General features: G+C 47.7%; 250 protein-coding genes, 5 non-coding genes and 1 pseudogene across 256 annotated transcripts; 134 read left to right on the top strand and 122 right to left on the bottom strand.

The window, feature by feature from the left end:
* Positions 1-13,727: 13,727 nt before the first annotated feature.
* Positions 13,728-14,494, bottom strand: GGS25DRAFT_486588 (thioesterase family protein). Its single transcript, XM_049260646.1, has one exon. The coding sequence runs from the start codon at positions 14,274-14,276 to the stop codon at positions 13,794-13,796; it is 483 nt and encodes a 160-aa protein (XP_049117848.1). The 5' UTR covers positions 14,277-14,494; the 3' UTR covers positions 13,728-13,793.
* Positions 14,495-15,006: 512 nt separating this feature from the next.
* Positions 15,007-16,060, top strand: GGS25DRAFT_520680 (uncharacterized protein; the record flags this gene model as incomplete). Its single annotated transcript, XM_049263919.1, has 3 exons — positions 15,007-15,222; positions 15,278-15,477; positions 15,535-16,060. 3 exons carry the CDS (start codon positions 15,007-15,009, stop codon positions 16,058-16,060), a joined length of 942 nt encoding a protein of 313 aa, XP_049117849.1.
* A 1,917-nt stretch (positions 16,061-17,977) lies between these two features.
* On the top strand, positions 17,978-20,037 carry GGS25DRAFT_237521 (FAD binding domain protein). Its single transcript, XM_049257074.1, has 3 exons — positions 17,978-18,867; positions 18,960-19,341; positions 19,438-20,037. The coding sequence occupies exons 1-3, from the start codon at positions 18,375-18,377 to the stop codon at positions 19,796-19,798; spliced, it is 1,236 nt and encodes a 411-aa protein (XP_049117850.1). The 5' UTR covers positions 17,978-18,374; the 3' UTR covers positions 19,799-20,037.
* Positions 20,038-21,747, top strand: GGS25DRAFT_237545 (Mg-dependent DNase). Its single transcript, XM_049257075.1, has 2 exons — positions 20,038-20,357; positions 20,420-21,747. The coding sequence occupies exons 1-2, from the start codon at positions 20,277-20,279 to the stop codon at positions 21,344-21,346; spliced, it is 1,008 nt and encodes a 335-aa protein (XP_049117851.1). The 5' UTR covers positions 20,038-20,276; the 3' UTR covers positions 21,347-21,747.
* Positions 21,718-25,090, top strand: GGS25DRAFT_237569 (uncharacterized protein). Its single transcript, XM_049257076.1, has 5 exons — positions 21,718-21,861; positions 21,973-22,754; positions 22,889-24,419; positions 24,579-24,685; positions 24,762-25,090. The coding sequence occupies exons 2-4, from the start codon at positions 22,149-22,151 to the stop codon at positions 24,671-24,673; spliced, it is 2,232 nt and encodes a 743-aa protein (XP_049117852.1). The 5' UTR covers positions 21,718-21,861; positions 21,973-22,148; the 3' UTR covers positions 24,674-24,685; positions 24,762-25,090.
* A 340-nt stretch (positions 25,091-25,430) lies between these two features.
* GGS25DRAFT_520684 (uncharacterized protein) lies at positions 25,431-26,700 on the bottom strand (the record flags this gene model as incomplete). The annotated part of the gene is made up of 2 exons (XM_049263920.1): positions 25,431-26,524; positions 26,652-26,700. 2 exons carry the CDS (start codon positions 26,698-26,700, stop codon positions 25,431-25,433), a joined length of 1,143 nt encoding a protein of 380 aa, XP_049117853.1.
* Positions 26,701-26,834: 134 nt separating this feature from the next.
* On the bottom strand, positions 26,835-28,348 carry GGS25DRAFT_486605 (UBC-like protein). The gene is made up of 4 exons (XM_049260647.1): positions 27,900-28,348; positions 27,752-27,831; positions 27,486-27,691; positions 26,835-27,413 (listed from the first exon to the last, which is right to left on the bottom strand). Exons 1-4 carry the CDS (start codon positions 27,970-27,972, stop codon positions 27,344-27,346), a joined length of 429 nt encoding a protein of 142 aa, XP_049117854.1. The 5' UTR covers positions 27,973-28,348; the 3' UTR covers positions 26,835-27,343.
* Positions 28,349-28,483: 135 nt separating this feature from the next.
* Positions 28,484-34,468, top strand: GGS25DRAFT_486607 (uncharacterized protein). The gene is made up of 6 exons (XM_049260648.1): positions 28,484-28,856; positions 28,922-29,302; positions 29,354-31,992; positions 32,053-32,266; positions 32,319-34,340; positions 34,421-34,468. Exons 1-5 carry the CDS (start codon positions 28,712-28,714, stop codon positions 34,223-34,225), a joined length of 5,286 nt encoding a protein of 1,761 aa, XP_049117855.1. The 5' UTR covers positions 28,484-28,711; the 3' UTR covers positions 34,226-34,340; positions 34,421-34,468.
* Positions 34,469-34,875: 407 nt separating this feature from the next.
* On the bottom strand, positions 34,876-36,606 carry GGS25DRAFT_237656 (uncharacterized protein). The gene is made up of 2 exons (XM_049257077.1): positions 35,920-36,606; positions 34,876-35,858 (listed from the first exon to the last, which is right to left on the bottom strand). Exons 1-2 carry the CDS (start codon positions 36,384-36,386, stop codon positions 35,084-35,086), a joined length of 1,242 nt encoding a protein of 413 aa, XP_049117856.1. The 5' UTR covers positions 36,387-36,606; the 3' UTR covers positions 34,876-35,083.
* Positions 36,607-37,160: 554 nt separating this feature from the next.
* GGS25DRAFT_237834 (uncharacterized protein) lies at positions 37,161-39,777 on the top strand. The gene is made up of 4 exons (XM_049257080.1): positions 37,161-37,177; positions 37,239-37,317; positions 37,400-37,756; positions 37,816-39,777. The coding sequence occupies exons 3-4, from the start codon at positions 37,423-37,425 to the stop codon at positions 39,618-39,620; spliced, it is 2,139 nt and encodes a 712-aa protein (XP_049117857.1). The 5' UTR covers positions 37,161-37,177; positions 37,239-37,317; positions 37,400-37,422; the 3' UTR covers positions 39,621-39,777.
* Position 39,778: 1 nt separating this feature from the next.
* Positions 39,779-41,751, top strand: GGS25DRAFT_237806 (Bud-site selection protein). The gene is made up of 2 exons (XM_049257079.1): positions 39,779-40,100; positions 40,175-41,751. Exons 1-2 carry the CDS (start codon positions 39,912-39,914, stop codon positions 41,522-41,524), a joined length of 1,539 nt encoding a protein of 512 aa, XP_049117858.1. The 5' UTR covers positions 39,779-39,911; the 3' UTR covers positions 41,525-41,751.
* On the bottom strand, positions 41,752-43,699 carry GGS25DRAFT_237744 (mitochondrial 2-oxodicarboxylate carrier 1). Its single transcript, XM_049257078.1, has 7 exons — positions 43,236-43,699; positions 43,148-43,170; positions 43,068-43,078; positions 42,965-42,994; positions 42,821-42,904; positions 42,084-42,759; positions 41,752-42,008 (listed from the first exon to the last, which is right to left on the bottom strand). Exons 1-7 carry the CDS (start codon positions 43,279-43,281, stop codon positions 41,979-41,981), a joined length of 900 nt encoding a protein of 299 aa, XP_049117859.1. The 5' UTR covers positions 43,282-43,699; the 3' UTR covers positions 41,752-41,978.
* Positions 43,700-44,332: 633 nt separating this feature from the next.
* GGS25DRAFT_486647 (uncharacterized protein) lies at positions 44,333-50,121 on the top strand. Its single transcript, XM_049260649.1, has 4 exons — positions 44,333-45,593; positions 45,644-48,069; positions 48,122-48,239; positions 48,419-50,121. The coding sequence occupies exons 1-4, from the start codon at positions 44,947-44,949 to the stop codon at positions 49,974-49,976; spliced, it is 4,749 nt and encodes a 1,582-aa protein (XP_049117860.1). The 5' UTR covers positions 44,333-44,946; the 3' UTR covers positions 49,977-50,121.
* A 775-nt stretch (positions 50,122-50,896) lies between these two features.
* Positions 50,897-52,238, bottom strand: GGS25DRAFT_486648 (uncharacterized protein). Its single transcript, XM_049260650.1, has 3 exons — positions 51,782-52,238; positions 51,468-51,653; positions 50,897-51,289 (listed from the first exon to the last, which is right to left on the bottom strand). The coding sequence occupies exons 1-3, from the start codon at positions 52,017-52,019 to the stop codon at positions 51,057-51,059; spliced, it is 657 nt and encodes a 218-aa protein (XP_049117861.1). The 5' UTR covers positions 52,020-52,238; the 3' UTR covers positions 50,897-51,056.
* Positions 52,239-52,634: 396 nt separating this feature from the next.
* Positions 52,635-55,649, bottom strand: GGS25DRAFT_520693 (uncharacterized protein; the record flags this gene model as incomplete). Its single annotated transcript, XM_049263921.1, has 5 exons — positions 52,635-53,049; positions 53,087-53,486; positions 53,551-53,593; positions 54,588-54,660; positions 54,943-55,649. 5 exons carry the CDS (start codon positions 55,647-55,649, stop codon positions 52,635-52,637), a joined length of 1,638 nt encoding a protein of 545 aa, XP_049117862.1.
* A 769-nt stretch (positions 55,650-56,418) lies between these two features.
* GGS25DRAFT_530889 (putative cytochrome P450) lies at positions 56,419-58,158 on the bottom strand (the record flags this gene model as incomplete). The annotated part of the gene is made up of 5 exons (XM_049265434.1): positions 56,419-56,837; positions 56,901-57,512; positions 57,569-57,722; positions 57,781-57,906; positions 57,970-58,158. 5 exons carry the CDS (start codon positions 58,156-58,158, stop codon positions 56,419-56,421), a joined length of 1,500 nt encoding a protein of 499 aa, XP_049117863.1.
* Positions 58,159-59,013: 855 nt separating this feature from the next.
* On the top strand, positions 59,014-61,093 carry GGS25DRAFT_520695 (putative cinnamoyl-CoA reductase; the record flags this gene model as incomplete). Its single annotated transcript, XM_049263922.1, has 2 exons — positions 59,014-59,099; positions 60,199-61,093. 2 exons carry the CDS (start codon positions 59,014-59,016, stop codon positions 61,091-61,093), a joined length of 981 nt encoding a protein of 326 aa, XP_049117864.1.
* Positions 61,094-62,243: 1,150 nt separating this feature from the next.
* On the top strand, positions 62,244-63,535 carry GGS25DRAFT_530892 (uncharacterized protein; the record flags this gene model as incomplete). The annotated part of the gene is made up of 1 exon (XM_049265435.1): positions 62,244-63,535. One exon carries the CDS (start codon positions 62,244-62,246, stop codon positions 63,453-63,455), a length of 1,212 nt encoding a protein of 403 aa, XP_049117865.1. The 3' UTR covers positions 63,456-63,535.
* A 218-nt stretch (positions 63,536-63,753) lies between these two features.
* Positions 63,754-65,892, bottom strand: GGS25DRAFT_486655 (putative pentalenene synthase). Its single transcript, XM_049260651.1, has 6 exons — positions 65,117-65,892; positions 64,927-65,053; positions 64,839-64,857; positions 64,320-64,786; positions 64,037-64,263; positions 63,754-63,981 (listed from the first exon to the last, which is right to left on the bottom strand). The coding sequence occupies exons 1-6, from the start codon at positions 65,317-65,319 to the stop codon at positions 63,903-63,905; spliced, it is 1,122 nt and encodes a 373-aa protein (XP_049117866.1). The 5' UTR covers positions 65,320-65,892; the 3' UTR covers positions 63,754-63,902.
* A 1,549-nt stretch (positions 65,893-67,441) lies between these two features.
* Positions 67,442-68,830, top strand: GGS25DRAFT_520698 (uncharacterized protein; the record flags this gene model as incomplete). Its single annotated transcript, XM_049263923.1, has 4 exons — positions 67,442-67,624; positions 67,689-68,064; positions 68,133-68,250; positions 68,311-68,830. The coding sequence occupies 4 exons, from the start codon at positions 67,442-67,444 to the stop codon at positions 68,828-68,830; spliced, it is 1,197 nt and encodes a 398-aa protein (XP_049117867.1).
* A 2,057-nt stretch (positions 68,831-70,887) lies between these two features.
* Positions 70,888-73,997, bottom strand: GGS25DRAFT_486658 (general substrate transporter). Its single transcript, XM_049260652.1, has 10 exons — positions 73,627-73,997; positions 73,465-73,534; positions 73,349-73,396; positions 73,187-73,289; positions 72,861-73,102; positions 72,470-72,790; positions 72,110-72,367; positions 71,722-72,014; positions 71,599-71,648; positions 70,888-71,452 (listed from the first exon to the last, which is right to left on the bottom strand). The coding sequence occupies exons 1-10, from the start codon at positions 73,744-73,746 to the stop codon at positions 71,308-71,310; spliced, it is 1,650 nt and encodes a 549-aa protein (XP_049117868.1). The 5' UTR covers positions 73,747-73,997; the 3' UTR covers positions 70,888-71,307.
* Positions 73,998-75,332: 1,335 nt separating this feature from the next.
* On the bottom strand, positions 75,333-77,715 carry GGS25DRAFT_238108 (Dehydroquinate synthase-like protein). The gene is made up of 4 exons (XM_049257081.1): positions 77,302-77,715; positions 76,820-77,232; positions 76,097-76,734; positions 75,333-76,035 (listed from the first exon to the last, which is right to left on the bottom strand). The coding sequence occupies exons 1-4, from the start codon at positions 77,329-77,331 to the stop codon at positions 75,605-75,607; spliced, it is 1,512 nt and encodes a 503-aa protein (XP_049117869.1). The 5' UTR covers positions 77,332-77,715; the 3' UTR covers positions 75,333-75,604.
* Positions 77,716-79,087: 1,372 nt separating this feature from the next.
* GGS25DRAFT_486674 (DmpA/ArgJ-like protein) lies at positions 79,088-80,481 on the top strand. Its single transcript, XM_049260653.1, has 2 exons — positions 79,088-79,685; positions 79,754-80,481. Exons 1-2 carry the CDS (start codon positions 79,130-79,132, stop codon positions 80,404-80,406), a joined length of 1,209 nt encoding a protein of 402 aa, XP_049117870.1. The 5' UTR covers positions 79,088-79,129; the 3' UTR covers positions 80,407-80,481.
* Positions 80,482-80,725: 244 nt separating this feature from the next.
* Positions 80,726-86,203, top strand: GGS25DRAFT_486676 (exocyst complex component Sec3-domain-containing protein). The gene is made up of 4 exons (XM_049260654.1): positions 80,726-81,252; positions 81,354-83,335; positions 83,390-84,513; positions 84,574-86,203. Exons 1-4 carry the CDS (start codon positions 81,126-81,128, stop codon positions 85,496-85,498), a joined length of 4,158 nt encoding a protein of 1,385 aa, XP_049117871.1. The 5' UTR covers positions 80,726-81,125; the 3' UTR covers positions 85,499-86,203.
* Positions 86,183-87,748, top strand: GGS25DRAFT_486678 (uncharacterized protein). The gene is made up of 2 exons (XM_049260655.1): positions 86,183-86,983; positions 87,088-87,748. Exons 1-2 carry the CDS (start codon positions 86,571-86,573, stop codon positions 87,626-87,628), a joined length of 954 nt encoding a protein of 317 aa, XP_049117872.1. The 5' UTR covers positions 86,183-86,570; the 3' UTR covers positions 87,629-87,748.
* A 305-nt stretch (positions 87,749-88,053) lies between these two features.
* On the top strand, positions 88,054-91,285 carry GGS25DRAFT_513989 (hydantoinase; the record flags this gene model as incomplete). The annotated part of the gene is made up of 4 exons (XM_049262940.1): positions 88,054-88,108; positions 88,183-90,306; positions 90,395-90,981; positions 91,037-91,285. The coding sequence occupies 4 exons, from the start codon at positions 88,054-88,056 to the stop codon at positions 91,283-91,285; spliced, it is 3,015 nt and encodes a 1,004-aa protein (XP_049117873.1).
* Positions 91,286-91,460: 175 nt separating this feature from the next.
* On the top strand, positions 91,461-94,011 carry GGS25DRAFT_486685 (amidohydrolase family-domain-containing protein). Its single transcript, XM_049260656.1, has 2 exons — positions 91,461-93,232; positions 93,287-94,011. Exons 1-2 carry the CDS (start codon positions 92,048-92,050, stop codon positions 93,887-93,889), a joined length of 1,788 nt encoding a protein of 595 aa, XP_049117874.1. The 5' UTR covers positions 91,461-92,047; the 3' UTR covers positions 93,890-94,011.
* Positions 94,012-94,426: 415 nt separating this feature from the next.
* GGS25DRAFT_520706 (DUF1295-domain-containing protein) lies at positions 94,427-95,718 on the top strand (the record flags this gene model as incomplete). Its single annotated transcript, XM_049263924.1, has 3 exons — positions 94,427-94,781; positions 95,004-95,337; positions 95,424-95,718. The coding sequence occupies 3 exons, from the start codon at positions 94,427-94,429 to the stop codon at positions 95,716-95,718; spliced, it is 984 nt and encodes a 327-aa protein (XP_049117875.1).
* On the bottom strand, positions 95,555-97,375 carry GGS25DRAFT_238435 (inositol phosphatase). Its single transcript, XM_049257082.1, has 3 exons — positions 96,982-97,375; positions 96,129-96,910; positions 95,555-96,065 (listed from the first exon to the last, which is right to left on the bottom strand). The coding sequence occupies exons 1-3, from the start codon at positions 97,110-97,112 to the stop codon at positions 95,935-95,937; spliced, it is 1,044 nt and encodes a 347-aa protein (XP_049117876.1). The 5' UTR covers positions 97,113-97,375; the 3' UTR covers positions 95,555-95,934.
* A 3,272-nt stretch (positions 97,376-100,647) lies between these two features.
* On the top strand, positions 100,648-100,848 carry GGS25DRAFT_t41 (annotated as a pseudogene). Its single transcript has one exon. The product of its transcript is annotated as a tRNA-OTHER (tRNA).
* Positions 100,849-102,025: 1,177 nt separating this feature from the next.
* GGS25DRAFT_238579 (uncharacterized protein) lies at positions 102,026-103,063 on the bottom strand. The gene is made up of 2 exons (XM_049257083.1): positions 102,760-103,063; positions 102,026-102,693 (listed from the first exon to the last, which is right to left on the bottom strand). The coding sequence occupies exons 1-2, from the start codon at positions 102,795-102,797 to the stop codon at positions 102,231-102,233; spliced, it is 501 nt and encodes a 166-aa protein (XP_049117877.1). The 5' UTR covers positions 102,798-103,063; the 3' UTR covers positions 102,026-102,230.
* A 372-nt stretch (positions 103,064-103,435) lies between these two features.
* On the bottom strand, positions 103,436-105,659 carry GGS25DRAFT_486719 (glycoside hydrolase family 47 protein). The gene is made up of 3 exons (XM_049260657.1): positions 105,239-105,659; positions 104,999-105,180; positions 103,436-104,938 (listed from the first exon to the last, which is right to left on the bottom strand). Exons 1-3 carry the CDS (start codon positions 105,430-105,432, stop codon positions 103,749-103,751), a joined length of 1,566 nt encoding a protein of 521 aa, XP_049117878.1. The 5' UTR covers positions 105,433-105,659; the 3' UTR covers positions 103,436-103,748.
* Positions 105,660-107,220: 1,561 nt separating this feature from the next.
* Positions 107,221-109,272, bottom strand: GGS25DRAFT_486721 (restriction endonuclease type II-like protein). The gene has a single exon (XM_049260658.1). The coding sequence runs from the start codon at positions 109,095-109,097 to the stop codon at positions 107,862-107,864; it is 1,236 nt and encodes a 411-aa protein (XP_049117879.1). The 5' UTR covers positions 109,098-109,272; the 3' UTR covers positions 107,221-107,861.
* Positions 109,273-109,388: 116 nt separating this feature from the next.
* Positions 109,389-111,741, top strand: GGS25DRAFT_238637 (S-adenosyl-L-methionine-dependent methyltransferase). Its single transcript, XM_049257084.1, has 3 exons — positions 109,389-110,677; positions 110,728-111,031; positions 111,085-111,741. Exons 1-3 carry the CDS (start codon positions 109,629-109,631, stop codon positions 111,490-111,492), a joined length of 1,761 nt encoding a protein of 586 aa, XP_049117880.1. The 5' UTR covers positions 109,389-109,628; the 3' UTR covers positions 111,493-111,741.
* Positions 111,742-115,879: 4,138 nt separating this feature from the next.
* Positions 115,880-117,180, bottom strand: GGS25DRAFT_238672 (uncharacterized protein). Its single transcript, XM_049257085.1, has 4 exons — positions 116,847-117,180; positions 116,563-116,790; positions 116,374-116,490; positions 115,880-116,270 (listed from the first exon to the last, which is right to left on the bottom strand). The coding sequence occupies exons 2-4, from the start codon at positions 116,573-116,575 to the stop codon at positions 116,224-116,226; spliced, it is 177 nt and encodes a 58-aa protein (XP_049117881.1). The 5' UTR covers positions 116,576-116,790; positions 116,847-117,180; the 3' UTR covers positions 115,880-116,223.
* A 390-nt stretch (positions 117,181-117,570) lies between these two features.
* Positions 117,571-119,122, top strand: GGS25DRAFT_530906 (uncharacterized protein; the record flags this gene model as incomplete). The annotated part of the gene is made up of 2 exons (XM_049265436.1): positions 117,571-117,637; positions 117,726-119,122. 2 exons carry the CDS (start codon positions 117,571-117,573, stop codon positions 118,523-118,525), a joined length of 867 nt encoding a protein of 288 aa, XP_049117882.1. The 3' UTR covers positions 118,526-119,122.
* GGS25DRAFT_238690 (uncharacterized protein) lies at positions 119,067-120,355 on the bottom strand. The gene is made up of 3 exons (XM_049257087.1): positions 119,771-120,355; positions 119,655-119,713; positions 119,067-119,505 (listed from the first exon to the last, which is right to left on the bottom strand). Exons 1-3 carry the CDS (start codon positions 120,215-120,217, stop codon positions 119,412-119,414), a joined length of 600 nt encoding a protein of 199 aa, XP_049117883.1. The 5' UTR covers positions 120,218-120,355; the 3' UTR covers positions 119,067-119,411.
* Positions 120,141-121,133, top strand: GGS25DRAFT_238683 (uncharacterized protein). The gene is made up of 2 exons (XM_049257086.1): positions 120,141-120,701; positions 120,760-121,133. The coding sequence occupies exons 1-2, from the start codon at positions 120,494-120,496 to the stop codon at positions 121,041-121,043; spliced, it is 492 nt and encodes a 163-aa protein (XP_049117884.1). The 5' UTR covers positions 120,141-120,493; the 3' UTR covers positions 121,044-121,133.
* An 89-nt stretch (positions 121,134-121,222) lies between these two features.
* Positions 121,223-123,398, bottom strand: GGS25DRAFT_513994 (WD40 repeat-like protein; the record flags this gene model as incomplete). The annotated part of the gene is made up of 4 exons (XM_049262941.1): positions 121,223-122,806; positions 122,876-123,024; positions 123,111-123,256; positions 123,322-123,398. The coding sequence occupies 4 exons, from the start codon at positions 123,396-123,398 to the stop codon at positions 121,223-121,225; spliced, it is 1,956 nt and encodes a 651-aa protein (XP_049117885.1).
* Positions 123,399-123,822: 424 nt separating this feature from the next.
* Positions 123,823-129,129, top strand: GGS25DRAFT_486734 (mediator complex subunit 13 C-terminal-domain-containing protein). Its single transcript, XM_049260659.1, has 2 exons — positions 123,823-124,423; positions 124,507-129,129. Exons 1-2 carry the CDS (start codon positions 124,364-124,366, stop codon positions 128,989-128,991), a joined length of 4,545 nt encoding a protein of 1,514 aa, XP_049117886.1. The 5' UTR covers positions 123,823-124,363; the 3' UTR covers positions 128,992-129,129.
* Positions 129,130-129,775: 646 nt separating this feature from the next.
* Positions 129,776-131,209, top strand: GGS25DRAFT_513996 (FAD/NAD(P)-binding domain-containing protein; the record flags this gene model as incomplete). Its single annotated transcript, XM_049262942.1, has 1 exon — positions 129,776-131,209. One exon carries the CDS (start codon positions 129,776-129,778, stop codon positions 131,207-131,209), a length of 1,434 nt encoding a protein of 477 aa, XP_049117887.1.
* A 394-nt stretch (positions 131,210-131,603) lies between these two features.
* Positions 131,604-133,138, top strand: GGS25DRAFT_238949 (NAD(P)-binding protein). The gene is made up of 4 exons (XM_049257089.1): positions 131,604-131,970; positions 132,096-132,406; positions 132,465-132,646; positions 132,726-133,138. The coding sequence occupies exons 2-4, from the start codon at positions 132,123-132,125 to the stop codon at positions 133,112-133,114; spliced, it is 855 nt and encodes a 284-aa protein (XP_049117888.1). The 5' UTR covers positions 131,604-131,970; positions 132,096-132,122; the 3' UTR covers positions 133,115-133,138.
* Positions 133,139-133,210: 72 nt separating this feature from the next.
* On the bottom strand, positions 133,211-135,355 carry GGS25DRAFT_513997 (putative multicopper oxidase; the record flags this gene model as incomplete). Its single annotated transcript, XM_049262943.1, has 4 exons — positions 133,211-133,233; positions 133,334-133,477; positions 133,531-135,027; positions 135,091-135,355. 4 exons carry the CDS (start codon positions 135,353-135,355, stop codon positions 133,211-133,213), a joined length of 1,929 nt encoding a protein of 642 aa, XP_049117889.1.
* A 1,062-nt stretch (positions 135,356-136,417) lies between these two features.
* On the bottom strand, positions 136,418-137,571 carry GGS25DRAFT_238820 (uncharacterized protein). Its single transcript, XM_049257088.1, has 4 exons — positions 137,327-137,571; positions 137,098-137,266; positions 136,897-137,017; positions 136,418-136,804 (listed from the first exon to the last, which is right to left on the bottom strand). Exons 2-4 carry the CDS (start codon positions 137,221-137,223, stop codon positions 136,533-136,535), a joined length of 519 nt encoding a protein of 172 aa, XP_049117890.1. The 5' UTR covers positions 137,224-137,266; positions 137,327-137,571; the 3' UTR covers positions 136,418-136,532.
* A 471-nt stretch (positions 137,572-138,042) lies between these two features.
* Positions 138,043-139,722, bottom strand: GGS25DRAFT_486772 (uncharacterized protein). The gene is made up of 3 exons (XM_049260660.1): positions 139,192-139,722; positions 138,236-139,113; positions 138,043-138,117 (listed from the first exon to the last, which is right to left on the bottom strand). Exon 2 carries the CDS (start codon positions 139,098-139,100, stop codon positions 138,384-138,386), a length of 717 nt encoding a protein of 238 aa, XP_049117891.1. The 5' UTR covers positions 139,101-139,113; positions 139,192-139,722; the 3' UTR covers positions 138,043-138,117; positions 138,236-138,383.
* A 453-nt stretch (positions 139,723-140,175) lies between these two features.
* Positions 140,176-140,246, top strand: GGS25DRAFT_t42. Its single transcript has one exon. It is a non-coding gene; the product is annotated as a tRNA-Gly (tRNA).
* Positions 140,247-140,320: 74 nt separating this feature from the next.
* Positions 140,321-143,419, bottom strand: GGS25DRAFT_239039 (copper amine oxidase). The gene is made up of 7 exons (XM_049257090.1): positions 142,833-143,419; positions 142,216-142,781; positions 141,847-142,156; positions 141,776-141,787; positions 141,609-141,714; positions 141,123-141,497; positions 140,321-140,955 (listed from the first exon to the last, which is right to left on the bottom strand). The coding sequence occupies exons 1-7, from the start codon at positions 143,139-143,141 to the stop codon at positions 140,549-140,551; spliced, it is 2,085 nt and encodes a 694-aa protein (XP_049117892.1). The 5' UTR covers positions 143,142-143,419; the 3' UTR covers positions 140,321-140,548.
* Positions 143,420-145,435: 2,016 nt separating this feature from the next.
* Positions 145,436-147,632, top strand: GGS25DRAFT_486788 (transcription factor Tfb2). The gene is made up of 2 exons (XM_049260661.1): positions 145,436-145,692; positions 145,767-147,632. The coding sequence occupies exons 1-2, from the start codon at positions 145,569-145,571 to the stop codon at positions 147,086-147,088; spliced, it is 1,446 nt and encodes a 481-aa protein (XP_049117893.1). The 5' UTR covers positions 145,436-145,568; the 3' UTR covers positions 147,089-147,632.
* On the bottom strand, positions 147,633-149,339 carry GGS25DRAFT_486791 (uncharacterized protein; the record flags this gene model as incomplete). Its single annotated transcript, XM_049260662.1, has 2 exons — positions 147,633-147,862; positions 148,511-149,339. 2 exons carry the CDS (start codon positions 149,337-149,339, stop codon positions 147,822-147,824), a joined length of 870 nt encoding a protein of 289 aa, XP_049117894.1. The 3' UTR covers positions 147,633-147,821.
* A 1,732-nt stretch (positions 149,340-151,071) lies between these two features.
* Positions 151,072-152,781, bottom strand: GGS25DRAFT_486792 (DUF833-domain-containing protein). Its single transcript, XM_049260663.1, has one exon. The coding sequence runs from the start codon at positions 152,160-152,162 to the stop codon at positions 151,143-151,145; it is 1,020 nt and encodes a 339-aa protein (XP_049117895.1). The 5' UTR covers positions 152,163-152,781; the 3' UTR covers positions 151,072-151,142.
* Positions 152,782-153,552: 771 nt separating this feature from the next.
* GGS25DRAFT_239203 (uncharacterized protein) lies at positions 153,553-155,370 on the top strand. Its single transcript, XM_049257091.1, has 2 exons — positions 153,553-153,698; positions 153,889-155,370. Exon 2 carries the CDS (start codon positions 153,983-153,985, stop codon positions 154,994-154,996), a length of 1,014 nt encoding a protein of 337 aa, XP_049117896.1. The 5' UTR covers positions 153,553-153,698; positions 153,889-153,982; the 3' UTR covers positions 154,997-155,370.
* GGS25DRAFT_520727 (uncharacterized protein) lies at positions 155,045-156,244 on the top strand (the record flags this gene model as incomplete). Its single annotated transcript, XM_049263925.1, has 2 exons — positions 155,045-156,002; positions 156,234-156,244. The coding sequence occupies 2 exons, from the start codon at positions 155,045-155,047 to the stop codon at positions 156,242-156,244; spliced, it is 969 nt and encodes a 322-aa protein (XP_049117897.1).
* Positions 156,245-156,567: 323 nt separating this feature from the next.
* GGS25DRAFT_520728 (uncharacterized protein) lies at positions 156,568-157,130 on the bottom strand (the record flags this gene model as incomplete). The annotated part of the gene is made up of 2 exons (XM_049263926.1): positions 156,568-156,809; positions 157,010-157,130. The coding sequence occupies 2 exons, from the start codon at positions 157,128-157,130 to the stop codon at positions 156,568-156,570; spliced, it is 363 nt and encodes a 120-aa protein (XP_049117898.1).
* A 360-nt stretch (positions 157,131-157,490) lies between these two features.
* On the top strand, positions 157,491-159,135 carry GGS25DRAFT_239249 (NAD(P)-binding protein). Its single transcript, XM_049257092.1, has 4 exons — positions 157,491-157,539; positions 157,655-157,963; positions 158,066-158,825; positions 158,915-159,135. Exons 2-4 carry the CDS (start codon positions 157,871-157,873, stop codon positions 159,046-159,048), a joined length of 987 nt encoding a protein of 328 aa, XP_049117899.1. The 5' UTR covers positions 157,491-157,539; positions 157,655-157,870; the 3' UTR covers positions 159,049-159,135.
* Positions 159,136-159,853: 718 nt separating this feature from the next.
* On the top strand, positions 159,854-160,499 carry GGS25DRAFT_239325 (uncharacterized protein). Its single transcript, XM_049257094.1, has 2 exons — positions 159,854-160,370; positions 160,427-160,499. Exon 1 carries the CDS (start codon positions 159,883-159,885, stop codon positions 160,201-160,203), a length of 321 nt encoding a protein of 106 aa, XP_049117900.1. The 5' UTR covers positions 159,854-159,882; the 3' UTR covers positions 160,204-160,370; positions 160,427-160,499.
* GGS25DRAFT_239296 (putative 1-aminocyclopropane-1-carboxylate oxidase) lies at positions 160,304-162,374 on the bottom strand. The gene is made up of 6 exons (XM_049257093.1): positions 161,955-162,374; positions 161,765-161,890; positions 161,599-161,700; positions 160,675-161,502; positions 160,482-160,606; positions 160,304-160,385 (listed from the first exon to the last, which is right to left on the bottom strand). Exons 2-5 carry the CDS (start codon positions 161,826-161,828, stop codon positions 160,500-160,502), a joined length of 1,101 nt encoding a protein of 366 aa, XP_049117901.1. The 5' UTR covers positions 161,829-161,890; positions 161,955-162,374; the 3' UTR covers positions 160,304-160,385; positions 160,482-160,499.
* A 952-nt stretch (positions 162,375-163,326) lies between these two features.
* Positions 163,327-164,942, top strand: GGS25DRAFT_486819 (Phosphoenolpyruvate/pyruvate domain-containing protein). The gene has a single exon (XM_049260664.1). It carries the CDS (start codon positions 164,022-164,024, stop codon positions 164,616-164,618), a length of 597 nt encoding a protein of 198 aa, XP_049117902.1. The 5' UTR covers positions 163,327-164,021; the 3' UTR covers positions 164,619-164,942.
* GGS25DRAFT_239520 (ubiquitin-like autophagy protein Apg12) lies at positions 164,558-165,556 on the bottom strand. Its single transcript, XM_049257095.1, has 3 exons — positions 165,357-165,556; positions 164,920-165,305; positions 164,558-164,850 (listed from the first exon to the last, which is right to left on the bottom strand). The coding sequence occupies exons 2-3, from the start codon at positions 165,286-165,288 to the stop codon at positions 164,788-164,790; spliced, it is 432 nt and encodes a 143-aa protein (XP_049117903.1). The 5' UTR covers positions 165,289-165,305; positions 165,357-165,556; the 3' UTR covers positions 164,558-164,787.
* GGS25DRAFT_530916 (putative O-methyltransferase) lies at positions 165,393-167,241 on the bottom strand (the record flags this gene model as incomplete). The annotated part of the gene is made up of 4 exons (XM_049265437.1): positions 165,393-166,174; positions 166,243-166,698; positions 166,749-166,878; positions 166,932-167,241. 4 exons carry the CDS (start codon positions 167,239-167,241, stop codon positions 165,865-165,867), a joined length of 1,206 nt encoding a protein of 401 aa, XP_049117904.1. The 3' UTR covers positions 165,393-165,864.
* Positions 167,242-170,313: 3,072 nt separating this feature from the next.
* Positions 170,314-174,177, top strand: GGS25DRAFT_530919 (uncharacterized protein; the record flags this gene model as incomplete). Its single annotated transcript, XM_049265438.1, has 3 exons — positions 170,314-170,457; positions 170,519-171,404; positions 171,464-174,177. The coding sequence occupies 3 exons, from the start codon at positions 170,314-170,316 to the stop codon at positions 173,908-173,910; spliced, it is 3,477 nt and encodes a 1,158-aa protein (XP_049117905.1). The 3' UTR covers positions 173,911-174,177.
* Positions 174,178-175,108: 931 nt separating this feature from the next.
* On the bottom strand, positions 175,109-177,289 carry GGS25DRAFT_514003 (Dfp1/Him1, central region-domain-containing protein; the record flags this gene model as incomplete). The annotated part of the gene is made up of 3 exons (XM_049262944.1): positions 175,109-175,261; positions 175,330-176,757; positions 176,819-177,289. The coding sequence occupies 3 exons, from the start codon at positions 177,287-177,289 to the stop codon at positions 175,109-175,111; spliced, it is 2,052 nt and encodes a 683-aa protein (XP_049117906.1).
* A 1,059-nt stretch (positions 177,290-178,348) lies between these two features.
* Positions 178,349-180,508, top strand: GGS25DRAFT_486840 (aminopeptidase-like protein). The gene has a single exon (XM_049260665.1). The coding sequence runs from the start codon at positions 178,591-178,593 to the stop codon at positions 180,121-180,123; it is 1,533 nt and encodes a 510-aa protein (XP_049117907.1). The 5' UTR covers positions 178,349-178,590; the 3' UTR covers positions 180,124-180,508.
* Positions 180,509-181,834: 1,326 nt separating this feature from the next.
* Positions 181,835-184,219, bottom strand: GGS25DRAFT_239630 (HLH-domain-containing protein). Its single transcript, XM_049257096.1, has 3 exons — positions 183,509-184,219; positions 182,334-183,407; positions 181,835-182,272 (listed from the first exon to the last, which is right to left on the bottom strand). Exons 1-3 carry the CDS (start codon positions 183,557-183,559, stop codon positions 182,081-182,083), a joined length of 1,317 nt encoding a protein of 438 aa, XP_049117908.1. The 5' UTR covers positions 183,560-184,219; the 3' UTR covers positions 181,835-182,080.
* Positions 184,220-188,902: 4,683 nt separating this feature from the next.
* Positions 188,903-189,988, top strand: GGS25DRAFT_239670 (DOPA-like domain-containing protein). Its single transcript, XM_049257097.1, has 3 exons — positions 188,903-189,314; positions 189,383-189,456; positions 189,529-189,988. The coding sequence occupies exons 1-3, from the start codon at positions 189,133-189,135 to the stop codon at positions 189,810-189,812; spliced, it is 540 nt and encodes a 179-aa protein (XP_049117909.1). The 5' UTR covers positions 188,903-189,132; the 3' UTR covers positions 189,813-189,988.
* Positions 189,989-192,142: 2,154 nt separating this feature from the next.
* GGS25DRAFT_520741 (uncharacterized protein) lies at positions 192,143-192,423 on the top strand (the record flags this gene model as incomplete). Its single annotated transcript, XM_049263927.1, has 2 exons — positions 192,143-192,245; positions 192,314-192,423. 2 exons carry the CDS (start codon positions 192,143-192,145, stop codon positions 192,421-192,423), a joined length of 213 nt encoding a protein of 70 aa, XP_049117910.1.
* Positions 192,424-193,774: 1,351 nt separating this feature from the next.
* GGS25DRAFT_239818 (TrkH-domain-containing protein) lies at positions 193,775-196,566 on the bottom strand. The gene is made up of 3 exons (XM_049257098.1): positions 196,513-196,566; positions 194,862-196,442; positions 193,775-194,785 (listed from the first exon to the last, which is right to left on the bottom strand). Exons 2-3 carry the CDS (start codon positions 196,297-196,299, stop codon positions 193,881-193,883), a joined length of 2,343 nt encoding a protein of 780 aa, XP_049117911.1. The 5' UTR covers positions 196,300-196,442; positions 196,513-196,566; the 3' UTR covers positions 193,775-193,880.
* Positions 196,567-197,864: 1,298 nt separating this feature from the next.
* On the top strand, positions 197,865-198,863 carry GGS25DRAFT_520743 (uncharacterized protein; the record flags this gene model as incomplete). The annotated part of the gene is made up of 1 exon (XM_049263928.1): positions 197,865-198,863. The coding sequence occupies one exon, from the start codon at positions 197,865-197,867 to the stop codon at positions 198,861-198,863; it is 999 nt and encodes a 332-aa protein (XP_049117912.1).
* Positions 198,864-199,118: 255 nt separating this feature from the next.
* Positions 199,119-200,968, bottom strand: GGS25DRAFT_239900 (alpha/beta-hydrolase). The gene is made up of 2 exons (XM_049257099.1): positions 199,771-200,968; positions 199,119-199,617 (listed from the first exon to the last, which is right to left on the bottom strand). The coding sequence occupies exons 1-2, from the start codon at positions 200,772-200,774 to the stop codon at positions 199,605-199,607; spliced, it is 1,017 nt and encodes a 338-aa protein (XP_049117913.1). The 5' UTR covers positions 200,775-200,968; the 3' UTR covers positions 199,119-199,604.
* Positions 200,969-201,190: 222 nt separating this feature from the next.
* GGS25DRAFT_239928 (ABC-2 type transporter-domain-containing protein) lies at positions 201,191-206,367 on the bottom strand. Its single transcript, XM_049257100.1, has 2 exons — positions 201,637-206,367; positions 201,191-201,551 (listed from the first exon to the last, which is right to left on the bottom strand). Exons 1-2 carry the CDS (start codon positions 206,077-206,079, stop codon positions 201,522-201,524), a joined length of 4,473 nt encoding a protein of 1,490 aa, XP_049117914.1. The 5' UTR covers positions 206,080-206,367; the 3' UTR covers positions 201,191-201,521.
* A 4,685-nt stretch (positions 206,368-211,052) lies between these two features.
* Positions 211,053-212,959, bottom strand: GGS25DRAFT_239983 (casein kinase II regulatory subunit-domain-containing protein). The gene is made up of 2 exons (XM_049257101.1): positions 212,221-212,959; positions 211,053-212,115 (listed from the first exon to the last, which is right to left on the bottom strand). The coding sequence occupies exons 1-2, from the start codon at positions 212,377-212,379 to the stop codon at positions 211,279-211,281; spliced, it is 996 nt and encodes a 331-aa protein (XP_049117915.1). The 5' UTR covers positions 212,380-212,959; the 3' UTR covers positions 211,053-211,278.
* A 238-nt stretch (positions 212,960-213,197) lies between these two features.
* GGS25DRAFT_240019 (Clavaminate synthase-like protein) lies at positions 213,198-214,714 on the top strand. Its single transcript, XM_049257102.1, has one exon. It carries the CDS (start codon positions 213,442-213,444, stop codon positions 214,483-214,485), a length of 1,044 nt encoding a protein of 347 aa, XP_049117916.1. The 5' UTR covers positions 213,198-213,441; the 3' UTR covers positions 214,486-214,714.
* Positions 214,715-220,838: 6,124 nt separating this feature from the next.
* Positions 220,839-222,467, bottom strand: GGS25DRAFT_240143 (uncharacterized protein). The gene has a single exon (XM_049257103.1). It carries the CDS (start codon positions 222,007-222,009, stop codon positions 221,005-221,007), a length of 1,005 nt encoding a protein of 334 aa, XP_049117917.1. The 5' UTR covers positions 222,010-222,467; the 3' UTR covers positions 220,839-221,004.
* A 2,534-nt stretch (positions 222,468-225,001) lies between these two features.
* Positions 225,002-226,567, bottom strand: GGS25DRAFT_530925 (lytic polysaccharide monooxygenase; the record flags this gene model as incomplete). Its single annotated transcript, XM_049265439.1, has 2 exons — positions 225,002-226,125; positions 226,253-226,567. The coding sequence occupies 2 exons, from the start codon at positions 226,565-226,567 to the stop codon at positions 225,403-225,405; spliced, it is 1,038 nt and encodes a 345-aa protein (XP_049117918.1). The 3' UTR covers positions 225,002-225,402.
* Positions 226,568-229,600: 3,033 nt separating this feature from the next.
* GGS25DRAFT_520750 (glycoside hydrolase family 7 protein) lies at positions 229,601-231,128 on the top strand (the record flags this gene model as incomplete). The annotated part of the gene is made up of 4 exons (XM_049263929.1): positions 229,601-229,877; positions 229,972-230,283; positions 230,363-230,379; positions 230,472-231,128. 4 exons carry the CDS (start codon positions 229,601-229,603, stop codon positions 231,126-231,128), a joined length of 1,263 nt encoding a protein of 420 aa, XP_049117919.1.
* A 2,517-nt stretch (positions 231,129-233,645) lies between these two features.
* On the top strand, positions 233,646-236,642 carry GGS25DRAFT_240283 (glycoside hydrolase family 94 protein). The gene has a single exon (XM_049257106.1). It carries the CDS (start codon positions 234,075-234,077, stop codon positions 236,430-236,432), a length of 2,358 nt encoding a protein of 785 aa, XP_049117920.1. The 5' UTR covers positions 233,646-234,074; the 3' UTR covers positions 236,433-236,642.
* On the top strand, positions 236,445-238,227 carry GGS25DRAFT_240218 (uncharacterized protein). Its single transcript, XM_049257104.1, has one exon. It carries the CDS (start codon positions 236,852-236,854, stop codon positions 237,581-237,583), a length of 732 nt encoding a protein of 243 aa, XP_049117921.1. The 5' UTR covers positions 236,445-236,851; the 3' UTR covers positions 237,584-238,227.
* Positions 238,228-239,044: 817 nt separating this feature from the next.
* Positions 239,045-240,092, top strand: GGS25DRAFT_520753 (ubiquitin-conjugating enzyme/RWD-like protein; the record flags this gene model as incomplete). Its single annotated transcript, XM_049263930.1, has 8 exons — positions 239,045-239,077; positions 239,154-239,161; positions 239,275-239,302; positions 239,364-239,374; positions 239,431-239,468; positions 239,525-239,639; positions 239,709-239,890; positions 239,956-240,092. The coding sequence occupies 8 exons, from the start codon at positions 239,045-239,047 to the stop codon at positions 240,090-240,092; spliced, it is 552 nt and encodes a 183-aa protein (XP_049117922.1).
* A 496-nt stretch (positions 240,093-240,588) lies between these two features.
* Positions 240,589-242,334, bottom strand: GGS25DRAFT_240722 (DUF455 domain protein). Its single transcript, XM_049257107.1, has one exon. The coding sequence runs from the start codon at positions 242,120-242,122 to the stop codon at positions 240,857-240,859; it is 1,266 nt and encodes a 421-aa protein (XP_049117923.1). The 5' UTR covers positions 242,123-242,334; the 3' UTR covers positions 240,589-240,856.
* A 279-nt stretch (positions 242,335-242,613) lies between these two features.
* Positions 242,614-242,724, bottom strand: GGS25DRAFT_t50. Its single transcript has one exon. It is a non-coding gene; the product is annotated as a tRNA-Ile (tRNA).
* Positions 242,725-243,383: 659 nt separating this feature from the next.
* Positions 243,384-245,398, top strand: GGS25DRAFT_486940 (uncharacterized protein). The gene is made up of 2 exons (XM_049260666.1): positions 243,384-243,605; positions 243,702-245,398. Exon 2 carries the CDS (start codon positions 243,950-243,952, stop codon positions 244,934-244,936), a length of 987 nt encoding a protein of 328 aa, XP_049117924.1. The 5' UTR covers positions 243,384-243,605; positions 243,702-243,949; the 3' UTR covers positions 244,937-245,398.
* A 98-nt stretch (positions 245,399-245,496) lies between these two features.
* Positions 245,497-248,163, bottom strand: GGS25DRAFT_486943 (carbohydrate-binding module family 43 protein). The gene is made up of 2 exons (XM_049260667.1): positions 247,403-248,163; positions 245,497-247,330 (listed from the first exon to the last, which is right to left on the bottom strand). The coding sequence occupies exons 1-2, from the start codon at positions 247,540-247,542 to the stop codon at positions 245,827-245,829; spliced, it is 1,644 nt and encodes a 547-aa protein (XP_049117925.1). The 5' UTR covers positions 247,543-248,163; the 3' UTR covers positions 245,497-245,826.
* Positions 248,164-250,378: 2,215 nt separating this feature from the next.
* Positions 250,379-250,879, bottom strand: GGS25DRAFT_520757 (Mss4-like protein; the record flags this gene model as incomplete). The annotated part of the gene is made up of 2 exons (XM_049263931.1): positions 250,379-250,720; positions 250,802-250,879. 2 exons carry the CDS (start codon positions 250,877-250,879, stop codon positions 250,379-250,381), a joined length of 420 nt encoding a protein of 139 aa, XP_049117926.1.
* Positions 250,880-252,886: 2,007 nt separating this feature from the next.
* GGS25DRAFT_486951 (uncharacterized protein) lies at positions 252,887-254,658 on the top strand. The gene is made up of 3 exons (XM_049260668.1): positions 252,887-253,680; positions 253,762-254,569; positions 254,636-254,658. The coding sequence occupies exons 1-2, from the start codon at positions 253,558-253,560 to the stop codon at positions 254,074-254,076; spliced, it is 438 nt and encodes a 145-aa protein (XP_049117927.1). The 5' UTR covers positions 252,887-253,557; the 3' UTR covers positions 254,077-254,569; positions 254,636-254,658.
* Positions 254,659-254,740: 82 nt separating this feature from the next.
* Positions 254,741-255,950, top strand: GGS25DRAFT_520759 (uncharacterized protein; the record flags this gene model as incomplete). Its single annotated transcript, XM_049263932.1, has 2 exons — positions 254,741-255,232; positions 255,300-255,950. 2 exons carry the CDS (start codon positions 254,741-254,743, stop codon positions 255,948-255,950), a joined length of 1,143 nt encoding a protein of 380 aa, XP_049117928.1.
* A 1,283-nt stretch (positions 255,951-257,233) lies between these two features.
* On the top strand, positions 257,234-258,572 carry GGS25DRAFT_530937 (glycoside hydrolase family 43 protein; the record flags this gene model as incomplete). The annotated part of the gene is made up of 2 exons (XM_049265440.1): positions 257,234-258,362; positions 258,478-258,572. Exons 1-2 carry the CDS (start codon positions 257,357-257,359, stop codon positions 258,570-258,572), a joined length of 1,101 nt encoding a protein of 366 aa, XP_049117929.1. The 5' UTR covers positions 257,234-257,356.
* Positions 258,573-258,838: 266 nt separating this feature from the next.
* On the bottom strand, positions 258,839-260,680 carry GGS25DRAFT_241059 (glycoside hydrolase family 16 protein). Its single transcript, XM_049257109.1, has 2 exons — positions 259,468-260,680; positions 258,839-259,381 (listed from the first exon to the last, which is right to left on the bottom strand). Exons 1-2 carry the CDS (start codon positions 260,236-260,238, stop codon positions 259,298-259,300), a joined length of 855 nt encoding a protein of 284 aa, XP_049117930.1. The 5' UTR covers positions 260,239-260,680; the 3' UTR covers positions 258,839-259,297.
* A 2,386-nt stretch (positions 260,681-263,066) lies between these two features.
* Positions 263,067-265,301, bottom strand: GGS25DRAFT_241043 (TRAUB-domain-containing protein). Its single transcript, XM_049257108.1, has 3 exons — positions 265,114-265,301; positions 264,953-265,052; positions 263,067-264,892 (listed from the first exon to the last, which is right to left on the bottom strand). Exons 1-3 carry the CDS (start codon positions 265,172-265,174, stop codon positions 263,302-263,304), a joined length of 1,752 nt encoding a protein of 583 aa, XP_049117931.1. The 5' UTR covers positions 265,175-265,301; the 3' UTR covers positions 263,067-263,301.
* Positions 265,302-265,437: 136 nt separating this feature from the next.
* GGS25DRAFT_241105 (P-loop containing nucleoside triphosphate hydrolase protein) lies at positions 265,438-267,097 on the top strand. The gene is made up of 5 exons (XM_049257110.1): positions 265,438-265,729; positions 265,789-265,918; positions 266,021-266,140; positions 266,207-266,431; positions 266,489-267,097. Exons 1-5 carry the CDS (start codon positions 265,664-265,666, stop codon positions 266,839-266,841), a joined length of 894 nt encoding a protein of 297 aa, XP_049117932.1. The 5' UTR covers positions 265,438-265,663; the 3' UTR covers positions 266,842-267,097.
* On the bottom strand, positions 267,097-268,568 carry GGS25DRAFT_241111 (uncharacterized protein). Its single transcript, XM_049257111.1, has 3 exons — positions 268,302-268,568; positions 267,493-268,246; positions 267,097-267,438 (listed from the first exon to the last, which is right to left on the bottom strand). The coding sequence occupies exons 1-3, from the start codon at positions 268,350-268,352 to the stop codon at positions 267,353-267,355; spliced, it is 891 nt and encodes a 296-aa protein (XP_049117933.1). The 5' UTR covers positions 268,353-268,568; the 3' UTR covers positions 267,097-267,352.
* A 1,390-nt stretch (positions 268,569-269,958) lies between these two features.
* Positions 269,959-271,611, bottom strand: GGS25DRAFT_241315 (concanavalin A-like lectin/glucanase domain-containing protein). The gene is made up of 3 exons (XM_049257113.1): positions 271,361-271,611; positions 271,126-271,305; positions 269,959-271,080 (listed from the first exon to the last, which is right to left on the bottom strand). Exons 1-3 carry the CDS (start codon positions 271,384-271,386, stop codon positions 270,441-270,443), a joined length of 846 nt encoding a protein of 281 aa, XP_049117934.1. The 5' UTR covers positions 271,387-271,611; the 3' UTR covers positions 269,959-270,440.
* Positions 271,612-272,911: 1,300 nt separating this feature from the next.
* On the bottom strand, positions 272,912-275,270 carry GGS25DRAFT_486979 (general substrate transporter). Its single transcript, XM_049260669.1, has 9 exons — positions 274,938-275,270; positions 274,864-274,868; positions 274,423-274,790; positions 274,064-274,364; positions 273,904-274,002; positions 273,497-273,806; positions 273,376-273,390; positions 273,191-273,324; positions 272,912-273,138 (listed from the first exon to the last, which is right to left on the bottom strand). The coding sequence occupies exons 1-9, from the start codon at positions 275,096-275,098 to the stop codon at positions 273,017-273,019; spliced, it is 1,515 nt and encodes a 504-aa protein (XP_049117935.1). The 5' UTR covers positions 275,099-275,270; the 3' UTR covers positions 272,912-273,016.
* Positions 275,271-275,356: 86 nt separating this feature from the next.
* Positions 275,357-277,618, top strand: GGS25DRAFT_241170 (alkaline phosphatase-like protein). Its single transcript, XM_049257112.1, has 2 exons — positions 275,357-275,918; positions 276,014-277,618. The coding sequence occupies exons 1-2, from the start codon at positions 275,616-275,618 to the stop codon at positions 277,529-277,531; spliced, it is 1,821 nt and encodes a 606-aa protein (XP_049117936.1). The 5' UTR covers positions 275,357-275,615; the 3' UTR covers positions 277,532-277,618.
* A 1,035-nt stretch (positions 277,619-278,653) lies between these two features.
* Positions 278,654-279,775, top strand: GGS25DRAFT_520767 (uncharacterized protein; the record flags this gene model as incomplete). The annotated part of the gene is made up of 1 exon (XM_049263933.1): positions 278,654-279,775. One exon carries the CDS (start codon positions 278,654-278,656, stop codon positions 279,773-279,775), a length of 1,122 nt encoding a protein of 373 aa, XP_049117937.1.
* A 1,291-nt stretch (positions 279,776-281,066) lies between these two features.
* On the top strand, positions 281,067-281,780 carry GGS25DRAFT_520768 (uncharacterized protein; the record flags this gene model as incomplete). The annotated part of the gene is made up of 1 exon (XM_049263934.1): positions 281,067-281,780. The coding sequence occupies one exon, from the start codon at positions 281,067-281,069 to the stop codon at positions 281,778-281,780; it is 714 nt and encodes a 237-aa protein (XP_049117938.1).
* A 376-nt stretch (positions 281,781-282,156) lies between these two features.
* Positions 282,157-282,885, bottom strand: GGS25DRAFT_520769 (uncharacterized protein; the record flags this gene model as incomplete). The annotated part of the gene is made up of 1 exon (XM_049263935.1): positions 282,157-282,885. The coding sequence occupies one exon, from the start codon at positions 282,883-282,885 to the stop codon at positions 282,157-282,159; it is 729 nt and encodes a 242-aa protein (XP_049117939.1).
* A 3,154-nt stretch (positions 282,886-286,039) lies between these two features.
* GGS25DRAFT_520771 (cytochrome P450) lies at positions 286,040-288,064 on the bottom strand (the record flags this gene model as incomplete). The annotated part of the gene is made up of 9 exons (XM_049263936.1): positions 286,040-286,063; positions 286,132-286,452; positions 286,517-287,076; positions 287,134-287,206; positions 287,267-287,520; positions 287,593-287,652; positions 287,706-287,755; positions 287,809-287,921; positions 287,990-288,064. 9 exons carry the CDS (start codon positions 288,062-288,064, stop codon positions 286,040-286,042), a joined length of 1,530 nt encoding a protein of 509 aa, XP_049117940.1.
* Positions 288,065-288,975: 911 nt separating this feature from the next.
* GGS25DRAFT_486990 (uncharacterized protein) lies at positions 288,976-291,139 on the bottom strand. The gene is made up of 5 exons (XM_049260670.1): positions 290,389-291,139; positions 290,256-290,323; positions 289,817-290,196; positions 289,696-289,748; positions 288,976-289,613 (listed from the first exon to the last, which is right to left on the bottom strand). The coding sequence occupies exons 1-5, from the start codon at positions 290,588-290,590 to the stop codon at positions 289,228-289,230; spliced, it is 1,089 nt and encodes a 362-aa protein (XP_049117941.1). The 5' UTR covers positions 290,591-291,139; the 3' UTR covers positions 288,976-289,227.
* Positions 291,140-291,933: 794 nt separating this feature from the next.
* On the top strand, positions 291,934-304,585 carry GGS25DRAFT_241486 (polyketide synthetase). The gene is made up of 8 exons (XM_049257114.1): positions 291,934-292,943; positions 293,034-293,459; positions 293,524-294,366; positions 294,438-298,829; positions 298,892-298,980; positions 299,044-301,048; positions 301,104-301,450; positions 301,509-304,585. The coding sequence occupies exons 1-8, from the start codon at positions 292,093-292,095 to the stop codon at positions 304,493-304,495; spliced, it is 11,940 nt and encodes a 3,979-aa protein (XP_049117942.1). The 5' UTR covers positions 291,934-292,092; the 3' UTR covers positions 304,496-304,585.
* Positions 304,586-305,721: 1,136 nt separating this feature from the next.
* GGS25DRAFT_486998 (transferase family-domain-containing protein) lies at positions 305,722-307,218 on the top strand. The gene has a single exon (XM_049260671.1). It carries the CDS (start codon positions 305,910-305,912, stop codon positions 306,885-306,887), a length of 978 nt encoding a protein of 325 aa, XP_049117943.1. The 5' UTR covers positions 305,722-305,909; the 3' UTR covers positions 306,888-307,218.
* A 734-nt stretch (positions 307,219-307,952) lies between these two features.
* Positions 307,953-309,937, top strand: GGS25DRAFT_241539 (uncharacterized protein). Its single transcript, XM_049257115.1, has 2 exons — positions 307,953-308,381; positions 308,441-309,937. The coding sequence occupies exons 1-2, from the start codon at positions 308,253-308,255 to the stop codon at positions 309,806-309,808; spliced, it is 1,497 nt and encodes a 498-aa protein (XP_049117944.1). The 5' UTR covers positions 307,953-308,252; the 3' UTR covers positions 309,809-309,937.
* A 129-nt stretch (positions 309,938-310,066) lies between these two features.
* GGS25DRAFT_487001 (ankyrin repeat-containing domain protein) lies at positions 310,067-311,637 on the top strand. The gene has a single exon (XM_049260672.1). The coding sequence runs from the start codon at positions 310,276-310,278 to the stop codon at positions 311,329-311,331; it is 1,056 nt and encodes a 351-aa protein (XP_049117945.1). The 5' UTR covers positions 310,067-310,275; the 3' UTR covers positions 311,332-311,637.
* Positions 311,638-311,679: 42 nt separating this feature from the next.
* GGS25DRAFT_520775 (carbohydrate esterase family 16 protein) lies at positions 311,680-312,971 on the bottom strand (the record flags this gene model as incomplete). Its single annotated transcript, XM_049263937.1, has 4 exons — positions 311,680-311,833; positions 311,937-312,651; positions 312,733-312,755; positions 312,817-312,971. The coding sequence occupies 4 exons, from the start codon at positions 312,969-312,971 to the stop codon at positions 311,680-311,682; spliced, it is 1,047 nt and encodes a 348-aa protein (XP_049117946.1).
* Positions 312,972-316,340: 3,369 nt separating this feature from the next.
* Positions 316,341-318,519, top strand: GGS25DRAFT_530940 (cytochrome P450; the record flags this gene model as incomplete). Its single annotated transcript, XM_049265441.1, has 5 exons — positions 316,341-316,599; positions 316,665-317,145; positions 317,228-317,634; positions 317,720-317,981; positions 318,080-318,519. The coding sequence occupies 5 exons, from the start codon at positions 316,341-316,343 to the stop codon at positions 318,249-318,251; spliced, it is 1,581 nt and encodes a 526-aa protein (XP_049117947.1). The 3' UTR covers positions 318,252-318,519.
* Positions 318,520-318,824: 305 nt separating this feature from the next.
* Positions 318,825-319,169, bottom strand: GGS25DRAFT_520777 (uncharacterized protein; the record flags this gene model as incomplete). Its single annotated transcript, XM_049263938.1, has 1 exon — positions 318,825-319,169. The coding sequence occupies one exon, from the start codon at positions 319,167-319,169 to the stop codon at positions 318,825-318,827; it is 345 nt and encodes a 114-aa protein (XP_049117948.1).
* Positions 319,170-319,796: 627 nt separating this feature from the next.
* GGS25DRAFT_487009 (uncharacterized protein) lies at positions 319,797-322,809 on the bottom strand. The gene is made up of 3 exons (XM_049260673.1): positions 321,206-322,809; positions 320,464-321,151; positions 319,797-320,342 (listed from the first exon to the last, which is right to left on the bottom strand). Exons 1-3 carry the CDS (start codon positions 322,139-322,141, stop codon positions 320,296-320,298), a joined length of 1,671 nt encoding a protein of 556 aa, XP_049117949.1. The 5' UTR covers positions 322,142-322,809; the 3' UTR covers positions 319,797-320,295.
* Positions 322,810-325,591: 2,782 nt separating this feature from the next.
* GGS25DRAFT_487017 (major facilitator superfamily domain-containing protein) lies at positions 325,592-328,108 on the top strand. The gene is made up of 6 exons (XM_049260674.1): positions 325,592-326,347; positions 326,420-326,571; positions 326,639-327,004; positions 327,071-327,392; positions 327,440-327,582; positions 327,663-328,108. Exons 1-6 carry the CDS (start codon positions 325,855-325,857, stop codon positions 327,849-327,851), a joined length of 1,665 nt encoding a protein of 554 aa, XP_049117950.1. The 5' UTR covers positions 325,592-325,854; the 3' UTR covers positions 327,852-328,108.
* A 648-nt stretch (positions 328,109-328,756) lies between these two features.
* Positions 328,757-329,722, top strand: GGS25DRAFT_520780 (uncharacterized protein; the record flags this gene model as incomplete). Its single annotated transcript, XM_049263939.1, has 1 exon — positions 328,757-329,722. One exon carries the CDS (start codon positions 328,757-328,759, stop codon positions 329,720-329,722), a length of 966 nt encoding a protein of 321 aa, XP_049117951.1.
* Positions 329,723-329,977: 255 nt separating this feature from the next.
* On the bottom strand, positions 329,978-333,129 carry GGS25DRAFT_487019 (glutathione degradosome). The gene is made up of 2 exons (XM_049260675.1): positions 331,823-333,129; positions 329,978-331,772 (listed from the first exon to the last, which is right to left on the bottom strand). The coding sequence occupies exons 1-2, from the start codon at positions 332,822-332,824 to the stop codon at positions 330,171-330,173; spliced, it is 2,604 nt and encodes an 867-aa protein (XP_049117952.1). The 5' UTR covers positions 332,825-333,129; the 3' UTR covers positions 329,978-330,170.
* A 1,922-nt stretch (positions 333,130-335,051) lies between these two features.
* GGS25DRAFT_487024 (mitochondrial inner membrane translocase subunit) lies at positions 335,052-336,307 on the top strand. Its single transcript, XM_049260676.1, has 5 exons — positions 335,052-335,366; positions 335,438-335,558; positions 335,614-335,694; positions 335,747-335,898; positions 335,960-336,307. The coding sequence occupies exons 1-5, from the start codon at positions 335,298-335,300 to the stop codon at positions 335,999-336,001; spliced, it is 465 nt and encodes a 154-aa protein (XP_049117953.1). The 5' UTR covers positions 335,052-335,297; the 3' UTR covers positions 336,002-336,307.
* A 69-nt stretch (positions 336,308-336,376) lies between these two features.
* On the bottom strand, positions 336,377-337,905 carry GGS25DRAFT_520783 (N-terminal nucleophile aminohydrolase; the record flags this gene model as incomplete). Its single annotated transcript, XM_049263940.1, has 2 exons — positions 336,377-337,693; positions 337,756-337,905. The coding sequence occupies 2 exons, from the start codon at positions 337,903-337,905 to the stop codon at positions 336,377-336,379; spliced, it is 1,467 nt and encodes a 488-aa protein (XP_049117954.1).
* Positions 337,906-338,496: 591 nt separating this feature from the next.
* On the bottom strand, positions 338,497-340,926 carry GGS25DRAFT_241803 (uncharacterized protein). The gene has a single exon (XM_049257117.1). It carries the CDS (start codon positions 340,760-340,762, stop codon positions 338,621-338,623), a length of 2,142 nt encoding a protein of 713 aa, XP_049117955.1. The 5' UTR covers positions 340,763-340,926; the 3' UTR covers positions 338,497-338,620.
* A 978-nt stretch (positions 340,927-341,904) lies between these two features.
* GGS25DRAFT_487031 (uncharacterized protein) lies at positions 341,905-342,490 on the bottom strand. The gene has a single exon (XM_049260677.1). It carries the CDS (start codon positions 342,316-342,318, stop codon positions 342,061-342,063), a length of 258 nt encoding a protein of 85 aa, XP_049117956.1. The 5' UTR covers positions 342,319-342,490; the 3' UTR covers positions 341,905-342,060.
* A 372-nt stretch (positions 342,491-342,862) lies between these two features.
* GGS25DRAFT_520786 (kinase-like domain-containing protein) lies at positions 342,863-344,236 on the bottom strand (the record flags this gene model as incomplete). Its single annotated transcript, XM_049263941.1, has 5 exons — positions 342,863-343,292; positions 343,347-343,437; positions 343,496-343,639; positions 343,692-343,890; positions 343,943-344,236. 5 exons carry the CDS (start codon positions 344,234-344,236, stop codon positions 342,863-342,865), a joined length of 1,158 nt encoding a protein of 385 aa, XP_049117957.1.
* Positions 344,237-346,355: 2,119 nt separating this feature from the next.
* Positions 346,356-347,051, top strand: GGS25DRAFT_487035 (uncharacterized protein). Its single transcript, XM_049260678.1, has one exon. The coding sequence runs from the start codon at positions 346,408-346,410 to the stop codon at positions 347,026-347,028; it is 621 nt and encodes a 206-aa protein (XP_049117958.1). The 5' UTR covers positions 346,356-346,407; the 3' UTR covers positions 347,029-347,051.
* A 461-nt stretch (positions 347,052-347,512) lies between these two features.
* Positions 347,513-348,957, bottom strand: GGS25DRAFT_520788 (uncharacterized protein; the record flags this gene model as incomplete). The annotated part of the gene is made up of 3 exons (XM_049263942.1): positions 347,513-348,189; positions 348,251-348,341; positions 348,709-348,957. 3 exons carry the CDS (start codon positions 348,955-348,957, stop codon positions 347,513-347,515), a joined length of 1,017 nt encoding a protein of 338 aa, XP_049117959.1.
* A 758-nt stretch (positions 348,958-349,715) lies between these two features.
* On the top strand, positions 349,716-350,210 carry GGS25DRAFT_520789 (uncharacterized protein; the record flags this gene model as incomplete). Its single annotated transcript, XM_049263943.1, has 2 exons — positions 349,716-349,782; positions 349,942-350,210. 2 exons carry the CDS (start codon positions 349,716-349,718, stop codon positions 350,208-350,210), a joined length of 336 nt encoding a protein of 111 aa, XP_049117960.1.
* An 889-nt stretch (positions 350,211-351,099) lies between these two features.
* Positions 351,100-352,223, bottom strand: GGS25DRAFT_530956 (putative class II peroxidase; the record flags this gene model as incomplete). Its single annotated transcript, XM_049265442.1, has 2 exons — positions 351,100-351,195; positions 351,267-352,223. The coding sequence occupies 2 exons, from the start codon at positions 352,221-352,223 to the stop codon at positions 351,100-351,102; spliced, it is 1,053 nt and encodes a 350-aa protein (XP_049117961.1).
* Positions 352,224-353,260: 1,037 nt separating this feature from the next.
* GGS25DRAFT_487044 (uncharacterized protein) lies at positions 353,261-358,774 on the bottom strand. Its single transcript, XM_049260679.1, has 2 exons — positions 358,539-358,774; positions 353,261-358,479 (listed from the first exon to the last, which is right to left on the bottom strand). The coding sequence occupies exon 2, from the start codon at positions 358,452-358,454 to the stop codon at positions 353,508-353,510; it is 4,947 nt and encodes a 1,648-aa protein (XP_049117962.1). The 5' UTR covers positions 358,455-358,479; positions 358,539-358,774; the 3' UTR covers positions 353,261-353,507.
* A 404-nt stretch (positions 358,775-359,178) lies between these two features.
* Positions 359,179-361,038, top strand: GGS25DRAFT_241929 (Fumarylacetoacetase). Its single transcript, XM_049257118.1, has 2 exons — positions 359,179-360,444; positions 360,503-361,038. The coding sequence occupies exons 1-2, from the start codon at positions 359,490-359,492 to the stop codon at positions 360,847-360,849; spliced, it is 1,302 nt and encodes a 433-aa protein (XP_049117963.1). The 5' UTR covers positions 359,179-359,489; the 3' UTR covers positions 360,850-361,038.
* A 491-nt stretch (positions 361,039-361,529) lies between these two features.
* Positions 361,530-362,045, top strand: GGS25DRAFT_520793 (uncharacterized protein; the record flags this gene model as incomplete). The annotated part of the gene is made up of 1 exon (XM_049263944.1): positions 361,530-362,045. The coding sequence occupies one exon, from the start codon at positions 361,530-361,532 to the stop codon at positions 362,043-362,045; it is 516 nt and encodes a 171-aa protein (XP_049117964.1).
* Positions 362,046-362,748: 703 nt separating this feature from the next.
* GGS25DRAFT_241938 (uncharacterized protein) lies at positions 362,749-363,312 on the bottom strand. Its single transcript, XM_049257119.1, has 3 exons — positions 363,171-363,312; positions 362,964-363,112; positions 362,749-362,900 (listed from the first exon to the last, which is right to left on the bottom strand). Exons 1-3 carry the CDS (start codon positions 363,188-363,190, stop codon positions 362,761-362,763), a joined length of 309 nt encoding a protein of 102 aa, XP_049117965.1. The 5' UTR covers positions 363,191-363,312; the 3' UTR covers positions 362,749-362,760.
* A 703-nt stretch (positions 363,313-364,015) lies between these two features.
* Positions 364,016-365,306, top strand: GGS25DRAFT_530957 (uncharacterized protein; the record flags this gene model as incomplete). The annotated part of the gene is made up of 2 exons (XM_049265443.1): positions 364,016-364,297; positions 364,371-365,306. 2 exons carry the CDS (start codon positions 364,016-364,018, stop codon positions 365,304-365,306), a joined length of 1,218 nt encoding a protein of 405 aa, XP_049117966.1.
* Positions 365,307-365,447: 141 nt separating this feature from the next.
* Positions 365,448-366,236, top strand: GGS25DRAFT_487050 (uncharacterized protein). The gene has a single exon (XM_049260680.1). The coding sequence runs from the start codon at positions 365,785-365,787 to the stop codon at positions 366,001-366,003; it is 219 nt and encodes a 72-aa protein (XP_049117967.1). The 5' UTR covers positions 365,448-365,784; the 3' UTR covers positions 366,004-366,236.
* Positions 366,070-367,912, top strand: GGS25DRAFT_241958 (uncharacterized protein). The gene has a single exon (XM_049257120.1). The coding sequence runs from the start codon at positions 366,394-366,396 to the stop codon at positions 367,687-367,689; it is 1,296 nt and encodes a 431-aa protein (XP_049117968.1). The 5' UTR covers positions 366,070-366,393; the 3' UTR covers positions 367,690-367,912.
* Positions 367,913-368,191: 279 nt separating this feature from the next.
* GGS25DRAFT_520797 (Gpi16 subunit, GPI transamidase component) lies at positions 368,192-370,150 on the bottom strand (the record flags this gene model as incomplete). The annotated part of the gene is made up of 3 exons (XM_049263945.1): positions 368,192-369,240; positions 369,305-369,705; positions 369,789-370,150. The coding sequence occupies 3 exons, from the start codon at positions 370,148-370,150 to the stop codon at positions 368,192-368,194; spliced, it is 1,812 nt and encodes a 603-aa protein (XP_049117969.1).
* Positions 370,151-370,631: 481 nt separating this feature from the next.
* On the top strand, positions 370,632-374,484 carry GGS25DRAFT_487058 (uncharacterized protein). Its single transcript, XM_049260681.1, has 3 exons — positions 370,632-371,015; positions 371,106-371,799; positions 371,859-374,484. The coding sequence occupies exons 1-3, from the start codon at positions 370,872-370,874 to the stop codon at positions 374,312-374,314; spliced, it is 3,294 nt and encodes a 1,097-aa protein (XP_049117970.1). The 5' UTR covers positions 370,632-370,871; the 3' UTR covers positions 374,315-374,484.
* Positions 374,485-374,674: 190 nt separating this feature from the next.
* GGS25DRAFT_242029 (LUC7 protein) lies at positions 374,675-375,849 on the top strand. The gene is made up of 2 exons (XM_049257122.1): positions 374,675-374,791; positions 374,861-375,849. The coding sequence occupies exons 1-2, from the start codon at positions 374,764-374,766 to the stop codon at positions 375,676-375,678; spliced, it is 846 nt and encodes a 281-aa protein (XP_049117971.1). The 5' UTR covers positions 374,675-374,763; the 3' UTR covers positions 375,679-375,849.
* Positions 375,849-377,436, bottom strand: GGS25DRAFT_242026 (uncharacterized protein). The gene has a single exon (XM_049257121.1). It carries the CDS (start codon positions 377,307-377,309, stop codon positions 376,020-376,022), a length of 1,290 nt encoding a protein of 429 aa, XP_049117972.1. The 5' UTR covers positions 377,310-377,436; the 3' UTR covers positions 375,849-376,019.
* A 1,652-nt stretch (positions 377,437-379,088) lies between these two features.
* GGS25DRAFT_530962 (small oligopeptide transporter) lies at positions 379,089-381,804 on the top strand (the record flags this gene model as incomplete). The annotated part of the gene is made up of 5 exons (XM_049265444.1): positions 379,089-380,158; positions 380,218-380,808; positions 380,982-381,125; positions 381,176-381,682; positions 381,720-381,804. The coding sequence occupies 5 exons, from the start codon at positions 379,089-379,091 to the stop codon at positions 381,802-381,804; spliced, it is 2,397 nt and encodes a 798-aa protein (XP_049117973.1).
* A 577-nt stretch (positions 381,805-382,381) lies between these two features.
* Positions 382,382-383,545, top strand: GGS25DRAFT_487064 (uncharacterized protein). The gene has a single exon (XM_049260682.1). It carries the CDS (start codon positions 382,570-382,572, stop codon positions 383,032-383,034), a length of 465 nt encoding a protein of 154 aa, XP_049117974.1. The 5' UTR covers positions 382,382-382,569; the 3' UTR covers positions 383,035-383,545.
* A 209-nt stretch (positions 383,546-383,754) lies between these two features.
* Positions 383,755-385,403, bottom strand: GGS25DRAFT_530968 (TauD-domain-containing protein; the record flags this gene model as incomplete). The annotated part of the gene is made up of 5 exons (XM_049265445.1): positions 385,168-385,403; positions 384,766-385,104; positions 384,300-384,671; positions 384,044-384,145; positions 383,755-383,958 (listed from the first exon to the last, which is right to left on the bottom strand). The coding sequence occupies exons 1-5, from the start codon at positions 385,264-385,266 to the stop codon at positions 383,755-383,757; spliced, it is 1,116 nt and encodes a 371-aa protein (XP_049117975.1). The 5' UTR covers positions 385,267-385,403.
* Positions 385,404-386,420: 1,017 nt separating this feature from the next.
* GGS25DRAFT_242163 (uncharacterized protein) lies at positions 386,421-387,764 on the top strand. Its single transcript, XM_049257125.1, has one exon. It carries the CDS (start codon positions 386,828-386,830, stop codon positions 387,599-387,601), a length of 774 nt encoding a protein of 257 aa, XP_049117976.1. The 5' UTR covers positions 386,421-386,827; the 3' UTR covers positions 387,602-387,764.
* Positions 387,765-389,134, bottom strand: GGS25DRAFT_242203 (P-loop containing nucleoside triphosphate hydrolase protein). The gene is made up of 4 exons (XM_049257126.1): positions 388,983-389,134; positions 388,299-388,902; positions 388,052-388,228; positions 387,765-387,993 (listed from the first exon to the last, which is right to left on the bottom strand). Exons 2-4 carry the CDS (start codon positions 388,686-388,688, stop codon positions 387,928-387,930), a joined length of 633 nt encoding a protein of 210 aa, XP_049117977.1. The 5' UTR covers positions 388,689-388,902; positions 388,983-389,134; the 3' UTR covers positions 387,765-387,927.
* Positions 389,135-389,358: 224 nt separating this feature from the next.
* Positions 389,359-390,978, bottom strand: GGS25DRAFT_487070 (uncharacterized protein). Its single transcript, XM_049260683.1, has one exon. It carries the CDS (start codon positions 390,782-390,784, stop codon positions 389,501-389,503), a length of 1,284 nt encoding a protein of 427 aa, XP_049117978.1. The 5' UTR covers positions 390,785-390,978; the 3' UTR covers positions 389,359-389,500.
* Positions 390,979-391,161: 183 nt separating this feature from the next.
* GGS25DRAFT_242295 (uncharacterized protein) lies at positions 391,162-393,097 on the top strand. Its single transcript, XM_049257127.1, has 2 exons — positions 391,162-391,474; positions 391,554-393,097. The coding sequence occupies exons 1-2, from the start codon at positions 391,430-391,432 to the stop codon at positions 393,048-393,050; spliced, it is 1,542 nt and encodes a 513-aa protein (XP_049117979.1). The 5' UTR covers positions 391,162-391,429; the 3' UTR covers positions 393,051-393,097.
* A 3,905-nt stretch (positions 393,098-397,002) lies between these two features.
* GGS25DRAFT_520809 (uncharacterized protein) lies at positions 397,003-398,218 on the bottom strand (the record flags this gene model as incomplete). Its single annotated transcript, XM_049263946.1, has 2 exons — positions 397,003-397,507; positions 398,184-398,218. The coding sequence occupies 2 exons, from the start codon at positions 398,216-398,218 to the stop codon at positions 397,003-397,005; spliced, it is 540 nt and encodes a 179-aa protein (XP_049117980.1).
* Positions 398,219-398,293: 75 nt separating this feature from the next.
* GGS25DRAFT_520810 (uncharacterized protein) lies at positions 398,294-400,092 on the bottom strand (the record flags this gene model as incomplete). Its single annotated transcript, XM_049263947.1, has 2 exons — positions 398,294-399,860; positions 399,977-400,092. 2 exons carry the CDS (start codon positions 400,090-400,092, stop codon positions 398,294-398,296), a joined length of 1,683 nt encoding a protein of 560 aa, XP_049117981.1.
* A 431-nt stretch (positions 400,093-400,523) lies between these two features.
* GGS25DRAFT_487078 (uncharacterized protein) lies at positions 400,524-402,820 on the top strand. Its single transcript, XM_049260684.1, has one exon. It carries the CDS (start codon positions 400,963-400,965, stop codon positions 402,625-402,627), a length of 1,665 nt encoding a protein of 554 aa, XP_049117982.1. The 5' UTR covers positions 400,524-400,962; the 3' UTR covers positions 402,628-402,820.
* Positions 402,821-403,682: 862 nt separating this feature from the next.
* On the bottom strand, positions 403,683-405,117 carry GGS25DRAFT_242308 (uncharacterized protein). The gene is made up of 2 exons (XM_049257128.1): positions 404,597-405,117; positions 403,683-404,536 (listed from the first exon to the last, which is right to left on the bottom strand). Exons 1-2 carry the CDS (start codon positions 405,025-405,027, stop codon positions 403,792-403,794), a joined length of 1,176 nt encoding a protein of 391 aa, XP_049117983.1. The 5' UTR covers positions 405,028-405,117; the 3' UTR covers positions 403,683-403,791.
* Positions 404,942-405,634, bottom strand: GGS25DRAFT_242325 (uncharacterized protein). Its single transcript, XM_049257129.1, has one exon. The coding sequence runs from the start codon at positions 405,587-405,589 to the stop codon at positions 405,209-405,211; it is 381 nt and encodes a 126-aa protein (XP_049117984.1). The 5' UTR covers positions 405,590-405,634; the 3' UTR covers positions 404,942-405,208.
* A 4,213-nt stretch (positions 405,635-409,847) lies between these two features.
* Positions 409,848-410,334, top strand: GGS25DRAFT_520813 (uncharacterized protein; the record flags this gene model as incomplete). The annotated part of the gene is made up of 3 exons (XM_049263948.1): positions 409,848-409,911; positions 409,985-410,022; positions 410,086-410,334. The coding sequence occupies 3 exons, from the start codon at positions 409,848-409,850 to the stop codon at positions 410,332-410,334; spliced, it is 351 nt and encodes a 116-aa protein (XP_049117985.1).
* A 1,135-nt stretch (positions 410,335-411,469) lies between these two features.
* On the bottom strand, positions 411,470-418,548 carry GGS25DRAFT_242434 (Not1-domain-containing protein). The gene is made up of 4 exons (XM_049257130.1): positions 418,026-418,548; positions 417,628-417,952; positions 411,611-417,558; positions 411,470-411,555 (listed from the first exon to the last, which is right to left on the bottom strand). The coding sequence occupies exons 1-4, from the start codon at positions 418,290-418,292 to the stop codon at positions 411,511-411,513; spliced, it is 6,585 nt and encodes a 2,194-aa protein (XP_049117986.1). The 5' UTR covers positions 418,293-418,548; the 3' UTR covers positions 411,470-411,510.
* Positions 418,549-419,457: 909 nt separating this feature from the next.
* Positions 419,458-422,271, bottom strand: GGS25DRAFT_487091 (FAD-binding domain-containing protein). The gene is made up of 4 exons (XM_049260685.1): positions 421,177-422,271; positions 420,723-421,114; positions 420,452-420,640; positions 419,458-420,256 (listed from the first exon to the last, which is right to left on the bottom strand). The coding sequence occupies exons 1-4, from the start codon at positions 421,713-421,715 to the stop codon at positions 419,523-419,525; spliced, it is 1,854 nt and encodes a 617-aa protein (XP_049117987.1). The 5' UTR covers positions 421,716-422,271; the 3' UTR covers positions 419,458-419,522.
* GGS25DRAFT_487110 (phosphoglycerate mutase-like protein) lies at positions 422,265-424,445 on the bottom strand. The gene is made up of 5 exons (XM_049260686.1): positions 424,221-424,445; positions 424,106-424,148; positions 423,849-424,045; positions 423,560-423,778; positions 422,265-423,492 (listed from the first exon to the last, which is right to left on the bottom strand). The coding sequence occupies exons 3-5, from the start codon at positions 424,041-424,043 to the stop codon at positions 422,740-422,742; spliced, it is 1,167 nt and encodes a 388-aa protein (XP_049117988.1). The 5' UTR covers positions 424,044-424,045; positions 424,106-424,148; positions 424,221-424,445; the 3' UTR covers positions 422,265-422,739.
* A 5-nt stretch (positions 424,446-424,450) lies between these two features.
* GGS25DRAFT_487112 (uncharacterized protein) lies at positions 424,451-428,785 on the bottom strand. Its single transcript, XM_049260687.1, has 8 exons — positions 427,468-428,785; positions 426,277-427,418; positions 426,051-426,222; positions 425,772-426,000; positions 425,598-425,719; positions 425,284-425,541; positions 424,997-425,220; positions 424,451-424,940 (listed from the first exon to the last, which is right to left on the bottom strand). The coding sequence occupies exons 1-8, from the start codon at positions 428,446-428,448 to the stop codon at positions 424,898-424,900; spliced, it is 3,171 nt and encodes a 1,056-aa protein (XP_049117989.1). The 5' UTR covers positions 428,449-428,785; the 3' UTR covers positions 424,451-424,897.
* Positions 428,786-429,069: 284 nt separating this feature from the next.
* GGS25DRAFT_487115 (nuclear transport factor 2) lies at positions 429,070-430,763 on the top strand. Its single transcript, XM_049260688.1, has 6 exons — positions 429,070-429,344; positions 429,438-429,455; positions 429,560-429,624; positions 429,684-429,755; positions 429,816-429,917; positions 429,987-430,763. The coding sequence occupies exons 1-6, from the start codon at positions 429,335-429,337 to the stop codon at positions 430,104-430,106; spliced, it is 387 nt and encodes a 128-aa protein (XP_049117990.1). The 5' UTR covers positions 429,070-429,334; the 3' UTR covers positions 430,107-430,763.
* Positions 430,764-432,814: 2,051 nt separating this feature from the next.
* GGS25DRAFT_520818 (uncharacterized protein) lies at positions 432,815-433,136 on the top strand (the record flags this gene model as incomplete). Its single annotated transcript, XM_049263949.1, has 2 exons — positions 432,815-433,034; positions 433,105-433,136. The coding sequence occupies 2 exons, from the start codon at positions 432,815-432,817 to the stop codon at positions 433,134-433,136; spliced, it is 252 nt and encodes an 83-aa protein (XP_049117991.1).
* Positions 433,137-433,346: 210 nt separating this feature from the next.
* GGS25DRAFT_487121 (MFS general substrate transporter) lies at positions 433,347-435,733 on the top strand. The gene is made up of 3 exons (XM_049260689.1): positions 433,347-433,683; positions 433,795-435,106; positions 435,179-435,733. Exons 2-3 carry the CDS (start codon positions 433,811-433,813, stop codon positions 435,341-435,343), a joined length of 1,461 nt encoding a protein of 486 aa, XP_049117992.1. The 5' UTR covers positions 433,347-433,683; positions 433,795-433,810; the 3' UTR covers positions 435,344-435,733.
* Positions 435,734-436,194: 461 nt separating this feature from the next.
* On the bottom strand, positions 436,195-440,067 carry GGS25DRAFT_530974 (uncharacterized protein; the record flags this gene model as incomplete). The annotated part of the gene is made up of 4 exons (XM_049265446.1): positions 436,195-438,637; positions 438,692-439,166; positions 439,299-439,507; positions 439,583-440,067. 4 exons carry the CDS (start codon positions 440,065-440,067, stop codon positions 436,279-436,281), a joined length of 3,528 nt encoding a protein of 1,175 aa, XP_049117993.1. The 3' UTR covers positions 436,195-436,278.
* A 10,166-nt stretch (positions 440,068-450,233) lies between these two features.
* Positions 450,234-453,586, top strand: GGS25DRAFT_242875 (polyadenylate binding protein). Its single transcript, XM_049257131.1, has 3 exons — positions 450,234-450,475; positions 450,533-452,839; positions 452,891-453,586. The coding sequence occupies exons 2-3, from the start codon at positions 450,654-450,656 to the stop codon at positions 453,021-453,023; spliced, it is 2,319 nt and encodes a 772-aa protein (XP_049117994.1). The 5' UTR covers positions 450,234-450,475; positions 450,533-450,653; the 3' UTR covers positions 453,024-453,586.
* A 19,890-nt stretch (positions 453,587-473,476) lies between these two features.
* On the top strand, positions 473,477-476,164 carry GGS25DRAFT_242939 (uncharacterized protein). Its single transcript, XM_049257132.1, has 3 exons — positions 473,477-474,809; positions 474,873-475,770; positions 475,829-476,164. Exons 1-3 carry the CDS (start codon positions 473,765-473,767, stop codon positions 475,998-476,000), a joined length of 2,115 nt encoding a protein of 704 aa, XP_049117995.1. The 5' UTR covers positions 473,477-473,764; the 3' UTR covers positions 476,001-476,164.
* Positions 476,165-478,523: 2,359 nt separating this feature from the next.
* Positions 478,524-480,897, top strand: GGS25DRAFT_242974 (uncharacterized protein). The gene is made up of 2 exons (XM_049257133.1): positions 478,524-479,614; positions 479,669-480,897. The coding sequence occupies exons 1-2, from the start codon at positions 479,077-479,079 to the stop codon at positions 480,886-480,888; spliced, it is 1,758 nt and encodes a 585-aa protein (XP_049117996.1). The 5' UTR covers positions 478,524-479,076; the 3' UTR covers positions 480,889-480,897.
* A 1,727-nt stretch (positions 480,898-482,624) lies between these two features.
* On the top strand, positions 482,625-484,023 carry GGS25DRAFT_530976 (NAD(P)-binding protein; the record flags this gene model as incomplete). The annotated part of the gene is made up of 1 exon (XM_049265447.1): positions 482,625-484,023. Exon 1 carries the CDS (start codon positions 482,941-482,943, stop codon positions 484,021-484,023), a length of 1,083 nt encoding a protein of 360 aa, XP_049117997.1. The 5' UTR covers positions 482,625-482,940.
* A 1,479-nt stretch (positions 484,024-485,502) lies between these two features.
* GGS25DRAFT_520827 (uncharacterized protein) lies at positions 485,503-486,822 on the top strand (the record flags this gene model as incomplete). Its single annotated transcript, XM_049263950.1, has 1 exon — positions 485,503-486,822. One exon carries the CDS (start codon positions 485,503-485,505, stop codon positions 486,820-486,822), a length of 1,320 nt encoding a protein of 439 aa, XP_049117998.1.
* Positions 486,823-488,526: 1,704 nt separating this feature from the next.
* Positions 488,527-489,261, top strand: GGS25DRAFT_530978 (uncharacterized protein; the record flags this gene model as incomplete). The annotated part of the gene is made up of 1 exon (XM_049265448.1): positions 488,527-489,261. One exon carries the CDS (start codon positions 488,527-488,529, stop codon positions 489,085-489,087), a length of 561 nt encoding a protein of 186 aa, XP_049117999.1. The 3' UTR covers positions 489,088-489,261.
* A 1,203-nt stretch (positions 489,262-490,464) lies between these two features.
* GGS25DRAFT_520829 (glycoside hydrolase family 17 protein) lies at positions 490,465-491,546 on the top strand (the record flags this gene model as incomplete). The annotated part of the gene is made up of 2 exons (XM_049263951.1): positions 490,465-490,678; positions 490,750-491,546. 2 exons carry the CDS (start codon positions 490,465-490,467, stop codon positions 491,544-491,546), a joined length of 1,011 nt encoding a protein of 336 aa, XP_049118000.1.
* Positions 491,547-492,588: 1,042 nt separating this feature from the next.
* On the bottom strand, positions 492,589-494,322 carry GGS25DRAFT_487144 (glycoside hydrolase family 64 protein). Its single transcript, XM_049260690.1, has one exon. The coding sequence runs from the start codon at positions 494,144-494,146 to the stop codon at positions 493,016-493,018; it is 1,131 nt and encodes a 376-aa protein (XP_049118001.1). The 5' UTR covers positions 494,147-494,322; the 3' UTR covers positions 492,589-493,015.
* A 304-nt stretch (positions 494,323-494,626) lies between these two features.
* Positions 494,627-495,079, bottom strand: GGS25DRAFT_243060 (uncharacterized protein). The gene has a single exon (XM_049257134.1). It carries the CDS (start codon positions 494,937-494,939, stop codon positions 494,709-494,711), a length of 231 nt encoding a protein of 76 aa, XP_049118002.1. The 5' UTR covers positions 494,940-495,079; the 3' UTR covers positions 494,627-494,708.
* Positions 495,080-496,950: 1,871 nt separating this feature from the next.
* On the bottom strand, positions 496,951-499,594 carry GGS25DRAFT_243098 (glycolipid 2-alpha-mannosyltransferase-domain-containing protein). The gene is made up of 3 exons (XM_049257135.1): positions 499,061-499,594; positions 498,337-498,997; positions 496,951-498,214 (listed from the first exon to the last, which is right to left on the bottom strand). Exons 1-3 carry the CDS (start codon positions 499,309-499,311, stop codon positions 497,294-497,296), a joined length of 1,833 nt encoding a protein of 610 aa, XP_049118003.1. The 5' UTR covers positions 499,312-499,594; the 3' UTR covers positions 496,951-497,293.
* Positions 499,595-500,203: 609 nt separating this feature from the next.
* On the bottom strand, positions 500,204-503,989 carry GGS25DRAFT_487149 (Hira-domain-containing protein). The gene is made up of 4 exons (XM_049260691.1): positions 503,794-503,989; positions 503,658-503,732; positions 500,673-503,588; positions 500,204-500,573 (listed from the first exon to the last, which is right to left on the bottom strand). The coding sequence occupies exons 1-4, from the start codon at positions 503,828-503,830 to the stop codon at positions 500,470-500,472; spliced, it is 3,132 nt and encodes a 1,043-aa protein (XP_049118004.1). The 5' UTR covers positions 503,831-503,989; the 3' UTR covers positions 500,204-500,469.
* Positions 503,990-505,242: 1,253 nt separating this feature from the next.
* Positions 505,243-506,370, bottom strand: GGS25DRAFT_520833 (Pkinase-domain-containing protein; the record flags this gene model as incomplete). Its single annotated transcript, XM_049263952.1, has 3 exons — positions 505,243-505,498; positions 505,553-506,228; positions 506,331-506,370. The coding sequence occupies 3 exons, from the start codon at positions 506,368-506,370 to the stop codon at positions 505,243-505,245; spliced, it is 972 nt and encodes a 323-aa protein (XP_049118005.1).
* Positions 506,371-507,342: 972 nt separating this feature from the next.
* On the top strand, positions 507,343-508,875 carry GGS25DRAFT_487152 (uncharacterized protein). Its single transcript, XM_049260692.1, has 2 exons — positions 507,343-507,791; positions 507,844-508,875. The coding sequence occupies exons 1-2, from the start codon at positions 507,515-507,517 to the stop codon at positions 508,620-508,622; spliced, it is 1,056 nt and encodes a 351-aa protein (XP_049118006.1). The 5' UTR covers positions 507,343-507,514; the 3' UTR covers positions 508,623-508,875.
* A 293-nt stretch (positions 508,876-509,168) lies between these two features.
* GGS25DRAFT_487158 (amidase) lies at positions 509,169-511,986 on the bottom strand (the record flags this gene model as incomplete). Its single annotated transcript, XM_049260693.1, has 4 exons — positions 511,400-511,986; positions 510,974-511,285; positions 510,567-510,868; positions 509,169-510,475 (listed from the first exon to the last, which is right to left on the bottom strand). Coding segments are annotated over exons 1-4 (1,532 nt in total), but the record flags the coding sequence as incomplete, so codon positions are not given.
* An 8-nt stretch (positions 511,987-511,994) lies between these two features.
* GGS25DRAFT_487160 (uncharacterized protein) lies at positions 511,995-513,618 on the bottom strand. Its single transcript, XM_049260694.1, has 2 exons — positions 512,982-513,618; positions 511,995-512,915 (listed from the first exon to the last, which is right to left on the bottom strand). The coding sequence occupies exons 1-2, from the start codon at positions 513,264-513,266 to the stop codon at positions 512,646-512,648; spliced, it is 555 nt and encodes a 184-aa protein (XP_049118008.1). The 5' UTR covers positions 513,267-513,618; the 3' UTR covers positions 511,995-512,645.
* Positions 513,619-517,779: 4,161 nt separating this feature from the next.
* Positions 517,780-519,523, top strand: GGS25DRAFT_514036 (putative cytochrome P450; the record flags this gene model as incomplete). The annotated part of the gene is made up of 6 exons (XM_049262945.1): positions 517,780-517,848; positions 517,923-518,391; positions 518,457-518,625; positions 518,690-518,800; positions 518,855-519,280; positions 519,355-519,523. 6 exons carry the CDS (start codon positions 517,780-517,782, stop codon positions 519,521-519,523), a joined length of 1,413 nt encoding a protein of 470 aa, XP_049118009.1.
* A 2,109-nt stretch (positions 519,524-521,632) lies between these two features.
* On the top strand, positions 521,633-522,853 carry GGS25DRAFT_243272 (uncharacterized protein). Its single transcript, XM_049257136.1, has one exon. The coding sequence runs from the start codon at positions 521,764-521,766 to the stop codon at positions 522,808-522,810; it is 1,047 nt and encodes a 348-aa protein (XP_049118010.1). The 5' UTR covers positions 521,633-521,763; the 3' UTR covers positions 522,811-522,853.
* Position 522,854: 1 nt separating this feature from the next.
* On the top strand, positions 522,855-525,042 carry GGS25DRAFT_243273 (GroES-like protein). The gene is made up of 5 exons (XM_049257137.1): positions 522,855-523,079; positions 523,213-523,490; positions 523,548-523,831; positions 523,989-524,541; positions 524,685-525,042. Exons 2-5 carry the CDS (start codon positions 523,479-523,481, stop codon positions 524,916-524,918), a joined length of 1,083 nt encoding a protein of 360 aa, XP_049118011.1. The 5' UTR covers positions 522,855-523,079; positions 523,213-523,478; the 3' UTR covers positions 524,919-525,042.
* Positions 525,043-525,398: 356 nt separating this feature from the next.
* On the top strand, positions 525,399-526,410 carry GGS25DRAFT_520839 (NAD(P)-binding protein; the record flags this gene model as incomplete). The annotated part of the gene is made up of 4 exons (XM_049263953.1): positions 525,399-526,040; positions 526,114-526,132; positions 526,186-526,317; positions 526,370-526,410. 4 exons carry the CDS (start codon positions 525,399-525,401, stop codon positions 526,408-526,410), a joined length of 834 nt encoding a protein of 277 aa, XP_049118012.1.
* A 2,587-nt stretch (positions 526,411-528,997) lies between these two features.
* On the bottom strand, positions 528,998-530,752 carry GGS25DRAFT_487169 (putative O-methyltransferase). Its single transcript, XM_049260695.1, has 4 exons — positions 530,304-530,752; positions 530,116-530,245; positions 529,936-530,059; positions 528,998-529,874 (listed from the first exon to the last, which is right to left on the bottom strand). The coding sequence occupies exons 1-4, from the start codon at positions 530,466-530,468 to the stop codon at positions 529,109-529,111; spliced, it is 1,185 nt and encodes a 394-aa protein (XP_049118013.1). The 5' UTR covers positions 530,469-530,752; the 3' UTR covers positions 528,998-529,108.
* Positions 530,753-532,459: 1,707 nt separating this feature from the next.
* GGS25DRAFT_520842 (uncharacterized protein) lies at positions 532,460-533,826 on the top strand (the record flags this gene model as incomplete). The annotated part of the gene is made up of 4 exons (XM_049263954.1): positions 532,460-532,609; positions 532,670-533,045; positions 533,109-533,325; positions 533,385-533,826. 4 exons carry the CDS (start codon positions 532,460-532,462, stop codon positions 533,824-533,826), a joined length of 1,185 nt encoding a protein of 394 aa, XP_049118014.1.
* A 593-nt stretch (positions 533,827-534,419) lies between these two features.
* On the top strand, positions 534,420-537,403 carry GGS25DRAFT_487178 (cytochrome P450 monooxygenase). Its single transcript, XM_049260696.1, has 6 exons — positions 534,420-535,280; positions 535,340-535,527; positions 535,588-535,712; positions 535,777-536,005; positions 536,070-536,140; positions 536,203-537,403. The coding sequence occupies exons 1-6, from the start codon at positions 535,040-535,042 to the stop codon at positions 536,918-536,920; spliced, it is 1,572 nt and encodes a 523-aa protein (XP_049118015.1). The 5' UTR covers positions 534,420-535,039; the 3' UTR covers positions 536,921-537,403.
* On the bottom strand, positions 537,063-539,753 carry GGS25DRAFT_530993 (uncharacterized protein). The gene is made up of 5 exons (XM_049265449.1): positions 538,666-539,753; positions 538,075-538,587; positions 537,776-538,017; positions 537,662-537,708; positions 537,063-537,592 (listed from the first exon to the last, which is right to left on the bottom strand). Exons 1-5 carry the CDS (start codon positions 539,670-539,672, stop codon positions 537,359-537,361), a joined length of 2,043 nt encoding a protein of 680 aa, XP_049118016.1. The 5' UTR covers positions 539,673-539,753; the 3' UTR covers positions 537,063-537,358.
* Positions 539,754-542,558: 2,805 nt separating this feature from the next.
* On the bottom strand, positions 542,559-544,125 carry GGS25DRAFT_243480 (uncharacterized protein). The gene has a single exon (XM_049257138.1). The coding sequence runs from the start codon at positions 543,724-543,726 to the stop codon at positions 542,986-542,988; it is 741 nt and encodes a 246-aa protein (XP_049118017.1). The 5' UTR covers positions 543,727-544,125; the 3' UTR covers positions 542,559-542,985.
* A 341-nt stretch (positions 544,126-544,466) lies between these two features.
* On the top strand, positions 544,467-546,553 carry GGS25DRAFT_487184 (MFS general substrate transporter). The gene has a single exon (XM_049260697.1). The coding sequence runs from the start codon at positions 545,110-545,112 to the stop codon at positions 546,382-546,384; it is 1,275 nt and encodes a 424-aa protein (XP_049118018.1). The 5' UTR covers positions 544,467-545,109; the 3' UTR covers positions 546,385-546,553.
* Positions 546,554-546,792: 239 nt separating this feature from the next.
* On the top strand, positions 546,793-548,772 carry GGS25DRAFT_487186 (Homogentisate 1,2-dioxygenase). The gene is made up of 2 exons (XM_049260698.1): positions 546,793-547,270; positions 547,341-548,772. Exons 1-2 carry the CDS (start codon positions 547,203-547,205, stop codon positions 548,677-548,679), a joined length of 1,407 nt encoding a protein of 468 aa, XP_049118019.1. The 5' UTR covers positions 546,793-547,202; the 3' UTR covers positions 548,680-548,772.
* GGS25DRAFT_487187 (uncharacterized protein) lies at positions 548,751-550,081 on the bottom strand. Its single transcript, XM_049260699.1, has one exon. It carries the CDS (start codon positions 549,971-549,973, stop codon positions 549,125-549,127), a length of 849 nt encoding a protein of 282 aa, XP_049118020.1. The 5' UTR covers positions 549,974-550,081; the 3' UTR covers positions 548,751-549,124.
* Positions 550,082-552,433: 2,352 nt separating this feature from the next.
* On the bottom strand, positions 552,434-553,927 carry GGS25DRAFT_520849 (FAD dependent oxidoreductase; the record flags this gene model as incomplete). Its single annotated transcript, XM_049263955.1, has 2 exons — positions 552,434-553,581; positions 553,678-553,927. The coding sequence occupies 2 exons, from the start codon at positions 553,925-553,927 to the stop codon at positions 552,434-552,436; spliced, it is 1,398 nt and encodes a 465-aa protein (XP_049118021.1).
* Positions 553,928-555,145: 1,218 nt separating this feature from the next.
* GGS25DRAFT_520850 (Alpha/Beta hydrolase protein) lies at positions 555,146-556,540 on the top strand (the record flags this gene model as incomplete). Its single annotated transcript, XM_049263956.1, has 6 exons — positions 555,146-555,212; positions 555,288-555,417; positions 555,485-555,732; positions 555,789-555,883; positions 555,947-556,327; positions 556,394-556,540. 6 exons carry the CDS (start codon positions 555,146-555,148, stop codon positions 556,538-556,540), a joined length of 1,068 nt encoding a protein of 355 aa, XP_049118022.1.
* Positions 556,541-556,943: 403 nt separating this feature from the next.
* Positions 556,944-558,415, bottom strand: GGS25DRAFT_520851 (uncharacterized protein; the record flags this gene model as incomplete). The annotated part of the gene is made up of 7 exons (XM_049263957.1): positions 556,944-557,356; positions 557,412-557,488; positions 557,538-557,605; positions 557,686-557,994; positions 558,058-558,119; positions 558,168-558,204; positions 558,266-558,415. 7 exons carry the CDS (start codon positions 558,413-558,415, stop codon positions 556,944-556,946), a joined length of 1,116 nt encoding a protein of 371 aa, XP_049118023.1.
* A 2,748-nt stretch (positions 558,416-561,163) lies between these two features.
* On the bottom strand, positions 561,164-562,683 carry GGS25DRAFT_520853 (MFS general substrate transporter; the record flags this gene model as incomplete). Its single annotated transcript, XM_049263958.1, has 2 exons — positions 561,164-561,350; positions 561,443-562,683. The coding sequence occupies 2 exons, from the start codon at positions 562,681-562,683 to the stop codon at positions 561,164-561,166; spliced, it is 1,428 nt and encodes a 475-aa protein (XP_049118024.1).
* Positions 562,684-564,296: 1,613 nt separating this feature from the next.
* GGS25DRAFT_487233 (uncharacterized protein) lies at positions 564,297-566,608 on the bottom strand. Its single transcript, XM_049260700.1, has 2 exons — positions 565,651-566,608; positions 564,297-565,545 (listed from the first exon to the last, which is right to left on the bottom strand). The coding sequence occupies exons 1-2, from the start codon at positions 565,984-565,986 to the stop codon at positions 564,577-564,579; spliced, it is 1,305 nt and encodes a 434-aa protein (XP_049118025.1). The 5' UTR covers positions 565,987-566,608; the 3' UTR covers positions 564,297-564,576.
* A 113-nt stretch (positions 566,609-566,721) lies between these two features.
* On the top strand, positions 566,722-567,502 carry GGS25DRAFT_487235 (uncharacterized protein). Its single transcript, XM_049260701.1, has 2 exons — positions 566,722-567,196; positions 567,251-567,502. Exons 1-2 carry the CDS (start codon positions 567,053-567,055, stop codon positions 567,332-567,334), a joined length of 228 nt encoding a protein of 75 aa, XP_049118026.1. The 5' UTR covers positions 566,722-567,052; the 3' UTR covers positions 567,335-567,502.
* An 89-nt stretch (positions 567,503-567,591) lies between these two features.
* GGS25DRAFT_487237 (uncharacterized protein) lies at positions 567,592-569,205 on the bottom strand. Its single transcript, XM_049260702.1, has 3 exons — positions 568,709-569,205; positions 567,957-568,633; positions 567,592-567,848 (listed from the first exon to the last, which is right to left on the bottom strand). The coding sequence occupies exons 1-3, from the start codon at positions 568,789-568,791 to the stop codon at positions 567,745-567,747; spliced, it is 864 nt and encodes a 287-aa protein (XP_049118027.1). The 5' UTR covers positions 568,792-569,205; the 3' UTR covers positions 567,592-567,744.
* Positions 569,206-570,958: 1,753 nt separating this feature from the next.
* Positions 570,959-572,306, bottom strand: GGS25DRAFT_244086 (uncharacterized protein). Its single transcript, XM_049257140.1, has one exon. The coding sequence runs from the start codon at positions 572,139-572,141 to the stop codon at positions 571,188-571,190; it is 954 nt and encodes a 317-aa protein (XP_049118028.1). The 5' UTR covers positions 572,142-572,306; the 3' UTR covers positions 570,959-571,187.
* Positions 572,307-583,132: 10,826 nt separating this feature from the next.
* On the bottom strand, positions 583,133-584,750 carry GGS25DRAFT_244157 (uncharacterized protein). Its single transcript, XM_049257141.1, has one exon. It carries the CDS (start codon positions 584,391-584,393, stop codon positions 583,170-583,172), a length of 1,224 nt encoding a protein of 407 aa, XP_049118029.1. The 5' UTR covers positions 584,394-584,750; the 3' UTR covers positions 583,133-583,169.
* A 9,690-nt stretch (positions 584,751-594,440) lies between these two features.
* Positions 594,441-596,607, bottom strand: GGS25DRAFT_531013 (Dehydroquinate synthase-like protein). Its single transcript, XM_049265450.1, has one exon. It carries the CDS (start codon positions 596,271-596,273, stop codon positions 595,026-595,028), a length of 1,248 nt encoding a protein of 415 aa, XP_049118030.1. The 5' UTR covers positions 596,274-596,607; the 3' UTR covers positions 594,441-595,025.
* Positions 596,608-597,568: 961 nt separating this feature from the next.
* GGS25DRAFT_487269 (major facilitator superfamily MFS-1) lies at positions 597,569-599,918 on the top strand. The gene is made up of 4 exons (XM_049260704.1): positions 597,569-597,881; positions 597,944-598,809; positions 598,875-599,617; positions 599,683-599,918. The coding sequence occupies exons 1-3, from the start codon at positions 597,617-597,619 to the stop codon at positions 599,409-599,411; spliced, it is 1,668 nt and encodes a 555-aa protein (XP_049118031.1). The 5' UTR covers positions 597,569-597,616; the 3' UTR covers positions 599,412-599,617; positions 599,683-599,918.
* A 287-nt stretch (positions 599,919-600,205) lies between these two features.
* Positions 600,206-601,810, bottom strand: GGS25DRAFT_520863 (nucleotide-diphospho-sugar transferase; the record flags this gene model as incomplete). Its single annotated transcript, XM_049263959.1, has 4 exons — positions 600,206-600,232; positions 600,303-601,472; positions 601,574-601,630; positions 601,745-601,810. 4 exons carry the CDS (start codon positions 601,808-601,810, stop codon positions 600,206-600,208), a joined length of 1,320 nt encoding a protein of 439 aa, XP_049118032.1.
* An 879-nt stretch (positions 601,811-602,689) lies between these two features.
* Positions 602,690-603,651, bottom strand: GGS25DRAFT_520864 (proteasome; the record flags this gene model as incomplete). Its single annotated transcript, XM_049263960.1, has 4 exons — positions 602,690-602,817; positions 602,877-603,295; positions 603,360-603,544; positions 603,628-603,651. The coding sequence occupies 4 exons, from the start codon at positions 603,649-603,651 to the stop codon at positions 602,690-602,692; spliced, it is 756 nt and encodes a 251-aa protein (XP_049118033.1).
* A 1,119-nt stretch (positions 603,652-604,770) lies between these two features.
* On the top strand, positions 604,771-607,623 carry GGS25DRAFT_514042 (uncharacterized protein; the record flags this gene model as incomplete). The annotated part of the gene is made up of 2 exons (XM_049262946.1): positions 604,771-604,777; positions 604,961-607,623. 2 exons carry the CDS (start codon positions 604,771-604,773, stop codon positions 607,621-607,623), a joined length of 2,670 nt encoding a protein of 889 aa, XP_049118034.1.
* Positions 607,624-608,620: 997 nt separating this feature from the next.
* GGS25DRAFT_531025 (uncharacterized protein) lies at positions 608,621-610,953 on the bottom strand. Its single transcript, XM_049265451.1, has one exon. The coding sequence runs from the start codon at positions 610,668-610,670 to the stop codon at positions 608,706-608,708; it is 1,965 nt and encodes a 654-aa protein (XP_049118035.1). The 5' UTR covers positions 610,671-610,953; the 3' UTR covers positions 608,621-608,705.
* A 7,546-nt stretch (positions 610,954-618,499) lies between these two features.
* On the bottom strand, positions 618,500-619,768 carry GGS25DRAFT_244494 (GCN5-like N-acetyltransferase). The gene is made up of 2 exons (XM_049257142.1): positions 619,715-619,768; positions 618,500-619,597 (listed from the first exon to the last, which is right to left on the bottom strand). Exon 2 carries the CDS (start codon positions 619,401-619,403, stop codon positions 618,825-618,827), a length of 579 nt encoding a protein of 192 aa, XP_049118036.1. The 5' UTR covers positions 619,404-619,597; positions 619,715-619,768; the 3' UTR covers positions 618,500-618,824.
* Positions 619,769-620,406: 638 nt separating this feature from the next.
* Positions 620,407-622,217, bottom strand: GGS25DRAFT_520869 (FAD/NAD(P)-binding domain-containing protein; the record flags this gene model as incomplete). Its single annotated transcript, XM_049263961.1, has 2 exons — positions 620,407-622,093; positions 622,147-622,217. The coding sequence occupies 2 exons, from the start codon at positions 622,215-622,217 to the stop codon at positions 620,407-620,409; spliced, it is 1,758 nt and encodes a 585-aa protein (XP_049118037.1).
* A 1,685-nt stretch (positions 622,218-623,902) lies between these two features.
* GGS25DRAFT_487292 (ankyrin repeat-containing domain protein) lies at positions 623,903-626,372 on the top strand. The gene is made up of 2 exons (XM_049260705.1): positions 623,903-624,241; positions 624,301-626,372. Exons 1-2 carry the CDS (start codon positions 624,139-624,141, stop codon positions 625,755-625,757), a joined length of 1,560 nt encoding a protein of 519 aa, XP_049118038.1. The 5' UTR covers positions 623,903-624,138; the 3' UTR covers positions 625,758-626,372.
* Positions 626,354-627,451, bottom strand: GGS25DRAFT_531030 (uncharacterized protein; the record flags this gene model as incomplete). The annotated part of the gene is made up of 1 exon (XM_049265452.1): positions 626,354-627,451. Exon 1 carries the CDS (start codon positions 627,401-627,403, stop codon positions 626,354-626,356), a length of 1,050 nt encoding a protein of 349 aa, XP_049118039.1. The 5' UTR covers positions 627,404-627,451.
* A 2,489-nt stretch (positions 627,452-629,940) lies between these two features.
* On the bottom strand, positions 629,941-631,925 carry GGS25DRAFT_244581 (uncharacterized protein). Its single transcript, XM_049257143.1, has 7 exons — positions 631,531-631,925; positions 631,428-631,464; positions 631,298-631,368; positions 631,122-631,223; positions 630,871-631,071; positions 630,710-630,780; positions 629,941-630,656 (listed from the first exon to the last, which is right to left on the bottom strand). The coding sequence occupies exons 1-7, from the start codon at positions 631,714-631,716 to the stop codon at positions 630,191-630,193; spliced, it is 1,134 nt and encodes a 377-aa protein (XP_049118040.1). The 5' UTR covers positions 631,717-631,925; the 3' UTR covers positions 629,941-630,190.
* Positions 631,926-633,614: 1,689 nt separating this feature from the next.
* Positions 633,615-635,878, top strand: GGS25DRAFT_487301 (GMC oxidoreductase-domain-containing protein). The gene is made up of 3 exons (XM_049260706.1): positions 633,615-634,279; positions 634,360-635,346; positions 635,425-635,878. The coding sequence occupies exons 1-3, from the start codon at positions 634,000-634,002 to the stop codon at positions 635,814-635,816; spliced, it is 1,659 nt and encodes a 552-aa protein (XP_049118041.1). The 5' UTR covers positions 633,615-633,999; the 3' UTR covers positions 635,817-635,878.
* A 1,302-nt stretch (positions 635,879-637,180) lies between these two features.
* GGS25DRAFT_520874 (uncharacterized protein) lies at positions 637,181-638,463 on the top strand (the record flags this gene model as incomplete). Its single annotated transcript, XM_049263962.1, has 5 exons — positions 637,181-637,360; positions 637,426-637,524; positions 637,586-638,030; positions 638,114-638,325; positions 638,425-638,463. 5 exons carry the CDS (start codon positions 637,181-637,183, stop codon positions 638,461-638,463), a joined length of 975 nt encoding a protein of 324 aa, XP_049118042.1.
* A 1,070-nt stretch (positions 638,464-639,533) lies between these two features.
* On the top strand, positions 639,534-640,361 carry GGS25DRAFT_520875 (uncharacterized protein; the record flags this gene model as incomplete). The annotated part of the gene is made up of 1 exon (XM_049263963.1): positions 639,534-640,361. The coding sequence occupies one exon, from the start codon at positions 639,534-639,536 to the stop codon at positions 640,359-640,361; it is 828 nt and encodes a 275-aa protein (XP_049118043.1).
* Positions 640,362-641,642: 1,281 nt separating this feature from the next.
* On the top strand, positions 641,643-643,017 carry GGS25DRAFT_520876 (phosphotransferase enzyme family protein; the record flags this gene model as incomplete). Its single annotated transcript, XM_049263964.1, has 2 exons — positions 641,643-642,081; positions 642,197-643,017. 2 exons carry the CDS (start codon positions 641,643-641,645, stop codon positions 643,015-643,017), a joined length of 1,260 nt encoding a protein of 419 aa, XP_049118044.1.
* A 1,554-nt stretch (positions 643,018-644,571) lies between these two features.
* GGS25DRAFT_520877 (NAD(P)-binding protein) lies at positions 644,572-645,467 on the top strand (the record flags this gene model as incomplete). The annotated part of the gene is made up of 2 exons (XM_049263965.1): positions 644,572-644,789; positions 644,885-645,467. 2 exons carry the CDS (start codon positions 644,572-644,574, stop codon positions 645,465-645,467), a joined length of 801 nt encoding a protein of 266 aa, XP_049118045.1.
* A 595-nt stretch (positions 645,468-646,062) lies between these two features.
* Positions 646,063-647,672, bottom strand: GGS25DRAFT_487306 (NAD(P)-binding protein). The gene is made up of 2 exons (XM_049260707.1): positions 647,023-647,672; positions 646,063-646,899 (listed from the first exon to the last, which is right to left on the bottom strand). Exons 1-2 carry the CDS (start codon positions 647,303-647,305, stop codon positions 646,481-646,483), a joined length of 702 nt encoding a protein of 233 aa, XP_049118046.1. The 5' UTR covers positions 647,306-647,672; the 3' UTR covers positions 646,063-646,480.
* Positions 647,673-648,050: 378 nt separating this feature from the next.
* Positions 648,051-650,091, bottom strand: GGS25DRAFT_244682 (MFS general substrate transporter). The gene is made up of 3 exons (XM_049257144.1): positions 649,802-650,091; positions 649,450-649,723; positions 648,051-649,379 (listed from the first exon to the last, which is right to left on the bottom strand). Exons 1-3 carry the CDS (start codon positions 649,947-649,949, stop codon positions 648,161-648,163), a joined length of 1,641 nt encoding a protein of 546 aa, XP_049118047.1. The 5' UTR covers positions 649,950-650,091; the 3' UTR covers positions 648,051-648,160.
* Positions 650,092-651,510: 1,419 nt separating this feature from the next.
* Positions 651,511-652,989, top strand: GGS25DRAFT_487321 (uncharacterized protein). The gene has a single exon (XM_049260708.1). It carries the CDS (start codon positions 651,551-651,553, stop codon positions 652,841-652,843), a length of 1,293 nt encoding a protein of 430 aa, XP_049118048.1. The 5' UTR covers positions 651,511-651,550; the 3' UTR covers positions 652,844-652,989.
* Positions 652,990-653,188: 199 nt separating this feature from the next.
* Positions 653,189-655,044, bottom strand: GGS25DRAFT_531036 (cytochrome P450; the record flags this gene model as incomplete). The annotated part of the gene is made up of 5 exons (XM_049265453.1): positions 653,189-653,962; positions 654,049-654,533; positions 654,589-654,642; positions 654,691-654,795; positions 654,864-655,044. The coding sequence occupies 5 exons, from the start codon at positions 655,042-655,044 to the stop codon at positions 653,189-653,191; spliced, it is 1,599 nt and encodes a 532-aa protein (XP_049118049.1).
* Positions 655,045-655,415: 371 nt separating this feature from the next.
* On the bottom strand, positions 655,416-656,823 carry GGS25DRAFT_487326 (3,4-dihydroxy-2-butanone 4-phosphate synthase). Its single transcript, XM_049260709.1, has 2 exons — positions 656,466-656,823; positions 655,416-656,356 (listed from the first exon to the last, which is right to left on the bottom strand). The coding sequence occupies exons 1-2, from the start codon at positions 656,530-656,532 to the stop codon at positions 655,722-655,724; spliced, it is 702 nt and encodes a 233-aa protein (XP_049118050.1). The 5' UTR covers positions 656,533-656,823; the 3' UTR covers positions 655,416-655,721.
* A 181-nt stretch (positions 656,824-657,004) lies between these two features.
* Positions 657,005-658,579, top strand: GGS25DRAFT_487328 (ubiquinone biosynthesis O-methyltransferase). The gene is made up of 2 exons (XM_049260710.1): positions 657,005-658,178; positions 658,237-658,579. Exon 1 carries the CDS (start codon positions 657,234-657,236, stop codon positions 658,149-658,151), a length of 918 nt encoding a protein of 305 aa, XP_049118051.1. The 5' UTR covers positions 657,005-657,233; the 3' UTR covers positions 658,152-658,178; positions 658,237-658,579.
* GGS25DRAFT_531043 (amino acid permease/ SLC12A domain-containing protein) lies at positions 658,568-661,117 on the top strand. The gene is made up of 2 exons (XM_049265454.1): positions 658,568-659,243; positions 659,318-661,117. The coding sequence occupies exons 1-2, from the start codon at positions 659,103-659,105 to the stop codon at positions 660,833-660,835; spliced, it is 1,659 nt and encodes a 552-aa protein (XP_049118052.1). The 5' UTR covers positions 658,568-659,102; the 3' UTR covers positions 660,836-661,117.
* On the bottom strand, positions 661,116-661,197 carry GGS25DRAFT_t49. Its single transcript has one exon. It is a non-coding gene; the product is annotated as a tRNA-Ser (tRNA).
* A 172-nt stretch (positions 661,198-661,369) lies between these two features.
* Positions 661,370-662,333, bottom strand: GGS25DRAFT_487334 (trimeric LpxA-like protein). Its single transcript, XM_049260711.1, has 2 exons — positions 661,756-662,333; positions 661,370-661,696 (listed from the first exon to the last, which is right to left on the bottom strand). The coding sequence occupies exons 1-2, from the start codon at positions 662,152-662,154 to the stop codon at positions 661,508-661,510; spliced, it is 588 nt and encodes a 195-aa protein (XP_049118053.1). The 5' UTR covers positions 662,155-662,333; the 3' UTR covers positions 661,370-661,507.
* A 174-nt stretch (positions 662,334-662,507) lies between these two features.
* Positions 662,508-664,625, top strand: GGS25DRAFT_244803 (NADH-ubiquinone oxidoreductase 51 kDa subunit mitochondrial precursor). The gene is made up of 3 exons (XM_049257145.1): positions 662,508-663,121; positions 663,191-664,178; positions 664,235-664,625. Exons 1-3 carry the CDS (start codon positions 662,768-662,770, stop codon positions 664,405-664,407), a joined length of 1,515 nt encoding a protein of 504 aa, XP_049118054.1. The 5' UTR covers positions 662,508-662,767; the 3' UTR covers positions 664,408-664,625.
* A 217-nt stretch (positions 664,626-664,842) lies between these two features.
* On the bottom strand, positions 664,843-666,346 carry GGS25DRAFT_520887 (peroxisomal biogenesis factor 11; the record flags this gene model as incomplete). The annotated part of the gene is made up of 2 exons (XM_049263966.1): positions 664,843-665,744; positions 666,301-666,346. The coding sequence occupies 2 exons, from the start codon at positions 666,344-666,346 to the stop codon at positions 664,843-664,845; spliced, it is 948 nt and encodes a 315-aa protein (XP_049118055.1).
* Positions 666,347-666,598: 252 nt separating this feature from the next.
* GGS25DRAFT_244854 (uncharacterized protein) lies at positions 666,599-668,674 on the bottom strand. The gene is made up of 7 exons (XM_049257146.1): positions 668,270-668,674; positions 668,116-668,203; positions 667,964-668,060; positions 667,771-667,904; positions 667,647-667,715; positions 667,192-667,595; positions 666,599-667,128 (listed from the first exon to the last, which is right to left on the bottom strand). Exons 1-7 carry the CDS (start codon positions 668,520-668,522, stop codon positions 667,088-667,090), a joined length of 1,086 nt encoding a protein of 361 aa, XP_049118056.1. The 5' UTR covers positions 668,523-668,674; the 3' UTR covers positions 666,599-667,087.
* A 2,021-nt stretch (positions 668,675-670,695) lies between these two features.
* GGS25DRAFT_244912 (SRP40, C-terminal domain-containing protein) lies at positions 670,696-672,759 on the top strand. The gene has a single exon (XM_049257147.1). The coding sequence runs from the start codon at positions 670,935-670,937 to the stop codon at positions 672,483-672,485; it is 1,551 nt and encodes a 516-aa protein (XP_049118057.1). The 5' UTR covers positions 670,696-670,934; the 3' UTR covers positions 672,486-672,759.
* Positions 672,760-675,556: 2,797 nt separating this feature from the next.
* On the top strand, positions 675,557-678,090 carry GGS25DRAFT_244979 (Metallo-dependent hydrolase). The gene is made up of 3 exons (XM_049257149.1): positions 675,557-676,677; positions 676,727-677,590; positions 677,647-678,090. Exons 1-3 carry the CDS (start codon positions 675,653-675,655, stop codon positions 677,924-677,926), a joined length of 2,169 nt encoding a protein of 722 aa, XP_049118058.1. The 5' UTR covers positions 675,557-675,652; the 3' UTR covers positions 677,927-678,090.
* A 996-nt stretch (positions 678,091-679,086) lies between these two features.
* Positions 679,087-681,880, top strand: GGS25DRAFT_487377 (uncharacterized protein). The gene is made up of 3 exons (XM_049260712.1): positions 679,087-681,406; positions 681,497-681,530; positions 681,593-681,880. Exon 1 carries the CDS (start codon positions 679,606-679,608, stop codon positions 681,196-681,198), a length of 1,593 nt encoding a protein of 530 aa, XP_049118059.1. The 5' UTR covers positions 679,087-679,605; the 3' UTR covers positions 681,199-681,406; positions 681,497-681,530; positions 681,593-681,880.
* A 536-nt stretch (positions 681,881-682,416) lies between these two features.
* On the top strand, positions 682,417-683,683 carry GGS25DRAFT_245188 (riboflavin kinase). The gene is made up of 2 exons (XM_049257151.1): positions 682,417-682,447; positions 682,755-683,683. Exon 2 carries the CDS (start codon positions 682,823-682,825, stop codon positions 683,585-683,587), a length of 765 nt encoding a protein of 254 aa, XP_049118060.1. The 5' UTR covers positions 682,417-682,447; positions 682,755-682,822; the 3' UTR covers positions 683,588-683,683.
* A 680-nt stretch (positions 683,684-684,363) lies between these two features.
* On the bottom strand, positions 684,364-687,233 carry GGS25DRAFT_245155 (uncharacterized protein). The gene is made up of 4 exons (XM_049257150.1): positions 687,160-687,233; positions 686,615-686,982; positions 684,682-686,450; positions 684,364-684,625 (listed from the first exon to the last, which is right to left on the bottom strand). The coding sequence occupies exons 2-4, from the start codon at positions 686,868-686,870 to the stop codon at positions 684,581-684,583; spliced, it is 2,070 nt and encodes a 689-aa protein (XP_049118061.1). The 5' UTR covers positions 686,871-686,982; positions 687,160-687,233; the 3' UTR covers positions 684,364-684,580.
* GGS25DRAFT_520894 (uncharacterized protein) lies at positions 687,009-687,650 on the top strand (the record flags this gene model as incomplete). The annotated part of the gene is made up of 3 exons (XM_049263967.1): positions 687,009-687,064; positions 687,130-687,264; positions 687,317-687,650. The coding sequence occupies 3 exons, from the start codon at positions 687,009-687,011 to the stop codon at positions 687,648-687,650; spliced, it is 525 nt and encodes a 174-aa protein (XP_049118062.1).
* A 9,009-nt stretch (positions 687,651-696,659) lies between these two features.
* GGS25DRAFT_245286 (glycoside hydrolase family 5 protein) lies at positions 696,660-700,038 on the bottom strand. The gene is made up of 3 exons (XM_049257152.1): positions 699,932-700,038; positions 698,679-699,872; positions 696,660-698,616 (listed from the first exon to the last, which is right to left on the bottom strand). The coding sequence occupies exons 2-3, from the start codon at positions 699,538-699,540 to the stop codon at positions 697,046-697,048; spliced, it is 2,433 nt and encodes an 810-aa protein (XP_049118063.1). The 5' UTR covers positions 699,541-699,872; positions 699,932-700,038; the 3' UTR covers positions 696,660-697,045.
* Positions 700,039-700,071: 33 nt separating this feature from the next.
* GGS25DRAFT_487395 (thiamine diphosphate-binding protein) lies at positions 700,072-701,790 on the top strand. The gene is made up of 2 exons (XM_049260713.1): positions 700,072-701,407; positions 701,471-701,790. The coding sequence occupies exons 1-2, from the start codon at positions 700,225-700,227 to the stop codon at positions 701,506-701,508; spliced, it is 1,221 nt and encodes a 406-aa protein (XP_049118064.1). The 5' UTR covers positions 700,072-700,224; the 3' UTR covers positions 701,509-701,790.
* A 121-nt stretch (positions 701,791-701,911) lies between these two features.
* On the top strand, positions 701,912-703,541 carry GGS25DRAFT_487398 (subunits of heterodimeric actin filament capping protein Capz). Its single transcript, XM_049260714.1, has 4 exons — positions 701,912-702,183; positions 702,310-702,587; positions 702,705-702,842; positions 702,934-703,541. The coding sequence occupies exons 1-4, from the start codon at positions 702,130-702,132 to the stop codon at positions 703,274-703,276; spliced, it is 813 nt and encodes a 270-aa protein (XP_049118065.1). The 5' UTR covers positions 701,912-702,129; the 3' UTR covers positions 703,277-703,541.
* GGS25DRAFT_245338 (uncharacterized protein) lies at positions 703,232-705,033 on the bottom strand. The gene is made up of 4 exons (XM_049257154.1): positions 704,766-705,033; positions 704,687-704,702; positions 704,504-704,611; positions 703,232-704,429 (listed from the first exon to the last, which is right to left on the bottom strand). Exons 1-4 carry the CDS (start codon positions 704,812-704,814, stop codon positions 703,817-703,819), a joined length of 786 nt encoding a protein of 261 aa, XP_049118066.1. The 5' UTR covers positions 704,815-705,033; the 3' UTR covers positions 703,232-703,816.
* Positions 704,836-707,723, top strand: GGS25DRAFT_245314 (heterokaryon incompatibility protein-domain-containing protein). The gene has a single exon (XM_049257153.1). The coding sequence runs from the start codon at positions 705,254-705,256 to the stop codon at positions 707,312-707,314; it is 2,061 nt and encodes a 686-aa protein (XP_049118067.1). The 5' UTR covers positions 704,836-705,253; the 3' UTR covers positions 707,315-707,723.
* An 815-nt stretch (positions 707,724-708,538) lies between these two features.
* GGS25DRAFT_487411 (cytochrome b5) lies at positions 708,539-709,563 on the top strand. Its single transcript, XM_049260715.1, has 3 exons — positions 708,539-708,903; positions 709,026-709,152; positions 709,214-709,563. Exons 1-3 carry the CDS (start codon positions 708,788-708,790, stop codon positions 709,379-709,381), a joined length of 411 nt encoding a protein of 136 aa, XP_049118068.1. The 5' UTR covers positions 708,539-708,787; the 3' UTR covers positions 709,382-709,563.
* Positions 709,564-710,498: 935 nt separating this feature from the next.
* On the top strand, positions 710,499-712,138 carry GGS25DRAFT_487419 (transcription initiation factor IIE, beta subunit). The gene has a single exon (XM_049260716.1). It carries the CDS (start codon positions 710,668-710,670, stop codon positions 711,550-711,552), a length of 885 nt encoding a protein of 294 aa, XP_049118069.1. The 5' UTR covers positions 710,499-710,667; the 3' UTR covers positions 711,553-712,138.
* Positions 712,139-712,826: 688 nt separating this feature from the next.
* Positions 712,827-714,287, bottom strand: GGS25DRAFT_245494 (uncharacterized protein). The gene is made up of 2 exons (XM_049257156.1): positions 713,754-714,287; positions 712,827-713,485 (listed from the first exon to the last, which is right to left on the bottom strand). The coding sequence occupies exons 1-2, from the start codon at positions 714,034-714,036 to the stop codon at positions 712,845-712,847; spliced, it is 924 nt and encodes a 307-aa protein (XP_049118070.1). The 5' UTR covers positions 714,037-714,287; the 3' UTR covers positions 712,827-712,844.
* Positions 714,288-716,079: 1,792 nt separating this feature from the next.
* On the bottom strand, positions 716,080-718,410 carry GGS25DRAFT_245498 (uncharacterized protein). Its single transcript, XM_049257157.1, has 3 exons — positions 717,479-718,410; positions 717,286-717,425; positions 716,080-717,233 (listed from the first exon to the last, which is right to left on the bottom strand). The coding sequence occupies exons 1-3, from the start codon at positions 718,008-718,010 to the stop codon at positions 716,463-716,465; spliced, it is 1,443 nt and encodes a 480-aa protein (XP_049118071.1). The 5' UTR covers positions 718,011-718,410; the 3' UTR covers positions 716,080-716,462.
* A 15,416-nt stretch (positions 718,411-733,826) lies between these two features.
* Positions 733,827-734,519, top strand: GGS25DRAFT_520905 (uncharacterized protein; the record flags this gene model as incomplete). Its single annotated transcript, XM_049263968.1, has 2 exons — positions 733,827-733,848; positions 733,942-734,519. 2 exons carry the CDS (start codon positions 733,827-733,829, stop codon positions 734,517-734,519), a joined length of 600 nt encoding a protein of 199 aa, XP_049118072.1.
* Positions 734,520-734,664: 145 nt separating this feature from the next.
* On the bottom strand, positions 734,665-735,489 carry GGS25DRAFT_245602 (uncharacterized protein). Its single transcript, XM_049257159.1, has one exon. It carries the CDS (start codon positions 735,252-735,254, stop codon positions 734,811-734,813), a length of 444 nt encoding a protein of 147 aa, XP_049118073.1. The 5' UTR covers positions 735,255-735,489; the 3' UTR covers positions 734,665-734,810.
* Positions 735,490-735,816: 327 nt separating this feature from the next.
* Positions 735,817-737,243, bottom strand: GGS25DRAFT_245600 (uncharacterized protein). The gene has a single exon (XM_049257158.1). It carries the CDS (start codon positions 736,579-736,581, stop codon positions 735,826-735,828), a length of 756 nt encoding a protein of 251 aa, XP_049118074.1. The 5' UTR covers positions 736,582-737,243; the 3' UTR covers positions 735,817-735,825.
* Positions 737,244-738,776: 1,533 nt separating this feature from the next.
* Positions 738,777-741,121, top strand: GGS25DRAFT_531045 (MFS general substrate transporter; the record flags this gene model as incomplete). The annotated part of the gene is made up of 4 exons (XM_049265455.1): positions 738,777-739,622; positions 739,713-739,856; positions 739,991-740,039; positions 740,124-741,121. 4 exons carry the CDS (start codon positions 738,777-738,779, stop codon positions 740,903-740,905), a joined length of 1,821 nt encoding a protein of 606 aa, XP_049118075.1. The 3' UTR covers positions 740,906-741,121.
* GGS25DRAFT_531047 (Piwi-domain-containing protein) lies at positions 741,122-744,886 on the bottom strand (the record flags this gene model as incomplete). Its single annotated transcript, XM_049265456.1, has 5 exons — positions 741,122-741,825; positions 741,886-743,032; positions 743,094-743,332; positions 743,381-744,543; positions 744,600-744,886. 5 exons carry the CDS (start codon positions 744,884-744,886, stop codon positions 741,515-741,517), a joined length of 3,147 nt encoding a protein of 1,048 aa, XP_049118076.1. The 3' UTR covers positions 741,122-741,514.
* A 5,599-nt stretch (positions 744,887-750,485) lies between these two features.
* Positions 750,486-750,561, top strand: GGS25DRAFT_t43. The gene has a single exon. It is a non-coding gene; the product is annotated as a tRNA-Lys (tRNA).
* Positions 750,562-751,043: 482 nt separating this feature from the next.
* On the bottom strand, positions 751,044-751,574 carry GGS25DRAFT_520911 (cytidine deaminase-like protein; the record flags this gene model as incomplete). Its single annotated transcript, XM_049263969.1, has 1 exon — positions 751,044-751,574. One exon carries the CDS (start codon positions 751,572-751,574, stop codon positions 751,044-751,046), a length of 531 nt encoding a protein of 176 aa, XP_049118077.1.
* Positions 751,575-751,777: 203 nt separating this feature from the next.
* GGS25DRAFT_245859 (DnaJ domain-containing protein) lies at positions 751,778-752,904 on the top strand. The gene is made up of 2 exons (XM_049257160.1): positions 751,778-752,029; positions 752,106-752,904. Exons 1-2 carry the CDS (start codon positions 751,894-751,896, stop codon positions 752,846-752,848), a joined length of 879 nt encoding a protein of 292 aa, XP_049118078.1. The 5' UTR covers positions 751,778-751,893; the 3' UTR covers positions 752,849-752,904.
* A 291-nt stretch (positions 752,905-753,195) lies between these two features.
* On the top strand, positions 753,196-754,346 carry GGS25DRAFT_487464 (uncharacterized protein). Its single transcript, XM_049260717.1, has 2 exons — positions 753,196-753,565; positions 753,628-754,346. The coding sequence occupies exons 1-2, from the start codon at positions 753,439-753,441 to the stop codon at positions 754,266-754,268; spliced, it is 768 nt and encodes a 255-aa protein (XP_049118079.1). The 5' UTR covers positions 753,196-753,438; the 3' UTR covers positions 754,269-754,346.
* A 1,410-nt stretch (positions 754,347-755,756) lies between these two features.
* Positions 755,757-758,239, top strand: GGS25DRAFT_514053 (family 81 glycosyl hydrolase; the record flags this gene model as incomplete). The annotated part of the gene is made up of 6 exons (XM_049262947.1): positions 755,757-756,932; positions 756,998-757,142; positions 757,190-757,491; positions 757,545-757,633; positions 757,689-758,113; positions 758,193-758,239. The coding sequence occupies 6 exons, from the start codon at positions 755,757-755,759 to the stop codon at positions 758,237-758,239; spliced, it is 2,184 nt and encodes a 727-aa protein (XP_049118080.1).
* A 1,859-nt stretch (positions 758,240-760,098) lies between these two features.
* GGS25DRAFT_487475 (Calcium/proton exchanger) lies at positions 760,099-763,003 on the top strand. The gene is made up of 8 exons (XM_049260718.1): positions 760,099-760,314; positions 760,606-760,937; positions 761,052-761,263; positions 761,348-761,581; positions 761,641-762,132; positions 762,185-762,296; positions 762,360-762,445; positions 762,503-763,003. Exons 2-8 carry the CDS (start codon positions 760,649-760,651, stop codon positions 762,611-762,613), a joined length of 1,536 nt encoding a protein of 511 aa, XP_049118081.1. The 5' UTR covers positions 760,099-760,314; positions 760,606-760,648; the 3' UTR covers positions 762,614-763,003.
* A 327-nt stretch (positions 763,004-763,330) lies between these two features.
* Positions 763,331-765,465, top strand: GGS25DRAFT_487481 (Glyoxalase/Bleomycin resistance protein/Dihydroxybiphenyl dioxygenase). The gene is made up of 6 exons (XM_049260719.1): positions 763,331-763,664; positions 763,734-763,803; positions 763,887-763,915; positions 764,063-764,514; positions 764,651-764,915; positions 765,007-765,465. The coding sequence occupies exons 1-6, from the start codon at positions 763,550-763,552 to the stop codon at positions 765,180-765,182; spliced, it is 1,107 nt and encodes a 368-aa protein (XP_049118082.1). The 5' UTR covers positions 763,331-763,549; the 3' UTR covers positions 765,183-765,465.
* Positions 765,466-765,467: 2 nt separating this feature from the next.
* Positions 765,468-767,206, bottom strand: GGS25DRAFT_487483 (major facilitator superfamily domain-containing protein). Its single transcript, XM_049260720.1, has 2 exons — positions 766,439-767,206; positions 765,468-766,314 (listed from the first exon to the last, which is right to left on the bottom strand). Exons 1-2 carry the CDS (start codon positions 767,195-767,197, stop codon positions 765,904-765,906), a joined length of 1,170 nt encoding a protein of 389 aa, XP_049118083.1. The 5' UTR covers positions 767,198-767,206; the 3' UTR covers positions 765,468-765,903.
* A 1,203-nt stretch (positions 767,207-768,409) lies between these two features.
* On the bottom strand, positions 768,410-770,319 carry GGS25DRAFT_520917 (major facilitator superfamily protein; the record flags this gene model as incomplete). Its single annotated transcript, XM_049263970.1, has 6 exons — positions 768,410-768,650; positions 768,717-769,324; positions 769,391-769,731; positions 769,799-769,896; positions 769,968-770,008; positions 770,086-770,319. The coding sequence occupies 6 exons, from the start codon at positions 770,317-770,319 to the stop codon at positions 768,410-768,412; spliced, it is 1,563 nt and encodes a 520-aa protein (XP_049118084.1).
* Positions 770,320-770,727: 408 nt separating this feature from the next.
* GGS25DRAFT_246218 (amidase) lies at positions 770,728-772,967 on the top strand. Its single transcript, XM_049257163.1, has 3 exons — positions 770,728-772,453; positions 772,560-772,665; positions 772,734-772,967. Exons 1-3 carry the CDS (start codon positions 771,029-771,031, stop codon positions 772,853-772,855), a joined length of 1,653 nt encoding a protein of 550 aa, XP_049118085.1. The 5' UTR covers positions 770,728-771,028; the 3' UTR covers positions 772,856-772,967.
* Positions 772,968-773,117: 150 nt separating this feature from the next.
* GGS25DRAFT_t44 lies at positions 773,118-773,206 on the top strand. The gene has a single exon. It is a non-coding gene; the product is annotated as a tRNA-Tyr (tRNA).
* A 523-nt stretch (positions 773,207-773,729) lies between these two features.
* Positions 773,730-774,932, top strand: GGS25DRAFT_487488 (uncharacterized protein). The gene has a single exon (XM_049260721.1). It carries the CDS (start codon positions 774,030-774,032, stop codon positions 774,648-774,650), a length of 621 nt encoding a protein of 206 aa, XP_049118086.1. The 5' UTR covers positions 773,730-774,029; the 3' UTR covers positions 774,651-774,932.
* Positions 774,933-775,069: 137 nt separating this feature from the next.
* Positions 775,070-779,106, top strand: GGS25DRAFT_487492 (P-loop containing nucleoside triphosphate hydrolase protein). The gene has a single exon (XM_049260722.1). It carries the CDS (start codon positions 775,093-775,095, stop codon positions 778,933-778,935), a length of 3,843 nt encoding a protein of 1,280 aa, XP_049118087.1. The 5' UTR covers positions 775,070-775,092; the 3' UTR covers positions 778,936-779,106.
* A 2,918-nt stretch (positions 779,107-782,024) lies between these two features.
* GGS25DRAFT_246346 (cytochrome P450) lies at positions 782,025-784,344 on the top strand. The gene is made up of 4 exons (XM_049257164.1): positions 782,025-782,418; positions 782,482-782,844; positions 782,897-783,745; positions 783,843-784,344. The coding sequence occupies exons 1-4, from the start codon at positions 782,107-782,109 to the stop codon at positions 783,981-783,983; spliced, it is 1,665 nt and encodes a 554-aa protein (XP_049118088.1). The 5' UTR covers positions 782,025-782,106; the 3' UTR covers positions 783,984-784,344.
* Positions 784,345-785,595: 1,251 nt separating this feature from the next.
* On the bottom strand, positions 785,596-789,108 carry GGS25DRAFT_514056 (uncharacterized protein; the record flags this gene model as incomplete). The annotated part of the gene is made up of 2 exons (XM_049262948.1): positions 785,596-785,814; positions 785,890-789,108. 2 exons carry the CDS (start codon positions 789,106-789,108, stop codon positions 785,596-785,598), a joined length of 3,438 nt encoding a protein of 1,145 aa, XP_049118089.1.
* Positions 789,109-791,377: 2,269 nt separating this feature from the next.
* On the bottom strand, positions 791,378-794,401 carry GGS25DRAFT_487507 (uncharacterized protein). The gene has a single exon (XM_049260723.1). It carries the CDS (start codon positions 794,172-794,174, stop codon positions 791,850-791,852), a length of 2,325 nt encoding a protein of 774 aa, XP_049118090.1. The 5' UTR covers positions 794,175-794,401; the 3' UTR covers positions 791,378-791,849.
* A 176-nt stretch (positions 794,402-794,577) lies between these two features.
* On the top strand, positions 794,578-796,793 carry GGS25DRAFT_246565 (Phosphotyrosyl phosphatase activator). The gene is made up of 2 exons (XM_049257165.1): positions 794,578-795,904; positions 795,963-796,793. Exons 1-2 carry the CDS (start codon positions 794,882-794,884, stop codon positions 796,314-796,316), a joined length of 1,377 nt encoding a protein of 458 aa, XP_049118091.1. The 5' UTR covers positions 794,578-794,881; the 3' UTR covers positions 796,317-796,793.
* Positions 796,794-797,942: 1,149 nt separating this feature from the next.
* Positions 797,943-798,744, bottom strand: GGS25DRAFT_520925 (uncharacterized protein; the record flags this gene model as incomplete). Its single annotated transcript, XM_049263971.1, has 4 exons — positions 797,943-798,073; positions 798,215-798,280; positions 798,336-798,488; positions 798,732-798,744. The coding sequence occupies 4 exons, from the start codon at positions 798,742-798,744 to the stop codon at positions 797,943-797,945; spliced, it is 363 nt and encodes a 120-aa protein (XP_049118092.1).
* Positions 798,745-800,569: 1,825 nt separating this feature from the next.
* GGS25DRAFT_246616 (phosphoglycerate mutase-like protein) lies at positions 800,570-801,828 on the top strand. Its single transcript, XM_049257166.1, has 2 exons — positions 800,570-801,240; positions 801,344-801,828. Exons 1-2 carry the CDS (start codon positions 800,694-800,696, stop codon positions 801,562-801,564), a joined length of 768 nt encoding a protein of 255 aa, XP_049118093.1. The 5' UTR covers positions 800,570-800,693; the 3' UTR covers positions 801,565-801,828.
* An 889-nt stretch (positions 801,829-802,717) lies between these two features.
* Positions 802,718-804,296, top strand: GGS25DRAFT_531055 (uncharacterized protein; the record flags this gene model as incomplete). The annotated part of the gene is made up of 2 exons (XM_049265457.1): positions 802,718-803,369; positions 803,422-804,296. The coding sequence occupies exons 1-2, from the start codon at positions 802,880-802,882 to the stop codon at positions 804,294-804,296; spliced, it is 1,365 nt and encodes a 454-aa protein (XP_049118094.1). The 5' UTR covers positions 802,718-802,879.
* Positions 804,297-804,527: 231 nt separating this feature from the next.
* GGS25DRAFT_246685 (uncharacterized protein) lies at positions 804,528-807,378 on the top strand. The gene has a single exon (XM_049257168.1). It carries the CDS (start codon positions 804,858-804,860, stop codon positions 806,931-806,933), a length of 2,076 nt encoding a protein of 691 aa, XP_049118095.1. The 5' UTR covers positions 804,528-804,857; the 3' UTR covers positions 806,934-807,378.
* Positions 807,379-815,179: 7,801 nt separating this feature from the next.
* GGS25DRAFT_487533 (uncharacterized protein) lies at positions 815,180-816,778 on the top strand. Its single transcript, XM_049260724.1, has one exon. It carries the CDS (start codon positions 815,838-815,840, stop codon positions 816,327-816,329), a length of 492 nt encoding a protein of 163 aa, XP_049118096.1. The 5' UTR covers positions 815,180-815,837; the 3' UTR covers positions 816,330-816,778.
* A 536-nt stretch (positions 816,779-817,314) lies between these two features.
* On the top strand, positions 817,315-817,851 carry GGS25DRAFT_520930 (uncharacterized protein; the record flags this gene model as incomplete). Its single annotated transcript, XM_049263972.1, has 1 exon — positions 817,315-817,851. The coding sequence occupies one exon, from the start codon at positions 817,315-817,317 to the stop codon at positions 817,849-817,851; it is 537 nt and encodes a 178-aa protein (XP_049118097.1).
* Positions 817,852-841,286: the final 23,435 nt, after the last annotated feature.

Below are 841,286 nucleotides of genomic sequence, written 5' to 3' on the forward strand. Positions count from 1 at the left end.
GTGGAGAAAGAGTCACTACAGTATACCCCTACTGCCTACCCACGGGAAGGTATGAGCTAGGCAATATGTATGCTCTATGTACTGATGGCACAGTAGATATTCAAGGCATGCCTAAGGCAAACGATAGTGGTGTGATCCGGCCAATAACTGCAAAGGGCTCCAGAGAGAAATGCTAACATCAAGCACTCTGATTGTACGGGGAATGACGACGGTGGGTCAAGGTCTGTAGGGATCAACCGGTAAGTACTCGACCCTCGAGGGTACACCTTGAGAGGATGGATACCTACGTTTGGGGGATGTACTATGTATACGAAGGTCGACCGTTTTGTACTATGCGTTCATGATTGGCATGGTGAACGCCTGGCTCCGCCTTGGCCGTTGGTACGCCATACTAAAAAGGCTATCCATGCTGACGAAACCATGCTCAAATATGTGGAAGTATACATACCTCCCCGGGCAGGGATTAGCTGCAGGAGGATATACCTTGCCGCGAGGTACAGCAACGAGCTTGCATGGGGCGTTGTCAACGTTGTCAACGATCCGAGTAGAGAATGACAGGGGGGACACCCCTTCAAGCTTTTGCATCCGCCAGACACTTAAGCAGACACTTAAGGGTATTTTCTTCTAGTGTATGTACATATATATGATGTATATGCAGAGATGGACTTCAAGTTCGCCTGTCCGTGCGGTAGAGCAGACAGCAACACCTACACTACCTAGTACCTACATAACTACCTACATACAACATCTAAGTATAAGCCTACCTAGTACACAGGTAATAAACTGACTGCCATATTAGCGCTCCCGCACCGTATTCCGCATCCTCAAGCGCGGCAGGTGATTTAAAAGTAGACTTGCTGGTGCCGACAGTAAAAGATTCAATATGATACTATGTAAGTATACCTAGTAGAAGTAGGTAAGTAGAGATACAATGTTCCTGAATACTGGGCTGGGTTGTGGGTGAAGTCTCCAGCTCATCCACCCCAAGTATTGCTACCTCCCTTGTACGTAGATTGGAAGTCGGCAAGAAACAGAGAAATGACACAGTGTGTGGTCCGTCCACTGAACCCCGGTTTCTACAGATGAGTTCTTAGAAGGGGGGGCTGCCACACGCGCGCATACCAAGATTATGTACCCAAATACATACATACTACTGTAGGTATATATATGTACAACTTGTAGTACATTGAATACTACATATGTATCATACATAGAACTACTACATATGTATGTATCTCTATATGTAAATAGGTACCTACCTACACACATAGTTTGGGCGGCTAGGAAGGCAAAGCAGGCAAGTATGTATGTGTGTATGTATGTAGATAGGTAGGTAGATATGTATGTAGGTATTGAGCAATGAGACCAGCAGGCAGCAAAGGTACTGGCTCCCTCGAAGAGACCAAAAGCCGAACAGTAAGTGCAGATATGCGCGAAAGAACTACGCCCCCCTTCGAGGCAAAGTGGAGGACGTACACTAGACGGTGAAGGTGAAATGCTCCACTATCTATCAAATGTGTAATCCGCGAGTAGTGCCAAGTGTGGTACATCAATTGCATCGTCCCTCTTTAAAGTAGCTTTGAGGAGGGCCGATGCCACATAGCAATTAATGGTGTCGAAGTATAGGTACGGCCTCCTGGACTCCGTAGACCGAAAAGATCTACCATAGCAATTCTCTTGGAGCCATGAACTGAGTGGGTTGCCGGTAGAAGCTTTCTCGTTAAATTAACCCAACAATTTTTTTCTCTATCTCTCCTTTGATAATCCTGGAAGGCTTTGCTGAACCTGACAGGCTCATACGGGTTGTCGTTTATTAGGTGTGGGCAAATATTCAATACTGTACACATTGCGTTAGGTACTTTTAGCTGTTCCCGTCGCATTTACGAGGTCATGGAAGATCAGAATTCGCCGAATCAGCTTTAGTAGCCGGGGAGTAGATGAAGAAATGATTAAAAGAAGAACGCAGATACCAACTGTAGGTCCCTATTGCTGAACAGGCCTGCCATGCCAAAGTAGTAGATAGATACTACTACCACTACTACTACTACTACTAGGTAGGTAAGTAGTAGGTAGTGTAGCTATTACATACATGTATATTATTATTATTACATACTAGATACTAGTATTGTTAATACAATGCTAACTACCGTTATTACTACTAATACCACTAGGTACGAGACCTAGGTATTTGCCTAGGTAGGTAGTTGGCTATTAGTTATCTACCTAGTCTATCTAAGCTACCTAATTCATCTTATTTCCTTTTTTTTTTTTCTCTTTCCCATCAGATCGGAACGGAATCCCCAGCCGGGACTGGGCCGGCCGGGTTTCAGAAGCTTCTATAGCCCATGTCAAGAATGTGCATCGAAAGAAAGTGTTCAAACGCTAAAATAAGCAAAGCAGGGCGACCCGTCTTCACGACCTCCAGGTTCAGGTTGGCTACGCTGCCGCGGTATACCTCCCCCCTAACTTTAATGCTGACAGCTGCTGTAGCACGTCAAAGCCGTTAGGTTGGTCGATGTCGTGCTGCAAGACCCCAAAAGAGATTCGACATGGTTCAGGGTTCAAATCCAGTATGTACACTAATAATAAAAGGGGTAGCGTTTAATGTGGCGAAGTGGTTCGGGTTCCTGAATCCTCTAAGCTTCTTAGTGGCATTCGTTGACAGGCCAGGGAGTCGCTGTTAATGGGGTTTGCAGCTACACTATACTATATGTATGTAGGTACTATAAATCAAAGGGGAAAAGATGAAAAAGATTAAAAAGATGAAAAAGAAAAAAGAAAAAAGAAGATATGTACTGTAGGTACTTACCTACCTATGTAGGTATTGTAGGAATCATAAAAGACGCGAGGATGGATGGATGGATGGATGGATGGATGCACGTGTTGGGCTGGCACGCCTACAGGAGCAGCCGAGGAGCTATACTGTAGTAATATGAGGATTTTTTTGGCCCGGGTCATACATTAAAGATTTATATTAGCTGCCTCCCTACTACTTAACTCCCAAGCTTACCTACCTAGTGTAGTAGTACTATATGTATAGGAGTAGTAGTAGACTACTAGTAGTATTGTATTGTACCTTGTAGAATTCTTTACCGTAATGAAAATTGGTACGCCACTTTTATCCCGAATTTTCCAGCCCAGCCTAACTTTCGGAGAGTGAGGTTGTCCACCATGACAGCTTGGCTACTGCAGCTACCATGTATGTATCTACATTGTCTGATTGTGTACTCGAAAGAATGTCGCATACCATATAGGGCGGGCTGCTGACGATAGAAAATCATGCAATGGTACATAAGGCACGCCTTGATTAATGGAACTGGAACGGGCCCACGTGAGAATCAAATGCTTTACTACGGTAGGGCGGGCGGTATTATGTATGTATTGTTATTAACCTTAGGTAGGTAACCTAGGGCTGGCGATGAGAAAAGAGAAAGCTTCAATATCCATTCCTACCTACCTAGTACCTAGTAAGGTACCTACATAGTATCGTACCTATCCATACATGCATTAGGTAGATGCAGACCTACCTATCTAGATGTCTAGGGTGTGTGGTCGACCGATACAAAGAAAGGCAAGATAAATCAGGAAACGACAGTCATCATTAAGCTCAAAACGGACCAAACGACTCCAGATATCCAACGAAGGAAGATAGCGGTACCTACTTAAGCAGCTAAGATAGATCTTTGGTCGGCGATTTTTTTTAGGCCCTGTAAATGTGCCACAGACGTCTGCGCAAACCATGGATATCGGACGAACGGTGACAAGATGGCATCTTGCTCGTCTCTAGACTTCTACTGGATTTGGATTAAAGCTTCCACGGCTCCCACGGCAGCGCCTAGGTAGGTTAGAGAGGTTCGGTGCGATGCGAACCGGCATTGTTGTTTCGGGTAGTGGCAGATTTTGTCTTAGTACCAAGGGCGAGAAGCGCGCGCGTTTGCGATGTATGTATGTATGTATGTATGTATGTACAATACAATACAATATTTACTTACCTACCTACCTACCTAGCCTACATGTATCTACATTACATTAGTTAAAATGTTCAGCTCTTACCTACATACATACATACCTACATACATGTAGAGGTTCGTCGTGGCCGCCAAGGCACTGACCTGCACAATGCATAGAGATGCATCTGCGTAGCCTTTCGAGGGCCAGCTGTCAAAGCAGCATCGGGCATCTCCAACTTGTCACGTTCTTGACCCTGCATTACACTTACCGCTGCGTCCGTACCATAGGTAGTCACATACCGTATGTGTGTATCTAGTAGGTGAGTATTGTATGTACATACATACCGCTGGTCTATCATGACCTATTATGGTCACACTGATCTTGTCGGAAAGGCGGAGATCAGGCCGGACTTTGAAGCTCCAGACAAAAGGAATCTCAGAACCTAGGTACCTAACGAACGTGACCTCATTCGTCGCTCATACGTCTGCAAATAATCATCATGATTTTGAGGAAGATGACGACGACGACGAACATGATGCGATACATACTTTACCTACACAGTCAGTCTTAATAATAGAAAAATAAATAATAACACCACATGCGAGCGCGCACACACACGCGCACGCACACACACACACACACACGCACACACACACCACTTACAACATGTACATACAACAGTGCGCTCCGAAAGCTAACCCACTTAACTAACTACCTACATAGACCTACCTACATATCATACGAATACAATACATGCAGTATCTAGGTAAGTAGATAGGTAGGTATGTAAGTAGGCAAGTATGTATACATAGATATAACCTACATATATGTACATACCTACCTACAGTACTTTGCGCAATGGAACACACCACACCTACCAACATAGCAGCATAATAATGTGCTCGATAGGGCTTTTGACACTTGTCTCGCTTATGCTGTTCGTTCTAGCTCATGCAGCGCAGCCATTGGCATGCATGTGCATGTTGCAAGGATTTCGTCGGAGCATTGCAGATAAAGTGCCTGCCAGTGGGGTGTATTCCGGCTTGGTGTGGATGACAGTCAAACTGCATCAACTGTGCTTGATTGGTCTGTTGGAAGATGTTCCTGTACCTAGTAGCTAGTACGTGAATGTAGTACTTACATGTAATACTTACATGTAGTTAGTACGAAAGTACATGTGTAGTTGAAAGAACGCTCATTAAAATCGACAAAGTTGTAAGTACATAGGTATATACCTTACATGTCGGTATATGTTGATATTGTTGTTGTTCAATGTTGTTGAGGAAGGCTGGTATAAAATGTGAGGCAGGATATAACTAAGGGTCCAAGCCGGTTAAGCTCGTTCAAATCTCGGACGAAGCTTACCCTATACCGACCTCCCTAGTACTTATCTATTCTCACTAGAGTCACTACTTACCTCCAGATTGTAGGTAGTTACAATAATTACAGATCGAACCTAATTAGTTATAATATAATAATAATACTACTAACCTACAGGTATTGTGCCCTACATAATATTTCAAGTGTCTAACCTAGGATCGACTTCAAGTGGCTTAAAGTGGGGGATCTACCTTACTGAGGCTTGACGGGGTCAATGTAAGCCACCACGAAATTCCTGGGACTTGGCTGTCAGGTACAGACACGAGGGAGACTCACAGTGTATCAAGACTGTGTGATCATTGGTCTCGGTTGAAAATCATATATTGATAGGTTCAATACGATAATACATATGCCACACCCATTTACCTACATGATGTTGTAATATGTTGCACGCCTATACCTACTTAGCTAGCTATATAGGTAGGTAGGTACTTCCTTACATGCCTAGCTGCTTACCTACTTGCCTAAATATATACATACCCTGCCGTCATCCTTCGTCTTGACGCTATTCTATCTCGAGCTTAGAGAATTAAGACCTCGCCAATACTGATATACCTACCTATAAATCTACCTACCTGATGCGTCCCTTGGCAACCTATAGTCGGCAACCAGATCATCAAGTCTCACGGTTCGGCTTAGATCCCCATCCGCTTTCCAGATTGACACCCGCGATCTGGGGTTGGGCAAGTTGAGGTGAGACGTCAGCCAAAGTTGAAGGGGGAATGGTCATGTAAGGCTGTCTACAATATGCCATCTAAGCTTACCACACATACGTTAGGACGGGATGGTACATACTCGCCGTTATATACCTACACGTGAATCCACGCAGTCCTTAACCATGGTTCACCAGGAGCTTACAAGCCAGCCGCATAGCAGCATCGACGCTGACATGCGAGCTCCAAGCTTCAGCGCATGTATACCGAGCTCCGGGTTAGTGCCTGGTTTCGGGTGTAGTGTACAATACGGCGTTCAAACGGCCCCCCCCCCCTCCACCATCAATATACTAGTACTCCCGAGTCCTTTTCTAGTTGCGTAACCAACTGTTATTCTATTCATCACTGAGCTTCCCAATGGACAATGATCTAGCTATCAACACCTATCTTATTTCGGAAGTCTTCTTAACCCTTGCTTCTTAGTAGACACCACATCTCTCCGAAAACAAACCGGCATCAGCAAATTATTGAATGACACCCTTCAAACCAAAACTGTAGCAAGATATCAAGATTTATAGGAAAGATTCAGACGTCCAATGGCGATCATATCGTATTGGTGGTAGTCGTTCAGGGACGAGGTCCTGTTTACCCCTCATTCCTGCCCTCTCTAGACAGGCCGAGACGTAAATGCATTAACAGACTGCTCGATAACTACCTATTGCATGCCTAGCAGTAATATGCCCCATTAGAAAAACATCGCAGCCGTACTATGCGACAGATATGGAAGAAGCAGCCGCCACGTAGCCCCCCGCGTCTTTTCTATAGTTGGCTATTATTGCTTCACACGTGAAGCACTTCATAGTTCGAGTCTTTAATGCGATGAACAACTGTCTATGGTCAAGGAGTGTTAGGTGGTATGCGTCTTTTCTAAAGAGTTTATGCTATAGTCTATAGGTGCATTAAGAGTCTATAGCTTCATGACAAAAAAAAATCAAAAAGTAACGGCAATGTGACGTCGTCACGACCATTATCAGCATTATCAGCATTATCATCATCACCATGGAACGTAACCTGTCCCGATGCAAACGCACAGGCCGATTGTCGCATCCCGAATGTTCTAATTCCCAGCCACTTGGGCCGGACCCCAGATTCGCAAACGGGCTAATTTTGGCCAGAACTGACTTACAAACTTTTAGCGGCTATTTTCCTCCGAATGTGTGTGACGAAGCGGCGTTTCTCATTGTTCATTTCTGGTAATTAATTATTTTTCGACAAGGGAAAGCTGTACGATTCCGAATCTAACAACTCTAGAAGCCGTGTGGCTGGCCTGCATCTCCTAACTAGTGGCCTACCCACCCCTAGAAATGTCTCTGATATCGATTGTCATGGTTAACAACTTCTTTTCAAGGCTTGCCTTACTTCGAACGGGAAAACTCTTTCTGGACACATAAAAAATTGCAAAAAATAAAATAAAAAGTACCGGACTGCTATATTTGCGCCATGATCCGGGCACAGTAACTTATTCAAAGCAACCTGGGAATTATTATAAATTCATATGATATTGTCATATATCTGACGGGTCAGGGATGTCATTTGTATCAGATGCTCGTCATTCCCATCTCTCCCACCCCCCCAGTCGCTCACCATGCCATGTAGTATTATGGCCATCTGGAGTAAGGGTACATCCCAATCCCGTTGGCCTATAATTTGCGCATTCTTGTATATAATAAAACCATAATATCTGCTGAGTATTATAAGAAGCAAACAGCGTGGGATGAAATATCGGCACTTCGTCAAAGCTTTTTCTGCTCAGTCCCCGGAACCCACGTGCGCTGTAACGGTCTGTCACCACCCGGGCCCGCGCCAACATCCTAGCTGGTGGAAAGCGGCGTTCTTTTCCGACTTTGTAGGAGGTATGTAGGTACCTAGATTAGGTACTTAATGTACATACCTACATACATACCTACATACATACAACAACACCTCCAAAGCTACAATACCTACCTGCATACGTACATACAGCAGACCCATGATGGTCCTGCGGCAGCGATGCAGTCGCTACTGCAAGTGCCATGTGTTGAGTTGTCCCACCTTCACGCTACAGTACTATACAACCATACGTACATACATACATATCCTTCCTACATATATGCCTACCTAACCTACAGAATGGACGGACGATCGAGTACAGTGGCTTTTGCTAGCCGTTGTGGGGACCCGGGTGGGCCGTCCTTATTCTCCTTTGGGAGGCCGATTACTCGAAAGAGAGCTAGGAATCCTGCTTCTCATTCCGGATGCAGTAACTGGCCTGATGCTCCCTGGTAAGATCAACTTGATATATTATAACTTCATCAATGTCAGAAATACCCCAGGTACTTACGTAGGCTACTAACCTAGGTACTCACTTGCCACAATACGTTGCTTGTCTTATGTAGGTAAAGAGTTTAAATGTTTTTATTTTATTTTAGTTTTCCCTTTTCTTTATATTTACTCCTTTGTGAAAGTGCATAAATCGAGTTATGGCTGTTATTGATATTAAATCAATTCTTACAAAAGATATTTGAACTTCATGGATGTTGCTTGGGGGAGAGGTTGGAGAGGTTGAAGAGCAATAGTAAGATTCAGGCGCACGAGGCGGCCAAACGGAATAAGGGGCAATGTCCACCTGAGACGTAAGTTTAGTTATAATATGCTGTCATATAGCACGATCCCAGGCGTCTTTTGCACGGATTCCTATATCTCATAAGGAGAACTCGTGACGGCTGCATACATACATACACATACATACATACATACTTGCCTGCCAGGTAGGTAGGAAATGTTTCACATCCTAAAAGTGCATGCGAAAGCTGGTTATTTGATTGATTGATCCGTCTCGACAAATCAGCATATCTGCCCTGCCACAGAACTGCGCGCTCCTTCATTGACACACCTGCGTCCGTCGATACTACCTGCCTGCCTGCCTGCTTGCCTGCCTATAGCACATCTTCTGCAGGCTGCACTACTAGGCTAGGCTGTACAATATCAAACCTTGCGGCACATGCTATCTCTTGTAGGAACCATCCGCGACTTCTTTCGATCTCAGGCTGATGACTGCTGATGCTCTCGTGGCATATTCCTCCTCTCCTACCTACTACCCTAATGTACATACATTCATACATACATACATACACCGTTCTTTTTTGCATCTGATTTTATGTTTCTATTTTGAGCCTTGCATGCCCAGCTGAGGGAGATCGTCCGGTTGGTCTTGTTTAGGAGGCATATTAAGGACAGCCTACGGACTCGAGCTTACAAGCTCGAGTCGAAAAGGTAAGCAGGCTACGATACACATGACTCGCCGATCAGGAACCAAATGTGTGACAATTTCATGCTATTGCTGAATCCTCTTTCCATACTTACCGCCATAATCTTTTTACTGATGTAGACTTGCGACGTTTCTGTTGCCTTTGAGTTGCCTAGTAGGGTATATCTACCAACCTCTTTCTAGGTAGGTACCTAGTCCGTAGGCATGTGTAATTTTGTAAGGATATATTGTCAACTTTTGGTCGCCGAGCTGTAGATATCCCTCCACACCTACGATTCGCCAGAATCAATGAGTAGTCAAGGTAGGATCGAAGGTTATGATTGGATTAGAATCATACATCTTTTTTATCTTTTTTCGACATCGCGAGACACAACAACCCACCTCACCGCTGGAAACACCTATCGTGAGCCAGGGTATCTTAACCCAGCTTATCTACATATGTATGTCACAGGCAAGTACTTCCTACGACATAGCTGTCACGGTTGTCTTTTTGTCGAGATACAGATATAGAGAAGAAAGAAAAACTTATCTGTGTCTATTCATGGAACGAGCACGACAGACTAACTTCCCTATTCATTGGCTGTTGAATCCAAACCTGGCTACCCCCCCTGGTCAACTACGCATCCTTGAAGATCCCGTTAACTCCATTGTTTGCCTCGCCGAGGAGATCCAGGATAGTGCATCTTCTATTGCCGTTGCCGCTGTTATGCTTTCTCTGTGCCGTCCTAAATCGTGCGTTCTAGAAAGCGTCCTCCGTGAAAGTATGGCACAATACACTAGAGGTAGAGCTTTTTGTATTATACAGTATTGAAAACTGTGTGGATTGTGTTTACCTTACCGGTTTAAAGATCTGGAATAGAAGAGGAGAGTGAGTGACAGAAGGACAAGCAAAAAAAAAAAAAGAAAGAAAAAAAGGACACGCGCACACGCATGCGTTTCTAACTGCAGAGATACGAGGGCAGTTCAGCCAAGTCAGGGGAGGCATCTTCGTGGAAGTGGGACTTTTCGCAATGCACCAGGCCTTACCTGGTCATTTAGGTACTCCCAATAGAGCCCAAATCTTGGGAAAACAAGCCCGCTTAGCTACGTGTAAGTCTCGTCTGGGGAAAAAAAAAAGGCCTTTCCCCTTACCACCGATTCCCCCATCGGGGATCTCTTGGGAAAATACCCTCTCTCACGCCATCCGCGAAGGGGCAGAAAGAGAAAAAAAAATGAATGGAAAATGCAATGCCGCTAATCACCAGGGTCATCACATCGTTCCCGCTCATGCGTTGTTCCTCCCCCGGACATATGCGCCGGTGGTTCCGGTCAAGCTTCAATGCATAGAGTCTTTTTCTGTTCGATGAAACCGACAGCCGAGGAGCAAATCTAGCAAATCTACAAAGCAGGTAAGGCGCTGGTATTGGGTAAGTAGGTAAGGTAATCGAGCCCCACGGAGCCCGATCCGATGGTGCTGCTTTCGGTTATACGGGTTCCTAAGTTTTAGTAGCAGGTAAGGTAGATGCCAAACATTGCTGAGTACCTAGCCTACCTGTAGTAAGTAATGCGTCTCGTCAACGGCCACGTCTCCATTCTCACGCGCTTGGAGAGGATTGTCGTCGTTTCGAGTGTGAGGGTGTGGATGCCGTCATGCGCTCGAAGGTTCGATGCTGCAAGCATTATCGGCGTGTAGCTCGGCGTCAACAATACCTACCTACCTAAGTATCAACGCCTTTTTTTTTCAAGAAATTGGCATCGAGAAGTAAAAGCCTTGGAAAGTCTTTCTAGTAACTAACACCACCACCATCACCACCAATACTCGCACCCGCACTGGGTAGATATCTCATGCACATCACCATTACATCAGAAATGGCCTGATCGATGGCTTCAGTTAGACGATCGCGCGGCGTGAAAAAAGGTAGTGTGAGGGTCCAGAAAAAACGCGCACAAAAGTAGCCAAGCTGGTTCTATCTCTATCCCGTATGGACGGCTTTCTAAGTTTTAAGATCTTCCAGCGTTCGGATTCGTCACAACCAACCTGCCTAAGCATGGCGGGAGGGGGGGGGGGAGGCAAAATCCTTTACGGCCATCACTTGCCTCCTTACCTACCTCCTTACTCGACAGGACACTGCAAACAAAAAAAAAGCTCCTCCATATTCCTGCAATGCCTTCCCGATACGTGAAAGACTTCTCCCCGAACCCACTTCCTACATACCCTTCTGCAGCTAAAGCTACCCCATACGGGCAGGCCCCCTCCTCCCACATCCCACTCTCTCCGTGACTTCTAATACGCTTATGGCGGTTGGCTGAATAGTTCACTACTTGTAAGTCCGGGCGATATCGCTGCTAACGGGCTCCTTTGCCCCACCCATCTTTATCCACAACTCCGCCTCGCTAGCTTTCCTCCGCCCGGGCTTCGGGACCGAGGTGGTATATTTGTCCGGGGCTCGTCAGAGATATGTAGCTAGCTGCGATGTATATGGATGTGGTGGAGCTAGGTTAGGTAAGTATGTACTTTTATCATGGCTCTTGGCAAATGATCTATCTTGGGCTCGAAGTCTAGGCCATCTTAGAATGATGCAGCATGCTTGATCTAGAGTGCTTCTCAAGCTAGTCATGAGCTGAGCAGAACAATCCACTGGTTAGACCACTGAGAAGCTTCAACGATCTGTCGATGCCTACCTAGCGTACGCCTTGCTATACTGATAGAAGATGATCATATAGATGCTTCCGCCGGCCTTCATGCGCCTCGAAACAAGATCCCCCTTTATATGGTTCCTACACCACTTCGTTGATACACGAAAGCAGAGGTGGGCCTCTTAGATTCGGTTTGGTTCAAGGCCTGATGCACTAGAACATGCCACTAAGGACGATTTCGATGAACATTCTTCTATGAGGAAGTCTTCCTCGTGATCGAGGTGCTTCATACCGTCTCGGGATACGGAGCCTCAGAAAACCCATTACCCAGTTGAGGTTATGCACATAGGCAGTTAGTTAGTAGGCGATGTTGCTCTCGTATCTTTGGAGCCCATCCAACAGTCCTGCCTAGTATAGAATGAGGTATATTTAGGGCATAACATACAAGGTGCCTCGAAGCTTCCATAAACCATTCACTACCTAAGGTACCGACATGCCTAGACACACACGTAGTACTAAAAATGGGTCTAAGACATGATGCTACCCCTTTCGATATTCACCACCCTCCGCCTCCGCGGCGGGAAAAATCATCTTTCAGGGTCACATATGTCGGAGTTGGATGTACCCAACCCCGGGAGGCGGACTATAACGTACACCTATAGTGCCATCCAGCACTGAGACCTCACATCTGATCCAGGCCTATTTCCCACTACATAGAATGCCATAACCGGCCTATATCTCGGTCTATAGGACTGTTAGATGGGTTATGAAGGCGGCACCAAATACTACCTATATGTACTGGACTAGATGTACCAACACTCCTATAAACCACTCACTACTAGGTACGCGTTAGCCATATGTACGCCATGATGCTCCGCCTTGGCATATTCATGCCCTTCCCCTCTCTCCGCGGTGGAAAACAACCTATGTCCCTTCTTTAGACGGGAAGCATCATATCTCAGAGTCACATGTGGCATGAGAGGATGTGCCTGACCTCGGGAGACTCTAAACCGACCTACCCAGGTACCTAAAGTAGCCCCTAGAACTTAAGACTTTAAACTACCTAGGTAAGAAGTGAATATATACCCAGCAAGCTTAGTATTTGAGAATTCACTAGGTTGGTAGGTGTAAGTCGCCCTCAGCGGAGGCTACTAGATAGTTAGGTAGGCATTCTTGGTAGTTTAGCAACATCGTCTATATTCAACACTCCACATTTAACACTCCTCAAGCTGTATACCCTCCCGCTCTTAGATCACTCCTGAATGGGAACACTGTCATAGCCGTGGAATAATCGGTGGAATATGGTGCTGTTTGGAAGTGTGGAGTTTGGAGTGTGGGGTATGACTTCAAGAGGTAGGAAGAAGGGAAGGGGAACGGAATGCCGTTTGAGCACTGGCATGTCCAAGGAATTAACGTTATCCGGGGAGTACTTAGGTCGTTGGCGATGCTGGTACCCGTCACTAGGATCTCGCAAAGAGGTGTCTCACATGTAGGTAGGTATCCGTCGGCTTTACATCCGTGATACAGATCGATCTATATCTAGTGCCCCCACTCTGCAGACAAAGACTTCCCGTCTATCTTCTAGAACCTCGACTGGCCCCTTGACCAAACCCGTCTATAGACCTAAGTACCCACAACAACACATGGCATTCCGTGAAAACGCTTTTCTTCCCGCGGCTCCCGATATGCTACCATGCTCCATCTATCTAGAAGGTCTAACCACATACTCTGGGTAACAAACCCGGTCTAGCGTCGAAACGATACCAACCTTCTCCCCCCCCCCCTCTTGATTCAACCCTGAACAAAAAAAAAAGGGGGGGGGGGGGGGGGGGGGGGGGGGGAAGAAGCTTGAAAACAGAGCTCCACAACTGCAAGACCATCCCCCATCACTGGCGCTGCCTAACAAACTTCGTATGCGAGCCATTCGCAACCACCGGCCCCGCGACCCCATCGACCACCTTCGCAATGACGATCCTCGTGAACGCCAGCGACCCGCCCACCTTATCCGCGCAAGCCGTCACCTCGATCTCGTCGCCCTCCGCCGCCGACGACAGATACGAGACGTGGATGTCGGCGGAAACCCCCGTGCGGCGCCGCAGGTCCCAGGTGGCGATCGCCATGCCGCCGGCCCAGTCGACGAGCGCCGCGGACACGGCGCCGTGGATGCCGCCGCCCGAGTTCATGTGGTTGCGCGTCAGCGCGAGGCGCGCCGTCACGGAGCCCTTGGTCGCGGACACGATCCGCACGTCAGAGAGCAGGAAGTTGTAGATGGCCGAGTTGGGGAGCTGTGTGGCGACGAGGTCCTCGATGTGCGATTTGAGCAGTAAGTTCGAGTCCTCGTGGGGCGGGGCGGCGGCGTTGGACCCCATAATTGTTACCGAGTAGACGAATGGTAATAATTTGGAAGGTAGTGTGTTTTGGTGGAGGTTTTTTTTTTTCTGTTTTTAAGGAGAAGATGTATTATGAACACAGTCTAATGGGTCTATATATACTATGAAAAAAGAAATAGAGAAGAAAAGTACGAGATGAGATGAGGTATAAATCAACGGGGACGGCATTCTACGATACTAGAAATTGTTGAGAGTTGTTGAATTTGACTTGGTTGTACTACTTAGTAAGTAAGTCTCGGAATGACTAATTAGACAGCTGTGAGACAGGTGTATTGCCTCTGCTGCCACTTGACTATTAGGCACCCTAACCTAGGCAGGCATCTGGGGAGGGATAGATGGTGTCGGTGAACACAGGTATACTTGCTTAACTAAACACCACGTTTACCAAAATATCAAAAATATGTCCACAACGGACAACTGTGTCCTTACACAACCTTACAGCTAGCACCATCAGCGCATGCCGAAAAAGTCTATGTCCAGCCTTACCCTAAGTGGAGGCTGGCCGAAGCCACGAGCTCCGGTCTCAACCCTCTAGCAGCGGAAGCTCAAGACGCCAAGGTCCGGAAACGCCTGACGCGAGATGCCGCCAACAAGATGATCCATTACATTTCCAGGCCCGTTGGTCCTGCCCCATGACAGCTTGGCCCAGTGCGAGTATTCGCGGCAATCCTTCCGATATTGGCGTACTGATACATTGCGTGCCGACAACATGGACGGCAACACCACGGAGGAGCGCAAAGTCATATACGTTGCCGACCCGCCCCGGATACGCCATCCCATGCGCTTCATGGACAATTGGGCCCAGGCAAATCTTCCTCCTGACCAGGTGCCGAGCTGCGGGCCGCTGCGTGCACCGTCGGCAGACGATCTTATCAAATACATGAGCGTCTTCTACCACGGCTTCACGGTTTCCCGCTCCCCTACAGTACGTGCCATACATGGATTCGGACAGCGATAAAGTTCGAGCCGCTCTCCCCTAGGGGAAGTACTGCACCCCCCTCTGCGACCAGCCATCGCCTGATGGCATCTTCCGGCGGGCAGCTCCACCTCCTGGATCTTATCGGAGCCGGAGACGATATGATGCCGCCCGGCGCCTACGCGCTCGTGCTGCTTATCCACCACGATATGTTCCAACGCGGCGACGAGAAAAGTCTTCCACGAGAGCGGGAGTTGGGGCCGTGTTCGCAGTGATATATCGACCGATAGATTACACCCCTATCTAGACCAGACTGCGCAGATCGACCGACCGCACGCACGCGTGGCCTGCGTCCCATTGTAAATCCTACGTCGACAGTATTTGCGCAGCCGACGGCCTTCCGCCCGGAGTAGCATCGAATAGCGAGGAAGCGGTCGTTCGCGGGCCGTTGTGGGCTGCCGTGGAAGCGGCACGTAGCCTCCATCAAGCCCCCGATACCGCGGAACGCCTGTCCGATGTGTGGTTCTCCAGAGTAGCAAGGGCGGCGGTGCGCAAGCTGGGCACTTGTTTCTGGCTCAGCCGTTGTACCTACTATGCGTGCGTCATGCAGAGCACCGCGGGGTTGGCGGAAGGCGCTCGGCACCCGCCGTGCCTGTGTCCCGTCTGCTTGGCCAAGGTCTCGCACTTGGTTGTTTGCAAAGTGCAGAAAGGGGATGAGGCGGGCAAGGAGGCGTATGTGAGGGAGAAGTATCGAGCGATCGCGGATTGCTGCGAGGCGTGGGCGGAGGCCGACTTGTTTGCGGGATACCAGGCGTGGATTCTTGAGAGGCTTAAGGAACTTGAATGATGAAAAGGTCGCATTATGAAAAAAAAAAAAAAAGGTAAGTATTATGAATGGGAAAAGGGTGTTACGATTTATTTATCTTTCCTGGGAGAAATAACCGAGCTTTTCAATGGCTCCTTGTTGTGTTTACTACCTAGTACCTATCACGCCTTGTTTTACTCCTACCAACCGTATGGTCAGCGCGCGCCGAGGCTCTTTGGGACATGAGAAAGAATAATTCGATCAATTGGTAGCTGGGCGATATCTGACGGGTTGTTAGTATCGCACTGAAGAGAGTTGACCGGAACCGAAGAAGCTTACCCGACGTTTTTAAGATTCACCCCCTTTTCGCGGTTCGATGAGGATCACGGCATGCTCTTCAGTCTCACCCCTCTAAGACCAGCCGGCGGAGCTCTCGATTTCCTCCATAGATTCACAGAGCCCATTTAAGCTCAGTCAAATCCTGCCGTGTATCGGTTTTCGGAAATTTCCCTTGGCTGAGGTGTGGATTGAGCGCATTCGTAAACCCTCTAGATTAGATTTGTCTTCCAGCGTCGCCGGGGCTTCCACTTCTTCTTGAGTATCCTGACTGAGACAACGCCAACTACCAGGACGTAGAAGACGCAAAAGCCCATAGAAATATAATCGGCCCAGTTCATTGTGAGTTGATTGCTGGGAACTGGTTTTGGTTGAATTTGTTGTCGCAATGGGTATTTGGTTGCGTTGTACGCGTTGAGGAAGGGTTGCAGAGTTTGAAGTTGAACGCCGTGGAGATGCTGCCTACACAGACCAAGTCAGAAGGTGCAGAGCTTATATATATATTCGGCTTGAGCTAGCGTTGCTAGGCAGTCAGATCTGTAGGAAATTTAATCGTTGTTGTTTCTAAGAGTGAATCACCGCGACAAAAAATGAGACGAAAATTGAAAGGGTGATTCTTTAGACCTTTCTAACCTTAGGTTCTGTCAAATGCGTTAGTTTCTAGATTTAGCGATTATGTGATATAATGAATAGCACCCTAGAACCTGAGGCATCAAACATAAAAGCAGGTATCACATTGCGAAAGTATTGGATCAAATCATTGTTGTCATTTTTTGGGGGTTTTTTTCTATGCTGAACCCCTGAGTTCTAAGGTTCCCAAGTTGAAATGTTAATAGGGGTAGCTCAACACGATTTTCTGACCTCTACAAAAACCCAAAAAACGCCATAAGCACTATATGGTAATAAATAACGTATAAACTCATTTTTCGACAATAAGCGAATGCGATTATCACCACAGTAACATTCGAATCAAAATATCGATTATTCGCAACCCAACTCAGCACCAACGGTGAGTAGATCGGAGATGCGAACTCGGAGACGGTCTCGGCCCGGAGCTCGTATCGCCGACGTTGCTGAGTTTCCGATGATAACTATAGAATGACGATCTGTAAGTATGGACTCCTTTGCTTTCTCCATTTTTAACGCTTAGCAAAGGATAAGTAAGAATGCTATTGCCGCTCTCGTAATATGTGTAGCGACGGGACATTGCATCATAGTGCGGCCCGGCTTTCTGCCCGAGACTTGGTAGATTCGACGAAACGCCATTATTGTCCTATATACATACACCTACCAGGTACCTATTAGGTAGTCCGCTAGGTATTCCGTATATTCAACTCGCCTCTCTGTGTTATCAACACCTATAGTCAAGGCAACCTCATTTGAGAATTACCAAGCGGGACGTAGCGTAGGACTGAGGCACCCATACAACCTGGACATTACCTAAACATTTGATCCCATGAAAAGGAGGCTGATATTCGTCTATCTCGAGAACTACTCGCGTGGATGGAGCATAGCATGGGTTTCGTTTCAAATTACATGGCCTGTATAGATGGCTAGTTCAAATGATGGCACTACCAAGACGCCAAAAGCAATGATAATAGTATGCCTACTATGATATTATCATGTGTAGCTAAGGTAGTAGGTACCTGAGTATACTACGTGCATGCGTGCATATAGGCTTGAATAGTGCTGATAGCTCTACCATTTTGTTTGGCTCAGACTGTGAGCTCGGAGATTCGAGATGCTCGGTCTTTCTTGACAGCACCTAACCAACAACCAAGTAGCGTCACCCCCCCCCCTGATGCGCCTAGTCACAGCATGGCAACTATATCAAGATTTGAGATGAACATCGGGAAAGAAATGGCGTTGTTGTATATAAAGATAGATAGGTAGCCATCGCTCTACTGCCTACCAAGCAAGTTTCTTTCCACCGTGAAAAGGTAAAATTATTTACCTGCTACCCCTTGTTAAAAGACTCTTTAAGATAGCCTCGACTATCACTCCCCACAAGCTCTTCACCATGGGCGGCGAAACCCAACCCCTCAACATCATCATAATCGGCTCCGGCCTCGCCGGCCTCGCCGCCGCCCGAGTCCTACGAGAAAAACACCGCGTGACCGTGTACGAGCGTCACGAGCCCTCGACCGCGACCGGCGGGCAAGGTATCGCGAACTTTCCCAACGCCATCAAGATCATGCGGCAGCTCGGGTTCGACGCCGCACGAACGGGGTCGGTCCCGATCCAGGGGTTCCGCACGCTGGACAAGCGCGCGAACCTCGTGTACGACAGCGAGTTCCCGTTCGAGGAGCGCTTCGGTGCCCCGGCGCTGTCGCACATGCGCGTGGACTTTCGGACGGAGCTGCTGCGGCTGGCGACGGCGCCGTCGGGGGAGCTGGGGATTGGGGGCGAGCCGGCGAGGGTGGTTTTTAGGAATGGCGGGAGGGATGTTGATGCGGAGGCGGGGGAGGTCGTGCTGGATGATGGGACGAGGGATAGGGCGGATGTGGTGATCGGTAAGTGACCCCCTTTGATGTGGCACTACGTATTCAACACTACCTGGATAAGGAATCTTAGGAGATTCGGTTCGCTAACCAGGAGGCCCAAGTGGCGGACGGCATCCACTCGCGCCTGCGCCCCAGCATCGCCGGCCCCGACTGTCCTACGCCCAAAAAGAGCGGTCTGACATGCTGCCGCGTCGCCGTCTCCGCCCAGCAAGCCATCTCCGCCCTAGGCCATCTGCCCACATGGTGGGAAGAGCAGAAACAAAGCGGCGAGCAGCGGATCCTGGTGTTCGAGGCACAAGACGGGTCTGACCGCATCATGGTCGTGTACGGGCTGCGCGACCTCAGCTACATGAACATGTCGTGCATCTTTGCCACGAAGGAGGAGAGGGAGAGCACGACGAACTCCTGGTTTGCGGAGGGCGATCGCCAGGAGATGTTGGATATCTTTGCGGACTTCGACACTAGTTTAGTGTCGCTCCTTGGGTAAGTCTTTTGCGGCAGTACTTTTTCTTGTTCATAAATGTGTGTGTGTGTGTGTGTGAGGATTCGAGATCATACCAACTAACGGCCCCCAAAAAGCGTGGCAACCGAAGTAAAGCTCTGGGAGCTCCAAGACCTCGAGCCCCTAGACACCTGGGTAGCCGGGCGCGCCATCCTCATCGGCGACGCGGCTCACGCGTTGACGCCGATGCAGGGCCAGGGTGCCAATCTGGGGATCGAGGATGCTGAAGCGTTTCGGCTCTTGATGGAGCCCGGCGTGACCCGCGATGATGTGCCCGCGATCCTCAAGCGGATAGAGGCCGTCAGAATGCCCCGTGCCACGGCTGTCCTCCACAACACGAGAGCGATGAGCCGTGGTATTAAAGGAGAGGAGAGATATCGGTGTATGGATGAAAATTGCACATATGATGGAATCTCTGAGGCTATCAAGGGCCGTTGAATGTCTGCTGGGAAGAAATATTTCTCATAGTCCCCTGTTCAGGGGTTGAAGATTTATGTCGCATGTACTACCTTGGTAGGTACCTAGTACCGAGTAGGAGCCACGAAGAGAAGATTCTGTCGATTTTGTGTTGCTATGTGGTGACAGTGTTAATATATACTGCAAAAGAAGATCGTTGATACCTATCCCGTCGTTATTTAGCAGAATGATACGAAACTACCCTGATGGTGTTGGCGCACTTTTCTTGGCGACCTTTATCGCATTAAAGCACCTATAGAAAGGCGGGGGGAGCTGGAGCAGTTCAGTTGCCATTTTAGGGCTCAAGGAAAAAGTGAAGAGCGATGTTGCATACTGTTATCAAACTGGACTTCAAATGACACATATCTCAACTGAACGACACCTACCTTGTATATGAAAAATTCTGATACTACTGTTTACCTGCATTTGGGTACATTATCATTATCATCGCTGGGTTGACATGGCGTGTGGAAAGTTAGATATGACTGGCTTGCCTCAAAAGGCCCCTCCTAAGCCCTCCAAACCACTACAGTATGCTGATGTAGGTGTACTTACAGTACCATACTGACTCTACCTCGGTTCTGCGCTCAAACATCTGAATAGGTTGCTGTTACCGCTACGGCCAATGAGTTTGACGGCTGCTATCGAAACAAGAAATATCACCCAGCTGATTTCTCAAACACACTCGATCGCGCCCTAGCAGCGGGCGTAGGGAAGGTGATGCTAACAGGCATGTCCCTATCCGACGTGCCTGTAAATCTTGCCATAGCGCAATCCCGGCCAAATCAATGCTTTATCACGATAGGAGTTCATCCATATCACGCTGCAGAGCTCGGTGCCGAAGACCAGTCACACTTGCAAAAGCTAGCAGATAGCCTGGGAGCAGCTCTCGCTCTGACACCTTGCCCTGTAGCGGCTTTTGGTGAACTGGGACTCGATTATGACCGGCTCAATCATGCATCAAAGGACGTCCAGATTCGCGCATTCAAGGCACAGTTGGATCTGTTCGTAGCAAACGAATGGGACCTACCCTTGTTCCTACACTGTCGCGCAGCATTTGACGACTTCGTCGACATCATTAGACCTTATCTCGGGCGACTGCCAAGAAGCGGCCTAGTGCATAGCTTTGTCGGCTCTACAGGCCAGATGGAAGCACTTGTTGGGATGGGCTTGGATGTTAGCGTCAACGGGTTCAGCTTCCAGGACCGGGAGAGTCTAGGGATGGTAGCCGCGATCCCGCTGAAGCGATTGCAGATCGAGACCGATGCTCCGTGGGGAGAAATAAAAAGTAGTAGCGAAGTCGCGAAACTATACCTTGCCAACGCCGCACCGTTGCCGGCTAGCAAGAAGCGAGATAAATGGGATGCAACGTGCATGGTCAAGGAGAGAAATGAGAGCTGTGCCATCGAGAGGGTGGCTTACGTGGTGGCTGGTCTGAAAGGGATAACTGTTGATGAAGTTGCCGAAGCTGCATGGAGGAATAGCGTTGCGATGTTCGGCTTTGGTCTATTGCCTACTACTAGTACCTAGGGGTAATAGGGTAATAGGCGATGAAGATTTATGAAGAGCTTCTTCTACTCGCCACTTAGGATGCTTAACTGCGAAGCTGCCAAGTAATACTATCTAGGGTAGTTCAAGCTGATCAACTATTTCTAGACTAGTATATGAATAGCTCCTATTCTCGAGCTGCTTGGCATTCCTACTTGGCATACATATCTATGCATTTGGGTCTGGGACTGGGCACCGGCCTGAGGTTTGATCCGATCCGTCATTACACTGAAGAGAAGCTTATACTACTAGTAGTAACAGCACGTGAAATATGCCGTGTACCATGAGACTGTCGAATCAGAGGAACGGAATCATGAACGCGGAATGATCGCGAGACTCACCGTCTGAACCGCAAAAATGTTCACTAATCATCAAATAAATTCCCGACTTTTTGGTTCCCATTGATCTGTGCACACTGCACATTACCCAAAACCTATCCAATTCGATAATCTGGTACTAAAATACTTACGGAGAAGCACCGGAGGAATTTACTCAGTGTAAGAGCTAAGAGCTAAGCAGAGCAAGCCGGTTTTAGTTGGTCCCAAAAGATCAAGTCCCTACGCTCGCCGCTCGGTACTAATACTTGGGGATTTTTTGGAGGCATCCAGTGTGGAAAGAAAAAGCAAGCTTAGATATCAGGGCTTGATTGATCCAAGTCAATCACGTCAGCTCTTTTAGGGGGTTGTGAAGGGGAAGAGAGCAAGAAGGGAGGCGTCTTCGAGTTTTTCTGCGTTTATGCGCGACATGGACACAGGACACTTATTAATTCTTCCTCATCTCTTCAATGTCCCAGCCAAACACCGACAATCAGACGCAATATTATGGGGGCAACCTGCACGACCTGCATGGCCATCGGGAATATTCTAATCAGCCCTACCCCGGATATAATAATGACTTGCTGTCGCAACCCCTCCGGGCCACGCCAATACCGCCTTTGGCGTCCAATGCCTATCTTCATCCTTCTTCTGGTTCATCACAACTTCACAACAGCTTGAATGAAACTTCGGATTCATCCGTTGATATACCGTTAGTGCAGCACACTTCTTGGGATAGCGGAGCACAATCTGTTTCCCAGACACGGAGCACCAATTTTCAACAAACTGCTGGTGGGACATCCGCATCAGTACCGAAAGCATCGTCAATGCGGCACCATCCTTCTGATTTACCTGTACTTGGCGTTGAGCAATATGGTAGCGGGCGCTCTGCGAAAAGACCTGCTGCCAAGGCAAATATAAAGACCAAGACCACAGCTATTCCTAGTGACACTACTCGCATTTCGAAGAAGCGAGGGAGACGACGAACAGAGGCGGAGCAAACAGATTCAGCAGAGGAGCCGAAAAGGACAAGAGGTCGCCCACGACTTGAAACCAAAGACCAGACGCCAACCGAGGTTAGTGGACCGCTTTATTTATGTCTGCCATCTATGTTTGTTCTTGTGGGACTATCTAAGACACACGGGTTCGCAAAGTTATATGCTGAATGATGTATATCTTATTCATACCCTTATACTTACGTCTAACCTAGCGTCGACGGACTCAAATTCGACTTGCGCAGAGGGCGTACCGTAATCGGAAGGAAAATGCCATCACTGACCTACAGGCGAAAATCAACGATCTCAAGGATGTGAATTCCGAAATTAATAACGCATACCGGAATTTATTTGACTTCGCATCTCAAAGTGGGCTCTTGTCTCAGGCGCCTGAATTTGGACAGCAACTACAAAGGCTCCAAACGCTCGTCGACCGAACGCAGAAGGAAAGTCCCAAGACCAGTGACCTGGGCAGTCCAGAAGAGAACGCGGACGATGACCTGCAGGAAGTTGACGAGGTTGAAGAATTACCCCAGTTCAATGACGACCCGGTATCTTCTTCGCAGGGGGAAAGCCAGACGTCGCAGCAGCAGCAGCAGCTATGGGGTGGACTAATGGTATCTCACGAGCCGCAAATCCAACAGGGACCATCAGGTAGTGCATCGAATTTTCAGCATCAAGCACACGAGTATGAGGTTATCACCGCCCCGACCCTTGAAAATGCGAGTTTTCCGCCAAACCTGGCCATTGACATGAACTTCATGAACCCCGCGGATTCCTCCTGGGCGCAGCACCCGTGGAACCGTCTCACCGGGCCCCGGACCATGTCTTTTAACGAGTGGACATTTGCCCGGAGGCTGCACCGCCACGCATCCGAACGCGCGGGGGCTCTCATCAACATGCCCAATCCGCCGCCGGCGAAGTTCTCGCGGGTGTTTGGCTTCGTCATGTTGTTTGAGACAATCGAGGAGATTCGAACGCGGACCGCAGCGACGATAAGACGCATCCACGACGAGCCCCTGAGCTACTGGGAACACCCTTTCCACAGACTCGGCGGCTCCGGCACGCACTACGCCGGCCAGCCGTCGAGTCTCTCGGGATCATCGAGTTACGAAAGCTCCGGGTACGCCATGGGCCCCTTTAACGAGCGGACAACCAGGGTGCGCGATACGCTGCTAGGCGCCTCCCAGTACATCAACATGACGGGCTGGGAAGGGACGTGGTACGACTCGGGCGAGGTCGAGACGTACCTCGCGCAGAACGGGATAATGATCCACTCGGCAGCGGATATCGAAACTGTCGAGGTGCAGCCCGGCGCATTTTCCGACCAGGACGCCCAGCCGCAGATCCAGCTGATGCAGACGATCCCGCCGCATGCCGTCCCCACGCACCACGGAACCCCGTCCTTCGACCACGGACTGTCGTCCCACATGCCGCCACAGCAAGCGGGCGGCTCGGCCTACCAAACTAGATCCGACATGAGTAGTAGCAGCGCCATCAACAACAATAACGTCCCCACGACGCACGACGGCTCGTGGCACCCCATCTCCGTCACCTCGAGTCTGTACGGGGAAGCCCAGACCGTGCAGGGCGGTATGCCGGCGTACACAGGCCTCGACAACATGGCGGCCAACGTCTTCCCGAACTCCACGTCGTATCTCTTCCCACACCACGAATCTGGTGCTGCGACGATGCCGCCCGCGGTCCCGCGGAGGGTTATGCTGGATGTCAATTCTTTTATCGACAGTGAGTCCCCCTTTTCCCTATCCGCTTCTCCTAACCCTATCCACCCTTCCCAGAACACAAAAGGGGAGGGGGGAGAAGAAAGGAAAGGAAAGGAAAGGAAAGGAAAGGCTCCAAAACAGGTGTACAAGAACCTATGACTAACCGTGTACTCCCTTATAGAACTATTATCCCACGCGACTTGTCTCGGGCGCGCCCCCGCTTTCCGACCGCGAGATATCGTGAAGGCGTTTTGGGAGGCCGTGATTGCGGATTGATTGATTAACTAGGTAATATCCATGGATCATAGCGATAGCATTAGCTGGTGCTTTTTATTCGCGTTGGGGTACTCATCGTCAACTACAGACATACATACCTAGGTTATATACATACCTACCTAACCTAGGTACTTCCCTATGTTCACGTATACATAGCAAGCCAGGCAGGCAGGCAGGCAGGCAGGCAGACAGGACAAAACACTCCTTTACTCATCGGCGTTATATTACTAGGAACCTTGGAATAGAACAAAGAAACACGGGGCGGGTTCGCAGTGATTTTCCATCTCTACCTATCTTACACCTTATCACATGCAGTACCTAGGGGGTGGTATCGCTGTCTGCGTACATACCTACCTAGGTACCTATACATAATAAGAGCAGAACAACGGTAGATTGGGGATGGTTCTGGGGAATTGGTTGACGGACGTGATATAGATAGACATATCTACCTAGATCTAGATAAAAATAAATGCATATCATATGGATAGATGGATGGCTATACGAAGAGCACGGAGGGGTATATATTCTTGACGCCTACCTAGTACCTACCTCCTTACAAATCTCTCCCTACCACCCTTATCATAACTGGAGGTCTCTAGTCAACAAATAGCCAGCCATAATAACCTACTGGGCATAATACATAACAGTTATCATCAGCCGTCTTCATATGTTCATTCGTTTTTAACGTATTCCCTTTTCAAGCCCAAGCCCAAGCCCAGAGTCCCAATCATTCCCTGCCTACCACCTACCTACCCATCTACCTAGCCTTCTCCAAAATCTTCTTCGTCCACTCGTCCCCCTCCACCTCTTTCATCTTCTCCTCCCACCTCCTCCTCTTCTCCCGCGCCCTCTGCTCCCTCTCCTCAACCAACAACCTCTTCTCCTCCTCGATCAGCCTCCTCATCGCGTCCGCGCGCGCGACCAAGTCATCGCGCTCGGCGTTGAGCTGGTTCTGGACGTAGATGTTGCCATGCTCGAACACCGTCTGCCGGAATGTGTTGCCCGCCCTGAAGTCCTCCTCGATGATCCGCGCCTCGCGGCGCGCCGTCGCGTCGTCGATGAAGGGGGGGTCGCTGTTGCGGTCGTACTCGCCAAGCGCATTATTCCGTCTCTCGCGCGCCTGCTCGATATACATCCCCTGCACGATCCGCTCCCACTCGTCCTCCTGCTCCGCCTCGGGCATCATCTCCTCGAAGACCTCCCTCAGCGTGTCCGTGCGCTGGAGGCGCGTCTTGATCTTCTGGTTCAGCACCCGGCTCAGCACCGCGGGCTGTGGCTTCTTGATCCGCAAGAACGGGTAGTCGGACGCCATGTCGATGTGTGGGATCTTGCGGCGGCCAGACCCGCCGAGCTCGGAGAGGGGCCGCGGGCGCGAAGGGGTCGCGTACACGGGTTTAGGGTGCGGGTTCATTGGCGTGGGGGCGGGCGTGACGTTAACGAAGAGGGGGACGGTGTCGGGGCGCGGGGCGGAGGAGGGTTTGGGGGGGTTGCGCGAGTTGGGGGGGTGGAGTTCCTTCGCGGCGAGGGAGCGGTTGCGCTCCTCGAGGCGCGTGCGCAGGTACTCTATCACGGAGTCATACTCGGGGTTGCCGGTGGGCTTTGGCTTCGCGTTCGCCCTGGGACGTTTGGTGGGAGGGGTGTAGGTGGAGGCGGCGTGGAGGAGAGCTAGGATGCGGTAGCCCGCTTTGAGGGCTGGGTACACAAGCCGTGGGCTGGTGTCTGAGCTGTTACGGCGGAAGGTTCGTCGGACTAGGTGCTTGATTGGATTTCTTGGTCCCCATGCTGTGGCTAGGTCTTCGGGGAGATGAATGCGCGTGGCTTGTTGTAGAAGGTTGCGATAGAGTGCAAAGCCTGGTGGGGGAACATGGTGTCAGTTTAATTATCTAATGCACTTGAATGAAAATATAGATAGATGCATGTTTATATATTGTTATAGAAACGATCCATTATATGTGATATTAAGAATGGGCATACATACATGCTATCCGATGCCGCGAGTTGCGGGCTGGAATCAAGAATAATGGCATGTTGGTATTTAAAGCTCCAGAGCTGTTGCATCATTTTTATTTTAACGGCGATAACTAAACCAATCTGCCAACCCGCCAAGGTACGCTAACAGACGTTCCGATATTGTGGCGGAACCGTTTCCGCGCTAAGCTTTGCTCCACGCGCGATCACGTGCATCTTTCAATATGCTTAAATAGATACCTAGGTACTTCGTAGGTACCTAGTAGATGGATCACTGCATGAGATGGATCATGGATCAATAATTTCATGGTCTACAAGCCATCAGTAGTTCTATGACAGGGAACAGAATATAGAAAATCAACACTTCACAATGTAGAGGGGTAATCGTCGTGTTTCATTTATCGACTATCGGTTAGTGGCCATGGGCTGCCAAAGTTCGATACCGCTTCCCTTAGTCCCTTCCCAAACACTACCTGCTTGCGTGTTGACTTTGGCTGTGCTATGGTATGTATGTAAGAGATAGCCTTCAACGCCGAGGGGTTGGCCTAGCATAGGTGTGCCAAAGGAGAACATATACCATATACTATCATGATCATGTTCACCTTTTTACCAAACACCAGCATGTCGTCATTCAGATCGCGGGTTGTCCACCATCTTTGATTCCTCATGCATCAAGATCGTTCTGTCTTCTGTGCCATTAGTTTAATTGCCAGGATATACCGAGCCCTCAGGTGGCTGGGGCAGCTTCTTGCACTGTCCTGATGCCATGTATCTGAAGTCAAACGAGCATTAGTCATTTGTTGGATTCCACAAATTTGTGCTCAAGAACCTCGACTGTACTAACCTTCGGAGCTCGATTAAGATTGTTTCCATAGTGTTCTCTCGTTTCCAGCTGGCTAGGCAGGGTAATTGGCTTGGGTCCACCACGCCGTTCTTCTGGTTGACACATGGCAGGTTGACTTGGCTGACAAATTTGATGGTGGGCGGCGTATCGGGGTACTGGTCACCGCAGTGCATCTTGACGGAGTAAATTCGGTTCTCGTGTACACTCTACAATATGCGAGGTTAGTACCAAAACTCTACTGGCGAGTGAAGGGGATAGCGACTAACGTGAGGAGGTCCCAAGATCGTGCCATTCCAGTCCGACATCAAGAGATCTTCTGGGTTATCTAACCCGTAAGAGCATGCCTCTATGAAAGATGAATCATCAGTAGGGGTCCAGCAATAAAATATGAGTGTTTATTGGCTCAGAATATACCAGCTCCAAGACCCTTTTCTCCCTTTTCTAGCTCCTCCAGGAGACGGAAGTTTCGAGGGATTTTGGCTCCCATGGTCTCGGTAGTATTGCCGTAGGTATGAGGAAATTTTGTCGCTAAATAGTAAACGCCCCCCGAGCGAGTCAGTTGGCTTGTGAATGTGTTTTGTTGTTGTTGTAGGAAACTGGTCGTTTGAGGTGTAGGAGCGTATGAATTTATGGGAAGGAGATTAAACAGCCTTATGCCTTATGTCGATGGCAACGGCGAACGACTGGTAGTTAGTGGGATGGTGGGGTTTAAGGCCGTTGGGCGCTCGGACGTTGCTACATGTACAGTGCCACTGCCATGTGGTATAGAGGGTACTTAGGTACCTTCCTCGAGTACCTAGCGGCATGCACATCCAATGTGTGGCATTCAATGTTGTGTGCAGCCTGACATCAGTTGAGCTTCCTTGCTGAGGAGCTTTCTTCAATGTTCCTTGCCATCGGGAAGGTACTAGTAATGCAGTCTAAGTAACTAAGGCCCCACAGTTCGTGGCTGAAACACGTGGCTCAACAGCAAAGAGTGACGAATCTGGCAAGAACCTGGAAGCTCTGAACAACTCACTGAAACTCACCAGTGAAATTAACAAATTAACAAATTAAAGAAATTCAACCTTGAATCAACTTTCTGAACTTCTTGAACTTTTTGATTCATTCATCTCTTTGTTTTGATAACCTGCGAAAATAAACATCTTTTAATCCGTTTAATCTGTTCACTTTCTAAACTTAAATAGCTTCTCACAGATGGATTCGGTTCGAGTTAATTGGCCAAGATGACCACCCAGCTTCTTTCTACAGAATTAGCCAATCTCATACAGGAGAGTAAACGGAAACACAATGATCTTAGACAGGCAGCCGAGAAGTCTTTGGAGGAGTTAAGGAGTATCCGTGCTGCTAACGAAGCACAACTTGCCGCCGGTACGATAATCCAACCCCAGATTCGTTAGATTTATTTATATGGGAGTGCTCATAGTATAGCTTAGAACTCTCTCAAAAAGTCAACTTCGTCAACCCTTTTGTGATAGCATGCGGAACCAGGAATACCAAATTTACCGGAATAGCCATCGTCTGCTTGTCACGCCTCATTCTTGTGAGGGCTCTCCCACGGTCCAAGTTGAGCCCCGTCCTAGAAGCATTGCGCGAGGCAACCTCGGCTGGTCTAGATGTTCAGCTTAAGATTTTGCAGGCCTTACCTAGCTTGCTTCAAAATTATTCTAAGGAAGTTCAAGGCGACCTCTTAGTGACCGCCCTGAATATTTGCTTCATCCTTCAGACTACCAAGAATGGGATCGTCAACAACACATCTGCTGCCACTCTTCAGCAGCTGGTCATGACTGTTTTCGAAAAAGTGGTGGCCGAGGATAGTGAGTCTAAACTGAACTAATTTTGAAAATAGGGGAGTTAACTGGACTTAGAATTGGAACCTGACGGAGATTTTGTTGGGTATGCTCCTACTAGCGATGACGAAGTTCAGCTTCGTGAAGCGTCCATGGATGCTTACCGTATCTTCAAAGACATCTGCCTATTGACAGAGAACCAGCGGCCAGAGTATTTACGGTTTACTGGACTTCCTCAGACCTTTGGCTTAGAATTGATAGAGTCTGTCTTGAGCCAACATGCTTCCGTTTTCACCAAACCCCAGCATCCGGAGCAAGCTCATATACTCCGGACAAGAGTGATGCCTTTTATCATCTCAGCATTATCTGGGAGGCCAAATTTTGCGACCTCTGTTCGCCTCGTACGTATCCTTTACACGCTTCTGAGGAAACATCTGGATATACTACCCTCGGAAGGTGGCGAGGCTCTTGATGCCCTAACGCAGTTGCTCGACCAAGATACGGCTGTCTGGAGGAGAGCATTATGCATGGAAGTGTTTCGTGGTATATTTTCCGAACCGCCTCTTCTAAGACGCATTTTTGCCCTCTATGATTCTAAAGAGGGAGAGAAGGACATTCTCAAAAGCTTGATGGCTACGTTTGTTAGAGTAAGCACGGAGAAACCAGTGGTCATTGGTTTAGGCCACCAGTCTACTCTTCCCGTGGCCAATCCATATGCCAATGTTGGAGGTTCTTCGGATCACGCAATGCTAGAAGCTAGTGGAGTCACCGGAATAATCAGCGGCTCTGTTGGCGAGGGCCATAACACTGGCATTAGCACTCAATGGAGCACGGTTAGGGTGGCTTGCATAGACCATCTCGACAAGACCGAACCGCCACCGATTCCGGAGTCGTATATTTATGCATTGACTTTGTCCTGTATTACTTCATTGTCCGAAGGGTTAGCGAAGTTTATCTTGCCGTTAACAGTTCCTCCTGATAATAGAGCTCGCAAGCGCACCGCAAAGCAGTCGGAAATGGGAAGGCAATCGCCGGCTCCTATAGAGGAGGAAAACAATGGGCCAAGATTGGCGATAGAGAGGACCTCCACAATGACCTCAATTGAGAGATCTGGATCATTCAAGAAGAACCCAGTACCTCTCAACCCCTTGGATATCAAAGACCACCCTTTGCATGCCGAGGTATACCTCTGCGCTGGTATCATTGACGAGTGTTGGCCAGCTATTCTTGCAACATGCTCTACCTTCCTATATGCAGCCCTCGACTCAGAGTACTACCATGGCCTCGTCCGAGCATTTCAAAAATTCACGCACGTTGCAGGCCTACTCCGCCTAAAAACCCCAAGAGATGCTTTCCTCACCACCCTTGGAAAAGCAGCTGTACCACCGAATGTATTCTCTGCGTGTCTCAGTACCGGCCCGTCCAAGTCAATGGCTGCTAGCCCTGCTATGGAAACACCAAACAGTATTCTGAGTAACGCTAGAGGCCTCTTGAGTGTTGATAATCTCGTGACTCCAGTCGGCGCCGCCGGGGAAAGGCAGAGACAGGCCTCTGTGGAAGCAAACACCGTGCCACAAACATTGAATACTCGAAACCTTCTATGTCTGCGGGCACTTTTGAATCTAGGTATTGCTCTTGGGCCTACGCTTGGACCATCTTGGTCGATTGTTCTCGAAACGCTTCAGCAAGCAGACTTTGTTCTATTTATGACTGGAAAGGCCCCCGGGAGAACACCAATCGCCGGAAAGGATTCAGATCCACGAGCAGAGAGCGAAGCCGCTTCGCTCCTGGCCAACTTCAATACCGAAGTAAGAGCTGTTGAAACTGCTGCATCTAGACTCTTTGAAAGTTCTGTTGATTTCCCAAATGAGGCTTTTGTGGAGGTTGTTGATGCACTCTGTGGTTTGCTAGACCAGCAAACTGAGTCTGCCTCCGAGCCACCAAGCCGACCTCAATCATCATCTTCTCCGACATCGCCAACAATTGGTCTTCGGTCACCGAGTGGCCAATCTCGGAGACCCCTCAGTGTGATTACTTCCGTGGCTACTGGGTCAAGCCAAGAGGATCAGTTTGCTCTCGCCAAAATTGGCGAAATCGCGAGTATCAATATCGAGAGACTCCTAGGGTTTCCAGCAGATGTTTCGGGCTGGACACGTATCACTTCTGAACTAATTACCACGTTAGGCTCTGTCCCCTTACCAGCGCAAATTCGTACCCGCGCAGCGGATATTCTAGTCCATCTCATGTTAGATGCTGCCAAAGAGGTTGCTAATCTCGACGATGAGACCCGTAGTAAGGTTCAACTTCGTCTATTGGAAGCTCTCCGAGACTCTCTACTCCCATTGCAGATGGAGAATCGAGCGGCCTCCGTAGCCACTCATTCGACAGATGTTGATATCCATAGAATTATTCTTGAAGGCCTTAAAAGTCTACTTGATGATTGTGGTGATGCGCTGCTCAATGGATGGGAGATCACATTTGAGGTCATAGGTAGTATATTCGTTCAACGATTTGATGACAATGGCGTGCGAGACGTTGCTGGACAATCACTAGCCCTCACAACACGTTCTAGCAAACTCATCAGGTCTGCTTTCAGCTCTTTACAATTAATCTGCTCTGACTTCCTCGGGTCATTGCCTAAATCATGCTTTTTAATTCTCGTTGATACCCTGTACAAATTCTGCTCACAAGACGATGATCTAAACATTGCACTAACGGTAAGCACCAGACTCACCAGACTCACACCATTGACCCCTGTGCTAACATTGAATTGCTAGACTGTCACGTTCTTCTGGGTTCTTTCTGATTTCTTATCTGGAAGAAGCAAGTTATTGCCGATTACCGATAGCCTTGTTGACGATCCCAATGGAGTTTCATTGGTAGAGAAGGCATCTAATGATGAGGATGCGTCCTCGGATGCAGCGTTGTGGATGCTTCTTTTACTAAGATTGACCACCGTAACCACCGATGAAAGGCTTGACCTCAGGAACAGTATGCCTCCCTGAAATCCAATATAATGATTTTGCGCTGACGAAATTTTAAGGTGCAATACAAACGTTATTACGAATATTTGATGCGTATGGAGATAGGCTTGGCTCTGAAGCATGGTCTGTCTGCATCAAGTCGGTTATCTTCAAACTTCTTGCTTCCTTAGAGCAGGAACTTGAAGACATCCGTAAACCAGAGCATGACGATAAAGCTCGACAAGACTGGCATGATACAGCCGTCTTGGTGCTCAATGGCATATCTAGTCTTCTTGCAAATTATCTTGATGTGCTTACCGTCCACCCGACCTTTAAATCATACTGGCAACAACTCCTGGTTCATTTTGCTAATCTACTGGACTTCCAAGTCCTTGAGATTAGCACGGCAACTTTTAAGGGGTTGACGCAGATGCTTTCGCAGAGCCAAAACGGCACAAAGCAGAACTTCAACAAAATTACAATCGATCTGGCTTGGGACTTGTGGTCTCGCGGCGTCCCATTTTCGAAGAATGCTACCACCGGTAGGACAACAGATAATCAAATTTGTCTTCTCGCTTATGTTGGGGCCCTCCGCGATGTATATCGTCTTATACAAGTTGATCTCACTGTCGATCGCATTCGCCGAATGCTAACGTTGTTACGAGAAGTCATGCAGGTGGCAACCCCTGGGTCATATATAGCTGACATCGACCACCTCACGCCTTTGCAAGGACAAGTACTTGAAGTGATAAAAATGCTTCGAACAGACATACCTGGGGCACCATCTGCTTTGATATCCCAGGTTTCTGAATTCATATCACTTGCCTTCTTGGAGGAGTACGACATGTCTAAGCAACGGAACACACAAAAACGCACTTATGTTGCTATGTCTAAATCTAGCATGGCAATTTTACAGTCGCTCATAGTCAGTCATGCTGCTGATGCCAAAATTTATGGCGACGGCGCATTCTTGGCTGCTCTCACGGCTTTATCAAGGCCAATTGTGCTCAAGTACCGATTCCCCATTATCACCAAGTCAGAACAACCCTGGAAGCAATCAACGACATGTTCGTTGGTTATTTTGGAAGCCACCCTACCACAACTCCATAAGCTCGAAGTCTCGCGGTCAAGTCTCCAGGATATTTGGGAAGTGATTGTTACCATCGCCAATGGTATCATTAGTGCAGACTGTGATGCACCGCCAGACCAGGTGAACATTCTAGACGACCAAAATTTCGACATTTCTTCCTTTTTGAGACTTCGCGAACTCATCATTCCATCATTAGGCGCGGAAGTCGTAGCAGACAGGACACGAAAGGTATTCGCAGAAAATCTATTTCGGATGTCCATTATCCACATACCCGCCCCGGCAGAATCCTCGCTCATTTATGGCAACGATGGGGGTGATGTGGCTGGGCTGTCTAACCTATACAAGTCGCGAAAAGGCCGTACTATAGACCCGCCCCCCGCTAAACGCGAGAAGATGTGCTATGTCTGCTTAGATGAGCTGTTTGCTTTAGTAGCCAGCCATAACGAGGCATCAACGCCGAAAATCACAGTTCAACCGCCGACGCCAGCTTTTCTACCACCAAGAATGGGGACGACTGGGGCCATTAATATGACACTCGAACCTCCGCACGCTCTCAATGTGCGACTAGCCCGAACGGCAGCGTCATACCTCATCCTACGTGCTGCATTGACAATAAGAGCATATATCGCGGACCAGCCACTCCGTGGCCATATGCCTCAACCGCTCAGCCAACGGCGCGAGCTAGCGCGGATACTAGAGAGTCTTATTGAGCTTAAGAGCGAGCCAGATGCCATTCCCGACACGCCCAACGTCGAGAGTGAAAGCCGTAAGCATCTACTTAGGCTGTATCCACTATTAGTGAGTGCCACGCGGGTGGCGGGAACGAGTGGTGATGAAGGTGTGTTGAGGCAGTTAACGAAGGCATTGGACGTTGTTGGGTCGGAATTGGGGATTTAATGTTAAGAGGGTTCCAACTTTGTAGTAATAGTTTAGACGTAGGAAGCCTAGGTTGCTTTGAATCCAGGAGATGATTACGACATCGTATACACACGCATTCACCGTTCAATCTTCAATACCTAGAGTTAAGAACATTAGACCATTAGGTAGGTACATTTTGATACGTCAATCGAAATATCTTCATTTCGACATTCCATACCTCCTAGCTCTGTATCCATCTACTTAGGTATGGTGAGTATGTGAGTATGTACCTATGTGGGAGAGTGTGTGACCTTGAGTTGCGTAGCGTACGTAGGAGTAGTACCTGTTTCTCACTCCTCGTTAATATTACATGTGATGATGAGTAGGTACGAATATGAGTGTGAGTACCTAACCTAGATAGATACCTAGGTATGCGTATGAGTATGAGTATGAGTGTGATGGTAACGGTAATGGTAACGGTGGTGATAATGCCGACAATGCTCTCTCTCTCTCTTCTGTTTTTAATCGCAGTGCCCGCCGACGCCATGCTCAGCCAATTTTGAGATTCTGTGTGTTTTTTTTTCTTTTTTTCTTTTTTTTTTTGGTCAGCCCCCCTTTACCTACCCTACCCTGAGGTATTTTGCTTCCGCCGCCTGCCGCCTGCCGCCCACCATCCGCCGCATGCCCCCCTTTCCCCTTTGCCCCCGTACCCCTTCTTATAGATTCATTTTCTCGTCCACCCTTTTTCATAGACAGGAGAACAACCGGCTCCTGCCTACGTTGCCTAGGTATTTTTTAGTGTTACAAAGCTCCCCCTTTATAGCTCGTTTTGTCTTGAGGGTTTATCTCCCTCCGTTTTTTGTTTGCGTCATCTCTCTGTTAGGTTTTACTCTCCCTTCACTTCCTCCTCGCCGTATTGTCGAACTCGCGAACCATAGAGTCAACCACGCTCTTCTTGCTCGGCTTCCCATCGGGCCCGACCTCCTCCGCCTCGTCATTCTGCTTCTGCTGCTGCTCAATCAACTGCTTAGCCATGGTGCGGTTCTGGGCCTCGCCGACTTTCCCGAAGACGCTGAGGCCGGTGGCGATCATGCCGCCGATGTCGCCGACGTTGCCGGGGACGACGACGGCGGTGCTCTCGCGGGCGAGCTTGCCGAAGGCGTCGACGTACTTCTCGGCGACGCTGAAGGAGACGGCGCCGTGGGCGGAGGCGCCGCCCTCGCTGATGCTGCGCGCGACGGCGTCGATGCCGGAGGCGGTGGCCTTGGCCTTCATGAAAATAGCCTCGGCTTCGCCGGTCGCGCGGTTGATGTTCTCCTCGCGCAGCGCCTCGGATGCCAGGATCACCGACTGCTTCTTGCCCTCGGCGATGTTGATGGCGCTCTGGCGCTGACCTTCGGACTCGAGGATCTCGGCGCGCTTGGACCGCTCGGCTGTCACCTGTCGGTGCATGGCTTCGACGACGGCGGCGGGCGCGTGGATGTCCCGGATCTCGTAGCGCAGGCAGGTGACGCCCCAGGCTTGCGCGGCCTCGTTGATGGCGGCGGTGATGTTGGTGTTGAGGGCGGCGCGCTCCTTGAGCACGTGGTCGAGGGATAGCTGGCCGATCTCGCTGCGCATGGTGGTTTGTGCGAGCTGCGAGATGGCATACTCGGCATCTTCAACGCCGTAACTGGAAGTGGGGGGATGCTGGTTAGCATGAGTAACAGCAAACTTGGAGGGGTTATAAGTACCTGGCCTTGTATGCGTCAAAGACTCGGGTGTATAGGACGCCGTCTAGCTCCAGCGTCACATTGTCGGCTGTGATGGCGCTCTGGCTAGGTATTTCTATCGCTACTTCCTTGAGGCTCTTGACGTAGGCGATTCGGTCGAGGAAAGGTATGAGGATAGCTAGGCCCGGCTCGAGGATGCGGTGGTACTTGCCCATACGCTCGACAATCCATGCTGTCTGTTGTGGTACGAATCGGATGATGGTGTTGGCGGGCAAGGAGGGGCGCTGGAAGTAGGAGGGTGGGACGGTGCCGAGTCCGCTGATAGTGGGCGGCGACGGGGCGAGGGCTCTCGCAGTATCGTGGAAGGTTCGGAGTGAGGCCAAGGCGAGTGTGGGTGCTAGTAAAGATCGAGAAGTTGTTTTCGGGTTATTGAGTCCTCTTGGTAAGGTGGACGAGAGCACCCTCTCCGCTCTAACCAGCGACGACATGACTGTTGCTGGTTTATTGCCTCTGCAACTTTTCCGCACTTCTCTTGTTGCCTTTTTGCTTGTTGCTCAGTATTTCTACTTTTTTGTTGGAATTAATCTTAGGCTGAGAGGTGCTAGGCAGAGGTGGAGGGCCACGTCGCGAAGGTCCTTTGGTGGAGTTGAGTGGGCTTAGCTTGACGAAGTAGAGTAGAAGCTCAAAAATTCGGTTGATCGATGCTTTTTTTTTTTTTTTTTTTCGTTTCTTTTTTTTGGGAGGTACAACAGTATTACATAATTGAAGCTTCAATTAATTGACTTCTCGGAGACTCGGACTCAATCGGAGATAACCGGACATAATGCGATATAGTTACTTTTAGATAAGCCTCGAAATGTTCATAATTCTCTATAAAAGAAATAGCATATTACGTCACCAGCAGTATGCCATCCAAACCTGATGAGTAACACACTTCCTTTTCTTCTTCTTCATCAATCAACATTTACTCGAGGTCTTTAAGCTGAAATGCTCCGAAGGAGTGCATTTGTCCTCACTGTTATTCCTACGGCTCGGATTCACGAAATAGTTTGTCCCATTAGAAGACGATCATCTCATTTTGTTACTACCTGCAACTCATCTCCCTCATCATCTCCTTCATATGCAGTAGCTCAACAGGTCTAGAAGTAATTGTAGGATGGCAACACCTGCAGCTGCCAATGCATGACATATGGTGCTGGCTATACCTGGTCATTGAACCTTGTTCTTCAATCGAATCCTTCGCCTGCTGTTGCTTGACTAGTGCCGCATTGCTGCAGTAGTGAGCTCAGATCATTGTTGGTGGCAAGACTACCGCTGTGCCTGCAGGCTGACAAGGCCAGGGGATATATCAAAAGGTACCCGATTACATACAACATTGAAGGTGAAGTCAGTGTAGGATGTAGTTTCTACTTACCGTGGGTAGGTATATAAAATACCATCATGTTCGCATTCTTATAATTCCTAGAACATCTAACATCTCAACATCTGCATACATACCTAGGTATTAATTCTCTGTCATGAAAAATGACTATTATAGGAAAATCCCCCTTCTGCTCTTCTTGCCTTCAGATTTTTGACTCCTCCACAGAGCCTTCGAGTCTAACTTCAGTTTTTCACATACGCCCTGATTTTGCGAAGGCCCATCACCATTCTATCGCCTCACTGACGCATGCAGTGGAAGCCAAATGTCCTATATGCGTTGCGGTAGCTGCCGCCTTGCCCCCTGAGCCCATCTCTGTCTTGCCAGATAAAAATGCGACCAGCTTTCATATCACCAAGCACAAAGACGAATTTCAAATCACAATTTTCATCAATGTCAATAATTTGAAAAGACCAGTTTTCTTTAAAGCGGCTCAAGGTCAGCCTATATCAACTTGACTTGATGAAGTTGGTGAGAATTACTAATGATTCGTCTAGTGGAAAGAAGTCGAGGTAATCATGACAATGAGCTCGAAGGGTTGAATCTCTGCCACCACTGGATCATGGACTGTGTACGTTCCGAAAGTCCTGAGTTTCACAGCTCGTGCCGGAACCATCGCACCAGATCGCAAAAAGCCCTGAGACGTCCTTCCCGTCTTATTCAGTTAAGCAAAGAAGGCGACGATGCAGAGCTGTCTTATACGATTCGCGAGTATATTCCAGGCCAACAGCCATCGACGGGCTCGCTCTATGTCACAGTCAGCTGTCCAGACTGGACCGATGACATGGCGGCTAGCGGAGAGCTCAGACTTGAGAACGTGCACTCGTGGACTTCGACTTCGCTACTCCCAGGCTGTCTCCGCCAGGCTGCACAAATTGCATTTGATGCTGGCGTTCAATGCCTTTGGGTTCCTAAGCTCGACCCTAGTTATACCAAAGACCCAATCACTACCGCGCACATATTTGCTGGAGGTGTATTTAATATCGCCTCTATGACTTGTGCAAAGTTGTCTGACCCTCTGCTGTCCTCGAGTAGGGAATTAAGCAGAATGCCTGTTGTTAGACCGCAATGGGCCCCGGAGCAGAAACTTGCAATATATAGGAACGAGGGTTTCCAGGATTCAGTCACTGGTTCTCTCCTGTGGAACTCGGCTCTCTTCTACCAAGCGACTCTCCTCTCCCCTGCCACTCTTTACTGTGGGAAAGACCAGCTCTGGTGGCAATGCTATCACGGACGAGGAGCATTGTGCAGTGAGGCCCTCGCTGTGACTGGTAACCACTGTAGGAGTTCTGATAATCAAGAAGAGATTCTTGGCCAGCTTGCAGTACACAAGCCCTCCATGTGGGGGCACTACAAATCATATGCGAACTTTGATCCACCAGTGTCCGTTTCTGAGGCGGGTTCGTCAAACGATGCCAATTTTCTTGGGTTTGAGTCATTCCAGAAATGCCTGGCTGCAATGTGGACAAAGACCATCGCAGCATATTCCATGACTAGTATACAAACAACGGAAGACAGAGCTGCCGTGATCAATAGTATAGCTGAATGTGTACCGCTACTGGCTGCGCCCGGGGCTGCTGGCCTCTTTGACTCTCTGACATATGCCCACGGCTGTTGGTCTGCAGACCTCGTGGAACAACTTGCTTGGGACGTTGTATGTGATTATGGCGAGGGCAGCCGAGGGCTTCCTTATCGGAACAATACTACGGATCGCTTTCCAACATGGTCGTGGCTAAGCATTCCTGGAAGAGTGAGCTTTGCGTTCCCGATCTCGACGCACCCTAGGATTACTACGAGCAGCATGCTACCCGACGAACCTTTCCTTTCTCCGGTAGCGAAGGCGCGCTTCTCTACTGCTGAAGAATATAGCGCTATTGGAGTTGCTACTTCTGGTAGTGCGCGAGCTTGCGGAAGTCTAATTCCTGCGAGAGTGCAGGCTCTGACTGCAGAGGAATACTTCGCTGCATTGCAGCTAGAAGGTCTGGGGAGAGGGCATGTGAAATGGGACTGCCGCGACGAGCTCGACCGTGCTCTCAAAGGGAGGGGGGAGAATGAGAGCGATGCGTATCGTGCTTGGCCTATATATGCCCACCAATACGAAGATCGTGGGGTACTTGGGGTCAGAGGCCTGCTGCTGCGACGGATTGAAAATGGCCAGTGCCAAGTATTTGTCCGCTGTGGTTGGTTCCAGTACCACGGTCAAGCCGAAGGTGATAAGGATGAGCCTTTGGTGTTGGATAAAACTGTGGTGTTTCAACAAGGCGATGAGGCGGGTTTAGAGGAGGAATTCATAATCGTTTGAAATAATTAAATGCTTATCTCGACTTGTATCCTGCATGAACATCTGTAAAGTGTAAACCCCTCGAAAAAGGGGGGTAGGTTTGTGGATAAGGCCAATGCAGCTTACATGCATATCTCAGACTCTCTTAGTAGCATATTCAAATACCAAGCACTTTGGAAATTTCTCACCTATCAAAAAATAGAGATAACTAACTAACTAAACCTAAACCTCTTGCGCATCTCTCGCAGCTAGAATTCCTAGTTACCTCACTTTCTCAAAAACCCAACCACCACACCCCCCATACCCGCGAAAATGCCGAAACGAAAACGAAGCCACGAGCCCAGCCTCACAGAAAAACTCACACAATGGCACAAGGAACTGGCGCGCGGCATGAAGGCGGCCAAAGGGTTCGAGCGCCAGCGCCTGAGCAAGCGCATCCGCGAAGCGCAAAGCGACCCTCTCAAGGTCACGAGGCTAGAGCGGGAGATTGCCGTGCTGAAGGTATAACCTAACCTCAATCAATCAATCAATCATTGTCAAGTGGAAAAAGGAGCAAACACGGTTAACACGCATAGAGCCTCGACCTGCAACAGGCCGCGCACGCGCACCTGTGCTCGTCGCTGCTGAAAGTGAAGGGCGTGGCCGAGGCGCCCAAGCTGCCGGCCGACATCATACGGGCGATCCCGAAGCCGGAGGGTTTGTCGGAGGAGGAGAAGACGGCGCTGCATAATGTGACGAGCGCGCTGTGCAACCGCAAGCAGATACGGGATGTGGTCGAGGAGGCGGTGATGGGCACGTGCATTGCGCTGAGGGTGCCGATGCCGGATAAGACGAAGAAGGGGGGGAAGAGTAAGGCGAAAGAGATAAAAGAGACGAAAGGTACGAAAGGTGACGAGCGGAGGAAGGGTAAAGATGAGCAAGCTGGTGGAGGAGAGGACGACGAGGTGGCTATTCCTGAGAGAGAGGAGGCGGGTGAAGAAGGGGAGCAGTCGAATCCTGAGGTTGAGCCGGAACCTGTGCTTTTGAAAAGGAAACGGGATAAAGCTACGATTGACGAAGAAGAGCTCGGCAGCGACGAGGACGAGGATAAGGACGAGGTAGATGACCAGCCGTTTGAAGGGTTCTCGGATAGCGACGCGGAGGAGCGAGTGTGGTCGCGGTACGACGATTTTGTGGCAGGCTCCAGCGAGTCAGATGATTCAGACGAGGATGGTTCCGATGCAGAAGACGACTTTGTCGATAGTAGAGCGAGGTCGATCCGAAAACCGACGACGACATCCGACGACATATCTTTATCGTCTGTCGACTCAGAGCCCGAGCCCGAGCCCGACTCGGATCCAGAAGTATCCGGAAGCGACAGCTCCACTGCCTCCGCCTCCCTCCCGAAACCAAAGAAAGCCAAAACCGGCCCCATCTCAACCGGCGGCTCCGCGTTCCTGCCCACGCTGATGGGGGGTTACATATCGGGCTCCGAGTCCGACGCCTCCGACATCGACGTCGGGCCCTCGGCGCGCAAGAACCGGCGCGGCCAGCGCGCGCGCCAGGCCATCTGGGAGAAGAAGTACAAGGAGAAGGCGAAGCACGTGCAGAAGCAGCAAGAGACAAAGGGGCGCGACCAGGGGTGGGACATGCGGCGGGGCGCCGTCGGCGACGACGAGGACGGCGGCGGGAACAAGCCTTGGAAGAAGGGGATCCGGAATCCGTTTGATAACAGGAATATCCACCCGGACCGCCAGCAGCATGTTTCGGGAGGAGGAGAGGATGGTGGTGGTGGTGGTGGTTTCCGAGATATGCCCGAGAAGCCCAAGGTTCCCCCGAGCAGAGACGACACGGGGCCCCTGCACCCGAGTTGGGCGGCCGCTAAGAAGGCTAAGGAGGAAGGGCAGAAGATTGCCTTTCAGGGGCGCAAGGTTGTGTTTGATTAGGTGCTTAGGTGGGATATATACATAAGTTGGTAGATACCATGGTTAGCAAATCACACAGCTGGCGTTAAAAAAACATTTGATAATAGTAGTTGTGGGAAATTTCTTTGATTGTGAATGTACAGTACTCGGCCTAGCTTGGTAGCTAGGCTCTATCTAGATAGATGCCTACGGAACTCATCCGTTCCATGAGGACGATCATGTTAATCTCACATTTGAAAAGCAATATGAACCATTAATGAGGACAGAGAAGCACACAATCGGAACATGGACTAGTATTGAGAACAAAGCGCGTGCGAAATGTGTATGCCTCTATGCCTCTATGGACACCTGCTGTGAGCCAATATGCAAATAGCCAGCCAAACAGAGAGATAGAGAGAGGTATCATATCAATGCCTAGAAATTTCAAACCGTGCAGAACAGGTAGGTTACTTTGATTTGATTTTATGATGGCTTTTTATGGCTTTTGTATGGAACGGAAGAAATCCTGTAGGTGAAAAATTGTTAGTGATTTTGCCCAATACATTTGGCCTGTTGGTAGGTTGGAGATGTTGAGACTTACCATCATGCCCGTGAACACAACTAAGAGGATACCTCCTCCGGGACCAAGTCTAAGGACCTTGGGCAGGAAACCCTTGTAGAGCGCACCAAAGCCTTCCTCTTTCATGACAGTGCCGCAGGCTCCCCAGGCCCAGTTGTACTTGGGGGTCTGGCCGGGAATTCTGGGGCTGTTTTGGATGCGCGACTTCACGACGTCCATGGGTGTGTTGATTATGGTGCCGACCGTGCCGCCGACGGAGCCGGAAAGCAGGCCGTTCAGGATCTCGCCTTTCTTGGTCTCTGCCTTTGGTAAGAGCTCTTTGACCTGGAAGATGCAGCCGAAGTAGCCGGCGTTCCAGAGTATGTGGCGCCACAGGGTGCTCTCCAGGCCGTTGTACATGGCTAGGAGACCCTCGTTCTTGATTGTCTTGGCAACGACATCAATCATGCCAGAGTATTTTCCTGCAGAGGCTTTGTCTTGCAGTCTGATCTTGACTAACTCAAAGGGCACGACGACAAAGGATTCAGTGGCTCCGGCAGATGCGCCTGTCAGGATGGAGAGGGACTGGTTCATCTTCTCGGCTCCAAACACCTTGCGGTAGAACTTTCCCCACTCATCGTTGGCGGCAAACTTGGTAGCACGCTTCGGGGCTTCCATTAGAATGGGCGCGGTGATACCTCGGTATAGTCTCGAGAAACTGGAAGTTCAGATAAGCACATATGTCACAACCTCGTGATTAGGTAGGGGGGGCGCCATACCCTTCATTGCGCACGATCTTCGAGAAGCAGTCCACCATGCCAGTGTAAGCATCCGCACCAGTTGCCTTGCCCGATTGGAGTTGTCTATTGTGTGTTTAGTTTCGAGCAGCCATGACGGTTGAATAGCATCACATTGCTGCTTACACTCTTGTCTTGACAACGTCCAAAGGGTACCTGGTTTGTTATTAGTTACGCGGCATGCTATACACGACCCAGTAGGCATGCGGATGTTGAGGAAGGATAATACATGGTCAGAATCTGTGAGGAGAGTTAGAATATCAGATAAGTATATAGTCATGCCTGGAAAGCATAGAATCCGTCACTTGCCTCCGAAATACCGGCAATGGCACCTAATTCAGAGTGTTAGTTCGTGGCGCGCATGCCTCCCGGCAAAGACTGGAAGTTTGCGACTGACCTGCGCCAAAGGTGTATATGAACGGGAGGGGCTTATCTTGCGACATGATGGGCGATGGTTTTCGAGCTTCTGTAAACTAAACAACTAATGATGAGCAGACTGAACATGAGTGAGCTGAAAAGTGAAACTTGGAGACACGATGAAGGAGAGTATTTGATCAAGACATACCTGCGGCTACCGGCGGGAAGTGGATTTGGTGAAAAAAAATAAGAAGTTCGAATTCGAATTTCCGATTTGCGATGACGGCCGAATTATACAAAGGCACTAAAACCAAAAGGCCAGGGCCAGCCGAGTCGGAGTTCCTAGGAAGGCAGTCCCCACACCATGCGAGCATGTTAATCTAGGGCCTGGAGCATGCGACCCCACCTGAAAACACTTAAAAGACCTGGAGATTCGGCAGGGATTATGTCTACCCTAACCTAGATACCTACTTGAAGTACACGTATGTAAGCTTAGGACTCGAGGCTGAACTAATACCCCAAGTACATATGTCAATGTAGCAGGTTAGTCTTGGAGCTTATGATGTAACTACCTATATAGCAGCTACAAATAGTTACCATGTTGGAAATACCATGTAAGGACCCCGATCGACATCCAAGGTTGTTATGCATACAGCATACCTAATGGTACAGGAAATCCATGTCTCTACCTACATATTACTATGTATCTAGGTGTCGAGGTTGAGCTCTCGGGATATATTCTTATTTGTAGCCCTATAGCTCTGTTGAGGCTCACCAACGAGGTATGATTGTTGAAAGCCTCTTTAATGCTTTGCAGAACACACGACCAATAATTGACAAGGAAGACAGGCATACAATTAGAAGCATTTAAAGCCATAACGCTCTTATCAGTTATTATCTGATCTGTCACAGCAGTATGGCTATATAAGTGGGTACTTAGCTAGGTTATCCTACCTAGTTGTGCCATGCTCTGCCGCAATGAGATATGATTGGTTAAAAAGATGCCCTCAACGACCCGGAATTTATTGTAGTACCTGGAATTTAGCGTCGCGGGGTTTCGAAGGCACACATGATAGAAACCGCGGATACGCACCTTCTTTACCATTTCGAACACATCTAATAATCCACATGCAGGTGACTTATCCTTTTCTATTCCTCCAAATATTATTTGACAAACACGTACTCACCTCACCCACACTGAGTTTCTGATAATTATTGCAATATTTGATCGAGATTGACTTACAAGGTTACTTACGCGACACTTGATAAAATATTCGACTGCTACAGTTATTAGATAACTAATTCGCGACACTACTATAGATCGATCGAGCGTCATCATTTTCGCCTTGTGGGCAACGGTAACTGAACAAACAGCGGCCCATCATTCCAATCCCAAAATCTATCATCTACGTATCCGAAGCGCAATTCAATAAATATATCTTCATTTATCTATATAGCATCTCACTTATCGCTCGATACTTACTCGACGCCGATCACCGCATTCGCCCCTTTATATCTGCCTCCCTAGATACCTAGTCTTCCACATCGACACCACCCCTCCAAGACTTGGCTAGACGCGCCAACTGCCATACCCTAAAGCATTTTGAAGTTCCACCACAGTGGGAAAACTCCCCTGACTTCTTGTCACGTCAAAGCGCTTCTTTATCGCACCTTTAAACAGGCCGTGATCCTTCGAGATTCACAGCGAGGTGCAGTTTGAAGTGCTTTGAACGACGCCCCATCGCATACACATGAGTTATCTACTTTGGAAATATTACTGGGATAATGATGTCGACAAGTTTCGTCGGCTGCTGGCACCGGCCAGTTATTCCCAGAACCCATCCAAGACCCACGTTACCGGAGTAGGGAGCCCCGGCGCATTGGGAACTTCTCCACGCGCTACCACCAAATCGCGCAAGGCATCTGCGTTTGGCCCTGCCAATGTCACGACCAAGAATGGAGGAGGAAATATTGGGAAAAGTGAGATCAATAGCCGTGATCACTCTGGTTTAACCATTCTCCTCCGAGCCGCCTCATCCACCTCCTCGAATGCTGTCTCCTTCGTTGAGGCCCTCCTTGACCATCCCGCCATTGATATATATGTTCAAGACCATGAAAGTGGATGGAACCCATTGCATAGGGCGTTGTATAATGGAAACATCTCGATCGCTCGATTGCTTCTTGAGAAGGAACGTAAAGATCTGACTGATTCGGTCGGTGGTGTTATCATCACCAAGGTGGGACAGCTGATTAAGACGAAGGATCATGAGGGAAATAGTCCGTTTGACGTTTATAATGCTACTATCGCGCTACGAAGTTTGAAGGCCTCCGAAGACCGTTCGAGCTCAGGGGATGATGGATCGGACATGGATGAGGGCCCAGGTGGTGAAGACGTTAGGTTAGCCACATGCCACTTAGATGAAAGTAAGTCACTAATGTGTCATTCAGGCACCATGGCAGATCCTCTGGCCTGGGTGGGGAGGTCTTTACGTTCGGCAGCAATAACAACCTCACTCTTGGGCTTGGTGATGAAGACGATAGACAATACCCCGAACGCATTCACTTGAAGCGGCCCGATAACCTCATCCAATATTTCTGCAACCAATATTTAGAGGAGAGAAATCGGCCTTCAAGTTTAGGAGATTCCACGTCTGGCGATTCGTCAGAAGTCCCCACTTTGGTCCAAAACCGCCCTCTGATGATCCAGGACGTTGTGCTCTCCAAGCTGCATAGCGCCATCCTTACAACTGACCCGATATCTAATTTATATGTTTGCGGAATTGGGCGTGGCGGTCGTCTAGGTCTCGGCGACGAGAACACTCGATTCAACTTCATGCCTGTTCAGGGTGGATTATCTGATAAGAAGGTTATCCAAGTCTCTCTTGGCCAGAATCATTCAATGGCTGTAACTAGTACCGGAGAACTTTGGACGTGGGGTTCAAATATCTACTCGCAGCTTGGGTTCACACTCCCACCTCCAGCTCGACCTGATGAGGAACCAATGAGCACAACACCACGACAAGTATTTGGTCCGTTGAAGAAGGAAATAATATTAGGAGCAGCTGCCTCTGCCATTCATTCCGTGGCACACACAGGGTCTTCCCTGTTCTGCTGGGGGAAGAACGTCGGCCAACTTGCCTTGATGGATGCGGATTCTCGGTCTCTTGAAGTTCAGACGATTCCCCGAAAAGTTGCCGCAACACTACTCTCAAGCCATTCTTCAATTGTTATGGTGTCTGCTATTGAAAAAGCGACTTCATGTCTATTTGAAGACCATGCAGTTTGTGTTTTCACAAGTTACGGTTATAACATGATCAAGTTTCCTACTTATGACCCATTTACTAGCTCACCACTACAACGCTCGGTACAACTCTCAATGTCCTCTCGATACGATGCTGGCCGCCGTGAAATTTACCATATCACGTCCAGTGGAGAAACCATAGCAGCTGTTACGGGCAACGGCGACCTCTTCACGATGGTGGTCAATCACTCCCCCGACGGGAACCAACCTGCCACTTCTACAACTAACCCGTCTAAGATTAAGGATGCTGTAACAGTACCTCAATGCATCTGGAGTTCAAAGAAGGATGGAGTGAAATCTGTGACTGTTGGAGAGAATGGCTCGGTGATGCTTTCAACCCAATCAGGGGCAGTCTGGCGTCGAGTAAAGCGAACAAAGGCTAAAGACACCAAGGCTTTCGCACCGGCGGGCACCAAGCGTAAGGATTTCAAATTTCAACGTGTTTCATATATCACGGACATAGTCGCTGTTAGAAGCTCCGCATCTGGTGCGTACGCTGCGATACGAAAGGATTGCGATGTGACTCGAGAACAAATCGAGATAGATAAACCCGCCCTGTGGCAAGACATGGCTTCTTTATTTCCCCTTTCCGGATTTCAGGCCATGAACTCGAAGACACGAGAAAATAAAGACACGTGGAAATTCCATGATTCTACTGTGCTACAGGGTCGGGTAGATACGTTAGCCTATGAGGTGTTAACATCAACTGATCTCGAGGAGGATCTACAGGCACATCTTCAAAAGTGGCATTTTCAGCACGACAGTCTTGGCATGGTTGTTCGTGCGGCCGCCTACCCGCACCTAGCAATTCCCGTGCACTCTTGGCTTTTGTCTGCTAGAAGTCCACTGCTCCGGACCGGGCTACAGCATTTCAGAGAAACCGGTACTTACGAAATTGAAGACATCTTGAAGATCAGCCAGCATAATGATCTTACCACTGTAGAGCTCGCAGGTAGCGTTGATTTGATCACTCTTATGAATTTTGTCGCCTACCTGTACTGCGACACACTCGTCCCAGCCTGGAACTTTACACGACAATCAAAGCCGCTGGCATTTAGATATCGTCAGATTCGCGCCGAGCTCATGAAATTGGCAGCTAACCTAGGTATGGCTGACCTCGAGGCTGCCGTTAGAATCCAGACTTCACCACCACGCTCCATGAATAAGGACTTTAAGAAAGCAATTGAGGACCCGACTTTTTTTGAGGACGGGGATACTCTTCTAGAATTGGATGGCGACGAGGTTATCATCCATAGTGCTATGGTCTGTCAAAGATGCCCATGGTTCCAAGGCCTCTTCCACGGTCGCTCGCGTGGAATGTGGTTAGAGAGCCGTCGGGCAGCACTAAATGATTCTGATCGCATCAATATTGATATGAAACATATGGACCCAGAATCATTCCATTATGTTCTTCAATACCTATATGCGGACGTTGGTGAAGAACTCTTTGACGATGTTGCCGCCGAGAATATTGACGAGTTTTCCGAGTTGGTCTTAGATGTCATGAGCATCGCTAATGAGCTCATGCTGGATCGTCTATCGCAAGTTTGCCAAAAGGTCATCGGCCGCTTCGGTAAGTCTGCCCAGTCGAGAGATTCTTCTATCCAATAGCTAAGCAGTCAAAGTGACTACTCGAAATATATCGACGCTGCTTAATGTCATAAGCCCCTGTTCCGTGACCGAGTTCAAAGATAAGGGGTTAGAGTATATCTGTCTGCAGATGGAGTTGATGCTCGAAAACCAGTGAGTACATCTGGTTACTTTACTTGAAATAACTTCCTTTTGGTTTCTGCTTTTGCTCGCCACGCGAGTCGAATCGTGTCCGATTCAAATTGGAGGCTTAGCTAGTCGGTTCCTATCATATATACTCTCTGACATTCGACAATATCATTGGAGAGAACATATCGCTAATATTTGGGCAGCCTCCTTGACGATCTTGATGATGACCTCTTGATCGAGCTCGATGAAGTTGTCAGAGATAATCAGCTAGCTAGATGCCCGTTTGCGCGAAGCGGGAGAGCCGACCTACTTCTTCATGAACGTAACCCAGGGTTAGCAGAAGATATTCTTGAGGAAAGGCAGAGACGAGTGAAGGAAATAGCATTTAACCTCAGTCAAAGAGATGATGAGAAAAAATTGTCATCCTCGTTCAAGGCCCGTATTGGGAGCTTGGACGACTCTACTGGTTTCTCACCTATGCCGGATAGAACCAGGGGGAAATCGAAAGCAGCTCATAACGAACCTTTCACACCAGAACTCCGACCAAGGGATTCTCAAGCGGATCTGATCTTTGCTATGGACGAAGATGGATCGCCTGGTGCTGCACGTTCCATTTCACCAAGTCCTCAATTATCGAAGCCTAAAGGGAAGAGCGATTCGTACCAAGTACTAGCATATGGTGCCTCTTGGCGAGAAGGCAAAGGCAAGGCTGTTGAAGACACATCTGCACTAGTTGCTACTCCTCCGACGATGCTGTCATCGTCAGGTCTTAGACCTGGGAAAGCATCTGACATCCCTCTTATCACAGACCAATCGGGATCGGGTGGCAATCCCTGGGGTTCTTCAGCACTCCCAACTGAGCGTTTAGACCTGCGTGAAGTTCTAGAGGAATCGCGACCTGCCCAATCAGCTCTTTCTGCGGGATTGGCGGCCGAGAAAAGGGACACCGCCAACAAATCTCTGCCACAGAAGATATCTCAGAAGGAGAGAAAGAGACAACTCCAACAGCAGCAAGCAGAACAAGCAACTCGACAAGAACCTAGATCTCGACAGTCACAATCGCCGTGGACAAAGGTCGAGGAGAAGAAGGAGTCGCCTTGGCAAAAGGTCCCCCCTGCTTCGAAGGCATCTCCGATAGATGTGTTTGAATCCTCGACCGCATTGTCGGGGGCACCGTCAGGAGCAGTCCCAAAACCAAAACCGCTTCTTGCTGCAGAGGCCTCGTCCGCCAGATCTGTACCGCGACGCACAGCTTCACCAGATACAAGGTTCTCCGGCCAGAGAAACAACAGTGGTCCACAAACTTCTACGAGCGCTGTTCAACCCAAGCAACAACCAGTCGGTCCATATTCAAAGTCCTACATCAAGAGAGCGCCCAAGCCGGAGCAAGAAATAGGTATCGCGCTAGCCGATATAATAGGAGAGCAGCGGCGGGAACAGGAGGTTGTCCGCGAAGCAGTCGCTAAACGTAGTTTGCAGGAAATTCAACAAGAACAAGCATTCCAAGAGTGGTGGGATCAAGAGAGCCGACGTTTACAAGATGAGGAGGCGAGGCGAACCGCCCGTGAAGAAGGAAAAGAAAAGAAGAGAGAGTCAAATGCCAGCGGGCGAAGGGGCAACCGCAACAACAAATCAAAGAGAACCAACATCAATCCCAACAACAGCAACGTAGGTCCTAGTAGCCACAATAATAGCGTAGAATCAGGGCCTAGTACCAGTTCTAGGGGGCGAGGGCGCGGAAACAGAGGAAGGGCTGCATGATACCTAGACAATTGTACATTAGTGTGAGCTACATATAAGCTCAGGATCGCCTCTCCAGTTGACAGATCCCATATACCTACTTGCGTACTGTTTTAAGGCCATTTGCAATATGAAATATTGATAAAGACAATGCAACGTTCGCACACTACAGTTATCACGAATGGTTTTCGTCTAATAAGTGATTCATCAACTATCTACCTAGGTAGATAGGTATTACTGAGTAGACAGCGAACCCCCCTCTCTCTCCCCTTCCCCCCTATTTCCCCCTCCACTTTTTCCTCAACACCTACTAGGTACCTAGGGTCCCTCGCCACTAACCCCCCTTGGCCCACATGGCCCAAGAGCACACCTCCCCGATATCTGCATCCCGCTCGCAAACCTGGGGTGCATGCCCCTTCCCCCAATATGCGACAGCCACCACAACTTAATCCCATCAATCTCATCTAGCTACGCCCCGTTCTTAGTTTGGATTAGCTATCGATCCGGGAATGGCAATAGAGTTCGTTTGAGCTTTCGGAAATTCCTTTTCTGCCCCGGATAGAGACGAAGAGGCCTGGGAGAACGCCGTCGACGCTGGGGTGGCTTGAAGGCGCTGATCGGATGGCATGGATATAGAGATGGGGGAGTGGAGAAACGCCATTGCCTTGCGGAAGCGTTTCATCTCTTCTAGGTATCTTCGATAGGGTACGGTGGTACACATGGGTATCTGGGGATCTTGTAAGTTGGGTAAGAGGAAGATGAAGAGGGATGTGATGAGTTGGTTTAATGTTAGGAGAAGTGTCACTATAGAGGTACTAGGTAGATATATGATATATGTAGGTGGGTATATGTGTAGAGAAGGTAGTTTGTTATTGTTTTCTGTCTGTCTCAATTGACTCATGTTTTCTTATGAATGAGTAATATGTGAATCACGAATAGGTTGATGTTCTTACATTAGCTAGACATGACCCTTTCGGTGTGAAGGCACGATTTGGTCATATCATTCAATATTATCTGCTGACATGGGGCTTAAAGCTTCATACAGCGACGTTTGGTACCTCTCATATAAACTCGCTATTGATTCCTTGTCAAGGGTATCCGTCAGTCTTTCCGTGTCCTCGGCCGCACCATCGACACACCAGCCCGCTTCTCCACCACCGCAGACGTATCCTGGACCACGTACCCATTCGCTTCGTACACCGGCCTTCCCATATCGCTCGCATCTAAGTAGCACTCCACGCCCAACTTGTCTGCCAAATCATTGCCATACTGGACAAGCGCTGTTCCGTATCCCTTTTTCCGGTGCTGCGCCATCGTGCCTAGGGCTTCGAGATCTACACAAAATTCCATTAGTTCAAGTGCCCATGTTCCTGCCCGTCTTGCACATTGCAGCGAAAAATACCTAATAAACCAGCCGCTCTTGATGATTTAAAGTAGCAAACTATTTAGGTACAGATATAGATGCCGAGGCAATTCAAAATAAATAAAATAAAATGAAATGAAAAGACCTACAAACGTGCCCACGACTCCCCAACAGATACGCCTGCGTCTTCTCCATCGGGTCGTAGAACTCCGTCCATACGTCCTCCCGAATATCCGGCAGATCGCCAAGGGCGGGCCACCGCGCGCGCCATGACCGCCGCGCTGCGTCGCTGCCTTCGGGGATGATGCGGTATACGGCTACTGCGGCGGGGAGGCCTTTGAGCCATGGAATGTATGAGTATCATAGAGCATTAAGCATTAAGCACCTACCTAAGGATATACTTCTTCTTTTCCCCTTTCAGGTGCAGACATGGGTAGTAAGGGGGGAGGGGGGGAGTACGCACCAGTATCCGGGTCGCGCACGATAATGACTTCCGTGGCGGGGATGTCGGGATCGGTGCGCGGGGCAAGGTTCTTCGCGAAGGCGCGTTCGAGCCACTGCCTGCCGTCGGGCGTCTGCGGGTAGATGCGCCGGATGAAGTCGTCGTTGAACGAGTCCCACCACACTGCGATCAGGTCCGGGATGTCGGATGCGGATGCCCAGTCTACGATGGGTAGGGTTTTGGCGCTGAGGTTTCCCATGGTGTAGACGTTTGGGGGGGGGGGGGTTGCTGAGCTCCTGAAGTTCGATTTATTGGGCTTGGATATGGGGTGTAATTGGTATGGCTACTAGATACCTAGTACCTACCTAATTGAGTTGATATATATATATACTTACCTACCTAGTATGTCTACTTCTCACCTGGCTTGGTGTTTACGTAAATACTACTTAGGTACCTACACCTCACTTCAACGTTAAAGATGGTATGTAGTGTCTGGTAGCTAACCTACCAAGCAATGTGCAGAAACCAAATACTACCTACCTAGTCCTTCCCCGCCATCTTGTCGAATCGGGAATTACTTGCGTATATAGCTTGATGTGACCTTGCTAGTGTTTTTCGGCATTGCTGCTAATTGCCGAGGTAGGTTGTTGCGGGTTTCTCTTGATAGAATCGAACTAACATAGTGCTTGGAAACTTCTAAATAGTAAATCTCAGTTGGAAATGTGTGATGTTCATTACTACATACATAATTTAGGCACCTGGGCAGGTAACAAGTGGTCGAATTGATTACGACCTTCGTCGCAATGTTCATATGTAGACTTCTCCTCGCATATACAGTACCTAAATACCAGTAGATGTCCTCCTCTCGTCGTAGTTAAGTCCGAGCAGCTGGCTCGCCTCTCTGAGTTCGCATATCAGGACGGGTTCCCTTTATGTGGTATGCGAGAGAAACGTGCTGGGCCTTGACGATGCCAACCGGCTTCGCTTTGACGAAACCGAGTTTTCCTTGTTCCAAATTCGGGGCTAGTCCATCGATAGAGTCGAGTGTGAAGTTTTGCAGGTTTACCGCATCCTCGCCTTGAATCATCCGTCTTCCACGGAGTATATCCAAGATAGCCGATTCTTCCGGTGTGAGATCCTTTTCAATTTCTTCGATGACTTGGACGCTCATCTGGCCAGCTACTTTGTCCTCGATTCCGAGAGCCCTGAGCTTCTTGATTAACAGATTTCTCTTCTCAGGGTCAATGTCGGTATAGGATTGGAAGCAGAATTCGACCGTGTTGGATATTCTGTCTGGGTTAGCTCGCGTTTGGTATCGGCATCGACTCCTTGTAAGTACCGACACCGTAAACACCAGCTCCTTTCCAGTATCCCCAGCTAGCGACATTCTTGTGTCCCTGGTTGAACTTGCGGTTCTTCAAGTACTTGGTACTGATAATTCCCTTACTTCCACTAGCGTCGACTAAGTAGTCAAAGGCGATGATTCCCGAGGTATCATCTTTCGCTTTCCAGGTTGCCGCAACAGGACGTCCGGGGTTGGGTCCGTCGAACTTCGAAGCAGCATCCGTGTCTATGTGGGGTTGGGACTCGATGCCGGTGACTTTAACCTCATCGAAGGTCTTGGCACCACAGGTGCTAGCGTGTTCGAAGAGTAGCATGTCGGCTTCGGAGCGGATCACATTCCATGAGTATCCTTCAGGTCCGCCAGAGGCGATGAAGTCCGTGTCTTGCCAGCAATACTGTTAGTAACATCCGCTAATGAAGGTAAAATGGGTCTTGAAGCAACGTACAGGTATCGGGAAGTGCTGAAACTAGCTTAAAGGCACCGCCATTCTAAAGATGAGATATGAAGTCAGCACATTTTGACGAAAATATTTATTTCCGTACGAGTTAGTCTGTCGTTACCTTGATCTGAAACCCAGCCTTGTTCCACTTGTCATAAGCATCGATAAACGGTGTAGAACCTACCTACACTAACTCTAATACTCTACTGATTGTCAAAATCCCATCTTGGGGATATCGTGAGTATCGGGACTATACATCCGAATTTCAGAGCAACCTTGAAGTTAATGACCCGACCCCTTGGGAGTTCGGTTACAGGGGGTACCGCGACACAGCCAATCAGAAATACCTCGAATTACCCGATTGGGCAGGTTTCCACTGGGCCTTAAGGCTCCATGATCCACCCTACACCTAGGTTAGGTAGTTATCGCTATGTATACCGAAAGGTGAATAAATGGTCTCTCATTGTCTGTCTCTAGTATATCTGGCAGCTTTTATAGTGACCGGGTAGACGTTTCAACAGCAGGCAAGCAATGACTGTTTTTAGTCACCGAGAAACTTGTCATAGTCTAGGAACGGACCGTGAATTCCCTCACAACCAACGGTCTGACTATTACTTAGGTACGGAGTCACAAGTAAACCGTACTATCTATCAAGTATGTACTAGAAATGCACCTTACTCTATCGACCTTGTCCTATTTACCCGGCATCTAGCCAAGCAAGAGAGAGGCTTATGTATTCTTCTTCGGTAGAATCACTTTCACCTACATCTATTATACTCATTTACTTACGAAGATCTACTAGACTCATAACCTTTCATTCACGTAACGTTCCCAACAATAAAACAAGTACCTAGTTCCAAAATGTGGTTGTGCGGGTTCATGCAAGCTCGCCCAATTACCACCTCGCCCATCTCTCAGATCGCAAGACCTAATGTGTTGATGGCAAGTGGGAGATGTTTGAAACCCCTCTAGGTTTTAGCTGTGGCCTCATGGCCACATGGGTTAATGAATTGGTGTTTCTAGATGCCCTGTTGTAAGCTTACGGCGCCAGGAAGGGTGGGTATGGAAGTGAGCATGGCAAGAGAAGAGCGCGTGACGCAGGACGCGCTGGAATGCCTGTTTCATTCATTCGATTCTCTGGAACCTGCACCTGATCTACGCATCACCGGGGATGCGCATGTTCGTGGAGGCGTCACAGCCAACATATAAAGACTCTGAATAGATTAACTATGCATACCTGGCAAGTTCTCGCTATCATCTCAATCGCTGAGCAATTGGAAACAAATGCTCATTTCCTTCGTCTACGAACTCTTCCAACCTATAAGACTAAGACCCCTAGGTCGTAGTCTCAGCGGTACAGGCGATTAAGATGCCGCCCCAAAGTACTTCAAGTCATACCCGCCCCCCTTTTCCAGCGCCCTCTTATATCCATTTCTTGCCTTGCACCGCTCATGCCACGCGACGACCTTCGGGTAAGCATCTGCATCGATGTATTCTCTCTGCGCCGCGAGATCAACGCACCAGCAAACATTGAAATCCGCCGTCCCGAACCTGCCCCCCGCAAACCACGGCTTCTCCTCGCCGAGCGCATCTTCCAGGAGCTGGAACATGGGCGCGAACGTCTGCTTCCACATCGACAGAAGAGTCGGCAGAAACGGGCCCCCCTGCTGTTCCTGTGGCGTCGCCAGCTGGACCAGCTCGATGACGATGGGCACTTGGAGATGCGGGAGCAGGCTCATCATCGCGAAGGACTCGAAGTACGCGTTGCGCTTCATGTCGACTTCATTATCCGGATTCCAGAGCCCGGCGCCGTACTCGTCGCTGAGGAAGCGCAGGATCAGCAGGGCCTCGGTGAGAACACCGGGCTTGATTTGCAGTGTTGGTGGGGGTTCGTCCTCCGCCGTTGTCTCGAGCGTTAGGATGGGCGATCGGCCGAGGGGGAATAGCTCTTGGAGCTCGGGCGGCGCCCGGCCCGTTTGGCGTGGGTAGTTCCTGAGGTGGTATTTGATGCCTCGCTCTTCTTTGAGCTCTTCCAGAGCCCAGAGGCAGCGGAACGCCGCGGAGTGGTCCAGGTTATGGAGTGTCGGGATTAATTTCTGGCCCATTTTCGAAGTAGTATCTTGGTGTGGTTGAACAAGGTTGGTAAACTGAAAGACTCACTACCTGCTCGTTACCCTTCCAACCGGACGGTCAGGACTACTTATATACCACTTCGACGAAGGATCTAGTACGGGTAGACTATGACTTGAAGACCCCTTAATCCTGATATAGTCTAAAAGTGTGGAGATCTACTATATAAGTTCCAAAACTGCGCCGTGCCTTTGCTTAGATCTACTCAAGAATAGAACAGAGCGTGTCTTATGACGCATCGCCGAGTTACATGTAACTTGATGGAGCCTAGTCAATATTTTGCTCACAGAGACTAGCTCTTTCATCTTGGTAGAGGAGTGCCTAGTAGGTATGTCGCCTCTCCTAATCGGAGCGAAACAGTCGTTATACTTATGATCAATCTCAGGTACATTTCTCTGCTCCAATCATTGGGAGGCGTTGGGCTCCGTCCATTACAGCTAGAAACATTCACGAATAGCGACATGTCTACTACCTATATGATCTAGATCTCCCAATGGAAGATCCTACCATTCTTCCGTTGCTGCTGGACTCGTCGCCGAACAGGGACCCTCATGCCGTCACGGCGCATACGTAGCGCATATGTATACGAGCAACATCTACTTGGCACTAATCAGAGTGTGGCAGGATATCATTACTCTGATAGTATATCAATGTGGCTTTTGAAATATGCTAACCATAGGTAAATAGTCTACACCAAAACTTCCCGATAGACAGATTGACTTGATCAACCGACTCCCCATCTCATCACCTCATCCTCTTAAACAGCACCATCTTCGTCGGGTCAGCCGATACATTAACCTCGAACATAATATTCTTCGGCCGACCAACGACCCCATCCTCGAACTTGATATCGTAGTGCGAGAGGATGTAGGCGAGGATGATCTTGATCTGGTTGCTGGCGAAGAAACGGCCCGGACACGCGTCGCGCCCAAACCCAAACTGCATGCTGTCGTAGGTCGGGCTCGCGAACTGGAACCGGTTGATATCCTCGGGTGACCTGTTGCGCAGCTTGTAGAAGCGGAACCCGTCGAAGGCGTGCGGGTCGCCCCAGTCGGGGGGTGATTCGTCGAGGATGTTGGTGTTGCATTGTACGATTGTGCCTGCGGGTATGTGGAAGCCGTTGGAGAGGGTTATGGGGATCATGGCCTTCCGTTGGAAGGTTGCTGTGTGATGCGTCAGCCACATATCCCTATCTTGGATGGAGATTTTGGTAGCAATGGCCTTACCGACTGAAGAAGGGCTATGTCTCTGAGATTCCTTCATGAAGCTATCTAGCATCCTCATCTGGGTAAGGTGTTGTTTCTGTAGGATCCCTTTACTATCCCTGGTTACCTCCATTATCTCGTCTCGCAGTGGCTTTACATACTCCGGCCTTGCCGCAAGATCGTATAAGGTGTGAATGATGGCAAGCCGAGTAGTATGTATTGCTGCCGTCGCTGTAAGCATCTGCAAGTTGGCCAACTCCTTATTGTCGAAAGATTTATCCCCCATCTTCCCTGCGCGGTCTTGCATCCACTGAATCATATCATTATGAGCAGAGGATTTACCATTGCCACAGTCTGCTAGTCTTCTGTCAAGTTCTGGTAACAGCAACTCCAGAGCATGTTGATGGTCTCCGCGAATACGTCTCATTTCGGGAACGAAATACTGAGCAATGGGCCGCAGGTAGGGATGCCACTGCTTTAGTTTCTCTCCTCCGGTCATGACATCAAGTGCAAATTTCGTGCTGCAATCCAGCCATTCCTCATTTCGGCACATGGGATAGCCGACGAAAATGCGAGCTGAGGCTTGAGCTACTACACGCAGAAGTTTGTCGTGGAGGTCAATTGGGGTCCAATCTATAGATATATTAGTATCAGTGGTTGCTTCATCATGAGAACGTGCGTCATCATACTATCGCATGCTGGAAACTGAGTCTCAAAACAGTAAGCAACTTCGTGCTCGACATCTCCCACGAATGTCCCTAGATTTCGACTGAGATCTATCTTGATGGCTCCTAGCATGATGTCACTTTCATGATCAATAGTCGTATAATGCCCAATATGACGCTTGAAATCTCACTGTCAGTTCCGAATATTGAGGTCTAGGGGCTTGTCAGGGGCTCACATCAGACAGAGCCTTCATCCCACTCGCTTCATGGCGGTTGTAGTCTTTCAGGTCATGTGCAAATCTCCGCGGGAGGAAGACTCTGGGACCATCCGGAGTGATGACTTGGAATATTGCATCTTTAAACTAATAAATAAGTTAGATCACTCATTGTCATTAGATCGAATGGATTTCAGTAAATTCGCCAACCTTTTCGTAACCCTCACGAAGAATAACGTCGGCCTCTCTCACATATCGAGCCTTGAGTGTGTTTATGTCTTTTATGTCACCACCTACGATTGGGACCTTGAATGATTTTGGCTTTCGAAGTGACTGAGATATCGCAACAACGATTAAGAGTGTAATTACTACGAGAGTAGTTTCCCATGTAGTCGGCATCTGTAGAGACATCATTCTTTCTCATAAAAGCCTAACTAATCCATGGTCTACTCTACGGATGAGTCTTGGTTTGATTTCTACCTCTTCCCCTTAGGTATTTCCTTTCACATTCAATAGCGCCTCCACTACTATCATCTCCTATCACGCCAATCTTTCACAGGCGATTGGGCTTATGAATCAGCGTCACACAAGTCTGCAGCCAAGTATATCAATATAAGCTGTGATGCTAGCCATGCGCCAGTAAAACCTGCGGATCTGCTATGTAACATCGCACTGCATAAGCAGAGAAGCTCTTGGGTTCCCATCGACGTGACATTTCACCCCGGTCCAGGTGCATGAACGATCACACAGGCAGCAGTGTTCGAATGGCAGAAGGCGAGAGAAACACGCTGCAGCGTTGCAACGAACGCAACCTATACATATGTAATCACTCTGCAGCATAATCGCCGAGAGGTAGTGTATGACAACCTTCATTATAAGCTTTTTTTATATCTTATAGGCGGATGGGGTCTACCGGGTGGATTGGGTCCTACCACATGAAATACTAACTAGTATTTCTGACGCGCGGAACTGTAGAATACTCCGGGGGCGCAAGACTGGGCCGGGCTAGTCCTTGTAGAGTAAGCGAGGAGCTTGCTTACGGACCCGACATCTTCGTATACTAATCGGGGCCGTGGAGTATCATCACAATGTAACCGACGGCATCTGCGAATGTGAACTAGAACTCATTCGTAAATGAGAACATATTGCCATGCTTCCCGCTAGTTAGACCGGCTTGTCTATTGGTAATCTCATATCACCGGTGAAGCCCCACGCCGGCCAGGATCTTTATAAATTCCATGGGTCGAACACAGGATGGCCCTAGCATTCTTGGGCCGGAAGAGACGGCGTGCCGACGCCATCAACGCGAGGCGCGCCACCTACGATGCAAGACTTCTTGAGTAGGTAACAATCTAGTAACCTAGATGACGTTCCCCGCCTCTCTGTGACACGGCTAAATATTTTAGCATCGTGGGCTGTAAGTGAAACTAGTTAGGTGACATTATTTCTTGAAGAATAGGCACCAGGTAGGTTGTACTTACCTTTCTGGACTTTTATCATGTATTGTTCTGTATCGGATTCCTCATCAGTTGGTGGGGCTTTGTATAATGTCTTGGAGACTAAGATGGAGCAACAAAACAACACCTACATGGCATGGAAAACTGTAAGAGGGTTTGGGATCCAAAAATAGCAGTCTCTAGCAGCTCAGGAACGAGTACCAGCATGTGACGGCTCCCTGTTAATCAGAGTGACTTCGTTAAATAAGGGCTTGTCCACGAATCCAACTTATCCAGAGCGTAAAAGCGTTAAGATTTAAAAAAGAAAAAAAATTAATGGAATAGATTTCTGGCAGGTTATAACTAGATATTAATATCATAATTTAATTACTGCATAGGTAGGTATGAGTTGTTACCTCTGTTTAGTTATACTACTAGTAGTAGGTAGCGAAGGAGTGATTGATACCTACATTGTTATGGACCCAGCTGCAAAACGGACACTACCGGAAGTTTACGGTTTTTAAAACGGAGCAATTAAGGGGCTCCGTTAATAGAACAGTTCACTCTACACAGGGGTAAGCCTAAGAAGGCTTTATTTACTCCGTGGAGTATGCCCTAACTATGGCTTTCTTATATAGCCTACGTCAGCTAAACAGGTATAGAGGAAACAGTATGTTAGCGTTTAAGGCAGTCTTTCGTGTAAACTCTCCTTTACAAGCGACGAACTACCATGTCCATATCCGTTTGTTTAGTCACCCAACTACCATGGACTCTCCATTCACGCTCTGGACATGCCAATACAGCATCGTATCTTTGATAGAAGTTAACCACCAGCTTACTTATCATCATCATAGAGATTTTCTTCCCGATACATGTGTGTGTTCCGTCCAAACTACACATGAAGAGTAAGAAGAGTTCAGTTAACATTTAAGGCTGGAAAGCGATCGCTTCAAATTGGAAATTATCGTGTAAGAAAATAGTTAGAACACATACAGAAAATAAGCAGCGACTCATTTCTAACTTCTTCTCGTCGGTTGCTTCTGTCCCCCGTCATCATTCCAGACTTGACTGTTGAGGGCGCTTTTGATACCGCCCAACAAGGGGTTACACACATCATCCACGCTGGCTCACCGGTGCCACTGCCAAACTATGATCCCACAACACAAATCTTCACGCCCACGGTGAAGATATCGTCGGCCCTGCTCTCCTCCGCGCTCAAAACACCCAGCGTGCAGCGTGTCATTATCACCTCGTCAATTGTGGCAAACCTGGGCCTGACGCCACCCCCTACCGCTGTCACCGCTTCCACGCGTCCCCCATTGCCCAATCCTGTCCCATCCACCTTTGGGGATATCTTCGAGGGGTACATACTGGGCAAGGTTGTCGAGCTGCACAACACGGATGATTTCGTGAAGACGCACAATCCCCATTTTACTGTTTCGCACGTGATTCCCGGCTATGTTTTCGGCTGCAACGAGCTGGCGCTCGACGCCGCTACGATGCCGACGCAGAATAGTTCGAACAACTTCCTTATGATGGGCCTGGTTGGCGGAGAGCCGCCTTTCCCGATCCACGGCACCTTTGTCCACGTGGATGACTTGGCAGACTTTCATTTGCGCGTGCTGTTCCTCGAACCCAGGGCAGGGGATCCGATGGATTTTGCTATTGGAACTAAGGTTGATTATGGGACGATATTCGATCCCGTCGAAAAGGCTTTCCCCCAGGCTGTTGCCTCGGGTGCATTGAAGAGGGGTAAGGTGACTACGTTGCCTGTTGAGTATGACACGAAATCCAGTGATGTGGAGAAGTTGCTTGGTAGGAAGCTGAAAAGCTTCGAAAGCGCGGTGGTGGACGTTGCCGCTCAGTACCTTGAGAAGCTGGGTAAAGAGAAGGCCTGATGTTAGTAGGAAGGCACCTGTAATTATAAGCCATTTCAAGATGGAGTAAGACAGCTGGAATGTACCTACTTTCGATGAATCTCGCAGCTGAAGTTTGAAAAGTATCATGATCTCTCAATATCAGATTTATTTGTCACGGTACAATAGCAAATAGCCAAAGAGTTCCATGTAGATAGGAGAGCTACCGCCCCCATTCTCTGACCAGACTCTGTAGACAGAACAATGGAATATTATACACTTATACTGTATATGGGATAGAGGGTGGTCAATACGTACCCTTCCCTATTTCAATATAATGGTTCGTGAATAGCAGGAACATTCGCGTCTTTCTTGCTACCTATGTGTCATGGGGCGGAACCTAGAAGACGCAGAACAGCATCGTTATTGCGGGGGGTTTCTAGCATCTCCCCGGAGCTATGGAGTCTATGGAAGCTACATATATGTGTAAGCTGTCTTTGTTCTATGTAACCCCCCACGTAGTCCCAGGCGTACCCTTGACAATATTCCTAGTCGATGGAGGGGCAACAAGGGCCTTCAGGCGGAACCCATAGGAGGTAAAGTTACTATCACAAATAGTGTACAACCAAAGTATGCAGAACTACACCTCAGCCAGGTTTCCGTTGTCGGCTGGAGTAGATTACATACCTAGTTAGTATCAAAACGCATAGATAAACAAGAACCTTCCAAAATGGTAAGTAGGCAGCAGGTACGAGATGAAGGAGATCATATCTGGATGATTCCAGCAGCCGAGGCAACAAACACGAGGATATGTGATATGGATTTACGCTGCATGCCTCGAAGGAGACCAATAACCAGGCAGTTGCGGAACAAAAAGCAGTTTATGTTACTCCTGGAGCTAATGTCGACTGGATTCAAAAAGAAAAGTACCACATACTATCACATCGGCTTACTCCTTGGCGTGACCGCTAGCGATTGTCGAGGCGGCAGCTAGTCATGGAGGGAATAAGCAGAAACATAAAAGGGGTATGAGCGGATATGATCCAGGGTTGGTTTGAAGCAGCAGCATAAGCAAACGTTCCAGGCTCTCGGCGGTTCCGTTTAAAAGAAACGGTTTGTCCGGTATCACTGCAAAAACGGTTCCTTGGTAGTGTTCGATTTTACACTACTATCAACTTCAGAACCCTTGATAATGGCACCCTCAGCCATAGAAATAACTCATCCACTGGATATTACTTCTTCGGACACCAGCAAAATCGGTGTGCCGCCAGGGCTTAGATTAGCTGCGCCAGAAGCGCTCGACTTACGCTCCGATGACGAGATTGCAGCATGGCTCCAGAAACGCCATGCCATCACGTCGGACAGGAATATTTGGGCATTCTGGCACTCTGGATACAGCCGGATGCCCCCCTGGACCCAGCGGAACATCATCAATTGGGTGCGCAAGCTAGGTCCACGTTGGACCGTTCACCTCCTTGACCGAGTGTCTGGATCTGAAACCAACGTCGGCAACTTCGTCGACAGCTCCTTCTTCCCCGATACGTTCAACAGCAATACGATGGATGGGCCATCGGTTGGTCAGCACTCGGGGGATCTCGTCCGACTGCCTCTGCTGTGGCTTTATGGAGGCATCTGGATCGACGTGGGCACGTTTCTCTTTCGCCACGTCGAGGATATCTGCTGGAAGCTGATCGAAGACCCGGAGTCGCCGTACGAGATGGCTGGCTTTGCGATGGAGATGCGACCAGGGGTCGAGATCATGACCAACGGGTTCATCGCGACTAAGCGTGGGAATACGGCCATCCGGCGCTGGCACGAGATATTCAAGTCCCTCTGGAACGGGGTTACCAATTGCCACGGCTTTCACCAAAACCCGTTGCTCAAGCATTTGCCACTCTTAAGTCCGCCGTTCTCGAGGCTGAATATGGCGGGCCTCAATATCCCGATGGAGATCTTTACCGACTATCTGTCACAGTGCATGTGTTTTGAGAGACTGCGCAGGCTCGTAGATCCATCGGACGGCTTTAACGGTCCGGAGTACTATTCAAACAAGTTACTCCTGTACTCGGGGCTTCAGGAGACGTATTACTTTCAGCAAGCAACCGAATGGTCCGGTACGAAACAGTTCGACCTGCTGACCATGAAACGCACTGGCGAGGGAGTTGTGCGAGATGAAAAGTGGCACGCCGCTGAGATCTTCGTCAATGATGCCCTCGCCAACACGTCGACTATGAAACTATCGCACGGCCCCCCTGGGGCTTTGGACTGTTTTCTTGCGGACATGTGGGACTCGGAGGAGCTCCAGGGCAAGGACTGCGAAGAGGGGACGTTTGGCGAGTACTTAAGGTATGGGAGTGTGCACTTTGATCAGATGAGGCAGATGACTCCGATCAAGATTGGTTGACCTGATGAAGAGGTTCTGTACGCTGGCGTTCTCCAGCCGAAGGACGTGGTAGAGCAGGTATAGCGTAGGGTTGAGAGAGAATTACATAACTTGATCTTGCAGGGTGAACTGCGAGCAAAGGATTGAAGAAAGCTTGGCTTATTTTAGACTACGATGGCGTAGTGCCAATATCTATGGTAGGCCTAGTGGAGCCATGGCACCTAAGGCATACTTACCTGCAACACTCGACTACTACGATACCAGCCTTTATTTACTCGCGGTAAGATTTAAATTTCATGGTATCTGAACATAGTGTAAGCGTAGAAGAAACTTGTATTTCAGCGTAGATTCAAAGACCGTATCTAGTATATATATAAATCGAAGTGGGGTCGCCCTGAATTTCAATCTAACCTATTGCCCCCTAAGTATAATGTCGTAATATCGTCATATTCCCTCAACCTAACATTCTCACTGGTACGAGAGATCCAGAAGAACCTCCCACTTATCATTGAGCTGAGTCTGCTTGAAATATCTCTCACAGGAGTAACTGGGATTGTCCATTAGCTCTCCTATCATTCCTAGGCGGGGTAAGTTGAACCAACCTCCAGTACGCGGTGCCAGTAGCCAGCCTATGGCAACCGTCGACATACTCTCTAATATCCTTGTTCAGTTTCTCGTCATCTTTGCTCCACGGGAGTCTCTCCCCGGCTGCCACGCAGAGCGCATAGTGTTCTCGGATGAGATCGAGGATCTTGGCGATGGCAGCTTCAAGGGTGATGTGGTACTTGTTCATGAATAGGAGAACTAGGTTCTCCAGCTGAGACACACGCTTATGTAAAATTAGTAAACCAGTAAAGTTCTCTGATTTTATGATAGAGAGCTTACAAACTCCTTCTGCAAGGAAAGCAAGTCGTTTAAGAGAATCGTGAGTTTGGTGCATTCCTGCACAATGGCTTCCATAGCCTCATGCCTGCGGACGGACTCAGGCAGCTCAAACTCCATCGCGTACTCATTCTGCGTGATGCTAGGGATGACGCCGACGTCGTCTGCGCGGATCTGAAAGTGATACCAAGGGTCTGGAAGGCGGTCTTCCTCACGGACTCCTTGTTGTCGCCCCACACCATTCACATAATCGTGGAGTTCGACCCGCAGGCGCTCAGTGGAGACTGGGCCAAGGCCGGCTCGAAGATCCCTGAGGATGGGGTAGAACATCTCTATCGTTCCTCGAGTATTTGGAGGCGGGGTGTACTCGGGATTTGGTCCGAGGCAATCATCGATGCATTTATTGGTCTCCTCGCAGCATATGCGTGTACCCTCTTTGTCCTTTGTGAGCTCCCCGCCTGCGTCGATCTCTAAGCCGGGGGTTAGTATCACCATATATTTCTCACATAGTTCTATGTTTACCATCATCCCAAAAGAAAATCTGTTATACTCGTTAGCTATGGTAATGGTCGCCCCTTGTATACCCAGGCGCTAAGATATAGAGACCTACCCAATAGAGAAATTTTGAGAGCGTCAGCATCTTATCCTTGGTACAATGTGGATAGTATACAGCTGCAAGAAGCGTATAGTTCCCTCGAGCTCGATGCTTCGCCTTCTTCTCCCCCGCAATGTTGACTCTGGCTCATGTTGTTAGTACCCCGGCATGGTGTGGCTTGAAAGCAGTTCAACGTGTAGCTTACGTCAAGAGCCATTCATCTATCTCTTTATTGATTTCATCCATATCCGGCTGGACCTCACTGGTCCACGCAGGCATCAAAGACATGATATTAGGGACCAGCACTTTGCGATTGAGGACATTTTGAATGAGACTCTTTCGTTCAGTCACTGGACTAACGTCCACACCAGACTCAGATAGCCAAAGCCGATCAATATCTGGCGCCATGATGACTGGAAGGATTCAATATCTCGTCTCTTAACTCCTATGTATACGAGCTCAACGTCGAGGATGCTTTATACAGAAGCTCGGCAGACAACAGCCAGAGCTGCGTAGGTGGCGCTTTATACCCCATGGGCCTCATCGTGGCATGCATTCATGTAAGATCTGTTGGTAGCTAGGTCCGCGATGTGATGATTGCTACAGATACAGCAGTATAGCGTGTGCTACCAACAAGCCGTGATGTCTACGCCAGCCACCACGGGCGACTGCTTCACGTCACACTCCCGCCAAGCAGGGCACCATGCATTGCGGACCGTGGGGAGGAAGGAAACACGCATCCTTCGGTTCGGTTCAGATGCTACCCACCCACCAAGTAAGCGCAGGTGCAGCAACCCTAAGTTCGCGTTGGGTAAAGTAGATATGTACGAAGCCAAGCTGGTGCGAACTGGTACTTCCGGTAAGCTCCGCATTTTTCAACGCCCTCACGAGAGCTAGCTTTACATCTACACCTAGGAAGATTTCCCGGATCACCCCTCGATTGCTTACAACGACGTTTATGTAAGTCGTCATACATGATTTGAATAAGTTACAGGTTTTGACTGATCGAGGGGTTGAGGTATTTGGGTGGATTGTAACGAAGCTGAGCCACGTGACCTCAGAGGCTGTCACATGGTTCCGTAATTCACGTGATTGCTGGCTTCATGACTAATCAAGAATATGGAGCTATCACATGATTGCTGTGTCAGCTTGGTCACGTGGACACCCTAAGGCAGTACACCTCGGTTCTAATCTTCAAATCTCTACAACCTCTCAGATTCCATAGTTAAAGACGCCTAATTATAATTCCTGCACTTTCCCCGTCATAATAAATACGCAAGTCTTTTCAGAGTTTCAGTAGTTTCTAAGACTGGTAGATATTCAGAAGATGACTTCGTTCACAAAGAAATTTATATATATCCGACCAAATGAACTGAATTCTATGTGGTTTTTAAGAAAGAGGGTTCTTCTACTATCAGAAATTGTGATACTAGTTGCGAATTGCCTAGTTGTTCTTCATCAAGAGGCTCTTTGGGGTCATTCGAGTATGTCCATGACATAACGTGTAGCAAGTTCCTTAGTCCTACCCGGAAACTCAGAAATGTGTTCTAGGTTTCTTGGCAAGGCTGAGTCCTGGACCTCCTAGGATGACCTGAGTGAGCCCACAAGACTCTGGTCCTGGCTAGGTATTCAGCACCTATCAATAGCTTAAGTACTTCCGTAGGTATCTAGTAACGACATTCGTAGCCACCCAGGTACGACCGAGTTTTACCAATCTATCCACGGTAAAAGCGAATACAGATGTTGTACACCGACGTGGTTGAACGCATTCTGTATTGGTAGAAGTGCTAGTCACGGAATAAAAATAAGCTCTATGAGCTTACCGATCCCGTCTGATCATTAAAACTACCTAGTACTCAACCTAGGTAGGCAGGTAGATACATTTTATGTAAGCAGGGCAATAACACGTACGTCCGTACGTATGTATATAGGTAGGTAGGAAAGGTAATTGGCGGAGGGAGGACCCGAGTGGATATTACCCCTATCCGATGTCTCAGGTTGAACGGCTACACCAGCTTGGTCTGGCATATCCAACTAATGTCAATAAACATCAACAGAGCCTATTATGCGCATTCTTGGGCACTTAAAGCATAGGGGGTGAATTATATTGAGTCGTATGATGTTAGCCTTATTTTCCACTTCAAAAAATAATAAAAAGGGGCTGATTTCCTCTGGGTGTCTTCCCGAATCACTGACGGTACGAAGTTTAAGTCGATGCGGATTGTACTACGCTACGCAGCCCCCAGATCTATACGCCACAGTTGACTTTTATCTCGATCTTCACGGTTCACTTCTCTTCTTGGACTTAAAATGCCTGATACAATGCTGCCGTTAGCCGAAGCCCCGAAAAGCTTACAGAGACATGTGTTTCTTCCAAACACCAAAGATGGCAGCCACTGCCGTAAGGCTGACTACAAAACGTGTATTTATTAAGCATGCTAGCTCGATTGAACAACAACAATTTCCCCTCGTGGTTTGATTTTGGTCCCCATTTCTCTATGCATTAGATTCTTCTTCTAAACCGGTTACTATGGCCGCAGTAAATATACAATTTGATCCAAACCTAGTTGACGAAAGCAAGAGCTTAGAAATTCTCGTTCCCGCTACAATTTTAACTATCTTGATTGTATCGTCCACAACCACGCGCCTTTTGACTAAATTGTACCTTCGGAGGAGACTAGGCATTGAAGATTACTTCATTATTGTTGGCCTAGTAAGTTGAAAGCTCTGATCGTAAATACATCCAGCAAATTCCATGCTAAGTCGCGGGCCAATAGGCGTTCAACTTGACTGGCAATATTCTGGAAATGCGATGCGTTCACAACGGTTTTGGCCGTCACCTTCAGTTCCTCACGATGAGACAAAGAAGAGTGGTCAGGAAATTTACTCAGTACGATATCATGTGCGCCGGCGTCTCTATATGGGCCGTGAAAATGTCCATCAGTTTCTTCATACTCACATACCTCGCCAATGTTCACCGACGTTTTAAATGGTTCATTTATGGGTTGATGGTCATGTCAACGCTTGCTAGTTTCGGGCAACTCATTGCCTGGGGTCTCCAAGCAAGGCCACTTGAGAAACTCTGGAATCCCGAGGTACCGGGAACCATCGCCAGTCCTCATCCCCTCTTTGTTGTGCATATCACTACGACAGGTAAGATTTTGAAGATTTCAACTGTCTGGCGCTTGATACCTAACCTAGTAGCTAATATAGACGTCTAGTTATTGGTGGCATAATCGATGTTTTCTATGCTTTATCTCCTATATACATCATTGGAAGATTACAAATGAGGCTCAGGAGGAAAATCACTATCCTCAGCTTAACGGGGTCAGGGATTGTGTAAGTGGCGTAGCCCCTCCCCTTTTCGGGTGACGAGTCTGATAGGGAATGTTAATCTAGGATTTTCATCTTATCCATCACGCGCCTGATATTTGTGAAGACATTCTTTGACCTAGATTACTCCTGGAGCCTGTGCGAGCAGTTCATCTTCTCCATATTCGAGCGAAACCTCGCGGAATTCGTCGCAGATCTTCCCGTCCTTTACCATCTGCTCCGCAGAATATCCGAAAGATTGGAAGGGCTGAAGGCTAGCCTTAAAGGACGCAACAATGAGGCGAAGAACCGATCCGATAGCTCAAAAGAAAACGAATTCTCACTTGTCACTATTGGCGCCGCCGTTACACACCCACCCAGAATAGCCGCCCTTGGAGGCTTCCGCGCTTACGGGAGGAATGCTCAGATTAGCGGGTTTGAAGCAGAAGCCTTCGAGGACGAGCTGCCTTTGAGAGAGGACTCTCCCCATGCTCCTGAAGAGAATGGGGCGATTGTAGTAAAGACAGACGTCGATGTATGGTCAGAGAATGAAAATTCTCAGGCACGTGAGGAAAGGAATAAGTCAATTATTTGGCCTCTAGAATAAGGAGTAATACTAGCTTTCTGTGATAACTAGGAAGACCATGGAGTTTCAGCATTAGGGCTTTCGTTTCGATACCTAAGCTAGGTGTCTTGGATGGATTTGCCCCTTTTCTACAGCCTTTACCGTCTCAGCTTCGACCTCTTGAAGCAGCCGGCCAACATAGATGCACAGACAGGTTATTGAGCTTCCCAGTTTACAGTTGACCACCCCAGCCGTGGCTTTACCTAGCGATACAAGCTTTCACCCTCATGCACTGAGGCTGTCAAGAAGTAAAGATCTACAAACCCCAAAGATATCGGTCAATATCTAGCGTGATGGTGTCAAGATCAATGTGGAGGACCACCCCTGCGCGAACGTCGTTGGGTTCCATGTTCACGAGAGCTGAACTTGCGAAGAAGTGAAGATATCCTCAGCAAGCAGCCCACCAGGTTTGGCTTACAGCATCTAAGCGATGAGCTCCTTGGCACCTGACGAAGCCGGCGTGATGAAACCCCACCAATCGCAACTCTCCAGAACGTGATGGAAAGCGTTCGCAGGAGCCAAATGCCCAGGCGCTGAGCCGTTCTCTGCGGCAATGTGGAATTTGTGCAACATCGAAAGTTCTCAGCTAGGCCTTCTAAGGCGGAACAGCAGGGTCAGCTTATCAAATGCAGAATGGAAATGAACGGCTGCGGGGTTTTTCTTGTCCGTGGCTTGCTGAAACCCGCTGGATTAATGCATTCCTCATGTCATGATTATTCCTGTTCGGGCTGCCGGAGAGTTGCCGCGCCGGTCCAGCAAGGCGTTGGGAGCACTATTCATGATAACTATCCGGTTACACCAAGGCTCCCGTAAGGTCATCGCGCACAAGTCGGAAGTGTTGGTGAGATGGGGGATGAGCCGAATCTCCCATCACTCCCGTGCACTAGACGTCGGCAATCACGTAGGTTACAGGAATCATGTAGCCTTAATAATTCTTGGCTGCTTGGCTAATTGCTACCTGAGTACGTGAGCTATCATAAGTAGACAGGTATCATCAACCCAAGTCCGTACTGGGTAATATGGCACGCTGAAAGATCCCCTTTTTTAACATCTGAAAAAAGACAAGATGTCCAAGATTTAGCACACGGAAAAGGGTAACATAGTCCCAATACGACCCTAATCTCTACCGAAAACGGCGTTCTTCTGGTTCACATAGACGGATGGACCCTCGATACAATTCTTGAACCCCTCCGTAGCATCTCGGCAATTGGCTGCAGGCCGATAATCGCGTGGTCTCGGCTAGTTGGTGCCCCTGTCGAGTTCGCGATATACCTAGGCGACGCGATACTCTGGGTCTGCCGTACATACCTCAGAACAGACTCGCCAATCGCTGAGAAATCAAATACCAAGATGACTCTATAAGCCTGCGTGCGCTATTACTGTCACCGTGCAGTCAGCTACCAACTGTTCAACATACCTACGTGAGCTAAGATGTGTCGAAGAGAACCAACATCTTATTACATGTTGGCGCGAACTCTCAGGCAGAGTCACCAACGAAGTAGTTATATACTAAGTAGAAAAGCATCGAATATGCCTAGCTAGCGCTGCCGATCATGCAAACCTCCCTTGCCGGTGTAGATTTCCACAGACGCGCCCGAAACTAATGCGTGCCTTTTTATCAAAATACAACGCTGCTCCGGCAAGAATGCAAGTCAATGCTCCGTAGTTACTCGAGTAGGTATTTCCAGACTGCTAGCGCTTACTGTGGGATGAAGTGTGAGATGCCCTGATCTGGCGTGCCACGAGGGATAGGTACGTATGTATATGCCGAGAAGAGCGTCGGGTCATCGTAGCATCATAAGACGGGAGCATTTCGCTCTTTTGGGAAACACCTCTTCTCGAACTGCCAACGGAGAGGCATTCTCCCCGATCTAACATGATGAGCTACTGAAGTCTGTCCACAGCTGGTCACAATTACATACTAGGGACCTGTCACGATGAAGAGCGTAGAAGATGCGGGATAACATCGTTGCTGCGCGGGGATCTCCAATATCGCCCCGGAGAGGAGACTATGGAAGATACGTATGCCTACATCTAAGCTATCTTTATTATTTGTAGCCCCCCCAGGTACACCCTTGACAGTGCCTACGCAAATTCGATTGCCACCGTCATATACGACAGTACGTTTGCGATTGCAGGAAAACAGTTTAGATTTGGTGTAGAGCATAGTATAACAGTAGCCGCCTATCAAATAAACCCAGCAGCCTTGAAGCCCCTTTTTATCGTGACGCGACTTACCCCAGCCTGACAACAAGGTAGGTACCTAGTCCATAGCCTCTAGTGATCATAGAATAAGCCTTTGAAAAGCATCGACTCATGCCCATCTCATTGGCAGGCTATGTAGGTATGCATCTCTACAACCACAGCATTCCACGCAGGCATAAAAATCCATTAAATCTCCCATGATACCCTAGTAGGTAGGTACGAAGCACAAAAACCAAAAGACATATCGTAAACTACTACACATGATCCACGACCACCTTCTCCGCCACCTTGCCGTCGGCCTGCACGACCACCTTGTCGACCTTAAGGGATGCCTTGACGGGGTTCGGCTGGTTGTAGACCCATTCGAGCTGTTCGAGGGTGCGGCCTTGGGACTCGACGCTGTGGAGTGGATAGGCGGATTAGTATATATAGAGAAAGGGGGAGATGGAGAGAGGGGGCACAGGGGGCACAGGACGTGTGCATGTGTATGATAAGTACTAGGTAGGTAGACAGGGGGCTGGGGACTGCAGAAGCAAAGAACGTACCCAAAGAAATACCACATAATCGCCTCCACGACATCCCAGCCGACGAAAACCTATATCCGCCCACATTAGTTCACATTCCACTACCCCCCCAAGCGCCACCCCATCACAGTCAGAACCACTTACATAAATATACTTATACCCAATATTGCCCAGCGCAATCGGGCCCGCGAACTGGTTGATGAAGCCCATCGCGTAGACCAGGACGCTGGACGTTGCGAGGCCCTTGGCGCGCGTCGTGTTCTCGAGCGCCTCGGTGGCGACAACGCTCTGCAGCGGCGTGTACGTGAACGAGAAGATGACGTTGAAGAGGAAGTAGGAGGCCAGCGCGCCTTTGGCGTACGACGGCTGGATGTTCGCGCCTTGGTTGTCGAGGGCGGCGGAAAGGCCGGAGTTCGTGGCGAGCGCGGCGGCGCAGGCTGCAGAGATGTGTGTGGTTAGTGGATGGACTATCGTGTTATGTATTTTGGAGTGAGTAGGGCCATGGGGGGAATGAGGGTGGGGTAGTGCGCACCAAGCGTTCCGAGAACCAAGACTTTACGTCGGGGCATAGTGTCAGTCAGGGAGACAGCAGCCAGAGCACCGACGGCGGAAAGAACCGAGTTGAGGAGGTTGTAGGCTAGTTGCTGCTCGACGGAGGTAACGCCGATGATCTCGAAGATGGTGGTGTTGAAGTAGCCCAGTCCGTTGCCGGAGAATTGGCCGAAGATGGATATCATCAGGACTTGAGCTATGCGCCAACGTCCGCTGTGGGTCAGTATAAAGGGGCGATCTATAAATCCTCGTTAGCTATGACCGTTGAGACGAAGTTGAAGCCATCGGAAAGGGAGAAGAAAGGAGGAGGTGGAGAGCTGCAGGGGGGTAGTGAACTTACAATCCCAAGGCCGCTTATCAATGCCATCCTGGCGAATCCCATCCTTCATCTCCTCGATCTGAAGCTGCACGAGCCTAGAGGTAGGGTCGTTATTGCCATGATACTTGACCAGGAACGAGACCGCCTCTTCCTCGCGGCCGTTGGCGATCAGGAACCGTGGCGACTCCGGGATAAACCAGACACCGCCCATTACGACGATACAGGCAAGCCCCTGAACAATCAGGGGGATCCGCCAGGAGTAGTCGTTGTCGATCTGGTTGCAGCCGTAGACGACGGCGGCTGCGGGGATGGATCCGCCGAACCAGCCGCAGTTGTAGAATCCTGTAAGTAGCACCAAGGTCAGTAACATGCATGCTGCGCATGATAAGTATTTCAAGGGGAAATAGCATACCCGTAGCTCTACCTCTCCAGTGGGGCGGCGAGATCTCAACCGTGTAAGCGGGCGCAGCCACCGACATGACCGAGATGCCGAACCCGAGAACGAAGCGGCCCACAACAAACTGCGCGACTGTGAACGAAGTGGAGACGATTATCATGCCGATGATGATAATGACCGCGCCCCAGAACATGGCTTTCCTGCGGCCGAACTTGTCAGAGAGGATGGCGGCGAAGGGGGCGCCGACCATTGCACCGCTGTAGTGAAGAGTCGCTTATTAGTTTTGACCATAGGGAGAATAAGTGGGCACCTAGGTAGGTAGGTATTTGGGGAGCACTAACACGGTGTAGAGAGAGAACATTATGGCGACCAGGGTGCCGGTTTTGCCGCTGTGGAAGGTATTCTGGAAGTGAGGCATGGCAATGACGCCAGTAAGGAGAGATCCTGAACGGGTGAGCTTTCATCAGCGTGTGGGATCGGTAAGGCTGTAGGTAGGTACTCACCATCATATCCATTGGCGCAAGCGCAGCAGAACGCAACAAAAACGGAAACTGTTCTCTTGTCAGTACCCGAAACTAGGGGGGGGGGTAAGACAGGTCCTGTGTAGTCGGTTGCTCACAGTAAAGATGTAACGACTCTCTGCTCTTATAGTTGATTTTCGTTTCGTGGACAGCGGCGTATAGTTCGGCCTGTTATCAGATCAGATATGAGTGCTCCAGCCCCTTAGGCGTGTTGTGCAGGTAAGGAGTCCATTAAAAGAACCCAAAGTCTCAGTGCTTACATTATGCACCACCTTCGCTTTAGCACCAGCGACGTTTCCTCCTGAGCCCGTGCCCTCTTGCACAGCGATGTGGTCATGATGAACCGTCACGCCACCGACGTTGATCTCCTTCTCTTCCATCGTTCGTTCGTTTGACGTAGGTACCTAGCTACTTAGCTCTAGGTAGCTGACTTGACTTTATTTTGCAACAAGCCCAAACTTTTCAAGTATCACCGATCAAAGGGAGAGAGAAGAGGCAGGTATGTAAACGAGAAACAAAAGAGTGCCAAAACACGAACCATGATGTGACCTCGAAAAAAGAAAAAACGTTTGGACATGATGGTTGATTTTATTATATTTTTCTAGTTTTCTATTTTTCTATTTACTATGAATCTTATTTCCCCAAATCGGGTTCTGTCTCCTTACCCCAGCTTTTCCCCAAGTAAAAAGCGGTTTTTCTTCTCCCCTACTCCCCTACCCCCATGTCTAACCCCCCTGCCCAAAACAAGATGGCGGGTCGAATGCTTCCGTTATCTACAAATAGGCATGTCGTAGCACCCAGATAGGCAACGCCTTTTCTAACTAATGGTTTCGCCCGGGGTGGTATATCGTGCAAAAAGATGGTGTTCTAGATCACCAAGGGTTAGTCCGGGGACCGGCTAGCCTCTCTCGGCCAACACAGAAGCAGCGGATATGGATCTGTGATGTTCGTGTACCGTAGATCTCTCGTTCCTGTAAGGAACTTGGAAGTTATGGTCAAGGACTGGCAAGGATGGCATGATCGGCACGTGGATTTTACGATTTTCTATTCTTGATTTCGTATTTTTTTCGCCTTCTACAGACAGAGCCAAAGTTAAACTTTGCACGGAAAGGGAAACGCTGCGAATTCAGGCGGAATCTTCAACGAAATCTTGGCGAGCCAATTCGGGCAAAACCACCCCCCCTCCCTTGCCCGAATTATCGCATTGCGCAGTATTGATGATAGCTGCGAGATATATGCCTTGCTTGGTACTTAGCTCAGTTAGATAGAACGTTTCCAGCGGCTTGGGTCCGGGCCAACTCCCTTGCGACAGAGCCGCGATCAGATCATCATCCTGGCGGGATTATAATTAGGTCCGTCCGCATACTTTACTGCTAACGAGGACACCGCTATAAAATCTACCTAGGCAGGTGCTTAGGCAGGTATCTATCTATCTTTCCATCTATCTCTTTACCGCCTAACGGTTCAGGATGCAGTCAGCAATGAACATGCCTGCGGTAAAACCTGTGCCCACCCCTCTGCCTCTGCCGTATGTCTGTCATCCTACACTCATGTAGGGTACCTATTATCTGTATTAGGTCCGAAGACTTCGGGCCGAACGCATCAGCGCAAAATATAACATCTCATACTCCTTCGGCTCCGGCGCTTTCGGCCTTGGCCTCGACAAGTATATTATCTATCTCTCTCCCTCTTTAAACACTTGCCGAAGGGTCTCCTCGGCTCACGGCGAAACGCACTTGCGGTAGGTAGGTAGGTAGGTAGGGAGTTCGTGCCATCCAATGTTTGATCTTCGGGCAGTTGATATATTATGGTGACACCTACTCTACCTCCCCTACCAAAATAAATGAGACATTTCCGCGATAATTTGAGAAGCGTGTGAGAAGGGTACGGTATGGTTGCATTCGGCACTGCCCGGTGGCTTACCCGCGCATTGTGCTGTGTCTAGGTAACGTTCGAAGGCCCTTCATTATGCAAGTAATTTATAATAAATCAAATTAAGGCGATCGGTATTTGACGCATCATGGCCTTGATAGTAGCTGAATTAATATGTCAGGTGAAGCCTCAGGATAGCCCAAATGCATGCATGTATGTATGATCGCTGAGATTCACTGGTTTAATCTTGCACACTTCATCCTCTAGTGTCATGGCGATATCTGGTTATGCTGTATTCTGTAGGTATCTACATGAAATCATGAAATGCCTTGCTCATTATATATACATCTTCGTCTTAGATATTTGTCATCGGTATTGCATGGACTCTTCGAAGAGTTTCCTCAGTTGATCTCTCTCTTGCTCAAGTTCCTTAGCTAAGCCAGGGGCCAACATCAAAACTCGAGCCTGGGGTATTGTCCCTTCAACAAGGGCTTCGATGTGGCTCGAATTGAATCCCAACTCTTTCAATCCCTTTGGTTGATCGCCAAGTTCGATGAGAAACTTGGTGATGGCATCAGCTAACACTAGGCCCGCGTCCTCACGCTTCACGTTGGTTATATCCACACCAAACGCTTCCGCAGCAGCGAGGTGGCGATCGGGGTTAGACGCTCCTGTGAACCTAAATACGGCTGGTGCAGATACGGCAACGGATACACCATGCGGGATGATGGGCTGGTCAACTTCGTATCCTGCGTGTTTGTAACCAGGATTTTGACCGGAAATGGGATATGACATTCCTAACACATTCGTTAGCTTGGGCTTCCCAATTGCTACTTCACTTGGAGTTATCTCTCGTACCGTGGCAAAGATGAACTCCGGCATTCCCGAAACCAACACCGGCGAGGGTTGCGGCGAGAAGCATTTCGCTTTGGGCTTCATAATCTTCGGGGTCTTTGACGGCCCGTGGAAGATATTTGACGGTGCTGCGAAGTGCCGAGAGAGAAAAGACATCACTAATTGGGTTTGCTCCCTGATAAGCTGGCCTCAAAATGGGATTTGTTGGTCGAGGTACCCTCTCGTTGAATGGGATAGCAGTCCATGACTCGAGCGAGTGGCATAGGACATCTAACCCAGAAGCTGCCTTCACTGCAGAGGGCATTGTTCTCGTGTTTAAGGGGTCGCAAATACCGAGTGTCGGCTTCAAGTTACGGTGAGCAATTCCAGTTTTAGCTCTCTTTTCTACAAGGTCGAAAATAGCTGTTCCAGTCGTTTCACTTCCGGTACCTGCTGTGGTAGGAATGGCGACTAGTGGCTTAAGTTTCCTGTCAATCGGCCGCCCATTTCCTAGTGGCGCGTTGACAAAGTCCAAGAAGTCGGCCTCGGGGTATTCGGTGTAAAGATTCATTAACTTGGCTGTGTCGATGACAGAGCCTCCCCCGACTGCTAGAAAAGCATCGGGGCGATACGGTTTGGCGAAGGCAATGGCCTCCTTGATTCTATGTTTGATTTGAGCTACGACTTAACTTATAATATATCTCATAGTCATGGTTAGACTGTGAGATAGGTGTTGAGTTGACTTACGAGCTGTCTTTTGGTTCGACTCGGACTTTGTCGAATATGACGTGCTCGATTCCCTCCCTTGTTAAGGCTTCCTCTACTTGCTTAACCGCAGTGAGACGTCGAACAGTAGAATCAGTTACCACGCATACGCGTTTGGCGCCCATATTTGTAAAGTCCATGCCGACTTCTTGGGTCACTCCAGGGCCAAATCGGATGGACGAGGCAGCCATTTCAAATGCATATTCCTTTTGTTGTGAAAAGTCCGTAGGGGAGGCGAAGCCACGTCTCCCCATTCGATTCTGAGTACGCTGAGCGTATGCGTCAACTTGATTTCTTGCATGGTGATGGTGATGTCCTGGATTTGAATGACACGGACAATTTGGCGGATGAGCGTACTGGACGGTTCTTAGGAGACTGGCTGCCCGCGAAGCAGCCTGATAAATTTCTCACTTTAGCAACGAGTTTGTAATATTAGCTTGTGGAGTTTGGCTTTGATAACTCACGTTTGGAATCACACGAATGGCTGCAGCCATCTTTGCAGTGTACTAATATCGAATCTTTTGACCTTGACCAGACGTATATTTGAAATTGTTTGACGTATCTGGGAATATGAGATATAGGATTATAGTTGCCTACTGTAGCTGTCTGTGCTATGTGGAATTGACTTATCCAAAAATTAAAATAGAAAAATATCCAAACTGCAAAATATCAAAATAAAAACAACTTGAGCTCACACTCCCTATTATAAAGATGCCCAGGAAAGGTGAGAGGTCCACGGGTGAGATCTTGTTGAGATTTCCCCGATCTAGGGGCAGAGTTGAAAGAGAATGTGGGGTAGCTAGCACTAGCAAATCTACCTAGGTAGGTTAGGTACCTACTAAATAAGAGTTCCACTGTGGGGGAATGGGATGAGGGGAAAGTAACCTTCTGCCGGTTAGTGGCCGGTAAAGCTTAGGTACTACCTAGGTAAGAAGGTTAGGTGTTTGTAATAGCAGTCTCGGTTCAATATAATACAGCGATGCTTCGTTATATGTTACCTACAAGCTGGATGTGAAGTAGAAAAGCTATATCCATGGATTTAGTAATGCCAACAACGATACTACCTAGTAGGTATGCACCAATAGGTACCTAGGTACCCAGTATATATGACTTCCTCCCGTCTATCGAAATTCAAATATTCTACCTCTCTGTTGAAGAAGCCTAGGGTTTATTCTGGATATTGCTTGACAAGAGCTTCTCCGCTGGCCGCGGAGTCAATCTGAAGGATTTATGCACGGCCAATAATCCACCTCGGCCCCTCTTATGCCGACAATACGATTGAGGATTTTCTTATCACCTCATACAATGCTGCATATCATTCCAGAGACGAAGAAATGGAGGATAGTATCCGATCAGATCTTGGACACTGTTGCTGAAGTTGGAAGCTATTCTTTCATACTGCGAATGGCAAGATGGCGTTGATCATGAACAGGGAGGTTGAGTGTCTAGGATAATCATTGGATTTCTAGAGGACTGCATTTCCAGAGATACTCGGGAGATCTGTCCGCACTTCGAAATGTAAAGATGGTTTCTTCAATTGCCAGCATCTGTCCATCTTGTGAGCTAAATTGAAGTGATACAGGGTGACGGTAAGGTTGATATATTGATTCACCCCGATACTGACGACGCCTTTATCGTTGACTTCGTCGGCGGATGGATTGATGGTTGAGTAACTTGGGCGTTGAGCGAGATCCTAGATGAAAGCGGGCGAGGTAGCCATTACTATAGCAGAAGTTTAATAATCAGCTATAGTTATTGGTTAGTTATATTGCTGATGGCTTAATAAACCTCAATCTTCTTAATTTGACCTAGGCGGTGACCTCTTTGTTTAAACTTAGCTGTGCACGACCCCACTTCAAGTTTGGTTAATCGACAAGGCAAGGGGGTTTAAGTACCTACAGTACCTAGCATTCCCCAAGTTCATCAGCTTTGATCTCGATGGCAGAGATGTAACTATGAATATATAAGTAGGCCTACAATGCGCATCACATTCTGTGAAACGTTTATGATACTATTGGCAGTAAAACAAGTTGAAATGCATAACTGTATTGTAACGTACCTCTCAAATGAAGCACAGCAGCTTATCCAATAACTGTATTTGATTCGTCAGGGACCGGCGTGAGTCACATAGAAATCCAAGGGTCAATATGACGTCCTTGTTAATCGTAAAGGTTGGGACATAAAAGGGGGCCTCTCACGAGGGTTCATGTCCAGTTGTGTGATGAAATTGAAACTTGGAATAAAGCCAACCTCATCTCAATTACTAGGTATAATTTCCATCGGCTTCAGATCATGTCATTCACATCAGGCACCGTTTCCAGCAAAGAGTCTCGAGTGCGCCTTCGGGATCTCTTGCCCAAATTGCACCTGGGGTACTGGAAACCCGGCCCCTTAAATTCCCTGACTGATGTCCCCGGGGTTCTCGTTCACACCCAAGAAATTTTCGCCGACAATGGTGCCGTAAACACGGGCGTTACAAGCATCTTGCCTCGGAAAGGATGGTTCAATAACGCCTGTTATGCTGGCATATTCAGTTTCAATGGGTCTGGTGAGATGACTGGGAGTCATTGGATCAACGAGACAGGTCTGTTGCACTCCCCTATAGTTATCACCAATTCGTTTTCAGTTGGTGCTGCATACCAGGGGATCTATGAATACACCATCAAGGCTCAGGGCGTGGAAAAAGGGAACGTCGACTGGTTTCTCTTGCCCGTCGTTGCCGAGACTTTCGACGGATATCTGAACGATCTCACACAATTTGTGGTGAGGCCCGAACATATCATCAATGGACTTGAGAATGCATCGAGTGACCGAGTAAGGGAAGGGAACGTTGGAGGTGGGACCGGAAGTAAGCAAGTTCTATACCTCATAAATCCGTGATAATATTCGATGCATTCTAAACAGATCATATTGTAGTGATTTGCCACTATTTCAAAGGCGGCACTGGCAGTAGCAGTCGAATTGTCGAGGGACTCGATTGTAAAGGAGATCCCAAGAATTATACCGTCGGCGTGCTGGTACAGGCCAACTATGGCAGACCACAGCATTTCCGCATCGCAGGCGTACCGGTGGGGAGAATCCTGGCGCAGGAGGCTGACGAGGCGGCTCAAAGCAACCCAGCTATCAAAATGGCTCGAGAGGCGCTCGATAAAGAGAAGAACCGGAAAGATGGAAGTATTATCGTCATCATCGCTACAGATGCGCCTCTACACCCCACGCAACTCCAGAGGTTGGCCAAACGAGCAACGGTGGGCCTGTCTAGAGTTGGAGGCTACGGTCATAACCCATCAGGTGATATCTTTTTGGCATTTTCGACTGGCAACGAAATTCCAGTGCAGTCGGTATCCATGGAGCGAAGGGCAGTCGATCCGTTTAAGCCTACGCCTCTCACCGTTGAAGTAGTTGATGACACTTCAATCAATGGACTATTCGAGGCAGCAGCAGATGCGACGGAAGAGTCGATATACAACGCGCTATGCATGGCAGAAACTATGGTAGGGAACCGAGACCATAAAATTGAGGCATTGCCACTGGAGAGGGTTCGAGAGATTATGGAGAGATATGCTTGAAGATGAAAGACGACGGATCTTTTCGGGTGCACATTTTGTACGTGTTGAATTTACATATCAATTTACATATCAACAATGATGAAATGGAATTAATGACATTAGCACTGAGCACTGTAACTATTTAACTATGTGCCAAGCATCTTGTAGGCTGGGTAGATATCGATAAAGAATTAAGCGGATCCATCATTTTAACCTTTGAACATGGCTTCGGGGCCGGGTATCTAGGGCTGCTAGGTGTGGCTTTGCATACCACTCTGCCACCTTTTCTACATCAATGATGACAGCCTGTGCCTCATTTATCACCCCCCAACCAGCGACCCAACCCAAAAAAATGACCCATGACGCTTTGGCCTCAGCTCTGCCAACTCCCTGAGACACCAAATTGTTGTACAGTAAACTTGTACATCAACAGCCCTGGACAACCTTCCCTTTATCCAAAGTATCCTCAACCACGTGCAGCTATCGCCCTCTTCGCTCTCTCTAGGCCCTGTCCTAATATTCGAATCTCCGTAAAAATAATCAATCAATTGACTACCCAGATTGACTACCTGGGTAGGCATCCTAAATAAGCCTGGTCGCACCCGTGGACATCTGATTGCGCTGTCGCCTCTTTACTATAGTCGATCTAAAGTCGAAGATGCTCCGTGAACTTCCGCAATTCCTAGTCCACTACCTTCATTCATGAATTCGCAGCACCACACCTACAGGATTCCTTAACAATGGATCATCCGCGCCAAAATGGTGCTTTCGGCCAAGGCCGTGAGGGCAATAGGGCTGAGAGATTCGAGGAGGAGAAGAAGCGCATTGTGGAAAGCTGTTTTAACAAGAGGGATGTCGACGGGTCTAGTAAGATTTATCCGGTCCTCCCGTGTTGCTCATGTTGTTCATGTTTGCCAAAACATGCTCGGACTGTGTTAGGAGCTGACGTACATTGTGCACCCGTGTAGTACTCGAAACCTATATCACCCACATCAAGATCACCGAGTACGCTTCTCATCCCTCTTCACCCCCGCCTCCTGATCAGCGAGCCCAAGCAGAAAAGCCTCGAGTGATTATCGTCGCTGTACGAAAGTCGGGCAGAGTTCGTATGCACAAATCCAAAGAAAATGCCAACGGTTCATTCTCCATTGGAAAGACATGGGATTTGAATGACCTGAGCGCCATCGAATCCTTTACATCCCCAGATACTGATCCCCAGAAACGAGAATGGGCTGGAGATACAGGGTTTATCGTCAGCGTCGGGAAACCGTACTATTGGCAAGCTCAGGCCGACAAGGAAAAGAAGTTCTTTATTGCCAGCTTAGTCAAGATATACGGAAAGTATACTAGCGGGAACGTGCCCGAGTTGAAGGGTTTCGACCCCCGCGAGTTAGATCAAGTGCTAGGATCGCGACGTCCACCACCGAGTCGAAGTGGCCCTTCTGATTCTACTCCCTCTTTACGAGCCGGTCCTGGTCCTACTCCTACGCCTCCTCCGTCAAGATCTGCTGCGACACCCCCGCGGATGGACCCCAAACCTTACAGACCTGATCCTGTACCATCTCAGCACGACACTCTACCTATACAGAGCCCACCTAATCCTCTTGCTCCCGCAGGCGGAATCCAACCATTCCGCCCTAATAAACCTCCTAGTTCACCGGGCCGTAAATTAGCGCCCCCTAATGGAACTTCTGCACCAGCGCCGGCAGCTGGGCTAGATTCTGCTCGTTCCGGGAGCCAACAGGCCGCTTTACGTAGGTTGGCAGGGAACAACAAAAGTCAAGATTCCGTAGCAGCATCAGTCTCCACAATAAGAAGTGAGGATGCAGCGAGCCTGCCTCCACGCTCAAGGGGTGGAATGACCGGTCCCGGGGCATTTGGCAGATTTGCTGAGCCATCTGAGTCGGCTTCTCAAGTTGATTTGCCGGATAGGAAAAGACCTCCAATGGATCCAGCAAGGCCCAAGGAAGTTATGGACAATGATCTCGTGCCAGCACCATTGATGAGCCAGACCCCCAAAAGGGAACCGCCGCCACGAAGCACCGAGCGAGGGTCGCCACGGAACAATTCCATTGGGAAACCTTTTGAACCTACCTCGCCTCCGAGAAGAGTATTGCCAATAGAGCGAATTCCCGATACCCCGGAAACCCCAATAGTCAACAATGGCACAAAAGCATCACCAGCCGCTGAAAGCGCAGCTCCTGGGACACCGCCAACCGAAACATCCGCAGACGACGATAATCGCCCTGGCTTAGGTCCCATGATCAAGGCGAGGAAAGGCCGCGGTGATTTAGCGGGTACTCTCTGGAAGGCTGCATCCGCCGCGACTGCATTCAAGCCGCGTCCCGGTGGTGCTGGAGAGAGGTTACGTGAACTGCAAAGCAAAATCAGTGTTGAAGGTCCAGATGGCATAACTAGTGTTGTTCCGGCACCACGACGTCCAGAACCTAAACCTGAGACACCTAAGCCAATTGAACCTGAGAGGAAATCTCCAGAGAGGCCTTCTTTTGTCCCTGAAGTCAAGGTCACCAAGCCCAACCCTAGCCGTCCAACCAGTTCACATGGCCCTGCTAAAGAATCCAAGCGAAAGAGCCTGGACCAGATCCAACAAGAAGAGGAACCGCGACGCTTAACTGTGACTGGTAATGATACAAAATATCTAACAGCCCTTGGCATCGACACATCCGTATTAGCTGATCAGACTCCTGAATTTGCAAGATGGCTAGATCATTTTGGCTGGGTTCCTGGTGAGCAGATGCGAAGTCGCAATTTTGAGGAGATGAAACTTGACATCGACCGCGAACTTAATAAAGTCCAAGCCGGAGGCTGGGTCGTACGGTTTCAGGCAGAGGATGATCGGGTCGAGGCAATAAAAAGAGGCCTCGACGTCGCTATCACAGAATGTGATGAGCTTGACAATCTTCTCACTCTATACAGTGTAGAGTTATCGGTAAGTTTGAATGAATCGGGTTCCGGGTCCCGCGGCCGCTAACAATAGTCTTAGACTTTGTCCGATGATATTGCATACATAGAAGCCCAAGGGCAAGGTCTACAAGTGCAAGCAGCAAATCAAAAGCTTCTCAGGAAGGAGCTGGAGTCGCTACTTGATACATGTGCCATCACCGCCGAAGACTTGCGAGCTCTCTCTGTGGCACCCCTTGAGACGACTTCAGGTCTAGAGGAAATCGAAACGGCCCTTGTTACACTGTATAAAGCCATGTCGAAGATTGACTCCTCCGCTGCTGGATCCGAGCTTCGAAAGAGTGAAGATATTAGTCCTGGGGGGCAGCCATCCACTCTCAATACCGATTATGGTAAAATGCGAATTGTCCAAGAGAAAAAGGAGATGTATCGCTCGGAGAGCGTTGCGTTTCTAGAGAGATTTAGCGTTTTTATAGCCCGACAGTTTGACAAGGCATCCTCAGAAATTAAATCAGCTGTTGAGGGGGCTCTGTCGAAAAAGGTCGACCCCGGCCATCACGATGTTGGTCGGGACTTGCTTTGGCGCTACAGTCCACTTATATTGTATGCCAGAGAGGTAGACCTAGAAGGGTGGAATCGCTGTCTCCAAGTGTACCAGGAGAAGAACCTTCCGCTCTACAAGTTCAGGTTGAGGGACATTGTAGACTCTTGGAAACGCAATGCCAGAAGACTTACTGGCGACGAAGGGGAGCTCCTTTTCACTACTGAAGTGGAGAGACAACAAGAAGGCACAATGGCTACTGCCCGAAAACTTACTGTGAAAAGAAGCCAGAATTTTGCGAGAACTCTACGGGGTCCTCTCGGCGAGGGCAGTAAGACAAGCCTGGACAAGATCTCAGACGGCCGCAGCTTCCCCTACGAAGCATTCTCTGGCATGATGGATGATATAGTTCCTCTGATTGAGATTGAGCAAAACTTTATCGTCGACTTCTTCCATGCTACAACCCTAGAAACTGCCGATTTCACGGACCTTGTAGTGGCAGCGAGGCCACGCGATCGACGAGGTGGTGATTTAAAACGACATCGGCTTATGGAGCCTGACCGTGAATTAGCAAGAAGGGTCACGCGAGCTATGGAGGCCATATTCTCGTTTTTGGAACAAGACTTGCAAAGCACTGTCGACTGGGTTCTGTCTCAAGATCCACTGTAAGTGAAATTCCATCTGCGTAAACCCAATTCGGCTAGTTTTAGCTAACACATCAATAGACAAGGAGTTGGCGTTCTCGCAATACTCGAGCGGAAGCAGGTCGAGATAACACAGTCTAACCAAGACTTCCTAAACAATATCTTACAGAAGCTTCAGGGTAGTCTTGAGACCCGATTCGCCAAGTTTGTCGAAGGGCAAATACGCGCAATCGAAGAAACGAAGGTCAAAATCAAGAAACGCAAAGGAGTTATCTCTTTTATGCGAGTGTTCCCGCTGTTTTCTAATGCGGTAGAAAACATGCTCATGTCAGTCGATACGAATTCTCCGGTCAGACGCAGCGTGGATCGGGAGTATGATCGCATCATTAAGACTATGTTCGATTCACTGAAGGTCATCGCTCGAGAAAACCCCGCTACGCTCACCAATAGCGGCGCCGATCCGGAAGACAAGGAAGCTCTCAACTACCATATCCTACTGATTGAGAACATGAACCACTTCCTTGAGGACCTCGACACACATGGCTTAGAGATCCTCGAGGATTGGAAGGAGGCAGCTGCCAGTGAGATGAGCGAACATGTGAATCTATACCTTAATGCCGTCATGCGCCGACCTTTGGGAAAACTTCTCGAATACCTGGAGAATATCGAAACACAACTAGCCTCGGGAAAGAGCGCTGCCATCATAGCCGCACAGCCAAGCAACGCCAAGGGTACGTTCAATAAGATTCTCAGTGGCTACGATGGCCGTGAAGTACGCAAAGGTGTGGAATCACTGCGGAAACGAGTCGAGAAACACTTTGGAGACGCCGACGATCCGTCGCTGAGCCGCAGTCTCGTCAACCGTGTCCTCCGAGAATGCGAAAAGTTTTACGGAGAAATCGAAGTTCGTATTTCGACTATAACCACGACAGTCTATGGCGGCGATGTACTATTTGAATGGCCACGGGCCGACGTGAAGAGCGCGTTCTCCACCACTGGTCGGTAGGTCGGACCCAGTGAGCGGAAACACGCAGCTTCAATCGGGCGGAGATCAACGGGCAGCTCCAGGTCTCGCATCATCGCATCAATAGACGGGTGGCATGAAGGGAGTTCGGGCTTCAGTACATACTCACGATAATTGTATAAGATGGTTGTTTTCTTCCAAGCGAATGTTGTTTTCTGGTCCACCAAGTATCGCGGCTGCCTTCGCGGCTAACTAGTTGTATAAGATAGCCAAACACGTTGTTTAAGCAGGTTAGTGAATTATACCCGTTATTTTTAGGCCCATCTAGTCCAAGGGATGTTATCCCATTACCCTGTTCTTCAACGCAGGAATCTCGAAATACTAGGACTCGGTTTCCTAGAAGGGGCGAGGGTTGAAGACATTGCGGGATTAGCACTACCCCTATTTATTTATAGGTAAATCATGTTGGTGGTCTTGCAAAGTGGCTAGCTACCTAGTAGATGCCTACTGGGACGTAGGTAGTACTCGAGATAATATAATTTGATGGAGTCACGGAGTTCTTTATGATAGTAGGGACCTGGGTAGTCGGAGTCGGGACATCTTAAATCACTTACTTGATGGGTATACTTACATAGTATACTCTCTGATATTACTTTACTATAGCACGATCCTCCCTTAAGACGCAGGGAACGGCAACTTCGTCGTCCCACTTAAGATTTAACCAGAGGCACTTTGCATATCCCCTTGAAACCCTACCTAGGCCCACGATGCTATGTTCTATTAGAGTAGGAAATTGACGATAATCCCGAACTATTGAACGCGACTCGGTATTAAATAAAGCGACACTAGCCAAGATGCAAACTGTTCTTCACCAAAACCAATCAAAACCCATTTGATGAATGCTGAAGGAGGATGTCTCCAACTAATACCCCTCATGCACTCCATTTCAGCCAGCGGTCTCGGTGACAACGAGTACAGCCTGTGGTTTTCGAAGCGGGGTGGGACTGCATATATCGAAGTAGCTCTGGCTATCTTAGGTAGGTAGGTAGGTATCTCTCTCAGCTCTCTTTTTCAAATATCACTTAGTTTAACTCTCACATCAATCTGAACGATCATGAGGCTAATCGGCGGGCAAGTAGCAAGCTTCGTGGGAAGGGAATGCTCTCGGTTATCCAGGTCGAATACACCATCGAATACCTACCGCGTTTCCATCGGCAACCTAGGAAAAAACACTCTGCGGGCTGGATACGCCTCATATTCTCGAGCCAGTAATGATGGAAGGACCGCCATTGTGACGGGCTCCAGTAGGGGTATTGGGAAGGCTATAGCGTTGCGCCTTGCTGCGGATGGATACGATGTCTGTGTTAATGACGTGAGCTCGAACAAGGCTGGATGTGATGAGGTCGTGAAGGAGATCCAAGGGATGGGAAGGAAAGCTTGTACTGCGATTGCAGACGTGTCCAAATTGGACCAAGTGAAGGAGATGGTTAAGACCAGTGTTTCCAATCTAGGCCCCTTAAGCACTATGTGAGTTTTTCGTATGCATCCAAATACCTACCATATACTAGGTGCCTGTCTATAATTTCTCTTTTTGTTCTGTTGGGTACCGAGTATACTAATATTCTTATCAGGATAGCGAATGCCGGAATCACTCAGGTGAAGCCCCTCCTTGAGGTGACACCGGAAGATCTCGAGCGCATGTTTTCCATCAACGTATATGGCGTTCACTACTGCTTCGCCGAAGCGGCCAAACAGATGATAAGCCAAGGGAACTGCCGACCGGACCGACCCGGGAAACTGGTTGCTGCCGCATCGGTCGCCGCGTTCAAGTCGAACATCCTGCTGCCCCATTACAGCAGCAGCAAGTGGGCCGTCCGCGGCCTCTCGCAGGCGTACGCCATGGAGCTTGCGCAGCATCACATCACGGCAAACGCGTACGGGCCGGGGATCGTGGGCACCCCTATGTGGGATCTAATTGACACGGACGCGGCAAAGCGAACGGGTGTGCAGAAGGGAGAGGTGATGAAGCGGTGGGTTCACGAGGGCACGGCGCTGGATAGAGTTAGCGTGCCTGAGGACGTCGCCAAGCTGGTCAGCTTTTTGGCCAGCAGCGATAGCGATTTTATTACGGGACAGACGCAGCTGGTGGATGGCGGCATGTTCTTTACTTAGGTTAGGTAGGTATCCGGCTAGTTGAGGTAATAATTATTTCGTATCCCAAGTCACAAGTCACAAGCCATAAGTGCCTCACCTAGAGAACTTCTGCGAACTACCGATGCACAATACAACTAGCGCTATTCCCTCCGACCCTACTAAATACTACTAATACGGAAGCTACAGTAGGGACCCTACATCGGAGCTAGAGTCTGCTGAATACGAACTCTTACCTAGGTAGGTACCTAAACTCGACTTCTCTTTCCACCTTAGCACGGCGTGGGGGTACGAATGGAGATCAACGCCGCCAAGAGGCCACCACAACTTCGCGGCGAGACCGGAGCAACCACCGTTCATATGTGTAACGTTTAAGCATAAGACAGGCATCCGATCAGATAAGATCTTTCATGTACTGATAATCTGATAAAAGTCGATTCGAGATTATGAGTGTATATAGCGAAACAAGCAAAACCCTGGTGGTTGGCGTGGACGTTGGAGGTATGGACAAACAAAAACCTGGAATAGCTACCTATCTGCCTACTATAGATCTCAAAGTTGACATTTTTTATAAGGCACAAATACAGACAGTGTTCTACTAGATATCTCTAAATCTAGCGGAGATGCCGTTATAGCATCCCACAAAACACCAACGACTTCCAATGTGACCTTGTCTGTGCAGGCCTCCCTGGAGGCTTTGTTGAGTAAGTCGGCTGCGACGCCTACCGACATTACCGCCCTGGCCATCGGTACCACCCACTTCCTCAACGCCATCATCGAAAAGGACTCCTCTCGGGTAGAGCAAGTCGCGGTGCTTCGTCTAGCATCTCACCATTTTTCCGATGGTACGCCACCCTTTGCCGACTGGCCACGGTCTCTTGAGAAGATAGTCCACGGCCATTCGGCCATTATCCCAGGTGGATGTAATATCGATGGAACACTTATTGGCCATGTCGATGAGGCGACCGTGCGAGAGCAGGCTAGCATCATCAAGTCCAAGGGGATCAAGAACGTTGCCGTCGTGGGAATCGGCTGTGCGACAGATGAGAAGTACCACCAGGAGGACACCGTGCACGACTGGCTCCGCGATGCGCTCGGTGACGACGTCAACATTATCCTCTCGCGCAACATCGCCGGGCCCGGTCTCCTTGCCCGCGAGAACGCATCTATCCTAAACGCAGCGATCATGAACTTCGCCAAGCGGACCATCCGCGCCTTCATCGGCGCAATCCGGCGCATCAAGCTCAACTGCCCCTTATACCTCACCTCCAACGTCGGCCATCTCCTGCCCTTCTCGGAGGCCATGCGAACACCTATCCGCGTGTTCTCCTCAGGCGCGACCAACTCCATCCGCGGCGCCGCGTTCCTCGCCAAGTCGTCCTTGTCGCAGGGCGGCTCCATCGTCGTCGACATCGGGGGCACCACCACCGACGTCGGCTATCTCCTCAAGAACGGCTATCCCCGACTCGCCAAGACGTACACCGATCTCGCGGGCGTCAAGGTCAACCTGGAGATGCCGTCGGTGGAGAGCATCGGGCTCGGCGGCGGCTCCATCCTGCACATCGCCGAGAATACCAACCACGTAACGGTGGGCCCGGACAGCGTCGGCCACCACCTCACCGAGAAAGCGCTCTGCTTCGGCGGCGCCGTCGCGACGGCCACGGATGTCGCGGTTGCGGTCTCCGGCGCGGCGGTCGGCACGGCAAAAGTCTCGCTCCCAGAAGAAACCGCCGCGAGGGCAAACGTCCGCATCACGAAGATGCTAGAAGACTGCATCGACCGCGTGAAGCTGAGCCCGGACCCCTGCCCCGTCATCCTCGTCGGCGGCGGCGCGATCCTCTGCCCGAGTTCGCTCGCGGGCGTGAGCGAGGTGGTCGTGCCTGCGCACGCCGGCGTCGCCAATGCCATCGGCGCCGCGATCGCGAAGGTCTACGGCTCCGCGGAGCTGATCGTCCGGGGCGCCGGGGGTGTTGTCGCCGAGGGAGTCGGGGAGGTGCGGCGCCGCGCGGTCGAGAACGCGGTCGCGAAGGGCGGGCACGGCGGCTCGGCCGTCACGCTGCGCGAGGAGGTGGCCGGGGTGCCGTACACGACGGACCAGACGCTGATCAGGATCGAGGTCGCGTGCGAGGCCGACCACGGGCGCGTGCGTGCCGCGATGTCGGAGACGCCGGTGGCTGACGACCTCGTCGACGAGGTGTTGCACGAGGAGACGAAGGCGCACGCGCTGTCTTCCTTCGACGACGACGACGACGACGATGAGCTCGCACGCGTCGATTTCAATACTTACCGCCCGACTGTTACTGCGTCGGGCGAGTGGCTGCTCTCCGAGCCCGACATCCGCTTCCTCGCGATCGGCTGCTACATCCTCGGCTGCGGCGGCGGCGGCTCCCCCTACGAGCCGTACCTGCACCTGCGGCAGCTGCTGCGCGGCGGTGACAGCGTCCGGATCTCACGGCTCGAGGACCTGAGGGATGACGACGTGATGCCGGTGGTTGCGAGCGTGGGCACGCCGGCGGTTAGTATTGAGAGGCCTGGGGGCCATGGCGTGCTACATGCGATGCGGGCGATGGAGGAGGAGGTGGGCGCGAGGTTTGATCGTATTGTGGCGACGGAGATTGGGGGGTCGAATGGTGTGGGCATGTTGGTTTGGGGCAGTGGGAGGTTCTACGGGGTTCCGGTCGTGGATGGCGATATGATGGGTGAGTCCTCCCTCTCTCCTCTCTTTACCCCTTTTCGTTGGCCTTTATCAACTACCTACCAGGCATCTCTTCTAACCTATTGTTGCAGGCCGCGCCTATCCCGCCTTCGAAATGGTATCCCAATACCTGCACGCGCCCTCCGTCAACGCCATGCTCCCCGTGATCCTGTGCAGCGGCGGCGGCCAAAGCGTCACCATCCCGCGACCACAGCCAGACACAGAAACCGCGAGCCTGAAGATCCGCACCGCGTGTGTCGAGATGGGGTCGGCTGCTGGCGCGGCGGGGAATCCGGTCACTGGGAAGGAGATGAGAGATGTAGGCATCCCGAACACGTACTCGCTGGCCTGGAGGCTCGGTCGTGCGGTTGCGGCGGCTCAGCAGAGGGGCGATGTGGCGGGTGTCCCACAGGCGATTATTGAGGCGGCTAATGGTGGGGATGGGGGTAGGAGGAGCGCAAGGGTGCTGTTCCAGGGGAAGATCCGCAGCGTGAAGAGCACGCTGACGACGACGGCGCATAGTCTGGGGGAGGTAACGGTTGAGCGGCTGAGTGAGAGGGAGAGGGAGACGGAAGCGGATGTAGGAGAGGTTGGTGAAGAGGGGCTGGTGGAGGTTGTGGTGCCATTTATGAACGAGAATTTGGTTGCGATTGGGAAGAGGGAGGATGGTTCGGAGGAGGTAAGGGGCACTGCCATCACCTGCGAGAGCCAAAGTGTGCTGACGTCTAATCTAGGTTCTCGCGACTATCCCCGACCTAATATTCCTCCTCGACACATCTACCGGCGAGGCCGTCGGCGTGCAGGAATACCGCTACGGGTTGAAGGTTACGGTTATGATCATGGCGCCCCATCCAATCTGGGCCACGAAACGGGGGCTCGAGGTGGCGGGCCCGAGTGCGTTCCATTTGCCATATGAGTATAAGACGACGCTCGAGTACACGAAGCCGGTTAGTGTAATTGATGAGTTTCGGCCTAAGGTATAGAGAGGTAGATAGACAGCGAAGCATTAGTAGGTATGTTTAGGTATTCTTACCTAGGTAGATACTAGGCATGTAAGCGACTCGTTTTACAAATCAGCTCAGGGGCTGAGTACTTTTCGTCCCTAACTGAGTGTACTCTTTCGTTATATCTAGAAATTTCATCTAAACATCATTTTCCACGATAATTACTCATATTTAATTCTTACCCAAGGTTCTACGATTGAGTTTCCCATAGCCAGAGTCTGCCAAACTAATAGCCCAGCCCCGTGTAAGTTGGAAGGATAATAGGATCCATCTTAGCTGCCATAAGTAAACATTTTATTACCTAGGTACCTAATGTTCCTAATCTGAGGAAATATCAGTCTATTAAAACATCAATTTCATAATGCCTAGGTTAGGTAGGCAGTTAGTGAGATGGGCATGAACTATGTTAGATCTGCCTATTACACATAAGAAAGGTCCACACATCAAAGATATCGTAATACTCTCGGTGTATTGACAGAATTGTTCATGCAAGGCCTACATTCTAGGCCAAACTAGCCCCCGGTTCGGAGCTACCCAAGGTAATGGTGGATCGCACGCGGGGTGGTATCTTGAAGGCGAAGTCCCCTTACAAGGGCGAAGGTGGTATAGTGCGCTCTTTATAACTACCTATTTAGGCAAAGAGATAGGTAGGTATTCATAGGTCTCTCTATTTGCCCATCAAGGTTAACTAGATCGTTATTCTTCCCCCTTATATGATAGGTAGATATTAGACTATTAGGTATGGCACAATCCCCCGGGCATCTCTTTGTCAATGGCAAGGTGTTTCTGCACGCCAAGGATCCAGGACTGGAGACAAAGTCTCAATTTGGAGATGCAATCTACATCCGCGACGGCATTATTGAGCATGTCGGGTTTAAAGACGATGACGCAATATCCCGATATCGCGAAGCTGGCGCCGTTGTCCACGACCTAAAGGGCCGGACCGTATTACCGGGTTTTATAGACGGGCACATTCATTTACTCCGGCTGGGACAATCGCTGAGCAAAGCTGCCTTAGACAACTGCGAGAACTCAGACGATGTGCGGAGAGCGATCAAGGACCATGCTATCGCGAACCCGGATGAGCCGCGGATCCTCTGTAAAGGCTGGATGAGATACATGTCTTCACCTCTGGCCAGCTTGATTGATGACTTGGATCCCCGACCCATCTACGTGGACTCTAAGGATCTTCACACTACCTGGTGCAGCACCTCTGCACTCAAGGAGCTCGATGCAGAAAACCTCAAGGACCCCGAGGGCGGCAAGATCGAGCGCGACGCCAACGGGAAGCCCACCGGAGCGTTCGAGGAAGCCGCCGTGTTCACCATCATCTGGCCTTTCCTCTCGCAGGTAGCGACGGAGAAGAACCGCGAAGACTGGGTCCGAGCCGCCGTGGAGCAATACAACGGGTCGGGCTACACCGGCGCCATCGACATGGCCATGGAAGAGCAAGCATGGGCGACTCTGCTAAAACTCCGCAAGGAGAAGCCATTGCCCTTCCATCTCGCGGCATACTGGCTCATGAAACCCTCGAGTGACGAGGCCGACTGCCTGGCGCAGGTCGACCAGGCGATCGCAGTGCACAAGCAGCTGGGCGCCGAGGAATCCCCCGACCTCCACGTCGTCGGCATCAAGGTCATCTGCGACGGCATCATCGACGCCTGCACGGCGTACCTGTCGGAGCCGTACCTCAAAGGGGCGGACATCGCCAAGGCCTCGACCGGCGACCCGTTCTGGGACGCGAAGATCCTCGGCGCGGTGGTGCGCAAGGCTGATGCGGCGGGCTTGCAGATCGCGCTCCACGCCATAGGCGACGCGGCGATCACGATGGCTGTTGATGCGCTGGCGACTTGCTCGCCGAAGAACCGGCACCGGGTAGAGCATCTCGAGCTCGCGTCGGCGCGGGATGCGAAGCGGCTTGGTGAACTAGGGATGTGAGCTTTTATCAGATTTAAAGGAACGTTTGTGTTTTCTGCTGACTATAACCCAGCACCGCCTCCGTGCAACCCGTCCACGCCGACCCCTGGATCCTGCGCGCCTGGCCCTATCTCCTCGGCCCGCACCGCTGCTCGCGCGCGTTCCCCTACCGCGAGTTCTCCGACGGCGGCGCGCCCCTCGCCCTCGGAAGCGACAGCCCCACGTCGCCCTGGGACGTCATGGGCAACGTGTACGTTGCCACGACTAGAAGATCGTACCGGAACACTAAGTACGCCGAGGTGGTCAACTATAACTACCGGCTGGGCGTGTGCGAGTCCGTCGTGGCGGCGAGCTATGGGCCGGCGAGGAGCGTGTTTTGGGATCAGCGGCTGGGTAGCTTGGAGAAGGGGAAGGTGGCGGATCTTACGGTTTGGGATATGCAGTGGGAGGATGGGGAGGAGGGGAAGGAGGGAGGGAGGTTGCTCGCTGCGAAGGTTAAGGAGACGTGGTTTAAGGGGGAGAAGGTGTGGGGGGCGGGATGGGGTTAAAGCGTTAGTGAATACCGAGAAAGGTAGGTTGTCGGAATGGCTATTACAAAAGCAGTTCTTCGTATCTAAGGGCATTCTAGCAATAAGCCACATGCCATTGTCGGTGGACAAGGTCTGACCAATATGTCACGTATTGCAACAGATACCTAGTACCCTATCTAGTAGGTATTTGAGAAATGAAGCAATTATCTCACCATCTACCTAGCTCCTGTGCTTAAACCAGAATATCCCGTATCTAAAAATTTGACAGGAATTACCTAGGTACTATGTAAAACATCGAGACATAAAAAGGAGTGACCCCTGACTCAACCACAGTTGTTTAGTGTGGCACAGCTCCCCTCCCAATCCCGCCCATCGATCGGGCTAAAGCTCCACCTACGTCACGACTTCGCTGACACAATCGTGCTGCAGCAACGTTTGACTCTGCATTGTATCGCGAGACACCACCATATACATAGGTAGTACCTATCCAGGTACGCAGGTATCATTGATGTATTACACGTAGATCATGTTCCAAGGGGTAAAAAAAAAATAGTATACTCACATTACATTACAACCAACCATCCCACTGCACCTGTACAGAAATAACCATTTTAATAAACTTCCCCCCATTAGAACAAATTACTTCCCCAATAAGAGAGCAAACACCCTCACAATGACCTCCAGCCTCCTCCAAAACCTCCTGCACATAACCAACTTCCGGAACCCCTTCCTGCGCGCCGCAGTCCCGAGCGTCGCCGCCGCCTTCGCCCTGCAGACCGCCGTCGCCGTGCCCTCCATCCTCACGCAGTCGGAGCGCTTCTACGATGCCTCCGGCGCCGCGACTTTCTTGGCCGTGTCCGCGCTAAGCCTGTACCTGCCGAGCCTGCGCGCCCGTGCTGCTGCGACGTTGGTTGGGTTGCCGAAGCCGGCTTTGCCGAGTATTCTTTCGGTGGTCGGTGGTGCGGGCGGGGGGTTTCATTGGCGCCAGATTGCGCTCACGGCTGCGGTGGTGTTTTGGTCGGTTAGATGTGCGTAACCCTTTAATTTTCTCACTTGCTTTCCATGATGCGCCACATGCTCCCTTCAGTGTAGTGCACCATACACCATTAAAACAACATAGATCTCGGGAATTACCGTTCATGCGGACTACTACTACATTAGCTGCCTACCTCCCTTCCCTCCCTCCTTCCCCCACTAACCCAAAATCCCCTTTACCCACCTACCCATACCATCTACTCACCTCCTCACAGTGGGCACCTACCTCTTCCAGCGGGTCCTGCAGCAAGGCCACGACTCACGATTCTCGGAAATCCGCGTCTCCCCCGGCAAGTTCGCAGGCGCCTTCGTCGGGCAAGCGACCTGGGTATCTCTATGTCTGGCCCCCGTGCTCGCGATCAACGCGGCGCCGATCGCATCGCTAGCCGCTGTCCCTTTTGGCGTGACGGATTTGCTGGGGTTGGCGCTGTTCGCGGGGGGCTTCGCGTTCGAGATCACGGCGGACAGGCAGAAGGGCAGGTGGCTGCAGGGACGGAAGGAGAAGCTGCACGATGAGCTTTTCTTGACGGGGGGGCTGTTTGCGAGGAGGTAAGTCCAGTTGCCCAGATGTCTGAGTTGCCGGTGGTGGGGAAATAGACTTGATGAGAGACTAATTCGTGGAAATCGACGTATAGTCAATACCCGAATTACTTCGGCGAGTGCACGCTGTGGACGGGCATCGCGACTGCGGCTGCCGGTGTCTTGGTTACGCGGCCAGTGCAGGCTGGACTCGGGCTATCGGGTGGTCTGCCAGGCAAGATTCTGGCGCTTGCGGTGTCGTATATCAGCCCGGCGTTTGTGAGCCTGCTGTTATTGAAGGTGACGGGGGTGCCTTTGAGTGAGAAGAAGTACGATGCCAAGTATGGTGATCGCAAGGATTATCAGGAGTGGAAGCGGAACACTCCCAAATTCTTTCCCAAACTGTGGTAAGGTATGATTTGATTACTAAAGCAAATAGATAAAGAGGAAAATGCACATCATATATGGATTTTATCAAGAATATCGATATGATTCGATTGGATGCAAAAAGGAATTGGCATTTTGCTAAGATACGCCTCTTACTCCATTGACTTTGCCATTGGGCGCCAAAAAGAAGCAGATCCTAAACCTAGCTACTCATCCCATTGCACTTTGCTTCGATCGGAATCATTTGTAGAAACTCTTGACTTTCTCGACTTCCTCGTAACTGCCCATGTAGATACCCGACCGATCGTGGATGTGTTCCGGCACAACCTCCAACATCCGTCTCATATTGCTGTCGAGGGCTTGACCGCCGGCTACAGAATTGTCAGTTAACATCCCGCCAAATGCATAAAACCAAAAAGGGGGCCTTGGCTTACCGTTCTCAAATACCATGGCCATTGGCGCACATTCGTACAAGATTCGCAGCTTGCCCTTGGGGCTCTTCTTGTCGGCTGGATAAGCAAAGATACCGCCGTACAACAGCGTTCGGTACGCATCAGCAACCATGCTACCAATATACCTCGCACTGTAAGGCTTGCCGTTATCTTGGGGGAATTTGAGGGAGTTGAAGTATTCCTTCGTGTGATCCTCCCAATATAGCGAGTTGCCCTCGTTGACGGAGTAGATGGCCCTCTGCTTCGGAATTCGCATGTTCGGGTGGGTTAGGATGAACTCGCCGAATGAGGTATCTAGGGTGAAGCCATTGACGGTGCCGCCCTTCATGGTAATAACTAATTGTGCTGAGGCGCCGTACATGGTGAATCCTGCAGCGAGCAGCTCGGACCCGGGTTTTAGGATGTCTTCTTTCGTTCCTGACGAGCCGTCGGCTAGCTTGTGGACGCCAAAGATCGTTCCAACCGACACACCGGCATCCAGATTGGAGCTGCCGTCGATGGGATCGCAAGCTACGGCGTACCGCGCTCCGGTCTGATCCTTGAAGTATATGACCTCCTCCTCTTCTTCTGACACTAATAATGCACACTTCCCCGACGACTTCATAGCCGCTATGAAGAGGTCATTTCCAATCACGTCCAGCTTCTTTTGGTCATCTCCGGTCGCGTTGGATTGCCCGGCTAGGCCTGTGAGGTTTACTAGTGTTGCTCGACGGATGTAGTGAGAGATGGCCTTGAAGGAGAATTGAAGGGCGTGACATAATAATCTTTTATTTTTCCCCGCCTAGCATTAGCCATTATGTCTTTCGTGGAATTCTTCAATAAGACAGAAACTTACGTGAAGTCTCCAGTTGCCTCTTTGTGTTTTACTTGTTCTTCTGTGAGGAAGCGAGTCAATGTCACGATATCTGTGTTTATCGCTGCCGACTCGGCCGGAGGAATCTCGTGATCGTTCCCGTTTGTCGCCATGATTATTTGTAGGAATTTACGGAAGTAGGTTGAAGGGAGAGGTTAGATTCAGGAAAGTATGTGAATAAGAGGGCTGTACTACAAGTTATGGCCAAATAGGAATATGCTACTTAGGTATATTGGGAGTAGTAGGGGAAGACAAGACAGCTAGAGATACTAGGCTGGGGTATGTATGGATGTATTAATAGATAATGCTCCGGCAAGTTCTCGTAAAACAATGACTAGACGGGAATTGACGATAGCGACACGGCCTACCCGGGTACCTTATATATAAATATGCCGAGGGGAAACAGGTAACCTAGGAGATTAGGTAGATACGTATAAGAAAAAGGTTGATAGGTAACTACTGTGTGGTAAGTAAACGGTACCGGGCAACGTTCAACATATCCAGACAAATCTCCACATTCTTAACGACTTTTCCTCCAACCGATATTCCCCATTCTCGGTGTTGCGGGTAACCCAGCGGCATCTATGACATACGGCATTCATCCCGTGGAGTCAAATCTAGAATCAGGTGCCAAGTAACCATGGTCGGCCGAGGGGAAATGTGGATAGGAGAATGGCATTGGGGCTTGAAAAGAGGATTTATCGGGTCATGGCAATCATTGAGCTGCTACAGTTTATACCGAGACGGGATATGCCGGCGAGCTCGGGCCAAAGACGTCACTGGACTACATGTAGGTACCTAAATGCTACTAGTAGACTAGTAGTAGCAGCCCTGAAGATAATCACTAATATGCAGTAAGGTTAGGTAATGGTACCACTAGTTAGTATGTAGGTAGTACTACTGCGTAGAAGAATCTGACATTGCTATGATGTAGATGCGGGGCAATAAATACCTAGCCGAAGATCACCCGCTGGAAACAGGGAACATTAAGCTTCCACCTCCGAAACCAGGTACACTGTGGATTCAAGACCCGCCCTTTTTGAAGCTAACGAGCTCCAATAGAAAATATTTTTTTTCTTCCTTCAACAATAAACATTTTCTCTCCTTCACACAACAACCCAACACCCAAACGCGATTTTGATTCAGCATTGTAAGTTCCCAATACTCTCCTACTTCCTTCTTCGTTGATGACAATCATGTAAACCGCAAACTAGAGTCTTTGACCTCTTTTGGAATGAAACTGTTTTACACGTCAGTCTGAGCAGACAAAAAATCAGATCATCAATTTCACCTGCGCAATCTGAAAGCTTCATCGTACTAATTTGAAGTTAGGTGCCTGCTTTTCTCTTGCCTTGTCAAGATGTAAAGTTTGTAGTATTACTATGTATCTCGTGCATGTATTTGCGCAGAATCAACTGGATCAATGCAATTGGTAAGTCATTCAACCGTCTTTTTCTCCTCTATCATCCCTCTTCTTCTTATATGATGAACATTTCTATGCCTCGGCATAGCTGGAAATTACCGTCTGAGGCATCTGCCATTGACGAAAATCCTTTGCTGCTTTCTGATACACCCATATCATCCTTTACGATCTTTTTAGCATTCGAAGAGTATCCTCAATTGCTAATACCAACTACAGATTATCCTTTGTCACCTTGAAAATGGTATGCCAATATTGAATCTTTCCATCGATATTCCTCCACCTCGATATGATGAAGTGGCACTGGGCTCCGAATTACTTTCACATGAGTCGATACGCCATTTTGTGGCAGGCCTAGAAAACCTCGCCCACTGATCACAACACCCTCCATACATATTATCAGCATGGGTAGCGACATTCGCTAATATTGGGGGTTTGATGTAGTGCTGTGTCTTGAATGTCCCTACCTGTCAAACTGGAACTGGTATAAAGATTCAATGTGAAGCCGTTGGCTACCTAAGTATGCTGACGGCCTCGGCTGATCATGGCTCTCCATGGTCCATCCAACAACTAATATTCCAATATTGGATCTTCTAGGCCCAGGTAAGCGGACAATTTCTATTATCAACCCTCTCATTTCTACCTGATGAACATAGATGACGAGTCTGATTCGGACTTTCCGTTGTAGACACCCTTTTTACTACCATTCATGCTTTTTCTGATATTCAACCCAACCTTTTGCTATTCACTTGTAACTAAAATAGCAACATTGCTAACAATAACAAGTGTCAGAAAGACTTTTTATCGCTGGGTCAACCATATCTACTTGGTTAGTTCTATTCTCGAGCTTCGGAAGGTCGAGATGTCGCTGCAGTATGATGATTTGACGTAAACAATTGACAAGCATATGTCAGAGCTTAACAGCGTTGATGAGCAAAGTCATGTCTGACTGCAGCAGAACCAAGACCTTCCAAGTTGTTTTCCTCAAACAGCGGTCACAGCTAACCAGCTGATATAGACCTCTTTTCAGGACGTGAAATCTATTCGTACCTAGCTTCCCTCTAATCCATTAGGTAAGATGATTTTCTTTTACTTTTTGCAATCCCTTCAATGATGATCTTAAATTCACGACGGTCAACATAGCTCGACAGCTTTGATGATATTGCCTTTGACAAGGCGTTTGATCTGATACGACAACTCTCTAGATTTAGCTATTCATGTTTATAGTCATGAACCAAGCTAACTCTTCTCAGTACATCACTCCTAAGCTTCGTTCAATCTCAAGGCAAGACGCCTCGCGGAATCGTCGTATCGCATTTCAGTAAGTGATGGCTAAGTATCTAGACTTTCTTTCTTTGATACATCGGACTTGAACGCATCATGATCCTCACAAAGGTGTTCGGGATTATAACCACGCTGTGTATACTTGGATGAATGAAGCGAGATATCCTCAAGCCAAGCAGCACGTAAACTTTCCTTCCTACCTAGGTACATAGAATAATAATAAATAATATACCTACTTCACCTTAAATATTGACCACATTACACCTACATTGCTAATAACTGAGCAGAGTCCCTTGAACTATACAATTCATGTGAAAGATAGATTGTTCATGTTCATCTACCACATCTACTTAAAGACGGTATGCCGTCATAAAATGTACATGTAAGTAATATGTTAGATTCTTGCGCGTACTTAGAAGTGCTCTACTGTGGGCTATTGGCAGTTTTCTAAGTTAACATACATACTAGGTATATATGTCTGCATATGTACATGTGTATTACTCGGTAATCATTTGGCACTTACATCATAAGTTACATGTACATAATGTATCTACATGTAGGTACTACTAGGTAGGTAGGCAGTCGGTTGTGCCAGCGTTTATAGATCTAAATACACAATACCTATTTATGAAACATGGTACCTAGTACGTTCATCCGTACGTGTTGGTCCTCTCTACCCCTCCTACATACATATATGTATCTTGTCACTTGTCATATTGCCCATCCTTGTAGCACCTGTTGGCTGCCGCTCGAGATTCAAATCTGATTGGCAAACACAGCAACGCCACATGCGGTAACGTGAGGAATGTAGGATAGGGTCGCTTCACGGGGCTCGTAGCGGCAGCAGGAGCAGGAGCAGCAGTAACCGTTCCCCTCTTCTCCTTCTCCTTTACTTCTTCCATATATTGGACAATATCAAGTATATACCAACACGCAGAAAAAAAGCGCTGGTAGCTCAGTGGTTAGAGCGTCGGGCAAATACTTACGCGTATCTCACCTATACGGCCTATATTCCATAACTTAAAATTAGACGTAAAGGTTGCGAGTCGCGTACGTAAGCATTGATCTTCCATAGACAACTATAGTCTATGTTGGCATTATATCTAGAAGTCTGAAGGTTGTGCGTTCGATTCGCACCCAGCGCAATTCTTTTTTCTCTCTTAGCCTTCCCCTCTCCTCTGTGCATGTACAATGTATACATGTATGTAGTATGCAGTGTGCGTGGGACGGAGACTGCATAGTTTCACGCATGCTTACATATACATTGATAAATCCTATGTATCTCGATACGCCGTTGTCAAAGCCTCCTCTCACGTATCTATACGGCCCCCTTTTTTGTTCATCCTTGTACATATTCATATATGATCTGCTCCATCTTGATTTTATAGCTGTGAAGTAAATTATGTCAGTTAAAACCATCAAATTTCACAGGGAATTATGCCTATCTACCAAGTAGGTAGTTAGGCACCTTGAGAACATCACTCACCTAAAGCTTCCTTCCATAATAGTATACATTATAAATTATTCCTCTCTAAGTCACGGTGTCTGTCTGGCATTAAACTGATAGAGAGTGCCGTGGCCACTGTCCTGTCCAAAATATGCAGCTCCGTTGACATCTTACAAGGCTGCCTTTTTGCTGTCTAAATAGGGGGGGCCATATCCACCTTTTGATCTGACCCACATTTCCTTTGACTTCTAGGTTAGGTAAATAGGCGAGATGGTTTCGTAGATGTATGCCGTAGACATAACACCCTTTAAAAAGTTGCCCAGTATTCGTCTTGGCCATAAGGGTTAAGAGACCTTATTTTCAACTCAAACCCATGGAATCTTGGCCTATTGACCTTCCAACATGTTGAGCAGGTATTTTCGGGGAGGTATCTCAGTTGGCATTTAATAATTTCATAGCTGCCTAGGTATATTATGTAAAGGCGCATCAATACGCTGGCTGGCGGGTTGGCAAGCAGCGTTAATCGACCCCTTCGAAACCACCAGTGCCAGGGAGGCTGCCGGGGGTACTCGGCACCGCGGTCATACAAAGCGACCCTTTGTTCAGCTATGTGCGCAACCTCGCTCGGGGGCCCCTTCTCGATTCGACTCCTTGATACCAGTATGCGCATCAAAATACTGAAGACGAGACCTCCGACTTCAAGAGAGTTAGCAGGATTGTTGTATCTAAGCACCGTCTCACCACCGTATGCAATAGTGAGCAGGACTGTTAGCTGATAGATTATCTGTGGTGGGCGATCCCTCCGTAGCTAGAGAAATCATTATTCTCCCAAAAGATAAATGGGATCCAACAGCTGTTGCAAAACATAACCATGATCCCTCGGTAACAGTTGAACCCGACTCTACTATAACTTGTTCCTCATCTAACCTCAAGTGAGCAAGCTTTACTATAATTCCATCGCACGGTACCATGTCGCCCTGTTGAAGTAATACCAAATCACCAACGAGGAGTTCCACTCGTGGAATCTCTCGTAGCTTACCTGATCTTATGGCGCGGACGTAGCCAGAATTATAAGTCTTATCATCCAATGCACTGATAATGCACTTTTTGTAAAGCCCAAGTAAAAGTTTCAAGCAAGATAATGACGGCAACGATAGCGATCATCGTTACACATTCATATCGGCTAGGATAATCTTCGCGGGCGCCCGAAAGGTCGAGGGCAATTGCTATGATGGAGAAGACAAGGACAGAAATGAGGGCAGGGTCCTGAACAATGACACCAACATTCTCGTACCAAGGCTTTCTTCGTTTTGATGGAATATTATTGACACTAAAGGTGTATTTTCGGTCACAGAAAGATGATAATGTAGCGTCGTTGACATTCACTTGAGGAGTTGGTTCGGGCGAGTCAGACTCCAGATCCGCACGCACAGCGTCATCAAAAGACTGTCGCCAAGTTGCCGGTATTTGTGCGGGCGAAGGCGAGCGGGAAGGGGGTGAAAATGCATCGTAGTTGTGAGTTGTATCGATAGTGATGGAAGGACTAACATTGCTGATGTTAATTTTGCCTACAGGCTACAGGTATAAAGTCTCTAGGTTAGGTACTTACACGGCCAACTGGCTTAGCCAAGTTTGAACTTGCCACATACAACTACTACACCATGATATAGTGCTAAGTTAATACAATATCAATATAACAGAATACAGCACAAGGCTTCTCCAGCCAAGTCTGGCAACGAACTCGTGCGCAAACCACAAAACCCTATCCATGGATCCGTTCGTCGTCGTGGACCTCGAACTGCTGTCGCGGGCCGCTCAGCTAGGTACGAGGCTTGTCTCAGATCCAGACACGAGACTCGGAGAAAGCCCCGACGGACAACACATGCATGCCTCGTCTAATATGTATGGCATGTAGGTAACACATATCATATTAGACGAGGCGTACCTACATACATGGGTAGGTATAGTGCATACCAGCAACAAGAACACACGGCTTGTGCTAACATGGAAGGAAATTACACAATTTAAGCTTCTTCTGTTACCCCCGACGACCGTGACGAACCATCGGTTCGTGGGACATTTCTCGGGGTAGGTAACATAGGACGACGTTCAAGCCAACTTGCTAAGAAGTTTCGTATTCCCCTAGGTTACATACCTCGCTACACTAATGCGGCTGTAGTCATAAGAATATACCTAGTACGATAATATATACAAATATATTAATTGATGACAGAAGCGAAGTCGAAACGCCGTCCCAATGCAAAAAAAAAAAAAAAAAAAAAAAAAAAAAAAAAAAAAAAAAAAGTAAAACAAATCCCATCAAGCTTCCTAGCCTTCCGCCTATCGCAAGTGTACCCTTCAACCCAAGTAGTAGTAGTAGGTAGTAGTAATAGTAAATAGTAGTGCGCCTGATACCATCACACACATGCATGCCTGAGTAGGTACCAACCTAGTAGCCACCTCACTAAATCTGACCTCTCTCTATACCTAATAGACGGGCTTCTCTACCTAGTATATACTCATACCTAAATAGATACCTAACCATAAGAATAACCATCCTCATCATCCCCCCCCCTCAAAAAAAAAAAAAAAGGCTCTTTAAATCGGACTCCCCTTAACCAAAAACGGATGCGCCTCCGTATTAAAGACCCAGCGATTATCATGCCCCGCACTAACCTGCCACTCGGCCTCGTCCGCCTGGATCAGGTAACTGTACTTCAGCACCTCCGCGAACCAGAAGCTCTCCTGGAAATCGTCGAACCCTCCCCCGCCAGCCACGTTCACGTTCTGGAGGCCGCTGTACCCGACGCCCGCCGTGCACGTGCTGTTGATGTTCAGGTACGCCTCCCACGCCCAGTCCTGGTACTTCGTGTCGCCCGTCGCCCTGTAGGCGTAGTAGAAGCTCTCGATGACCTCGGGCCGCAGGACGTAGCTCGCGCCGCCGGACGGGATCCAGAACCCGGCCTGGTCGTAGAAGGCGGCGGCGTCGGAGGGCGGGGGCCGGTTGTTGCTCGCGTTGGCGGGCAGCTCGCCGTCCTGCCAGTAGAAGACCTCGGGGCCGATCCCCGTGGCGGTCGCGGTGTAGGTCGCGTGGCAGGCGGCGACGAGGTCGAGGCCGAACTGCACGTAGGCCTCGTCGTCGAGGGTCAGGCCGCCGAGGATGAAGTTGCCGCCGTCGAAGCAGGCGAGGTGCGTGGAGACGAAGTTGAGGTCGTCGCGCCCGTTGTAGGCGGCGAGGAAGGTGAGGTCGGGCCGGCTGGTGGGGTGCGAGGCGAGGTACTGGATGCTCGAGTCGGCGGCGGCGATCCACCGGTCGCGGTACTCGCCGAACCGGTCCTGGTCGTACACGAACATCTTGATCAGGTACTCGTAGAAGGAGTCCGTGCCGCCGTTCCAGCCGCCGCTCGAGTCCGTGAAGGTGCCGTCTGAGATGCGCACGTCCGTCCCGATCAGCCCGGGGTACGGCTCGCCTACGCTGGGGTTCCGCACTTTGAGAAGGTAGTCCTCGGCCTTCTGCGTCACGGCGGCGTACTTGTCGTCGCCCGTGATGTCGCTCAGGTGCGTCCACTCGAGCACCAGAGTCCCGATCGTGGCGATGCCGTTCGTGGTGTCGCTGCCCACTTGATACTCGCCGTTGCTGTAGATCAGCGTGTTGATGGGAACGCCGCTGGGCGTGTCGAAGGCTATGCTGAGGTAGTCGGCGAGACTGATCGCCTGCTTTAGGATGTTGTCCACGGAAGCCTGGTCCTTTGCATATTTGTTCAACGGACCACTCAGGAAATCGTATGCTGCATGATTGTTAGTTAGAAATACTATAGCGATTTTTTTATTTTCTTGGTTGATCCTACCTGATAGGAGACCTCCTAGATAGCGGATAGTGGTCTCAAACAAAGACACGGACTCGGAGCCAGGGGCCGTGGCACCGAAGTCGATAGACTGGATGTGCTCCACGATATCGTTAATAATATCTGCTTCCCCCATAACCAAGGCCGTAGAAATAGCATCAACGGCACTAGCTCCCCAGCCATTTCTAAATATCCAGTTAGTATTCCAATTCCTGAGAGAGCTCCTGAAGGGGGTTTACCCACCGATCGTTTTGGTAAGTCCTCGAGATGGGCTTTAAAGTGTCATTGGGGAACGCATAGTTGTAGTAACCATCCCACGCGCGTTGGAATGTCGCCTTCACGGCATCCGCTCGCTCGGGGTGGGAGACATAGGATGGCTGGGCTAGAGCTTGCCAGGCACAACCTAGGGCAGCGGCTGCCCATCTAGAGTTGACCATGGTTCAATGATGCTGTGAGTAGAACAACGAGTTCTAAGTCACCATGGAGAGAGAGATGCGACAGTACAAAAATTTGTCGATCGAGCCTTGAAATGATGGAAAGGGCTGAGGGGGTAACAAAGGAGATAACAAGAAAAGCGAAGAGGGATAGATCTAAGTCTTATATCCATATTGAGTCCCAAAATTGCCTGACATACCTGACAACAGGGGTGGGTGGGTGTTTAGGGGGGGGGGGGGGGGGGGGGGGGGGGGGTGTCTACAATCTACAATAGGTGGTGGATATTACCTCGCTCGCGTTACCCATAATCAACCCATAATCACTAAACAAGCCGGCCGCGGGAGCGTAAAGCTTGATGGGAAGCCGGTTCATGTTTAAACAGGGTAGCAGGGATACTATGCTACATGGTGACCTAGTCGGTATATCTGTGCCGGTGGCTTGAAAGTGATGAGCGGGCCTAATGTTGGCTTGCAGATTGCCATGGTAGATACCTAGTAAATGATAAAGTCGTCGTTGCGGCTCGCAAGTATATTTGGGATAGTTAGGGGGAACGCGGATCAATTCCAGGCGCGCACAGGTCCCTGGCCTGAAGTTTGAACTGACCAACGAGACATGGGGGTCATCTATCTAAGGGTCGCTGCAATGCGACTCTATGATGATCACGAAATCTACGCACGAGGATATCCCGAGTCTCACTACGTGCGGGCCATGTGCCACGGCTTGCACGTCATGAATATTTTAATAACTCATATGATAGAAATTAGACTTATACCAAGAACCGAGCAAGATGAGAAGCTCGTTCAAGATGGAATACAAACGTTACGAAATAGAATCTAGGACTATGCTGAATAGTCTCGGCTTTCTTCAAGACAGTCCATATTTGGGCGGATACCGATAATAACAATAATAAGGGAATGTATGACCTTCCAGAAGGAGAAGTCTGGCCGCAGATCGAGGCTTTATCTAAAGAAGCAGGATAATGAGGAGAAGCAGGAGGAGCTGCAGAATAGAGGAGGATTGGTTAAGAACGGGCCGTAAATAAGATGAAGAAAGATATTGAGCTTCCAAGTTGAAAGTCTTGTGACCCTTGTGACCAAGACACAAGATGAAGAGAAAGAAATAGAAAAAAGGAGCTGAGGGATTGGAGGGAAATATTGTGACGATGTGTCTTGTCTTGTGTTTAGTGCCCAGGCAGGTGTCTTGGATAATTATTGAACATTAGTTTAAAGGTTTAAAGGTTTAATAAGGATTAAGCGCCAGGGCAGGGCTGCTTTCTTTTGGCTTTGCTTTGTTATTACTGCATATAAGATTAAGGTAAGTAAGGTAAGCTGAGATGCCCCTAGATTTTAGTTAATTGATTGGTTCTAACGTTACCTACCTTACCCCCCCTATTCCCCCTCTATCCCCAACTATCGTCAATAGAGTTCCGGGACCTTACCCCAAAACGAGGATTAGCTTCGGTACCCCATGGTTACATAGTACTAAGTTACTACTAACTACTAGGTGACATGCCAGGTAGGTTAGCACTATCCATATCCAGTGCAAGCAAGGAAGAAATGGTGCGATTTAGCTTCTTGATCTGCCAGATCAAGGCTCCGGTACTTAACAGGGCATGTACCTAAGGTTAGCCTACACTTACGTGCGGGGAACCCATGTGAAGAATAAAAAGCGCCGAAATTGAAAAGGCATCGGATCTTCACTGAAGCGGCACCAATGATAGATAAGGGAGGTTACATACATGTATACTATATGCATGTAGATATTGTGTAGTATATACCTACATACCTATTGCCTACCTATTGCCTACCTGTTGCCTACCTATTGCCTACCAGGTAAATATTTCCGTGCTGCTTCCATCGTGAGGCCCTTAATACCTACCTACCTACTTAAATGCGAAAGTGGATGAAAGAGCACACGACGTATCGTATATGCATCATATCGGTGAGGTAACATGTGTACTATGTAGTGACCTGAGGCCTATTAGTATGATGGGGTAATAGAATTAGCGTATTTCTAGTTCCGACCTGCATCTAAGGTACTCGTGACAGGCTGTTTGCTCATGTGCTATAGTGCGGTGGACATCTCACGACGGCATGCTCTATCTTGGCTGATGGAGTATAAAAACGCTAAAGCCAAACACAAACATGACCAGTAACAGTAGCAGCGGCCAGACCGCTTTCGTCTAAGAATGCTGGAGCCAAATCGGCCAACATCTTCAACTAGCGTCCTTTGGCCCCAGTCTTCAAGGGATTTAGTGCGCTGGTGATATATGACCTTGCGCGATCATATGAGAACATGCAATCACGAACTATTAACTTCTCCTTGCTTCAATGCCTAATAGACACAGAATACTATCCGCAAAGGGACAATCCTCGGGGTACACACCCTGATGGTTATACCTAACTTCACCTAAATTAGGCAGGTATTATATTCATCCCTTGTCCCTGAGTCTAGCTAAAGCTGCCGCTATTCCGTCACTTAACTCCTCATTTTCACGAGCTTTCGACGTGGAGCTGGACGGCTGTTCTTGCGCCATCGCCTTCTTAGACTCCTCGATAGCCGCAGCTAGCATGGCTTCCTCTTCATCCTCGTCAACGGGAGCATCCCGAATCTGGCGGCTCCCCTTCGGAATTGTGGATGGATTTGTTTGAGGCTGAGGTGTTGGACTGTTTTGAGACACACTTGCTGACAGACTCGGCATATCTCGTAGCGGCGCCCGACTCAGCGGGATGGCCTTTTCTAGGATTTTATTACCTCCATTATCGACGGCGCGCCTCTTCGCAGCAGTTTGGACTCGGAACGGCTCCTCTACGACTTCGCACCATCTTTTTATCTTCTTCTCTCCCCACCCGCTAATCACTGCAACCTGCTCAGGTTCGGCGTTGACCGCGTTCTTCAAACTCCCAAATGCGCTGACGAGCGAGATTGCATCGGTTTTGTTGATTCCCCGAGGCACCGTGACGAACTCGATAAGCTTGTGGGGGTAGCTCGTAGCTTGCTGTCCCTTTATGGCACTAAAATTCGCATGCTCGTAGGATTTGTATAGCTCGAGATATCTCGCCGCTTCGGCAGCGGACCAGCAGAGGATTATGGTGACGTTGTTGATCAGCGACGTCTTGGAGAGTTCGCGCAATGAGTCTTCGTGGTTTGGAATGTCGACCATGGTTAAAAGAATGCGTAGGATATATTTCCCTTGTAAATTGCGAATTCGCGTATAAACGTACTCGGGGTGTAGTCGATGGTACTTGAGGCTTAGAAATAGGGCACAGGTTGTTTGGCCTAGGCCGTAGTCGGCCGGGATATCACTATACTCCCATGCTACTGATCGTAGAGATGCTAGCACGGGATTCCCTTTTTGGCGGGGTGACACGAGTATGGACGAGCCGGAAGAACGCTGTGGAAGTGCTTGAGGTGTTGGCTGAACGATCTTCGAACCAGATATGGGCGCAGAAGAGCTGGATGATTGCGGTGGTTTGTCTAAACGCTGTGGTGTCGGCTGCTGTATCCTTTGCGGAGTTGGTTGTTGTATTCTCTGGGGAGTAGGTTGCTGGATACGGTTCGTAGGTTGGGAGGATTTGGTCTGACTGGAATTGCTCACAACGGCAGACGAGGCTAGAGCAGACAAGAACTCTGCATCTGCACCGAAGTCATCGTCGTCATTGTCCATCTTCGCAGGGAGTAAGATAATTCAAGTAGAGTCGTGGAAGTTGACAGCTGCTGAGGTATGGATGTTGAAGCCTAGGAGCTTATTACTAGTAGTAGTATGTACTACAGTACAATACAGTAACTTGGTGGATCCATTATCTCGGGAATGAACGTTAGTCATAACCTTCTAAAGTGGGTCCTAGTGCTTGTGTTTCAGCAGCCACAGGAAACACGCCACAAATTCATTAACACCATACCCCTTAATAAAGAGGTAGGGATTCACTTATCGGGATATCAAACTATAATCTGTTCAGTTCAAAGTTTCAATTATTCAAGTTTAGCCTATTGATATTCACATATTCACTATACATTGTAATAAATTGAAGGAAGTAAATAAATAAAAGAAAAGAAAAGAAATATGAAAGCATCAGCAGCTGGCTGTTGAAAGCTAGTACATTCAATTATATTCTGGCCTACATAGGTGTCTATTTACCTTGTAGGAAGTTAATATCTTTCATCTGACCCTCTCACCTCTTACTCCTTATTTTTCACCATGCCTCCTAAGAAACAAACCCCCAAGAAAGGGTCGTCCCAGTCTGGTCGTCCAAAGAAACCTCCTGAGACAAAGGAAGACTTCGAGGCAGAGCTCAAGCTCCTAGCTGGTCAAGCCAAGGAAGAGACTTGGTCCAATTGGGCCATCCAGCAGAGTATCGTCTATGGCAAGGCATTGGCCCTCGTCACCCTCATGGCCGCCTATTCCAATGTCTCCTTGCTATCATTGTCGCCAGTGTACGGTCAAATCCCTGCCACCAGGCTACACCAAAGAGTCATTTGGTCTGCCCTATTTGTCGGCTGGGGTGCCAACATAGTTCTCAGGCAAACCCTACCTGTCAAGACCATAAAGCTGCTGCCCCTGATAGCCGCGTATATCCCCATGGTCCAGTACTTCCTGTTTCAGTATAGCGAGACCTTCGGCGCGGAGCTGGGACCCGCGATCACAGAGAGTCTCACCTTATTCCCGCTCGTTGTCCTCAGTACAGCGTGCATCGCGGATGTCCTGGAAGATGCCGATCTAAGTGGGTTGCCCAAGTCCATTGCTGGCTCGGCACCCGGTTTGAGCGCTTATACGATATTCAACTTGATTCAAAGTGCTTCCCTACGCCAGTTACTTGCACAGATTGGCACATCCATGATGCAGACTCGCGTTAGTCTTCAACTTGTCTTCACTTCGACGTACAGCATCATGGCTCGGTCGAAACTCTTGGCATGGGCCCTGCCGGCGCTGGTGCATACCGCTTTCTTTAACACGCATTTCATGACCCCAATGGCTACGAGTTCCCTAAACTCTACTCTCAATGCGAGCGGATGGTCGTTGGTAGACCGTTGGGAATCGAACACTGGCTATATCTCAGTTTTGGACAGTTACCAAACTGGGTTTCGGGTTATGAGATGCGACCATAGTCTACTTGGTGGCGAATGGACCAAGTTTCCGCGGAGAATCGTTGGGGAGCCAATTTACAGCGTCTTTACTCAGCTTGAAGCAGTGCGCCTTGTCCAAGTCCCCAACAAAGCCCCTGATAACGAAGCGAAAGCTCTAAACATGTAAGCTTATAAATTTTCCCCATGCAACATTGAAGCTAACAACATACTAGCGGCCTCGGAATTGGGACTACTCCATCAGCATTAATAGCACACGGTATCAATACGACCATTGTTGAAATTGATCCCGTAGTGTATGACTTTGCGCAGAAGTACTTCCATCTACCGTCAAACCACACGGCTGTGATCCAAGATGCCATCTCCTGGAGTCAGTCCAACAAGGATGACCTCCACGAAAACTACGATTACATTGTACATGATGTGTTCACAGGCGGCGCAGAACCAATCCCCCTATTCACCGACGAATTCCTCAGGAACTTAAAGCACATGCTAAAACCCAATGGTGTGATAGCCATAGTAAGTATTATCGCGGTCCTTTTACACTAGAAAGCTTATTTTAACACAACCAGAATTATGCTGGCGACTTCACACTGCCCCCATTAGGCATCGTTATCAACACCATCAAAGAAGTCTTCCCATCCTGCCGCATCTTCCGAGAGAACGAGCCCCCTTCCTCGGAGACCGTCGCAGAAGCCGGGCGCGACTTCGACAACGTCATCGTTTTCTGCACCAAGGCCACCGTCCCGGTCACCTTCCGCCCGGCCATCGAGGCCGACTTCCTCCAGAGCCTCTCCCGCAAGGGCTATCTCTTTCCGAAATACGAGGTCTACCAGTCGAGCTTGTTAGGCTCCGAAGAGGCCGGCATCCTGAGGGTCAACGAGACCGAGAAGCTCGCCGAGTGGCATGATCAGGGCGCTTTGGGACATTGGGCAGTCATGCGGACGGTTCTGCCCGTACATATATGGGAAAGTTGGTAGGCGCAAATGACAATAGGGCATACAGCTCTGGGCTAAGTTGTTCGAACGATATTTCTGGCGATATGGTGGGTATATATGAAAAGCGAAATAAAGAATCCATTTGAGTTTGACCCAGAGTGATTGCGTATACCTGAAATGTGATTTTTTACTCACACCCCTATTAAGGTAGCTGAGGTTAGTACTATGTAGGTACCTAGGTAGCTACTACTAGGTACCCATTCGAGAAAAACTAAAACGATGACAATAATGGGTATAGTACCTTCTCTGTCATATCAAAGCAACATAGGAAGGAACAATAGGTACCTAGGGCAGTACCTAGGCAATGTTCCTTCTGTGTAGACACAGACACACACAAGCCCTAAACCTTTCTTTTGGATATTACAATAATTTTAATCTCCTGGACTGATCCACCAAGTTCTCTTACTTCATCATCTAGAAGCCCCGAACCTTCTAGTACTATTGAACATGTCCAAAGAAGGTGCCTCTCAGGAGGCGTCTGAGTACTTCACTCGTCCAGATATAGAAACCACTGAGGAGATTGCAGCAGGTTTTCAATTTCAAAAGGCACCTCCTCGTGATCTATTACGAGGCTCCAACGGAAAACAACAACTTGTAGCCAATCCATCTTCGCCTGGTAACCAGGAAGCCGCTCAATCCCTTTGTACAACAGCTTCTCGTGATTGTAATGACCAACTACAGTCGCTCCTGTCGACAGATTGTGAAGATGAGCAAAGAGAAGCTACGAATGGTATTCAATTCAATACGTTGACCAAGTCCAAAGGGAATTCGCAGCATGTCTCAAGCAACAATGCTCACGATGATCAACTTCCCGAAGCCGCGGCTTCAGCACATTTTCCCGACGAAGATTCATCCACCTTCCCTCTTCCCTTTCCAGATGACAACGGCCTGCCACGAAGCAATAGGTCGAGGCCCACGTCTTCGTATTCGTCTTTATCTAAGAGCCAGTTACCAAAATCTATCTCAGATATCCGTCAAAAGGCTCTTGTACAGATGCCAACTTACCATCGACAGCCAAAGAAGAATTCTCCAGTATCGCCACAAGCAAGCCCCCAACCTCAACCAGTAAAAGTGTCAAGGATTATAGTAGATGAAGTTTCCCCTGAGAACGAAATACCACCAGTGCTTCATGAGCCCTCTCAGAATGTCAATAAGCCCCATAAGAATTCCCAAGCTACTAGAGGATATCCTTCAAAGAAACATCGGCATGTAGAGCGACAGAAAAGGGAGGGCCTTTTACGACCCATAGATATCAAAGCCCCAGAAAATCAAGCCTTCGCTACGACAAGGCCTTGTTCCCAAGCATCTAATGTTTCGAAGTTGCGCGTCCCCCCAAGAGCCCGCCACCAACGACCCAGTCCCACCCGTAAGGAAAGTATGGCCCACCTATCACGATTCGCAGAATCCTGGAACAACAACTTTGTGTACAATCAGAAGCTTCTAGATCGGTGGGAGGAGAAAATAAACATCATGAAGGATCATATTGCAACCCAGGACTCACACATTGAACAGTACGAGAGGGAAATCGAGTCTCGTGATCAGAATATTGAGAACTTGTCAAAAGAGGTCGAGCAACTTCGTTCTGAAAGTCAAGGGGCTCAAAACGAGGTAATTGTCTTACGTACGAAGATGAAAGAAAAGATTGAATCGTGGAGAGTGCGCTTCAATGATGCTATCCTCGAACAGCAGCAACTATTCACCCAAACCCAAAAAACCCACGAAAATGTGACTGCAAAGCTTAAAGCAGAAAGTCAAGTAAGAGAAAGATCTATAGAAGAAGCAGTCAAGACATTGGAAACTACCAAGGCCGGGATTGAGCGAGAGGTTGCCGCAGTTATCAAGCGAGCAAACAAGCAGGCGAACGAAAGTGAGTGTAGTGATGATCTCGTCAATATCATGATACTAATAAAGTTTCTAGTGAACGAAACTATCGGGGCTCTGAGAATACAACTGGAGGAGCGCGAGGCGAATCTCAAGCGGGAGCAACAGCATTCTAAGACTTTGACCGAACAGCTAGCTGAGATACACAAGCTGAACGAAGAATCACTCCGATCATTGACTATACAAAATGGTGAACTTGTAAAGAAGGTAGAGGATGAGCGCAACCAAGCAGATTTTGCAAAGACATGCATCCAGAAACAAGACGAAAAGTGAGTATCTGGGTAGCCCAAGGTAGCAACCCTTACCTGGTAATACTCACTAACTTCATAGAATCGACATGATCCTAAGCGTTTTAGATGAGGCCAAGTTGAAAATAGTAGACCCAACATACCTAATCACAAGCCTGAAAGAGGTCCACGACAACAGCATGGCAGTGTATGTACCCGTTCGAAAAAACGTCAATAACAAACAGTGACGCTAACCTATTTACAGGACCCTTTCTACTATACAAGGCTATATGAAGTCAACTCAGCATTCTAATCTGGAGAGTAAAGAAGCCTTGGATAATATCCGCATATTGTGCCAGGAGAGCATGACTAGTACCCGCGAAGTCGAAAGGTTACATGAAAGAGAGCACGATAACACCAAGACTATAAATATTCAAGCACGTCAGATTCAAGACCTACAAAATGAGCTTAGCCAGGCACATAACCAGATGAATGATCAAGCAAGAGACCGACAAGAACTGGTGAAAAAGTTGGATAGCCTGGAAGCCGTTGCAATTAACGAAAAAGCCGCAAATGCTAAGATCAATGAACTGGTGGAGCAGACGAAATATCTCCACATGCAACTGGAGGAGAAGGATTTGTCAATAACGAAATCTAGTGAAGATCTCGAAGCCGCCCAGGAGGAGCTAAGGGCACAAGCTCGCCAGCTTGCAGATAGGGGGGAAGAGATCGAGAATGATCGTCTAGTGCACAAGAATATTCTCGAGTTACAAGCCTCTCAACATCAGCAAGAAATCTCCCTTGTTATTACTAAAGAGACGGAAAAGTTCAGGGATGAATACCAAGCCATGGAAGCCCAACTCCAAGAAGCTAATATAGCTCGCGTGAAACTCGAGCAAGAGTTGGAGATATCCCAACAAGAAGTAGAGATCTTGAAAAGAGCAGACATTGAGGAGGGCCTACGCTTGATTCGGGATGAAACCATTACGGCAGTGGATTTGATCAGCCAGCTGACAACAGGCCTAGGGGAATCTGATCAAGCAAGAGACGGTCTGCAAAGACGCCTTCAAGAGTGGTCATGCAGTCGAGACGAGATCAACCAAATGCAGCATACTCTAGGGCAGTTGGCAATGGATCAGCCGCACACGATTGAAATGGGTAACCAATTGAAGGAGCTTCTGGGTATCCAGAAGAAACTTTCAGGTACTCTACAACATCATCGGGGGCAGTTGGCGAGCTTAGAAGTAGCTGTGACCACAAGTCAGGGGCCACAAAATGGGGAGGCCGCCCTCCTGAAACCGGGAAATGATGTTGGTATAGGTGGGAACACAGAAATCGACACGTCTCGGTCGCGTGCGGAGCTACAAAGCAATACAAGAAAAGTTATAGTGAAGTCGCCGGCCGCAGAAGACGATCTCCAAGCCCCCATGTCTGTTGAACAAGAAAGGAGTGCCAGACGACATTTGATGCCTTCACGAGGGATTATGAAGATAATTACTCGCAGTGCGTCTAGAGGATTGGAAACAGGAAAAGATACGCTTGATATCGAGAGCCAATCCATGGCAGTGCCACAACCTTCATTGAAGCGAAAGATAGCAAGACGTGGTTCCAAAACGACGCTCACCACCCATAGTATGTATAATCGACCTGTTGCCGGCACCGTTTTGGAAACGAGCAAGGAGCAAGTTCAAAAAGGTCTAGCCAGTCCACCCGAGCACAGTAATGGCACTGTTGGAGGCCATGTTGCTTCTGATCTAGAGGGTTCGGACAGATTTATCCATTTGGCCTCCGATCCTTTTCAAGACGATGAATACGAGGGGCATTTTCTAAAACGACAGAGAACTTCGGCGTTTGATAAACAGCAAGGACCGGAGCAAAATGCCACACAGAGAACCAGACCATCTCGCTCCATGTCTGAGTTTTTTCCAGCGGAAACCAACTAGGAACCACGATTGAAACCAGATAATGTATTTGCACCTAAAACACCATTGTCACCGACCACTCTACGAAGCAAATCGCTGAGACTAGGTGCTTAATGCACAACAATTGCCAAAGAGAAAAGGCACACAACCCATAGTCTTTAGGGAGCCCATTTATTTCGATAGGTAGAGACCGATATCTGTTAAAGATGAGGTGATCGTCGTCCTGATGATGTAGCTGGGGCTATTTATGTTCAACATTGCTTGAAATTGCCGGCCTAGATGTGGGGGTAGATGATATATAATCTCGATCGGAGGCTAATTTGACGTGGCTGGAAGTGGTGAGTATGCATAGGTATGGACTAATATATAATTTTTATGTTTATTGATATACGTTGCCTGATGCGCCGTGAATTCTTAGCTTCTCATCGTGGTCTAGATTTCGTTGAGTATGATACAGTTGTATATATTTATATACGGCCCTGATAGCATCTACACAGGGTCTTCAGAGCAGCTCCTTCATATAAACTGAGAAAAGCGCTCTGTAGCAAACAACTCGCGGTGGTTCTCTGTGTCCGTTAAGAGGTTGTTTGTTGGCCCCCATCAAACCATAGATAGCCCCAGAACTGGAAGGGGGTTCGAAGACGATAAGTAGGTATGGATGGCTAGGTGCGTACGCGGGCGGACTACTTCCCCTTGCGCTTCTGCTCGAGGAAAAGGACCTTTTTCCGCACTGGAGGGACACGCGATGTTAGTTGGCTAACGAGGGGCGGGGCGTGGGCGTGGACAGAAAGGGCACGGGGAAGAGGGATAACTAGGGGGGAATGAGGACGTACCGACGGGATCGTATTTCAACATGCTCATGGGCCGTGACGTTCGTGGGCGCGAGAAGGTGTAGAAGAAGCCGGTCATGGCCATGGATAGCAGGCGCACGGGGATTAGACGGGACTTGGCTGTAATCGAAGCGGGAGGTATCAGCAAAGAACGGTTCTGTACCTAGGGAGGCGTGGGGATGTGGGACGTACGTTTCTTCGCCATTGTGTGTGGTGTGGGGATGCGCCGGCGTTGCGGGCGGGTGAGGATCTGCTAGTTAACTAATAGGTATTTTTTTTTTTGGACGGGAGGGAGGGTCGTGATCGTTTTGGATGCGATGAATTGAATTGAATGATGGAGGATTGAATTGAAGGTTTTTGGTGGGGCTTGATTGAAGATCTGTGGCTGATGCTATGCTACACTAGTTATCCATGTCGGTGCTTGATGTGGGGTAGTTAGTTAACTACGTAGGCTTAGCCACATGTGGCTGGGTTACCTTGATAACTAACTAGATCGATCTGATTCATCGCCGCGGAAGTTCCAAAACCAAAATCAAAAGGTTCAAGCAAGTTGCATCATTCGGGATTTGATGACTCGTTAGCTTGCGATCTCGCTATTTGGACACGCCCTTTTGTCCAACAACCTTTACTGATGAATACCAATAAATAAATGGTTCTGCTCGGATGGACATTCCAAGTATGGACTTTGGACTTGGGGAGCATAGCTAGTTACCTAGTTTGCTTTTTTCCCCCAAGGTGGTCGGTCTAACTCCACCGATCTTTAACAAGTCGATTGTTACCAATCAGCTCTTTTCCATTTGTCGTTCTAGTTCTATCTCGGAGCTGGCTGCTTGCTACCGCAAGCCGGTGTATCTAATGTAGGTAGGTATCGTTCGTTAGAAAGGGTAGGTAGGTAGGTAGGTAGGTAGGTAACTGAGCATGCGTTCTAGCTCAGATAGGTACTGGGGATTGTGACTCAGGGATAGCCGTCTCCTTTATTTACCATTTTTACATAAAAGGGGGATTCGCTTTTGTAGATGACTGTGTTTATTCACTTAGTATCTGAGGTATATATCTAGGTGATAGCTATGGTACAAAAGCTGTACTCTTTCTTATTCTTAAAAGGTCAATTATATCTCACATCTCTTTGATACAGTTCATTAGGCACATACAAGCACTTATATATCTAAGTAAGCAGGGTAAGTGCCACAACTCGTCAACATGCCGTCAGTCAATCTAGAGTATCCAAAGCTGCCTTATAGCAAGGTGAACCGATATGACTCTCGAGGTATGACCATCCCCGTGTACCTACCTACCTACCTACCTACCTACTTAGGTTATGACGGAAATCATTTTAACCGATAACGTCCCCTTAGCTTCCTACGCACTAGAGACCATCCACCACCTCATCAACACCTGCCCCATCCTCCATGTCTCCTTCCAAGACCCCAGCTCCCCCTTCCCCACCATCCTCCCCATGATCGGGCAGATGGGGTCCTTCAGCCGCCCCAGCGCCGACACGGGGGACGTCCTGGACCTCTATCTCCACGGCTACGTCTCCTCGCGCCTCATGAACATGTCGCGGAAGGCCACCACCGCAGCAGCCACTGGCGGCAACGCAGAAGGAGAAAAAGAAGAAGAAGAAGAAGAAGAAGAAGAAGAACAGGGCCTCCCCGTCAGCGTCTCCGCCGCACACCTCGACGGCCTCGTCCTCGCGCTCACCCCCAACTCGCACACCTACAACTACCGGTCGGCGGTGCTCTTCGGGCGCGCGACGCTCGTCGCCGACGCCGCGGAGAAGCTCTACGCCATGCAGCTCGTCACCGACTCCGTCGTCCCCGGCCGCTACCGCCGCACGCGCGTGCCCCCCTCCCCCGCCGAGATGCAGAGCACCTCCGTCCTGCGCGTCCGCGTCGCCGCCGGCAGCGCCAAGACGCGCGCGGGCGGCCCGAAGGACGACAGGAGCGACTTGGCGGACCAGGAGCTGAGGGCCAGGGTGTGGACGGGCGTTCTGCCGGTGCACTATGTGGTTGAGAGGCCGGTTGCGGGGGAGGGGAACAGGGTCGATAGGGTGCCGGAGTACTTGGAGGAGTTTGTGAGGGAGTTTAATTGCGAGGCGAGGGTTGTTGCGGAGGGCGCGGCTGGGGAGGGGGAGAAGGGGAAGGTTGAGGGGTGAGTTGGGGGGGAAGGGAGGGTAGGGAGGTAGGTAGTTGTAGCGTTGGAAGGTGGGCTGGTATAGCGTCTTTTGGACTAGGGTGGTTTGGCCGTGTGTTATTGTGTAGTTGCTGTTTAATGAAGAACCCCCCCCTCCTTACCTACCTACCTAGGTTAGGTATTTGATGTTGGGCGTAGTGCTTAGTGCTTGTTTATAGCTGAGGTTCAGATCTAACAACTTATGAAGTTAACCTTGGAGCATAACATTTGGACTTGGAGTCTGGATTCCGTACCTACCTACCTAAGGTACATAGCATATACCAAGCAACAACTCCGTGTGCTTTACTCATTTGCCACTTGATACCAGGTACGTTCATGAGAGTAACTACCCAAGAGCGAACATCGTTGCTTCGCTCTGACACAAACACGCGCCGCAGTTTTCAACTTCATGGCAAGAAGGAAACACGACATCGAAGCTCATTGAATCCGACACTCGAACTAGACCAGCACAGCACAGAAACCTGCATTTCCCAAGTCGGCTCTTCTTGCACTCTATGCTATTTTTATACCTCTCCACGTCACCAAGCTTTGATACCGGTACCTACCTAATGACCCGCAAAGCATCAACTCACTCGCAGAAGCCTAATTCACCATACCTATAGCTGGAAACCAACTGGCCGCAGGAGCAACAGCCTGTCGCGCATCCTATATAGCTATAGATAGCACCCGAGCCCGGGATGGCTAACGTCCGGTTGCAATACCGAGACCTCGAGCTTGATATTGGAAGAAGAAACGTCGCCTGCAATCCCAATCGAGTGGTGTTTGGCGTCCGCATGTGAGGCCGGAGCTATAGACAGACTTATGACAGCGGCCGGAAACGTGACCTTTTATGCGATCCGAGATATTAGTTACATACCTACATACCTACCTCCTGACGCACATGGTATTGTACCTAGGTTAGACGACTTCCGCAGCGCCACGAAGACGTTAGGTGCACCCGTCCTAAGCAAGTCTTGGTTATTATCTGGCTGCTCGCTTACGAGATGATGTTACGCGTAGCCATTTAGAAACAACCCAAGTTTAAGTTTAGGTTTACATCGCGGCCATCTATCTATCTGATGCGGGTATGGTATGTGGTGGAATGGGCGTACCTAGGTAGAGTTGTATCGAGACGGGAATGGCTAGTTACATCATGTTCGAATTTGATGGCCTTGGTAGTTAGTTATGTAAAAATGTGGATAATTGCAATTGCTTTCCGTCTACATACCCAGGTAACTAAATAACTAGTCCGTGAACAACTTTTCTTCAACGAATTGCGGGCAGCAACGTCCCAAGCCAAGTGTAGGCGACAAGATGTGACGAGATTGCAATTCCTGTCAGTGTCTTGGCTGATCACGGTTGCTAACCTATACCCACTACCCACCCCACCCCTGTCCCACGGCCGTGATTGGCAGGGCCACAGTTTGAAAGCGCCGGGAGTTAAGCGCTTCGCGGATGGTGACGACCAATGAGACCAATGAGAAGACGCTGCCATCTGAATAAAACACACCTTATGGCTTAAATTCGACGTGGGATCTTTAAGTGGGCCAATAGAATCGCTGAAAAGTGCCGGGATCGTCAGGGTTTCGACTGCCAGAGGTGCATCAGAGCTCTTTGGGAGAGAGAGAGAGAGAGAGAAAGAAAGAAAGAAAGAGAGGATGTATTGCTCTACCATTGCCGCCCCCCTACTACCACTAACCCACTACCTACCAACATCTCCTTCATAAGTCCTACATGTCCCCCCGTGTGGCGTGACGCAAAATCCCGGTTCTTCTCCTTCTCCTTCCCTTCAACATCTATCTATAACCATATGGCTGCATGAGGGTTGCTGGTAATCTTCAAAAAGTCATTCTTAAATCGTCCCACGTCGTCCCACCGGGATCCAAAGTACCGGGCTCCCAACTTAATTAGAAATAAGTTTTCTCTTCTTTGCCTGCTAGTGCCAGTCACGATGGCGACCTCTACTTCTTCCAATTCGTTCCCGCTAGCGACGGACGGGACTTACACCGAAGGCGACAGCGGGCCTGGCTCCATCAGCTCCGGCGGCAACATCGACGATGCCGCTGGCGCATCTGGAAGCAGCCCCGGCGCTATTCAGATCTCTCACGGGGCGATAGTCGCTATAATAGTTGTTGTTGCTGTTGTGTGCGTGCTTGGCAGTAAGTTCCCTTACTCTACATCCCCCATACATAGCCTTGATAGACTAACAGGTCATAGTTTCCACGGCTGTATTATTTTACCTGGCCAAGAAGAGAGAATGGAAAATCAGGGAAAATATTCGACGCTCAGCAAGGAAGGTCGTCACTGCCCTTACGCCTCGTCGCTCTGAATTTCCAAGGTCGGTCAAGGATTCATCTGATAAATCAGGCCGAGGCCGTGTGCGCCTGGACGACGTACCGCCCACACCCAGACTTCGCCCTGAAGATGTCGAGAAAGGTCTTGCCCAGTCAAGTCTTCGACAGAGTCCCGAGGGGAGAAATAAGAAGTGGACGAGGAAGTGAAGGACTAGTAATCTAGGTGTCAATGGAGGATACATATAGGTAGCCGAAGCCAGTTGAGATTAAGTACGAGTTGAAATGAAAATGTCATGAATAGCTTCCTTTCGAAATTGAAGCGTGGAGTTCAGGCAAAGGTTGCCCTTGGAATTTTGTACCAATATCGTTATTATATTGTTTGGGTATCAAAGTCGTCTGAAGACATTAGTGCTAGCGCTTCGTCGCGAGTCCGTTCGTCTATCTTTAGCCCGCTCTTTCGGGGCCTCTTCAGTCTTCTTTCTTCTCGATTCCGGTACAAATGTGACTTGTCGCTCTCCCACTACATCCCCACTTCGGGCTTTGCTAACCCTTCCTGAGTTTTGAGCTCTGGAGCCTAAGGAGGTATCCTTAGACGACCGTCCACTGCCTCGGTTGGACGAACTGACACGCATTTCTACTTCTTTTGGCGTGTCCCTTTTAAATAAGCCATCGTCACCATCATCACTTTGATCCAGGTCGCTTTCGTCCTCCCCGCTGTCGTCTGATGACCGAGCGCGTGCCATGCTAGTCTTCGCGCCCGTTTCTGGATCCACCTTGGTGCTTGGGTTAAGTACTTGGAACTCCCGACTAGTCTCGTCGATCTTGAACTCTTCGTCCTCAAACAAGCGAGTGAAACGGGCATCACCCAGCACACCAGCCTTTGTATCGACGTGTGCTCTCTTTTCTTGACGCTTGAGCAGCTTATCGACCAGTTTCTGGTTGACCTTGACCTTCTTATTTCCGCGAATGCGGCTAGCACGTTCTTTCTCGACCTTCTCCTTAACGCGTTTAGCCCGCTCCTCATCCAAAGCGTATGGGTTGGCGATGAGTCGAGCTTGATCGTAAAGTCTGGAAGCCACGAAGTATCCGTGCATATAAGGACGTAATAAGTTCGTCTTGCCGATTAGATGAGCCATGCTGAGGGATTTGAGTTCTGGTAATGTTAAGAACTTGAAATTGTCGTATTGGTCGGTGGTGACCTCTTCAGCCATCTCTTCAACCATATTATCGAGGAATGAACACCACCGAGGTGCAGGCCCTAATTGTGGTATGAAGAAGCTGTGCAGAGGCTTGCCCTCATTAGCCGTAAGTATCATTCCGGTATTTTTGCACCACGTGACGAAGTTGATATCGACAAGAGGCTCGACTGAGGTCCATGTCTCTCCATCAAGCTCGTCCCATATCTTTACCATCTGTTTGTCAGCAGATAATATCTTTTTCTCTTGTGATGATGTTGTCATGTGAATAAGATTCTTGATGGGGAATCCGGGTCCGTGGTCCTTCTGCAAGAGCGGTTTCGGGCTTCGAAGATCGAAAAGTTTTATGAGACCATTTGATGTGCCGGTGGCTAAAGAAAGGCCAGAAGGACTAAAGTCAAGTGCCGTTATTTCCCCTTCTTGACCACCGAGGATGGCGACTCGGGATTTGGATCGTGAATCCCAAAACTCCACTGAACCAATAGAAGTGCCAAATGCTAACAAGTTGTGACTGTTCTCGGCAATTGCTGCTGTATTGACACTTCCGACGCCAATACTTCCCTGCAAGCCACCTTCAACACCATCATCGGTTCCAACGTCAATCTGATAAGATTTCATGAATCTCCCAACCTCGAGGTTCATTCGGAAAACCTCGCCACTGCCGTCTGAATCCAATCCCACGGAAGGGATTAATGCTTCGGTGGACTGTCGATCATAGACCAGGTCTCTCCCATACCTGGGTAAACGTAATTCATAATGGCATCCGGCGGGCGTCTATTAGAGTGTCAGTAAGCAATAATTTTGAATGAGATCCTTCGTCAGTAACACTCCTGTATTACTTACGTGGAATTCAAGTTTTCTGTCGCTTTGTAGATGTAAAGATTTGGTATAGTCGGTCGAGAGAAGAAGAAATGTCGTGTTGAGAGATTTGGTATGCCTCGCGTATGACAAGGCAAGATGAGGTAGGTAGTGGACGTGGAATTGCGGCTTGTCTGCTGATTATCAATATTTGACTCCGATTGGGAAAACTCAAACTTCAAACTCCATAATCGAGGATCCATCCAGACCTATGACTTACATGTTCCTGTAGACATAATCCAATCATTGTCATCTGAAACTCGGATACACTGGCTGGCTTCCTCAAACTCAAAGTCTTGAAGAAGTTCTATCCTATTTTGGTACTCGGGATCGGTTTTCAAGCTACGTTTCCGGCGACGGGCCAACCTACATAGAGACATTGAGTTAGTTCATCCTCATTGAAGAAACCAAGATCCAAAAGTTGACTTTACCAGTCTGGCAGAGGCCGTGCAGTATTGGCGCCGGCTATCGTGTAGACCGACACATCTCCTTGATTAGTGACCTTCATGGCGACAACTGTTGCCAGGAAAAGTTTCACTATAATAGGAGTGAGATGGGAAAAGAAAGAAAAGAAAATTCCTATAAAATAAAATGGAAAATGAAGAAGGGAGAAAAAGACGATCGCGAAGGCAAGGATGAAGACGCTAGAGGGGCGATAAGTAAAAATTCAGTGGAGACTTTTCTCACTTTCGTTGCTCGATAAGAGACCCTTGTATAGATCCACTTCCTTATTATGTACATAGTACTACGCTAAGCATGTAGGTAGGGCCATTGTAGGCCACAGGGTCCACGGCCCCAGCTAACTGAATGCGCCTAGTACATGATTGGCCCAAGCCACATTTACCAATCCCTGACCACCCCTGCCACCTAGCTTCTATGGTACACTGGTATCCATGCTCCCCGGACCAAGCATTTGAATTATTCAACGCCATTTTTGAGTTGCGCAAGACTCGAACTCTCCTCAGCCCTTTTGATACATATTCCCTCTAACAAGCCAACAAGAAATTATACACTACCTACCTACCTATCTACCTACACCAATGATCATCCCAACCACCCGTTTGGCTATTTCCAATCATTTTTGATACTTATTAATACCTAACTTGCGATCGACTTTGTGACGTCTCCATAATCGGTCTTTCGCAACTCTCCAGAATACTTCCAATCTTCTGGCCAATATTTACCGAGGCCTCTAAGGAACTCTCATGGCTCGATAGTCGTTTGCACGCCTGCTTATTGCCCCCTCCTCCGCCCGTCGAACTCTGCATTGCTTTGCTTTGCTGCTATATTCATTTGTCGGAGTAGGCGCAGCGGAGATGGAGTCCAGCACGTGCTGGAGACCTCAAAGATTGAAACAAACTCATACTCATAGACTCCGTAACGGCCACCACCTACATACAAACTCATCCATCATCCTATTAGCTTAGCTGCGCCTCGCGCTGTCTCTTGTATGGGAACGAATACCCCATCGGAATGATTGATACGATTTACGATATGGACACTGGTGAATACGAAACTAATGCATTGGTAGTTGTTAGTTGAAAAGCCCTTTATTTATCCCTTTGATTTACCTACCTATATCATTTACTAACCCTATGTAATTCTTGATGTCTTAGAATAATATATTATCCGTCAACTTCGCCTTCTACGAAACCGTCCCTTCAGTCTCGACGTCCTTCAGTTCTATCGCACTCGAGGTGGAGACTACACTTCAAAAAGATGGATTCCTGGCCCATTTTGATACCGGCCGACGGGGCGTATGGTGCTTTCGGTTATCACAAAAAGAGAGGCCCCAGGGGAATCAAACGGCCACACCAGCCTTCCCGAAGTCTATTGACGGCGCTGGATTTACCTTTTCTCTAATTGAAGAGGGCGCTTTTGAATCAGCATCGCTCGTCAAAAATCGCGTACATGCCCCAAACACTGCTATTACTCCGGCCAGTTCTTCATCTAGTGGGTCAGCCATTCTTGATCCGACATACAAGAATGCCCAGTCAGCAACTCTTCCACCTGCCCAGTCTTATGCTGGCTCTATTAGCGAGCAAGAATACAAGGCAGCTTCCTCCGTTGATCATAGAGTCAGCTCTTCGATTTCGATGAAAGATGCTTATGACCACTTCATCTCGGCCGCTCTCTCGGCAGTGTCTTCGAGCTTTTGTGCCGCCACAGGCGCCATCCCTCTGAGCTCTCGAACCTTGCTCCTCTCGAGAACATCTCACTATGATTATATCGTCGAACCCGCTATCCTCGCTTCGCTACGTATATATCTCACAACAACGGGTAGTTTAGTTGTGTCTATTGCTCTTTTCCTAGCGGAAGGTATAATTAACATATCTGACAATATTGGATACCCATTGCCGTCTCTTGGTGTTACTGTACTAGCCGCGCCATTGGGAATGTTCGCAACCTGTCATCCTGTCGCCGTGCCTGAAAGCGTCGCTACCGAAGGTGGGTATGGTCAATCGCCAGATACTCAGGCTGTGAGACTGCGATCCGAGAGAGAGGACGGTCCTTGGCGAAATGCTTGTTTCCGATTTCTACAGACTCGAAACATCCATTCTTCCGTTAGTGCTACTCATAATTGGATCAATCTCCAGCGAATGCGCCGGAGGCCAATGGATCAAACTGTGGATGGAAAACGTACACCACTTCCCCTAGTAGGTTCCCCCGGCGTTTCATGGCCAGCGAGCTTATGCTTCTGCAAGATGTTCTCGCGGCTAGCTATCAAAGGAGAAGTGGACGACTCATCGACGTCTCAAGCTGATCAAAATTTTGACGCTTTGAAAGTTGCTAAGCAATGGTTCTTGGGGACAGGGGACCGGGATGAGCTATTGGCAAAGAATAAGAAGGAAAGGGATGCTGCAACAGCCCATGAAATGGCGGTGGCAGATAATCAAATCCAGCATACGACTGGACTGTCTCCTCTCACTATGCGACGATGCAGCACTACCGGGGCCCTACCACCTGGCCTTTATCCGACGCCACCGGATAACCTCCCGAACATGACAGGGGCAACTCCGTCTATGGATGGCACGTCTTCAAGCCCTGGAAATAATGCTGGCAACACGATAATGGTGGACGCTGACGCAACTCGCAACACATCGTCCTCGTATAGTGATAATTGGGGAAATCCAGAGGCAAAACGTGAGCGGATTGGCAATTCATACGAGTCCGAAAACCTCTTCGGAGAGCTAGGCCCTGATATGTTTGGGGACAATGACATCACCGAAGCTGATTTCAATTTCTTTGACGAGCAGCCTGGAGATATGGACCTAGGCTCCCTAGATATCCCGAATATCTCGAACACCAACTCCAGCCTTGACCTCTCAGTCACCCTTTCCACCGCACAAGAATCGCATATCAAATCAGACATTCCAGATATTCACATGCCCGATGTGGCTCCCTTGCCGATGTTTGCAAAGCCTGAGCTTAGACACGCACGGAGTTCGTTAGTAGACGACGCACGTCGCCAAGTTGGTCTAGAACCGGGCAGGTCTCGGTCGGCAGGCGTGAAGAGGCCTGCCAGCCCGTTTAACCCGGACACAGTTTTCAAAAGGATCAAGGCCTCCCTTGATAATTATAAAGTTGTTCAGAAGCACGGAGGTGTAGGTGCTACCACAGGTGGAAGCGTTTTCGACAAAGTTGATTTTGGACCATCTTTATCGGTCGTGAATAGTAAATATGAAGGAAGCGGACGATTTGATTATTCTGCCGAACGGTCGGGAGAACTCAAGACATCCAGCCTTAACGAGCCACCAACTACAGACTATCTACGACGCCATTCAAAGAATCGAAAGGGGTTAAAAGAGCTTCCCACGAAGGTTGGCCAGCTTTTAAGCCGTGCCACCGGAGCGCAAGATCACGCATCGAATCGTGGAAGTCCTTCACACATCGAGGACACTCATTCGGATGCTGACGAGTTAAGTCTTGTATCAGACCAAGATGACTCCAGCTATGATAGTGATGAACCCATGTCACCTGTCAAATCATCGAGCGCCAGGCGACGTCCAATAGATGACGATGGGGAATCGCTTGCCGCCTCATTCAGGGAACTTGAATCTGTGGATGCGAGCTCGCCACATCTGCCCCTTGAGCTGCCCCCGGGCTCTAAGTCCGAGGTAGATCTTCCTCTGACGAAATATTTCGCCGATCCGGAGCCACCCTTGATTCAATATACGTTACCAGATGATCAATTGATCATGGCTGCACAAACTCTTACCGATCAATTCTCTACCAGCACTCTCCTAGCCAACAGTGCACCCCAATCTCTAGAATCGAGAGTTGATCAACGTCGCCGCCTCACGAGTTTAACTCGTAGGTCGATCCAGGATATGAAAGCCAATTTCCCACCATGCCTTACACTGGCTATTCGATACCAACTCCGTCCTTTTCTCGAACTTCAGGACGTACCACTACTTGGACAGCCTACGAGAATGCAACCAAGACCACCAGGTGCCGACCAGATGAGACCAAGCAATTTGTTTCAGATCCCTTCGCCACATTTCGAGTTGCGACGCTACGAATCGAAGCTGTCTGTCTTGCCATCTGCTGTTTCCTTTTGGGAAAGCCTTGGTCTTAGTCCATCTCCAGGCAACAAAGACATCAACGCCATTTGTGTTTTCCCGGACTATGAAGGCCTAGTAGATGATATGCTTGTATTTACAGATAGAATGCGCAGCATATACGAGTCGTTGAAATTAGGGTCGTTTAATCGTTTACCATCCACATCTGGCGTGGAGAACGGCATGTTTCCCTATCATGTCGAACAAGACTCGGCATCATCGAGCAAGTCTGCACCCTTCCTAAGGCCTACACTAGCGAATTGCGCTTCCAAGGTCAGCCAAATGCTAGTATCTTTGAAAGCTAAAGAGGTCAACTTTGTCGTCTTCTTCATCTATTCACCTGATGTAGCCGGGTCAATAGTCGAATGTTGCGCCGTCTTCAACCAGATATTCGAAAGTTACAAAAAACTTCTATCCAGCAAGAAGTTGCCAGTTAACAATGACCTAGCTTTACAGCTCATACCTCAAGACTTTGTAGCGTCTTCACATTCAGTAGCCATGCCATCTCCTCTCGAATTTTCTAGGCTAGCGATGGAGATGTATGACAGATGTACCCAATTCGGTGCTGCAGTGCCATCGCCGCCGGCCATAATGCTGGAACAGCCACCACCGCGCATCATTGATTTCAAGCTAACAACCCATCCATCGGCGTCCTTACTCCACGAAAATACATGTCTGCATATTGCTTATGCTCAAAGTATAGACGGAAGGTGGATTACGGCTGCGTGGACAGACAATAGAGGTAGTCAGCAAATGACTGCATCATATTGCTTAGGAAGGAAGGGAAAGCCGCTATCTACAACGATGGCAGAAGTTGGAACGGAAATATGGGGAGCAACTCGCGATTTTATCTCAGCTTGGAAAGTGCACTGGCGAATCATTATCGCAAAGTGTGGGATGATGGAACAGTCTGAGGTGGAGCTGTGGTCTGCTTTGGCTCAGTCCGAGTCGAAGGCGTCCATTACCTTGACTCTCGTCACAGTTGACACAGATCCATCTATGCAGCTGCTACCACCGCCTGCCAAGGTATCGAGTAACGCCCTGTCGGTATTTTACACCACTCCTGTTTCGACGCCACAAGCGTCAATGGTTTCACCGGAGCAGAGTGGCAATCCATCCACGCCCATGCGTGAAAACGTGGCAGCGGGCGCACCGACACCGGGTGACAATAACCCAGAATCGGACGGTGACGCCACCTTGACGGAAATCACAGATCAAACGTGGGGGGCCGTCCTATCACACAGACTAAATAATTCTTGTTCTCTTACCGAGCTTAATCCTGCTCTTGTTAGCGGGTATCTGGTAAAACGCGGGGGGACGAGAACTGAAGATCCGCCAGTCGTTATGGAAGTCAACATTGTCCATAACGAGGGCAACCCCAGAGCATACGAGTCGCTACTACGCGAGATGCTTACTTACTACCGGGGCCTGGGAACGCTAGCTAGAGCACGCGGTATGGTGGACAAAGATACAGATATTCGCCCATGGCATATCGCTGCGGCCGAGAAAGCTGTTAAAGCATTATATATGTTGATGTGATATATTACAATCCCCTCTAGTATCAAAAGACATTACACGTACCCAGTAGCTAAAGGGGCTTGTTGGGTCATGGGCCGCATAGCATATTATTTTGAGCAGTATAATAAGATATTAATTCCAATGTTTACAGTATCATTGCTTACCTGTCTAGCTACTTCATATATGTAGGTCGGTAGGTACCTAGGTTAGGTAGGTATCATTATGTGACCAAGTATCTTGGTAGGTACTTACTGTTATGCATGATTGTTAGACGTCATTGGTTTACGACCAAGAACATGTGTACAACCAAGTTGATCACGGAATGGCGAACTGCCCCTCGGAGACACCTGATATGGAACGAAATCGGATGGGAGGCGTTTTCTCGAAAGCCAAGCACGACTCGTCTCGTTTATGTCGTCAAAGTGGTAGCCATGCAACCCGTGCTTGCAGATGTTCCATGCGCACATGAATGAATGCATGTCACATATGACAAGGAAGGGTAATGTAATGGACTGGGCCATTACTCCAATCTCTGATTCCGTAGATTTGTTTGCTGTGTACTCGTCTCATGCGGGTGCATATAGCTGGTGCTATCCTATCTGCCAGCCATGAAATGCCACTCTACCCATTTTTTCGGCATGTCTCAGGTACTATCCTCTCAAAACAACACGGCACATGCTTATGGCCGAGGCTCGCTCTATTATCTATCACTTATATAAAGCTGGCCACTTCTCCGATCTCTTCTGTTGAGAAGCACTACAAGTCGACACATCTTCATCATAGTCCACTCTGTGACAGCATCACAATGGCATCACCACCAGAAACTTTTGACTTAATCATAATCGGAGCAGGAGTGTCTGGTATAAACGCCGCTTACCGGGTACAAACCGAACTTCCGCATCTCAACTATGCCATTCTTGAAGGCCGAGATGATATCGGAGGCACCTGGGATCTCTTCAAGTATCCAGGAGTCCGGTCAGACTCGGACCTTTACACCTACAGCTTTAGCTGGAACCCTTGGCCTCACCCCAATCCCATCGCCGAGGGACCTCTAATTAAAGAATATCTCAAGGACTCTATAAAGCAGCACGGTATCGATCACCGCATCCGATACAGACACAAAGTCCAGTCGATGGACTGGTCGTCCAAGTCCCAACAATGGACATTGGCCGTGGACCATGACGGCCTCGCAAGAGAAATCAAGGCCCAGTTCGTCATTCTCGGAACCGGCTACTACGACTACGAGACCCCACGCCCCGCCACGATCCCCGGCCTCGAGACCTTCAAAGGCCGCGTAATCCACCCGCAATTCTGGCCCCAAGACTTCGATCACACGAACCAGCGCATCGTCATCGTCGGCAGCGGCTCCACGGCCATCACCCTCCTCCCCAACCTCGCCAAGACCGCCGCGAAAGTGGTCATGGTCCAGCGCAGCCCCACCTACATCGCGTCGAGCAACAACTCCCAGCCCGTCTCCGCCGCACCCCTGCGCCGCCTCGTCCGCCTCTTCTACCACCTCATGGCCTTCCTCGGCGTCCTCTTCTACCGCACCTTCCCCACCCGCGCCCGCAACCGCCTCCTACGCGCCACGAAGGCCCAGCTGCCGCCGGGAATGGAAGTGGACCCGCACTTCAGCCCGCGCTACCGCGTCTGGGACGAGCGCCTGTGCTTCGCGCCCGACGGCGACTTCTTCGCGGCGCTGCGGCGCGGGAACGCGGACGTCGTCACGGGGGTGATCAGGAGGGTGACCGCCGACGCCGTGGAGATGGAAGGCGGGGAGCGGGTCCCGGCGGACGCGATCGTGACGGCGACGGGGCTGAACATGCGGCTCGGGGGGGACATCGCGATGCGCGTCGACGGGAGGGGCCGGCCCATGGCGGCGCGCGCGGTCTGGCGCGGCGCGATGCTGCAGGACGTGCCGAACCTGTGCTTCCTGCTGGGCTACGTCGACATGTCGTGGACGCCGGGCGTCGACAGCGCCGTGCTCGTGTTCGTGCGCGTCGTGCGCCTCATGCGGCGCTGCGGGCTCGGGGCCGCGGTGCCGAGGCTTCCGGCGGCGGGGATGCCGCTGTCGGAGAAAAGCGTGTGGCCGCTGCGCTCGACGTACGCGGCGGAGGCGCAGGAGAGGCTGCCGAAGTATGGGAGGGCTGGGCCGTGGAGGCCGAGGGGGAATGTGTTGCTTGATTATGTGCACTCGCGGTGGGGGGATGTGGTGGCGGGGTTGCAGTTCTATGCGTGAGGGGGGGGGGGAAGAAGGAGGAGCCGGATGTAGGTATGTAGCTAGGTATGTGAGAGTGGGTGATGATGGGATTGAGAGGAGGTATCGGGTAAGATTGGTGATGATGGAGGGTGGGGTGGGGTGGGTTAGCTACCCAGTACCTACCTAGGTAGTGTTGGAAAGGGGGAGAAGTTTTCATGTGATTTTTTCGTAAAACAGTGAGTAGACTGTTCAGGGGTGCAGTAAGGTAAGTCTGAGGTTGGAGTAGGTAGGTCGGTAAGAACTTTCAAGATTGTATCCTTATTTTCATCCCTCTATTGGCTTATAGTGACCAATCGGCAACTTCATGCTTCGTGTCATTTATCATTTCTCAATTCCGAGATGTTGCATTTTCACTGACACGCTTATGCCTATGATTCCGCATATCATTCCGACTGCTGCAACGTCCCGATGCGGACTTTGGCGGGGTTGAGCGGACTTGAGCACAACTTGAACACTGACATAAGCACCTAGTGTATGGATATCTACCTAACCTAGGTAGCTTTACAAGCTGTGTGGTTTGGTAGCATTGAACATGGCGGCATTCAGCTTCGTCACGTGGGCGGCATTTCAGCAATCTAAGCCGTATACCGTGATGAAGTCCGATCTTTGATTATACAGCCTCAAGTATGATGTGTACGGGATGGAGGCAATGAATGAGTCACCGGGATCTGTCGACGTAAAATTCTCGTTCGGGCTCATAACACGCGAAGAAGATGGATAATACATTGTGAACTGGGTTGGTATATATACCACTCTTTGACTTCGACCACTGGACTGGATTGGAACTCTCCTCTCCTCCAAGATACCTACCGGTACTTTTCAATAAATTATATGTTGAATAACCCACGATTAGGTACCTTCGTAGCTATTAGAAGCTATCTACATCATCAACATGACTCAACTCATCTGGCTCATAACCGGATGCTCCTCTGGCTTTGGCGAGCTACTGACACAACATGTTCTCTCTCGCGGAGACCTCGTGATAGCCACCTCTCGAAACCTGGAGAAGGTCCAACATCTGGATCGTGCTGGGGCAGCCATCCTACAACTCGACGTGACCCACTCTCAGCAGGGCATAGACGACACTGTCGCCAAGGCCGTCTCGATATATGGCAGGATTGACGTGGTGGTCAACAACGCTGCATACATTGTGACTGGCGGATGGGAGGATGTCGAGTAAGTAAAATCTGTAAATGAACCTACACACCTAATACTCTTTCTTACGTGGTATCAGGTACGAACAACTGCTTTCCCAATTCGAGACCAACGTTTTCGGGACCTATAAAGTAACCCGCGCCATCCTACCTCATTTCAGGGAGCGGAGGTCAGGCACCATGGTATTCATCAGCTCCCTGTCGGGCTGGCATGGACATCCCTTTGTCGGGCCTTATGCGGGATCGAAGTTTGCCTTGGAAGGTAGTGTCTACCTCTCTATTTGAAACTTATACCACACCTGGGAACTCGGTAACGAACTTCCTCCACTAACAACCCACAGGTCTCGTCGAGAGCCTAAGCCGCGAGATAGCGCCTCTCGGAATCAAAACCATACTAATCGAGCCGGGCCGCTTCAGGACGAACCTGCTGTCGCCGGGGAACCTGCAGGCCGTGCCGTCGCGGATCTCGGAATACATGGCGGCCTCGCAGGCGCATCTTGATGGGCTGGCAAAAGAAGATAGGACGCAAGCGGGCGACCCGCGGAAAGCCGTTACGATCATTGCGGATCTTGTAAAGGGGGAGGGTTGTGCGCTGGGCAGGGAGGTGCCGTTTAGACTTCCGCTTGGGGCAGATTGTTATGAGGGAGTTAGGGAGAAGTGTGAGGGGACGTTGAAGGTGCTGGAGGATTGGGGGCATGTTATTCATAGCACGGATTACGACGAGATGTAGCTAGGTTAGGCGTTCACTGATATGAGGCAGAAGCAATGAGACTGAGATTATACATTAAGAAACTCGGGATACCCAAGTGCTTTTATTATCACGTTATCACAAACCACCACCAATTTGACCTGCAGTAGGTATATATTCGTTAGCTGAGATACCACACATACCCAGATACCTTTCTCAATCAATGATATGGAAAGGAAGTAGGGAAGAAGCTCAACTCACCAACAACATTATCAGCACCCCAAGCATGCCACCCATCGCAAGTCTGCGCCATAGCATCACTGACATCCATATTATCCAGAAAGTCGTCCGGCCGCTCCAAGATCATCCATCCCATACCGCCGGCTAAGTGCCAGGCAATGTGACCTAACCCCCAAATTAGCATCATCTCCGTCTTCATGCTGGAAACTCAAACTTACAATGCAAAGGCCACACGCCCGGGTTATCCTGGTCCCACTGGATAACAATATAATGGGCCGGCAACAGCATCTGCACATCGCGGCGCTGCGGGTTGCCCGGGTTGACGATGGAGCCGTCCCAGCAGGAGCCGTAGTCACCGGTGGTGGTGGTCGTCGTCGCCGTCCAATTTTTCATCAACGGCACATCCCGCCGCCTTCGCTCCTCCTCCTCCACCTTCTCTCGGTGCGCCTCGTCGTCTACACCTGCCCCAGGATCGACATCCAGTCGAGGGTGATACCCCTGACCGCCCGGACCACCACCACCACCACCACCACCACCACCAAACCGCTCGCTCGCCTCCCCCGGCGAGTACACCCTCGCGAACTCCGCCTGCCCGTGCGGGAAAACCGTCTCGTTGTCCTCGCACGCCCCCGTCTGCAGCACCCAGAAGTTGTGCCCGTGCACGTGCACGGGGTGCGGCTGGACGCCGGGGTTCTGGATCACGAAGCGCAGCGACGCGTTGGCGCCGTAGTCGTGGACGTTCTGGATGCGCGGGAACTCCCGGCGGCCGTCGCGCGCGCCCAGGAGCTGCGGCGAGTCGAAGTCCACGCGGAAGGTCCGGTTCGCCATGTACCAGAGGTTGGACGAGCCGTTGGGGCGCAGCTCGATGGGGAGGTTCTCGGTCACGCTGGGAGGGCCCGGGGAGAGGGGGTGGGCGGGGATGGTGAGGGGGAGGGGGTCGTTGCCGCAGTAGGAGTTGTACGCGCTGGGGCCGGGGGAGGTGGTGGGGGGTTGTGTGCGGTCGGCCGCTTCGTAGAAGATTGCGGCGGTGGCGAGGTACGAGCCGTGCTTGCCCGGGGAGCAGTTGGGCGGTTTGTAGGTTCGCAGCCAGACCGAGTCGGTGGGTTTGCCGGTTGCGTGGACTAGGACGTCGGAGCGCTGGCCGGGGCCGAGGGTTACGACGTCGGTTGAGTAGGGGACGATCGGCACGAAGTCGTTCGCCATGATCGTCATGTTGTACCCGTCAATAGATATCTTTTGCACAGCGAATGCTGACGTGTTGATCAGCCGTAACCGATGGATCTTTCCCGATGTAAAGTTGAAGGACGCCAGAGGAGCATTGTTGCCGTTGTATGAGTTCTTCCCATTGATCAGGTTGTTATCAGACAGGGTGACTTCGACTTTGTTGTTCAGAAATCCTTCGGCGATCACGTCATAGTACTCGTGGAAGTAATCTGAGACAGCAATCGGGCCCAGATCGATGTCATAGTCGACGTGAGTTGGGCCGTGAATTATCATGGGGCCAGCGAAGCCACTCACTGCCTGCGCTTCGTAGTGTGAGTGATACCAACCGGTACCGTATAGATCGGGCTTAAACCGGTAGGTGAATGAGGAGCCGGGCGCTATTGGACATTGAGCGATACCCGGCACACCGTCCATCCAAGGTGTCCCTTGTTGTAGCATGCCATGCCAGTGTATTGCCGTACCCTCATCCGAGATGTTGTTGTGAACTGTAACTGCGACGCTGTTCAGGCTTGTATTCACCAGATACCTTGTTATTATCGGAAACTGATACCTACTTTCAAGCCAATCTCCCCAGTCACACTCCACCACTGGCCCCGGGAATTGCGAGTTCACAAGAAGTAATTTCGTTTCCACGCCATCTGGAGCAGCTGTCTCTCTCGTGATAGTGAAGTCGTAAGTTCTCGTGACGCCTGAGTCCGGACGCGTCGTGTAAGCGTTGGTATCGGCGACATTCATGTCTTCCCAGGAACAGCCATGCGAAGAATCGCTTGCGAGACATCGACTTAATATTGGGGCGTGAGGTGTCCCCAGATTTGACATCGCTGCTATTGTCAGCGTATTCGTCTCATGTAGACGTAGCTGGCATACTTACCATTTCTGTCGGCAAATCCATAGTAGCCAACACCATTGTTGAGAGAGCGGGCGCCGAGGGCTGCTGTTGTCAATTTGCGCACGGAATTCATGGCTATGGAAACTCATGAAGAGCCCTCCTCCTGGTCTGACCTGTTATACACACGCACTTGGGTAACCGTAAAACTGGTGAGCAATAAAGCAAAAACGTGGTAAACCTTTTTAAAGAGAGACAGCGGAAAACTATCACGGGAAACTCATAATGGTACAGAGAGCCTTGCTAAGTAATAGATAGGTTGATACGCACATCTCACAAACGACCATACCGAGGTAGATGGATGGCTATCCATATGTCAGGGTAGGTTTAGCCACACCTTGGCTAGAGTAAGGGCTGATAAGTATCATGCCTTGGATCGAGATACTTGATCGCCCCTTTAAGTGAACAAAACTCTACTCCACCACGGGTCGACTGTTGCCGAGATTTAACGGACACGGCTTTGAGATCTTCCCGTTATCATTACATTGGATTCATTACGAGTGGCAAATCTCTATGTAACTGGTCGGGTTGATCACGAATTCCTGTGTGATTGTCTGTAAGAAGTCAGCTGCGTCGTCAACTGATGCAACAAGAGAGCTTGTTTAAAGGGGGGTTTTGCCACTGCAAGTTCCATTTTGGGCCAATATTACCTAGACAGACATGTGATCGCACTCAGGGGGAACCATACCTATTTCTTACCTTCAAAATGATTCATGTACATTGAAATAGGGTTGCTCATTTTACCTTGTGATTCATCAGAAAGTTTGGTGTTGCCTCGGGAGAACGTAGGTTTGCCGATACGGACACGGGACACGACCCTTATTGCGGCGTGCTCACAGGATGTAATTAGGCTTTCCTTGACCGTATTTGAACCTCGCTGAGTGACAGAAGTTTCCGTAAGTTTCTTTCTCCATTTTCATACATAATTCTTCATGAAATCAGGTGTGTCTAAGATAATCGGTTTGAGGGGATCGTATAACGCTCACCACATCGCCGAACGAAGTGAAGAAAAATTCAACGCTTGACTGGGTATTCCAAGTATGTAGGTAAGTAAGCGCCCTCCCGCCAAAAGCTCTCCAAGTAATGATATTCCTGCTTCGGAGCCCCCTCTTACACAAGCCGCCGCACCTCCCGCATCACCCTAGCATCCGACTTCCACATAAGCGGCAGCCACGCCGGATACTTCAAAAGTCGCGGCACCACGTGCGGCTGGACGATGACATGAAGGTGGAGATGGTGGATGGAGACGATGTCCGGGTAGTAGATCTTGCCTAGTAGCGGCCGCCGGCCCCGGTGGTACCCTGAGATGATGGATGGGCGGGGCGTGGCGGGGGTGGAATGGAGGGCGATTAGATGATGTTTTACGCGGTCCATCTCTTGTACTGATAGTGTCGTTAGTTTAATGCCTCCGAGGTAGCATACATTACCTAGGCACGGGGGAGAGGGACATGAGCGAGCTTCAGCAAAGGCTTACAAAGAGGTAGGTCGTTGCCATCCAGCGCCTCGATATCCCGGATCTTATGGGCCTTGGGCATAATAAGCCAGTGGTACCGACCGGACAGACGTCGGTTTTCGACGGCGATTAGATCATCATCCTTGATTGGCACGGCTATCTATCAGTCTCACGTTTTCTTCCAAGTGATATAATTATAACAAGTGTATTCTAAATACCTACCTCGTAGACGATTTTGACCAGATTTTCCCTATTACAGAAGATGCAAGTATGCTGGACCCGTTCCGTCCACTCTAGATGGGCTAGATAGTGGAATATCCGCTTGATGGTCCTCATTGTAGAATACATGAGTTATTGAACCCACCCTCGCCAAAAAGTCAAAAGTGCGAACCTGTCGTTGCTGGTGAGTGAGTCTGAGACACATCCATCCGTGATTACTTGACCGACTGACATATCCTTATGTACCTACACCTCCAGGGGCTGGTTCAAGTTGGTTGCCTGCTGCGAAATCAATGCTACCCATAAAGCTCAGTGGAGAGCACCAAACTCCTAATTCAAGGAGCACGATGAGAGCCCGTTGGGCGCGGCTGTGCCAATTGGAACTGCCCACGAGCCGCAAGGGAGGCTCTGTCGTAGGGCTAACAATGCTGAGCTTACTTCTGTGTAAGCGCCCGTATAGAACCGGGGTTTTCAGTACGCCTTACAGGTTGTACACATTTCTATCGTAGCTCACTCGTTGCCATTAGTTATCAGCCATATTTACTGGATACTGTGTAGATTGATGCCAGGTGCCTAGCTTACGCTGTTAGCAATGCATATGTGAATACTGGGATGTAAGGTGAGGTATTACAGGCAGGCGAAATGTATCCTCTTATCTTATCAGATCTTGTGGTAGTTATGGTGGCGGCGGTATTTAGTCGAAAAAGCAAACGGCAATAAAAGAAAAGAAAAGAGGTGATACAGTAATAACGCAAAATGCCCAGGTTAGCAGTATGGTGGGCGGCCCCTTATGACCTCGTCGCCAATTGAAAAGTGTGGCTTAGTCGGGCTGAAGTTACTTAGAGGGCTGGGTAGGAGGGCTTCACGTAGGCACTTGTACATAGTATGATTTACCCCTGAATACTTATTGGAGGGCGAATATGTAGTACTAGGTAGGCACTAACCTACTGCATCAAATAAACACGTGGAACAACATCATCAATTTGAAGGAGCACTTTTCCATGAGTATCACTACCTACCTAGGTAAGTATCTCTCATGTGAGAAAATGCCACGTTTTATTTTATTCCTCAAAATTAAAAGGAGTAATTGTCTGAGAGCAATGGTATCGAGTTGTTATTAACAAGGGTTTCAACACAAAAGAAATCGTGATGCTGACTCCGAACGGCAATGCGGATATATCCCTTTTATCCTTTAGATGACGACGAATGAACAAAAGAAAAAACTCCCCATTTAATCATCTCTTCCCCCTCCTCACCCCCTCTCCACACCCTTACTCCCGACCCGGATTTCATAGTGCGATACCATCTTCGTTGGCCGGATTAGCAAGGAAAGATCGAATAGCGTTAGCTAGTCGTGATGGAACCATGAGTTCTCCTTCGGGCGCCGATAATGCTGGCGCAAAGATGGAGTGCAGCTGCATGGCCTGCTCGTGAGTGATTCGCAGCTCTTGGCCTTGCTGGACTGTGTTCAAGATGAAAATTTCACGCAAGAGACTTTCGAGGTTTGGCTGGTTGCCACGAGTCTTTGGCGTGCGCTTGTGCTTGCCCTTGCCCGTGGGCTTTGGGGATCCGACAGCCAGATTAGAGAGAGCCAGCTGAGGCAAGTGACCATCTTGATTGCGACTAAGGTTGGAAGCCGACGACTGTGGGCGACTTTCTGGGTCGCGTTCACTGCTGGCGGGACCCACTCCGTTGCCGGGTTGTGTGGTTGAGGTACTTTTGCGGGGTCGACCGCGTTTGCGAGGAGGTGCCTGGACATCCTCCATAACCACATCATCTTTGGCAGTAACGGCAAGCTTAGTGGCCAATGTGGCGGATAGAGGCGCGTCAACGTCGCTTATGGCTCTCTTGCGAGGTCTGCCAGGCCCCTTTGAGACGCGAGTGGTGGGGGTTCGTGGCGGCATGGCTTGCTCTTGGACTGTGTCAACGCCGATCAAGTCGGACGTAACACGACTGTGATCAATACTATGATCATCGTCAGAGCTTAAATCCAGTGCAGGAGGCATAATGTTGTCTGGTGTTTGGTAAGTTGATGTCGCGAGTAAACGTGAAGAGGGATACGACATCGGAGGTTTGTGTCTTATGTACTTACCTAAGTACCTTGAATGTTTCTAGTATACAGTTAATGTACAATACCCTAACCTAGGTACATAAATAAATGAGCATTGAAGGGGATGAAGCTCAAATGATATTTTTCTTGTAATTTAATTTAATCGGTATTTTGATTAAAGTGAGGGACCTAGCATTAGGTGGATAGTGCTAGGTAGGTAAAGTAAAGTAGGTGGGTAGTAGTTAAGTAGAAGGAGGAAAGAGGAAAAGAGAGAATACCTATGACATACATGTACACTTTACTTGATTGATTGTAGAAGTTTCCAATGCTGGATGTCGGTGCGCGTACCTGCTCAGATAGAAATTGTTACATGTATTGTATCCAATGTACTACCTACCAGTAGTACCTGCTCATGTCGATGTGAAAACCCGAGGAAGGTACATAGGTAGGTATCAACTTGAATAATGTATATGCACCGTGTGTTTAATACATATGTATGTACAAATCACCACTTACTCCGTGTTATCTGCACGTACATGTATCCATGATGTACATACATACAGACATACAAGTAGAACATCTGGTAATATCTGGTATTATCAATGCACGATGACATTGCACACGATCAAATTCTTAGCATTAGATTTTAATCATTTTCCGTAATTACTACCTCCTATGTGATAGGCAAATGCCCCAAGTCAAGCGCCAGTGCTCAGGTAACCGAATATTGCCATCATCTGGTTCCTACATTTACTCCAGTGGCAATCCAATAGAATTCCGGAATAGCGATTAATCAATCAAAGAAGCACTTAATTAACCAACACGGATTCAAGCTTACATATTATAATAAAGTTGACTCTGACGATGCAGAAGATAGATGTCGTCCTAAGAGTGGTCCACATGTTCACTCATTATGCAGATATAGTGCTATGTTATGTAAGCCCGCACAACCAGACCACTGTGGATACCTACTTAAACTCATATAACAGCCAAGATTCTCAACGGATCAGTAATTCCCCGACTCCGAAACAGCATCAGTGGTTTAGTGGTAAAATCCATCGTTGCCATCGATGGGCCCCGCGTTCGATTCGCGGCTGATGCATTTCTTTTTCTACTTTTGTCCACTATGACATGATAACTAATGTTGATCCTCCTCTCTTCCTTTGTTTTTATCACCCCAGATTACAGTCGTGCATAACTTGTGTATAACTACTAGGTGAGTGATGGCTATCGAAATCGAATTGGGTTGATGTCATCATAATAATTGCACGGCGTTAAATATATACAAAACTATCCGCTCCTCACCCCCTATCCCAAGTTATTGTGTAGGTACATACATACAGACAGACAGGCAGATATAACAAACTTCAACTTTGCTTCATTTCTTTTCTTTTCTTCTCCCCTTTAATGCCCATTAACCCCATTCGTCCCATTCTTCGCTGCGCAGCAACCGCCACCAGCACCATTCGTCGCAAAAGCCAACTTACTCATCTTATCCGTCGCATCCGTCACCCCAGCGCCGCTCGCCGCGACCTGGCTCGGCGTGCTGGCGTAGCTGGGGGGCACGTCGAGGACGGGGTTGTTGGCGAAGAAGTTGCGCGGGCGCAGCAGCAGCGTGATGGGCTCGACGGGCATCACGGGGAAGTCCTCGGGCGCCGGGATGTGCGTCACGCCGAACGTGTGCCACAGCACCACGTCCGTATCCTCCACCGACTCCGTCCCGTCGCCGATCCATTCCGGCAGGCCCAGGGAGGGCTCGCCCGAGGTTTGGGGGACGTGGCGGCCGGCGGGCCAGAGCTGGTCGTCGGAGTCTAGATGTTGTTAGCTTGATAACCAGTTCCAAGATGGGATAGGGGGGAAATGGGATGAGGATAGGGGAAGAAAGGAAAATGAGGCGAGGGATAAAAAGATGACGAGAGAGAAAGGAGAAGTAGTAAAGGTAGGTTAGGTGATGTGGTGTAGGATCCCCAGAACTTACACTTCGTAACATGCACCGCATGCCTCGCGAACCCCGCCCTCTTCCACACCAGCGACCCTTCCTTCGGCAGCAAGCCCGCGACCTCCCGGCTGACCAACTTGTAGCTGGCGGGCTTCTTGCTGTACGGGTGCAGCTTGCTGGTGTTGCAGATGTCCCAGGTGCGGCTGGTGGCGCCGTTGTAGTCGGTGCGCGACCTGCCCGTCGTGTCGAGCTTGGTGCGCTTCGCGTAGAAGGCGTTGCCGTAGAAGTTCTCGGGGCTGCCGACGGGCGCGTCCGAGGCGACGGCGTCCGCCATGAAGACGGTGTTGTTCGGCCCGTCGACGTTGGCGTCGACGCGCAGGCAGAAGAGGTGTTGGTGGTTGTGCGCGTTGACACCTTGTGGAAAAAGGCTTCTGTTAGTCTTGGAGCTCTTTTCTTCTTCTTCTCCCGGGGCTGGATATATATATGCCCTAGGCTAAGAAGCTGTGTGTTGCTGGGTCGTCTTACCTGGATACACCTGGGTTCCCCAGCCCTTGGTGTCCTCATCTGGCGCCATGCTGTACGTGTTTAGGATACCCGTGAGCTTGATCTCTGGCTGGATGGTACCATCTTGCTAAAGTGGAAGTCAGCAACTATAATTCGATGTGCGGGTTCTCCCACAAAGGGTTCCTTACATGGAAGATCCACTGTTCGCAGTTATTAGTGTCTGACTGATTCTAACAGCATCTCAAAAGGGGAAACTCACCTGGATGGCATATTCATAGTTGGCAGCAGTGAAAATCTGCTGGATGATGAGTTTCCGCGCACGCGTGACGATGACGGACTCGTCCCTGAAGTCGGTGTGCTTGAATAATATGCCGGCGTCTTCCTCGTGGATGCATATCGCGTTCTTGATGGTGTTGACGGCTCCGGATCTGGTGGGAAAGTGCGCGTCTAGGTAGTGAATGGACCCCTTGCAGTCGCAGCCGAGCGCAAGACTGTTGGTCATGTAGCCGGCACCGTATTCTCCGAGATCAAACGCATGTTTCCGTTGATGGGGGTGCTCGGGATTTCCGCTATAGATTCGTTAACATGTTTTCTTTTTCAACCTTTTAAACGGGGTTGGATGGCTTACTATGGTACTACCATCTCTGCCAGGGACAGCCGGTAGAAGATTGGGCGAGGAGTGCCCTTGTCGTTGTAGGTGATATCGTTTAGAACGATACCCTCACGGTAGTTGAAGCCGATGTGGAACTTCCAGTTCTGCCACTCGATCTCTCGCCCGTTCATCTTGAACGACACGCCTTCGGGCTGAGTGACGTTAATGGGCTTCAGATCATTGCGATACCCGCCCACTTTCTCAACTGCAGCCGGGTGGTAGTTGATTGGCGCGACCTTGCTTAAGGGGCGACGGACTTTGGGGATGTCAATATCAATAACCTCCTGTTTTTCTGCGTCATATATGGGGCAGAAGTCCAGGGGGTACTGATATTGGCAGTCGTCAACGTGAGGCCGGTAGTACATCAGCGCTTGTTGAAGTCGAATCTTGTTGCCGTGTCTCTCGTCGTATCCAATTGTCCATGGGTCACAGTAGACTTTGTGCATATCTTCTTTGGGGATGCCACTGATTTCACATTGCTCGATGACCTTGGGGTCTTTCCGGCAGACATGCTCAACGGTCTTCAGCTCTTCCATAGTAATCTGGGTGATAGTTAGTAAGTCTTGTTATTAATTCGGTTGGTCAACACTTACTATAGGTTGTAGTCCCTCTAATAACTCCCATTTTGTGATCTTGCCAGCCGCGAGGTCTACAAGACCATCGTATACCTTGCCACCCGGCGCGATGACAACGACATCTGCGATCCTTGCTGGCCGCGGGACATTGACGGAATCCGCTAGCCATTTTGTCATCTCCGCCTTGCGCGGCTCGTGGAGGGAGACAACATTAAAGAAGACCTCATCTCCGTGTGCTTTCTTGACAATGCCGATGGCTGACTGGATCTCTTCCAGGACCAGCGGGTCCAGGGGGTGTGGGACAGAGTCGGAAGTTGCGGGAACCATTGTGCTGAGGATTCTCAATATGAAAGATGAAAGTTACGCTGCCCGCTGACTCCGGATAGAAAAGGGGCGTGAGCTTAAGTAGATGTAATATGAGCCCATCGACAGACACACCTCACTTCACTTCTCGATAATCAAGGGTCTAGCGGCTCCAAAGGATGTGAAATGACGCGCCAACACGCAGAGTACTATTGTATCTGGCACCAATTAGCAATAGGATTATCCTAATGCCATCTGATAAGCGTTCCACATCCATCGAGTCACCGTCCAGGAGAGCTCAGTATCGCTTCTCTAGACTCGCTTTTCTCCCTATCTGATAAGTCCACATCGCAAGCCCAAAGCACTTAAACCTAGTAGGCTCGTGATAGGGAAGATCTCGGGGTGCCCCTCTTCATGCAGGAGGAATGCCAATTGCGGGGGACCAGCCGCGTACAGTTCCCGAAACCGGCATAAATCTAAAATCGTTAGTTTACGATAGGCTTGTTAGTAATGGTTCTTGATATATCAAGTGATATAAAGTGATATCATGCCGTTGAGTTACGATAAGTGAGAAGTCTTAGATGCTTTGGTTGTCCGATAACGGGTTTATATGGCCATGGGATCGAGACTTTCATCATCCTTTCACCGAACATGAACACCTAGCAGTTTGTAAAAAGAAGAATAAATAGGCGTCTCCAGACCTTGGCAGCGATGATAGCTATCTCTTACCTCTTCCCGAATCCCACAATGAAGATCCCGATTCCCGAGTATTTACACATATTACACATACGAACTATAGTCTCCATTGCTGTTCGGATCCTAACCGTGTTGTAAGTTCACCTGGTAAGTTGCCCCCTTGCTTTTTTTTTTTTGACAATCAGAACCATACCAATCCTTGCGGCACTAGACGAGTCTAGGCGATCTCTCATGCTGCTTTAGATCTCCTACACGTGCCGACTATCTCCAGCCAATCGCTGTTAAGGCGTAGGATTCTCTATAATACCATTGCTCCGTATTACACAAGGGTCCCATTGATAGGGCGAGAGGACATATTCTTACTAATAAGACACTTGCATAGAATATCTATTGAACTTGGCTTCATATTGCGTTCTTCATCTCACTTCTTCAACCTGATCGTACGTTGATGATCAGTTCTTGCATTATCCATTTGTAGCAGAATAAGCAACGGGCTTGTTATGTGATGGTTCCAAGTTCACTAGCAAACGCTTGTACCTGCCTTAATAGGAGCTCGTCGTGATGTCGATGCCCAAGTATTGGAGATGGAGACATCCAACACATAACAACCTGACTTTGAGATTCAGAAATAGAGTTATTATACAATCCAAGCCACTCATCTACAATAAAACTGCCTCGGCCCCGAGGGGGTCTGAGGGGCGATGCGGCACAGAGCTGAAATCAGGTACACGACTAATAGGCATGTTCCTAGGCAAGTAAACGACAAGAAGGACGACAATGTATAACCCCTAATTCGAATTCAAAGAGGCATGTTTCAATTGCAAAGAAGTACCAAAATTGAGTGTTTCTCTTTGCAGCTCCGGATTGCGCTTGTAAGAGTCCATAACTATCCAAACAGGACTATGTCCCACAAGTCTATGGGAATCATCGACGGCAGGGTATCAATCATCAATGTAAATAGGAGAATTCGACTGTTTCCCTTTCCGTTGTCCTTATTCTGAGCTTTTCCTGTACTATGTTAGAAGATCAACTCATAAGTAGATACGTGGATATAGCAAGACGATGCTTACCGGTGTAAAATTAGCAGGATGAAGCGGTGCTGGAATACTGGCAGTTGCAACAGGCGCTGTTGAAGAAGTCCGGACCCCCAGCAAAAGCTGACAGTCTCTGATCGCGAGTAGTCAGATTGAGCTTTGGGAAAGACCCTCTGACCTTTTTCATGGATCTTCTTGAGTATAACCAATCTCTTCAGTACTTGTATAGTTAATTGCTCAGATCAGCTTAGGTCCATGAACTCTCTTGCTCGAGACTTGATAGGAACAGATCATTTCAGACTCAATAAACTCGTAACTTAACACAGCTTGTCATTGCTTTCATAATGGAGGAGTTGGTAAGTAAGAAGATCCAATATGTGCGATAAGTGATTCGATTTAGAGATTCGATTTAAATATTCGATTTAAATTCTATATTCACTTAACCAATCCAGTAGCAAGGATAAAGACTACATATGTATCTAAGCAGCTTAATGCAACCTTAAATGCGTGCATTAGCCTGAGCGCTATGCAACCTAGTGAGCTTGAAGACTTCAACAAATGCATGGCAGTCACTGAATGTAGTCGAATTACAACTTCTTTCAACTTTCGCCATTTTCCTTATTATCTAACCTCCTTCTTAAACGTTGACCTACGCTCGATTTTTTGGTCTCGTTTCTTATCATGACAACATTTCCTCATTCATACTTGACTATCATCAATCATGTCGGTCGACACAAACTCACTTTCCCAGTACCTGGAGCAGCTGCAGGGGACGACGTTTAGAAAACTGTACCAGCAGCCTTCTACAGCCCTCGCCATCTTCCGGCGCATGCTCCCGCATCTGGGTAAGAGAGCTTCCTTTTACCGTTCTAAAAACACCTTTACCCAAGCCAAAATCACTGCTAACGGCAAGAAACAGCCAAGGTTATTGTGATGGCCATTCTTTACTCTCCGACACCATGGTCTCTTGCCGATCTCGACCTCTGGATAAAACCCAACGCCACCCGCGAAAAGGATAAAGCCATCGCTATCCTACGATCCCTCCATATTGTACAGCCTCAGTCCATAACTCTGACTGTTAACTTCAAGAATAGCCTACGACTTGCGCTGGAGGGTGGAGGCGAGCACAACTCCTTTGGCGTCCCTTCCACCTATGCTATCCCCGTTGAGGTCGACCATGCGTTCCTCGACAAATACGCGAGAAAGAAATGGGACGACATCCTCCACTACGTTGTCTCGGCTACCGGCTTGACCAGCTTCGAGAAGGGATCTGGCGGACCCAAGCAATCGGTGAAGGACCTTCTTATGGCAGGACGGCTAGTCGAGCGCGGGGAGGGGCCTCTCAAGATCACAAATATTGGGTTTTCATTTCTACTACAAGAGGCAAATGCCCAGGTCTGGGCGCTGCTCCTCCTTTGGCTAGAAGCCATCGATGCTGCCAATGCCAACGGGGCCAGGTCGACCATGGACAGCGTAGACATGCTGCAGTTTTTCTTTTTACTAGCTTCCCTAGAATTTGGCCGCGCATACAGCACCGACGCCCTGACGGAGAGTCGCCGAAACATGCTACCTTCCCTCATCGACTTCGGCCTAATATACATACCGCAACACAACACACGCCAGTTCTTCCCTACGCGTCTAGCAACAACCCTGACGAGCAACGAAACCGCACTTCGCAGCGTCAGCGCAGGCTTCTCCTCAGCCACCAACGCGACCAGCGAAGAGCAGGACAAGTGCACCATCATCCTCGAGACCAACTTCCGCATGTACGCGTACGTGCACTCGCCCCTCCAAATCGCCGTGCTCGCCCTCTTCTCGGACCTCAAGTTCCGCTTCAAGGGCCTCGTGTCGGGCCACCTGACCCGCCAGTCCATCAAGAACGCCGTCGCCCACGGCATCACCTCGGACCAGATCGTCGCGTACCTCTCGACCCACGCCGACGAGCAGATGTACCGCCACGCCGCCGCCTCCAACAAGCCCGTCCTGCCCCCCGTCGTCATCGACCAGATCCGCCTCTGGCAGCTCGACACCGAGCGCATCTCCACCCGCGACGGCTACATCTTCAAAGAGTTCGACGAGTACAAGGAGTACAAGGCCGTCGCCGACTTCGCGGACAACATCGGCGTCTGCGCCTGGCGCAACGACAAAAAGGGCATCTTCTTCACCACCAAAGTAGAGCAGATCAAGGACTTCATGAAGGCGAGGAAGAATGCTAAGGCGGCGGCGGCGGCGGGGAAATGACGAGCAACGCTATTTTCCTCATCTCCCCCATCATCGCATTTTGCTTTTAACAAAACAAGTGTGTATTAATGTATTAAACCTTGGGCAAGCAAGTGCCTACCTAGGTAGGTACGTATAGTATTACTACAGTAACTACCTAGACATGATATCACGAGTCAAGTCGAGTTATATTATATCACAAAAACTCTTTCTAGCGTAGGTAGGAGTTCTCGGGGTTTGGGAGTCGGGTTGGATTGCGGTTATATAAATTAAGAAAAAAAACCACCTCTCCAAGGACTTGGAAAGACGGAAGGGATGGATGGAGGTTGATCATGACGGCGTTTAGGTTCAATATTCCCGTTTTGGGGGGAAGAAAAAAGAGAGAATGAAAACAAATAATATTCCAGCATTTTCACGAAGATCGTGGGAATGCGATGGTACTGGTAAAACTCGAGTTTTGATTTCTGATTAATGAGTCGTGCCTAGTTGACTAATTTTCCTATTCCCCCAGACTATCGATACATAATACTCCATCTCCTATTAATTACCTTAATTACCCTGTCATCCATTCCATCACCATGCTAATCCGACTCCGAAACTCCTTGTTGATGCGGAATATCCGTACCTAATTAATGCCTCAAGTATGCTCCTAAACTCCCCCTTATCGTAATATCATAGTCGTTGAGAGAGACTGCCAATCTGGATAGGTATCTGGATAATAACTTCCAGATGCCCATGCTCAGCGCAATCCATTTCATGCCCCTTTCCCTCCCGATGTGCGGAGCTTTTCCATGAGTAAGTTGGCTCATTCGAAAGACTCCTTCTCTTTCCCCTTTCCAGTTTCTCTTACCTTTTCCGTTCCGTGCCCTTCTCGTTGCAATTTTTCTTGCCATTCCTTTTCCTCCCCTTTTCGTTCTGTTTCGTTCTCCTTCTCGTTGCAATTTTGTTCTTTCTTTTTTCCTCTTCCTTTGCATGCAGATGCCATAAAACGCCATTAGTTCGTTCCACTCGACCCCTCTCCGTCCCCTCCCCCTTTTCCTTCACCAGACTGACTACCTTCGTTCCAATTCCTCAATCGTAAAATTACCGGGTATCTCGTAAAGTAAACCGGGCGCCTCGCAAAAATCAAATGCCCGCCTAGGTAGAGTAGGCAAGGTCCAGTCGTAAATCATTAGGGGAACTTTCTTGCCACAAGACGAGGTCTTGCAAAAGAGACAATTAAAGGAGTAATAAAAAGAGGAAAGAAAGAAAAAGAAAGGAAAAGAAAACCCAATGGCCTAGAATCCATCTGCCTTCACCTTCACGTAGTAGCGAAGGCCTCAGACTCGAGTTTAAAACCCCCCCATCTGACACGCGCGTAAACTCCCAAGCACACTTCCACTTCCAATCTTACTCACTTCTTACTCTTGCCACTGCCAAACAATCCACTAAAGTACCTCCTAGGGCCAGCGGGCTTATCATCCATCGTACCGCCCTGTGGGAGCAAGCCCGGCTTCTGGTAAAGGCGCGCGTAGTGCTGCTGGAACGCGCGCAGACTCTCGCGAGCCTCATTAGTCGTGCACTGCGCCTCCAGGTGCAGGAAGATGCGGTGCAGGCGGTTATCGTCGTCCGTGAGGAAGGTCGCTGCCTCCACTTTGGCGGCAGCGGACGCAGCTGCGCCTGAGGATGTGGGCGCCGCCATGCTGGCCATGGTGAACGACGTAGGAAACCCGGCCGTGTTCTTGGATTTCTGCTGTTTCGAGGACTCCGGGACCTGAGAGTGGGTTCGGCTTGCGGCGACGATTGTCGCGAGGTTGTCTGCCGTCAGCTGCTCGTTCTGGAATCGGCTCTGGAGCGCGTGGAAGCGACCGCTCCAATACTTGAGGTCACGCGCGGTGTTGACGAAGCGGTAGTCGTCTAGAGACAAGAGTTGGACTGGTGGTAGCTGAACATCAGATGGCATTGGCGCCGAAATCACGGGGCGGCCACTGGTCGAGGAAGCCTCGCTGTCGCTATGCTTCGAGGCTGTGGCAGAGGCCGCCGATGTCTGGCGTGACTCCCTACGGCCAAAGCTGGATAGAGATGTACGCGATAGTGAGGCTGCGAGATTGGAGAACACGCCCATAGTGTTCGACTTAGGAATGTTACTTGACTTCGTGCTCTTGGCCTTCGAAGGAGGTGCTAAACGTGGAATCTGCGAAATACGGCGTCTGCTCTGTGAGGCCTGTCGCTCCTCGGCAGCGCGTGATGGTGATGGCTGCTTGACAGGAAGCTTGAGGCGGGGTGGCCCCATCGTAGCCTTCTGCTTTCCCTTGTCTTCAGCATTCGGTGGGGTGCGCTTAGGAATACTTTGAGTACTAGCCAGTCGGAGGCTGTCCCTGTGTCTAACGCCGAGGTGGGTGAAAGAACTGCTGGGTGGAATATTCTCTGTCTTGAATTTGGAAGCATCAATGGCCGCTGACGGAGCAGCTGTGGACGGCATCCAAGCTGACGAATGCGTTGGAGAAGGTCGAGGTGTATCCCTTCTAGGCGATACTGGCATAGGTAAGTTGCTGGTTGTTTGTGATTGTTTTAATGGACTAGCTAGATGTCTATTATAGCTCCCACGAGATCCAGATGCGACCATGGAGGAGAATGCGGTAGTAGGGTGGCTAGTAAGTGGACCTGGGTGATCAATCGCAGAACCTCGAAGCGGTGCGTATGTTGTAGTTGAGCGAGTAGATGAACCCGTCTGGCCGCTAAAGGCTCCTTGAGAACCGGCAGATGTGGTTGCCGACAAATATGTGTGATGGCTAGCGGGTGGTTTGATGCTTGCGAAGCCCGTTGAAAGGTTTGTTGGTGATGATTCGATGGGACGAGTTTGGTATGGTTGAGGAACCTGTAGGTACTGAGAAGATGGCAATGCCGCGACTCTACGTTGGCCACCAAGGGGTACAGTGCTCGAGCTTAAGGGGAGGTGACTTGATTCCAGTTGTCTCCCTCCAGAAGGAGTTCCTGCGCCATCCACCCGTCCGGATCCTCTAAACGTGAACACGGGGTCTCCAGATCTGCGAATCGGCGTGGGAGTTTGGGGATTGGGCCAATCACTTCTCGAACGCGCTGGCTGGCGGCTTGCTTTGGGTGTGGGAGAACCCTCGGGCGAGTCGGCCATGGTTGAAGAGCTTTTTTAATCGTGAGGTAGATATAGAGGAGTGTCTTGAGGTTGACGAGGAAAAACAGACGCGTCCAGATACTCAACAGTCCGAAAACTGTATTGGCGTAGAGCGAGCCCAATTTATGGAAACACGAAATGGTTCCGTAGAATAGGCTACGCAGAATATAAATCGACTCACAAAACAGGAAAACAGGGTTACTAGGCGATGTAAAATGGTCCTGTTTCTCTTGGAGTTGGGATGCCATGAGTAAGTAGAATCCTACCTAGTCAAGTAAAAGGGAACAATGTTTGGGATGAGTGTGTTTAGAGGGACAACTCAGAAGAAAATCTGGCTACCTGTGAGATAAGGAGAAAAATGCTCAGCAAGTAGGTACACAGAGTCTTGGTGGTGAAGCAGTTCTGCATATTTGATCCTAATATTTGATGTTTTCGAGACTCGAAACTCGAAACCCGAAATCGAGTCGAGTCGAGTCGAGTCAGGGTCATGATATTCCAACGGGGCCGCAGCTTCTTCCCTCAGATAAATTATTGATAAAACTATAGATAAACTATACTAGATCATCAGCTCTTGCCTGCAGTGCATTGCCTAGGTAACATAAACATCAGTATTGTATTTTGTAGCTCCTTCTTTCCTCAAGTTAATCTTGGAGGCATTTAAACAAACATTGAACATCCATTTGAGTTAATTAGCTCTTGAATTCACACAGTACCTAGGTACAGCCCATGCCATTTTATTGACTGTTTACTTGACGGGGTCTAAGATGACTTTAACTTGGTGAGGACGTGACATGGATATCAAACATGAATGGCAGTCTTAGAGGTAGGTAGTTAGACATTCAGACATTCATAGATGGATCAAGGTAAAGTTGTATTAAAGAAAAGCATGTCAGAACCCTTTATGGCAAGTTCTTTTTATCATTTGCTATCCTAAATTTTATCTTCTTATTCTTCTATCTTAAACTTGAACGTCTCATCCCCTTTGCCTCTTTCAACTGGATTTCCATGGGAGTCCCATAATGCTCGCTCTTTGAAGGTGATGTTGCCTTCCCAGTCTAAAAGGACGATTGTCTGTCTCTGTGTGCCATAAGCTCCTTTCATGAAATAACCGTGGGGATCTCTCTGTGCTTCGTGCTCGCTGTAGTCCTCAATCTCCTCAAACGCGGCCTTTGCTCTGCCTTCATCGGCCGCGTCGGCCATGTCTTTCCAACCCTGATCTTCTGCAAAACTGCGGATAAATATAGACCGCCGAAGCGCATCCATATGTTGCTGGAACGTCATTTTAGGTTCCAAGGGTAGAGTGTCGTCGTCAAGAACGGCGAAGAGCCGATTTATCAGCCCCTCTTCATCCAAATCCTTCTCGACAGCTTCTTGTATTGTATCCTTCAACAACTTCTTTCCATTGATAATCTTCTCCCATTTTGCGTCCTCGGTATAGACGGCGTTGCTAAGCCCGTAGGTTTGACCTCGCTCTCCACCAATCCACGGTACTTCGCCGATGTGATCCCACCGATTGGAGATAATTGCTAACGGCTTGATGCCATTCTCCGTTTTTTGCTTCAGGTCACCGCAGACAAGCGAAAAGCCGCCGACGCCTTTCGCGGCGCGACCCTCTAGCATCGTATTGACGAAGTCGTCTAGGCTGTTCTGCGACGGTGAGCCTAGCCATGCCGACACTACGGTGCCGCGGCTCTTCACTCCGGCGATTGCGTGATCCGGATCCGGGTCATCTTCACTAGATTCCCGGTAGTTGGTCAGCACCGCAATGCGGCCGCTCTTGGTAACTCCTAGCCAAGTTCCGCGTTCGCGCCGATACAGGTCTCGCGCCGATAGAATCTTCTCGCCCGAAGGTTGGTGGGTGTACCAATGCGGCCGGCTGGTGGGTCTCAGTATGTATTCGTCCCGATTGTTAATAGCAATCAGTGCATATTTCGGATGGGCTGTTGTGATAAGAACGATGCACATTGTGTTGGAAGTAAGGGCCCTTCTCTCGGGTTTCGTTTAATGATTCTTATCGTTTTTTTTAGATCTTTTCTTTGGTAATACTCGTAAGAACGGAGTATGTAGAGCACGTATGAGGGTCGGAATAAGAGATGTTGAAGAAGAAAAAAAGAGATAAAATTATTCCGTCCTCGCCACCGTCTGACCAAGGTTTGTGTCAATCCCTAACTTGTTCATAAAAGTCTCCTGATACGCGACTGTTTCTTTTCTTACTTGCGTATGTAGTGTATGTAATGTATAACACAGCTGTGGACTAAAGCTAAGCTGTTCATGGAATAGATGAAAATGATCCCAATAGTGTCAATGGTCCCAATGGTAATGTGACACGTCTCCTACGAATTTCACAGCTGTAGACCGCCTAGACTTGACTCCAGGGCTGCTCGAGAATTTATTAGTTGACACATGCGACTTCGGCTAGGGTTTTTCTTAGGCTTAGACTTGTCAACCTGACAGAAACATAAATGTGAGAAGTAGGTATGTATGTAAATAATAGAAGGATATGTAATAGAAGAATAACAGAAAAGTACAACATTGAAAGTCCAAAGTCCCCAAGTCCCAAGTTCCATGTCATCGGGCATAATGTGTGGGGTGATACTTAATAACCCTGACCTTGTTCTGGGCCCTGGAACCTTGCAGACTTCAATAATTCCTTCAATAATTCAGCGGTCGCTGCCGGGAAATGGCTGTGGCACACTGGCAGGCAGGCGCCTATCTCAGCGTAACAGCGATACCTGGTTGGTACTACTAGTGGTAGCTGCCGGTACCTAGAACTTAATGTGCTCATTGGTGCTGTACCTGACCGGATGTCGCCGGTTTATACCGACACGGACTTTTCCTTCTTTTGGTGTGAAATCTTTCCTCCCGAGATCTTCATTTCACTCTCTCAATCTTCTAACCTACAGTACATATATCATACATATGTAGTCCCGCAATATCATCACTGCCTTGATTCGTCGCCATTCCAATTATAATTCACGCAAATAGACTGCTATGATTTCTCTCCAGGAACATTACTTGCATTGCATGGCTTCCTATTATGAAGCAGGTTAGACTCCAACTCGCTGAACAAAAATTGCAATCCGACCGACGCACATCCGGGCCATTGCATTCAGGGCCTTGGGCAACAATCTACGACTTTTCTTTCTCCGAGTGCATCAAATCATTGGGTTTGGCTAACATGGTTACAGCATGTAGGACCATGAGTGTCGTGACTGCAGCGGATGATATAAAATAAGTACTGTTCTTGTCGCTTAAGCCTACTAACTTGGGATCGAACGGATGTGGTCGCGGCAAAACAGCCATCACGGAGACTTCTTCGTCCGGGATGATACCGTTACCTAGCAGTACTTATGGAGATACCCGGCCGGGCCAATCCGAGTTCCGATGACGGCCTTATGATGTGTATCTCTGTTCCCCCCTTAAAGTCTGCTTAGGTATGGCACCTACCTGGCTAATTAGTAGGTTATGATCTATGTAACCTAGGTTAGTACCTGCATGCAGGTAAGTATGGAAGGCTGCAATGCTGTTAAAGGAAAGACTTGCCCTTCGTCTAGGGGGTAAAGTTCAAGCTCTTACGCGTGACGATAATATAACAGAGCTACGAAACAACAGCAAGATTCGAAAACACATTAACTGCAGCCCCTTTTAATGATCTCCCCTACCTATGTGTCCTCGTCTAACTTGATAAACTGCATTCATATCATCCTATAACCGCAGTCCTTATGGACTCACTCGTAGGCATCGACGCCAAACAGCAATTATTACTGGGTAAACAATAAATCAATATGGCTCATCATCATGCTATCGATCGCAAGTCCGTTGGCAGCTTGGACGACAACTTCTACAGTGCACCATCCAGTCGCGTAGTTAGTCGACATGTGAGCCTTGCAATGGCTCCGCGCGAGCTACAAGAGACAAGCCATGACACAGTGCCGCCACCAGATTCACTTATTTCGGCTTCCCTGCCCGGCCATTCTGCTCCCATCTTTTCAGGAGCTCAAAGTCCGACGTTGAAGAGTGCATCAAAGCAAAGATGGGCCATTCCGTTTACCATCCGCCATCAGCATAACCCTAAACATCATCATTTCTGTCCGAAGCCGATAGGTCGCCGTATACACAGGACCTTTCATCGCACATCTGATACTGTTCCGCTAGTTCAGCCAATCATGGACAAATTAAATGAAGAATTCAGCGGCTTCACTTCTCCCATGATCTCGTCTCCAGCATCTCCACTAGCATTGTACACCAAACCTTCTCATTCAAAAGGGGCATATTCCAACCCCTCGGTCAGCATCGATAAGCAAGGAGCAGATGCCATTGTTTGCAATATTCGGGCTTACTTGTCTAACAAAAGACATGTCGATTGTTCGTCGCAGACAGGAATGTTACGGATGGATGATGAGAATAAGCCGCCCACACTGAAGTTGCAGAAGGGCGAAAACACTCGTCTACAAAGCCATAATATAGCTGGCGAAACAGCAGTTGATAGTTACCTGGTAACTACGAACGACATTGCGGGAATCCTAGATATTGTGATTGCTAGTCTCCGTCACGTTGACGAGGGCAGCCCAGCCGTTGAATGCCTTTCGATGATGTTGCCAAAAGAATCGCAGCCGAGGCCGAAACCCAAGTTAAAAGCGATCATTCCTGGATCAGCAACTATCGCTGATCCAGCCACAACTATCAGCTCCGTTCAGCCTTCATTTAGCTTTGCCGGCTACTCTGGTCGTCATGAACAACATCTCGATAGCCCTAAAACTACGTTCATTTCTCGGCAAAGTATCACCGAAGTTTCCTAGAGGCCAAACTCGGGAAGTGCAGCTCGAGAGGCGACCAGAGAGCCGTTCATGGACGTGTTCGGATCACTAGAAATGTCTCGAAATGTCTCTACGCTTAGTTCGTCACGCGTAGTCTCAGCCCTACCATCTCCAGATAAAGGAATGAGCCCAAGACTTAGTCCTACGCTGGAGGAATCCGGTCTTTCGCCAAAATTAAAGCCCCAAGACCAAAGGCGTTCAGTGTCCGAGCCAGTCAGTCCCAGGGCATCTTTCAGTACCGTCAGATCTTCGATGAGCCATTATCGAGATGGGACGATAACCTGCTTTCCAAGGCTTCTCTCCAGAACGAGTACGAGCGACTGGCTAACCCCACTGGGCCTATTAAGTGACCCTCACACGTCCCAACAAAAAGGAACGGCGTCAGATCTTTATGCACGTGGCATTGATGCACACAGCGGCGTGGATACTCCCAAGCACTTAGATATGTTAGAAGAGTCGCCGAGTGAAACACCAGGACCCATCAAGAGCTTCCCTTCACAAGTCATCCCTCTACAGTGGCCCCGGAAATTAGACGAAGGGCCCCCGGTATCTAGCAACAGAACAGGTAGCGCAATCGGTGTTTCTTCGCATCGCCGAAAAAGTACAATCAAGCCAATGGAGGCGCGGAATTTGGATTCCGGCCACAGTCTTTTAGACCAATTGCGCCGGTACAGCTTCATGCCTTTATCGGATCATACGCCAGAGAGCATTCGTGAAGCATTACCTCCAGCTAGAACACCGGCTGATATACCACTGCTGGAAGAAGGAGGCAGAAAGCGGTCCTCTCAAGAATTACTGCAAGATATCCTGGACAGAAAACTAGCGTCTGATAGGACATCACAGAAGTCATCGCGAAAATCGTCACGAAGAAACTCGCGAGCATATGCACCAGAGCGGCGCAAGAAGACGGGTTCGAAAGCAACACAGCCAGGGGGGAGGAGCGGGCCAGGCCGTATGTCCTGCTCGGAAGACCAGACACCGCACATCTGTATGGATGAGCAGCCGACACCTTTGTCGGGATCCGAAATGGCTTAGGTAGGATGAGGCGGCCTAGACGTAAGATAGGTACGTACTTAAGTAGTGTTTAGATGTACAAAATGGAATTTCCTGCAGTCCTCGTTTTGAGTTTCTAAGAGCATCTCTTAGAACCAGTACTCATCTGGGTGTATGCATCATAAGGATTGAGTTCAGTAGCAGTGGCTACTAACACATCATTTAGGTCCTACATAGGTAGTTACCAAGTCACATTTGAGAATTGTCGACATCATCACTTCGATGCATTGATCTTCACATAAAATTTTCAAGTATACAACTGAATAAAAGTAAATTCCTTTGGAAGCGATTCGCACTCGTCATCATGTCGGTGCGCGCACCATGCCCGTTTATTTTTATGTTGTACAAGTTTTCCATTTTGTCATATCGCATCCGTGGGCGCACACCATAAAAGCACATCCATGCCCGTACCCGTACTCCTAGACTCCAACCCAAGATCCCCTATATGCAGTTGACGCATACATACCTATACACGCCTTCCTATAACAACAACACCCCCCTTATCGCTTCCACTCCCCGGCATTCTCAACGCCCTTGGACACACTCTCGGTGCCGCTCTGGACACCCGTGCCGATGGAGCCGATGGCGTCGCCGACAGGTTTTCCAGCGGACCCCGTGGCACTGGTCAACGTGTCCCCGATCCCGCGTGTGGCAGCGCCCACGACGTTACCGGCGGTGCGGCCGACACCGCCGACAGTGTTGCCAACGGTGCTGGTGACAAACTTGGCGGCGCCGGTTACACCTGTGTCTTGTTTGTTGTTGGTTTCGAGGGGCATGGTGGGTGGTTTCTGGTAGGTACTGATGATTGATGAAGTTGATTTTAGATTTAAATGTCTCTTTGTTTGCTTTTTTTTTTCCGGCTCGTAGATTCAAATAAGATGAGTTGGGATGAATTGCAAGACATATATGTAGTCCCTGGACCATCAAGGGTATTTGTATTACCACCGGTGAAGTGTGACGTCACGGCCTCAGCCGCTCCGTCGTCACCACCACGCAAATTGTCGATCATCAAGATCCATCGTTTAAGCTCGGACAGCCGTGGTTTGAGGTTTGGTGATGTCATTGGGGAGGACAGAGTTTCTGGATTACTTCATCATAGTTATTCCAACGTTGAAGTAGCTGAATCCTCGATAATTACTAGTAGTACTAGTTACTAGTAGTAAACCGTTTGAAGTAGCACCAGGTCTCGGATTTAATGCATAAATCCATTTCTAAATCCATCTATAATCCACCAACAACCTATCTATCTATAAGTGTTTCACTGGCCCTAGAAATACCGAGTTCTAATTCTATTATTGTTTGAATCCATGGCTAAATCAAGCAGATCAAGACATGTTGCCGTACATTTTCAGCGTACTATTCGTTGGTCCACTAATCCATCGCAGCGGTAGCCAATGAGAATACAGGCTTACCGAACCACCCAATGAAAATCAAAAGAAGATATTCGCAAGTCTCGGCCGTGAATACTCGTGGTATAATTCCCAAGGCTCTTAATTCATTGAAATCCAACAAGATAAACGGAGCTTTTATATTCATCGGAGAGTTATTGGAACCCTAAACCCATTTATTAATGATGGACTTAACCAGAAATCCCCTAATGCCTTGGCAGATCGTTTCATATATTATCTGGTTATCTGGGCGTGGATGGTTAGAACCCGAGATGGTAGTGAATGCATCTGTTTAAGCTAACACCTCTCATTAAATCACTACCAACATCTAGTCTCATACCTACCTACCTACCTACCTAACCTAATACATAATTCTTTTTTAAATCTTCGCACTTATCTAGAACCAAGTTACAATATGTGTCTTAGCAGGCTCTATCACCACATATCACAAGCATGGCCTCCGAGGCCAAAGTTCACCGATAAGGATATACCACCACTAGATGGAAAGGCAAGCCCTTCTCCCTATACCTGACCCTTATTCCCAAAAAATGGTTCACTCAATTGCATACCAACCTATTATGGCTCAAAACAACTAATCATACCACATCAGGTCTATGTGATCAGCGGTGCAAACACGGGCATTGGGAAAATACTAGCACAGATCTTGTATTCCAAGAATGCACGCGTCATCATAACCGCTCGCTCCCAGGAGAAGGGGGACAAGACCATCGAAGACATCAAGCGGGAAGTACCAGTCTCCAAAGGCGAGCTGATCTTCGTGCGCATGGACCTCGCAGACCTCAACCAGGTCAAGACCGCGGCCCACGAGATCCTGCAGCGCGAGGACCGGATCAACGTCCTCTTCAACAACGCCGGCGTCATGGTGCTGAAGGGGGAGCCCAAAACGGTGCAAGGTTACGAGGAGCAGCTGGGCGTCAACAACGTGGGCACCCACCTCTTCACGCAGCTGCTGGCGCCAACCCTCGTGCGCGCGGCGCAGAACGAGCCCGCGGGATCCGTGCGCGTCATCTGGGTGTCGTCGTCCGGCTCCGAGATGCAGTCGCCGCCGGGCGGCGTGCCCATGCACAACCTCGACTACCACGAGAAGGCCGACCCGTTCGTCCGCTACGCCATCAGCAAGGCCGGCGTCTACTACCAGGGCGCCGAGTTCGCCCGCCGCTACAAGGGCGCTGGCATCGTCAGCGTGCCCCTGCATCCCGGGATCTTGAACACGGATCTCTTTCGCCAGGCGAATGGGATTCAGAGGCGGCTGTTCACGTTCCTATTCTCGTATCCGCCCATATATGGAGCGTACACGGAGATCTTCGCGGCGTTCGCACCGGAGGTGGCAGCGCGCTCGGGGGAATGGGGTAAGTGATCTCCCCCTCAGTCCCGTCTTCTATTCTTAGATACACGTACCTGGTATAAGATTAAACTGACACATGATTGCCGTTTTTAGTTGTGCCATGGGGACGTTACATGGATGTACGCAAGGACATGAAGGAAGCCACGAAGTCGAAGGAAGAAGGAGGTACGGGGATTGCGAGTGCGTTCTGGGATTGGAATGAGGAGCAGATTCGGCCGTATATGTAGTTTCTTTTCCTTTTCTAGTAGTTCATGTATTTCTAGCAGCATTTGAATCAATATAGATACCTACCTACCTAGTACCTATATACCCACACATACAATGATGCTTACTTTGAATGGTAGGGTATTTCTTTTCTTTTTATGGTTTTTATCCCAATTTCTTTTAGACTTCCAAGGTTACCTACTTTAGAAATCCAACTGTGGTGGTGATGGCTAGTCTCGTCGCGAGAATAAAATAAGATGCGTTACCATTACCTAAAGCAGCTTCATTTTTTCATAGACAACCATGAACCTACCTAGTACCTACTTACCTACTCACAAACGGATTCCAACTCCTCTTCCAGGTTACCTAGCAAGGTACTAACTAAGTAGGCAAGGAAGTACTTATGCTTGAATATCCGTGACGCAAAGGTACCATGCCATGAAAGCGGGGTTTCGATTACGTTCTAAATATATTGAGGCTACCAAGAGGAGATCGGGATCCTTTTATTTTCTACCTAAGGTACCTACCTAACCTAGCCGTGCGAGCTAAAATGTTTATAGGTAAACAGCTCCCCTCTCTCCACCTTGTTGAGATATTTAAACCTAGAAGCTTCCGAGGCTCATTCTGGGAATTCAATAAGTATAAGATCCATTGTACCTCTCTATCACGAATTACGATATTATCAATATTTGAAAAAAAGGGGTCATTTCTCTTACACGCTTACATCTCCAAGCTACCTACACAAGTAAAATTTATCTTGTAGGCCAGCTACATACATCACCACCCAAACCAAAGAAAAAAAGAGACATCTAGAAGGAAACCCAAAAAGAAACCAAAAACAAAAACAAAAACAAAAAATGGCCCCCCCCGGCATCATCTCCGTCGTGTACCCCTCAGCCGCCAAGTTCGACATGGACTACTACCTGCGCGTGCACATGCCGCTGGTGCAGAAGAACTGGGCCAGCTTCGGCCTCGTCGACTGGAAGGTCGCCCACTACACCGCCGACGACGCCGGCTTCGTCTCCGTCCAGGCCTGGCTCCAGTTCGAGGACGTCGCCCAGTGGGCCGTCGCCGCCAGCAGCGTGCCCGGGAAAGAGGTCTTTGATGATGTGAAGAGGTTCACGGATGCGACGCCGAAGGTGCTGGTGGGTACGTTGACCGGGGGGCAGGGGGCGTAGGTAGAGGAGATGAAGGGGGGAGGGAGGGATTGTGTACCTAACTAACATCGGTTTTTTTTTTGGTTTCTTGAGAGGAGAGTTTCCATTACGCGTGGTAACATAGGCTTTTATGAGTTGTGCAACTATAAGCTCTTCAGGGATGGCATTTCTGGGTTATTATAGCATATGTGAGATATCCGAGACTACCTATTCAGCATCAGTCAACGTACTTAGCAATACCTAGATACGCATGACTTTAACGCGTGACTTTAGCCAATGCCCCAATGAGCAAATCCTACCTGTCAATGTTCCCCTATTCAGTCATAATACTTCTGCTCCACACCCGCAATAATCTCCTTCTCCCGCTGCTCCACTAGCCTAGTCCGGAACCGATGATCCTTTGCAATTCGCGCCCTCGCCCACTCTACACTTCTTGTCAGCGCACCCATCCTTCCTCAACACCAACAGCCAGCAAAGAGCACAGGTGCTTACCTTCAGCCGTCACCTCATGCGCAAACCTCTGCCCCGCGCCCTCCCCCTGCAACCCCAGCCTCTTCAACAGCGGGCTCTCCACAGGCCTCAGCACAACCTTGGCCTCCGGCCTCGCAAAGTAAATCAAGCTCAGCCTCGCCCGCCCCGCCTGGTCCTCCGGCGGCCTCACGACGCGGTGCACCGTACTCTTCAGGTATCCGCCGCTCAGGAACTCGAGCGCGTCGGCGACGTTCACGATGATCGCGTCGCGGGGCGACCGGACGCACCGCCACGCGCCGTCCCGCGCCCGCACCTGCAGGCCCGCGACCGGCTGGTGGAACAGGAACGTCAGCGTGTTGTAGTCCGTGTGGCCCCTCGCCCAGACGTTGCCGGCCCCCGCGTCCGCGGCGGGGCTCCGCGGGTGGTACTTCATGTACCGCAGGTACTCGAGGCCCTCGGCCGCGTAGCGGTGGCGCTGCGCCAGGTGCTCCTCGTCGGGGAGCTCGAGGACGTGCGCGAAGAGGCAGAGCAGCGGGAGCAGCAGGCTGTCGTGCACCTTGCGCGAGAAGGCGCGGATCTCGTCCCAGTGGGCGCGGATGAGCGCCGGGTGGGGGCGCGAGGAGTGCTCGGGCGTGAACTTCGGGATGTTGTACCGCTCGTCGTTGTCGCGCGCCGCGAGGACGGCGGAGCCGGTCGACTGCGGCTTGTAGCCCCGGAAGTCGCCGGAGGCGGTGTCGCACTGGTACTTGAGCTTCTCCTCCAGGGGGAGGTCGAAGAAGGCTTCGCATAGGGCGTATTGGCGTCGCACTTCTTCGTCGGAGAAGCCGTGGCCGACTACGTAGAAGAAACCTGTGATGATGTCCCCCCCCTTTGGTTTTAGCTGGGTACTTAAGTAGGTAGGTGCCTATGAGCTGTGTGTAGGTTCTCGGCTCGGCTTTGGCTCACCGTTCTTGTTGATGAAGCTTAATACTTGCTTCGCCAGCGCCTGCTTACCCCCTGGCTCGTTGAGCTTGGATATATCAAGCGCTTCTAGTTCCGCATATTGTACTGTTCCAAGGAAGTCAAATCTACTACTTGTCTGTAAGTATGCGTATGTCGGACGTGCACATACATTTCTCTTTAGTTTCAGCCGGATATTCGTAGGGCGGAAGAGCTTCTACCCTCGATGGAGACATTGCTTTCGCGTTGCAGATGAGTCTAGGTACCTATAGACCCCTTTTCTTTACTCAAGTTCACTGTTTGCTTCCAATTGTTAAGATATGTTTCAAAGAACGACATGCCCTTAGATCGAGGTAACATATCTCCAAATGATAATGCAAGTCTCGCAATCGAGCGGGGAAGCTGTCGTCCTACGCGTCATGAGATTGGGCAATGCATCTACGAAAAAATGATGCCATCGAGAACATCTAAGACGAATGTAACTAGCAACGAGGAGAGCTCCGAGTTGCCCAGATACTCGTTTCTTTTCATAAGACTGACTATAAAATGCCACCTGGTAAATAGTTGATGTTTGCAGCAGCTCCCCCTTTGGATTTTAGGGAGTGCGCAGTGTTTCTGAATATCGATGCCTTGCCTCTTGACCATGGTTACACACGTCAGGCTTGTTCAGGGGTCAGTTAATAGTCTCTAGATTCGTCTATCCGCGAGAGGGTGATATCACCTCCCGGGGACATCAAAGCAGAGGCTGATGAAAAGGGGGTTTTTTAACCTGGTGCGTTAAAATATAGTGCTTAGTGATTAGTGATTTCATGTCCCCAACGTTTTGTACCCCCACGTATTGACCGAGCTTCGGCCTCATCTTGGATCATTGGTCCTTCCAACCTACTTCGGCCCGGATCAGGGTCCTTGCCAATTGAATTCAACCGAATATACAACTTTTGAACATTTAGTATATACCGAAGCAGAAGCATGTATTTTGAACACAACTAGGTACTAGATTAGGTAGTAGGTGCTCAATAAAGAGTCATGGTACCGTAAGCATGAAAGCAGCAAGGCGCACCACCTGGAAGTGTGCAAGACCCCCATTTCTACCAGGCGGGTGGGTAAGTCGAGCAAGCCCCGGGGAATGCTGACTCCGGGATGGTAAGCCACCACAGGCAACGGTGTTCCGGTCACTCATATTACATATACGGTACATAAGTAAGATCCACTTGATGCCTTCACCCGGATGTGGTGCCCCACCGCCATTTCCGGGCAATATACGGCGATGTTGTCGATGGCTTCGGTTGTTACTGTCTGTTGATTGATAATTGACTTTCTTCGTGTTCTGCAGGTGATTGACACCATTTTCCATTTCGGGTACCGGTTCTTCGAATAGATTGGCTTGCGTAGATATGCATACTGCACCGGTTGTTTGATTTTGCTTGTTTGCTGCTTGTGCCGCAATATTTCATAATTCTTGAGAATTCAATAAAGTTAAACCATCCAACGCTTTTACTGAGAAGCGTCGGTGAATATTACATACCTACATAGTTGAGGTAAGCAAACACGTGCGCCTACGCCACATACAAAATATATCAGCCACTACCAACCATGTACCGGGTAGTAGGCCTTGTTAAATGTCAGACCTCGGGCATTACCTTAATTGAAGCCATCGACCTAAGGCAGCCTTACCTAATCATGATGTTCCATAAGTCTCAGTGCTGATCGTGTCTAACAATTAAAAAAAACACCAAAGGAATTCCAGGGGGAGACTCAATTGTACGCAGCAAAAACCATCATGACCAGAGAATAAAACCACGGCCCATTCTGAGATTATGGGTATTACTTAGTGCTTTCTTCCTAAACTCTTTTTAATACTAAAAAAAACTGTAGTTAGATTTTTTTTGATGCATGGAATTCGCTTTCATTTAATTACAAACTACACATTTCAACACAAATGGCGCAGCTCTTGTCACGGTCACGTGCTCTTTTACCATACCGAACTTTAATACCAAATGCTCTCTTCCCTACACCTAGACTTTTACTGCCATGGCAGCAGCATTTAAAAACATATAAGCAAAAACGATGGAGTTCCTATTCGCCCCTAACCCCCACGTCCGATCCTCCGAGGAAGAAGGTGACCCTCACAACTCTTCGATCCATGTATAGAAAAGGGGAGCCCATCGCCATGATGACTGCCCATGATTTCCCCAGCGCGCACGTTGCCGACACCGCCGGCATGGATATCATACTTGTTGGTGACAGTCTAGCTATGGTCGCAATGGGTATGCAGGACACCAGTGAACTAACAGTAGAAGACATGCTACTTCACTGTCGATCGGTCGCACGTGCCACTAAGAGTGCCTTCACAGTAAGACCATATGCAAAGAGATAAGGATTGCTAGAGAGAAAAGAAACTGACGAACAGTAAGATTGGAGACCTTCCTATGGGATCCTATGAGATTTCACCTGAGCAGGCATTAGGAACGGCGATCCAACTCATCAAGTACGGGCGCATACACGGCGTCAAGCTTGAAGGCGGGAAAGAGATGGCCCCGACCATCGCCAAGATAAGCCAGGCTGGCATACCTGTTCTGGCACACATCGGGCTTACGCCTCAACGCCAAAATGCCCTGGGCGGGTTTAGAGTTCAGGGCAAGACATCGAAGGGCGCCATGAAAATTCTCGAAGATGCGATAGCAGTCCAGGAAGCCGGCTGTTTTGCCATGGTGTTAGAAGCTGTCCCGCCCGAGGTCGCCAGCATCATCACAAAGAAGCTAAGCGTGCCCACCATCGGGATTGGTGCCGGGAACGGCTGCTCTGGCCAAGTTCTAGTCCAGGTCGACATGTCTGGAAACTTCCAGCCGGGTCGCTTCGTGCCCAAATTTGTAAAACAGTTTGGGAACGTGTGGGCGGAGAGTTTCCGGGCCATCGAGTCTTATCGGGAAGAGGTCAAGAGTCGGCAGTTCCCAGCACCAGAACATACATATTCTATCCCTAAGGAAGAGCTCGACGCGTTCGTGAAAGATACTGAGGGGCTATGACTCAGCCTTTTCTCGCTTGTGTTAAATCCGCATTATACCAATTCCCGTTGAAAATAAGATGGGTATGCGTGCATTGTAATAGTTTAGATGTATCAAAATTGATAGGCGAATGGGGAAAGCCATAGGTGGGTGGGTGGTGTTGTTTCCAAGACCCAAGACATTGCATAAATCAGCCAAAGGCAGGTGTGATTGAATAAAATACAATCAAATGATCGGATGAATCCTTGAAGCACTGTGGGCGGTTGTTTAGCGATTCATAATTCATAGACAGTTCGAGAAGGAATAATAATACTAGACATACCCTATGCAAGTTGCCGACAATCTCATCCAGAGCGGGGGCAAAGGTGCTGTTCACGTAGAGAAATAGGCCCTGGGTTGGTTCGAGTCGCAGTGCTTTACGCAGGTGAGACACGACAGCTTCGAACTTTTGTGTCGCGCCTATACGTCTCACTGGGCGCTCGATCTGATGAATAGACCCGGCAGCCCTGAACCGAACGAGTATCTTCTCTTGTTCAAACTCACCGGCACTGGCAAGAGCCGCGCTTGCATCCTGAGGCAAGGCCGTGAGAACAGCTGAGGCAGCCATGGTAAGCGGGATTTCAGGCGAAGCTGGTCTATCCGCGATGGGGGTAGCTGGAGGTGATGGAGAGGGAACGTCTGGGTATTCCATATTGCCTAGGCAGGTATCTAAGATAGATGATGGATGTAATGCAAACTGATGTCGTCGGGTATATATACCTCTAAAGAGAGCAAAGGAAAGGGAGACTTTCAGGAAGATTCAGTGTTTCTAACCTAAGGTGTGAGTAATCTCAGCCAATAATTGAGGTTGATATTGGATGACTCGAAGTACTACCTGGGAAGCTTCGAAATTTCAATGTTACTCCTGGCTGAGGTTTAACCTACGGCAGGTACATAAGCGCTGTGGATGATAAGGGATAGTTAAGGGATAATAAGGTTCCAAGTTATTGGGGAGCCAAAGTCGATGGTGGTGCGGGACGGGGCAGATCACAGACCCCGGTACCCCGGTCAGATCATTGCCCGACCCCACGTCTAGTGCATGTATTGTACATAGGTACATAGAGTGCCTCAATAATCATTGATATCATTTTTATCTTCCAAGGTTCTGTCATCTACCGTCCCTCCTCTGTCATCTACCATCCCTCCTCCATCATCCATCATCCCTCATTTATCATCTATCATTTACATAGACAAAGATAAAGCATCGCCAACTACCAAAAACTCCCAATCACGGCAACTCTGCCTCAATAATCCCCTCAAAGTCCCGACTGTCTATCCAAATCTTGACCAGTTTCAATCCAGCGTCCTCTATCAACTTGGTCCATGCTGCTTCCGTTCTCTCACAAGCAGAGAAGAGCCCCAACATGTTCATGTCCATTCCAGTCTGGTAGATTGTAGCCCCTGTACGTGGAATCACGATGTCACTGATAAGAATCTTTGAATACCCCTTCTTCATCGCCGGCTTGATATTCTTCAGAATTTGCACTGCCACTTGGTCCGGCCAGTCGTGAAATACACAGTGGAAGAAGTACGCCCGACTCCCTATCACACATTAGTTCTGGGTTTATACTTCCCCATATTATGGGTCATAAGGCGGGTAGGAAACTTGCCGTGGACGGGCTGGGGTTCAAATAAGCTATGCACCATGGGTTTGATCTTATCTGTGGTAATATTCGCCCCCGCGATGACATCGTCAAGGTCTTGCAGGACCAAGGAACCAGCTGGCACATCCGGATGTTTGTCCAGAAACCTGAATAGGTCAATGCCATGATGGCCACCTAGATCGACCACTAATGGTGCCCCCGAGAAGAGATCAGCGCCCTGGATCAAGGTTTCCGTGTCGTAGTATTGCGGCCATGGCGTCTTATACTTGGACCATTCAGTCATGGAGCTACTGAAACCTTCCTGATACTCCGGGTTCGCCATGCATCTCTCAAAGAACGCCAGTCCTTCCGGGTTTCCATCACTATAAGCAGACACTCTCGGATCTCGAGGCTCTCGATACGATGTCTTCGCCAAAAATGATGGCAAATTCGTACTACACACCTCCCAGTGGTACGGCCTTCGGTATATTAGTGTCTTCGAAAATCATGCATAGGGTATAATTCTTACCTGGCTAGCATGGCTCCCGAGACTCTAATAGAGTCATCGCCCAATGCTTGCGAGAATTGAGTAAGTTTGTATCGATCCTCGCCCGTCTCCTCTATGATGTGCGCGGCTCCCAGTAGGCGGAGTGAGCGACCTTACCACTTGTCAATTGTCAACTGTACAGCAAGAGCACTCAAGGAAACTTACCAAGCAGGTTCAAATCGCACTCCTTTTCTGTCAGCTTGGCCAACTCCTCGAGCGACTTTTCGCCGCCTCCTGCTGCCACCCACCCTTTCCAAAGGCCTAAGTCCAGGCTAATTTTCAGTGTTGCAAATACTATGGGTTCCAAGAAAGAGATGTTATGAAACCTCTCCTCGAGTGTTTCCACGCGACTGATCATCTTCCGCGCACTATTCAGTAGCTGAAGCCTCTCCTTTTCACGGCCCTTGAAGTCGGCCACCATCAACTCTTCGAGTTTGGTCGTCACTGATTCGATACTTCCTTCCATTGGTGACATTGTCGATGGTGTGATTGACCTGATAAACAAAGTACTTAGGTGAGTCATATATGACGGGATATTTGAACTCTCATGAACTAAACACCATCCACACCTGGCGAGATGAATGTCATAAATACTATCACAACTCGCCGCAATCCTGCAATGTCCTTATTCAGCACTTCGGTGTTTATAAAGTATTTCCGTGTTACCGCGGTGCAATATAAGGATAGAAGATGGATATGCCTAGTAGCCATGTGGCGCGTTATGATTGTAGCAGCATTCCTTGACCGGCACCGTTAACCCGTCCGATCGTGTCTCCGAATGAGACCAAAACCACCTGTGTCGGAGATAGGAATGCAATTTTGTCAGTATCCAGATCTTGTGAACGGATCGTCGATGATTGCATCGCGCCCCCGGAGTTCTCGGAGAGGTTCGTGTCACTTCACTCGGCAGTTTTTGAGTAACCATTGATGGCCGGATGTAGTTAATGGTAGTAATTGTGACTGGATGAGCAAGCATTCGATAATCCATCAGTTACTATAACCTCGGTAGCAAGCAAGCGTTCCTCAAAGCACACAGTGAGTGAGGAGATGGTTGCCATGGACGAGCCATGGGAATAAAAAGAGTCGTGTCGTGGCCAAGCACTCACTCACGGATGTCCCGGGAGTGGAAAAACTGGCGAAGGCTACCTACCTACTCCGAGTAGAGAATTATTGACACCAACATTAGATATTGACAACCGACGCGCAAAGGTTTGAAGTGTAGAAAAATGCCGACGTAGCCTTAGAAAGACGAGACGATATCAGTAACGTTGGCTACAACACGGGATCCTACACACACACCTGACGCCTTCGACGTCACATCCATCGCCTAACGGCATCGATGGGTGGGGGGTACACACGCAGATTACGGGAACGGTACTTGCGTTGTGATTTGGTCGCGGAGTAAAGGCCCATGGGGGTGGGAAATGTCGCGGGGACTAACCGCTTCGCCGGTGAGGGTGTTGGTGCCTGGATAAGTCGAAGCCCAGTCCAATCCAGGAAGCGATCACCCCGCTCGCCGACGTTGGGTGTAGGTAGGTAGGTGTTCCATCTCGTGCCAGCCTTGAGTTGGCATTTTTTCTATTTCCCGGACCCCTATTACTAAGCAGGTATCAAAGTACCAGCTATATCGAAATTTCAGGAATCGGGCATGTCGCCATTGCCCCCTTTTCATTACAACCACCTCACAATAAGTCTCCTAAATACAATTTGATGCCCATATACACGCAACATTCATTCTGAGTATTTGACTATTGAAAACGAAAGCGTTGCAACCCCTTTCCAATCATTCTTTCGCTGATCTTAACTTCCTTGACGGTCTTGACCTGAACTTCATCATGATTTCCCTCTCTGGCCCAGAGTGGCCTTATGTATAAGAGGTTCCAGCTGGCAACTGGAGTACACTAACGGACACCTTAAATTCGTTGTTTAAGATAATACTTTTAATGCACGGCAAATGCTAAGCTCCTACATGCACTGGTCTTGATACCTGACTTACTTCCGCATCTGCCGCCTGGTCAATCCGGCGATGCATAGATTCGAGCTGCATCAGTTCATACCTATACATAACCAGTCTGTACCCATTCGACTGGTACGGTGTCTGTGCTACTCGAGATTGAACATTGGCTTCCAAGAGTCCCATATATCAAGCTCAGGGGAACCCACGTGACACCCTTTTCAAAGACCTGTCTCTCCAGCAACCATCTTCGACGTGCTCAATATCTTACAAGCTACGGTAGCTACAAATAGAAAAGCAAGCTTTCGATATAGCCCTAGTTTCAGACTACCTAGGTTTATATGAATATATTTAAGCCATGGATGTAGCGAGACTTTATGACGATTGAAGATGGGAACGGTCGATGCGCTTTAAATATCTCCAGATCTGGTCACCGCTGCTGCCCACTGCCAAGATGGACTTATAAAATAAACTGGTAAAGATAGAAAAGAAGAGAAGTGGTATTTCTTGAACATGATTTTCACATGTTACATTTACCCAATAATGTGTCACGGCTAAAAAAGGGCCCTTCAAGGTGATAGGGGGGTATGTGGGATCCACTATAAAAAAGTACCTACCTGCCTAACTTATAAGGGGCGCAAAGCACCCTCGCGAGAGAGTGAGCTGGGCCATACACGTCCAATATACCTACTCCGAAATTCGCTCTCCGTACGCCATCCACCAAGAACACAAATCTAAGTATATCTCTTACAAGACTCGGTCGCTAAGGCAGAGAAGGTTGAGTAAGAGTCTGGTGGGCTGCATCTATATGTAGCCCCCATAGTCGTTAGGGGGATCTTGGAGGTCCCTGCGCAACAACAATGTTGTTCTGCGTCTTCTAAGTTTTAGTTTGTGACAGGATGAATTCGTTCCCAATCGAGACAAACATCGTATAGAAATCGAAATCGACGCAAAAGACCCTCATAGATTCGGGGCAAGTTACTTGGACACTACAATATATAATAATCGATATGCCTTTGTTACGTCATTATAAATCTGGAATATGATATCCACCGTGAATAATGGCACTGTCGTTAGCTATTTGCCGCACCATGATTTACAACCATAAGATCATGGCAAACGGAGATATCGTCCGTCTCCTCGGATGTTAACAACTAGATTGCCTAAGTCGTGGCATGGAGATCACGGTCAAAGGGTTCCGCGGAGCACTTTTGGATGGAATGCATGCGGCACGGAGACAGTAACACAGAGATCCCTCCCAAGCGATTATGTTTCTGTTCAAAATAGATACGGCACGTATTAGGGGATACCTGAAATATGAAGTAAAAGGGGAAGCAATAAGGAGGCGCGGGGCAAACGAGTGCGTGATTTAGAGCCGCATATAACAGAAGTTCATGCAGAATACCGAGAACTGGAGACGCTTACACGGGATGAGAGAGAGGTATAATGTAAATACTATAGGTACCTCCGATGATAGAAACTATAAAGATATTCTGTATTAAGCTGCTCTAATACCCAGGTAAATAGCACAATTTGATTTTGGTTATTCAAATCGATCATCAAGGTTGCCCGTTGTGTACCTACCTTCAAGCCATGCATTTCCTAGCACTGCTTGGTCTGCTATCCGCCGTATCCATCGGCAGCGGAAGCACCATTTACAAATCCTCGCAAGCAAAAGGGCATGAAGATGAAATCTCCGGCACTGATCCTCTATCCTCCCGTTTCGGTCAAGACCTAGTTAGTAGATACTCCTATCCATGAGCTAGATAGCAAGATGGAATAACTCATGTTCTATTAGCCTAGGCTCTGTGGCTCGCCTGCCACTACGCTGAGAACGATAGCTGATGACAGGAGGCATGTGAGGAAGGATGGTGTTTCCTCAACGACGGCTGGCACGAATATTCCTGATATCAAACCAATCAATACTGTGAAAAAGTCGGCCAACACGACGGCAGTTAAGGAGAAGCCTACCACATTCAATACTACATTAACCAGTTTAACACCCCCCGATTTCAAGCCCATAAATACACTGAGAAGACCTAGTAGCGTGAAGAGCCTGATTTTCCCTTCTATTACCGGCTCTACTACCCACTCTGCCACCCGTTCTGCAACCAACGCTGATGCCAACTCCTCATTAAGGGGTACAACCACCCAAAGTAGTAGGACTACCAATACACTAGAGGAGCCCAGCAACACGAAGAGCATTGAGACATCTCGTGCCAAGAGTTCTACGTCAACCCGCTTAGCACCCCCGGATTTCAAACCTATCAATACATTGGAACGGCCTAGTACCTCAAAGACTATTGATAAGCAGCCCACCAATGCAACACCTACCGGTCATAGCCAACATAGTACACATGCTCCTAACTCAACCTCTGCCGTCTCATCGCCTACCAACTCAAAGCCCACCAACTCAACATCTACCAGCTCAGCACTTACCAATGATAATCAACATAGTACAAGGGTCTCCAGCTTAACGCCTACCACTCATAACGAGCCTGGCACAAATATTCCCATCTTAACACCTACTAGTTCAACGTCTACTAGCTCAACAACTGCAGCACATGTCCTATTTACTTTACCAGCTGAAGCCGTTTTCGTTACGCTTCCAGACTATACAGCCACTACGCCAACGTATATCACTACAACCTCACCGGGAGGGCATGATCCCACTATAGTTCCAGGTAAGCAACCTTGAAAGTCACGGCGAGTATCCCAATTTCTTGCTAACGTGGGATAAAAGTTATTATTCCTTTCAAGGGACCCCCTCAAGTTTGCTTTAATTGCTTCAACGTGTTTCCACCTAATATTCAAATTGATACCCCAAAAATATGCATCCAACTGTTCAAAAGCTTGATTAGAAGCTGTCCACCGGACGAGATAAAAAATAAGGATAGTGAGAATAATAACAAGGACGACAACAAGGACGACAACAAGGATGAGAAGCAAGATGACACCAAGTCAACATCAGCTGAAGAGTCCACCAAGACAAGCTGCACCACCACTCAAACAGCATTTTACAAGAGCATCGGCTGTACTGCCACAGCCACAAACCAGCCAGACCCCTCATGCTCAACGACAACTTACAGTACGGTGACTGGATGCCATCCCACCGCGTCGTCCACAACAGTAACCACATACCATACAGAGACGACTCCTGAGGTATGTTCGCCAAGAACATGCGGCCGCAAGACCTGCCCTCACAGCCCCAAGACCTTGAAAGGGACGACGGGAAAGAAGGCACGCGGATTTGAAGAGTATAAGTACTACCCTCTACTAAAGCGCGGGGACGAAAGCAACGGCGACTGGGTCGATCCCAGCGACTATCCGTCTACCCAACAATTCATGATTGGCGAGGTCAAGAAGATGTCCCAGTCGCCCTCTCCCGAGCACAAAATTGTCAGGTGGACCAGCCCACCCGAGGGCGAAGACGTTGATATGGACTCAGACGACGGTGAACTACCGACCTCCGAAACCCTCGTATTCGGGGACAAGCCCGCTTCCCTGGCCATGACAGATCTCTACGGCTGCACCGGGCTCCTGGTGGTGTCGACGAGGGGCGCGTGGATGATGCACATATGGGAGCCCGTGTTCCCGGCCACGGACGACGCGGACGCAGACGACGACTTTTTCGAAGACCACGTCCTTAGTCCCATCACCCAATCCTGGCCCCTCGACCACATGTGGCACCAGTACCACGCGTACTCCCTCGACGACCTGCGCAGCGCGATACACGAGCCGCCGGAGTACGGCCACATGTTCGGCAAGGACCGCGACGATGTTCCGGATACGCACATATACATCGCCACGCCACGAGTGCCAATATGGTTTACCTTTGTCCGTGACCCAGACAATAACAATAGAATCACCGGCCTGCGTGACCTGCGCGGCCATCCCCTGACCAACGAGCAACTAGCGGACGAGAACGCGAACGCAGGCACCGTGCGGTACGTGTCGCGAATCCGGCAAATGGCGCACTACCTCCTCGACTTTCTGTCCTCAAACGTAGTGGACGCAAAGCTCCAGGTCACCGACTACGCGTACAGGTACCTGTCCATAGAGAAGTACATCGAGATCGACGGCCGCCGGCCTAATCCGGCAGAAGCGTACGACAACTTCGGAGACGAGCACTTCCGCACACATCGCGGGAAGATGCTCGTGCAGTACCAGCCGGGGAAGTGTGACGGCCGAAAGGCGTCGTGGCGCGCGTTTGTCGAGGGGAAAGAAGTGGGATACTTTGAATGGGAGCCGTCGCCGAGCCAGATATTCAAAGAAAGAGTGGGAGCTCGCGCGGAAGACGGCTGGGCTTGTCCGCCGAGGACCAGCAAGACGGAGGAGAGCAAGACTACTGGAACGACGCGTACCACCAAGGAATCTACCACCAATGGATCTACTACGAAGGAGCCGGCTTCTAAGCAGTCTACTGCTAAGGAATCTACCACCAAGGAGTCAACCACTAAGCAGCCTACCACCAATGAGTCTACTACCAAGGAATCTACCACCATGAAGTTCACGACCAGGACAGAGACACCAACAAGCACACTTCAAACAGCTCACCCCACGCCCACAGCCTCACCAACCCCTATCCACGCCACCCCCTGCTCCCAATCCTCCTGCTCCAAGCGCTCCTGCCCCCACGGCGGCAAAGCCAGCTGCCTACCCCTCAACCTCCTCCTCCCCCTCAACGCCGGAGTCCAGCGTATCTGCTCGTGCCCCCAACCCTCTCCCTCTCCCTCTCCCTCTCCCTCTCCCCCTCCCTCCTACTGCACCCTGCACATCTGGGAGCGGTCCTCCGGCCCCCTCGACGGCGTCCTCGCAACCCTGACCCTGCGCAACGCGAGCGCCGGCGCCTCCCCACCACCACTACACGTGCAGTCGACGCCTCACGGCCGCATGGCATGGAACGAGACCGTCTCCCTCCTTGCCAAGGACACGGGGCTGCCCCACACGCTCGAGGTGCAGTTCACGACGACGCTGCCGAAGGGCGTGGCGCCGGCGGAGTGCGTCGGCGCCGACGTGGCGTGTTCGCCGTCGCGGTACCGGGAGTGGATCGTTGCGTTCAGCTATGGGGGTGTCAGGTGGGAGGATGTGCAGACGGGCACGGGGAAGGGGGAGGCGTACTGCGCGAGTGAGGGGTGGAAGTTGAAGCCGTTGCCGAGTCGGGATTTGGAGTGTCGGTTTCCTTGCTGAGATGGAGATGGATGGATGGATGGATGGATGGGTTTGTTGGAAGGGAGGGTTGGGTATGGTTGCTTAGTTGGGGAGTCGTCATTATTGTCTGTAGCGGTCGTTTTCTGGGCCGACACATAGGTACTAGGTAGGCTATTAAGTCTTCACGAAATCCCCAAATAAAGTCCCATTTTGGTATTACGTTTCTGGCATGGCCATTTATTCTCTTATTCATGGAGCGAGATGAAGCTGCGAACGTGTGGGGTTTTCTTTTCTTTTTTTTTTTTGGGGGGGGGGGCTGAAAATAGGGGTAAAACACAGCATGGTGCAAAGGCCTGGGAGTTTTCGTTTCTCGCGATTTATTCTACATTGGCATGCTAGGTATCTCTTCCCAATACAGGCAACTAACTCTTCTAAAAAAAAGCAGAATAATTCTTCAGGTTAGATTAATTTTTCCCAATTTCTATTATTGGACGAAGTTTAGAATGATTCTCGCGAATAGGGGGTTCTCGCTACGGTAAGCTAGGTTAGTATCCAGGTACCTAAGGTAGGTGCTTATTCAGATCACGTCAGTCCAAGTTCTCAAGTTGGATATTTTGAATTCACCCCCTTTCGTAAACTACTACTTATACATACGCAACCTGCCTAGTAATCATCTGATATAGCTAGGTAGGTACCAATTGTCTGCCCTATCGCTTCGTAGGGCCTAGATGTTGTCGCGTTTGAAACTTGCTCCAGTTACTACCTACTATCTAGGTACGTAGGTAGGTAGGCAGTAACAATATTTTCACACACCATCTAACTATTTAACACCCCTACCGAAACCCTGCATACCGAACCTCCTCCGCCGGGCCTACCGTGGAATGTTAGAATATGAGAAGAGGGAAACACCTTCGCCACCCATGCATATTGGGTACAATGACCAACCGATCCAGGTAGAATTTTATGCCCAGACTCCATGCCTAGCGGTTCACCATTTTCCCATTGTACGATAAGATTGGCTGTCGAAAGTCCAATCGCTCTCCGACGAAATCGAAAACAACTCAGAATGCCAGAAGGATTGTAAGAATTGGGTATCATCGCACTGCGAATGCTAGTGAAAGGATAGAGCAAAAATTAAAAATAGGTTATAAAGATGATCGATTCCCGGCGACTAGTGGCACAAGCCACCAAATTCTACGAACGTGAATTGAAGGTACTAATCTGCTGTCAAAGCGTTTTAGGACAACTCGTCACTTTCCTGGAGAGATGGTGTCCTGGACGAGAAGGATTTCGGTTTGGGCGCGCGTTGAAGCTGGTAAAGGAGATTATCTAGCTCGGTCCAGTTCTCGCCGTCGTCAGCAAATTTGCGATGCTTCTTGGATAGAATATGCTAGAAAGATTGTCAGTTAGCCAGGCACCTAAGCACGTAAAGGTCTTCGTTCGAAAGGCTGGACATACCTCATCAAAATCGGCATATTTTTCTGCACAATTTTCGCAATATCCAGGTTTAAGATCGCTCTTCTTGGACTTTGCCGTCTCACGTTTCTCTGCACGCGCAGTGACCTTGACGTTCTGACGCAAATCCTTATCAGTCACATTATCTTCCACCGCCTCTAGCTTTCGACTTGAGGTGCGACTGAGGTTCAATGTCCGTTTGACTGGAACGTCGTCTCGCAAGCTTATTTCAGCATTGCGACGAGAGCTCAAGTCTTGTGAAGTCGCAGTACTATTGCGCTTCAGGACCTGACGTTGAAGATCGTGAACTTCCTTGCTCAAGCCAGTGATAACTCCCGGAGTAGTGGCAGTTGAAGAGACCATCTGAGATCGAATTGCTGATGTTATATTCGAAGGCTGGACACCAGAAGCAACTGGTTCACCGCCAAATAGCCGAGTAGCAGCACGACCAGTGAATGCATTGGACCGAGAGTCCGCCGCTTGGCCGAAGGGGAACCTGGATGAGTTAGACATCTCAAACGAGGTAACGCTAGAGCCTCGAGAGTGGCTATTCTCCATCTCGCCCAATGATCGCTTTCCTGTTATAGGTTTCGGTGGCTCCATCTTTGCGGGATGAAGGACAGGTTTATTTTCAGCAGCAGCAGCAGCAGCAGCAGCAGTCGCAGCAGCAGTAGTAGCCCTAGTCTCTTGGGTTTTCGGTTTAGGTTGAGGCCGGGGCTCCCTGGGTTCATACTCCTCGATGAACGGGCAACGTCCCAGAGCAGCAGTCCGGAACTGTGGCCATTCTCCCCTTGATTTGTCGGCAACCTTCTTATATTCTTTGACCATGATGGGTTTCTGCTTCTCGTCCATATCATATATGTATATATACGGGCCTTTAAACAAATGCAGTTCTTGATCATTAACGGTAGGGTCTCGGTCGGATCGTCCGTTGACACGCTCATTATGAAGAAGGCGTAGCAAGTTACGGTCTTCGGCAGTACGAGGTTCGGCCTCCCTAATCTTTCGAGAACCGTACGCGATTTCCGCACTGACGTATGGATCGGTTTCGAGGAGCAGTGACAGCATGCGTTGCAACTTGTCCAATGACCATATCTTCTTCCCCATCTCTCTGGCGCGAAGAAGCACATCCATATTCCGCTTCGGCTGACTTATGGATTCATCAAGAGTCTGCGAGGGCATTTTTCGGGCCCGGATATCTCTATTAAAGAGATTCTGTCTCACAGAAGCCTCCGACAATCGAGTTAACAAAGAAGGATTAATTGTTTTAACTTCACCATGGTGATGCTCTTGCTCCTGCTCCTGATCATTCTCTTGATGCTTATCGGTACCAGTTTCCTCTTCATCTCGGCGGGTTACGCTCTTTTCGGAAGGGATAGGTCGTGTCGTAACGACGTGTGTGATTTCAATGGAGAAGAAAGCCGCTTCGCGCTGCACGAATATACTGTAAGTCAACCATGTTAATCAAAATCGAGTATCCTAGATTACTTACACCACCTAGGGCCGAAATTTGCTTGGCCAACTTCTTATGAGCATCGTTGGGAACCTTTTCAAGATAGAAGACAAGCTTCGGGAACCTAGCCCGATGATGCTGTTGCCAAACTTGTATATCTTCTATATCCTTTTCGGTGTATCTGGGGGTGCTCGTGGTGGTATGCTGTTGGTGTTGCTGGTGCTGGCCAGATCTCTCCCTGGCCAACTTATTTTCGTAGCTGTTCGCATTACGTCGTGTTTGTATAGGAATTTGGCTCTTAGGTACCCGCTGATTTTGGGAAGGAGACTTCAATGAGCGTTGAGTGCCCCCTTCAATGATCTGTTTCTTAGCTGGAGGTGGTTGGCCATATTGATCCTCTCGCTGGACTTGAGCTGAGGGACGTTTGTTTTTAGCAAAGAGCCCGGGGTTTCGTATGGGGGAGTTGGCAATATTCTGGTTATTTGACAGGGGAACTCGACGACCAGACATGACGGACCGAGGTGCGGGAGTCGGCGATAATGATGTAGCTGCCATATAAATGTTAAATTATTTCATGTACTTTATTTAATAAGCACCAAATAATTTTTTGGAAAGCTTAAACTCTGTTGACCAATGAAATATTTAAGTGATTGTTGGGTGTGGTGATGCTCGAGTAAACCACCTAGGTACAACAAAGTTCAAGGTTTGGTTGAACTTTGAGGGGGGTTAAAAGAAAAAACGGTTGCCGTTGAAATAAGTTAGTAAAAAAAAAAAAAAAAAAAAAAAGTAAAAGTGTAGTGGAAGTGGAACTCTGTTGATTTATGTCCTGTGTCTCTGCGTGTTAACCTGACTCTCGAAATGCTGAATGCTGAATGCTGAATGGTGGTGATGGAGTCAGATAAAGATGGATTTTGGTTTTGCACGCGACTAAAATCGTGACACAAGGAGCCGAGTTTTAAAGGGTACAACACGGGCAGAGCATCCGGCGTCAGGAGAACATTGAGATAAAATTGAAAGAGATTTTCAATCTCAAAATACTCAATGGCTCAAAAGACGCGAGAATGACTTGAAAAGACAAGGATGCAACGGTGCAACGGGGTGTGGGAGTCGAGTCGAAAACCAGAATATGGAAAGCTTGAAGCTGGCAGGTGGGCAAATGATAGAGTAGAATTCAAAGAAGCTGAAGCTTTTTTAGGCGTGACTGGGTCAGTGCGTTCTGGCCACTAACAATTTCCCTCAATCAACAACAAACAGCTGGAAAGCACCTTAACTGTAGTGAAATGGAAGGCGCACGGTCCAATTTGCATCACTAAACGTCCCCACTAGCCATGTGCCACGGCAACCAGAGGGCAACTGCTACTATGTACAATAACAACTACCCCACCTTGTAATGCATTATGTACATAATGAATGTTTTTTATGTAGGTACAGCAGTAGCTATGCATTTAGCCATAAGGTACTGGGTAGTACTGGATACTGTGCTACATACCTAGTAGAATTGCTTACCTAAAGCAACAATCCTATTGATCCAATTGATTGAATTTGATTGATTGATTGATTGCTCTTCTAAGCAAGATGAAGAAATAGAAAAATGATAATGATCGACTTTACACGTCCACATAACAACGTCGAGGTCGGAGATCAAGGGACTGAGTAATTGGCCTGGAAAACATTCATTTGTATCCAAAGTTTTCATTCTCATACAAGAACAATTAAACCTCAAAATACCCTCTCATTACCGAAAGAGGTAATGCTGTGAGTAATCCGGTGACCCAATTGGTTCTTTTTTTTCCCTCGATATCTTCTTAAATATGAACCTTCGACAATTGCCACTACGGCAAATAGAGCGATATCTTCAACGTTACTCGAGTCCATTCACTCCTCAATTGGTACGATCCATATCGACGACACGCTCTTCTCCTCGATTCTCGTCTCGCCCACGCCATACAATTCCAGAATGTAAACCAATTTCAAAATCCGCACGCACATACTCTACGACTGTGCCAGCCTCCGACCTTCTCTTCGGCCAACCCGTTCACGAAACCCACCCGCACCTCCTCAGACCCGGAGAGCTGACGCGCGGTATTACTGCCCAGGAATACCACGAGCGTCGCGCCGCTCTATGTCATTCCCTTCCACCCAATTCCGCCGTCCTTCTTCCCTCAGCAACCCTCAAATACCGTTCAGGCGCCGTGTTTCACAACTTCCGTCAGGAATCCAACTTTCTCTACCTTACTGGCTTTTCAGAGCCTGATTCCTTGGCTATATTGAGGAAAACTGGCAGTGAATTAGGCGATTATACTTTTCACCTGTACTGCAGACCAAAGGACCCTAAAAAAGAGCAATGGAATGGGCCCTGGAGTGGTGTCGATGCAGCAAGGGACGTTTGGAATGCGGATGAGACTGGAGATATTGCCCAAGTTCAGAGCCTACTAATTGATGCGCTCAAGGGCGTCAAGAATCTTTTCACCGATGCGGAATTGGCTCAGAATGGTGCTTCCACAAGAATTGGCGATCTTGTGCGCTCCGCAGCTCCACATGCGGCTACCCCTCCTTTAAAGTCCTATGTCAATAATCTACGCGCCGTCAAGTCCTCCGCTGAAATTGCCAACATGCGACATGCGGGGCGTGAATCCGGCCGGGTCCTGACGGATGCCATGCGCCAATCGTGGAAGTCCGAAAAGCAGCTCGCCGCGTTTCTCGAATATGGATACCAAAAGTCTGGCCTAGATGGCCAAGCCTACATCCCCGTAGTAGCTGGCGGGTCTAAAGCATTGCTGATCCACTATGTCCTCAACAACGGCATGCTGAATGATTCCGAATTCGTCCTCGTTGACGCAGGCGGGGAGTACGGAACGTACATTACAGACATAACAAGGACATGGCCTATCTCTTGCAAGTTCAGTCAGCCACAGAAAGATCTGTACAATGCCGTTTTGCGTGCCCAGCGGTCGTCTGTCTCTCTATGCCGCGCTAGCGCCAATGTCACGCTAGACAAGCTGCACCAAATCACAGAAAATGGACTCCGCGACCAACTGCAGCAACTCGGCTTCGACCTGAGCGGAGACGCCATGAGCATTCTGTTCCCCCACCACGTTGGCCATTACATCGGGCTAGATGTCCACGACGTGCCAGGCTATCCCCGAAACGTGATTCTGAAGGCCGGCCACTGCATTACCATCGAGCCCGGCATCTACGTGCCGGACGACGAGAGATGGCCCAAGGCCTTCCGGGGTCTAGGCATCCGTATCGAGGATAGCGTGTGCGTCGGTGATGACGACCCCCTCATTCTTACTACTGAGGCCGTCAAGGAGGTCGACGACATTGAGGCTTTGAGTTGGTAGAAGATATAACCCCCCAACAAACGAATCCGGAAAATCTTCTCCGTGAAAGCACCCATTATTCAGACGCCCCAAGAAAGACGTGGTTGTAAGAATACAGCATATTGGGTGAAAAATTGGCGGTTCATGCATTTTACATGTGATACCAGGAGTTACGAAAGCATGGTGGTATGCAGGTATCTACCTACCTACTTACATGTAGGTGCATAGGTAACCTAGATGATGATTGATGATGGATGTATTAACGCTGGGTAGGGGAATGGAAGGAAAAAACACTCTACTACATGATATATAAACCTGCCTGCCTTGGTGCTGCAGATAGATGCAGTACCAAGCACATATCAAGACAGAAAAAACAGGAATAAGAAGCCACTCTTGATAAACCAGACCCCTCCATCTATCCCGCCCCCCCTTTTTCTTCACCCCTTATTTGCCAGTTAAGAGGATGTAAGTTCTAGATGCTGGAGATACTGTAGGCATGTAGGCATGTAGGTATCATGTGTAAGTGCGATTCATACCTAAAATACAAGATACGTAAACCATCCATCCATCCAATTCGCCGACGTTCTCTCAACAAATTCATACAGACCTACGACCTATAACTATACCTACCTATATATATTAGGTAAATATGTGACTACACAACTACCTCGGTAGTGTATTTGGGCAACAGTTGTGTCCCACACGATGCCCTACCGCGAAGTAACAGTAATAACCAAAACAGCGAAACTTTACTGTCACATGGATGTTCTAGTTTTATGTGCCCAGTGCCCAGTGCCCAGTGCCCAGTGCCGTACATACCTACCTACCTATGTAGCATTGAAGTAATACTATGTAGGTTCGTACATAGTACATACATACATAATGTAGACGTGCATGGTACATACATACAGGATGTATGTACATTGCAGATGCGTGCGTATGAAGCCTACCCAATTAAACAAATTGCCATTCAAAGCCGTCGCATTGCCCCAAAGCGTAATGCGCGCGCCCCCTTTGCCAAGGGTTCGATCGTACGATGCTTTGGACAGCACAGCTCCGGTTCAGGGGGGGCTAGCTACATACCTATTACCCAGGTAGTTTACACCTGGTAGCTAAATTAACGGGCACAGGGGAAAATTCACTCAAATCTGAGGTAAGATTGGAACAGTTGGATTTGCGCGCAGAAAAAAGTTTCAGCCTGTAGGCTGTGGGCTTCTTTTTTATTAAAAATAATATGTGTTTGAATGCGCGTTCGTCTCTTGGAAGAGATTTGGTAAATATCGATACCTTAGGTATAGTAGTAGAAAGATGTAGGTACGCTAGGTATCAAAACAGGACAGAAAATTCCCGTACATCCCAAAATCCGCTGCCGCTCCGTTTTGAAGCTTCTCGCAAGCGTGCCCTTCTGTCGGGACTTAAACTCATAAAGAAAAATAATAAAAATGTCCCCCATATGCCTTTTTTCTTTTTCATTCCTTCGTCATGAACCGCTCTGAGCAGTCCTACTCGAAACTGATAATCCTCCCAAAAACGCCATAACCATGCCTAAGCGGCAGCGCCCCCATATGAGAAGCTATTCATCTAATCCCGAATGCTTGCTCTGTTTAGTAGTCGAAAAGTCGATTCTCAGGAACCCAGACATGCAACCCGACATGGTATTTACCGAACTCCGAAATGTCATGCAGAAGGTGGTGTGTATATATACGGTTGTGCTAGACGTGATGGTGACGGGTGGGGGAGGTACGGAAGGTAGTTGAATGTGTTTGTATTCGTATGTAGATGTGTCTGAGACTACCAAGCCCAGTTTCATTCGAATGGGAGTGGGTTGCAGATCTTGGGTATCGTGATATTCGTTTAGTATCATCATGGTGTAAAGTAAAAAGTCCTAGATGATGAATATTAAAGATGAGTGGTGATGAGAATTGTCGATATTTGAATGATGATGCGAATTTGGCAAGTGAGTGTGTTAAACCACTGTCTAAGAAAATGCTCGCGGGTTGAAGACGGAAGCGCCATATCCTTGTGGCGCCCAGTTGGGTGCAGGTGCGGCACCAACCAGTTGTTCAAAAGCGTGTAAACGACGGGCGAGCTCTTCGTTCTTCTGAGCCATCGACCGGTTTCTCCGCTCAAGCTGGTGAATATACTCGGTTGCCTTAGTCAAGACAGTGCCCTATCAGAAGTTAGTCATGTATTCAGAAGAATTGCTTCACAAGCTCCACATCCACACATACCTTGCTTACTTTAGGGGCAGTTCTTGATGTACCAGCATTCTCATTGTCATCGCCGTCTTCTGGTATCGCTCGTAGAGATGGAATAGCATCCCTTAACTCAGCGATCTTATCCTTTAAGTTGGTACGATACTTTCGTTCAATATCGTTATGCGCAGCTCGGTCGCTATTTCTTGGCTTGTCCTTAGGCTTGTCCAAGCCTTCCGTTGAATTAGTGCGTACGGGGGCTTGCGGCCTTGTCGCAGTTGGCTTAGTTCGAGGCTCGGGCGTATTGCTTTTGCTGTCACTCATGGTTGTTGGACTTTGGTTGATCTCGAATCGGAAGTCCATTCCAGGTGCTTGTCGTGCGCTGACTGGTTGTTGTGGGGCTTGTCCAGTGCCCATAGCGATAGCTAGTAATCGCTGGCGTTCGGGGTCGTTAAAAGGGGGGTTTACATTGACATAATCCATACGGAAACCGGGCTGCGGTGGCTCCCAGCTAAGGGGGGTTGAGTAGAGTCTCTCCCGTGGTGGGACCTCTGAAGGCACAGGTGCCTCATTCTTGGTAAGTTGGTCAGCTAGAGCCATGGAGAAGAGGTCGTCTTCGTCCGACAGCGCGTGGTCAAGGGCGCTATCGTCGATCAGATCAGCAGTGGACGAGGGCGGATAAGCCACTTTGAAGCTATTGCCGGGTCTCCCGGCAATCCTTGACCTAGGATGAGGGTGAGCTAGGGTGGGTTTGCTATCGCGGTTCTCAAAGATGGGTTCGCTTTCGTTGTCGCTGTCGAAGCGAAGCCAATAGTCAGAACAATCTAGGGTAGAAGGGTCCTCGGCGAATCTGGACCTTCGAATATCAGAGCACTGGCGCTTCTTTGGTAGCTCCTGTCGAGCAAGCTTGTGCTTGTGTGAGATAGAAAGGTTTTGTGATGCGGTTGAAGCTGGCGAATCAGCAGAGGTGCTGGGGGTCTGGTGCGAAGCTGTTGTCGGGGCCGAGTTCACGACACTGGATTCAGCTGACCTGTCTAGTTCGTCCCAAAAGCTGATCGATGATAGTTGTTGTGAGTAGTCTGTAGTTTGGTCGAAGAAAGTCTCGAAAGTCTACCGAGTATTAGGGGTCTTGAGGTCCAGGTTGGGTGGGGGGAAGATATAGTAATAGTAGTAACAGATGCTACCAAGATGGCAGCGATCTAGTAACGTACCTTATCACCAGCAGGATAAACGTCGATGTCCTGCATAACACCTGCGTCCATGACGAATCCCGCAGTATATCAAGGAAGAAGTGCCCCAAGGCGGGATAGAGGTAAAAGTTATAGATGGTGAGGTGATAATGTATGAGCTATCATGCGCAGTCCAGGCTTGGCGAGATAAACGACTATAAGTTGGGAATTAATCGAAATGGGTTCAAGTAAGAGGAGAAGTGGGCGTCAGTTGCCACGTCCGTTGCCGTGCGGTTGCGTCCGTTGCCGTGTGTCGTAGTACAGTTGCGCAAGTAGGTAACTTGAACCGAAAGCGTGTGTAAGTGTAAGTGTAAGTGTCTTGTGTGTGTATGTGTATGTGTGTGTATGTGTGTGTCTGTACTGTAGATGTGAAGCCACTAGGCAGGGCAAAGCCAGCGAGCCGCAAGCCACACACTATAGGCCTTACAAGATCTCGACCTTAGAAGATGGAGAGATATGATATCACAAATGGCACAGCTAATGCCACAATTGTAAAGTTGATCAAACGATGTTGAAGAACGAACGATTGTTGGATGGAAAAAAAAGTAAATAGAACAGGATTGCTATTTTAGTTCGGTAGGTAGTTGGTTAGATTATCTACCTAGTAGGTTGAGATATGTTGATGGTATGTTGCTTAGGATGAAATGAGATATGAGATGATGGGAATTCGAGATTTCGGCCATTAAAGAATAAGAATCAGATCCCACGAAGTAAAGGCTGACAGGGACCTGGCAGGGGCCGTTGAAGTGAACAATGGCCGAGACCGCCCGATGATGCAAGGGTACAAGTTACAATCAAAAGAATAATGGCCTGACGCTGCAAAGCGACGGAGACGCTCAGATAAATTCCAAGCCGGGCCCCAAGGTCGATCCCGATATACTACCCAGAATACTTCCAGGGCTTTTAATACTTCCAGCTCTTTCTCTTTCTTTGCTCTTCTTTTTTCCGGATACTGTGACCACACCCAGTATATTGCCACGAGTACTGTGCTGGTTTTCGTTATATGAATCAATGATAATAAACTCCAGTTGTTCTTTAGAGATCTGAGAAGTCAACTTGATCTATAGAACAATTATGGGGTCTTGTTGTATTAGTGTGACGATCAGAAGGCAATTCTCTGTTAAACAAGAACAAAGGTCATGAACATAGCCAGTAAAAAGTTAAGGAAGGTTAGAAATAAAATGAAAATATCAAATAAAATACCTGACCTGTAAACATCGGAGAATACCTAGAATGAATGACCTACATCGTAGTACAATAGTACATAGTTACCTAATACAGCTGTATTGTATTGTATTGTATTGTATTGTACCTCATAACTACTAACTGTACCTACCCAAATAATACGGGAAAATGAAGGACCTGAAGGAACGAAGAATGCCCCGAATTCGACATGGTGGGCTGATGGCCGCAGCGGTCAACTATGGGAAAGTATGGGATTTGTCCGGGTTACAAATTTCGTCACAGACCCTGATGACAGGCAAAAAAAGGCGAAAAAAAAAGTTGTTTGTACAATTGTACATTGTAAAGGGTTGCCATCGGTGCATTCGGTGCATCGGAACCCCTTCCAAGGTGGCCTGACTTTTTGTCGTTAAAAAGTATCTTTTCAAGGGGCAGGGTCTAGAATCACGCGTCAGGTGGGGTGAATTACTCTAAGATCAGGCCATTCGCAAGGCTGACGTTGAAAATATCGTATGACCTTCGCTTCCCTCTAAAAAGAGCCAGGGGTCCAGGGGTTCTAGACGCTATTGTCCGTAATCATTGGTCGGAATTGAGCGAAATGGAATTATTTAAATCTTCATTGGATAGTAATTTACCTAGTTTAACCTAAAATGTCCCGGCATATGGCAGCCTCGCATATAGATCCACTTTAACCGTTGAGCTCGCTTAGCTAATGCTGCACACATGCCTAGCAGGAAAGAACATGTGGGGTACATAGTTTGCATACATTGTTGGGGCTTGTGGCGGCTGTGGCTTTTATTCGTCTCTTCAACATTCAAAGTTCATGCTGACTCTGGACTGAGTCTCCATTTGTCTCTGGAACATTCAAGTTCGATGTCCAGAGTCACCCGTTTTCTTCCGAATCTTACTAAGTACATACATACCTAGCATTAGTGAGTCGCAGACGGGTTCTCAACACACACCGTGTACGCGGCCGTGATTACGGAACTTTTCCACCGGCTTCAATAACCTGGATCCGAGGTCTTCATCAGATCTCCATCAGCCTTTCATCCTGATTCCGACGCAGTGGAAATTACCTCACGTCCCACGCCTCACAAAGATCTCTTATATTACTATATTACTAGGTATGATCTCTATTTAATACATACCTAGGTAGGTAGGTAGCCTATTATTTACACTTACTTTGCACTTCTACTACCTTTAATCCCAAGGTGCCTACCTAGGTAGGTAGGTACATGTCTTTGTATGCACATACTTAGTATTCTAACCAACTTCAAACAAGAAAAGAAGCAATCTCTCGTATCAAAACCATCATGGGACCTTGAAAAAAAACTTCAGAAGGCCCAGATGAGGACTCGATAAAAAGCCTCGCCTGAAAATTAAGTCAACCAATGGCTTATTCCTCCGCTCCACCTTCGAAAACGGTGACAGCCGGCACAGGTCCGCGTTTGTCAAGTTGTCAAGTAGGGCTCAAATTGGTCTCTGATTGGTCGTCCATCTGTCCTTAGATACTTGGCTAGATCCAGATCGTATGATTGCAGCAACCATATGCAAGTGAATGTACGCAGGGTCCTTGCAATACATGCCTTGGTATGTACAATACAATACAGTTGCGTATCGCTGCATACCCACGGCCGCAGAAAACTTTTACTATACCGATAATACGAATAGTTCTCTGCAAAGAACCTATAGCCTTCGGCTTGGAAACTGATCGATTAGGTAAGTGCTAAGTGCTGGCGCCGATGACCATTTCCGGTACTGCCCGAGTGGCTTTCCAAAGAAAGGGGTCAACCGAACTTGGGCTTCCACGTTGCCATTCTACAGTATCCTCCGAACTATCGACATATGTGTAGGTACCTTTCTACTAGGCTGGTTAGTTACCTAGTTAATATGTCGATAGTGATCGAACCCCCAGCCATTTCTGAGACATCTATCAACGGGGTAGTCATCTGTCGCAACTCCGGCAGCCACGGCTACAGTTGCCAAAGTGTCAATAATGTTTCAGATCGCTGGGGATAATGAGATTTACGAGTACGAGTGTAACAGATCCGGAGTACGGAGTACCTAGGAGATTAGTACATTCATACATACAAATCTACTGGGAAATGTCTATTGGCTAATCGGGTTCAATACCATACAGGCATCACACGATGGTTCGGTAGCTAGGAGTTCGATGCGACTCAGTAGATGATCTATGAATTAGCCCGTGACATCCCCGTACTTCATTCTCTGAGGCTCATCTGATAACAAAGATCACTAGCTTGGATATCCAACCGTTCCTAAGTTCACATGGTACTGACGCAACGGGGTGTGGGAACGAGTGCGTGTCCCCCTACCGTAAATACAACCATCGGCAGTCTCCGGACTAAGTAGCGCGCGCTTAGTTTTACCTAATCGAAGTACTTCTCCTATGCTAATAACAACAAGAAATTACTAGGTATAATGGTTACTTTGGTAGGTAGCGGGTAGGATTGTTTACGTCTTCTGAATTATAATATTATTGCTGCTTTTTTTCGATTAAGCAAAAAAGTGTTAACAAGATAATTAGCAGGTGAATCCTGAATATCCTCCCTCATGTGTATATGCCTCCGGAATTATCTATGTCTAGGTAGGTAGGTAGGTAGGTAGGTAAATACTAACCTAGTATCTACGAATACCATATTGTTTCGAAATATACCTAGGTACCTAACCTCGACACTTTGATATTCAGGGGCACTCTCGTTCTATGGGCAGGGTGCAAACGTACTAGATGAGATGTTCACTTAATTGCCTGCCCAGGTTTTCTTGAGACTAGGGATGGATAGCCTTTCCATCAGTGCAAATGTAACAAACAGACGTCTGTTTCAAATTACACGAATGGGATATACCATGCTGAGGCAGAGATGATATCCAGAACATACCTAGGCCTATTCAAGATACCAAACTTGCCTGGTTAGGTACTATTCACATTCGATGATCAGTCATGTAGTCGTGATAGTTTATGGTAAAGCTTCAAGTATGCCAAGCTACTACTGAACCATATTCTAGCACATATTAAACAGCCAGAGTTCCAAAATACTAAAATGCGTTGCATTCCGTGTGGCTACCCCTTCTGTAGCTACCAGGTAGGTAGCCAAGTATATTGAGTAAAGTGCCATGTTGAACAGATGCGTATTCACCATCCAAAACGACATTGTCCATTAATGTTTGGCATAGACTCGTCTAGACTTTGTCGTCGTGGCAGATTACTACCCAGGGGCAACATTTGTAACCCTCATCGGGGAGGCTCCGTCTTGAAGCTTATTTGCGGACCATACATACAAAATACCAAACCTTGGTAAACCTCTCAATGCGACCCCTATTAGTCGAGGCACATGAAGCTCCATACTATCGTCGTTCTTGTAAACGTAACGGCACGGGGGAAGAGGGGGGACACTGGGTACTCACTCCTCCATATCATCCAACTTGTTCTCCGCTTTCCCGGCCGTGGGCCTAGGCTAGCTACCTATGTAGTACAATCAATAATATAGCCTGTATATCGACATATACCCCCTTGTTATTCGTAGTAAGTAGCACAGAGGGTAGCCAGCCAGGCTTCGTGAGCTCCCGCATGATCCCGCAGATGCCACGAGACGGAGGGGAACTCAATAGACGGGGAGCCGCTTTGCTCGAACGACTCCCTAGCCTCGGGTGCATGCCCAGAAATTGCCGGTGTTATCCTGCAGCACAAATGGGACATGTGAATATCGAGTAGAGTCCAAGTGGCAGGCTGCCACTGGCAGTAGGTCCGAATGAACCTTCATTAAGCCGTAACAGGCCGCAGAGCCTGGAAATCAGACTGCCGGGGAACGAGTTGCTTTCTGGATCATGTTTTCTCCCCAAAAAGAGGCAATTGATCTGATCCAGTGACTTTCGTATATCGTGACTTTATGCCGTGAATTAGCTATGATGACACTCCGAAGATATGATAGAAGGGCTTTTTTTACTATTCAAGCTTACGGTCGAGTACCTAGTAGATACCTAATCAGGTAAAAATCAATCTATGGACTAACGCAAAACCAGATATCCGTATACTTCCAAGGCTAGTAAGACTGGAAGTGACGGACCGGGTCCGTAGGTATATTGGCGAGTGTCACGTGTGCCGGGACAGTCGCACACCCACGTTTGGTGGTTAGCATGGATGTGCGGGATGTGGGGAGGGAAAACGGGGCCGTCGTTTGTCGGGGAGTTGATTTGTAATTATACTCCACCCGGCCTTAGCGGCGAACCACGGCGAATGAGCACATCATGCCCACTTATCTATAGTTAGTTGTAACAGAAGGTGCAACTTCGCAAGTACACATCGCATACGCATAGTTGACAAGTAACGTGATTATCTTGTTATTTCATCAGTTATTTTTTGTCTTTTTTCTTACTTTCTTACTTCTCGGAAAGAATTGAGAACAATGGGTTCCCCGGCGGAAAGATACACTTACCCCTCCCCCTTGGCGGGGTTCGAGAACGCTCCGCCGCTCCCGGATGAGAAAAACGAAGACGGGAAGAGCTTCAAGAACCCGCCTAGAGATATCCTTAGCGAAGCTTATACTACATTTCCCGAACCCCTGGAAAACGGTCGCCGCGGTGCTTTGTAAGTATACACATATTGTCGACTAGTCACGCATTCAAACACTAACAGCAGGGGTCCCGTGGTTTTAGCGACGTGCATATATACTATTTCTCAAGCAACAAAGCGTACGCGAAGGAGCTCTGGGAACGCATTCGACGAGAGTGTACGTCAAATCCATTCAAAACTAAGCACCCCGGAATATAAATGGACTAACTTGCTAACCCTCACCTCGTAGTCCCCGAGTTGCGGATATACCGGTTCTGGGATCATCCAGTGGGCCCCCATCCCGTGGCCATGTTCGAGGTCAACATTTTCACTCCGGCGCAATTCGGCGCCTTCATCCCCTGGCTGGCCATCTACCGCGGCCCGCTCTCGGTGCTGATTCATCCTAACACGGTAGAAGGCGGAGAGGGGGTCTCGCATATGGATGTTGAGCGCCGGAACCATTCCCAAAGAGCTATCTGGATGGGCGAGAGAATACCGCTGGATCTAGACCTGTTCTATGCGATGGGCAGTTAAACGACGTGGGAATGCGGGCTGGTCAGTAGGGAGGCTATGTTTACATGTAGTACATAAACTCCTTTTATTAAGCAGCCTTTGAAAATATAATCCCATCAATCACTTTTCAAAACCCCTTCATTACTCTATTCATCCATAACAAACAAGTTATTACCCATTAATACTTTCCAAAAAATATCTTACTACCCAAAAACCGATCTACCAACAACTGTCTCAAGCAATCAAAAACTGACCGGAAAAAAAGACTTCATCTTATGGATCACTGCTCTAAAGCAGAACGCCACCAACCAATTAATATGGAAATGTATTAATCCAGACATTTATCGACTTCCTCGCTGTCGCGGAGAAGATTATGCCATCCTGGGCTACACCCCAGATCTACGAAGCAATATCCAAAACGAACAGAGGAGAGGAACTGAAGTCGCTCATTGAATATGGGGCCGACTTCTCCTCTATAATGCAGGATCTAGATCGCCGCGGGCAGAAGATAGGTGTCCCCACCTTTGCAACGCTCGCCGGAGCAAATGCCAACAAGCCTAAGGGTCAAAGAAGTAGGCCGCCAAAGCCCCAACACCCCTGCCCCTGCCAAGAAGATGGCAAAACCCACTTTTGGAAACCGTCTGAATGCGCGACAGCGAGGAAGTCGAAGATCGCGATGTCTCCCATTACTTCCGGGATCTTGTAGATTCTCCCGTGGTTGAGTGCTGTCACCCAATTGTTATACCATTCGAACGGATTGGCGCTTGTTGAGTAAGCATTAAGAGCTCTGGTGTGTGTTCCCCTGACTTCGTTTAGGAATGCTGTTTGGCTTGGACAATATTGCTGTTTGATCTGTGAAACCAGTGCCTGAATTCCTTCCTCTCCGTTGATCCTCAACTCCTACTGAGCACGGTTAAGGGTCTCTGGTTTGACGGATTTTTCAGTCTATAGAAAGTAGGAAAATGAAACAAGGCCATGTAAACGGGAAGGGGAAGGGGATGGAGAAGGGGGTAGCTTATTCTATCTAGTATAGATAGTACATAGCGGAAGAGTGCGTACAACACGCCACAAATCATTGAACAGCCACCCCAAAAATATTCTTATACCTAATCTCGTCGAACCCTCGAAGGAGACATCTTGACGCGAGTGAGAAGGCATCAAAGATAGTCGTATATGCCAGCTCTCCCTCCCACCCCCTCGAAAGATGTCGACTATACCTAGGGTAGTATTTAGTACTGAGTGGCAGCCTCCTGAACCGTCTGAACTTAATTTTGATCCAAATAGCGAGATTGTGGGCTGCTTGGGTCCAAAGCCTCCAAGAGGAAACCAAGGTAGCGCAAAGAGACATTATCGTGAGCTACCTCAGAGCCATCCTGCCCCATGACTGGTTGGCTCCAGAAAATAATACACTGGTGCTATGGTATGATGCTATGGAATCCATAACTCGTGGCCAATTATTCTCATTCCCTCGTGATAAAATGTGCCGACTATGTCTGCAAAGAGCTTCCCTGGGGTGGTGACCCTGATGTCTCGGGTCGAGGGGTGAGAATAGCTCCTCCATTCCTGTAACATGTTTGGAAATGCGTAATTAACGTTCTATATAGATGCTGTTTACGTACTATATCGCGGCTGTCTTGGTCACAGTATACCTGGTCGTGATCAGTCTGCCAAATTCCTTCCATCCCGAGCAACAATCCCAGACGGAGTCCATTACTGGTTTGCTGGTTGGTGGATTTAAGGAGTCACTCAACATCTTTCTGGATGTGGCAATGCTTTTCTCACTTTCAATGCTTGTCGCTACGTGTTTCCGGCTCTCTCAAGCTTACTCGCAGGAGGACGGTGCCCAAAACGGCCACTGGATGTACTTCGCAATGATCGGCTCACTTTACATGTCGACATTTTCCATATTTTTTTGCTTCATAATGTAATCCATAGCACACGAATTACGCCGAAACTGGCTTCGTGTAACCATTTGGGTTCTCATAGGCCTCCTCGGTATCGCTAACGAAGTCCTGTTTGAAAATTCCAACCCTTATTTCTCATATGGAGGTTTAGTGTCTCTAGGTATATAAAGACATGATTGACGTAGGTTGGGTGTTTGCATGCTTGCCTCAAGATTTAATCCAATATGGTATCTTACCAACGTCATATCTGGCTGAAGCTTTTTTGCTTGTCAACGGGGTTTGTTACGTTGCCCTTAAGATATACAGATGAATGAGAAACGGTGCCAAGGAAGGGGGCCCTAGACAAAGGTCTTCCAATATATCTGGCGCTTGAATTTGCTGTTCTCTTTTCTGCTCATGTGGATGATGTTAATCCTCTTCGAAGTCTTTCGGGGCGCGGTGGACAAGATGTCCGGAGTCGATAACCAAAATAGCGAATGGACTTTTGGTCAGGTCTTCTCCGCGATTGCCTGGGTTCCGATTCTGGTAGAGATATTTGTTATCGTCAGAAGTAAGTGCTCTACGCTCTTTTGCTAGTAATACGTGTGCCCAGCCAGGTGCTAACGAAAATCGTGCTAGAGGGCCCTATAATAGGTCTGAACAGGAGGCTGTCGAAGGGATACACTGTCGTTTCAACCTCGGCATCCGGCAGCCCTCCCGAGGAAGACAGACAATACTTGAAACTATAGGACCGAGACCAGGCTTGATAGAGAGATATCAACCTCGGATCACCAATAACTACAAGAGGATGGCCTGCCCTGGAAGCAAAGGGAGTAATATAAATCTTGCTTGATTGGTTACGTGGGTAGACTGGATTATTCACATGCGGGTGGGTGGGACAGATGGGGATTTTCCTGAAGTGTACTACTATCACCTTGCGACCTAGTAAATATAGGAAGGTTATCTACTCTTTTCTTGATCTTCCTGGAAATTGCCTACCATGTCCAGCCAACGGCTGTTTCTTTGACGTTTATCATAAGGGATAGAAGGATCACTCAGCTCGATGCATACCAAGCATTTGCTCGCGCTGCCAAGATATTGGAGCTGGGCTAGGCCACTTGGCGCCAGTATATCTTCTTCCTTACCGCACGTCAGCGCAACTTTCCTGACCGTCTCTTGTGAACTCTGCTTGATCAACAGAGGCAATGAATCAGTTCCAGACAATTTTATTCCCACCTGGGCACCCAAACACACATCCGTGGGCAGCGTTACTATGGACAGGCTAAAATAGACAGACAACTCACGTGCCTGACTTGAGAATATATTGAATCGGACGAGGTTGGTGGAATGAATAACTACACTACATGTTGTAGGTCACTGCAACCAAAAGATGGGAAAAGAAGTGGAAGAACGCTTGCTCTATTCCCAGCCTAGCTGGCGATGTGCCGATATAGGGCTGCTATGGGGCTCCCTAGCGGCCCACACAACACCACATGATCAGATCCATGACCGTAGAAAACGACAAAGTGGACCCGAAAAAAAATCAACATCACGTGGAATTCTCTACTCGACGAGCTGGCAAACGAGAATCGACCATTCATCAGAATATCTCCTTCACTCTTAGCGTACGATCAAAAGGGGGCTAGAGCAAGATTCTTTGGCTTGGTAGGAAACCAACAGCCGCAAGCTCAACCATTCTCTCTCTCTATCTCTATATATCGATTACCCTCCCAGAAGTCTCAAACTTCAGGAGCCAGAGAGAATTATATACACGCAACAGACCAGACCAGACCCAGATAAGATGGCCATGAGGAGAAAAAAACCGTCCCGTTTCCAGATCCCGAACACCGAAAAAGGGACATATCATTAACCACCTGACTGCACCCACACGGCGGCATATCTACACCCCAAGTAACAAATACGTGAGAACCATTATTTTTCTTTCCTTCCCAGACCTGACAAAGGGAAGTGAAAAAAAAATTTGAGAAGGACATAAAAAAAGGGGGGTGAAGGGGGTTCGTCTATCTGTAGGCAGGTACTCTAAGTGTGCCTAAAATGCAAATGCAAATGCAGTCTAACTAAAGCAGCGGGCGTAGTAGTCTAGCTACTGGGTATTTCTTTTTATCAAGGAACGTGAGGGAGAACCCCTATAAAATCTAAACGGAACGAGTGAAAGAAGGACGAACGAAAGAACGAAGGAACCATACTACTGTCGCGACGGAAACCCGGTCAAACTCCTAATCTCGGCATCCTCCTCCTCGTCCTCGGTCAGCTTCTTGCCCGGCAGCCGCACCGCGCGGTCCAGCGCGACCGGCAACCCTCTGTGGCGGCCGCGGAGCATGACGAAGATCATGACGATCTTGGAGCCGGTGTACATACCGCCGCTGAAGGAGTAGCTCTGGTCGGGGAGGCCGATGCTGATGCCGATGTTGGTGTAGCCGGAGACGATCTCGAAGAGGATGTTGAAGACGCTGTAGGCGGCCGGGTCCGTCAGCGAGTGCTTCGTCTCGATCAGCGTGATCAGGAACAGCGTCAGCGCGATCCACCACACGTCGTGGCTCAGCTGCCCGCGCACCTGCTGCGACACCAGGCTGGGGGGGCCGTTCTTCGGGATCTGGTCGTGCAGCGAGTGGAACGAGGCGCGCCCGAAGTCGATGGTGGCGGCACGTCGGAGCGGCTTGAAGGGCGTTGGGGCGGGCGCGGCGGGCGCGACGCCGACGCCTTGGAAGGCGGACATCCGGTGCTGGATTTGCCGGCCTACGAAGGCGGTGCCGCGGCGGCCGACTTGGTAGAGCTTCTTGATGGACTTGGTGGATGGCGAGCGTGACATGGTGTCCCAGTTCTTGTTATTCGCGGGCAGTGGAAGTCCCGTTTGTTCCGGGGCATCGGTAACGTCCACTTCGAAGACACTGCTGCTTGCCGAATGGAGCTGTTCCTCTTCCGTTTGGTCGCCTTCGTATATACCCAGGGATCTTTCCTCGTAGACATTGCTGTTTCTCATGGTGATGATGTGGGGATAGGCAGCTGTGTAGTACACGACTAGCCAAAGTACTTGAACATCGAAGTATATGGCTGATGGTGATACAATAGCGTATCCTCCTGAGGGAATCGCTGTGGAAAGAGGTAGTTCATTAGTTCAAAATTTCGAGATAAGTTTTCGAGGGATTATATTGGGGAGGGTACTTACAGAATCCTTGGAAGAGCGCGTCGAAGATTCTCTGGCCAAGGGGAATAGCTTCCATGGTCGGATTTCCGATGCTGAGGACTAGAATCAGGACCCAATCGGCAATCACGAAACCCCCGAAGGTAGCCGCAAACGTCCAGGTGTCCCTGGAGGGGAACAAGCTGGTATATACACGACGAGGAAACTTGAGGATGAAGTCGAACCCCTCCTTCCAAACGCCGTACTCTTTATCCTTGGAAAAAAGGTTCAACAGAGACGACATGCTCCATATGATGAAACGCATGAAGACAGGGAAGGCGGCCGGGCCTGCCAGCGATAGCAGGGTGACGACGGTCAGTAGGAAGTAAGAGCTCTGGAAGGGTATGAAGCCTGCGTCCAACAAGGTAAAGCCGGCATTGTTGTATGCGGAGACGGCGAGGAAGATGCCTGCCCACCATGGGTTCTGTGAATTGACGGCGGCGGCTTCGGTTGCGTGGACCGACATCCAGGCGCCAAGAGCGATGGCACCGAAGAGTTGGCAGAGCACGAAGTAGGCGATGACAAAAACGGAGAGGAATTTGAGGGCACGGTACTCGACACCGCCGAGGTATTCTCGTTGCTCTTCCGACAGGTTGAAAAATTGACCATTCCTTCCGATGCTGCGCTTTTGCTCCTTCAGAAACGTTTGCACATTGAACCCTTCAGTACCCCCCGTCCTGGACCCCGCGGTGTGGGATCTTCGTCTTGTCTGGACACTTTGGTGTGATTGAGTCTGGTAGATTGAATGTCCAGTTGCTGACATCTGCACCTCCAGGGACTTGCCTTCTCGAACGGGCTCAAGGAAGCCAATATGCTGAGGTTGACTTCTCATACCCTCCTGGCCCTCTTCTGGAATCGGCTCCGTGGCGGGCGAAGACATGGGATTCGCGCTTTTGGAAACGTGGGGTTTGCCCGGGGCCCGTCCCTTTCCGAAGGAAGACATTACTTGCAGACCAAACATGGCGCCCGCCAAGCCCACGACGGCACCCGTGTCTGACACCTTCTTCTTTCTCTTCTCTCGCTCCATCTTCACGACATCCTCGAAACGCTTCTCGAAGATATGCTGGCGAAATGCGATAGTGACGTAGGAAATTAGGACCTGACTTCCTATCATCATCAATATCCACAATTCGACCTGCTGGAAGGTGGTTAATTGGCTGAGATTGACTGTGTTGAGACCGGTGGCAGTCAGCGCGGACATGACCATGAACATGCTATCCCACCAGCCGATGCTGTAGGTCGGGACAGACGCGCCCCAAAAGATGAGGGTGCCCACGATAGTGGTACCGATGAAGTAGGCATAGTGCAATGTGATGTAGTTGATCGGCGGCAAATATGGTTTAACAGCGTGCGCCACGGCATTTAATGCATCATATGCTCTAGGATGTTGGGTGCCAAGTTTTTCCCACAACTGAGGCGGCATATTGAGGTATTGACTTCAAGTTCCGATCCAGTCTTGAAGGAGAGAGCAAAAAGGAAGGTAAGTGAAAAGATGTCAAATCCTTTCGTCCAGCCGCACTGTAGGTCACAGATCTGGATGCCTCAGACACCAAGACAGGTAGGTACCTACTATGTAGGTAAGGGACCTTGGTAAGTATAAATACTAGGTACTGTCGCAAAACAAGAAACAATGCACCTTGTCTAGTCTCGTCCGAGAAGACTCTGACTGTTCTCCTTTTCTTTCTCGCTTCCCTCTTTCACAGTTTTTTTTTCTTTCTTTTTTCAGCCCAAAAAAAAGAAGCACGGCCTATGTACTGCCCAAAACGCAGATTGGCCACCCTCGTCACGCTCGACAGGTTTGCAGATCCGATCCGTTTGGTGCTACAGTGCACAAATTAGGAATCCCTTATCACAGGAACCTTGAAGTATTATAGGCTATAGCATACCTGACATTACTGTAATGTAAAGTTGCAATCAGGCGTGTGTGCCACATCACGTCTTACTACCTAGTAGTTATGTGTACTTGATGCATAGTACTAAGTAGTAACAAAAAATGAAGAAAATGTATATAAATAGAAGTGAAGCCCCTTTTATTATTTTAAATGTTCCAATGTTCTTTATTATTTCCAGTTGATTACCTAGTATGTACATATGTATCTACCTGGCGGCCTGGCCGTATATTGCATACTAGGTATCTACACTATGTTTTAAACCCCTAGCCCTGCAGATTTTGCAGGGGTCATTATCAGCGCTATGCACATTTCAGTGGGAACCTTGAAACTTTTACTGGAGGGGGCCGAGGGGCACCAAACCAGCACCGTTAATGCTGTTGTTGCCTGCCTATCAACTTATCAAGCCTATCACCATTTATGTGTATACCGTACTAGTAGCACATACTTTCAATGTGTCATACTACTAGTAGTACAGTACCTACACAACCAATGTGCTTCAACGTTGCCGAAATTCCATCACCGCCCCAAAATTTATTCCTTTAACATGACAAAACAAAACAATACCAACCACTTCCAACGCAACGCAGGTCATATAAACAAAAGTACCTAGGAAGGAGAACTGTCGTAAACGAGGACAATGAACAAAGGGGTTTGCTATCTTGTATACTTCTTAGGTAAGTACAGGCAAGGACAGGTAAGTACAGGTAAGTATATACTCAAATCTCACGATGCTTTGGTATCTCATAGTTGATACTTACAAAAATACGAAATTCAAGAACATTGTTTTGAAACAACGACATAGGTTTCAAACACCCAGCATGATACCCTAACAACGATTCAATATGGGTGTTCTTGAAGTACATATCCATGAGGCGCGTCTCCTATCTGTAAGTCGAAAAAAAAACCACCGAGAAAAAAACCATAAAGCATACACATAAAATCCAAGTAGAACAGCTTGAGAAGAAGAATCCAGGGAGCCCACATCCCTCAAAAATAAGCATAACTACGACTTGAAGCGCGAGCTATACCGTAAAAGACAGCCTAACGGTGAGTACGTACTTAGGTAGTGTTAAGAAGAAGACGGACTCTCTGCATCATGAATCCTCCATATGCTCCACTTCCTCAAGCCCACCCCGGGGACAATTTCCTGCCGAAAAGCAAGACCATCGCGGAACTCAAGGCCAAGATCAACTCGCATGGCTGGTCTGACACCCCCGAGAACCGACACGAGTTCATGCGCAGCTTCGACACCGCCCCGCGGAATGACATGGGGTACTACCACCTGTCGCGGCTCATCGACCTCATCGACATGATCGTCTTCCACCGGCTGTTCAAGGGGCGCTTCGGCATCCTGCTGACGCTGGTGAAGGAGGACTGGGCGCCTCGGGCGGGCGAGCCCTGGGCCGCGACCCGGATCCAGGTGCAGCAGCCGTGGCCGTCGAGCGTGATCTGGATGTGCGGGTCGATCGACCGGGTGACGATGCAGGTGCGCGTGGAGATGACGCGGCGCACGCAGATGACGGTGCTGGTGCACGAGATGGCGCACGCGTACATCTCCACCTTCTGGCGCGAGAACGCCGCCGACCGCGCCAACATCCAGACCAACCACTACCACGGCGAGTGCTTCTGGTACGTCTTCAAGCGCGCCTGCGGCATCCTCGAGCACATCCACCCCGAGCTCTTCGGCATGGCCATAGGCGGCCCCGCCTTCCTCCAGAACCTCGACGCCCCCGGCAACCTCGACGGCCTCGGCATGGGCCCCCCCTTCCCCGACGAGCCGCCTAGCCCGCCTGAACCACCCACCATCATCAACCCGTCCCCAGATGGGTCGCCTAACCCGTCGCCTGACCCGTCGCCTGACCCGTCTCCGCCCCGGTCAGATAGCTCGGGCTCGACGGCTACCACCGCGATACTGGTGGGACCCGTGGCAGGTGGAGCGGGGCCCGTCGCAGCGCCAGAGCCAGAGCCAGCGCCAGAATGGGCCGCCGATCGGGCTCTTCTTTTAGCGAGAATGGAAAGACAACGATACCGGCGTATGACCGGGGCCTTGCTCTTGATTCTCGTCGTGCTCGCCTTCCTCACCCGGGGACAGTAGAGGTCGAGCGCATAATTGATACTGTAAGGTAGGTAGGTAACCTACAGAGTACCTGCTAGTTTACTGAGTAGGTACCTATGGAATGCCCATATAAACGTTAAAAAGGTAGTGAATGTATGAATGGAATAGGTAAGGCGTAGGAAGGATTATTGTAAGGGCATTGTTTAAGGTTATCACCAAAAGCTTAGAGAAGTTGTTTACCTACGGACGCTATTTCGAGCCGTCGTTGTTTACGCTTGTTTATTGTTTCCGACGGTAAGAAAGATAGAAGTCAAGTAAGCTGCTTCATGAAATATAAAATAAATAAGTAATATTAAACTACCCTCTCATTGCTACCAAGTAAATATCTATAAAAAAAATTGCCTCGGAATGCTTGTGAATTGAGGATTTAACCAGTCCCTTCCATCATGAGGACCCTTAGTGGATGTACCAATACGCCTTGGTGATAGCGGTATAGATAGGGGTAGCCTCCCCATGCTCTGGTAGCTCTTGTGTGCACATGTTGTTTTCGTGTGAATAAAGCGATAAAGTGATGATATATCGAAGCTGTTTCTGCAAGTAGTTGTTTTGTTTTTGATGGTTGAGTTTTCAGTGAATTGGGTGTGATAGGGGAGGGGATGAACTTGAACAATCTCTATCTATATGTGAGGTCTTATACACACGATGTAGCTGAAAGAAACTGTATAATAGAGGCACGAGCCTTCTGAAAGAGACAAAGACCAGACAATGGTTTTTTTGTGTTTATTGTACAAGACTAGTTCATGTCAGTAAGGTAACTGACATTGTGACTAGCAGGTATGAGATGGACTCACGAACAAAGCACAATTTTTTCATCCAACAATGCCTAGGTACCTACCTACCTACCTACCTAGTCAGCAAACAGGACTCGACCTGACTCACTACCTACCTCACACAACTATCCACAAACTCTCCCACCACCCTATTGAACCTCTCCGGCTCCTCATAAAACAACCAATGCCCCGCCTCAAAGACCTCCATCCTCGCCAACCCGGGCCTCCTCCTCTCCACCCTCCTGACCGTCTCCTCCATGCCCTCCAGCGGGAAACACCCCGTCTTCCGTCCCGCGAGCACCAGCGTCGGGACCTCGATCATCTCGATCGCCTCGCGGTGGTCGTACCGCGTGTGGTCGGCCAGCAGCCGCGCGAGCCACACGTGGTCGCAGCGCTCGCTGATCTTCGTGAAGAACTCCTCGTCGCGCCGCCGCCTGTCCGCGTCGTCGTCGTCGTCTGGCCCGATGTGCCGGTACCCCAGACACGACCTCACGAGCCCGGCGTGCGCGCCCGCCGGGTCCTCGGTCCATTCGCGCTGCGCGGCGCGCATCGTCGCCTCGTCGTAGCAGCCCAGGTGCGCGCGCGAGGGGCCCCACTCGTCGTCGTCATCGCCATTGCCAGCCAGCGCCGGCGACCGGTCCTGCAGCGGCGCCTGGTCCACGAACACGAACCCGCGTATCCCGTCGTCCGCGCTGCTCCCAAACAGCTCGACATACGTCCACAGGACCGCGGCGCCGATCGAGCAGCCGACCGGCACGATGCTCTCCAGCGCGGGCATCGCCGCCCTCAAGAACGCCAGCAAGTCACGCACGTCCGCCGCCAGCCGCGCGACGTGGTACCCTCCCCTCCCCCGTCCGGAGTTCCCGTGCCCCCGCAGATCGGGCGCGACGACCCAGTGGCGCTCGCTCAGCGCGCGGTAGTTGCGCGCGAAGTACGCGGAGGACCCGCTGAAGCCGTGGAGCAGGAGGATGCAGTGCGCGTACCGATTGGCTTCGTCGGGGGAGGTGGTGGGCTTGGGGATGGGGAGGGAGGACTGGAAGGCGAGGGGGCAGGCGTCGTTGGCGGGGTGGTAGAGGTAGTGCATCCCCGGGTTGGCGGGGGCTGGGTTGGTGGGCTCCATTGTGTGGTGTGGTTTGGTGGTGGTTGGAGTTGGAGTGCTGCCTAAACGGTGTTGCGGCCTGTGATACCTATCAAAGGTGGCTCAGGTATGCATGTATGTGTGTGTGTGTGTATGTACTGCATACGCCTCTTACCTCATCAGTGGTGGAAGGGAAGGAAGTACAACTACACTATACACTACAAATCTCGATCGTCGTTGAAACCTCGTTTAGAAGCAAGTCGATACTAGCAAAGCCCCTATACTACGAAGTGCGGATAACTATATATACCCACCTAGGCATGATAGTCGTTGGGTAATAAATCAAAAATCACATGCGCCAACACCAACAAGTATCTTAACAACCAATCAACCAGAATATATAGGTACCTAAGTATTATGAACGCACTTAGCATCTAATAACCAAACACGAGGCATGTATATGTGTAAGTGTGCAAAAAATTTATATCTCCTTTAAGGAGTAACATGCTTTAGTCCAGGAGCACAACACTCCTCTCTCTGGTGTATATATTTCTAGGTTACAGATGTATTTTCGCTTCCGAAACCGCTTGATAAAAAATTTTTAAAAAAAAGACCCCGACGCTTTTTTATTGTTCTCCTGAAGCTCTAATGAACAGGTAGGCACTTATGTGCGCATCATCATCTCCCAATCATCCATCCACACTCAATCAGCCATGATATATAACCAATCCATAACTACCACATCTGTCTACATCTCTCATATCCACTTTCACTTTCGTACATAACCAATCATCGTCGGTTGAAGTTGAAGAAACGGCTCTGTCAATTAGAATTAGCATTTCTGTAAGCAATAATAAAGGAGAGAGAGAGAGAGAGAGAGAATAAAAAGGGCATGAAAACTTACCGCAAGGAACAAGATAATCAAATTGCTACCAACAAAAGACATGAAAATTCCCAGGTCTCTCCACCGGTTATCAAACTTGAATCCCAGGGGCTCGTAGAACTGGTTGCCCACCTTGTAGGCGCAGTACTGGCACACGCTGGTCGTGTTGTCCACGATATAGCCCGCGCCCGTCTCCAAGAATGTGGCCATGTACTCGCCGCAGTTCTGGCCGTCAGGCGCCGTGAATGTGTTCAGCTCGCCCGCCTGGCAGTTCACCTGCAGGCTGTCGAGTGCAGTGGTGACGGTGCCGCCGATGAGGCGGGTGAAGGGGTCGAGCTGGTAGAGCCAGGCGCGCCAGAAGCCGGGCATCTGCGGGGCGGGGATCGTGACGCCGCAGAAGAGCGCGAAGGTGATGACGATGAAGGGGTCGAATTGGCTGGAGACGAAGGCGGACGGCGAGATGGAGGCGAGCACTTGGCCGAGCGTGACGGCGAAGAACTCCGTCACCAGCACCATGAAGTACTGGTACCCGGCACGGGATGACTCGTACTGGAACCCTGGGATGTAGTAGAGCGGGATGAAGAAGACTACGGAGCAGAGGATTGAGTACGGGATTTCCGCAACAACCATAGCCGTGGTAAAAGTGAATGCGCTATACATCTTGCTCGACTGCTCACGGAAGAAGATCGCTCGCTTGATGATGTACATGAGCTCGACCTGAGGCATGAGCAACGCAGGCAGAACGGTGATCTGGAACATGACAAAGACTTTGTTTTGCAACGAGGACCGCGAGTCATCGAGTTGAAGGTAGGTCAGACCAGTGAGAATGCCAATCACGACGTGATTGAATAAACGCGTAAAGAGGTAGTTTGGCGAGCGCCAGAACGAGATATTAGTGCGGCGGACAACCACGCTTAATTGATGTCGCAGAGGCGATGCGTACTCGCGTTGTAACGAAAGGTCGGTTTGAGCAGCAGCCTCTTTGCGAGATTCCTTGAACTGAGAGATAGTGTCCTTGACGTTAGCAAGTTCCGGACTATCGTTCCAGATGTCGGCCCAGTCTCGATTTCCCACGCGAGGAGTACTTCCGGCACCGACCGCCTCCAGCATGAATTCGGCAATGTTATCAGAGGGGCCTGCTACAGCACCATGGCGAGCTAGATAGTCGCGGAGAACAGTCGCGTCCTTCCCGATATCGCCAAAGTACACGCAGCGGCCTCCCCTCTGCAGCAGAAGAAGTCGGTCGAAATTCTCGAATAGAGCGGCGTTGGGCTGATGGATCGTGCAGAGAATAGCCTGTCCAGCGGCAGCGAGCTTTTTCAAGAAACGCACAATATTGAATGCACTCTGACTGTCGAGACCAGAGGTAGGTTCGTCCAAAAATAGCAAAAGTTGAGGCTTAGCTGCTAGTTCAACGCCAATAGTCACCCGCTTACGTTGCTCGACCGTGAGGCCAGCTTCGGGAGTGCCGATGATGCAGTCTGCAATATATTCCATTTCCAAGAGGGCGATAATTTCTTCGACGTAGGCGTATTTCTCTTCCCGTGGAGTTTCAAAGGGCTGACGTAAATCGGCGGAGAATCGAAGGGCTTCGCGAACGGTCTGCGTAGGATCATGCATGTCGAGTTGTTCCGCGTATGAGGTCGATCGCTGGAACTCCTTGCCAGGTTTAGCACCATCAACAAGGACGTCGCCGCCGATCACACCAATGCTCTTTCTTGACGCCAAAACATCCAGAAGGGTGGTCTTTCCAGCTCCGGAAGCGCCCATTAGAGCAGTGAGCTGGCCAGGTTTGCAGTAACCGTACACGCTATTAAGCAGGCGACGAGTACCGCCGGTGACAGGCACATCGTAGTTAAGGTCTTCCCAGGTCAAGACACTCTCAGACTCAATCTTCAACGAAGATCCTTCACCATCTTGCTTTGACTTTTGGCGTTCCAGTCGTTTGTGGTTGAGAGCGTCGTTTAGCGCTGTGCGCTCAGCACTGGGCTTGGCAAAGACCTTGGCCTGGTTGCCGCCCATACCGTACTTGACGAATTCTCCCAACACAACATTCATGATCAGGAAAAAGATAATAATGCCCATGATGATTCCAAAGTTCCTCCATAGATCTTCCGGGGCGTAGGAAAATCCTTGCGTGATGTAGGCAGAGCCATCTACTTCGAGAGATCCGGGGGTGGAACCAGCTAGCGTGCAGACTTGATGACTGACATTTCCATAGGTAGGTCCGGAGGGGATGAGAGACTCGTCAGAGCATCGCATTTTGCTACCACCAAATTCGTTCGCCATGAGACTAGCAAAAGACAGACCCAACGCATTGATCCAAAAGATCCATCGTAGCCAAACCTGCTGAGACTGATATTGAATGAGATACCCAGATGTCAGGATGAACAGAGTAACTGTCACGACGGCAAACTTGATAGCGTAGTCGAAATCCGGGCTAAGGCAACCAATAATACGGAAGTAAAGGGTCATGGCAACATTTCCGGACAAGATCAACAGATAGAACGTGAAGAAGGCACCTGGGGTCCTTGTCAAGCCAGTCATAAAGTAGACGATAATCGAGAACACCAAGATCTGTACAGCAGAGAAGGTCATGTCGACAAATATCTGGGCTATCCATAAGGCTGAGGGTCGATGAAATGCGTAGGCCTTGTGCTTATTCACGATCGGCCGACCAGTCATAGTCGAGCCCAACTCAGAAAAGGCTTGGAAGGCGTTGAACAGGAGAGAGATGAATAGGAGACCGCCCTTGCTGAATGCGCTGGCGGAGGTGGTTCCCAAGTTCAAATACAGAGTTCCTAGTACGATGGCGATAACGATGCTGCGAGCCCAAGAAAGTGACTGGCCAAGCCTATCCTGAAGCTTCAGGGCAAACTGACGCTTCATCAAGGCCCAGACCTGTAGGTGAAATCCAACGCTGTAAACCGAATGCTTAGCACCACCCCGCTTGCTCTCGTGCACCGCAACGCGGAAGTCGTCATGGCGGGCAATCTCGTGCTCGTGCTCCAACCTAGTCTTGTATTCAACCATATCAGCATTCAGTTTTTCGGCAAGCCGGGACTTTTCGAAAGCATCAGTCAATGTTTCGGGACTATGCGGCGCATTTTCGGGCGAGAACCCAGGCGAGTATTCGCGCTCGAATTCGTCGGTGCAGCCGGTAACATAGTCGGGGGTGGTTTGTCGGGGGCGCGGGAGAAAGCCGAGGCCTTCGAAGTATCCTCTTGCCTCAGAAGTAGGCCCGAAATACACCTGTTTTCCGGCATCGATGACCAAAACTTTATCAAATTGCTTGTATATGTTCTCAGAAGCTTGGTAGAGCGAAACGAATGTGGACGTCTTGTAAAGGTTGGTCTGAATTCGAAGTGACTTGATGAAGTCAAGAGCGGTACTAGCGTCGAGACCCCGAGTACTGTTATCCCATGACAAAATACAGGCATTCGTGATCATCATCTCGGCAATGGAAACGCGCTTTCTCTCACCGCCTGAGACACCACGGACTATCGCATCGCCTACCACAGTCTTTCGTGTGTGTTCGATGTTGAACATCTTAAGAAGCATGGAAATTACATCGTCCTTGAACTTGTTTTTCGTGGTGCCTGCTGGTAGCTTTTTAGAGACTTTTACATCGAGCGCAAACCCAAGTGTTTGCTCGACCGTGAGAGTAGCGTGGTGAGTATCGTCTTCCTGGTTGTAGACTGCCTCGCCACGATACTGGTTGAACTCCTTAGCAGTGAAGGGACCGTAAAGAACATCACCCTCCACAGCGGTATATCCCCACCGCTGGTTTGCAATCGATTTCAGGAAAGTCGTGCATCCAGATCCTGGCTTTCCCAAGACAAGAACCATTTCGCCAGGATTGACAACGCCCTTGAAGTTATCCAACAGGGTGACCTCGGCTCCCTTCTTGTCCAAGCCAAGTATCTTCATCAACGGTGTCCAGTAGTCGAAGAAATCCACAAAGGCATCAGGAAATGTTTTAACGAAGTTGGCAGTGCCGCCTATACCCTTGACCGTCAACCCATCCCAGTACACGCCAATGTGCTTTGGCTTGATTCCTGCGTCTCTTTCCGCGTCCAGACCGCCTCGCAAAGTCGTTTCTAGATCGAAAATAGAGGCCGAGTCTTCGGATGTAGCAGCTTCGAGAGAGGTCTCAACCCCTTTCTCGTCAACCGATACTCGCTTATGGCTCTGACGGCTATGATGACTTGCTCTAGAGAGAGATCTCTGGAGATCAGCGAAATCCGCCTCGGCCTGCTCAACTGAAACGCCGTGGGTGAGTGAGAAGCCATTGGGGTTATTTTGCCTAGCTATTTCGCGTTGTTCCTCGTGGCTTGCCGTGACAGTGGAGTTTGAAGATGGTGGTCTTGTGGTCCTTTCTGAGGTGGTAGACTCATCTCCGGGTTGTTCTGGCGACGGCCCCTGAGCCGCCGAGGGCTGATTTTCCAGGTCTTTGTCGGCCATTGCCAACTAACCTTGTAGGTCGTTGTTACCGTAACCTGGATTTACACGCGATTCCGCCAATTTGACGTCTCTTGATTGGAAGTTATGAAAAACTGGATAGTGTTTCTCCAGAGATCTAAGACATTTGTTGACGAATAACAGCTTGAAAGTCAACCAAATATGGTTTAGATGAACCCGTCTAACAGCAAGGTGTAGAACCCCAAACCAGGCAGAGAAGGGGGCAAACCAAACAGTTTATGATGAATGTGATAACGATAATAGTGTGCAAGGGTTTTTTTCCTTTTCAGTTATTGATGCCAACAGGTATTTCCTAGGACTACTTAGGCACCTCCAAACGTAGGAAGGCCAGTAATAAAAAGAATGAAAAGAATACAAAAAAAGGGAAAATGTTACGGTGAAGAAAGAAGGGGGTTTGTAAAGAGGCAATAGGTACTGTACTTAGTTATAATGAACTTAGCTCTTAATACAAAAGATGAGGCGGGCCGTACTGTAATGCCTTTAGTCCAAAGATTCGGTCGTAGGCTTGGCAGAAGAAAAGGGATTAACAATCAATCACTGAATTAGTCGGCCAGTCAGTCACATCCCCCGTAAATAGAAAATTCCAAGTCTTCCAGTCTTTCTTTTTTTTTTCGATCTAAAGAAAGAGGTGGAGAAAGGTTCTATTATGTACCTGGTCTTTGGCTGTCAACCAAGATGGGTAATCAGCGATATGTATGGGATATCTGCATCTATACTACTGTAGTAGACTCTTTTAAGTACATATCTCACATGTATGCATGGCGCTCCTCGTATGTACCTAATGTATGTACGGTGTAGTAGCATTGGGCAAGTGCTGTCTTCACATACCCTGCCAACCCTGTACCGCTTAGGCTGCATACGAAACGCCGCCTTTCTGTGAGTCCCACTCATCTAATCTTTTTAGGGGCTGGTTTAGCTTGGCCCGGGTTATTTCAACTGACGTCCCACTCCGCTCGGGATCTATATACTAACTGAGTTTAAACTAATCCAACCTTTAATGGTCGTATGTTAATATTCGAAGATCAGGAAAGAGCGACAACTGGGTTTGTGTATCTAAAAGTAGTACACACATACACTATGTATGTATGTATGTAGATAAGCAGCTTTGGAATATAATTATTGGTGGACTATCATATCAATTATGAAGTCGCTAACCTAGGTACCTAAGAGACCTACCCTTAAGTAAACCTCAAGTCTCTATAACAACCTTGGAGCGTATTAACCCGATATTAGCCCGTTGTAATATAATAGTGAGTTGCTGTTGAGATATAACAGAAATTAAACGCGCCGTTGTTGTTACAATATTGTACATATCATGCAGTCATCTACTCCACAGCGTCGGGTCTTTAGAATGTGACTGATGGATGATACATGTAAGATGATAGATGATAGATATGATAGAAGCGATCGGGAGAACTTCGCAATACCCGATTAGTGAAACCGAAGCTTTTCCGATTGGCTATGATGCTAACGACGCACATGCGTCTTGATTACAGCACTGAGCTTAGTATCCACAGCGCCGTATCCCCCCACACCCCTGGATTTAGGCATGGTGCATGCTGCATCTGGAACTTTGGAACCCTCGTGGAAATCTTACCCACCCAGCCACCTTGTATGTACTATGTACATACCTAGCCCTTGAGGAGGATGTACATGAACCCAAGTGCCCCCCTGTTGATCACCTCAAACTCCCCCCATTTTGGGCCGACGACTATACCTCATTCGGACAGGCACTTGGGCTCAACTGCTTTTTTAGGCACTTGGGTTCAACTTTTTATCTCTTAAGGTTTATTTTTTCAAAAACGAAAAATTCATAATTAATTATTAATTAATTATAAACATAACTTTAAAAAATAATTATAATTATTATTAAGTTTAATATTTTATATATTTTAATTTTAAATTAATTAACTATTAATTAATTTTTAATCGATTATTAATCAATTCTTAATCAATTCTTATTTAATTATTAATTAATTAAAAATCAATTGCTATCGGAGGCTTATCCGCACCCTAGTACATAGCGCTGGTCCGGGCTCTCCAGCTAGCCTCTAACATACTATCCTTAATAACTTTTCTTTCAATGGATGCATCTTGATGCAACCGGTATCATTAGAACCGCCTCAATTAGCACTTCCAAATGATATATGTTTCAAAGAAATGCGACGGGTGGTTGCGAAGTTATTCGGGGTTGAATGAAGTAAGCACTTTTAACGCTAGCCGAGGGCCATCACGTGATCAAGGTACCGATTACAGATGTATTTTTTTTCAGGTGCTTCTTAATCTTTAAATTCAAATAACTTCAGATTCAGATATCGCATTAATCTGAAACATATATTGTTTGGAAGCTCTAATTGAGGCGATTCCAATGATATAGGATGCACTAAAGCGGCAGCTTGGGCTGATTGAAGGTTTGAAGCTTGGGCTTTTTGCAGCCCGTTTTCTTTGTACCTGGGTGCAAAGGCAAAACTCAAAAAAATAAGACTCGAAAGTTCAAATAATCAGGTGGGCCCCTGTAAAGCATGTGGCCAATTACAGCCCGCTAAATTCCGGATTTTCGTGTGACCGAGCCCCATTCTGCGTGGGCTTTATAGCGGGACACTAGGCCTAAAATGGGGGGAGTTTGAGGTGATCTACAGGGGGGCACTTGGGTTCATCTACCTCCTGGCCCTTGAGTAGTACAGCAATAGTACAGTTGCCAAGGCGCCGCAAGCGATTCAACGGTAATTATTTAGCAGCTACCGTGCTATGTCAGCCTATGTGGTACTAAATCCTAATTCCGTGTTGAGTCACCCGGCAGCTGTTTATCACCGGCGTACTAAAAAAGGCCCTACTGAAAGCATTGAAGGTATTACACACTACGGACATTTGAACTTGAAGATACCGAGTCGGGCATGTCTACCTAGTACTACTATGTATGTAATCGATGATCAATTCCATCCTATACTAAGCTCAGATGTTCAAATAGTTGCCAATGACGACTACTTCACATGCACCCTATTATACTCAAATTTGAATTAATTTTGCCAACATTTGAACTTTGCTCGCAATGGCGCTGAGTCAGTTTTGATATATATTCGTCCGTGCCGAGTAGCGGCTTATCAATCAGCCTGCTCGACCGACTCCTAGCCCCGAGCATTGAACATAAGAGAGATGATGTGCGAAGAATAGTGGCGACTGATTGGTGGAGCCGGGACACGGCATGCCTAAACCACGGCCATAGGGAAACCCCCGCCAAAGGAAGGACCCTTAATTGTCAGATTCATCGGGATATAGCACTAGGTGGTATAAAAGGTTCTATATGGCATTTAAAGATATCCGATTACTCAGGTATATCAAGATAAAGGAGAAAGCTATACTCCAACTCAACCTCGAACATTGATAGGACGCATCATGATAGTATCACAGAGTCACTCGGTAACACAGACGTCGGGCATGATCGACATATGTCTACATGGCACATATAAAAAGCCCACCTAATAATGGCACATATGCCGTGAAACGCGTAATCCCTGACCTAGCAATGAATGAAAACGGCAAGGTAGCCCTTAGCCATACGGACTTAGGTAACTTATCTACCTACATAGCTCCCTTTTATGTTGTATTCGGGGTTTTGCTTCATACCGTCCGTCGACACTAGTTAAATCCATCATGGAATTTGCTAGTTTGGTATTAATCAGAATGAGCATCATTCACGTGATTTTCCATCTTCGCCATCCTTCCCGCTTTATCACGGATAGTGGATAGATACATGTGCTTTCATGTAAATACTATGTAGCACTAGAAGCCCCTATGTATGCAAGTCTCACTTCATCGAAAACCTCCAACCCCAAAATCTCAAGGCATTGGGAGGTTTGGGCTTCCGTCTCGTCAGGCACCTATGTAGATAGAGACACAGACAAGTCGATCATACATAAGACGGTGTGTGTGTGGGCTCGGTATGTAGGAAAATGCAAGTTTACCTAGTCAAGCAGATTGTTTCCAGCCATAAACCGCCGTTCGGTGTGCTTCATCGTGGCCTCTCTTCCTTGCTCCCCGGAGGTCCCCCGGAGGGAGGGGGTAAGGGGCCGTTTTCTCGAACATCTATGCATCTATCTTACTCCATACCTACACGTGTAGGTGTACATACATACATAGTTAACTACACAGTAAGGGTAATTTACCCACAAGCATTGCAAGTAGTGTACTTAAGTGTAAGATACGGATGGCGAAATAGTACGGTAACCAATAAGAACCCCGACTAGAAATTCTTTTTCTTCCTTCCCAATCATCGCTTGAATTTTTCTCATCTTCCTTCTTACATGTACCTAATCATGGGAGATCTTGCCATAACGAGCAGTAGATAAAATCCTAGGTACTAGTGTAGGAAGAAACATTAAGCGATACGACCCCGGAAGAATATCACCCAAGATCTATGAGATATCTGTACGCGAGAGGCGCGTGTCAGCCAACAGTGTAATTGCAAGTCTAGAGTGAATAAAATTAAACGACCACGTTATTACGTTATTTGTGTAGCCAGTTCGATACACCAATAAGTATCCAGGTAGCACCCGGTATCTACTACTACACTTCCTCTTCTCTCCCCTACAATGGCACATACGATAAGAGATGATGCTTCATGATACTCTGGCAATAGTCTATAGGACCTTTTGACTCCAATTGAAGCGATCGGCACAAGATAAGTATGATATGGTCGAGTTACGGAAGAAACGACTTCGTATGCCCTCATCCGAGTAAGTATGTGTGTGCGTGTGTGTGTTCTCCCATTCCTACCCACCAATGCCCGTTAACCTCCCACAAGAAGCTTGTCTGGAAACTTGGAAGCGTCAAAATATGAACGAGCCAACGCCGGTCATGCAAGGTACTTAGGTAGTGTAGGTGAAGTACGTGATTCATTCATTCCTGGTTTTTTTTCCTACTTGGTATCATGAAGTGAATACTCTAAGCCATCTAACTTCGTGCCGTCAATGAAGAACCAGCATTAAGAAGGGCGGGCTCCTACTAAGTAGAGACATCTCGACGGCAATGCCATCAGCCTAGCAAAAAAAAAAAAAAAAAAAAAATCAATCGGAGGCACGGGGCTTAGGTGAGTTATTCTGCGTGGTTGATATCTGCACTGAATGCAATGGATTCGGCAACCGAAAGGCGAGCACCTCCACTACTATGATCAACATCATTCTCCTAGAGTTCTGATTCTGCACCGTTCGTTTCTACTGCCATGGAGCTTCCTCCTTGGTCATGCCGTCTTCGTGGCCGTAACCTTCGTACAGGTCGTCCATTAAGATTCATGTTTTCATCCTCATCCTCACTGTCCGGGTTCGTCTCTGCATAGAGACGTGCTTCGTCTAATTCTGTGATATCTTCCGGCTTGTCACGTAGCCATTGCATTCGCGGGCCCGATCGTGCAGCCTCGGCAACGCGGAAACCATAGATACGAGGCTCGTAGATCTTGCTCCTTCCTAGTCCAGGTGCAATATTGCACGTGTACATACCATTGAGCATATCCTTATCGTCGTCACTAATACGAGCATTTGCGAGCACATCGGCACCTCGCTTGGTAAGATCGTATTCGGGAAAGGTGAGGAGGAAGAGTGCACCAAAGGTACGACCGAAGAAGGCGCCATCAACAGTCTGAAATCGACTGTTCGGCGGGACGTATACGTCGAGGCAGGAAGGGCAAAATAGCTTCACTGTTTCTTCGCCCGGTATATCGGAGAGACCGACGGGGAGGGTTCTGGATTGTTCGCAATGGCTTCGGGGACAGACACCAAAATGACCTAGCTCATACTTCTCAGACATCTGTTGAATGCCGGCTCGAGAGCATATGAAACGTTGGTGGATGAGGCCATAAAGCATCTCGGCGGAGGATTCGATGACCGAGAGATCACTAGCTATTCTGCTGTGATTGCGTCGTTCGCCATGCCGCGAACGGTCGACACCTTCGATAGATTCATCTTCTTCTTCATCGTCTTCGTCGTCCTCTTCATCGTCATCTTCGGGTTCAACGTCAAGAATCATCTAAGGCATATTGGTTAGCAGGCTATCAGGGTACTGTTTTTTTTGTTTTTTCAAAAAAAGAAAGGAGAAAAGAGAGCAGGGAAAAGTGAAGATAATTCATGTTACCTCTAGGGCCTCTTTATACATTGCGACCTGGGTCTGCAGGCCGGTCAAGTTGAAATCATCCTCGATAAACTCTTCGGATACCTCTGCGAAATATTCGTGGCCGAGGAGAGAGCAGAATGAAGAGATCCAAGACTCAGGTGTTCCAGACGACGAAGACATGCTGCCAAGACTAGGCGCGCCAAGGAAGACGCCTCTTAAGTTAAAGGAAGTCGCAAAAATTTTGAAGTCGTTGCAGACAAACACGAGATAGACAGTAGTGAATAACCCAGCTCGGCGCTTTCGCTACTGCTTCGTTGCTTGCTTTCTCGTGGTTGAAGTGAAAAGGGAAGGGAAGTGTGGAAAAGAGCTATGGCAGCTGCATGACGCGAAAGAAGACACAAGGCAGGATACGAAAAAAGGAAAAGGTAATGGGCGGTAATTCTAGAGAACGTCTCGGTAGATGTAAAGCCGTCATACAATGATGAATTAATATTGCGAAATGGTAAAAACGGGTGGTATCTCCTGGGTAGATACCTAGTAGTATGTTGTGAAGTTGTGAAGTTGTGATGTTGTGATTGATGATAAGTTTCGTGGGTCGTGGGGATTTTGGAGGGGAGAAAAAAAAGAGGCTACCAAATTGAAGTTAGGTGAATATTCAGCCCAGTCTAGAGCCTAGAACCTGGCAGCAACGCACCGCACTCAGCAAGTTCAGCATTCGTTGCACTCACCTAAGTGACCTACTAGGTAACCTAGGTTAGCCCGGTCAGTTGCACCGGAAAAGGATAAAATCCAAAATGAATTGTAGGTACGTACCCGTCTACTAGGCCTATCAGCTATCTGCGATATGGCTCGTGCGTCGATCATGAACTTCAATGTTCCGATAACATCATTCAACCTTGACATGGCTGGGATCACCTAGTGGGCAAGCCACAATCTAGCCACAATTTACAATCCAGAGTTCGGACGATAGGGCTGAGCAATTTGACCCGTCACTTGCCTTCAGGGTTCTTTTTTTTGGTTGATGTCTTTTTATCCTCCACTAAAATTTGGGAATATCAATCGCAACCCAAATACCCATACAAGCTTAACCTAGGTTAGGACACTCATGATATAAAGCCAAGTCAAGCTATTAGCCTCATGTCGCATATTCTAATTATTATCTATCTTATCTATGAAAATCAATTATCTCTATCTAATATGAGAATGTCATGTTAAGAACATCCTGAAAATATCTATTGGCAAATGTTTTCCAGACTCAGACCACTAACCTCATATAGCCACCCCTTACGGCGCTTGATATGCTCAACTCGACTCCAATCAGCATCCTCGATAGGCCCAAGCTTTCATAAAATCTCCGATGAGGCTAATATAAAGACAATTGCGGGTAGAGTTGATTTAGATTTATTTCGTGAAGTCGCATGGGTTCCCCAGAGCCCCTTATTACATCAACGCTTGCACAACTTTCCAGCTGTACAAAAATGGTTCCTGTCTGGCGGAGCAAATGGCCATATCAGCTTCACAGATTATATGAAGGCATATGAGGATACTGTTTTGTCCTACGAATTCACTACCTCACCAGGTTCAGGAACTCAGGCACTGCCAATATTTCAAGCATGGCTTCGCGAGTCGAGGGCGTACGGACAATCCTATCTACCAACCATCATTGATGCTATAATACAATCATCAAATGAAGCACAAGAATCTCCAAATAATGCATCAAATTTCCAACAATTCAGTGCTCCCTTGAGTCTTATCATGAGCGCATGTCAATTTAATAACACGCAAGCTCACCCTTCTCAGCGCGTTACACATCTCTATGTTGCTCAGTCCGACATCAATCATCTGCCTGAACCCCTTTCCCAAGATGTACCTGTACCAGACCTTGTCAGGCATGCTGGAAAGGGGGATATCTACAGTTCAAGCATTTGGCTCGGCTTACAGCCCACCTACACGCCTTTACATCGCGATCCCAACCCCAATCTATTCTGCCAGCTTGTCGGTCGCAAAAAGATACGCCTCATGAAGCCAAGTCAAGGCGATGATACGTACGCTCGCATCCGAAGGGAGCTTAAATCCCACGGGAATTCCCGGTTTAGGGGTACGGAGATGATGGGGGGTCGTGAACGTGAATTGCTCCATTGCGCCGTATGGGAAAACGAAGCTGTGAGCGAAGTGTTTCTGAATCCTGGCGATGCTCTTTTCATCCCTACAGGGTGGTGGCATAGTGTTGCTAGCAGTGGCGACAATGGAGCTCTCAATGCCTCGGTCAACTGGTGGTTTAGATGAGACGCAACTTATCATCGCGAGCTGCCATACACATTTATACGATACTTCGCAACATGTTACGAGGCGGAACCTAGAAAACACAGAACAGCATTGCTGTTACCCGATACACGAGGATCTACATGCAGCCGTTCTTGTTGTAGCTAGGCCCCCGTATAGCCTACTCCGCCTTCGTTGCCTCCAAAGCAGACCCTTGACACAACACACTCGGTCTTCCAAAACAGAAGTTCGCCTAGCTTGAATGAAAAATGTCAAATTACTCGTTTAATTCAATATTGCACTGAATACCATACCAAAGTGCTGTATGGGTGCTTCTCCGCCCAGGAGGCGGGGAAGAAGAGACATGGCGATCTTCTATGGAATAGCTCAACCTTCCAAGCAGCTATTCCGATTTCTACAAATCAAGATCCCATGTTGGTCATGTAATACGCAACGAGATCAAACACCAGGAGACATGTTCCTTATTTAGAAGCCCGACTGCCACCTGGGCTTGTCCTGCTATGGATTTCACGGTTATACCCCCACCCCCAAGACCTTCTACTGCTCTGGAAGATAGAAGACAGTGAAGCTCCGGGATGCGATTTGCAAGTTGCAGTGTCTAGGCGCGGGGCAGCAAATCGATTCGGATTCCCGGTGACGACTGAAACATTAGCCATATATCGACAAGTCCTTCTGGCTTCGATTATGCCAGGCTATTCTGCAATTAGTATCCCCAATCTTGGAATTCCCAACCCATCGATCATCTATGAATTATCGTACACCTTTCCAGCTGTAGTTATAGGAGCTTGGTTTACCTCCAACTTGGCAGTATGCTTGGTGCCTAAGTAAGCTGAAGTAGCTTTTGTAGGCAAGCCTAGATTCGTAACAGTTGTTACCGACCTCACTACGGGCAAAGCTTTACGGATACTCAGACGTCCTTTCCGTGTAGTTATCAATACGAAACTGAATCCGGATGGATCAGAACATGTTCTATCTTACCATTCGTTTACGTATGCCATTTCCGTCTCCCGGCACTGCTTCTTTGAAAAGCTTGATCGTCTTCAAGGTCGGCGTACGTAGATAGTTACCTTCTTATGAATGGCAGATGACCTGACCTTCACGTCCAGTTGGCGTTTAAACTGCAGACAGCCCCATTATAACCCTATTATAAATAGGCTGCCAATCAAGATATGGGGTCAATGTGGGCCAACGGCACCCTATGTCGGGCCGTTGGCTGCTCCTGCATATCTACATATATACGTCCTGCAGCTTCAACTATATAAATAAGTTGGAGTAAGGTCATAGTCCCGATTCAACATAGGCCCAGACAACTCAGACCTAAAATGACTTGACGTTCATGAAAAAGTCACTGCATCCTACAGTAAGCTGCCAACACTTCACGGTATAATGGGGATGCTAAAGTGCAAGTGATATGTGATACTATCACGATGAGGTCACCATGTGTCAGTATGGTTGTAGTCTCCAGGGCTGATGGTAGGGGCCGCTTGACTATTTATATCACCCAGGCACAGAAGGGAGCCACAGAAGGATCTGTACAGCATGTTCTAGAGTCGCTGTCGATCATTCACTAAGAGTTCTGATACATATAGTAAGCACTATCTTTGAACTACAACTGTCTCTTTGATGTAACAGTAGGCTGCAGGATGCCCCTTTACCCACCTACCTATGTGTACGGGGTTTCTAGAACTCTTCTAGATCTAGTCGTTGACGTTGACACTCACTGCCTAATTGCTATTAGTCACGGCAAGCTTCCTGTCAGGTTCATCGACGAGTTTGAATATTAAGTCGATTCTTATTCGCGCCACCTAGGTTACCTTAAGGAGGGTGGGTGCGTGACCCCTTTGTTCCCCTTTTTTGAAGCGTAACTCTTTTTGCAGCAACGGGGATAGATACTGTCACAGTAGGTTAGGTGCCTAGTAATTGCCATGGCTATGATGTGGCTATGACTATATCATTACTTCTACCTATCTAACTGAGAATAGACCATATACGCTACTGGGTAAAGTTAGGTAGGTAACGACAAAATTTTCGACTTCGGTAACACATATTTCCTGACACGCATCGATGAAAGCCCAGCAAATAGTACGGGAATTCGGAATGTTGGTTTTTTTAACAACTCTCACACTACCAGCCTAAGGAACACTAGGACGGTTGGCTTTATATTAGTCGTGAAAGACGGTGACGGCGACGGCGACGGCGACGTCGAAGTGACACTAAATGGGCTATAATCCTGGTAAGCAAGTGGGAGGATGGTGTTCATAGTCTGGCCATCGCGATGAATGTAGTTACCGATTCACCCACCCTCTAGGTTACTAGACGACCTACTATTTAGGATGTGGCGATGCGGAAGCCGTGAATGAATCGACAAAGAAAAATGTGCTGAAAGAGAGAACCCGTGGCCAGAAAGTAGGTTTTAAAAAAGAGTTATACAAGGAGCCATCTGACTGACAAGTATTTGGGTTTCACAGAAGATTCGAAGGGTTGTTGTCGACTGCTCTTTTTCCTTGAGATGGTGTGTTAACTAAAAGTGGCAGATAGGATTTTCTGGAATATTATTTAACATTACCCCCCCAAAATAGTCGAGTCTATTATGATGTTATTCACACAACATCGTGAGTAATTGGATCACCTCCGTACTAGGTTAGGCTAACTCTGATACGTAGTGCCCACCACCCCCCCCCCCCCCCCCCCCCTCCCCTTTTTTGAGTTTCTACTTTCTTTCTAATTTTATCCGCTACGTTACCTACAGCAGTAATTGATTTTCGTCGACGCTTTGTCTGTAACGCGGCGTACCAGGTAACATCTACCCAGTACGACGAATCACGGAGAATACTATCGCCATTTCATCTCGAACGTTGCTAATTGTAGCATACGCCAAGTGAACTCGGGATTTGTGAATAACTTGGCTGCAGTCTTCCAAGCATATGGAACATTTCTAACCGAGATGGGAACGAAATGCTAAAGACTTGGTACCTACTTTTCAAGGTTGGGTTAACTGAGTGTAGTTAATGTGCCTCTTTTTAGAAATAACTACACGTATGCTCTCAGTTATAGGGGGATTCGTGTTAGTTACGGGGATTGCCCACCTGGGTAATCCGCGTAGTGTATTCGTACATAAGTTGCAGTCGCTTAGTTCTATAACTTTTATAATTATATCCATTTAACTGAATCCTGCGACAAGTCTACAATGATATGGGTATAATTCATTACCAGGTATGTGTATTTACCTACTAGGTAAGTGTAGGTAGAATAACTTGTATTTCCCGACCACCAAACCAGGGGTAAGAAGTTTTCCAAGCGTTTCTTGGAATGCTGGGAAGGGGAGGGAGGGGGGGGGTTGTTCAAATCAAGCACGACTTCCACAACACCCATGTAACTATGTGATTAATATAACTACCACATTCCAAATATTAACTACATAACTACCTAGGTAGTTATAATAGTTGATTCAACTTGATTGACTTTTAGGGGTCTGAACGGGATCTTAGTAACAGCCCGAAGGTCCGTAGGGGCCCTCCGTTCATCGGCGGCACACTGACGGCCCGGCCCCCACCCTTGGTTTTTGATTGTGACACGACTTCGTTGACGATGCGGCGTTTGATCGCACGAAATTTGCTTCTGCCTTGCTTCATTTCATCTCTCTGCCATGGTAGAAAGCACGTGTATGTATGTGAGCATTTCGTGCGCACATACATACACACATACTTGACCTGCTGTTGACTGACCGACACTTTGCACGTTGGATCCCCAGAGCGAACAGAGCGAAGGGGTCCGAACTAGGAAGGTTCGAGAACTGCCGCAGACTCAAGGGGGAGGAGGGGCGGGCGCGCTGTTGTCATGTCATCAAAGAGCCCAGGTGTGTTTGTGCTTTGTGTGATGGCCTTGCCCTGAACCACGATGTCGTCTACCTAGGTACCTGGTAGTTAGCAATGCCGAAAGATTGTGGCACACGGCACGGGAGGACGACAAGACGTAGGATGTTTTTACGAGGACGATCTTTTTTTTTTGTCGTCCCAAGACGCTTGTGGGAGGAAACACGTCTCTTACAAGGAGAGATCCTCGTTCAAATTCAATATTCCAAATACTCGGGGGCGGCACGGAAAAGCAGTCGATGTGATTAACCATGAGCTGTCCAAATGTATTAGTCCCTTGCCTGCCCCAAGCAGCTAAGTTAAGTAGGTGCTTGGGCAGATTGTTTAGGCCTAAAACCAACCAGCCGTTGGCTGGCAAAAACCTAAACCGAGCGATGGATAGTTGTGGTTCCGGTGGATCTTTCTCTCTCGAGGAAATCGGGGTGTGCAATGGTATCGGGTACCTAACCTAGTACGCGTATGATGAGTTGCAGGGAGTAGGGAGTTAGGAACGAGAGCCCCGGGTGACCCAAGGAACAGGTAACTAAGTTGGAAAAAAAAAGAAGAAAGAAAAGAGATAAGAGTGGACAATGGATCGTTGGCTCATTTTGTTCTTAGTGTTAATATTGAATGAGCTAATGCGACGACTGGACTCGTTCCAACGTCGTTGTCATCGGCTAATCCCTCTGACACTAGATCTTGAAGAGTTTACCTTTGCTTTTCTAGTCCATAACTATGTAGATCTATTCGCTCGTAGTGAGAAGCTCAAATGAGCCGCATTTTGTTGTTGGTGCAGAGGATGCCTAGATGCATGAGCCTCATATCCAATAGGATGGACTACCGCCCGCTTCCCATGCAAATAAAACATCGTTTACCGATTGGATAGTAGATACGTGATTTGCTGACATGCTGACATGCTGACATACATAGTAGTGTATTATCTTTTGCCGAGTTGCCAGGCCTGGAACCCCAACCGTGCCCAGTTGTCCCCGGCGCCATCGACAGTCTACAGTAGGCAGAAGCAAACAAGAGTGCAGGATCGGTGACGCTTGTTGCAAAAGCTCCAGTTCTATGGCGAGAGGTTGACCCAATATGGAGAAAGTTAAAGTAGATGCCTACGTAGTTACCGGTACTTTGGGTATGTAAGGGGGGGAGGGAGAGCTATGTAGATCTGGGTTTAATATGAGATTGGAACGTTTGTGCTTCTTCTTGCGACCCAATCAAGTACAATATCGAGATTCCGAGCTTCTATGACTTCGTTTCACGAAATAGTCACTACGATGAAATCGTACGGACGTAATTATGGAGAGATGAGTTGCCAAGAGGTGTTGTTTGGTCTAATAGGTCTACTATCATAGTAGTATAGTACTATGTAATATGTGCAATAGCTTTACAGTAGAAAGTCACGGGCCGATCCTTTGTGGGGTATCAAAAAGAAGTATTCAAGTATGTAATTTGTGATACGAATTGCTTTGGAGAGTAGTTATGTTTTATTGCTTTCAGCTTTCAGAAAACTCTTTATGGGTGTCAAAGACGATATAGTTGCCTAGTTAGGAGTTGACTGTTGGGGGAATTGCCTACCTACCTGGGTAAGATCATCCATTGTCGTCGATATTCCTAAGTGTGGATTTTTATAGATACCTGGCCTGGGTTAGGTGTACATCTGTTCTATCAACTTCTATGTGATGAAGATAACTAGATCCCATTTTTTGTAAGCACTTGAAATTATTGATACTATGCCGTATTATCACGGTAACTAACACTAAAGCGACTAAAGTGTCTTTGACTCATTGGTATTCGTGAAGTTCAGCCTAGTACCAGTGTAGTGTAGCGTACTTGTTGGCGTCTTTGCCCGTCCGCCTCAAGTTTTCCAAGACCTAGGCCACCACGGCATCCCGAAAAGGCAGATAGTTGTGGAACAAGGTAGCACTGGCAGTCTTGTGGTTACGGCGGGGAAGCAATCCCGAACAAGGGGCCACCAATTTTCGAAAGCTTCAACTGATTCGGAAATCGTCGATCATCATATGTACATCGGCCACCCTGCACTTATTTTTTTCCCACCATAGTACACCATCACTATGTAAGGATCAACTAGGTCAAGTACCTTTATACTCAATTTCCGAAACATTAACTATACGTAAATAGACTAGGGGGACTTGGTTCGGCTTTGCTGCTTCGCTGCTGATTCCGAAAAACAAGGACTGGCCAGTTCCATTTCATTCCATTCCATTCCCGGACCAAATACCATTTCCCCTCCCCATCAAACCTCCCAAGTTTTTTCGTAGGACCCAGTCCACTCCCGTGGGTCTTCTTGATTATTCTGAAAAAGGAAGAAGACATTTCCCTAAACTTCTTCGGAGTGTTGTATAATATGTAAAGATAAAAAAAAATAAAAAAAATAGTAATAATAATAATGCGTAAATGAAAAAATGTCTTTGAATGATAACGATGCTGAGTGTTAGGTAGATAGTAAGTACCTAGATATCTAGGTAGGAATAGTATGTAGGTATGCGGCACGCCGTCAATAAAAAAATAGGGGTGAATGAGGGGGATGGGTATAGAGGTAATATAGAGGATTGGTCATGAGTTTGCGCCAGCATTGAAAAGATAAGAAAAATTCAAACTAAAACTCCGATTTTTTTTCCCCCAATATGCTGTAGCATTTTTATAATTAAGCCGCTTCTACCGTTTCCTCATGCGTAACAACTGTAACAGTGACTGCCGAATTGATATCTGCAATTTCTTTCCAGTAATTCGGGTCGTCCTGCCGAACCCAGCCTATCTCGATCTCGCCGCAGCATGCAACATATAATCTTGGCTGATTGTCCACGTACGCCATCTCCACCGTCGTCGGGGCGGATAGATTCTTCAGGCAAACGCTGGTTTCTGACTTGCCAGTGGGGGGGTCGATGGTGACCTTCCAGACGTAACCCTCGTTGTAGTTGCAGGTGTAGGCCGTGGTCTGGTCCTCGGTGAGGGCCAGACCGTCGCAATGCGGTACATCGTCCGCGACCACCTGCACCGGTCCCGCCACACGTAATCCCACCGATGGCTCATCGGGGACTCGGTCAATTGGAATGCGACACAGCGTACCAGCACTGGTGTTGGTGAACCACATGAAATCCTCGGTGACGCGTACGCGATTTAGGCCAAAGAAGTCGCCCTCGTTGCCCGCAGACTTCATAGAATCGTCGGCTATCAGCAACGTCAGCTCCCCCTTTTCTATATCCAGACGCCAAATGCAGCCCTTAAACGAGTCTGGGATGACGAATATGCGACTTGTGACGGCGATGATGCCAATGGCGAATCCGGTATCCGAAAGATCAACAGGTATTTGTTTTACTTGGGGCGGGCTGCTGTCGTCTGGGCTGAGCGCTACGCGCCATATCTTGATGTCGTCGAAGTTGACATTCGCGAGGTCGATCACGCTCGAGAGGACCAGGTATTCGTCGGGGCTGTCCGGTATCGGGCACATGTTGCAGAGGCCATTGGCTACATCTTCGAAGTTGTAGATTGGCTGTGGTATCGCATCCTTGTCCTCAGCGTCGAATGTGTATAAATCGGGTTCGTCCAGCCGAGCAGCTAATATCGTGCCATTGGGGCGCTTTGCGAAACCTTCAAACCAAGAATCTGACGGGAACTGGGTCACCAGTATCACGTCCTTGCCTTCGACCATGGCGAATTATTTACAAGTGGTGATGGTGGTGATGGTGATGGTGGTAATGGTGGTTGTGTGGTGGTTAGTGGTAGTAGTTAAAGGGAGTAAGGTTAGAGAGTCTATGCGATGTGGTGAGGTAAGGTGAGGTTGAGGTTGAGTTGAGATGTTGTATAGTGACGTTGTTAGGAAGTCGATATGGTTGGCCGAGATAACTTTTTGCAAACTTGGCTACGAGAATTTTGAAATATGAAATAGGACCTCATAGTGCCCTTTATGAATAATCACGTGCCTCCTTAGGATCCCTTCCCCCTGAACAAGGTTGGCAGGTTGGTATACGAAAAAGTCTTAATACTTGCTTTATGCGGCGTCTCCCGCATGACCCGTTGACGTACTCGGACGGTACAATGCCATTATAAGATGTGGATAAGGTCTAGGTAGGAGATTAAGGCTGTGAACGGAATCCGTCTTATTTTAAGGGCTCTTCTTAAAAAGATACATTGACCCCACACATAAAATTTTATGAATTCAAATGTATCTTCCTTATCCCTTGCAATCAATCTAAACTAAATATGGCTAGCCAGCTTGACACCTGACGACAGCTGGAGATACCTGTCACAGCTGTAATAATTTAAGTAAAATGGAAAAAAACAAAAGAACAGCTGTAATTATTAAAAGGCACTTGTAATAATTGAATGGCAACTGTATTAATATTTGAAAACAGCTAGTTGCGTAGTTGGTTTGCCAGCTGTATAGCTAATCTTCCAGCTGGCAGGGAGCTGTCAGGGCTTGTGCAACGCTGTAAGAGGCTTTTCTGTAAGCAAGACAGGTTGAAATCAACCTGTCTTGCTTACAGGAAAATAAGAGCTCTTTTGTGGGGCGCTAAACCCCTTATAGTTTAGCTTTGGACCCGATTTAAACAGTACATTGCATAAAATAAGAGATAGGTCTTACAGCGTAGTACAAGCTAATGACAGGGGTCTTAGAGATTTGTGCAAAAAAAAAAGGTGCTCTTTTGAGTTAAGTGCTTTTTTTAGCGTGTTTTTGAATATTTTGTGCAAGGGATCCACAAGCTGTAAGGACCCCTTCTTAAAATAAGACGCATTCCGTTCAGGGCCTAAAACGGTATCCTATCCTATCCTATCATCCTATCCCCGTACTGGCTGTGATTCCAGAGTTTCTACATACTACTAACTAATAGTACTACTAAAATAGTACTATGTACAATACATTAATGTAGATACATTTGATACATTCGATACATTTGATACGTTTGATACATTTGAGATCATGATGCCAAGTTCAAGTCAAAGGTCTTTCGGACCCGCTAACAATAACTTGGTAACAATAACAGCACCGAGTAGCATTCCGATTCAGAGGCTAGGTAACTATCCCTTCGTTCCTAGTTTCTGGCGATACTAGGTTAAGGTTAGAGACAACTTCCAACGTTACCTGACTCAGTAAAGACCCAATGCGATCATCGGCCTTAAAAGATGCATATGTATGTGCGTACATGAGTTTAGTTAGTTACTACATAGTACTACTGGTGGTTACCTACCTAGTAGGTAAGTAGTAGGTACAATACCTGGGGCTTACACATGAGTCGATAGGTATCCTGTCATTCGGATTACCTGTGACCTCGGCTACCCTCCTTACTGGCTAGAACAGCTCAGTCCCTCCCCATTTTTGGGCACGGCTTGGCTTACTTCTATCTACCTATAGTGGCATGTACATTACCTGTACCTAGGCTACTAGCTACATAATACTATGATAGTACGGCATAGTAGTGTGGTGCCATGTACTTACCTGGTACTCTCCGCCTTTCGTGCGGGATTGTGATCAATCATTCTCACTAACAGAGTAGAGCATAGGGCAGGGTTCGGATAGTTCCCGGAGCCAGGGCAATGGTACTTGTCCATTAAGATGAAACGGCTAGCCACCACGACGCAAAGTCCGGGTCGGAACGAACTCTTTACAATGGATGCGCAGTTATTACTCAAGCAGTCAAGCAGTCAAGCGGTCCAGTCAAGCACCCAACTTGCCCAACTGCCAAGCAGCTAAGCTTACCCAATGGTCGACCTAGCAACCTAGAAAATCGAGAACATCACCCACCAATGATCAAGTAGTGATATTCTGTTGATCTGGGTCATGTCGGATCACTGCGGGTCTTACGCTAACATCTATTAAGTTCTAGCCCAGTAGCCCCAGTAGCCCAGTTGCTTGTCGGTGGGAGAGTATGGTTAGCAGGTCAGTTGCAAGGTTGTTTGAATATGAATCGAGGGAGTTTACTCCGTAACTAACAAAAAGTCTAAGCACTCTCCCCTCTATCTCCTCCTCCTCCTCCCACTCCTCCCTCCTCTTCTACCATAGTACTCCTCTCCTCCACTAATTACTCCTCCCCTCTTCCCCTGGTAGTTTACCTTCGCTTACACACTTTTCTTACGCTCTAGACCTTATCTAGAGGTTTCGAAGACAATGTGCATCAATACTATGCATAGTATACATAGTATATACATAGTAAGGCATAATATTATATAATACCAGGTAGTTGGCGAGACTTACCGAAACTGAATCCTTCTCCGTTGTATTAATATAGCACATACATAAATGCATTGTTTGTTCGTGATTGCCTACCTACCTACATACCTCCTACGCGTACTTATCCACTGTGGGTATCTTGTCGTTGGTATCGTCGTTACACGTTATCGTCTGTAACAACAAGTAACATGCTACGTAGTAGCATTATAGACTGAAGCAATCACCTATCTTGCCCAGATACATCCATAGTTCATTGTTACTAGTGCTAGCTCCCGCGTCAATTCTTCGTTGATCAAAGTAAGGGAATCTACAATACACGTGTAATCCCTTACATAGAAGCATCTGTATGATACTAGGTAAAACACAGAAACTGTATAGATAGTAATTAGATATTAATTATCTAGATACCTACGTAATGTGTTTGTCGTCGGAGTCAATTCTCCTGTTGCAATATTTGTTAATATTTCTGTTAATTGCGTCCGCCTCGTTTTCATCCCTGAGGTATTTTATTGCTGCTTCTTCAGGACTAGGTATCACTGTCAAGGCAGGTTCCGCTCGTCCTCAGTAAATTAATAGTCCGGAACCATTAACATCAAACTTTTCAATAAGTCTGTTCGTATTACTAACGGATACCAGGTGACGGCCGAAAGAAGAAGAAATATCTCGATTTCATTAGAAAGATCTGGTTATTACTTGTGGACATAGTCCCTACATACATACATACATGGTGCATACAGTACAGTATACCTTCCTTACCCGATCCTGCTAATCGATCAAATCTATCAAAGAAAAAACCCGCACGTTGATCGTAACCCACAGTGTCGGCTTCCAGACTTTCTGGAGCAAATAACTACCTCCCTGGGCTCCCTGGGCTCCCTAAGCTGGGTAGATGTCGAGCCCAACCCCGGAACCAGCCCGGCACTTGTATCCCAAGGCGATGGGCTGGGCCGGTGTCAGTTGTCCACCGGTGCAGGTTGCAAAGTGAGTTTCGTCATCCAGACACGTAAGATGGCCCTCTGTGCACGTTTCAGCGCTCTGCGTGGGGTGCGTCACAGAAGGGGAAGTCGGAGTTGGGCCAATAGACGAACCCAAAACGGACACAGACGTTGGGGCTGGTGGATCATCAGTCGAGTAGTAGCCGATACTGGATGTATCGGTAGTGCTGGTGGTGTTATGATTATTGTCGTCTAGTACGGAAGTAGAGCTCGTTCGAGAAAACGGCGTGCTCGCCACTACACTTGCAGAGGAGGGAGAGCTAGAAGACACTCCACTTTGAAGCTGACCCTGGTTCTTTAGGGCCCGGGGATTGCCATCGCAAGGCTGCTGGAATAAGTTGGCCGTACCTTCGGGATGCTCCACAGAGGGACCTGGGTTGGGGAATGCGATAGCGAGCTGCTTTTGCAACGCTTCATCAGTCGTGCACGATCCCGAGATCGAGCCCATGTTGGCCATGAAGAGCTCTGGAAAGGATATGTCCACCTTTTTAGTGAGAAGTGCACGACGGGCCGAGCCGCCATGACGCTTAGCTTTGGCCGAAGTCACAGTAATAGGGGCGCAATTTTGATAGGCTTCCGGTTGGCCGCCGATGCGGGGGTACCACTATTTCATGCTTGAGTTAGTAGGTAGGTTTCTGTTATAAGTCATGGTGACTCATCTCATTATGAATTATCGCTTGATCAAGACGGGTTTGGGGTTTGGAAATAACGAAAAGACTGAAAATACTTACGGTCCATGAGAAAACGTAATCGCCTGGCTCTATTCCAGGCGGTATCGTGAAGGAGTACTTGTCTTGGTTTAGGCCGTCGAGGTTCCCTCTCTGATTTCGGGCTGGGCAACCCCCTTCAATGGAATGAAAGACCTTCCACTGAGCATCACGGAGAGGGAAGCTTGCCCAATCGCCGTCACTTACGGGTCCGGCTACGGCAAACTGGCACGAGCCACCGCCGTGGACGGCTTGACCTTTGAATGAGGCTGTTTGCTCCTCACCAATCGCCATAGTCGTAGGTTCGCCATCAGGTTGCAACTTCGCACCAGGCGGCATCTTGCATGCAAAGTCTTCACCGGTAGGTGAGATTGGATTAGACGGTCCGTAAGCAACAAACCGGAAGGGTCTAGGGTTTTCTAATATGACGTGGGCCGCCGAAAGCGAACCCAACGATATCATCAACAGAGTTGGTACATTTGAATACATGTTTGGATATGGCAATAGGAGGTTGTATGAGATCAGGATACAGTTGACCTAGGGGTCGTTAATACTTGGCACGGTACTTATAATGTTGAAAAAGACTAGAATAACCCCCACAAACAATCCATTGTCTTCTATAGCTGATAAAGGGGGCTGAGAATAAAGCATCACGGTCAACCTGAATAGCAATATGCCTCTTGAGACAACTGACAGAGACAAAAGAACCTGCTGCCACGGGTAACTACCCAGTACCTTTTGTGACTTAGTCGGCATCTCTGGTAGGCGAGCTAAATGCGCGTGACAGATATCCCGTTGTCACTTCAGCAGATTCTCAAAGAATGCACCCTCCTAACTAAGTGGCTGCTGAGTATTAAAATACACGTGAATACATGAATCTTGTACTATAAATCTGACTCTGAGAAAGGTTACAACCAAAACATAAATCACAATGGAAAAGGCTTGGAATAATCGTTCAAGCCCCCTTTTATGATCATCCGATGCTGGATTTCCAAGGTTACGACTACGAATTCAACACAACACATCACAACACGACTGGTGCCTGGTTGGTATATACTCGGTAGGTATGGATCTATTAAGGTGTTGCAAATAGTTATTTGTTTGTTAGCCGTTGTAGACGAGTTAAACTTACCACTCGTCTTACTTGGTGGCTAACTTACGCGCCTATCATCCCCCCCTACCAAGACCACAAATAGGATACCTACTACCTATAGTATCTATATACAGTTCTAATAAGCCATCAATATTAAAATTATCTAAGATTTCAACACTATCTACCTATAGATAAATAATCGTCGGCATATTTTGAAGTTTTCTGTCACGAGACGGAACCTAGAAGACGCATAACAGCATCGATTTTGCGCAGGAATTTCCAACATCTCCCAGAGACTATGAAAGCTACATAGGTATACACGTAAGTTGTCTTTATTCCATGTGAATTCCATGTGGTCCCCTATGTGGTCCCAGGTAGACCCTTGACAATTTCCAACACTGTGGAAGCTATTCACAAAAGAAACATTGCTTTCGTGTGGTCGAATACTTCCTAGCGTTCCCTATCACTATCAGCATGGCCGCCAGCTACGAAGCCTTCTGAAATGTACCTAAATAGGTACTCAGGTGAAGCGCTTATCTTAGATGTTAGGCTTTATCTTTCTCGACTACAGCTCTTGCACCTCGGAGTGAATATTCATCCCATCGTGAGCTGGCTGCTACCCTTAGAACCAATCGAAATTCGGCACATAAGACTCAGTTGCTGATCATTCAACAGTCATTTAATTCGCCCTTTCAGAGTTCAGGAATGACAATAGAATATAGGAATATGAAGTTCGGGTAACTATACCTATAAGTTCAGAGCTTATCTACTAATTCAATTGGGAGAGGGTTTGCATCCGATATTCTGATATAAACTAACCTAGAGACATAGACATTTAATGAGAGATCAACCATTCACCTTTTGGCGTAGCGGCATGTTCTGACAGTTCGCCAGCACAAGCTGTTCCCTCCCCCCCCTTTTATCTCTTTGTTATCCCATCTTTGCTAAAATACACCCGCGACCCTTCCAAAGTCTTCTTCGAAACGCGTATTACCGCCATATTTCGTTGACGTCGAATGAATAACACGCTAGGGGCAGCATCGAGGGTCACCTGCCCACGCTTATCGGATCGACCTGAATCGGCGATATCTTTTAATCCTCAGTCACATCTTCTGGCACAGGTATAAGACATCGCTATGATCACTTCCTTGGCAATTCCGGTCGTCGCGGTAACATCCGTGAAAGAGAGGTTAAAAAGATTACCTGTGCTTCATAGTCGTAGACAACGACTACATAGACCTTCATGCCTACCCACCTCTATCTAAAAACGCTAAAAATGCTGGCTATCGACTTACTTATACATACTGTTATAGTAAGCATAAGACTGGCCAACTTGATCTATCATTTCCATCGATTTTAGTAGGCACAGAGCAAGTAGGTAGTTACTTAATACAAGTTACAACTGATGTGGCCTGACCAACACCAGGAAAGGCCTGCGACATGAATAGCCCTGGGACCTGACTAACCCACCGGTAGAGTTACCGGGCCACGGTTAGCCTAGAAGCACGGTATTTATTCCGCATCTCCATATCCCCATTGCCCCCCAAATCATGGAGTTGGAGGATAACATGAGGCGTACTAGGTAGTGACCTGGGGTAGGCAATTTACTAGAGACGCAGCTTGAATGCAGGAACACAACAGATAAGCCTTCCAGCCGGTATCTTTCCCATTCAATCCCCCCCCCCCCCCCCCCCCTCAAAGGAGAAAAAAGAAAAAAAAAAGGTGATGAACTGGAGGTCCGGGCTTTTTTTCGTTTGAACATTACTAGGTAAGGAACGCCAATTTTAGCCTCTTACCCCATTAAAGACAAGGCCAAAGATTTGGCCGGCCCTCCAAAATCCCCATACCTCCTCCAGCCTACCCCATACTATAAAAATCGCACCACTAAACAAACACGAATAAACCCGCCGGGTTCCCGGGCCACATTCCCCTAGGCCTCTAAACAAAGGGCCCGGCACTTGATGTTCCATCCGTCAGAATAGGCATCGAATGATCTTGGCATGCGGAAGAAGGGTGTTTTGAAGAGATTGGGGGGGGAGAGGGAGGGTAATGATAACCTCGTATTGCTGGTATCATGGATGTGAGACATACATTATGTGCGGAGAGATTGCTCATGTATATAGAGGTATATAGGCATATATATACCGAAGCGATGAATTACTCCAGGAGCAGAGATTGCGTGCTCAGCCATCTCCATCGCGGCAACTGCATCATCGACGAAATCCCATCAATAACCAATCGCGACCGAATCTAGGTGCAAAAAACACACGTCGAAAGCTATGACATCGAACAAGCTCGCCCTCGGGCTCATGGCCCTGGGCCAGTTGGTCTCAGCGCAGAAGCCCGGCGGGACCCCTGACGTCCACCCTGAGCTGAAGACGTACCGGTGCACGACGGCGGACGGCTGCGCGGAGGCGACCAACTACCTGGTGCTGGACTCGTCGGCGCACTGGGTGCACCAGCTCAACGACAACAGCGCGGGCTGTGGGAGCTGGGGGAGCAAGCCGGACGCGGCGGCGTGCCCGACCAAGGAGGACTGCGCCAAGAACTGCATTAGTATGTGGCACCCATCATAACTACAATGCTTTACTGCTTCATACATCCTTCCCATGTCAATGAATAGCTGGCTGACCCGTACCTACGATTACAGTGGAGGGCCAGTCCGACTACACCAGCATCGGCGTCACGACAGAAGGGGACTCACTAAACATGCAGCTGATCGTCGGCGAGAACGTCGTCTCCCCGCGCATCTACCTGCTAGACGAGGCCAAGGAGAAGTACGAGATGCTGCAGCTGACGGGCAAGGAGTTCGCGTTCGACGTCGAGGTCAGCCACCTGCCCTGCGGCATGAACAGCGCCCTCTACCTCTCCGAGATGCTGGCGGATGGTGGCAAGAGCGATCTGAACACGGGTGGAGCTGCATGGGGCACGGGATACTGCGACGCCCAATGCTATGTTACGCGTGAGTCCCCTGAAACCCTTCCATCAAGCCCTCGGGCCGTCTACTCGAGGATTCGGTTTGCTAATTTTTGTTGTCGCAGCTTTCATCAACGGTGAAGTAAGTGACCCTAACCCTTGACCCACTCAGCCTCCCCCCCCCCTTCTCTACATGCTTAGGTAAGTAACACAGCAGCTAACCCTCACTCCCAGGGCAACGTCGACGGCAAAGGCGCCTGCTGCAACGAGATGGACATCTGGGAAGCCAACTCGCGCGCGAACCAGATCGCACCTCACCCGTGCAACCAAACCGGGCCCTACCTCTGCAGCGGCGACGAGTGCCAAGCGAGCGGCGTGTGCGACAAGAGCGGGTGCGGGTGGAACCCATACCGTCTAAACCAGCAAGGCTACTACGGGCGCGGGTCCAACTTCACCGTCGACACGACCAAGAAGTTCACCGTCGTGACGTCCTTCCCCGCGGACCCCGCCGGCGCGCTGAAGGAGATCCACCGGACGTACATCCAGGACGGCACGGTGATCAGGGCCGAAGTGGTGAAGAAGGAAGGGGTGCCGGAGGTGGCGTGGACGGACGACGAGTACTGCGCGGCGACCGGGGCGACGCAGTTCGTGGACCTGGGGGCGCACGAGACGATGGGCGGGGCGCTGACGCGCGGCATGGTGCTCGCGTTCAGCATCTGGTGGGACGAGGGCAGCAACATGTCGTGGCTGGACGGCGCGACGGACGGCGCGGGCCCCTGCAACGCGACCGAGGGCAACCCGTCGAACATCAAGAAGATCGAGGCCCACCCCGAGGTCACGTTCAGCAACCTCAAGTGGGGGGACATCGGCGCGACGTATAAGGGGGAGTGATTAGAATACCTAGGTACCTACCTCCCAGCGACTACTAGGTATAGAGGCTTAGCATACTTGTTGCCTACTACTGTATTTGATTAGACATGTAATCCAACATCATTGACGTGGCGCAGGTTGGGGAATGACTTACATACCTAACTATCGTGTACCCAACTTAGAGATCGTGTGCAACTCATTTACAGCGGACGTTTGACATCCAGAGTACAGACATACATGCACGTGTATCTCAAAACTCGCATAGCACAGATATCGAAAGTCTTCACGAATGTTCCACGAACATGGGCCGTGTCACCAATTCCACTCACCGAAGGCTTAGCAGTAGGTGACCTTAGGTAAGGCCACGACACAAAGTAGCGGGTGCGCATCTATCTGCGTTAGAGTGAAACGGCGCCACAACACTGCTTGTTGCTTGGTGCTGCTTTGGGTGCCGTACCATTCGGATATATCCGTAGGATCTTAGGTAGACCGCAATTTGTATAGCACCTTCATCGCGGGAGCCAACAGGAACAGGCGGTATAGTAGGGAGGTCGGAGTCATTCTTTTTTCTTCGCTGGGAGCGCAGTCAATTGCTTTGCGAAACCAACCAAGCCCAACCCGCCTACGCAACAACTCTGCTCTCACCGACTCTTGTAAAAAAGTGCAATGCGACATAAGCAACCTGCATGACTGTTGCACCACAGCCAGTTCATTCAGCTTTTCCCACTGCAACCACTCGTAGGCCATGACGACACCCGCGGCTTGGGAAGCTTACCCCTTCTCTCCCCCATTGGCTCAGCTGGCCCCCCAAGAGCTGCCCTGTCAGCATCCGTATCAACCTATTCACGCCGTAGGGCTGGACGGGGGCCCCCAATCTCTCAGACAATGTATGTAAGTAAGAGTCGGACATCGATACGAAAATAGCAAATTGTGACGTGAGGCGTTCAATGATGGTGTGTATATAATCGCGCTGCCTTGTCCTTCCCCCTTATCACAGGACAAAAGAGTAGTAGGTCGTCTACAAATACCCCGAAGATAATTAGGACAGACAGAGCGCTTTCGCCCTTCCCCCTTTGCCTCATCAGTTATCATGCAAGAAGAGTATATTGTCAGCAAACGCTGCACCAGACGATACACGGCTAGCTTTACTATGCGATTTGTCCAGTTCATCACCAGCGGCAAGCAAGAGAACGTTCGCACACGACCGGTCGTCACTCACCAACACTAAATCTGCCTAATCTACCATGGGGTTCGGATTTTTGTTAGTAGCATGCCTACCTCCACGATGCGGCTAGGAGTATGAAGACTGATATCAATCTAACTTTTCTGTTTCTCAGATTTAGCTGGAAAAGGGCTGAAGTGAGCCCGGTGGAAACAACAAGCCAATGGCAGGAACAACGAGACGTGTTCAAATGCACTTCTTACACCCCACGAACTCGATAAGATCTGCGTCGAAACCGTCACATCATTCGTGCGAGTATAGCTCGCCAATCCCCGCTGAATTACATCTTATGATAAAGCAAGAAAATATATGATAAATTGCCATTCATTCGGGTGGGACTCCTCTCGGGAGAAAATAGGGGCGGTGTTGAGGGCATAACTATAACGAGCCGGATCTCCTAACCTACCTAATCAACCGGAAGGTGCCAGGCGACTCTATCAATTATTTGATGTATTTTCGGGTTCGATTTAGCCTTACAAATGCCTACCAGAGCTGTAGACAGTGCTAAATTTAGGGGGTTTGGGAGGAGGACAGGATAGAAGGGATAGATTGGAATGTATGTTAAGGCGTTAGGGGATGTAGGTTGGGCACTGAAAAAGGACTGTAATTAATCTGCGATACCAAATTCCTCCAAACGGAACACTTCTCTTACTGCTATTAATATCCTTCTCTCTGAGGACACTTTGGTGGCTTGTGACTCTGGTTACCTAGGTACCTATGTTAATATAAACCATCGGGACAACCGCCGATTGTTTACCGTCGAACGCATAACCGAGCCCGACGCCGTAATTGACGTTACAGAGCCGTTCAGCGGTATAGAGTCGGTGACGCCATAAAACACTTATTAAAGGTTCCATCCCCCTGAACCCTCCTGATGTTAAAGTCATGGGGCCTAAGTTCTATCCTGAGCAAGTACCGTAACTACCTAGGTTAGGTAGATACCTAGCTGAGCGATTTGGTACATAGCATTTTCAAAATGTATGAGAAATGCATGTCTGATGGTAAATAGGATTCGACGCCGCACCCCATTAGAGAATACGTGTACAAGTTGGTAAGACTGATGCAGAGACAGCCAATCCCCCACCCCCGTGGCCTTTGATTCATGGAACCGAATTCTTATGCCATGGAGCTACCAATCTGCTTTCGGTTAAGGCGTGGGCTCATCGGACCTGGTCTCCATGGTGGAAAATATCCCCCACGATCCCACGAACCTTATGGCTCCGGTCTTATCTCCGCTCTTTAGTAAGTCACAAGGGAAGGACCTCGCGAGTCCAAAAATCTTGTAATTCAGCGGTTGGAGTTCGCATAAAAGCTGTATAACCTATGGGTGCATCGAGGAAATATATCGTCGGCATCATTTCGTGAGAATCCAAACGAGCAGAAATAGATCTGCAGCAATCGCATGATGCTTTCAAAACACCCCCAATCTGAGTCGGGAGTTGTTAGTGGACCGCTGATTATTATACCGAGCAGGGTATTGGCTTATTGCCCACGTCGTAGCGGAAGTGCGTAGCGGGCGTATTTAATTTACCCGCATATTCTTCCGAGAGAGTTTGATGCACGAGGGTCATCCGCCAAGGTCCCCGTGCCGGCGTAGCGGTGTTCCTGGTTCACGGTGCGGTCGTGCCTTTTATAAATCATGGCCCCGACGAATACCTGAGAGACTGTCGTAGATGGAAAACCTAATTTAGATAAAGGGGTAATGCATCTTTGCGGCTGAGCGTTGAAAATCCTTGGAAGACACGATGTTACAACACACAGAAGATGGTGACCGCTACGAGCTGACAAGCCCGACTGCCATGCCGAAGGCCGGTGGCTTTCTCTGGAATCAAAAGATGATGATCCAAATCACTTGTCGGGGATATGCAACCGCACAGTTCATGCAGCCCGAGCCGGCCAAGTATGCGCATGCCCCTAATCTCGAGGCCAAAACTTTTATGCAGCCCGAACAAAACTATTACGCCCATCACCCAGGTCGGTTCGTCTACGTCAAAGATGAGGAGACCGGCCAAATATTCTCGGCACCCTACGAACCCGTTCGTGCCCCGCTGGATCGATTTGTCTTTTCTGTTGGCAAAAGTAATGTTTCCTGGACTGTCGAGAACCTTGGGATCCGCATTGAGATGACCCTAGTGATTCCAACTCATGATGTAGTTGAGCTTTGGACCGTTAAGGTGACTAATTTAACTGCACGACCGCGGAGAGTTAGTGTGTATCCTTATTTCCCATTTGGATACATGTCGTGGATGAACCAAGAGGCAGAATGGCGACCAGATCTTGGCGGCGTGGTGAGCAGCAGTGTCACGCCATATCAGAAGGCGACCGATTGGTTGAAAAACAAATATCTCAAGGACAAGTCATATTTCCTATGTGAATCCGAGCCTACATCATGGGAAGCCATGCAGCAAGCTTTCGAAGGCGAGGGAGGGCTGCATGCGCCATCCTCACTATTACTACCCGAACTTGGACGCAGTGATGCTCGCTATGAAACTCCCGTGGCCGCCGTACAGTATCGCGCGGAGTTGAAGACGGACGACCAGCGCGAGTACCGATTTGCGTTTGGACCCGCGTACGACGATGCCGAAATCCGTAGAGTCCGAGAAAAGTATCTTAGCAAGGAAGCCTTTGAACAGGCGGCGCGCGAGTATGCGGAGTATATTGCTAAAGGGAAGGGGTGCTTAACAATCGAGACGCCTGACAAGCACGTGGATAATTTCGTCAATCACTGGCTGCCGAGGCAATGTTACTACCATGGCGACGTGAACAGGTTGACCACGGACCCACAAACCCGCAACTATCTGCAGGATAACATGGGCATGTCCTATATCAAGCCCGAGGTTGCGCGAAAGGCATTCATTACGGCAGTGGGACAACAGGAGAAGGATGGCGCGATGCCTGACGGTATTTTGATAACAGAAGGCGCGGAGCTCAAATATATCAATCAGATCCCGCATACCGATCACTGTATCTGGTTACCAGTCACGCTTGCGGCGTATCTCTCGGAGACGGGTGACTATGATCTCCTCAAAGAGAAAGTGAAGGATATGCACGGCGATACGTATACAGTGTTCGAACGCTTCAGCCGAGCAATGGACTGGCTACTTTCGGCACGGGACGAGCGTGGCCTAAGCTATATCGCACAAGGTGACTGGTGCGATCCGCTTAACATGGTGGGATATAAGGGCAAGGGCGTATCGGGATGGCAGACAGTAGCGACGGCGTTTGCGTTGAAATTGTGGGCAGACGTGTGTGAGCAGGAGGGCAAAGCCGACCTAGCAAAGAGCTATCGCGAGAGTGCCAAGACGGTCAACGATGCAGCTAACAAACACCTATGGGATGGTGACTGGTTTGCGCGGGGCATTACTGACGACAACGTGATTTTTGGTGTGAAGAAAGATAAAGAAGGGCGTATCTGGCTGAATCCGCAGACATGGTCGATCCTCAGTGGAGCAGCGAGCCCTGAACAGATCGCACGGATGCTTCCCCAAGTAGACTCGCAGTTAGGAACCCCGTATGGCACTGTCATGTTCGGGCCCCAATATAAAGGCATGCGAGAGGATGTAGGGCGCGTAACCCAGAAATATCCTGGCTCCGCAGAAAATGGGTCGGTATACAACCACGCGGCCGCTTTCTACGTACACAGTCTATATTCGATCGGGGAGGCAGACCGGGCGTACGATGTCCTGCGGAAGATGATTCCGGGACCATCGGAGGAGGATTACGTACAACGGGGACAGCTCCCAGTTTATATTCCCAACTACTACCGCGGGGCGTACCAATATTATCCACGTACGGCCGGGCGATCTAGCCAGTTGTTTAATACGGGGACAGTATCTTGGGTTTATCGGTCCTTTATCGAGGAATTATGCGGGCTGCGCGGCGATGCAAAGGGCCTGTGTATCCAGCCGCAGTTACCATCTTTCTGGGATGCGATCAAGGTTACTCGACTGTTCCGTGGCGCCACGTTTGTGGTAGATATGCGTCAGTCAGCCGAAGTGACAAAAGTCGTAGTGAAGTATGAGGGTCAAATCCTCCCGGAGGCGCGGTTTACAAACATACAACCTGGCAAGACGTATGAATTATCTGTCACCATTCCCAAATGATTGGACTCGTTCGCCCGTTGCCATCAGCTGTATATACCTAGGTAGCCTCTGGTATATCGATGTCATGTTGGGCTAGTCGATTGTGATGACGAAAAAAAAAAAGAGAGGAGTTCTGCATCTGTTCCTTGTTAAAACATTGTCAATGGCACTCCCTTCGTTCATATTAGGCACGTAGAATATTCAATCTTGGATTCCCCCAGATGGGAATCTATTAATACCCTGTCCCTACCTAGCCTTTGCAATCTTTGGATCGTGGAAGTATGAAACGCCAAGAGGGTGCATGCTCAGTGACTTGCAGCAGTTCTTGGCAACGTCTCAGACCAAAGGCAACGAGCTGTTTCAACATTAATAAATCTTCGAGACTCGACTTTTCTTTTTGATCTCCGTCATCTCTCTTCCCACAACTAAATATCATCATAATGTGGCTTCATTGGCAGCCAACGATAACCTTCGTTAATATTGGGGTAGCGTGCTTGGTGACGGGTACTCTAGGGCAGAGGGTACGGGTACAAGAACCTAACCGTTCTGTCGTAGTAGACAAAGAGACAGCAGTGGGAGGGGGAGACTACCACCAACAAGAGAATGCAACAGGAGAACAGGCTGTCGTATCGGAGATCCCGCAGGTTTCGGAAGTACCAGAGATATCCGGAATCCCACAAGTAGATATTAATCTACTCAACGGTACTACAACGGCGGGCCAACCGGAGCCTACTGAGCCCGTTATTTCAATAGCCGCACTGCTGTTCTCGGGACCACCCGGTCCTAAAAACTGTCGCGGTACAGTGATAACGAACGTCCAACTACCTAAACCTGGATCGCAGCACTCAACACCAAAGTGTTACAACATGCCGGGAATAGCCCAATGCGGTACCTTCGTGGCTAATCAGGATGATGGTTGTCAAGCACGCTTATTCAACGAACCAAATTGCCTCACATTTGCCAATTTGGCTGTCTTCACTCCGGAACAAAGAGCCGTTGGCGGATTGTTTCGAAGCATTGAAATTACTTGCGGGATCAAAGGCGAAACGCCACCGCCCTTGAACCTCCCCGGGATGAAACTCCCACCTGGCGCCCAACAGGCAGTTGGAAAGGTAAAGCGTAACACTGCATTCTATCGTTTGAAGGATGGCAGGTTGACTAATTCAACTTAGTGAGCATTATTGACTGGTCATACTCGAACGAATGGACGAGAGCGATTGCGATAAGCGAATATCATTTGGATATCTTTTTTTGGTAAAGATCTGGATATAACCTGGAGCTGGGTTGTGAGTCAAGACTCAGGGAGGCCTTAAAGATACCGTTCCGATATATCTACCTACGTATCTGGCCGGAGCTACATGGTGGGTAGCCAATCGTCTGCGGCGTATTAGTGGTAGTGTTGCTATAACATGATGGACGCAACGAGACGAGAAAACGTTGTGCATTAATTCGATGCTGGAGTACGAATGGGGGACCGCGAAACGATGGCCGGATACTGACCGGATGCAAGTAGCACATCCAATAACTGATGATGCCCAAAATGATGGAAAGCAATGGTGTATAGACACCTAGCTACCTAGAATAGCTGCTTACCTACATACCTAAGTAGTATCAGGGTATACTATGTACTAGTTAGTAGTATGTATGTTCAAATGTTTGGTTATAAAGTAGGTAGTTAGGTTAAGTCAGGTACCAACCAGGTACTAAAATGGAGGATGACTCAATGAATGAAGACATTTGAAAAACATTGAAGATGATCATGGATATCATTATCATAAATCATAATCACAATCTAAGTAAAAACCCAGTAAAACCAGCAAAGCCAAGTAAAACCTTGATAGTTACTGGGCATGGATGCATTCAAACGTCCCACATTCTTTTTATCGATAGCATCAAACCCCACTTACCACTGCTCCAATAACGGTTTATCGGGGCTACTATCGGGGCAACCCGCGTCATTGCTCTTGTGTCCTGTGACTTCCCGAGTCAAGGACGTTCAAGTTCAAAAAGGAGCGCAAGGTTCTGGCCAATTTCTTCTTTCTTTCAATTTGTTCAAATTTACCAACAAACATCGACGTTTCCTTACTCAAACACATTTATTCAGTACTCTTTACTCTTTACTCTTTACTTTACAGCACACCTCAAGCTGTTCATGCCAGTGTGTAGGTAGGTTGGTAATCTGCTCGGACAAATAAGCGTCATCAACATACAGTGCTCAGTACTACCTAACACTGATATCGCAACCACCCTCCTACAAACATACTAGGTACAAATTCATAGTACTGTACGCACGTCCATACATACCTACGCACATATCCCAGCAATCCAAGCAGCTGCCTTGTACCTCGACGACCATATTTCTTTCCGAACCCAAATCGTTCCCAAGATTTCCGACCTGACGACGCTTCAGAAATACCCGTCATCATCAACACTACCCACCTACCTAGTATTCACAGACGCAACTTTGGGCATTCTTTTAAAAGCGAATAGTAGGAAACACCATATATTAGTCCAATAAGTCAGGACGACCATACTCGGACACCTGGAAAGTCAACAGATATATCACCAAGAGACGTGATACGGAAAGAAAGAGAAAAAACACACTCAGGCGTGATTTGGCAAGTTGTGCAAAAATGAGCAGCCCAAGACGAAGAATCGAGACAGATGTAAGTGCGCAGCGGCATGGAACAGATCTCGAAGCATAAGCTATCTAGGTAGATACTGACACATCCTTACAACTAGGTCATGAAGTATGCTATACCGAACTATCACCATTTAGCTCCGATCGTTTTACTGACTGCAATATAGGATGTAGGATCGCCTCCTCTAGCTAACTTGTCAAGACCTGGACTAATGACCGTAGGCTTATGTCCGACTATGAGGTCACTCTAGTCAATGACAATAGTACTTGCCCCTTTTTTGACCCGCGTTGTTGACTGTGCCACTGACTAGATTGTCGTAGTGTAAGCTGAGTCGCATCACTGTCCGTTGTTCTACGAATTCTCACGCACCTTTCTAGGCAGGAGTTCTACGTCCGATTTAAGGGCCCAGCTGAGAGTCAGTAAAGAGTCAGAACCCGAAATCCCGTATGATTCGTCTAACCTCGCATACAGCGCCTTTTGAGGGCGGGATTTGGAAAGTCCACGTTGAGCTGCCAGACCAATACCCCTACAAATCACCTAGTATCGGTTTTGTTAATCGCATATTCCACCCGAATATTGATGAGTTGTAAGACTACACTTCTCGACTTAGAATTGGGCTTGCCAGAACCACAGTTAGGCTGATGCAAATAAATAGGTCGGGGTCGGTCTGCTTGGATGTAATTAACCAGACATGGTCGCCTATGTTTGATATGATCAACATATTTGAGGTCTTCCTCCCCCAACTACTTCGGTACCCGAACCCAGCCGACCCTCTCAACGGTGAAGCGGCCGCCTTATTGATGCGCGAGCCGAAGAGCTATGACGCAAAGGTGAAGGGTATGTTCATTCCATATATGCTCCACATCGGTATGATGGATGTATGCAGCTAAAATGCGGAACAGAATACGTACAACGATATGCGAGCAAGGAGGCCGCGGATGACGCCGGCGCCCCTAGCGAGGATGACGACGATATGTCCTCGGTGGCGAGCTTTGGAGACGAGGAGGATGAACCTGCCGGTCAGATGGATGACGTATAGGCGAGTACGGTACTCGACGACCCATCACTTATTCTCCACAGCACGTTTCTCAAGTCGATCAATGAACAAAACGAATCAATAAATGCACTGCGCTCTCTGGATTAAGGAGTTCATACGGGTTTTCTCTGGTAGCTACGGGCGGAATCCGGCATGTCTGTCTACCTACCTAGGTATTTTTGCTTCCTTGCTTGCTTGTCTATCTACGTGGACTTTGCATAGGTCAATCGAGTCGACTCGGGTGCGCTGGAATCCCCGATTTCTCTACTCTTTTGATATTCATGCCAGCGTTAGCGCTCTCTCCTCTTTTAGGGCATTTATTAGAATGCTGTTTCTACCTACCTAGTCTGACCCCTGAAAGGTGTGGCATGCATGCTGAGTGAAATATACATATTAGTAGTTCAGTGGCATAATGCTCCTCGTCAGTTTGAGACTAGTAGAAAAGGTCTTGCTTGCTGATATATTGAAAGTCGGGCGTACTAGTATGTAGTAATACCCTCTGCTCTGTATGCTGTGACCTAAACCCACTGATTTTACTTTCCCACTCCCCCCTCCCTTCTTCCTCGTTTCTCATGCCGTTTCTCGTGATGTGATGATACAGGCTAGGTAAGGTGCCTGTCTAACTTCCTGCACAGTAAGTAGTAGTATTCCACATTCCATTCATTCATCTTGGGTATCGTATCGTAAATCAAATGTATCAACCAAACCAAACCAGTAAAACGCCGTGACCATGCAATGTAATGCAATGCAATGTGGTACCCCTCTCTCTAATCCGAATCGTACTCGACCAGGGCCGTTCCTGCTGCCGCTGCTGCTGACGACGACGATGCTGCTGATGCTGCCACTATTCCAACGCCCGTATCCTTTTCATTCCCATCCCTACTAGCCTCCGTCCCCACCTCCGTTCCACCACCACCACCACCACCACCACCACCCTGCTCTCCCGTTTCCGTTTCCGTTTCCGTTCCCATTTCCACCGCCCTCTTCCTCTTGATACCGAGGATTCTCGGCGGCCCCTTGCCGCCATTCCCACTGCCAGCTTCTCCGCTATTCCGGTCAGCCAAGCTGGCCAAGAACGGATCCTGCGCAGCTCGCGTATTCCCGACGATTTCCGAGACGAGGTTCTCCCGCATCTGCGCGGCGGCAGCTTCGGACTTGAGCCGCTTGGCGGGTTTCGTTTCTTTGCTATGTCCGCGTTTACGACCGTCCCCACTATTATTATTGTTATTATTACTGTTGTTGTTGTTGTTGTTGTTGTTGTTGTTGTTGCTATCGCCACTCGTCGCGAAAAGAGGCTTGGCGAGCGCCTTCTGACCCATCTCATCCTCGGTCGGCATCCCGAAATCCACCAGCGCAGCCCTCCGCCCATCCTCGTCGTTGGCGGGCACGATATCGATCCCGAGACTCATGCGCTCGCGCAGGTCCTCGGTACTCTTCGCATCGCGCTCGCGCTCATGGCGACCGATGCGGAACGCGGCGCGTAACCTGCGATTGCGCTCGTAGGGGTCGTCCCACTTGCGCGCGCTCTCCCGCGCCAGCTCGTCGATGCGCAGCCTCGCGTCGTCGAGCGCCTTGCGGTCCGCGATCGTCTTCTCGAGCTTCGCGAACGCGTTCGTCCGCAGCGCCTCGCGCTCCGCGTCCGTCAATATCGGCTCCATCCCCATCCCCAGCCCAGACTCTTCCCCGGTATCCCGCCTCCGCCCGCCCTCGACGACGAGGTAGGTGGTGTTGGCGGGGTCGGTGCGGATCTCGAGGGCGCCGCCGCAGTCGGCGTGGCGCATGGCGAAGGAGAAGATGGGCGTGCTGTGGTGGGACCCGACCTTGCGCTTCACGGCGTTGAAGCGCACGCCCTGCCCGATCAGCGTCGGCTGAGCGCAGTGCCCGCACCACACGGCGAAGGGCATCTCGAAGCGCACGGTCTGCTGCGCGCCGTCGCGGGAGAACCCGGGGGGTTTCTTCTTGTGCAGCTTGTTGCCTGTCGTCGTGCCCTCGACATCGGGCGGCACGTACCGCCCCATGTTGAAGCCCTGCATCTTGAGGGTGGGTGGGTGGGTGGATAGGTAGGTGGTGTGGTGATTGAATTCGAGATTGATTGGTATTTCGGGGTGTTTTTCTGGATAATGAGAGGTGCGCGATACAGCGATTAATGTGCTGCTTGGGTAGTGTAAGGTATGTTGTCGCACTTCAAAAGAAAAAAAAGGACAACAAAGCAGAGACAGGCTGGAGATAAATAAGTGTGATGTAAGAAGTGAAGATAGCGTATTTAACAGAACTTTAAGCAAGCTGGTTCGGTTCGATCCTTGCAATTAGATTTCAAACTAAAACGTAAAAGCTTAACCAAGATAGCATCCACCCCCTCCCCTCACCCCACCAAATATTTGCAAATTCCAATTTTCACATAGAGCAAGAAGTTGCAAAACACAACATAAAGCATGTGAAAAAAAAGGGGAGAGTAATTAGAGGTAAATAGGATGAAAGCCTTCAAGTACTACAAGTAGCAAAAAGGTCAAAAATTGAGATTTGATGGTCCCAGAGAGGCTCGAACTCTCGGCCTTCGCATAAGCTTGCAAAGTGAACACAGAATATTGGGATCACAATATTAGTACGACGCTCTAACCAACTGAGCTATGGGACCCTCTTGGTTATATCTCGCTACTCTATCTTAGCTTATGTAGCTTAATCTTATCACAAAGAGATTTTTACCCCTGAATTTCTCCAACTCTGCAAATAGCTGTTTCATTCCGAGGGAGGCTTATAATTATCAACTCTGCTCATGTACATACATCCGAGACAAGATAATCGGTAAGTGTCATGTATTTGAATCTTTTTCAAAGGAGCTCTCTTCTGTAGTTTTTTCGGTCCTTCTCCGATATCTTTTATGAATTCCCCTCCTATGCGTACCTAGTAGGTACCAAGGTAGGTACCTAGGTATGTAACTATCATTCTCGTCTCTTCCCTCTCCCCTATGCACCATTCATTTGACAACACAGACATGCAAATTAAGACCAAAGATAGGTAACCATAAAGAAAATGCGGTTATATGGATATTCAACCCGGCGATAGTTGAGCAAAAAACTTCAAGCTACATAATAGTTTCAATGTACCTACAATAGTAGGTAGGTAGCTATGCGTGCTCCAGCATGCATGCTTCAATGTTGGGATGCGTACATATGTAGTGTTACTCCTCTCAAGGTTACATATGTATCCATATACATAGGTACATATTTACTTACATACATATGTAGGTAGGCCGACTTCAATATTGACATCTACATACACCTTTCGGCTAGCTACATTAGGTGCATAGGAAACCAACAGCAATTATATAAGTCAGCTATATATTTCGTTCCAACATGCACATATACATACGCGGCCTACACCCTACGTCTCTATAGGATATATACCTATACGAAGGGAGCCATGAGAGCAGAGCAGCCCAGCCGAGCCGTTGAATGTGGTTTTGTGTTTCTTCAACGGTGTTTTCTGGTGTGTCTGCAAATATCCACTACTACAAATGTATGTGCCTCCCTACCTGCAGTCGTCGTACACATACATACATGTGCAGCTTCGTGCCCATAACATTGAAGGTGTCTGTCTCATCGCACCCCGCAGCCCCCGAATGCGCCTATGATACGGCCATATTCACTCACACCCCATACCATACCCTTCAGCCCGTTAGGTGTCGGTAAGTTGCATGTATGTACCTAGGTAGCCCAACCCCGCTCAACAATTTCCTATATATCACTTTCCACCCACCGTAGTCTTCCCGTTGCACTTTTCACTGCTTCTTGCACCTTTTCTTGACGCATAAAACCACAACAAAGTTGCCTAAGCGATATATATTTATCATTGGAGCGGCCATGGCTTCTTCCCTTTCTGTTCCAAAACCCAGCGGCTTCCATGCCATGCCGCTGGAAATCCGCCAGCAGATATACCGATGGTGCATCCCCCGGAACCTTTTCATAAATGTCTGCGACGATATGTATTGGCAAGAGCGCTATGAAGGATGGAAAAAGCCGCCTTGGCATACCGACCCCTTTTTTAGTGACGAAAGAGGTACATATTACTCCTCCAAGGTTGAGAATTGCGAATGGTGTGACAGACAAGTCGCTATGTTTGCGGACAAGAGCTCTGTCCCAAGACTTTTTTCTCCGGCCTCGACCGATTACTGTTCTTCGTGCAGAAGATATTCACCTAACACTCCTCCGTCTCGACAAAGTGCCTTACCCGGACTCCTTCTTATCTGCCGCCAGATTACCGAGGAGGTGGAGATACTCCTATACGGAGACAATACTTTTGGGTTCGATTTTTGGGATAATGACGTCTCAGATCTAGAGTGGCTCCAACAGTTCAATGCAGAGTGGCTAGGACAGTTCGATCCCGATCGGCGGCACAAAATGCGAAAGATAGAACTGGTTCTAAGACACCTAGGAGGTTACTTTCCCTTGACATCCCACACCGATATACCTTATCCTTATATTCTGAACCATTTTCAGTGGGATGACGTTTTTGAAAATGTTACTACGCTGAGTATCCGATTGCTGGGACCAAAGCCTTACCCTTCATTGGAGGAGCTCCAAAGCAAGCTCGAACATAAGCTCTCAGACGACATGGTTACGGAATATTTGAGAAAAAACGCGAAAGCTATTAAGATGGGAATGGAGAAATCTTCAAAAGAGTTAAGAAAATGGGTGGACTGGATTCTACCCATCCTGGAGTACATCGGGCAGGTAATACCCCAATTTACCCAGATAGTGGTACATAAGGACGAGGAGGAGAAAACGATACAGCTACTGGAAGAAAAATTCCCTGGACGTTGCTTGATTCAAGAATTGGATAGGATATAATGACGAGGATGATGGGCTGAGTAGGCATCTATAATAATGAGCTGGCTGGCTATGATGAGGATTATGAGGATAGCTTCGTCTGCTGATTAGGAGGAAGTCATGAAGAGCTAGGGATTCAATTTTCATCTATCGATCTTTGAGGAAACCCAGTAGCAAAGTAAACGAGATGTACTGGACAGACATGTAACAAGCTTAGCATGCTGTGGGCGTGACCGGATTTCTAAATAAACGAACAAAGATTGCGATCAAAGATTTTGAATACCTAGGGTAGGTAGAGTCACAAGTTGAAGAAGTTAATATTCGACGAATCTATAAACAAGAACTTGGGAACAAAAGGAGTACCTAATGTATGCATCTATAAGGGGTATCATTGAACCTAGTCACATTTTTACCTTTGGGGCTACATATGTATAACAAGGGTAGGCAGCTGCCAGCTGCAATGCTAATGTTACTACACTAACCTAGCTGACTGCAATACTGGCATCATGATGCATCTGACATGATGTTAGTGCCCGGGACTTGTACCTGTACCTGCATATTGCAATTAATCAGATCCACTATTGAGAAAGGATGATTGCGCGTCTCGATTATGGATTTCGGTAAAGCTTTAATGTACAATCTTGAGAATGCTCTCCTTTTCCATAGCAATATTAGGTAGGTCCATATCATTCATGGACCTCACTTGGCCTCACACATGCATGCATACAACTTCATGCACGAATGAGAACACAACACCAATCACATAGTCTTCTTCATAGCAAATTAACTTTCCATCTCGTATTCTCCTTCATTCGTAACTGCGGAGCAGAAAACACAATCTAGTACACATACAAACGGATTGCCATACCCACCGTTAATTATCAAAGTCTTGAAACCACTTCATCATCCATTTACAGTACAAACATGCCAACTCCAGACACTAGAGCCGTAATTACGTAGGCAGCGAAGTATGCTGTGCCGTAGTTGAAGAAGGCGGGTGTGTTCATGAGGCTCATGGCAGCACCCTCAGAAGAATCACTTGCCGCAGCCGTACCCTGCTGGCCTGTTGGGCTAGGAACTGTTCCTCGGCCATCAGTGCCAGCTGCTGAGATTAGAGCCGCGCAGCCTGCCGAGGTTGTTGGGCTTTGTGTCTTGGCCACACCGTTGAAATCGCAGGCGCTCTGCTTGTTGTCACTGGCTTCGTAGTACTGGTTGGCAACCCAAGCAAGTTGCTGCTTGGGTGAACATCCACCAAGGGCACCATAATCACCAGTTGTTGCATTGTGTGCAATTCCGGCACAGAAGTCCTCGTTGGCTCCACAAATGAAATCGAACGCGCTCGCATAGTCATCATCATTATCCGAGGAAACAGTGCATTGCAAGTTGGCGACCTCGCAAGCGCAAAGCTGAGGGTTGACTACAGGGGGCAGAGGTGACGCAACTGCAGCCCACGTGGTACCACCGACAGTGGGGCAAGCCGGTGCACTGTTGGAAGGTTGGTAGCTAGCTGAAACGGTGCTAGACGGTGTTACCTTTGCCAGCTGCGACGAAAGGGATGTGTAATCGGGGAATTTCGAAACAGTGTCGCCGTCAACCTGAACTAGACCGTAGGGGTTCGCCTCGTTGTAGAAATACTCATAGACTATACCGCCAGAGAAAACAGACGTCATGTTGCCGTAAAGAACAGCAACCTCAGTGAAGGGTCTCTCTGTAGCTTCTCCACCAAAATCAATGCAGCCATACTCTGCAAAGAAAACGGGAACAGGATAATCGCTGAAGAATTCCACACGTTCTCCATACGAGGACTCTACATAGTTGCTGTCTCCGCACCAAGAGTAAACGTTGTAACCCCAGAAATCAATGGTCGTGATTGTGCCGTCTTCAGGCTCACAGGCGAAGTAATGGGCCAACTCGTCTCTGCTGGGAACATCGGCAGTCGCGTAACCTACACCTAAAGTGGAGCGGTAGTTCATCTGCTTGATGTATGCCTTGGTATCTCGGACAGCAGCCTTGACGAAAGCAGCGGCAACAGTTTGATTCTGTGCGCTGATGACTTCATTGCCAGCAAAGAAGCCAATCACATTCTTGTATTTGTTCAAAGAATCAACCACAGCAGTGTAACGAGTGTAAAGACCAACATTCCATTCGGGGTTGTTGCTATCGATTGATGTACCAGGCTCACTCAGATCGGCGATAACATAGATATCGTTATCAGCTAACTGCTGCATGCAATCATCGTGGTCCTGAGTAGGGTCAATCGCATAGACTCGAATGACGTTGGTGAAGATCTCCTTCATGACAGGGATGTCTCGAGAACACTTCGAGGCATCGGCCAAGGGATCGGTGTATTTAGCGTTCGCATTTGCGCTACCATTGGCAACGTAGTTCTCTTGGTAAGCGACGCCCTTCAGATAGCTAATAGAAGTGGGTTAGTACACGGATTTGCCAAGACGGGAGCGTTGGGATGTGTCGCGGGGATTGACTTACAATTGAGAGCCATTGTTGGAGTAGAAGAAGTGCTGGCCATAGACTTCGATTTCCGGGATAGTATCGTAACTTTGAGCAAGCGCACCGGACAATGCGGCCGCTGCCAAAGTGATGTACGGCAGAGCCGATGACATCCACATCGTGACGGTCGGTGTATTGCAATCCTAATGCAGACCAGACAAGACAAGACAAGACAAGATTACTCCAGAATGAACTAGTAGTACCTAATAAAAGAATTTTCTTGGCAAACTTCAAGTCACTACCAAATATTAAATAAAAGATGAAAGTGTGCTAGAGAGGGTGGTGCGTAAAGCGAGTGTTGATGATAATTGGTGTTGATACAATGAACAAAAAACCCCAAACGCGAATATTTTTTTGGGGTGAGGTAAAGGTGAAGAAGTTTGAAAAAGCAGAAAAAGCAGAAAAAGCAGTGGCGAACACGCAAGACAAAAGGCAAGCAAACAAGGAATGAAGGGCAGTGGATGTTGGAAGTCAGGCGAGGCAGGACAGGATTGGACTAGTTAATGGGATTCTTCGTCTCGAACAAGTAACCCAATGATTCGAATTGTTTCAAAATTGGAGACTGGACCCCGTAGTACTAGGTACCGTACAGTACTAGCAGTACATATGTACTAAATTACTACTAGGTACTGATAACAGTACATGTAGTCACTAAAGGCCTGAGACAGAAAGAGGCGTCAGACTAGGAACAGGAAATGGTTCAAAGTCCAGTAACGGAATAGTGAACGGGTAATAAGAATAAGCAGAGAAGAAAAAAACCGTTAAACGGATGAACAAAAGGTTTTGATAGGTCAAGTCAGGGCGCATTGAAAATACGAAGCAGGAGTACCTGGTACTCAGGCTGTTAGGTGCATATTTTGAACTACGTACTACCTAGTACTTCAAGTTGACGTATTATGCGGGCTACTGTATGTAGACGAATCCCAATTTGACAGTCTAGTAGGTTGACGCGGACCATCGACGCCTGCTCTTTCCTGTATCAGAAAGAAGCTGATGCGGCAGACAGTGGCTATGCAAAGCTGTGCCCACTACATACATAGTAGTACCTACGCGAAAGGCAAGCACCATGGTGATAAACAAACCTACTAACAGTCAAATATCTCCATAAACACACAAGAATATTACGTCAAACACCACTTTCCTTTTATTCTGCATACCTAATGTAATATTGTGCGACCAAGGTGACGTTGACTTTAGGTACGTAAGGTGCTACTAGTGTACCTAGGGTATGTATTCCGATACGATTAGACTTGGCGATTCCGAGCGATCCGCCCTTTACTTTTTGTAACATGACTGTTTAATATATACCAATCAATCGAAGATAAACATTTGAACATTGCGCTCACAAAAGCTTAGCAACCTTGGCAAGCTCGGCAAGCTCCAGATTTGATACCAGATTTGATATAAATACTGGAGATGATCAGCCAACTTATGGTTCTGGATCTACGTACCGTAAGATACCTAGTAGTAACTATTTATCGATACATTTACTTATCTCGATATATCTATCGATACAAACGATTGAAGATATGGAAATCAATGAGAGTGGTCGGTGTGCCTACCATCTGGACGACATTCGCTACCATTGATACGACAAGGGATATACTTCAAGGGCCGGCCACCGATGCACCAAAATGGAGATAGTACTTGGACATATGCCACTGAAATCATTTTTTTCAAGACGAACCTCGAATGTCCAACGTATCGACGACCACTCACGTACCTAGGTATCCACCGTGTAATTTAGTTCGAATATTGTTACGCCAAATGGTTTGCTGATTTATCAATTTTAACGTCTTATCATCTCCCCAGAGACGGCTTTCAATGCTTGTCATTGACAGTGCACGGAACAAAAGATGCTGTGATAATCAACATCACGCTCTCAAACTAGCATCATCCAGGCGCATAGTCAATCTACCGATAAATTCAAGGACCTCGTGCCCATGATGAGTTGCGAAACGTCGTTAACGTGTTTAATGCGGGTAGAATAATGTAAGAGCTAGCTGAGGCCGGTAAACGAATGAAATTCTCGCGTTAAACCATCAAAGAACTATCTCGGTACCTAAAAGGTTGACGACAAGATATTCCATGCGACTGCGGCAATGCGCAAACCATGATTTAATGCAATTATCCTCGATATAAAAAAAATCATCAACTTATTGTCGCAAAGAGAAGGCAGGACTTGCCATGGAACTTCTGGAGACTCAGTGGAGAGGAGCGAACACTGTTTATGCCGAATTCGAACTTCGTCGCTGCTAGGCATTTACACAGCCGGATTTCTACCGAGTTGCCGAGTCTGTCTATTGTCTGCCGCGTTAGCTTCCCTAGGTATTTCAGAATTTCTCAGATTCTATGAATTTCTATCCCCCTTTGCAAGTCCCATAATCTTCCCCAATCCCGAGGCTTTTTATGTTTATCAAGCAACGCCTTATATAAAAAAAATTTAGTATGTAGTTATACCTATTTTAGCATATGTGCATTTGAAATCTGTCAATAGTTTAGGGAGCAAGGGTTAATATGCGTAGAGCAATAGTGGCACAGCATGCACAAAACCTTGCATAGTATTATCTAATAAATCCGGCAAACTTTTCGTCCTCGATAGGACACCAATTGCACGCGCATGCGCTTCTTCCAAGAGTACTATATATAGGCAAATAGGTACCTAGTTTAGATTGTGATACAAAGGCAAGTATGTAGGCGAGCCCCAACTTTGAGGCCAACATCTGAATTAACTGCTTCATAGCTTAAACCCCTTTCATTAAATACATCGATATGCAAACAAGCACTTCCGGCCAAGATATCAATTGATGTGGACGGAGTTTACATGACTCCGTACGACCATAGACGCGGCCTCAATTTAAGCGAACGAGGACCATCTTCCTGTAGCATCCCCAGCCGAGTATTCCTCCCTCTCATGTAGCCGAACAGTAGCGACTTCATGGCAGGTAGCTACGATCAATGAGTCACCAACTGGGCCGCGCCTGGGGTCTCAGGGATCCAGTTAGCTCGCCGCGGGACAAAGAACTCCAGGCTGGGCTTGGTCTCGTTGATCGCATTTGGATCGTCCAAGGTACCAGCCTTGAGAGCGCATCTGTCGCCAAGTCCGGGTCCGTCGCGCCATAATGTCGTCCCGCAGTCGCCGCAGAAATGTGACGTGATCGGTCTGCCCGTGTCTGCCGTGATGGTGAAGATCTTGGGGGTGCCCGACACAACCTTGAGCGTGGCACTCGGCACAAGAATGTTGGTGCTGTAGGCGGATCCCGATACCTTGCGACAGTCCGTGCAGTGACAGAGAGCCTACCTTTGGGTTAGAGACAGCCAGAGGTTGAATTGCCCAATACCTCCCTTAGGTAGGTAAGGAGGGGGGACGAAACATACCACTGGGGAAGAATCTCCTTCATATTCGATGCGGATTTTACCACAAAGACAGCCGCCTTGCTTACTAGGAGTAGCCATGGTGTAAAGGGTGACTTTCGTCTATTGGATTATACGTGGAATTATTTAATATAACTTTACTATATTACAGTAACGGGTACGTGAATAATTAGAAGTGTGCTGTTTTTTTGCTGAAGAACATGAAAGAGTCCTCCGGGGAAGAGTCTCGGGTCTCTATCATATAAATACTTTTTTTCTCGTTATCATTTCATGCTTTTCTTTTCTTAGCATCCCTAGTCTTCAATTCGCAATTGAACTTGGAAGAACGCTTCGTTGTTCCACCGACGGCACTTAGATAAGCTAGGTGAAGCCTCCAGTACCACGCGGATGCATCAGACCCCAGATGACCACGTTTTCCGGGGGGTGATCTATCTTTCTAGCTGCATACCTAATATATTGGACGGTAAAGCGCTCTGAAAATCTCAATTCCGACAGGCCACAACGCTCAATTGGTACGTCTTGGCCGGCCGATACCACATTCCATCGGCATTGTAGTGGCGATTCCAAGGATAGCTGGGCTTCTGAGGAGGATTTTTTTCATGCCCGGGTCTTTTTTTGGTTATATATCGACGGCACGATAGGCTTTATCGAATAGGAAACGGGGCCTCTTTTCCCTCTCGGGAGTCGAGTACCATGAGTCCATGACGCCCCATTCGAGCTAGCAAGGGTTCGCTTCGTCAGAGGCATGGGCTTGTCCCAATGTGCGGTGTATTAGGTAACCAACCTAGGCTGGGCGCTCTACTAAGTGATGTCGTCTCAATGTCACGAGTTCGTGTAATTACCTATCTGGGTAGGTAGGTAGGGAAACCGGTCTTTAGGTAGACTCGGACGATCCGTTGTCAAACTCCCGATTGGCAACTCTCCTGTAGTTATTCCGATTCGCTCTATATACGCGGTGTTACGGCATTTTCTTACGCTTTCTACATCTATCTCCGTCCTTCTCCTCGGTCGTAAAACAATGATTTATAAACAGCCCGAGGTAACGCAATCCGTCTCTCTCTACCTACGTATACCAACCTACCTTCCTAAGAAGCTAATCGGCTAATTCTGCTGTTGCCGAAAATATTATTCCAAGGTTGTCGAGGATCTACCCGGGCCTTAGCCAAGGTAGCTAGGGGAAGACTTTGTGGGGTTGACTAGAACAAAAAGGGCTACCGGCCTCCATGTGGATATATGTTAGCTTCCGGAAACTCCGGGGAGATGGATATGCTGGAGATCCCATCCCCACGTATTCGCAATGATGTTCTGCGTATTTTAGGTGACGGTAGGTCCCGCCCTTTGACAGTAATTACATAATAGGTATACAACTTCTGAATGTTTTTAAAGATAATGCCGGCAATGGATTGTGAAGGCCTGGGTGTCTACCAAGCAAGTAGGTATCACAGAATAGTTTTGTCTGCTGACGTACTAGGTTCTCATCCATGTAACTGCTAAGTTGATAAGGAAGTAACCGCCACAAGATATGATGCTGTTGTTGGCTACTACCAAGGTTAAGTTGCTATGTATAACTGTTGCAGGTGCCTGAGGCACCATAGGCTCCACTAGGCCATATATATTGGCACTCCGCCAGCGTAGTCAGGAATAAAGCAAGCTTTCTTCCTTTCATCTTCCTTCTTCCTGGTTGCAGTTATACTGCAACAATAACAAGTCTTAGGAACTAGTAAATGTTGCAATACCTTTTTGATACGTATTTGTTCTAGGTATATTAAGCTTCTTCAAGTTTCAACCACTAAATTTTCGACCCTTGATGAATGAAGTGTTCAAAGTCGAAATGGTAGTTCCCAAACCTTCACCTTATACTAGTCCTATATAAACGAAAAATTCTATGCTATAGCTTCGTCACAAGTTAGAGGCATATCAATATTCATGTGGTGGTTGCTCATAAGAATGGCCTTTGCCTAGTGATTACTTGTCCGATATACTAGGTACCCTTGGAATAAGAAAAAGCAATGAAAGATCAATCATTCACCTTTTGGAGTAGAGGCATGACATCAACAAGATGTAGGCGATCGAGGCTATCACAACTATCTGGAAGCCGAGGCCAAGTTTGACAACGTCGGGTATATTCCGACCCCAACTCTATCACTCGCTGTCACTTTCACCTCACCGAAAACCTGACTAGAGCTAGGGAAATGATGCGCCACTTTGTGATAGTTAAGAAGCTATAGATTTTGAACTTCCGATGTAAGGCTATACCAGTGGTGTGAACTCCCCACTTTAGGACAGATCTATGTGTGGTGATTTATAGAAGTGTGCGTTTATATGATTGACACACTCTAGAAGCACTCACTAACACTTACACCAACAATTATGAGCAGACAACTTTTGAACAAACAAGGAAAATTGATAGAAAAGAGCTAGAAGTATTCTAGTAAGTCAGAATTATCGCATGGATTTTGGTATTTGTATTTTGAGTGAAGTTTGGTGGTAAAAACGGTGATTGAACTTGGATAGCTGTTAGGCAGATTCATGGGGTGTGATAGCTTTGGCATATTTGCTGCCTGCCTACTTCACCAGTCGGTACTTTGGCGATTTTGCTTCTTCGGGGACATAACAACCTTGGAACATAGATCCCACTTCTTCTCTGACTTATTAACCACGGAGTCTCCGACCTTGTTCTTCTTCACTGACCTTTCATCTCTCCCTCAACATCATCCTCTGAACTGCACTCAACACCGCTACCACACACAAATCTCATCATGCCTACCACTCCCACCAAAGAAGGGGCAAATGGTGCCAAGCCTAAACTGACTCAGCGTGAGATGGAAATCATATCCAAAGCATGGCTGTGTATCACCGAGATCAAGGACGGGGTACCTCAGGTAAGATCAGTTGGCATTCCATTCACCCCATCCCATCTCCGCTGCCACTCTACTAACTAACTGCTCACAACCCACTGGCAGGTCGACTCCAAGAAGCTTGCCGAAGTAGGCGGTTACCGCACTGGAGACTCCGCAAGACACATCTGGAAGCCGATCCGGATTAAGCTCATGGCCTTGAGCGGGATCGAGCCTACCAGCGTCTCTCCCAAGACCAAGGCCAAGAACGCCGCTCAGAAGCGCAAGGCTGGCGGTGTTGATGAGAATGGGGATATGGAGCCTCCGGCGAGGAGATTCCGCGCGAGGAAGAAGATGACGTTCAAAGAGGAGAGCGACGATGAGCTTTCGGAGCTCAATGATGAGGACTTTAAGGAGAGACTGGCTGAGGATGAGGTTTAGGTGTATGGATAAGGGCAATGTTACTCACTGTGGATGTCTCCGTACTTCTTCTGGCACGTCTTAGGTAGATGGCACTTGGCTTTGTTACGGGGAGGAATCGGATAGGTGGTTTTTGATATGTGCGGTAAAGATGTGACGTGAAAATTGACGGGTCATGCTTAGTGTTAGATTACACCACTACACCAAAAGTTGAATGATTGATCTGCCATTGTTTCTCTTTAGTTTATGTCAACTTAGCGCCATGAGGGCCTATTGCATTGGGTGCTCTTCAAGACCCTGAGAGTAGAGCTTTCGGTATGAACTTTTGACGATAACCTTCGCTTTATTGAGATTTAATAGTGACCGTGAAGCTAAGTTTGACTAATAGTATACCAATTCTTAGCCTCTAGCCTAGTGATTAGTCGATGCTCTCGGCCACCTCGGACAACTCGGTCATGTGCCGGGACCGAGTCGGATACGGCTGATTGGACCCGGAAGCTTCTAGGTAGACATTGTAAGATGACCTTTTCAAAACAGGAATAGATAACTGAAAAATGATAACTTACCTCTAAGTACTTAGGCATAAACCCTGCAAGAGTACTCACTTATAAATACCTAGGTTTTCCACTGTAGTCTGGCAGCAATGTTGAGAAGGGGCTACCAAAGACTTCTACACACCAGCAAGATGACCACCCCGGCAATTGCCATCATCGGCGGCGGGCCGTGTGGCCTCACCCTCGCGCGTCTCCTGGAGTGCAAGGGCATCGACTACACCGTCTTCGAGCGGGACGCGAGCGCGAACTCAAACCGCGCTGGCGGCTCTCTCGACATCCACGCCCACACCGGACAGCACGCGCTTCGCGAAGGCGGGCTGATCGACGAGTTTAAGAAATACGCACGATACGAAGACGCGGTGATGTCGCTCGCAGACAAGCACGGGAAGAAAGTGTTTGAGATGGGCCAGGGCCGCGATGACCCTGAGATCGACCGCGCCGAGCTGCGGCAGATCCTCTTGGATGCGGTCCCCAAGGACAAGATTAAATGGGGCCATGTGCTGCAGAGCGTCGCTGTTGGTGAGGATAAAAGGCCGGTTATTCGGTTTTCTAATGGCACTGAGATCTCTAGCTTCAAGCTTGTCGTCGGTGCCGACGGCGCGTGGAGCAAAGTCCGTTCTGTAGTATGTTCCCATCTGGGGATGATTCTTCAGCGGTCCTGCATCAGCTTGTTATTAACGCGTCTTCCAGATTACTCAAGCAACTCCCAAGTACAGCTCAAAGACATACCTCGAGTCGAGGATCGGACTTGAAAACCCCCTATACCAAACGGTGGCCAGCAACGTCGGAGCGGGATCGTCTCTAGCCATCGGCTCCGGCAAGCTCATTGTCACGCAGCGACAGGGAAACGGCTCTTACAGAATCTACTTTGGATTCGAAATTCCGGAAAACTACTACCGCGACGGCACCGTCAACCTCCAAGACATCGAGGCCACGCGCCGCTGGCTGCTCACGAATTTCTACGCCGACTGGTCGGAGGAATACCAGGATTTCATCCGCCACGCAACCGACTTCCGCGCCTGGCCCCTCTACTCGCTGGCTACCGAGGACATGGGCTGGAAGTCTGTTCCGGGCTTCACCCTCGCGGGCGATGCGGCCCATGTCTCGATCCCTAATGGCGAGGGCGTGAACCTCGCCATGGCGGACTCGTTGACGCTGGCAAACAAGATTGAGGAGCACGGCCTCGAGGACTTGGACAAGGCGGTGCAGGAATACGAGGCAGATATGTTCCCGCGCGGAATCTCTTCGATATGCGATGGCAAGAGGTGGGCGGAGGTCATGTACAGTGACGATCCCCAGGCCTTTGTGAAGCTTATAACTTCGTTGATGCCGGATGAGTAGATGGTTCCTGAGAGAAGAAGAGTCTGTCTCTGTGTAAGATATGTCAAAGAAAATAGAAGTAGTAGAGTTCATACAGTGGAACCTGTTACCTAGTGGTGGGGATTCTGAAAAGGAAAGGAAAGGTCAAAATACACGGCAGACGACCGACGTGGATGGAAAGGTCGCGAGTACATGCGAGCCTGTTCGGCAAGGCATCGAAAAAGGACAAAACAATAGAGCAATAATGAAATCATCCACTCCCTCGTGCCACCGCTTGTCCTGAATATCAACAGGTCTGCTTCGTATTCTTTCCCGATTAGGTACTCCCTACTATCATTTCCTAATCTAGGTAGCCATGATCTAGCATAATGCTACTTCTCATCTAACTTAAGCGGGATTCGGCTCTGATATATACCTAGTAGGGAAGTGATCGGTGTAGAATTTCTGTTTCCATATGTACGTAATCGCGAAGTACCTAATACCTGACAGATCTGCATCCTCAGCTCCTCCAGCTGAAGGAATCTTGGCTCGTAAGACAATAATCTCCCTCCCTGTCCGCGATGCACCGCTCCCCCCCTTTTTGGGCCAATGAAAGACTACCCACGCCGACGGCCGAACCGTCAGCCGTCAGCGTCGATCAGATTCGAGATATCCTTGTCGGTAAGGCTGAGAGAGCTGAGAATATCCATGGATGTGACCGGGGACTAAGACTACAAAAGACCAATATGGACGAAAGAATTGCCAAAAATAGGTAGGTAGCCCCAATAGTTACCTAAGGAATCAACAAAGACTAGTTGATATGAAAGTTTTCTGCGTGTTATATACATATACCTAGTGGAACTACCATATCCACGTTGCCGGTAAAAGAAGACAAAAACATACATATTGCTAATATTGAATCTCTTAAAGAGGAATCACTGTGCCGCATAAGCCACGGATCTACAGCAAACCTTTTTGCACTATAGGCGAACTAAACGAAAGAACAACTGAGTGCTATTTATATCAACGCAATTTTGAATTTTCTTCTCCCTCGTCTGGGCATGTAGGTACAGAATGGGGATTCAGTTACTTCACAGCATGTTTATGTTTGGCAGCCATCTGCCGAGCCGGAGCAGCAGAGCAATGTGACCCTGTTGATGCCACGTCGGGGTCCCCTTTTTCCCTCTCTGGGGAATGGTAGCATCTATGTAAGCATTAGCCCCGTCCTAAGATCATGAAATGCTACCTACCTAGTAGTCGGTAGCTATATAAACCTCCGGCTGCTGCTGAGACATGTCTGGAGACGGAGGAGGCATCACTCTTAAATTCCAATTCGAGGACAAGCCCGGGCGCCTGTTAGTTTCCCGGAGATACCAGCCCTAGGTACATACAACGTTATTAGGCCTGAGTGGTTACAATAATTGCATTCGTCTCGACTACCCACCGCCATGCATCTCTCCCACCAACTCTTCACAGTCGCCATGCTTAAAGCGACCATGGGCCTCGCCCTGTCCATCATCCCCAGCGCCGCGTGCGCGCAAAACGGGTGGCCCTCCCCCGAGCCCCTCCTCGGCACCATCCCCAACAACCCCACCGCACAGACGCTCGACCCAGCCCTAATCCGGCGCTCCGACGGCAAGCTCTTCCTCTACACGACCGCGAAGAACGGCAGCGTCTGGACGGCCTCCTCCCTCCACGGCCCCTGGACGCACGAAGGCGTCGCCGAGCTGCGCGAAAACGGGGGCGCGCCCTCGATCCACCAGGTGGGCGACACGTACTTCCTGTACATCAACAACCACGAGTTCGACTACGGCAGCGTCGGGGAGACGGACCCGGACATCCGGAAGTGGTTCCACAACTCGAGCGTGCTGGCCGCGTCGTCGCGGACGCTCGAGGTCGGCTCCTGGACGCAGCACGGGCGCCTCGAGATCGACTGGGCGAAGCGCTACAACATCCTCGACGCGGCCCTGCTCACCGTGGAGGCGGAGGACGGCGGGACCGGGAAGCGGCAGCATCTGCTGTCGTTCGGGTCGTACCAGCAGGGCATCTTCCAGATACCGCTTGCCGACCCGCCGACGAGGGTCGCGGAGGGCGCGAACGAGGAGATCACGCAGCTCGCGAACAACCGCACCAACAGCCGGCTGTTCAGCACGGGGCCGACGGAGGCGAGCTATGTCTTCCGCTGGAAGGAGTGGTACTACATGTTCTTCTCGTCGGGGCGGTGCTGCAAGCAGCAGGACGGTACGTGGCTTGGCGCTGGGGACGTGTATAAGGTGATGGTGTGCCGGTCCAAGGACCCGCGCGGCGGGTTTGTTGACGATGAGGGTGTTGACTGCGCGAAGGAGAATGGTGGCAAAGAGATCCTCGGTAGCCATGACGATATCTGGGCGCCGGGTGGACAGGGCGTCATGGTTGATGAGGAGGCCGGGGGCCCGATTATTTATTACCATTATGGTGAGTTTTCCTCATTTTGAATGCCCAGGTACCTACCTACCTAGTTACTCAGTTGCCTAAGGCATAACGAAGGGAAGGAAAATAGAAAGGTTGAAGCTAATCGAGATAACAATAGTACCGTACAACGTCAAGACGCAGACGCCGGCTAACGAATTCCGCTTCGGTTGGAACAAGCTGAAATTCTGCGGTGGGTGGCCGTATGTTGCCTGATGGCATGGCACGCAGAGTAGTACATAGTTACTAGTAATTACACGAGAACATGAAATACAATAGATTCAGTTATTAAACGAATTTACGACTTTGATTCTCTTAATGATCCATCCCGAATGCTCGTTCAGACCCAAAGTAACAGGGGCCTGGTCCAGCAAGCCAAAGCACGCAGCTTAGGTAAACTAGGTACTCTTTGACAGGCCCAGGAGTAAACAGTAAGTACCTACCCAGTTTTGCTCACAAAGACCCTCGGTATCTATCACAACGTACACTTGCACCAGCTGTAAACCCTAATGTCAACCACCCAGGCTACTAACGGGTTAACTTCCAAGGTTGGTAGACAGGCACGTGCTATAGAGTGCCTATTAAACAACCACTTGAGGTAATAAATCTGTAAATACCTAGATAATACCTATTGACAGTACCTAGGCGCGTTACCTAGTTAATACCTATATACATATGACATATGTAATGTCTTTGTAACTATATACAAGAAGCGAAAGTGATTGGTGGGTATATGCAGTTCCAAAAAAGGGTGTCTCAAATATGTTCAAGTAGCGAAGGACGAAGAATGCCAAAAGAGAAAATCAAAACCAAGACCTCCAACCCCTTTCCCCCAAAACTCCACCGCATGCTAATCTCTCATCCATACCTGGACTAGGTATATACTCATAAGCTGTTGTTCTCGTAATGAATGTAATAATGCATTATCAGCATCAGGTTGCCTAGTTGGCGAGGTAGTGCGCAACGTACGCGACCTCCATCATGCTGCCGTAGCCGTCCTGGGTAGCCGAGTTTGGCGGGCCAGGCTGGGAGAAAGTGGTTATATTAGCGTTCATAGAACATCAAACAATACGAGTAGGTAGTAGTGAAGAAAAGAAAAATCAGGACTTACCCAGTCGCCCCCAACCGCGACATTCAAAATAAAGTACAGCGGCGCGCCCGCCAGCGTGTTCCAGACGCCCTGGTTATTGATCTGCGCGCCCGAGACCTGGAAGAACTGATTGCCATCCAAGTACCACGTAATCGTCTCACCGGTCCAGGTGCTGGCGCGGCGGTTCCAGACGACGCGCCAGCTGTGCCAGCTCTGGTCGGGGATGCCGACGGGGCCGCCGATGCCGTTGGGCTCGTTGCAGGCACCGCCGGGGTACACGTCGCAGTGCAGCGTGCCATGGCCCGTCAGCTGCCCGTTGACTGTCTCCATGATATCGACCTCGCCGCTCGCCGGCCACGCCGTCCCGTGCCGGATCGAGTCGCCCAGCAGCCAGAACGCGGGCCACAGCCCGGCCTTGTTGGCGATCGCGTTGTCGCCGAACCGTAGCTTTGCCTCCGCCATCGTCACGGTGCCTGCGGTGGGCGTGAACGTGTACTTGGATTCGATGCGAGCTGATGTCCACTTGCCGCTGCTGTCCTTGCGCGGCACGATCTGCACGGTGGCGCCGCCGCTCAGCTGGAGGTTCTGTGACGACGAGGTGTAGTCCTGCACTTCGTTGTTGACGTGGATGCCAGTGATGATGTTCCAGTTGTTACCGTTGGGCTGAGCCCCGGCGGCGCCGTCGAACGTTTCCACCCAAACCGTTCTGTAACCCGAGTAACCGGGGGCGCCCTCGGCCGAGACGGTTGTAACCGTTACCGCCAGTGCGGAGGCGAGAAGCTTGAGAAGCATGGTGGCGGAGATGAGACGATGTCGATCACTGTAAGGATAGGGAATGTGAATATATAGATATGTAAAATATCTGATGTTATAGGAATGTGAGGTATGTACACTTGTAGTAGAGAACCAAAATGGGAAATAAGGAGTGTAAGTCGTAGACCAGCTGTGTAGACTATGACATGGAAAAGGAGATGATCGACCGGTTTTACCAGATAACGGGCAGATTAAGGATATTATATATTAAGTTCACAGTTAGGAAAAACGTCGAGGGGGCCAAGGCAGAAGCATAGAAACTACGCCAACCGGTTTGAAGAATGAGAAAAGCCCAGCGCTGCCAGCCCAGGCTAAGAACTGAAGTTCTCGTGAGCTTGGAAAGGGAAGGTGACCAGGGTCCCAAGCGTCTGGGGTGCCATCAGCAGGCGCACTGATAGGGGCAGAGACCAAGACACGCGTCTGGGCCACGAGTAGAGAGCTCAACTTAGGCTACATTTGGAGTGAGTTATGGTGGTGCGGGAAGCAAGCTTGCAAAGACGCCGGCGCCGGGAAGGGGCATCATAGCTGTCCGGGAGCGGTTAAGTTACATATCCGAGTTACATCTCCGGAGTCTAGGTTCTACTTTGCGACGTAGAAAAAGCAGATGTGGTTATAGTATGTTACGTTTTGAAGCGAAAGGAAGTGAGTTTAAGCTCAAGGCGCGTAGCTATTGGTAGTTCAGCGTGACCCTTAAGAGTGATTAGGGGGGGATGGAACTAAACGGGTACTCGACAAAGTTATGGATACATAACCTTGCTCCAGTAACGCGGATAGCCATGATTGGATTATACTATATTGGGGTGGGTTTGTTCGATGCGGCCGATGAAACAACATTCCAATGAAGGGTAAATCCTCCGATATGAATGGCGGCGCCAGGCCATGGCACCCATTGTCGATGGTGGCGCACCCGATCGGTATTGGTTCCAGATTCCCCCGGACAAATGCCCCGCATGTTTATAATGACAAACAGCAGATGCAGAAATGCGACATATAGCGTGATGGATGACTTGTCATCATCTATTTATTCGACCTCGGATAGAATAGGGGGTATATGGTTGGAGGAGGAATATAGGCAGATGACGGAGTAAAAAAGTGTCCGTTTGATATAAACAACATATATGAAATCCTGTTAATGAAAAATTCCCGGTGGCTTAACACAATACAAAAGATCTTCGCTCTAAAGTCCCCGTGGCTGAATTCACATGCAGTACGATCTAGATATGGGTGGGCCGGCATTCAAATGTCTTGGGTCTCCAACGACGCACCTGATTGAATAATCGCCAACTTGTACCTGCGCCGGTCCACATGGGTCTTTGGCAGGGATCTCAACAGGATCGATACCTTAAATAAAAAGGATCGTTTTAAGATATGATTGGATGATTTAAGACGAAGAGACATGTGCGTAGGAGGCGAAGGCTCTTTTACATTGGAGAAGATCATAGTTTAATCCTGAATGGGAAGCTCAGTCGAGACCGAAGAAGCACCGGTTAGGATTGAATAAATGTCGCCAAATCTCCTCAAGACATGCTTATGAGGAAGCCTGGGAAATGTAGGAGTTGAACTATCCGGAAGAACTGCTGATTCGGGCCACGTTCGAACCCCAACTGAATTTGGGTCGATACCTATGCACCTGCATGCAAGTGACAGCTGCACGTCAACTTCCAGGTATCCTGGCACTCGAAGGACGTAACGTATCCTCTTCACCATCGTAGCCTTATCTGGGCCTCTATCTGGACCTCTACACATCTCCAGGATGCGTTGTCTTCGTGTGGTAATATATCATCTTTTCGCTTATGATGTTTACTCACTGTATATTTGCACTTTTGGTAAAGTTCTGCGAATTGGTAAGAGGTTTGTAACTCTATGTGCATGCAGCTTATGAGTAATAACCCGTTGTCGGGCGACGCGCCTCATGAAGCTGTAAAGACATATGGATGCTTGCAACTTCTGTCTAGTGAAACATCGGCGTCGTCGGGAATATCAATTGCTTTGCCGAGAAGCGACATAAACCACGCGCAGCCAACACTGCCTACATGTGATGGTCACCTCTGGCACTCAAGCAGGATTAACCTCTCAGAAGAGCATTGTTGACCTGGGTAGATGGTTTCTCATCGAAGAGAAAAGAATTGTGCGGTAGTAAGAAATGACCAACAGTGGCAGGTCGGCGTGATCGCGCTTGACCGGGGAATCAAGTACGTTGGTCTTCGGAGACTAGTAACGACGGCAAGTAAGGAGTAGTTGATAAAGACGCAGATGTGACTGACGGTGTAACGATGCATCCTTCCAATTCTAGGAATGCAACGAGTGTTCCCCAAAAGGAGTGCTTTAGTGTGGTTGGCATCCAAATAGTCCACGTTACTATCGAGATAGACATCGATTTATCCATCTCTGAGGTATCAATTCCAGTATTCTCTGGGGTCTTTGAAGGCCGTTACCAGTTGTTACAGTTGTTACAATCAAACAACGAGGATTTGGTCGTGGGTGGCGCAATGGTAACACTCGAACTTCGACACTCGCGCCATGGCCTGCCTGAACGTTCGTGTAAGACAGATCGCTATGATAGGTACTTGTAGACCTCCGCACAGGGCTTTGGCGCTGGTGTGGTATTGCTTTTAAGTGCTGAACCAAGACTATCAAACGGTATTAGTAAGTTTTCATCCTCTTCTCTAGATTCTGTGAGTGAGTTTTTCGATGTATATTATATAAGAATAGATTTTGATATATTTGGAGGATCTGGCTGTGTAAATGGCGGCCATTAATATCGATGGGAGCAGCTGCTATTTAAAGAGAAACAAATCTATCTGAACTAATATAATCTCGTCTGATGGAGAGTAGGTAGATGTTTATTTAAGGGGTTTGATTCGACCGAGCTGCATGTCGATCCTGATCGTCGAGTTGCTTTGGAGGAAGGATACGAGATCGGAATACGAGATCTCGAAAATCATTTCTGTTTCAAAAAAAAAAATCTAGGGATCGTGAGAGATACTTAGTCATTACTTTGCCAATTTTTGAATGAACAGGGCCATTATCGTCGAGCCTAGCTCAGTCTCTAAACAGCCGAATGCCTCCATTCTCGATTGGCGCACCACCCATTTCCTCGTCTGAAGCATCCTTATTATCGTCCTCATCCTCGTTCAAGACCAACTTCTGGCCAAACAGAGTTCCAAAGAACCTGTCAATTGCACTTTGCTCCCAACTGCGGCGGTCTTCTGGCGCCATGAAGTTTTGTAGCTTGTCGTGAACATTGAACCGCATTTTGCGACCTTTGCTGGCCTTGGTATCAACGTGTCGCTTTGCCTTTGCCTCCTTTACGGCCGCAAATCGAACCGTTGCCGCGGGGCCACCCGGACCTCCTGATGTGTCCCCCGTCCGTTGATCAACGAGTTCTTTTAGTAGCAATTGGTAGAAATCAGCATCGTCGTAGATATTCGGGTCTTCGTTGACCTTTCGTGCTACCTGTGCTGGCGCGCACGAACGCGGTGTCCGTGTCCGTCTGATAAGCCGTTCTGGCGCATTCAGCTCTTCGTCCAATCTCGCGGTCAGAGGTTTTTCTGTAGTGTTGGTAAACTTGCGAGATGATCTATCCACCATTCTGATGTTCCGTGCACTATGCGACCATTTCTCGAGAACTGCTCTTCGACGAATAAGTGCCCTCTGTTCGACCACCTCCATGTTGTCCCACATGTCTTGGCTTGGCGTGTCTGTATCAGCGACTCGCTTCCTCTTTTGACCAGTCTTCCCGGAAGAGCTAGATTGGATACTTGTGCGGAAGCCATCAATTGTATTCCATAACTTGAGTGCAGCTGCTTCTGCTGCTTCGTAGGGTGCTGACTGATCTTCTAGGTCCTCAATTGAATCGAGCGAATTGACCGCAACAAGTGACTTTTGGAGTCGGATGCGGATGTTTAGGAGCGCGTCAAAGGCTTTCCGTTGCTGACGAACTGCTTTTCCTTTGGAAATATCCTTTTGCGCAACGGTTGACAGGTTGCTGACAACGTTGCGCCCTCCAGCGCTCATCATCTCTTGTATCGTTGTTCGGTTTGAGTCATCGGCGCGGGGGGATTCGGAGCCATCGCTGTCTTCCTCTTCGCCCGACTCTTCTTCATCGCTGTCTTCATGACTTAGACCACTGACGCCACCCATTTCGTCGTCCTCATCTTCATCTTCTTCGGCTTCATCATCGATAAAACCGTTAAGCTCGTCATTCGAAGACTCCTCTTCATCAAACTCTTCTTCGTCATCAAGCTCTGCCCCACTACTATCGTCCTCATCTTCGTCGGACAGCATAAAGTCGGCAGCAGTTGGTCTTGTCACCTTCTGTCCTTTCTTTGGCAACGTTTGAGAGCTTCCTCTGAAGACATAGCCCTTGAATTTTTCTTCGTCACTTTCGCCAAATGCGTTGTCACTGTCAATCTCTGCGTCATCGGCATCGGCCTGATCGACTTCGAGGTCAGCCGTCTCGGGATCGTCAAAATCTTTCGAACCCTCTTCGTCGTCTTCTTCATCATCCTCTAGGTCCTCTAATCCTTCGCTATCCTCCTCCTCATCGTCTTCAAGGGCTGCGCGGCTCACAGGGGCACCTCGATATTTGGGCCCTAGAGCAACTGGTTCTTTGCGACGAAGCTGGCTCTTCCTGCGAAACGAAGTTTAGTACATAGTAATGCTTGACATGACCTTCTCTGGATTCTCATACCCGACTGAAACATAATGCTCTGTGCCTGCATTCTCATCTACACTTTCCTCATCACTGCTGTCATCGCGCGCGTCTGCGACTTCAGCTTCCGGATCAAAATCTGTCGAGGGCATAAAACATTAGCTTTGACGTTTGATAGGGTATGCGATGTGGACTCGTACCTGTTACTGGTCGCTCTACCAAGTTGGCCAGCTGCCGAGCGCGACTTTTTGCCTTTGCCATTTGCAAAGAATAGAGGAGAAGAAAAGAGTTAAAGTTGAAAGGGCAGCTTGCTCTATACCTATTAAAAACAATATAACGTGAATGTAACTGATTTGAATGTATTTGGGCAAGAAAAAGTCAATAGAGTCGGCCCCACACTAAACTCGAAAAGAAAGTTTAGAAAATTTTGGCGGTGGGGACCGGCAGTAATCATTAGCAGTGCCAGGGTCCCCCGAACACTATCCAGTCCCGGTTCCCGTGGGTCCCCTGTAACGGGTTAACGATGTGAGTACCTAGCAGCCCTGGAGGTATTTACGTTTTATAATAGTGTTCGAACTGAACTCATCATCAACAAGATATTCCCTACGTAAAGTGCTTAATTATATGGGCTATCAAGTCGATTATTTATTTAGCATATTCGTAATGTCGAATCACTCTTATCTAACGAGCTAAAATTTTCATTTTTTTGATCTCAACTTATAAGTTGTACATATATCCGCATCCTACAATATGGCTACAATCCAACGCCGTCTTTTCCACCAGACCCTCCGTGCGCTCAGCCATGAGAACCCTCTCGTAATGTTTTAACCCCAACACCCCATGCTCAACCCAGAGATGCTCATCTCCAATCCCAGGGTCTGCCAAAATCGGGCTCCATCCCGCGAATGCAGCGGGGCCTCCCGGAGCGACGGAAGATCACAGGCGTCGAGAAGATAATCGCCGTGTCATCGGCTAAAGGCGGCGTGGGAAAGAGCACTGTAGCAGGTTGATGTTTCCTTTATTTCCATTCTTCTTATTTTGAAGCATATTCCTTTATTAGGCACACCAGCATCCAAGGGACTTTTACTAAACAGGTATTCCATATAGCCAACCTCTCCCTAGCCTTTGCCCGGATGGGCTACCGCTCCGGCATCCTCGACACGGATATCTTCGGGCCCTCCATACCAACCCTGTTTGACCTGGACGGAGAGCCTCGCTTATCATCACGTGCGTCATACTAATTAATCCCCTGCCACCTGCCAAATCTAAACCTTCCCCTGACCCCTGACGCAGAAAACCAGCTGCTGCCCATGTCGAATTACGGCGTCAAGACGATGTCTATGGGATACCTAGTCGGCGCAGATGCGCCTGTTGTGTGGCGCGGCCTCATGGTTATGAAAGCGCTGCAGCAACTTCTCCATGAGGTCGACTGGGGTGGTCTAGACGTTCTTGTGCTTGACTTGCCACCGGGCACCGGCGACACGCAGCTCAGTATTACGCAGCAAATCATACTCGATGGTGAGTGTGCGGGTTACCCCTGTTTTAACGTGCTCTAGAGATACTAAAAATACTTAGGCTCTATCATTGTGACTACGCCGCATACACTTGCAGTGAAAGATGCCGTAAAGGGGATCAACATGTTCAAGATGGTCAATGTGCCGTTACTCGGCCTCGTCCAGAATATGTCACTCTTCAATTGCCCGCACTGCCATCATGATACAGCAGTATTCGGGTCAAACGACCTCGTCAAAGAAATTTGTAGGCAGCACTCTATCGAATTACTGGGTGATATCCCTTTACATCAGAATGTCGGGGGCGATGGCCAGAAAGGGAAGCCAACTGTGGTTTCAGAGCCCGATAGCGACAGGGCACAGGCTTTCATGGATATTGCTCGCTTAGTGGAGTCGAAGGTAGGGCTTAAGAGATAATATCACAGCTGTAGATTTGTACCTACTACTTAGCAAATTTGTAGAAAATACTATGAATTGCTGAATTGTCAAGGAGTGATCAATGTGATATATATATCATCTCGTGCTTCTCGCCTTCTGACCACTTGCAATACAGCCTAGCTATCCAAGTATGTAGATAAGGCTAATTTCGTAGTTACGGTCACAGACGTCAGAGGACGTAGTGTTCCGTTTCCGGTTCCTGTACATGATGACTTTAGCAATCTAATCCTTGATTGAACCAAAAAGACGTCTAGGTAGCAAGAAGACTCTCCATTCAACGATTGGTATTATTAATACTCAAAAGCTTGGGTGGAATAACCGAAGCACTAAAGAAAGCGTCTAGTTTGAGGGCTATGTTAGCATCCATGGAACCTAAACAGGGACAAAGGGGATCAAAGCCTATAGAACCTCCATTCCCAATCTCAACTCCTCATAAACTAGACGTGTTCTACGTAGCCTTCTACGTAATCATAACCACCTGCAGCTGGTATTAGTCCAGATCATCATTTGTCTGATAGGTATGACGGCTTCTCGTGGGATCTTTCCGCATAGCCTGCCCTGAACCGGTAAAACCGACTGTTCCAAAGTTAGCGTCTTGTAAATTCACAACTCGTGGATGAGGAAACCGACCTCTGCCGTTGACGCCGTCCGGGGTGCGGAACATGCTGTCCTTTTTTGCCTTATGCGCTTTCGCAAACTTGGACTTTGTGTTGAATTCCTGCCATTTGCTCTTGCCAGCCTCGAGCTCCTTTGTTGCCTTGATCTTTTTAGCCTTGGGCTTCGCATCACCAGCGCTTTTTAACGCTTCTTCTCGATTTTTCTGTGCTAGCTCAGGATTGATGCTGGCAGCGGCAGAGATGACGCCAGGGTTGGATGAAGTGGAAGGCGCTGATGGCTGCGAGGGTGCAGAGAATGGGGTGGTGTTGTTGACAGGAGTACCGTCGGCTTTTCTTTTCTGTGCTATGGGACGGAGATCTTTGGCGCGTAGCTGCTCGGTGGTGTCGTAACTCTTGAATTTTACGACGTAGATAGGCGCTGTGGAGGAACCGGTGATGGAGGTAATACGAGCGGGGTAGAAAGACTTGTCTCCCGATACCCATTTCGCCATTACACTATCATTAACTTTGTAGTTTACCAACTCGGTGTCGGGTTCCTTCTCTTCGGTAGGTGTGGGTTTCTTAAAGGCGGGATGGTTCTCTCGAGACCATTTCTCCTGAACGGGTGAGGCTGATGGTGCTTTCTGTTTCGGAGGGGATGCCTTAGTAGGCTTTAGTTCAGCAAGAGTTTCGTTCAATAGCGCGAGCGCATCATCTAACTCAGACTTGAGAGCGAGAAGCTCTGCGTTACCGGGGTCATCCCTCAGACCAGAATTTACGACATCGAGCTGTAATCGTTCTTGTCAGCTTACAGTTAAGTATAGTGGATGACGAATGATGTACCTGCTCTCTGTACTGTTTGATATCCTCCTCGAGGCTGACAATGTCGGCCATTCTGGCGATACGGCTTCAGTACGAATAAAGGAACACGAGAGCGTGGCTGGTTGGAAAAAATATGAAAATAAATAGCGATTAGGATTAACAGATAGAGTGAGTTCCTTATTCCTATTTGATCAATGTATGGTTGACTCTATTTCGTTTCGATAAGGGGGGCGTGGCTGGGGTTGCTGATGTTGAGTTGATGAAGTGGTTGAAATGTTGAAATGATCGATGCGAGTTTACTGTTTAGAGTAATGATTTGATAAGCTAGGAGGCTTAACACAGTTCGGTAAGTGCATAAAGGGCCTATTACTGGCATAACTCGGATGGTACGCTGGATAAATACATAAATTATGGGAAATTCGAGTTTATTGACTAATACCTAAGTTCAAAGGGGATAATATGGGCCGTCCCTGAATATGGGCCGTGGGGCTGGCCCTTACTGCTTTAAGTAAGGCTCTTACTACTTTAAGTAAGAAGCGGTACATTCTGGGAAGCGAAACGAGCTTTTTTAGTTAATGTGATTGGTTGGGATAGCTTCGCAGTGAACCAATGAAATCAAGGAGCTAGCACAACCTAGGTTTAGCTCAGTTCTAATTCTCAATTTGGATCAAAACGTCCTTAAGGTCCGAGCTTTGGCAGACTCTTTGAAGGGCCATGTGTGAAACAGTAATATTAATACTGTGCTAGACTGTATAAGTCAGCCAATTAAATAAGTTCAAAATTACAAGAATTATTATGTAATAAAATGCTCGCATCACGTGACACTCAAGATTTATACAGGTTTCATAATATTGCATAATTACGTACCTAATCTTGGTGCGCTAAGCGCCGCTAGTCCGGAGCCTTTAGTACACACCAATCTTCAACCTGGTGCGATTAATTCAATTCAAGATCAAATCTCTATTCAAAAATACAGATCAATAGCCCTTAATTAGAGATTTTGAATTTGCCAGGTTGCACGACTTCAACATTATTATTGCCGAAGTTATTTGATACTTAAACTGGTAGCGGTACCGCGTACGGGCCATTAGAGCCATATGCATCTAATGTTTTTGTACTCTTAAAGTAATCATCCAATTGAAATTATCCGATAAAAGTCATCTTAGTAAGCCGATAAGAATAAGACCTTTCATTGGCTAAAAGATAAAATGGAAAATATCAAAAAATACATAGAATTTATGTGGCCTTCTTAAATTTTATTGGCCAACTTGGCCCCACGGCCCATATTCAGGGACGGCCCATATTATCCCCTTTGAACTTAGTTGCTACATACCCTAGGTAGTCCTCCGGGTTGGCAGGGATATATGTATTAACGGAATCTCATAACAATAGCGGGGTAAATACATACCCAGGTACTAAATAGCGTGAAAGTGAAGTGGCTGCGCACACCGTTCAACTGATCTCATTCAGTTCAAGGTAAGGTTCTGTAACTCTCCTACATCGGACGACACCATAAGATTGTATAGCAAAACGCTGCCCAGGCCCCAGTGGTCTTGTAGCAGACAAGCTTCACAACTTCCTCCAATAATCAGATCAGGTGACTATAGTCACGTGCTCGAGATCTAATCACCCCGGCTCCTCTTATCGCCTAACCTAGGTTATTCTCGATATCCCCCAATGCCTTTCCGTGGTCAACCTACTTCATTTTCATTGTACCCTTGAATGAAATCCAATCTGTACTTACACCATATAAGATAGACATGGGATTTACTTCTTAACAATGAGATTTGCAGACAGTCAGGATTGTCTTGTCGTCACCGGTGGGCTGGCCGGTTGCTTACTACCCCTAGCAGCCCGTATCCTCGTTCTAGAACGCTAGTCCTAACGCGAATCGCTGTAAAGATGACATCGCCTCCGGTCGAGTGTTTATAAGATCATAGCAGAATGCATGATTTCACGTTATCGCAACGTCGCATACTAAGTATTTATTATAGCCTCAGGTCACCAGGCCCTATGTCGAGCTCTCGCTACAATTTGGCCTTAGTTTCTAAATTGCCCTTGAGGTTGGTATCTCCACTCGGAGAAATACGCAGGCGTTTTTCCTTCATACCCATTGCTTGTGCAGTAAATACCCAAGATGACACCTACAACGCGTGAGTATCAAGCCACAGTGCGATTATCGAACGACTTACCTGAAAATCCCCAACTGACGGGAGCATTCGAGACATCCAAGATAGTCCGGGCTTCTGAAAGCGCATCTGCTGGGCCCGCGGACAGGGAATAGTGCGTCATGTTATGAGCCTTCACCTCCAGTTTTAGCTTTTTACCAGCCCAGCTTTTAGGGATCGGAACTACGATATCATCTGGAACGGGGACGTAGGAGATACCGCGGAACCTTAGGTGAGGTGCGAGCCCCGAAGAGCTTGTGCCGGTGGTTAAAGAGGTACTGTTATTGGCCGGAAGCATAACAACGCCAAGGTCTAGGTGGTGGTTCTGCGTCAAGAATACGGAAACGCCTGCTTCCTCTTCAAGGGACATCGGGGAGAACTCAAGATTGACGCTGTGTGTGAAAAGAGTGTCTTGCTGCCGCCTCCCGACGAACGTCTGGCCCTCGGGACCAGCATAGTTCCCGTTCAACGCTGTCAGGTTCAGCTTGGACGGGGTTAACCTGAGGGTATTCGGGTGGTCTGGTGGCGAGATTATGTAGGACTCTCGAATCGGAAATCTCCAGTGAGTGAAGTGAGCTGGGAGCTCCGACCCGGATTCAAAGTCAATCACATCCCCTTCCGTGATGAACGGGCTACACGGGTTAACGTTAAAATCAACAGTCGAAGAAGCGACTCACCCGGATCCGTCAAGGTCTAAAGTCTCAGGAGGGAATGCCCATCCACTCATCACGCCGTCCACCGAGGACCACACTGGAAACTCACCCTCGGCCCATGCAACAGGCACCATTATGGTTTCTCTTCCCATTGGAAAGTATAACCATTCAGGGCCCGATCGAGTTGAAAGTGCAACGCCCCACCTATAGCTCCTGGTAAGCCTTCTGACTACCCATGTCCGTCACGTCTAGCACTTACCAATTGCCTGTAGCGTCTTGGAACATGTCTGCATGGCCCACAGTTTGAACTGCGAATATCAATATCGGGGTATGATCTGTTCGGATAAAAGTTCAACTTACAATAATTTGTCGTATTAGCATTGGTAAGGACTGGGTTCGCCGGATTTGCTTCATAAGGTCCGTGGATGGTCTTGGCCCTCGCCATCGTAACCATATGTTCTAGTCCTGTGCCCCCTATTGTTCGTGAGCAATGGTCTTGCTTTATACAAAATATAATTCCTCACCTTCGGCGGCAAGTAAGTAACACCAGCCATCTTTGAGGTATATGTGAGGCCCTTCTGGTGCCTAGGTTTATTATTAGCGAAATAATCCTCTCATTTGGCAAGACAACTTACATTTCCACCAGTACCATTCCATATAGACACCCATTCGCCCACCTCTCCTGTCTCTAAGTTTGCCTCAGCTAAGAGAATCCCAGGACTGCCAAAAGATTAGATGGAGGGAATGATTTATATGAAGATCACATTTCACTCACGAGACTTTCCAAGAGTGTCCGCCAACGATATAAGTTTTCCCGTCAGAGTCCCATACTGGGGAAGTGTCATACCCCTCGAAGTCGAAGTGGATAGCCTCGGACCACGCGAGTGGATCATATGGATCATCGGACTTGAAGATGATCTACATCGAACTTTAGCAGACACATCAAACACGAATTCGCCGAACAGGTCGTACATTATCCCATCTTGAAGCATCCTCGGCTGCATGATCATCGTCTACGAGGGTAGTCACTAGCCAGAACGTTCCATCGTTGAACCTCAAGGTAGGCGCCCAGATACCGCTTTCATACCTATGTTAGCGCTGGCTTACAAGCCTCTCCACGAGATGGGCTGCATACCTCGTGGATCTGTTGGTTTCGGCTAGGCGAGGGAGCTGTTCCCATCGATTTAGAACATGGCCTACGATGATTAGTATCAGTATAAGCTAAGGATGCTTAGTAGTTATATAGGTATGCCTTACCGATGAGCTTCCAATTCTGCAGATCCTTGCTTGCATGTAAAGGTATACCAGGAAAGGCGTTGAAACTCGAGGATGCGCAAAAGAACGTGTTGTCCCACTTGGGCACGAAAATGCAACTTGGATCTGGATGGAACCCTGGTAGTATAGGATTGTAATATGTTGAATTGATTGCTTGTGGGCTGGCCCCGAGTGTCAAAGGGGTAAGTATCCCAATGAGAGACACGACGCTAATGAGTAACCTGTTAGCCATTGCACAACCACTTTTAGATATAGGACACCTAAGTCGACATTTAATTCTCCAATCAGATTTAGCTCTTATTCCAACCTGAGAAGTCTTTCTCTTTAATAAAGCTGGGATCGGGTTGATGATGGTGATCTACTACGTACTAGTAGTACTTCGTACCTTAGCACCCCGCATTCTCATCCTAACCGCAAGTCCCGGGTAAAGTGGTTCAATAATAGGGGAAACCTGTACGATGGCAATATTCGGCTAACAATCGGCCGAATCATACGCTTATTTCTGGGATCTAAACAGGATACTGGGCTTTGACTATGATTTTAAGAAAGCATATTAAAATTAAAGCGAGTTTCCTCTTTGTGGTAAGTATTTAAAGAATTGAGAATTGTCTACGCTTCCCGATGTCCCCCATGCGTGTTTTTACCCAAATCCGTGAGAGCTACTAGCCTTGAAACGTTGATGCGCGATGGCCTCAAGTGACAGGCCTCTGGTCTCCTTCAGAAAAGCGAACGCGACGACGGCGATAATAGCATCGAATATACCTACGAGAATTAGCATGTGAAGACTTACAGTTTTAGGACCTGTTCCACTTACCCCATAACAAGAATGTCCCCCAACCCATTGAAGAGATCATGTACGGAGTTGTCAACGAGAATACAAAATTGAACAACCACTGTGAAGCGACACCTACGGCCACACCAGGTTCTCGGATTCTTGCAGGGAAGATTCTTGGAGGATATTAGTTATGCTGACGGTGAATAACGTGAAGATGTACTTACTCTGAAACATAAGGCCTGCGATGAAGAGAATCAGCCGTCGTCTCTTTGATTGAACCTGCAAGGAGCGAAGCCCCCTAAAGCACCTAGGATAGGGGAAAAAGAAACATTAAATACTACGTACCATGGCAAAGGCCCCCAACTAAAGTTGTAAGCAATGACAAACAGATAAATTAAGGCTATAGTAGCTATCCCTGAGGGCGGTACTGTGTGGCCCCCCTCACTCGGTGCAGGGAAATGTTTAACGACGACTGCAGTAGTGATATGGCATACGGCCATAAAGGCAGCGCCGCCAATGAGAACTTCACGACGGGAAAGTCGCTCTGAAAAGAATAGCACAAAGATACCGCAAGCCACCACCTTCACTGCGCCGAAGATGGCGGTTAAGAGGAGGCTTTGCTCGCCACTACCAACAATGAGACTAAAGTACTGCGCTTTAACGACATAAGTTAGTGATTGCACCCCGAGTAAAAGTGTAAAAAGTTGGAAGTTCCTATGCTCCCTCAAATTGAAATAGCAGCTGTTACGTACGTCCAAAGTAAGCAAACGCAGTTGCACCCGTAGCCTGTTGTGCTGTGAATACTGCGAATGCGGCAAATACTCGTTTGAAGTTCTCCCTTTCAAGTAACTCTATGACAGTGCGTTAGCCATCGTCCATCCTCTTAGCGTCAAGACCTAGGTAGGATCTTACCTCGTAGTCTAAAACCCTCAGTGGCCATTTCCTCAGCCACGACTCCAGCTCGAATCTCTTCCATCTCAGTAACCGTTGCGTCGGAGCTGCCAGCTCGAATCCACTGAAGACTTCTCCAAGCTTCTTCGTGCTTGCCCTTTTTGGTGAGCCATCGTGTACTCTCTGGTATTGTGAACATTCCCAAGCCAAGGAATGCTGCAGGGACTAGCTGAAGACCGATCGGAATTTGCCATTGTGCTGGATTCGTGGATGCGATGCCTCTGGCTACGCCATAGTCGACCCAGTACGAAGCAAATATTCCCTAGCAACGTTAGTATACTTCTGTATGATCCTTCATGCGCGTAGGTAATAATTCATACAAACGTGTAGAACCACTGAAAGAACGACCCAACCTGTCCACGCATCTCCTTGGGCATCATCTCGCTGTTGAACATCGGTACGGCGACCGTGGCGGCGCCAAGACCGAGCCCAGCAATCAATCTGGCGACGTAGAAGGCGGGCAGTGAATGAGTATTGATTGTTTGGATTAAGGCTCCAATGCAGAAGACGAAGGAAGAGATCATCAGCGACTTCTTTCGCCCTAGTTTATCAGTCAGGGGCCAGGCGAGGAAACAAGCTAGAAAGCCGCCGAGTTGTTGGAGGCCCACTGCGAGCGAGTTGGTGTACGTTTGGTCAGTGCTTCCATAACGGTAGTCAGATTTAAATGAGGCCATCGTCAAGACGCCGCCTGTTGTATTTGCCAAGAGTCAATATCAAGTACATCAGATAGCACTGCAGAGTAAAATGACTAAGTTACTGACCAACGCTACGACTGAATTAGCACTGGAAGACTTCGACGAAGCTCTCGTGTAATGAATAACATTTAAACACTTACATTCCACTGTCGTATCCAAACAAAAACCCGCCCATACAGACGACGGATCCCAGCCAGTAGGCACGAATCTTACCCAGCGTGGTGCCGTCCATCTTTGCTCCTATTTCTGATAATTGCTCGTCTTCGCCAGAGTGCGGAAGCAAAGATTCGGACTCTTCCATATTACCTACCTAGGCACTCTACCAGGTTACAAGAATCCTTATAAATCCCTAATCACGCTACGTCCAGAACATTCATCAGTTACTTGAGAGTCTGCGCCTTTGTGTCGGGGGCGATGACGTGATTGCGAAATTGATGTAAGCTGCCAATTTAGGGGTTCTCGACAACTAGTCATAGTTAGGTCCGGCCGACTGCCGAGGATCTCCGGAGATCTGCGGGGGAGCTTCAATGCTTGAAGAGACTATAGGGGGATGACCAATGAGATCAATTATCGGCCGACACGCCGAACATATCGGGATATACTTAGTGTCTGGACCACTTGTTGCCGTGTAAGTCACGACATCGGAAGATGTATTGAAATATCAACCTGGGTACATAACTGGAAGTCGTAGTTCTGCTATTACTAAGAACCCCTACCCCCTTTTTTTATTTTCCTTGGTGACTATCAACACAACTCACTCGTCTCACTCTTCAGGATTTAGTAGAAACTAGGATAGGGGCATACACAACATACACACCATGGCACCAGGCAAAAGACCTAACTTCCTCATTGCTCTAGCTGACGACCTCGGCTTCTCTGATGTCGGATCGTTCGGTGGCGAAATCAACACACCCAATGTTGACAAGATCGCTAAGAATGGTGTACGGTTCACAGACTTCCATGCTGCTGCGGCATGTTCGCCCTCCCGGGCCATGATAATGACTGGTACCGATCATCACATTGCTGGCCTGGGAAACTTGGTTGAATGGACTAATATATCCGGTCAGAATGACCCGAATGGAACAATGTCGACGTCCGTCCAGCGTGGCATGCCTGGATATGTAAGTCTGCTTGTAGATAAACTCTTCAGTACTTTTCATTATGGCCTTAATCACTTAAAGAGATACTTTTTTAGTGACTGACATGGCGAACATAGGAAGGGTATTTAAATGAACGGGTTGTAGCTCTTCCCGAGCTACTACGCGACGCAGGCTACCTGACCCTCATGGCCGGAAAGTGGCATCTGGGGTTAACGCCCGAGCGAAGCCCAAAGGCACGCGGGTTCGAGAAGAGCTTTGCGCATCTGCCGGCATGCAGCAACCACTACGGGTACGAGCCGCAGCTCGAGGGCACCGACCAGATCCCCGAGTTCATGACGATGAGCTTTATCGCCCTGCACAGCGAAGACGGCGAGTACGTGAAGAAGCTCCCCGAGGGCTGGTACTCGTCCAACGGGTACGGCGACAAGATGCTGCAGTACCTGAAGGACTGGAAGGAGAGCGAAGACGAGCGCCCCTTCTTCGCCTACTTGCCGTTCACAGCCCCGCATTGGCCGTTGCAGGCGCCGCAGGAATACATCAAGAAGTACCGCGGCGTATATGACGATGGCCCCGATGTCCTACGTGAGAAGCGTCTCCAGCGCCTTAAGGACCTCGGCATGGTGCCGCAGGACGTGGAACCGCATCCCGTCGTGGCCGAGGAGGTGAAAGACTGGAAAGACATGAGCGCGGAAGAGCGAGCGAATTCGTCTCGCGCGATGGAATGCTTTGCGGGCATGGTCGAAGCGATCGACGCCAACGTGGGGAAAGTCGTCGACTATCTCGAGGAAATCGGCGAACTGGACAACACGTTCGTCTGCTTCCTCTCGGACAACGGCGCCGAGGGTGCCGCCTACGAAGCCTACCCCATCGTCCAGAGCACCATGCTCCAGCACCTGACGAAGTACTACAACAACCAGATCGACAACCTTGGGAACGGCGACTCGTTTATATGGTATGGACCGAGATGGGCGCAGGCCGCCACCGCGCCGAGCAGATTGTACAAGGCCTACACGACGGAAGGTGGCGTCCGCGTCCCATACATGATGAAGCCGCCCGCTAGCTTCAGCGGCCAATTCGAGCCTGGCAGCATAACGCACCAATTTGCCACAGTCATGGATCTCGCGCCCACGATCCTCGACATGGCTGGCGTTCAGCACCCCGCACCGACATATCAGGGCCGCGAAGTCGTCTCCATGCGAGGCAAATCCATGGTCCCGTACCTACAAAAGAAATCGGCCACCATCCACGAAAAGGAGTTCATCAACGGGTGGGAGACGTGCGGGCGGGCGGCGTGTCGCAAGGGTGACTGGAAGATCGTGTTCATCCCCAAGCCGAAGGGCCCAGAGAAGTGGCAGCTGTATAACCTTGCGAAAGACCCCGGCGAGGTCCACGACCTGGCGGAGCAGGAGCCGGAGAGGCTGAAGGAGCTGATCAAGCTGTGGGATCAGTACGTCCTGGAGACGGGCGTGATACCGCTCTCGCCCGAGTTGGGGAACTGGATTGCGGCGATGGAGGAGCAGATGCCGGAGAATGCGTGGATCGAGTACGAGTATTGGAAGGATGGGGCGAGGGATGATCCAAAGAAGTTCACGAAGAAGATTCCGAGGTTTCAGAGGCAGGTTAGGGCTATTTGAGTAGTTGTGAGAAATAAATTTCTCGATCTATTGAACACCTACAGTATGTATGTAACGAGATAGGTCAATTACTCCGGTCAGGATTTCGCACATCACCTGGGCAAATTCAATATGAGCTCACCGTGCTGAATAATAAGAGTGATACTGTACTTCAGTGCCTAGGCTTGCTAAGTTTTAGTGGGGTAACTCTCTAGGTCTTAGTAAGTTAATCGCTATAACCCCCCCGATTAGGTAGGTTGCTAGGCACCTAGGCAGCCTAGGATGCGCACAGTGGGCGATAATCCCTGTCTGTAGCCCCCCTTTTCGAACGATCCATTGATTTCAAAGGTTTAGTCCAGGGATGAGTTAGCATTGTATATAGCGGGTAGTCCACTAAAATACAGGCGGCTTCTCACTATATCTTGGGGAGGCTTCACTTAACCCCCTTTGCATCTTTTAGTAAAAGCGTGTACACTTAGGCAATAGAGTTGACCTTTCCCTTTGTTGGTTCAATTCAAGTAACTATAGTTGGGAGAAGTTCGTTATCCTTTCTTCTGTATAAATTCCCGGATATATCTTTTCCGCCCGTGTCGTCGAAGGACTTTTAGGGGGCTTTTTCGGACATTAGTGGATTACGATCTACTTTCTAGAGCGACGCATAACTAAAACCCATATATTCATTCAGACTTGACATAGCATTGAATCTATCGTAGACATCACTGGAGATCCCGGCAGCTTACACTGTATTGGGCATAATGTATTTCTCAAAAATAGAAGAGCTCTCTCTCAACCGTTCAATAGTAAAGACTAGCGAGGAGTAACTCGGTGAACTTGACATATTGTAATAAGATCAGTTTCAGCTTCAAAGGAAATAATAATAGGTTGATGAACGTCTAGATAGTTGTCAAAGAAGCCGTACAATGATACAAAGCGTTCGTTTTGTTTGGCTTCAATGTCATGGATCAAAGACAATGAGCATTGTTCCTTGGACTATTAAATCAGCATGCCCCAGCCCCGTATGTCCTTGACATGCCTTGATAGAACATTAGCATCCAGCACACCAGTTATCAACTCAGCAACAGGCACTTCTTACTTACAGTATTGACTATTAGTGGTAAGGAAGAAAAGCGAGGCTTGTACAAGATGGACGGTAGAAACGGCAGAGACAGTAGAGACGGTCGAAAGGTTCACGAATTCGTGAAGCCGACCATACCACGAAGTAGAGATCAACCGAGTTCCCGGCCGTCAACGGCCAGGTCACAGGCCTCAGAGTCATACCCAGACTCGTGGGTAGCCGACGAAGACCCATGCCATTCGAGCCGGGTTGATCTCTTTAGGAAGCGTAGGAACTCGGTTGCGTCCACCAGAAGCAATGCGTCCACAATCCAGACTAGACCACAGACACCCACAATGCCCGCTGCTATGCGGGAATATCTATCAACAGGTAAATCACACAACGGGAAAAACAAGCATAGAAAGGATCCATATCCAAGATCGAGACCGCGGAGCATTTCTACTGCCAGCTATGCTGGCACCGCTGAGTCGTGTCTAACCCCCATTGAACTTAAAGACAGCTTCCGAAAGGAGCTAGACCGGTACAACGAGGAGAGCGACCTGCTGAGCCAGAACGAGTGGCTAGCCCCGCCCGATCCGCGTGGCTCAACCCGACGGATCAGCCCCAGGGAGTTCAACGAGAAGCGCATACGGGACCTCAAGCGCTGGTCGACCGTCGAGGCGTTCATGTACGGCACCAGCACGTCCACGCTGCGCGACACAGACACCACACACCCCCCTCAAGCGTACCGCCCCGGCACCATCTTCAGCGCCGCGCACCACAACTCCACGACTACCGACTACAAGCACATCCAGTCCGACGACCCGAACCTGACCGCGACGCCGTACGGCACCGTGTACTCGAAGTACCGCAAGATGATCGTCGTCGGCTGCTACGGCGAGCACTGCACGTACCTGCCGATTTACACGCACAACGGGCAGGGGCTCGACAACAAGGAGTTCCTCAACGAGTACGTCAGCATCCGCGACGTCCAGGACCCGCACCCGTTCCCGGACGAGGGCCCGAACAAGGGGCTGCGGGCCGTGAGAGACAAGGACTACCACGGCACGTTCATCGCAGGTAAGGCGTGTGTGAAGCTTACGGAGATACACAGCCATCGGTACGATACCCCGGCGACGATCGAGGGCAGGCTCGATGTGGATAGCGATTCTAGAAGAAGGCTGCTACTAACCGCGAAGTCCTCGATTTGATACCTACCTAGGATAATGGTACGTACGTATTGAACGTGATATGCCGGTCTGGTTGATCTTGGGATTGGTGGGATCTTATCGAAATAGGGATTGGGATATGAAAAGTTTACAATGAAGTCGCCTGCCAGGATACCCTGGGTGTTTATGCGTTTGTTTAGTAAGAATAGCGTAGGTATAGACCAGTCGTAGGTTATAGTACGATGCTGTTTCAATGAATATAAAAGTAGCAAGTTAATAAAGAGCCATGGTAGGTGGTGATTCTTTTGCAAATTGTGTTTTGGCACCTGCAAGTTGACAAGACCATATATCTAGGGTTAGTCTTATATTTGATGCCTTAATTTGAAGATTGTACATCTCGTAAATAAAGTATACCTGCCCTAGTTAGGTATCTAGTAGGTATATAGATGTACCTTAGGCATCTGCGAATAGCTTCGATTATGTAGAGTAATTTCATAAAGGGGTTATAAGTGGTTCCATCAGGTGTCAAGAATAATCCGTCGAGCAATTTCTTAACACATTGTTATTTTTTTAAATCTCCGCCTAGCATGGCTCTTGATAAGTGTGTACAAATGTCCCCGGTTAAATAGATTCGATTACGAGGCGTGAAAGTGAGCAATCTGGTGATTATCGTAGTTACTGCATTATGTGTTAGGGTGACGAGGTGTATATAAAATGCCTATGCTTATTGTATACACATTTAAATTGGCATGAACATGTACTGCGTAGATACTAATCAATTTGCCTAGGTACCTATGTTGAACCGAGATCTTCCAGTCTCCAGCAAGTTTGATGCTGTAAGGTTAGGTAGATACTTGTCGATGTAACTACTTCGTAGACTGGTAGGCACGTAATAGTCTCGTTATTCGTTAAGGCTCCATCTCCGCTGTATCGCTTTTACTTGATGCCGGAGCTGGATATCGTGACGAGCACGTGTAATGGGATGGTATACACATAATGGCGCATCTTTGAGTGTCTTCAATGCTAGTATGTCAACCTAACAACAAGGTTTTCTGAATTTCGGTGATATCAATGTTTAGCAACAGTATGTCTTGGTGGTGAACAAAGCCAGAATTAATGCAATTGTTGTGGAGAGGATCTCTTGTATGGATACAATCACAACAAATCCACGTTTCATGGGGGCATAAATATAGGTGAGCTTCTTTGAAAAGATAATAAAGACACAGTTATTGAAAGGCGCTAGTTTTAGCATACTGTACGAAACAAAGTCCCAAGTTTATCAGACCTTTTTTCTCGAAGACGCAAGTAAGAAATCACGCCCTTGCCACATACAATGGAGAATAAGAAGAGCAAGGAGGTATCTTTTGGTGGTAAGGATATCCAACCCGTCACGAACGTTGATAACCAGGGCTGGTCCACAACAGCTAAGCCTCTGGATATCAAGAAATTCCAAGGCCATCGAGCTCATGCACCAGAGCCCCTGAGCATCAGCGACGAGGAATTGGAAGAAAGCAATTTCCCGCAAAGAGTTACCAAGGTAAGCCTTTCCGACCCAGCTTTCGATTACGGGCTCGGGTGTTTCGGCAACCCTACCAAGCTAGTCGAAACCGGTAAGCAAGAGCTGGGTGATCTATTCTGGACTGATTTCCACGAGCTAAGGACCGCCGAAGAGCTCCGCGAGGAGGAGCGGGTTTGGAAGAGCGAAGAAGACTGGATTCGGTTCCAGCGTCTCGCACAGAAGAACGCGGAACCGAAGACGGAGGAAGAGCTCAGACAATTTTGGGGCAGCCTACGGGGTTTGGAGAAAAAGTCATACGCTGCCCCTATCAGGCCCGGGGCCTTAGAAGCAAAGGACTTTCTCGCGAAGCTAGATGACATGGAAGCAGCGCATTCGGAAGACCGAACTGTGCCATCCACCACCCGTGATCATGAGAATCCTAGATTGAGTCGCCAGAACTTTAGGGACTGGATGGAAGCGGCGGACTTTATTGAGAATAACGCGTCGAGTTCTAGCGGGACGCGGTATTATAAGACCTCGGAAGACTAGCTACGATGGTAGGTAGGTAAGGTACAACGATGATTTAGACAAAGAACAAGTGCCCAAAGTGAACAATAGAAATGAATTATTAGAGACGTAACTGCCTCGTAAGTACCTATGTAGGGGACACGAAAGTCTTCCAATCTCAGTTTGACTTCATCCCCCAAAACACTTTTCTTTTCTCAGCGATCAGTGAAATGACAGTATTACTGTAGTCTCTCCTTCCCACGAATGCTCCAATGCCATCATACCTTATCACATCTCCCAGTAATCACGACGGAAACTTGTCAGTTTTCCATTATGCGTGTCTCTGATCCCCAGTATTCATTCCATTCCCGCTCGCATGTCACCGGCAACTCAATTCTCACGGCTCTCGGTGCTATTCTCAGGCAACTAATGTGTTGGCGATATTAAATGGAGGGTTATTGCCGTTGTTTACCTCCAGGTCAATTCTCATGACGAACGGGTCCTTAGGGAACGAGACGATCATCATTCGGTCGAGAATAAGTCGGAATTGTCCTGCCATCAAATGGCGCGCTGCGTCGGCAGCATACAAAGCCAGCTGATGTCGGATTTTATGTTGCTGTACCAGAGACTCAGACGATTGATTGCCCGCGACGGAGACTTGTGGGAGCTCTGTTGCATCGACCCGATCCGCCATGTATTTGTCGACGAGTTCGACGATATTCTTGTGGAACGCAATAATCTCGTTGGCGTCGGTCAAGTGGAAGATGTCTCTGTATCGAAATTCGAGCACATCCAAAGACCAAGTATGTTCGAAGAGTACCATCTTGGGGGTTGTGGGATCTGGGCAAGAGAGAGCCTTGTCGACATTGATCCAGTCTCGGAGACGTGGCTTCTCGCTGATGTATCGTGCAATCGCATACTGGGCGACTTCGTCGGAGCCGAGTTCGTTGGCGAGGACGCGGTGGATGATCAGCTCGCGAGCTCGGCGGAAGATGGCGAGGTTCCTTGATGATTGGGAAACCATGTGAACAAGGCCAGTTAGTGCCTGATCGCACATGATATGCTCAATTGTATGTTCGGACGAGGCATCGGAGGTTTCAGCATCCTCGATGGGCTCGATTGGGTCATTGACAGTCGTGATCTCCATGGTTTCGAGTTTTTTGCGTGGGTATTGGGAAATTGCAGAATATAATGAAATAAGAAGAGTCAAGAACCGAAGTGATTTGACTACCTACCTAGGTAGATATCAATCAACTTGAGGTGATGGCCGTGTGATATCTGGAGAAGAAGAGGCTGAGATAAGTGTCAACATTCAATGAATGTTGGCAGGTAAGTGGATATGGATATCTCAGATGTAGGGTTTAGTGCATGTTTATTTACCTAGAAGATAAACAGCACTTGCTTCTTCACTCAGTGGTAGAATAATATGCTTGTGGTTTTGAGATAAATACCCTAGGTAGGTAGGTACCTGATATACGAGGACTAAGCTACGGGGCAGTTAAAGACCTTGCAGTGTATTTACATCAAGTAGAGCTATATATCGAGACCAAAGTCGATGCAAATATTATCGAGTCAGTAAACGACTTGAAAGGGGTATCAAGCAAGCACAACAAAAGGTGTTGAGGAGACCTGATAAACATAAGTCACATTTAATTCTCATATCGAGTCACACGTTGTCGTCACTCATGTCAGCAGAGACTTCCCTTAGACCCAAAACGCACATAATAATGATTCTGTATCTACTTAAAGGTTGGATGTATAGGAAGATAGCAGGGTGATTCATATAAAGCGGCAGAATTATAAATCGATGCTCCACCAAGTCCACGAGAAGCACACAAAGTAGCATGTTTGAAGATAGCCGTGGTGATTAAGTCTTTGGTTAACGGCTTCAAGTTCAGCGAATCTTGGAGATAGCCTCATTGCCCACCACCTACAAACCACGTACCTAGCATAATGCGTAGTAATAGTCTGGCAAGTTGGGAGTTCACATCACGAGATGCAAGTATTCATTAAGAAGAAAGGTGACGTTTGATTTGTTGAGCAGAAACTCACTAACCTTGGTAAAGAAAAGAGAAACATCATTTTTGGTTGAGAACAATCTATTATTGTGCCAACAAAGAACAAGATATATACAACAAAACATTGTGTTTTATCGTGTTCCCCTTCGTCATGTACATAGAGGAGGCACGTTCTCTGTACTTACAGTTATTACTATCGATCTCACATCAGAGCTCCTGCGAATCTAACGTAACAAACCTCACTCAGATTACCCGTTGACTGAACCGAATCAGTCTCCACTCGTAGAGAAAGCTTACTTCTCATCCCAAGATATCCATCATCTACCCACCCTTTACTAAAATGGCGCCAGTTTTCAAGGCAAACGTCAACATCCCGAACGCCAACCCGCAACAACAGCCCAACGACATTGAGCCTGCGGAGCAGCAGCCTAAATGTGACGGCAACCAGGCGGCGCCGCCTTGCGCAGGCGCAGCAGATGCAACAGGCCGCGGATGCAAGGGTGGCCGGGGCCCGTTCGCCCTCCGCGGCGGGTCTGCCAAAGTGGAATTCCAGATGAACGTCGGCACCATCGGGCAGGTGAACTACAACTTCTTCTGCGCGTGCGGGAAGTGTGGTGGCGCAGGCACATGTCCAGGCTCGGGCTCAGATTCCTCGGCTCCAAAATGCTCGGGTGCACCATGCGCCCAGCTTATACCATCTCCGAGCTCCGACTCGGGGGATGGTAAGAAGAATGGCGAGGACGCGGAGTCGCCGCAGACGTTCGTCCGTGTGAAGCAGGTCCCGACCCCGGAGCAGGCGCCGGCTGAGCTGGCTTGAGCAAACTATGAGAAGTGGAAGTAAAAGTAAAAGGGGCTCCGTGGCGTTGCCCCTTAACTATACACGACGACGCCATGGTTACTAACCTAGCCATTGTTGATTATCACGGAGAAAAAATGCCCAACGTGATGCGCACGTATCCGGTGGCGCGCATACGTTCTGTTGAATCCCCCCTTTGCTTAGGTACCTATATAATTCCTTTCTCTAGTTTAATCAAGTTTAGGTAATATCACTTCTGCGTCGAATATAGTGCCTAGTATTGTCTCGCAACACGTGACTCTTTGGATGCCGTGGCACTTATCTTGCCGAATAAGTTCATTTACACGTGAATATCTTGTGCCACACCATGAACGTTACTTACCTACCTAGGTAGGCATCTACTATGTATTGTACCTATGTGCAAGTAGGCATGAGTGGGGTTTTCGTCCCATTGGTGGAAGACGAGGTAGAAGGATTCTGATCCCGGTACCTGGGATGATGGCTTTAGGTAAGTAGGCGTAGAATACAACTGTAACCCGATAGATTGGCAGACACACCTTGATTCAAGGTTCATGGAGTCCAAGAAGCCGTGAACCGGAACATGGTGGTGTTTATATTTATGAGGGGAAGACGATCGATGGAGTGGGCGCTTATGGGTTACATCTCTAGACCCCAAAATGGCACGGGCGAAAAGGGCCGACGGATCACGAGATCCTACTCCAGACGGGTTGCAGTGGTATCGTGTGGAACGTTGTCTGTAGAGAGTGCATGTTTCCACGGACGTCTCAGCCCTGGTGAAATTGAAATGTAATAGAATGTAATGGTAGGCGGGCTACTACCGCGTGGCACGGCGTACATACACATGTGTGGATGTTGTATGTCGTCTACCACTGTATGTAGGTACATGCACATGCAACCTTGAATCAGCCTTAAGCCTTGAGTATAGTTACCTATTTGGGTCTTCCAAATAGCGTTCTACGGCCGATATCACATCACCATATTAGTGCCCATTAGTGCGTGCGGAAATGGGTTAATATATTGTAAATCTGGGCTAAATTTCTGCAGTTGACCTCAGCGGCGCCAAAGAAAGCCAAATATAGAAAAGCTAGGTAGGACATAGTAGGGATAATTCGAGTCTAAATTAACATACGTCTGGATAAAAAAGTGGAATGATATCAACTGCGCCGTTGGATAGTAACGGCCCCAAGACAGACCGTCGATTTCACGTAATTGTCATCGCTAAGGTTGCTTTGCTGACAGGGCCAGTTTTTGCTGACCCCCCGCGCCCGGTGCCCCGCGAATACAGCACTGGAGGATGGCAGTTGATGAATTCCACTAGCAACCTTAGGCATGATAGGGGGGGCGAGGTGATGTGACGAAGGTCCCAGGTAAAAATTCAGGTTGATTGAACAATACCTAGCAACCCTCGAAAATACCTATACAATCCTACCTACCTAGTATACAATTTTGTACCATTATACCAATATTTAATTCTCCCATTTTCCCATGTCCTATCCTCCCCGTCACATTCCAAGCCCCGGCGCATAATTACCTACCTAGGCACAGGCTTAAACCTCACCCAAAGATCCGGCTTCTCCAGCATCCCGTACATCCTGAAGTCCCTCTCGTACTCCACGTGCTGGCCCGGCAGCATCTCCACGTCGAAGCTCCAGAGCACCTTCGCAACGATCAGCTTCGTCTCCTGCAGCGACAGCACCATGCCCGGGCACGATCTGACGCCCTGGCTCCACGGGTGGAAGTCGTCCCTTGCGTCCTTGGCGTAGACGGGGTCATAGTAAGGGTGGTCCTGCGGTAACCAGCGCTGTGGGCGGAAGCTGTAGGCGTCGTGGAAGTAGCGCGGGTCCCGCGTGAAGGCGTAGTTGGCGTATTGGATTTCGACCTTTTAATAATGCATTAGTTACCTAGCATTTGGAATTGAAGACGTAAATCGAGTATTGACTCACTCCTTTCGGGATGTAATGCCCATCAACCGTTGCCCCCGGACTGACGCGCGGCTGGCCCGTGGCCCCCACGACCGCCACGCGCAATTGCTCCATAACCGTAGCATGCAGGAACTTGAGCTGCACCACACCCTCCACCGTGATATCCTCATAGTTCTCGAACGCGCCTCTAATCTCGCTGACTAATCGTGTGTAGCTCTCCTCGTGCTGCAGAGAGTACGCAACGATGCAGAGGAACGAGCTAGAAATCGGCTCATACCCCGCTAGGAGCAAGTGAAGACACACCGTCTCCAACGACTGCAGATCCGCCTTGGAAGGCATGGGTGAGCCGGCGGGGAGCAGCTTGTCGAAGTGGTCGGGACGCAGGGTCTTGCCGCGAGCTTCGACGCGCTTCATGAACGCTGCGCGGTTTGCGCCGATGGCTTTGACGTAGCTCCCGATTACTGAGGGTGGCACGGAGAAGTACTGCATCCAGCTGAGTAAGGGGAATTTCTTGGCGTTGGTGTGCATTGTGACGAAGAAGTTGGCGGCCCAGATGGACGCTAGGTAGGGCGAAGGTCTCACTGTGATTGTTGACGTTAGAGCCAACACACTCAATTAGAAGTTGAGTTAAGTCTTACTTTCTTCAAGCTGATGCATCTCGCGGCTATATCCTAGATCGGCCGCTATGTCCATGGCGAGCCAGTCCGCCCACTACATGATAGAGTATAAAGTATCAGCAGGTAGCGAGGAATAGCTCTGCAATAGACTCACCTGTTTAAGCTCGATGCCCTTATCCTGGCCTCCCAACTCCTTCATACTTTTAACAAAGATGTCAGTGTATTTGTGCATGACCCATTCCTTTTCCTTCAGTGATTTGGCACTGAACGCTGGTAAGAGCCATTTGGCCTTCTGATGGTGTCTGACGGGGTCAGTCTCCCAAGTGATACCCTGGTCTGGCCAGCCAAGGCTAATAAAATCCGCCTTTGGGAAATATTCTAGTCCCTTGACTGAGGGGATATAAGTATCTAACTCATCTGTTAGCTTTTGCCGCAACTGACATGCTAAAACTAAATAAAGAAAATTGTGAGGTCTCTTACCGGCAGCCGCCTTGGGCGTGATGAACACAAGTATGTTCGGACCTATACGGACCACATCACCTGAATATTTGTTAGAAAATAACACAGTGAATGTTGCTTTTATATAATTTCACCATATTGTTTTAGGGTCTCTGCTATTACTATCGGGTACCTCCCAGTTATCCTAGCGAAGTTAGCATGGAAATTCATCAATAGTATCACTGAAGAGAAACTCACCATTGGTATGCATACCAGGAATTGGAGACGGCGGCAATCTTTGGCCCTGGGTATTTTGCTAAGGGGTGAAAGTATAGGTTGTAGATGCATCGGAAAAGGGCATAGACGGATACCTGCATAGAACATCTTTGAGCTTGATGCAAGGCCAGAGCAAGTTTAGGATCTGGGTAAATTCACTCACGGTTATCGCTGAGATCACAACCCAATAGGTTGCAGCCGCCTCTTTCAAGGGCTCAATTACGCTGGCGATCCCCATTATCTGTGGAAATAGCTTGAACGTGTTGCGCGTGGACAAGAGCAAAAGTGAGTTCAAGCTGGCCAGTGTTTTAAGTACTACCTAGCTACCTAGATAGGTATGCACCAGAGTGCATCGTTTGGAGTAAATTAAGCAAATGACACCTCGTTTAAAACGGTGATTCCATGGAAGGATTTCTGTAGATATGCAATGCTACCTGGGCCCTAACACGAATACTAGGTAGGTATTGGTGGGGTTATACTACACATGCTGTGTAAGTTGGATCTCAGGGGTTAGGGAGGTATTCAGTAGGATCGTGGGTAAGGTCATCATACGTCTGACAATCGATTTAGATAGCCGTTTGTCAACCTACACTACCTCCTTACTGCACTCCTAAGTGAACACCTACTAGATAGAGATGAATCTGTAACTGAAAGAAACGGGAACAAAGCAATCCGGTCTACTCCAGTCCGTGGCCCCACGTGACTATTGATTGTCTGGTTCCATGCGGGAATCCCTTCAGTTACTAGGTACATACCTGGGCTCTGCGCCTCCCTCTTTAAGCTTACCAACAATAGATCGTGACGATTTCATTGGCTCCTCGATATAGATCTACCTATACCTTGCTTAGTAGGCAAAGTACTTTTGGGGGCTGCCTGGCTAGACTCTAGAGTCGCTAGTTAGAGTCTCTATTTAGTCAAGTTCCCGTTAAAAATGGGAAAGCCCGGCATCAGTTCGATGATGCCATCTCCAGAATTGAGCTTATCTACTACGAGGTAACCGCCCAGGCTAGTATAATGGAGGGCGTTAGATGCACTGGCACGAACTAAAGAGAAATAGGCATTGAAAGATCAATGGTTCACCTTTTAGCGCAGCGGCACAATCTGGCACTAGGAACCTGGGCAACATCACATCCTGGTGAGCTGACAACCTATGTGGAACTCCCGATCGTGGGATTTACTCATGGAGGATTTGAAATAACTACATCATATTCACGTAAATTTATACATACATGTACAGTAAGGACATTATATAACCCTCAACCTAGAGTACTAAGAAACGCCCGCGATCTTATCAACATTGAAGCCCCAATACATACATACAGTCCATGTCCAGATACCAAGTTTAGGTACCTCCTAGTATACGCCAAGGCATTAGGCATGCCGCATCAGTAGTAAACGAAGCTATGACCCCAACGGGCCGACGGTCTGGTGGATCCGCACACTCTTCATCTGCTGCTCGACAAGATGGCTTTCGTCATAAAAGTCCCGGCTCCCAGAGTCTCTGCTGTAAATATCGCGGGGCTTGCCGATGCCGATCTCTGTGCGAACATTGCCCCTCCCGATGCCAGCCCCTCCCAACTCGACGTAGCTGCCGGAGTATACCCCATGGCCCGACTGTGAGGGTGCTAGATTGTGATGAGACTTGCTGCCGTACGTTGGGCTTTTGGTCGCGAGCCGACGAGTGAGGCCTGCCCTGGTGAAGAGCGGTCCGTATGTGATCACGCAGCAGCAAATGATGCTCAGAGACATCTGCAACGTAGCCCACAGTCCCATTTGAATTTGGTTGTCTACGGGTGGGAGATTCCAAGTCAGTCAGGGGCTCTCCCAAGTATATCCATAGGTACCAGAAGAGAGAAAAGTAATACTTACGGACGCTAACTTTGAATGCCAACCCAATCTTGATGAATCCGATAATTCCAGCACTGTCATATGTTAGCCATGTCAATCACCACAAGTGCGCATCGTTAGGTGCTAGGCAGCTATAACTTACAAGCTACCGATGGCAAAGACTATTCCTAGTTTCCACTTGGTCTGCGAACTTATCTGAAGCTGGCGTAGCATGACAACGGCGAGGGCCGCCATGACCAAATCAATTAGCGAGTTGATCGTCTCGTTTGCCGCTAGATATGCGCCTATGTCGATGCACGTTCCGCCCACGTAGGTGATATCCCAGTACTTCTTGACCGGCGTGCACTCGAATGCCTCGACAAGGGGAGTTTCGATGGCCCAAAGAATCTGCACCAATGCCAGACCCTTAATCCATCGCGTGTAAGTGCGGTTGATGCCGAAGATGCGGCGGTAGAGAAACAAGATGCTCAGCTTGGAACATAGCTGGTTCGGCGCGAACATGAGACTCGAGGCCCAAATAACCTGGAGAATATTGTCAGCCACAAGCAAAGACTGGCAATACTCGATTGTGTAGAACGGACTTTAAAAGCATTGGAGATCTCCTCGGGAGTCATTTGCATCACATCACGTCCATTCAGAAAGCCGATTGCTATACATCCGAGTTAGATTGTCTTGACCAAAACCTTGAAGTTATTAAATAGGAGGTTTCTATACCAGTAGAACTACCCGCCACCCAGGCGAGGAGGAAGAATAGCGACCCGAGTGTCAAATAGTCTTCGATGCCTATCTTCCCAAAGGCGATACGGGATGAGGCCAGGCGCAACGCAGATGCCACAATGCAGAGAGGTGTGAAAATGATAAAGATGACTATACAAGAGCCTTGTAGGGAGTCATCAAAGACGTGAAATCCGGCCATCTTTGGTATCAAGTTCTTATTGGCTCCAAGCCGGTTGGAGTTTGTACGTGGTCTTGTGTGGTTTGTTGGTGGTAAGATTCAAAGCTGGGGTTGGGGAAGAAAAGATGTTGGAAAGCGACTGGTTGGCTTACTTGAGATCCCACGTACATAGTATAAGAAGAAGAATGCATGCGGACCAGAGGAGAGGCACGGGGGCACATATACGGCGATAGTATAATGGGTGCCTGCCTACCTAGGTAGGTGGGTAGAGGTAGGTAGGCAAAGTAAGTACCGATGATGAATCTCGTACCTCCCACCATCTTTAGAATATGGCTTAGAGGGGAAGCGGGAACGAAGTAAGCAGTATGAGACGAAGATCCTACGGACGTACTTGTTCACCCTCCGGATTCTATCATCCAACCATCTTGCATCATCACGTGGTGGAGTGGACTTGCATGTAGCATTGTAGGATTCTAGATAAACATTATGCTACCCTTTGGATGGAAGGGTAACTAAGACAAATCGTTGGAGAATTCAGTTGGCCTCGTTGACTGGCCTAGGTGGGCTAGGCGATTCCAATAAAGGAACCGTAACCCCCAAAATGGAACGTATCTATACCTAATGTACGAGCGTAGTATTAACTAACACAATTAGCACGATAAAAAAACTTGATCGACCAGGTTGCTAAATTAAGATCACTCTGTTAAGCAGACATGCGCCGCATGCTTAAACTGCACCTAAGGTAGTACCTAGCAATACCTAATGTAGGTTAAGCATCCGCCCACTTACGATATAGAACTAGATGCATATGGTAGAGAAACATGGTAGATATACATGGGTCTTTGGGCAAAATTGCTAGATTTGTGTGTTTCGCTTCAGATATGAACTATAGACATTCCAAGACATTCCTAGATACATATTCCTTCCGGCAATAACCAACACCTCTCTTGTTCCGGGTTGCTTACTGTGGACCAAGCTCAACGAAACAACACTGAATATCCCATCCTTCTCGGGATACGTAGTCCGGTCAGAGGGGCGTGGCTTGGTCTATATTCCCTTGTTTCCCATATCATGTAAGAAACTCACCCATGCCTAAACCTAAAGATACTCGGCTATGCATGCACCTGCATAACTGCCGAGATCTATAGTCAGAAAATACCCGCCCTATATACCTGTTGGTGTTTTTTGGCCCCATATATGTGTCTAGCTTATTATAGGCACTGAGCCGGCGTGTATGTCTTGGGTAGAAACAATGATGAACAGAGGCTGTGAAACCTCGGAACATGTTTTGTTTCTCACTGCCATTTAGGACTTCAAGTGTTGTGGCTAATCAGATGCCTAGGACTATCAACCTCTTATAACACCGTAACGTAACCTCATATTAGACTGAAGTTTCCGTGTATAATCTGTAGTTCAAGTGCGAGGGGTTGAGCAAAGCAGAATCACACAATACCAGACCGGACCAAATCCAAATATGCAATGAGCTCATCTATGCCAATACATTTTCTTCATAATTACCAAATATGTCTGGTCGAGAACCCATAGCTCTGGTCGGCGTTGGATGTCGGTTCCCGGGCGACGTGAACACGCCATCAGCGCTGTGGGACTTACTTACTAACCCTCGAGACCTCCTCACCCCTATACCAGAAGACAGATTCAGCGCTCGCGGCTTCTACCACAGCAACAGCCAGTACCATGGCCACACCAATGTCCAGCAGTCCTACTTCCTGGGCGGCGACAAGCCGCACCGGCGTTTTGATGCGCAGTTCTTCGGCATCAGCCCCGCCGAAGCGCGTGTCATGGATCCCCAGGTCCGTCTGCTGCTCGAGACCGTCTATGAAGCCCTGGAGGACTCCGGCAGCACGATCGACGGTCTCCAAGGGTCCAGCACCGCCGTGTACTCCGGCGTGATGGTGTACGACTACGAGCACATCATGAACCGCGACGAGAATGCCATGGGCATCTACCACGTCACCGGCACCGCGCGTGCGCTCATCTCAAACCGCATATCGTACTTCTTCGACTGGCATGGGCCGTCGATGACCATCGACACGGCGTGCAGCTCGAGTCTCTACGCGGTGCACCACGCTGTCCAGCAGTTGCGTTCGGGAGGGTCGCGGGTGGCTATTGCGACGGGCTGCAATCTGCTGCTTGATCCGTACGGATATGTCACGGAAAGCAAAATGCAGATGCTGAGCCCAAGTGGCAGATCACGCATGTGGGATGCGAGCGCGGATGGCTATGCGCGGGGAGAGGGAGTTGCGGCGGTTGTCCTGAAGACCCTAAGCGCAGCTGAAGCGGATGGTGACCATATTTACTGCGTTATACGCGAGACCGCTGTGAACCAGGACGGGAGGACAAAGGGCATTACAGTGTGAGTATCGCCTATTGAACTACTCCAAGTAAAAGTAGATGTTAGAGGATACCATCTGTGAGAATATGTCACTAATACCAGATCCATTAGTCCAAGCTCAAAGGCACAGGCAGCCATGATACGGGAGTGTTATGCTCGTGCTGCTTTAAACATCAACAATCCATCCGATAGACCTCAATTCTTCGAAGCCCACGGCACCGGCACGCAGGCTGGTGATCCCATAGAAGCTGAGGCGATCAGCTCTGCATTCTTAAGTAAAAGCTGCACCCCGAGCCCGGACCCCCTTTATGTCGGCAGCATCAAGACTATTATAGGCCACACTGAAGGGACGGCTGGTTTAGCAGGCCTTATCAAAGCCGCGTTGGCTATTCAGAATTCAGCCATCCCATCAAATCTGTTATTTAATCGCCTCAACCCTCGCATACAGCCCTTTTACACGGGCCTGAATATCCCTACTTCCACAATTCCGTGGCCGGCTGTCCCAGCTGGCACCCCGAGACGAGCGAGTGTGAACAGGTTCGTACGCCCCTTTATGGTGGTGGTCATGATTCATGAATGTGCTAACAACGGGTACCTGCAGCTTCGGCTTCGGTGGTGCAAACGCTCACGCGATTCTAGAAAGTCACCCTCAAAGGCCAACCCAATATCCCACCCCTGAAACGCCTGTATTTTCTCCTTTCATCTTTTCAGCGGCGTCCGAGATCTCCCTATCAGAGTCTCTGGCAAAATTCCGCGATTTTCTCGTGAACGATGGCCAGAGCTTGGGTTTAAGAGACTTAGCATTCACATTACATTCCCGGCGGACGCGATTTGCTCAGGCCATTGCATTTTCTGCTTCGACGGTAGATGAACTCGCTTCAAAGATTGATACGAGGATCATGTCTTCCACGTCTGATCCCACAGAACCCTTGGGAACTCGAGCACGACAGAACCCAGGCGGTTCAACGCCTCGCGTTTTAGGAATATTTACGGGACAGGGGGCTCAATGGGCCCGAATGGGGTTCGAGCTGATCACAAGTTCAGCCGCGGCGCGACAGATCATCGACGGGCTGGACGCAGCGCTGGCTAGTCTTCCATTAGAAGATCGTCCGTTGTGGACGATCGCAGAGGAGCTACAAAAAGAAGAGGGCTCTTCTCGGATTGGTGATGCGGTCTTCTCACAGCCTATCTGTACCGCAGTGCAGATAATGTTGGTAGATATACTCAAATCAGCTGGGGTTGAGTTCACAGCTGTCGTGGGACATTCTTCAGGGGAAATTGCAGCTTCCTATGCGGCAGGACGCTTGTCGGCTAACGCTGCAATCCGCGTTGCATATTATCGTGGTTTGAGTATGACGTTGGAACAGGCACAGCCAAAGGCCGGAGCGATGATGGCAGTAAGGACTTCTCAAGAAGACATGGAGGAGCTTCTGCAGGAACCTGAGTACGTATCTCGACCCCTCAAACGACTAACTCACTTTAAAAAGCGTTGACACTAATGTTTCTTGGATACAGGTTCGAAGGCCGAGCTTGGATCGCAGCCATCAACTCATCCGCCAGTATCACCGTTTCCGGAGACATGGATGCCATCGAGGAGCTAGGCGCTGTGTTAAAAGATGAAAAGAAGACGTACAGAATTCTTAAAGTCGACAAGGCTTACCATTCGCCCCACATGCTCCCCTATTCCAAGGCGTATCTTGCCTCCCAGGAGAAACTGGACATCCAAGTAAACCCTCCGTCTCAATGCACTTGGATCTCGACTGTATATGACGATGATAACGCTCGCCTCACCACTGAGCTCAAGGGCCAATATTGGAACAACAACTTACTCAACCCAGTTTTATTCAGCCAAGGCGTGGAAACAGCTTGGGCGGACAAAGGCCCGTTCGACGTCGTTGTTGAGATCGGTCCTCACTCGACCCTCAAAGGGCCAGTGCTGCAGACATTCCAGGACATAGCCGACCAAACAGTCCCGTATACCAGCTTACTCCAGCGAGGGTCCAACGACATCAAGGCGCTTGCTGAAGGGCTCGCATATATATCGCTGCACCTCGGAAAAGGGAGCGTCGATTTCTGTGCATTTGAGACCTTCCTATCTGGAAGCTCCAAGTACGCGCCTGTGCAGGGGCTGCCATCATATGCCTGGAACCACGAGGGCGACTACTGGCACGAATCGCGGTACGCCAAAGCCATTAGCCAGCGGCCCAATGCGGTGCACGAGCTCCTCGGCCACCTGGCTCCTGATTGTTCCAGCGAAAACATGCGATGGCGACATCTGCTTCGGCCCAAGGAAGTCCCGTGGCTCAAGGGCCACCAGCTCCAGGGCCAGATCGTGTTCCCAGCCGCCGCGTTCGTCGCGACGGCTCTGGAAGCTTGTTTAGCCGTATCACGCGGAGATGGTATCACGTTTATAGAGTTGTCTGACGTTGAAATCACCCAAGCCCTCACATTTGACGACGAAGACTCCGGCGTGGAGGTCGTCTTCTCGTTGGCCAACCTTCAAAGACACGATAAGTTTCATGTCACGGCTGAGTTCTACTACAGCGCCGCTACCGGCAAAGGCGAGGGAATGTTGGATTCGCTGGCGCACGGCAGCATGCACATTTTCCTCGGCGAGCCCTCGCCCAATGTCCTACCGAGCAATAGTCTGCGTCCCACGAACATGATCGCGGTTACAACCGACGACTTTTATGATTCCTTAACCAGCATAGGGTATGAATACTCTGGTCCGTTTGTAGCGTTATCGAACCTCAGACGAAAGCTTGGAGCGGTGACAGGGTCCGTTTCGGACGTTGAGGAATCTCAGTTATTGGTACACCCTGCGTTGCTCGACTCAGCTTTCCAGGCTATCATTCTGGCGGCGAGTAGCCCTGGCGATGGGAGGCTTTGGTCGATGCATATTCCGAATAAGATCAAACGAATCAGAGTCAACCCTGCGCTATGCACAGCCCTGCGCGAGTCCGGACGACAGTTAACGGTGGAAGCTTCGCAGCCTAGCAACTTATTATCGCGTAAGGGAGACATTAAGGGGGATGTGAACATTGTTCCTGCCGACTCTAGCTATGCCATGATACAAGTAGAAGGGCTAAAGTGCGTTCCATTTTCGCCCGCCAATGCCGAAGATGACAAGGCCATGTTCTCTTCCACAGTATGGGGTCCTTCGTCTCCGGATGCGTCGAAAGTCGTTTCCGACGGCGTCGTAACACCAAAGCACTATGACCTAGCATATTCGCTCGAGCGAATGGCGTGTTTTTATCTCCGCAAGCTAGATCAAGAGGTCCCTTCTGATCACCCCAGCAGGTCTGAAGGACCGTATCGCTTGCTGTTTGGATATGCGTCGCACATTTCGGGTCTTGCCAAGAAAGGGGCATGGTCCTTTTGGAGGTCGGAGTGGGACGATGATACTAGGGAGACGATAACAGCATTAAGTCTTGCCCACTCAGGGGTCCCCGATGTCAACCTCCTGCGGGCCATAGGACCGAGACTCACGGACATCGTCATGAACCGCACGTCAGCGATTGAGATTGGCATGCAAGACGATCTCCTATCGCAATTCTACCAGAAGGGCCTCGGGATGCCTGAGTATCTATCGTACCTAGCGCGGACTATCCGTCAGATCTTGCATCGATCGCCCCGAATCCAATGCCTCGAAATTGGTGCCGGGACGGGGGCTGCCACCAAGGCAATCCAGCACGAGACAGACATGTCGTTCTCCTCGTACACGTTTACTGATGTTTCATCCGGCTTCTTTGACGCTGCACGGGCTGGCCTTGGGAGTGATGCCGATCGCATGATTTTCAAAGCCCTGGACATAAGTAAAGACCCTATTAGCCAAGGGTTTGCAGAACACTCGTACGACTTGATAGTTGCCTCCATGGTGATACACGCGACCCCTTCGCTAACCCAGACGCTCAAGAACGTTCGTCGTCTCCTCAGGCCCGGTGGCTATCTCGTGGTATTAGAAGTCAATGCCGATTTACCGGCCCGTATGGGAACAATATTCGGTGCTTTCCCTGGATGGTGGCTAGGCGCTGAAGACGGGCGAACACTCTCACCGTGTGTCCACCTCCCACAATGGAACGAGCTCCTTCGCGAGACCGGGTTTTCCGGCTGCGACACAACGACTCCAGATCTAGATCCGCTCGTCCAACCCTTCACCATTTTCGTGTCGCAGGCACTGGATGAAGAGATAGCTTTCCTTCGCGATCCACTCGCCCTTCCTACCATCCCAAGTCCGGCGAAGCTGATGTCAGATTTAGTCGTGGTCGGCGGAGACAGCTCTACACTCGCGGCAGAAGCGGGGGCGTTACTGGAAGCATTCTACGAACAAGTACACTGTATCAGCTCTTTACAAGATTTCGAATCTCTCAGAGTCGGCTCAAACGCAACTGTGCTATGTCTAGCCGACCTTGAAGAGCCCGTCTTTCGGAATCTCACAGAAGCAACCTGGGATTCTCTCAAGCTCATGCTACAGGATGTTGGCTGTGTTCTTTGGGTTACTCAGGGGCGGCGGGCGCGGAACCCGCATTCCAACATGACGATTGGATTATTACGCTCGGCCATTGACGAATTCCCTGGTTTGGACTTCCAATTCCTAGACATTGAGGATGAGGGAAGGCCAAGCGCAGAGTCGATCAGTAAAGCCCTGCTGTGCTTTAAGGCGGCATGTCTGTGGAAGCGAGAGGATCACAGTAGATTTACCAACCTGATCATCGAGCCAGAACTGGTCATAGATAAAGATGGCAATGAAGTCGTGCCTCGCTTGGTGATGAATAAGACCATGAACGATCGCTATAATTCTTCGAGGAGGGAAATATCTATTCAGAGCACATTTGACAACCGAAACAACACCGTGAGCATCGTGGACTCAGGTTCTGGCTACTCACTCCGTCAAATCCCACTCGATCTATTTGCAGCCGATGCGGAGAAAACAGTATCAAGTGTCCGGGTCTCCTGTTCCCTTCTTGCGCCAGTCCGAGTCACCAGGCGTGATTCCTTATTTTTCTCCATTGGACAAGACGAAAACACCCTGACCCCCGTGCTTGCACTGTCGACATCCAATGCATCAGTAGTGCGCCCAGCTATCTATATTCCGCTATCCACCGACAGCCCACTCTCATTCGCAGTGCCCTTCCTTCGGTTGGTCATCATATATCATCTCGTTTCCTCAGTCTTCGAGGATCTCGACGAAGGAGACCGAGTCTGGTTCCACGAGCCTGAAAGTGAATACATCGACATCGTAGAAGCAGAGGCAAAAAGAAGTGGTATTAATGTCATATTCACCACGACGCGCGATGACATGCCCCACGACTGTGTGAAGATCCATCCTAATGCCACACAACGTAGCTTAGAGGCTCTCGAACCTTTGGGTATAGCTGTGTTTCTGAACTTCGCGGCCACGGACGCGGGAAAGCGTGTAGCCAAGGAAATCCAAGCATGTCTCCCTGTTTTCTGCAGATGCGAGACTGTGCAAACAGTCTACAGAGGCCTGGCTAAAGTACCGTCCGCCGCGCGAGTGGGTCAAATTAGAATGCGCCTCCAGGAGGTTATCGCAAAAGCGAATAGTCAGCTAGCAGCTTTTACAGAAACGAGTATAGGGAACAACGACATTGGCCTCGCAGAAGTACCCGGTGTACCCAATGAACTCGCACATCGATACATCGTCGATTGGACGATAGGAAGCGAAGTTCCTACGCAAATCCAGCCCGTTGATGCTGGACCGTTATTCTCGGCCACGAAGACGTACTGGCTTGTTGGTCTAACCGGGACTCTGGGCCTCTCGCTAAGCGAATGGATGATCCGCCACGGCGCGCGGTATATAGTCGTTTCGAGCCGGACCCCTAATATCGATGAACGGTGGGTAGAGGAGATGGCTGCCATAGGGGGTAAGGTTAAGATATCTTCATGGTACGTTTCCCATCGTCATTTTTAAAGGCACAGCTACTGACGATGAGAAATGAAAAATACAGCGATGTAACAAGACTTTCCGAACTAAAAACGACGTACGCCGAAATATGTTCCACAATGCCCCCTATTGCCGGGGTGGCGCAAGGTGCCAGTAAGGACCAACAATTGCCTCCATTTTCCATCTTCTTCCACTTCTAGCTAATACGTACAACAGTGGTCCTCGACGATATCCGCTTCAGCAACACCAGCTTCGACATCCTACAGAAAGTCACACGGCCCAAGGTGGAGGGAAGCATCAACCTCGATGCCCTCCTCCAAGACACCGCCCTAGATTTCTTCGTCTTCTTCTCCTCCACCTCCTCCATCGTCGGCACCCCGGGCCAGTCCGCGTACTCGGCCGCCAACCAATTCATGGTCAGTCTCGCTGAGCAGCGGCGGCAGCGCGGGCTCGCCGCCTCCGTCATCCACATTGGTCCCGTGTACGGCGTCGGCTACGTCGCGCAGAACCGCATCGACGTTTCGGTGATGCGGTTGCTGGGCGTTAAGCCGATCTCGGAGTCAGACTTCCACCAGCTGTTCGCCGAAGCCGTGCTGGCGGGCAATTCGCGGTCCAATCTCTCGGTTGACATCACGACGGGTATTGTGCCGGTGCAGTGGGACGAGGAAGCGCAGCCGAGATGGGCGGCTAACCCGATCATGAGCCACTGGGTCTTGAATGGGAAGGCGGTCGATAATGTAGCGGTCACGAAGTCCAAGGCTTCGCTGAAGGTGAAGTTGCACGCTGCTCGAAGTAGAGACGAGGTTGATAATGTCGTCAAGCAAGCTCTCATTGAGAAGCTTGGTAGTCTGCTGCATCTGAGTATGGAGTCTCTTTCCGACAACACTAACTTCGATATCGCTGGTCTGGACGAACTTGGCGTTGACTCGCTAATGGCGACTGAAATCCGGTCTTGGCTGATGAAGAGCTTGGAAGTTAACGTCCCGGTCCTAAAAATACTAAGTGGCTTGTCCGTCAAGGAACTGGTAATAGGGGTTGTGGACGCCATTGATCCGTCTAAGATTCCTAATGCGCAGTTCATACGATCTGACAATACCACGTCGACAAGCGCGACTACGCCAGAGTCAAGACCGTCTAGTGACGACGATAGCGTATTGGACCAAACCCTCTCAACTGTATCCGAGTTATCTCTCAAAGACGGCTCCGAGGGCGACACGACGATAGATCGAGATCGTCTGGCGCTCCCAACTGTCGACTTATCATTGACTCAAGGGATGTTCTGGATCGCTTCGACATTATTCGACAACAAGTCAAGTCTGAACGTCAGCGGTGTCGCGAGAATCTCGGGACAGTTACGGATATCTGATTTCAGAGATGCGGTACGAGCCCTCGGGCAGAAGCATGAATCGTTCAGAACTTGCTTCTTTGTGTCCGACGGGAAGGTTATGCAATACATCATGGAGAGTAGCCATCTCGATCTCGAGTATCGCGAAATCGACTCTGAAGGGGAGGTAGAGATATATCGGCGAGAGGTAGAGAGTCATGTTTACGACTTGACTAACGGCAAGACCTGCCGTGTCATTCTCTTATCTCTCGCGCCCGATACCCATTTCTTGGTTGTCGGCACAACGCACCTTTGCTTCGATGGATTCTCTATCCAGGTATTTCTACGCGATTTGTTCCGACACTACAGCCATCAGCCAGAGGTAAAGATGGCCTTGCAGTATAAAGACTACGTGCAAATGGAGACTCAAGCGCTTGCATCCGGAAGTTTCAATAAGGAATTGCGCTTCTGGAAAGAACAGTACCCCGACTTTCCCCCTATACTCCCAATTCTCCGGGTCTCTTCTGCCACTTCTCGGCCTAGCTTGACAGCATTCAACCATATCAAGGTGGATGTAAAGATCGAACGAAAGACGAGGTCGGCCATTCAAAACATATGCCGCGAGCACAGAATCACACCATTCCAATTCTTCCTCTCCTGCTTCCGGGTACTCCTTGCGAGATACTCGGACACCGAAGATGTGACAATCGGTGTCAGCGATGCGCATCGGAATAACGAAGGAACAGAGGACTGCATAGGCGTCTTCGTCAACGTGTTGCCCGTCCGCTTCCGCACAAGTCTCGCAAGCAAGTTCAACGAGGTTATTCAGGATACCAAGGCTAACATGTTGAATGCGCTGAGGAATTCAAATGTGCCGTACCAGGCGGTCCTAAATGAGTATGGCATAATCGCACCCCCTTTTCAGATCAAGTCAGCTAACACACTCTTTCAGACTGGACCCACCACGATCATCTACATTTACGCCCATCTTCCAAAGCTTCATCAACTACAGACAGGTGATGAACACGCAAATCTCAGACGAATGCGGAGTTGAATTATTGTCCATCGAGCCATCCAGGACGGGCTACGATCTGAACCTGGACATCCTCGACGACCCCCAAGACTGCCGAGTCACACTGTTTGCGCGCGATGGCCTTTACCAGAGGGCTGAGGCTGATACTCTCGTCAAGAGCTATAAGAAGCTTATCAAGGCCTTTGTGGAAGAGCCTGCCGCACCACTTGCCAAGCCGGTTATGTATGATCATGGCGACGTTCAAGCGGCGTTGAGATTCAGTCAAAGTAAGCCCTGTATTACCTCTTGTTTTTACTTAAGGCATATAATTAACGCTCTCATTAGGCCCGCCTCGTACGTCCATGTGGCCAGCCACCGTAATTCACAGATTCGACGATATCGCGAAGATTAACCCTGACCAGGTTGCCGTTAAGAGCAGGGCAGCAGGAAGCCTTACTTACTCGGAACTGCTTCGCCTATCTGGGTCTATTGCGAACACCCTAACTTTATCTGGAGCCAAACTTGGTTCTCGGATCGCTCTTCTGCAGGAACCGTCGCCCAGGTGGATAGCATCGATCCTCGCTATCTTGCGGATCGGTGGTGTATATCTGCCACTAGACCTCTCTACCCCCTTTTCCCGGTTAGCCACGATCTTTAAAGATTGCCAGCCGCACCTTGTCCTAGTGGACACAGAAAGCGAGCATCATATTAGCAAACTTGAACAACCGGATTTACTAGCCATCAACATATCATTGATAAACGATGAAACACAGACACCCCCAATAAGCGCCACGGCAGAAGGGCAAGCCGTACTTCTATACACCAGCGGCTCCACCGGTGTACCTAAAGGCATCATGCTGAAACACGACGGCATCCTAAACCAAATCGAGCCAACGCAGGAAATATACAGAATAGACGCAGAAGTCGTCTTGCAGCAAAGCGCCTCTAGTTTCGACCTCTCGTACCTACAAATCTTCACCGCGCTCTGTTTCGGGGGTAGTCTTTACCTGCTCCCGAGAGAGCTGCGCGCCGATGCTTCCGCCATCACGGACATTATAGCCAGCGAAGGAATCACTTACACCCTGGCGACGCCGACAGAGTGCTCGAGCTGGCTCCGATACGGCCAAACCGACAGCATCAGTGCGTCTTCGTGGCGGACGGCTGTCTGTGCCGGGGAGGCTGTGTCCGAGGCTTTGCTCACACAGTTGCGGAACTTACAGAAGAGCGAGCTCCATTTCTTCAACGCATACGGGCCAACAGAACTCGGAGTGGCTACTGCCATGGAGGTAGCGTACCAAGACCCCGAAAACGCTCAACAGAATCGCGGCAAAGTCGCAGGTGGCTTTACACTGCCCAACTGCGCCGTGTATGTGGTTGACGAACAACTGAACTTGGTACCGCCGGGGGTGCAGGGAGAGATATACCTGGGCGGAGCATGTGTTGCCGTGGGATACGTGAATAATGCCAGCCTGACGGATGAAAAGTTTGTCCCCAATGTCTTCGCATCGAGCGAGTTCAGAGAAAGGGGGTGGACCAGAATGCACCGAGTGGGCGACCTGGGCCGTTGGAGAGAAGACGGCGCCCTCGTTATTGAGGGCCGTGTCTCGGGGGATACCCATATAAAACTTCGAGGCTTCCGGATCGACCTGCAAGAAATTGAAACCGCCATACTCGAGGCGGCTGATGGCTTCCTGTCCGAGGTCATCGTGTCAGTTCGTCAGACCTCGTCTTCGGCCCCTGAGTTTCTCATCGCACACGTCGTATTCCACCCCACAAGCCCAGAAAGCAGACGTGAAGACCTTCTACATACTCTTTCCTCCTCGATACAATTACCAAGATACATGCATCCCGCAGCTATTATCCCTCTCCAACAGATGCCGATGACCAGCTCCGGCAAGCTCGATCGGCGGGCAATCAGCTCCCTACCCATCCCAAAAATGGCGAAAGACACCAAACAATCACCACCACAACAAGGCGAGTTATCCCCCGTAGAGAAAAAGCTACGCGAGCTCTGGATACAAGTAATCCAGCAGCAAGTGCGGCCGGACGAGGAAATCACCACCTCGACCGACTTCTTCAACGCGGGCGGCACATCCCTCCTCCTGCTCGAGCTGCAGGCGCAGATGAAGGCCGAGTTTGGCGTCAAGCCGCCCGTGACGCGGATGATGGAGTTCAGCACCCTCGGCGGCATGGCGAGCTTGCTCTCGGACAGCCACCCGGCGCCGCGGAAGGCAATGGTGGACTGGGACCAGGAGACGGCGTTGCCGCGCGACATACTCACCCTTATCCAGCAATCTCACGCGCCCACACTCCCACCTACACCCACCTCCGAGCCCATCACCATCGTCCTCACCGGCGCAACCGGCTACCTCGGCACCGCCCTCCTCACCTCCCTCGTCGCCTCGCCACAGATAAAGCACATCCACTGCATCGGGATCCGCAACGCCTCGCACCGCCCCACCCTCTCCTCCCTCCCCAAAGTCTCCCTCTGGGAAGGCGACCTCAAGCTGCCCCGCCTCGGGCTCAGCGCCGCCGCCTCCCGCGAAGTCTTCCGCGCCGCCGACGCGGTAGTCCACAACGGCGCCGAGGTCTCGCACATGCAGTCGTACCACTCGCTGCGCCTGCCGAACACCGCCTCCACGCTCGAGCTGGTCCGCACGGTGGCCCTGGAGGCGGGGCGCCGCGTGCCGGTGCACTTCGTCTCGACGGCGCAGGTCGGCGTGTACTTCGCCGAGAACGCGCGCGTCCTCGCGCTGCCGGAGGTGTCGGTGGCGGCGCACCCGCCGCCGCGCGACGGGTCGGAGGGGTACGCGGCGAGCAAGTGGGCGAGCGAGCGGGTGCTCGAGCGGCTGCACGCGGAGAGCCCCGGGGGGTGGCCGGTGTTCGTGCATCGGCCGTCGCTGGTGCTACGGCCGCTGGAGAGCCCGGCGCTGGACTTGGCGCATAATGTGCGGCGCTACGCGGTGAGGATGCGGGCTGTGCCGAGGGTTACGAGGTTGGTTGGGTACTTGAATACGGTTGGGATCGGGGAGGTGGTGGAGGGGATTGTGGGGGATTTGTTGCGTGGGCTGGATACGGGTGAGACGGGAGTGAGGTATAGACATTACTTTGGGGAGGAGAAGATTCGGCTGGATAGTCCGATGGCGGCGATTTTTGGGCTTGGGGATGAGGAGAGAGAGGCGCTGGGGGAGATTGTGGAGTTGGAGGCGAAGGAGTGGACGAGGAGAGCAATGGAGCTTGGGATGCCGGAGGGAGTGGTGGAGTGGATGGAGGGTGTTGAGGAGCAGCGCGTGCAGTATTTTCCGGAGCTTTTGCACGGTGGTGGTGAATAACGGATAGATCGATTCCTTAACGAGATATCATTGTATTGTAGTATGTATGTAATGAACTTTGATTGATTATTGATTATCTATAACTAAATACCTAACCTAGGTATATAGATGGGTGCCTGTGTATTGATATGCCGTATTGGGGTTCTCCTAACAACAGGGCCGAATACATTTTTACAGTTATCCATTTCCTGGAAATGTAGATATGCATGCTAAAGCTTCGTTACCTACCTGCAGCGGACTTCGTAGATTCGTATTTGGCGTTGTATATTAGGGTTCCATTGCAGTTCTGTTCAATGCAGTCGGAATAGGTAAACCGTAGTAAACCGGGCCGCCGAATTACTCATCCCAAGTCTTTATAAGTCCACATCATGAATCCTGCCGTTTTACTCACAATGAAATCATCTACCCGGTACGTGACCCCTTACTTATGTATCTTGGCAAATAGGTAGTATTGTGCCCACTGATTCTAAACTGGTTGGTCGAAGCCTATAGTGGGTAGTGCAGTGTAGTGCCTCCTTCAAGCAGGCATCCATATTCGATTCTTTAGTGTCCTACCTACCTAGGTAGAGGGCATATAAATAGAGTGAACTATGCCAGGCATCCAAGTTTTGTCGCAAATTCCTAGGTATCGTGAGCTTTGATTGATAGCTTTATAGGTGTTAGAAGGCTTCATCATACACTATACTCTCTGTGGGGATACAAAGACACGGAACAAAGGACAATAGGAAGAAAGGGAGGAATTGTCATCACTGAAAGATCAACTAAGATATTGAACAAAAGATACCTACCTAGGTACCTACTCACGACAACGAAACGGACCACCATGGACAACTCACCTCGTATCCTACGCACCACACGGGTCTTCCCAGCCCACGCCCCTCAAACCCCCACCGTCACCAAACTATCCATCGCCGACGCCACCGTCGCCGTTTTCGCACCATGCAGCGCCATCTGGCTCTACGAACGGACCGAAGCGGTGGACTCGCACGACCCGACCGTATTTTCCCGTTTGGAATCGGCGCTCCGGCTCACCTTGGACGCGTACCCGCACTACGCCGGGCAGCTGGCGTGGGCTTCCCCGGAGCTGGTGGTGTCAGGGGACGCCAACCCGCGGTACATCGGGCGCCCCGTCGTCACGTACGGCTCTACTCAGGACCCCGGGGTGGAGCTAGTCGTAGCGTCGGACAGCCGCACGCTCGGAAGCCTGGTTCCGAGCCGCTCGTCGCGCGCGACGACGACGCAGGTGTGGAACGCTACGGCGTTCCCACAGCACGACTTCATCGCGCAAACGCAGCTCGCTCCTGAGTCTGCGGGCGCGCTTCCGGGAGCGGCGGTCCAGTTGACGGCGTTTGCGTGCGGGGGGTATGCGGTCAGCGTCAAGCTCGCGCACTGCTTGTCCGACGCGCTGTGCCTCATGCAATTCGCACACGCCTGGGCCGCGCACGCACGCTCGTTCTTCGGGGCGAACCCCCCCCACTGTACGCCGCTGTTTGATCCCACGCAGCTGGATCAACACGCCGCGGTAGCTAGCAGCCCAGATCCCGAGAAGGTTGGGAGGGCGAGGGCGTTGCCGATACATCGGTTTGATCGGTGGGACAGCGACGCGCCCGGGTACCCGAGCTGGATCGCACCCTCGGTAGCGTGCACGAAGCCGCCGGCAGAGGAGCTAGGACACTTAGAGTTGAGCCCGTCGACTCGGCCACCGTGGCCGACGTGGGATTTGAGCTTGCCGGTAGAGCATTTGCAGATTCGGTTTGGAGCCGAGGCAATTGCGAAGATGAAGAAGGCCGCTGAAGACAGTCTTCCGGAGTCTTTGAGTGGCCAACAGGTGTCCAGACTAGACTCTGTTCTGGCACACGTATGGATCCTAATGAATCGTGCACGACAACACGAGAACACGCAAGATATAGTATACTTAAACAACACACTCGGGCTCCGAAATCGGGTCGAGCCCCCGCTGCCAGATAGCTATGTCGGGTCTCCTATCCTGTTGGCCTACGTTGAGAAGACAGGCTACGAAGTCAGCACGGCGACGATTGGCTCGATAGCTGGCTCGATAAGACAAGTGATGTCTCAGTTTACCCCTGATGCGGTGTCTGATTATCTCCACGAGGTGGCACATGAGGTCTGCCCACAGCGACTATGGCAAGCCTTCCTTGGCTCCAGGCACACGATTGTTACTTCATGGGTTCGAGCACGTGCTTACGAGGTTGACTTCTGCGCGACCCAGCAACAGGCTCGCTACATGCAGGGCGTGATGCCGCGATTAGATGGGCTAGTTCAAGTTATAGATATCGCAGACACTGGGGCCTTTGACATCAGCGTATGCTTAGAAAAGGAAACACTGCAACGCTTTGCCCAAGATCCTATGTTGAAAGCTTATGGCTTTTGATTATCATTACTCAGTATTGCTTAGCGAATTACTGGTCTGGGTTTACTTGGTTGCACGAACCGTGAGCGGTCAGCGTCATAAAATCAGGGGAGGGGTCACGCCCGCGCGCCATAAAGCTGAATCAAGGGTTCTTTCTACATGTTTCTGCATGTTCTCTCCCACTAACCCGAAAGAATCAGTAAAGTGTCGGTTAATTGCTAGAGAATAGCTGAGAACATGTTCGTCGGTCACGTTCTTGTTAACGGAAAGATCTGGCTATCATAGAGACTCATTTCAGCTAGCATAATGTACGCCTCATTAGCATGTGACGACATTTTTCTGTTCGGTGGCGCTATAAAAGGAAGGACATTAGATATACTGGTGATAGGCAATATATTTGTGTATTGTATGACAAACATCTAAACTCACCTGCTTAATTCCCTCGTACTGGACGAAATATTCTAGCCTTTGTGAATATCAGTATAGCGGTTTTAAGCCATATTAGTATTTAAATAGCACGGCCAGCGCAATTCATTGCAGGAAGTCAGGGAGAACATGTCTGACAATGGGTGTTTAAGACCTGCAGGTCGAGGCTTCAAATATCTGCACGTTGCTTACGCTGCCAGCGAGGTGTCTTGCGGGAATAATAATAAAAATGAAGTTGAGGACATTTCAATTTCGGTATCGTGTACTTGTTGCCCTAGATACCTAGTCATGATTTTCCACGTCCTTCTGCTGAGCTCCAGATACCTACCTAGGCACCTATAGCATACGTTCTCTACCATACTAATCGTCCCTCTAAAACAGAAGTAGCATTCCAAGGATGGCTTTCGATTCCCGCGTTAACCATCCACTAGGTATATGCAGATGTCACCATGGTTATATAACTGGTTAAATACTACACGGCACCAAAACCTACAGATGTCATTAGATGGCATGTACATAATGATGAAAACCCTTGGTGAGTAGGCATGTAGGATTGTGTAGGTAGGTATGGCATATATGCATCGATATCCCAGGGAGCAGAAGTCTGTTCAATAGAGATTATATCAGGGGTCAGCCTGAAGCTGATTCCAAGATAAACTGATCCGGTGGGTGTACACGCTTACCATCATGCACAAGGATCCGCCGGGAAGGGAAACGCGAATCTGACATACAGTACCTATGTCATGATACATCAACCTCAGGACACACGTCGGTATCGCTGTCCTTTTCATATCAGGTGAAGATAGAAGATCTAAAGCCTAGTTGAAGTACTCGAGAGTACCAGGTTGCGAGGGAGAGACTGTGATATTACCCGTAAGTCACTGTACTTGCCCGCATATCATACTTTTCCAGTGATATATTTATACGATCGTTGGACGTTAGGTTGCGTCGACAGCAAATATGTTCGGGACCCTCAAAGTAGGCAAGAGGAATAAATCTGGCAGTATGGTCTTCATAGAAGACAACAGGCCAAATCGGGGAATGTTAGGAAGTCCCCATGTTGCCTGCAAGAATTGCAGAGATAAAAAGGCAGGTCCTGAGCTCGTAATAGAAGAGAATCATTATTCTTACACTCGTTGCAGCTGAAGTGTACGGGCGAGCCGACCGGTTGCAGGCGATGCAGCTCTACCAATCTATGCTGTCAATACCCTTCGCCCACCGTCGATAAGCGAGGTAACAGAAGCCGACGGAGCACACAAGGTTCTATCGGATCACGGAAGTCTTCGATATCCGCGAAACCCATAACTCTTAAGGAAGGGCCGGAATGTGAGAGTCCTGGCACACAGGCCAATGTAGACCTCGATAAAGCGAATGATGATAGCCTTAACATGGGGTTCACTTTCCCCTCTTTCGTCGATTATTCTCTCATCAGCAGCTTCGATGACGATTTTTCCATGATGGACAGCGAAAGCATGACAGAGCCTATCTCACCAAAAGGATCTTTCACTGACAATTTAGGCCTTGTCTCTGAGCAATTCGAAATGAACCCCCCGGAGCCAGGTTTCGCCCTTGATCCCGCTCAGCTTCACAAATATTCTGGCTCGAACAACCTTCACACGGGCTCCTTGCCCTCTTCGATATTTCTGGACACCATAACCACTCCGTTGGACGCGAGGTTGAATAATGGCGTACTGGTTAATGATGCACCGAAGTCCACCGACAGTTCATACCAGAATCCAGATAGCCCTCTATTATGCCAAACTAGCTCGTCAGTCTCTAGTCCATCGTTATCGAACTCGGTAATAGATCGCTTCCAGGAACACGACCAAAGCATGCTGATGCGAAAGCGCGCGTCAGCTGAGGCCCCGTTCAGTTACGATAACGATAGCGACTCCAACGTTTCCACGTGCCAATGTATCGAACATGCACTACAACTTCTTGAAAAGCTTCCCAACCCAGCCAGTGAGTCATCCGCATTTCCAGGGGACAATAGCGACATGCCACTAGAAACAGCAGACTCTCACTTTGACGCCAACGAGGAACCGCCAGCGCATTCGTGTATCGATACGATCGAGACCTCAGGATTTGTAACATCTAGTGCACAATTCCTCAGTAATTTTTCTCGGCACATGACAGTATTCTCGACCGTGTCGAGCTGCCAGTCATGTCTATGTAAATCATCATTCGCCATGATATTGCTTATGCTCGCACAGCGGCTTACCAGCCGCGTAAAGCTTCTACTCTTGCATCATGCTCCGAGCCGAGATGAGGAAATAGTATCGATACCGAGTAGTAGTAGGTATACGTTGACGATTGGCGACCACGTGGTCGAGTACGAAGATCCGTTGCGACTCATTTCGACGTTGCTGGTAGGGAAGATTCATAGGCTTGCTAGTTGCGTTGGCAAGTTAAAAGCGACGTGTGTAAGTGCGCGGTGGAATGCGTACGCTAGGGGGTTCGAAACACTAGAGGCGCCTTTAAAGGAGAGGATAGTTGAGCTTGAGACCATGATGTAATGGAGATGGAGATGTCTCTGGTAGCCCTATGAAGATAAACATTGAAGATGGAGAGTTGAAGTACTAGTACCTAGTTAGTACCTAAGGTTATCGTATAGCTACTACTAACTAGTTAGTGGGAGGGAGAGCGCCGCCGAAGAGGGACATTTGAACCTTAAGATTTGACTTCTAGGTACCTAAATTTGGTACAATACAGGGGCATGCACGGCTATATTCCGGCAAATGCATTGAACAGCATGCACCCCCAACCTCCTTTACCCCTATTCCAAAGGTACATAGCACAATGTACTTCGTGTATGTGCATTTGATGTCTCCAGTGCTGCAGTGCTGTCAAACATCCATTCTCTTATTAGTAGACTTCACCTACAAAAAAAAAATACAAAAATTACCCCAGAATCACAATGCCCCTTTAGTCAAATTTTGATTTTGATCAAATCAGAAGCTCCATTCAGTATGAAATCATACGAATGGCTCCCTTCACCCAGCTTCCGACGGAGCTTGTCGCTTTGATCGTATCATTCTGCGACACTCCCGAGATAGCTGCCCTCGCCGCAGTAGATAAAGAACACCATGCTATCGCCAACCCGATTTTATACGATCTCAGACGCTCCGACGAGGTTGACATCGCGATGTTGTGGGCGTGCATGACTGGGCGTCTCGGCACGCTGAAACGGCTAGTCGAGTACGGGGGCTACGTCGATGACATCTGCACCAACCGCTGCGGCGCCAGCAGTACGCTTTGGGGGTGCGACGACGACCTTCCTCAATGCTTGATAGACCTGCTAGACCTTGCACCCCTAGCTCTTGCCGCCAAGTATGGGCAAGAGGAAGTCGTGAAATGGCTGATTGATCACAACGCCAAAATCGATCGTCCAGCTATGAATTTCTGTTCGTGTCAAGCTTCTCCCGACCGGTATTTCGCGGGACACCGCTCTCGGCGCTCAGTGGCATGGACGCCGCTTCACCTCGCCATTTGCAACAACAATGTTCCCATTGCCAAGTTGCTCATCTCCCGGGGCGCAGATCCTCTCCACATTGCCAACCCACCTCACAGAGCGCAATCCGCCCTCCATACAGCTGCTTATCGGAACATTATTCCCATGATAGACTTCTTGGTGACTCAAAAACTGGTCAGCATTGACCACCAAGATTTTCTGGGCTTGACGCCGTTGCACCTATCTGTTCTAAACTATCATAATATCACTGCGCTTGAGAGATTGGTAGAGTTAGGGGCCAATCTGGAGCTCAGGTGCAAACGGGGTTATGGCAAAACCGCCTTGGGCTTTGCTTGCCTTACAGGGAACTTCCGAGCGGCTCTGTTCCTGTTAGACAAGGGCGCGAATCCTCACATCTGTCTTCGCCATGACATATCCCCTTTAACGGTAGCTGGTTTTACGTTCAATTCTTTAGGAACAGAGCCCGAGCCAGTGGATTGGACGGAGTGGGAGGGCTTGAGGCAAAAGTTTAAACAACGACTTATTGAGCTTGGCGTCAGCGAAGATGCAGAGGAAGTCGAATCCTGACTAAATAGATCCCAAAGAACTGTACTTTTGTCTCTTATGCCATATTCTTATGCCATATCACAACATTCGAAATACCCTTACTATATACCTAGCCACATCCGAGCCCATGTCGAGTACTTTTACTGCCAGACTTCGCCTCATTGCTACCCAGCTAAATCCAATTCCTTTTCACATAGTAATTCGCGTGATAAATCTGCGCCAGAGAAAGAGTAATATCGTCGATCGTAAGATGGCATGTGACCAACAACGCCTCCTCCAAACTTCTTCGTATTTTCTTGTACCACCTACCTAGGTATTTGGTCTTGGATCAACCTGCTGACTGGTTAGGCCCCTAACCTATTTTACGCCTCAGCACACCCCTGGCCCAGCCACCAATGCGTCCACGATCTGCTTGGCCACCACATCGTTGATTGCCGACGTAGGGTGCAGATTGTTCAGCCAGAAGTATTCGTTTGCGGGAATGCCACAGCTAGGTATAAACGTGTCCGGTGTCGGTGTGCCACTATGCAGCCATATTAGTATCGCGTCAATGCATAACTACATCTACTCCAACGCCGCAGTTCACCCCCAGACAGATAGTAGGTATGGACATAACAAAGACTTACTTCTGATAAGCAGCACAAAACGTCGTCGTGTTCTTGAGGCCCGCCGTCTGCTCGTAGACACTCGGATCATCCAGCACCTCTCCAAAACTCTTATTCGCGTCGTAGACCCAGACATTCGCGTCCTCGGTATGGTTCCTCTTCAGCGCCGCCGCCGTGTCCACCACGCGCTGATTCCAGTCCTCAATCGCCGCCTTCTCCACCGCCACCGCCTCCTCGCCCTGGCCCACCGTCAACGGACTCCTGTCCACCGGCGGCACATTCACAAACACGAAATTCCTCGCCCCGCTGCCGTACAGCTGATCCACTAGCCCGGAGTACACGTCGAAGACCTGCGTGTACAGCGGGCCAGACGAGTTGGCGCCGGCGCTGTACGAGTTCCCGACGTCGTTGATGCCGATCCAGAGGGCGAAGACGGAGTCGGCGCCCGTCCAGGGCGGCGGCGACTGCGCGGTCGGCGCGTCGCCGGTGTACCCCGGCAGGAACTCGTCCTCCACCTGCTGCTTGACGGACAGCACGGTCGGCTGGTACGGCTTCACGAGCGCGGAGTCGACGGTCGCGCCGCCGTACGCGAAGTTGTACGTCTGCAGCTGCGAGGCGTTGTACTTGACCGTCAGGTACCCGACCCAGTTCGGCCCGTTCGACGACGTGTACCCCGGATACGCCGGGTTGCCGAAGGGGTTATCTGCCGAGGGCGGCGTGAGCGTGTAGTTGAAACCTAGAGAGAGAATCATTTGTTAGGTTGAGTGCACTTTTCGCCTCGGTTTGGACTTCGTTCGTCGCCCGAGACAATAGGTACCTGTCTGTGTATAGCTGTCGCCGCTAGGTAGTAGTGAATTGTTAGTATGCATGCGCCATGTAGAAGGCGTGCGGGAGCACTAACAAAATGAAGGCGTGTTTGATATTATCCCATCCCGTCCATTGTTCCGTTGCTGTGCATGCTACTCTTTTCGCCGCGCATGTTTCTTTTCCTGCCGTAGGTGTAGCGAGTGTTCCAGCGGCGAGGCATGCCAATGCTACGATGGCTGGGCATGCCATATTCAACTAAACTAGCACTCTTGGCCACGAGGAGAGCAGACTTTCGACCGTGCGCTCGTCACGGACTTGGAGCAGGCGAACAGGCCCAAATGAGAGTTAAAGGGAATAGGTATTGAGTTTTAAGAGGAAACGAACGTCCGACCATCGAGCCATTATATACATAGCTACCTATAGTAACATCCGGGGACCTCGAGTGCTATTTTAGGATTCAGGTAAGATATGTCTGTATTGGGAGTCATGCCCCCAATTGGGGTCCACATCCACCAGGCACAGGCACATATTCCCTCCATATGGCGGTGTTGACCAATCCGTCCATCAATTGGTTTCTCGTGGTTAGGTAGGTAGTTATTGTTCATAGCCACGTCCTCTTCATTGAGATTTACCACCCAGAACGGCACTATTATGCTACCGCGTCATGCTTTCATTTCGTAATCCCTAGCAGACCATCTCAACGGCCAGCCCATAACCCCCAAACCCCCCAAACCTAGACGTGAGAAGATATTGGACAACCCGGGGCATCAAGCGCCGTTCTTTCCAATCAGGTGGTGTATGTCTTTGAGGTCCAGCTCCACCCTCAAAACCAATTGGAGGTCGAGGGGTTGCCATTCAGAGTCGTCGGTTAGGGCTAGGCGGAGGCAGAACTTCCGAGCCAGGTTGGGATGGAGACTTACACCTACATGGAGGCACATTCAAGTTAAGCCGCAACACCGGCTACAAACTTTATCCGAGCTCAGCTCGCCTAGCAAAAACGCAATGTTTTAACTCTTGTACGTCTCGAGTAGATTAAAAGCTGACTCGAAATGAAATCAACGGGTCGCTCAGAAGTCGTCTACCTGTCTACCTAGTATGTATATACCTAGCTCGTTAGCTGGTAGGTATCCCTGAATAAATAATTGACCCCAAGTTTCATTGTTTCTGATATAAATCCAAGTGATCTCTCGTAAGTTTCAGTCATTGGTAGATTTTTCTATTCGTCGCCCATAAAAGGGGTTGAATTTTAGACCGTCAATGCCCGTTCCCCCGCCTTCCCATCCTCAACTATGAACAGTTTACTCCTCTTCCCCTTCCCCTTCAGATATCCACTAGTGCTCTTGTAGGCACATACAGCTCGTTTGGTCCTTCATCCAATCCCCGACCTGCCTATAGTAAGCTTGATCGCGGTGGGAGGTTGGAGTGATGCACACCTGGGCAACAAAGATCGAGACTCTATGCCCTTGTCTGTGTAACCTTGAAGGGATAAATATGAGACAACACGATAGTTGAGGTAAAAATTGCATTGATCAAGAAAGGAGAATGCTATGAACAAACAGAAGAATTCGACAAATGCATGTAAATGCAAACGCACTACCCGTTGGGGTATCACGTGGACCAGATTTCCACATGGTCAACCATAAATCACATGACCTTGTTCTGACAATAAGCATGACCAGATATAATTGTAGGTGCCCATCTATCGTGTCGCAGCCCGCCACTTCATTCGTCTTTGGTTGGAGTATCAGGTATGTTCACTTTGATGACGATGATATGATATCTCGATATAAAGACCGCTAACCAACCTTTGTTGATTAGGCAAGATGCAACTTGGATTAGAGGGTGCCATGCATAACTCTCAAGTCGTCACACCTAACGACATTTTGCACCATTCCCAAGTACCAATCAGCTTTGCGTTGATTCATCTGGATATGAATCCAATACCTTAGGCTTCTGGCTGAATATTCTGGGGTACTCTCTAAGATGCAATGCTTACCCCTTCTGATCGATTATAGACTTCTCCACCCACGATAACGGCAGGCAACACACCTACGCTTCACTGCCTAGCTGTACGTGACCCCATTGATAGCCTCCTCTACTTCATGGCTTACATATTCTAGAATAATTACTACATTGCCACCCCGATTCACTCGGGAAATAGATATTAGGACTGCATTAGTCTTTGTGGCTATTGGAGTATTTGGGCATATAGCACAGCCTAATAATCCATGCACGAGGAAATAAACTGTCCGCGATCGCAAAATTTACACACCCACTCGCAGAGGTATCATATCTGCGGGCGATTATGGACGTGTCATTGCAGAGCACAGTGCGATGGCATTCTGCCCGGCCGAGGCATATGATAACGCAGGATACTCTGAGTGTCCCCTCCCTATATGGCCGGCATCATAAGTGGCAGCAACGAATATTGCGAAGAATAACTGTCGTCTGTCGGCATGCCTGTCTTGGATTAACCTCCTGGTCGTGAAAGTCGCCAGTTCTCCTTTCTTCGTATATCCTTTCATACAAGGTCTTAGGATAGCACTCGACAGCGACATTCTTGAAGTAAGACTTCATAATTGCTCAAGATACTTAGATGGTAAGCTTTGAAGTTAGTTGTACTACACTGACACAGATAATCCGACAAAGCTTGATTTTTTTTATGCTGTGGGACGCGGCTTTTGCAGTCGAGAGCAAGAAAGTTAACACAAGTGACTACCCCAGACTGCCGGAATAGCACGGGATATGCATTTCTCGTGACACATGGAAGAGGGCTTCGGAGACGCAGTGACTAGGTAGGATCTACGTTACTGGAGGATAACATGGTAGGACCACCTACGTCGGAAACGGGGACCGGGAAGAGGCACGTTGACAACGGCCGACTCCCGGACCCGAAAACTCGCCCTGCTCGAGCTGATGATAATAGTACTCTCTTGCACTTATCTACTACAAAAAACGATCGAGATACCCGAGTTATCCCAGAATCAGTAACTACAGCAGGTAATATGCACAAAATCGAGTTTCAGATGTCACTACTATCAATATCGACGATTCAGTGTACATACTTGGCTAGTACCCAAAGTTCTATGCAACACGGACGACTGTTACACAAGCTTGATGGCGAGATTTTACATCCTAGCATTCGCTGATCTCCCCGACGTTATCAAGCTCATGCCACCATGACATCTTTCAACTGCCGGTTAAGGAAGACGGCCCTGTCTAGGAGGCGTATGTGATATATCGCTAACAACGCTTATGTAGGCGGCATCTTGGGAGGGTGTTGTATATTACGAGGCTATTGGATCTATAGGCCATCTATAAAGGCGTTTATATATGTACATAAGGCTGGTAACGTAACACAGCATAAGTACACCCCGTGTCTAGTGAAAGCCCAATCATATATGCTGCTATAGCCACAGGATACCTAATCAGTATGTAGGTTTCTAGGAACTACCTTGTATATCGCAGGTAGGCTTCCTGGGTTCCGGTAGAGCCCAATATATCAAGTACAAATATTAGAGATTTATATCCCTGATATATTCTCATCTGTCAATATGACATGTAACTTACCAGACGTGAACTTACTCTTCCTGCTCGTAGATAGAACCAAAACCAGCTATGGCTATTCTCAGCGCTGAGCAATTTACCTTCCTTACCCTTACCCTCGGCGATGTCCCCGTTCTTCTCTTCTTCCTTGGAGCGAGTTGGGTGGTATGCCAGCTGCTCTTAGTGATATACAACCTATCACCCCTTCACCCGTTGAGCCATATCCCCGGACCACTACTAGCAAGAGCAACATATCTGCCCGAGATATACTACGACATTATAAACTATGGACAATACACCAAGCGGATCAAGCAGATGCATGCTAAATATGGTACCTACCTAATCATAAAGCCAATCTTTAAGTAAATCTAGGACACAACTAACACGCTACGGTAGGCCCCATAATCCGCATCAACCCCAACGAGGTGCACTGCAGCGACGTCAGCTTCATCGACGAGATCTACACAGCCCCCAACCGCAAGAGGGACAAGGGGGAACTAGTGGCCAGTGGCATGCTACCCGTCAGCGGCGGCCTCAGCACCGTCGACCACAACCTGCACCGGGCGCGGCAAACCCCCGTGATGAAGTTTTTCTCCCGCGGGATGATCACGCGTCTGGAGGATGAGGTCCACGAGATGACGCAGGCGTTCTGCAACAAGCTGCTGCGATTCACCGACGAGCCCATCGACCTGAGCGTCCCGTATACGTGCCTCGGGTCCGACATCATCTGCAGCTACTGCTTTGGCGAGACGTTCGGCTTCATCGACCAGGAGGGCTGGGAGCCTAACTTCCACCACGCCGAGCTCTCTACTCTGCGGCCCACTCACCTTTTTCGGCTTTTCCCGTATCTCAAGAAGCTCGCCCCCTTTGGCGACAGGTTTGTTGTCCTACCCCCCTTTCCAATAGTTACATCAATCAAACTCTTGACTGCTATAACCTCGGCCTAACCATATTTAAAGACTCATCAACTACCTGCCCGCCGACATCGCGCTCCTCATCCGGACCTACAACATCGACATCCCGAACCACATCAAGAAGATAAAAGCCGACATGGACGCCGGGACCCTGCGGGACCGCCCCACCATCTTCCGCACCCTGCTGGAGCTGAAGCCCGAGCAGAAGCGCGTCGTCGATCTCCACGACGAGGCCATCACCCTCCTCGGGGCAGGGACAGAGACCGTCAGCTGGGCGCTGGCCGTGATCACCTTCCACATACTCAACAGCAACGAACGCTGCATTCTTGAGAAGCTGACAGCGGAGCTGAACCAGGTCGTGAAGGATCCGCGGAGCCTGCCGAGGTGGAACGAGCTGGAGAAGCTGCCGTATCTGCAGGCCGTGATCAAAGAGGGCCTGCGCCTCTCCTACGGTAAGCATTCACCACCTAGCTATGTATACTATCGTGCACACAAAAAAAAAGGGGGGGCCTTTTGAAAACTAAACACCCAACCCAGGCATCGCCGGCCGCTCCGCCCGCGTCCCAAAACAAGAAAATCTCTTCTACCGCGGCGAGTGGCAGGGGAAGCCCGTCGAGTACGTGATACCGCAGGGGTACGCGATCGGGACCTCAAACGCGCTCACGCACCACGACGAGAGCATATTCCCGGACTCGCACTCGTTTATCCCCGAGAGGTGGATGGACGTCAAGGAGGGGCAGTCGCCGGAGCGCGGGTTCATGGCGTTCTCGAGGGGCAGTAGGGCGTGTGTGGGGAAGAAGTGAGTAGTCCCCCCCCCCCTTTTTTTTTTCTCCCCCTATACTTTGTCTCGGGTAGGTGTGTCGAGATACGTAAGTTACTAACGAGTTGGGTGACAAGCCTCGCCTACTGCGAACTCAACGTCGTTCTGTCGGCGCTTGTTCTGCGCGTCATGCCGCGGATGCGGCTCTTTGAGACAACGGCGGAGGACGTGGCGTATGCGTACGACATGGTTATCCCGATGCCTAGGGCTGATAGTAAAGGGGTTCGTGTGGTAATCTCGCCCACCTAGACGAATGCCGAGTTTCTGTTGTCCAAGGGACTGTCACTACTTATACTGGTTTAGGGGAGACTGTGTGTTGTGGTTGTAATGGAATGTTGTTATAAGTGTGCATAACTAGGTACTCTATACTTCTTCAAGCTGCGGGCTTGAGGATGATGCATAGGTACAAACCTAGGTAGATTGCTCGGATAACGTTGGAGTTGGGAAGTTGGTTTCCATACTCTCTTAATGGCTTGTACCTATATGATAGCACATGAAAGATTTATCCAGCTTTAACAGACCATGCTGCTCTGTTTTATGCGTTTCAATAGATGATTAGGTAATGATCAAGTAACTACCTGCCTATACCTATAGTAGTACCTACTACCTACCTAAGTACTTAGTACGCCAGCAAGTATCGAGATCATACCCCTTCAACTAGGTTAGCAAAATAAAAACAAACGCTCAAAACACCCGATCAATCCCAAATATCCCTCGCATTTCATGCTCACCTGGGCCCCTACCTACCGACGAAAACACACGCATCAACATCAACATCAACATCAACATCAACACCAACACCCTCGCCAGCCACCCGGGCAGTCAAAAAGTCGCCGTCCGCCCCTCCTCCTCAAACCGACACCAATCGAGGACCTCCTCGACATAGTCGCAGCTCATGAACACGTAGCTGCCCTTCGCGACGGCATCCATGTCCAGCCTCTTATCCATCTCCAGCCGCATCGCCTGCGCCCTCCTGCCCTTGTACCCCTTCTTCCCCAGCAACAACACGTCCCACCGTATCGCGGCGGGGCGCATGGTGTCGGGAGGCCGCTCGCCGACGCTGGGGCGGCGGACCAGCTCTGCGTTTCTCCGCTGGAGCGCCTCCTCGCGCTGGGCGCTGCGCACGGCGGCTTTTTCGCCGGCGACGCCGCGGCTGGTGTAGGCCATCGTGGTGGTCGTCGTCGTATTGGTGGATTCTCTTGGTACCAGTACTCAGCTGGCTTTTGCGTGAGGCATTCAGGTGGCCGTCGAAGCCGCCGCACGATCTTCTTCACTTCTTCGCTCTTTCTTACCTAAGTAGGTACCTACCGGGACGTTTGTTTTGTTTTTTTTTCTCTTTTTCGAACTTTGCTATTGCTGTTGTGGTAGTAGATTCGACAAGTTAGATAGTAGATACCTAGGTACTCACTCAGGTATTCCTGCCCTGGCAGAAATCAGGAACCTCTGAACGATCAAGGTCTATCGAAATGCCGGTCTCTGCCTTGATTTTATTGCAAAACCTTCCAGCGAAATAGGTATATAGGTACCAGCAAATCAACCACAAAGCGACATTGTTACGCACAGAGATGCATTGTTAACTTAACAAGGCGTCTTGTTTTCATGGTTTCCATATGTACTTTGGTAGGTACATTTACAAGAGCACAATGAGGCGATGCGTTGAGCCCCTTTTGATTATTAGTTACTCTGCCTCAAGTACTGGAATCAACAAAGCAGCGTTGTATTGTCCTCGCACATGAATTAGGTCCATGCATAAATAATATACCTCGTTCATTCTGAGTCGAGGATATTTGAAACTGGACTATGATAAAGGTCATTGTTCATTAATTGCGGAATAAGGTAATAGTTGTCTAAGAAACAGTTGAGTCATTATATCATCCAAAACCCTTCCTGGTATATAGCATTTCCCTCCATATCGATTATGTAATAATAGCGACCAGCTACACATAATCTGAGGGGTGACAATGATATATCAGATAATCAGACTAAGATCATACCATCATGTACGTTAATAGTGTTAATTTCAAAATAAGCCAGTCTCTGCCAAAATATATTTGGAACAAAGCAGATGCCAAAGATGTACTGAAACGCCATTAACTGAAATATCGTGAAAAATCGTGACTGATGGGGATGCCCAACCTAGGACAATCCCCCAATAGATTCTAAGCCCCTCGGTGAAAATTGGATCAATACCAACGCCTTTATCCAAATCTTCATCTTCTTCGTTTTTTTCTTTATATATTCATCTCAAGTAGTTCAAAAATGTACTAAAGCTCTGAAAAACGTGGTCAAGCGACTACGTGAGAGTAGCAAGCATAGCCCTCACTAAACCAGGCGGCGGACCTGCGAGGAACCATGTTAGCCGAATCTCCACCACGATGAGTTTTCTTCTAAACTCAGAATGAGAACAGGTAGAAGCGCACCTTCACCTATCGATATTTAGGCACGCTAATGGACATCCTACCTTTCTTGTCCTTCTCAAGGCGTACTCCGCGCCGTGGCTCTTCAATCCTTTCCACCTGCTCCTCGTAGAGCACCAGCTCACCCGTTGGCAGGCGCTCAGCAGAGACAAGCTCGCGGTTAGTGCTGCGGCTATGAGATCGGTGACGAGAATGCGAGTGATGGTGGTGGTGGTGTCGGTCGCTTTTCAATAGGTCGCGTTCGGCTTCGAGCCGTGCTATTTCTAATTTGATATCCTTATCGCCCCGTCGTCGATCGCTAACTAATGCTAGGGGCCCAACAGAAATGTCCTCGCTGTATTCGTGATATTCTCGGGGCTCGATGATGACTGGAGTGCGAGACGTGGAGATGGAATGACTCCGGCGGCTGCGAGTGCTACGCGCTGGGGAACCCTCGCGTTGATAGTCTCTATATAGGTCGAAGGCGACAGGGGGAGAAGGGGCTGGTGCGACAGGGGCTGCAGTATGCATAACGGGAGGAGGGGGCCCAGGAGGAGGCCCAAGGGGAGCAGGCACCGCAACGGGTGGCGGTGGAATGGTGTAAAACTCTTCTCTCCTTTCTTCCATTATCCCGCCAGCGCTTGAACGAGCAGCAGCAATCTCTTGTTCGGCCTTTTTGAATTCCTCGCTCAATTTGAGTAGTTCGTCAATGTGGTGTTGGCCAAGCGCGTTTTGCACAACAATGACATTTTCCTAAGATTGTTAGTAATGAAGAAATAGGTTGTAGAGTGTAGAAATGGAACATACCTCCTCAACAAATGGATAACCGAGCTCAATAAGCGCTCTCTTTGAGACGAGTCTAATTGGGATTCTCGTCTTTCCCTTTTTAAGGCCATCGCTCTTGATACTTTTGACACTTTTAACACTCTTGACACTCTTGGAACTTTTACCGCTCTTGACGGTAGTGCCTCCGCTGCTGCTTGTGTCATCTGACGAAAACGAAGTGCGTGAGACGCTCCTGCTGCTCCTGCTGGCCCTGCTGTCAACGCGAAGTTTATCTCTTGATTCACTACTGTTGCGCCGTCTTCTTGACTTAACCATATCCCTTTCCCTGATGATCTCGGGGTATGCGTGGAATTCTTCGTCTCCGTAGTGTTCTGGTTCTGAAATCTTGATTTCGTCGTACTCGCGCTCGGTATACAATCTCGGCGGGGGAAGCGCTCGGGACCTCGGAAGGGGGATGGGCTTGTACGGTTCAGGGTGATAATCGCTGCGACGTACTGGGGGCCCGCGCTCTTCCTTTTCGTAGAACCTTGGGGCGGGTCGTCTGTCAAAGGTATCAAGGGACGATTGACGCCGAAGCAATTGTCCTGGGCGTCGCGGGGGAGATGAGTGGCGAGGTTCTCGTTCACGCTCGCGCTCTCGTTCGAGAACGACCCGTCTCTCTAATTCGGGAGGCGGTGATCGTCGAAGAAAGCGAGGCCCATCATCGTAGTACTTCTTCTCGCGAGGAAAATCATCATCCCACGGTCGGGGTGCTCTTCGTTCAAATCTTTCATCTACCGAGGCCTCACGAACCCGTCCACTCGGGCCACGACTAACAAATCGATCGTGTTCCTCGAAACGTTCCCTCTCTGGGCCTGGGCGAGTGCGGTCGCTCTCGACCGTGAAACGATTTCTGTCCCACCTTCCACCGTACGACTCGCCGTAGGCCAGATCGTCGTCCGACAGTTTATACGGCATAGTAAAGGCGTTATACGTCAAAAATGTCCGATGTAGGTCGAAGGACGCCGGTAGTGAGTAGTTTCGTGGGCAAAATTATATAAATATATGTAAAAATGAAGATAAAATAATGTGAGCTGTGCTTTTTGCAGGTCAATAAATAATGTGGCTGTAGATTTCGGACTGTGATGACAGAAGAGGAGCGTCGGCGGAAACCCCAAGGTACTAATTCGATAGCTGGGGGGATGCGCGGGGCTGCTTTCGTATGTGGCTTGGAGCTTAAGAGAGTCGCAGACAAGCTAAGCAGACGTAGTTGATTGTGTAGGTAGGGAGTCTTTTTTCTTTTCGTTTTCTGTCGTGTCCACAAACACACGCGCTCACACAGTTGTTGCGTGTGACCTCGATACGACGCTCTTAGTAGCGGACTGGCCGATGATGTGCGTAAGTGACTTGGTAGGTAGCACGGGGGGTGTTGTGGTCCCTGTTTTAAGTCAAGTTTCGATATGAATATGCAACTTCGCCTGATTTTGCATATGTGGGTTGGTAGGTGGGTATGTAAGGGAAATATATATAGGTATATATACGGCCAGGTAGGTTATATAATGGAAAGCAAAAGAAAAGAAGCTATAATCAAAGTAGTAGCAAAGTTGGAGAAGATTGAAAAGCGATCAATCTGTGAAGTTCGAAGGTTGTAGAATTAATTGAGTTCAAGACTTGGAGGGGCAAGCGGGTTTCTTAAACTCAATTACATCACTGGAATCTCATGATGCGACTACGCCATCCGGCCATTAGCCATCAACACTAGCAATACAGGGTATATAGAGTGTACGTACCTTTTTAAGGCCACTAGAAGCGCCCAACTTTGAAAAAGACCCACTTGGTCAATGATCCTTGGCCATCTTGAGAGGGAGCCAAGCAAACCAGGTCTTTACTAGCGAATGTTAGCGGAGTATCTTAGCGTACAGTCGGCTCTAGTTATCAGAAATTGCTAAAAAGAATATTGATTTGATAGATCCAACCCTCAAACCAACCCAACACCAACGGTCCATAATTGTCTCATTAAGCGTATCGCTCTAAAAACTAACAGGTGGTTGAAAAGGCCCAACATTTATTATCCATTCTCAATTAACTAATACTAAGCGAATAGTTATATTTGGACTACCTACCTACAGTGGGCAAAATGCTGAACTGGCTCGTTGACATAAAAGATCGAAAACGATTCTTGACTGGTCTCCTTTCACAAGCTTGGGTAGTCTACAATTGGGTCACTTTTGGGTCCTTGGGTAGGTACGTGGTCGTTCAGCTGGATGCAGGATGCAAGATGCAGGGTGAATTTGGACAATTGCCTACTACTGCTACCCATACATGTAGGTAGACCTCGATACGGCGATGGCATTCGTCCAAGTTCTCATTCCTACAATGCGAACCAAAGATGGAGCAGGCCAACAAAGTAAGTGTCCGCCTTATGGGCCCGTGACTAGCATATGAGCCCGCTAATACGACTACTGCTTCTCTTCACAAGTTGCACCGGAATTTGGGTGCCATTCAGGGTGCCATTCAGGGTGCCATTCAGGACAAGATACGACGCTTATACGACTGTCAGTATCCGTTCAAGACAGGTCTAGAAGGTCATTTCTCTTCGACAACAACTCAGGTTTATGGTCCAGGTCGTCTTCCAAGAAAATCCAGCTTGCAAAGGGTAAAAGATAATGCACGATGACGTCCTCGGAGATTTTGGGGTTACTCAAGCTTTTGAGGTACCCCTGTCAGGACTCAGGTTGTCCCCGTCTTGCTAGCCAAAATGGTGCCAAACTGGTGCCAAACTGGTGATTTGAAGAATCCCCCCTAGGTTCAATCTGAGATAAATCGTTAGATTTTCATCAAGGATGTCATAAAATAAATGTCCAATATTCGAGATCATCCTATGGGAGGCATGCCTAGTATGAACTACCTACTCCTATGTACTAACCATTCCATGTCCTATTTGTCGGATATCAATTCTCTGCAGTCGGAATCTGTGCTACAGGTTACCGTCGACTCCATTATAGTATGTACAACATTGAAGTTGTACTATGTATGTACTATGTATGTATGCATTAGAAATGAATACCAGACTGTGTAAGATGTAGGTACTATGTATGTACTATGTATGTACTATGTATGTAAGTAGGCATTACCCTCTACCCTACCTACATGGTAGTACCCTAGGACTCTGTAGTTCATGCCCAACGTGTCAACTAAAGCCGGGCCCTATGCTGCTATGCTGCTTAGCCAGGGGATTAGAGTTTCGAACTACTTGGCCTACCAGACCAGCCTCCAAGCTAGGCATTACTTTACAGAGCCTCGGTTTCTGTTTTGTTCCTCTCAAGGGAATTTCCATGCTATTTACTACTAACCTAGGTGTTACTACTAACCTAGGTATTTAGACTATTTGCTAATTTTGCTTGGACCCTGGAGATTTTAATTGGTTGTCGAATTTTGACATTTCCACCTCATTCACGGCCTGACCGCCTAAACCTCCAAATAATCATCAGTACAACTAAGAAATGGCCGACGCTCCGCCACTCAGCTAGGTGGGCCTATCAACATTGCTGTGATAGAACACATGTATACAGTTGTACATGTATTAAAATAATTCTATTAAGATAATATGCAAATACTTTAGGCCGATATTCCGATCTCGAACGCCAAAGCCTGACTATCGAGGCTATAGCCACCTTGTCTTGTCAGAATAGGGGGCGATGAAGTCATTATAGGTCGGTAAGTAGTAAGATTGAGGAGAAAAAAGGCATCCTGATCACCACTATCGTACATGCCGAATCAGGTCAATTGCCCCTTGCCATTCAGGTCGAGAAAGCTACTACTGAGTAGTTGATAGGCGTATCTCCTTCGACTATCTGATATTCAATTCGCAACGTTGCAGTCGGCACAACCACAGTCCTCTTCGGCCTTGATGTATGCCTCATCAGAAGCGTTGAAGACATCGACCTTATCGATTTGACTAGCGAGGTACATTCCCAGATTCTTGGGGATAGGCGATGTTGAAAGGACCAAAGAATCCGGAAGATGTCATCGCAACTCCTGTCAGATTCTGAGTGGTTTGCTGATGCAATTTTGGTGTTTTCGATTTAGTGTCGCAGGCTATTGGCAGAGATGGGAGGAATGCCGTTACGTCTAGGCACAATTACGTCTTTAGGCTGGATTGCAGTCGGCATCTTTCCATCGGGTTTACAAAGACCCAGCCCGAAATGACAATACCTAACCGCGTGAGATCATGTCAAAGTAAAGGCTGTATTCATGAGAGAAGGTGAATTGCACCGGTCCGCTGTCGGTTCGAAGTGACCATTTGATGAATCACGTGACTTTGTTCTGCTATATGAAGTAGAACGGCTATACTACTAAGGTTGGAAGTAACCTAGGTTAGATAATACCTGTTATACCTGTTATAAATTTACTAGGGCGATGAGCCATAGACCACCAATCAAAGAAGAGATTATCCTAGATAATAGGGGGTTTTGTACTGACAAAATACCTATATTGGAGATAACATCGGAATCATCCACTATCACACCATTTTAGCCTACAAATCACATAACGAGCAAATATGAAAATAGAAAAAATAGATATCAAAAACCAAAACCCCCCTGTAGATAGGCACACCTGGTGATACCCTCAACATAATCTTATTTCTGTGAAAACTCCCATGTAAAATTGAGATATTCACAAAAGCTTCAATGGCATCCAGCATTTCACCTACGAGCCGAGACGGCCCAGGAAGTCTTCCGGACTCAGAAGAGCCCGCGCCATCTCCCATGGGCGACTCAGAACCCAGTGAGCGCGCCCCCCTATTATCCTCCAGCCCGCCCAAGGAAGAAGACTGGGTGGCCCCGCGGCACTTCGCCTGGATCGAGCTGGCGATCATGTCGAACGTCTTCCTGTACGGCTTCGACGGCACCATCACGGCGTCCACCTACGCCGTGATCAGCTCCGAGTTCGACGCCACCAACACCGCCTCGTGGCTCACCACCTCGTATCTCATCACGAGCACGGCTTTCCAGCCGCTGTACGGCCGCGTGTCGGACATCTTCGGCCGCCGCATCTGCTTTTTTATTTCCACTGTCGCGTTTGCGCTTGGCTGTCTGGGGTGCGGGCTCGCGGGGGATATTGTCCTGCTCAATTCTATGCGGGCGCTTGCCGGGTTCGGAGGCGGGGGGCTGATGACTATGGGTTAGTGCCTAGTTTATATCTTCTAGTTGAGAAATTTGTGTGTGCGTGCAACTCTCGCTTACCCGCTTCTAGCTACCATTGTGAACTCGGACATGATTCCGTTCCGCAAACGCGGCATGTACCAAGCCCTGCAAAATGGCATATTTGGCTTCGGCGCGATATGCGGCGCCTCGTTCGGGGGCTCCATATCGGATACTATCGGGTGGCGATGGTGTTTTACTCTTGTGAGCAAGCACTCCCCCCACCTCTGCACCTCCGAGGATCTAAATTTAATCAATTTTCTACCTATAGCAAGTGCCGGTCTCTGTAGTAGCTCTCGTCCTCGGCCACATGGTCATCAAGGACCAGCGCACCGATATCAACGCGGTCTCGAGCTTAAAAGAGACCTGGCGCATCGTCGACTTCTCGGGAGCTCTCCTTTTGGTCGTGGCAATCTCCATCCAGCTAGTTGGGCTCAGTCTGGGAGGAAACGAGTTACCTTGGGGCAGCCCATGGGTGATAGGATCACTGGTGGGAAGTGTCGTGCTACTTGGCCTTTTCCTTCTGGTCGAAGCGAAGACTACGGCGATACCCATCATACCCCTCCGCATGTTAAGGGGCCGGCTGCCTGTATTCACCCAACTGGCAAATGTTTGCGCTGGACTTTCGGCTTATGCAGTGCGTTGCTTTAGTACCTACCTAGGCATTTATACCTCCCTATGCTAGAGACTAATCTTTCGGCAGTACCTTTTCCTCCTCCCTTTATTTTTCCAGATCGTTTTGCTCGATTCCGCCACGGCTGCTGGGGCTCGGCTCGCCATCCCATCATTGGCAACCCCTATTGGGGGGCTCGTGTCGGGCATCGTCATGTCGCGATGGGGCAAGCTCATTACTCTCGTCCGCACCGGTGCCATTCTCATGGCAATTGGAAATGCTCTAGTGACCTCATTACAGTTCGTGGACTCAAATTGGAAATACTACGTTTACATATTCCCAGCAAATCTAGGTCAGGGGATTATATACCCCGGTATCCTATTCACCTCTTTGGCTACCTTCGAACACGCCGGTATGTCCCCTGAGCCATCATTATGGTCTATAACTTAACTTTTTTAGATCATGCTGTCTCGGCATCGACTGTATATCTCATCAGATCTCTCGGAACTGTTTGGGGCGTATCGCTCACCTCGGCGATTGTCCAAACCACACTGAATGCACGGCTTCCAGTCGTTTTACGTGATGTACCAGATAAATGGAGAGTACGACCCTTTCATACCATCAGTTCTCACGGCCCCGTCAAACCTTTAGAGCAATACTGATGATAAAATTAACCTTGTAGATTATCGACGCGATCCGTCACTCAGCAGAAGCAATACGCGACCTTCCTCCCGATGTTCAACTAAAAGCCCGAATGGTTTACTACGAGGGTATCAAATATGCTTTTGCCACATCGACTGCGTTTGCAGTCGTAGCATTCTGTGCGGCGATGTGTGCGAGGGAAAAGGGACTGCGCAAAACAAGTGGTTAGCGAGTTCATATGTCTTCTGACGCCAACACCAATGACTCGTGGCTTTTTGCCTATTACTTTTACCGACTTCAATTTCATCCACAGCTTGATGGAAAGGCCATAAATACAATAGCTTAGGAAGGGGTTGGGATAAGAAAATGGATGGAAAAAACTAGTTCAACCTTCTCTAGGTTCAATGGAATCAGCAGCTAGGTAGCTACATAGTAGGTAAAGTAGATATACACGCAGCTAATACTAATTATGAATCGGTGAATCAGCTTCTTCTTACACACTAATCATGACTTACAACAATTAACCCAACGCGAATAATATGGCGAAAGTTGGTTCCAGTGTTCACGAAAGGGTCTTATTGGAAACCCCATTTGAAGGGACAATTTACGTCTGCCTAGGTACCCAAAGAGGCCATATCATATAATGGGCCATCTAGAATCATTGAACTCTGTAGGTTAGAAGTGTTTAGTCTCCAATAGTAGCCATTTAATACAGAAGAGTCTCACTTCAGGGGTGTGATTTGTTGTTTAGCTGTTACCGACTGATACATGACATACAAAGAGCTGAGCACTCGGTTGACACCAAATGACTTATCTAGAAGATGAGTGAACAAGATTCATACCTATGCTTTTGTTCTGGGGGTTTCTTAACTTAGGATTGGAAGGGGAATATATGCTGAGCTTCCCAATGAAGTTGTAAGAGGCGACATGAAGAGTACTCGCATAAAAAGGTAAAGGTTTGGTATCACTATACTCCTAACTCCTAACACGTAGAAGTATGGATGTTACGTGCAAAACGACGAATGATAATGTCCATTAAACTTGGTTAGGCGAGGTACCTAGGCGGGTAAGGGATTCATCACACCGATATATCCAGCGATTTAGCAAGGAAGAAAACAAGGAAAACGAAGAAAAATGCCCTCTTCATCTCACGAAGCCCACCCCCACCCCTCTCGATCTCGATCCACCAACGAGCCAAAGCGTGGCAAGCGATACTCGCTCAGAATCGAGTTCCTAGACGACGACGACGAAGAAGAAGAACAAAATGAGCGGAATCGCCACGCTGCTACAACTCGCCAACCAAGTATATCGAGCCGAGGCCGAGGCCGTCGTCCCTCGACGACGCAGCTAGATATCGCGACCACGGGACGGGATCGGCCACTAGAGGGGAACCCTCACCCCCAGAAACTCAAAGAACAAACGCCAATAAGCTCATCAACGGAAGCCGTGCTTGGATCCAGAAGGGAGCATCGCAACCGCTCTCCCCTTTCTCATACCGCACCTGCGCCCGTCGATAGACACACCTCACGAGCAAGGGACAAGTCGCGCGATACACGGAGAAAAGAGGACGACCATCACACCATCACCGCCTCCGACCTCTCCCAGGCCATCCGGGTCCCCGCAGCGGCGACGAGCGCCGTAGAGAAGAACAACACACCAGCAGAGCGCCCCCCACCAACGCGGGAGCGACACAACCGGCCTTCCCACCCCCGCTCCACTTCCCACAAGCACCCTGCATCATCATCATCATCCTCCTCCTCATCCCACCCCTCCCAATCCCAATCCCCTCCCCACTCCTCCTCCTCCTCCTCATCAAAGCACAAGAACCCACCGCACTTCCCGCCCGAACCCCAGCCCATCCCCGCCCCTCCACCGTCGCGATCGAGCCACCGCAGCCAGCAAGAATGGGAAGACCTGATCGACGCCGCGTACCAAAGGGGGCTCGCCGAAGGGAAGCGTCAGGCGATGCTGCAGACGCAGATGCGCCAGCCGCCGAGACCCGCGTCGACGCCACCAGGGGCAGGAGGGCAGCGGATGAATCGCGGACAGACTCTGCGGCAGCGGGTTTTGCAGCACTTTGGAGGGGGGTTGCGCGAGTGAGTGAGCGAGCGAGCGAGCGAGTAACTAAGCGAGATCCGGGGACTCCCTACATCATCTGTGCTATGATGCGTTGGATTATGGGCGAGCGGTAGGGGAAGGGGACAATATCAAACCTTGGAATACAATATTAAACGCACGCGAGGAAAAGCAAAGGGGTTAATTTATAAGAGTTTTGTTGTTGTATTTTGGCAGTACTCAGGTAAACATACTTCGTAAGCATTCTATAGAATCACAAGAGAGCGACATAGCTAGTGGTTCGTGAAAAGGGTATCTGTATTTCTATAATCCACTAAACAACGCAAAATCACATGCCTCTATTTCCACTCCGACGCCGAAGTAAATGGTAAGTGATATCACCAATAACATCAATGATATTTTTCTCTAGCCCTCTTCTACGGGAACATATCCACCACATGGTACCTAGGTAAACTAGGTATATGCTATATTTCTACAGCTTCTTAAACACATATGTGAAGATCTCCCGACTCTTGAGTAAGTTCACAACCCTGAGTCTTTCATTGTTCAAATGAGCTGAGTCAGAAGATTGACCACAGGGAAGATGAGCTGCCGGTGCATCAAACTCTTTCTCTAGGAATCGAATGGCAGGGATGGAGCCCCCCTCTCTGATATAGAGTGGCTTGCGGACTTTCGTACCACCCTTGCTGGAAAGTAGAGATGACCAGGCTTCTTTGAGGGCTTCTTCCAGAGTCCGGAATATGTAATTGCTAGGATCGCCAAGCCAAGGTTCAGCCTGGTTATCGATTTGAATACTGAGTTTGTTGTCGGACTCTAGATTGCGGAACTCTTCCTCGAGGAACGAGGTCAAGGAGCTAGTAACTTCTTCTACCTCCTGACCAGGCACGAGCCGAACGCTGATCTTGGCATTTGCGTGACTGCTTATCAAGCTGCCATCGGGACCGGACACCTTTATCTTGTGATGTGTAAGGTTTGGCTCCCGCCAGCGCGCCATGAGATTTGCTTTTAGGGTATCTGCAGATAAGCCTGGTTGACCTTGTTCCATGAGAACAGAGAGAATATCATCATATCGAGCTTCTTCCTCGGCTGTGAGGGGAAATATGCTATCATAGAACCCAGGAAGCATGATGCGATTGTGAGGGCCCTTGAGCTTCGAGAGTAATACCATAAGGTCAGACAACGGCTCGTTAACCATGTACGAACCGTCCACACCAGAGTGTAAGTCGGGAGTCTTTGACTCCACACAGACGGTTGCGTGCATGACACCTCTCAAGCCATAAGTTAAGCATGGCGTATCGTCGTTCAGCCAGTAACTGTTTGCTAATAGAATGTAGTCAATATTGCCAATGCAATTCTTGTATTTCCGTACGATCTCTTTGAAACCACGAGATCCCGACTCTTCCTGCCCCTCGATCAGGAACAACACGTCGGAATCTAGAGATTTGGCTTGCATGAGATCAGCTACAGCATAAAGTGCAGCGATAATGGGGCCTTTGTTGTCGCTAACTCCACGGCCGTATAGATACCCATTGGTCCCGGTTAATTGAAAAGGGTCATTGCTCCATTTTCCATTCTTCGTTTCTGCTGGTACCACATCGTAATGGCCATAGAAAAGTATTCTTTTTCGTTTCTCAGCAGGCTCTTGCTTCCCACTGAACCTGGCTAGCACCACGGGGTGGTGAAGGCTATCGTCATCACTTAACATCTCTACGTCACCGCCGAGCTTCTTAAATAAGGTACGAAGGAAGCTCGCACCTCGGCGACAGTCTTCTGCGTACTCAGGGCGAGAGGATATGGTCTTGAATGATACAAATTCCCTTAGCGAGGTTATCATCATATCCTCGTGTTCTTCCTGAGATGGCTGCTCGACTGATGCTTCGTTTTCCAGCATCCAAATGGCGACATTGTTGTCGTTGGCTCCTGTAATGTACATCGGGTGTCCATTGTAAGTGGTGATGGCCGAAGACAGAATTTTGCCATCGTGTGCCTTCCATTGGGTCAAACATTGATATTTCTGGCTGACGTTCTGGGCCGAGTCGCGCTGATAGCTTCCATAGTGCACGGTATTATGCTTCTGTTGTCTTCGTTAGATGTTATGCTACCGAGAGGACTGCATCCACTTACGCCGGCGGTCCCAGCACGACTTGCGCTCCATAAATAGCCCCATCCCATCTGTAGAGCCATGACATCACCTTTGTGGGCTTTAATCACCCTCAACTTTTGCCTCGTGTCCAGGTCCCATAGCTCAATAACGCCGTCTAACCTCCCACTATATAGGAAAGACCCGTCCACGGTTAAGGACATGACCGACATAGCATCTTGGTCACCAAGAACCAAGATTTCTTCAATGCCATTTTCGTATCCATCTGGACCAATATCCTGTCCACCTAGCTTCCAAACCTTGATGGTGCCATCCCCGCCACCAGATATCAGAACGTCCTCATTTGGTTCTGTGTAGGCGGTGGTACCCTTCGTCATTAGCATGCAATAAACATAGCCATAGTGCGCAAACATTTTATTCGCACGCGGATCTGTTTCAAGCACGACATAGGGTCGGGGTATCAAATCGTATCGCTCATCAGTAGGTCGCGGTGTGCTCGCGCCCCCTACAGCTCGGGAATCGAAAAATCGATGATTCCTCCGGTCTGGGTGATTTGATGAATCGTGGCCAACGCGTTTGGTAGCGTCTTTGAGGCTTACCCACTGGATAGACGTATTTTGCGCGCCATAGTAAACGGTTTCGTGCTGGGACGAGTAGGAAACGGAAAATATGTCGCCGAATGAGTCATTGGTGCTGTATATCTCGTAGAGCCGGTTCATGGAGCGAGGGCACCAAACATTGACGATTGGATCGCTGGCACTGGAAAAAAGGAGGGAGCCATCATCGGATAGGAAAAGGCACATGACACTACGCTTATGGGCTTGTATTTGATGGAGCCTCTGAAAGGTGCCTATTTGCCACACAAGAATCTCTCCATTCTGGGTTCCGGCATAAATGTTATCGTTTCCAACTACAATCGCAAGCACGGAGCTATCATGCTTGAGATTATGATGCAATTGAGGCGTTTTATGAGGAGGAACTTCGAGAATGGGGGTTGGGGCTGACATCGCCAGTGCGGAAGGCATGATTGCTATTTACAAGTCAACTGTTGGTGCCGAAACATTAAGACAGACCAAGTATACTAGGTAGTCTTGGGATTTCAAGTACTGGAAAGGTTGACGATATAGGCAAGGATCGTTTACTGTTGAATTGTTTTGAGAAAAATGACTGGCTGGAGAATGAAGAAAGTTTGATAATGAAATGTGAAATCCGTTGAAATTTAGGGACCTGGGTTACTACTATGTAGGTTTGTAGGTACCTAACCTTAAGGCATTGAAACGAATTGGGGTTGAATTGGAGTTGAATTGGAGGAGGATGGGAGATGACGTGTGGTGCGTTGATTGACAGAAAGACTTCTTTCTGTTCAACTGTGGGGAGCTTTCTTCAGTAGCGCACCTGCCTGCAAGCACTTGCAGCAATGGATGCATCAACTCAGATTCAATGCAGTAATGATAGCGCTTCAGGGGGGCCTTCAGGCACATTCCAGGGACCAGGATCAGTGGGTCGGAGTGGAACCAGTACTCTGGGGTATTAGTTGAGCTTAGAGAAGCTAAGTCATCATCATTGGCTCATCCCCTGAAATTGACTTCAATTTAACGGCATTAACCAGAGCCGTCGTGGGATCATCATCTTTTCTTTTCTTTTTTTTTTTTTTTTTTCGTTTTCAGTTCTTCCTTTTTTTGCCCTTTCTTTTTAACAGATCTCATGTGATGCATTGGACGGCATCAGTAGGTACCCAGTACATGTGTCTCCCTAGGTAGGGCAATGTTGGGTTGGGTTGTGCTGCACCCCAAGATGCAAGATACATACCACCTATGGGGTTTTTTGGTTCCGACTCAAGGTTGAACAACATGTAGGTTCATTACTGAAAAGAAAGGCCAACTTACACCCTATGTTCATGTTTCCGTTACCATATACATGGTGTTTCGTGTGGGCTTCATGGTTACCCTCTTTCTTCTTAATTTCCTCTTCGTCGATTTCTTGGCAACGTCGACACACTGCGACGTTCTGATCGAGCCCAACGGCCATAGCTGTAGACAGTCCTTAGATGATGTGTACCTAGATAGTTATCATTCGAGTGGTTGAGTGATAAATATAGGGGAAATGTGGGAGAATATATTTGAACTCAGCTCCTAAGAGCGGACCCAATCCCCTTTAAATATGCGGAATGGCGCCTGAAACCTGACTTACGGTGAGCGGGATTTTTCTGATTATGGGATTTTCGACAGATCAATTGGTCAGTTGGTAACAAGGCTTTGAGTGGCTACACGGGAAACATAGTCATGTCCAGGCTATGGCGCGATATCTGGCTGTCAATACGCGAGACATGATGGACCAAGCTTCATCTCCCGTTATATTCTCAGAATACATGTAAGCAAGAAATTGGAACTTGGGCTCTCTTATATATAAAGATAGAGTGGGCGAAAGGCTCACATATCAGAAAGTAGTACGAACGCCGTGCTGTCTGTTTTTTCAGATCACAATGTATGTACAGCTTGAAGTTGTGCTACCCAAAGAGAAAAGTCATGTAGTTTAGTGCAACTCCCACATGTCACACCACATATGTACACATACTACCATGTAGGTATGTGTTTACTATGTGTCTAGGTTAGCAGCTTGAAAAGGGTGGTAATAACTTGATCTTGGGAATGGGCAAATGTTCAGACTTGTAGATTCTATAGATTCCATATTGTGTTAAATACAATTTGAGAAAGAATATAGAGCTTGATATAAGGAATCAGATCCTTATCATTCCATGCTGCTGTTATTACTATCACAAATATGCCGTAACTCCCAACTTCAATGTTCTGCGTCGTATCATATCCCCCCGATATCGGCTTGAGGTTATTACTTGGGACTCAAGACTTCTCTTCTCTTCGTATCTAACATGAGATCCTAATGTCAATAGCCTATATACTCCAGTGACAAAGAAATGTTTCTAATTATGAGTCTGACTGTATAACACATAGTCTACTAAACAGCATTCAGAAATATGTCTTGGCGTAAATAGTAAAGTACTCAGGTATCCCTCTGCTCTTAAACTTTTAGCAAAGGTTTATCAACGTTAGTTATCAGATAATATGGATCTGCAAGGGTCAGAATGAAGCTACCAAAGCGAGAAGACGTTTAGTTATCGCTTATCGCTTATCGCTATCGAGTCAGTTGCATGTCCCGCTTGGCCTGTGCACGGGACAGTAACAAATTTCTCCATCGCCTTCCGACTTCCGTCATCAATTAAAAATAAAAATAATTTCTGAATTTCGACAATTTCTTAATTCGATCAATCCAATACCCACGCGCCCGCAAGCCCACGACGAACGCCTACACCGACAACTTGTCACTTCCGCTTCGCACATTTCGAATACCCTCGTTGTGTGTCCTACTGAGGCATTTCCAGATTTTTGCCCTGAGACTTTAGGCGATCTCGATTACTTCAGACGATAACCCATCCAGCATCAACCTCTTCAATTCTTTGATTAATCACCACATAATTTAATCATGGATCACGCACGAGACCCTTGTCCCTGGGTCATTCTGAATGACTTTGGAGGCGCTTTTGCTATGGGTGTACGTAAACGCTCCTTTCCCAGGTCTCTACTCAACTTTTAGAATGTGAACTGACTGGTATGAAATCTCAGGCGATCGGTGGAACTATATGGCACGGCATAAAGGGATTCCGTAATAGTCCAATGGGCGAGCGTAGGATAGGAGCAATCACAGCCATCAAGGCAAGGGCACCAGTATTAGGCGGTAACTTTGGTAGGCTCTGACGACTGAACATCTTGACATAAATCGGAACTTACCTATTATACAGGCGTCTGGGGTGGTTTATTCTCAACATTCGACTGCGCCGTTAAGGGAGTACGAAAGAAGGAGGATCCCTACAACGCAATTAGTACGTTATGTGGCCAAGCAGACCAACTACACTTTACTAACGATGGTTCTAGTTGCTGGCTTCTTTACGGGAGGTGCGCTGGCTGTTCGAGGAGGTTATAAGGCAGCACGAAACGGTGCCATCGGTTGCGCCGTTCTTTTGGCTGTCATTGAGGGCGTCGGAATTGGATTTCAGAGAATGCTAGCTGGCTCTACCAAATTAGAGGTTTGTATCCCAATTGATGGTGTTCATTCCATCGGACAATAAAATGCTAACCAGATCATAGGTACCGCCACCACCACCGAGCGATGAGAAAATGCTAGCTTAGATCCTGTAATAACGAACGCGACGAAATAAAGACACTCCCACTCTACTCCTTTCCGATAACTATTTCTATCGGTTTCATGTACTTCATACGGGTTTTAGGCGATCTTGACATTTACCTGCATAGGGGATCGGGAAAATAAATGTAAAATAGGACGGATTATCCTGCTTCGACAGAGTTTGGTTGACTCATCGTGGTCTTTACCATGTGTGACTATTCAGCGGGCATAATCATGACCAAATACAATACAATACTTAATGTTCACGAGCACGAACATTTGTGGTTCAATATACTACTCGCGATGATACCATGGGATGTATCCGTGGATTTACAATGTCTAATTCTAAATAGTCTCGCAGATTCTACCATCGACTATTATTATTCGAGGTAAACTCTTCCTGTTTTCTCCTCCTGCTCCAAAGCACCTGTGGGATCGCGTCCATCGTCCGGATGGAATATCCGCATCACTGCATTGCCATCATTGTCAATCCAAGCGCGAAACATTCCTCCACAATTATGATCCTGCAGTATTTCCGCCCGGACTCCCACGACCCGACCAGAAGCATCGCGAGAAACCACGCTCTCGATGCCAATCATGCCGCCTTCCCCTTCCCCCGTCTGACCCCAGCGCTCTCCAGCACTCCTCTGCAGCTCTCCGCCACGTCCGGCGACTTGATATAAAGCCTCTTTCGCCGGTAGTTTGCCCCACCGCGCGACGGCACCAACGGTCCTGGCGGCTGTTACGCGGAGGAAGGAGTCGCCGTTTCCGGTGCCTGATAGAGCGATAGAACGCGTTGTTTGTAATTCACGAGTAGCGCAGGGCATCTGTGCAACCGGCGAGTACAGAAAAGGGCTCGGCAAGCAATCCGCCACGAAGCCCCTCAGGCTCTCCGACAACTGCACCAGCGGGCCCGGCACCCCCAACCGCCTCCTCAGCCCACTCTCGCTCTCACCCCCAGCCTCCCCCCACTCCTCGGCCCAAAACCCCGCCCCCACAACCGGTGTGTCGCCAATCCTCCCCGTAAGCTTATTCGTCAACCCCCCCGTGCTCGTCGCCGCGCACAGCACGCCCTCTCCATCCAGCGCCACCGCACCGCACGTCCCCTGCGGCAAATACTCCTCCTTGCTCCACGTCGCGAGCCCGGACCCGTTTTTTTCGCGCCGAAGCGCCCGGATGTGCTCGTCCCACCGGTTCTGCGTGAAGAAGTATCTCGGGTCGACGAGCTCGAGGCCGTACCTTGCGGCGAGGGACTCGGCCGTGGGGCCGTGCAGGAGGGTGTGGCCCTGGGCGGAGGGGACGTCGGGGGAGAATCGCTGCTGCGTCTCTCCCTCCCCCTCCCCCTTCCCTGACTCATCCCGGCCCCCCACCAAATCCTCCCCCCCGTGCTCCAGCATCGCCTTCGCGAGCAGAACCGGGTGCTTTACCCTCCGTAGCCCAGTGACGCCTACCCCGCGCTTCGCGTGGCCGCGCGAGACCATGACGGAGGCCTCGAGCTCGTTGATGCCGTCGCGCGTGAAGACGGCGCCGTGGCCGGAGTTGAAGAGGGGGTTTTTCTCGAGCAGGGTTACGGCGTGGGTTGCGGTGGAGAGGGCGGAGGGGTACTTTGGCGGAGATGGTGAGGGTGAGGGTGAGTATGCATCATTGCCCTTGTGAGGGGGGAAGGGTGTGCGCATGTAGGTGTCTACCGTTGAGACCTGTTGAATCGATTAGTTTTGAGGGGAATGGGAAAAAAAATGGGTAGGGGAATAGTTCTCACAATAGTCAATAGAGCATGCTGGTACTGCCTGTACTTCTCCGGGCCAAGCTTCTCGGGCGTGATGTTTCCCGCGCCGCCGTGGATGATCAGGCGGGGTTTGACGTTCACATGTGGCCCGGCCGGTTGCTTTCTATACTCCATTTTCTCCATTTTCGCAATATTGATGTCTATTTTCTAGATTCTATGAAATATAAAATGATCGGTGCCACGATTGCATTGTTTTGTGAAGATAAGGACCAGCGTTGCACCCTATTATATACCTACCCAGGTAGGTGAATAACCGATATAGGAGTGGGAACCGGTAACTACATGCCGGGCAATTACCACCTACGTTAGATAACTGCAGCCCCACAGCCAATAGGGGCTGCGAATTGGAGCTAGTACCGAAGCAACATTGAATGAGCCCGCAGGACTTACCTAACCTAGGTAGGTTAGTAGGTAACACAGCGCTTCGGGGCCGGTGCCGGGTACCGGTGACCCGCATCTAGCCTTCCGCGTCAGAGAAACGTGACTGCGTTCCGGAAACTGTACTCCGATTACAATCATATATACCTAAGTACGTATATCCGTGGCTGACGTCGTTTGGGGGGTGGGTCGTATAGGTACCTAGATATGTAGTCCAGGATATGGAGTTTAAGCTACTCCTCGCTTATAACTCGGTTTGTAAGAATAGGCCGGATGCTAGAGATAGGGGCACACGCTAAGGATGCTCAGGCCGACGACTGCCATGATGTGGAGTACTATACGGGTTATAGGTAAGTCATATGAATTTTCACATTGGTACACTTGCGTCAGTACTCGGTTATTAGAAAGGTAGACGTATATACTCCGTATGGAGAGTATCTACTACACGGCGCGCTTTCTACTACTTATCGTAAAACCTCCACTCCGACTTAAAGTCTTTCTTAAGCTCCGTGTCCAGTATTAACGCCCTCAGCATCTCGATAGGCATGGTATTAGCCTTCAAGATTATATCGTGGAACTCCTTCTCCCGCAGTCCCCCCTTTCCCTCCTCCAACGCCTCCTTCCTCAACTTCATCATCTGTAAGGCACCTAGCATGTACCCCGCCTGATAGAGCGGGGAATACTCTCCAGCGAGACTGCGCCGTACTTCGCCCTCGGCCGTCGAACGCTCGTGGCCGACTTTCTCGACTAGTAGATCGACGCACTGCTCCGGGCTTAGACGGCCGAGGTGGAACTGCACCGAGAATAGGATGCGCGCGCACCGGTGCATGCGCCAGAAGAGGGTGCCGACCTTGTCCCTGGCCGCCCTGAAGAAGTCACCGCGCTCCCACAGCACCATCTCCCAGTACATCGCCCAGCCCTCGACGTAGAAGGGCGTGTCGAATAAGGGGCGGCGGTAGTGGCGATGACGCTCGCCGATGAAGACCTGCAGGTGGTGCCCTGGAATCATCTCATGTAAGGCCGTCGCCCGGCTGAAGTGCCGGTTGTTAGCCCGCATTGACATCAGCTTAGCGTCGTAAGGCATTTCCCGCGTCGGGTACGCCATCTGCATCGTGGTCCCGCCTAGGAAGAACGGCGACACCTTTTGCTGCTCCGCGCCGATCATCGTCATGCGGATCGCCTCCTCCGCGATGCGCGGCACCGTCACCAGGTCATGTTTCTTGACGTAGGCAGCGCTTTCGTCGATGAGAGACCGTATGAAAGCCGGGTATGTGGATGGTGACTCATACCGGTCTTTGACGTGCTCGAGAGCGCTGCGCCAGTCCTTATGGAAGTCGAGCTCTTCGGACGCCTTGATCATCTCTCTTTCACACCACGTGTACTCTTTCTCTGCGATCTGTAGCAGTTCTTCGGGCGTATAGGGTATCATCTCTGCCTCGAGATCGCTGAGCAGACCGTCCCGGCCGATAGGCTCTCCCACGATGGCATCGCTATCGCCGCCGGGCTTGATGCCTACCAGGACTTCACGCAGGAATTCGACAAGATTGTCCAGGGCCTTGCTGAGATCCTCGTACATCTCCGTTACCCACCAGTCAAACGATGGGTCATATTCGTTGTAGAAGTTGTACGTCTCAGTGAGCTTTGAGCGTAGTGCGGCGATTCTGCGCGCAGCTCGGTGTCCCGTGGCTCTCGAGTATTTGCTGACGTTATGGACTATGTGCTCCCGTGCTAGCTGGACTTGTTTCAATGCTTCGTGGAGGTTGTGAGCCACCGCCTTTGGGTCGACAGACACCGCGCGACGGCGCTCTTCACACCATGCGGTGATGATAGTGGCGTATGTTCCAAGGATGCCTACGAGTTTGGCGTCACGCGCCTCGTCTAGTTCGAGAGTGCGCTGCGCGCGGCGTAAGTAATTCCGGAGCAGCAAGTAGTCAACGCGGTCGTCCTGGGAGGCATATGAAGCAAATGGTTGCCTTTCAAGGTCAGCTAGCTCATCTCTGTAGAACTCCTCAAGCCGCTTGTTCCGGGACACTGAGCCCTCGATGTCGTAGTAGGCTTTTAGGTCGCGTAGGTCGTTTGTCACGCGCACTACACGATCCTGAATTGACTCAGTTGGCGGTGCTTTAGAGTAATGGTCAACAGATGTCCATTCCTCGTCGACATTTTCCGGTTCTGCCACTTCGATTTTCTTGGTCCAGTCTTTTATGGTGGTGCTTGATTCCGGAGGCTCCTTATCGCAATTGTTTTCTTTACCCTCTTGAGTCATCAACTCCCGGATCATATCATACACCTTCTTTGGGTCGGCCTCGGACGGAGAAGTGGCCCATAACGCCGCCCCTCCCCCAGATTTGCGCACCTTTTCCTGCATCGCGGGCGACAGCGAAAGTCTTATAATGTCAATGACGTTGAAGCGGTGAGAAACCCAGCGATTCGCGGCGGTACTACTCTTAGGCTGCAAAACGTTTTTCATAATATACCGTAGCAGATCTTTTTCTCGTAAGCACTCAATCAAGTCTGAGTTCCACCGCTGGTAGTCGGATGGCTCCCGAAGAGCGTGCCCTGTTGACAATGGTGGCTTGACCTTTCTAGTAGGTGGAGCCATCTTCTTATCGCAGCTTTGAGGGAAATGTAGTATTATCTCTCGAGGAAGGCGAATGTGATAAATCAACTAGAAATACACAATTAGCCTAAGCGGGGTTCGATGCAACCTTTCGTTTAGGTTAACAAGGTGTCCTTCTAAATTAACCACGGAAGTTTTAATTCATGCCTCAGGTACCTAGCAGAAACATGCCTGTGGAGGGCAGAGATAAGTGTGGGAAGACCTGTAGTTACCATGGATATTAAAAGAAGAGATGTAAGGATGGAAACACTGACTAACATTAGAGATGCGTGTGTTAAATACAAGGCTACAGTGCGCGCACTTTCCTTTCTAGCGTACCTGCCACTATCTGGCAGGTATATGCCTGAGGCAGGCACGTAATCGATATCAATCAAGAGGTGTGTGTAACAAACACTCAAGTCTTAATGTTTTCTTTTTCGCTTGAGAAAAGGGGGAATGCCTTCCCTGATTTAATGATTTGATGTTGGTAGCACTTTGGGTAGTCATGTGATGGCAGTATAGCCACGTGATACCTCAGGGATGTAGCGCCACTTACATATTATGGAAGATTGACGTTTTGTGTTAGATAATCGTTCGATTATTACTATGTACCTAGGTACCTAAGGTATTGTTTCTCAATCACCACAACTTCTGCATCAAGCATCGTAGATTCTCACACCTAATTATTTGTTACTTACTCTAAGAGGTAGTAATGTAGTGTGATCGGATCAATATTTGACTGATACCACCGCTACTGAGTACATACGCACCATGCAATCAATCCATTGGCAATCTGCCCACAATTCCGATCCCCATCTTTTGATGCACCCCTTTTCTGATATTTTGCTCATCCCATATCAACTTCAGTAACAAAATCAGGGACACCTCCCATGGATGGAGTGCCGAGAGCAAAATTATCCCTGGTCACGTAAAAGTCCTCTGCCTTTGTTGACGGGAACTGGAACTTGAAGTGCTCCACGATGTTGCCAAGCAGTAAGTAGATTTCCGCCCAGGCAAGACTGGAAGTGAGTAAAGATGATACGGAAAGAAAGGGAAAAGCGGGCGCAATGCCCTCCTTACCGTACTACTTATGTGTTAAAGTAGATGCAGGTTATGAGAGTCGTATGTCTTGTTATATTAGAAGAGTAAGTTCTAGTGGAAGCTACTGGAGATGTAGATAGTACATATATGCCACAGGTGTGGGGCGGATGTTACCAGCCACCCTATACTAGCCACCTGAATATTCCAACATTATGCAGTTCTCCTATCTTGAAGGTGTACTGGCCGTTCTGGTAGAGATCTTAGTCGCCTTCGTACCATCGCGTCGCGGCTGCAAGTTTGGGGCCCGGGAATCGGGCCAGGGGATGCAGATACAACCGATACAGCGCGACTGTCGCATAATATAGGACGATGGTAATGGCGATGCTCTGCCCTGAGAGTAACTTGAAGAATCCTTCTATGGCGGCGATGTTAGAATGTTCATCATTTGCGAAATGTGACAGGTGGGAATGAGAGTTGGAAATCGGGGTGGAGGGGCGGAAGACCCTGTGAGTAGTCATACCTAACCACCCACCTTTGTCTTTTTATGTTGGTTCTCTAGAGTAGATTACGAGAGGTTGGTTCGTAACGAATCACCCGCCTTGGTTGTTTTTTGGGTATCCCTTGCTTTAATCTGGATGTGCGCCCGCGACAGAGGCCGGAATGTGAGCAACAGCCAGCGCATAATTGAGCATTATGGCGAGCAGAGTGTGCGTAAGCTAAGGAAAGTGTAAGCTATACGTATGGCACTACAAGTAGTGATAGGTGCTTACCGAGGTACCAAAATCAAAGCTCCCCCCTATTTTGGACAAGCACACTCACCGTTCGTGTTTGATAAGTTCTTACCAACAAAGAATATCCCTGTACGCTAATCGTAAATCTATTATATCACGATGTAAGGCTCTAATCTATATAAAACTACACTTTTAACTATATTTATCCGAACCGTAGGTATGTGCACCTTTAGTGTCGTATAGTTGCTGTTCTTCCTGATAGAATTCGTGATATTTCTTACCTGTGCAGACGTTCCAATATGTGCCCACCTAGATATATAATTCACAGCTTTTAACTCGGGTTAAGAACATGTCTTTGGGCAAACGAGCGAATGTTGTCATCCGACTCGTTTTCACGGAATGGATAACTGGTGTATTTGTCTGCCGTCTTTTCCTGAACATTGCGTTCTACCTCCTGGACCAGGTATGGAAGGCTTGGCCGGTCGTTCACATTCGCGGCTAGACACAATGCTAAAAGGTTTCTGATATCTGGGTCCAGATTGTCCATCTTTCGTTTGTGGCGAGCTATAAGGACAGGAGGTGCTTTGTATGCGGGGTTTAAGCCATCTAAGTCTCTCGCATGCGACCTTATCGTCTTCTCCATCCCCCTTTCATCGGTAACTTTCATATTCCCGGCAATCCTACTGTTTCCTCCTACAATATTTAACAACACTCCGGCGATATTGAACATGTTATTCTTCACGGCCGCCTCGTTTGGTGAGCTACGTATAATCTCATTAGTGTACACCCCTCTTGAATGGCAGGGGACGACTCACTCTGCAGGCATCTCGGAGGAAGCGCCAAAGTCAATGACCTTCAGTATTGGGACAAGCTCATGCCCACCTCCTTGAAAGTCTCCAATCATAACTGACTCAAGAAATTTAGCGGGTTGCTCATTGGGAGGCACGGTATTCAAGTTACTTACCGTTTTGCATATTTAAATCACCATGAACTATCAGGGATTGAGGTAGTCTCTGCCCCCTTACCAGTTCTGGCACGATGCCATCTTGTACTCTCGTGTTCCCGGGATCAGCTGGTGGCCAAGCCATGGACACTAATGCTCGACATACTATCTTAGAGTTAATACAGAGAAAGGAATAAGATGGCCTCTCATAACTTACAGCAGAGGAAGAATCTCCAAATCATCCGGTTTGGTACGGGGCCATCGAAGTCAGCCAGTCTGTTTATCAACGCCGCCACAAGGCCGTTCGGGATCCACTCCGTAACCAACGCCGGGCGATTCAAGTACGAAATACTACCAACCATGGGTTCTCCTCGGACTCCGTATAGTTGCTGAATGTGGGAGGCACCTCGAAGTCGCTACCGAAAGGTTAGATACACCATTATTTTTACACTTGGCTCGTATACGCACTCTGAGGAATCTCATCTCCTGTCTGAGATTCTGATTTCCCTGATCATCCAATGACGCCTTTATCGCGAAATACTTTACCTCTCCTGACAAACCATTCGGGCCGCCACTGGTCATTTTCATCTTCATCGTGACTCCTCGCGCCCCCTGTCCCACAATCCTTTCCATCCTGAACTTGATCTCATTTTTTCGGTCGAAGCTTTCCAGGAGACTCCGCACCACCTTCAATGCTTCCAGAGAAGCGTTATTTTGCCCCGGGAGATTCGGCCCTGCGTGTTGAAACCCAAAGCTAGCCATTTCGTAAATATTTACATCGAATTATTAGCCTAACATAACACAGACCCATAGAGGGATTTGAGTGAGTGCTTATTAGATTCTACGTCATTGTGTAGTACGCCGGAAGCGGAAGTAATGGGACAATGGTCTAGGTATCAATGCCTTTATTTCTCTACGGCAACTAAGGAGCTATAGGGATGCTTCAACAAAGCATTATCCACGCCTTGCCTAACGTCTGATGAGGATATATGTGCCTAGATACGAACTACCATGCTTCTGTTCTCAACCCTTTCTTAAGAGCAACAATGCCACTGTATTTCTGAGAACTCTTTTGTGCAACATTGCACGAGTTACAACCAATTCATAGGGCTGATTATAGTATACCATGTTTCGTCAAGGTGAGGCAGGCTAAGCGTCAGACAAAGACCCTGAGGATTGAAATTGTTGCAGCTTCTGCTGCAACCAAGAAGAAGAGGAAAGGAAGAAAGCTTGCTTGATTCCTTACTACAGTGACGGAGTGCCAACATATGGGCCATATGGGCCATATGGCTCTAGTGGAGCCTATGGTGCCTGAGGTACCTGCAACAGAAATTCATTGTTGTAGCATGAGACTGTTTAAGATCGAGTTGTACACCTTGAATAAATTTGCACTTCTATGCTGAAATGATTGTCTAGGGGCTGATCTCAGGTACTGTACATGTAGTCACCGTGAGTATATGTACGAGGTATATGATCTAGGCATAGCCTCATAGCTCATGAGTCTCTTGCTAAGTCAATCAAGTACACATATAAGCTCATATACCATCTCTCTTCATCATTCTCGACGGACTATGTTCCAAGGCTTATATGGCGGGCATTGAACGGCGGCCTAACAGGTAGATAGGTAAGTAACCGGTAACTCTCGCTGTGCTTACTATACCACCGGTAATAACAAAAGCAACAGCAAGGTTAGAAATAGTATCAACTTATAATTTAAATAAAGGCGTCGACAAGGTTTACAAACCCCATTTTTGGTATACACCAACAATTTTGGTAAATATAAAACATTAAAGGAAGTCGTATATACACTTCACCGGAAGTAATCGTATATTATAACCAACCCAACTACACCAAAAAAAAGTCGGAGGTATAGTTGGATTGATCCAAACCTTACTTTTAACCTTGCCATTGATATATTATAGCCTTAGAGGTCCAAAAGATGCTATTCATATGGAACCACTCGAGGTTCCCCGGGAAGATCAAAATCTTTCGACAGTACGGTATCATCATGTATATGTACCTGTAGAGCAACGGCTTTTTGATCGTATTCTCGAACGTAGGTATCGTTCAAATCGACAGCGTATGAAGCGAAACAACATTATTGTGGCAAGACAAGAGAATGATTTTCTGCCCATAAGATTCCACAATTCCCGTACCGATTTCTTAAGATTTTGAAATGCTGCATATCACAATAACAAAGCTCCAAAATGGATGTATCAGATCTGAATTTGCTTAACCAACATACTCTCACGTTCGGCGTCGAGTTAGAGGTGCTCGTCGCGTGGCTGTGGGAAGATGAAGTCGACCCTAAGCCCGAGACAGCTGGCACGCTACCGCCAATCATCAGAATTCCTCTCAAGGAAAAGCAAGAAATGATTGATGTCTTCGGGGCCAGCCCGACTGAAGACCAAGTGCAAGATTATATCTACGGCCTGATGAGAAAAACTTTTGAAGAAAACGGGCTACGCGCCACACCGGGAGAGTATACCATGTGGAACGTCAAAGGGGACTCCTCCGTGGTCTCAACCACAGATCCAAACGGTGATTACTCGTGGCTTGGCGCTGAGATCGTTTCCCCAATCTTAACGACATCCAGTGAAGGATTCGGCGCTGTCAGGTCGGTTGTAGACCTCCTGACCTCCAAGTATAGAATGACGTTAAACCACACTTGCGGCTTCCACGTACACGTTGGCGACGGCGTGAAGTTCTGGTCCGTAGAACAAACCCGTCGCATCTGTGCATTTCTATGGGCCGCCGACCCCATTCTCGCTACTCTGCATCCGCCTTCCAGACGACTCGTTGAGTATGCACAAAGCATCCGAGAACGGAGCCATCTCGCAAAGGGCTCCAAAGTAGGCGATATGCCAACTTATGACGAACACTATAATGAAGCTTGTGACCTATACCGAAGCGGTAGGATAACCGGAAAGGTGATGACTCCCAGATCCCCGTTAGCGCAGACGATCGAGAAGCAGATCAAAATGGTGTTGGAAATGACTGTTCCCATAAAGTCTCAATACAAGGGCCCCTATGTCCCGTCCACGAGCCGCACTATGGATCGCCTCGCGTACCCAAGTTTTGTCATCGAGCTCGATAAACCTGGAAATCTCGACAGGAAAGCCACGTCTGACCTCGGGGTATTCTGGGGAGTCGCGCAGCTACTCAATGCCCGCACCACGTGCGAGCTGGATTGGTTGCTTGAAGCCGGTGAGCGGGCTAACTATAGCCTCAGGGCCTATTACTGCGGCAACGATCCACCGAACCCCGGCACGATTGAGTTCCGCGAGGCAGCTGGCACTGTTCAGGGACAGTGGGTTGAGACCTGGGCCAGGATCTGTACTGGGCTCATAATCTTTGCCCTTTACTCGCCGGTGGACAGCTACGTCAATGTTCTTCACAATATAGACCGGGCTGCGAGAGGTGGAGTGCCTTACGATGTGGTCGATCTTCTGGATCAGTGTGGCCTCGGCGCTGAAGTACTACGCTTCGTGCAGGCCCGACTCACGACGTATAAAGATCGATGGGGCCTGAAGTTTGTTCCGAAAACCTCCTGAAGGTAGTGACTAGGTAGGTGTCTATCCAATGATCAATCCAGGTACGCATACAGAGAGCCAGTAAATATAGGTAGATGTAATTGAATAAAGTTATCACGTTGTGTAATTTCTATTTTATCCCGTACGTGCTGCTCGATCCTAATATCATTGATTTTATATGTAATGTTTGAAGAGATAGTATTGGGTATTGGGGCTCGGATTACTATGAGCATTTCAAGCTACGCAACCTAACCTCCGTGCCAACTGGACTCCAATCTATAAAAATCATAGAGAAGCATCGACATCAAGTGATGTTGCGTAGTGTTAGATCAACGCAGCTCAAAGCTCCGGCATCCCTTCCCTCACACTTGCCGACGGCACCTTCTGACCCCCTGGCACCAAGTCCTGAAAGACTCGATGTGGATCGTATACCCGTTGGACAGCCTGCAACCGCTGGACATTATCCTCGCCGTATGAAGTAATCATTGGCTGTTTGTCGTTGGCCTCATTCATGAAGGAAGATGTACTCCAAGTTTGCCGAGGAACGCCTTGCCAGATCAGTGATCTTTGCATGGAGTGACTCGATGGCGGCAATCGCAGCGCTGTCATCGTCGGCGTCCCACCAGCCCATGTTTATGCGAACCACGTCTGGTTCACCGGCTGTAGTCCTAGGGCGTTCCCGCCGCGTTCCTGTCCGGCCAGTGCGACATTTTGAGTGATCGGCTGTGCGGTACCAACGAGGGAGCCAGCCTGTAGTTTGGAAATGGCAGCGATTTCTGGGGCAGTCGCAAGTAGGTTGCTGATCTGACCGAAAGAGTTCGCTGTTAGGCTCGAATGCCTCCGAGTACCACGTCCACCTTGGGATGTCTGTCGAAGGAAAAGACCCCATGAGTTCATGCAAGGTCGTGAAACCTGTCCGGTGTAATACGGGAGTCAGACTGTAGAAAGCCTTGTAAGCGTCAGGTCGCTCTACAGCTTTGAGGTATACCAGTGTGAGAATTATGGAGTCGTTATTTGTGGCGAGGTTCAGTACCATGTTGGCGTACAGGTCCTTGTTTGGAGTAGTCTGGTATTCGTAATAAGCCTGGAAGACATCTAATATCTGATCCATGGTGAATACTATAATCCCGCCCCAAATCTGGCCGCTTGTGAAGGCCTTGGACTTGAAGCTGGTGACAATGCCTTGAGAAAGGTGAGGTGGGAATTGGATGCTACACGAGATTTGGAAGGTAGCGGATCATACCAAAGTTGTTGGCACCCCCCTTGAGCGCCCAAAATAATTCAGAATGGTCTTCTTCGGTAGCCTCTACGACACTTCCATCGTCTAGAACCACCTATAAATTCTCGTGTTCTTAATACTGTGATGTGCTCGACAGTCCTCAAGGGAGTGGCATTTACCTCGTAGCTTACTACATTGTCGCAAACTAGACCATACAAATCCGATAAATATGACAGACCACCACCGAGCACAAGACCGCCAACGCCGACATCTAGCACCCTTCCGCCAACGACGGTGACATTATGCCTGTCTAGAGCTGTATACACAGCGCCCCACCTAGCTCCGGGTCCAAGCGATACAAGGGCGGTGGCGGCATCGCAAGCTACTTAGTTAAGCCGATCTGTAGCAATCAAAATCCCGTTATCAATGTTTGCATCGAAGGGATTAGTCGACTAGCCGCCGGAGCGGAGGGCAAAGGGTACTTGCTCGGCGACGAGCACGCGAACCAAGGACTTTACGTCAGAAGAACTAGCTGGGAGGGCAATATATGTGGGACGTTTCCAGGCGGTCTGGGACCAGCTCTCTGCCCTGAGGTTTGAGTATTGGTAATCGGAGGGTAGCACGATAACAGAGTCGAGCTCGGCCCGAAGTTGCTCACAAACGTCAGAGGCCGACAGGCTAGTCTCAGTTGCTACATACCCTGTCATGATGGGGTAATAGAAGCCAGCCATAATTGCCAATAGGCCCAATGGCGATTATGGTGCTTAATGAAATTAGACTGGAAGACCTTTGCTGAGGTGCCATGTTTATGAGTGACGAGGAATGAAAAAAGAAGTAGGCCTTGTGTTTTTCTCTGGCCGATAGCAAGCCTTATGTTATTTTCCCACGCTTTCTAGAAAGCAACGGAAGAATATAAGAATGAAAGAGACTGTAAATGATGTTGAGCAACTCAAAGGATAAAGGATCAATGAAGGGGTGATGAACCTTCGCAACCATTGGTGCTGGCCCCTTGCATAGGTACCGGGTGACGGTAAGTATCAAAGTAGGTAAGCCAACCGAACAGTCGGCACTCCAAAGAGTATAATAAACCGCAACGCACTCTGGATTTCTGTACGGCCTTGTTCCTGAGAATTTCCTCAAAGAGTCATCCCTTCTTAAGCACCACCAAACACAGACCGCGGGGTACAGTTAGGGGGAACAGAAATACAGACCGCGGGGTACAGTTAGGGGGAACAGAAATAAACAATCCCACATGCCGTGCACACAGGCTGAAGTTCGTAGCATTTTAGTTCTTTAATAGTTGAATGGGCTGAGTTCCTCGAACAATATACATGTGCATTCAAGTTAATCCCGTGTAACCTAGGTTGGTACATTGTGCAAAGGGTCCTCTCCAGGTGTTGAAGTAGATGCAGGTTATGAGAGTCGTATATTTGTTATATAAGAAGAGTAAGTTCTAGTGGTAGCTACTGGGGATGTAGATAATACATATATGCCACAGGTGTGGGGCGGATGTTACCAGCCACCCTATACTAGCCACCTGAATATTCCAACACCAGGTATGTAAAGGTGTTGGTGTTGGTGTTGGCATTAGAATGGTAACCTCCAGGGGAAGACTGCCATAGTTACGGGGGCCAACATCGGCATCGGTTTTGCGACTAGCCGCCAGCATCAATAATTGGGTTTAAGCAAGCTCATACTAGCTGTGTGAGATGAAGAGAAGGGCAAGACTGCCGCAGCGAAGCTAGCTTCGGATATCGACCTTAAAGAAGACACAATCGAGGTTTGGAAGCTAAATCTTTCTGTCTATGAGTCTATCGTCTCCTTTGCCGAGCGGGCTAGAGGTCTCCAACGTCTTGATATTGTAATTCTTAAAGTATTTTGGGAATACAGCGCTAGTGGCGGCGCGATGATCACTGATGCTGCGGTGAACCATGGAGAAGAGATACATGGGAAGTTCTTGTCGTTCCAGGAGGTCGAAGGGTAAGTCAAGTGATAATAAAACGGGGTTAACGCTCACAAGATAACATCGACGCTAACATATCGACGAAGCATGGCACTAATCATATACACGCCAGAAGGGGATGGAATCTCGGAGCAATTGTGGAAGGAGACGATGGATGAGTTTAGATTTGAAAATGCCCAAATACATAAGACCCTTTTACGTTGTTTTTCATTCGATATATCGATTCTGTCAAACCATACCGCAACGCCAAGAAGTAATATCATGACCAGATCTGACTTCAATTGACGAAAATATCCAATTTCAAGATAAAATGATTATGGCATGCAATCATCAGGAGTAACATCTCGCTCATACCTACTACCTATTACAGTGACGCTCAACGGCACAGCTGTAGCTCTTGCTACTCTACTTATGATCGCCAACCTAGTTATTGTAGCCTCGTAACAGCGTACTGCTATCAGCTCGCTTATTCTCGGCGAAAATATTCTCTAGTTATGGCAGGGCTTGGCAGAGAAGAGCGGAGCTCCCCCGAGATCACCCAATCCAGTCCAGCTCAGCTGGATTGCCAAGAAAAGGGGTAAAAGGGGTTAAAAGAATCGAGTTGACAACCACATCCACATTTCGATGGAAAATACACACCATAAATATATTAAATATAGTCACCTTGCTCAAGAATATCTACTAAACACCTCCAGAGTGACCATTAGGTAATCTAAAACTGGGATATGAAGGAAACATGCTGATAAAAACACTTGCCCACCGTTCTAACCTAGAATCTGACACACATGTTGTTGCTTGAATACCATTAGCGAAAAAAACGCATTACTGCCATGATGTAGCGCTTCAATATACCCAGGTATTAAGTCGACCCAAACAGTCGTCACACCATACTTACCCCTTTCCAGTACCGTTATCGCGGCAGCGGCAACGCCTGCGTGATCTCCGTAAGATAATTCAGATTGCCGACGCCGAGAAGACTCATCCTGAAGTAAGCCTGCGCATAAGCCTATAAAACCATTAGCCCCCATCATCATCATCATCATCAAAGAAAACCACAGCATAGATTAGAAGACTCACCGGCCCCCAAACCCCCATCCCCCCCGCCCCCGCAAACTCCCCAAACCGTTCCTTCGTAGCCTCATGCCCGCTGATGCTCCAATCACTGTGGAAGATCAGCACGCCCGTCTCGTTGTCGCCCCCCAGCGTCTGCGCATAGAACGCGCTGTCCCACACCGCCGGCGTCGAGTCCTGCGGCGCGTCGTACCGGCCGGGGTCGACGAACCTCTGCCGCGCGACCGTGTGCGCGCCGACCAGCGCCACCAGGCCGTCGGCCGTGAACGTCTTCGCGGCGAAGAGGTCGATGAGCGTCTGCGCGTCTTGCTCGGGCAGCGGCAGCTTCCCCGTCGGCCCCGGGCGGCCGTCGTCTTTCCGGCCGACGAAGTGTCGTATGCGCGGGCCGCCGGGACAGCTGACCGTGGCCGTCACCGCGGCAGTCTGCACGAGGTCCGCCATGCTGATGTTGTACCCCGCGTACCTGCCATGCCAGGCCTTCGTCTGCGCCGCGATGTCCTCGAGCCCGCGGTTCTCGGGGCGCGCCAGCTCGTCGTCGCTGAGTAGGAGCGAGCCGTCGGCGCCGCCGTACGCGGAGTCCCTGTCCCAGGTAGCGGCGTCGTGGAAGCCCTGGCGGATGGCGCCGCGCGCGAGGGCCGTGCAGTCGGTGAAGGCGGTGCTGAGGTCGCCGATGATGTGGGACCAGATGCACAGGGTCGATTGCGTGCATGCGGCGGATGCGAGCGCGGCGGGGGGCGTGTACGTGCTACCGTCCGCGACCGCGCTCGCGCCTTGCAGGATGGCTTTTATTTCTGAGCCGACGGCGGTCAGGGCGTTATTGTCTTGGAGGTCGCCTAGCAGTTCGGTGGATCTGGACTGGAGGGGGGATCCATGACGGGCTTGGAGTTTGGCTATGGTATGGTCTAGGCCGGGGTAGCCCAGTGCCCAAGGGATGAATGGGCTGGTTATTATAAGGGCCTTCATACCAACCAAGCTATTCTTGGTGTTAGGCTTGGTGTGTGTCACTAGATGATTAGATTAACGAATGTAGTATAGGTACGGAAACGAAACTGTGAACGATTCGAGTAGAAACTGAGCATAGAATGAACGAAGCTGTCTTGATTCTGAAAGTCGATATGAGACATCAACACCTAGCTACTATGTTTATATACCTATTATTGAACGAGCACATGCGCTAAATCTTTCAGCTCGACATTCAGACACTATAGATCCGTCTTAACCGAGATGTGTCCAAGGATGCCCTCATCTCCGCCGAGGGCGAAGGATAAGAGCCCCTGGAATAATGATAGGCTACATATAGCTATCGCAGCACGATATGAAACGGTTCAGATGGCGAGAAACGCAACGCCACAGACCTCGAAGTCTACCTGCCTCATAAGTCCCAGGGGCCGACCTCGCAGCAAGCCGCGCGGCAAAATGGGTGGTGGATTCTAGTTCACACAGTTCGGACTGACTGCCGAACGACGAAGTTTCTTCTATCTGTTGAGCCTGCTGCTCGACGAGAAAGGAAGACAATGAACGCATTTCACATTAATAATGGGCCGCTTTGATACTGGCATACATGCTGCAACAAGTGCATATATCCCAAAATGTTGAGCCAGCTATTCTCCACATCTCGGGTGTGATCTAGTCCAATGGAATACAATGTTCGGGACGGGAAGTCTCCGAATGATACACAAGGGAAGATAGGGGTGGGTGTCTGTACAACTGGGTTAAACGGTCAAATATATTGAGATTGGATGCCCAGGTACCTGCCTACCTTAATTAGCAGGAACTGGCAATTCTGGAATGGTTTGTTCTAGCCTACATTACCTATTTAATATTCCAAACTTATAGGATTACTAGGAGCGTTGGTATGCAGTTCTAATTATACTCATTACAAGTGGTATTACAAGGTGACTACGAAGTGGCCTGGTGTTACAACAGCTCACAAGGTATGGTGTTCCGGACATCCGACTTCTCAGCATCAGTCTACGAGCCAACACAACTTGTAGCATCATGTCAATTTCGGGTGTATCGCATTAAGCATGGATTGTATCTAGGTAATGTGTTTTAGGTACTCCTTCATCACCAAGATGACTCAATGTCAAATTATCCGCAAACTTTTATAAACGCCACCCCCTTTTTCATATGCCTCCCGAAGTAGGTATGTAGACCATGACTCAAGACCTTTCTCCTTCAACGATGTCTTCCACGAGAATATAACTAACCATTGCTACCTAGCATTAATGGAAGAGCGTCGCATCTTCAAAAGCCAGCATTGTCACTCCCAGCATACCGACCGTAACCATATGGCTTAGTAGTCCAGTCGTATTGTCCGAACTTTTTGTTGTTTTTGCGAGTCATCAGCAGATAAGAAGCCCAGGATCGAGCAGCCTCAATATGACTATCCCCCCAACTACGAAGTAGCTTTAACGCCTTCGCACTCGATTCCGCATCCATCGGTTCTTCAGCTTCGGCTAAGAGATCCCCCGCCAATTCAACACGGAGATGGTCTGCGAGATTAAGATTTGACTGCCCAATAGCCTCCAGGGAGCCGAACTCCAGAGCCAGTGGAACGAAATCAGTCCTGGGGAATCGCCGCATTGCAATACGCTTCAGGGCCTTCCACTTATGATGGTAAGGGGTCTGATCCACTGAAATATCCTCGATCAACTCTGAGACACTCCTTGCAAACATGCGGTAGTCATTTGCCGACATCGTTTTCCAATGTGGCTTCCAATGGGATCCTTCAAGTATCTTGAGCTTGATGCTGAAACTGTCTGGGAGCTCCGTAGGCTTCCGATTCGGGTCATGCTGCCAAATAGGAGTTCGGAGATGGTCGATGCGTGAGATCAAGTCTTTCAGGATTGGCAGGCAGTTGCGCATGAAAGCCTCGTGAATTTCTGGCGATTTGCCACGTCCAGAAAACCCGACAACGCCGATGAGATCATCAAATTCAGTGGTATTAGACGTAGAGATATAGACCTCAGCCATATCAGTCACGAATTCCTTCAAGGCATCAACGGTAATACTACCAAGCCCGTCACGAGAAGCATTCAAGTCTTCGCTCAGTAGGAGGCTAATAGCCTGAGAAATGCCGAGATCTTGAATATGGTCAGTGCCTCCCCACATCAAAATCCAATGTTCCCCGGCTTGTGACTGAAGGAATCGAGTGTTATTATTGATAACATCGTTGATGACTTTGACACCTTCTGGAGGGTTGATATTAATCATCATCAGCTTCTTAATGGAGTCAAGCGCATATCCGGGCAGGAATCTAGGACTAGCCTTGAGAAGGTCTGGTAGTAGTCTTGGGTGTGGTGGAACACTGGGCAGATCTTCAACGGAGAACGAAAACCCGTTGCGAGACAAGAAAAGCGCCGTCCATCGTCGGTGATCGGCAATCATGAGTTTCAAGGCTGGGTTTATGATCCGATTCATCCAGACTTCTTGTCTTTGAAGACTGACTCCATCGTTGCCCGTAGGTATTGAAGAGACTAGTAGCTTTAAAATTGGTGGTAGGTCTTCCATATCCCTACCTCCACATACCTCGGGGAGACAGCCTTCCGATTCAGCCTGGGTCCATTCCATTTCTGTCAGTGGATGACGTCCATTCAAGGATGCAGCGATTGGCACAATGTGGTTTTCCAAAACACAGATGATGTTCGAGTGCAGCGCAGCGTTGGTCGTCTCGGACAGGATGCTCAATAAGCTCTTTAAAGCTGCCATTCGAATATCGACGTGTGCAGCGGCTATCAAAAGGCTCGCAAGAACATGGCACGTGGTATTCGGGTCAATGAACTTTGCATTTCGTAGCAGTTGAGCTATCATTTTGACTGTCGTGACCTTGACACGTGGTGGCAGCAGAGTCTCCTTTACCTTTTTGCTCAGCTTCACCCCATCGTCTTGTCCATCAAGCTTCGCGAGAATAGCAGAAGATAAGTCCACCATGAATTCTTTCGCCTCGATGGGAGATAAACGGTTCATGAAACCAACGGTCAGGACATGCCTGTTCCATGACCTATCGGCTTCGTGGTTGACCACGAAGTCTTTGATAAATTTGCACGCAGCAAGTGGTTTATTCCCTCGAGATAGGATTTTCAGCATTGTTACGACGGCATGGAGTACATATGTGTCTCTATCCTTATCGGTTCCTAATCGTGCAAACAAAGACTTTATCAACCCCTCCAGAAGCTGCGTAGGAACGATATCGGAAACTCTTTCCAGTAGCCGCAGAATGGTGTCCCTTTTAGTCTTCTCTCCTTTATGCTCCAAGAATTCATCGTCAAGGTAGAGAGCTGGGAAGCGAACGTCACTCGTGGATGGAAAGGGCTTCATCAACAACGAAGAGTTTGATCCATATGTGGCGTTTAAGGAAGCGATGATGGCAACGGCGAGAGCATCCTTTATCCGTGCTGGAATTGAGCTTTTAAGTTCATAAAAGTCGAATACGCTGGGTATAGATTGGCCCTCAACTGTGCTGGACCAAATAGGACGAAATGGTAAATAAGCCGTGTCTTTGGTCTGGTTTTTCCTGTCCGCGCTGGTTTCGAGCATACAATCTAAGCATGAAAGCGGAAGTCTGCGTGGCTCGTACTTGACAGTAAATGCAGACGATTGTGACATAGGACGCAAATCCGGATTCCACTCTAATGGAACCTCTGGGTCATCGCATTCTGGGAGTGCGATGTCTTCAATTCGGAACACCTCTGCTATTTTATCAGGCAACTTGAGTCCGCTAACCGAGTCAAAAACTTTCTTCCAGTACCACAACGATTCGCCTCTGAACATTCGGCTGCCAGTGAGCTCCTTTAGAGCATGAGACCAGGCGTTGAATATTCTGTTGTCACGGTCAATGCCTTTCGGGACTGCTGATATGAAAATCTGCAAGGCAAACTTATAGTCATCAACAAATTGGCCTATGGCTTCTCTTTCTTCCTCATCATCTGGCGGAGGGGCTAGCAGTATTTCTCCTGGGGCAAATATGACTGCCTGAGCTCTAGATTCCAGAAATTCCAGAGATGTCGTAAGAGTTGAGGGCACCCGCGGCAATAGACACTGAATAGGAAGACCTTTTGGCCATGGTTTTCCAAGTGTTGCAACTGCAGGATGGATTTTCATCCGGTATCCTTCCCAGAACACATCCCGTGCCTTTGCGAGGTTGTCAAGAAACTTTAATGCATGGCCATTCGGATTCTTCGGGACATCACTTTCCCATAGTAGGCCCCGTGGTCTGCTGAACTTGACCTCTAGGTACTCCTCCTTAAGCCACAAGGTTTCAAGCTCCAGCATCATCCGAATGGTCGGCTCCCACACGAAGGCATCGATCCAATGACCACAGAGTTGAGTATTCTTTTGTAGAGTATCTAGCCGCTCCATGCGCCGACCGATTACTTTCGATGGTAAACCCAAGAGCTCCTTTATATCGTACTGGTTAAAAGAAGGTTCTCGAATATAGATAGAAATAAGCTCCATGTACTTCATGATTATGCGGTTCGCATGCTCAACGTTGTGTTCAATTACCGTCAATGAAATCGAATGGCCCTTTTGATGCCGAGGAATTGCACTCAAAAGGTCAAGGCCTTCATTTGTGCTGACTGTTTCTGTATCAAGTAGTCGCATTGATGTTAGCGGGTCCCTATCAAATCTCCGTGTCCATTGGAGGGTGTCTTCGTATAGATCCAGCTGGCCGGATGCAATGGAAATGATAACAGCAGAGTGAGCCCAACCAGCCCTATCCTCTGCATCTTGCGCAGCTTCTGCTTTAGATTTCCTATGTTTTAAGACACGGCGGGTCTCGCTGAGGTATTGGAAATCGCTCATGTGCCATGAGTTCAGGAGGGCAAAGAAGACATCCGGATCATCAGATGCATAGTGATCATTATCGACACGGGTTGACCAATATTGGTATCCACGATCAGTCTTAATGGAAAGAAAGTTTCCCTTCACGTAAATCTCCCTTAGATATCGAAAGAGGCGAAGAGACTCATCCTTTGGAAGTAGGTAAAAGAGTCTACAAGGCCAGGATTGATTGAGGGACTTGAGCTTTTCATTGTCAGTGGTGGAGGGGAAGTCAATGTTGATCTCAAAAGGTCTGGCACTTTGGAGTAATAGTCGCAACAGCGGGAAGCGCAGTTTACATTTAACCTGCTGTAGCTGTTGTATTATCTGCGTAAATGTCCAGTTGTGCTTCGGCTTCATGAGGCAGACTAGTTTCGTTAGAAGTTGTTCCATGGTCTCCTGTTTCTCATGGGCACGCTCCCATGCTTGAGCCGCGTAATAGATGATGTTATGGTCCAGTTTGTCGGCAACACTAGGTTCCATATCTATCACCTGTGTAAGGAGGCGGTAGAACTTGATTTGAACATTCACGGCTTCTCTTCGATGGAAAAGACGTTTGGCCAAAGGACGGATCAGTTCCTCGATGAGGTTTTCTGCATTTCTTTTCAGGGAATCAGGAGCCACTGTCAATCTTTCCAGGACTGTAAGAGAGAACCAGATGTCACTGCTCTTGAGCACAAACTGGTACGACGTGATCTTTTTCTCGTTTCCCTTCTCTGGGAAGACTGCGGCAAGGAACTCTCGTTGATAGTATTTGATTTGCACACGGCAAATCAACTTCCGAGGCTGTCGGCTGGTGGAAACAGATTCCAGGACGATGTCTGCTGTGCAAGCAGGGATGATCTTGTCGAAGACTGTGCCAAGGGGTCTGATGCTGGTGCTGGGATTGAAGTTTACACTGTCATCTTCCCCGGTAGTATTCTGAAGCGCTTTATATAGGCCGGATATACATAGCTGACGCTCCTCAACTGGGCCCTTCGTAGTATTGGTTTTCCCCAAGTTTCGACAAAGTAGTCTGACTTCATCGACCGACATTTCAGATACCAACTTCAGCAGACCTTGGATTCCGCCCATGGCAATCCACATGTCGGAGAATGAGTCTGACTGGAGTTTCTTCGTGAAAAGGTTGATGGCCACCCGTCGAGCAAGAGAAGAAACATTCTGGTGAATAGAGGCGGCAATGGCATCTGGCTCTTTGCAAACAGAGAGGAACACATGTACCACTGTAGGCACAAGGGATCCTAAACCAATATGTGCGTAAATATGGTCGGATATCGCTTTCCAGTCACTAGACGCCAATAGTTCCTGGAAATATCGCGCCAGCTCCTTGGGGGAGCTGTTGCGAATAATGGCGTTGTCTACGGCAGCCATGTTTGCCGTTGAACTTGTGAAGTTCCTGGAAGCACAAGTTAATATGTATGTAGGATGATAGTAGTTAATTGTTATAAGACATACAAGATATGCGTTCTGTTGTTTTTCTTTTTCTTTGTTCTTGCTGCCGTTGTGTTCGTAAGAGCAGTCACTGACTTGTGCTTTGCGGTGTTGTAATGGAGAAATGAAGGTGGATGAGGGAATGAACGTAAAATTCAATTAAGAGCACTGAGATGAATAAGAAGAGAGCATGCCCTCTAGCTGGGCAGGTACCAGCTTTATATACTCTGCACATTGTAGCTGCCTCAGGCATGTTAGATATATTGGAAGTTAGTCATACGGCGAATGTAGCCCTGAAGGTGACTAAGGTTACTACTACATATGTACTGTAGGTACCTACCGTGCCTACCTTAAGGTACGGTAGGTACCTATTACCTATGAATTGACACTACATACATATGTAGTAGTACCTAGGGTACCTAAAGGAAGCTAGGACAGTGCTAAATGGTACGGCTAAAGGTGGAGACGCCGTAGCTGTGTGATCTAAATTCGCGTGTGACCCCTGCAACTTCATCAACGATACTGTATACCCCCACCTTCCCCCACACGCAGCTTCAATGTTCCTCCTAAGAGATACCTAAGCCCTAGGGTAGTGTCGGGCACTGTCGGCACATTGATAAAAAACGATAAACATTCATGTAGTTATGTATTGTACTGAGGTATTCAGGACTCCCCTTCAATGCCTGTGTCGATACCCACCCAAGGTACACCTCAGTGCTCCCATTCAAACGTCGATACTACATACTAACCTACCTAACCTAGTTAGGATCATCCATCAATATTACTACTACTACACACACCCGCAGTACTGAACATATCATCGATCTCCTTCAATCTTTGAATGGGCATATGTACAACTTATACCTTGCTTCGTACATATGTGAATAGCCTAAGGACCATAGCACCAAGCATTACTCATTTGCAACTACTTAGAGAATTTGTCTATAATACAAGTTGGGACTACGAATTCATACCATGGCATTAACATGGATTCCTGACATATCCCCCGATACTCCGTTTTCCCTTGCCAATATCCCATTTGGTATCATCAGCTCTTCAGCAGATCCCACACCACACGCTGCCATTGCTATTGGATCCTCAGTGCTCGATCTAAAGGTCCTTTCTGGATATGGATCCTTTGCGGAGATATTTCCAGCGTTGAAGGAACACCGTGATGTCTTCTCCAAGCCTACTCTCAATGACTTCGCAGCCTTAGGCCGGCCCATTCATCGCGAAGTCCGTGGAACCATTCAAGACCTCTTATCCAATGAAACTTCACGCCCAGAGGTCTTAAAGGACAATGCAGAATTACGAGAAAAGGCGTTACTCTCCCAGCGTAGCGTAAAGATGCACTTGCCCATGAGTATCGGCGACTATACTGACTTCTATGCTGGGTTTCACCATGCCTATACCGTTGGTTCTTTATTCCGTGGCCCACAGACTGCTCTACAACCCAACTACACCCATCTTCCCGTTGGATACCATGGCCGAGCATCCAGCATCGTAGTCTCGGGCACACCGGTTAAGCGACCTTGGGGTCAGATCATTATTGACCAGGCAGCAGAGCCTAAGCAGCCTACCACGGCTCCAAGCAGACTTCTGGATATGGAGTTGGAGCTGGGATGCTTCATAGCGACCCCAAACAACATGGGGTCATCCATCAAAGTTACCGACGCAGAAGACCATATCTTCGGATACGTTCTCCTCAACGACTGGAGCGCACGCGACATCCAATCCTGGGAGTACGTTCCTCTGGGGCCGTTCAACAGCAAGAACTTCGCCACCAGCATCAGCCCCTGGGTCGTTCTTGCCGATGCCCTGGAGCCGTTCCGAAGTAAGGGTGTTGACAACTGGACGCCCCTACAAGGGTACCTGAACGAAGGCAAAGAGGAGAACGTCTTTGCCATTGACCTACAAATTGACCTTGAGAGTATGTGTTTTGTAAACTTCAACGAAGTCTTCTTGACCAATGACTAACAACAGCGCAGCACCCCAGGGAGACTCAACAACAATCTGCAAAACGAGTTCGAAGTACCTTCTATGGTCATTCCCCCAGATGATCGCCCATCACTCACTGGGCGGCTGCCCTCTGAGAACTGGTGATCTCCTTGGCTCGGGGACGATCAGCGGGCCGACGTTGCAAGAAAGGGGGAGTCTGTTAGAGCTGAGTGAGGGCGGAAAGAAGGATATCATGCTTTACGGCATGGACGTGCGTCGTTATTTGAAAGATGGCGACCAAGTCACCATCCGTGGCATTTGCGGGCAGTCGGGTGCGAAAGTGGGCTTTGGCGAATGTGTTGGTCGTGTAATAGAAGCTGGAGCTAGCCCACTATAGAGCCCCTGCTACAGATCGTATTGGGTACTGACTGTACGGAGGAAGCTAGTATATATTCATCTCTACATATATAAGCACGGTGGTTGCTGTTTCAAATATACCTCACATCCATACTCTCCCTATAATGCCTTGGCTAACCCATAGTGTAGTCACTTATATCTGCATTACGCGCCTCTAGTTGGTATACAGCTTATTACATCAACTGTTTGAATAAGATAAATCACAAGTTTGAGTGTGTCTTGTCTTGTAAGACCATACGTAGGTACCTACTTAGGTAGGTACGGATCTCATGTAGCCCAGACAATGATGTTTCACACAACGCACTATAACAAAGCGGGTTGTTCAGCATCAATCATTGTTTTGCTTGTATCTCCAAGAGTATACAATTCAGACATAGCCCATAGCCCCTGATGACTTACCTATCCATTTCCTTTGTTGGGTACCTTACTAAAGTCCTTAGAGATCGGAATATGTGTCTTATGACAACTCACATAGTGATATTGAACTGTAACTCTGTGGCCGTTACTAATCATGGGGATGTGTTAGTTAACGACATGTTTGTAACCTCCCATCGTGGACTATAAATTCACCCCCATGTAATCTTTCATAAAATTCCGTGTAAATATTCCAAAACCTCAACAAAGTTTAACTACGTCTCAAGACACTTCTACCACACCACAATGCCTTATCCCAGTCGTAAAGGAGGGAAGGTGTCACGTCGCCAGAAGAAGAGATTAGATAATGATGATGAACAGCGCGAGCTCCTACTCAAAGACAAGAGCCAAGAATACGCTTACATCGAGAAGGCTCTCGGCCACGGTCAGTTCCGGGTCCGGATTCTCAGCGTAAAGGGGGATGGCATCCCAGCTATACGCCACGCTATCGCCCGGGGCAGTATGAGTAGGAGGAGACAGTTCGTCAGTGATGGTGACGTTGCTCTTGTAGCACTTCGTGATTTCGAAGAAGATAAGGTGGACATAATCCATTTGTATAGGGAGTCTGAGATAGCACGACTAATTGAGTGTGGCGAGTTGCCCAGTAATGTTTTTGATCCTCCGCAAGGTGACGAGATAGATGCGCCGAGTAATTTTGTGATCATATTTGTAAATGAGGAAGATGGTGAAGGTGGTGAAGATGATCACAGTGATGGCGACGATGATGATGATGAGATATTCACCAACATACCAAGTAAATAATGCTGCCTCGCCCATCAGGTTTTAACGTACCTACCTAGATGTTTAATACCTCACCGGGCAGTCTTTAACTACCTTAGGTACCTAACTATTAGCTAAAAATACAACTTTCCTATTCACCACCTCTCCAGTTCCCATTTCCTTCATTTCCGTCGTATATTATGAGATTAGATATAAGTAATATTTCCAACTATTTGATATACCATTAACTCGAATCAAATTCTTTCAATGTGATCACCAAATTTTAATTGCTTTCACGAATACAACCCCCCCCCCCCCCCCCCCCCCTCTTTTCTTGTACTTCAAACCCACTTGTTCACATCACGTTGCTAATGGGTTACTGGAAAGGAATGATTGACTTACTCTACTATTAGATGGAATTTAACAGTTAATCACAGGATATTCACATTCAAAAGCATTCATGATGAGATCTCCAAATGGTCTATTAATATGTACCTCGCACCAAGCGGCGGCCAGCCAGCCCGCAAAATACTAGGTGATCAGCATCAGGGTTGGAGGGGGGGTCGTGATTGATTCCATCGTGTAGTTGTAGACCACGAACTTAATCCATGCAAAAATGGGGTATCTTGTGTGTGTGTGTGTGCGCGCTTTCCGCTTCTCCCAATCAATTGTCGTCGCTCTTTGCTACTGCTTGTCTTCCTTGAGATTCCAAAACTGTACACTGCGTCTCCAGTGCACAGGTGCAGGTCGGTGTGCATTAGTAGAGACCCACGCAGATGTCACCCCTAACGCGGGCAGTCAGGTGGACCTCGGCCTCGAGGTCGAGCTTGATGCCGACCAAGAGGGCGGCGGTCTTCTGGTTGCCGTTGTCGTCGGTGGCACCCCTGAGGAGCGAGCCTAGGAGAGAATGTTAGTAAATTCGATACTCCAATGCATCGAGTTTGATTGGTTTAGTCTTACCAGCTGGTTGAGCCAAACCAACCGAGGTAGGTAGTTGGGGAAGGGTCTGAGAGAGCTGGTTCTGGGGGCGACGGCCACCTCGTGCCTGGCCATCAGACTCGGAGTCGCTGTTATAGGCGACGTTGTTCTTCATGGGGATAGCGGAAGTGCTAAATTTTGTTAGACCGGATTGTATCTTACACCTGATAGAATCAAGAATCGACTTACGTGCTGGTAGGGGCGGCCATTTTGAATTATTTATTATCGGATTAATCGAATGAAGATCTCAAAAAAAAATGTTTGAACGACGAAGGTATCGGGTCGTGTGGGAAAGTCAGGCCGGCTGAAGTTGTTGTTGTGAAGATGGAATTTGATGCTTGATGATGAGAATAAAAAAAAACCCATTACCAAGTCGGCATCAGAACTACTTTTATATGCCGTTGACCTCAACACAAGCTTCAACGAAATAGCTTATTCTCCAGACAATTGACTAGGAATATGTCCCTGCGTTCGAAACAACTTCGATTGTGCTGGGTGTGCTGGGTGTGCTGGGTCCGCTGCGACGCCAATGGAGTTCATCATCACTCCGATGTAACGCAGTCGTTCGATATGGCACGATCGAACTCGTCCAATTATTCCTTGCTCGAGTTGCAGTGGAAACTTTACCCTATTCCGATTGCCTGTCCATCTCTTGGATGGTCTGGGTGTGGTGGACCCCTGGATCAAAGCGTTGAGCCTCAAACGTCAAGGGTCTCGTTTGACCCCGGTTTTCCCTGGCAGTGCCGAGATCTGATCTGAGAAAATGGCATGATATGTCAGGAAATAGGGTCTCTTGGGTGTAATAGGAGATTCAGCTAATACTAGGATCCCGGGGAAAAAACTAATTATTCTAAAATCTGGTATCAATCTGTCCAGAGTAATTCCATTTCAAGAAAAATTACCCCCCAAATAACTATTATCTCTTCTTTAAGCTTGACATACACGTGTAATCAGTTTGTTGGTGCAAAAACACATTTCCCCTATCTTTCTGCCATTACTTTCTTCTGGTGACGATAGCCTAACTACAGAGACTGATGTCGTCGACTAGTAATATTCACGCATCCGAAACTTTCACAGTCAAAGGGAAGACCCTTCAAGAAGCACTCGAAGAGTTAGCTATGGCGTTGCCTATGATACTGGCGCTCACAATCGCCCCTGCCCTATTGGGAACGCAGGAGGCGATTCGCCAAAGTCAATCCAAGAACAAGCGAGAAGAGCACCGTTCTCGTCGCTGTAATATGGTGGTATCATGTGTCAAACAATCTATCCGAAGTCGGGACATAGATGGCAAGCTCGTCGTATTAAAAGACAACAAGGTAAGTTACCTAAGCACTTACTCATACGAAAGACTTGCATGTGGAATAAGTTGCTAATAGAAGGGTGTCATAGCTATACATCACCACCAGTACACCATCGGTTGAAGAGGGCCAACCCACTGCCTCTGGTAGCGGGTATCCATTCTCAGGATACTACTTACCATACCCCGACAAGCCATACGAGGGTCTCGTCAGCACTATTAGCGATGACCCTCCCATGTTAAACTGGATCTACGTCGACAAAGACACATACGAGTTAAAGTATGGAGTTCGTGCTGATGCGCAACCACACATCACTGGGCCCTTCGATTGCACCCGGCAGGACCGGCGCATGACATTAGAAAAGTGGGAGGGCTTCGTCGCGGTCGAGGAGTTCCCCGGAATATGGGCTCTCTACTTCGACCGCGACGACGATGGCCTCGTCACCAAGGTTCCCATGGGAACCAGAGTGCTCGAGGTGGAGCTGACGCGGCGCGAGAAGAAGGAGCGCAAGCCCGAGCCAGACCCGAACCAGCCGCAGACGCTAGACGAGAAGATGAAGCAGCACAAGGAGCAGACTCAACGGGAAGAGGAGGAGAGGCAAGAGATGCTGAATCAACAGCAGCAAGCCGAGGCGGAGGCTCAACCAACTCCTACGGCAGAATCACAAGAACAACAGAATGAGGCAGATCCGTCTTTAAGCCAAACTGCGGAAATTGAGGACAGGACTCTTAACCTAGACAAACTGAAGCTCCAGCCAGAGACTCTCGCGGCGCAGCCGTCAGGTGCGTTTCTCCACTCGCCAAGCGTAGCCACGGACAACGTTTCATTCTGGTCAGCAGCGAGGAAAGCAGACGGGCTCAGCGACACCGCATCTGTCACGGCAGCTAGCTCTATTGCAGATCGACTCGATATTTTAGATGAAGCGAACGGCGAGGTAGGAGAAAATGCTGGAGGATATATGAAGCCTTACGTGGAAGATGACCCTACGCCGGAAAGGGAAGTGGATGATGTAAATAATAGTACCTAGAATATAGAAATAACCTAAGCCGTAATAAACGAACGTGGCTGCAAGCAATATGCCGTTGGAACATCAATCAACCTATCTTAGATACCTAGCCACCTACCTAGTAGGACCCAGTATTCGTAATATGATCCGCTGGGTAGAATGGGCCGTTCCGCCATCTCGATGTGTCCAAGTGTTCGAATGTACTGACACCCTGAGGCAATAAACACTTATAAAACTTCTTGATATAGTGACACGTACTTGAGAATGGATATTGATCAAAATTTAACATAACACCTATCCACCAAGCTGCACAAGTAAGGGGCTGGCCAGTATACGACCACAGCTCTGGAATCGCTCCCTCACGCCCGCTAGCCTTCATCTGAACTTGAATACCCTCATTTCGGCATTCGTAGACGAAGCCACTGACCCAAAGCGTGATGTGAGTAACATGAGTTAGGCACCTAAGCTACCACCATTTACCAGAACAAAAAAAAAAAAAATGAGGCTAATCCCGCCCCTGGCGATGATGTGGTTGTCAGTATTAACGGGGACGGGGTCACCTAGTCGATCCCCCGTGTCTTGGTTTCAGATTGCGACTCTGCGCGCCGGGGAGCTTTGGGCAGGGCGCTGGGCCCATATCAGCTGTTTTCCAGGAACCATAGCGTCTCAACTTACCCGCAGCGGCATCCACCATCATGCGTTTGCTTGCACCCTTTGACGTTCTTTCGCAATGTCAATCAATCATCGACAGTTGGTTTCTTCTGTGCTGCTGCTGATGATCCAAGCATCGATCCCCAGCTGCTGGCAGCTAGCTCTATCTAGTTACCTAGTACTTCGTAGACATCATCTGTAAAACTGTTCTTGCATTTTTGTAGAGTCTATGATTTGCTTACTATGATCTTCATACTTTCGTTACATTAATATTATTGGTTTTTTTTTTTTTTCTTTTTTCCTTCTATTTCGTTTCTCCTATACGGCTGGCCATTTTGAAATTAAATTTATTCAATTATTGAAACATACCTACTTGAGGGATGCCGCTTAATACCTACTCCTAACAGCTGGGCTAGTAGTGAGTGAAGATATATTAAATCAAAGACAATAAAACACGATGATCGCAGACCTCCTGAACTCCCTCGCCAACGACGCCGATGATTCGGACGGCGTGGCGCAATTGATTGTTACTGCCCTGGGGTCCTCCGGGCAGCACTACGTGTGTTGGAAGACTCATTCTGGGGAATACAGACAACGCAAGTCCATAGTTATAGCCACCTCAGCCTACCACCAATACATGCTAACCCTCTCGCCTCCAGAATCCAGCAGCCTCCCCACCCGCCTCCAAGACTGGCTCTTCCCCTCCGACGGCAGCACGCGGGACTTCGAGACCCTGCAGGTCGTCCTCTCCGGCGAAGACACCTTCTGGGCATCGGACCGGAACGGCGAAGTCCGCAGCGAGCCCTCAGGCACCCAGCAGCAACGGCTGCGGCGCGCCCTGACCATCAGCGGCGAGAGCCCGAACTCCTCTCCCGCACACCGACGGCGGTCCAGCCGAGCGCGCGAACTCGCCACCGAAGCCGACGGCGAGCGGCCGCGCTCGAACACGCTGCCGGCGTCGCAGTCGCCGGTCGCGGACAACTCCCCCCCCGGACCGCAGCCGCAGCCGCAGCCAAGGCCGCTGAAGCCGCTGGCAACGCACACGCGCTCGTCGTCGGTGGACAAGCTGCGGCGGATCTCGATCGTCCCGCTCGCGTTCCACCAGCAGCGGCGGTCGTGGGCCACGCGGCCGCGGAGCCTGGTGTACGGGCGGGATGAGCTGGAGGTGCTGAAGGAGCAGCCGAGCCCGGAGATCGCTGCAACGCCAACAGCACCTACATCAACATCAACATCAGCACCCGCGCCCGCGCCCGCGCCCGCGCGAGCGAAATCAGCCACGCCACCGCCCATGGTCCCAGGCAGCCGGTGCACATGCGACCACCACTGGCCGCGGCGGCCGCGGTCGAACTACGCCGACGCGAGCGTGCAGACGGATCCTATCCCAACCCCAACCCCAACCCCGGATCCCGACCCCATCAGCCTCGACACCTTCGCACCACCCCATACCCGAAGGCCAAGCCGGCACCACTTCCGGCAGGAATCAACCACATCCACAGCCTCCACAGCGTCCTCCTACTCCGCGGCCACGCACAGCAAGCGGTCGAGCATCGAGACCATCACGACGCAGCCGGACACGTATCCCGACCTCAGCAGCGAGAAGAGGAGGAAGAGGAGGACGTACTACGAAGGGGGAGGAGAAGAAAGGTGGCAGCGGTGGGAGCTGTCCGTGAACGTGAACCCGGTGATCATGGGGCGGATGCAGGATTACTTCCGCTCGTCGACGTATACGCTGGGTGCGGCGTTGCAGTCGTAGGGGATGGATGGTGTAGGATAGGTATGTGGATAGGGGGGGGGGGGTCGGGAGAGAAACTCTCGTCGCAACAGACGAGCAAAAGCAAGCCTGTGGCAGCCTAGAGATCTGCTCTACCTATGGCGATTGGTACACACCTAAATACCTACTCCTAGGTAGCGTCTGAAGAGGCATTCAACTTCATTTTAATATATACCCTGGGTAGGTAGGTACCTGAGGTACCTACCTTGGATTTCAATCATCAAAATTGTGGCATTTTGCTGTTTCGTATAGAATCTCCGCCTAGTAGCAAAAGGGGAGGCAGTGCATAGCATTCACCAGTCCTTCACGCCTCGGACTAAGCTTCAATGTCAAAACTCTGCACAGTAGATTGCTCCAATAGTGTCCAGGCAAACCTACTGTAACTCCAATGAACATCAGTCACAAAAAGACAACTCACGTGCATATAGGGGGCAATACCTTTAGCAATTACTTTCTATAAGGCCATTAAATACCATATCATTATCTAATCTACCTTCTTCCCCTTGGCCTCCTTAAACTTTTGTGCTAACTTAGCAACAGCAGCCATAATCCTACCCTTTAAACCGCTTACACTGGCATCGGCGCTCTCGTCTGCGCCGACGAATCTTCGTATCAAAATATTGTACATGCCCCCAAAAGCCAAGGCGATAGCCGTGCTCGTGAAGATGATTACATTATACGGCATGCTAAAGTCCGGCGTCGGCAGACTGAGCAGCAGCGTCGTCGTTCGAAGATTCGACATCTTTTGCCTGGCCTGTGAGGCGTTGTGAGACTCGGAAGGTAGTATGGTTATAATAGCTGCGGCCACATCGAAGCCGCGGTTTGCGTCTGGAGGATACTCGGTATACCTCAAAATAGACTTTTCGAAATCGTAAGTAAGAAACACTGTACTAGCGGGTGGAATGCGCATCCTCAGTTCAAGTTGGGTTCCCCGGACACGGTCAAGAGCTGGACGGTAATAAATCTCTTCAATGATATCCTTCTTACCACTTGCGACTCCGTCAATCTGAGTCTTTAGGGTATGAAGGTATATCCGCATGAACCATGGTAAAGTCTCCATATAGAAAAATTCAACTTCTGTATCAGGACTTGGGTTGGTAAGGATAGTCCTGACTCCGCCACGTTCATATCCATGCCCTGTAAAGCTACGCTCCGCATATAAAAGGGGAGTTTCCGGCTCAACAATCTCCTTAACCCTGTGCTCGATTTCTTTCTGTACGTGTGGAAGAATCATGGAGAAATCAGCATCTGATGGAATTTGGTAACATCGAGAAGGTCCCTGTGGATTCTTAATCTCAGTTGCACCCTCAGTAATATAAACATCTCTGCTGAGAGGAGCTTGGATGCAAACAGGGGGGATAGTCGGGTCGGTTAATGGACAGGCCCCCTTAATTGGCTTGCCAAAGACTTGGTCAACTGCCCATTCTTGACCCTCTGCATAATCAGTCGGGAAGCACGTGTCACCAGAATGGTATGGCTTCGAGGAATTGCACTTGAGATCGTGGCCTGGCGGTGGCCTGGGAATAGGGTTGCCTATTGCGGAGTCAGATGTAAAGATTCTGACTGACTTTGAAACAAAACAGCGGGCTTTACTTACCCCTAGGCCGCTTAGATCTTTCGATGTCTAAGACCATGTCGATAGTCTGCTCGATCTGCAGTACACATTCTTCCCCATCTGGGCATATAGGTCGGATATCGATTGCCATGCTTTGCCAGGATGCGTCGAAGAGTTTATGCCCATCCAGTAGACTAGAGATTCCGGCCTTCCCCTTGCACGGAAGTAGCTTCAGAAAGGGGGTTAGGTTTTCGGTACAAACCACTTCTCTCGGCAATACACCATGTAGTAGTTGCATGTTTTCAAGAGTGGAAGATGAATGGTCTCCTTCGGGTTGGAAGGACATGACAGGTCGAGTTGTCCTAGTTTCGTCGATGAAGTTTAGAGAGGCGCAGAAGAGGCCGGACAATGCGTTCGTGAGAGACAGCCATTTCTGGCTCGCCCTAAAAAAAAAAAAAGAGAAAGAACAACGTTAGCGGTGGACAATTGAATGATGTTTGGTGACAGGATGCATAGGAAATCGTACTCTTCGTCAGTTTCTGCTTCTATCCAAGCCCATAGCTCAACACCTGTCCCACCTTCCTTAGTACCATCCCATGGCCTCGCTCCCCAGCTCTCCGCGTCCCATCTTCCCAAGCTAAATCTTAGATGCAGTTCTCTTGTTCCGACATGTTGTAGTATTTGGCCTAAAGAGCGAGGGAAGTACCGAAAGTTGTGCGCTTCGAACTGCGACAAGGTGGTATTGGATCTGAAGTTGAAACTAGAGAGAAGGGTGGATTGCGGCAGCGGCTTAAGAGTTAGTTGTTCGTAATAGTCGGAAGCAGAAACAATAGCAAGATTCCAAAATAGAATTGAAAGGGGTATCAAGTAAGAAAAGAAAGGACGCATTGTGAAGGTTGATAGTCCATCAGGACGACATTTTGCTTGTCGTGATTGTAGTTGTAGTAGTGATCAATCATCACCACGAACATTTAAAGCTACATGTACAATTACTAGCTACAGGGTTTAAGATTTAGTCACTGCAGGGATGCACTCACTTAGACCTTATGTACATTTGTCAGGATTTAACTAGGTACTTGGTCATGTGATCAGGGATATCTTGCATCCTGGAGCACGTGACTTATCATAGGTCATTCTATTTCCAAGAACATCGCAGGTTGTGCCGCACTTGCCACTTGACCAACTTTCATACTTACCAGCATCTACTCATGTAAAATTCCTCGTTTCCTCATCAGTACTACCCGGTTTCCAATTGCAGTCATGTTACCTAACTTACCTAGGTTAGGTAAGGTACCCTTGGTACTAGGTAGATACTTTATGTATTTATAGCAACTACCATTGAAGTAAACGCAATAATAATAAGAGTATATCCACATCTTCCTAGCCATCCTTTGCAGACAATCGTGAAAAAGTACCCTTGAACATGTATACGGAAATGTAGAAGAGTGGTTTGTCTAAAAATATCTCATATCAAAATTTGCGAGGCCCTCTTAACATAATACAAATCTTGTATAAATGCAATGGCTTGCTCTCCACATGGCTGTTTTTCGGGAGTGTCGGTCTCTTCGATAGTCTCTCTGCATCTCATCTGCACATTGACCTGCTGACTATGTACTTTCCAAGACTGTTCGGACTGCTCTCCGCCATCTGTCTTGGGAGCAGAGGGACTGTGTCTGATCCATTACAACCTCAGAGACGTCAAGATGGGACATCTGGTCGACATTCCAGATGTAGTCTCTCCGGCAAAAGCCCAGTCAGTACACCCTGTCGTCTACATGCCTAGTAGACGTCTACCTATTGGCTTTCTACAGAGAAATGATGCTAAATAGTGACATATTGCTAGCTCGACATCTGTGACATGTCCACCGCAACGCTTGAAGTAGCCCTATATGAAAAAAGGAATGTCAGGAGGGATGGCGTTGGGACTACGCCAACCGAGCTAAAAATGCCGGACATCAAACCGATTAATACGTTCCCCATGCCAGGTAACAAGCTTAGCACAACAAAAGTCTCTTCGGCCCAGACAATACCCCCGGATATAAAGCCTATCAACACATTGAAAATGCCCAGTATTACCATAGATACTACCAACATCCATTCAACTACAAAGTCTTCACTTTTAAATTCATCATTGGTCAGTCCCACAAGTGCTCATCGTGCCACTACACTGAAAAACTCTACCGATGCGAGAAGTACGAGTAGCTCTACTGTTACCAAAGGCACGCCTGCCAACTCAACACTCCCGGGCGTTGTCCCCATTCCTATCACCACAGGGAAAACCACGGAGGAACACCCTACTAGCACACACCATACCAGTGAGAAGTCTACGGGCAGCGTAACCGGTACTATTATATCTCACCCATCTGCTCTGACGGCTTCCAGCACAGTGTCCAGCAGATCATCAACAACCGCCCCGCCTGTTATGCTCACATTGCCCCCTGCAGCTGCATTTGTTCCACTGACCGATTATACTGCCACTACACCGGCATATATCACGACAACTTCACCCGGGGGGAACAGTCCAACCGTAGTACCAAGTAAGCAAGTCGCCAGGAATCGTGCCAAGTATATGCTGACATTGCTGCAACAACAAAAGTCATCATTCCTTTCATAGGGCCACCACAGATATGCTTTAACTGTTTTAATATATTTCCACCTAATATTCAGATTGATACCCCAAAGTTCTGTGTGCAGTTATTCAAGTTGAGAAATGGTAACTGTCCGTTGGATGAGATACAAACTAATAAGAACGAAAAGAACGACAATGACGATAACAAGGATGATAAAGATAAAGATAAGGATAAAGATGACAAGGAGGACAGCAAGGACAATAAGAAGGATGACAAGAAAGGCGAAGTCAAGTCAATTCAGACTGACATGCCAACTGCAACTAGCAAGCCGACCGTAACCGAAAAACCAACATCAACTAAGGACTCCACCAAAGAAAGCTGCGATACAACTAGCACAGCATTCCACAAAAGCATCACTTGTATCAAAACGGCCACGAACCAGGCCAGTCTCTCGTGCTCCACGAAAACGTATAGCACGGTGACTGGCTGTAGAGCAACCGGCTCATCGACAACAGTAACAGGATCTTACGAGACCTTGGACGCTGTGCCATGCTCACCCGAAACCTGCGGCGGGGGGAAATGCCCCGTGCCAGCATTGGCCCTGCGGCCGCGAAAGAACAAGCCCCGCAGAACTGATAAATACTCGATATTCAAGCGCAACGCCAATGATCAAGGCGACTGGGTCGAGCCCAGCCAGTATCCATCACACACGGAGTTTATAGCTGGCGAGGTTAAGGCGGCGCACTTTTCCACCTCTCCGCGATATCAAGTTGTCAAATGGCCTGACGAAACCGACTTTCCGACCTCAGTAACGGTAGTTTTTGGTGATGAGCCTGTTACGCTAGCCTTGGAAAAACTGTTTGGGTGCACCGGGGTAATTGTAGTCTCGACTAGAGGGGTGTGGATGATGCATATATGGGAGTACTTATTTACCAAGACCACAGACGCGGAGTTCAAAGAAAAGGTCCTCGACAGACTTAGCAATGGGCTGCCCAAAGATTTTAACGCCGATGAGTACCACAAATATAACCTTTTAGATTTGGTCGAAAACCAAAATCTACCGGAAGAGTTGGGCTTCATGTTTGGCGAAGAGGGCGAGGTTCCGGATACACGTATTTTCCTTTTCGCGCCGTGGAAACGACTCGGAGACAAAAAATTCGTAGATGTACAAACTAAAGACATCAAGTACTATGCAGACAAAGACAACATCCCCATACCTGAAGAAGAATTATATTCCGAAAATGCGAATCAGGGCAACTTCAACGCCGACGACAAACTAGACAAATTGAGCGACAGACTGGAATATTTGCTAGGAGTAGAGGATGAGATGCGTGATCCGATCACCGACTTTGTCGGCTATGCTCCACGAACGCTCCCTATCAGCGTAATTAATAGGAAGCCCCCAATTAGCCAAGATGAAGCACGGGAATTTTTAGATGATCGGAATTACAAATCGCATCGTGGGAAGGTGCTTCTGCAGTACCAGCCGGCAAAATGCGATGGCAGGAAGGCGTCGTGGCGCTTGTGGATTGAGGGCCGTGAGCTCGGTGAGCGACATTTCTCATGGGATGCGCCGATGAAACAGACATGGAAACCTCGACAGGGCCGACGCGCAGAGGAAGGTGAGGCTTGTCCTGCGAAAATAAGCCAGACAGCCTCCAAGGCTACCACATCTAGTCAGACGAGCAAGACCACCACAGCTAGCAATACTAGCAAGGTCATCACAACTAGTCATAGTAGTAAACCTACCTTAGCCAGCGATACTAGCAAGGCGACGACAACTAGTCATAGTAGTAAGACTACTATAGCCAGCCACAGCAGCGCAGACAGCAAGACCGCTAAGACTAGTGCTACGAGTACAACCAGCAAGAAGACTGGCGAAAGCCCAGCAGCTACCAGTACCGCAGACCCTACTGGGGTGCACGCTGCTCCTTGCGACCAGGAACAGTGCTCCAAAAAGGCATGTCCTAATGGAGGGCACGCCAGCTGCCTAGTACTCAACCGTCTTCCCAATGGCGGAGGATTCCAGAAAATCTGTTCCTGTCCTCAACCCGAGTACACCAAAGGCTCGTGCAAGGCCAGCATCTGGGAGCAATCGGCAGGACCGCTCGACGGCGTGACGGCCAAGGTGACATTGTTCGACGGCGGGGGCCACAACCTTACCTACCAAGAAACCGATGGCAGGGAGGCTTGGAATAAAGCCATGTCCTTCATCCCCCAGAAAACAAAGCTGCCGAAGAACTTGGATATCGTTTTCACCAATACCCTGCCAAAGGGCGTAAAAGCGGAACCGTGCCAAATGGGAGACCTGGATTGCTCTCCATCGAGATATAAAGACTGGATCATCAAACTCACGTATGATGGCATTGCTTGGGACAGTACAGAAACTGACACGAAAAAGCCGCGGTATTGTACCAGTAATGGCTGGGTAAAGCAAAATTCATTGCCGTTTCGCAATGTGGACTGTCATTTCCCTTGTTAAAGATAGGGGGTTAATATGAAATAGCTTAGGCCAATATAATGTAGACTCATAGAAATCATTGAACGAACATTAACATAGAAGTTGGTTTGAAGTTGGTCTACGTGATGCATACTACTAGTAGTACATTTAAACATGTTGTGATTCTTTGAGCATATATCGCAATAGCCAGTGTGATTGTGAAGAAGAAGAAGAACGGATAATGTAATTTATGTAGCAAATAAGATGCCCCATATTATCTGCTGCTTACAAGGTCTAGTAGGTTAATTACTGGCCATCTAATTGGCCAAAGCTGCAGGCCCATAGTTATTTTTAGTTTACTAAGCTCGCTTTTCTTCGTCGATTGATTTTCAGCCTTGAAATCCTTCAACGCTTTCCTATTCCTTTCAGCCTCGTCGTTCACCAACCACAAACTTTTCCACACCACGACATTACTTAGTACTACCTCGATAATGGCAGCAGAACAGAGGAAGCTGCTTGGTAAGTTATTTATCAAACTGTGATATCCTTCGTCAGTTGCACCCGCTAACCACCTCCCCTCCCCCTTAGAGCAGCTAATGGGTGGTCCGCAGACCTCCCGCGCAGCCCAGGTCTCCCTGACCGACCCCAAGGTGTGCCGCTCCTACATCGTCGGCACGTGCCCCCACGACCTCTTCACCAACACCAAGCAAGACCTCGGCCCGTGCCCCAAGATCCACGCCGAGTCCCTGAAGAACGAGTACGAAGCTTTGCCCGAGGCCGCGCGGCAAAAATACGGCTTCGAGATCGACTACGCGCGGGACCTACAAAAATACATCGAGGAATGCAACCGGCGGATCGACGCCGCGCAGCGACGGCTCGAGAAAACCCCCGACGAGATCCGCCAGACGAACGTGCTGCTCAAGACGATCTCGGACCTGAGCGCGACGATCAACTGCGGGCTGCACGAGGTGCAGATCCTGGGGGACCTGGGGGAGGTGAGCCGCGCGTACGAGGAGTTCTTCCGCGTGCGGCAGGCGGCGCAGACCAAGCTCGAGCGCGAGCGCGAGCTCAAGACCCTCGCCGACACCAGTGGACCCTCGGGCCACCAGAAGCTGCAGGTCTGCGACGTCTGCGGCGCGTATTTGTCTAGGCTCGACAACGACCGCCGCCTCGCCGACCACTTCTACGGAAAAATGCACCTCGGCTACGCGCAGATGCGCAAGACGTACGAAGCCCTGCCTAAGGATATACGGGGCCGGCCGCGTCCGTCGATGCAGGATGATGGACCCATGCGCGATGATGGTGGTTACGGGGACGGGGGATGGAAGGGAGGGCCTAGAGGGCCGAGACGTGGCGGCTACGGAGGGAGAAGTGGACGAGGCTTCCGTAGTGGTGGTGGGTGGTAATGGTAATGGTAATGGCACGATGGGTCTGATCATACAATGCATGTGGCGGAGTTATCGGTGTTCTGGGTCTTTGCTATCACGGTCAAAAGTTGACATGACTTTACTGATTACTATAGGCATACTACTACTTACATTCACACACATCAGCATACTTCTCAATAATTCTGTCCTCTTTTTTTTGATTTATTTTATTTCATTTGGTATCTCTAATGTTGCTTGCATTGGTTCTTTACTTTCAGCCTAGAACCTTCGTAATTCGTACGCGTCATCCCCCCTTTCCTTTTCACTTTTTCCCATCCTCGATTCAAAGAAGACTTGATTGGGGGTCCAAGAAAATAACTCTAGGACCCTTTCTTCTCATCAAGCGCAGCCATCTCATCGTCCCATTTGCCAATGGGGGGCAAAGTGAGGCTAGGCGAAAGAAGAGACATCGGTGGCGCGTCTGACGTCTTGGTCGAAGTATCTAACTTCTTCGGCATTGGCAGAGCTGGGAATTCATCTGCAGTAGGGGGAGCTTGCGCCGGCTTGGGCTTCTGAGCCCCATTGCCGTTGTGTGCGGGTGTCGGTTTGCCCATGCCACCACCATCACCACGACGCTCGTAATCATGGTTGAATCCGCCACGGCCACCTCGCCCGCCACCTCTTCCACGCCCGCCGCGCCCGCCGCGCCCACGGCCTCGAAAATCATCTGGTCCAAATTCTCTTGGTACCGCATCACCGTCTTTCTCGGCAAAGCGACTGCCGGCCAGCGACGCACCGCTTCGTGCCCCTCTTACCCCTCCATTGGCCCCCCAGAATTGCGTTTTACGGTCTCGTTCCTCCTCCATGGCCTTTCCTTCATCCCAACTTCCGCCCTCCTTAGCGCCCATAGCCCGGAGCTTTCTCTCGCGATTGGCAGCGCGCTCTTCGTCCATTCGGCGGCGCTCTTCTTCACCTCGGCGTCGGCGCTCTGCTTCCTCCGCGCGTCGTCGTCGCGCCTCTTCCATACCCTTTTCGTACGCAAGTGCGTGGGATCGGCTATCGCGTTCGGCCTGTTCGAATCGCCGGGTCTTTTCCGCCGATAGGATTCGCATCTCCTCCATCTTGGCGGCAAGTTCCGATTCTGTCAGCTTCGTGCGCGGGTTTCCACCTGAGGCGAGGCGGTCCACGTGTGCGGTGTTCTGCCCTGACTTTGTGAGGGATGATTGCTGTGCCTTCTTGCTGGTGGGGCTGCTGGCTTCGTCGCTGGTGCCATTCTTGGCTAGCGATGGATCTTGCACTGGCTGCTGTAGCTGCAATTGCTGTCCGGCCACATCGGTTGGTGAAGCTGTCGCAACGAGGGCGGCGACGGGGGAGGCAACCGGAGCGATGGCGACAGGCTTTGGGGAGTGCTTTCGTGGGCGTTGATTATGTGCTGGCTTTGCTGGCTTTGCGTGGCGCGATTGAGCAAGAGAGCGCGGCGCATTTGGTGTCGGCGCAGGCTTTGTAGTTGGGGTTGGCTCCGCAGTATTTGCAGGCAGACTGGTCTCGACTACTGAAGTGGGTTCATCAATTGTCGTGTGCCCCGTCGCTTCATTCACTTGAGTTTCCACCGGCTCAAAATCATCAGCGAATAAATCATCATCAGTACGACCGTTGAATTGATCGTCCATGATGATGGGGTTAATATTGTACTTTGTATTTTGTATTTTTGCTTTACCGAGCACAAGAAAACCCAGTGATCAAAGCCAGTAAAGAAAAGAAAAATGTTGTGAGAGGAAGTGCCAAGTTGTCAAAGTTAGAAACCTTGAAGTAATATTATTCACTAACGCCGATGAAGGGATAAAACTTGAACCCCGCCAGTTGGATGTTTGCGTTAAAGAATTAGCACAGAAATACAATTGGTAGTTATTGGGTAAGAACTTGAATGAGTGAGGGGGGCGGGGCACGCCGCACAGCTACTAACGCCCGAGTCCTGGGCTGCTGGGCATCCTTCGACCGGGTACTGCTAAGGTTAGGTACCTCAGCCCCAGCGGGGAAGTCGGACAGAGAAATCCCGGTTCGTACGAATTATGTAATCCTATTTTCCTATTTCCCGTAAATACATAAATGGGCCCATGAGGTACCTATGTCATTGTATGAGCCTCTTCAAGTTATTATTATCCCAAATGACTCGGCAATTATTTCTTTAACTACAGCCAAGAGATTCTTTATATACCTACCCACAAACCACAATTGAAATGTAGGTCTCCAGATGAGACACGTTCTGAATACAGCAGCCCAGGGACATTACTAGCTCTTCAATAATACACCGCTGTATGATTCCCTCGACGGCGCAGACACGACTTGATCATGGAACCATATTATATTACGCGATAAGTTAGATGTAGTCAAGAAGATCTAAATCTGCCAAAAGTTGCGTATAGTCGATCAACCGAGTCAGGTGACACCCATCAGCACATACTCGCGTTCTTTTTAATCAGAAAATGGGGGGCTACATTGATCAATTGCTGGTTTTCAAGATCTTATCGTCCTATCTTGAGGTACAACAGTACACGGCGATCTATAATTTTCATCAATTCAATTGGCATAGAGGTGGATAGTAAATATGTAGATGTGCCAACGCAAAGCAGCTAATAAATTGTAGTGTCTCCAACTTATCTATCCTGGGATATGGAAGAAGTATGATAGGTAGGTAATACGAATGACCAAGTTCGAGTATACCAACCTACCCTAGGTACCCAGTTAACAACTCAATTACGGGACTCCAAATGGATCCAAGTCAGAGCCCTAAAAGCAGTATGATTATAGTAGGTAGATATCCAACAACTAACTCGGGATCAGAATTTTGTTACAGGCCTAGGACGTCAACAGTGACCGAGATATCTCAAAGGAGGCTCTTGTTGGCACCCACTTGATGAAATATTCTCTTCATCGTCTCCAATCTTTCTACCACAGCCTGCTCAACGCCGCTTGATATTTCCACCATCAACTCGAAATAAGATGTAACTGACTTACTAGATTCATCGGTTGAATATTACTCACTAAGTAGAGACACGTGATTTGTGAAGTTCTGTTTCTTTACGGCAAAATAATTCCCGGACGGATTTAGCCATATCTCGACCGAGTTTGTTTGCTTCGGGAAGGTCGAAATATGGTGGCCAGGGAACGATAAAGGATATCCAGGATGTCTCAGATGTTTATGGGCGCTTGTGGGGGGGTAGTACCATCCGGCTGGCATTCGCCCAACCATGGTTCCGATAAGGGTACCCGGTAAATACCTACCTACCTACCAACCAACTAACCTAGGTATCTCGACCCATCACGATCAGAAGATATAAAGACTTGCTCTTCATCCTGAACATGTTTAGGTCCTGATAATATCCCGGGTGAGCTTTAAATTCAGTATCAGACCACTACCTGCCTGCCTACCAGCTTGGTATTCTGTCATCATGGGATTCACCTTCAGGGGAACAAGTGGCGCTTCTCCCACAGCAATACCTGAGATCAACCATGATCCCGGCCAAAATACGACATCTCACTCATCCGATGAGAAGTTTAACATCATTAAATCAGCGATTGATCAAGAAGATGATAAGGAGATCGCCAAAACCGAAATACTTCTCACTGAAGATTCACCCTATGAAGAGGTGCGTGCTGCTACGCGTCCCTTTGATGGTGGGGAAGTCGCATGTACTGTGAGGGCATGGATCCTAGGCATTATCTTCGTTACACTCGGTAGTGGCTTGAACATGCTCTTGAGCATGCGAAGCCCAGCCATCAACTTCCCAGCTGTGGTTGTCGTTCTGCTCGTCTATCCTATTGGATGTCTCTGGGCCAAAATCGTCCCCACGAAAGTGTTCAATACGTTTGGCCTGCAGTGGACATTCAATCCAGGGCCGTTCACTATCAAGGAGCATGTTGTCATCACACTCATGTCGAACGTTTCGATTTCTTACGCCTACTCTACAGATGCACTGCTTGCTCTTCAGGGGAAACCGTTCTATAATATCAATCTGGGCTGGGGCTTTGCTTTGATATTCACTCTTAGCTCGCAGCTCATCGGAATCTCGCTTTCTGGGATGTTTCGGCGGTTTTTGATATGGCCCGCTGCTATGCTTTGGCCCAGCCAGTTCTCGTACACTTCTCTCTTTTATGCGCTTCACGATAAGAGTAAAATGGACGGTACTACTTCCAATGGATGGGTCATGAGCCGATATCGCTACTTCTTCGTCGTCATGGGAGCTATGTTTTGCTATTATTGGATCCCGGGGGTTCTTTGGCAAGGACTATCTGTGTTTGCTTTCATAACTTGGATTCGACCAGACAACATCGTATTGAACCAACTTTTCGGTGGCTATACAGGGCTTAGTCTCATCCCCATCACCTTTGACTTCACATACGTCTCCGCGTACTTGTACGATCCACTGCTAGCCCCAACGACATCTCATGTAAACACCTTAATAGGCCTGTTCTTCTTTGTCATCCTCACGACAATCGGCATTACTTATTCCGGTGCCCTGTAAGTAGTCATAACCTTTATCCAGAGGCCTTATTTCTAACGCGAATGTGCCTAACCAGTTATGCCGAGTACCTTCCTCTCGTCACGTCGCAAGCTTACGACAACACTCAGAACGCCTACAGCGTGTCAAAGATTCTTGGCGATAGCTTCACGCTCGATGTGGAAAAGTACCACAATTATTCGCCATTATTCTTATCTCCAACCTTGGCCCTCAACTACGGGCTTTCCTTCGCCGCACTAACCGCTGCGCTTGTTCACGTTGCGCTTTTCGATGGAAAGGAGATATGGTATCGCTTCAAAGCCTCCCGCGACCAGGAACCGGACATCCATCTCAAGTTAATGAAGAAGTATGTCGATGCCCCTGAATGGTGGTACACGACACTTCTTGTCATCTCCCTCGCATTGGGGCTTGGGACGGTGTTAGGTTACGATTCGCAACTACCCTGGTGGGGGTTTTTCGTGTCTGTCATCCTAGCTTTTGTGTTTGTGGTTCCGACATGTATGATCATGGCTGTATCCAACATTACGTTGTCCTTGAATGTAATTTCTCCCTTCATAGCAGGGTTTATCTTCCCCGGCCGACCGATCGCTGTCATGATCTTCAAGGTCTTCAGCACAATTACACTTGGCCAAGCCCAAACATATGGTATGTTTGTCACAAGAAGCCCGAGTAGCCCATTATCATATATCAGTCACATCTCCTAACTAACTGCCAACAGTACGTTATCAAAAGAAATCTGTTTTCGCTCTACTCTAGGAAGTTACTAGTCCTGGGCTCAATAAACCATGTAAATTTGTTGTACGAGACTAACACAAAATAGAGCAGTGACTTAAAGATGGCTCATTACATGAAAATACCCCCTCGAGTCACATTCTGGTGCCAGGTCATAGCTAGTATATGGGCCGTCTTTGTACAGATTGCCGTCATGAACTGGACTTTAGGGGCTATTCCCGACGTTTGCTCAAAGTAAGTCATATACCTCAATTACTCAATTCCGATGGCTGACTTGTATTTAGTACACAGCCTAGTCACTTCACCTGTCCTAACGGGCGAGCATTCTTTTCATCGTCTATCGTATGGGGTGTTCTTGGTCCCCATCGTATGTTTGGTCCTGGATCAATGTACGTGAACTTCAACTGGTTCTGGCTCATCGGAGCTGGTCTTCCGGTACTGTTGTGGTTCCTCACTCGCAAGATGAAGCTTGGGTTCGCACGTCACTTCAACGCACCGATAATGTTCGGAGCTATGGGATGGTTACCACCAGCTACCCCTATTAGTTTCTCGTCATGGGCAATTGTCGGCTTGATCTTTAATTATGGCATACGCAAGAAGTTCAATGGGTGGTGGCGCACATACAATTACGTCACCGCAGCAGCTCTCGATGCAGGACTCGTGTTGTCAACTATAGTCATCTTCTTCGCAATCACACTTCCTAATGTTACTATCCCCCAGTGGTGGGGGAATGTAGACATTTACAACACAGCTGTAAGTGGTTGGCAACAATATCATACGCCCGTTTTTAGGTCTCTCAATCATACACCTACTGACTCCGATGAACAGGATGCATCCAATACGGCGTGGCTCAAGACAGTACCAGAGGGTGGTACATTCGGGCCAGCAACATGGTAGTCTCATGGCTCCGTAAGTCACAGAACAGGCGTAGGGTATAGATCAGCTCATGAGGAATCATGACGCGTCAATTGTCTCTGGAAACAATACATAAATCTAACATCTTGAATTGAACCGGTGCAACTTTCATTCTGCATCCTCTCCAACAACCTGTCTACACTAAATTCTCTCCAGATACTTCTCTATTTTGCAATATCTTCGGGCAGAGCCGAAATAAAGTGGCATATTCAACGTCACTGCAACCGAATATCAGTACTACATTGATAGTTAGCCATGGGCAATATAGCACTTGAACGCTCAAACGAGCATACAGAAAAGCGTGGCGATGCCCTCGTTGATATTCTGGTCGATGGAACTTCGAAAGCCGCAGAGCTGTATCGTTCTGGCAAGAAACTCTAGACAAAAGAAGACTTTGCAACTTTTAAGGAGAAGCTAGCCAGTCTCCAACATGAAGAATTAATCACGATTCGTCGCATTGACGACAAGATACAAAATTCGTGGAGCTTTAATGACCTGGGACCGAACCCCGTGTGGTATAAGCCATCCTAAGAATCAACAAGTTCTTCTTAATAAATGCTAACTTGCTTACCATAGGAAGCCATTCTGTTGTATCAACGACTATTGGCGCCTAGTACTAGGTGATTTGAAGCGCAAAGCCCTACCAGATGCCGGCTCCGCAGAATCCATATGCCTCTGTTCTTACTTTGTCGTTTGGCAGAACATAGCATTCGAGCAGTTTAGCATTAGTCAAGAGCCCTTGGTCAAACCGTTCGGCGAAGTAATGCAAAAATGGCAGAGCAGCCAGGCCCACGATTGGCTCACGCGCGAACTCGTCTCCCTCAAGGGCGACAGAAAAGTAACGAAGCTCTTGTGTTTCGGCCTCGGCGACATGGCTCTTATGGCTGAATCGGAAAAGACACGTGAGGTCCAGATAGTAAAAATGTGCCAGCACGCCGTCGCCGCAACCCTGGCAGAGGCATTTAGCCCCCTCTCACCCGACAAATTCGAAGCTTTCGCCCAGGACCCGGCCTATAGCAAGACAAGCAAGGAGCTATTGGAAGCATATGATATCCAAGTCATCGGCGAGCACGGCGCTGGAGGTTTCGCGTTGATCGATGACGAGTCCATCGTATACTGTCGCTACCCCAAGGTCCCCATGTCGCAGATTATCGCTGACCTGGCGCGTCCGGCAATCATCATTAGACCGACAATGCCAGGACAGTTGATCGGTATGTTGCAATCCTAGGACCTGAAGAGCCCCAGGCCCCACCCCCTCTTTTCCCCCCTAAGTGGGATATTTCAATGTTGCTATCCTAGATAACTGAATTATTGACTAACTCGACTGACACAGGGACGAACTTTTATTGGAAGACGCAGAATCTCCCCGAACTAGGGAGATGTGGAAAGAATACACCATGTACGACTTCATTACTGAGGGCTGTGACATGGACTTGACGGGCTTGAAGATCTTCGTCCGCAAGGCAGTCACTCAGGATTTGTGCGACAAGGTGGAGGAGTTCTCTGATTATGGGGTTCTACCTTATGAATGCGATAGAAATATACCTAGGTATATGCACATCTATCTAAGAGAAGCGGGCCAGACGAGGGAGGTACTAGGCAGGTAATTTTTGGTAACAATTTTGGTGCGTGGGTAGTATAGCAATCTAGACACTACTATATAAAACAGTGTTTTTCCTTGTAAACTTCATCTTTCATATACATTTACTGGTTTGGTGCAGATCAGAGCTCGAGAAGACTTGTGAACTAAAAGAATAATTCACAACAAATCACTTTCCTACTACGCACACAGGTCCATAATCACCCACGTAACTACCTAACCTAGTAACCATACCACTTAAAATCAATGATTAGATATTTAGCTACAATGTCACTCATGCCAAAAGTGTAACCCTCCCCACTTATCAGTATGTCCAGCAAATGTACCTAGATGCCACACGACCCTCCCCTACCAAACCGTCTCCAACCCCCCAACCCCAACCGGCCGCTCCCCAAGCGTCGTGATGCGGAACCCATGGCGCAGCCCCTCCTCCTCATTATAGACGTCGTAGTCCGAGATCGCCGTATGCGCCGTCACCCGGTTGTCCCAGAGCGAGACCGTCTCGTCGTCCCACTTGACGCGGACTTGTGCGTCGGCGCTTTGGGAGATGTGCTGTTTTTTTTTTTTTTTGGATAGCGTTCGTTAGCTTGGCTTATCTTCAGGTAGGAAGGGGGAATGGGGGGGGATATAAACGAACAGTGAAAAGGAGCTTGAGAATAGCGTCCGACTCCTCCGTCTTCAGCCCAATGATCTTCTTCGTGAACCCGGGGTTCACGAAAAGCGCCTTCTGGCCCGTCACCTGCAATACCTAGCATTAGAACCTAGGTATCTAATCTTATCATATCTTTCCCCGTCTCTCCTAATTCCATCTTTTCATTTTCTCTTTTCGCAAAAGAGCAGAGGCAGGTTGCAAGTAAAGTCGGGAACTCCATGTAATAATAGGCAGAACTCACCGGATGCACCCGCACAACGGGGTGCTCCGACCGCACCGGCTCGCGCCTGACGAACCTCCCGTCGCGGCGCGCGCTCTCCGCCTGCGGGAACCCGCTGTGCTCCGCGCGCAGGCCCTCGAGCAGCGTCTTGATCGGCGGCGAGAGCCGCTCGTACGCGACCGCCTGCGACGTCCACGTCGTGTCGCCGCCTGCCGAGGGCACGGCTAGCAGTGTGAGGAGGGTGATTCCGGGGGGCTGGTGCTCGAAGGACACGTCGGAGTGGAAGCTGGTGGTGGAGAGGCGCGAGGAGGAGAGCTGCGCGCGGTAGAGGTTGTCGGGGCCGAGGTAGATGTTGTGGAATTCGAGGGCGGTGGGGACGTGGGCGCCGACGGGCTAGGATGGTGGGGACGTGTTAGATATCTTTTAAGGTAGGTATGGTCGAACCAATATGCAAATGTGATTTATTAGAGTAGGTACCTAGACTTACATGCACATGCAACCGGCCAAAGTACCTGCCAAACTCCTTCTGCCTCTCCACACCAATGTCCTTGAAGTTCTGGCCCCGGAACACCACGACGCCCCTTTCGGCAATCAGCAACGCGAGCTCGTTCTTCTGCTCGTCCGTCAGCTCGGAGAGCTGGAGGCCGGCGATCTCGGTGCCGACGCGGGGGGTCAGCTTCGTGACCTTGACGTTGGGGTCGTTCAGCCCGAGGATATGCGGCTTGGCTTTGTCGGCGAGGAGACCGCGGTCGGCGAACTCGAAGGGCTCGGTGGGTGGGAATGTGGTGGTTTCGTCGTAGACCGGGAGGTAGTGCGCGTACTTGTACTGTTTCTGCCATTTAGTTTCTTATTACCTAACCCCTGAAGTTGATGTATGAGGTTGTCTTACTGATGCATGCTGAACTGCGTCGTAGGCGCGGTTGAGCTTCTCCGCCTTGGTTTTCAACTCGGCAGTGCTAGGCAATACTTCTGCGACTGAGGGGGCCATTATCTACCAAGTATCTAAGCAATAACACTGTTCAATTGAACTCTATGATCATATCTCCTAAGATGGCCGACACGCTGGTATTTATGTAGTAACCACGATGCTCTCCCTGACGTTATCTGATGCCATCTCATCTCCCCGCACATTCCTCATCGGTCCCGCGTATGATGCGATGCTGAGGTTGGAGATATATATCTCCAACGAATTGAACGCGCCGGTGTCACCCAAGGCCTATGTACTTGCTTCCCATATGGTTACTTTTTCAACAATTCTGTGATATGGTTGCTCAATTCGGCCCGCAGTTTATAGAAGCCTTGTATTGTTGCTTTATTTCGTCACATGCTGCAGAGATGTTACCATTCTGCCCTATTTGGAATTGGGGTCGAATAGGGGGCTCCAATGAGCTGGGCTAGGAAATCATGCAACCCACCACCATAATGACGATAGGGGATGATGGCCGCCACTTAAGATACAGATAGATAAACTAGCTTGTTGCAAATATTTTGGTTTCGGTACATTTATTTCAGCTTTACTACATAGTACTTGATTTCTGATCATGCTAGGCACCTAGTAGTTCGAGCCTCCTTTTATGCACGTTCCAGCAAATGAGCGGCGATATTGATTTTCCTTTCCCGCGACCTGCCATGCGTAACTAAGGTAGCATGGAGTGACTGATAAAATATAGAACACCTTTATACCAAACCTTATACCTATATGTTGTATCAAATACTGTTAACGCAGGTTTGGGTTATCTAGAAGATTTATCGCTGGTAAGGTTGTTAAGTGACTCGGTGAAGCTAGTGGCGATATGATGGTATAGGGGTAAATGATAAAGCGGTGACAATGTCCAGGAGTCCGTGATCCTTATATGAATTGCAAATGACTCTGAAGGCTTACAGCTCAGCATGCTTTTTGTGATCATACTTCTTGTGATGCTGTTGATTCAGTGACGCCTTCAATTCCAGAGTCACACATCGCACTGATCTACTCCGCAAGAGCTCTGTAACTAGGTGATTATATATTATCCCGACCGAAACTTAATCCAAATATCTCATGTTTGTCTAATCCGAGATAATGATATCCGTATAAGTCTCTTGATAATCTAGTCGATAGACGTTGTTGATCACTGACTGCCAATATAGCTGCTGGGTAGGTACCTACTGGTCCACATTGCTTCGTGAGAATCTCCTACTGAGTCCTTACTAAGTATCTACAGTCAGGTTCCTGATTCTCTACCTAAGACCTACGAAATAAACATCGGATGATTAACCCTACCGCGAAGGTATCAACAAATTTCATACACAGGCTACTAACAATAGGTAACATGAAGCCAAGCAATATGACTCTGTACGTTTGGACACCGTCGAGACTCGTAATAAGACGAGGGGGGAAAAAGTATATAGACCACACCTCCTTCCCAGGAAACTTCGCTCCTCAGTTTTGGCATCGATCTTAAACCGCAAGAATACAGTGCATACGCACACCATAGCACCACAGCATTTTCTTCAAAACATTTCACCCCTTTTATTACCACCTCGGAAATACCATATCTACAAGCGACACGATGTGCAACGCCTGGAAGAGCAAGTTCATGGCCTGCGGGCACATCGCCCCCGACGACGAGATCGTCTCGTGCGCGAACTACGACCCGTACTCCACCTCCTCCCCCCCATGCCAGATCTGGACGCACCCGCCCAGCGAGGTGCGTCCGTACGCCCCTGGAGAAGGATGGGGCGACTGCGAGTCCTGCGCGACGCGCAAGACGCTGAACGACCAGTGGGTGCGGGCGATGGGCTCGTGCCCGGACAGCAAGTACCTGCAGTACCTGCAGTCGCGCAACTACCTGTTCATGCTCGACTGGGTGTCGATGGACGACAAGAAGACCGTCCAGGACCTGATCATCCGCATGTGGATCGACTACGGCGAGGTCACGGACGTGAATATCGCGCTCAAGGGCTTGGGTTATGAGGTCGATGAGATGCCGATGGGGCTGGCGAGGAAGCGGCGGAGAGTGGGTGAGGACGGACAGGAGCAGGAGCAGGAGATTACGCCCGCGCCGAGTGAGGAGTGGGATGTGGCGACGCCGCGGACAAGGCGCGAGGATACGGATGATACTGACATGAGAGATCCGTCCGTGAACGGGGATGGCTGGAGATTGGAGGCCGGAGAAGCGACCGATTGGCTTGATATAGGGGAGTCAGGAAACGCCGATGACGGGAGCATGATTCGTCAAAGCATCGAGTTTGATTGGGCATCAAGCCAGAACGATAACGAAGATGACGTTAACATGCATCGTCATAGTATCGACAATGATTTGGCGTCAGACACCACGATTTAGAGCAGTAGTAGATGGTAAACAGGTAGTCAGGGATTTTCATATTACATAGGACAGGATAGGTGGGACAATTAATTAATCAGGTTAGGTACTCCTAATGCCTCGACCTCAAAGGATTCCTTTTCTTATTCTTCGTTCTTTATGTAGCAGGAAGGGCGATGAACTAGCGTCTGCTACCAAGCCATTATTTACATTAGAGGACAGTCCAGGTCTGGCGTTACTCTGCGAATAAATACAGAAAGGGTCTCGAATGTGAAATATCGGCAATGGTGCTTGAAGGGTGTCACAGGGGACGTGAAACCCCAAGATCTTCAAATCGTGGGAGCCCCCTAGTTTTGTGGTAGCACACGTATAAACTCGGCAAGGCTCTCCTCGCGAGTTCCATCCACGCAGATCTACGAATAAGTTAGTAAGAATCCAACGCTTACCAGGATGTAAGGTGGCATTACATACCGATTCCAGAGCGCTTCCATAGTGCTCGCGGATTGCTTTCATGTTCTCGACGTACTCCTCGTACCGCCGTGTGAAGAGCTTCTCGTCGTCGCTTCTCTCCCTGCCGCGACTCAGGAACCGGTGCTGGGCAACGTCTCGTGCGCACTCTAAAACAATGACTTTCACCGGCTTGCCAATCTGGTACGGAAACTAGATTAGCACTTTTGCGATTGCCTGGAACTGTGCCAAAAGTCGGATGTTTGTTTACCTTCTCCTCGAATACCAGTGCAGTCTCCATGTTGCGTGGGAACCCGTCGATCAGCCAGGTGGTAGTAGCGTTACTTTCCTTTGGGATGGAGCTGATCTTGTGCTCTAGCACTGGAACAAGTACGTGGGAGGGCAGGAGTTTGCTCTCGCGTAGATGCTTGCGAATTCTGTTAAGGTCGAAGCTCAGAGTGTCGTCAGACACCTCAGACTTGCAGAGCTCACGTAAATAATCTCCCGTTGAAATGTGGCAATAGCGATGGCCGGAGATATCGGACTGATCGGCGACGAGCTTACATAGGGTACCCTTGCCGCTGCCCGGGAGTCCGAGGACAAATACAATAGGGCAGTAGCGGGACTGAGTGGTGTTCTCCATGCTGGATATCTCGGCCATGATCTTTGGTTCGAACCAAAACCCCTAGAGGTAATACTGGTTGCGTTGGCTTAACTTTGCAACGAGTACCTGTGCAGGTGTGTAAGTGCAAACGGCAAACCACCACGATTGTCTAGCAAATCACCCCTTAGTGTAATAGGTGTGACTGCTTGATATAGATTTCTCACGTTTCTTGGGGTCAAAGATAACGCGGCAACGAGGAAATGTAATAAAACTGTAGCTTTGGTTAAGGAACAGCGTTCAAGGTAGAAAAATATAAATTTGACTCTTAAAAAGTCAGGAAGAGGTACATACCTTATGTATGTAATATGTATCAGTCGGCTCACATGCAGGTACTAACCTAAGGTATTATGTATCTAGGGAGATGCAGTGAAATCCCGTGACTCCGATGCCTGATACATCATTTTAAGCTGCCTAATAGTTGTTTGTAGCTGATAAGTGATAGGCGTGGAGCCACTACATGTATGTAATCAACTCCATGGCTTGAACTCAAGAAGTGTACCTCAGGCACCTAGGGTAGCCTTAGAGACTTCAAAGCACGGGGCAGGTTGTACTGAAATAACCATTCCCATTCCCATTCCCATTTTATAAATGCCTGCCTACCTACCTACCTACCTACTAGGCATTTGTTACTTCACCTGTCAACCTATTACTCTGTATGTACTAGATTAGGTAGGCAAGTATGTAGGTGATACTTGGACCCTTAGGCAAATACCTAAGGTTAATTGGTTGATTCGTAGATTCAAGTTGGTAGGATTCGATATCATCGTTATCTCTCTCGCTACTAAGTTAGTTGTATTGTATTCTTTCTACTATCTGCTTGAACCGCCACGTCGTTCGGACTCTAGTAGAGCATCGAATTCCTTCTGAGCTTGCTCCCTCTCATAATTTCTCGCCTCTCGTTCCTCGTCTTGCTTTGAGTATGCGAACCCTTGAGTTTTCTGCTCCTTCTCCTTGGAGTTCAGTGCCTTGTCTTGTCGCATCTGTGACCAGCCCCTTTCCTGGCCAGAGGAATCACCTTGAGTCCACTGTGCATTGCCAGATTGGGACTGTTGCCTAATACGTGCCCATGCAGAGCCACTTTGGCTACTTTGCTGCCGTTCTGCCTCAGCTCTCCTTGATGAGGCAGAAACTGGCGAAGCGTCATCGTCGTCGCCAAATAAGTCGTCATCGTCATATTGAGACGAACTAGGCTGGGGTTGAGGCTGTGGTTGATATTGGGGTTTTCGTGTCCAGTCAGGCGATGGCGCTTGACCTGTTGCTGATTTACTGGAAGCATTCTCCGGTCCTGGTTCATAGCCCTCACCCATGGTATATTGAGGTGCTGAATTGCCCGACTCGGAAGTGTATTGGTCACGTGGGTAATCGGAGGCTGAGGATGTAGGCTGAGCGGATTGAGTCGGCTGAGGATATTGGGGTACAGGAACGCCCGGAATACGTCCTTGAGTGTTTCTGTGCTGCTGTCTGGCGGCGATCTTCATGTCCTCTACCAGGCGCCCTAAGCGCCGATCAAACATTATATGTGAATCAAAAGAGAACTCTGCCATAGAGGTACACATAAATACAGCCAGGACCGAACAAAAGGGAAAATAGCCGGCAATCCGAACGGCATGCCAAGCGTATTTGGCCGATTCGCCGGTCACGAGCCGCAAACCTCTGGAAGGGAAATTCCGAGTGAAGCCCATTGACTTGGGTTGATAGAGAGGAAACTTGAAAGTGCGTCTGGTGGTCCAAGCCATGGCGCAGCTTAAGGTCGCTGAGAATACAGGGATCCAGGGAAGAAACCGAGCGGCATGAACACTAGCTTCAGCGATACCTTCAATTTCGTTGGCACTCAAGCGACGATGAGCAGCCCCGGCAGCCGCCATTGCCTTTCTGGTAACCATGGAGACACGTACACTGTCACCCATGAAGACGTAGGGAGCCCATGATTGTAATGTGGGCAACTTGTCAAAGTCAATAGTAGCGCCGGGTTCGAAGAATTTTCTCTCGAACTTGGTCTGAACGGCCTGATCAAAATAAGGCCAAGTTTTGTTTGAAGTCTCTTGAACTGTCCAGTCCTCGTAGGAGGGATTACTCCCGCCGTCGGACGACATGTTTGCTGATTGAATGTAGGATACCCGAACAGAAATTAGTTTCCTAATTCTATTGATATGATTTCATTTGCTTCATTTGTGTAGTTGCTTGCTCACTCACTCAGTCAACTACTCATTCACTCACTCATTTGCTCATTCGACGCTGATGAATATTGAAGGAGGTGGAATCATAAGTTTAAATGCGAATTGACTTCTTGACGCAATGGTAGGTCCGGAGCTTGAAGCTTGGGCCACTATGCATGACACCATGGTGGATCCATTTTCCTGTGGCTTGTGGCTTGCAGTATTATGTAAGTTTCCCCACAAGTTCGATTCGATCTAATCGATGGACCCCTGCACGATCTATGATCATTGATCATCAATTCCTTAGTGGGGACTCTCGCGTCGTCAAACCGCGTCGCGCGTCAACTCGGACTCAATTCAATTCATTTCACCCAATTGCTTCAAGTTCAATGCTACTTGCTACTTGCTACTTGCTACTTGCTTATCACCTTTTGGCACCCCTCCTTCGACTTTCACATTATCTATTTTGCACACCAATTCCCAATAATTTTCCATCCCATCACCTATTTATCCTCATCCCATACGCGCCTGTGTTTTGATCGCAAATTATGATAAAATAAATTCAACAAAAAAAACGCCGTCATGCCCCTCCAGAAATCCTTCTCGGAGCAAAATGGTTCTTCTAAAGTACGTCTCGTTTCTACCAAGTAACAAGTAATATGTAAGCTGCTTGACACGGATTTTTTGAGCTGACAATAAATCCCAGTCTCGCCAGCATTGGAATAAAACCAGAAGCCATTCCGCCGCAACAAATGGAACCACATCTCGAAATACCGCTCCTAAACCTCTCCAACCCATATCCGAGGTTTCAAAGAACAAGCTCAATGCATTCAAATTCCCTAACTTTACTAAATCAGTTGCCCAAGAGCCTTGCGCGCCAATTGTTCATGCCGATGAATCGATAGATAACCCAGATGAGAGGAAACAGAGTAAGCGAACCCCAGAGGAAACCATTCATTCGCGCGCATCCGATAGTACGACTACACCCGTAAGTCGCTTAGCATGGCAGGATCTTATTGGCATGACCGAGGCGAAAGAGGAAGATGAACAGACCAGTCCTAATGAGAGAATTGGCTGGGATACCAGGGAAGACCCGCTAGACGTGATGAAACTATCGCCAGTAATGCCAAGTAGGAGAGGGAAAAAGAGAGCGCGAAGTTCCTCTCCTGTATCGTCGCCTGCTTCCCATTCGAAACCTCGCAAGCCCGCGGTCAACGTAGAGAAGTTGTCACGAGCCCTCAAATCCCCTCATGCTGACCCTGCACTGGAACTATGGGATCGCTTTTCTCTCAGTGGGGCTACCTCTACTACACCTCTTGGCGCCATAAATTCTACCCTGGCTCAGATTATGGTAGCATCTTCGCCGAGGCCATCCAAGACAATCGGCGGAAGCGGACTTCGAAGGGCAACCAGTTGTGGGGCAAATTGGCCTAAACGCCGGAGGGTAGAACGAATAGAACTAACGAAGCCGATGGAAGTTGCAATCGAGGAAAGTCCAAGCCGTCATTGTAAAACGTCTATGGTAAACGCCTTACTACAGAGCGTGACTGGTGAGATCAACAGGTCCAAGGCCATTCAAAGCCGTCAAGACGCCTTGAAGTCTCCTTCGCCCAAAAAGCGATCCCATCCCGCAATGCAGTCTACTGGCTCACCTTCGCGACGAACTCCTCGATCAAAACCTACTCCTCCGATGTTTGATGAGAAAGCGGTTCCGCAGGCACAGAATACGAACTCGATAGCGCTGAAGGATGATGCGTCAGACTATGGAGACGACGATTTCGACGATGACACACTTATGGAGCTGGATGCTACGATGTGTCAACCGTCTGAAAAAAGCGCACGAGACTTACCCATGCCACCAAAGGATTCCAAGCAAAATTCAACTCAGCAGCAACACAGTCCAGTTTCCGAGTCGTTCGAGTATGAGTTCGATGACGATGTGTTTGACGACGTATTTACTACTGGTGAAGTTATATTAACACAGCTCGATTCTACTCACTATTCCAAGGATAAATCCGAAATATCACACCAGCCTGCTGTTTCAGTTGCCGCACAAAGTATCCCGGTTGCTGTTGCTGATGACCTTACTGAGGATTTGTACGATGATGATTTTGGGGGTGATTTTGACTTTGAGGCTGCTGAGATGGCTGCTACGCAGTCTGTCTCTAAACAGACAAAGGGGTTCTTACCGGTACGTAGGTAGCAGTAGGAACGAGTCAGATTTAGTTGCTAAGAGTATTGGTAGGTATCCAACAAGCCCAAGACTATTCAGAGGTATCTTGTGACTAAGGTGCTCCAAAGCGAATATGTCGACGACAATGGAAGACAATCGATAGAAAAGGTGAGTTTCATACAGGTTGGCAAAGGTGTTAGCTAATATTTCTAGATCCTATTTGTCCAACTTGATCGAAGTAATATTATGAAGACAGTTCACCTTCGAGGGGATTGGATTGATACGCCAGCAAGCGCAAAAGCATACGTTCATATACACGGCGAATTCCAATCAAATGGGCAGTGCATCATAGATAACTCCCAGAATATCCTTATTCTGCATCCGGACCAGTTAGTATCCGCCACGGTCGTAGCGGACAGCTTTACATGCACTCGTCGCGCTGTCCTCCAAGATCGTGTTAAGGCGACCAGCGATAAGAGTCCGCCCCTCGTGTATGGAACTCTACTACATGAAATCTTTCAGGAAGCACTCATGTCCAACAAATGGAGCCTAGACTTCTTAGATGGTGTTATTTGTAATATCACTGAGAAGCATGTGGAAGACTTGTATACGATAAAAGTATCCATCAACGATGCTCGCGAACATCTTCGTTCAAAGATGCCAGAGCTAAGGAGCTGGGCAACGGCATTTGTTGCCCCATTCCCAAGAGTAGGTGGTCTCGATCGGTATTCAGAGACATCTTTTGCTAACATGAGCCAGCCCGACGCCATTGTACAAGGCCGAAATGGTGACAAGGCAAATATGTCAGTCACGAAGCTACTTGATGTTGAAGAGCATGTTTGGTCTCCAATGTACGGGCTAAAGGGTAACATCGACGCCACTGTCCAGGTGACTATGAAAGACGGGGCTCAACGACGTATCTTAACGGTGCCCTTCGAAGTGAAGACCGGTCATAATGCCACGAGCAGTCATCAAGCACAAACGTCTCTATATAATCTACTATTATCAGATCGATACGACATTGAAATCGCTTACGGGATCTTGTATTATATGGAAACATCGCAGACTATTCGGATCCCGACCATGCGCAACGAGCTCCGCCATATGATCATGCAACGCAATCAATTGGCCACTTATATTCGCGAGCGGAACGTCCAGCTTCCGCCCATGAAACGAAGCACCAACACATGCGATAAATGCTACGCAAAAGTGCCTTGTTTCATATACCATAAACTTGCGGATGGTGGTGATGGTGAGACGAGCGGGATGAAGGCCAAGTTCGACGAAGTCGTTCAACATCTAACCCCGGCCCACCAAGAATTCTTCCTCAGATGGGAAGATCTACTTACTAAAGAAGAAAGAGAAAGCCAGAAATTTCGCCGAGAACTCTGGACTATGATGAGCACCGAAAGAGAGAAGGTTGGGCGGTGCTTTGCTAATGTGATCATTGAGGAGGGCTCCGCCTCCGAAGATATCCAAAACCTAAGAATCAATCGATTCAAGTATACGTTTGTCAAGGAGAGTCCGGCCTCTGGCTTTTCTTTCCTTGATTCCCAGCTTGCGGTGGGAGAACCGATTGTCGTATCAGACGAAAATGGCCACTTCGCCTTGGCGATCGGATTCGTCACATCAGTACGAAAACATAAAATCAGTGTGGCAGTTGATCGACGACTTCATAACGCCCGCATACGCCGATCAGGATTCGACGAGTCAAACAACCAGGTTTTCGCGAGTATCATGGAAGTGGCACCAGAAGGGGCAAGACCAAGTGAATCCCAGGGCAAGATTAAAGAACCCCCCCTAAAATATCGGCTTGATAAGGATGAATTTAGCAACGGTATGGCAACCGTGCGAAACAACCTAGTTCAAGTAATGGCAGATGGCGTTTATAGATCGAGGGATATCCGGCGGCTTGTTGTCGATCTTGCTCCGCCTAGATTCAAGACGATCGCGACGCAATACACAATTGCCGGTCAAGAGACCCTGAACATTGATCAGAAAAAAGCCATCGAGAAGGTTATGAGTGCCAGCGATTATGCGCTCGTCCTCGGTATGCCTGGTACTGGCAAGACCACCACGATTGCTCACATCATCCGTGCGCTCGTTAGCCAAGGGAAGAGCGTCCTTTTGACGTCGTATACTCACTCTGCGGTCGACAATATCTTGTTAAAGTTGAAGACTGACCAGATGCCAATCCTGCGACTAGGCGCACAAGCCAAGGTCCACCCTGAAGTGCAAAATTTTGCAATTCTTGCTGGGCAGCCGATGAACAGTTTCGAGGAGATCCGAAGCGCCTGGCACGAAACACCGATTGTGGCAACGACGTGTTTGGGTGTCAACCATCCGGTCTTCAGTGAGCGGACTTTTGATTATTGTATTGTGGATGAGGCCTCCCAGATCACCCTGCCAATCTGCTTGGGCCCTATTCGTTTAGCACGTACATTCGTGTTAGTTGGAGATCACAACCAATTACCCCCTCTGGTGCAGAATGAGGAAGCTCGTGTGGGGGGTCTGGATATCAGTCTCTTCAAACTCCTCTCAGACACGCATCCGGATTCGGTGGTAAACCTTGAACATCAATACCGTATGTGCGAAGATGTCATGATGCTCAGCAACACCTTGATTTATGAGGGTCGCCTTAAGTGTGGTACTGAATCTCTTCGCCACCGAAAGCTCGACGTGCCTCACATAGAAAATCTGCGCCACAAGCATTACGATGCAACTACTATCATGTGCCCTGGCACGCCACGATCTTTCTGTGCCTCCTGGGAAAATGAAAACTGCTGGTTACGCCAGCTGGTAGATCCCGAGTCGCGTGTACGATTTATCAATACAGATTTTCTACCATCAGCACGTGAAGAGGCCAAGGGGAACCGCATTGTGAATCCAACTGAAGCGCGGATCGTTGTTCAGCTCGTTGATGCGCTTCTCGCGACCGGTGTGCCAGCCGATGAGATTGGCGTCATGACACACTACCGTTCACAACTCTCTTTACTCAAACACGGGCTCCGCGCACACGGGAACAGTATCGAACTACATACGGCGGATCGGTTTCAGGGGCGGGACAAGGAGGTCGTTATTTTGAGCCTGGTTCGGAGCAATGAAGCCTGCAACATCGGCGACCTGCTCAAAGATTGGCGCCGCATCAACGTCGCATTCACACGTGCCAAGACCAAGCTCCTAGTCGTGGGTAGTGGTGACACGCTCAAAGGCAGCGGCGAACATGAAATGCTCAGCAAATTTATTAAACTGATGGAGGGTCGTGACTGGGTTTACGATTTACCAGCTGATGCGCTCGAGAGCCACTTCTTTGACGATATGGCGAGTTCCGCGACGCAGATCACGACAACGGGGAGTGGCGTCGCTCCCATCAATAGTTCTCCGACGAGGAGAATGCCGCACAAAGGCTTCGCCAGCACCCGTAGTCCAGGAAAAGGCGGTCTTATCTCTGAAGGCAAGGAGAATCAGTACCAGAAAACTACTAAGGGGCAGACCACGGGGCCTAAAAGGGGCAAAATCACGGAAAGGGCTCTGCTCAGGGGAAACATGATTTCACGGGATATTTTTAACGAGATGACGGATGGTCGCTTTTGAGGATCGTACCACTTTTAAGGGGGGGCGGGGGCTGTTGGTTCAGTTGTGCTGTGTTGCGCGTTTGCATATCTAGCGTTTGTTTGCATTGTTATTCGATGAGTTGACATAGGTACATCGGTCATGGATACATAGATATGGATACCTTACGATTAGATGACAGGTCGTTTGGCATGGCCGTGGCGCTTTGGATGATTACCCTAGGAACCTATTACCGTAGCATATGATGTGAGAATGAAATATCTTTAAAGGCAAGACTGTTGCAATTATGTGTGGATGTCTCTTCCTGTTTAAAACTTAACGTATACATATCTCATACTATGTGGCCACTACTGTCAGACCACTTAACCAGAAACAATTCCTACAAAGGTCACTGGAACGCCGTTCTTATCTACCTATGCGTAGTATCATTCGAGTTCTCCGAAATCTTGGAGTCAAACGCCAACGATGCTAACGGTCCGCGTGGGAAAGATGGCGGAGCCCGATAATCGTCGTCAGCGGCACTAACCACCACCACCGCATCATCGCCATCGACACCGAACCCGTTCCAGCCCACTCCTACCCCTAATCCTTCTCCGGCCCTTACACCTCGATTTCCACCTCCACCTTCAACATCACCACCACCACCACCACCACCGCCAAACTGCCCCACCCTCGGCCCATTCCCCATTCCCTCCTGAACGGAAATAAAACGTACCGACGAAAAAAGCCAAGGCAGGTAGACAGCGACCTGGTGACGCACAAAGTCGCGCTTGCGCACGGCGAAGACGAGGTCGAGGTCCTCGAGGGACCGGAGCTTGGTCTCCTCGACGAAGAGGAAGACGAGGGCGAAGGCGAGGAGGTTGAGGGCGGCGAAGAGGCCGAGGGAGCCGATGTCGTGGAGGCGGGCGTCTATGCTATAGGGGGGTGTGAGTGAGTTGGAAGAGGGGGGGCAAGGGAGGTGGGTAGGTAGGGAAGTAGGGGGGTAAGGGGAGTAAGGAGGTAGGGGGTGTGGGGGGGAGGTACCTGGGAAAGCATAGCTGGATCAGTCCGGCGAATAGGAGGTAAATCGCGATTAGGAATGCACACCCCTGAGCCGCGCGTTAGTAGGTACCTAGCTACCTAGTACCCACCCATCCACCCGCGATATTCAACTTTATATCTCATCAAGTTTACTTCTACGTACCGCTTCACGATGGGAGAGTGGGAAGCTATCGTCGTCTCGTTAACATGCAGCTTAATTCATCAAAACTCTCCGCTTGCGCATACGACAACGATTTAGTTGCGATCGAGCCAGTTGTTCGGGTAAAATGCGTTGTGGGAACATTTTCCCTACACACATCACTTCACTTTATTATATATGTCAGTCTTTCCACGTTTGGTTGCTGATAGTAGCCGTAGCATAGGCTCAAGGGCCATGGCTAACCTCCGTTGTACAATAGATGGTAGCAAAACGTAACTGGAGATGATGATTTACGATCTCAAAAACGAACATATTCGGAGCTAGAATAACGTCCAGATGAAGTCTCCGAGTACAAAGAGGTTCTTATCCAATAAGGGCAAAAGCCTCCTTTGTATATTTTTGGGGCGTACTTGGAGGGTGTGGCGCACTTTTGTAGGAGTGCCATAATTTAGCGGCGCCGACTTCTGACTGAAAATGATGTCGTCGGTTTACCACGTTTAGATACTAGAATATATCCATATCATTGCTTTCGCCGTAGGGCCAGTATATCAGCAAGTTTCAGGTGCCCCTTTGCTCCCCAGCCAGAAGGGCCACTGTCTACATTTGGTCGTGTTGCAATATACCATCCCCAGGCTCGTCGGTCGAGCTCGCTGATGCTGAGGTGAGGCGCCCAGCTATCATAAAGGAGTTTTATGGCACCGAGCAGCCGGGAGACATTCTCCTCTCTTTCTTGTTCGAATACATGTGCGGTTTTCTTTTTCGGTGTTGCTTTGCTTGTGGTTTTCTGGGGATTTGGCAATTCTCTCTCGTCACCAGCCGGACCTTCGATGTTGGCAGCTTCGTTACCATCTCCGTTTAAATCATCTACTCGGGTAACAAAACTCTTGAAAAGGTATGCTCTTGCAGTTTCCGGTCGGTGAATAGACATGCCTACTACTCCTGCCCCATAAGATCTGCTCGTTTCGGAGCTAGATGTTCCAGACTTGCTTCTCATAGCCTCGAGGTCCAAGCCCCAGAGAGCTTCACCCCCCAGCATGGCTTTCTCTCCCGTGACTCGAAGTCGCTCGGCCAAAGCATCCTTTAAGCAATCTCGCATTATCCTCCACCGATCAACACCGAGCATAACCCCTCCATACCACCGGGTCATGACCACAAGAGTACCCACAGCGTCTGTTTCCCGCATATTTTTCAACAGAAAATCACCGCAGCCTGCCTCTCCATCGTCAAAGGATTCTTCCTTGATTGTAGTTGCACCGAAGAGGCCTGTAGGGACTCGAATTCGGTACGCCCAAGCATTGTGGGATGCGCTCTGAAGGGATGGGTTGGTCTCGAAAAGAGACTTCATCAGTACATGTCTTTGAGAGGGTTCCGTTATCTGCGTTGCCCGAACTATGAATGTCGACCCTTTTAAAGTGACGGATTGGCTAACAGACCATGACGGCCCATTAGAGATTTCGGGTGTTACGGTCTGACTGACACCAGTTTCCGTAGCACTTGATAGAACACTAGAGCTGGTGGGCACATCTTTCTCGGGGCTTTCCTGTTTCCATTCGTATCCGCCCCTTTTCAATACCGTAACTTCACGGCCCAATACTTTGACTCTTGGTTGGCCATGGCCCCAGCCTTGTTCATCTGCGCTGAGGCCTTTCTCTAAACCGATAGAAACAGCTTTACTTCTCGAATTAGCACTCACTACTGCTTGTGCCAGACTTAACCGACTAGACGGGGGCTGCTCAGGCATCGTATAGCGTAAGAGTTCGATGGCAAATGCGAGGACCAAGGGAGCACGGTTCGTCAATAATACAGTATGGGCGATGACATTCTCATCCGTCTCTACAGGGAATATAAATGACGATTCAAATTCTTGTGGAGAAACCGTTTCGGATTCATTGAGGAAGCCAGTGTCACTTGAGTATTTGGCGCGTTTCGCAGCATTTTCGAGAGCAGAGGCAGGTCGTTTAGCTGCAGATGGCCCAGCTGGGTTCTTCATCCGAGCTTTGCAAGCATTATGGAGTGATCGCGCAGCTTTGGCGTCTTTGATAGCAGAAGTAACATCGGCGAGAGGTCCCTCCGCTATCTGCTGAATACTGCACCAGTTATTTACAATTAATCCCATGTTATATCACATACCATATGATACATATTTGTCATAGGTAGAGATAGTCTATGTAGGTAGTGTTCTCATATGTTGAGATATACATACCTACGAAGGTTCTGTCCTTGTAATAACTTGACTCGACCCAAGGCATCTTTCATCGGGACTTTCATGCCAATCGTCATAAGTCGGATGAGGTCTTGGAGGTCCTGTTGAGACGCCATAGTGGGAATAATCAATTGACGTGTCACGTAGATGTACGTTACATGTAACCTAGTACATACATATGTAGCACTGAGTATAGTGGAATGATGCAGATGGCAGATGCAGTGTCCGACTTGAAATTGAGTTATGTGCTTAATAAAGTTGGGAGATGCGTCATTCGAATTAGGTGGACGCGTGGAAAGCGCGTTCCGTTGAGCTGCTTACAAGGTAGTTATTGTACCCTAGGTTAACTTATCTTAATAACCCGTATGTAACTTTAAGCCATCTGCGAGACAGCTGGCAGGTTATCTGCCGTGTCTACCGATGTACATCCTGGGATGCATACATAATACATACAGTTTAAATGCATAGTATCAAATTCCACCGCACTGTATTCCTCTCCAAAACTTCGGGTTATCAACTTATCATACCATAACATGTACTATGCTAAGTTAGTTACTACACCATGTAACTATGAAATCCTTGAAAAAAAAAAAATGAGATTCATCACTTGATCTTAGGTCGAACCCCTTTTTCACCACGATCTACATTGATATTGGCGTCACCGACTCCATATCTATGTGCACTACCTCATACACAGGACAGTAGATGTCATTGGCATCGCCGATCACATTGTTCCTAGATCTGGCCCCTGTTGGCTGGGAACCATATCCAAGTGGTTCATTCTCCGCCAGTTGATCGGAGTTTTTGGTAGTCTAGGTAGGTAAGCTTGGGGAACATGATGGATCGATAGCCGCATTACGTATCGGCTAGCTTACATTACCTCACTCTCACCTGCCTATCTGTGCGCGGAGGTGTACAGGACTTTTGGTGGCCAAGCGTAGAACTAGGATATTGTTCCGCCGCAGGACTAGTCAACTGTTATCACGATGCGGCCAGGGTGCGTACATGCTGTCATCGCTAGGGCTGCTGCACGCAAATGCAGGATAGGTGGCAATCGCCGCCTTGTCGGGTGGCCCAAGAGGGGTTATAGGCAATACGCCACAGTTAAGGGGCCGTCACAGCAACCACAGCGGCCGGTAGTCCCGAAAGGAGCTCCTTCTAAACCGGCTAAGTCAAAGCAAGCCCCTAATATCAAATCGAAACCCAGCCCAAGTACCCCCGCACGCTTAATCCCTTCAACGTCTACATCCTCAACTTCATCCCCATCTTCATCTTCATCCTCGTCATCATCCTCATCCTCATCCTCATCCTCGGGCGGATATGAAGACAACAAACAGCCCATATCCGAGCTAGTCCGCAACCGTTGGTTCCCGCTCTTCGGAGTCGGCGCCGCGGCAGCCTGCGTAGGCCTCTTTGCCGTCTCGGTCACGAACTACTGGCGGACGCACCCGGCGGAGTACTGGACGCCCGGCCAAGAGCCGGAGGCGCCCACGGGCCGGTCGACGATCCAGTCCCCGCGCGAGTTCGACGAGCACCTCGACAAGTCGGAATGGCGCATCGGCATCACCAAACTGCGGCGCCGCGTCGCCTCCGAGATGGCCCGTGGCCACGTGCTCGAAGTCGCCGTCGGCACCGGCCGCAACTTTGATTTCTACGACTGGAGCGTCGTGACTAAGGGCCTCGAGCCCGCGCAGGGGGCAGAAAAGCCCGGCTGGTTTAGCTGGTTGAAGAGCGACCGGCCAAGCGTGGAGGCCGAGGAAAAGAAGGAGGCGAAGCCAGAAGAAAAGAAACTCCTAGGACCGCCGCCGCGACGTCCGCAACCACAAAAACCTCCACCTCCACCTAAAGACAACAACGCAATCCTCAGCTTCACCGGCCTCGACATCTCACCCGCCATGCTCGATCTCGCACTGACGCGCATCCGGCAAGTGGTCCCCCACATGGCCGACCAGATCCCCAAGAAACCCACCTTCGCCAGCCTCGCCGCCTCATCTCCTCTCAGCACCGCGGGCGCGGGCGAAGGCATCTCCCTGGCCAACAACCGCATCCGGCTCCTCAAAGCCGACGCCCTATCCCCCCTCCCCTCTCCTCCTTCCCTCCCCCCATCTCCCACCCCCCATAAATACGACACGATCCTCCAAACCTTCGGCATCTGCAGCGTCCGGGACCCCGTCTCCCTCCTCGCCAACCTCGCCTCCTCCCTCCAGCCGGAAACGGGGCGTCTCGTGCTGCTCGAGCACGGGCGCAGCGACAGCTGGTGGGAGCTGGTCGTGAACGGCCTGCTGGACCGCAGCGCGCGCGACCACTTCGCCCACTTCGGCTGCTGGTGGAACCGCGACGTCGACCTCATCGTCCGCGCCGCCCAGCGCGCCGTCCCCGGCCTCGAGGTCCTCCGCTTCGACCGCCCCGGCTGGCTCACCCTCGGCACCCACATACTCGTCGAGATGCGCGTGCGCGGCGCCCCTGCCAACAACGGCGAAAATAAAGTCGCCGTTTCTGCTTCTGCGCCTACTCCGCTTACTACTCCTGTAACGAACACCGCGACTAACAAGGAGAACGGAGAGGAGGAGAAGAAGAAGAAGAGTGGCTGGCAGTGGCCGTCGATACTGTCGGTCACCAGCAGCGACGAGAAGAAACCGAAGGATTCATAATTGGCCTGATCTACTACCTAAGTACAGAGTCAAGATCTGGGAGGTCGGCATGAAGTTTACGAAGAAAATGCCGACAGGCTCAACCCGGTCTGAGGGACCGTATATATATATATATATGTGTGTGTGTGTGTGTGTGTGTGTGTGTGTGTGTGTGTGTGATTACTAGATGTCTTGTATAGGTACACAAGCCGCTCCATTCCATTGTATGTAGCACTGAGATTAGTTACATATGCCCAACATTGATGTATTATGCCACTTTCATGTTTCATGACCCAGCAAGCAATACACTAGGTTAGTTACATCCAAGCTTATTGCTTCGTACCCATCGACTTCCCTCCCAACCAGCATCAACCTGCACTCTTCATCTAGCAATTCACGAGACAAATCACATACTAGATAGCAGTAGTAAATGATAAAAGCATCAAGTTCATAATTCTGATCGGGGATTTCTTCTCATTCAATTTTTTTTTCTAGTAGACGCTGTTTGATCCATTTTCCTTTGCCTTTTTTTGAAATCATATTTGAACCACCCCCCATTTGCGCTGCGGTGCATCTAGCTTTTTGAGTTCTAAAATCCTCTCTCTACCTGTGTAGCTCATAGTAGTTTTTTGAATTCTCTCTAGCTATTTCTTCGTTGAAATAAATCCTACTAATACAGGTATGTGTGTATGTACCTAGGTAAATTCCCATAATAGTTGCGAGACATCAGGCGGTAAACAACGTCGATACGACTTCGAACCCACTCCCGTCTCTCATCTCATTCGTCAGGAATTGGATGTTTCAGTTCGTCGTGCATTCCTCGGGCCGTCATCATGCAGCCATCCCTTGCCGCCATCTAAGCGCCTTATATCATACAACTGTTCCAAATGATGTACCGCTCTCAGAAAGTAGTAGATGCGCAAAACCCCTAACGGAGATAAATAAGCAGATAAATCGGGAGGAATAAATGCGAACGAAACTTTGACGAGAAATAACGGGGCGCATAGGCAAATCAATGCACCAGCCAACGCCATCCCGCCATCCCACCAAATCATTGAACTCCAATTTTCCCCTCGCCAAGGCCGTCTCTCTTAATTCATCATACAAGGCGATTCACATGCCGGTGGCATGGACAGCCTCTCGCTCAACAGGGACAAAATATGTAAAAATGAGAAATTTAAGCATTTAGAAATCATCAAGTAAGCCGTCAAGCTCGTCAAGCTCAATTGTCTCGGGACTCCTATCCCAGTCAAGGATGTTGTCGAATTTGGTCCAACTTTCAACTTCCATATCTCTCTTCATCGGTATTATCAAGCTGGGTCGCATGGCAGGGCTAGTCATGAACGCCATGTGCGGTAGGAAACTTGGGGCGAGAGTCCTGGGAGGCTCGCCAAATAGCTGCTCATGTTGCATGCCGTCATCTATTGTTACTTGGTCGACGGGATCGGCCCGAAGCAGGTGTCCGTTGGCCTTTCGCTTTTGCAATCCATCGGCTGTTTGCGTGAATTCTTTTTCATCCTTCTCTAGCGGGGGCTCGTCACCCCTTTGATTCCGTGGCATACTAAGAGAGCGGTGGCTACCTGATATTGATCCCATAGGAGTACCCGGCATCGGCACGTCCTCATCCATGTCGTCAAATTCAGGCGAAGAGAGATCGACTTCAGGCGACAAACTAAGCTCTCTTCTCCGATCGCAATCAGCCTCCTCGGACGCAGAAGCCGAGCTTGACAACGACGGTGTGATGATACCACGAGCAGTGGAGGGGTCTGGGATAGGTAGGCGAGGGCACGTTGTTAGGAAGAAGTATGTGCGCCTCGGGTGGACGGTCTCGAGTTCTTTGGCCAAAGGACAAGGGGCCACTGCAGACCAACAAGATCGTTTCAGATATGTAGACAATCGAGAGGAAATGATAGCGCAGGGGTTGGCAGATCTGATAATAACGTTAGAACACGATGAATATGTGCATTCAAGTTCATTGGATTAGACTCACTGTTGAACGATTTTGACATTCTCCATAAGGACAGAGGCCAGCTCCTTTACTAGCTGCGGTCGATTACGAGTTTCCTCAAGTCGCACGATGACAGCTTCCACAATCTCATCGTTTATGCCTTCTAGATCTACTTTCCTGATCTCAGGAAGCCCTTCGTCTAATTCAATAGAGACCTGAAGTCCAGGGGAGGGTGGTGGTGTGTGATCATACTTGGCAGAGGCGGTGGGCTGTTTAAAAAGAGGCACAGAGCTAGCAGCAGACTGGGCCGAGTCATTGTGAGACCGTTTAAGCTTCTTGTTCGGATGCGATGAGCTTTCAGAAGACGATTTAGAGCTTGCCATACCGGAATTATTGGATGAAGACCGATTTACTGGGATGTGGATTCCGAGTGATGGCAAGGACAATGATTTGCGACGGGTGTTGTACGGCATGATAGGCAAATACAGTAGGATAATATTAATAAATGCGCAGGTGTATTTGGGTATTTGGGTATCCTATGGTCGAATGTTGCATGTATCGAAAGCACGAAGCAGTCCGTAGTTCTATTTCACAAGAAGAACCGCAACAAGAGGAGTTGTGATGTAAAGTGAGACAGGGGAGTAGGAATATGGATTAGAGATGGTTAGGGGGGGCAGCGATCTTGTATGGGGCGCGGCCGAAGAACGGGGGGACAACGATGCGAGGAGGGGACAGACCAGGGAAAGGCGGTGGGAGGTCTGTGAACGAAGATCGCGAACTATGATGATGAACCAACGAATAAGATAAAGATAAAAAGTAAAGAGTTGATCTTTGGTTGGGCTGACTGAGGAGAGAAGACAGCGGCGAGAAGGTGTAGAGAAAAAGCGTTATGTTTGTATTAGTTATTGGGGTATTCAAGTTAACAAGACGAAAAAAAAAAAAGTTACTGAGGAATGCTCTTTGCACTGGGGGGTGATGGAGGGACAGACAAGGGACGATGAGCAGGGGAGGTACAAACGGTACAGGTACCCACATCGGGCGAGGCAGTAGACAGGGGGAAACGAGAAGGGTAAAAAAAAATATTAAAAAAAAAATAAGTTGGAGTGACCTGAAGAGTGACATGCGTTGGACCTGCACCGGAACACTTTCTTCACTTTTTGCTACGAATCCCACACAAGAATTGAAGCGAAAGGCTGTCATTGCAGAAGTACTTCTTGGCCCCAGCGTTGTATTCAAGGGTCATCCCTTGTACATCTATTGCCCCGTTAGGTATCACGTAACCAATCAGACCTGAATTTGGATTCGACGGCTAGTCTAAAGATTTTGTCTGGGCCATCCTGGTTTGTTACCATTAGACACATTTGCCTACCAACCAGAAATCTTTTTTTTAGGGGTCTTCGTCCGTGCTTCCGAACTTTGCTCTTTTTTTTTTTTCTTTTTTTTTTCTTTTTTCATCATTACATACCCTAGGTACCCTAGCCAATATCCATCATTACGCAAATGGTTGCCACATGGAGGAAAGTGGGTAATAAGTTTGTTCTTTTTTCACCTAGTAATTATCCCTAGTCATTTGTTATGTAATGTGTGAGGTTGCCATCACGACGACTTTGTAGTAAGTTTGTACATAATAATGTGTGTATTATGTACTAAAATACGTGTGTCGGTGGCACATCCAATGTTCGCACGATCTGTTTACTTGGATTTTTACTTGGTTTACTTCCGAGATTCGCGGCATGGGTTACAAACCCAGAAAACAAAGAGGCGGTAAGGAGAGTACTTATGCAGGCAATGCATTGTGCATGTTGGACAACCCCAAAGTAGCAAAGTCGACTTGAGTTCGACATATTGAATGGATGGTGTGGTCAAAAAGGCTATGGCTCCCATTGCTTCAATAATAGTTAGTTGTTTTCGATTTTGATGTTGCCCATACTTCTATTATATGCACTACAAAACAGGAGACCAGAAATATCAGATGTCATAACACGATATACCATTGAGAGAAATACATGCATGTGTTAAATTCAACAAAATGCTAGAGTACTTAGAAGCTAGCGTGCAGGTTAAACTCTGTAGAAGGACAAGAATTTGATAGAGGGAAAAAAAAAAAAATCAGCTTGGTGCGTGCGGAGCTAAATGGGTGGATAACGGGACTAGCAAGGCGCTAGTAGGGATAATGATGCATAGAAAACTTGACCAATCCCACGATACTTTTGTATGGATGTACCTCGTTGATACCTAACAGATATTTCATTGCTACCAATGCTTCCCAACGATATTACTTACCTGTAGTACCTACCTACCCTATTTATTCATGGATGGCAATATCTATTTCGATCAAACTCTCCGCACTACCCTTCATTCGCGAATTCAGGATTACAGTATGATGGAAGTTCAATTTTCCCCATCGACTAAAATCAAGTGCCGCCAATTGCAACACTTCCAGCTTATTATGGTTGCACACCTAGGCAGTCAGTCAGGACTCAGAAGGCGGGTTAGCTGACCTGCATGACACTTATACCACACTTATACCACAATACATGCTAGTAGCCTAGTGCTAAGTAGACAACAGTTAGAGCAGTTAAAACGTGCTACATACCTACTACATATGCCATAGTAAAGATTTCAAATTTCCCAAACTGGTCGACGACCGGAAGATTCCCGCGAACTACAGCCAATACCTTTAGGTAAGTACATCTAGGTACCGCTGGCGCCGCAGTTAACCTCTTGTATGCCCCTTTTTTAAATGTGGATAAGACTGGACCAATCTGAAACTTGCGGAGCTTGCATGACGTTTAAGCAACGAGATGTACTATGTAACATCGAGACTCGAGTCGTACGTTTCCCTCACGCGAGGAACTTCCCCAAATGCGAGCCATTTGATTGGATAGTTTTACCTAGTACTCTTGTAGCTCGGTACCTCGCTACATTTTAATGTTCAAGTTACTGGGTACATGCTTGGTAGTTGCAACTTGCAAGATTTGGATATCACGCCCATCTCCCGTCAATCCTGTCTGGGCACGAAAAGTTATTTGGTCATCATTAACAACTTGAGTATTGAACGGTTATTAACCTCTCCCTAGCAACAAAATTTACAAAAATAGCTGATACCAACCAACCCCTCATTTTTGCTATCCATCAGTCTGCCTCTTTTCCTTCAAAGTTCTTACACATTCAAGTTATACGAATATGTATCTAGATACATACTAGGTAGTACATATCTACTATCTATGTATACCCGAACTAAGTCTAGGTAGACAGTCTGTCTGACTCGCATACCCAAATCACGAACCTGTCTTATCTGGGGAAATGCTGCCTACCTGCCTAGCAGGTACCAAGTAAAGTATGTAATTGACTACTCATATCTAACAATATTACGAACCGAACACCTGGGGAGGATTAAAAGTCTTGTGAGCCTTTTGTCTTTTGTCTGACCACCCCCAATGTTTGTCCCAGTTAATATATTCCAAGCAACTTTTATTACCCAATCGACCAATCGACCCGCCAACCAACCAAATGACAGCTAGAGTCCCTTATTCGGAAATCGACACTGCAAGCCGACGGGATCTTCTGGTTGTCCTACTCCTTTTGGGGTGTGGGGCGATTGAGCTGAGATGTGGTCTACCATACCATACCTAGGTCTGTTATATAACACGTACCCACGTACATATTATAGTGTACCCAGTACTCTATATCGCCTAGGTTAGTCTACTATAGACCAGACCGTGCCACCGTGATGGACCCCTCTTGTGTGTCTTGAGACTGTCTATATGACATGGCACCCCACTCGGTTGGCTACTGGTACTACTTGTGTGAGTCTCAACAACACTGTGTGTGTGTGTCTTTTACATATTCTACCTACCTAATCTGATCAGCCAACATGATGAGTACGCGGAAATATGCTACCGAAATCCACGTGCCGGTTTGCCTCATAATACCGTGTCCAGACACCCGGGCTGTTTTGTCTGCCGGAGCCATGGCCCAGGAAGTACTAGCTACCTATTCATAGTCCGGTCTAGACTGGCGACTAGAGCTCGTACTTGACGTAGCCTTGACTTCCACCACAGCCATAACTGCATACGTAGGCAGATGCAGGCCTATCAGCCCCAAGCCTTGTGTCCGTACGTCGCCGGCCTTAGTTTAAGCCTCAGCTCTTGCTACTATCCAAGCGCGAATTTGGCCTCGCGTCAATCCAGGAAACTCTAATGACTCCGAAACCTTGACTCCGTATGTCCCGATATGAATTGAAGCGACAGCGAGAATCCAGAGTATTTGGAATTGCGATTATCGAGCCTTGGATATATTAATTCGTTCATTGTGTTTTCTTCTTACGTGACTGTCATGTCTAGTAGTATGCCTCAATACTTATATAGCAGTAGTAGGACGTAGGACTATTCCTCAATTAAGCACATAATGTCAAAATACCTATGCTAATAAGTTCAGCCTTGAGAGGGCTTGCTAAAATATGAACCTGTTCAATTACAAATTGCATAAGTCCAAGTTTCTACGTTACTGCAAAATCGACAATCTTCATTGGTGCATCGTATTAAAGTCAACAAACTTACCAGGTCAATTCTCGGATGGAAGAGATCGATAACAAGCCTCCCTATCATCGGACAAGTCAATGCAATATATGAATTCCCACAACGCAGCCTCTGCCTAACGCGGAGACAGAAACTCCCATCATAGAAAAAACATGTGCTCTATCTTCTTAAGACGAAGATTTGTAGCCTATATACTTACCTATAACAAGTCTGTGGCCGTAAACTGAAGCCTCCTCACAGCTAAGCGTTTGCCGAATAGCAAGCCAACAACGTGATGCGGCTCTTATAGTATCTCCATGCGTGTGAGATACCTGATTGGCGAGCGGAAGTCTTTGCGCCGCGTTCGCTTCTCCCATCACGATGCCTCATTCGCTAGCCCGTCTAAGTAAACTGGGCCTCCTATTACCAAGCCAGTGAGTGATATACGATGCGAACGATGAGTCTATGTATGACATTGTATGTGCTATAGGAAGCACAATATACGTGCGTGATAGAATACCTAGCGGTGGTTTAGGGAGTAGAGTAATGTGAGGAGGTTGTGATTTTATAAACATATAATATATATATGTCCCTTACGAGAGAGGTTTCGCTGGTCTCTTAGAAGCAGGCCGGCCATCTACTCTAAGATTCTTGTAAACAGCGTATTCATTTTACTGTAGTCAAGCTGCATCTATCTATCTATCTACATATGTACCTACCTAGGTAAGTAATCATCATGAAGCTCTCCAACCTTAGTCCCATCGCCATCCATTATGGCTGCCACAGCCTCAGGTCACACCATTTTCTGCCAGCTGAAGACTCCCGAGCAAACATACCGTAAGCCCCTTTCTTCTGGATTCCCCAGATGCATTCTCAAAAGAGGACAGAGACGTTAATATACTACTTCTAGTCGTATCCCACGCGATACGAGCGCCTACGTACGATGGGGTAAGTGCAGATCTCCCTAGCAGTACGAGAAAAAATCTCTGGGATATCTAACATAATCCACAGCCACAGGCCAACGTCAACGACAACAACCTAGTCTGCAACAGCGCCCCGGATCCGACCACGCCATCAAGCAAGGTCGTTGACGTGAAGGCCGGCGATACCGTCGAATGGGGCACCGACACCGTTGGCAATCAGGCGATCCGGGCCCCGGAGTGCGTTCGAGGACGGGGCGGTACCTTTTGCGCGCGGCGGGGGGTGGGTGTCGTTCTCGTTCTCGTTCTCGTTCTCGTTCTCGTTCACACGTACAGATAACGTTGTATACCTACCTGGGTAGATTCTGACACGGGGAGAAAATACCTACCTAGATGAAGTGTGCGCAGATCAACGTGACGGAGAAGCCAGTCAGTATCCCCGGTATCTATAAAGTGAGTACCTACCTACCTACCCACCACCTAACCTACTCCCTTCCATTCTTGACGAAAATAGCCTCCTTCTTTTGATATTCAGGGGGGGGGGGACCTACACATCAGGTGCCTACCTAGGGGTTAGGCATGGTTAGCCAACAGGCGGACACGCAGTCCCGTGACCCCGGCCCCCTCATCGACATCTACAGCAAGCCCCCGAGCGCCAGCAACCCTTACAAGACCCCCGGTAAAAGAGTCACACCCCTCCTTCCCTCCTCTGTTCTCTTGAATAGGCTCGGTAGTCTGACTAGCACCTATATATAAGCCCTGCTTTACTCACTTGCTAGGTCAGTAGTCAGCATGCATAGATAGGTATTGAGTCTGTTATTTTGAAGATTTCCGAATCTTATGATCTGCTAGGTTATATGCCATCATCATCAAGGCCATCGAGAGTCATGTGTATTTCATGTTTAAAGACTGAATTATCAAGTACTAACAGTCATCTTCAAAGTGCTGACACTACTTATATAGATCACCTTGCCTACCTGGTATATGCATGAAAGAGTTTCCCAAAAACATATATCTCGTATTAAGGATATCAGCCATGAACCAGAAAGAAGCAACATCTCCATTCACAAAAGTCATTGAAAAGCACCATCAACGTTATGATAGACCTGTGTCTGTCGTAGTCTACCTGTATATATTGATACACATATGCCATGCTACGGGAGCGAACGGAAAGTCAAATCCTTGCCATGGCAATCCCTATGCGCGCTCTTTCCGCGCTCTCCCACGCCTAGTTTCACAATCATACAAAGTTCATGAATTCACCGTAGACGCCCTGAAATGCCATTCATCAAACGGTCGTCTACCACCTGCTTTTTATTTCTGCGCCAGTATGGTAACACGTCCTCGAAGACCCTCCTTTTCCCTCCCACGTGCACCCAAAGCCCATCTGTTCCGCTGCGAAATCGATTATCTAACTGTACGTGTTGGAAAGTGAGGTGGTCGGTTATGATGACTTTTTCAGCCACTGTCAAGGGTGCTATTATGGGCTATGGAAATGCCAACTAGCATACTACCACTACTGAGGGTGCTGCCTGGCAATTGCTAAGAACTGGTCCGCGATCTGTATGAAATTAGCTAGATATCCTTGGTTGTGGGTAGAAAAAAGCATCACTTACGTCGCGATCCGCCTTGATGAATGGTTGGTCGAAGAAGCGGTACTTTTCTTTCGTTACCAACTCGATGATGACCATCATAAGTCCCCATGGCTGGGGCCAGAAGCCAGCAATCCTTTCTAGGAGGACTCGAACAACTTGCTGTCGAATATCGATTTCCTCTGGGTCGTTCATGTCTTGACTAAAGAGGTCAAAGATTATGTAGCTGAAGTACTCAGTCATAGGGCTAAAGTGGCGCAGGCGGTCGACAATGCTGCCCAAGAAAAAGTATCGAGCCTGAGGCCCCAATTCGTGGACCAAAAGTGACAGTGTCGCCGCATCCGGTGAATTAGGAACGAAGACTGGTCTCTCCTGACGTACCCGGGAGACTGCGTAGTTACCAACGAAGGTGACGATGCCATCAATGAGCTTATGGTCGACACCGAGTGGTACATTGCCGTATGTTGTCTCAGTCGTGTTGCTCTTGCTGATGGCATGCGTAAAGTGCGCAATCGCATCCTCAGATGGGGGAGCCTGCATGAGCTGCTCGAGGATTTCTAACATTCCTAGTTCTCTCACGTACACCAAACTGGAATCCTCGCCTGCTTGAGGGTTTTGAGGGGCCGAGTCCACTGCTTCTGACCTTGGGCCACAATTGAGGACGATATTTCTCAGCTGAGTACAGTGAGGTGATATGCTCATACACAGCTGAGTTGCATTGGCTGAGATGTAGTCTAGAAAGTCATGTGCCAGGACCACCAAGAGCTTCACTACTGCACGGTAATACTCCTTAACGACATCAGTGACATCGATGGCCTTCATGTGCTCTGAGACATGTCTCAAAAGAGACTTTAGGAGCTTGGTGTAGGGAGACCAGCCGCGCTTCGACTCGAGTAGAAGTATATCAGGCGCAAAACGTCGATGTCCTATAAGGGAGAGCCACGCAAAGGCGAAGCCTGGGAAACGTTCTGGGTTTAGTTGTAAGAACGTATCGGCAAGTCGAAGCAGGAAATCTTGTCTGCAGGAATCGAGGCTCGGGTTGTCTACAAAGATCCCATCAACACCATGCATTAGCATGGAGAAGAGGCGGCAGAAAACCCTCTGATTGAACTGCTCGCCTCGTGTTACGTGATGGTGGTTAAGAACGACCGCAAATAACGACACGACAGTGATTAGTGTGGAGAGAAGTCCTTCTTTAGGGTCATCGTGTTCAGCAGCGCTTTCCTTGGCGAAAGTAGTGATCAACTTAACGAGGGCATCCACAGTGGTGAATGCTTCAGTGTTGGTGCCTCCGGCATGTATGATCTGTTCGAAGTAGTTGACCGACGCATCGATCCCTCTCCGTACGAAGACAAGGAAGTCGTCCTTGCTCCCAATGATACCCTTGCTACGGACTTGCTTCACAAAAGCAATGTGAGCTTTCTCCGGAGTGTTGTAGTTATTGTATAGGCGGATCCATTCCTCCAAGACATATTCGAACTGGTCCAGTCGTTCACCATCCTCTAAGACATCCTGGCTCTGCGGCTTGATCAATCCAGAACCGATGAATTTGGACTTGAGTCTTTGGCCTACTTCGAGGCTTGGGTCTTCGTTGATCCATTCCCATGCCAACTCCAGGCTGCGAACAAAGTCCGCGAAAAGTGCGACAGGGCGCTCGTTGAACAAGGTCAAGTCCAACAATTTCGCAAACAGTTCTAGGTATCCTTCCTCCCTCTGCGCCAGCATCTTCGCCATCATCCCGTCAATGCTGTGTAGATCGAGGAAATCAGTTGGGAGTAGTGCGGTTATCAGGGAAATATTCAGGATATTCTGAGGTGGCTGCTGGTAAAAGTTAAGTTGTACACGATCATGGAGAGCAGTACCGGAGCTGGCAGCAATTTTCAGAAGTTGCTCTAGGATATGAACGAGACTTTCTAAGAATAACGTGTTATCTGCGCCGCTGAAGAGTAGGTGAGAGATTTTCTCAACAGCGTAGAACGCAAACTCGTCCGAGCTCTGTGACGTATTGATAATAAGTTGCGTGAATACGTCGACAACTTCTAAGACCGGATGCGATCTAGGGAGATCGGCAAAGTGCTCCTCATCGGTTGATGTAGTGGTACGTTTGAGTTCTGATAAGAGCCTCTCAACCTTTTCCATAAGTCCTCGTCCATCCATTGGATGGGTTGCGGGACGGCCGTTAGCCATTCCAGCATGCACATGAGAGTAGGGCAATTGGGAATTGAGCTGAGGCAGGGACGGGGTCTCTGCCGGAGTCGCAAGACTCGGGATAGAGCTGTACTGATCTTGCAGAACCTCATTGGCGATGTTCCGAGTCGCATCAGAAGCCGAGGCGGCATGGGTTGCGCTGGCCTGGGTTGCGCCCCGTGGCTGTCTCGCGAAATCCTCATAGATGGCCATTTGCTCCGAGTTCAACCCAGCGAGGTTAGGGGAGAGTTTGTATGGATGAGGGATAGTCATGGCCCATCGGCTTAGACTAGGATCCACGTAAGGCTCGTTAGATCGCTGTATGCGATGACGTCGCCGCGCCTCCAATTCAGCTTCTATCATCTCTTCAATTTCTGGTACGGCACGCTCCTCGGCTTGCTTCTCGATTACGCTGCATGCGAGGTCGAGATTCGAGTTGACACACATTATTATTGTGCCCTCGGGCAATGAATGAGGGAGTTCAGTTGCGGCACCACGCATGTAGTTAGTAATGTTAGCTCGAAGAGGCTCCTTCGAAGTAACCTGTGCAAGGCTTCCCGCTGTTGCCTTGACCATGTTAATCGCAGACGTTCGAAGCTTGTTCTCGTCAGGTTCAGTTGCGAAGTCCTTGTGGATCATCTGCTGGGTGCTTATCGCTGCGATCGTAACGGATCTGTCGACCACTGGCTGAATGATATCTTGGAGCGCCTTGGTCACGGCAGTACGAACAATTTCATGAAGACGAGCGCTGTTAACGACCATCTCATTGGTAGGAGGAATCGATAAAAGAGCACTGATATCCGGGATTGAGACTGGAATAGGATGTGGCGTGAGGCCAGCAGGAACCGCGGCTGCTATTCCGTTCAAGGACATATTCTCAAAATGCTCCATAGGATCTTGAGCTGCTATATCAAGAACCTCCTCAACTGGCAGACGGTCCTGGAGCTCGCTAGATGGCTCAATGCTCTTATGGTCCAGATTAAGATCTTTACAAAGAACCTCGATTTCGAATTTTTGGTTGAGCTTTAGTTCGGCATGATGGTAAAGTTCAATGAGAAGGTGAATGATGTCCATTAACCACGGGTTGGGAGGACGGAAGATCGTTGACTTGGCAGCCTGTATCAGCACTTTGCAGACAAAGGGTACAACTACAACCAGTCGCTTCGTATCATGAGCCTCAATGAGCAACTGCTTGAAGGCAATATTCTTATGCTTGATTGGCTGATCCCTCGCTATAGTCACGAGGCCAAGCCATGCGCCCAAATATTTCAAATGGGTTCTATCCGTCGAATTTTGCATCGTGCTCTCCGAATTCAGCATGCGGGCAACGCTAATATAAGTTTGCCTCAACACCTCAGACATTAGATCCTGGTTCTGAAAGAGCTTTACAAGCTCGAGATAGACCGAATGGAAATTGGGCTGCATTCGAGCTCGCTCTTCAATAAGGTGGCTGGCGAACCACTGCTGATGTCGCCCTTCCAAGACCTCGTGGATTTCCTTGAAGGTTGTCTGAAGCGACGATGTCGTTAGATTGTTGAGGCCAAACTGAACTCTGTCCTGCACATCCTCAACAGGATCCTCAAAGAAAACTCCCGGAGGCGGCGGGTCAACATTTATCGCTGTGAAGGGAGTAACATGAGGCTCTGCGACGTCCGCGGCCCCGTTCATGAGTGGCAGTGGCGGCGGCACTGCTGCTGGTTCGTTTACAACGTGGTTAGGAGTCGTTGTACCGTTCTGCGTACGCGCCCGATCTTCCTCGTCTTCTAGCACGACTTCTTCGGCCTTCCTATAGGCGTCAGTGCTGCGTAAAGCGGGAATCTGTAGAAGTTGCTTGCAGAATCCCGGCCATTCTCTGAATCGAGGAAATATCTGAATGAGTGCCTGAAGTCCGAACTTGTACATGGAGTTATCAATGCCATAGTCCCTAACAGCTTCGAGAATCATTCCAAGGCCAATCTTGAGAGGCAACTCCGAAATTAGGCTGTGTGATATTATCCCTCCAAACAGGACAGCGGTGGTAGCGAGGGCCTCAAGGGGGTAGTCCACAAAGTGAGAGTATTCATCGAAAAGACCATGAATCATGCAGGCAAATATGTCTTGATCTAGCGGGTCTCGCGATCGCTTATACTCCTCTAAGCTCTGGACAATGTACTTGACCTCTGTCTCCTCACCGTACATTCTCTTATAATGTTCTTCCATTTTAGCGATGGCGGCAGCAGGCAGTCCATTTCCATCTTTGCCGTTGGCATCAATGATGGCATCATATTCTTCGTCCCCATAGTTGATGAGTCGGGGGTACGCAGTGATACAAGCGCGTTGAACTATGATCAGCTCGGGCAAGGGATTCCTAGGCAAAAAGTCCTCGAGAATCTGAAGCATAGCTAGCACGGTTTTAATATGAAGAGGCGTGGTGGTCTTCGGCACGGGCTGACCATCAGCCGTTGACTTTTGAGACTGCACCTCTAAATTTGCCTTGATCATCAGGAACTGCAACAAAGACTGCGAGATCGTGGGACTACGCTCGGCGTTATTGTGGGCCCATTGAGAGAGATCGAGCTGGCCTTCAGCATGCGCGAGAGCGGCAAGATCGTACCCAAATCCGTTTGGTAAGTAGACTAGTTCGTCCAGCCATCCGTGCTTGATGACATGCTCAAATATGAGGGTGAGATCCATTGGCTTCATGGCGTGAGCGTCGACCAGCCTTTCCGTAACCCACTCCCTGTCTTTTCTCCACAGGCTGCCTAGCACGAAGTCGTGATATTCGGAACGTCGGTGAAGGAAGTTATCAAAAAGCGATGCCAAAGTCTCGACAGCCATGGGTGGCCACGGCTTAGGGACCCCGAAAGCGGACACGATGAAGATGTCAAGATTAGGAACAACCACCTCTTGAAATAGCCGTTTTGCCTCCGTGCTCTGCGATGCATGTAGGGAATGAAGCGCGACCTGGAATATTGCGGATAAAGCTAGGCCCGAAACGAGAGGGTGTTTTACGGCGATTGCTGCTCGTTCGCGGACTTCGGGGGGAGAGTTTGCGTATTCGTCAATAGTAAATGTCGGTTGAAGGCCAGGGATGGTGCTTGCATCTAGTTCGTTTGGACTCAAGGACGCAAACGCACAGATGAATGATAGCTGGGTCTCTGGATTTTCCCAATGAGACCCTCCCCATAGACTCTGGATGCTGAACGAGGAGGACTGGTCATCCTGTGCCTGCGCGATAGGTAGGAGGGCTTCGTATAGTCGTAAGAACTGTGCCGATGACACACGCACGTCTCGCTGGTCAAAGTAGGCAACCACGTCATGCCAACCAAAGGTAGATGGTAGTATACGGCGAAGGGCCGCGACCAGTACAGAGGGATTGTGGCGATGTGTAATACTCACCGTCGTGTACGTTAGAGCCGCGGACACCTGTTCTTCACTTAGCTGGATATTGGCTGGCCTATTTTGAAGGTAGGACAAGCAGGTTTCTTCATCGCGGGTAAAATCGGTACCAGTCCTCTGTATGTAAAGGGCTAGCGCATTGGGCGGCCTTTGACCTAAGACTCTGATAAGATCTAAAGCGGCCAACACCTCCATCGGGGGTGCTTGATCTTGTTGCAACCATCGTGACTGAACCTTATGGCTTAGCTCGTGCTTAGCGGCTGAGTTGAAATTGGGCGGGTGGCCCTGGATATATCGATCGACGATGGTGGCAATGAAGGACGGGGTGAGGTCGGAGTGATCGCCATAATCGGCTCGCGAAATTATGTTTACGAAGGTTGGGAAGTTGGTCGATAGGATCGCGTCCGCTTTAGCAAGTGATATGGTTAGCCTACGAACAGAGCCAGTATCCGACGAGAACACTGGCGAATACATACCCTTCGTCTTCAGATCCTGGCGAGACCCGAACTTGAATGCTAGAGCTAGGATCGTCTTTTCTAGAGCGTCGAGCTTGAAGTGCTCCATAAAGGTAGATAAATCGAAGTCGCGAAATATGTCTTCGTTGGCCGTCTCGATCGATTCGGCTATCCTAGAGGCTTGTTCAAGATCATGAGAGATCTTAGCCATCTCCTCCGCAAGTAGTGAATAGTTGCCGGGATTGGCAACAGGCCGGTTGATGCCAGGAAATATTTGTGGTGCATTGCCGGCTACCAACCGGGTGAAGTATCTAGAAAAGACCTCCATGTCGTGGTCATCGAGGAGCTGTGGATTAAACATGTTAGTATGTATTCCTGAGGTTAGCAAAGGAAGGGCTGGACTATATGTATATATATACCTTCCTAAGTTGATCTACTTGCAACTCCCACTTAGCGCGGTCCTTGTCCTCCTTGATGGTACTCAGTAAGAGATAGACCTGGGCGACAACTATTTTCGTGAGGGAGCTGGACCCCGTGGTCGGACTGTTAGTACTGGGACTCGCGCCAGCACTCAAAGGACCGGTCTGTGATGGGTGGGGAGAATGAGTGAGCCCTGTCTGCAAACTCTGCGCAGGAACAGGAGAGAAAGTTCCAGTTCGTGAGTGAGACGGCGGTGGGGGGACCATGAGGGTGGTGGTCTGGTGTATGGAAAGGGAAGTGAAGTGAGAAGGGGAAGAAGGGAAGAAGGGAAGAAGAGGAGAGAGAAAAGTGAAGTTGCGATTCCCCTACTGCAGAGCCCCTCTCGGCAGTATCACGATTCAGGCAAGGGTGCCTATCAAGGGCGACAGGTACGGTACTCGCAGGTTATGGTTATATGTGGTGGGTGAGGGTAGTCGCAGGCTCACGGACGATCGGGGCATGGATGTCATGAGCCTAGGTGGAAGATGGACTGACCCAGGGAAAGCAGGTATAAATGTTTCGTTGTGGGATTGAATGGTGTTGATTTTTAGTTGGGACCTGGTGCGAAAAGGCTGACTGTCAGGTTTTAGTTGGATTGGACGACTGGTTAATAACTACCAACCTACCAGACCTACCTAGTAACCTAACCTTAGGTTAGTAGGTATGTGTACTGTGTTGTAGCCTGTAGGTAGAAACTCGGGTAATATACAACCGTGGTAGTAGGTAACTAATAGTACTACAATCGATGTAGGTAATAACAGGGTACAGTGTACTATGTATGTAAGGTACTATCTTATCGTCTTGGGTCTTGACGACAAAAAAAGAAAGTGTAAGAAATCCTTGTGAGACAATTCTTTAAGACACCAGTTTTAAAATTAAAGAAATGGGTAGGTAGAGAGAAATAGGCAGAGAAATTGTTGTTTCGCTGCGCTGCGTTAAAAGTGATGTATCGTTGCGGGCGGGTTTGGGGTTGGATGAATGAATGGATAATGAATTGGATGTTGATTTTTGGTGGACATGAAGATTGAATGAAGATTGAATGAATAATCCCTACCAGTGACTACTATGTATGTAGAAAGCTTGGACCCTCTTCTGGCCTTTCCATTTCAATGTTGTGTTGTACTGTCGTACCTAATGGGGGGTACTGAAAGGGATCCACTCTATAAAGAACAAACCAATAAGATGATGATATGAGGTGAGATCTGATGTGATAGCCTTGCAAGGGCTGCAGAATATGCCTGCCTTGGCGAAAGCAAGCCACCTTCCTTATTGGCTCACTAAAGCACGTACCCGTCCGAAGCTTAGTTGGCACTGGGCAGCCACAATCAATGATGATGAGCTCACACACAAAAAAAAACAAGATACTAACATTGAAGTTAGTAACAACTTACATAACCTTAACTTTAGTCACTACGTACTGTATGGATATAGTACTACACAGTATACACTGTACAACTTCAATGTGCCCTACACAACGGACCATTCTGTGTCGGCAGCCCATCCTCAGTCCTCACAACCCACGCCTCACTCCCCACCGTGCCAGGAGCATAGAATACGCCCCACGGATCCCTAGCTCTCTTGATTTCCAGTAGCCTCTCATAGTTGCTCCCAAAGAACGCCTGCTGCCAGTCCGGCTCCAGCAGGTCACACTCATTCATATACGCCCCCGCCCCCGGGCTCACCTCGCGCCACCCATCGAGGCTTGTCGCGAGCGCCTGGTGCGTCTGCGCGAACGCGTCGGCGGACAGGCCCCTCAGCGCGACGGAGTCGAACAGGTCCGCGTGCATTATGGCCTTGCGGAACGCCGGGTTCGCCGCGTTGTTCCCCGGGTACCCAGCCACGGCCTCCGTCGGCTTGAGGTGGATGCCATGGAACGTGTAGCCCGCCTCTATGGACTTGCGGATGGCGCTCTGCGTCGCTGCGAACAAGGTAGGTTCCTCAAAGTTGGCGTACGGCAGTAGCCGGCTGCCGAATCGGGAGCTTCCTGGTCGGTCGCCGGTGCCGAGCCCGCCTGCGCCCCAGTTTGATGCGGGCTGTGGCCGTCCGCTTGTCACGGCGAGGCCGATTGCTTGAAGGTCGTCCACAAGTGGCTGCACGAAAGCAGAGAGGGAGGTTGAGGATACGTCGGGTAGCTCGATGTCTGTGCGAAAACTGAAGCTGTTGTTGCCAGACAGACGTGACACGTAACTATCTAAGAGTCTCCAAGTTAACATTCCAAGCAACGAACTGAAGATTCGTGTGTGTGTAGATTCATCCGAGTAAGTTGATGAGAATAAGGTATCATAACATACTGCCAGGATGTTAGCTTTCAAGGATTAATGGGATGAAAACCCCTGACTTGGGATGAAATTGTGGCACCATGGAGCATGACGTTTCTTAACTCACCATGCAGTACCGCCATTATCAACAATCGTTCTGCCAAAATCATGGTACAGGTCGAAGCCTGTCCAGAACCTTTCCACGCCATCGGGCGAGGGTGAATTGGAGCCGCTCACGGAAAACGATAGAGAGGAGGAAAGGACAGTAGTAGGCGGATGAACCTTAACCACTGCCGATGTCACAACACCGAAAGTACCTGTATTTGCTGTTAGTAACCCTGATATATATATAGCGTTATGAAAACGAGCCAGAAAATGGGAAGAAATAAATGCGCTTACTCCCTCCACCTCCGCGCAACGCATAGAACAAATCCGTATTCTGCTCTGGGTCAGCGGTGACGAACTGTCCGTCAGCTGTCACGACCTGAATCGACAACGGCTGATCAGCACCAAGTCCGTACTTCGACGCCAGCGCGGAGTGTCCACCTCCAGCCACCCAGCCGCCGTAGGCCCCGACAGTGTAGCCCCCCGCGACCACGGCTGTCATGTTGTATTGGTCCATGTACTGGAACATCTCCCAGCTCTCGATGCCCGCGCCAACCCGCGCCGCTCTCCCCGTGTACGCGCCCACCTGGTACTCCGGGAGGAACTCAAAGTCTTTTAGCCAGTGTGTCCAGATGCTAAGACTTCCGAAGCCGATCGACCGGCCGATGAAATCATGTCCAGTATTCCTATCGTGGTGTATTAGCAAGAAAGATAAGTACTTCCATAGCCCCTATACAGTATCACTCACTTAATAATCAACCGCACATTCCTATTCCTCGCAAAATTAACCGCAACCTGCACCTGCCTCACGCTTGTAGCATTAACCACATACTCCGGAAACGCCCCCTGCGAGCAGCTCTCCCCCTCCAGCGGCTGCAGCGTCGCGTGGCACGTGTCCCCCTCCGGCCACTCGCTCAACACCGTGACCGGATCGTTGATATAGAACCTTGTCGAGCTAGTATTCCGCACGAGAAACGCGCACGCGGCCTCGTCCTTGAACAGCCCGTCGTAGCATACTGCCGCGGGCGGCACGCCCCTGATTAGGGCGCCGCCTAGCGAGATGTTCAGCTGCGCCCACTCTTCGTCGAGGGGCCATGCGGCTGTTCCCGGGGACGCTTTGCATTCGTCGGCGGGGGGAGGAGCTGCTGCCGTCGATGCGTTCCCGAAGGCTATGGCAGAGAAATCACCGACGTCGGCCTCGGTGAGTTGATCGCGCTCGAAGGCAAAATTGGCGCTTTTTGCACTTGCGAAAAGGGCAAGGAGTATCGAAGCTGAAGAGAGCTTCATGCTGTCTCTAGGTCAAAGGTACCTAGGTAGTATGACAACTTAGTATGACATGACCTAGGTATCTACGGATACGTTGATGGGAATGGATGAGGCAGCCACCTCTCTATAAAGGTTCTTGGCTGACGGAGTTAATTTTTATTTCCCTTGACACTTGCAGAGACATTTGGGGAAAGAAAGGCGTCATTTTGTGTGTGAAGTGTTGGTTTTGGTACCTTTCATTTGCCCCTGAATATACACAATCCCCAAGTACTATTTCCTCGATCGGAGCATCTTACAGATAATCTCCCCATGTATCGGCATATAGGATGCTACAGACTTGCCTACCCGGTTACTTCACCTCCAACAGTCTACCTATACATTTTGAAATTCCTGCAAAGGCGGGTCAGAAGTTAAGATGCGCAGCTCCATACCTAAGAGCCGGTGCCAGAAGCGACTGGTGGGATTTCCATGAGTTTAGTCATGCAGTCATAATCCTATGTAATCATTAGAGGATTCAAATGTCGGCAGTCGACAGGTCACCGGCAAGAAAATCCTATAGCCTTACGCTACCTACTACCTATACTATGACTAATCGATATTGCGCTCCAAGGAGGTGGTTTGCCAAGGCCCAGATCAGGATTATATGTAGGTAAGCACGGTACCAGCTCGGTGGTAGCATTTTCCCAGTGAGCCTCTGCCTCTGTCCCAGGAATTCCCGCAGTGCCATCTGCGTGGCAATGGAATGGTCTAGATTTTTCTTACTTGCAACCCCTCGCCCCCCAAAAAAGCCATGTGGTTGAGTGTCACACCCGGAGGATTTATACTATACCGCCATCCACCAACGGGACGCGCCCCCAAACCCCTGAACATGGGGGACATTGGATGGATGTATTTCACAGAAACACAGCCCTGGAGTAAGAAAGCTTTCGACAGATTACCTAAGCGGGACCATCCCTTTTATTTCTTTTATTGATATTTACCCATGGATAGGTACTGGCTAATGCGGAGAATCTATTACCATTGACATACTATTTGACATACATCTTTACACCGAACTCGTAGCCGCAGCAGCAGCCGTAGCCGAACCCAGCACCCCCGAGCTCGTCGCCGAGCAAACACACCCCGTGCCCGCCACACTCGTAACCGGCGGCCCCGCACACGTCGCCTCCGCCGCCCACGACGCCACCGTCGTCGTCGTCGCGCCCTGCCCCCCGCCTACCTTCACACTCACCGCTTTGACCAGCGCCGGCAGCGCCTGCCCCGTCGACAATCCAAACGGGATATGTCCGAGGACCAGCAGGTTCTCGCGGATCTGGCCGGAGTGGCTCGTGATGCTGATCCACGTGCTATCGTCAGTGCTAAAGATATCGTCCAGCACCGTCTTCGTGCGCAGCAGCTGCGCCGCGGCCGTCTCGCCCTCGTACCCCTTCCACAGCCTGTCATCCTCGGCGAAGCCGTTTTCGAACCGGAAGACGGGCGGGAGCTGTGATTGGAGATAGGTGCGGTTGGAGCGCTCGTCGCAGGTGCGCATGGAGATGCCCTCGCGCAGGAACTCCTTGACGACGGGCGCGAACGGCGCGTTGCGGGGCAGGTCGAGGCCGGAGAAGGTGAGGTTCGCGGTGGTGGCGGAGCGGATCAGCGGGCTGCTGTAGTAGGACTGCGGGGCGGGGATCTTTTCAACGGACAGCGCGTGCTTCCAGAAGGTGTTGGCCTTGGTGCATTGGGCCTTGCCGGCTTCGGTGAGGCGAGCGTCTCTCCAGACCGTGGTGCCGTTGCCTTCTCGTAGGCCCCAATAACACTTTACGTTAGGCATTTGGTAAGCTGCTGTTCGGTGCGTAGTTATAATGCATGGGCTGTAAGCTTACGTTCCATGCTGGCGTGCCATAGTAGCTTTCTGCTGCGTTATGGAAACCCTCTCCATGGCGGGCCATGAACAGGACCTTGTACTGAGTATTCTTATCGCAGCTTTTGTTCAACGAGTTGACGTAGTATGCTAACCGTTCCCATTGAGTCCTCTTTCCCTTAGGATCATACTGGGTATCTGTCGGATATGTTCGATTAATGAGACCGTAGTTGGCTTTAGTCTATCCAGGCATTTATGATTAGTGGTGGTCATTATACTTATTGGCTTGCAGCCTCGAAGTTGGGCCATACGTAATCGAAACTCTTGGGGTCTGTAGCCGGATCGTCTTGCTGGAAGAATCCAGGAATAGTCGTATAATTAATCGTAGTCTTCTCGCCATAGTATGACAGCCCTTGTTTATGATCCCATTTCCCACTCTTGCCCCAGTCCCAGCCCAGGCAGGCAGGGGTTAGAGAAAGAACGACGACGAGTAAAGTAGCCAACATGTCTGAAATGAGTGTAAGGTTTAGCTACATGAAAAAAAACTTGGCTTGAGAGAATATCTTACTCACTGACGATGGGGATGTTTAAAAAGAAATACCAAAATCTGACTTCAAAGCCACCCCACGAATGATCAGCACAGCGCATTCACACTTCATCTTAATATAGATACGTCGCCCTACCTAGCTTAGATACATGATGCTAGCAAAATCTAGACGCCAAGCTCCGACGAACCTAGCGAGCTAGATCTCACTCCACCGTCGCTAATACATCTACACATTAGCTATATCTGTTGTTCCAGGTAACACGTGCTTGCAACACGTGCCTATATACTAGATTTAAAATGAGAAAACCCTACCCTGGGTACCTCGTGGGCACCTAGTAGAGAAGGAATTCCTCTCTTAAAGAGATAGTTGGCAATGGCCAAAGTGGAAACGAACCGGTTTGGCCTCTTGAATTAGAACTAACCAATCAATCAGGAACGTGCTGACGCTAGCCATTACGAAGTTACGGGCAAGTCTGATATAACAGTTCCTATATCTCCCAAAAATAATTAATTAAAAAAAATCAGACTTTGGTGATGACCTTCGTAAAGAACAGTAAGTGATTCCCGTCGCAAAATTCGTATAGTATTCGTATAATCATTTCCTTGGCTGCCTAGTCATCTAAATCTCACGAGGCCTTCTCAATTCATAAAGCATCGACCGTTAACATCGTCTCCCGACCTGAATAACATGTCTTTAGATAGGAATTTGCTGATTAGTACCTAGTGCATAAAAACATAGGAACACATTGCGTGGCAGAACTACCTGCCTCATAATCTTTTAAGGGAGACTTGGAGTACACGTAGAAGTATTACTCAACCCTTTAATAATTCACCATCCGTGAAAGCACAGTCGAATCTAACAGATTTCAGTCAGTTGTTTTTCATCACCGGCATATGGATGAACCAACTAACCCTTGTTCACCAACAATAACCTTGGTGTATTTCTCCAGCTCTTCCAACTGTTCAACGCAGCCTGTCAAGCTCTCATTATATGAGTGGCTGTAGATCTGCGCCCATTTCTTCCCTTCTGATTTCTCGTCGGCGTTCAGCCGCCCGCTAGCTTCGAGTTCGGACTCGAGCACCCTCATTCGATCTAGTAGCTGCTTGCGAGTTGCGGCAGCACTTGGAAGATATCTCTGCCAAATATGTCATCAATAAAACGGTCGAAATGATTCTACCAAGTTTCTTGAAGGGCTTACAGGCACTTTTCTGTTGGCGCGTAGGGCTCCAGAGAGGACGTAAAGATTGGTCAAGATAGTCGCAATCGCATCTCTTCGATGACCCAGTAAGTCTGCGGCGAATTCGGTGTTGTCTCTAATGAAATGTGGATGGTAAAACAAAGATGCCTGGCGGGCTGTGACTGTATACTCGAAAAACCGCTCACAAGCGTCAATCAGTGCCGAATAGGGCAGAGGATCGAAAGGGGCTCGAAGACGTATCTCGTGGCGTGTAAGACCCTAGCTTCTTGTTAGGTGCAGAGTTCTTCGATCGACGAAAGAGGTGGCTACCATACCAAAAGTTGCCTTAACCTTACAAACCCTTCTCGCAAACGTCCTTCGAGTATCTCCGAAGCTTGTATATCTTCTTGGGTAGGTTCATGTCCTTCCTCGTAGTATACATATCTAGACACAATACCTGAGGTCCTATTAGAAGAAGGCATGAAAATCATCTCATGAATTTGACTTACTCCGATAGACAATGCTAGTGTAAAACAGCATGGCAGCCACTGCTTTTCGCAGATCATGGCGAGCAACAAATGGCCATAACACCCAATTCACGATTATTGATGCCACTACACCGATAACCATGGCGGTACCATGCGATGCCGCAACTGTAGCTGGAGATGGCCTGCCTTCCGCGGCAACTTCCGCAAGAGAGACAACCGTGAATGAAACGCAGCCCACAAGCCCAGACCTCTGTGACACGTCAGAACCTTCTTATGCCTACAGGATTTGGTGCGCCTTACCGGGTGCGTACTTTGCGTGTACCTATAGATCATAGGTAGCATGAAAATAACGGCGAATATTGCAATGACGTATCGGTTCCCATTTCCAGCTGCATATGACAGACCAGCCCAAAGAGACCCAAGGACGGCACATAGAACTCGTGTGAACAGGTCCTGAATATTACCACCAGTTCTATGGAAGTCAGAAGGTAAATCAGATTGAGTAACCTTGAAGGGGGTAACTCACCGGGGTCCCATTATGAGCCACGCCATAACGACTGCCCACCAAGCCTCATAACTATCCCACCAGGAATGATATTGAGAAATCCATGCCGGGATGGATAATACCGAAGTAATCGCAGCAGTTTTGAGACCAAATCGTGTTTCGAAGCCTTGCAATCGATGAAGAAATAGCCAGACATTACGTCGCGTGTGGTTCTTTTCCATGCTCCATTCGTCCTCGAGATCCTCAGCTGTCATTGTGGCATACGAAGCATCGTGACTTTGGCATGTGCTGCCATCATCATCATTTTTCGGCAATGGCTGGAAGTCTCGAGATTTGATCTTTTGGATCATCACTGCTATGTCGTTGAAGCTTTTGAAGTAAGAGCCTGCAGTTACGCCACCTCGATCGTGTCGAACTTGGGCATTGGTGCGATGTACTGCTTTCCAAAAGGTGTAGGATGATGGATGAAACGTGGGGTGCTTTGGTTTTCTCTGTTCCATCCCGTTTACTTTTACTAGGAGGGCCTCGATCGACGTCGCCGCTTGGTGAACTGGGCGGCAGTACGCGAAAAGTTTAACGACCTCAGGAGATTCTGCATACATAGGGGGTAGCCGATCGCTCGCAAGTATGCTGTCTTGACAGTTACTAAAAGCCATGATGCGCTTACGCAGCTTCACAAGCGACCCAGGAATATCGTTTGATACGTCCTTCGGAGGGCCAAGATATTGGCGATGACCACACATTTCCATCAGGACAGCGTCGCAACTTTGCAGGGCAATTTTCATAGATGCAAGAAGCCTTTCTGTTGGCTCGGCCAAATTGTTCGCAACGAATTTCGCCAACTTTATCTCTTCAGTTTCTGGCATGTGTACTTTCTCGTCCATATCCACAATGAATTCTTCCAGCACAGATCGGTCATGACTTGATTTACTAACTGATTCATCTCCAAGCCGATCCAGAATTCTCGTTTCGCTATTAAGGCTGAGTAATGCCCGGATAACGCCTTGAATGAGATTACGCAGCGCCAACACGTCTTTTGGGTCAAAAAGTGTAATGGAGAAGTCGATTACTAGATCTCTATACGCCTGTGACATGCTGACAAATGTCTGCGTCAGCCTTCGCCGAACCCTCATACTTTCCTGCCTCGTCAAACCGAGACCATCCTGAAGAACAGTCAGTCGTTTTGTTTCAGAGTCGGCTCAGAGAACTTACCAGCATAACACCGAAAGATTGATGAAGAGCTACAGCTAGTGGACGGGCACCAGCATCAGGGAACACAGTGCAACATATGACGAGAGAAATAGCTTGCCCAAGAACCCAAGGTATACCATAAGCGAGGAGTTTAGACCAGGAAACCTCTTTCCCAGATACTTCTGCTAGGCAAGTATACGAGATTGCAATCCCAGCACAGATTACAGCCTGGTAGGTGCGAATATAGTAAGAACGAAGACATGCAATAACAAAAATGTATAAGAAGAGAAAGACGGCGAGAACACCGCCGTAACCGACTCGTGCGGTTGATGAAGCGGTAGATACCCAAAGACCAAAAGCTCCCCAACCTAGTCCCGTAGCTGTGCCCAGTATCGTAAGAATGGTACCATCAACCTGGGCTCCTAAAGTCCTGCTGGGATGATTAATCATGGTCGAGATTACCATGATATAACTATAACGACCGAGCCTGTCCTGGACAGGAGCGAAAAGACAGAGGATATATGCGATGAAGAAAGCAAGGAAAGACTTGAGTAGCCTGATACCAGCCCTCGTAGTGCCGACGCGACGAACAACTCCCTTGATCTCGTGCCATTGCTTAGGTAAAAAGTTGTGTATGGATAACGGGTCTTTCTTCCGAAAAGCATACGGAAGAGTCTGCTCAGCCTGGGTCATAAGGTCCTGGACGTTAACCTCCTCGGGCGGGAGGAAGATAGCATCAAAGAAGCCATCTCGTAGCTCAGCGATGCCATAAGAATTGTTAGCGTAGTGTCTGTCTTCCGAGGTCATGACTTTCTCGACGACAGGAAGGCGTGGAACCTGGGACTCAGTACGAGTATCAAAGATCCTGTCTAGGGAGTCTACTGAAGGTTCGCGGACATGATGCCTTGCATTGGTGCTGCGACGCCTCAGAAGACGCGAGAACCCAGTTTCCAGGAGGACACCATTTTGTGCATTCTCCGTGGGAACAGTATTGAGTTCCATGGCTAGAGTAGTAACTACCTACCTAGGTAGTAGCACTAAAGTGAGTATACCTAGGTAACGCTACCTAGGTGGTAAATGGATGAAGGGGTGGAGATGATGGTCTCGTTCTCCCGATTCAAATAAATACCAAGCAAGTGTTATTTTAAGAGTACTCCGATGTATGTCTAACCTAGGTGAATAGGTACCTAGGTAGATTCATGATTTCATGAAGATCAATGAATTTGCAGGTTCTTTAGTACCCGAGACGAAACAATGAGAATTCCAAGATTTTATAAATTTACATGTTGAATTCATTGAGAATAGTTGTGAAATGTCTGAGGGTATTCACGAATTCACGAATTTATGATAAACAAGGAAAAAAAAAAAAAAGCACAGACGTAATAAGTACATGACTTCCCAAGCTAACAAATTCCAACGACGTCACTCAATTACCTACGTTTACATAATCAACTGATAGCAATATCTCCACCCCTAATCGCCGGACCCAATTTGATTGGCCATAAAAAAAGGTACAATATAAAAAAAAGCCAGACGATCTGGACTGTGTGTATTGTGTGTGTGATTAGGTAGGAACAGCCTCTGAAAAAGAGTTACCCCGCCAGCCCAAAGCGGGCGGTCAAAAAAACAAATTTAGCACGCATAAATAAAGTGGAGATTGTTTCTTTCCTTTTGCCCCTCCAACCCGAATGGCCTCACTTCATTCATCTTTTTATCTTACCTGAATCACAACAACAACAAAATCTTTGTCTTTCGAGATCGAAAGATTAAGTGTTCATAAATATCTATCGACGCGTAACGTCTATATCCGTTACTCTTTGTACCCGAAACCCCTTCAACAATCATCAATCTTTGCATCTTTCACAAGGCATAAGCCTCTCCCTTCAAGATGTCTGCAGGTGAGGCACCTTCTGCGCCGCGTCGCATATTACTGCCCAACACATCAAGGCAGTTTGACTACTTTTGGCTTTCAGATTCTAACAGATGAATAGAACTCATCAACATCGCGAGTATGTGATACCTATTGACGAGCTTGATCCGGCTTGTGCTTACGCCTTCGACCACAACCCCTCAACACCTTCGCTGTCTTGCTAACATGCGCCCACCTATCTAGCTATGTTCGTGCAATACTACTACAACCAGTTCGACCAAGACCGAACCGGACTGTCCTCTCTATACGTACGCGTCTTATTGCCCACCTATCCTTGTTCTTGTTAATGCTAATATTTACTGTCTAGCGAGATGCTTCCATGTTGACCTTCGAGTCAGCTTCGTTTAAGGGAACCCAATCCATTCTCGAGAAGTTGACAGTATGATAACCATCACATCAGATTCTTCATGTAAAAGCAATCGCTAACATGAACTTCCAGGGCCTGCCCTTCCAGCAGATTAAGCACCAGGTCGCCACCATGGACCTTCAGCCCGGTGTTGGTGAGAACCACATCATGGTTCTTGTCACTGGCCAACTTCTTGTTCGTCTGCCTATCATTTTATCATTCACCCTTCATGATGGCATACATGCTAACCTAACTGTTGATTAGGTCGACGAAGAGCAGCGGCCCATGAGCTACACTCAGTCATTCTACCTGGTCCCCGAGAACATCAACGGCAATCCCCAATACTACGTCCACAATGACATCTTCAAGCTCGTCTACGGTTAATCGTCAAACTATTTCGCCCTGTGGCAACACATTATGAAAATTACAATGCTATAATGCTGTTCTTGTGGGTTGGGCGATTTAAGAATTCCGCCAAAATCTCCTTTTGCTATAGATGACGAGTCGGGGTTTAAACTTGTTTTAGGGAGGTAGTTCAGTTCCTTGCATCACATGGATTGATTCTCTCTAGCTAGGTCGTTAGGAATTTTATTCATCACTTCGAGGCTTCAGGCTTCCATGACGCTTTTTATAGTTGCCCAACCATACCAGTGATCTTACAAATATTTTCTATTATTTATTCCATTGGTTGATTTCATCAACACCGCTTCACTTCTGTTTGACAAGAATATTTATAAGCAAACTCTCTTTTCGCTTACATTCAGTAAAGGGAGCGGGTGTGTGAATGGGTAATCGATCACCCCAACATGCGCCGCACAAGTTGAACCGAAGGCACTACGGTTCATGGAACTCATCAGCACCTAGGTAGGCTAGTACCTCCTTGATGTACCTTGTGCTACTCAATGTTGTTTATAGAGCTGTTATGATCCTAGGATGTAAACTCGTGGGCCGAAGAATGTACACAGGGGGCCATCAAGTGGATCTGTCTGCTTTCTTTCAACTCGAAACACCTCGTCCGATGTCCAATCAGTTTCTACGTAGGTATTATCTAGTAAAGTTATTGACTGACAATAGCTTCAATGTTGGTGTTGGAATAAGCGATTACTTTCTGATCGATCACATTGGCAACGGTGAACTACTTACCAGCCTAAGGACACAGGCGCCCTTCAGAGCCGTTCGCGTTAGATATACTGACATAAGCTAAAGGCAATTAAGACTGAGTCGTTTGGATCCGTTTGAGTAAAATGAACTCAGATGCCGCTGCCCGCTAGGTGCGCAGATAATCCTAAAAAGACAGATAACGGAAGAAGAAGCTTTTCAGCTTTCGGTGCTATGCATCGAAACCTAAAGGGGTGTGCTAAGAATACTGACATAAAGCAAAGATAATTAACGAGAGATAATCTATTCATCTTTTATTTTGGCGTAGCGGCACAAACTGACAGATCGCCATTATGTACCTCTTGAATAGGGGTCCCTGGCTCCGTGGTATCAAGAAACCGAAAAATATTTCCCCAGTAACAGCAGGACTTACAGTGATGGAGTATTTGACTTGAACCCTGCTCATTAACGATATAGCCTCAAAAGGGTCCCAAGAAAAGGGGGCGGGATGGATTTAGAACACTATTCCCCAATGTGTCATGCACTATACAACGCTGAGTTGGAAATGGCAACTAGGGGCCTGGGCATGTGGTGTCTCTATCGCAACGTACTCGTGAGAGCCAAGGAATTGAAGCTTTCGGAAAAAAATTAGGGAAAGGAGAAAGAAGGCACAGGAACTAGGCAAAGGAAGGAGGTTGTCGCTGAGGTGGGAATATATGAAATTCAAGGGCAAGAAATTCGTGAGTTGGGCATTCCTACTTAACTACTTACGCATGCACTAGTATCGTCAATGGGGGAGACTGTTCGCGCAAGGCTGCGTTTCGTCTAAAGATGCAGACGAAGGAAGGTTGTTAGGAAGGCTGTAAGCCGTTATACTTATAGGTACTGTAAGATAGATCGAGCTTTGTACGCAACATCATCATCGATTCTCCTAGTTGGCATCTTGCTAGCCTCGAGCCACTTCATGTCAGCCGACGAACTCAGATCTCAATGCCTACCTAGCCTACACTTTTCAAGAAAGCCACACCGCTAATCAAATGGGCTTGATGCTCTCATAGTTTAGATGGGAACATTGAAAAAGTTATTGATTTCTGGTGCAGTGTGAAGTGTATAGCATCAGGGAAAGGCTCCTCTGTACCGTGATACCTAGCAAAGTGTCAGTATAGCGACGAGAGGAACATTACGCGTCTGATGCTTTTCTTCCCGCCTGTAGGTATACTAGTTGCGTATACGTGTAAGCACAACTAGTAAATAGAGAGAACATGGGGAACTGTAAGCGTAATAATTCACCGTGCCGCAATCAATTTCTTTTATAGCTTGCCTCCTTTGGGGGCTGTCATCCTGATAGTGGGTATTTCCCCTTTTCTTCCCGTTCTGTCGGATGTGCCAAGCGCCAAAAACACATCACTTGGGCACTAGTTAACTAATAAGTACATAATAGATGCTTTCGAAATCTCTTAGTATAATTTCCTTTGCGGCGGCGGCGAGAACATGGAATTCTGGTCCTTGATTCCTCTCCTCTGCTTTGTAGGATGGATGGATGGAATGGCGCAACAAATCCACCTCGGTAAGGTTCATTTTCGAGTACCGGCATTCTCTTCCATCTCTCCAGGATTATAGTTACATGGGAATGGGATAAGCGTTTGGTGCGCTATCCCTTTTTGTCAACAACTAGTTAAGTGTGTACCTTTGATAGCCTCAGTTCTCTAGGGGCGGGATCCTTGGGTGGTGCTATGACCCCAGTGCATCTAATCTCAGGAGGCGGCGGGACCTATGGATACAATCAAAGACTGGGAATAACATAAAAGCATAAAGGAGTGCTTCTCGCTACCTATACCATGGTTATTGTTCCATTGCTTCTCCAGACATCAGAGTCCTTCACCAAGAATCTAATCTCTAATACTAACCGAGTGTGTCCAAGAGAACATACGTCCATCCATTCATCAAAGACACTTAGTCATTCGGACTTCACTCCTTTCCAAACCCCCCCCAACATGCAGATCCAAAACATCCTCCTCTCCCTCCTCGCCGGCGCAACCGCTGCCATCGCCATTCCCACTACCAGCCCTCTGCTCCAGAGCCGAAGCATGGACTGCCCCAACCCGGAGGCGTACGAGAAGGCGATGAACTGCATCAACGACCCTAAGTCGGGGGTCAACATCCAGTGCCCAACCCGCGACGAGCATTGTGTGAGGGATTGGATGGAGCGGTGTGGTAAGTACCTGTTTATATGTGTCTAGCAGAGAAGAGAACTTATAAGGCTAACAAAAGGGGGTGGGGTTAGGCAAGGCGTACAAGTGCACTGTTCATTATTAGGCGTGAATTAGCTTAGCACCCAACGAGAAGAAGGGAAGGGAGAGATGAGCTGGGATGAGTTGAATGCTGGGATGAATTTATTGTGTGGTGTAGTTGGATGTGCCATCTATTCGGCATGATCAGACTACCTCCTATTTACATGCACGGTATAGTAGGTAGTTATACACATACGTGCAAAGTATAGTCAAGCTCACATTTAAACTATTCTTAAGTTCAACAACCTTTATGATTAACATCAATCATTAAATATCCAATATATAGCTTTGGAGATCATCGTTGATCTGTTAAAATACTACCTGGGTAGGGCAGATATGTGCCTACGTAGGTAGCCGTGCCCCCTTTACCCCAGCTATTACCCCACAAACCCATACCCCCGCTACAGTCCAATATAGCATCTTTCTCCGCATCCTTCACACAAACTTACCCGGCTTAGTGGCATTATATCGCCTTATATCAAGGCCGAGGAATTGGAATTGGTAATGAGAAATCAGCTGGTCCAATTGTTGATAGGTACCGACCTAGGGTAGGCAGGCAGGCAGACACTTTTGTACTTTGTTCTGGGTTTTCTTCTTTACCTTCCTATTCTCTTCATCTTCCTCATCTTCTTCTTCCTATCACTAATCGCTGCTGATCGCTGATCCTCCCATGTTCTAAACAGCACACCCCTTCGAACCATGGCCGAGAAGGAGCCGTCCATCTCGCTCCACGAGAAAGCTGACGATGCCACCCCATCTGCGGAGGACGCAGGCGAGCGCCGCGGCGGCGGCGGCGGCGGCCACGACTCCAAATTCGAGAAGCGGGTCCTGCGCAAAGTCGACGTAAGACTGCTGCCCATCCTCGGCGCGCTGTACACGATCGCCATGGTCGACCGGAGCAACATCTCGGTAGCGCGCATCTCGGGGCTCGACGAGGACGTCGGGCTCGCCGTCGGCAACCGCGCCTCCGTCGCCCTGCTCGTCTTCTTCATCGGCTACATGCTCTTCGAGCTGCCGAGCAACATGGTGATCCACCGCGTCGGCGCCGCCAACTGGCTCGCCGCCATCGCCTTCGCCTGGGGGCTCGTCTCCATGGGCATCGGCTTCCTAGACCACTGGGTCGGGCTCGCCGTGCTGCGGGCCCTCCTCGGCGCCTTCGAGGCCGGCTTCTACCCGGGCTGCGTCTACCTCATCTCCTCCTGGTACCGGCGGTACGAGGTGCAGCAGCGCCTCGCCGTCTTCTTCATGACGGGGTCCGCGCTCTCCGCCTTCGCCAACGTGTTCGCGCTCGCGCTGATCCAGATCTCGAAGACGCGCACGAGCTACAAGGGGTGGCGCTGGATCTACATCGTCGAGGGCGTCGTCACCTGCGCCGCCGCCGTCCTGGCCTGGTTCGTCATCGTCGACTTCCCCGACTCCGACCGCAACACCTTCCTCTCGGCGGAGGAGAGCGCGTTCGTCAGGGTGCGCCTCGCCGAGGACCGCGGCTCCGAGGAGCGCGGCAGGGTCACCTGGGCCATCTTCGTCGACACCCTCACCGACTGGAAGGTCTGGTCCTTTGCGCTGATGTACTCGGCAGGCGCCGTCGGTGTCTACGCTTTCCTCTTCTTCCTGCCCATCATCCTCAAGAACGGCATGGGCTACTCGCAAGAGCTAGCATTTGTCCTTTCAGCCCCGCCGGCCCTCTTCTCCGTCGTAGAGGGCCTGGTCGTTTCTTGGCTCGCGGATAAGCTGCGTCTACGGGGACCGTTCGTCATTTTGCAAGGCGTTGTCGCTATTGTCGGTCTATGCATGACTGGCTTCCTTAAAGATCCCGTGCCGAGGTATATCGGGACGTTCTTAGGCGAAGCAGGTGTCAATGGGCTTGTGGTGACTACGCTGGCTTGGCAGGCCAACAATCTTCGTGGCGATGCCAAGCGCGCCTGTGCCACGGCCGTCATGATCACGATCAGTGGGCTTGGTGGCATTTATTCGTCGCTGGTCTTCCGACAACAGGTTCGTAAACAAAAGCCCGTCATTACCTAGGTACCTAAGCTTCCATAAAAATAGTCGCTAATTGTAATACAGGATGCCCCTGATTATATTCCTGGCATCATCGCTGTGATGGCTATATGCATAGCAGCTGTCGTCGCTGCATGCATATCCATACTCCTTCTAAGGTGGGAGAATAAGCGCGCAGATGAAGGAAAGAAGGTTATCGATGATCTTGCCGACTTCCGGTATACTATCTAGAAGGGATACCCGACATCGACTTAATAACTGTTAGGTGTCTAGATTCATGAGTTATGATAGGTAATGGGGTAATGGGACCTAAGAATAGAAAAACATTACACTATTATAGTCTCACAGCCTATCACGTTCTAGCCTGTTCTCGCTTTCTTGAACTCGAGGCTAAGAGAAACTACAAAAGCGCTAATGCCCTGACTATAGAAGGCACATGAAAAGCTCAAGCTAAAATCCAATATTCTAGAACAAAAATCATGTACCTACCTTATGATAGGTACGGTACCTACGAACGATTCGTACCTACATACCTAGTGAAAGGCGTGAAATTTAGAAAAGGGGCAACAGGAACAACCGAATGTTGCATTGTAGACTACCCTAAGTAGGTAAACTACAGGATGGAACTTAAACATACCTACAGTAGTAGCTATGCGATACTATCGTGTACTTCATTAGAGGGGAGTGATTTAGTTTAATATTTATACCAAGGAGATCCCCGGAAGCTTTTATAGAGCCTACATCTATTAACCAGCGTTTACTTCATTCATTCATTTTATTAGACCGTTTTATAGCGGCTAGTGCAGGTGTTCATAATGCTCAAAATCCCACTCTTCGTCCCAGAAAGCAGCAGTATGCCTTGCTTAACTTCATCAGCCTCTGTCATCCATTGCCCATGTGCCTCTACATTAAATTCAGCATCAACATATTTGACGAGCGAGAGGCTTATCATTATCTTATTTCCTAGGCCATTGCGTTATTATGTGTTACTACCGTAAGTAGCCTGCCTAGGTATACGACCGCGATGTCAGAGGTTATCGGGGAAATAAGCCGTGTAAACAATGGGATGCAGATGTTTTCGGCCAAAGGACAAGATTGATAACATGGTATTAGCTTCTGTCGTTAATCTTGAGCATTGCCATACGACAAACCGCTGCGACCGTCCTCTAGCTTAGATCGAAACCAGCCCCCGATTGAATAGCGTAGAGAAGCTTACTTTTCAGCGTCTCTTTTGAGGTGTAGCGTGGTAACTTGAGGAGATTGACACATGTACTAGTGCTAGGCAACCTTTCTTCGTCGGTTCCGCCATCTCTAATACTGAAATGGGGGCTGAGCTGCGAGAAACCTAGCAACGGTGCTCGCGGTGTCGATGTGACGTACTTGAGCACTTCTCTGCGCTCCGAGTCTTGGAATTCCTGCATAACCTGCCAGAACATCAAGATAGTCGGATGTTCTAGGCCGTCATCTCCAAGGGCATATAGACCTGAATATTGAGTGTTTTGACGTAGGTCGTTAATGTCAATCTCCGAGCTATCACCACCAACGAGCCGCTGGAGCTCGGATTGGTTAAACATCGAAAGCCAAGCGGGATTGATAATAGACCCGAGGCCTTTAAGGAAAGCCTTAGTCTGTCTATAGGGCTGCGCTACGAGTCGATGATTCGTGACATATGAAATGTATAGGGGGCGATTCGTGTTGGTGACGGGAATATCTGCACCATTTTTGCAGAGAGGCCGAGTGAGCGTGCGTTCCTCGCCTAGAGGCCCCGAGATCTGGTCTGTGATGGTGAAATCTAGTGAAAGATCAATTACTTCTCCTGGGTAATTCTTGAGACTGATCAAACCCTGATAAAGTTCTGGATCTAGATCTCGCAAGTCATTCAGGTTTGCACGGTAGTCCGTCAGCGAGCCTTGCCCTGACACTGACCACTTCAGGAGAAAGAAACCTGCAAAGGCCTTGTCAATCAGGATGCCCTCGTACATGCACTTTCCTACCACCCGACCGAGGAACTCGTAACGTTTAGCAAGATCTGTCACGTTCTCTTTCCACTTAGCATCGCCTTCTGAATACCCCATATAGCGGAGGGCCTCGGCGAGGTCATCAAACACAGTTGGATTCGGGTATAGTAGGTTTTGACTATTGGTAACGAAGAGGTTGTGACCGGCCGAGCCAGGCTTGAAAGCTTCGTCGGTGACGCTGATGAGAAATTCTTTCGTAACACCGCCGCCATCGATTCCAGCTTCAAGCTGGTTGAACTGATCAACAAACGCTATCTGAATGGGTTCCTTCAGTCCCTCACCAAGCGAATAGAATTGCTCGTACGCGTCATCGAATACCCTTCCGCGCTTGACCCGAGCCGAATGACGACCAAGTATATCCCTCCCTCGTGCTGAAGGGTTATTAAACCCACCTTCTCCTGATATCACCGATAGACGCCATCGATCTGGATCAACATGGCCTCCTCGACGCTTAGACTTGTCAAGGTATACGAATTGACGGAATATTTGTACTCTAACCTCGAAGGGAATGACGAATGGCATGTTGCGGAGAATTTCTAACTTTGGCCCAACTTGGGCTAACAATTGTTCGCGCTGAACTCTTCGCAAACGACGACGTTTCTCTATCTGTGCTGCGCGCGATAGGCGTTGTCCTGTGAAGGTATGGAAAGTATCAAGCCCTTCCTCATCTGAGGTATCTGAAGCATCCTCATCTCCCTCATCTTCCTCTATTTGGTCTTTTTGCTGCTCTTCTAAGACAACGGCCGAGATAAAACCATCCATGTCAAACTTCGAGGTCATCAACCAGAAGTCCTTGGGGAGAAAATGTCGACGAGAGTCTCTTTCGTATAATGACCGTATAGTAGTTGTTGACGCGCTCCTCAAGCTCAAAACATCCATCCCAATGATGCCAGCGAATGATGACTGCCCCGTCTTGGCTTCTTCCTCTTGCGTATTTGTTCCTGTGGAGCTGATGCCCATAAGACTGTTCAACCGAGGTGGCCTTGAGGTTGACGGCATGATGGCAGGTAGATTATAATATAATGGGAATGATAGACTTTTGAGGAAGTTGATCAATTGCTTTAACTCGTTCAGATTAAGACTGCTTGAACGTATTCGTAAAGTTGCAGGGCTCTGCTCTGATGAGATCTGGCTCTCTGCGGGTAGGAAATCTTCGTCATCAGTGACTCTTAGAAGAAAGTTGTATAGTTCAAGGAATAGTAATATGGTCCGCCACTCTTGATGGCCTGCAGGATCTGGACGGAGAAGCGTCACAACCAAGTTAGGCTGCTGTTGGGCTTTGGGATGCGCAATATTCTTGAAAATATCAGTATTTGAAGCAGCTTTCCAGAAATACTTGACAGATGGTGTTGAGGTAGCAGTTAACGTGTCAATCGTGGAAATGTCACCCTGGAAAAGGCGCATCTTGATGTCATCACTATGGCTGGGGAAGCATCTCAACAATACTAATGTATAACCAGCAAGGAGACTTGCATCCTCAGAGAGACGGCCAGGAGACAGCGCCGTTCTATATCATGTTAGCATATGTGTACAATGTCTCGGGCTTCCAAGAAATACTAACGAGGTAAATCGGCTCAGAAGTTCCGAAATGCCGTCTTCATCTACGAGGAAATCAAGTTGATTAAGGATCCAAGTAGCAAAAGGAGTGGAATCATCGTTCTCATCCTCACGTTTGATGAGCTCTTTATCGTCATCATTATTAGCTTCATCGGCGCTGCTATGCCGGCTATATCGTATTCGAATATCGTCCACAAGAATAGACAACTGGAGGTAGAGTGCTTCAAGATATTTGGATCCCTGTGAAGTAGGAGCTGCTCTGTTCAAGGCGATGAAATGGGCCAGGAGCCATAAAGAGCCATTCTTTGATATCGTGGTGATGTGTTCTCGTTCTGAGTAGACGTCGATCACACTCTGGGATAATTCTTCGAGGTCTACCAAACATGCGATCTGTTGAGGATTCTGTTGAAAGAATCGTAGGCCTGAGGAAGTTAAGAAAGAGAATGCAAACGCTTGATATGCTTTACGGGTATGTGGTTCTATAAGTTGTTAGCTATGCACTTTATGAAAAATGTAGAGAGAGTGGAAGTCAAAGCGAACGCCGCGTTGCCCACCCTCAGTGCCTATGATGATTTGGACCTCGCTAGGCTGTGAATAATATATGTACTGACCTTGTCGAGAATTTGATACCAAAGGCACAGTGACCGCATCTGTAAGAATTTCTTGTAGCTTGGCTGGAACACCCACGTGACTACTTTGCTCAAAGTATCTGGACAGGAGTTGATAATATCGACTCGAGATTGGAAGGATAGAAGTTGGTCTTCTTCTGACAAGATCGATCAAAATGCCGAGAATTTCTTGGGATGAAATAGCTGAGCGACTATTAAACAAGGGATGTATGAGTAAATGATATATGATATGTGACCAGTATTCATAGCATCGAGCATGTACGTACCTTTCCAAAGCTTCTACAAGCAGGCGTGCCAGCCGGTCCCAGGACTCTGGAGTAACTACGTCAAAATTCGAGGAATTTGATCCCAAGATGGTGAGATTCCCAATGAACAGATCTAGACGTTGCTGGTCTTCCGTTCGTGCTGGATCGAAGAGTACGACTAGGAGGGGCAAAGCATTGGCAATTCGAGTTGAATGACAACTGGTATTAGGTTGGCTATATAAAGCATCAAAATCTTCTCGGCAAATGTGCTTGAAACTTTGTATTTCCCTGTGGCGTCTCCATACTCTCTGGAGTCTCTTGGCGGCGTTAAGCTCGTCACGTTCCCTCTGCCTTTTTTCACGTTCGGCTTGAGCTTGTGCAACGGTCTTGGAGGCACCGGAAGCAGAGGGAGACCAACTCGAAGTACCCCAAGGGTTTGTGGTTCGCTGGCCGCTTAAGTTGACATTCCGAGGCCGCCTCGAAGTGCCGGTAAATGTTGGAAACATATTGAACACTCGAATCCTAGACTGCTGTTCCAATACGCGAGTCAAATTCGAGTGCTGGCTGATTATTTCATCAAACTAGCTAGGGATGCCGTCGAATATGTGTAGCAGATGGTGCTCTTTCTTTGTCACGTTGTGCAAATCGACATGGTGTAGTTATTACGAGGTTGTGTAGGTAGGTTGGTAGGCAGGAGGTTGTGAGCCGTTGAACTTGACGTAATGACTACAAGGTAGCGGACGAAGAGGAATAGAGGCGCCGGGGGTAGTTGGCAAAGAGAGTTAGGATGGCGATGGAGGTGAAAGTGAGAACAAAATGCGCTGTCAAGACAGGCTGATGTAGTCAGTGGTAGAGTTGGTTATAAATCCGGTGTCTGCGCATACAACTTATGCGCATTTGCGTAAACGTCGGGAACATTGAATGTTTGAAGGCAAGGTTGTTCGACCGTTGTTGAAGTAGGTAGGTAGGTAACTAACTGCTGTTTAGGTACTAGGTAAGAAATTGTCCCCTGGTAACAATTAGGTACTCAATTAGGTACTCAATTACATAGGTACTCAATGTTGGATGTGCATCTGCACATGTGGAACATTCAATGTTGAAGGCACTTACTTGACCGTTGATGGATTTCGACATTAGGTCAGTGCGTAGGTACGTAGCGTCAACGGCGCTCTTCAATTCACAATGAATATTGAATAAAAGTTCTGTCACCTTCTATGTAAAGCTTGATAATATAGGTACACTTCAGGCGCCACCAACAACTTTAATTGAACCGGTAACTTGGTATGTAACAGGGCTTTCATGTTGTGTCTTAGCGCTAAAAGAGCTATGGTAGGTGCTACTAGGTACTGTATGTATTGTACAATACATCCATACATCCACGCAGTAGTACGCAGTACGTTAGGCAGAAATGGGTTACGGAAGGCGGGGTGCCCCTCAATGACAGACAACTTGAACATTCTGATAAGATAGCAAAATCACCTAGGTTACATAATTGCAACCAAAACCTAACCTACCTAACAAGGGAAAAGAGCCTTATCTAACACCATGCATGTGATTACGCTAGTTATATTTCATTAGTTTTAATACATATTATAAATTAAACTTCCCATGCTTATCTATTAAAACAGATAAGATAATTCCATGATCACGATAGGTTATAAATAAAAGGTTAAAATCATAAATATAATTAAAGTTATTAAATAAGATAGAAAAAATCGAAAATTCTTTTTTTATTAAAATAAGTTATAAATATAAGCATAAATTATATGGGTCACGTAATTATTTCTTATAATTCCCACATTAGTTATTTTTTCTTTTCTTATGTTTATTATTTTCGTTTATCACTTTATTCCCATTTTTATTTTAATATATTAACTTTTTTTAACCTATCCTTATAATTGTAACGTAAAATAATTAATATTAATAAATGTCTTTAATGCTTTATTAGCCTTTATTTTAATTATAATATTAGTTAAATTATCCTTTCCTTAAATTTATTAAATCTTTATAATTTCCCGGCATTTGTATAATTAACGTAATAATATAATATTAATTATTAACCTTTTTTCTTTAATAATACCTAATTTAATTAAGCATTTATATAAAAAAAAAAGTTAATATAAACCACGATTAAAACCGTTAATAAAATGCTTTATTAGTTTAAAATTATTATAAAGGTTTCGTTAAAAGTAATTTTTATATTAATATTATAAATTATCGCGTATATTTTATTAGTAAAAACACTTTTAATAACTTTTTAACATTTTATCGAACTTTAATATATTAAATTACCCTTTACCTTGAAAAATTTGTTGTTTATCGCGTCGTTATTCGTTAATTCGTTTTTAAAAATAATTATATAACTTATTTACGAGCTTAAGTTTTTATTATTCGCAAAGAATTCGTTTATAAATAAAAATAGTTTAACATTTAAGAAATTAAAAAAAACGTATTAAAATCCTTTATTTAAGTTCTTAAGTTATTATTAAAATCTATTATTTAATTAAATAATCTCGTCCTTCCTAAGCTTTTTATGTTATATTACCTTAAATATATTATAAGTTATTTTTAATTAACATATGATAATAATATAAACGTTATAAGCTTTTTATCGGATATATTATTAAGTAATATCGTTAATAAACTTTTTAATAAAAATAATTTTCTTTCCTTACTTTTTTTAACGTAAATATAATAATCCGTTTATATTTTTAAATAAAATATAACTATTAAAAATTAAAGGTTTTTTATCAATAAGGTAAGTTTTAAGCTTAGTTAAAAGCTTAACTTTTTTTAATTCTTCGTTTTTAAAACGGTTAAATTATTTATCGAAAACATTAAAAATGTTATTAATTTATATATTAATTAAATTAAAACATTTATTTAATTTCATAATAAATAAATAAAAGTTATAAGTTAAGGTTTTTATATTAAATCGTTTTTAATAATACTTAAAGTAAATAACTTATTAATATATTCCGGCTTTAATAATTTTATAAACCGGTTTAAAAATTACTATAATAATACCTTTTAAATATTTTAAAATAAATTCAATAAATAATCATGCTAAAAACTTACAATTAAAAAACGTATTAAATTATATATATACTTACGTAACGTCACATAATTAAATAATTATATTTTTTTATAATAACGTAAAAATAAAAGCTGTAATCACTTATTAACTTACTTGTTAAATCGTTAATAATTAAGTTAATATCACTCGTTTTCCCACGTCATTATATCCTTAAATAATAAGTCTTAATTTCTTATATAAATTATCCATTACTTTACCTTTAATTTCATAAATAATTTGTGAATTAAATATTTAAATATTATCATATTTAATATAATTATATTTTTTAAATAAAAATACGCCTTATTTAATTAAGCCTTTAATTTCTTAAACATTAAAAGTTTTAAATAATTATCTTAATATAATAATCTTACCTTTATTATAAAGTTATATCGATAATTATTTATCGATAACTTCTTTTTAAGTTATATTAATAATATTCTCCTTTAACTTATTTTTATTACCATAAGGACGTCCTTATTTTCTTTTAAATACGCGTAGTTTTAAATCTCGTTTTAATACTTACTTTAAAACGTATTTATTTAAATCGTTTTTATCCTTTAATTTACTTTTAAATTTAAATTTAATCGAAATATACGTAATTTTATCGTAGTGATAAGGCTTTACGATAATTATTTTAAATTTAACGAATTTATCGTTGATTTAAATAATACACGTTTCACCGTTTTATGTTATTAACTTATAAAGTCTTTTCCAGCTTTTATTTTCTTGAAACATTTAAACTTTTAATTATAAAAAAAAGTTAAAAGTGCTTAACGTATTTAAACCGTTTTATATATCGAGCGTTTCGCTTATTTATCGTTATATTTTTAATTTTCGAACTTTTATTATAACTTTTTTAATAGCGATAGTTTATTAGTGTAACGATGATATAAGTAATAAGCTTTTAATTAATTGTGAATATACCTTAAAGACGAGTAATATTAAAACTAAACTATCGAATCTTGTTATATCGTTAACAGCTTTCATAACTATTTATAAAATGTAAAATAATTTTATACGATATTTTTTTATATCTTTAAAAATAACTTCGTAAACGCGTTTTAACGGTTTATAGTATTGTTTTAATTTACCGATGAAGTTATATACCTTTATAAGAATTTCTTTTATTAAAATAGCGAGGGTTTTTACGTTTATTTTAAACTTATTTACTATAAAATTCGTACCTACATTAAATATTAAATTATTAAATAATCTTAAATAAATATTGATTTAAATTATTCTTAAAATATCTTAAACTTATTTTATAAATATATTTTTTAAAAACTTAATAACTTAAAATAAAGTTACCTTATTAACAACGTAAAATACCAATCGATTATTAATATATATAACGTTAATATATATCGTATAATTAAAATTAATATCATTTTTAACGGTAAATTTAAATTTTCTTAATATATTATTATGTAATTAACATTAGTGATAATATTTAATAATTTTCTTAATAATTTTAAAATCAACATTATTATATTTAACTTTTATAAAAACATTATAAAAACGTTTAATTATTAAATGGTTAAATCGTCAATATATTTAACGTAATTCCTTTTTTATTAAATAATAATAAGTAATAAAATATTCTCGTTTTATTAAGAATTATGGATGGCCTTATTTGCAAATAATAAAATAATTTTTATTTTTATAAATAAGTACGTTTTTTATATTATTAAAATATATCCCTAATTAATCTATATCGTTTAAATAAAATAAAAAAGAAATGTTTATAAGTATAATTTAAAACGAAATTATTTTAAATAATATTAAAACTTATGTTATACTTAGATTTTATTATTTTAAATTATCCTTAAAATAAATTATATATTAATTAATAATAGTTGTATTAAATCGGATACTTAAATAAATTCGTTATAAAACTTTTAATTAAGATTTACCGCTTAATAATATTTTAGTTATTCTTATATTAAGAAATATACCTTAAAAGACGTTTATATATTAGTTTTTTAAGTAAAATGTAATTAATACTTTAAAAATCTTATAAAAGATTGCGGCCGTTGCTTTTTTTAAATCGTTGTTATTAAATAAATTAATTTTAATAAAAGTATACATTGTTACTTAATTTGCAAAAATGTTAGCAATGTTTTCGCTATTAATAATATTATATTAAGTTAAATATTATGTTAAAAAAATTAGTTCTTATTTATTATTGTTATAAATATTGTCTTAATTTTCGTAAGTAACATATTATAAGTTAAAATTAACTTAGTTTTATTCTCCATTATCGCTTATAACGATATTAATTTCCTTATAATTTAAGAGAAAAGTAGTAAAATCTTTATTCATATCTCTTTTTCCAACTTTTTAAACGTAGCGATGCTATTTATTTTTTTTAGTTTTACGTTCACTTATTAAATACTTCGTTAATTAATAATTAAACTTATCGTAAATAAAGTATTTCTTATTTTTCTTACCTTATTAGTTATTATAATAGCGTTTAAATTAGGCATTTTTAAGATGATAGTTTTTTTAAAACTTATTATTATTCCTATATATTTAATCGATTTAATATTAATCGTTAAATACGTAATATTATAAATTATAAATATTATAACGATAAATAATTCCGGCTACACTGTAAAAATTAAAGTAAATACTTTTAAATATAACAAATAATTTTAAAATAATAATATTAAAAGTTAAATAACTTTAGATAACGTTAATTATATTATTTTTTAAGTTAATATTTTCCATATAATCGATTAATAGTCTTTTTTAAAAACGTTAAATATATTTAATTAATATATTAAGGCAAGTAAGTAAATCTTTATTAGAATTTTTTTTTATTATAATATAAATCGTGGTTATTCTTTATTTATATATATACATTTATTAATTTTCGATAATATAAAAAAAACTTTTAATTTTAATAACTATTTACTCTTAAGTAAGTTTTTTTTAAGCAATTTAGTTATAATAATATTATAAGACACGGTTTTTTAACATAATTAAATAAATAATAACATAACTTAAAAATAAAACTTTAGCTTTATTATATATATCCTTAAAGATTTTTATTTTTTTGTTAAAGATATTATATTTATCACCACTAAATTTAATTTTATCATTATTATACATTTTAATAAAATCGGTAATCGCCTATAAATTTTATAATTTATATAATAGTTATAATTTATATAATAATTTTTATTTAAAAAAGATTATTAATTAGTTATTACTTTAATTTCCTTAATTATTTCATCCTTAATTATTTTAATTATCTTAAACTTAATTAGTTATTTTTAATTAAAAACTTAAGTTTATATTTAAAGGATTAAAAGATTATAAGTTATATTATAAAATCGAAAGACTTATAATTAATTTTTATTAAAAAGTAATTATATTATTAAATGAAGGGTAATTATTATTATAATTAAAGAATTAATTAAATATAATAAGTTTTTAACCTTAATTTAAACTTAAACCTAATTTTAAACTTAAAATTAAAATTAAAGTTAGATTTTATTTAATTTAATTATTTAAAATAAATAAACCACTTAATTTATTTAAACTAGCTTGTTTATTTACATTAAAAATTAAAATAACAATAATTACCTTAACTTTTAAAATGCTTTAATTTAATCTTATAAATTATCGTTTATAAGTTTTTAAAACTTCACTTTAATTATTTTTTTTAAAAAATCGTTTTAAATTAATATCACTTATATTTTTCGTATCTTATTATAGCTTCCTTTAATAACTAAGGTTTTTTATAAAAACAAATATTATAAAATACTTTGTATTTACGTTCGTAGCCTTATTTTTTAATAATATAAAAAATTCTTTTATATTAATAACCCTTTTAAATTTCTCGATAAAAACACGATTAAAAGTTCGTATACCATACTTAAAAAAATAGTTAATTATTTTTAACTTTAATATTTAATTTAATTTATTGAAATGTTTTACTTTTTAACCATTAAAATCGACTTAATATTTTTTTTAAAAGTTTTTATCATAAAAGTTATTATTATATATTAAAAATATTTCCGTATAATATATATTTAACGTTAAAGCATTTAACTCGTTAATATCTTTTAAATCCACCTTTTTATCGTTATATTCGTTTTTAATATATATATCTTATATTAAACGGCTATATTTTCGTTTAAGATTTAACTTTAAAGTTAAAATAATAACTTATCTTTTTTTTTTCTTAAAAAAGCCCGTTATTTTAGTAATTACTTATGTAATATGTAAAATAACGAACGTATAAAGCTTATTATAATAAGTAAATATTAAGTATAATAATAATAAAAAGTTAAGTATAAATGTTATAAAAAAATAAATAAACGTTAATATAATTAAGTTTATATTTATAAGTTTAAGTTTTTAAGAAAAACTTTTATAAGAAAAAAAACTTTATAAGTAATAAAAAAAAGTATAACCTAAGATAATAAGTTTAAGCATAAAAAGTATAATTATAAGTTAATAAAAAATTTTTTAATAATATAATCGCGTATTAACGCGAGGTAATGTAAGGTTAAGGTTTATAAAATAAATAATAAGTTTTATTATTTACATCTTATAAAATTGCTATCGGAGCTTATCCGCATCTTAATATATAAGAAATTAGCGTTTAAGGGCTGTTAGTTTAAGCTTTTTAGCTAGCCTTAAACATATAACCCTTAATAACTTTTTATTTAAAGATTATAATATAATGCATTTAAGATCGTTACAGCCGTCTTAATTAAAGCTTTTAAACGATATATATTTTAAATTAATACGATCGATAATTATAAAGTTATTTAAAAAAGAGTGAAATAAACGTTTTGCCGCTAATGTGGCGCTAGCTGACCTAAAGTGGTGCACGGACCATTTAAGCTTATACCATTTTTAAGGTGTTATTTAATCTTTAAATTTAAATAATTTCGCAACCACCGATCGCATTAATTTAAAACATATATTATTTAAATTGTTTAATTAAGCTGATTTAAATAATATAAGATGCATTTCAATTTAAGTCTTAAATTGGAAATTATGTTAAATCTTTTAATTAAAGTTAACGAGAAAGTTTAAATTAATGGCCTTTAAACGCTAGTTCTAGATATATTAAAATACGGATAAGCTTTAATAGTAATTTAATAAGGTGTAAATAACAAGACTTTAAATAATATATAAATACTTAATTATTAAAATATAATATAATCGTTTTAAAAGTTTATTCCTAATTATATTTTTTAAATAAATCGACTTAAATAAATATTAACTTAGGTAAGCTTTTAATTTAAGTAAGTTTTTAATTTAATTAAAAAAATTAACTAAATTTTATCAAAGTAAACGTCGTTTTATAACTTAATAAAAAATCATTAATTAAATTATTTATATAAAAAGCTTTCTCATAATATTCTCGAATATTATTAATATAAATATAATACGACGCCTTAAATATTTATTAATAAATCTCGGTTTAATCTTTTTATATATAATAAACGTAAACTTATAAACGTAAATATAATATAACGCTTTAAAATTTTCAAATTAATATAAAATTCCCATACTTATAATAATTGCAAATTTTGAAAAGTTTTAATTTAAAAATTTTAAATGAAATTTTTTATCCAGGAATTTCCAATTAAATTTAAAGTTATAAGTCTTCGTTTTTTTTTATTTTAATATTATTAATAATATTATTCGATATAAATCTCCTTATTATTTATAATTAATTTATCTTATTAACCATTAATTAATGTTAAAATAAATAAAATGGTTTCGTAATTACGATAAGTTATAAATAAAAGATTAAAATTATAAATATAGTTAAAATTATTAAGTAAAATGGAAAGGATCGAAAATCCTTTCCTTATTAAAATAAGCTACAAATATAGGCACAAACCATATGGGTCACGTGACTATTCCCCACAATTCCCACATTATCTTTTAATAACATATTATTTAAGCTTTTAGGAAAGCGTCACCGCTTGTTACTCCCCTTAATTATTCCACTTTCGTTTGCTTATTTCTTACCGATATATTTCATCCAAATAGTGTTTAATATTTTAACTTAAATGTAGAGTAAGACTGAATGCGTAGTACTAGTAGTAAAAGTACTTGTTTAAGCTGGCTCGCGTATTGCAATATATTCCCACCCGCAACCACCCATTCATACAAAATCACAAAGTGTGAAATTACAATCAATTTGATCGCCTCAATCAGACAAATTGATTGCGTATAGTCCGACACCTTCAGGTGCTCTGATGGTAGAGACATTCAAGGCATATCCAAAGGACCTACTACAGTGTATGCGATCCGGGTGGTCACGTGGGCCCACATTTCGCGGTACCCGGCCCGTGTGTTTCCTTACATATCTCAACCATTCCGGACCGGGAGGGGCTACGGTCAGTATCAATAGAAAGGCCTTTGATCAGGCTATTTAGTGATATGTTGATTAAGATTATAGGACCTGGATTGGATGGGCTGGACATGATAGACGATATTTCTGTACATTAAATCAATGCTGGCGACGGCGACAGTGCTGATATTATTTTTGGTTTCAAACAACACAACCCCCATTCGGATCGAAAGCGGCCTTCATCTTCACGGAAGCGAAGCTATTAAACAAACATTCCCCAACCCTTCAGCCAAGATTTGCACACTCTCACTTTCCGGATAAACATTTACGAATAAATTTAGTTACTTAATCTTGCCCTCTCACTTACAACTAGCCCATCCTTATTTGCACATAGTATGCAACTACCCTCCTGCAAAGCATAGATACTAGGTATACATATGTAGTTCGACCATATTCAAATGCTTCCCTAGTATGTAATGTTAGTTTCCCCTTTCCAAGCTTTAAATTTTGCCATGTGTGATGCTACATTGCTACTATGTACATAATGTACTGAGATGACTAACATGGATGTCTACCATACATACACGCATACACGCATACACGCATACGCTACTTCGTCTAAATATGATTGGCCCTATTTACATGAGTAGATGTTTTCCCGTACTTGACCATCGTGGGTACCTTATCTTAGGCATACATGTAAAGTTTGCCGAACCTAAAGTACCGAAACTAGGCAGGTACAGATTGATCAGTGATGATTTGGGAGGTATTACATGCATCTACGTAGGTACATATCGATGGATATATGTAGGTATACATAGTAGGTACCTACCCTAGTCTACTATCATCGATCATACTTTTCTAAAATTTATCTACTAGTAGTAGCACCTACGGTAGCTTAAGTTAGACCCGCTTCTTTTTATGGTTGAAATTTTTTGTGTGGTTAATCGCGACCAAGAGGCACAAAAAATCTTCAAGATCTCTAAAAGAAAGGACTGGACCCTCTTCTCTTCTCTTCTTCCCTTTTTTTTTCTAACGACTTGACAACTTTATCCGCCAGCTCGTCCCCCCCAAAAAATTTCCAAAAAACCAAAAAAGAGATTCAGTTATAAAGTACGTCCTTCATCGTTCGTACTGGGTTTCTGTTCTCGCCAAATTCTTTCAGACCAAAACACCAAAAAAATTCGGAAAACATAAAAAAATCCCACTTCCCATCATCACTCTCAATACCTTTTAGGTACTTCATTCCGGCTTCCTATCCCCGCTGCCGCGCATTCGACCTTTTTCCTTTGAACAGGTGATCTTCGTCAACAACTCGCTCTTATTTACTCATCACCCGTTTTCCGGCGTGATAGTTTATTCTCTTGGAGCTCGAGTAGCCTTAGATCTTTTAACCATCAGTACCTTCTTTGAAGTCTCGAGGACTGCCTTTGTCCGACTAGTCTTCATTCACTCGCGGTAGCCATTCACGATCCCAAGAACATAATTCTTCTTGTAGCTTTGACTAGTACGTTTATATCCTCTCCCACCTTTCATCCACTTTCATAAACAAGAAGTCGTCTAGTCAACAAATACCGACCTTGATCACTCCCCTCTTGCTTTGCGCTAGGTCGAGCCACAATCTCACTTTGCAATCAATCACGCTAACAGTATTTTTATTTCTTTAGTCAATTAACCGAACCGCAATGTCTGCTACTACTGCCCCCGGCGCTGTTGATCAGCTTGCCGCCGACCTCGGCAACACCTCTCTTAATGGCGGTGATGCCAAGCCTACCGCCATCAACACCAATGTCTCCCCCGACAGTCAAGGCGACGAGGCTGATACCGCTGGCCCAACTCCTAGTTCCGCCCAGACCCCCCACCCGGCCGCTTCCGCTTCCCTCTACGTTGGCGAGCTTGACCCTTCCGTCACCGAAGCGATGCTTTTTGAGCTTTTCTCGCAGATTGGCTCGGTCGCTTCCATACGCGTTTGCCGTGATGCCGTCACCCGTCGCTCCCTCGGATATGCGTACGTCAACTACAACACCACCGCCGATGGCGAACGCGCTCTCGAGGAGCTTAACTACACCCAGATCAAGGGTCGTCCTTGCCGCATCATGTGGTCTCAGCGTGACCCCAACTTGCGCAAGAGCGGCCAGGGCAACATCTTCATCAAGAACCTTGATGCTGCCATTGACAACAAGGCCTTGCACGACACCTTCGCCGCTTTTGGTAACATCTTAAGCTGCAAGGTCGCTCAGGATGAGAATGGCAACTCTAAGGGATACGGATTCGTGCATTACGAGACTGACGAGGCCGCTGCTCAAGCTATCAAGCATGTTAATGGAATGCTGCTCAACGAGAAGAAGGTCTATGTTGGTCACCATATTCCAAAAAAGGATCGCCAGAGTAAATTTGAAGAGATGAAGGCGAACTTCACCAACGTCTACGTCAAGAACATTCAAGCTGATGTTACCGATGACGAGTTTCGAGATCTCTTCGAGAAGTTTGGAGACGTCACTTCATCGTCTTTGGCTCGTGACAACGAGGGCAAGTCTCGTGGCTTTGGATTCGTCAACTTCACTACTCATGAAGCTGCCGCCAGAGCGGTCGATGACCTTAACAACAGGGATTTCCACGGCCAAGATCTTTACGTCGGCCGCGCTCAAAAGAAGCACGAGCGCGAGGAGGAACTACGCAAGTCATACGAGGCTGCTCGTCAAGAGAAGGCTAGTAAATACCAGGGCGTAAACCTGTACATCAAGAACCTTGATGACGATGTAGACGACGACAAGTTGCGCCAAATGTTCTCCGAGTTCGGCCCCATCACTTCGGCCAAGGTTATGCGCGACAGCATCGGCGAGTCCGACGATGACAAGGAAGGAAAAGATAAGGAGAATCAGAAGGACTCAGGTGACGAGGATAAGGAGGAAGGCGATAAGAAGGATAAGAAGGGCGATAAGAGGCTTGGCAAGTCCAAGGGCTTTGGGTTCGTTTGCTTTGCCAACCCTGACGATGCTACGAAAGCCGTCGGCGACATGAATCAACGTATGATCAACAGCAAGCCGCTGTACGTCGCTCTAGCGCAGCGTAAGGATGTTCGAAAGAGCCAGCTTGAGGCTAGTATCCAAGCTCGCAACCAACTCCGAATGCAGCAAGCTGCGGCGGTAGCCGGCATGCCGCAGCAGTTCATGCAACCCTCCGTCTTCTACCCCCCCGGCCAACAACCTGGATTCCCCCCGCAAGCTGGTCGTGGCATGCCTTTCCCCGGAATCGGTATGCCAGGCGCTCAGGGTGGTCGACCAGGCCAGTTCAACCCAAATGCCTACGGAGGACCCCAGGGTGGTCGTGGTGGACCCATACCACAAATGCCCCCCAACATGTACGTTCCTGGACAGTTCCCACCAGGTGCTCCATACGGTCAGCCGGGCAACCCGCAGTTCATGGCTGCGATGGCACAAGTGCAGCAAACTGCCTTGGGAGGTGGACGAGGAGCCCCGGCTGGTCGTGGGCCCATTCAGGGAATGCCTACCAATATGGGCATGCCTGGCGGCCCGGGTGGAATGCCTGGCTACCCGCCTAACCCACGACAAGGCGGCCCTGCTGGTCGTGGTGGCATGAACCAGCGAAATGGCCAGGGTGGACAATTCCCCCCGCAGGGTGGACGTGGCATCCCCAACCAGCCGATTGGAGGTGCACCTAGCATGCAGCATGACCTAACGCCTACGTCGTTGCTTCACTCGCAGTTACAAGCTCAGTCCAACAACCCACAACAGCAAAAACAGATGCTAGGCGAGCTTATCTTCCCCAAGATTCAGGCTATTCAACCTGAGCTGGCAGGCAAGATCACGGGCATGCTATTGGAGATGGATAATGCAGAGCTAGTCAACCTGTAAGTCAAGATATTCCCAATTCTTTCAAAAACACCACTAACATCTTACAGTATCGAGGAAGAGAATGCTCTTCGAGCCAAGGTAGACGAGGCCATGTCTGTTTACGACGAATATGTTAAGCAGCAGGGCAGCTCTGAGGGTGAAGGCAGCAAGAAGGAGGAGAAGGCTGAAGAGAAGGCGTAGGTGATGACGGTTGAACCCTTCTTTACGACCTCTTATGAACGATATGAGGTCTCAATCCTGACGACGGTTCCGGAAAAGTTATGATATTGGTAGAGAGTCCAGGGATGGACTACTCAGTATTGATTTCTGCATTCTTTCGCACATCTTACATTTTCACCTTTCATGCCTTCTACGAACCTTCTTCATGTCCTTTATGCTGGAACGGATCTCTTCACCCCTCTTATGTGTCGTTACACTAGGACCATGCCTCAAGGGATACTATTCTCGTACTATTTGCATGTATTGATAGACTAATTGCTCCTCGCTCGGGGCACTGGCCGGATGGCAGAGTTTCCGGCTAGCAGGCGTTCGTGGTCACAGTCGGTTGGCCTTTTGGTACTTGTTACCTGGCACCGAACGGAAATCAGGCGGCACCAATGATTCTGACACAATACCCCCTTTTAAGGTTGCCGATCCAGGACATCTCAGAATGAAGCAGATGTTATTCTAAATAGGAACTTCTGATAATGAACAAAACACTTTATTACATGAATTGACCCTTGTGAACTCTACCTTGTGCACTTGAATTTATTAGTAAAACTTTACTAAGGAGGGACGAGTTAAATGTAAAGTTTTACTTAATAAAATCGTGTAGTGGAGCCGTGCCTATGAGTGAAAATTTCAAGCTCGGACTCTGTTTCCCGCAGAAACTGATAAGATAAGGAGCTGAGCCTCCACAGCCTCAATTCAGCCACTTTCTATTCAATTCCATCCATTCAATTCCATCCATTCAGTTCCATTCTTAATAATCAAAGCTGACTAATCCAATCCATCTTTTTAATCCAATCCATCTTTTCTAATTCTTCCATTCCAACTTCTTCTTTTCAACTTTTTTCCATTTGATCCATTTGATCCATTTAATCCATCTTATTAATCATCTTCAACACCACCACCTAAATCAAATATTTCAAGAAATATTTGAAATAATTGATTTACATGGTGGTGTTGAAGGTGGTGTGGAAGGTGGTTTGCTGGATTTGGGGGCTGAAAAGCGATGCACCCAATCAATCAACAGCTTGAAAGTTGGCTCCAAACGTTTCACTTTTTACTAGCGGCTCAATAGGTCCAGATTTGAGCCAATAGGATGGCTTCAATTTCAATAGGCTTACTAGCGCTTAGTTTGCCTAACTGTTTGCCTTGGATGGTTGGGGTACGTACTGATGGAGCGTGCTCTAGACCGGTCTATATAAGGGCTCTCAACCCCCAAGCTGTTGTAATTCTTTTCTTCCTCCTTTCAACCACTTTTCAGGTTTCAAGGGCTTTCAAGAGTTTTCAAGAGCTTTTCAAGAGCTTTTCAAGAGCCACACAGCCCCAACCCAGTTGATCCATTGAATTAATGGCTGATACACCCATTCCGAGGCGGGTCGGCCGGCCCCGGAATGCTGCGCTTCCGCCGCTGCTGCCGTGACCTGCTCCAGGAGAGCTTTCAGAGCTTCCGGGAGGGTTTATCCCTGACGCTAACATGTACCATCAGCCGTAAATCCCCCCTGGGGCAGTCCCATCGCCGCAAGCGGTTCCCAAATACAGCCGGCCTCCGACAACCGGCTTTCCGAACCTCCCTCCTATACCCATGAATCCCCCCAATCCGACAATTTCTCCCCATCCGGCCGAGCCGATCCCAGCCCTAATACCAGTAAGTCCCGGCGCATGGGTTGATCTAGGCTTAGTAGATGGGGCCACTTGATATTCTCAACAATATCACGTGGCCTGGAGGGAAGTATAATTTACTCTTTTCACGTGTGAGTCCGGTCCGTCCATTACGCCGGTATTCCGACCGTCACGTGAGTACCACGTAATCCATGCCAAAGGAACCCGTCGTCACTGGCGTGAGTATTATGTAATCGGTGTCTGATGTGAAAGGAACCTACCATCACGTGATTGTTATGTAACTATTGCCTTACTATGTCGTACGTGAAAGAAAGTGCCCACTCAAACTGGCCAATGGCTGGCTTTTAATTGGATTAAACATTTGGGTGATTTAAATCTGTTTTCCTTTCCGAGCGGAGCGAGCAGCACTCCGCAGGAGCCGCCGGAGGCATGATTACATGTTTAGTATTTCAAAAAATAAAAAAATTAAGAAATAGTACTTAAAATCAAAATTGTTGCGGAGCGACGATTTTCCAGATATCAAATTAGTAAAGTTTTACTAATTTAAATTGCTTGCAATTTGCCGGGTATTTTATGTTGTATGTTGTAAAATGACCATGTAGGACTACATACATTGGTACGTACGGACAAACGGTGCAACGCCATGCTTGGACGCATCTACATAGGTACTAGGTGCTTACATACCTAAGAACTGGTTTCAGATGCCAACGCCTTTTTTTTGTATCTTGAGGCTATCTTGAAATTCCTCATCGTCCACCTAATAGACTGCCAGTCTCCAGAAACCTACGTCTATGTTGTATGCAATACTGGTCATAGGCTCAAATCTAGACCGTGTACTACTATGCTACCTACCTATGTACGTACGGGTATCGAGACGGAAAAGACGACCGAGCTTTGCGGGAAGAAAGGAGCTTTTAAAGAAGAGCCCCATTTCCATACATACATACATACATACGGCGTACATACCCGTCAATTACACGTATCCTTGAATACCTATGTATAGATGATGGTGATTAATGTTTGTTCCTGGGGTAGTTAATGGGAAACCCGGCAGATATATTATTTGGTAGGCAGGTATTATATACTACTTGTAGTATGTAGTCATTGTAGTGCCTATATTTGTGTAGTAGTAGTAGTAGTAGTAGTAGTAGTAGTAGTAGTAGTAGTAGTAGTAGTAGTAGTAGTAGTAGTAGTAGTAGTAGTAGTAGTACAATATATCGGCGGATGGACCTGCTATATATTGTGTTGAGCGTGATAGATACCACTATGTAGGTTAGATATGTAGGTATACAATGATGATGTTGGGTGGTTGGGGGACTTCCACTAATCGGACGTTGCAGTGAAAAGCATGGAAGTCAGAGTAAGAGCAAGAATAAGACACCACAGTGACCACACATGTGCAATATTCAGTGTTCAGTGTTGCCATTTAAATGTTGCACTACTAGATAGGTAGGAGATACTATGGCAGGTGCCACCTACTATAGATAAGATAAGAGGACATAGGTAAAAAGCCTGTCCTACAGGGATTAATCTTAGACCTTTTCTTTCTTTTAATATATAGTTTATTTGAAACTAATAGATCTTTTTTAGTAATTTTGTTTAAATTATTTCTTAATTTTAAATAAATATTATTCATTAATGTTTTATACGTTTCATTTAAATTTATTGTAAAAGATATTATTATAATATTTTAAAAATGTTTTAATATTTTTAAACTAATTTTTATCGACTTTATTAAGCTTATTAATAATTATATTATTATTAAAAATCATTTAATTTAATTTATTTATATTTATATCTAAAAAGTCCTTAAATAAGTTACCTTATTAATTTAATCTTTTTAACTAATTTATTAAAATTAATTATAATTTTTTTTTCTTTATTTTAATTTTTATTATTTCATTAATTATTTCTCTCTTTTTAAAATCTTTTATATTTAAAACGTTAAATCTAATTATTCCTTAAATTAATTATTATTAACTTTATTAATTCCATTAATTTTAATAATATTAATCTTATTAAATTAATTATTATATATTAATAAACCTATTTTTTATATTATTACTTATAAACCTTATTATAAACCTTATAAATTTATATATTAATAAAAAACTAAATATCGAAAACTTTATTTTATTTTTATTTTAAAATATTCCGGCTAATCTAATAATTACCTTACATTACTTTTAAATTTTAAACTTATTAAGATATAATCGTTTTAAAGGTAATAAATTAACGGTAAAATAGTTAAACCACTTAAAATAATAATTTTAACATGTAAAATATAATATCCCTTTTATCTTTAATATATTATAAGCGATTAACATATAATATAAAGGTAAAATTATAATTTTTTTAAATAATAACTTAATATTTAAAAAAGTATTTAACTAAATTAAGAATGGTATTATTGTATTAAAAAACTTTATAAATATTAAATAAACCTTAAAAAACAAATTTTTAATAATATTAATATTAGTAGGTATGTACGTATGATAAATTAAATAATAAGTAAAGTAAGAATAATAAGGGTGAGATTAGTGTAATATTAATGTTTAAAGAGGGAGGTTTAAATTTAAAAGTAAGGAGGGGATTTAACTTTTTATATAATTTAAGTTATATAAGTACCTCTTTTAACCATATACGTATTACGTTAATATATATTTTTATTATATAATTATTATTTATTTTTTTTTTTTTTTACGATTAATTAATTGCGAACGTTACGTTTACCTCACGCTTAATTTATCCTTTTAATTATAGATTAATTTAATTAGTTTTTATTAATGTTTTTATGATTTCGTTTAAAGATATTTTAATTATAACATCGGCCGGGTTATAATTATTTTAAATTTAACGGATGTTATTTATTTTTTAGTTTTTATAAAATTGTTAAAAAGTTATTAAGTTAATTATTAATTATTTTTTATTTATGTTTTTTATTTGGATTAAGTATTGGTATAACGAGAAGGAGTTAGTGTAAAATATAAGGGGAATTTTAAGAAACGACAGCCGTTTTAAAATAATATTAAAAATGTGATAAATAACGTAATTAACGTTAAAGCCTTAAATTATTTTATAGATTTTATTAATTAATACATTACATGTGATTCGTTTATATTTAATGGATGATTAATGGATAATATTTTTAGTAATTTATATTTTATTATTTTAATTAATGGTTTATTTAATTTTTAAGATAATAATGTAATTAATTTATAAGTTAAGATTTTAATTATTCGTAAATAATTTGTTAATAAAAATATATAAGCGTAGGTTTTAAGGCTTAAGGTTAACATAATTAAGCTTTTAATCTTTATTATTTAATTGTTATTTAATTTTAACATTTAATGCTTTTACTTCTTTAAGCCTTAGTTATAAGTGTTAGGTCGTTATTAAGTAATTAAAGATAGCTTTAAGTTAATAAATTGATAAAATATACGTTTTTTAGGTTTTTTATTTAACGAATTTTTTAATTATATTTAAGGCTTTAAGATTTAAAAGACTAAGTTTTTTAGTTTATTTTTTTTATATGGTAAAAATATCGTAGCCTTTTTCGTGGATTGTAATTTTTAAGCCGTTAAAGTTTTTTATTTTTTTATTTAAAATTTTTTAAAGTCGTGCCTTAATATTTATTTTTATAAATGTCTTATTTTTAGCGGCGAGGAATTTATTTATGCTAATGTTAAAAGTGTTATTTATTTAAAAATCGGTGAGTTTAAAAGGGTTTAATTATATTATTAATAAGTATAGGTTAAACGTTAATGGTTTTATATGCAATTATTATTAATGGTGTTACGAATAAGTTTTAAATTAATAAGTTTCCGATTTAACGAGATTATATAACGGTTTTATGATTTGTAGTAACGTTTTTTTAGGATATTTTTTTTTAAGTTTAACCGGTAAGCGTATTAGAATTATTTATTTTATTAATGTGGCCGATTAAGTATAAGTTATCGTGATATTTTTTATTATGATTTTTATTTTTTAATGACGTAATATAAGTGTTAAAGCGAGTATTATTTATTAATTAATTTTTTAAATTATAAAGGCGTATATTATAATAAATTTCTTATTAAAGTTATCGTAGTTTTAAATTATTAATCGTGATTTCTTATAAGGGGTAAAAGTGTTTTTATTTTTAATTTTTTAAATTATTTATGATTTAAAAATAATTACGTTTTAATAAGTTATTAAGTTATATATTTTAAGTTAAAAAATGTTTTTTATAAATAAAGCGTTTAATTTTTTTATATTTAAGGCCTTATATGGTTTATTTAAGGCGATAATTTTACCGTTTATTTATAGTTTAAATGTTAAAATAAGGTTATTTTTTTTTTTTATTAAAAGATATAAGTTTATAACGTGAGAAAGGTTATTAATAATTATAAGGTTTTTTTTAAGAACGATAATATAATTATTAAAGTTAAAGGTTGGTTTTAGCAATTACATTTTAAGTTTTTTTAATGGTATTAGGGATTTTTTTAGCTAGGTGTAAGGTTTAATATAAGTGTTTTTAAATGTTGACGTGTTATTTAAAGCGTTAAAAGCGATCGTGACGTTTTTATTTATAATAATAATAATTTTATATGGTTTCTTTTATTTATTTTTTTCTTTATAAACGAGTACGTTATTACTTATAAGGAGTGATATAAGGAGTGTTTTTTAAGTGTTAAGGCTATTTTTTATATTTAAAGTATCTTTAATTAATCGTTATATTTTTAACTTTTTAATTTTTACCATCGCTTTTTAAACGGCTTAAGCCTTTTAAATTTACGTTAAAGTTAATAATAAATCCATGTTAATTTTTAAATATACGTTAAAAATTAAAAAGGTAAAAATAAAACCGTTAAAATTAGTTATATCGTTTATTACTTTAACCGTTATTTAAAATCGAGACACTTTTAACTTTAATCCTTGGAATTTTTCGCTTATAATTTTATAAGCTTTTTTTATAAGATCGTGGTATTTTTTAACTTTACCGATTAATTAATGCGTTTTTACGGGGATTTAATAACAAGTAATTTTTACGATGCGGGCTTTATTCTTAAACTTAACGTTATTAAAGTTTATATCGGCGTTATGTGTAATAATATTTAAGAGTTTTGCTATCCGCACCCCATAAAATTGCTATCGGAGCTTATCCGCACCCCAGTACATAAGAAATTAGCGTTTAAGGGCCGTTGGTCCGAGCTCTCCAGCTAGCTTCAATCAAAAAATATAGCACAACTTCCAATAACTTCCAACTGAAGAGTCGGATTGAAGTGCATCTAGCACCATTAGAACCGTCTCAATTAGAGCTTCCAAACGATATATGTTTCAAATTGACGCGACGAGTAATTGTAAAGTTATTCAGAAAAGAGTGAAATAGACGCTTTGCCGCTAGTGTAGCGCTAGCCGGCACTACGCGATGCACGGACCACTTCAACCTGTACCATTTTCAAGGTGCTTTTTGATCTTTGAATTCAAATAACTTCGCAACCACCGATCGCATCAATTTGAAACATATATCATTTGGGCCGTCTAATTGAGCTGATTCGAACGATACAGGATGCACTTCAATTAGAGTCTTGGATTGGAAGTTGTGTTGGATCTTTTGATTGAAGCTAGGTGGAGAGCTCGGACCAGCGGCGTTTGAACGCTAGTTCCAGATGTACTGGGGTGCGAATAAGCCTCCGATAGCAATTTTATGGGGTGCGGATAGCAAGACTCATATTTAATGGATTAAAATATATGTCGATTTAATATTATTTTAATATTTCTTAGGTTTTTTTAGCGGAGAGATTTTTTATAAAGCGTGTTATTTGGAAATTTATGGTTATATTAATGATATAAAGGATAAGTCGTTTATTTAAATATATAATATCGACGATTATTTTATAATTAAAGTTTATATTAGGATTTTTTAAGTTAAATTTAAATTTTTAAAAGGTATTACTTTTAATTTAATAATAATAATAAAACTTATTAATTTCTTTAATATTATTAATCTCGACGTTATAACTAACCTTATTTAATAAATTATATAATTTGTTAACCGATAAATAGCCAAAATAAATATATAAACGTCGCAACTTTATTTTCATAAAAAATATAATATTTTTGAGATAAAACCACGAATGTCCTTATTTACGGATAACGTTAATAATAATACCGTTTTTATAAATTAATTAATTAATAATATTATTAAAATACACTTTTAATCAATTTATGTTTTTTAGCGATAAAAGGAATAAAGTGTTAATGTTTATAATATGGAAATCGATATAATTAAAAGGGGTGTTAATAATAATTATCTTAAGAAATTTTATCAATTATTCGTCTTCGAAATAAATTTAAGCTTTTTTTACGCGGGATTTATCCATCGTAACTCGTTTATTAAGGTACTCCTTAATAAAAGCCAAGTATTATTTTTTTTTAATTGTGGATATTTAAGCGGTATTTATGTTAAATATAATATTTTAAAAGATATTTTTTATGTATCGGTTTAAGAAAAAGATATTATCGGTTATTATTACGTTTAAAAAAAGACGGGCGATTATATAATATTAAAAGGTTTAATTAAATAAGTGGGTAATAATTAAAAAAAGGTCGTTATTATTATTATAATTTATTTTTAATATTACCGCTTCGTTTTTTTGTTTCGTTTTTAAATTAGGATTATTAAATTTCTTATAATTTATTAAGAATATTGCGTAGTTTTTAATTAATAAATTACGTTTATTTTTTTATTTTTTTTTAGCTTTTTTCCGTTTATATTTAAAATGTTTAATAAATTAATAACTTTTTTTTTTATAAACTTAATATTTACGTTTTTATGATTTAAAGGATTTTTTAATATTATATTTATTATTTTTATCTATTTTATAATATTTACGATTTATATAAAATTAAGCATTTTTTTTCTTATTATTGTTATTATTAATATATTTATAATTATTTAATTTAGTTGTTTTAAAGATTTTATAAGTTTTAATCGATATTTAAAACTTATTAACTAAGTTTTTAAACTTTAATAATAATTTAAATAAAGCATGTTATAATTAAGATATAATATAGCAGGTGTGATAAATAAATATAATAAATTGTTATTTTTTTTTAAATTTAAGGCTAAACATTTATTAATATAAAAAGAGTTTATTAAGGAGAATTTATAGTATTTTTAAATTATTTTTTTTTACATTTTTCTTATTATTTTTAATATTAAAAAATATTATTATAATTTAATTATAATAATATTAAATTTTATTTTATTTAATGTTAAAATATCATTTTATAATTAAGTATATATTTATGAAGGTTTAATAACATGGGACATTATAAAAAAAATATAAAGCTATTTTTTTTATAAGGATTATAAAAAATATAATATAAAATTATATTTATTATATTTTTATTATATAATAAATATTAAGGAAGAATTGAAATTTATTTTTAAAAATGTTATATAATTTGTTTATATAGTTGTTTTTATTATTTTAAGCTTTTTTAAAATAATTAATAATAATTGGTAAATATATTTTATTAAAAATTTATATAAAGGAAATATTATAATAAGTAATGTTTTTTTAATTATCAATAAATATTTATATTTATTATTATTAATTAAGTGTTAGTAAAGGTAATGATATTATTTAAGAAAAGAAATTTAAGTTTTTATTAAAGTGGTTTACTTTTTTTGGTGTGGGTTTTAAAGATAATGCTAAGGATATAAACAGATTTCTTAATAGCAATTTAAAAGGTTTTATACCATTTCTTAAAATTATTTAGTTATTTTATAACTATTTTTTTTAATTATTTTAATTAGATTTTTATTATAAAATGTTATTATATAAGGATTTAAGTGGAGGATTTTTAAGATTTGGCGGTTATAAGGGGGGTGTTAGGGGTGGTGTTGGTTTTTAAGATAACAGAAATAATTAAAATAAATTAAAAAATCTAGTTTTAATAAATATTTAAATAAAAAAAAACAAACTATTATCCGTTTATTAAATAAGATTTAACAATTATAAAACTAGGTTTTATAATTAGCTAAAAAAAAAAAGAAATAAATAAAATTTCGAAAAGAGGTTATTAAGATTATAAGAAGATTAAAATGGAGGGGATAATAGGTTTAAAAACAGTTATTTTTTTGGAGTAAGGGGAGGTGTAATAGGGGTGGTGGATTAAATAAGGTTTTAAAACGTTTATAATATTTATGTTAATAATTACTTTAGCCGTTATGTTTTAAAGATAATTAAATTTAATTTTGTTTAATGTATAAATATTTTCTAAGTTAATATATTAAGCTATTTTATCTAAGCTTATATTAGATTTTAAGAGCATTAATGTGGTGGTTTTTATATGTTTATTAAGTTAATTAACCTTTTTACGTAATTATTATTATTTTTACTTATATAAATCTTTTGTTATATAAGTGCGTTTTATAACGCCGTTTATAACACCTTTAACATTTCATTAAAATTATTTAAATAAAATATGTTAAAATATTTTTTATATTTTTCAAATGTTTTTTTTATTATGCAAACATAGCTAACATTTTTATCGGTTATTTTAAAGTTAATAAGGGTTAATAATACTTAAATATTTTTTTATTTCTAGGTGGTAAATAATAGTATTTTATCTTATTTAACAACCTTTAAAGCGAATTATTATTTTAATAATATTATTTTACCGGGAACAAAATTTAATAACTTATATAACTTATTTATATTTTTTTAAGTAACGGGGTTAATATTGATGTTGTGGTTTTTAAATTATGATTAAGGCGTTAAAGGTGATGTTAATTCTTTTAAAATGGTTATCGTGTTAGCAGTTTATGCAGGCGAATTTAAAGGAAAAAGGGAGTGTAAGTTAATATTATTATGTAGCGATAAGGGTTTAAAACGATTAAGTAAGGTAAAATTATATTTTATTATAAATAAAATATAAGCGTTAAAAAAATAATTACTAATATCGTTTATATTATTATAATAAGATTTTTTAAATTGTTATAACAATGACTTTTTTAATTTTATTAATTTATGTTACTAATAATTTAATAACATTAATTAATATTAATAAGTATATACGTATGATAAATTAAATAATAAATAAAGTAAGAATAATAGAGGTAAGATTAATGTAATATTAATGTTTAAAAAGGGAGGTTTAAATTTAAGAATAAGGAGGGGATTTAACTTTTTATATAATTTAAGTTATATAGGTATTTCCTTTAACTATATACGTATTACGTTGGTATGTATTTTTGTTATATAATTATTAATTAATAAATAAATTAAATGATTAATTTATATTTAATTTAAATAAATTTATTTAAGGTAAAGATAAAATATTTATCACATATTATTTATAAATATAAAATCTTTTAAAATGTATAAAGGTTTAAGATTAATTTTAAAAGTAAATGTTATAAATAAATATATTATTATTAATTTTAATTGCTTTTAAAATAAATATGTTTAAAATAATTATTAATTGTTTTATTAATGGCTTTTAAAACTAAGTTTTATAAGTTAAATATATAAATAAAAATGTTTAAAATTATAAGTTATTATAATTAATATATAATATTATTTGGAATTATTAATTAATAATTAAAGAAAAAAATAATATTATAAAGTCTTATCGGTTTAAAATTTAATAAAAGATATTAAAGAAAATAATTATTAATTAAACTAAAATATTAATTAATTAAGTTTTAATAACATAATATCCTTAAACGATAATATTAAATATAACGATATTTATTATATCGACTTTTTCTTTATTTTTTTTATTAAATCTTTCATATTTTCCTATATTAAGCTTTTCATTATTTCTTATTACATATTAGTCGATATAAGTATTATAAAAAATAATAAAACCGCGTTAGCCTTTTTTTAATTGAAATAATAAATATTAATATATTTTATTAAATATAAAAAATCTTTCAATTATTTCAATTTTTTTTAGTTTTTTTAATAGCTTTAATATTTTTTATATTATTATAATTATTATAATTTTATCCGCTTTATTATTAATTTTTCTTTTATAAAATGTTTTATTTAAAAATTTAATTTATAGTTAAAGCTATGTTAAATATAAGAAAATCTTATCGAAAAAAACGTTAAAAAACTTAATAATAAATGGGTTATATTAATTAAAACTATTTAAAAAAGTATATTTTTATTACAACGAGTTTAAATATGTTTTTATAATATGTTTAGTAACGAAAAAATAATAATTTTTTCTATAAAAAATTATAATATTAAAGGCGATTTTATTTCCTTAAGGAAATAATAGTTAAATTAAAATAGCTTAAAATTTTAATTTTTATAATATAATTTTTAATTTTAAAAAAAGCTTAGTTTTAAACGGATATAAGGTATATATAATTTAATTATTTTACGAATAAATTTAAGATTTTTTTTTTTAATAATTTTAAAAATAAAGGTTAAGTAAGTTTAATTTTTATATATATTTTAAAAAAGATAAACGTATATGTTAAAAAGCTTAAAAAACGCCATCCAACTTTAAAATCGATAATTTAAAAGCGTTAGTTAAAAATAAACTTAAATTATAATCTTTTATATTAATTTTAAAAAAAGAAAGTCTTATATTTTTAAGTAGTTTTTTAAAAATAAAAGATAATTTATATAAAAAAGTTGTTAAATTTACATTATATTTAAGTATAATCTTATACGATAAGCTGTTATTAAAACGTTGCTAGGATAGTTTTAAAGCTATCCTAATTATTATCGAAAAAAAAAAAAAAAAAAAAGATAAAGTTATGGAAAAGTTTTTAACAAATTTATAATTTTAATAAAAAAGTGATATTTGACTTTAAATCCTTAACTAAAAAAATACAAATCTTTTTAATATTTATAAATTTTTTTTAAATCTCCCTTAAAACGTTTAAATAATTTAAGTATTTTTCAATATAAAAAAATGCAAAAGTTAAAAAGTAAGTTACACGGAAAATAGTTATTTTAAAAAAGTTAAAAGTTGTTAATTTATTAGGATTAAAGGTAACGAAAGTTAAGCGAATTATAATATCGTTATAAGCTAATTTTTTAAAAATTTTAAATAATATTATATCTAAAAAACACTAAAAAGAAAATAATAATTTATTATATAAGCTGGTTTGTTTTTTTTATTTAAATATAATATTATATTTTAAAAAAAAAAAAAATAATATTTATTATGTTTTCACTTAAATCGACGTAAATTAATTAAAGGAGTAATATAAACGTAATTTCTAATAAATTAATATAATAGTTTAATTTAAAGTAAAAATTATTTAAAAACCTTATTACGAAATCTTTTTACCTTTTAACCTTAAATAAATGAAAATGTGAAATTTATAAGTTTATATTATTAAATATTAATATATGAGAGATTTAACGTTTTATATAAATAATTATAAAGCTTAAAAGTTAGTTTAAGGATTATTTGTTTTTATTAAAAATTCCTTAACTTTAAAATGTTTTAATTAAGTTTAATATTTAAATAAATATATTTACGATTAAAGACGTTTATAATAATAAGATATAAATTATTTTAATTAACTTTTTATTAACCCTTATAAAATAATATCGCATTATGCTTAATACGGTAAAATTAATCGCTAATTTAGTTAATTATTTATAAATCCCACTAATATTTAAAAAATAAGTTTAGGATTTAAAGGATTTAAATAATAAGTTATTTGACTTAGATTTAACAAATAAATTATCAAATTTGGAAAATTAAATCGACTTAAATATGTCGGAAAACTACGTTAAAAAAAATCATTTAACGGTAATGAAAATATAAACATTATTAATATATATTATAATTAAGTTTTCTTTTATATGTCTTAACTTTTGGCATTAGCCTTATTTAAAATGCGGTTTTAAATAACATTATTGTCTTGTTTTGTTTTTATATTAATGGAAAAGAGTTATACGTTATCGGTTAAGTAAAAGATAATACGGATTAAAATTAAGGAAAAGAAATAATTAAAAACAAATTGCTTTAATAAAATGTTATTTTTTACGAAACGATATATTATTCGCTTACCTTTAATGCCTTGAAAAAAATTATTAAACGTAAACACGCTTAAATAATTAATAAAAACAAATATTTATATTAAGTTATTAATATTAAATAAGTTACGCCTAAGGATAATTAAAGGGATATATATATATTATAAGTTAAATATAAAATTTATCCTTAACATCCCACCCTTAAATTTATATTAATATTGCATAAAATTAATAAAAAAGATAAAATCGTAAAGTTAATTAAAGTAACGGCGATGAATTATTTTATAAAAATATTAGTTAAATTATTTAATTTAATTAAAGCTTAATATAAAAATATATAAGTCTATAAAAGTAATTAATAAAGTTTTTTTAAACTAATCCGCTAAACTTATTTTTATATTTAAAAATAAAGATAATTTAAATCTAAACCTTTAAGCTAAGTTATAATTAATGTTTAATTATTTAAATGTTAACGAAAACGTTTTAAGCATAAATATTATATTTTTATTAAACCTTTATACATATTTATTGGATCTTAACATTAAGTTATATTTAAAATTTAACTTAAAACATAGGTATTAAGTTATTAAAATCCATTTAAACGATTAATATTTATTTATATTTTCGGTAATAAGGTTTTTATAATTATAATTAATAAGAATATTTTAAGGCTTATAAATGGTAAATTTTACGTTTATAGAAATAATATATGTTATGTTTAAAAAAATTTTATTACCTTTATTAAAGCTATCCTTAATTTAATCGATAAGGTTAATATAAATTACAAACATAAGTTTTTATATTAATAATATATTTCCTATATATCGAAACGTAGAAAAATAATAAAATTAAATTAAAAAATATTTCCTCCCTTAATTACTTTAAACCCGTTTATAATTAACGTATAAAAAAATTTACATAAGTTTTAAAAAGATTTTAATAATAAAGGTGGTATACCGTGTAAATAACCGCTTATTTATTAAGTTAAAGCGTTATAAAAAGCTTTAAATATAATTAGTTCTTATAAAGTAATCCCATATTAAGGTTTTTATAAATACAATTAAGCCGTATAAATAATGAATTAATAATTACGTAGAAATTTTTAAACTATTAATACGATTTTTAAGAAATATTAATTAAAAATAAGGCGAAACGAAAACGTTTATATTTATATTATTAAAAAACTTAACATCGGTAATTATTAAAATATATAATTTTACATTTAATTTTTTAATGAAAATATACTTTAATGTTTTTAAATAAAACGTTAGGTATTTTATAATATAATTAAAAAATAAAGTTTATGTTTTGATCGTATATAATAGTTTTATGTTTACAAAAACCTAATAAAATTATAGCATATATAAATAAGAATTATGTGTTATTATAAAGTTTTTACGACGATATAATTTTATATTTTAAGCTTAAGAAATGTTAGTTATTTATATTAATTATAAGCTTTTAATATAATTCCTTAACTTAGTAAATATAAATGAAATATATGCTAAATAAACATTAAAGTTGCATATATTAAATGTAAAAATTATATATATTAAAGGCAAGTAAAATCGGGTAGTTAATATATTATTAAGGATAATATTCCTAGGGGATAAGTGTAATTAAATGGAATATTTAATGTTATTTAATGAAAAGGGGTTAGATAGTTTTTAGGTTTAAAAAAATAATATTAACGGGTACCAAACTTTTTTTAAATTTATAAAAAAAGAAAAAGAAGAGAAAATAATAAATGACATTTTTAATTTATATAAGTAAAATTTAATAAATATTATCTTATAATTTACCAGGTTAATAAAAAACGACAAATTTAAGTTTATTATTCGTTAATAATGAAAATAAAGTAATAATAAGAATAAGTATAAGGCATTATTAAAGTTGTTAAGGGGTTTAATATTAATTTTATAATTAATAAAATTTAAGGCATTTTTTAAGTACGCTTAAAATAATTAATATATGGATATATATTAAATGCTTATAAAAGGGATTATCGACTTGTTAAATTATATAAAATCACGCTTTTTATAAAATAAAATAAGATATTATAAATTTTAAAACGATAAGTTATAATATAAATATAAGGGTTATTAATAAAGGTGTTTTTATTAAAGAAAGATAACCAGGACATTTTAAATAACTTATAATATAAGTAAGCACTTTTTTAAAGTAATTACGCTAAAACGGTTAAATTAATTTATATATTAACTTTATATAGCTTAAGATATAATTAATTATATTAAAAACTACTTTTTTTATATATATTATAAGTTATCTCGACTTTTAATATCCTTATAACTTATTATTATATATATATTTTTATAAATTTTAATTATTAATTTTATTAAGCCATTTTTAATAATATTATATAAAATATAACATATTTTAATTATTATATATTATTTTAGCCGATATAATTAAGCTATTTTAATTAAAAAAGCTATGTTAATAAACGCGTTAAAGGAATTTAATTTATAAGTTATAAATATAAGGATAAAATTTTTAACTTTTTATTTTAACTTTAAATTTACGTTTATGTTAATAAAAATAATAGTTAAGATAAAATCGATAAAAATTATAATAATTTATAAATTTTTAGGTTTATATATTAATGTAAGCTTTGTTAAAATATTTAACAAAATTTTTTAAGTTATGTTAAAAAAAACTATTAATTTATTATTAATAAAAATATCGATAAAATTTATAAATTAAATATCTTAACTAATAGGAGTAATAATAAATATAAACCGTTAATATATAAAAAATATTAGATTTTTATCGTATAAAATCCTTTATAAAAACTTGCCGGTTAAAACATTTAAGTAAAAATACCCTTTAAAAAACTTAAGCTTATTAATACGTTATTTACGAAGTGGTAAAACGGAATTTTTTCCGGTTAAAAATCGATTTAACGACTTAATAATAAACCATTTAATAAAATTTTAACATTATTAAAAAATAATCTTTTAATTAAAAAAGGAAAAATAACTAACATATAATTATATTTATTTTAATAAACTTAAACCATAAGTTTGTGCTTATGTATTTTTCCAGTCATATTAGCTTTTAATTAATTATAATAATTAAGTAAGCTAAAAAAATAAATATAGATTTATGGTTTAAGCTTATAATGTTAAATTTTCGTTAAAACACAATTAATTTAATTAATTAATTAATTAATTAATTAGATAAAAATATTTAATCACATTTATCTCATTTATTAATTATTAAACTTTTAATTAATTTAAACATAGGATTTAAAAACGTTTATAGGGTAGGTTATAAGCTATTTTACGATTAGGCTAGATTAGATTATTATTAACGCGGCGTTAACGTGATTGTAATAAATAATAATTAACACGCCTTAAAAGCTTTTTAAAAAAGCTTTTTAAATATCACGTTTTTTAAAGCTTTTTAAACGTTATAACTAAATAAAAAAAATCTTTAAGGTTAAATATTATAATAAAATAATAGCTAACTAAGTTTGGAATAATTTTGTTAAATTATTATAGCGTAGTTATTAATAAGCATAATAATCTTTAATATAATTTTAATTAAAATAGGTTAAAATAAATTAAAACGTCGCATTTTTAAAAGCTTTTTAAACGTCGTAACTAGATAAAAAAGGTTTTTAAGGTTAAATATTGCAATAAAATAATTGCCAGCTTAATTTAAAATCATTTCATCAAATTGTTATAGCATAATTGTTAGTAAGTATAATGATATTTTAACATATTTTGGTTGGATTAAGTGGCCGTGGCAAATATTATCGCAATTTATGGTCTTTGCTTAGATTAGAAATTAAAAAACATCATTTTTTTAGCCCCACATGTACATGTGCACAGGCTAAAAAAAGATGTGCCTATAGCACAAGCGGGCGCAGCCCGATTGTTTTTTGATTTTTAAGCTAAGCTCGTTAAGATAAAATTATATATATATTTTTTATATATTTTAAATAAAAAAAGATAACTTAATAATAATTTATTAAAAAAGTAAAACCTTAAAACTTTGGAAAAAATAAATAAAACCCTTTATTATAAAAATATAAATTAAATAATTTTTACATTAATTTTATAATTTAAACAAATTTATTATTAAAAAAATAACATATTATAAAAACCACTTTAAACATTTTTCCCTTTAAATAAGCTATCTTTAAACAAATAATAAACTAACCTTACTTTTATAATTATAATTGTAAAAAAAAAAATTAAAAAAGAAAAAAAATAAATAAATATTAAAAAAAAAAAAAACGCTTATATTTATATCTTTATATTTCCTTTATAATTTATCTCAGCGAGCTCAAACTAGAAATTAAAAAACAATCGGGCTGCGCCCGCCTGTGCCACAGGCACATCATTTTCTGGCCCGTGCTCATGTACATGTGGGGCCAAAAAAATGATGTTTTTTGATTTCTAGTCTGAGCAGAGACCGTAAATTGCGATAATATTTGCCACGAGAATTAAAATTTGTTAAATTTGTCAAAATACCATCATGCTCGTCAGCAACTATACCATAAAAACCTAATCAAATGATTTCAAATTAAGCTGGCAATTACTTCATTGCAATATCTAGCCCTAAAGACCTTTTCTATCCGGTCGCGACGTTTGGAAGGCTTTCAAAAAACGCGACGTTCCAACCCATTCCAACTAAAATTATGTGAAATATGTCAAAATATCATCATGCTCGCCAGCAACCACGCCACAACAACCGGACCAAATCGCTTCAAAATAAGTTGCCAATAGAGTTAATTGCAATATCTAGCCCTAAAGACCTTTCCCATTTGGTTGCGACGTTTGGAAGGCTTTGAAAAGCGCGACGTTTGGAAGGCTTTTTTGGAAGGCTTTCAAGGCGCGTCGATTGCTGTCCATTACAGTCGCGTGAGACGCCGCGTTAATAATAATCCGATCCGGCCTGGATATAACAGCTTGTAGCCTGCCTTGTAGATGTCTTTGGATCCTGCATTTGAATTAGTTAAGAGCTCAATAGTTGGATAGATGGGACAAACTTGATTGAATATTTTTATTCAATTAATTGATTGATTGATTGATTGAATTGGTGGTATTCTGACCAAAATTTGACATAATACGCTCAGACCACAAGTTTGTGTTCATCTTTTTAGCTTGCCTAATCGTTGTGATTGGCTGAAAGCCGATGTGGCTGGAAAGGTACATGAGCATAAACTTGTGGTCTGAGTTCACTGAGATAATTTATAATTACATTTTTATAATTTTTATTTTTTTTATAATTATATTTTTATAATTTTCCTTTATTTATTTTTTCCTTTATTAATAATTTCATTTATTTATATCTTTACCTTTTTTTTTTTTTTCTTTTATTATAATTTTCTTTATTATTATTTTATTTATTAAAGTTTCCTTTATTAATATTTCGTTTTTTTTTCTTTTAAAACTTTTATTACTTTTCTTTATTTTTTTCCTTTTTACTAAAAATTGCAAAATTTTCTTTAAAAATATTAAGCTTTATTATATAGTTTAAAAACTTTTTTTATTATATTATTATAACATTATACCTTAAAAAGCGGGCCGCTTGCTTAACTTATATCCCCTTTAATAAATATTATAATAAATATTATTTATTATAAATAAAATAAAAAAACATAAATAAAAGGCTTGTTTTATAAGGATTAATTTTAAACCTTTTCTCTCTTTTAATATATAATTTATTTAAAACTAATAGATCTTTTTTATAGGGTAGGTATGTACTATTAGTAGTACTTATAGCAACCTTAAAAAACCTTAATAACGTTAAAAGCAACAGCGAACATTGAATTATTTTAGTGGTGGTGGTTGCCTTTAAACCACCCGATAGTAACATTACATAGGTGGGACTTTTTTATATTTTGCTTTCTTATTTTGTACTACTAGTAGTAGTTAGGTACTACATGTAGGTACTTACATTAAGTTTGTTTCGTTTTAAAAACACATGCATTGCACACACTACATTAACTGCATTATGTATTAAAGAATCAAGACAAGTAATTGTATTCAACCCCCTTACATTTCAGTATTAATTAGGCTTCCGACACTGGAGGTTACAATCATTAATCATTAAATAACAACATCAAAGAAGGACAGAATTAGGTACATTGATGTAATACTGCTACATATGTATGTAGGTACTACTAGGTAGTAGGTTAGCACATTGTATTATGTAGTAAAAAGTACAAAGGATCCACCTTTAAAGCCATGTTCCCCATCTTTCCACCACAAATATCCATTAATACATCCTTCCTTCTAAGGGCCCCCCGTTCGCTCCTGTTCCCATCCCATCCCATCCACCATCCACCATCCATCATTGCCATTGTCCTCACCTTTGCGAATTACCTTGAACAAATCTTTTCTTACACCCTAATAGTCTTGGCGAACAAGCCATTGAGGCCTCCTCTCTATTCCGAGTTCCGTCCTCACACTCTTTAGTGTTTGTATGGAAAATCTCTTGCTTGGAAAATCCCAAGAAACCCCACATCTGACCGAGCTTGACTCTGCTCTCTCTTGTTCCCTACCAGTCTATCTCGATCGGCCCAAGCAGCCAAGTTGGTCTCAGTTCCTTAGTAGTTCCAGCTTTATTCTGCACCAATTAAAGCCCGATTTCTTGGCTAGTAGCCATGAGCCCAAGTTGAGGCTCAGGTTCAAGTCGAGAAACGAACGTCAGCAATAAAAAGGGTTTTCTTCAACACACAATGCTCTGTCTCCGACTACATCGAAGACGTCCGACTATTATTCCACGATAGCATCAATCCGGCGTTTATCGATTGCGGTTCTTAATTAGCTAAAAAAAAAAGAAGAAACACACTATACTCACTACAGTGACTACACTACTCTGCTCCACTCTAAAGTCTACAGCACACCTATATCTTGCAACAATACAACCATACTTCTTCGAACGTCATCTTAGACTTACTCAATACACACCTCGTTCCTAACATAGCTTAGTCGACGAGTGCTTTCCTTCGATTTCAACATCTATCTGTCGTACACGAAGAACGAATAATAGCACGCATTGGAGTAGCGCAATTGTGATTGTTACAGACGCTACGGCAATACCTCTAAAATGGCGGGAAGAAGACAGATGTCTCTTGAGGCGGCCCTCGAGGAGGAGCGAAGGGAGGTGGAGAATCTTGTGTCGATGCAAGCCGCCAGAAGAGCCCCCTCGGTCGGCCACCGATCTCCTTCGCCTTTCACAAACCCTCGATCGCCCGTCCGAAGCATGCTAGATATCGGTGGTGCACCTCGGAGCCCTGCCCCGCAAGCTCCAGTCCGCAGCATGCTAGATATTAGCACTCCTGTAGTCCAACACAGAAGCATGTTAGATATTGGCGGCCCTTCCGCTACTGCACCATCCAGTAGAAATACGTCGCCAACACTTTCTTTCAAGATTCCCGGCTCGGATAATTCAACTCGTAACAGGAGCATGTCGGATGCTGGCTTGAATCCTGTAGCTGAATTGAGTCTGCGATCGCCACCACCGGCACCAATGACCCCACCGATCTCAAGGAACACCGACCCGACGTCCTCCTACAAATTTCACGATATTCTACCGACCAATGTCGGACAAGCTATGCCAGGTAGACGTGGTCAAACGGCTGCCATGCGATCAAGTTCGATAGGTGAAGCGCTTCGCGGCCCCGACCTCTCTAATCTAGTACTTCCTGGCGAGCACGGCCGCTTTTCCAGGAAGAACAACAAGTCTAAGTCGCCCAGCAACCGATTCAGTATGCGGTCCAACTCTCCCTTCGGAGCCCCTCCAGGACGCAGTCAGGCGCAGGAGTCTATCATGTTGAATAACGGTCAGATGATGGATATGAACAATGCATATAGAAAGCTGTCGGATGCCAATCTACTTTACGGCGGTTCGAGCTTAGCATCGTTAGCCCGCAAGAGGCCAGACACCGATGGACCTGGCCGAATCGAAAAGGACAATCTAAGTCCATACGGAGAACTACTCCCAGACGAAAGTGACGATGATATAGTAAACTCTTCCGACGAGGAAATGCATAGGGGCAGGAAACTTACCACACGTGCCGAGTCGCAAGGGCAGGAGTCTCCGGACGGCGGGAATATAGCCAAAAGCTTAATGGCAGCGATTGAGGATGAACGTACGTATAAATTAACCTATGATGTGAAACTGCGAGTTTCGGCATAGCTAATAGAATATATAGGAAAACAAGTTAATGCCACTCGACCCCATCAGTATAGGTCACTTTTCGACGAACCGGAAATCATGGTCACGGGTCCGGGGGGAGAAAGATCAAAAACAAGGAATGGTAAGCCGGTTGTTCAGCCATCAACAAGTTTTGATCAGGAGCCCTTGTCCGGGACTCAAACGCCACTCGACCCCGATTTGGATGCCGATGTCGATGCTATCAGAGCCGCACAAAAGCTACAACTATCTTCTACTCCGATTCTTTCCACGCCTGAAGTCCATCGTTCTCTCCGCATTCTTTACCGCGGCGAGTTTAATAAGATACAGCGGGAAGCGGACGAAGAGCACCGGCGTCTCCGTAAATATCTTGTAGCAACGGATTTGAGCGATGAGTCCACGCATGCACTCGAATGGGCTATCGGGACCGTTCTACGCGATGGTGATACGCTCGTGGCGATGTACTGCATGGACGAAGAAGCCAGTGGTTCTGTTGACGCCAGTAACATGGTGCCAGATGAACACAAGGCTATGAAGGAGCAAGCTGTAGCGATCAATGCGATCTCTAAAGGAGGCTCGATCAAATCACCGTATCGTACCGCTAGTCCCGGTCCGTTTAAGATACAGGGGTCTTCGATGTCGCCACGCATTCGTGCACTTGATGCCAGCGGTAGTAATAATCCATCTCCGGCGCCTAGTGTCCGCGGGAGGAATAGATTACAAGAGGAGAGGGATCGAGCTGTGCAGGATATTACCGAAAGGGTGTCCAAGCTTCTCAGGAAGACACAGCTACAGGTGCGTGTGATTGTGGAGGTGATTCATTGCAAGAATCCCAAGCATCTTATCACTGAGGTAATTGATATACTGAATCCAACATTGGTGATATTGGGAAGCCGTGGCAGGAGTGCTTTGAAAGGGTAAGTCAAATCACATCCGTTTAGAAAAGGCACGCAAGAGACTAAACCAGAATCACAGAACACTCCTCGGATCCTTTTCCAACTACCTAGTAACGAAGAGCTCGGTTCCCGTCATGGTAGCACGCAAACGATTGCGCAAGAAGAGCAAATATCAGCCACCGCCGATGAAGCAAGTCAATAACTTGGCCAACCCATCAGCACGCAGTCTTGAGACAGCAAGAGTCGACTAGGCGTCGGGTGGAAGGGAGATGTCAGGACCGACAGCTTTAGGAATACCCGTTATCATGCCACAAAACTCAAGATCGGAACCAAAGCTACCAGCACTAAGACGTGGTCCTCGGTCGAGTTGGAGATTCAAATTAGTTTAGCCAAAAAGAAGCTGAATGGCAAGACTTGGTCTACAGGACGTATGAAGTGCCCAACTCGGAGTTTCGAGTAATGGTAGGAAGATGAAGAGGAGGAGAAGGGTATTCATGAGAGCTCTCTCATGAGATTACGAAGCTACAGTTTTGCTCAGAGCGGGTTGTCGGAATAGTTATTGTTGACAGCGGTTTTTTTTATAAAACCGAAAAACCAAAACATGAATCGATTACATTCTTTCTCGGGACGATGGCAAGAAAATTGTAGTGAAATAATACAGATGTACTACTAGTAGTTACATCTCTGATAAACTCATGCACCCTGAAGCTCTGTGGCGTTATTGTTACTCTTTGCCAGCTCATGTACCCTAATAACCCCAGATACATACATCAAGATGGTAATACTTTTAATGCCCAGCATCAATGGATCATTGATCAGACGTTCAGATGGTCAAGGTGGGGGCACCTAAGTTTCCATTACATCGTTTATGATGGTTGAAAATGACCGGGACTTCCCGGTCCAAGGTTAGTAGCCAATTGCGGGGTGATAAGATGTAGTAAGATGGAGACCACATCAACTGACAGTGCGATAAGAAACGGTGCTATGTATAATTCCAAGGGTTGAGAAAGGTTGATTGAACTTCACCTCAGTGCTAGGCAATCAATGGATCTGCGGGGTACATGATTGATGTACAACAACGAACTGGAATGCACATTCAATGTTGAACCTCACCCGGGGTACATAAGTTACTACATACATACATGCCTTCAGAGGTTAGCAGGTACTAGGTATATGTAACGTTGGTGTTTTTAGCTATGTAATCCAACAATAAACATGGAAAGTTCAAATGTTGTACACATTCACGAGTGCATTGCAAGTATAGTATGGGCATATTGAATCGAATGTTTATTGATATGTAGCTCGGGGTTATCATCCAATCTTGCAGCTGTAGTGTGTTTTGAGAGCGTGTTCAACAAGCTAGATATGTACATATATGTACATATATGTACATCCATATGGATACTACTGGGTACATAGTATTTAAGCAAGAGTCACGGTGGGTTTTGATTGGCGATGACGATGGACTTTGATTCGTTCCATGCAAGCACTTAGAGTCTCAGGACAACTCATCACTTAACATATTCTGATTGGACGATCAACCCTTGGTCCGTATTCCTACCAGCGCTAATTCGACCAGGGGGGTGGTAGGGATCCATGGATTAGAGAGGTGAATCCTCGAGAGGGCATAATTAATGAAGTTACTATGTATGTATTGACTCACCTAACTAAGGGAAACTAAAGATAAAAGACATCTGGAGCCATCGAGGTAAGACATGATCGAAGTGATCCCTCGTTACCTACGTAGATGGTTACCTGGTTACTTTGATATATATCTCATATATTGATACCTAGTACTTGTTTGCGCCCTCCCTTTTCCAGACATTCCAGAAACAGGCTATTATATGTTATTATAGAGCTTCAAAGGTATTGGCCCTTGCATTGGGTGAGACCAGAATCTAGCAAATCGATTGGCTTCCAGGGAGTCTGCTGCAACATCCCGAGGTGGGGGTACCAGAAGGGTACGAATCTAAGTGGAAGGAAGCACTCGGGGAAGTACTTGAAGTAGTGTACTTGGGTTCAAGTACTTCAAAGTTGGGGGGGAGCAGCGCCTGGCATTCTGTATCAAATGTGAGCGGCGGAAGGTCGAGACGGTGCAGTGTTTCCAGAGTTTCCCAGGGTTTCTCTTAGAGTTTCCCAGCCTCTCAATTTCGATCGCATCTTCCTCTTTCATCAACATCGCTTCAGTCCCCAGTCTCCAGTCTCCAATACCCCATATCATATGGTTATCACTTTACCATACCTATAGTACCCACCCGACTTCAAGGATCCAACGTTCCCAGTTAGTTAACAGCATTGCGCTTCGAAACCCGTGTTGGCGCAAACGAGGTTATCCACTCCCATCTAACCTGAATTCGTTACCCCGCCTTGACGACTTATCGCCTAGATATTTGGATGTTCACTTTGCGCAACTTCGAATTCTTTGCGACAACGTCTTTCGATAAGACATCAACAAGGTAGTAGCTATCTCTATAGCGTACTACTTATTATCAAACGAGTCGCTATCTTACATATCCGATAACTCTTTTGGAAACTCTATACTCGTATTTATCTGCATAGCAGTAGCCTACGAGATACAATACAGGGCCAGGTACCCCCCTCGACGATTGAAGTTGCCAAACCCTACACAGCAGTTACTCACTTAACATTATACTCTACATCCCATATCTTGGTCGTTTTCGCAAAATACTCGGTAACACATAACATCTGGGGTTGAGTAACTACCTTGTGTAGTCAGTCAATCGGTCAGTTAGTTAATCAGACATCAGACTCGAGACGGCCCCAGAGCTTAGCTAGCTCGGTCGTTTCCGATCTCGATGAAACCTCTGATATCTATCGAGACTCATAATCACGTATCACTATTTAGCATCACAATCGCGCCAAGCACATTTATCGTTGCACTCTTATTCACTTTCGCCTTTTTTTACGCTTACCTCCTTTCTACCGGACATATACCGTTGCGCAAGATCTTACCCACGCGCTTCCCTCGTTTCGTCTCAAAAGCGCCGCCAACTATCATACCCCGACGATCCGTAATCGAATCGCCACAGCGAAGAGCAATTGAGGGATCTCCGCGAAAAGCAATCGAAGGACCAAAGCGATTGAAGGCTCTACCCGCATTGCCTGCGCCGGAGTCAGAAACAGACTCCGCAAAATCTCTTGTCAGGCTAACTCAACAGTCTTCCAACCTCTCGTCTGCGCCAGCTACAACTTTGCGCTCAATATTTTCTTTCCGTGCCAGAGAAGCTCTTCCCAGCTCAAGCCCAATTCCTAGTACAAGCGTAGTTCGCTATCATAGTTCAACTACGCGATCAGATAAAGAGAATAATGACATCTCTGTTCTCCGAAGCCAGCCTAGACGACATAAACTTCGCAACCCCGATGTCGCCACCACCGAGACCGTTCGAGCTCCCCTCAACCCACTCGGGCTTTGGCTTCTCGGACGAGGACCCAGATCTCCACGACGAGAGCGACGACAACATGGACGAAGCGTCTAACGGTAACTACAGCCCGCCTGCCTGGCGAAGGCTTGAGAATGGCGATCGCTGGTACGGTAATTGGCGTGGAAGTAGGGATATTTTCGGTCCAAGGCGCACAAACACATTTAACAACAACAATAATAACCATATGGGCCACAGCAGCCACAGCAGTATCTTTAAGGACGATATCTTTGAGGCAGCTCGTAGGACCCGCCTACCTACCGGAAGTCTGAGCCCTGAAAAGGGGATTACGCCCGAGCCCGAGGCGCCTACCGAGGATGATACTCTCGTAAAGGTGAAAACCGAATCCACAACGGAGAAATACACAGCTCATATCGGTGATGATATGATAACTTCCATGTCACCTGACCCTACAAGGGACAATTGTAAGATTCTTATATTCGGTATGGGAAACATGAAATACTAACCTCAAGTCGCAGACATCCGGTTAGCTCTACGCGCCGATATTCAGCAACGAACAGAGCCAATTGAGGCTGCTATAAACTTTATACGAGACAGAATGGGTGTCATCACTAAATCATGGGGCAATATTATCGTTGCGATACTTGTCGCTGTCCTATCTATGAGTGCGGTTAGGTCGTTGTTTATACCAGCATCGCCACGACCCTCACCTGATCTGGTTAAGGTGGCTGGCATTGCGCGCTCCTTCGAACCGTTGATTTATTACTCGGAAAATGGCGTCTCACAAGTTGGTGATCTTCAGGCCACTGGGGTTGCCGTATGGGATTTAGGGGAAAGTGTGCGATTGAGTAATATGACGTCGGCGCCTATTATTGTTAAGTCTCTTGACGAACTCTCGGATAGTCTAAAAACCCTAGCCATTGAGCTTACGAAATTCTTCGCCAACGTTGACGGCGATATCGATGGCATCCTTATTGTGATGGACTGGGCGCGGCGCGAATTGACGCAAGTGCAAGCCGTTCCAAGCCCGCCCCTGGCTACAGCCATCGCCAACATTCACAACCTTCTCTGCGTTGTTGGCCTCTTCGAAAATCCGAATACAGGTATGCCAACACGCCTAGGTAATGTAGCAACGACCATGTTTGGTATGTCGAACCCCCAGCGTACTCGTTACACGCTTCAACGGACGTTTACGGAGTTTCTATCGGTTCTTGAGGAGGCGATCGAGACGGAGCTGCAGCACTCCCTCGCGCTCTTCAGCCTGTTTGAGGCCATCGATCGGCAATTCTTAAATCTAGCGCGTGTTGTGGTGCGTGAGTCATCGCAACAAGACGAACAACACGCTGATCTCCTATCATCACTCTGGACACGCATTCTAGGACCCAAAGCAAGTGAGGTGAAGAAATATGAACGTAACCACAGGTTACTCCAGAACGTGCGAGAGAAGACAGTGCGCAACAAGGGGATTCTGGTGGAGCACAACGGCAAACTGCTCAGCTTGAAAGCCAACCTCGAGAGTTTGAGGCGGAAGCTCGTTTCGCCATTGGTCAGGAGTGTCAACAGCAGCACTCTTACTCTCGAAGAGCAAATCAAAGGCCTCGAGGATGTGGGCGTGTATCTCGAAGGTGTGCGTGCCAGACAGAAGGGCAAGCTCATGGAGATGATTTACGGAAGTAACGCCAGGGCCAGCGTATCAGGAACTCCGAGGCTTATTGACGAGGACAGACGGTGGGCTTAATGGAGAATTTTGCTTCCCTATGAAGGCGCAAGAAGTTCTTTGACTTGGTTAGGGTCATTAGTCGGGCTTTGTTCCGAAAACCTACTACCTTGCATACCTCCTTGCATGCCTAAGGTGCCTAAGAGCTGGCTACACCCGCGGAAGTATTGGATGGATAGAAATGTTTTGCTTCGCATCGCCAAAGAATGCCCACCAGAGGCATTAATTAGGCTGATCGAAGTGAACAAAGGAGCGCCACACGGAAAGCATCTCATCTCGAAGGCGTATTTGCGTTTGATTGATTGAGTCCATACTTATGAATGGGCTACGGTGGGATCGGTCGGTATCGCCTCATTTTTTGGGTCCCGGTGTTAAAGCTGTTCGTGCAGGTATGTTGGCTGCATTTCTATTCCATCACACGTGTACACTACATGTAACTGCCTACCTATGTATGTATTGAGTAACACACCCCTAACTCGACTTTCACAGGATTCAACGCATAGGGTTGGCAAGATTCGAGGCAACGAGTTTTTAGTCTTTAGGGGGTTTTTCTTCTTCTCGGTGTTGGGAAGTGCATAGGATAGGTATTAGTTAGGTACAACTTTGTATGCCAGTTCACCATCTGACTAGTGTTTTGTTGGAAGCGTTCGGTATTGGTGGTATGGAGGTAACTATTCGGTTAGGGATCGGGTTTAGGGGTTGGGTTTGCGTCTTCGCTCCCTTGTGTTTTTTTTTTCTACATACTCCTTAGCGAAATACATATTTCTGACATTATTGTTATCGTGGATGATGCTATACCTGGGAGCGTATTGTGTTGTTGTACCGTATTGTATTGTACTGTATGTAATTACTTCGTACGCATTGTAAAAAGGTGAGCCCCTTACGGTCGTGGCGTTCGGGCAGATAAAATAGGAGTCGCGGTATACTTCCAAGGTTACTTTACTCTCAGCTACCTACATGTACGCAACTCGCTCCTTCGCATATGTATGCGGTCATGCGTTAGCCCGCACATCCATACATATCATATCCCCACCGCCTGGCACCTACATACATACCTACATCCTTAGCTGTAGCGATTACGTTCAATATTCTTATACTTTCTTTCTTTCTTTCAACTTCCCTTGGCTTTTCCTTCATTCCCCCATTCTTATGAGAATAGACGCCTGGGGCACCTTGGCACTGGAGAGCTAAGTATGTATTGTACAATACGTCTGGCCTAAACTCCGTCGATGATCAGAGGTTCCAAGGTTCTATGTAGGTAGGTACCTGACTAACCCGCACAACTGAGTAGGTAGGTAGGTAGGTAATTATGACTAACCTTAGCCTACTCTTTTCGCCCCGATTCGCAAGCTTGCGTTTGGAGGATATAAACGCCGATGCCTACTACTAAGTATATAACTACGGCCGTAGCGCGGGGAGGAGGAGGAGAGGAAAGTGGTATTGATTTGATATGTGCGGTGATAAGTGATGTCGTGCATAGCGTCGGCGATATGCCGGTTGTAGGCGTGGGTGCGTGCCGCCCCTGTCGGCTTGGTCTCAAGGCGCTTACTGATTGATGTTTGGTGATCGTGGCGTGGTGTGCTTTTCTGCTGATGGCTGGCTGGCTGCGGAGATGGACGGGAGTAGAGTAGAGTAGGTGGAGTGGAGAGTTATGGTGTTTTATATGGTGATATAGGTACCCAGGTATGTAAGTGGAAGCATAAGTGTGAGTGTGGGTAAGGAGGTAAATAGGTAGGTACCTAGGTAAGTAGGTATATATATAGATCTCTGGGTCGTAGATGAGCTGTGATTTTTTTTTTTGAACGGGTATAAACCTTGGGAAGAATTCTATCGCCGGCGAGTGGCTATAAGTTTCCACCGCGACTCTACAAATCTTCACAACTTACCGATGTTACCTACTAAACGAAAATAATAAAGAAATTATATCACCACGGGGCTTTTTTTCTCGTTTAACCCAATCTCCTACCCAGACAAGACAATCTCCGACCAACTCTCAATATACAAACTTAAGGGAGTAGGTACCTACCTACCTACCGACCTACTCACAACAAACAAACAAACAAACAAAAAACCATGACGACCCCCCAAACCAAAGGCACCATCCTCATAACCGGCGCCGGCGGCCTCGTCGGCGGCCAAATCATCCGCGAGGCCCTGGAGTCCGGGTTCAGCGTGCGCATCGCGGCGCGCAGCGCCTCCTCCGCCTCCCGCACCGCCTCCCGCTTCCCGTCGCACGCCAGCCGCCTCAGCACGGCCGTCGTCGCCGACATGACGACCGCCGCATCCTACGCGCCCGCCTTCGCGGACGGCGCCATCACGGCCGTGGTGCACGCCGCCTCGCCGTTCGTGCTCGCGCCCAGGGACAACGTCCAGGATCTGCTGGTCCCGGCGACGCGGGGCGCCACGGCGATCCTGGACGCCGTTCGCGCCTACGGCGGCGGCGCGGGGAAGGTGCGAAGCGTGGTGGCGACCAGCTCCTTCGCGGCCGTCGTCGATGTCGGCAGGGGCAGGCGCGAAGGGCACACGTACACGGAGGCGGACTGGAACCCGGCGACGTGGGAGGAGGCGGCGGCGGCGGCGGACGGCGTGGTGGCGTACTGCGCGAGCAAGGCGCTCGCGGAGCGGGGGATGTGGGCGTGGATGGACGACGCGCAGCGCAAAGGTGGTGGTGGTGCTGCGGTGGGCTTCGGCCTCACGACCATCTGCCCCCCCTGGGTCTTCGGCCCGTACGCGTGGGAGCTCTCGGACACGAAGGGGCTCAGCGAGTCTATTGGCTTGCTGGACAGAATCCTTGACGCGGAGGCGGTCCCGCCGTTCGACTTTGGCGGGTACGCGGACGCGAGGGAGGTTGCGGCTGCGCATGTGCGGGCGATTGAGAGGCCCGAGATGGCGGCGGGGAGGAGGTTCATTGTGGGGCAGGGGTTCAGGTACCAGGCTGCGGTGGATGCGGCGAGGGAGGCGCTGCCGGAGTTGAGGGGGAGGTTACCCGTGGGAACGCCGGGGGAGTGGGTCGATGCGTATGAGATTGATGGGGGGGCGGCGGAGAGGGTGCTGGGGGTGAGGTATGGGAGGTTGAGGGATACGGTGAGGGATACGTATGTGCAGTTGTTGAGGGCGAGGGAGTTGGAGGGGGGAGGAGAGGGGGTGAGGGGTTGAGGTTGTGGTTGGATGAGGTTAAAAAGGGGGGAGGGGATTCAGGGGGTTACCCAAAAAAAAAAAGCTAGTTCACCAATGGATCACTACCTAAGTTTCTCCTAGGAATTCTTCTTTTTGTATGCCATGATTCTATTGCATAGTACCTAACTATTCTAGGCATTGGCAGAAACTGTGTAAAGTCTACGACTAAAGCATTACCAGCGTAGGTAAGGTATATCGCGCTCTAGAAGCCAAAGCTATCCCCATCCACCGTGGCCCCAGGCTCCTTGGGATATTCCACGAGAAACCTGACCTTAGTTCTTAGGCGCCGAGCGGCCCCGTTGACAGCCGCACCATATCCTAACATTTTGCTCGCTCCTGGCCGACGTGAAGCAATTACTCGTTCCCTGGTTGCGGCAGTACCGCCTTCCCACGATCTCCATCCTGATCAACTGGTCACACCGGTTGCAGTAGCAGCGTTGTCTGATAAATGTACACATGATCTACTATGTGCGAAGACTCGATATACGCGTTGGAGTTGTTTTGTACCTAAGGTTGCTTTCGATAGGAGAGAGGTTGGATTGCTGCTGGTTAGGTATAGAGAGCTCTTCCTTGTCTGAGGGCGAGACAGTTACTTTGTGGTTGTACTGAACGCAAGCTTCCGGCGACGATTGTCTATAACCATACTTCTCTTATGTCTAAAACTCTCACATTTGCAAGAATGCCTTATACATTCAAAGGGATATTTTAGTGTTTGCTTCTACGAAGCTATCGTGATGGCCGTACTTGCCTTAGAGGGAATATCCTATCTATTTGCCATGACTGGATTCACTTGTATTCCAGTTTCCCAAGCATTGATGCCTCTCTCGAGTCCACACGTCATTAATCTATCAATATTGGCATATTTAGGCAAGCACAAGAACCGCAAAGAGGTTATAATGAATTTCAGTTTGCCCATCAGTTCGACGGTTCTTTCTCGGCGTGAAGTTTCTGGTATGACTAGCTTTATTCTCCTCACTACCTATATCACCCCTGAGTACCTAAGTAAGAGCATGCAATCACGCTCTGGATATCTCAAAGCTACTTGAAGCCTTGAGGCTTGCTCGAGAATTGGGGTGATTCGCCTAATAAGCACGATATTTCCCATGACCTAGGTAATACACAGTCACGGAATCTCATAGATTATACTTCTGGGGCTATGGCGAGTAAGAAATGGATAATGGAATGGACCTTTGTTCATCAAGGTCCTGTGAATAGGGGCAATCCAGTTGGATACCTGCTTATGCTGTACCTAGGTACATATCCAAGGTCTACGATATCTACCGTGACTCATGCTTCAAGAAACCTCAGGCATCAATATTTATTTCATCATTGATCATGCTATATGCCTACTCCGGTATCTAGAAAATCAAAACAAATCCCAATCCATTTTGTCACCTACAACCTACCATATTATCGCGTATTACGTATCACAGCTGCATAACGCATTACCAAAGCACGATGGATTCTCACGAACACCAAACCACATCTGAGACAAAAGAGAAAGGAATGAGCGGAGAATTTCCATTCGCACCCTATATGCTGCCTGAGGACTCGTATACAGGCCCGGAAGACAAGGGCCTCACTCTGTTCAACCAGAAATATGCTGTGCGTGTCGCATCTACCCCCCTCACCCCAGAAGAGCTAGAATTAGTTCGGGGCCACCTCGAAGACATTTTTCACGAAGAAGCATCCCTTGCGATGCGCTTGCACGACACGTTCCTGGAAGGTTGGGCGCGCAATCTCGGGATGGCACCGGCGCCTCAGCATCAAGACATTGACTCCATGAAATGGTTCCCTGACATTTGCGACTACGCGAATAAGCATACAGCTGTGTACTTCGTGAGCGGCCGTTCCACCCACGAAAACTTTGACCTCCGAGACTGGCTGGATCACCGCCACGGTTACCTGGACCACCGACTGGGCTGCTACATTTACCGCAAATGGCATGAGCTGCATGGTGGGCGACCCAACCTCCAGCGATGGCACTTCTTCGCCAAGTCGTTGCGCCTGCCCGAGAGTGAGGCCGCGAGCTGGACCATCCCCAGCCTCGTGGCTGCCCACCGCCGACTGTGCGATGCGACGGCGGCCCGTCTCGAGAGCGAGGTTGTGCATCTACGAATAAACTACCCTCCTTATTCTAGCTTCCCAGTACCAACTGAGACAACACGGACATGGAGGGAGCACGGCTTGTCTTTGCACTATTTGTTCCGCGCCGTGATTCTTCTGGCGGACGAGAACGTGTTGCCCGTGGAGTGTCCGGTACAGCCAAATCCAAATATCAGCGGCTTGCAACAGCTCCAGACAGTTGGTCCATGGCTGGAGCAGCTGATGCCCGAGTGTAGCGTGCTGCTGGTGCGGACTGGGGACGATGAACATCTAAGCCAGCCCGTTTCATTTGAGGGGCTGATTAAGGAAGGGAAGACAATCCCACTGGGTTTGGAAGAGAGCAAGCTGGCCAATGAATTCAGTGTTGTGCGGGTGAAGATCGACGTGGCGATGCGTTTCCTGTTTGACCTGCAGGCCCAAGAGGAGGCCGCGACTCCAAGGCTGCGAGAGGCATCAGCCATGCTCACGAAAGAGCGAGAAGCAGGTTGCCATGCTTGGGTAGAAAGCGTGCTGAAGCATGCCTCTATTAAGGAAGTCGGACTGGACGGTAATCAATTTACATGGGAGGCAGTGCGACGGATGTGGGCCAAACGAGATGGGGAGATGTTTGATTATTTCAAGCAGAACGAGACACGATTGAGGTCGATAAAATTATGGTTAGGGCAATTCTGAGTTCTATGGAAAGCATGGAAAGCATGAAAAGCATAATAATGGTATCATGATGGAACTAGGGAGGTTTATGTAAACTAAAGTTATAGAAGATGTCATGTCATGCCATGATATGCCATCGATCATGTCATCGATCATGTCATGTCCTCAAGAGAGTAGCATGCGCCTGCCCTAAGACTGTAACCTAGACTACCTAATAGTGAGACTTCCGCGTCAACACCATTATGGTCCAGGAAGGTCCAAAACTGTAAATTACCCTACTTAGGGTAGGTACCTATATATCTCGCATTGAACAGCTTTTCATTCCCCTTCTGAACTTCTCACTCACATTGTCCTTCTCGCAAACCATTGCCAACGGAGCCTACAACTACAGCACTATAATGGCAAGGAGATTTCAATACATATTGCCAGGACAGCCACGAGGAGGCGCCGGACTGACCTAGTGACATTGTCGGCGAAGGGGACACGGAAGAGTCGGCCGCAGCATATATAAAATATCTGCAGAGGCCGCCAGCTATGGAGCAGACAGCCTCTTTCGAGTTCCTTAAGCAGTGGAACTTTAATTCCAAATATCCAGAAAGGTGGAGGGTATGGCAACCTCCCGTGCGGCCCAGGGCTCTGTGCTACTTTCTTCGGTATAAGGCCAAGACTCCAAGAGCAGCCATGCCCAGTTTGAGGACTTCTGCCAGGTCAAACTACGCCCACTCGAAAAGCGAGGTTTAGCAGGTTGTATATCGCCGTTATATGCTGCATGAGTGTGTACACGATCTCAGAGCCCGACCCTCGATCGCCGAGTTGTCTCGATTACTTCAACTAAGCACTAAACCAGAAGTTAGATCGAGGAAAAAGGCCAGACCAGTTTATTCAGTGATGGGAGGTGTCGAGTCAACAACTCATTTTCCGGCGAACAGCGTCGGCTGGGTGCCTGAGCCAACAACTACTGATTCGACGGGTTCAACGCGTGTGCGGTCCATGGTGTCAAAATCAGAGTGATCGTTGATTGTGGCTCATTGATTGAGTTGATGAGCCCGTCCTTCGCGAGAAGAATGGGTCTCGTACTCTTGAAAATCAACGGTCCAGCGTTATACCTAACTGACCATTTTATTGCCTCCTAAACAAGGATCTTCAAACGGTCTACCTCCGCCTACACAAAGGATACAACCTGCCAGGCAAACCCCCCAGAAAATGATCCATCCAAAGAGTTGGTCCCCTCACAGTCACGCAGCGAGTGGGACCGCTCGCATACAAGCTGAATATACCAGCACATTGGAGAATCCAGAGCTCTCCTCTCCGCTTTAGAAGCACTAGTAAACGGTGTCAACATAGATATACTAAGACAAACATATCAAAAGGAAGCCAAAGAAGCAGCAGACTTCGCAGCAGCAGAAGCTAAGGCAAGATACGATACCTACCAAACACCGCCCCGTATCATTCAAAGTTGGCAAGACCGTCTATCTCCGATTACATAAAGGATAAAACCTACCCGGCAAGCCGTCTTTGTTCTAGCTACCCCTTCGGTGGACCCTTGCCATATTGTTCGGCGACACGGATTCGCAACTTTCAGCCGGTAGCCTGCGATGCTACCTGTGATGGACTGCACTTATAGGCGTAATGATGGATAGGAGGCTCGAAGGATGTGCTTAGATATGTTGGGATGTGCTGGGCTGTACTGGGATAGGAGAAATAACTGGGGCTGATGCCGCGCACATGGAGATAACAGAGGCCACCCCCACGACGCCGGGAGTTGCAAAAGTACTACAGCGAGATGCAACCGACACCATACCCGACAGCGCTCGCAAGTCGACGATTTCTGACCCAAGGACCGACGACCGAAAGGTCGGAACGGCCTCGGAGGAGGGTTTCGCAGCAAAGGAAGGCACTCTCTGTTTCAACTGCGGGAAGAGGGGTCACTGGGCAAAAGACTGCAAGCAGAGGAGAAGCTACCAGGACAGAAACACCAGTAGAAACACCAGAAACACCCCCGATCGAAGAGGGCGACCAAATCAGTCAAGCCAGGCAGGCCAACCGGTGACCTTCAAAGGAACATTATACCGGGAGGCCGTCCGCAGAATGAGCGGGATGAGGTCCAATGTGAAGCAGCTCTCCAAAAGGTCCTTTTTTGCAGGTAACACCGAAGACAGTGCACATGACGACAACACCGTCGAGCTATCGCCGGACTCGGGCGATGATTCGGACACTGTCGATCAACAGCTGTCACAGCTGTTCGACACACCCTCAGAAGAAGCGCGCGCTTCGGAAGGGAGGTGATATTTAATGTAAGTACTGTAGTTATCTAACTAATGATCGGTAACGTGCACCACGCGCTGGTAAAAGAAAATCAAAGAAAATTAATTCTGAGGCTACATCATCACGAAAGACCCTTAGGCATAGACTTAAGCAATCTTTTTGTTATGCACATGGCTTGTTTATCTGGATTATGGCGTTGCGGTGTGTAATGGCGGCGTACATTCTCTTTTGGTGTGACAGCAGAGCTGCGTTTGCGCCGTCGCTACCCCCATTGTTTTGTTGTCCTTGAACGACGGCAAAGTAAAGCTGGTTTGCTCCATTTTATACTGTCATGCTCCGTTGGGTTCTTTGGTAAGCTTCGTTAGGTGGAAGCTGGATGTGTTAGTTTATTAATTTGTGGTTGGTATAGGGGCGCTAAGAGTTCTAGCTTTGGAGCCCTCTACTACAGGTAGAGTTATCGCTAACTTCAATGTTGAGTGACTAGTGATCTGAGTTGCACTCTTTTTCATAAGACTCAACTCTTATGCTTTCTAGATGTTTTGATTTATGTAGGTACCTAGGTAGTCAGTTACCTCGTCAGTATTTCGAAAAGTAGGTGAGCAACCACTAGGTTAGGCAAACAGGTTATGTAAATATTTACAACTAAAAGTACTTGAAAAAAAGGAGAGGTATCCACTTTTAACCCCTGAGATGACAGTTCAACTCGCTAAAGACTCGGGAGTTGAGCTGCCAAGTCATGCCAACTAATATAATATTACTGAGTACGTATTAACATAGTAAGTTGTGCAACTTACTATATCTAATAAGATATTTCAAGAGAACGGGAATTCTAGGTAGGTAACTGATCGATTCACGAACAATCTTTCCGACCCTACACTATGTATTATAACTACACTAGTAGTTTGCATGATTCCTCACACACACTTCATTCGTTGGCACCTGTGGAAATTTGAGGCTGAGCGGAATGTGGGTCGCCAATACGAGTTCAGGGGCGTATACAGCGGTATACAGCGGCGTAGTGCCGGCATATCCACTGGACAGTGACTAGCACATCGACGTTGTGGAGTGATCGTCTATTCCTGGAGCGGACAGACGAATGGGAATCATGAATTCCTTCCCTGTCCGCCCAGGTGTTGGCAGATGCATGCAAGTTGATGTGATGCGGATTTTCGATCCCTTAACCGAATCTGAATCTTTTTTATAGAAACCGCTGATCCTTTTCCTTTCTTCTTTTTTTTTTTTCTCTTCCTTCACCATCACAACACAAACCCCTCCCTTCATTCGCTCGGCATCATAAAAACCTCATCGCTGCATGTTATTGTAGCTATCACTCGCTCATTCTGTCATTCGCTCTAGTTGTCCCTAATACGATAATACACATAAGGTACCGAAAAAACGATGCGTTTCTCGTCGTCGGTCCTCGGCCTCGCGGCCACCGCCAGCACTGCCATGGCTGCCGGTGCCGCCAACTCCGGAATCAAGGGCTTCAACTACGGAGCTTTCTTCCTCAACCAAGCTGCCAAGCAACAGGCTGACTTCACCTACGAATTCAACAAAGCCAAGAACCTTCCGGGTACCAACGGATGGACGAGTGCTCGTCTGTACTCGATGAGTAAGCTTTTATGCTAATTTTTTTTCTTCTGAGCTTGAGGTTACAGGGTTGTAGCTAATTTTCTTGCACAGTCCAATGGGGAACCGCCAGCGATGTCATCAGCGCCATCCCAGCAGCCATCGAAACCCAGACCACCTTACTCTTGGGCTTATGGGTGTCGGGCAGCGACCAAGCCATCACCAACGAGATCGCGGCTCTTAAGGCGGCCATCAGCCAGTACGGATCGGCGTTCACGGACCTCGTGGTGGGCATCTCCGTCGGCAGCGAGGACCTCTACCGCGACGCCAACAACGAGGTGGGCCTGCCGGCGGCGAAACTCATCGACTGCATCAACCAGGTGCGCAGCGCCGTCGCGGGCACGCCGCTCGCCGACAGCCCGATCGGCCACGTCGACACGTACGACTCCTTCCTCAACGACACGAACCGCGCCGTCATCGACAACATCTCCTGGCTCGGCTTCGACGGGTACCCCTACTGGGAGCAGACGAAGGCGAACAGCATCGGGGACGCGCACGCGCGCTTCCACGACGGCCTCGACAAGACCATCGCCCTCGCCGGGGACAAGCCCGTCTGGGTGACCGAGACCGGGTGGCCGATCGCGGGCAAGACCGTCAACCAGGCGGTGCCGAGCCCCGAGAACGCGCGCAAGTACTGGCAGGACATCGCGTGCGGCCTCGTCGCCCAGGGCGTCAACCTCTGGTGGTACGACCTCCAGGAGTCCCAGTGGGGCCAGGCCGACCCGGACTTCGGCATCTTCCCCGCCGGCGATCTCGGCTCCCTCGCGCCGAGCTACGACCTCTCCTGCGTAAGTAGCCATTGCACCGTCTGCGTAGTCCCCATCACACGTTCACATTCTAACCACAATTAATCTGCGACAGTAAACAAATAAATCTTCTTTTTTTTTTCGGGGGGAACTTAACTTACGTTACCCACGAGTGCGCTGTGCTGTGCTGTGCTGTGCAATGAAAGGAAGGATACGATGCAAACTAGGTAAATATGGTCATTTAACGTTATAGATGTTGGATTTCGCCTCCTGCCCCCGTATAAAATCTCAAGAAGAAAAAGCGTTCTGGTGAATGGTACATACATACGTATGATACATACCTGGTATTTTGGTTATGAAATAAAAACAAAAGCTTTTGGACATGTACACATACAATTAGAGGTTAGACAGGTTATTTATTACCTACCATGCATATATATCATGTAGTTATTGGGATATATATGGATACGTACCTACCTACAGTATGTAGGTTAGACTGTTTAGCTGGAGCCGCAAGTGCCGTCGACGTTAGATATATTTATATATAGATTACTTGCCTGGAAGTTGAAGTTGCTGAAGTGCGTGGGATATTTAACTGGCTGGTGCAAGTTGTACTTGTACCTACCTATAGGTGTGCGCAGTAAAATACATACCTACATCGAGTGCCGTTGAAATAAGAAACAGCTGGTGACATCGTAACATTTAGTTAGTGCTGGATCCTCCCGTCCTGGTAACTAACCATAAATAAATAAATACATTGAGCGAACCCTTGGTGACCAGGATCAATCGTGGTAAGGTCAATACCCTCGTATTAGGATTTATTTACTTCACAGCGTGCACAGCAAATAATATTTACATATGTACGCCATTCAATGTTGCTATCCATTATAACTATAAGTTTTCGCTGTAACTATATAGTATAATGGGTGCTTGAGTACAATACCTACCTAAGTTTAGTAGGCACCTAGGTAGGTACCCAAATAGGGGTTCATTTTTATCGTCGATTGGAAGAGTGCAGGCGTTTTCCGACTTTCGTTCTTTAGTATTAAGTTGTTGTCGGAAACCCCCATGAGAAAACCTATGAATCTCAAGGTGCCCCTATTGCTTGCTGGTGGTTCTAGTGCCCCCACACAGCTCGTTAGGTCATCTTCACTTCAATACCTATCGCTCTAAATCATCAACTTAATCGAGCCTAAAAGGGCCAATTAATCATTGGGTAGTACAAAATTGAGCCCATATTCTAAACGCTATGGAATACGAAGTACTACCTTGATAGAAAGGTGTGACAGAGTGCAAAAAGACAATTAACTGCCTCATACCCAAACCATTTCTGTCGTGGCCTTGAAGCGCGCCAATACACCGAGCTCCGTTTTTCAGGGACCTTTTTGCTCGTTAAATCCGTCGTTGAAAAAAAGCGCCACCTCCCCTTTTCAAGCATCAACTAGTGAAACCTTTTAGAACTCGTCTACGTCTAATGTGTCTCGTAACTAATGCAACCCAACCCAACTCGGTAAAGTTAGGGACTAAGAACACCACGCCATGATAAGATTCGCAAACCCGGGAGCCGGCGCATTCTATTGTGCCAGGCCTCCCCCCACCGTCACCGTAAGCAGGACCGGGTCCCCCGCATTGACCTTCCCGGACTGATCGTCGCCGCCGCTCGGCTGCACGTCGTCGTAGGCGAACGCGTAGCCCTTCCCGTCGACGGTGTGCGCGTGCACGAGGCGGGCGTAGTGGTTCGTCGGCTCCCGGCGGTAGAACGTGTCCGGGGGCGAGGGGTGGCGGTGGTCTTCGAGCAGGGCGGAGCGGGCGAAGGCCGCGGCGAGCCGCGGGATGATGGCGTTGCGCACGGGCGACGGCCCCGTCGTGAACGGCCCGCTGTTGCACCCCAGGATGTCCGCCGTGCTCGGCCTGCCGAACCTCTCCTTCCCGACCACGACCTCGCTGTCGCTCGTGAAGTCCGCCCGCAGCACGCCCGGCGCCGCTTGCGTGTCTATCATCAGGGCTTGTTGCTGCCTTTCTCGGTAGCGCGCCCATACTGCGTCGACGAACGGCTCGAAGTACCCGCTGAACCGCGCGCCGACGCCGTTCCCGTGCGTGGGGTTCAGCACGCGGAGGACCGTGCCGTTGCGCTCGACAACCAGCCTATCCCACGGGAGCCCGTCGCTGCGCGCCTGCTCGCGCAGGTCGGCGGCGAGACGGTCCAGGCCTTCGGGGGGCATGCCAGCGACGTGCTGGGCGGAGCCGGAGACCCGGGTGAGGGTCATGGCGAGGGGCAGGCGGGGCACAAAGTCGACGTAAGTGAGGTTGGCGTAGAGCTGGGCGTCGTTGAGGGTGAACTCGCAGAAGCCGAAGTCGAGGTCCCGGTTCGGGTCGGTCGGGTTCAGCACGCTGGGCTCGACGAGCGCCGGCCCCGGGTTCAGGAGAAACGTGAGCTTCCCGCCCCGCGACACCCAGATGCGGCCGCCGGCCATCTGCGGGATCGTGACGGTGACGGTGCTGCCCGGTGGGCCGAGGGGGATGGCGCAGTCTTCGGCTAGGGGAGAACAGATTCGTGGAGGGTTCTGGGGGAAGTAGAGGCCGTGTCCGTCGGCTTGGAGTATGCAGCGTTGTCCGCCATGTTGAAGGGCTATTCCGGTGATGTATGCGTATACTTGGTCGGAATTGCTGGTGTTCCTTAGAGCTATGTTCAGGGAATTGGGCATGGTTTAAATATTGATTTGTCTCTATTGTAAATGATGATATAATGTTTTAATAGCATTGAATATTGAACAGTGAATATGTATGATGGGAGTATATGGGGGTATAGACTAGGTACAATACATAGTAGGTAGGACCTGGTAGGTACTATGCCACTACCTAGTAGTACCTAGGCATGCACCTACCTGTGTTGACTTCTTACAGGCTGGCACTTCCAGGATGTTGTTGTAAATGATGACGTAGCCCTGGACTCGATTTAGGTCTAGTCAAGACTCTTCTACAGGGAAGCTACATGTACCTAAGAGCCCTAAATAAGAACATTAATCTTTCTAAGGTTCTTTTAGACTATTTAGTATTTCTCTTGGTTTTTAAGTTGTTGCAACTACATATGTTACGGGGATGAAAGGATAAGCTTTTGAAGAGATACTTTCGTGGGAAAACATTCGCGGAATAAGCCGATAACTATAGTTATTCTGATTCTTAGGGCAACGTCTCCACCGATCGTTATAGTTCCAGGGCCTGCGTTTTGAACCCCATTGCCACTGAGGATGACATTATCTCTCCTAGCTATGTTCTTATTCGCACGAAACAGGTTCCGTATTCTTGCCCAGCGGGAAAAGTCGCCATGACCACGTTATGTCCACACATATCGCCATGCTGGAATATGTAATCGTCCCCAGGGCCAGTAGGGAACCCGCCAGCAAGTTTATGGTCCAGCATATGCGAAGCAGCCTGTGCCTCGATCTCTAGAGGGGCAATCCAGACGATACAATAATCTTCGGGCCGTAAAGTTGCCATATGTTATAAGCGTCGACGAAACAGTAGATCGATGCATTGGCCATTCCTTTTACTGACTCCTCGAACAGTGACTCTAGTGATTCAATGTTCCAATCATGTCCCATCCCAATAGAGTCAAGTATTCCCTGGAGATCTGGTTGCGCTTTAAGTAGCTGCAACAACAGTGAGCGATATAAGCCTACTGTAGACTTCTCTGGCTCATCCCCACGTGCGTTGAAAAGGAAGGAAATGATTATGTTCTTCTTCAGTTTCCATTAAGCTTGGGAAAGTATAGCTTTCATCAACGTTGGCTTCCCTTTGATCCACAGGAGACCTCTGTGTGCTTGAAACTTGTTGGGTCTAGCCAATCGTGATACTGTGAAGTTTTCTGGAGCCATTGGCAAGTCCCTTTATGAGCTCTCTCGATATTTGTCCGACGCGCATCTATCTGCTCAAACTTGAGCGATTCGAGTTTTTGGAGTCTGAGATATGATTTTTGCTTCTCTCCGGCGAAAGGGGCATTCAATAAGATGGTGTTATCGTGGATGTGCGGCACTGAGACGTTGAGGTTAGTCGGAAACTAGAAACTGTATAACGCTATTATGCCTACTGTTAAAGTCATGCCCATTGTCTAATGTGCCATGCGTGTTCTAGATGCCTCTCCCAGACAGTTCAGCAGATATACTCGGCCCATGACAACTTCTGTCTTGTTCCTGGGTAGCGACATTTGAGTGGCTATTGTGATTATCAGGTATCAATATAGGTAAATATTGGATATCACGGTGTTTGTATTTCCAGGTATTTCCAGATCACAACTAGTTAGAGGGATAAGCTTTAAAGCGAGGGGGGAAGGCTGTGCTGTCCTTGGAGATCTTGAGAAATGTGTAAAGTCACAAAGTCATGTGATTATTAACGCCATGCATAGACGGGCTGAACCTCGTCAGCAGCAGCCCAATGCCATAGGTAGTTACATCCTGTGAAAATAAATGATTGTCAGGCGTTGCCGAGGCAGACACAAGGCAGACATGAGTGAAATCCCCTGGGCACATATATGCAAAGATTCTATGAAAAAGGAGGCCCTTGTGTTCTTTCAATCTTACAAGTTCATACCTAGGTACCCAGGGTACCCTACAGCAGGACACGACACACCACCTTTCGAATTTGGTGTCACATCTACTCTACACCACTCAACACCTACCACAGCCTCACAACTTGAAGACACCAAGCTATTATTTTTCATTCACTACCTACTTACTTACTAGGTAGGGTAGGCAATTCCAGCAACCCCTCACCCACCCCCTCCAACACTAAGAAGAAAACATCACGGTTACCATCATCATCCTCTTAATCAAGTATCGTCATTATCAGCGACAAGTAGCAAAAATGCAAGCCTACCCCTTGTACCTAGTGTGTATTTATTCCCTCATTCAGCAAACCCAATTATGTACCTACTACATGCCCTAGGTACCCTAGGTAGTGTGCTGCTTATTATGTAGATACACATGTATTGGTAAGACAGGAGCACCTCGAGTAAATTCCCTAGGTAGGCTACGTAGGTACTATGTACATAGTAGGTAGCACAGGCAAGTCCCATGAGTAAATAAAAAGGTTCCACTGGTACGACAACATCAGATTGACTCCCCTGGTGATTTCCCTTTGTCACGATATACTATGTACAAAGCTACCTAGGTAGGGTAAGAGGGCTCGGGAACGATGGCACCACAAAGTGGATATGCGTTGGTTTCGTACTTACCCTGGGCATATATCGGGGCAGCTGCTCTCCAGGTAATTTGTAGTAGCGATGAGCTGATGTGAGAAGGAAAAAAAAGAAAAAAACCTGCTCACTTGTAAAGCAGTCAGAGGCTAGTGAACCTTGTCGAGGAAAAGGCAAAGAAAAGACAAAAAAAGAAAAGCGATCTCATAGAGAAAGATCTTGTTGTCTGTCAGGTCATATGTTAGTAAGTCATGTCGAATCTTGATATCATGAACGAGCTCGTAATGCATCACAGCAGTGAGGTCAAAGATTGGCCCGACTAGAGCAAAGAGAAAAGGGGGTTTATTGCGTGATATATCAAAGACTGAAGAAGGGGCTGTGATGGGCAAAGGTGCAGTGCCGAAAATCGTCCTGCTAATGGTGATCGGTCTCACGCAGACACGACAATATGGATGATTGGCTCTACTAGGACATCTAGGGTCCTTGAAGAATCACCTTGACTCTGTCGTCTTGCTGGTCCCAGTTCAGAGGAACATGAAGATATAATTTATGTGGGTTATCGATGCCAGATGATGGGATAAGCTGGCTGACAGTCCAAAGCAGACCCCAAAACGAACCAAGGACAATACTTGTGTATAGTACTGCTCTTTGGAATGTGCCTCTAGTGGATGATCCTACCATCTCGGCCATCCAAAACGTACTTAGGACCATCACTATCCGCAACAATTTCTGTGACACTATTGAAATCAGACTTCCTGTTCTCCCTAACGAGCCATTCACCACCAAGGAACTTACGAATGCACGGGTCTGCGGGTTTGCGCTGCTTCGACTCATAAGGCACCAGCTTGGCGTTATTGTTGTCGATCGCACTCACAGTACAACCACAGGAGAGTCCAGGGATTCCTTTCTGGCGCTCAACATCTTGGGCCATAGTATTCCATCGTCGATGACTACTTCCAAGGCTTTCGAATGGTCCTGCAGCTACGGTTGACGTGTTACCTTCATCAACTCTGGTAGAAGCTGCTTGTTGCCTAACATCTCTAGATAGTAGGCCATTCGAGTTCGGCTCGGGTCCTAGGTGATGCTCGTGGGGGGGACATTGTTCGCAAAGACCATGTGCGTAGCCGATATCACGGAAATACCAAATGCGAGTCTTGGGCAGAAACATGCTAACGCTAAGTGTATGAACGGGAGCATCTCCGAACCGCTCATAATAGAACCCACCAGCTCTATCCAGATGATCGAAATATGCCATGTGTTCCTTGCCACGGAAGAAGTTAAGAGACCCGATTTCGAAGTTGGAGTAGAACTGGCAATTATTGTACTCCCCATCAATCTGAGCCTCAACACCTGTCTGTGGGCGGATAGTATGATCTTGATCATCGGCTGTGTGCAGCAGCCAATTAAAATCAGCATCTTCGTCGATCAGCTCTTCATTATGGTCAATGAAAGCCCTAGTTCTTTCCCAGAGGGATGGAAAGGATCGAGCGTCATCGAGAATGGCCATGTTGAATCCGTACGCCATATCGTTATCTTCCATGAATCGGAATACGTCGTAATTGATATCGCAGTGAAATTTCACCTATGAGATTCTCTGTCAGCTTCAGAATACAAACAACTGATAAAAAGCATTTTGTCCAGTACTAGGACCCATGGAGGGAGGGGACTATCGAGAGGCAGAGTCACAGTCAACAATCGACTTACTGCAGGTTCAACCCGCCAGAACCAGTCATAATCAGCAAGACGCTTCTCTAATGCGAATATGCCGGCGTTCCAGCGACACATGTGGTGGTAGCTCTGTAGCCATGCTTTGCCCACACCGATGCCTCCCATAAACTGGCGACCGACATCAAAACGAGTTATATCGATCCAGGGTGGAATACTCCAATGCTCTTCTGGGATTCGCTCAAAGTGGCATTGGGAATTAGTCGCTGCAGACACAGCAACCTTGAATCTCTCGGTGAATTCCTCATTATTGAAGAATACCCAATCGTATCGGTGGGTCTGGCGAGAGTTAAAACGTGTCTCTATCTGAACGATGCTGGAAACCATGTCGTCAACTTCCTCATTTCGCACAAGGGAGATGAAAGCCGCCTTTGGTCTTGTTTCTGTCAACTCCTGTAGTTGACTCAAAGACAGGTCCTGGATGTCTAGGAAGGTATTCTTGCGAAGCCACTGAATTGGATGAGGACCTTCTGCTTGGATGGTGTATCCTGCGGGCGGATGGGGAATCGGAGGAACATAGGAGTCGATGATCGGCATCTCCTGGCTGGGTAGCTTCTTCGCATCCTTGCTGAATACCCAAGTACTGCCGACAAGAAATGACGCCAATAATAGGAGCGATGTCTTGCGTAAAGAGAATGGCCTTTGAGAAACAGGAGTAGTATTAACGGATGACACGGTCCCATCGATGCTAGACGTTACGTACCTCATTTGACGCGACAAGAATCCCCAACTATATCCCTTGATTCCATTACGAGATGGTTCGTCTACGATAATAGGAGGACTTGCCAGAATCGAACTCTCGTCGTCGTTCAGTTGAGGGACGAGACCTAGAGGGATGAGGAGATCCTCATGGGATGAGCCAGATCGAGACGCAATATGACCACCACCGCTGGCCGATCGAGTAGCAATTCGAGCACTTTGGCCAGCGAGATGGCGAGGATACGCGGAAGACATCTTGAAATTCCTCTATTACATGTCAGTAGGAGTTGAAGCAGTGACGAGGGTAGATGAAGGTTGTCCCTACCCAAGTTCAAGGCATAATACTCGACATAGGAAAGCCGAAAAGTAATGCGACCGTGATATTGACTCTTGATAGAGGGAATAAAGCGAATGCAACGGCGAATATGTGAAGGAGTTGTTCCTAAGTTAGGAAGTCGAAAAGCTAGGTGTGAAGAAGAGGATTCGAGTGAAATGGAAGGTTCAAATGAACAATAGCGAAAGTAATGATTAGGTGTATTGCCTCGATTTGAGTCCGAAAGACGTTCAAGGATAGTGAGTGAGAATGATAATCTGATAGGAAGGTTGGTGAACTTGAAGATGAAAGGCGGGTGGTGATTGTTGATAGATGGCAGGTCTTCTTTGAATTTCCCGCCAATTTTGGACTTTTGGATTTTGCTAGGCGTGGTTAATGGTTAGTGTTGTTTCAGGAACAAGATTGTATTGTGCCTGAAGGTGAAGTTTGGAAGTTGTAGATTGCTTGTGGTTGGGTTACTGGGAACATTGGAGCAAACAACTTTCCATTCAAGTCGGAGGAGGAGGGAGTGTGGGTGGTTCCCTTATCCATTCATTGCACCTGGCACGGCCTATTTTAGAGTAGGTAGTTACCGAGGGAGTAGGCACAGTACTGCATTGTACACTGCCAGTATAGGAGAAACGCCACAGTGAATGCTGAGTCGCAACTGCCTTTTCTATCTTGAATAGACGTGTTGAGGCGGAATCGACCTTTAGGGGGGGGGGCTCTTCACTGGCGCGTTCCCTCCCCTCCCTCATCATCATCATCATCTGTCCTAACCTAAGTCACGCATATCCTGAGCGCCACAAAGACAACATCACCATTTTGTTTCATGCCTAGTACTTGGGTAGGTAGGTACCTAGGCACTAATGTTGGAACCTGATATGTATGGCATGGTCATACGTGAATTTTAAGCTATGATACATCTGACACCTCCATGTTAATTATATGCAGTGTGGATTTGGTTTACCTTACATGTCGGTTATTGGACACCTGAAATGAAGAAACAGTTGATTATCAAACAACGAACCGCCCACCCCACGCACCAAACTCTCCCTCAGGTAGGTAGGTAGGTAGGTAGGTGTGTTAAAACAAATCCATCACGTCTCAATAACCATGGGCTCGCCTGTCATGTCGCCCTCTTGCGTCAGGTCGAGGACTCTCGCGTATTGTACAGTTAGGCGCTGAAGTTCCCTATACTTCCCTGCACGGTGATAGTTAGTGCCTTAGGCATTCACACGATTTTTGAGGTATTTAGAGCAGAAAAGGAAAAGAAAGGAAAAAAGAAGAAAAAAAAGCTTACCTAGAATCATCACAACGCCCTTGAGAAGTTCCTTCCGATCCCATCCGCAGATAAAATCGCCCTTGCTATGCCAGCCCTGGCCTGCCGGATCACTCTCCTCTTTCTTGTCTTGCAACACCCCGCCCAGTAAGGTGTTCAAGAGCTCTTCTACTTTACCTCTGTGGCCTTCTGCGCCAATTCGTTTGGCGTACATGAGCAGGTAGAGTCGGAATTCTTCCTTTGCGCCTAACTGTAAGGCTCCGGCAATACGATTCTCGAGGTGAGCGATGCTGACACTGGACTCGAAAGACTCGAAGCTATCCTTTGACAGCAAGGTTTTGATTAGGCGTTGCAGTGTGTATGCCCTGCCCTTTAGCAGGAACTCATTTGTTGTGTGCCTCTCTAGGAAGGGAATAATGCCGGCTGAGACGGTTGCTTCGTCAATCTGGCCATCCTTGGGAGAGACCGCGCCGACTGCCGTTGACTGCAGAGCTCCGACTGAGGAATCATTGCTGTTCCAATATTGACTACCCACTGCCCACCACGATTCAGAGAGTCGTTGCCAGGTAAACATAGTGGGAGAATAGTAATATCCGTCGCCAGTAGTAAGTGTGACGATGATATGACCACTCGAGTTCAGGTGCGCAGAGGTGACGCCAGGAGCTGGCATGGCACTGTGCATCTGCAGAGAGCTGACGGCTATTTCTAATACAGGCCCTAGCGATACGGGTGGATGGGGTGAGGAGAGAGTGTTAATATTCCAGACGTAGCACATACCCACAGCCGTAACGCAAAGTAGCCACCAGTCACGAGATTCCAGAATTACCGGCTGAGACTCCAAAACCATGGCATTTATCAGTCGACGGCCCGCCGGCGTCCACGTATACAAGCTGCCATCCTCGCAGGCGGCAGCCCAGAACCTCTTACTGCCTGTCACAAGAATAATAGCTCGTGGAAGGTAATCTTGCCAAAGTACGGAACCACGCTTTGTGGCTGTGATATGCGAAGGCTCCCTAATCGAAACCGGGTTCTTGGCTTCCAAGATAATGTTTTCGGAAATTCGAGATGCCTCATCCGCAGTGCTATCCTCAAGCAGAACACCTCTCTCTAGCGGACGTAGAATGTGTGATCTCACTTTGGGCACTGCTAAACGAACTTGTGACATCGCAATGGAGGGGTTGAGGACTGCTGGCCGTAAATAGTCAGGCGTGGGTAACAGACCTTGCTTAGGTGGTTCGAGGGCCGCGGGCTCCAGACCTTCGGCCCCATTTCTCATTATGGTCCTCGGCCCTGTAGAAGTTCGTTTGCTAGGGTGCTCTTCCTCCTCTTCGTCTTCCGTAATCACCGCTTTCCGTTTATTACCCAGTAGCATAGCGGCTAAGCCACCTTCTGGCAGTCCGTCGTACGGTTTCGAGAGGTCTAGTATAGTTTGTGGCGTATCATTCTGTGCAGCTTTCGAGCTGGACCCAACCAACTGGCTTTGGGGTAATGAGGATTGGCCAGTTCCAGATGATGAAATGAGCATCGGTGCTACCCTTTTCTTCCCATCCTTGGTAATTGTTACACGTGATTTTAGTTCAATCACTCGCTGAGCTGATTTATCAGCCGACTCCTCTGCTTCGGGGGCTGGAGCTTGGTCCTTTTCTGGTTGAGATTCCGTTTGGCCATTTGTCGGCTGTATGTTCGGTGTTGTGGCGGTGTGCTTGACGCCGTTTGTCGTAGGCGGTGCATCTTTCGGGAGCGGATGAAAGTCACCCATGAGTGCTCCCATCCGTGATTCTGCCCCTTTTCTCTCACCTTCTTTGCTATGATTTTCTAGCTGAAGTCCATCTACATCTTCAGATATTCCCATGGCTTTCCGCGAAGCTCCATACTTGGATAGAGCCTTGTCAGTCTCCTCTAGGTTAGCTACCCAGCCCAATTCCCCCGTCTCAAATTTGACTGCAACAATGCCACCATCAAGACTTGACGCAAACAAAATTTGCCCATCAGGAGTCCAGGCGAGGTCGGATATCGATTTCGCTGCTAAATCTTGTAGGATAACAACAGGTCTTGAGGTATTGGTGTTCCAAACGCTGAGCGTCTTGTCCTGGCCGGCGGAAGCGATTACCGTTACTAACGATTCTCCGGAATGGCCATTGGCCGTGCCATTCTCAACAGGCTTTTTCGTGTGGAAAAGCCTAGGAGAGAACATGCAGACTTCCGTTGGACCCTCGTGTCCTATCAAGTTGATCTCACTGTCCCATCTATTTCGTTCGATGATGGCCACTGAGCTGACAGGACCATTAACAGCGTTAGCTGCCGCAATATGGTTTCCGTCGGGTGACCAAGAGCACCTTCGGAAATACGTTGTTAAAGGAGAGGATTTGAAGGGGGAGCTGATTGTAGTCTCGAGCTGGAAATTATTCACCATGTCGTGTTGAGTGGCATTGGGGGCGGGTGGAGTGAATCGGAATATTTTGATAGATCGATCGTCACTAGCGGTAGCAAAGAACTTGTTGGCAGGGTCGAACGTAATCCCTTTGACATGACTTTGGTGATTTCCGAGGACCTTTAACTTCTCGAAAGTATGACCTGACCAAATAACTACTTTTGAATCTAAACCCACGGAAACGAGTATGGAACCATCGTAAGACCAAGCTAGATCCTGAACATCATTGTCGTGTCCTATCAATCGTCTCGAGGTTTTCCAGTTTTCGACTGGGGGCGGCTCATTCGTTCCGAAAGGGGCGATGGCGGGCGGACCGCTCTCGAGCTGGTATATGCAAATAATCTTGTCGTCGGCTCCGGATGCGAGATAGCGACCATTAGGTGAGAATCGCACGGAATGAATAGTGCCTAGATGATGGCTCATATGGCAAAGCTGTCTCGGTTTTGTGTATGAGGGGTCGTCGGTGTTATAGATGGATTCCGTCGACCAAACTCGGACGTGGCCATCTATACAGGAAATGCATTAGCGTAAGCAAGATCATTGGCGATTCTGCATCGCGTATATGATGGACATACCTCCGCCAGCAGTAGCGAGTCTCTTTCCGTCCGGTGATATATGGCAGCTATACACCTCGAAGTCCTTCTGTTCGCCTTTGTAGAATAATGTCAGCTTCGCGAAACAAATCAGCAGCAATGATCCAAGGGTGATCACCTTTATGGCTTAGCCACGACGGTTTAATGACGCGCATGATGACTGAATGATTGGTATTGTAATGCGCATGTCGGTATGGAATTGCAATTAGTTGATTTGAATGGTGAAGCGAATGGAAAAAATTGCGCGTGCTCTACAACGTTGAATGATAGATAGTTGCCCTTGGAGTAAAAGTGTTAAAAGTGTAGATGTTCCATGGCGCGCGACGCGGCCCCAATTAGTTAACTATCGCTAGGTGCATCAATTAAAAAAAAGTGGTTATGTAATCATCTGTTCAAACCACCAACGTCACGTCACTCGATTTACAGTTGGACTAGTCGTCCTAGTCCCTGCAATATCCCCTGTCGGGATCCACCTGTCAGCGACTAAAATGCACTCCACCCTGGAAAGTTTAAGGTTAACGATCAAAAAAGGTACGCGTACCTACCTAGTAGTACCTACTATCAATGATCTAACATTGATCTGAATTATCTACGTACTATTTTGAAGGTAGACAGGCTATTCTGTCCCTTAGCGTAGGCAAATATTAGGAGCGAGACTTGATTACATCAATATGTAGTACATAACTACCTACCCTAGGTAGGGTAGTATGTAGTGGCCAACTTCGAACCTTGAAACAGACATCACATAAACTTTAGGATATGGATATATGATAATACCGGTAATACCCTTTTGCCAATACTTGCAACGAAACGTCGACAGTTGCTAACCAGATAAATCAGGGGACACCATCCGAAATTCTATTCGATATCCATCGCCTGGATTCAACTTCAAGAATTAGATATTAGATAGGTATAAAAATTAATCACGAAAAGTCCACAATCTCAGTAGCATAAAGAGAAAGGGGGTCATCATCGTTAGGACACATTCATTCTTGGACAAATTATAGAAAAGTCAAAACTACCATTGGGAATGCAATCGAGTCTTAGTTACCCTACCTCCATGCGAGCGAATATACATCGTCTCAGGTGAGCAATTAGTTCAGATAGGAAAAGAAAAGAGCCCATTTCAGGTGCGGCCGGACAGTCCGAGACCTGATGGGGCTATCAGACTAATGCATATCAGCCCCTTCTCGTAAAATAAGAGAAAAGAGGTGCTTCTCATCCGTAAGTCCCTGTTCCCCTCCTGACTCCTCTTAAATGCCAGAGTAACCCCCCTTTCAACGCCCTGTAAAACCCCTGTTCATATGCCGCGTAGGTTTCGAAAACATGGGAGAAATGAAGAGAGCTCGAGCTTCTTTGTGCGAGCGACCCATTCAGGTCGTAGCGTAATCAACGATGCTTGAGTGGAAATGTACTTGAGTAATAGTGTTGCAAAGCATCATTGGGCGCTCCAACGTCTGAATTGCCGTATCCTGAAAGACAAGAATAATACTTCTTGCTAATAGGAATATTCTCTGCTTCGGATAGGCCGTCTTATGTTATACTGCTCGGAAAAGTGAGATATCACTTAAGCATATGCGTTGCTCCCGAAGCGACCCTGCTGATGAAGTTTGTTGAAGTAAGGGTGGTGGCAGGCTTGCTTCGCTGACATTCGGCCGGCAGGGTCGTAAACGAGGAGAGCTTCAAGGAGATCTAAGCCAACTTCGTCGAGGTTGGAGCATAAGCTCTGCGAGGTATCCCGAATCCACTTAGGAAAGGATGCCTTGAAGTCGGGATAAGAGGTCACGCCAGGCCAAACCTCTTCAGTAGGCGTTCCTAGTAGGCTAAAGTAATGTGAGCATCATTCACACGAGTCGAGTTGGTATGTTAGGACTTACCGGAAAGTCTTGAAGATCTGGTCGATCTCCGAGTCTCCAGGGAACAATGCCTTTTTGGTGCACATCTCGGCAAAGATGCATCCCACAGACCACATATCGACACCGGTGGAATACTGTCGGCCACCAAGCAAGATCTCGGGGGCTCGGTACCAGAGCGTGACGACCTCATGAGTATAGGTACGAAGAGGAACGCCAAAGGCGCGTGCCAGACCAAAGTCAGCAAGCTTCAGGTTTCCGTCACGGTCAATCAGCAAGTTCTGCGGCTTCAGATCTCTGTGTAGAATTCGATGGCTGTGGCAGTATCGGATACCCTCGCAAAGCTGGCTCATGAATCGTCGGACCATACCATCGCCCAATCCAAGCCGTCCCAACTCGGGGCCGGAGCCTTCAGGAAGAGCTTTACCACGACCGCCATCGCTGATGGGAAGCGCCTCCATATACTTCTTTAGGTCGAGGTCGAGAAACTCGAAGACAAGGTACAGCTTATGCCCCTCAGCGTGGACGATGTTAAACAGTCGAACGATATTGGGGTCTCGCATCTCCTTCAGAAGAGAGATTTCTCGGATGGCAGTGCTTGGTACACCTTCATCTTCGGATTCAAGTCGAATCTTCTTCAATGCGACGATGCGGCCGCCATGAGAGAGATCCCGGGCTTTGTAAACGACACCGTAGGTGCCTGTAGACAGATATTCAATTAGCAAACCAGAATTGATCGACGCAGGGAGAAGGCAAGAGTATTGTGATATATTGGGGATTCAAGATCAGAGGCTAGACATACCTTCACCAATTTTCTCCAGTTTTTGGTAATTCTCCATCATTTTGAAGATCACAACGAATGCGATGAATCAATTTAAAGGAGTGTAAGAAGGGAAACCGGTTGTGTTGTGGTATGCGTCGATTGAGATGTCCCAAATGGCAAGAAAAATTGCCAGGTACACAATGCAACAATCAACAATTAAGTTGAGTCTGGTTGCTGTTTACCAAATCAAAGTTGGCATGTATTGTACTGTGGCTTGTTGGGGGGGAACGCCAGAAAAAAAAAACGAGGGGCAATTGGTAGAAGTGGGAGCGGCGGTTGTAGTAGTATGTAACGGTACCTAGTAGTGGTAGACTGGTAGTAGTGGTAGGTAACTAGTGGTACATGTAGTGGGAGGAAAGAATTGTCCACGATTACCAAACTGAACAGACAGCGGACAGAGATAACTAATTCTGTGCGGTCCCAATATTTGATCAAAACTCCATTGGGTCTGGGGAATTAGTTACTAATCTGTCAATTGCTGTCTGGCTCCGGTTTACGGGAAAAGAATCCGTGAACTTGTGAGCGGTCAGCGGTAATTCTTTAATTTACGTTGGTGAGTGGTGTGATGAGAGGTTGTTGCTATTTTCCCATGTTCAAAATCAATAAATAATATAAACAGTCTACTAGAAGAGCTAACTTTTGATACGCGCCAACTGTGTGGCTAAACAAGATTATCGCGTTTGTGGCGTATACATGTAGTTAGTTATGTAGATGCACCGTTGATATGCACATTGCACATGTCACGGTGCCATGTGTCCATTATGCGGTAGGGCTATCATGTACCGCGCATGTACTCCGTACATAGTAGTTATGTAGTATTCCTACATTGAACCTTCCAGAAGTTCAATGTTGAACTTGAAGCTATATACAGTTCGTACTGCGGTACATAACAGGTACATACATACCCCAGGTAGGTACTATGTACTAGGTAGTGTTTATCTTATCGCCGAACTCTCATAAATACATACACTGATCTCCACATTCTATGTAACTTGAAAGATGCAAGTCATGCATGCATGGCATTGCATTTCTTCTTGTTCTTGTTCAACATCAGATCTCATGAAATTGACGTTCTTAGCAGAGCCCATATGAACCATTCAAGCAGAGACCACTAAGATACTCGCATACGAAGTACGAACGTACATCACCAATGCTTACTTACCATGACGCTTGACCTCACCACTCTAGACGCCCATCAGCAACCAGATCCAGAACTAAAGGCTACCTGGAAGAGGTATTCTAGAACAGACCATGGAGAATTTATCAATCATCCTGATATAGATGAATTAGACGTCACGGATATCAATAGCCCATTCAAGCTCGCAGGACATATTCCTAGCGAAACACTTAAGAGCTCGTTTGAGAAGCTTGAAGGCCGAGAATGGGATGTGAAGGAGGCCCTTCAAGATGCCCCTATTTACTTCCACCCTCTACTCCCAGGTAAGCCTTCTTCAGAACCCCCAGCTAATGAGAGGCTCATAATAGAGTGCAGGGTTGCTCATATATCCCTCATTGGTGCCCCCAAACATACAGAAATCACTGCTATTGCGTATGGTCCATAGGGATTTAAGTGATCACACTCATCAAACTAATCTACACCTTCACTATGATCTTCCATATCCAGAAAAGGGTGATGTGGAAGACATGACGTCTCGGTCCTTCTTCTCCTATTCTCCAGATTCTGACATAAGACTCACACCAAAGGACCCTTCTATACACAAGCCATTATCTATGAAGCAGGTCCTCGATCGGCGATTATCCTGGGTCACTCTCGGTGGTCAGTACGACTGGTCCAACCGAGAGTACCCTAACCAGTCACCCCCCGATTTCCCTCATGATATTGCTGGGTTTCTTCAGACCCTCTTCCCAGATACCCTTGCTCAAGCTGCCATCGTCAATTTCTACAACCCAGGGGATACGATGATGATGCATCGAGATGTGAGCGAAGAAACAGACAAGGGTCTCGTTAGTCTAAGCATTGGGTGCGATGCCTTGTTCATGATCGCGCCGAACGAGTATGGAAAAGACACGCGCTCGGATAGCAAAGGAGACGACGAAAAGTCATACCTTCTTCTACGACTACGATCCGGGGACGCCATTTATATGACCCAGGAATCTCGGTATGCGTGGCATGGAGTTCCCAAGGTTCTGAAAGGCACCTGCCCAGACTTCTTGGCTGATTGGCCGGCAGAGGGCGATAACTTTGAAGGGTGGAGAGGCTGGATGCGGAATAAGCGTATCAATTTGAACGTTAGACAGATGAAAGACTAAAACACAATCTCACAATAGGGGGTTTAAAGCATCGATAGGCAGATCTTTTGAAATATTCTCCGATGTGCTTCCAACTACTACTAGGATCGACCAAGTATCGGAGTAAAATGTTCCTAGTCATATATATGGTGTCGTTTTAGGGGAAATAGACGTCGTCTAAATAACTAGGTACAACCTAGGTAAGACATCACAAGATGTCTCATGGACATGCGCCACAGCAGTGAATACATAACTACTAGGTACCTATCTACCCCTGCCGACGTAGGTATCAATTACTCCTTGCTCAATGATCGGTATCACTCAAGTCACAAGACAATAACTAGGTTAGTGTACATGTAGAACGTAGGTGGAATAAAAAGATACTGCGTCGGAGTCATTATATCCACTTTTACATCGATATTCACGGCCCAGGTAGATTGACCTTCTCGATCGAGTAAATTGACCGTGTCTCCACCTTAAGCCCTGTAAATACCCACTTAGTTAGATTACCCATACAATTTGTATGGCGATCGTAAATTAGTTATGAACAAATTAATTAGGGGTATCAACACCACCGGTAAATATTAAAATCTTATCAACTAGTTGTTATTTTCAAAGTCCCATTGCCATCGCAATTGTAACTGAAAAATAGAGCAAAAATATTACTCGAAAGCTAAAGTACCATATACTACTAAAAATGTCTTTGCAAGCTCCTTCGGATGGTACATACGCTACATTTTCGGAGTGTTTTGAAGCTATTCAGAGCCACGCCGCGAACCATGGGTATGCCGTACGGTCGATACCTAAGAATAAAAACAAAGCCGGCGCGTACGTTAGGCACCTTGTTATTTGCGACAAAGCCGGCACTTTCGTGTCGAAAGCTAAACTCAAGGTTAAAACCACAACTACGAAGCGTACCAACTGCCCATTCGCCGCTGTTGCCAACGTTCGCCCTCAAGGGCACTGCGACTTTAAAGTTATCAACCCTCAGCATAACCACCCGGCATCCTCCTCTATTAGCGATCACATACAACATCGCAAACTAACTGATGACCACCGGCGATGTATAGAGAATGGGGTGATAGCTCATAAAACATCACGCGCAATATGGCAGGAGATAATAGCAGCTAATGTCCGATGCCCCCTAAAGCTGGATGATATCAAAAATTACATAAAGAAATATAAAAAATCACTCCGGCCGAAGGAGTAGCTTCTTGAACTATCATTGCTACCAACCACCCGGCACCTACCTGCCTACTTACCACCCGCCCTCATCCGATCATACCGCAACACACTCTGCAGCAACACCTCAGCCCCAATCGCGCAATCCTCCGGACTCGTGTACTCCTCCGGGTTATGGCTGACCCCGTTCTTCGACGGCACGAAGATCATGCTCGTCGGGCACCGCCGGCTCGCGTACACGCTGTCGTGGCCCGCCCCGCTCGTCATGTCGCGGACCAGGCCGCTGCTCCCCGTGACCGCCTCAGCCGCCGCCCGCACGACGGAGATGCAGTCCGCGTGGAACAGCGTCGCGGGCGACTCGAAGTCCGTGCGCCACTCCACGCTCAGCGGGCGTCCGGGAGTCGACGCGTCCAGCAGCCCGTCGAGGTTGGAGCCCGCGGCGAGCAGGGCGAAGTCCCGCTTCATGGAGGCTTCCATGCTGGCGACGCCTTCGTTGGTCGGCGACCGCACGTCGAGCGTGAAGCGCACGTGCCCGGGGATCGTGTTCGTGCTGCCCGGGCTTAGGGTTAGGATTCCGGTTGAAACGAGAGCCGGGCACGTGGTGGCGAGACGGTGGGAATGCGTGATGAGGCGGGCGGCGAGGAGCATAGCGTCGGCGCGGCTTTGGAGGGGGGTGGTTCCTGTGTGTGCGTCTGGAAATGGTGGGCTTCAGTTAGTATCGACACATGAGTCAAGCAGCCCCCTTTTCTTGGAAAGGGGGATGGAGGAGGGGTGCGTGGGTACCTCGTCCGTGAACGTCAACAGTAAACCACTTGTAAGCCTGGACCCCCTTTACAACACCGACCTTCTGCCGCTCCGTCTCTAGGATTGGTCCCTGCTCGATGTGAAGCTCGAAATGCGCTGCCATGGGCATGCTCCGGTAGCTTGCCGGCGTCGAGCCGAGATACCCAATCCGTTCTAGTTCTGACTTCATCGTCGCAGTGCCTCCACCCACCTCCTGAACATTATGGGCGCGCTCGAGAGCGATCTCCTCCGCCCATACCCCCGATGACACCATACTAATCGGGAAGCGAGCGCCTTCCTCACTAGGTAGTTGGTTCTGTTAACCATATAGACATAGACATCGCTAGGGGAGATACATAGGTATGTTACTGGTACCGAGGGACTGCGTATTAAGGGATCAGACATACTTGGTCCAGTTGACAACACCGACTGAAAACTCTGTCTCCACCTGGTGATCCTGCAGCACGCGCAGCATCTCTATGCCGGCTAGGATCCCCAGGATCCCGTCGTACCGGCCGCCGCTCGGCTGGGTGTCGAGGTGGGAGCCGGCGAAGGTGGCGGGGCCGTCGCGCCTGCCAGGACGCACGGCGAAGATGTTCCCCATGGCGTCGATGGTGACAGCGCACCCCAGCTTCTGCGTCGTTTCCACGAACCAATCCCGCGCTGCCCTGTCCGAGTCGCTTAGCGCGAGCCGCGACATGCCCGTCTCTGTCGGCGCACTATAGAATCACACCCCCGCGGTTTGGTGTAAGCCTTCATTCACATTCTTCGCGTGCTACTGGCTGGGGAGTTTTCTCCGAGAATGGAGACAACCGAAGAAAAAAAAAACTTGCCTTCCCCATCGCTTCCCTGGCCCGAATGAGGAGCACGTGTGATGTAGTGTGTCCATCAACCTGCCCTTCTGCACCCGCAACGTGGTGCTGAACTCGCCGTTCCGTGCGTCCGTAGCGCGGGTGCTGGCATCGTGGTGCCCCGCATTACTGCTGAGGACCCGCGACGATGTCCCGAATGTTTTGCTCTTGCTTTTGCCGCTGAACGATGACCCCTGCCGGGTGGCCCATGCAAGACAGCTTACTGTATTCAAGTTCTTGCCTGCTTTATGCAGACTAGAAAAATGGCGTATGGCGCAAGCCATGATGCAAGAGGATAAGGAGGATAAGAGTACCTGGATCTACAGAGGCGTGGGAAGTTGTCTTTACCTGCATATGTATGTATGTATGTATGCACATATAGGCAGAACAAGGACAAGGATGGCAACTTGAAGAATGAATGAGACACATGTGAGAAGTTCCAAGGTTAAAGGTCACTCCGACTTAGCTGGTCACGTGGCTCCACATTGATGGTCTCCTACATCTCCTATGTACCTCTTCTCCTAGTCATAGGCATCATGTATAATATAAGATATTCAATTCAAATAAAGGTCTTTCATTTGATATAATGTTTATTTTATTTCATTTAATTTCATCTCATTTTCTTCATAAGAACGAATCTATCTATCAAGCTCTTATTGGTAACGATAGATTGTAGCGATCGCCGTTAATATGGCCACGACAAACATGAATGAGTGTGTGTGGATGTTAATGAACGGATGGATCTATGTGTCGTACTCCTTGCCACTAATTGGCCATTGTTTGTCCGTCTTTCCCATACACATTTGCTTCATGACCCAGTAAACCCGAATAACCCAAGTTTCCATCCAAAGAGCACCACCCAATTGAGTCCTATGTAAATAACTCCGAGAGAACCCTGTACTCCAGTTACCTAAAGAGAAAAAAAAAAGCCATAGCCGTTGATCCCCCTCCCTCATGAATGCTGAAAGAAAATGCCATTTAACGCATTATACTGCCCGAGTATCATGGTTTTTGGTTGCTTCACCAGGTATGGGATGCCCTTATGCCCACCTCGTACTCGTGTATCAAAAGGTGTGTGAAGATCCACCAGGGTGGGTTCCGTAGACCTGGCAGGATTTCACGTGCACCCAATGGCGGCGAATTCGTCCTGAAATGATAAACTAGTTCCCGGGCCAATTCCATGCGTGAAGTTTGCTGTAATCAGTTGCGATTTGCGGCAGAGCTAACTTCAAATGGCCATGCTTTCCAATGGTCCCTTTTTTCCCTTTTCTCGCCCAACTAAGCCTAGTCGGCGCAGATCTGAGGCGGCTTCACCCGCTGCCCCTCTGTTACTTCCAGATAACACGATCACTCCCAAGGGAAAGCCAATTTTTTTTTTTGTCTGCTGTTGGTACTCTCGTGCGAGTCTTGGGTAGTGAGCTTCTTGATGCATTGGTAAACAGCTATGTGTCCCTGCATACCTAGCTATGCCCAGCATGCAAAGCCAAGCTCCCCTAGTCTGCGAACGAATTAGACACATTATCCAATTGCTTTACAGGATTCGGGATTTTTTTTTTCAACTTGCCTTGCTATCGCTTTCGTCCAATATTGATACCGTGTTCAAGAAGAAAGGCCTGCGGGCTGTACACCCCTTATCACGCCCGTAGAAACCACCTACGATAGGAATGCTGGCGCCGAGACGCTGGCGTTCCCCGAGTGGTGCGGTGAATGGAATGTTAAAAAATAGGACGATAGCCATTGCGGCCCAAAGGACACACCCGACTGCTGGAAGGCTGTAAAGCCTAGGCAACACAGGAAATATGACAATACCACCGAGAGAACGAATTGTGTGATCATGTACAGAATCCATGATGATGTCGTCCGAGGCGTCTGCGTCTTGCGCTCGACGAGTTCGACGTGCTTGAAACAACGAGGCATTTTCTTACCCAAGATTTCCTAGGCTGTGATAATAAAAGCCGTAAGTGCGAATGTGCTTGCTTGTTGGCCTGCCTTTCAAGCTGTGTAGATGGTTGCGGATATCTGACTTGTTTTTCAACGACACGAGGTTATTCTTGGTCGATGATCAAACTAGGAGGACTGTGCGGTCTTCGAATAGAATAGCAACTTAAGTAAATAAGGGAACAGGCAGAAAAAATAGACAATTCAAGTTTGAGAATAATAAGTGAGAGATGGTCTTACATCGAAAATACTGTCTCGGTGTGATCTAAATATAGGAATTGCCCTTCACATTCCTTACTCTTATGTAATCTTCCAAAGGGGAAATTCCCGGGCCCAAGAGTGTGCCTAACGCTCTAACCTGGAACTTGTGGGATGCGCCCTGCGCTGCAACCTTCACACCGGTGTCCGTCAAGTGACTCACCTATATAGACAGGGGGTTGGTTGGTATGTAATGTAGGTATGTATGTATGCCTAGCAGTAGGCATACGCAAGTTGCACGTTAGGTAGCTATGATAGTCTCCGCCTATAAGGTTGCACTTTTCTGTGTTGCAGCGAAGTTGTTTTTGTGATAGCGTAGACCCGAAAAGCTGGAGATATGGTCCGAAACTGCTGATCATAGAAGGTCTAGACAATAAAGCTGATACTAAGGTTCCGAAGTTCGCAAAAAAGTAGCCGAGGGGTCTATAAATCACCACGCATATTTTCAATATCACAGACAATCCAGTCCAAGGCGGGGTATGAAATCCAAACTACGGGTCTAGCTACCACATATATACTACATATATAGCAACAAGGACTACCTACTAACATGCATAATTATTCATTCATAAAGCTATAGCTAGGACTTTTCTCCGCTCTTCTTTATCTTTACTCGGCTTTGTGTTACCCTTGATGGCGATATTTGCAGCAAATATACAATATTCTCACCCTTGTATTATGGAAATACCTCCAACGCATCCACTATCTTAATGAACTTTCAATTAAGGCAGGTAGTTACTGTATATTTATGGAGCGTCGTTGAAGACTGATACTTCATGTACGCAATAAAGCAGCTCTGGTGACCTGGCTTCCGTACTTTCCGTGGTTACTTCAATATCCTGGACATGAGTATTGCAGCCATGGTTGAAGGCATCGGCAAATGTATAAACAAAGAATCATGTGGTTCTACAACGACACTGGAGGAGCCATATAATTTGAAGATTGGATGAGTTATGTTAAGCGCTCGGCAATTGTGTCACCGCTTGCTGAGAATGGCCAGTAGCAACTGAGGGAAGAGTGATGATTACTAGTTAGGAAAAAAAGTAAAGAAACTAAAGAAAGGAGAGAACGAATGAAAGAGAGAGAGACAGAGAAAAAGATAAAGAAAGAGAGAGGGGGGGAAGATAGATAGAAAGAAAGAAAGAAACTAGGTAGTCTGTTGTCTACGGCAAATTTACTACCGCAAAGTTTCAATCTTTTGGTATATCCTAACCTTAGTTACTTCACATGTGCTCATCTAACTAGCCGTCGCTTTGCGTGGTGTGGGCTTTGTTGACATACAGCAGCCAGTCTGTTGGCCATTTGATAAACAGAAATGCAGTATAGTAGGCGTCTTCATCATCGATGCATTCTATATAGATTCTTTGAACTATAAAATCCCGCATATACAGCACTAGGTGCTTTGTATTGTCCATTCCAGCTGTTAAGGATAAAGCCCACGACACTAACCAGGTATGCATAATGCTGTGCTTCCCAACACTATCGACTTCATACATGAGAGTCTTGGCTGTTGTAGCCGCTGATGTCAGATTGAGGTCGGCATCAATATTGATCCTTCCTAGTACGGACGACTTTGCTTTATACCCAAGTCTCAGCTGGCATAGAACTCTTGAAAAGCTGCGTTTCTCACTCATGAGACTCCATAAGATTGCCTGGTTTGTTAGGCATTGCTGATCAGCTAGCAAAGCACGAAAGCAGGCTTTCTTCGAGACACGAACCTGAACTTGCTAATGATAAGAACATTGACAAGAACTAACCAGGGATTTTATATCATACATAACGGGACCACATATCACGCTCGAGTCCTTGAATCAAGCAACAGATACTTATCTTCGTTGCTGTAGCCTTGGGATGAGTAATGTATTTATACTCGATTAATCAGACACTGCTTGATGCTACTAAGCCCGATGCAAGATATAAAATGGAGAACAAACGATTAACTATTTGCTGTTGTGGCCATTGTGAAGATAGTATTTCCAAGTGCAGACAACCCGGGCCCTATTCGGCCGGAGACCCCAAAAAGGGAAAAGGAGAAGAAAAAAGGAGAAGAAAAAAGGAAAGAAGCTTCGGTATAGTTAGACTTCAAGTTCTCCAATCAACCGCGTAAGACGTTCGTAAGAGTTTTCTCAGATGACAAATCTACACGTAGCATCACTCTTAAGTAAGCTACTGTACTAAGTATATTATCTTTCGAGAACGAGTTCGGCTTCCTTCCGCACCATACTATGTAAGAGCGGAATAGATTGATCAATTCATTTGATGTATCTAACCTAAGTAAGTGTTCAGCAGCAAGGCACAATAGAAGGAGGATGGAATTTGACGGTGAATACCTTGGCAGAGGCTGAAGAGATTCCCCTTCCTTGGCTATTGCGACAACCCTTCCCAATATCGTGAAAGAATCTACCAGGCACCTACTTAGATATTTACAAACCTAGCAGGTAAGTAGGCTGCTTGGGTTTAGGGTGATGTATTCGTGATCTAAGAAGTCCCGCCACCTAGGCAAACCCATTATCGAATCGTTGTTGGATAGACTACTAACCGAAGCGACCCGTAAGTATTACGTTGGAAACTAATTAGAGCCTCAAAAGGCATATCAAAGGATCTAACACAGAACGAGATTATCAAATTATTCCAACGGGATGGTTAAACCGGGGTATGCTGTAACGGTCCAGGCCATCCATCGTTACCCTGCCCTATCAGCCAGCCTGGTCTTTCCCTCCCCCGAATCTTGGGTAATGGATCCGTACACTAAAATCTACCATCTAGTCGGGATGTTAGGATGTTAATGACTTCATCTCAAGGAACCGTGCAGCCGCCGTGCAAATCGGAATTTGAGGCTGAAAAGGTGTGGGTCGGCTCAGGGGCATTCCATGGGCTCGGGGGCTATATCAATTTCGGTTCGAGAAATAGTTCATTTTCTTAGTCCTTATGAACCTTAGAATATGATTGTAGTTTGGTCCTGATCTTGGTCCAAAGGGAGCGCCAACCCTTCGGTAACGCGATTTAACTGACCTTAGGCAGCACCTACAATTTACCACCAGTCTTATCCGCACACCCATTATTATCCCACCAAAATTGCCAAAACTTACCAACTTCATTATCCATTTAAAAGTGCAAAATAAATCGTAAAAATACAGATTCTAATCTAAGATTATAGAGGATTGCTTTAAATTATCACCAAAATGTGTTTTAATATATTATATGGTACGTAATGTACTTTTATAAAGCAAAAAAGACAAAGGAGAAAACTTCCCACCTAAAAATCTCAAAATTATTAGAAGACAACAATATTTCAACTTCACTGACACTTTATTAATAAAGTATTAGATTAATAGCAAATTCTTCACTTTAGACTAAAATATATCCTAAATGTCTACTAGATTGATAATTTTTAAGATTTTCACATATTCTTTTAATATTATTCAAGAGCTCCTAAAGTTGGTGAGTTTTGGTGGGATATTAGTTAGGCGTGCGGATAAGATTGATAGGTAAGTGTACCATATGTATCAGTAACCCAGCTAAGCGACGTTCATGATCTAGAATGCCTACTGCTAAATGTCTTCAGATACTCTATTACTATATACCTACCTATGTTCACCAGAGCATATATTTACGTATGTCTCTGTATCAGTGCTTAAATTTGGAATGCTACCTGGAAAGTGAAGTACTATGTTCACAGTGCAAAGTTTCATTGTTGCGTCGTGAGTCCCGTACGAATATAGATGTATAACGTAGCTGCCTAGCACCGCGTGAGCCCTATTTCTGGATCCAACTATAATAGATAGGCGGCGATGCCATACAAACTACGATGGTGGCTCATAATAGGCTAAGTCCCGAGGTCCTTTTCGGCCGACCCCAGAATTTTCATTCCGAGTCAACTTGTAGCTGCTACTCGTCGTTCTGGAGAGATGTTCTAGAAATATGAAGGAAGTTTCCATGCAGAGTTTCCAGCTCCTGCTACGATTAACTCAACTCGTTCGAAATGGACTCGCAAGCTACCTCCCAAACCCATATCGATGGATTGGCATTGAGCCCGAAAGCTATAACATCTTATGGACAGATATTGGCACTAGTGGCCTTTCTTGTAAGGCTGAATACTAGATTCGATAGTGGTAGAAGCTGAAACTAATACTCGGGACTAGTCCGTGATCTATACTGGTAGTCATATGATCTATAACCTGTACTTACACCCTCTTAAGAAGTTCCCAGGGCCGTTCTGGGGCCGTTCGACACTGGTAAGTAAACCTACGAAGACATTAGACCGTGCAATAAACGGTGGCACACTGGATATAACTAACACATCACCCAGCTTTGGCGTTTCTATCACTCGACCTCAGGCCGCTTCCACCGCCGTGTACAGGAACAGCACAAGATCCACGGACCCGTAGTCCGTGTCTCGCCCAGCGAACTTTCATTCGCCAGTATCGAATCCTACAAAGACATATACGGCCACGCAACCGTAGCACGTCAGGCGTGCATGAAAGGCGAGTTCTACAGAATATTCGGAAGCGGCTTCAAGTCAGCATGTATCGCCACGGAACGAAATGCCGTCGAGCACGATCGCATGCGCAAGGCGCTCTCCGGGGCTTTCTCGATGAGGGCCCTGATTGAACAAGAAGACATCGTCAGAGGCAATATCGACGCCTTTATCAAGCGTATTGGAGTTGACGGTGGACCTGACTCGAAAGGACTGGATATGACGAAGTGGTTCGAGATGGTGTCTTTTGACATATTGGGGGACATGGCATTCGGTGAAAACTTCGGTAGTATTGCTCGAGGTGAGTGAGATTCTTTATTTGGAATTATTCGTCGTGGAATCACGCAACTTACTCGGATGCTTCAGGGTCTCCTCACCCCTGGCAGGAGATGTTGACGGGACACCTCTATGCCACTGCCTTCGTAGATATGCTTAGGAGGTATCCCCTATTCGTCACGCTCGGCAAACTGGTCATGCCGTTGACTACGTCTATACAAAATAAACATACGGCACTTAGTCGAGAAAAGGTTGCACGGTATGGTCTCGTCGCCCACTATTGTCCGCATAACGAGACGAGGTCCATTGCTAATGGGAGCTAGTCGCCTCAACTCAACAAACCCACGAGCAGATTTCATGTCCCATCTCATCAAGAAACTTAACGAAGGCGAAATGGACATGGAAGAACTAACAGCACACGCCTCTACCCTGACGTGAGTTTCCTTACCCGAGCTACGATTAACTAGTCGTTTCGCTGACTTCCATAGCGTTGCCGGCGGCGAGACTGTCGCGACAGCCATGGCCGCAACCACATGGTATATCCTCCACACACCCCACGCGCTCGCCCGTCTCCAGAGCGAGATCCGCGGCGCCTTCCTCACCTACGCGGACATAACTGCGACGCGCGCCGGGCAGCTCCGATACCTACAGGCCGTTATCCAAGAGGGCCTGCGCATCTTCCCCCCCGGATCCCGCGGCTTCCCCCGTACCTCGCTTGGCGTGGAGGTCACTGGCCACTATGTTCCGCCTGGCACGGAGCTGTACACCAGTGGATGGACACTGACGCACGACGAGAAGAACTTCCACGACCCGTTTGCGTTCCTGCCGGAGAGGTGGATCGACCGCGAGTGTAAGGATCTGAAGGAGGCGAGCCAGCCGTTTGCCGTTGGGCCGAGGGGCTGCATTGGGAAGAAGTAAGTGCAAATCGGAGTCAACATAACAACCCACTAGACTGTTATACCTAGACTAGGGCTGACTTTGGCAAAAGCTTCGCATACCTAGAGCTCACATTGATCCTCGCAACGCTTATCTGGACCTATGACATGGAGTTGGTGGACAAGGAGGCGGGCTGGGAGGAGGATAGCAAGGAGCATGTCTTTTGGACGAAGCCGCCGCTCATGATTCGATTCAGACCCGTCCAGCGTGATGCGACGTGATGGACATACCGGATAACACGTGTCTAGGTTAGTAGGTGTCTGATTCTGAATAGCTCGGCGTTTCGAATATTTGAAGTTTCAATCCCAACGTATTGTCTTCGAAAGGGTTAGTTATAGGCTATTTAAAGAGGTTGATCATTGTTATTTTGGATGATACTATTTTGGATGCTACTGTTGATAGGTATTGCTAGGCACTACGTATGCATTTGATACTAATTGATAGACCGTGGGCTGTAGGTACACATGAGAAATTCGCCCTCTTACCTGCGTGTGTTCCTAAAACGGCAATTCCACCAGAAAATGATTGGATGTGAGTTAATCTTTCTCAATCGAACCCCTGCAAATCTCCACTAACTGATTTTTAGTACCTACTATGTTTGTACTACTGGTAGTAACTCTTAAACAGTCTCAAAGAAAAACACTCTTGTGTTTTATGCTTTTCGATACGATAAATTTCATTCAATACGAAGTAAATAGATTGGTCGTAAATGTAATTATTTGACCTATGTATTGTACATATGCCGGGTCTGATTAAAGGTATAAGGTGTAAAACTGTGCCACTGCGCATCCGGTTCAATTAACTAAGGTTAGCAAAGTAGGCTGTATATTACCGACCAATCTGTTCGGCGCAGCAACCCAGATCCGCTGAATGATCAACCTAGCCGTCGAAGCGCCGTGTGTATTTTCATGTAACCTCACAATTGCTGTTTATGTCAATCCCTTAACCTAGTACTATGCATGGAGTGCTTGCCGTACACGCGACAAATCCTTGACATGGCCATCTGGAGTCCTCCAACTGCTTTTCTTAGGTACCTAGGAGGCCCACGTTGGGGGTTACCGCATTGACTCCCGAGCCCGCTCTAAAGAGGGTTTCTTGTCAGAGATCAAGACACTGCGTCACCTTTTATCTTTGTTTTTTATTTCCTTTCTCGTCCTTCGGTCGCTCGTTATTTAAACTTGGCCTACGAAGTAGTCCTATGTGAATGCTTGGATACGAGTATTTCGGGATTCATGCTAACCTTAACTACCTAGTGACAGAGGAATGGCAATTACCAATCTGTATTATTCTACACCCTCAACAAAGTATTACCATGTTGAAGGCTGAGGACCAAAATATGGTCCAAGTATATTCCAATACCAACGTTTCTATGTGCAGATGCGATGCGCTCTTCCCTATTGAACGAAAATAAGAACGAATCAAATGTATTAGCTTAGAAGCAAGCCGCCGAAGCCAATCGTGTTGGTGCTTCATATTTAAATCATATCTAATTCGTCAAAAAATCTACCGTCGTACGCGCTGCTGAAAAGAGATGAGGCCCGATTATCATCATTATGTACATTATCATGCGCGCGGTCTACTACCAACCTAGGTACTACGTAATTAATATGTGTGGCGATCGCATGATGCAATTCGCATGGTGATAGATAGGCTGAACACCAACCCCGCCAGCCCGCTCAGACGAAAAATTCCTCTGGAAGGTAAGGGTCCCGTTTGCAAATCATTCACAATGTCTCTATGCTAAACATGGGCATTTGCGTAGTCATGTACACTACGATAAATACATGTACATAGTATAGTTACATTTAGGTAGAACGTAGTACGTATTCAAACAAAAAAACTGGCGATGGTCAGGGCATTATTATTGTACAAAGTCTATTGTCCTACTCTGGTTTGTTGCACGCCTAAGATCAACAGGGGGTTTTGCTTCACATTGGGAAACACCAGGCAACTAATGCGGCCGTTGAAGTGCAGTGGAGGAAACAAACTAAGCCCGGAAACCAATGATGAAGTTTGATCATCTAGGGTGCTAAGTAGCTATGCAGGGTCCGGAGTGAGCCGAGAGGGTGGAATTCTGCGGATCAGGCGAAGATCAATCCCGTCTGGGAATGCCTCTGGGCACAAAATGCCCCTCGATACAGCTGCCAAGGCCAGTTTCAGGGAAGATGAAACCACGGCTGTGCCCAATACTCGGATCATGACTTCAACTAAGCAATCTTGAACGGGTTCATCGGCAGCAAGGGTCTCAGTTTCCCTTCATACTTCCAAGATGAAGTCCCCCTTCCCCAGCTTCTGGAAAGAATCTTTCTTTCGTTTCGTCTATCTTCAATTCTATTCAAAAATCCTAAAAAAACAATAGGTCCCTATCGATGTGAGTATCCCGGAGATAGCATCGCACCATTCTTTTTTTTCATCAAATTTCATTCTTTGGACCTGGTGTTCTTTGTTTTATCAATTCACGATGGCTGGCCTTTTAAGTGGTGTGGGTAACACTTTGGGTGATACTTTAGGAGGATTAAGCGGAGGCCTCTTGGGCGGGAATGATGAGAGCAACGAAACTGGGAATACCAACAACAGCAACACCGGAAGCAACAATAGTAACAACAACAACAATGATACTGGGAATGACAGCAGTAACAGTAATGACGACGACGACACCACCAACAACAGCGAAACCGACAATAGTGGAGATGCGCAAACAGCGACATCTACCCAGGGCACTGGCAGAACCGGCCAACAGACCACTGCTACTGCGACATCGATTGGTGACACCGTAGCGACATCAGAGGCAGATAATTCAGATGAAGACTCAGATGAAACCGGATCAAACACCCAAGCTTCTACTACAACTGCCAACGCAGTAACAACAACGTCGCGCGCGACACAACCCACAACCACAGCTGTTGCTCTCATTCCCTCCAGCACCGAAACTACAGTAGAGGCTACAACCTCGGAGACAACGGCCGAAGCGAAGCCGGACACAACCTCCGTGATAGCCGCAGTCCCAACAACGCTTGCGACATCTACCAAGCAAGCCACCCCTACCGTCGACAGCATTGCGACAAGCCTCAGCATCCCGGAGCCAACCGGCACGCTCCTGAACACGGCAACGGCACTCTCCACCACATCAGCAACTCAGGCCATAGCGTCCTCTTCGGCGAACCCAACGGCTTCCCAGGGCGCCGTAGCCGCCGACGCGAACTCGCTTTCGCAGAAGCAGCCGACGGAGGACAGCGGGATGATTGGCGCGCTGCCCGTCGCCGCCGTGGCTGGCATCGCCGGCGGCGCTGGCGGCCTCATCGTCATTCTCTTCACGCTTTTGATCCTCCGGCGCGTGTGGCGCAAGCGGCGCAACGGGAACGACGAGGCGCTGGCGCGCCTCGACCACATGTACGATGCGGAGAAGCCCATCTCGATGGAGTCGAACGACAGGCAGATGCGCTGGGACAGGGGCTTGTCCGAGTACCACAGGCCGTCTGATAACAGCTACAAGGCGTATCGGATGTAATACGGCGCTTGAGAAGCGAAAGAGGGGGGAGGGGAGAGAGGGGGAGGAAAAGTCAGAGCGGTGGGGTTGTCGTCGCAGTTCAAAATAAATATCCATATACCATACTAAACTTTAGAAATTCACTTAGTCTAGTCGCTACCATAGTTATATCCCTTTGCTTGTAATTTTATCATTTTCCCGCCATTGACTGATGGATGACTTTGGAATCGGTGATCGCATTGTTGATTACTGGCCGTCTACTGAGATCAGTGGATGGACAATTATGGCAAGTAGGTATGAACATCTCTAGTCAAAGTTTTCATCCTTAGATCTCTTCTTTTAACATAATACTACAGGTCCTCCCACACTTATCAGCGCCCAGTATTTCATGCCTGTCTTTAACATTCTACTAAAAACTCCCAGGCGATTCTATAATAGAAGTCTTCTGATATGTGCCAAGTTTCTATTGGATATTCCAGAACACCATGGCAGCAGTCCAGGGTAGATGCCTAGGCTCACTACATCATGCTGCAGCACGACAAGCAATTCCCGAGTCTCCCCGCACTGATCCCTACTCCGATCTCTACCTACATATTATGTAGGCAGTACACATTAACAATGTGAGAACAGACAAACCCTTCAATACATGGCATCGGCCTAAATGCAAAAAGGAAAAAAAAGGGAAAAAAATGACTGAAGTGGTACGGTAGTTAAATCGCGATTTCCTCCTAGGGGCACGAACTAACGGGCCCATTCAGAACCCAGCCGTCGTGCTCCAATCCATCCGAAACATCTTTTTCGAAGACCGCGAGGTCCCCAATCTTCGAGACGAGTATGACGTACGAGTCCATGTAGAGCAGACTGGCATTTGCGGAAGTGACGTGCACTACTGGCAGCGAGGGCGCATCGGCGACTTTATCCTCACCAGCCCCATTGTCCTAGGGCACGAGAGTGCCGGGACGGTGGTCGAGGTAGGTGCCAAAGTGAGGAATGTCAAGGTGGGCGACCGCGTGGCAATTGAGCCGGGCGTCCCTTGTCGAAGGTGTGTATCAAATCACTCAGTACCTACCTACCTAACCGACCCCCCAACCAACCATCGCCTTTTCTCTACACTACCTACCCAGACGAAGGGGGCCATCCGTCCATTCTTTACTATTCTCTTTCACCCGTACCCTACCTAAGATACGTACCCCCCACAGATGCTCATACTGCCGGTCGGGCGCCTACAACCTCTGCGCCGACACCATATTTGCCGCGACGCCGCCCTGGGACGGCACGCTCCAGAAATACTACGTCGTCGCCAGCGACTTCTGCTACCCGCTGCCCCCACACTTTAGCGCCGAGGACGGCGCGCTCGTCGAGCCCGTCGCTGTCGCCGTCCAGATCTGCAAAGTGGCGGACCTGCGCGGGGGACAGACCGTCCTCGTCTTTGGCTGCGGGCCCATCGGCGCACTGGCCCAGGCTGTCGCGAAGGCGCAAGGCGCGAGGAAGGTCGTTGGCGTTGATGTGTCTAAGTCGCGCGCGGCTTTGGCCAGGGCGTTTGGCGCGGACGAGGTCTTTGTTCCTGAGTGGTCTGAGGAGCCGTCCGTGGAGGCATCGCGCGGAATGGCGGAGCGGATTGTGAACCAGTTCGGCCTGGGCGACGGCGCGGATGTCGTGCTGGAATGTACGGGTGCGGAGTCGTGCATTCAGGCTGGGGTGTTTGCGGCGAGGAAAGGGGGCACGTATGTCCAGGCTGGAATGGGTAAAGAGGTGAGTTGTTTTACCTTACCTTGGATAGGTAGGTAGGTACTATGTAGTACCTAAAGTTGGATACCTCCAACTACTAAGTACATACCTATCTAGCTGCCCAGGTGATCTATGGTTGTGGTTTCGTGGGCTAAAGAAGAAACTAGAACGTCGTGTTTCCAATCACGACCGCTTGTATACGAGCCTTGAACGTCAAAGGGTCTATTCGCTACACGGCGGGATGTTACCCTTCTGCCGTGGATCTCATTGCCTCTGGGCAGATTAACCCTCGTTTGCTAATCACGCATCGATTCAAGTTTGAACGGGCACTAGAGGCGTTCGAGCAGGTCAGGAAGGGCCGAGAAGATACTTTGAAGGTCATTATCCAGGGGGTACAGTGATATCATCTCTTTTTTTTCTTGACAAGTGACCTCAAATTTTCGGGAAGTTCTTCCGTTTTCAAATTTCTCGCTAAAGCTTCTACAACTAAATCTCTGAATATCATCCGCAAATCTGTCCGAAAAGCCCACTTTGCCTGAGGAGAAACCTTGGTGGGAAGCTTTAATTGTGGCTCCTTGTGTCCGAATGGTGCCGGGAGTGTACAATATCTGATTGGAGAGGGTAGAAGCGTTCCCGCCTGTACCTAGGGATGCATCCCCGTAGTCTATCTATAGCCTCGATCTCGGTATGATGTATTCCATTCTCCGCACGAATGCAACGCCGAGCGCATTTCACATGCCAAGACCTTAGGTATATTTTGGTTGCCATGCCCCCCCCCCCCTTTAAATCGTCATACCGAGTGACTTATACATAAATGATATCTAACCATACAGACAAAGAACTATTCTTCTACAAAAATCTTTACACTTGTCATCGTCACTATGGTTCTCGCACCCCACCCTAACCCAGACGCGCCGGTGCTGTCGCACTTCAGTCTCGCCGGCAAAACTGCTTTCGTCACTGGTGGATGCCGTGGTATCGGGCTCGAAATTGCGCGGGGGCTGTCCGAAGCCGGCGCAAAGGTCGCCGTGACCTATTCCTCCACAGCACCAGAGGCAGCCGACCAGATCGCCCAGAACATATCCCTTGCCAACGAGGGGCGCCTAGTCAAAGCGTACAAGTGCGACGTGCGCTCCCCCGCCGACGTCGAAGCCGTGATACAGACAGCCACCCAGGAACTAGGCAACGGCCGCCTGGACATTGTAGTGGCGAATGCGGGCATCGCCGACGGCACCCCCGCGATAGACTACGCCGCGGACAAGTTCCGCGACATGTTCGACGTCAACGTCAACGGCGCGTTCTGGACGGCGCAGGCTGCGGCGCGCGTGTTCGAGCGCCAGATGAAGGAGGACGGGAAGCCGTTCCGCGGCTCGATCATCTTCACGGCCTCCGTGTCGGCTACGCTTGTCAATATTCCCCAGAAGCAGGCGCCGTACAACGCGAGCAAGGCCGCGCTTGTACACCTCGGAAAGTCGCTGGCGGTGGAGTGGGTTGATTTCGCCAGAGTTAATTGCATCTCGCCTGTAAGTTGTTCCCCTAATCGCCATCATTATCCTCGATTGTTGATTGCATCATGCTGACGTGATTTTACCATAGGGGTTCATCGAGACAGAGAGTGAGTATCGCGTCGTAGTGTGCTAGTAGCTAGGTGTCGCTAACAACGAGAAGTGCTTGATACGCATCCGCGCGAATGGAGGGCTCAGTGGACAGAGATGATTCCCGGTCGTAGGTTCTGCTTTGCATCAGAATTAAAAGGGGCCTATGTGTTCTTGGCTAGTGATGCTAGTAGCTACATGACGGGTAAGTATCATGGATATCCTGTTGCAGGGTAAACACTGACATGAATCGCTAGGATCTGACATAATTATCGATGGGGGTTATTGTCTACCATAGGTGCCTAGGTTAGTAGTTTATTGGGAAGCTGGTGCGGTGTTGTTAATACTATTCTTCGACGGCGTCTGCGAATACTGGTGATGCCTACTTAAGTAGGTACCTAGTACCTGCTGGTATTGGACCATACCATTTACTGAGGAGTTTAAGAGAAATGAGTGTATTTATAGAGTACCCAAACTCAAGTTTTAACGTGTTTCTCGTCATCCAATTTATCTTATTCAAGCAAACCCGATCTGATATGTGACCCTACCCCTAACCCTGGCATCAACCCCAACCCCAACCCTGACCCGGTGGAACGTTACACGATAAACGAAGCAGTGAAATCTGAGCCAAAATACTCAAACATGAAGACTATTATACAGTGAATAAAAGAAGAAATCTACCGAGGAAGTCATGCCGGATCAAGTCGAAGTGCTTGAGTTAAGTTAACCCCTTTTAATCGCATGCCCCTACCATTACCCCTTAACTACCTAGTAACTACCTAGTACCTAGCCCAGGCTACATCGCAAGCGGCGAGCACATGAAGAACCATTCTTCTTCTACCTTTTCGCAAAGCTGTGGGGGAATCGTATTTTGTTTATTGTTCCCACATCTAAGCGACGGAAAATCCGATACCAGCCCCCCCCCCCCCCCTATTTCGCCGCCCCATCATCCACGAACCTCGCCCCCCCTCAATATGCACAGTCTCCCAGCCAACCTTAATATGCCCCTTCTATCCACCCCACCTCCGCATCGCGCCTCACCGTCGGGTACCCCGGATCACTTAACAGCCCCCTCACCACCTTGAAGCTGGGCACGTAGTAACTACGTGCAGGTGAAGTGCGTGCCTAGAATTTTTCCACCCGGGGCGCGTTGCGGCTACGAGGGGGGTGTACTGGGTTACCATGAGGCTGGGGTGTAGGTCTGTGGGTTTGGATTAGTTGGGACCGTGGTGGGTTGGGGGGGTTTACACTGGTGAAGCGAGGCACGCGGTGTTAGTGTACCAGCGCGGTCCACTTGGGGAGGATCTCCTCAAAGACGTGCGCCTCGAAGGCCGAGTCGGAGACGGGGTCGTCTTTGTAGTGGTAGGCGTCAATTTTGAGGAATTGCTTTGATGCCATTGTTGGTTCTCGTGGGATAGGGGTGGTGAAGGAGGTGCAGTATATGGTGTTTTGGTGTACAGCAGCGATGTGGAAAGATCGCTGTGACAAAAGCGCAGGAGGTTCAAATATACTTCACGGCGGCTTCTTTATAGCTTACCTACCTACTATTAATTTCCCCGCATCGGTAGGGCTCTAGTATTTAGGAGGCCAAGAAGCGTGAGCAAGGGGTTGGATGCAAAGGTCTTTTGATCGATTCATTGGATCGGCGTAGGCTACGGCATGTTTGCAGATACTGAATCGAGATAAATAAGAAGACTATATCATCGTAGACTGTACCTATGAAAAGGGGATCTGGGTCAAGCCAAGGGCGCGATTACGTCTGTCGTTAAGTAAGGACTAGATAGAGCACGTTACGTACATTTTGCCATCATAGGCGACAGCCATACAAATACGCTTATGCGCTAACCTATAACAACTACCCCCTATCGTCTGCTCTTCTTCGCATGGGGCCAGTACGTCTACCCAAGGACTTTTCACACGGAAGACATCAAGTTTATCTAAGCGACCCAGCTTTCTTAATAGCAGATACTTTTCCCCGAGTGTGGAGCTGTCGTAGTCATTGTTGGACTTGTCGTCATCACATCCGAGTCTTCCTATGCTGTTTTGCGAAGCTGGGCACTTCTTATTGGCGATGAGGAAGGTACATCATTTCCTCACGTCAGCATGGCATGGGGCCTGTTATGCTGGGTATCCTACCTATGTATGCTACCCAACTATCTTCTCATCAAATAATCAATACCCGTAGATACCTAGGTACTGTTTGGCTCGGTTCCGATGCGGGAGCAGAAAAAGGACGGTACCCGAGACACTCGGTACTTTCAAGAAGCACTGGTAATATAGGTAATATAGACGATCAGTGCTACTAATGACTGATGGGTTGGGTAAGTTTATGTAAATTTCTGTCCTGGAGGGATATCCTAGTATTACTTCTAAGATCTATGGATAATATGTGACCCCTTACCAGCCTAGTAGGTAGGTACTGAATGCAATACTTGGCCTGAAGCCTACCTAGTAGCGTGAGGGGTTTGATCTTATGGGCCATGCCGATTGCCATGATCTCAATAGATAATTAAGGGTTTAAGAGAAATAAAGTGTTCAAATACCAGTGGTGATTAGACATCTGCCTTATCGTTCGAGTCGTTAGAAGGTGTCGGACGCCCAAAACATCGGACACCGAGACATCATTAATCCTCTCGGGGGGTCCCAGAGTATACGCAACATAAAAACACCATAGTAATACGCAATTACCTTGTTCGATGGATCCCTATCACACACCGGATGAGGTTTCTTAGTAGATCCTTTCAGCTTCACCTAGGTATCAAGGGGGTCTGGGTACCTAGGCAGTCATCCCATCCTTCACATCCTACACTTACCCGTTTTAGTGATATGCTTCTTGTCGCGCGATTAGATCATGATTTATTCATCACTCGCACAAGATAGTACATTTTTAGTTCATTGGTAATGATTTGTTATCGTATGGGTAATGCTGAGCTATTGTGTTCAGGGAGAAGAAGTACAGCAGAGATCTGGTAGGTAACCTGCGGCCCCGAACGCTATCACGCCAGTTCCGCTTCAATAAGGCTTTCCGATCCCATTTCATAGCTATAAATCTTCGTAACCTTAAACCCAGCACGCTGTAATATGCTCTCCCAGTGCCCCTGCGTGCGCTCCCCCATCGCGCCAAGAACAAACACGAGCTGGTCCATCGACGTGACCGGCCACGACGCATTCCGATCCGGGACAATGATCTCGTTGATCAACAGCCTCGAGTACCCCGGCCTCAACGCCGGCCGCAGCTGTTCCAAGATCCGGACACAGTCATCGTCGCCCCAGTCATGCAGTACCGAGTGGAGATAGTACGCGCGCGCGCCCTTCACAGGCTGCGGCGTGAAGAAGTCGTGCGCAGCGGCCTCGAATAACGCAGATTGCCCAGAAACAGTGGAGATAACCTCGGCCCGGTCCTGCAGGATCAGCTTGCCGGGCAGAGAAGGATGCTTACCCCTGAGCTCCTGGAGATCGTGGCCCAAGCCGCCCCCAACGTCGACGAGGAGAACGCTACTTCCGTCAAACCCGTCGACCAGGCGCTCGGAGACGGGGTAGAAGCCCGGATCAACCCAGGAGGGCTTCCCGGCGCGGTATGCTGACATGTAGTTGTTGAAGATCTGGAGATAGGGCGGGTTCTGGTCCAGCCAGGCGAAGAATGGCAGTTGCGTCTTGTGTGCGGCTTGGAAAGGCCCGTCGGTCAGCTTCGTGGGAAGCGCGTAGTTGATGCTTTTCAGGTATTCTGGCAGGTCGCGGAACGAGGGGCCAGCGACGTCGTATCTGGGAAGAAGTAGGTGTCAGTCTCTGAGTTCGGAGTGATCAGGAAGCAGGCTTCACTTACGTGTAGATTAGACCATCGCGATATTTTGGTTCCGTGAATGCGTTACTCAGTCTCGTTCCAATATAGTTATCTGCGCCGCTTTCCGCAACAATATTCATAGCCGCGAGATGCTTTAGAGTCCGAACTTGGAGGCAAATCAGTAATTTAAGTCGTAAAGTAAGAAGCGATAGGTGGATCTACCAAGTAAGACCTCGTCGGCTTTGGTCTTTTCAGCCAAGTCCTTTGCGCTGATACCATGCTCGCCACTTTCCTTCAAGTGTTCAAATACATTAAGATCCACGGCGATGCGACAATGAGCAGCTCTGGCAGGCTACCATGCTCGTCTTTGGTTAGCGCCTTCATTTCTACAGAGTCATGGCAACACACACCTCAGCCCATCCCATCCGCTGAATAGCCTCGCTGGGAAGCTCTAAGCTCGAAACCAAGGCATGCCCAAGATTCAGAAGCTGCTCACGAGCTCCAGGTTTGTTCTTGGCATACGCAGCGCGGGCAACTTGCAGTTGCGCAAGGATATCATCTGGTTTGGATGCCATATTGAAGTCTGCGGCGTGCGGCGGCACAGGCTTTTAGTGGGGTGGAGAAGAGAAGTTGGCCCTTTTTAGATAGAAATTGGTTGGATATTGCGAGAGAACAGATAATGTAGAGGCCAGAGCTATCCAGAGAGCTCGTGATTGATAGCAAGTCGACCTGGATCATCTAGATTCAAGGAAGCAGGCCTTGGGTTTACTGCAATGAGATTATAACGGAGCTTAGATACTACTACAGTTTAAGGAGCTGATGGCAGCTTATTGGATTAGTAATTACTATGTAGCACAGAATAATCCTTTATACTACGACGTAGGTACAACGTAACCAAGTTCTCTCTATTCGCTTACCTATGTACACCTACAATTTGGCCCCCATGAGTGATAACTCGCTTACATTTTGTTACCATATTTAAGCTTATTTTCTATGTTTGTAGTTTAGGGGCGGCAATCAATGATCTGTGCCACATTAGCCTCCATGGCCAACTGCTCAATTGTTTCGGTGGTGATAGGTTAGATATTTACAACCTAGACAGTAGGCAAGGGGCTCTTTGGAGAACCCATGTTGAATAGATGTCATATCTGTGCGTAGTTGTGTACTTTCTAACATACCAGGGTAAACCAACAAACCCAGGCATATCACATATAATAGACCATGCAAATAGGGTGGGGGTCTAAAAATAGGATGGGACGAAAAGGGGACATGGTAACTAGGTAGCATCTGAGCTTACCTCCCTAGTAGGTGAGGGGCAAGACGAAGATACTACCTACCTTCTACTAGGGATCTGTATGTAAATAACTAAATCAAAAAGCCCTATAGCTATTAGAATAGCGTTTTATGAAAGTCTTTACCAAAACACAACGAGAAATGTCGAGTACGTTGCTTCAGAATAAAACCCCAAGACATGCCCGATCCTCCCATGGCCGATACCTGCTCCTTAAGGCTAGATTGACCAAAGCGACCTGGCTTTTATGGCAATATTGAACTTCATACCTAGGTAAGACCACATCCTCCCATCCTAGTCGCAGCGTGCTCTTAGATGGAGCTGTCTTTTATACTAGTAATGCCCCGTTCTTGTGAGGGGGAATAACTGTCGACATCGAATTGTGGAAACGTTGTGTACTACCTAAGGTATGCTGATACCAGCCTTCATTCGTCAGCGACCCAGCATACGATAGTTACCAGGTTTACCAGGCAGCTTTGTAACCTGGTTGCAGTCTGCCTCGCACGACGTTTATCGTCGCGGGGGCTTCGAAGGAATTAGAAGTCCAAGGCGAAACTCCCCAGATTGAATCCCGAAACCGAGCAGAGTCTTGTCTTGTTCATTGTGAAATGTCTATCATCATTGTCACCTTGCCATCTCTAAATCCCACAATCACACCTTTCCATTTACTATTTTTCTTAGTCTGTGATTTGGATCTCTGCAACTGCTAGGCATCTGGGATTTGGTGGATACATCAGCGATTACTATCTGCAGGTATGCCAAAAATGAACAGTTGCCACTTTTTGGTTTTATGGTCCCTGGTATTCACTACTTCGCCTCACATGCTCGACTCCTAGGTAGGTATCTATTTATTAGTAACCTACGATTTCCAATAACACGTGAAATCTGTATCCTCATCACATATGACTTATGTAAGATGCCCGACAGCCCGACAGTCTGATTATATCCATGTTTGGGTTACATGTAGAGGCAGGATTCACCGAAGCTAAAGAATCCATCGATGGGTATCGAAATGCTCTCCAGTTTCTCTCATTGGCAGAAGGTATCCGAATTTAACATATCAGCGGTAAGCCGCACGCTTAGAGTTTAGAGTGAATATGATGATCCCCCTCACTGCGTAGGTCGTTTCTTACATTATTGAGGCCAATCAACTCGTTCGGAGGATCATAAGCTTAGTTAAGAAGTAGGGTGCCCTCACTTGGCTGTGTGTCGCGCAGGTTCACCTCTACTTATCAAGAGTCAAACTGTACCATAGATGAACAGAAAGCCGCGAAGATGAATGTCGAAAATAGAGGGCCCGAGCTATTAGCCATCATCTGGGTTTTCACGGCCATATCCATCATAACAATCGCTATCAAGCTTGTAACGCGCGCGCATATACTTCATGCCCTAGGCTGGGACGACTTCTTTATCTTTGTTTCTGCGGTAAGCTGAGATTTTGAGTGGAAATACCGCAAGACTCTTTTCTTTTACTAACATGAGCAGGTTCTTGTTGTTATTTGCACGTCTATCTTTACTTACGATGTCTCTCTGGGGATGGGCAAACATGCGTGGGACCTACCAGACCCGCAGGCTCTCAGTTATGCTGTGAAGATCAACTTCATCGCCAATCCTTTTGGCATAATGGCATATTCATTTCCTAACATATCCGTCGCCATTCTTTTAGAACGGTTAATGGCCCCAAATAGACTGCGTGCTATCGGTCTATACACTCTGGTTGGTCTTCAGTGCGTTATTGCGGGCATTTCATGCGTTCTCCTATTTGTTCAATGCACGCCAACGGAGTACCTCTGGAACCCTACAATCCCAGCTGTTTGCCTTCCGCCGGGGACTATCTCTGGCTATTCATATTTTGTTGGATGTAGGTACACATAAGCTACCTTGAGAGTGTATGGGCATCGCTAATTCCATTTGAAACATCCAGCCTTCACTGCAGTTACGGATATCGTGCTCGCAATTGTTCCCGTAGCCGCATTCTGGAACCTGAACCTTCCGACCAAGTCAAAGGTCAGCTTGTGCTTTTTAATGAGTTGCACATTGTTTGCTGCCATCTGCGCCATCATCAAGACCACCAAGCTCTATCAACTAGAGGATCTGGAAGACTTCACGTACGGCACTGTGGACCTTGTCATATGGGCCATGTAGGTTGCCCCCTATCGAGTACCCAATAACCTGGATTCATTACTGACGCATTTACCAGCGTTGAGGCCAATGTGATTATCATCGCTGCTTGCATGCCCACTCTGCGGCCATTCTTCAGTCACACTTTTCATAGACAATCACCGTCCGAAGAAGGGTCTAACCCTAATAAACCAAGGACCGTCTTCAGCCTAGGCTTCAGTTCCACTAGCTCTGCCATGCGCGCGAAAAGAAGCACAAAAGACTCCTTTGCTAGACAGGAACAGGACCCAATGCATGAAGGAAAGTCCTCGAACGACTCTGGCCAAGCAATATGGCGCACCATTGACACAACTGTAGCCTATGACGGTTATGGAAATGCGATCCGCCACGACGCACCTCGCAGAAGTCCGGTCTTCGACAATCCGGCCTATGAGATTCCCATTTACGAAAACCAAACACATGCAATCACCACCCAGGACAGTCGAGTTCACGGATACGTCGTATATGGAAATGCTGTTTGATTAATAAAGTCTTTACTACTTCTGTCATATTATCACCTCACTTATCGCAATACAAGTACATCAAGATTGTCTACTGCAAAAACAGATCGGAGGTTATTTTCTTTCTTATTGATACCCCCTTTATATATAGCAGATAGTTAGGAGTTAAGGTGAACGATATTCAAGGGATACTGTAACTGGATGAGATATATCGCGTTACGTTACCAGTGCAGAATCTTGTGACCTCTGAGTGAAGCAGACTTAACTGTTTCGCCATGATGTAACAGCCACCCCCTAGGCACCTACATAGGGTAGGTAACGATGTTACAGGACGGTCACCCTACCCAAGAAACTACATAGATTTCAACAGCCATGTCATGGGCTTAGTATACAGACTATTTAGGAAATAATCCCGATTCTGACGGACTTGTCAGATAATACTATTTGCGCTAGGGACATAATATTCGTACATGGCTCAATCCCACTTCTTCGCCCCCAGGTACATGGGATTCTCAACCCTGTCGACCCTTATCGACTTAAATGCAACATCACGATAGGTTCCCCCGTCATTAGCATTCTTACATATCTACACTATTATGTAGTACCTCTAAAGACTACGCCGCACACATCCCACACTGATCGTCACCCCAAAACGGCAATCCGCTATTATCGAGCAACAGGGCCCATCTGCCTACCCCCTTGGCTAGACTAGTGGAATCGATGATGGCTCCTCCCGTGCCGCCCGGATACAGAGCTAAATAGGGCGTTTACTATGTATAATCACTCTAATCCAAGCCTTGGTACTCGGGATCTGAAGTAAAGCTATACTGCATCTAGTTCCTTGTGTATGCTAGTGCCAACTCGGCTACCGGTAGGGTAGTGCTCCGCCTAGGAACCATACCAGCGGAATGGTTTATAGGTTAAAACACGATGGAAAAGGGGGAGTCGTGCCATGAAACTATTCATAAGCCACCCCGTCAGCTTGCTGGGTGCCGGGTGGTGTGGTATCATAGGTAGGTAACGATCATCTATACCCGCTTTCGGGTTAGAAAGCGGGTTAGGATTAATATAGGTACGCTTACTCGACTTAGCTGATATCTGAACCGAGGCGACGGGTTACACTTAAATGGTGAGTCTGGAGCTCTATGCTTTTGGTAGATAGGTCTAAGAACCTCATGTGTCTATCTTCTTGAGTTTCGAAATTATTCCTTTCTATCGTTCAGGGTCAGCCAAGATGACCTCTGCGTGGAACAATATGAGCTTCTCCCATTTCCAATTACCAGACACGGCTACTATCTGCTACCTTGGAATAGCTGCAATTTTCACATATGTGTTTTCAACTGCTATATACAACAGATATTTCCACCCGTTAGCAAAATTCCCCGGGCCGTTCTTGGGCTCGCTGACTAGCTGGTATCTTGTCCATGTCATATGCTCTGTTCCGACCTACGGGCTCGAACTTCACAAGAAATACGGTAAGCTGAATGGTCCCTATATTAGTCATATCGAATATTATGCTAACTCATCTACCTAGGCCCAATTGTCCGGCTCGCGCCGAACCTATTGTCGTTCAGTGATGCCACACTCTTGCCACATGTCTACCACCGCTCGGCAGACAAGCCGGCGTTCTACGCATCGTGGATGTTTGGGAAGACGGCAGCGATGTTTCAGTCGCTCAAACACGAAGACCACTACGCGAAGAAGAAGCTGGTTGCCCCTTGTGTACGTCTCTCAATGCACCTATCCCGTTAAGTGGGCTTACATCACTGACTCCTATTCCAGTGTTCAATGACTGCCATGAAAGCAAATCACGAGAGAAAGATAAGCGAGCGCATAGATGAATTTTGCTCCAAGATCCAGAAAAAGTCTGCGTCGGGAATGCCGCTGGACTTCTCTGAACATCTGAGGTGAGATTCTCACCCCCCTAAAGGCCTCACTCAGCCAAATCCCTAACACATTGTCAAATCTTAGATGGTTCTTAACCGACGTCTGGACTCATCTTGTATACGGCGAGCCTAGGGGGTGTGTGACTCAAGACCGCGATGTCGATGGTCTTCTGGGCTCGTTGCAGGGCGTCTATGGGATGTCTGCCGAGGCAGCAGTGATGCCGTTTTTGACCCCACTACTACAACACCCCCTATTGCGGAAGTATGTTTGGTCTCACACCAAGACCTTCAAGCATATGGACAACTTGTTCTCGGTTTGTGATCCGCTTCATCAAGCCCCCTCCTTATGAACTCCACTGATACCTACTGATCATCCAGAATTTCGAGAAAATGTTAGCGCGGCGAAAGCACGACGAGAAGCTCCAGAACCAAAAGCTCTTTTTCGACGAGTAAGCCACACTGACCCCCCAATCACAAAAGCAGCACACCTACTAACAACCCTTAACCCCAGCATCGACCCCTCCAAAAACCCCCAAGAACCGCACTTCTCACCCACCGACTTCAAAGCCGAGGTCATCACCTTCACAGCCGCGACCCTCGACGGCGTCTCCGCCTTCATCTCCCCCTTCCTCGACAACCTGCTCACGCACCCTTCCGCGCACGCCCGCGTCGTCGCCGAGATCCTCGCCGCCGACCGCGCGGGGCGCCTCTCCTCCCCCGTCGCCACCTACGACGAGACCACGCGCCTCCCCTTCTTCACCGCCTGCATCAAGGAGACGCTGCGCCGCGACGCGCCCGCGCAGACGATCCTGCCCCGCGTCGTCAGCGCGCCGGGGTACGCCCTGCTCCGCGGCACGGTGCACGTCCCGCCCGGCGCGCAGATGGGCGCGAGCCCGTACATCGTGCACCGCGACGCCGCCGTCTTCGGCGCCGACCCCGACGCGTGGCGCCCGCAGCGCTGGGTCCCCGGGGAGTCCGGGATGATGGACGCCGGCGAGCACGACGCGTACGTGCGCCGCATGGAGAAGTACGGGATGTGGTGGGGGTATGGGGATCGCGAGTGCACGGGCAAGTACTACGCGCAGATGGAGATGCAGAAGCTGTGCGTGGAGATTTTCAGGCGCTTTGAGGTCAAGAGGCCGGTTGGGGGCGAAGGGTTCACGCATAAGCGGTGGGCGGTGGGGATGTTTTGGGGCCAGAGGCTGGTTTTTAAGGCGCGGGAGCGGTAGGTGAGATACCTGTACCTACCTAGGTAGGGTAGGTAGGTTAGATGGTACTACTGGAGAAGGGAAGGGGGCTTGGTCGGTTGGCTGGATCTTGTGCATTGTAAATGCCCGGACAGGGAGGCTTTTTGAATCGCGTTGTTTGGTGCTGCGGATAGGGGTGGACTCACAATTTGATCGCGTTGTTGTCTTGCGCGTAGTCTATTGATCCACACAAACGGAATGTGTGAGATTATACCGTGTTGCAGTACATCTGCAACCAAGAAGAAGAAAGAGGAAAGGAAGAAAGCTTGCTTTATTCCCAACTACGGATGGCGGAGTGCCAATATATGGCCATAAGGGCCATATGGAGCCTAAGGGTGCCTGAGGCACCTGCAACATACCGTGAGGTAGATACGCCAAGTAGTGAATGATTGACTGTGTATTAGCTCTCTCCAGTGTATGTTAGGCAGTAGCTGTGTAATTGACGTGGTCAATCTTCTCTATCAAGTGATCAAAGCGGTAACGCAAGCTTCGTTGATACCACCATCCAATATACGTCACGACAGTCATGAGCGCGACGCCGACAACACCAGTTGGAACCCACCATTGTCGCGCATAATAAAGTTGCTCGTAGGTATTATCGCCGAAGAACATGAGAGCGTCAGGATTTGTCCATCGATCCCACCAATACGTGGCCTGTGATCTTGTCAGAAATATCTGTCTCAAAAATATTAAGGGGGCAGGGGTGAATAGGGGTAAACGTACAGGGAGTGCGCAAAAGCAGTTGGTTAGAACGTTCGTCAAGGCAGCGACTATACTCATGTGAGCTCTATGTCTTCAAGTATGTCCAATATAGGTACCTGTTTTCGATTGACTTACTCGTTCCTCCGATGCTAGTCAGCGCGCTGAGCGCCGTACAGAGTGCAAAGAAGCAAGACCAAGTATAAGCGAAACACTTTGACTCCGACAGCACATGCCAAAAATGATGGAGTGTCTTTGGTCTGGGGTGATGGTGGATGTACCAACGCGTCGCCCACAGTATTTGAAGAAGCAATTGTGCGACCCCATAGATGAGCAAGATAATTGTACGGCAACCGAAACCTGTTCGTGGCGTATTGTAACTTCGGTTGGAGTCAGTATGAAAGCATCGCGGTGGATCTTGGATCTTAGGTGCTTACCTGACAAAAAGGGCGAAGGTTATTGGTAGGGAGTAAAGGGGAAACGAATAGAGACTAGAGATCCATAGGTCTTCTGCGAAGTGGTTGTCAAGAACCTGTTCACGCATGTTCCGAAGTTGCGGGTAAAAGTCTCCAATGTTTGCAATCCATTTGGCTTTGTTTGATCCTCTGTTCCACATCCACGCGGGCTTGAATGGCGTCTTTTCGAAAGCTAATGTGAACATATGGCTGAAAAGGTGGGATATAAATCTTGGAATGGACCTCAACCTATGTAGACCATTGCTAGAATCGCTCGTGATATCTCCCCCGTTAGTTCCATTGTTGGAGTTTGGACTAAGTAAGAGAATCCCTTCCGAGTTTGTCGACGGCAGCCTATCGTGTAAGAGCAAGCTTTCGGCGATGGTATTTTGCCATATGTACGGGTTGTTTCCCGCAAGGAGAAGGCAGCTGATAAGTGCAACGTGTGGTATTGTCATCCAGAACATACTGGCCGCAAGCTGATGTGCTGTAATGCTATTCTATGGTTACTTAACTATTCTCAAGTGCATGCTAGCTACCTGGGCCTGGGTGGGTAGCCAGGTGGTGACTTACTAGGATCCTAATTCCGCACGAACTTCGTAGACAGACCAGATGTAGGATGCAATGTAAAACATAACAGGCGCCCCGACCGAACTGCCGAAACTGAGTTGAGAGTCTAGCATTGCCCTTAATTTATGTTTGACAATAACGACTCTTCTCCGTTTCTGTACGTCGTTGGATCTCCGGGTGGTATTTCGAGGTAGGCCTTGGACGAACAGGTTACTTGATTGCCAAGCATCAACATCGAGGTTGCCTATCAGAATTGAGAGAAGTGTGTGTGCTCTCTGCTGGACGGTAAGGGAGTTCTCGTTGGTTCGACCTTCCAGATAGGAGAGTACCCGGGCGTCAATGAGTGCTTCATAAGTACCAGAGGTTAGCATTGGACCCGCCACAGAGAATACCACGCATGTCCATATGAGAACATCAAAAGTGATAATCACTGCAGCTAGGGGTATTTTCAAGGCAATAAGGGGAATGTTCGATATGGAGATAGATTTGTTGGAAAACAGTCCGACGGGAAGATCGAGGCGGCGGCGTCGAGGGATATTAAGGCAGAATATAAGAGACGGAAGTATGAATGCAATCATAGGCTTTAGCCATTTATCAAAGTCGTATGAACTTATCACGGGCCATCCAGGGCAATGTGTGTAGCACCACGAGTATGGAACCCAGAATTCTTGATGAGGCGCGTTAAGTGTCCCATTATATGTCGCGCCACAAGGATATCTTGGGAATTCCTCCAGTGTTTCAATCGTGCCAGTAAAGAATGTCTGCCCTGGGCGGATATAAAGTCTGTCATTTTCAACCATAAGGCTTTCGTTGACGACCAGACTGCAGCACATATTCCAGTCTAATCCCCCCATATTCGGGTTGAACTTGGCAGTGCTTGATTTCAGAGTCGATAGATATGGCTGATAGATAGGTACAAGTTCGGTGGAATAGTTTCGGACACCGGTTTGACTCATGGTGGCCCTCGGCCATAGAAGGAAAAGCCACATCAGAGTTGTGAATGGCTGCATCTTGGGACACAAGGTTAAATCATGCCAGGTAGATTGTCAATCCAGACATTTTCAAGGAGGCACAGTTCGAGGTGAACACAGATTTAAGTAGATTGGTTTTCATACGGACGTAAATTGTAAACTGTTAGGGGGCCCGGGGCCGCATGCAAGCTTCAAATGCAACCATGATAGCATGAGTTGGGATATCTCTGTTCCTGGCAAATCTTACCACCCAGTTCATCTCGGTGTATAAAAGAGGTGCCAGGTCTCAGCCAAGCCGAGGTGTTCTAGCGCTGTTCGTTTAGGCACCTACCAAGACAATGTAGCTATTCGTGGAAAAGACAGCCTTGTTTGATATGACGCGGGCGACGCCACGGTTTCATAATCTTGACTTTGGAAGCTGACACTTCCGCGGTATTTATTTCAATCACTACGTCGAAATCAATGTGACACAAGATCTGCCCCCGGAGTAACTGCCCGGATCCGAGGCGTCGCCATGTCCTCACCATTCTTTAATGTTGTTATGGTCCCGTGCCCCTGAGTGTTCTCTGGACAGCCGGGCTTTTGACTGATATCATCTATACCTAGGTATTATTTAGGTCGGAGACTCGTGGTTTTCGAACAGTGCCGTAGCGACTCTGAGACCTTGCCATTTTGGCTACGCCCTCTCCCCGTCTTCTTTTCGATGACGCTCTGCGAAGGTGTTTTTCCAGGCCAATAAGTCACCACCTAAATACGCTAGACCTGCGAGCTCGATTGTCCCTCTAACACGGGTTGACATTGCCTATTATGGTTGAAAGATTATAGTTTCATTCTTATTTGCTGAGTATCGCGACTACTACCTATCATAAATCTCATCATCGACTGGTGCGAGGGCGAACGGTATGTCTCAAGTCACTGTGTTTAAACCCGCTAGCCTACCTAGTATGTATGCCTGAGTGAGTTTACTTCACTCAATCGAAAAATATGTACCGTTTGGGATAGCCCCCATAAGATGGTATCGCTTACTGCTGCTCCTTTGAGTCTGCCCCAATAATAAGCTGAACAACAGCCTGGAACGCCCCGGACGCCTCAAGACTCATATATAATGCAATTGGGGAACTGTATCGCTTGAGTCCATGTCGTCGCGTGCCCAGCGTACATTAGTCCGGGGCGGTTACTCGGCCACCTTTGAATCCTCCTGTCGGTCTGTGCCAGCCCTAATAGATCTGAGGTGTTCGAGCTCTAGTATTCCTCGTGGCAGGGACGAGAGTACCTAACCTAAGGATAATTAGCTGACTTATAGTTACCTAACCTTATAAATGAACTTGGATATCGCGCGATGATTGGTGACCGACTTCCCCACTGATATGTGTGGTATATAAGGCTATATCGTCCAAACTAGCCGATGAAAGAATCATGTGGCAGAAATCTATAAAGACATAGAAGTTGATGAACACCTAAATATTGATTCGACGACGTTCTATAAGGTATATGGGAATGAACCAATGATCTGGATCATAATACGAGGCGCGCAGCACGGCTGTGGGCGGAATAGTCAAGCTTTATGTTGCAGATGCCTCAGGCACCATAGGCTCCACTAGGCCATATATATTGGCACTCGGCCAGTGTAGTCAGGAATAAAGCAAGTTTTATTCCTTCCATCTTCCTTCTTTTTGGTTGCAGTTAATAACTATACTGCAACTCTTTATGACCAGCAAGGGCTTCCTGCTAAGTAGAAAGGATGAGATGCCCAGCCAATTAACTACCAAGGTAGGTAACTTGGGAATGCGCTCAATCAAAGTCATCAACGACTCGGGGCCCATCATCCAAGGCGTGTAAAAACAGGAACGTTGTCATCAACATAGCTACACCCCGGACCACCCACCTCGTAAACGTCAACTCTTCACTCGACAGCTTCCGCATGGCGGCCGGGGGTACCTAGGCCTCTGCGGCTTTTCGAAATGTCATCCAAGAATTGCAATCGGGCATCGCGCATATCTAACCAATCAAGTGCTTTAATTTCTCTTACCTTACCTCCCAAATGTAGCTTGCTTGCACTTCCACTTGCACTTGCACTTGCACACTCAGCGACGAGATCGACAAGCTTGCGAACTAGGAGGCTGAGGTAGCAGCCAAGGCGATCGCGTGCCAACCCTTGCGGATGCCGATCGCGTTTGCTTTGCCCCAGCGGATACGCAAGGTTGGGTCTATCGATTTAACTACCCTAGTACGTAGTACGGTATGATGAACACGCCTAGTTAAAAGGACCAGAAGTGCATCAATAATGGCACCAGGTTGGTTGGCTGGTTGGTTGGGCCTACATATGGCGAAGAAGACAAAACGATGTGACGACTTGGAGAAAGGGAATGGCGATATATTGGGAAAGTCCAATCGTACCGGTACGTAGGTTGGTTGGTACCTGTGAATACGAGACATCGGATTCAGGGGTAAAATACTCACAGTTAAAGAACTGTCTAAAGCACTGTAATAACGAAACATCCCACCCCCCCACGGTCGTATGGTCTCGACTCAAAGGAACCTTTGGATCTTGTATACTGGTACGGCATCGATAGCTTCAAACTCCGACGAGGATTTGCCGTTGAGAGCCTTCTTTTTGACAAGAGGTTGGTGCCAAGAACATTTGTTTTTGTATGGCCTAGTGCAGAGGCGGCTCAAAGAGAATAACATGAGGAAATCTGTACATATGATGGATGTGTAGTGTAGGTATGATGTGTACCTACAGCACGGCGCAGGTGGTGCTAGTATACGTACACCGCAATCCAAATCGGGAAGGTTAGGAGGTTGAGCTTGGGCGATCTCAGCTCGTTTCCAGTTTAGCAATTAGCTAAAATATGCCCAAGTTGCGGTGCGCTTACGTCAACGTCGCACTGGACTGGCTGGTCGAAGGGGGCGATGAGCGCTGCTCAATGCTGTTGATGGCAGCTCCTTCAACGTGATGCGACAAGACTTGCGGGCCGAGCTGACCTCTCAGCTGTCAAGGCTTATGGTACTGCCGGGTTAACCGTGTCATCCCTGGCCCGTCTACCCTATGGTATGGAAAAACGTTACGAGAGCAAAAGGCAATAGGCAACCGGGGTCTTTTTGCATGAAAATGCCAAGTTGTCGGACAAGGCGGTGCTGTTCTTTGCCAGCTCTGGGGTACAGATGTCTTGCTCCACAGCCGACGCCAATTATATAAATAGGTCTGGTATTCTATTCCGCTGAGTAATTATATTGATATATAATATACAAAGCCATCTTTCAGAAGCATCGTCAGTTTTCTATTCGCTTTCATCCTCATCATCGTCATCCACCAACCAACGCATCACCTTATACCCAGAACTTAATTATTTCAACAGCCCAAAACCCGACTAAACCTCATCATGCACGCAAAGCTCGCTTTCCTTCTCAGCTTGGCCGGCAGCGGTCTCGTTGCAGCTTTTGTCCCTGATGACCCCAGCAGCGGCGTGCCTTTTGTCCCTGATGACCCCAACAGCGTGGTAGCGCGTGACGCAAAGGTCCCTGATGACCCCAACAACGTGGTATCGCGTAACCTGAAGGTGCGCCAGACCACCACAAACCCCGGCGGCCCTCTCGAGTCCGCAACCGAGAGCGCCACCATCTCCATCCAGACAGACACCGTCCCGGGCGGCGACGACACCACCGTCCCCGTCCCCCCCGGAAGCTCTACTAGCGGAACAGAGACCGCTACCATCACCAGCGGTACCGAGACTGCCACCGCAACCAGCGGCACCGAGTCCGCCACGGCAACTGGCACAGAGAGCTCCGGCTCCGGCTCCGCCACCGAGAGCGCCAGCTCCACCAGCGGAAGCGGCACAGGGGCCCCTACCTCAACTGCCTCCAGCACCGCGGGTACTCCCACCGGCTCCGGAACCGAGACCGAGACCGCGCCCCCAGCCACCACGCACACCTCCGTCGCAACCGCGACGCCTTCCCGCACCGAGGGCGGCTCCAGCGAGACAGACAGCCCCTCTGAGCCGGCATCGAGCACCTCCGACGGAGCTGCGGCGCCCCGCGAGACCGGCTTTGCGCTTGCTGCCGCCGCCGCCGTCCTTGCGGGCTTCGTGGCCATTTAAATGAGACGTTACTGGTAGGAAAAAAAAAAGTTATGAGTTGGGGCCGTGAGGTACTAATGGTAGATGGGATGGGTTCAAAAGCTGTATGATCATAGTGTGTGTGTTTAAACAAACGCTATCAGAGAATACGGCAGTGGGTTGAATGAAGAAAAAAGAAAAAAAGAAAAGTCTTTCCCACTCGTTACGAAATGAAATATGATGCAAAAAGGATGAAATAGGTGCAGCATGGTACGATATCGCAATACCCAGTTAGGAGTCCATTCAGAATTGAATTTGATGCGGTCGTTTAACACCACGTTGATGCTTGAATGCACGTAGTTGCATGCCATAACTACTATGCTAGGTGCCTAGTTAGTAGTCAGCACATGGTCTTTTCGTGATCTCCAATACCCCTTTCTTAGACTCCCAATTAGTTCGATGTAACCCTACTGAAACTGTTGGAAAGGGGGTATGGTAGTATGGCATTATTGGTACTACGCTTACCCTAGAAAAAGTGTGTACCCCTTTATTCCAGCCGCCATTAAGTAGTATATGTTTATACTACCTACTAGTATTGAATACCTAAGCATACATGTATAAGCACAGCTTTCAAAACACCACTCTACTATATGATGATTTCATCACGAGGATGGGATAATATCTTTGTTTACGATCATAGGCCCTGATCCCCTTTGTCTGGATGTTGATTTGTCCTCATGAAAGCCGTGCCTAGCGTTAAAGATTTCAGATCAACTCGGTCCTTTAAACCTATGATTTACATGAACCACCTCAAAGGGCGAAAATATGAGCTTCATGCACCTGGGTATGACAAGGGGAGATACAAGATTGCCATCGCAGATATTGTTGTCGCCAGAAGAGAATAAGTACAGACTGCATATAATGCGTAGCTATTTGAAAGAGCTCGGTCATCTCGCAGAGATGTCTGAAGGTAGTGGACCTTTTATTGGAAGTATTAGGCCCCCACGTGTCTTCACTGCATGATATCGAGCCCCTATCCTCACTGTTCCTAGTGCAACTGCGTCTCAGCGATATATTGAACTCACACAATCTCCCCAGTTCACATACCAAAGTGGCTAAAGATAGTGTTTTCTAACAAAACTCGCGACTTTCTACTTACAACCTTGGAACTGTGCATCTTTACAAGTACAAGAACATCCTGCTGTGTTTCTATTTGTTTCCTGTTTAGCGTTCGGTATGTATAGGCCGGTAGGGGCAAAAACATAGAGAAGAAATGAGTCTTCTTCTGTCTGCCCATCCCATTGCCAGGAATTGCCAAGAGTGGCCAGCTATGAAATCAAACAGCAACATCCCATTAATGACCACTGCTCTAGCTTGCACCCTTCAACAAACCTTGGAACCTACATTGCAGCATCTGTGTGATGTCTTCAAATGAGCATCCTCTCGACGGAGGTTGGTCAGCATGGAGTCAAGTTGGGGCAGCTTTCCTCATATCCTTTTGCACGATGGGTCTAGGTAACTCCTTTGGAGCTTTCCAAGCCTACTACGAGCAGAACACACTTGAATCCTATTCCGAATCAGAGATCTCGTGGATAGGGACAACGCAGGGGTTTCTACTCAGTCTTGGGGGCTTCTTCAGTGGCCCGCTTTATGACAAAGGCGATATCAAAATTCTCGTATATACCGGGACAGTTCTCAGTGTCGTTGGCTTGCTTAGCACCAGCTTTGCCGAACGGTACTACTCGACCATCCTCTCCTTCGGCGTGACCGTCGGCGTAGCGTGTGGAGCAATGTATGTGCCAGCTCAAGCTATGATATCAACTCACTTCGAGTCAAGAGCATCACTTGCTCAGGGTATCTCCATGGCTGGAACAAATGTTGGTGGCATCATTTACCCGATTCTAGTTCGTCAGCTCGAAGACAAAATTGGGTTTTCATGGGCTTGTCGCGTATTTGCGCTCATGAATGGTGTCATGTTGACTACCGCATGCCTGCTCATCAAGCCGCGACGTAAGCGACCAGGAGAAATAAAGCACTTTCATTGGCAAACCTTTCGAAACTGGAAGTTGTTGTTATTCGGTGGATGCGCATTACTGTTGAATGTTGGAGTTGACGTGCCCTTCTTCTTCGTCCCTACCATTGTTCTTTACAAGCTGAATTTGCCTCCGGAAGTCGGCGACTCTCTGCTCGCCGGCCTGAATGCCTCCTCTCTGCTTGGCCGTATCTTTCTCAACTGGGTTGCTGGGAAAATCAAGCCTATAAACGTTTGGCAATTCACCATTTTCGCGGCGTGTATTCTTTTCTTCTGTTGGTTTCTCATTGGAGATCTGGCGGGCATGATAGTTTTCATCATATTCTATGGGTTTCTTGTAGGAGGATTGATCTCACTCATACCACGATCTCTACAGTGCATCTTCCCCGATGAAGCCGATTTCGGTGCTCGGCTCGGTTTAATCGAGGCCCTACAAGGAATCGGCTTTTTAGTCGGGCCACCCATTGCAGGAGAGATTCTGATGTCACCGGCAAGCTACCTCGGAGTGAGTATTTTCTTCGGTCTGATTTACTTTACTCTATTCATGCTGGTGGGAGTCTTTACGTGGCAAAAGTTTGATGGAAAGCCATCGCGAGATGAAGAGGCAAGTCTAGATGATGAGCCTCTAAGTGTCTTGTATAGGGTGGCAGCAAGGGAGGGATAGAGGTGAAGGATTAAAAGTTCCATAAATCCATGGACTGCAAGTGAGGGCAGTCTCTTGAACACTCATTTCAGCGAAGTCTAGCCTTAGATATAACTATGAAGATGAATCAAAAGACATCAAGCTTGTTGGCTTGTCAAAACAACTTTTTGTATGTGTAAGTAAAAGGAGAAGTATGGAGATTAGATAAGAGTTTTGAACGTTCGTACGCAGTATTTGAAATTCAATCTCCACTGAATAAGGTCTGCTAGGTTGTCTGCTAGGTTAGTAAACAAGCCCGCGGCTATTGCTGGATAGTATCGGCACCTAACCTGAATAGGCCTTTTTGGTTAATACCATCTGTACTGCGTACCAGTGTGCCACTGTACCTAGGGTATCACCCCTGGTTGTGCCTGTCCCACATAATTTCCCCAGGCCAAGCGTCATAGTGGACCTTACCTATCCTAGCCACCTGCATCGGAATTCCATTGTTGAACCTTCTTCTTCCTTTCCGCTATCAGTTGCACGCTCCTTTTTTTACCTCCTGTAGCCGTCGACAACATCCGAAGCTTAACGTGCTACACCCAGTGCTACAGTATGTAGTACCTGCCCAGGTGATGTACCTAGTACTGTGCAGCGTCTAGGTGCAATGTAGTATTTGAATCTTGAACTCCCTTTATATCTTCCGATTCGCTTCCACCGTCATCATGTTGCTACATTATTCATTCATGTCACTTTCACTCTACAGCGGTTGGCTTCAACAGACCTGTGGTATTGTAGTTCCTCCCTGAACCCATTTGTTCGATTTCGATTTCGATTTCTCGACTTGATCAAGTCACACAATGCCTGTCTCGTCCTTTGAATTTGCCGAGCGTTACAAGTATCAAAACGGGTTTGGGTCTTACTTTGAGTGAGTAAATTATATATCCATGTCTCTTACTAAGAACCTCTCATCCACTTATTTCTAACCATGTACGTAGGACTGAAGCTATCCCGAATGCTCTACCCATCGGCCAGAATTCTCCTCAGAAGCCCCCGTATGGCTTATACGCCGAGAAGCTTTCTGGTACCGCCTTCACAGCCCCGCGACACGAGAACAAGCAATCATGGCTGTACCGTATCCTTCCGTCATGTGCCCATCCGCCGTTTGCCCCCGACGTCGATGGACCTTCTAAGGCCGATACCGATCTAGCCAAGCTAGAATACATACCGAACCAGTTAAGATGGGATCCTTTCGACCATGATGACCAAACGGACTTCATTTCCGGACTGCGCTTGGTTGCTGGAGCTGGCGACCCGACGTTGAAGCAAGGTCTCGGCATGTACATATATTCTGCCGGCAAATCTATGGCCGAGAAGACTGCTTTTTACTCCGGAGATGGCGACCTCCTCATTGTAGCCCAAGAAGGTGTTCTAGACATCAGAACCGAGCTGGGCTGGCTTCTAGTCCGTCCAATGGAGATCTGTGTCATCCCTCGCGGAATCAAATATCAGGTCCATTTGCCATCAGGTCCGGCCCGTGGATATGCGTTAGAAGTTTATCAGAGTCACTTCACTCTCCCAGAATTAGGTCCAATTGGATCGAATTGTCTCGCCAACGCCCGCGATTTTCAGGCGCCCGTGGCTTGCTTCAGTGAGGACTTTGGCGCAACCGCCTCGGAAGGCCCTAGTACATACACTATGGTGGTCAAGTTCAACAACTCGTTTTTCCAGACCAAACAAGCGCATACCCCTTTCGACGTTGTAGCTTGGCATGGCAACTATTACCCATATAAGTATGACCTTGGTCGGTTTAATACCATTGGAAGTATTTCATATGACCATCCCGACCCATCTATCTTTACCGTGCTTTCGGCCCTCTCGGACCATCCCGGCACAGCTATTGCAGACTTTGTCATATTTCCCCCGCGATGGCTAGTAGCCGAGGATACATTCCGACCGCCATGGTACCACCGAAACACGATGTCGGAGTTCATGGGGCTCATCGCTGGCGAGTACGACGCTAAGAAGGGAGGACAGGGTGGTTTCATGCCGGGCGGTGCAAGCTTGCACAACGTTATGAGTGGGCACGGTCCGGATGCCAAGAGCTTCGAAGGGGCAAGCAATGCCGAGCTCAAGCCAGCCTTGGTCGGTAAGGGCAGCTGCGCATTCATGTTTGAGAGTTGTCTGATGGTTGGCGTGACGGAATGGGGCCTCAAAATGTGTAAAAAGGTGCAAGAAGGCTACAGCGAGGAAAGCTGGGGTGGCGTTCAAGTGCATTGGAAGAGACCGGAAGGTGTGAACACGGATACACACCTACTAACCAGCAATTCGAAGTAAGATACCCAGGTAATGTCCATTGATGGGTGTCCAGAAAATGGTCATTGGTACCCAGTTAGCCACGACTAAAATGTTCAACTGTTTTTAATACTATAATATGCTCATCTGAAATAGTGAACCACATGAATAGGTATTACATGCCGATGTACTTCGTAGGTATCGTCGTAAGTTTGAGGTTTTATATCCATACTATGTAGAGAAGAGACATATATTCATGTTTATACACTAAAATGCGTGGAGATGTCCAACTCCCATACCTAACGCCACGCTTCCTTTACCTGTGCCCAGTTCTCGTCTACTGCCAGTCCATGATGTAGTAAAACAAAAGCGAAGAAAACCCGACTCCTTTGGGTATCTCATTCCAACCTTAAAAATCACTCAAACCCTCCTGCTCCTTCATTCTATTCTTATTTTATTTTGTTTCCCCTTTGATACCCACGTACTCTTAAGCGACCGGAGCAAACTTCAGCTCGGGATACTCCGGCACCGTCAAGCCCCCCTTATCCTCGCCGGTGACCGACGCGACCAGCCTGTCGATCCTCAACAAGCTCACGATCCTTATCACGGCGTAGAACAGCGCGACCGCCCACCGGGACTTCAGCGTCATCAGCTGCGGGACGCCCGGCATCAGCTTCTGCGCCTCGTCGATGTAGGGTTTCACATTGACGTTGTACGCCTCGAGCGCGAGCGGCACGTTCCCTTTGTTCCGCGCCAGCTCCCCCGCGAGCACGTACGCCGTGATGAGCGACACCGTCGTGCCCATTCCCGTGACGGGGCTCGCGCAGCACCCCGCGTCGCCGAGCAGCGCGACGCGCCCCTGCACCATGGTCGGCGCCTTCACCTGGCCGATGGAGTCGGCGTAGAAGTCCTTCGTGTCGCGCATCGCGTCGAGGAACTGGTCCGCCTTCCAGCCTGCGCCGCGGAATCTCTCCTCGAACAGCGCCTTCTGCGTCTCCGCCGGCTGCCGCTCCACCGCCTTCCGCACTTCTTCCGAATCGGTGCGCAACATCAGGTACGCCTGCGTCTCGGGCCGGGAGCCGGTGCGCGACATGACGGCCCGCCCGCCCCCCGGCTGGAACGCGCGCGCGAGCTCGTCGGTCTCGTCGGCGTGGCGGGGGACCGTGAAGTACGCGACGTGCACGTTCAGCCGGTGGAACATCCCCAGCCCGGCCTCCTCGCCGAACATCAGGCGCCGCGTGCGCGACCACTGGCCGTCGGCGCCGAGCACGAGGTCGTAGCGCCCCGTGCTGCCGTCGGAAAACGTCACGTCCACGCCGTCCGCGTCCTGCGTCATCGCCTTCAGCGTCAGGCTGAAGCGGTACCGCACGCCCGGGCCCTCGTCGTCCCCCCTCTCCCCCTGCGTCGGCGCCGTCCCCGTCCCCGTCCCCGTCCCCGTTTCGTCCCCCGCGACCGGCACCCTCAGGCTCTCGTCGTAGAAGACCTGCGCCAGGTCTCCGCGCATGATCTCGAACTCGCTGGTGAAGGACTGCGCGCCGTCGCCGGAGCTGCCGACGCCGAAGACGGCGCGGACTTTGCCTTCGGAGTCGACGAAGGCGATGCCGTCCTCGTGCACGCACTTGGCCTTGATGGCGTCGAAGACGCCGAGCTTGTGGGCGATGGGGACCCCCCACGACCGCAGGTCGATCTGCTGGCCGTCGGCGCGCACGGAGGGGTACAGCTCGACGATGGTGATGTCGTTGAGGGGGTCCATGCGTCGCAGCATGGTGGCGGCGGCGGGGCCGCAGATGCCGGCGCCGACGATGAGGACTTTGAGGGGCATGGTGGGCTTGGTGATGTTGATTGTAGCTGGGTCGTAGTAGTGGTGGTGGTGGTGGTGGTGGTGGTGGTAGTAGTCAGGGGTAGCTAGGTACACTAGTATATCTTGGCTACCTGTGTCGATTGTTTGCAGAATGCTTGTTTTTACCTAAATACTACCTAAGTAGTTGATAGGCCTTGAATGGTTGTTGAACTGGGGGTTATGTCGATGGTGTTTGGGTAGGGCTGTAAGAGGCTTCATAGCTTTATATATACCTACCAACGTAACTAGTATGAAAATCATCGATCTGATAATTTAGATCGGTGCCGTTAGAACGGCATAGGTAGCTCCACTGAAGCTCACATCGGTCACAGTCGGTTACGTCGGTTGCGTAGTCCCTCGACTCGTACCCGAAAAGCAAACTTCCTACATAATATTTCCCTGATTTAACTAACTTGCGTGGCAGGTAATTGAGTCACCAGTGCTTTCTTTTTTTCTCTAGGCTGCAGAATTATCAGGTTTCTAGTTGGTAAGAGATATGACCGAACCCACGAAAAAGGGCCCCAATCCGAATTTAACTAATCATCCTCCGAGCTCCGATCCTTTCCTCTACTTTTTACTTGGGGGCAATACGTACATAGTAACAAAGACGGTGGGGAATTGATGCATCATGGATGGATTGTAGGGCGGGATTTGAACCCAGGAGCTGAACAAGAGAAGGGTTAATAAGTAGGCCGAGACCGAGTCAACTACCTGGTAGGTTAGGGTCTTTGAACTGTGCCCCTAGGTAGCTCTAGCTGGCTAGCAACTAGCTGCTTAACAGGTAGGAATACTAAGAATAAGGTCATGATCCCAGGCTGCCAGGCCAGGGACTATGCTAGGTAATTCCCATCATCGCAACAGTTACCAATTAGCCATCAGTATCCATTCATGCTAAAGCTTCTACCTAAACTACTACAGTAGCGTAGCCCCCATTACAGCTCTACACATCAAACCAAATTATGGATGGCATCGGATGCCACTAATTTATTTGAGTACAGTGCTATTCCACAAGTCCACCCCAACTGTGGGCAACCGAAATCTCGGGGTCGGGGCCGGAGCCGGACAATTCATTGGCGAGTCCGAGATCTGTAACGGTAAAGGTATGTAGGTATCGTATTATTACCATCTCGATCGAATCAGGTGAACATATGTACACTCCCTACATAGCCATAGATATATGGGGTTCGCGGATGTTTAAAATAGAAATAAAAGCGAAAGCCGCCAAGAAATAGCTCATCTCAGGTACTAACTATTAAATCGTTAAATCAAAGCGCAATGCCGAAGACACGAGGATGCAGTTGGAAGCCAGTGCTAGTATGCAGGATCTTTTGCCGTCAATCACGCATCGCCCATCGCCGCTAATTTAGACAAGCCTCGCCATATCGGTATGATTGTTCATCGCGGCCTTGAAAAGGAAATTCACAAAAGTGGCTTGGCTGCTGTGCTCTGGATGACTTAAGCAGCGAAGTCATTCATCTTCAACCTCAATTGTCTTTTCAAGTATCGCAGCAGCCATAACACAATGTCGGCTACTCGCATACCCCAGGTATGCAAGTTAACAATAATGATAGACAAACGATCTCGGGCTCTACAATGCCCCGAAGAGCGAAGCCACTGCCAAATAACCATGGAATAGGTACCGCCTTCTCCATTGCAATGAATCTACGATCTCCTCGGCCTTTGAAAAGAGGCCAAGAGGCCAAGAGGCGATAGAGGCAGATGATGCCGCCGGCATCTTAATATTAAGCATAAAGCATGTATCTCGTTAGTGGGTTGGAACCGACCCCACGTGGATGCCACATGCTGTGGCTCATAGCATGTAGGATTTTACACCGCCGTGGGCCGTACTGCAAATCGTAAGACGAATAATGTCCCGTGTTATTATGACTCAAAAATTACGAAATTCCCAAGCTTTAAAGATATGAGGTTTTTTTCGGTAGCCGTAATCACCCGGTGTTAGTGCAAGCGCCCGTGAAAGGTCAAGCGCATCCTCTCCTCCGTGATTTTGAAAATCTCGGGGAACCAAGAGTCCAACTTCTTCAGCTCCTCCTCCTTTCCCTGTCCCTCCATCATCGTCACGAGAGCACGAGCGCACATCCAGCAAAGCACCATGCCGTGACCTTGGAAGCTACACGAGACCCAGAGATCCTTCTCTCCAGGCATTTCGCCAACGAAAGGGAGGCCGTCGGGGCTGTAACCCATGATTCCCGTCCAAGCCAAGCGAAGCCGACCCTCCGGATTGTCCACGCCCCAGCTATCACCAAAGTATCGCGGTAGGCTCTCGTGGAGAGCCTCGATAATGATGCCGTCGAACACCGTATCGTCCGTTGTACCGTATTCTTCCAGGCCTCCCTCGAAACCCTTCATGAGAGCCCCGCCAATCACGATATCATCCTCGAACTTGGACCCCTTTGGTCGCTGAATCATATAGTCGTAGCCTTCTTTGTATATGAAGCTATATGTCACTGGCAAACCTTCTTTCGGCATATTCATGCCAGGTCGTTGCGCCGTGACATGTCCACGCAAAGGAACGATAACGCCTTGGAATTTCTTCCAAAGATGTGCGGTGTAACCATTGGTCGCCAGCACAACTTTCTTGGCGCAAATCGAACCCCTATTCGTCTCAATCTTCCAACCGCCGCCCTCGATCTTTTCCAAGCCTAGTGCGGGGGTATGAGTCTGCAAGTTAAGGCCTTTCTCCAAGCACAGCTTCAGCAAGCCGATGACAAGCTTGTACGCGCTCAGGCTGCCCGCTTCGTACGAGATAGCCCCACACACGCCCTCATCTCCCCCACGACCACAGAAGAATTTCTCTCTCGCCTCTTCGGCGCTGTGTATCGTGTACACGGGCGCATCGCCGTCGGGCATCGCTTCCCGCATCGCCTTCACGCCATGCAGGCTCTGCTCCCACTGCACCGGGTCATATACTATGTTCACAGTATCGCAGTGGTTGCTATCGCAATCTATGCCGTGTTCTTTAGCAAACGCATGGACGGCGCGGATGTTAGCTAGCTCAAGACGTGCAATCTTGACGGCGGTCGCTATGCCGTATTGGCGCTCATGATCTAGAAATGAGCCATATGTGGCTGCTTTTGTGTGTCCACCTGATGGGTTTTGTCAATCAGTCCCATGCATGTAAACCTATATGTGGGTGGGTGGGTAGGTAGGTAGGCTTTGTCAAGGACAACTTGGAAATATACCATTCCTGCCTGTTGCGCCCGAGCACGCTTGTCGGGCTTCTAGCATGACAATATTACGAGTACCGTTACTCAGCAAGTTGAAAGCCACTGCAGCCCCTGTGATTCCACTTCCGATTATGACGACATCGGCTTCATCCGGGAGGGAATCTGTGGAGCGTAGGTCCGCGATCCCGTCAGGGTCAAGTTGCCAGTAGCTGCGTGTTGGATCACTCCTAGGCAGGGTGACTGGAATCGCGGCTCGTTTATCCATTGATGCTGATTGAAGGCTATACGTATATGATGTATTACGTCAATTCACAGGAAAACACCAATTGTAGCTGTAAGTTGTTGAGTATTGTGTGATCCCAAACGGTTGTATGAATCGAAAATTTGGGTTATGACCTCTTAAGTAGCTGCTACTTATCCAGAGAAGGAAAAATACATCAGTTCGCAAATCATCTTAGTATCACGATAATCCATGACACGACTTTGTTTCACGTCGGGATATAATGGCGCAGTCCCTAGTCTGATTGAAAATAGTTGGCTGTACCTAAGCAGGTATAAGGCAGGTATATCCATGGATAGATAAGAGAATGAAGAATGAATGGATAATGGGGGTAGCACTTGCAATGAAATCCAGATGTCCTTCATCAGATGATCACACAGTCTGATAGTACAGTGCGTATACTGTATCACACCGTAGCTCATTGTAACTTCCAAAGGTTGGTTAATCCATCCAAAATATTCCTATTGTCACATGACCAAACGAAAGTCATGGAAATACCGAAGCTACTGTTAACTAGTTACTTGCACTTGCTCTTCCACCTACCCCTTGGTCCCCTTCCCTAGGGCCCTCCCTTTCATTGTAGTCCCCACTACCAGTATACATCCCTTAGTAGCTGTGGACACGGATGACTAAGCTGCAATCCCAATATCTCTAGATAGCTTCGTATCCCTAACGTGACTTCTTAACCTTTAACTTTCTTCGCCTTCCACTATCTTTAAAGCTTTGAACCCACTATCTCAACACCACATAACTTGAATAGCACCTACATACCTACCTAGGGTAGATACGTGTGGCTCCTGATGTCATTTACATAGTAGTCATCTAGGACCATAGCACTTTCAATTCAAAAAGAGTTTGTCTTCATGTTATTGTAGCCAACGTCGCGATTGACAATGTGTTTTGACCAGGAACCCCTTACATACTACCCCAGGTAGCACACCAGGTAGCACACCAGGTAGGAAATTTCTCTAGGGTAAGCGTGAGCTATTTGAATTTGTGTTACTTGACGTGTCACACAACTTACGAATACAATACGATTCAAGGAGCTGTTGGTAACTACGACACAACCTTGGAAGTATTTAAAAGCTGTCCAGGTGGACAAAGCGAAATTGTAATGCAACCTGTTTCTTTAACAGTTGGTCTCAACATACCACGGCATATACCCTAGGTACTAGGTTAGGTAGGTATTTACCATCCACAAAGATGCCTAAGAGACCACCACTCTCCTTAATGGAGCGTATTACGTTCCCTTTGCGAGTCTTTCAGATAGGTATGTTCAACCTAAATAGTCCTCGGAGGATTGGCCACCTTAGAGATACCTACCTAAGTATTAACCATCGCGAAGCATATGTACTACTCTGGGCCATATTGAAGGCTCCTTTCCGAGGTCATGATGGACCACCGACCTTCCGACGATATCTCGCCTATACGTTGATGAGAACAAACGTTGAGATATTTTCTCTCAATCAGTGCCAGTAGGTATTCCCTTCCCCCTCTCTTTCCCTTTGAGAGGCGGCTGCATGTGCTAAGTTTACTGTGTAGCGCGCTGTTTCCTGATTTACTAGGCTCATATCTGGAATTTGCAGAAGAACAGGGCTTCGAGCCAGATGTAGTTGAGGTTGGGCCGGGAACAATAGGTTGCTGGATCGGTGACAAAACCGCGAAGACTACCCTCGTCTGGTTCCATGGAGGCGGCTATGCTCTCACTGTGAATAAGGGGCATATGGAATTTCTATCAAGCTTGGTTTCGATGGCTGGGTCCGGACTAGCTGCCATCATACTTCAACATGGTGTGTTTCCTTGATGTCTACCTTGACTTGCGCGAATTCTGATTGCCTCCGTCTAGATGTTCTCCCAGGGGGAACATATCCGCGGCAGTTGCAACAAGCTTCAGCTATTGTGCGACACCTTACTCAGGATGCCGGCAAATCATACTCAGATGTATGTACTTTCTTATGAAAGCCTTGTTATCAGAGCTTCGCTTTTAGCTAATGGCTCGTATAGTTGTTGATTGGGGGTGATTCTGCTGGTGGGCACCTTGCTTTATCCCTCTTGTCTCATTTATCGTTTCCTCATAATAAGGTCCCAAGGCTTAAAAACGATGGTCAGAGCTTCAAAGGGCTCATTCTGGTCTCTCCTTGGGTGACCTTTGACCAAAGTGCGCAATCTTTTACGGATAACGCACGAAAGGACAGTCTATCCTCTCAAGCGGTGAAAAAATGGTCCAAAATGTTCATGGGATCCTCACCAGTAGATCCGTACAACACGCCACTTGATGCATTTGATATTTGGTGGAAGGATGCGCCAGTCGAAAGAGTTCTCATCCTAGCAGGAGGAGATGAGGTCTTCAGGGACGATATCCAGCACTTCGCACGGAAGTTTAAGGTGTGTATTCCGATCATACAACGTTCAATTTTGTTAGACAGGGAAAGAGTCTAATAAATTCCATAGACGTGGAATCGCAATAAAACCGAGTTATTTGTCTCTCCGGGCGAATGCCATAATTCGCCAATAGCCGAACGTCAGGTGGGTATATACCGGGAAGCTGGCGGGATGGAAATCAAGATTCAACAATGGATATTAGATCGGGTTTTTTGAGAACGATAAGCTGCGTTTAGGTCAGTTATATGAATGCTTAAGAGCTCATGTTTAATCAAGGCTACATACCTAGGTACCTACATAGGTATCTAATGAGTTATAGCACACCTCAGGGCTTACAGAATACCTACCTACCAACAAGAATAAGAGGATTATAGCAACCTTGGAAGTAACGAGCCCTCAGGGTGTTTCACTCCATGTTATCGCTTACTCTCTACCTAACATTTCTGCGAAATTTATAGCAAGCAAGGGATAGATGCCTGCCCAAGTACCTAGGTCTGAGATCTTGGCATATGAATATCAAGGGGGTATCTCCCATTACTGTCATTACTCTCATACAGTTGCTTAATCAACGCTGAAGTCAACTTAGAACCTTAGGTACACAACATAACTTCATATACACTTACACCGCATCATCCCCCGTCCTCCTCGGCCCCATATCCTGCAACTCAACAACCTCCATACTCCAACTCGGGCCCTGCGCCATCGATTTCTTCGGCCCCTCTTCTCCTGACCACTTTCCCACTATCGAACAGGGTCGTAATCCCTGCCGGCTTTCGGATTTTCCCTCGAGCGCCTCCCCCAAGTCGGCGGCCTGCGGTGTGCTCCTCGGATCGTAGGGGTGCTTGTTGTGATGTCCTCCTGATGACAGCGATAGTGCTGTGTGCCGGAACGAGTCGATCGCGTCGCACAGGGCGCGTGGCATGGACTGCTTGATGGCACGGCCGAGCCGGAAGGAGAGGTGTGGGAGGTTGGATGCGAGGAGGCCGACGCCGATCTCGATGGTGGGCCAATTGAAAAATACTAGGGGGGTTACTGCGGTTATCATGATTAGCACGCGGTAAAACTACCTGGGAGAGCATGCAAGTACCACTGGCAGCAGCAAGTTCCGGCTGGGTGAGGTTGATGATCTGGATGATGGTGTTTATTAGGCCGGCAACGAATGCGCTGGGGTGGGTTAGTTGGGGTTCAACGGGGAGGGCAGGGAAAGACTAACAAGCCCCCTAAGAGGAAGACTACGATGACTGCTATTCTGCGCTTGATGTCTAGATGAAGGCGCCATACCTATAGATGTAGTGTCAGTGCCCTCCTTTGAAGTAGGTAATTATCAAGAAGCGGTGTAGGTGTATAGGAGGAGTACTAACAAACGGGATAGGCAGTATCACCAAGATGAAATCAATAAAGCTGTCCAAGGCAAACACACCCATCTGGACTTGAAACCCCCATAATGGGCAGACAGACCAGCCGCCCTCGAAGTTTGCTTCGAAGTTCGTACCGCAATAGAAAAGCCAAGAGATGACGGCGTAAATGATCCACAGAACTGAAAGCCCGACAAGGGCCCAATTACATATGTTGAAGATGGTGCCGACAAAGATACGACGGTAGAAGTATAACATGATCAACTTTATGAGGAAGTTGGCGCTCATCCAGAGGATCGTAAGCGCACCCGTGACCTAGAGAGCGGGTGAGCCAAGAACGTGTGTAGCCTATCTGCTGCTCTAATGGGGTTGACATACTTGCGCCAGGATGCGCTCTTTATCAGGGGACAGCACGTCGGTAAAGGCACCCTTATAAACTCCTGAGAAAGATGAGCATTTATGGAAAGCATTTCAACCGGGGGAGCGACCTGCGAGGAGTGCAGCGCAGCAGCCTGTTAAACAAAACTATGGTTGAAATGTTAGACTCCCGAATAGGTGAATGCCTTGGACGACGGACAAGACGTACCCATGCCGGAATGCAAAGCCAGTCATCCAGCTGGTTCTTCGTATCCAGCTTCCGGCGCGTGTAGAAGCGCAGACAGACAGCGATTCCGTCGATGATCGGGAAGGAAACGCCCACCGCGATAGCGCTCTGGGTCGTCCCTACACCGGACATGTTGCGCAGCGATTGGAAAAGGGCGTCGGGAGGTGATGTACAACTTTATTAGGTAACTAGGTAGGTCATCGAAATATGAAATTTCCTACCTAGGCAGGCAGGTAGAAAATAAGGGACCATCTGTGGCGACCTTTCAAGGGTATTAGTAGGCCCAGAAGCGTGGGAGATGGTGGGTGTGGAAGACACACACCATCGCAGTCTAAGATTAGTGAACTGGTGTCTAACACATGGCGATGAATGAAGCTTAGCCTTTTTTATTTATCTAAACACTGCTGCTATTCTCGAGGCAGCCTAGGTACATTTTCTGTAACGGCTAACGTTATCTTAATACTGCATAGTAGCCTTGGAAGTTGTCTGAATCCCCCCTCCCCTTTCCCCCACACCCGACCGCCTGGAATGAGCTTAGCGGAATCCAGCGGCCAGCGAGGTGAACATGGCGTAAACCTGGAAGTGAGGGTAGCCGTAGATAGGTCTCGATCCGCTAGTCTGGGAGTTTGGGACTATCTTGGGCATAGGCCCTCCCCCCAAGTTACCTGGTATCGCCTTATCAGACAGAAGCTTACCTCAGACCGAGAGACGGTGTGGAGGACTAAAAAGGGCTTACAAGGGCAATTCTGGAATCCCTATCTGGAGGTGATACAAGTAGATACAAGAACTATTTTGAAGCCAATTTCGCCATGTTATGCATACACTAGTTGCAAGCTGAATACGCGCATTTGCTGCTACGGAAGCTAGGTGCCTGACTAGTTAAGCTACTATATTCGCCATGAGGGATCCGTGCTCTCTTCTTTATCACGATGGTCCGATTTCTTCTTATCTGGGACCTTCATCCCTCCGTGTGTATCTCAGTCGGTACCTGCGTAGCCGGGTCCTCGTTGTTCGCTTCGATATCGACTCGAGGCCCAGCCCCAGCCAGCTGAACATTCGGCTCCGTTTGGGCTTTTCGGATGTCCCACCCACCCCGCCAACCTATCCAACTTTTTCTCGTCCGCCCCCCCCCCTGATGGCAATTAGTTACATAGTTACTAACTAGCAACCCTGCTATATCATCTGTGCGATGTTCAGGGCTCCCGAATTCGTCCCATCCCATCCCCCCTTTTTGCGTGAAGCGCATTGCCGACCGCGGTTCCCCCAAAGAGCTGGCTGCAAAGCAAACGTGCATACCTAACTACCATGTACACGGGATTTACACGCCGGTGCTATCTACATACGTGCGCGACAGCCACGCGGTTCGCAACCACGATGGATGGTGTTCGTTCCCAGGTCTTCTCCGAAAAATTGCCCACTTGACGGGGCCCGCCAGCGAAAAGGTTCCGACGAACGTGCCCAATGCAAATCGCCACGAGAGTCACCCAAATGTGCTATGATTAGGGCGCCGATGAGCGCAAACAAGCCGATCGCCAGGTGGAAGACATCGGACAATTGGAAGAAGGTGAGGGTGGTCCAGAATGACGTAAACATGTCCATCGTGAGGAACGCCACGAGCGCCATCTGGGTCAACGCCCGGCTTGAGGAAAGGGAGGGTGACGATATTCAGCAGGAATCCGCGGGTAAGACGTGCCGGGGCTCAGCACGGGATAGTCCGGCATCGAGAGGGAAAAGAAAACCCCAGATGAGAGGACCTGGAGGCCCAGGAACGCCGCGAACGACTGGGTGAGTGAGCGTGCAGGCAAGCCACTGGGGAAACGAATGAATAATACAGCCCGCTATCCATCTAGTTAGGTATACATATGCTATGTAGGTCATCGCGCTCACTATCATGGCCGTCGTGTGAAAACCAGACCGAGGATCATTGGCCGCGCGCGGTAGGATATCCCCGATTGGGACGATGAGCAGCAGGCCGGCGGCGTACCCCCGCCTGGCTGAAGGTCGGCACCAATGAGGACTGCTGATCCGAGACGCCAAAGTCATCCGCTAGGGTGTTTAGGATCGGGTGGCTGTAGGTAGTAGAGGTTCGCGACGCTGAATGATGCGGACTAGGTACCTAAGGAGAGTTAGCCAGTCAGCGTGAGATCGCATCGCATTGCAGCGAATCGCATTCGAGAGATTCGCGTTCGTGGAACATCTTGATATTATTCTAGGTAGGTAACTATTATCTGGCGAGTAAGTGAAAAAGAAAAAAAAAGAAAAAAAAAAAACTCACCATGCCAAAGAGAATGATCATCCCCCCACGTGAGATCATGATTCGCTTCCAGATTCCATTTCAACCATGGCGGCGTCCATATATGAATCGGCCGAGTGCATCTAAACCCCCGTCGCCGTAACCCGCCGAAGGCTTCTCTTTCGTCATTGCGCCCGCTTAGATGCGAACCCTTTCACATTTACATAAGGAAAACAGCAGGTGATGTTTGAATGATGTTGCACCGTATTATTCATTACATGGTATGATTATGGGCCCAAGGGCTAACCTGCTGCCTGGAATACCTACCTATAAGTAAAGGAGTACGCAACCCTAAGTCGCCGGGAATATTGAAGATTTAACTTGTAGGTACCTAGCTATTCCGGAAAATCGGCAGGATAATTGTAATTCCAAGTGGGCAGCACATAAGTTCCAATCGTCAATGGTGAAAGGTAAGAAATATAGTGTTCTATAGGGTATCTATCGTCCAAAGCTCAAACTACCGTCTACACCAACATGATATTATATCGGCCTCTTCCTACATGGCCCGCCCCCTTTTAAACCTCTAGGTACCTAGATAACCTTCTACCTATAGTATAGGTACCTACTTTTAACCCATCTCAAACCGCTTAAGCCGCATCACTGTGCTGCTTGCTGCTCGCATCTTCCACTGCCACCTGTGTCTCGGTGACCTCGACCTCGTGACTATGGTCGAGCTCGGAGAGCACAATCCACGTGAACGGGATGCAGAGCACCGTGATGCCGAAATTAAGCCCGATGCTGACGAAGTGGTTGGCGTTGCCCTCTGATTGCATGCTGTCGATACCAAAGTTAGCGAACCATTATCAATCAAGATCACCTAGGTCAAGTCTAGCAGGTACCAGGAAAAGGGGGATAAAAAAACTTACGCCCAAGCAACCGTCTGCCCCAGCGCCTCCACGCCCCTCAGAATCCCCGTGTGGTGCGACAGCGACGACAGATCCGTCGCGTACTGCCCGACAATCCAGTACAGGAACTGCTGGAACGCCTGCCCGGCAAACGTCCAGAAGAAGACCAGCGCGTACGCGCTCCCGAAGCCGCCCTCGAACCAGTCGAACACGGGCTTCTCGTCGGCGTCGTAGAACCGCTTCTGCAGCACCGACGCCCAGATCCAGGTGCCTATCAAGACGCTGACGATGGACACGAAGGCGACGCGCGCGCGCGTGCGGAGGCGGATCGCCTGCCGGTCGAGCAGCGCGGCGGCGAGGAACGAGCTGAAGACGCCGGCGAAGTTGGTGAAGAAGGACGAGAAGGCGCGCGCGCGCACGGTGAAGTACGTCGTGAGCCACGTGCTGACGAAGCCGTTGTAGAAGTAGCTGATGAAGAAGGCCGGGAGCAGCAGCAGCACGCGGCGCGAGCGCAGCAGCCTCCCCACGGCCAGAAACTCCGCCTTCCACGTCGCCTCCTTCCGCACGACCACCCGCGTCCCGTCCCGCCGCCACACCTTGCCCGCGGGGCTCAGGCACAGCGCGATCGGCAGGCCCAGGCACATGATCGCGATGAACACGATGTACGTCGCCGACCCGACGGACCCCGCCGCCGACCGCTGCGCGTTGAGGCCCAGGTTGATCGCGCCGCCGACGATCGGCCCCGCGGCCTTGGCGGTCTGCCAGATCGCGAGGTAGAAGGCGCGGTCCCGGGGGCTCGGGTAGCCGATGATGATGGCGGCCTCGGCGGCCCAGAAGAAGCCCGCCGACACGCCGCAGAGCGCGCTGCCCAGCAGCATGAACCACGTCGTCGCGCTCACGTTGTTCGTGTACAGGCCCGCGCCGTACAGGGGGTACCCGATCGCGCCGAGCGCCAGCCCGTAGCGCAGCCCGATGCGGTTGTTGATGGCGCCCGCGGCGACGCAGACGACGGAGAAGAGCCCGTAGACCAGGGCGTTGGCGGCGGAGACGGCGTACGGTTCCGCGGCTCCGCCGGCGCCCAGGCCCCCGAGCGCGTCCCACATGCCCGGGGCCGTGAAGGAGACGCCGCAGGCGACGGCGATTTGGAAGGGGACGGACCGGTAGAGGGGGTGTTTTAGGGGTTTGAGGGGGGTCTCGGTGGTGGTCCCGGCGGTGGCCGACTCCCCTGGTGGCAGCTCGGCGGAGGACGCTGAGGAGGCCATTATGTCGTTTTTACTCATTATGATTGACGGGGGTGAGTGGACGGGGATGGAAGTTTGGCTCGGTGGTGGACCCGAGGTAATCAAGAAGGGTCGCTCTTATGCGAAGGAAAAGAAATCAAATGGAGGCCTTAGATATAAGTACAAAGGGGGGATGTGTGTATTACGTAGGTATCAATTCGTAGTATTCACAATGTCGTGGTCAGCTCGCGAGCATACCCTACCTATATATTATATACCTACCTTCCTACCTAGGTGTACTTACATATACGCGGCATACCCGTCCGCTATGGTGAAATTCTCTTACATAGCAACAGAGAGAAAAAAAAAAAGCACGAAAAATTTCGAGTGGAGCACGGAGGCAATTGCGTGATCGATCTGAGGATCCAGGGCTGGCTTTTATGCCGGTAGCGTACCGTAAGCGTGACAAGTCGGGCGGAACGAAGGCCGGTAGCAAGGAAAAAAGGAAGAGTAGTAAGAAAATAGCTTCAAACTACCGGGAGGAGCCGCTCTTGATTTTATTATTTTCTTCTAGTGCCTACAATAGTAGTCTTCGTTTCGATGTATTAGCATCTTTCATAGACCTTCATTCCCTAGGTACCTAATGTCTAGAGATATTAGGTGGTTGGAGCAGAAATACCCCTATGTCAAAGTAGGACAAAGGTACTTGTATTGTACAGTAATAAGCAGAATATCTACCTTGTACGCAACCAGGAATACACCACTGTCACCACAACAGACATAATAGAGCCGCATCTAACCAACTACCCAGACACCGACACCACTTGACTCGGATATTTCCCCTAAATGGTTTAGTCTCGGTGAATTGTGACTGGTTAGTGAAATGGCGCCATCGAGAAAAATGTTTATAAAGGAAATTGAGCCCCGTACGTATACCGGCCTTATGGGGGGGACTAATACAGTAAACCTTGGCCATAACGATTCGGTAGACAACGATATTTTTGTATAACGATATAATTTTGGGAACATTGCAATTTTGTATGGGAAATAACGATATTTTAACCTTAGCGATATATCGTTAATTTTTTGACCGCCACCACCAAGATCGTTATGGACCATGTGTAAAAAACCGTTTATTTTGATAAATTTTGGTGGAATAAGTGGAATTTTGCGTTTGGTAGCCAATTGGACTGTCCTTTTTTCAGGTAAATCTAATCACCGCCACGATATTTAATCGCCGAAAAATTGGCTTACTGCATAATATCTATTGTACAATATTTTTCATAAAATAGTAAGTACCTTTTCCAATAAAATGGCAGTAAAGGTACAACGGCATTACACGGACCATGACAGTGGGTCCATCTCTACATAACGATACCTCTCTATAACGAATTAAGAGTGGTGTTTTTTCCATATCGTTATGGCCAAGGTTTACTGTAGTATTAAGGGTTCAAAGTGAAGAATCAGCTTTGTCTTGGGCCTTGGCCGACTGCAGTTATGGGGCATAGTATATTGAAGTACTACTTACATGTAGTTATCCGTAGCGACAACTTCCATATGTTAGGTATGTACTTACTTACGTACTGTATATATAAGCCAAGCATACATGCCTAGGTAGGTAAACACCGAAAGCCATATTAAATAAAGCTTTTAAAATCCATTGTCAAGGAAGCCATTTCAAGTTATAGTTACAACTTATGATTTAGTGCAACACTGTACAGTAGAGCACTATGAATGGTCATCGGTTACGGTTTGTTCAGCTATTCATTCATTGATTGATCTACCGACTTTCTACTACCCTTAAACCTATCTGCAAGGTTAACGTAGAGTAATAATGAACAATGCCTCAATTCCTCGACAATGATGCACTGCATTCGTGATCTCATTTTCACTGCAGTTCACAGCTCATACTGGAGGATAAGCCACATCCATCCCTTACTTTGTCTCCTGACTTTGTTCACCAACCACTGGCAAGCCGGCACTGGCAGCACTCTCTCCCACTTTTACCTCATCCTCAGGCACACCAGCCGCCACACTTCCTGTCATGCTTAGATTGCTCATGCCTCGCTCAATAGCTCTTCTCTCTCCCCTGCGGTCTCCAGCTATGGTTGTACCTCCTCCCATGGAACTTCCAAGACCAGTTGCGCCGCTGACACTAACACTAGCCGTGGTGCTCACGCTCTCGCTTCGGTCCCTTCCACCGCTGGTGCGGCTCGCGTCACTTGGTCGACGGTCACGTAGGGCACGTTCTAGGTCCTTGATACGTCTCTTGAGTGACTCATTCTCCCGCTTGGCTGTTTCCAACTCTTGTCGGTAGTGGGCTGTCTCTTCGTAACGTAGGGTTGCCGGCAGGAGTCCTGGGGAGAGCTCCGAGCCAGGAGTAGCTGCTACGCTCGTGGTAGAGGACGCAGAATTGCGAGGGAAGTAACCAGATACATATTCATGAGGGAAACCATGGGGTTGCGTGTATGAGGAACCTAGAGAAGTACTGATATGGTATGGGTGTGGTGAATGGTTTCGACTCCCGCTTCGGTGGGAAGCGGTACTATTCTGCCTACTCATTCCTGGCGCGCCTCGGGGGTTTCGCGCCGCCTCTAGAACCGAAGCAGCACTGCCGGAATGCGGTTGAGGAATTGGTATCGGCGCAGGAGTAGATCCCTGAGTAGCCACAGCAGACTGGTTGAGACTTCGTGTGCTAGCAGAAGAATTTGTGCGGTGGTGTCGACGGTCAGCACTAGTACTGGGAAGAGGGAAACCCGGACCAGACAGAAGATGGGTATCGGTGAAAGAAGACGGGTGGGTCGGATCGGCAGAGGTCGATGCGCTGGCAGACGAAGTATTTGAGGCCACAGAAGAGTTTTGAGCGGCTCGAAGCATGGTCAAATCACGGGTCAAACGGTTCACCTAAAGCAGCCAGGCAGTCAGTCAGCTTAGGGTCATCACAATAAAAAAAAAAGAGAAAGAAAGCCGAATAAAACTGGTATTGAAATATCCAGGTAGGTATCATACCAACAGTTCTTGCTCCTGTTCTAGTTGCGAATGCAACTCAGCAGCTGTCAAGGGACGTGGATGTCGCAAAGGGCCTGGGCCAGTACCAACGCCAGTGTTGTCCTGTCCGGGAGCAGAAGTTGGGTGAATGGAAGGCATATTAGGCAAAGGAGGGGAGGGAAGAGAAATAGAGGATGCTCGGTTGACAGTCTGCTGGTTTGATGGAAGAATGTTCAAGGAGGGTGAGATGGGCGCCGGGGGAGGAGAGACTTGCGACTGTCCATTGCTTTGGTTGGAAGCATGTCGAGAGGCAGCAAGAATATGGGGAGACGGTGGGACAGAATTCAGATCGGGCATTTTTACTGGAGGGTTCCCGTAAAGATATTATGTGAATGGTATGATCAAAATCTCTTGGGAAATTGTTGATTTGATGCTCCTTAAGTTCAACCAAGAGGAGATTTGGTGTAAGAAATGGGAGCTCCAAACGACACCATCAGGACTGGACTAAAAATGTTGCCGAGTCGAGAGAATCGTTTAAGTCACATTTCCATTGGATCAAGGGGAGTGAGAAAACCGACGCGGGGAAAGATGGTTGTTTGTTTGGGTCGTGGAACAGCTCAACCGTCAAGCGTGATTGTTGAAGTTGTAAATGGTTGGTCGCGTTAAGTGGTCGCAGACACTGAAGAGGTACATGTAACTACCTAAAGTTGAGCTATCGATACAACCTTGGAAGGCATCCATGGATACAGTAGGCGTATATTGCGGGGCAACGTCCCACTGGAGCACTGAGGTGAACATTGATGAAGAACTGTGGCACAGCTATCCCACTTCTTTGACATTGTGGCTGGAAATACACAGAGCCTGATCCTTCAATGTTCAATCAATCATTCTTGAGTACATACCTACTGTACATACCTAGGGTACCCTAGGTTAGGTAGTACATAGCACATGCATGGTAGTACATGCGCGTAACCTGAGGTTCAAGCTCGAAGCACTGCAGTGAGGTTTCGGTCTAGAAGCTCCGGGAGACGACTGTGTAAGTAAGCTATAAAGTACTGATAACTGATAAGGCCAAAGCAATGACGTAAATAGCTATGCTTCGAACAACTGAATATGGAGAGATGACGGCATCGATGATGATAGCTCTGATGTCAAATTGTCAAATTGTCAAATTGCGTTCAAAATAAAGTACCTCAAGTGATTGTTTGCCCATGTACCTGCTCATCTATCTACCGATCGCTTGCATAATAGGATACCTGAACTTGTCCCGAGAATCATATATAACTTTCCTCTTACACACTTACCTTCACCCTTTCGCATCTTCGACCTCAAGCTCACACAATAGAATCAACTACATAAATCACCTCCATACTCACAATAAACCCCTAAACCCAACAGCAATCTATTCACCAACTCCGTGATAATGTCGTCCGTGTCCAGAAACGAAGGCGGCGAGTCCCCCTCACCTGAGCGCCAGTCCGGTGCTCAACTCAAAGACACACCCGCTTCTGGCCAAGGCACAGACGATGCGCCGAACAAGAAGGAGGCGATGCAAGAACAGCTAAAGGTCAGTCTACCTACCTAATTATGTTCAGTGGCCCAATGTTAACATGGTATGTAGAACTTGACGTCAAATCCCCGAGGACCCCTCGAAGATGCAGTGGAAGAAAAGTTTACCAAAACTGCAAAATCGTCGTCAAAGTAGCGCAGGGTCTAGCTAGTGTAAATTAGGCTTTTCTAGGAATGACGGAATAAAGACGTTGCCAGGGGAGGATGACTTGTATTACTTATGATGTACTTAAGCATGGTTCTTCATTACATAGCTATGCACGCTATGATTAACGTTACCTATCACAAACCTTCAACGATTTTACATTTGCATGTTACTGTCGTGATACTTGTCCGCGTCCAGCTCAAAATACTATAAACACTATAAAAATAATTTGATCCCACAGGAACTATGCGCAATATTCTTTAAATTTAGTGATCATGGATTAATCATTTCAGCCAGATACACAGCTGGCTATTAGGAGACTACTATAAAGCTATACTTAAATGTAATACCCGAGTCATGATAATTCGTAACAAAGTTAGATCGCAGCCTTTCCATATTCTCTATGCTTTCTCGTCCCCGGGCGCCTTTGAGGGAATGGCCCCTGTGGTGGCCAGAGGGGTAGATTCGGTCGTACCAGCCTTGGGGCCGGGGGGAGGAACTGCAGCTAAATAGAACCCGTTAGTATAGGTTTTAAAATAAGTGCAAGACTTGACCACATCTTGGCTAGATATTCGCCATTGAGTTAGAAAAGGTATGTATTGGATTGACTTACAGCTATCAGTAGGGGCGCTGGCATCGCCTGGCTGTGTAGGCTTCTCTTTGCCGAAAACTCTCTCAAGCCCAGAGGCTTTGTATGCGCTGCCACCATGTTCCTCCTTCTTCAGGTCGGCTAGACGGCGGGCTTCAGCGTGGATGTCTTGTACTTGGCGTTGGCCTTCAGTGTAGAACTTGACCAGCTTCTTGCCTGTAGGAGAGCTCGTCGCCTTTTCAAAGTAGGAGCTGATGCCACTGAATAAGCTGTTGGCTCGGTTGGTGATTCCGTAAGATTGATCAGTCGCCTTGGCACGTTCGGTAGCATGATACTTCTGGTCAAGGTTCATTAAGGTGTTCATAAAACGGTTGGTAACGCCGTGCTTTGTGTCAAGCTCGATCGCGCGCTGTAGGGTCGCATCGCCAACAACATATCCGTGAGCAAGATATTCGGCTAAAATGCGACTTCTGGGCTTCTCCTCTTGTGTGATCTCGTCAGTGTCACGGTCGGTGTTGGTGGTGTGAGGAGTTCCATCATCAGCCTTGCCGTCGGCTGGCGTCACGGAGATCTGGGAGCCCTTCAACTGCGTGTTATTTAGAAGTTGTGCGGTCTTAGCGGCAGTCTCCTTCTCGAATGTGACGCTAGCGTCCTTGGTGTTGTTTTCACCTGGGGTGACCTTGATTTCGGTAATCTTGCCACTGTTGAAAGAATAAGTTTAGTAGATATTACCCAATATTTCTACAAAACTAAGGGAATGTGTTCATGGAGCTTACCAGAAGCTGAAGAAATCCTTGATCTCTTTGTCGTCGGCTTCGACGTTGATGTTCTTGACTAGAACAGTAAGGTTGGAAGCCATAGTTGAAGATTGATGACTTGGCGAATGGAGTTGAGGGGTAATGAAGTTAGGTAGGTCTGGCTTGGACAGATGAGATCAACAGTATTATTTTGTGGTAGTAATGCGTATGTAGGTACGATGTATGTAGGTAGGTATGTAGGTATGTAGGTAAAATCTTTTCAAACGACAACAATAATGATTAGGTATTTGTCTTGAGAAGTGAAGAGTGGAACGAGCATAATATTATACATTTAGGTGCATATATAACTAATGCCATGACCCTGTGACTTCCTTCATCTTAACGCCTGATTTTGGTTTGGAACTTGCCTGTCACAAGCTTGCAGGCACAAGCTTGCCCAGTGCAGGCTTGTAGCAAAACGAGGGGCAATACGGCAACGCAACCATTCATGGATACACGTCATTCCGTCAAGTCATAGGCCCCTCAGCCCCTCTACTAATTTTCCATTACTTCATGGCAGGATTATGCTTGTAATTATGCTAGTTTATGACAGTTTTATCCATGATTACCTAAGTAGTACCCCTGTCATCTCATCGTTGAGCAACGGACTAAACGCTCTTTGGTAAAGCTTCCTCTTCCTCTGAACTAAATGTTTACCGCAATGCACGCCCCGTACATCACCACTCCAAGTATCTATGCAAAGGTGCACACTCTACTTGTCAAAATCTTTTATTTACTATCACAACTTACTGTTACGATATGCATGATAAACAGTAGAGTCGGTTCTTCGCAAGCCTGGCCATATGTGATAGAGAAGTTTCTTCATCGACCGCTGCGTGAGTTTTGTTGCCCTTCTTAAAGGACGGATATCTGCGCCGATTCTGCGGACCCTTCTTTATGATATTAAGATCTTCGAGGCCAAAATCGCCGACTATCACATATCCAGAGTCTAGACTTTCTATTCACATTCGTAGCCACAGCGCGGTCAAAGACTGCAATACGAAGACACGGTGCTGAGCCATCATAGAATTGAATTCGATAGGAAACAAGCCACCATATCCGGCGACTTCTCGGGGGATTATCACATATAACAAGCAACGAAGGAACTCTTGGACAAATACTATGCCGAGGCTCGAAACACTGACAAGGACAACAGTATGAAATATTGCAAGACCAAGCGCCGAGCTTGTGATACTAAAAGAGCTAACGGCCTCCTTCGAGATACATATCCTGTGATCATCTCTCCCCGAAAAAATGTTTAGAAAGTATTCGATCTCATTCGAAGAAAAATGCTATAAATCAGCCACGTCACCCAAGGCCTAAGGCCTCCGAGGCTTGCTACTCGAAGACGGCTGGACTGTCTTCCTTTGAGTTACGCCTACAGAGTCCAGGCTCGAATTTCTAGGCCAATACTATCCCTCATTTTCGGAAAAAGCAACATCCATCATTTAGACCGTACTTTCTGACAAGTTTCTGATAATCTTGCGCGTCTTTCGAGCCGCAGTTTCGGTTCTTGCTAAGCCACCCTCAGGTAGGTAAGCTAACTACAAGCACAGCCCAGTTGTGGCTTTCGTGTTGAATGTCTCTCGAATGTCTCTACCACCACGCCAGAAACAGTCGACAAAGGCCACACTAGTGCCCTCATATTTTTAGTACCCTTAGACTTGGAGCCTTCTGTTTGTAGGCCGATCGAGTTGCAAGGAACAACAAGGGAACGCACATAATTTACCTAGGTATGTAGGTAGGAGAATATCGCTTCTAAGCTCCCAGTTTACAAACAGATGATGGTGAACAACAAGAGGGCCGCCAAGGGAGACATTCACACCTTTCTCTGGAGTGGACTGGCTCAAGAAGTATGCCACAGTTTAAGCAAGGCTGATGATCGTGATGGCACTTGCTTTGAAGTCCAAAAGATTATCAAGCAAGACTACCTAGGTCGGCACCAACATATTTATTATTATTTACCATGCTATATGCCCAGGTACCATAATCAAACCTAGGCAGCATAAATTACTACGGACCAGTCATAATAAGAATCAGGATAAGGGGTTTAGGACTCGAAGTTGCCTCCCATACATATACGCTCATAAGTACCTACCTAGGTAGGTACTTTAGGATGCAATATTGAATAGCTCACAACATGGAGGTTTTGCATATAAATATATGTCGTCTCATATATATATTTTCCAGATGGACATAACTATATCGTATCTGAAGCTTTTGCAAAGCACCTAATAAATACATCTCTCGCCCCCCAAACGGGCGAGTTTATATCAAGACAAACCGAGCACAAGGGTGGATCAAATCGTATTAGCAACCGAACTAATTGGTAACAGTCTAAAGGTTGGACGCAGTCCACGAAAACGAAGATAAGTTGTCGATAGTACCGCTGTATTAATGTGCAAGCCCTGTGGCTTAGTCCTCTCTACAAGAGAACTCTCCCTCCCCCTACCTACGCCTATCTATACGCGAAGATGGTAGTCTCAGTCTCGCCGCCCTCGGTACGAGCGTCAAGTCCACCTTGCTGCTGTTTCGCAAACAACGGTTTCGGGCCCGATGGCAGGCCGTTGTGCATCGGCATCGTGACGGAAGGCTGTGATTGTCCCCAGGGGTGCGAGTCTCGCCACGTCGGCGGGTCCTCCTGCCACGGCGGCGTCGGCATCCACTGGCCGCTCGGGTTGCGAACCGTTGGCTCGCGCGTATCTTCATCACCTCCTCCACCGCCTCTGAGATGAGCCGGCGACAGCGGATCTATGACGGACCCCGGCGCTGGCGGCAGCGGCCCGCCCATCTCAGACATGCCCTGCCGCGACCGCGCCAGCTCCTCGTCCCGCAGCGCGTTCATCTCCGCCTGCGCCATCCTCGCCCGCCGCCGCCGCCGACAGAAGAAGTATATGAGCCCGAATACAGCAAACACCGCTACGGCTGACCAGACGCCGATCGCCACCTTGGCCCCCATGCTGAGAGGCGTCGGCTCCGCGGACCCTATCGCGGGCTGCCCCGACGCGCCGATAGCGATGCCGGCTTGCGCAGAGTTCGACCCGTTCGCCGGGTCCTCCTCAGCGGAATCCTGCGACGATTCGCTCGGCGACGTGCCGAGGGATTCGTCCGACGACAGCGAGGAGTCGTCGCCTTCCTCGTTTGCCGATGAGTTCTCGTCCTCCTCCTTCTCCTCCCCCTCTACGCTTTCTTTCTCCTCCTCCTCCTCATCGTCGTCGTCCTCCTCAGGCGCGGGTGGGGGCGGAGGCGGAGGCGCCTGCCGGTTGTCGATCCCATGCCGTCGAAGAAAATTGTTCAGGGCGTCCTCCGGCAGGTAGGCCTCGCTGGCGCTGGTGCCCTGGATCCAGGCCGCGGTCTTGACGAAAGCCGCTACGCGCGCTGCGCTGATGGACTTGGGGAATCTGTACGCCATCCTGTGCGAACTGGGAAGAATCGAATAAAAAAATTGAAGAAACGAAACGAATGAAAAACTGTCGTCGAGACGAGTGATGAAGCGAAGCCCTTCTCAAGTCCTCCCAAAAAAATGCCTTTCGTAGCTTGAACCTGACTTGAAATGCCAATTTTTACACTTCTTTTTTTCTTACTTGCTACTATTCCTACATACGTGGACCTCCACCAGGGATGATTGAATATGATTGTGTAATAGAAATAGAAAGTAAGAAGACTTCCGAAAGGCTTGGGAGAAGAGACCGTGCTTGGACGACAAGCGGACGGTGAATGTCGGGTTGGGATGAGCAAGCAACTTACCCTTCAACTCGTCCTGAAGGTGTGATGGTTGGGTCGCCGAGGAACATTGGATCAGGGAAGGGAAGGGCAGAAGGGGACCTTGCAAGAGGGAGAGACCAGTCGTATATACGTACAGTCCTTCTAAGCGTCCAAAAACGGGAATAGCGCACGCGATGGTCTCTCGGCGATCGACATTTCTCCTGGGCGTGCCGTGTCGCAAACAATGCCAAGTCCAGATTGTTTGGTCCAATAACTCTCAAAGAATAATACTGTAGGTCACGGCCTACCAATCTGCCAGTTGCAAAAAAAAAAAAAAAAAAACCACGATGCGCTTTGGTCTCGTCTGGTGGGTGGGAGATGCAGGGTTCGCAGCGATGAGATGAAACCAGATCACAATGCCAAGTAGTATCAAATATTCTCTTGGCGAGCCGCATCGCTTTTCTTGGCTTCCCACACTTGCTTCATCGAATTTCCCTACAGGGGCTTTTTGGCTTTTCTCCCCCCCCCCCTTCTCTTTGTTACTGTACAGTAAAACAGCCGCGGAGAAGAAGAAGAAGAAGAAGAAGAAGGGGAGCCCTAATTATTGCATCTCTTCTTCCTAGCCTACCATCAGACGGCGCTCGTCGCAAAACTATGCGAACTGGCAGCATGAGTGGCGATCTTGGCTCGAAACAATCGTATGCCTACGCGTTGTCACTAATTGACTTGGTAGGGTTAGATGTTTCGACATCTTCACAACCTGGGTTCTTTAAAAAAAAAACTCCCTCATCCCCCCCCCCCTCCCCTTTCCTAGAAATAATTGCCCGGTAGCCGCTGGGGTTCAAGGTTAGTATCCTGTAGTTACGTGTATTGAGCAAGCCGAAGGGTCCGATTTCATTGCGTTCAGCTAACTACATATGTCTGCCGATGTCCATGTCGGCATTCGCAAGAAGAACCTCGGCACCAGCTTGGCCTCTTATAACATCGTCAGATCAAGCTCGCTGTGTTGTTGCCTGCAGTACCATATCTGGGTAGAATACAACGTGATCAACCCCAGGCCCGTGTTTCGATAACTGGTAACTAGTTATTTTACACGCGTCTAAACTGAACAGTCAGTCACGTAGAGCTGTGCTTCTCGTGTTCGACTGGCCTTCGAGCAATAAAAAGGGCTCCGTAGTTAATTGATATCTCCCTACCAGCCTAGGTTGGCAATGTAGTAGCGCAGGTAAGGCAGACTTGGTATGGTGGTCTTTGCGGCGGAACGAGCGACCCTTGCACCCACCACACTAGTGTAGCTTGAGCAATCCTAGTAGCAGGAGGCTATTCCCAAAGCAATGGGTCCCCTGAACGGCACGACATCCCGTAGGTATGCCGGGAATATTCTGGTGCGTCCGGTAGTTACAACTTTATTTCCTGGCGAGGGGAGATGGTTTCTATTCATATAATACATATCTACCCAAGAGGTCGCCAATTCCGTGGGGCGTGAATGATACACATGCAGAAACTCTATTGCGCTTGTCGGTATAAGGGGGTCAAAGGCTAGCTTGCCTTGGCGGAGCCCTTCATTTTGTCCTGTGGTTGATGACTTGCCTACAACTGAACAGCCACACATCCATGGAAATCTCCCGTCGCCGTTGCCCTGTGATTTCGTAGTTGGTGTTGACCAAGGCCATATAATATATCGACGAGGAGGGAATACTAAGAAAGAAATAGTTATACACATGGCTCTTGTAAATTAGGTAATCAATGAAACGGCATCATCTTTGATGACAGTACGCAGAGCTATGTACCATGAGAGTTATAAGAGGTACGGGCCAGTTTACCTTTGCCCGAACCTTCATCCCTTAACGGTGTCTTGACCTTCAGCTACACCATTAACCGTCCACCTCAGATTGAGTACAATATAGTATTCTGATTTTCATCTGAGAGTAAATGAAATCTGTCAAGGGTCTACCTAGGAGCACATGGGGGGTTCACATGGAACAAAGACGACTTACATACGTGTATATGCAGCTTCCATAGTCTCCGGGAGACGTTAGAGATCCCCGAGCAACAACGATGCTGTCCTTCGTCTTCTAGGTTCCGCCTCGTGACAGAATCTCTTATAACAGAAACGCGAGATATGCTTGTATACCTACCTACCTAGGTACCTACCTAGGCAGTGTTTGTAAATATCACAAAGCTTCCACTTATGTACCTAGGTGCGGGCTGTGCATGGACATATATCCCTATGTATGGCACTGGTTCTACCCAAGAGAAGTTCTACAGGACCAAGTTAACTTGAGTGTAGATGTAGGTGTAAGGAGTTTATCATCGAGGCTATCACTGTGGGAGACCGTATCTTCACCAAGGAAACATGTTGTAACAGTATCAAACGAGTTAAAGTCTTTAGGCAACTTGTGAGATTTGCGTCCAGCTGTAAGAAGTGTCTAAACTCTAGAGATAAAAGATAAATGGCGGCGATGGCTCATAGCATATCATATAATAATAGCACGGTGGAAAGAAGCACATTCTTGTTAAACTCAACAGGAAATTCTCACGGCTTGTGAATTTCATATGAGGCCTAGCTGGTGGAAAACATAAGGAATGTGACGAGTTGATGTACGGGCCATCTCGATAGGTGATCTATCACTTGCGCATGGCACCTATCGATTCCTCTAAGATCAAGTATTGCTATTCATATGTCAATGTAGCAGTACCTATACAGGCACTGGGATGCACGTGGTTGGTGTTTAAAAGATAGGTATTCGATTGTCTTTCCAGACTAAAATGCGCCATATACTGCTACGAGGCATAACCCCTTTTAGCTACCTGAGAGCAGTTCAGATGCTCGACCCTTATCAAGTAGGCAGTCGTTTTAAACAGAATTAGTTTCTGTCTAGCACGTATCAAACTCGCCAGTCATACGCCCCCTATCGGCCCCGAATCTACGGGACGGAGCGGCACGGGGGTCCGAGAGAAAAGCCACCTGAGACTCGTAGCACCAGCGTTCGAGTCGGGCCGGGGCCGCCACCTACCTACCGTGGTACATACATGTATCTCCCCATTTCTCACGTACATCAACAACACGTGTTACGGTACATGCATGCACGTGTATCTAGGTACATATACTACGCACCCAAGTATTAGGTAGCTGTCTAGGCATGTATATCGGTCTGTACCTACTACATACTAATCTGCAAGTTGCAGGATAATCCTTCCTTCCCGCCCGAACTAGTTTTCAGCTTTGGATATCATGCGGTTGCAGTATTAAGGTTGTTTGCCTATACCAGCCTGTCTGTCTGTCTGCCTATACCAGAACTCCATAACTTGATACCTACTGATAGCTCATTGGCTTCCAAGTTCCAACAACCTGACCTGGGTAGGTAGTTACCGAAATCAGTAACAACGGGTACATGCGCGGGGAGGGGGGGGGGATAAATACCTGAACTACCGTCACACTTACCACCACCACCACCTGCATGTTTCTCTCGTAAGCAAAGCCGGCGTCGACGTGGAATATGTAAAGGGGCTAGCTACCACATGTGCAGACAATGCACCTATCTATGTACCTACCCCATAGTATGTTACAGTATGTACCAAACAAACCTTTGTGTCCTGCCGTGCTGTAGCACCGTCCGTAGCAAGATAGGTACTTATATAAGGCTACATACGACAGGTACCTACCAATTTTTGAGATCACACAGCATATCGTATATACGACGTCAACACAAATCTTGTTACCTAAGCCCACCCAGGACATAGGTGCCTACATATCTGCCTACCAATCTACCTAACCTAGGTACTTAAGGACATACCTAACAAAGGCAAGCAAGCACACCGAGCAACTCTACTTTGCTGTTACCTATGCATTTTTTTCCCTGGCCCCTTCCCGGTCCCGCGTCCTCGTCCCGGGTGAGGCTGCCAGTATCCTGTTGGAGTTGGAGAGAGGTTATATAAGGGGGGGTGGGTGGGAGAGGGGAAGTGCTAGGTGAGGTATGCCCTGACTGGCGCGATAAGTGAATTCCGCCCGAAAGCCAATATTGGGAGCTTGTCATACCCACCGTTTCGGTAAAGAATGCCCTCTACCTACCTACCTGCCTGCTTACATACCCTGTCTACCTAGGTATGTATGTACAGTATGTGTGTAGTAGGTAAGTATCTATCTACATGCCGCAGCACACACGAATGCACGATACGGCTCTATGGGCTTGGGAGTCTTTGGCGACAATATGGCTAGCTGACTTGAGGGGGGGCTAGGACACATGAGAGCTAGGAGGTAGGTAGGTATATCTGATCACCACCTTGCATAGGTGAGCCAGGTCGGGTAGACAGACAACGTGGGCTGCTGGGGGGGTTTCTGGGGAAAGCGACGAAGTACATTGGGATCGACCGTCCACATACGTACATACCTAGATACCTGAGGTTAGGTGACGAGCAATACATCAATTGATCCTCACTCCTGATGATGCTGCTGCTGCTGTGTTTGGATGCAGACCGTGCAGGTGTGATGCCACAGAGCGGTTACTATTGGCTCAGGAAGTCCTGTTCGTCCGTTTTCAGGCACTGTGGGTATGACTTGCATAGCCGCTGGTGTACCCCGAGATAGATAGATAGATGGGTGTTCGAGAAGGATATCGGCAGGAGGGACTCTAACCACATATGTTGATTTGGATATATGGATGCATAGGTACTATGTAGGTAGGTAGGAAGGTAGGTAGTCAATCGATGTACGATGGTTCTGGCTACCTGCCTACTACGGGCGATATTGCTACTCACCACCAACCTTCCATCGAAGCCCTATGCAGACAAGGTTATATATTAGGTAAAGCCTCACGTACGTAATGCACGAATTGACTCGTGGAAAGAAACCCAGCGCCCAATGACGGATTACTTCAGTTACCAGGTAGGTAGGTTACCTATACATACTAGCAATTACCTAGGTCATCACATCTGTATTCAAGACAAGACGATCTATGGTACCCGACGGCTTCGTGCAGCGCGTGCCAATTCACCGAACGATTCCCATCTATCAAAGCCGGGCTTAGTATAGTATCTTATTCCCATTCCCACGGTACAGACTCCCCCTTCCCCCCCGGATGAGGTTTAGACCGAGAATGGAGGTAAGGGGGGAAGAGGAAACAGAAGAAAGGGATGGATGGATGTTGGTGGAGAGGTTCACCCACGGCGTCCGTCCAACACCCGGAAAGAGGGGAAAGGCCGGCCGCATATGCCCGCTGCGTGCTGCGTGCTAAGCCTTACGAGAGACGAGGAGACGCAAACTATGTACCTAGGTTAGCGTGTGTTTGCCTATAGATGTTCGTCCGGCCCTTCTCGTGATGATACCACAATTGATCAGAATCATCCCCGGCCACGCCGCGACGTGTAAGAGGTGATTCGTCGGATTGGCTCATGATATGTATAGAAAAAAAAAGATATAGATAGATATAACCTATGTAACCTAGGCATCCATGTGGGCCTGTATGTATGTATGTATGTACGAGCCTACTTCGATTCCTCTAGTGCGAGACTGTCTGTGTATGTGCCACAGGTAAAAGAAGAGACAACCATGTCATTCTCAGCCGTAGGTAGGTAGCACCGCTAGGTCTCCCGATGATACTATTTTCGGGTCGTGCGCAAAGAATGCAACACCACTTATGCTCCTCATGTATGCACTGCGCGCGCGCAAAACCAAAAAAAAAAAAAAAAAAAAGGAACCCCACGCTTACGCACGAGCCTGACTGACTTGAATTATTATACATGTCTGCCTACTACCACGTACATAGTAGTATATTGCATTGGGTCATACTTGCTAGCCTGATTCTAAATCCAAAGTTGGTGGTAAAGTAAAGCCTCAGCACGCTCAGAATTGTCTTGCATGAGAAACCTATTTCCTGATTGGAGATGCAGGCGCCTCAGCCCATGTGTGATGGGGGAAACAGGAGCCTTTTGATAAGAAAGAAGGCTGATTGGATTACCCTAGGTCGGATGGCTGGCTGGCTGGCTGGCTGACTAGGTACCTAGATATCTTAGGGCTGGGGGTGGATTGACAGTAGGTAGAAATAAAGAAGGAAAATTTCTGGTGTGATCAGATCACATCAGCATAGCATTTGTCGCAAATAATCACAGGGATGATGGACCAACTGCCGCGACAGACGCGGCTGATTCGAGATGAAGAACTGATGAATGAGGGGAGAGAGAAAGAGGTATGTTGGTTCCAAACTTGGCAATTTTTCCTTCCCTCAAGTACTGCATAGTAGGTAGTTACATGATTCGTAATTACGATAGTTACGACATCGTGTTATGCCATCCCATCCATCGTATCGTATTTCAGGGGCCGGCCCGCTGGTGTAGGTAATAAATAGCCTGGAGGAGTAACTATCTGACAAACATGATTCGCAACAAACGAGACCCAACATGCTATGTACGGCACAATTCAACAAAATACGCACCTGAACCAACCGATCGATCCCGCCTATACGATTTGTAGTAGTTTCCGATAGGTTGCGGTGAAGCTATCTATCTATGCAAGGTACTCAAGTTGGCTCACGTTGTTGGCTCCATTCTCATGATGTTTTTTTTTTGGCTTTCAATACAAGATATTAAACGAATTGCCTATGTAGTGAACAAAAATAAAATAAAACAATTGATTGATAGTGGTAACTACTATTAACGTATGTGCCCGATCCAATCTTGCCCATGCCAGGGATATTTAGACATGTTTCTACATATGTAGGTCTAGAACATAGCTCAATGTAGATGTACATCGGTCTCAGATGAGGAGATTTGTATAACATGTGTGATTCTGAATACACCCCCCTCCCCCGTCTCTCTCTCCAATTCATACATCAGGGACACCAGCCACGCTTACATGAGGGTGATTAGTATGATGCTATACTCAATTGCTTGATTGGAACGAATTGTCTTTCCAGCGTGTATAGTCTGCATAGCTCGTGTGTAAATACACATAAGCCTAACACGCTATATTTGATATCCTGTCTGCCTGCCTGCCTCCCTAGTACAATACCGTCGAAGGGAAAGGGATGATGACAGAAAAAAACAAACATAGAAAGACAAAAAAAAACATCCATGGACAAAGGAATCTTTTCCCTGTCGCTCTTCGCGTGGCAGTGGATTCATTCATGTACTGCAACCTACCGAAGCGGCGAAGGGATTCTAAAGCCCGCCCGCGCTTCCACCCCTTCCCCCTTTCCCTTGTAGCCGTAGACCATCAATCATCTACATACGTACTAGGCATGTTCCAAATCCAGAAGGGGGGGGGCTTACATACAGTCCAGCTTGCAGGGAGGGGCCTTTGCTTTTTTGGCCCTTTCAACGACAATACCACCTTATACCAAATACACACGCAACACCTACATACATAACCTAACGGCCAAAGCAGCGGTGTCGTCTCGGGCGGATCCCCCGTTGGCACCCTACCTACACTAAGTAGGTCCTGGCATCTCCTTTTTTTTACCCTCATCGTACATGTATGTACTAGGTACGTAAGTAGGTGCCTAACACACACATGGCAACCTTGGAGAAACATATGGCTATGACGTCCAGGACAATCAATTCTCAGCTTTGCGACTCGAATGGTTTTGCAAAACTTGGTGGTGGTGGTGGCCTGTCAATAGAGTGAGGTGAGGGAAAAAAAAAAGGAGGGGTAGGGACGAATGAAAGACACAATGGCCCGCCAGTTCGAAATGGCCCTCGTGATGCTACACTGCTTTCTGTATTGTACATACGAATATGCATACGAAATGCATGCCTACATACATACACTAGGTTGGTATAACTATAGGGCATCATACAATTGCAATTGATTCCGTGACTGACTGACGATGCTAGACATACGGCGGGGAGTAAGTAGTCTAATCTTGGGTCTTGGTGCCGTACCTAATAGCACCTACATACTATTGCATGTAGTAACTCTATCATGTACCTACCTGCCTACCAACCTAGGCGGTCTTGCAGATGGCGCACGGAACACGGATGAGCTGGGCTGGCTGTCGGAGAAGGGACATGGGTTGATTCCAAGTGATTCAATCGCTAAAGTAGCCTGTAAGAGGCCCCCCCCCCCCTTGACCTGACGAAAAAAAAAGCCACCTTGCGCGGCCCAATGTTGTGGCCAATTCTTTTTTTTCTTGGAGATGGAGGGCCCTGTAACCCTATCATGGAGCCCTAACGCGAGATGTTGTGTTGTGTTGTGTAAATTGGTGTGTACATAAGCAAGTTTGTTTGGACTAACAATGAGAGACAATCAATAGCAAAATATTTTGATCGTGACCATGTAACTTGATACAGAGGTTGGCCTCGAGAGACGCGAGCACATACAGTACTTGTCAGATCTCGATTGTGATTGTGATTGTGTACCTGATAACTATGCCACCAAGCTACTGAATACTACATACTACCTACTACTACAAACCTAACCAATCTATGTAAAATCCAACCATTCCCATATAACACAAAAAGTCCCTTCCCCATCGTCCATTGTCCTTCCTCGCGACCCTTCTCGTGTTCGTGTGTGTTGTGTAAAATACCAGTACCAGGACTCCCAGTACCCGGAACCGTGTGGCTTACCTACCTACCTACCTACCTACCTAGGCAAGCAGGCATGAAAGCCAATTTCGGCCAAATACATACCTACCTACCCCCCGCCGGCACACACAAAATTAAAAACAGTTGAAAAAAACAAAACAAAAAGAAAAAAAAAGAAAAAAAAAGATGAAATTGCCAAGAAGGGAAAAAGGGGGAAAATAAATAAATAGAAATTCAAAGGAATGGAATCTTAGCATGGTTATTATTGCTATTATTACCATGACGCCATGGGAATTAACGGGCTGACAATGTAATATGTACTACGCCGTAGGTGAGTGAGTGGTAACTAACTAACTACTTGGCATCCTTCCGGTTTTTTTCAGGTCCATCTTCTCCCCCTATCATTAGTTATTTAACTATAGGTTAGTGGGTGGATAGTTAACTAGACAATAGCGACAATAGCAATTACTATATATCCCTAATACCTAATATCCCAATTGCCGAAAAGGCATCCATGGCAATACAAAATGAGTCAACAACTTGACCCCATTCCCCCAGCATACAAGGATGAAATACAGGATTGCAGAACTATCAAGTCGCTAGGTAGGTAGGTAGATACCAAACCTTGGAATTGTGAAGTGCTATTAACCATTAACTATTTGACACTTTTGTTGAAAATATGTTGTTGTGAGACAAGCATGTTTGGTTTGTTGTAAGGGAAAATGGAGTGAGCCCGCCCTGGAGGGAGACAATTGTTACATACCTATGTTATTATGGAACTAGCCCTCCCCCCCTGGATTGTTGAGAACTTGAGTCATAAAAGCGCAAAGCACAATACATGACATGCCATGCCATGCCATACCTGCAAGAGAAGCATTTCCATTTGACTACATGTTTCAAAAAAAAAAAAAAAAAAAACAGTATCAGGTATTCCGACACATTGGCATCATAGGTAGTAACTATGTCATAAGTGTTTGCGAAAATGGCTGGTCGCAGACGTGTCCCCCCTCAAGTGGACTTACACTTACACCCTATGCCCTATGTATGCGCGTAGAATAGGTTCGGTAGCTAGCATGCGCACATATTAGATGAATAACAGATGAACACCTCTCACCAAGTATGTCGTAAGGCAAGAAGCAGATCGGGGACATGCAGGAACACACCACCACTAGCACCAACAATTGCAAACATATCAGGATGTTAGTTCACGCATAATATTAGCACACGATTAAGAATGCGTCGCAGAAATGCCTAGTTACTCACTTAGGTTAATTCACATAGATGATCAATGGAGACAAGTTTGGAGACAGATTTAGGAGGAGTAGAATGATACTATTGTTTCTTCCTGAGATTTGAGCTACTACTAAAGATAAAAGAAAATAAATAATGAAGGAAAGGGGTATCTTCCAGCCAGCCAGTACAACCCGAACCCGATCTCGTGATACGCATGAGATCTTCTATAAAATGCGTCCTGTCGAAACAATAAAATCAATATGCCACCATGTCTGACATAACGCCCGCTGATGCTTGCGCAAGGTGCTAACTGGCGAAGCAAATACAACCCGGCTGGCTAACTAACGAATCCATCGCCAATATCAAAAGACAATAACCATTAAACTCTTTGTGTCTAAGGCTGAGCAATAGTTCAGCCCGATGTAAAATTCCCATCAACAGTTACCATAAAACTGTTGACCACGTAAATAAAAATCAAGTATCCTTCTTCCAAAAAAACAAGACCAACTTTTGAGTTTCCGAATAACGTCCCAGAAAGGGTATATCGCTCGTATCCTCGTCAACTGCTTGCGCGGTGAGCCTGTTGTGCAATATAGTCACGCACTCTTCCTCTCTCTTCGTCTGGGGTATCTCGAAAAACGAAAGATGAGACAGGAAAATCCAGGCCCTTCTCCATTCGATGCATGCAACGTTGCCCTGCGGCGAGTGTAATAAAACAGATGAAAGAAATCCTGAACGGAGAGATCCTGGTATCAATGTGGCACTCCGGAAATACGACCCAAGCAGGAAATCAGCTTCTAGTGATACACGATGGCAGCGCCATCCATCATTTTCTTCCAATCGGTCGTGTGTGTAGGTGTAGGTGTGTGTCTGCGGGTGGTAGTGGTAGTAGTAGTATAAAATAGTAGTGGTCCATCCGTGGAAATCCATGGGGACCAATGAGGATAAACAACTTGGAAAGAAATAAAAATCCATCCATTTATTGCTTGGGCCTCTTAAGGATGTCCTCACAGTTTGCATCGAATCGCAAATTCCAAAGGCGGACTGCCTGCATGAATCCCTCGGTACGCTCAAGCTCACGTTCGCGGCCAAAGATAGTCTTCACGAATTCTACGCCGGCGTTCTGTCCGAGGTGGGATGCCTCCTTTGCCTTGCTGGACCTTAGCATGGGCGCCTCGCACTTCTTTAGCAGAGCGCGGAGCTTATCGGTGAGGCGTTCACCAGATTCAATAAAGTCCTCAATCATTTCCTTGTTGGCAGTAGTTCTAACCTCTGGCACAACTTCCTCGGCGCGTTTTATTTTGCCCGAGAGTTGGATGAGGAGAACCCATAGTTCGCCGGCCACGTCCGATATGGGAGTGGCTGCGCCATGGAAGTGGACGGTCCAGTCATAGATCCACTTCCCCAAAGAGTTTGAGTCAAAGACACTCCCTAGTAGCATGATGGGTTCCTCAGCGGGATCCCAGTTCTTGAGAGAGTATCCAGGGGGGATACGATGCTTCTTTGCATCTGCTTCTGTAGCCTTTCTGGGCCCGCTAGGTGCAGGCTTCTTCTTGTGAGAGCTAGATGGGCGCGTGGTGGCGGGGCGCTGAATAGGTACAGCGGTAGCTGAAGGACGGCGGGTGTGGTGGCCAATCCTTGTGGCGGAGCGTGCGGGAGGCTCTTCGTAACGCGGGTAGTCGGCTCTCTCTTTCTCGTAAAACGACGACGGCATGCCCTGCGAACGGTAGTAGTGATCAGTGCCATGTCCCGGAGCAGCATAGAAAGAATCTCTGCGCTTGCGACTCTTGGACTCCGCAATCAACACGCATCTGACCCCATCAATCTCGAAGATCTCGTCCTCGTCGGAGTCCCCATGAGAGGCCCGATGGTATGAGAAGGAGCTCCGACGCTCGCGCCTGGGCATTTGATGCGACCCCATTGAGAAACTGTGCTTTCGCGAACTCACATTCGGGCTTGGGCCGGTGGCATATTCGCCGGTGCTCGTGTATCGGGGAGAGAAGGCGGTCGACGGCCGGTAATCGGGATAGCCGGTGCTTGCGTTGCGAACGTGAGAAGCTCGAGTAGCTGATCGCTGGGGGGTCTGAGCTGGGTAAAATGGGTAGTGACGTGGTGAAGGTGTTGGTGAGGGGCTATGTACGTCGTAAAAGTGACCCGCATCACCACCTCGAAGAGGTGTACCATAAGGTGACCCGTAACTCATCTTTCCTGCCTGTTGCGATGTCGTCGCGACGAAGCCGTGGGATGAAATTATCGTATATTATTGTTGCAAATGTCGTCGTGAAATCTGGTCGACCCCGAACACGACTCGACGGTGTATTTTGTATGATGCTTCAGTTTTTTGATTCTTTTCTCGGAATAATCAATGGCGCCTGTGTCGTGACGCTGGAGGAAGTGACACCTGTCACCTTGGTATGTGGTCGGTGGGAAGAGGAGAAGAAAGCCGTCTTCTTTGAGAGAACATGTCAAGATTTGGTGTTTATACCCCCGGGAGGATTGGGCATCAAAGTCGATAAAAAGTCGACTTTGGATGACGAAGGTGCTCGAAAAAGCTGGACCGTTCTAAAATCCAGAATGGAAAATCCGTTTGGAACGAATGTCAAATACTAATACTTTAGTATGCGTTGAACGATGAGTCAATAGGTAGGAAATGGCAAAAGCCAAACTGTGTAGAAAGAGGGTTTGAAGCGTCGGAGGTGGTTGGGCGGGAGTCGCCTCGTTTATTAATAACAGGGAATTTGGAGCAGAAAAAAAAAAATCCCAACGCAGTTGAAAGATTTTTTTTTTTCCTCCTTCGGGGGTGGAGGCTACAGGGGGGTTCCTAAAAATTGACTAGGACCCCCTTAGCCAATGCCTGATCCTAGCCTAAAGGCAAGGTACCTTGGCAAAGCTTTTGGGTACGTATTGATACGTACTCATGTACGGCATGGGCGTGTGCGAAGATAACCCAAGACTCCAAGACAGGGGTGGTGTAAGCCCAGCAAACGCTAGCACAGTACAATTCAAATGTGCCAAGGGTGTCTTAGGTATCCTGGTACCCCTAGTAAGTTACACTCAGCCACAACGTCCGAGGAGGATCCTTTCGCACTTTGTCTCTGTTTCGGTACCCAATCAGTGAGATATCTCATCACTGTGTAATTCCAGTGGCTCTTGAGTATCCTTTGAGCGTCCTTTTTCAGCTGTCCTTAACGTTTATCTTCTATTAAGGATTAGGGGATCAGCGTATAGTGTCAGCGTGTAGTGTAGCAGTAAATGAGGCCACGCTTCCTCAATATCGTCTTCTCGTATCGTGATGGCGATGGCTGGCGTATATTCTATGGTGTATATCTCTCGCCGCGTGGATCCTTCTTAGGCGGCGAACACGATTGCGACAACTTTTCGGTTTGAAAACAACCGAACATCCGCGTGTTTTTTTTTTCTTTCTTCGTAAAAAACAACCCCAAGTAAAAAATAAAAAAGGTGTGCCAATCCCTTGTCACTCAGTTGGCATATTTCAGGTAATTCGGAGACTTTCCATCAAAATTATCATAGTAAGGGTCATCGTATTAGCTACAAGTCCCGCAGTCCCTAGACAAAAACGGAAATCCAAAAGATTTTCCTTGTCTAGCAGAGCGATTTGGGTGAGGGTTGAATGACGATGCTCTGAGGATCCTGGGTCTTCCAGGGTTTCCGAGATTCGGTTACCTTTAGCGAAATTGGGATTATGGTTTCCCTACTCCAGTTTGCAATAGCGCATCGATTAATGGAATTGCTATCGGCTTCCAGCGACACGGGCCGTATTAAAAAGAACTTGGAAGAAATGCGAAAAATTTTCTCGACTTGGATCTAGGATTATCAATAATTTGTCGGGAAAAGAATGAAATTCCAGGGGTCCTAGTTCAATGATTGAGGCGCAATGGGGACCTTGCAATTGATAAAACCAGCGATATGTATCTGTTTCGGCCGCTTTGACGTTTCGCGCTTAATGAAATAGATCTCAGGGTTGGCTCAAGCTCTTTTGAGCCGCGCAAGCATAAGATAATCAAATTCCCGGGCTGGAAATGGCAAATGCCCCCCGGTACTTGGCGAAGGTGAATGAACTGTGGGAACAATAAGTAGACAGCTAATAGTCAAAACTGTGCGAGACGAGTTCGATAAATATTCGATCAGACGTGCAGATGTTCGAATATAGCGCTAGATGATGTTGTACATATATGTAAGCTTGCTGAGGAATATTTCGTATTTGTACAATCCGGCCACGGGTTTCCAACGGGTATCGGCAGAGTGCGGAGCGACGGTGTACGTGCTTGATCCGTTCTGTGCAGCGCTGGACCGAGATGCGCTGGTAGTAGGTATGGATGGTCCAAGCAGTGAGGGGAAATCAACGGATCCCTCCAGATGTCTGTCGTCAGATCATATAACCATAAATCAGTAAATCAAGGGGTCCCGACTTTTTGCGATTTCAGGTACGATATGATGCGATGTATGTACCGTAGGTATGAAGTGAGGAAGAAAGAAAGAGGAGCAAAGAATGTTTAAATGACGATAGCGAATGGGACCGGGGCAATCTGAGCAGGTATATGTAGGTCCAGATCTAAGAGAGAAAAGACCGATACCGTCGTGCATCTTTAGGAAGGCAATAGGCGAGGATGATAGGAAAGTAGTCAGTAGTAAGTAGTAGTTCCCGCGCGGGGAAAGTGGATGAATGCGGGTAGCGCCTAGACCATTGTGCATATGCATTCAAGTTACCTACCTGCCTACATACATACTACCTAGTATAGTAGTACCTAGTATGTAGTACATTAATTAAGTTTGTATGGATGTGTATAGTTTGGTACTTGTCTATAAACCGTTCTATACCTATTATTGAAAAGTACTACATAATATAATGCTAGTATAGTTAATGCAAGAAGAGAATGTGAATGTGATAATCCCCCACCTACTTGGATACCATTGAACTGTTTGACTAAAACTTTGCCTCGGTCTACTGAAGATGTGTTGCAAGGAGTGCCTTGGTATTGCTACAATTTTTTTATCAATAACCCCATATTCATTCATTTTCAATTGTAAGAACCTTATTAATATTAGTGGCCTACATTTATCCGAATTACATACCTAACCTAGGGTACTTAAAGTCTATAACATTTGAACTCAGTTGGTGTCTTAGGTATCTTCTATATTGAGTTACGTGTATCTATATATAGGCAGAGTGCCGCTTTCTCCCGCTCAGCCTTTCCTCGGCCTACTCTTTTTTTTTCTTTTTTTTTAAGATAGAAAAAAAAGGTGGCGTGGAATGTGATAAATGTGGTTGGGAAGGTTGTATGGATGTATGGAAAAGTCTTACACACCACTTGGCTTAGTAGAGTACCATCCGGCGCTTCTATCCTTGATATACCCAAAAAGGCGCAACCTTTATAGTCTTAAAGAAGAAGAAGTTATAGCATTAATAGGTATCCAAACTTGATGCGTCATCCGTTGGTTTGATATGGATTCGTCTAGCAAGATCATAGCTGAAGTTGATTCAAGGCAAGCCAATGAACCCCCTAACCGGCGATAGTTCGTTTGAAAGAGGGTCATCTGCACCCACCATGCCTTTCCATGCATGGTGCAGGGCGGGGAAAAGGTCAGGAAATAAGAGAAAAACGTGGGAGGTCGCAGCACACGGCCGTGATCCCCGTCCCTATTCCAATCAGTCTCTATTATAATATCATGTGCGATGACGATGGCAAGTAACAACGCTCTTATAGGCTAACTCTATTGTTCACCTCAGTAATCCGCATCTTCTATGCATCTTCATCTCTTCTTAATTAGATTCGGTGAATCATCCATTTAGCGCGCCGAAAACCATCTATCACAAGCAAACGACTACATACCTAGTCTACCTACTATACCTACAGTTATAGGTGCTATATAGTTACACAGTCCGGGATGTAAGTACCTACTTATCTACTGTTTAACTACCAGTTACTACCTAGGCAGGTATGTAGCCACCTAATGATAGTTATAACTAGATAAAGGCCTACTGAATATATTTATCTACCTACCTATTAGGTACTACTGAGGGTATGCCTACTATATGTATTACTACATCTGCATGCTTGGGTTCGTGCTAAAAAGAAAAAGAAAAAAAGAAATAGAAAAAGAGAAAAGAGATTTCCCGGGTAGGAAGCCCAGGTACGGATGCGCCGTAACCTCCTGATCATCCTCGAATTCGGCAATTCATTGGCGCTACAAAGGACTTTCAGCCTCCGTTTCACCACAATTGTCTGCTACTATGACCTGATCTATCACGCATACAGTAGGTTTCCGTTTCCTGATATTGCTTCTACTAGATTTTGTTTCGCTGTGATACGTCGCACAGCATCGAACTTCCTCGCACACCCTTCACCCTGTTTTCTTAGTCGAAGTCGAGTGGCTGGTCAATCAGTCAAATCAAGCAATCGAAAAGGCCAGTCTTACAGAAGGGTAATCCTTGTTTCGGCTTTATTCCCTCAGCTTGACGCCTCATGCCCACCCGTTCCTATTTTTCCTTTCTTTTTTTTTTCGCTCAGAAAAAAAGATCCCTCCCAGGACTATCACTATCAATCCCAATCCTCGGCATCGAAACCGAAACCTACCCGACGCCTCGTACACTAAAACCTGTTGAACTCGACGTTTGATGAATGAGTAATTACCTCTAAGCCATAGGGCTTTCTTCGTGTGACGGTGTTGTATTATTAATATATTTCGGTAGGTACCTATTCTAGAAAGTGCCCTATCGCAATATTTTAGCCTACCTATGTGCCTACCTAGTACCTACCTATCTAAGGTTAAGTAAGCCAACCCGCCGGAGAGGCTCGCGGCTCATGAGGCTATAGTGGACTCTTTGCTAAGTCCAGCCTAGCCAGCTCTCTCTTTTGTTGGGCCTGGGAGTCCGGGCCGGTAGCTGGCTAACGCTTCCCCGGCCATCAGCTCAGCTATTCCCTCGTATGGATAGCTTCGTGATAACCAGTGTTTTACGATTCTCTAATCTCCATACAGTACATTCGAGACTGTCCCAGAACATGGTCAAGCCGCAGATGTTCTGGAGCTGGACTATCGACTTTTGAACGGAGATTACACCCACTGCCGCGGGTCAATCCAACGGGTGGACCAACTAAACTAGTTGGTGTGCGTGCTGAATCCATGTAGCCATGAGCACAAGCAAGCATCCATGGATCCATGGATGGAAGGATGGATTCTGTTTCTGCTAGTCTCTCTTCCGTACCGAAGTAACTACTTTCCTCCCCGTGTGTACTACTGCATTCACCGGCTACACCTTGACGGCCCCTCCCCAATCACCCTTGTTACCTTTTTAGAACTGCACCCCCTTATTTTACACCCGGCCTTCGAAGATGACCAATCCACTTTTTTCATTTCTCGATACGACCTAAGAAGACGAAAATTTTTATCTACAATTAATATTTCATTTCCCTACCTAGACAGCTTTAGGCATGTGTGTCCTTCGATTCTTGCAAGTTGCGATGCTGGCGAAGAGAGAGAAGAATAAGAAGAAGGAATGTAATAATAGGGACACACTACTATAGTAGACACACACTGATAGCATCAGCCTACTACTCATAGTACCAACTGTGACTCATACAAGTTAGACGTCATGTACGTTTATGTCCTGATGCCCTGCGCGAGACGTCTCTGGCTGCAGTGATGTCCAATATATATGTAAGCTGAAGAGAATCTGTACGCTGTTTGGTCAATGGGGACCCGGCTCAGAACCACAGTGCATGCAGTTGTGCACGACCCGATTGGAGCGAGCAGGGGGGCCTCGAGGTATACACCCCGTTTAAGCCACCTATTTTGTCATCACTGCCCTTTTTTATTTTTAAGTCCTTGACTCCTCCGTGCTCAATAGCCAATATCTATCTTCGGCCCACTCTGGTTGAACAGCCAGCGTCTCTCTACTCCACCAGAAAGCTTGTCAAAGGAAAAGGAACAAAACAGAATAGATACGCAATCGGCGAACAGGAGATACAATCACCAGACGGCATCGGTACGATCCTCGTCTCGCTTCTTCTCTCTGCCACTCACCGACTCTTGTTGTCGACTACGGTGGACAGCATATCGCTGCAAGCATAACTATTCGGAACCTTTTTTTTCTTGTTCATGCCTTACATACATAACCTGCAGATCGAAGGTTGCAGGTTGCCAGGTACCGTCCCCCGGTCGAGTAAAAGCTTTGGGTCCGTGTGTGACGTTATCGGCAGCGCACAAAATCAGAGAAAAAAATAAATAAAAATTATTAAAATATTTCAAGAATTGGTATTGGAGTAGAACATGCCCCTCTGCCCCTCTCAGCCCTCCACGATGGACGGGCCTAGAAGAGAGGAAACTGGGGATGAGAAATGAATACATTACGTGTATAGATGTCTTTCGAGACTACCATAGCGTAGCGGATGTCCTCAGCAGCGTCCAAGACTCCAAGGTGACCTCTCTGGCTGTGTTACAAACCTGACGTGATACACATTAGAGACGCCGTCAAGACAATTTGGACACCAACGGTGGGAATAGCAGCGGCTGGGCCTATCAGGATTTTACTGCGGCACCACCATCATAGTAAGTGACGATGCTTGCTCCAACACTAGGTAGGTAGGTAGGGCTCTAAGCGCACGTGTTTTGCGATGTGACGGAAACGGGCGGTTGTCAGTTTCCTTAACCAGAAAGCTTTGGTGATAGCAAGAGTCCGTCCTGCTGTCTACTGTTGTCTACTGCTGTCTATCCCTCTGCGTTGTTCAATCCAAACAAACCCACCCCTGTAATCCCTCACCTGGTCCCCCTCCCCCCCCCTTTTCGTCATTGTCTCGTGGGGACCCGAGATCTTGATTCGACATTTGCTTACCACATCGAGATTATAAGAATGCCGTTGACTATCGGCCGAATAGGGACATGTTCCCATTCCAACTTGGGGCATGTCGCTGCTGCTGCCTTTGTCTACGCTACGCTACGTCTATACCAATGTATCCGTACGTCCCATCTATCTCCCTTCGTTCGTCCCACCTAGACAATGCTACGTCTACCTACGTCTACCTACGTCTACGAAGCTCAGCGCATCCGGTGCACACAGCGCGAAAGATTGTCGACGCAACCTACGTAACAAACCTGGGGCGGTGATACAGGTATGAACAATCGGGTAGCTGAGCAGCCGGAACAGCAACGCATCGGGTCCGAGTTGCAATTATCGAGCCTTGTTATTTGCCTGTCGGGCTGGGCGCACTGCCCGGCATTGCATGCTACCTACAGTATGCTACATACCTAATTTTGAGTATTACACAGCGCGAAGTCCAGTCGTACGGAAACCAGGCCACAGGCCACAGGCCTGCTGCAAGTTCTGCGGTCCCCCTTTCGTCGCCTGCGATTAATGATTTTCTATACGACGTTCCGTAGGAATAATCGAAAAAATCGTGACCCAGAAGCCTGGGTATATATGCGTTGACGTGTCACCCTCGAGAACCAAACGATATGTATACATACAGTAGTAGAGCAATGGTTGTGGCTGTGCCCGCTATATCTCCTATTGCCTCTATTAAGTCTAGGCCCTACATATCTAGCATGTCTAGGCAATTAGAACGATTGGGCCGAAGTTGGTTTGCTTGCCCTATCCATCCATCCATCCATCAAAAGCTATCCTATCCATCGAAGGCCTCCCAGGGGTTTTGTTTTTGCCACTCCACTATGTTCCGGAACATTGCCCTTTTTGATCTCTGGCCTCATTGCTCATCATCCGTGACAAATGCCCAATTCCCTCCCTCCCTACAATGATTTTTCCTCTTCTCCCCTTTTTGAATTCCTGTCTATGACTCGACCAATTCTTCATTTCACTTCTTTACCCCTTAGGCTTGGGCGGAATCGTCGGCAACCACACACACACGCACACAAGGAACGCTTCGGCCATATACTTACATACAATTTGTCAGATGACACATTCTTTCGCCCCTCCGAAAAGGGAGAAAACGACCCCGGGGCGGGCAAATCACAAGTCCGGAATGGAACGGGGGGAAATTTCTTTGGCAGGTCGTAGGGCGTGAAAAAAAAAGAAAAAGCCCCTGCAAATTGCTAACAGGTTGCGGGAATATTGGCAGCAAGCGCCCAATCTAACTACTACCTGGTAATTATCTGCCCAGGCTTGTATTGTACATACATTATGTACGTTGTAGAAGCCATTAACCGCACGCCTCTCCTTCGATGATTACTACTTAGGGATGTAGGTACTGTACCGTACCGGTGGTAAATTTTTGTAAGTCCGACAACAACCACATCACACACCCAACTTGGACCTTGGAATTTACCTGCCAGGTAATTATCTAGAAGCTACTTGTCTTCCACCGGCCTCCACATTGATAATATCAGTACGACTTATTGGGTGTACACAAACAAGTAAGGTAGGTAGGTAGGTAGGTATGATACAGGTAGGCTGGCTGGATGTTACAAGCTCCAACAAATGCCGTCCCGTCCGGCAAGTTTCACCGCCGTGGGCTGCTGTGACTCACCGACGCCTTAGACTCGGATTCCCTTGAACAATTGGCAAGCAACCCTCAGGGCTTAGAACCGCTCGCTCGCTTCGGGCAGAAATCAACGAATGGAGTAAAAAAAAAGGAGGGGCCCTTAGGATTTCACACACACACGATGTCGCCACAGCACACTGCTGACTGGGATTCTAGGTCGTCATAGGCGATCGCGATATTACGACGACCGACCCAGGACAGCGAACGACGGTTTCTTAGGTACCTAGCGATGGATTTTAGCTGGCGAGGGCAAAGTAAAACAGATTGGGTGCCACGAAACCATTCGCTGGACTCACTTTTGTGCAATTCACCAGTTAAAACAAACCGTGACTGCGCTCACGTTGGAGGCAAACAGCAGGCAGCAGCCTCGCAATCTACAACAGATATCCGCCTCCCACTACCACTACGACGCTGAGGAGGCGTGGGTTGTCGGTATCGGTGTCGATATTGGTAATGGGTGAGTGAGGACAAGAGCGATAGATACCCCGGACGAGTTATTATCGATCCGGGCATTTCGGCAGATTCGCCATCGCAGCAGCGACGCGTTCTCCCACGCGGGCCTAAATCACCTAACCTACATACCTAGGTTAGCACAGTCCTCGAGAGGCTGCCAGCGCTATTTGTCCGCCACACCCAAGTGCCGCGTCACACGTCAGCCTACCTACCCAAAGTATTTGCCAGCCTCATCTTGGTACATCCCGCGAGGCTATGAATCTGTGCTACGCTTTAGGCCCCCAACGTCGCGCACTAGCTCGATCCGCAAGGACGGACGGCCATCTATCAATATGGAGGTAGGTAGTAGGTAGGGCAGTGCGACGTTTGACGTCCCATTCATTTCATCTATCCATCTCTCCATCTACCATAGGAGGCATTACCCGCCCTGTTGGTATCACACCAAACCAGTGATCACTTTAGTCTCATTATGAGTCACCTGGAAATGAAATCTTAGGCGCACACCCCCCTGAGCTTCGGTTCGGTAGGTACGTAAAACTCAAATTGTTGGTATCAGGTGTATACATTTCAGGACAAAAAGAAAAAGTGTCGACAGTGTCAGCGCACTGGGCCCATCCATCTCTTTAGTAACCTATGTATGTAGTCAGAGCCGAGCCGAGATCTCTGGGGTGGCTGGGGCATTTTTGTCCGTCGAGATCCCTACCAACTCCGGGCCAAAAAAAAAAGAAAAGGTCGAGTCGAAGGAGGCCGCGGGAGGATCTGTGTTCCCGTCACACAAATAAAACTAGGTAGGTAGTCATCACCAACTGTCCCGTTGCGCGTTTGGGCTCTTGTCTGTCACCTATCACCTCCCAACGGGGTTACGAGGCAACCCGCAGGAACAACGTAATGTGACTCTTTCTAGCGTCGGGAATTTGCTCGCACTCACAATGGTAATTGCTTGGGTAGGTACCAGGTAGTGATTGCTGGACAATGGCCACCCTCGATCCTGAGATTGCGTCCCGTCGGCTTGGTTGGCCTAAGTCCGAACTCCTCCATCTATCGAGTGAAAGCGATGAAGGGTTGGACGGCTCGTTAGATTATGCCGTCTGGGCTGACTGTACCTTTGGCGCGCACAACCCCAAGCAGGTATGTAATACAATATATCTAGGTTACCTAGGTACCTACATACAACTGGGAATTACATAGTTACTTTCAAGTAAGCTAATAAATTTGCTATTCCGTCGAATTAAATGATGAAGTTAAATTACAGTAAGTGTGTAGAATCAATAAGACGCCGCCAAGTTCATTTAGCTTCCAATTCGTTACCGAATCATAGACAGAGATGTGAGATCTCATCACGGTCGTAGAGTAAAACTTCAGATAACATCACAATGATCTTCCACTCCACCACCCGCCTAGTAGGGACTCAGTATACAATAGTTAGGCACCGTAGCGGGGACCCCCTATCCGTTAGAGTCATTCCTGCTGAAGAGATGTTTAAGATGATGATCATGAATATGCATCCATCATATTCGTGTCGAGTCTCTTAGAATGAGATGCACATATCCTAGGTAGGAAATAAAGAGGCACATCCATGCCCCCTACCTAGTATTTACGCTGGCAGGAGCCCGTGATCACGATGGTCGATAAAAATCTCATCGCCCTTGGTACAAAGAAAAGACCAGGACTCTATGCGAAGGCAAATGTCCGATCAAATCGAATAGCATTTAACTTCCTTCCAAATGAGTGCTACAACGGCCTACCTACGTTACTACCAAGTAGGAAGTCTACCCCTGAATGCCTACTTGCGCAGGTGCCTACCCAGCTAACTACAAAGCCACACATCACCACATGCAGCTCACTCTTTTCTTCCTCCACCTACCCACCTACGCCGCCATCTTCAATATCTCAACGATACCCTCCTTATCCAGCTTCACCGGGTTTACCATGGTACACGGATCCGTCAGCGAGTTATCCGCCAACCCACCGAACCTCTCGCTACCAATCTTGAAAGCACCCAAGCTCTGAGGCAAGCCCAGCTTGCCGACAAACCTCGCCACCAGATCCCCGGGGTTCACCTCCTCCCTCTCAGCATCCTCGAGCCCCAGCGCCCTGACGACAGCAGCCTCGTCCCAGAACGCCGCCGCCGCCCGCCGCAGCGCGCCGCGCACCGTCTCGTCGCCGTGCGCCCAGTTGTACCGCATGACGCACGGCAGCACGACGCAGCTCGTCTCGCCGTGGCCGACGCCCAGCGGGCCGAGCTGGTGGCCGATGCCGTGGCTGGCGCCCATGCCGTTGGCGAGGCTCGTGACGCCCGTGCGGACCGCGAGCTGCGTCTGCAGGCGGGCGTCGCGGTCGTCCCACTGCTCCTTCGTGCGCAGCAGGCCGGCGAGCAGTTGCTGCAGGGCGCGGGCCAGCGCCGCCGTCTGCGCCGGGGTGGCGGTGGCGAGGTTGCCGTACATGCCCTCGACGCAGTGGTCGACGCCGCGCATGCCGGTCGACAGCCAGAAGCGCGCCGGCGTCGACACGGTCAGCGCGGGGTCGAGCACGACGAGGTCCGCGGTCATGGAGGCGTGGAGGAGGTTCCGCTTCTCAAAGGTCTTCATGTCGGTGCCCGCGGCGGCGGGAGTGTACTCGCCGCCGGACAGGGTGGTCGGCACGTTGATGACTGGGATCGTGGCCGGTTCTACATCCGGGGGAGAGTTGTGCATGTTTCTAAGATCCGCCTTGCACTTTGCCCAGAGCGCATCGACGCCCGACAGATCCGACACATTGTTTGCCAGAAAGAAGCGCGCGAGCTTGACGCCGTCGGTGATGGATCCAGCGCCCAAGGTAATGATGAGGTCTGGGTTCTTGGCCTTTAAATCCTCGGCGAGAGCGAATATGTCCTCCCACGGAGTGTGTGGAAGGATTCCATAACGAACGCCGACAATCTTGTCACCGAGCGCTGTCTGGAGGGTTGTGAAAGCGTCTGTCTTGCTGATAGACCTGGACACAACAATGTAGATGCGCGAGGCGTGGAAGGTATTCTCGGCGTGGTGTGCACAGGCCTTGTCGAAGGGTAAACCGTGCGAGAGGTAAGGTTTGGGCTGTGATGGGAAAGCTGCGTTATAAGATTCACCCGGAGCAGCCATCGTTGTTTCAACTTGTTTCGACTTTTTAATCTGGAAGGTTGATGGTGAAGTGACGACGGTAGGACATCATCAACCCCTTTTAAAGAGATCAAGAAGCAAGAGATCACATGGCATGACGGAGCCGGTGCGCTTTTAATCAGATACTTGATTGGATATAAGGTGAGTTCCTGATAATCTCCGTAAAGACCGTAAAATGCTCATCTTTTGAAAGGTAGGAAAATATGGAAAACCGTGATGTTCTTCTATATCTGGTGTCGTGCATTGGTCTAGACTTGCATAAGATGGCTCGGACTGTATCAATGCCCGGTTGTGCTATCTAATCCCACAGATCCATCTGTCTGCATCTGAGTGCCAGGCTTTTACGAGAACTCAGCTCTTCAAGGAGTTCCATGATGGGACGAGAACAAGTGAGCGAAGGTTATGAAGAGGTGAGTTTGGACACTTAGTCTCATTTATAGTCAGGCCAAACCAACTACTGGGCCAAACCCTAAGATGTATTTCTATTATAAGGATCCTCTTGACTGCCCACGTCTGGGGATTGAGAACAAAAGTTCTATTTCCCACGTTATCATCTGGTGTGATATACCGGAACCGAATCGGGTATTCAAGGCCACATACCTGGCATCCAATCATCGTTGCTTGCTTGCTTGCTTGCTTCGAACATAGGTACCCATACAGCAGATCATAGGATCAATATTCTGATTACAAGTGAATGGAATAATTTATTATAAGAAATTGGAAGAATTAGATAGGCATCAGGTAGGTGGGATACTTTCGCCCAGAACACCCTCAGTACTCAGTTCTAACATGTACTACGTACCTAGCCAACCTGTTGAACACACCACCAGCGGATATCCCCAGAGACATCCTAAAGGGGCTTGTTTAAATCTGTTTATATATCAGCAAGTGCAATTCCTCGCGCAAGGAGAAACGTGACCTAGACTCCCTTCTCCTCCTCCTACCTAGCTAGCCGGACGCAGCATCTCCCTCCTGCTGAACCCCATCCCATCCCATCCCATCCCAAATGCAGCGCCGCCATGTCATTCACGGACTCGCTTTTCCGAAGCTCCATCTGGAGTTTTGAGACCCAGGACATCGTCCTCCGGCGCCTGAGCGAGCTCTTCGCCTCGCCTTCGCCCAACCCCAACCCCAACGAACCCACAATAACAACCACAACTGGAATGAACGACGACAACAATCCTCCTTCCACACTAGAAGACGTGTCCAGATTCTCCATCAGCAGCGACGACGACGACGACGACGATCCGCCACCCGTCTCCCTGCGGTCCCTGAGCGGGGGCATTGTTGCATCCCTGCAGTCACGACGAAGCTCGCCGCAGCAGATGGCGGCGGCTCGTGACAAGTCGCTGCCACCCGTTCCGCGGGCGCATAGCATGGGGAGGAATCAGCGGCGCCACACCAGCAGCCTGATTAGCTCGGGGCTCTACGCCATCGACGAGATATCCTGGCCGATGCCTCCCGGAATGAGTCTGCCGCCGCTGTCGCCGTCGGCGCCGGAGGAGACGCCGACCTACTTGGTGGACAAGATGTCGAGGCTCCACGTGTTCACGTATGTTGCGACGATCTGCATGGCGCTACTCTGCACCCGTAAGTTCTATGATATGATGTACTGGCGGCTTTATGTGCGACATTCGCTAACATAGGCCTAGAAATCGGAATCGGCCAGACCCTGGCCACTCTGCGTGAAATAGGGGCTAGCTTCGACATCACCAACACAAGCGATCTGACCTGGAACTTAGCTGGGTACACACTGGCAATCGGCACCTTCATCCTCCTAGCAGGCAGACTGGGCGACGCGTACGGCTACAAGCGCGTATTCCTCATAGGCTTCGTCTGGTCTGCAGTCTGGTCTGCCATATCCGGGATCTCGGTCTACTCAACCCATTCCCTGTTCACCGTCTCCCGGGTGCTCCACGGCGTCGGCGCCGCGCTTTCTCTGCCCAACGGCTTTGCCCTTCTCGGCTCGACGCATCCTCCGGGGCCGCAAAAGGCACTGGCGTTCACCTTGGTCGCAGCCATGGCGCCCATCGGCCTCGTCGTCGGCGCGCTGAGCGCAGGTCTCCTCGCGCTGGCATGGTGGCCGCTGGCCTACTGGGCCTTCGCGCTGATGCTGCTCATCATCGCCGGCGCGGGATACTTCGCGATCCCCCAAGTCATCCAGAAGAACGCGATGCCCGCTACCATGCGCGACGCAGTGCTGGAACTCGACATCCCCGGGGCTGTCGCCGGGATATCCAGCTGGGAGCTGATATGCTTTGCCTGGAACAAGACGTCCCAGGTGGGGTGGAAGGAGCCGTATATATGGCTCGCGCTCATTTCCGGTGCGCTGTTCGCGACGCTGTTCGTGCTGGTCGAGAGATACCACGCGCCGAAGCCGCTGGTGCCGTTCCATGCGCTCTCGTCGGACACGTACTTAGCCCTGCTTGTAGGTGCGTGTGGGTGGTCGTGCTTCGGGATCTGGATCGCTTATACCTGGCAGTTTGCCGAAAACATCCGCCACGCCTCTCCCCTTTTGGTATGTCTCGATACCCTGATGCGATAGCAGCTTAAAAGCAGTAGCTGACCTCAGGATAACTCTAGACTACAGCATATGTCACCCCATGTATTGTGATTGGCGTTTTAGCCACGGGGTCATCTGGCTTCCTCCTCCAGCACCTACGGCCCTCCATCGTCATGCTGCTATCTCTCCTAGCATTTACTTTAGGATCCGTGCTCATCGCCACAATGCCCCGTGTGCAAACGTACTGGGCTCAGCTATTCCTCTCCGTGCTCGTCATGTCCTGGGCCGTCGACACAAGTTTCCCCGCCATAACCCTAGCGCTATCGCATTCCATCGAACGGCAGCACCAGGGCATCGCAGCTAGCCTGGCTAGCACTGTATTCTACTATAGCTTTTCACTCGGGCTGGGGGTTGCTCGTACCGTGGAATCCTACGTGAATAGAGGCGATCAGTCTACGCGGGGCAAGTTGAGAGGGTATAGAGCTGCGTTATATACTGCAGTTGGCCTGGCCGGATTGGGCCTGCTCATCTGCGTTGCGATCCTATTAAAAGCTCAGTTCCGAAGGCGAGCGGGATGCAGGAACTGCAGAGGAAATCAGGGGAAGCAGGAGATCTAGGCCGGCCATCTCATCGAGTAAATCAATATCACTATAGGATGGGTCGATATTTATACTATGCATGAGTTCGGTTATAATAAAAGGGGCAGAGAAAAGCCTCTGCATTTATCTACTGGGCCGTTGTTGTCTGAATAGGCGAGACCTTTATTGGACTCGTAGAGCCATACAGGGCCCGGGACTGACCGGCTTTGGTTTCTATGCCCCTGGTAAGTCTGCTTTGCTCTCATTCAAAGAAGCTCTCAATCACTAATGGAATTCCAATGCCCTCTAGTGTAGCTAGACATAGGCATTTACTGTAGCACCGAACTCTTAAATACCTACATGGGTAAATGGCTACTACACCCTCGAAAGGATAGACCCAGCCATATAAATGTTGGGAAATCACCTGGGGGGACAAAGTTTGTGAAGTCTTTGTTGCGTTTTGGTAACGCCGGCACCCTGTGTCGATCCCTTAGGGGAGGAATTTAACAATATATTGAGATTGAATTGCACACTACGAATAGGAGGTGAAATACGAGCCCAAGTTGATCATGTTGGGAATTATATAATTTGCTGACCATCTTACATGGTAGACTACCTAGGTAATAGGTAGATACTATGTAGGTAGGTAGATAGCTAGTAGTCCCGTAGGTATCATCACCATTACCGTACCTTTTCTTTTGTTGCCCCGTCCATTACACCGAAGATGGAGTCAACCACCGACCGCGTTTCCAAATCGGAAATGCATATTTCATAGAAAGATCAGAGGACTGTAAGTGACTAACCTAGATCTAAACCAGCGAAAGTCCTGCCCCTTACATGATGACTTCATTAGCGACATCCTGCGTAGTTACGTTAGCCAAATTTGATATAGTCGGATATGCTAGCTTAAAGCCAGGAACGGGGACTTACCCTCTTCAATTCCTTGAATGGCAAGCAGACACAGTTCTGCACGCGGACCTCGTCTCCAACTCCACATTCCTTGCCTAGGATGGTGATGCTCTGGACCTTAACACCATTCTTCACAATGCTGGTCGAATGGCTTGTGACAGGTGTAGGCGTGCCTTCGACACGCGCCCAGGCGCCCACTCGGCTGTTCCAGCCTACAATGGAGTACAGCACACAAGCATCGTGCTTGATTTCTGCGTCCTCCAGAACAATAGACTCCTTAACTCTGGCGCCAGGACCGACTGTTGCCCGGGGTCCAATGGACACGTTAGGGCCAAGTTTGGCGGTAGGATCGACATGTGCAGAAGGGTGAATGAACACGGGGGGTATCACGTTAGGAGAGGGCTTAGCAAGCTCGGTAGATCCTGTCTGGTAGGCTTGCTGTAGGTATAGTGCATTAGCTGGGACGGCGGAGCCAGCTGTCTTGATTTGACGCCAAAAGTCCTTAGTTTCGTACACAAAGAACTGCTTGCTGTCTGCGAGATCACTCAGAATATCCTGTTCCAGGCGTATAACCTCATTCTTGCGCTCTTCGTCGTCGTCTGCCATGAAACTTGACTCCAAGTTTTCAGAAGAGGGATAAGACACCAGTCGAGGTCGGTCGGTTCTTCGCTTAATAGCGGTCTTAATGCTCGGGAAAATGGCGTCGACGCTGAAGAGATATACACCGCAGTTGATCAGATTCGATATATGGCTCTCTGGCTTCTCAACATAATGCAGAACACGACGAGAGTGCGAATCCGACACAATGCATCCGAAATTGGTGGCAGCATCCTCGCCTACTCGAGTACCCAAAATTACGGCTTCTGCATCTTTATCGTCGAATAGTTTGGCCATCTCGTTGAGGGGGAAAGAGCAGCACACATCAGAGTTGAGGACAAAGATGCGCTCAGGTCGGCCCTTGAGGATAGCATCTCGGAAGTGGTACAGGCCACCTGCGGTACCTAAGGCTTGATATTCTCGAAGGTATTTTATGGGAAGGTTAGGGAATTCGGAGGCCGCTTCCTTGATGAAGTCTTTGAAGACAGATTCGTCGTAGTAGCCGATCATGCAAACCTCTTGGATCTCGGGCACTTTGGCAATGGCAGTCAGACAGTGCCAGACGATGGGATGGCCGGCAACGTCGAAGAGTGGCTACGTGTTTACTATTAATACCATGCAAGTTGCATTGAAAAAAGAATAATAGGAAGTAGATACGACAAGAAGAGAAGGATGGGGGAATATAGTATAGGTACCTTTGGGACATCGAGCGATAGAGGGCGGAACCTGGTTCCTCGTGAAGGACCACCGACCTGTAGGCGATCTTTGTTAGTGGGGGAGAGTTTTCATATATTTTCATATACGTTCTTGTACGTTCTTGTACACGTTCGAAAGGTGAAGGTGATGAATTTATGGGTTGCGCGTACCAGAATAACGGCCTTCGTGCCCTTACCACTACCACCCGTCTTTTCTCGGATCGGAACTTGAAGCATAATGACGGTAATTGGGTATATAATAAAAGAAGACGAATATTGTTCGAATTGGTCTTGAAAGACAAAAAGGTCAACTGTACTCAAGTGTTACTGCACGATGTGTAAAATGTATGTAAAATGGTACGAATCCGCTCAAGTTGTTTTTATTTGGCGGGGCAGTAGTTAACTAAAAGTATTGTTGTTTAGTGAATTCAGCGTCAGTGAAAACCCCTGGAGCCTGACCAGAAGGACCTGAAAGTCTTGGGTTCATGCAATTGTCCAAGCTCATTGGGGGAACTACCTAAATACAACAGGGATAAAGACAGCAATCACAGTGAATCACTGGCACGGCACCACGGACATGCGTGCTCAATGTGGAGACGCTAATTGGTTTCCAACTCTCTAATTTGGGTCCTAAGGTTCTCCAGGGCTAGGTTAGCGGAGGAGAGCCACAGGCTCCAGGCTGGTTGGGAACTTGGGAGTTGTTGCAGACTGCAGTACCTAGTAGGGATAGTTACTAGATATGTAACATAAACTTGACCGGTGCCTCCAAATATGCACTTACTTGCATATGTAAATATCATCATGTTAACATCCACATACACATCATACTAGGCACTTAGCAGGTGACCATGAGCTTTGAACTACATACCTAACCCTCATCTTGAGATCTCTCATTATCATATTCCAGTTCCAACTCGCTCCTGAGTGGTAACTACCTAGATGACCTCATGCAACGACTCATGCAACGACGCAGAAACTCGCAACGTTGGTTGCAATGATACGTTGACCTTAGTGCCTAGATTGTATTCATATAAGTGGTATTGATACACGATCGATTCCACCTACATCTAATAGCTTATGTATGTATGGGTGGCATCTAGGAATCAGAGATCTGATCTATTTATCTTCCGCACTCTCGTCCTTTGCTAGATCATGCTCTTTTAGGAGCGCCGTGATCTCGTCCGCACTCCAAAGTCGGTGGTAGATCTTGCCATCCGGGGTTTGTCCTACAGTCGCAAATTCAACTACAAACATTGATATTAGTATATGAGAATGCGCCGTCACTTAGGCATGGGGAACTCACTCTTCTCGCTACTCAGCTTAGTTGAGTCCATCGTCTTGCTTAGCACCTTGACTGCCATGCCGCATGCCTCTTTCAATGTGCAGTCTTCCTTGTAGTCTTGCTTCAATAAACTCGAGGCACTCGCATTGTTGGCACCTGCGCTTGTCGCTTTCCACCCGCCATAGTTACCTGAGGGGTTGCTCAGGTAGAGCTGGAATTGTCGCTGAGGGTCCCATCCTGCGTATATGAAGGATACACCGAACGGTCGTAGGCCACCGTGTTGAGTGTAACCTTGCTTGAGATCGCATAGTCTCCGCACTAGCTGTTCGCACGGGATGTCTTCGTTGTAGGTGAGGAGATAGCGTTGTGCGGCTTGTCGGGCATAGTTAATGAGGATGTTGGCATCTGCCGTCATGCCGGCTACTGCACAGATCATGTTACTGTGGAATGTTAGCATTATGGTCCCAAGTAAAGCTTAGCCATAGGCAAGAACATGATACATACTCGTTCAAGATGTAAAGCTTTTCGGCAGAGGTGTCTTGCTCTAATAGCTTCGACGTAACCTTGCGCTCTGCGGCCAGGACAATGCCGTCCTTGGCGAGAATTCCGATGGCAGTTCCGGCATGAGATATAGCTTCGAGCGCATACTCGACCTGGTACAAGCGACCTTCGGGCGAGAAGATTGTAGTCTGTCCTATGAGTAAGTGTACATACGTAAAATATAATCTTATCGTAGACGTTATGGGATAGGTAATGAGCTCCTCAAGCTTACTCTAGAATCGTAACGGCGAGACATGGTGAACAAGTTCGGCCGTGAAAAATTAGACAGTTACGAAGGAGTATCAACGCCTGATACTATTTGAAGTTGTAACGGTTGTTGAAAATGGGAAGTTTTGGGTTGGTATTAGGTAGGTAGTAGGTATTGTTTAGTTGGTGGATTGCTGCGAATTGAATTCCGGGAAGCTGGAAAGGCTGTAGCATACCTACGTACTAGGTACCTGCCTTCAAGGCTGGCAGTGGCAGGCTGGCAGCTAGGCAAGAGCTTCCGACGCGTACAATTCAACTGCTAACTAGCACCGTTGACATGTAGAAGCTTAAAGCCGCTGTGGCTAGTGCCCCACCTGCCCACCTGGTACTAGTGGGATATCATGTACCTAGGTACCTTTGTTCGTTCTTTCAGTGTGAATGCCGAGGCCCGTGCTCAATCATCCCCCCCCCCGATCTTTAATTTTTTTTTTCTTCCCTTGACGGTTCAACCTCCCAAAGGCTAACTAAAAGCTACATAATTATGTAGCTAGCTCTTTACCTACCCCATCCGAACTCTCCACTCGCGATCCTTTTCCCCCCATCTCTTTACCGCAACAACAATCGCCGGTCCACGTCACGATACCTGGATACAACATCGCACTACTCACAAAGCGTCGCGCATTATTCTCTATGGCATCCATCTTGTTCACTAACTACTAAGAAGTAGGGTGCTATTGCGTTGCTCGCTTTCAATTACCCGCGAGAGAATCATTTCTTCAGAAGCCTTACCTTTGGCTCGTCGCGTGTTGATCGCTACTTGCGCGCCAACGTCACCAATTGCAGCCACCACCAACTATACCAGCCCTCTATTCAAACAAGCTCTACCTAACCCGGACCATCCAAGGAAATCAAAAAAGCTAGGTTTTGTTTGGTGCTAAAGGGGCTTGGAAGTCAAGGATCTTGGTCACTTTACCTATCTTTTGTCTTCTTCTCAGACTATAGATCAACCCAGCTCCGTAGAAGTCATGGTTGTCTGACGAGTACTGCTCCCCAATTGCCTTCCAACTCGCAACGTAGACTCAAGACTCATGCGATCCTGAGCAACCTCGAACTAGAACTGTGTACTATACTTGAACCAACCAAAATTTGAGCTTTGTCTACTGTCGAGATGTCAGGTAAGCGTACTTCCTACCAGAGGTCTACAACAAGCGGCTTGCATGAAGAAAAAAAAAACACTTCCACTATCGCCATCCACTACCAAAAAAGACTTCAGCCGCAGCACCTCTTTATTCATTCCATTTCTAAGGCCCAATTCAACTGTTTAGTACACAGACTAACAATTGTCCGCAACTCTATAGGTGAACCAGAACCTCGTCGATCTGTGCGTGCCACCAAAGGTCAACACACGAAAGCCTTTGATCAGCTAGAAAACGGACCCGAACCCCCTAAGAGGCGACAGTCCAAGAAGGGAAAGAAGGCGGCTGAGAAAGACGAAAAACATGACGAAGATGAAGAAATTATTCGATGTATCTGTGGCGCGACAACGCAAGACGATGACGATACGAATGAGCCCTGGATTGCGTGTGATAAGTGTGGTGCTTGGCAGCATAATGTGTGTATGGGGATGAGTGTTTTCACCGAAGACTTAACTAGAGATTACTTCTGTGAACAATGCGCCCCCGATGATCATAAGCACACCCTTGAAGCTATGAAGAAGGGGGAAAGGCCATGGGAAGGCCGTCGCCAAAAGTATGAGGAGGACAAGAAGCGGAAGAAGGGTGGCAGGAAGGGCAAAGCTAAACGCCTCAGTGATCCGAAAGACCGTGCCTCCCCAAGTGCTATAAATACTATGAATGCTAAGCCCAAGGCTTCACCAACGCCAGACGCTAAGAAGGAAGATCCCGTAACAGAGCCCGTAATGAAGGCGAAACGCAAATCTCGCGACCATTCCCAGGGACCACAGATCAAGCATCGAAAGATATCAGAGGCCCAAGCAGTTTCAGTGCCAGTGCCAGTTCCAGCTCCAGCTTCAGCCCCGACTCCAACGACACCAGCAGCACCAGCAGCACCAGCAACACCAATAGCTCCAGCAGCTCCAGCAGCTACAGCTGCTCCAGTAGCACCACCTGCTCCATCGGTTCCCGATTATACTCCTCCTAGCGATCTCTCGGATAGCATCCAGAAACTTGAAGATAGTCGAAAACAGGCTGCCATAGCCTTACAAGGATCGCTTGATGTTGCGGTTGACTTAACAGAGAAGAAGGGGCTCTACTCCATCCCCCAAGGTTCAACCAAGAAGAGTGTGACGGAACGCCTGGCACTCGAGATTGAGCGAGCGTTTCAAGATACACACGCCAACCATTCACAACTTCGTACCCTCATGTTCAGTTTGAAGAACAACGTCGAACTTGCGTCGCAGGTGCTCAACAGGTCGTTGCCACCTACGTCATTTGTAGTGATGACTAGTGATGAGCTTGCAACCAAAGAATTGCAGCGTGAGACAGCGGAGATGAAAGCACGTGCTGAGAAACAAGCGATCCTAATCACAGAGGATGCACCTCGAATTCGACGAACTCTGAAGGGGGAAGAAGTGGTCGAGCCATATCATCTTGTTGCTGACTCAGATGACACTCCATCGACTTTACGCCGTCAAGCTGTGCGAGAGGCGAGTGATGCAAAACATTCAAGCAATGAGCTGGCTAACTCCACGCACATGAGGTCAAACTCTTCAAGCGGGCCTCTTCGAGTTGATACTCAAGTATCGCAGCAATCGCCAAAGAGATCCGATTTTGATATTGGCAAAGTCTTCTCTAGCGTGCGCTCACCGTCGACGCCACATCCGAGACGAGCTTCTACGCACGTTCAGTCTACTGGACCAGGAGATGATCCCGAGGTAGACCGATTGCTTCAAGAGGATGGCAATGAGTCTCCGCCATATTCGCCAAGCGAGAATATTGACCCTGACATTGTCTGGTGTGGTCCGTTAAAAATGACCAACGTAGCGGAGATTGAAGTTGTTGCTAAATATGCGGGTGGTGCTGATCTAAGCAAGGTGAGAGGTATTGCTTGGAAAGATCTAATCCCGCCTGTAATCACGGTGTGTGGTCGCGTGGACGAAGAGAAGGGCACCCCTTACCTTTGTGGCCTACGATATAACAATCAGGTCGATTTAGTAATTACCAGGCTTTTGCCATCCCGCTCGGAGAACGCCAGTAAGCGAAAGGAATTTTTCGCTCTCATTGACTATTTTTTGTCCCGTCAACGATATGGCGTTGTAGGAGAGAAGAGGTCTGGCAATGTGCGCGATACATATCTAGTGCCTGTGCCGCCGGGTAATGGCCCAATTCCTGAGCCAATTCAAAATATCTGCGATCACCTCATTCCAGAGGATCGTCCTGAACCTATGCTACTTATGGTGTTCATCTATCGAGACGAAAAGCAAGCTCAGATACCTGTGGAGGAACAGCTATCTGAAATTCAGCTCGCCTCCTCAGTAACGTCAGCTCAAGGTGGACCGGCACACCTGTCACAGTCAGGCTCCGGTCCTTCATGGTCACCCGCAACCCCGCAAGGATCGATTTACAGCCAGACGCCAGTCCCTGCCCCGAGGATTCCAGGAATCGTCTCCCAGAATATGCCTCCGTACCAGGCTTCGCCAACGGCTCCGGCGATGGTGACTCAAGATCCTATGGTTCCTGTTCTACGGGCTGCGCAGGCTGAAGGGGAAGCTAAAGCTCGCGAAGTACTAGGTCCGCTTTTTGTGTGTTCGACTGTGGCCTTCTTGCTTCCCCATGCTGCTAGAATGAAGGAGGGGGAGTGGACTGCAGTGCGCAGAGCTCTTGAGCGTGATCCAAGGTCTCGAGACGACTTGAAGCTTTTGAGCAAGCTCTTAACTGATGAGGGGAACAACAACCGTAAGAGCGGGCCCCCGACGAACTCGGTATCATCTGGTGTCATTCAGAACACTCTTGCCGCCTCGGGCAATGAAGGGTCGCCGCCAGTGGCCCAGTCTCAGACTTGATTCTGTTGATTACTTAACCATTAGAACTTGTTCGCGTTGAGTCAATATTCCCCCCAAAGCAAGCAGAGTTTGGAAGTTTGTCTGTTACCTACTATTACAATTGATGAGACCTTGAATCGGGCCTGTGAGCTATTCGAACTTTTCGTTTGCGATTCCTTTAAAAGTGTATATGGATGAAAAGTATATGCAACTGATCGGTTCTGGGAGCGGCGAGTCTGGTCCAAAAACAACTTAAAAGCTAATTACCTGTTCATAACCTTTGCATTGCCCTGGCCCGTCTTATTCTTGGTGATATCAAGTTTAGCATCGATATTCTTCTCTGCTTGACAAAGGAAATTTAGCTGGGAGAAGCTTATCTACGACTTGTACGCTATGATCTGAAAATGACCAACACCTACTACTGATAAACATCAACGGTTAGTTCCCTAAAACCTAGACTCCGTCCCTATTATCCACTTAAGAGCTTAGAGCTGACGGAAGTGATACAGTGAAAATGAAAGAATAGTAGCACCACCTAGTACATACTAATGTTGAAAGAAACGTTGCTTACCTACCATCAGGGAAGCTCTATCTAGTACATATCTACTATTTGGCCTGGGATACATATCGCACTATAGGAGGAGGATACTTAGATATTGGCATTAGCTCTACGGCACATACAATTTTGCGATTTCTTTTTTAAATGCTGCTTATTCACTTAGCTACCTCACCAAGTTTGTGACACCATTTTAAGTGGCATAATGTATATATTAACAGCCGCTCCCCTTGCTTGTGTACCTATGCATTCTTTTTCATGTCTTTTTGTGTTTATCGTAAAGGACAGTGAGATCGCGTCACCAGTCCCCGGAGTCTGACTGGCTTGCTTGATCCAGGAATCCAGTTTGTTGCGATCCGCGTACACCAACCACGGCATCCATGATAGTGACTAGTCACCTAGGTCAGTAATCTGAACAAACTGACGAACTGTCGGAAGCGGAGTCCGGCACGGCAAGATCCGGCACAGCAAACCCCAACTTCGCAAACGCCTCGCAAAGCCCCGAGAGCGCTTCTCCTCCTCCTCCTCCTCCTCCTTTCCTCTCAACTCAGCCTCGGCTTCGGCTCGGGCTTGGGCTTGGGCGGTGGCGATCAAATCCGACAGCGGCTGCACCAGGTACCGCACCTTGACGTCCAGCACCGCCTGCGCCAGCGCGGGGGACGAAGTCGAGCGTCATCTCGTTGCCCTCCGAGACGCGGAACTTGGCGCCCTGCCCAGTTCTGGGCAGGAGGTCCGCGTACAGCGTCTCGAAGACGTCCGTGTACAGCGGCGCCGCGAGGTCCAGCACCGCGGGGTGGAAGCCCGCCGCCGCGTAGTCCGTGTACTGCAGCTCGCAGGGCCGGGTCTCGGTCTCGGCTGGTGGCCCGTGGGAGACGACCACGGTCCCGCCGTGCGCGACGCCGAGCCCGAAGACCGCCGGGCACGACGAGGAGGTGCTCGGGCGCAGGATGCGCCGGGCGCGGGCGAGGGCGGAGCCGAGCGAGGGGTAGGCTTTGCCGTTGATCGTCCAGGGCATGCGCAGGAACCGCGCGAGGGGGACGGGGGCGCCCGCGATGCGGATCGAGGCGCCGTACAGCTCCCGCAGCCGCGCGTGGCCGAGCAGACGGCCGTGGAATAAGAGGTGCAGGGGGGAGTTGAGGCAGTTGCCCTCCGGCCGCCGTGCGAATTGCTGCGTGAGATATACGCGGTACCCGCGCACCGCGTCCTCGGCCTTCGCCAGCTCGGCGTAGAGGATCCTCTCCGCGACGTCCCAGTCGCGGCCGCCCTCCTTCGCGAACGCGAGGCGGAGGTCGGACTCGGAGATGCCCGAGACGAAGGGATAGAGGAGCGTGTCGGACTCGAAGAGGCGCGGCACGGGGGTGTTGGGGTAGTAGTACTGGATAGCGAGCTCGGCGGCGTCTTTCTCCTCCCGGGCCCGCGAAGATTTCTTGCAGAGGATTTTGATGGGGTCCCGCCCCGTCGTCTCGACGAAGTAGAAGTCCTCGCTGGAGCCGAGGGGCAGCGGCTCGTTCGTGAGGGGGGCGGTGATGCGGCGGCGCTCGAAATCATGGTAGGCGGCCTCGGGGATGATGCCGAGCGGGGCCACGTTGGACGTGGACATGCTGGAGCGGTAGCTGTAGTCTCTGGTAGGAACGCCGTCGGATCCGGTAGTACTTCCGAATATAAATGTAGGCTCACTAGCAGCAGCAACAAGAGACTCGTCTGTTCCTGTTCCCGAGTCTAACGATTCAGCCGGTGATTCGTTTTCAGAAGTACCCTGGAGACCAGCGAGTTCCTGCTTTAGCCACTCCGCGTAGCGAGGGGAGAAGTAGTGCGATTTGGCAAAAGAGTCGACAGTTGCACGCTTCGACGTAACTTCTGCGTAATGCGCCAAAATATTCTCCTTGATCTTCCGCCCATGCCGCTCGTTTCTATGGCGCCAGTGCTTACACTGTTCGTATCCAAAGAGACATACTCCCGAAACAATCAAATCGGCGACGATCCCGAACGCCCCTCCTCCTCCTCGCGAGTTCTGCTGGGGTCCACTAGAGGCCGAGTAAACCCACTGGTCGTGCAGCCAGTACACCTTCTTCGAAAAGTCAACCGTCGACTGATGGATCTGATATGACGTAGCCGGACCCGGCCCTACTGTCTTATGCACGCGCTGATCTCTGTACGACAGGATGTTGAGCGACGTGCACATGTACTCGTCCCATCTCGGGTCGCGGAGTCCCGGGCGCGGCACCTGCAGCGCCGACTCCGCGCACTCTTCTCTCTCGATCCCCACCAGTGCTCTTAGGCGCTCGCGGCGGTACGTGAGATTGTGTAACTGATACTTCTCGTCGACGACGATCACGCCGTCCCACCCTCTAGGGGCGGCATTTTCTCCTTCTCCTTCTCCTTCTCCTTCTTCGAGATATAACCGGCTTCCGCCGAGGAAGATGGCAACGATTCTGGGAATAAACTCGTAGAGTATTTTGTCATCCAAAAAAGCGCTCCAGAGCTTCTGGATATGGTTTTCAAAAGAATCCATCTTTTCAAGGCTGTAGTGAGAGATCCGAATGAGGGTTTGCTGGAATATAGATCTGACTTTTTCTTTTTTTTTCCTAGCAACTTCTTACTACGTACCTCCCTCAATAGCCAGGCCCATACATACCTACTTGATATAAATGGTTGTCTTGAATTCTCATGTTGTGCTGGTAGGACACTTGGAGATCCAGATAAAGGGATTGTGCTGTGATATAAGAGGCCATTGTTTCTTGATTTTTGTTGCGATAGGTACTACAGTCAGATAGTTCTACCTACACTGACTATCCTCTATCTTACTTTATACATGCTCTACGTTCCCATTCTCCTGCTTACGCTGTGACTTTTTTAGTTGGTTACCTGGGTACCTACCTAGGTAGGTAGGTAGCTCGTTGGCCGGTATATTCAACGCCGTGGCAAGGGGGGAGGACCTGCCTGCCCTCGTAACCTCCCTAGTTAGGGGTAGGCGGCGTATATACATGAATTCTTGTTATCTCATAATGTTAGTCCGTGTTAGACCTTATAAATCTGAAAATACACTGATTTAAACAGTTAATAGTTGGTAGGTACGGATGAAACATACCTAAACTACAACACTATGAGCCTTGGAATCCATGATCTACTTAGGTACCTAATTACGAGTGTGACGCGCCATTTTGAAGACAACGCCTACGCAACACACAACATCACAGACACAGGCGACCAAAAGACTCATCACCAAAGCACAAGAAGAACTTGAAGTAGTTACAACATAAGTATGCATCCATTATTGTTCAGATTGAATTAACTACTACTTAATAAATATGCCCGATATCTAATCTTTAAAGTCCACCACTTTCTCACGCCCCCTTTTGAGCTCGTGCTCATTGATTGTCTAGATCGGATACATGAAGACAAGAAATACAACATGACTATGATGTCCGACAACCTTACACTAGCAGTACAACCGAGGGTGAATATCTGAATATCCCTAGGGTATCCCGTATTCTTTTTTGCCCTTGCCCCCTCCATATCTTCCCAACTCGTCGACGATTGCGAGTATGGGTTTGAGTAAAGTAAAAAGAAAAACAAAAAGAAAATATGACAAAAGGAATGGATGGTGCTCGTGGCGCAGCAAGGTGCCCTGACTCCTCACCCACTCCTGTAATGTCCAGGACAACTTCAACAATCTATCCATGATTTCGTCGCTCGTCTTCTCGTCTCTCGTTCATCATCCCCAAAAGTTACATGACGACGCCAGCAATGCAATCTTACACAGCTGACAACAATAAAAACAACCTAGTACAGAAAGAAACATTATGAAAAAAAAAAAAAGAAAAGGAGACGAAAAGGGAAAAGAGAAGATTCAGAAAGCAACTCGTGTTTCTCCTTCTCGTCGCCACCGCAGTTGTGTGCTTTTTATGTATCCCAAGTACCCAATACCTGTAACCCAAGTTTCCGCAGTGAGACCACCGGACGATCATTGCGACTCGCCAATACCTCGTCGGTAAAGAGTATCGCGATCAATCTTCCACGTCTCCCAAGCCCAGCTCTATTTTCGATTTCTTCGAACCCCCTTCCCTTAATTTTCTCTATTCCTTTCTCCTCCTCTTCTTGCCAGCAGGGCAACGCGACGCCAAGTTGAACTCACTCCCTACCCCCATCTTTCTCGATAGCCGCCATGCGACCAGATCGATAATCGATGTTTAGGTACCTAAGTAGGTGGGTAGGTATGTGTACCCAGTGAGTTAATTTAAGGCGACCGATCCCGGTCCCGCGGCTTGAGCGCGTCGCGTGTGGTGATTATGACATTGCTGCCATCCTTAGGCTGGCGGACGAAGACGAGCCCGGAGGATGGCGAGCGGCTTTGACGCTTGGGTGGCGCGCGCGAGTTGCTACGCGACTTGGGCCGTGACTGCTGCTGTTGCTGCTGCTGATTGAACTTGTTGAGGAGTACCTGTAGCTCGAGCACCTGTGCGCTGGCTGTCGCTTGCCCAAGGGTTGCCGTCGACAGCTGCTGTGTCACCGCATCGAGCCGCGTCGTCAGTGCCTGCACTTGCTCCGCAAGACCCGGCACCTTGGCCGCCTCGCATTGCAGATCCTTGATCTGGCCCTCCAGGCTCGCCTTCTCCTGCGTCAATGCCGTAACCTTTTCGGCTTCTGCTTGCAGCTCCTTGGCTTTAGCCTCGAGGTCGGCCTTCTCTTGGGCTAGCGAGGACACCTTGTCGGCTTCGGCTTGCAGATCCTTAGCTTTGGTTTCAAGGTTAGCCTTCTCTTGAGCTAGTGAAGGCACCTTGGCAGCCTCAGCTTGAAGATCACCGGCCTTCGCCTCTAGAGTTGTCTTCTCTTGCGTTAGTACCGCGACCTTGTCTTCAAGTTCCTTGACGCTCCCTTCGAGCGCGCTCTTCTCCTTGCTGAGCTTTTCGAGGCCTGCGCCCTCCTCAAGCTCCTTGGCGCGGGCGGCAAGCTTCTCCTTCTCCTCTCGTAGCGCCTTGGCGGCTTCCTGTTGCTTTCCGATGTCGACTTCAAGTCCCTTCGACTTCTCCTCGAGCCCTGCGTGTTCTTGGCGAAGCTTCTCGAGGTCTGAGCTCACTTTCTCGAGATCGGCGGTGCGGCTTGTCAGCGCCTCCTTCTCCGACTCGAGCATCTTGTTGCGCTCCCTGACCTCGCTAAGCTCCGTCTCGACAGTGACGAGATTCACCCTGACAGTGGTGAGTTGTGTGTCAATCTCGAGGCGTTGGCTTGCGAGGGCGATGTTAGCGTCCTGGGACCCGGCCACCTCGGTGATTAGGCCATCAATCCGCGACTGCTTGTCGTCGAGTATGGCCTTGAAGTCTAGGCTTTGCTTGTCGAGCTCCTGCTTGGAGGATTCTAGTTTCGTCTCTAATTCGTTTTTGGTCGCTTCTAATTGCTTGCCGAGCTCATCCTTGGTGGTCTCGAGTTGCTTCTCAAGATCCGTCTTGGTGGTTTCAAGCTGCTGCGCAAGATCATCCCTGGCGATCTTGACAGCGTCGAGCTGGGCCTGCAGCTCTTGCTTCTCGGCGAGCGCAGCCTCAAGCTGCTTCTCAAGGCCTTCCTTCTTGGCCTTCTCCAAGGCCATATCCTTCTCGAGAGCTAGTCGGCTGGCCTCGAGCAATGTAACTTGCGCGCGGAGCGACTCAATCTCTTGCTCGAAGTCCTTAACTTGCTCCCGCAGAGAGTTCTTCTCGCCCTGGAGCCCCTTGATCTGCCCCAGCAGCGTCTCCTTCTCCTTGAGGAGTGCTTCCTTCTCTTCCGCAGCAGGCTTTCGGCTAGATTCGAGGGCCTTCAACTTGACTTGAAGGCCATGGTACTCCTTTCGAGCAGAGTCTCTCTCCGAAGTAAGCTCCTTTACCTCGATGTCTAAGTCTCTGAGCTCCTTGTTGAGTTCCCGGATTTCAGTGCTGAGATCTTTGACCTCCTTGGTGCGAGAGCCGATTTGCCTTTCGAAGTTCGCAGAGGTGGATTCCAAGCTGTCGATGTCGCGCCTGAGTGCATCCTCCTGCTCCCTTTGCTCGTGGTCTCGGCGCGCCAGCTCCTCCTCGAGCCTGGCAATCTGCTCCTCGAACTTCTCGTGGTCACGCCTAAGGTTATCGCGCTCTCTCTCGACATCTAGAAGCATGCCCTGCTGTAATTGGTAGTTACTTCGGAACTCATCTGACATCTGCCTCTGCTCCTCGAGGTCTCTTAGGATAAGCTCTTTAGTGTTGCGCTCATAGGTTAGAGCCCGCACAATCTCCTTGTTCTCTTCGCCCCTGGTGTTCAATTGCACAGATACGTCGTCTAGGTCCCTGCTTAGTCTGCTCCGGTCCTTGCGGAGGACATCAGTTTCCGACTCCAGTTTCTCGATCTTGTACATGAGGTCATCATCTTTCCTCCGAGCGAGCTGAAGTTCTTGAGACTTGGGTGGGTTCTGTGGCTGTGGTTGTATTTGTGATTGGGGAACGAATTGAATGTGAACCGTCCTCTTCTTTTCCGGGACAGGGGGCTTGCTGCTGGTTACCTCTGAAGGTGCCTTGCTTCGTGGCCTTGTCCTTACCCGGCTTGTAGATGTTACAGATGGGCGGCGTACATGCTTTACTTGTGTAGATGGCTTCGCTGGTTTGGGTGGGATGGTGGAATCCGACAAAACACTGGTGGCCTGTGTGTTGACGGAGAGTTCTGATGAGGCGGATTGTGAATCGGTATCGAAGCCGCTATACCTCTCACTGTCGGAGGGATATGTGGGTGATTGAGGTGCTGAGACAGGGTACATTTGCATTTGCATGTTCTCCGGCCTCGATACTCTGTAGAATCGTGCTGCCAAGGGGTCTATCGGCCGTGGCGCCGGTGCTGTTGCGTTCTTGAGGATACCTCTGAGAGGCGTAGTGGACTGTGATGTTGCCGTCCGACTAGGTGATGTTTCTGCTTCAGAATCTTTGGATGTGGGGGGCCGGGATCTTTCCCGGGATCGTTGATCAGGGTAGGCCGGGAATCCGCCCGGCATAGCGAAGCCCCGATCCATGGGCCGGCTTGCTCTCACGTCCATTTTTAAGTCTTTAAGTCTTTATACGCACTTCGTCGTATTCTGGATGAAATTGATAGATTAGTTTGGTTATTAGGGTGGTGGAGATATTTGCCCAGGTTAGTAGTGATGATGGTAGTTGTAGTAGTGTTGGTGATAGTACAGGGGCCTGAATTGGTGATGATGTGTTGTGGTTATGGTAATGGAACATCTTTCGATGGGAATGGGATGGGCTTGGTGAGGGTTTTGTTGTCTGAGTCGATCTTTTATGAGACAAGGTGAGGCAAACAAGTAGGAAGAGGGCTTTTTGTTGATTTTTTCCTAAGTAAGAATCAGGAGACCCAGAAAGACCTAAAAGGAAGGCTGACGGGTACTTGAGTTAATCTGGATTTGAGCGACGGTGGGTGTGGGTATGACAGAATGGTGCAGATTGGCTCGCGATGGGGCTCCAGATGGGTTCCAGATGGGCTCCAGATGGGCTCCAGCTTTCAGATGGGAGTGGGCGGCACTGCGCAGCCCGCGTGCTGACCAGGATGCCATCCCCGGGTCCGTCTGCATTGACTTCTGCAAGGGAATTTGTTGTACAATACACTACATACGATAATATGGATGAATGTATGGATGTAGTTGTACAATACATACATATGGATACTTAACTTAGTAACATACTTAGCACAGTACCTGGTGGTCCTGGTCATCCAGTCTATACTAGGTCCTACCTGACTCACCGCGAGGCGCCCAATTACTATAAGGAACGTATGCCCAACGGGAGGAGAGAAAGGGGGGGTGGTCTCGTAAACTTGAAATAAAGTCACAAGAAGTTGAAGTAGTTACAGTTTTAATTTTTTAGTGCCAACAGTGAAGCTGGAGTATGTAGTTCCGGCAGATAAGTAGGTACGGTACGGTAGGCAACGTTCCCTAGTAGTAGTAGCCTGGCTAAGCCTGGCAGTAGTTCCAAGTACCAAGACTTACATAATTAGCACCTACACTACATTCAAGTTACATGGAATTCAAGATAGATCCATGCAAACGTTAAGCCGCGTCTAAGACATCTCTACAAACTTTGTACCTGGTGAGTATGTAATTTAGAGTGGTTGGATCAGATGCTCAACTGCCCAATGCTGGCAAAGTTGGGCATGAATGCATTCGTGTAAGATGATTGGTTCAAACTTTTCAGGGTGACCAATGAGCGTGACCCCACCCCCCTACCCATTATGGGCATTTGCCACCATTTGCCAAGTCACAAGAAAACCTTTTTTTTTTCTTTTTTTTTCTTTCCCTACCTATGTACAATACCTACACACAGTACTGCCTACCTGACCTGCTGGGCACCTGCTAAGGCTACCGACCTTAGGTACCCCTAGCACCCCAGTAGGTACCTAAACTTCCTTAAAATTACTGACCACTCCGCGTCTCTATCACCCCAGTGCCTGTCACCTTCCCATGCTCCATGCCCATGAAGAAACACAATAAAAATCGTAAGCAATTCTTCGCTGGCTAATGACGTACTTAGGTCTCCTCTGCCCTACATGCCCTACATAGGGTTTATCCTACAATTTTCATCCATTTCTTCCCAGTCCTGACCGATGCCTGGGCCCAAAGGGCTGTGCGTTTTAACCGAAAACCTCAAGAGCCAGTCCCAGATATGCCTCACAGCATCCCTCAGACCAGTCACACCTATATGGGGCCCAAACGCAAGCCTACATTACATGTACATATATGTATATGTATATGTAGGCAGGTATGTATGATTGTAGGTATACATACATACGTACCTACATATCCTATATATATTTGATACGTATAAATGGGATTGGACACCTTCCTGCATCCCAAATTTAAAAACTTTCACACCAACTGGACAGCTGGATGGACAACGGAGCCAGTTGAGCCACAACGACTTTCTGTCGAGAGCCTATTTTGGCTACGGCACGCCCCATTCTATCCCTTATTGAGTCGTCAATTGTGTTGTCAAGCGGGCGACTAAGCTTGCTCCTACCAAGCGCGCAGTGGGCAATCCGTAGGATCGACCACCCAACGGACCCTAACGGACCCTGATAGCCCGATTTAAAATCCCCCGTTGGTATAGTGAGCGCTCTTTTAGAATAGCGATTAGCAATACTGGCAGATGCCTACAGCGAATGCGTTGTGTATTGATTTCTTTTTACGAGCCTTGGGGGGTCATTCTATGAAATTCGTTCGGTCTGCCTGGGTACACAGTGTTTTGCCTCGCTTTTACTATTCGCTAATTATGAATGACTCGATTGTGAAAAATGCATAGGTATGTAGGCTAGGTAGTGAAAACAGAAAAGCAAAAGCCAAAGAAAAACAAACACAAACACTGAGTGGCCTGAAGTCGTCAGTGGCGATATTCAATTTAGGCTGTCTAGTAAGAGACGATGATCTTTAATGCCTCTTTTTCATGCTTCCAATAGTAAGACATCCCAAGTATGGGATGGATTACTACATATTTGGAGTTCAGTTCAAAGAACAGGTTTTGGATTTCCAAAACGTGATAAACAGCCACATCGAGATCTAGGGTCCATCAAGCATCAACCATCAATCGTTGACCATCCAAGCTCAACTCTTTCCAAGGTCTAAAGGTCTAGAATGGTGGTACAGACCTTTCGTGCATTATTCGATTTCCAGTTCTCTTATGATTTTCTCATTAACATTGTTCCGATAGGTAATGCTGCATAAAACATTGCGTAAGTGGAGGGTCTAGCAGAGCGTTCATACCGGATTTGTTAAACTCTTGTTATGCCATACAGAAAGAGGAGCCTCTCTGCGTCCTCCTCCACTTGCACACAGTGTCTTGTAGTCAGCGCTCAAATGAGAAAACACATCAGCTTGCATCGCAGTAGCGCCCCTTTTCCCAATCAACTATTGCTGGGCCAACCCGGCCAACCCAAGCCAATGCGATGGCCGTTCGATGAGTTCTCCGACGTCCTGAGCCTGTACCCTATATCATGCACGTGATCCATTGGCGTGCAATATTCGCATCGTGTACGCAGTACATGTGTACGTGTGATACGTGATACATATGTATGTACATAGATATGGGCCCCCATCTCCTTTCTCGACGTACCTAGAACGTACTCAGAATGTATGTACTTGTGTCACCTTGGGCTCCAAGGGAATTCGAGAATGAATCATGCTGTGGTCGCCCAGGGTCAAATTAATAACTAACACTGAGATTGAGTGGCTGGCCGGGATACGTCATCGGCGGTTGACGGCTTGGGAAAAACAGGGACTAAATGTCGAACTCCTGCCTTACGAGGGTAGGTAGGTATTCTTCGTCTGCTCTCGACTAGGGATGGTCCGTACCAGCCGTTGCCCACAGGCAAATGCGGGGGATCACCGGTTCTGGGCCACAGTACGCATATAGCGCTGTCCGCGGCGGCGTCCTCCCAATCATCGGCTTCCGAGGTTATATTGGTGGGTTTATTGGCTCTTGCAAGTTGTGAGTGGGAAAAAAGGGCGCGTCTAATCCCACTCCTTTCCTTTTGGTCCCCCCTCCCCCCCCAGTAGAGACACAGTTTTTTTTTCTGTCAAAAGAGGAGGTGAAATAGGGAAATGGTTTAACAACTCTCACTCTCACCCCTGCCGGCCAGGTCAATTATGCGGAACCCCGAAAACAACCAAAGGACGGCAATTCGTTTAGGGCAAGGCCCTAGACATGCGAAGGTAAGGAAGCTCGCCTTTGAAGAAGACCTCGCCCTCACCGCTCATCCCGAACCGCTGGTAAAAGGGCAGGGCGCTCTGGCGAGCGTCGCACCAGATACTCGTGGCACCGTTCCTAGCGGCTGTCTCGATGGTGTAGTTTAGTAGGGCGGAACCCACGCCTCTCCCCTGCCACGCCGGCGCGGTGGCAAATTTGCGAAAGCGAGCCGTGCCACTATCATCATCACCATCATCATTTACAAACAGCGATATGATGCTCACAAGATCTTCGGAATTAGCGTCTTTATTATATCCTGTGGTGTTGTGGCTGTGATTGTGGTTGTCTTCGCTGTCTTCGCTGTCTTTGCTTTTCTCGGCGACGGTGGTAAGGCGTGGTGCAGAAATGAAAGCGCCGAAGTGCTGACCGGCGATGTCGTCGGGCAGCTGCACGTAAGACAGAGGTTTGTTGGGCCAGAGCACAGCGTGTCGCAAGGCGTAAGTGTCGGCTGCCGGGATGGATCGTATGGTGATTGGATGCCTCTCGGAGGAACAAGATACTGTATGACAAGGCTCCATGTTGGGTTGATATCTGGTTCTGGTTCCGGTCCCGGTTTCTGGTTTCTGGTTTTTGGTTTTTGGTTTTTGGTTTTTGGTTCCGGATCTGATTTTCTACGTTTCTTCTAGCCAAAAATATCTTACCTGGGAATTGAATGGATATGGATACATGTAGGTATTTTGACTCACTCATCAAAAGACTTGTTATTGTTAGACTCATCAACGCCGTGATTAGCTGAGACCCGACTGTCGGCCGTTAATTTGCGGAGACAAAGGAAAAGAACGAATATGCATGGATGATGGATGGAAATGGAGACAATGGATGTACTTACTACTATGTAGGCTGGAGGTATCAACATTGAACTATCAATGCTGGGCTAAGCTCTTCTAAGCCTGGGCTAAGCCTCAGCTGACGCCTGCCAATTCATATTCGGACATCTGGCCCCACAGAATAAAGTAGACGAGAGCCGCTGTCAGCTTCAACCCCCCTATAACAACCAATACTATCTAACGCACCGACCATCATCAAGGAAACTGTAAAAAGGAGAATGGGGGTGAGTATAATCGACTACCTACATACCTACTTACCTGCCTATACCTAGTGCCTACTTAGCACACCCAATGTATAACATGTATAACACCACCGCATTAAACCATTTCGAACAGCAATACGAAGTATAACAATGGGAACTATATCCACCTCTGCCTACTTTCCGTTTTGCCGCGTATACTCTGAAGTGTTAATTCCATTAAATTGATTGCAATGGACTGATTTCGGTTTCTGTTATTAGTATAGGTAGCACCGACTTCTTCTCCAAGAGTCCTCGTGCGGCTTTCTCCGCCGAACATTGGAAATATTCGAGGCTCGTGTATAGCTGACAGTTCAGAGGGTTGGATCCCGTGTCAACGTCTGAACCACACTTTTAGTTGGAGATGAATGCATTGGAACGTTTACGGAAATTCAGTATACAGATACTCCATCTCCATCTCTAATTTCGATATAGAGCCTCCACAAATTTGGCCCTCAGCGCAGACTGCTACTAGTGGGTTTCCCGTCGACAAAGTTCGGAGTGCTAAGGCCCCTTTTCAGCTCCTCTTTCCACGTCTGACGCTCCGTTCTTGACACGCCGGGGCCCTGGTATACGCTTCCGTAGAGCCCTGTCTCCCAGCTCCTGCCCTCTTTGGCAGCCTGCGTTGTGGGCTCCCTCTTTTTCTTAGTGTATCTTCGCTGGTACCACTTCCCGTACGAGAGAAGGTAGTAGAGCCGGAAACACAGGAACGCAAATGAATCGTTCTCGAGATCCTCGGGATACTCGGCGCCGAGATCAACGGCTGCCGCAATTCCCGACATAACGGCGACTTCGTGGGCGTTGACCAAAGTCCAGGCAGCCGCGTAACGCGTATGGCTTTTCCCTTGGAGGAACATCATCCAGGGAATCACAAACAGATAGTGCGTGTAGCTATGGCAAAGCTGATGCCACCAGTCCTTCCGAATAACCTTGTCCTCTCGAATCTCATCATCTGTCCACAGGTTCCTGTCACGGTCTTTGTTGAGAAAGATGGTCTGGAATATGTGCTGCTCGAAAGGCACCTTTTCAGGGAACTGGCTTTGGTAATTCGTCGTATCAAAGCACATCTCGAGCTTCGACTTATCTTCCGGATACATCTTGATGTAGTACATCGGCCGGAAGTTCCTTGCCCCGAATTCGAGCCGCGAGGTCTGATCGATACCGTTGATATTGGCCACGGCCAAGTCTTCCCGATAGAAGTTCTCATAGTGCTTCTTCATGTAGTCGGCGTCGTTATGAGTGATGGTTATATCATCGCTGAACTTTGCTGAGCCAAGAACCCTCTTCTCCTTCCACGTCACCGTTTGACCTAACACCCTCTTTGCAGTATCGGCAAGACAACACATCACAATCTCGTCGTACACTTCTTCATTAACCGGGGCATCATGATTCCAGTTAGTAGGCATGTGTCTATTGGGCATAGGAGTGTAAGACCTGAGTCTGACGACCACTCCACTGTTACCCCTCCTAACGACCTCGACGAGTTCTGTGGATAAGCGGACGTTGACGCCGCGCGAGACAAGATCCTTCCGCCAGCTATCGTAAAACTCCGAGAAGTTGGGGAAGACGACCATCGGAGGTAGATTGTTGACAAATGTGCTTTTATCAGGCGCATACCACATTCCATATGTAGGCGAAGTACACAGTCGTTCGAACATGATAGCCGGAACTTCAGGGGTGGCATTCCCGGTTCCTAGAAATAAGGCCGTCATAGGTAGGGCAATGATGTTGATGAATTCCTCCGAGAATCGAAACATCTTGAATACGAACCTGAGTGGAAGTAAGGCGAAGAACACTTCGAACCAGCGCATCAGCTTCAGCATTGTTGGGAAGCGTCTAATCTCTTTCTCGTGTTGAGCTAATAACTTGGTAGGAAACACATTAGACCAGAATGTGTCGTCTTTCCCGAAAGAGACTTGAAGATTTACAGGGTCTGCGTGGTACCCTTGCCGGTGAAACATAGTTGCCGTATGATGAAAGATATAGGAGCCGCCCTGGACCCCCTGGTTACACCACGATGCCCCATGGCGTTCCTTTTCAAGCGGGATGGAAAACGCTTGTCCACCGCAATAATCGACAGCATCTATAAGTGTTACGTTGAACTTTTCGGGATGTTGTGATAGATGGTAGGCCGTAGACATGCTGTGTTATGCTTATTAGAGAACAGAGCTAAATAACAATTCAAGGACCCGTACCCAGCAGCGCCAGCACCAACCACGACAATTCGCTTACGGCCATCTTGAGTTGTGTTACCGTTCTGAGTCATGATATTATTGTGATCTGTCGTCTGATAAAATGACCGAGTCCGTCATCAATAACCTGTTCTCTTTTTCATCTGATAATACCTTATATTCAGCGATGTAAACCCACGAATGAGTTTCTTGCCGTACAACAACGACACGTGCTGATCATCTTTTCACAAGACATTGAGGTACTTAACTCTGATTTGAGCTTCTGTTTTCAACCTAAAATAAAACTTTAGTGACATACTTTGGGGTGCTCATGATGATCATACGCGGAAGTCCGACGTCATTGACCTTGTTAAGGGGGGCGACATAATTTCGCGCTAATAGACACTTAGGTCGTTATGTTCCCATCTCCTTTGTCCTACCTAGTCTCGTGATAGTCACTAGGTATTCAGTAAACTCCATTTCTTCGGTAGCTCCGTATTAGATAGGTACCTAGTTAGTAGTTCGAGAATGGTAGAATCTCTGAGCCTATTCGTTCAGTAATCAGCATGTCTGCTTTCACCCCCCTTTTCCTTCACGTGACTGACGAACGCTTCTGGCAATGCCGATCTAAGCACATAATAGATAGTTAGAAAACTAGGAGAAATATAAACGGTGTCATCGACCCTGCACCTATCTCCACCAAACACAACATATGCATTTGGCCTGCTGGCAAACTATCATGGCTGCATGGTCCCTTGATCTCACAAACCCACATCCAAAGATCAAAGCTCCCTCTGTCGTACAGCTTGAAAGAAGGTAAGTGAGAGAAGGTTCGATAGCGCAGCTTTAGTCAAAATGTGCCGGCAACCCATAGGCTATAAAGGCGTATGGGAAAGTGACTAAGGAGAGAAAGGCATTGATTCTCGGGACAGCAACCACTTATTGTTCTAGTATGGAACGTATCTAGCGACCACACTGTTGGTTGGATTGGAACCCTTTTCTATGTCGGTGGGTCTGTGAGGGGAGGCAATCTACATCCATAGGTTCAGTAACAAACGCATACCCAGCCAAATCTTCCATGATTACCACATACGTATATCAAGCTCAGGCTGGTGTTTGCCCATTTGACCATATCTTGGCAAACGAAGACATCCAGGTCGGGCGTAGGTGGTATAGGTACCTAGTACTTAAGATCTGCGAAGGGTTCTTAAGCTTTGTGAAGAACGACTCCCCTATTGACTCTCAGGAGTTGGTTTGACATGGGACCACATTTAGAATCTTCGGTGGCGAGCGCAACCTCTATGCTGGATGCGATGGCTATTGGAAGTGCAAGACCAAAGAAAGAAAGCCCTTTCGTAAGAAATAGAAAGGGTTTCCTGCATTAAAAACGAGCGTTGCTAGTCCGGCGGCAATTTGAAAGGGCTTCGTGCTTCAAATATTCCAGGCGTACCGCGAGGTTGTGGTTATGGGAGAAGAATGAGATGAGATATCCTAGGTATCCTACATACCTAAGGTAGCCCTATACCTAGGTACATTGTAGGTAGGTGGGAACTACGGTTAGGTATGTAAATTGACGAGTACATACCTACCTAGGCTGGGAAGCTCGATCCTTCCTTAGGCATCTAACTACCTAACGTTTTATAATGGATGAATGCTAATTTTAAGCACCTGGCAGTCCGTAATTTGAGTAGTTGTGAGATTTATAGGCCATCCATTAGCAGAGGACCGTTGCATTAGGGGGCGGTGTTCGCAGTATTTTACGCTAAAAATAGCCTTGGGGGTGCTATTTTAGTGGCCAGTTGCCAATCCTGGGTAGTAGGAAGCACTTCCAATCAACGTTGAAGGGCATTCATTCATTTGAGCTTCACCCTGCAAAGTACCTAACCTAGGGTCTTAAGTGAAAAAATAGGTATCAATGAAAAGGCTTCATTCCTGGTTACATTAGTATCCAGGAATCTAACAGAGCCTTGGAGGGTCAAGACCATTTTTTTTCTTTTCAATTCCAAGGCTGTCATCATGAACCTTTTCGGCTTCGCTCCAGAGCTCGTCGAGCATATATTTGCAGAATTCGCAAATTCTCGTGATCTGAAGCGATTCATGAGATTGCGTCTTGTTAGCCGTTAGTTTATCCAACCCCAGCTTCATATGCACTTCATCGCTGCTCACTAACTTTCATAGGCCAATTTAAATTCTTTGTTGATAATGTCATCTTCCGCCTTCGCCTTCTCGACAACTCCGATTTGGACGTCCGTTATGAAACCTCTTCATATCGCCTTAGTGATTGGCGCGCCTTTCTCCTAGAGTATCTGGCTTACCAGGTATGGGTTGAGAAAGAGCCCAATTCGCTTCGCGGCTTCATTCGACGTGTTGCGATGACCATTTCTGAACAGGTCGGCGATACGGAGCGGACCACCATTCACGCTCGTATCAAATCCCTCTGTCATCTTGCTCTCGGCAATAAGGAGTATCGACAATTCGGCCACAATCTGTTCAACGTATCAATATCGCCAATTCCCAAATACCACGACATAAAGCTAGGAAAAGATCTCTTTGTCGCGGCCGTGTATCTTGGCGATAGATCTTATATTGAGAAGCTCATTTCGCAGGGCTCTCGGTGTGGTAACTGTCAAGGTAACCGCCCAGGTAGCTGGCAAAAGATGGCACATGTCACCAGTAACGTCTTTGGCGACGCTTACGGGGCAGCCACCTTCAAGGGCGACTTATCCATGTTACGCCTTCTCATTTCATCCAGTCCGGATTTTCAACAATCTGCGCCTCTGAATTCCAGCCTTCATCAACGTACTCTCCGCCGCGCTGCCGTTTTAGGTCACAAGGACATTTTCGATTTCGCTCTCGACAATAAGCCTATTGATTTGACCGCAGGGGAGCGTGAAGATTGCCGCGGATACCCGGAATATGAATGTCTAAGGGATGCAATAGCTTCCACGCCAATCGTAGAAAACTACAAGCGCGGCGCTTCCATGTTCATACCCAAGAGCAAGATATTCGACCCCCGCGGTCGTGGAAGTACCCAGGCCCGACTTACAGAAAAAGCAGACGCAGGCCATGTGGATATGGTACGATATTTCCTCAGCCAAGGCATCTTGCTTAGCCACAATACTCTGAAGAACGGAGTGAACGGGTGTGAGCCCCTGCTAGCAGGTGTGAGGGGTGGAAACCTGGATGTGGTCAAGCTGCTTCTCGATTATGGAGCAGATCCAAACTGCTTTCCAGTTGTCGATACCGCACTTATGTCCGCTGTGCGACTTTCAAGACTTTCAATAGCCAAGATGCTCCTAGAGGCAGGGGCAAGAAGCAACGAGGGCTGCCCTCCACCCATTGTATTAGCCGTCTTCAAGGAGGATATGCCCATGTTCCGTTTGCTGCGTCAATACGGTGCCACGTTGGACACCCCGGAGACCGGAAATTGGGCGATGGCCGTCGCACAGTTCTACGAGCTGGAATCGATGGCAGATGTGCTTGTACAGGAAGGTGTAGAGAAGGGCGCGGTCCTTCATCGTTGTGCCGGACGTAAAGAGATATACCAACCCCAATACCTGTTTCCGCAGTGTGCGCTAGACCAAGAGGACATTTGGCAACTCGCAATAGAGCAAGACGCACTAGAATATCTTTGAGCCATAACAATCATGATGATGATGATATGTATTTTCCCTTTCTCGGTTTTACCTAGACACACGTCAAGGTATCATCTGTCCTACGAGATTGAGCAAATGTCGCGAAGGCGCAAGACTACTTTCTAATACCTGTAACTAGATTACAGTGCGCCGCATTATTCAATCAGACCTCGATGTTTTATAGCATGGCATACCTACCTACCTAGGTATCTAGGTAGATAGGCACCTAGTGGACCTAGTATAACAGTACAGCCATACGTGGACAAGTACTCATAATAGTTGAGCATGAGGCTCTCTTGAACATTGAAGTATACCGCATAAGGAGGTGTTTACTTTGTCATTTCTTGGAGTTTCAAGTACCTACGGTCTTCCCCCCTCCATATTATCAGTTCTTACTCCCGGGTATAGTACCTGGCTTACATCACTGAAGCCTGCTTCGTAGACACATCTCGTTTGGCCTAACTGGGTCCCTATATAAACAATACCCATCCATACCAATCTTTTTTTTCATTCATTCATCAAAATTTATCCTAATCCTAAGATACCTCCGCTGCTATTGGCCGCCGCAAAGTTCCTAGCATGATAGTGAAACTTCCTCAAGAATCACGTCCCGGAATCGGACTTCGTTTGGACTTGGTTCGTTTAGGGGCAGTACTGCGCCTGTTTCGTTTAGGGGCAGTCTTTCGCTTGGTCGCTTTTGTGCCGCCAGAGGTGTTCGGTCTCTTTGCGTCTGGGGCGTCTTCGTCGTCGGACGAGGACGGGGCCTCGTGCTTCTGGCGCGTCAGCGAGACTTGCAGGTGATACTGCTCGATGATGTCAATGATCACGGTGATGGCAGCGATCCTGGCGTTCTTGAATGCGGCGGCATCCTCGAGGAGCATTTTCTCGTATCCGCCGATGAAGGGGTTGTTACGGAGCTCCTCCCAGCCTTTGTCGCCTTCCCGGAAGACGAGCTTCTGGGGGCCATCCCCAGCGTCTCTGCCCCGGGGGTGCTCGGCGAGGGCGTCGTGGATGGAGTTTCGGACGGCCGGGTTGATGATGTTCGAGTCCCCCAGTATCATCAGCTTGCCGAGATCGCCCCCGGCGGCGGTCCATCCGTTCTTCGTGAGCGTGCGGCGGTTTACGTGGTCGGGCAAGCCGCGGTTCTCGGTCTCGACCCAGATGGTGTTGAAGACACCGGATCCTGGCTGAACCGTGATCGTCTGGTACTGGTAAACAGCCTTGTTGCCGTAGAGACTCTTCGTGTCGTCCTTCGGGTCAATGCTATATTGCTCCCAGTCTTTGTTTTTGGTAATCACGAAGTTTGCGAATGCTCCGGGATTCTGTATCGTTCCTCGGCTCGAGCGCACTAGGCCGAAGTCGTCGAGTTCGCGATTGGCTGCCAACATGGCAGCAGAGACGTTGTCGCCGGTCATGGCACAGCTGCAAGAATCTTGGGTGTTTTCTGTGTTTTCCTTTGTGGGGTTTTCACCTGAACTGGTAATACTAGGTACAGCTATTGTGTTTGTGTTTGTAGATGTGTGAGGCTTGGGAGAACTATTCACTGTAGTGGTTCTACCTTGGAGGACAAATGCAGTAGCTTCATTAACGTGGGAGGATAAATTGAAGAGTGTAGCAAAGGCTAGGATAGCGGAAGGCGGTCTCATGGTGAATAAAGTGGTGAATGGATAAGTAGAAAGTTTTCTGCAATGGCGGTAGCGCTGTTAGGATAGAATAATTCAGAGTCATCAGGCAGGAACTGGATTTGTGCACACGCGGTGACTGCTGTGGTAAATATATTTATATTGTACTTTACCCTATTACTCGACACTTGACACGGCTCTGTTCCTGATATCTACCTAGGTACCTCTAGGGCTACCTTATATATAAACAAGCCCCTCTTATTTCAGTACATCTTTGCCGCGTGGGATCTTTGTAGTTGAACTCCTTCTTCCTGAGAGCTATGCTTGGTGAATGGCAACCCTTTTCTACTTCATGGACGGCAACAGTCGCCAACCTATCTACGGTTAGTTTACTAGTATCCATGGATAACTACCGTTTGCTTCAACTTCCCTACGCCCCACCAAGTAAAAGTTTTAAGCATAACCACAGCCTCCCTTATGTAATGGCGTTCTAAATCCAGATATCCCTAAGCTCCGAGGTCAAACTCGGAGCGGCGCAGGCGGCTAAAGCTACCCCCAGCCCTTCAGATATCTAATACGGAGGGGGGCCGCCGGGTACGGGGGGAAAGAGCCCATCTTCCTAAGCTGTCAGAGCCTCCTGCAATATAATATATTGTAGCCGTTAGCACGGAGCTGCCTGGTACGGAAGAGCCTCACGTGGGAAAGCCTTGTTCGGTGCTAGTTCTACGTAGGAGAAATAGACAGGCAAGACTATTAATTATAGGGAAGCGAACGTAAGGCTGGAAAGCAAAGCCAAGTCTAGATAGGCGCCAACTGGCAAAGAAATATTTGCTCACCGAGCAAAGCTCGTTTCTTGGCATCTAATCCTTAGGAATATGCGTCTTTAACTCCGCCTGAACTGATAGGATATGAGCAGCCTAGATGTTTTCAAGTTTTCCTAATACTGTTAACCTTAACTCCTATACAGCCTCGAAAGTCTGAACAGCCCTACGCACTAATCATATCCCTAAATTCGGGCCTCAGGTGCATATAAAAACTTATCAAAGTGTACGTCCGGGCCTCCTTGGCTTACATAAGCTTCCAGCTATACGAAGCTCATACTACGATTGTATGGACTTACTAGGACGGTGCGCCATATCAACGAAACCGCCAACCCGCCAAAACATGAAAAAAAAGCACGTGGTACACGGCTTATCTTACAAATTTATATGGTAATAAATGTACCTTGCGCCCACACCATATATACCACCATTAAAGACTTTGGATATTTGACAAAACTTATTCTGAATAGTCAATATATATATATATAGTTAATTGAATAGGTAAACAACAGCTCAACAACAGCTGAACAACGGCTGAACAACGGCTGAACAACAGCTCAACAACGGGTCAACAACAGCTCAACAACGGGTCAACAACAGCTCAACAACGGGTTAACAACAGCCCTAAAGGTCTCTGCAGTTGTTATTCTAGCCTCTAGCTGCTTAAATAGCTGTTTAGGAGAAATCTTAGAGGCTTGTAGCATACGTAGGCACCTAAATACATACCTAGCCACCTATGTAATTGGGCTGTTGTTCAGCTGTTGTTGAGCTGTTGTTGAGCTGTTGTTGACCCGTTGTTCACCCGTTGTTCACCCGTTGTTTACCTCTCTAATTAATTGTATATATATATTGACTATTCAGAATAAGTTTTATCAAATATCTAGAGTCTTTGATGGTGGTATATAAGATGGTATATAAGATGGTATATATGGTGGTATATGGTGGTATATGGTAGGTTATGTAGCATTATTCCTCCTTAAAAAGGTACATTTATTACCATATAAATTTGTATGGCGAGCCTTGTACCCTGTGCTTATATAATCAATATTTTTAATGTTTTGGCGGGTTGGCGGTTTCAATTGATTTGGCCCACCGTCCGTTCGGCAGCCAAGGACGGCTCGACTGCGAAGAGCCGCCGAGGACGGCTTCCGATAGACGGTTAGTTTCATGACAGCGCTATACTTCTCCATCAAACTGTTTTAGTGACGATCGGGCATTATATTTTGCTCATCGCTAGCTACATAGTTAGACTATATAGCTTGTTTTGAGATACTAAGTACGGCTGCTGATATCTGGCTTCCGAGTCCAGGCTCACTGAGCAGGGTTGAGGGATCTAATACTCTAACAATGGCCAGATTATTCAGAATGTGATCGTCGTGGTCGCCAGAATATACGCAGTAGGCAACGTAGCTACTGAGGTTAGGCTGATAGTAAAGTGGGAGTAGATGTGGATATCGACTATTAGCTAACCTAGCACTTTCGCCATTCATTAGTTCCCAGGCCGTGCGTTCCACTATCCAGGAACGCCTGCAATTGTTGAAGAGGGCCTAATGCATACTAGACATCCAGGCAGTCGGTAGTCCTCTATTGCGAGGCTTGAAGGTACCTAAAGCCAGCCGAATTACACCAAAGTTCCAAACATGTTGCGGTGAACTCGGTAGTTATGTTCTCGTTTTCGTAGACACCAAATTATTCCAACGCAAGGACCCCCACGTAACCACAATGCCGATGCCCTACACTGGCTAATGCAAAGCGTATGTAGATATTGCTAATCCAATCCCTATCAAATATTTAGTCGTGTTGAGGATGCGTGGTTTTCTGAATTGAAAGAGTATTGTAACATAGGCGCCTAAGGTTAGCAGGTAGACAGGCACCTTAGCATGTAGGTAAACACCGAATCGGCAATTATGAAGTGTAATACATAGTAGTATTGAAAACTCGTTCTCTCCGACTGAATCCAATTGGGATCAGACGCTGGAGCAAAACCGCATCATTTGAATGTCTGCGTAATCTCTCTTTGAACCAATATTCCTGCCCCATAAGACGAATCGTCCGAGGCCTCCTTTTGTAGATATAAGTTTTTCTCGGCCTTCCCTGATGTTGCCACAACCTGGCTGCGGCCTAATTGTCCGAGTTCGACGAGACTTTCCTCCGAGTCGCCTATCGTCTGAAATTCGTTCCTCACTCTTGACTTGGGCTTCCTCAAATCCATCGGATCTACGTTACTTCCGAGGGTCCCATGTGACTGTTGATTACTCCTCTTCGTGAATCGGGATGGCATGAATCTGCGGAAGACTTTGTCGAAGACTGGCCGTAATAGGGGCGAACAAGCTACCATGATAACAACTCCCATCTCGGCGTAGGTCCAAGTAACGACGTCAACCACTGTGTACGCAAAATCGTTGAAGTCGAGTTGACGGAAAGATAATAGACGGATTGTGGCAAAGGCAACAGAACTAAAGACCGTTAGGAAGTGCGCCCCCTGCTGTAGTTCCACTCATTGACTTACACGGCACCTATGCTGAATATTCCGAGAAGCGCGAGCTTGTATGGCTTCTTGAGCTGTAATTTTAGAATCATCTGTTTCGCAACCCGAGGTCAGACATGTGTTCCTCCAAGTATAACCCAACATGGTAACTCGACCAGGGGCGAGTAATCGAATAGTCTTACCGGTATTGGCATGAGGCACATTACAACGTCGACGACAACGTTGTAAATGCTGACCGCTGTGTATGCTGCGATTTGGTCGCCACAAGTACCAACTGCCGTCGGATCCCAATTCTTCTCAATCGGCCGGCAAACAAGAAGGCCTATTAATATCGTCATGACAACCCACGCCGCCTGAAATCCAATAACTATCCAGGAAATTATCTGCTGGCGTCAGCCATGGTATGGGGACAATGCGGTGAAGTTGAGCTTACTTGGAACGAGCGGACCGCGAAGATGTTCTTCAACGTCCACAAGATACTCCATTTGGCACCACACATCGATATACCGTACAAGGCTTGTATTACGAGCATACACTATTTGCAATAGCAGTTAGAGATGTAATCTTGTAATCTTGATTCGAAGGGGATATCGTTTGCTTGCCACTTACCTGAGTAAGTCTTGCGATATGGTATTTCTGGAGTTGATCCATGTGATAGCCAATGCCGCCCATGTAGAGTACTAATAGTATATTAGTCGACTGGAGTCCGGCGTATCCGATTGCCTCTTTTCCAACTCACATATAAACAAACATACGACCATGGCGTAGAAAGTAGCCTTCATGACTTGTTAGCTGATGGCCGATAAAGTCTCCCCGAGAGACTGGATGGATCGTTGCTATACCACAGAGACGTAGAAGAAAATATCAGGAAGGTTTATCGGTAATTGACGTATCCGTCGCGACCACAGGCGTAGACCGGTCCATACTGCCACCAGGACGCTGAAGATAATCGTTGTTCGAATGCACTGCGCAACCTCCTCCCTCGGAGCCAAAGGCACAGTGACCGTGGTGAGCTTTTGGTGGTCCATCCCAAGTTGTGAACCTCAAAAGTTAATAGCCGACATTCATCTAAAACGAATTAGTTCAAGTACATCTATAAGACCAAGTACTTGGATTCTTGGAAAGGTATTTATTGCAACACTGGCAGGATTCCAATAAGGGGTCTATAAGACTGGAGACCAATCAACATAAACGTAGACTAACACTGCATAATATTTCCTTTCTCATCTGGCCTCATCCATTACCCGAACCGAGTTCATCCCAGGGGCGTGGGATCCTGCTTGCTTACATATTCTCTCTGGGTAGCCAATGAGCAACTTTCTACTTCCCAAAACGCTTATTCTTGCTTAATAGATAAACCTGGAGCGTACCATGGAAAAATCTTCAACGCCATCTGTTTTGTCTTCCCTTGGCGCATCTGCAGGTGCCCTTGTCCATGAATTTTGTAAGTCTTTGATCTACACCCCTTATATTTACTGTGATAAACATTGTTTCTCAAATACCGGCCGAGAATTGTATGATAAGCGATTGATATCCATGGAATAGAATCATCTAACTAGCAGGCTATACCACGTAGTCATTACTTAACAAACTTGATTATTTTCGCCATTTTTTTCCAACACTCTAGGTTAGACGACATGAACACTTATGACGCTTACAACGCTTACTACATATCATCAAATTGGTCTTAGAGCCCACGTGTATGTAACTATGCTGGATTGTATACATAATTAGTTATCAGTAGAAATATGCAAGGGTTATTATGGCTAGTTATGGCACCGCGTAAGACTTTTTCCAGGGGCCGGGAGACGATAGTAACGGTAATAGGGGGGCGCAGTAGATGAGGCCTTGGTATTTGAAGGCATTGAACCGGGGCCCCGGCCATAGATTAGCAGCACAACACGTTTAAGGCTTAACTATGTTACCCGCTGAAGAGGCTCGACTACCTCCCAGCGTGTGCCCATGCCAGAATCTGGGGTAGTCGGTGTTTGCCTACTTGGCGCAATAATAAAAGCGGAAATGTACCACTCCCACGGATACCAGATTAGTGGCACCTGCTTCGCGGGATACCTATGTCTCATAAGTAGGTATAAAAAAGAGGTTGAGTTATTCTGTTCTTCGTCCCTGTATGTTGATGAGGATGTTGGTAACCAAATCCCACAATATAACGTTAGTGGGTAATTTAAACATATTTTGACAAAATATTTGTTGGTAGGATTTTATGCCTACCTACCACTGCAGCTTAGGTACATAAGCAACTGTAGCGAACTAACCACCTAAGTAGGTACCTACTAGGTATGCACTTATTCTGTGTGGGGCCGTCGGTGATCGAACCCCTTGAGGATTATGTATACGGCAGGTGGGTTGATGAGATATGTAAGTAATATGCATAGAAAACAGAAACGAGGCATGCATTTGCGAAGCTTTGACGAGTTCGTCCCAACTTGCCTCATCACGTACATATTCTATCATTAAATTACACTAGGTACCAGCCTCTTACCTGAAGGCTAACCTTACATATTAAAAGGTAGTGGTGGTCTCACAATTGATACTAAGAATAAATACGAAGCCTCTTCTTTATCGTCTAACCACATTTTCCCTAAGCTAGAAGGTAGCCCTAAGCTAGGAGGTAGTCCACAAATTTCCAGGCACAGACCTAGTGTAGGCAGATACAGATATCATGTTCAATCTAGGTTACCAGGTAGCTAGTTAGCTATTGTGGATGCTAGAGAATACTACGCCGTACAGACGAGGAGAGAACCCTTGAGGTCTTATATTTCAATCTTCAACGCAGGATAAGATTTAGTTGGCAATAGTGGTCTAGGCGAGTACCGACGGCCCACATACAGCTCGACTACACTAGATCTATCAAAGGATTAGAGAAGAATCAAACGATTTGGTCCCCACACATCGTTAGATCAACATTGAAGTGAATAGGTACCTACCAACAATAATTGCTAGCCTAGAATATAGCATGGGCCTTTGGAACTTTCTACATATCCATACATACCTAGTACCTAGCTGCCTGCTGTCTTAGGTGCCTCTATAGCTGCAGCACTACTAACACAAGACAAAAGGGGGAGTGAGGGGGGAGCCTTGGTGTAACTTAGTCAGGACTTACCTAGTACCTATCTGGTAACAACCTTGGAAGTAATATTTACCGCCAACTCGTAGCCTCCTCCCTTGATGCGCATATCTACCTCTCACTTTGCTTCTCCCTTATATGTTGTATTCTTCACATATTCATCATAGCTTTCATCAAATTCTCCGATCGCTTAGTACTCTAATTACCTTAGTCAACGCACTACACGATGGCACCAACTGTATATGATCATATTATTGTGGGAGGCGGCCTTGTGGGCTGCGTCGTCGCAAGCCGCATAAAGCAGTATAAGCCTGATGCTACAGTCTTAGTCATTGAAGCAGGCTCAGATACACGTGGCAGAACGGATATTCTGCAGCCACAAACTCTTAACTTGGGAGGAGAGCTCGACTGGCAGTTTCAGACCGAGCCGATGCCCACCGCCTTCAACCGCACACTTGTCTACAACCAGGGCAAAGCACTTGGTGGCGGCTCTTGCATCAACTCGGGTAAGATTTTTATTTAACTTGTCACACCTCAGCAACTTATTTGATTAAAAAGACAGTAGGCTAACTTAAGACTTGTGAAGGTGGTTGGATCCGTGGTAATGCCACCGAATTTGATGAGTGGGCAGAATCAGTCGGCGATGAGCGTTGGAGCTACAAAGGCCAGCTGCCCTACTTTAAGAAGTGTGAGCGTTGGTTCAACAGCAAGAACCCGGAGCAGCACGGCACCGACGGTCCCATTCACATCTCTTCCGTCTCGTCAACCGGCCGCAAATTCCCCTTGGGCCAGGCCATTGCTGACGCCTGGGAAGAGATAGGCGTGCATGCACTACCGGATCTCGATCAGAACACCGGCAACAATATTGGCCGCGCAGAAGTCTGCGAGGGCAGGCGTGAGGGCAAGAGGCAGTGGTCTGCCTCGGCTTACTCGTTGGAAGGTGTTGACATCCTGACCGACACCCTTGCAAAGAGGGTAGTACTGAAACGTGATGGGACCACCGAAACCCCCAAGGCCACGGGGGTCGAGGTGGTTGATGGCACGGTATATTCAGGTAAAAACATCATTGTCTCCGCGGGGGCCTTCAAGACACCCCAGCTCCTCATGCTCTCGGGGGTCGGTCCGTCCGCCCACCTGAAGGATGTAGGAATCGAACCCTTGGTCGATCTACCCGAAGTCGGACAGGGGCTTCATGATCATATGTCACTTTTCCAGCACTGGCGCCTGCGCGAGTCCAACGCGGGCTACGTTCTGGGATCAGCCAACCCGCTCTTCCAACAGCCAGAGTTCGCCCTCGGAGTGCCGTTGGACTGGCTGGCCTGTGCAGACGTCGACAAGAAGGGTCTTGCTGAGGCTATCCAAAAGGATGTGGGCAGCGCAAGCGATGCTGCGAAGCACCCGCTCGTTACCACGCCACGTGCGATGCTGGAAATGTTCGTCATGCACATGAAATTGCCCTTCCCGGGTATTGCCATGGATGCCGACCATGTAACTTCTGATGTCGCAACATTCCTCCCCACATCGAGGGGCACCATCACTCTACGATCCGCCGATGCTAAAGATCCACCCAAGAGTGAGTTAGCACATTAATGCCATAAATACATACTATTTAATGAAGAGAGCGGTTTCATGCTAACTTTTACAATCACAGTCAACCTAAACTATCTCGCGACCGAGGCAGACAAGTACGTATACCGCGAAGGGCTACGGAAAATCACGAAACTCATGCTGGCAACCGAGTTCGGCAAGAAGTACATCGCCGGCGAGTCGGTGCCAGAGGGCTTTGGGCTCGAGCCCCTTTCGCTGGACGACAGCGACGAGAAGTTGGACAAGAGGGCTGCGCTCACGGGCGCGATGACGTGGCATCCGGCAGGGTCTTGCGCCATGGGCAAGGTGCTGGACAGCGAGTTGCGAGTCCGCGGCGTAGATGGTCTCAGGGTCGCCGATGCCTCGGTGTTCCCCGTGCCGTTGAGCGCCCATTTACAAGCGCCCCTATATGCTCTGGCTGAGCAAGCGGCGGCTATCTTCGCGGGAGTGGCGTAAGATAGTGTAGTCAGCCATTGGTGATAGTTATATAGGAATAATTAACATCTATGAACCCTTGACCGGCTTCGTCTTACCGTAGCTCCTCTTCGATAACTCCGACTAGGCTCATTTTCTGTTCAGCATCGTCCCGGAAACCCCATATATTTTCAGTGCTTTAATATGCCCTCGTAGATTAGTTTCATATTTATTTCAGGACATCGAGAACAAACTTAATGATTTGTCATAGAATTTCTATGCTACCTCCCCAGGTGGCATTGCCGTATCCATGCTCACAATGGGGGCCAAGTCCGTAATGAATTTATGGCTAAGGAAAGCCATTCCAAACCTATTGTTAAATCAGTGCGATGATCGCATTCATTTGATCACGTTTCAGTGAAAAATCAACCCAGATGCCGCTACCCGTTGGGTGCACAAATAGACAAAAATGCAAAAAAGGAAACACCTTAGGTTTGAATCTACCTTGGTAGGTAGATTGTAACTGACAAACAAAGTATCGCCAGTCCATTCATCAGCATTCACTGCCTTTCCAGTAATATGTGAGCACGTTTTGATCTCATCAGCATCGTTGAACAAGTGGTGGCTTTCAAGGTCGGATGCTGGCATCGGAAGGTCTCCCATATTTAGGTAAGGTCCTATCGGATCCACAATAGGGGCTCAGAGTCGAGCTGCTGTGTGACGTAAACAGACCAATGCTTTCGATGCAGAGACCTTTGTGTATGCGCCATCATCTATAAAAAGATCTCTGGATCTTTTACGGCCGACTTGATGTATCGATGTTAGTAAAGGATGATGGTGTTTCTATTTTGAGGCCGTAGATATCTTAGATTGATAACCTACTTAGAGGTAAGGTAAGAACCCGGGGCAGAAGCGCTGTCCTTTCATCGGGTAATAGACCCGCAGGAGAATGAATGGGATATGATCCCGACTCAGTCTATAAGTTGTACTAGCAAGGCCAGCACATTATCACTGCGTCGTATCGGAGTCGGTACCGAGTAAAGTGGCACAGGCGTAAATTAAAATATCTCTTCAGTTGTACATGTATGTATCTCAAGTAAGAGGCTAATAGGTATATGTTTTGAATACATCAAAACCTTTAACACTGCCTGTATGTCTCAGAACTTATCATTAACCCTCCATGGGAGTCTACTGATGATCGGGGCCGATATGCACGCCACACAGAGGTATATAAGCTTAGGTATACATACCACAGAGACAGCAAAACAAATATAGTCATTCTCTTTGGCCCCCAACTGATGAACCTATCTGTACGGAGCCCGATACCTTCTTGTTAATAGGTTCAACTTATCCTTTGGTGAACTCATTCTCTACTGGTCCCAGGGCCATATAAACTCCTTGTCACAATGCCAACTCTATCAATACGCGAAGACTATGAAGATGATAGCTGGAAATCAAATATTGTCATATGCGTTTCAATCTGTGGCATCGCATCAATCGTCTTCTTATTGCTGCGCTATTTATCACAGAGACTAGTATCTAGTCGTGGCCCAACTTGGAGCGATTGGTTGCTCCTGATAGGTTGGGTAAGTCAACCAAAAGGGACACAGGCTCTACCAGACCATACCTAATATAAAATGTGTTAACATAGGTCTTTTTCGCTGGCTTCGATGTTTCGTTTGCCTTGACGATCCATTATGCAGACGATCCTCACAGGTCTTATCACACAACAGAGCATATACTGCAAATTGTTAGTCTACAAACACTATGTGGAATTGCTATGGTGCTTCCTTGTATCTAACAATGACCAGCTCGACATGGTCTCTCAGAGTGCTTACAGCTTTTCTATGATGTTTATAAAGTGCAGTATTCTTAGCTTCTATGGGAGCATTTTTTCATCAAAGCGGTTCCGCTATTGCCTCTGGTTTGTCTCCGCTGTTGTCATCATATGGGCCCTCTCATTTGGGTCCATTTCTTTGCTCCAGTCTATGCCAAAAACTGCACGTTTGGATGAAACTGTTCCCAAAGGAACTTCCATTGATTATGGCACGGCCTTCGTTGTGGGTGCCCCTATCAACATCATTACAGACTTCATCATCCTATCCATGCCTATTCCATTGGTATGGCGGCTGCATGTCACAAAGAAAAAGAAGCTGCTGCTCTGTTTTACGTTTGCGATGGGGGGCAGTGCATGTTTGATCAGCATCATACGGCTAGCAGTCTCTCTACAAGATCATGGCGCAATTGCTGGCGAATGTAAGTTTAATTTATATCGCACTTCGCCCACTCTGTCACGACTTATTAAGTCTCATACTCTATGCTTACCACTTATGACACAGGGTACCAGGCGCCGTCCTGTATTTTATCTGTTATTGAACTCACAATGGGTATTCTCGCAGCCTCAATTCCAACATATCGGCCACTTTACAGGCGGTTAACTTCAAAGCATGGCTTAGCGAAAACCGTCGACCAGGACGTTGAACCTAACGACTATAAGAATAACAGGCTCGTTGACAAGAATCATCAATTCGGTAATGATGACCACCCGACTGTGAGTGTAACAGAAGAGAGCTTTTCTAGTAATACAATACTACGTAGTATTGAAGTACAATCAACTGTATCGATCGAGGCAGGTACTCATACAAACCAGGCGGCGGCTAGGTGGGAGTTTCTGATGGGGAAGATTTAATTACCTACGTTTCATAACATGTCCCCTTTAAGGATAAAAGTCTGATCTATGTGGCTAGTCGAGATATTATATATACAAAAAACAGGGAGAGAGGGAGGGTTATCCGTTGTCCAAGGGAACGAACTCTGGGCTTCATACTTTTTTTCCTTCTTCTTTTTGCTTTTGAAAAGAACCATCGTCGATCATGTTTGCTAGAAAAATAATCAGAGTACCGAGACAAAAACTAAAGTTTACGCCATATTCCAACACATCTCCATGAAGAGGTATTGACAGAATAAGCCTCTGAAACCCAAAGAGGACACGACCATAAAAACAAACACAAACTCACAACGCCACACACAAAGTTACTTAACTTAGGTATCTAGTAGTTATTCTCAATGCTGCTACCACAAGTCAAGTAGTACTACTTCACGAATGTACCTGAACTTTAGGTGATAGAGTTCCAAGCCGGGATGGTCGATAAAAACAAAGAAAAAAGGGGAACAACTTCAATAAACTTCAGACCTCCAGGGCTCTTATAAACACACATATATTATACCTAGGTACCGACCGATATATGAACCGTGCCAATATTCAGCACTTGCCTCTCTAGCGCGTATATAACAGTACCCATTGGACATCCCAAACACAACTTCATACAGTAGAATGCCGTAGCCCAGCAGCTGACTGATGACTAAACCATTGGAAAGCCAATTAGTCTTAAATCTTAAGCTAGATACACAGTTCACATAACATTTCTGACGATATTCACCATTTTAGCTACCATTTAACTTTTATTTCTAACTTCCTTCTATTCAAAATTTGATATCAATCACCAGTCCGTACTATGAGTCTTCACGTTGCCAGGCAAGTGCTAGCCTGCTGATTAGTTCTATATATAAAAAGGCTCTCCCTCCCTTCCACTGCATCTACTTCTACTTTTCTTTTCTAAACATTTCTCGTCTACCACCTACAGCTTTTGGAATTATTTGATATTCATCCCAAACAAAACACACATCAGTCACCATCTATTATCTTCCAACTCCATTAAAGTTTTATTCAAGCCCTATATTTCAAACAAAACATACAAGATGCCTCAACAAACTCCCCGCCCCCATGGACGACAACCAACAAATCCCAACTGGAAACACGGGAATATTGCCTTTTTCAAGGACGTCGATGAGTTCAACAGAACGGAGTACGACGCGTTGATTAAGTCCGGTTACCTAAGGGAAAAGGCAACGAAACACCCGGTTATCATCCTCGAATACACTGAGGATTTGAAGTACTTCCTAGTCACCACCGTGTCAGCGTACGGCTCTGGGCCTTTGAACGGGAACCTTCCACCGTGGGAACAACCCTACCACTGTCGAAAGTGCCACGACCGGTTTCGAGCATTTGCGGGTTCAAGGAAACCAAAATCGGACCGAAAGCACCTCGAACTCGCGAATGGTGAGCAGTTCCCCAAGCCGGAGACTTCTTGGGTAGACGCTGCCAACTGCTTCGTGGTCCCCGCGTCAACGCTTAAGTACTTCACCAAGGTCAAAAGCAGGTTGACTATGACTCGGGAAAGTCTCGACGACCTCCTTAGTCACATGAGGGAAAGCTGGAAGTTCGCGGAACGCTGGACACATCCTGCAGTGGTCACAATGATGGGGAATTCGGAACTTCGTTTGGCGCCTCGCAGCAAAAGCTCGCCGACAACAAAGCCGGCCACTTGCACAATGCCAGCTACTTGCACAATGCCAGCTACTTGCATAGTGCCAGCTACTTGCATAGTGCCAGCTACTTGCGCAGTGCCAGCTTCAATCGTCTCCCCATCCAAGCCTGGCATGATCACCAACTGTTCGATTACCAGCCAGACGGCTCGATGGTCTGACGTTGTTGCGAAAGGGCACCAAGCGATATGCCAGACGTAAGGCGAAGCAAGAGTCGACATCCACAGAACGCAGAGCAACATCGTCATTAAGCGAGGATCTCCATCATCTCCCCGAGGACTACGGAAGCCACATATCAAACGGAAAATTCACACGGAGCGAATATCACTTATCTCCTGTCACGAGGCGGAACCTAAGAAACGCAGAACAACATCATTGTTGCGCGAGGATATCGAACATCCCCCCCAAAACTATCGAAACTATATATACATGTAAGTTGTCTTTGGTTTATCTAACTCCTATATAGGGCAAATCCTTGACACCTAACACCATAGACGACACGACTAACCACGTTGAAAGTAGTAGCCACAAAATAGGAACGACATCGACTAGAACGATATCGACTAGAACGACATCAGCTAGAAAGACAGCAACTAAATCGAAGTCAAACACGACAAGCCAAGTAGGCTGAGCAAAGTTCAAGCTAGCATGGGACGAAAATCTAAGTCAGCTTGAAGCTATGGAGGAATTGAGTTTGGCGATGATCTACAAAGATATGGGGCCAAATAAGCTTCCATGCCTAGAGACAGATCACGCCAAGTGTTTATTATTTATGGTTGGATATGGTGGGAGAATCTGAATACTTTACAGGTTTTCCCCTCGTGTGAGGTTTTCCCTGTATTCAGCACCGCGTGCTGGCGAATGCGTATTCGAGAGGGGAGAGTTTGGTATATGTTGAGCACTTGTATGGATTAACCATCTCTGTATCAACCTACACAGGTACTATGAACATTGGCATAGATACAAAAATACGAAGCTTGGATACAACCCATACCTTGTTTGAATGGTTTGGCATAGTTGATTGAAAATCAGTGTGCTGTAGTTGGCGGCATACTAACCTTGTTAATGGTGTTTTGGAGATGTTGTGGATAAAATGAGCAAAGTTTAATTATAGAGACAATTAAATACGCGGGATAAAAAACTTTGTAGAAAGTACTTCAGAAATGGTAATGATCAATTGTGAATGTGAAGTCTGAAACTGCACATGTGTTGAGGTTAAAAATAGGGGGGACTAGCGTATCTGGCAGCTGTCAGAGCGGTACAGACGGTCCACTATCAGCACTAAAAGCCGATTACCTCCGGGGCTATTGTGGGTCTCATCCTACCTACTAGGTTAGGTACCTTTGGTACCCTAGATACATTGTGAACCTCAAGGTTTACCTCATATAAACATTGAACCTAAAACAGAGTAAAAGTCAGTTCCTCTTTCGAAAGAAATAAAATATTCACTCGTTTCCAACCTTAATCTTTCTGTTTTAAAATATGCAATATGCTATCCCGCCTAAAAACCCAATCGAGCCCGAACAAGTGGCCACGATCATGTTGTCTTGGTACGGCCTAGAGCTAGTCTCCAGCCGAAAGATCCAAACCCTATGGGCGGGTTACGGATTCATCTACGAGATTACTGCTCGCGCCACCAGCGAAGAAATTGCAGATGAGCTTCAAAGAGCTTGCCGCCTCGACTCGGCCGTAGAATCTTTCCCCCTCATACTCAAGTTCATCGCACCCCCGCCCCGGCAGCTAGGCCGTGAGGACGAGGGGCATCTGCGCAAGGTGTTGAGCTATGAGGTTGAGCAGTGCTTTTATAGCGACGTTGCGCCTGGCCTGGGGAGCGCGACGGCGGTGGCGCATTGTGTTGCCTCAACGCGAGATTCGCGCGGGAGACCTGGTGCGGAGCGGCTGGATGGTGTGACTGCGACGAGTACGTAATTTTCGGGATATCTACCCATGTAGTTTGAAAAGCCTACCGAAAAGCCGTCCATTACTCTTTTTCGCTTTAATTGATTATATGAGGGTGCAATATTGACGTCTCCTAGTTATGACGGATCTACGACCTCGATACCCCGTGGCGGGCGAGAAGAGGTCGGAGCTGAACGAATTGCAAGTCCACGCCGCGCTAGACTGGCTATCTAGCTTCCACAGGTCCACTCGTAAGCTAGTCCCCCGGGATCTCCGCGAGTTCCTGCTGCCGCCTCTCGACGAGGCCAAGAGAAGGCGGGGCGGCGATCTCTCAGGGACTAAGTTGTGGTTGAATGGGGGTTACACGTACCTCTCCACGCGCCGGAAAGAGTATGCTTCCCTTGCCGAAGACGAGTACTCGGAGTGGTCACCTGTGCTTTGCGCGCCGACGACTCCAGGGCGGCAATCCATCGCTGAGATGGTGGCGAGCTTTTTGACGCCCCGTGGTCGCGACTGCGAAACCCTTATCCACGGCGACGTCAAGTCGGAGAACTTGTTCACCACCAACACCGGACGCGAAGTTGCGTTCTTTGATTTTCAGTACGTGGGCGTCGGCCTCGGCGCTTGCGACTTGGCCAAGCTCTTTACGTGCTCGGTTCCCATGACCTTGCTCACGGACGGCGACGGTGACGTGGCGGAGGCGGCCCCGATGAGTCAAGGTGAGAAGAGTTTGCTCGCTTACTACCATTTTAAACTGGTAGACGGTTTCAAAGATTCCGAGGGCGGTTTAATAGAATACAGGTGGGAGGATTTTGTTCGGCATTGGGAAACTGCGCTGGTCGACTGGCTGAGATTCCAGGCTTCGTGGGGGTTCTGGGGTAATACGGAGTGGCTGGAGGCTAGAGTTAGATTCATTTTGAAAGATCGGCAGTGGAGAGACTGGCTTCAGGGAAACTGAGAACCTTGTCTGCCGCAAATAGCAGACCTTTGCTTGGGTTCCCATGCTTGCTAACCAAACGACATAACTAGAACGAACCATCAACTGCTTTACCAATCTTCTGAGGTTTAGTGCTTCATTGATTGTGTGGATACATCACGAGGCAAACCCATATTTGCTAATCCTAGAACAAACTCAATCTCTTCCAACATTTATTCCCAAAGGCAGTCACCTACTCGACGTCTGGCCGCAACCCGTTTCGTTGGGCGCGTGGCATTTCTCTCCCAAACCAGGCCAAAGTCCATAGACCAACCAACTAGTTATATTGGGATAGTCAGCAATCATACTACATACTATAGGCAACAGTCGATGTCAAGTAAATCAACAAAGGTCTGTGGCATTGGATCAAGAATTCATAGGTAAGGCTTAGGTAGTTACCAACCTAGGTACGAACTCCCAGTCGTATAAATAGGGGCGTGGGCAATTTTATATGCCTGTCTGTAAAGATTTCGACATGTTGAGGTACAGTCTAGAGTGCAATTGCTATAAACTCGGCTATTAATACAAGACATTCACTATTACTTATCTATCTACTTCGGTCGTATTGTCAACTTTCCCTGGACAACATTGCGCCGGCTAATTTAGGTACCTATGCGTGACTTTCGTAATGTAACCAGCCTCCAAAGGGCTCTGCATGAGATATGGCCAAGACCCTTCCAGCTTAACGGCCATAAGGCTGGACCTATATTATACACTACTAGTACGGAAAGCAACTTTTAAGATGTAATAAGAACGAAGCTATAACTTATGGCGTTAAAGAGTTACATGGAGTATGAGTTTCTAGAATATTTAAATAGCACGGTACTACGATGCTGTCTTTTCTCCACACCATATCAATACTTTCTATATGAGTTCTTACTAACTTCAAAGTTACTATAGAGAGAACAAAGTCAGGTGATTTATAGATGGTCACATCTATGGATGGAATAGAAATTCATGTGACACCCTACTGGGTAGTGCGCTCGCAGTCTTAAATGGAGTTACCGAGTTTAGAAAGGCTGAATACAGCTGCCGAGATGCAAATCCCTTCTCGGATCACAGATTCGTGTGGGGTAATCTAGCCCTAGGCTACCTTGGTAAGGAATCCCCACGTGGATGTGTGTAAATCTCCCGAATTAGTATCTAGCATGCTTTTAGGATTCTTCTTAACACCGGCATAACAGTCCGTACATACTAATAATACATTATATTGGCCTTCTGAGAGAATCCAGATGTAGCTTTGAGACACTCCAGCTTGCCAAGCTGGACGAATAGGAAGTTCGGGAGCTGGGGGGGAACAATATTCCTACATTTCTTTATGACACACATACCGAGGTATGCAAGCTCTATATAGGATTTTAGATGTACTGCATCTTATATTACTCACTAAGCCTCACCTTCGTCATCGATATTGTCCTATTTGTACATAGAGCCAATTGGCATTTAGACTCTTGGCCAACTCATTTACAATACAAACTTCCAGTTGCACACTACCACCCAATATATCCCACTCTCCCCAAATACGTAAACGAGAAAATGCCGTTCCCATATAAGACAGTCCTCCTAGTCGGCGCAACATCGGGCATTGGTCTCGCGCTGGCCGAGCGCCTGATCGAGAACGGCGTCTTCGTAATCGGCGTCGGCCGCCGCAAGGAGCGACTCGATGAATTCGTAGCCAAGCATGGACCCTCCAAGGCCGCAGTATCGCAATTCGATATTACGAAGCTTGACGAGATCCAAAAGTGGTCCAAAGAGTAAGCACTTATCTTCTCACTTTACCTAGCCTAGGTGTAGCTAGGCAGTTTAGTAGGTAGCAGGTAGCTATACTAACCCCTCGCCCTCCGTGCAGCATCACCACCGCCCACCCCACCATCGACGCCGTGATCCTCAACTCCGGGATCCAGCGGACCCTCGACTTCACCAACCCCGAAGCCATCGACGTATCCCGAACCCTGCAAGAGCTGCACACGAACTACACGTCCTACCTCTTGCTAACCACCTACCTCCTCCCCCACCTCAAGACGATCGCGCCGCAGCCCGCCGCCCTCGTAGCCGTGACCTCCGGCCTCGCCATCGTGCCGCTCCCCCGCTGCGGGAACTACTGCGCGACCAAAGCCGCGCTGCACTCGCTCCTGTGGTCGATGCGCGCGCAGTTCGCGCACGACCCCTCGTGGTCGCACCTCCGGGTGATCGAGATCCTGCCGCCGGCCGTGCAGACGGAGCTGCACTCGCAGCAGCGGGAGCTCGTGGCCATCGGCGAGGGCAACATCGGCATCCCGCTGGCGCAGTTCACCGACGAGGCGTGGGCGGGCCTGCTGAGGGGCGACGACGAGGTTCCCGTCGGCATCGTCGCGGAGACCCTGCACGTCGCGGAGAAGCCGCGGCGCGAGCAGTTCGAGGGCATGGTGAGGAGGACGATGACGCGGAAGTGACTCCCGCGGACGGAGGGGGCGGGGGCGGGGGCGGAGGGATCGTCGAGGCTGTGATTAGGTAGGTGCGGATGGCACTTTGGTTGGCTGGGTAAGAAGAAGGGCGTGGGCGGCGACGTGTGTGGTTGAACATAGGTACATGAGATGCATACATGCAGGCACATACATACATACTTACCTAGGTTAGATCCTTACTAGAGGTTGTTGGTAGAATACCTAAGTAGATGAAGAAAAAAAAATCATGTCAAAAGCGCTAGGTCTAGTCTATCCTAAGTGATGCTACAGTATTTCCAACTTTTTGCCTTTTTTTTTCCCTGTATCATCGCAATCTCAACCCTTTCCGCGCCTATCTAGGCAGGATGAAAGCGTCAAAATGGACAGTACTTCCTCATATGATCCATTATTAGCGCTAATTAATTGAGAGAATAAAGTATTAACTACCGACCCCTCACTTGATTGAGGAGTCTTCATATATCCATATACTAATTAATATCCATGGAAACGGGTAGCCTTAGGTAGAATATAGATAGTGTATATGCGGGAATGAGGCACAGGCGATACTAGTATCAGTGGTATGCCAACCCAAACCCATGTCAGGAAAACTGAGCCGCAGAGAGATGACCACAATTGCCAAAATGATTTCTGTGATTTGCTTTCTATTCATCAAAGTTTGTACTAAAAGTGTAGAAATGGTTCAACGCTTTCTTTACTTTGTAGTAGAGATATCGACTTCCCAGCACAAAGGGAATTCACACTTCCGGCTATGGCCTTTGTACAATGCAACTATATCCCCACCTCCCATCGCCTAGAGCCATGTGCTGTATTGCCATGTACTACTGCATTTAGGCGCTTAGGGATATACCGATTCAACTGAGTATCTCAGTCTGTCTACTTGCCAGTCAACCGCCGTATCCAGGCGCCATATTCTATCTACCTACCTAGGTACTTACCCAGGTGACGGAAACATCATTCCTCCAAGACCAAGACGGCTTCCACATTAGACTTCGTCTTCCCACTCAAGCTTTCCACTCATCTCTCCCCAGCTTGACAATGTCATCCGACCCTAGGATCCAGTATTTACTCGGCGCCTTCCCCTCAGCAGCCAACGTAGCCGCATGCACTGCAGCGCGTCCAATGACGTCAGCGTCCTGGCCCCAACTGTCCTGCCAGCCCCGCGAGACCTTGCCTATGCCGTGTATGAGGGACATGAGGAGCGGGCCGCCCAGGTGCGGGACCTCGCGGTCGCCGATGATGATGCCGGGGCGCAGGATGATGGCCTGGTCGAAGGCGAGCGACTTGATCGACTCCTCGACGCCGTTCTTCATCTTCGAGTACGGCAGGTAGCTCCCCAGTATCGTGTCCGTGCCGGCCGACGAGACGAACACGAAGGTCTTGACGCCGGCGGCGTGGGCGGTCTTTGCGAGCTCGACGTTTACTATACAGGTTCAAGGCGTCAGCGTGTCAGCATGTGTTCCATTCTGTGTAGTGTGGCAATGACGCAATGCGTGCATGCATGCGTGCAGTTTTGGCGTAGCACGGATCAAACGGGATGTCTTACAATCATGGTCGATTTTCCACTGGTTTGCGATGCCGCCGGCAGCTTGTCGGGTGGTCCCTAGAGCAGAGAAGACGACGTCGGGTGTAGGTTTGCTGGACGAGAGACTAGATGCCCACTTGGTGGTGTCGGGCTCGATGGTGGCAGTCAATTTGGGGGACTGGGTTTTGGGCGCTCGACGCGAGATGGTTTGAATGGCCTTGAAGGCATCGAGGCTGGCAACGGTGGATAGGATAAAGCTACCGACCAGGCCGGTGCTTCCGAAGATTGTGGCTGTCGATGTCATGGCTGCGAAATGGGTCTTAGAATGGAGATATGTCGCACAAGATAATATCGGTGATGGATTCTGAGACAACGAGATGCAGCTGTCGTTACCTAGGATTGGTAGGTATTTATGATGTACTACTAGTAGTAACTACTGGCGTCGAACGCTTAGGGTACTATGCGTACTACATATATCTACCTAGAAAATGTGCATACATACATATGTAAACCCGTGGTTACCTGGTATGTCGGTAGGTAGTATGTAACTACCTACTATGTAACTATGTATTGTACATCCACCCTGCCAAGTAGGCGAGCATCGCTTTTTCCAGGGGGTGTTCTCACCGGTACACTCCGCCCAGTCTAGGTAACTAAAATTACTAAATAGGTATATATGTAGTTACATAGTACGTAACTTTACGCAGGTACATGTATGTAAGTAGCTATTTAGTGTAACCAACGTACCGGTAATGTCAGTTCGCGCGCTTATTAATTCAATGTTCATCCATCACATACATCTATCACATCGTCTCAAGAAACCGTCGTATAAACTTCCTATCAGAACCTACCTCAATGATGTTTCCTATCTTCAGCACCGAAGATGAAAAGCACAAAAGTACTATACATACCTACATACCTAGGTATGCAGGGGTATAAAGTCCGTATGTTCCATTTTATGGATATCGTGGATAACACCACACATGTATAAAAGCCTATCAATGAATCCAATATGGGCAATGCGACAGGTATGATCCCCTTTTATTGAAATATTTCGGTGCCTTTTAACTTGACAAGCACCTGGGTACCTAGGGATGTATGCTTGGAATTTCACTAGCTGCCTACCCGGGCTAAGCTACAATGTATGTATCACTTTGAATCAAACCTCGCCCATGTCAGGGCCTCGACGCGGGCTTCTACTTCGAAGTCTCTGATTCCCGTCCGGAATTTGGAGACCAGCGCTTCCAAACTCCAGCCTGTCAGAACTCGACTCTTTGCTACCGCTATCAGTATCACTATCAGAACCAGTGTCAGCTAAGCTTCGCAGCTCCATCTCTTCGTCATAGACACGTCTTGAATCTTGTCCAGTAGATAAGTCGTTCGGCTTGCTCTCATGCTCGTGAAGTTTCATGTTCACGAATAAAGCGTAAAGGCCAAAGTCGTACGCTAGGCGGCAGCTGCCTGCCATAACGAATGCGATCCAAAACCGGTCATTCGCTGCCAGGAGACCAGTGATACTAGGTCCCGTCATTGCGGCCAGGGTCCTGACCGTCGCTGTGATTCCCATAACCGCCGTTCGCTCCTCTGGTTTTACGACCGCAGCAATAAAAGCAGCTCGTGGGGCTTGGTCCATATTATTCAGCCCTGCCCGAATAAGCAAAAGCCCCGCCGCCACCCAAAGATGCGGGGAAAAGGGGAATATCAATACAGCTGCAGAAGACGGGGTATGCGTGAACACCATTGTGTTAATTAGTCCAATCTTCCTCGCCAGAGGACCACAGAATGCCGCCGAAATCCCTCCAAGAAGATAGCTAAAAGAGGTTATATCCCCCAGCGTCGACTTGGAAGGGTGGAAGGTTTTGTCGATGTAATAATTGGTCAACGAATACGGCACCATACCATCCGCAAGTGAGTCAACGGCCAGTAAAAACCACAACTTATACATGATAGATCGCGTGGGCGCCGATATCTGAGCAAATCGGTTAGAAAGCCACTTCAGAACCCTCGTAAACCAGAACGAATGTTCTTCAGATCCAAAAGCCACTTCCGGTGGTTCAATGCGACTTTCCACATTCGCATCTGCATTTCTCACGTCATCTTCCTGGGGTAATTGTGTGTACGTCTCCTTTGACGGCGGAAGTTCACAAGCATCCGTCAGCAACAGCATCAACCCAACATTGACAAGGCCCATGCCGGTATAGATCCAGAAGAGAGCATGGTATGAATCAATTTCCGACCACCCGTCTTTGCTCTGCAGGAAGTGCAGTATTCTTCCTGACAGCTCGCTTCCCAATGATGACCCAAACAGCGCGATCGTGACGTACCACGCCAAGACATCTGCCCTCGTCGAAGAAGTAGTAAGCTGTGACAGCATTGACCTAGGTGTGATCATTAGCCATTTCGCAATCCATGTACTAGAATGTAGCCTATTGCTTCTATAAGACATACTCCTCGATACTCCGAAAGGGGCCAAAATCACTTCCGGTGATACTTATAACACCAACAATAGCAGCGAAAAGTAAGATCCAGAAGTTTTCAAAAACCGCGAAGACGACGCCACTCAGTACCATCAGCAGAGAGCCGCAGACCAAGACCTTCCGCCTCCCTATGCGGTCTGCAACGAGCGTGATGAACGTTCCTAGGAATACATCCCCGAGCAGCGTGAGCGTCATAAAAAGGCCAATCTGGTGGTCGGATATATCCAAGGCAGAGAAAAAGATGGCTGCAGATTTTTGTCAAAACACGCACACACAACAGACCAAAATCGATGGATCTGTTCAACGAAGCAAGTAGTGCATACCGAGAATCAGCGCATTCGTCCCGTACGCAAACATGCGGCACGTGCGCGCAAGAATAATGAGGTACGCATCCCGACCGGCCTCGTTGATGGCGGCGATGCCAAATTCATGGTAGAACCATCTCGCGCCCTTTGCCACTTTGTCCAACATTTAAGCTGCCTTCCTTTTACTCAACAGAAATGCCGATTTCATTGGTAAATTGAAGCGAAATCTATGAGAACGGTGGAAAGTTGTGCGAAGGAAACAAGTGGACGAACGACCGGCTGGGCACGGAGTCACCGGCCAGTAAAAAAGTACCGGTACCGGCGCTTGCAGGATTCCCCATTCCCCATTTCCGACTAGCCTCCGCGCGCCCTGGTCTCGGCAATTTCGGATGGGTGAATGCAAATGCGTCCAGTAGCATATAGAACATACATATAGCAATAACCTCGGGAATCAAAAGAAAACGAAGTGTGGGGTCCGGATACCGGCAGGCTTCGTTAGACGATCCCGTTTCCTTCCGGCTTGGAAATCCGCGACGGCAGCGTTCGATTTTGTTGTAAAGCTAAGCTGTAAATACAGAATTTGGTTGCTTCGTGCCCGACCTCGGCATTGCATCATTTGTTCCGTGGTGTACGTCAATTATTCTTTTTGCCGGACTCGACCGGGGCGTCGGGTAGCAGTTTTGCTAATCAAAAAAGAAAAGGGGCCCCCTATTCTTTCTATGTATCCCTTTGTGTGGCATATGACAAGTAGATTTGTAGGTTAAAAGAATCAAGCCCTCCAGTTTATTTATCACCCTCTCTGGTAAACTATGCCTCTTGAATCGCTCCACGAAGCCATGGCATTGATAGGTACATGCTGACAGTACCTACCTAGGCAGGCATCAATCTGTTCTTGAATTGCTGGGTACCTAGGTAGGTAGTCAATGACCAGTCTATGAAGTCGGAACAACAGTACACAATAAATCTCAAAAGAAGACAATCCGCTTATGAATAAAGAGCCCATGTTTGTTTCCAGCCATAACCATCTCTCATCGTCTTACCACGATGCCTTTAACAATGAAACAACCACCGTGCTCGTGAACAAAAGAACTCGCTATAAAATAGTAGCATCCTATTCCTTCCTATTATATCTAAGCTCCCTAGGCCAATCAGACGTACTTTTTACTAACCCAACCATTCACCGTCAATTTCCTTTCCCCAAAGGTATCCAAGTGTATCTCGCCAGCCATATAAAAAAAAAGAATGGATTCCTTCCTCGAAGACATCGGCTTCGACCTCAGCCCGCGCCAGCTCTTCGTGTACCTGCAGGTGTACCTGATCATATACTTCGCGGTCGGGAACCTGCGGTTCTTCTACGAGAACGCCTTCTTCGAGCTCTGCAACGTCCTGCTCGCCACGGACTACCGCGCGCTAGCCTCCGGTTCCGGGTCGTATGCCTCGGCGTTCGTCTGCGGCATCCCGGGCATGCTTTGGCGCTTCAGTAAATACTCCGTTGGCCTCCTCGGGAGATTGTCCTCGAGTTCGTTCGCTTATGTTTACAAAGCCGCGAGATTCGCTTGCACCACCGTCCCGAGCTTCCTGTGGAGCGGGTGCAAGTATCTCTTCGGTCTCCTTACGATGTTGTTTTTTAGTATATGTCATTATGTTTACAAGTTTTTGTTATTCACGTTCATTGCCATCCCAAACTACATCTGGCACTCGATCACACACCCCCTTGTCTTCCTCGAGGACACGTATGCTGCATCGTCCGGTTGCGTCCGTGGTATTATGAGACTTATTTATGCCACACCAGGCTTCGTCTGGCGCGCGTGCAACTATTCGCTTGTTCTCCTATTGACACCGGTTACTAGCGTATACAGCTGGGTCTACCACAACGCGCCGTTCTTGTTCACCATCCCCGCTGGCGCCTTTTCCTCCGTGCGCAACTTCGCCTCCTGGATCCTCGGCTACAACTATAGCGCCATTATGTTCGTTCTCGGCATCCTTCGCTCAATTTGGCGCTTCTGGCAGTATTGTGTCTTCTCCGTGTGGGATCTGATCGTTGCTTCATTCAACGTCGTGGCCGGGGTCGTGAAATACGCCCTGGCACCCTTGTACAACTTGCCGATGTTCCGTTCCATCGCCGATTCCAAGCTTGTTTCCCAAGCTCTCGGTATCGCCGGGCAGATGTTTAGGAAGCTCTCCGCCATTCTGAAGAACTTCTTCCTGAGCATGTTCACAGCCACCGAGAAGACCAGTAACGCCTTTCTCCCTTCCAATGTAACTTCCTGGGGAGAATCCATGCCGCTGGTCTACGATCCTGCGGAAGTAATAAGAGAGGTTTCCTTTGCTACCGTTATCATGGATGTCCTTTTCGCGGTATTCACCATCAGTTTCCTGTACAACTTCTTCCTCCGCTGGACCCTGCTCCCGGACGTCCTGAGCATGCTGGTCGGATCGCGATCGGAGCCCAAGTACTACCTGCACCCGCCCGTGTTCCAGTTCGTCGCGTGCGTGCTGTACTTCCACGTCGCCGACTTCATGAACCTCTACACCATGCTCGTGCACGGCGAGCTGAGCCGCGCGTCCTGGGACCTGCTCTGGACGGTCTGGGGCGGCATCGCGTGCTTCCTGGCCATGGTGTACAACGTGCTGAGCCCCACCGTCAACCCTTGGCTGACGCTCGGGCAGTCGAACCCGTATATGTTCATCATGGTTAGCGGGTATCAGCTCTTCGGCTGGTGCCTGTCTCTCTGCTTTCTCGCCGTGATCAAGGCCCGCGCGAGCGTGAAGCTCCACCAGTTCCGCGCGGTGAGCCAGGACCCGGCGCTCTTCAACGGCCTCATCTGGCGTCACACCGTGCTCTCGCGCTGGCTGCTGAGACGGGCAGAGAGGGTCTTGTACTCTCCTCTTCGATTCAACTTGCTGATGCGTCGGGCGCCGATTGAGACGGCAGAGATAGAGGTGGTGCGGATGGAGCTGCGCCTGTACAGGGCGATGAAGAGAATATTCCCGCTGGAGACCGATGAGCAGTGTGTCGCTAAGCTTGCAGAGATACGAAAGATCAAATGGCTGCCGTAGATACCTAGGTAAATTTGAGTAGGTAGGTAATTGGTTTTAGTTCTCGACTATGTTCGGATATAGATGGTTGGCTCGGTCGGTGCTCTTTTCCTATACCACTTTATTCAAGTGCTAGGCAGATATATAAAATGGGTAGAATATGAAAGATATTTCGCATGTAACTTCGAGGTAAATCCGAGTTCCATCGTTAAATAGTGACACCTGTACCTACCTATATCTGCTCAAAATAATATATAGAAACCTTAACTATACAGTATAACCCACGACCACAAAGCTTCTAAGCTACCTAAGCTAGTCTCCCCCCTATTTATCTTCCCCCCCCCTTTCTTCTCCCCACACCCCTTCCTACACGCTCCCCTTCCCCCTCTCCCAAAACCTCACCTCAATCCCCAAACGCATCGCCACATACGTAAAACTGCCCATCTCCCTGCCCCCCCTCACGCCCACCACCTCCCCCTCGAACCCGCGCAACACCCCAAGCACCACCTTCGCCAGCATCATCTCCGCCAGGTTCCTTCCGGGGCACGTGTGCGCGCCGCCTCCCCACGCGAGACTCGTGCGGCGGCGGCGGTGGTCCCCCTCGAGCCAGCGCTCCGGCCTGAACGTCCCTGCGTCGGCGCCGAAGACCGCGGGGTTGGAGTGCAGGGCGGGCATGCTGACGCCGACGGTGGTGCCGGGCGGGATCGCGTGTCCGTGCAGCGCGAGCGGGGGGCCGCCGGCGGGGACCTTGCGCCAGAGGGGCAGCGAGGTCACGGTGTCGAGGCGGAGGGCCTCTTTGATGCAGGCGTGCGTGTAGACACAGGCGTCGTCGTCGTCGTCGTTGGTGTTGGTGTTGGTGTTGGCGTCGAGTTCGGCGTGCACGCGCGCTTGGATGGCGGGGTCGGAGAAGATGCGGAAGAGGGCCGAGGTGGCGATGGAGGTCGTGGTCTCGTGGCCGGCGATGAAGTTGGCGGACCCCATCGTGGAGGCGTACGCGGGTGTCCAGTTGGCCCGTTTGGTGGTGACGTGGAGGAGCTCGGACAGCATGTCTGGCGGCGGCGATGCGTCGCTGCTGGGTTTATCGCGTTTTTCGGATGAGAGGAAAGCCGCGGTGCGGTCTTTGATGATGGATTCGAATCTCTGCATCGGTGGGTTAGCTTCGTCGCTGCGATACAAGTAGGTATGTATTGGCCAAGGTATGCACAAGTGAATAAGGGGGTTCATACCGGCTCGAAAGGCACGTAGCCAGCAGGCAGCTTGACCTGGAGGCCAAACACCTTATCCACCATTGGCCGTATCGAAGGCCACTTATGTATAGCGAGGAGGAAGTACTGGAGAGCTCCTAGAGCAGTCACCTCGCGCCAAAAGCCGAGGGTCTTAAGCAGATATCCATGGTCGGTTTCGTCGTTGATGAAGCCAGGAGACCAGTTCAACGTGACAGCGCCTAGAAGCTCGACAATGACCAGATGAACCCAGTTCGTAAGGTCGAGAACTTGTCCTTCGTGCTCCTTCAGCTTGGCGATGAACCGCTCCATCACTGCATCCATACGCTCGCTGTACTTTTTGACTGACGATGCGGAGTACGTTTGGCCGATGCTCTTGCGGTGGCTGCGGTACCTTTCCATATTCAGCTCACCATTAAAGGCAAAGGCATCGCCTTGGTGGCGGCGGAATCGCCAATCAATTCGTCCTGGATTATTGCTGAGAGCCCCTATTAAGATAAGTAGACTAGTCAAACGAGAAGAGGGGACATATGAATATCATACAGTAGAAGTCGCCCTTCTCAATATATCGATTTCCAGCTAATTTCTTCTCGTGAGCTACTTGACCATCAATGACTTCCAAACTACGGTTGATTATTCACGTACTATATATTTCATCGTATGCTTCCTTGGAATCAAATGAGACCTCGTTGGGACTGACCCGAACTACCGGCCCATACTTTTTATGTAGTTCTCGATATAGACTGAGCACTGAAGCATTAAACATTCAGTAATTCTCACGTGGTTGTTGTTTCGAGGATACTTGGAGATGGACTTACTGCGTGCCTCTTTCACTTGGTACACGTACCACAGACTTGTAATAGCAGCAAGTCTAGGACCTGGGATCTTTGCCAGCGGATGGAGATACAAGCGATATATAACTATAGATATAGGAAGAATAGAAATGCATATGGCGAGGAATACGTGGGGGGAAGGGAGGGTAGAAGCCATGGTAGCCATTGTGGATAGTCCCCCACGCACTGTAATAGCTATGATGTGCACTCTGGGAAATACCAAAGATGAATTTTGGTCATGGGAGTGTTATAAATATATTAAATATATAAACTCGAAATAAGCAACCCGGTGATTGGAGAAATATACGATGGCATCGCTTGCTGACGACGACCCGGAATTAACGGTATATGACCGATGTCTTAATGTAACCACGTTCATCAAAAGATCGCCAGTTCCGCCGCGGTTATGAGGATGTGAAAAGGTAGATGCTTATCCAGGTACATAAATGCACTTCTCTTACAGTAGCTGACCGGTATATTGATGGATCGACAGGGCGAATCGCATCAATAGTGCAGTACAAAATACCCGAGAAAGGGTGTGGGACTAGATGGCAAATACATTGTAAAGGAGTATCTTATCTTCGATGTCAGATGCTTGCCGTCGGTAGTATATAGTACAATATGATATACAGGTATATTCAGATATATCCGTGGGTGAGGGGATGCAACTCCGTGATGACGGACCTTTTTCTCTATACAAGCGCAAATATGGATTCGTTTTTAGGCCTTAGACTGGCATTGCCGCCCTGTTTCTCCCTCGCTTTTGTTTTTTCTACGCCCTTGGCAGTGCTGAGCCTGAGAATGTCGTACAACCGATAATATGCAAAAATAACTCGCGGGACATTACGCGCTCCCATTTGAATCGATCTTACCTTCAGTCTTTTCCAAATAAGTAACCAGATCTTCAATCGTGCAGACTTTCAGGCCCCATTTCCGCGCGAAATCGATGCACCCCTCGCCCCTCATCATGCCGGGGTTTTCCAGCACGGCGCTTCCGCTGACCTCGTTTCCGTCTTCGACTAGCTCACAAATTATGGCTACTTCGGGTTTGCCGGCCAATCTGCAAAAGTCAACACCGGCCTCGGTGTGACCTCTCCGAGCCCTAACACCTCCCGGTCGGGCGCGTAACGGAAGCACGTGGCCGGGGCGTCGGAAACTAGCTGGTGTTGATTTAGGGTCGGCAAGAAGCCGCGCGGTCAGGGCACGGTCATGAGCGCTAATACCCGTGGTTACAGAGGGATCAGCTGCGTCTATAGAGATCGTGTACGCCGTTCCACGGACGTCTTCGCTGTGCTGAACCATCTGAGGTAGGTTGAGGAATTCGGTAAGGGCGGGCGTAATCGGGGCGCATACATAACCAGACGAGTATCGAACTAAGAAAGCCATCTGCTCAGTGGTTACATGCTCGGCGGCTATGATGAGATCGGCTTCGTTCTCGCGACCTGGGTCATCTAAAACTACTATGAATTCTCCATTTCCTAACCAAGAGTTAATTGTGTTAGTTATGTATAGCTATGCTTGAGTATGAAGGCCTCCAGTGAGTAGTTTGATTCAATTCACAAGTTACCTATGAATATGAACACATACGGAAAGCAGCGATGGTATCAGGTATCGTATCGAAGCGTTTATGATCGATGGCTGCTGCGGAAGGCATTGTATGTGATATGGCGCAGGAATGGCGCAGGAATGGCGCAAAGGTCTAGATTTAAAGACGAGATTTGGAGACTTGCGTCACAATATGCAGCAAATGTAGATCACGGAGAAGGGCTCGTTTGTGGGTGTGTGAAAGCTTAATCAAAAATTGATAACGTAGAAACAAAGAGCTTTCACTTTTGAAATGATTTGATTAACAGTAAAATATCTAAAGAGTAGGAATGTAGAAGGGATATAGAATTCCTCATTCAGAGAAGTTGTAAGAAAAAGGGAAAGATTCTTTGAAATGCTGACTGATGGATGACCCGAGTAATCGATACTAGGTACCTAGGTAATCATGCTAGGTACCCAGAGTACCTAAGTATCCCGATCCTCGGCGGGGTAGGAGGGGTTATCCTCTATGGAGTGCAGTCACTGAGTGCACTATAATATGGTGATCCTCGGGGTCCGACAAGGATTACATCACTGTTAGCACCTAGCCATGATTGGCCAATTCCGCATGGGCTGTTACCTGCACTTTAATTGATTTCAGCTCGTTACCTAATTGGGAACTTTCATCTTTTTTTTATTCAATGCGACCAATATCATCACCATTGGTTGGCATCTTTTATATCGTCAGTTGCGTATTACTATTGTCTACGATAGCACTCAACGATGATCAAGTGACAAATCGCACAGGTATCTAGCTAATAGCCTTACGCCATGCCGCCCCGTCCGGGAACCACATTCCTCCGACGGCTTCGGACTCCTACCGCGGCATCGCGGACCATTCGGCATGTGACGATAAATCCAAGCCGAAGCTTCTCAACACCCGCTTCCCACCGACAATCTCAATCTTCCACCAACTCTTCCACATTCACCACCGTCTCTCCCGAAGAGGTATCCCACTTTAATGCCCTCGCCTCCTCATGGTGGGACCCCCAAGGTCCCTCTCGGATCCTTCACCTTATGAATCCGCTCCGCCACGACTTCATCCGTTCATGCCACTCCTCTACCTTTGACGCCCCCCTTACACCCTCGACAAAACTAAAATACCTCGATATAGGCTGTGGAGGGGGAATCTTCGCCGAGTCCGCCGCCCGCTTGCCCAGTACTGCTTCCGTGACAGCCATTGACCCGAGCCCCGAGGTGCTGGCCATTGCTAAGGCCCACGCGAAGCGCGATCCGGTGCTAAAGTCCAAATTAACTTACCTAAACACGCCCATCGAGAACCTTCCCGTGCCCGCCACGCCCGAGGAAGCATACGACGTCGTGTCCATCTTCGAAGTGGTAGAGCACGTGTCGAATCCGGCGGAGTTTCTAGACCGGTGTACACCTTTCGTCAAGCCCGGCGGATGGCTTGTGCTTAGCACGATCGCAAGAACATGGATGAGCTGGTTGACCACGAATGTTGTGGCGGAAGACATACTACGTATGGTGCCGAAGGGCACGCATGACTGGAACAAGTATATTAACGAGGAGGAGATGAGAGCACATTTTCTGAGGAACAGAACGGGTTGGGCCGAACCGAGATGCATGGGCGTGGTTTACGTCCCTGGGGTTGGTTGGAGGCAGGTCAACGGGAGTGAGAAAATTGGCAACTACTTCTTCGGAGTGAGGAAGATTGCTGAGTCGACGTGACACAACTGATGTTGACTACCCCCCTAGGTATGTTAGATGCTGCAAAACTAGCTGAAGTAATTGGCACTTAGCTCAAAGGCAGCAGGCTAACGAGATGATTACGATGTATATCAATATACCCAATGATTTCCTCGTACATGTCGCATGTACCCCTATTTTCCACTACACCAAAAAAGAAATCGTGTCCTCGAGTCCTCGATCCCAAGATGGTGTACTCTTTTGCTGCTTCCTGTATAAATACGTCATATGTTCCCTTCAGTTGGGTCTTGACACTTCCACATGCCTCAATCTAGCTACCTACCTCATTCGTCTACTACGTCGCAACTATGTCGCCCGTTCGGGATAAGAAACCACCACAAGAGTTGAAAGTTAACCTCTCAATATACTAGGCACAGATTCTCGCATACTTAGTAATATAGTAAATATGTAGTTATGTCCAAGCTAATTTGCCACTCATCGACAGCCATAGGTGTACCGCTTACTACGTACCTCGACACGAACGGGCAAGTGTGTAAGAGTCAGCTCCGCCACGAGCGATATTGACTTACTATAGATGAATAACTACCAATATGATTGCAACGCTGTCTACCAATCATGTGCGGGGAGCCCAGAACTTCTTTACCGGTCTGTTTGCCTCCACGATAGAGATTGCTATTGCGCTGAGGTAGCTGGTGCTGGATGTACAACTGACTACATAGGTATCGTAGAGATTACTTGGATTAAACCACCTGGGCATGTATGTAAATACTTACCTACGCAGGTGTATCACGTAACACCCATTGACTTACACAGCCCCATAGGCTTTGAAATCCGAGGTATATCATAACTGCGACGTGCCTGCTCAGAATAACCCTGTCTGTCCATCCATCCATCCTCTCTGTCGGTGATGCTTGACTTAGAGGACCGTTTGTCGTAATTCCGTAGTAGCATCCTTCCCATCCCACCAGAATAATGGGGACCATGGAAGATATCGACGATAAGTCATCGACCTCGCACATCTCGCAAGACGACATCTCCGTCGGGACAGGGGAATGCATTGACGACAACGCTGCCAACGATGGCTTACAGCGCGGCCTTAAGAGTCGGCATTTGGTGCGTACTTACCTACCACCCCTAAACCCCACTCCCACCGCAACCATACTAAGTATAACTCCCCCGAGTGATAGCAAATGCTCGCCTTCAGCAGCGTCGTCGGCGCCAGCGTCTTCAACGGCACCGGCGCCGCCCTCGCCTCCAGCGGGCCCCTCGGCGCGCTCCTCTCCTTCCTGCTCATCGGCATCGACGTGTTCTTCGTCTCCCAAAGCCTCGCAGAGATGTGCGCGCTCTTCCCTGGCGTACGCGGCGCCTTCCTCTCACTAGCCGCCCGCTTCGTCGACCCAGCGCTCGCCTTCGCGCTGGGGACGACGTACTACGCGCTGTGGGTGTCGAGCATCGCGCACGACTACAACAGCCTCGCGCGCGCCGTCGGGCGGTGGACGAGCCCCGCCGTGCCTCCCTGGGCGTGGGTGCTGGTTTTCTGGGCGCTGTTCCAGGGCGTCTCGGTGCTCGGCGCCGCGGTGTACGGCGACATCATGCTCGTGCTCACGTCGTGGAAGCTGCTCTGCGTCGCGGGCGGCTTCGTGCTCGCGATCCTGCTCAACACCGGCGCCATCAGCAGCAGCGGGGAGTACCTCGGGTTCCGGTACTGGCGCGACCCGGGCGCGGTGACGAACGGGGTCGGCGGGTTCGCGTCGTCGCTCGTACTGGCGGCCGTGTACTTCGGCGGGACCGAGATGGTTGCCTTGACGGCGGCCGAGAGCCGGGACCCGCACAGGGACGTGCCGCGGGCGATCCGGCGGAGCTTCTGGCGCATCGCGGCGACGTTCGTCGGGCTCGTCTTCTTCGCGGGCATCATCGTGCCGTTCGACGATGCCGGGCTGCTGGCGGAGACCAGCGACAAGGCGGCGCGGTCGCCGTGGACGATTGCGCTGGTGCAGGCCGGCTGGGCCGACGCAAGCAACTTGCTCAACGCGGTGATGATTGTAGCTGCGCTGTCGTCCGTCAACAGCGCCATCTACGTGTCCTCGCGCGTGCTGGCCTCGCTCGCGGCGGGTGGGCGCGCGCCGGCGCTGTTCGCGCGGACGACGGCGGGCGGGGTGCCGCTTAACGCCGTGCTACTCTCCAACGCGTTCGGGCTTGTCGCCTTGGTCAACAACTGCAGCACCGCGGCGGCAGAGGAGGAGCCGGGCCAGGTGTTCGGGTTCCTGATCAACTTCTGCGACACGGCGGCTTTTATCACCTGGGCTGCCATCGGGGTCATGCACCTGCGCCTACGGCGGGCATGGACGGTGCAAGGGCGCAGTGCCGAGGAGCTGCCGTACCGGGCGTTCCTGTATCCCTACGGAGCATGGTTCGTCGTGGCGCTGAATTTGTTTTTGGTTCTCATTTCCGGTTATGACGCCTTTTCGGGCAGCTTCGACATTGTAGGTTTTCTCGACTCATATGCTGTAGTTTTAGTGTTTGTCATCCTATTTTTTGGCTGGAGAGTCTACAAGAGAACTAGCATTGTGCCTCTGGCCGAGGCGGATTTGGCAACAGGTAGAGATGTGTTCATGATCAAAGAGAAAATGGAGGACACAGTTTCCGATAAGAAAGCTAACAGAATCTCATGGCATAATCAATTAAAAAGGGCCGCTTTCGGTTGAGACTAATTTGTGCGGAAGAGAATATGAGGAGAGGAGACATAATAAGGAGTAGGGGGCATCTTGTTTGAAAATGAAATATAATTAGGTATGGTTTGAATTTCTATGGAATAGTTATGATCGAGACGAGACGAGACTTAAACGAAAAGTATGACTATTATGTAGATTGAGACTGTATCAAGGTAAAAATAAACCGAAATCTTACTAGACACGAGGAACTGAACTGAAGGATAATTGAAGTTTGTAAAAAGCGATGAGATCAAAAAAGAAATATTAATGAGGACGACACAGGCCTGATTCGAACAGGCGCCTCCGAAGAGATGTGATTTCGAGTCACACGCGTTAGACCACTCCGCCACTGTGCCTTATTCATATAAAAGTTTTAGCTCTTATTCTTACCTATATTGTTAAGCTAATGAGGGGTTAGCGTTGCATGACAAGTAAATAGGGGGGAAAGCTATCACCCATTGTTCAGAAAATGCTACACAGCGCCTGGAGAGCTTTGATTGTTCATAGAGTCAATTTAGACAAATAAAAGCACCAACAAGCTAGCATGTATGGATCAATTGAAGCGACGGGCTAAGCTCATCTTTGAAGTTTAAATGGGAACACACGTGGATATCATTATAACTTAGTAACTGAAGATGTGCATATACTTCGTAAGGGTATCTACTATTATTGAAACTTCCCAGGGTGACTAGGTATGAGTCTTCGTAGAATCTCGATCTGGCGAGCTTGCGCCTTATTCTTCAACTCCGTCACACCGCGTTTATCAGATCGTCTGATACCGTTGGAGTATATAACAGTGAAATCCGGGACTACTTCTCCCGGCTGTATGACGGTTTGCGGCGTGAAAGTGCAATGCTTGGCTACGATCAATACTGGGAACATTACAATAACATGAAATCTAGGGAAGAGCTTACCTTGCCCAACTTTGCTCCCTTCCCAATCTTACATCCTACACCGATTAGACACCCCTCGCCGATGAATGTGCCGCCCGACTCAAGTATTGCGCCTACTTCGACGGTAACATAGTCGCTGATGACTACGCCGTCGCGAGATTCGCTCGGTCGTGGGTCGGCAGACGCAGCTCCGATGCTCGTTCGCTCATGGACAATACATCTTCGACCGATGGTGATTCGTCCATTAGAGGAATCCAACTTCGCTCGTGGATGCACGACCGACTCAGAGCTGATGTTTATAGTATGGTTTCCCGTCAAGAGGGCCGAATCCGCTATGGTAATGGAGGAGGAAAAGTTGACGGGAGCTTTGGGGCCGGAGTGCACGCGCGGGAGGATCGATTGACGTTTTGAAGAGGACATGTTTGCTCCGGTATAAGTTGGAAAAGTCAAGTGGGGAGAAGCATGGATAACGAGTGATTCAGAAGGCTTGAGGTCATGGTTACATGCAGAGGTGGGCTTTGCTCAATTGATTAATGAAGTTGATTCATTTGATTTATTTGATTCTTTGATCCTGGTGATATTGTTCTTGATTATTGAAATATCGCGATAACAAAGTATTAACTAAGGTTAGGTTAGAACATTCAACATTCACCTATTAAAAAGGAAATATTCATAAAACGAATAGTTCAGGAAGCAAGCAAGCAAATGACTTCATTACTCAGCCAACTAGAGCCAACTAGAGCCAACTAGAGCCAACTAGCCACAGAGGACAATGAAAATGTGGTTCAAACATTTAAGGTTTAAGCTGTGATTGCCACAAGGACCCACCTGGAGATGTAAGTATTGAAGATAGAGCCAATCAAGATTTGGACATTTCTATTCCAAGGTTCAAAGTGCCTCATTCTTTCTTATTTCCTACCAAAATTCCGATTAATTCCTAATCTCAACTACCTGATCTCTCTTCCCCATTGCCTATCGGACTCTCCACTCTCCATGCTCAATTGAGCACCCGACAACACCCAACCCTTCCAAGATGCTGTCCAGGACTACCGCGCCGTCGGCCGTTTCTGCGAAAACAATATCGCGAGTCGCTTTACCATCCTGCTCCCGAATACCACCACCCTCCAAGTCCCAGCAGAGCCGAAATTTCGCGACAGTGCAGGATGGAGCCCCGAAGCGAACATACGGCGGTCTTAAGGATCAAGACCGTATATTCCAAAACCTTTATGGACGCTACCCCGCCGATTTGAAGTCGGCCAAGAAGATGGGTGACTGGCACAAGACAAAAGAGATTATTTTAAAGGGTCATGACTGGATCATTGGTGAGGTCAAGGCATCCGGTTTACGAGGTAGAGGAGGAGCTGGCTTTCCTTCCGGATTGAAATGGGTAGGTCTGATGCCATAATAGCAATCATTTTTTGTTGTCGGAACCGTTGTTAATCCATGGATGGAACAGTCATTTATGAACTTCAAAGATTGGGATAAGGATACAAAACCTAGATATCTAGTTGTCAACGCCGATGAAGGCGAGCCCGGAACCTGCAAGGACCGAGAGATCATGCGAAAGGACCCCCACAAACTTATCGAAGGATGTTTAGTCGCTGGCCGAGCCATGAACGCCACCGCTGCTTATATCTATATCCGTGGCGAATTTATCCTAGAAGCTGCCGTCCTACAGAGAGCTATTAATGAGGCATATGCCGATGGATTGATCGGCAAGAACGCCTGTGGTTCCGGTTACGATTTCGACGTCTACTTACACCGTGGCGCCGGTGCCTACGTCTGTGGTGAAGAGACATCACTTATCGAATCTCTAGAGGGAAAGCCCGGCAAGCCCCGTCTAAAGCCTCCATTCCCGGCCGCTGTGGGTGTATTTGGTTGTCCATCTACCGTTGCCAACGTCGAAACTATCGCCGTGGCCCCCACAATTTGCCGCAGAGGTGGAAGCTGGTTCGCCTCTTTTGGTCGAGAGCGGAACCAAGGAACTAAGCTATTCTGCATTTCCGGCCACGTCAACAACCCGGCGACCGTTGAAGAGGAGATGAGCATCCCTCTAAGAGAACTAATTGAGAAGCACTGTGGTGGTGTTCGAGGTGGCTGGGATAACCTACTTGCCATCATTCCCGGCGGCTCATCCACTCCTATCCTTCCCAAAAGCGTTTGCGATGACCAATTGATGGACTTTGATGCCCTCAAAGACAGCCAGTCTGGTCTTGGCACGGCAGCAGTCATCGTTCTAGACAAGAGCGCTGATGTTGTAAGAGCAATCTCACGATTAAGTCACTTCTACCGCCACGAATCTTGTGGGCAGTGCACACCCTGCCGAGAGGGTAGCAAGTGGACTGAGCAGATCATGAGCCGGTTCGAGAAGGGACTTGGCCGTGAACGGGAGATTGATATGTTGCAGGAGTTAACAAAACAAGTTGAAGGACACACCATTTGCGGTAAGTGAAGATCGTTCAAGTAGCAGTTTGTTTAAGACATACTAACTTGGCTATAGCTCTTGGTGAGGCATTCGCCTGGCCTATCCAAGGTCTCATCCGCCATTTCCGGCCGGAGTTGGTGGCGAGGATGCAGAAGTATGCGGCAGAACATAACGGCTCCCAAGCTCTGGGTGGTGGGTGGGACCCCAATACCCGAGCTCAGGGCAAGCTGGTCTCTCCTGGCCAATAGACATGAATATGCTTTCATTTATGAGGCTAGATGGCATAATTCCACGAGTTAAAGAATTGCCAGCATTGTACATCATCACAACTTCTCGTTACCTGTATATACATACCTATTCACCGAAGGCAATGCTCAATTCTTTTTTTACCAATGAATTTGGTAACTTGATATGACTAGGCTGAAATTATCTACTTGAGTAGGTAGATAACTACTCAAGCAAGCATCGTTGGACGAACATAATCGTCGGTTCCAGAGTTGTTAAATTTGATGGACTGAGCCCTAACCCAAGTCCATAACCCCATGATCCAACATTGGCTTCTTTTGTCTCGCACCACTCTACTTCACATCATCCAAAGCGTATCCGCCATCTAAACTCATCGGATTCATCCCCAGTAAAGAACGAAAAAAAAACCAAGCTCAGTCGTCTCCCCCTCCTCCCTCCTATTTGCTGGCCAAAACCTCGCGCTCACACCTCTCCCACACATCCACGCTCGTCAGTATCGTGGTCACGAGCATAGCCACAGCCACCGTCCCGGGCTCGACCTTGATCCAGCCCACCACGGTCCCCGGCAGCACGGTATCCAGCGCATTCGCCATCGCCCCTCGCGCCAGCTTGGAGGTCTTCGCGGCGACCTCGCGACGCCACTGCCGCCGCTGCTCCTTGCGCGCGCCGACGATGGCGCGGAGGCGCTGCTGCTCTTTTCGCAGGTCGTTGTTCGCGTCGGCGTCTGCTACGGCTGCTTCCTCCTTAGACTCCGTCTCCGACCCGTTCCCAGCAGCACCGTTGCCGCCAAAGCCAGCACCGGTGGCGGGGACGGGCGTGTGCGCGAGCACGTTGAGGATCTCGAGAGCCTGGTACAGCGCGCCGCTAACCAGAGCGAACAGCCAGAAGCGCTGGCCCTCGATCGTGAGCTGGCGCTCGCGCTCCGCCGACCAGGGGGCCAGCCCGGGAACTTGCAGGGCGTGGGGGAAGGTGCTCGCTTCGAGGAGCAGGTACATCCCCATGAAGGTGCGGGAGAGCAGGTCCAGCCAGGGTTCGAGGTGTACCCATGTCGGGCGGCGCTTTTGGCCGGCAGAGGATGGGGCGGGGGAGGAGATGCGGGCGTAGATCTTCTGCGCGGCGTGGAAGGCCTCGAGGGAGCGGAAGAGCCGGAAGAAGCGCCGCGCTAGGCCGAGCCGCTGGTTTAAAGTTGCGAGGATGAGGCGGGTTGCGGAGGCGGAGGGGGGTACGGGGGAGGAGGTGCTGAGGGTGAGGGTGTACAGTAAGAGGTCGAAGGGGAGGGCGAAGGAGGAGAGGATTTGTACGAGGGCTTGGAAGAGCCGGATTGTGCGCTCGAGGCCGACTAGGAGGGGGGTTTGTTAGTGGTGGATGAGCTTATATATGAAGTTTTAGTTCGAGTTTTGAGTAAATGGTTTTAAGTATAGGTAGCCTTCATCTTCATATAGATGAAAGTGAGTGGGTAACATTTCAAAGATGTTGATGTAGCTTGATTCACGTCCAATGAAAGTAGCTTCGGCATGAACTCTTACGCCTTCACATCTCAGTACAGTCTAAACCACCACATTGACTTATTTCAAGGCCCATGCATAACCCTATCCAATCTGTGGAGTATATGTAGATAGCTGCCCCCTTATTGAAAGAGTGATGAGACTCTACTCAAGTACGTAATATCCTAGGATCTTAAGTCCGAATGAGAATGAGAGTCAAACTTCATTCAAGCTACGAATGTTCCCCCCAATGTTTTTAACCCAGATTGCGATCCCGTTAAATGAGTTTATGAAGTTCAATTGGCCAGCTCGGCAGAGCTACTTAACTCGCCGGCATGTTCCGGACGTTCCGACACCGCCAAGCTTTCCTATGGGATTTTTGAAAACAAGAAGGAATATTCAAAAACGTACCTGAGTCGGTTGTGAACCTTATGAATGTTTCGAGCCGGGTAGACATCGTGGCGGCTTGTAATGTGTACGTTTTACGAAAGAGTGTGAAGGTTGAGGTTGAGGTGGGAGCTGTTGTTATTTTATGGTACGACGTACGAAGTAAAGGGAGGTGAATGTTGAAGCTCGATGATGAGTAAGTTGGTAGTAAGCGGGTGATCATGGTGGTGGTTGAGCTTAGCGCCGAAACTATTTGTGGGTCTCGTCGCCCCCTTTTCTTTTCTTTTAGCCCCTATCATAATATAGCTACCTACTTACCTACCTAACACCTACCTATTCAGCTGATGAACAAAGCTAAGAGATCTAGATCTTACATATAAACCTAGATAGAAGCCCGAGAAGGAATCCCCAGTAATAGCTGTAGGTAGCCTCAGGTGAGAATTGCCGCCTAGCCGCCTCCCGCCAGCACAGATATAACTCCATGATTTGTTCCTGGCGATCCGTGCGGCCAACTTCAGATGCAGGCTGCACAGTACCTAATCTAACACATCACCTACCTAGCAATCAATACATCTAAGAAAAGGGGATCGTCGAAAGGGGCAAGGGGAAAATTGGGGCCGAGTGTTCACTAATGCGATCAACAGCAACATGATCAACTCGAAACATCACAAGTAACCAATACGGCAAATGGCGAATGAAGCTGTGAATATCTAGGTAGGTATAATCTTTCTCTCTAACATCCTCCCCCAAGATCTTAGCCAATTTATCGCTTCCCAAACTCATCCTACACGATTCTGTACCACATAGCTCTCTAGACCATAGGCATGTTGATGCCGGGGAGTTCGGGGAGCCCTATCCACTCGTTAGCTTTCCGAAGTGTATTTATCCATATACTCGATCGCAGGGTCAACTTACATCCATCCTCATCCTCGCTGACAACCTTCTTCACGGAGCACTCCCGGGCAGTGTTGATGTTCTGGGTCTGGAGGGTAGCGCATCGAGCTCCCATGCAGCCTGACGTGTCCATGGCCTTCTGGAGCGAGTCGTCCTTCCACCCGAAGACGTAGTCGGCGTGTTGGCCGTATCCGGTGTTGTCTCCCGTGCTCAGGTAGAAGGGCTGGGATCCGTCCTCGGGCCATTGCGACTTGTCGTTGAACTTAGTGGTGTCCCAGACCACCTCGTACATCAGCTGGGGGATGCGGACGGGGTGGGTCGATGGGCAAGAGCCTCCGAGACTGAGGAAGTTCGCGGGGCCGGTCGTGGGGTAGGTGACGTGGTCCTGGTGGTTGGGGGAGTCGAGGTTCTTTCCATCCCAGCAGCTGGCGTCGTTGTTAGTATCATCCCAAGACCATAGGTGGCGAGAGGCTTACGTTGGGAATAGAATGTTGGATCGGATACCACCCGGGCACACCTTGTTAGGTAGAGCCTCAGAGTCGACACTGAAATTATAATCAGCTACCTGAATTCATGAGTTCTGGGGAGAATATCATTTACTTGTCATCCATGCAGGGGGCACCAACGTCGCCGCCGTAGTTTGGCCCGGTGTAGCATCGGAAGCAGTTTTGCCTCTTCAGCTTGGTGTCGGACCTCGAGCGTGCCATGGCGTCACCGGAGAGCATGCGGAATCCCTACATTCAGGGGTCAGCATCATCATTTCGCCTCATGACCATTTCCTATGAGAACGAACCGGCTTGAAGGCAGTGATCTGGCCTGGTTGGGCCGAGACGTAGTATACGAGGATACCACCCTGTGTCTGTGTGCTGAACTGGTCGTTGAATTGCAGGCTAAAGCACAGGTAAGCAATGGATGAATATCATAACGGGAATAGGAGACACGTACGCATGACCGAGTTGAGGAACGCGCTTGTAGCTTCCGTTGCGGGCCTTGAAGTACAGGTTGGCCGTCCAGTAGTTGCTAAAGTCCTCACCTAGGTACATCAAAGTCAGTGAATTTTGTCCATATACCACCTATGCTGTTATTGGAGTGGACTCACTGAACTGGCAAGTGGTGCATGTAGCAGCCTTTGAAACATCACCGGTCGTCATCGACGCGTTGAAGGCATTTCCTCCCACGATTTGGTGGACATGCGAAGAGGGGATCGAGCCTGGGTTGACTAGGGGGTCGAGCCGGTCAATAACCACGTTGGGGCATCCGAATCGCAACATGGTGACACCCCCGAAGCCACCACCAAACTGTGGTGCGGCTTCGGCGAGCGCGGCGAGGCTGAGAAGACTAGTCCAAAACATTTTTGGGGAGGATTTTGATGTCACAGACCTTGTTGGGATGATAGGCAAAAGGAGTGCCAGATATGACCAGCGGTCGGGTTCCTGAGCTACCTATATATATCCCAGGGCACATACGACGGGAACCAGACTAATCCTTTTGCTTATTAACTGCCGAAGAGTACAGATTCTGTTAATATTGACTTGGTTGGCACCCAACTAATCGAAGATCCTAGAAAGTTTTCGGCATGTTGCTGCCCCCTGACAATGCAAAAGCGTAGAGGCTAATATTCTCGGGCTAATAAGTAGGGCGACTGTGATAGGCCAGCCCCGGGTAAATGGACTGGCACACATTCGAGATCTCGACCATAAGGATTATTGAAAAGTGTCTTTTTACCGGTGATAGGACTTCTAGCATCTATCTCTAACTGTTGGCGTGAATCGGACCGATTGGGGGCATTCTAAATATTTGGAATTGTATGCAAACCTCTGGGTTTGGTTAGGTTGCTGGCCTTGACGAAGGGGAAATATCATGGCTTCCTAATTTACGTCATTTCTCAGCCTTGGCACTTAAATATACAGCATGATAAGGCATCATAAGTATATTCCTTCAGGAGAAGTGCATGTACATGCTGCTGAAGAAGTTTTCCTACCTGAGATACCGATCATTGGGTCGTACTAGGTACTACCAGTGTTGATAGATTGAGACCCAAGTCTAAGCGTGAGGCAATGAAGCGGTTGGTCCTTGGGAATATTTGGAATTCAAACTAAACTATACTTTAAAGTGTTCTGTTTCTCGGGCGAAGGTAAATCGAGATCTCGCGAGTCATCAAGTGCCAAGTTGAAAGCGTAAAAATTGCAAGATTGATCATCGACGTACTCTGTTTGGATCTAGTTCTCTGCTATTATATCCTTCTAGGAGGTTCTTTCACTTGCCCCCAATGAGCGTACCCTCCCTAGGCATACTCTAGAGGCTATCAAATCTTCTATGCCTGCGTTTCTCTTGAATATGAGTGTTGGTGTTCGCTACTTGAGTTATTGTCAGGGGGCTAACTGAAGTAGAGAAGGCTACATGGGCGGATGACTAAATAAACCTAGAGATTCCCGCGCAACGATATTATTCTACATCTTCCAGGTTTTGACTTGAGGCATTTATAGAAAATCTTTGGAGGCCGTAAAACTGGCGTATATCGACCCCGTTACTTAAGTCTCGCTGTGGTGGCAGGGTTGAAATTCAAAAACGTCAGTTTCTTAACTGAATTTTACGAGTATTATCCCTAAATTTGTTAGCACTGCGCTTATTGACAGAATTTTATCGTCAAAACCTGTCAAATTATCATAGAAGAGTCTTTCGAAGACTACGTACCTATGTAGCTGTGAATGGTCATTGGTCAATGATCTGTATTCAGGGCCACACAGAGATCAAGCTATAGGCCAAGCCGATGGTGGAATAGCAGTAAACCGTGTATTGAGCAAAACCGTACTTTCGACAACAATAACTAGGCTCGTGAAGGGGAAATTTATGTTCATATGCTAAAATACTGGCATTGAATAATGACCGAGGAGACGAGGGGATAAGGAAACTACCTCCATAATTTTCAGTGAGTAAGAAACCCCTTTTGATAGCTTTGAGCTTATTTGGTGATAAAACAGAGGGACTTCTTCCTTTCTGCCAGTATAGTGACTAAAAACCAAATCATGAGAAGCCATGTGATATTCATTGTTAAATATACGGCACCGGCATATTGTTGACCGACCATAGCAATATACGGCGCTTCCGGGTTCTGCTAGCCCCAATCGCCTCCTGCAACCCGCATCCCGCATCCCGTATCGCGTATCCCACATTGACTTGTAGGATAAGCTACCTAAGGCAAGCAACTTGAATAATATTTTTCGTATTGAGACATCAACAACCGAAAAAAAATAGCGGCATGATGTTCAAATCTAGGAGATCTTTTCTGTCATGTCTGAGGCATTTGCTTTCAGGACCAACGCCTAGGTCGCAGTGACTTAAGGAGGTGAACATATATGAAGTTAACTGGTACCTGCTACGTACCTACCTCCCTAGAGGCTCAGGTAAGTTCAATGTTAGTTCAATGTTAAATGTAGTGGTCCTGGAGAATTGAGGTCGTCTTGCTGACATAATGGAGTTTAGTTACATTGAAAGTAACTATCTTTGCTTATGTAAACTGGTTGCCATTGATCTCCACCAGGAAGGGGCAGGGGCAGGGGTAGGCGGTGAATGATAGGAACTGAGTGGCAGAAAGAGGGCCCTTAATCGCGACCCACTAAAACTTTTCTTCTGCAACAAAAAAGTTTCGCCTCGGGATTTTTCTTCCAAAATTCAATTCAATCAACTACCAAGGTTGTCCTTCTTTCCATTGGATTGGACACGCCTCTCTAGGTTATAATTAATTATTATCAATTCTTTAGGTTATGCCCAGTAGCCTACACACATCTTCCCACGCTCCTCCTTCTTGGTTGTTTAGCAACAATTTTACTGCTACTTCGGCGCCTGTAACATCTGACCATACGAGAGACGCGAACGCCACAATGGCAAAGAGCGATAAGAAACCTCCAAAGGCATCCAAGGCGACTAAGGCGACCAAGGCGACAAAGTCGACCAAGCCAGCCAAGCCAGCCAAGCCTGTCGTAACTACAGCCTCTTCCGCTTCCACTTCCGCGACACAGGACCAGACCTCTACCCCGCCGACTCAACTCATGGACCTAGTTGAAACTTTCCTGTCCGATCAAGGATTCGATCATGCTCACCGCGAATTCCAGAAGCACAGGGCTAAGAAAGGCTGGAAAGAAGAAGGTGCCGGAAAATCCAAGGCCAAGTCCCATCACTCCCTAGTCAGCGTATTCCAGACCTGGGAGACATTCTCCAGTCAAAACAATACGCCCATCATTCCTAAAGAAGATCCCATGGAGAAGATCACCAAAGTAAGCAGCAGCAGTAGCAGCAGCGACAGCAGCGACAGCAGCGACAGTGATGACGAATCGAGCTCCGAGAGCGATAGCGAAGCATCCGCAGACATTGCCATGGCCGACGCGCCTAGTGCCCAGGACTCCAGTTCGGAATCATCTTCGAGTTCAAGCTCTGACGAAAGCGAAAGTGACAGCGAGAGCGAGAGCGAAAGTGATGAAGAGAAGATTAAACCCGCTAAGTCGGTACCTGGAGCCGCCAAATCTGCCACAAACCCCTTGAAGCGGAAGGCTGAATCTGATAGTGAAAGCTCTTCCGATTCCGATTCCGACGATGACATGTCAGATTCGAGCTCAGAAGACGAAAGACCCCAGTCTAAAAAGGCCAAGACAAAGGAAAGCTCTGATGATAGCTCATCCTCTGATTCGTCTGACTCGTCTTCAGATGAGAGTTCCGAAGACGAAGCTAAGCCCATTAGCAAGTCGAAGATCGGCAAGGAGGACTCGTCTTCTAGCTCCGACTCCAGTTCCGACTCTGAAGATTCGGATTCCGAATCCGATGCGGAACCAACGGTAGACTTGAAAGTTGCTGCTGAAGTACCACTACCTGAATCTAGCTCTTCGTCTAGCGAGTCAAGCTCAGACTCAGACTCGGACTCAGATTCAGATGTGAAGAAGCCAAAGCAAGTTACCAAGGGCAAGACCTTGAATGGAACGGAATCGGATACCTCTGCGACTTTGGACAAAACTTCTCCTGAGTTCATGCCTGCTGCCCCTCTTCCACCCGACCCGAGCACACTTAAAACAAACAACCGGGGCAAGAACGGCGCGAAGGCGCAGAATCAACCTTTCTCGCGAATTCGCAAGGATGTAGTCGTCGACCCGAGACTGTCTACTAATGCTTATGTCGCGCATGGCTACGGCGAGAAAGCCCACCAAGATCTCATTGTCACCAAGGGCAAGGGCTTCACCAAGGAAAAGAATAAGAAGAAGCGGGGCAGCTACAAGGGCGGCCCGTTAGACATCAGCCAGAGCCGAAGCATCAAGTTCGAGGACTAAAAGCGGCCAATTCATGTCAAGAACTCCATGCCCAAGTTTTCGGAGTTTGCCAGATGTCTTTGGAATCCTTAACGCACCTCAGCTGACAGTCATCGATAAGACAGCCCTATAGAAGGCTGACTGAGGCTTGGAGAAAGGGGGCGAGGCTCAATCTCCCTCAGTTAATTCGCCCAAATTCCATGCTTTCGGAGTTAAGCCTGTTGTGCTTTAACTTTCTTCTTGAAGATCAGAGGTTGATAATTACTAGACACTGGGTGTGGGGCGTTTTTCTATTCGATGCTAATTTTGACGAAGAGGGGGGCTTGTAATTGTTCCCAGATGGCTGTACATGTTGAGAGCACTTTGACTTCGACAGTATATGTCGGGCTCTGATTCGCCACACATTTCAGCATAGGCCTAGACGATGAAGGTCGATGGAAAAAGGGCCCAATATTGTACTGCCATAAGATATCCGGCTTTAGGTAGCTTGGATATCGGCGGAGACTCTTGTTCGTTGATTTTACGTACCTAGTTTTTGCGAAGCCCCCTCCCTTCCGACGTGTCTATATGCTCCAGGGGAAACAGGGTGCCTCTCGTCGTATGAATGATAATCACTCTATAACCAGCCTTCTTCGTGTTTTTTCTTCTACGTTTGTGTGACTTGTCGTAAGGCCATTGGGCACCTCGGAGATGAGCAGGACGTAGGACTTTACCCAGCTGTCTTAACATGAGTAGACATCGGTCCACGCTGTGTGTTTGCAAGCGGGCCGTAAGGGAGTCGATAGTTGATCATCGTATGTAAGGCTGATTGATTGAGTATACGGAGTATAGTCCGAAAAGCTAGGCACATAAGCAATACATACCTACCTACAGCCTCCATTGTCCTACACACATATGTACATGCATATAACACAGGTTGCCTAAACCCTAGAAGCCAACCCATCGGACAAAACCTGGAACCATACGGATAGTTAGGAGTGGAGCTTTTTTTCGGCGGAGCGGTGAGCGCGTGTTCACAAGGGCTCCGCCCGCGATCGCTGGGACACGCACGCGTGAGTGTGGAGAGGAGATGGAGAGGAAACACAAGATCGGGAGTGATGTGTACTATTCCTATTGAGATTGCGATGGGGGGGAAAAGAATTGGGTAGGTAGGTAGGTACACTACCTAGGTAGTATAATTTTCAGGGATTAGATGATCAAACAACTTTAACTACCAACATCGTTCTTTGTTTGGTTCAGTGATGGTGGACCGCCCGCCCCGGCTCAGCGTAGGTAGGACTTTTTTCGGACCCAGATGGGTATTGGATGGTTATTCGATAGAGTGGTATTTTGACGGCAAGTGTGTTTTATGGCGTTTTTGGGTTGCTTCACTATCGGCATGTTAGATAGGTGATGTATACCTAGGAGTTAGGGTATTTGCCTACAATTGATATTTGATTATAACGACTGACTGTCTACATCTGTTAGTGTATATGCTGCGGTCGGGCATCTAAACGATGTTTGTCTATTGATCCCTTAGTCAGTCCCCCAAGGCTTTTTGAGCGAGAGAGGCCATTCATGTACGATTATCATGGAAACTCGGCTCAGGGATGAAGGTCACGCTTTACACATAACGAAAGAAGAAGGCCAATGGATTGTGAGCCTCGAATTGAGTCGGGGATGGAGTACAAACAGAAGTCGGCGGTCGTATTCTTCGTCCATCATCACGAAGCAATGGTCTATCGCCTCTAATTCGTGGTTAGGTTGGTGAAGTAAGCCGCGCCTGCCTAGATAGCAAGGCGAGAAGGATCAAGAGAATATCACCGCAGTTGGAACTCGCCTTCGAAACGCTAAAAGCCAACGCAACAAGCTAAGGTCATGGCGGCGCTACATATGAATACGGTAACTGATATCTACAACTCCAGAGTTGTTAGAAAGCGAGTCTGGATTAATCACGAGGCTGCTTTTAGCGCCCAATAGAGTCAATGACCTGACCTCCTGAAGGATTGCGGCCGCTATTCTGTTATATTTTACCATGATAGTGATGTGAGGTTTGAAATAAGTCCTCTAACCTAGGCTAGTTGGCAACGCTAATGCGGCGATTTAAAGGAGCTGGAGTTCAAAGATCGCTAGCGCTAGGTGAATCGCTAGTTAGCATTATCTCCGCTCTAAGGCATCTCAGCTCATTGAGCCCAACGTCCAAAGGCCTCTTTCATTGTCAACGTTAAAATCATCTACAGGTGGCTTAGCGGACCAAAGTTGAATTTGAAAATAACCGAACGGCTATGCAGGGCTAACTGGGGGTCCCTTTCATTGGCCGATTAGTTGGTCGCTTGGTTCGTGAAAGGAACTTCCTAGCCCAAAGGTTGGCGTTCAATGAGATGGTGCCCAAACTGAAGTTTCTGTAGCGCGCGCATAATGCGTACCATTGAGTACCAAGTAGAGTAGATAGTGATGTCACATAACTTATTATTAGGATATTCTCTACACAGGTGAATAGATGAGTCAGAACATTGAAAGGAGCGTGCTTCAGTTATAGACTGTTGGAGAGAAAGGGAAACACCAAAGATATTACCGGAGCTTTGGTTTGGGGGTGAAAAGAGTTCAATCAGGTCAAGTCAGCCTAGCCTCTTTAGTTGCATGTTCGAGATATAGAATCACGTAAGAGCCCCCATGTTCCTATGTTGTACAAGTTGTTAAAGTCCCATATGCTTGCGATGACAGATAAAATCGGAGTAATCTAAACCAAACTCAGAATAGCCTAACATACCAGCGCCTTGCATTCGGAAAGTTGGACAGGCAGTAACCCTGGTACGATGGTGGTCCCTAAACTCAACGTTGTAGGTACTAGGTACCCAGTATGTAATATGTATTGTACCCAAGGCGCAGGCTGCACACCTGCACACCATGAACACACAACCTTAAACTTCCCCCACGCGACACAATCATCTTCAATCTTAAACAGTCATCCTCATCACTTTCATCTCATCATCCTTGCCTCACCCTCACTAACTAATAATTCACAGCCTCGCAACTGAAATTGTAAAAAGTGGCCAACATAATACATCTAGGACTAACTAGGGGTATTTGATCAGTGAACAACTAACACACATCTACAACACACACACACACATATATATATATATATACCTAGGTAGGTATATATATTGCCATTGTTCCGTAGAAAGCCATACTTTCTCCGTCTCCATATGACCAGCTACTACAAGAGTATACTCATAAGATTGTCATGCGGCAATAACGAAGACAGCAGCGATACTGAACAACCTGTTAAAAAGAGCAACAAGATACCCCATAGAAAATCTAGAACGTCCCCGTTCCGCCATTTTTTCGACAAGATGACGAACAAGTCCATACGCTTGGTTCCAGAACCATCTCAACAACTCAAACTGGATTTCCAAAAGCCCATGATGGAATTAGCGAACTCGGATGAGAAGTCCGCTAACGAAATATTGTTGGAGCAAAGAGAAGCCGACGATGAATTATACGGATCCAAGGAGCAGTCTCAGCGACATGCTCCCGAGGATCACTTCTTACGGAATGTACACATAATCGAGAAAACTCAACTGCTGAAGGCCGCACGCTATATGCCAAAAGGTGCACACCTTCACATTCACTTCAACTCCACCCTTCTCCCTAGCGTCCTCTTGGATATAGCTAAGGAGATGTCTAATATGTACATCTCGAGTCCAACTCACAAGCTCCGGTCAAAATCTGATTTTGATAATTGCGAGATCGTATTTATGCTTCACGATTTTGAAAAGACGTTGAAGGAGGACTTAGGCCAGGATCTTGATTCGCAGAATGAAACACTTCTTGCGCTGGACTCCACAGGCCCGAACCTCTTCCGTGAAGACTACGAACCGCGCCAACAGATGCGCTATCAACACTTCCGTGCCATGTGGGATGAGGAACGAAAACTCAGACAGGGCTTGATAGCGGCAGAAGGGGGCCAATCAGACTCAGATGAACCTGAGGTTTGGGATATGAACATGGAATGCGACAAATGGCTTACGAATAAGCTTATATTCACCAAAGAGGAAATAGACATCATTTTCAATGAAGCAGATAAGCCCTCAGACCAAAAAATCTACTCAGAGACACAAGAAGAGAAGGAAGCAAGGCAACAGAAAGCTGAGGAGTCAGGTTGGCCTAAGGACATTGAATTAAATTATCAAGCCAGCCCATACAAAAACATCCGAGAGAGAGCAGCAAGGTATCTAACACTGTATCCTATGGTACTCGGGAAACTAACAATCTTCTAGGGCATGGGAGAAGTTTAACGGGCGTACAAGGATGATGAAAGGCTTGTTCAACTACGAAAAGGCGTTCAGGGCATATACTCGGAAGTGTTTAGAGGAGTTCGTCAGGGAGAATGTTCAATATGCTGAAATTCGACCAAATTTCATGAAAAGCAACCAAGTCCTCCGTGACAGCGGATCAGGAGGCTTCGATAACTTTGGGTTGATGGAAATTATTGTGGAGGAATACGAAAGATTCATGAAAGATATCGGTGACATGGATGAAAATGGCCAGATAAAGGAGAATCGAGTATTGGACTCAGAAGGCAATCCAATTTACCCAGATAACGGCGATATCCCTCTGAGCAACGACCACAGACCATCGTTTGGAGGTATGAAGGTTATATACTGCACACCTCGATCCTTTGCAAAGGCAATGGTGAAGGACGCCTTACAGGAATGCATACAGATGAAGAAGCGGTGGCCACAATACATCGCCGGGTTCGATTTAGTGGGCGAAGAGTCTTACGACAAGCCACATGGATTAAGATACTTCGAAGATGAATTCAGGCAGTTCCAGGAGAACTGTGAGGCAGAGGAGCTCGACATCCCGTTCTTGTTCCACTGCGGTGAAACCCCGGACGATATCGAAGATAACTTGGATTGTGCCTTGGACCTCAATGCGAAGAGAGTTGGTCATGGTTATGCTTTGCCTCATAAGCCAGACCTCATGGAGCAGATGAGGGAAAAGAATGTCTGCGTGGAAGCGTGTCCGATTTCGAACATGATCCTCGGACTAACAGAATATATGAATGAGCATCGAATATACGATTTACTCGCCCATGAGATTCACTGTTCACTGAATAGCGACAACGGAACCATATTTGGGTGAGTGTTAGACCTTGTATGGATCAGTGCGCATGCTAAGCTAATATGCGATCTAGATCTACGTTGTCACACGACTTTTACGAAGTCATGGTGGGTAACCGAAATATGAATCTTTATGGTTGGCGCCAACTTGCTAGATGGAGCTTGGATCATTCTTGTATGAGCCAAGTTGAACGAGAACGGGTTTTAGTTGAATGGGAACGACGATGGAAGGAGGAGTTCATCCCACAGATACTAGAAGAGAACCCCGACTATCGTCCAGCGAGATTGGATAAACTAGAGTACGCCAAGAGGATTCAAAACACTCGGGAAGCTGAGGCTGAATTTAACGCCTAACAATATTACGCATCTCGGATATTCTATTTAGTCAGGCTTGATTAAATCTCTCCTAATGGGTTCCAGGGTTTGGATATTCACCGGTTACGGGATACGATTTATTATGATATTTAGATTAACATGATGCGTCTAGGCTGGGGACAATAGAGTCGAGTTGTCATACTGGGATTGTGAGCGCAAGCAGGGCTTTCCCTTGGGCGTGGGAGTTGGTAACACCAATACCTTGGTAGTGTTGTGTTTTTTTTCTTTTATAGTTTTCTTATTTATTTGTTTCTTTAATACTTCCTCGACTCCAGAGTCCAGATGTCCCCCTCAAAGGTGTACATACATGTACATGTACCTTGGTACATTCAATGTTGGCATTGCCAAGTTCCAACACGAAAGAAATGTCACCACGATAGGTACCAGCTATGCAATACATATTACATATCCTATATACAACATAGGTAATGTAATGGTAATATGTAAGGCTCCCTCTCATCCGATGCTTACATATATCCATCACATCATACTGAAATGTTTGCTTAGTTTCTCCATGTCTTAGTACAGTCTTACTACCTACCTACCATGTAGGGTTAGTAGGTACCTATTAGAGATTACCCCCTCGTCCACCGAGATGCCGTTTGCATGGCACAAAAGGTCACAAAGGACAAATATTCCACTGGCTTCCAGGTTCATATGAATAACACACAATAGTGGCAATGAGGGGACAATAGCCAGTGGTACAACGACTTGTACTGTGTAAGGTTGACTTTTGAACTTGAAGAAGATCAGGCATTTGGAGGATAAAGGATAAAATAAAGGAGGCTATGAACAGCGACTGCGCCCAAGCGCCCTCACTTGGCAAGGGATCTCAATGTTGCTTGAGTGGACTCATTCAAGTTGAAGTGGGCCAGATTGGCATTTTCAAGCTTTTCACTAAGCCCAATGAATGCCTATGATTATCGTTCAGGCGGGCCGTAGCGACATATGCGACCTGAAACCCTTCGCGGGATCCTATAGAGACCCTGTAATGGACACTTGAAGTTTATATAACAGTACAATCGATAACCAACAAGAAGACAGAAAAGAAAGGATCTACAATGTAACTATGCGGTACATCCAACATCCATGCTTCCAACGGGCAACGATTAGCAACGTACCCTGCAACAAGCCATTTCAATGCTATTTCCATTTCAGCCGCAACATCTCTTAACCTTTTTTTTCTCTTTTTACCTCCATCTTAATTGTTTCATCCTCTTTTCCTATTTTCTTTCCTCATCACATTCCACCCACGTCGTCGCTTGTCTATATACTTATATACCATCATATATATCATCATCTCTTAAGCATTTAATTATGCCATTCTGACATACTATATAGGTAGATATTGGGTATCTAGTAGAATACCTAGCTAGGTGTCAACCTAGGTATTGCCACCATTATTTCCCTAATCCCTAGATTCCCTACATGTGGTGGCCAAACTATTTGAAACTCAATCAACCCATTGCAACGTCAAGTTAACTTAGCCTCAAAGACAAATCCCCTTCCCATCTTTTCTCTCCACGCCTAACTAAGCCTTATTCCACCTTTTCTGTCAACTAGAAGTCTCCTACGGTTAGGCGTTTTTTTAGACAAAGCAAAAAAAAATAAGGTCTAAAAAATAGTTCAAAGGCCCTCAAAAACCCACGGGCCTAACGATGGCCGATGAAGATCCAGGGCTCGATAGATCTGCAGCGGGCAGGTGGTTCTCTTCCGACATCAACGGTGCTGAGGGTCCGTGGGGCTGGCGTCTCGATGTCGTCACTCTACTCGCTGTCATCGGCGAGTCATCCGTCGCAGAACACGCTCAGACGATCACGGCCAGCATCTTTTGTCTTTTCCCGCGAATTGTTCCTGCCCCACAAGCTTTCCTAAAGCCCTCTCGACCTCTTCGTCTACCCGAAACTACCGCCAAAATGACGGGTGTTTACAGCGGTGTGGTTCTTGACACTGTAGGGTTCTTTGCGAACATCATCCATCCTCTCGACGAGCTATCTGCATTTTCTTTCAGGGTGCTGAGGATTAAGCACACGGATCGCAACAATGCTGGTGGCGTGCAAGTTCCAGCATCACTCGCAAATGGTTCCAAATACCTTTCCAAGTTCTACTCACAGAGGAGATCCCACACCAGTTCATCACACGAACATACTTCTTTACCTCGTCCTCCCCTTCTTGATGAAGAGACCAAAGGAGATACGCCGATAGCGAATATGGGCTTTAGTTCGAGCACCGATGTGGAGGCTGGACCACCAGTTCCAGGGATAACCAAACGAATAACCATGAGGGAGAAAATGCAGGACTTTGCGGCTAACCCAACGCTTGCCACCACTGCCAAAAGGCCCGCCATCCCAGCCAAGTTATTATCCCCCGTTCATATCCTCTCCATCTTCTCGGTTGTGTTGACCGCAAGTATCATTGGATTCGCGGCGCATTACCAAGACGGGACAGCCATTCTTGCCGTCTCCCTCATCGCTCTTGCGAGTTCCGTCGTTGGCTGGGCTTCCTGGTGGAAGCCAGTCCTGATGCATCGAAGTCATAACAACAAGGTCCCTGAGGGTGACATGATTATCCGCACACGTAAAGGCGCTTTCCTTCTCGTTAAGTGTACCGAAGAAGTAGCCCGTGAGTTATACTCAGGGACGGAAGAGTGCGAATACCACGTCAGTAGTCGTGCTTACCGGGTGCTCATGGGAACTGGCACCTGCGTACTGATGGTGTCGGTCATCCTATTAGGTAATTGCAAGTGGAACTCGCAGATCTTTATCGGTGCTAGCTACATCACATTGAATGGTCTCTACTGGGCATTGGGGCTACTCCCAAAACGATTTTTCTGGGACTTGGGCCGCTATGATATCCAGGACATTACTCCTCCTGAGGCCCAGGGCGCCGAGACAACAACGGGCCCAGACCAGCGCGAAGATGTCAAAAGCTTCACCCGCACGCTGTGGTACGCGATTCGGGAAACGAAACGTACGGCTTGGGTCAATCGTAGTGGTGCCGCTCCCATAACGCCCCAATGGCGTACCTGGCTCGCAGAAGCCGAACAGGCGGCAAACAGGGGCGAAAAGAAATGGCCGGCCGTCGCTCGGAAGGATGACATTATGAAAATGAGTGATGCCGAGATCGAGGATCTAAACCGGACTCCTGTAGCCACAATACCCGCACAACACTTAGATGATGAGGCAAAGCAAGCGGTGCCAGCCGTCGAGGTCCAAATCCAGAACTCGCGCCCTGCGGATGGTACTCTCTAGGCAAGTGCTCATATTTTTATACGTTTCCGGCTTGATCTATTTATCTTGGACTTTTGGCTATTTGGATACCTACATAGAAGTGAGCGAGGCAGGATTTTCTTACCCAGGCGCTATAGATCCTCACACTGTTTTGGAAAGGATTTTGGTAGATTGATTTTTGAGTCCGAGGTTCAGCGCCTTGGTTGTTTGCATAATGTGGAACGCATATCTTTGGATTAGGTTTAGCATAGGTATGGAATCTGATGATGAGGGAAAAAAGAATTAACGAGCTGAGAAGATATCGCTCTCTTCTACATACTCTTGGGATGGGATATTAGCTAAAGAGTCATGTACTGTATATTTGGTTAGCGAGGAGTTTTGGTATTAAATCAGTTTGGCTTGGTTATGTAGATACTTGGTGTCTTGATATAACATCGCTTTTGTGAATGATATTATCTTGTATATCAACACTTGGCCTTCGCAAGCTGGTTTATTTTCTCGAAGCAGAACAGTCCCTGGATATACATAAGTATCACAGCTAAGCATCAGAGTTTCACACATAATAAACATTTATTTCCATACTATACCATCCAAACTAATGCAGGTACATGTTACCCAGAAACTTTGTCAACTTAGTAAACATCGCATCACTGATACATCATCATGGCTATCTACCGGCGATATATAGGTGCAAGTTCATCCCATGTTACATTGGCCAATGGCAGATGATGTCCTGTTTGAATCGGGCAATCATTAATATGTATTGAAGCTTATGTACCTACCCTACCCTACCTAATGTACAAGTACTGGGTACATACTTTACGCCACCAACCGATAAAAGCTTATATCTTACCTAGGTATGTAGAGGATGTAAGGTAAGGTGGGTGTTATCAATATGCTTATCGAATACATAATGTATGTATGTATGTAGAATGACATCGTGAGCCGCCGACCCCACCATACATAGGTAGTAAATATGCACGCACCATGCAGCCCATGCAAATTCCACGAGCATCCATGAGTAACCATCGAAATTTCGTGAGCTGCTTGCGCATCGCATCATCGCATTGAATTTTATTTTTTATTTTTCTAAACCAATCTCTCAACTTGTGATTTGTTTCCTGTAGAAAAAAAACCATCAACTCTATACCCAATAATACTGCTATACTATACTATAATTGCTTCTTGTCTTCTTTATACTTCAATGCCTTAACCTTAAACCTAGAGACCCGCGCGGAAATAATTCAGACGCCGACGAATTGACGGTAATGTACTACCACTAACTACCCACCTTACTAAGTACCCTATCCAACAACAACAACCCCGCCATCCAACCAACCCTCTAACCCCCTAGCCCTCCAACCAGCCAACCAACCATCCATCCAATTTACTCTTTTCCATCCCGCCATCATCCCTGTGCCGTCGCAAAGAAATCTAAGACACAATAACCCTTCCTTCTTTCCCTCCTTCTCAATTAGACAATCAGAAAAAAGCGCCAGCCAGCCAGCCAGCCCGTCAGATTCTAAAATCCTTCCTTCTTCATCGGCCGTGCCCATTGCCAACATCTATCACCCAAGGTACCTACTTCTAGGTAGCACATAAATCCATCCGAACGACCCCACCACCACCACCACCAGACACCACCATGACCGAGCAAGAAGACCAACGCCCCCGAATCCTCTACCCCTCCTCCGGGCCGTCGCCGCCATTCCCGCTGCAGATGGAGGGCGTCGTCATCTCCGGTTTCGGGCGGGGGTCCAAGGAACTCGGGATCCCGACGGCGAATCTCCCCGTCGACGAGGCCGCCACGCCCTGGATCGCCGACGCCAAGTCCGGCGTGTACTTCGGCTGGGCCTCGCTCGCGCTGCCCGGCGACCACCCCGACCGTCGCGACCAGCAGCCTCGCCACCGCTCCAACCCGCGCGCGCCCCCTACTTCTTCTTCTTCTCCTTCTTCTTCTGCGACGCCCCCGCCGCGCATCACGATAACGTCTTCGTCGCCCAGCAGTAGCAACCCCGACGGCAGCGCGGAACAGACCACCACAACGCTATCCTCCTCCTCCTCCACCACCACAGCCGAGACCGAGGCCCCAGCCTCCACGACCTGGCAGATCTACCCCATGGTCATGTCCATCGGCTACAACCCCTTCTACAAGAACTCGGTGCGGTCGGCCGAGGTGCACGTGCTGCACGACTTCGCCGCCGACTTCTACTCGGCCCCCCTGCGCCTGCTCGTCTTGGGCTTCGTGCGCGACGAGCAGGACTACGCCTCCCTCGACGCCCTCGTGCGCGACATCAACATCGACTGCGACGTCGCGCGCCAGTCGCTCGCCCGCCCCGGCTGGACCCCGCGGCAGGGCACCGTTGACGGCGCTACGGGGGAGTTCGACGGGTCTTGGCTTGTTAGGTAGGGGGCTATCGTGCGTGTGCGCGTGCGCGCGTGACACTGAGACTGCGACGGGGATCGAGATTGATTGATAGAGCGTGGTGAATAGATAAGACGAGTTTCCCAATCCCACCCACCCACGCTCAACCCCCCCTGTCTAGATATCTAGTTTAGATGCTACTCAACTGGGTTAGTAGGATTCCTGTGGGGGGGTTGGCTAGGGCAGGGTAGGGTAAGTTGGTGTGTGTGTGTATGTACGCACATGTATGTACATACATCCATGATACATATAGGGCATAAGATCCTTGAACAATGCGGCTGACGCGCGCAACGAGGCATGAGACTTGGATGAGGGGTAAAGGCCCTTGAAAAGTTGCAGGAGGGCGATGGCGTAGGCGGGATACCCGAATTGGCCCGAGGTCCTCACGTGTGATTCCGGAAACGCGCGAGAGGAGGAGGCAGGGCCTGGCAGGCATGTGAGACAATTGATCATGTATACCCAAGACTCGGGGTCAAATAAAAATACCTGCTTTACTTGTTGAAGGTACATACATGCCTAGGTTAGGTACCTGGGTTAGGCTCATTTAATGTGCTGGGCGTTAGATATCAATATAGGTTAACCGTTAGATAGATGATTGTAGATGATGTTGTTCAATATGTTATGTTATCTTGGTATCATATAGAAATAAGTAGGTAAAAAAAAATGAAATTCATGGTTGTTTGGTCGCAAAACCAATAGATAAAAAGATAACCCATGCTCTATGCCGTGTCTACCCCCTTATTTGTAAGATCCAGATGAAAATACATGCAAAAGATATATGTATATATACCGATATATATAACATGACCAGCCTCCCATGAAGTGGAAGAGGAGCTCGGAAAGCATAGAAGCTCCGTCCAAAAACGCCGCCCATGCTCTAAGCAGGCTCATGTACTGATTACAGAGGAAACATCCGTAGATAATCCAGAAAAGATATGCGTGTATATATATCCTGATGGCCCTGGGCATAGAAGAACCCTATACAGCCAATTGGTCTTGGTTACGGTAGTAACATGGTAAGAACTAGCAATAAATTAGCAAAGCCCAAAGAATAAAACTTCGTGGATGCAGTAACCAACATTCATAACAATCAACATGGGTATGTCGAAAACATCGCGTTTGATAGTCCAACAGAACGTGCAGTCGATCTTGCCGTCCTTCTCAAGCTTTGAAATTCCATGCTCCCCGTCTATTTTCGTCACCCTATTGCTCAGGATGCTATTGTTGGTTCGCCGGTCTCTTTGGGGGGAGTCATCATTGCTTGAGCACTCGCTCATTTCCTTGGTTCGGTATTTTAAAAGTCGGCATTTCCTGGTGACATGACCACGACTGTCGCCAAAGGCAAGCTGGGCGAAATCTTCATAAAATTGAATCACGCTATCGTCGTCCATGAATTCGGCGATGAATACAGGCTGGGTTTTCCCATCGGGGGATTTGCTCATGTCAGGCTGGACCGTCTTCAGCCTTGGGGTAGCGTATTCAGGTTTGCTTGTACTTGACTCGGATCCTGATCGCCCAGCGTTGGCGTTCATATTAGGCTCTTTGCCCAAGAGCACGTTCTTGGTCCAACCGGTTAGAGCAATAAACTCCTTGTTAACTGCCGCTACTTCCCCTGTTCTTCGGCAGACAATGGTTGGCGCCGAACAATGCCCCATGAAATCTTCATATTCGAATAGTGTTCGCTGTAGACATTTCTCCATGAAAATGAGATCTTGTCTGTTGAGGTTCCGCGTACATGCAATAAACGAAGGTCGAATACTGGCCAGTGACTTGGCAATACGTAGAGTCTTGTTGGCAGAAAATCTTCGTTGGACGAACGCAATCAAGTTATGAAATCCTGTGAGGTACGGGTAAGGCTCGGTGACTGTATCATAGATCGCGGATGGGTCACGAGTCCGTTTACCGAGAACTGATTGTGGCCCGAATTTGTTCACCGAACCTGAGGCTTTCGGTTTCGGTCTTGACGGCTGAGAAATCGTTTGATTGTTGGCAGGAGTGTAGGTACTTGTGGTTGGGGACTGGTCAAACCCATAACCCGTAGGCTGCGGACTAGATGTGTTGTCTGTACTTGGACTGGCTAAACTGTTGGGCGTTGGACCAGCAGCTGCCACGGCGTACGCATGAGGCAAGCCATGCTGCAGGTTGCCTGGATATGTACCGCCGTTACTTGGATCAACATTTATGAAATTGTCAGCCATGCCGTTCTCGTACATTTGGCTATATTGGTTAACCCCATTTCGATATACTCCTGTGGACCCGTAGTTGACATCGCTTCCAGGAGGTTGAGCTATAGCTTCCCTAGGTGGCGTCTCTGCAGCGCCCGACGACATGTGCCCAAGCATTCCAAATTCGAGTGCACCGTAATGGCTTCCAAAGTTTAACCCTTCGAGGTCAAAGTTGAATATTGCAGGGTTGCTAGGGTCGAATAAAGCGGTGGAGAAGTTGCTGCCCATCTCTCCTGACACTTGAGGCAGATGCATAGAACTCAGTGGAGCTGCTCGGGATGTGTTGGGTGGCTGGTATCCAGGCGTCACTGGGGACTGTTGTCCGCCAAACGGCATGTTGTCAGGTAAAGATGCCATCTGAGCTTGGGTATGACCGGTGTAAATAGAGTAAGTGGAGGAATTAGAGGCTTCCGAATAGTATGGAGAGGTGTCTGCATTGCCGTTGGAGAGATGTCTCCCATTAGTTGTCTTCGTATGGACGGCTGGGTTGTAGGTTGGCCCTAGAACCGGTCTCAAGGCCTCTGGAGGAGCATCATGCAGATACTTTGCTTTTTTGCGCACTCCATCTTGGCAGGCGTCAGCTAGACCGCGCTTAATGCATCTCTGACAAGGACGCTCGTCACCTATCACAAATATTAGCAATGCCGTTTATTTGCCCTAGCTTCGTCATGTTTCAACACTATTCATGCTAGAACGCATTGGCTTGTAGATCGGTTGTGGTGGGGGTGGTTAAGACAAGTGATCGAGGATGAGAAGTTTGGCACAGGAACGTAGGGCTGAGACTTACCGCACGTCAGATGGGCCCTCTGGCAGGCATAGCAGGCACGTCTTGCCTTCTTTCTCCTAGGGCGATGAGGATCCTTAGGATCATACTTCTTCTTAGGCTCTCCCGAGTTGTCGGCGCCAGGCTCAGGCGAGGTGTTCTGGTCAGTCATCTTGACTTCTTCGTCCTTGATGGATTGTTCCATGTCGTCATACTCGTTCTCATTCTCGGACATGGCATCTGAGACCTCTGTCCCATTTGCTTCGACGTCTTCCGGCATCTTGTCTTAGTTATATATATAACGGCTTTCTTATTCAGCCCTCCACGTCTGATAAGGGTATGGCAATGCAAGCTGTGAGTCAATCTGGCGCAACCACACCTCGGTGGAATAGGTGCGTAGCTTGGCTTATTTTTGCGAATGGCCCGCAGGAAGTCTCACAGCGAGAGGCAGGGGGATAGACCCAAGAATCCAAGGTATCCAAGAAATCAATAATCCCCTATTCCATCCACTAGCACAACCCTTTCCACCGCTCCTTCAGGTTCGACTTGAGCACTGACCCTCGGTTTGGATCGTGGACCAGTAGCAACGGGGTTTGCGCCGTATGCAAGCCAATAAAGTTGCCCGAGGGCCTGTATATCAGGGCCCAGAGACAGCAGGGAGCTAAGGATATTGCGTGAGACGCGGGCTGAGGTATTATGGCGCTGTGCGCTGCCGCGGTGCGACAGCCGTGTCTGGGGGGGTACTGGGCCCCCCAAGAGGGCTTGCACAAAGACGGCGGCGCAACGACAGGTTGCTCGTATTCAGGCGTGGTCTAGCAAGGCGGACGCCAATGGGTTCGTTCCCCGTTACAAAGAGGCGTTCCTTGTGCAACGGGGACTGGGCTTTGCTAAGAACCCGGTGTCGAACGGGGTCGAGCGGGACTATCCGCACCTCTGTTCGCACAGATCGCGGGGTGTGTTATTTTTTCCCAACAGGAAGAAGAACGGGGCGGGCAGCGCGGGGGGACAGGTCTTGCCTCATGGAGTCACGCGGCGGCGGATAAGGCACTGGGGAGTCTGACTAGGATGATATGCGGGATGCTCGATGGTGATGCAGCTACCCGCGACGTCTGGGCCGGTTCGCATTTGGTGCTGAGGAACACAAAGTTTTGTTTTGTCGTCGGCGATTCGGATATCAAGACAGAAGCAAGAGGAGTGTGTATGCTAAGTATTCAGGATCGGCGACCTATGTAACTATAGTAACGTACGTATGTAGGTATGGTATGTAAGTTGGAAGATAGAGGGTAGAGGAGGTATGTAGATTGTTGCGTATGCGTTATGGTGTGTATGGGGGTGTGTGAATGCGTTAGCGTTAGCGTTATTGCAGGTCGGCGTCGTGAGGATGGTTGAGTATGGCGCAAGCTGCATAGAAGATCTGGTATGGATGCATATGGTGACCGAGGATCGACGACAGAAGGAGGGAAAAGTGAAAGAACAAAGCTGAACTAGAGCAAAGCTAAGGAGATTATCTGAGATAATCCAAATATTGAAGGTCGGTGACAGCGACCAGCGACCAGCGACAGAAGATTGACAAGACAAGATTATCAGTTGTCAAGTTTCTCTGCACTTTTGAGACAAGAACTTTTTGAAGCGCCAATCAATTGGGAGGATTTTTAAAATGATGGTGGCGCAAATGTGAAAATATTACAATCAAGATTGCAAGTATGAAATGTAATAATGTAATGAATTGAACATTACGAAGTAAAGGTAACAACAACAAGAACAATTGAAGTAACCTAGAGGCAATCAAGTAAGGGCGTTGAAGTTAGCATGTATGTAGGTCAACGGTAAGTAAGTATGTAGTATGTAGTATGTAGGTAGTGAGGTATGTAGTGAGGTAGTAAGGTAGTAGTGAGAAGTTGATGTCGACAACCAACTACCTAGGTTAGGTTACCTAGGTTAGTAGGATACGTAGTAATTTAGGTATGACACGGGCCTTCAGCTGCTTTGTGTTGAGTATCCAGGTGAGAGCCGAACTTTAAAAAATTAATAAAAAATTAAAAAATTAAAGATTGACGATATCGGTCGGTAGAGTGGTGAGCCGAAAAAAAAAAAGGCAATGCATATCTCCAATTGGATAGTGGTATTTCGCATTCTCGAATCGTCTTCTCTAATCCTTCAACCGAATTGCGGGGTTCAATTAACTTTTTGGTCTTTATTCTATTTCTTTAAATTAATCCTTTTCTTTTATTCAAGTCTTTTAGTTCGTTCCTCTTGCTGTATTTTCTATATTTGTCTTTTGTTGTTTGAAAAAGTTCAAGCCAATTTCCCTTAGCCCTTGACTTTTTCCCTTTTTTTCTTTTTTCTTCTTTTCTCTTTTTACCCCTCCTTTTCTTAATTCTACCATACCGTTTAATTTTCTTTCACCTCTTTTCGCATTGACTTTGCCAGGTATCTTTCAAGGTAACTATGAGGCAACTACATGGTAAGATTGGTCAATTACAGGTATGCCGTATATTATACCTAGAGCAAGTTTACCGTATAGGCCTCCGAACAAACAAGCCAAGGAACAAGGGATGCTGGGAAAAGTATGAGAAAATATGTAAAAAGAAGAGAAAAAACGAGAAGCCAAGTAAAGCTAAACCCGAAATTGCAAGTACTAATGCAGTAAAGATGCAGTAAGGATGCCCCACAAGGCCAAATCGACCAGTCAGGCACGGACCAACCATCGCCAAGATTTGTGCCAAGGATGTCGATTCGAACCACGATATAGACCTGATTAGTAACATTTCAAAAAACGTGAGCACCTTGCACAACCAACCCTCCTCCAGGTTTTTCAACCCTTCTAAGTTCTAACCCTTCCAACCCCCAATGCCCCCAACTTGCCTTAACAATAAACCTGCCTCTCACCCCCCCTCCCCCAAAGAGAACGTCGAATCGACCTGAGGCCTTTCTTTTGAGTGCTGAGCCTTGCTATTGGGTAGCATCATCTCTTTAATATTAGAATACGTACCTCTACCTCACGGATTCTCACCAATGTACTTGTATATCTTCAATGTTCTCTACAGCTTACTTACCTATCATGAGTGCTCAAATACCTACCTGAATCATACTAGACACTACAGAAACGAATCAATTTATTTATTAAGCGAGACGCGCAAGCAATACCCGCGGATTATCTCAAGTACAGTAATTGCATTTGATCGAAGTGATAGCCCTGAGATGTCACTTTTCGCCTACCTACGTATTCTCCAATACATGTATGTATGTGAGACAGTATCTATCAGTCTTCAGATACAACGTTATCTCACAATGTATCTTTGAGATACATGATACCTCAGTACGAAACAACATTAAACTTCACATACATATATGTATGTACAGTCATGGATATCAAGTATGTGTATCTATCTACTACATACTTAAGGTATGTAGTACTGGATCCCTACTGTGTAGTACTGTGTGGTACTATGTAGATCGTGGACGTGAAGACTACATATGTACATTTACCTGGGTTACTTACATACATACATATTTTACCTAGCACAGGTATGTATGTATACTTACTCCAACCACGGATAGAACTCCGTACACTCACTTCTTCCAGTTCTAGCAGGTGAACACGTCGGCTTCTACTGCGATAGAACATTTATAATGCTTCTATTCAAGTTTCTCGGAGTTGCTATAAATGAACAATAGCAACATTCAACTACATCAACCATCAACCCAAATTAGAAGTTGCCCGTCCACAACGAACAGTACAACCTTACCACCTTGACATGCGTATGTAGTATGTACAGTAACGATGGCTGAATAGTGGATGTCTCTGCTGTCGTCGAATCATTGCCCGCGTATCCGTACTGCCGAGCCTGACTAGGAAGGAAGACGCAAAATGCAATGCCGAGAAAACTCACCACTTGAACCCCAGACCCCGTCATCGACCATCATGGGTCAAGCCACATGCACATGCAGTCCAAATGAATATGTCCAATCAATAAGACTGGGCGAAAGCTTCTCTCGACGCGTCACTTGAACATGGGAATGTGGGAATCGAATCAATGGATGAATTGTTGCATATTACTATTAAGCAGGTACCTAGGTAGGTAGGTCTAAGGTAGGTATAGAGAAACATTCCTCCATTTCTCTGCAGATTCTCTAACCCACGTGTATCCTTGCTACGTCGGCCCTTCGCCAGATTTCAAATGAAATAGGCAGGTCTCGACGTTGATCTAGTATCTTCTCCAGACGACATTTCATATGGATGCGTTGGTTTGTTCTACTGTGCGGTGCCGTGCTGTGCTGTCCCCGACCCCCCTATCGCCAACCCTCCCGAATTCTCCGGGGTGCCTGAAGATCTTCACTGCGAGACATCCTCATCTTCATCATGTCACCAACTCAAGGCAATCAATAGCGATCGCCGTTGGTGTGACCAAGGGAGATTCACATCCGACCATTCGATCATCCCTTCGAGGCCATTCACTCTAACAGACCGTTGCTTGTAGTCATTATTTTAATACCCGTCGTTATCTCGATGAAATTACATAGGGGCACCTTAAGTAGGTTATCCGCATATACGACTTCAATATCAACTCTGGTCCATCTGAGATCGCTTGCCCAGCTCTATACAGTCCACGGCACCAACCGTCCGCTATGTTGTGCATTGCATGCATAGCGCGCTGTTATTCTTGCGGGATGCAACCTCACCCAAGGCTTGTTATTTCCCTGTATACCCGTCGTAGATAGTAGACGCGAGCCCCCCCCTTTCTTTCTTCTGCCCTATAATCGCGTATTTTTTTAACACCGGCACAACGTTCATTACAAGATATCATGGGGTACATCAGCCCTGTCCTTGGCCAACTAGTTTTGAGCAACACATCAAGTCAATCCTTTGAAGAAGGAGATGCAATAATATAGCTCAGTTATACCCGAACCCCCAACAGCACAGCGGCACTTTTCCAAGACCTCTTAGGGCTGTCTTCTAATGCTTGGTGGTTCCTATTATGAAGTCACGTGTTACAACTGCATACTACCCTCGCGCGTTGTAATATAGGTAATATGTATGTGCTACGTAAAGGTTTGGATGGGGAAAGGGGGGGAGGGTGTTTGAGAAGAGGCAAGACACAAGATAGAGACATCATGCAAAAAGATATTTTTAACAGCTGTTCGAAGCAACCCGACCCTTCTGCTTTAAACATGTAACTAACATCCAATGCGCAACCTCGACCCTCTATTCCCTACAGAACCAGCTGAACGGCTACAGGCTTCGTGCAACTCTGGGAAGCACTTCTCCGAATGCAGTCTGGCTCGAAGCAGTATCCAACCAAGGTCCTACAGACTAGCAGAAAGCCATGGGTATATTGTACCTTCGTGTTATACTTGTTCAGGGTGGTACCACACATGATGTCAAGTTCCAAGCAAATGCCATACACGAGGATCACGTTGCCAACCATCAAATAGTTCACTGTTTACTCTGGCCGGTCACACAGAGCCCTAGCATTTTTTTCTTAAAAAAGGTATCGGATATGCAAGATCACAATGTCCGCACAATGTATCTGACAAATCGATTACAAAGAAGTCTCGAAGGAGTCTTTAGCTAACTATCCTGTGTCAGTCTTACCCAAATAATTAGCTCAGTTTCTGCCAACCTATACAAGGTCCCTGGCGCCGGTGTTCGACATGATGAGTTACGTTGGGCTACAAGGCTAAGAATCTCCACCCTTGGAAGTTTCTAAAACTTCAGGGAACCTATGACCACTTATTTAGGAACAAGTATAGCGCTGTCTTACCACCAAAGGAATGCCTAAGATTAGGGGAGAGCCTATCCTAGTCAGAATAGACTATGACCGGACTTCCGCCTCCCTAAGGATGGCATCGACATGCTAACTCATCCTCCCCCCAAGCTGATCACAATACCACTAAGTACCTACTCCAGCCTACAATAATCTCCACCGACGGGGCTATCGGTCATCGACTGGTGATATCAGGGGTTTGTGGGACGGGCGTTTAGTGGCCGCCATGCCATGCATAAGATAGGCATAGGGCAGGTAGCTTATCGACTCACTAGTAGGTTCTCCTATCTTGCGTCAGAGGGATTGGCATTTGCCCTTGCACATCGGTTGTGAGCATATATTGAAAACTTGATACGAGGTTACAAAACTAAACACCGGGGGGGTAGGGGGGTGAGGGAGGGAGGGCCCCCAAGCAATTAATTAATACGTATGTTGTCAAGTGGCCAGAAGCATGAATCGAATCTATAAAGCCGCCAATGAGCTGTTGTGTCGTTGGACCCGACGAAGTGGAAAGGGGCGGTTGGGGACAATTGTTGTGGCGAACACACCCGGGCAGAGGCATCTGCTTAAATGGTGGCGCCGTACATCACAGGCCGAAGAACCAATCGCATCAGCGACCACAAAGCTTGACATCATCCAATAACGGGGTGGCGTTTCCAGATAGCATTCTAGACTTGAAGTCCCATCCATGTTCAGAAAGTTCTCAAGAGTTCAGACGAACGTTGGAATAACCCTTACGAGCTAGGCCGGTTCAAGAGAATACCTACCTTAGCTGCTTAGTAGGTCCTACATCCGATGATGCGGGCGACGACTCGACCTTCTTGCTGCATCTATGGACATCGTTTCCTTTGTACCTACCTACCTACCCACCTACCCATCTACCCATCTACCTATCTACCTATCTATCAATACCCATCTATACTAGTATTCAGCTCTGAAATCACGCTTACGGCCGCAGTCATGGTCCGCACTAGTGCAGGTCCTGCTTTACGTTGTAGTCACCACCCATCGCCTACTCGCAACTACCGGAGCTCTTGTCCTTTGGTCGTCTAACATACCTATCTAGGTATGTACATATACATATACCTAATAATACAACACTGAGGCGAATGGAAGCATGCGTTGCATCTATTATTGGTTTGTTTTTTTCCGCCGAGATCTAGTAACAGGCACCTACCTACCTATCAACCTTGTTTCACCGAATTCGAAGTTTGTTCAGGGGAGACACACAATAGAGCAGGTACACGCAACTTGTGACCTTCAAACACGTAGAGCTTGGCAACGATTAGGGGGGGGTTAACGATCACGGCCCCGACGAGAGAAAAACATGATCGATTCGACCACGTCAAATTAGACTTAAAAGGAGAGAGGACAGCTACTAACCGGGCTTTCGGCGCCATCCACCCCTTAACTAATCTGCATTAAGGGGATCGATTTACGATTAAGTTTAGGTAGATCCCGAATCAAAACCCGCACAGCGATATGATGATCACGTCGGTCGATCGGACCTTCTTCGGATTAGACACAGCAGCTCCTCTGGGTACTTTAGGTAGGTTCGTAGGTTCCAAAGTCACTTAGTAGATCGGTCAGTAGTAGGCTGGTACCTAAGGTAGGCCAAGAGGAAGGTCTGGTCAAAATATCGTGAGTGGTTATGAATAATGACTGCAATGTTACGACAGAATATTCAGCCAGCCAGCCAGCCGGCCGGTCAAACATATTCCAGTTCGAAATCTGATGATACTCCTTCGGACACTCGGGCACTCGCACTCTCTTTCCCCCTTAAACGCTTCAAACGGCTTGTCACCGCAATCGTGATTGGTGGTAGCTTATCTAAGCCACGTACTTCCCCAGTTCGTGGGGCTTGAGCCTCAACAGTGTCTTGACCCCATTCACAAACCCCATATGTAGGTACAGTCACATTGCTAACCTAAATAACCTTAGGTAGGTAGGTTAACCCTTTACCCCCTGTCTATGTGTACTCTCGGGATGTTACCCACTTAGGTTGTATTATCAAACATCATTGTTGAGCACGAGACCCAACCCTGACTACCAAAGTGCCCTATCTATTGAGCCTCCTTTCCACCACTTCTTCCCCCTTTTTTTTCAAAAAAAAAAAAAAAAAAAAAAAAAGGATTCGATCTCGGTGCTTACATGCCATGCTGTTAATCTAGACTTTTTCGACCGGTCAAATCTATCAAGATGGGCGGCGTGATCAGCCGCAATGCAACTCTGTGGCTGAAAAAGGTGCAAAGAATAGATACGAAACGCTGCAGAATTGGCAATTTTCAAATCGAGGGTTCCATCAGCCTCCTCCACCTCCCCTCCCCTCCCCTCCCTTCCCACCTTACATAGCTACCCTTCGAACGTGCCGCCGCTCCCGCCCCTCCTACATATTTACTAGGTACCTATGTACATACATACATACATACACACGTACATGCATGACTACCTACCTACCTAGCACATACATACATGCCTCCAGCTAGCTACATATGTAGGCTCCATTTTAGTCGTAGGGCGGGCAGGCAGACAGGCAGGCAGGCAGGCTTGCTTTCATATTGGAAAGGCTAGACAGCAGGACTACCTACCTAGCTCCCTACCGCCACGCCGAGATCTTTCGTATGCAAGATAACCACAATTATTTCTCTTCTGTCTCTCTCGCCAAAAAGACTCCCCCAATACACTACCTACCTACCTACCTACCTAGCATAAAACTATACGCCCTGACCTTACCGCCACAAGAGCCTCTTTATTATCCACCTCGGCTATTGGTGTCTTGTCTGTCTGTCTGTCTGTCTGTCTGTCAGCAAGCATACCTACATGCATGCATGCATGCAACTTAGTTAGTTAACTGGATGTCCCTCCTACTACAGTAGGTAGGTACACTACCACCACCACCACTACTACTACTACTAAGCAGTAATGCACGGCGGATAACGAAACGCCTCAAATATGATCCATCAAAAACCGAAAAAAAGCCAAGCCAAGTCAAAGCCGCCCCTAGCTCAACAAGAACGACGAAAGGAGAATGAACTACAGTAACCGCCCTATCAACAAAACAAATTTCCCCATGCAGCCCTTTTCTTTAAATTAAATTAATTAATTGGGTATTGGGTAGGCTAAGCTAGGTAGGTATGTTCGTTTTTGCTTTTCTTCTCCCCTTTTTGCATAGCAGGTACCTTCTAGTCTTCCCCGCCAACCGCGCATAGCTTATTGATGGATGGTGTTTACCTACGTTAGACCTACATACCTAACTTAGGTACTCACGCACAGTTATCAAGCCTCGTCGTAGCAGCATGGAGAAATAAAGTCCTAGAGGCAAAAGGCATTATCACATACCTACATACATACAGTGCTCGCCGACGCTCATAGTCTTGCATATTTATATATACCTAACCTAGCTGATTATGTACCCATGAATATATACCTTCATCACCATCGTGATATCTTCATCTACCATTACTTCATACCTAGGCGGGTACCTATTACATCCATCCCATCCCACCCATCCCGTGCCCGACTAAGTATATACAAAAACCACCCTAAAAGAACTGCTACGTAAGGTGTCTGTCTAAGTAGGTACGTAGGTACAATGAAAACATGTATGTATACTATCGCCCGCCACGCCTGAGCCCCAAAAAAAACAACGAAGAATAGGATCGCCAGTAGATCACGTCCGTACCTGTCCAAGCAAGTTGATAGATACCTAGGCCGGCCGCTAGGAAATAGGCAGATAAATGCTCAACAAAAAAAAAAAAAAAAAAAAAAAAATAGACCACGCACGTGTGCCTCAGCTGCTCGCGAACCTCACCGAGTTGAGCTTAAAGGTCTCGGCGAAAACAGAGGAAGCCCGCGAACTTTTTGCTCAACTGACTGACTGACTGACTGACTGACTGACTGCCCCACGAACTGGTTGCCCTCGCGGATAGTTCCCACCTGGGCTTTACCTACCTAATCCCGCGCCTAAGGACCCAATATTGCAACAACAACAACAACAACAACAACAACAACAACAACAACAACAACAACAACAGCAATAGCAGCAGGAAGGCTCTCCGTCGCTGGTGGGCCGGCTTTTGAGGCTCCCGAGATTAGGCAGCGCCTAATGCGCTCGAGCCAATTTTTTTTTCAAAAGCCGCGGGCTTATTTTTGCCTGTAATAAGTGGGTATCTCTGGATTGGCGAGGAGGCATTGTATTGTAGATGGGGAAGAAAAACGCCATCTCTGCCTGAGCCCAGCTGAATATGTCATTGTCATCACCATCATCGTCTCATCCAATCCCCACCTTCTCCCCCCCTCCCCTCCCTATCCCCAATCTCATCATCATCGTTCCACTCGTAGATATTTCCTCAAAGATCGTCAGATCAGTTTGCATGCTTGCATGCTTACTTTGCCTATCTCCATAGGTAAGTAGACTAGGGAGGCAAGGTAGGTAGGTAGGTAGGTAGGGTGGCAGTAGGCAAGGTAAGCTGTCGGCCTGTTCCGACTCTCCAATCTAGATCTGCATCTAGGCCTAGACCTCTCAATGTCAGCCAGGGGAGAGAAGCTGGAACTTGAAGCTGAGGGGCCCCCACCCGCCGTGGGTGAGCCCCAATAATCCCCCAATCCCTTATCCCCTATCTCCCTTTACAGCACTTATCCCAACAAAAAAGAATAAGCAACATATGCGCGCGCGTATCAAGTCGAATCAGTAGGACTCGCCCAGGCCGGTGAAGTCGGGCACGTCCGAGTCGCAGTTGAAGTCCTTCTCGTAGGCCTTGGCGGGCAGGATGCCGGCGGCGAGGCCCTGCTTGTAGCTCCACTGGGGCGCGTCCTCGGTGTCCCAGGTCCAGTACCACCAGCCCCAGCCCTTCTCGAACGAGACCATCTGGGCCTCGGCGAACATCTTGAGGAACTGCCGGTACTCGTCGCTGTATGACCCGGGGTCGGCGTTGGCGCCGTTGCACGTGCAAGACGCGTCCTGCGACGGGCACTTGGGCGTCAGCGCCTCCGTCGACGCGTTGCCCGAGTCGTACGTCCCCGTCCACCGGTTGCCCCAGCCCACGTTCGTCAGGTACTTGGCGCAGTCCGTGTCCGCCTGCGACCACTCCGCGAACATCGTCGGCCCGAACCCCGTCGACGTCGACATGCTCTGCTCCGTCTGCTCCGTCCACCCGTCGCACGCGTACTGCACCTTTTTCTGGTGCGTGTAGACGATCTGGTCGTTGTTGAAGATGACGTACTGGTGTACGTCCAGCACCAGCCCGTCGAGGCCCGTGAGCTTCCCCTGCCAGTTTCCGAGGCCCATGAAGCCGTCGCCGAACACGACGTTGGCGGTGACGCCGTTCTTGCGTACGAGATTGAACGCCTCCTGGGTCCAGGAGATGACGGCATCGGCGGGGAGGTTCACCATGCGCGGCTCGTTGGCGAGGCCGTAGAAGGCGATGATGTTCTTGTATCGGTCCTGGGAGAAGAACTTGGTCAGCCGGTCGTGCACGTCGAGCGACCGCTGCGAGTTGAGGTCCCCATCTGTGCCGTTAAGCCAGTTCACGACGCCCTGGCGCCCGCTGTGGTTCCATCCGTTCTGGCTTCCCGGCAGTGCGTGAAGGTCTAGGTTCACACGCAACCCGTACTTGCGACACCACTCGATGGCCCGCAACAGGTACCGCCACGACGTGCGGAACACGTACGGGTCACTGTCGTACGTCTGCACGGCCCAGTAGCTGTACGGTATTCGCACGTGATCTAGTCCCGCTGCCTGTATCTCCTGAAAGGTCTGCTCTGTAACGAAGGTGGCGTAGTGTTTCTCGAGCGTCGACGCCGCCGTCTTAGGCCCCAGGTGCGTGCATAGCGTGTATTCGTCAATGATATTGAGCTTGCTGTCGTAATTAAACAACGATGGCGTGATGAACGGCTCCAGCGATAGCCAACCGCCGAGATTAACGCCCCGCGCCGGAGTCTTAGAATAGTCCCCCCACGACTTTTCAATGGCTGGAACTTTGTCGTTGGCCGCCACGGAGTCATCCCAGTCCGAGAAGAGCCCCATGATGGGTAGGTCACCAACCGTCTCGTTCGTGTAAGTGACATTAAGGTCATCCGTGTTATACCACGTGAAGGGGTCGAGGTACGTTCCTCGAGCCGCCGTAGGGATGTCGTTCTCCGAGATGTCGTTTAGATTGGAGCGATTACTGCTAGAATTGGCGCTATTGTTCTTGCTCACAGTGACGGCGACTGCGATGATGATGATCAACACCACGAGCGCAATGCCTGCTATGATCCCTATCCACCATGCTTGTTAGTAGCCGTTACGTGTATCCCCACCCACCATTATTGAAACCTACATCGCTTCTTCTTCCTGTTTCCGTCGCGGAGGTGGAAATCGAAGGCGTACCAGGCCTTAGCTTTCTTCCTTTCCTTCTCTTTCGTGATGCTGTCGTAGCTATCGTAGCTGCTGTGCTTGCTCGCCGCGCCGCCTCGCATTCCTGGGGCGGCGCGCCCTTCTTCTACGATGGCACCGCTGACAACTCTTCGATCTTTCTTGTGGGGTTTTCGCTCACGTTCCCGCTCAACCACCCGTTCTCTTGCCCGTTCCCTCGGTCTATACTCATCATCCTCTGTTCCCGTATCCATAGCGGCGGCAGCAGCGTGTCTTTGTCGTCGTCTCTGCCTTCGTTCCTCTTTTTCCCTCTCTCGTGACTCGTATCCTTTATTCCTTTTCCTCTCTCGTGATTCATATCCTCTATCCCTTTCCCTGTCTCGTGATTCATACCCTCTATCCTCTTCCCGATACTCCCCCCTCGATCGTCGGTCTCTCCTCGGAGCCTCGTTTTCCCCTCCGGATGTCCCGTACCCATCTCTCCTGCGTCGGTCTGCCCTCCGCTCGTCATATTCGGCATCAACCGGCTTGTATTCTTCCCGTCGGTGCCGGTCCTTTTTTGGCCTACGCTCACGCTCTCTGGGTGGATCTTGCGCGGGCTCTGGCACAATACCTCGTGTGTTATTGTCATTTAATTGGGCGAGCGCATTCATCGACAGCCTCTGTCCCGTGGCCCGCGATGTCCCCCGCGACCTCTCTCTTGAGCCAGGTGCAGCTCCCCTTGAGCCACCGCCATGTTCCCTAGACCTGGATTTCTTGTGACGTTTATGACGTGTCTCGGAATCCCTATGTCGACGATGATCGGTCTCAGAGTCGTCGTGTGCCATAGGTAGATATAGATAGTAGGCTCCTACCAGTGAAGATATATATATATCTACTAGATCCGTGAATATATAAAGGCGTTTCTCTTAAATTTTTCTTGGTAGGCAATGACTTAGATATGTAGGTAGGTAGGTATGTAGATAGGTATGCAGCCTCTTTACGGCAGTAATCTGCAGGAATTAATATCCATTGCGTCAGGGAAGACTCTTAATGAATTCTCGAAAACTTGGCTTGGACAGGGAAAGGTGGCATTTGGCGGCGCGTACGTTGTTGACCGGGCAACAATCTTTTATCTTTCTCCAATCTTTTCCAAGTTTGCATCCCTGTAAGCTCTTCCCTGGTCGCGTTAAAGCTTCAATGTTCAATTTAAAGGCTTGGCCGTATGTACCTACGTACCTGAATAGTTAGTGGGGTTCGTCGCATGGAGTCGGCCCTGCAGCTCTCCAATTCAATGTTATCAACTCCAAATCGATTGCCGCAGCTAAGCGACACCTTCCAGTTGGAGCGGCCAGGGCGTCATAGGACCCGGCTGACTTGACCGATTCCTCCTAACATCCCTATTATTTCATCAGAACTCAGAACTCAGAACCCAGAACCTCAGAATGAAGAACGTGACAAGTCAACTGCCAGATATGAACTCACAAAGGTAACAGTTGTAATCATCCCAGATTCCAGGTACCTATACAGTCATGAAGCACACCGTTGCACTTCTTCGGCTTGGTAGAGTATCCTCGCCTGTCAATATCCTAAATAAATGCACGCGCCCCGTCTCATATCGACTACGACGTCAAAACTACTCAACTCATCCTACGAATGCGAAGCTCAACTTACCAACTGATTACTCGACGACGCCATTATTAGCACACGGTGCGCAACAAGCACTCAGTAATCCCGAGCTACCACCCGAAGCCAAGAATGGGACAGCCAAACGTATGAACTTGTTCCAAGCAATTAATGATGCCCTGTCAACTGCACTGGCCGAAGACGAGAATGTCTTGGTGTTTGGAGAAGATGTTTCTTTTGGAGGAGTATTCCGCTGTACGATGAAGCTGGCGGAGAATTTCGGGGGCGCTCGTGTCTTTAATACACCTTTAACAGAACAAGGCATCATGGGTTTTGGTATTGGATTAGCAGCCGAAGGCATGCGACCGGTAGCCGAGATTCAGTTTGCAGATTACGTATATCCTGCGTTCGACCAATTAGTAAACGAAGCCGCCAAATATAGATATCGCGAGGGTACGACCGGAAGAAGCGTAGGCGGTTTAACGGTCAGAATGCCGTGCGGCGGTGTAGGTCATGGAGCGCTATATCATTCACAGTCGCCAGAGAGTCTCTTTACTCATATCCCCGGTCTGAGAGTAATCATGCCAAGGTCGCCATTGCAAGCCAAGGGGCTTTTGCTGGCAGCAATCCGGAGCAATGATCCATGTGTGTTCATGGAACCCAAGATTTTATATCGAGCAGCTGTTGAACAGGTGCCAACGAATCCATATACGCTGCCCCTTTCTAAAGCAGAAATACTGAAGGAAGGCAAGGATGTGACGATTATCTCGTACGGGCAGCCGCTTTACACTTGTGACGCAGCTATCCAAAGGGCAGAAGAAGATTTAGGAATCTCGATAGAGCTCATCGATTTGCGGACGATATATCCTTGGGATAAGGAGACTATCTTCAAGAGTGTACGGAAGACGGGAAGATGCATGGTGGTGCACGAGTCCATGGTAAACGCAGGTGTGGGAGCCGAAGTAGCAGCAGCAATCCAGGAGGATCCTGACACATTCATACGTCTTGAAGCACCAGTGTCGCGCATAGCAGGCTGGAGTACCTTTACACCATTGCTGTATGAGAGGTTTAACATCCCTGATGTTGCTAGTAAGTCTTTTCGCAAGTGATCTTTGAATAACCCATGAGAGAGTAAACTGCTAACTATGGCAGGAATATACGATGGGGTTAAGAAACTGTTGGAATATTAGAGGATTGGACATGTATGATATACATGGAGGACGAGAGGGTCGTTTGCTGGTGGAAAGCGATATGCTAGGTATAAATTATGCTGTGATTAAAAGAGCGATGAACAGAAAAAGCATGGCTCATAAGAAGATGCATGTGCTCGCCGAGTTTAGGATAACTATAAATGAGCCCTATTAACTGATAGAAACCTCTTTAGATAAGTAAAAGGAAAAGAAAGGAAAAAATATTTCAAGGTTTAAATTTCGAAGCTCTTGAGATTCTTTGATTGCAGTTGACTGACAAGGATAGTATGTAAATTGTATGCAAATTGTTAAGAGTTGCCCGGGCATCTCCATTTTATATTTCATAGCGACTATCGATAAGACTGTTACCAGGATTCATCCACTTGCCCCGCGCTACGTAGTGGCAGAAAGTGGTAAGAAGACCGGCGTTTCAACTCAAGCTGAAGTTACACATACCTAACTCTAAACTACACCTATACTTGAGAGTCCAGGTTACCTAATCCCCCTTTTTAGTTTCCTTCTCAACCTCGTAACATTGAAGTCTTATAGCCTACTTGCATAGGTACCTACCTATTATATCATTCCGAAGTCTCACTACCGTCCTACCAAAATCGAACAAACATGGCGTCTCTAGAAACGGTGGAGTCCTTCGTAGAAGGCGCACCGCCAGGCGAGGTAGGTCACATATCACATACCTAATCATTGTCCCATCTTCACCTACCTATTTCTTTTCATCGTCTTCAAATCTCCACTGCTCCAACACAAAGAACCCCGACTGACTTACAGGCAATACACCGCTAGCTTGCCGACGTGATCAACGACATCAAAGCCCTCACCATCAACGAGCCCGAGCTCGTCTCCCAGCTAGGCCCCGCCTTCGAGCGCTACAACGAGGACCAGTTCGTCACCGCGAAGCTGCCCGGGAGTGCCCAGCAGGTCGTTATCAGCGAGCACAGCTCTCTCGGCAACGGTCGCTACTACGACGTCGAAAGTTCCTCCAGCTTCGATTTCGACCACACCACCCTAAAAGCGAGTAACGTGCAAAGCCACGTGCTAGAAGGACCCCAGGCCGAGTTGGTGTATGTTGTTTACTCACCTAATACTGTAAAGAGAGGGGGCGAAAGAAAGAGAGAGAAAGAGGTTACTCGTCTATGGAGATGGTCAGGCTGATTGGTCACATATATGTGTGTGTATAGGAAATCTACGCTGAAAAGCTTATCCGCATACGTCAAGGAGCATTTCCCAAATGCCTCGTACGGCGCGTATCCCATCGAGAACGACACCAAGATAGCCATCATCATCGTCGCCAACAAGTATAGTCCTAACAACTTCTGGTAAGGCAACACAGCAAATCACCCCTTTTCTTTTTTACCCCTCCTTTTTTATTAAGGGGGTATCATGATGACCACTAACTTTGAATTCTAGGAACGGCCGTTGGCGTTCCCTCTACATTTACGACCCCGCTTCGAGCCACCTTACGGGCAGCATCAGGGTTGACGTGCACTACTACGAAGATGGCAACGTGCGCCTCCTCACCAACAAGCCCGTCTCCACGTCCTCATCCTCCGGCACCGGCGCCGGCATCTCCAAGGACATCTCCGCCGCCGAGAAGAAGTACCAGGAGGAGCTGAACCGGGGGTTTACGAGTCTCAGCGAGGGCGCCTTCAAGGGCCTACGCCGACAACTGCCCGTCACGCGGCAAAAGATCGAGTGGGACAAGGTCGCGAGTTACCGCGTGGGACAGGACATTGGCGGCTCGAGGAGATAAGCTGGTGCTTAGTTTTAGAGGGGGGATAAAAAAAGGGGAGGAGGCAAGGAGGTCATTTATTAGATGTTGCTTTTGAGAGGGGGTGCTAGAATTGGCAAGCCTTCATACATATGATATTCTAGCCTAGAGGATGTCCGGTGGTGATGGTGATGAAAAAAACGAATGAAGAGTTTGTTTTTCAGAACTCTCTATATACATATTATATAAATGTTCCTAGGTCGTCACGTAGGTACTAATAAAACATACCAACGATTCAAGCTTATCGTTCTATGATATGGTATGGTCCCGAGACTGTTGGCGGCTGAGTTACACAGCGCATCCCTTGCGTCACCTCCAACGACATACAAGCTCGATATCGATTTCCCACGTGCATGTAGTTATATAAAGTTTTAAACGGCCCGCTTCTCATCCATCGTATTCCAAAATTTGTCTAAACCAAAAAAAAAATCGTCTTTTTCATATCGGCGAAAGTTAGATATCCAAAATATCGTCCAAAATATCGCTATGCGTAAATGCAACCACAATTGCGGCGAAGATGGATCAAGGTAGCCTGATCCGTCCTTCGTCCCGACTCATAGAGTCCACCCTTGGCCCCTGTCCAAACTGCCAAAACGTCAAACGCTCGACTCCCGGCCCCCCCAGCGTCCGACTAAACGCATGCTCGTGGCCGACCAACGCGGCGACCCAGTACGACAAAAAGGCCAGGGTGGACAACACCTCCGGCGGCTGGAGCAGCCGCTGCAGAATCCACGCCAAGAACTGGGGACCGCGTTGGGCTGATGACAATGCACGCTGCAGCTCGGGCCAGGACAGGTGGTACGCCGGGCCGAAGGGGCGGCCCCGGGCGCCGCAGATGAGCGCCGCCGTGTACGCTAGGTACAGCCAGGAGCGTGTGCAGACGGAGTCGAAGGTCCGCACGCGGGCTAGGAAGATGAGTAGGTGTAGAGTCCCGATTTCCACGACGATGGAAGCGGCAAAGGAGAGATAGGCATAGATTTCCGGCGAAGCGGGGGTTTTGTTTGCGACCTCGAGGGTGTGGAATACGAAGTCGAGGATAACGCGTATGGTGCACCAAGAACTACCCAAGTAGAAGCCCCACCGCCCGCGGAATACAGCGATCAGTTCTACTGAGAGTACCATCACCGGGAAGATACTGGGCCAAAAAGAAACAAACTCTTAGCATTGGGGTTAGGTAAGTAGAAGAGTGTAGCGACATTCTATACGCACATCATGTCCGCGATCTTAACTAAGGTGGCTAGCTCAATAGGAAAGCCAGACGTGATGAGCCAGACGACTCTTGTCACTATGAAGGCAATAGCCGAGAGGACGCCGAACCTAGGTAGGTAAGATGATGAGTTGAGCCACAGGACCAGGCAGATATTGATGCTTTCTTGTCGCATGAAGACTTACCACTGTGCGTAGATTGCTGAAAGCCTCGTTGAGTATGAAGTTTCCAAATGCAAGTCTAAAGATTATGAGGGGGACTTACATGCATTGCGCAATGCAAGATCGTTGCGGATTTTCGAAAATATATTCATATTAGGTATAAGAATGCCAGTCTGCGTAGGAGACTACCGCATCATTTCGAACCCAAAGCTGGATTCCAGGTCAGGATATTTAAGCACGAAAATCGATATAGGGCAAAAGTCAACAAGGCCATTCTGAGACATTCAAATACCATAAGCGCCGCCTTGACGCCCGAAATGGAACGGGCCTCTGTCGTATACATTAGTACGGGCTGAATATTATTTCTTCAGCCTATAAAACATGGCATAATCGCCAGGGGAACGCATCCTGCGGCTGCTTCCGTTCCAATGAGCAGGGGTCCTTGGAAAGTTGAGACTCAAGTCAGAAGCCCAATTGATGGACCTCATAGCTGTACCACATAAACTACGAAGGTAGTTACCATCGAGTATAGTTATTATTTACTATCTTGCGTATACGGTATACGTTAAGCGGCTTGTAGTATGCGAAAATATGTCAAGCCAATATGTCTACGAGCCGTTGGGACCAAACTCCATACGACTATTGTCGATTGTGCCAGGCTTTCCGTCGGAAACAATTAAGTGTAGCCTCGATATCGTGGATGACATAACCAATGCGCAAGTATACGACGCTGTATCTGGTATTTGGGGCACCGAGTTATCCGATGAGCCGATTATGTGCAATGGGCAGAGGATGGCCGTGACCAAGAACCTGATAGAGGCAATGAAATATCTCAGGCCACTACCGCCGTGGACCTCGGTTCTCACATGGCGTACGGATCACCCTCTCCATTCAAGTCGCAATGTATGGAAGAACTTCGCCACAAACCGCCGGGAGGAGCAGAATCGCTCTAGCTCCCAGCAGCGGCGGGCCCTCTGGATCAAAGCGATCTGTATCAACCAGAACAACAAAGTTGAAAAGGGCAATCAAGTCAAGCTGACGCAAAAAATCTTCGCAAATGCAGGAGTTGTTAAGATTTGGTTGGGCGAAGCGAATGACTCCTATTCAGTTAGTTCCACAAGACTAAGGATAGTACAAGAGACCAATACTCCGTTGGTTATACGGAAATCCAGTTTTCATTTTGACCAGTATGGAAGAATGCCGATTGTTCTCACGTTCATCGCGCAAGCGCTACGGAACGTTGAAGCTGGCGATGACTATTGGACCGCAGGAAGATCTGCTACGGACACAGTCTACCGAAACCGAGTGCATGGATTTCCGGATGCGTCCTTCGAGGAATGGAAGATTATCCGCTGGTTCTTCACCAAGATGTGGTTCCAGCACATCTGGGTCATACAGGAAGTGGTTTTGGCCCAGCGTGCGGTAGTCATATTGGGAGACTGGCACATTGAGTGGGCAGCGGTAGGGATAGCTGCAGCATGGTTCAAAGGGCATGGCTTTGCCTTACCCACCGTCGTAAAATTTATAGGGGATATGAAAGACCTTCTGCCAGTCTCCAGAGCTGCTACAATGTGGGAGTTATGCACCACGCTGGGAAAGAGACGTCCACTGCTCCAGATGTTACGAGAACTCCGCGGACGAAAAGCAACGCTGGAGGTAGATAAGGTATATGCAGCTTATAATTTGGCGGAAGAGACTGCGAATACAAAAAGGTTAGATCCGTTAATCGAACCGACATACGACAAACCATTTGAGGAGGTGTATCAGAACTTAGCACGCTTCCTTGTGATAGACCACGGAAATCTTGCCGTACTATCCCACGCTGGCGGCTTCGAGGGCGTGAAATCGGTCTGCGCATCGTGGGTGCCAGACTGGAGTCAAGACAAAGCATCCGCTGAACTGATCAATAACGATCACGACGACTCGCCTTATAATGCCGATAACAATGAGTACCTAACAATAGGAGGCTCTTTAGATCCGAAATGTCTCTCTGTCAAGGGGATCAAGGTCCCTTCCGGCGTTATACGAGCATATGGCGACAAACTCTTCAGTTATGGGTTCCGCCACACTACTTACAAGGAAGAGCATGATTTTATTAGATCATCCTGGAAATTGGTTGCCGACTGGGTCAGAAAACAAGATAGCCCAGAGATTGCAAATGAGAGTTTACGGATGTACCGGAGTGAAAACATACCACGAACATTTATCTCCACACTTACAGGAGGCTTTAGTGATATAAAGCGGCCAGTTCATGAAGACCCTAGCTTCCTCGACGATGCAGCATGGTGGTTAAAGCAGGAATTCAACGACCAGATTCCAACTTCAGGGATAGCTCCAAAAAGGAGTAATTGGACGACCATGTGGAATTCTTCAGATTCGGGTCGGTTTCACGAAACCTTCGCGCGTGTTTGCTTACATAGACGGTTCTTTGTCACGACTGAAAACCTGATGGGCATAGGCCCTGAAACAATGAAAAAAGGCGATATGGTAGTTATCCTGTTTGGCGGGAAGGTACCATATGTGGTGCGACAAGTTAGCCAGGCCAGGTATTTGTTCATCGGGGAGTGTTATGTTCCGGGTTTGATGACCGGGGAAGCAGTCGAGCAATGGAAGAAGAGTGGAGGTAAAGCGGAATTCTTCCACCTTGTGTAGTCGATCTCCCGCGCCCGGCCCGCGGTCTCGTTAGCAAAGCCCCGCTCTTCGTATTCGTTCCTGTTTATCATCTAGATTCCACGAATTAGGATCTTGCTAGGTCCGATGACAAGTCCAAAGTACCGTTTTCATCACCATAATCCGAACTATATCTACCGTGCCATCCCGTGCCATCCGCAGACAGCTTCTCGTCACAACAAGTATAGCCCAAATCCGTGGCACATTCAACTTAACAGAAAAATAGACGCATACAATTTTGTGATGAACGAAGGATCATCTCCGAACTCAATATCGGCTACCCATCCTCGTTAGCTATCAATAGATAGGCATCGGGAGCGACGACACGGATCTGATATAAGCCACTGTTCGGGATCCGACGGAGTGCGGTGCAGGCAATTGATTATAACATATCAAGTTGCCGGATTTTATCAGACATCCCTGATTGGCCAATCCTTCTTCGGATCTTCAACAAGGGGGTTTCTTGGAGTTTTCTCGCAACTCCGTCGGAATGCATTCGAAGGTAAAGAAAGAAGCTACCTAAAGAAATAACCAAGGTAGAGAGATGTATTGCGGGAGGGGAAAGAGGGTCAATAATGTGCACGTTGTACACGCTAGATGCACTAAAACATTAAATCTAAGATCGATAACTAAACTATTAAAAAGTTAAGAGATCAATTGATACACTGTGTATGTAGGTAATGAAGCAGTTGCTCGAGATCGATCTTACCAAAAAGTCTAAATAATGATAATGATAATGGGGTTATCATGTACATAAAAAAAGTTATGCTCTTCTAAGGCTTCATTCAATATTGAAGTTCTATGCTCTTCCATGCCGAGTAAGTGTCCGACCTAGCATCCCGGCTTGGGCTCTTGGAGAAGTACAGTACATTACCGACCAGCCGAGGTGGCCTTTCCTCACATACTTACATAGTACTATGCACAAGTTCGCACGCATGTCGCACCTACAGCACTATGTGCCTACCCTCTATGTAGGATTTCCTAGGATTTCCCAGTACATATGTATAGAAAAATCCGACCGACTGACATGAGCTAACACGCCATCCCCACAAAGATATGATAAATGAATTACAATGACTCTGATTGGGTGAATGTGTCAGGATTAGGGATGCCGCTGGCTCCGCAGACCGCTAGCTTCTAAAATTTCTAGGCTCCAGGGCTGCTAGAGCCTAGGGGGAACCTGGGAAGATATTCGAACGTAATGAAGTGAAGGCTAATCCATGTCACTAATAATTTAATTCACAAGCTCAAGTTGTTCTGTTCGTTCTTTTTATCCTTCTTTCCCCCAACCCTTCTTCTTGTTCCCTCCTCAACAACAACTTCCGATCTCCGTGCCGCTTGTGCATCCTTTCTCGTCTTGATTTAATAGTCGCATTATCATTCCCGTCAAATCAAGCAAGCGATTGATATCGATAGATTGACTTTTAGACAGAAAAATAAAACGATTAAGTCAAAATGGCCGACAAGGAATTCACATTTCAGGATGTTGCCGAACACAACACCAAGAAGGATCTCTTCGTAGTTATCCACGATAAGGTTTACGATGCCACAAAATTCGTTGATGAACATCCGTAAGTGCATCTATATACTAGACTCTTTATATTCCTGGACTCTTTACCCCAGCTATCCGGTCGCTGCCTCCCTATCACTTGCTCTCGAGAGAATGTTTGCTGACATAGTTTTGTTCACTTAGTGGTGGCGAGGAAGTCATGTTAGACGTCGGTGGTCAGGATGCAACGGAAGCTTTTGAAGATGTCGGACACAGTGATGAAGCCCGGGAAACCCTTGAGCAACTCCTCGTCGGTACCCTCAAGCGCAAGGTCAATTGACACTCCCCTTTTTAGTGACTTGGTGAAATAAACTGACAAATTTTCGAAACAGGCCGGCGACCCGCACCCTAAGGCTCAACAGTCTTCCCTCGCGCCTGATGCCAACACCACCTCCGCCGGTATGGGAACTGCGCTATACGCTGTCGTCTTCGTTGGAGGCCTACTCGCGTTCGGCGTCTATCAATACCTACAGGCCCAACAGGCCAGCACTGAGGCTTAGGTAATGCGCATCCACGGATTCTTTTGGGAGGGGAGTCATTCACAAGGGGGCCTCGGAGTGTACGGGACAATTCATAGGATGGGATAATCGATACCTTCCTGGTGTGTTTATTATCGATTCCTTAATAGACCAGGTCGTTTGGTTTTTCACACATATTTCCCATTGCCGCATCATTAACTAGACCATTTGGTTTATTGATACCAAATCTCTAGTGAGAGTGCCACCATTTAGTTGGCGGAGTTGGTTGACGGATGAGGATAGCGGTCACTTAGGGACAGGCAGGCAGGCAAACGTTTTCCAATGTCGACGATTTAATGCGGCAAAGACACGGCGATCCTGTTTCGGAGCTAGATGAATTCAACAATTTCCACCATCAACAATTGCAATCTGTACTGAATCCACCTATGCTTCTGATGTTCTTGTAAATACTAACTATGCAGGCAAATCTACCTACTTATGTACATACATACGTGTTCATAACATTGAAGTCCTTAAAATACCAAATATTTCTCCAGCGACCAATTCAACAAAGATTCATTCAATCACAAGATTTACGAGGATTCATCACTACAAGTTGATTGTGACATGTTCACTACCTGCTTGAAGTAGTCAATACCTACCTAGGCTAGGATCTGCTCCCAAACTGTCGGAATTGGTGCTCGGAGTTACATCGAAGAGAGAAGCGCATATCTCATTCGTCCGGAATAAAGATTAAACAACAATAAAGTTCAAATGTTGTTGTAGAGGCCAATTCCCAATTCCCAATTCCCAATTCCCAGGACTCAATGTTTCCCAGTTACGTAAAGAAATAAAGTTCAATAGTTTAAATTGTCTCATCAAAATCTCAGCCGGGTTCAACACTTATCCAAGATGCACACAGCAATTCCTCATCCAAGACCCACATTATGATCTTCTAAGCCACGTGTAACTTTAGAGAACAGATAACTTAAACTACGGCGTAGGTACGTGCCTTATCAGCTTATCTAGAGCTTCGACATTGAAGTTACCACTGTGCAGGTACTTCGATACATACCTAGGTACACAGTACATCTTTTAGCTCTGCATCCCCACACAATTTGAACTCAAGCTTCTTTGAAACTAAACTGATCCTGGAATTTCCTTACCTAACTTTGAACAATTGATTGACATCCACTCAGCCGCATTTTCCATTCTTTGCTCTTCAAGCTTTTATTCTTTCATCACCCTTCCTTTAAGAAAAGAATCATCCATCTTTTCTTATATCGCCATATTATCAACCCAAGAAAGCACTGTATCATTCCATCATCATGTCTCCTTCTAAACCAGCAAATGGCTCAAAGCGAGCCGCGCCCGACTCGGCCACCTCTCCAGCGGTCACGAGCACGACCAAGACCGATGGCCCTGCCTCCAAACGTCAAAAGCGCGATGGAATCGCTAATGCCAAAGAAAATAACCTGATACCGACCCCGGCTGCTGCTGCCGCTGCCGCTGCGTCGCAGGACTTCGGCGCTCACATGGCGACACAGATGACATACGCGGTCGAATTCCTTAAGACGAAGGGCACTCCCAAGACCTTCCAGGAGGTCATAGATCACCTTACCCTTCAGCACATTCCCGAGAGCCAGCAAAGAGCCTTCATGGAAGTTATGCAACGTCATTCGCGCATTCAATTTATTCCAGCTCTCAAGTCGAAGGCGAATGCCGACCAGCAAATCCCTACCTGGCGCACCGGCACTTACCAGTACAAAGCCAAACTCCCCGGCGTGACCAATAAGCTCAAGCTACTCGAGTACTTACAGCAAAAGAAGGACGCTTCATGCACTCTCGTTAAGGACATCAAAGACGGCTGGCCCAACTGCGACATGGCGATCGACCAACTGGAGAAGGAGCACAAGATCCTGGCGGTCCGCACTAAGAAGGATAACCACCCGCGCTACGTCTGGCTCGACCGGCCCGAGTTGCACCACGAAGTCGACACCGAGTTCCAGGTCATGTGGTTCCAGGAGAAGCTGCCCTCCGCCGACGACATGCCCAAGATGCTTAACGCCCTCGGCCAGAAGGCTACCAGCGAGCCGAAGAACCCAGATCACATGGCCCAGAAACAGCCCTCTAAGAGAAAGAAGGGCGCGCGTCCCCAGAGGAAGTTCGAGAACGAGCACATGCGCAACATATTCGAGCAGCACAAGCGCTAAGAAGAGAATTCGAGTCCGTCAAGTGTCATGAATAGTGTCAGGGCATTTGCATTTTTTGTTATTATAAGCAATGGGGTGGTTGATAATCGAGCAAGCAAGCAAGGAGTGAATCGAAAAATTTGGCATTGGTTCCCCTAAACCAGAGAAGATCAGAAAAAGGGAGGGGAAAGGGTAAGGGAAGGACGGCATAGCATTTATTCATTGGTGGCGTTTTACGGTTTGATACACCCAGGAGTTTCTGGCAAAATAGGTACCTAACCTACTTAGGTAATTGAAATTAAAGGGAAATGAAATGGCTAAATAAGCTGGAAAATTTTTTGTGTGCTGACTCCTGCCCCCCTTACTTATGTTTTGTTGAGAGAAGTTCGTCCTACATAAGTCGGAATCTCCTCGAAAAGGGGGATGGTTTGGCATGCGAAGTGGGCGTTCTTTTTTCCTTTTTTTTTCATAAAAAGGGGGAGCAGGCTGGCAGGCATTGTAATAGGAGGTATAGTATAGTTGGCGAAGAATTCGACGGACAGCTAGCTCTCTGCAAAGTTCTACTAGGTAATAGTACTCTATGAATAAAAGGTGCCTTAACTTTTTCCCTCTTTTTCTGTGGCTTTGCTAGGTACCTAGGTAACCTACCTAACTTCTCTCCCCTTTTCTTTCTTTCTTTTCCCCCCATTTTGTTTTCTTCCTGGTCGTGTTCGTTTCTACATGGGGATAAAGGCACAGCTTCAAAAGCAAGGTAGGTAGGTAGGTAGGTAGGTAGGTAGGTATATATATATGCCTAGGTAGGCTCCAGCGTGTGCTTCGATGCCGGTTAGTCAACCATAGGTACCTACCTATGCTTATACTTATGCTTATGCCTATCGGTATTTTTACTCGTGTAAAGGAAGAAGAAAGATCCGCATTTACAGCTCCAGCAAAAGGAAAAAAAGAAAAAGAAAAGAAAAAGGGGGGGAAAGGAGGGCAGCATCCTCACCTGGCATCAAGTCTAAAATTACCACAATTTTTAAGAGATATTAGATATGGCCTATTGATAGGAACCTATTATGCACCAACCTAGGTTGGGCATGTATCGAAGATCACCAAAAAGACCAATAAGCAGTAATACTTTTTATATTTCATATAACTGGAAAGTAATACCCCTTTTATCTATGGTCAGCAAGCAGACCAGATATCGTCCATTCATACCTATACACGCTTTAAAAAGCAATCCAGGTTTCGTTATGTGCCTTCCTTCAATCTTTACATTTCACGTACCAGGATAGCAGGTACGTTGCCCATCTATCAAGCATGTATGCATGCTATCGCCCCCCTCGTCCAATCCTCTCCAACTCTCGGGCTAAGAAATCGGCGCTCTGCGCCCCGCCAATAATATACCGCCCATTCACGACAAGGGTCGGAACGGCGCGGACGCCGACGTCACGGCGGCTCATGACGGCCGCGCACAGCTTGTCGACAGCGCGGCCCCACTTCTCGCTCGCGAGGACGGCGGTAATGGATGAGCGGGAAAAGCCGGTAGCGGAGGCGCAGGTGCGGGTGAGGAAGGACCGCGAGGATATGTCGCCATCCTGCTCGTGGTGGGCGCGGAGGAGGGCGCGGAGGAGCTGGAGCTGGAGGGCTGGGCCTCGGCGATATGTTTCCGAGGGGGGAGTAGTGGTGGTGAAGGAGGGAGACGGAGATGGAGACGGACGCGGAGACTTGGAGGCGCGGGTGCTGACCGACGAGGGGGACCCTTGGGCGGAACGGCTCGGTGTAGAGGTGAAGGCCGTGCTTCGGGCTGTTGTGGGTGTGCTCTCGAGCGCGAAACGCAGTAGCTTGTGTGCGTCACGAGTACTTCCTGTTAACCCCTCCCAGCTGAAGTTGATGCCTACCGGTTCTCCCAGGCGCGCCCAATGCTCGGGGCTGTGTGTTCGTGCGTTGAGATAGGTGGACTTCTCGTATGCTAGGACAGAATGTGGGTTAGTCAGTTATTCAGCAAGCTGGCGAGGCGCCTGCCGTGTTTTACTCTTCTACAATGCTCTCTCCACTTTCTCGTTTTGATGTTCCAAGCTACCTAACGTGATCATTACAAGCCCCTGTTTACCTGAGTTGATTTACGCATCTCCAAGACGACGTCTAACGTGCTGTCTAGGCAACTTCTAAGGAATACAGGAATGCGCGGGCGCTAGTGCCACCTCGAGGACGCGGAGCGTGGAAAAGGTAGAACTCACCACTTCGAGCCGCAATGGGATCAAGCAAAAACGGAGAACAGGTTATCTCAAAGGTCGCCTCTGGGTGTCGGGCTGTGTAGATCTCGATCGCGGCATCCAGGTTCTTCAGCGCAATATAACAATATGGACAGATGATGTCTAGAATAAACTCGATAGTAAAGTGTGTAGTCTCGGCCGTTGCGCCAATATCCATAGCATCTGTATCTGCATCTGCATCTCTCGCTCTTTTCCCAGTAGAAGTTTCATTGTCCGCTGGTCTCAGCAAATCTCGTATGCTCGTCATAGCGTGTGCGTCTGAATCGTAACGACCCTAGGCAAAAACAGAAACTCCTAGAAGAGTTATAGATGGGCCTAGGTAGTCGTGATCCGTCCCCTTGATAGAAGCTTGGCTATGATGAATAGTCTTCCGTTGAAATCCAGAACTAATGTATTCATCAACCAGGCTGAGGATGTTATAACATGGGAAGCCGGCGTAGGGGGTGAGATATGATACCCCTGAACAGACGTCGTAGACTTAAGAATTGAAGGAGGGCGTCCTGGCTTATACCCCGTAAAATCCCAATACAATCGACGAATAGTCAACAACCCCAAAACAAATAACTCGAAAAGAATTAAGTCGATTTCAAAAAAGTTAATTCGAGCGATCTCCTGGTTTAAGTCTACCAGGTATCCCAAGCCAGATGATGGCAAAAGAATAAACCGGTACGAAAGTGCGACATCTTAAGTACCTAGGCGAGGCGTAGCCCAACCCAACAGAATTGACGGTCAAGATGATTAAATGATTATATGATCAAGAAAAAAAAATCCCAAGAAAGAAAGAGAATAGGAAAAAAATATCATAAAAAAAATAACAGGTCACAGAATGCGTCTCAACTGGGAAAGTTTTTCCAGCCAGTAGCGTTTTCCAACGGTTCAAAAGAGCAATCCGTGCGTTGTTCCTCTGTTTGCCCAGGTTTCGCGCGGGTATGATCACAAATCAAAAAATCTCCGGGATCAACCAACTTGCCTTACTTACATACCATTGCGAGCTATCTACGCGAGCCGTTGCCGCCAAGGTACCTAGAGTTGGAAGGGAAGGCCACCTACTAGGTCAAGTACTACCGTATTAGGTAGGGGACTTGTGCCGTCGGAATCGTATGAGAGATGGATCACTAAACATCAATACTCACCTACATATAATATAATATGCGCCTGCAGCCGAAATGCGGCGCGGCCAACATTAAGAACCCTCCATCTAGGACCGCCCGCAATGATTTTTTTGTCTTGTCTTTTCCTTTTTTTCCTTTTTTTAGCGCGGAGGAGCCAAGTTTAGGCAATGAATAAGAAGATAGGGTGTAGGTGGTGGGTGGGTGTAAGTTGTTGTAATAAAACAAGATCAATTATTAGAGTAGGTAGAGGTAAGTTCATGTTTAGTATTTCCTCGATCGTATAAACTACGAATAGTATTGTGCATACCTACATATGGCCCTATGCACCTACCTAACCTTTTAGTAACTTAAATAGTAGCTACAGTAGCAGCATTACATTATACAGCAGATTGGGTTTCTTGTATGCCCAGTGATCACATGCATGCACCACCTTAAGACTTGCAAAGTTCACTTTCTTTAGTCTTGGTTCACTAACTTCACTTAACCCTGGAGCATTTGAAGTATTTGTGTACAATGATCGACCTCAAGTCTCTCAAGCCCCAAGACTTTAAACCATACAAATACACACATACATACACACACACACACACACACACACACACACATACACACACGCACACACACATTAGACGCATAAACACATACGTTATTGATGAGGTGCCTTAGATCATGCATGATACAAACGAGTAGTGTCTGATCAGTAACACATGTCAAAGAAGCAACTGCAGATAATCCAGATACAAAGTAGTCCAGAGACAACTGCCGAAATATCAAGATTCCCTGCCATTCATTCATTCTGGATTGCTCAGTATCCGCAATCGATCTTCTGAAGTTGCACTCTGGGAAATATGCATCTCATGCTCCTTGTAATAGAAATTTCCACCGCGCGAATTCATATCCTGTCTTTGCTCTCCTCTGCATAGTAGGAGAGCCAGCTAGTTCGTGCGTCCCTGAATCGCCTTTTTTTCCGTTCCACCGTGCCAGGTTAACCGTATTCCCTCCCCTCCTACACCGACCATGCGTAGTATCGTAATGGCGACTGAGCCTAACCAGTCTATGTCGAAATCGGAGGAAGAAACAAAGTTCAAATGGCCATCCCAGTCCCACCCCAATACATCCATTGGGTAACAAGTCCAGGCTCCTTTCCTCTATATTATAAGATTTCCACCGGCATACTGACTTGTTTTTGTTGTCGCCAGATTATTCGAGGCTTTTGCCCCCCGATAGACTGAGCTGAGTAAAACCGCCCCCGAGACAGTCCAGTTTATTGGACTAGGTCCTGTCGAATGTATTTTAGGGGGGAAAGGGTAAATAAATAAAATGAAAAATAAACGCCAGTTGATAGTCCCTCTCAATCGATTGTCTCGAAAAATCACGCCATGCCGTGCCTTTGGGTATTGAGTTTCACAAATGAAACCATGCAAGCGACAAAAGAAATCTATTGTGGAGGGAGATTTGGGTATTGTTGTTGCTGGGGAGGTTGATATTGGTATGGGTGCTGATGCTGATGCTCAAACCCAGCCTCCCCCCCAGCCCAGCCCGATCCATCGTGGGTGCCATCCTACTGACCAGCCCACAACTCGTTCGGACGTGGCTTGACGTCATAAGTGGCTGAGCCTGGCTCCGTACTCGTGGGTCGCCGGATCTGTGTGCCAGCATTGTAATACATCTGGCCCATATTGTTGCTTCCGAGGAACGATTGATCGGGATCGGGATATACATAGCTGTTACCACTGTTGCTATGCGTGGGCGAAGCCATGTGCGACGGTGACTGCCATCCCACGCTACCCATATGAGGACTTCCACCGGTACTCCCAGTGGCTGACTGGTGGGATTCAATGCTGGGCTCTAATGTTGGCGGTGGTGGATAGACTGCAGGGTGCGACGTAGGTCGCATGCCGGTTGTGTATGCGGGGGCTGATGTAGGGCTCTGGGACTGCATGTCTGTGCGCATGTGAACCGGGAGCGAACCGTTATTTACATACGAATAATCGCTGTTTCGCATCGCGTTGGCCGCCGCGAGCTCAGCGTTGGGTGAGATAGACATCTGTCTTTGAGCTGGGGACGGCGTATTCAATGGAGATCCGTGGTTGGATCTTGGGTCGCCATCACTGTGACCTGCATTTGCGGCAGTTGCACTAGCCCGGGCTGCCAGGACTGTAGCTGTAGCAGCAGCAGCCTCCTCAACAGTTTCTGTATGGTTATTTTGATGCCTAGTTAATGTCGTTCTTCGGGTGAACGTCTTCTGGCAGTTCGCATAAGGGCATTTGTAGGGTCGTTTGCCTGAGTGAATGCGTCGATGTCGGGCCAATGAACTACTATCGCTGAATGGCTAGAGACAAAATTAGCACACTATCCCGAATCTGAATATATGATTGGTTTACCTTGCCGCATCGTTCACACATATGTGGCTTTTCGCCAGTATGTACGCGCTGGTGCACAGTGAGAGCTGATCGCTGAATAAACTGCTTTCCACAGCCTGCGAAGTCACAAACGTGTGGTCGGATTCCACTGTGAATTCGTTCTAGAAGCATGATTAGCATGGCAGAACCCCATGTTCAAAGAAAATCAACTCACCATGTCGAGCTAGATCACTTCGCCGGGCAAAGGCCTTGGTGCATGTGCTGCAAGGGAAAGCCTTTGGCGGAGGCTGGGGCTGTTGGGCCATTTCAGGGGGTTTATTGTAGGGCATAGACAGTCCATGACCAACTGGGGCCATGCTAGGAATCATCATCCCATGCGTCATATTGTTGGGGGCCATGTTTGGATCAGGCAATGGCATCGCAGTCTGCATGGCAGATGGGGAACCGTAGGGTCGTCCATTTCCCATGCCATTTAGAGCATCTAATGGCTGTCCCATACGATGCCCCGAGTGATAGGAGCTCTCTGAGCCGTGGGGTGAATTGGATCGGTCCATTGCGGTAGGAAGATGCGGATGGGGAAGAAGTTGGTGGTCGGGAGAAGGGCCAGAAGCGGCGGCAGCCGCTGCCGCTGCCGCTGCCGCAGTCTTCTTATCCATGATATTCGTGATATTCATCACTTCCGAAGATGGTGACTTAGACATGATTACACGACCAAGGTAATATGGTTCTAGTGGACTGGCCGACATCGACTGCGCCACCTATTTTGGATAGGGAACCGTGTAAATGCCGTCTTGCGCGGCCTGTGTAAGGATTTTATTTAGACACCGCAAGGTCAAATTCGATATCCGGTAATTCAGTTTGCAATAATGCGAGTTCTTATTGTATGCAATCTATACAATATGTCCTAATGTCCTAGGGGTGGGCAGACAAACGGCGGCAAAATCGTGGGCCCCAATACTGGTTGACCTCGAGTATTTTGACTTGGCACGCGTCAACTATGGACCGTAGCCAATTCGTCGCTGCGTAATCTTTGGCTTCTAGGCACTCGTAGGTTGGTTTGCGCCCAGTTTGGTACTGCCTTTTACGGTCGAGTATTTCGATGCGCGCGAGTCTCTTCTTTATCGGGGTTTAGGAAGGCGGCGGAATAATATGGCACCTTTCGTGATTTCTTTACCAGGATGTCTTTGTCGACGGTTGATGATGGGAACTTTCGAAGTCAAAATATCGTAAACTCTCCGAGTCCAATAATTATCAAGTCGCAGATCCGCGCAATCGTTCGGATGTTATATCTGTAGACCTAAAAGCAAACATGGTCGAGTCAGCACACTTTTCAACGCAAGCGAAAAGATACAGTAAATAATGGCGAGGTAGGAAGCAAAGCTAGCTAGCTATGTGATGCTCGTAGCAGACAAGGGATTCAAGGATGTAGTATCGGCACGGATAGCTTAAAGACATCTATCATGGAAGTGAGTAGCACCGAACTCTTGCGATACAATGATCGTCCTCAACTGACAGAGGAGCGACGTCTATATCAAGGCATCTAGTCCTGGAGTGCAATGCGACGCGTGACAGAGGCGTGAAAAGACGCCCGGATCCCAGGGCGGCAGAGCAGCAACAGGACGTCGTGCAAACCGAGCGATAGATAATAGATAGCGCAACTGTAAAAAGAAAACGGGTATGTGGATCTAGAACTGGCAGAGGCTAAAGGAACTGGAACGGGGGCAGCTTGTGATCCTAACATACCTCGAAAGATACCTCGACGAATTACCTGACCACTGATCAACTCGGAGGATGTCGTGAGACGGAAGTATATGTATGTAGAGAAGGCGACGTCACAGATAGTGATCAAAGCCCGAGTCGCTTGGTCTTGGTCCTGGTCCTAGTCTCGGGTTTAAAAAGAAGGGTTGACGAAGGAATTAAGAAAAGAATGTGTGACGGCGAGGAAGGAAAAAATATTGGAAGTGAATGAGATGACCAAATTGAAGGTGGTATTTAGGTAAGCTCGCAGTAGGAGAATGTACTAGGGTACCTTTTCGCAAGTATGCACTGTACGTATGTATTTGCACCAAGGTTCAAGTTTAGGCGGTGGACAGAGCGTGGAAGGTACAGGTGGGTATGTGGATTGGTGCATGCGCGTTGGTAAGGAACAGTTGAAGGTAAGGAACGGGAGCAGGGACCACGTAGCTTTACTAAAAAAAAGATACGTACCCAGTACAAAGTACATTCAACTGATGCACGCCCCTCAATTATCGCCTTGAACCTAGTACCTTGTTAGTACCTAGTACTATCATACCTACCTAGGTACATACATACCTATGTAACGCGTAACAATTAAATTTATTCAATTATTCGATCTTTACTATGTAAGTAAGAGCTCTTAAGTAATAGCTAGCAGAACATATGATTTAATTAAATTTTACTTGCAAAGTCTATTTTAATACTAGTACGGAAGTGAGTGAATCACTTGCTTAAATATGTTTGATACCAAACAAGTTTAATTTTTTCCCTCCTTTTTTTCTTTCCTTTCGTCTCCCTAGAACCCTGTTAGTCGTGTACGGCCTAATGAAACTGCCGCATAGTGATTAGGTACCTAGCAGTAGGGCTACAGTTAATCCAAGGGACCTAAGTGCATGGTAGGCTTCCTAGTACACACATATATGTACCTAAGCACATGTACGTGCAACGCGTGATACTATTACAATGCTAATATCGAATATACTAATTTAATTTGAGCTAACTTCTTTTGCTGTTAGTCACTACCATTTTCAGAAAAGAGCATACATTTTCTTGCTTCAATTGTTTATTCCCATATGCATCCATATCTTTCATTACCTAGGAGTTCCCTTGTCATGTATTTACCTAGGTATATGTGTATATAACAACAGTATGTACTTATAGGTATATAGTTGAATTATTTTCGTTCGGAAGTTGGTTCCTTTTGCTCCTCTCATATATCACGTTATATCACGTTGACACAAACAAAGCCTCATGTATAGTACAGTAATTCGCCTACACACAGTTGAACTAAACCCAAGAGAGAACCTTTCTGAACACTGTCTATCTTGGCATCCAGGGACGAGTACAATTACCCCTGGTCTACGTTCCATAAAATATGCTCCACCCTTATTACCTACGATATTGACAGGACATCCCCCAGACGTTCTATGTACTGTGGATATATTCACTCTATTTGCTTGTTATTGCCATAACCAGGATACACAGATGGTAAACCCCTAATTCAGTTCGAGGTAAGGTGTGCATATATACATATTATGTACCTAGTAAAAGGAGGGATGATGTGTATAATCTTTACTACCATAATGCAGACGCGCATGTGATAACTTGTGTATTTTCATAGGTAGTATGTTTAATGCTTACATAGCTACTAAATACTATAGTATGTAAGAGGGCAATTGCCAATTGAAGATGGGGATTAAGGAGCTGAGCTCAGGTAAGGGCTTTCGCGTGGCGGTGGGCAATAAAGAATACCAACAACCTTCCCATCGGAATTTTCGCCGGTGTGGTTCAAGCTATCTTAAGTTGTCCAGGGGAAGATTGAAGATTATGTGGGATTTAGGATTTTGGCGCGTACCGAAGACATGGTAAAGAAATTCATAAGACGAGAACCATCCTTGTTATTTTGGGATAGTGAGGAAGCCTATCATTTCCATATAAATGCATGTCGTTTGGTGATGAATGTCTACATAGTGCCCAATGCTTCAAGTTTTGGTTCAGTAGGTAGGTACACTATGTTAATTAAATTGCATTATAAGAAGCTTATTTCTATAAAGAGATCCTTATGAGAAAAATTGGTCGATTATGCAATAGCAATAGTTACCAGATACCGGGCTTTTGCCTATGTATCACATATCACCATAAACAATAAATACTTACCTATCCAGATGTCGTTATAAACAATAATATAACAACGCTTTCTTTTTTTTCTTTTGTCTTCTACATATTGTATTGTATTGTACAATACATACTATGTAGGCAGCTAGGTACCTATCGACGTTAAACGTACATAGTCCAATCATTCCTGTGCCAGAATGAAACGCCGGCACCAAACAATTGGAGCTTATGATGTTTCCCCAGCCAATTATATGGTGTATTTCTATGGATGGTATTGCAGTCATAACTAGCACTAGGGAGGTAGTTAGATAATATGTAACTACCGTAGTACATATGTAACTATAGGTATGTACATAGTAGAGATATTGTATTTACATACATACCTACGTACATACATACACACCTACCCACCAACATACTCGAACATATCAGTTATCAGATTTTTACTTTCTCACGCTTCAGCATCATTAGTCAAAAATACGATAGACTTTGACGTTCTCGCCTATTGTTCGACTCTTACTCTTCCTTACTCTCTCATTGTAATCTGAAAAGAAAGGCCAGACATACATACATACCTACATACCTACATACCAGTACTTCTGTAAGTTGAACCCCAGGTGTGTGTCGTAAGCCTACCACTGTATCACGATGATCGTTATATGTAAGCCTTCAATATTCTCTTCGGCACCCTATACCGTGCCATACAGTGTTTAATACCTAGGTCTTCAGAAGGTATGTAGAAAGAGAACAAAAACATTTGAACACTAGGGCTACCAAGTTGAAGACCTACCTACCTAAGGTTAGGAAGATGTGTTACCTGCTTACCTAGTATTGTGCAATACAGTACGATGCGGCGGCTATCCGCAAGTTGCAAGTGATGGCCTCATATGGTCACGCGTATTCCGAAGCTATTCAGTCAAAATAAGACACGAAATGATACGAAGCCAGCCTCTTCTTACCTTTCGAGTGGCTACGACAATGCCTCCTACAGTCTCCCTACTATGTAAGGCTCGGTTGGTGGTGGAGAAGCGCATGGGTTCATCAGCCAATGCACCCCAGCGCATGAGATTTCCTGACAGGCCTGAAATTGGCCCTAGCCCCAATATGGAAGGATTCTGGAAGATTTCGAGAAGCAAAGAAATGGGGTCCAACGGGGAGATGCCGACATTGGAACATTGGAAGGTTGTTTCTTTTTTAGATCCATCCCAGTCCCACATGCGTCACCATTTGCATAAGAGATAAGAGACAAGAAACGAGAAACGAGTAGGGAAAAACAAGAGGCACACAACCATGCCGAGAGTCCCCTAGTCTACTTGCTTGTCAAAGATGCTTGTTCATAGATTTGTTATTCCGGCAAGTTGCATATTCCTCCCTCCTTATTCCAATACCCTAATCTTCGATCTTATGGTGATCATGCTCTTCTCCCTACAACCCGGCCGTCTAGAATCTTAGCCAAGGTCGCCCCCTTGAATTCATTCAAGGAAATGGATCACTGCTTGAACCGTGGCATGGGAATCTCCCGCGCCTTGTCTAGCGGCACCTTCATTTCGCTGTCTTCGGCAAGGCATTACGACGATGACATCAAGTTATTTCAAGTCACTGAGCTAAAATGTTCTCGAAGCAGCTTCTAAGCCTTCTAGTGTGCCCCGTCCGCGAACCCCTTCCGTGAACCCCTTCCAACGTGACTAGCATAGTTACTAGGCATGTAGATTTGTCGAGGGAAGAAGATGGTCACGGTCTGTTGAAGGCTTGAAGCTTGCATCAGTACTAAATAGGCAGGCATAGTTATGGCCTGGCCTGGAGACGATGTTGTTTTTTTACCCTTGAATCACACGAATGATCAGCGTGGGACGTCTTGATAAAACCGGATCGCCTCCGGATAGATACCCTTACTGTACTATGTACAATGCCTGCCCCAGATAGATATCTAGCATGAGCACAGAGGTGTCGCTACGTTGATAATATTGTCATTCACTCTCATAGTGAATAGGGTTAGAGAAAACGTCTACGCACAAATGTCAGCTAATATCAACATGCTTAGGTGTATTGCTATCCCTATGTAAAAATAGATCAAGGTATATCATTCATATAATCGCTTAGATCCCATACGATCACAAGTCTCTGGTTACACGTACGCCCACCTTGTATAGCTATGTATGAGAAGCACCAATACTCTCTAGCCAATAGTTTTCCCCAAGTCTTCATACCTCAAGCTACAACCCTTAAAGAAGTCTACCCCTTTTCGCTATTCGGACGGCTCATGCCGGAGCCAGTCTATTGTGGGTAGCGGAAACAGTCCCCATAAGGACGTTGTCATTGGAATTCAGCTTAGGCAAGTCAGGTTCAAAACAACTCACTAAAGATCAGATAGCATTGCATGCACTTGTGACTAGACCCAGAATCAAAGGCCAGAGAAAGGCCAGCGTGCCACGTTGCTAGCTGTGCTAGCGAACATACCGAATATGAATATTTCGCCTTAGTGTCTCGAACTATCAAATGATGAACTACCTTACAAAGACTTCGATCCGCCAGGCAAATATCTTGATGCCAACACCTTGAAAGAGTCGCTCATTCGTCTGATGGTTCCGAATACCTAGTCACGAGGACTGTTACTCTACGTCACTGGCTAGGGGCGTCCAAAAATAGATGTTTATGTAGCACCAGCACGAACTCGCCACGATCCCCTTTCTACCACATGTCCTCACGTCTATCAATGTAGTTATTGCAAAATAGTTTCATGTGATAGTGCCTAGCTTTTTTTGATGCGTACGTTCACGTCGTAAATTAAGAACAATGGATCTAAGAGGATGAGAATGCCAATATTTTAAGGGTAAGATATCTGAAAGGTTTATAATAGGGTAACACTTCATCAGGGGGAAATGTGACTAGATCTCAGCTCTCCCCGAATTCCTGTCATTGAGAAGCTTATAGGATCATAAAGCTAATTAATGACGACGACTCTGCGTTAGCATTTCCACCCTTGCTGTATGCTTCGTAGCCATTGAGGAGGAGGCTTTTCTCTTTCTCATAGTGCTTCGGTTACCATCCGATAGCCAAGCAAAAGTTCAATAGAAGCATCGCCGAGTTCCTTAAGTCTTACATACATTCATATTTACAGTTCCTAGGTATTCTACAGCATCAAGCAGGTAGCAATACAAGACAGAATTGCATACTACCAATACATACTACCAATATTGCATACGCAAATATGGCCAATACCTATACAAATCTACCTACCTACCTACCTACCTACTTACTAGTACCTACAATTTACAACAAGCCCACCAGGAGACTATATCGAACCTCAAATAAAGGGGCAACACACAGCCCAGATCGACGCGACGGGAATGCCTGGACAGATGCTTTGCATGACGATCTCAGTGCATCTCGTCTACACGCAGAAAAGGTCTCGATGCTCGAGATCGACAGTATCATACTAGAAGAGCCGCTCAAGGGGGTCAATACCGCAAACCTAACACACTCACCGCTCGGGAGTACCGAGCATTTTGCCTTTAACCCGAACCATTGTTAAAAAAGCGGTGGCCACAAAGGGGCCTGTTGGGTTTATCTATGGTACCGCACCATTTTCTGCCAGTGCGCACCATAAGGCCCCCATGCGATATCATCGAAAAGTCACAGAGGTATTTTCAGGTACGTAAATGATGCCAAAAAGAACCCCCCCCCCCCCCCTCCCAAAACAACAGCAGTCATATCTCACAACAAAGATCTGACGAGTTCGATGCGGTCACCAGTTGCTCATACGGTGGCCTGCCTCCTTGCCTCCTTGCCTCCCTAGCACTTTAGGTATAGTTAATATGATCAGTCTAAATACTAGTGCACAATATGATACCTAGTACCTACATAACTATGGCTAATAGCCCTGGAGGTATTGTACCTAGATGCTACTCCGTAGTACACCTGAGCAGCTACACATACTGTACCTAGGTGAGCTAACATACCAAGATCTTTTCGATTAGGTTTCTACCTATTCTAGGTAGTTCCGTAGAGGAATTTTGGAATGATATCGGCGTTTCCGTTTTGATTATGGTACGGGGAATGTCTTGCAGTCGACCGCGTCGAACAGCTCGGCTTGTGAACCGACCGAACCCAACTCTTTGCGTAACAGGGAACTCCCCGGTCATCCCGGGCCACGGATTACCTCCGCGCCTGGTCTACTTATTATGGTACGTAGTAGCGGCCCAGTGCTACCTTACGTGAACCCAGGAACCGGTGAGGCCCTTGGGCTGTTAGGCCCCTTGCCTGCCAATGCCACCCCTGAAAGACCCTTCCTTTGGGTCATCCGACACTCTGGGACGCAGTTGAAATGCCCGAGAAGAAAGCACGGTTGCCTAGGTAGGTGCCGTCTCCCATGCATCAAATCGACTGTGAATATACTTCACATCTTTGATCTTCCATCATCTTACACCCTTCTCTGTGAGGGGATTTTGCTTTGAGATTATCATATAGTTATATAATAATATACCTACTTAATTAGGTAGGTAGGTACTTAGGCAGATATAGTAAGGACCTAAGGCGGGCGTGAAGAAATAACTGACACGCGTAATTGACCATACGTTCTAGCAAACACCCTTGCTTGCGCAAGGACGTGAGACGAGTGCCTAGACCACTTGCGTCAAACCTCCGACCTTGACTTCTGGTTGTCCATTGGGACCATTGAGAGACCCATGTCTAAACTCGCCGTTACACTCCCCAATTCTTTGTTTACGGTGACGTGCATAGAGAGCCTGGTCACGCAGCTACCGCCTATGATTATAGCAAGGCGGACAAAGTCAATGCCTTTGACAGCCCTAATGCCCACCAATACAATAATATAATACCTAACACACAGCCCGACATCGCAAATTGAGTTACAGAGTTATTCCAGACATTCACGTCGCGATAGGTAGGCTAATGTGCTTAGCGTATTTGGAGGTTATTTGGTGGTATGTATATAGCATCATTGGCTAAATGCTACAAATGAGCCGCCGTGTTAATATCCCCCCTATATTGAGGTTACACAGACGAAAATACTCAAAAAATACTCAAATTATAGTTAGAGGATAGTTATAGAGAAACAACGTATCATTATTTGCGGAATAAGAAAAAATCATGTTTTTTCTTCTAAACGTCTAAAGAATTTCGATGCACTAACCTACTACATTCAAAAACATCTGTAAGAACATCAACACACTAATTCTCTTAGATGGATCACCCCCATTTCTCATATATTCCTCTGCATACCACCCCCTAAAGTGGTCTTCGCTGTAACTTTGTCTGAATAGCCATGAGAGAATCGTGCTTGGTAAGACATCATGAGTCCTATTGTCGATATCGTCGAAAGAAATTCAAAGAATCATGCCACGATAGAGCAATTCCAGTATAGGATAGGGGTTCTAAAGAATAAGCCCTTCATACCTACCTACCTAGGGGTGGTTATGATGCTAATGTGTTAGAAATCATGATCTTATGCTCATAGAAACAAACTCTTTAGTTTCCGGGAAGGGAAGGAAACCCTATCTCACAAACATCACTACCCTCGTCTCTATCGTTACGTCGGTTAACAAATTCTTGCCAGCCGGCTTCGTTTGATACAAATACTTTGTGATGAGCTTTTTACAACTGCGTAGGTAGCTTATAATTCACCGACTAAATGTACTCACGGCCTAGGGTGTCATTGCATAGAAGTTTGCTCCCAGACTGCAGCGAGCTGTACAAGGTTTCAAGCAATATATTGACATATATATTGCCTTCTCATACAATCCAACTGGGCCTCGGCAAGGGTGATCGAAATCGAATAGACCTGCATGGCGGTTAGGTTCCAAGGTTAGTAAGTGACCTGTTTGCATTAGCTGTAGTGAATGTTAGCATGTGTGCTCTTATGGACTTAGGTCAAAAGAGGATATTCCAGGTGAAACTGGAGACGCGGTCTGCTTCGTGGCATCACAGTTAACTATGGCTTAACCACCAGGATTCACAGTTATAATATTCGAGTGTGCTATTATTCTTCATGTAGAATGCCATTGGCTTCCATAAGTACTAAGAAGTGTTTCCCACGGGGTGGTAAAGAGACAGTTTCCTTGGTAGGTATTGAAATGGCCGACAATCCTAATGGCCAAGGGCAGGGTCAGTCAGGTATAGAGGCAGTTATAACATATTCCCCATCAGCTGAAGCAGCTCGGCCTTAATATTGACATCACGGACATGGTCACCAATAAGTGGATATTTCACGACCGCATTGCCTATCTTAGATGCTGCGTCAAGGCGGCCGATTTAGAGCACTGCTCACGTAGCTAGCTCTGCGTCTCTTGACGAGCTTCAGGGACGGCCCGCCGATGAGACAAGCACAACATCAATCACTTAGCGATGCCCAGATTTTCAGAGAGCGTGCAACAGATTTTTCCATGGACTTCCTTGCGCACATACACCACACTACACACCTACATATGTATGTACATACTGCCAAAGCGCTGTAGGGTTCCCGAGGTCCAGAAAAAAAGAATGCATTGCAGCATTCAGCATTAACGAGGCCCATTTTGGGACAATAGAGGTGATGGATTTACATGTATTAACAGAGTAGCGCGGCTAGTCTCATTAGGATGATTTGCTAGACTGCTGGTTTGACACAAGGCTAACGGGCACTTTTCAGGGGGGCAGCCACGTTGTTGTCTTCGAGGCCCGTTGGTAGCTAATCGTCTAAGGTTAGTATCTCGGGTAGAGCCCGCGGGGGCTCTAGTTTGTTTAGTGTTACCTTCGGGTGTCTGGGCAACATTTTTTTCTCTTCCTCTCCGGAATTACTCTGCTATGTATCATCAAAGAAAAATCCTTCTCACAAGAATATGTAGGCCGTTATGATTTAAGTAGCACTCGCTAGAAGGAGACAGGTTTCGTCTCCACCTCTCCTCTGGGTGCCGCCCAACGTAACCCCCACGAAGCCCTGGACTACCAGATTACGAGTGTATGGCATGGACACGCTAGTCAGTCAAAGCGCCTCATTATATTGAAGTTCAAGAGTCGAAGGGCCTTTTTTCTCTTAAGAAGGCTGACGGCCTGCGTAAAAGGACAGGACCAGGACTGTTAGATGTTTTCGATATTGCTACTGAATCATTCTGTATGACCTCTCGTTGGCTCATATTGTCAGGGTGATCCAGGAAACCTTGGTACAATACTACTGAAGGAGTTATATTTGTACTGGTCCCGCAGTACTCTCTAGCCCAAAAGTGTAATATCATTCCACATACCAGGTAGGCATGCACATACATACGAATGATGTACCCTTAACTAGGCAAGCTTCCAGGAGTACTCAACCTTAAATGAATCACAAGCTTCTACTACATTCCATGTACAGAGCTATGAAAAGAGTTTTTACGTCACTTCGTCGATTTGCTAGCCATAATCACTTGCCGAAGGGTCCACGTCGTCGAATATTCCATTCAGGGGGACTTCATATTATAGCAGCTGAGACCCTGGTAGTTATTATTGGGATATATCAACTGTCGACATGGGGATACGGAGTTTTCTTTAGCGATGTAGTATGAGATGGCATGCTCCGATTCAAAAACTCTTGTTGAAATCTTTGAGTTCTTGGTATTTTTTAGTCGATCTTGGTATTTGAACATGCTTCATTTAAGGGAACTTACAGGCGGCGCGGCAGGTTCTCCACGTAGAGCAAGGTTTGTAATCAGGCCACGATAATAATAGTTCTTTGCCAATTGTAGGGGTTTGCCCGGAGACTTCGGTACGTTTGTTACCTGCCCGTACACATTATTTGGTGCCCAAAGGGGAATGGTTGTGACTTACGGTCTATCTCGGGCGTTCTGCTGCTTTTTGCAGCCTCCTAGTCAAGATGCAGTCCTGGAAAATACTCCGAAATTGTAGAAGAATGACATGCTAATGATGAGATTCTACGACTTACGAAAAACACGGCACAAAAGACTTAACAAGGGCGCTAGGTTAAGAAATTGTTGGCCAACTGGTCGCTACAGCCTGGTGGCAACAATTCTGTAACTTCGGAGCCAGTCACTCCTGACAGTTACTTGTATTGGTACCCAATCTAGCTGGGCAATGGCAAGTTCCTCTACTCAAGTCTCAGGAAAATATCACGAATCTAGCCTACCTACCTAGGTCACCTAGTAAACAATCGTCTCGAACCGCGTCGCATTCCTTCCAGCCCCAATACCCACGACATGAAATACGTACAGAAGAACCTCAAGCCCAACACGAGAGAAATAACGAAGAAACAAAAGAGTCCACGATATATTCCTCCCTATTATAGAAATGTTACTATGAGTTGTATAGTACAGACGATTCGATGAGATATATGGATAAATGATATAGACCCAACCATCCACCAGTTCGGAAAAGAACTTCCCATCTCATTGGATGTCAACTGGACGACATCTCGAGAACTTTACACAATCTTGATGGCATTAGAAATATTAAGCACTTCCAAATTCTTAGAGAAATAGTACGCGTACTGAAGAATGACCGTATTTGACACTCTTTGATAAACATAAACGACATTAACAAGCCGTACCCATTCCCGTGTTGTCGTTAAATTATGCCTATGGCTCTAGATTTCTGTATTTGTGTCTTTGTCTCGCCAGTCATAAACAGTACTATCCAAGACTAAAAATTTGCACAAGAACCGCATTCTTGTTGAATACACCTGCAACTTGTGACTACCTACTTTGGTACTGCTTCACATAGTATCAATGTTCACTCCTACAAATTAGTTTTTTGGCCGATAACCCTATTCACTAATATACTTGGGTATTAAGCGAATTTGTCTACCTACGGAATAGCCGTAGAAGACTCAGGGGTAGTATAGTATTGCGAAGACAATAGTGATGTGTTCACAAGAGGTTCGGTTAGGCTAGTCTTTGATAAGTTGCCTATTTTTCTACGGAATCTGACCCTCGAAGGAAAATAGAATTAATCGTTTGATACCTACTAAATACAACACCAACTACTAAGTATTACTTGTGGTTTCAGAGCTCATCTCCCCAGACTGGATCAGAGCTATCATGAAGTCTAAGGAGCAGCTAGCTAAAGAATGTATCGCTCTTACGCTGGTGTTTCTCCCAGCTTGTATTGTGTAAGAATATACCTCATTTCTAGAATCTCCTATATTAGGCCAAACTCCCAACCACAAGTGCCAGCTTGCCAAATCGTTTGTCAGAGAAACCTCCAGTTTGAATTTATTATATAGCTATAGAGAGAAGTTCCCAAAGCCTAATTCGGAACAAAAATGCCTCGTAGTATACAAATAGTATCAGGTTCTGTACAGGTTGGGCACTCGTCTCACATGGTAGTTATTGCCAAACTGAGAACCTTCGGCCCCTATTGCACGGCCCTCTCTTCAGGTCGCCTCTATTCCTATTACCTATCACCAAAACCTACTTAGACTAATGCTATTCTCGCCGTAGTCATTTCTAGTTCCTATAATGCAACCATAGGCAAATTATCCCGGAAACTACAGGAACCCTATGATTAAGGTGCTCTAAGCTCGCGCTAGGATTCATCATCTGCTTAAGTGCTCATATAAAGAAGCATTTCATTGTCTATTTTTAATCTTTCTTACTTTAAAAAGCCTTGCCTAAAGGCGAGGCTATGGTGGCTATGTAGAAGCCTCGCTGGTGAAACCGTGGTGTATTAAAGCGTTCCATACTGCTTATCAGGGGTAATATCTTCCAGCATCTTAGTTATCTCATACTGATGCCTGAGGGTGTCTAGCACATCTCAATAGTGAATTTTGTATCCAGGAGCTTCACTCCCTATTAGGAGTCCTGTCAATCCCAGCCTAAAGTCCAGCCTTGCCTCTACATGTTATAACCCCTTGTCAGTTATATCATGTTGCAGCTATTGCTGCAACCAAGAAGAAGAGGAAAGGAAGAAAGCTTGCTTTATTCCTAACTACAATGGCGGAGTGCCAACATATGGCCATAAGGGCCATATGGCTCTAGTGGAGCCTAATGGTGCCTGAGGCACCTGCAACATATCATCCATGGTCGACGAGACTTATTTGTTTTGTCAAGCCTCAAGCCCCTTTCCAGCCCCTTAGATTGCTGTACCTGACTAACTTACTTAACTTAGGTATGCACCAAGTAGCCATTGCCCATATTTCCTTCTAACTGCAATTCATCTACTGGCATCATGCATCTGCTGAGAACAAGCAACCTCGAGAATTATCCTAATATAAACGAGTCATAAATCATATTTCTTCATCAAGCCGCGTACGAAGTTTCCCTTGTTCAGGTAATCTCGCTACTATGTATGTTATATTATCTTATCACCGGTTTATTACGTAGAGTATATGAAGGTATGTTTGCCAGATGACTGGCCTCAGGTAATAGGTTAATGGATATGCATCTATTCTTAGCATCTAGCGAAATAACCAAGCCGTTTTTTGATATCCTATGACGCTTATATAATGAAATAATATTGAACACACGCCAGGGACTTGCAATATAATCGAATTGAATAGCCCCTGAACATTTTCCATACGTACTCCCCCCTTTACGGATTATCAATTTCTAAGTAATGCGTGTGGATAGGCATTTATTTTCTAGTCTGGGTTAGTTGGCTAGATGTTGGGGCTATAAGCATAGCAACAAGTGTGTGAATAGCGATGCTATAAAGACAAACCCCTTTTCGAGGCAAGTAAAGATAACAGTTGGCACAATAAAATATCTCGACATCTTATATCCGGTGACATAGGTACCTTTCGTTTTCGGGAAATATCTTATAGTATTTATTTAGGAGAATCTGCTCTACCCAGAAAGTAACCTACTTAAGATAGACAGTGATGTTAGCCTCCTGTGTCTCATGATAATATCATAGTTTATTAGCTATTAGAATATGCTTTCAATATGCAGATATCTCCTTCTCGTGTGACCCAAGAGATGTAAACCAAAGCCTATATTTCTATAGTGGCGATACTTAACTACCTACTGTCAAGCCAGAGATAGTTGTGTAAGTACCTAACTCTTAGTAGTACATTGCAGACCCAGTGGTGATTACTTCCTCGATTTTACAGCTTCCGTCCAGCTTCCAGATTTGCTTTAATTGAGATCTGCTTGACAACTAAATCTCATAGACTCTATATTAGATAGGATAACAGCGCCGTAAGTGATAGATCTCTCACAGTACAATATGGGCCGATCCAGCCGTGTTAGATAACGTGGCCTCGATATTTATGACCCGAAACAGGCCGTGAGTAAACAGTTCACAGCATCAATGGGATGATTTCACAACAAGTAAGAAGATCTAATTCTCTGCTAAACTGCAAACTCCTCGTGGGGGTAGCTTTCTCTGATTTGCCCTTTAATGGTTAATCCCGCTTGATGCGCCAAATAAATTGGCGGGTACTTTGCGTCCTGCAGCTGTAATGCATTGTCTAACTAACAGTTCGTTTGCTAAGGGGCCTAAGTTTTCTCCCCCCGGAATATTGGTTGGCAGATTTTCAGATGAGATCGATCTGCCATGGCTTACTCCATCAACTAACCTCATCAAGCGCCTATTATGAGCTGGACACAGTTACTTTGATGCGTCACGACTACTTAGTGACTTAGGACTTCAAGTCAATGATTTGATCCCTATAAGCGTTTTAAATCTACTTAAGGCGAATTTTTATTCCGGTACTTTGACTCTATAAGAAGAGGGACGAGCACTGTGCTGCTATCGTATTCGGTTCAACTATGATAGGTCTAAAGTCCGGAATTGAAGCGTAATCAACCTGGTACTTACCTGCCCAATAGGCGAAGGGACAAACTTGATTCCAATCATACGTCAGCCAGGGATTGTACCTACATAAAGCGTGGTTTCGAATGGACTTAGGAGAACTAGAAAGGCTTCTCCGTGGAGGAAACACCAAGGTTTGGCTGGCAAGCCATACGGAACGCACAGTTCCTCTTCTCGTTACTGCACGCCACTTTGGCTTGTTTGTGGTGGGGAAAAGGAAAGCATCAAGATTGTCGTCACTAGACGTCTTGGAACATATGGCCAGTTTGACTGGTGTTTTCTGCCATGTTTATTTCCACAAATTATGAAAGCTGGTTGGGTGGTTTGACATCTAGTTGCTTTTTGATTCACAGCCCCTATACCAAAGGGTCCGGGTGGAGACAGCTTTATGACTGAATACGTGCATGAGAGGGCTGAAATAAAAAAAAGATACATGTATACTAGGTATGTAGTATGTCTCTAGTATCAGGTACATGATCAAAAAGACATATACAGGCTCCTTTTTGTACTGACTTGTACTGGTTCACACTGTTTCGTGCGGCATCTTAGAAAATGAGTTATAATTCGTGATATAAAATAAGGGGGATTTCGATATATGCAATATGCATGAATCCGAGTCTCGTACAATGATATCTGCATAAGCTGCATAATATGTTGAAATATGACTAATGCGCCTAATGCAGATAAATAATGCAAATAATACGCGTGGTATAAAGTTGCCTATCACTCTGTTTAAGTCTGTTATCGCTGCTATCGCTGCAGGTACCGACAGTAGTACGCGGGGCTCATTGAAGCTTTCCCATTACGTAGACCTCAGCTCTTCCACTCTTTACATTGCTCCTCCAAAAAGTTACCATCTCTCTTCCGAGCTTTTAACACCAAATAGGTACAACTTACATAGTTCGCCTCGATAACTATATCAAGACGAAATTGCAAGCAAAAAATAAAAAATAAAACATCTGCTCGTCATCATGTCTGGCAATCCATATGAAGGTAAGCAAAAGCCACAAGCCTTACAAGCTAAACCACAACACGCAGCCTCCTATTTTCGACGGCGATCTGACCCCTAGGTACCTACCTTCCCAGTCGAGCACAACATAAAAGCGCCCGCGCACGCGCCGCACCGGCGGCGTCCCGACATGTCGAGCTTCACGTCGCACTTGCACCAGATCTCGCCGGACGCGGATCGGCGCGCGCACGGGCGGTCCCACACGGGGCCGACGCCCGTCGACGCCGCGGCGCTGTTCCGCTTACTGCAGGACCAGTTCGCCGTCCTGCTGACCGACGCGCCGAACGCCGAGAACCAGAGCCTGCTGCAGTCGCTCATGACCACCTTGGAGCAGGACATCGGCTCCCCGCCCGACACCATCCCGGGCGTCAGCCAGGAGTACCTCGACAACCTGGACCGCGTGCCGCGCAAGCAGCTCAAGAAGGACGACAGCTGCCCCATCTGCGCCGAGCCCTTCCTCGACGACCAGTACCCCCTCGTCGTCGAGCTGCCGTGCAACGGCCACCACCATTTCGATCTCGAGTGTGTGGGCCCGTGGCTGCTGAGCAAGGGGAGCTGTCCGATGTGCAGGCATGACTTGACGAAGAAGAAGGTGGTGGAGATTCAGAAGGATGACGAGGAAGATGAGGATGATATGGATGGGCTGTATGGATAGGCGGATAATGTCAAATGTGTTCTACGAAGAGAGACATTGGGACTAGATACGGAGTTGGCGATACCCTTTGAAAAATGAAAAAAAGATTAGGCACAGACTCAGTTCAGAGTGACCCGACTATCATACTGAACGTGGTGATGTAAAGGTCGTCACAATACATTGTTGGATAAAAGGCCATTGGCGTACCTAACTGTAATGCGCCGGATACGAAAGCTACGATACACGATGAAAATGTGCAAAATACTTATACAAATTAATATATACCTAGGTACTCCTCAGCATCTCTTCCAGCTATGCCTTCTTCCCCTTCTTACCCCGCCCACCACCGCCGCTCGCCTTCTTTTGCCCGCCCTGCACCTTAGTGTCATGCGGCGCATCCTCCTCGTGGCCACTGCTGCCGCCCTGGGAGAACCCCTGATCGGCAGGGCTAAAGTCGAGAGGGTTCCCGTTGCTCGCAGCGGCGGAGGCGTCTTTGGAGGTTTGCGGGTCCGTCTTGTCCTTGTTGAAGGAGGCGTCGTGCTTGGTGGCGACCTCGTCGTCCGTGGCGCTCATAGTAGAGTCGTGCGCTTTGGGACTCAGGGACTCGCGGTCCTGGTCGTCTTTGTAGGGTGTACGGGCTGCGGCTGATTGGTGGATCGGCCTCGAGGTGGCGGCTGAGAGGCGGCAGTTGTTGAGGTTGGGTCTGAGAGCTCTGCTCGCTCGTAGAGCTGTGCGTAGGGTTGTGATGCTCGACATTTTGGAAGATGAGTTGTGGCTGGAATTGTGATGTTGTGATGTTCGATGTCTCTATTTTAAATTGGATAATGGCAAGAGCAATTAACTATTTACAAAACCTTCAAGATTAGAGTACATCTACGTATGTAAGTCGAGGTCATGATCAAAGCTATGATTATTATAACGAAGTAATAACGAAGTAATGACGTCACCGAATTGGATAAAGCTTAGGTGGAGTCGATAGACCTAGGGTAGCACACCCCAATAATGAATATCTCCGGTATCTTACCTAAGGCTAGGCAGCTACTTCAACTTACACATCTTCTACTAACTTAAACCTCTTTAACTTTATCGTACTTATTTCTTTCACCTTCATCAGCTAAAAAACCCCTTTAATGCTGCCTTAACCATGGCTGCCATAAAGCCCCCTTTCATTAGTTACTACGTAGCAGTATGTACAATACCTGTCCAGGTATACATATATAGGTACCCAATATGGTATGTTGAAAGACCCCAATTACATGACACTGCCACTCAATTCAGACAACGAAGTTGTACTAGGAATCAAGTATAATCAAGTATACCTAGGTATCTAGATCAACAACGCGGCAGCGACAGCAAGACCAGCCACAATCTTGCCATCCGCAGTAAATATACCTCCAGCCTGTACCGAGACCGATGTAGAGACAGTTGCGCTAGGAGCAGGAGTGATAAACCCTACACTGTTTGAATGCGTACTTGTGGTGGTTGTGGATGATGATGATGTGCTCTGTTTGCTGGTGGTGGTGGTCGACGTACTACTATCTCTGCTAGATGTCGTCGTCGTTGTCTTCGTCAAAGTTCTTGTTGTCGTTCCGCTGGTGGGAGAAGTGAAGGTTTTGGCTGTCGCAGTTGTGAAGCCCGTGAAACTGCTTACACCGCCATCACTGCAATCCTCGCCCAGATCACAGCAGTACCCGTCGCTGGTGCACGTGCCGAAGTCTGGACAATAGTGGAGTCCGTCCTCACAGCACGTTCCGTCAAGGGGCATGCAGAGGTCTCCGCACTCTGTCTCGCCAACTTCACACGTGGCCTCGCCACCAGAGCCGCTGCAGATCTCGCCGTCGGGGCAGCATCCATTAGTGACGCAGTAGTAGCCAGACAGACAATACTCGTCAGTGTTGTCATTGCAGCAGGTACCATCAGAAGGCATGCAACCGTTTTCACACTGGACACGTCCTGCCGAGCAAGTGGCTAGTACGTTTAAGAACTTGGATTGTGCAAGGCTCTTGGGTACGCCAGCCCGCGCTCGGGGTGTTGCTGCCATAGCGACTGGCGCAACGAGAAACATGAGAACATGAGCGAGCATCGTGTCTCTTGCTATTCGAAGAGTCTAGAACCTTGACAGAAGCAGTGTAAGGTGCCTTGGCAGCGTGGACTAGCGGTGTATAGTTGAAGGAGGGTCCCAGAGGTAAGAGATCACTTCGAAGACCTACACCCGCGGCGATCACGCTCCTTTTATCTCAAGTTTTTGGAGCCTCAAGAGGGGCATCATACTTTATCGTATTAATCTTGACTATTCAGCTGAACTGAAAGCCAAGATGTTAGTTCAAATTTATAGATCACCTAGCTGCATTGACAGCATAGGCAATCACGAACCCCTGCCTTGTTGTTACAGTTCCGCTATAGCTCCAGTGTCCCGGTGACTCAGGCATATCTCCTATTAGCTACCTCCGAAAGCCCAGATCGGCTTGGGCGATTTGACATTTGCATGGCCATCCACAAGGCCCAGGCAGTTCTGCAACAGCCCGCCGTAATTTTTTAACTCAGGGCATTTCGGTAGCCTTTCTTGATGGTCACTATTTGGCAGCACTTAGCGGACGCTCTTAGCATATTATGTTAGGCTATTTCGACCTCGGCTTTTGAGTTATTGCCAACCTTTCAAGGTTGTTATCACAGGTGAGGAAAACGGAATTTTAAACTGTGGGAGATTGCTTAGCAACGTAGGTATCTAACGAGCATGGCTCTATTATGAGGGACTAAGTAAGAAGGCAACCATTTCTTCAGAAATCCTAGTCCTAGAGGAGAGAGGAAATTTTCATACTACTCGGGCAAATGTGAGTGTTAGCGTCCAATAGTATTAGCCGCCTACCATCAAGACCCACGAGCTGAAAAGACCCCTGGACGCGTTTTGGCGTAGCTCGACTTCTCCAACGTCTCCTCACCAATACGCATCGCGCGCCGAGATAGTTAGGGCGACTAAGACTCAAGGACTAGGTGTTCTGCCTGACCACAGCCGCATTTTTTGAAATCTAGGTCACTGACTGACTGCCAGTCGAATATCACAAATTCAGTTGGTCACTCGGTAACACGTGGTCTAACATGCTGAGAGTGCATAGGTATCTATGTACCTCTGTTCGCCGTTTTGATGTCTCCCCCTTATTGACAGATAACGGCCATGGTCTTGACTTGAATAGGAAAGTAGTTGTTAGTGATCAACTATCTTGACCGATCCGTTCAAGCAATACACTCGCCTCATGCTAGACATGCATAATGACATTGCAGCTCTTGCTCTCAAGGCTCTATTCAAGACATCCCTCGCGGAAGAGATCGATGTTTACTCAAGGGACTATAAACCTCACAGTCGGCAGTCGGCAATGGATGAATTACTATTATCAAAAAACTCGAACCTAGATGAAAGTGCAAAGTCTAGATAGTTCATTGTCTGATCACTGGGGTCAGCCGTTTCATGTGAAAGGGTTCCATGACTTGTCTCAATGTTGGCTCTTTACTTCCCCCGTTCGTGCCTCTCATATGCCATCAGTTGTAGGGACCGGGAAGACATATTTTCACCGTTATCACGTATCATCAGTCAGGCCGCTGCTGGTTACATGTAGTTGGTGCACCAGCATAGGAGATGGTACGAAAAGGGGAAAGGGACAGCCTTCTCATAATCACAACGGGGCGTAGGTAGATATTGAGCTTTTTGAATAACTGTGTGGTAAACGCTCAACTAACTTAGAATATCCGGACTTAGACATCGCACAGGCATAAACTCTCAAATATTTGGGAACAAACGCTCGTGTTTAGATGAATCTGATGCTCTTCGGAACCTTAATAGAAACAGTTGCGGTGATTAATGACGGGAATCGTAACCTAAACCCTAATAACGAAGGTTGGCCTTTACATACCCAGTATACAAGTAGGTACCTGTTCATTCCTGTCGGTATACATAGAAATAAACGTGAATGCCGCAGCTCACATTGAGCTTATTTCGTCCCGTATCCGAGATGCGGTCCCGAAGCCCCTTTCCCCTTACCACTATGGACAGCACCTCTGGACTTGTATCTGCCGGTTGTCAGTATTGTTTCGACGATTCTTGGTGAGTTTTCTAGTAAATTACACACTTTTTTAAATCTTGTAGTTCAACGCCGCGGACGAGACACGTATAATTTCTGCCAGGCATCGATTTTAGACAAAGGCCAAGATTACAGCCACCGCGATCTGACCAGCCTACCTACCTACCTACAAATCTCAACACCAGATCGACTAAACTAACCAAAAATGTCTCTCTCGGCAGAAGAGACCGCCAGGAACTCGATCGAGATATCCGGCCCCTGGGAGGACAAGGGCCTCTACGACATCGACCTCGTCGCCGCCCCCTCGCACGCATCATCCAAGGCCAACGTCCTCCCCCAGGACGAGGACGGCAACGCGTACCCCTCGGGCCTCCGCCTCTGGCTCATCATCCTCTCGCTGTGCCTGGCCGTGTTCCTCGTGGCCCTCGACCAGACCATCATCGCGCCCGCCTTGGCCAAGATCACGGGCGAGTACGGCAGCGTGCGGGACATCGGCTGGTACGGCAGCGCGTACCTGCTGACGTCGACGGCGCTGCAACCCTTGTACGGGCGCGTGTACCGCACCTTCGACATCAAGTTCGTGTACCTCGGCGCCGTGGCGATCTTCGAGATCGGCAGCCTCGTGTCGGCCGCGGCGCCCGCCTCGTCCGTCTTCATCGTCGGCCGCGCCGTCGCGGGCATGGGCGGCGCGGGCCTCTTCTCCGGCTCCCTCGTCATCCTCTCCTACACCTTGCCCCTGCGAAGGCGACCGTTGATGTTCGGCATGTTCGGCTGCATGTGGGGGGTCGCGTCCGTCGCGGGGCCGTTGCTGGGAGGCGCCTTCACAGACCACCTTACTTGGCGCTGGTGTTTCTATATCAACCTGCCCATCGGCGGCGTCGCCATGGTCGCCATCTTTTTCTTTCTAAATATTACGAGGGTCGACAGGAACCCCAACAAGCTCTCGGCCCTCGAGCGCATCCTCCAGCTCGACCTGGCCGGCGCCGCGGTCCTGGTACCCGCCGTCGTCATGTTGCTCCTTGCGCTGCAGTGGGGCGGCGCGCAGTTCCCGGTACGTGTCGTGATCTAACAGCTTTGCTGGGTGCTTCCGGTTACTTTGTTACCTAGGGATTCCTCAACTAACTCTAACAACTGCCTATAGTGGAGCGATAAACGAATCGTTGGCCTCTTTTCCGGCTCCGGCGCGATGCTCCTGATTTTCGTAGGCATCGAGCACCGTCAGCAGGATAAGGGGTTGCTACCACCGAGATTCTTCAGGGATCGCAACGTTCTGTGCGCTATGCTGGTAAGTTTGTTCTCGTGCTTTTCCTCCCCACCTCTTTCCCTTTCCCCTTTCTGCCTCCTTACTAGTTTTTGTGTGTATTGCCTCTGTAGAGGTTGTAAATAGGTAGCCACAATTCTTACTCAATGTTATCACAGTTCGCTTTCTTCTTCGGCGCGACTTTCTTTCCCCTTATTTACTACCTGTGTAAGTATATCCCCACCTACCCACCTACCCCTTTTCTCCATTCATTCAGGTTTCCATCTAACCCATGCCACACACCCCCTCTAGCCCTTTACTTCCAAGTAATCCAAGACGCCAGCGCCATAGACGCCGGCATGAAGCTTCTACCCCTCCTCATCTCCGTCGTCGTGAGCTCCATCGTCTCGGGGGCCCTGATCACCGCGACCGGGTACTACAACCCGTTCATCCTGACCGAAATCGCCATGGTCGCCGTCGGCGCCGGGTTAATCACAACCCTGGATCTCTCCACGCCCTTCGCGCGCGTCTTCGGCTTCCTCGTCCTCGACGGCCTCGGCACGGGCGTCGGCTTCCAAGCCGGCGTCGTGGTCGTGCAGAACGTCGTCTCGCGGGAGCTCGTGCCGCAGGCCACCTCGTGCGTGCAGTTCTTCCAGTCCCTCGGCGGCGCCCTGTCCATCGCCGTGGCGCAGACCGTTTTCCAGAACGGCCTCATCCGGGGCCTCGCCAGCGCCCAGCCGCCCCTCGACCCGGCCCCCTTTATCCACAGCGGCGCCAGCCAGATCCGGGAGGTGCTCGCCGCCACGCACCCCGGGGAGCCCGCCGCGCTCGAGGCCGCGCTCGCCGCGTACATGGGAGGCCTGCGGCACACGTACTATATCGCTGCTGCCGCCGCCGCCCTTGCCTTCCTCGCCGCTCTGGGCCTGCAGTGGAAGAAGATCGAGAAGGTGTCCGGCGGCCCCGATCCGTTTCAAAGGGCCTGCTACGAGACGATGCGCGCCTGCACCCCCGCGCCCGAATTCGACACCATGTGCGAGGGCGCCGGGGAGCTCCAGGCGGCGAGGAAATTGCAGAAGAAGCCTAGGTCAGGTTAGGTAGGTAGGTTAGCAGTTCTGACCCGATGAGATCTTTAATCATTCATACTGATTACCTGGAGTCGGACATATGGCATATTAACGTGGGGTAGTATACTATGATGGATGAGGTCTGACACCATCCAGGGAAAACTACTCGCACCTACATATTTACCTGCTACCTACATAGTACCTACCTAGGTAGTTAATACTGGGTGATTCATAGCCATCACTGGGGGTTCTAATCTACAATCACACAAGTTTGGCAAAGAGTTGGTGCCAAAATTTTGTTTCAGATCTAAAGCTATTAAACGTGTGATCAATGTTGCCTTTTTCTTCTTCTTTTTCGAAAATCGTGAGATTGATTCCGATTTCAGTACCAAAGCCAAATGTTAATGGATGCCAGTAATGGTGCAGCCCGCCATGGACGCACATATTCTCATAATACGTCAAGTCTTCGTTCTTCCATTAACATAGGCGTCTATGATCCGTCCAAACAAATTATATTCGAGTGCAATTAGGTGCCAGGTCGCCAGGTATCTCCCGTAAGGTCTGTGAGACATACGTGGAACTTGGAAACATTGTAGATAGCCATATGTAATAACATGATGAACAAGAGGCAATGGATTTTTAGATGTAGTACATCGTGTCTGCCAAGTTTGCGTGGATGCGTGGTGATGTGATTGTGTTCGTGTTCTCGGTGTTGGCTTGAGATTGTGTCTCCGAACGGTCAAAATGGTCAGCCAAATAGACTCTTTGCCGAGTACAGACAATGTCGGCGTAATATGCTGGTGGGCATATGCTGACGGCTTTGGTTGCTCGGCCAAAGAGATAACACATTTCATGCGTCAAGGCTTCCAGGCCATTCGCCGCCTCCAATCCAAGAGTCGAGCGGAAAATTTCGTCTAGCAATACTGTATAATGGGCCGGTCGTGCGGTGCCTACGGAAGGAAACAATTAGCATGCAGTTTGATAGGTGGGTGAAATGGGGGCAAACTTACCTTGAAGAGCCTGGTGTGCAGTCAGGAAGAAATCCCAGACTTTTGCTTGAGTGACACCACGGTCCACAACCGTTCCGTTCTTGATGTTTCGAGACTTCTGGGTCATATGGTTCGGATCGGTAGGGTAAAAGCGTGTTTGGTGACGCTTGACCGATACCACTACCGATATCTTCGGCTGTTGCTTAGCCGGATATAGTTTGGTGCAGGCTTCTCGTATCAAAGGAAGCTCTTTATCTAGCACTTGCTCAAACTGACCTTCAGAAACACCATCACGGAAGATGATGATGTTCTGGGGGAACTGAGACTTATTGTGCCTACTCCATAGCCTGAGGCGCTCGGCAAACTTTTCCATCAAGTTTTCGTCCAGCATCTCGAGTTTCCCAGCTTGAGACCAAGCCGAGGCCGGCCATTGGGATAGGTCTTGATCAATGCTGGCCACCATGCCGACTAAACTGGGAAGACCCGCAGCGTTTCCTCCTAGATTAGTTGGGTGCGTGACATCGTATCCGACAACCATAGTCTTGCCATCTTTTATGATGTTAATATCGTTGCCTAGTTTGTGATTTACGCCTCCCATTTTCATGTTGACCTTTAGCCCGACGTTGGCGTAGTATTGTACATTCTTCTTAAGAAGTTGGCTGCGAAGGACACAAACAGTGTGATACCCGAATTCAATATCACCCAAGAGTTTGACAGCGTTATATATCTCGGTGTCGGTTTTCTTACCGGGGAGTATCACGAATACGAGCTGAGGGTTTTCCCTTTGGAGCTCCTTGAACTTGCTCCTCAGGGGATCGATAGGTGCTACTGATTTGTTGAATGCCAGGGTTGCGGCGACGGATCTGATGGGTGCGTCCGCCATAGCAATTCCCATACTGCGCATGAATGCGATCCATTCCCGCATCACTGCCAAATCTTCGTCCGTTTGAGATTTGTCGAAGGCAGAGGTATAAATGTTGATCCATGCCCATTTCATGATCGGACGCCCCGGTTTGACAACCTTCACCTCCCTCATATTCCAACTCCCCTCCGTCACCTGAATATTACGCTTCTTGTTTCTCATGTCCAGATAAGTGACATTGGGTGGTAATAGTTCACGACCCCTCACGGTTAGGAGTTCCTTTCCCGCAGTGACCTTGAATTCAGTCTATTTGCAGCTGGTGATTAGTTAAGGGTTACCATTTTATGACCACGAAAGTAGTGCTTACCAGTTTTTGACTACCGTCGAGGCCTAAAACCTGCCGCCCAATATTGCTTATAGAGGCTGCATTGGCCCATGGTGACCGGCATGCAAACGTAATCATTGCCGCTGTTTCATTAGAATTTGTCTTGCGGAGGAGGGGCTGCCCTGGAATGACCTCAAGTAATTCTGCAGGCTGGTAGTTGGGTCTGCTCCTTGAGCCGATATTCACTACAGGGATTGTTGGGTCGACCCGGTAGTTGTATTCTGCACTAGTTAGCATTTGCGACAATCAGGGGAAGCATCGATACATACTTTTCTGGAAGTAGTCGGCTACTGTGCAGTACGCATCTACTTGTAGCCCAGAAGGAGCAGAACCAGAAAGAAAGAACGCCACTTCGGTAGCTCTAGCACCAGGATGTGGCACCCTTGGTTTGTTGTCGCCAATTCCATCTCCTGGCATGGCAAGACCATGTATCTTCTTTCTCATGAACCTTTCCTTAGTTTGACCACCCTTCGATCCTGGGACTGCCTTTTCGGGTGGGATCCTACACTGACAATACAGTTTATCCAGATGTTTGTTGATGGCGTAAGGTGGTTGTGCCAATCCGAAATTCTTCATCAAATCAGACACCTTTCCGGAAGGACGGAATACCCCGTGGGATACATTGGCATTTAGCAGAAGACGGCCTGTCGCGGGTCGCGCGCTCTGAAAATATCCACGGATAACTCTGTTGTTTTCCTGACCCAACGAGAACATCTCATTTTCCATATTGAGCGGGAAGTACCGGCTTCGGCCAATAGCGGCAAATTTATTGTTTGATCGAGCATAGTAGCCGGTGATGATGCTAATGGCGTCGATAGCCGCCTCAAACTTTGGAAACTTAGTATCACCGGTCGGGTCATTCATTGATTGGATATATGCCCGCAGGGCATCCATGTCAACGTCAGGTGCGGGACTAAATGTGACTTCGTACGTAAAATCTTTGCCCTCCTCATCATACTGAATTTTGATCGTCTTATCATCCGGTAGCCGGAGAGGGGCGGTCGAGATGACTTGACTCTTGAACTCTGTCGCGTAGGGAATTCCTTGGGCGACTTGGTTTAGAGCTAACTTGATGAGTGCCTTCAGGGTTAGTCCCTTAGCTTCAGGGCGCTCGTCACCCTTCTTGCTCTGCTTGGAGCTTTCGCCTTTCTTGCCCTGGCCCTGCCTCTTCGGAGGCCCTGTAGCCTTGATAGCATACTTATATAGCGGAGGGGTCTTCACATCTAGCGTGAAGTAATTGGCCCAAAGTATGACCTCCGTTCCCTTGGTGCCATAAGCAGGGCGACAAGGTAGATGCTCGTTGGTAGATGGCCTGGAGCCTTTGGCCGGCGAGACCTTGAGGGCTGCCATTTTATTCGCCATGCCCAAGTCACTGAGGATCTTGTCCTCTAGCTGGCTGATTGCTTGATCTGGGCGAGGCGCGGCATTTGGTCTATATCACCGTGAGCATTCGGTCTTGAAAAGGTAATGGAACAAACCCGAACTTACTTGAATACTAGATCCTCACCCTGGAACCCGCCCCTCCCGCCCCTCCCGCCCCCGCCGCCACCTCGACCACCTCGACCACCACCGCGGAAGTCTCCGCGAAAGTCTCCTCTACCACCACCACGACCGCCACGATAATCGCCTAGTCCGGAGAATGTGGCACCGCCGCGGCCCCCACCACGGCCCCCACCGCCGCGGTAATCGCCTCGTCCCCCGCCCCCGCGGTATTCACCTCGTCCCCCGCCACCGCGGTCACCACGTCCACGATTGCCTCTGCCGCGGTCTGACATTGTTGGACTTTAAACAGTGATAGAGAAGACGTGTGAAAATTCGATGGAGCTATACTAATTTTTAGTATCATTGCCTAAGAGGAATCAAGACTACTGAGTGCGGGGATGTTGGTAGGTACTTGAACAGGTTGAATAATGCTGTCAATCAGTTCCGGATTAAGGGGAATAGGTATCATGGAAGGTATCAGGCACGGCTAGAATGCTTCTTGTTGCAATGTTCCTAGTCGTCCACGAAATGAGGGTAAGATCTGGATCTCGATAATTCTCTTTGGTACCTAGGTAATACCTAGTGTGATGAAAGAGGCTGAAGAAGTGGTACAAATGGACGGACTGGATATGTTGACTAGGTAGGATATATGTGTAGATCTTTATATGATTTGTACGCGTTGGTACGATGTATGCTTGGGCACCTAGTACTTAGGTGGGCATGAAAAGGCCGAGGAATCAAGTATGTATTCCAGGAGCATGTTGAGACGAGCAGCAATTCGATTGTCAAAGGCATAAGGAAGTTGGGTTCAATGTTTGTTGAAAGTGATTGGTGTTAGGGCGTTAGACATAGGGAATCAAGGTACCTACATACGAGTTGTAGGGGTTTTTGTTCAGGCGATACAACTGATTTTACCTACTGCCTCTTTGAAGTAAAATGAGAGCAAACAGTTCTCTCCTCGCCGCCTCTTTTCAGGTGTTTGTTGTTGCTGTTGTTGCTGCTGCTGTTGTTGTTTTTGGTGTATCTACTTAACTTGGAGTAGGTAGAAGTAGAATACCGCAGTAAGATTCCGAAGAGCCCAAACGGATTGATGAGGGGTGTGTATTGTAATATTAAGATGAAAACGGTGAACGGGACACAATCTTGGTCGTGGTCCTACCTAATGTAGGTAGCCCAACCCAGTCAAGGTCTAACAGACTAGATCCCCTTGATTGAAGGGAGATGTTGAGAGTAGAAAAAGGTGGAGGGAGAGGGAGGGGGGGTAAGGGAGTGAAATATCGGATTGAGTTCAACGTTGAAGAAGATGAAGCAAGATGAAGCAAGGGCACTACAGCGATACCCAAAAGTTAGACCCACATAACGACCTCCAATACCCATGAACTTTAAAGTTTAGGAAGGCCCACATCATTGATGTATGTATTATGATGTATTATAAATACCCTATAACTAACTAACTATGTAGGTTAGAGGTATGTATTGATCAAGACCTATATGTAAAGGAAGGCATTAGGCACATCGAAGTAGATAGTTAAGCCCTTTGCTTCCGATTGCTCTTTTTCCTCTCCAATATTCTTTTTCATTGTTCTTCTATATGTAGGTACTATGTATGTACCATTCTTCTATGTTCCTTTCTCAATCCAGTATATGCACAGTTACATGTGAATATTTTTATTTTACATGTAGGACCATGTTGGCATTAGACAGCTAAACCGTTCGAGGCACATTTTCGCGTTTGAGATCCACTTACTCCACTTACACGGCTCTCAGGTCTGCCTTATATCTGTCGCAACCCGCAACCTCTGCGTGGCGTTTCCCAACTGCAACTTACCGTAAGAGAACGCAGGCTGCAGATACATCTACATGTGCACATACATATCGCATTTAGCTGCCAGTGAATACTGGCGTCATACGTTGACCACCTACAACCAGAGTCTAGAGATTGTATGATACCTACATACGTCGGTATGTAGCTTAATACCGCCAGCAACATCATATGCCCTTTCCCCCTTTTTCCTGTAGACACAGATATCAACATCACATCGCCTCAACATCAGAGTGGTGGTGCAATGAGGCCAGTGGTGCTACTACTTTGTACCTACTAGGTAGTACCTACCAAGAAGGTATGTACTTGTACCATGTAATGGTTGTTGTCTGAATATGACATGTCTCTTTTGGCAGCTAAACCTGAAAGGCTCGCCAACATGTCAAGTACTTCCAAATAGCCCAATGAAAACATTATCCGCACCTGTACCAGATTCTCCCGAGAAGCAGCTGCCTAATTTCATAAGAAAATAGGAACCTATACAGCAATTTATCACACAAATCACAATCCGATATGCATATCTTACAACACGGAATCATACAGATGTATCGTGCAATTTGTATAACTCTCGAGGTATTTTTTGACACAGAGATAGTCCATTGCGTACAATTAGTGCAATGAGCAATAAATGAACCTCAGCCTCATCAGCCCATCAACTAGGTCCATGTGGGCTGTATGCAGACACCACAACCCGAGGCAGCCACATTACTCCTGTCTGCATCGCAGGACGGCGCCTTGCAGTAGTTCCTATTGGAGCAGATGTCGTTGGAACTCGCAGAAAGTTTCTTTAAAATCCATCAAGCGGTCTACTAGTGGCATGTAACCTAGAATTTAGATAGGTACTGTGTAGCTACTGTTGCCCTCGATCTCCATGACTACCTACTAGTGCGGAGAAACCAAAAGAATCTTGAATCTTGTGTCTGTACCAAGCATTAGGTAGATCTGAATAGCGAAACCTAGACATCTATCTGACAGAGCTCGTCCCCACGGGGACAAGTGACACTACCGGGCCGTTCCATCACTCAAGCCCTTTGTCCCCACAGAAAGCTCCTCAACTTGCGGCGACTTCAAGGATAAGATACATATTCCCCTGTTCCGTTTACCACAAGGTAGTGAGTACCTCATGGCATGTTCTTTTCTTTCTAGGTAGGCAAGATATTTAACCCAACATGGGTTTATCCAAGTAATTTACATATTTTTTGAACCACCGTGGCTGAAAAAGCAGATATGTGACATAAATCTGCATATCGGATGCTGTCATTGGATCGGAAGTTGGAGCGATAGCATACGGAAGAAAGCCACCCCCCATGGTTCGTTTGTTTACACGACTACTTACATATGTAGGTTACAACCATAAGTATGACTCATTATATGGCGTGGGATGTTCACGTCTTATTTTTTCGTATATCAACGTTGTACAACATAATAAACGAATGTGATAGAAGGTGAGTTAGGGCTGGTTTGCCAATAGGCGTCTGAGTCGATTTTATTCTGCCATGGCTCCGAGGCACTCAGCCTACCAGTATCGGGGTGGGACGAGACAAAAGAATCCAATCATGACGAAAGTGTCAATATATCAAGCAGATACAAAATCAAGATTCAGGGCGTTGAAGTCCACTTGTGCGGTTGACTTGCAGAACCTCTCAATTCTATGCCGAATCAAAGACTGTCGATTGATTGTTCCTTGATGCCTCCATGGTTGAGTAGTTGACGTGTGCGTTTGCTGGTACGTCAACGTCGGTGCCTACGGCAGATGGGGGCAACAGGAGGGAGACATTTGCTACACTTTCTTTCCACCTGTACGGCATAGTACGCACTACCTATGACATAAGATGATGTGTTATTTCCTTCTTGTAGCTAGATCATTGAGAGAGTTGCTAAAAGAATAAATGTTGAAGTACATATTAACGTTGGCCTACTACCTACATGTAGTACATACCTGCCCAACTTAGGTATATAGGTGTATCATAGTGCCGGGGACTCGACGTTTGGCAGGAGAGGCAGATCTTGCTCAATGATGGAAATTGCAGGTTCGAATACATATGTATCTCGTACTCAACCGATAATAACCTTCAATCTTACTAGGTAGTTATATGTAATTATGTAGAGTTTTATAGCCTCATCTCATAATAGAGGGAGACGAGCATTGAAAGCTTTAATAGTGTCCAAGGCTAAATTTAATAAAAATACCCGGCAAATTGCAAGCAATTTAAATTAGTAAAACTTTACTAATTTGATATCTGGAAAATCGTCGCTCCGCAACAATTTTGATTTTAAGTACTATTCATTTATTAAAATTTTTTTTTTTTTTTTTTAAATACTAAACATTTAATCATGCCTCCGGCGGCTCCTGCGGAGTGCTGCTCGCTCCGCTCGAAAAGAAGAAAAACAGGTTTAAATCACCCAATGGTTTAACCCAATTAAAAGCCAGGCATTGGCCAGTTTGGGTGGGCACTTTCTTTCACGTAAGGCAATAGTTACATAACAATCACGTGACGGTAAGTTCCTTTCACATCAGACACCGATTACATAATACTCACGCGAGTGACGACGGGATCCTTTGGCATGGATTACGTGGTACTCACGTGACGGTCGGAATACCGGCGTAATGGACGGACCGGACTCACACGTGAAAAGAGTAAATTATACATACCTCCAGGCCACATGATATTGTTGAGAATACCAAGTGGCCCCATCTACTAAGCCTAGATCAACCCATGCGCCGGGACTTACTGGTATTAGGGCTGGAATCGGCTCGGCCGGATGGGGAGAAATTGTCGGATTGGGGGGATTTATCGGAGTATGGGAGGGAGGTTCGGAGGAAAGCCGGTTGTCGGAGGCCGGCTGTATTTGGGAACCGCTTGCGGCGATGGGACTGCCCCAGGGGGGATTTACGGCTGATGGTACATGTTAGCGTCAGGGATAAACCCTCCAGGAAGCTCCGAAAGCTCTCCTGGAGCAGGTCACGGCAGCGGCGGCGGCAGCGGCGGCGGCAGCGCAGCATTCCGGGGCCGGCCGACCCGCCTCGGAATGGGTGTATCAGCCATCAATTGAATAGATCAACTGGGTTGGGGCTGTGTGGCTCTTGAAAAGCTCTTGAAAAGCTCTTGAAAGCCCTTGAAACCTGAAAAGTGGTTGAAAGGAGGAAGAAAAGGATTACAACAGCTTGGGGGTTGAGAGCCCTTATATAGACCGGTCTAGAGCACGCTCCATCAGTACGTACCCCAACCATCCAAGGCAAACAGTCAGGCAAACTAAGCGCTAGTAAGCCTATTGAAATTGAAGCCATCCTGTTGGCTCAAATCTGGACCTATTGAGCCGCTAGTAAAAAGTGAAACGTTTGGAGCCAACTTTTCAAGCTGTTGATTGATTGATTGGGTGCATCGCTTTTCAGCCCCCAAATCCAGCAAACCACCTTCCACACCACCTTCAACACCACCATGTAAATCAATTATTTCAAATATTTCTTGAAGTATTTGATTTAGGTAGTGGTGTTGAAGATGATTAATAAGATGGATTAAATGGATCAAATGGATCAAATGGATCAAATGGATTAAATGGATTGAATGGAAAAAAGTTGAAAAGAAGAAGTTGGAATGGAAGAATTAGAAAAGATGGATTGGATTAGTCAGCTTTGATTATTAAGAATGGAACTGAATGGATGGAATTGAATGGAAAGTGGCTGATTTAAGGCTGTGGAGGCTGAGCTTATCTTATCAATGGAATTAAATAGAAAGTGGCTGAATTGAGGCTGTGGAGGCTCAGCTCCTTATCTTATCAGTTTCTGCGGGAAACAGAGTCCGAGCTTGAAATTTTCACTCATAGGCACGGCTCCACTACACGATTTTATTAAGTAAAACTTTACATTTAACTCGTCCCTCCTTAGTAAAGTTTTACTAATAAATCCAATTAACTACATTCAATGATTAGATTAACATTATGTAACCAACCCTAAACCTTTAGACTCTAATATCACGTGCCTACCACAAACGGACCCCCACCTGAATTTTGTGCACGCCGAAGTGCTATAATACGAAATAATTCACCGAGCGTTCACCACTGGCTCACAAGCCCGGTTAGCTCAATCGGTAGAGCGTGAGACTCTTAATCTCAAGGTTGCGGGTAAGTTCTTTACATCATCTGCCATCAATGCGCCGAATTACATAAGACTAACAGACTTGGAAGGTTCGACCCCCGCATCGGGCTCAATTCCTGATGCCTCTCTGTAATAGAGAGCTTCAACACTCAACTTTGAGGTGCAATAATTTTTTCCCCTTTTTTTTAGTCTTGTTTCTTTATTGGTCACTGTTTCCATTGAAGTTTATAGTTTGAAACTTTAACATATTTGATACATGAAGTGAAGAACGACATGCTGTGTATCTCCATAAAGCGAACTTAAAAAAAAAAACACTTTTTTTTATATACGCGATTTCCTCACGTCGCTCTACTTACTCGGTTTTAGGTAGGCAGCCCCCACCTCCCCAAAGAACATCCTTCGAAGTTGGGAATACCCGACTGCCTTCGCACCTTGCACTAGTCTCGAAGGCATACATTGTACTTCATATCAGTAGCATGTAGGCTCGTAGCTTAATGATAAATGAATCATTCGGATCATTCATACTCGGAAATCATGTAGATTTCTCGTGGCCTGCTGTCGCAACTTCCAGGATATCCTTCTCGAGGCCAGAAACATGAACGAACTCAATGCCAGCATCCTTCAATTTCCGCTTGCTGGAGTTATCACTGACAAACTTGTCTGGTTCCTGGACCCCAACATAGACCGTCTTGATCGTCTTTCCTATCGCTACTATCCTATCCACGCAAGGTAGGTTACCGCTCAGTCTGTAAGAGCACGGCTCCACTGTTGTATAAAGCGCAACCTCGCCGGGAAGCACTTCGCCTAGTCGGCTAGCAGTGGCACCATACTTCTCTGCGAGTTTCTCGAAGCAGCATTGTTCTGCATGAGTGTTTCCAGGAAGTTCCAGCGTGTAACCGGTCGCTAGGATCTCATTCGTAGCTATGTCTACCACGACCGCACCGACTCGATAATTGGTGGGCTTTGGCGGGGATTGAGTGGCTAACGATAAAGCAAGTTGCAAGTATGATTGATGGTCTCCCGCCTCTATATTCTCTATTTTATCGAGGGTAACTTCAACCATTGTCCAAAAATGTTGGGAAACGTGGTTGTCAGGGTGTGTCGATGATTTGATTATATGGCAGTATGGTTGTTGGCACGTGAAAGACATCAATATGTCAATGAATATGGGTATTACCCCACGTAAGTTAAAGAAACCCCGCCATAGCAATTTAAGTATGTAACTAACGTTAATTGACAAATGCTTATCGATAAATCGCGTGAGCCAAAAACGCGTGTACTACGTAACGCGATCTACATATGTAGCTCATTTACACGATTTACATCATTAGGACATACTCACCCTCAAGCATCGTAGGCCCCTTCTTTAATCTCTACTGATTATGGATAACTCTGATGACCTTCTTGATGGCGAACCGCCTGTCATTGACCCATACGAGGTCCTTGGTATAGAGCGCACGGCAAACGAGAGCCAGATCAAATCAGCCTATCGCAAGCTTGCACTTAAAAATCATCCAGGTAGGTTCTACAATATATAATCTAAACCGTACGTGGTTCTATGTTCTGTATGCTTAAGTGTTTTATTTCAATGTAGACAAGGTCGCCGAAGATCAGAAGCAGAAAGCACACGAGACTTTCCAATCTATTGCCTTCGCGTACGCCGTTCTCTCCGACCCTGCACGACGCAAGCGCTACGATGAGACAGGCTCAACCTCCGAGTCCATCGTCGACTCGGAGGGCTTCAGCTGGTCGGATTTCTACCGGGAGCAGTACCGCGACACGGTTTCCGCCGATGCGATCGAAAAGTTCGCCAAGAAATACAAAGGCTCCGACGAAGAAAAAGACGACCTCTTGGCCGCGTACGAGCAACACAAGGGCAAGATGGACAGGATCTACGAAACGGTAATGCTCAGCGACGTCCTCGAAGACGACGAGCGGTTCCGCGCCATCATCGACGAGGCCATTGCCCAGAAAGACGCCCCCGCCTTCAAGGCTTACACCCACGAAAGCAAGAAGTCGCGGGAGGCGCGAGTCAAGGCTGCGCGGGATGAGGGGACCGAGGCTGAGGAGTACGCCAAGGAACTAGGTGTACATGACAAACTTTTTGGCAAGAAGAGCAAGAAGGAAGGCAAGGGGAAGAAGGGATCGTCCGAGGACGACCTGGCTGCACTTATCCGTCGCAACCAGCAAGGGCGAAGCAGTTTCCTGGACGATCTAGAAGCCAAGTATGCGCCAAGCTCGAAGAAGGGCAAGAAGCGCGCGTCGCCGGAGGACGAACCCTCGGAGGAAGCTTTCCAAGCTGCAGCTGCGAGACTTAAGAGGGGAAGGAAGAAGTGATGAAACTAGGTTAGAGCATTGGGCCTCTTCTATCTTTTGCTGGTATGTTTTTAAGGCGTCTAGGTATCACGATGGGAAACAAAGGATGGATGCTATCATGATTATTATGCGCTTAGCTTGAGTTTATCAGCTTCATATTTAGCTTATTAATTGTTGCTATGAATAAAATGTTCATCAACCCACAACATAGCAAGTGCGGGATTCGATGTTACCAAGAGCTTACATATAGCTACTACATCTACCTAAGTTTGGATTGTTTAAGCCTTTAAGGTTATCTGTAAGTTAGGTATGTAGGTACTTTGCCTTGAAGTACCTACCTAACCTACATATGTAGGTAATACTAGGTAGTACTAGGTACCAGGTATGTAATAAGCGGGGCGGCCAGTAGCTGTGACCAAGCTTTTGACCTGTAAGGCTGTAACTACTAGGTAGTAAACTACCTAAGGTTAGTAGCTTTCCACTCGTGTCGCGTCAGCTCTGTTAAGCATAACTACCAACTTCAACTCTTTTTACACCATACGGCTGGAGTTATCGGACTCGCCAGTATTGCTTCCCTTCTCCGGCAATTCAATGCCAGCCCACAAATTTCGATGATCAGTGCGGAATCGCTCGTGTATTACCCTGCGTATTGCTTCCACCTATCCCCGACCATTGACAAATGGTGTCCGCTACGCGCTACCGATATTCATGGCCTTGAGCGTCGGCCTGAATTTCAAGGTACTTAAATACCTAGAAAGCGTATCATCTTTACTTCAGAACTGGGGCTGATCATGAAATAGCCGATAATGTCTTATTCTACCTGAACCACCCGATCCGATGGGTTCGAATTGTTGGGGTTGTAGTCGCGATCGACGACTACTATAGCAACCGGGTTTATACAGTTGACGATAGTAGCGGCGAGTGCATTGAGTGCTCAACAAGTCTCCCGAAGCCAGACCCTGGCCTCACCAAAACCAGCGCTGATGGAGAAACGGCCAATGCCACCGCTTCCATTCCGGGTGCGCACTCGGATATCGATGTTGGAATGGTCGTCGACGTCAAAGGCAGTACGAATCTTTACAGGGACCAGAAGCAGATAAAAATCCATAAGATGCAACGGATCAGATCGACCGAGTACGAGGTTCAGTTCTGGAAAAAGATCCGCGACTTTCGGAAAGATGTCATCAGTAGACCATGGATATTAGAGAACAGAGAGGTGCGCCGTTGTAAGAAGGAGTATATGGCCGACGCAGATGTCGAAGCGGATAAGAAGGAGAGGATGAAGCGAAATATATCGGCTTCTGGAAAATATGCACAGACGGCATATAACGGGACGACGGCTACAGACACGCGAAGGAAGCTTGCGAAAGAGGTACTCTCGATTCGACGCGAAAGTAAAAATGCATATACTAAGGGTGAGTACGACGCATTAGGACTGTAATTCAGGAAAGCTTTATTGTCTGTTTTACTAGTTTACTGAGTTCAAGTACTGGTATAGATAATGCATTTTGTGACTTGATGTTTGACTAGTTATTGCTCGTTGATCATTGTACATACTAGTAATAAGTTACCTACTGAAGTGGGTCCGGGTTTGTCTTGCCGTCCAGGGTTTAAAAGTTGCTTTTCTTTTATTAGAAATTCAGTAACTACCACTGCACTTCACGATTCCATCTTGATTCGGGTAGCGACTTCTCATAATCTATCCTACTAGGTACAATACCTAGTAAGTAAGAAACGTTACCCATTTACTATTAGGTAAACCATGCGGAGGTGAGCAATCATAAGGCAGTTGCAACTTTCAACAGTTATAGGCAGTAGTTTCTCTTAGCATCTAAATAAATCAGTCAAGCTAAGCCCTGGAGGTTAATTCATTCTTGTCCGACACATCTATTTACACACCTCACCTAGTATATATCCGATTCATCGTGATATTCCTCACATCCCTTATTGATTAGTCCTAAGGCCTCAGTTTACTAACCCAAACCTACTTGCTCCTACTTATTCCTACTTGCTCTCCTTTCACTATTCCTATATTGTATGACTTTATACCACTTTTGTTCCAGACATAGCCACGCTATTCGCAACACCCGATCTCATTCCAGTGACTCTTCTAGACTCCTTCGATTGCTTGGACCCGTTACATAGGTAGGACTCTCCGGCCCCTATTCAAGACAGCCCATTCCTAGCATCACTAGTTCTACACGTAGCTTGGCGTTGTCGGTCCTGACTCAACCGTCGCCCGGTACACCAACATCATTCTTGAACACCTCAGCACGAATCACCCACCATGTCATCCAAGAACACGTATAATCCATCCAAGGCCCATATTGTTTGGGTCTTGGGCTTGGTCTCTGCACATCAAACTTGGAAATCTCAACTATTTTCATGATCGTTATGAAATCTCTTGTTATTTATTGCATCTTCACGATACCACACAACCAAGAACACTCTGACCGAAGCGCTGGCTGCTCCGAGACTATTTTGATAGAGCCTCATAACTACTAATATCAACAATATTTCTTTTCCCCTCTTCCCCCTTACTCAAGTGACTATGTTGTTTTTAAATTGGATACTGACATTAGCTCAGGTTAGCACTGTACTCACAGCCCGGCTTTGGATTCGGAGGACTGAGACTAACCCGTACCCCAAAGACGGGCTCGCAGGACGAGATCCTTACCGAAAGAAATACTCCAACGTCTCGGAGATCCAAGATCCTCACCGTGAAGGCTATCAACTTCTAACAGCCCCTACAAGTTTCGCCTCTCCAACCGTCTTGCGAACTTTTCCTCCGCCATTTGGGTATAATAGAACTAGTTGCAACACTACAACTACAGACAGAGAAGTACCCATTCAGACTAACACAGTTCCCAAAGCAACCGCCATTCCAGAGTCACCAGAGCCAGACGAAACCCCGTCAGATCCGTCCACGATGGGACCAACAGCCACAACGTCAAATATCTTCGGGGCACCGATTGCAACGACCCCTCCTGCATCATCCTTCCAAGTCCAAAAGGATCATCCTGTGCCTCGTAAGGGGATTAGTGGTCCCACGCCCATAGGCACGAATAAATTCTACGCTAATTTTTTCCTTGGTAACCAGACGTCACCCACCTATGTTCATCCGTATTCACTGGTCTGGGCACGAGGTCAGGGGGCCGCGTCCAGCTGGGGGTTAGCCATCTCACATATTGAAGCAAACCAGCGAGTTTACGGCGATATATCAAATGAGACAGGTGCGGCCAAATACTTTTTGAACCCTGCTGGCATTCAGTCGCTGGCTCTCTCAGCGATGGAACTTGGGTCAAAGACCGCTTTGACGACAGATAACTTGTCTGCACATTCGGTCAATGTAAATTTACATGTAAACTCCACCTCCAACCCTTTGATCACCTTTCCACTAGTGCAAGGCATGGGATTCGTCACAGCTGTTTATAAGGGGGGAATTCCGGTCATCAATACCGGTATCTACTTCAAAACAGTTACGAAATCGATCAGGGGGCCAAAGCCAGGGGTTACTAAGTACACTTTGTACTTGGAAGATGGCAAAGTATGGCATGTATACGCCTACTCTGCGAAGGGCGACCCCTTTGATCTCACGGTCGTCAACAACAAGATGGCCAGGGCCAATAAAACATTTGACGGCATCGTTCAGGTTGCCAAGGATCCCGGCAATGCTGAATCTGTCATAGATGGCTCAGCTGGGGCGTACCCAATGAATGTCACGCTATCTGGCTCGGTCTCTGGGTCGAAGGGTTCCTACACGTTTCAATTCCAGAAGGCGGGAATCTCAAACTCTACATTATTGATGTACGCCTTACCTCACCATGTGGATTGTTTCGATGATGCTACCAACAAAAGTGTCTCGACGGCCAAATTACAAACCACAACCAAAGGGGTGGCATCAGGAGTAGTTGCAGATTCGTGGACGATGGTTGAACCGCATATGCCTGTCTCGATGGGGTTCGCCCCTTGGGATCCGGTCGAGGGCGAGAAAAAGACTCTGCAAAGCTCGGCAATCAGCACGATAAGTGCAGCGGCTATAAACGAAACATCTCAAGATGTAGACCAGCAATCTAACCAGAATTCAATGTACTTCAGCGGAAAGGTATTGTCGTAGCCTTATTATTTCCCTTTCTCTACCCCGTATATCGGTTGCTAATATCCTGATAGGCGCTTGCAAAGTTCGCTGGAATTTCTCTTACGGCCAATGACTTGCTGAAGAACAAGACACTGGCCCAGAACGGCCTGGGGAAACTAAAGGCTGCCTTTGCTCGATTCTCGACAAACAAACAGCAGTTTCCGCTATACTATGAATGTGAGACTCCTGTTTCCACAATTTTGAGGAGAGACTGACGTGAGCAGCTGCTTGGGGAGGTGTTGTCTCCTCCGCAACCTACCAAACTGGAAATGATGGTGCGGATTTTGGCAACACCTTTTACAATGATCATCATTTTCACTACGGCTATTTCATCTATGCGGCTTCTATAATTGGATATCTTGACCCTGGCTGGTTAACCAAAGACAACGTTGACTATGTAAACACACTAGTCAGAGACATCGCTAACCCTTCGCCCGTGGATAAATACTTCCCAGTCTCCCGAAACTTCGACTGGTACCATGGCCACAGCTGGGCTCATGGTCTGTATGAGACCGCAGACGGAAAGGTTAGCGCTGCCGAAGATACAGGTCTTCGATCTGATGCTAACTTAGTGTATAGGATCAAGAATCGAGCTCGGAGGACGCGATGCACGCATATGCCATCAAGATGTGGGGAAAGACGATCAAAGATGCCAACATGGAAGCCCGGTAAGGTGGTATGCTACCTGGTTTGCTTCAAGGGCTAACATGTTATGAATTATAGGGGCAATTTGATGTTAGCCATCATCGCTCGCTCACTAAACAGATACTACCTCTACACAGAAGACAATACGATACAACCCCCAGAGTTTATTGGAAACAGGGTTGCTGGCATCCTGTTTGAAAATAAATGTGACCATACCACATACTTTGGGACAAACCCAGAGTATGTCCAGGGCATTCATATGATACCGCTTCTTCCCAGCACGAAACTCACTCGACCTGCCAACTTTGTGAGACAAGAGTGGGCAACGTATTTCGACAATGGGCGGGCTGACACGGTCGACGGAGGCTGGAAAGGAATTCTTTACGCTAATCTGGCTACTGTCGACCCTAAGACCGCATGGGACTTCTTCACGCGGAAAGATTTTGACCAGATGTGGCTGGATGGGGGTGCCTCTTTGACGTGGTATCTGGCGTATTGTGCAGGTAAGTTCCTACCTAGCAATCGTGGGCCCGGGATTTATAAGGCTAACAATAACTTTCAGCCTTCATGTGATGGGTATAGAGAACTCTATTGGGTCCATGGAAGACGACACATTGATGATCGAGTAGATGAATTGCCTGGACATATTGGGAGCATTGACGGTCTTGTCAGTTATTTTTAAGCATGGATAACGAAATGGATAATGATTACAGCTAGAAGATAGAATTCGGGGATTCACGACAACGATAGAATAAGGAGGCAGGCCCCTTACATACACATTTTAGAATAAGTACCTACCTACAGATAAACCTAGACAAATTGACTTTTTGAGTTTCTTGACACCTGAACTAAATGAATCTTGTTAGATGGGATGAGATGGGATGGCATCGCATGGCATGACATCGGAGTAGTCCATCGGCGACAGTTGAAAGTATTATGTAATACATAAGAAGGATTTACAGCATAACAAATCACATTTGCGTACCAGCGACATGGAGATGAGGATCCGTAGATGACGTTATATGGAACTATCGATAAGCGATTTAGACCCGATTATCAGATCTGCCGTACCACTGGACAAGTCGTACATACCTGTACCTGGCCATAACCATGGAATGGGCAGTGCTTATGTAACAAGAGGGAGGCCTCACCTTAGTTATCTTGTGTAGTACAATAGGCTTTTGCATCATACATGTAGGTACCTAGGCCTAGGGTAGCTTTTATGCCCATTCCGTTTCAATTTTGGAGTTTCACGACATTTGCTGTTGCCCGTCACAGCCACGCTTGGCAATTTTCCTACAATACGTAGTATCTGCATAAGCAATTTTAACTGCTCATCGTACATACACCTCGGCCTTGCATCAAATCTAGCTCGGTGATTGGCATATTTGGAAGTGTTGTATTAGTAATGAGTTGGAATAATAAGTCTATTTAACTACATGTTAGTTACCTCTATTGCTCGTTTTATCTTTCCTATTGTGAGGTCTGACTATTCTTTTATTCTTTTTTTATCTCTATTTTTGATCCTGTTCCAACGATTGTTATGATGTAACTGTCAGGATTCAGAGCTCTGGAAGCTAAGTTCCTAGTACTAGAACCCCTGCCAAAGTTCGTACGCATAGTACCCGGAGCTGGTGAAATAAGTTTGCGTTATCTCCTTTGCTTGGATTTGATAGGTGCAAAACATCCGCCCAAACCCCTGGATGTTTTGAATCCTCGTACACCCTTAGAGCTACGGCCACGTTTTACTGCAGAGTACCGTGGTAGGTCTGATGCGTTCGCTCACCTTGTTGCGGTGGAGCAGTGGAGTAGTGGAGCAAAAGGTCAGGTTTAGCTCAAGTTTACCGGTTCGATATTCTTGATATCGGAACGACGTCAGGACTTACGCGTGGATGCATACTAGTTATGTACACACAGTCAACAAAGAAGAAATTTTGTTTGTACGGAGGATTCAGAGACAATATTCTGACTCGCACATTGTTGGATTTTCGAAAAAAGGAAGAAGAAAAGAATAAGAAGGTAACTATGTACATGTATTGTACCTAGTTTGAATCAGAGTGACATCGAGGTGAGAACATTTGAAGAAGGGCCTTGGCATAATTAAGATTTGCGCTACGTACGAAACACATGTACTAGGTACTATATACCTAGGTAGTTACTATTTCTTGATACCAAGAACTCCAAGGAAATCCAAGAAATCCAAGAAATCCAAGACTTTCTAAGCCCAAACGACAAGCAACAAAACAACGAAGCGTGCAATGTTTTGAGCCAGGAACGGTCAAGCTAACTGAGTAGTGGTGATCTTAACTCGTTGCTCAGCAATTGTTGTTGCGCTTATTATATTATCATTTTACTTACCCTTACTCACTTCAATGTTACTAACTTGAAGTTACCTACCTACTGTACATACAACATTGAACTATTGATGTAGGTACATACATCAATGATACATATGTCATACTACAATCCATACTAAATAACTCCAAAGCTACATCGTACCGGGCTAGGAGCTACCTGGTAGTCATCTCAACTTGAACTAAACAAACCCTCCAATCCCTAACAAGAAAAAAACGGAAAAAAAGTAACAAAGGGCTCTATCTTCTACCCGTCTGCCCGTCCGCCTGTCTGCGCCTCGTGCAATCAAAAATTGCACTCTCTTAATCGTTACCTTTGGGGGGAAATATCCAAGCCTCCTTGATAATGTGTAAGTACCAGATCTATACCTAATATTCCAGTTGTCTGCTCCTCTTCATTTCAGTTTATTCTCGATATACCTATTTGTACCTATTTGCCTGCCTACATACCCAATCCAATTGAATGCCCAATTAATTATCTCACTATCACTATCATATCCCTATTACCCTCTTCCTCCTCCCTTCTTTCCTTCCAGTCTCCTTTATCTTCGCCTCACACCCTACCGTTCTTGTCTACCTTCCTTGCTACACTCGGCAGAGAATGCCGTGTTGGTTACCGTGGAAACTGTAACAGTCGCTAGATCCCTGGTATATGTCCTATTTGGCTAACTATGACGCGTGACGATGGAAAATAATTCAGTCAACTTACCAAGTGTCCAATGGAGAATTCGCAAGACAGTAACGAGCTTGACGAACCCCGGCCATTCCTATGAGAATGGTGAGCCTCACGAGGGCACTGCGTTGTTAGGAAATAACCACGTCGGCACCAATGGCTTTGGCAGCCACCACAGTCATGGCGGGGCCTGGGAGTTCTTTTTCAATGCGCAGCACACGCCGGGTACCGACAACTCGAAGCCATGGGTGAAATATCCGGCGCATGTCTGGCATATTACCAAGGCCACTTTATTAAGCAGTACGTATAACCACTCCAGCAATACAATTGTTACATATTCATCCCTATGATGTATATGTAAATTCCGGGTTCGGAGTTGTAGGGAATGTGCATTACTAAGTCCGATATTGATAGGTCCTGTCAACGTTCTACTCGTGGCTGTACCAATTGGTATCATTGCTGGTCAAACCGGTTGGGATCCAGTCGCTGTCTTCACCATTAACTTTTTCGCCATTATTCCCCTGGCTGCCGTGCTCTCATTCGCGACGGAGGAGATATCTGCCAAGCTGGGCGAGGCTCTCGGAGGCTTGCTCAATGCTACTTTTGGCAATGCGGTAGAGCTGATTGTAAGATGGCCCCCAACTCTCGGTTCCACGCATGTCGCATGTCGCATGTGCCAAAAAAAAGCTTATTGACCAACTTCCTTGCAGGTTAGTATAATCGCCTTAAGGGACAAGCAGATCGAGGTTGTCAAGTCTTCCATGATTGGCTCGATTTTGTCGAATCTGTTACTTGTCATGGGTATGTGTTTCTTCTTTGGTGGTATCGTCAATATGCGAGATGCAGATGGCAATGCCCAGGAGCAGAGCTTCCAGACCATCACCGCCCAGACCACCGCCTCATTAATGACACTGTCCGCTGCCTCTATGATCCTGCCTGGAACTGTAAGCATCTTGCCCTCGCCAATACCATTTTGTTGTGAAGTTAATGCTAACATATGTAGCTGTTTATGATTATAAATAATAGCAAGAGTGGCGATACTGCGGAACGCAACAGCGTCATACTCTCCCTCTCTCGCGGGACTGCCATCATTTTATTAATTCTATATGTCCTCTACCTTTGGTTCCAGCTGAGAACCCACCATACGCTGTTCAGCGCTGAGTCTGGACCCGACCCGGAACAAGAACATGACGAACCCATTTTACCAGCTAGCGATGACTTCCCCGAGAACACACGAAGACCGGTTCGTCAGGAACATGGCGAAGTCGTGGAAGAAGAGGTACATATGAGTCCGTGGTCTGCTGGCGCTGTCCTCATTGTCACGACGGTTTTGGTCTCTATTTGCGCCGACTACCTGGTCGAAAGTATCGATGCTCTCGTGGAACGCGCGCACATTAGCCGAAGCTTCATTGGTCTTATTCTCATTCCTATCGTGGGCAATGCCGCGGAACACGTCACTGCGGTTGTCGTGGCGGTTAAGAATAAGATGGATCTGGTAAGAGAGGTCACGAAACTTTCAACTAGGATGAATCTAATTTGGAGTTTAGGCTTTGGGAGTTGCTATTGGCTCCAGTATTCAGATTGCTCTGTTCGTGACTCCATTCCTCGTGGTGCTTGGATGGATTATGGATAGGGATATGGATCTGCACTTTGAGACTTGTACGTTGACTCAACTCTTACTATCCACTTGGTATATCCGTGGCACTAACATGGGTGTTCTAGTTGAAACTGTTTCATTTGCGTTGGCTGTATTGGTCGTGATCTACACGGTCCAAGATGGAAAGTCGAACTATCTCGAAGGCGCAATGGTAATGTCCCCCGTCTCCCCTACAAACGTTTGGTCCGTATGACTAACACATGTTTAGTTAATGGCCTTGTATATTATTATCGCTCTCGCGTTCTTTGTCACTCCTAGTGCGTACTTCGATACCGATTGGGTGGTTGGTAAGCTTAGCAGCTTGATCAGTTCGACATGATCTTTTGTCTTTGCAATGCCCGGGCCTTTTTAAGGGGTAGTTTTACCGTGTATGAAGATGCGCAAGTATTCGCATTCTACCACGTCGTAACCACTCGGCACATCACTTGATGACGTGTGGGAACGTACTACTACTACTACTATACAATAGCACTATGAAGTAGTGCCTACCTACCTCGACGAGGTTTCCCTTGAAATCCCATATTCTCATCAAGTTATTCAAACGTACCTTTCCTCTTTCCCTTTTCGTTTTTGTGCCTCTTCCTCGTCTGTTCACGTGTATAACTAGTAGTTGGTTTAGTAAGTTTGGTTGGGCAGAAACCCCTTTAAAAGACGGCACAAGCTGTAGGTAGTACCACCAAATGTTTGGGGGGTTTTTTTTTTGGGGGGGGGGGGTTATGTTTTTCTTTTGGAGGGGGTAAACTGGAATACGGCCCTGGGTCAAAAGAGGGAGTAAACACAAGGGAGCATATTATCCTCTTCCGTTTAGTTTTGAGGCTTCAATGAGCTTATAAAAGGATGTACAATGTACTATCTAAAAGTTACGATGTAAAAGTTATGTATCTACCCATCTACCCATCTACCCTGATACCTTTCAAGAAATGTGGAATCGATTGATGAATGTCTCCTCGGTTCTCCAATTGCTGTGGGGGTTGGAGGGGTCGGAGGGGTAAATAGCTAAATAGCTGTACCAACTAGGTATGGCTGGTATGGGATGACAAACGTCATTAAGTTAGCGGTATTATGGTATCTAAAGTCAATTTCTCAAATTCCAAGCTTTTCTATAGGAGGAGGCACATTGATAATTACTTGCCGTTCTATTTATTGGAACTCTTACTACTACGATTCACTACCCACCGAGGTATACATCCGGTACAGATATTTGATCAATAACTAGACGTCAACAGTGTAGTATCTAGTATCTCCACCCCACCTTATGTATTGTCTCCGCGCTCTACATAGAATCACCCTTCAACCAAATCTATTCCGTCCAGTTACGCAAGTAACGAGTGAGCGCAGTTTCATTTCTAGATCTAGTTATCATTACTTAGGTAAGTTAAGTTACCTTAGTAGCCCTGGAGGTATAATGAAGCAATTGTCTTATATCTCCCATCATATAGGAGTCGGGCACACTTTCGCAACTATGGCGACGACTACGGATACAAAGAACTATAAGTTCAATCACTCGATGTAAGACTAGAGCTTCCCATCATTTTATTAGGTACATTGAGATATAGAAACACAGCTAACTAAATGTGATATCCAAATCGTAGGATCCGAGTGAAGGACCCCAAGGCATCTGGTACGAATGCATTTACTTACTACCCACTTTGGTATCTGTGGATATCTTCCATAGCCCCTAACAATGGCTCCTTCTCCTCCTCTCAAGATAGGACAAATAAAGTCACAGCATTAACACTCTAGTGTGATCTTTCCAACCGCCCAACAGTCAAATTCTACGAGTTCCTCGGCATGAGCCTGGTTAAGCACCTGCAATTTCCGGAGGCCAAGTTCGACCTGTACTTCCTGGGGTACGACGGCGCCGGCGCGCTTTCTGGGGGAAACCAGACGTTCGACCGGCAGGGCCTGATCGAGCTGACGCACAACTACGGCACCGAGGACGACCCGCACTACCGCGTCAACACCGGCAACGCCGAGCCCCACCGCGGCTTCGGCCACGTCTGCGTAGCCGTCGACCACATCCAGGCCGCCTGCCAGCGCCTCGAGGACGCGGGCTACAAGTTCCAGAAGCGGTTGGCTGATGGCCGCATGAAGAGTATTGCTTTCGCGCTGGATCCGGATGGGTACTGGGTTGAGATTATTAGTCGTAAGAGAGGGTCCAAGGGCGCGGATGATCCTGAGGAGCAGGGGGTGCAGACGGATGTTTCGACGTATCGGATGGTACGTAGTTGCCCCCTTTTCTCTTTTTACCTCTTTTTTTATACATCAATGGGGAGTGGAAAGCTTTTTAAAAAAAAACTTTCGTTAAAGACAAATGATATACAGACATTTTAACTAACCCACGACATAACAACAGAACCACACGATGATCCGCGTCAAGGACGCCGAGAAGTCGCTCAAGTTCTACCAGGAGGTGCTCGGCATGTCGCTCTTCCGCACCAATGAGCAGCCCGCCGGCAAGTTCAACCTGTACTTCCTGGGCTACGGGGCCCCGCCCCAAGACGGCTTCACGGCCGACTACGAGGGCCTGCTCGAGCTCACGTGGAACTACGGCACCGAGAAGGATGAGGCCTTCAAGTACCACGACGGTAACTCGGAGCCCCAGGGTTTCGGGCATATTTGTGAGCTTTTCCTCGAGTTTTCCTTTCCTTTCCTTTCCTCTGCCCCTTTCCTTTTTTTTTTCACTCCCACCTCTAATACACAAGGTGTTAGGCGTCTCGGTCGATAACATCGATGCGGCGTGCGCGCGGTTCGAGGGCCTCAACGTCAACTGGAAGAAGCGGCTTACGGACGGGCGCATGAAGAATGTCGCCTTCGTGCTGGACCCTGATGGCTACTGGGTCGAGATTGTGCAGAATGAGCGGTTCTCTGGGAAGGAAAACTTTTAAATATGCTGATGTTGTTATTTATGTCGCGGGTCCACGAGGGATGCATTTACGAGCTTATCAAATATGGCTTTGGTGATGGTTGGTAGAGGCTGAGTACCTACCTAGAAGTAAGGGATGTAGGTAAAGGTGCCTTACTAGGTAGACAGACGGATATATCAAGAGCAGCATTGAAAGTCTTGCCGAGGCTGAGGTATTGCTATTACTTCCTTACCATGAACACTAGCGCTTTTGGTTGCTTAGTATTATACCTACCTACATGAATAGAGACTCACATGCCCAGGTAGGTGTTGCGATTGTCCTGTTATATGTTGTGATGTATACGACAGGCAGTAATCGCAAGTGGTTAGTTAGGTATCTCTTTTTGAGAAATGAGGATTACATGTAGGTATGAAGGTGGGTATCTATATCTAGATGCATGCCCCTCTATGTGGTTCCTTGCATCATCCATCCATCAAGGTATTCGTCATATGCAGGTACACGGCGGCACACCACCCACCCACCCAGGCAGGCACATATAACGATAGTTAACCCACATGCTGATCAGCAGTGACAACATCTATGCATACTAAAATGCACGAGAACTAGTTTCAGCAGAGTGGGTGGGTGGGTGGGTGGATGAGCTTGGCTGGCTCTGCACCTCCTGCTGGGCACAGAGCTTGCCGACTCTGCCGAGACACGTACACACATACATATATGTAAGCCCCATCCACATCTAACCTACTTAAACCCCAGCCTGCCCACCAACCCTCTCCACCCTTCTCTCCTCTTCTCCCCTCTCCCTCCCCCTCTCCCTCTCCTTCTCCTTAAAAAACGCCAACAGTCCTAAATCATACAGCATCTTCAAGCCACCCGAGCACGCAAACGAGACCCAGAACAGATCCCGGCCCACGAGCACCCCCGTCAGCAGGGGCCCCAGGCTCTGCGCGGTGGTGCGCACGACGTTGACGGTGCCCATGACGGCGGTGCGCTCAGCGGGCAGCACGATGGCGGCGAGGAAGGCGGAGCGGGGGCCCGTGTCCATGGACTGCGTGCTCGCGTTGAGGATGAGCAGGGCCAGGGCGAGGTGCAGGTTGGTGGGGACGCCGAGGAGGGCGCGGAAGATTTGCGAGGGGAGGTGGGTGAATATCATTGTCTGTGTGTTTGTGTGTGGTTGGTTAGCAAAGAAGAAAAGGAAAGAAAAGAAATTGGTGGGTATGGGAGAGGGGAAGGGAAAGGGAAAGGGGAAGGGGGGGATAATAGGAAGGGAGACTGCTTACGTTAACGTTGCCAAACCGTTTGGCGAGCGACGACGCGACGAGCATCGAGAGCGCGGCGATCGTCTGCGTGACGAAGAAGATGGAGCCGAGCGTCCCTTCCTCGACCTTGAAGACCGATTTGAAGTAATACGTGATCCACGATAAGGGCGCGAGACCGGATCCGAAGGAGTCGAGCGCAAAGAGAAGACACAGCGTGATGACCACCGGGACACTCTCCTTGCTTATATCCGGGACCAATGCACGCAGCCACCCCTTCTTTGGACCGGGAGGAGGAGGAGGAGGAGGAGGAGGGGTTGTGCTGGCCTCCGCATCACCGGCTTCATTACCTAGCAGCGGCCTCGTCTCACCATCCCTCTCTTGCCTCTCTCGCTGTTGCTTCTGCAGCTGCTTCTTCTCCGACTCCACCTCGTGGCTCAACAGCGCCGTCAGCGCGAGCTTCACCAGCCCCAGGACAGCGTAGCCAACGTACACAGCACGGTACGCGCGCATCGACCCCCACCCCAGCGTCCCAGTCAGGTGCTGCAGCACCCACCCGCACGTCATGGAGCCACACGCGGCGCCGACGAGGCCGAGCAGGCTGTACCAAGCATACACGTCGCTGCGCCTGTCCGGGTCCGTCAGCTGCGCGACGATGCTCTCCTCCACCGCGCGGAACGGGCCGATCTCGTTGCCGCTCGGGCTGACCACGCCGACCACCGCCGCCGCGAGCAGGACCCAGTACGACCCGGCCAGCGCGAACACGGCCCCGCTCCCGGCCATCAGTGCGGCGCCCAGCGCGAGCACGGCGCGCCGCCCCAGCGCGTCGGCGCACACCGTCAGCGCGAGGCTCGCCGCCGCGTCGCCGCCGAGCGTCAGCGTCATGAACAGCCCCACGGCGGGCTCCGCGAACCCGAGCCCCGAGAGGTACGCGACGAGCGCGAGCGTCGACCCCCCGTACGCGAACATCCGCACCAGCCGCTGCAGGCACAGCAGCTTCACGTCCCGCGCCGCCGCGTGCAGCGAGAGCAGCCCGCTTTCTTCGAGCGCGCGCCACAGCATAGCGTCGCGTTTGGGCGGCGGGACTGCTGCTGCTGCTGCTGCTGCTGCGCCGTCGCCGTTTGGTGGTGGTTCCATGGTTAGTAACTAGATAGATACCTAGGTGTACTGTAGGTAAAGGGGTACCTAGTACTTAGGTATAGGTGGGTGGGTGAGTAGGTATACCGGAGCTCGGCTCGGCTCGGCTCGGCTCGGAGATAAGGAAATTGAAAGATGGAAAAGGAGATGAGAGTATTAGAGAATGATTCTTAAGGTAAGTACCTAAGGTTAGTACATATGTAGGTTTGAGACGTCTAGGTCTATATATATATATATATATATATATTGAAAAGCTGAAGCCGTGTAGCCGGGTCTCGCCCTTCTATCTAACATTAGTAACCTTAGGAGGTTAAAGATCAGGATATATTACGGAGAACGCTTCGGCGCTGAGGTGTTGTGAAAGTGTGAAGGTCGGAGTTAAGCTAGTTAAACCTTGCTATAGTTAAACCATTCGACAATAGGTACAGTAGATCGCCCCCACTGCGGATGCGAGCATGGGCGAGTCATTGGTAGACTGGTAACGAATACTTTGAAGCTATCGTGACATGCTCGGCTTTAATAGGAATAGGCATTGTACAGAATTCAATGACGCCTGCATCATCATTCAATTATGTTTAGGTATTGGACTCTACTCCAGAAGCCATCGCGATAGATCTTGGCGACCCTTATTATCGTACCGATACTATTTTTGGGTGTATTAAAACTTGGGGGGGATCCCCTCATTCTCGCTCGCTCTTCGGGGCTCAACTTGTAATACCTAGTAGAAAATTTATATAACTCTAGACCTAGAGAAAGCTACCTAGGCAGGTATATAATCACCTGCCTAGGTACCAAGTCGTACAGGTCTAATAGGTATCTTCCATCCTACTCCAAATACCGAATGCAACGAACGTTCGTTTACAACTTGTATCGGAAGTGCTTGTTCTGCTTGTCCGTCAAATCCTCGAACCCTTCCAACCACTCCTCCTCATTATCTGCCCGCTGCCCTAACTTATCGCGCTTCTTATTATCCAGGAAGCACCACAGAGCATAGAGTCCTTGGAAGAATACGATTGCGCAGTACGTACCCAACAGCCCCTTGATCGCGGTTGGATATCTCGGTGCCTCCTCGGGGAGAAATAGGTGTGGGCCAATAATACTGCAAGTTATCAATGTAAGTATGAAGCGTTCGTGTTCCCTTGTTGCGAGCGGGGGGTTGACTTACTTCCCAACCACGAAACAGATGAAATAAATTCCGATAACAGTGCTTCTCTTGGTATGTCCAGCTACGTTGAGGCCGGGAAGAGTCCAGTTTAGTATGATGGGCGACCCGATCGTATTCAGCATCCAACACATGCCCACCAGCGCATAACGGTGCTCTATATCGATGGTAAGAATGCCCACGAGCGCTGCTATACCCACTAAGCAGCCAATCACGGTACTCCCGCCCACCATGTGTGGGAGCTGTGACATGTATCCCATGGCAATGCTGAAGCATACTTCAAAAGCACCTCCCGGTGCCTGAAGAAGCGAAGCCCTAAGCGCGTCGAAGTTGAACCCCTTGATGATAGCCGACATGAAATTAGTAATGGAGCCGTTGAGGATTCCAAGTGCGATGCCCATCAACCATAATAAGTAACATTTCCCATCCAGTAGTGCTTCCCTCATCTGGTAAGGCCTGATTGTCGCATCCTTCAGGCCCATCTGGTTCTCCGAGACACGCCAGACGGCGACGAGACGTTCGTATTCCGTTAGCATCTTGGCGTTGTGCGGTCCATCGGGGAGGTAAATTATGATGACAAACCCCCAGGCAAACGTAAGGGCACCGACTATCTACACGCACATGACTTCAAGTTAGCTTCGGTTAAAAGGGGCGAAAGACGAGATGGCGAGTCCTACCAGGAAAATGAGCTTCCACTGAGCTATCACCAGACCTTCGGCGACGCCCGAGCCATAAGCCAGAAGTGCGCCGAGGATATTAGAGAGACCGTTCGTGGACAGCCAAAGGGAACTGCGTAGGGACTGCTCCTGACGAGTCCAAAGCATGGAGGTTATCAGGATACACGCAGGCGATAGAACAGCCTCGAACATGCCGAGAAAGAATCGAATGGCGACGAAACCACCGAAGCTGGTCACTGTGGCCTGAAGCATGCAGACGGCTCCCCAGATGAACAGCGAGCCGCCCAACAATTTTCCAATGGCAACACGCTGCAACAGCATATTCCACGGCCATGCTCCGACTTTGTTGATGCAAAGTTAGACAAGTTTTCAACATATCGGAAGGATATTTCACAGGTAAACGCTTACAAAGCCAGCCAAAGTACAAGGCAGATACGACCCAAGAGTAATTGTCACCCGTCATATGCGTATCAGCTTGTAACCCATACGCATTCGCATAATTAAGCCTATGCACCAGATCAACTTGTTAGACCGCTTCCCATACAACCGGGATAGAGATACATAGGCGAAAACGTACGTTTGCTTGTCGAGGAATGCCAACATGTACGTAACCATCAACTTTGCTCATGACATTTCTGTTAGAACCCAAACCATATAACGAGAAGAGAGGAGATTCCTGAGGAAAGGCATCTTACCATGGGAAGCACGAAAAGATCCAGCTTCCAGCGGACTTTCACGGCGTCCGCCTCGAGTTGCGCCCGGTCATATTGCAGCGCCTGCTGGACCATCTCCTTGCCCAGTGCATCGAGGTCATTGCGCTGGTGAAGGAGGCGTTGGAAGGCGTTCTGCTCGGGAGCCACGACGATGTCGGCGCCGCGCTCTGTATCGACTGAGGTCGCACCTGCTGGAGATTCTTTCTTCTCCGACATTTTCGATGCGTACTCCGTCTTCGTCTTTCTACAATTCAGAAACAAAGAAGACGAAAACTCTCGCGAAAGTCCTAACACGTCCGAAAATGGCTCTGTGTAGATATTAAATGTGACCTCCACTTACCTACCTGTTGGGTACCTACCTATCCACCTTTATCCCAGTATCGCCTAGAATGGGGGCTTCGGTGAGTGTGACGATAGAACCCAAGGATCATGATATTGATGTGCATGGTTGGTATGATAAGATGCTTGGCGTGTCCGGTCGAGATGAAGGCGTGCAGGTGGTTTTGGAACTGACGTCGCCGCCTGGAACTACCTATTACGTCCTACTGGCTGGATATACTATAAGCTTTCAGATGAGGATCGCATTTATGCCAATATTTAGGCCACCCCATTTATCTCCGGGTTTATTTAGGTAATAAGAATTACTAGAGGTTGTAAGGTAGTAATGGTATCTGGTCAAGACATCAGGATGTGAGGAGTAAAACAGGGTAAATCTATGGAATGTCTTGGGGCCTTGGGGTATGTTATCTCTCGGCGTGCTTATATACCCCACACTTGCTCTCAGGGGCGGGCTCACAAAAATTGCATACTATGTAGTATACTGTGCTGTGATGTGTAGGTGCGCTCTCATAACGGACTACACCTATTTGAGTATTCTTCCGTCTTGATACTAACCATCGAGCGCCTAGTTCAAAGACGCTGATCAATGACTATGAGTAATAATCACATCTTTAGTACAGGTAAGACCTGGCAGGAACTCCAGGCGGCGAAGTTTGCAGAACGAGACTCGAGGATACCGGCAGAATGGAAGTTGAAGAAGGAACACTTACCATCGGAGGACACGGCCGATCTCCGGTCTATTGTCAATTCATGCGAGATATTGTCTTCGGCCGAGCTAGCAATTACTAGTGACCAGTATGATGCTACTTCGCTAGCTGCTGCTATCGCGGAGGCCAAGTTCACGGCTGTAGAAGTCGTGACAGCCTTCTGCAAACGCGCTGCTGTAGGACACCAGGTCTGCAACATGTTGACGGAGATCATGTTCGCAGATGCGATAAAGAGGGCCGAGGAATTAGACGATATTCTCAAGCGTACGGGAAAACCAGTTGGCCCATTGCATGGGATTCCCATGACCTTTAAGGAGTGTTTTCACTTCAAGGGATATGATTCCACCAACGGATATATGTCTAGGGTCTTCCAACCGGCTGACCAAACGTCGCCCTTGCCGGAACTCCTACAAGCTGCCGGGGCAGTAGTGATCTCCAAAACGAATGTACCGCATACTATGTTGGTCGCCGAGAGCCATAACAACGTGTTCGGACGCACGAAGAACCCCGTAAACTCTCATTTGACTTGTGGTGGTAGTAGTGGCGGCGAGGGTGCAAGTCAAGCCTTCCGATGCAGTGCACTAGGTGCCGGGACCGACGTCGGTGGGTCGGTACGAATACCAGCTGCTTGCAACGGCGTCTATGGGTATAAACCTACCTTCGGGGTCATTCCCATGATTGGGTATTCGTACTCAGGCTGGACAGGTTCCAACACAGGAATTCCAGCCGTTACAGGCCCTTTAGGACACTCGGTGCGCGACCTTGCCCTTTTTACGCGCATAGTCAGGGATGCGAAGCCGTGGACATTCGATCCGGCCGTCATACCGCACATCATGGAGATCGGTACCCCAGCGACGCGAAAGCCCATTATCGGCATCATATATGCCTCAGGTCTCACACCACATCCACCGGTTCGTCGAGCGGTGCGCGAAGCCGTAGCTAAGCTATCCGCCGCTGGATTTGAAATTCGCGACTTCCACCCGCCAGACTTCATTGGGATCCGTGACATCTCGGAGCAGCTGTTCACGCTAGACGGATTGTCGTATCCGCGACAAGAATTCGCCAAGACGGGTGAGCCTATCGTACCAAGTGTAAAGAAGATTGGTTTCTGGGATATCCCACCCAAGACACAGGAGGAGACATGGATGTGGAATACCAAGAAGCTAGGAGTCCAGAAGCAGATTCTAGACGAATGGCAGAGAGTTGGCTGCGATGTGCTGCTAACGCCGGTGGGCCCGCATACAGCGGTTAAGCCTGGAGACTGGACGAGCGATATCTATACAGTTGCTTGGAATGTCGCCGATGTAGGTTTCTCACATATCTTGATTCTTCCCTTCCCTGGAGAAATCCACATGATGCGTACAATATTGTGTTGACGAGCTCTAACCAAATTCGTACTCACCTCCACAGTACCCTGCAATTGTTATACCATTTACACACGTCGATCCGGCTCTTGATCCGGTGGATGTCGAATTCAAACCGAGACATGAAGCCGACCAGAAGAATCAAGATATGTGTATGCGATCTCAACTTTCTCAAGTTCGTGGTTATGAAGTTGGAATGCTAACGAAACGATAATTCTAGATGACCCAGAATTGTTCATGGGGGCGCCTGTGGCGTTGCAATTAGTTGGCCCGAGATTAGGAGACCAGCAGCTGCTTTATGACGTCGAACTAATCGACGGCGTATTGAATGGAGCTGCCTAACGGTCCTAACCTCGAGCCTTCTTTATTTCGGTCTGAAACGAAATTAGAGTTCTTCGTCCAATGCTGAACAACGACCATTAAACCTTAAAACGCTCTTGGTACCTATTTCAACACTGAGTACCGACATACTGTAGGTAGTGCCTGTGTGTGGGGCCGTGCCTGCCTAAACCACCAGACTTACAGGCTGAAGTTACAGCAAGCTCCAGAGTAGGTGCTGTTACCTATTTAGAACAAACTTAGCAATCGTATTCCCAACTACAAGCCCCCGGTAGTCTAGTTGGTTATGGCGTTCGGCTGTAATTGTTCAAGATTGTTACCGAAAAGTCACCGGTTCGATTCCGGTCTGGGGGATTATTTTTTGGCTCTTTTCCCAAATATCATTGTGTGTGATGTTAGTGTAGTATATCTAGGGTATATCTGGGGTCAGGGTTGGCAAGTAAATCGTAACTTGAAGGTAAGATATATGTGTATTGGATTGAAGGATTATCATAAGAGACTTTGCGTCATATCAAATCACATTCGAAACAACTTGGAACATGTATCATGGATACTATCCGGTAGTACCGTAGTAGTCTATAATCTCCAGACTCCAGGACTACTTATACTTAGCATGTGCTACTTTCTAGGTTATATTAACTAATGGAGATCCACTCGGATATAGTCGACTCCGGGGTCTATCAAAAGTTATCAATGGTTGTCGATGGTTATCAGCTTCCTATTTTCCGCGTCATAACCAGAGTAAACCTCCTTGGCGCATCAGACCATTGTACCATGGCATTGCCCTAAAGCCATCGCAGCAGTGCTGAGAACTAGAGATGATCTAGCATGTTGTCACCAGATCATGTTCAGCATCCACACTGGCGCATGTTCATGATTCAGAACAATGCATATAGAGTTTTCTCTACTCTTAGTCCAGCTATCCGTTATGTGCTAGCTTTACGTGATGATGTCTTCATCAGATGTTCGTTGTTTGAAGAGCAAATACACAAGTAGATAGATAAGGAAAAGGGAGAGGTGATACTTGTTATAAGACGCCGTGGAAGCTTACACCACACCCTCTCGACGAGCCTTTTTCTTCATCAGACCGAGAAAATTTAATACAAACCAACGAACTCTACTAGCCTCCGGTAGCACACTTAAAAAGCAAATATCAAGAGTCCAGAAAATTCCAAAAATGCAAATTTTCGCCCTTCTCGCGACATTCGCGGCCATCCTCTGCCAACTCTGCCATGCTGGATATACCCCGATAGTCGGGGCCTTAGCCCCCTGGAAGGTCACCAGCATCCAGATCAGAACCCCATCTATGCGGCGCCCTGGGCCTATCGCCGTCGACCTCATCATAGAAAACCCAAATTCAGCCGACGCGGGGACGCGGCCGCACGCCGAAGGCGGGGGGTATTTTACCTTCGACCCAAGCAACGCGAATTGCACCATCACTACCCGAGGCCACCACTGCACAGAGACCACGAACAACCTGTATAGCACGTGGACCATCGGCCTGTCGCATCCCCTCAATATCACACGCAGAGGAGGTGGTGGCGGTGGTGGCTTTCCCTTCGACCCGCGGAACATAGGCCTGAAGTTCACACTCACATACAACATGACCCGCATGGACTCTGCCTTGTACAAGGTGTACGAGGGTATTGGCCATTTTGGCGTCGGCCTGAACCTGACGCAGGGTGCCTGCGACTACACGGGCGGCACGTGCATGATAGGTCTAGCAAGCAAGAATAAGCCGTTGCTGATTTTCCCCAAGTTGAAGGCTTGCCAGGGAACTTGTGCAGTGGGTACTTGAAGATTGAAGAGACGAGATGAGACGAGACAAGACAAGACAAGACAAGATGAGAAGAGAATATCGATGCTGTTAATACTTAATACCTACCAGGGCGTAGGTGTCTAATTATTGGTTACATTAGTAGTTGGTCATACCTTGACGGGTATTTATATGGGACAAATGGGAAGGGGGAGTTTTCTGTGTATCTTCGGATACGATTAGCCATGCTTATTGGTGGTAGTGGTGGTTGGTGACGGGCCTGAGTTGGGTTGGGATGAAATCTATGATTGCACGACTTTTTTTATTATTCAGATTAGTTAGTTATTCATACAAAACTCTACAACATAAATAACTAGTTATATTTCGGTCCACTATTCCCGTGATCCATTATTGATTAGATAATTAAGTAAACTTGTTACGACATAGTAAATCTGGTGCAAGCTTTATCGATATCGGCCTGGCTATGTACCTAAGCTCCCTCAAGCTCTTTTGTTGTTGCATTTTATATTTTATATTTTACCTATTTTTATCTTCTTCTTTTCTATGCCCTCCCTTTTTCAAATACCCTCCTTCACATGACACGCCAGTATTTGAGATGAGAATCAAGGGAAAGCCACTTTGGATGCTAATTAGTGATGTTCATTTCAAATCTTTCGACCTCGACCGGATTATCCGTACAACGAATTGGATTAACTCCTTGCCAAATTCATATAACATCTCCCGTGCTATCATCTGCGGCGATCTCTTCACAACACGCACTTCCCAGCCCACTCACGTGCTTTCAGCATGTTACCGCTTCTTAAACAAGTTGGTAGAAGCCGTGCCACATGTGAACATCATTCTGGGCAATCATGACCTAGCCTACCGCCTCGATTATACTACTTCAGCCTTGGAAGCACTCTCTATTAGTCGGCTATCCCCATTTGTGACCCTGCATACAGAAATAGGATGTCATGAATGGGATGGAAGGCATGTGTTTGTAATGCCCTTCCGTGATGACCAGAGTCAGATTATCGATTCCGTTCGTGATCTGGATCCCAAGTACGCGGCCACGGCGGTGGGGTTTGGCCATCTAGCTATAAATCGGGCCATAACCCAGAAGTATGTTGTCAAGTCCGAGACGGGAAAATCAAGTTCACCTATAAGGTACCCCGGACTTACCGGCGCAAGTAATTTTGCACCTCTGGCAAGGACTTTCACCGGGCACTTTCACAGTCACCAAACCATTTTGCAGGCCGAGAACAAGCAATCGGGAGATCTTCAAGGAAGCATAACATATATCGGGGCACCTTTACAGCTAACGTGGGCAGATCTATTTGACACCCAAAAGGGGGCCATTCTTCTCGACCCTGAAACCTTGGAGCATGAACTTATTAGTAGTCCATATGCCGAAGGTTACACGGCTGTCGACGTAGAAGATGTGCTCGCGGAAAAGCTTCAGGATGAACAGGTTCAGAACAAGCATGTCATGGTTCTGGGGAAACTATCGAGGCACAAATACATCTCTGCTAGAGATAGTCTTGCAAAGCTAGGAGCACGCAGTGTGAGGGATTGGAAGCCCTTTGAGCCAGAATGGACAGCATCACACTCTGGTCTGGGAAAGACTATGCTCCCTATTGATATGCAAAGTCAATCAGATCAAAATGCAGCAAAGATGCTAGAGGCAAAGAAAAGAGCTTCTGAGATCGATGAGCCTAGATTTACGGCTGGGAAAATAGAGCGGGAATCAATCAACTTAGACGAAACGGTGGATGAGTATTTGTCCTCTCTGACATTTGACTCTACTCTAGAAGAGAGGAAACAGATCTTGACTGTTGTGGGAAAACGACTTGTGAATATCGGTAATCTTGTCCATGACAAAACTAGCTCTACAGTCAAGTATAGGGACATGCTTGACTTATCAACACCAGCTACGGTTATCCCTTCGAGCGACGCCCCAAACGCAGCCATGGCCCAAACCATTTTTGCCGCACACCCTGTTTCTGTCGAAATCACGAACTTCCTTGGTGTCCAGGGAACCCTCAATCTCGAATTCAAGAAACACTTCGTACCAGGCGTAAACTTCATCGTGGGCCACAATGGGGCGGGGAAGAGCACCATCATTGAGGCAATGGTCTGGTGCCAGTTCGGACAGTGTATTAGAGATGGACTTGGAGTAAACGATGTTGTCAACGACGTTGTCAAGAAAAATTGCAATGTCCGTCTGACATTTGCGAATGGGTATACTATCTCACGATCCCGAAATCATAGCGAGTTTCAAAATCGAGTGATTGTGGAAAAAGATGGTATAATCCAGTCGCAATTTGAAGGGCCTAATACCAGAAGTAGCCAAGCATCTATCAACGAATTGCTAGGAGTTGAATTCGAAACATTCATCAGAACAATATTGTTGGGCAACGAAAGCACGCGAAGCTTCTTGAGTGCCTCGTCAATACAAAGGAGGCAGTTGACCGAGACAGCATTGGGTTTAGGGATTTTAGACCGATGTGCAGAGGCCTGCAATTCCATGTTAGGCCAAGTTGATGAAGAATTAAACCAGAAGAAGTCAGAACTAAGAGAAGTTACACATACCCTTGTGCATCTGAAAGGTCGAATGAAACAGATGGGAGGAGTGCCAAGACGTCTACGGAGCGAAGGATCATCTCTCGCCAGTCAAATGGACCGCGAGGAAAAGAATCATATCGCCTCCTTGAACGAGAACAGTCTTCGGGTGATCAAGTTGCAGAAGGCCCTTGCGGCCGAACTGCCTTTGTCTGCTCTCGAACCAGAGCTTTCAGATGTCCAGGAACAATTGTCGTGGGCACAGGCAGAGGTCAGCAAAATTGGCGACCTAGCAAGGCTTGCCCAAGCACGTTTATCTATTGATCGTGAAGGTGCTACTATCAAACAAGAAATAAAAACTGCCAGCTCATGGTTTGATGAGCTTGAGAAAACCCTTGAGCGTCTAGTTGGGGAGAACGATGCATTGGAGATTCCAGTGTCACTCATTGATGAGGAACGTAACAAAAACAAACATGACGAAAATAAGGGGGCAAGTGACGACCAAGGCTTCTTACCGAGCGTTTCACTTTTCTTTGGCATGCTTTGGGAATCAATTCTGAAAGTTATAAACTTCATAGAATCCAAGATAGCAGCAAAGGCTATCGCCAGGGCTAGAGAAGTTGAGCGACAATGGAATGGCCATGTAGCAGCTATATTCAGTCTTTCCGAAAGCGCTACTAAATCACAATTTAAGGTGAATGCTATAAGGGACAGAATAGCCACCTTTCCCCGCGATATCGCCAGACAGAACTCAATTAGCGAAGATGATGTGCATACTATTCTAAGGGATTTCACAGTCCAAGAAGCATTGCGAATTCCTAGCCAGCTTAGTGCTGCTATTGCTGAACTAAATGCTCTCCAAAAGAGAGATGAACTTTTGCGACGCAATTATGAAAGCCATCGGCAAAAGCTTCTTCGCAAGCAGCACGATCTCGAGGGATATCAAAAGGCTATAGATGTGGCAAGAAGGCGCTGGGAAGCGTCCTTGGATCGCTATGAAATAATGCTTTCCAGCAGAGAGCGAGAAATCTCTACATATGAAGCACAGCTCAAATCCGACGCTGAGTCTCTTGCCAAACTCAGCCATCAGGCTGCTACACTTGGTGAAGAAGCTGCGAGTATACATTCCCATCGAGAAATATTCGCCTTCTGGCAGTCTTCCTTTACACGTCGTCAAGTATCAGCGTCAAAAGCTACGTTCCGTCGATACGTCACCGAGCGACACCTCGGAGAGTTGAACAAACTCCTGGGGCAGATTCTGATGGTCATGTACCAGGACGCGAACTATGCGCGTAACATGACGAAGGGTACTATCGGGGCACTATTCAAGGAAGACCACGATGAAGACGAAGGCTACGGTAGCAGTAGTCAGAAGTCTGCTTCGGTGCTCGAGCCTTCGCTGTCGATCAACCCCTCTCTCGCGTACGCCAAGAGGAGCGGCGGCGAGCGGAAACGCGTGGACCTCGCGCTCTTCTTCGCGCTTTTTATGATGGGCGAGGCGAGGAGCCCACACATGGCTGGGTACATGCTTGTAGATGAAGCCTTCGATAGTCTGGACGATGCGGGCCAGGCCTCGGTGCTCAAGTGGTGCCGCTGGATGACAGAGCGGCTGGCCTACGTGTTCGTCATCACCCACAACCGGAGTCTGGTTCGTCTTGCCGAGAAGGAGGGCGATGCGGAAAATGGCGTGGGGGCGAATGTTGTCACGGTAAAGGCAGGGACTGAAGGAGTCGAGTTGGTGGCGGAAGGAGATCAGGCTTTGTAGGTGATACCCACCTGCATTGGCCTTATAGTTTAAGCTTGCCCGGTACGGGAGCTTTTCATGACGTGTAAGCGTTATTTATGTGTACCTGGATAATCCAGTACGTGAAGGCCTCACGCACCAATGGGCCAAGAAATTTTGTATAGTACCAATATACCCACTCATCCCTTCAAATTGGCGACGTCTTACAAACACATGTAAACATGATGACAACCTTGAACAAACACCTACCTACATAGGCACCTACTAACATGTCATCAAGTTACCTTAGGTGCGAGATCCGGTGTAGACCCTGGACTATTGACACACCTCTCTTGTACCAAGCAGTCATGTGCCTCTGGTTCTTTTTCCCGTAGAGATTCCTTAAAGGTGCCCAAAGGTGTCAATAGTCTAGAACCGGCCGAGGTAAACTCGATCTGTAAAACAAATAATGACAGAAGAGCTTATGAAGTGAAAACTTACCGCGTTCACATCCAAACGGGGCTTAAGCGCCCTAACCGAAGGTGCTCCATGCCACTTAGCCCAGTAACTCACCTAGGCAGCTTACAAGAGAAATGACAGCCGCGTCTAGATACCGCCCGATATTGGGGTCAAATTGCTCGGGCGCCTTCTAGACGCCGAGGCGCGCGTCGCTACTACTACTAGCATGCTCAAAACACCTCCGTCGTACTGCCGACGGGCCTACACAGCGGTGGTGCGATGGGGATGTACTACTAGGAGTATGAGATATATTATTACGAAGGACACATTGGATAGGAGAAAGAAAAAAGGGGGAAAACAAGAAAAAAAGCCCCCAAGAGCAAATAATTCATATGGTAAGTGATAAGCCCAAAGCTCTGTACCCGGGTTATGAAGCTGCTGGGTACCCTGGTTTGTACACCGGTTGGGAAAAATACGGAAGAATAGGGGGCTACATCCGGTGGGTGCACAACATGAAGCTCTGGTAACACAGCATTGACAGCTAATATGTAGGTAGGTAGCTCCCAGGCGACCTACCTACCCTTAACATGGAAGATCTTGGGTTTCTCGATGCCGTAGCCAGGGTCCAAGCTATACTTTTCCTGGTAAAGGGGTTGTTGATATCAGGCTGTGAAGGAAGAGTCTGGAAGACAACATTTAAATCCAAGGTGGTGGGACACTCGTAGGTAAGTACCTATGTACTGCTAGTAGTACGTACTGCATGCAACATTGAACTTGAATGTTTATGTAAGCAGCCGAGGTATCTTACCCCTTACATAATCTATACTAACTACTAGTACAACTTTAAGTTAAAGACATTATGTAATTCATTCTAGCGCGGCAAAATCGCATTTACCAAGAAACCGAGAAGCTAATAAGAAAGAAGGAACGAGTTGGGAATGAGAGAAAAAGCATCTGCCGAGTTGGCAATGCCGTATTATTTGGTCCCCACTTCGCCGAACCTGTCCATGGCTCAATTTGGATAGTGTGGAAAAGCCACACTTGATTCCTTTCGTCATGAAAACTCGGCAGTTTTTTCCTTCCTCTCTTTAATCTCTCTTACGTCCCATTCATTCCCGTCACCACCACTATCACCACTATAACCAACAAACCAACAATTAGCAATCAACAAGCAGCAATCATAATTCCGAACGCCTGGTCTACTTAACTACTAGATCTCTTTTCTATGGTCTAGATTCGGCCCACCATGAAACAACACATCTACACTACACAGACAGACAGACAGACAGACAGACACAAAGACGCAAATATAACCTACCTAGTACTTAAGTACCTAAGTCAAAGCAAAAATAGTATTAATCGACTTCTAAAATGAACTATACGAGAACAACGACGACATCATTATTGGTAGTACATACATACAGCGGTCTAAGTTACATTATGCCACCACTATCTGATCTAATAAACATTGAAACTGCCAATTTATACATGTACCGAAACTTACCTAGGTACTGCTATTAATGTATTACGAAACTGGAGACTACACAAAAATGTATCACCTATCATCGCTTTTAAGCTAATGACGTTCCCTAGTTCGTCAGTCATCAAGGAGCCGCATTAGCCCATGAGAAGTTACACTTCTGTTGAGTACCGTGCCACCATGTTTGATGTTTGGCTAAGGCTGCTCTTGTTCACCTCAGCGGATATGGCATCCCGGCGGCTCTGAGGTTTATCTAATGTAGGGGTAATATTTACTCCTATCCTCATAGTTCTTCAAGTAGGTAGGTAGCTACCTACGTAGCTTCCCGAGAAGGCAACCGTATCACAGATACCGCCTCGTAGGGAATAGCATACACCGGTCGATCACTAACGGGTCTGACCCGAAATGTGGCATATACTCCGAGCTTCACGGCACTGTTATTTTGTCTGACTATAACTGCAGAATCATTGGACTGTCCATCTGCCGAAACCGCGTTTAATACAGCCCCAAGTGCAGCTCAAGCTATTCACATGTCTAACCCACTTGGCAGCCATGGGTTTTGCTATCATTTCCAACTAATCTTGCACTAACCAGGCCCTTCTTCTCCCCCGCTCTCCTTCTTTACTATGTAGTTGGCCGAATTCCATGGGCCCCTTTTCCCCCATCAGTGGGTCGGCGGGGTCCCCAGAGGCTTGGGTCCCTGGTTAAACCTAGCTTGTCGTCACTTTTGACCTGAACCTCAAAAGCGGGTGCGGGAGAACCCTCGTAGGGGCCGAAGACGCGAAGGGGCTGGTTCGGCCTACGTCCAAGGCACCGCATTGCGATACAAGTGTATCGGTTTTATATATCGTGTAGCTATTAACATGTACAAGTGTATCTTTATTTCGTCCTGTAACTCTGTCATTACCCTCTCTCCCAAACGAGCCAGCCGCAGGTACCGAGAATTATCTCCCACCATCGAAACACCATTACAGCACGCCGACCTGATTCCAATATATACTACCCACCTTGGCAGACATTATCAGCTGTTCCTAATACTCGGCTTGTGGTGTTGCTCCTTTACAAAATTTCTACAAAGCCATAGAAATTTTCTGAATCGTTTTCCCTGATCGCCGACTACTTACATCGATAAGTAAGATAACTAACTCCATAGGTTTCAACAACCTGGGGCTCTCTTCTTTCGCCTTTCGCCTTCAGGGACCGGGAAACTATTATCTTCAACCCAAATAAGTCCTGGCTCTTTACACGAGAGTTGATGAATCCCTGAGGCAACGATGAGTCTCGGGAATTCCGTAATTGGGAGTCTCATAGCTCAGTTTTGGCTTCCCATATCCGTATCGGTGATCCTTGTGTGGCTAGTCAAGAACCGATACCACAATGGCCTTAATAAATACCCAGGCCCTTTCTTAGCTTCATTGACCGATTGGTGGCGGTTTTGGGATGTCTACGGTCAACGGCCTGAAGTAACACATCAGAAACTACATGCAAAGCATGGCGATGTCGTGCGCCTAGGGCCCAATACGTTGTCGTTCGCAGACCCCAAAGCCCTCAAGTCGATATATGGCCTCAACAAGGGATTCGTCAAGGTATGAGCTACGTGACATAGCCCTATCTAATGAGGACCGCGCAGACTAACGCTCTCTACTTAGTCCGAATTCTACGTTGTCCAACAGTCAGTAGTCAAGGGACACTCTTTGGCTTCGCTGTTTAGCACAACGGACAACACCTTCCACGCGCAGTTTAGACGATGTGTCAACTCGGCATTTGCCATGTCGGCGTTGGTACAATATGAGCCCTTCGTTGATAATACGACGAAGATCTTTCTTGAGCGAACCGAAGAGCTCTTCGCTGATAACCCAAAGGGATGTGATTTCACACAATGGTTACAGTTTTACGCCTTTGACGTGATTGGAGAGATTACTTACAGCAAACGCCATGGATTTATCGAGAAGAATGAGGATATCGATGGTATCGTTGGTTACTTGGGAAACCTGTTTCTATACGTCGCACCGGTAAGTTGGATTTCTAGATATTGAAGCTGAAGAATTGCTAACATTAGACAAGATTGGTCAAATTCCGTGGCTTGATCTCATCTTCCTGAAGAACCCCATTTACCTGAAGCTCTCCCAATGGGGGTTTATTGATTCAACTTTCCCCGTAGCTCGCTTTGCGCGAGCACGTATGGCGGAACGTCTCGGCCCAAATCTTTCAGGCGACCCCTCAAAGCCACTTCTACCTGTTTCCACTGAGGGTAAGGCCTCGGTGAAGTCTCCCGATTTGTTGTCTAAATTCCTTGCCGCGCGTGAAAACCGTCCCGATTTTATGAATGATACTTTGGTGCAAACCATGGCCGTGTCGATGGCCTTCGCCGGTTCTGAAACTACCGCCATTTCATTAGCCAGCGTGTTCTATTATCTTCTCCGTACCCCATCCGCACTCGCCAAACTGAAGCAGGAACTCGATGAGGCCTCTCGATCCGGTCTCTTCAGCGACTACGAGACAGGACTGGTAACTTGGACCGAGAGCCAGAAGCTCCCGTATCTTGATGCTTGTATTAAGGAAGGGTTCCGCATGCACCCTGCCGCTGGCCTCCCGCTCGAACGCATTGTCCCTGAGTCTGGCGCGGAAATCGCCGGCCACTACGTTAAGGGCGGAACTGTCGTCGGCTGCTCAGCGTGGATCATCCACCGCCGCCCAGAAATCTGGGGCGAGGACGTGGAAACGTACCGACCCGAGCGCTGGATCGTGGACGCAAACCTAAAGGGTGAAGCGAAAGAAGAGCAGGAACGGCGGATCCGCGAGATGAACGGCATGATGTTCCAGTTCGGTATGGGATCCCGCACGTGCATTGGCAAGAACATCAGCTTGCTGGAGATCTACAAGGTCGTGCCAAGTCTACTAAGACGCTTCGATGTAAGTTCACCCCCTCTTCTTTCCCCTTGAGTCGATCGTACCGGGAATTGTTTCGAAAGTCATGACACTAATCAATGCTCTCTGCGCCCATATACAGATCAGCTTCAAGGACCCCAACCAGGAGTGGAAACTCATCAACGCCTGGTTCGTCAAGCAGAACAACTTCCAGGCCATCTTCAACCTGCGGAACATGGTGAAACCCGACAGCGGGAAGGAGCCTAGCGAGAAGACGCACTAGAAAGGTACCTAGTCATCTCTTCGTCGTCGTGTGTAAGATCCGGGTTCGGGATCGGCGTTGGCTGGCTTGTTTTGTTTTGTTTTGTTTTGATATTGTGCTATGTTACCTAGGGTACAGTAGCTTTAGTAGGTGGGCAGGTTATCTAGGTACGGTTATGTAAGTTGGCTTGCACCGGCGGCTGCTTAGGTAGACAGCACTTGCTTGACGAGGTGTGTCCCCTGGGTAGTTTGGTATCGTACGTACGTACGTATCGTATGTATGTATGTGTGTGTGTACACTCCTAGGTTAGGTCTCTTTCGTGAGACCCTCGCCAGAGCTGCTGCTGGTTTGCTGCTGCTGCTGCTGCTACGTAGTATGTGTATAGGTTAGGTATATATCGTCTACTGACCTACGTAGTAGGCAAGCTCAGGATATAATAGACTTTTTACGCACGCAATCCTTTTTTTTTTTTCTTTTTTTTTTTTTTTGGTTGTTAAGAGATACTGCCTCCGTCCCTCCCTGCCTAGGTATTCGAGATTAATCGTTGGATGTTCTTCTGAATTTACAGTACCTAACCTTGGAGTAAGAGGCGTGTAATATACTACTAACCTAAAACAATACGGCGTGATCCAGGGATAAACATCAGATACTAAGCATACTAGCCGTTAGGATCTATCGTATGCCTTGAATGCCCAGATCTCAAGGTGTAGGTACCTAGGTAAGTCGATAGAAACGTAGTGTCGATGAATCACAGGACAGCACTTAATTATCATGGAGTTTTGCAGAATATCAAAACGACCAGCATTTATGAGGAAGGAAAAAGGGGGGTATCGTCCATTGCAACTAGACTACTACTACTACTTCTAATCAATATGAGTAGAAGAGTCCGTCTTTTTTTTTTCTTTTTTTCTGGAAAAAAAGATCGAAATCAACAGATCGAGTAGGTTACCTAGGTAGGTAGGTTAATAAGGAAAAACCCTCCAACATCACGTCACAACTTGCCACGTCCATACGTCCATCTTTCTCGTTCGTACATTGTGCGTACACAATCCTGTCCATCCGACTCTAACACGAAAACCCCCCAACTGTTTTCGTGGAGCAACCGCCCACAGTATCTGACCTCCCCATGAGGGGAAAAAAACAAGGAAAAAAATGAAGATTCATTAAAAGACGTTACGTATCTGATTTTCTTTCAAAAATGACAGCGAATACCCATCCCATCGTCGATCTGCGTGGCGGACAAGACGTAAATAGGATAAAGCGAGTAAGTAAGAAGTATGTGCAATAGGCATGTTGCTATCCACAACAAGAACCAGAGCCCATAAGGTGTGACTCTGGGTAAATTAAATGGGGTTGGCATCTTCGTCTACTGTAGGTAGACCGGCCATGGGTAATATGAAAATAGGAATCGAGACTTTGAAAGAATAGGAGACAGTTAAGGCATTTGGTTAGCATCGGTGATGGCCTGGAGCATGCTGTGGTCAATGTTAGCATCTTAACCCAACCAAATATCAGGACGATAAAGGCAACTTACCGTCGGTTTCGGTCGCTCATTTCATCATCAATGGCCCTCAGGCCTTTGAAAGAAAGATTACATTGCGCTAACTATTAGAAAACACGAGTCAGCAATGGTTTAGCGGACAAGATTGGTAAATATGTTTGAAATCCGAGGGGTCTTGCCACTAGCAAGTGAAATTGGTAATAAAGGGGTACTGCGCACCGCGCTTATCGCAGCCGAGGAATGATCAGGCTCCTCACCTGCCGCCGCAGAAGCTTCCGAATCGATGCCATTGTCCGCAAATCTACTTGCCGCAAGGCCTTTCTTGTCCGTCATCTGAGATGCGACCTTGGCCTATCGTCTAATTAGCACGTTCTCACATTTAATAGTCTTCGCAGATCAACAGATCGTTGGGGCAGGGCAACATACGAGTGCTTCGGCGATTTCTGCGTCCTTAACCCTCAACTGTGCTTCCATCTCCGCCCATCTCGATTTGATCTCAGCAGTATCTTTTTCGACTTTCTCTCTCTTCTTCTGCTCTTCTTCGGCTATGGTGCTGAGATTGTCATACATGTCCTTATAATCGGCTTCCTGGTTTTTTAGCTTAGCATCCGCATCGTTTTTATGTGCTTCGAGGTCTTTTTGCGCAATGAGGACATCTTGCTTAGCTGCCTCTAGTTGTTCTTTGAGTGCATCAAGCTCAGCCTTGGTCGTGTTCGAATCTTTCTGCAATCGCTCCAGATCATCCAAGGCTTTGGCTGTTGCTTCCTGAGCTTGGGCATGGGATTTTCGAACTTCATCGAGTTCTGTTTTTAGGGAATCTACGAGAGACGTGTCTGGCTTACAGTTTTTCTGGGCGTCGAGTTCGGCCATGAGTTCCACATTGTTCATCTTAGCCTCTGCGAGTCGTTGGTGCAAGTCTTCATAATCTTCCTGGATCTTAGCGAACTCGGCGTTCTTCGTTTGGGCCTCGGCCAGTTCGGTTTCAAGGGTCGCGGTTTGCTCCTGGAGCTTGGATAGGGATTCTTTGGCAGTGGCTAGGGCGGCCTCGTGTTCGGCGGCGGCAGCGGAGTGTTTGGCAACATCGGAAACTACGGCGGAGAGTTTGCTTTCGTGCTCCTTGGTCAAGTCCTCAATCGCTTGGGCATGCTTGACTTCAAGAGCCTCAAGCGCTTCCTTGTGGGCACCGGATGCGTTATTCTTCGCGGCTTCGATGGCCTCGGATTGCATGGTTATTAATTTCTCGACTTCGATCGCGTGCGCATCCTCGATCTCTACCTTGACAGCCTCGATAGCAGCTGCGTGACTAGCCTCAGCCTCCTGGAGTTTCGCTTGTGCGGCTTCAACTGCCGCCTTCATAGCTTCTAGTTGGGCCGCTTGGGCATTCGCGTCAGCCTCCTTGGCGGCGAGTTCTTCAGCGTGGCTAGCCTTGACTTTCTCGAGCTCTGCATGTACTTCTCCGAGGGTCGCCTTCATTGCCTCTAACTGCTCTGTATGGGCGCTACCAGCAGATTCCTTATTGGCAAGCTCTTGTGCATGAGCAATCTTCAATTCGGCGATCAAGGTCTCCAAGTCATGTTTCTGAGACTCGAGTGCTTCGGCATGGGCTGCCTTGATAGCCTCTAGTTCCTTGGCGAGCGCTGCTTCACTCTCCGCCTTGGTAATCTCGATCTGTTGCGCATGGCTAGCCTTCAAGGACTCGAGTGCAGCTAGTTGGGCCTCGTTGTCGGCGGAGAGGCCACTCTTAACACTTTCTAGCTCCATGGCATGGCTGGCTTGCAATGCATCTAACGCCTTTTGGTGATCTGCTTCCTTGGCAGAAAGAGCCTCGATAGAAGCTTCATGTGCGGCCTTCGAAGCCGTCAACTCCTCCGTGTGCTTCTCAACGTCCGTCGAATGCGTCCTAGTCAACTCGTTAAATTTAGATCTCAGCTCACTGTGCTCCTCCTCGAGGACCTGGAATTTGCGCTTGAAGAAAGCGTCACCTTTCAGGCTTTCAATTTCTGTTTCGTAGTCTTGAGAGACTTGTTTTAGTTGGTTCTCATGTGTTTCCTCGGATACCTTGTGCTCTTGCCTCAACCTTTCAATTGTCTCCTCCATCTCTTTGATTTGGCTGGCAAGATCTGCGCCAGAAGATGCATTCTCCTTAGCCTGTGCCAGTTCCTCCTGCAAGGTGGCAAACTCGGTCTGAATCTTGGCCAATTCCTCTTTTGTAGCATCGACGGCAGCGAGGGCCTCTGCGAGTTTGGTCTTAACCTCCTCCAACTCTGCCTGCGACGCCGCCAACGCAGCCTTGTCTTGTTCGGCTGCAGCCTTGAGTTCTGCTAGTTCAGCTTCTAGTGCCGAGATCTTGGAGGTGGTAGCAGCGCCTTCGTTCTCAGTTGAAGAAGTGAGCTCGTCAATCCTTTTTTGTAGAGATTCATTGGCGGCTTTTAGTTCCTCGAGGGCCTTGTTATGCTCGGATGAAGATGCTTTGCTTCCATCAAGTTCGGCTGCGTGCGAGGCCTTGAGAGCCTCGACGACGGCTTGATGCTGTTCGTCTAACGATTTTCGAAGTTCTTCCAGCTCAGTGGCATGATCCTCAGCCGCCTTGGTGCCAGCTTCCTTGTCAAGTTGGAAGGACTCAAGCTTACTCTGTAGACTCTTAATCTCGGTGTCCTTGCCACCTTGAGATGTAGTCAGCTCAGCTAGCTGCATTTTATGAGCCTCCAATTGCTCCTCGGCGGCCTTGAGCTTCTCGAGGGCTTCAGCGATCTGCGCATGCAGTGTTTCCTTTTCAGAGGCATGGGTCGACTTCAGAGACTCCAACAGCTCCTCGTGTTGGTGTGCAGCATCATTGGCGCCCTGGACACCATTTGTTGCAGAATTTATCTTTTCCTCGAGCTCGGTCACTTTGCCTTGAGAAGAAGCAGCCTGCTCTCTTAATGACTCAACTTCTGACTCTTTCTCGGCAAGCTTGGTTTTCAAGTCCTCAATTTCTCTCGCCGTTGCAGAGGCCGTAGAAGAGGTAGATGGGCGAGCTATATGTCTCGCTGTAGAGTTGTTTGACCCAGCAACGCTAGACATTCGTTTTCTCGCTTCTGTGCTACTACCAAGACCAGCCCGACTAGTCGTCGGAGATCGAGTCGATGTGGGGCCTGTGGACGATGCTGGCTTCGTGGTGGTACCGGATCTTGAGCTGATGGTACTGGTTGCTGGCGAAGGCTTCCTTGCAGTAGTAGTGCCAGACATTCCCGGTTTTGTGTTAGCTCTTCCAGGCGAAGAGGTTAAGCTACTCGGTACAGTCGAGGTTCGACGTGCTGCAGAAGTCATGGTAGACCTTCTTTTCTCATCCTCTGATACAGACGGCTGGGATCTATGATTGGCAATGGTGCCCGAGGGCTTCTTGATAGCAGTTCCGACGGGAGGACGGGTGGGAGGCTTGCTCAGGGAGCCGCTGGCGCGAGCTGCCGAAGAGGCGGTGCCCTTGGAGGCAGTACCGGCAGGGCGGCGAGCAGTTGTGGTAGCAGCCGATCGCTTCGTGGTAGCACCATTGCTAGACTTGGGCGAGGACTCAGTCAACCCAGTACCTGCAGTGCCTGCGGTCTCCTCGCCTGAGAGAATCGACTCATCGTGCTGGACGACCTCAAATCCTTCAGCGTCAGACATGATTCTAGTAATTCGCGAAGTCAAAAAAGAATTATATCAAGGGGGGTATATGTGTAGGTATGTATTGAGAAGGTTTGTCAAATGCTTTTCAAGTCGAAAAAACTTGGTAACACTAATAATACAAGTTCCATTAGCTTCAAAAGTTCACTTCTTCGGATTATTCAAATCACAGTTGATCATTATGGATGAAAGTTGGTGTAAATAAGGTTGCACGACGCTTGGGAGCAGTACGCATAAATCCGCATTGACGGAAAAGCGATTAGTGCTGTAAGCATGTATCATTCGCAGACATCGACACGTCACAAAAGGGGGGGGTTCAAGCGCCGTGGTGATGGTGGTAGTGTAGTGGTGGGCTGAATCGGGTATTGACTGACCTTGTCTTGCCAACTCCTTTTTTTTCCTTCGTTTCTTTTGCCCCTTAAGTCGTGTTTCTCGTTTGCCTTGTTTTGTACAGTACCGGTATTAACCAATTGAGCGCCCCAACTGAATCAGACAAATACCAATACACCGATCCGCACAAGACGCAGTACCTAGGATTGACGATGTGGTTTGGGTGGCTAGGCAAAGTCAATGGTCAATGGCGAAGCAAGGAATGAAATGTTGTCCTTCACGAGGCAAATACCGCGTTGGATCCTTTTAAGAAAAGAAAGTGGCCGAAATGGGGGTGGGTGGTTGGAGAGGTGTGGAAGGATGGAAAGGTGAGAGAGTGCAACGGGTGCAACGTCCAAGATTTACTTCAACCAATTCCCCCAAGACCGCCACAAAAAGGCCGACTTCCAACTGTCTAAGCAACCTTCAGGGCTTGCTCTAAACCCCGATAGGCAATCTCGTTGGAGGGGAATCACCTACCATCAGGCCTATCACAGCGTTTTTAACAGGGGTTATTACAGGGGGTCATGGCGGGTCAACTTTCATTGAGCAATAAAAACTCTAGGCTCACGACGAGCCATTGACCTGTGCTTTTCTTGTACCCCGCTCTGACCACCAAGCGATCCCGCCAATCTCATTTATAAACACTAATGAAGCTACCCTAGGTAGGCACCCTAGGTAGGCACCCTAGGTAAGTACATAGGTCACTGCTACCTTCAGGTACTGACTCTACTGAGAGCGCTACTACACAGGGGAACAGCTGCTTACTAGGTAGACAGCTTGACACAAGGTTCAATGTTGTGCACTACAATACCGATACCGTACCGTTGGGAACGGTTTCTAGAAGCCTTAGGTAGGTACGCGCGAAGCCTACATAGTACCCTAACATTAGGTAACTTAATGTATTACATATTATTAGGTACATATGTAGGTAGGCGCTATTTAGAGCACTACTATTAGATGGTTACTAACAGTTAACAATTATGTAACAATTAATTTACTTCTTACACCAATGTCGACGGTGCAGTTCAGTTGACATTCAAGGACATCAAATTGAACGAAAAGGAGATGGAAGTTTGAATCGAGGCAAACGCAATATGTACATCTATCTCACTAACCTAATGTGGTGTAGCATTCACGTGTATTCTCCGCTGCTTTCCCCATTTCTTTTTCTTTTTGCATCTCAGATAATAAAATGATATAACTACCTAGGTACACATGTCGGTATGTAGATAGTAGATACCTACTAGGTAATGTATGCACTGCCGATTTTGTACTCAAATGCTTTTGTATAGTAATACCTACATGGCTGTTTACATGTTGATCTATCATCTATGTGCCCAGTCATCCTAACTTATGTAGTTACATAGGCAGGTATTGATACGAAGTGCGCCAATTCAACAATAATAAGATCAGAGCATTACATATGCCATCCAGCGGATTCCAGCCATCCTCACCTCATTTCAGTGGATACTGTTGTCTCCTACGGAGTAGTCCAAGCCAAATTCATCATGAATATCCATCATAAACCAGCAAATGACAACCCAAAGCACCCCCATCTCCCCGTTTATTCGCCTGCTAATATAAATAACTCACAAAGCTCGGTCTGCAGAGATATCTATGGTTCTATGGGTGTCTCCATTGATCCATTCATGGATAACTACATACATGTAGGTCCCTACCTCGTACCTACTTAGTAACCTCGTACCTACACAAACGCTTCCAATGCATGCATTGTGTGCCTAATGTATCTGGAGCCACCATTCATGCCGTAGGGATAAGGTTATGGCCTACATATGTACAATACATACCTATCATCCATACCTACTACGGTGACCTACCTAGTAACCTTAGTACATTATGTATAATCGATCCAGCTAAGGCATGCAGACTGTATGCAGGTAATCTAATGGCCCCAGCATCCATTAAGCATCCTACACGACAGCGCTAGAAACCTGCTCCAAGTTGCTCCAACCCGTCTCACTACATATTTTCGCGGTCTCGCGCATCTGAGATTCTGAGTAGGTATTCTACATATACATAGCTATGTGACATTGAATGCATCGTCAGGTACTACATATGTAGACAGTACTAGGTAGACTACATACATACCTACTTACATCAAAAGTACACATAGGTATGCACTTCGTACGAAGTATGTAATTACATCCATGTAATAATTGTAAAAGGGGGTGAGGGCTAGCATCTTATGTATGCCCAGGTGCATGCTAATAGCTTTGCACATTTTCAGAACTTGAATCAACTCAATAGAATGGAATACGATGTAGCTATAAAAGTAGCTAAAGCAATGTAATGGGTATCATAAAGTTTGCTTTACAGAATATGATCATGACGTCTAACCGTTCAACTGTCTAACGGTGACTTCGCATACGCCTATATTCATGCATGATCTCTTGAATCTGTGCATCAATATCTTGCGCCGAATCGTTTGGATGCACAGCTTCCAGCATCAGTCCTAATATTTCTTCCGCCATAGCTTCCGTCTCTTCAATGGTTCTGTCAATTTCCCAATGCATCGTCTCTAAATCCGGTAGTCTAGGATACGATTGTTGTATCTCCCGGAAAAGATAGGTCTTCTCTGCTGGAGACCAGGGGTTGGTATCTCGTCGAATACCTAGGGTAGGTTGCGTTTGAGGGGGGCGTCCCTGGGGCGGCCCCTGTGAAGCTGATGATTGCCGCGTAGAGGATGGAGCTGCGGATTCCGATAGTGGTGTGTAAATACCTCTAATCGACATTAGCGATCTCCAGTTCTGCTCTTTGATCGCATGCAATGCTGCCTCTTCCTCCTGCTTTTGTTGGGCTTCGACTTCCTCTTGTCGCTTCAAGTGTTGTTGACGGACTTGCTCTTCTTGAATTCGTCGACTTTCTTCACTTTCAAGCTTGTCTAGGCCACATTCCAGGTCTTGACGCAAGCCATCCAGGAATCCACCGAGCTCTTCTCGCTTCTTCATGTGGGCACGCCATTCCTCTTTTTGATCTTTGGCTCGCTCTTCTGAGCCATCAGATAGTTCTTGTCTCAACCGTCTAAGCAATGGACGATACAGCCGTTCAATCCACCCAAGTGCCCTCGTAAGAAACTCAATCGTGGAAGTCGTAAATACCGCTCTCGGCCGGTTGTTACCACCTAGATGCCACATAGACGCCATGACGCGGAATAGCATTGGGATAGCGAATGAGACTATTTCGCCAAATAATAATTCATCCTGTGTCTCTATGTCATCGTTCGTTAGTGGCTGGTTGGGCCCCCCCTCCACATTTCTTGTTTCCCAGATATGTTTAATCGCATGCTTTATCTTTGAAAAATAGTACCCAATGAGAGCACTATGTTCATTAAGGAACAAATTCTGCTCTCTGAAACGGGGCGCTTTTGGGGCTGCTTTGATCAGCGTGTTCAGTTTTGTTAGGAACTGGAGAAGAGCCTGTACTGGCTTAGGCCCCGATAACTGGACATCGAAAGGCTGTCCGTATATTTGACCACTTCTTCGTCCGGCCCAAGCACGAACTCTCATAAGCCTAAGAGCGGCCGTGAAGTTAGAAGATTTTAGAGTTGTAACAATGTCAGTGTCTTCCGAAGGCCCCTCGAATCGCACATCGCCCAGATATCCATGAGGGTGTTGTGCATGAAAATCAGCCACATCTTGAGCAAAATCTTCTTCGGCAAATTGTTCAATAACTGCAGAGCTTGCATTATCTGCCGAGCTTTCGTCAATATTTTCTGCCGCTTGCCCAGCATCGGAACCATCTTGCCTATGCTGCTGTACTTCAACTCCGCTACCTGCTTGCTCTAGCACTAGTGAACTGGGATCATCATCCTCTGATGCAGATTGTACGTCCTCGGCGACCTGAGGCTGGTCAGTCTGAGATGATTTGGCTAGGTTCGAATAACGACCTTGTCTAGGCGCTTTGGCAAGACTGGCTCGGGGAGGTACTCTTTTTGAGCCATTGGTATAACCTGTGTTTTTATAACGTGGGGGGGTCACAGGTACGTCATAAGGGTCAATTGGACTATGGCCTTCAGTTCGATGGTCTCGGATGTCGTTATCTCCTTCGAACTCGACTCTAGACTGGGGACTTTCTTCGTTGTGGATAGATGCGTTGGGCTCGTCTTTGTCCTGGGGTGCTTGTTGAAAGTTCAAATTTTCACGGGTAGTTGGACTATCGGCATGCCCATTATCTAGTAAACCGATTTTGCTCTCTAATTCGTGACCCGTCGTGTGCCCTTTGTTTTCATCCTGTTTCAGCACCGCATTGACGCTGTTAAGTAGCCCAGCTGGTACAATCTCCTCAGACTCCGAACGCTCGCTTCTAGTATGAGAAGTTCTCATTCGGATAGGTCGGGTATCAGAGGACGAGGTAGAAGTCAGGTGTGGGTATGCATTTGCATGCTCGATTTTCCGTCTTTTGGGTTGCGGTAGGTGTATGAACCGGCTTTCATCGAGCTGATTTCGAGTTCGGCGACGGCCAAGTGATGGCAAGCTCACACTGGAGGTAGAGTTACGTGGTAGGCTGTTCGGAATTTCGTCCACATCGTCGTCGGAGCTCTCGACATTCTTGCGGCTGGACTCCTCTTGCATTAGTTGAGCTTGAACTTGAGCCTCGGCTTCAGCATAACTTTGACCTTCAGCTTCGGTATAGATTTGAGCATGAACTCGACCTCCACTCCGAGTTCCCACCATAATTGCGAAGAGATAGGATGACAATCAAGGCATTAGAGCACTAAAGTCGACGCATTGGTTTGGATCATGGATGGTGAGGATCCTTGGAGTTGTGGAGTTTTGCAAAGTAAAAAACTGGTTAAACTTTAGAGATAACTATGCTATATCCAGCTTCAAGACTGTCGGGGAATGTTGAATCGCATCGCCGATGATCCTGGACAACTTGAACATTGAACAGATAACTTAGGTTCATAGTTCTTAAAACGGCACGGGTTAGGTATGTAACTACCCGCTAACCTAGCTAAGGTACCTGTTAATTAGCGTAGGGTTTTGATGTTGTGGTCCGTGCTGAAGCTCTTAGAAGTGACCTTGGTCTGCATAGTTAGTGCTCACTGCTTAGAAGGGTAGGTGGGGGCGGGGTCTTGTCGCAGACATACATTACATGTGTAACATCTATAACTAATATCTACATCATCTACGTACTAGACGTAGTAACCAGCGAATTGAACATTGTACACCAATACATCAATATTTCATCAAATTCATTCTTGTCTTTGAGCTGCTCGCTATATTGCACTTTTTGTTTCCTCTCATTCTAATTAGCATATGCAAGCACAACTGCTGCACATTTACCACCTACCTACCTGCCTATTCAACATCACTGGCAAGACGGCCATCCATTCATAGTACTTACAACTGATTTCTAGATCAAAGGAAGCCTTTCAAGAATGGAGGCTCCTAAGCAAACACAACCAAATGCCGCCAGCTTTCCCGTCCTGGAGATATGGGACCCTTCGAAGAGTCCATGCATGTTTATCAAGCCTGTAAAGCAGATTAATGAAGGGCCCGACGTTGCCAAGTTTCTGACTTCAAAGGCATATCGCGATATTGGAATCTTCGTTATGCAGTTGAACCGCGCCATGTGTCCTCGAAAGATTAAAGATGATGACGGCAAGGACAAGATTCAGACTTTCCAGCTCGGCTCTGAATATGAGACTCAGCCAGTCCTCTCTGTGCGAATACTTCAAACGCTATTAGCTACAATCGAGTCCTACATTGATGAGGCCCCGCCTGATCAAGGCCCGAGACGCTTTGGAAATATCAGTTTCCGGAAATGGTACCAGTTGCTAGAGGATAGGATTAAAGAACTTCTCGAGAAGTTCCTACCTGACTCCGTGCTAAATTTTGGTCCGAGGTACGAAAGGAAGCCGCGTGCTATGGACGAGATCAAGTCATATCTGCTTGGTGGGTTTGGAAGTGCACAGAGACTCGATTACGGAACAGGCCATGAGTTAAGCTTCCTAGCCTTTCTTGGATCCCTATGGAAACTCGGATATTTCAAGGATGGCAAGCCAGGTGGCGACATTGAGCGCAGCATCATACTTGGTGTCTTCGAGCCCTACCTTCGGGTGGTAAGGCGCCTGATCTTGACCTACACATTGGAACCGGCCGGATCCCACGGAGTTTGGGGTCTAGACGATCACTCTTTCCAACCATATATCTACGGATCAGCGCAACTGACTCGTCCCATATCGGACTCGGAGCCCATGCCACTTGAAGGCTCATTGCCTCGAGCACCCAAACCTGCACAAGTTGTCAAGCCCGAATACGTTGAACAGGAGAGGAAGAGAAATATGTACTTTTCGGCTATTGGATTTATCAATGATGTTAAGAAGGGCCCGTTTTGGGAGCACAGTCCTATTCTATTTGATATCTCTGGCATCAAAGACGGCTGGGGTAAGATCAACAAGGTATGATATTCCAATAGATGTATTACCCACCTGCAATCTTCGCTAATATTGTGTCAAGGGAATGATCAAGATGTACAACGCAGAAGTTCTTTCCAAATTTCCAGTAGTACAGCATTTCTACTTTGGGTCATTGTTCTCTTGGGAACAAGATCCAGATGCCACAATACCGCAACAAACGATTCACATGTCAAACCAACCTAATACTAGTACATCGATGCCGCCGCCGCCATCTTCGTCTACGGCTACTGGACCCGGTACCGCTGCTCCATGGGCTCAAGCAACGAGTATGACAGGCCCCTCTGGTCCCGGCATTCCTTACTCCCGGGCTCCCGGACATCCCGTTACACTCCCTTCCCATGCCCGATCCGGTGGAGCCGGCGGCCAAGGTCCGACCACCAGAGCACCTTGGTAAAGCACAATGATAAACAAACGGGGTAAACGGACAATTTGACCTACTATCATCATACGGCACAATAGCGCCGTACTCACAAGGCTCAAAGAAGACAGGTGCTATGATCCACTAGCATGTTAGAGGCAAATGCACACTCAGGCTACTGAAACCTCGCGATGCCCGCTCGAGCACACGTTAAGTGCTTCATCGAAATCGCCAGAGAATAGCGCTAGCCAAGACAATAGTGTAGGACATGTGCACATTCATCCACATATCTAGTCAGCTGCATGTCCAGCAGACACTATACCCCAGGGTCGATGAATGGAATCCGAAGCTCTCCGCGCGTCGGGGCGCGACACGTTGAGAAGGATCGATGGGGGCTCGCCTCTTTTAAGGCCGACGAATAGTACATAGATGGGTACTAGGCTGAAACGAATAGATATCTCTAATGCATATCTATCTATATAGCTACAAAAAAGTCTAAGATAGGTATCTATCTAAACTCCTATTCGTCTCCTGCGCCCCAGTCGTGCATGCTCATCACAGATGCCCTTATCAGTTGCTTCTTATGAGTAGGTAGCTTCCTATCTGCCTGCCTACATATTACACATTTGTTGAGAGAGCATGAAAATTCATACTCAGACAAAGCGACTGGCTAGACTACCAAGGTCCTTAGCTACTTGCTGATATTATATATGTACCTATGTGATTAAGACTACCAGCCAGGTGGTTTGTAGACACGGACCTATTATAAGATACCAATACATATACAACTGGTCTGTGATCTTGTCACTATAAGATGACAGCTTAGCATGCCCACTCCGAAGCTTAACTATATCGATTTTACCACCATTTCTAAATAAGACTTCAACTGCCCAGGAAAACTTTCAACGTTCTATAAAACAAGCATAAACCTCCAAAACTTTATATGCCATCTCAACAACCCCGTGGCAAAAATAGGTAATAGATGTGTATAAATAGACAATAATAGGCGTCATCATCACGTAATCACATTCACCTCAACGCTACCTAAGTAGGGTACGCAGGTAGCATAAACTTAGCAAGCCATGTGTAGGACACGAGATCCAGACCGTTGCCATCGGCACATAAACTACACTACATACTAACAACGGCCCGGTCCGTATGACTAAGGAATCACGTGTAGAAAACTTAGATGCTTGATGCCTTTTCTTTTTTAAGAGAATGATAAAAAAAGGGAGTCGAGGGAGGGAGGCCCCTGCTCTTCTTTTTGACTTTACTTTTTTTTTAGGTCGAGAATAATTGCATTGTTTTGTTTTGGTTTTGGTTTTGGTTTGGTTTTTCTTTTTTCTCGAGGAACCTTATTAAGAAAGGGTATCTTTCAAACGGGCAACTAATTAAAAAAACACACACACACTCAACAGCAACTTCAACTCTGTGGGAATATCCTCCGCGTCGTCGTTTCGTAATCCGACACGCCAACAGCAGCAATAGCAGCAACAGAAACAGCAATAACAGTAAAAACACAAAAGAGCATAATTTCTCAAGCCATGAGGTGACACACCAATTTATTTGCTTGTCCAATCGTTCACATTATATTAGGGGCAGCCTTTGTATCGTCCGCATCGGGGTATTTGAGGGGGCAGGTGAAGGGTCGTTGGTGACAACTTAAGCGGCAGGCTTAGCTTCGGCAGCAGGGGCAGCCTCAGCAGCGGGGGCGGCAGCGGGAGCAGCCGCAGGAGCCTCGGTCTTCGCGGCCTCAGCAGGGGCAGCCTCAGTAGGCGCGGCGGCGACAGCCTCTGTTTGAACATGGTCAGCATGGATTACATCAACAAGTATTTTAAAAGGGGGAAGAAAGATATGCATCAAGTACGACGAAGGTCCACTTGACTCTTGTACGTTTTAGGAAGTGGGAAAAGGGGGCTGGGGTTTAGACTTACGCGCGGGGTCAGTGGGCGCCGCAGCGGGCTCGTCTGCCTTAGGGGCCTCAGCAGCGGCCGGGGCAGCTATTCCAAGAGATTAGTATTGCTTCTCATGTCCAAGGCAGGATTCATAACTTACCACCCTCGGCGGCGGCAGCGGGAGCAGCAGCAGCGGCACCGGCTTCAGCGGGCTTGTCGGCAGCCTTGTCAGTGGCCTTAGCCTTCTTGTCCTTCTTGCTCTTGCTGAAGATCTTCTTGAGCTTGCTCTTCAAGTTGTCAAGAGCATCCTTTGCTGAGCATGAGAGATTGGCATGTTAGCATGTTTACTCATAAGCCGGTCAATCATGGGTAGGTATTGAGGAGAGTTGATAGCTCATCGCATGAACGACTTGATGAGCCAAGGAAGGAAATATTCGCAAATGCCTATTGCTAGAACATGATTTGCTATCCTCATAGCTGCTATGTTGATACCGATGAAGCGTGGGCAGCTCGCGAGTACGTGAACAAATAAAACAGGGGAAATCTCAATACTTACGAACACCAGGCATGATGACGGTTTGAGAAGGTTAAAAAGGTGAAAAAGGTATTAAAATATATTAAAGAAGACTGAAGGCGTTGACAATAGAGTCAATCCAACAAAGTACGAAGGGTAAGTCGGTGATGTGTGACGTTGCTCTGTTGTTGTCGCAGAGAAGGAGAAAAGGCAGGAGGAAGTAAATTTGGGGGGGGAAACCGTCGAGATTAAAATTGGAGAATTCGATTAACCAGTCTTTCCGGTTATGCACCCTTGACAACCACCCCTATGCACCTGTACCCTTTTAGCGCCGGCTGCCACTGTAGGATGCACGAGCCCCAGCTAAAATGGGCCAGCCAAGCAGCTGTCTGTCAGTGTCTCCAGCGCTCTGTAGCTCAGGGGAATTGGGGGGAATTTCTTGCTCATTTTTTTTGTTTTTGTTTTTTAAAAAAGAGCCAAGCAAAAGCCTCTGCATGATACACTTGAACATGGTCACATTATTCCCTCATGATCTGCAAAGACCTGCAGATTCTCACAGGGGCGGATTAGAATATTCATATGTCGTTTTCTATATATGTAGGTTACAGGTGTGCAGCCAGTCAGGTAAGTGAGTAAGTAGCCAAGTAAATCAAGGAGATAGCCCATACTGATAGATAGATACCTACCTAACCTTGGAAGTTGTCAACGTTACATAGTAACGGATGCTAGAAATGTAAACGTCTTTTTGGTGCATGGCTACACTGCATCTGTCTATCTCCGCACCTCAACATCCCACGCTTGTGTGAGCACGTTCCAAGTGTTCCTCCCATGTCAGTACATACAGCTGGAGATGTCTCAGCTATTCCGGTCTACATAGAGTCTAGGCTCTGGGGTAGGTAGTAGATGCTGTAACTAATAGTAGGCAAGTCTCATACTACTATATGTAAGTAAGTATGTACGTCGTAAAATTTTTATCAAGAACAATATCAACTTCATACCACAGAACCGAGCGCTAAGCGAGCTGGCCTATGAGCCGTCGTCTTAAAGTAACAATTGGCGCCGATCTAGCGAGATAAGGGATCCTAAGGCTGTCAGGATCCCTGATTTAACCTCGGGATATTTGGATATTTGGTTATTTGGTTCATTCGAAGTTTAAGGAAATTTTTGAACACAGACAGTCCGATCATGGTACTATGTAGGTATTTATAGATATCGAGGAGTTTCATTCATACATAACGTTACTTTCAATTCATTATCGTGCTACTTATATCAATGCCTCCATGGCTACATATGCAGGTTCATATCTCGACTTTTACAAACCCAGGCAATCCTAACTTTGGCTGGTTAAAGCATTCCAGTAGCTGTCGTTAAGCTGCTACGAAGTACAGACAGTGGTCATGCCGCCGTGAGTAACCTACCTATTCTAGTCTCGCCTAACACGTCATAGGCATAGACGATATCGCAATACAGATTTTTCGAATTACCAATTCACAATGAGTCAAATAGAAGACATCGGACTGAGACGGCCCACAGATTCGAAGTACTACGTAGTATCTTAGATGTATTATACCTACATGTACTTCAAGTTGACCCCTTTTCAACATCCCCAAGGCCAATAGCCAATCAGATTTCATACAAACCCCCGTGGCTCTCCACTGCGCAATCGGATGGCAAACAGTCATCAATAAGCAAAATCTTGAACTTTAACAAAAGCAACATGCGTCAAAGAAACTATTATGATAGTTTGATAGGCTAGGCTTTATGTAGTAGGTAGGGTATCGATAATCTTGCTTTGACTTCGCTTTCCCGTGGCTCGTCGATTTGCATCTGCAACTTATGCCTATAGAACCAATAACTCAAGTTCGCTATTTCCTCTTGAAAATATAAGGTATTGTCTTTCTTTGGAGGGCACCGATACCAACCATAAACTACCCGAGTCGCAAATTTCTAACACCTAATCAATTACCTAGGTATCGTTCCTTCAATTTTCCTCCCTCTCACGCCATGGCTCCCATCATCTATCTCGTGCGTCACGCTCAAGGTTACCACAACCTCAGCCTAGAAAATCAGCAAATACCAGACCCAGACTTGACTCCTTTGGGGGAGTCTCAATGCGATGAGCTTTGCAAAAAGTTTGATGCTCATGATAAGATCACTCACCTCGTTGCGTCACCTATACGACGAACACTGCACACCTGTCTGCGCTCATTTGCGCCGGTTGTTCAGTCTGGAAAGAAGGTAATCGCTCTCCCAGATGCTCAGGAAATCTCCAGATTTCCCAGCGATATTGGCTCGGAGCCTAGCAAGCTGAAAGAGGAATTTGGCGATTCGGTGGATTTCAGTCTTGTTCAGGTGGGCTGGAACGACAAATCAAGCAGAAGCAGAAACTACCCTGTCCCAGCTAAGCTGAAAGCGAGATCACTGGCCGTCAGACTATGGCTTAGGGATCTCGTGAACAAAGCCGGAGAGGACGCCCAGGTTGTGCTTGTCACCCACGGCGGTATTCTCCACTTCTTGACACAGGATTGGGATGGTGCCAGCCCGGAAAGGGGTATGTACTTGCACACTTCCCAACCAAGGGCCAAAACTCGCTAGAACCGGATGACTATTGGTTGCCGGAAGGTATGATTATGATTGCTCATGATTAATAATAGGTACCGGCTGGAACAATACTGAGATACGTTCATACGAATTTCGAGATCCCACGGGTCAAGATCCTGAGGCAAGCCTGAAAGAGACCCAGCCGAGCTGGCGTCGTCGCCGAGGAAGCGCTATTCCTCTTACTGATACGGAGCAGCTGGAAATCAGTGACGTATTTGAGACTATTCTTCACGAAGAGGCTAAAGAATATGATTCTAGGGCCGTTACCGAGTGAATATGAAGGGTTACCGGAACCGACTGGAAGGATTAGTTCTATAAAAGCCCGCCCACCGCTACTTAAACAAGAATTACAAATAGGATAGGGGAAAACCATCCATGTTTGCTACCTGCTAGACTATGTTAGCATCTCGGAGCAGTATTTTACTGTTAAAGCATGAAGAAACACCATGACAACGAACCAAAACGCTACGTACCTATTAAGCAGTCCCCTTCCCCTTTTGCATTTCTATAGAATGGGACTTTTTGAGATTCTTAAACTCGGATGATGAACTTACATCAATGATATCAGTACATGTCTAGAGTACCTTACGTACCCAGGTGGACATCGTCTGGTTAATACATTTGAAGAGCAGGCATACATGCAACTTTTACGTACTCTTCGGTGCAGTAGGTGCTATGTGGCTAGTACCTATGAGATGTTCTCGAGAAATTGATCTTTCCTGGTTTCTTTAGCTTAATGTTGTTGTACTGATGCCAAACCCAGTCAGACTGTCAAATAAACCGAGAATACTGCTGGCGTACCTAGGATACCCTAGGCATGTATCGTGAAACAATCCCTCTTACATGCGCATTCCGATGATAGATACGATAGAGTTGACGAGAACAAGAAGGAAAAGGCTTTACGTCATTCTTCTGACTAACATTGAAGTTAATACATTGATGCCAGTGTCCTACCTGCATGTATCTAGTAGGCGTGATTGACCTACAGTTGTACATGGTATACCTATTTGCTTAATAGTGCACGCGGCAGGTCAAACTTTATCTTACCTCAAGGGTTGTTTATGGATTCCAAGGTTTGTTACATGAAAGCGGCCTTCTTGGATTACTCCTGCCTGGTGTTGAAATGAGATCGACTTCAGGGGCTACGGTGACGACAGTTGGTGAAGATGAAGGCGTCGTCGGTCATATCAAGCAGGCACGAACGCCAAAATAAGAGTCAGGAGGTTCTCTAACAGTGAGCAATTTAATCATAGTTTGTTTCACATATCCATCATAATCGTTATTAGGAAAGAGCGCTGGATGGCGGATGACGGCGTGAGGGGATGGGGAATACATTGGTATTCTCGACCCATCTACCTCACCACCTGATAGTAGATGGCCAACTCCAATAACCAACATTCAACATTTTGTTCTTCATACCAAGAGATAAGTTGGCTTTTTTCTGCTTCTTTCACTCGAGTCTAGTTGCTGGTTCTCCTATCACTCTTTACCACACGCTATTACGCTTCACCACTCTCTGCAACTGACACTCTTCTTGCGCTCTTAACTCATCTTTCCCCCTACAACTTGGACAAGAAATCGCATTGACCATGAAGTTGACTACTTGCTTGGCCTGCTTTGCCTTTCTGGCGGGCACTGCCATTTCAACGTTGAATGACTTCACTGACCTCCATCCGATCCTGGCACCTAGTTACGACACGGCAAAGCTTTCAAACATTGTGCCATCTGCCAATGCTACCCTAAATTATGGCCTTGATGCTACCATGGACCCTCGTAGTAGTGTTACCATTGATCTACTCGCCGACAGACCTGTAGTATTACTTGAAGCCATCGGAGCAGTACTCAAAGTTGCCTGCACCTACAATACGGTGACTGTCTCCTTTAGCAATGCAGTTACTTTTGAACATGCTATCTCGGAGTGGCCTCGTGGAGGTGGCTTCTACCTGATCACCAACCATTTTGAGAATTGTGATGCGTCAAAGGAGAGAGGATTCTACCGGGTCACCAGCCTTAGCTGGGATAAGGAACATGCTAGTGTTACGGCGCAGACAGAGAAGACAGACTTCAAGAGCATAGCGAGTAAGTTCTTGCAATATCGCGGGAGTTTTCTCATGCTGACATTGGTCACAAGCTTCATTGGCCGTTACTTTCTCCCATGTCCAGAGCTCAATGCAGAACAATAGCGGGAACATCACGTTCAACGAGCCCGGAATCAGCGTCGCCTCCAACTTCTCGCTCCCTACAGGCATGGCGATATTCTCAGACGGATCCTCGTTCTCTGCTACGGCCAACGACGGATACCTGAGTGACGCTGCTTTAATCCGTGGTTACTTCAGTTACGATGTTCCAAGTTCTCAACTTCAGAATTGTTGGTTCGACATAGACGCTGAGTTCTTCGGCGACCTAGCCGTCACTTTCAACCTCACCTCGCCTCTCAGCAACAACAATTACATGTTCACCCCTGGAACATTCTTCCCCAGCTCCATTGACGTTCCTAGTGCCTTCAGTCTGAAACCAGTGCTTCGTTGGGCAGTCGGGGCCGATGTGGGAGCTGCTGGTGCAATGTACCACGACAGCAATATCACCATGACAATTCCCGACGGGCATGCACATGTCGATTTCTTGAGTAGCAACCATTCACACGTCGCTGGTTGGTCGCCACGTCTCACCTCTGCTGTCAGCACCGGAGAGGCATCCACAGGCCATACATCGCCATTCGTTGACTTCACCATAGAGTTAAGCCTTGATATCCTGAACGGGGCATTCAATACTACAGGCGGGATTACAGCGAGACCGCAGTTTGTGAATGACCTGAACGTAGCACAGAGCCAGACACGTGTCAGGAAGGCCAACCGTATGATTTGGCCGAGGAATGCGACATGCTCGAATGGGTACGAGATCCGTTCGTCTTTCAACTTCACCGTAGGCGCATATGTAACGGACCAGTGGCAGAAAACGCTGTATAACACGGAAATCCCCATTGAGGATGAGTGTATCTCATTCTGATGCTCTAGCTTGCCCACAAGACAAGTGGATTATGGAGGGGAATATTCATGGCTTTGCAAGATTATTTTGTTTTCAGTTGATAGCAGGAAGTATGGGAATCTAGGAACCTACCTACCCAGATAGTAGCTGGGACCTGCTGGGTAGGTAGGTAGGCACCGAGTATTTTTCTGTTAATGAGGAGGGAAGATGATTATGTAATTACCTAAGACACGCTTTTAAAGGTTAGGTGCACGGACCAATCGAAAAGACCTGGAGCTGAATGGAATGGAGTGGCAACGGAACTAATTACTTCATTATCATCATCTTCAACTTTCGTTTTTCTAATAACCGGATTAAAACTGCTGAAGTAATATCAAAAATCTTCAGATCTTGGGTTGAGTCATCGCCCTAGAGTAGCTGGGTGGGTAGGTAGATAGAAGCTCACAAAAATACATGGATGTCTCACGATAACTTCCTTGTATTCTTTCCTTACGTTCTTTCTTTCTCTTCCCCCAAATAACTATCATCTCCGGGACGCTTTAGCATAAGACCTAAGCTATATTTTACAAAAGTGATTTCCTCATGAGTTCGACACAGAATGTGTCCGACGGGGCCATTGGCGGCCATCAGGCAGTGACCAGAGCTCCTGCTAGTCACGTTGTTCCCAAACCGATTCCCGAATCGCAGATTCAGGATCCACGAAAGTATCAGCTGAATCAATTAAAGAGACGATATTCTCCTAAACAGAACACACTTCGAGACGGAACCACGAATCTCTTATTTCAGCTTAAACCATCAGACCCGGATTTCCCTTTCGAGCTGGATCATTTAGAATGCGAGCTTCAGGTGCCGGCATCATATCCTGGGAGGTCTCCTATTCTTCGGATAAAAAATAAGGAGATACCACGTGGATTTGCTGTTAATATAGAAAGGGGATGGGAGAGGCTTGTTCATGAAAACCAAAGCTCAACTCTGCTAAATTTAATCAACGCTCTGGATAAAAACCTCGAGGCATTCCTTTCTGAACGAAAGACCGAGACTGTAACCTTATTGTCTTTCAAAGATACGAGGCACATAGATAGGTCCGCCACTGTCTTAACCGAGACACAGTCTCCGGTGATACCTACACCGCCAAAGGCATCACTACCATTCAGTAAACCATACATTCCAGAAGAGTCTTTCTCGGAGGAGCAGATTACCTCTGCAAAGACCAAGCGAGCTCAAGAGATCAGACAACTTGAATCTCGGATGTCTCGGTTGCCTTCTTACCAAAAATCGGCAGATGGGGTCGTTTACACGTTACCACTGGAACCGAAGCGACGCTCTGAATTACCTGTAGGGTTGCAACGAATTCAATCCGTCCAATTAATCATTCCATTGCTTTACCCCCTACAACCACTCAAGGTACTGCTGAACGATGTCGAGTCGAAAGATGCGGAAGTGCTGGAAGAGCTTTTCGCAACAAAGGCTGCCCAGCAGAAACAGATGACTCTGACAAGTCACCTGAACTATCTCGCGCAGAATATACACATGTTGGCAAAACAAGCCCACTCGACAGAGAAACAGGCTGAGAAGATACCAAACCGCGCTGGTGCGATAGCTGATGTTACAACGAGTCAAGCAACAACGTCTCGAGTTGCCAACGAAGATGGGAAAAGCCATATTCATGTTATCCCCCGGCCTCCAGAATGGAGTTTTGACGATGAATCCGAAGAGTCGGAAGACTCGGAGGACGATTTCTGGGATTCGGAGGACGACTCGGATGATGGGGGTGTGCCAGTGAACGGGGGAGGGGGTATCTCTGGGGCCGCTCAACAAGCGGAGAGGGGCACCGCGATGTCGTTCCCGTCCATCGAGCTACACGGCATCGAACTGCTGCAGGTATCGATTCTGAACATCAGCGTCAAGTGCGAGCGCTGTCGTACGATCAACGAGATGACCGGGCTCAGACCCGAGATAGAGAAGGCAAGCAGCTGCAAGAAATGCGCGACGGCACTCACGACCAAGTTCCGCCCCGAAATGGTCCACCAGCACTCTGTGCGGGCGGGCTTCATCGACGTCGCCGGCTGCACCGTGTTTGACATGCTCCCCAGCACGCTCGTGCCCACGTGCTCGCGCTGCTCGACCGCCAGCCTGGGCCTCGTCTCCGTCCGCGGCGACACCATCACTAACGTGTGCCGCGACTGCCACGCCAAGTTCACCTTCAAGATTCCGGAAGTGAAATTCCTCACCATCACCCACGACATGCGGTTACCCCCCACCTCGGGGCCCCGCAAAAACCAAGAAAAACTCGGCCTCCACGCCGGCGAACCGCTCCCCGCCCGCGGCGCCTGCGCGCACTACCGCCGCTCGTACCGCTGGTTCCGGTTCTCGTGCTGCGGGAAAGTGCACGCGTGCGACCGGTGCCACGACGAGGATGAGGACGGCGGGAGCCATGCCCAGGAGCGCGCGCACCGCATGATCTGCGGCTGGTGCAGCCGCGAGCAGAACTACGCGCCCGAGGCGTGCGCGTTCTGCGGGAGAAGTGTTATCGGGAAGAGGGGCAGTGGGTTCTGGGAGGGCGGCAAGGGCACGAGGGACAAGGTGAGGATGAGCAGGAAGGATAAGAGGAAGTTTCGGCGTGTGGGGGGTGGGGGGGAGGCGAGGAAGAAGGGATAGGTGGTGGGCGGGAGCTGGGGAAAAGGGGGGTTGTGAGTTGGTGCCGATGACTTAGCTATTCAGGCTATGGTTTAAGGGGGGAACGACTCTAGGAGTCATCATGGCATACTGTACAATCTATTCGCCCGCATTATGCTTGTCCGATGGATAATACATAGGTACCTGGGTATTATTTACTCTCCCTCTCAGCCTTGGCAGCTGGTCATAAGAATTCACACACACAACTACAACAACTAACAACCAACGACCACCAACCAACAAGCCTCAAGCCTCCATACAGATGGCCAACGGCTCCGAGCTGTGTGTGGAGTATATCTAGGTACTTATATCACTGCGTACATAAACTCATGTTGGTATCTGCTCTTGCACAAGGCTATGTCATTCATATTAATGCATCTCGCGTGTCTTTTAGGCGCGTTAGAATTAGGTATACGCGCTTGGCACTACCTACGTAGGCAGGTTCCAGGGCAGGACTATTCCGTCGTTTAGCTAATTACCTACATAGCACGCGGTACTTGGAATAGCTTCAATAAACGACAACGCGTCATCGAGGGTTGTGTACATGAGGCACGTCCATTCTTGCGTGCCTAGGTACATACCTATGTAATATCACGCTGTGCCGTCAGGCATAATGCTCATTGATCAAAGCGTCTCGTCTTCGGCCGAGACGGAGGCGCAGTTGCTTACCTAGGTACAGTAGGCAAAGCGGGCCGTCTCTCACTATGTAACTTTGCCTGCCCCGTGCTTGCTTGCTCGCTTGCCTGCCCTGCTCGCTAGCAGCTAGCAAGTTAGTTACACCATTTACGACGGACGAACATTCCAGGACGTTCCACAGCTGCCCAACGTGTTTCGTCGACCCTGGAAGCGAGGCGGCCAAGAGCTTTCCTCATCAGCATGGGGTGCTTTGGGCGGTGATGGATGGTGGAGTGAGTGAGTGTGTCAGGGGTCGACGGTAATATCCCGAATAATACTTACTTTTATTATTATTATTATTATTTTTGGGCTTTTCAAGAATAAAATAAAAAATATTATAGATAAAATAGTTATTCGATAAAATAATATAAAATAGAAACAGAAATAGAAACGCTTTGATTTTCATAATCTCCCCTATCCCCCGGCATGCCCCCCCCCCCCTCCTCCCCTGAAGCAAGTGAGCACCTGGACATGCAAATCTACACAGCGTATCAAAGCTTGTCTGTCTGTGACAATGTAGTTATTGTATTGTGCATAGCTCCAGCGACCTTACATAGGTACCTACCTACTCCACCCCCCCCCCCCCCCCCCTTCTCCCAAGCCATGGCCCTGGGACCGGTGTCGTCCGGGCCTAACGACCGTTAAAATTGCCTCCCTTGCTTGGTCCCAACCACACTTAACTAAACCCTTGCCCTCCCTTCTCCCTGTCGCTCGTTTATCAATTACCGCTGTGTCTGTTGGGGGTGGAGAGGAGGGAGAGAGAGAGAACACATGATGATGATGATGATGATGATGATGATCGTGGAACGCACTGTCGTCCGGAGTTTCTTCCGCCTGGAAACTTTAGAACACAGGGGGGTGAGGGGGTGAAGAGGTCATACGGAGAAGGGGAAAGGGGAAGGGGGGGTTTTGCTGCTCAGTGCCCTATTATAACGCGGCTGTATAGGTAGTTGGGTATTAGGTCTGTGACGGGGATGGTGTCATGTGCTATGGTAGGTATGGCGCGAGCAGCTTTCAGACGCGTTTCGCTTACCTAGGTAACTACTCCCTTCCCTTGAGCTTGAGCTTCTTACCCGTGTTTTGCTATGTAGTATAGTTAGTTACCTACCGAGGTATGCAGGTTGCTATCGCTCATATGCGATTTGCGCTGCCTTTAGTTTTACGCGTCTATCTGCATACCTACGACGCCGTAGGACAGGCTTGATAGCTACGAGCTGTATGGGTGCGAGATAACTATCAGATATCAGATAGATACCTACCTACCTAAAGCCCTAGACACGCGCATGCATTAACTACATGCCAACTTGTCGAGCACTGATCACGCACCTACCTATGTTATGAGGTAATTAACTGTAGATATTAATAACGAGATACGAAACGGCACAGCAAGATGGTTCTTAGGCCCGCCCTCACCGCGCTCAACCTACAACCTACCCTACCTAACCTAGTAACTAACTACCTAGCAACAGACGCTAAGAGCCCGGGAGCATGGCCCCCCGATGTAAAATATCGGTCCTTTGGCGCGGGTTCCACGCTATCGGTACCGTCGTCGACTCGTCGTGGTCTTGGGATCTTTTTTTTCCTTGGAGGATAACTAGGTATGTATTATGTACATGCCTAGGTAAGATAGGTTTTGGAATTATGGACGTCGTTAGGATGGCACGGATATCGTTGGGTACTGTTATGTTATCTTGGCTTTATCCAGTGCACTCCTATGTGACGTGTCATGAAGATGGAAGCTGGACGAGACTTGCTCTGGCCTCTCTGGGGAAATTAGATGGGCTTTTTTTCGTGGCCCAGAGATATCGTAATCGTACAATACAAATACCTTCTTAGGTAAGTATTCTGGAGTCTGGGTCAGGTAGATGTGGATCGGCCCGACAGTGTGGTAGCTGGCGCGGAAGCGGAGTGAAGCGATCACTGGCGTGGATTGTTTTAGTGCTGTAACTTGCAACCTGCGAGTCTCTCATTCGTATGTAACATCGATCGCTCGAGCGAGCTTATCATGAGGTACAGTACCTGTTATGTAGGTAATATGCCACAACGCTCAAACTTAAGCGGTCAGCAGCGAACGGGCACTCGTGTCATTGATGGTGGTCCACGCACGCAAAAATCGATGTGCTTGGTTCATTGGACTGCAAGCAGCTAAGATAACGTAAACGACACGTCAACTAAGGCAAGGTACTAGTGTAGGTAGGTACACAGCGTGATGTAAGAGAGCAGATTTCCGTCATACATATTACATACAGGTACATCAGCGATTATCTTCTGCTGGCGCCCACTGCAGCGGTAACACCACATGCTACTAAGGCTAGGTACATGCATGCTAAATTGCAAATCCGGGGGATACATGGTGCAGGAACAGCTGGATGGAAACCAATCGGAGCTCACCTATAATCGTAGGTACTACCGTACAGTAAAGAACTCGGACGCGTCTCGGTATATTCTAATGAACGACAGTTATCCTTAGGTACCTAGTTAGTTATGTGTTATCAGAAATTCATTGTACTACTAGTAACTAATACTCGACTCTTCCAGGGGATAGAACAAGCACGGTCTCCCGCCTTCACACCTAGGTTGACCGAGACCATTCTAGGGTTACATGGAAAGACGATTGATTACCTGCCCAGGTGTAGTTATGTACATTGTTCATACATGCCTCAATCGATGTCTAAGGCGGGACGGGAAGAGCCATCAGTCTTACGTGTTGCATTTATCGGGTTTCCAATTTGGGGGATCCCATCCGGGGGTTGCATTTGCAATACCTAGGTCAAAACTGCCCAAACTGCCCAAACTGCTCAAACTTCCCTAATCCGTTAAGGCCATCGCAAATCTACCTTCCTCTTTGAGCGACCGGTGGACACGTTAGGACCTCTCTCACCTACACTAGCAGCAAAGTACAACTGCAGACTCAGTGTAGAGGACCAAAAGAAGCTAAAGAATGCCTCGAGCAGGGGACATTCGAGATTCTCACATGGATACCCGGTCCCTATCCCCAGAGTTATTGCAGATGTTATCGAGGCAAAGTTGTGTTTCATTGCCTCTTTGGAGCCATAGGATTCGAACATGATATTTCTTGCCGTGGTTGACTGCCTTCCAAGGTTGCGACTAACCACTAACACGTTCATACCACATCGAGCTCCTTTGGTTCGACCAGCTTTATAAAATGAACGTTTAACTTATCGTTTGGTTGTGTAGGATGCATATCGACCAGGCAAGCTATATGTTGGTATATGTAGGACTTCCGTAGGCCCGAGAGGCCATCATGTGACGGACCGTTTATGCGGAGTAAGTGCTGTATGATACCACTGTTACATATGATGGTACTTGTATGTAGACAGGAAGCGACGATATGTTCTGAATTGAGCCTTGCAGTTCGTGAGGCATATTGTAATATTGACTGCCCTGTGCAGATTGTTTCAGGATATCCAGCACACGCAGTCGTAGATCTCCCCCACACGACTCGGAATACTTATCAGGGTCTAGATTAGCAGGGCACCGTTATACTGTACGTAAGCACGTAGGTATGCATATTGCCATAATATGCAGATCGTCTATTCAGTCAGTCCAGATGTTAGGTACGGTCCCACGTAGGTGCATAGTAGGTAGCTCAATACCAGACAAGCTTCATCGAGAAAGAAATGAAACAGTCTCCTCAATCATGTGCCCTTCGTTCTGCGTAGTATTGCATTGAGGAGCATGAAGACAATATGTAACTGGATACCTACCATCCTAGGTACCCAGCCTCGCGGTAATGCTTAGGCCTAGGGCGCAAGGACGACGTTGGGTTTAACATGGCCTGGGTCGATAATCGCCAATGTTCCCCGTTGTTTTCCCTTCTTTAAGTTCTCACCGAACGATAGGGACTGAGGACGGGGATTACTGCATCTGGTTCAACGATTGTTAGGTAATTGTAGGTAGGTACCAACTGACACACGCCCACACACACCTTTGTTAACCAAGCCCACGGCCTTGGGTCGACGAATTCCCGATTTTTAATGTGCCATGAACTTGGTGGGAAATCAGGTACGTAGAGGCGGTGTCCTAGACTCCTAGTAGCACAGAGCGTCGCATGATGATGAGACTGCCGGATAGTAATTAAATCGCGATGGAACTATTCGCGCTGCTCGACCCCCCCGGGATGAGATGCAAGGCTTGGGGGAAGCATCCTCATGCAAGGGGGTTCGGGCGGTCATCGTGACGATGACAGGGTTACGGGCGGATTTTTTTGGCTGGGCGCTTTTTGATCAAGCACGACGTCCTTCATGCGAGAAAGTCTGTTTCTGGCATGGCGTCTGAAATCTTTAAGATGGGTTGGCCCACCTTGCTTCGCTATGACGGAAGTTTCACGGCCCTAGGGAGAAACGATCGTGGTGGGACAGTCTAGAAGGAGTGTAAGGAAGGACTCTCTGCCCTGTTCCGCCTGTGTTGCAAACAACGATTTCGGTATTTCGGCCAAATACATACCATGTACAAGACAAGGCCCTAAACTCGTTCGAATTTCCTTCTAGAAGGAGGTTTGGAAGGTCCTTGGAGTTATCATTCCGGAAAATGATTCGGAATAGGTAAAGCGAGTGAGCCAGGAAATTGGTTAAGGTCTGACAAGTGAAGGCGGCCCTGTCGTCGGAAGCACACCCGCCCCCCAGCGGCCCCATCAGGAAGTCTGAGAGCCCGCTGGTACTAATTCTATCGACCCTAGGTCCCTAGTAAGTAGGTACCTACATAGGTACCCAGCTTTCGAAGGAAGAGTAAGTAGGGTTGCGTAAAATGCGCATTATAAAATAAAATGCGCGTATTATTCATAACCCCTGTAAAATGCGTATTATACCGTATTATTCAAAAGTGGGTCACGTGACCACCCTAGCCTAATACATTTAATATATACTTATATGTAAACAAATTTTCAATACTTAAAATAATATGGGAAAAATATTTCGAATTGAATTTTAATATATGGGAAATTTTACCATTTTCCTTATGTAATGAGGCGCTTATTTGATTATGCTCTTCGAGCATATTATAATCAAAGTCTAACGCAATCTTTAAAGCTTAGTTCAGCCGGATCACTTAAACGATATATCGAGATTTGCGCGCCTTAGATAAGTTATTTGTAAAATTAGGTAATATCACCAAATTTTGGTGTAAAATTTACTCCACTTATGTACCGATCCACTTTTCCATTTCGGACCCACTGCATTTTATAATAAAATGCAATATTATATTTGAATAATACGCGAATAATACGTTTGAATAATACATTCCGCAACCCTAAGAGTAAGGATTATGGCATAGGTACTAGACTGGCGCGTGAAACGAGTACCGTACCCATCTAGAATCTGCCTAGCACACTGGCCGCCCAGTTGGGACTTAGTTGCTTGAGTATTATTTTATCGTGATCGTTTGTATTTTATATATTTTATATATTTAATTCAGAGATAATATTCATGAATATTTCAGTGATCTGCATAGCATTGTTAGTGGATATCTTGAAATAATGGATGTAGGTTACCATAACGTAGACCATCAAACTTACCTAGCCTTATGACTGAGTGCAACTTGTACCCCAGTTTCCCCAGACTCTACTATGCGTGCCGAGCCTGGGAAAGAGGTTGTTCGCCACAGAAGCTCACCAGATAGCTTGAGAGAGATTGAGTCGAAATCCTGACACCAGAGTCTACCTAGGTTAGTAGATACCATTAGAGACTTGGGATAGGGCTATCGTTGACAAACAATGTAGGTAGTGTACGTCCTACCTACTACCTAATATGATGTAAGTGTAGTCAGTTCTCCGCACTATTGATTTTTGATTTATGACCGCGGAAGATATCCAACGACCCGTAGGATAGTATTCAAGTACAGTGACAAGGTTCATACTGCCTAGTATACTGCCCTAGGTAGGTATTTAGGTATCCAGCTAAAATATAGTCAATATATTCGAGAATAAAAAAATCAATAAAATATTCAGTCAATAAAAATAATAAAGAATAACTACACACAGACAAGGGAGAACTTACTAGTATGTAGAGGTGGATAGTTAATACTGTACCTTGTCCATTATGTCAAGTGATGAATATCCATGGATGAGTAAAAAAGACCAAGCTAATGCGAACAGCGGTTCGGAAACTCCAATGAATCTTCACCGGGCTCCCAGATCTGGTATTTGAGACGATCACGAGATTTGTTTTACTTCCAAGTTCAGTACCCATAGATGTCCATGATAGATGTTTGATGTTACAATTTTGATAAAAATAAGTAAATGAGTTGCAATATTTAAGATGAGGTGGACCCGCCAATTTGGTCACTGGGCTGACAACAGTGACAAGGTTTGTTTCATCAATGGAAATGGATTTTGATTTTATTTTTATAACGTTATCAATGCTATCAATGTTGCTATCAATTGCATGTGTTTCATAACTTGTAGGCATGCGGTGATTGGTGCAGATAGATTATCCCTGTGTGTTACATAAATGACATCTTATGCAATTGATATGAATTGATATGAATGAATTGATATCATACCCATGATACTGGATAGTACCCCACCCACCTGCCCAAAGGACTGGTAAGACTCCCTATCGGCCCAGGTGGAATGACCTTCTAGATCGGAGCGTTTGACCTTGTCTCCACCTTAAACCCTGCTTAAGCCCTGTAAACACCCACTTAGTTAGATTACCCATACAAATTGTGTGCTGATCATATCTTAAAGTATGAGTATCCTAGGTAATTACATATATTGTATCTATTATTGCTATCGGGCCCTAAAACCTTAAATCTGGAGCCTTCTCGGGCCGTGAAACGCCGGTTATTTGGATTGCACGTGATCACCCTTAAGGCCAACATACAATCGCTTAAAGCCTTAATTATTTAATATCCAACCTAAACGTTTAAAACATATAGCTATAATGATGCAACCGGTATCAATTAAAAGAGAATTTAATTATTAATTAAATTATATAAGTTAAATATGAATGCGATACTTGGTTGCAAAGTTATTTAGATATATATATCGTGAGATATTATGTGACAATTGATCATGTGACATCTTATCATGTGACGCCCTTAGGCGATCGTGTGCAGGCGTGGCTTGACACTGGCTTCAAGGATGATCACGTACGCCCGCCTTCCCAGCTAGCTTATTTACTTGAATAACTTTACAACCAGATATCTCATCAATTCGAGACCGGTATCAATAGATTCATAATTCAATGCGCTTTCATTTGATACCGGTTGCACTTATATAGCTATATATTTAAAGAACGTATTCAAAATAAAAGAATTAATTCAAAAGGTTTAATATACGTAATACAGTGTATATAACCATTCATAATTCATATTTTAAGATATGATCGCCATACAATTTGCTTGGGTAATCTAACTAAGTGGGTTTTTACAGGGTTTAAGATGGAGACAAGGTCAAACGCTCCGATCTAGAAGGTCATTCCACCTGGGCCGCCTATTATGTAGGTACTTAGGAAGTAAAACTTATCAACGAACTATCATACATGGATGTAACCTTATTAATAAACCTCCAACTTATTGCTATTATGAGGTAGGTACGCTAAAGGTTAGGGAGGCACATCCGAGTTAAAACCTAGCAAACTAGATCCATCTACATGTACATACCTCCAGGGCTATGAGCAGTGAGCACCGCTACAGCAACTGCTAGTATGTAAATAAGCACCTAATTTAGCGGCGGCAGTTCCTATGTAAAGGTCATTGGATACTATGTAGCCCTGAAGGGCTTCAAAGTTCAAGGCCTAGAAGCCTTCCGTCATTTAATTTATTTACCTACCTAGGTAGGTACAATAGGTAAGGTACAACATAGCTGACATCATCTCAATTTACAGTATCAGTACTTTCTCTAATGTGTGTGATGAATCTCGATTCAAGCTATCATGCCGCTATCCGACGTCACACAGGAGGACCATGTGGCGTACCTACCTAGGTACTAGGTAGCTAGCAACAATATTTTCTCCACCAGCAGCATGAAATTCAATGTTGAATGTTCCATCATCCACATCAGCCTCACTTATCTAGGGTAGTAATAAACCAAACAAGCCACAACCGGAAGACGACTTACATTATTCAGCCTATCTACTTTCCAAAAGAAGGAATCTGCTCTATAAACCAGCGGACGAGGCTGGTGTCGGCCCTCCTTACCTACCTAGCTTAAGTACCTACATAGTAAGGTAGTCAGTCAAAGCATCATCCATGGCAGACGCTAGCGGCTCGCCGCCCCAGCCCAAGCGGCCGACGACGAAAGAGAAGCTCCTCGAAGAGATCACCACTCGAATCGAGGAATCCAAAAAGCTGCAGCAGGAGTCCGTGGCGCTGCACCAGCAGGCCGAGGAGACCGAGGACCCGGCCGCCGCCGAGGAGATCAAGTTCCGCGCGCGCGAGCTCGACCGCAAGGCCGCGAAGCTGCTCAAGACCGCCAAGCGCCTTGAGGCCGGCTGGATGCAGGGCGGCGCCGCGGGGGCCGGCATCGGCGCGGGAATCGCGGGCGGGCTGGGAGTTACGGTCGGGTCTCTGGTTAGTGGTCTCGTCGCTATCCCGACGACCGGGTTGGGTATCCTGGTGGGCGCTGGCACAGGGCTGGTCCATGGGCCGTGGATTAAGTTTAGCGAGGTGTTTAGTAAGGATGAGGTCGATGAGATTGATAAGGAGGCCGAGGAGGACGCTCGTCAGATTAGCGAGGGGTGACGGGGTTGTGTAAACCTTGTGGGATGGGATGGGGTGGGGTGGGTACCTAAAGAAATGGGAATGAGAAATGGCGTTTCATGTTGAATAATAATGGCATCTGAGCTTGGGATTGGGTAGGCAAGTAGGCATATATGCTGGCAAGGTACTAGGTAGCCTCTGGTTGGTTTATGGAGTCGGGATCAAGTCGGGATACATAACGGATTTGGTGATACTTGTTGGCATACAATAATTGGAAAAGGGGGGTCCTTTCGGTACGGTTTTCTTTAGCCTTTAGCCTAGCATCTAGCGAGACGTTCAATGTTGATTGCTCTGCCTCTGCAAACATGCCAGGTATGTGAGGATGACTTAAGGTGTTCAAAGATCGTTGCAGGATACCTAGTTGCCGTGATGACAAAGCTACTGGATAACATATCATAGGTGAAAACTAGTATTTTCTCGCCGTAGACAAGCGCATGAAAGGGTAATTGGCCATCGTTTTCTCTTTAATCTCGTTCACAGGAAAAATATTGATGTGTAGGTGTTTGTCCAGGTTCAGCAGACCGTACGGTAGCCATGAAAAGCAGTCAAAGGAGCACTGCTATAGAATTCCAAGCTATTCTCACCAGTAAATGAACCGCCCCAGGATTCTACCCACTCACTATTATCACTGTAGCAGTGATGAATCGATTTGAGCTCATCGCTAGTCGCTTCCTAATAGTTCACGCTACTTCATAAACAAAAGACTTGTCTGACTTTCTTTCACTAACATATCATTGTCAGCCCCTTTCAAAGAACACCATCTTCCATGCACTTCCATGTTTCAAAAGCGTTTGGCATATATACCAATACCTAGATGGACCCCAATACAGACAAAAGGGGGCGATGGCGTATATAGTCTCAGGGGATCCCCAGTAACACATTTCGACCAAAGCCAGACGACCAGACGCTGCGCTCTAAACATCACTAGATACCACTTCAAGCTCTCGTTCAAAAACAGACGACAAAAATGGACTATTACTCAAACATAATCCAGGGAGTTCCCGCAGGCATTTTAGGAGTCTTGGGAGTCATGGGTGTATTTAAACTATTCTTCTCCCAAGGGAATTGCCAACGCCCGATTTGTGATGAATTTCCACGTTTTAAGGAACTACCACCGTGGATACGGAGAAAGATCTGGCGCCATTACTTTCTTGATACTCCCAAGACGATGTGTATGTTTCTCGAGAGGTCGTCGTCCTTAAGCGGCGACTATTTCCCCACAACTCAGCAAGAAATGCCCAAAAGAACGATAGTTGGCTCGACCCTCTTTCTCTCCCCGGGCTCCCATAGATTCTGGGACAAGCCGACTTCAGCCATCAGTATCGAGGCGTACCACGTGGCGGCGCAGTTGGGCTGGCGAGCGCCTCGCGAGGTGAGCATCACGGAAGCCTATAACATCTTAAAGCTCCCGGATCCAAGAGAATATCTTCTATCACGCGGCTACAGCCAATCGGAAATTGATGAAGAGATCGTTAGAGAATTCCGTGAGGCACGCAGGAGATAGAGGAGAGGGGCGCGCACAGATGGGTGCATTATATGAGGACGGCGTTGATAACTATCCCCATCGGGGTTGATGAGGACTACTGAGGAAGAAGAGGGAGAGTCACTAGCTACCAGTATCGAAACTCTGGAGCGTGGGTCCAGTCACTGTTCCTTTTCGCGGGGTATTTGCTTCTAAAGATAAAACATCAACACTCACTCACTCACCGGCCTTCATGAAAGGATGTACCCATTACCTACCCAGTGTCAGCACTGGAGAACTCGGAATTGGTATTAGGGGTATCTCTTGGGTACCTAGCTACTGCGGGTTAATTTTAGGATTATTATTTAGGTAAAGTTATAGGCATAGTATATTCATTGTTGTTTAGGCACCCAAAGCCAACTCCTTTGTCTGCGTAAATGTATACTCTACGTGCTTCTATAAGTTAGCTGATCATTATATTTTATCAGGTATAAAAGAACTATCTAGGTACAAAGCTAGGTATATTTCATTTTAATCGTGCCATACCTATTTGGAACGTGAAGACATCGTAATATGCGGTGAAAGTAATACGCCGATTACGAACTGACGATGTCTTGATGGATGACGCAGAACTGACTCAATCCAATAGGGGTCTATAAATCGAATACCACGCTTAGATAATATCGTCAAAGGTAATGGGGGTTGGGAGACTCATTACGGTCGGGGTCGCGGGGCGGGGTTACACGAGGGGAACTCAGGTGGCTGTCAGGGCCAGATCGTCTTCTCCGAGACACGATACTACCTAAGCTACCGAAGGATCTACTAGCTTACCTGATGGTAGATATACGATAGAAAGGCAAGAAAACAGGGCTGAGAGATTGCCGTTTGCCCCTTAGAGGTAGGAGCCTTCTGAGCCTTCTGAGCCTTCTGAGGGTGTGAAGACAGTTGTTCAAGGCTGAGTTGTCAATAATTGTCTCACACCCACCGCGTGACAGCAATTCTACGTATTCTGGAGGGGGTGTGCCAGCAAACTCGCTGAAACACTGATTCACTATCGGGAGTGAGGGTGTGAGGGTGTGCTGACTTAACTTAAGGGCTTACCCCCCCTTACCTACTTACTTCCCTACCTACCTAGTCTACCTAACCTACCTTAGTAGCTACCCACTACCACCTGTCAAACAGGTTCTCCAGATCTGGTGCCCTACCATCTCGATGTCTTATAGTGAGGCTCTAGCGAAGACGCGGGGGAAACGGATCACCAGACCAAACGAAACGGAACAAGCGACCAAACCAGAGGGTCGAAGTTCTAGCCTAGCCTAGCCCACCCGGGGCATATGTCTTGTGCATCACCAAAAACACTAATATAGATTTTTGTGTTCGTGGGACTGCGAAAATTTTCTTCACCGCCGGTTGCCATTGCTGCTCGCTCCATCGCATGTCTACTTAGAATCCCTCGTGGTGTGTCAGTCGCGCCTGAGACAGTTCAAAGCCTACTTACCTACCTTACCATGCTAGGGTATTCACATACGAGCCGCGGATGATGTTTTTGGCTAGGTCGGTCCGGAACTCGAACTTGCGTCCCTCCAAGCACCTGATCGAGGTTATGATGATGTTGTTGAGAGGCCGCGATACCACGACGCTGCTAGATCATAGCCCGAACCCCAGAAAGAGGCCAAGGAGAATTACGTACCTATATCGATGGAAGGGGAAGAGCAGAATATTTATTTTATTTTATCTTATTTTCCAATAGAATAAAATAAGAAGGGGGATTCAGGAAGCTTTCCCACTGTTGCCGACTAAGCATTGAGGTAGCTATCAACCTAGTCCTCCTCCATTCGTCAAACTACGACAACAACACGCCCCCCCTGGAAGCCAACGATCCAACAACGCGACAGTAGCAGTGGCGGAGATATTTCTAGAGGAGAACAGAGACCCAGTGACACTTTAAACTTTTTCTTCTTTCTCACGAATGCCGTGTTCGTTCCTGCGGGAGTAACCCTCCACCCGCTGCCCCCGGCTGTGATCCGTAACTCCCCCCCAGTCGTTGGAGACAAAGCCAAGGTGTAATACTTACTATGTAGGTCAGATACAACCAGAAAGCATGGGAACAGAGAGAGAGAGGGAGAGAGAGGGAGGCTGTGAAAAGAGGCTGGAGAGATAAAAAGAGAGCTCATCTTTAGTTTTCCCACACCCCTCCCTCCATCTCCACCGGGTAAAAGGCGCGCAGTCGAGCTGTTGCCGTTGCTGAATTTACCCGGCGAGTTTAGCCAAGGCCCTGAGAGCCCGTCGGGACGCGCTGGAGAGACAATGACATTAGGTGCAAGGGGAGCTACCTAGCTAGTAGCTATCCTGTAGGACCCTGGAACCGAACGCTTGGGATGTTTGGAACGCTCGCCACCGGGGTGTGTGGTGAGAATTTGGCAACTTACTTACTAGGTACCTTAACTACCACCCGTTGCGTAGGTAGCAGATTTTCCGCCACGGGAGGAAATCTCGGCTGCGGTATGTATACCATGCAAACCCGAGATGGGGCCTGTCAAGTCGCACACCCTGCTACTGGGTACGACACGTAGGCTGAGGGAAAACCTGGGGTTAGCCGCCGGCCCCGAGGAGCGCTGCCTAGGGCAGACAGAAAGGCAAGCTGGCTGGCTGGCTGGCTAGGTCAGGAGTCCCATGTGGGATTTAATTCGATGTTTTGGTTACATCTCCATTGAAAATAGATTGCAGCTACCACACGGCTTGTACTATATGATATTCTAATTCATGTAAACTTTTCCGCCCCCCTAATCCTCCTCCTCCTCGTCTCCATAATTTGAGAATTTTCTGGGGTGCATGAAGTGACTGAAAAAGGGGGGCAAGGCTTGGGAAGAAGTCAAAATAGCTTCAGGGGTTTCCGCTTTAGCTTACTGACAGCACTTGGCAGGTGTCCATGTTGATATTACTCCCTCCCGTGCTATACTTAACATACCTACGCCTGAAAGGTATAAGGCACCACTCAAAATCTCATATTTCTTCACCGCTTCCGAGGCAAAGCCATATAGTGCCCGTCCATTACTAGGAAACGCAGAGTTTTACACCCAAGTCATAATAGATGATCCAATCCTAGCCCCTTGCCTAGGTACCTGACCTACTTAAGTACCTAGTAGGTAGACGGGCATAGATCCCATAGCCTCCAACTGACGCGTCCGAGTACCTAATAGCCAGAATAGTTGTAGTAAGCGTCATCTCCCTTGACGAGGGGTTCGACGTCTTGGGAGCCATTAGTCCTATACCTACTACTAGTATTATAGCGACAACAGTAACGTGCGGAACTCAGGGCCATGGGAAGGCCATGGCTATTCACTAGTCAGCGGGGTATAAGGGACGACGGGACGATATACTGAACTGTCTCCGCTCTCAACAAGCCAGTACAAGCATGTTTGCCTTCCTACTAGGTAGGCATATACCCGTTTCCTGCTTCCTTGAGATCGTAATATCAAAATATAAGTTTCTGCGAACAGATGCAAGAATAAGACATGGTTCTATTCTAGGATATGACATAGTTCCAACGAGCCATGCGTCGCGTATGTGTTGGTGTGCAGTAGGAAGTAGCCGGGGCGGCTGAGACTCAGTGCCTTACCGTTAGACTCAGCTGCGTCGTATTCATCCCTATAGGTAGGTAGCATTTCCTATTCGATACCTACGTACCTAGGTACTGATCTACTTAATCCCCCGATGGGGCTTTTATTTGGCACCCAATTATGTAATTCTATGGCGGGCACTTCTAGACTCTAGTTTACCAGTTCGCCTACTTAGATTAACTTCCAGGCACGTATAAAGTAAGATATGCATGAACCAAGGCGATATACCTCCGCATCTATCTTCACGGGGTAATTTTCTGACCATATAACACGTCGAGGGGTGAAACAAGGCCATTCGCTAGGCACTTTTGCGTCATTACGTGTGTGGCTGAGAAGGGCACTTCTGTGAGAACACTGGCTTATGGCTCTCCCATGCTGAGTTCTTCACATGAAGGGCTAGGATAGAAGGAAGTTGGAAGGAAGTGCCTCATGATAAACGCGGAGTTTAGATCTTGGTCTTGTGACTTGGTGTGCCTCCTTCGTCCTGGAAACCGGTATTTGCACATGCCCCCCTTTATGCTTGAATATAGGACGGAGTAATTAATACAAGATTCGGCTACGATAGCAGTCGGTTCAACACTAAAATTACTCGTGAACTGCACCTAGCGGTCGGATGGTTAGTATCATACATCATCATGCAGTTGGTAGGTAAATACAGAATAAAGGGGCGCCATGTTTCTGTCTCATATGCCATCAAAAGTTCCATCTTGAACCCCCCACACCGGGCTGGAGATTTAGACAATTGACGGACAAGTCAACCGGACTTATCGCCGCTACTCGGTGACTGGGACACGGCGGCGTGCATCCCAGCTGCTTCGAGATGCATCGGAATATGAGCAAGTGCAGGCAATAGTCTAATACCCAGAGCATACCCGATGACCGAAAAGAAAAGAAATTAGACCAGAGAGCGCGCTCCGATGCGGCTTATCCTCTATATGCGATTGACGAGTGCTCTACGATCTGTGGCGCCGACAAGCCCGCACCATTGGCCAGGTTCCGGAGGTCATCTTGGGAAAAGATGTATGGTGAATACTGTCACATTCGACCTTGTTCCTAGCTTAGGCCAACCGTGACCCCTGTATTGAGTGTGCTGTGTTTCACACCCCAGGTTTTCGAGCATCTACAGTAGTAACAGTACAGCAATGGCGGTGATGGATAGTATCCAATGCCCTTCACGAGTTGCTTCCAGTTGCTGACCGACTTTGTGCGGTACAGATTGCGCCCGTGGGGGGTCACTTACTCACTCCTACAGATACCTAGTTGAAGATTATAGGAATCAAATCCACTGAACAGAGATACGCGGCTGACCATCCGGTGCAAGCATCCCTTGAAACTTTCAGGAATGATGGGTTGCCACCCGTGCACTTAGATCTGACAATGTATCTGAAATAACATGATAAGGGACGGCCCGAAGTACTAGGTAACTATCCCTAGTAGCTGTTGCTGTGCCGTACATATCTGTATGTGCATACCTAGTAATTGGTATCAATATGCTGTCAGCAGCAACAGAGTTGAGTTGAGCTGACCGAGCAAGCACCGTATGCTAGTAGGTACCAGTATTTGGCTTAAAACCGAAAAAAGGAGTTGCCTCAACTACATGCCTAGCTAAAAGATGAACGCTCCTCCATCTATTAAAAGGAGGTGGGTGTTCTTACGTATTACACTCAACGATGGCTAAGCTGTCAGGAGAAGCTGACAGCGTTCACTATTCTCGGCCTGTCGGATTCACATTGGCTCAAATGCTACTAGGCAGCCGGATCAACGTGAGGCGGACTTCGTCAGCAGAGAGAGGGAACAGTTCTTGGCCGTCAGCGCTCACTCATATGACCCCACGAATATGTAATTGCTCTTTTAAGGGGGGTTTGAGCAGGTGGGGTTTGGGGAGCTGAGCTGAGGGTTTGGAATTTCCCATGGGGTTCGATGTAAGATACAATATAAAATAAAAATATTCGAATAATAATACGAATAATAATATAATAATGGAACCCCAAAAAGAAGAGAAAAGATAATATTAAAAAATATTTAATAAAATCTGACATTTAAGTCCGGGTGGAAATAAAACAGAATAAAATCTGCAGCCCAACCGCCACACCCGCATGCACTTACTGCCTTGAGAACCTTACACTCCTGTCACCAACCTCCAACCCACAAACGCATCGTCGAAACATGCCGTTATGATCCTCACTCTGCCTCCGTGCAGCAGTTGGCTAATTTGATGTCCAAGTTGGATTCTTGGCATCCCACAGCCCTAAAGCTACTACTTGCATATGTATGTAGGCAGGTAGGCAGGTAGGTAGGTGTAGGTATCTAAACTTGGGGAGCGAACCCCGTCAAACACCGTGTGGTACGAGACAAAATTGCTAGCCCCTAAGAGACCGTGGGCTTTGTGTAGCACGCGTCGATTTCGCTTCGCCCTTTGATGGCATTGGTCACCCGCGGGCGTCCGTCCCACGGGGACGATCCGACCCCGTGCTACGCTGCCGCTTGCTTAGGTGGTTACTCGAGCGGGGGAGAGGGGAGAGAGGAGGGATGATGGGGAAAGTCGAGGAAGCCAAACTAAACTTCTCAACAAAGCCGGAGCGAGAGAGAAAATCTCACGGCCTTGATTCGACAACTAAACTCACTAGCTGTCGCAAAGTTTGAGTAGGTATGTCTCTTGTCTCTGAGATAGTAACGCGCATCGCAAGCCAAAGTACCGGAGTCCTCTCCGAGGCAACGGAAATGATACCCTCGATAGTTTCTGTGTCAGGGTCTCCCGAACCGAAGATGCACTCAACACACGTCGCCCTACCCATATCATGCCGGCCGAGATTATCTGTTCCTATTCAGGTTTGCCTTCGCGAATTTTTAGTTGTTTCTTTCATAGTAGTTATGGCGTGTCTATTTCCGGCCTGCATCAAAATTCCTGGGACCAACAGATGTGCAGGAAGGGGAAGAAAAAGGGGCGGATGGAACCCTACGAAACGGGAGCACGCTCGCGACAGGACCTTTCGTATTAGGTGAGCGAATATAGAATGAGGTCATGGCAGCATAGGAGGTGACGATGACAGAAAATTGTAGGTCAAATTACTTGCGCCGTTGACCATAAGGGATGCGGTGGTAAGCAGCATGGAAATAGAAAATTATAGGGGGGTTGAGTATTCATCTGATGGGATAACCGGATATTTGCAGACTACTAAACTTGCATTCCTACCGTCTTAAGTAATATCTCATTTTATTTTCTTCTGTTTCTTCATTTTATTTTGTTTCTGAACAAAATCCTCATCTCACCCCGTGTCATGACGGGCAAGGAGCCAATGGCTGTGACGGTGTCGATGCTGTGTCAGAAGCTCCCCGCTGCCACACGAGTACGCGTTCGAGGGAACGCAAGCGAGTCTCATTCGCGCAATAATTCCTAACTCATCATACTGCACCGTAGCACGTTGAGAGGATGGTATTCTGGGGAACGGCAATGGCCTCCGAGGCTGTCATGATTGGGAATGTGGATGACCGTGGAGAAATGCCTACCTGCCTACCTGCCTACCTGCCTACATACCTACCTACCTCTTTACTGACCTATACCCTACGGCCGTGTCACTGCAGAGAGGTCGTCCCAACGATTCCCTGCTCGCTTGTGCCCTGATGACTTGCAGGAGACTTGCAGGGTAATCTTTTTAACTTTAGGATACCAGAATGGAAGAAGCTCCTTATGTAACAGCGCTGCAGATGACCCCTACATATGTAGTTCTTGCAGTACCTAAGATGCAGGTATGCAGGTATGCACCTCGCACATGAACTTGTCTGTACCACGGAGTTTTGCCAAGGCCTGGACAGACAGATAGAGACACAGACACCCCACGAAATGGATTACAGAGTATCTTTAATATTACTAAATACTACTAAAGAGTGTTATGTACTGTAGGTAGGTAGATAGGTCGATGCCTAGGTAGGCATGTATGACAACGTTGCGATGCGGGAGCGAAAGCGAACAATTGTTTGTTTAATTAACAGTTAACAATTAACGATACAATAATATAAAACAAACATTTAAGCATAAAGATAAAATCCTCAAATGAATAAATATAAAATAAGAAGGTAATTAGATATATTCCCATCTCCTTGCCTGTCGCAGGATTTCCTCCCGCGCCCACGTGGCGACCCTCGACAAATAAGTCTATCCCGTCGGGGAAGGACATTGACATTCAAACCGATTCAAAGGATCTTGATCCACGCTGTTCTTTTGTTACATACAGTCGCATTTCCATCGTTGAGGAACCCCGGTGCCATTCGCGGTGGATTAAGGTACCTACCGAATTTGACCCCGTCGTGTCAAGCTCAGCGAAAGCGATCGCGAAGAGATGGAAATAGTACAATGCAATGGCATGATTGGATTCAGTATCATAAGCTTCATCTCCATCCCGCTCACTCATCATCATAGTAGACTTGGCGTCGCCTCTTCCTTCTTATTAACCAGATATGACTTATATACGGAGGATTCCGTATCTGATTCTGCCTACCTGCCTAGGTACCCGTGAACTTACAGCGCCTTAGCCTACATGTAGGTTAGTTAGTAGGAAGGCTGCTTGTCACCTAGGTATAGAACTCGGCAAGGAATGTCGTTATCCTTCCCGCCGCAGAGGCAGAAGAGGAGATTGCATGGACAAGCCCGTGACATCATAATAGCGAACCCCCCATTTGTTCCAATTCGAAGCATCTTGAACCTGCATGCATGTATATGTATATGCCTAGGTAGGCAGGTACAGTATATAGCGTAAGTAGGAGAATTAGGAACGCCCAGATCGACATGCGCCTCCACTTCTAGCCGAACCCGCTGACGCAATAGACGATGTTGAATCGACATCCATAACTTAATAGCCAGGTAATAATAATAAGATATACATAGTAATTAATTGCAACTTTACTTATATAGTATCATGATAATCATCAAACCAAACCAAACCCGTCCCGTGGTCCCCCCCGATCGGGTTCGAAATCTCGATGCATATTGCTTATTTCGGCGCCGGTTCTTCCTTTACGTAGATATATCTGAGGCATCTACAATTCCCTACCTATTATGGTAAAGAACATGACCTTCTGGTGGAGTCTCGAATCTCAAAGTAGGGGTCCGCCGTACCTGGTAGTTACGTATGTAGGCGCCTATCTGCCTACCTGCCTACCCTAATTTTTTTCAGATGCGACCTGCTGCCCTAGAGTTTAGGGAATAGTGACAAAAAGCGTTGGAATTACTTGAATTACTTCAGAACCTTCTAACTTCTAAGCGCCGACGACGATCGCGGCAACAATCCGAACCCTGATGACATGTAGGTATTGGTTCACTTGCCACCACCTACTACTAGTAGTACCTCACTTACCTAACATCCTCGAGGTTAATAAAATAAGTCACGGTAGATGGTAGATAGCCTAACTAGCTACTTACCTACTAGCTCATGTACATACCCCAAGAAACATATGAACTTTCTTCGTCATCGAAGCGGCTGACGCCAGATCCTTTTCCCCCATCCTCTCATCATCAGCTCTCGTGAGAACTTCCCCCTCCCTGTCTCCTCCCCCCGAAGCCACGGCGCTGTGATGCACGTCATTCGGTCGATACGGAGGTACTTTGAGAGCTTCACCGGAAAAGAAAAACAAGAGATATGGATGTAATTAGGTAGATGGAAGATCGAGATTACCGGAGTTTACGAGGTCACATACTAGGTACCTACATATCGGCCTACATTACCTACATACCCAGCCTATCTTACCTACCTAGTAGGCTAACCTAGTGCATGCCAACTGTAGGCATGTATGTAATCAAATGATCCTGACTTCCATACCGCCAGAACAAGAATGCGATTTGTTCGTTTTGAAGATTAGGTACGTATTAAAAAACGAGATGCGGAGGACCCCACAGCGCAGGTACATATCGAGATACCATACATACATAGGAGCAGGTATGGAGATAGGTAGGTAGGTAGGTGTCGTTCGTGTCGTTTCGACGGGTTGCAATACGATGAGCTAGGGAAATAGGCACATTGGCCTTACTAATACGGCACATCGCCGTGATACATACGGGCTACCTCCTATGTAAGTATACCTACATACCGCCTCAGGGTACATACCTACGAGGTATACCGCTGGTAAGGTAGGTGATAAGGTAGCATCTTCGCTTCAACATCGCCGTTCAACTTCAACGTTCAATTCTTTTAGGGAATGTGAGTGAGAGCTGTATGCCTAAAAAGGGAAACTGTGTGGTTTTGTAGGTAGGAGGGGGGTTGCTGAAGGAGACGGGTTACACGAAGTATTCCCACGTATATGAATGCGACTATAGATAGATACATATCCTACCTAACCGAGATATGTTATATAGATGTGTAGTGGGTACCTATTCTCTATATACGTTCCTCTGCGTGGGGGGTATGTATACATCCGTAGGTAGGTACTTATCATGTTCACCTGTTATATCATATTATATCATCACATCATATCGCATCTCACAACTACTACCTACACAAACCACCAACTGGCACACTACATACCTACGCTTGCATTCGCGGGCCAGGCCGCTGGCATTCCGGGGGACGGGAAGACAGGTCACAAGGTGTGTGGTTTTGCTTGCTTGGGGGCTGGCTGTTTGTTCGGTTCCGTCGCAAAAAAAAAAACGTAAGCCGCCTAATGCTCCTCTCCAACGTACGTAGCGACAGCCCATCAGGTATACCCTAGGACTGCTTCGTAGGAGTTCCTGTCAGATTTTGGGTTGGGATGGGGGGGAAGGGGAGGGTAAGAAAATAATCACAAACACGACAAAACTCAACTCGGTGCATCCAATGAGAACAGGCTATGATGGGGTTGCCTACATATACTGCACCTACATAATAACGTTAACTGCGTACGCACAGTTAGATGGTAAGGCTGTGTGTGTGCGTGTGGGTTAGCAAAGCAGTTGCAGTTTGTGCGGGACCCCCGCGGGAACTAAAGATAGACGACACCATACCACACACACTCACACCGACCCCTATATACATACTAGATTGGCGTACGTACATAGGCCACTTACATAATACATGCGTCGGATTCGTTGGACAAAGTATAAGTTGAGTGAATAAAAGGTGTTTAAGGGACCACCACGCACAGGGGCCACCGCCGCGCGCGGCGAAGGGGTCAGCCCAAAAAGTGAATGCGCGCCAATAAGAACTCGCCGCATCGATGCGCATGACCTGAAAAGAAAGAGGGGGGGGGCATTGAGGGATCTATCTATCTCCTCACCCCCCGCGCCCGCGCGCCATTAGAATCTGGATGAGAAGGAAATGGAAGAAAAATAAAGAAGAAGAAGCGCATAAACTCGTGAGAATCCCTCGTGTCATCTGCTCGTGCTGGCATTGGTAGGAATCCTAGAATTAGATAAGTGCCCAGGTTGTCTAGTAGGTAAGCAGTTTTGTATTGTACTTCGGTCATAACTACTACATGCATGATCAACGATCGAAGGGCGAGATATTCATTCACGCGCGCGATAACAACCAGTTTTCCTCTTCAGGGAGATTCAGGAAGTCAACCACGCAAGTGATAGATAATCAGTGCCTATGTAGGTAGGTATGCAAGTTTCAAATTTATGACGATATGTACATACATACATACATACATACATACATACAGCTCTCGAAGCGCAAACTCGGGCGGTAGCAAGGGAGGAAACTTAGGTGGTAGGAAGGGTTTGTTTGATCACAATGGCCCTGCCCTGTACCTGAATCAATTTGTTTGGATCAGGTCTGTACAATACATACGTACTGCGTGTGGGTGTATGCGTGCCTCAGCAGCGGTAACGGGCTTCTTCTCCAAATGCTACATACCTACATAGGCGTATCGTTGCTTTGCTGGACTTTGTCTTGTGCGTCACACACACACACACACACACACATACACACACACCTCTTTCTACACTAGGTTTTCAGGACCCAAAAGAGGAATCTAGAGTCGCGCCAAAGGGACCGGGTATGGGGAGGGGGCATGATCAGAAAAGGAAGAGAGAAAAGAAGAGAAATGGCCCCCAAGAATGATAAGAAATCCCTCAAGGGTTTTGGCTTGGTTTGGTTTGGTTTGGTTTTAAACGAGAGAGGCATTCGACTATCATCAGCATGTAGTGTAGGTAGTTAGTTTGATCCCTTCTCGCAGCCCAGGAACCGAAGGGAGTCCACGACACGATAAATACACCCACACTCGGTGTTGGTATGGTACCTACCTATAATCCACCATGCCAATCTATCTTGTTGCGGATATGATGGAATGCTGTGATAAGCGCTCTGTCAAGATAGGTAACACACTAACCCTACCTGGGTATACAGGGTATACCATAGAGATATTTTGGGAACGCATTACCAGGTATGCAGACGCTCGAATTACCGGTCTCGTCAGGCATTCTTCTCCAAAAGGGTTACTACCGAGCAGGGCTGAAAAAAAAAAGAGGCGATGTCTACCTACTGTATGTAGGCTGTGGCACGGTGAACTTGCTTGCAGCGTTTCGCAAAAATGGGAAAAGTGCTGTGCAGCAAAGCCAGCATGCAAGAGGCGATCCTGACGGAGCACATGGTAGTATAGCTGCGTTAGAGACATTGAAAAAAGGCCATGTTATTTGTAGGTAGGTTACGCGTGAGAGTGAAGGTTGTGATGATTGAGCACCAACACAGCACACAGCCTGTGATCGACCGACAAGCTTTGTGGCCGTTCGTGACTTGATTGAATCTGCCTAGTTGGACTATACATAGTTGTAACTACCGGTAGCCAGTGATGTTTTACCTTTTTACCACCGGGCTGGCTTACCGAAAGACAGGCAGGCTATAGAATCATGTATACGAAGTATTACGAAGTACAGTAAGTAGGAATGGTAATTTGGAGATGGATAAAATCGAAATAGGACATATGTATCTTTGTTTCAACGTGATACATCCAGAAACTAACCTACATACATTACAACCTACCCAGGTACCTTTGACCTTGGGTACAATACCTACATACATAGTATTAATTAGCAGGTCCCCATTTGCGGAGAACCCAAGCCACCAGATATGTATAAGATTTTCTGGGGAAAGGCAGTGGTACCCCGGATTCAGACCCTCCCTTCATGTCCACCGCTCGCCCGAGGAGCCGGGAACATCGAGTACATAGACCCTGTTACTACTTACTAGGCAGTCTAGGCTAGGTCAAACTGGCATTTTATCAAAGGTCGTCTGAGTACGCAAAGAATTTCGAATAAGCCGATGGATCTAGCCGAGCATTCATGCTATGTAGCCGCTAAAAGTTCGTTTGCTAGACTGTTCAGCATGTGGTCCGATGGTAGAGGCTATCTAGGGACATACTTATGTGTGTACTATGCAGTCTATGCTATCATAGTACATGTATGTAGACTCTCCGAACACCCGGTCCTTGGAGGCTTGAAGTAATTGCTAAGTATCGCGAAGCCAACGGCATTGAAAATACCAAATCAATTAAGTCCACGTGATGATACTAAAGTCTAGGCGCCCTCTACACTAGAGGCTAAGTGGCTGTTAGAGGCTGGACTCTGGAGGCTTCAATGTTGGGATTATAAGCGCGACTCCGTATCCCTCAAGTCGTCTTTTCCAACGCGGCGCAATAACTGTTCGTAACTACATACGTACATATGAGAGGTCATGTTCGTGTTCGTGTCAGGAATAAATAGGCATTATATGCATGGATATCTACATAATAGCTATACCTAGTAATATTTCAAGGTTTTCGGAGTTTGAATGTTAGTTGTAGTTGGTTAGTTGGGTCGAGTTTTAATGCAGGGACCAAACCTTCAATCCCTAGGGCAGTACGAATACTTCGTACAAGTCGGCTTATGTAAAACAAGCGCGAGCGCCGGGCGGACCATCAATCAACCGAATTAACCGCCAGCCAGGCCGACCGAAGTCACCGAACACTTCCCGTGGCAGCCGTGGCAAATATAAGTACCTAGGTTTACCCGAATGTCCCGACTGCATGGCAGCGTAACCACGTGAGGAAGCCTAGCTTCTGGGTCTTTAAAAATGTTCTTCCAATGGTTTTTTCCTTTTTCTTCTACCGAAGGCAACTCCTTAACCTCCATATAGGTGCACGCTAGTACATAAGCATAGGTATTCCAGGGCCTTGTTCCAACTTTCTTACAGGGCTCGATATTATGTGGACCACATGCAACCCCCCCCCCCCCCCCCCCCCCCTTTTAGAACCGCGGTCATGCCGACCACTTTTCGGCGCAATTACGATAGCATAGCATAGCCTATCGCTTAAGGCTAGTTATAACTAAAATACATAACTTAGATGTCTCTATTATAGTTATGAGTTGATAATAATTGGTATAATAGTAGTATAATAGTAGTATAATATTAGTATAATATTCAAGTTTGCATGGAACAAAGTCAGGTCATCGCGTGTTTTACCTAGGTAGTCACGCAACACTGAGCCCCAAGGCCAGAATCCCTTCGATGTTGGTATTGTTGCAACTTACATAATGCTGTACTGCCCATGTGGCTAGCTAGCCAGAACCAATGGACGATGAATGTGGCGATGATGAACTTTTTTTTTTTTAGGGCCGAGATGTTCGTCCGTTCGTTCGTGTTTGCGAACGATGCACACGATTGCACACACGATGCAAATAATTAAGCTGTGAAACGGATGTGGGTAAAGGTTTGCGTGCACATCAGGTCTAGAATCTCTTTAGAGTTCCATTTGATGCCTATCATCCAGGATTCAGTGTGGTATTTTCAGGGTCCATCCCACCTTTTCTGCGGCTCTGGATCCCGAATAGCCCCGAACAATTGCTGTGACACGAGTGTACTAGTAGTTAGTACCATGTACATAATGAGGTACTTGTATTCAATGTTGTACATAAGTACTAGGTACTGCATAATGAATGCACTTTATGTATGCATTACCTCAAAGTGATAAAGTGATGATCTGAGGGGGGATACAAGTATGCGATATTATACCACGAACCATCATTGCCATCATTGTCTCATGATCATTACCTCGACACTTCTGAGTCTGTCCACATTTGCCTTTACTTTTGATTCAATATAATGTAATGTACATATAGAGTACTACATATTTGTAGGTAGTAGTTATGACTTGTGTATAAGGCATCTCTCAGTCTGGCGTCTGCTCTACTACAGGTACTTATATGTATCTATCAAACGCGGCCCAAAATAGTAAATAAATACCCCTGAACCCCGTGGTACAGGTGCCTGGTTGCGGTCGTAAATGACTATGTAGCGATGATGGACCATAACGGACCATAGTTAATACTCAAAGCTTTCATCAATGCACGCCATGTCGACGATGTGTTTTCCAACCTCGGACAACAACCAATCTGTCAGATGTGACAAGTAAGTCTCAAAAAATCTGCTGCGACCTTATCATTTCTCAATGTTCCCGCCTGGTCGGGCAGATGCATCCGGCGGGGCGGGGAATTTTTCTATGTGTATGTGGAGAAGAAGAAAAAAAGAAGAAGAACGTAGGGATTGTACATAATAATACGGTACAATGCTGTTGGAACTTGGACGGGATTCCATGTAAGCACATGACATGATAACTAGATGATCACTTTTTTTTTGCCATGAGGGAAGGCAGGGGAAGGTTCTACGGCGTAGTAGTTGGGAAAACCCATCCCTCTGGAAACTTCTTCTCCGCGCATGATAGAGGCAAATGTTGGAGCTCCTGGAAATCAAAAGTATGATATTAGATCGTGGGGACGACAGCCAACTTAACCCTGGTCATATGTCTGTGTCGTCTGGCACAAGCCAATCGTGCATCGAGTTGGCGGGTGAAGCTTGCTAAAAAAGCAACCATGATTTGCTAGGAGGTAGATCTTATTAGAGCCTCATATGTATAACACCATAGCCGAAAAAAAATAAAAGATGTGCCATACACTAGACATAACGGTACTTATTAGTAATTTGAACACTCCCGAGTCCCAATGCAGCCAACTTGTCTTTTTCATAAGATAAAAAAGCAAACCTGCCGAGGTAGATAAGCAGCCAAATAGATGGAATTACCAGTCGCATCAACGGGTAAGCCTAGAACATACAGTTGGATCGCATCATCCCTTTCTTACACTTTACCACTCGCTTATCTCAAACGGTGCTCGCTTCCAGATCTCGAACCCAATGTATGTAGGTAAGTACCTACCGGCCTAGTACATACATAGGGTGCTGACCATGTATCTTACCCGTTCATTGTAAGAATTAGGCATCGATGTCGATCCGCTAAGCATCGCGGATATTGAATGTGTTTAGTGGGCGTTCTGGAACAGGTCAATAAAATTATACAGGAGTTGAAGAAATAAATATATCAACCTAAAGAGTGTGGTAGTCGAGCTTCCGCAGCGACTAGGGGTGTGAAGCAAACCCAACAATTTCCCCTAGTTAGCAGTCAAAGGTAGGTGGGCAGCTATGGACTTTGGAGCCAAGCTCGATCGCGGAGCTTTAGGCACTGCTCTATGATCTCCACATCGGCAAGCCGACCGTGCAGTTAGTGAGAACTGTTTGATGCTTTTTTTCGACGATGACGTATGGCAATTAGATTATGTACCTGAACTTGTGGAAAGTGTTTGACGGCTCTTGTACCGCTCTAGAACCACATGCATACATATATGTGCATACATATGTACATAGTTGTATGTAGGCACCACATATACATACATGTGCAGTCTGGTTATTTGAGCATTGCTCTCGAACCCCTTGATTCCCAAACACAACCAACCACAAACCGCAAGCTGCGCTATTCTCTCTTGATAAGACAAACAGACAGTGGCCACATGCCGTTGCGCGGAGATGGAAGGGGAAGCAAAAAAGAAAATACAACCATCAAAACATCCATGATACATAGGAAGAAGAAGAAAAAAATGATACGTAATAAAGAACGAGCTCTTGGGTCCGGGGAAGACCCGAGCCCTAACATATGTAACTATTCTGTTCTCAAGGATATTTCGTACATCCATGCAACCTACACTATCATGTAAGCTTACATACCTACCTCATAACTACCAGGTACCTAGTACACTTATATGTGCCTCGGAATATACATAGAGCGAGCATGGATTGCAGCAAGGCTAGCAAGGCTGGTAGGGTTGCGAAAGCGTTTGGGCTTCGAGACGACGGTGAGTGTGGAGTTACATAGTGTACACCTATTTGATGACATGACAACTCGGAATAGTTCCCCGAATGTCCAAAACAACAGTAGCGTATTAGCAATTACCTTTAATGTGAAATCTGATGTTTAAAATGGATATTCAAAAAAAGTGACGACTTAACGAGAGCAAGCCCCCCTACATAGTTATACGTATCATTGTAACTACGCAAGTTAACTATGTAACAGGGCATTTCGCACGCACGCAATTGGCTGCCCCATCGCCCTCCCCCGTTTCCTCTCCCTCTCCCTCCCCCCCCCTCGTCGCAACTCACCTGACTTGCAAAGGCACCAACAGGCTGGATGGCACCGGCTGGATGGTAACGACAGCCCCGTTCTCCATCGTTGCCTTGCGCCCCTCCCTCCTTCCCTCCCTCCCCCCTTCTCTCTCCCATCGTTAATCAAGTTTGGGTCTAGTTAGTTAGTTTAAAACACCTTCTTTGAGACTCTTTTAATTCCCAGAAATCGAGTTTCTGAGCAATTGCCGGATCTTAGCGCGAAAAAGCTCCAGGGCTACAATGTATGCATGTATGTATCTGGGCAATTGGCTGGTTTATGTACCCATAATACATAGATAGATCAGACAAAAAACCCAGCAAGGGAAGGAAGGGGGGGGGGGGGTTTGGTTGTGAATCTGTTTTCGATTTTCAAATCCAATGTTCTCTAGATGCGGATGCGGATGTTGCGATTGGTACGCAGTGAAAAAGCCACAATAGAAAACTAGAGACATGGAAAAAACATTGAAGGTCAAGTGGTTCGTATTTGTTAAGGGGTCAGTTACACTAATATAAATGCTTATATATTAATTAGTTAGGTAACTATTTCCTTTCTGTCTTCATTCGTTTATATTGATCGAGTAAAACCGAAAAGCGAAAAGCAATTATTATTAGACTTAACTAATCCTATCACCCAACTGCGCTGCATGTGCAATCCCAAGACATGACAAAAAAAACAAAACATCGTGTGATAATAATAAATCGCGAACATTATAGCCATCCTCAAGGGAAAAAAAAAAGAACATTGAATCTGAAATGAGGAAATAGATAGCTATCGATCGTGTCTTCAATTCAACTTCTGCTTGGGCAAAGTGCCTGGAAAGACTGCCGCATTCGGCAAATACCGAGAAGCACCGAACCCCAATTTCCCCAACCCTTGTCTCAGTTTAGCTATTACACCCCCAGTTCCGGGGAAGTGTGGCCGGTAGGGATTAGTTATCGGCAAGGTTCATGGGGGGAGGGAGTTGAGTGAGAGTTCGAACTTTGGGGGACTGAATGAGTGGGGGCTTTGGTACCTATGTAAGTATGTAAGCCAAGTATCGTTAATCGATGGTTACTCACGATCTAAAGTAGGTAATATTAAGTGATTGATATTTAATAACTATTTTAGTACTACTAGTAATTAGGTACGGTACCTATTATTCTTTTTTTGTTTTTTGTTTTAAATGATTTCGGCCCAACTGGTTACCAAATTGTGATATATGATATTAAAGTTATCAGCCCTGTAATTGGGATTATCGATACACTTTCCGATATTTACCTAACGAAGAGGCGAGGTGGGGATGCAGCCGAGGCACTGCTATTAGTGTAGGGAGGCATTACTATTAACAAGGCAATAATTAACAAGGCAATAATAGGAGGGTGTAAGTTGTTGTTGTTGGAAGTGTGCTGTAAAATAACATGGCGTGCCGCGTGCAATTACAATTTACACCAACATTAGATGAAGAAGTGAGTGTCCCGGGGCTTCGGAGTTAAGCTCATCCCATCACAGCACAGCACCTTTTTCTTACACGTGGGGGTCTGCAAAATCCTTTGCAAGTTTCCATTAGTAGTATATAATTCAACGGGGAATCGGAGGGTGGTGGTGAACAAACGTATTCGGGAGACCCCTATGTGTAATATGTATGTGTATGTGATGGGAAGTAGGCATCATGCAAGTTAGTTGAAATATACATATTGAAGCAGTTATGGTTCATGTAGGGGCTTTTGTGCTTGGTTGGCTGCATGCAACGATGTCAAAGCTACCCAGGTTGAGTAGGCATATATCGCGAATATTATGACGGTGAAGCAATATGTATAGGTATATTAGTAATATTGCACATTCTATAGGTAGGTACGCGTAGTACCCTTGATAGGTATGTTTGCAGCTTAGTATAAGCTACCTATATTTTCCATGGCAGGGCTATTCGAGAAAATGTATGCATGCTGCTCTCCTAGAAATTTCAGCATAGCTAGGTAACTATCTACTACGCCGTAGTTATTATCTGCCGACAGCATAGGCGCCGTAGCCTACTAAGCAGTCCCCGGAATTGTCGTCAAGGCGCTAACGGGCTTTGCAATGTCTTAAACAAATGGTACCCTGAATGCTTCTAAAAAATTTCTAGAGGGCGAATTGGGGGTTGGGATCTAGTGGGGGTTTCATCGTTTCCAGGGGAAAGGAACGCCTTCCCCATTCCCACTCTTTCGCCAATCGCGCCCTTAGTGTACCTAATGCTCGTATGTGAGTTCGGCTCTCGCCCCTGGAAGAGAAGCTGGTACGGGAGTCCGGAGTGGGTCTGATAGAACCATTAAGAAACCTCAAGGTCTCGTTGAAGAAACGTGGGAAGGGCTATGTGTACCAGGTAGTTGGTCGTGCTCAGCGCTGTTGGTTAATGCACGATAGACAACTGTATATGTAAGTTGTAGGTAGGTAATGTCACCTGGGTTTTCGCAAAACGAGCCCTCCTGCCGCCTGCCCCATTCGAGGTAGCGCAACCGGTGCATCCCGCAACATAGGATAAGATAAGTGTATCTTGAGGGGATTCACTGCCTACCTAGGTATGTAGTCAACCATGCTGACACACCCACCATGATGGCTTTACTATGTAGAGCAGGTAACAATCGTATGTTGAGGTTGCGTTTTCTTCTAGAACCTGTCGTGATCGTCAAAATGGGTTCTAACACCTGCCTTCAAGGGGGACTTCGCTGGTGATGAATCCTCATGTGTAGACTCCTTTGGGCTCCTCTGGTGAGATGTGACGGCTCCTATGCTTACAACGTGGAGTAAAATGGCAGTTGGGCAGATTTGAGTCTGACGTGGAAGGTTATGAGTTATCTACATAGCGCTGACAGTTCGAACGTGAGGGGGGTTGTAGTGTTGTAGTGGCTGTTGCAAAGCCTCAGTCAAATCCCGGTATGTCGGGTCTGATGATAAAAACGATTGGATAGTAATGCGATGATTCCAATAATTCCAATATTTTCCAAGCAGGGCCAAATTAGAAAATGGGGTTTCGTCGTTGGATCACCACAAACCACAAGCTAGGTAATTACATATTACATAGTAGTCGTGAATGACCATCCACGTAATAACACGACAAGAATTTTGGATGTTAAAAGGAGGCCTAGGCCGTTTTTAATTCCTACACTCAAGAAACACGACAAGAAATTAGCGCGTAAGTGTGATGGAATGTCAACCCAGCGAGCAGCGGAGGCGCAAGATGTGATAGAGGGACGAATCTATCGTCGGAGCGTGGGGTTACGTCGGACGATTGGCGGGTGCGCTCCGCTTGTTGGCGCCCTGGCTGGCGAAGCACCGCGACTGAGAATGCAACAAAATGGTCACAGGGCTGCGTGATATTTGGTTGCTCATCGAGAGGAGGAAAATGTGACTATCAGTTTGTGACTATTACCATAGTAGTTTTGCCTTGGATATAATCCCTTGGATAAGAAGAGATTTGATGTAAACTAGGTAGCCCAGGACGGTCAGGACCTAGGTAGCCTCGGAGGAAAAAAGAAGACTACATGATTAGTAGTAGGGCAGCTAGGGCTACTACTATACCCCAAAGAACACGTGCAAAGGAATCATCACTTACATGTATGCATTGAAGCTAATCACATGTTCAAATGTGTGTATGTATGTATGTATGTAATGTAGTAGGCTATGATGACATGTGAGAAGGAGGCATATACGATAGGCAAGCATATCGATATTTCATTTGTTCTTTCTTTAGAAGTAAACTGATTATACAGACATCTGGATGAATGTATTGGTGCTACTTCGTATTGTAATCTACAATATATTCACAATCAATTAGATTATGCATGTAAATACATTTGTAATATTGAAGATTGAGAAATGTAAAATTGTAGAGAATCTTAATTGGATCAAACATTGAAAGACTTGACTGTATTGTGGCTGAGGAGCTCAGCTGATCAGCTTTTCATATGCGGAGAACTTATTAATACTACTAGTTGACAAGTGAAAACCCCAACTTTTGCCGCCACAATTCTCCGTACGGAAGCGAAACAATTTCCTTGCCCGTCTCATTTCTGTTCCAATGATGTATTGTACAGTATTTACATATTTACTGTCAGGTACATGCCTGGGTTAGAACTTAGAACATTGAATTTGTGACCACGAGAACGGCCAAGGACAACGCATACGTTCAATTAATGGCTCCTGGATGGCACATGGGCATACCGCAGTATCTGCCTGATCAAATGTTGACCAAAGCTGGCCAACCCATCGAATATACTACTAGTAGTACATACATTGTATTATAGATAACTAGATGTAGGATATCTTTTATGTACATATGGCATATGTACCTCCAACATATAAATATGGACGGACATGTACAATTTAAAGGAAAAGGTAGGTACATACATACCTACATAAGAATAGCTGGCCCTGTCTTACACCTGAGCTATGCGCTGGCATTCTCGTCTGGGGGAATAACGTGCTCGGATGGGGTCGTGTTGTCATTGTTGCGAAATGGTTCAAATGACTGTCCAAATTCGATAACCGAAGCCCAATTAGTGGGCAGTCCGTAATAGATTCAATGCGGGGGCGGTCCGTTGACAGAGGAAAACAACATAGGCCGTTTCAAGTTACTAAAAAGAGATAGCATCACAAGGTATGTTTGCGAGGCGACTTGCTTAAATTTTAGCCCGGGCCCAGGCAAACCAGGTCCGTCGATCCAAGGGGCCGAGTAGAGTCACGTCACCGGCGCTGCGTGCGTACTCTGTTCATCCTACTGACTGTTCCTACTGTTCATGCTGTTCATAACAGAACAGCACAAGCAATCAAATGGTGCACCTGTAACAATTCGACCAGATCCAACGTTTGGCCGAGCAAATCGGCCGTCACACATGCCTGTAATCTCTCTTTGTTGCCTGACTCTGGCCGACATTGTGGCATTGTTCTGATACCAGCTAGCAACTTCAACACCCAGCTTCTACCTGTAATTACCTAGTAACCGTAAGGAAGGATCATGATTCAAAAGATAGTTGTATTAGGTTCAGCCAGTAAGTCATCAAAGGTCACAAATCACACATCAATTGATTTCTCGCAGCTGAATTCACAAGTCGTGTCATTTTCGTGGTGAACTATTTTCAGCTACCTCATGGTTATTGTACTATGAAGTGATATTCGGATTCATATGATATTTAATGATACCTATGTAGGATTTCGGGAGCCCAAGGATACATGTACACGACAACCCTGACTACCCTTCAAAACTACCATCAATGATATCTACCATATCTACTAGGTAATCAGCTGACCCTAACATCGAAAGTCACAACTACAGCATTCCTCCTAGGCATATGATTTGCCAAGAAGCCATGATTTGTATGATTGACTCGCGATAGGTAGCCTTGTAGGTTAGATATGTATGCCGACATGTAGATATGGTAACTTGCCTGAAAATGACATCTGGAAGACAACGAAGGAGAATGATAGCAAAATAGGAAACGATAAGCTTGCAGATTGGCCAGCTCACAGATTTATGACCACATTACCGCATTAGAAACAAGAAGCTGAACAAACGGGTGGCATGTGCCTTACTTGGGACAATGGAGGGACCGCTTGCGGGTCCAAAGTGCAAAAGGGTCTGCTGGTCAGTTGCCTTGTCGGCACTGAGAAGAAATGAAGAATTGAATGCACGAACATGAATATCAACTGCCCTAGGTAACTACTACATAGTAGTATGGTAGGTAACTACATACACTATGGTTAGTATGGACTGTATGGTTACTGGTAGTTATTAGTATGGTTAGTTACTGGTCACTGGTCAGCATTTAAAAACGATTGATTCGGGAAACTGGACCTACTGACCGCGGGCGGGTTTCCGGGTACGCATGAGAGAAGATTGAGGAGAGGGCTTAAGTACCCCAATAGGAATTTAATACCTAGTTTGTTCTAGACGCTACGCTAACTTCAAGTCTATTCCTAAAAGAGGCAAAGGTTTTGTGCACTAAAGGGGATATTTCGGGGCGAGTCTGGCCGCTGGCGGTCCCATCCATCGGAGAGGGAAACAAGCGCCCAGTGCTAAGGTTTGTATGTAAGTACCTAGGTATAGTTATACCCAGTACGTACCTCTGCGCGTGTTGGCAAGGGTTGATTTAATACTGGGTACCGTCAACTTGTAACTCTGTACCGCCCCTGGTCCCCTGATCCTACCTTAGTAGTACGTACTACCAGTAGTTCCGCCGCCACTACTCAAAGTACCTCCGGTACCTTGACTCTCTCATCACCCCAAGGAATAGAGTGCCCCGCCCTAGAGGACCCAGCAGAGAAATAACCTTGGAAAAGGTACAATTATACAAGTGTACAAGTATACATGAGTACGTACTCACTTTACATAGGTACAAAGTACATCAAATATGTACATGGAAAAAGGTACTTTCATATGTACCTAGTAGCTAGGTAGTAGGTACGTACCTTACC

Source organism: Hypoxylon fragiforme (assembly GCF_022984875.1).
Source record: "Hypoxylon fragiforme strain CBS 206.31 chromosome Unknown GGS25scaffold_4, whole genome shotgun sequence".
NCBI lineage: Eukaryota > Fungi > Ascomycota > Sordariomycetes > Xylariales > Hypoxylaceae > Hypoxylon > Hypoxylon fragiforme.

Bases quoted from the DNA above. Each gene is read 5' to 3' on its own strand.
- GGS25DRAFT_240019 (XM_049257102.1), top strand. From the start codon at position 213,442: ATGTTTTCCAGACTCAGACCACTAACCTCATATAGCCACCCCTTACGG.
- GGS25DRAFT_245602 (XM_049257159.1), bottom strand. From the start codon at position 735,254: ATGTCGAGCATCACAACCCTACGCACAGCTCTACGAGCGAGCAGAGCT.
- GGS25DRAFT_237806 (XM_049257079.1), top strand. From the start codon at position 39,912: ATGCCGAAACGAAAACGAAGCCACGAGCCCAGCCTCACAGAAAAACTC. The intron at 40,101-40,174 runs GTATAACCTAAC...TAACACGCATAG, and splicing joins GGGAGATTGCCGTGCTGAAG to AGCCTCGACCTGCAACAGGC.
- GGS25DRAFT_237569 (XM_049257076.1), top strand. From the start codon at position 22,149: ATGTCCCAGCCAAACACCGACAATCAGACGCAATATTATGGGGGCAAC. The intron at 22,755-22,888 runs GTTAGTGGACCG...CGTCTAACCTAG, and splicing joins AAGACCAGACGCCAACCGAG to CGTCGACGGACTCAAATTCG. The intron at 24,420-24,578 runs GTGAGTCCCCCT...ACTCCCTTATAG, and splicing joins TGTCAATTCTTTTATCGACA to AACTATTATCCCACGCGACT.
- GGS25DRAFT_242029 (XM_049257122.1), top strand. From the start codon at position 374,764: ATGGCAGCAGAACAGAGGAAGCTGCTTG. The intron at 374,792-374,860 runs GTAAGTTATTTA...CCTCCCCCTTAG, and splicing joins AGAACAGAGGAAGCTGCTTG to AGCAGCTAATGGGTGGTCCG.
- GGS25DRAFT_487169 (XM_049260695.1), bottom strand. From the start codon at position 530,468: ATGGCATCCAAACCAGATGATATCCTTGCGCAACTGCAAGTTGCCCGC. The intron at 530,060-530,115 runs GTAGATCCACCT...TTTGCCTCCAAG, and splicing joins AGCCGACGAGGTCTTACTTG to TTCGGACTCTAAAGCATCTC. The intron at 529,875-529,935 runs GTAAGTGAAGCC...ACTTCTTCCCAG, and splicing joins CGCGATGGTCTAATCTACAC to ATACGACGTCGCTGGCCCCT.
- GGS25DRAFT_244157 (XM_049257141.1), bottom strand. From the start codon at position 584,393: ATGAGTTACGGGTCACCTTATGGTACACCTCTTCGAGGTGGTGATGCG.
- GGS25DRAFT_486951 (XM_049260668.1), top strand. From the start codon at position 253,558: ATGCCTACCACTCCCACCAAAGAAGGGGCAAATGGTGCCAAGCCTAAA. The intron at 253,681-253,761 runs GTAAGATCAGTT...ACCCACTGGCAG, and splicing joins TCAAGGACGGGGTACCTCAG to GTCGACTCCAAGAAGCTTGC.
- GGS25DRAFT_239325 (XM_049257094.1), top strand. From the start codon at position 159,883: ATGGCCCCCCCCGGCATCATCTCCGTCGTGTACCCCTCAGCCGCCAAG.
- GGS25DRAFT_487017 (XM_049260674.1), top strand. From the start codon at position 325,855: ATGGCATCCAGCATTTCACCTACGAGCCGAGACGGCCCAGGAAGTCTT. The intron at 327,005-327,070 runs GTGCGTTGCTTT...ATCTTTCGGCAG, and splicing joins CTGGACTTTCGGCTTATGCA to TACCTTTTCCTCCTCCCTTT. The intron at 327,583-327,662 runs GTACGACCCTTT...TTAACCTTGTAG, and splicing joins ATGTACCAGATAAATGGAGA to ATTATCGACGCGATCCGTCA.
- GGS25DRAFT_241111 (XM_049257111.1), bottom strand. From the start codon at position 268,352: ATGGCCGACATTGTCAGCCTCGAGGAGGATATCAAACAGTACAGAGAG. The intron at 268,247-268,301 runs GTACATCATTCG...GAACGATTACAG, and splicing joins TCAAACAGTACAGAGAGCAG to CTCGATGTCGTAAATTCTGG. The intron at 267,439-267,492 runs GTCGGTTTCCTC...ACTTTGGAACAG, and splicing joins GGACGGCGTCAACGGCAGAG to TCGGTTTTACCGGTTCAGGG.
- GGS25DRAFT_486588 (XM_049260646.1), bottom strand. From the start codon at position 14,276: ATGGGGTCCAACGCCGCCGCCCCGCCCCACGAGGACTCGAACTTACTG.
- GGS25DRAFT_245314 (XM_049257153.1), top strand. From the start codon at position 705,254: ATGTCAAGCCAATATGTCTACGAGCCGTTGGGACCAAACTCCATACGA.
- GGS25DRAFT_487419 (XM_049260716.1), top strand. From the start codon at position 710,668: ATGTCTCCTTCTAAACCAGCAAATGGCTCAAAGCGAGCCGCGCCCGAC.
- GGS25DRAFT_238820 (XM_049257088.1), bottom strand. From the start codon at position 137,223: ATGTATTCTACAATGAGGACCATCAAGCGGATATTCCACTATCTAGCC. The intron at 137,018-137,097 runs GTAGGTATTTAG...GTGCCAATCAAG, and splicing joins TGGTCAAAATCGTCTACGAG to GATGATGATCTAATCGCCGT. The intron at 136,805-136,896 runs GTAAGCCTTTGC...CGACACTATCAG, and splicing joins TGGCAACGACCTACCTCTTT to TACAAGAGATGGACCGCGTA.
- GGS25DRAFT_487031 (XM_049260677.1), bottom strand. From the start codon at position 342,318: ATGACTACTCACAGGGTCTTCCGCCCCTCCACCCCGATTTCCAACTCT.
- GGS25DRAFT_246616 (XM_049257166.1), top strand. From the start codon at position 800,694: ATGGCTCCCATCATCTATCTCGTGCGTCACGCTCAAGGTTACCACAAC. The intron at 801,241-801,343 runs GTATGTACTTGC...GATTAATAATAG, and splicing joins TGGTGCCAGCCCGGAAAGGG to GTACCGGCTGGAACAATACT.
- GGS25DRAFT_239818 (XM_049257098.1), bottom strand. From the start codon at position 196,299: ATGCCGCCTCAGTTGTGGGAAAAACTTGGCACCCAACATCCTAGAGCA. The intron at 194,786-194,861 runs GTAAGTACCCTC...CTCTTTCCACAG, and splicing joins CGCGCTCTTCCAAGGATTCT to CGATTCCCTCAGGAGGATAC.
- GGS25DRAFT_238672 (XM_049257085.1), bottom strand. The intron at 116,271-116,373 runs GTACGTCCTCAT...GTGTCCCTCCAG, and splicing joins GTTGAAATACGATCCCGTCG to TGCGGAAAAAGGTCCTTTTC.
- GGS25DRAFT_245498 (XM_049257157.1), bottom strand. From the start codon at position 718,010: ATGTCGGCCAGTCCACTAGAACCATATTACCTTGGTCGTGTAATCATG. The intron at 717,426-717,478 runs GTGAGTTGATTT...TCATGCTTCTAG, and splicing joins AAGTGATCTAGCTCGACATG to AACGAATTCACAGTGGAATC. The intron at 717,234-717,285 runs GTAAACCAATCA...TTTTGTCTCTAG, and splicing joins TGTGTGAACGATGCGGCAAG to CCATTCAGCGATAGTAGTTC.
- GGS25DRAFT_487233 (XM_049260700.1), bottom strand. From the start codon at position 565,986: ATGCCCGATCTGAATTCTGTCCCACCGTCTCCCCATATTCTTGCTGCC. The intron at 565,546-565,650 runs GTATGATACCTA...TGGCTGCTTTAG, and splicing joins AACAGGAGCAAGAACTGTTG to GTGAACCGTTTGACCCGTGA.
- GGS25DRAFT_237545 (XM_049257075.1), top strand. From the start codon at position 20,277: ATGGCGTGTGGAAAGTTAGATATGACTGGCTTGCCTCAAAAGGCCCCT. The intron at 20,358-20,419 runs GTAGGTGTACTT...ACATCTGAATAG, and splicing joins AACCACTACAGTATGCTGAT to GTTGCTGTTACCGCTACGGC.
- GGS25DRAFT_487377 (XM_049260712.1), top strand. From the start codon at position 679,606: ATGGCCGATGAAGATCCAGGGCTCGATAGATCTGCAGCGGGCAGGTGG.
- GGS25DRAFT_239900 (XM_049257099.1), bottom strand. From the start codon at position 200,774: ATGGAGCCCACCAACCCAGCCCCCGCCAACCCGGGGATGCACTACCTC.
- GGS25DRAFT_245600 (XM_049257158.1), bottom strand. From the start codon at position 736,581: ATGCTCGCTCATGTTCTCATGTTTCTCGTTGCGCCAGTCGCTATGGCA.
- GGS25DRAFT_487326 (XM_049260709.1), bottom strand. From the start codon at position 656,532: ATGCCTTCCGCAGCAGCCATCGATCATAAACGCTTCGATACGATACCT. The intron at 656,357-656,465 runs GTATGTGTTCAT...ACTCTTGGTTAG, and splicing joins TGATACCATCGCTGCTTTCC to GAAATGGAGAATTCATAGTA.
- GGS25DRAFT_239928 (XM_049257100.1), bottom strand. From the start codon at position 206,079: ATGGCCGACAAAGACCTGGAAAATCAGCCCTCGGCGGCTCAGGGGCCG. The intron at 201,552-201,636 runs GTAAGTTTTCAT...TCTAATTGACAG, and splicing joins TGATTATCTTGTTCCTTGCG to AGCCGTTTCTTCAACTTCAA.
- GGS25DRAFT_487024 (XM_049260676.1), top strand. From the start codon at position 335,298: ATGGATCACGCACGAGACCCTTGTCCCTGGGTCATTCTGAATGACTTT. The intron at 335,367-335,437 runs GTACGTAAACGC...ATGAAATCTCAG, and splicing joins GAGGCGCTTTTGCTATGGGT to GCGATCGGTGGAACTATATG. The intron at 335,695-335,746 runs GTACGTTATGTG...CGATGGTTCTAG, and splicing joins GGATCCCTACAACGCAATTA to TTGCTGGCTTCTTTACGGGA.
- GGS25DRAFT_246565 (XM_049257165.1), top strand. From the start codon at position 794,882: ATGGAGGCTCCTAAGCAAACACAACCAAATGCCGCCAGCTTTCCCGTC. The intron at 795,905-795,962 runs GTATGATATTCC...TATTGTGTCAAG, and splicing joins GCTGGGGTAAGATCAACAAG to GGAATGATCAAGATGTACAA.
- GGS25DRAFT_486734 (XM_049260659.1), top strand. From the start codon at position 124,364: ATGATTGATACGATTTACGATATGGACACTGGTGAATACGAAACTAAT. The intron at 124,424-124,506 runs GTTAGTTGAAAA...TTGATGTCTTAG, and splicing joins AAACTAATGCATTGGTAGTT to AATAATATATTATCCGTCAA.
- GGS25DRAFT_242939 (XM_049257132.1), top strand. From the start codon at position 473,765: ATGGCGGGAAGAAGACAGATGTCTCTTGAGGCGGCCCTCGAGGAGGAG. The intron at 474,810-474,872 runs GTACGTATAAAT...TAGAATATATAG, and splicing joins GGCAGCGATTGAGGATGAAC to GAAAACAAGTTAATGCCACT. The intron at 475,771-475,828 runs GTAAGTCAAATC...CCAGAATCACAG, and splicing joins GGCAGGAGTGCTTTGAAAGG to AACACTCCTCGGATCCTTTT.
- GGS25DRAFT_241105 (XM_049257110.1), top strand. From the start codon at position 265,664: ATGGCTACAATCCAACGCCGTCTTTTCCACCAGACCCTCCGTGCGCTC. The intron at 265,919-266,020 runs GTTGATGTTTCC...TATTCCATATAG, and splicing joins GGGAAAGAGCACTGTAGCAG to CCAACCTCTCCCTAGCCTTT. The intron at 266,141-266,206 runs GTGCGTCATACT...CCCCTGACGCAG, and splicing joins AGAGCCTCGCTTATCATCAC to AAAACCAGCTGCTGCCCATG.
- GGS25DRAFT_241486 (XM_049257114.1), top strand. From the start codon at position 292,093: ATGTCTGGTCGAGAACCCATAGCTCTGGTCGGCGTTGGATGTCGGTTC. The intron at 292,944-293,033 runs GTGAGTATCGCC...CAGATCCATTAG, and splicing joins AGGACAAAGGGCATTACAGT to TCCAAGCTCAAAGGCACAGG. The intron at 298,830-298,891 runs GTACGTTTCCCA...TGAAAAATACAG, and splicing joins AAGGTTAAGATATCTTCATG to CGATGTAACAAGACTTTCCG.
- GGS25DRAFT_241803 (XM_049257117.1), bottom strand. From the start codon at position 340,762: ATGGCTCCACCTACTAGAAAGGTCAAGCCACCATTGTCAACAGGGCAC.
- GGS25DRAFT_487492 (XM_049260722.1), top strand. From the start codon at position 775,093: ATGTACCTAAGCTCCCTCAAGCTCTTTTGTTGTTGCATTTTATATTTT.
- GGS25DRAFT_487115 (XM_049260688.1), top strand. The intron at 429,625-429,683 runs GTACGCGTCTTA...TTTACTGTCTAG, and splicing joins CCGGACTGTCCTCTCTATAC to CGAGATGCTTCCATGTTGAC. The intron at 429,918-429,986 runs GTTCGTCTGCCT...ACTGTTGATTAG, and splicing joins TTGTCACTGGCCAACTTCTT to GTCGACGAAGAGCAGCGGCC.
- GGS25DRAFT_237834 (XM_049257080.1), top strand. From the start codon at position 37,423: ATGACTATTATAGGAAAATCCCCCTTCTGCTCTTCTTGCCTTCAGATT. The intron at 37,757-37,815 runs GTCAGCCTATAT...TGATTCGTCTAG, and splicing joins TTTCTTTAAAGCGGCTCAAG to TGGAAAGAAGTCGAGGTAAT.
- GGS25DRAFT_530993 (XM_049265449.1), bottom strand. From the start codon at position 539,672: ATGCAGCCATTCACAACTCTGATGTGGCTTTTCCTTCTATGGCCGAGG. The intron at 538,018-538,074 runs GTAAGCACCTAA...CTCCAACCGAAG, and splicing joins ACCTTCGCCCTTTTTGTCAG to TTACAATACGCCACGAACAG. The intron at 537,709-537,775 runs GTAAGTCAATCG...ACATGAGTATAG, and splicing joins GACTAGCATCGGAGGAACGA to TCGCTGCCTTGACGAACGTT.
- GGS25DRAFT_240143 (XM_049257103.1), bottom strand. From the start codon at position 222,009: ATGGTCGAAGGCAAGGACGTGATACTGGTGACCCAGTTCCCGTCAGAT.
- GGS25DRAFT_486719 (XM_049260657.1), bottom strand. From the start codon at position 105,432: ATGGTCAACTCTAGATGGGCAGCCGCTGCCCTAGGTTGTGCCTGGCAA. The intron at 105,181-105,238 runs GTGGGTAAACCC...CTGGATATTTAG, and splicing joins AGGACTTACCAAAACGATCG to AAATGGCTGGGGAGCTAGTG. The intron at 104,939-104,998 runs GTAGGATCAACC...ACAATCATGCAG, and splicing joins TCTAGGAGGTCTCCTATCAG to CATACGATTTCCTGAGTGGT.
- GGS25DRAFT_487070 (XM_049260683.1), bottom strand. From the start codon at position 390,784: ATGTCGTCCGACGGCGGGAGTAATCCCTCCTACGAGGACTGGACAGTT.
- GGS25DRAFT_239983 (XM_049257101.1), bottom strand. From the start codon at position 212,379: ATGTCTTCGTCGTCTGGAACACCTGAGTCTTGGATCTCTTCATTCTGC. The intron at 212,116-212,220 runs GTAACATGAATT...AATATGCCTTAG, and splicing joins TGTATAAAGAGGCCCTAGAG to ATGATTCTTGACGTTGAACC.
- GGS25DRAFT_243060 (XM_049257134.1), bottom strand. From the start codon at position 494,939: ATGGCAACTTTACGGCCCGAAGATTATTGTATCGTCTGGATTGCCCCT.
- GGS25DRAFT_237521 (XM_049257074.1), top strand. From the start codon at position 18,375: ATGGGCGGCGAAACCCAACCCCTCAACATCATCATAATCGGCTCCGGC. The intron at 18,868-18,959 runs GTAAGTGACCCC...AGGAGGCCCAAG, and splicing joins TAGGGCGGATGTGGTGATCG to TGGCGGACGGCATCCACTCG. The intron at 19,342-19,437 runs GTAAGTCTTTTG...GCCCCCAAAAAG, and splicing joins AGTTTAGTGTCGCTCCTTGG to CGTGGCAACCGAAGTAAAGC.
- GGS25DRAFT_486658 (XM_049260652.1), bottom strand. From the start codon at position 73,746: ATGGAAGAGAAGGAGATCAACGTCGGTGGCGTGACGGTTCATCATGAC. The intron at 73,103-73,186 runs GTTAGTGCTCCC...TCTTCACTACAG, and splicing joins ATGTTCTCTCTCTACACCGT to CGGTGCAATGGTCGGCGCCC. The intron at 72,791-72,860 runs GTATGCTATTTC...TGCTACTTACAG, and splicing joins CTGGAGAGGTAGAGCTACGG to GATTCTACAACTGCGGCTGG.
- GGS25DRAFT_243273 (XM_049257137.1), top strand. The intron at 523,832-523,988 runs GTGTGTATCAAA...TACCCCCCACAG, and splicing joins CCGGGCGTCCCTTGTCGAAG to ATGCTCATACTGCCGGTCGG. The intron at 524,542-524,684 runs GTGAGTTGTTTT...AGAAGAAACTAG, and splicing joins AGGCTGGAATGGGTAAAGAG to AACGTCGTGTTTCCAATCAC.
- GGS25DRAFT_245188 (XM_049257151.1), top strand. From the start codon at position 682,823: ATGACCGAGCAAGAAGACCAACGCCCCCGAATCCTCTACCCCTCCTCC.
- GGS25DRAFT_487411 (XM_049260715.1), top strand. From the start codon at position 708,788: ATGGCCGACAAGGAATTCACATTTCAGGATGTTGCCGAACACAACACC. The intron at 708,904-709,025 runs GTAAGTGCATCT...TTGTTCACTTAG, and splicing joins AAATTCGTTGATGAACATCC to TGGTGGCGAGGAAGTCATGT. The intron at 709,153-709,213 runs GTCAATTGACAC...TTTTCGAAACAG, and splicing joins TCGGTACCCTCAAGCGCAAG to GCCGGCGACCCGCACCCTAA.
- GGS25DRAFT_246346 (XM_049257164.1), top strand. From the start codon at position 782,107: ATGAGTCTCGGGAATTCCGTAATTGGGAGTCTCATAGCTCAGTTTTGG. The intron at 782,845-782,896 runs GTAAGTTGGATT...ACATTAGACAAG, and splicing joins TGTTTCTATACGTCGCACCG to ATTGGTCAAATTCCGTGGCT. The intron at 783,746-783,842 runs GTAAGTTCACCC...GCCCATATACAG, and splicing joins GTCTACTAAGACGCTTCGAT to ATCAGCTTCAAGGACCCCAA.
- GGS25DRAFT_487044 (XM_049260679.1), bottom strand. From the start codon at position 358,454: ATGGCTGCCGTAGACAACGCCATTATTCGCAACAGCTCCCCCAAGGAG.
- GGS25DRAFT_244854 (XM_049257146.1), bottom strand. From the start codon at position 668,522: ATGTTTTGGACTAGTCTTCTCAGCCTCGCCGCGCTCGCCGAAGCCGCA. The intron at 668,061-668,115 runs GTACGTGTCTCC...CCTGTGCTTTAG, and splicing joins GTTCCTCAACTCGGTCATGC to CCTGCAATTCAACGACCAGT. The intron at 667,716-667,770 runs GTAAATGATATT...TTATAATTTCAG, and splicing joins GCCCCCTGCATGGATGACAA to TGTCGACTCTGAGGCTCTAC.
- GGS25DRAFT_531025 (XM_049265451.1), bottom strand. From the start codon at position 610,670: ATGGATTCTTTTGAAAACCATATCCAGAAGCTCTGGAGCGCTTTTTTG.
- GGS25DRAFT_487237 (XM_049260702.1), bottom strand. From the start codon at position 568,791: ATGGCTTCCAACCTTACTGTTCTAGTCAAGAACATCAACGTCGAAGCC. The intron at 568,634-568,708 runs GTAAGCTCCATG...TTCTTTCAACAG, and splicing joins AAGGATTTCTTCAGCTTCTG to TGGCAAGATTACCGAAATCA. The intron at 567,849-567,956 runs GTAAGTCAATCC...GGTTCTATTTAG, and splicing joins CAGCGCCCCTACTGATAGCT to CTGCAGTTCCTCCCCCCGGC.
- GGS25DRAFT_238949 (XM_049257089.1), top strand. From the start codon at position 132,123: ATGACTCAACTCATCTGGCTCATAACCGGATGCTCCTCTGGCTTTGGC. The intron at 132,407-132,464 runs GTAAGTAAAATC...ACGTGGTATCAG, and splicing joins GGCGGATGGGAGGATGTCGA to GTACGAACAACTGCTTTCCC. The intron at 132,647-132,725 runs GTAGTGTCTACC...AACAACCCACAG, and splicing joins ATCGAAGTTTGCCTTGGAAG to GTCTCGTCGAGAGCCTAAGC.
- GGS25DRAFT_487184 (XM_049260697.1), top strand. From the start codon at position 545,110: ATGTCTTCAAATGAGCATCCTCTCGACGGAGGTTGGTCAGCATGGAGT.
- GGS25DRAFT_245286 (XM_049257152.1), bottom strand. From the start codon at position 699,540: ATGGCACACGACGACTCTGAGACCGATCATCGTCGACATAGGGATTCC. The intron at 698,617-698,678 runs GTAGGTTTCAAT...CATGGTGGATAG, and splicing joins AAACAGGAAGAAGAAGCGAT to GGATCATAGCAGGCATTGCG.
- GGS25DRAFT_244494 (XM_049257142.1), bottom strand. From the start codon at position 619,403: ATGGAGCCTTGTCATACAGTATCTTGTTCCTCCGAGAGGCATCCAATC.
- GGS25DRAFT_240218 (XM_049257104.1), top strand. From the start codon at position 236,852: ATGTGGCTTCATTGGCAGCCAACGATAACCTTCGTTAATATTGGGGTA.
- GGS25DRAFT_487187 (XM_049260699.1), bottom strand. From the start codon at position 549,973: ATGACGCAGGACGCGGACGGCGTGGACGTGACGTTTTCCGACGGCAGC.
- GGS25DRAFT_487507 (XM_049260723.1), bottom strand. From the start codon at position 794,174: ATGGTGGGAACTCGGAGTGGAGGTCGAGTTCATGCTCAAATCTATACC.
- GGS25DRAFT_241043 (XM_049257108.1), bottom strand. From the start codon at position 265,174: ATGGCAAAGGCAAAAAGTCGCGCTCGGCAGCTGGCCAACTTGGTAGAG. The intron at 265,053-265,113 runs GTACGAGTCCAC...TGCCCTCGACAG, and splicing joins GGTAGAGCGACCAGTAACAG to ATTTTGATCCGGAAGCTGAA. The intron at 264,893-264,952 runs GTATGAGAATCC...TTCGTTTCGCAG, and splicing joins GAGCATTATGTTTCAGTCGG to GAAGAGCCAGCTTCGTCGCA.
- GGS25DRAFT_238579 (XM_049257083.1), bottom strand. From the start codon at position 102,797: ATGTGGCAAGTTCAAACTTGGCTAAGCCAGTTGGCCGT. The intron at 102,694-102,759 runs GTAAGTACCTAA...CAGCAATGTTAG, and splicing joins TGGCTAAGCCAGTTGGCCGT to TCCTTCCATCACTATCGATA.
- GGS25DRAFT_238435 (XM_049257082.1), bottom strand. From the start codon at position 97,112: ATGGCGACAAACGGGAACGATCACGAGATTCCTCCGGCCGAGTCGGCA. The intron at 96,911-96,981 runs GTAAGTTTCTGT...GAAAAATAAAAG, and splicing joins GAGGCAACTGGAGACTTCAC to ATTATTATGTCACGCCCTTC. The intron at 96,066-96,128 runs GTAAGCCAAGGC...ACAATTCTGTAG, and splicing joins GGCCATGGTATTTGAGAACG to CCGGCGGTCAAGCCCTCGAC.
- GGS25DRAFT_241938 (XM_049257119.1), bottom strand. From the start codon at position 363,190: ATGGCCGCCCCTACCAGCAC. The intron at 363,113-363,170 runs GTAAGTCGATTC...AACAAAATTTAG, and splicing joins ATGGCCGCCCCTACCAGCAC to CACTTCCGCTATCCCCATGA. The intron at 362,901-362,963 runs GTAAGACTAAAC...ATTCTCTCCTAG, and splicing joins TGGTTTGGCTCAACCAGCTG to GCTCGCTCCTCAGGGGTGCC.
- GGS25DRAFT_245338 (XM_049257154.1), bottom strand. From the start codon at position 704,814: ATGAATATATTTTCGAAAATCCGCAACGATCTTGCATTGCGCAATGCA. The intron at 704,430-704,503 runs GTGCGTATAGAA...TTTTTGGCCCAG, and splicing joins GTTAAGATCGCGGACATGAT to TATCTTCCCGGTGATGGTAC.
- GGS25DRAFT_245155 (XM_049257150.1), bottom strand. From the start codon at position 686,870: ATGCCGGAAGACGTCGAAGCAAATGGGACAGAGGTCTCAGATGCCATG. The intron at 686,451-686,614 runs GTAAGTCTCAGC...TATTTGTGATAG, and splicing joins GAGGGCCCATCTGACGTGCG to GTGACGAGCGTCCTTGTCAG. The intron at 684,626-684,681 runs GTTGGTTACTGC...ATTTATTGCTAG, and splicing joins CCATGTTGATTGTTATGAAT to TTCTTACCATGTTACTACCG.
- GGS25DRAFT_487235 (XM_049260701.1), top strand. From the start codon at position 567,053: ATGTCGTCCGTGTCCAGAAACGAAGGCGGCGAGTCCCCCTCACCTGAG. The intron at 567,197-567,250 runs GTCAGTCTACCT...CATGGTATGTAG, and splicing joins CGATGCAAGAACAGCTAAAG to AACTTGACGTCAAATCCCCG.
- GGS25DRAFT_487488 (XM_049260721.1), top strand. From the start codon at position 774,030: ATGCAAATTTTCGCCCTTCTCGCGACATTCGCGGCCATCCTCTGCCAA.
- GGS25DRAFT_487464 (XM_049260717.1), top strand. From the start codon at position 753,439: ATGATCAGTGCGGAATCGCTCGTGTATTACCCTGCGTATTGCTTCCAC. The intron at 753,566-753,627 runs GTACTTAAATAC...ATCATGAAATAG, and splicing joins GCGTCGGCCTGAATTTCAAG to CCGATAATGTCTTATTCTAC.
- GGS25DRAFT_244086 (XM_049257140.1), bottom strand. From the start codon at position 572,141: ATGGCGTACAGATTCCCCAAGTCCATCAGCGCAGCGCGCGTAGCGGCT.
- GGS25DRAFT_242295 (XM_049257127.1), top strand. From the start codon at position 391,430: ATGCCCCTCCAGAAATCCTTCTCGGAGCAAAATGGTTCTTCTAAA. The intron at 391,475-391,553 runs GTACGTCTCGTT...AATAAATCCCAG, and splicing joins AGCAAAATGGTTCTTCTAAA to TCTCGCCAGCATTGGAATAA.
- GGS25DRAFT_486792 (XM_049260663.1), bottom strand. From the start codon at position 152,162: ATGTGCATCGTTCTTATCACAACAGCCCATCCGAAATATGCACTGATT.
- GGS25DRAFT_242325 (XM_049257129.1), bottom strand. From the start codon at position 405,589: ATGTGGGTACCTGTACCGTTTGTACCTCCCCTGCTCATCGTCCCTTGT.
- GGS25DRAFT_487001 (XM_049260672.1), top strand. From the start codon at position 310,276: ATGGCTCCCTTCACCCAGCTTCCGACGGAGCTTGTCGCTTTGATCGTA.
- GGS25DRAFT_486819 (XM_049260664.1), top strand. From the start codon at position 164,022: ATGGGATCCTATGAGATTTCACCTGAGCAGGCATTAGGAACGGCGATC.
- GGS25DRAFT_240722 (XM_049257107.1), bottom strand. From the start codon at position 242,122: ATGCAGGGCTTCAACATGGGGCGGTACGTGCCGCCCGATGTCGAGGGC.
- GGS25DRAFT_486940 (XM_049260666.1), top strand. From the start codon at position 243,950: ATGGCTTCTTCCCTTTCTGTTCCAAAACCCAGCGGCTTCCATGCCATG.
- GGS25DRAFT_242163 (XM_049257125.1), top strand. From the start codon at position 386,828: ATGTGCAACGCCTGGAAGAGCAAGTTCATGGCCTGCGGGCACATCGCC.
- GGS25DRAFT_242875 (XM_049257131.1), top strand. From the start codon at position 450,654: ATGTCTGCTACTACTGCCCCCGGCGCTGTTGATCAGCTTGCCGCCGAC. The intron at 452,840-452,890 runs GTAAGTCAAGAT...AACATCTTACAG, and splicing joins AATGCAGAGCTAGTCAACCT to TATCGAGGAAGAGAATGCTC.
- GGS25DRAFT_487269 (XM_049260704.1), top strand. From the start codon at position 597,617: ATGGCGGCGGCTCGTGACAAGTCGCTGCCACCCGTTCCGCGGGCGCAT. The intron at 597,882-597,943 runs GTAAGTTCTATG...ACATAGGCCTAG, and splicing joins CATGGCGCTACTCTGCACCC to AAATCGGAATCGGCCAGACC. The intron at 598,810-598,874 runs GTATGTCTCGAT...GGATAACTCTAG, and splicing joins GCCACGCCTCTCCCCTTTTG to ACTACAGCATATGTCACCCC.
- GGS25DRAFT_486678 (XM_049260655.1), top strand. From the start codon at position 86,571: ATGAGGCTAATCGGCGGGCAAGTAGCAAGCTTCGTGGGAAGGGAATGC. The intron at 86,984-87,087 runs GTGAGTTTTTCG...TATTCTTATCAG, and splicing joins CTAGGCCCCTTAAGCACTAT to GATAGCGAATGCCGGAATCA.
- GGS25DRAFT_487301 (XM_049260706.1), top strand. From the start codon at position 634,000: ATGGCACCAACTGTATATGATCATATTATTGTGGGAGGCGGCCTTGTG. The intron at 634,280-634,359 runs GTAAGATTTTTA...AGACTTGTGAAG, and splicing joins CGGCTCTTGCATCAACTCGG to GTGGTTGGATCCGTGGTAAT. The intron at 635,347-635,424 runs GTGAGTTAGCAC...TTACAATCACAG, and splicing joins TGCTAAAGATCCACCCAAGA to TCAACCTAAACTATCTCGCG.
- GGS25DRAFT_487533 (XM_049260724.1), top strand. From the start codon at position 815,838: ATGGCAGACGCTAGCGGCTCGCCGCCCCAGCCCAAGCGGCCGACGACG.
- GGS25DRAFT_242974 (XM_049257133.1), top strand. From the start codon at position 479,077: ATGACATCTCTGTTCTCCGAAGCCAGCCTAGACGACATAAACTTCGCA. The intron at 479,615-479,668 runs GTAAGATTCTTA...CTCAAGTCGCAG, and splicing joins TGACCCTACAAGGGACAATT to ACATCCGGTTAGCTCTACGC.
- GGS25DRAFT_531043 (XM_049265454.1), top strand. From the start codon at position 659,103: ATGGGGACCATGGAAGATATCGACGATAAGTCATCGACCTCGCACATC. The intron at 659,244-659,317 runs GTGCGTACTTAC...CCCGAGTGATAG, and splicing joins GCCTTAAGAGTCGGCATTTG to CAAATGCTCGCCTTCAGCAG.
- GGS25DRAFT_487160 (XM_049260694.1), bottom strand. From the start codon at position 513,266: ATGGATTCTGTACATGATCACACAATTCGTTCTCTCGGTGGTATTGTC. The intron at 512,916-512,981 runs GCAAGTTGAAAA...ATTCGTTCGCAG, and splicing joins TGGACGAAAGCGATAGCAAG to ACTAGGGGAGCTTGGCTTTG.
- GGS25DRAFT_239670 (XM_049257097.1), top strand. From the start codon at position 189,133: ATGGGTTCCCCGGCGGAAAGATACACTTACCCCTCCCCCTTGGCGGGG. The intron at 189,315-189,382 runs GTAAGTATACAC...CCGTGGTTTTAG, and splicing joins AACGGTCGCCGCGGTGCTTT to CGACGTGCATATATACTATT. The intron at 189,457-189,528 runs GTACGTCAAATC...CTCACCTCGTAG, and splicing joins GGAACGCATTCGACGAGAGT to TCCCCGAGTTGCGGATATAC.
- GGS25DRAFT_487078 (XM_049260684.1), top strand. From the start codon at position 400,963: ATGCGGCCAGGGTGCGTACATGCTGTCATCGCTAGGGCTGCTGCACGC.
- GGS25DRAFT_486648 (XM_049260650.1), bottom strand. From the start codon at position 52,019: ATGGGAAACCTCAGCGCCAAAACCCTACCCATCGTAGACTGGGCATCC. The intron at 51,654-51,781 runs GTGCGTACTCCC...CATGGCTCAAAG, and splicing joins CGTGCGCGACCCGGATACTG to GCCTCCCCGCCGCAGTAGCC. The intron at 51,290-51,467 runs GTAGGTCTTTTC...AATTTTGTGTAG, and splicing joins GGGGAGTCGTGGGCACGTTT to ATCTCGAAGCCCTAGGCACG.
- GGS25DRAFT_241539 (XM_049257115.1), top strand. From the start codon at position 308,253: ATGTTCGGGACCCTCAAAGTAGGCAAGAGGAATAAATCTGGCAGTATG. The intron at 308,382-308,440 runs GCAGGTCCTGAG...TTGCAGCTGAAG, and splicing joins AGAATTGCAGAGATAAAAAG to TGTACGGGCGAGCCGACCGG.
- GGS25DRAFT_242203 (XM_049257126.1), bottom strand. From the start codon at position 388,688: ATGGCCGAGATATCCAGCATGGAGAACACCACTCAGTCCCGCTACTGC. The intron at 388,229-388,298 runs GTAAACAAACAT...TTTCCGTACCAG, and splicing joins CACTGGTATTCGAGGAGAAG to ATTGGCAAGCCGGTGAAAGT. The intron at 387,994-388,051 runs GTATGTAATGCC...ACTTATTCGTAG, and splicing joins ATGGAAGCGCTCTGGAATCG to ATCTGCGTGGATGGAACTCG.
- GGS25DRAFT_486998 (XM_049260671.1), top strand. From the start codon at position 305,910: ATGCAATTCGCACACGCCTGGGCCGCGCACGCACGCTCGTTCTTCGGG.
- GGS25DRAFT_244682 (XM_049257144.1), bottom strand. From the start codon at position 649,949: ATGTTGGACAAAGTGGCAAAGGGCGCGAGATGGTTCTACCATGAATTT. The intron at 649,724-649,801 runs GTATGCACTACT...AAAAATCTGCAG, and splicing joins GACGAATGCGCTGATTCTCG to CCATCTTTTTCTCTGCCTTG. The intron at 649,380-649,449 runs GTATGTCTTATA...GATCACACCTAG, and splicing joins CCCTTTCGGAGTATCGAGGA to GTCAATGCTGTCACAGCTTA.
- GGS25DRAFT_486685 (XM_049260656.1), top strand. From the start codon at position 92,048: ATGGCACAATCCCCCGGGCATCTCTTTGTCAATGGCAAGGTGTTTCTG. The intron at 93,233-93,286 runs CTAGGGATGTGA...TTTTCTGCTGAC, and splicing joins ATGCGAAGCGGCTTGGTGAA to TATAACCCAGCACCGCCTCC.
- GGS25DRAFT_241315 (XM_049257113.1), bottom strand. From the start codon at position 271,386: ATGTTCCAAGACGCTACAGGCAATTG. The intron at 271,306-271,360 runs GTAAGTGCTAGA...CAGGAGCTATAG, and splicing joins CAAGACGCTACAGGCAATTG to GTGGGGCGTTGCACTTTCAA. The intron at 271,081-271,125 runs GTGAGTCGCTTC...TAACCCGTGTAG, and splicing joins TTAGACCTTGACGGATCCGG to CCCGTTCATCACGGAAGGGG.
- GGS25DRAFT_486674 (XM_049260653.1), top strand. From the start codon at position 79,130: ATGTCATTCACATCAGGCACCGTTTCCAGCAAAGAGTCTCGAGTGCGC. The intron at 79,686-79,753 runs GTAAGCAAGTTC...ATCATATTGTAG, and splicing joins CGTTGGAGGTGGGACCGGAA to TGATTTGCCACTATTTCAAA.
- GGS25DRAFT_240283 (XM_049257106.1), top strand. From the start codon at position 234,075: ATGTTACAACACACAGAAGATGGTGACCGCTACGAGCTGACAAGCCCG.
- GGS25DRAFT_487481 (XM_049260719.1), top strand. From the start codon at position 763,550: ATGTATTGTCTCCGCGCTCTACATAGAATCACCCTTCAACCAAATCTA. The intron at 763,804-763,886 runs GTAAGACTAGAG...TCCAAATCGTAG, and splicing joins TATAAGTTCAATCACTCGAT to GATCCGAGTGAAGGACCCCA. The intron at 764,515-764,650 runs GTACGTAGTTGC...ACATAACAACAG, and splicing joins ATGTTTCGACGTATCGGATG to AACCACACGATGATCCGCGT.
- GGS25DRAFT_487321 (XM_049260708.1), top strand. From the start codon at position 651,551: ATGAGACTTATTTATGCCACACCAGGCTTCGTCTGGCGCGCGTGCAAC.
- GGS25DRAFT_487149 (XM_049260691.1), bottom strand. From the start codon at position 503,830: ATGCGCGTCATTAAACCGTCGTGGCTAAGCCATAAAG. The intron at 503,733-503,793 runs GTGATCACCCTT...TATTCTACAAAG, and splicing joins GTCGTGGCTAAGCCATAAAG to GCGAACAGAAGGACTTCGAG. The intron at 503,589-503,657 runs GTATGTCCATCA...TTTCCTGTATAG, and splicing joins ACTCGCTACTGCTGGCGGAG to ATGGCCACGTCCGAGTTTGG.
- GGS25DRAFT_486840 (XM_049260665.1), top strand. From the start codon at position 178,591: ATGAACCTTCGACAATTGCCACTACGGCAAATAGAGCGATATCTTCAA.
- GGS25DRAFT_487035 (XM_049260678.1), top strand. From the start codon at position 346,408: ATGACTCCCAGATCCCCGTTAGCGCAGACGATCGAGAAGCAGATCAAA.
- GGS25DRAFT_486772 (XM_049260660.1), bottom strand. From the start codon at position 139,100: ATGCCTCCTGCACTGGATTTAAGCTCTGACGATGATCATAGTATTGAT.
- GGS25DRAFT_487019 (XM_049260675.1), bottom strand. From the start codon at position 332,824: ATGCCTTCCGCACTGGCGATGTCAGCCCCAACCCCCATTCTCGAAGTT. The intron at 331,773-331,822 runs GTAAGTGGATGC...CGAAGACAACAG, and splicing joins GTCGTGCTGGGACCGCCGGC to AAGCATAATACCGTGCACTA.
- GGS25DRAFT_486655 (XM_049260651.1), bottom strand. From the start codon at position 65,319: ATGGCGCCAGATATTGATCGGCTTTGGCTATCTGAGTCTGGTGTGGAC. The intron at 64,264-64,319 runs GTAAGCTCTCTA...ATTTTACATAAG, and splicing joins TTTCCTTGCAGAAGGAGTTT to CGTGTGTCTCAGCTGGAGAA. The intron at 63,982-64,036 runs GTTGGTTCAACT...GGACAATCCCAG, and splicing joins ACTGGCACCGCGTACTGGAG to TTACTCCTGTGAGAGATATT.
- GGS25DRAFT_243272 (XM_049257136.1), top strand. From the start codon at position 521,764: ATGGCTGGCCTTTTAAGTGGTGTGGGTAACACTTTGGGTGATACTTTA.
- GGS25DRAFT_486721 (XM_049260658.1), bottom strand. From the start codon at position 109,097: ATGGACAATGACGACGATGACTTCGGTGCAGATGCAGAGTTCTTGTCT.
- GGS25DRAFT_531013 (XM_049265450.1), bottom strand. From the start codon at position 596,273: ATGGCTGCTCCGGGTGAATCTTATAACGCAGCTTTCCCATCACAGCCC.
- GGS25DRAFT_242434 (XM_049257130.1), bottom strand. From the start codon at position 418,292: ATGGTCCCCCCACCGCCGTCTCACTCACGAACTGGAACTTTCTCTCCT. The intron at 417,953-418,025 runs GTATATATATAC...TTTAATCCACAG, and splicing joins AAGTAGATCAACTTAGGAAG to CTCCTCGATGACCACGACAT. The intron at 417,559-417,627 runs GTATGTATTCGC...CACTTGCTAAAG, and splicing joins CCAGGATCTGAAGACGAAGG to CGGACGCGATCCTATCGACC.
- GGS25DRAFT_486676 (XM_049260654.1), top strand. From the start codon at position 81,126: ATGGATCATCCGCGCCAAAATGGTGCTTTCGGCCAAGGCCGTGAGGGC. The intron at 81,253-81,353 runs GTAAGATTTATC...GCACCCGTGTAG, and splicing joins GAGGGATGTCGACGGGTCTA to TACTCGAAACCTATATCACC. The intron at 83,336-83,389 runs GTAAGTTTGAAT...CAATAGTCTTAG, and splicing joins TATACAGTGTAGAGTTATCG to ACTTTGTCCGATGATATTGC.
- GGS25DRAFT_238690 (XM_049257087.1), bottom strand. From the start codon at position 120,217: ATGGTAGAGCAATACATCCTCTCTTTCTTTCTTTCTTTCTCTCTCTCT. The intron at 119,714-119,770 runs GTATGTAGACGG...CTAACTACCAAG, and splicing joins CTAGTTATTTAGTTACCTGG to GCCATCAAATTCGAACATGA. The intron at 119,506-119,654 runs GTACGCCCATTC...AGACTTGCTTAG, and splicing joins CTCGATACAACTCTACCTAG to GACGGGTGCACCTAACGTCT.
- GGS25DRAFT_487009 (XM_049260673.1), bottom strand. From the start codon at position 322,141: ATGCCGTATAAACTGTCGGACGACGATCTGGCCTACGGCGAGTCGTAC. The intron at 321,152-321,205 runs GTATGTTCCATT...TAACAATCTTAG, and splicing joins GTTATCCATTTGTTGAGGAG to GAAAATGTCATTGTTGTGCA. The intron at 320,343-320,463 runs GTAGGATGTCCA...GGTTCCTCGCAG, and splicing joins CCTTGAGAAGGACAAGAAAG to GTCCGCCGCCTGGTTTAGTG.
- GGS25DRAFT_487483 (XM_049260720.1), bottom strand. From the start codon at position 767,197: ATGGCCGGGAGCGGGGCCGTGTTCGCGCTGGCCGGGTCGTACTGGGTC. The intron at 766,315-766,438 runs GTAAGCAGTCTC...ACAAACACACAG, and splicing joins AACGGTTTGGCAACGTTAAC to ACAATGATATTCACCCACCT.
- GGS25DRAFT_239630 (XM_049257096.1), bottom strand. From the start codon at position 183,559: ATGGACGCAGGTGTTATGCAGGACATCGACGTTTATCCTGCTGGTGAT. The intron at 183,408-183,508 runs GTACGTTACTAG...AATACTCGGTAG, and splicing joins TTTATCCTGCTGGTGATAAG to ACTTTCGAGACTTTCTTCGA. The intron at 182,273-182,333 runs GTATGTGTGGAT...AACTTCTGATAG, and splicing joins CTGCCCCTAAAGTAAGCAAG to GGCACTGTCTTGACTAAGGC.
- GGS25DRAFT_486788 (XM_049260661.1), top strand. From the start codon at position 145,569: ATGTCGGTCGACACAAACTCACTTTCCCAGTACCTGGAGCAGCTGCAG. The intron at 145,693-145,766 runs GTAAGAGAGCTT...GGCAAGAAACAG, and splicing joins GCGCATGCTCCCGCATCTGG to CCAAGGTTATTGTGATGGCC.
- GGS25DRAFT_241059 (XM_049257109.1), bottom strand. From the start codon at position 260,238: ATGCTTCTCAAGCTTCTCGCCTCCGCACTGGCGGTAACGGTTACAACC. The intron at 259,382-259,467 runs GTAAGTCCTGAT...ACTTTCTCCCAG, and splicing joins TCGCGGTTGGGGGCGACTGG to CCTGGCCCGCCAAACTCGGC.
- GGS25DRAFT_245494 (XM_049257156.1), bottom strand. From the start codon at position 714,036: ATGACGAGCATACGAGATTTGCTGAGACCAGCGGACAATGAAACTTCT. The intron at 713,486-713,753 runs GTGAGTTCTACC...ATTCTGTCCTAG, and splicing joins TCCCATTGCGGCTCGAAGTG to CATACGAGAAGTCCACCTAT.
- GGS25DRAFT_241958 (XM_049257120.1), top strand. From the start codon at position 366,394: ATGATCGCAGACCTCCTGAACTCCCTCGCCAACGACGCCGATGATTCG.
- GGS25DRAFT_239039 (XM_049257090.1), bottom strand. From the start codon at position 143,141: ATGGTTCCCGCAACTTCCGACTCTGTCCCACACCCCCTGGACCCGCTG. The intron at 142,782-142,832 runs GTAAGTGTTGAC...ACTATCACCCAG, and splicing joins TAGAGGGACTACAACCTATA to ATTACTATGGAAGAGCTGAA. The intron at 140,956-141,122 runs GTAAGTTCTGGG...AACAACATCTAG, and splicing joins TGCGGTGCATGTTACGAAGT to ACTCCGACGACCAGCTCTGG.
- GGS25DRAFT_487058 (XM_049260681.1), top strand. From the start codon at position 370,872: ATGTACTTTCCAAGACTGTTCGGACTGCTCTCCGCCATCTGTCTTGGG. The intron at 371,016-371,105 runs GTCAGTACACCC...ACATATTGCTAG, and splicing joins GTCTCTCCGGCAAAAGCCCA to CTCGACATCTGTGACATGTC. The intron at 371,800-371,858 runs GTAAGCAAGTCG...CAACAACAAAAG, and splicing joins CAGTCCAACCGTAGTACCAA to TCATCATTCCTTTCATAGGG.
- GGS25DRAFT_486605 (XM_049260647.1), bottom strand. From the start codon at position 27,972: ATGGGAGCCAAAATCCCTCGAAACTTCCGTCTCCTGGAGGAGCTAGAA. The intron at 27,832-27,899 runs GTATATTCTGAG...CATCTTTCATAG, and splicing joins AGAAAAGGGTCTTGGAGCTG to AGGCATGCTCTTACGGGTTA. The intron at 27,692-27,751 runs GTTAGTCGCTAT...CGCATATTGTAG, and splicing joins CGATCTTGGGACCTCCTCAC to AGTGTACACGAGAACCGAAT.
- GGS25DRAFT_242308 (XM_049257128.1), bottom strand. From the start codon at position 405,027: ATGCCGTACAACACCCGTCGCAAATCATTGTCCTTGCCATCACTCGGA. The intron at 404,537-404,596 runs GTGAGTCTAATC...CGTTATTATCAG, and splicing joins AATGTCAAAATCGTTCAACA to ATCTGCCAACCCCTGCGCTA.
- GGS25DRAFT_487144 (XM_049260690.1), bottom strand. From the start codon at position 494,146: ATGCCCAATTCCCTGAACATAGCTCTAAGGAACACCAGCAATTCCGAC.
- GGS25DRAFT_239520 (XM_049257095.1), bottom strand. From the start codon at position 165,288: ATGGAATACCCAGACGTTCCCTCTCCATCACCTCCAGCTACCCCCATC. The intron at 164,851-164,919 runs GTATGTCTAGTA...AACCGCCCACAG, and splicing joins TTGTCGGCAACTTGCATAGG to TGCTTCAAGGATTCATCCGA.
- GGS25DRAFT_487121 (XM_049260689.1), top strand. From the start codon at position 433,811: ATGGCCGAGAAGGAGCCGTCCATCTCGCTCCACGAGAAAGCTGACGAT. The intron at 435,107-435,178 runs GTTCGTAAACAA...ATTGTAATACAG, and splicing joins CGCTGGTCTTCCGACAACAG to GATGCCCCTGATTATATTCC.
- GGS25DRAFT_245859 (XM_049257160.1), top strand. From the start codon at position 751,894: ATGGATAACTCTGATGACCTTCTTGATGGCGAACCGCCTGTCATTGAC. The intron at 752,030-752,105 runs GTAGGTTCTACA...ATTTCAATGTAG, and splicing joins TGCACTTAAAAATCATCCAG to ACAAGGTCGCCGAAGATCAG.
- GGS25DRAFT_242026 (XM_049257121.1), bottom strand. From the start codon at position 377,309: ATGGACGATCAATTCAACGGTCGTACTGATGATGATTTATTCGCTGAT.
- GGS25DRAFT_486990 (XM_049260670.1), bottom strand. From the start codon at position 290,590: ATGGCCGGATTTCACGTCTTTGATGACTCCCTACAAGGCTCTTGTATA. The intron at 289,749-289,816 runs GTAAGTTATAGC...AACATATGACAG, and splicing joins GTCTTTGCCATCGGTAGCTT to TGCTGGAATTATCGGATTCA. The intron at 289,614-289,695 runs GTAAGTATTACT...TCCCACCCGTAG, and splicing joins GGCATTCAAAGTTAGCGTCC to ACAACCAAATTCAAATGGGA.
- GGS25DRAFT_487475 (XM_049260718.1), top strand. From the start codon at position 760,649: ATGGAAAATAATTCAGTCAACTTACCAAGTGTCCAATGGAGAATTCGC. The intron at 762,297-762,359 runs GTACGTTGACTC...TGGGTGTTCTAG, and splicing joins GGATCTGCACTTTGAGACTT to TTGAAACTGTTTCATTTGCG. The intron at 762,446-762,502 runs GTAATGTCCCCC...ACACATGTTTAG, and splicing joins ACTATCTCGAAGGCGCAATG to TTAATGGCCTTGTATATTAT.
- GGS25DRAFT_487091 (XM_049260685.1), bottom strand. From the start codon at position 421,715: ATGAAGCTCTCTTCAGCTTCGATACTCCTTGCCCTTTTCGCAAGTGCA. The intron at 420,641-420,722 runs GTAAGCGCATTT...CAGCAAATACAG, and splicing joins GTTGCGCGGAGGTGGAGGGA to GTACTTTCGGTGTTGTGACA. The intron at 420,257-420,451 runs GGTGAGTTAAGA...GGAGACTCTTAG, and splicing joins TGATAATGGCGGTACTGCAT to ATAGTTACGTGTCACGTCTG.
- GGS25DRAFT_239296 (XM_049257093.1), bottom strand. From the start codon at position 161,828: ATGTCTCCATCGAGGGTAGAAGCTCTTCCGCCCTACGAATATCCGGCT. The intron at 161,503-161,598 runs GTGAGCCAAAGC...ACATCATCACAG, and splicing joins AAGCTTCATCAACAAGAACG to GTTTCTTCTACGTAGTCGGC. The intron at 160,607-160,674 runs GTAAGCACCTGT...CAAGAAGTGTAG, and splicing joins GCATGAGGTGACGGCTGAAG to AGTGGGCGAGGGCGCGAATT.
- GGS25DRAFT_487064 (XM_049260682.1), top strand. From the start codon at position 382,570: ATGCAAAAATGGCAGAGCAGCCAGGCCCACGATTGGCTCACGCGCGAA.
- GGS25DRAFT_246685 (XM_049257168.1), top strand. From the start codon at position 804,858: ATGAGTTCGACACAGAATGTGTCCGACGGGGCCATTGGCGGCCATCAG.
- GGS25DRAFT_239203 (XM_049257091.1), top strand. From the start codon at position 153,983: ATGGCTCATCATCATGCTATCGATCGCAAGTCCGTTGGCAGCTTGGAC.
- GGS25DRAFT_239249 (XM_049257092.1), top strand. From the start codon at position 157,871: ATGTGTCTTAGCAGGCTCTATCACCACATATCACAAGCATGGCCTCCG. The intron at 157,964-158,065 runs GCAAGCCCTTCT...ATACCACATCAG, and splicing joins TACCACCACTAGATGGAAAG to GTCTATGTGATCAGCGGTGC. The intron at 158,826-158,914 runs GTAAGTGATCTC...TGCCGTTTTTAG, and splicing joins AGCGCGCTCGGGGGAATGGG to TTGTGCCATGGGGACGTTAC.
- GGS25DRAFT_487152 (XM_049260692.1), top strand. From the start codon at position 507,515: ATGACGCTTGACCTCACCACTCTAGACGCCCATCAGCAACCAGATCCA. The intron at 507,792-507,843 runs GTAAGCCTTCTT...AATAGAGTGCAG, and splicing joins CTTCCACCCTCTACTCCCAG to GGTTGCTCATATATCCCTCA.
- GGS25DRAFT_238683 (XM_049257086.1), top strand. From the start codon at position 120,494: ATGGCGACCTCTACTTCTTCCAATTCGTTCCCGCTAGCGACGGACGGG. The intron at 120,702-120,759 runs GTAAGTTCCCTT...AACAGGTCATAG, and splicing joins TGTTGTGTGCGTGCTTGGCA to TTTCCACGGCTGTATTATTT.
- GGS25DRAFT_486979 (XM_049260669.1), bottom strand. From the start codon at position 275,098: ATGGAAGAGTCCGAATCTTTGCTTCCGCACTCTGGCGAAGACGAGCAA. The intron at 274,003-274,063 runs GTAAGATCCTAC...GCACTGTCATAG, and splicing joins TGAGGGTTTTAGACTACGAG to AGTTACTTGAAAGGGAGAAC. The intron at 273,807-273,903 runs GTACGTAACAGC...ATGTCGTTAAAG, and splicing joins TGCGTTTGCTTACTTTGGAC to CGCAGTACTTTAGTCTCATT.
- GGS25DRAFT_244581 (XM_049257143.1), bottom strand. From the start codon at position 631,716: ATGGACCACCAAAAGCTCACCACGGTCACTGTGCCTTTGGCTCCGAGG. The intron at 631,224-631,297 runs GTAAGTGGCAAG...TATTGCAAATAG, and splicing joins ATATCGCAAGACTTACTCAG to TGTATGCTCGTAATACAAGC. The intron at 630,781-630,870 runs GTAAGACTATTC...GTTGCGAAACAG, and splicing joins TGTGCCTCATGCCAATACCG to ATGATTCTAAAATTACAGCT.
- GGS25DRAFT_487395 (XM_049260713.1), top strand. From the start codon at position 700,225: ATGAAGCACACCGTTGCACTTCTTCGGCTTGGTAGAGTATCCTCGCCT. The intron at 701,408-701,470 runs GTAAGTCTTTTC...TAACTATGGCAG, and splicing joins TAACATCCCTGATGTTGCTA to GAATATACGATGGGGTTAAG.
- GGS25DRAFT_244979 (XM_049257149.1), top strand. From the start codon at position 675,653: ATGACCAGCTACTACAAGAGTATACTCATAAGATTGTCATGCGGCAAT. The intron at 676,678-676,726 runs GTATCTAACACT...ACAATCTTCTAG, and splicing joins ATCCGAGAGAGAGCAGCAAG to GGCATGGGAGAAGTTTAACG. The intron at 677,591-677,646 runs GTGAGTGTTAGA...TATGCGATCTAG, and splicing joins GACAACGGAACCATATTTGG to ATCTACGTTGTCACACGACT.
- GGS25DRAFT_487306 (XM_049260707.1), bottom strand. From the start codon at position 647,305: ATGACATCGACAGCCACAATCTTCGGAAGCACCGGCCTGGTCGGTAGC. The intron at 646,900-647,022 runs GTAAGACATCCC...GAACCTGTATAG, and splicing joins GTGGAAAATCGACCATGATT to TAAACGTCGAGCTCGCAAAG.
- GGS25DRAFT_487328 (XM_049260710.1), top strand. From the start codon at position 657,234: ATGCCGCCCCGTCCGGGAACCACATTCCTCCGACGGCTTCGGACTCCT.
- GGS25DRAFT_487398 (XM_049260714.1), top strand. From the start codon at position 702,130: ATGGCGTCTCTAGAAACGGTGGAGTCCTTCGTAGAAGGCGCACCGCCA. The intron at 702,184-702,309 runs GTAGGTCACATA...ATACACCGCTAG, and splicing joins AAGGCGCACCGCCAGGCGAG to CTTGCCGACGTGATCAACGA. The intron at 702,588-702,704 runs GTATGTTGTTTA...GTGTGTGTATAG, and splicing joins GGACCCCAGGCCGAGTTGGT to GAAATCTACGCTGAAAAGCT.
- GGS25DRAFT_487110 (XM_049260686.1), bottom strand. From the start codon at position 424,043: ATGTTGGCTACTTTACTCGTCGTCGTTCTTTCTCTAACCCCTGCCTGC. The intron at 423,779-423,848 runs GTATGGCCCAAC...ATGCCTGGATAG, and splicing joins ACCCCAAGAGTTTCGATTAC to ACTAAAGCCAACTACGGTCT. The intron at 423,493-423,559 runs GTAAGCTTACAG...CCTAACGTAAAG, and splicing joins ATGGCACGCCAGCATGGAAC to TGTTATTGGGGCCTACGAGA.
- GGS25DRAFT_241929 (XM_049257118.1), top strand. From the start codon at position 359,490: ATGGCATTAACATGGATTCCTGACATATCCCCCGATACTCCGTTTTCC. The intron at 360,445-360,502 runs GTATGTGTTTTG...ACAACAGCGCAG, and splicing joins CCTACAAATTGACCTTGAGA to CACCCCAGGGAGACTCAACA.
- GGS25DRAFT_487292 (XM_049260705.1), top strand. From the start codon at position 624,139: ATGAACCTTTTCGGCTTCGCTCCAGAGCTCGTCGAGCATATATTTGCA. The intron at 624,242-624,300 runs GTTAGTTTATCC...TAACTTTCATAG, and splicing joins GAGATTGCGTCTTGTTAGCC to GCCAATTTAAATTCTTTGTT.
- GGS25DRAFT_246218 (XM_049257163.1), top strand. From the start codon at position 771,029: ATGACTATGAGTAATAATCACATCTTTAGTACAGGTAAGACCTGGCAG. The intron at 772,454-772,559 runs GTAGGTTTCTCA...TCACCTCCACAG, and splicing joins TTGCTTGGAATGTCGCCGAT to TACCCTGCAATTGTTATACC. The intron at 772,666-772,733 runs GTATGCGATCTC...CGATAATTCTAG, and splicing joins CCAGAAGAATCAAGATATGT to ATGACCCAGAATTGTTCATG.
- GGS25DRAFT_238108 (XM_049257081.1), bottom strand. From the start codon at position 77,331: ATGGCTGCAGCCATTCGTGTGATTCCAAAC. The intron at 77,233-77,301 runs GTGAGTTATCAA...GAAATTTATCAG, and splicing joins CCATTCGTGTGATTCCAAAC to GCTGCTTCGCGGGCAGCCAG. The intron at 76,036-76,096 runs GTACGAGAGATA...CGAATGTGTTAG, and splicing joins CGGAGTTCATCTTTGCCACG to GAATGTCATATCCCATTTCC.
- GGS25DRAFT_244803 (XM_049257145.1), top strand. From the start codon at position 662,768: ATGCTGTCCAGGACTACCGCGCCGTCGGCCGTTTCTGCGAAAACAATA. The intron at 663,122-663,190 runs GTAGGTCTGATG...TGGATGGAACAG, and splicing joins TTCCTTCCGGATTGAAATGG to TCATTTATGAACTTCAAAGA. The intron at 664,179-664,234 runs GTAAGTGAAGAT...ACTTGGCTATAG, and splicing joins TGAAGGACACACCATTTGCG to CTCTTGGTGAGGCATTCGCC.
- GGS25DRAFT_487050 (XM_049260680.1), top strand. From the start codon at position 365,785: ATGAGGCTAATCCCGCCCCTGGCGATGATGTGGTTGTCAGTATTAACG.
- GGS25DRAFT_486943 (XM_049260667.1), bottom strand. From the start codon at position 247,542: ATGTGGATGTCATCGGCTCTGCCGTACATCACTTTGGCAGCGGCCGCA. The intron at 247,331-247,402 runs GTAAGTCAATCC...CACTTCTATTAG, and splicing joins TCCAACAATGGCTCTCAATT to CTATCTGAAGGGCGTCGCTT.
- GGS25DRAFT_243098 (XM_049257135.1), bottom strand. From the start codon at position 499,311: ATGTCTTCCGCGTATCCTCGCCATCTCGCTGGCCAAAGTGCTCGAATT. The intron at 498,998-499,060 runs GTACGTAACGTC...TGTTTCTCAAAG, and splicing joins TTCTTGTCGCGTCAAATGAG to GCCATTCTCTTTACGCAAGA. The intron at 498,215-498,336 runs GTAAGTCGATTG...AGAATCTCATAG, and splicing joins TCTGGCGGGTTGAACCTGCA to GTGAAATTTCACTGCGATAT.
- GGS25DRAFT_486647 (XM_049260649.1), top strand. From the start codon at position 44,947: ATGAGTTATCTACTTTGGAAATATTACTGGGATAATGATGTCGACAAG. The intron at 45,594-45,643 runs GTTAGCCACATG...TGTGTCATTCAG, and splicing joins CCAGGTGGTGAAGACGTTAG to GCACCATGGCAGATCCTCTG. The intron at 48,240-48,418 runs GTGAGTACATCT...ATATTTGGGCAG, and splicing joins GAGTTGATGCTCGAAAACCA to CCTCCTTGACGATCTTGATG.
- GGS25DRAFT_241170 (XM_049257112.1), top strand. From the start codon at position 275,616: ATGGCACCAGGCAAAAGACCTAACTTCCTCATTGCTCTAGCTGACGAC. The intron at 275,919-276,013 runs GTAAGTCTGCTT...TGGCGAACATAG, and splicing joins AGCGTGGCATGCCTGGATAT to GAAGGGTATTTAAATGAACG.
- GGS25DRAFT_238637 (XM_049257084.1), top strand. From the start codon at position 109,629: ATGCCTCCTAAGAAACAAACCCCCAAGAAAGGGTCGTCCCAGTCTGGT. The intron at 110,678-110,727 runs GTAAGCTTATAA...ACAACATACTAG, and splicing joins GAAGCGAAAGCTCTAAACAT to CGGCCTCGGAATTGGGACTA. The intron at 111,032-111,084 runs GTAAGTATTATC...TAACACAACCAG, and splicing joins CCAATGGTGTGATAGCCATA to AATTATGCTGGCGACTTCAC.
- GGS25DRAFT_487334 (XM_049260711.1), bottom strand. From the start codon at position 662,154: ATGTCCTCTTCAAAACGTCAATCGATCCTCCCGCGCGTGCACTCCGGC. The intron at 661,697-661,755 runs GTAAGCTCTTCC...ATCGTAGCCAAG, and splicing joins AGGGAGCAAAGTTGGGCAAG to CATTGCACTTTCACGCCGCA.
- GGS25DRAFT_237656 (XM_049257077.1), bottom strand. From the start codon at position 36,386: ATGTCGTCGCTGGTTAGAGCGGAGAGGGTGCTCTCGTCCACCTTACCA. The intron at 35,859-35,919 runs GTACTTATAACC...CCCCACTTCCAG, and splicing joins TTTGACGCATACAAGGCCAG to TTACGGCGTTGAAGATGCCG.
- GGS25DRAFT_486607 (XM_049260648.1), top strand. From the start codon at position 28,712: ATGACCACCCAGCTTCTTTCTACAGAATTAGCCAATCTCATACAGGAG. The intron at 28,857-28,921 runs GTACGATAATCC...AGTATAGCTTAG, and splicing joins CGAAGCACAACTTGCCGCCG to AACTCTCTCAAAAAGTCAAC. The intron at 31,993-32,052 runs GTAAGCACCAGA...TTGAATTGCTAG, and splicing joins ATCTAAACATTGCACTAACG to ACTGTCACGTTCTTCTGGGT.
- GGS25DRAFT_487112 (XM_049260687.1), bottom strand. From the start codon at position 428,448: ATGGAACTCAATACTGTTCCCACGGAGAATGCACAAAATGGTGTCCTC. The intron at 426,223-426,276 runs GTGAGTTACCCC...TGACTTCCATAG, and splicing joins TGGCTCATAATGGGACCCCG to AACTGGTGGTAATATTCAGG. The intron at 424,941-424,996 runs GTTAGTTGGTTC...GAAATCTGTTAG, and splicing joins GTTATTGTTGGTGAACAAGG to ATTCGACTGTGCTTTCACGG.
- GGS25DRAFT_244912 (XM_049257147.1), top strand. From the start codon at position 670,935: ATGCCCAGTAGCCTACACACATCTTCCCACGCTCCTCCTTCTTGGTTG.
- GGS25DRAFT_243480 (XM_049257138.1), bottom strand. From the start codon at position 543,726: ATGGCCACGAAGCCCGCAAGGACGGCGGCGGCGGCAGCAAGCGCAAAG.
- GGS25DRAFT_487178 (XM_049260696.1), top strand. From the start codon at position 535,040: ATGACCTCTGCGTGGAACAATATGAGCTTCTCCCATTTCCAATTACCA. The intron at 535,528-535,587 runs GTACGTCTCTCA...CTCCTATTCCAG, and splicing joins AGAAGCTGGTTGCCCCTTGT to TGTTCAATGACTGCCATGAA. The intron at 535,713-535,776 runs GTGAGATTCTCA...GTCAAATCTTAG, and splicing joins GACTTCTCTGAACATCTGAG to ATGGTTCTTAACCGACGTCT.
- GGS25DRAFT_487186 (XM_049260698.1), top strand. From the start codon at position 547,203: ATGCCTGTCTCGTCCTTTGAATTTGCCGAGCGTTACAAGTATCAAAAC. The intron at 547,271-547,340 runs GTGAGTAAATTA...CCATGTACGTAG, and splicing joins GGGTTTGGGTCTTACTTTGA to GACTGAAGCTATCCCGAATG.
- GGS25DRAFT_237744 (XM_049257078.1), bottom strand. From the start codon at position 43,281: ATGTCGCAAGATAAGCCCCTCCCGTTCATATACACCTTTGGCGCAG. The intron at 43,171-43,235 runs GTCAGTCGCAAA...ACTCTGAATTAG, and splicing joins CATATACACCTTTGGCGCAG to GTGCCATTGCCGGTATTTCG. The intron at 42,760-42,820 runs GTATGGCGCCCC...CTGAACTTCCAG, and splicing joins AAGATCGTGCGCAATGAAGG to TTTCTCGAGACTATACCGAG.